The sequence below is a fragment of the Callorhinchus milii genome, unplaced genomic scaffold (assembly GCF_018977255.1).
Source record: "Callorhinchus milii isolate IMCB2004 unplaced genomic scaffold, IMCB_Cmil_1.0 Scaffold2, whole genome shotgun sequence".
Lineage (NCBI taxonomy): Eukaryota > Metazoa > Chordata > Chondrichthyes > Chimaeriformes > Callorhinchidae > Callorhinchus > Callorhinchus milii.
The window spans coordinates 119268985-120320215 of NW_024704743.1; the positions used below are offsets into that span (position 1 = coordinate 119268985).

General features: G+C 41.8%; 4 protein-coding genes and 3 non-coding genes across 10 annotated transcripts; 3 read left to right on the forward strand and 4 right to left on the reverse strand.

Annotated features, from left to right (window-relative positions):
- Positions 1–217204: 217204 nt before the first annotated feature.
- On the reverse strand, positions 217205–699084 carry LOC103179701 (vacuolar protein sorting-associated protein 13B). Its single transcript, XM_007895087.2, is given in 63 exon segments — positions 217205–217887; positions 219007–219256; positions 219464–219566; positions 222253–222429; positions 225111–225281; positions 225869–226045; positions 229405–230050; positions 230053–230230; positions 233159–233277; positions 235292–235491; positions 237568–237695; positions 239198–239481; positions 244331–244477; positions 245627–245815; positions 247187–247397; positions 248133–248303; positions 248994–249169; positions 249783–249866; positions 250677–250943; positions 252747–252902; positions 261844–262005; positions 264815–265164; positions 266649–266830; positions 275417–275613; positions 278276–278460; positions 287729–287930; positions 289641–289843; positions 294781–295188; positions 303448–303585; positions 308142–308844; positions 336514–336657; positions 337906–338032; positions 342531–342734; positions 375137–375248; positions 377783–378197; positions 380932–380998; positions 383338–383452; positions 389451–389622; positions 403929–404132; positions 420537–420757; positions 428632–428866; positions 452323–452450; positions 469799–469946; positions 472235–472344; positions 543828–544007; positions 548243–548377; positions 574330–574514; positions 590558–590682; positions 598025–598219; positions 599608–599777; positions 601378–601572; positions 605647–605734; positions 606672–606809; positions 609417–609539; positions 611216–611311; positions 619729–620006; positions 638110–638281; positions 648300–648481; positions 653271–653438; positions 659526–659646; positions 687016–687159; positions 692336–692500; positions 698896–699084. Coding segments are annotated over 62 exon segments (12057 nt in total). The 5' UTR covers positions 692483–692500; positions 698896–699084; the 3' UTR covers positions 217205–217638.
- Positions 317967–318038, forward strand: trnav-uac. Its single transcript has one exon. It is a non-coding gene; the product is annotated as a tRNA-Val (tRNA).
- Positions 478367–478438, reverse strand: trnak-cuu. Its single transcript has one exon. It is a non-coding gene; the product is annotated as a tRNA-Lys (tRNA).
- A 31927-nt stretch (positions 699085–731011) lies between the features above and the next one.
- On the reverse strand, positions 731012–744165 carry osr2 (odd-skipped related transciption factor 2). Of its 2 annotated transcripts, none has more exons than XM_042332041.1 (4): positions 744095–744165; positions 733529–734256; positions 732059–732158; positions 731012–731225 (listed from the first exon to the last, which is right to left on the reverse strand). In XM_042332041.1, exons 2-4 carry the CDS (start codon positions 734173–734175, stop codon positions 731151–731153), a joined length of 822 nt encoding a protein of 273 aa, XP_042187975.1. In that variant the 5' UTR covers positions 734176–734256; positions 744095–744165; the 3' UTR covers positions 731012–731150. The 2 variants fall into 2 exon arrangements, with proteins under 2 accessions (XP_042187975.1, XP_042187974.1); XM_042332040.1 differs by having other exon boundaries at positions 731012–731307.
- A 27031-nt stretch (positions 744166–771196) lies between these two features.
- stk3 (serine/threonine kinase 3 (STE20 homolog, yeast)) lies at positions 771197–1004096 on the forward strand. Of its 3 annotated transcripts, none has more exons than XM_007895083.2 (12): positions 771197–771351; positions 797630–797747; positions 809121–809201; positions 810019–810147; positions 814511–814625; positions 833503–833667; positions 839818–839985; positions 894634–894771; positions 904477–904602; positions 930816–931005; positions 955105–955280; positions 1002703–1004096. In XM_007895083.2, the coding sequence occupies exons 2-12, from the start codon at positions 797716–797718 to the stop codon at positions 1002859–1002861; spliced, it is 1479 nt and encodes a 492-aa protein (XP_007893274.1). In that variant the 5' UTR covers positions 771197–771351; positions 797630–797715; the 3' UTR covers positions 1002862–1004096. The 3 variants fall into 3 exon arrangements, with proteins under 3 accessions (XP_007893274.1, XP_007893276.1, XP_007893275.1); XM_007895085.2 differs by lacking the exon at positions 1002703–1004096 and adding an exon at positions 980301–980368; XM_007895084.2 differs by lacking the exon at positions 797630–797747.
- Positions 858938–859009, forward strand: trnat-cgu. Its single transcript has one exon. It is a non-coding gene; the product is annotated as a tRNA-Thr (tRNA).
- Positions 1004097–1018428: 14332 nt separating the features above from the next.
- LOC103179742 (potassium voltage-gated channel subfamily S member 2) lies at positions 1018429–1020065 on the reverse strand. The gene has a single exon (XM_007895138.2). It carries the CDS (start codon positions 1020063–1020065, stop codon positions 1018548–1018550), a length of 1518 nt encoding a protein of 505 aa, XP_007893329.1. The 3' UTR covers positions 1018429–1018547.
- Positions 1020066–1051231: the final 31166 nt, after the last annotated feature.

Sequence of the window (1051231 nt, forward strand, 5' to 3'; positions counted from 1 at the left end):
ATTAAAATTAACTTGCTTATTCTCATGTGAGAAATCTACTTGAGTAGATTTCTGAATGATATCTGTTAATCCATTGTTTTTCTTCCCTTTCCATATTATGCCGAGAGAGTCATTGTTCACATTCAAGAAGCACATCGTAGCAATGGGAGTGATATACTGCACACAGGTGTAGTGTGTAGTCACCGCAACATAAGGGGACTGTCTGAGCCTTAGGGGCAGTGCAGAGGAGATCAACGAGGAGGATCACCAGTTTTCTGAGCAATGATTAGACATTAGACATGGTGGAAGGCTCTTCCACCATGAAAGCATATGAATCAGAGGGGACCTTATAGAAGTGCATAAAATTTTAAAAGGCATTTAAAAGTCAACCCAGAACAATATTTGAGGAGATACCAAGAATAATGGACAGAGGTTTAGAGTTGCAAAGCTTCAAGGCCAGGAAAACCAGGAAGTTTTTCTTTACCCAGAGTGTTATTAACAACTGGAATAGTTTGCCAGGAGGGTAGTTGAGGCCAGGATACTGGGACTCATTTAAAAAGGCAGCTTGGTGTGTGGCAGGATGGCAGGTTGGATGTTCTAGAAGCATGAGATCGAGTGGACTGAAAGGCCTTCATCATCCGTACAGATCTTGTGATTAACAATCATGACTATGTTAGGGGGTTTTACAGGCACAGTGCTTCACGTCCCCTGCCCTATGAGCCCCACCAATGACAGACAGGCTTTCAGCCATTCTGCCCCCACTCCTGGGAACTCCATCCTGGAGTCCCTCCGACTCACTGTCTTCCTCTGCACTTTCGAATCCCGCCTCAATGCATAGCTCTTTGATCGCGCTTTCACACACCATTCCTACCTGGCCTCCTCTAGCTCTGGTGCCAGCCTTCTTTATAAGGTGCTTTAAGACATCCTGAAATGTGTTGTATAAATGTAAATTGTACTGTATCATTTCATGATTCCCCCTTCCACCCTCACCACCCCCATTGTTCCCCAGGAATCAGACCCGCTGATATGTGGTGTGGTTGGCAGGATGCAGCATTATAATAATATATAAATAATAATAATAAATAAATAATAATATATAAATAATAATATTTCTTGCATTTCATACAGCACCTTATCAAGTCTTCGAGATGTGTCAAAACGCTTCACAGAATATACTGTCAAGTGAATTGACTACATATTTTGTGGGTGAAATGCAGCAGCCAATTGCACACAGCAGCGTCCCACAAACTGTCGTGGATTGAATAATGTTATTAGTTTTTTTGTAAAAGTAATTATTACCCCCGGAAAAGCGATCCGCCACCGACTAACAACCGGGTTCCTACTTACTGCTAGGTAAACAGAGGCGTGTGGAGTAAAAAAACTTGTCCAAAGTTTCGCCCTGCCAGGGAATCAAACCCAGGTCTCTCGCTTGCGAGGCGAATGCTATAACCACTGAGCTACAGTACAGCATTAGAATTCCTGTCCCCACTGACTCTCGAACGACTCAGCAAAACTGTTAATAATATAGAGACTCTTGAAGTGGTGCAGGACAATTTGGTTACAGGCAAGAGTTTACACAAATGCTAGTCTTTATTTTATGAGGTTCGTTTTTTATTTCCGCATGTTAAACAGCAGCTCTTGTGTTACACATTAATAAGTCAATTGCCCTACAGCTGAAAAGTGTTTAATTGAGCTTTTTTTATAAATTACACTGATTATTTGTTTTCCTTTGTTTGTCAAATGGTGAAAAGCAAGCAGATTCAGAGCACACCATAATCTGAATTAGGTTAGTTGGTGGGCTCACTTGTCTAACAAGGTGTCTGTCAGTCTGGCTCAGTTGGTAGCACACTCTTGCTTCAAAGTCAAAAAGTGGTGGGTATAAGATCCCATGTTGGGGCTTTGAGCTCATATGGTCTTGGCTGATGCTCCAATGCAGTGTTGGGGTATGTGCATGAACCTCATTGTTGAATGTTCCATCTTTCGGGTGAGATGTTAAACCTCAAGGACGTATCTGCCTGTTCAAGTGTCGTTAAAGATCCCATGGCACTGTTCCAAAAGAGAAGGGAGTTTCTCGAGGTGAGCTGGCCAACATCGCTGTATGTAAAAAAATGGAAAAAAAGGTAATTCGCGTCATCCGTTTGTGGGATATGTTTGTTTGCCTGCCAAATACAAGTCACTGCACCTTACAGTAAACACTTTTTTGCCCACAAAATATACAGTCAATTCACTTTAGAGTGTATTCTGTGAAGTGCTTTGAGACTTCTCGAAGACATGATAAGGCTCTATATCAGATGCAAGGATTATTATTATTATTATGAAGCACTTTGAGACATCACGACGGCATCACAAGGCGCTATATCATATGCAAGGATTATTATTAAAACTAATTGGTCTTATTAATACATATATGATTCAAATTGCCTTATTCCTTTAGTAAGAGGCCAAAAATGTACAAAGACTGTGATTTCTCTCTTACTTGAACAATAACATTTTCTCCCCAGTTTTTTGCTGCAAGATTTCCCCATTTTCATGTCTTTAAGGCCAATAGTTTATTGTCTGTCCCTGGAGTTGCAATGAAGTAAGTTAAGTGCTTTTTGTTTAGAAAATTGCTGTTGTAAATACAGCTATAGAATACCGAGAGCACTAATGGTGGAGAAATTGGGTTCAGATAAAATGCTTTACTCCAGTTAAAGATTAAATTATCCTCATAATGGAGATCTATTGGTCAGTTTAAGAATAGGCCTAGCCACTGGTCCAAATGGCAGTTCTACCCACTGCTCCATGTCCCCCACCCTGTCTGCCCCACCCATCAGTAGTCAGGTCTGCCCCCACCCTTTGGAACTCCATCCCACAGTCTCGCAGACAAAAAATTGGAAAATTGGTCATTCATGTCATGACTGTTTGTGGGATATGCTTGTGACTTTGTTTGCTTACCAAATACCAAACACAGTCACTACTCCTCACAGAAAAGTCACTGTGAAGCTCTTTGAGATGTCTCACCAGGCCGCTAAATAATTTGCAAGCACGTTAACGCTCACTCTCCTACCCCTACGCTCCTGATCCAAACCCCCAGCAAGGGTGCACATCCTAGACTGCCCAGTGTCTTGGGACGTCCTCGCGACATGAAAGGCAGTTTGCAAATGTAATTTGTTGTTGTTGTTACAACATAATGCCCACCTCAGCCTTTAGCCTTTCTCCCCTCACTCTCTGAAACTCCATCCCAGAGACCTTTCACCTCGTCCCTTCCCTCGCTACCTTTAAGGTGCACCTCAAGACCTTTCTCTTGACCATGTATATTGTGGGCAAAAGGGGCAGCCAATTGTGCACAGCAGTGTTCCACAAATAGTCATGGATTGAGTAACCACATTGTCACTGTATACATATATTTTATTGAAGTGATTATTACCCCTGGAAAAGCGATCCGACAATTGACTAACACTCCTACTTACTGCTAGGTAAACAGAGCCGTGTCAAGTAAGGAAACTTGTCTAACATTTTGGCCAGCCCAGGAATCTAACCCAGGTCTTCTCGCTTACGAGGCGAGTGCTCTAACCAACAGAGTACAAGAATCCACAACCAGAGTGAAGTAACCAGGAAGGGCCGTGTCAGGCTTGGCTGTGAATCTCTCCACAGTTAAGTAGCCCGCTGACATGCACTACCAGAAGACACAGGTCAGTGGGGAGAAAAAATAAGAAATAATTTGACGTAGCAAAATTACCACAAAAAATAATTTGTGGCAATTCTAAACAACATAGTCAGTCGTTAAACACTCACTGCACTTTAATAATAATAATAATAATCCTTGAATTTGATATAGCACTTTTCACGTCGGGAGGACATCCGAAAGCGCTTCACAGAACACACTGTAAAGTGAATTGACTATATATTTGTGGGCAAACGCGGAAGCCAATTGCGCACAGCAGTGTCCCACAAACAGTCGTAGATTGAAAATGTCCAATTTAATTATTGTTTTTGGTTTTTTGGAGGGATTATTATTCGGCTCTGTGTGGAGTAAGGAAACTTGCCCAAGGTTTCGCCCTCTGCCTGGAATTGAACTCAGGTCTCTCGCTTGCAAAGCGAGTGCTCTAACCACTGAGCTACAAGTCCCGTGAAATCCTTTGAGATATCTCTTTGACATGAAAGGTGCTATGAAATACAAGGATTTATTTATTATTTATTTACCTCCTCCCCTTCCTTTCCCTCACTTTCTCAACAAGGAGTCAGGGACTGAGTATAGTGTGAGATGTTCATTGTAATGATATTTAATCCAGGAGAGAGGAAGTCAGGCTTGTTGATGTATTTTAGTCTTGGGGGACTAAAGCATTGGTGAGTAATTTGCTTGATGCGGTTTCTGACTGGACAACTGCAATATTGATCCCCAATTATTTGAAAGGCTCAGCTTCTCACTTCAAACGGGAACTGGAGTAAATATGAGAGAGCGAGAAAGAAAGATGAAAATGCTGAAACTGTGAAAGAGACAGCAGACCTGCTGCGTGACACCCGATAACAATTCCTCCATTTCCCCAACCCCACCTCTTTATCTTTAAATCCTACCTTAAGACATTCCTCTTTGACCACGCCTCTGGTCACCTCCCCTTCCCCTTGCTTCTGAGTCAAAAGTTGGTGGGCGTAAGCCCCCGTGTTGGGCTTTTGAGCTCACATTCCATCTTTTGGGTGAGATGTTAAACCTCAAGGTACTATCTGCCTGTTCAGGTGGATGTTAAAGATCCTGTGGCACGATTCAAAAAGAAAAGGGAGTTTCTCCTGGAGTCCTGCCAACAATCTGGCATTACTTCATGGCTATTTGGGGGCATTGCTGTGCCCAAATTGGCTGCCATGCTCCCTTACAAAATACACAGTCACTCCTAATTATTATTTTTTTAAATTTTATTTTTGAAGGGATTATTACTCTCGGAAAAGCAATCCGCCAATCGACTAGCAACCGGATTCCTACTTACTGCTAGGTAAACAGAGGAGTAAGGAAACTTGCCTAAGTTTGAAATTACTTAACATTATGAACGGCGCTCTACCAAATGCAGGAATATTATTTAATTGATGAAGAAGAGTTGTGCAACAGTATTGAGCCTTGATTCACAATGACTTTTGAAAGTTCCTGAATTCTCAAACCTGCGACCTCTAAGAAGGAAGTGTATAAAAGACTATTTAAAACACAGATAAGGTTTTCTTCATTACAATTGGCAATTACAGCAAAATGCTTCTAATTGTATACATGCCTGCTGTAATCTAATTAGCTGAAAAGCAGGTATCTGATGAACAGTAAGTATCACATCCATTCAGATAAATCATTCAATCTTCTGTTTGTAATATGAATATTAATATCTAGTCCGGGGACTGATTGTGTAGGAGTGATTTAGGCTTTGTAAATTTTGAGTGTGTCACATGAATATTGACTCTATTTACATGTAAAATGTCAGTGTCAGCAGTCGGCAGCTGAACAAACAAGCCCAGGCACCCAGGAGACTCGTCATCTGTCTTCCCTAATGCAGGTGCTTCTCTGGTGAGCACCAGTGTGATTCAGTGTAAAAGTCAGTTTTAATATACGAGAGCGTGGGTTCAATCATTCTAGTTATTTCAGGTCACACTCTCCAATTTTAATGAAGATTTACAAGGGAATTGTGAGAGTGAGATTGCGGTGGTGGGAAAGAGTGGGAGGGCGTGGGGGTGAATGTGCAAACAGATATATTGTGTTTCTCCGACGGAGCTTGTTTTTCAACGTATAATTAAATTACAGTACAATGCAATTTACATTTATACAAAGCGTTTCGCTTCGGGAGGATGTTTCAAAGCGGTTGACAATGGACACCCGAGCTTTGGGGTGGAGGCCGAGAGAGGTGGAGAGAGGGGGAAGGTGATCGAAATTGCAATCAAAGAGACACGTTTTGAACGAAGGGAGGAAAGGAGGCGAATGGGATGGAATTCCGGAGAGTGGGGGCAGAATGGCTGAAAGCTCATCTGCAAATAGTGGGGTGAGTAGATCTGGGGACGCGAAACTCGCTAATGTTCGCTGAGTAAAGGGAGCGATCTGCTGGGGGATGGGGAGCCAGTTAAGCCAAAGTAGATCTCATAGGGAGTTTAGGAAGAACTTCTTCACTCAAAGGGTGGTGAGAATGTGGAACTTACTGCTGGAAGTTATGGTCAAAGCAAATAGAATCAATGTGGTCAATGCAAAAGTATTATCTGCACATAGAGTACTGTAAGGCATTGGTTAGAGCAGTCGCCTCGCAAGCAAGAGGACCTGGGTTGGATTTCCGGGTGGGGCGAAATGTTAGGCAAGTTTCCTTAATCCATACGCCTCTGTTTATCCAGCAGTAAGTAGGAATCCGGTCGGCAGATCGCTTTTCCGGGGGTAAGAATCCCTTCAAAAATATTTTTTTTTTAAAAAATGCAGTCGCTCAATCCACGACCGTTTGGACACTGCTGTGCGCAATTGGCTGCCGCGTTCGCCCACAAAATATTACAATCAATTCACTTTACAGTATATTCTGTGAAGCGCTTTGAGATGCCTCGACGACGAGATAAGGCGCTATATCAAATGCAAGGATTATGATATCATTATAATTGTATACAACAAGGAATAGGTGCAGTCTGGCCATGCTGGCAATCCTAACTGTGCTTTTGTTTAATCACTGATCTGCTGCTTAAACATTGAAGCAATTATTTTCCAGTTTGCCTTTGAAATCCTTTGTGTGTATCCAGGAAATTGGAGATGGCATTGTGATAACATTGTTAGACTGACACTTCCTCTTTTTTTAATAATAAAGTGTCCCCCCACCATCGTGTCAACCCGGATCAATCTGTAGCAGGCTCACCTCTGGGTTGAGAAGGTTATGGCTTCAAACCCCCAGGTCAAGACTTTGAACTTGCATAGCGTGTAGACCGACACTCCAATACAATGCTGGAGGGAGCGTTGAGTTGTCGGAAGTGCCGTCCTTCGGATGAGACATTGAACAGAGGTCCCGTCTGGCTGTTCACGCTGGTTGTCGGATGTTGCTGTGCCCGTAAAATACAGTCATTGTACAGTGTGAGGTGCTTTGAGGATGACATGTCCCTGATGCTGTATAGAATGCAAGGATTATTACTATGGCTCTTGTAGAGTGTCTATGATCACCTCCCCTCTCTCTCTTGCTCAGCATCCAACCCTGCCACTGTACAGAGCTCCAAGTGCTCTCCTGTATGAAGCGCGCTATATCAATACAAGTCGCTGTTGTTTGTCAGGTGTATGCTTGGTGCTTCACATGATGTTGCTTGTTAGTATCAGGAATAGACAAGCCAGGTTTAGCACAACAACAACAGCAACTTGTAAGAAAGAAAGAAAGCCAAGATATTGAAAAGTCTCCAGTTCCTTTAACTTTTTAGTAGATTACCCTTTTAACTCCTTAGATTGTGGCTGATCTATTCTAATTGGAGTTGAGGTACAGATCAGCCATGATCTAATAGAATAGCTGAACAGGCTCGAGGGACTGAATGGCCTCCTCCTGTTCCTATGTTCTTTCACATTAAAAACACCAAAGGCAGTGAATGACTCCTTTGTCAATGACCTTTTCTGTAAATGCGAGGTCAGTGCCTCCAAATTTCAAGTCCATGTTTCTTTTGTTCCAGAGCCATTTCTCTCTGACTTGTCCTGCGACTTCTTGTCCAGCACAGGAAGCACTAAGGAGATGATTTTCCAAGGAGATGATCACCGGCTTGTGAATATATTGGCTATGCAGGTTGGCAATCAAAAAGGGCCCAGACACAAAAGAGAGGAGCAGCTAGGCCGGGAATTAACAAAAGCTCGTTCTCAGGCTTTGTCCGAGGCAGGTCGATTGAACAATAACCCCGACAGAAATTCCTGTCATCTAACTTTCTCAGTTGTTACATCTCTGAGCGCTGAGGTCTGCTGGGATGCTGCACATTGCACAATCTGTTTGTGGGGACGTTGGTGCGTGGAAATTGGCTGCTGTTTTCACCCATAAACTACGCAGTCCCTGCATTGGTTTTAAAGTATATCATGTGAAGCCCTTTGAGACTTCTCAATGACGTGATGAGGCACTACATCAAATGCAAGGATTATTATCATATTATTATATAGGGATCACAAAACAGAAAGGTCAAGGGTACAATAACAGCAATTTGCATTTACACAGTGGCCATCACATAGGAGAACATCTCTGAGTGCTTTACAATGGCAGGAACAGATGCCAAGGAGTCCGGTGGGGGAGGAGAGAAGGGGGAGGTGACCATAGACATGGTCGAAGAGCTAGGCTTTATGGTGGGATTTGAATATAGCTATACCTCCCTATCTCCCTCATGACCTCGTTCCCCACTTCTCTGCCCCGCTTGGCTAACACAGGCCTGCTGCGTGTTCCCTGCCATTTCTGCACCACCATTGGTGTCTGAGCATTCAGTCACTACACACCTAAACTTTGAAACTATCTGGGTCAATCCCTCCGTCTTGCCCTCCCTCTAACAAATCTCACTTTAAAATATACCTCTTCAACTCCCTCCTTCCCCTCTCTCCTGGCTCAGAGGCTGACCCCTGCCACTGTGAAGCGCTACGAGATGTTATCTTAGGCGCTACATTGCTTTGTTGTTGTAGATGTGTAGGGTGGGGGGAGGGGGGGCAGCAGGTGGGAGTTGGAGGGGTCGAGGCAGGGTGGGGGATCCAAACACTGTGTCCCACACTAACATACAAACTATTTGAGGTCATATCCAACATCAAACACCATTTTAAATCATGTCATCTCTAAACGCAAATCTAGAACTCTATCCCCTGAAAGACTGTGGATGTTGGATCCATTCAAATTTTCAAGACTGAGGTGGATAGATTTTTATTAAGTCAGGGTATCAAGGGTTGTGAGGCACAGGCGGGTATTTGGAGTTGAGGTACAGATCAGCCATTATCTAGTTCCTGTTCCTATGTTCCTATGTCTTCAACAATTGGTTTGGTTCTTAAGTTAACTTAAAATTGAAAGTAACTGGATACAACTTGGGATGAAGGGGAGAAATAACTGTGATCCACAGGTCTCCGTATCCCAGCCGACCTGTCTGCCTGCCCACCAGAGTTCTGGTGTAGCATCGACTAGATCAGCTGATGTATGTTCATTGCCTTTTGAGGACTCAGGTACATAGAAACAGGAGTAGGCCATTCAGACCCTCGAGCCTGCTCTGCCATTATATTAGATCATGGCAAAATTAAGCTTCGAGGGTAGGGAGGGATTTGCAGTTGAGAGTAAGGATCTCAAAGTCAATCCACTGGGAGACGAGGAGACCGGGAAGTATGGGAGTAATGGTTGTGAGAAGCTTAGCTTTTCTGACTTGGGAATTAGTTGCAAACTGGAAGTTGGAGCTAAATGCAACAACAACAACTAAACAACAACAACAACTTTGGCATCGGGAGGGCATTTCAAAGCGTTCCGAAGGTTACCCTGTAAGGTGTAATGACTGCGTGTTTTTTGGCGAACAAATCCGTTTCGTAACTATTGCATTTTTGACCACCAATGTAACGGATGAAAGACGCAGTGCGGGCAAAATTAAAATTGCACTCGTTAATCTTTCAATTATAGATAACAATTGCCATCTCTTCCTTCATGTGCAGCTGTGAATTTACAAAATAAGACCTCTGACAAGCCAACATTGAAGGAACAGCACAGGAATACACAGGGGGCAAAGTAGAAGGTCATTCTTTCAAACAGGAGTTATACTCCTGTGCATTCCTTCAGATACACATTCTGTGATCCTTTGTTATCACCCAAATGGGAACAGGTTATCACTTGATGATTTAAGCATCCAAAACCCAAATCAAAGTAAACTGCTGCTGAAGACGGGGAGACTCTGTCTCTTCCACGAAGCACTCCATCAGAACACTCCTAAAGAAGTCGCTCACTGTTACCAGCCCTTGTTCAGCATCCAACAATGGCAACGAGAGCGTTTCAAGCAGGGCAGAGTCTCGAAGTGCTTTACAAAATGATCCCGGACGAGTTAGGCATCTTTTCAAGAGGCTTTTAAAGACAGCTTCCTCATCCACCGTGCTTACGGTCACCTCCTCCCTCCCCTCGGCTCGGTGTCAGGCTTCGCCACTGTTAAACACTTCGAAACATTACCCCACGTGAAGGCCGCTATATAAATGCAAGTTGTTGTTGTATAGTGGGTGAGCAGGAGAGTGAGGACTGAAGAGGGACATTGTGGTATTGAGGTACAAGAGTAGGGAGGCATTTGTAGGTGAGAGTAAGGATCTCAAAGTCAATCCGTTGGGAGACAGAGAGATAAGGAAGGATGGGAGTAATGGGCATAAGAATCTTACTTTGGGTGAGGCCGGCAACCAGCATTTTAGTTTAAACAATACTCTTTATCACACAAAATAAATAATCCCTCCAAACAAATAAATAAATGAATAATTTGGTTGCTCAATCCACGACTGATTGTGGGACACCACTGAAAGCAATTGACTGCTACGTTTCATCCACAAAATACAGTCAATCTGCTTTACAGTATATCATAGAATCATAGATCATAGAATCATACAGCACAGAAAGAGGCCATTCGGCCCATTGTGTCTGAGCCGGCTCCGAAAAGAGCAAACCAACTCAATCCTACTGACACGCTTTCTATCCATAGCCGTGCAATCCTGTCCTCCCCAAATACCCATCTACTTCTCTCTTAAAAGTTGTTATTGAATCGGCTTCCACTACCCTTTCAGGTAATGCATTCCAGATCTGAACAACTCGCTGAGTGGAAAAAAAATCCTCACCTCCCCTGTTTCTTTTAACAACTATCTTAAATTGGTGTCCTCGGGTTACTGACCCAAATGCCAGTGGAAACAGTTTTTCCTGGTTCGACGTATCAAATCCTCTCATGATCTTGAAAACCTCTATTAAATCCCCTCTTAATCTTCTCTGCTCTAGGGAGAATAATCCTAGTTTCGCTAACCTTTGTTATATCCTGTCAAGCGCTTTGAGACGTCCCAACAACGCGTTAAGGCGCTTCACCAAATGCAAGGATTATTATTATTATTACAAATTTAGGGGACAGAGCAATGAGGTCACTCCAGAACTTTTCTACGTCTAGGCTGACACTCTACTGCAGTGCTGGGAGTGTGCTGAATTATCAGAGGTGCCATCCTTTGGATGAAAAGTCTGGTCTCCCGTTACGCTACTCAGAAAGAGAAGAGAATTTCTCCTGGTGTCGTGGCCAACAATCCCCCAAATAAAATTGGTCATTCACTCCACTGCCTGTTTATGGTGCATTATTGTATGCAAGTTGGCTACCATGTTTGCCTACAAAAAGCACAGTTTACAATGAATCCCTCAAAGTGCTTTGAGATGTTCTTCCGATATGAAAGGTGCTATTACAAATGCAAGGCTCATTATTATATTATTACTAAATTTTATTATTATTATTATCGTTATCTAGTTGCCACATGAATCCAATGATATTCTAGAATTGTCTTTCAGTATTGATGGTGATCCAACGGGGAACTATTAACAATTTTGGATTTGAGGGAACCAGATTGCAGTAATGGGCTTTTCAAATGTTCAAAGGGAAGATTTAACAGTAAGTTCCATTTGAATTGTAAATAATCCATAATGAATTTTGAGCTTGCGTGTATCTTGCCAATGCTTTAAACCTCACAAAGTAACTAATGAAGGCACAATGGCCATGGTGAATTATCTTTGATGTTACTGTTAAGATATTTAACATTAGCTTCAATGATACATAAGGTGATTTTAGATAAGCATTATCTAAGCTTCAAAGCCATTATGGTTTTTATGATTTTATGATCCTTTTTATGGTCTAATGATTCTTTTTTTGATTTTTAATGATTTTTGAAATGATTATGATTTTGAAAATGATTCTTTTATGTTTTGAAAAAAATTATCACATTGCGTCTGTTACGAAAATTTACATCTTCCAAATCAGACATTTTTTAAATGATTCTTTTATGTTTGTAAAAACTTATCACATTGAGTCTGTTATGGAAATTTACATATTCCAAATATTGACTTAATTCTAATATGAGGCCTGTCAAGTTCTTAAGGAGCATTTTCTGAAAAAATGATAATATGTTGAAAAACACCTTGCAACTTACTTAAAAACCTTCAATTAACTTCTCTTTCAATCTTTCTCTCTCTCTTTCTTTTCTTTCTCGCTTTCTTTCTCTTTCACACTCTCCCTTTCTCTTTCTATCGCTTGGTTTTAAGTGCCAACAATCTCATTTGTACCAACAATTACAGTATAATCTGTGAAGAGCTTTGAGACATTTAGAAGAAGGGATAAGGTGCTATATCAAATTCGAAGGCTTAGTATTATTATTTGGGGAGTCAGCTAGAAGGAACAACAGCAACAACAACAGCAAAATGACATTTGTATAGTGACTTTCATGTCGGGAGGACGTCCCAAGGCCCTGGACAGTCAGTGTTTCGGACTTGAGCTGGGGCTTGGGGTCGGGGAGAGTGGAGGGCAGGGGGGGAAGCAGGATAATCGAAAGCACGGTCGAAGAGGAGAGTCTCGAGATGGGTCTTGAAGGAGGCTAGGGAGGGGGCGAGGTGGAGGAACTGCGGGAAAGAGTTCCAGAGGATGGGGGCAGAGTGGCAGAAGACCCACCCACCAGTGGTGGGATGAGCGAGATGGGGGACATGAAGCAGGCCGGAACCCGATGAGCGGAGGGAGCGAGTAGGATAGTAGGTGGGTCATGAGGTTGCAGAGTTAGTGGGGAGCAAGGACATGGAGGGCTTTGAAGGTGAGTACCAGGATCTTGTACCGTATTCTCTCTGTGATAGGAAGCCAGTGTAGTTGGGTGAGGATGGGGGTAATAGGATCACGGAGCCTGGTGCGGGAGAAGACATGGGCTGCAGAGATCTGGATGATCTGCAACCTATGGAAGGAAGAGTTAGGGAGGCCGACAAACAAGGAGTTTGCAAAGTCAAGCCTCGATGTAATGAAAGCATGTATGAGGGTTTTGGCGGCCTACAGTGTGAGACAGTGGTGGAGTTGGGTGGTGTTGCGGAGGTGGGGGCAGGCAGAGTGGGTCATGGCTTGGATGTGGGGTAGAAAGGATAGTTGAGGGTCAAACAAGACACCAAAGTTATGGACTGGCTGCCCTCCACTCTCCCTGGATGGTGATGCTGTCAGCGCCTGAGGTAAGGAGAGGCTGATGGGAGTCAATCGGGAGAACCTCAGGCTTGTTGATGTTCAACTGAAGAAAGGTAGCTCTTATCCAGGACTTGATGCCTGACAGACATTCTGTCAGCACAGCAGTGGCCCTGGAGTCAAGGGTGGAGGCAGAGAGGTAGAGTAGGTTGTCATTCGCATACATGTGGAAGTTAACCCCATATCTGCGGATGATGTCACCGAGAGGGAGCATATAGATATTGAAGAGGCGGGGACCAAGGACAGAGCCCTGAGGAACCCCACACAAGATGGTGCGGGGACGAGAGGAGAAACCGTTTGTGGAGATGACGTGGAGGTGGTGTGAGAAGTGCGATCTGAACCACTGAAGGACAAAATTGTGAGCTCAATTGTGTGAAGGGACTGAACATATTTACTGTGTAAGTGTTTGTGTCTGTGTGTATAGATGTGAGAGGGATTGGGGTCGAACTCTCAAGACTAATTAGCCAGATTACACTGTGCAGCATAGGTATGACTGATGTGCTGAAAAGCGATATCTTGGGACCTGCAAATTGATCTTGATGTCCAGCTCCAGGGATCACCAGTTGGTGAGTTCCAGCACTCCAAATAGCTTTATTCCCTCATTATGTCCTTTTATACCTTGAGAGTTAAACTCAAATCAAGTACTCGCTGAATGCACGTGTTTTTTACTTAAAAAAAAGGAATGACTATTTCAGAATGCAGCAACTAGCCAGTAATCCTGAAGCATAGTGGTTAGAGCACTCGCCTCGCAAATGAGACGACCTGGGTTCAATTCAATTCCCGGGTAGGGCAAAACCTTAGGCACATTTCCTTAATTCACACACCTCTGTTTACCTGGCAGTGAGTAGGAACCTGTTTTTTAATCGATTGTCAGATCACTTTTATTGGGTGCTAATATTCCTTTCAAAAACTATGTACATAAATAGATAGAAAATAATAATTTGGTCACTCAATCCATGTCCATTTGTGGGTTACTGATGTACCCAATTGGCTGCCGCATTTCGGACACAAAATATGCAGCCAATTCACTTTACAGTATATTAATTAAGTGCTTTGAAACGTCTCAAAGACATGAGAAGGCGCTTTATCAAATGCAAGGATTATTATTATTATACTTATTATTATTAACAGTATAATAACATTATACTTATTATTATTATTTTTATTAAAAAAAACCAAAAACAATAATAAAAATTGGTCATTTTCAATCTACGACTGTTTGTGGGACATTGCTGTGCGCAATTGGCTGCCGCGTTCGCCCACAAATATACAGTCAATTCACTTTACAGTGTGTTCTGTGAAGCGCTTTGGGAACGTCCTCCTGACGTGAAAAGCACTATATCAAATGCAAGGATTATTATTATAACAGCTTGTGTCCTTAAACTAAAGACGACGAATGTACAAAAACTATTCAGCAGTGTCTATGGCAGCCTGAGAGATGCGCTTACCTGACACCTCTATTTCACACTGGGATTTGTATTTCACACTAAGCCATATTGGCTGAACACGAACTTCAAGCTAGACAATGAGCCAAAGGACAAAGCAAACCTTTCATCTTTTTTTCTTTCAATTCCCTTTATCTCTGTTCGAGTAGTGCCATTGGATCTTTAACATCCATCTGAACAGGCAGACAGGACCTCAGTTTAACGCCTCAAAGGATGACACCTCCCACAATACAGCCCACCCCAAGCACTGCATTGGAGTGTCAACCTACACTGTGATTTCAAAGTCTCGACGTGGAGCTCATGAACTTACAACCTTCTGATTCAGAGACAAGAGCATTACCGAGTGAGCCAGGCTGACACACTGGTAATATTATATGAAGGCACAACACCGGTTTCATCTGAAATCTTTACAGAAGCAGCAACAGGAAGATTTACTCTGGTGTGAATGGCACAGGTAAGATTGTTCTGTAATGGTGCATAATCTCCAAAGGTTAGATGACACATCATTAAACGTAGGCTGTGAAAATAAGTCACCGGTGAATAGACATTGTTGTATAATTACTTCCTGCACTGGTGGAAGCAATTGCTGTGCACAACCTCTTGAATTACAACTGCAATTATTTGTTGTTCTTGTTATTGTTGAATTAGCAAGAAAAGCATCAGGTAAAATTGTTAGTAACAAAATATTTGGGAGCACCCTTTGCACGCAGGATAGCGTCCCAGAGGGCTTGACAGTGGCAGAGAACAACACTGAGCCAGGGGCAGCTGACTGTTGGAATGGTCGAAGAGGAAGGTCTTCATGCACGATCTGAAGATAGGAAGGAAAGGACAAGGTGGAGGGATAGAGGAAGAGTGTTCCAGACCTTCGGGGAGTTGTGGCTGAAAGTGTGGCCACCGATGGTGGAACGGAGGCTGAAGTGAGTCAAGGAAAATGGATATAATAATATAATAAATAATCCTTACATTTAATGCAGCTCCGTATCATTCGTTGAGATATTTCAAAACGCTTCACAGAATATACCGTAAGGTGAATTGACTGTATATTTTGTGGTCAACACACAGTAGCCAATTCCGCACAGCAGTGTCCCACAAACAGTCGTGGATTGAGTGACCAATTCGTTTTTTGTTTGTTTCTTGAAGAAATGATTACCCCCAGAAAGTGATCCGCCAATCAACTAACAACCAGGATCTTACTTACCGCTGGGTAAACAGAGGCTTGTGGAGTAAGGAAACAGGCCAGTTGGCCCAACAAGTCCATTCCGATGTATATACTCCACACAAACTCCTACCCCTCCTATTCCCATCTCCTGTTCACCTCTATTCACTTCTCCCTCAGGTAGGCATCAAATTCAGTTGTTTCAGATGTAAAAGATATTCCTTACATTTGATACAGCGCCTTATCATGTTGTGGAGTAGAAGAGTACAGGAACAAGAGCAGCATTAGAAAGTAACCACTTCAATACCTACTGGAGGAACAGAAATGGCTCAGAGCATATAAATGAGGAAAATGAGGGACCAAGGATAGAGCCTTGGGGTACGTTGCAAGTAACTTGATGGGGACGGGACTCGAACTGAGGTGGATGAGGGAGGAGGGGCAGTTGAAAAGGATGACATGATCAACTTTTTCAAAATCAGCGGAGGTATCCAGGAGGATGAGGAGGCAGAAGGAGCCATGGTTACAGAGAGAGAGGGCATCATTTGTGATTTTGATGAACGCTGCTCTGTGATGTGGGCTGGGTGGAAACAGACTGGAGGAGCTCAAGTAGGGAGTGGAGGGAGAGTTGTGAGCCAACTTGGTTGGCAACAACATGTTCTAGGACTTCAGAAGTGAAGGAGAAGCTTATAATAAAATAATAATCCTTGCATTCGATATAGCGCCTTATCAGGTCTTTGAGGCATCTCAAAATGCAGAATATACTGCAAAGTGAATTGTCTGTATATTCTGTGGGTGAAACGTGGAAGCCAATTGCGCACAACAGTGTCCCACAAACTGTCGTGGACTGAATGACCCATATATTACCATTCTTTGAGTTGGGCCAGTGGTTTGCAAAGTTAAAACGATTAATGGTGTGTTTCTTTGAGGAGGGGGTGATGACAGTAGTTTTGAGAGGGATTAGGAGATCATTATAGGAACAGTGTTAAGGGGCAGGAGGTGGTAAAGTAAAGATTCACCAGGTTGTTGCTCGAATAAGAAAATGCAGATGTACGGAAAGGCTTGATAAAGTGGGACATTTTTGTTTGGAGAGTGTACGCCAGAGGTATATAAGATAAGGGAGGCTTAGATAGTATGGATAAGGAAAGATTATTTCCAGTGGTCAGAAGGTTTTGAACTGGAGGACATACGGTAGTTTTAAAACCAGAACTGAGAGGTTCACAACGAAGATTAGGAAAAGCGTTACAACACAGAGAACGGTGGGAGTGTGGAATTTTCTGCCACAGTCAGTCATTGGAGTGGCAACAATGTGCACATTCAAAAAAAGACTGGTTAAGAGAGAATAAAGTTAAGGGATATGTGGAAAAAGCCAGGATACTAGAGTTGGGATGTAGGACGGGCCCTCATTTCGAGTATAAGCACCTACAGTTCTAGCTGATTAGACTCCAGTAGTAACTAAAGCACACTCTGGGGTCTCCAAGCCTTGACTCTTGCTAACCTGCACTTAATACTTTCTGCAATTGGACAACCAGGATGCGACTCTCCAGGGAGAGAGTGCGCATTTCATTCCAACAATCTATCTCTGGGATTTCCATATGTAGGAAAACACAAGCCAGACTGGATGGTCTGAATGGCTTGTTTCTGAGCTGAACGTTGTGTGAATCTGCAAGTACTACTGATTTAGCCAGGCTGTCACCTAGATTAAAGAGTAGAAAGAGTACATCATCCCTTCCTAATATACTTGTCATTTGCGTGATCCAACAGCTGAGCAGATGAAACCTTGGTAACATAACTCTAATAAATCTTAGTATCTGTGCAATGTCACAGTAAATTACCAAACCCTGAATAATCTATCATCGTTCCAATATGAAAGCAGGAGGTTCTCTCATCCTCCGGTATCACTGCCTGCTGCTTTGCTGTGGTTAAACTTTCAAGGTTGAGCATCAGGGCTGCCTCAGTCCCAAATGATTCAAGGTAGGAATTCAGACTATTATGAATTATTAATAATGGGCACAGTCTGCTCTATCTTTCTATATATATATGTTTTATTGCCATTAGTGCTGCGTTGGGGAGGTTTTTGGATGGGCTCCATGTAATAATAATAAAAGTCCTTGCATTTGTTACAGAGCCTTATCATGTCTTCGAGAATATACTGTAAAGTGAATTGACTGTATATTTTGTGGGCGAAACGTGGCAGCCAATTGGCCACAGCAGTGTCCCACAAACAGTCGTGGATTGAGTGACCAATTTTTCCTTTTCTTTGAAAGGGATTATCATCCCCGGAAAAGCGATTCGCCAATCGACTAATAACTGGGTTCCAACTTATTTCTAGCTAAACAGCGGCATGTGGAGTTAGTAAATTTGCCTAGCATTTCGCCCCACCTGGGAATCAAACCCAGGTCTCTTGCTTGTGAGGCGAGTGCTCTAACCAATACACTTGTGGAGTCCTGTAGCTCAGTGGTTAGAGCACTCGCTTTGCAAGCGAGAGATCTGAGTTCAATTCCAGGCAGAGGGCGAAACCTTGGGCAAGTTTCCTTACTCCACACAGAGCCTAATAATAATCCCTCCAAAAAAAAAACAATAGTAAATTGGTCGTTTTCAATCTACGACTGTTTGTGGGACATTGCTGTGCGCAATTGGCTGCCGCGTTCGCCCACAAATATAGTCAATTCACTTTACATTGTGTTCTGTGAAGCGCTTTGGGACGTCCTCCCGACGTGAAAAGCGCTATATCAAATGCAAGGATTATTATTATTATTATTATAGTGGATTCCAGCTATTGGCTAAATAGCCTCGGATATCAGGCTGGGAGGTACTGAGTGGAATATCACAGAGTTTTCTTAAACAACACAACGAGGGATGGCACGGTAGCAGCTTCATCTGTCACAGGATGAAAATGTGAGATGTTGGTTTGGATTTTACTCCACACACAAACAGGCACACCAGTCAGTGAGTCCGTCTCTCTCTTTCTCACACACACACACACACTCACAGAGAAACACACACACTCCAGCAATAAAAAGAGTTGGGTCCACAATCAATCTCATTCTGATGGTGTAAAATGCAGTTTAACAAGTCAAAATTATGACTTGTGAAAATATGTAATGTGGAGAAATGCAAAGTGTTGCATTTTGGGAGGAAGAATGATGAGAGGCAATATAAACTGATGGTAAAATCTTAACGGGGCGAAGGAACAGAGAGACCTGGGGCGGGTCATATAAATATATCTTTTGAAGGTGGCAGGACAGGTAGATAAAGCTATTAAAAAACATACGGATTACTAGGCTTTATAAACAAGGGCATAGAATACAAAAATCAGAAAGTTATGATGAACCTTTATAAAACACTGGTTAGGCCTCAGCGATAGACTGTTCAGTTCTGGGCACACACTTTAGGAAGGACGTCAAGGCATTGGAGAGGGTGCAAAGTAGATTTACCAGGATGGTACCAGGAATGAGGGACTTTAGTTATGAGGAGAGACTAGAGAAGCTCGGATTATTCTCCTTGGAGCAGAGAAGTTTAAGAGGACACTTATATAATTAATAATCTTTGCCTTTGATATAGCGCCTTATCATTTTGTCTAGACATCTCAAAGCGCTTCACAGAATACACTGCAACTTGAACATATATTTGTGGGTAAAATGCGGCAGCCAACCGTGCACAGCAGTGTCTCACAAACAGTCGTGGATTGAGTGACTAAATTTTTATTATTGTTTTTTNGAGGGATTATTATTCCCGGAAAAGCGATCCGCCAATGGTAATAGACTTAATAGAGGTTTTCAAAATTATGAGGGGATTCAATAGGCTGAACAAGCAGAAATTATTTCCACTGTTGGGTGGGTCGGTAACCCGAGGACACTGATTTAAAATAGTTGTTAAAAGAAACAGAGAGGAAGTGAGGAGAATTTTTTTTACACAGCGAGTTGTTCGGATCTGTGTGCAAATTGACTGCCACATTGCCTGAAAGGGTGGTGGAAGCCAATTCGATAACAACTTTTAAGAGAGAAGTAGATAATTATTTAGGAGGACAAGCTTGCAGGGCTAAGGGGAGAGAGTGGGGGAGTGGGATTGATTTGGATAGCTCTTTTAAAGAATCGGCATAGGCTGGATTTCTATAAAATTCTATGATATGTGTTATTTTGTATTGAACTTCATTTGGCAGTCATGAACCTGACACAGTGGGTAGCACTCTCACCTCTGGGTCAGAAAGTTGAAGCTCGACGCCGGGACTTGAATTCACATAGTAGGTGTGTGTGCATTGTCAGAAGTGCCATATTTCAGATGACATGTGAAACTGAGGTCCTGCTGCCTGTTCAGGTGGTCATTAAAAATCCTCATTGGCTCTACTCGAAAAAAATAAGGGCGTTTCTTCTGGTGTCCTCTCCAGATACAATTGATCATGGTTTCATGGCTGTTGGAGGAGGGACATTGCTGTGTGCAAATTGGCTGCCACATTGGCCTACAAATATACAAGTAACTCCACTTCACAGTAAAGCACTTTGAGACTTCCAACAGGAAAGGTGCTACATCAAAAGCAAAGATCATTCTAACAGTACACCCCTGACTTACTGGATATACTCAAGAATTTGTATCTAGCTGGACTGGGTCTGAAACAGAACATTTATTCTCATGTGTTTGCACTGTTCTATTCTCTTAGCTCACCCCTGTGCTCGCTGGCCTTCAGTGGCCAGGGATAGCGACTTTGACTCGATATGAATCCCATGAGCAGAGGGGAACTTATTTTATTGTCTTCTGTTTGTGGGATTCAAACAATCACAATGTCGCTACTGGAATTTCCCAACATTTTTCAGCCTCTGTAAAAAGCTGTTTTCCTAGTAGGAACCTGGTTGTTAGTCAATTGGCAGATTGCTTTTCCGGGGCTAATAATCCCTTAAAAAAATTGGTCTCTCAATCCATGACTGTTTGTGGGACACTACTGTGCGCAATTTGCTGCTGTGTTTCGCTCACAAATATATAGTCAATCCACTTTACAGGATGTTCTGTGAAGCACTTTGAGACGTCTCGAAGACGTGATAAGCGCTATATCAAATTCAAGTATTATTATTATATATAAAAGATTGTGTAGCGTTCTTGCCTCTGTGTCAGAAGTTGTGGGTTCAAGCCCTACATTGGGAGTTGGGGCTCACACTCATGAGCTCATTAATAGGAGCGCTGCATTGTCAAGATTTTAAAAAACAAGGTCATAGCCATCTGTTCAGGTGGATCTTAAAGATCCCATACCATTGTTTGAGAGTAGGAGTTTCCCCCAGTGTCCTGACCACTTATTCACCATGTAAAAGATAATTGATCATTCATTTTATGGTTGTTTTGCAGGACATTGCTGTGTGCAAATTGTCTGCCTGATTTGCCGACAAATGCAGACTCTACACTTCACGGAAAACTCTATGATATTCAACTATTTCAAACGCAGGGATTACTATTCATCCCCGCACTTTAAGACGCTCTATAAAGATTGGATCTTTTCCTTGAGACTGAAGGATAGAAAAAAATCCAAATTATTCAAAAATGGCGGAGCCTTGAAATTATAGAAGAATTAGTCTAATATCTCATAGAATCCCCGCATCTCTAATATGCAAGTTTCTTAGGCAAGTTTCCTTATTCCACATGCCTCTGTTTACCTAGCAGTAAGTAGGAAACCAGTTGTTAGTCGATTGGCGTATTGCTTTCCAGAGGTAATAAGCCCTCAGCGAAAACGAAATTGGTCACTCAACCCTCAACTGTTGTGGGACACTGCTGTGCGCAATTGGCTTCCACGTTTCGCCCACAAAAAACACCGTCAATTCAATTTACAAGATATTCTGTGAAGCCCTTTGAGGTGTCTCAATGACGTGATAAGGCACTATATCAAATGCAAGGTTTATTATTATTGGAATGGGGAAAACATTGAAGATTATTACAAGGGATGGAATGAGTGGGTGGAAACATAGGCATACAATAACAATAAATATATAGAGGAATTGAATTTGATACAATACCTTATCATGTTGTCAAGACATCTCAAAATGTTCACAGAATTTACTGCAAAATGTAATGACCTTATTTTGCATGCAGACACAGCAGCCAATATGTTACATGTCACAGCTGATTGCACACGGCAATGTCTCACAAACAGCCATGAAGTGAGTGATCAATTTTACCTGGGAAATTGTTGGTTCTATATGAGATGCAAGGATTACTATTTATCTTTTGTGTGTAGGTTGAGTTTAAGCAGGTGTTTAAACTCATGGATGAATGCATCACAAATTTAGAGGCATTTAATAAGGGTCCACACGTGAGCCTTTCAAAGTTGGTTAAAATTCTTGGAAGTTTTTAGCGAGCTGGACTGAGTCCTTGGATATACAATACTTTAAGAAGATCTTAATGCTAGCTCCTTCTTAGGAGGTGGTAAGTGGAACCCTCCAATCTCTGCTGTTTAATCATAATAATAATCCTTACATTTGATATAGTACCTTATCACATCTTCAAGACGTCTCATAAGGTATATTTTGTGGGTGAAACTCGGCAGCCAATTGCACACAGCAGTGTCCCACAAATAGTCGTGGATTGACTGACCAAGTTATCATTATTAGTTTTTTGAAGGATTTATTACCCCCGGAAAAGTGTTTTGTCACTTGACTAATCAACATTGATCCCCTATGTTTCACATGATTCACAAGCAAAAAGATCTTATGGCTGGTGAAGAACATAAGGGAAGATAACCATACGTGAAGATCTGAATCATTAAGCAGATGGGCCAAGAATCGGCAGATGGAGATAAACATAAAGATAAATTGGAAGAAATGTAAATGTTCTTATATAATGAGGGGTTCCTTACCTTCTACTTCAGCCAACTTTCCATGACAAATCCAGGAAAGTTTCCTGTACAGTCTTTGTCAGTGACGAATGTGCATCCTTCAATAATTTGAAAATAATAATGTGTTCATTTTTTTCTTTTCCTTCCATGATTTAAGGCCAGTTTATGGTTGAGTCTTCCTGTGAGTTGGTTAAAGGACATCCACGAAGTACATTAGGTAAAGCTGGTGTGAAACTGAACTGTACAGACAAGCAAAGTCCAGAGTTTGATTCTAGTCTATTCTGATGATTACAACAAGAACAACTTGTATTTATATAGCACCCCCTCATGCAGGGTAACGTCCTAGAGTGCTTGACAGAGGTGGAGTGGTGGAGCACGACAGAAGGGGGGGAAACGGTCAATTGTACACAGCATTGTCCCACAAACAGTCATGGAGCGAGTGATTTAATTCAGGGGATTGTTTGCCAGGACACCACCGGGTGAGAGACACACACACATACATAGAAAAAGAGAGAGAGCCACTGAGACTTGGTGACAATAATAATAATCCTTACATTTGATATAAAACAAGGATTATTATCACTGTACATAACTTTACGTAAATCATGTACGATTTATGCAAGTTTGCGTAACTCATACTCTGCATAAGTCATATTAATAAATATGTGGTCCTTGCATTAAATAATAATCCTTCCATTTGATATAGTGCCTAATCAGGCCGTCGAGACGTTTCAAAGTGCGTCACAGGATACAGTGTAAAGTAGATTGGCTGTGTCTTTTGTGGGGAAATGTGGCAGCCAATTTCGCACAGCAGCGTCCCACAACAGTAGTGGATTGAGTGACCGAATTATTATTATTTTTTAAAAATAAGGGATTATTACCCCCGGAAAGCGATCTGCTAATCGACCAACAACCGGGTTCCTACTTACTGCTAGGTAAATAGAGGATTGTGGAGTAGGGAAACTTGCCAAGGTTTCACCCTGCCCGGGAATCGAACCAGGGTCCTCTCGCTTGCGAGGCGAGTGCTCTAACCAATACGCTACAGGACTTCACATGGAGGTGAGGTACAGATCAGCCATGATCTAATAGAATGGCGGAACAGGCTCAAGGGGCTGAATGGCCTACTCCTGTTTCTATGTTCCTAAAACTAAGCCTGACTATAGTCTCATTAGCCTGAGCTCAAGGATACAAAACATTGAATCAACAGAAAAAAAGTGGAAGATTAATTAGCTATATAAAATAACATGATAACTGACAGCCAACATGGGTTCAGAAAGAGTAAACTTGACCAATATCATAGACTTTTTTGATGCGGTCATAGCCCAAATTGATTGTGGGATATTGTATTTCTAGACCAGAAGGCCTGGAATCTCAATGTTCCATGGAATATTTGATGATCTATGACTTTCAGCTCCAACTTCTCTTTCAACTTTGTAAGTCATCCAACTCCATTTAAAGGAATTAAATCATTGCAGCATCATCTACTTTTAATGGGAGCCACTTCTACATGTCTACGTTAATGGCTGGATCACAGGTTAAGAATGCATTTGGAAGTTTGCATCATTAAAATTCTTTGGGGGTAGTGAAATGGATAGTTAATTAAATGGTGAAGGCATCCATGAAGGTGACCAGCTTCTCATGGGGAACAAATATAACTGAGACGGTCTAACTTCTCCATCCCAATCATTAATTCTACATGTGCCTTCTATTTTATCAGGCAAACCTGTTGATGGATAAGAACATAAGAATTTGCTAGGTGAAAGAAGACCAAGGTCCATCCAATTCGCCTTCCACTATCCTGTCAGTTGCTTGACATGTTGTGTCCCAAACGATATTCTGTATCCCGAGATATTATTTTCTAACACAAATCTATCTAATTTGTTCTTGAAACAAACAACACTTTCTGCTTCCACCGTCTCCCTAGGGAGCCTGTTCCATACGTTTACTACTCACTACCTGAAGTAGTGTTCCTGCAGATTTGTTCTGAATTTACCCCCCTTCAATCGCAGGTCGTGTCCTCTGGTTCTACTGTTCAGTACAAGATAAAACAGCTTAACAGTATGTTGATATCTAGGGAGTGAAATTCCACTTGGTGTTTAGATTTAATGGCAAATACCAAATAAAGATCATTCTACTCATCTTGTTTTAACTAGGAATGGTCTTGATTTAATGTAATATCCTTTCCTATCACCCCAAGCATTTAACTTCACTGTGAAATTGATGGGAAGGTTCAATTGCTCTTTTGGTTAAAATTCACAGGCACTAAAGTTATGGACTTGGAACACATATTGTCTAAGATGACACTCCAAATGCACTTGTGGAGTGTACTGTGTTGTTAGCAGTACCGTCCTTTGGATGAGACATTAAACTGAAGCCCAGTCTGCCTGTTTAGGTGGACATTAAAGATCCTATGGCAATAGTCATATTGGTTAGAGCACTCACCTCGCAAGTGAGAGAACCTGGGTTTGATTTTTGGACATAGCGGAATGTTACATAAGTTTCATTACTCCACATGCCTAGTAGTAAATAAGAACCTGGTTGTTAGTCGATTGGTGGATCGCTTTTCCGGGGTATTAATCTCTCAAAAAACATTTAGTCACTTAATCCATGCCTGTTTGTGTGACACTGCTGTGCACAATTGGCTGCAGTGTTTCGCCCACAAAATATATAGTCAATTCATTTTATAGTATATTCTGTGAAGCTCTTTGAGACGTCTCAAAGATACGATAAGGTGCTATATCAAATGCAAGGATTATTATTATTATTAAGTTTTCTGCAAGTTCTTTTAAAGAACTGCAGAAAAGTGGCTTCAAAGTTAAGACTGAATTGATCAATCTGCACATTCTGGATGATCCAAACTGCACTTATGGTGAGTATAAACACTAGACAGAATGGGTAGGCTGAATGGCCTGTTTCTGAGCTGTACTCAGATCAGTGAATATATGGAACGGTAGGAACATCAGGGTGCAGCAGACGAGTAAATCAGTGATGTGATAAAGCGTGATGTGCCCTGCATGAGGATCATCTCTAAAGAGCCTTTGGAAGCACAATTGGGTGTGTTTATTCAAGAGAATGACGCCAACTACCATCAAACCTGAATCAGAGAATTGCCAAGTCATTATGCGCTTCATTGATTGTTGCTGGAATAGCTATTGCTCAGGCAAAGCCATTCAACGAAGACAAAAGCTGATGGATTGTTCTTAAAACAGAAATGAAGGGCACGTCATTCCGATAGTACACCCAAGACTCCCACAACATACACACAGCCGCATTAGTTTACTGTAAATCCTGTTGAGCAATTTGAGTTGTCTCAACAGTGTGAGACATGCAAGGATTATTGTTGCGTCACCTCAAAGTGCTCAAAGGCGCTATACCAAACCAGAGGATTATTATTATTATGAATATTATTATTATAAAACTGTCTGTCAGTCTTATCCTGGCTCAGCATCACTTCAGAGTGTGAAAAACGAAATGAAATGTTGTAGCCAATGCCTTGTGTTGTGAATAGGGGACGCATTATGGATGCTGTGCTATATTGCCAAATCAGTTAAATTCAGATAATTATCAGACGTCATACATGCTCTGGTCAGGCCGAACCTTGAGCACTGCATGCAGTTCTGGTCACCACGATACAAGATATTGCAGAGGAGAGCAGCGAGGATGATCCTCTGTATTACAGGAATGAGCTATGAGCAATGGTTAGACAAACTAAGACACTTTTCTCTTTTGAGAAGACGACTTCAGAGGGGACCTCATAGAGATTGATAAAATTTTAGACAGAATGGGAAAACGTCAACCCAGAACAATACTTTCAGATGAAGCATGATAGTACACCATGAGAATATAGGTTTGGAATTGTATAGGGCAATTTCAGGACAGACACCAGTAAGTTTTTCTTTACCTAGAGGTAATTAATGTCTGAAACAGATTGCTACCAAGGTTGATTGAGGCCAGGACACTGGGACTCATTTATAAAGCAGCTTGAGGGTGTGATTAAGGGCCTTCTTTAATTCTGCTTCAATCCATCCCCTGACTCTCCAAGTGTAGCACAGTGGTTAGCGCACTTGCCTCGCACGCGAGAAGACCCAGGCTTGATTCCTGGGTGAGGTGAAACCTTGGGCAAGTTACTCCTTATTTGTCATTCCACACGCCTCTGTTTATCTAGCAGTAAGTAGGAACCCAGTTGTTAGTCGATTGGCGGATCGCTTTCCGGGGGTAATAATCCCCCCCAAAAAAATTGGTCACTTAATCCATGATTGTTTGTTGGACACAGCTGCATGCAATTGACTCCTGAGTTTCACCCATAAAATACGTAGTTAATCCACTTTACAATATATTCTGTCAAGCGCGTTGAAACTGCTCAATGATGCTATATCAAACACAAGGATTATTGTTATTCTCCTTTATCCAAACCAATCTTGTAAGCTTGTGAAGTATACTGCCTTCCTCTGACATGATTCAATAAGTGATACCAAAAGAGAGATGGTTTCTAAACCCGTCGAAAACCTAAGTCATTGACAGCACCTTTGGACATCTTCCTCTTCCCCTGCCTTACATAAGTACACGTCGTTGGACTCGAACGCTCCGGTCAGGACGTTCGGATCAGGACTGAGGTAAAAGAATTAATACCAAGAGCTAGGCATCTCCTCACGGAAAATAACAAGAAGCTGCTGCGTGCACCCACAGCAAAGCCACAGAGGGGAGTGAAGCATGTGGGAGGAATTTAATGAGTTTTTAATGTGCATTTTGATAGTGCAGTAGCAGCAGGGGGATATTATGCTGTTATGCTTTGGAATGCCGCGGTGCCTGTTACTGCCAGACTCAGTGTCGGAGTCTGTGTTCACAGAGGGAGGATGGGGACAGTAATGGAAACCAGACATGTATTTTGATGTTTCAATGGATGAAGGTAATTTCCCCATTACTCTCCCCTCCCTGAAACAACGCCTTTACAACCCATGGTGTAAACTAAATCCCGAACCAGTGAGAGTGCCCCCCCGCCCCCCCCACCCCCACTTCTGTCTGTCTATCTGTCGATCAGGTTTCCCCTCCAGATGTTGGATAACTGTTTCAACCAATGTACAGCAGCTGGCAGCCTAGACATGGAGTGTTTGTTCTGCTGGTATTCATAGTTACAGCGCTCTGAGGCATCATAGCACGTGAAGGGTGCTACATAAAAGCAAGTTGTTGTTGATTTTGTAATGTACCCGGGGTTTGCAGGAGGGGAGGATAAGGGAGGGGAACAGACAGATGGATGTGATATGGGAGTGCGCTTTGGAATTGTTACACGTTCCAAGTTGATGGGAAAACAGTACAGGCAAAATAAATGAAGCTTGTCGGGCAGCTGGACTCCTGTCATGCTGGGAGCAGACGTTTGGGATATATTTTATATTTTCTTTCCCATTCTGCGGGGCTTCCAAGGTAGTAACACGCCGTAGACTCTGGAGTTGGGGAAATAAAATGCACGAACGGGAATACAATGGCAGCGTAAACGTGCAAGGCCTGAGAAACACTACTCCATAAGACAGTAAGACCATAAGATGTAGGAGCAGGAATAGACCGTTCGGCCCTCGAGCCTGCCCTGCCAATTAATAAGATCATGGCTGAATTAGGCTGATCTTCTAACCTAGTTCCATTTACCCACCCTATCCCCATATCCCTTAATCCCTCTATCTTCTCTACTAAACTTTTGTACATCTCTATAAGGTCCTGTAGCTTATTGGTTAGCGTACTCGCTTCATAAGCGAGAGGCTCTGGGTTCAATTCCTGGGCAGCATAAAATGTTAGATAAGTTTCCTTACTCTACACCCTTCTGTTTACCTAGTAAGTAGGAACCTAGTTGTTAGTCAACTGGCAGATCGCTTTTCCATGGCTAATAAGCCTTTCAAAAAAATTAAAACAATAATAATTTGGTAACTCAATGCAAGACTGTTTGTGGCACTTTTCTGTGTGCAATTGGCTGCCGCCTTTCGCCCATAAAATATACTGCCAATTCACTTTACATTATATTCTGTGATATGTTTTGAGACTCTCGAAGACGTGATGGGGTGCTATATCGAATGCAAGGATTATTATTATTATTATATGATAATGTGCTTGTGAGATGTCTGATTCGGGAGCTGGCCAAAAAATAACTAAATCCTACAAATTTTTCAGCATTTTCTTTTATCAAAAAGGAGAAAGTAACCAGATTTTTCTGGGAAGAAGGAAGGATACAGAAATAGCTCTGATAGGTTAGGTAGAGAACGGATGGCCTGAGGAGACTTTTGAGTCTTACTTGGAAATGGTTTAAACAGTGGATGCTTGGAAAGGCGACAAAGGGCAATACGCGTGTGATTATTTTTATCTGAGATCAGATGCAGGTAGATGGATTACTAATGAATAGAATAATTCAGTGTAACCAAAATATGTACACTTAACGGAAGTATTGACTTGGCACTCGGGACGAACATTCTTTCAAGATAGATTTGTTAATAATTTTTCCAATTACCAATGTTTTTTATGTTCCTTGTTCCAACCTCCTGTGGTGCTAAAATTTTTTCCATATGTTGATCAGCTGATTCCAATTTCTCCAGTACTTTCCATTCTATTTGGAGTTTGCCCAATTTGCCCTTGGAGTTTACTGACTATCCGCCTGTGGGGGTGAGTGTGGGGGGGTGGTGTGGGGGCGGAAAATAAGTGGGGTCTCCACCATCAGCCCATTCGATACGACAGGATATCACACCCACTGAAAATCTGACCCCATTTATTAATAAAAGGCGATTACCAGCCTGCTTCATGTTCCCCCTCCTCTCCACAATCAGCGGGTGGGTATTCAGCCTTCGTGCCATCCCACAGACACTTCTGTTAAGGGCTTTGGGATGTGCTTCTAAATGTCGATCGTATTGTGTAAAATGAACCACAAAATTTAACTCGGGCTTTAACTTTCTTAACTCATTGATGTTGAACAGTAATTCCAAAATGATTACAATGTTGAGACAGACTGCATTACCCACAACCCTGACACGATGCTTAATAACCACAACATTTAACTCAAGCTCTCGCTTTCTTAACTCAGTAATTCCAAGATGATTATGATGCAGACAAAAACTGCATTGCCCACAACCCTGACAGAATGTATTTGGTGACCAATGAAGCTGGGAGAGCCAGAGAGAACAACCCCAGATATTAACATCTTGACTGGAATGACTTGTTATCGAGTGATTTCTGTGGGCAGTGGGGCAGTAAATTTGCAGTGAGGTTTTCCGAAAGCAATTGTACAGTCACTCCGAGGATGGAAATTTTTCCTAGAATTATTAAAATGCCATTGAACTCCCAGTATAATTTCTTTATTACTCATTAAATTAGCCGAACACCTAATTGTAAATGTACCTTAGCAAGGTACTATTCTGAAACCTAGTAACCCTATTAGAAATGCATTAGAGCTTTGACACATTCCGTTATTTCATTTAACTCTGTATTACACTTTCATTAATAGCCCTGACTGTTACACTGCAACTCATTACATTAAAATGGCAAACTTATTATTGTGGACACAGTACAGCAACTTTCCCATTTAGGTGAAACAAAGTCTTTACTGCAGTTGGAATATCCACGTTACTTCAGAAGAGAGCATAAATATTCTTATTTCACAACGGATAAAGCATTAAGAATGCATTAAGCATTAAGAAACTTAACCTTGTGATGTTTGCGTGTCAGCCTGGCTCGGTCGTTGTCACTCTATCCTCTGAGTCAGAAGGTTGTGGGTTCAGGCCCCCACATTCATGTTGTCTAAATTGACATTCCAAAGCAGTGCTGGGTTGTCTTTCAGATGAGACATTAACCCACACCCTTCTGGCTCAGAGGCGAGAATGCTATCAACTGAGCCAGGCTGACACACATGAAAAATAATAACAAGAACTTAATTAAGCAATCGGAAAATTAAGACGTGCGATTTTCATCATTAATAAATGTGTTAAAAGTTTTTATCTTTCTTTGAACAGGGATATATAGGTTTTTTTCAGAAATGTACAAACCTTGATCCTATGTGAATTTGGTCTGACCAACTGGTTTCGTGGTGCAGTAGCCAATTAAGCAATCGGAAAATTGTGCGATTTTCATCATTAATACATTTGTTAAAAGCTTTATGAAAGACTTTCATCTTTCTTTGAACAGGGTTATGCAAGCTTTTGAGAAATGTACATACCTTGATCCTGTACGTGTCGGGGCTGACCAACAGTCTAACACTCAAAGTAATGGTACAGCTTATATATATGTTTTCAGGCTCACATTCCAAAGATCTGAGTTTGATCCTCAGAGAGGGACGATATCAGGGTGAGGCTTGAGAGAAAGAGGGAGATCGTAGTAAATAATAGTTTCAAGGGAAGATGGAGGGAAGTCAGTCTGGCTCAGTCTCTCGCCTCTGAGTCAGAGTCTATGGCTTCAAGCTCCATCTTGGGGCTTTGAACTCACAGTTTAATAATAATAATAATTCTTGGATCTGATATAGCGCCTTATCACTGAGACGTTTCAAAGTGTTTCAACGATGTGATAAGTTGCTATATCAAATGCAAGCATTATTACTGTATAGAGTATTGAGTGTTACAGGTTTTGTTTTTAAAACAACTTGCACCCTCCACACAGGATAATATATTGGAGAACTTCACAGAGATGGAATTGGACACCAAGCCATGGAAAAGGGGATGCGGAGGTGACCACAGGAACAGTCAAAGAGGTAGGTTTCAAGGTGGTACTTAAAGATAAAGAGGGGCTGAGAGGAAGGGATTGAGGCAGGGAGTTCCACAGCTTGAAGTATAGTGACTGAAGGCATGGCCACCATTATATTACTGGTTCTAAAATAATAATAATAATAATTCTTGCATTTGATATAGCGCCGTATCACGTCAATGAATGACTCAAAAGTCCTTTGAGCGCTCTGAGACGCCATCCGGCATGGAGGGCGATATATAAATCCAAGTTGTTGTTGTTGCTTCACAGAATATAGAAAGTAGACTGACTGTATTTTGTGGACGAAACATGGCAGCCAATTGCGCACAGCAGTTCCCACAAACAGCTTTAGTTTTAGTTCATAAAGAAATGTCCCTGGTTAGATGTATGGGTCCATTTGAAGAGCAGGTAAATGCTCATCACTTACCACCTCTGCAATGAGGAGGAACTCACTGATTATTATGTTTTTTTGTTATCTTTGATTCTCAATAATATCTTTGCAACAATAATGTTTAAAAGTAAATTGACATTAAACTGAAGTCCATTCTGTGTCTGTTCAGGTGAATGTTAAAGATCCTATGGCACTATTGGAAAAGAGAAGGGAGTTTGTCTCTCCCAGTGTCCTGGCCAACAATTTTCCAAATAAAATTGGTGAATCGCTTTGCAGCTGTTCGTGGGACATTGCTGTGTGCAAATTTGGCTACAAAATATACAATCACTGCACTCAACGGCAAATTATTGTGAGACATTTCAATGTTTTAGGTGCTAACTTAAATGCAAAGGTTATGATTATTATTATTATTATTATAATTTTTATTAATCATGATGTGACAATGGATGATTGCTGTTGAATCTTCTGCCCATTTAAGGTTCAGGAATAGTAGCCGCAAGCATTGAAAGTTCAGACACCAGCACACACAGATTATATTGTAAAGTCTTATGCAGGGGAATCAATATCTGGGGAAGTATAATCAAAGGGAAGGTGATCCCGCATTCGATGTAGATCAGTATGAGGCTGATTGATGGAGACATATTTGCACATAGAGGAATGAAACTAATGAGGCACTACAAAACACATTTCTATTTCATCCCAAGTAGCTTGTGGTTTTGATTCAGTTCTCCGGGGGTTCGAACAGTTAGCTAACACACCCACGAAAATGTTTTCTTTTAAGCCAGTCTGCTTTCTCCCACGCAAAACATACAATCACTGCACTTTACATTAAATAATCTGAAGTGCTTTGGGATGCCCACCCGACGTGAAAAGCGCTCTACTAAATGTATTATTATTATATTACTAAATGTAAAGATTATTATTATTAATACTTTTGTTTCCAATATGGCAAGCATTGCTGTGAATCTAATGAAAACAATTAGATTCTGTGAAGCGCTTTGAGACATCTAGAAGGTGTGAAAAGCGCTACATCAAATGCAAAGATTATTATAATTGGCAAAAGAACCAGAGGGGAGGCAAGGAGAGTTTTGTTTTACCCAACGAGTTGTTACGGTCTGGAATGCACTGCCTCCAAGGGTGGTGGAAGTAGATTTGATTGTATTTTCAAAAGGAAATTGGATAGTACTTTTGCAGGGCTATGGGGTAAGAGCAGGAGAGTGGGATGAGTTGGATAGCTCTTTGAAAGAGCCGGGACAGACAAGCTGGGCTGAATGGCCTCCTTCTGTGCTGTAAGATTCTATGATTCTAAGATAATAAGTAAGTGCGTAGGAATCGATATAGCCAGTTACAATAAGTGTGTTCATGTGCTGGAGCTGCATACATACATTCCGACACTCCAGTGTTATTCCTCATTTGCCTACGTGCGTTGGTTTTATAAAATTTAGGCACAGGAGTCATGAACCACCTGGGTTCCATTTCTCAGTTCACACCAAAAATAAGGGTCCGATTTTATTTTCACATTGGGCACTCGCACAGAATAATAACTATAATAATCCTTGTATTTGATATAGCACCTTATCACATCTTCGAGAAGTCTCAAAGCACCTCATGGGATATACTTTAAAGTGAACTGGTTGTGTATTTTGTGGGTGCAACTCGGCAGCCAATTGCGCACAGCAGTGTCCCACAAACAGTCGTGGATTTGAGTGACCAAATTGTTATTATTATTTTTTTTACTTATTTTTTTGAAGGGTTTATTACTTTCGGGAAAGTGATCTGCCGATTGACTAACAACTGGGTTCCTAGGTACTGTTAGATAAACAGAGACGTGTGGAATAAGGAAACTTGCCTGATGTTTTGCCTTGCCCGGGACTCGAACCCAGGTCCTCGCGCTTGCGAGGCGAACGCTCTAACCAATACGCTACAGGACTCCACTTGAAGGGCATAACTCACAATGTGCCAAGATACTTTAATATATCTATATGTATTCTCTTTCCTTCCCCAACCCCACTGCAACACTACTAACTGTTCCCCATCTGAACTACCCCCAATTCCCACCCAACGCCTCAACCCTCCCCCCAATCCTCAACCCTCTTCCACCCCAACTCCTCCAACTTCCCACCCCAAATCCCCCACCCTCCCTCTTCAACGAACAGAAAATAAAAAGCTCCTCCTTCACTGTGCATCCATGAACTGATTAACTAGCAGCTGTGTCTGTTACATCCCACTTCAATCCACCATCACTATGACAACACATTTCTGAATTGCTGTGCTTAAATACAAACTTTTTCATGCAAAGGAAAGTAATATCACTTGTGTTTTGTGGGTGTGATAAGCACTCCTCTCCCTTTCACACTTGATGCTGCGATGGAAGGACGCTAGGATGGGTGTTCGGAAAAAGAGGCGTTCAGATGAGTCGAAGAGAAGGGACTTGCTCCTGTATCCTGGCTGGAAAGACCCCGGATAGTCATTCACTTCATAATAATAACAAATAACACCACAGCCACTTTGCGCACAGCAATGTCCTGCAAAAGAAATGAATGAGCAATTTTATCTGTGCGATTATCAGCCAGGACACTAGAAGAAACCCCCTTCTCTTCTCAAATAGCGCAGACAGGATCTCAGTTTTAGTGTCTCATCTGAAGGTCAGTACCTCCAACTTTGCAGTACACCCCCAGCACTGCCCTGGAGTGCCAGCCTGGTCTATGTGAACTCAAAGTCCCAATGTGGGTCTTGAACTCGCAATCTTCAGACTTAAAGCTGAGAGTGCCCTAGCCTCTGACCCACGCTATTACAAATTTCTCCTCTGTATGTTGTGTAACCTTTATTTTGTTCCCCTAAAACAATACATCTATTGAATCCCAACCATTATGACGCCCTCCATAACAAAATGTGACTTTCTGTACAAGTGACATTTATACAGCTCCTATCGAGCCATGAGAGCAATTTACTCGAACTCAAAATTATGCCACCAGTTACCATCAGAGGGTTCAAGTGCTGGAGTTGCACAAAGGCAACAACAACAACAACAGAATTACATTTGTAAAGCACCTTTCATGTCGGGAGGATGTGGACAGACAGAGTTATGGACTCGAGCTGGGGGTCGGGATGGGGGAGGGTGGAGAGCAAGTGGGGAAGCAGGGAGATCAAAAGCACAGTCGAAAAAGAGGGTTCTGAGATGGGTCTTCAAAGTGGCGAGAGAGGGGGTGACGACTGTGGGATGGAGTTCCAGAGGGTAGGTGCAGAGTGGTGGAAGGCCCACCCGCCAATAGTGGAACGAGCGAGGCAGGGGACATAAAGAGCCCGCTGAGCGGAGGGAGAGAACAGGATGGTAGAGAGTTAGGAGGTCGGGGAGGTAGGGGGCAGCAAGACCATGGAGGGCTTTGAAGGTGAGCACCACGATCTTGAACTGTATCTTCTGTGTGATGGGAAGCCAGTGGAGTCAGGCGAGGATGGGGGTGATAGGTGTGGGAGAGGACATGGGCTGCAGAGTTCTGGATGATCTGCAGCCTGCGGAGAGAGGAGTTGGGGAGGCTAACGAGCAATGAGCTTACATAGTCGAGCCTCGATGTAATGAAGGCGTGTATGAGGGTTTCGGTGGCCTGCGGTGTGAGACAGTGTCAGAGCCGGGCGACGTTGTGGAGGTGGGGGAAGGCAAAGCGCAGATATGGGGTAGAAAGGATAGTTGAGGTCAGACAAGACCTCAAGGTTCCGGACTGGCTTAGCAAGGTGGAGTGTGCAACCATGGATGGTGATGCTGTCAGCACCTGAGGTGAGGAGGCGCTGAGGGGAGCCAAACAGGAGAGGGATAGTGTTATTTGACATTCAACTTTAGAAAGTTAGCTCTCATCCAGGACTTGATGTCTGACAGACAGAACAGCAGTGGTCCTGGAGTCAAGGGTGGAGGCAGAGAGGTAGAGTTGGGTGTCATCCGCATACATGTGGCATTTGACCCCAGGTCTACGGATGATGTTACCAAGAGGGAGCATATAGATATTGAAGAGGAGGGGACCAAGGACAGAGCCCTGAGGAACGCCGCGCGAGACGGTCCGGGGGCTAGAGGAAGCCGTTTGAGGAGATGAAGTTCAGGCAGTGTGAGAGGTACGAGCTGAACCAGTCAAGGACAGCACTGTGGAGGTTGAGGTGAGAGGAGAGGCGGTGGATGAGGATAGAATGGTCGACAGTGTCGAAGGCAGCAGAGAGGTCAAAGAGGATAAGGAGGCAGAGGGAGCCCTGGTCGCAGATGGACAGAATGTCAAAGGTACTCCAAGAGTCCAATGTTACTTCTCATTTGCTTCCCTGCATCAGTGAGCCACTCTAGTGCACCCGAGCTGAAGATGGGAGCGGAAAGATGAATGAAAGCACGGCCAAAGAGGTATGTTTTGAAAAGTGCATTGAACAAGAGGAGGGGAGGAGGGAGGGAGAGAAGGAAGGAGGTGAAGATGGAGTTCCAGAGAGTGGAGGTAGAATGGCTGCAAGCCTGTCTGTTGATGGTAAACATGAAGCAGACCAATGCTCAGGTAGCGAAGGTACCAGCCTGGTCATTAGGGTTGAAGGAACTCGCAGAGAGTGTGGCGAGAACATGGAGGGTTTCATTCATGGAATGATACAGCAAAGAAGGAGGCCATTTGACCCATCGTGTCCGTGCTGGCTCTTCGAAACAGCTGTCCAAATGAATCCCACTTCCCCGCTCTCTCCCCATAGCCTTGCAAATTTGTCCTCCCCAAATATCTATCCACTTTCCTCTTGAAAGTTCTTATCGAATCTGCTTCCAAAACTGTTTCAGGCAGTGCTTTCCAGATTCGAACCACTCGCTGTTTGAAAGAAATCCTCCTCAACTCCCCTCTAGTTCTTTTGACAACTACCTTAAATAAATGGTAATAAATAAACGAGGATCTTGAACTCGATCTGCTGTTGTGTTGTGAGAGTAAAGCGCTCTGAGACGTTCCCATGCTAAATCAATGCAAATTGCTGTTGTGGTGGTGGTGGTGGTGGTGATGCCTAATGTCGTGTGTCCACTCCAGTAAAAGAAGCTGTGTTGGTTGAGATGCTTTGCTGCTGGTATGTGATCCGTTGGGTTGGGTTAGTACCTGAAAAGCCCAGTATGAAGTAATTAGCCATAGCAGATGTTGTTTATTATGATGTTCATTTTCCTGTATGCAACATGAATTGTCTCAGTCTCGAAATCCCTTTTATGCTGCCGAGGATGGTAATTGAATTTGTTATTTATTTAAACCTTAATTATTCCTCCCAGTTATAAACATATTTATCAAAGCATTCATCTGAACTTGTGTCTTTGCTAAGTTGATTTGTGAGGTACATTGAGCTCATCTTGTGACAAGCTGTGCGAGCACTTCCTAAGGCTGGGGAAAGTACTGGGAGATGTTGAACAGAAGCGAAGGAAAACTAACTCTGACTGCGAAGGGCTTGAGAGGGAACGTGTGAAACCCAAACATTTTGCTCGCTAAACCTTGCAAGTGAAAATGGTGAAATATTTTTATTTTGATTAATTTTTTACACTGATCTGTTGGTGAAGGCTGTTGATGCAGGAAAACGAGAAACTTTTCTCTCAAGAGGCTGTGGATGTTGGATCCATTCAAATGTTCGAGGCCGAGATGGATAGATTTTTGTTAGGTCAGGGTATCAAGGGATATGGGGCAAAGGCGGGTAATTGGAGTTGAGGTACAGATCAGTCATGATCTAATAGAATGGTAGAACAGGCTCGTGGGGCTGAATGGCCTAATCCTTTCTTATATTTCCCAAAGGGTATGGTGGTCCAAACTGGAAAAGCAGCGAGAAGCTTGCAGGGCAGTGCTCTCAATAGCAAGCTATGTCTAAGATTTGCCAACCTGCACCTAATACTCCCCGAGATGAAGTAAGCAGAATGTGTCCTTCCAGGGAAACAGTGCAAATTCCATTCCAGACACGGTGACATTTCCACATGTAGGCGGCGTATTCATGTGGAGCTCTCGTTCCGGTGTCCGAACACTTAAGCATGCTGATAAGTTTCCACATGTTTCAGACACTCGGCTGATCAAAAGAAAATTGTCCTACATTTGCGGGGTTTTAGTTGGACTTCAGCAGTACCTCAACACACACTCTGGGGTCTCCAAGCCTTGGCTCTTGCCAACCTGCGCCTAATACTGCACCTAGTAGTGATTGTGTATTTTTCCTACACTTTTCAAGTTGTGCCCTAGCTTTCGTAAACAGGCACCTGTGCAAAGGCACAGTCAGAACCTCAGTTTAATAATAATAAAATAATAATAAACCTTGCATTTGATATAGCGCCTTATCAAGTCTTTGAAGTGTCTCAAAGCGCTTCACAGAATATACTGTAAAGTGAATTGACTTTATATTTTGTGGGTGTAAAGTGGCAACCAATTGCGCACAGCAGTGTCACACAAACTGTTGTGGATTGAGTGACCAAATTATTTTTTTTGGAAGGGATTATTACCCCTGGAAAAGCGATCTGCTAATCGACTAACAACTGGGTTCCTATTTACTGCTAGGTAAACAGAGGTGTGTGGAGTAAGGAAATGTGCCTAAGGTTTCGCCCTGCCGGGAATCGAACCCGGGTCTTCTCACTTATGAGGCGAGCACTCTAACGGGATTACAATTCTATTTACTTGCAACAGTAAAGCTATGTGGGCCAATTCTTTCCATTTATCCCATTTACCTTCGGTAGGACCACAAAGATGTCAGGTAATGATTTTATTATTAAAACCTTAATAACACCTATCTATATTTAATATAATAGGGCTTTGTAATTATGATTAATTCAAAGTCAAGCACTGTGCTACAGATTTATAACAACGTGAAATTTGAATTAATGGAATTTTAATGATCTCATTTCAGGATTATGGAACAATAATAAATCATTCCTCGCTGAAGGTTTATGATCAGATAATCGGGCGAAATCTGCAAATTTAACACAGAATCGGTGCAAATACAGAACAGCTGCCCTGATTGGCTACATTAAGCAATTAGGCAGATGTTTTTTCATTGATTTTTCAAATCATATCTGGTGTGTAGTGAAAATAGAAGACTTGCAGCATATCATAATACAATAATCCTTGCATTTGGCATAATGACTTTCTTACCAGGAGGACGTTTCAAAGCACTTAGCTGTAAAGTGTAGTGACTTTGTACTTTGCAGACCAACACAGCAGCCAATTTACACACTGTCATGCCTCACAAACAGCCATGAATGTCAAATTTTAATCACAACAACTTGCATTTATATAGCGCCCATCATGCACGGTAGCATCCCAGAGCGCTTGACAGTGGCGGAGCACGACACCGAGCCGGGGGGAGGTGAGAGGTGTCCGTAGGAACTGTCGAAGCAGAAGGTCTTCAGGCACAAGGTATCTTATTGGGGGATTGTCAGTCTGGACCTCTGGAGTGCTTAAGCCATCAAGTCAGCCATTCTGCTCCTATCTGGAACTCCATTCTGGAGTTCCTCCGCCTCGCCCTCCTCCCTCCCCACTTTTAAAGCCTGTCTCAAGGTCTTTCTTTACAACTGAACTCTTGGTCAACTCCCCCCCCACCAGGTTCTGAAATGTTTTGAGACATCATCCCGAGGTGAAAGGCAAAGTAAAATTGTTGTTGTTGAGTTTTGCCAATGCAATCTGCTTCCATCACCTTCCTGAGTATTTTATTCTACATATTCACAAGTCTGTATTAAATAATTAAACACCAACTGTCTGTTTATTTTCTATCTGATCTGTAGTCAAATTTGAAAGTTGTCGAAGTGGTAAATGCTTTGTTGATTGCAGCTGCCTGTTACATCATTGTGATTTAGTCAGTCTTCTCCGCCCAGTGCAGATTAGATTTGAGGGCTATTTTGGCCTAAGGGTCCATAATAATAAAAATAATAATCTTTGCATTTGATATAGCCCCTTATCAACTCATTGAGACATCTGAAAGCGCTTCATAGAATATACTGTAAGGTGAATTGACTGTATATTGCGTGGGCGAAACGCGGCAGCCAATTGCACACAGCAGTGTCTCACAAACAGTCGTGGATTGAGTGATCAAATTATTGTCATTATTTTTGAAGGGATTATTATCCGTGGAAAAGCAATATATCAATTGGCTAACAACCGGGCTCTTACTTATTGCTAGGTAATCAGAGACATGTGGAGATAACCTCCATGGTTGCACGCTACAACTCACCAGCCAGTCAGAAACCTAGGTGTCTTGTTCGACCCTCAACTGTCTTTTCTTCCTCACATCCAAGCCATGACCCGCTCTGCCTTCCCTCACCTCCGTAACATCGCCCAGCTCTGCCACTCACCCCTCAGGCCACTGAAACTCTTGTTCATGCCTTCCTCACCTCCAGGCTCGACTATGCAAACACTCTGCTTGTTGGCCTTCCCAACTCCTCCCTCCACAGGCTGCAGATAATCCAGAACTCTGCAGCCCGTGTCCTCTCCCGCACCAAACTCCATGACCCCATCTCCCCCACTCTCGCCCAACTCCATTGGCTCCCTATCCTTCAGAGGTTTGAGTTCAAGATCCTGGTCCTCATTTACAAAGCCCTCCATGGCCTCGCCCTACCCTACCTCTGTGCCCTCCTAACCCCCTACCAATCCGCCCATTCTCAAAGCGCTGCACATAATATACTGTAAAGTGAATTGACTGTATATTTGTGGACGAAACATGGCAGCCAAATGCGCACAGCAGTGTCCCTGATTATTATCAGGCGTGTGGAGTAAGGAAACTTACCCAAGGTTTTGCCCTGCCGGGAATCAAACCCAGGTCTCTCGCTTGTGAGGCGAGTGCTCTAACCACTGAGCTAAGTGGTGCAACTTCAGAAGGTGAGAAAGATTTTAGTTCAGTCTGCTGTAGCTCCTTCAGGGTTTGAGGCGTTATGTTCCCTTTCACGCATGAAACAGCCTCCGGGCCATTTGTAGGTCATCTCCCCTCATCAGTGGCTCTCAGGAGATCTGCTGCTCCATCTCTTTCTGAGGCAGGATTGATGGCTCACCAGCCCAGTGAGTAAACGAGAAAAAGATAAGGGATTGGAGAGACTGGCACGTAAATCCATCTACAACACAACTGCTCCTTGCATTTATATAATAATAATAATCCTCACAATTTGATATAGTGCTTTATCACGTCTTCAAGGCATCCCAAATACGCTACAGGACTTCGTATATTCACTTTACAGCATATTCCGTGAAGCGCTTTGAGACATCTCGAAGACGTGATAAGGCGCTATATCAATGCAAAGTTTATTATAATTATTTCACTGTGCCTGTGTTCACCTCTCCCTCCCCCTGTTCCCTTGCGCGGCGTCCGTCAACTCCACAGTACACTGTAGAGTCAACTCCGAGACACTGTCCTATGTCAAGGACGACCTGTAACTGCAAGTTGTTGTTCCAGGAGGACAGCAACCCCTTTGGATACAGTTTGTGAGTAACTCAAACAGCGTCAATTTACAGAAGTGCCTCGGTTTCCTTTGTCGCGCTCTAATAAGCAATGAGCTCATCAGTTTTGTACCCTGGAGACGCACACCATCAAAGTTTCGCTTCACAGGAGACCTTTGAAAAGCTTGTTGGCTGTTTCACTTTGTGGCTGAACGATACCAGAATAATTAGGTACACAACAGCAGGAAGAGCGAGATGAGATTAAAGTTTTGGTCTGGGCACTGAAATGTTTCAGGCATTCATTTGCGATGGGATTTTATCAACACATGTAATTACTCCCTTTACACACTGAAAATTGAAACAAATGGATTGGTCCAAACGTGCGCTCCCTCTCCCCCTCCCTGACGTGTGAAAATGGTTTGGTCTTAAGATACCCATTGACTGGTTTGCTTGTTCAGTCGAGCTCGCAGACGAAACGCACAGTCACTACACTTTGCAGTGCATCCAGTAAAGCGCTCTGAGATGTCCTCCCGACACGACAAGCGTGAAATCAAATGCAAGGATTATTGGCAAACGCAAGAAAATCTCGTGAGTGTTTTAATGCTTTGTCCCAACGTTAGAATGAGACACTTTTTAAAAAAAAACCAGAATGCATTCACCAAATCTGGGAAATTCCTAACTGGGCACAAATTTATGGTGCGATGAAATTACTAACTGCAAATGTGAGCCACGCTTTTCCTCTTGTAAAAGGTTGATAAGAGGAAGCCGTGGAACTCATTCAGAGGGCAGATGACGTCACGAGATGGAGGTTTAAACAGATGCAAATGTCAGTGCCAACCTTAAAGGGCTCGCACTTAGAGTACACGTTACAGTGCGTCCAGTGAAGAGCTTTGACATGTCCTCCCGACTCGAAAAGCCTGAAATCAAATCAAATGAAATGCAAGAAAATCTCGTGAGTGTTTAATACTTTGTTCCAACACTGGAATGAGACAATAGCGCTTACACTGTAAAGGGCAAGTAATATTGTGTTTGCACACCGCTCGTGTTTTTATTGCAAAAGTCAGTTTGGCTTCATTTTAGCGATTGCGCACCATTCACAAATGTGACTTTATAATTTGGGGAAAGCGTTGCATTATCCTTCAGATGAGACCTTGCTTTGATGAGATGGACTACGATAGTTAAACCGAGGCCCTGGCTGTCTGCTCAGGTAGATGTTAAAGATCCCTTTAAAAGAGTTTCTCCTAAAGTGCTCCCAGTTTGGTGCCTGAGTTGAGTGGGGGTAGGGACAGGGATGAGGATCAAAGGGAAAGTTGACTGAGGTAGATACAATGGGCCGTGATCATGAACTCCATCTAACCTCTGATAATTGTTATTTTTTTCGGGAGAATTGGAGAGGGTTAAATTAATTATACACAGAAAGCTTAAGATTTACATCTTGATTTTTTTAAACTGTGCTGTTGCTGGAATGTGATGAAGTAAGTCATTGCTATACTAGCTGAAATCTAAGGCGTTCTTATTAAGGTTATGAGTCAGGGTTCACGGGCTCACAAAAAATGTACATGGTTCCAGGTGACCTAATATTTAACAGAGGGCAGGGTTATCAATGGTAAGGGTCAAGGGTATAGCTACAATCAGAGGGGCTGCGATCATAGCTGTCTATTTGCGTAATGGTGTGAAGGTAACACCTTCAGGATTTCAGTGGAGCCCTGTAATGTATTGGTTAGAGCACTCGCCTCGCAACCAAGAGGACCTGGGTTTGATTCCCAGGAGGGATGAAATGTTAGGCAAGTTTCCTTATTCCACACGCCTCTGTTTATCTAGCAGTAAGTAGGAACCCAGTTGTTAGATGATTGGCGGATTTCTTTCCGAGAGTCATAATCCCTTAAAAAATAATAATTTGATCACTCAACCCACGACTGTTGGTGGGACACAGCTGTGCGCAATTGGCTTCCGCAATTCGCCCACAAAATATACAGTCAATTCACTTTACAATATATTCTGTAAAGCACTTTGCAACATCTCGACGATGTGATAAGGCGCTATATCAAATGCAAGGATTATTATTATTATAACTCTGAGTTAAATGATGAGTGCATGTCCACTGGGCTTAGTGTATTTTTTTCCTACAGAATAGGCTGATATTTTGATGAAACACGATCCTTTGAAAGGAATGCAAATTGATCCAACTTATCAAGTTATCAAAGTTATTAAAGATCCCGTGGCGCTATTCAAAAAGAGAAAGAAGTTTCCCCCAGAGTCTTGGCCAGCAATCACCCAGATACATACGTCATGGTTATTTGTTACTTACATAGAGTGATATGGCATGAAATCAAGCCACTCATCTGCCCACAAGTCCCCACCCCTCGATTCCCTTCTCCCTCATGTACACATTAAGTTTCCTCTTAAATACATTCATGGTTTTTGCTTCAACCACGGTTATCAGCACTGAGCTCCACATTCTCACCACCCTCTTGTGTGAAGCAGTGGTCTACCACTCGCTGTCTTATGTTTATACCTTCTAGCTTTGGACTTTTGAGTTCCAAGATCCGATGTGGGGCTTGAGCCCACAGCACAGTACAATTGTCAGCACTGTCATATTCCTGTATTCAGGTGAAGTGGAGGGTTAGCAAAGTCATTCAAATCATCAAATAATTTTCCCGATCACGAAACAAGCCAGAACGGCTTGAAAGGTCAGTCTTGTTAGAATGTCAGAGGTCACATGGGGCCAAGTCTTGCAAAGGTCTGAAATAAATCGAATGGAATAAACACAATTTCTCCCATTGACTGGCTTAACAAATATCCATTCGTGCAGCGTGAGTGTCCTTCCGTCTGCTTCATATGTCCGCAGGGGCAAATTCATCTGCCAGAAATGTTATTAATAATAACAATAATTATTCTGAATTTGATATACAGCGCCTTTCCTCACGTCATCATGAAGATGTCTCAAAGTGCTCCAAAGGATATACTGTAAAATGTGATGGCTGTGTATTTTGTGGATGAATGCTGACTCAATTTGTACTCAGCAACATCCCCTAAACAGCCATGAAGTGAATGATCAATTTTCTTTGGGGGATTGCTGGCCAGAATACTGGGAGAGAGAAACTCCCTTTTCTTTAAGGTCTAACTGAACAGAGAGGAATGAGTGATCTCAGTTTAACATCTCATCTGAAGTATTGCACCTGAGACTATTCGCGTTCAAAGTCCACACGTGGGGCTTGTGCCCACAATTGTCAACTCGGAGGCGAGAATGCTACCAACTGAGCCAGCCTGACTCGTGGCAACAATAACCCACCTCCTGATTTAGTGCCTACAATGTCGAAGGGCCTCAAAGAGGAGAAATTGCTGATTGTGATTGTAGTGACTGTACTTGTAGACAAGAAAGTCCACTTGCCTTAAGACAGAACTGGCTATTTCATCCAGTCCCACCCCTCACCCCCTCTCCATTTCACACAGCCCACAAAATACACAGTCAATTCACTTTACAGTATATTCTGTGAAGTGCTTTGAGATACCTCGAAGATGTGATAAGGTGCCAAATCAAATGCAAAGATTTTAGTATTTTATAGCCACCGCTACTTCCATAACTCGTAAATGTTATCTTTCTGGAAAGGAAACACAAAACAACAAAAACAACTTGGATTTATATAGCACCCTCCACGCCAGATGGCGTCTCAGAGCGCTTTACAGTAACAGATCCCGGCGCCGAGCCAGGGGGATGGGGAGGAGGACAAAAATATTGCTTATGTGGCCCATGGACATCCGGCCCTCAGCAGCCAAAAGGTTGGAACACTGTGCCTTAAAGAAATGAAGTTTCTCGGCACATGTCTTTCCTTCAAGCGCAATCCCCGGGGAGTAATTATTTGATTTAATCTCTATTGCGAGGAGGGAGGTCAGCGAAGGAAATAATTGATCAGATGCCAACTCCCACTCTCTAAGCCTACAAGAATGTCCCTGTTGAGTGATTCCAGCCCGGCTGACCTGACTGTTTTATGGCGCTCAAGGCCAAATCTTGGCTTATTAGCTCACGGATATTTTCCAAATATTGATCTGTATAAGGAGAATATAATGTACAATATTGATCAAATTGGCTAGGTCCATTCCTTCTGGTGAGCTAAGCTGATTTATTCTTTGCTAAACATAATGTATGCAGTTTGAATATAATGAGATTTACTTGTAATGTTTTCTGACAATTTACTGTGTTGTCATTGTGAAGGTTACTTACAGATTCCCAAGCTATGTTTATTGCCTTATCTTCCCTTGTCTTGTTATAATAATAATAATAATAATAATAATCCTTGCATGTGATAGAGCACCTTACCACGTCTTCGAGACCGTCTCAAAACACTTCACAGAGTTTACTGTAATTCTGATATCCTCCCAACATGAAAGGTGCTTTACAAATGTAATTTTATTGTTGTTGTAATTTTGAGAACAAAATGATTTTTTTAAAAAGATTACTACCCTGAGAAAAGTATCCTCTAATCGACTAACAACTGGGGTTTCTGCTTGCTGCTAGGTAAACAGAGGCGTGTGGAGTAAGGAAACTTGCCTAACGTTTCGCCCTGTTTAGGGATCGAACCCAGGACCTCTCGCTTGTGAGGCGAATGCGCTAACCAATTCACTGCAGGACTCCCACCATCTGCAAGATAGGTCAATCTGATACAAAACACTGCTGCCGGTGTCCTCACACTCACCAAACTTCTCATCCAACCGGCAGCATCTCATAACGTCTCATCCGAAGGACAGTAGTGGTAATAATGCACCACACTGCCAGCACTGCATTGGAGTGTCAGTTTCAAGTGATCTCAAAGTTCTGTGGGCTTGAACCGAAGTCTTGACTGCATGTTCACATAAAGATCCCATTGACACTAGTTGAAAAGAGAAGGGAGTTCAGCTGTGTCGGTGCCTTGACTGACATTGCCCTGCAATAAAATTGGTCATTCGTTTCATGGCTTTTTGTGGGACATTGCTGTGGGCAATTGGGCTGTCGCATTCACCCTCAAATATGTAGTCTCCACACTTCACAGTGAATCTTGTGAAGTGCTTTGAGACATCCTCTCAGCATGAAAGGTGCTATGCCAATTGCAAGGTTTATTATTACTATCCTTAATTCTATAGCTATTGTAAATGGTCTGGTACATGCCCAATGGCCATGCTTAGTTTAAGGGTTTAAACGGTAATGCCCAGCAAGATTCTCTGGATAGCAATCCAAAAAGAACAGTCAATACAACAACAACAAATTACATTTGTATACTGCCTTTCATGTCAGGAGGATGTCCCAAGGCGCTGCTCAGTTAAGGAATTGCACCTGAGCTGGGGAATGGTATCAGGACGGGTGGAGGGCAAGGATAGTAGGGGTAGGAGGGTGATCAAAGGCGCGGTGGAAAAGGAGGGTCTTGAGACGGGCCTTGAAGAAGGCAAGGGAGGGGATGAGATGCAGGGACTGTGGATGCAGTTCTAAAGGATAAGGACAGAGAGGCTGAAGGCCAGACCGCCGATGGTGGGGTGGGCAAGGCGGGGGGAACACGGAGCAGGCCAGATCCCGGTGAGCGGAGGGAGTGGACAGACGCCCAAAAGGCGCATTGTTACAGATGTGGCATTTGCTAAGCTCAGCTGTGTATAACACAAGAGCTAAAGTAATGTAACCATAATCATTGAAATTCCTCTTCGGAGATTATAAGCAATGACAGTGAAAGCTCACTACTCAAACTCATCCCTTTGCTACACTGATGCCCTATTTATACCGAACACTTAGTGTTCTTTCTATTCTGTTTTCGTGTCAAATTGATGCTGAAAGTGCGTTATAAATCAAGTTTCAGGGCCATCAATTCAATTCCATGCCTGAAGTCTCAGGTCTGAAACCACCCGAGATTTGTATTGTTTTCCAGCTGCGTTTACAATATAGGCCATTCCCAGCTCTAACAGGAAATGAACAGAATGGAGAAACTCTGCCCGACACGAGTGACAGTGAAAGAGATGGTCGTTTTCCACTTCGCAGCTGCTGACAGCGCGACGAATGATCTACTACGTGGTCAAGCATCTGTGTGAGGCCCCTCAACCTCTGCCTTGACGAGTCATTCATCGAAGTCCTCTGCAGGGCTGCTTGTCGCAGCAATATGTTTTCATTCTCTGAGCTGTCATTTCTCACTTGCACAGCTCAGGCGGATACTTTAGATGACAACATTAAAGCAGCCATGTGCTGTGTGGTGCTGCGCTGTGGACTTGTGGGCACTTTAGACTACGCTATTACCACAACTGACATGGGTCCAGCCCACAGCTCGGGTGCAAACCCTTAACTGTCCAGAGACTTGGCACGTCCTCCTGACGTGAAAAGCGCGATACAAGTGCAATTTATTGTTGTTGTTGTTCTCCTGCTGCCCTTGCCAACAATTCTCCAGAGAAAATTGGTCAACGTGGAGTCCTGTAGCTTAGTGGTTAGAGCCCTCACCTTGCAAACCAGAGAACCTGGGTTCAGTTCCTGGCATTACGAAACGTTGAGCAAGCTTCCTAACTCCACATGCCTCTGTTTATCTAGCAGTAAGTAGGAATCGGGCTGTTAGTCGATTGGAATTATTAGTCCCGGAAATACGATCGACCAATTGGCTAACAACATTTTGGCTGCTGAGGGCCGGATGCCCTATTTGAGAAACGTCTGTGGGCTGCATAAGCAATATGTTTGTGTTTTCGTTCCAGAATCATAACAGTTACAGGTTATGGAGGGAGCGGGTGGGCCAGATGAAATGGAGGGAGAGGGCACAGATGAAACCACCCTGAGTTACATGGTGGTGTCAGAGGAGTCAAACACACGGTAATAACGTTATTAGAATTGTGTTTTCCAGGAGAGGTTGGATGAGCTGTCTGAACATCAGATTGATTTGTGGAGTCCTGTAGCTCAGTGGTTTGAGCACTCGTCTCGCAAGCGAGAGACTTGGCAGGGTGAAATTTTGGGCAAGTTTCCTTACTCCACATGCCTCTGTTTACCCAGCAGTAAGTAAGAATCTGGTTATTAGTCAATTGGGGGATCAATTTTCCTGGGGTAATAATTCCTTAAAAAATAATCCCCCCAAAAATAAATTGGTCACTCAATTGTTTCATAGAATCATAGAATTATACAGCTCAGAAGGAGACCATTCGGTCCATCGCGTCTGTGCCGGCTGTTTGTGGGACACTGCTGTGCGCGATTGGCTGCTGCATTTCGCCCACAAAATATACAGTGAATTCACTTTACAGTATATTCTGTGAAGTGCTTTGAGACGTTTCAAAGACGTGATAAGGCGCTATATCAAATGCAAGGATTATTATTTATTATTATTATTATTAGATGAGAGAAACAAGAGCTCTATCCGTAGTGTTTTGAAAGAAGGTGGTGATGGGAGGAACCTCATTCGAAATATATAAAATATTTAGTGGTGTTGATGAGGTAAACCCAGCGATTAGTTGAAATTAAGCCAGTAATGTAGGACCAGAGGACAGAAATGGAAATCAGTGGAAATTAGAAATTAGTGAATCATAAAACATTTATGGGAGATAAGTGAGTTGCCTCCGCTAGTTAAACCATGTTAGCTGTTTCCACATCTGGTCACTGAATTTTTTTATAGTATATGTGTCTAGTATCTCAGCCTGGCCTTGGAGTCAGAATATAATGGGTTCAAGCCCCACGTTAGGATTTTGAACTAATATAGTCTAGGTTGATGGTCCTGCTGGGGGTGCAAAGCATTGTTGCAGGTACCATCCTTCTGATAAGGTGTAACTGAGGTCCTGTCTGCCTGTTCAGGTGGATGTTGAAGATCCTGTGGCACTATTGAAAAAAAGGAGTTTCTCCCAGTGTCCTGGCCAACAATCCCCCAAACAAAATTGGTCATTCACTTTATTGCTGTATGGGAAACATCGCTGTGTGCAGATTGGTCGCCTACAAATGTAGTCATTACATATCACCGTAAAATCCTGTGAAGGCCTTGGAGACATCAAGAAAACATGATAAGGTGCTATAACAAATGTAAGGAGTACAGTATTATCCATTGGAAACCATCCTAAAACTGAAGTGAAATTTGTGACTGGGGTTGTAAAAGCTGCTGATATTCAACAGTAAGAATAATCTTTACGTTTGGTTAGCGCCTTTCATGTCGGGAGGACGACTCAAAGCGCTTCACAGGATATACCGTAAAATGTAGTGACTGTGTATTTGTTGGTGAATGCGGCAGCCAATTTGCACACAGAAATATCCCACTACCGGGATTGTTGGTAGGGACACTGGGAGGAACTCCTCTTTTCGAATTGTGAAGAGGAAATCTTTAACGTCCACCTTAATAGACCGATGGAACCTGTTCTAATGTCTCATCCAAATGTCAACACCTCCAACAGTGAAGCACAGCTCTACACTCCAGCGGAGAGTCAGTCCACAACCTTCTCTCGTAGGCGAGAGTGCTATGGATTGAGCCAGATTGACACAATCCTCAAGGTAACACAGTTCATTGACTTTCCCATGTTAATGCACAACGACGCCATTTTACGCAACACTCCCTTCTTTATAACACGCTCATGCCACCACAGTCATTGATTGAACAAACACCAACATGACGTTCTACACAAAATATCCGTCCGGCAACTTGCAACTGTTAAAGTATGCTTTACCGAAGAGTTTCGGGGACACTGAATGGGGGGACTCATACTTAACATGTTGTGCAATAATTCACAGGGCAGGAAAAATAACTTGTGTCAAGGGCTCAAAACAGCTCATGTTCTTGGTTTTGAGACCATTCCCTTAAAATACAATCTGAGCAATTTTGGAAGAGTCTTAAATTCAGTCTTAATCTGGAAACCCCATTTGTTTTCGGTGCTGCACACAATCGATATCCAAATCAACACTGATTTTAAGACCATTTTTGAAAATTCCACTTCAATTATAATAATCACATAATCATGTCTTTGAGACGTCTCAAAGAGCTTCACACAGTATACTGTAAAGTGAATTGATTGTATATTTTGTGGGTGAAATGTGGCAGCCAATTGCACACAGCAGTGTCCCACAAACAGTCATGGATTGAGTAACCAATTTATTTATTTATTTTTTTGAAGGGATTATTACCCCTAGAAAAGCAATCCACCAATCGACTAACAACCGGGTTACTACTTCCTGCTAGTTAAACAGAGACTTGTGGAGTAAGGAAACTTGCCTAACGTTTCGCCCTGTCAGGAATCAAACCCAGGTTCTCTCTCGCTTGCAATACGAGTGCTCTAACCAATACGTTACAGGAATCCACAATTTCAAGACGATGGTTTTAGGCCTGTGAGCATAACTAATTTTCAGGGCCCGATATTTAACAAAATAACAACTTTGATTTAGATAGTGCCATTCACAAGGCTTCACATAGCCTTGCTAGTGCTTAAATCAGAGAATCGTAGAAGAGGGCATTTGTCCCATTGATCCTATACTGGGTCTGTGCAATTATGATGCTAGGACTGAAATGTAAGTCTTGGTAGCAGGTTGTTCATACTGGGAGAATCACTTTAATTGCTTTCATCATGTCTCTGAGGTATCACAATATGACACAAAGCAAGCTCCAAATTGGAGTTGAAGGTGGGTGGCAATTAAATGCCTGCGCCAACCCTTTGAGACTGGTCAATCTGGAATTTATTGATCATTGCATTTCCAACTTATTTGGATGAGAACTCTGACGTGGGTGTATTACAAAGCTATTGATTTTCTACCTAAGTAGAATTTATGGACTAATTTGTCGTTCAAAGTCAACAATTCCCTGTGTTATAAATCCCAAAGCTAACCCGTGGAGGACTGGTGTGGAGCTTGTTTTCTTTCTGAGAGCCAACCGAGGTAATAAATAAATAATAATGCTTGCATTTGATATAGCATTTTTCATGTCTTCTAGACATCTCAAAAGCATTTCACAGAATATGCTGCAAATATAAGGTAGCAGATAGAGTTGGCATTCCTTAAAAGATAGTCTATATCTATAATAATGCTGTTCTGATGTTTGTTCTAATGGGTAGGGTGGTCTTAGCTGGACAACTAGCAGTAAAGCTTTCCAGAAAGCGACATCAATGGCAAGCTATGCAGTTTTAGCTGGTTAGACTCCAGCAATACCCCGAAACACACACTCTGGGCTCCCCAAACCTTGGCTCTTGCCAACCTACAACTAATGCTTTCCGGAATTAGTTAAGCAGGATGCATCCCTCCAGGACGAGAGAGAGCGCATTCCATTCCAACAATCTATCTCTGGGATTTCTAATATGTAGATGGGATGAATGGAATTCTCAGTTTGGTTTGGATACTCTTAAACATGGTGATGGGTTTCCACATGTATCAGACACGTGACTGACTACCCCCCCAAAAATTCCACAAATAAAAAAAATGGTCTATTGTTTCACTGCGTTTGTGCGATCCTGCTGTGCACAATTGGACTGATACACAAATAGAAAGTCACAACACCGTAAATCCTGTGAAGTGCTTGAGATGTCCTTCTAATGCTGCAACAAAAGCAAGGATTATTATTATTATGTGATCATTTTAAGTTGCTCCTCTCCCCCCTGCCCCCTGCTGTGGTAATGCAGGGATAAATAACAAATGTCGGGAAAAGCATTAGAGTATTGTAAGACAACATAAGAGCTCTTGCAAGGACAGAATCCTGAAATTGTATTAATACATTAAGATGCACTCCATTTTCTAGTGTATTCATTGAATTTCAAATCCGTCTAGGCTGCCACAGCAACTGGAGGGTCTGTTGAAATAACTTAGAATGCAGCCTCCAATCTCCGTAGCTTACTTATTAATGCCCAGTAATCACTCAGCAGGCAGTCACTCGAGCAGCTGAGTGCTTGTTTTGAGTCCCAAGGCTGCCTGTCACTTGTAAATTATTATCCCTCAGCCGGGTGACTTGTGTGAGTCCTGAGCTGGTGGTTGTTCACCTCTGCACCTCGTGGAAGTGAGACATTTGTGTGTCAGCCTGGCTCAGTTGGTAGCACTAATTCCGGAAAGTAATAGGTGCTGGTTGGCAAGAGCTAAGGCTCTGGGGACCCCAGAGTGTATATTGGGGTGTTGATAGAGTCTTGGGCCCACAGTAGGTTATGGGCCCAAATCCCGTGTTGGGACTCTGAACTCCTATAGTCTATCCTCACACTCCAGTGCTAGGGGAGACCTGCCTTATTAGACAATTTGTAGACAAATTGTCAGCACAATAGTGCGCAGCAATGTCTCACAAACAGCCATGAAATGAGTGACCGATTGTATTTGGAGGATTGTTGGGCAGGACACTAGGAGAAACTCCAAACTTTTTTCGAATAGTGCCTTGGGATCTTTAATGTCCACCTGACCTCTCTCAGCAGGAAATTGGAAGAGGAGTGATAGAGCACAATAATGGCTTGTTGCTGCTTTAATCTTGATTGGAAATCTAACAGTGACAAGGCTGTCCTAGTTATACAGCCTAATGTTGTCTGATATCTGTCCGATACATGAACACGATTCCCAGTGAGAATGGAGTTAAATTTATTTTGGTCAGCCAGGTGTCTGAGACATGCAGAAAGCAATCACCATGCTTTGGAGTCCTGTAGCATATTGGTTAGAGCACTCGGCTCGAAAGCAAGGACGTGGGTTCGATTCCTGGGCAGAACGAAACGTTGGGCAAGTTTCCTTACGCCGCACGCCTCTGTTTACCTAGTAGTAAATAAGAACCTGGTTGTTAGTCAATTGGCGGATCTCTTTTCCAGAGGTAATAATCTTGTCAAAATTGGCAATTGGCTGTCCGTTTCGTCGACAAAAATATACAGTCAATTCACCTCAAGTTATATTCTGCGAAGAGCTTTGAGATGTCTCGAAGAAGTGATAAGACAGTAAAACAAATGCAAGGATTATCATTGTTATTATCTTTAAATGTCACCTTAAGACTGACCTCTTCGACCCCATGAGCACCTCCCCTTCCCCTTTCTTCCTTGCTCGGTGTCTGACCCGGCAGCTCAGAGACATTATCCTAGCTGAAAGACGCTGAATAAACATGAGTTGTTGTTGTTTAATTGGAGAAGGCAACAAACAATCACAGGTTAGACCTTAGAGAATCCCCGAATCCGATAGACATCAAATAATTGCAGAATACAAGCTGACAGAATATTACTTGGCAGTGATTGTTATCTTGTCAGTGTTTCCATGGTAAAAACAGAGTCCGATGAAATTATTAGCTTTCAAAGGGAGATCAGATAAATAGCTAAAGAGGAGTAAGCTACAGGCGTATGGGAAAAGGATAAGGTAAATGGGACTGGAAGGAATGATCTTAAAAGAGCTGGCACAGACACAGTGGACTGAATAACAATTTCAGCACCTTGGGATGTCCTCCTGATGTGGAAGGTGCTATTACAAATGTAATTTTGTTGTTGTTGAATGGTCTCCTTCCACGCTGTATATTTCTATGGTTTCTGAGGTTCTAGCTCACTTGACTGGATACTACCTGGACAGGTGTCAGACCGGCACAGATTGCAGCACTCTCACCATAGTCATAAGATTTACAAAGAATTACACAGAAGGTAGAGCACAGAATCAGGTCACTCAGCCCAACCAGTCCGTGTCAGTGTTTATACTCCACACGAGTCTTCATCAATTCCTTACCCTCCTTACTGCTCCTTCTGCGTGTAGTAGTTCCTCCTAAATTCTAGGTTGTATTTAAGCCCCACATCAGGACTTTGAACTCATGTAGTCGAGCCAGATACTCCAGTGCAGTGTGTGGTGTGTGTGTGTGTGGTTGGGGTGGAGTGGGGGTAATTCACTTCATAGATGTTTGTGAGACACTGCAGTGTGCAAATTGGCTGCAGGGTTCATCTACAGAATGCACAGTCACCACACTTTACATTAAATTCTAGGAACCGCTTTGAGATGCCCTCCCAACGTGAAAGGTGTTACTACCAAATCCAAGCGTTATTGTTGTTATTATTATTCATATTCTCAGTGAATGATCAATAATGACATGTCCTGTCCCTTTTTCCCCTTTGGTATCCCTTCATGCCCTTGCACTTCATTACCTATCTGATCTGCTTACCCACCCCACTCCACCACCCGCTGCCTTCGCTTGGCTCCAGCCTCCTGTTTGTCCCTTGTCCCCTCCGGTCCACCATCAGTGGCCGTGCTTTCAGCCACTATGCCCCGAAACTCTGGAACTCTCTTCCTCAATCCCTCTGCCTTGCCCCATCCCTCCCCACTTTCAAATCCCGCCTAAAGACCTTCCTTTTTGATCGTGCTTATGGTCACCTCCCCCTCGCTCTCCCCCTGGCTCGGGGTCAGACTGCGTTAAAGGCGCTGTATCAATGCAAGTTGTTGTTAACAACTGTTCATCGGATGCGTAGCTTCCATGTTTCTTCCAGCGAGATGCTTTATCTTTGCTTGTCTGCAGTAGAATCCTCCTGCCGTCATCCCTCATCCCACCCATTAAAACTGTCCAGACAATTTTCAATCCCATCAATATGACTCAAACAGTCACCTTGGCAACATAGCTTGATGTCATGCGCAACCCTTATAACTGGATGTTCCCTCTCTACGAGTTGTTTCTTAAACCCCAGAACACCACCTCACTGTGGTCCATTGATCATAGGTCTGTGTAATGTTTTCTATTGTGGAGTCCCGTAGCGTAGTGGTTAGAGCACGTGCTTCGCAAGCGAGAGGACTTGGGTTTGATTCCCAGGCAAGGCAAAACGTTAGGCAAGTTTCCTTACTCCTCTGTTTACCTAGCAATAGTAGGAATTTGGTTATTAGTCGATTGGTGGATCGCTTTTCAAGGGGTAATAATCCCTTCAAAAAAATAATTATAATAATTTGTCACTCCATCCACGACTGTTTGCGGGACACATCTGCGTGCTGTTGGCTGCCGTATTTTGCCCACCAAATATACAGTCAATTCACTTTACAGTATATTCTGTGAAGCGCTTTGAGACGTCTCCGGAATATCGCCAGATTACGGCACTACCTCACCCCTCACGCCGCTGAAACCCTGGCTCACGCCTTTGTCACCTCAAGGCTGGACTATGGGAACTCTCTCCTCGCCGGCCTTCCCGGCACCTCCCTCCACAAGCTGCAGGTCATTCAGAACTCTGCAGCTCGTGTACTGTCCCGCACCAGGCTTCGCGATCACATCACTCCCACCCTCGCTCGCCTCCACTGGCTCCCCATCCCCCAGAGGATTGATTTCAAGATCCTCATCCTCACCTCCAAGGCCATTCACGGCCTTGCTCCCTCCTACCTCTCCAACCTACTATCCCCCTACCTACCTGCCCGTACCCTCCGTTCCTCTGGCTCCGGTCTGCTCCACGTCCCCGCCCCAACCGCCCTACTATCGGTGGTCGGGCCTTCAGCCTCTCAGCCCCGAGGCTCTGGAACTCCATCCCCCAGTGCCTTCGCCTTGCTTCCTCCCTTTCCTCCTTCAAGGCCGGTCTCAAAACCTTTCTCTTTGACCGAGCCTTCAGCTCCCCTCTCGACTCTCTTCCTCCTCCTCGCTCCCTCCCTTCCCTCCCCTCACCCTGACCATTTCCCCCCTCCTCTCTCCCTCCCTTCCCTCCCCTCACCCTGACCATTTCCCCCCTGCTCGGGTCCTGACCCAACTGTACAGCACCTTGGGACGTCCTCCTGACGTGAAAGGCGCTCTATAAATGGAATCTTGTTGTTGTTGTCTAGAAGATGTGAAAAGTGCTATATCAAATGCGAGGATTATTATTATTATTATCCTGTAGTCCGGTTCCTGAGCTAGGCAGGTCCGCAGTCATCCAGGAAACTGCTGATGACATGCTGTCTTTAATTGGTAGTAGGGACTGAGGAGTGAGTTCCTGATCTTTTATCGCTGGCCCAGGTTCATAATAATCCTTACATTTTACATTTTTGATATCTTTACACTTGATATAGTGCCTTGTCACATCTACGCGACGTTTCAAAAGCACTTTACAGAATATACTGTAAGGTGCACAAAAAAATACTGCAGGTGTTGGAAATCTCATATAAAAAAGAAGTCGCTGGGAACACTCAGCAGGTCAGGTAGCATCTATGGAGAAAGGAACGTGAGTCAACGTTCCGGGTCCACGACCCTTCGTCAGAACTGGGGGGATGTTGGGAGGGAGAGGCCTCTAAGGGTTAACAGAGAGGGGTGAGGCAGGGCAAGGAAGAGCAACCTTGACTCACCACACAGAACTAGTTCAGAAGGAGTGAAACTGGGAGAAGCTGAGATTTGTAGAGTAGTAGCTGAGAGAGGGGCAACTGAGAGGACATTCGAGAAAACAGTTCCATGGATATCATTCAACCTCCGATACCTAGCTCTGATGATCATTATTCATGCGTGTGCTTAAACAGTGAGCGTCAGCGGGTAATCGGAGAAAATGTGAGTATCACAGCCTGATTCTGTCTTTACCTGACATCCACACACATTTTCTCGCCCACAGGCATGACTGTGGTACCAAGCAGCATGGCAAACCTGGTTGATCAATCCCTCTCTCGCCCAGGAGTTAGATGGTTGTGCCGTCCTTCAGATGAAATGTTAAGCTGAGGCCCCGTCTGCCTGCTCAGGCGGGTGTTAGAAATACTGCTGTGATATTTGATATGATAAGGGAGTTTTTTCCCAGTGTCCTGGCCACCAATCCCCCAAAATATAATTGGTCACTCACATCATGGCTATTTGTGGAACACTGTTTTGTGTAAATTGGCTGGCACGTTTGCCTACAAAACTTAACATACAGTAACTTCACTTCATAGTAGTTCCACTGAAGCATTTAGAGACATCTCAACAACATGAGATGTCTCTAAATTAGCTGTATTAAGCGCAAGTCTTATTATAACTGAGACCAAGTCTAAGGTTATCTCTGAGGAAAATGGAGTCCTGTAGCATGGTGGTTAGCATACTCGCCACACAAGCGAGAGGACCTGGATTTGATTCCCGGGTAGGACGAACCCTTAGGCAAGTTTCCTTACTCCACAGGCCTTTGTTTACCTAGCAGTAAATAGGAACGCAGGGGTTTGCCGACTCGCAGATTGTTTTCTGAGGCTAATAATCCTTCAAAAAAAATTATCATTTGGTCACTCAATCCACGACTATTTGTGGAACACTGCTGTGCACAATTGGCTGCCTCGTTTTGCCCATAAAATATATACTTTGCAGTATATTCCGTAAAGTGCTTTGAGACATCTCAACAACTTGATAAGGTGCTATATCAAATGCAAGGATTATTATTATACTATAATTATAAAATGGGAAACTGGGCCATTGTGGTGGTGTTGGCTGCAGCTGTTAACAAGAATGATGGCACTGTCTAAACTTTGCAATAATGTTATTTTAAGCAGTGCGATCTCCAGCTGGAGACGAAGAAGACTGTTTGAAATCCTCCACTAGTTGAGCATTGAAGAGATCGTGGCAGACCTGAGGCACCACATCAAGGTGTTTACGAGCAACGGGTTCTGTTTAGATCAGGATTATCTGGTTTGTGAGCCAGACATTCCAAGCACTAATATACCATTAATCCAGGGGAGTGCTGGCAGCCTTGTGTGTAAAGCTCCATGTTGTATTGACTTCTGCTTTATGTCTTGGGCGAGCTGTTGTTTTACTGCTGACCACTAAAGAGGTTAGGAACACTTTTATCCAGTGTATCCGTATCAAGGGATCTGCATTCTTTGAATGCCACACATAGCTGGATCTTTTCACGGAGTGTACTGCAACACTAACCCTGTGATTATATGACAATAAATAATCCTTGCATTTGATATCGCGCTTGGTCACATCTTCAAAGCGCTTCTCAGAATATACTATATAGTGAATTGACTGTAAATTTTGTGGGCGAAATGTGGCAGCCAATTGCGCACAGCAAGGTCCCACAAACAGCTGTGAATTGAGTAACCAAATTATTACTAATATTTTTGGAAGGGATTATTAACCCTGGAAAAGAGATCCACCAATCAACTAACAACTGGGTTCCTACTTACGGCTAGTTAAACAGAGGCGTGTGGAATAAGGAAACTTGCCTAAGGTTTTGTCATGACCAGGAATTGAATCAAGGTCCTCTGGCTTGCAAAGCGAATGCGAATGCTCTAACCAATACGCTACAGGACTCCTGGGATTTAGGGGTAGACTCTGTGAAATCTGTGAAACAAGTTGTTTTACCAGACAGCCTTCTTTTGCGTTTAAGCTACAGTTGGACATTTTGTTTTATGAGTTGCTTGGCTGTGAGCAGCAGTAACTCACTCCTTCTCTGTGATACTCCATTGGCTTTTAGTGACCGTCATTGAATTGCATGAGATTGAAGTTAGAATCATAAAATCTTATAGCACAGAAGGAGGTCATTCGGCCCATTTTACCTGTGCCGACCCTTTGAAAGAGCTATCCAACTAGTTCCACTCCCCGCTCTTACCCCATAGCCCTGCAAATTTTTCCTTTATAAAATACCTATCCAATTCCCTTTTGAAAGCTACTATCAAATTTCGCCCACAAATATACAGTCAATTCGCTTTACAGTCCATTCTGTGAAGTGCTTTGAGATGTCCAGAAGATGTGAAAAATGCTATATCAAATGCAAGGATTATTATTATTATTAAATCTGCTTCTTTCACCCTTTCAGGCAGTGCATTCCACATTCCTCTCTGGATGAAATAATTTCTCCTCGTCTCCCCTTAGGGAGACAAGTCAAAAACCCCATGTTGAGAGCAATTTGTGCAGAAACACAAGAAGTAACCAAAGATGCTAGCAAGTGTTAATGTTCTGATATGGATTTGATTTGAGTGCAAGGTGGTGGGGGGGGTGGGTGGTAAGGGGCTTGTTCAGGGATGGCCACAAAACAGCTCTGGCAAATAAGAGCAGAATCCAGCAATGCGTCCTCTATGGTCTGAGCAAAAAAAAACAGCACAAATTAATAGAGCGTTGTTGATAGATTTATAATACTGGGGAGGAATTTCACTTTGAACCTAAATATAGTTAGTCCCAGTGAAAGATGTAATACTTTTAACAGTTCAGAGGTAAGCTGCAGTATTTCTTCCTTTCGAAGGAGTGTACAGACATGTCCCTATTAACCCTTTAATTAGTCAGTTGAGTTTGTTGGTCTGAAAGGTGCAGCCTTCAACTTTCCTTTTGGTGCATGTTAAAGAATGATTGGGACCATATACTATAAAAGAGTATCCTCGGGTGGGGCGGGGGAGGGGGAGAGGTGGGGGCGAGGGGAGAGGAAGGTAAGTAAGAGGTGGTTTCTTTGGAGCTGTCGGCAATGGTATGTCGGAATTGAGTCAACCCTCTGTGGCAGTCTTGGTATTCCAGTTTCTGAGCCAGGCGGGTCTATGGTACACCAGGGCACTGCTCATGACTGTCCAGAACCCGCGTAGCCATTTGCTCAGGAACCGGACGGCAGAGACAGCCACAGAATGTTTGAGAAAGAGAGAGAGAGAGAGAGAGAGAGAGGGAGTGAGAGAGTTCCAGATTTCCACTACTCTTTGTGTGAAAAAATCCTTCCTGATTCCACACCACAACGACCCGGCTCTAATTTTAAGATGATGCCCCCTTGCTTTGGATTCCCACACCAGAGGCAATAGTTTCTTTGTAGCTGCCCTATCGAATTCCTTTATCATTTTAAACGCTGCAATCAGCTTAAACACCTTCTAAACTCAAGGGAACACAGACCAAGTTGACGCAACCTGGCCTCGCAATTTAACCCTTTAAGCCCTGGTGTCACTTTGGCGAATTTGCGCTGCACCCCCTCCAGGGCCAATGTATCACCCGCGGTCGTGGTTGACAACGGTGGAGTTTGACGTTGAGCCGGGGTTAAAGGGCAGGTGACAGCAGGCGCGGTTGAAGAGGAAAGTCTTCAGGTGCGATTTGAAAATGCGGTAAAAAGTTAATGGGAAGAATGCGAGAAAATGGAATCAAAGAGCTGCCATAGGTATAATAATAATAAACCTTGCATTTGATGTAGCTCCTTATGCATCTTTTTAGTGATGGGACAGGCTCATTGAACCGATTCGTTTACTGCTGTTCCTTAACACCTCCGTTAACCAGAACACTGATCCCCGCTGCTCTGCTGAGTCAGCTTTTATTATTACTGGCCGATAATGTCATCTGAAATGAATCCGAAGCTTGACCCTTCGTGGCTGAAAAGCAAACACTGACCATGCTTCACCGGGCACTTGTGACCCACGCCGTTTGAAATGAATTACGTGGGAGACAAAGGCACAGCTTAGTAGGACGTGAATCACAGTGATGACAGTGCAGTGAGCAGGAGGCTGATGCTGGTCTGGTACTTGGCAGGGAATCTTGTTTCCACGCACGTAACCCAGGAGGTGATTGTCTGAATAATGATGACTCCTCAGGATACCTTTATCTTCACTTTATGAACATGACATTCGGAAAGAGAAAAAAAAAATTCCATACTTTTACGCTACTTTGCTGCCGGCTTCTGTTTACCCAACAGTAAGTAGGAACCCGATTGTTAGTCGACTGGCAGATCGCTTTCTGGGGAGTAATAATCCCTCCAAAAAAAATAATAATAATTTGGTCTCTAAGTTCATAAATATTTGTGGGGTATTATTTCAAAACTCCGCCACCCAGATACTCACCCGCACAAAACTCCGTACCCTCATCACACCAATCCTTCCCAGGCTCCACTGGCTCCCAGTTACCGAACAGATCGATTTCAAGACCCTCTCACTCGTTTTCAAATCCCTTCGTGCCCTCGCACCTCCCAACTATCCGATCTGTTTACCTCCCATTCCACCGCCCGCTGCCTCTGCTCGGCTGGCTCCGGCCTCCTTTTTGTCCCTTATCCTCTCCGCTCCATCATCGGTGGCTGTACCTTCAGTCACCATGCCTCGAAACTCTCCCTCAATCCCTCCACTTTGCCCCCACTTTCAAATTCCGCCTGAAGACCTTCTTTTTTGATGGTGCTTATGGTCACCTCCCCCCACCTTCTCCCCCTGGCTCGGTGTCAGACTCCACCACTGTCAAGTGCTCCGGGACACTACACCGTATGAAGGCACTATATAAATGCAAGTTGTTGTTGTTGACACTGCTGTGTGCAATTGGCTACCAGGTTTCACCCAAAAAATACACCGTCCATCCACTTTACAATATGTCCTGTGAAGCGCTTTGAGATGTCTCAACGATGTGACAAGGCACTATGTCAAATGCAACGATTATTACCATTAGTATAAATACCAGACGATGTTATTTCGTTGCTACTCTCGTGCAAGAGGTGTCTATCGTACATGTTCTAGGACTGGTTTGTGATTGGAGCTACTTCATGCCTGGCAGTTTTGGTGTGAGAACACAATACACAGAGCGAGGACAGGCCTCAGCTCAGGCCCATCAACTGGCTCCTTCCACGGCTACACAAAACCCCGTCTCAGCACCTTGGGACGTCCTCTCGACGTGAAAGGTGCTGTAGAAGGACATTTTGTTGTTGTTGTTGTAGTTCAAAGTTGGCCATAAAATACAGTCAACTCACTTTGCAGTATATTCTGTGAAGCGCTTTGAGACGTCTCAACAACATGATAAGGCGCTAAAAAAAAGTGCTTCAGGACATGAAGTGTGACATCTGAGTATCAGTGTAATAACCAACTTAGACCTGGGTTACCATACAATTTAGATTGATATAAATTGTTTCATGTGTAAAGCGCTTTACCAAGCTGCCTTGGCACCTGAGTCAGGGAGACGAGTGGGGGCAAGAAGCTGAAGAGAGCGGAGAGGGGAAAGATGATTGTAAGCACAGCTAAAGAGATTTAGTGTCCAAACAAATGTTTGTATGAGGACAATTCAGCCATTCCTACTGCCATTTACTCGTGGAAGTCCAATAACTGATGGCCTGCAAGACTAAATGCATGCATTAAGCATGGGTTTCAATCAGTCAGCGATGGTCGGTGGGTTTTACGGTTCACAAAATTAAATGGCAGTTAAAGGTCAACCCCTTCTCAATGAAACTTATTAAATGCAAAATATGAGCGTTACGGCGTTTAAAAGACTGGCCTTTTGCTATCTTTAAAGAACACTGCTTTTTAAATAGAATTTATTGCCATTGATTTCAATTAAAAATTTCCTGCAAAGATCACTTGGCAGTCCTGTGGAATGTCTTGCTGTTGGCATGTATGATTTAATACAGAGGTAACTGATTGCCATATTTCTGCAATGGTATGTTTGTCAGAATGAATAACAGGCGGTAAAGCAAACGGCAATCCCATCTTGTGCCAGCCTGCAATGCGTCATTTCCATTCAAACTAGACTGTGTTTTTGAACGATTGTTTGAAAGTCAGCCACTACTCCCCGAAACTCTGGAACACTCTTCCTCTATCCCTCCGCCACACCCCTTCCTTCCCCATCTTCAGATCAGGCCTGAAGACCTTCCCCTTCGACCGTGCCGACGGTCACTTTCCTCCTCCTCGGAGCCGTGCTCCGCCACTGTCAAACACTCTGGGATGCTACCCTGTGTTAGGGACGCTATATAAACACAAGTTGTTGTTGTGGAAGTCGCTCTGCCCTGCATCGAGAAGAGAGGCCTGCTTGATAGATATTGTGATCAATCTAACATTCAGTATTTACAATGGGAGATTTGCAATACAGCAGTTTATTGTGTACGATTCGTGTGTCAGCCTGACTCAGTCGGTAGCTGGATCTTGCCTTTGAATCAGAAGGTTGTGGGTTCAAGACCCACGTCAGGATTTGGAACTCAATGTGCTGCATTGTTCAAGGTGCCGTCCTTCAGATGAGACATTAACTAAGGTTCTGTCTGCCTGTTCAGCTGGAAGTTAAAGCTCCTGTGGCACTACTCAGAAAGAGAAGAGAGTTCCTGACCAGCCATTCCCCGAATTAAAAAAAAGTGGCCATTCACTTCATGGATGTTTGTGTGTTGTTGTACCCAAATTGGCTGTCTCGTTCGCCTACACAATACACAGTCACTGCGTGAAGCAATTTGAGACATACTCCAAAGGTGAAAGGTGTTTTAATAATAATAATAATAACCATTGCACTCAATAAAGCAACTTATCACATCTTTGAGACTTCTCAAAGTGCTTCACAGCATATACTGTAAAGTCAATTGATCGTATATATTGTGAGTGAAACGCAGCAGGCAATTGTGCACAGCAATGTCCCATAACAGTTGTGGATTGAGTGACCCACTTATTATAATTTTTTTAGGGGGGAGGGATTATTACCCCCAGAAAAATGATCCGCCAATCAACTAACAATCAGGTTCCTACTTACTGCTAGGTAAACTGAGGCGATTGGAATAATGAAACTCAGGTCCTGTCGCTTGTGAGGCGAGTGCTCTAACCGATATACAACAGGGCTCCAGCTACAGGTAAAATCAAATGTAAGGATTATTATTATAGTTTAGAGGGATCCAGTGAATGTTTAGATTGCTGTCGAGCATGAAATTTGACAAACACTGTAGTGCAATAGCAGCTTATTCCAGGGTTTCCACAAAACCATTAAATATGTCCTTTTATGAGTGAGAGTTTTACTGATTGTGGGACATTCCTTGAGGCCTCTCGAAGGTGTGCTAAGAAGCAATATCAAATGCAAGGATTTTTATTATGATTTCCCCTTCACCTGTGACCCACAGTGGACTTGCTGCCTCACAGTCTGGTGTCTAGGGGATGTGGCAAAAACTGTGCACTAAGCACTCTTGGGTTGCTACTCCGAGTGAATGGGTCTATGTGAATGCAAGTTGTTGTGCTTCTGTGCTGCCCAGTGAGAGGAAGAAAGGGAATGGTCTGTCTATACGCTGAGACACTTGTACAAGGTTCAACACTAGAAGAGAGGTGTGTATGTATGTGTGTGTGAGGGGGCGGTGGGGGGAGTCTCCGGACTCCTGTTTCTCCCGTGTCCCCTTCCGTTCCGCTATCGGTAGCCATTCCTCCACCCACTATGCCCCAAAATTCTGGAACTCTCTCTCTCAATTCCCCCACCTTGCCCCCTCCCTCTCCACTTTCAAATCTCGCCTAAACACCTTCCTTTTTGATCGTGCTTATGGTCACCTTCCCCCTCCCTCTCCCCCTGGCTCATTGTCAGACTCCGCCACTGTCAAATGCTCCGGGACCCTACCCCAAGTTGTTGTAGTTGTTGCCAAGGGAGGGGAGTTCCAGGGGTTAGGAATGTATCATCAGAATACTCGGCCACCCACGGTAGTGTGTGGAGGGTGTGGGACTTGCAAGCAAACCCGAGTTAGCTGAGTAGAGGGGGTGAGCACTGGAGAGGTGTAGGGCATGAGGGCTCACATCATAAGGAAGAACATTAGCAGACACTGAAAAAGGCATGGGATAATCAGCATCAGTCAGCACAGATTTGTGAAAGGCAGGTCGTGCGTGACTAATACATTAGAATTCTTTGAGATAATAACAGAATGTAGCAATGAAGGGAATGAGGTGGGTGCTGTGTATTTGGCGTTTCCAGAAGGCATTTGATGATAATGTGTCATGTAAGAGGCTTTCTGGAGAAACCAAGGAACGCATAGTAAGAATAAGAATAATAACCCTTGCATTTGATGTAGCACCTTATCACAACTTCAAGATGTCGGAAAGCGCTTCACGGAATATACTGTATATATACTGAAATGCGGCAGCCAATTACGCACAGTTGTGTCCCACAAACAGTTGTGGATTGAGTGATCAAATTATTATTATTTTTTAAAAAATTTGAGGGGGAGTAATTATTATGTAGATTGAGTGACCAGATTTTTTTAAAATATGGAGTTAAGGAGAATGGGGTAGCAAGCAAGCCTTTGATAGGATAGGAATCAGAGAGTAATGGTAAACGGATATTTTTCAGACGAGTGTGATATCCTGCGTTTGGAAGTGCCGTCCTTCGGATGAGATGTTAAACCCTGACTGCCTGTTCAGGTGGGCGTCGAGGATTTCACGGTACTACTTGAAAAGAGGAGGGAATTTCTCCCCGTGTCCTGGCCAATAATCCACCAAACAAAATTGGTCACTCACTGGCTATTTGTGGGGCACAAGTTGGCTGCCGTACTCACCCACAAATGCAATGACTGCACAGTGAATTCCCCGAAGATGATTCAAAAATGTCAGAGTATTAATTTAAAAGGCTTTTTGCAGTCTGTTTCCTGGATATTTGGAGAACTCCTATTAACCGTGTCAAGCCAAAGCTCTAACGGGCAGGGAGGACCTTGCTGGACAAGCAGGGGGAAAGCTTGCCAGACAGCGATATCAATGGCAAGCTATGCAGTTTTAGCTGGTTAGACTCCAACAGTTACCCCAACGCACACTCTGGGCTCTTACCAACCTGCGCTTAATACTTTCCAGAATTAGGTAAACAGGACGGGAGAGAGCGCATTCCATTCCAACAATCTATCTCTGGGATTTCCATGTGTAGGTGGGAGGCAGGGAATTCTCAGCTCTGGTTACGCTTAAGCATGGCGATGGGTTTCTGCATGTACCAGATACTCGGCTGACCAAAAACAATGGAATGCTGCCCACGTTTGGGCAGAAACTTTGCCTGGGTCTAGTGTTCCTCTCGTGTTATATAAATGCAGGCTGTTGTTGTACTTTATTTTATGTAGCATTTTAGAGCACCCAGAAATCTGCAAATTCTTACTTAACAGCCTTGATTTGAAAGCCGATTTTCTGTTATTTCTTTTAAGAAACTACAGAAAACAATTTGCCAATTTCTGGGATGCTCTAAAATGAGTCATAAATGGAATAAATATGGACAAAGTGGATTAACATGTCCCCGACAGTGTTTTATGGTTCAATCTGCATTTCAAAGTGACACGATAAAGACTTTCCTTCTGAGTAATTTCATCATACCTTCACCGAAATAGAAGTAAATTGAATTAAGATTGTGTCATGTTGTTACAAGCAAACTTTTGTTTCCAAATTGGGATTTCTGCTAGAATGTAATCTGTGCATGGCTCAGTCGAGTTGAGCAACCAAATGCGTAGCGATAAATGAAACATTTATCACTACCCTGTGCGTCTTGTTATAATCTGCCATCCATTTCACTGACTTTCAGAATTGAGCAGTGAACCAGTCCCCAAATTAAAAACGACTTGAGTTGATTCATTTTGTCTTAATGCATGAATGACTGCATTTAAATTGTCAACGTCTCAAAACAAGTTTCTTTGACAGGACAGTGGGTTTAGCTTCAGTTACTTTCCCCAATCATTATGCAGCTGAACAGCTTCATATTATGTGTCAACTTGGCTCAGTTGATATCACTCCCACCTCCGAGTCAGAACTTTGAACTTTCGCTCACAAAATATACAGTCAATTTACTTTACAGTATATTCTGTGAAGCGCTTTGAGACGTCTCGACCACGTGATAAGGCGCTATATCAAATGCAAAGATTATTATTATTATAACTTTGAACTCACAGAGTAAGCAGACACTTCAATGCGGTGTTGAGGAGTGCTGTATTGTCTGAGGTGAACAAATTGGCTGCTACAATCATCCACAAAACTTTACAATACAGTCTGTGAATGTCCTTCAGATGTGAATGGTGCTATATCAAACATAAGCATTATTATTTATCCAGTTTTAACGAAAGGTCATTGACCTGAAACGTTAGCTCATTTTCCTCTCTCCATGGATGCTGCTTAACCCAGTGACTTCTGTGTTTATACAGCAATATTATTATTCTCACCCAGGGAGGCAGACTGTGTGAGCACATTCAAGAAGGAATTAGAGATTTGTCAAAGAAAGCGATCCAGGGATATTTACGATGATCACAAAGCGAATTAAGAGAAAGGTTCCAAAATCTCTGCGGAATTCTATGTCCCAAAGTGTCCTTGAAGCAGAGTCCATAAATCCTTTCGAAGGTAAATTAGATAGATGCTTGTAGGGAATAGGATTAGTTTGTTTCATGTGGAGAAAAACACCAGTGCAGACTGGATGGGTCAAATGAGAACTTTCTGTGCTGCAACATTTTACGATTCTCTAACGACAAGTATAATTTTACGATACTGTGAGTTCAGTGTTCCACAGCTCTTTATACTTCTCCAGATTTAGCCGTAATTTAGAATGCGAAAGGAAATTCAATTTTACAAACGCCTGTGATGGAAAAATGTCCATGGGTTGAAAGCTGTAAAGTGTATTCCTCAGTTCTGAGATTAATTGACTATCACTGTTGATATTTGATCAGTCTCATCCAATATAGTTATAGCAGGGCATCAGGGAACTGAAAAGTGATTATTCACGAAGATCATTTGTAATTCATATGATTGTCTTTTAATATGTACATTCTAATAGAGAGGAACAGTACGCCAACTCAATGTGACGCTCGGTCATTTTGTGTCAGCCTGGCTCCATTGGTAACTCTCTTGCCTCTGGGTCAGAAGGTTATTGGTCCAAACCCTTGCAGGATATTGTCAGAACACTCGTCTTGCAAACAAGAGGAACCGGGTTCGATTCTCGGGCAGGGCGAAATTTTGGCCATGTTTCCTTACTCCACACACCTCTCTCACAGTAAGCAGCAACCCAGTTGTTAGTCGATTGGTGGATCGCCTTTCCGGGGGTAATAATCTCTTTCAAAAATTAAAATAAAAAAGATTGTAGTCACTTAATCAACGACTGTTTGTGGGACATTACTGTGCACAATTGGCAGGGCGATATGTTCGGCAAGTTTCCTCACTCCACACCCTCTGTTTACCTAGCAGTAAGTAGGAACCCGGTTGTTAGTCATTTGGCAGATCACTTTTCAAGGGGTAATAATCTCTTCACCAACAACAACAAAAAATAATAACTTAATCACTCAATCCCCGACTGTTTTGTGGGACACTGCTGTGCACAATTGGCTACCGTATGTCGCCCAGAAAAGATACAGTCAATTCACTTTACAGTATATTCTCCGAAGCGCTTTGAGACATCTCGAAGACATGATAAGGCACAATATCAAATGCAAGGATTATTATCAATGCGTCGGTCGACTTTGTAGGCTCGTAACTCCCGGGACGCAAAAATAAATCTGTCTCTCCCAGAAAAAAATATTGCCCTGTCTCTCCCTACATCAGTGGCAATGGAGCATCTAAGATGGATGAACAGAGAATTGCACATTTATGGAACATTTGATTAATTCACTGCTGTCGAACAGGATTTGTCCAGGTGGTGCAAACCAGCCATTCGGTCAATGGCGTCAGCATGAGTATAATCCAGTAAACAGCGAGGTAAAAACACACACCATTCAGATATGATAGCAATAAAGATGCTGCTCTATTACATTGAAAAAGAAGGCCATTGGACCTTACTTTAAACCCAAAGAAAATTTTTGCGTAGAATATTGTGTGGCACGCAGATATACTGTTTGACTTTTGATTTAATGTAGAATTCTGGTATTTATAACTCATCATATACCCGACATGATAAAGCGCTCTATCAAATCTAAGGATTATTATTATTATTAAATTTTATTAGCCGGCATGTGCGGTCGAAGAGATCGGTCTTAAAGACAGAAATAGAGGCGGTCAGGCAGGGAATTCCAGAAGTTGGAGGTTAACGGTTAAAGGCAGGCCACTGATGGGAGTCGACAAACGATTTGCAGCAGGCTTGTATTAGCTTGACGACTATAATTCCCCCAACTAAATTTTATCCTATTTATCATTATAATAATAATCCTTGTATTTGATACAACCTTTTGTCTTGGAGGGACGTCCCAAACCGCTTCATAGAATTTGCTGTAAAGTGCAATGGTAATTTGCGGACGAACACACCATCCGATTTGATTTGCACACAGCAACACCCCGCAAACAGCCACAAAAGTGAACGCGAAATTGTTGGGCAGGACACTGGGAGAGAGGAACTCCCTTCCCTTTTTGAATAGTGCGTGGAGTCTTTGACGTCCACCTGAATAGGCAGACGGGGATCGATTTTAATTGGGGAATTGTTAACCAGGGTACTGCGGAGAGAAACTCCCTACGTTTTTCAAATACTCATTTCGCCCACAAAATATACAGTCGATTCACTTTACAGTATATCCTGTGAAGAGCTTTCAGATGTCTCAACGACGTGATCAGGCGCCATATCAAATGCAAGAATTATTATTATATTCTTATTATAATTAGTGCGTCAGTTTTAATGTCTCATTCGAAAGTTGGCACCTCTATAACAGTGCAGCCCCTCTTAACGTTGTACTGCAAAATTCAGCGCCATCAGCCTGTCCTTATATCTTTGTGTTTTGCCTCATAAAATCACAATTCTTTTTCTCGCTGAAACCTCTTCCAATCCGTTATTGTCTCTTTGGTCAAAGATTGCCGCATTGTCTCTGACATGGGTCAGCAATCTGTTATCTTGGGTTAAAATAATCTATTTATAATGGAAACCCTTCAAGATGAATCGCAATGCTTGATTAACATGGCTGCCAATAGCTTGACTGTTGACTGGATATTTTTGGTGAATGATCAGAAGATAATCCTCATTCTAATCTACTTTTGGGTGTATGTCTATCTTTCTCTATCGATCACTCGCTCCCTCCCTCTGTTTCTTCCCTCATTCAGGAGACTTCTCAAGACATACCTCTGTAACCATTTTGTTAGAATGTTAGAGACAACCTGCTGTACTTTTACGTGTTAAAAGGGGGAGTAATATTATGTTATTTGATGAGAATAATCTTTCCTTCTAATACTTTTGATCTTTTTTATCTGTTTTACATTCACCTGAAGTATCATCACCTGTAATTCCTAATTATCCCGGGGGAAAAACCACTGGAAACATTGGATGTACACATCTTCCACAAATTACAAATATAATTATCATAAAACAATGTCAAATCCTTCTATGATAACGAGTTTCCCTTTGTGCTCTGTGTAAAGTATGTTTCTACATATATTACAACCCTAAACTCCTTTTTTCCACCACCCACTACTTCCTCCGTGCCCCCTCTCAGGCCTCCTCAATCTTCGTATCAAATGCCAAGTGCGAGGAGGTCATGGACTTCTTTTCATCTAAAATACTTAACATCCACCAGGCAGCCTCATCCACCTGCCTCTTGTCACCCACCATCATGCCCTCTCTGTCCCCCTCACCTTCCTCATCATCTGCTCCTACCACCACCCTCATTCTACATTCCTTCCTCCCCATCTTTCACTCCTCCCTCTCACCCACCATCACCTCCATGAAACCCACCACCTGCTGCCTCGAACCCCTCCCCACCAACTTACTGGTCACCCATCTCCACCTCCTCTGCCCACTGTTGGCTGATGTCATCAACCAGTCCCTCTCCTCCGAATCAGTCCCTGACTCCCTCAAAACTGCTGTCATCACCCCCCGCCTGAAAAAACCCCTAGATCCCTCAAACTCCAGCCATTACCGCCCTATTTCTAACCTGCCCTTCCTCTCAAAAGTTCTAGAACACGTTGTTGCCAATGAACTTCGCGCACACCTCTCCTCCCACTTCCTCTTCAAAACCCTCCAGTCCGGTTTCCGCCCACAGTACAGAGACTGCGCTTGTGAAAGTCACAAACGACATCCTCTCTATCTGTGACCAGGGCTCCCTCTGCTTCCTTGTCCTCCTGGACCTCTCCGCCGCATTCGACAGAGTCGATCACGCCATCCTCCTCCACCACCTTGCCTCCGTCATCCACCTCAGTGGGACCACACTCGCCTGGTTCGAGACCTACCTCACAAACCGCCAGCAGTACATCTGCACAAACGGCTTCTCCTCCCGCTCTCACCCGGTTACTTGCGGGGTCCCCCAAGGATCCATCCTTGGCCCCTTCCTCTTTCTGATCTACATGCTCCCTCTTGGGAATATCATCCACAGACATGGGGTACATTTCCACGTGTAGGCAGATGACACCCAACTCTATTTTTCCAACTCTCTTTGCGACCCCCAGTCCCCTGATGTTCTGTCAGCCTACCTGTCAGAACTCAAGGGCTGGATGAGCGCAAACTTCCTTCAGTTGAACGTTGACATGACGGAAGCCATACTCTTTGGCTCTCGTCAACGTCTAAAATCTCACAGCTCTCACCTCCTCCACCTACCCAATCTCCCCATAAAACTCTCTGAACCCGTACGCAACCAAGGCGTCAGGTTCGATCCCCAATTATCCTTCCTCCCTCACATCCGGTCCCTCACCAGCACCGCCTTCTTCCACCTCCGACGCATCACTCGTCTCCGCCAATACCTCTCCCCAAAAGCCGATGAAACCCTGGTCCATTCCTCTGTCACCTCTCAGCTGGACTACACTAATGCCCTGCTCGCCAGCCTCCCATCCACTACCATCCATAAAATCCAAATCATTCAAAACTCTGCCGCCCGCATTCTCACCTACACGAAACTCTGCTCCCCGATCACCCCAGTCCTTGCCAGACTGCACTGGCTGCATCCGGTCCCTCACCAGCACCGCCAATACCTCCAATAAAATGATCCAGAGAGGATCGATTTCAAGATCCTCACCCTTGTATTCAAGTCCCTGCACTCCTCTGCACCCCCCGACCTCTCTGACCTCCTCTCTCCTCAAAATAGTACCTGTTGCCTTCGTTCCTCTGTGCCTGGCCTCCTCCTCATCCCCCAAGTCCTCCGCTCCACCCTCGGCAGCCGTGCCTTCAGCCACTGTGCCCCGAGGCTCTGGAACTCCCTTCCTCACTCCCTACGCCTCGCCTCCTCCCTTCCCGTTTTCAGGTCTCTGCTGAAGACCTTTCTTTTCGACCGCACCTTTGGTCACCTTCCCTCCCTTCCCCCTCCCCCTGGCTTGGTCCCGGGATCAGTTACTGTAAAGCGCTCTGAGATGCCGTCCGGCGTGGTGGGCACTATATAAATCCAAGTTGTTGTTGTTCTGTGATTTACATAATGAGTTGTTTATTTTAAACATTGCAATAATAATAATAATAATAATAATCCTTGCATTTGATATAGCGCTTTTCACGTCAGGAGGACGTCCCAAAGTGCTTCACAGAACACACTGTAAAGTGAATTGACTGTATATTTGTGGGAAAATAATTCGACCCCTGCATTAATGTTATCATATTACACAGAAAATGTTTGTGATTGTTATCCTTTGCTATTTTATCCTGTCTTTATTTCAATTTTTAGAATTTTTGTCTGGAATGGAGCTTGAGAATTAATTCTCGTCGTTTGAAAACCTTTTCTTGTGATAAAATTATTTGATTCTTGGAGATGTGTGTTTATATTATCGGTAGAATTATATAAATCAAATTAGTTTTATTAAAGTCATCAAAGGAGGAGGTTCTGGGTAGTGGAGAACAGGATTTTTGGGTTAGTTTTGGCTTCAAGGATGATCTGTGAGTAGAAGGCGGTTTAGGCTTGAAAGAGGGAACGGTGGTAGGTGTGAAGATGCTCAAGCCAGTGAGAGCAGTGAGGCTGATCGCAGTGTCAGCGACAGAGGAGAGAGGTGAGAGGGCAGGTGGTGGAGTGGGGATTGAGCAGAATAGAGATGGAGGGAAGTGCCAGGACATGAAGGAATTTGTAGTTGAGTTTGAGGATCTCGAATTCATAGAATCATAAAATCTTACAGGACAGAAAAAGGCCAATCGGTCCATTGTGTCTGTGTCAGCTCTATGAAAGAGTTACCAACTAGTCCCACTTCCCCGTTCTTACCCCATAGCCCTGCACATTTTAAGTACCTAACCAATTCGCTTTTGAAAGCAGTGAGAGGCTTGCAATGTAATGCTCTCAATGACCCTCGATGCAGTTTCAGTTGGCTAAATGCCAGCAGGATCCCAACCCACACTCTGTGGTCTAAAGCCTTGGCATTGGCCAACTTGTGCCAACGTTCTCCAGAATTAGCTAAGCAGGGGACATCCCTGCAGGGGGAGAGAATGCACATTCCATCCTAAACACAGGACCATTTCCACGTGCAGGTGATATACATATATACTGCCTGGAGTCCTGTAGCTTAGTGGTTAGAGCACTCGCCTCGCAAGTGAGAGACCTGAGTTCAATTCCCAGGCAGGGCGAACCTTAGGCAAGTTTCCTTACTCCACATGCCTCTGTTTACGTAGCAGTAAGTAGGAACCCAGTTGTTAATCAATTGGCGGATCACTTTTCTGGGGGGGGATAATAATTCCTTCCAAAAAAATTAATAATAATAATAATTTGGTCACTTAAACCACGACTATTTGTGGGACACTGCTGTGCGCAATCGGCTGCCATCTATCACCCACAAAAAAACATACAGTCAATTTACTCTAAAGTATATTCTGTGAAGAGCTTTGAGACACCTAGAAGATGTGATAAGGTACTACATCAAACGCAATGATTATTATATGTGGAACTCTCAATCTGATTTGGATACTGTTATGCACGGGGATGGGTTTCCGCGTGTGTCAGACACCCAGTCAACCCAAAACGAATGTTTCATTAGAATCATATATGAATTTGTATTGTATATTGATATCAACAGAGCCAACTGATTTCCTTAAAGGAACACCACAAATCTCATGGAAGACTTCCAGTGCAGATGGACCAAATAATAATATTCCTCACATTTGATGCAGTGCATTTATCGTGTGGTCAGAACATCTCAAGGCATTCACAGGATTTACTTTAGACTGCAGAGTGTAGCAGTTGAGTATTTTGTAGGCGAAATGGCCTCTTCCTGTGCTGTGCTCTGACATTCTATGAATTTCTTCTAATGAAAACAAAACTAATCAAATCTTTCAAGAGTGGCCTGAATCTATGTGCGGGGCTTGAAACTGCTTTGTTCAGGTTTTGAATTCAATGCTTTTATGAATGCAATCATGCTTTCGATTTACTTGAATAAGTAAAGGGAAAAAAAACACAAATGACAGTAAGATGAGATGAGGCAGCCTTTGACTTATAAAGCTCCTTGCGCTTGACAAGCTCCATCCAGCCTGTAGACAATGTCTCATCAGACATTAGCAAGATTTCATCATTCTGTTACATGCTATTTGTAGAGTAGTCATTGAAGCATGAGACCATTTGTTATGCTTTTATAGCAAATGAGAGAGATCTTCAAATGGAGAACAGTCCTGTAGCGTATTGGTTAGAGCACTCGCCTTGCAAGCAAGAGTACCTGGTTTCGTTTCCTGGGCAGGGCGAAACCTTAGGCAAGTTTCCTCACTCCACACACATGCCTCTGTTTACCTAGCAGTAAGTACGAACCCGGTTGTTAGTCGATTGGAGGACTGCATTTCCGAGAGTAATAATCCCTCAAAAACTGAATGTAGAAAATAGTAATTTGGTCACTCAGTCCATGACTGTTTGTGGGACAATGCTGTTTATAATTGGTTGCCGCGTTCTGTCCACAAAATATACAGTCAATTCACTTTACAGCATATTCTGTGAAGCACTTTGAGACATCTCAAAGACATGATAAGGCGCTATATCACATGCAAGCATGTTTATTATAGGTCCTGCATGTCAACCTGCGGGCAGTCTGCTCCCAATGTATTTGAGCCAAATTCCCAGTGTTTGAAAGGAGCGCCAATGAGATTCCTTCTTTAAGGAATCCTGTTAAAAAATACCGCAAATTAGAGCCCCATTACTTAGCATTATCATCTCCCCTCTGCACTGTTTCTGTTTAATCCCTTTTCAAGACTGAAGAGAGCCTTTCTTTATCCGGTTGTTCCTCACAGCTCATCCCTGTAATGCTGAGGATCAGCCTTGTTGCACTCTCTGTAATGACGCAATGGCTCGGAATACGAAAAAGGAGATTCTGTCAGAGCTGAATTTTTTATATTAAGCTCCAGGTTATAATTTGTGAGAATGTACAGTGCTGTGGTTAAATTAATTCTGGTTGGGTACTTTCCTTTACAAAGCTGTTGTATTTCTTATGGTACTCGACCGCCCTTCCCTTCATTGGGTAGAAGCTTGCCTAAACCTCCAAAAAATTTAACAATAATAATAAACCTTGCATTTGATATAGCGTCTTATCACGTCTTCAAGATGTCTCAAAGCGCTTCACAGAATATACTTTAAAGTGAGTTGACTATTGTGTGGGTGAAACCTAGCAGCCAATTGCACACAGTAGTGTCTCACAAACAGTCGTGGATTGAGTAACCAAATTATTATGTTTTTTAAGTGAATATTACCCCCCCCAAAAGCGCTCTGCCAATCGACTAACAACTGGGTTCCTACTTACTACTAGGTAAACAGAGGCGTGTGGAGTAAGGAAAACTTTTCCAACATTTCACGCTGCCGGGAATCAAACCCAGGTCCTCTCATTTGCAAGACAAGAGCTCTAACCTCTGAGCTACAGGACTCCAGACTTGGGGCTCAAACTGATGGCTTTCTGACGGAGGTGAGAGTGGCACTGACTGAGCCCAGCTGACACGTGAATGCTCTTTATATCCCGCTTGATCCCACTGGCTTTTGTTTACTTCACGTTATGCTGACTCTTTCAAGTGAATTTTGATCGAAGTCTTAACAACAGTTGTTCAAACACAGCACTTACCTTTTTTTCTATCATAGATCATGTTCCAGTTAACTTTTGTTTAAAACTCCCATTGCGCACCTTTAAGATATGCCCTTCTGAAATCCAATAAATTTACATCACTCTTCCTTTTTGCAGCTCTTCACAAACCATTTCAGGCCCAGCGATGATATGGCCATGGGCTACTACACTGCCAATGTCTGCTGATATATAAGGGTGTAAATATAAGGCAGCTAATATTGCCTTATATATATAGATAGATCTATAATAATATAATAATAATCCTTGCATTTGATATAACGCCTTATCATGTCTTCGAGACGTCTCAAACGCTTCACAGAATTGAATAAAGTGAATTGACTGTGTATTTTGTGGGCAAAGTTAGACAGCCAATTGTGCAAAAGAATGTTACACAAACAGTCTTGGATTGAGTGATCTATTTATCTATTTATCTATTTATCTATTTATTTATTTATTTATTTAAGGGATTTTTACTCCTGGAAAAGAGATCCACTACTCAATTGACAACTGGGTTGCCACTTACTGCTAAGTAAACCGAAGTGTGTGGGGTAAAGAAACTTGCTTAACATTTCACCCTGCCCAGGAATCATACCCAGGTTCTATCGCTTGCGAGGCGAGTGCTCTAAACAATACGCTACAGGACATCACATCTAATAAGGAGTTTAGGAGGAACTTCTTCACACGGAGGGTGGTGAGAATGTGGAAGCCGAATTTGAAGCAAATAGCATCAATTTATTTAAGAGGAAACTTGATAAATGCAGGAAGGATACATGTAACTTGATACATGCATCAGCGCCTTGGATTGTCCTCCCAACGTGAAAGGTGCTTTATAAATGTAATTTTGTTGTTGCTGTTGAGGGAGAATGGAATAGAGGGGAATAGGAGGGTTGGGGGCCTATCTTTGGAGTATACAACAACAACAAAATTACATTTATATAGAGCCTTTCACGTCGAGAGGACGTCCCAAGGCGCTGGACAGTCAGGGGTCAGGACGGGTTTAGGAGAGGGGAATAGGAGGGGTGTGTGCCTATGTGTGGAGTATAAACACCTGCATGGATTATCTGTGCCAAGTGGCTGGTTTCTGTGCAATGTCATTCTATGTATCTCTCTTGTATCACCCAATCACATATCACGTATTCGTTCACAAAGCACACAGTCACTACACTTTACCATAGCTCCTGTGAAATGCTTTGAGGCATCGTCCCAAGGTGAAAATGTAAGGATAATTATTATCATGAAACACTACGTAAAATGACATACTCAGTCCTCTGAACAAAGTGGAAGAGACCCCACTTCCCTTAGAACCAGGCTGTTCTGATTCTTTCTGCAATGGGTTTATCTGATTATAATTAAATAATCATAATAATAATCCCTTGCATTTTATATAGCACCTTATCCCGTCATCAAGACACCTCAAAGCGCTTCACAGAATATATATATTAAGTGAATTGACTGTATATTTAAATGGGGGAAATGCGGCAGCCAATTGCGCACAGCAGTGTCCCACAAACAGTCGTGGATTGATTGTCTAAATTATTATGTTTCTATTTTTTTTTAATGGATTATTACTCCCGGAAAAGCAATCCGCCAATCGACTAACAACTGGGTTCCTACTTACTGCTAGCTAAACCGAGGCATGTAAGGTAAGGAAACTTGCCTAACTTTCGCTCTTCCCAGTAATCGAACCCAGGTCCTCTCGCTTGTGAGGCGAGTGCTCTAACCAATATCTTATGTTTTACAGGAACTATCAACCTTTGCAAGATTTGCAAGGCATGGGTAATGGTGTAGAGGCATCAATCCTCTTTTTCCCTTCCAGCTATTAATGCTTCTTATTATGGTGCTCAGTCTAGTCGGTTGGGAATGTATTGATTCAGCCTTGTCTCACCACTTCAATTCTAATTTGGACATTAACACCCTAATTATTAACCTTCTGGCTGGCACATATACCTTCAGTGTCTCGGTTTCGACCAGTAAATCACATCCCTTGACATTATCTTCAAAAGAAAAAACTCATTAGTGATAAAGAAAGTAACCCGTTTAAATATCTTCCTTCCAATGCGGTCTTCAGTGAAAGCTGATAGAAGAATTTTTTTCATATTATTCATTTTTAAGTACCTCCCTCCCCATGTTATCATGTCAAAATGAATCAATCCTTCACTTGCTCTCCTATGATGCAGCTCACGTACGTACCTTTGACTGTTCAGTGTTTGAAGTAGATCTGCTTGTTATTTTTATCTGTTTGAATAGGGGAACGCTGTTGCACATTTTAAGCTGAATGCCATGGACTCAGATCTCTATCTGTGACCAGGGCTCCCTCTGCCTCCTCATCCTCCTGGATCTCTCTGCTGTGTTCGACACATGCAAACCTCCTCCATCATCTTTCCTCCCTCCCTCCTCCCTCATGTGGAGTCCTGTAACTCAGTGTTTAGAGCACTCACTTGGCAAGCGAGAGACCTGAGTTCAATTCCAGGCAGGGCGAAACCTTGGGCAAGTTTCCTTACTCCACACGCCTAATAATAATACCTCCAAAACCAAAAACAATAATAAAAATTGGACATTTTCAATCTATGACTATTTGTGGGACATTGCTGTGCGCAATTGGCTGCTGCGTTCGCCCACAAATATACAGTCAATTCACTTTACAGTGTGTTCTGTGAAGCGCTTTGGGACGTCCTCCTGACGTGAAAAGCGCTATATCAAATGCAAGGATTATTATTATTATTATATTATTCATCTTAGTGGGACTGCACTCACATGGCTCGAGTCCTACTTAACCACTTAACTACTTAACTAACCTATTTCATCTCGGCAAATGGTTTCTCCTTCCACCCCCACCCGGTCACCTGTGGGGTACCCCAGGGCTCCATCCTTGACCCTCTTCTTTTCCTTATCTATATGCTCCCTCTGGGCAATGTCATCCACAGACATGGGGTAAACTTTAGATGTATGCGGATGACACATAAATCTACTTTGCCTCCTCCAGTACCAACTCCAGGTTTCGCTAATGTTCTATCAGCTTGTCTGGCAGACATCAGGGCGTGGATGAGTGCAAACTTCCTGCAGGTAAATGTGGACAAAATCCATACTCCTTGGCTCCAGTCAGTATCTTCACTCCTGCGGATCTAAATTCCTCAACCTCCCTGGGCTCTCCCTCAGACTCATCGAACCAGTGCGAAATCTAGGCGTCTAGTTCAACCCCCAGTTGACCTTCCTCCCCCACATCCGGTCCCTGACCAGGACTGACTTCGTCCACCTCCACCACATTGCCCACCTCTGACCGTGCCTTACCCCAAATGCAGCTGAAACCCTGGTGCATGTGTTTGTCACCTCCCGTTTGGGTTACTCAAACAATCTCACTGCCGGTCTCCCCAGCTCCACCATTCAAAAGATCCAGCTCATTCAGAACTCTGCCTCCCGCATACTGACACGGACCAAACTCCGTACCCCTAATCTCATAAATTCTGGCCAGTCTCCACTGGCTCCCCATCACTGAACGGATCGACTTGACACTCGTGTTCAAATCCCTTCACTCTCTAGCACCTCCCTACCTCACCGACCTCCTCACTCCCCAATCCACCGCTCGACTGGCACCGGCCTCCTGTTTGTCCATCGCACCCTCCACCTCACATCAGAGGTCACGCTTTCAGCCACTACACCCTGAATCTCTGGAACACTCTTCCTCAATCCGTTCCCCTTGCCCCCTCTCTCCCCTTGTCCAAGTTCCGCCTGAAAACCTTCCTCTTTGGCCGTGCTTACGGCCGCCTCTCCCTCCCCCGGCTCGGAGTCAGGGTCCATCACTGTTAAGCGCTCTGAGACGCTACCCTGCATGGAGTGCAAGCTGTTGTTGTCTCATTTGAGGTGAGAGGAACTTGAGCTATACTGCAAGCAACTAACTGCAAACAGCTGGGGGGTGGGGAGGTTGGGGACGGACCAGGGGTCTGATTAAGATTACATTCAGTAAATATAAAAAATATGTGCTCTCAAAGTCATGTGCTATTTCACTCGTCGGTTTCAGGGGAGCTCCTATATTTTTTACTGAAAATGCATTCTTGGAACAATTAATTATCTGTGTTGTGCCGTAGCTGATGTACCATTTGCTGGTGTGTAAATATCAATCCTTGTATTTGATACAGCGCCTTATCAGGTCTTCGAGACGTCTGAAAGCGTTTCACAGAATATACTTTAAAGTGAATTGACTGTATATTTTGTGGGCGAAATGCGGCAGCAAATTGCACACAGCAATGTCCCACAAACTGTCGTAGATTGAGTGATCAAATTATTATTTTTTTTGAAGAGATTATTATCCCGAAAAAGAGATCTGCTAATCGACTATCAACCAGGTTCTTACCTACTGCTAGGTAAACAGAAGCATGTGGAGTAAGGAAACTTGCTGAATATTTTGCCCTGCGAGGAATTGATCCTGGGTGCTCTCGTTTGCGAGGCGAGTGCTCTAACCAATACTCCACAGTGCTGGTTAGAGCTCTGTAACCAATACACAAAATACACAGGCAATTCAGTTTACAGTATGTTCTGTGAAACCTTTGAGACGTCTCAAAGACGTAATAAGACGCTATATCAAATGCAAGAATTATTATTATTATTACAGGACATGCCATTTAAACTTAATAATCCTTGCATTTTACATATAGTAAACTCTTGATAACTCATTACTCCCAGGGAAAAGGGCTCAGTGACAAGTAATTATCCCCCTTTTATTAACAAAACATCGCATTTTCACCTCCATTCTGTTAGTTTCTTACATGCTAACAGCATTTGAGCTGCAGTGTAATTTAAAATGATTAGGTTTGCCACAAAGGATTCCAGAGATGATTGGTCTCTAAAGAAACTGAATTGTACCATTTAAATCACTATCTGTCAACACCATGAACACTGGACTCTTTGAACCTGCCATTTCTTTGAATCTGGTGCTCATTGTACATGGCATTTTTGTTTTCAAATCACTCACAAAATAATTATTACTCTGTTGAGTTTCCTGGCAGTAGGAAGGCTTCACTTTATTTGAACATGTACATTATCTAGCTCAATCCCAATAAATCGGTAAGGAAGTTGTGATGTGTGCCCAGTAGATCGGTGAATCACTGTGTTATTAATGTGCTGACGGCTGTCACAAAGGCAACCCAACTGCATTTTTAATGCAGCTCAGTGAAAAGACAAGAAGCAAAACACACACGCATTGAGGAAAAGTGCGTTACCTTCCTGTACTTTCTGCATAACAGTTATACGACCACAAAATACAGTCAATTCACTTTACAGCTTATTCTGTGAACTGCTTTGAGCCGTCTCAAAGACGTGATAAGGTGCTATTTCAAATGCAAGAATTATTATTATTATTATGATACGTCCCACAAAATACACAAAGTCACACATCGCAGAATATCCTGTGAAGCTCTTTCAGACGTCTCGGTGACATGATAACCCACTATATCAAATGCAAGGATTAATACAACATTAAGATTACATTTGTATAGCGCCTTTCACGTCGGGAGGACATCCCAAGGCGCTGGACAGAGTACAGCATTTCAGACCCGAGCTGCGGTTGAGAGGATAAGGGAGGGAAGGGGAAGGGGGGTGGCCGATGGCATGGTCGAAGAGGAGGGTCTTGAGGTAGGACTTGAAGGAGGCTAAGGAGGGTGTGAGGCGGAATGATTTGGGATGGAATTCCAGAGGTTGGAGGCAGAGTGGCTGAAGGCTCTCCCGCCAATGGTGGGGCGGGTGGGTCGGGGGACGTGGAGTAGGCCAGAGCCGGCTGAGCGGAAGGAGCGGGCCGGTTGGTAGGGGGTTAGGAAGTCACAGAGGTAAGGTGGGGCGAGGCCATGGAGGGCTTTGTATGTGAGGACCGGGATCTTGAACTGGATCCTCTGAAGGAGAGGGAGCCAGTGGAGTCGGGCGAGAGTGGGGGAGATGGGGTCACAGAGTTTGGTTCGGGAGAGGATATGGGCTGCAGAGTTCCGGATTATCTGCAGCCTGCGGAGGGAGGAGTTGGGAAGCAGCGCGTTTGCATAGTCGAGCTTGGAGGTGATGAAGGCATGAACAAGAGTTTCAGAGATCTGAGAGGTAAGGTAGTGGCGGAGTGGGCGATGTTATGGAGAATAATAATATTATCACGATCACATCACTGCTGCTTTGTAAACAAAATTCGGTACCCACCTAAACAGTATAGTCTTGTTCTCACTTAGAACAAATTTCAATAGGAAAAGGAGAATGACAAGAAGGAAAATCAGTAAAGTTTAATTCATTTATTTCAGGGAAATCTGCTCTGTTTGATCCCAGCAAGCAGTGTTCCTTGTCTACATTGTACATTAATAATGTACCACATTCTCATATCTTATGCATATAAGTAGCAAAATGATGAGGGTACTTATCAATATACATTAACGGTTTGCAGGGAGCTTGGCTAATTAAGTAAGTCCAGGCAAGCAGAGCCAAGCAGAGAGTAACTAGATTTGGTCAGTCTGTTTGGATTGGTGAAGTGAAATGGTGCTAGGAGTTATGAGTAATCACAGTTCACCTTAGAAATTCTTGTGCCTAGCAACATTACATGCAATGAATTATATCAACAAGCGGCTACAGCCTGTGAAATCACACAGGTTAGATTTGGTATTCAGAAGAAAGAATATAACAGTAGATGGACAGTGATGTTACTCATAAATAAACCACTTCATCTTCTCGGTAGCAGACTTCAGAGGCTTAAGGAGCTCACTTGCACAGTGCTTCAAAAAAGCATCTGTCTAATTAAAGGTGAAGCCAACCCAGTTCAAGTATGGCCCCTTTCAATAATTCAATTACCAATGCAATTCTATCCCATGGTACTTTTCCTTTGTTCTGCTTTAAGGAATTGGCTCAGAATTATTTCCAAAAGCAAGACCAATTCCTTCCACCTTTGTGCGATGAAAGGCGGGTTCCGTGTCCACCACTGGCCACTGCTACTCGTACATAGAATCCTCCTGATCCCAATTCCCAGCTCGGGCCCAAATCCCTGACCATCCAGCGCCTTGGAACGTCCTCCCGACGTGAAAGGCTCGATACAAATGTAATCTGTTGCTCTTGTTGTGGTATGCGGTGAGCGCCAACTTCAACACCTCCAACAATGTAACATTCTCTCCATACTGTTAAGGAGTGTTGGTACAAACTATGGGAGACAATATTATGTAGAACTTTACATTAATATACGTGATAAACGCTTCCTGGTGTCTCTCTTGACTGCACATGATCACTAATGCTGTTTGTAACACTGCAATCCAATACATTTGACACCAATGAAAAGTCAGTGCAGACCTGTGCGTCACTACATCACACCCAATGGTTAATGTTAAAATAATATCTGACTCGAAGCTTTATTGCTTTATAATGGCAATGTTTCTGGGTGGGGGTGTGTGTACTCGATTGTGTACTCTTTTGCATTTCTGAACAGGTGTTGATAGCATTGACTTATTTCTCCAATTTTCATGCAGGCAAAATCGATCTTGATAAGGCCAAACCATTTAAATAGGAGTTTCACGGGCTGTAAATCTATCAGCTACAAGTTCAAACTAACTGCTCGCTCTGAAAATCGTCTGGAAATGATGTTGAATGTTACCCAGGTCCTTATCATAGTCTGACAGCACATCCTAAATTGGAGAGGAGAAAACAGATCGTATCAACATACAACTGATCCACTAGAAACTCTGAGTCCTGCAGGACCATGAAACCATATTCAATGGACATGAAACTATGCATGTATTAATTTATATATAATCTGCTTCCATCAGCTTAACATTTTCATTTGAAAGTGGATTGACTGGGTATTTTGTGAGCGAAACACAGGGGAATACTCCATAATATTTACAGTAAACATCCCCAATGGCGTCCAGATCCAATGTGGGATTTGCCATCGTGGCCATCGCTGACTCTCCTGGTGGACATCCATTTGGAGACCGAATGACGAGTGAAGTCACCCGCCACCTTTCAATTTCTCAGCCTGGACTCACTGGGACAATAAAATTGTCCCCCTCAACTTATGATGATCCAAGCTAGCGGGCTCGCTGACACTCCCAGGACGCCCCACCCCACTGCTAGCTGTTTTTCTCGGCGTGTGCATTTTAGCTGCCGCCACCGAACGAAGCTGCTTCCTCAAAATGCTCCCATCCATGTCCTCTACCCTCCATTACGCCCGCTCTGTCCTCCTCTTCCACCGCCTTCCCTGACGCCTATCCCTGTTCGACTGTCCCACAGCCTCCCTCTGCTCCAGCCTGCGAATTCCCCAAGCCCACCGTGGCAGACATCGCTGGCTGTCCAATAGCAACCCCTCCGACTGCTCTATCCCCCATTCTCACCAAGAGGTCCATCGGTCCCTAACCATGGGTGCCAACCTCTCCTCCCTCATCCCTCACGCCTGATAATAATCCCTCAAGAAAAGAAACAATAACAAATTGGTCTCTTCAATCCACGACTGTTTGTGGGACACTGCTGTGTGCAATTGACTGCCACATTTCGCCCACAAATATACAGTCAATTCACTTAGCAGCATATTCTGTGAAGCGCTTTGCGGAGTCTAGAAGATGTGAAAAGCGCTATATCAAATGCAAGGATTATTATTATTATTATTATTATCCACATCCCCACCCTTCCTGTCAGTCCTCCCACTTCCCCCCCTGCCCCCAACTCTGTCACCAACTATCCCATCTGCATCGGCCTACAAAATGTCCACTCCCTCTCCAATAAAACACTCACCATCCAAGACCTCATTGTCAATGAAAACATCGACATTCTCGCCCTCACTGAAACCTGGATCGCTCCAGGCGACACCTTCCAACCTGGGAGGCCACACCACCTGACTACACCTTCCATCATACCCCACGACTTAACCACTGTGGTGGCAGTGTGCCTCTGATCTCTGGTCCCCGCTCGGCCTATCCCCTTACTCCTTCCCCTCCTTCGACCACCTCCTTACCCTTTACCACCCCTCCAACCGTTCCCTCAAAATTCTCCTTATCTATCGCCCCCCCCAAAGTCCTCCCCCACCTTCATCCCTGACATCTCGACCCTCCTAGCTTCCCTCTCCTTCTGCCACCGAAAGCCTCCTGATTCTTCAACCCCTCCTGCTGTACTTCTGCTGACCTCTCCTCCCTTATCTCCTCCCTCAACCTCTCCCTCCACATCCACTCGGCCACCCACGTCCATGGTCACCCCTTCGACCTGGTGATCATTTGGGCCTCACCATCTCGGATCTCACCATCATCGACATAGCGATCTCGGACCATCACTTCATCTCCCTTAACTCCTCAATCCCTCTCCTCACCGCCATCCAACCCACCTGCATCTCCTACCGCCCCTAGAAAAAAATCTCCCCCCCACCCACTCAGCTGCCTTGGAGTCATCTGAACTCCTTCCCCACTGTGCTTCCTCCTGCAATGACCTATCCTCCTCGGTCACTCTTCTCCACAGCTCCCTCTCAACCACTCTTGATTTCCTTGCTCCCCTCACTTACTGAACTGTTTCCTACTCACGAAAGTCACCATTGTACACCAGCCACTTCTGCTCCCTTAAACCACAGGTGCGTGCCACTGAATGCACCTGGCTTAAATCAAACTTATCGGTCCATTGGCAGATCTGGCTGGACCTTATCAAATCTTAATGCTTCACCCTCACCTCCTCTAAATCTCCGTTCTATTCCAAGACAATCTTGGAGGCCAAGGACAAATCCAGACTCCTCTTCTAGATTAAAAACCGGATCCTCCACTCACTCTCTCACGCCTCGCCCATCCTCACTTCTTCCAATGCCAACTGCGAGTCGATGCGGGAATTCCTCGAATCCAAATTCGAGGGGATCCGCTCAGCTGCCTCTACCATTCCATCTGCTACCCCCTCCCCATCTCCCCATCCAATCCCGGTCACTACCCACCCCTCCCTCCATACCTTCAAACCTGTCTCCCACTCCTCTCTCATCATCACTATAACCCGTATGAAACTGACCACCTACTCCCTCGACCCCATACCTATCCCTTTCCTTACCTCCCAGCTCCACCTCCTTGCCCCTCTACTCACAGACATCATAAACCTCTACCTTCCACTGGTGCCATTCCCATCCCTTTCAAAATGGCTGTCATCACTCCTATCCTTAAAAATCCCTCCCTGGACCCATCTCTGCTCTCAAACTACCGCCCCATCTCCAACCTCCCTTTCCTCTCCAAGGTCCTGTAATGAGTCGTTGCTTCCCTGATTCGCTCCTTCTTCTCCCGCCACTCTCTTCACGAACCCCTTCAATCGGGTTTCCATGTCGCCCACAGCACAGAAACGGCCCTGGTCAAAGTGACAAATGACATTCTCTCCATATGCAACCAGGGCTCCCTCTGCCTCCTCATCCTCCTTGACCTTTCTGCTGCCTTTGACTTCATCCACTGCCTCTCCGCTCACCTCAACTTTCACGGTTCTGTCCTTGAATGGTTCAGATTGTACCTCTCACACCCCCTCCACTTCATCTCCACAGTTTCTTGTCTAGCCCCCGCACCACCCTTGACTCTAGGACCACTGCTGTCCTGACAGAATGTCAGTCAGACATCAAGTCCTGGATGAAAGCTAACTTTCTTCAGTTGAACATCAACAAGACCGAGGCTCTCCTGATTGGCTCCCATCAGCACCTCCACACCACAAGCACCAACAGCATCACCATCCATGGATAAACACTCCACCTTACTAAGCCAGTCTGGAACCTTGGCGTCTTGTTTGACCCTCAACTATCCTTTCTACCCCACACCCATGCCATGATTCACTTTGCCTTCCCCCACCTCCGCAACGTCTCCCGTCTCCACCACTGTCTCACAACACAGGCCACCGAAACCCTTATACACTCATTCATTACATCAAAGCTTGATTATGCAAACTACTTGCTTGTCGGCCTCCCCAACTCCTCCATAGTCTGCAGATCATCCAGAACTCTGCAGCCCGTGTCCTCTCCTGGACCAGGTTCTGTGACCCTATCACCCCCATCCTCACCAGACTCCCATCACTCAGAAGATACAGTTAAAGATCTTGATCCTTACCTTCAAAGCCCTCCATGGTCTTGCTCCCTACCTCTACAACTTCCTGACCCCCTACCATCCTGCAAGTGCTGTCCGCTCAGCGTGCTCCGGCTTGCTTCATGTCCCCCGCTTTACCCACCCCACCATTGGCTAGCGGGCCTTCTGCCACGCTGCCCCCTACAATCTTGAACTCCATCCCACAGTACCTCCGCCTCACCCCCTCCCTTGCCTCCTTCAAGACCCATCTCAAGAACCTACTCTTCGACTGCACTTTCGATCACTCTGCTTCCCCCCCTGCCATCCACCATCCCCAATCCCGACCCCTAGCTCGGGTCCGAAAAACTGACTCTCCAGCGCCTTGGGACGTCCTCCCAATATGAAAGGCACAATACTAATGTAATTTTGTTGTTGTTGTCAATGCAAAGCTTTCAATTGTTTTTTTGGGAGGTCAGCTGGGTGTCTGACTTTAGACTGAGAACAAGCGATTTCTTGCATCAAGTTTTGATAGGATTGGGAATGCCAGTCACAATCAGCTGTGAATGATAAGAAGCTTGCACAGATAAAAAAAGTCATTAATTTGTTGTAAACAGACTGCCAACACGCACATGGGTATCTCCTCAATCATGTCTTGGCACAAGCACGATTCAGTTACCAACAGTTACTAATGTGCCTATTTATCTTTAGCAATTCTGTACTTTAAAGTCCCTTCTCTTTTCGAATAGTGCCATATATCTTTAACATCCACTTAAACAGGCAGATGGGACAACAACAACTACAACAACTTGCATTTGTAAAACAACAACAACAACTTGGATTTATATAATGCCCTTCATGCAGGGTAGTGTCCCAAAGCATTTTTTAACCTTGGTTTCACATCTAATCTGAAGTAAGTACCTCTGACAATGCAACACCTCAATGCTTTGCAATGTCACCTTAGGCAACTGATTCCAAGCCCCAACATGAGGCTTGAACACACAATATTCTGGCTCCGAGGTAAGAGTGTTACCACTGAGCCAAGCTGACACACAGGATGGAGATCCAGGGAACAGGGGAAGAACATCTGAAAGCCTGCCTGCTGATGGTGGGGCAGATAGGGAGGTTCAGGACATTAAGCAGGCGGAGAGAAGGGAGCAGCCAGGTTAGTAGAGTAACAGGAAGTCGCAGAGGTAGAGTGAGGCGAGGCAGTGGAGGGATTTAAAGGTGAGAACAAGAATGTTGAATTTGACACACTGGGGAATGGGGAGCCAGTGGAGTCAAGCAAGGTAAGTGCAACGGGCTTAACCTTGGTTTCACGTTTAATCTGCTGAAGTAACTACCTCCGACAATGCAACCCATCAATGCTTTGCAATGTCACCTTAGGAGACGTGATTCCAAGTCCTGACATGAGGCTTGAACCCACAATATTCTGCCTGGTATCACCTCACCTCATTTGGTGATCACCTCAATTGAACTGCTGTACTGCCCTGGTATAACTTCACTGTCACTCCATATCACATGAAGTTCAGAGGATTAAGTGGCTCGTTAAATGCTTCAGAAGCGTAGAATATTCATTATTGCAGGTGCATCATCATTGGGTGGCACTACTTCATTAATGCTAATGAAACTGCGTTTCAAATCTCAGTGACATTTAGCTAAATAGGATTTGCTCCCACTTTTGTGCCTGGCTCGGTTGATAGCACTCTCGCCTCTGAGTCAGAAGCTGTTCAAGCACCCATATCAGGACTTCAAAAGCACATAGTCTAGGCTGATGCTCCACCAGTCCAGTGATGGAGAGGGTGGGGTGGGGTTGCACCCCCAGAAGATGCTGTCCTTCGGATGAGATGTTTAATTGAGATCCTGTCTACCTGTTTTAGAAGAGAAGGGAATTTCTTCCAGTGTGCTGGCCGACATTCTCCTAGATTAAAAAAAGCTGTTTATGGGACATCACTGTGCATATATTGACTGCCATATTTTTGACTGCAAAAATAGTCACTGCACTTCCCAGTAAATTACTTAAGCACTGTTTTGAGCGTTTTTGACACAATAAGATGCTATATAGTAAAATACAGGTTCTTATGCAAGATATCTGGAGGAAAATATGTAAAATGAGTAATGAATCGACTCAGTAATGAAAGAAAAGGTAATTATTAATAGTAGGAAGTTTAGTTGGGTAACTGTGAGCAGCAGCGTATCACAGGGACCTCTGCTGTTCATAATATTTCTAAATCATCTTCATCTGAGCATAATAAGTGAATACATACATTTACAGATTACACCATGTGAGGAGAACAGGAGATACTAAGGAAAATAATTATGTTCAAAGAGATCTGCAGTCTTAACAACTGGAGGAGGTGACTGGCACAATGCATCTAATCCTCATCAGAGTGCTGTAGAGTGCACTGTGCTAAAAACTGTGCAAATTATTATAAAATACAGTTTAATTGCAGATTAAATGGGGGTACTGAGGAATAAGATGGATCAGGATGAATGCCTGAATGGGATAAAAGACAGTAACAGTTAAACTTTGTCACATGCATTGTAGCAAATGCAAGGATTATTATCATTATATCATCATATAATAATAATAATCCTTGCATTTGATCTAGTGCTGTTCACATCTTCTAGACATCGCAAAGTGCTTCATAGAATATATTGTAAAGTGAATTGACTGTATATTTGTGGGCGAAACGCAGCAGCCAATTGCGCACAGCAGTGTCCCACAAACAGTCGGGGATTGAGTGACCAAATTATTATTCTTTTCTTGCGGGGTTATTATCAGGCATGTGGTGTAAGGAAACTTGCCCAAGGTTTTGCACTGCCGAGAATCGAACCCAGGTCTCTCGCTTGTGAGGCGAGTGCTCTAACCTATGAGCTACAGGACTCCTGTGGGGTATATGCATTGTAGCGGTGTAGAGTAAGGAAAAATAATAACAAAATTACATTTGTATAGCACCTTTCATGTTGGGAGGATGTCGCTAGGCTCTGGACAGTCAGTGTTTCGGACCCGAGCTGGCAGTCGGAATTGGGGAGGGCAGAGGCAGAGGGTGAAGCAGGGTAATCGAAAGAGCAGTTGGAGAGAAGGGGCTTGAGATGGGTCTTGAAAGAAGCAAGGGAGGAGACAAGGCGGAGGAACTCTGGGATGGAGTTCCCGAGGGTGGGTGTAGAGTGGCAGAAGGCCCACCCGCCAATGATGGGGTGGGCAAGATGGGGAACATGAAGCAAGCCAGAACACACTGAGCAAAGGGAGCAGGGAGGATGGTGGGGTTAGGAGATCGCAGAGGTAGGGGGCAGCAAGACCATGGAGAGCTTTGAAGGTGAGGACCAGGATCTTGAACTGTATCTTCTGTGTGATGGGAAGCCAGTGGAGTCGAGCAAGGGTGGGGTTGATAGGGTCAAGGGAGCCTGGTGCAGGAGAGAACACGGGCTGCAGAGTTCTGGATGATCTGCAGCCTATGGAGGAGTTTGGGAGGCCAACAAGCAAGGAGTTTGCATAGTCAAGCCTCGTTGTTACGAATGCACGTATGAGGGTTTTGGCAGTCTGCATTGTGAGACAGTGGCGGATCTGGGCGATGTTGCGGAGGTGGGGGAAGGCAGAGCGAGTCATGGCATGGGTTTCAACTTATGCGGGGGCTAGAGGAGATACCGTTTGTGGAGATGAAGGGGAGGCGGTGTGAGAGGTACGCTCTGAACCATTCAAGATCAGAACCATGAAGGTTGAGGTGAGAGGAGAGGCAGCGGATGAGGATAGCATGGTTGGCAGTGTCGAAGGCAGCAGAGAGGTCAAGGAGGACGAGGAGGCAGAGGGAGCCCTGGTTGCATATGGACAGAATGTCATTTGTCACTTTGACCAGGGCTGTTTCTGGAGGGGTCCGTGAAGGGAGTGGCGGGAGAGGAAGGAGTGAAGCTGGGAAGCAACAACTCATTCCAGGACGTTGGAGAGAAAAGGGAGGTTGAAGATGGGGTGGCAGTTTGAGAGCAGGAATGTGTCCAAGGAGAGTTTTTTAAGGATAGGAGTGATGACAGCCATTTTTAAAGGGGTGGGAATGGTGCCAGTGGACAAGGAAACTTGCCTAATGTCTTGCCCTACCAGGAATCGAACCTAGGTCCTCTCACTTGTGAGGACACTAATCAATACGCTACAGGACTTCACCTGGTTAAGTGAACATTAAAGGTCCCATACACTATTGGAAAAGAGTATCATAGAAGTATACAGTGCAGAAGGAGGCCATTTGGACCATTGAGTCTCCACCGGCTCTCAGAGTAAGCTGAGGAAGGCATGAACAAGAGTTTCAGCGGCCTGAGGGGTGAGGTAGTGGTGGAGATGGGTAATGTTATGAAGGTGAGGGAAGGCAGAGCAGGTCATGGCTTGAATGTGGGGAGAGAAAAGACAGTTGAAGGTCGAACGAGACACCTAGGTTCCTGACTGGCTGGTGAGTTGAAGTGTGCAACCATGGAGGTTGATGCTGCCAGAGCCTGAGGTGCTGAGGCGCTGGCGGTAGCCAATCAGGAGGGCCTCAGTCTTGTTCACATTCAACTGTAGGAAATTTACCCTCATCCAGGACTTGATGTCTGACAGGTAGTCTGTCAATTGGTCCTGGAGTTGAGGGTGGAGGCAGAGATAGAGTTGGGTGTCATCCGTATACATGTGGAAGTTGACCCCATGTCTGCGGATGATGTCACCAAGGGGAAGCAAATAGATATTAAAGAGGAGAGGGCCAAGGACAGAACCCTGGGGGACACCAGACATGACAGTTCGGGGGCTGGAGGAGAAACCGTTAGAGGCGACAAAGTGGAGACGGTGAAAGAGATAGGAATTGAAACAGGCAAGGGCAGGTCCGTGAAGACTGAATAAAGCGGAGAGGCAGTGTATGAGTATGGAGTGGTCGACAGTGTCGAAGGCGGCAGAGAGATCAAGGAGGATAAGGAGGCAGAGGGAGCCCTGATCACAGATGTTCAGAATGTGATTAGTGACTTTGACCTGGGCTGTTTCCGCGCTGTGGGCAGTGCGGAAGCCGGATTGGAGGGGTTCAAAGAGGGAATGGCGAGAAAGGAGCAGAGCTAGGTCGCGACGACTCGTTCCAGGACCTTGGAGACGAATGGGAGGTTAGAGATGGGGCGGTAGCTGGAGAGAAGGGATGGATCCAGGGAAGGTTTTTTTAGGATGGGGGTGATGACGGCTGTTTTTAGGGTTGAGAAATGAATCAGTGGACAAGGAGAGGTTGATGACATCGGACAGGAGAGAGGCCAGAAGGTGGAGCTGGGAGATGAGGAGAGAGGTGGGGATGGGATCAAGGGAGCAGGTGGTGGGTTTGAGTTTGCACTTAATAATAATGTGATCACTCAATCCACGACTCTTTGTAGGACAACTTGGCTGCCACGTTTCGCCCACAAAATATACACAGTCACTACACTTTGCAATATATTCTGTGAAGCGCTTTGAGATGTTTCGAAGATGCGACAAGGCTCTGTATCAAATGGAAGGATTATTATCTGTGCCTGTTCAGGTGGATGTTAAAAGATTTCCTGCAACTATTCGAAAAGAGAAGGGAGTTTCACCCAAGGTTCTGGCCAACAATCTCCTCGATAAAATTGGTCATTCACTTTGTGGCTGTTTGGAGGACCTTGCTGGTGCACCTTCTGGCCACTACACTTGACAGCAATTACACATGTAGCACTTTGAGTTATTTTACCTGATCAGGTTCCGTAAAAATAATTCCTTCTCCAGAAAAAAGTTCCTTCTGTATCCCTTTGCTCTCTGTCAAATCTCAAATTTGTCGATAACCTCTCTAAATGTCACCAGTGAGTGATCATTCACTGCACTCGCTGACATTTTATTCAATAAATTAACACTCTAAGCATGAGGGATGATTTGGAAACCTGGTATATGTGCCCCTGCCTCAGGCTTTCACTTTTCAATGAGAACAAATTGACCTCCCTTCAATCTTCCTTCAAAATGTAATGATTTAACAGGAGGAAATATCCTCACTGCCCTCTTTGAACTCTTCACTACTTTTGTTTTCTTGTTGTCAACGGAGTGGCCAAGGTTCCCCTGATAGCCTAGCATGTAAAGGCACCTCTCGCTGAGATCGACAACATGCAAACCCGCCTAAGCATCGTAACCTTTGCCGAGTGCACAGATCTTCCGTAGCATAGTGGTCAGCGGACTTGCCTCACAAGCGAGAAGACCTGGGTTTGATTCCCCGCTGGGAAGAAACCTTAGGCAAGTTTCCTTCATGCACACACCTCTGTTTACCTTAAGTTGGAACCTGGTTGTTAGTCATTTGGTGGATCGCTTTCTGGGAGTAATAGTCCCCTCAAAAAAAATTTGATCACTCACTCCATGACTGTTTGTGGGACATTGCTTTATGTCTAATTTTCAGTTACTGTAAAGGTAGTAAGCCTTGTGAATCACCCTGGCGTAGCTGATAGCACTCTCACCTCTTAATCAAAAGTTTGTGGGTATAAGCCCCACATGGGGACTCACACAGTCTAAGCCGATACTCTAAAACACTGCTAGAGTGCATTGCATTGTCACCTTAGCATCCTCCCATCACAGCATGAAGCTGCTTTTAAAATTAGTCCTTGTGCCCTGGCATTATCCACCTTTCCTGACAACCTGCTCTAGGTATTAATTCATTTAAATAATACCTCCTGGTGTCTGTCTTCAAATTCCCCTTTACACCTCTGAGCCTGGGTCCTCTTGTTCTACTGCCTTGCTATTCTATTCTGGGTTGACCTTTTCAATCCCATTTAAATTTTATACACCTCTATGAGGTCTCCTCTGAGACATCTTCTGTCATGTCTGAATGCCCGAGCTTAATTTGTAGTATTTAAGTTTTTTAGAAAATTAAAGAATCTTTGAAAATGAACAAGCACCATCTTGACTGAGTCACAAATTAATTAAACTGAGACACAATTTCTGTTATTAGTGTTTCTCACTATATTGTGAGGGATATTAACTTAATTGCAGAGATTCGTGCTGGAGTCCAAATGGCTTAAAAGTTGTTCTCGGAAAACACTGACTTGCTTCTCTGTTCTTTCGTTACTCAACCTAACAATTTCTTTCCGGGCAGAGCAAAACCTCAGGCAAGTTTTTTTACTCCACACGCCTCTGTTTCCCTGGCAGTAAGTAGGAACCCGATTGTTAGTTGATTGGCAGATCATTTTCCGGGGTAATAATCCCTTAAAAAAANTGTTTTAAATGTAGTCATTCAATCCATGACTGTTTTTTTGGGACACTACTGTGCACAATTGGCTGCTTCATTTCACCCTCAAAATACAATCAATCCAATATATATTCTGTGAAGCGCTCTGAGATGTCTCAACAATGTGATAAGGCACAGGATCAAATGCAAGGATTACTATTACTTCAGCTCTGTGACAGCCAACTGGCTGCCCGGACTGATTTCATCCCCCCCCCGCGCCCCCCACACACTCCTTCCATTTCATCTGGCCCGCCCACTCCTTCCATAACCCGTAAACGTTATGTTTCTGGAAAGGAAACACAAAAATATTGCTTATGTGGTCAATAGACGTTTCTCAAATAGGGCATCCGGCCCTCAGCAGCCAAAAGATAGGACCACCCTGGCATAGACTATCAGCTCAAGTTCTGATACGTGCTTACCTGACGTGACCTTTAAGGAACACCCAAATGTCCAGATAGAAAAAATAATAACTTCTATTCTTTGAACCTTCAAAGAAAAGATTGTTGGTTGAATCCCTACATGATCTTTTAAATCCTTCCATGCTGTTGCCCCCACTCTTCCTCTGCTACCTCATTCCCTCGTATCAACCTGGCTGTTCCCTTCACTCAGCCGACACTGGCCTACTCCATATCCTCTGCTCTATCCGCGGGCGGACTTTCAGCTATTTGGTGCCACCCTCCATGGAATTCCAGTCCCAGGTTTCTCAAACACGCTCACTCCCTTCTCTCTTGCGAGGTAAGTCTCCAAACACTTTGGCCATACTTTCAAACATCTTTTCCCCTCCTCTCCACCTCCCAGAGCCCAGCCAGAATTGTCAGGCCCTTTGGCATATCCTCCCGATTTGAAAGTATAAATTGTATTGTATTGATGATGCTTCAAAGTGATATTCCTGCACTGAACCTTTCAATCTTAGGTCAAACTATGCAGTTTTAGCTGGTTCGACTCCAGCAGTATCCCAATTGCACACTCTGAGGTCCCCAAGCCTTGGCTCTTACCAAACTGTGCCTAATACTTTCTGGAATTAGGTAAGCAGGATGCATCCCTCCAGTAGTGCGCATTCTTTTCCAACAATCTGTCTCTGGGATTTCCACGTGTAGGCAGGATGCATGGAAACCTCAGCTTGGTTTGGAAACTCAAACATGGTGATAGGTTTCCGCATGCGTCAAGACACCCGGTTGACCAAAAATAAAATCTTTGGGAGACTGGTACTCATGCAATATCTTAATAGAAAATGCATTGGGTGCATGAGAAAGTATTTGCCTAGTGTAGCTGGGTGTTCAAATAGCAAATGATTATTCACATTAACATGCCACTCCATGTGCATTTAAAATGTATTACATTAAGAATGCCATTAAGTTTGCTGCATTAGGATAATTTAATCAGTAGATTACACAAACACTGCATGTCTCGTTAACGTTATTGAAAAGGATTCTTTGACCATCACACAACGTTCAAAGTCACTATTATGCTAAAATCCTAATTTAATACCATAATTCTACAGTCATTTCTGACAAAATAAATTTTAATATGAGAGCAAAATTAAGTCTTCTGTCTTTCAAGGAAACACTTTTACACATTACATAGAATCTAGAGCGCTGATCCAGGCCATTCAGCCCAACAAGTCTATATCAGTGTTTGTACAGAAGCTTCCACCTATCCAAATCCCCTCTCTCTAAATCCCCTGTACACCTTGATTCAGTTTTCTCTCATGTGTACATATCTCTGTCACCTCTTTGGTGTCAGCCTGGCTCAGTTGATCGCACTCTCTCACCTCGAAATCACAAAGTTTTAAGTTCGAACCCCACATATGAACTTTGAACTTACTTTCTTGACCAGGGTGGTCCGACCTTTTGGCTGCTAAGGGCAGGACCCCCTACTTGAGAAACGTCTGCGGCCTCATAAGTAATATTTTTGTGTTTTCTTTCCAGAAACATAACATAAAATTTACGGGTTACGGAGGGAGTGGGTGGACCTGTTGAAATGGATGGGTGCGGGTGGGGGAGGGCTGATGAAATCGGCCCCGGGGCTAGATGCGGCCCATGGGCTGCCAGTTGGACCACTCTGATCTAGACTAATACTCCAATGCAATGATTGGAGTTGGATTACATTATCTGAGACCCAGTCACTCGAATGAGATGTTCAACTGAGATTCACTGAGATTCAGTCTATTTATTATTCCCAATTCCAACACCACATCTTGGCCTCACTCGTTGAAAGTGCCTAATTGTGCAATAGTACAATTAGCCACATCTCACCAGTTCTGGCCAGGCTCCACTGGCTCCCCATCACTGAACAGATCGACTTCCAAGATCCTCACTCTTGTGTTCAAATCCATTCACTCCCTGCCACCTCCCTACCTCTCCAACCACCTCAAATCCCAATCCACCATCCGGGGCTACCGCTCAACTGGCACCGGCCTCTGTTCCTCCCTCGCACCCTTCGCCCCACCATCGGAGGTCGTCCTTTCAGCCACTACGCCCAAAAACTCTGGAACGCTCTCGCTCAATCCCTCCGCCTTGTCCCCTCTTTCCCCTCTTTCAAGTCCCGCCTGAAAACGTTTCTGTTCGACTGTGCTTACGGCCACCTCCACCCCCCCCCCACCCCCCACTGGCTCGGAGTCAGGCTCCGCCACTGTTAAGCGTTCTGAGACGCTACTCTGTGTGGAGGGCACTATATAAGTGCAAATTGTTGTTGTTATAGTCTGAGCAGTTCTGTGTTGTGAGCCTGTGCCCACCAGTAGCTGGCTTGATACGACCAAAAGCAATTTCACAAAAAGGACCTTTGCAACCAGAGGACAAAGCAGAACTTCTGTCCTACAGCTACCTGTCAAGCACAACACTGCTTTTGATATTCAGTGCTTTGAGTCGTCCTCCAGACATGAAAGGAGTTGTATAAATGCAAATTGTTTTGTAAATTGTATTGTATAGCACTGTAACCTTGAGGATTTGCAGGGCTGTTGTGAATTCTGTGATAGAGGCCAATTCTGCACAATTTCACCCACAAAACATACAGTCAATTCACTTTACAATATTCTTACAAAATATACAGTCAATTCGCTTTCTAATGAAAGGTCATCGACCTGAATCAATAACGTATTCATGTTCCTCTCTCCATAGATGCTGCCTGACCTGCTGCTTGTTCCCAGTGACTTCTGCTTTTATTTCAGATTTCCAGCATCTGCAGTATCTTGCCTTTCACTTTACAATATATTCTTTTAAGTATTTTGGGATATCTTGAAGACGTGATCAGGCGTTATATCAACTGCAAGGATTATCATTACTAATACATAACAATCAAAAATCACAAGATGAGTTTGGCCCATTGGATTTTATTCCCCCAGAACACACAACATGCCCGTTCTCATATCATACCATCCAGCTGCTTTTTAAGTCCCAGTGTTCTGGCCTCACCACCCTTCCTTGTAACCTGTTCCAGTTGTTAATTACCCTCTTGGTGTCTGTCCTGAAGTTCCCTTTGAACCTTATACCTGTGTCCTTTTTCCAACTGTTTAGTGCCTTGGAACATAATAATAATCCTTGCATTTGATATAGCACCTTCTCACATCTTTTAGACGTCTCAAAGTGCTTCACAGAATATAGTGTAAAATGAATTGACTGTATGTACTGTAAAGTGAATTGAATGACCAATTTCTTATATTTTTTATTTTTTATGAAGGAATTATTTCCCTGGAAAAGCGATCCGCCAATCGACTAACAACCGGGTTTCAACTTACTGCTATCTTAACAACAACAACAACTTAGATTTATATAGCGCCCTCCACGCCAGATGGTGTCTCAGAGTGCTTCAGAGGTAAACAGAGTAGGTAGTACGTGTGGAGTAAGGAAATTTTCCCAACTATTCTCCCTACTGGGAAGCGAACCCAGGTCTCTCGCTTGCGAGCTGAGTGCTCTAACCACTGAGCTACAGAACTCCACAACCTCCAAGAGTGAAAGATACTATATAAATGTAAATTTGTTGCTGTTGGCTTCCCGCTGCATCCTAAAGTATTTATCTGGATTTACTTTTTCAATCCCATATAAATTGTTGTACATCTCTATGAGGTCCCCTCTGAAACGCTTTCTCTCAAGACTGATCCACTTCCACTGTGAAAGAAAGAGTTCCATTTTGACGAGAAGTTTCTCAAACATAATCTGTAAATAAGCAACAGGGCGCCCCCAAGTAAAGATGGGAAATGAGAAAAATTCTATACTGTAGTGTTGGCTACCCTTCATTCAAGAACTGCAGAGAGATACATGGTCTTTTAAAAGTGGTAGAGTGGGGCATTATACTATATTTTATTGAAGCTTACCTTGGTGGTCTCACAGATGCAGTATAAACCCCAAAGTGTATTGATATGACCTCTCACTGCTTTTTCTGTACTGAATCCTAGTCTGCCTGTCAAGCATTTGATAAGCAGCTCATAAGCCCAAGTCAGCGTTCAAAGGCATATTTTCAAACGTTCTTCTGTGCAGCCAGCTATTTTGAACTTGAAGCCAATACATTTTACAAGCTGCAAAAAAAATAAATTGTTTCTTCTTATCAAGATCTGCACGTTCTTGCATTAAAAACTGGGGAAATAAATCAATGAGGCGGCTGTTCAGTGGGGAGCGTGTAGAGATGGAGCACTGACCCTTGGAAGGATTGCAATAACGTTAGGACTGTTTTGTAACTATAATGTGCTGAATAGGCATTTCTTCCTTTAGAGTTACATGATCCAATGCAATGCTGCGTGGTGGGGGTGTGGAGGGGGGCGGGGAGGTTGGCGGGTGGGTGGTGAGGGGAACGAGCACTGCATTGTCAGAAAGGATTTTCTCCAGTGTCTTGGCCAACAATCCCCCATATATAGTCCTGGAGCTTAGTGGTTAGAGCACTCACCTTGCAAGCGAGAGACCTGGGTTAGATTCCTGGGAGAGCGAAATGTTGGGCAAGTTTCCTAACTCCACACGCCTCTTACCTAGCAGTAAGTAGGAATCCGGTTGTTAGTCGATTGGGGGATTGCTTTTCTGGGGGTAATAATCCCTTCAAAATCTAAAATAAAAAAAATCACTGGTCACTCAAACCATGACTCTTTCATGGTTTGAGTGTGCTGTGCGCAATTGGCTGTCGCGTTTCGCCCACAAAGTATACAGTCAAATTCACTTTACAGTAAATTCTGTGAAGTGCTTTGAGACGTCCAGAAGCCATGATAAGGCGCTGTATCAAATCCAAGGATTATTGTTACATAATCAATATTTTTAATGTGGAGCGGAACCCAATCTTATTTTGTTCCTATTAGCCATAGATATTATAAAACAATGATAATCTTTGTGTTGAACGCAGCCCTTATAACAATTGAACATCTCAAAGCTCTTCAGGATAATTTATGTCAAGTGTTGTAACTCTACTTATGGGTAAATGTTGCATCCAATGTAAACACAGCAAAGTCCTACAAACAGCTATGAAGTGAATGATCTATTTTTATCTGGGGGATTGTTGGCCAGGACACCATGAGAAACTCTCTTCTTTTTCCAAATAGTACAATGGGATCTTTAACGTCCACCTAAATGGGGACATCGGCTTAACAGAGGAACATAGGAACAGGCCATTCAGCCCCTCGAGCCTGTTCTGTCATTCTATTAGATCTAAACGCTCCGTGTTGCTGCCCCGTGTGAAGGGCGCTATCTAAATGCAAGTTGTTGTTGCAGATCATGATTGATCTGTACCTCAACTCCAATTACCCGCCTTTGCCCCATACAACAACAAAAAATTACATTAGTACAGCACGTTTCACGTCGGGAGGATGTCCCAAGGCGCTGGACAGACAGAGTTTCAGACGCAAGCTGTGGGTTAGGGTCACGGAGGGTGGAAGGCATGGGGGGAAGCAGGGAGATCGAAAGCACGGTTGAAGAGGAAGATCTTGAGATGGATCTTGAAGGAGGCAAGGAAGCCTGGCCTGCTTCAGTTTGTCCCCATATTCCTTGATACTCTGACCTAACAAAAATCTATCCAACTCAATCTCGAAAATGTGAATGGATCCTGCAACCACAGCCTTTTGGGGGAGAGAGTTCCAGATTTCCACTTCCCTTTGTGTGAAAAACACATCTCATTCGAGGACAGCACCTATGAGAATGCAGCACATTCCCAGAACTGCAATGATCAGGAAAATTGCTGATGTTGGATTTGAGCCCACAACCTTCTGACTCAGAAGCAAGAGACTAAAATTAGACTTGCTTAATGCTCTCCGCATTGAGCTATGTTTCCCAGAATTCAGGCCAGCAACTCACTAGATAAACTCTTGAACCATCTCGAGAGTGGTTCTATTCATTTTATCTGAGTAGCACAATTAAGCCACAGCCTTGAACTCACTCTCTGCTAGCTTACACAATGGTGTGTGTGTGTGTGTGTGTTTGCCCACACATTTAAATATAAGATAATATTAAATCAGTGTTTTTTTTCCATGTTTGCAGAAGAACTGAGGTCTCTCGGTAGTGTGGGAAAGTGCTGACGTTCACAAACATGTAATGTTCGCTGTTTATGTTGCCAATTTGCACTTTGGATTAGACCTGAGAACAACCTGAAACTTTGTGGAGTCCTGTAGCTTAGCGGTTAGAGCAATCGCCTTGCAAGCGAGAGGACCTGGGTTTGATTCCCAGTAGGGCGAAACATTGGTCAGGTTTCCTTACTCCACACGCCTCTGTTTACCTAGCAGTAAGTAGTAACCTGGTTGTTAGTCGATTGGTAGATCGTTTTTCCAGGGGTAATAATCCCTTTCAAAACAAAAAATAATAATTTGGTCACTCAATCCACGACAGCCGCGTTTTGCCCACAAAATATACAGTCAATTCACTTTACAGTATATTCTGTGAAGTGCTTTGAGACTTCTCGAAGATGTGATAAGGCGCTATATCAAGGATTATTACTATTATAAAACTGACCTCTGAGCAACCAATGCAAACCCCACGCATTATGTGCACTGAATCCATCCTGGATTCAAGCAAACCTCTAGAGTAAGTTTAATAAATAGAGATATAGAATATAAAATGAAAGAGGCAATTTATAAACATAGGTTTATAAATAGGATATCATCCTAGTAAATCTCCTCTATCATCTTGATGTCCTTCTTGAACTGGGGTGACCAAAACTGAACACAACATTCTAACTGTGGTTTAACTAACAATTCAAATGCATCCAGCATTGTCACTTTGGTTTTTGATAATCTAGAAAATAAAACGTCTAAATAAACTGTTTTCTTGATAGTTTTGTCCGACTATATTCCACCTTTGTGTGGATTTATGTACGTGAACCCCAGATCTCTTTGCTCTTCCACTCATGATCTACTTGCTCTTTTCACTCGATCTCCCAAAATGTATAACATTACATTTGAAAGCATTACATTTAATTTGCTATTTCTCTGCCTAATCTATGTACCCCTGAAGTTGCTTACAATCTTCTTCATTGTTAATTAACTCCTTAGTTTTGTGTTATTGCAAACTTAGAAATTGTGCTCCTTATATGTAGCTGTGCTATAGATTAGATTACTTTAATAGTCTGTACTCATTATGGATGTTGAGTCATTGAAAGGCTGGTCAGGCATTCTAATGACTTTCAAGCTAACACTGAAAAAAAATCATTCTTTGAAAACTACCATTTAATCTACTTAAGTTGGACTCACCGTTTAGACACGATATTTCAATACTGACCTTACTTTGTGAGTCAGCCTGGCCCAAATGATAGCAGTTGCCTCTAAGTCAAAAAGTTGCGGGTTCAAGCCCTATGTTGAGACTTGGAACTCATATAGTGTTGACTGACACTCCAATGTGCTGCTGGGGGAATGCTTCATTGTCGGGGATGCTGTCCTTCAGATGAAACATTAAGCTGGGATCCCACCTGCCTGTCCACTAGTCAACAATCCCCCAAATAAAAATTATTTTTGAGTTTCTCTACCCCAACCACCAAGTTTTCTGTTAATTTTAGTATTATATTCGCAGCTAAAAACTAATAAATCTAATATGGCATTAACTAAACTTCCCAATCCTCCCGATTCTAAAATGGAGAAGGTAGGGATCATGGGATAAAAAATTCTGTTTTTTACATTGCACCATAATAATTTTATGTCACGTTCTGTCCCTGAAAAACCCTCTCTCAGATTAATTCTCCTCATCACATTGGCTGCCGCGTTTCGCCCACAAAATACAGTCTCTACACTTTACAGTATCTTTTTTGAAGTGCTTTGAGACGTCTTGAAGACGTGATAAGGCCCTATATCAAATCCAAGGAGTCCTGTGGCACAGTGGTTAGAGCACTCGCTTTGCAAATGAGAGACCTGAGTTCATTTCCAGGCAGAGGGCGAAACCTTGGGCAAGTTTCCTTACTCCACACAGAGCCTAATAATAATCCCTCCAAAAAAACAAAACAAAAAAAAACAATAATAAATTGGTCATTTTCAATCCATATGACTGTTTGTGGTACATTGCTGTGCGCAATTGGCTGCCGCGTTCGCTCACAAATATACAGTCAATTCACTTTACAGTGTGTTCTGTGAAGCGCTTTGGGACGTCCTCCCGACGTGAAAAGCGCTATATCAAATGCAAGGATTATTATAACAGTGCCCACAAACAGTCGTGGATTGAGTGACCAAATTATTATTTTTTTTNAAGAGAATATTAACCCCCAAAACTAATCTGCCAATCAACTAACAAAGGGGTTCCTACTTACTACTAGGCAAACAGAAGCATGCGGAATAAGGAAATGTGCTTAAGGTTTCGCCCTGTCCAGAAAGTGAACCCGGGTTCTCTTACTTGTGAGATGAGTGCTGTAACCACTACCGCTACAGGGCTCTGGAATTCCAATTCAGCGCAAAGTGAGAGGTAATTGAGGGACAGGAGAAAAAGTGAGAAAAATATAATCAATGGTGAAAAGTCTTAAATAACAGTTATTTGAAGTGGTTGAAAATAATTTTTTTTAATGAAACCTAAACAAGGATAAATTCAATTATTCACTTCACAGCTGTTTGTGGGACGTTGCTGTGTGCAAATATTCCTATAAAAATAAATACATTTACAACGCTTCACAGTAAAGTCCAGTGAAGCTCTTTGATACCTCTTGATGATGTGATAAGGTGTTAAAACAAATGTAAGGACTATTATATATCCTGCTTTGCATTCCCCAACTTCTCGCCCCATCATTGGTGGGTCCCCCCACCCTTTGGAACTCCATTCCACAGTCCCTCCGCCTCGTCCCCTCCCTTGCCTCCTTCAAGAATCATCTCAAGAACCTCCTCTTGACCGTGACTTCAGTCACTCTTCTACCCCTACCCTCCCCATCCTCCATTCCTTCTGATCCCAACCATCAGATCGGGTGCAGATCCCTGACTGTCCATCGCCTTAGAATGTTCCCCTGACATGAAAGGTGCTGTACAAATGTAATTTGCTGCTGTTGTTGTAAAGTCCTGTAGCTCAGTGGTTAGAGTACTCGCCTCGCAAGTGAGAGAATTGGGTTTGATTCCTGGCAGGGCGAAATGTTAGGCTAGTTTCCTTCAAAAAATAATAATAAATTGGTCACTCAATCCACCACTGTTTGTGTGACACTGCTGTGCCCAATTGGCTGCCGCGTTTCGCCCACAAAATATACGGACAATTCACTTTACAGTGTATTCTGTGAAGCACTTTGAAAGATTTTGAAGACGTGATATATCAAATGCAAGGATTATTATCATTATTAAAAGACTCAAAGTCCTACCATGGATTCAACCACAAAGCTTGGAAGAATCTATCCTTGAATCCCAGGCATTGACAGCTCTATGAGCACTCACACCCAACCAGACGCCCTTTCTCTCATGCCCTCCAGGAAACAAGTAACGCTCTCTATCACAGCCTCCTCCACAGATGGCTTTCTTCAGGAACCTACACTGACAGTCCAGGCCTTTGGGTCTTGCTCCAAGTTTATCTTGGCAGATCTTCCATGCTCATGAACAATGACTCCAAATTTTCTCATGAAATGCAGTAAATATATATTTATAAACTGTGGGGAGAAATTCCATCTTAATCTAGAATATACTATTCTCGTAGTGTTAAGAATATTTAGACCTTGATAAATTCCTATGATGATAATAAACTTTGCATTTGATACAGTGCCTTATCATGTGATTGAGACTTCTCATTACACGTCACAGATTTTTACTGCGGAGTATAGTTACTGGGTATTTTTTGGCAAACAAGGCACCCAATTTGTCCGCAGCAGTGTACCACAATCAGCCGTACAGTGAATGACCAATTTTATTTGGGGGATTGTTGGACAGGACACTGGGAGAAACTCCCTTCCCTTTTGACGTCCAACTGAACAGGCAGATTGTCTCAAAGACATGATAAGGCACTGTATCAAATGCAAGAGTTATTATTATTATATGCTCTTTTTTCCCACAGTTCTTGCCTTGCAGGTTGCTTCCCATTCTTTTCATTAATCCAGACTCTTCCCCAGAGCCTAATTTTTGCACAACATCTCACATGTGAAAGTCCCATGACCTTGCAGGTGACCATTCTTTTTGCAATCAGTTAAATTAAGAGTTCACAGGTCCAGGCTTGTGACGGGCAAGTTTACGACAGACATCAGAAAGTATTTCTTTGCACAGAAAGTAATCAGCAGCTGGACCGGGTTACCTGATAGAGGTCACATTATTGTGGTTCACCTGCAAAATACACAGACACTACACTTCACAGTAAAAAAAATCCTGTGATACCCTTTAAAAATAATAACAATCCTTGCATTTGATATAGCGCCTTATCACATCTTCGAGATGTCTCAAAGCGCTTCAAAGAATATACTGTAAAGTGGATTGACTGTGTGGGCGAAACACGACCGCCAATTGCGCACAGCAATTGGCCTACTTTAAGACATTGTGACAACATAATAATGCAAGGACTATTATTATTATTTTTATTATTATGATTCATTGTGTCACAGTTTGGTGCTACAATGGGATGACACAAGGGTTGCTTGGTGAAGCGATGGAAGATGGGTGAAGAGCCTTTATCATCTAATCCTTCCTTGTGATCTTGTAACTCTTTCTTTGGATCGTGGCTTCATGCAAAGTTCCTTCTTTAAAAGTTAGACGCAGTTACAAAATGGTACAGCATCCAAAGTGAATTGTCTTTTCCTTCAATGAAGTTCTCAGACAGCGCTTCCTATTCATAGCCTGACACTTCTTCAGAAGTGAGAGGCTGTGTCTATCAGGGGCTTATTACTTAACCGTGGCTTTGTGTATTGCGGGGATAGAAAAAGCACAGCTCAGCACTTGTCACGTCTAATGGTTCAGCCCTTTGCACCAATCGAAGGCAGTGACGGTCATCAGTGTAACAGTGATGAGACAAAACATTCAGGATCAGTGAATCCATTGTTGCTTCAAGGGTATCAGTCATTCTGGTTTCATCTCCGGCTTGTAATATGTGCAGGTGTTGCTGTCTCATATTCAGATCCCCGGTGAGCACTAAAAGTCACGTTTAATCTCTTGCGCTTCCCAGCTTCTTAGTGATGGAAAATTAATTGGCTGACCTTTTCAGGGTGAGATGTTTTGAAGTGTAAGTGACCTTATGTGAAATATTGTTGAGGAAATTTGCTCCACGTTAGTACGGGCACGCGCACAAAAAAAGCTGGAGCTGCATTTGATATAGCACCTTATTACGTTGTCAAAACATCTCAAAGCGCTTTGCAGAACTTTTGCTGTATTTTGTAGGCAAATTGCAGTAACGTGACCTCTATCAGGTAACCTGATCCATATAAATAATTCTGCAGATCCGCCTAAAGAAACAATAATAATAATAATAATCCTTGCATTTGATATATCGCCTTATCACGTCTTTGAGACATCTCAAAGCACTTCACAGACTATACCGTAAGTGAATTGAATGTATATTTTATGGGTGAAACGCGGCAGTCAATTGCGCACAGCAATACATCCACAAACATTCATAGATTGAGTTCCAAAATTATTTAAAAAAAATTTTTTGAAGGAATTATTACCCCCTGAAAACAATCCGCCAATCAACTAACAACCATGTTCCTACTTACTGCTAGGTAAACAGAGGCATGTAGAGTAAGGAAGCTTGCCTTACATTTTGCCCTGCCCGGGAATCGAACCCAGGTTGCGAGACGAATGCTCTAACCAACATGTTACAGGACTCCACCCATGATTTATTGAATTAAAGGTTTCAAGAGAACAAGACAGATTAAGATAGATATGTCGAGGGACTTGCGTGAAGTTTGAAGGTTTGGCTCATTGGACCAATGCCCTGCTCTTGCCAGAAGGTGTTACCATGGGGTGAAACTTGTGATGCTGTGGTATTTTAATTAACACCAATGCTGCGAATTAACACATTCATTGAATTTAGCGACCTTGTGATAATTAACATATTGACTGGTGCCCAGGATAATATTCCTTGCATTTTTTGTATTTGATCTAGCGCCTTATCCTGACTTCGAGACGTCTCAAAGAGCCTCACAAAATATACTGTAAAATGAATTGACTGTATATTTTGTGGGTGAAATTTTGTGGGTAGCCAATTGCGTACAGCAGTGTCCCACTAACAGTCGTGGATTAAGTGACCAAATTGTTATTGGTTTTTTTTGGAAGGGATTATTATCCCCGGAAAAGCAATCAGCCAATCGACTAACAACCAAGTTCCTACTTACTGCTAGGTAAACAGAGGCGTGTGGAGTAAGGAAACTTGTCCAACATTTCTCTATGCTGTAAATCGAACCCAGGTCTCTTGCTTGCGAGGTGAGTGCTCTAATCACTGTGCTACAGGACTCCACGATAGGATACCCGGGATAGCTGGAAACATCTTCTCCTTTCTCTCCAATGCCTTCCTCTATGGCCACACCCAGAAACCTGAATTTACAGTGGGCAGATCACAAAATCCATTCAGATAAGCTCTTGTTCTACTGCCTTGGGGCATCCTAAAGTATTTTTGGGGGTTTACATTACAATACAGTTTAGAATACATACATTAGAATACATTAGAATATACAGCACAGAAACAGCCCAACAGGTCTATGCCGGTGTTTATGCTCCACATGAGCCTTCTCCTGCCCTTCCTCAGCTAAGGCTTCAAGCATAACGTTCTATTCCTCTCTCCCTCATGTACCTATCTAGCTTTCCCTTAAATACATCTGTGCTATTTGCCTCAGCAACTCCTTGTGGTAGCATGGTCCACATTCCGACTACTCTCTGTGTGAAGAAATTTCTTCTAACTTCCCTATTTGAATATTTACATTTATACAGTGCCTTTCACGTTGGGAGGAAGTCCCAAATTCACAGTGCTGGATGGTCACCCGAGTTGGGGGTGGTGGACGAGGGGATGGGAAGTATGGATGAAAGAGAGGATGGAAGGATGTGTTGCTCCAGGAATAGAGTGCGCATTCTATTCCAACAATCTATCTGGAATTTTCACGTGTAGGTGGGATGCATGGAAATTTGTATTTCAATGTATATTTGAGACGTCTCGAAGATGTGATAAGGCGCTATATCAAATGCAAGGCTTATTATAATATTATTATTATGCATGGAATTTCCTTGTGTAGGTGGGAGGCATGAAGTTCTCAGTTTGGTTTCGATACTCTTAAGCATGGTATTGGGTTTCTGTATGTGTCAGACACCTGGCTGACCCACCCACCCAAAAAATGACTGAAAGCATGATCAAATAGTTATGCTTTGAGACATGCCTTGAAAGGAGGGAGGAAGAGAGTGAGTTGGAGGAACTCCAGAATGGCATTCCAAACATCAGGGATAGGATGGCTGAAAACCCGCAACCTGTTGGGTCTCTCATTTTCAATCCCATTTAATCGCAGCATTGGACTGCTGGTTAACAGATTACTGACTTTATACTGTATTTGTGTCTGTGCCTCCCCCTAAATGGTACTTAACATGCAAGTTGGATGTCCAATGCATGGCTAAGAGCTTCTTGGAATCGTCACTGAGAGGCAATGTGTATTTGTGTGTGTTTCCAACATATCTGGGAACGTAAGAAGATACGAAAGCAGACCAAGGTCCATCCAATTTGCCTTCCACCATCCTGGCAGTAGCACACACATGTCATGTCCCAAACTATATCCTGTAACCCAAGATATTATTTCCTGAAAGAAACCTATCTAATTTGCTTTTGAATGAATCAACATTCTCTGCTTCCCTCGACTCTCTAGGGGAGCCTGTTCTATACATTTACTACTCTGTCACTGAAAAAGGGATCTGAATTAATTATCATGAGGTCATTAAATTCAATGCGCAGGTGATAAATAGCACCGCAGGTGTTAGTTAACACATCACAACATTTCTATGTGACAGAAAGAAGCAGGAGGACCTCCCATGCTCATCTCAAAGTGGCATAGTCCAGTTGACTGGAAGAACATTTCTGCTTCATGTCAGGTCCCATCTCTCTGTCACTTCAATGTGAAAGAGCTATCAACCTGCCACAAGATGCCTCTTGACAGCCGAACTAAAAAAGAGTTGTCAGTGCTTCAGTCAGACCAGTTTGCTTATAGAAAGGAGACATCAGTTAACCTTCCTCTCAAATCTTTGTTTGTGGGCATCAATGTGAGCGCATGCAATGCGGAAGACCATCCAGGAAAGAACCTTCTGAGAACTTCTGAACACCTCTCAGTGTTTATTATTAATAATAATAATCCTTGCATTTGATATTGTGCCTTATCACATCTTTGGGACGTCTCAAAGTGCTTCGCAGAATATCCTGTAAAGCAAACTGACTGTTTCGTGGGCGAAACACGGCAGCCAATTGCATACAGTTGTGTCCCACAAACAGTCATGGATTGAGTGATCAAATTATTATTTTTTTTTAAAGGGATTATTACCCCCAGAGAAGCGATCCGCCAATCGATTTACTGCTAAGTAAACAGAGGCGTGTAGAGTAAAGAAACTTGCCTAAGGTTTCACCCTGCTCGGGAATCAAACCCCTGTCCAGTCACTTGCAAGGAGAGTGCTCTAACCAATATGCTACAGGACTTATTACATTCCACCACCTACCCTACATGAACTTCCTGAGCAGTTATGTTGCAGTGTCACCAGGCTATTAATCACAAGCCGTTTGCTGTGGGAAAATGATGGGCATAAAACGGTAGGAAAATTAAAATGAAGTTTTAGATAAACTAAAATAAAAGCACTGAAAGGGAATTGAATCTCAGGGTTCAGTTATGATTTACACACTGTTCAAAATCCATTATTATGGTTTATGGTGTTATCTGAACCCCACAATTGAACTGACGTGTTGTAACAATCTCCCAGGTATTCATTATTCTTCATGTATTCAATATTACTACCATAGACATGTCCTTTCTCTCTTCATATTCCTATTGTCAAACATGATTAATGTTCCATTACTCTGCCGTCAAAGTTATTTGAAAAGAAATTGGCTCTTAACCACTTAAAATCTCGTATGAGGTGAAGCAGTTAAGATTCCATTGTCTCAGCAAAGCCAAACTGAGTCGCAAAATTATTGCTTTGTTAACACTTTGAACACCTTGTTGGTATCATTATATTGAACTACACCTTTCACATAGTTACACAGCACCCTTCACGTAGGGCAGGGTGGTGCAAACTTTTGGCTGCTGAGGGCCAGATGCCCTAATTGAGAAACATCCGCAAGCCACATAAGCAATATTTTTGTGTTTCCCTTCCAGAAACATAACATTTACAGGTTATGAAGGGAGCCAGATGTAATAGTAGGGGGTAGCAGATGAAATTGGCCAGTTGGACCACACTGACCTACGATACCGTCTTGGAGTGCTTTACAAGGATGGGGTCAAATTCCGAGCAAAGAGATGAGGGAGATGGGCAGGTGGCCATAAAACGTTTGAAAAGGTAGGATTTGAGAGATACAGAAAGGCAGGGGCGAGATGGAAGGGTAGAGAGAGGGAGTTCCAAGGCTAGGGACATAGGAACTGGTGACACGGAGAGGGTGGTGAAAAGGTAGAAGAAAAGACATAGGAATGTGCCAAGATGTGCATCGATATGCAGGGAAAGACCGTAAAATCGATCTGCTGGAAGACGGCTGAGACTGCCGAAACTGGGTGATGGTCGTACGGAGATTGATGTGGTTGAAGATGCGAATGGTGTAGTTTTGGATGACCTCCAGCTTGTGAGCAGCGGAGCGAGGGAGATCAGCGAAGTGTGCATTGGAGAAGTTTAAACATGATGTGACAAAGGCGTCAGGGAGTGTTCCAGTGGCATTGGATGTGAGATGGAGCAGAGGCAGGAATCGGATCAAAATGTTGAGACCTTTCAATAAATTGAGAAGTCACTATATCAAATGTAAGGATTATTATTATTACATTCGATATAGCTCCTTTCACATCAGGAGGATGTCACAAATTCTTCACAGGATATACTGCCAAGTACTATATCTGTGAATTTTGTAGGCAAATGCAGCAGCCAGTGCCCCATAAACAGTCTTAATAATAATCTTTACATTTTGATATAGTGCCTTATCAGGTCTTTGAGACGTCTCAAAGTGTTTCACAGAATATACTGCAAAGTGAATTGACTGTATATTTTATGGGCAAAACCTTGGAGTGAATGATCAATTTGATCTGTTTTTTTTACTTTATTGCAGGGAATTTGTTGGGGGGGCAAGCAATAGTGATTCGTCGCTGAAAATGTAGCATAATTACAGTATTACAATTTTGACTTTGAATAAGACAGGAAAAATCCCGAATTGTGTTATACAAAATTCATAGCTACTGGCTGCACCCCAGGACTGTGAAAGTTACCATTAAGAGCTGATAGTTATTCAGTACAGTTAATCAATAACTACAGTATTCAGTTGAGTAACTACAGTACTCAGTTGACTGAGACAAAGGACCAGGTTAGTTCTTAGCAAAATGAAATTGATGACAAGATTACGATTGCCAAGGAGAAAATGGATTACATGTTAGACTTCATTTGTACTTGCAATAACAGAAGTAGAAGATGTGAGGTGTAATCCATTTCTGAGGCAGCACAAGCGTGAGATGTCAAGTAAATAATTTCTCAAAGCAAAACAGGCAATTATAGAAATTTACAGTGCAGAAGGAAACCATTTAGCCCATCAGGCAATAGCTCTCCCAAAGAGCTATCTGTTTAGTTATATTCTCCTACCTTTTTCACATTATCGACTCAAAAAATAATGTCTCTGCATTAATTGTGTGGCTCAGTTGGTAGTACTCTTGCCTCTGAGTCAGGTAATTGTGGGTTCCAGACCCTCATCAGCATTTTGAACTCATATAGTCTAGGCTGACACTTCAATGCATTGCTGGGGGGAACACTACATTGTTGGAGGTGCCGTCCTTCAGAATGAACATTAAACTGAGCTCCCATTTGTGCTTAAATATTCCATGATATTATTCGAAAAGAGAAGGGAGTTTCTCCCAGTGTCCTGGCCAATAATTCCCTAAATAAAATTGGCCAATCACTATATGGATGTTTATAGGACTACTGCGCACAAATTGGTTGCCATGTTTTTTTTGTACAAAAAACAGTCACAACAGTATACTTTGTGGTATGCTTTGAGATGGCCTCCCAATGTGAAAGGCACCTTATTACATTTAAGGATTATTATTACTATTAACAGCATCATCATCAACTGTCCAGGGAAATAGCCCAGACAAAAAAATATATATTTGCATTAGATGCAACACCCCATTTACACTGCCGGCTTGGGCTTCATCTGTATCTCTCATGCCCTTCTCTCCTCCATTAGCAGCCATGTGTTCAGCCACTGGGGCCTGACCCTCTGAAACTCTCTGCCTCAATCCTTCCAACTCTTTGCCCATCTTCAGATGACACGTGAAGACTTTCCTTTTCGACCGTGCCTACTTCCTGTGTCTCCCCGGGTCAGCATCAAACTGCGCCATTGTTAGGTGCTCCCGAGACCCTGCCCTGCATTAAGGGCATTGTATAAATGGAAGTTGTTGTTATTGTTGATCCTCAAAACGGATGGCAAAGGAATACATTGCTCGTAGGTCTAGGTTGCAAAGAAAGGGGACACATAATTGTAATGGTTTACTCAATATTCAGTGCATTGGATTGCTGTAGCTCAGTGGTTAGAGCACTCGCCTCACAAACGAGAGACCTGGGTTTGATTCCGAGAGGGCGAAACGCTGGGCAAGTTTCCTTATTCCACACACCTCTGCTTACCTAGCAGTAATAGGAACCTGGTTGTTAGTCGATTGGCGGATCACTTTTCCAGGGATAATAATTTCTTGAAAAAAATAATAAATTGATCACTTCCATCCATGACAATTGGCTGCCGCGTTTTGCCCACAAAATATGCAGTCAATTCACTTTACAATATATCCTGTGAAGGGTTTTGTGATAAGACCCTATATGGCTAAGACTATGATAATTACCTTCTTGCAAGGCTCAAGATGTTTCTTGAGCTGAGTGGAGAATCAGGAGTAAACTGATGCCAGGCTCTTAATGTCATCCCAATAATAAACAAAGATGACTAAAACAGACTTGACCTACCTCTGCAAACACCTGACTGAACCGGTCACTCTCTCCACTCAGCGAGCACCAGCCGGCTTCATGTGCTCCAGCCTACCCGTCCCACACTCTGGAACTCAGCCATTCTGCCCCCACTCTCTGGAACTCTATCCCAGAGGCCCTCAGACTCCCTCCATCTCACCCTCCCCTCATTCGAGGCTCATCTCAAGACATACCTCTTTGACTGCATTTTGGTGATCTTGCCCTTTCTCATCCTTCTCAGCTCCTCCCACAGTTTGCGTGTCCATCCAAGCTCTTTGAGAATTCCTCCTGACCTGAAAGGCATTACATAAAGGTCAATTGTATTCATTTCTGTGGGTCAATTGTATTGTATTTGTATCTGAGCCAGAAAATAAAAAAATAACTTTTGGATTGTTTAAAGATTCACAACCCTCGATTCAATAAATAGTTATGAGTTAGATATCAGTGCTACTTGAAATATCACTCTACAGTAAATCCTGTGAAGCGCTATGGGATGTTTTGATGCAATAATAATGCCTGATCCACGTTCCCCACACGGCGCTCCCACCAATGGGGTTCAGGCCTTCAGCCTCTCTGCCTCCACCCTTTGGAACTCCTTCCCAGTCACTTAACCTTGCTCACTCCTTTGCCTCCTTTGCCTCTTTCAAGGTCCATCTCAAGACTCTCCTCTTCTACTGCACCTTCGGTCACCCTCCTACTCCCTGGCCTCCCCTTCTGATCCCCTTCTGATCCCAAAACCCTGCTACATTCCAAATTCAATGACTGTCCAGCACTTTGGGATGTCCTCCTGATGTGAAAAGCGGCTTACAAATGTAACTTGTTGTTGTTGGCCTCGTGCATGCATTTGTCACCTCCCATTTGAATTATACCAACGTACTCCTCACCAGTCTCCCCAACTCAACTATTCACAAGATCCAACTCATTCAAAACTCTGCCGCCCGCATACTGACCCGGACCAAACTCTGTACCCACATCTCACCAGTTCCAGCCAGGCTCCACTGGCTCCCCATCACCGAACAGATCGACTTCAAGATCCTCACACTCGTGTTCAAAGCCATTCACTCCCTGGCACCTCCCTACCTCTCTGACCTCCTGACTCCCCAATCCACCACCTGGCGCCTCTGCTCGACTGGCACTGGCCTCTTGCTTGCCCCTCGCACTCTCCATCCCACCATCGAAGGTCATGCTTTCAGCCACTACGCCCCAAAGGTCTGGAACACTCTCCCTCAATCCCTTTGCCTTGCCCCCTCTCTTCACTCTTTCAAGACCCGCCTGAAAACCTTCCCTTCGGCCTCATCTCCCCCCTCCCTGGCTCGGAGTCAGACTCCGCCACTGTTAAGCACTGAGATGCTGTCCTATGTGGAGGGCACTAAATAAGTGCCAGTTGTTGTTATTGATTGTTGTTGCACCTTTCACATTAGGAACACATCTCAAAGCATTTCACAGAATTTACTGTGAAGTGTAGTGATTTCTATTTTGTAGACAAACCTGGCAGCCCATTTGCAAATGGGGACCGACCCACAAACAGTCATGAAGTGATTGACCAAATTAATATGGGGGTGGGGGTGGTGGGGGGGGGGGGGGGGGGGGGGAATAGTTGGCCAGGACACTAGGAGAAACTCCCTTCTCTTTTCAAACAACAATAATAATAATTGAGTAAATTATTGGGTAAAAAATATTCTCCTTGTCTCCGCTCTGGTTCTTTTGCCAATTATCTTAAATCTGTGTCCTCTAGTTACCAACCTACCCACCAGAGGAAACAATTTTCTCCCTATCTACTTTATCAAAACTCTTCGTAATTTTGAATACCTCAACTAAATCTTCCATCATCCTTCTCTGCTCTAAGGAGAATAATCCCAGCCTTGTTAGCCTCTCCATATAACTGAAGTCCCTCATCCCTGGTTTATCTTTAAATAAGACTCCAACTAACCTAATAATTCATTTCTGATCCTATTCAGTAGCAGAAGAGTCTCTCAATAAGACACAAATCAATGTTCAATCAAGACTTGTATCGTTCTTCTCTTGCTAATTGTTCCCTGAAAGTGTTTTGTTTGGCAATTTAAGTGAGCTCTCAATGGAATGGCAAGGACTAATTGATTTTTTGTGAGTGGTAGACTTTGTCTTGTGTCGGAATTCATTTTTATTTCTTTATTTAGTACTAGGATTCCTAGTTAACAAGAGATGCAGCAACCACTCAGTCCCGCCTATAACTATCCCTTCCTCAGACCTACCATTATTTTACCTAACCTTCCCCTTGGTCTGTTTCATACAGTCTGTAGATTGGTCTGTTCATCCACAAAAACACAGTCAACAGACCAATTTGGATGAAGAAGACCCTTCAGCCTATCTGATCTGATCAAGGACAGGATTCACACCACCGTGAACTGGATTAAGACAGTTCAAACTCACTTCATAGCACATAGAAATTTACGTCACAGAAGACAATTTGGCCAAACTAATCTGGCCGGCTCTCAGAGCAAGGCGTTCATGCAATTCCATTGCCTTGCCTTATCCCCAAATCCATTCAACCCACTATCCTTCATAGGGGAGTCCTGTAGCGTATTGTTAGAGCACTCGCCTCGCAAGAGAGAGGACCTGGGTTTGATTCCCAGGCAGGGCAAAACGTTAGGCAAGTTTCCTTATTCCACACGCCTCTGTTTACCTAGTAGTGAGTAGGTACCCAGTTGTTAGATGATTAGCGGATCACTCTTATAATCTCTTCAAAAATAATTTTTAAAAATAATAAAAATTTGGTCACTCAATCCGCGACTGTTTGTGGGACACTGCTTTGTGTAATTTGCTGCTGTGTTTCACTCACAAAATATACAGTCAATTCACTTTACAGTGTATTCAGTGAAGTGCTTTGAAACATCTTGAAGAAATTATAAGGCATTATATCAAATGCAAGGATTATTATTACTATTATTATATATCTATCTACTTCTCTCTTGAAATTCACAATGAACTCTGCCTCTACCACTTTACTTGGCAGGACATTTCACTTACAACTTTTAACAAACATCAGAAATCATCCAGCCTATGGTTCAAATCTGTCTTCTCAACGTGAAAGGAAACTATTCTGACCAACTAATGCACTGCCCAGGAAACATTGCTTTTATGAGCTAGGAGGTGATTGAAGTTTGTCAGGAGGCAGAGCGCAGCATTATGCAATAGAGATTACATGTGTCACATGCACTTTCAGAGGGCAGTGATGAATTGTATAGACCATTTCATCTGAACCATGAAGCCTACCTAATTCTTTGTCTGCTGGATACTAAACCAAGGATTTGTTACAGGTTTAGCTAAAGATTAGAAAGTAATCTCCCAGGGCAGAAGCCGGGGTAAAGGTTGAAGCAGAAGGAACATTGATTTCTGGGACAAGGATTCTTGGTCTAATCAAATTATAGTAATATCAATCCATAACCTTTTTCTCCTATTAGTGAATTCATACACAGCTTGCTCCCCAGTTCCCCGCTCATCCTGGCAAACGAAACTATTGACAGAATAATTATTTTAAAATGTAATAATATTCAACTCACAGCGTGGCGCTCAGAGAGCTTCTTGATTATTTATCACGAGTGATTCTGCAAAGTCCTGGCAGAGGTTATAGCGGCAGGTAAATGCATTAAACGTAAAGGGCCAGCCAGAATTTTCAAGCACATTAGGATGTCCTACCAATGTGATAATAATAATAATAATAATAATAATAATCCTTGCATTTGATATTGCGCCTTTTCACATTGGTGAGACATCTCAAAGCACATCACAGAATATACTATGTGTTTTGTGGACAAAACACAGCAGCCAATTGTGCACAGCAGTGTCCCACAAACGGTCTTGCTAAATTATTAAAATTAAACTAAAAGTGACTAAATTATTATTATTGTTTATTTTTGAAGGAATTATTACCCCCGGAAAGTAATCAACCAATCGACTAACAACCGGGTTCCGACTTACGGCTAGGTAAACAGAGTAGTGTGCAGTAAGGAAACTTGCCTAGGGTCTCGTCCTGCCCGGGAAATTAACCCAGGTCCTCTCGCTTACAAGGCAAGTGCTCTAATCACTATGCTACTGGACTCCCAACAATCGTGGAAAAATTAGCTGGAATCAAAAGTAGGGGTACTCCTGTATAATTAGAAAAGAATCTTTCAATAATCCCAATTCAATCAAAAAATAACCCTAGCACACGCCAATAATATTGCAATCTGCAGCCATTTTAAAACCCAAACCATTTGTAACATAATGCACATTAAGAAGTTTTCTGTGACATGTCAAATTATTAAGGAAGACTTAATAATAGTAATAATCTTTGCATTTGATACAGTGCCTTTCATGTCTTCGAAACGTCTCAAAGCGCTTCATAGAATATACTGTAAAGTGAATTGACTGTGTATTGTCTCAGCAATGTCTCAACAATGCGAGGATCAGGGGAAGAAGCATCTTAGCCATTATATAACATCATGTATCAGCTATTTAAAGTACGCCAAGTGGACTTCACTGGAATTGCACAGAAGCTCTTCGATCCGCAGCAAAGCTTAATTTGAACTGAGTCAAAATTAAAAAGCTCACTTAGTCCTTTCAATTTACACATGAATCCATTCTGTTAGGAAACTAATTTCTACCTGTCAAAGGGAAAATGAAAAAGACCTATCTCTGGAGGATAGCTTTTATTTGTTGCAATTATAAGATAGACATTGAAGAGCTGCACAGTCTGTTAGTTGGCTAGCTTTAACTTTCTGTGCTCAACATGCCCAAGACCATTAACACAATTGAAGTGTCAGACTCAATCTACCTGGAATTCAGAGTTGGACAGAATAATTGGTAATACAGTTTATCATTGAATATCTTCACCACTTTATTGGTATTAATGGCACATTATCAAGCTTGTTAACCTTGTGCCTCTTTCTTTGTAGAAAGCCACAAGGATTCTCCTAGTCAACACTCCGCCAAATAAATGAGGCAATCACTTCATGGCTGCTCGTGGGTCATTGCTGTGCACAAATTGGTTGCCACTTTTATCTACAAGTATAGTCTCTTTGAAATGTCTCGATGATGTGATGAGGCGATATACCAAGTGTAAGGATTATTATCATTAATTATTATTATTGGGTACCGTAGTTCCAAACAGACAACAAAAAACAACCAACGATGCGCAAATTCATAACTTTGTGTTATTTTGAAATGAAATTAGAAACCATATTCTTCGAAAGTTGTCGTTAGAAATGGGTACAGGCTGGGTAATGAGGGGGGATAGAGGAAAGGTGGCAGGGTGGGGGGATTATTCTCGTAGCAGGTTTGCAACAATAAAAATCATTGCATTTGATAGAGTGCCTTTCACCTCTTCAGGATGCCTCAAAGCGCTTCACAGGAATTACAGTAAAGTGCAGTAACTGTGTATTTTGTTGGCAAATATGGTCATCAATTTGAGCACAGCAATATGCCACAAACAGCCGTGATGTGAATGATTATTTTCTTCGGGGGATTGTTCAAGAATACGGTTTCAAATTTGATTTCGAAACAGCACAAAGTATTTGTACATCGTTGCTTTGTTTTTGCTATGCCAGAATGAAATGGCCTTCTCTTTACAAACAGCGGCCATCACATTCAAGAACGAGTCTCGAAGACGAGATAAGGCGCTATATCAAATTCAAAAGGCGCTATGTTCCGCTCTCTCTTTTGTTTCAAGTCCCAACTGAAACCTTCCTTTTCGACCGTACTTTCAGTTACCTGACCTCCCTTGGCCCGGAGTCAGGCTCCGCCATAATTAAGTGGTCTGAGACACAACCTGTGTGGCGGGCGCGATATAAGTGCAAGTTGTTGTTGTTGTTGATGATATTTCATAGCACCTTCAGCGTAATGAGATACTATCAAAGAGGCTTTGATTTCACACACACACACACCTCTTCCACGTGGCTGAATAAGGGTTGAAATCTGCAAGGGATGGAAAAGTACAGTATGAGACGTGTCTATGGAGAGGCATGTTCTCCTGAAACATTAATTTAATAGTTCTGAGGTTCTTTGAGGAAGGTCAGTCGGAGCAGATGTCACCATTTTTCACAAAAATAGGAAATGTTGGTCCCCCCGGACAGAGTAAACAGTGCAACTAGCAATTAGAAAGATGATAAATAAAACGCACTGAGCACCAAAGGCTTTTTGGCGGTTCGTGAAGCCACTGTAGTTTCAGGAAACATATATCTGCTGAGTGTTTTACCTTTTCCTGCGGTTAACATCCTTCCCAGTCCTTGCTTTCAAAATGTACCTGTCTCCCCAACGCCCCCTCCTCCAGCAATAATTATAATAATCATTCCATTTGATATAGGGCCTCGATTTATACATTACTTCTCACAATAGTTGGATGTCTCAAATTGCTTCACACAGCTGTCTGTGCATCTTAGCTTGGGGTGTTGGGGGGCGCGGGGGGAAGGGGGGAAGAGCTGAAGAGGGAGTGGTGGTGGAAGATGACCGAAATCATGGTACAAGAGGTCAAAGTTGGACTGGGAGGGGATGATGCGGAGAGTCTCTGGGGCGGAATGCCAGAGAACGATCTTGGAATAATAATAATAATAATCCTTGCATTTGATATAGACGTCTCAAAGTTCTTCACCGAATACACTGTAATGTGAATTGTTTAGTGACTGTGTATATTGTGGGCGAAACGTGGCAGCCAATTGCGCACAGCAGTGTCCCACAAACAGTCATGGATTGAGTGACCAAATTATTATTTTTTTAAAAAATGTATGACTTTTTTGAAAGGATTATTACCCCTGGAAAATTGCCAATCAACTAACAACTGGGTTCCAACTTATGGCGATCTGCCAATTGACTAACAACCAGGTTCCTACTGACTGCTGGGTAAACAGAGTCGTGCGGAGTAAGGAACCTTGGCTAAGATTTCACCCTGCCTGGGAATCAAATCTGGGTCCTCTTGCTCTATCCAATATGCTACAGGACTCAAATACACTGTCCAGTCTGCTACATTTTATTCCCTGTGTCCATGGGGACTATGGAAGAATGCATTAAAGAGCATTTCCTTTGTTCATAGAGATCTCACAGAGGGTCTTAAATGCGTGACTTCTGACCTGCGATGACTTTAATACTAAAATCAGAATGACAGCTGGCATCAAATCCCCAATGTGGAAAGACTGAGAAAGTGAATCAAAACCATTACTGAATAAAATGTTGCTCAAATAATATTCAAAGGAATGAACTTTCTATTTTAATATCAATACCATTAAACTGGCCTAAATCACAATCTTTTCAGAGGCGACTTAAAAGAAATGGATAACTGTATTGCTGGGAACAATGTTATAGGTTAATCAGATAGTTATAGACTGTGATGAGTAAATAGTTTGCAGGATGCAAATCCAGAACAACTTATAACGATAATAATAATTCTTGCATTTGATATATCGCCTTATCACGTCATTGAGACGTCTCAAATCGCTTCACAGAATCCACTATAAAGTTAATTGACTGTATATTTTGTGAGCGAAAGTTCAAAGTCTTGAAATAGAGGTGAGAGTGATACCAACTGAGCCAAGTTGACACACAATATGAAGCTGTTCAGCTGCATAATGATTGGGGAGAATGACTGGAGGTAAACTCACAGTCCTGTCAAGGAAACGTGTTTTCAGCCATCGACAATTTAATTGTAGTCATCCATGCAGTAAGACAAAATGAATCAACTCAAGTTGTTTTTAATTGGGGAACTGGAATCCAGAACAATTTATAACAATAATAATAATAATCCTTGCATGTGATATAGCGCCTTATCACAGCTTTGAGACGTCTCAAAGCTCATCACAGGATATACTGTAAAGTGTATTGACTAAGTATTTTGTGGGCGAAACACAGCAGCCAATTGTCCAGCAGTTTCCCACAAACTGGGACCAATTGAGTGACCAAATGATAATTATTTTTTAAAAAAAATTTGAAGGGATTATTATCCCCAAAAAGCTATCCACGAATCGACTAATAATAAGAAACTTGCCTGACGTTTCACACTTCCCAGGAATCGAACAAGGTTTCCTTGCGAGGCGAGTGCTCTAACCAATACGCTAATAATATAACATATATAATCCTTGCATTTGATATAGCGCTTTTCACGTTTTCTTGACGTCTCAAAGTGCTTCACAGAATAGACTGTTAAGTGAATTGACCGTATATTTTTGGGCGAAACGCGGCAACCAATTGCGCACAGCAGTGCCCCACAAAGAGTAGTGGATTGAAAATGACCAATTTATTGTTGTTTTTAGTTTTGGAAGGATTATTATTAGGTGTGAGGAGTAAGGAAACTTGCCCAAGGTTTCACCCTGCCTGGAATTGAACCCAGGTGTCTCGCTTGCAAGACAAGTGCTCTAACCACTGAGCTACAGGACTCCAATACGCTACAGGACTTCCAAGGCAGAAGCACAAGAGGTCACGAGTTCATGGTTTTGAAGGGCAAGAACAGCACTGGCTCAGTGGGTTGCACTCTCACCTCTAGGGTCAAAAATAATAGGCTGAAGAGCTGTGTCACGGACATTGAGCTCATTGTCTAGGCTGATGATTCGGGGGAGTGCTATATTGTTGGAGGTGCTATCCGTGCAAGACTTTAAATTGAGGTTCTGTCTGCCCGGTGGATGTGAAAGAACTCATGACATTAGTCAAAAAGATAAGGGAGTTCAATTCAGGGTTTGGCCAACAATCCTCCAATTAAATTGGCTGTTCAGCTGTTTTTGTGAGACATTGATGCTTGCAAATTGGCTCTGAGTTTCTCTACAAATACAGTCATTACATTGTACTAAAAACTCTGTGAAGCGCTTTGAAACATTTTGATGTAATAAGGTGCTAGGTCAAATGCAAGAATTATTGTAACTACAGTGAAGGTCTACTTATTGTGGGTTTGGAATTCATATGGGTAGGGTGACGCTCCAATGCATCACTGGGGGAGTGCTGGATTGCCGGAGATGCCATCCTTCAGATGACACCTTAAAACCAAGTCCCAGAGTCTGGTGTGAGAGAGGACATGATTGTAGAGGTCTAGACAGTTTGCAGGTTGTGTAGGGACATGCTGAGGAGGCCAGAGAGCAGAGTATTGGCGTAGTCAAGTTTGGGTGTGATAAAGGTATGGATGAGGGTCTAGGCAGCCTGAGGGAAGAGGTTACAGGCAATATTTTGTTCCATTTTCCTCATGTTCTTACTTTGGAATACTTTAATATTTGAAAAGACTTCAAACATTAGACATTAATCTTTTTACAAGCTGTCGCTGGTCAGACAAAATCACTTGCAGAGATGAGTGGCAGCAAAGGACAGAGTAACGCACATGAAAGTCAGCACACTTCTAATCCAAAGACTACAATGCTGAGTTTGTGTGGCTTTGGGAGTATCTGAGTTACACACCTACTGTGTGACAGCCTGAGTGCTCAGTCGGTAGCACTCTTGCCTCTTAGTCAGCAGGTTGTGGGTCAAGTTCCATATCCAATGTAGTGCTTGGGATATGCAGCACAACAATACAGAGTCCTGTAGCTCAGGGGTTAGAGCAGTCACCTCACAAGCAAGAGGACTTGGGTTCAATTCCCACCAGGGCGAAATATTGGGCACGTTTCCTTACTCCACACACATCTATTTACCTCGCAGTAAGTTGCTAGTTGATTGGCGGATCGCTTTTTGGGAGTAATAATTCTTTAAGAAAAAATGTTGTCACTCAATCCAGGTGACTGTTTGTGCAACACTGCTGTATGCAATTGGCTGCCATGTTTCACCCACAAAATATACAGTTAATTCACTTTATAGTATATTCTGCGAAACCCTTTGAGATGTCTTAAAGACGTGATAAGGCGCTATATCAAATGCAACGATTATTATTATTTTATTTATTATTGGAGGTGCCTTCCTTCGGATGAGACATTAAACAGAGATCCATCCATCTGTTCAGGTGGATATTAAAGATCCTGTGGCACTATTTGAAAAGAGCAAAGGGGTTCTCCTGGGGTCCTGGCCAACAATCTCCCAAATAAAATCAGTCATTGTCTTCATGGCTGTTTGTGGAACATTGCTGTACAGTGATTAGTTTCTTTGTTTACCTACAATTACTAAATTGTAGGTACTAACCTTTATGCTAAATTCTGCTAGAAGCTCTTTGAGACATCTTCCTTGACATGAAAGGCGCTATATCGCATGAAAGGCGCTATACCAAATGTAAGGATCATTAAGAATTGACAAGAGACAGGCAGACAATTCTATCCTGTGTTTATGGTGCCTCACACTCCCTCCGATACCACTCACTGTATTATCCTTCTGTTTCATGCAGTCCCACTGCTGCTAATTGTGTGTGTGTGAATCACATTTGCTCAACACGTAGAAGGAATAAATTAAGCAGCAGTACGCGCTCCAGTGAGTGCGAACAGATCTTGAATAAACAGAACAGATTGGGTGACTTGGTTCCTAACAAAAACATGCAAACAGCCCCGATCGGGCCCACAGGATTTCAGCACATTGGAAGCCACGAGATGCCTGTGATAATATAATTTAAAGTTGGAACTCCTAAACCGAAAGGAACACAAGTGCTCCTTGACCCAGTTCATTAAAGAACAAGTTTTGCCCTTGAAATCTCAGGTTTTCTGTACCACGACTCCATGTGAGGTCAAAGCTACAATTTGATTTTCTAATTCACAATTCAGCAAATATTTTTTGAGGAACAATAAGTTGTCCATCGTGGAACCTGTAGCTCAGTGGTTAGAGCACTTGCCTGGCAAACGAGAGATCTGGGTCTGATTTCCGGGCAGAACAAAATGTTGGGCAAGTTTCCTTACTCCACTCGCCTCCGTTTACCTAGCAGTAAGTAGGAACCCGGTTGTTAGTCGATTGGCAGATTGCTTTTCTGAGGGTAATAATTCCTTAAAAAAAAGTTTAGTCACTCAATCCACAACTATTTGGGACACTGCTGTGCGCAATTCGCTGCCGTGCTTCTCCCACAAAATATAGTCAATTCATGTTACAGTATATTATGTTTGAGATGTCTTTTGAAAGCACCGCATTACGATCAAAGGGATCGGTCTCCAGAACCACAGGAGATGCTGGGGAGCAAAGGCAAAGTTCTGTAACTGTGGCTGAGTAAAGTCATGAGGTGTGCCTGAATTATGATGCATTTGATATGGTGCCGCACCTTCAAAGCGCTCAATGGCCTTGCTCCCCCCTATCTCTGCAACCTCCTAACCCTCTACCAACCTGTCCGCTCCATCCACTCAGCGGGCTCCGACCTGCTTCACATCCCCCGCCTCGCCTACCCCATCATTGGCGGGTGAGCCTTCTGTCACTCTACCCCCACCCTCTGGAACTCCATCCCACAGTCCCTCTGCCTCGTCCCCTCCCTTCACGACCCGTCTCAAGACCCTCCTCAGTCACCCTCCTTTCCCCTCTGTCCTCCACCCTCTTCGATCACGACCCTCCCAGTGAAAAGGGAGTTACTCCCAGTGTTGTGGCCGACAATCCTCCCACGATAAAACTGATCATTCAATCAGCAAAACTCCTCACGGGAAGAAGGCAATGATATTTCTCGCAAGCAACACGTTAACAGCGATTTTATACTCAACAGGAAACTCTCAGAGACTGATGAATAATCATATTCAGCTCCTTTTAGTTTTCCACCCCTGCCAGCAGATAGGGTATGGTTTACTGTTCAGTTAAACATTCAACAAACAGATTTTTGATTGATCAATTACTTTAAGAAAGGTTCAGCAATACAAATAGAGCATGGCAGCCCAGCTCAGTTTGTAGCACTCTCTCTTCATGGGATGTCGGAATCGAACCAGCCCTCTGTGGTGGTCTCGGTAGTCCTTTTTCTGAGAGAGAGAGAGAGGGAGAGAGATAGAGTGAGAGGCGGCAAGAGAGCGATTGATCAAGGGGAGAGAGAGTGTGTTTGTGTTGACAGTGAGAGGAGAGAGAGAAAGGGGTGAGATTGAGAGAGGGTGATTGGCAGAGAGGGAGAGAGAGTGATTGAGAGAAAGAAACACAGAGAGGGAGGGAGAGAGCAGAGCAAGAGAATGATTGAGAGTGTGTGTGAGAGAGGAGGGAGTATGGGAGAAAGAAAAGGGAGAATGATAGAGAGAGAGAGAGAGAGAAAACACGAGGGACAGAGAGAAACAAAAAGAGTGAGAGAGCAGAGAGAGAGAGAGAAGTGAGGGCAAGGTGGGTGGGGGGAGACCAAGGACAGACACCAAGTGGCGTGCCATGCAGTTTCCTTACAGAAAGCTCTCTGTTCCCCGGTGAAAAACCTTTCTACATCCTTCATTCCACCACCACCTCTGCGATCTCCCAACCCGGGTGTTTAACACTAGCTTGCTTCATGCCCTACACCCCTTCTGCCCCACTATCACCATTTTGCCCCCGCTTTGTGGAGTTCTATCGCTGAAATCCCTCTGACTCGCTCACTCCCTCCTCTCTTTCAAAGTACATCAAAACCTAACTCTTAGACTACGCTTTCAGTCTTCTTTTCCCCTCCCCATCCCACATCCCTCGGCTAGCTCCCACCCCCAGCTCAGGTGCCCAGCTGGCAGTATCTAAAGCTTTGAGATGTTCTTCCAATATGAACAAGGTGCTGTGTTAATTTTGTTATGCTTCTGGAAGGGAAACACAAAATATTGGTTATTTGGCCTCCAGATTTTCTCAAATAGGGAATCCGGCCCACAGCAGCCAAAAGATTGGACCACCCGAGTAAGATATTAGATGTAAAGGATAAAGAGCAGGAGAACTCTTAACCTCTTAAAATGTTTTTTTGTTAAAATTGTTAGTATATTGGATTCTTAAATGGTTCTTCCAACCTGCCCTCTGCTGTGTAAAATTGCTATTCTCTTCATTTATTTCCTATTAACCTTCAAGCCAAAGCCTTAACAGGTAGAGTGATCCCAGCTGGAGAAACAGCAAAAAGCTTGTTAGACAGGGTTTGCAATGACAAGTTGACCTGTTTTAACTGGATAAACTCCAACAGTACTCTTAATAAACTCTGAAGGTCTTAAAGACGTGGTTCTTGCCAAACATGGAGCCTAATAGTCTCCAGATCAGATGAGCAAAGTGTTCAGGGACAGTGCACCCTCTATTCACAGGGACATAGACACAGGAGTAGACCATTCAGCCCCGCAAGCCTGTTCTGCCATTCTATTAAATCATGGCTGATCTGTACCTCAAATCCAATTACCTGCTTTTGCCCCATATCCTTTCAAACTCTTACTTAACAAAAATCTATTCACTTCAGTCTTGAAAATTTGAATGAATAGATAACCTATTTTAGATGAAAGAGTTCCAGAACTCTCTGCCTCAATGCCTCCGCCTTGCCTTTTCCTTACCCATCTTTTGATCTCACCTGAAGACCTTCCCCTTCAACTGTATCTACACTCACCTCCCACTCTTGTTGACTCAGCATCAAGCTCCTCCACTGTTGAGCGCTCTGAACTGCTACCCCACCTGAATGGTGCTACATAAATGCAAGTTGCTGTTGTTGTTTGCACAAGTGTCAGACATGTACCCAAACACCCCCAAAAATTGTCTGATTGTTTTTAATAAAAATGTATTTCCATCCCTTTTTAGGCAGTCTATCTGATTCTCACAAATATATCTAATAATCCAGTTTGGTCACAATCAGTTGTGGAACAATTATAAGATTCTTAAAGGGATAGATAAGATGTTGGAATAAAGCAAGCCCTTATCAAAGTGTAAATGTTTTCAATATTTTACAACTCATTAAACTTTCATTTAATTTTGCCTTCTAATTAAAATTTATGTTGTGAAATATTAATATTTCAAATCTTAATATTTCACAACATAAATCTTAATATACACATTGAGGATGTTCACCAGGAAGGAAGGGAGTGGAAGTTGGAATATTGGAAATGGTCTCGGTCTGGATAAAATCACCGACCAGGCTGCCAGCTGGCCACGCCGTATGTGGCCCGTGGACCTTTCTCAAATAGGGAATCTGGCCTGCGGCAGCCAAAAGGTTGGACCACCCTGACCTAGACTATAGGAGTTCAAAGTCCTGATGTGTGGCTGTAACCTATAACCTTCTGACTCAGAAGCCAAGTGTTATTGACCGAGCCAGTCAGGCTGACACATCCAACAACCACCATCACAGCAACAAAGAAACCATTTTACATTTATATAGCCCTTGTATGTCACAAGGATGTCTCAAAGTGCTCCATGCATCTGATGGGATCTGAGGAAAGTGGGGAAGGGAGAGGGAAAAGGTGACCGAAAGCGCAGTCGAAAGAAAAGGTCTTAAGGATGACTTTGAAGGAGGGGAGAGTGTGGGGGGAGAGAGCTAGTGGGGCTCCACGATGGAGTTCCAGAGTGCGGCGGCAGAATGCCTGAAAGCTCGGCCACCAATGGGATAGAAATTGAATGAGCAACGGCAGACATGGAAGGAAACCAAACAAACTTGCTGCGAGAGATGGTTGAAGCTGTACGTTCGAACGTGAACATGTCCAGGAGGACATTCAATGAAATCAATTCTTTTCTTTAAGAAACTTTCCTGAGCAGGAATATGAGTTACCATGGGAATGGAACATTCAATCAGGTCTATATTCTGGGCTTCGCTCTGCTCTTGGAGGCAGCTGCTGGAATCAGGAGACCTTTACGTGAATTGGCCTTAATAATTTATATTATTTGAGGATGAAACTCACCACAAGACGAACGCTGCATATTCCTACACAAAGTGGTCAAAGCTAGCTGGTTTTACATACTGTTAAAGATCCCAGAAGACTGTTTGAAAACAGGAGGGAGTTTCTCCCAGTGTCCTGGCCAACAATCCCACAGATAAAATTGTTCATTCACCTCATGGCTATTTGAAGTTCATTGCTGTGTGCAAATTGACTGCTGAGTTCACCTATTAAATACTCAATCATGGCACTTCACAGTATAATGGTATGAAGCAGTTTGAGACACCCTGACACATGATAAGGTGCTACATCTAATGTGAGGATTATGATTCTCATTATTGCAATAATAATAATCCTTGCATTTGATATAGCGCCTCATCACGTCCTTGCGATGTCTCAGAGCTCTTCACAGAATATAATAATAATAGTTCTTGCATTTGATATAGCGCTTTTCACGTCGGGAGGACGTCCCAAAGCGCTTCACAGAACACACTGTAAAGTGAATTGACTGTATATTTGTGGGCGAACGCGGCAGCTAATTGCGCACAGCAATGTCACACAAACAGTCGTAGATTGAAAATGACCAATTTATTATTGTTTTTGATTTTTGGAGGGATTATTATTAGGCGTGTGGAGTAAGGAAACTTGCCCAAGGTTTCGCCCTGCCTGGAATTGAACTCAGGTCTCTCGTTTGCAAAGCGAGTGCTCTAACCGCTGAGCTACAGGACTCCACATATACTGTAAAGTGAATTGACTGTATATTTTGTGGTCTGAAACACGGCACCCAATTGCACACAGAGGTGTCCCACAAGCAGTCATGGTTTGGGTGATGAAATTATTATTATTTATTTTCTTGAAGGGATTATTACAGCCCTCCGGAAAAGCAATTGTTAGCGAGGACACTGGGAGAAACTCCCTTCTGTTTTGAAATAGTCTTATGGGATCTTTAACGTCCACCTGAACAGGCAAACAGGACCTCGGTTTAACATCTCATGTAGGACAAATCATAGGATTATAGAAATTTACAAGCATAGAAGGAGGCCATTCGGCCTATCAAGTCTGCAGACTCCGGGCAAGCTGTACTTACCAATGGACTAACAACTGAGTTCCTACTTATTGGATAAACAGAGGCGTGTGGAGTAATGAAAACTTGCCCAGAAGTTTCGCCCTGCCTGGGAATTGAACTCAGGCCCTCTCGTTTGCGAGGAGAGTGCTCTCACCAATATGTTACTGGACTCCACAAGATTATTATTATTGTTGTGAAGTGCAAGGGAGCTGTAATGGCACCATTCTTAGGCTGGTGAAGCTATGAGGCGTTCCAGACAGTATGCAGCCGCAATACGCACACAATTAATATATTATTCATGTTTAAAATGGAACTTAAGTGCATGCCTCTGTGCTCATGTCAATTAAATGAATTGTGTGTCAGTTTCACTGGCAATTCTTCTGCACAAACAAAGCAGGTTTGCAGAAAGCTTTAATCGGGTTAGTCTCCGCTTCTTATTTTGTTGCTTCTTATTACCTTGAGGATTTCTCTTCACACCATCAGCATGAAATGTAAAGAGTGGCCAGCAAGAAATATAAACTTGTTTATTGCCACTCTGGAGTCCCCAACCTGCACCTAATACTTCCTGAAATTAGATAAGTAGGATGTGTCCCTCCAGGGAGAGAGAGAGCGCATTCCATTCCAACAATCTATCTCTGGGATTTCCATGTGTAAGTGGGAGGCATGGAATTCGAAGTTTGGTTTGGACAGTCTTAAGCACGGTGATGGGTTTCCGCATGTGTCAGACACCCGGCTGACCCCAAAAAATGGTTTAGTATCACGTCCTCATGTTACTGCTTAGTTTACGGAGGGGTGTATAATGAGTGTTTTATGTCACCTCTGGCTGCTCTGAGTTCCGAACTGGAGTCCGCACTCCCTTTGTCCGCGTGCAAACGATCTAGTTTGCGATCCTGATGTTGGAAAAACACAGCTTGGAAAGCCATGTGACACTCCGTGCCAGTGTGGGTATTCCTGATGACAGCAGGGAAATATTACCAAGACATCAAGACATAGGAACATAGGAACAGGAATAGGCCATTCAGCCACTCAAGCCTGTTTCCACCATGCTATTAGATCATGGCTGATCTGTAGCTCAACTCCAACTACCCACCTGCCTTTGCCCCATATCCCTTGATATCCTTCCCTATCAAAAATATATCCATCTCAATCATGAAAATTTGAATGGATCCAGCATCTACAGCCTTTTGGGGGAGAAAGTTCCAGATTTCCACTACCCTTTGCGTGAAAACTTGGTTCCTGATTTTGCTCCTAAGTGGTCTAGCTCTAATTTTAAGATTCTGCCCTTTTGTTCTGGATCTCCCCACCAGAGGAAATAGTTTCTCTGGATCTATTCTATCCCTTTATCATTTTAAACATCTGAATCAGATCACCCCTCAACCTTCTAGCCTCAAGGGAACACAGACCAAGCTTATGATGTGAGGGTGGGTGGGAACGTTTGCAATGTTCACTTGCCAAGTAAGGGTGGAGGAACCGGGATGAAAAAGCCAGGAACAAAAGCCAGGAACCTCACTTGGTGCAGACAGTATGAAGATTTTCCTCTTTGACCACTCCTTCTGTAATCTTTCCCCTTCCCCAGCCCCTCAGCTCCCATCCCCAGCTCGGGAGCCCACTGTGAAGCACTTTGAGATGTCCTCCCAACATGAAAGGCGCTGTATGAATATAAATACACAAAGGGGAGATATAATCAAAAAATAACGAAGCTCAGAGAATAAAACCCCTGGTCCAGATGGATTGCAACCGCGTATTTAAAAGAATCGAGGGAAATGATAGCAGAGGCACTATTACACATATATAATGACTCATTAGAAAAGGGAGTAGTGCCAAAGGACTGGAGGGTAGCTAATGTTATACCTATAGTTAAAAAGGGAGATAGAACAAGCCCAGGGAACTATAGACCTGTCAGCTTAATATTGGTGGTAGGAAAGTTAATGGAATCCTTACTGAAAGAGGTAATAGAAAACATCTAGAAACAGAAGATATAATAAAGAATAGTCAGCATGGATTTCAAAAAGGAAGGTCATGCTTGACACACTTCATTGAATTCTTTGAAGGGGTAACAGAAAGAGTAGACAAGGGTAATGCAGTAGATGTAATATATTTAGATTTCCAAAAGGCGTTCAATTAGGTACCACATAATAGACTAATGAATAAAATCAGAGCATGTGGAGTCAGGGGAAAAATAGCAGAATGGATAGCAAGCTGGCTGCAAAACAGAAAACAGAGAGTAGGGGTAAAGGGTAGCTACTCAGACTGGCAGAGGGTGGGCAGTGGTCTTCCACAAGGATTGGTATTGGGACCACTGTTGTTTACAATATGCATTAATGATTTCGACTTGGGAATCAGCAGTACAATTTTCAAAATTTGCAGACGACACCAAATTAGGGAGAGTAGTTAATACAACAAATTACAGCACGACATTCATAAACTTGCTGAGTGGGCATTTATATGGCAAATGCATTTCAATGTGCATTTTGGTAGAAGGAATAAGGAAGTCACATACATCCTGGAAAATAAAAACCTAAATGGGGTAGAGGAGCAAAGGGACCTAGGGGTATACATACACAATTCACTAAAAGTAGCAATGCAGGTTAATAAGGCCATAAAAAAGCAAACCAGGCATTGGGGTTCATTTCTAGAGGGGTAGAAAAGAAAAGCAGGGAAGCTGTGGTAAACCTCTAAGGAACTTTGGTTAGACCACACTTAGAATGCTGTGTGCAGTTCTGGTCCCCACATTATAGAAGGGATGTAGAGGCACTGGAGAGTGTGCAAAGAAGATTCACAAAGATGATCCCAGAACTGAGAGGTTACACCTATCAGGAAAGGCTGAACATACTTGGACTCTTTTCTCTTGAAAAGAGGAGGAGGGTAAGGGGTGATCTGATAGAGGTCTTTGGTAGGTTTTGATAGGATAGACATAGGGAAGATGTTTCCACTTGTGTGGGATACCAAAACCAAAGATCATTCCAAATTTGAACAAATCGCTGAGTGAAAAAATTTCTTCTAACCTCCTCTCTGCTTCTTTTGGTAGATATCTTAAGACAGTGACCATGGGTCACAGACACACCTACCAACGGAAACAGCTTTTCCTTATCTAGCCTGTCGAAACCTTTCATGATCTTGAAGACCTCTATCAGGTCCCCGCGTAACCTTCTCTGCTCTAATGCGAAAAGTCCTAACTTTTCCAGCCTGTCCTCATAGCTAAGGTTCCCCATTTCTGGTATCATTCTCGTGAATCTCCTCTGCACCCTTTCCAGTGCCTTAATGTCCTTCCTGAAGTAAGGTGCCCAGAACTGGACGTAGTACTCCAGCTGAGGCCTAACCAGTGTTTTGTATAGATTAACCATAAACTCCCTACTCTTATACTCTATGCCCCTATTAATAAAGCTCAGTACACCAAATGCCTTTTTTATTGCCTTATCTACCTGCCCCGCTACCTTTAATGATTCGCTTACTTGAACACCCAGATCTCTCTGTACGTTCACCCCCCTTAAGATTGAGCTACCAAGCCTATATTGCATCCTATCATTTTTCCTACCTAAGGTGTATCACCTCACACTTATCCAAATTGAAATCCAGCTACCACATGTCAGCCCATTCCACCATTCTGTGTATGTCTGCTTGCAGTTGGTGACAGTCCTCCTCACTATTTACTACTCTACCTAACTTTGTATCATCTGCAAACTTGGAAATAGTGCTCTCTATGCCCAAGTCCAGATCAATAATATGTATTAGAAAGAGCAGTGTTCCCAATACCGATCCCTGGGGACACCGCTGCACACCTCCTTCCATTTCGAGAAACACCCATTAACCACCACCCTCTGCTTTCTGTCACTCAGCCAGTTCTTAATCCAAACTGCCACTGTCCCTTAATACCGTGGGCCTCTAATTTTTGTATTAATCTCTTATGCGGTACTGTGTCAAAAGCCTTTTTGAAATCCATGTAAATAACGTCCACCGCATTTCCCTCATCAACCCTCGCAGTCACCTCTTCAAAAAATTTTATTAGATTTGTTAGGCAAGATTTGCCTTTAACAAATCCATGTTGGCTGTCTCTAATTACCTCATGTTCCTCTAAGTAGAGATTTATTCTGTCCCGGATTATGGTCTCCAGTAGTTTTCCTATTACCGAAGTTAGGCTGACTGGCCTGTAATTTCCGATTTTGTCTTTCTGCCCCTTTTTGTAGAGGGGGGTAACATTAGCCATTAGGTGAGGATGAGGATCTTGAATTCGATCCTCTGGGGGATGGGGGGCCAGTGGAGGCGAGCGAGGGTGGGAGTGATGTGGTCGCGAAGCCTGGTGCGGGACAGTACACGAGCTGCAGAGTTCTGAATGACCTGAGTGTGGAGGGAGGTGCCGGGAAGGCCGGCGAGGAGAGAGTTCCCATAGTCCAGCCTTGAGGTGATAAAGGCGTGGACCAGAGTTTCAGCAGCGTGAGGGGTGAGGTAGTGCCGTAGTCTGGTGATGCTACCACATGCTACCACAAGGAATTGTTGAGGCAAATAGCATATATGTATTTAAGGGAAAGCTAGATAGGTACGAGGGAGAAAGAAACAGAAGGGTATGCTGATAGACTTGGTTGAGGTAGGCCAGGAGGAGGCTCATGTGGAGCATAAACACCGGCATAGACCAGTTGGGCCGAATGGCCTGTTTCTGTGCTGTATATTCTAATGTATTCCAATGTAAATGGTATTGTGTTGTAGAACTCCCTCTCAAATCAGTGACGATGATGTGTCCTGGTCAACAATCCCCCAAATAAAATTGATCACTCACTCACTCCATAGCTGTTTCCGAGACAATGCTGTGACCAACTGTGTTGTGCCTACAAAATGACCTGAAAGGCACTATTTTTTTCCATTTCCATTTATATTAAAAGCAAGGATTATTATTTTTATTATGAACAGCTCAATTAAAGTCACACAAAGGTTTAATTTTGACCATGGTATAGAACAGCAAAGCTGAACCCAAAGGCCAGACCTTGAGTAAAAACATCCAAATAAAAACAATCAACCACATGGGACACTCCCATAACATCAACAAGTCTCCCTTGCAACAACATAGCGAGTGGGATTAATTGTCTCTTTCGTGCCAGCAGACTGAAGAGGATTTTCTGGCACAGATACTTATTAGATAAATAAATATTAGAGATCAGATCCTCCTAATTCCTAGTCTAAAGAGTCACCTATCCCAAGGATGGATGACTCCGAATGATTGAGAAGAAAAACAGCTGAAGACAAACGTTTATTAAAAGGAAGGTGGCATTTTATTAGGATTTCACACTTGTATCACCTCAGCCCATTTCTGCACACAAAGGGAAATATTTCAATACCGACTGAGGCAACAGGTTAATAATAATAATAATCCTTGCATTTGATATAGCGCCTTATCACGTCTTCCAGATGTCTCAAAGCGCTTCACAGAATACACTGTATGTTTTGTTGGCTGATGTGAAAGGTGCTGTAGCAAATGCAAAGATTATCAAAATTAACAAACAGCTACTGCAAAGCATCAATTAGGTGATGGGACCTTGTCCATCCCTGATATCTCAGTTGATCAGCAACAGCAACAACAACAACAACAATAAGTTACATTTGTACAGTGCCTTTCACATGGGAAGGACGTTCTAAGGTGCTGGAATTGCATCAGCTCAATGTGGAATTGGAACATTCGAGGTTCAAATCCCAGTAGGGCCCATTCAAGCCCTTTACTCTTTTAAAGTCAATCAGACAAAAAAAAACTATGCTTAGGGTTGGCAGGTGGGTGGGGGAGAAAATTAAGGTCTCCTTGGGGTTGAACTGGCACCAACGAAACGTGTCTGACAAAGCCACTCTGCACATAAGCAAATGCAAAGGTCATTGGGATATGCGCTATTGCAGGGAGACAGCACTTCAGCAAATTCTCACCTCTTGTAAACTGGCTGTTAACATGTCTGAGGCTTTTGTTCTGTGTCTGTGGGCTGTTAAGGGTGATTAATGAGCCTGGCTGCCACAAAAGGGTACAAGCTTGCTTTGATCACTGCTGTGTGATGCAGCTAATAAGAACATAACCTGTTTGTAAGCAGAAGCCTGCCTGCAATGAGGATTTAATGCCGCAAATATTAATGCAGAAATTCAACACTTGGAGCACATTTGCTCTGAAGTTAAATAACTTCCTTGCCAGCTTGTAAAAAAAAATGCAACTGCTTTCTTTCCTACAGCTGTAATTTAAAAGGAGACATGAAAAAGAGCCATGTAGCATAGTATAGAATTTCCTGTAATTCAATCAAAAACATATGCACATATGTACATATTTGTGATACTGTTTATTGAAATAATAACAACATGCAGTTATCTAGCACTCCTCACGCAGGGAAACCGTCCTATAGCGCTTGACAATGGTGGAGCACGATACCGAGCCGGGCGGAGGGGGAAGGTGACCGTAGCCACGGTCGAAGAGGAAAGTCTTCAGGCTTGATCTGAAGATGGGGAAGAAGGGGGCAAAGATGGAGGGAATAGAGGAAGAGTGTTCCAGAGTTTCGGGGTGTAGTGGCTGAGAGCGCGGCCACCAATGGTTGAATGGAGGGCACGAGGGACATGCAGTCGAGCGGAGGCATCGGGTAGGGGATTAGGGAGTTAGTAAATAAATATTTGTTAGGTCAGGGTAGTAAAGGCTATGGAGCAAGGGCAGGTAACTGGACTTGAGGTATAGATCAGCTATGCTCTTATAAACTGGCGGAACGGGCTTGAGTGACTGAATTGCCTACTCCTGTTTCTATGTCTATGTAAGTAGGTCAGAATAGTAGGAAAATGTCAGGGCATGAAGGGATTTGAAAATGAGTGTGAACAATAATGAACAACAACGGACCCACCCACACCCTCCGCTGAATTATTTATTGCTGGGTGAAACTTTTTACCGTTGTTTTATGCCTTGATTTTGCATTTGATCCTGGAATTTGAGCATTTTCGCATGAGCTCGAGCACCTGGCATCTAACTGAGCCTATTACTTATTCATAGCGCAAGACAACACACACTGCATAAACCAGGACAATGGGGATTACTGATGCAGTTAGAGAATGCGTATTATGCACATTATCACGCTGCCCACTGCATCAATGCCATTTGTTTGTAAATGCTACACGTGAAATTCAGCACTTTCAACTCACATTCACATGATTGCCTGTTATTTCTGAATGAGGTATAGTTGTCGCTTTTGCTGTGCTATTGGCTATGAAGTACATTACATGCAAAAATGATTGTTTCTGTTATGAATTCATAAAACACACACGGACGGAAGACCATTAGTCTGCTTAGTATTTCCTGTAAGTGAATCTAAAATATAAGATTGCGCATACAGAGGTCTGTGACACTGTGCTACAAAATAGGCTGAATGAGCAGCTACAGAGGAGTCAGGATAATAATAATAATAATTATAATAATCCTTGCATTTGATATAGAGTCTTATCACGTCTTCGAGATGGTTCAAAGCGCTTCACAGAATATACTGTAAAGTGGAGTGACTGTGCATTTTGTGGGTGAAACTCGGTAGCCAAATGCACACAGCAGTGTTCCACAAACCATCGTGGATTGAATGACCATTTATTTATGTGCTTGTTTGTTTGTTTGTTTGTTTATTTATTTAGATATATTATATTTTTGAAGGGATTATTACCCCCGAAACACCTATGCGCCAATCAACTAAGCGTTGGGGTTCCTACTGGGTTAACAGAGCCATGTGGAGTAAGGAAACTTACCCAACATTTCTCTCTGCTGGGAATCAAACCCAGGTCTCTTACTTGCGAGGTGAGTGCTCCAACTACTGACCTACAGGATTCTACGATAGGATACACAACATAGCTGGAAACATCTCCCCCTTTCTCCCCAACACCTTTCTCTATGGCCACACCCAGAAAACTGGATTTACAGCGGTCATTTCGGACTGCCCAGATTCGAACCCAGGCACTCTCCTTGTGAGGAGAGTGCTCCAACCACTGCACTACAGGATTCCATGCTACAGGCAAGATAGTGGCACCTTAGTTGGAGTTGAGGTATTAAAGAGGCTGGTTTTCTGCAGATAACGGGGCGAAAAATGTAGCATTTCATAGCAGATTTCTGATGCCATACTTCTGGAAGGTGTCAGATTGGCTCGGTCGGAAGCCCTCTCTCCCCCAAGTCAGAAAGTTGTTGTTCTTCAAGTCCCACATTGAGACTTTGAACTCAGAATCTAGCTGACAATCCAGTAGAGTGCTGGGGGAATGCTGTGCTGTCAGAAGTACCATCCTTCAGATGATACGTTTAAACCATTTCAGGTGGACGAAAAGAGAAGGGAGTTTCTCCCGATGCATGGCCAACAATCCCCGAATAAAATTGTTGATTCACTTAATGGCTGGATGACTCGATCAGGGGCTATCAAATGCAAGGATTATTATTATTACTATTATATATGACAATAATACAATAATAATATTTGCCTTTAATACAACTCCTTTTCACATCGGGAGGATGTTTCAAAGGATTTACTACAAAGTGTAGTGACTGGGTATTTTGTAGGTGAACAGGCAGCAATTTGTGCTCGACAGTGAATGAGCCATTTTCAGTTCTTTGGGGGAATTGTGGCCAGGATACCAGGAGAAACTCCTTTCTCTTTTCAAATCTTTAAAGTCCACCTGAACAGGCACTAGGATTAACATCTCATCTGAAGGTGGGCACCTCTGTTGTTGCTGCAAACCCCCAGCACACACAAGGAGTGTGTTAAGCAACATTATGATTGGAGTCTTTATTTTTCTTAGCCATGTGTTCTGAGCTCACACCCTAACTTTATTGTTTTTTGCCTTAGTCAGCTACCCAGCTTGCTGCTTTTTGTTCTCAAAGTGCAAAACAGAATCCAAAAAAGGTTTAATAGAACAGGAATGTGGTCACAACAACAACAAAATTACATTTGTACAGCGCCTTTCATGTCGGGAGGACGTCCCAAGGTGCTGGACAATCAGAGTTTCGGTGGATAGAGAGGGCGGAGGGGAGGGGGTGGGTGGCGAGGGGGAAGGAGGGTGACCCGAAGCACGGTCAAAGAGGAGGGTCTTGAGATGAGTCTTAAAAGAGGCGAGACGGAAGGAATGCGAAATGGAGTTCCCGAGGGTGGGGGCAGAGTGGCTGAAGGCCTGCCCGCCAATGGTGGGGTGTGCGAGGCAGGGGTGTGAAGCAGGCCGGAGCCCGCTGTGTGGAGGGAGCGGGCAGGCTATCATAAAACATGAGCTTCCCACATCTGACTGCGCTCCAGTTTTCAATAATTCCAAGTTCTTTTTGCTAATTAAAAAAATATGTTGTCTTAGCGTCTTCAGATGTTTGCTGATCAAAGAAACACTAAATAAACATGTACGTTCATTAACCTGCAATATCATTATCCATTTCCTCTGTTCAGACTCATCTTTCCATTATTGTTTTGGTTGAACAGAGGATAAACCATAGCACAATACTTCCTGTTAGAACAGCAAGCAAGTTAAACATTTCAGATGCTATTTGCAGGGGCCAGGAAGTCAGCAGTGATTCAAATAGTGTCTTATTGAAGGGAAGGATGAAGGTGTGAAGGAAAGGGATACAGCTGATCAGAGCAGCTCATCTGACATACAGCTTTGACTTGTCAAAAAAGAATAAACAACCAAGGAAGGGATTCCCATTACTGCTGGTAATATTTGAAGAAAAGGAAACATCACTGGATTCCCACAGAAGATCTGAGTGACCAACAGACACGTCCTTGATTAGGTTAATAATAATTAATAATAATTAATAATGGAGTCCTGTAGTTTAGTGGTTAGCACATTCGACGCACAAGCGAGAATACCTGGGTTCGATTCCCAGGTACGGCAAAATGTTGGGCGGGTTTCCTTACTCTACGTACCTCTGTTTAACTAGCAGTAAGTAGGATTGGTGGAATGCTTTTTTAATAATTATAATAATCCTTGCATTTGACATAGCGCTTTTCATATCGTCTAGACGTCTCAAAGCGCTTCACAGAATATGCTGTAAAGTGAATTGACCGTATATTTGTGGGCGAAACGCAGCAGCCAATTGCGCACAGCAGTGTCCCACAAACAGTCGTGGATTGAAAATGACCAATTTATTATTGTTTTGTTTTGGAGGGATTATTATTAGGCGTGTGGAGTAAGGAAACTTGCCCAAGGTTTCGCCCTGCCTGGAATTGAACCAGGTGTCTCGCTTGCAAGGCGAGTGCTCTAATCATTGAGCTACAGGACTCCACTTATTACCTCCATTTTGGGAAATAATAATCCCTTAAAAAAGTAGTCACTCAATCCACAACTATTTATGGGACAATAATAATCCTTGCATTTGATGTACACAATACTTTACATTTTGGGGCGAAAAGTGGCAGCCAATTATTTATTTATTTTTATTTTTTGAAGGGATTAGTACTCCCAGAAAAGCGATTCGGCAGTCAACTAACATCAGGGTTCTTACATGGAATGGTGTGGAGCAAGGAACCTTACCTAAGGTTTCGCTCTACCCAGGAATCTAACCCAGGTCCTCTCGCTTGCGAGGCGAGTGCTTGAACCACCATGCTACAAGACTCCACTGGTGGGTTCTCAGCATTGCAACAACAACTTGCATTTATGTAGCGCCCTTTACATTGTCTCAGAGTTTGATGCCGAGACAGGGAAAAGGGTAGGTGACCCATGTCAGAATACGATCTGAGGGTAAGGAGGGGACAAAGCAAGAGACTTTTTAAGGATGGTGTAAAAATGAAGGATGTAGGAGCAAAAGGGAACAGACACTAGTGTTATTTTGTGTTTTTTGGCTCAGTCACACATCCCTTCTTGAAAGATGCTTTATAAATGCAATTTGCTGTTGTTACTGCTAAAGACTTGCCCCCAAAAGATCGACAGGCTTGAAATTCCATCTGGTCTTAGTCTGTAACACCATTTTACATCTATCAGCTACAACACCTGTGGTTCACTTTGAAACATCCTCCTGATGTGAAAGACACTGTAAAAATGTAAATTATAATCTAGTTGCCGAAAAATGTAAGATTGCACAGAACTGTCAAGCACTCTTAAATTCACTCCTAATTTGGAAGCAGTTCTGTTTCCCCTGCTGTTCATAAAAAGAAATTAGAAACAAAGAACAATTCAAGAATTTTAACTTTGAAGCAATTCATTTTCTTTGTCCTGTTCACTTACTGAATCGGCTTTACGTGAATGTCAGAAGTTGCACTCGAAGAGGATAATGATCACGATCATTCATATTTAAATTGTGCGGTACCAGGAACACAAATGTTATTATTAATAATAATAATAATAATTTTTGCATTTGATATAGCACCTTTTCATGTTGTTGCAAAGCACTTCACAGGATATATTGTAAAGTGGTATAGCTGTATGTGTTTTTTATGAGCGAATGCACCAGCCAATTTGTGCACAGCAATTTCTCACTAACAGCCATAGTGACTAATTTTATTTGAGGGATTGTTATAAAGCTTCCTAACAAAAAGCTTACTTTTCAATAAATGCAATACGCCTGATGATCCTTGAATTTTATATAACACCTGTGCATAATTGGCTGCCACGTTTCGCCCACAAAATATACAGTCACTACACTTTATAGTATATTCTGTGAAGCGGTTTGAGATAATTATAATAATAATAATAATCCTTGCATTTGATATAGCGCTTTTCACGTCGGGAGATGTCTCGAAGACGTGATAAGGCGCTATATCAAATGCAAGGATTATTATTATCTTAGCACATCGGCGAGACATCTCAAAGTGCTTCACAGGAATTAATGTAAAATGTTGCATAGTGACTGTGTATTTTGTAGACAAATGTGGAGTCCTGTAGCTCAGTGGTTAGAGCACTCACCATGCAAGCGAGAGACCTGGGTTTGATTCCTGGCAGCGCGAAACCTTGGCAAGTTTCCTTACTCTACACGCCTGATAATAATACCTCAAGAAAAAAAACAATAATTGTTTGGTCACTCAATCCACGACTGTTTGTGGGTCACTGCTGTGTGCAATTGGCTGCCGCGTTTCACCCACAAATATACAGTCAATTCACTTTACAGTATATTCTGTGAAGCCCTTTGTGACATCTAGAAGATGTGAAAAGCACTACATCAAATGCAAGGATTATTATTATTATTATAAATGGAGCAGCTAATTTGCACACCGCAATGTCCGACAAATCACCACAGAATGAATGACCAATTTTATCAGTCCGATTGTAAGCCAGGACACCGGGAGAAACTCCCTTTTCTTTTTGAGTAGCGCCATGGGATAAAGAAATTATATAAAATTGATGAAGTAATGGAGAGGGTGGATGAAGGTAGTGAAGTTGGTGTAGTTTATATGGATTTTCAAAAGGCGTTTGATGTCAAAAGTGGCACAAAAGAGACTGGTAAGCAAGATAGAAGCCCATGGTATGAGAGAGCCAGTGCGGATACAGAACTGGCTGGGAGAGAGAAAGCAGAGAGTGGCGGTGAACGGTTATTTTTCTGACTGGAGGGATGTGTACAGTGGTGTCCCCCAGGGATCAGTATTGGGACCACTGCTGTTTTTGATCTATATAAATGACCTGGACTTGGGTATAGGGAGTACAGTTTCCAAGTTTGCAGATGATACTAAGCTAGGAAAAGTAGTAAACAGTGAGGAGGATAGTAGCAGACTGCAAAAGGACATAGATAAACTGGTAAAATGGGCAGACACGTGGCAGATGAAGTTTAATATGGAGAAATGTGAAGTGATGCATTTTGGAAGGAAGAATAAGGAGAGGCAATATAAACTGATGGTACAATCTTAAAGGGGGTGAAGACACAGAGAGACCTGGGGGTTCATATGAGTAAATCTTTGAAGGTGGCAGGACAGGTAGATAAAGCTGTTAAAAAAGCATACGGTATACTGGACTTTATAAACAGGGGCATAGAATACAAAAGTCAGGAAGTTATGATGAATGTTTATAAAATGCTGGTTAGGCCTCAGCGAGAGACTGTGATCAGTTATAGGCCCTACACTTTATGAAGGATGTCAGGGCATTGGAGAGGGTGTAAAGGAGAGTTACCAGGATGGTACCTGGAATGAGGGACTTCAGTTATGAGGAGAGGCGAGAGAAGATGGGATTATTCTCCTGGAGGAGAGAAGGTTAAGAGGAGACTTAATAGCTTTTTAAAATTATGAGGGGATTCAATAGGGTGAACAAGAGAAACTATTTCCACTGGTGGGTGGGTCGGTAACCCGAGGACACCGATTTAAAATAGTTGTTGAAAGAAACAAAGGGGAGGTGACAAAAAACGTTTTCACACAGCGAGTTGTTCAGATCTGGAATGCATTGCCTGAAAGGGTGGTGGAAGCTGATTCGATAACAACTCTTAAGAGAGAAGTAGATAATTATTTGGGAAGGACAAGTTTGCAGGGCTATGGGGAGAGAGCGGGGGAGTGGGATTGAATTGGATAGCTCTTTTCAAAGAGCCGGCACAGATACGATGGGCTGAATGGCCTCCTTCTGTGCTGTATAATTCTATGATAATGTACTAATATAGCTTTGTTGTTAGGTGGATTGTAATTGAAAATATTATAGAATATTATTGCAAACTTTACAGCAATTTCCTGTGGAGCATCACTGGGAGCAGGGAGTCATCCCACTCAGCTCCCGTTAACCTTGCAAGACAAAGCCCAAAAGGGTAAGGTGGTCCTAGCTTCCTAGCTGGACAAGCAGCGGGAAAGCTTGCCAGGCAGTAATATCAATGACTAGTTACCGGGTTTAGCTGGTTAGTCAATCGCAGTACCCCAACGCACACTCTGGTGTCCCCAGGCACTTGAGACTAAGACTTTCTGGAATCAGGTAAGCAGGATGCATCCCTTGAGGGAGAGAGTGCGCATTCCATTCCAACAATATATCTCTGGAATTCCCATGTGTAGGTGGGATGCGTGGAATTCTCAGCTTGGTTTCGATACTCTTAAGCACGGTGACAGATTTCTGCATGTGTCTGATATCCGTCTGATCAAAGAAAATCTCTGTGAAGCACTTTGCAGCGTTTTGCCTTTCAGACGTTAAATCTAATTGCAAGGACTATCATGTCCATGCTGGCTCTTTAGAAGACCGATCCATTTCGCCCCTTTCCATTGACCTTGCCATTACCAGTCTTTCATTTTCATCTAATTGTCTAATTCCCTTTTAAAAAGATATTATGGATTCTGCTTGAAGCCTGGTTTTTGATAGGCATTCCATGATCTAATAACCCCGCCTATAAAACAATTTTTCTTAACCTCTCCCTTTGTTTTTCCGGTGATGATTCTGAAATAAAGATGATTATGCTACATTAATATTTATATTGAATTAATACTAAATCTCTATGGTTGTGTGAAAGTGGTCCCCATTAATTCACCTTTCACTACGCAAGTGCATTAAGTTTCGTTTTTCAGAGAATTTCCTATTTCCCATGTGTCCTCAGTCCATTTAGCTGAGTAATATTTGGAAGGGAATTTTGAAAATTGAGCTGCCAACAATGAAAAGATTAAGTTGATGAAATGTATATCAAACTACCACGTCAAAAAGTGTGCAAATACGTTAAGGTTCTCTGACTTAAACATCCAGCTCAATTTCCCTTCCTTTCACCCAAGTTTCAGTTTGGCTCAACTGATAGCACGCTCAGCTCTAGGTTAAAAGGACACAAATTAGACTGAGTCAAGATTAGACTGACTCTACAGTGTAGACCTGGGCTGTATTGTTGGAGGGTCTGTTGAACCTGTTCTTTAATGGATGTTAAAATATGGCAATATTTGAAATGAGAAGATAGTTAGTCAAGTAACAGATCACTTTCTGGGGATAATTCCAGGACCTTGGGACATCCTCCTGATATGAAAGGTGCTATCCAAAAGTAATTTGTTGTTGTAATAAGCCATCTATGGTTCACAAAATATACAGTTAGTTTACTTGTATATGCTGTGCAGCATGTTGAGATATCTTGATGATGTGATAAGTTCTATATCAAATGTTATTATTATATATATCAAATATATTATATAAAATATTATTATTATTATTATTAAATGGAGTATTACTATTAAGTTTCTCCCAGTGTCCTGGCCATCAAATCTCCAGGTAAATTGGTTGTTCACTTCACTGCTGTCTGTGGGACCACACACACAAATGGTTGCAAAAAGAATCAATACACAAAATCCGCCTAGACAGAGGTTACAGTAAAAGAGGTTTGGCATAATATTACCTAGAATGATGCAGCACAAAAACACACCATTCCACTCAAATAGTCCATGCCAGAGTTTATATCTGCACGTGAGCCCCATCCATCCCTGATAATAATATCAATAATCCTTACATTTGATGTGGTATCTTTCAAGTCAGGAGGACGCCTCAAAAACCTCCATGGGATAGGCTATAAAGTGGGTGGAGTGATTGTGTATTTTGTAGGAAGCCAATTTGCACACAGTCGTATTGCACAAACAGCAGTGAAGTGAAGGGCCAATTGTACTTGGGGGTTTATTGGTCAGGACGCCGTAAGAAACCTCTAACCATGCTTTCCAACATGAAAGGAGCTAATAAATAATAATAATAATCCTTGTATTTGATATAGCGTCTTATCACATCTTCCAGGCATACCAAAGCACTTCACAGAAGCGGCAGCCAGTTGCACACAGCAGTGTCCCAAAACAGTCGTGAATTGAGTGACCAGATTATTTTATTTTTGAAGGAATTATTACCCCAAGCAATCCGCCAATCGCCTAACAACTGGGTTCCTACTTACTTCTAGGTAAAAAGGCGTATGGAGTAAGGAAACTTGCCCAATGTTTCGCCCTGCTGGGAATCAAGCCCAGATGTCTCAAATGCTTCACAGAATATACTATAAAATGAATTGACAGTGTATTTTGCGACGGAAATGCAATGTAAATTTGTATGTATGTATGCTGTAAACTTACTTCTCTTTTCAAACAGTGTCAGTAATCTTTAACATAATAATATAGTAATAATCCTTGCATTTCATATTGTGCTCTTCACGTCTTCTAGACGTCTCAAAGCACTTCACAGAATATACTGTAAAGTGAATTGACTGTGAATTAGTGGGCGAAACACGGCAGCCAATTGTGCACAGCAGTGTCCCACAAACAGTCGTGGATTGAAGTGACCAATTTATTATTTTTTTCTTGAGGGATTATTATCAGGCCTGTGGAGTAAGGAAACTTGACCAAGGTTTCACCCTGCCGAGAATTGAACTCAGGTCTCTCGCTTAGGCTATATAGAGGTTCTCACTTTCAATATCAGGCTATATAGAGGTTCTCACTATTAATGTCAGACAATATAGAGGTTCTCACTGTTAATATCAGACTATATAGAGGTTCTCACTATTAATATCATGCTATATAGAGGTTCTCACTGTCAATTATGCTCACTGTTAATATGAGACTATATAGAGGTGTCACTGTTATTATCAGATTATATAGAGGTGCTCACTGTTAATATCAGACGATATAGAGGTGCTCACTGTTAATATCAGACTATATAGAGGTTCTCATTGTGAATATCAGACTATATAGAGGTTCTCACGATTAATATCAGACTATACAGAGGTTCTCACTGTTAATGTTAATGTCAGACTATATAGAGGTTCTCACTGTCTCACTCAGACTATATAGATGTGTCACTGTTAATATCAGAATATATAGAGGTGCTTACTGTTAATATCAGACTATATAGACGTGTCACTGTTAATATCAGACTATATAGTGGTGCTCACAGTTAATATGAGACTATATAGACGTGTCACTGTTAATATCATACTATATAGAGGTTCTCACGGTTAATATCAGACTATATAGAGGTGTCACTGTTAATATCAGACTATGTAGAGGTGCTCACTGTTAATATTAGGCTATATAGAGGTGCTCACTGTTAATATCAGACTATATAGAGGTGTCACTGTTAATATCAGACTACAAAGAGGTGCTCACTGTTAATATCAGACTACATAGAGGTTCTCACTGTAAATATCAGACTATATTGAGGTTCTCATTGTTAATATCAGACTATATAGATGTGTCTCACTGTTAATATCAGACTATCTCACTGTGGAGTCCTGTAGCTCAGTGGTTAGAGCACTCGCTTTGCAAGCGAGAGACTGGAGTTCAATTCCCGGCAGGGCGAAACCTTGGGCAAGTTTCCTTACTCCACACGCCTTATAATAATCCCTCCAAAACCAAAAACAATAATAAATTGGTCATTTTCAATCTACGACTGTTTGTGGGACATTGCTGTGCGCAATTGGCTGCCGCGTTCGCCCACAAATATACAGTCAATTCACTTTACAGTGTGTTCTGTGAAGCGCTTTGGGACGTCCTCCCGACGTGAAAAGTGCTAAATCAAATGCAAGGATTATTATTATTATTATTACGAGGCGAGCGCTCTAACTACTCAGCTACAGGACTCCACTGAATAACCAGCTGAACAGGCAGGTGAGACCTTGGTTTAATGTTTCATCTGAAGGATGGCACATCTGACAAAGTAGTGATCCCTCAACACTGCACTGGAACGTCAGCAAAGGCTATATGAATTTCAAGTCCTGACATGAAGCTACAAATGTCTGACTGAGAGGTAAGAGTACTGTCATCCGAGCCAGGCTGACATTCCATCTTGCTCAAGTATCAAATTTCCTCCTTAGGTATGTTAGAACCATCCTTGCATTTGATATAGTGTCTTATCACGTCGTTGAGACGTCTCAAAGTGCTTCAGTGCTTGCTGCTTCAAACAAAATCTTCCAGCATTGAGTTCCACATTCTGAACACCCTCAACGTGAAGAAATTTCTCCTAAATTCCCCTTTGGATCTCCTTCCAATAGGTCTATTAATAGCGGATGATAATTTTTACAAGTAATCTCCGGTGAGCACAGACTGATAAAGCTGTACAATTGAAATCAATGCCATTTATTTCATAGCCCATACATATTGCGAAAACAGACCATAAATGTTCACAACCCTCAGAGATATTGGTCATAAAAAGGCAGCGTCACGATAACAGCAGGCAAAATTATTTTATCCCCTTGGGTTCGGAGTAGAAAGGAAAACAAATAAATAACATTTATGCAACCAAGTACATTTTGCCCGATAAATCCAATTAGGAGGCATTTCACAGCCTGACGCTTTCTCAAGATGGACATTAATTGCACATTCACTGGAAAAATGGGCTCCTCTGCTGGTATCCACCATTGCAAGGCATTCAGAACTTTGGAGAAAAAGCTTGGCGGAGACTATCACCTGACAGAAGGAGATGGAACAGTTTTCATAAGAACAGGAGTAGCCATTCAGCCCCTTGAGCCTGTTCCAACAAGCTATTAGATCATAGTTGATCTGTACCTCAACTCCAATTACCAGCCTTTGCCCCATATCCCATGATACCCTGACCTAACATAATTCTATCCAGTCTTGAAACTTTGAATGGATCCAGCATCCACACCCTTTGGAGAGAGAGAGTTCTAGATTTCCACTACGATTTGCGTGAAACAAATGCTTCCCGGTTTCACTCCTAAATGGCCTAGCTCTTATTTTAAGATGATGCCCCCTTGTCCTGGACTCCCCCAACAGAGGAAATAGTTTCTCTGTATCTACCCCATCAAATCCCTTTATTATTTTAAACACCTCAATCAGATCACCACTCAATCTTCTAAACTCAAGGAAATACAATCCAAGTTTATGCAGCCTGTCCTCGTAATTTAACCCTTTAAGGCCTAGTATCCTTTTGGTGAATCTACGCGGCGCACCCTCCAGGGCCAATGTATCTTTCCTGAGGTGCGGTGCCGAAAACTGAACGCAGTAATCCAGACGGGGTCTTTTCTTGAGCTTCAAATGTCCGAATGCTAGAACAGTTTATCGCCATGAGCAGGATACCATTAACTGCTCAACAGAGAGGTTTCCCAAAGGGAGCATACATTGCAACTGGGTTGAAGTGACCTCATGTTGACATGGTGTGTCCGCAGTGGCATTGTGCAAGACACCTTGGAAAAATTGCGTATTTAAAGCTATTCACATTTGATAACTGCTCGGAGATGTTTACGCTGCGTGAAGAGTGCTAACAAATGCAAGTTGTTATTGTTTGTAAAACCATTGGTTTTGACCTTCTGGATGCAGGGATTGGTATTGGGCTTACACATTCTCTGGCACTATAAAAGTCTCAGCTGAGTCCTGAAAAATCATGCATAAAGATCTATGGTATTAATGCCAAAGGCACTTAATAGGGATGTTCAACTCCACTGATATTCAATTTGAAGGACCGAGAGAGAGTTTAATGACATATATTACGTTGTAAAGTTAATATGGTGCCTAGAGACACGACTGAGTGCAAATTTTTTTGAATCCATTTCAATACAAGATTGCTAGCTTCTTTGTAGAACACTGACACTTGCTGTAGTGATGTGTTTACCTACAACATGGTGGTCTAACCTTGGGCTGCTGAGAGCCGGATGCCCTATTTGAGAAACATCCATGGGCCCCATAAGCAATATTTTTGTGTTTCCCTTCCAGAAACAGATCACTTATGGGTTTTGGAGGGAGCGGGTGGGCCAGATGAAATGGAGGGGTTGGGAGGGGCGTGTCTGGTTGGGAGGGGCATGTCTGGATGGAATCTATATATTTTTACATATAAATATAATATATATATTATACATATTATAATAGTATGTATATTTATATATCTTTTAGATATATTTATATATAAATATAGATTTTTTTATGTTGTTGGACAACAACAACAAAATTACATTTATATATCACCTTTCACATCGGGAGGAAGTCCCAAAGCACTGGACAACTCTGTCCTACAAGAAGTCACCACATTTGATAGTTTTTACTGAAAATCATTTTCAAACGTGATAGAGCTGCATGTTCTCTCTTATTTTGCTGGGCTACGCAAATACTGGCAATTGATATTGCACCTTTCACGTCAGGAAGGCACCTCAATAAAGGCAGATAAATAGTATAATAATCCTTGCATTTGATACTGATTGGCTCACGCCAGCGCCTCAGCACCTCAGGCTCTGGCAGCATCAACCTTCATGGTTGCACACTACAACTCACCAAGCCAGTCAGGAACCTAGATGTCTTGTTCAACCCTCAACTGTCTTTTCTCCACCACATCCAAGCCATGACCCGCTCTGCCTTCCCTCACCTCCGTGACATCGCCCGACTCCGCCACTCACTATCCTTCAGAGGATCCAGTTCAAGATCCTGGTCCTCACCTACAAAGCCCTCCATGGCCTCGCCCCACCCTATCTCCGTGACCTCCTAACCCCCTACCAACCTGCCCGCTCCCTCCGCTCAGCCGGCTCTGGCCTGCTCCACGTCCACCGACCCACCCGCCCCACTATTGGTGGTAGAGCCTTCAGCCACTCTGCCCCCAACCTCTGGAATTCCATCCTCCAATCACTCCACCTCGCCCCCTCCTTAGCCTCCTTCAAGTCCCACCTCAAGACCCTCCTCTTCGACCATGCCATCGGCCACTCCCCTTCCCCTCCCCTCCCTTCTCCCCCCATGACCCCAGCTCGGGTTCTGAAATACTGTACTCTGTCCATCGCCTTGGGACGTCCTCCCAATGTGAAAAGCGCTATACAAATGTAATCTTGTTATTGTTGTTAATCTTGTTATCCAACAACAACTTGGATTTATATAGCGCCCTCCACGCTGGACAGCGTCTCAAAGTGCTTCACAGGATATACTGTAAAGTGAACTGACTGTATATTTTGTGAATGAAATCAATCAATTGCAGGCACAGTGTCCCACAAACAGTTGTGGATTGAGTGACTAAGTTATCATTATTATTTTTTTTGAAGGAATTATTACCCCCAGAAAAGCAATCTCCTATCAATCAACTAACAAACGGGTTCCTATTTACAGCTGGGTAGACAGGTGTTTGGAGTAAGGAAACTAGCCCAATGTTTCACCCTGCCAGGAATCAAATCTAAGTCTCTTGCTTGCAAGGTGAGTGCTCTAACCACTGAGCTATAGGACTCCACCTACAAAACTATATGGAACCTTAGTTTACCGTTTTATCCAAAGCTTTGCAACTCAGACAATGCAGCGCACCCCAACCTTGCATTGGGGTGTCAGGACAGACTATGTGAGATTCAAGTCCTGATGTGGGACTTGAACCTACCGCCTTCTAACTCTGAGGTGAGAGACCTATCAACTGAGCAAGGCTGACACATGTCAGACAAAAGAAAACATCAATGAACAGTAAATCAGGAGTGTAATTCCTCAAGATCATTTCTGTCACTCTTCTTGAAACATATCAATTGAACAAACTAATCCAGCAGGTTGGGATTGAGAGGAAGAAACTCTCCTCCTCCCCTAATTCACATTTGAGCAATTTTAAAAGGAATAATGGATAGATCTAACTAATGACTGCTGGCTTCAAAGTTCAACCCTACAGAAAAGACTTATCCAATTGGCAATATTGAGAACTGACAACTATATGTCTGAAATCTTTCACTGCACAGTCTAATATATTCCAGATCCTGATGCTTACATTGAAGTGCCTTACACAAGGTGACAGGCCATGTGTGCCAATAGACAAACCAGACACAATTGCCATCAATGGGTTGTCAGAGGTATTTAAGTTAGAAATATTTGTACAAGTCCTTCCAAACACCACCCAATGCTTTGGCAGCTTAATATATAATGGGCATATGGCATCTCTAAGAGAGTCTCGAGGTTTGCTCCGGGCAAGATTTACAAGACCAGTATTAGCATTTTTTCCAGAAGGACTGTCATTAAGCGTGACATTTCACTAGATGAGCCGATTTGGTCCCACGTCTCATTGACAGCAAAAGGGAAGTGTAAGTGGAAAACTATCAAACATCAAGGGTTTGAGTAAAAATCTCGTAGCAGAAATTCATTAGGACTTGAGGAACAGAAGATCTTCCTGCTCCGTATTCATCGTTTTTTCCCCAAGGTTTTTCTTTTCCATCACAAGTAAAGATTAAAGGACAAATTCAGCCCTTTGCTGAGATGGTGAGACAGCTGTAACTTGTCATAGTGACTGAAACTTGGAGTCGTGTTGCTTTGTTGGTGCTGTACCTCTGAAAGATGAGCAATGTTACCAGGTATACATTGGGATCCCATTTGATGTCACACAATATCCAGATGAAATGGCATCAAACTACACATCATGCTTTCCCTTATCTGATCAATGAGATTTGGTCAAAACTCAAGGCATTTCTCATATGTTTTTTCTCTGCATTATCATTGGTAAGAACACTTGCCTCGCAAGTGAGAGACCTGAGTTAGGTTCCTGACAGGGCGAAATGTTGAGAAAGTTTCCTTACTCCAAATGTCTCTGTTTACCTAGCAGTAAGTAGGAACCCGGTTTTTAGTTGATTGGCGGATTGTTTAACTGGGGGTAATAATTCCTTCAAAAAAAAATAATAAATTGGTCACTTTAATCCACGGCTGTTTGTGGGACACTGCTGTGCGTAATTGTTCCCCGCTTTGCGCCCACAAAATACACAATAAATTCACTTTACAATATATTCTGTGAAGTGCTTTGAAATGTCTCGACATAATAAGGCGGTATATCAAATGTAAGAATTATTATTATCTCCATTCATGTCAAAGATCTTTCAAATCTTCCAATCCCCTTTCAACAACTTGCATTTAATAATAATAATCCTTGCATTTAATATAGCACCTTATCACGCCTTCGAGACATCTTGGGACATCCTCCTGGCGTGAAAGGCACTATACAAATGTAATTTGTTGTTGTTGTTGTCTCAAAGGGCTTCATAGAATTGTCTTTAAAGTGAATAGACTGTATATTTTGTGGGCAAAATGCAGCAGCCAATTGCGCACAGCAGTCAAGGATTCTTGGGAAGGGGATGCCCAGAGGAGGTGATATGAGATGGGGAACAGAAGTTCGGAATTATTTTGGCTAGGGCAATTATAGTAACAGAACCCACACAGTAACTGCTCTTGCCACTTTACAAAGCCCCGTAAGCAAATATGAGGTGACTGACTATTCTCGCTTCCAATCTTGCTCCTCTTTAATGCCCACCTGTAGAACAGGCAGATAGTAATATGATAATGATAATCCTTGTGTTTGATACGACACCTTATCACATTCTATAGACGTCTCAAAGCGCTTCACAAGATTCTTGTGTTTACCACAACTACTTTACACGCAGCAGTGGTATCAGTACTGAAGTACTGGTGTCAGCCTGGCTCAGTTGACAGCTCTCTTGCCTTGGAGTTTGAAACTGTTGGTTCAAGCCCCACATCAGAACCAGTGGATTTTGAAAAGAGAAGAGAGTTTCTCCTGATGTCCAGCCCAACAATCCCCCATCAATAAAATTAATTCCCTTCATGGCTGTTTGTGGGACATTACTGTGTGCAAATTGTCAAAATACACAGTTACTTGACTTCACAGTAAAGATCCTTTGAAGCTCTTTGAGACATCCTCCTCACAAGGATTGTTATAATTTGAATTGTTATTAATAGCATTTATTTTAAAAATCTATAATGGTCATTTATTTACAATATATTATCTGGTAACACAGATAATGGAGGCTTATCATTTTTAATAAGGAAACTCCAACAAAGGCCATCTAGAACCTCATCTTACATTATTCTATACATAAAGTGTGGAGTCCTGTTGGTTATTGGTTAGAGCACTCGCCTCGCAAGCGAGAGGACCTGAATTCAATTCCCAGGCAGGGCAAAATCTTAGACAAGTTTCCTTACTCCACACGCTCCGTATTTAACAAGCAGTAAATAGGAACTAGGTTGTTAGTCGATTGGAAGATTGTTTTCCGGGAGTAATATTCCCTCCGAAAAAGTAATTATTTGGTCTCTCAATCCCGACTGTTTGTGGGACACTGCTGTGCGCAATTGGCTACCGCGTTTGGCCTGCAAAATGTAGTCAATTGACTTTACAGTATATTCTGTGAAGCGCTTTGAGACGTCTTGAAGACATGGCAAGGCGCTATATCAAATACAAGGATTATTATATATTATTCCTTTAAAAAGATGCACATTGACAAGTTAAATGGCCAAATTGCAAGCGGCAGCAAGAACCGTTTATATGGTAATAGACAACGGATATATGTCCAATTGGTCTTAACAAGCTCTAACACTGTTCATATCCCAGAGATTTACAGTTTTAAAAAAAAGGCTTATTGGTCACAGGTATTGAATTTTCATTTACTGGTAACAGTGACTTAAGCGCAAGGTTGTTGGAATGTTTTCTTACAAATAGAACAAACAATATTGCATTTATGGATTTAGCCGACTTTATTGTTCCGTTTTTGCAGCAATGATTCATTCATAGGGTGGGTGTAGAAGTGAACTTGTAACAGGATGTTTGACAGAGCTGCATTATCACATGTCTCTGTCTGGAATGTGCAAATCCGAAGCCAAGGATTTTGTGATATGCCTAGCAACCAAACGAGGCTTAATCATGCCGCTGTGACAACATGACAGCTGGAATAGTCAAAGAGCATTAAAGAAACAGTCTAATTGGTATCAGATCGGGCGAAAGAGCTTAAAATATATCTTTAAACAGATCAGCATTTGATAACACAGCATTTGGTAATGCATGACTATTACGCAGATAAATTATAGAGACCTAAAGGCTCATAAGTTTGCTTTTAATTGGATTGGATTGTCACTTTTCATTTCAATATTCCTCCCTCGACGGGTAGGTTTGATCCGGATTGGACTGTTTCAAGCTGATAGCAATTTGATGTTCAGAATTACAATGAAATGGACAATTTCACGTTTCAGTGGGTCAGAGTTAATTAGATGATGGAATTGAGTTACTTCCTCATTTCATTACAGTGGTCTATTAGTGTACATTCCGCACGTCCTTTTGACTTGTTGTTAATGTTAAACAGTTGTAAATAAATATTCTCATTGCTTGACTTGTAGCAAATTCATCATGTGTTAAGAACCCAGGTCAAAAAATAAATTAAACGGGGAGAAGAGGGAAACATTTGATGGTATCTACTTAAAATCCTTTCGACAACGGAAAAAATGCTTTTAAGACCACATAGAAATTATCGGGGACAATTAATTCCGCTTCTTGATAGCAAGAAAAAACACACACACAAAAAAAATCAGAGCGTAAAACCCAGTCTGCTGGCATTCTTTGGGGTAATGATGAAAACACAGCAATGATAAATGATGCTGTGTCTAATCCAGCAACGGCAAGTGAGGAGTTGCAGAGGAGATGTAGGATGGAATAGTGTTACTGGCACAGCATGGATTGTGCTCCCTGCCACTTAACATTAATGCTTTTTTCATTATATCACACCTGGAGGCCATCTGGCAGAATGAAAAACAGCCCATACTTAAAGCCACAGTCCCTTCTTTTCTGCTTGGCATTTACAGCCATGTATCTTATCAAATGCTCTGTTCTCCCAATGTAGCACTTTCAATACAAAAGAACTAGAGGGGAGACGAGAAGAATTTAGAAAACAAAACCCCGAGAGTTGTTACGGTCTGGAATGCACTGCCTGAAAAGGTGGTGGAAGCAGATTCGATAATAGCTTTCAAAAGGGAATGGGATAGATATTTGGAAAGAAAAAAATGAGCAGGGCTATGGGGGAAGAGAAATTGGAATTGAAAGGACTAGTTGAGGTACAGATCAGCTATAATCTAATTAAATGGCGGAACAGGCTCGGAGGGCTGAATGGCCTATTCCCATTCCTATATTTCTATGTTTCTAAGAGCAGGGAAATGGGATGAGTTGGTAGCTGTTTCAAAGAGCCAGTACAGGCACAATGGGCCGAATGGCCTCCTTTTGTGCTGTAAGATTCTATGATTCTAATAGTTACATTTTTAACAGCACACTTTACACAGTCCTTAATATGCTTAATAATAATAATAATCCTTGCATTTGATATAGCGCTTTTCACATGGGAGGACGTCCCAAAGCGCTTCACAGAACACACTGTAAAGTGAATTGACTGTATATTCGTGGGCGAACGCGGCAGCCATTTGCGCACAGCAATGTCCCACAAACAGTCGTAGATTGAAAATGACCAATTTATTATTGTTTTTGGTTTAGGCGTGTGGAGTAAGGAAACTTGCCCAAGGTTTCGCCCTGCCTGGAATTGAACTCAGGTCTCTGGCTTGCAAAGCGAGTGCTCTAACCACTGAGCTACAGGACTCCACATATGTTGTCTGCTATAGTTTCTGTGAAAGTACAAACTAACAACTTGCATTGATGGTGCCCTCCAAATGGTTTGGGGTGTCAGATCATGAACCAAATGGCCCAGTTTGATAGAGCCAGTGAGAAGTTGCTGGGTGACTGTAGGCATGGTCAAAGAGGAAAGTCTTCAGGTGCGATCTGAAGATGGTAAAGAGGGAGTAAGGTGGAGGGAGTGAACCTGGGAATTCCAGAGGTTTGGGGCATAGGGACAGAAGGCATGGCCATCCATTGTAGAGCAGAGCAGTTGGGGGATGTACAGAAACCCTAAACTGGTTGAGCAAAGGGGATGTGTAGAAGAGTTGAAGAGAAGGGCAAGTTGAAGAGAAGGGCATGAAACGGATTTGTAGTTGAGTGAGAAGATCTTCAAATTGATCAATTCTGCGACAGAGTCAGTTAAGCCTGACAAGGACTGGGGTGAAGGGAGTGCTGAGGTTGGTATGGGTGAGAACGCGGGTGGCAGAATTGTAAATCAGTTGGAATTTGAGTGCTTTTGCTGGGTTGACTGGGGAGAAGGCTATTAGAGAAATTGAGGTGGGAAATAAGAAACGTGTGGATGAGAGTTTCAGCAACATTGGTGTGAGATATAATAATAATTCTTGCATTTGATATAGCTCCCTATCACATCGTTAACACATCTCAAAGTGCTTCACAGAATATACTGTAAATTGGATTGAATGTATTTTGTGGGCGAAATACAGCAACATCCCACATAACTGTCATGGATTGAGTGACTATTTTTTTTCTTGGAAGGATTATTACCCCCTGGAAAGCGATCCGTTAATCACTTCAGACGGAGTTCCTACTTACTGCTAGTTAAACAGAGGCATGTGGTGTAAGAAAACTTACCTAAGGTTTCCAACTCAGATCCTCTTGCTTGTGAAGCGCAGCCGAAACCCTTGTGCATGCGTTTGTCACATATGTTTGGATAAGGGTGATGTAGTGGAGTTGGAGGAAAGCAGTCCTGGTCAGGAGGAGGGACAACTGGGGAGATGCCATTGTTGTGCACATGTTTGGTGACATGGTCGACGTACTGAGGATTTGAGGATACAAGCAAACAAATTTGCCATTTACAAATCGACATCACAAATTAGGCCACACTCTGTCCACCCAATTACATCAAGATAGAGATTGTCTGCTCCTCAGTTCACGACACAACCCCCATGTCAAAAGCCTTTGCATAGCTTGTTTTCTCCACCTTAGCATCCTCCTCAAGTTGAGAGATGTGTCCTTCCCAGGAGAGAGAGTGCGCATTCCATTCCAAACACAGGAATTTCCACGAGGAGGTGCAGCTTGGAACTCTCAGTCTGATTTGGAAATTCTTAAGCTGTTTTATCTTGCACTGAACAGCATCACCAGAGGACACGACGTGCAATTGAAGGGGTAAAATCAGAACAAATCTGCGGAAAACACTACCTCAGTGAGCGAGTAATAAATGTATGGAACAGGCTCCCTTGGGAGACGGTGGAAGCAGGAACTGTCTATTCTCTCCAGAACAAATTAGATAGATTTCTGCCGGAAAATAATATCTCAGGATACAATATAGAGTTTGGGACACAACCTGTCAAACAACTGCCAGAATGGTGGAAAGTGATCTGAATGAACCTTGATCTTTTGTCTAGCAAATTCTTATGTTTTTATTTTCTAAATGCGTGTCGGGCTGACTAAAAAACATTTTGTTATTTTAATGAAAGTATAGAATGAGCAATCATGGGTTGGGTTAGAAATAATAGGGTGAAAAATGCAACATTTTATCAGATAACTGTCATGTTGAATCCATTATGAAACATCAGAATCCTAACAACAATACTTGCATTTGGTAATCTTTCACCCAAATCTTTCACTGACCAAATCCAAACATTTCGAAATCTTCCATTGGGAGTAAAGTTCACTTCATGTTAAGAGTTCATTCCACATTTCTTGATGGAGACCCTTAAAAAGCTCAGCTATGTGCGTAACCACAGATGATTCCGATTTTACGTCTGGTAGAATTCCAGTCATTCAAAAGCTCCTCATTTCAGATCTGAAATGTTACAAATAAATAGGAATTGGCTCCGTCAGCCTCTGCCACAGGCACAGAGCAGCAGGTTAAGATCAGTAAAATAAAATCCTTTCTTTGAAGATATGTTGATACAGGCTGGTTCAAAGGGTCTCAACCCAAGCTGGGTCATGTAAGAAACCATTTAACTTTCTTTTAAAAAAATTTCCACCAAAATATGCTGAGTTTTGCCTTTGCAAACTTCTCCAATGTCCTAAAGTGACTACTTACTCGCTACGTGGAGACCTGTAGCTTAGTGGTTAGAGCGCTCGCCTCACAAACGAGAGGACCTGGTTTTGATTCTTGGGCAGGGCAAAACCATTAGGCAAATTTCCTTACTCCACATGCCACCGTTTACTGAGCAGTAAGTAGGAACCCGGTTGTTAGTTTGTTGCTGGATTGTTTTTCCTGGAGTAATAATCCCTTCAAATAAATAATATAATAATTTGGTCGCTCAATTCATGAATGTACTCCACAATTGGCTGCTGCATTTCGCCCAGAGGTTTTGTCTTTCAGATGTAATGTTAAACCACGGTCTAGTCTGTGCTTATTCAGACACCATTCGAAAAGAGAACGGAGCTGTTTTTCCAGTGTTCTGCCAAACATTCCTCCAGATTCAAAAAATCTGTAATTCGATTCATGGCCGTTTTGTTCTTTGGTCATGGTTACGAACATCCAAATCAAACAGAGTTCCATGCATCCCATCTATACAGGGACATTCCAGATACAGTTATTGGAATGTGCACTCTCTCCCTGGAGGGATATACCCTACTTACCTAATTCCAGAGAGTATTAGGTGCAGATGGCAAAAACCAAGGCTTGGGGACCCCAGAGTGTGTGTTGGGGTATTGCTGGAATCTAACCAGCTGAAATGACATAGCTTTCCTTTGAAATCACTGGCTGGCAAACTTTCCTGCTGCTTGTCCAGCAGGAATGGGGGATTATTGGCAAAGTCACTGGGAGACATTATTCTCTTTTCGAATAGTGCCATGCATCTTGTCATCCATCTGAACGGGCAGACAGAATGTTGGTTTTGTATCTTATCTGAAGGATGGCATCTCCAACACTACAGAACTCCCCCAGAACACTATAATGGAGCATTATACTAGCCTGTGAGCTCAAAATATGCATCTGGATGAAAACTACCAACCAAACTTGCGTATGCTGGAAAATAAGATTACAGAGACGTTTCTAATTGCCTTTTCATTTTCTTGCTCGACAAGCTTGTTCGTGTTCTGCCTGTCTTGTATTCACCAGGATATCTCTTCCTTTGCATCGTATCTCTCATTGGAGGTCACTGTGTTTCTTTTGCAATGTGCAGTAAATCGTTTTCACATACACTTTAAATGGGAAACCTCCTTCAATCGACGCAGATAATCGTTGAAAGCAATGATTCCATACAAACAGAAGCCGAAGCAAATACCATTGATGTATTTAAGAGAAAACTTGAAGTATGCATGTGGGAAAAGGAAACCACAGCAATCCTTGCATTTGATAAAGCGTCTTGTCACATCCGTTAGCATCTCAAAGCATCAATACAACAACAACAACAACAAGATTCCATTTATAAAGCGCCTTTCACGTCAGGAGGACGTCCCAAGGCGCTGCACAGTTGGGTCATGACCCGAGCAGGGGGGAAATGGTCAGGGTGAGGGGAGGGAGCGAGGAGGGGGAAATGGTCAGGGTGAGGGGAGGGATGGAGGGAGCGAGAAGGGGGAAGAGAGTCGAGAAGGGAGCTGAAGGCTCGGTCAAAGAGAAAGGTTTTGAGACCGGCCTTGAAGGAGGAAAGGGAGGAAACGGCGAAGGCACTGGGGGATAGAGTTCCAGAGCCTCGGGGCTGAGAGGCTGAAGGCCCGACCACCAATGGTAGGGCGATTGGGGCGGGGGACGTGGAGCAGACCGGAGCCGGAGGAACGGAGGGTACGGGCAGGTAGGTAGGGGATAGTAGGTTGGAGAGGTAGGAGGGAGCAAGGCCGTGAATGGCCTTGTAGGTGAGGATGAGGATCTTGAAATCAATCCTCTGGGGGATGGGGAGCCAGTGGAGGCGAGCGAGGGTGGGAGTGATGTGGTCCCGAAGCCTGGTGCGGGACAGTACACGAGCTGCAGAGTTCTGGATGACCTGCAGCTTGTGGAGGGAGGTGGCGGGAAGGCCGGCGAGGAGAGAGTTCCCATAGTCCAGCCTTGAGGTGACAAAGGCGTGGACCAGGGTTTCAGCAGCGTGAGGGGTGAGGTAATGCCGTAGTCTGGCGATGTTCCGGAGGTGATGGAAGGCGGTGCCAGTTGTGGTGCGGATGTGAGGGAGAAAGGACAGCTCAGGGTCGAACAAAACGCCGAGGTTCCTGACTGGCTTTGAGAGGTGGAGAGTGCAGCCTTGGATGCTGATGGTGTCGGCGCCTGAGGTGCGGAGGCGCTGACGTGAGCCAATCAGGAGGGCCTCGGTTTTTCGCACGTTGAGCTGAAGAAAGTTGTCTCTCGTCCAGGACTCGATGTCGGACAGGCAGCTGTCAGGACATCGGTGGTCGTGGAGTTGAGAGTAGAGGAGGAAAGGTAGAGTTGGGTGTCATCCGCATACATGTGGAAGTTAACTCCATGTCTGCGGATGATGTCACCAAGGGGGAGCATATAGAGGGTGAAGAGGAGGGGACCGAGGACAGAGCCCTGAGGGACACCACATGAGACAGTACGGGGGGTGGAGGAGAAGCCATTCGTCGAGACAAAGTGAAGACGGTGAGAAAGGTACGACCTAAACCACTCAAGGACAGTGCCTTGAAGGTTGAGGTGGGAGGACAAGCGGTGGAGTAGGATAGCGTGGTCGACCGTATCGAATGCTGCCGATAGGTCGAGGAGGACGAGGAGGCAGAGGGAGCCCTGGTCACAGATGGTCAGGATATCATTGGTGACCTTGACCAGGGCAGTTTCTGTGCTATGGGCAGCACGGAAACCTGACTGACTGACTGAAGGGGTTCGAAAAGAGAATGGGTTTGGGATACGGGAATAATAATAATAATAATCCTTGCATTTGATATAGTGGCATATCATGTCTTTGAGACATCTCAAAGCGCTTCACAGAATATACTGTAAAGTGAATTGACTGTGTACTGTATTTTGTGGGCAAAATGTGGCAGCCAATGGCACACATCAGCATCCCACATGAAGTCATGGATTGAGTGACCAAATTATTATTTTTAATATTTCTTTGAAGGGATTGTTACCCCGGAAAAGCGATCCGCTAATCGACTAACAACCAGGTTTCTGGTTACTGCTAGGTAAACAAAGGTGTGCGGAGTAAGGAAACTTATTTATTGTTTCGCCCTGCCCGGGAATCAAGCCCAGGTTGATTGGTCTAACCAATACGCTACAGGATTCTACTCCAACATCCACTCCGTCAATTCCAACCTTCTTTTTGCTAAATACGTCAGAAAAGGTCACTTTGTAAAAATTGTATTGAAAAAATAATTATTATTGACTTCACGTTGATTAACCAGCAGTTCAATGCCAAGATCTGCAAACCAGGAGTTCAATGCACAGCGTATCAATCAAACATCGAGAATGGAGGCGACATGAGGTCTGGCTCCATCAAACTCGGGCACCAGTCGATGTGTTAAATATCACAAGGTTGCTCGACTATTAATTGGCACATATGGGTTAGTTAACACAAAGCAATATTCCAAAGTAGGTGTCAATGTGACTCAGTCAATGTCAATGGAGTCCTGTAGTTTATTGGTTAGAGCACTTGTCTCGCAAGCGAGAGGATTTGGTTTCGATTCCTGATCTTGGTTTTGATCCCTCAATCCATGACCGTTTGTGGGACACCGCTGTGTGCAATTGGCTGCTGCATTTCGACATCTCGGACCCCGTGGGCCGGGTGGGGACATAGAGCAGGCTGGAGCCTGCTGAGTGGAGAGGTCAGTGTGGCAGGAAGCTTGCCATGCAGTGCTTTCAATGACCAGGAACATGGTTTTATCTGGTTAAACTCCAACGTGCGCTCTGGGTGCCAAAGCCTAACAACTCAAAGCTCTTCACAGGAAATCACTGTCAAGTTTCTGTTGGCAAATGCAGTGGCCATTTGTGCACAACAACTTGTGTGCCACAATCACCCTTTAAGGGAATCAACAGTTTACATGGAGGGGTGTTGGCCAGGGGAACAAACAAAGTGATTTGGGGCTAGTATGGCTGTGAAGCACTTATTATCAACAACTTGCATTTATATAGCGTCCTCACGTAGGGCAGATTCCCAGAGCGTTTGATAGTGACGGAGCATGACCCGAGCAGAGGGAAGGGGGAGGTGACCATAGGCACAGCCGAACTGGAAGGTCTTGAGGCGCGATCTGAAGATGGGGAAGGACGGAGCAAGGTGGAGGGATAGAGGAAGAGTGTTCCAGAATTTCAGAGCGTAGTGACTGAAAGCACAGCCACCAATGGTGGAATGGAAGGCACGAGGAACAAGCAGGAGGCCGGAGCCAGTCGAGTGGAGGCAGCGGGTAGTGGGTTGGGGAGTAAGCAGGTCGGAGAGGCAGGGAGATGCCGGGGCATGAAAGGATTTGAAAATAAGTATGAAGATCTTGAAATCAATCTGTTCACCGACAGGGAGCTAGTGGAGCCTGGCTAGAAATCCCAGTACTGCAAAGATTTTAGCAAGAGGTGTGGGGGGGGGGGACTAATAAAATCAGCTGCTCTCAGCACCAATGGTGTATCCCTACTTTGTCTCACTCTTCACAACCAATATATTCTGACCTATTTCACTACAAATGACATTTTTAAACATGCAGCATATTGAACGCTTCTACTGTAGATGACAGCCCCAAGGGTGAATACGCACAGGCTGAAAATTGCACGAAATTGCTACAGAAAGCCCGAGGTCACCACAGGGCAGAGAATATCAACTAAAGTGCTTCTTCATTTCTCTTTTCTTCGTTGGCTGCTCCTTTAAACTATGAAATTCAAAGTACTGTATTTTGAGGGCGAAATATGGCAGCCAATTGGGCAGAAACTGGGTGCCTACAAACTGCTGTGGATTGACTGACTACAGATCGATTTTAAGATCCTCACACTTGTTTTCAAATCCCTTCATGTCTGGCACCTCCATACTTCTCCGACCTTCTTTACCCCACAACCCACAGCCCCCTACCTCCACTCAACTGACTCCAGTCTCCTGCATGTCCCTCGTGCCCTCTGTTCCACCATTGGTGGCTGCGCTTTCAGCTACTACGCCCCCAAACTCTGGAACGCTCTTCCTCTATCCCTCTGCCTTTTCCCTTACCCATTCAAATCCCTTCATGCCCTTACCCTATGGTCACCCACCCTCTCCCAGGTCGTGCTCCGCCACTGTCAAGCTCTCTGGAACGCTACCCTGTGCGAGGGGCGCTATATAAATGCAAGTTGTTGTTGTTGTAGAAATGTAATTTGTTGTTATTAATACAGGTGGCTTCTGCGGAGAAAAATACCAGAATTAACTTGGTCCAAATGGCACGTTTCTGTGTTGTAATGCTCCATGACTGAAAAACTGCATGAACTGTAAATAGCATCCCCAGGCACACGTATTGTTTTACGGTGATAAAAACTCAAGGCTGTGTTTCAAAGTCTTTTTACATGCTTTGTGTTCAAGGGGAACGGTGCATAATGGTTGCAAATATAAACTGAGACACTAAAAGGACTTTTAAATCTGATCAATTAACTCTGAAGGGACACCTTTATTTTAGTTATTTATGGTTTTACAGTCTCTATTAACTGAAGCTTTTAAACATCATGGTGTATTGTGTGTGTCAACCTGACTCAGCCAATATCACCCTTGCCTCCAAGTCAAGCCCCACATCAGAATTTTGAGCTTATTAAGGGGCTATGGTAACAACAACAAATTACATTTGTAAAGCGCCTTTCATGTTGGGAGGACCTCCTAAGGCGTTGGACAGTTGGGACGGGTGTCGGAATTTGAACCCGAGCTGAAGGTGGGATCAGGAGGGGTGGAGGGCAGGGAGGGTAGAGGCAGGAGGATAACCAACAACAACAAGTTGCACTTATACAGTGCCCTCCACGCAGGGTTAGCGTCTCAGAGCGCTTAAAAGGCACAATCAAAGGCGAAGGGAATGTGGGATGGAGTTCCGAGGTAACAATCCAATGCAATTTCTCCCGGCTAACAATCCCACAGATAAAAATTCACTTCATGGCTATTTTTTGGCTGTAGTGCTCACCTATAAATAACACATTACAGTATAACTTGTGAAATGCTTTGAGTCATTGTGATAAAGCGCTATATCTAATGTAAGGATTATTATTCTAACTTCATATCCTTTAAATGAAAAAGGAATTTGTTCATCTTGTGACTGTGGAGAACAAAGGTTGAACAAGCAACATTATAATAATATTATAATTATTAATTATATTAATTAATATTAATTATATTAATTAATTATTAATATTACAAATATTAATCTTTGCATTTGATATAGCGCCGTATCACGTTTTCAAGACGTCGCAAAGCGCCTCACAGAATATACTGTTAAATGAATTGACTGTATATTTTATAGCCGAAAACGTGGCAGCCAATTGCACATATCAGTGTCCCACAAACAGTCGTGGATTGATGTATCAGCCAAAAAATAATCGGGGGAGACTTGATTACAAAAATTTCACACAGGAGGTAATGTGTTTCTAATTTTTCATTAATTGGTTGTTCTTCAGGAGATAGAGGACCAGTAATGGAACCAATGTTTAACAAGCATTTATGTCGCTCATATAGATTGAAATCGCAATCTAATTGCTTGTTTTTAAACTTTTTTTAAAAAAATCCATCAGTAAAGCATTTTATTCTTTCAGGCTCCACTGGCTCCCTATCACCAAACAAATTGATTTCAAAATCCTCACACTCGTTTTCAAAGCACTCCAACTCCTTACCTCTCTGGCCTGCTTACTCTCACCCACTGCCTCTGCTCTATTGGCTCCGGCATCCTCCATGTTCTTTGTGCCCTCCGTTCCTCCATTGGTGTCTGCGCTTTCAGCCACTACAACTCGAAACTCTGGAACACGCTTCCTCTATCCCTCTACCTTGCCAACCTCCTTCTCCATCTTCAGGTCGCCTTTACCCTACAACCCACAAGCCTCAAGACCTTCCTCTTCGACTGTGGCTACGGTCACTTCCTACCTCCGCTTGGCATCATGCTCTGCTACTGTCAAGCACTCTGTGACGCTACCCTGTGTATGTGGGGCTATATACATGCAAGTTGTTGTTTCAGATGTTTCTGTTCTCTAAGATACATGTTTAATACTTCCACAAGCTTTCAGATGCTTTGCCCTTGATTTCCCTTGGACACATCAGGAAAGCTCGCCATCAAACAGATTTCAGTGATCCAAGGTCACCTGGGATCAAGTTTGCTCTCATAACACAGCAGTAAATAGATCACATTTGACAATCAACATCACAGTGCTGGGAACGTGGCTCAGACCGCAGGCAAGTGGCGTGTAGATTGGCCCACACTCAGCAGGAATTTAAAACAACAAGTCCATCAAAACAGAAGGATTATCAATTCCCTCATTTAAACAGAAAAGTATCTGTTTTAAAAATTGTTCACATTTTTATACATGGATCATTGCAATAGTTTAAGAATCATAGAAACTTGCGTCACAGAAGGAGGCCATTCAGCCCCTCAGTGTCAAAGTATATACAAGGAGTACAACAACAACAGCAACAAAATTACATTTGCATAGCAACTTTCACATTGGGAGGATGTCCCCCTGGCGCTGGACAGACAGAGTTTCGGACCTCAGCTGGGAGTCAGGGAAGGGGAGGGTGGAGGGCAGTGGGGAAACATGGAGAGCGAAAGCACGGTCGAAGAGGAGGGTCTTGAGGTGAGTCTTGAAGGTGGCGAGGGAGGGGGAGAGACAGAGGGATTGCGGGATGGAGCTCTAGAGTGTGGGGGCAGAGTGGCGGAAGGCCCACCCGCCAATAGACAAGCAAGGCGGGGGATGTGAAGCAGGCCAGAGCCCACTGAGCGGAGGGAGCGAACAGGATGGTAGGGGGTTAGGAGGTCAGGGAGGTAGGGGGTGAGCTGGACCGTGGAGGGCTTTGAAGGTGAGGACCAGGATCTTGAACTGTATCCTTTGTGTGATGGGAAGCCAGTGGAGTTGGGTAAGGATGGGGGTGATAGGGTCACGCAGCCTGGTGCAGGAGAGGACATGGGCTGCAGAGTTCTGGATGATCTGCAGCCTGTGGAGGGAGGAGTTAGCAAGGCCGACAAGCAGTAAGTTTGCATAGTCGAGCCTGTAATGAAGGCATGTATGAGGGTTTCGGCGCTCTGTGGTGTGAGACAGTGGCGGAGCTGGGCAACGTTGCGGAGGTGGGAGAAGGCAGAGCGGGTCATGGAGCAGATATGGGGTAGAAAGGATAGTTGACGGTCAAACAACACCCCAAGGTTCCGGACTGGCTTAGCACGGTGGAGTGTGCAACTATGGATGGTGATGCTGTCAGCGCCTGAGTTGAGGAGGGATTGACGGGAGCCAATCAGGAGAGCCTCGGTCTTGTGGACGTTCAACTGAAGATAATATTATCATATTCACTAAGCTTGCCCTCCCTTTCTACGCAATCTTTTTCAGCCCTATTCTACTACCCATACCCTCTGCTCTTCTACATAATAATAATCCTTGCATTTAATACAACACCTTAATATGTCTCGAGACATTTCAAAGCACTTCACAGGTTATACTATAAAGTGAATTGATTATATCTTCTGGGCGAAACGTGGCGGTTTGTCCCAAAAACCATCGTGGATTGAATGATTATATTTGTTGATTTTTTGAAAGAATTATTACCCCCGGAAAAGCGATCCGCCAATGGACTAACAACCAGGTTCCTATTTACTGCTAGGTAATCAGAGGTGTGTGGAGCAAGGAAACTTGCCTAAGGGTTCGCCTTGCATGGAAATCAAACCCAGGTCCTCTCGCATGCGAGACAAGTGCTCTAGCCAACACAATACAGTTCTCCGTAAACTTGGCCTTAAGAGCCAATCAGAGAGATTTTGTCAATCATTTCCAATTTAAATGGAGACTGAATTAATATTCCTCTGCCAGTCACCAGACTATACTCATCTGTTAATTGCCACTTTGAAGAGAATCGAATTACAGGAAAACCTCCAGTTCTCATTATTTAGCTATAAAGAGTAAAAGTTCTATGCTGTATTATTATGGATTTAATATACGTTTTTAAACACACAGCCCTTCTTTATGGCTACCTAAGGCTGAGGCTACCTCAGAAATAGAGAACAAGATGCCAGAACTTATCAATTTCCCTCTCCCCCACCCCTTCCCCCAAAAAGGGTGTGAACTCTAGGCTGCAATCTAGAATTTTAGGCTTTTTCACCCCCCCCCAGCCAATTCCACACAGCAGTGTCTCACGAACAGTCATTTGGGTTCAATCAAAAACAGTTACATCATTAGGATGCAGCTAAATTGGTGGATCAAGGCTAACTCACGGCTATAATTTACACAGATATTCAGAGGCATTTGATAAAGTTCTGAGCGTTTTAAAGAAAGGTTAGGTTTGTGAAATTAATGGCAAATTAGCTTAGCTGAACTGAAAAACTGAGCTGGTGATAAAAAATGGGTGGTGGGGCGTACTGATGAATTGCTGAGCGGTGACAGGTGGAACTTGGCAGTGATCTGTCCTCAATTCCCTGTTTACATTCTCAGGTGTCGAAGGGCACTTCTGGTAACATAAAATGTGACAATTGTTAAAAGGTCAGGTGGAAATTACAGGGCAAATGACGTTTAAAAAGGTCTGGGAAAAATAACTGTCAAGGAGACATAATTTAGTGTAAGAGAATGAGCATTTGCGCAGGAAGTGTAAAGACCACAGAGACTATGTAGAATTTTATAATAAGAATTCTTGCATTTGATATAGCGCCTTATGTCTTCAAGACGTCTCAAAGCGCTTCAGAGCATATACTGTAAAGTGAATTGACTGTATATTTCGTGGGTGAAACACGTCAGCCATTTGCACACAGCAGTGTCTCCCAAACAGTCGTGGATTGAGTGTCGAATTTCTTTTTTTATGAAGAAATTCTTACCCCTGGAAAAGTGATCCCCCAATCCACTAACAACCGGGTTCCTACTGACTGCTAGGTAAATAGAGGCGCGTGGAGTAAGGAAACTTGTCCAGCATTTCACCCTGCTGGGAATCAAACTGAATTTTTAAAAAAATAATAACTTGTTCACTTAGGCGAGTGCTCTAAGCAATATGCTACAGGACTCCGCCGGAAAACAGGTTCAATGGGAAACCACACCGTTTGTTAAACACCTCAGAGGCCATTCGTTGAATGTTTAGGTTAGGTGCAAGTAATAAGCAGTCAATTCTCTTTACAGTATATTCTGTGAAAAGTTTTGAGACGTCTCAACAACTTACATTTTTTNAAAGCGCCTTTCACGTCAGGAGGATGACCCAATGCGCTGGACAGTCAAGGATCTGCATCCGAGCTGGTGGTTGGGATCAGTAGGGAATGAGGGCTGAGAGGGGTAGGGTCAGGAGGATGACTGAAGGCACAGTCGAAGAGGATGGTCTTGAGACAGGTCTTGAAGGAGGCAAGGGAGGGGGAGAGTTGACAATCATACGATAAATCACGATAGATGGAGGGATTGTAAAGCTGTGCGAACACGTTCAGGCACATTTCGGCTCCTTCACCACCTGAACACAGAGGATTGTGCAATTGTTTTATCATGTATTGTGTGCACATTGCCTTCCAGAGGTTCACCACCACCCCCTGCCAATAAGGCTACTTGATCAGCACTGACACTCATGCAAGTTAAGTGACAATTTCTGATACTTTGCTAACGAGCGATTGTGGTCCTTAAACAAGTCAGGTGAAAAAAAAAGGCTCTGGATTGCTGTTGATATAGGGGAACGAGTCTAACCTTTGAATCGGCTTGCCCTTGAGTCCTTTAACTGAATTTTTAAAAAAATAATAATTTGGTCACTCAATCCACGACTGTTTGTGGGACACTGCTGTATGCAATTGACTACCGCATGATTATTATTATTATGATTATATTGATTATTATTATGTTGATCTCACTTCTTGACCACGTGTCTGACACATCCCTCTGGCAGGTCAAGGGTAATATAATCTTGCGCTGTTCTGTGGAACGCAACAAGCAACCAGCATCACTGTACACAAAGCTTCCCGGGAGTGCATTGTCATCCACATTCTCTGAAATCCAAGCCTATAAATCACCTTTACAAAATGCTTACGCTCCAAGTCTTTTCCTTGTGAACGTGTTTACTCCATATCCATCTAGCTTGGGTTTGGGGATTTAGCACTGGTGTAATAAATAACTGCTTTGGATCACAGTTTGAGAAATAAAATCAATTAGTCAGAAAGAACATGAAAACAGACACTGATTATAACACCAACAGCAACAACAAGCACTTATACAGCGCCCTTCATGCCAGGCAGCGTCTTAGAGCGCTTACCAATGGTGGAACACAATGCCGGGCCAGGGGGAGGGGGAAGGTGACTATAGGCGTGGTCGAAGAGGAAGATCTTCAGGCGCTCTGCGTTAGGGAGCCAGTGGAGTTTGGCAAGGGTTGGGGTAATCGGGGTGTGGAGTTTGGTGCGGGTGAGAATGCGGGCAGCGGAGCTTTGGACGTTTTGAATTTTGTGATTAGTGGAGGAGGGGAGACGGCGAGGAGGATGCTTCAGTGGTCCAGCCAAGAGGTGACAAAGGCACGGACAAGGGTTTCGGCAGCTCGTGAAGTGAGAAACGGGCAATGTGGCGGGGGTGGAGGAAAGCCGTCCTGGTCAGGGACCGGATGTGAGGGAGGAAGGATAACTGGGGAACGAATGTGATGCCTAAATTGTGCGCAGGTTCAGAGAGTTTTAAAGACAGATCGGGTAGGTTGAGGGGATGATAAGCACAGATTAGTCTGAAATTCTAAAATTTCCCGAGCTGGAAAGACTGAGAGTTGCTTTTGTAATTGAACAACCTCATTACAGATCCATGGTACTCACCGGTGCATCAGGTTGACTCATCAGTAGCAATATTAATAATCCCTGCACTTGATATAGCGCTTTATCACATCTTCGAGACACATCAAAGCACTTCACAGAATGTACTGTGAAGTAAATTGACCTTATTTTGTGGGCGAAACACGCAATCCCATCTCCTAGTCAGAAGGTCGTTGGTCTAAACCCCAAGTCGGGATTTGGAATTCATAAGGAAGGAAGGAAAGTGAGTCACCGTTTCGGGTCCACGACCCTTCGTCAGAACTGGGGCACGTTGGGAGGGAGAGGCTTTTAAGGGCTAACAGAGAGGGGTGAGGCAGGGCAAGGAAGAGCAACATTGACTCAATTTCCTTTCTCCATAGATGCTGAGTGTTCCCAGTGACTTCTGTTTTTTGTTTCAGGTTTCCAGCATCTGCAGTATTTTGCGTTTGGTTTCTAAGCTTTGTTGCAATTTGTTCCTGTAAGCTTATTCCGAAAATTTTAGTGGTGGTTTTGAATGATCTCAGGTGTACGTTTCTGGCCATGTGGATATTTGATCCAGTTCTGGTAGAGTTGCTACATTACTGAGATTAGAGCTCAGAGTGAAATGTCTAGTTTAAAATCCAGCGAAATGGAGACTTGCCCATACACAAAATCATTGCCAGAAACCATAACACCCTACTGTGCTGCGATATAAATGGGTCGTCCTTAGTTACCACATGCCTTTGATCATCAACTTGTTCCTTGGTAACAGGGAATGTCAGCGCTGTGCCATTGCATTGAGTCTGAGGGCTCCCTTGCAAACTGAAACGCTAGTTACTCAGCTTAATGCTGTGAGCTGGGTCCTGTTAAATAATGCACACGTTCAGAGCATAAAGCACTTTTCATAGGGAAGTAGATGGGACGAGTTCAGACGACAGGTCTCCATTCAGCGTCTGATATCCCAGAATCCCAAAGCAGAAAGTCGGGCTTCGCATCTACATCAGGTACAGATGTGAATCACCTCACCCTTCACATGCGCGGATCACACTCCTCCCCCCACCCTACACAGCAGATGTTTTGTCGATATGACGCCTTATTACATCATTGAGACGTCTCAAAACGTTTCACAGAATGTACTGTAAAGTGAATTGATTGTATTCTGTGGGCGAAACACGGCAGCCAATTGCGCACCGCAGTGTCCACAAACAGTGATGGATTGAGTAACCAAATTATCATTATTTACTTATTTCTCAAGAGATTATTAAGCCCGGAAAAGTCATTCGCCAATCGACTAACAACGAGGTTCCTACTTACTGCTAGGTAAACAGAGGCACGTGGAATAAGGAAACTTGCCCAAGGTTTTTCACCCTGTCCGGGAACCAAACTCGGATCCTCTCGCTTGCGAGGCGAGGGCTCTAACCAATACACTACAGGACTCCACAATCGGAGGTGCAACAAAAGCGTGACTTTCTTCTCTGTATATTTCAGATTTAAAAATCTTGTTTTTTTTAAAAAAGAACACCCCTCGTTGAAGGCAGGAAGATTTATCATATCAGGCACTACGGTTTGTACTTTGAGTGCACTTTCCAGTTTGTAAAAGCAGCAGAATAGATAGCATGACCCCATCCAGCTGCAACCAGCATTTACGCAACACATTTTGCCTCACATGAACATCTCTAACCACTTCGCAGAGACAATGGCGAGCACCAAATAGGAGAGGAAAGAGAATGCAAGAGTGTTGGCTAATGGCATAGTTCAGGGCAGTCCAAAAAGGTTTTGAAAGCAGGGAGTGAAGGACCAGGGCGAAGGAGCAAGTTGGCAGATTTGTAGGCACCGTGTTATCTGCCTGGCATTTTGAGGGTGACTGACATGTGGATTAGCCCAGTGTTTTTCCCACTCAGATGGACTCTTGCTGTTGAATTGCTCAATATTTCTGCTGCTTAATAGTGCCATCGTGTGGCTAAGGTGAGCTGGTGAACTCAAGGCAATTTATTTCGCGATTGATGTTATAATTTTGAGCAAAGTATTGCTATTGAACTTCGGGACTTCCTTTGCAAAGAAAAATTATGCATTGCACTCGGAGCTACTGATTTCAGAGATAACTACTGTGCTTGACAAAACTGACATTAAACCATATTTCACCCACAAAATATACAGTCACTACATTTTACAGTGAATCCTGTAAAGTACTTTGAGACTTCTCGACGATGTGATAAGGCACTGTATCAAATGCAAGTATTATTATTATGAATCATGTAGGGACTGTGCTTGATACAAAACTCTGCTGCCCATATATAATAAATACATAATAATATTTGCATTTCATTTGTGCTTTTCACGTCTTCTGGACATCTCAAAGCGCTTCACAGAATACACTGTAAAGTGAATTGACTATATATTTGTGGGCAAAATGCGGCAGCCAATTGCGCACAACAGTGTTCCACAAACAGTCGTGGATTGAAGTGACCAATTTATTATTGAGTTTTTTTCTTGGGGAATTATTATCCGGTATGTGGAGTAAGGAAACTTGCCCAAGGTTTCGCCCTGCCGGGAATTGAACCCAGGTCTCTCCCTTGCGAGGTGAATGGTCTAACCACTGAACTACTATGTCCTCACTTGTACCATTTCTCCAGTTCTTTATAATAATAATAATAATAATAATCCTTGCATTTGATATAGCGCTTTTCACGTCGGGAGGACGTCCCAGAACACACTGTAAAGTGAATTGACTGTATATTTGTGGGCGAACGCGGCAGCCAATTGCACACAGCAATGTCCCACAAACAGTCGTAGATTGAAAATGACCAATTTTTATTATTGCTTTTGGTTTTGGAGTGATTATTATTAGGCTCTGTGTGGAATAAGGAAACTTGCCCAAGGTTTCGCCCTGCCTGGAATTGAACTCTGGTCTCTCGCTTGCAAAGCGAGTGCTCTAACCACTGAGTTACAGGCTCCACTGGCTCAATGTTGCACAACAGATGAGTTCAAGAGTGAGTTCAAGATCCACACTCTCATTTTTAAAATCACTTCACTCCCTGGCAGTTCCCTACCTCCAATCTATTCACGTTTGTCACCACTCGGCTGGACTATTCAAATGCCCTCCTCGCCGGTCTCCCCTCCACTACCATTCGTAAAATCCAAGTAATCTAAAACTCTGCCGCCCGCATTCTTACCCGCACCAAACTCCGCTCCCCGATTACCCCAGTCCTTGCCAGACTGCACTGGCTGTCTGTCCCAGAGAGGATCAACTTCAAGATCCTTACTCTTGTCTTCAAATCCCTCCACTCCTCTGCACCCCCCCACCTCTCTGACCTCCTCTCTCTTCACAACAGTGCCCGTTGCCTTCGCTCCACCAGGTCTGGCCTCCTCCTTGTTGCTCGAATCCTCAGTCTTCAGCCACAACACCAGAGGCTCTGGAACTCCCTTCCTCATTCCCTTCACCTCATCCCCTCTCTTCCTATTTTCAGATCTCGGCTGAAGACCTTTCTGTCCAACTGCACCTTTGGTCACCTTCCCCCCACTCACCCTGGCTCAGCCCCGGGATCCGTTACTGTGAAGCGCTCTGAGGCACTGTTCTGCGTGGAGGGAACTATATAAATCCAAGTTGTTGTTGTTGAATATTTTCAAGGACTGAGCATCCACAGCCTTCTGGGGTAGAGAAGTCCACAAATTCACTACCCTCTGAGTGAAGAAATGTTTCCTCAATTCAGTTCGGAAGGCTGACCCTTAATCTTGAGACTATGACCTCTAGTTTTAGAACTATGACCTCTTGCTCCAGAATTCATTACGCTTCTTTCACTGTCTATTTCCTATCTTTGTCTTTTCAAGTCAAAGTTTGGTTTTCTTCTAAGACACGCGCCACAGTACAGGTGTGTTATTCAGTTTATTCGGTTTACTCAAAGCATTCCAATCCAGTAACCATTTCCTCATCAACTTGCTCTTTTGTCAGAATCGTTTTTATATTTCCCTTCTTCATCTTATTGGCTTCCCCCCACCCCATGTCCTTAATTCTTAAAATAGTATCACCACACAGGTCTCTGAGCTCAGCCCTCATATCTCCAAAGTTTGCTCACCTAAACTTGTACACTAAAGTTGTTCCTCTCTGCTGTAAATATCTACAATCCAAATCCCTGACTGTCCAGCACCTGTTAACATGCTCCCAACATGAACGGCGATATACAAATGTAATTTGTTGTTGTTGTTTGGTTGAACACCTTTTAGTCTTTGCTGGGATGCCTGCGCTCTGGATGCCCTTTTAATCTCACCAGCGCATAAATCTAAACTTAAATTACTTATAAACCTTTCTCATCAACTCTGACCACTACCTCATGCCCAGTTCACTTCAATCTCACTCTAGCTGGATCTCTCCCTTTTTCTCTCAAAAAAAATTGGTCACTTCAATCCACGACTGTTTGTGGGACACTGCTGTGCGCAATTGGCTGCCACGTTTCGCCCAGAAAAAAACATACGGTCAATTCACTTTACAGTGTATTCTGAGAAGCGCTTTGAGAAGACGTGAAAAGCGCTATATCAAATGCAAGGATTATTATTATTATTATTATATTCAAATTCAAATCACCTGCCAAATCAGCCTTAACCCAACTGCCAGTTTAGACTTCTATTCCTTCATGAGCTACTAGGGTTTTGAAGTTTCAGCTTACTATCAATTTACACATTTTGAATTGGACTAATCTTTTCACAAACCCAGCAAATTCATCTGCACCCAGTAATACCCATGCTCAAATCTCAAGTCCCAATCTTTCACTCAGGAGCATATTTTGCTTCATTAGCTTCTCAATCTTCCTGCAACAGTAATGGGAAAACAAAATAATAATAATAATCTTTGAATTTGATTTGGTGCCTTATCACATTTTGTTGAGATGTCTCAAAGCGCTTCGCAGAATATACTGCAAAGTGAATTAAATGTGTATTTTGTGGAAGTAGTGCGGCAGCCAATTGTCCACACCAGTGACCCACAAACAGTCATGGATTGAGTGACCAAATTATTATTAATATATATTTTTTGAGGGATTATTAACCCTGGAAAGCGATCTGTCAATCGACTAATGGGTTCCTATTTCTGCTAGGTAAACAGAGGTGTGTGGAGCAAGGAAACTTGCCCAAGGTTTCATCCTGCCCGGGAATTGAACCCGGATCCTCTTGCTCGCAGTGCAAGGGTGTTAACCACTACACTACGCAACTCCAAAAATGCAAATTGCGGCAAATCTATCATCATGCCCTCTCTGCCACAACTCGCCATAAGTGGCTGGCTTCCTGGTCATCAGGTCATTGCCGATGTCACTTCCTGCCTGCTTGCCTACATGCATTTTTCACACACAGGAACAACCCACTGACATCCCTTTGCAAATCAGGTCGACGTTTGCCTACAAAATACACAGTCACTGCATCACAGTAACTTCTGTGAAGTGCTTTGAGACATCCTCCTGCGTGGAAGTTGCTATATCAAATAGAAAGGAAACAAATGCGCAACCTGAGTTATTAGACCCGTATTTCTCTGGTTGGTTTGGCTCAGTTGGTAACATTTGTGCTTCTGGGTTGGAAGGTTGTGTGCTCAGGCCCCATGTCTGAACTTGAGCTGATGGTCTAGGTCAGGTTGACTCTCCAGTCTAGTATTAAGTATACTAGTATCCAGTCTATCAGATAAGACATGCCACCGAGATTGTATCTGCCTGTACTTCAGTTGCACGTTAAAGATCCCATGGCACTTTTTAGAAAAGCAAATGAACAGGGGTGGGTGGGGGGCGGTGGGTGGGGGTTCCCTCATTGTCCTGGACAACAATTTTCCAGATACATTGACCATTCATCTCATGGATGTTTTGCGGGACCTTAATGTATGACTACCATGTTTGCCTATAAAAAATCACCATCAATGCAGCATACCCCCAGCACTGCACTAAGTTGTCTGCCCAGACCAAGACTTTCTACGTTGTAGAAGCTGGAACGAACGGATGGATTATTAGTTTTGTGTGACTTTCACTTTTCATTTCTGTGTGATAAACTTATTATTTTTCCGGTTTTAGTGATTTATTCATGTCTGGTTAGTTGGAGGAAACCAAATTCAATGACTCAGAAAAGACTGTAATAATGTCGACATAATGTCAATAATGCAACACGAATTAATGAAGGACGACATTAAGTCAGTGTATAAAATATCAAAACCTGTCAGTTTGTCACTTTGGCAAAGACCTGAACAAGATATTGTGGAGAATTCAGCGCAGAGCATAGGGACAGGAAATATTGCTGAATATTTAATGATGGGTAATTGCCTGATATAGCCTTAGTTTCAAAATTACATCAATAAAGAGGATGGAGTCCATTCATTTGTGGGAGAAATTCCATTGACTTATTAATGTCCCTGTTTATATTTTTAAAACCATTCCAAGCAGTTTTTATTACTTTTTTTTAAACAAGCAAACACAAAACGAATGCAGTTACGGTACTATGCTCTGCATAACAAAAAGGAAAAGGACAAGCAATAAAACAAGGCAACCTCATGCTCACAGAGTATCAAACACTAGTTACCTATTCCAGAAACAAATGGGTAGATTCCAATAATAATATAATAATCCATACATTTCATATAGCACCTTAACATTTTGTTGAGACATCTCAAAGTTTTTCACAAGATTTTACTGTAAAGTGCAGTGACTGCGTATTTTGTAGGCGAAATACATTTCTGTTAGAAAATAATATCTCGGGATACAAAAAAATTGTTTGGGACATGACATGTCAAGCGACTGCCACAATGGTAGAAGCGAACTGGATGGACCTTGGCCAAAATCTTATGTTCTTATGAACGTGCCAGCCAATTTGTTCAAAGCAATGAATTGAATGACCATTAGAAATTCGCTTCTCTTTTCAAATAGTGCCTGTTCAACTATTTGAATAATGCCTATCGAGTTCAAGATCCTCGTCTTCACCTTTAAGGCCATCCATGGCCTTGCCCCCTCCTACCTCTCTGACCTGCTGACTCCTACCAACCTGCCCGCTCCCTCCGTTCATCGGGCTCCAGTCTGCTCCATGTCTTCTGCCCGACCCGCCCTACCATCGGTGGCCGGGCTTTCAGCCTCTCTGCCCCCACACTCTGAAACTCCATCCCACAGTTCCTTCGTCTCTCTTCCTCCCTCGCCTCCTTCAAGGCTGGTCTCAAGACCCTTCTCTTCGACCATGCCTTCAGTCACCTCCCACCTCTCTGCCTTCCCTCACCCCTACACCAACCCTCCCCCATGCTTGAGCCCCAACACCTAACTGTTCAGTGGGACGTCCTCCTGACGTGAGGGGCGCTCTATAAATGTAATTTTGTTGTTGTTGTTGCCTTGGGATCTTTAACAGACATGCATGATCTCAAGGCAAAGCTCTCCCAGCACCACTGACAATAGAAAATCTTCTGATTGGCATGTTGCTTTGGGATTTTTAGCCTAAAAAGCTGCCACTATTACATTAAATGTACTCCTACTGAGAACACATTAATTAATAATCTTAAAATGAGAGCTAGGCCATTTAGGAGTGAAATCAGGAAGCATTTGTTCATGCAAAGCGTCATGGAAATCTGGAACTCTCTCCCCCAAAAGGCTGTGGTGCTGGGTACATTCAAATTTTCAAGGCAGAGATGGATAGATTTTTGTTAGGTCAGGATATCAAGGGATATGGGGCAAAGACAGATATTTGGAGTTGAGGTACAGATCAGCCATGATCTAGAGAATGGCGGAACAGGCTCAAGGGACTGAATGGCCTACTCCTGTTCCTACGTTCTGATGATTTACTTCCTGCCGTATTTCTGGCAAAGCTCCAATGTTGCTCGCAAAATCATAGAAATTATACAGCACAAAAGAAGACAATTCAACCCATCGTGTCTGCAGAGAAAGTTAAGAGGGATCTAATGGAGGCTTAAAAGATTATGAATGTTTTTTGTCCTTAAGTATGTATCCAACCAATTTATTCCAGACAAACCATTCCCTTTCAGAATTTGGAGAATAAAAATATCCCTGCTGGGAAAGACTAGTTTGACTAATTTACTTAAAATATCAACTTGCATTTATAGAGGGCCATTCAGTAAGATAACATCTCGGAGCACTTTATAAGGATGAGGTTGGACCGTAGAAACATAGGAACACAGCCCCTCTAGCCTGTTCCGCCATTCTATTGGATCATGTCTTATCTGTACTCAATTTGAATTACCTGCTTTTGCCCCATATCCCCTGATACCTAAATACGTGAGAGGAGGCAAGGGGAGGTGGCCATATACATGTTCATAAGATTTTATGCAGATTTTCATCAGGTTTTTCTGTCAGATTATGAATTTGAGCCACTTGACAAACTTGATTTTAAGGCTCTTTTGTATATTTGGAGAATTTTAATTTTAATACAATTGTTTTACAACAGATAAGTCCAAGAAAAACAAACGAGCGAAAACTAAACGTACATTGATAAAGAGCCAACCGTGAAGTGAATTATCAGTTTTATTTGGGGATCGTGGACCAAGTCTTTAAGAGAAACGTACTTCACTTTTCAAGTAATGTCATGGGATATTTTTAATATCCACATAATCAGGTAGACAAGATCTCGGTTGCCCTTCATGTTGACTTGGATGCATCAACATTCAATCTATAGTCAACACAAAGAAACCAGTTAACTCATAATAATAATAATAATAATCCTTGCATTTGAAATAGTTCCTAATCGCGTCTTCGAGACATCTCAAAGCGCTTCACAGAATATACTGTTAAGTGAATTGACTATATTTCCTGGGCAGCCAACAGTGGTGTCCCACAAAAAGCAACAGCAACCACAAAATGACATTTGTATAGGGCTTTTCACGTCGGGAGGAAGTCCCAAGGCGCTGGATAATCAATGTTTTGGACCTGAGCTGGGGGTCAGGATCAGGGAGGGTGGAGGGCAGGGGGTGAAGGAGAGTGACCGAAGGCACGGTCAAAATAGTCGCAGATTAAGTGACCCGATGTTTATTATTATATTTATTTATTTATTTTTGAAGGGGTTACTATCCCCGGAAAAGCCCTGCACTTGATTCGGAGGTCTTGTAGAGTTTTTACTGGATATTTCTTATTGAATTTCTCATTTCCGTTGAAGAGAACATGGGAACAGTTATTGCAAAGAGATTGCAGGCAAATTATCCTGAGTTGGCACATAATATTACATTAAGTTGCCAAGACACAGACCTACAAAGAGCTAAAAGCCGGAAGGTGTGTCTGACAACTCAACCTGATTGATTACCTCCTGGCATTGGCCTAAGGGGAATACTCATTAAATGCAATATGACAACTTTCCCCTTCCCCAAACAAGCAGATTAATATTTAGTCTGTCACTCACTCAATCAAAAGGTATTATGTATTCCTTCCAGCTGAGGCAGGCTACCATGAGATTTGAGACCCTTTTCTGAATGATTGGCATTAACATAATCTGAGGTGGGAAAGCTAAATGAGGGCAGACTGTTTCTTGTGTAAATTACGGCGAACAGATCCATACGTTCATCAGCACAAGCGTGGGACTTTAGGAGCAAAGAGAAGCTGTGAAGTACTCTTGAAGCTATTTCTTGTTCGATTCAGCAAGGGTCTGTTGAGTTAGAGGAATGAGCTGTGAGAAACGATAAGACAAGGCAGGGCTCTTCAGTCTTGAGAGGAGACAACAAAGAGGGAACCTTATAGCTTAGTGAATTTCTTGTAGTTCAGTGGTTAGAGCACTCGCCTCTCAAGCGAGAGGAATTGGCTTCCATTCCTGGGCAGGGTGAAACATAGTGCTAGTTTCCTTACTCCACATGCCTCTGATTACCCTAGCAGTAAGTAGGAACCCAGTTGAACCCAGTCGCTTATCTGGGGATAATAATCCCTTCAAAAAAAAATAAGAATAATTTGGTCACTCAATCCACGACTGTTTGTGGGGCGCTGCTGTACACAATTGGGCTGCCTCGTTTCGCCCACAAAATATACAATCAACTCACCTTACAGTATATTCTCTGACCCGCTTTGAGTCATCTCGAAGACGTGATAGGGCTCTATATCAAATGCAAGATTATCATTATTATTATTATCATCATTATTATTATAGAGTTGCATAACATTTTAAATGATATTGGGAATGTAAACCCTGAACAATGCTTTAGGATGCACCAAGACAACAGAACAAGAGAACAAAAGTTCAGAGTTGCAAAGCGACACAAACAGAGGTAGAATTAGCTGAATTAGCTTCCTTCGGTGCTATCATTTCTATCATTCCACCATTAGCTTAATGCCCCCCCACGCCACCTTTGCTGCTTGTTAGTAAGAAGCAGAAAGGGTGAGATGGCAACGACAGTAATCCTTCCGTAATAACCCTCTCAGAATCACCCAGTCCTCAATCTACTCAGATACAATGAGCCACATCACCTCCATTTCCGGCATAAGATGGTTGATATTGTGCCACTCTACAATTTGACCTGTTTACACTGAGAATGTTTCCATGTGGATCCAGTGCTTCGTTCCCCTCCCCCCCCCACATCCCCCCACCCCCGTAATTTTGCTCCAGGTCATTCCACTTTTTCCCATTTCCTAATATGCTGCAGCCCTTCATATAGACGATTTCCTTTTAAATTTTTAGTACAGGAGAAATTATAGCACAGAAGGAAACTGTTCATTCGACTAATTCTACCTCTGTTTGTGTCAGCTTCCCCACTGAAGCTATCTATTCTCATCCCAATTCCCCAGCTTGTTTCACAGTTTCCTATGAATTTTAATGCTTAACATTATCTACCTGCTCTCAATTTAGGCATGTGTTTGCTTATCTCAGAAACTTGTGCATTCCATACAGTTTCGCAACAATGTGAGGTGACGGATGACTGACTTAGCTGTATTGCTGGAACAGCTATTTTCCTAGCTTACTTTATTACTGTATCACAGTCTAAAACCTTCAGATTTGATGCAGCACCCTTATAGCTCTGTTAGGCTGCTTCTAATGCCTTTGGGACTAATTTACAACTCTTGTAAGACTCAAACCCTAATTGGATAACGCATATATGCATTGACACAGTATGCACCAACCAAGGGGACAAAAATCTGTCACAATGCGGATGCTAAATTTGTGTCGATGCATAATGTATCATGTATGAATCAACACAAATGAAAACAATTTAGCCCCCTGGTGTAAGACTGGAGCTGCACAATGTGCTCTGTTCATCCAGTAAAATACCCCAACATTTGAGTTTCATATTTTATATTGCTCACAACGTGAAAATTCACTGATGCAGTGAAAATGTCACAGGAACACGCTTCAAGGCTTTGGAAAACAGTTTTAACAAGCTCTTCTTCTGTCAGTCAGTCAGTCCGTTTGCTCAGCTTCAAGACAAGAGGCTTGCTGTTGTGATAGAGAAGTTTACAATGCACTGAGTTGCAGGTGTAAGGCCATTTCTGTGCCAAAAGATGTTTCTTTTAAAAAATGACCTCCCTATGTCGTGTATCATTTTTTTAAGGATATGTTTGGACAAATATAATAATCAATAATAACCCTTGCATTTGATATCATGCATTCTCACGTCGTTGAGAGATCTTAAAATGCTTCACAGAATATACTATAAAGTGAATTGACTGTATATTTTGTGGGCGAAAAGCGGCAACCAAATTGCGCTCAGCAGTGTCTCACAAACAGTTGATTTTTTTTAAGGGATTATTATCCCTGGAAAGCGATCCGCCAATCGATGACTAACAACCAGGTTCCTACTTACTGCTAGGTAAACAGAGGTGTGTGGAGTAAGGAAACTTGCCTAACATTTCACCCCACCCGGGAATATGAATCCAGGTCCTTTCGCTACAGGGCTCCACAATGAGAAAAAGGAGGGGGTTGAGAATTAGAGTCCTGAGGTATACCACAAGGGATCATATGTAGACAGTAGGAGTAAACAACTTGCATTTACAAAGCACCTTTCACATAAGATAAACGTCTTAAAGAGCTTCAGGAAACTTTATAAGAACATAAGAATTAGGAGCAGGAGTAGGCCATTCGGCCCCTCGAGCCTGCCTCGCCATTCAATAAGATCATGGTGGATCTATTCTAACTCCACCCACCCGCCTTATCCCCATATCCCTTAATCCCTTTATCCACAAGAAATCTATCAATCTCAGTCTTGAATATGTTCAAGGACTGAGCATCTACTGCCCTTTGGATAGAGAATTCCATGAATTCACTACCCTCTGAGTGAAGACGTTTTTCCTCAACTCAGTACGAAAGAGCTTACCCCTAATTTTACGACTGTGATCCCGGGTTATAGTTTCTCCAACCAGGGGAAAAAGTCTCCCACTACCTATTCTGTCATTCCCCTTAATATTCTTATAGGTTTCTATAAGATCACCTCTCATTCTTCTATATTCTAGAGAATATGGGCCTAAATTGCTCAACCTATCCTCATAACTCATCGCCCTCATCCCAGGTACCAACCTAGTGAATCTACATTGTACCTCCTCCAAGGCGAGTACACCTTTCTTAAATAAGGAGACCAAAACTGCACACAATACTCTAGGTGCGGTCTCACCAGGACCCTATACAGTTGCAGCAAGACTTCCCTACTCTTATATTCTAAGCCTTTTGTAAAAAATGCCAACATACCGTTAGCCTTCCTTATTGCTTGATGTACCTGCAAATTAACTTTTTGCAATACACTACATCCACTGATTTCCCCCTATCTCACCTACTTGATATGTCCTCAAAAAAATCTAGAAGATTTGTACAAGGACACCCAAGCCCCTCTGAACGCTAACACTATCTAGTCTCACTCCTTCTAAAAAATAATCTGCTCTACTGTTTTTGCCACCTAAGTGGATGACTTCCCACTTCCCAAAATATACTTCAACTGCCACCTATTTGCCCACTCACCTCGCCTATCTATATCTCATTGCATTTTTTTAATGTCATCCTCTGTGTTTACTCTCCCTCCGAGTTTAGTGCCATCCATGAATTTGGATATATTAAGTTCAATATCCTCATCTAGATCGTTGATGTAGATTGTAAATAGTTGAGGCCCAAGCACTGATCCTTGTGGCACTCCACTAGTCACATTCTGCCAATCTGAGAAGGACCCGTTTATCCCAACTCTTTGTTTTCTTCCCGTTAGCCATTCTTCAATCCATGCTAATATATTCCCCTTAATTCCATGGGCCCTAATCTTGTGGATCAACCTTTTATGCGGCACCTTATCAAATGCCTTTTAGAAATCTAAGTACACTACATCCACTGATTCCCCCCATCTAACCTACTTGACATGTCCTCAAAAAAATCTAAAAGATTTGTTAAGCATGACTTCCCTTTTGTAAAGCCAATGTTGAGTCTGTCTAATCATATTGTGATCCTCTAAGTATCCCACTATGACATCGTTAATTAAAAGGATTGCAGAATTTACCATACCACCGATGTCAGACTAACTGGTCTATAGTTCCCCATCTTTTCTCTCCCACCCTTCTTAAATAGCGGTGTGACAGTTGCGGTCTTCCAATCAATGGGAACCATTCCAGAATCCAAGGAATTTTGGAAGATCAAACACAAGGCCTCCACTGTCTCATGAGCTACCTCTTTTAAAACCCTAGGATGCAAACCATCAGGTCCAAGGGACTTGTCACTCTTTAATGTCAACAATTTCTCTAGCACCAATTCTTTGTTAATGTAAATTTCCCTAAGTTGCTCCCTATCCTTAACCCCTTGGCTCATCTCTATTTCTGATAAACTTCTTTATCAGAAATAGAGAAGCAAAGTATTTATTTAGGGACTCTGCCATATCCTTATCCCCCATTATAATTCCTCCTGTCTCTGCCTGTAATGGACCCACATTTCCTTTTGCTAACCTATTCCTCTTCATGTATTTATAAAACCTCTTACAATCTGTCTTAATGTTCCTAGCGAGCTTGCCCTCATAATCCATTTTCTTACTCTTAATGAGCTTTTTGGTTTTCCTTTGTTGGTCCCTAAAACACTCCCAGTCCTCAGGTTTGCTACTCTTTTTGGCAGTTTTATAGGCCTTTTCTTTTAGTTTTACTTTCTCTAACTGCTCTAGTTAGCCACGGATGAACTGCTTTCCCTGTGGTACTCTTATTCCTCAAGGGAATATGTGACCGCTGAGAATTATGCACTGCATCTTTAAAAGTTTGCCATTGTTGGTCTATTTCATATCCATTAATCTAATTCCCCAGTCTATTTTCGCTAATTCTTCCCTCATACCTGCAAAGTTAGCTTTATTTAAATTTAAGACCCTTGCTTCAGATTTGACTACTAACTTAATACTAAATTCTATCATGTTATGATCACTCTGCCCTCGAGGAACCTTAATATCTATATTACCGACCAGCCTTGTATCTTTTTTTTAAATTGATTTAAATATAATCGTAAATATAATTCCTTCCCATGAAGCGCTTTGAGACGTCTCAATAACGTGATAAGGCACTATATCAAATGTAAGGATTATCATAATTATTATTATTATAATTACATGCATAGGAACTTTGTCTTCTGTTCTGCTTGAAAAAATGTCAAGACTCTGGGATAATAAATTCATGTAGATGCATGGGTCAAGTGAATGGAAAGGTTTTCATGAATTGAACATTGAGGTGTAATGCAATTTTTTTATTAGCAATACCAACATTGTTGAGAAAATACGCATGATTTCAGTTGAATCAAATCACTGGTGTCCCTTGACAGGGAATGGATATGGCGTACATACAGGAAACCACTGATCCTTTCATGTGCACTAGTGAGGCTGTGCAATCTACAAATTGTGAATAAAGTAGCATTGGGAAAAGCTGTGAAGCAACTATGGAAGCAATCTGTAATTTATACTCCACATTCATTCCCCAAACCTGTAAAAGTCTCATCCAATTTCCTTGGGAACAGTTTAGTCGTGCCTGGCTTCGAAGCTTTAAGAGCAAGTAGCAAAACCTGCCTCTGATTTTACTTTAGGTTGTATGAGAACTGTATTTTCTTTAACTCAGTATTTTTGGGGGTTCTGTCTCTGTCCATCTTTACCATAAAGTGTGCTGATCCGTAACCTGAAGGACAGATGGATAATCTGCAGGCATTTCCATATTTTAGCCAGCCTGCATTGACTTCCTTTGCTGTAATGATAGTTTCAGGGCAAGCAGCTGTCTTTATGGTTTAAAGCACAATGAACCTATGATATTTCATTCCTCACCAATTTCCTTTGCTCCCCCCACTCTCCTGATGCGTTTAGGCCACAAAATACACAGTCAATTCACTTTACAGTGTACTCTGTGAAGCGCTTTGAGACATCTCGAAGAAGTGACAAGGCGCTATATCAAATGCAAGGATTATTTATTAGTATTATTATTATTAAATTTACACTCCTTTCTTGCTTAGAGTACCGTTCAGTGGGAGCCAGGCACTCTGGTATCTTACTCAATCACTGGGGGCTGGAAGTTATCCCACTCAACTCCTGTTAAATCGACAAACCAAAGCCGTAACAGGTAGGATGGTCCTAGCTGGACAAGCAGTGGGAAAGCTTGCCAGACAGCAATATCAATGGCTTTGCGGTTTGGGCTGGTTAAACTTCAGCAGTACCTCAACCCACCTTTCGGGTTCCCCAAGCCTTGGCTCTCGCTCAACTGACCATTGCAATAATAATCCTCGCAGTTTGATATAAAACTGAAAATATTAAAATGTAATAATAATAATTCTTGCGTTTGATATAGCGCCCTTATCACGCTGTTGAGACATCTCAAAGCACTTCTGAGAATACATTGTAAAGTGGTTTGACCGTGTATTTTGCAGGCGAAATGTTTCCTAGAGCTTCACAGGAAATTGCTGGCAAGTGTAGTGACTGTGTGCTTGTAGGTAAACACAACCTCCAAATTATGTGCAGCAAGTTCCAACAAACAGCCATAAAGTGAACAATCAATATTTCTGGGGAATGGTTGACCTTGACATAGAGAACTCCTATCTATTTGGGGTTTTTATCATCCACCTGGATAGACAGATGGCTCCTCAAGAACAACAACAACTTGGATTTATATAGCGCCCTCCATGCTGTACGGCATCTCAGAGTACGTCACAGTAACGAATCCCGGGGCCGAGCCAGGGGGAGGGGGAGGAAGGCGACCAAAGGCTCGGTTGAAAAGAAAGGTCTTCAGTAGGGACCTGAAAGTAGGAAGAGAGGGAGCGAGGAGAAGAGAGTGAGAAAGGGAATTCCAGAGCCTCAGGGCAGAGTGGCTGAAGGCACATCCGCCGAGGGTGGAGCGGAGGACTCAGGGGACGAGGAGGAGGCCAGACCTGGAAGAATGAAGGCCTCAGAAGTGTGAGGCTTCATGTTTATCTCCCTCTTTAAATCTAGACAGTGAGGTTAACTGTACTGAATCCAAATGCCTACCCTGACTAAGATCCAATAATTTAACACAAACATTTATACAGCACCCTTCATGGAGAGCAAGGTCTCGGAGCGCCACACAGCAAGGTGTGGAGCAAGGGAGAAGGGAGAGTCATAGGACTTGAACCTACAACCTTCTGACTCAGAGGCGAGAGTGCTACCACTGCGCCAGAATGACACACAGAGGAGAGAGAATGAGCAGAGGAGTGGATATGATATGTCACCTCACTCAATTGGAGTCCTGTAGCTCAGTGGTTAGAGCACTCGCTTTGCAAGTCAGAGACCTGAGTTCAGTTCCAGACAGAGCGAAACCTTGGGCAAGTTTCCTTACTCCACACAGAGCCTAATAATAATCCCTCCAAAAACCAAAAACAATAATAAATTGGTCATTTTCAATCTACGACTGTTTGTGGGACATTGTTGTGCGCAATTGGCTGCCGCGTTCGCCCACAAGTATACAGTCAATTCACTTTACAGTGTGTTCTGTGAAGCGCTTTGGGACGTCCTCCCGACGTGAAAAGTGCTATATCAAATGCAAGGATTATTATTATTATCTCAAGTGGGCTAGTAGAGGCTGGATTCATTTGAGATCTGGTGGTAAGTAGTTAAAGGGTCTATTGACCTCATTGAGGGTTATCCCCAGCTGTATGCAATTTGCTGCTGCATTTCGCCCACAAAATATACAGCCAATTCATTTTACAGTGTATCGAAGGTGTGATAAGGCGCGCTAACAAATGCAAGGATTACTATTATTATTATTATCCACTCAATTCCTGCCCAGATTTCTTAGCTCTGTTATAGCAGTATCATCAATGTTAAAGCGTACAGTTCCTAGATTACCTATAGGTGACATTTCCTGTTTGGTATTTTTCAATCTCTAGCTGTTAGTGAATGAAGTGGAGTCCTGTAGCTCAGTGGTTAGAGCCCTTGCCTTGCAAGCGAGACAGCTGGGTACAATCTCAGGCAGGGCAAAACCTTGGGCAAGTTTCCTTACTCCACACGCCTAATAATAATCCCTCCAAAATAAAACAATAATAAATTGGTCATTTCCAATCCACGACTGTTTGTGGGACATTGCTGTGCGCAATTGGCTGCCGCGTTTCGCCCACAAATATATGGTCAATTCACTTTGCAGCATATTCTGTGAAGCGCTTTGAGACGTCGAGATGGATTATTATTATTGTAATGAAGAGATATGCAGTCTTGAGTTTAAGCCTTTATCCTCGCTCCTTCAGTAGGTGAGGCCCCAGGTTTCCTCTGCCCAGGCTGTTAGAGATTGGGTTTGATTACCATGAATAAAGGTGACACATTTTGTATCCTTCCGGAATTATTTTGCTTAGCCTATGAAGCATGAATAGAAAATGATGCCAATTGGACTTTGAATCAGAACCCATCTGTTTCCTTTTTGCAAGCAAAGAAAAATGTTTCCCTGCTCATCAGTCCAACTATTGTATTTGTACAATTACCAAGGTCTAAGGTTCAAGTTTAAGACCATAAAATTTCAAGCCTCTGGTCACAAAGAATGCTGAATAGTTCTCTACCTTCTCATACTAGAACCTCATAACATCCACAGGAGACATCCAGGGATTCTGCCTATGCCCAGTGTTATCAAAGAGTTAATACATAATAATAATCATCTTCATTTGATTTTACACCTCATTACATTATCGAGACATCCTGGAGTGCTGTAGCATATTGTTTAGAACACTTGCCTCACAAGCGAGAGCACCCGGGTTTGATTCCAGGGTGGGTGCGAAACCTTAGGCAAGTTTCCTTACTCCACATGCCTGTATTAACCTAGCAGTAAGTAGGAACCCGGTTGTTAGTCGATTGGTGGATCGCATTTCTGGCAGTAATGATCCCTTTTTAAAAAAATTTGGTCACTCAATTCACAACTGTTTGTGGGACATTGTTTTGCGCAATTGGCTACCGTGTTTCCCCACAAAATAGAAAGTCAATTCACTTTACAGTATATCCTGTGAAGTCGTTTCGAAGACATGATAAGGTGCTATACCAAATTCAAGGGTTATTAGTGTTCTTATTATCATCTTAAAGTACAAACTAAGCCGAGAATTCCATGCACCCGACCTACACATGGCTACCCTGCGTGGAAGGTGCTATGTAAGTGCAAGTTGTTGCCGTTGTTGTGGAAACTTCAGAGATAGATGGTTGAAATGGGATGCGCAATCTCTCTCTGGAGGGACGCATTCTGCTTATTTAATTCTGAAAAGTATTAGGCACAGGTTGGCAAGAGTCAAGATTTGGGGACCCCAGAGTGTGCGTTGGAGTACTGCTGGTGTCTAACCAGCTAAAACCGCATAGATTACCACTGATATCATTGTTTGGCAAGCTTTCCCACTGCTTGTCCAGCTAGGACCACTCTACTCGTTAGAACGTTTGCTTATAGGGTTAACAGGAGCTGAATGGGATGACACCTTGTTAAAAGGATTACGTCTGAAAACTCAACCTATCTTCCTCTTTCGGATGCTGATTGGCCTACTGTGCATTTCCACCTCTGTGTGTTGTGTTCTCTCAGTAAGTGCTTCTTCAGATTGCCTGCTTTTGCGATAACAAGTAGGCTGCTGTGGGCAAAGAATGAATAATCATCTATTACCACACGGTTGTTGCCATTTTCAAACCAGAGTAATGAAATCCTAAGAGACTGCTTTTATGTAGTAAGACTGAAACCATGCATCAGGGACAATAAAGTGAAACATTAGCACATCAATATCAAAACAACGCTGAAAGGCTGATTGCGATGTATTACCTTAATTTGTAAATCCGAGTTGCATGGCTCCGCTTTATTTATTCATTATATCTTGGTGCCAAGTGTGAATTGTGAAGGTAATTTTGTGCTGTGGGCTCATACATTGGGGACTGACTGGAGATTGCCTAAACTCATTTCATTGAACTGCTGTCAAAGCAAGGAGGCTCAATTCCATCTGTCCATGCGAGGCGTTTGCAAAAATGCTGAGAACAAAGTGAATGCAAGGGACATATTGTCTTTTGAGCAGTGAAATTAACCATTATTCTTTGCAGCAACCACTTGTTTCATTGTTGACCTTGACTTCATTTATCAATGATAAACTGTTAATTGGGATGTTTAGAATAGAGATAGACACATACTTAGATGGTACAACTGGGCGTCTGACACATGCGGAAACCCAATGCCATGCTTAAGAGTATTCAAACCAAGCTGAGAGAGATAGATTGTTGGAATGGGATGTGCACTCTCTACCTAGAGGAACACATTAGGAATTACCTAATTCCGGAAAGTATTAGGCACAGGTTGGACAGGACAGGACACAATCTCGATTATCTATGCATAACAATTCATGTTACTCCAACAAATTATATTTACCCTGCGCTTGTACCATGTATTGGTGAATAAGTTATCCAAATTTCCCTCATTCATTGCTATTGGCAACCACAATCAAGACAATCTCTTCACAATCAAAACCCCAACTTTGCTTTAAATTAAGTTGATCCCATTACAAGCTGCATCACAGCCAACTTCCAAAAAAAAAACCGTTTCAAATCCCTCGTAAATGAAACAAAAAAATAGTGGAAACTGCATTAACCAGATACCAGTTAATCTTGGACACCGGGTAAATTGGACAAACCCGTGGCCCCCATTCATTTGTATTCTTATCTGTTTTAAGTACGTCAGTTAATTCATACAACAATCTGGTTAATCTGGAAAAAATGCCAAGCAAGTTCCTGCTGAATGTACTCACACACACCTTCTGTGTATTGAGCAGCTCCATTCAGCCAAAAGTCACTCCAGGATCCAGGTGGGAGGAGTATAATTGTGATTGATTGACAGCAGACTCCAGCCAATCACAAGTGGCTGGAGTTGGGCTGTCAATCAGTGAGGGGGAAGGGGTGGGTTAGAACGGAGAACAAACAAGGGAGGGAATGGGATCATCAAATTATGATTGATTAACAGCCAGAGCTGCTTGTGAATGGTTGGAATGCCCTTCCATTCATGTGGCTCCAAGGCTGTCAATCACCTTGGAGCCACCACTAGTTGGTCTCCTTCCCGTCCAATGCCGGACGCCGCTTAAACCGGACAAAACAGTCGGCCTTGATGTGCCTCTTTATAAGGTTCCTCTGAGACATCTTCTATCAAATCTGAAGAGCCCTAGAATGTCTAATGATTGCGGAAAGCTTATTCCTCTTAGACTGGGGATGATCCTCATTGCTCTCCTAGGGCCTGGGCCCTTATGTCTCAGTGACCAAAACTGGATGTAGTACTTGAGGTGCAGCCTGACCAGCGCACCGTATAACCTGAGAATGATGCCTGGGGATTGAAGCTCAACTGATTTAGTAATAAAGCCCTGCTTATTCTCCACTCCCCGCCCCACCGCCTCCACATCTGTCCAAAGAGAACACTCCGCACTCTACGGTTGCGCCACAGACACAATGAGACCTGTTCAAAACATGTTTCACTTCAATTTCATTCAAATAAATCATCCAACTGGCAGCCAATTTCATTCCCCCCATCTCAACCCTCTGTTTCAACTGGACCACCCACTCCCTCCGTAACCCTTAAATTTATTATGTTTCTGGAAAGGAAACACAAAAATATTACTCATGCGGCCCACAGCCTCAAATAAGGCATCCAGCCCTCAGCAGCCGAAACGTTGGACCACCCTGAATAACTAAATAAGTGCCAATTATAATTTTATTGACTGACAAACTCTGATAGAACTGGATTGATCAACACACCGCTGAATTACAATTACACATTATACCAGCGATAAAAAATCACCAGCTGTCAAGTAACACCTACCTTTTCGACTGCGCCTTCAGTTGTCTTTACCCCCCCAACCCTCCTCGCCTTAGCTCTGAATCCCAGCTCAGGTTGCCAACCAGCATTGTTAAGTGCCTTGGGATGTCCTCCTGATGTGGAAGATGCCATAGAAATGTAAATTATATTGTATTTTATGCATTAAAAAGTAAAAAATAATAATCCTTACATTTGATAGAGTGTCTTATCACGACTCTATGACGTCTCAAAGCGCTTCATAGAATATACTGTCAAGTGGATTGACTGTATATTGTGTGGGAAAAGCATGGCAGCCAATTGCATACAGCAGTGTACCACAGACAGTCGTGGATTGAAGTGACCAATTTATTTTTCATTTTTTTTAAGGAATTATTTCCACCAATTGACTAACAACCAGGTTCCTACTTTTTGGAAGGTAAACAAAGGCGTGTGGAGTAAGGAAACTTGTCCAACATTTCGCCCTGTCCGGAATCGAACCCGGGTCTCTCGCTTGCGAGGCGAGTGCTCTAACCACTGAGTTACAGGACTCCACAGATAACATTAACCGTTCACTTTGTGGCTGGTTGTGGGACAATACTGTGTGCACATTGACACCTGCGTTTGCCTACAGATGCACAGTTACTACACCTCACAGTAAAATCCGAGGCTCTACATCAACTGTAAGGGTTATGCGCTCCGGGAAGCTACCCCATGGGAAGGGCGCTACATAAATGCAAGTAATTGTTGTATCATTATTAACTAATGGGAGATGCTGGAATCTATGGCACTCTTATTGGTTGAGGGGCGTTACCTTAACACACAGTAAAAAGCTACATGCTTAGAATGGGTCCATGGGCTACATCTCAATAGTTCTGTCACTGTTTATCTGTCTAGTAGTTCTCATAGTGACTATTCCAGCATGACACATGCTATGATAGGGAAACCAGAGTTGATCGTCTGTGTTTAACACTTGAATCAGTTCTGTCATTACTTCTGTATAAAATACACTTGAATGGTCATTACCCCCATGTCAATGGAAACAGTGGGAACTAAAGTCTGGTGCAGTATTCACAAATTGTCTTTGCCAATTTTGCTTCATGAATGCTTTGAAGATTTTAAGATCTCGCTGTGATGGGAAACTCCTACTTAAGTGTGTCCTGTAGCTCAGTGGTTAGAGCACTCGCTTTGCAAGTGAGTAGACCCGAGTTCAATTCCAGGCAGGGCGAAACCTTGGGCAAGTTTCCTTACTCCACACAGAGCCTAATAATAATCCCTCCAAAACCAAAACAATAATAAATTGGTCATTTTCAATCCACGACTGTTTGTGCGACATTGCTGTGCGCAATTGGCTGCCACATTCACCCACAAATATACAGTCAATTCACTTTACAGTATATTCTGTGAAGCGCTTTGGGACGTCCTCCCGATGTGAAAAGCGCTATATCAAATGCAAGGATTATTATTATTATTATTAATTATAGTCCAGTCGTACAAGAACTTTTTGTTATTAATTTTTTTTGTTCTGCAGGCAAGAAACAGAGATGAATAATCCTGGTTTCTGTCCAGTGTCTGGAAAGTTAGGCAACATAGTTATTATCCTTCTATTTGATATAGAATCTTTTGCATGAGGAGGATGTCTTAGAGCACCTCACAGTAAAGCGAAGTGTCTGCGGATTACTTTCCCTGGGTAATAATCCTTCAAAATAAAATTGGTCACTCAATCCCCGGCTGCTTGTGGGACACGGGTGTACGCATTTGGCTGCCGCGTTTCACCCACAAAATACACAGCCAGTCCACTTTACAATATATTCTGTGAAGCCCTTTGAGACGTCTCAATGATGTGGTAAGGCACTATATCGAATGCAGGATTATTATTTTGCACTTGAATGCAATAGCCAATTGACGCACAGTAGTGTCTGACAAACATTACTGTATTTTGTTTATTCACGGGATTTGTTGGCCAGGAGGACCAGGAAGAATTCTCTTCTCTATTCGAATAGTGCCATTGGATCTTTACCATCTGTATAAACAAGCAGATCTTGGTTTTAATGCCTTGCCTGAATGGCACCTCCAACAATACAGTGCTCCTCAACATCACATTGAACTGTCAACCCAGGCTGTGAATTTGATGTTGGATTTGAACCTATAACCTTCTGACTCAGAGGCACGGCTGATACCAACTGAGTCAGGTTTGATCCCACAAAATCCAGCTTCTCACAAGATTGCAAAATTAGTTTGATGAAGAAGGCCCTTCTGCTCCCATGCAACATCTTCTCTCAAGACTGATTCATTGTCATACTGGGAATGACAATTAATTGGAGTCCTGTAGTACAATGGTTAGAGCACTCGCCTCACAAGCAAGAGGACCAGGGTTCGATTCCTGGGCAGGGTGAACGCTTAGGCAAGTTTTCTTACTCTACACATCTCTGCTTACCTAGCAGAAAGTAGGAGCCTGGTTGTCAGTTGATTGGTAGATCACTTTCTGGGGATAATAATCCCTTAAAAAANCTGGGTCACTCAATCCCTTATGGGACACTGCTGGGCAGAATTGGCTGCTGCGTTTCACCCACAAATACATTGTCAATACACTTTACAATATAATTCTGTGAAGCCCTTTGAGATGTCTGAACGACATGATAAGGTGCTATATCAAATGTAAGGTTTATTATCTAAACTTCTAAAACTGACCATACACCTGGATTACAATGGTTTTCTGGTTGTTCCTAAGAATTATCAGACTGTAATTTAAGACTACAGACAGCCATTCTCAAGTGATATAAAACTGTCTATCCCTTTTAATTAGGGCTCTTGATCCAGCCATTACCACAATGTATAATAATTGCTTAATTAAGAATTTCTCAGAAGAAATGGGTCAAACTTCACTGTGATCGATAATTAATTCTGGTGTAAATCATCAACCACAAATCTTATCTCTAATATTTCTTAGCTCACGTTTTGCCATTAAAGCCTTGCCCTTTCTTCCATGCTTTTCCGAGTGATACAAAGAACCTAACCTCCACTGCTTCCATTATATGAAGTGCTTGAACCACATATCCTTTAATCATTTTTGCTTCTCTTCCTGGGGAAATTCATCCATTCTCCCACCTACCCTCAGGATATAAACTCAGGACAAATGCCCCCCCACCCCCGACCCCATCCACCCACCACCCCACGCACCTTGGCTTTTGCTCATTCACTTACTCACTGGTAAATTAGTTGACTACCAGAATACATGGAGTCCTGTAGCTCAATGGTTAGGGGACTCGTCTCGCAAACGAGAAGACCCGGATTCGATTCCTGGTCGGGGTGAAAGTTTCGGCAAGTTTCCTTACGCCTCTGTTTACCTACTGGTTGTTAGTCGATTGGCGGATTGCTTTTCCGGGGATAATAATCCCTTCAAAAAAAAATAATAATTTGGTCACTCAATCCGCAACTGTTTGTCGGACACTGCTGTGTGCAATTGGCGGTCACGTTTCGCCCATAAATGCACAGTCAATTCCCATTACAGTATATTCTCTGAAGCGCTTTGGGTTGTCTCGAAGACATGATAAGAATTATTATTACATTACATACAATAGTCGATGGAGGCATGTTTTGAAAAGGCGGAAGGCAAATAACAACTGGAACAGGTAACTAAGAATAATAGTTGAGGCCAGGACACTGAGTCATTTAAGAAAGACGCTCTTATGGAAGCAACAACAGCAACAACAAAATTACATTTGTAGAGCGCTTTCACGTCGGGAAAGACAGTAGGGGAGCATTCCGAAGAGATAAAATAAAATCCAGCTGGGCTAAATGGTCTGTTCGCCAGCTGTAACACTATGTAAATGGGCTGAAATGCCTTCTTCATCTAAAACTCTCTTGCAATCTTGTGGTCCTTGCTGTGCTGTAGAAGAGCTGATATTGAAATGGGGAAAACTACACTTGTGATTAAAGCCCTCTATTGTTTATGTAATTTGCTGCTTTGTGTAAATTTAATTGCGGAACCATTAATTAAGGGGCTGTTGCATTAAGCTTGACTGTAATTGTAGCGATGGCATTATTACCTCTGAAAAGGAGAAAAGTAGATTAATGCCAGAGTCGCTGCAGCTCACCGAACAACAGCAGTGGAAACAATTCACCATTGTGACATGATCCCGTCCCAACTGCAACAGTAATGTTCTTTGCATAAGAATTGACTTCCAAAAGGAACAGGACATTTTAAAATAACAATAATCCTCGTGTCCTTTCACGTCAGGAGGATGTCTCAAAGCGCTTCACAAGATTAGCTATAAATTGTAGTGACTGTTTATTGAATGGGGCAGGCAATTTGTGTACCGCAATGTCCTACAAATTGCCATAATCATAGAATCACAGAATCATAGAATCATAGAATCGTACAGCACAAAAAGAGGCCATTCGGCCTATCGAGTCTGTGCCGGCTCTTTGAGAAGAGCAATGTAATGTCAGTCCCACTCCCCAGCCCTTTCCCCAGAACCCTGCAAACCCGTCCTCCTCAAATACCCGTCCACCGTGTTTTTAAAAGTAGTTATCGAATCGGCCTCGACCGCCCTTTCAGGTAATGCGTTCCAGATTCGAACAACTCGCTGCGTGAAAAAATTTCTTCTCACCTCCCCCTCTGCTTCTTTTAGAGACTATTTTAAATCCGTGACCTCGAGTCACCGACATACCCACCAGTGGAAACAGTTTTTTCCTTTCTAATCTATCAAATCCCCTCATGATTTTGAAAACCTCTATTAGGTCTCCTCGTAACCTTCTCTGCTGTAATGAGAATATTCCCGGCCTTTCTAGCCTTTCCTCATAATCAAGGTCCCTCATTCCTTGTACCATCCTTGAAATATAACGTGAATGATCATTTTTATCTGGGGATGAGCAGCCTCAGGACTCTGGGAGAAACTCTCTTCTCTTTTTGAACAGTGCCATGGGATCTTTGCCATTCACCTGAACAGGCAGTTGTCTCAGTTTGATGTTTCATCCGAAAGACAGCATCTGTGACAATGCAGTGAATCCCCAACATAACATTGGAGTGTCAGCCTGGACTGTATGAGTTTCCAAGTCCTGATGTGGGTCTATATCAAACGCAAGGATATATTATTATTATTATTATTATTATTATATGCATTAACATATATCATATGGCTTTGGACAATTCAAAAATACAACTGGTTCCTTTTGTGAAACAAAATGTTATTGCAAAACATTTATATGGTTTACCAACTGCAAGCAAATGAATGGTCGAGAATGTTTGATGGAAAGCGGCTGATTTTCCAGATATCATATCATATGAACTCCTGTAGCTCAGTGGTTAGAGCACTCGCCTTGCAAGCGAGACACCCGGGTTCAATTCCAGGCAGGGCGAAACCTTGGGCAAGTTTCCTTACTCCACACGCCTAATAATAATCCCTCAAAAATAAAAAACAATAATAAATTGGTCATTTTCAATCCACGACTGTTTGTGGGACACTGCTGTGCGCAATTGGCTGCCGCGTTCGTCCACAAATATAGAGTCAATTCACTTTACAGTGTGTTCTGTGAAGCGCTTTGGGACATCCTCCTGACGTGTAAAGCGCTATATCAAATGCAAGGATTATTATTATTATTATTATTATTCTGTGCAGCGCTTTGAGACGTCGAGAAGACGTGTAAAGCGCTATATCAAATGCAAGGATTATTATTAACAGCAAACGGTATGATACTGTCACTGAGATTGCAACAAATGGCTTTGGACAATTCAAAAATACAATTGTTCCTTTTGTGAAAAAAAAGTTGCAAAGCATTTATATGGTTTACCAACTTCAATGGTCAAGAATCTTTGATGGCAGCGACTGATTTTCCAACATTTTTAGTGCATTTTGTCCTGCAAAGTAAGAAGGGAACCTTTATTTCTCCGCCTCACCCCCAACCCCCTGCCCGCAATAGTGTAAGGATTTGCTGAATAATTTCAACATTTATAAGTTTGAGACAAACCAATTATAATAATAATAATAATAATAATCCTTGCATTTGATATAGCGCTTTTCATGTCAGGAGGACATCCCAAAGCGCTTCACAGAACACACTGTGAAGTGAATTGACTGTATATTTGTGGGCGAACGCGGCAGCCAATTGCGCACAGCAATGTCCCACAAACAATCGTAGATTGAAAATGACCAATTTATTATTGTTTTTGGTTTTGGAGGGATTATTATTAGGTGTGTGGAGTAAGGAAACTTGCCCAAGGTTTCGCCCTCTGCCTGGAATTGAACTCAGGACTCTCGCTTGCAAAGCAAGTGCTCTAACCACTGAGCTACAGGACTCCATGATTACAGATTTACCACATTCAGAAGCGATGAAATGTTTCAACGCTGTCAAATTGATAGGGACTGTAATTAATTTGGAGCAAAACACTGCGTAAAATATCTGTCTGTGAAACCTTCTTCTCATTAGTTTAATGCCAATCACTAGCACAGTAAGGTTAGATTATTAAACCCGCTACCTAACAGCATCTAACATATTGAAACATGCTGTACGCACGTGGCTCTGTTAATAATAATAATAATAATACTGATAATAATAATCCGGTACTAGATATAGTGCTTCATTGTGTCAGCGAGATGTGCCAAGGCGCTTCATAGTATATATCCTAAAGTGTAGTGACTGTGTATTTTGTAACAGAACGCTGCAGCCAATTTGTGCACAGCAGCACGAATAGCCATGAAAGGAGTGACCCATTTTATTTTGGGGGGATAGTTGACCAAGATACTAGCACACCCTTTCTTTTTGCAAGTCTCCATGGGATCTTTAAAATAATATCTCAGGATACAGCATATAGTTTGGGATATGACCTGCCAAGCCACTGCCAGGATGGTGGAAGGCAAACTAGGTGGAGTTTGGTCTTCTTTCACCTAGCAAATTTTCTTATATTCTTATGTTCTTAAAATCCTTAATGGGCAGACAAGGATCTCAGATTAATATCTCATCTGACGGACGGAACTTCCAACAATGCAGTAGATCCCCAGCAAATGCATTGATATGTTATTCAATGTTTTATCCATAGCTTTCTGGATTTCAGTTGGACCGACGTCTGAATCATCAAAGGATATAGCTCAAGAAATATATGTCCACATGACGTAGATGTCTATTTAAAAGCTGCAGTAAAAAAGCATTAAAATAATAATAATCCTTGTATTTGATATAGCACCTTATCATGTCTTCGAGACGTCTCACGATGCTTCACAGGATATACTGTAAAGTGAATTAACTCTATAGTTCATGGGCGAAACACCCACAGCCATACCTTCTTATCTTGGCTAATATGTTCTCCTTGTACATCTGTCTTCTACAGACTCTCATCTCGTACTCCCAAGCATCAAGATTTATATTGGTGCTAAATTATCCCTTAGGGCAAATTATCACCAAGTCCAGCCCTTAACTTAACTTAGGACAAATTATCACCAAGTCCAGCCCTACTATCGGTGGTCGGGCCTTCAGCCTCTCAGCCCCCAGGCTCTGGAACTCCATCCCCCAGTGCCTTCGCCTTGCTTCCTCCCTTTCCTCCTTCAAGGCCGGTCTCAAAACCTTTCTCTTTGACCGTGCCTTCAGCTCCCCTCTCGACTCTCTTCCTCCTCCTCGCTCCCTCCCTTCCCTCCCCTCACCCTGACCATTTCCCCCTCCTCTCTCCCTCCCTTCCCTCCCCTCACCCTGACCATTTCCCCCCTGCTCGGGTCATGACCCAACTGTGCAGCGCCTTGGGACGTCCTCCTGACGTGAAAGGCGCTCTATAAATGGAATCTTGTTGTTGTTGTTGTTGTTAACATGTAGGTTGATCCCCAATAACCGTAAAAGGCAGTGACAGAGTTTATCCACTCTGTCACAGCACTGTCAATATTGTCTGTCTCAGGCACTTAGATAGCTTGACCGTTTCAATGACACTCCAATGTGTTCAACCACACCTTGCTTGTGGTCAACTTTGCTTCTACATCTGCACTTGTATCAGCAATAAATGCACCAAACTAAGGTACAGAATGTACAGGAATCCATAAATAGCCCAGTATTTCATGGCTGCACTTGTGTTCAAATCCCTTCACTTCCTGGTTACCTCTTTACCTCTCCAACCTCCACACTCCCCAATCCACCACCCGGTGCCTCCGCTCAACTGGCATCGGCCTCCTGCTCATCCCTCGCAGCCTCCGCCCCACCATCGGAGGTCGTGCTTTCAGCCACTGCGCCCTGAAACTCTGGATCAACCTCCCTCAATCCCTCCGCCTTGCCCTCGCTCTCCCCTTTTTTCAAGTCCCGCCTGAAAACCTTCCTCTTCAACCGTGTTTATAGCCACCTCCCCCCTCCCCCTGGCTCGGAGTCAGACTCCGCCACTGTTAAGCGCTCTAAGACACTACCCTGTGTGGAGGGCGCTATATAAGTGCAAGTTGTTGTTGTTGTTGGCTAGGAAATGGGAGGCAGTGAAGCTTAGTTTGGTTTCACACAGCAATTAATCATCATCAAACAGAAATATTCGCTCTCGTCTTGTGAACGTTCCTCAGTCAGTGCTCTGAAAAAAGATACAATACAATTCACAATTATGTAGTGTCTTTCACATCAGGAGCACATCTCAAAGTGTTTTACACAGCTGGCTGGGCTGGTCACATTGAATCTATTAATAAGATCAGATATTGTTAATAGATATAAAGAAAACAGCGGTTACATGCCAAAGACAATGTCAGCCTTTCTGGAGAACATTGTTAGTCAATTGACAGATCACTTTTCCGGGCCATAATAATCCCTTGAAAAAAATAAGAATAATTTAGTCACTCAATCCACAACTCTTTGTGGGATATTGCTGTGTGCAACTGGCTGCCGTGTTTCGCTCACAAATATACAGTCAATTCACTTTACAGTCTATTCTGTGAAGCGCTTTGGGACGTCCTCCCGACGTGAAAAGCGCTATATCAAATGCAAGGATTATTATTATTATTATTATTAAAGACAATGTCAGCCTTTCTGGAGAACATTGTTAGTCAATTGACAGATCTCTTTTCCGGGCCATAATAATCCCTTGAAAAAAATAAGAATAATTTAGTCACTCAATCCACAACTCTTTGTGGGATATTGCTGTGTGCAACTGGCTGCCGTGTTTCGCTCACAAAATACGGTCAATCCACTTTACAGTCCTGTGAAGCGCTTTGAGACATCTTGAAGACGTGATGAGGTGCTATATCGAAAGCAAGGATTATTATTATTATTATTATTAAAAGCCATACCACTAATGACAATTGAATACTACGTCGTTGATCTCGTCTTTGCTTCAGCTGGATCTCAGTTCAGATTCGTCAGAGTGAATGAATGAGTGGCTTGCAGTTCAATTCATTTCCTTTTGCAAATTCTCCCATCTTTCAATAAAATCAATTTCTATCTCTCTTCCACCTCCAAGGTTTAGCATCTTCCTTTGAAAGTTAACGCTGAGAAGAATCTACATCTCAGAGGTTTCCAGGGAATACGATTAGGCTGAAGATAGGACGATACATATTTCAAACGACACTTAATGCAAGAGTGCTTCCACATTCAAGAATTAATTCAAAGAGGTGCTTAAGAGCCTCCCAGCAAATATGTGCCTGTAAAAGAAATAGGCTCCTCCATCAGATTTCATTCCATTGCTTGACATGAAATCTGTATCTACAACTGATGGAGTTCAACATGACGTTGGACTGGTAGATGAATTTGATTCATTTCAATTTCACTCTGCACTTCCTGGAACATGCATTTACAAAACCCCGAGTACTTAAGCAAGCGCATTAGCATGCATCAGCCGGGAGTGAGTTTTCACAGCTCTGTTGTTATTTATTAATGGAATATAATGGCCGCAACGAAAAGAAAATCTGAACGCAGAAAAATGCTATATTTTAAATTATTGACAGTGTCAGAGCAGGGCAGGCTGTTGCTGAACGCAATGGAGAGGCGCTGTTCAAAGACTTCAGACTAAATTTATGCACTCGACCATTGTTAACCTCACAATTAACCGGAAAGTTATTCATCTGCATAGTTACGTGGCAGACAAAGATTTTGTTCCTTCTCTATGATGGACAATTCTGAATATCAATTTAAAGAGAATTTGGAATGCCTTCAGATGAAGTGCCGATAACTAAGCTCTCACATATTTACTCTCTTTATTATGGTCTCCAGACAAGTAATAATAAATATTTCAAAGTGTAACAATCTGCAGGTTTTTTGAACCTCCTCGCAAGCCTCCCATCCACTACCGTCCACAAAATCCAGATTATTCAAAACTCTGCCGCTAGTATTCTCACCCGCACCAAACTCCACTCCCCGATTACCCCAGTCCTTGCCAGACTGCACTGGCTGCCTGTCCCAGAGAGGATCAACTTCAAGATCCTCACCCTTGTCTTCAAATCCCTCCACTCCTCTGCACCCCCCTATCTCTCTGACCTCCTCTCTCCTCAAAACAGTGCTCATTGCCTTTGTTCCTCCGGGTCTGGCCTCCTCCTCATCCCCCGAGTACTCTGCTCCACCCTCGGTGGCTGTGCCTTCAGCCACTATGCCCCGAGGCTCTGGAACTGCCTTCCTCAATCCCTTCTTATTTTCAGGTCTCTGCTAAAGACCTTTCTTTTCGACCATGCCTTTGGTCACCTTCCTCCCCCTCCCCCTGGCTCGGCGCCGGGATCCGTTACTGTAAAGCACTCTGAGACGCCGTCCGGAGTGGAGGGCACTATGTAAATCCAAGTTGTTGTTATTGTTGCTGAACCTGAATTTTTTCTTCTTACGTGAAGATTAAGATAGTTGAGTCAAACCTGGGATAAACGAGCTGTAAAATCACACACAGAGGCAATAAATAACAGTAGACTATTCAGTCCTTTTCTGTAATACGACTATCAGATGTCAGTTTTCACAGCACAGTATAAATTTTCTCCATTTCTCAATATATTTTACTGACTCAGCGCATATTATTTTCCACTTGTCAGTAGATTTATTGATCTCGGTGGTGTGTGACCTTTTCATTGAGGTGACTATGGCAGACTTCATATATAGTGAGGTAGCAGCTTATTATACAACCTGAATGAATTGGTAACAACAAAATAGAGACATCAACAACAACAATTTACACGTAATAATAATCCTTATAATCCTTGCATTTGATACAGAGCCTTATCACGTCTTCGAGACGTCTCAAAGCGCTTCACAGAATATACTGTAAAGTGAATCGACTGTATAATTTGTGGGCGAAACGCGGCAGCCAATTGCGCACAGCAGCGTCCCACACACAGTCGTGGATTCCCTGCCCGGGAATCGAACCCGGATTCCTCTCGCTCGCGAGGTGAGTGCTCTAACCACTACGCTATGGGACTCCACGTGTAGAAAGAGCAATTCACATTGGGAGGATGTCTCAAATGCTTTGCACAGCTGACTGGAAGCCTGAGCTGGGGGGTGGCGGCGGCGAGAGAACAGCAGCTGATTTTCATTTTCACAAACAAAGGAAAAATAAAAAATTAATGAATGCAGCTCTACCTCAAGCTACTGAGAAAGACAATTTAATTTTAGTCTCTGGACTTCAGTGGTAACAATTATTTAATCATCGCTTGTGGGATTTGACCTTTCAGTTCTATTAGAATCGCTCGTGCTGAGTTATTGGAAATACTAGGCATCTTCATAGCAGAATACTTAATAATCGTTGCATTTGATATAGCACCTGATCACATCGTCGAGACACCTAAAAAAACATCACAGGATATGCTGTGAAGTGTTATGACTGCGTAGATTGCGGGTAAACCACTTAAACTAGGCTCTTTCATTTTTCCCTCACTATTTCTGCAAATTTTCTAAAGCTATCAAACCAACAAGAGTTTATATTTCCAGTGCTTTTCCAGTGCAGTGCAATTTTAAATAAAGTACACTTCTCAGTGTAAGCGCTCTGGTACCCTACTCTGAAGCACATAATTACACCAGAAAACACCATCCACCCAACTTATATTTCCGTTCTATCTCTATTAATAATAATTATAATTCTAGTATTTGATATAGTGCCTTATCACATCTTCAAGTCGTGTCAAAGCCTTTCACAGAATATACTGTTAAGTCAATCGACTATATATTTTGTGGGCGAAACGTGGTAGCCAGTTGCAGACAGTCGTGGATTGAGTGACCAAATTATTATTATTTTCTTTTGTCTTTCATTATTGAAAAAAATATATTTTGAAGAGATTATTACCTCTGGAAAAATGATCCGCCAATCGACTTATAACCGGGTTCCTACTTGCTGCTAGGTAAACAGAGGCGCATGGAGTAAGGAAACTTGCCTAACATTTCACCCTGTCTGGGAGTTGAACCCAGGTCCTCTCACTTGCGAGGCAATAAATTGTTCGATAAACTGCAGAACTCCACAAAATTTAACACGGATTTCAATCTGAAATCTCTTCATGCTCCTGTAAATTAAAAAAACTAAATAAAAACGCAGCAAAATAACTGTATCTATCCACCCGTGCGCTACAGACTGCCTTTTAAAACCGTGTTCATTTTCTCCAGTCGTGCTTTACATTGTTTTAAAAGAGGAGGCAGATTGATTGAGAAAGGAAAAGAGCAGAAGACAAGCAGCCTGAAAGTGTCCATGTTAATGAGCTACGCAATGTAATTAAAACGTCTGCCAATACCCTCACTGGAGAAAACTCCTTTGTTTTAGTGATTGCCAGATTTTCTCAATTTTCAATGTTTATAGCAACAAACAGATGCTGGGTTCACATGTTTTTCTTGTGTCATTTTGGCTGCAGATTGCTTCAACCTGCCTCGAATAAGTTCCAGAAATAGGTAAGTTGGATGCATCCCTCCAGAAAGAGTGTGCATTTCATCCCAACAAGTATCTCTGCAATTTCCATGTATGCATGGAACTCTCACTTTGGATATTCTCAGACTTAGGAGATGGGTTTCCACATGTGGAGTCCTGTAGCTCGGTGGTTAGAGCACTTGCCTCGCAAACGATTCCCAGCAGGGCAAAACGTTGGGCAAGTTTCCCTGCTCTACATGCCTTTGTTACCGAGCAGTAAGTAGGAACCCAGTTGTTATTTGATTGGCAAGTTCCTTTTCCAGGGGTAATAATCTCTTAAAAAAAAATGAAATCAATAATAATTTGGGTCACTCAATCCATGCTGTGCACAATTGGCTGCTGCGTTTCGCCCACAAAATATAGTCTATTCACTTTACAGTAAATTCTGTGAAGTGCTTTGAGACTTCTCGAAGATGTGATAAGGCGTTATATCAAATGCAAGGATTATTATTATAAAATTCTACATGGTCTCTGTCCATGTGGTCCGTACGTTTTTCAAACACCCAGTGGGTGAAAGCTCTGTGAAGCATTCTGAAACGTTTCAACATGGTGAGGTGCCCTCGAAATGTGATTAATTGCTGAATCATCAATCTAAACATCTTGCCACTTGCTTTTTCTTGAATCTAGTGATTGACAAATGCACTGCCTCATAGAATCTATTGAACCCCAAGTGCACATGTTTTTTTCCTTTCTTTCACCCTGAGTGTCCTTTCTAGACATTTACCACAGGCCGCTGTCACAGGATAAAAAATAGCAACAAAAAGAGACAGCTCGGATGCACATAAGATGGTTGCGCTGTGACTGACAACTATCACTGGAACAGCTGGTAACAATGGAAATGTTCCAATGAATCTCTGAAGATACAACATATTTCATGCTCAACTGTCTTTTGAACATTTAACACTGGTCGATCGCTTTCTGGGGGTGATAATCCCTTAAAAAACCATCAATAAATGAAAAAAAAGGGATCACTCAATCCACGATTGTTTGTGGGACACTGCTGTATGCATTTGGCTGCCGCAGTTTGCCCACAAACAATACAGTCAATTCCCTTGACAGTATATTCCTTGAAACGTTTTGGGACGTCTCAACAACGTGATGAGGCGCTATATCAAATGCAAGGATTATTATTATTATTATTAATCGCAGTTTTATCTATGCTAAACCCCCGTAGGCTGTTACTAATACAGACAAAATTACCACAGTTATTTTGTCATTATAGTGAATTTTTACTAAAATAAATGAGCAGCAGATAAATGTACATATTTGTAAATTAGTAAATGCTCAGCTGGGAATCTTGATTCAACGTTTCATCCAAACGATTATGGCACCTCCAAAATTGCAACACCCCCCACCCCACCCAGCACTGTTTTGGTGTGTCAGCCAAGACTATGTAGATTCAAGTCTCTTCATGGGGTTTGAACTTCAAACCTTCTGACTCAGAGGCAAGAGTGCTACCAACTGAGCCGGGCTGACACACAAACATGTGACATTCATTGGCTGTCATTTCCAGCATTATAGGTCCACAGGGTACCTGAATGCATACACGCTGAAATCCCTGAAGACTTCATGGTCAAAGTTGACCTTTCCCCACACTCACACGACCACTGGAGAGTGTTTAGGGAGGACAGGAGCAGGAACTCTGACTAGTTTCCCCTCCATGCACTGGGAAAACCACAGTCAATTTAACCTCCTCAAGCAATCCCAGCTGAGATCAGTAAATTTAACACAGGGCGTGATTCAAGCCAGTGAACTCCTGGATGCTGTATCTTTGTTCCCTACGCCATCGGGGCTAAAACTATGGTTAATTATTTTTGAGATTCCCTAAGTGCAAGGATGGTGACTGGAACCTGGGGAGCAACTCAGTCAGTTTTGATATTTTGAAAATAAATAAAGCATGAGCAGGCTAAAATTCCAACTGGCATTAAGCTTAGTACCATTGACAATGAATGATTACAATGGAGCCCTGTAGCTCAGTAATTAGAGCACTCGCCTCGCAAGTGAGCGGACCGAGGTTTGATTCCCAGGCAGGGCGAACCATTGGGCAAGTTTCCCTCCTCCACACATTGGTATACATAGCAGTAAGTAAGAACCCAGTTGTTAGTCAATTGGCGGATCGCTTTTCGGTGGTAACAATCCGTTAAAAATCAAAATAATAATTTGGTCCCTCAAACCTGTTTGTGGGACATTGCTGTGCGCAATTGGCAGCTGCCTTTTGCCCACAAAATATAGTCAATTCACTTTACAGTATATTCTGTGAAGCGCTTTGAGACGTATCAAAGATGTGATAAAAGTGCTATATCAAATGCAAGGATTATTGTTATTATTACAATGGGGAAATCCCATTAGGGTTTCATTTAGCGTTGACCAGAATTGAAGCTTCTAAACCAGAGAATTCTAGACGAACTAGTCATAACTAACATAGGAGTATCCCAAGAGCAACAAAGGCATTTTGGTTTTAGAGCACAAGTGACAAAATCTACTAGACCCTTTTGGATTCGGAGTACCTTTCATGTCAGGAGGACGTCCCAAGGTGCTGGACAATCAGTGTTTTGGATTCGAGCTGGGGGTCGGGTTCGGGGAGGGTCAAGTGCAGGTGGGGAATATAGCTGTTCGAAGGCACGGTTGAAGCATCTTGAGATGGGTCTTGAAGGAGGCAAGGGAAGGGGCGAGGCGGAGGGACTTCGAGATGGAGTTCCAGAGGGTGGTGGCAGAGTGGCTGAAGGCCCACCCACCAATCATGGGGTGGGCGAGGTGGGGATGAGAAGCAGGTCGGAGCCCACTGAGTGGAGGGAGCCAGCAGGATGGTAGGGGGTTAGGAGATAACAGAGGTAGGGGGGAGTGAGGCCATGGAGGGCTTTGAAGGTGAGGACCAGGATCTTGAACTGTATCGTCTGTGTAATACGAAAGCAGTGGAGTCAGACGAGGATGGGGGTGATAGGGTCACAGAGCCTAATGCGGGAGAGGACACGGGCTGCAGAGTTCCGGCTGATCTGCAGCAATTGGCAAGGTTTTAAATCAAAGCTCATGGAGAAGATCGATCAATTTGGATGAAATTAATAGTAAAAGAGTCAATTGGATTGGAAATTGGTCTGGCAATGGAGAACAGTTGATGATGAATGGGTTCTGGCAGTTGAGCAGCACATAGAATTATAGAATGTTTACAACACAGCGGGTTCATTTGACTCATTATTTTTGTGCTGGTGCTAGTTCTCTCACTGAAACTGTCTATCCTCATTGCCCTGCTCTTTCCCCATACCTTTCAATGTTATTTTTCCTGAAATGCAGTATTTGTCTATTGCAATGTTACAGCAACAACAACCTGCATTTATACAGCAACCTTCCCACGTGGCAGAGTTTGACACTGAGCTTGGGAGAAAGGGGAGGCGACCGTAGGCAAAGGCACAGAGTAAAGGGATGAGGTGGAGGGAATGAGGCAGGGAGTTCCAATGGCTTGAAATGTAGTGGGATTCATGGCTTCAAATAGTGGCATGGAGACATTGGAGGTACCTAGCAAGTCTAAGCCCAGCTGAACAAAGTGGGTGGGAGTGGGATGTGATGCATTTGTGGGAATGTGTAGAAGCAGGGACGTTGGTAGTGCATGAAGCGATTTGGAGGTGAGTGTGTTAATGTCACATAGAAAAGTAAATGTAAAGCCAGGCGTAATTTCTCCCACTTGTCCCTAATCATCCCTTCAAAAAAAATAATAATTTGGTCTTTCAATCCACAACTATTTGTGAGAGATTGCTGTGCGCACTTCGCTGCCGTGTTTCGACTACACAATTTACTTTACGGTATATGCTGTGAATCGCTTTGAGATGTCTCGCAGACGTGATATGGGGCTATATCAAATCAAGTATTATTATTTTTGTTTCACTTGGCAATGGATCCATTGAAACCGTAATTGTAGATTTGGATCTAAGTATTGTCAATCCTCACCTCTTGGTAGATTTTTGCCCCTCTTTATTGTTTCTTCCACCAGAGATCAAAAGAAAACATAGTGCTCCCTCTCTTTCAAATAATACATAGCCTGATTCAATCTCAATTTACTGAAAACGGTCAACTTGTAGTTGAATGGTTTTATAGACCAGTTAAAACCAGAAGGATTAATACAGTAATGTAAACGGAATTTAATTGCGATTTTTTATTTTCAGTTCAAATGAGAATGCTTGCGCTTGAGTGAATTTAGTATGGAAGGCTCCTGGGAACAAGCTTTAGAGTGTAAATCCATCATACTGATATTATTCCAATATAAGCAATTCTCCAAATGACTGGGTTTGGTTTTGTGTGATATCAATACGTATAGTATTGTAAATAGATGGTTCTATTTACAATACTATTTACAATACTTGCAAAGCACGGAATGATAGATTGCCCATTTCCCCTTGCAACAGGGAGACCCAGCAAATTCATTGGGTTGGCATCCGTGAGTGATTGGATTTAAACAGCGAAAATAGAGCAAATGCTGCACTGGAAACTGGAATGGGTTGATTAGAGTCATGTCAGAGGACTGAAATTCTACCTAGTCTTAACCTTAAGGGCCATTTTGTCTTGTGTCAAATTAAAGAAGGATTGGCTTCGCTTCCGAGTTAAGCCTGAATTGAAGAATTTTCCAGTTTTTCGCAGGTTTACATTTTAAGACAAAATGGTCATGAAAGCTTAGACGAGTTAGGAATTCAGGTCTAAGGAGCGAGTATGAGTATGGTAAGAAACATATTGTCTAGTTGGCAAAGCTACTTTTGAAAAATTCACTAATATAAGGATGTCAGGAGCAGGGAAATGGGGCGAACTGACTACATGGGAAATACAATACAATACAAAATTACATTTGTGCAACGCCTTTCATGTCAGGAGGAGATCCCAAGGTGCTGGAAATGCCCCAAATGCCCCACAAGAATGGTTCCCGAGCACCCCCATGATTGGCTCTCAATACTTACTACCCCAGAGCCTGACAGCCAGGTGAGTGACAGCTCAGACCAGCCAATCAACACCTCGAGACCTTCCGCGCGTCCCCCCGATGAGTGACAGCCATGATAGTCAATCACTGCCTGATTGTCGCCTGCCTGTTTAAGCCCCAACAAGTAATAATAATAATAGTCCTTACATTTGATATAGCGCTTTATCACATTGTCAAGACATCTCAAAGCGCTTCACAGGATATGCTGTAAAGTGGGTTATCTGTGCAACTTGTGGGCACATGACAACGATTTTTAAAACGAGTGGAACAGGGTCTGTAGTCATGGGTGGGCCATGGTGTTATTTTATATTCTATTTAAACTAGAACACTTGCAATTGAGTGAATTTCCAGTAGGTACCCAAGCCCAACCATTTCTTCGCTCTCCAATCAACAAAGAAGCTGTGGTTTCATCAAAGGTTCGCGCTCCAATTGCCATGCCTCCGTCCCCCCCACCCCACACACTCATGAAGCTCAGCCACACCAATTCACCTTTGGACTCACATGTGCGGCACATGTGTGCACGTGTGTGCGTGTGTATGTGTGTGCGTGTGTGTGCGCGTGTGCACCTTTTCCATGGGTGCTGTTAGTGCAATCTTGCAATCTCCTCCTTCTTCCTTTGGCTATAAGTTGGTGCCCACCCAAATGTCTACTCATAGTTATGACACTGGCGTGGGAGGTTTTATGCTGAATTTCCACCACCCCCCACCCTGCCCCCCCCCACCCCGCCTCCCCCCACCCCACCCCATCACCCACCCCTTACAACTCAATGCCCCCTAACGTACTTTTATTGAATAGAACGAGTGAACGAGACTCACACGTTAGGATTTTATTCTGATACCTAACAGGAATATATTATCCACACTGTACTGCATATGCAAGCAAAACACTCTGATAGGCAATATTATTAATGTTAGCGCATTAGATATTCTGCCCATACACATTTGCACGAAGATTTATGCTCCTGCAAAGACATTATAATTCATCTTGCTTGAATAGATCTCTTTTTAAGACGACAAGTAATTCTGAAAGCCATGTGCTAATTTTATGCTCCCTTGTTCTGCTAAATGAATCCCCTGAGGAAATATTTATTGGTGCTGGCTCTCTTATACAGCTCTTCTTAATGAACCCATCCTCCGTTCTCCTCCCATTGTAGCTCCCCAGATCACTAACAACTTATTTTTCTGCGTCCCATTTGTGTTGTATTTCATCTTGAAGCTCCTTCCTCTGTAGTTTATCTCACTGGTGTTGCATAATTGGTTTTTGATTTTCATGGGATTTCCCTGTGCACTTCCTTAGATGGAGAAACACAAGAGATCTGCTTACTGTAGGCAGTGCGGTGATGCTCAATGCTATTCACTGCCGTGGCCAATTGCCAAATGGCAAGAATTCCAATAGTGAGGCAATAGATCCAGAATCATGCCCTGGCTAATCTTGCACGATTCCAAGTGCTTAATTAAAAAGAAATTATTTACATTTGATATTGCTCCGTTTACAACAGGAGGAGGTCTCAAAGCTCTTCAAAGGACATGCTACAAGCGGTTGTGACTTTTTTTTAGTAAGAGGTGAATGAATACAGCAGCAGCCAATTTTGCGCACAGCAATATCCCACAAATAGCTATAAAATGAATGTTCAATTGTATTCTAGGGGATTATTGGCCAGGAATCCAGGAGAAACTCCCTTCTCTTTTCGAGTTGTGTCATGGGGATCTGAACAGGCAAAGGGGATCTTGGGTTATCGGCTCATCCGAAGGATGGCACCTTCCAATAATGCAACACCCAACTAGGACTGCATTGGAGTGTCAACTGAGACCACATAAGTTCAGCAACAACAACTTGCATTTCTATAGCGCCCCTCAAGCAGCGTCACAACCTTCTGACTTAGAATCAAGAGTGCTAACAACTGAGGCAGGCTGATTTCTTGAGGCAGATTGTTGGCTCTTTCTCCTTTCAATGGACATCTTCCAAGTAGTAGTTGCTGCAATTCTGTTCAATCATTTCATGGGTGTTTGTGGGGTATTGCTGTGCGGAAATATCAGTAATAATATAATCCTTGCATTTGATATAGCTCCTCATCACGTCTTCGAAACTTCTCAAATTGCTTCACAGAATATACTGGAAAGTGTATACGGTATATTTTGTGGGCGAAACGCAGCAGCCAAAAGCGCACAGCAATGTCCCACAAATTATTTTTTTTTGAAAGAAAAGCGATACGCCAATCGAATAACAACCGGGTTCCTTCCTACTGCTCGGTAAACAGAGGCGTGTGGAGTAAGAAAACTTGCTCAATGTTTCGTTCTGCCCGGGAATCCAACTCAGGTCTCTCGCTTGCGAGACAAGTGCTCTAATCACTAAGCTACAGGATGTAAGAGCAGACACAAGGTGACTTCATGTAAAGTTTTGATGTTCCTTTAAACCTAAAAACTTTTAAAAGTCTGTTTGGTGCAACATAAAGCCATTGCCACTTTGTTCAGTTACAGTTATTTACTCTGTGTAAGGAACTGTGTAATGTACAATAGATTCTAGGAACTGGCTGAATGAACTGCAAAAATTGCATGTCACCCCTCATCACCAACTGCAAATAAATAACACCAGGTGAGAGTTAGAGGCTTTGTGAGAGTTTATTAAAGTTCAAAGAATTTGGCAAAATGTTCTCACTTAAGGAAGGATAAAAAAACTGCTATTTTAGTTACCATGACACTGCACCAAGGTGATGAGTTATAATAGTAATCATAATAATAATCCTTGCATTTGATATAGCACCTTATTACACCTTCGAGACGTCTCAAAGCGCTTCACAGAATGTACTGTAAAGTGGATTGACGGTGTATTTCTTTTCAGTGTGCAAAACGCGGCAGCCAATTGCGCACAGTAGTGTCCCACAAACAGTAGTGTCGTGGATTGAGTGACCACATTATTATTGGTTTTTGGAGGATTACCCCACCAATCGACTAAAAACCGGGTTCCTACTTGCTGCAAGGTAAATAGGTGTGTGGAGTAAGGAAACTTTTCTTTTCACTCCACTGGGGAATCAAACCCAGGCCCTCTCGCTTGCGAGGCGAGTGCTCTAACCACTGAGCTACTGGACTCCAGGTGGAAGTGTTTCAACACTGATTACGGTGATGGGTTTTTGATTCTTTTTTTAAACCACCTCCCCGGAAAACATAGACCTGCGCTGAGTTTCACGTGCACTTGACGGGACATCGCCAAAGTGTGGTCTTCATGCACCTGTGAGCCTTGAAGGCAAGTGGTGGTGTGGGATTTGAGTAATGTTGGTGAGTTCGCCAGCAGAGGGCGCTCACAGTCTGTCAGGTGGACGATGAGTCAGGTCTGGTTACCAATCCATAGCTTCCAATATCACTCCTATTTGCTGCACCTGAATGAGTCTGGAGCGTGTGCATTAACTGGGACACCGGGAGATCCTAGTAATTAAATGAAATGCTATGAACCGCTTTGAGACGCTCTCAATCTTTCACAAAAGGGTATGTCCCAGTTGTTCATCAGGACATTGAGGATTCAGAGCAGAATCATTGCCCTTCAATAATCATTGCTGTGGCCAAACTGGCTGCCGAGTTCACCTGCACAACAGAGGGCTGTTTGTGGGACACTGCTGTACGCAAATTGGTTGTGGCGTTCGCCTACAAAAATACACAATCACAACACTTTGCAGTAAATGCTGCGAAATGTTTTGAGACGTCCTCTTGACACGAAAGGCTCTGTATCAAAATCAACGATCATCGTGTTTTTTTTATGAAATGGTTTGGTCTAAATTTGCAGCATTTGGAAAACCTTTCCTCTTGTGTCCTCATCGCAGTGATTTTATTGCCCTTAGGCAATGCCCTGTCAGCTTCCAGTGTTACTGGACAGGGCAAAACGTTAGGCAAGTTTCTTTACTCCACATGTCTCTGTTTACCGAGCAGTAAGTAGGAATCCGGTTGTTAGTTGATTCGCGGATCGCTTTTCCAGTTTATAATAAGCCCTTCAAAAAAATTGGTCACTTAATCCACGACTGTTTGTGGGACACTGCTGTGCGCAATTGGCTGCCGTGTTTTGCCCACAAAATATACAATCAATTAACTTTACAGCATATTCTGTGAAGCGATTTGAGACGTCTCAAAAGGCATGATAAGGTGCTATATCAAATGCAAGTACTTTTATATTACAAATTACATGCTGCATCTGCCACCCAGTGGCAGGTATTGGGACACCTTCCTGACCTGAGAGACACAACAGCAAATACAAGGATTATTATTATTATTAATACCATTACCACTAATAATCAATTATAATACTTTAGCTCTTGACACCATCACAAGAAAGGTTGGAAGGAGGTTAAGGGTGATTTGATTGAGGTTTTTAAAATAATGAAAATAATAACAATAATAATCCTTACATTTGATATTGACAGGTTGGATAGGGTTAGATATTGACTCTTCTATGTGGTACATGGATCCATTTTTTGTTTGGGGTGGGAGGAGAGGGGGCAGAGCTTTAAAATCAGAACTGAGCTCAGGAAACATTTCTTCACACAGAAGATAGATTCTCCAGATAGAATTGGTAGTTGACGTCATAGCTGTTTGTGGAACAGTGCTGTGTGCAAATTGGCTGTTACGTTTGCCTACAAAACACAGTACCTGCACTTTACAGTGTAATCCAATCAAGCGCTTTAAGTTGTCCTCCTGACGAGAAAGGTGCTAAATCAAAAATAAGGATTATTATTACTATTATTGCTATTATTACATTGGGCTACTATTAACAACTAAAATATATATCAGTGGCAATGCTGCATAGACAACACAGAGTCTTTCCTAAGAACAAAACACAAAGTGAAAGACGATAGCTTAAAGTGCAAGTTTTAAAACGGTGCAGAGGATTCAGATGACCCCAGCTGTAAAGTGGTTAGATAATTGGTGCTGTATAGTACATATTCTTTTTACTTCTCTGACTGTTTTATGTCTCCAATCAATGGTCAGTCTGGATCCCCACTGATGCTCTTGATCATGTGGGAGTTCTATGTGATTCTTCTCCTGTGGCGCTTCTCATTGCCATTCGTTCCCTGTAGGTCCAAATGTAAGGGCAAGACATTTATAGCACCAAACAGCAGATCGTACTACAGGCTCCGGTTTGCTAAATACTACAACCCTTAATGCAAGACATCTGTAAAACCATTAGGCTTACATCTTTCACTGGCTAATAATTTGTGTGCAACTGACTGAAACAACATCTCTGCTTTGAAGTCTGCTCACAGACCCCTCACAAAAAAAAACGAATCTATTTCAGCGGTGGGCAAATTCAGTGCTTTATATAAATAATAAAGTCCCATTTCTTCTCCCCTTCTGGCTTAACCCAAATAATTCTGTTTGACTGGCTCTTCGGTGGGGGGCGGGGAGGTTGAAGAGAAGAGAAAACAAAAAGGGAGGCGCTATAGGTTTTGTTAATCTCAGTTACCGTCGGTTTAACAGGCGTTCAGAATTCCAGATAGATTCAAATACTACAGCAACCAGACATTTGCTTAACGTAATGTATCAAATGGTCAATAACTTTCAAAGTAATGGACCTGTGTGCAGTGTTTTTTCCCAGGCTTTCTGCCTCCGCTAACTGATTCTAACTGAGATATACACCATGTTCTCCATCTTTTCAGCCCAGCTCTCGTCTGCCTGTTCGGTGGACGTTAAAGATCCCATGGGGCTATCTGAAGAGAAGGGAGTTTGTCTCTCTCAGAGTCCTGGGCAACAATCCCCCAAACTGGTCACTCTCTTCACAGTTGTTTGTGGGACGGTTCTGGGAGCAAATTGGCTGTCCTATCGCCCACAAAATACAGTCACTTTACTCTAAAATCCTGTCCTTTGAGACGTCTTGACAAGATGATAAGGTGCTATATCGTATGCAATGATTATAATTATTGTGTTGTGGATGGTGGATGATTAATGAACTGTACTTAAAGTGCAAAACTGCTTTGCAATTGGACAATTTGAGTATCTTTTGACAAATTTAAGCATTTACGCCCTATCGAGTTGAATCGAATTAATGGTAATCAATTAATTGTAATATGTGCGCAATTGGTTGCCATGTTTCACCCACAAAATACAGTCAATACACTTTACATTATATTCTGCGAAGCAGTTTGAGACGTCTCGAAGACACGATAAGGTGCTATATCAAATGCAAGGATTATTATAATGATTGAAACGTTACACAACATAATTAATGATAATTGCAGTGAACTAATTTTGTAGGCAAACACTTGTCACAGCGCTTGCTCACTGCGAGGTCCCAGGAGGTGAATGACAAATTAATCTTGAGCCGCTGAAGGAATCTTCCCTTTTCAAATACTGTATTTTCATAGGATCTTTAACGTTTAATCTGAAAACAGGTCAGGGCAGCATCTATGGAGAAAGGAAAGTGAGTCAACGTTTCAGGTCCACGACCCTTCGTCAGAACTGGGTCATATTGGGAGGGAGAGGCTTTTAAGGGCTAACGGAGAGAAAGCGTGACCTGCTGAGTGTTCCCAGTGACTTCTGTTTGTGTTTTCAGATTTCCAGCAAATGCAGTATTTTGTATTTTGATTGTAGGATAGTCAACTTGGCCTGAGTTCCAAATTATTATTATTAAGTGATTGTCATCAATGACATGGATAATTAGTACACAGACTTAATATCTTCATGCCCAGCACATCCATCCGTACATAGTCCAAGAATTGTTAGACATTCGGAGGGGGTGTGGAGTGGGGGGGGGTAACATGGATTTCCTAGATGCAACATTTGCGTTGAGTTCTGGATTTACACGTCTGTTTTGAACACCTACCTTGTATCACCTGGTCTATTTCATCTCCAGAACTGACCTGAATCTGTAAGCATGCGAGATCTTTGCTCCTTTTTCTGCCCGTTCTGTCTGAAGACTCTCCTGCATCAGAGGAGATGGCTGGAGATGTCTGTTTGGCTTCACTTGATGCCTTTTCAATGTTGAAGGATACCCTTGCTGCTGAGCAGTGTGTTACAACAACTTGCATTTATAGAGCTCGCCTCACGTAGGGTAGTATCCCAGAGCGCTTGACAGTGGCGGAGCACGATGCCAAGCCGGGGGAGGTGACTGTAGGCACGGTCGAGAGGGAAGGTCTTCAAACACAAGCTGAAGATGTGGAAGGAAGGGGCAAGGCGGAGGGATAGAGGAAGAGTGTTCAAGAATTTTGGGGTGCAGTGGCTAAGAACGCAGCCACAAATTGTGGAAGGGCGGAACATGCAGGAGGCTGGAGCCCGTCGGAGCCCTAACCCTTACCCACCCCTCCAACCCACTACCCATTGCAGGAGGCAATGGGTAGTGGGTTGGGGGGGTGGGTAAGCAGGTCGGAGAGGTAGGGAGCTGCCAGGAATAGAATCTTAGAGCACTTGGAGGCTTGGTCATACAATCCATCGTGTGTTTATCCCAGGAGAAATCACATGCTGATGATTAACTTTCACTAACTGGCAGCAGAGATAGCAATAACTTTTGAGTTAATTCACTGGCATTCGGCCTAGTAGAAGGCAAAAAGCTCCGCAGGTGGCAAACAGATACACAGGAGAATTGTTGGTATCTTGGGTGGTTTAAGTCTGACCCAAGGCAACTTCACACAGATGTTAATTTTATTCCGACTTCTATCAATAATAATAATCCTTGCATCTGATAAGCACTTTTCATGTCTTCGAGATGTCCCAAAGCTCTTCACAGAATATACTGTAAAGTGAACTGACTGTATATTTTGTGTGCGAAACACGGCAGCCAATTGCGCACAGCAGTGCCCCACAAACAGTCGTGGATTGAAGTGACAAATTTATTATTTTTTTTGAAGGAATTATTACCACCGGAAAAGTGATCCACCAGTAATAATAATAATTACATGTGAGAATTTTTTTTTGGGGGGGGGGGGGGGGTCAGCCGAGTGTCTGACACAGGTAGAAATCCATCACCGTGCTTAAGAGCATCCAATCCAGACTGAGAATTCCATGCATCCCACCTACACATGAAAATTCCAGTTAGATTGTTGGAATGGAATGGATCCCATCTCACAAGGACCTTCACAGGATGCACTGTAAAATGTAGTCACTGTGCATTTCGTGGGGGAACGTTGCAGCCAATTTACACACAGCAGTGTCCCACGAACAGTCAATTTTATTTGGGAGATTGTTGGCCAGAGCCCCGGGAGAAACTCTCCTTCTCTTTTCGAAGAGTGCCATTGGGATCTTTAACGTCCACCGGGGCAGGCAGACGGGACCTCAGTTTAGAGTCTCATTCCCAGCACTGCAATGGAGTGTCAGCTTAGACTGTGGTTTCCAAGTACCGACATGGGGGCTTGAACCCACAACCTTGTGACTCAGAGGCGAGAGCATCACCCACTCCAAATTTGCTGCATGTGACATTGCTGCGTGCAAATTGGCTGCCGTATTCGCCTACAAAAAAAAATTCACCTTCACTACACTTCACCTTAAATCAAGTAATTCAAATCAAAATTGAGATGTCTTGATAACGCGATACGATGTTGTAGGATTGTAAGGTCGATTATTGCACAAGAGCAATCATCTTAAGAAAGTGGTCGATCTCCTGTGGTGATGTTTTTGATTTAAAGTGGACGTGCTACTTGATCGCGCTGACAGACAGGCTTTTAAAATCCTCAGTATTGATTTCAGAGATTTGAGGATGCTCAGTGCGCTGATATTAAATGAACATGTACTGCTTTCAAGAGCAATTTACGATGAGCAACAAAACAAAATTGAAGGTTACAGGGATAAGTGTAGATGCTACGATCTAATACTCTTATGGAACACGATTCTGCTGGGACCTAGGGAATGTGATGTAACCAGGAGGGTTCAATGTGCACTGTGATAGCAGATTGATATCCTGCAGTTTTAATAATAATAATTCTTGCATTTGATATAGGGCATTATCATGTCTTCGAGACATCTCAAAGCGCTTCGCAACATATCCTGTAAAATGAATTGTGTATATTTTGTGGGCGAAATGCAGCGGCAGATTGCGGACTGAGTGACCAAGTTAATTTCGTTTAAGGGTTTATTATCCCCGGAAAAGCGATCCACCGGGTTCCTACTTACTGCTAGATAAACAGAATGGTGTGAGGTAAACAAACTTGCCTAACATGTCCCCCTGCCTGGGAATCTAACTCAGATCCTCTTGATTGAGAGGTGAGCGCTCTAGTCAAGGATTCTACTTAAGGTCTTGGGAAAAGGTTTCAATAACTTTTATCGTCTTAAAAGTTTTATCCATGATCAGTGATCTTCCAGTGGAGATTAAATAAGTCGAATGAGAATCCACAGCAGTGTACACTGTTAATAGTCACTGGGGACAGGGAGTCATCCCACTCAGCTACTGCTAACACTGCAAGCCCAAGCCCCAACGGGTAGGGTGGTCCTCCCTGGGCAAGCAGCAGGAAAGCTTGCCAGACAGCGATATCAATGGCAAGCTATGCGGCTTCAGCTGGTCAGACTCACAGCAACATCTCAACACACACTCTGAGGTCCCCAAGCCTTGGTTCCAAACAACCTGCGCCTAATACTTTATGGAATTGAACAACAAGGATGCATCCCTCCAGGGAGAGAGTGCGCTTTCTATTCTAACAATCTATCTCTGGAATTTCCATGTGTAGGTGGGATGCATGGAATTCTCAGTTTGGTTTGGATAATCTTAAGCTTGGTGATGAGTTTCCGCACGTGTCAATCTACCAACTATTGTGTAATACTTCACTTATTGCAGCCTTAACTTTCATTTGCACGATTATATTTCTAATGTTGATTCCTTGTTGTGCATGTTTATGTGACGTCCGAAAATAACATTTGCATTTGAGATAGCAGCTTTCACATCAGGAGGACGTGCTTCACAGGATTTTACTGTGAAGTGTAGTGACAGTGGCCGATCGTGGCAGCCAATGTTTGCACAGCAATGTCCCACAAACAGCCATGAAGTGAGTGACCAATTTTATATGGCCATTTCTTGGCCAGGACTCCGGTAGAAACTTCCTTCTCCTTTTGAGCAGTGCCGGGGGATCTTTAACATCCACTTGAACAGGCAGACAGGACCTTGATTTAACATCTTATGTGAAGGAAAGCGTCACCGGCAATGAAACACTGCATTGGGGTGTCCACCTAGACTACGTGAGTTTCAAAGTCCTGACGTGGGGCTTGAACCCACAACCTTCTGACTCAGAGATGTGAGTGCTACCAACTGAGCCAGGCTGACAGCGCAAAGCCCCATTGCCCCGTTGATTTCCCGAAGTGAGCTTTGTCCAGCCTTACTACGCCTTCTGACCCAATGTTAGCTAAAAGTTCTCCCCATTCAGTCCACCACCTCTCGAGGTGTTTGTTTTCAGCATATGTGGTTAATTTGCTCACGATACTTGACTTTCAATTTCAAAGCAAATAAAGCGGCAACGTACCACAAACTTATTTTTTTTGTAAAAATTTATTTACCTTAAATATTTTTGCGTTTAAGTCATATGAATGATTCTTTCGCTGAAGTACGCTTTGTGGGAAATAATAAAACGTGTTAAATGGTGGCAGACGTCTCACAAAGCTGTCCTCGCTCCTCTGTGAATACATAAACTCGATCGTTTTTATTCAGTGTCGTACTGGGGGAGAGGGGGGGTTGGGGGGGTGGGGGATGGGGTTTATCGGAGCTGATTTAACCACAGGCATTATTGAGAAAGGCAAAACGTACGTAAAATCATGTAAACAGACTGACGCTGAGCACAGAGGTTTTAGTCGAAGCCCGGTGTTAAACAGCCACGGGAAGCCAATTACTTAACCAGAAAAATTGCAATGCTTTGGAATCACAAAGACCTTTCTCACCTTCCCACCCCCACCCCACCCCCACCCCGTCAGACCTAATAAAATCCCTTCCGCAGAGCCTTGCTCTTCACCATGGCAAACTTGCTCACAAACACAGCCGCACAGTGATGATCCACCAGGTACTGGTATGTCTTGGTCCTGGTGGCGGGGGGATCCGCCACCACCACTTGAGATGCCGTTTGCAAGGCTGAGCTGCTGGGCACCATGTAATGTGACGTCCTGGTAACGTAATCCACCAACCGCTCGTACTGCTGTTCGGACAGTCTTTCTCTCACCCCGTCTCCCTGGATAAGAGGAATAGCTGAGTCAGTGATATTACATTATTATATTATTATATATTATATTATGATAATAATAATCCTTGATTTGACATAGCGCCTTATCACTTCTTTGAGACGTCTCAAAGCGCTTCACAGATTATATTGTAAAGTGTAGTGACTGTGTATTTTGTGGGCGAAACGCGGCAGCCGATTGTGCACGCTAGATATTAACCTCATGTAGTTTAATGCTGTGTTTCGCCCACAAAATACAGTCAATGCACTTTACAGTAGATTCTGTGAAGTGCTTTGAGATATTGCAATGACATGATAAGACACTGTAACAAATGCAAGGATTACTATTATTTTTGTAAAAATTAATGTTTCATGTTACACGTCAAGTTTGTCTTAATAATGCACAATCACTGCACTTTCCATCCCATGAAGGGCAGTAGGTATAGAGTGTCAAAGCTAAATGGGGATAAGGCAGGGCAGGGAGAATGAATGAACACCTTGCTCTGAGAGACAGCGCAGACTTAGGTGGCCAAAAGGTCTCCTGCTGTGTTGTAAATTTCTATGATTCCGAGCGCTTCAGACATCCTTTCGCAATGAAAGGCGTGTGACCTTAATGGAAGGATTGTTACTAACAATAAGTTCTTCCCCAACCCTGCCTCCCATAGGAACCAGATAACTTGCTTTACTTAAATAATGCACTTAAACCATAAATGTTTAACGTGAAAACACTTAAACCTTGCATTTCAGCCTTCTCAATCCATTATTGGAGGGGAAGGAAGGTTAAACCATACAAAATCAATTTTTATTTGGTGGGATGATTACCCCCGAAAAGTGATCTGCCAATCGACTAACAACTGGATTCCCATTACTGCGAGGTAAACAAAGGAATGTAGGATAAGGAAACTTGCCTAAGGTTTCGCCCTGCCCAGGAATCAAACCCGGGTCCTTTTGCTTGCGAGGTGAGCGAGCTAACCACTGCACTACGGGACTCCACAAATGTATGAAATGGATTATTATGATGATGATCATCATTCCCCTGTCCCACCTCTCCTTAAGGAGGTGTCGGCATGGCATGATTATAAGATCACTTAATCCTGAGAGTTTGAGGAATTCCAGGCGTCAATCGCTCACCTCTGCATCGTAAGACACCCTTTGCTGTTTGAGGACGACTTGGAGCTGGTTTTGCTTCTTTGGGATGAAGTCGCACTCGATCTCGGTGACGGGGAACGCTTGCTGCTGCGTGTCCTCGCTGACACTGACCACAAACAGCACGTCAGAGGTGAGCAGCAAGCAGCCTTGGTGCTCTTGGCCCGAGTTGCTCACGATAACTACATCCAAGGCCATAAAGACTTCAGGCCTGCCCAACGATTGCAGCATTTTCCTGTCGGAATGCAAAATGTTGAGCAGATACCATTAATTTTATTTAAATTCCAGAACCGAAGCATTTCATGGAAGAAGCAAACTTTTTTCCCCCTCCACCCCCGCCCCACCACCACTAAGATAAATGACCTGTTAGTTTGATACAAAGCCAGAGCAATGTAATGAATAATACCATCATAAAAATGACTGACTGCCAGAACACTCTTACCAGACATATTTGACGTGGCTGTTTGGTGCCTGGTCAGCGAGCTGTTCAGCAGGGTGAAACCTCTGTTTGGGAAGTTGAGAAAGTCCAGCTCCGTGTAAAATACCTGGAACAATAATAAAGAGAAGATTCTTGCACCGACTTAACCAACCCTGCACTGCAGTTCAGGGCTTGAAATGATGTAATGAGTTTGGAACAGAATGATAGGGTATTTCATCTCTTTTAACCGCAAATTATGGTAAAAGACAGAACTGTTCATCTTTATAACACTGGACCTGGACTCCTAAAAGCCGAAGGGGAAAGCAATTGAAAGGGGGGGGAAGGGGGGGGGAGAGAAGGGGGAACGCCACATGACTACTGAGACTTTCTAAATAACAGTACAAACACAGCCATTTAAAACTAATGTAACCTAATGCAGTAACAATTGTTAATTTCTATACACCATGACAACTACATTAGCTCAGCATCCAAGTATGATAATTTCACAGGGCTAGGATTTCCAAGCAACATTATTATGACAAACAATCTTTCTCTGCGAGTATATCCATTACTTATTATGGTCAGAGAATAATCTTAAAACTAAATCAACAGAATTGCACCGTTAAAAAAATAAAAAACATAAGGTGCAGGATTTGAAACACATGTGAATTCGAGTCTAATGGATCGAACGATTTCCCTTCCCCAACCCACCCCCCCCACCTCACACACACACACACAACCACAACCACCATCCCTCCCTCAATAGTTACAGTAGTCCGTGGTGCTGGGTTATATCAGTCCTGCTGTGAAGGGGACACTTTAAATACCTCAAAGTGTCGTTCAGAATTATTAGGGGTTTATGAGCATCAATGGTTTTGTGGGTGAGATGTGGCTCCTGTGGTGGCTTGCCCTGTCCACTGTGAAACCTGAATTATATTAATGCTCTTTACATTTGATATAGCACCTTAGCATGTAGGGAGGACGTCTCAAAGTGTTTCACAGGATTGTACTGTAAATCGCAGTGACTGTGTATTTTTTAGGCGAACACGGCAGCCAAAGTGCGCTCAGCAATGTCCCACAAACAGCGTTGAAGTGGATGACTGATCTTATCGGGGGTGGGGGGGGGGGGGGAGGGAGGAGGAGGGGGGTAATTGTCAGGCAAAGCTCTGCGAGAAACTCCCTTCTCTAGAATTGCCTGCGGGAACATGGGGATATCCATCAATGACGATAATTACGAACATGGGGACAGCCTCACTCTCTCCCTTGCCTCCTCCAAGGCCCGTCTCAAGACATTTCTCTTTGATCGTGCTTTCGGCCACTCTCCCTCCCCCCAACCCACCATCCCTCTTGATTCCAACCCATCAGGTCAGGTCCAAACCCCCAACTGTCCAGCAAGTTGGGACGTCCTTCCGTGGGACGTGAAAGGCGCTATGTAAATGTAATTTTGTTGTTGTTGATGATGAGCTAAAAACTCAAATAGTATGTCAGGATTTCAACCACTATTTACAAAAGAAAACAAACTAAGGTCACCTTCAAGATTCTTACAATGATAACTATGGGAAAAGACTTTCAAGAGATATTTTCTGAAAAAACATCTGTTTAAGCAATGGGGTACCGATGTTTTTTGGGGGATTTTTCCTGTAATTGCCTTGCTTTAAAATGTTCCAACACGCATGTTTTCTGTTAAATGTTTTGTCACAAAGCACCTTGCATTCATTTTGAGGAAATAAAAGTATAACAAAATAAACGTTTAGTATCACAGCAATCGTGGGTTTCAAGTGTTTGAGTGTTCAGAGCATTGCTCTTATAGACATATAATATTTCAATTTCATCCACAGGCAAAAAAACTGTCCAAAAATAATCCGAGCCTCACTGATGGCTGAGTGGCTATGTGCACCAGATGGTGTGGTGTGGAGCCAGCCACTGGAAGCTTGTTACAGTAGCTTGGTGGTGATTTTTCCCCTGAATCTTACCTCCTTCAAATACCCAACCCACCACTGGCTGCCTCCGTTCAACTGGTTCTGGCCTCCTGCATGTCCCTTGTGTCCTCCGCTCCACCATGCTTTCAGCCACTACGCCCCGAAACTCTGGAACGCTCTTCCTCTAGCCCTCCATCTTGCCCTTTCCTTCCCCATCTTTAGATTGCGCCTGAAGACCTTCCTCTTTGACCGTGCGTATGGCGACCTCCCCGCTCCTCCCAGCTTGGCGTCGTGCTCTGTCACTCTGAAGCGCTCTGGGACGCTACCCTGTGCGAGGGGCGCTATATAAATGCAAGTTGTTATTGTTGTTGTTCCATGAGACAAAGAGATTACAGATCTCCGATTTGCTCCTCCCTATGTCAGAGTGGATCAAATCTACAACCTCCACTAACAGGTTTAGTAGGTTCTACATCAGAACCACATAATAACAACAATAATCTTTGCATTTTGATGTAGCAGCATCTTTCACGTCGTCGAGGCTGCTACCAACTGAGCCAGACTGACATGATATAAAGAGAGAACTGAAAAGTTAGGATGGTTTCTTGACAGCTGAGAAGGTTAAGGGGTGACCTGCCAGAGGCCTTCTGTATATTAAGCGGTATGTGTAAACCACGTGCAAACATCTGTTGCAGAGGAAATTACAGGTGTCTTTAATCAATCATCAAAATTGAAGAGACCTATGATTCCCTTTGTTGCAGACGTTTACACACATATACGCAGAGTTTACACAAGGCGCATCACAGATCCTGGTTACCACAAAAACACAAACTTTCTTTTCTCGCCACGTATTTTCTGAGCTCGGTGCTGATTAAAATACAAGACTTGTTGACTTGCCATAGCCAGTTTGTGAGACCAATTCAGCTGCTCCTCCGATGGGTTTGGTGAAAACGCCCACAATGCCCTTCCCCACCCCAGAGATGACGTCCTTGGCTTTGCGGCCCGCTGACACCTGCCCCTCGGACGTCCTCTGGAAATTCTGCATCGGCTGATCTATAATACCGGCAATTGCACCTAGGAGGGGAGACATGGAGAATGAAATAATAATAATAATAAGTCTTGTATTTGATACAGTCCCAATCATGTCAGGAGGATGTCTCAAAGCACTTCACTGGATATACTGTGAAGTGTAGTGACTGTGTATTTTGTAGGCAAACACTCCAGCCGATTTGCACACAGCAATGTCCCGCAATCAGCCATGAGGTGAGCAGTGCTGGACAAGTACACAGGCCAAGAAAACATTTAGCCCATCGAGACTGTTATGCCTATTTATGAGAATCTGGCAGATCTTTAAACACCTACCTTTCATCTTGCTGTCTCGAAAGGCATTAAACACTCCCAAAAATGTGTCCATCTCTTAAAATCAGGTTTCAGCCAAACAAAACCTATTCTGAAAGTTTTGGTAGGTGGGTGCCGGAAGAAATAAGAATAATAATTCTTGCGTTTGATATAGCTTCTTTGAGATGTCTCAAAGCGCTTCACAGATGATACTATATAGTGAATTGACTGTATATTTTGTGGGCAGCCAATTGCACACAGCAGTGCCCTATAAACAGTTGTGGATTGAGTGAGCAAATAATTTTTTTCAAGGAATTATTACCCCCAGAAAAGCGATCCGCCAATCGACTAACAATGGAGATGCTACTGACTTGTTAGGTAAACAGAGGCGTGTGGAGTAAGCAAACTTGCCTAAGGCTTCTCCAAAAAAGAATAAGTTAAGAATAGATGAGACAATGGAATAAATAACGCTGCATATTCACCTCTTGTGAGCACGTCGAACAATGCAGCACACTCTCCAGCACTGCATTGGAGTACCAGCCAAGACTGTGCTTAAAGGAACAACGTGGGGCTTGAAACCACAACCTTCTGATTCAGAGGCGAGAATGCTACCAACTGCAACGATTTTAGCCGGATAAACTCCAGCAGAAACCTAACGCGCACTCTGAGGTGCCCAAGCCTTAGCCCTTGCCAACCTGCACCTAATTCCTTTCAAAATGAAGTAAGCAGGGTGCGTCTCTCTGAGGAGAGTGCGCACACCATTCCAGACATAGGGAAATGCCCACGTGTAGGTGACGTGCAGAGGTGGAACTCTCAGAGGTGGAGCCCCAAGATGCTACCTGGTGAAGGGTGTTAAATAAATACAAGTTGTTGTTGTTTTCTGGTTTGAAAGCTCCCGTGTGTTGATTTTTTCCACACGTGTCAAGACCCCCGGCTGACCAAAAGAAATAAAAATCAATGCACTGCGTTGGTTTACTCTACGTGAGGGTGTACCAGCTCGATGAATTTTATCAAAAAATATTTTTTCCTCCATTTCTAGAATCTTGCTTGGTGAAATATTCATTCAATGGCTTGAGACTGCAACTCACACTCTCATTTTCACCTTGGCACATTCTTGGCTGTTAGTCTTTCAACTATTCGGACCGCTTTAGCAGATCATTTTTTAGCTTCTACAAGTCTAGACAGTTCACATATCATATTCTGAATCCTTAAGCAGCCCTTAAACTGCCCTATTACAGAAAATATAAAACAGATTTATCAAAATAAAAAAAAATGCTTGTGTACTACATCATAATATACAATGTGCACCCTTCATACAGCGGAAAACCTTAGTGAGAAGCATCTTCCACTGCTGTCTGAGATGTGCTGCACCACAATGGTGGCAATGGACACCACAGCTGCCTCTCACCAAAATATCAATCAAAACAAGTGGCAACCACAGGGCTCGAGAGCAAATATAATACAATACAAAATTATATTTACGCAGCGCCTTTCAGGTTGGGAGAACGTCCTAAGGCGCTGGATAGTCAGGGATTTGGACCGGAGCTGGGGGTCGGGATCGCAGAGGGTGGAGGGCAGAGAGAGTAGGGCTTGGAGGGTAGCTGAAAGCTTGGACACAGAGGAGGGCTTTGAGCCGTGCCTTGAAGGAGGCAAGGGAGGGAGTGAGGCAAAGGGAACATGGGATGCAATTCCATAGGGTGGGGGCAGAAATAGTGAAAACCCGACCGCCAGTGGTGGGGCGAGCCCGGTGCGGGATGTGGAGCAGACCAGAGTGGAGCAATGAGGTTACATCAAGACTAGGTGAAGAATGGATATTTGGCGTGCACTGTATTAAGAGACAAATAAGTCCTAACGAAATAAATAAATGAATAAAAACGTACTTTTTTCCTCCCGATCACCCGATTAGTACTTGTGGGCATGCCACGCTATGCACAGGTCACAGCGCAGCAAAATCACAGACAGAGAAGTAAATCTCTTCCACAAACAGAAACTGTGCAAAAGAGCTGCAATTTCATATTGAGATTAATAGATCCATTTCCCTGAAACGGGTAAGAGTCACTCTGGGTGAGGCGAGCCTGGATTCCTTCATTATAAATTGATTTTCCCTTTAAGTTTACATAAAACTTAAAGCGTATAAACAAAGCTGAAGTGCTTCAACATAAATGGCTGACACATCAGGGGCGCATTTGCAATCGTCAATAAACCCGAACCTACATTAAAGGGCATCAATAAAGCCCAGTCTGCTCCGTAATGCGCTGGGTTTGGCGAAGCGTTTGCTTATTGGCTTTGTAATGCTGTACAGATTGAGGAAAGCTATAAGCGTTCTTGAGGTCTACCTTCAGAATTTACTGTGATGAGCTCTTGTGTAATGCTTCGCATTTATCATGCTCATAAAGAGCCAGTTGATATTGCCTTACCCAGCAAGCTGATTCCCAGGCGCGATAGACCTTGCCTCAGGCCTTCCCCCAGGCTGTCTGGAAGCTGTCTCCTCCACTCCTCTTGTCGATTGTAGTGCTCTTCGTCCAGGGATAGACGATCCATGTTGCGAGCCAAACTTGTCGCCAGGTTGGTAATTGACGTCAGAGTACCTGAATGCACGTAGCACACAAATTCAGAAACGACATTCACTTTCATTTCTAGCCAAATACTAAGATATATTTCATAAAGAGAGATTCATTTTACAACAGTAGTAGCAGTTACACATCGTCCTTCACATAGGGTAACGATGCAGAGAGTTTTAAGGGCCATTCTGGTCCTCACCACTCACCTTACCCCCAGCTTGTGTGCCAAGCTGGCACTGCCAAGGGTCTTGGGATGTCCTTCCGACGTGAAGGGCGTTATACAAATGTAAACTTGTATTGTTAACGTATCCTAATGGAGCGTTAGCCTAGACTGTGAGCAGCAATTCCGAGGTGGTACCCCACAACCTTAAGGCACAATACCTCACGGTTTTATCAAGTGCTAACATAAAAATCCCTGAAAGTACTCACTTTCCTACAGATCACTGGAACAGGAAAATTGGAGTAAAATTTACGGTGTGTCTTAAGGAGTTCCTTAACTTATTTAAGGAACATCACAAATTTTAAACCCAATATAGGATCGCCAGGAGACGTTCTGATTGACATGTACGATCTTGGAATGCAAAACTTTGTTTGATCAATGAAATCACATCTACCTTTGGAAATATGTTTGACGAACGAAGTTGTTCCTCTGGAGACTCCGCTGACAAAGGCACCTGGGCCTCGGGTCAGCCCCTCATAGGGAAGCCTGAAGAAATCGGCTATTCCGTTACCTATACTTCTCACCAAATTAGCCGGGCTTCCAAGGATCTCCAGGGAACCGACAACCCAGCCTGCAAGGAACAAACAACAAAAGGGTTAACGACAATAAAGGCTCATTTGCTCAGAGCAAATTAAAAAAAGGTTCAACAGTTACAAATGTTAAACTTCGATAATGGTAATAGTAATAATAATAATAATCCTTGCATTTGATATAGTGCTTTATCGTGTAGTTGAGACGTCTTAAAGCTCTTCACAGAATATACTGTAAAGTGGATTGATTGTATACTTTGTGGGCAAAATGAGGCAGCCAATTGCGCACTGCAGTGTCCCACAAACAGTCGTGGATTTAAGAATTCTCCATGATCCCGGCTCCACCTGAATTCTTTTTATAAATAAACCACACAAGATGGCTGAAAGGCTAAGACAAGGCAAAAGTCCAGGACTCTGCAAGGGACCTGCGAAACACCAATACGGATACCCGTAACTCAACACAGAGATACAGACCAGCCCCGGTATTCGAGCTGACGTAACCAATACAGTAAACGGTGTCACGCTTACACAGGGGAGTGAGTGGGTGGGGACAGGGGAGGAGGTGTGTGCGTTTTCTGGCTACCAGAAAGAGGCGGTTTTTGTGTGGGCGTGGAGTGGGGGGGGGGGCGAACCATGACAAATTAAGATCAACCCCAAGTTAAAGCGGGAGCATGGATTTCTGTCACCTCACTCTCCATCCTTTTCCCCATCAACCCCTCCCACCAATCGTGTTTGTTGCTCCAGAGAGAGAGGAAAGAAAGAGAGAGATTCAGGAAATATATTTTGAATTTAATGGTCTTCTGAGACAAGGATTTGGGGTAGGTAGGGAGATGGGGAGGGAAACTATCAACTCATTGTGACATTGTGTGAGAGGAACTTATAGAGGAGTGCAAAAATGTAAACGGGATTGAACAAGTCAAAACAGAAAGGAGACAGTAGAGCAAGAGGAAATAGGATTGGAATTGTAAAGGGCAATTTCAAGCCAGACGCCAGGAAGTTTTTACTCAGACGAAGAGGTTGCCAGAAAGGGTGATTGAGGCCAGGACTCATTTATAAAACAGCTTGTTGGGAGGACAGTAGGGTGAGTGTTCTGGAGAGATGAGATCAGATGGACCGAAGGGACTTTTGCATCCAAACCAATATTTTAATCTTGTACTGTGTGAGTGTAGGACGTGGGAACATTTCACTCGCTTCCTCTGTACTGAGTTGTCAAACCTAGTTAGGTCCATGTGAGAAAGTGGCTTCGGCGCTCCCACCATATACACATTGTCTGGGGACTTATATAATAATATAAATAATAGTATAATAATCCTTGCATTTGATATAGCACTTTTCACGTCTTCTAGACGTTTCAAAGCGCGTCACAGAATAGACCTGTAAAGTGAATTCGTGAAACGCGACAGCCAATTGCGCACAGCAGTGTCCCACAAACAGTCGTGGATTGAGTGACTAAATTTTTTTTTCCCCCTCAAGGATTATTATCAGGCGTATGAAGTAAGAAAACTTGCCCAAGGTTTTGCCCTGCCAGAAATCGAACCCAGGGCTCTCGCTTGTGAGGCGAATGCTCTAACCACTGAGCTGCAGGACTCCACTGATCGGGAAAAAAAAGCAGGACAGAAATTGCCATCATTGGCCTCCCTGCAGCCTTCTCAAGGTAAATGAAAATTACAAAAATGTATCTGAGTGTTCAGTGCAGTGGTCTCTTTAACAACTACCTGATCTGTCAGACGGGACCTCGTTTAACAACAATACAAACTTGCATTTATATAGCGCCCTTCACGCAGGGTAGTGAATTGACTGTATATTTTGTGGGGTGAATTGATACCGGCTCCATGCTGTACAGGTGAGTAGTGTTTCATAGCAACTTGAAAGGATTTGCTACCATATCACAGCCTTGCTCCCCACTACCTCTGTGACCTGTGAACTCCACATCGGCCCTCCTCTTCGATCGACACCCTGCTGTATTCCGTGCAGGTCAGCAAAATTACTTCTCGGGTTAAAATCTAAACTGCATTTGGGAGCACTGAGGCAATTGGGTGGGTAGGGGTGGGGGTGGGGGGGGGGGGGGGGGGGAGGAGAGAAAAGAAACCAAGTGTCCTCAGGGAGGACAAATTGAAAGATTATCCATCTCTCAGTGTGTTTATATATCTCTCAGCAACAGCGGCCGGAACAGGTCACTTTCTAGTCTCCAGGGGTAAATGAGTACAACAGAGAGGGTGGGAGACACACATAGAGATCGGAAAGATAAAGACATGCAACGTGAAGTGGGAATAAATGTTGAACTCTGGAGGTATAAAGGTCCAAACAAGCATCATAAATCAGAACTAAAAAATGATAGCAGATGGTCCATTAATTGAAAACAAATTTCAACATGGTTGCAAGTTTCCAAAAACAATGTAAGAAGGCGATGAAAAGTGTACAAGCCATCCGTAATTGTCAGTCACACAGCAATGCAAAAAAAAAACTGGAGTCATGTGAGTGCACTGAACATTGCCTTAAAGCCTCTTAACTTGTCCTCAACTGCACATTCGGGGTTGAAAATTACAGGATTCACAACACGGACTTGAGAACCCGCTGGCGTGGGATTGTACTTAGGCTCCAGTGAATTTGGAAAAGTCTGGCAAAAGTTATAAAGCAAAATTAAAAAAAAAAAATCCTTATATTTGCAACAGCGCTTTTCACATCAGGATGACGTCTCAAAGCGCTTCACAGGATTTTTACAGTGGCTGTGTATTTTGTACGCGAATGGGGCAGCCAATTTGCACACATTAATGTCCCGCAAACTGCCATGAAGTGAATGAGGAATGTTATTTGGTGGATTGTCGGCCAGGACACCTGGAGAAACTCCCTTCTCCTTGCTGTTTTCGAAATGGACTTCAGAGAAATGATTTCGTCCTTATTTATTTAGGGAACATGAATATCCCTCAATTTTAGCTGCAACCCAGGACCTGCCAGTCACTTGGGAGTCCTGTAGTGTATTGATTAGAGCACTCGCCTCGCAAGCGAGAGGACCTGGGTTCCATTCCCAGGGAGAAAAGTTTCTTTATTCCACACGCCTGTTTGCCAAGCAGTAAGTAGGAATCCAGTTGTTAGTCTATTGGCGGATCGCTTTTTCTGGGGGTTATAATCCCTTCCAAAAAATAATTTGGTCACTCAATCCATGAGCGTTTGTGGGAAACTGCTGTGCGTAATTGGCTGCCATGTTTTGCCCTCAAAATATAGTCAAATTCACTTTACAGTATATCCTGTGAAGTACTTTTGATACGTCTCGAAGATGTGATAAGGCGCAATATCAAATGCAAGGATTATTATTATTACTATTATTGACTTCTGTCTGGTGTATACTACATTTTTCCAACCCTGTTAATGTTCAAGCTACTTTCGGGCACAAGGTACCAACCTGCACGGAATAGAGCCCCAGCAGCATAGTGCATGGCGAGTGCGTGGATCAGCTGTCTCGGTGTAGTGTAGATGGATCCCCGCTCAAAAAGAGAGAAGGAAAGGGGAGCGTGGTCCGAAGCAATGTACAGCTTTATTGAGGCGTGGACACTGACCAGCAAGCTGACTGGTTGGATTGTGAGCCTCTGCAGTTTGACCGGATTCACCAAAGCATTTGTTGCATTCAGCACCTGCTCGGGTACAGCAAGCTCCCCCAGGCAGCGAGGTGTCCTGCCCGGCTTCCTGCCCAATCCAGTCTCGGGGATATATGTGTTAAAGAGAGTCTTGACATAGTAAACGAAGGTGTCTTCTACGTACAGCCTGGCAGGTTTCAATTCAAAGTCTGTTTCGCTCATGGTGAACACGAAGTTCTGCTCTCTTAAGAGGACGCAGACTTTCAGGAAACAGCGCTGCCTGTAGTCATCGAGCTCCTTTGTTGACGGTGCAGAATTCGGTCCCGCTTTCCACTGGGGGGTGTCTGGTTTGAGCTCCTGGCAGAGCAGGGCGGGGAAGTGGAAGCTGGCTTTGTGATAAAGTTGGTTGTCGACCTGCAGGTCCCCGGTGCAGAACTCTAGCATGTAGAGCTCCGAGACCCCGTCGCTGGGCTCGGCCCGGAATTCCCGGGAAGGGGCCGGGAATGGTTCACCACCGGCGCGAGGTTCAACAGCACGTTGTCCAGTGTCAGGCGTAGTAGCTCGGATGATTTGCTGTGATTGGTCACGTCGTCATTAACAGTGAGGCTCGCCTGAGAGACCAGCAACCTCATCACAATGGTCTGCTTCATCATTCTGTGCAGAGAAACACACACGCACACAGACACACACACACACACACACACAGACACAAACATACACACAGACATGGTGTTAGAGAAGAAATTAACTTGCATCTTTCATGTTGCTTATAATGTCGGAAACCTCAAAAATCTTGACATTAATTAGCATCGTATTTTTGTAGGCAACCCACAGCCATTTTTTTTTTACAGTAACAGTCCTGTAGTGTGGTAGTTAGAGCGCTCGCCTTGCAAGCGAGAGGACCCGGGCTTGATTCCCGGGCAGGGCGAAATGTTGGGCAAGTTTCCTTATTCCACACGTCTCTGTATACCTAGCAGTAAGTAGGAACCCGGTTTTTAGTCGATTTCCATGGGTAATAATCCCTTCTAAAAAAGCTAATAATAATAATTTAGTCACTCAATGCACGACTGTTTGTGGGATGCTGCTGTGCGCAATTGGTGGCTGCGTTTCACCCACAAAATTTACAGTCAATTCACTTTACAGTATATTCTGTGAAGCACTTTGAGACATCTTGACGACCTGATAAGGATTATTATTATTATGCCCAGTCCTACACTGATGCACTCTCCAGCACTTTCCTACACAAGATGCACACTAGCCAGAACCCTGCAGCCCATGTCCTTTCCCACACCAGGCCCCACAACAAGACAATCACCCCCCACCCCATCCTCACTCGGCTTCACTGGCTCCCATCCATCCGCAGAACAAATTCAAGATCCTGTCTTTACGTTCAAAATCCCCCCATAATCTCACCCCATCCAACCTCTGCAAGCTCCTACAACCCTACTGACCCAGACCTCTTTCACTCCGCAAATACTGGCCTATTTCTTGTCCCCTCCCTATTCCCAACCCCACACACACACACCACTGCTCCAGGTCTGTAGAACACCATCCTGGGGTCCCTCCAACTCGCTCTCTCCCTCACCTTGTTCAAAGCCCAGCTCCAAACGCACCTCTTTGACTGTACTTTTGACCATCATTCCCCTTCCCTCCACCCACCCCCCCCAGCTCAGGTACCCAAGCAGCAGCGTTAAGTGCCTCGAGACATCCTCCCGACGTGAAAGTGTAAATATAGACGTATAGGAGATGCTTAGTCAGATGCTGGCTGGGCCACTAGATGGAGCACCTTGCATTAGCAGAGAAAAGCTCTTCAGTAAGTTAAGGGGAGGAAAGGGACATTGCTGGCACCTTTTCATTGCAAACACCACTGTTATTAGACAATGACCCAGCTGAATCACAGACTACTCTCTGAGGAATTTGTCGTCTTGCCTGTTGTGTGTAGGCAGCTGGAAGCGAGGTTACGTGGAGGTGAAAGGCCTTGTGGGGTTAGAGGAAAGGCAGAGGTATTTGTTTTACTGAAAAATGTACATAAGCAGATGATGATTGGGTGATGGATCAGCTTTGAGCCTGGTTCAGCGTCATGTTTTCCGCTACTGATATTGGAGTGAGCATAAGCACAACTGCTGTGATGATTCTGCTGTATACTATGACTATATCTGTTGCATTAGCCACATCTCCTCCATCAGCTGCACCTCCCAGCTACAACTACTTATCCATGTACAAGTCAAACCCTTTAATAATAATAGTAATAATTCTTGCATTTGATGTACTGCCTTATTACGTTTTTGAGGTGTCTCAAAGCGCTTCATAGAATATACTGTAAAGTGAATTGACTGTATTTTGTGGGCGAAACGTAGCAATCAATTGCACACAGAAGTGTCCCACAAACAGTCATGGATTGAGTGCCCAAATTATTTGTTTTTATATTTTGAAGGGATTATTACCCCCAGAAAAAAATTGTAAGAACATCGCAGACATACACCGAGGTCGCAACAAAATGTAACCTTGGTAAGGTTAGATGATAACAAGTACCATCTAAACGTTAAGGAAAGGAACAGGTGTCAAGTCTAGTTCAACGGATGGAACCTTTTCCTCTGGGTCAGAGAGTTGTGGGTTCAAGCCCCACATTGGGACTTTGAGCTCATCGTCTAGGCTAACAATCCTGTGCAGTGTTGGGGAGATGGGGGGTGCGTTCTGCATTGTTGGAGGTGCCGGCCTGCGATGACATGCAAAACCAGGACATTGATGTGGGCAAACTGGCTGCCTGTGTTCACCTACACATACAGTGACTCCGCTGTACAGTAAAATCTTCAAACGTCTTTGAGATGTCTTGGTGACATGATAAGACTCTATATCAGATGCAGGGATTATTAGTGTTATATCACTATAATGAAAGAGAAGATGTCTTTGGTGAGGAATTACCACAGAGAGGCACGATAGACCAAACGATAGACTAACTGTCTACATTCTAGGTTTATGGTAAAAACCTTTGCCGTCCAAAAAAGCATTGCTCCAGCCCTCCCTCTCGTGGCAGAAGGCAGGAACTTCAGCATTTTAATTCCCTACACAGTTCTCAAGGCAGTTATACTGTACATATAAAGCAGTGAATGTCATAGAAAAAGCAAAATCCTGTGCCGAATGAACTAAAAAATAATCTCCTTTCTCCGAGTCTAAGGTACGAAATTCATAAGGACTTTTCTGAGCTCCAGTTAATCCAGAACTCCGCTGCTGCCCACATGTTCACACTAAACTCTGTACCCCCATCAGACCAGTTCTTGCCAGGCTCCACTGGCTCCCTATCACCGAATAGATCGATGTCAAGATCCACATCCTCATCTTCAAATCCCTTTATGACCTGGCACCTCTCTACCTTCCTCTTTGATCGTGCTTAAGGTCACCTCCCCCCGGTTCGGTGCTGTCAAGCGCTCTGAGATCTACCCTGTTTGACGCCCGGGAATCAAACCCAGGTCCTCTCTCTTGTAAGACAAGTGCTCTAACCAATACGCTACAGGACTCCAGTATTGGTGTGCCCAGCTTTACTTAGCAGTTCATTATGACCAAAGCTAATTGTAGATCAATTACCCATGAAGACTGGTCAGTACAGGCCCAGCTCTTCCTTCCGGAGCCAAGGTCATAGTGATAGTGCTTGAGTAATGAACGATATCCACGTATACGCAACCGTAACTTGGTAGAAACACCACCTGAGTGTGGAAAGAAGAGAAGAAACAAGGTTAGATTCCAGCTTGATGACAGAAGGGATCGAATTTGTGATGTTCTCAATCGCGAGCACCAACGTGAGCCACCCTGATCCATCCGAGAGATAGGGATGGCAATTTTCGAACCGGGATCAGCCTGGCTCGGTTAGTAGCTCAGTGTCACCTCAAAAAGTTGTGGATTCAACCCTCAATTTGGGACTTTGAACTCACAGACAAGGCCAATACTCCAGTACACTGCTGGATTGTTGCAGAGGCCGTCTTTTGGATGAGACTTTAAAACCGAGGTCCCGTCTGCCTATTCAGGTGGATGTCAACAGTCTGTTGGCGCTATTTGAAAAGAGAAGGGAGTATCTACTGGGCCAGTTCCCCTTAACAAAATTGGTCACTCACTCCATGGCTGTTTAGTGGACTTTGCTATGCACGAATGGACTGCCACAATATCCTACAAAATACAGTCACTACACTTGACAGTAAAATCCTGTGAAGCTGTTTAAGACATCTCCACAATGTGATACAGCACAATTTCACATGAGAGGATTGTCATTTATTATAAACATAGTCGTGGGAAGGTGGTATTTCAGTCTCCAGACGTTTCGCATCCAAGAAAAGACCCCCAAAAATTCAGAAAGCAGGAGTGTGGGATACAAGTCCAACAATGACAACAACAACCACCACCAAATTACATTTGTATAGTACTTTTCAAGTCGGGAGGACAGTCAGAGTTTTGGACTCAAGCTGGGGGTCAGGATCGGGGAGGGTGGAGGACAGTGGGGGGAAGCAGGGTGATGGAAAGTATGGTCAAAGAGGAGGGTCTTGAGATGGGTCTTGAATGAGGCAAGGAAGGGGGCGAGGTGGAAGGCCTGGGGGATGGAGTTCCAGAGGGTGGGGGCAGAGTGGCAGAAGACCCACCCGCTAATAGTGGGTGGGGTGTACAAGGCGGGGTACGTAAAGCAGGCCGGAGCCCTCTGAGTGGAGGGAGCGAGCAGGATGGTAGATTAGTAGGTCGCAGAGGCAGGGGGGAGCAAGACCGTGGTGGGTTTTGAAGGACCAGGATCTTGAACTGTATCCTCTGAGTGATGGGAAGCCAGTGGAGTCGGGCGAGGATGGGGGTGATAGGGTCACGGAGCCTGGTGTGGGAGAGGACACGGGCTGCAGAGTTCTGGATGATCTGCAGCCTATGGAGGGAGGAGTGGGGGAGGCCGACAAGGAGCTTGCATAGTCAAGAGCTGATGTAATGAAACTGTGTATGAGGGTTTTGGCGACCTGCGGTGTGAGTGGCAGAGGCAGGCGATGTTGCGGAAGTGGGGGAAGGCAGAGAGGGTCATGGTACGGATGTGGGGTAGAAAGTCTAGTCAAACAAGTTGCCAAGGTTCTGGACTGGCTTAGCAAGGTAGAGTGTGCAACCATGGATGGTGATGCTGTCAACGCCTGAGATGAGGAGGCGCTGACAGGAGCCAATCAAGAGAGCCTCGGTCTTGCTGATGTTCAACTGAAGAAAATTAGCTCTCATCCAAATTAGAAACATTTTACATTCCACCATCCACCAACGCCAAATTAACGGCAGTAGTTTTTGTGCAGTGAACAAACATGCACTGGAAATTGGAGGCTGCTCATATTCACAAAGGATCCTACTGCCAAAAAACACATCGTGTTTAAATACATAATAATAATAATCCTTGCATTTGATATAGCACCTTATCATGACTTTGAGACGTCTCAAAGCGCTTCACAGAATATACTGTAAAGTGAATTGACTATATTTTGTGGGAGAAACACGGCAGCCAGTTGTGCACAGCAGCGTCCCACAAACAGTCGTGGATTGAAGTGACCAAATTATTATTTTGAAAAATTGTGGAGTAAGAAAACTTACCTAATGTTTTCCCTGCCCAGGAATCAAACTCAGATCCCCTCGCTGACAAGGCAAGTGCTCTAACCACTACGCTACAGGACTTCACATACATACAGGTAAAATAACTGGGTGGAAGCTTTGCTAATTTACCTGAGTGCCAGGACTATTCAGATCAACGGCATCGCTCCATTCCTCAGCGAGCTCAGGTGAGGGTATCATGCTGATGACAACACTGGGCAAAGTCTCTTTAGCCTTGCAGTCAGGGAAACTCCAGACTTGATGATACAGCTCATGGTGAAGGGAAGACTCGCCAGGAATCATTTGCCGGTGAACCGTACATTTTGGAGTATCTGAAATAGCATTACAGAAATTTAAATGACAGATTTACTATGGTACGCATGGTATATTTCGCTAGAAACTACATATTCTAAAAGCACATTCACATCCGACACTCAATGGTGATGTAGAATGGACTGACCACCAAGACACTAAAATGGGACTAAAATCTTGATAGACACTTCACCTTAAACAGTCCCCTTAAAATACAGTGAGATTGCTGTTTCTTATAGTAAAAATCAGAACTAATGCTGCATATATTTTCCAACTTCTAACAAACAACAGAAAGCCTAATGGAAACTTGGCCAGCAACCTCTCCGCCACCCTCCTGCCAGCTGTTTCACACAGGGTTTGTTAGACTACGCAATGCTTTACCACAATCCATCGCAACGTTTAAAAGGAAATTGAATAACTACTTGAGGAAAAGTTAGATTAATGGTGCAGCAAAAGAGAAACAGAATAGGATGGGAGTGCGCGCTCAGGGGAGGAACCTGGCACCGACCCAGAAAAGATAGGTCAACCCGGGGCTCAGAGGGTTCTCTCTCCATTCTCTCTCATTTTTACTGACTGGTTCTTCGCTTTTCTGACTAGTCACTGGGGGCTGGGAGTCATCCCACTCAGCTCCTGTTAACCCTGCAAGCCAAAGCCCCAATGGGTAGGGAGGTCCTAGCTGGACAAGCAGTGAAAAGCTTGCCAGACACTAATATCAATGGCAAGCTATGTGGTTTCAGCTGTTTAGATGCCAGCAGTACCCCCAAGACACTACAGCATTATTCTACAGTAAACTCCTGAAACTTGTCACTGCCGCTTAAGTCATCATGTTGTCAAATTATGTATTTATACATATATCTCCGGTTAACTTGTCACTGAGCCCTTTTCCCTTGGAGTAACGAGTTATCAGTTTACTGTACGTCTTTTTCAATCCAGTTCTATCCCTGGCATCTCCTCATCTCTCCGATCTTCGCCTATCCCATTTTTCCGCTCCTCCAATCTGCTCAGCTAATTTTGACTTGCTGTGCAACCCCCGGCTCTCTGTGCCACCATCGGTGGTGGCTTTCAGTGTCTACAGTATAGCAACATCCCACAATCAGACATGAAGTAAATCACCAATTATATCTGAGGGATTGTTGGCCAGGACACAGGAGAAACTCCCTTCCCTTTTCAATGTTGCCATGGGATCTTTTACAGGATCTCTTGGACAGGACCTCTGTACTTGCTATGGGACGCTACCCTGGTGAGAGGCGCCATATAAATGCAAGTTGTTGTTGTTCAACATCTCTAGCAATGCAGCGCTCCCTCAGTACCGTATCAGAGACACAACCCACAAACATCTCCGACCACACCTTTAAAGCTTGTCTTAACATCTTTCTTTGCAATCACAGTTTTGGCTCCCTTCTCCATGTCCCCTCTCCTCCCTCACCTCCAGCTGGGGATCCCAGACGATTCTATAAAGCGGTTTGAGGTGTCCTCTCAACATGAGGAGCGGTAATACTCACATAAGGCGTATCAGTCAGGGCCATGACGTTTAATATGACTCACACAAAGTATGAGTTACAGGCAAACTTGCACAAGTCATACAATCTCCGACTATTAATCAATAATCTACACTGCACATGCGTACTTCAATGCAGCCAGTAAGTGCGCATGCGGTGACGGGTCAAGACTTAATTTCCCCCAATTCAATGCAGCCGGTAAGTGCAGTCGTGGCGTTACAAGTTAGGTGATAATTTACATGAAGGTTTTAGGATGTATTTGGACAAAGAAATCGTTACGATTTAGCCATTTATCCGATTTATAAAATATGACCAGTGCTAAGAAATTCTGAGGTAGGAATCCGAATAGGACTCGGGTGCATGCACTACTTAAGGGATTATACGATTTATAAAGATAAAGACTTATGTGAGGTTCACTGTATAAATGTAAAATCGTTGTTGTTGTGACTGGAGGCGAGAGTATTATCTGTTGAGCCAAGCTGACACCTTGTTAAAGAGGGTTTCGAAGGCGGGGAGAGAAAGTGGAAAGTGCAAGAAAAAGGAATTTTGGAAGCGTGGCAGAAAATTGGGATGGGGTGGGCATTGTTGGCTGAATACCTCTGATATTCTCTTTCATTATGATAGTGGCAGAACACCTGTTGTGGATAAACATCCTGGGGCTGGGGTCTTCATTCACTGTCAGGTAGGTGACTCCGAGATGTTCTTGGTGAGTTATCACTATGGCTCTGCAAAGGAGAAGGTACAAGGAAACAAGGTTCAAGTGAATATCGACTCCTATGGTGTGGACGATAAAATAATAATAATATAATAATAATAACAACAGGAACAATCTGAATATCCGCCCATCTACACTGCATAATGTTGAGAAAACAGTCTTAAATTGAAAGATTTTTTTTCAATAACTATAAAGAATTGCTGCAAATCAGCCTCAAGAATAAGACTATATATGTTGAATTTTGTTAATAATAATAATCCTTGCATTTGATATAGCGCTTTTCACGTCCTCTAGACGTCTCAAAGTGCTTCATAGAATATACTATAAAGTGGATTGACTGTATATTTCGTGGGAGAAACGCGGCAGCCAATTTCGCAGCAACAGCGTCCCACAAGCAGTTGTGGATTGAGTGATCAATTTTTTTAAGACAACCATCAGAAGTCTTGGGGCCCAACACACAGGATGACTAGCTGTTGACGGTTTAACATCACTGTTAACTTTGCTAAGACATACTGGATGTTGGATCACTGAAGATCTCTCTCTCATTGTCTCTCTGTGTGCAGTGACTGATAACCAGGATGAGATTAGCAACTTATTGTCAGAAGAGTCTAAGATTCCCAGCTGTGAGGCAGCACCAGTCTATAGCAAGCCATTCAGCCACCTCCCCTGCTGCTTCTTGATTTATACACTTTTCAGATTAAAAAAAGACTTATTAAAAAACTTAACCACTATTCATTCCCTCCCTAAAACGAAGATCTGAGAGGTTTCATTGAAACCAGATTGAAGATAAGAGTGAGGATAAATATGCTGCCTGTGTCTGTGCCAAATGGTGCGAGTGCAAAGTATGAGTGAATTAGTGTCAGACCCAACCTGACACCATTGTAAAGTGCTGCACGAGAATCTGCAAAGAAAAACAGTGTGCGGAAATCTGGTTGACCTGCAAAAAAATAAAGTGGACTTTATATGCCCCTGTAACAACCAACATCGAAGTAAAATAGTACAAGTTATGGAGACTGGCTACGTGTTTCAGTTCCCATAACATTCTCTTGCTTATCCTGTTTCGTATTGGTTAGAGCACTTGCCTCGCAAGCAAGAGGACCTGGGTACGATTCCTGGGCAGGGCGAAACGTGAGGAAGTTTCGTGCTCCACACACCTCTCTTTACCTAGCAATAAGTAGGAGCCCAGTTGTTAGTCGATTGGCAGATCGTGTTTCCAGGGATAACAATCTCTTCAAAGAAAATTGAAAAAATAATAATCTGGTAACGCAATCCATGACTGTTTATTATTATTATGAATATATTATTTCTAAAATCAGCATCTATTGTGGTTAAATGTAGGAACGACTTCAGATGCTCCTGGTCATCAAATAATAGATATCCACCCCAGGCAACTGTTGGTGACAACACTAATGTTGAGGTGCAACGGTTACACAACAGAATGTATCTACAGATCTCCAGGGGATGTGGGGGGGTGGAGGCGGAAGAGAGTGGGGAGTCTTACTGTTATTATACCTGGTACAAAATCCATTTTCACTGAGATCTGCAAGGGGCACTGCAATGCTCTGCCTCGGGAAATCCGGTCGAACCATCGCTGGCAGACTCCAGTACTGGCAGCTGCTGGCACTGACGTTGGGAGAAACACCGAGAAACAGATGCTTTTGGGGTTGTGGGAGGTTTAAATCCGACTGGTTCACATCGATGTTGAAGTCCCAGCAAGGAATGGAAACTGGGGTTGGAGGGATGCGGTCTCTGGCCGGTCCGATGCTGAACACTGCACTGTCTGCCGTGTAGACGTACTGCAAATGACAACAAGAAAATTGCATTAAGGACCGAGACTTGTGGCAATGGATTGGCATCTCTGGAATGTCACAGACTTGCGTCACTCAGCTAATAACCCTGAACATCATATATATTCAAAGAAAGGGAAAAAAAGTAGTCACAAAGCACACAGAATCTTCATGTGGATTTTTGAAATTTTGAAAGCGTTTTTGGTTAAACAACAAATGCCTTGTCCAATGTTTTCAATCAATCCTGGTCAACAATAACCCAAAATAAAACTGGTCAGTCACTTCATGGCTGTTCGTAAGACATTGCGGAGCACAAAATTGGCTGCTGCCTTTGCCCACAAAACACAATGCCCTGTGAAGCCCTTTCAAATGTCCTCCTGATGTGAAAGGCGCTGCACAAAATGTATTTTTCAGTCCTGCTCCCTTCCTTTAGGCCTCTTTGATTCACGTGTCATTCACTGACTAAGAGCAAAGGTACACAACCTGGCAACACTACCTGTGCCTGATCTCCAGGAGGTGGAACGAGCTGCTAGCATTCTTACATAAGAGAAACACACTATATTATTCCATGAAATGTAATATGCTCCAATATAAAGCTCATGTATATTTAATGTAATGATTAATTCCTGGAAGAGAGGCTAACGTTTTTCACACAGGGAGCAAGTTATCAACTTCATTGTTTCAACGGCAAAACATTAGGTTCCAATAGTTAGAACTGAGACCACAAAGCACTGCTTCACACAGAGGATTCTCAAGATGATAAGAGCGGCTTGGATGATGAAGCACCTTCAGCCCATCTGATCTCAATCCTCCCAGAACCCGGTTGTTTGTTGATTGGCAGATTGCATTCTAGGGTAACAATCCCTTAAAAAATAATAATAATATCTTTGTCATTCAATCCTTGATCGTTTTCGGGGCACTGCTGTGCGCAATTGGTTGCAGCGTTTCGCCCACAAAATATACAGTCAATTCACTTGACAGTATGTTGTGTGAAGCGCTTTGAGATGTCTCAACGAAATGAGAAGATGCTATATCAAATGTAAGGATTCTTATTATTATGATAAAAATTATTTCGCACGCAAATGTGAAGAACACACAAATTCTGCTTTTCCCCTCAGCTGTTTGCAAAGCAAACTTTTGAACCAACTCCAGATGGATGACCAGCGATTATCAAAGTCCAGCACCTAAACAAGCAGGAAGTCAGTGTCCAGATTCCTAGCAAGAAGCAAACCTCTCAACAGTGCATCAAGCTCACTGCCAACATCAGAGACGCAGCAGAGGGGTGGGGTGGGGGAGAAACAACATAATAATAATCCTTGCATTTGATATAGTGCCATATCACATCTTTGAGGCACCTCAAATCAACCTAAAAGAAAGGTGCGTTCGCCATCGCTGAAATCAAGGCGACTTTATAAGAGGTTCAACAACAACTTGCATTTGTTAGCGCCCCTCACGCAATGAAGTGTCCCAGAGGTATAGGCTATCAGTCTCCAGCTGTGGTTTTCTCCTCTCCCCCACCTCCTCCCACTCTAAGCGAAACGCAAGCTTGGGAAGATGCTAAAGGTCATTGCTATTTTCACTACCCGTGGAGCCTGGCTTGCGATCAGAAAAAAGGTCACGAATATGAAAGGGATCAGCAGCAAGCAGCGGTCACTCTTTGCAGAAGGCGATGGATGGTGGGCCAACTGATACAATCACCAGAAGCAATTGCAGAATTGTTTGGACTGGAAAAACTTGAGGGAGTGAACGCAACAGATGTGGGCAGAGTGACTCATGGTACGGTCTCTTCCCTTCTCTCTCAGGTTATATGGGATATATGAAAACAATCCCGTAACTCTACCATCTCCAATTATACTTTGCTTAGCAAGCACCAGCCTGCTTCATGTGCCCTGCCCTATCTGCCCCACCATCAGCAGATGGGCATTCAGTGATTCTGTCTCTGCTATCTCCCTGCCTCCCTCTCTCCCTCTCTCTTTCTCTCTCCAACTCTCTTACTCCCCTCAGTCAAGTCCTGCCACAAGATCTCTTCTGACCGGACTTCCGTTCATCATTCCCTTCTTGGCTCCCACCAACTAGTTTGGGTGCCTAGCCAGCTATGTCAAGCACTTTGAGACGTCCTCCAGACGTGAAGCACGCTTCTATAAATTTAAATTGTATTGTACAACTCCAGTGTGCGGCGGTTAGACCGAGTGGCGACTCAAAACAACAATCCAAACATACTCTACAGTATAACCACATGATCTCCGCCTCAGGATTATTATCTTCAAACTTAAAAAACAATTACAGACAATTACGGTTTCCATATCAAAGCTGAACTTACGATTTTTCAATAATTCTGCACAGCTTTAACTTTAAGGCAAAGGTCTTAATGTTCACGGAACATTGCACTGAAGGTAATTATTGAAAACTCCTGGTTTGTCATGACAGCACTGGAGGTTCTGTGGCCACTACAACTCGCAATGATGCCTAGCAATCTCACTTCTGCGTCTAAATCTTTTGGACAGAGGACATCAGAGTATAAGACAATACAAAATTACATTTATACAGCACGCTTCACGTTGGGAGGACGTCCCAAGGCGCTGGACAGTTGGGATTTGGACAGTCATATACTGTGGATAACCTCAGGATTTTCGCTGTGCTGGGGCTAAATAAATCTCACTGCTCGACAGTGGGACAGCAAGACTGCCTTAGCTGTAAGCATTACTTCGACTAATATGTGTCATCTTTTGACATCGAATTCAAGATCCTCACCCTCACCTACAAGGCCATTCACGGCCTCGCTCCCTCCTACCTCTCCGACTTACTATCCCCCTACCTACCTGCCCGTACCCTCCGTTCCTCTGGCTCCGGTCTGCTCCACATCCCCCGCCCCAACCGCCCTACCATCGGTGGCCGGGTCTTCAGCCTCTCAGCTCCGAGGCTCTGGAACTCTATCCCCCAGTGCCTTTGCCTTGCCTCCTCCCTTTCCTCCTTCAAGGCTGGTCTCAAGACCTTTCTCTTTGACCGTGCCTTCAGCTCCCCTCTCGACTCTCTACCCCCTCCTCGCTCCCTCCCTTCCCTCCCCTCACCCGGACCATTTCCCCCCACTGCTCGGGTCCTGACCCAACTGTACAGCGCCTTGGGACGTCCTCCCGACGTGAAAGGCGCTCAATAAATGGAATCTTGTTGTTGTTGTTGTTGCTAACAAGGCAACATCATCTCCTTTGAGGTAGTTGGGACAGGAGAACATCTGCCAACTTGTTGAATTGAGTCAAAAAAATTGTAAGCGATTTCTTAAGTAACAATAATATTCCTTGCATTTGATATAGTGAGACGTCTCAAAGCGCTTCACAGAATATACTGTAAAGTGATTTGACTGTATATTTTGTGGGCGAAACGCAGCAGCCAACTGCGCACAGAGTGTCCCACAAACAACTGTGGATTGAGTGACCAAATTATTATTTACATTTTTTTAAGGGATTATAAGTAAAGACCAATGTAACAAGTCACCTCAGATCACATCAGAGCTGTTGCCTTTTTATTAACAAAATGTGTGGACGGAGTGATGAGAAATCACTTGTAGAAATAATCGTTAAACTGTTAAGAATCCGCTCAGGTTACTGAAGCTGCAATGAAAACCTATGTGACTGAGAGGAAAGCAGCTCAGGTTATGAGAGGAATTCAGAGGTCGTCCATTCATGGCTAAACATCAAAATAGTTGAAAGCCTGTAAAAGATTTGGCACTTTTTTTCCCTTTCCCACCCGGTCAGTTAGCAAGAAATGGAATTTCTATTTTGCAGTTATTTATTATACAATTTATATTTTACATGTGTAAACGTGTGCACTGAAAAGGAATTGGAGGTGCCGTTAAATGCGTGTGCAGAAAGGGATTTAGAGGTGCAGTTAATTAATAACCAACGAACAGGTGGATGAGTGATTTCTGAAGGATTTTAGCCACGTTTCCATTATCCCTCCTGTACCACGGATGGTACCAACAAAGTACAGGAGCTGAAAATCCCAACCACTGTTCTCGCCCAAACTTTTGCATTCACAGACTTTGCCTCGGCATTTTTGGAGGAAGAAGTCAGTTTCGTGCACTGTAGGCAAACTGATAGCCAACTGCAGTGATGATATATTTATGGGCAAACCTGGAAGCTAATCTGTGCAAAGAAAAATCCCACAAACAGCCATGACATTAAGTTATCCGGGGGATTGTGGGCCTGGAACTGGGAGAAACTTCTTCCTCTTTTCGGTTAGCGTCCTGGCTCTTTAACATCCCCCTCAATTAGTAAACGGGGCCGCAATTTAATGCCTCGTCGAACGGACAGCATCTCTAACACGTGCTGTGTATCACAGTGCTGATACGCACTGACGTTGCACTTCAATACAATCTCTGTTGAGTGGTACGCAGAAGCAGCAAGTTTGATTTGAAAAAGAATGGAAGTTTACTGTAACAATAGTCCCTAACGTTTCACCCTGCCTGGGGAATAGAACCCAGATCTCAAATTGATGTAGCGCTCATCACTTCATCGAAAAATCTTAAATCGCTTCACAGGGTTTACTGTAACGTCTAGTATCTGTGTATTTGTAGTCAAATCCTTAAAGGGAAAGGCATTGTGAACATCAGTTCAGACAGAGATTTGAGCTGGAGACTGGGGGCGGGGGGAGAGGAGGTCTCAGTTAAAAATCGAAAACTCTTAACATTATAGTTGTCAGATTAAAATACAAAGCAATACAATTCACATTCATGTAGCACCTTTCACATTGGGAGGATGTCTCAAAGTACTTAAGAGTAGAACTTAGGTTGAAGACTGCAGAGTTTAATAGTTATAAATTCGACTCATATATATGTTTACCCCAGCAATTCAGTAAGACGTACCTCCTCTCGGTTAGCCATCTCCGGGAAGACCAGCACAGGCCTGTAGTGGATTTTATGCTGAGTGTTGTTCACAATAACTGTCTTGTCCTCAATCAGAAGGATCTGAATGCCATGTCGGACCACTGAAGAAATGCAGAACTGGCACAACTGCAGGACACAGATAAAGTGCATCAGTGCACAGGAAGCAGATAAGCTATCAACAACAACAACTGGCATATATATAGCGCCACCCACACAGGGTAGCGTCCCTGAGCGCTTGACAGTGGTGGAGCACGACGCCGAGCTGAGGGAAGGGGAGAGGTAACCATAGGCACGGTTGAAGAAAAGGTCTTCAGGCACAATCTGAAGATGGGGAAGGAAGGGGGCAAGGCGGCGGGACAGAGGAAGAGTGTTCCAGAGTTTCGGGATGTAATGGCTGAAAGCGTGGTCACTGATGGTGAAACGGAGGGTACGAGGGACATGCAGAAGGCAGGGCAATGGGATTGCAAGTACAGTTTGTCTGAGAGCCGGTGTAGACTCGATGGGCTGAATTGCCTCTTTCTGTGCTGTAAATATGATATAGTGCCTTAGCAAGTCTTTGAGATGTCTCAAGGCATTTCACAGAATATACTGTAAGGTGACTGTATACTTTGGGGTTGAAACACGCAGCCAATTGCACACAGCAGTGTCCCACAAACATGAATTGTGTGACCACATTTTTTAATATATGTACGTATGTATTTGAAGACAAATGTTTATTAAAAGGAAGCTGGCATCTTATTAGGATTTCACTCGAATCATCTCAGCCCATTTCTACACAAAGGGAGAGACTCTATTACCTACTGCGGCAAAGTCCAACAGGTTAATAATAATAATCCTTGCATTTCATTTAGCGCCTTATCATGTCTTCCAGACGTCTCAATGCGCTTCACAAAATATATTGTAAAGTGAATTAACTGCATTTTTGTGGGCAAAACACAGCAGCCAATTAGACACAGTGTCTCACAAACAGTTGTGGATTGAGTGGCCAAATTATTATTTTTTAAAATGTTTTATTTATTTATTTTGAAGGAATTATTACCCCCGGAAAAGCGATCCGCGAGTCGATTAGCAATCGGGTTCCAATTTACTGCGAGGTAAACAGAGTCGTGTGGAGTAGGGAAATTTGCCTAACGTTTCATCCTGCCTGGGAAATAGAACCCAGATCCTCTCGTTAGCGAGGCGAGTGCTCTAACTAATACACTACGATGACTCCTACAGGAAGAAGTGTTCAGCTAATTCCTAATGTTTTACGGAGGCCGGCAATTCCAAACTGACCTTCTGACGACCTGAAAACGTCCCAAGCTTCACATCGGCATCAACGATCCCTTCCTCATCCAGCGTGATAACCTCATTGCTGGGATGGTCCTTCCACTTTGGGGAGGTGATGTCGTGGACGAGGTGGATTGCTGTTGATTTGTGCACAGTATTAGTGTTGGCCCAGTAGATACCGATTTGAAAAGGTTCCTGAAAAGAGAGGTGTTAAAACTAAAATTGGTTACATTTTCCCATTTTACAACAACCACAAATGACATTTGTAAAGCGCCTTTCATGTCGGGAGGACGTCCCAAGGCGCTGGACAGTCAGGGATCTGGACCCGAGCAGGGGTTTGGGATCAGGATGAGTGGTGAGGGTAGGGGTAGGAGGGTGGCCGATGGCACGGTCGAAAAGGAGCATCTTGAGTGAGGCGAAGGAGATGGAGTTCCAAAGGGAATTTACAGCAAATTCTTGAGTCACATTTCTTTTCTGGATTATGAACGTTTTAAAAAATGTAAGATTTCAAAACCTCTTTACTCCTTTTTAAAAAAAAACTCAAAACCTCTCCTCCGCCTTAATCTATAGGCTTCCAGGATGTAAGTTTAGTGTCACCCACCACGACAGTAGGTGCCCCTCTCTTACTCTTTCAAACCTCACAATTCAATTTGCATTAACATTTATACAGCGCCTTTCAAGTCGAGAGGACGTCCCACAGCACTGGGCATATGAGCTGGGGATGGGAGCGGAAGGATGAACAAAGGTGTGGTCATTTGGAGACAGATCCTAACCTTGTTCTGACCTGCACGGTGAGCTTTGGCCCTTCACCAAGGTTTCTCAATACAAGATATAAATGATCTTTGGAGATTACATTTTTTTGGTGTGTTGGCTTCTTAGGATCTTAAGTGAAGTGGGTCTGAGCGACCTCAAGCCAGTTCGCAAAGATCACAGATTCATACTGCAAAACTGCTCCCAGATCTGTCATTTAGCTTAAAACTAATTTCCAAACCCCCAAAAAGTGCATTTTTTAATACACACATATATCACATTGTCAAGTTTGCCTATTCAGGTGGAGACTAAAGATCCCATTACACATTTTCCCTTTGAAAAGAGAAGGGTAATGAAATCCAACAGTCGACAAAATGAAATTGGTCATTCACTTCATGGCTCTTTGTGCAACATTGATGTTTAGATTGGCTGCTGGGTTTGCCTACAAATTACACAGTCACTACATTTTATAGTAAATCAACAACAATTTGCATTTATATAGCGTCCTTCACGCAGGGTAGGGTTCCGGAGCGCTTGACAGTGGCGGAGTCTGACAACGAGCCAGGGGGCATGGAAGGTGGGAGGCGACCGTAAGCACAATCAAAAAGGAAGGTCTTTAGGCGGGAATTGAAGCCGGGGAGGGAGGGGGCCGGAGGAATTGAGGGAGAGAGTTCCAGAGTTTCGGGGCGTAATGGCTGAAAACACAGCCACCGATGGTGGAGCGGAGGGCACAAGCTTTGTATGTTTTTTGCAAAGAGCTCTGAGATGAAAGGGACTATATCAAATGGATTACGTTACTATTATTATGACATTTACCCGAAAGTTTGGTGGTACCACAACTTTCCCAGTAGGAACCTGCACAACTATCTTCTCTCCTTCGAAGAGCCAGAGGTCCCATTTGGACTTGTTGACGAGCAAAGCCCAAGGTAGCAGTTCGACCAGGAGTGTGTTCAGACAAGGTTTCCAGGCTGACAGCTTGACTTGCATGGGACTGTCCCATTGAGCAAGCTGCTCTCCACCACTCTTGCTGTGTATTTCAAGAGTACATTAAAAGAAACAGATTAGCTCTTTATGATCTTCCCTGGCAGTTATGTGATTGAACCAAGTATTTAAGCTGTCATGATTCCTCACATCAAAAGTGGCAGATCCTTCAAAATTGTTCTGGTTTTTACAGGCTGCCAGCGAATGTTTACATAGAGATTACCCAAATTTTTTGTGTTATTATACAATCGGCTCAGACCGATCTAAAATGACATTTATCTTATTAACTGCTGATTACCAAGTTGATCTAATGTTTGGATTCAGAACTTTACGAAGTAGTTTTGGGGGATTGAATGACTCTTAACAAAACCATGACTGAATTACAAAGAAAACATTCAATTTATAACCAAAGCATTGTAAGTGTATACGTTTTATCTCTAAAATAAATAATATTTGGGGGAATACAAATTAAACGGTAAGCTTTTGAAGAAGCGAGTCCATGCTGTTTAAATTCAGATTCCCCCCCCACCAAAGAATTATTTTTAATCCCCTGAAAATGCAAAGAATTCGATGAAAGACGGCACAAGACGCGATTTGAAACAATATTAGGCAAAATTGCTCCTATCTGGCAACAATTACTTGCTTGCTGATTAAAGGACAATCCAGTTTAACTTTAACCCAAAGTAACAGACATGGTAATGGTCTCTATTTAGCATCAAATGTGTTGTCCTGAATGGTCAGATACACAGTAAACAGAGAACAAAGTGGTTTATTTTCTTACCTGTCAGTTTGCTTTGTTATGTAGGGCCACGGTGTAGGTACATCAGCATCGCGATTGTAGATCTCGCGAAGCAACTTGTTGACAGCGCAATCACCTTGTGACCGGCCAACAATTTGTCTAATAAGAGCCGTCGAGATAGGGACGGCACATTGAGATGCTTCATCTTCCTCTCTACCAGCGATGATTTTTTTTGGAGGAATAGGAGGAAAATCCATTTATACTTCATTATTTTGTTACATGTAAGCATACTTACATACTTTGCTTCATTACAGAAAACCTTGGGATTGTAATTTCATTAAGGTTACTGATTGGAATTCAAATCTGTGGTATATTTTTAGACATTGCTATGTGCAAATTGGTTGCCGCATTCGCTTGCAAATACACAGTCACCACACTTTACAGTAACTCCCACAAACCGCTTTGAGACTTTTGACAACATGAAAATGCAACCCAATTTACACTTCTACAGCACCTTTCACGTCGGTTCAGAGCGCTTGACATAGCTGACTGGGTACTGGGGAGGGGAAAGACGGCTGAAAACATGGTCAAAGAGGTCTTGAGGTGGGCATTAAACAAGGGGAGGAAGTCATTGAGTTGGGAGGCATTTAGGGTCTCAGGGTTGGAGTTCCAGAGAGCGGGAGCAGAATGGCTGAAAGCCCGTCTGCCAATGGTGATGCGGAAAAGACAGGAGATATGAAGCAGGCCGGTGTTTGCTCAGCAGAGGGAGCAGCCAGGTTGGCGTCGTTATCAGAGGTCACGGAGGTAGGGTGGGACAATGCCGTGGAGGGACTTAAAGGTAATTTTGAGCTGCTGGAGGAAGGGGAGCTAAAGGAGCCAAGCGGGGATGAGGATGCTAAGTACCTGGCTTGAAATGTCAAGTGGTGCATAATTTCAGCTTCGACATTCAGAAGCGGCTTCTCTTGTCCTTGTCCAGCAATGAGCTGAGGGTCTTTCAATCCCAAACTGCGTTTCTCAACATGCAGAATAATGGGATCGGGGAGATGACTCCTCATGACAAAGAGGGGACTGAACACGAGCTGCAATCGAAACACACAATATTAAAAACAGGATGCGAAAATTAAATCAACTAGAATTAGAGAAGAGAATATGGCAAGTCCAGAAGGGATTTCAATTTGAGAATGAACCTTTTTTAAAACCAGTCTGGTTTGTATAAGCACAAAAGGAGCACTTTTTTTTNAAACAAGGAAATTCACAATGTACTCTGGGGAAATGGAACAAAACACTGCAGCCAAGCTATGTTTTACTTGGTGGAATTTTTGTTTTTGCCAATTTTTCAAGTTCCTCACACTCGTCTTCAAATCCCTTCATGCCTTGGCACCTCCTTCCCTCTCCGACCTGCTTACTCCCCAAACCACTACCGCTCGACTGGCTCCGGCCTCCTGCTTGTCCCTCATGGCCTCCGTTCCACCATCGGTGGCTACTATGTCCCGAAACTCTGGAACATTCTTCCTCTATCCCTCCGCCTTGCTCCTTTCTTCCTCAGCTTCAGGTCGTACCTGAAGACCTCCTTGTTGACCTTCCCCCCGCTCGGCGTTGTGCTCCACACTCTGGGACGCTCCCCTGCATGAGGGGCGCTATATAAATGCTAATTGTTGTTGTTGGATTTAAAGAAGCAAAAAGTGCACTCACCACCCTCTGCTCCACTGGAAAGTCTGCGTCCAGGCTAAGAAACGTGCACCACACGTGTAACATGGAACCATCTAAACACGGGACCTGTATCGATCGGTAAGTATGAGTCAATTGTTTTTAATGGAAAAATAATAGAGGCAAGATCCCAATGCAAGTTGTAGATTAAAATCACCAGGATTCTCAAAAGTATGGTTACACTGGACTCGTTTTCATTCGGAAGCTCCTTTGAGATCCAGCTTTCTGCATTTCACAAACTGCAGGATCTGAGCAACCAAAACCTTACACTTTCTCTTTATAAAGTATAATTCTCTTTACTCTTGCACGTCACATACAGTGGCCCCTTTTGTTTGCCTTTCCCTTTTAAAGGAATGTTTTCGATTCTACTCCCCAGTTCTTTCTAATGCCAGAATGTGCCAGACTCGCTCAGTTAGTAGCACTCTCGCCCCTGAGACAGAAGGTTGTCAGTTCAAGCCCCATGTTGAGAGCTGACTCGTTATGCAGTGGTGGGGGTGCACTACATTGTCAGAGGTACCGCCCTTTGGATAAAATGTTAAACCGAGGTCCCGTTTGCCTGTTCAGGTGGATGTTAAAGATCATAATGCACGATTCGCTAAGAGAAGAAAGTTTCTCCCGGTGCCTGGCCAACAATCCCCCAAATAAAATTGGTCATTCACATGACTGTTTGTGCACAAACTAACTGCCCCTCCCTTGCCTCCTTCAATGCCCTTTCCCTTTGATCGCACCTTTGGTTATTTTCCCACCACCAGCCCTCTTGCCCTCCACTCCTCGATTCCAACCCGCAGCTCAGATGTAAACTCTTGACTGTCCAGCACCTTGAGATGACCCAATATGAAAAGTGCTATATACATGCAACTTGTTGTCGTTGTTGAATACCTGGACAACTCTGCTGTCTTCAGAATGAGGAGGCTCCAAGCACACGTCGCTTGACCAGCCAACATCGCTGCCTTTGACCCTAAGGGACAGCTCGGTCAGTTCGCTGCTTTCAAGAACAAATGATGGCATCTTTTGTTTCGATGGTAGGCAGCCAAAATGTTCCTTGATCAGCGCCTGGCCATCCTGCCCAATGTAGCGCTGCACAACCTTCAGATCGATGTCCTGATTCAAATAGCTGCAGATGACTTGTCTGCCACTGATTATTATCTGAAAGAAAATCAGGCAAAATGGGTGATCTGTTGCCCAGGTCAACCGAAACATGGAGAATCACCATTTTGTTTATTTTTTGGTCACTCGGATGTCTGACACGTGCAGGAACCCATCACCGTGCTTAAGAGTATCCAAACCAAACTGAGATTTCCAATGCATCCGACCAACACATGGAAACCCCAGAGACAGATTGTTGGAATGGAATGTGCATTCTCTCCCTGGAGGGACACATCCCGCTTACCTAATTCTGGAAAATATTAGGCGAAGATTGGCCAAGGCTTCGGGACCCCAGTGTGTTGGTTGAAGTAACTGCTGGAATCTAACCAGCTAAACTGCATAGCTTACCTTGGTATTGCTGTCTGGCAAGCTTACCTGTGATTGTCTAGCTAGGACTTCCGTACCTTTTAGGGCTTTGGCTTGCAGGGTTAACAGGAGCTGATTGGGATGACTTCCTGCCCCCAGTGACTGGTCAGAATCACCAGCAAAAGGCTATACCTTCCTTGGGGATAATACTATGTGTAACAGCCCTGTGACTCGCTTCTCTTCGACCGTGCCTTTGGTCATCCTCCCACCTCTCTGCCTTCCCTGACTCCTACACCACCCCTCCCCCATGCTCAGACCCCGACACCTGACTGTCCACCGCTTTGTGACATCCTCCCGATGTGAAAGGCGCTCTATAAATGTAATTTTGTTGTTGTTGTTGTTCCTCACTCCCCATGTTCAAAGCCCATCTCAAGTTGCACCTGTTTTACTGAGCTTTGGGTCACCAATCCCCTCCCTGCCCTCTGTGTGACCAACTTCCAAGTATTTCAAGCACTTGAAGTGTGTGAAGCGAGAGGACCCAGGTTCGATTCCCAGGCAGGGAGAAACCTTAGGCAAGTTTCCTTACTCCACACAGCTCTGTTTACCTAGTAGTGAGTAGGAACCCGGTTGTTAGTTGATTGGTGGATCCCTTTTCCAGGGGTAATAATTAATTCCTTCAAAAAATATATAAATAAATAATAATTTAGTCACTTCAATCTACGATTGTTTGTGGGACATTGCTGTGTGCAAATGGCTGCGCGCAGCAATGCCCCACAAAATACAGTCAATCCACTTCATTGTATATTCTGTGAAGCGCTTTGAGACGTCTCGGAGACGTGATAAGGTACTATATCGAATGCAAGGATTATTATTAATGTTGTTGTAACATTGGCGGGCAGAAGTCAGCTGCCACATTTGCCTATATAAAAATAATTCACGTCACTTCCATTTAATCTCATCTTGTGAAGCACTTTGAGGCTTTACTTTTATGTGAAATGCGTTAAATAAATGTAATCTGTTTTACTAACAACCACCAATTATGCTTTCCCGTGCAGTGCAAGGCTGGTCTGCATAAAGTATGTCCGTTTTCAAACCGTCAGCACTGATGGCGAATGTACAATATTAACCTACTGAGTTGGAATCAAAGAGGTTGGAACTGCAAATGCGGTAACTAATGCCTTAATGTTAATGGGGTGTTGCGGCTTGATATTCTGTGCTGTAAGCAAAAATACCTTTCAATCGTTGCAGCTTACTTTACATTTCATAAAGAAAAGCTTGAGACTTTTTTGTGCGTTTCTTCCATCTGAAAATATTCAGGGCTCACGTTTTTATAGACTGCTCTTCCCAAAAGCACAATAAAATGGAAAACATATTTTATGAAACCACAACCTCTTAACATTTCGGTTTCTGTACTGAAGCGGAGGGGGTGGCGGGAGTTGATAAACTTTTGAAAAAAAAGATTGTGTCTTCCCAGGCAACCACATGAAAGGAACTCACTTGTTTTTGCACGCCATTAAATTGCTGCACTTTGATGATCAGTGATGCTGTTCTTCCCTTGTACTGGATACTTCTGACAAATGTGCCTATGTTGTCCACGCTGAATGGCTCGGACCAGCGCCAGTTTCCCCAGCCTTCGATACAGATGTGCAGCAGCTGTGCAGAACAATAGCATGTTTGTGTTTACAAGTGGTTCGAGATGAAACAGTGCAAACCGCAACATTCTGTGACAATTACAATTCGGTCTAAAATTAATCGCTCAAAAGCTATTTATAGACAGGAGAATATGAAACAATTTGCCTGGAGCAAGCAACATTTTTTTCCGGAGAAGAAACTAACAGCTGGCCACGTGCAGAGTATGACACTTTGCGAGAGCATTGATGTTACTTGGGCCTCAACTGTGCATAATGGAAGCACAACAAATAATACTAATAATAATCCTTGCCTCTGATATAGTGCCTTAGCACATCTTCGAATCGTCTCAAAGCGCTGCTAATATACTGTAAAGTGAATTGACTGTATACTTGTGGGTGAAACGCAGCAGGCAGCCAGATGCCCAAAGAGGTGTCCCACAATCAGGTGTGGATTGAGGGTTTGAGAGATCCGTGGATGACCTTAGATGACTCTTGTTAGCTAAGCAATGGGGATGGGCAGAGGAATGGCGTACAAGGAGGTCAGAGTGAGGGAGATGGCGGATTTGTACGTGTGGGCGAGGATCTTGCAGTCAATCCTTTTGGAGATGGGGGGCCAGTGGAACCTGGCAAGGATTGGAGTGATGGGTGTGCGGAGTTTAGTGAAGTTGTGGGCAGCAAAGTTTTGTATGAGTTGGACCTTTTAGATGCTGGCACTGGGGAGACCAGTGAGCAGCATGTTTGGGTAGCTGGTAAAACAGGTAAAGCTGCACAAGCACAGAAATACAAAGCAAATACATATATTTCGCTAGATATCATCGGCCATTTTTATGAATCAATCTCACCAACGGCAGGCTTCACTTAAACAAACCGCTCTAGGGAACGCTTGCTCGGGCACACAGTTCTCCCATACACTGTCTGGTATGCAATTAGTTTTGTTTAATTTATAAATATTAGTTAAAGTCAAAGAAAAACAGCCACAGCAGTTGGATCCAATTCAACTAGTTACAGAATCAGAGAGGAGGATAAATAGATGACCTGAATATTTATATTGGATAAACTAGTAGTCGGTGGTGGTGGGAATATGGGTGGGGGAGGAAATGACATTTGAGTAATGAGATCCCTTTAGAGCAAAAGGACACTTATCAATTTACTTTGGTCAAATGTTTCGCTGCTAAAATAGTGTGGTTTGGTGGTGTGTGGTTGAATGCATAGTGCTTTAATGCAACGAGGAGTTGTAAAATAGATTTATTCGATTTGCAGAGATTCTTCAGAGAATAAAGAAATCTCTCGCTGAAGCTTTCACCTAGCACTATAGTTTTATGTTTGGACGCTGAGAACAAATGAATATCGAATTTATGATTTAATCCGAGATACTTTTTTGCAATCTGCACTTTGCCCTTGACTTCTGGAAGTTTCTTCCGAAACTACTGTGTTTCATGTCCTTTCTCTCCACTTTTATAATTCTCATTTAAAAAAATTCACTATCCCTGCCACCGTGCCTTCTGCAAACTCAAAATTCCTCCCACTTTTTGTCAGGTGTCCATCGGTCCCAATGCTCCGAGATACTATCCTACGTGAATGACGCTATAAGGGTGAATCAAAAGTCCTAACTTATATAGGGTCCATACGAGGTGTTCAAAGGGCAAGCCATGTAGACATTTACACAGATCAACTCGGTAACAAAAACTTTCACTAATGATGAAAGGCATCTTCCTGTAATAGTTGCACATTCTCTTCAAATGTTGTAATTGGAGTTGAGTTACAGATCAGCCATAATCTAATAGAATGGCAGAACAGGCTTCAAGGGCTGAATGGCCTACTCCCGTTCCTATGTTCCTATGTTATCTTAAATAAAAACATAATGAAATATTAAAAACTCTATGAGTAAGAGCTTCTGATTCACCCTGTATAAATGCAAATTGTTGCTAAGCACTGTTTGGTGTAAATGGTAAAATAAATGCAAGTTGGGTATGACAATGAGAAATGTACTGGAAGAAATTTGCCTCAAAGTCTTATACTCTGAGGTGTGTGTGATCATTCATCAGAAGTGGAACTGGTCTCGGGAAGCTTATGCAAGTAAAACCAGAACAAGGATGTTAAAGACAACAGGTAGATTTTAAAGTATGAACCATTAAATCATACCAAAGAAGCAGCTAGTGTGCTCTGAACACATTGCAACATACTGGAATTTAGTCTTTAGGGTTGTACATGGTGTAAAGGCAATGCAGACATCAGCACAACAAAGAAATACATAAGACCTCGGAAGAGTGAGCACACAGAAAGCATGTTAAATCTGGTATAACTCTGTGGTAACAATAACTGGAGCATGAGCAACAAAGCAACAGGGAGTCCTGGAGCGTATTGGTTAGAGCACTCGCCTCGTGCAATTCACTTTACAGTATATTCTGTGAAGTCCTTTGAGACGCCTTGAAGACGTGGTAAAGAGTTATATCAAAAGCAAGGATTATTATTGTTATTATTATAATACGAAACATCAAGGTAAAGAGGGTAGATATTAAACTCAATATGCAAGAGGAAATTGAGATCCTGCTCCTAAAGTTTCACTGAAGAGAGGGAGAGGAAACAAGATTAATAATAGAAATCTTTGCATTTGGTACAGTGCCCTTTACGTCAGGAGGACATGTCGCAGCACTTCACAGGACTTCCAGCAATAACCTGCATTTATATAGCGTCCTTCACGCAGGTAGGATCTTGGGTAACTCCTGATCACGTCTTTGAGACGTCACAAAGCACTTCACAGAATATACTGTAAAGTGAACGGACTGTGGGCAAAACGCGGCAGCCAATTGCGAGAAGCAGTGTCCCACAAATAGTCGTGGATTGAGTGACCAAATTATTATTATTATTACCCCTGGAAAAGCAATCTGCCAATCAACTAACAACCAAGTTCCTGCTTACTGCTCGGTGAACAGAGGCGTGTGGAGTAAGGAAATTCAGGTCCTCTCACTTGCAAAGCGAGTGCTCTAATTCATAGGATTCCACATTGCAAGGATAACTATTATAAAAGGATTTATCTTTTTTGTTGTGTGCATGTACTGGGCAGTCGTAATGTTTTTTGCTCTTACAGTGTAATATCACTGTATGGTATAGCTTAATATCATTGTGTGCTCTGAGTAAAACATATTCTTTGTCAGTGCCCAAATAGCTTGGCCTTATGATCTCCCATTTCATTACCTCATAGTGGAGTCCAGTGTTCAACCGAATGCTGGGAATAAAAGCAGGTTGCACAAAACCAGACGCATTTCTTTTCATGAAGGGCTACACAGTTAAGATGGAACAAGTCGAGTGCATTCTGGAGAACATTCCTGGCCTGTTTTTTTTTTGGTCTTGTACAACCCGTCTGTAATTTTGATAAATATCCACCTCCTGTTCACTGAAACATTTACTGGACCTGCCCCCACACTTGGCAGCTTATGGAAAATGCTGGTCTGAATGCTCAATGGTAGAAACACAGCTAGATCAATCACGTTTTATTATGGAAACAATTCTCCACTGGTAGGAATTTACTCGGGAGACAATCTTTACTGATTGCACTCCTAATACCATGCGATTTCTCTGCAGGGAATCTTTAAACTGAAATGAATCATTAAGGAGAGAGGGATGGATATGTGACGGGGACGTGGGATTGAATTTAAAATATCTTCTTTCACGGAAAACTAGAACTAGCCATCTCCGCTTCAAGTGGTCGCAGAACGGTAGATTGTCCTGAGACACTGCAGAGCCAAATTACCCCCCTCGTTAAACATGTTATGACTCCATAGTAAAATCCTTTGAGAAGCGCATTGAGATATCCTCCCAATGTGAAAGACATACCAAATGCAAGGATTATTATTATTATAGCATGAATGGACCTACATCAAATGAAAGGATATCATTAAGAGGCAAAGAAGTCTAAATATGTAGCACTTTCTAACAGGATTTCTCACTAATAATAATAATCTTTGGATTTGATATAGCACCTAATCACGTCGTTGAGACATCTGAAATCACTTCACAGAATATAATGTAAAGTGAATTGTTCGTATATTAGTGGACCAAACAGTTGTGGATTCAGTGATCGATTTATTATTATTTCTTTTTGAAGGCACTATTACCCCCAGAAAGCGATCCACCAATCGACTAACAACTGGGTTCCTACTTACTATTAGGTAAACAAAGGCGGTGTGGAGTAAGGAAATTGTCTCATGTTTCGCCCTGTCCTGGGATTCGAACTCGGATCCTCTCATTTGCGAGACGAGTGCTCTAACCAATATGCAACAAGACTCCACAAGGGTAGATTCCTTCTAGAAACTGGACATACTGACTCATGGGGACCCTATTTAGGGATCACGTGGTGCGGATTTCGCCCAGTATCTGTATTACAAACTCCTGTTGGAAATGCAACAGCTGCTTATTAGACCTCCACATTTTTACTGTTGCGTTCTGTTCACCTGCTTCACTGTGCACGTCTGAGCTTGGGCAAATTTACCATTTGACTGATTTGACTCACATTTAATTAAACTGCAAGCCATTTTGTCAAGCATTTTTTAAACGATTTATCAGTCTCGAGTCGAACAAGCAGGAATTATTTTTAAAAGGACGCAGAGTTTCGTCAGAGTTTATAAGTTAAAGGTTCGCTATAAAACCGGGAGATGAGAACACGGCTTTGAACGTATATTTTGTGGGGGGGGCAATTTATCTTGAACAAAACACACACTCTGGAAGTTATGCAGTTTATTTCAGTGGTCTGTATTAAATTTCGCTGCCTTTAGTCATTTACAAATGTCGCTGGCATCTGCTTCTGTGCGCTTGGAAGGATAGCTTCACGCTGCGATTTCCAAGCATTGCTCTTTCTGTAATGTATCACCTTCCATTCATTCGCATGTTGGAAGAAGTCCGAATGAAAGGCAAAGCGCGGCAGCAGGCTGGGGAGTTCCGCGGAGGCTGATCTCCAAGGGGGAGAAAAAATGATCCTGAGCTAAGAGGAACTAGAGGGACAAGAGTTAGCACAGGAAAATAGGAAGCAATTCTCGTGACTAATTGCCCATTAGCAAGGTGAGGTCAGTCACTGGGAAGATTATACCAGCCTAAGTAATATTTCACATCATAATGTGTTTCTATCAGGGGTTTTCTTTAGTTTTTTTAAAAAAAGGTTAAAATAATAATTATTCATTGTGAAGACAACCTGGGGCTGTTGGTATTGCAATGTTAAGCTCTCAGTGTGGATTGCATTTGAACAAAACTTTTCTGTTTGGCCATAAATGATCCGACTCGGGAAGAATTAGGGTATTTTAACCTTTCGCCCAGAATCGGAAAGATGAGGGCAGTTTTGCCGCATGCGGCTCTGACCTCTGAACTCCAATTATTATCCCTCACCGGGCCGCAAAAGCAACAGGCTACCGGTTCTCTCAAAAAGAATGCATCCTTAACCCAGAGCTGGGATTGAATGTTCAGTGGCTCATTGCCAGAATCTGGAAGGGCAGACCAGTCACTGGGGACAGGGAGTCATCCCACTCACCTCCTGTTAACTCTGCAAGCCAAAGCCGTAACGGGTGCTCCTAGCTGGACAGGCAATGGGAAAGCTTGCCAAAGCAATATCAACGTCAAGCAATGTGGTTCAAGCTCCAGAAGTTACCCCAACATACACTCTGGTTTCCCCAACCCTTGGCTCTTGCCAACCTGCTCCTAATATTTTCCGGAATTAGGTAAGCAGGATGTGTCCCTCCAGGGAGAAAGTGCGCAATCCAATCCAACAATCTATCTCTGGGGTTTCCATGTGTAGGTGGGATGCATGGAATTCTCAGTTTGGTTTGGATACTCTTAAGCATGGTGATGGGTTTCCGCGTGTATCAGACACCCGGCTGAGCAAAAAAAAATATTAGAGGGAAGGATTTGAAAAAGTGCCCAGGTGCAACTCTGCTTAGATAACTGCAAAAAATGTTCTTCCTTTTTTTGGAAGAGAGTCTGAAAAATCAATGTAATTAAACACAAACCAATTAGATCACCAATCTGGAATGCTGAACGTCCCCAGTGAATGCGCACAAGCCGCTTAACATCGCTCCATTAGTGTAAAAGAAAAGGCTCTGTATTCACCATGCAATGGGCACAAGACATTACGCTTGCTGCCAGAGTTTCAGACAATTTATTATATCCTTAAACATTTTTACAGGAAAAATTCCAACCTACAATATTCTAAATCAGCCCCATCTATTTTACAGTTTGCAGCGATTAAGGAAACTGGAGGGTAGCAAGGCTTAATGTGAAACCAGAGTCCCCACTGCACACTGCAGGATTTGCTTACACACAAGGGTGGTAAGCGTGGAAAGTAGCTGACAGCTTGGCTGATATGGTGTCTGACCCTCACCAACACCCCCGTAAACGGTTTAACGGAGTTAAGCCCTTGCGTTCAGCGAGGGGTCATATAGAACGGATCGTTTTTTTTTGGTGGAGCAATAGTCCGTAATTGCGTAATGCCTGCATAACAAGAAACATGAGCTACGCCGAATAACTTCATTTTCTTTCCCACTATAAGTATGTGGTATCTGAGACCTTTGTCCTAACTCATTTTATTCCCTAGTGGAAGTCAAGTATGAACTAATGCCTTCAGGGCAGTTACTGATTCCAAAGGTACAGATTATTTCACATTTATCTTCAGATCTGGTTTAAATGTTCTGAAACTTCAGTAACTTGGCAGGTTCGGAATTATCAAGAGGAATGAAATAATTTCATAGCAATGAAGTCATCCAACATTCCTCTAATCTAACACTCCAAGGGCTTGTCCACACTCGAAGCTTCAATTCCATCTTTCATCCTCCGTGATCTATTAAACACTTTATTTAACATGGAAACAATTATGTCCAAATGCCATGTTTAACCATAACAAAATATTCAAAATCATCTCTTGTTGACTAACATTTTTGTGGCATATTATTTTTGCACATGGTACCTATTATGTCATTCTAGGTTTTCATATTAGTGGATGAAATGTGAATGTGAATTTTTTAACGCAGCTCGTGGCAGACTTCTTAAATGCATAAAAGCTGCCGTTCTAACGCCAAAGAATAAACTTTCCATCTTTAATCTGGATTTAGTGCTCTGTGAATCGAGTTAACGTTCCGCAGCTCTGCTTACACTTCCTTGTTAGAAACCTCCTGTGCATTTGCCATACTGTTTCTGCTGAAACTCTCCAAACAACCTACCATTCATTATATGCATATGACCCTAATGAAACTTTTCCAGCTACAATTTGTCCCTTAGGCACTCAATGTGGAGTCTGTTATTTTTTTTTGTTGGTCGGGGGAGGGGGAAGAGGTGAAATTGTATTTTCAAAGGTAATTTTCTGCTAAATTTCCTCACTTCTTAGTCTACATTGGGACTATGAACTCATACAGTCTAGGCTGATACTTCAATGCAGTGCTGGGGACGTGCTGCATTGTTGGAGGTGCCATCCTTTGGATAAGCATTAAAACGAGGTTGTGTCTATTCAAAACGTGTATTGAGTTTTTTCCCGGTCTACTGGCCAACAATTCCCAAAACAAAATTGATCATTCACTTCATGGCTGAAATCTCTCATGGTCTCAGCCTTAAGATGGTGCAGAATTTTGGAAATTTCTTAAACAGTCTTAATTTGGAAATTGATTTCCTGTAGGTCATTAACAGCTGAATATAACAATGTTAAAACATTTTGTATATTATATTTTAAAAAAAGGCAAAGTACTGCACATGCTGGAAATCTTGCAGGCAAGCAAAGATTGATAAAATGCACATGTTCATTTGTACACAAGAGGTATTAGAACCGGAGGTTACCAATAAGTTAGTAAATTTGCTGTAATAGCACACGTGAAAGCCGCTATAAATGCAAGTTGTTGTTCAGGTTAAAAAACATTAAGCAGTGAATCATGTCTGTAAGTTTAAGTTATTAGGGGTCCGGATGTCGAAAACACAGGCATTCTGCACCAGTTGTTTATGTCACAACTCTGTACCTACAATGCTGGCACATCTGGGCACTGATGGATGTAGTAGCAAGTTCCTTGGGCGGTTATTATTATAATAATCCTTGCATTTGTTATAGCTCCTTATCATGTCATCAAGACACAGGCTGGGCAAACCTGTTCAAATGCACATGCACAAAGGGAATAATAGGTGCCCTGGATTAAGTAATTAACCATTATTAATTATGGAATTAACAACTAATCATTTTCATTGGATTGTTAATGAAATAATTAAGGCCGCCTAGAATTTCCTCTGGACACAAACATTCACATACTCGTCCCCAAAGACATGAATGAAATTCAAGCGTTGGCCTGGGGATCTTGTCTGCATTGCCCATGTCATGGTACCTCCTAGAGGTCCTCTTTAATCCCTTGAGGACTGGGGTCTTGCATTGTGAAGAGCAACGCTCTATTCTGCATTATACCCAAGAATAAAAGAACATATCTGAATATAATTGTGTGCAAAAGTGCTCACCAATTCTACCTAAATTTATTTGAAAAATAAATGGTAAAAAACAATTGGCTGCCAGATTTGTCAACAAAATACATTCACTGCACCTCACAGTATATCCTGTGAAGCATTTTATGACCTTTTCTTGACATGAAAGGCGTTATATCAAATGTAAGGATTATTATTATTATTATATCTGATGGATGGGTCCTCAAAGGCTTGATCCCTTCTCCAGATGTTGAATTCCCGTTTAAGATAGAAACATCATCTTGTTTAGCAGTTTGAATCAAACTAAAGTAAGATATTCAGCCTTTAAACAGCGCTGGACACAGCGGTAATGATATAGGGCAACCATTTACGCACTTTCCGCTTCGCAAAAAAAACTCAAGCAAACAAAGAAAATAATGAAATTCAATTAATATTGCCTCAAAGGGCACCTACTGCTGTTATAACTGTTATTACGTGTATTTCACCTCGAAACCCTGCCAAATAATAATTCAGTGAACTGGGTTGTGTGTTACCTGTGGGGACTTGTGTGAACGCCAGCTGTACTGATGGCTATGCTGTGTAGCCAACAAAATATTTTCATCGGTATCCACCTGGCCAAACCGCAGTGTCTCCTGAGTGTCATTACAGATCACAAAGTGGCTGAAGACCAATTCCTCTGCCTCCGGATTTCGGTTCTGGAACAGAAAACATCAGCGTGTATTTAATCAGCCGTGAGATGTTCAGCTGCTGTCCGCCCAGCGGTAAACACAACGGCAAGGAAACATGAAGAAAGCACTGGTTCATATTTCAGGATGATTGACAAAGGACAGTTTCCATCAACAGGAGTATTTAAGACTCTGTACTGTGCCTGAAACAGTTGCGAGAAATTGTAACCCAATCTGACCGGGATAACGCATGGCTCTTCCATCCACTCATTTAGGACTTATAGTTGCCAACAGTCTTGGTACTTAATGAGTTCAAAGCAAACAAGTCCAATACTGAAGCTCAGCTTTCTACTTCAAAATATTTTGAAGTGTTTCATATCGCACACTTCTCAGTAAACGTGCTGCAGTTATGGGCCAATTATTTGAGTGTGAATATCAACACATAACAAAGAACTCAGGGAGTCCTGTATCTTAGTTGTTAGAGCACTCGTTTCATAAGAGAGAGGACCTGGGTTCAATTCTCGGGCAGGGCAAAACTTCGGGGAAGTGTCCTTACCCCACACGCCTCTATTTACCTAGCAGTAAGTAGGAACCCGGTTGTTAGTCGATTGGCGGATTGCTTTTCCGGGGGTAATAATCACTTCCAAAAAATAAATAAATAAAAAATAATAATTTGGTTACACAATCCACGAATGTATGTGGGGCACTGCTGTCCACAATTGGATGCGACGTTTCGCCCTCAAAATATACAGTCAATTCACTTTATAGTATACTCGATGAAGCGCTTTGAGATGTCTCAAAGACGTGATAAGTTGTTAAATGCAGGGATTATTATTAATATTATAGTAGCTCCCGTTAACTAAAAGCTGAATAAAACTATGAAACAGCATTGGGACTGTACATTATCTATAATATATATGAAATAACACATACCCCTGAGCGATTTTAAGGCAGTAATCTAATCCAGCGGTTCAAATGACAAGTTATAAACCACATGAACTTTCATGGTTGAGAACAGTCATCTGAACTCTGAGGTTAGGTTACTGCCTTGTAATCTTTCCCAGTTATCCATTATTCTTTATATCACGTGAAAAGCTAAGCATTCACACACAATGCTGGGATATAACCATCAGGGAATGATCCAAGCTGAACATTATATTACAGAAGAGGTTATTCACAGTACAAAACAGCAGCCCACAGATCCACATGGCCTGAGCTTTATAATTATTGTCTTAATACTGTATTTAGGATTGTGTTGAAATGTAGAAAACTCTTCAGCTCAGCCATTATTTCGAAGCCAGTTTCTTGCATTGCCCATAAAATAAATAAAGGAAAACCAGCTTGTAAATTAAGACTAAATCTAAGAATTTTCCCAAATCCTGCACAATCTTATACATAGATATTGTCTGGGCTGATACTCCAGTGCAGTGATGGGGGTGTGCTGCATTGTCGAAAATACCTTACTTCAAAGGAGATGTTAAGCCAAGGTTTTGTCTACCTGTTCAGGTGGATGTTGACGATCAAGTGATTGCATGAACCAATCTGAATTTAATAATAATAATAATCCTTGCATTTGATATTTTTTGAAGTGATTATTATCGCCAGAAAAACGATCCGCCAATCGACTAACAACCGGGTTCCTACTTACTGCTCGGTAAACACAGGCGTGTGGAGTAAGGAAACTTGCCAAACTGTTCGTGCTGCCCAGGAATCAAACCCAGGTCTACTATGCTACAGGACTCCACATTAAACCTTTCAGAATTTTTTTCAAAGAGTATTATACTGAGTTACATACTGGTTGAACTGCATTTTTATCTGATACGGGATTAGACATTGGCACAATTAATCTCTCAGCACAGTTGTATACGCTGAGTGTTTTGTTAGATATATGTTACACAGGGTTAAATTAACCGGGTTATAATGAGTAATAGAAATAAGAATAGAGAATACAGAAAGCTGATGTATTAGTGCCCCATTCCATATCAAATAACTAAACATTCACTACACTTCATAGTATATCCCTTAAAAAACTTTGAAACGTCCTGACGAAGTGATAAGGCGCTATATATGAAATGTAAGGATTATTATTATAACAAATATAGATCAACAGAAAGAGAGAGAGACTATCTCAGTGAAAGGAGTGCATTTTATGTCCAGGATACTTAATTTATAGAAATATAAAAATTACAAGCATAGAAAGAGAGCATTAGACACATCCACCTAAACTGGTGGTCACTCATCCACTGGAGCTAACTGCTCTGATTCTAATTCCCAGCTCATTTCCAGTGTTCCTTGCTTAAATGCTAAGTACAGGCACAATCACACTAAATTTTACAGGAAAACTGCATCAGTCAGCAGCATAGGAGAACAGAGCACTTATTAAATAGAGTTCTGTAACACATATGCGTTATATTCCTGCAGCCTATTAACATACCATGGTGATCTGAGACATCTCGAGTGTTTTGAGACCAATGTGAAAGTTGCTATCGATCTAAATGTAACCCGTACTGTATTGGGAATCAGTTGTAACACCTTGAAGGAAAAATTCCTTCGAAAAAAATGATAAATCGGTCACTTCAATCCACGACTGTTTGTGGGACGCTGCTGTGTGCAATTGGCTGCCGCGTTTCGCCCACAAAATACAGTCAACTCAATTTACGCTTTATTCTCTGAAGCTCTTTGAGAAGTCTCGAAGATAAGGCGCTATCAGATGCAAGGATTATTATTATTATTGTAACATGTTATATCACAAAACAGAAAGTGCATAGACAAACGCGCTGATGTTTGCAAATACAAAACAGGCAGTCGTCATTTATTTGGTTCGCTTGCTCCGACGTACCTGCTTCCAAGCGTGAACTGCCGTGTCCAGCGAATGAATCGCATGCTGTCCGACGTTGATGAAAACGGGATCCACAAACAGGTTTCCGTCGATCAAGCGTTCGATGGAGCTGTTGCTCAGGGCCACTTGCCCGCGGAGGGTGAAGGGTTTCACGATGCTCAGCATGGTTAGATTGCGGTACTCCAGCAGTTTACAGTCAGCAACCAAAGAGAACTGGAGTTCCTGGCAGACTGGGCCATCAGACCACTGCCGCACATAGAAACATGGGTTCTTCAGACACACGGCCATGTATTCCTGCTCCACAGGCACCTTTCTATCAGGGATGAATGGCTGGAGACGTCTGGGCTGCACTGTGATACAAAATAAATTAGATTTTCAAAATAACATCATGCTCTTGATTTGTGTAGGGGTCTTTTTTTTGCTTGGGAAGGTCAACTTAGCATTAATGTTGTTTAATAGTGAACAGACCTGTTCAGATGGAAAAGGAAGGAATTAAGCTATTTACAATTTACCTTCAATATGCTGCTGCCGATGTCACCGGCAATACTATTTACCACACACTGAGTTCCACTTACTTCAAAGTAAAAGATTTGATTTAAGATTGCGTTTGCAGGGAAGCTTGACTGCCGGAATCACTTGCAGACAGTACAAGCCCGCTTTGGTAAAAATAAAGCGTACATTCATGTGTAAAATCTGTATATTTCCATTTTTTGTTCAAACTGAATGAGGAGTAGTTAAATTAGGGACAGCTTTGAAAGCCCAAGCCTGAAATATTATGGACTCTTGCTTGCCTTGGTTGAGTGTTCTTAACCAATTCTGCTGCAGTTAGCTCAATGCACACCCTGGGGTGCCCGAGCCTTGACAACTTGCACCTTATACTCTCCAGAATTGGGTGAATATTGTGCGTCCCTCCCTCTTGGGAGAGAGTACACCTTCTATGCACAGGGGAAATGTCCATGTGTCGGTGGCATACATGGAACACTCAGTCTGGTTTGGATACCCTTAAGCAATGTGATTGATTGTATGTGCCAGATACCCAGCTGACCAAAACAAAAAATTATCTGATTTATATTATTCAACAAAAAGAAAGATAAATAAATAACATTGTACCATTGTGCAATTGAAATCTTCCCAACAATTGGATTCTGTGCAATTCACCTTTTTTGTTTTTGATTGTCAGCATAATGCAAAGACAAAAGTATTTTCTTAAACAAAAACACAGCTTGTTGTTGTTCTATCTTCGCGAGATTAATTTGGATGAAGCATGCCCTTCGGTCCATCTGATCTCATCCATCCGAGAATAGCCACCCTACTCTGCGCTATCACAGCATCAAGCTGATTTTTAAATGAGTTCCAGTGACCCGGCCTTAACCAACCTTCCTGACAATCAGCTACAGTCGTTAATAACCCTCAGGGCAAAGAAATACATAAAAACGTAAGAAATACTAGATGAAAAAAGTCCATCTAGTTCGCCTTCCATCTTTCTAGCAGTCACATGCACACATGTCCCAAATTACCTATGTTCTATATCCCAAAATGTCTTGGCTTGTGTCTTGAAATTGCCCTTTGCAATTCTAAACCTAAGATCCTCTTTGTACTGTGTTGGTGCAACCTAAAATATTTTTCTGGATTTACTTTTTCGATCACATTTCCAATTTTATACACCTCTCTCAGGTACCCTCTCAGTCATTGTCTCTTAAGATTGAAGAGTCCAAACTTGTCCATCTTACATAAGCCACTTTCCCCAACACCTCACTTCAAATAAAATAATAATGGCAGCTCAAAACAGGAGAAAACCTCTCAACAAGCCATAAACGCCACCGCAGCAATTTACCTGTGCCCAGTTGGTCCAAGTGATGGCAGAGATGAAGTTCGATCTGGGCAAACTGCACTGACAGACCCAGAGAAGGCACAAACCAAGGGGCAAAACATGAATCAATCCTGGTGCAGGCTGCCAATGCCATTGGAGATACGAGCTGGTCACAGATACTTTGGGAGCCAGACTCACCATCACAGCTAGAGGAAACACAAAGCAATTGTCTCAATATATTTGTGTAACATGCATTGTACAAAATACATTTGTATAGTAATAATCTTTGCATTTAATATATCCAGCACCTTATCACATTCATCAAGTCAGCTCAAAGCTCTTCACAAGAAATATTGTAAACTGATGTGACTGTTTATTTTGTGGGCGAAAATTGCAGCTACTTTGCACACAGCAATTCTCACAAGCACCCATCAACAATAACAACAACAAAATTACATTTATAGAGCAACTTTCACGTCGGGAGGACGTCCCAAAGCGCTGAACAATCAGGTGTCAGGACCCGAGCATGGGGGAAGTGTGGGAGAGGGGTGAGGGAAGTCAGAGAGATGGGAGGGAGATCAAAGGCACGATCAAAGAGAAGGGTCTTGAGACTGGCCTTGAAGGAGGCAAGGGAGTAAGCGAGGCGAAGGGACCGTGGGATGGAGTTCCAGAGTGTGGGGGCAGAGAGGCTGAAAGCCCGACCACCGATGGTAGGTGGGTCGGGCAGGAGACATGGAGCAGACCGGAGCCCGCTGAACGGAAGGAGCGGGCAGGTTGTTAGGGAGTCAGCAGGTCAGAGAGGGCAAGGCCATGGATGGCCTTGAAAGTGAGGACGAGGATCTTGAACTCTAGACATTTGAACCATGGAGTGATTGCCCAATATATTGCCCTTAAAATAAGGATAACATCTAGCAATGTTGTGCAGTGGCAGAGAGTGAGTGAGCGAGCGAGCGAACTTGCTTATCCCATTTGAAACATCTCAAAGAAATTTATATCAATTATTGTCAATTGTAGTGAAAGTTTTTGTGGTGAAATGTGGCAACTGTCTTGCAGCAACAAGGTCTCGCAGGTTAAGGATCAATTTTACCTGTTGGCAAGGACACTGCTTTTTGACCTTTAATGTCCACCTGAAGTTCAGACAAGTAAAGTTTCATCCAAAGGATAATACGACCAACAATTTGCGATCCCCCAATAGTGTGCTGAAGTGTCAGTCTAGACTGTGAGCTCAAGTCTCATGGTGGCTTTTTAAGCTCTAAACCTTATGACCCAGAGCAAAGGGGCTCGTAGGACCATACTTCCCACCTGCCTCTTTGTCCTGGATAATTCATGGTACAGATACGATTCAGGGAGAAAGTACTTTAGAAAGTAGAGGAAGTCTCACTCTTGACCTAAAAATTGAATGATATGTAACACTATATTTTCTAATGGAAACCAATTCCATCTGAATTGTTGCAAAATTCTAACTACTCTACAGGGAGATAGCTATACAGTTACCGACCGGTGTCTCAGTATATTATGCCACATCTTATGTTTTTAATTTGTCGATCGGACGCAACCTGGGAACAGATTTTTGTGCAAGATTTCCCTGCAGTGACATTATCAATGAGCCATGTTGCTCAGTGCTCCTATTCATGGGCGGAATGAGGAGGTAATTCTACACAATAAGTCTGTTTCTTGGTTACCTCTAAACGGACCTTTTTAAAGCATAAAGGAGAAGAACCAAGAAGAATTTGGTAATAGCAGCTGTTTCCCTTCACAGCATTTAGGCTCAAGTAGCAATTCAAATCAATACATTACCCCTTTAAAGTATTATACTTAAAACGATTTATCAACACTGCTGATGGATGGGGTATCAGTCTGTACTTTAACAATACAGTCAAACCAGTGAGCGAAACACGTATTTGATTTGGCTTGATTTGGCACTTGAGAATCCATGTTCAAATGACTGAAAATGATCATAATAATAATAATAATCCTTATACTTGATACAGCACCTTTCATGTCAAGTCTCAAAGCGCTTCACAGGAGTTACTGTGAATTGGAGTGAATGCACATTTTGTAGGCAAACACAGTGGGCAAGATGGAAAATCGATTGGGATGTTTGGATAGGTACTGTGCTTGGGAAGCCAGGGGAATGAAGAGATTATGGAGATTAGATGAGGAAATGGGACTGAAAGATCTGACAAGATCTAATAAAGGCTCGGCAGCATAAACGGAGAAAAGTGAGTTAACGTTTCAGGTCGATGACCTTTCGTCAGAACCTTTCGTTCTGACAAAAGGTCATCGTGCTGAAACATTAACTCACTTTTGTCTCTTCATAGATGTTGCCTGACCTGCTGAGTGTTCCCAGCGACTTCTGTTTTTATTTCGGATTTCCAGCTTCTGCAGTATTTTGTTTTTTGTCTAATAAAGATTCAATGGGATGAATGAACGGCTTCCACTTGCTCTATGTTCTTATGGGAGTGAAAGAGTCAACAATGCTGCCCGAAAATGCCAGCTGGGGTATTTCAGTATTGTGCCATTGAACCATCAAACCTTGTGCACTCACAGCAGAATGGTAACTTCTGGCTCGGTTTCAAAAGTCATGCTACCAAATGCCTAGATTTACAAACGCTTGCCTGCTCTGCAGAGCCAGTACATTCTGTCCACACTACCAATATGTCTAAGCACCCTAGTCTAACAAACAGATCACTTAGCAACAATTGAACACACAGAGAAATTCAATATGTCTAAGTTACTGCATTCCTTTACATTTAAAACTACATTCCTGATTTCTTAATAAGAAGCCATCCCTGCCAACTCATTTATCCTAATCGAAAACAGATAAAAGTGTTTTTCTAATTCCAAGTCCGGGCTTATATTGCATCGGGTAAAAATGAATCCTGCATCTCACTGTAAAAGAGACAAAAGCTCGCTCTGGGTTGGCAGCAAGGCCCTGTCATGCTTTTATTTAAGAGATTAAAGGTTTATTGATTTCTCCTTTAAGCACTAGCCTAACCTAGACAGTCGCAAGCTATCAGACAGCAGCACTACTTTGATCAACATGTCCTTCTGTCAAAACAGAAATACAATTCAAGCATCAATATCATCTATGGCGCTGGTTCGTTCAATGAGGAGACTTTTTCCAGGCCCCAGATGAGGCAGAGAGGGGTGTTCTCTGGAATGAGAAGGGACACGCAGTTCCTTATTTGTCCAGATTGCTGGGCAGATGATGTCTAGAGGTTTCGCTTTGCCCCGAGTAACCCCATTGATGCAATTCTGGGTCTCAGGGTTGAAGCTGAATCTTTATTCCATTCTCAGTTCCGTGTGTCAGCCCTGGCTCAGTTGGTGACACTTTCACCTCTAAGACAGAAGGCTGTCACTGTGAGCACCATCGGGACTTTTAACCCATATGGTCTAAGCTGATATTCCAGGGCAGTGCTGGGGGGATGATGCATTGTTGGAGGTGCCGTCCTTTGAATAAGACCTAAATCCAAGGTCCCGTGGCATTGTTCAAAAAGCGAAGGGCATGTCTCCCGCTGTCCTGGCCAACAATCCACCAAATAAAATTAGCCATTCACTGCATGGCTGTTTGTGGGACTTTGCTGTGCACAAATGGGCTGTAGTGTTGACAACAACAACAAGATTTCATTTATAGAGCGCCTTTCACGTCGGGAGGACGTCCCAAGGCGCTGGACAATTGGGTCAGGACCCGAGCAGGGTCGAAATGGTCAGGGTAAGGGGAGGGAAGGGAGGGAGCAAGGAGGGGGAAAATGGTGAGGGGAGGGAAGGGAGGGAGCGAGGAGGGGGTAGAGAGTCGAGAGGGGAGCTGAAGGCACGGTCGAAGAGAAAGCTTGAGACTGGCCTTGAAAGAGGAAAGGGAGGAAGCGGCGAAGGCACTGGGGGATGGGGTTCCAGAGCCTAGGGGCTGAGATGCTGAAGGCCCGGCCGCCGATGGTAGGGTGGTTGGGGCGGGGGATGTGGAGCAGACCGGAGCCAGAGGAACGGAGGGTACGGGCAGGTAAGTAGGGGGACACTAGGTCGGAGAGGTAGGAGGGAGCGGGGCCGTGAATGGCCTTGTAGGTGAGGAAGAGGATCTTGAATTCGATCCTCTGGGGGATGGGAAGCCAGTGGAGGCGAGCGAGGGTGGGAATGATGTGGTCCCGAAGCCTGGTGCGGGACAGTACACGAGCTGCAGAGTTCTGAATGACCTGCAGCTTGTGGAGGGAGGTGCCGGGAAGGCCGATGAGGAGAGAGTTCCCATAGTCCAGCCTTGAGGTGATAAAGGCGTGGACCAGAGTTTCAGCAGCGTGAGGGGTGAAGTAGTGCCGTAGTCTGGCGATGTTCCAGAGGTGGTGGAAGGCGGTGCCAGTTGTAGCGCGGATATGAGGAAGAAAGGACAGCTCAGGGTCGAAAAGAACGCTGAGGTTCCTGACTGGCTTTGAGAGGTGGAGAGTGCAGCCTTAGATGCTGATGCTGTCACACACAATCACCAGACTGTACAGTATATCCTGTGTATGCACTGTTCCCCTTTGGGGAAAGGTTCTGTACCAAATGTAAGAATTACTGTTATTATTTTGGTCTGTGGGAATGTGATCTTCCAATATTTTTGATGCAAACAAGCATCAATCCCAAGAGAGATGTGCCTGGGTTTCCACTTCCTGTTCATACATGCCTTCATGTCCATGGATGCCCACCCGACAGCAGAATCATCAGCTTGGTTTGTGCTGGCTTTAGCTGCGGGCTGGGAGGATGATCATTTCAATTACTTTCGCAGGTGCCTCCCTCCCATTGTGAAATGTTTATTTTAAGGGCTGTGGATCACAGCAGGCCACAAGCTTTGCACCAAAGATCATGCTCTGGAACAATGCTTGAATATGGGCCCCCTTGTCAAATGCTGCATTTATATTTATTGCTGGAAGGGAAATGATATTGCTTCCAGCAGTAGAGCAAATGTGGAGTGGGAAGGCTGATTTATGCTGGCTCTGACTTGTGCCTCCAGCTGCACAAAGAGCGACGTTGACAAGGAGGTGCTGACGCTCCAGTCCAGAGTCACTCTCGGGGTAACAGCTGACACTCTTACTTTAAAATGTCCTTGGTTTGCTTCCACATGATGACACCACACACACACACACTCCTATCAACGTACATTGAGAAACATGGGGAAGCCTTTATCCGATTGACTAATTCCTCTTAAAAGTAGCAATGGAAATGAATCTTCTAATCATACTCTGTGTGCGTGTGAGCCTAGCCCCAAAGTAATAATAAGTAATAATAATAATCCTTGCATTTGATATAGGGCCTTATTACGTCGTTGAAACGTCTCAAAGCGCTTCACAAAGAAGATAAAGGCAGGTAATTGGATGGCTATGACGATGTAGTTGAGATCCTGGGACATTCTTATAAGTTCTGGAGCAGATTGATCTGTACGTAATGAGCAGATTACACCTTACCAGGGCTGGGACCAGTCTCACTGCTGGAAAATCATTAGTGTTGTGGATTTGAACTCATATACCAGGGGAGCAGGGAGACGAGAGACAAATTAAAACAAGCAAAATGGGAAAGGGGACAAAAGCTGAGAAAAGGTAAAGGAGGATGTCATAAGAACATAAGCATTTGCTAGGCGAAAGAAGACCAAGGTCCATCTCGTTCACCTTCCACCATCCTGTCAGTCACTTGACATGTCGTGTCCCAAACTATATACTGTATCCCGAGATATTATTTTGTAGCAGAAATCTATCTAATTTGTTCTTGTAACATTTTCGGCTTCCACTGACTCCCTATGGAGCCTGTTTCATAAGTTTACTACTGGCTCACTGAAGTAGTGTTTCTGTAGATATGTTCTGAATTGACTCCCCTACAAGCGTGTCCTCTGGTTCTGCTGTCAGTACAAGTTAAAACAGTTTATCATGATCTAAATTATCTATTCTCTTCAGAATCTTAAAGACACTATAAATATACTGTAAATGTCAGGGAGCTAACAAGGAATAGACAAGAGGAGAGAGAGTGTAAAGAAACCCAAAAGGTCAGAGACAATAATAATAATAATCCTTGCATTTGATATAGTGCTTTTCACGTCTTCTAGATGTCTCAAAGCGCTTCACAGAATATACTGTAAAGTGAATTGACTGTATATTTGTGGGCAAAACGCAGAAGCCAATTGTACACAGCAGTGTCCCACAAACAGTTGTGGATTGAAGTGACCAATTTATTATTGTTTTTTTCTTGAGGGATTATTATCAGGCGTGTGGAGTAAGGAAACTTGCCTAAGCTTTCGCCCTGCCGGGAATCGAACCCAGATCTCTCGCTTGCGAGGTGAGTGCTCCAACCACTGAGCTTCAGGACTCCACAAGATCTGAGGTGTATAAGGAGTAAAGTACAGGGAAAAGGCAGGTAAATGGGACTGAAAGAATTGCTCTTTAAAAGAGCCAGCACAGACATGGTTGCAAGACTGGGTTTAGTTTTCTTGTTGGCCTGCAATCCTTTTATCTGTCTTCCACCTTGAAGCAGGGTGCATCCCTAGAGAGAGAGAGAGTTTGCATTCCATTCCAAATACAGAGAAATTCCCACGTGTAGGAGCAGACATATGTGGAACTCTCAGTCCGGTGGGAATACTCTTAAGCACGGTGATGGGTTTGCTCAGGTGTCAGAATCCCAGCACAATTAGATTTATGATTATGACATACTAACTAACTCACGGGCGAATAAGTGAAGTGACAAGCAAGTTGTACATCCAGTCTCATGAATGGGAATAGAGAAACAGAAACGAAGGGTGGTTTATTGCACTCCAGGATGTTTGGATCACCTTTTTCGGTTTTGTAACCCACTTGCTTGTTCTCTCAAAAGCAGATGAGAGAAAATGAATGCAAACCCATAGGGTTCTCATCACTCAAGGCGCTGTGTGGAAATATGGAAAAAATGCCCCAAGCTGCCAACCCACATAAGTGCCATCAAAGCATAGTTCCAAAAAAACACATCCAATTTATACAGCTTTAATTCCTAAAGTTGACAGTGCAACTATTCCTGTCATTCTACGATTTGTATACAATTTGTTCACGCCATTTGGCCAGGGTAGAAAGCATAATTTAAATGGCCTGTGAAGAGCTAAAGTATTCTTCCTTACTTTGCTCAGCTGCCCTGCCTACTGATCCTGGCTCCAAACCAGGCATGAGATCGCCAAGTGTTCCATAGCGCAAGTGTCTGAGAAATCTCCAAAGAAGATGCAATCGTTTCACAACAGTGGAAAATCCTACAATGTAGACATCTTGTGTAAATTTCACCTTTAAATCCCTCTTCAGTCTCTCCCTGTCCTATCCCTGAGACTTCCTCAATTCCTACCAACCCAGCCACTGCCTTCCTTCACGTCCCCTTGCTCTACCTGTCCCACCATCAGCAGGTGGCCTTTCTACCCCCACTCTGTGGAACTCCATCCAAGACTTGCTCTCTCACTTACCTCGTTCAATGTCTGTCTCAAGCTGACCGAGCTTTCACTAATCTTTCCGCTTCCCAACCCTCCTCGGTTCCCACCCTCAGCTCAGGAGACCAGCCAGTACTGTCACAAAGCTTTGGTACATCCTCCGACGTGAAAGGCCCCTTGTAAATGTAAAGTAGTATTGTATTGTTTAAACCTTCTGAAATTGGTCTACTTTGTCATCGAATCCCATCCGATACATTATTGCCTGAACCTGCCTTTGTCTAATTCAGTATTTAGTTTTTACTTGTTCTCCTCAGGGAGAGAGAAATATAAGTGTTGGGCATAGAGCTAATTCCATTCCAGCAGAAGAACTTTTTAATTTACCACAACAATCCCTCTGAGTTTGCTGAGTGACTCGCAAATTAGCATAAAAAAATTAGTGCCAAAATAAATTTGTGTGCTAGGCTCCACCCATGAGGTAATGCACTGAGACTGGCCAACTGCATTTCATTCAAGACCTGTGCAGCCATCAGAGAGATCAGATTGGCAGCCCATTAATCTGGGCTGAACCGAAACCCAAATCCCACAGCTCAAAATCCTGGTTTTGATGAAAAGGTGCAGCAAAATAGCAAAAACAAGCAACATTGGTCTTAGTCAATGGGAAACAGAAAGCAACCAGCGCAGAAGAGTAATCTTTCACATCCGTGTTCCAAACTAGAAGATCGCAGTTAGAAATTCCGTTGAGAGTTAATATGTGAGACGCCTTTGACACTGCGTGATTCTAAAGGGAAATCCCCAAAATTAGAATCCTTGCATTCGGTACAGCGCCTCTCACATTGGCGGGACATCCCAAAACACTTCATAGGATATATAATATTGTAAAGTGCAGTGACTATGTGTTTTAGTGGGCGAACACGGCAGCCAATTTACACAAAGCTTTGTCCCGCAGCCATTGATGCAAGTCACCGATTTTTATTTGGCAGATTGTTGGCCAGGACACCAGGAGAAACTGCCTTCCCTTTTCGAATAGTGTCACGGGATCTTTAACGTCCATAGAAACAGGCCCTCGGTTTAATGTCTCAGCCAAAGGACGGCACCTCTGATGATACAACACCCCCAACACTGCACTGGAATGCCACGTTAGACTGCGTGATTCCAAATCTGGGGCTTGAACCAACAACTATCTGACTCAGAATTAATGCTACGAATTAAGCCAGGCTAACACACAATAGTGGCTGAGATGTATATAAAGCCGCCCCCACCTCCTCTCTCCCACCCTCCAATTTTTTGCCCAAATACCATCAATCTTATATAGGCGCCAGAGGTGAAAGACAAAAAAAAACTGTTCTAAAACATCATTCCTCTCAGCCGCCATCTGAAACACGATCGTGATCTTTACCTCTGTTCTTCTGTGACTTCTTGATTGCCATTCAGGACAACTCTCCAAAGGTCAGAGGCAATAAGTTCTTTCTGGTCATTGGCTAAGGTGATGCTGGGAAGCTGAAGTTCACACGCTTTGCTTTCAGAAAGGCTGAACTCGCGGTAATTGACAAACATTTGTTGGAGCTCATCCCAGTACTCAAGACTGCACGGCACCTGTTAATAATAAATAATAATCCTTACATATGATATAGCGCCTCATCACCTCGTCCGTACGTCTCAAAGCGCTTCACAGAACATACTGTTTATTTTGTTTATTTTGTCAGCAGAGAACATATTTCCAGATTGAAATAAACTGGAATAAGATTCCTTTCAAAATTCTGCACAAAAATAAATCTTTTTATTCTCCAGTCGGGGCAAACAACCTGAAACAATCTGATAAATTCTCTCGAGTCAAGTAGCTTCAGATCATCACTCTGATACAATCACTGTATGAAGAACTCATAGTGTTACAAAAATTCTTCTGTTGAATGCTGATACTGATGTTTAATCTGAAGTATTTCTTAACTAATAATGAATCAGAGTCATTCAAAAAATATGATTCTTCTGGTTACCATAAATACATCTCAGTGACCCTTAGGATCTCAGCTCTGATGGTCTTTAATTCCATAGGGGAGTTCTTCTGAGTCGACGGGAATTCTCTCTTTGAGATTGATTCTTTATACAGTGATCCTGTTAAGAAATATCTCAAGCTAGACACACCACTGCTGCTTTTTTTTTAAAAAAAAGAAAACATAACATAAACGATGGATGAGCGCAGCTCAGGTGCAAGAATATAGGATACCAAAGAAAAACTAAATGTAATCTACTCTTGGGAAACAGAACTGAACTCTCCACAGGAAAACCTTTGCCTACCATTGCAGCATTGACTTTTGTAAAGACGACACAGCTGCGACTTTTTCACCTGTGGTCGCCCCACAAGTATTATGGAATACTGCACTGCTTCAACATGATCTTCCTGTCCGGAAAGGCAGGCACGTATAAACACTGCACTGAACCCAAGCTTCATTCTCCCTTGGTAATGGGAAATTGTAATGTTAGAGCCCTGGGAAATTTTCACTAACGTTTTCTGAGGAAACGTGAAAAATTCTGATTTCAAGAGGGGAAGGAAAAAAAATAATAATTTGCAATAGGATTCCGTTTTACCACAGCTTCAATCCAGGCTTTGCTCTATCAGTACAATCAGCAGAATTCTCTTTGGGACTGATTGTCCAAGTTGAACTATACCGTCCATATGTTTGCTTATTCCGAAAAGATTGCTAATCGGTTAAATAGCTACTCGGATTCCTTTGACTTAATGTGAAACAATTTATTCATAATAATAATAATAATGAGCCTTGCATTTGATATTGCACCTTTCACCTCAGGATGTCCCAAAGCACTTCACAGGATATATTGTAAAGTAAAGTGACTGTGTGTTTTGTGGGAAAACCTGGCAGTTAATTTGCGCAATGTCCCACAAACAGTCATGGAGTGAATGACTAATTTTAATTTGGGGTTGTTGGCCAGAACAGCGGAAGAAACTTTCTTCTCTTTTCGAATAATGCCATGGGATCTTTAATGTCACTGAACAGGCACAGTCAGGGCCTCAGTTTAACATCTCACAAGTTTAACAGCCCATAAAATATAGTCAATTCAATTACAGTGTATTCTGTGAAGTGCTTTAAGACGTTTCGAAGATGTGATAAGGCACTATATCAAATGCAAGGATTATTATTATTATTATTATTATTATTATCATCTCATCTGTAGGATGGTACCTTCAGCAATGCAGCCTCAACCCAAGAACTGCATTGGATATATATCCAAATTATACCTACTGTTTTTCAAGTGCTTAATGCTTAAGTGCTTCTCAAGTGCATGAGAATTTTTTAAAATATCCATGGGCACATTATTACACTCTAAATACCAAACACACGGGGATCTAAGTTACTGGTCAGGTTAACAATCAATTTATTTGTGGGCCGGGTTAACCACGTGCAATTGTGCCCTTAGTTGTGCAGTTAACAACCAATGTAAAGGGACTCCAAAAAATCACAGAGAATCCTTTACACCGATCCTCTGAATTGCCTCAGTTAAAAAGCATTTGCACTTATTGAACACAACCTGCACATTTTGAATATAGGTTGTTAACCCCAACCTGCAAATGAGGCAGACTCCTTTTATCTCCACTGTGATCAAGGTGTGAGGGTTAGATGCAATTTTAACCAGCAAATATTACCATCATCCTCACCTGGCTCCACTGGATCCCCTTCCCCCATTTTCCAAGAGGATCAAGTTCAAGATCCTCGTCCCTATCTTTAAATCTCTTCAACTATCTTGCCCCACTCTACCTCTGCGGCCTCCTCAAACTGTATTGGTTTGGCTGCTCACTTCACTCAGTCCTGCTTCACGGCCCCCCTCACCCCCCACTCCCGTCCATCTACCCCACAATCAGCAGTCAAGCTTTCAGTCTATCCATTCTCTGGAACTCTGATCCGGAGTCCATCTAACTCTCTAACTTTCCCCCTCCCTTACCTTCTTCAAGGTCCATTTCAAGACCTACCTCTTCACCCGTTCTTTCGGTCATCTTTCCTCTTCCCACCCCTCTCGGTTGCAAGCTAGGTTAAACACCTTTAGACATGTTCCCGACATGAAAGACGGCATAAAAAATGTCAATTTGTAGTGCATTGCTGCATCCCCTCCCACCTTTGTAAGTGCCCATTATGACTAAGATTCACCAGAGCTTACAAAATGAGCATTGTGGCTAGATACTAATGACAACCAAGTTCACTCTCACTGAAGAACAAATCCGCTAAATTAACACTAGAGTACAGACCTGAAGGACGTCTCCAAGATCAGCTGTGCTGATGTCTGGATCTTCCGTTGTGTTGAAAGGAACCGGGTTGATTCTAACAAGAGATAAGGCCCGGGGCTCAGGATACCTCCACATCATCATTCCAGGCCGCTCATCAGTCTCATTGTAAAATACCACTTCGTAGGGGTTCGGCAATTTCTCGACATCTGAGAGAACACAATGCGTATTTATATCAAAAAATTTGCAATAATAAAGCATCTTAAAGTATTTCCAACACCATTGACCAGCATTTATGCAGTGCCCTTCACGAGGGTAGCGTCGCACAGCACTGAATAATACTAACAATAATCCTTGCATTTGATACAGCGCCTTATATCTCATCTTTGAGACGTCTCAAAGCACCTCACAGATTATACTGTAAAGTGAATTGACTGTATATTTTGTGGGTGAAACGAGGCAGCCAATTGCGCTCAGCAGTGTCCCACAAACAGTCGTGGATTGAGTGACCAATTTATTATTTCTTTATTTTTTGAAGGTTATTACCCCAGGAAAAGCAATCCCCCAATTGACTAATGACCGGGTTACTGCTAGGTTAACAGAGGCGTGTGAAGTAAGGAAACTTGCCCAGAATTTCGACTGCCAGAAATCGAACCCAGGTCTCTCGCTTGCGAGGCAAGTGCTCTAACCACTGAGCTACAGGACTCACCTACATGGCAGAGCTCGACACTAAGGGAGAGATGTTAGTTTTCCTGTAAACAATATCACTTTATACCATTTGAGTGAGTATTTTATGATGATAAAAAATAAAGGGGCAGTTGTGAAAACTAATAACCCTTGCATATCAAAGCGCTTCAGAGGACTTACTGTGAAGTGCAGTGTGTACTGTAAAGTGCAGAACGTCTATTTTGTAGGCCAACACGGCAGTCAATTCGATTACATCGATGTCCCTCAAACAGCCATGAAGTGAATGAACAATTTTATAAGGAGGATTTTTGTCCAGGATATCAGAAGACACTCCTCTTTTCGATTATGGGATCTTTAACATCGACCTGAGCATGCACAGAGGGGATCCTTTGTTTACCTTCTCATCCGAAGGATGGCACCTCCAACATTTTGCATCTGCCATTTCTAAATACTGTAAATACTAATTATTTCTTTGTTAATACCTGTTGAAAATTATTCACACTGAAATGCTGGCAATTCGAGGATTCTTTGGAGACCTGAGCTGTGCAACATGAACCAACAAGCACTTGGAGAGTGTCTACATCTAGTAACTACCATCAGTCCCGTCTGCCTGATCAGATGAAAGTTAAAAAGAAAATGGCACTCTTCGAAAAGAGAGTTTCTTCTGGTGTCTTGGCCAACAATCTCCCCATGACAAGCTTATTGGCCTTTTGAACAACAGTTAAATCCTATTAGATCAATGTTTATTTTTTAATCCTCTCTTTGGCTGGGTTTCACATTTCAAGATTCTACATATACACCGGTCAAGCACAGTTACTGCTTTGTCTTACAACACAAAGGAAAAATATGAGTGATACTATTTGCTACAGGAAATGGTCTTGGAAGTTGGTTATGCAGAAGTCCTTCTGGCTCATCCTGTCGTGTGTAGTCCTGTAACGTATTGGTTAGAGCACTCGCCTCGCAAGCGTAGAGGACCGGGTTCGATTCCCAGCAGGGCGAAATGTTGGGCAAGTATCCTTACTCCACATGCCTCTGTTTACCTAGCCATAAGTAGGAACCCAGTTGTTAGTCGATTGGCGGATCATTTTTCCAGGGGGAAATAATTCCTTCAAAATAAATAAAAATAATTTGGGCACTCAATCCACGACTGTTTTTGGTACGCTGCTGTGTGCAATTGGCTGCCGCATCTCGCCCACAAAATATACTGTCAATTCACTTCACAGTATATAATTTGTGAAGCACTTTGAGTAGTCTCGAAGGCGTGATAAGGCGCTATATCAAATGCAAAGATTATTTATATTATTATTATCTGCTCCAGATAATACCTCCTATATTCCAGCGCTCTTACACTGAAACTGGCTTCAATGTTCCTCCTCTCTAAGGAAGTGATTATCTCGAAACCGCAATTTATGTAAATTTCTGAGCCTTGGCTCAAAAGACCTACCAGATGCATTTAACGCCTTCTCAAATAACAAATGTACAACTCATATTTCTACAAAGTTAGCGTTCCATGATGTAGTTTCTAAGCAGATATCCGTCCATTTGGGCTTGCTGTATTCTGTCGAGTTTTGAAATTTTCTTAGAACTCATTGTTACATTCTTCATCAAAAGGCCAAAACCTACTCATTAAAATGTAGGCCTAGTTTTCTTGGTGGGTAACAGTATCGCCTGATGTAGCATTTATGTCATACACAGAGTCACATTATAGTTATATCAAGTCTGTGTCAACCTGGCTCAGTTAATGGTACTTCGCCTCTGAGTCAGAAGATTGTGGGTCCAAGTTCTATGTCAGGAGTTTGAAATCACATCGTCTACGCTGATGGTTCCATCCTACAGATGAGACGTTAAATTAAAGTCCCATCAATTTGCTCTGGTGGACATTAAAGATGCCTTGCCACTGATCAAAAAGAGAGGGGAGTTTCTCCCGACATCCTGGCCAACAGTCCCTGAGATAAAGTTGGTTTTTCATTTCATACGTTTGTTATTTGGGGACTGATTTGGGGACATTGCTGTGCGTAAATTGGCTGCAGCATTTACCTACATAAATACACAGTCACTACACTTTACAATGAATTTTGTGAAGCTCTCTTTGAGACGTCCTCCCGGCGTGAAAGGCTGCATATCAAATGCAAGGATTATTGCCATGCTGCTTGTTTGATTCTTGATCTCTGCAAGGTTAGCTGATCTCAGGTGAGACAGCAGTTTGAGTGCTACCTCAGGCCTCTGTGCCTTAGGCTAAGGAAGGCACATGGAAATTTATTATCTCTACCTAGGACTGCAATCCTGTCCTCCCCAAATACCCATCTACTTCTCTCTTAAAAATTGTTATTGAATCGGCTTCCACTACCCTTTCAGGTAATGCATTCCAGATCCAAACAACTCGCTGGGTGAAAAAAAAAAATCCTAACCTCCCCGGTTTCTTTTAACAACTATCTTAAATTGGTGTCCTCGGGTTACTGACCCAAATGCCAATGGAAACGGTTTTTCCCGGTTCGACCTATCAAATCCTCTCATGATCTTGAAAACCTCTATTAAATCCCCTCTTAATCTTCTCTGCTCTAGGGAGAATAATCCTAGTTTCGCTAACCTCGCCTCAAAACTAAGGTCCTTCATTCCTGGTACCATCCTTGTAAACCTCCTTAGCACTCTCTCCAGTACCCTAACATCTTTCCTAAAGTGCGGTGCCCAGAACTGAACGCAGTCTCCAACTGAGGCCTAATCAGAATTTTATAAATATTCAACATAACCTCCTGACTTTTGAATTCTATGCCCCTATTTATAAAACCTAGTATCCTGTATGCTTTTTTAATAGCTTTATCTACCTGTCCTGCCGCCTTCAGAGATTTGTTTATGTGGACCCCCAGGTCTCTCTGTTTATTTGCCCCCTTTAAGAGTGTATCATCTAGCCTCTCCTCATTCTTCCTACCAAAATCCAACACTTTGCATTTCTCCACATTAAACCTCATCTGCCACATTTCTGCCAATTTTACCAATCTACCAATCCTCTTGGAGTATGGTGCTATCCTCCTCACCATTAACTAATTTTCCTGGCTTAGCATTGTCTGCAAATTTGGAAATTGTGCTCCCTACATTTTGTGGAGTCCTGTAGCTCAGTGGTTAGAGCACTCTCTTTGCAAGCGAGAGACCTGAGTTCAATTCCAGGCAGGGCGAAACCTTGGGCAAGTTTCCTTACTCCACATGCCTAATAATAATCCCTCCAAAAAAACAAAACTATAATAAATTGGTCATTTTCAATCTACGACTGTTTGTGGGACATTGCTGTGCGCAATTGGCTGCCGCGTTCGCCCACAAATATACAGTCAATTCACTTTACAGTGTGTTCTGTGAAGCGCTTTGGGACGTCCTCCCGACGTGAAAAGTGCTATATCAAATGCAAGGATTATTATTATTATTATTACATCCAGATCCAGATCATTAATATAGATCAGAAAGACCAGTGGTCCCAATACCGAACCCTGAGGGTCAACACTACACACCTCCCTCCAGGCAAAAAAGCAACCGTTTACTCTGCTTTCTGTCTCTTAGCCAGTTCTGGATCCATGTTGCCAAAGTCCCTTTAATACTGTAGGCTCCTATTTTGTTTATAAGTCTCTTATGTGGCAATCTGTTAGATGCCTTTTGAATATCTAGATAAACTACGTCTACTGCACTGCCTTTATCCACCCTTCAGTCATTTCAACAAAAAATTCTGTTAGGTTTGTCAGACACGATCTGCCTTTAACAAATCTGTGTTGACTGTCCTTTATTAAACCATATTTTTCTAAGTGAGAATTTATACTGTCCCGGATTATAGCCTCCAGAAGTTTCCCTACTACTGATGTGAGGCTGATTGGCCTGTAGTTCTCAGGTTTATCCTTTTGTCCCTTTTTGTACAGGGGAGTAACATTTGCAACCTTCCAGTCCTCTGGCACCACTCCAGTGTCCAAAGAGGATTAAAAAGTGGCCAGAGCCTCCGCTATTTCCACCCTTGCTTCCCTCAGTAATCTAGGATGCATCCCGTCCAGACTAGATGACTTATCTGAGCATTGACAGCCCTTTTAGTACCTCCTCTCCATTGATTTTTATCATATCCAATTTCTATTCACACGTCTGAGATATTGTGGCATTGGTTGCATCGTCTTCTTTTGTGAAGACAGTTGCAAAGTACTTATTTAGTACATCAGCCATGCCCTCTGCCTCAACAAGAAGATTTCCACGAGGGTCTTGAATTGGACCCAACCTACCTTTGAATAAGAACAGGGTCGAACTCCTGCAAATTCAATTCCAGCTGCTATCTGTGTTCAGCTAACTCATTTTTAGACTTACCTCTTGGCCTACGCCTTTGTCCATCTTATGTTTCATGTACTTGTGTGTCTACTTGTAATAATAATTATCTTTGCATTTGATATAGCGCCTTATCACATCATTGAGATGTCTCCAAGCTCTTCACAGAATATATTGTAAAGTGAATTGACTGTATTCTGCAGGCGAAATGTGGCAGCCAATTTTCTCAGCATTTTCACACAGCATTTTCTCACAAATAGTCATGGTTTGAGTGACCAATTGTTTTAGGGAGGGATTATTACCCTCAGGAAGTAATCCACCAATTGACTCACAATGAAACCCACAATGGCCTCTGCTTCTACCATCTTACCTGGCTGGGCATTCCTAATAACTGTGTTTCTTAAATGAAACTAGTGTCGCAGACACCCACACAACATGGTACACTCATCAATTACAATCTGAATAAAGTAATACTTTCCAGATAAAGAAATACTTCCCAGCATCTCTACTGAAACTGTCCTTTGTAAAACCCAGAATCTATGCCCTTATAGAGCTACTGACTTGACATATCCATGTCGTGCAAATTTGATGCTGGTAAAATGTTGCGTGCGTAGTTCTGAAGTGACCTTTTATAAGCATAAGTAATAATTAATGACCACACTTCTGAGATATTCCTAAATATCCTCCAGATACGAATGCAACTGTAACCCAATAAATTCAAGGTTAGCGCTATCCAACAAGCAATCAAAGAAATCAGCCACATTCTTTGGGGATTGGGTGGTGCAGATTTGAACATTGGCCTCTCAGTTCGGGGAGCTGTGTCTGAATGCAAAGTGATAGGAGAAAAAAATCTCCACTCTGTTCAGGCTTCAACTATCTAAAGTGAAATGGGTTTGGCTTTTTTTTCTTTTTTTCATCCCAGTTCTTGGATTTTGACCTCCATTTCACCGTATTATACAGAGATGCTTAAGGGCAGTGTCTAGAATGATTTGAAAAGTAAGAAAAAATACTGTAATAATAAACAATCCTTGCCTTCCATATACCATCTATAATGTCAAAACATCTCAAAGTGCTTTACAGGTCATTCCTGTGAAGTGTAGGCAAACACAGCAGACAGTTTGTACAGAGCAAGGTCCCACAAACAATCATTAGGTGAATGGTCGATTCATCTGGAGAATTCCTGGCCAGTTCACCAGAAGAAACTCCTTTCTTTTTTCAAATACTTTCATGGGATCTTTAACGTCCACCTGAATAAGCAGATGGGCCTGTGGTTAATAGGCTCAACCAAAGTAAAAATCTGGCCTATTCTTCTGAATCTCTCTTCCAAAACCACTTTCCTTAGCCTCCTCTCTCTCTCTACTCCCCCACCCTCCCTCTGTGCTTGCAAAAAGCTCCTTAAAAAAATTTCAGCTCCTCAACCTTATCTTTGATCGCCTCTAAATTTATTTCTCCCAACTTGATTTCACTGCTCCCACGGTTAAGTGCATCGAGGCGTTCTTTTGAACAAAAAAGATTTTAGATAAAAGCAAATTGTTGCAACAAGTGTGCTGGGAAAATAAAAAGATGTTATATTTTTATGTGGCAGTGTAAAATGAAATTCAGGGTCTCTCAACAGTATGAGCTAAACTTAGAACTGGTGCTATCTCTGAGGCCAACTATGTATGAATATACACATATAAAACTCTTGCCCAATTCTTACCCAAGGAATGTCGCTTGTAAATACCTTTGTGCCAGTCAAGCAGTTGAACTCATGCATCTGCTCACATCACAATAATATATCATGTTACTATTAAACAGGGCATATAGAGAACTAGGGAAATGCTTGTGAAAATTGCAGGACAAATTGACGCTGTGCTCTGATCAATAAGAATCTCATAAATATATATTTTCTGTGAATTTGGAAATGTTATTAAGCGGCACCACCCTGAGGCGCATTTGGGCCTTTACTGACCCACTTGAATGACAAATCCACTTGTGGAGTCCTGTAGCTCAGTGGTTAGAGCACAGTGGTTAGAGACCTGGCTTTGATTCCAGGCAGGGCGAAACCTTGGACAAGTTTTCTTACTCCACACGCCTGATAATAATCCCTCAAGAAAAAAAAACAATGATAAATTGGTCACTTCAATCCATGACTGTTTGTGGGACACCGCTGTGTGCAATTGGCTGCCATGTTTCGCCCACAAATATACAGTCAATTCATTTTACAGTATATTCTGTGAAGCTCTTTGAGACATCTAGAAGATGTGAAAAGCGCTATATCAAATGTAAGGATTATTATTATTATTAAATCATTCTGTTGCGAAGGACTGATTGACGGACGTGTTTCAACCCGTGAGACAGTGGAATGGAGGTTACAGCACGGATAGGTATGCAAATCAAAACTGTACATTAAGTTGTAGTTTTTGCAGTCAGATTAGGTGGATATTTTAAGTGAGGGAGAACTACATGACTATGTCAATAAATATGGCTTACGATGGATTTGTTTTCCGGGGATAATAATCCCTTCAAAAAAACAAAATAATAATTTTTCATTATCAATCCAATCCCTGACTGTTTGTGGGACACTGCTGTGCGCAATTGGCTGCTGCGATTTGCCCACAAAATACACAATCAATTCACTTTACAGTATGTTCTGTGAAGCGCTTTGAGACAATGATAAGGCACTACATGAAATGCAAGGATTATTATTATTATTATTATCAACTGATACAAAACACACTATGGGCCAAATCGCCTCCGAGTCTGACACACACTTGCATGGTTCTGTGGGTTGGGCCAGGCTAATGTGATGTGGACACACCACACAATATAATGTTCACATTTATAATAATAATAATCCTTGCATTTGATACAGTACTTTTCATGACTTCGAGACGTATGATTTATACATTATATTAAGCATCGCAATTCACGTCCGGAAGACACTTGACAATGCCAAGCTGGAGGTGGGAGCAGAATGCCCGAAAGCATGGATAAAGAAAACAATTCAAGTAATCAAAGTAATTCATTGTGCCGTTATTTTACAACTGTGGATGTTGCAAATCCAACGGAAAAATTATACATTCACGTAGGAGTCATGGAAAAATAATGATCTGTATTTTTCAGTCAAAGACCATCATTTTATTTTGTTCAGCCAAGTGTCCGACATGTGGAAACCCGTTACCATGCTTATGAGTATCCAAACAAAGTTAATAATAATAATCCTTGCATTTGATATAGCGCTTTTCACGTCCTCTAGACGTCTCAAAGCGCTTCACAGAATACACTGTAAAGTGAATTGACTGTATATTTGTGGGCGAACTTGAGAGTTTCATGCATCTCATCGACACATGGAAATTCCTGTGTCCGAAATGGAATTTGCACTCTCTCCCCAAAGGGACCAAAATCCAGAGATTATTAAGTGAAGGTTGGCAAGAACCAAGGCTTGGGGACTCAAGAGTGTGCGTTGGTTTTTAATCAGCTAAAACCACAGTTTGCCATTCAAAGCACTGTCTGGCAAGCTTCCCGCTGCTTCTCCAGGAAGAATCAACCTAACTGCTAGTACTTTAGCTTGCAGGGTAACAGGAGCTGAGTGCAAGAATCCAACCCCAGTTATTGGTCTGGCCCTCCAAGTCCTACCAATAAGCCAGGCTGGTTGAACCTTCATCAGCAATGTCCCTATCACAGCTTCAAACTATTTTAAAAGTCCCAGCGTCCTGGCTACTGAGAACCGTCCTGGCTCAGGCAACAGGCTACCGAGACAGCCACAGAGGACTATCTTCGACGTTCTGTTCCCAATCACGTTACCTTGGAGTTCATCACTAAGGAAACTCCTTTTACCTCTGTCCCAAGGAAAATTGTCGGAGACCGTGACAGCCTGCATTTATTTATTGATGTCTTAATGTCTACAAAATAATGCCTCATTCAAAGGACAGCCTCTTAAGACACTGCAATACTCCACCAGTATCAGCTGGGTCTATGAGCTCAAGATACTCTTCTGCAACAGCAGAAAACAATTGTCATGAAGCTTACAGGAAATGATACCATCAAACATGATGTGAGGATTTAGCTTGAGGACCAACTGAATATCATGCACTGTAATATGGAATGGTAGGATGTGTGCTTGAAATGCCATTTGCCCCACTGAATCCATGATAGTTAGGTGGACCATCAAAGAAGCTATTCAAAATAAAATTCCTTCAAAATAAATAATAATTTGATCATTCAATCCATGACTGTTTGTGAGACACAACTGTGTGCAATTGGCAGCTGCGTTTCGCCCACAAAATATACAGTCAATTCACTTTACGGTATATTCTGGGAAGCACTTTGTGAGGTCTCGAAGACGTGATAAGGCGCTAAATCAAATGCAAAGATTATTAATATTATGCAGAGACTAATTGCTTTCCTAACAGGGGCAAGCTATCCCCTTGACCCTACTCGTTAAGATGGCACAAATCAAACACATTCAACAAAGACAAAATGAGGGAAAGCAACTTTGAGCAATACAGCAATACATTTGCATACCTGCATCTTGAATGTACTGTAACTGGCCTGTTCTCAAGTCATCCAAAGTGTGCTCAGTCTTGGAAGCCTGATATCTACTCACAGCAGGTGACGGTTGATGTCTGTGGTCTGGTGTTCGAGTCTTGGCCTCTCGCTGGAGATAGGCTTGGAGCAGTTGTTGTACCTGGGTCAGGCAGTTCAGATGCTCTTGGCCCCAGAAGACCTGTTTAAACACACACACACACACATACATACATACATACATACACACAGACACAAAATTAATGAATCAACATTGATAAGCCTCAGAAGAACAAACCATAATACAGTATCAATCCTAGATATGCAACAACAGAAACACTTGTATTTATACAGCACTCTTAACAAAGAATAGTATCTTGGAGCACTGCACTGTAATGGGGTTGGACCCTGAGCAATGGAGGAGAAAGAAGGGGAGGTGACCATAGGCATAGTCAAAAAGGTAGGTTTTCAGGTATGATTTAAGCCAGATAAATAGAGGGTATGAGGTGGAGAGATTGAGGCAGGCAATTCCAGAGGTTAGGGATGTACAATTAGGGCAACTCTTATGATTAAGTGCAACTCGGGAGGGAGGTAAGCTGAACTGGCTCCAAGGTGACATGTTTGGCAACATCACATCAGAATTGAGCCAACCCTCTGTGGAGGTCTCAGTAATTCAGTTCCTGAGCCAGGCTGGCCTGCAGTACTCCGGGACACTGCGGCTGAGAGACCAGCCAGCCTGGCTTATTGGCAGCACTTGGAAAGGCAGACCAGTCACTGGAGTCAGGGCTCAGACACTCAGCTCCTGTTAACCCTGCAAAACCAAAGCCCTAACAGGTTGGGTCATCCTCACTGGACAAGCAGCAGGAAAGCTTGGCAGACGGTGCTTTTGGTGGCAAGCTATGAGCTTTTAGCTGATTAGAATCCAGCAGTACCCTAACTCATGCTCTGGGGCTCCCCAAGCCTTGGCTATGGCCAATCTCCACCTAATAAACTCCAGAATTACATAAGCAGCGTGCGTCCCTCCAGAGTGCATATTCCATCCTCTTTGGATTTTCCATGTGTAAGTGGGATGCATGGAACTCTCTCAGTTTGGTTTAGATACTCTTTTAGCATGGTGATGGGTTTCAGCAAGTGTCACACAACTGGCCGAACAAAAAAAGTTCAGCTTCAATGGGTTTTGCATTATATCCTTAAACAACAATGTCTTCTTTGGAGTCTTTATAAATATATATCTTGTGTTACATTAAAGTTCTAAAGCGCTTTGAATAACAGGACAGTGCTAAACACCAGAGACTAAAATTCGGAGACATTGGGAAAACCACCGAATGGCTCTGAACTCTTGGTCTCCTGTGAAATAACAAAATAGTAACATGAAGGGCTTGTACGAATACTCCCACAGTCCTAAAAAGGGATTAAAAAAAAAGTGGAAGAGATTTACGTTCCCGTTTAACCCAGACCAGTCATGATGATCACCTGCCAATAACAGATGCCAAAGGTCGTGAATGAAATAGATTGCAAGAACCTCAGCTCGATCTCACAAGGACCCTTCAATACAGGAGTTGCCTAGGCACAGAGGTACACTTGCCCTGCGCTGTGACAGCTAAATGAATTGTGTACATTTCTAATTATTTCTAAGTGACCTGCAGTATTTATGGTATTGTTGGTTTCATCTTATTGGTCTTCGGTTATTTGTTTTACTCTGATCTTTCAGGGAGAAAAAAAGTTTATTGCTCGAGACAAAAATCAAGTGCTTCAAATGGAAACAGGGTTGAGCTTTACCAGATAAGGCGATCGAGTTACAGGGTGCTCTTTGCATGATTTAAAGCAGTGGAATTAAAAGACGTTTGGGTCAAACAAGGAACAGACTCATTAAAGCCAGACTCTCCCAGACACCGTTGCCACCCACACAAACCTGGATCAGTCCAGCTTTCAAGTCAACCAGCACTTTCGGAATGAAGTGATGTGGGTCGGGATTGCCGCTGTGCCTGCACCATTTGGCTTCCACTTCCACAGTGCAACAGAATGGTCCAATTAGGGTTCTGTTTCTGTCTCTGAGGCATGTTTTTATGAGCAGATCTTTCAGCTGAAGTGCAAATGTGGCACCTTGGATCATTCCTAAATGGATCGAAGAAAAGGATGTCGGGTTTATCCTCTTTTTAGACAACTCGCAAGACTGCACACGGAATGAAATGCTGGAGAACTAAAAGAAACATTTGTCTTAGCTTTTTTTTCCTCCCATTTCTCTCCTACAGTTCTTGTGAATCAGTTCTCTGATCTTTACATCTGTACATAATTAATACAGGATGCCAAGCTCCAAAGCACTATTGTGGAATTATGAGCAAACTGTTAAAGGGACTGAACTCACTGCAATAATTCATGGAACCCAATACATTTTGATGACTGGCTGATATGCCTTGTAAAGGAAATATAACATGTTCTTTTGCATTCAACTGAATATTCTGCATACCTGAATGTTTCTGAAACCTGCATTTTAATTCTGTTTTACGAACAAATAATTTAACAGCTTCCTCAAACATTGCTCAGGGGCATAATAACTATGAAAATGCTTCTTTCAAATTGCGTGTTTACAGATGTTGACTGCAGCAAGTAATTTAGCTCCAGAACATTACTTAAGACACATGTGGCTGTCCTGTCTCCTCTAATGTTGGAACATTCGAATACTTCACATACAATATAAAGACATTTATATACAGTCCAAAACAAACAATGGAAAGAGGCTGTTGCCTGCCGACATGATTACTGAGGCTTTAACTGCGCCAATCCTTTGGCGAATTGTGGAAACAAACTAGGCTTTATTGCACCATCGAATAAATTAGTGTTTTCAATTTAGAATGCTATTATGAATATCATTGACATCTCAAAACACTTTGCTCAATAGAGCACCGACATAGAGGTAGGTAGCTGCCTGTGTGTGTGTGTGTGTTACCAGCAGTAAATGCAACCAGTGATCTTAAACAGATGAAATCCTTGTGCATGTCATTTATAACCTTTCCTGTTAACATCATTACTATATTGTCTGTTGGAAGCCATATTTGCTGCATTCACTTCAAACGTAGAAAAGCAGGCACATTTATTATTTTAATCCAACACAGTACTTATTTTCACTTTATTGGGGTACTGTGGTGTTCTTTTACACATCATTTCTGTAGGATTTAATTAAATTTTATGGCTTCAGCCAAGAATCCTGGATGTTTTGTGTCTAACTAGGTTCAAGTAGAGTTCAGGTCAGAGATGAATCAGAAGAAAACACAGAGATGGTTATCAATTTGGATGATCTCATCTCACTAAACCACAGAGAAGGCAGGTAAACAGACATCAGTACATTGACGAGTTGGAAACATAAGTCAGAATTCTGACAGCTATAATACTTATGCCATTGACCACCTTGTTTAAAAAAAAGTGAAAACATGGCAAAAAAAGAATTCTGCCTTTTTTTTCAGGGGGGGGGCAACAAATTTACTAAAGGATCAATATCTAACCTGATCTAATGTTACTTTTATGCTTCATTTTCATTCTCTTTGGGATTTTGATGATTTTTTGGAGCTATTAAGAAACTGACCAATATGCGCTACACATTACAAAAAGGTGAATTTCTGGAGACTGCAAAAACCAATGCAGTTTTGCAATTTATTGCAGGATTTTTAACCCAGGATTAGGTGGTGTCTTGTTTCTTGGACGTTAAAACATCTGTTCTCTCCTCCTACATTTTTGCTTTCAGGGGATGGCAAACACAACCTCTGCCTCGGGGATTGAAGACAGGAATCAGGATTCTACTGCTTTTCATTATCACAAGATTCAGTAACTCAAGTTTTGTGTCAGCTAAATCCCCCTTTTACTTTTCAGCGAGAGGTATGTTGTAATGACATTTAAAATCCCAGCTGTTATTTAGCCAATATGGTCGTAACCTCTTATTGAGTGCTGGAAATCGAGAGGGTTTAAGCTACTTGTGACAAGGTGTCAAAAGTGACAAAATCAAGGCACATACACCCAATATTCTTGCAGCAGTGCCAGGGGAAATTTTAATGGCGATTTGTATTCATCTCCACAAACCACACTTACCTTCAATCCCCAATGGCCTATTTAATGTTTAATTTGTCCTCTGGCTTACATTGACAAAGAATTTATTTCCTGTGGTGTAACCAGTGGTAAATCCTTGAGCTGCCTTCCTTGAGAGGTAAAGAACTTTGATTCTGTGTAATGTAGCTTCTGGCTATTGTAAATGACTCAATACCCTAGCAAATTAATGCCAAACAATGCGGAGCATTAACATTGGTATTATACTATCAATCTGAAAGCCCTTGAGATTTGTTTTTTTTTCTTTCGGGCAATCATGAATGAAATACTGTACATTAGACCACAAATGCAAGATGCAAGGCTAAAGCTATTCTGCAAAACAATACATCAATGCCCTTTGTATACAAGCGACTTCGGAAGGTAGCGGAAGCCATTGCTATAATTGCTGGTTCACTGGGTTAAAAACTCCCCTTAATTTACGTAGCTCTGAACTGTGCGTGGATATGTGTGATGTGTACAAATGTGAGGTGAGGACAGGCTGGGCGAGACTTTCACGTCTTTCTCCCTTATGTTCAAATAGCTCAGTGGTACTCGCTTTCCAGGTTCCTCCATTAAGAATGGCCACTGAGGAATGCACAGGTCCAAATCGGTGCCTTCAGAGACGATAGGACAATGTAAAATAGTACAAGAATACAAACAGTTCACTTAAAAATCGAACAGTAAAGAGGCACATCACATTACAGCAGTGCCGGATGTAGAGGCTATGTGCTCTGCATGTCAAGTGTAGCCTATTGATCCTGCTTTCCTGAACCAAATGTGCTCGACTGTCATCAGATGCTTGTGAGAACTAGTCCTAGGTTGACATGACAGATTTCACTCCCAGAGAATAAGTGTATTGCACTAGGATGGCAGCAATCCCATAAAGCTTCAATATAATAATAATAATCCTTGCATTTGATACAGTGCCTTATCACGTCTCCGAGATGTCTGAAAGTGCTTCACAGAATAATAATAATAATCCTTGCATTTGATATAGCGCTTTTCAGGTCTTCTAGACGTCTCAAAGCACTTCACAGAATATACTGTAAAGTGAATTGACTGTATATATGTGGACGAAACATGGCAGCCAATTGTGCACAGCAGTGTCCCACAAACATTGGATTGAGTGACCAAATCATTGTTGTTTTTTTCTTGAGGGATTATTATCAGGTATGTACACACAAAGCCTCTCCCAGTGTCTCTCACTGTATATACACAGCCTCTCCTGTATACACACAGCCTCTCCCAGTGTCTTTCACTGTATACACACAGCCTCTCCTATATGCACACAGCTTCTTCCAGTGAATACACTGTAAAGTGAATTGACTGTATATTTTATGGGCGAAACGTGGCAGTCAATTGCGTACACCAATGTCCCACAGTCGTGGATTGAGTGATAAAATTATTATTTATTTATCTTAAAGGATTATCCCCGGAAAGCGATCCACCAATCGACTAACAACCAGGTAAATAGAGGCATGTGGAGTAAGGAAACTTTGCCTAACGCTTCGCCTTGCCCGGGAACCAAAGCCAGGTCCTCTCGCTTGTGAGGCGAGTGCTCTAACCTTGTTACAAACTCAATCTTGTTACAAACACTTGGTTTTGGCACGTGACATTTTTGCATCACAGTGAGATGCAGCCTTCATAAAAGCAATGTTTCTTATAAGATCGCAGGGTGCGTGGAAGAATTACATACACACCGTTTCTATTTACTGATGGATTACCTTCTCGGGGAAAAGGTCGTCTAAAAGTAATTAAGTTACTAAAAATGCAGGAAGTGGAATCAGGTAAACTACTGTAACATTCATCACAATCGGCAGAAGGACTTTCAGCCTTTCTGCCCCGGTTCTCTGGAGTCCCTCCCTCCCCTCTTTCGAGGCACGTTTCAAAATATACCTCTTTGACCACACTTTCGGTCAAAGAGGTACACTTCGACCGAAACCACCCCCATAGCTCCAACCCTCAGATCAGGCATCCATCCATCACTGTGAAGCTCTTTGAGACGTCCTCCCCGATGTGAAAGGTGCTGGATAAATGTAAATTGTAGTGTATCGTGAACAGTTTGCTCAGACTCTGTTAACAAAGGGACCTTCAATGCTAGGCTGTAAAATGTTGCCTGGAATTCGGACTGCTCGACTCTCTCACCCAACCACCCACCAATAAATACCTTACGTTTACACACATGACTGGAAAATGTATTGCACAGTCAAACACACGAATGTGTTCTCTTTTCCAAACGTATGAATTTACAGTGAAAGATAATCCCTAAATCTGGTTAAAAGTGAGAGCTCGCTCTTCATCTGCACCAGCTGCACGAAGCAAACTGATACGACTCAGGAGATCGGCAGCTGGATTGCGCCGTTCACTTTACAGTTGTTCTGTTTTAGTCGCTTTATAAAACCCATTGTTCCTTTCGCTTCCAGAAGACCTTATGTGAGAATTTCCACCAGCATTCAGGAGCTCTCAACGTCGAATCAAGCTCAGCAGACGCCACAAATTTGAGGGGAATGACTGGCTTTTGACCTGAGAGTGCTAATAATAGTGTGCGAGCAGGCAACCTCGCTGTGTTGCAGATCTGTTAAAACGCACTGTATTTTGCAGGATTTGAGCTATTTTACTTCTATGTGAGTAAATCTGGACCTCCCAACCCCAAATGGATTCTGAAGACTATTTATCAAAGTCCCAATATAAATAACAGTGGAAAGGGGAGTAGGAAGATGGGGAGGTTAGAGAGGGCTGTTTGGCAACCCCCAGAGACATCATGTGAAACGAGTATTTTGAATACACAGACGTTGCCCCTGAACAACCCTGCAGGGAAACGACTGAAATTAACATGGTCACAATCGGAACATTACTTACAATTGCAATTCCCAGCTCTGCAATCTGCGGGGCTGCTGTTGCCCTTTAAATCGAAGCCAGTTCTCTACCTGGAGAGTTATTTCCCCCCCCCCCCCCCTCGCTCTCAAACAAATACTCACCTGTGCTTTTGGGACCTGCTTTTGTATACAGGCTGCCTTTCAGGCTCGTGAGAGACGCCAGAAGGCAAGGGCTGTTGGGGTGAGGCACGGTCTCCATGATGACGACGATCTGAGCTGTGTGGACGGAAAACTTTTGAAAGAAAGACAAAGTTTTCCAAACGCTTCCATGGCCCATCAGCCGCTCCGCGAACGAGGTGTATCCCTGCGAACCGGATTCAGCCCTCGTACCGCATCCTGACGCAGGCGTCTTCTCTTCACTGGGAAAGGTTTCCGGGGGCACAGCGGCTTTGGCTGGGATTTCAGAGCCGTATCTGGGTAGAATCCTCTTCAAGAAATGAGTTACTTGATCCAGTTTGACAAGGCTGAGGTTTGCTTTCCATGGACGTGAGAAATCCAAATGAATTTCAGCTGTGTTTTTCAAAAAGAAATATGGAGAGATGTTTAAAAAAATGTGTGCTCCCTGAAAAACACTTACCAAAGGCCATAGCGCACATGTCAAAGCAAAAGGAGGGTTATTAGTTAATTTGCTGGACATGTTTTAATGGTCTCCTGTTCAGCATCGTGCAAACGTTTTTCATTTACAACCGGAGAAACCCGGGTCAACTCCCTTTGGAAACGGGACCGAACGAGCGATTTTGAACGCTCGCACGACACATGTGCAACACGCGAGAGCACGAGCACACACGCGCACACTGAACCCCCACCGCCACACACAAACACACTCACAAATCAAATGCATCTGCTCAAGAAAGAGAACATAAGAAGGTTAGAATTTGCTGGCGAAAGAAGACCCAAGGTCCATCCAGTTCGCCTTCCACCATCTCGGCAGTCGCATGACAAGTCGTGTCCCAAACTATACATTCTATACATGTCCCCTCCCCTTCAATCGCAGGCCGTGTCCTCTGGTTCTATTGAGAATCAATAATATTTATTTTGCCCCCTCTCCCTTCCTCTGTGCTTTCGGCAACCTTTCCCCCCACCCCTCCCCCACTCACACTCACATTTCACGTGAAGCACTTTGAGTCAATTTCCCCACATGAAAGACGTTTGATACGTTGTGAATTATTGCTGTAGTAATCCATTTTCAGGTTTTGTCAGAAATGGGAATAAATGTTCGTTTTCAAAAAAACTTAATAATCCTTACACTTGGTACAGAGCCTTTCAAGTCAGGAGGACATCCCAAAGTGCTTCACAGGCTATACCATAAAGTGAAGTGACTGTGTGGTTTTGCAGGTGAAATTTTGTTACTTAGTCGAAAGGACTGGAATGATCACATAATAGCTTGAGCATCAACTATTCGCCCTCTCACTAATATAAAAACAATGGCTAAATTTCGACTTTCATCGAATTTATTCCTAACACTTCTCAACGCGGAAACGATTCTTTCCATCTGATCTATTGTTATAAAAAGTGGCTTGTAACTTGACCTTCATAAATTGAGTAATTTATGTCTGTGTAATCCTCAATTTAGCCGAGAGCCACAAGAAGCAAAAAATAAGGGAGCGTAGAGAATCTTCTTGTTCTGCAAAAAGCCATCTGCTCCCAGAATCTATTTACCTTCTTTAAATAAAACACTGGAAGAAAATTTACTCACGAACACATCTTGCATGTATTAGTCAATTTGTCAAATCCACAGGCTCCTTACCAACACTGAGGAAATACAAATCAACTAATTTTTAAACAATACAGTAAATGCCACATAATAAATCTCACGTTACAATTACACTGTGTGGCACATTGAGAAACGCACGTTTGGGGTGAATTACTGAGGTGTACACAGTCCTGCAGTGGCTCTAGGCCAACTTGTTCCACAACTGCTGATATTCAATTAGGAAACTCCATGCACATCTGTACTGCACCTTTCAACCATCTGTTATTCTGTGGGATATACATATATATATATATATATAGGTTTGATTTGTTGTGTTGCTGGTCTTTTCCTTTTTATAATGATAGAAAAGACCACATTAGGGCAAGCAGACTGTGGAGACCAGTACTGTGTTGCTTCTGCAGTGCAAGTTAATGGAGGTGCTGTTGTGGGATGTGCGATACAGCAATGGACTTGAGATGTCAAGGGTGCAGTGGTCCATGCAATATTGTTTTGATATAACGCCTTATCACGTCGTTGAGATATCTCAATGAGGTCCACAGAATCTACTGTAAAGTGAATTGACTGTATATTTTGTGGGCGAAACATAGCAGCCAATTGCACACAGCAGTGTCCCACTAACAGTCGTGGATTGGGTGACCACATTTTTTATTTTTAATTTGAAGGGATTATTACCCCCAGAAAATCATCCCCCAATCGACAATCGACTAACAACCAGGTTCTTATTTACTGCTAGGTAAACAGAGGAGTGTGGAGTAAGGAAACTTGCCTACGGTTTCACCCTGCCCAGTAATCGAACCCAGGGTCCTCTAATCTAGGCGAATAGGTCAGAGGTGTCAGTCTTGTTGAGAAGATACAGTTTAGGATTAAGGCATATTATAAGGTCAGACTAAAAGATTATTTAGTTGACCAGAGAGCACGTAAGGATGGGTGCAGCACATGGCAATGGTATTCTATTCCCCACAATGTAATTCTCCACCACTCGAATTTGACAAACCACACCAACAAAGATAAGGTGATTTACCAGTAAATTGCAAAAAGTGAGGTAGATGGATTTCAACACGGAAGATTTCAAGAACTCAAGAACAAGTAACCCCCAAAATGTACGTAAAAAAGAGGGGTGTCCATTATCAGAGATGGCAAAAGGATTGGGGTGTGACTCTTGGTCATTCACTGAATCTTTGCAATCAATGTGAAGCTGCTGTCCAAGCAAATCAAATATCTGCTGGCACTGATAGCAAATCTGTGAAAATTCAGTTGTATTTCCATTTGTAAATTTTCCACGGTCCTAAACATCTCAAACTCACTGCCTACCCACCTCTACCTCACCTCTCTTTTATCTCTCTTTAAACCCCACTTTAAGACCTGCCTCTTCCTATCGTGCCTATAGTCACCTCCGCTTCCCCTTTCCTCCCTCGCTCGCCATCCAACTCTGCCACTGTGCAGCGCTCCGAGAAGCTATCATGGAGTCCTGCAGCTCAGTGATTAGAGCACTTGCCTCACAAGTGAGAGACCTGGGTTTGATTCCCGGCAGGGTGAAATGTTGGGCAAGTTTCCTTACTCCACATTCCTCTGTTCACCTAGCAGTAAGTAGGAACCTGGTTGTTAGTTGATTGGCGGATCGCTTTTCCGGGGGGGGGGGGCAATAATTCCTTAAAAAAATAATAAATTGCACACTCAATCCACAACTGTTGTGGGACACTGCTGTGTGTAATTGGCTTCCGTGTTTTGCCCACAAAATAGCAATTCACTTTACAGTATATTCTGTGAAGTGCTTTGAGAAGTCTCGAAGACGTAATAAGGCGATATGTCAAGTGCAAGGATTATTATTATGGATGAAGCGCAGTATAAAAGCAAATTGCTGTTGTTATCTGTGAAAAGCTGAAACAGTAGCAGACACTACCTCCTGGGGTGGTCTTCCTCTGCTTCTCCTCACACAAAACAATCTTGTAATCAGAGTCTGCAAGTCAATTGGAAACTGTTTTCATGAGTCAGATCCAAAGTGTGCAGTAACTGGTTTATGAGGAAGATGCTTTATTGAGAGGGATATTTAGCAGAGCACCAACCTGTGTGTAAAAGCTCTCCCCTATATCCCCTTCTATTGAATATATGAATATGTAATATATTAAAAAGAATATGGCATCTCTTACTGAGATATTGAATCATAGAAATTAAATTAAAGCACAGAAAGAGGTCATACAGCTCATTAAACTGAAGAAGGTACAAACTTATCCACTGGAGTTAACTACGGCGATCCCAACTCTCTGTTCTTTCCCTGTACCCTTATATATTCTCACTCTTCAAATGTCTCATGGTAGCACTCTCACCTCTGAATCAGAAGATTGTGGGTTCCAGCCACACATTGGAACTTACATTCCAGGCTGAAACCCCAATGCAATGCAAGGAATGTGCTGCGTTACTGCAGAGTTTCCAAAATGCAGTTTTCAGTGAAGTGGGAGGCCATTTGATCCATCGTATCACATCCACTGCTATTTTCTTAAATTTATCCCAATCTTTTTCTCCATATCCATGGGGAACATGCACAAATATGAACCTTGGGGGAAAGAATCTTGCCACAGCTCTGAACAAATAACTATACACTTCATGAGCAGGTAGAGAAAGTTGTAGCAACTTTGGTTGGAAATCAGATGAACTCCCTTGTCCAGGCTGCTGTGATAGCGCAGATAATGAATACTGAAGGGAGCAAATAAGTTTTAAAAGGATTCAAGTAGTTTGGCATAACTTAAGTCTGGTTACCAGAAGTATACCAGAAGCACTTAGGTGACCTGATAATTATCCTTACATTTAATATAATGCCTTTCATCTCAGGAGCAAGTCTCAAAGTGTTTCACGGGATATACTGTAATGGGTAGTGACTATACATTTTGCAGGCAAACACGGCGTTGAGGAATATTGAGGAATACGGACATAAATTGTCATACATCAGACCCAATAGGTTTTAATTTATTATAATGCTCAAGGACCGTGCCGGCAAATAATAATAATAATAATAATCCTTGCATTTGATATAGAGCTTTTCACGTCAGGAGGACGTCCCAAAGCGCTTCACAGAACACACTGTAAAGTGAATTGACTGTATATTTGTGGGCGAACGCGGCAGCCAATTGCGCACAGCAATGTCCCACAAACAGTCGTAGATTGAAAATGACCAATTTATTATTGTTTTTGGTTTTGGAGGGATTATTATTAGGCTCTGTGTGGAGTAAGGAAACTTGCCCAAGGTTTCGTCCTCTGCCTGGAATTGAACTCAGGTCTCTCGCTTGCAAAGCGAGTGCTCTAACCACTGAGGTACAGGACTCCAAATTTACTTTCATAGAATCGTAGAATATTACAGCACAGAAGGAGGCCATTCAGCCCATCGTGCCTGTTCCAGCTCTTTGGAAGAGCTACCCAATCAGTCCCATTCCCCTGTTCTTTCCCCATATCCTTGCAAATTTTTCCTTTTCAAATAAATTTTTACTTTCAGCCAGTTTATTTTTCCGCAAGATTTAAATCCAAACGCTTTATATACTAATTAAAAACAACAGTTCCTCGTGTTTCAATCCTTCAAAATCTGCATATTAGCGATATTTGTGCATTAGTTATGAAACGCTGTGGTTCAACACAGAGAAATGGCTTCAAACCACAGATCATTTGGGGCGAATGCTTCGGGTAACCACAGAGGTTTAATTCTGCAGTCAACAGGGTGAAAACCATCCAAGTCTTGCAGAGCAAAAGCCAACAGATTCCTTTTGGCAAGAAAAAAGGTTCGCGCAAACACCCGAGACGCGTTACGAATCTCCAAGTGAAATCATACTTCTGGTACCATGTTTTATTCAAACAAAACTGAATCTGGAGGTAGAAGCCACATGCAGTCTAGAGAGAGACAGAGAGAGATAGGGGGACGCACTAACTAAAACTACCGAGGCAATGGCACTGCGTAAAAAGGGTTCAGTTGTGAATGAATTGCAACAGCAAAGCACCTTGTGAAATTCCAGATGGCCTGAAAAAACTGATCGACTCAGCCTTCCACGTCTTTTAATCACCTAGTCAATCTTTCACTGTGGGCCCAGCGGTAGTCAATGGCATTGAATAATGGGACTATAATCTGGTGCAGGCACACTTTAAAGTTCCTGTGTTCGCTCTCCTAAATACGGGAGTAATGCAACATCAAATGGATCTCTGTCTAGCCCGCGCTATTGGAAAATTGAAACCCTGAATTTCGGTGCTGACTTAAATCGTTCCACTAATCTCGTGAGTTCTTTTTTCCCCATCTCTCTCTGAAAGCAGAGAAATGTATCAAGCAACGCGAAGTGTGTATCTCAGCGAAAAAAATAGTCAAGGCTACACTAACAATTGACCTTCTGAGCAGATAATAACATTTTGGCCAATTCTCTTTTTCGCACATCAGCTCACTTTAAATCAAAAGTGACAGCTTTAAACGAGTGGCACCACGGGTACAGGGATAGGGTAAACGTGGGATCAGTTGGGCACATTCCCGGCTTTTCCATGACGTCACAACGCGTGGCACACATCCGAACTGAATGAACTGTGAGATGTTCAGTGTGCGTCTGATCTCACCCTCCCTCTCTCCCTTCCTCTCTCACTCACTCCCTCCTCTCTCTCTCTCCCTCCCTCGCCATAGCTTTCTGCAGTAGGAACAGGTGGCCCCCGCTTCCAATTACGAAGGACCAGCGTGCCAGTCTGAAGCCCGGATCAGTTCACCTCCTCACAGTGGGGGGGGTAACTGCACCAGTTGGGAGTGGATTTATTACCGTTTCACACATGGAATGAAGCTCGTGTCAGCTGACGCCAGTGACACATCATATGATTCAAATTAACCTGCTCTAGGTGTTCTTCTGGCCTGCCACCGTGTGTGTGTGTGTGTGTGTAAAAAAAATGACGACATTCATAAAAGCGCTTGATGAAAACCAGAGATGCCAGGCCATAATGGCTCCAATTTGTTCCAACTAATCTATCACCTGCTGGAATTATTGCTCTGGTGGGTTTCTGCTCGCGTTTATTTCCCAGCTTTTCTGGAAGCTGCTGACCTGCTTAATGGACAGAATTATATCCTTTGCTAAATTCAGGAAAATTACTTATTCAGGATCCTTAACCAGTGGCAGTGGTGGGGGCTCCATCAATCATATACTAGTCTGCACGGCAGAGAGGAAACAGCCAGCAGGCCTTTTATTTGAGTTATGTTACGTTAACTTTTCAGGTAGAGCAAATAATAGTTTAATTGTTTTTTTTGCACTCTTCAGAGCAGGACAACGCTGCTACTTTTAAACAAGCAGTGTGCCATACCTTTTGTTTACTGCTGTTTTCTGGAGCCCATTTATGAAGCCTTCACTCTCCCGCTGATAGGAGACCCCAAATAAGTCGCAGAGAGGATTGATAATAATAATCCTTGCATTTGATATAGCGCCTTATCACATCGTCGAGACGTCTCAAAGCGCTTCACAGGATATACTGTAAAATGAATTGACTGTATATTTTGTGAGAAAAATGCGACAGCAGTGTCCCACAAACAGTCGTGGATTGAGTGAGCAGCTTATTTTTGAAGGCATTATTCCCTTCAAAGTAAGGAAACTTGCCTAAGATTTTGCCCTGCCCAGGAATCGAACTCGAGTCCTCTCGCTTGTGAGGTGAGCACGCCAACCATTACGCCACAAGACTCCACAGTCTACGTATAGGGGACTGAAGCCGAGCAGGGTGGTGGATTAGTAAATGAGCTCGATCGATGCCCTGCAGAGGCATAGCCGCATGTTGCACAATGACTATTCATCTTCCTGTGCCTTTGAATTACATGGGATTACGTTTCTGGTAAATTGCTTCACTATCTCCTTCAAGTGCCAATTTACAAATTGTTTAAAAAGTATAGTTCACTGGAGCACATGTAAATCTTCACCCAATTCCAGTCCTTTGAGGATTATAGCTCCATCTTCTACCCCATGTAAAGAATGTATAAATGACTGAGGTTCGAACTTCGTTTAGGGTATACATATCGACCCGTCCGTCCCCTCCGCTCAGCCTATTCCATGTTCCCCATCTGGCCTGCCCCACCATCGGCGGTCGGGCCTTCAGCCTCTCTGTCCCCCACCCTTTGGAACTCCATCCCATTGTCCCTTCATTTTGCTCTCTCCCTTGCTGTCTTCAAGGCCCGACTCAAGACCCTCTTCCACTGCGCCTTCGGTCACCCTCCTACCCCTCCCCTCCCTGCCCTTCACCCCTTCTTGATCTCAACCCCTTGCTCGGGTCCAAATCCCTGATTGCCCCGCACTTTGGGATGTCCTCGCAACGTGAAAGGCGCTGTGGAAATGTAACTTGTTGTTGTTACACTAATTTGCAGCTGTTGAACTGCGACACGGACAATGACGATCTGCAAATTCCAAAAGGGTCAAAGTGCGTACAGAGTCCAACATGTTCCCATAACACCTGTCCGGCCTCCAGGATTCACTGTTAAGATTTTGCGAATCTAGCAAATACCTTTCGACATTTACAAAACTGGGCCAAACAAATCTGCTTTACAAGCCCCGGGTAATAGACATCAATAGGTGACAGCCTGGCTCACAATGGAATTGAGGCATCATAATATTAATAATAATCATTGCATTTGATATAAGGCCTTATCACAATTTTCAGATGTCTCAAAGCGCTTCACAGAATATACTGTAAACATGAATTGACTGTATATTTTGTGGGTAAAACGTGGGAGCCAATTGCGCACAGCAGCGCCCTCCAAACAGTCATGGATTGACTTTTTTTTAAGGATTATTAACCCCGGAAAAGCGATCCGCCAATCGACTAACAACTGCTGGGTAAAGAGATGAGTAAGGAAACTTCCCTACGATTTTGCGCTGCCGAGGAATCGAATCAAACCCAGGTCCCCTTGTTTGCAAGGCGAGTGCTCTAACCATTACACTACAGGACTCCACAAATGCTATGCTATCATAATGCTGTGCAATATTTTGTGACGGAATCATTCGGTTAACAACCGTCTTGTGGGTTGTTGTGGTTCCGTGGTAAGATAACGTGTTTGCAACAATAAGACTTACCTGGCCCGTTGAGAAAGTCTTTAAGTTGCAGAGAGATGAATGGTGGAGGAATGCCAGCTTTGAGGTCAACCTCACCAGCAACAGTCTGCAGCCAGCATACACTGTAATCCAGAGATTCTGGTAGAGTTTTTCCAGCATCTGCAAAAATCATGAACCAAATTACATCTCATCACTTTTTTTTAAAACTACGAAGACTTAAACGAAGATCTCTCCAGGGCACTGCTGATGAACAGACCAGCCAGCCTGGGTCATTGGCAGGCCTCGGAGGGGCAGGGAATCTTCCTACTCAGCTTCCGTTAGCACTGTCAGCCGAGGCCCTAATGGGTAGTCCGAGCAGGTCAAACAGTGGAAAGTTTGCCAGCTTTCAATGGTAAGATATATGGTTTTAGCTGGTTAAATTCTAGCAGTTATTCCATCACAGACTCTGGGGTCCCAAGCCTTGGCTCTTGCCAACCTGTGCTAATACAATCCAAAATTAGCAGTGTCCCACTCTATTGCATTCCAGACAAGATAATTTCCATGTGTAGGTGGCATTCATACATAGAATGCTTGGTCTGGTTGGGAGACCTTTGAGTTTGGTGATGGGTCTCCCCTTACGTCAGACACCAAAATAAACACAAACATTAGAACTAGGACAATGAGCATCTCGAGCTCAGTGCACAATGTGTTTATTTGCTCTAAAAGCATCACATCAGTTTTTTTCCCTTGTGAAACGTTTCCATGTTAAATAACATTTGGTGCTCATGTTTAATGAAAAATGTCAATTTAGTTAACCACACAAATCTCCTGACAAGTTCAGCCCTTACACCTTGCAACAGCTGAGTCTTTCAGTACGATTGCAATGTCAGCAACATTGACAAGATCTCCCACGTAGGCAAGGGCTGTTACATGAAACATATTATACATCAAAGGAGCAAAGTAACTGACGCCTAAAAATCCTGTGGTCTTGCCCTAAAGGCCACTGTCGTAAAACACAAGAATTTGGGAAAATTCATTTCAATCTTAATTTGGCAGTAGGTTTCCCTGCAGCCCTTCTTAAGAACTGAATTGAAGCAACTGTCTTGCATAATTTTGCACAACATTAACTTTGAAGACAAAGGATCTAAAGGTTAAGACGATGAGACATCTCGGGTCTCAGATAATTGTAGGATTTCATTACAATTGGTCTAAAACCACATTGAAATGCGATACAGATTTGTTGCACTATGAAGATTCCTCTTGACTTAAGTAAAAACTTAAGTTACTCAATGGTTAGCAGTTTACAGAGATTGAAGTAAAACCAAATATTGTGTTTGCCTCGCACTCGTCTGTTTGCACGTTGGTGGGAAGGAGCAAAACATCAACAATCAAACTCATCACATAGTGAGACTCAGTGCTCCGAGATGCAATCCTGTGTGAAGGGTACTATATAAATGCAAGTTGTCATTGCTATTGTCATTTCCGAGATGATCTCAGGGCAAAGCTGAAGTCTCGAGACTCTAGTGATGTACAAGAGATTTTCCGCAGAAAACAAAGGTTATGTTGTAAGACGCCTCTTTCAGTAATAAGGCACCAGCAACACCATGGCTCCATCTTGAGAGGTAAATGTGAACTCCCATAATAATCATCATCCTTGCATTTGGCTTAGCTCCTTTCATGTCAGGAAGCCATCTCAAAGTGCCTTGTAGGATTTACTGTGAGTGACTGTGTATTTTCAGGCAAACATTGAAGCTGAATTGTACAGCAATGTCCCATGAACAGATGAACTATTTTATTTGGAGGACTGTTGGCCAGGTTCTGGGAGAGAGAAACTCCCTTTCTTTTCCAGTAGTGCCATGAGATCTTTAACATCCACCTGAACAGGAAGACAGGGCCTCGGTTATAACGTCTCATTTTAAGAAACACCTGAGCAGGTATATAGAACCTTCCTTCATCTGAAAGACAACTGAGTTCAATTCCAGGCAGGGCAAAACCTTGGGCAAGTTTCCTTACTCCACACGCCTAATAATAATCCCTCCAAAGAAAACAAAACAATAATAAAAATTGGTCATTTTCAATCCATGACTGTTTGTGGGACATTGCTGTGCACAATTGGCTGCCGCGTTCGCCCACAAATATACAGTCAATTCACTTTACTGTATATTCTGTGAAGCACTTTGGGACGTCCTCCCGACGTGAAAAGCGCTATATCAAATGCAAGTATTATTATTATTATCTCCAAAATGCAACAGGTCACACTGCCCCCAGTACTGCATTGGAGTGTCAGCTTAGACTATGTGGGTTTAATTCCCGATGTGGGACTTGAACCCACAACCTTCTAACTCACAGGCAAGAATGCTGTCACCTGAGCCAAGCTGACAAGGAAAGTTTAACGAGGAACATTTAGGAACAACCCATGACATTCCCTTCTCAACAACAACAACTTGCATTTATATAGTGACCTCCAAATGGGGTAGTGTCCTAGAGACTTTTATAACAAACTAAAATAGCTTCTTCTCAGTTGCATCATAGTCATTCCCATCTTTCCCTTTTTGTAAAATTTACGGATTGTCAAGCATTCTGTTGAGCTACTGTGAAAACATCTGGCCCGCTGCAACCGAAATGTATAAATCACCCACGCTAAATCATGCACACAAATCTTCCACATCCTATTCAATTTATGTTACCTCCCAGTGCATTTTTAATGATTGTTATCAATGTTCCTAAGCAGCCATCTTTTCCAAGCTTCCCCCAAAGACTGCTCTTTAATCTCCTAAAAGTTCAGCACAGAGTTCATCCTTGCAGTATTTTCTGAATTTGTGCTGAGCTGAAGATAAATACGACTCTACAGTTCAGGTGAAAGATTCAACATTTGGAAAGAAAACTGCAGCAGAGCTGTAAAGGAGTCCTGTAACACAGTGGTTAGAGCACTCGCCTTGCAAGCGAGAGACCTGGGTTCGATTCCCGGCAGGGCGAAACCTTGGGCAAGTTTCCTTACTCCACACGCCTGATAATAATCCCTCAAGAAAAAAAAGCAATAAAATCGGTCACTTCAATCCACAACTGTTTGTGGGACGCTACTGTGCGCAATTGGCTGCTGCGTTTCTCCCACAAATATACAGTCAATTCACTTCACAGCATATTCTGTGAAGCGCTTGGAGACATCTAGAAAACGTGAAAAGCGCTATATCAAATGCAAGGATTATTATCATTATTATTATTATTATTATTATAAACGCAAACTGTAGTGTCTCACAAACAGTCGTTTTGTTGTTGTTGTTGTTTCTAAGGAATTAATACCCCTAGAATCTCTCTTCAAAGCCCCATGGCACTGTCAATTGCAGTGTCCCCAACTAGTGCCCTGCTCAATAACTTATTTAGCAAAGACCAAGCATCGGATTTGATCTGGTAAGTTCCTGGTCTGGATGGCTCAGTAACATAGCAAGTGACATTTAGATTAAACCTCATAAGGGAAACCTCATAATTGGCCTATTTTGGAAGAAATCAACCTGAGAATGAGGAGTCTGCATACTGCATTTGTGAAATTACAATAAGATTCTTAAAAAATCTTATTGAGAACTACCTTCAGTATTGTCTAAAGTGAAGTCTCCTAATGGTGAAAGGACGTTGATACAAGTCCCTCAAAAGCAATTGGCTAAAGCCATGGACAACGCTGACAGACACAGAGCAGTTTGTTGCACTCTCAGCAGTTTGGTTTGGATATACTCAAGCATAGCAATGGATTTCCGCATGTGTCAAACAGACAGCTGACCCAAAACGTAATTTGCAAATCCCGTTACCAATGAACGTAACCTCTTCCAGGTTTCTGCAATAATAATTCTTTCGTTTGGTTCAGCGTTTTTCACGTCGGGAAGTCATCTTGTATCATTTCACAGGATTTACTATGTATTTGTATTGTAACACCCCTTCAACCTGCTGCTAAATGAAGACTAATACATTTCCCTAAATTCTTGTGTTTTATGACAGTGGCTTTAAGGCCAAGACCACAAGGATTTTCAGTCTCGGTTACTTTGCTCCTTTTATGTGTAATACATTTCATGTAATAGCCCTTGTCGATGCAGGAGATCTTGTCAATGTTGCTAAGCACAGCAGCCCGATTGCCCACTGCAATGTCCCACAAACAGCTACGAAACAAATGACTAATTTTATTTAGGGACTCTCTTTTTAGGGATCCTTTGTGTCAAGGGATCCCTAGCGTCCAGCTGAACAGGCGGACGGGACCTTGGTCTCATCTGAAGGACAGCCCTTCCGACAATGCAAATAACATTTGCAGGCAGAGGGCGAAACCTTGGGCAAGTTTCCTTACTCCACACGCCTAATAATAATCCCTCCAAAACCAAAAACAATAATAAATTGGTCATTTTCAATCCATGACTGTTTGTGGGACATTGCTGTGCGCAATTGGCTGCCGCGTTCGCCCACAAAATATACAGTCAATTCACTTTACAGTGTGTTCTGTGAAGCGCTTTGGGACGTCCTCCCGACGTGAAAAGCGCTATATCAAATGCAAGGATTATTATCATTATTATTATTATTATAACATCCTGAGCACTACCCTGGAGGGTCTGCTTAGACTGAGCTCAAGTCCCGACATGGGTTTCGAACCCACAGCCTTCTGACTCAAGAGGCATGAGTGACTACCACATGAGCCAGGCTGATCCCAGTTGCTTGCATTGCAATTTAACAGCAATCTGAAAGTATGTAATGTCTCTTACCCATGCATTTGTAATCTGGTGCTACCGCCTTCAGCGTCGCATCGAATAGCGACAGTTCCACCTTCTGTTTTCGATGGTGGCAACTCAACAGCAGCGAAGGTTGGGACAGCACCAAGTACAAGAAGGGCTCCAGTTGAAGATCGCTCGCGCCTCTTCGGCCTGGCTGTCGGACTATGGTGATGCCGAGGGCTTGTCGCGCGGAGGACCTGCTCGGTGCAAGAAGGCTCTCAAATGACAGGCGAGTGGCAAGCTTCTCAGAGGGAAGTGAGCTGTTACTGTTCAGGAGGTCCTCGGCAGTCAGCACTGCGATCCGCGACGGGGAAGATTTTCCCTGTGGGGCAATGTCCGCTTCAACAACCTGGGGCTTTGCCACGCTCTTGGCCATTTTGTCGCCCTCCTTCTGCTGCCTCACTTGCTCTTGGACTTCGGAGCTAACCGTGCACGAGTATGTCATGAATGAGATACGGCTGGCAGTGACGAACACGTCAAAGGGAATAAAGTTTAAGTTCTTCACGATGGAAGACTGGCGCGAGGGTCTGGCGAGCCGGTGATGGCTTGTGCCACTCTGCTGCTCGATCTGAACGATCTGAATTCGGGCGCTGTCACTCCCGATACCACTGTCCTGGGCACCACTGTGCCGTGAGGAACAGTCCACACCACTGCCTTCTGGAGTGGTGCTTTTCTTCCGCTCTTGTTTACAGATCTGTAAGAAAATAAAAAAATTTATAATAATCCTTGCATTTGACATCTCACAGAATGTACTGTAAAGTGAATTGACTGTATATTTTGTGGGCAAAACGCGGCAGCCAATTTCACACAGCAGTGTCCCACAAACAGTCGTGGATTCAGTGAGCAATTTTTTTTTTTAAATTATATATTTTTCAAGGGATTATTACCCCCAGAAAAGCAATCCATCAATCGACTAACAACCGGGTTCCTACTTCCTACTAGGTAAACTGAGGCGTGCGGAGTAAGGAAACTTGACCAACGTTTTGACCTGCCCAGGAATTGAATCCAGGTTCTCTCGCTTGTGAGGCAGGTGCTCAAACCAATCTGCTACAGGACTCCACAGTAAAGTGTAGTGACAGTGTTTTGTAGGCTAATACAGAAGCCAATTTGTGCACAGCATAGCAAATTGCAAAAACAGCTGTGAAATGAATGAGCAATTTTATCTCGGGGATTGTTGGCCAAGACTCTGGGAGAAACTCCCTTCTCTTTTCAAGTAGTGCCGCAGGATTTTTAACGTCCACCTAAAAAGGCAGACAGGAGGTCGCATTAACGTCTCATCTGAGAAGAAGTTACCTCCAACCTCCAACATTGCAGTATACCCCAGCACTGCAATGGACTGTCAGCCTAGACGTTAAGAGTTGAAAGCCCCAATTTGTGGCTTTGACCCACAACCTTCTGACACAGAGACAAGAGTGCTCTAAACCGAGCTAGGCTGACACACCAAGGAATGACAAACAATGAAAGAGGGCTGAGACTGTTAATTTTGCAAAGTTACGACAAGTAATTGAAAAAAAGCAGCCAGCTGAAACTATCAGACACACAAAAAGATTTATACAGTTCAAAGAACCTAAAAAATTAAAAATTTGGCTGCAAACACTTCCATCTGAAGATTGTTTTTAATGAACAGTGCCAGAAACTGTAGAATCTGCTTTGCAATTTTTTCCTTAAAAAAAGCGGTTTCTTAATAAGAAAGGTCTCGTTATCAAATTTCTAAAACATTGAATGCGCTGAAGCATGCGTTGAATAATATTTTAGAAATACAATAATCCGTTCCTCAGCTCGTTCGATGTTTTAGGAATTCGAGAATTATAGTTTTTTTTTAAAATAAGTAACCTGTGAAGGGGCAGCTCTCCTGATAGTGTAGTGGAGAGAGCTGCAGCACACGAAGCTGGTTCAGTTCGAATTGCAGTCCGTGGTCAATGTACTGGGCCTGCGTGAGAGGGATAATTGGCCTCACCCTTCCCAGGGTTAGGGAGGAGATGAGCAGCCTGGTCACTCCACAGCATCTTATACCTGCTGTAGTTTGTGGAGTCCTCTCGCGTATTAGTTCAGGCAGGGCAAAACCTTAGGCAGATTTCCTTACTCCATACGCCTCTGTTTACCTAGCAGTAAATAGGAACCCAGTAGTTGGTTGATTGGAGGATCGTTTTCTGGGGATAATAATCTCTTCCCACAAAATATAATTTGACTACAAAGCTAACTTAAATATTCTTTTCATCGCTATAGTATCAGTATTAAGCGCTCTGGGACTCTACCCTGCATGAGGGGTGCTGTTTAAATGCAAATTGCTGTTCTTGTATCACACTGCCAGCTCTTCACTTTCTCTTGCTAACTCGTTCTTTCTCACTCAGACGTTTGTTTTACTTTCTTTTTCTTTTTTTACATTTCCTCTCTCTCTCTCTCTCTCTCTCTCTCTGTGACTCTCTAAACTCTTGCCATCTCTTTATCTGACTTTCTGCATCAACTATCCCCTATCCTGCATACACCATTGAGGCTCACAAAGGAACAATGACTATTTACATAAGGTACAAGACGGAGCTGGGCACCTGCAGACCTTGGCACAAGTCAGTGCCTTCGGGACAGGAAGGGACAATTATGAACCGATTCCTCATTCGCTTCATTCAAATGTTGGGCTACCTCATTTTCTTCCTCGATATCCTGCTCTGCTTTACCCAGGTTTACAACCAAGTTCGACCAGCTGTAAAATAATATTTGTGTAAGATTCAGGATATTCCTGAACCTCTCCATTTTCATTCCCCTTTCCCCCAGACCTACTGCCGTCTGTTGCCCTTTCATCATTCAGCAGCTCATCCAGACTCAAAGGGCCTTACTACAGAGGTCAAGATTTTCCACTAACAAAGCCAGGAAAGGTGGTTGAGGCCAAGACACTGGACTTGTTTAATAAGCAGCTTGATGCTGTGACAGAGGGACGGTGGGGTGGGTGTTTTGGAGGGATGGGATCAGACGGATCGAAGGGCCTTCTTCATTCAGACCAATCTGGTGTTGAACAACAACAACTTACATTTATATATCACCTTCACGCAGGACAGCATCTCGGAGTGTGCACAGAGACCGGATTGGGCGCCGAGCATGGGAGAAGGGGAGGTGACCCCAGGTGCGGTTGAAGCAGTAAGTCTTCACGTAGAATTTAAAGATAGATAAAGAGGAATTGAGGCAGGAAGTCCAGAATTATGGGTAAAGTGGCTGAAGAACTGACAATATTTCACCGCATATGTGCATGGCTGAATTAAGCCTCAACTTGCTGGTTTAAAACCATCAACTATTGCAGTTTATATAATAATCCTTGCATTTGATATAGCTACTTTCACATCAGAAGGATGGCCCAAAGCCTTCACAGGATATACTGCAAGGTGGAGCTACTGTGTGTTTTGGCAGGGAACGCAGCATCCGATTTGCACACAGAGGTGTCCCACAAATGGAGTGAGTGACCAGTTTTATTTGGGGATCGTTGACCAGAACATGAGGAGAATCTCCCTTCTATCTTCGAATAGTGTCATGGGATCTTTGGCGTCCACCTGAACAGGTGTAACATCCCATCCGAAGGATGGCACCTATAACATGCAAAGCAACCCCAGGACTGCATTGGAGTGCCAGCCTTTGACAGTTCCAAGTCCCAACATGGGGCTTGAACCCTATATAAAGAGAGTGCGTGCAAAACAAATGCCCTGGTGTGGATGTCACTGGAATTACCACAATCACACATAAAACCACTCATTTCACATCCTGCCTGGGTTCTGAACATCAGCAAATTCCTAACCAAAAAACCTGTACGTGCACTTAAAACTTTATTGTGCAAATCATGCAGCAGCAACAGGAGCAGCAGAATAACACATTACTTTGTACTCTTTCCAAATCCGAGCTGAATGAATGAGAAAATGTAATTAGCTACTGGTGTGGATTAACATGAATGTGATTAAGTTATAAAGGTCTGCTGCACATTTATTCATTTTAATCGCTCCAGATGTTCCAAATTACTGTATTTGAAGAAAGTATTTTCTCCTCGCTTAAAAGTACGAAGCTTCTGCTGTGAACACTTCAGAGAATTAAATACATATTATTGCAATGTCGCAGATAAAATTTCAGACCCCCAGGCACATCTTAAATAAGCTGGCAACGCATTAAAGAAAATGCTTTGCTTATTAGATACTTCCTATTCTAAACAGTGTCATCAAAAAACTTAAGACCAATCCATATAAAAAGCAGCAGAGTGTTTCCACAAGAACCTGGTGCCAAAAAAATCCCGTTTCTTCCAGCTAATGAGGAAAGGATGTGTCCTTTTTTATATGAATGTAAGATTTTCCAAACGGCCACATTAGGAGGCAAAAATGTATGTTCCATATGGGTTATATTTCTTCGAATTGTATTGGCATGATTCTTGCAGATCAACAGCATGATAACATTTTATAACCTTTCAGATAGCTGAGCCAAAAACCAAAAGCCCTCTTTTTTTCAATTGAGACAAAGTGACTGAAATCTACAGGTTTGGATTAAATCACAGCTGTAGAAACATAAGGGGGTTTTAAAGAGAGTAGCTGTGAACTTCAAACTGCAGGGTAACTTAACTTTCCTCATGCCCTTTATGTACTATTTTATATATTAAAAAACATGCTTAAATTTGACATAGCACCATATCACGTCGTTGAGATGTCTCAAAGCGCTTCACAGAATATACTGTAATGTGAATCGACCGTGTATTTTGTGGGTAAAATACAGCAGCCAATTGCATACAGCAGTGTCCCACAGTCGTGGATTGAGTGATCAATTTTATTATTTTTGGGGGGGATGGTAGGAGCCAAATTCACATTTATTTGCTGTAGGACTTATTCAACAAACTATTACTCCATTTGTTGAAGAGCATTTGTGTTCACCACACCAAAAAAACAGCATTTCGTTAATAAAAGCAATTCTACGTTTACGTAGTGCTTTTCATATAAGGAAGACGTCTCTCCTTCACAGGAGTTACTGTAAAGTGAAGTGACTATTTGTAGGAGGGTGTGTCAGCCAATTTGCACAAGGCAATGTCTCACAAACAGCCATGAAACAAATGACCAATCTTATCTGGGGGATTGTTTGCCAGAACATCGGATTATTATCAGTAGTAGTAGTATTAATAATTAAAATCTGAATATCTGTACACCTCCATCTTAGTTTAAGTCCATGTTCCTTTGTTATAGGTTTTTGATTTGTTAAACATAATTAGGTAATTATCCTATGGCGCTATTCAAACAGATAAGGGAGTTTCTGCCAGTATCCTGGCTAACAATCCCACATCTCACATTAAAAAATTGGTCACCTGTTTCCATGGCTGCTGTTTGTTTCTGTGCTCAAATTGGCTGCCGTGTTTACCTACAAAACATAGAGTCACTGTATTTCACAGTAAAAACCTGTGAAGCTCTTTGAGACGTCTTCCCGACATAAAAAGAGCTGCATCAAACGCAGAATGCTGGTTTACGTCAACGTCACTGGGTAAAAAGGTTTTAAAAAAGTTTAAATTAGGTGTTTTTTTTTCAGCAGATAGCTAAATGGAATTCCCCGTCTCTCTCTCTTTCTCTCTCTCTTTCTCTCGTGATCAATGACTTGAGTTCACCATTTCCTGGGCACCAGTAGGTGGAGTGCTGCGCTGCTGCAAAGCAGAGATTCCCTGTGAAAGCGACAGCAAAGGAAAAACTATAGCTCGATCCAGAGAAGCAAATCTCTTGTTGGTGATCAAGAAACAAAATCATCAGCAGCTGCCGAGACCTGGAACCCACTCTCTATCCCATCGAAGGAGGAAACAGTGGTGGATAACAGCAAGGAAGAAGTTTACAGCATTTTGGGCATTGTTTCAAAACCGACGGTAAATCGAGATTTATGCAACTGAAAAAGGGAAAGTTGTGGTGGTTCTCCCCAGATGTGTTTACCAGACGTTATTGTTACTTGACTTGCAAACCACTAATATATTCATGAGAATTGCAGCGTACTTGTTCGATAACTGGATTGCGCAGTCCAGGTTGAAGCTTTTTATTTTCTTTCTGCGAATGTTGTTACCTTCCTTCATGAGGGTTTTTTGACTCCTCTTCTACTGGGATAGGGTTCCAACGTTGTGGGTAACTAGCCCAAGTGGCCGATGTCCACATGTGGAAATTGACACAACTATTAGCAGCTGAGCCTGATCCCTTCCACAGGCACCCACCCACATGCATCTTCCAGCTGCTTTAGATAAAGTAATGTTCAGGAGTGGAAACCCAGCTGATAATTATTTGGGTTACTGTATTTGTAGGTGAATTCAGCAGCCCAATTCTGCACAGCTATGTCCCACAAACAGTCAAGAAGTGAGTGACCACCTTTATTTGAGCATTGCTGGCCAGAACACCAGGTGAAACTCCTTTCTCCTTTTGACAGTGCAGTACCCCCCAGCACTGCATTGGGGCATTAGTCTAGACTCTATGAGTTTAAGGTCCTGACGTGGAGCTTGAACCCACAATCTTCTTACTGAGAGGTGAGAGTGCTACTAACTGAGCCAGGCTGCCACACAAACAGTACCTATTTGTAGTTCCAACTCCAGATCTGGCTTATACAAGGTAATTCGACACAGCCTGGGATTCAAACTGGGACGGGATGCCTTACTCACTGGATCATCAGAGGGGCGTTTGGAAATATACAACTTTCCAATTGATGCATTACCCAGTTACTTATCTGTAAAACCAGAATTTACATATTGAGTTGCCAAAGACAGCAGAAGGGAAAACAAAGCTTCCTCTAATCAGAACAGGCGGTGAACATTTCATATATTCATCTATCGGCCTGGCTCATTTAGTAGCACTGTCGCCTCAAAGTTAGATAGTTGTGGTTTAAAGCCTCACGTGGGGACTTTGAGCTCACATTCTTGTGTTGACAATCCAGTACATTGCTGGGAGAGTGCTGCCTTGCCAGAGGTGCCATCCTTTGAGTGGGATGTTAAACTTAGATCATATCTCCCTGTTCAGGCAATCATTAAACATCCCACAGCACTATTTGATAAAAGAAGGGAGTTTCCTGGCCAAGAATCTCCCAGATAAAAAAATAGAAATAGTCATTCACTTTCATTTTCTGGCATATTTGTGGAATGTTGCTGTGTGCAAATCGGCTGGGGTTAGGTGTTGGAGGGGGGTGGCTTCAGCAGAGGTATTGTCCTTCGAAATAAAACCGAAGTTCTATCTACCTGCTTAGGTGAATGTTAAAGATCCTGTGGCACTATTCAAAAAGAAAAGGATCTCTCCCGGTGTCCTGGCCAACAATTCCCCAGATAAAATTGCTCATTCGCTTCCTGGCTGTTTGTGGGGCATTGCTGTGTACAAATTAGCTGCCGTGTTCACCTATAAAATATAGTCACCAACTTATTTCGTGAAGTGCTTTGACGTGTCCTCCCAAATGAAAAGGTGCTACATTAAATGCAAAGATCATTATTATTATTATTATTTTTAATATAGGGTAGCTCACAGTCCTAAACAGATAACCTGGTATGTACTTTAGCATCTTACCCAATGGAACAAAATTAAAGACAACAAAAGTAGAACAAATCTAGAGAAATCTCTATTTGGTGCAAATAGCAAATTCTTAATATATGGCAGGCAAGACTTTTAATTACAGATTAAAGTTGCTTCTAATAATAAATCATGGATAGCAAAGCTTTCAGCAAAGTTCGCATGAGTGGTTAGGATTTCTGTAAGCCTTTCCTTCTAGTGCACTTCCATTTATTTTTGAATAATTTCCAATAACCACCTCTATTCAACACTCTTTTCACAGGAGAATGTCATCATGGCTAATTTTTTCTTGTATGGCCAAGTTCCTTTTGAGTAATAAAGCAAACATGTGAGTCAGTTGCAAAGGCTGTTGGTTAACAATGAACCTATATGAGGTGACCAAAAAGTTGTGTTACCATAACAATGTCAGAATATCAGAAGTTATGATTTTTTTTTAGATAATTGGGTAGTTATCATGAATTTTTGGTCACCCTGTATATACCTCTCTTCCCTCCATCCTTGCCTCCCTCCCTTTTTCTCCGGAATGAACAAGTTAAAGGAACTCCACTCTAAATTGGCCTTGAACTAGATTCCTCGATTATAGATCTTTTTTCCGCAATGCCATTTCTTGTGACTTATGGTTTTCATTTTACAGAAGGAGGGTGTCAGGCACCTTGAGACATCCTCCTAGCTTGATTGGCGCTACATCAAATGTACTGCAAACCGTATTATTGCAAGTACATTTATTACTTATTATTACTGCATGACATTTTCCTTTTTGCTTCCAGCTTTTGTTTGTGCTATTTTCAGTAGCAGGTTTTGGTCTCACCCCACAACTCCTAAACAATGCTTTGCCATTACGTTACTTCCAACATTGTTCCTGGTTGGCAGTTACAAATGTTCACCAGGATTGGAGCTAGTGTGTTTATGATGCAGGTTTGCATAAGGTTGCATTTCATACAAATATCTCTGCATCTAAAAGTGCCTAAGTGCAGAAACCGACCCTGGAAACTCGCAAGCTGAAAGATATCTTCATTCTAAAGCAGGTTATGATGGAATGTTTACACAAATTAGAATTTCTTTACATAAACTGCAGTAAAAAACATATTGTTCCACTCAAAAACAAATACGCTGAGAGACCATTTCCTTTCACTGATACTTGTCTTGCTCATGTAAAAACACCTGTCTTTTGAGAAGTGCAGCCAGATGTTTTATGACAAGTCCGAAAGATGTTATTAAACGTCTGCATTCTTGCTAAATACATACCCAAAAGTACCACAATCGTTCTTTTGAGACGGCGATGAGGCTGAGAACAAATATATGTTGCCCTTTTGTATTTTTATGGTAAAATATAATAAGCAAGGTCATAAAGAATGTGGGAAAAGGCAGGTTCTAATAATAATCCTTGCATTTGTTTTAGCGCCTTATCATGTCTTCGAGACGTGTCAAAGCGCTTCACAGAATATATTGTAAAGCGACTGTATATTTTGTGGGTGAAAGGTTCTAAGGTTCTAATTCCTGGTTTGCATTGAGTTAGCTGATTTCACTCAAAGCACCAGTCAGTGCATTAACATTGGCCTCACACTGGATGAATTTTTTTTAAAAAGGGAAAGGGTTTGAAGATCGGCAAGAATGAAACCAAATTCATCCTTGGAGGGCCACGCAATGGAAACTAAAACAATAATCGGTTCCAACATGAATCAGGAAGTGAAACAATCATCGTGAAACCAAGACTGAAAGTGAAGAGCAAATGACCTGATCCAATCTGGAAATTAAATAGCACGGGTGATTTGACATGGAGGCATTGAATGAGACGTTGAGATGATGTATCAGCTTGGCTCACTTGGTAGCACTCTCACTCCAGGTCAGAAGGCTGTAAATGTGGTTGGTCGTGGTGAACCCAAAAGTTGATAATGTCAAAAACACAGTCACTACATCTTGCAGTGAAATCCTGTGAAGCATTCTGCGACGTTTTGACAACTTGATACGGTACTGTGTCAAATGCAAGGTTTATTATTTTTCTTATTACCATTGGCGGGAGAGCCTGCAACCACTCTGCCCCCAACCTCTGGAATTCCATCCCCCAGTCACTCCGCCTCGCCCCCTCCTTAGCCTCCTTCAAGTCCCGCCTCAAGACCCTCCTCTTCGACCATGCCATCAGCCACCCCACTTCCCCTCCCTTCTCCCCATCCTGACCCCAGCTCAGGTCTGAAATGCTGTACTCTGTCCAGCGCCTTGGGACGTCCTCTCGACATGAAATGCGCGATACAAATGTAATCTTGTTGTTGTTGTTATTATCATTATTATGGAGTGGAGTCCTGTAGCTTAGTGGTTAGAGCACTCGCCTTACAAGCGAGAGACCTGGGTTCAATTCCAGGCAGGGTGAAACCTTGGGCAAGTTTCCTTACTCCACACGCCTGATAATAATCCCTCAAAAAAACAATAATAAATTGGTCACTTCAATCCACGACAGTTTGTGGGACACTGCTGTGCACAATTGGCTGCCGGGTTTCGCCCACATATATACAGTCAATTCACTTTGCAGTATATTCTGTGAAGCACTTTGAGACATCCAGAAACGTGAAAAGCGCTATATCAAATGCAAGGATTATTATTATAATAAATGGGTTGCATTTCTAGTGATAAGGATGAGGGGGAATGAAAAGATGTGCAGGAAATGAGATTTCAATGATCAGTTAGCCAAACGGTGTCTACAAGAAAGAACTGACTTTGTGGATAACGGGATCAGATGAAAGGCTTCGTACAAGATGGATGATCTGGACATGATTAGATGGAGAATTAAGCTCTTGGCACAAAACATGAATACTGTAATCGGGATTCATTTAAACCACATCTGGAATGGAAGGCAGCAATTCTTGGTAGTTAGTCTAAGTTGAAAGCTGTAATTGGTCAGGAGATATGGTGCAATATTCACAAAGGAGAAAAACATTCTTAAAGACAGGATTGATTATTGGAAGGCGCTGAGTTGGATGGTAAACAATAATAATAATTCTTGCATTTGATATAATACCTTTCATATCGGGAGGATGTCTCAAAATGCTTCTCAGGATACACTGGAAAGTGTAGTGACAGTATTCTGCAGGCAAACGTAATACAACAACAACAAGATTCCAGTTATTGAGCGCCTTTCACGTCGGGAGGACGTCCCAAGGCGCTGTAATAGCCCATTTTTGCACAGCAAAACAGCCAGGAAGTGACTGATCAATTCTATTTGGGGGATTGTTGGCCAGGACACCGGGAGAAATCCCCTTCTCTTTTCCTCTTCTCGAGTAATGTCATGGGATTTTCAACATTCACCTGAACAGGCATCTGGGACCTCCTTTCATCTAAAGGACGGCACCTCCAAAACACAGCAGGACACACTTTCCCCAGCACTGGATTGGAGTGTCAGCGTAGAACCAGGGGATATGATCAAAGTTTAACATCTCAAGCAAACGTTTAGCATCTCAAGCAGTAAGCTACTTACTGACAATGCAGCTCAGAAGGAACCTAAAACAGTCTGCACCTTCTTTCTTGTCTGCTATTTTATGAAGTTGTTTATACAGAGTATCGTTTTCGCTGTCTGGAAATCAATTCCACTTAAAACTGAAAGGGTATAATAAATATATAAAGCCATTTTGTTTATTTTATTGAGTTCCATTTGTAGATTTACATTTAATAATCCTTGCATTTGATACAGCACATTAGCACGTCCAAATGTCTCAAAGCACTTCACTCGATGAGTTGCTTAAGGCTGTTATGCTGGCAACGACAGCAGTTGATGTCTGCCAGCAACATCCCACAAACAGCAATGAGATGAATGGAAAAATGTCATCTCCTGCTTAGTGAATTTGACTGAAGGAGGAATGTTGGCCAAAGTTTTCATAGAGAAGGTGGATATTGAGACGAATAATAAAATAATAATAATAATCCTTGCTTTGATTTAGCACTTTTCAGGTCGGGAGGAACGTCTCAAATTGCTTCACAGGATTTACTGCAAAGGGCAGTGACTGTGTATTTTGGAGGCAAATGTGACAGCCAATTTGCTCACAGCAATGTCCCACAAACAACAACAACAACAACAAAATGACATTTGTAAAGCACCTTTCACATCGGGAGGATGTCCCAAGACGCTGAATAGTCGGGGATCAAGACCCGAGCATGGGGGAGCGGGGGCGGGGTTAGCGTGAGGAAGGGCAGAGAGATAGGAGGGCGGCTGAAGGCACGGTCGAAAAGGAGGGTCTTGAGTCGTGCCTTGAAGGAGGCAAAGGGGGGAGCAAGGCGAAGGGATTGTGGGATGGAGTTCCAAAGGGTGGGGGCAGAGAGGCTGAAAGCCCGGCCATCGGTGGTAGGGTGGGCCGGGCGGGAGACATGGAGCAGGCCGGAGCCCGCTGAGCGGAGGGAGCGGACAGGCTGACAGGGGGTCAGCAGGTCAGAGATGTAGGAGGAGGCAAAGTCATGGAGAGCCTTGATGGTGAGGATGAGGATTTTGAATTCTATCTTCTGAGGGATGGGGAGTCAGGGGAGCCGGGCGAGGGTGGGAGTGATGGGGTCATGGAGCCTGGTGCGGGAGAGGATATGAGTTCTGGATGATCTGCAGCTTGTGGAGGGAAGAGTTGGGGAGGCCGACAAGGAGAGAATTTCCTAGTCTAGCCTTGAGGTGACGAATGGTGTATGAAGGTTTCAGCGGCCTGAGGGGTGAGGTAGTGGCAGAGTCGGGCAATGTTGCAGAGGTGGGGGAAGGCAGAGCATGTCATGGATGGATATGGGGGAGAAAGGACAGTTGAGGGTTGAACAAGACGTCAAGGTTCCTAACTGGTTTGGTGAGGTGGAGTATTCATCCATGGATGCTGATGCTGCCAGTGCCTGAGGTGCAGAGGCGCTCGCGCGAGCCAATCAGGAGGGCCTCAGTCTTGCTGACATTCAGCTGTAGAAAGTTGGCTCTCATCCAGGACTTGATATCTCAACAGTCTTGATCCTCAAATGTTCAGCACCTTGGGACATCCTCCTAACATGAAATATGCTTTACAAATGTAATTTTGTTGTCGTTGTTTGTGGGGCACTGCTGTGAGCAAATTGGTTGCCAGATTTGCCCACAAAACACACAATCACTGTGCTTTACAGTAAATCCTGTGAAGCGCTTTGAGACATTCCCATCAGTTGTCCTGGAATCGAGGGTGGAGGCAGAGAGATAGAGTTGGGTGTCATTCGCATACATGTGGAAGTTGACCCCATGTCTGTGGATGATGTCACCAAGGGGGAGCATATAGATATTGAAACGGAGAGGGCCAAGGACAGAGCCCTGGGGGACACCAGACGTGACAGTGCGGGGGCTGGAGGAGAAACCGTTAGAGCCAACAAAGTGGAGACAGTGAGAGAGATAGGAATCGAACCAGGTAAGGGCAAGGTGCTATATCAAATGCAAGGATTATTATTATCATAATGCTCCAGGCTCGACTATGCAAATGCCCTGCTTGTCGGCCTTCCCAACTCCTCCCTCCACAGGCTGCAGATAATCCAGAGCTCTGCAGCCCGCGTCCTCTCCCACACCAAACTCCGTGACCCCATCTCCCCCATTCTCGCCCGACTCCATTGGCTCCCTATCCTTCAGAGGATCCAGTTCAAAATCCTAGTCCTCACCTACAAAGCCCTCAATGGTCTCACCCCACCCTATCTCTGTGACCTCCTAACTCCCTACCAACCCGCCTGCTCCCTCCGCTCAGCCGGCTCTGGCCTGCTCCACATCCCCCGACCCACCCACTCCACAATTGGCGGGAGAGCCTTCAGCCACTCTGCCCCCAACCTCTAGAACTTCTTCCTCCAATCACTCCGCCTCGCCCCCTCCTTAGCCTCCTCAAGTCCCGCCTCAAAACCCTCCTCTTCGATCATGCCATTGATCACCCCCCCTTCTCCTCCCCTCTCCCCCCTGACCCCAGCTCGGGTCTGAAATGCTGTACACTGTCCAGCGCCTTGGGACGTCCTCCCAACGTGAACGGCACTATACAAGTGTAATCCTGTTGTTATTATCACATCTTTGAGAAGTGATATCTGGGGGATTGTTGGCAAGGACACCATGAGAAACTCCCCTCTCTTTCCGAATAGTGTCATGGAATCTTTAACATCCACCTAAACAGGTAGACCAGACCTTGGTTTTGGTCAGGACACCAGGAGAAATTCCCTGGACTGCATTGGAGTGCCAGCCTAGATTGTGAGTTCAAAGTACCGATTTGGGACTTGAATCCACAACCTTCTGAATGAGAAATGAGAATACTATCAACTGAGCCAGGCTGACTCACAAGTTGGACAAATCATCAAACGTTGATCGTTTATATTTGAGGTTCTGGAGGAAAGCAAAAGAACAAAAAGCTGAGGTCTTGACCAAAAATTGTGTGGAAAGGAAAATTATGCCAAAGGACTTTTTTTTATTCCAAAAAGGAGATAGAGATAAAAGCAAGAAGCTACAGCCCTGTTAACCATACTTTGGTTGTTAAGTCTATTGCTCGAGTCTATAATACAGCTAAAGATTACTGAGCGCTTGAAAGAACACATGTTAATCAGTGCCAGTTACCAAGGACTTCTGAAAAGTAGGTCATGATAGAATGGGTGGAAGATGGAGGGGTAGAGGGAGAGAGTTAGAGATGAGGATCTGAAGGTTTAGCCTACGATTGTAATGCTTTATGTCCACTGTTGGCAGGTTGATTAAAAACGGAACACAAATTTAACATAACATAAAAGAATTAAAGGGAGGTTAATGCAAAAAGTAGCTGTAATGTGCAATTTTCTGCTGCAGACTGTTCTCAAGACAGCCAATAAATCGGTTTAAAAGCGGAATTAGACAGCTGCTTCGAAAAGAGGAACATTTAAAAGGTTTAGGGAGAAAGCAGGAGAGTGGGATTAGTTTTGGTGTATCAAGTGGAGAAAAATAGCAGCATGGACTAGATCTCCTGTTCCCGATTCTAGGACACTGTCCAAAAAGAGAAGGGAGTTTCTCCTAGTGATCTGGCCATTTATTATCCAGATTAATCAGTTATTGACCTTTTGGTTGGCAGTGGACCTTGCTATGTGCAAAATGCCATCGTTCAATGCCTGCAGAAGCAGTCATGACCACAATTGAACATAATTACTGAAAAGCTCTGAGAGGTTGGGAGGCTCTAAGGCTCGGTGTTATAAAATAATTGCTAATACTACATTTAATTCAATTTACATTTATACACATCAGGAGGACGTCTCAAGTCACTTGACAATCCTGGATGGGTACCCGAGCTGGGGGTGGGAGTTGAGGGGATCAGGGAGACGAAAGATGACCGAAAGCGCAGTCAAAGCGGTGCATTTTGAGATGGGCCTTGAATAAGGGAAGGGGGAAAAGAAAGGGACGAGCGAGCTCCATCATATCAACACAACAAATTCCATTTGTATAGCTCCTTTCATGTCAGGAGGACATCCCAAAGTGCTGGACAATTCGGAATCCGCACTCTAGCTGGTGGGACTAACTTGAAATGTCTCAAAGCACTTCACAGAGTTTTCCGTAAAGTGTAGTGACTGCATTGTAGGTGAACGTGGCAGCCTATTTGCACACAGCAACATCCCACAGCCATGACGTGAAGGTCTACTTATTATTTTCTGGTGAATCGTTAGCTTGGACAGCAGGAGACTCTCTTCTCCTTTCAAATAGTGTCCGAGCATCTAACATCCACCTGAACCAGCACTAATCAGAATGATATGTTTCCATATTTAAGTGATCTTTTCTATGTTTTGGGATCAGAAATTTCTAATATTGCTTCTGTTTCAGTAAAAAACAACTCTGCATAATTTTACAAAGTGCTGGTGCCGTGTGAATTGCCCACTAAGTGTGGTTAGGTCTACACGTAATTTGAAATGTAATTATTATTAAAGAAAGAAGAGGTATTTGCCACATAGGAACTTTGAGCTCACGGGTGACACCAACACTCTAATGAACCATTATCCGAGCTGCAAATTTTAGGATGAGACATTAAACCAAGGTCCCGTTTTGTTGGTTAAGGTTGACTTTAAAGATCATAGGTGGCAGGTGAAAATAGTCTTGGGGAAAAACCTCAGTTCAAGTTTTAACTGGGGATAATAATTATTACTGGGGGTAATAATCACTTTAAGGATAATAATTTGGTCACACAATCCACGACTGTTTGTGGGACACTGCTGTGCGCATTGGCTACCATGTTTCGCCCACAAAATATGCAGTCAATTCACTTTATAGTATATCCTGTGAAGCGCTTAGAGATGTCTCGAATACGTAATAAGGCACTATATCAAATGCAAGGATTATTATTCTTAAAATGTTGGTCGTCCCCCTTAAATCAGACAGGTCCATTGGCTAATCCGAGGGGAATCTGACGGGGCCGGAAGTGGGCTGGTGCTGACGACGAGTTGGGAGAGGGGCAAAAAAGTGCCGTGGGTTGGGGCTGCTCGGAAGACTGCCTGTGGTCCTCTTCAGAGCTCAGGGCTTTCCCTCCCAGTACCCTTAAAGAGGTGAACGGGGGTGGTGGCTGAGCCCCTTCGTGCCCTAGCCCCCCCCCCACCCATGGCCCATGTTAAAGATCCCATGACCTGAAAAGAGAGTTTTGAAAACGGAGTTTTTTCCATTTGCTCTAAACAACAATCCCACAGACTAACTGGTCATTTCTCTTGCCGGCTGTTTGTTAGGACACTGCTGTGCGCAAATTGGCTCCCGCGTGTGCCAACACACTCACAACACTTAGCAGTAATTACCATGAATCGCCTCGAGGCGATTTGACCCGATTAAGGATCATATTCTTCTTATTAAATAATAATATGAAATACAAGGATCATATTTCTATTATTATAAACAATAAAGAGAGGGCTGAAGAGGGCAAAGCGAAAGAGAGGAGACAGGAAACGCAATGCTCGAAATAAAAGAGAAAATCAGTACAAAACATCACACTGTTCCGTGGAGACATCTAATCATGATGCTATCCAGCTCAGAACAGTTGGTTTGGGAGGGAAAAAATAGGAAATTAGAGTAAAATATGAAAAGCCTGCTCCAAAAAGAAAGCTTGTGGGAAAATTAGGCAACTCAGTATATTGCTATTGACCGTACAGACTGGTCCGAAACTTTCAAAGGCACTGATCAATCCTCCAGATGTATAATATTCTAATTTATCACAGCATCAGTGGAAAGCACAACATCTTTTAGTTGATTGTTTGGGTACCCAGGGTTCAAAGTACTGGGAGAGTATCAATTTATATTTAATGCAAGACTCTCACCAGTGATCGATTATTATTGCAACAGGAAATGGGACATGGTTTCTTTAACTGGCAACTTTGTGTGCATAAGCTCTATTTGCAGTAATCTTATATCCTGATACAAATGCGTAATGTTTTACTGGCAAATATCCTTGCTGCAGCTTTCCAACATTGCTCTGTTCGCACATATCACTGTTTAACGGAGTCGAGATTTTCAAAGAAGCACTTAACGACAAGGGCTAACTTGGTTATTTGAATTGAGTTTGACATGTTGTTTGCCACGTTTGGTTTTGCAGAAGCCATCAAATTTGCAATATTTCCAAAAATTGCCATTTCTAAACATCCGCGATGGGGGGCGGGGGTGGGAGAAAGAGGCTGGAGAGAGAAAAGGCTCAGTGGTGTTTTGTTCACCGAGCCTCCCCCTCCTCCAACTGATCAATCGTTGGTAGTTTTCCAAATTTGGAATTAGACAAATATTGAGAAGAGTTCTCAATATCTATGTGCAAATTGCTTACAAAAAAAGTCACTATACTTTACAGTATGTCCTGTGAAGCTCTTGTGGACATCCTAAAGGATGCCATTATCAAAGCAAGGACTTTTATTAATTATACACTGTGCCTAATAATAATAATCCTTGCATTTGATTATAGCGCCTTATCATGTCATCAAGACGACTCAAAACGCTTCACAAGATTCACTGTAAAATGTTCATTCTGTGGGCGAAATCTTACACCCAGTTGCGCACAGCAATGTCCCGCACACATGACCAATTTTATTTGGGGAATTTGTTGGTCAGAACCTCAGGAGAAACTCTCTTCTCTTTTCAAATTGTCGACCTGAACAGACAGACAGGACTTCAGTTTAATGTCTCATTGAACAACAGTACCTCTGACAAATCAGTCCTCCCCGCCACCCCTCAGCAATGCATTGGAGTGTCAGCTTAGATTTCTATATACAGTATATATATTTTTATATAGACTACCTTGGCAGATGCGGCTTGTGAATATCGCAAAGTAGACGCCTCTATTACTTTAACAAGTGTTCAAATGCTTTTACGCCCATATCCTGATGGTAACAGCTGCTGTAAAGGTAAAAGTACTTTGGCATGAATAAAGCTCCAGTATTCCACAGTGAGGAGTCCTGTATCATTTCAACCCTTATTGTAATGAACGGTGAGAACTGAAGACTAACAGTGTTTCCTTACTAATGTGCAGCGCTGACCCAGTCTGATTAATGGGATACTTAAGGGAGGAAGCAAAGAGGTTTTGAACGTTTGTTCAAGCATAATTTATTATTTATATAATACAACTCTATTGGATTAATAAAAAGCATACTGCTCGCTGGATTTTTTTTTGGGGGGGAAAAAAAAACATGACATTGCATTTGGACCAGGAAAAACAATTGTAACATTGTATTATGAAATGGCTCCAAGTGCAAGGCACAGCTACAATTTTCTGACAAACCTTCACACTTAACCATTCAATTTCGGTTGGAAAATAAGAGTTCATTTCAGCTGGAAGATATAACAGCTCTCTGCGCACGTCCCTCCCCTCCCCAATTACTGTAATTGAAACCAGACATCAACAACCCAAAGTGTCAACTGTCCAACCAATTTTTCCAATTCCACTAACATATTGTTCATTCACAATCAGTGTGTGGAAACACAAAGAGGTTGTTGCAAACACTGCATTGTCAAGGTTTCCCATTTGTTTGCTGTGTCACAAGAATATAACCTTACCCCTGATTTTTGCACCACTTTGACACGGCGAGCGTTGCGAACAATGCAGCCATACTGTTCCGATTCTGATTCATTAAAGCTATTAAAAGCAAATGATGTAAGCTGCTGGCCCTGAAATATCCCTTGCCCGGGTGACAAATCCGTCCTTTAGCATTCCAATATCAATGAGTCACACATTTCGATAACCCACACAGGCAGGATATGGTAACATTATTAAAACACAAATCAAGCGTGAAATGAAAGAAGGGGGTTAGTTACTCTGAAACTCTAGATTTCTGTTGTAAAGAAAAAGCCGTTGGGATTGCAGGGTAAAATTGGTGACAAAGGTATTGAACTACTGAGCAAATGTAGGCAAGTCCTTTGTTACACTATTTAGAAACGGCAGGGTCTAGTTTGCGATATTTTTTAACTGGATTTCATAATAAGAAATGCAACTCGCACCTTCCACCAGGCCAACATAAACATCTCTCCCACACAACCTAGTTCTAAAGTGGAGGTTCCGGGGGTCGATAAGAAATCTCATTAATAAAGACTGCATATTAGAGCTCTTTAATGTCAACTGCATAAAACAACCATATACAATTGATTCCCTAATAAGATGTCCTGTTAGAAGGCAGGTGCCCTGTAAACCTGCATTTGGCTCCGTCCCCAGACTGGTTGGCTTCCTTTACTAAAGAAAAATGGTCATCAAGTCACCACCGACATCACTTCCCGTGTGTTATATCTGCAGGAAACTTCCTGTTTACTGTGCGTGTGCAGGGCGCCAGACTTGACATTGACTTTGGCAGCAACCCAACGATGGGGAAGTTGTTCATTATTAAAGTGGTGGAGGCTGGGTGACTTTCTTCACCTATGTGCAGTGTGATAACCAGCTTAATTAACACTTAACTAATTAATTAATCAATTACTCCTGGTTATAAAGCATTCTCGAATTTTATGGACCTTTCGACTTCTGCCTCATAATGGGGTTCCACTGTTTCTCATTAGGCTCAATTCTCATTAAGGTAATAGAAGTCACTGTTGAAGAATGAAGCACTTTTCCTCTCCATGACAGGCATTCAGCACCTCTACACCATCCTCAGCACAGGTCAGCTCGAGTGCTCTTGTTATTTTTTCTTGAACCCAGAGTACAGTACCAGCTACAAGGAAAAATTGGCTACACTTTCAAGGTGAGGTTCTGAACGCAGTGCTGTAAAAGACCTTACACACTTATAAAATGCTGGGCTTGATATGGACTCTTCATTGAAGGCCATGCCTGCTCAAATATAGAAACAGACAATAAGTCCTCTCCACCTGTCTGACTGCCTCAATTTCTAGCACTCACGCTTATAAGTCAAAAGGCTGTGGGTCCAAACCCCAAAATTGAGCTCATCGTCTAAGCTGACACTCAGTGCAGTGCTGAGGGAGCGATGAATTGTCAGAGGTGCCGTCCTTCAGATGAAATGTTAAACCAAGGTCCCACTGGCGTCCCTGGATGTTAAGGATCCCACGGACATGAATAAAAGTATAAAACTGCAGCACTTCAAATACCCCAAAATACAGTCACTGCATTTTACACTATACCTGTGAAGCTCTTTGAGATGGCTTCCCAATGTGAAAGGCACTTTATCAAATGTAAGGATTATTCATATTATAAACATTTATCCACAAATTTTTATGCCAGAATGTGCAATATCACATAGGAAATCTGTTGCTCATTGTTAACTTGGTACAAATTCTTTCTGTGCTCCCAGACATTATGAAGAGGCAATCTTATGAAAACATTGCTTAACGTTACACTAGTGCCTGGCTAGATACACCCTTTATGTTACCTAATATACATGAAAATAGCAGGCCTGACCAATTTCAACCTGGATAATGCAAAACAGTACCAAAAAAAAACGTTTCCTGCCCACGCAGTTTTTAACCTCATCAAAGCCATGAAGGTCTTAGACAATTATCTAAAGATCGCACTGCATTTTGAACAATTCCTCATGTTACTTTGAATTTGGGCACCAGTTTTCATTGTTGTTTTGACTGTTCTAAAAAAATAGCTGGCAATGAAAGCTGATGTGTTATAAGGGCAGCTGAATCAATCTCAGGTTTCAAGTGCTTTTTTTATAAACTGTTGAAGGATCATTTGCTCAAATAATATGATTTGAACGTCCGCCTGTGCAACTACCTTACAGTTGGCTTTTGCAGAGTTTCTGCAGTACATTGGCTAATTTTACTTGGGGCATTGTTGGCCAAGACAATGGGGAGAAACCCCCTTAACTTTTCAAGTCGTAACATGGGATCTTTAACGCCCATCTGAATAGGCACATTGGGGCCTTGGTTTAACATCTCATCCGAAGGATGGCACCTATGACAAATGCAACGCACCCCTCACCACCCCCATTCTCTCCATTGGAGTGTCAGCTTAGGCTATGTGAGTTCAAAGCCCTGTCCCAATTTGGGGGCTTGAACCTACAACCTTCTGATTTGGAGGCGAGACCGCTACCAACTGAGCTAGGAGTACACATTTGATTATATTTTCACTTAAAAATACATTATTTACACATTCCTCTTTCTGTGCCTGTTTTTTGGGGGGGAGCTGGGGACGCTTAATGATTTTTGAGTCATTTAGTGATAGCAAAGTTCCGTCTAAACCCGGTACAAATAACAGATGCCATAACTCCCAATGAAATAAAGTACTGTTGCTTCCCCCTAAGAAGCTGTGGTTCTGAGACACACGATTGTTGCAAGATCAGGCTACACCTGAAAGAAAAGCACTCCAAGCAAATGATGTCATTATGAAAACGAAACTGGGTTATATATTTTGACGAGATGTCATTTAAAAATTACCCCTCACAGCAGGGGTCAGGCACAATCCCTTTAGAGTAGACACTGCGTTCCATAACATCCTCAAGAATTCAGAAACAATACACTGTCAAGCATGTGTACCTAAGATTCTTTAAACCAATTTGTTTTTATAAGTGCTGTCAGAGTGAAAACCAAACCAGTGGGACCACCTTTTTATTATATACAAATGTGGTCTAAAACAACAGTGAAAAATCAAAATAGAGCATTGCATCGCTATCCCTAATGAAACAGTCTGCCTCATGACTGGCTTCTGGAAAGGATGTGCATTTTTAAGAGGCCATCATGGGCCATTGATAAAAGTCTATTTCCAGATGCATAATGGCTCTGCCTGGCTAGAATTACACCAGAACACCAAAGATTCTGTAACCCGCAGAGACCATACAAGGGCAACCTCGTCCAACAGACACGATTAACTGGTTACATTAAACATCTGAGATATTGTGGATGTGTCTCCTTTGGTGGAGCCTTCGTAAATAGAAAGCAGCAGACTCTTAGATATAATAGAAGCTGTGAACAAAGCTGAGGTTACTTTAAGTTCAAAAGCAGTCCTTGAAGCAAGCAAGACTGAAAAATCCGGCTAAGCAAAAAGCTACCTCCTCAAAACTATGCCATCCTTCCACACCTGAAGAGCCTGAAGGGAAGGAGAATCAGAAAGCAAGTCTCCCCCCTCCCCCCTCCATTTATCTGTGCTACATTCAGGTACTTCACCTTCCACAAGTTAATTTACATCACCTCGGCAGACGTTTCACCCACAAAATACACAGTCAATTCACTTTACAGTGTATTCTGTGAAGCGCTTTGAGACATCTCAGCAACGTGATAAGGCGCTATATCAATTGCAAGGATCCTCACACTAGTCTTCAAATACCTTCATGCCCTGGCACCTCCTTACCTCTGCTTGACTGGCTTCAACCTCCTGCTTATTCCTCCGTTCCACTATCAGTGGCTGAGCTTTCAGCCACTACCTCCCGAAACTCTGGAACACTCTTCCTCTATTCCTCCAGCTTGCCCCCCACTTCCCTATTTTCAGGTCGTGCCTGAAGACCTTCCACTTCGACCTTGCCTATGGTCACCTCCCCCCTCCTCGAAGTTGTGCTCTGCCACTGTCAAGCGCTCTGGGACACTACCCAGCGTGAGGGGCGCTATATAAATGCAAGTTATTATTATTATATTAAGAACCTTAATATGTCCAGTTTAGATTCTTCCTCCTTTGCCATGCTCACTAATACAGTTACCAGGACATTCTTGGAGTCACTGCAACCAGAACACATTAGTGGTCGTACTTTATCATCTCTTCTTGCCACAGAGCAATTATCTTGCCATAAGTAGTTTCTTTTTTAAAAACGCAAATAACTGCATACTACAGTTGACTGAAATTCTAGTAAGTAAAGAACATTTGAAATATATAAAAGAATGGGGTTGTAACGTCAATTGTAATTACCCGTTTTTTGTTCTGAAACGGGGAGTTTGTACTCAATATGTTGTGTTCAGTAATCTGTACATTGGACTTTCATTAGTGGACTTCTCAATGATTTCATAGGTCTGCCCTTTGGATGGTGTGTGCAGGATTACTGAGTGCCAGAGGAATTCTTCAAATTGGAATCTTTTTTNCCCCTCTAAAAAGAAATGTTTTGGTAGATTGTTCGCTTGCCTCTTACTCACCACAAATCTGTTTCCATCTCAAGACAGAGTGGCGTGCGATAGGGATCCTACAACCTCAACCAGGGGTTGCAACTAGGGGCACTGACTTCAATAATCTTAGGCTAGGGATCGGGGAGAAAAGCATTTAGGTCACCCTTTCCATTCATGGAGTCCTGTAGCGTAGTGGTTAGCACCTCGCCTCACAAGCGAGAGGACCCAGGTTTGATTACCGGGCAGAGCAAAACCTTAGGTAAGTTTCCTTACTCCTCACGCCTGTTTACCTGGCAGTAAGTAGGAATCGGTTGTTAGTCGATTGGCAGGTCGCTTTCTGGGGGCAATAATCCCTCCCCACAATTTATTATTTCTAAAATAATCAGATACACTGATATACTATATTTTGTGTCCTGGCCAACTAACCCCCAGATCCAATCATTCATTTACTTCAGGAGTTTCCAACCAGTCAATCGCAATCTATTTCTTGGAGCTTTAAGAAGTAGCCCACCAAACACCTGCCCCAGTCCAGGCGAGTCCTCGCCAATGTTTCAGAATTAACTGGCGTATTCACCTACAACATACACAAACAATTTACATTATATCCTGCAAAGAACTGTGAGACATCTTTCCAATGTAAAATGCGGTCCATCAAATGCAAGGATTATTGTTATTATCAGAGGAAAGAGAATGATACATCAAGTAAGTAGCTAAGGCACCGCTAGAGTGTGCCAATGTACTGCAAACTATTACAGGGTGGGTGGTGGGGCGATACAAGAAGTAGGAATCTTGCAGACAGAAAATTTTACAGCTATGGTATTCAGAAACAAAAGTGAAATCAAATTGAGTGTCCTTCAAGGGAACTGTTATGGTGGAGAAACAGTCCAGATTAATGAACACCGGCGGTTGTGATTTAAAACAAGAAGACAAATCTGCAGCTCCATTACTGCGGTTTTAAAAGTTATGACGTAAAGATTAATCCCATTTCCCGACGAGAACGTTACTCAGTTGGGAAGAAAAATGTTCTTGTCAGAACAAAGTGAGTTTGTCATCTTTCACCGTATGGAGTGTGAATTGTATCATAGGGAAGGTAGCTCGGAGTATGAGAATGTTTAGCCACAGGAAAAAGGCCATTAGGTTAAAAAATAATCCTTGCATTTGATACAACGGCTGCAAAATCACAATATCTCAATGCATTTTACAGTAAGGCATGTTAAGTTTAGTGACTATTTTGTAGGCAATCGTAACAACTAATTTGCACACAGCAATGTCTCAAACAGCCATGAAGTGAATGACAGATTGTATCTGGGAGGTACAATCCACGACTATTTGTGGGACACTGCTGCCACGTTTCGCCTACAAAATATACAGTCAATTCACTTTACAGTATATCCTGTGAAGCTCTTTGAGACGTCTCAAATACGTGATAATGCAAGGATTATTATTATTTTTGGCCAGGACACCGGGAGAAATTCCCTTCTGTTTTCAAACAGTGCTGTGGGATCTTTAACATCCACCTGAACAGGTAAACGGGATCTCAGTTTAACGTCTTATTCAAAGGACGGCACCTGCAGCAACTCAGCACGCCCCTGCCATTGTATTGACGTTCCAGTGCATATTGCGAGCTTAAAGATCCCAAAATGGGGCTTGAACCCACAACCTTCTGACTCAGAGACAAATGTGCTACCAACTGAGCCATGTTGATACCCAATTAGGTCAATTTTGGTAGAATAACCCCACTTCAGCTGTTTAACCCAGAAGGCCGAAGGTCTTGAAGGATATGTGCTGTGAAGTCCTAATGTTATAGGTGGATTATTAGGCAGTAAACTACTGATAACTCGACCCTGGCTTAACTTGGTCACTACCACTTAAGTCATCATGTTGTCAATATCCCGGTCTCATTTAGTTATGTATTTATACATGTGCCTAACTCGCCACTCCTTAAAACTCATCACTGAGCCCCTTTCCCTGGGAGTGACGAGTTATCAGGAGTTGACTGTAATACTCAACATACTTGTTGGTTCTTAACATTTTAGAGGAAAAGAACTACATTTGCAACAAGTTTAGGTAAAAGAAAAGTTTCAAGGTGAATTGCAAATTACAAATATGCAATACAGTATAAATTTATGCTTGTTTAGCACCTTTCACGTCCAAAGCGTTCGAGTATGCTGGCAGGTCACTTAGAGATTAACTAGAAACCAAGTGAATGTTGTTATAGAAGCAAATGAGGTGTATTTCCTCTTCATCCATATTCACCTCCTTTTATTGTTTTGTGGTCGTTGCTGGGCACTAATTAGTGGAGTTCTGTAGCTCAGTGGTTAGAGCTCTCGTCTCGCAGTGAGAGACCTGGGTTTGATTCCCAATAGGGTGAAATTTTGGGCAAATTTCCTTACTTCAGACGCCTGTTTATCTACCAGTAAGTAGAAACCTGGTTGCTAGTCGATTGGCTTTTCCGGGGGTAATAATTAATTAAAAAATAATAATAAATTTGTCATCTCAATCCATGACTGTTTGTGGGACACTGCTGTGCACAATTGGCTGCCACGTTTTACCAACACAATATACAGTCAATTCACTTTACAGTATATTCTGTGAAGCACTTTGAGACATCTCAAAGACGTGATAAGGCACTATATCAAATGCAAGGATTATTATTAATATTATTAAAACACCAGGCAGGATAAACGGGAAGGAATACAAATTAGGAGAACTCCGATAAAGACTCTTCCAGGAGTTTAATGGGGCAGGTCCACATTTCCAGCAACTTCCTAACAGAAATAAGCCTCCGTTCACATGTGACAATAAACAGGAGCTTGTTCAAATTCAAATTTGTGTTTCAGCAAAACAGGAGACTAATCTTAAAATGTGCAACCGAAGCATCTAGCATTCAATTCATTATAAATGTACTCAATTCTGTAATAACACATTCTGCCATCTATTTCGGATGTCTGTGTTGTAAATGAGTAACAATCGTTCATTCAGGACTGAATGTGTTTTCTCTGCAGGCGTTCCAAAGTTTGATATACTTGATTTAGAACCATAACCTTTAAGGAATTCATCATTTAATTCAGAACTCCAATTAAATAGGAATTTGTGGCAACACAAAACACACATTCTTCCAAAGCACAATTAACCTTCCACTAACTTGAGTAGAAAGGGCAGGGAAATACTGCACGCCACTTGTTCTAAAACTCAGGAGTTGCAAAACTTTGAGTAGGCTTAATCCAATAATTTAACATTTTGAAAACTGGAACTGTGTCACAATGACCCACAGTGCTATGATGAGCCAGGAAGGACTTCCCTAACATATCGCCAGGGTCAGATGCAATACTGAGGTATTTTGTATAATAATAATAATCTTTGCAGTTAATATAGCACCTTATCACATTGTTGAGACATCTCAAATCGCTTCACAGAATATATTGTAAAGTAGATTGACTGTATTTTGTGGACGAAACACATCAGCCAACAGTGCCCCACAAACAGTTGTGGATTGAGTAACCACATCTTTCTTTTTTGGAGAGATTATTATCCCCGGAAAGCGATCAGCCAATTGACAAATAACCGGGTTCCTACTTACTGCTAAGTAAACAGAGGCATGTGGAGTAAGGAAACTTGCCTAAGGTTTTGCCCTGCCCGGGTCCTCTTGCTTGCGAGGCGAGTGCTCTAACCACTACGCTACGGGACTGCTAATTTGCAGATGCCATCCAGGGTGGCGAGGGTACTGTAAATAATGAAGAGGAATGTAAAATAGGCTAATCGGTGGCAGGTGAAGTTTAATAGAAAAACATTTACTTTAGTAAAAGGAATAAAGAATAAAGAAGACATTTAGTCTCTCAACTGTAGGAAATCTAAGCATGGTAGAGGCGCAGAGAGATCTGGGATTCAGATTCACAGGACTCTAAAAGTGACCACACAAGTGGACAACAACAACAACAAATTGCATTTGTATAGCGCCTTTCACATCAGGAAGTAAGGCCATGAAGAAAACAAATAGAGTTCTGGAGTTTATACAGTGAAGCAGTAATGTGACAATTATACAGGTTAGATCATATTTGGAGCACTGGGTGTAGTTCTGGTTGCCATAGTGCAAGGAGGATACTGGGAGAGTGCACATAGATTGACTGGAATATTACCTACCAGGAATGAGTGGATACAGCTATCAAGAAAGACTGAATAGAATTATTTTTTTTACTCTACAGATGCGGAATTTGAGAGGGGAGCTGGTAGAGGTGCTTACGATTCTGAAAGGATTCAATAAGATGAACATTAGTACAACAACAACTTGCGGCCTCCATGCGAAGAATTCTCGGAGTGCTTAAAACAGACCATTTCCACTTATTGATGAGTCCACAACAAGGGTAGCATAAATATAAGATCGTCACGAGCAGATCTAAAAGAGTTCTCAGTGGGTGGTGAGAGTGGGGAACTTTCTGCCAGAAACTGCGGTTGAAGCAAAAAGCATCAATGAAACTCGATATATACATGAGGAAGAGGGGGACTAGAAAGAGAAATGAAGATGAGACGGAGGGGATTAGGATAGGTGGAGGCTCATAAGGTGTATAATAATGTGACCCTTGTGGACTAGTTGAGCCAAAAAGCAGAATGTTAGTATTAACTATTTATCATTAGATTCTTTTTATTATAATACCACATATTATAATATTATAACACGGTTATTATGAATTATTAATTAATTATGAATGTCTTTATTAATCTATTATATCGATCTGATGAAGCAGAGCTTTGACCACTGGCCTGTCATTTATTTTTTGGTGTGATAATAGGAATTCTGAAGAAGGGCGAGTAATTGAAAACATCCATCAGAAAATCCTGATTGCAAAACAACAACTTGCATTTATGCAGTGCCCTTCACACAGGATATCAACTGACCATATCTCAACAAAACGGCACGGTCTTCCTTAAATTTTAAGGCGCTCCAGAATGTTGGAAAATTCCTATTCAGTCTTAAATTGGAAGCTGGTCTTTCACAGCTCTTTTTAACAACTGAAATTATCTCATTTCCCAAAGAACTGCACATTTATAAATGCATTACGTTCAACGGATACATTATAATATTCTGGCTACGGAAAAAAAAGTAAGCGATAATCTCGTTATAACTTAGTGGCTGCTGAAGTAGGTAGTATATGGTTGAATGTGAAGGAGAACACATGTGCTCACTGATACCCTACATATCGAAATTTGCTCTTCCCATTCTCCGCTCAATGCAAGTCTAAGACCACTGCGAAGCTTTGCAATCTGTAAACAGTCTCATTTCAATCCCCACCACTTTTACTCCTCCAAAATCCACAATGCGCACACCAATGGTAACTCAATGCCCTATTAGATGTTCTCCGTGGTGGTCTAAATACTAGTTTTAAAAGGACATTCTGTAAGAATCTAGGGTTACCTCGGTTGTCTTGTCTGGCAGCTCCAAGTCCACCATATTGGCTTGCACTAATTGCTGTAAGAGCTGGACTTGAGCCACACTGAGGAAGAAGTCCAGGCTTGTGGTAACATTGACTTCCAATGAATGACCACACACGACAATTTCCTGTGAAGATTTAAAAANTAGTATTGTAAATCATGTTACTTCCTGCAAAACAGTGTATCACTTGCGAGTAAAAGACCCTAATATGACACTTATCTTTCAAATTAATTAACAGGTTGGAGTCAATTATGGGGTCTAATATAAAATACAATACAATTTATATAGCCCTTTTTAATGTCGGCAGAATGTCTTAAAGCATTTCATACTGCTGGCTGGGCACCCAAACAGAGCAGAAGAGGGTGGGTGGGGGAGAAAAAAAGACCAAAAGAGTGGTCAAAGAGGTAACTGTTAAGATGGGCTTTGTTGGAGCATGTCACGCAAACTCCCCAAACCTCTCCTCCCAAGATCATCTCAATGGAGTCCCTGCAAGCCGAGTGACATGATTCCAGTTTCACTTTATTGAAGAATTCTGAAATAAATCGCTGTATATTCGCCCCCCAAATGCATTATAAATAATGAAATATCAAAGCCAATTAAATAATGTGACGTGAAATGACCTGAAAGATCTATACCGAACGCAAGGATTATTATTATTAACAGTGCATAAATTCACACAACTTTCTGTAGACTTTATGTAAATTTGACAAAAAAGGAAATAAAATGGAATTAGAAGCTTCTAAAACACACTCTACTAAGTAAGACTAGTAAGACTTTTTATTCTTACTAAATAAGAATAATAAACCTTGCATTTGGCATACCACCTTTCACGTTGGGATGGCATTTCAAAGTGCTTCACAGGATTGAGCATAATATGTAGTGACTGTTTTTTTGCGGGTGAACGAACCAGCTAACCTTTGCACACAACAATGTCCCACAGCAGTTCTGGAGCGAATGACCAGTTTTATCTGGGGGATTGTTGGCCAGAATACTGGGAGAAACTCCCTCCTCTTTTTGAATAACCCCACAGGATCTTTAACGTTCGCCTGAACAGGCAGATGGGACCTCACTCTAATTTCCCATGCAAAGGATGGCACCTCCAAAGATTCAGCGCTTATGTAGCACTGTATTGGAGTGTCAGCCTGGACTATATGAGTTGAAAGTCCTGATGTGGGGCTTAAACCTTCAACTTTATGGTGTAGGGGTAAGACTGCTACCAGCTCAACCAGGCTGACATAGTTTATTTATTGGAGACTAAAGTGCTGGTGGAGTGCAATAAAAAAATCTTCATTCATTTACAAAATCTAGGTCACTTCCAATTCCCATTATTCTCAGTGAAGGAGGATCGAAACCCCAAGATCTGACATGCCGAACCTCAGTTTGCGTGTTCTCTGGTGATAACTGCCTGGTGAACAGGATCGCAGGAGCAGCTGTTATTCGTACACTGAAATCGGTCAAAATTGGTGTTAAAATTGCCCTTCGCTCTTGGTGACGTCTAATACTGGAAGAAAAAGAGGAGAAAAAAAGGAACATTAATAATCTTTGTTATAATAATAATAATCCTTACATTTGGTAAAGCAACTTTCAACAACAACAACAACAACAAGATTCCATTTATAAAGCGCCTTTCACGTCAGGAGGACGTCCCAACTTTCATGACAGAAGGACATCCCGAAGCGCTTCAGAGGATATAACATAAATTGCAATGACTGTTTTGTGGGCCAACACGCAGGCAAATGTGCCACAAATAGTCATTGCAGCAGTGGGAGTAGACATTTATAATTGCAGCTCTGACATCCCGTTGCGATCCAGGACTCTACCCCGAGTGAAGGGCACTATATAAATGCAAGTTGTTGTTATCCAGTAGATGACAGCACAAAGAATGTCTAATTATTTGATACATCGCACTTATTTTTGCACCCAACTATCACTTAAGGACAAAAGTCTACTTTTTTAAAAATAATTAAAAACAAGGAAAGCTGCCATTTGTGTTCCTAAACCAGAGTACTGAAAAGGAGATTTGAGGGTGAGGTGTTGGAAAAGACAGGTAAACGGGAGTGAAAGGATTGCTCTTTAAAAAGAGTCAACATAGACACAATGGTTCAGATTGCTTTCTGTTCTGTAAATTTCTATGAATCTAATATGGAACGCAACAATGCTAAGGATGGGAAAACCCTACCCAACAGGGGAATCCTTTTTAAACCATTCTCACGGTAAGAAAAGGCAACATATTGCTTCTGGGCAAATATTACACTTTCTCACCCCTTGGCCGGCACTTCTGCTGAAAATAAATGATGGTGGAGCTTTTAAGCCTCATTTATCCAGTAGTTCGTAACAGATTAGCCCGGCCAAATGTTTGTGGCATTGGATAGAAAAGGACATCATTTTGCTGTTAACCTTTAAAGGATCAAAGACAAGTGAACTCTTATGGTGCTATTGGCACAACTAACAATTTCACTTGTGGCTCCCACTTCCTGCTTTAACGTAAATGGATGGTTCAAGCTGTCAAAAAGGTAAGTGTCAGTTTAGACTAAGTGATTCCAAGTCCAAACGTGGCATTTGAACCAAAAAGCTTCTGACTCAGAGGCGAGGGTGCTACCACTGAGTCAGTCTGACACGTATAATCATCACATTGACCAAAAATGCAGACCAGAGCAGTCAACTGTTATGACAGCCTTTCTCCTCTCCTTCCTCGCTTGAGGCCAGTGATAACCGTTCACTGCTTTTGGCCGTACTTTAGTGCATGTGGAAATATCACATACTTCATTTTTCCCTGCCACTGTATATTCAGAGTTTATGAATTTTCTAAGATCCCATTTCAGATAATTGTGCCGGAGGGTATATTTGTGTGCTGTAAAACTACTGCACTGAAAGGCCAAACTCTCTCTACTTATAATCCTTGCATTTGATACAGTGCCTTAGCATGTCTTCGAGATGTCTCAAAGCGCTTCACAGAATATACTGTAAAGTGAATTGACTGGGTATTTTGTGGGCGAAACATGGCAGCCAATTGTGCACAACAGTGTCCCACAAACAGTCGTGGATTGAATGAGCAAATTATTATTTTATTTTGAAGGGTTTATTGACCCTGGAAAGTGATCCGCCAATCGACTAACAACTGGGTCCTACTTACTGCTAGGTGAACAGAGTATGTGGAGCAAGGAAACATGCCCAACAGTTCACCCTGCCCGGGAATCAAACCCAGGTCCTCTCGTTTGCGAGGCGAGTGGTCTAACCATAACGCTACAGGACTCCACATATAAACAGACACTGATACAAAACACCCGACTCAATTCAGAGCAATGGTTCACTGTCGTTTAGCCCAAGAAGCATTTCTTTCTCTAAACAATAATATGTAGAACTGTCAGGCGTTTTTGGTGACCTAATATTACAGTACAAGTACAAACACCAACATCAGTGGCTTCCGATTGTTAACTTTCTGATCAAGCTAATTCCTATATTGTTTTGTCTGGTAATGCATTTCCTGCGGAGGGGTGACTGGTGCGGGGGTTCATCTTCTCAATCTCTTCGAACGCGTAAACAGTTTTGAGCGGAAAACTCCCTCAAACCAGCCTATTTGATCATCTGCTCTGCAGACAAGACCACCTGTGGTTTGTTTCTTCCATCTACACATCCTGGAGTGGATAAAATTACAGATTGCCTACAGCTTGCTTCTAAACACTGTTCACCGCTTAACATGAATTTCACGGTATGGATCCGCGTTAGTTACGATTGTCAGAGCAGGCAGCTCAGAACGTACTGGGAAACACTGTCAAGTTCAAAAGACAACCCTTCCCTAAATATACCATTTTATTTAGTCACCCTTTCCTGGAACTGGCTCAAACTAATAGAAACATTTATATGCAGTAAAACAAATATACAAACTCCACTTAAGAATATGGCTTTAATGGTCACATCTGCTGAACTTCAAAAAAAAATGGAGTAACATGGCTTCTAGTATTTACAATCTGCGGTAACGAAAGTTAGGTTTAGGTCACAGGTGGCTTGGTGGGTTTCCCGTTCTTAGTGATGTTTATTCCTAAAGAGAGGCCAAAGTTCGAGCTTGTCTGTGAAGTGTGTAATAAGAGTCCCACTAAAATGTGAGGAAGAGAGGGGAAGGGGTAAGTTGGAAAGATCCTGAACGCAGTTAACGTTTTTTTNGTGTTGGATGGGATTCAGAAAATTGACATTTCAGAGGTCTGAACTGCTTTGTAAGCAGATTGAAATCAGATAGAATTACATCACAAGAGAGGCTCAGAAGAAGATCTTTTGGGTTTCTCATCCTTCCAGCAGAACCACACTACTGTCTTCAAATTGTTTCTTTTATGAGTCCAGAGTTCTGCCTCAATCTCCCTTCCTAACGGCCTGTCCCAAATTTTGATTCCTCTCTGCGTAAATGGTTCTTGCATTCAATATAGAGTGTTTCAGGTCGTTGAGACATCTCAAAGCTCCTCACAGGATTCACTGTGAAGCTGCTTCACGGCCCTCACCTCACCCGCCCCACTATTGGCAGGCAGGCCTTCTGCCACTCTGCCCCCACCGTCTGGAACTCCATCCCGCAGCCCCTCCGTCTTGCTCCCTCCCTTGCCTCATTCAAGACTTGTCTCAAGACCCTCTTCAACCGCGACTTTGGTCACCCTCCTTCCCCCCCACCCCCTGCCCTCCACCCTCCCCAATCATGACCACCAGCTCGGGTCAGAAACTCTAATTGTCCAGTGCCTTGGGACGTCCTCCTGATGTGAAAAGTGCTATATAAATGTAATTTTGTTGTTGTTGTTGAAGCCCCACATCACCACTTTGAATTTACAGTCTAAGCTGACACTATAACAACAACAAGATTACATTTGTATAGCGCCTTTCACATCGGGAGGACGTCCCAAGGCGCTGGACAGAGAACAGCATTTCAGATAGCCCAGTGCTGGGGTTTGTGCTGCATTGTTGGAGATGTCATGCTTTGGATGAGACGTTAAAACTGAAACAGGTCCTGTCTTCCTGTTCACGTGGACGCTAAACATCCCTTGGCACTATTAGAAAGAGAGGGGAATTTCTCCCGGTGTCCTGGGCAACAATCCTCCTGATAGAGATCAGTCATTCACTTCCTGGCTGTCACAAATTGGCTGTCGCACTTGCCTACAAATACATAGCCACTACACTTCACAATAAAATCTTGAGTCATCTCAACAGGTGAGCAGGCGCTATACCAAATGCGAGGATTATTATTAGATGGTTTTAGGCGGTTGGCTTATTGAATCTGTTTGGAAGTCTCAACACCAAACGCGAAAACAAGACAATTATTTATAAATGTAATCAATGGGAGTTTCAATAAATCAAGTTAAATTAGAAACAATTAAGCTGCACCCTAATGCAATAAAAAAAATGACCACAGTGGAATCCTAATACAAATGGGATTTATGTTTCATTTCCAACAACCGCTGTAACCGTTGACCCAACTGTACAGCGCCTTGGGACGTCCTCCCGACGTAAAAGGCGCTCTATAAATGGAATCTTGTTGTTGTTGTTGTTGTAAATGTTGTGAATTCCAGTTATGGTTCAGTGACAGGAAAGATAGAGATACTCAACAGATCTGACAACAAATTTGGCAAATTTCAGACTTTTAGCATTCTAGGAGAATAGCACTTTACATTTTGAGCATTTTATGAGGATTGATAGATCACTGGAGGCTTTGATTCTTCCCATTCTGCCAACCCTGCAACCCAACGCCCTAATGGTGAGAGCAGTCCTGGTCAAACAGGGAGCGATACGCTTTCCAGTGCTTTAGTGGTCTCTAAAGACTCAGCTTCTGCTCCAGCTGTGACCCTTCCTGTGTTTCTCTAGGTATCTTGATGATGCACGGAATAGTGTGTGTAGATTTGCCTCAGTCTTCAAGCAGAGAAATAACTGCATTAGTAAACTGGAAGGAGATGATCTCATGCATTTTGAAAACCAGGTCGATCTCTCCAGGAAGGTTTGAGACAGCAGTTTCCTCACTATGTACTTACCTACTGGCCATGTTCCATTCAAGTGCTGGATTCTGATAGTTCCTTTCACTGTCTGTGGACAATCCTCCTTTCCCAACTTCCTTTTCAGGCTTCAGCTGATCCCAGAACGCAGTGCCAATACTCATAGACTGCAGGTCTATCTGGTACTGTCTGTCTTCGACTTCTGATCCTGGATCACGTAATATTCCCAAATTGAGAGCTCTCCTGAAAAAGACGCACATCTGTGAGTAGATCGGCTTGGAAATAAAATGTGCCTTTGGTGTGTGTACTTAGCCAATTGTAACAACAATTTCTCAATGAAAGACTTGTTGCGTGTAAAAAGACGATCGTACAAAACATCAAGATGGCTTTAGTTTTGCAAGACAACCAACCGTGTTATTTATGACCACTGAAACTGTTCCATCTAAAATATATTATCTGCATAGTTAATCCTCCGTGTTTCCACATAACACTACTGGGATTTTCAGTTTAATAACACCAATGGTTCTAAATTTCACCAAAATTTAAAAAATACAAGTTTCTAAATAATTCAAGATGTGTTTTTAACATTCTAGAAACTAAGAATGTTTCACTGTCCACAAACTTCTTTCCTCAGGAGATCAACCAACTACATGGATGATGTCACTTATTTTCCACCAAGACATCATCGTGCGGGAATTTTATAAGACATCAGGAACAGAAGAATTGGTATTTGTGTCAGTAATACAATCCGTGTTAATCTTTGATATACGAGAGAAAAACATAATTCAAAAAAGACCCATTTAAAAATTAACCACAGGTGTTGGGTTTACCAAACCTGTGTGACAGTAAGGTCAACTGTTTCGAGGATTGGTCTGGCATCCTGCATAATAATAAGCCCTGCATTTGCATTTGATATAGCACGTCGTCACATCACCGGGACGTCACAAAGTGCTTCACAGGATTTTACTGTGAAGTGTAGCGACTATGTATTTACAGGAGTTTGTGAGTAGCAATATCCCACAAACTCTGAATCGAAGATAAAGTAGTACCATTTTCGATGATTGAATGAAGGACAGTCGTTGAATCGGGATACAAATGCTGTTAATTAACAAAAATGCTAAAACGTGACACAACAGAGCATCGTTTTTCAGGGCGCTATCCTGCCAACAATCCCCTGGATAAAATTGGTCAGTGACTGTCTGTGGGACATTGCTGTGGACAAATTTGCTGTCATGTTTGCTATACAAATGCAAAGTTACTTCACTTGATGGCAATTACCTGCAATTGAGATGTTTCAATGTTATAGGTTCTATATCAAACAAGAATTATTAAAAGAATAATGTTGTCATGTGAAGCGCATGTAGCCCCTCTGAAACTCTCCTGTACTGTGATACTCCAGCTGGGATATTTTCCCATTGATTATCAGCTCTGTTTCCTACTTTCCAGGATTCAGATCAACTAGCTTGCTGGAGCTTTAAACTTTATCAAATGCCTTATAAAAAAAACAAGAAAAATAATATCTTGCATATACAAGTTTAGCTAGTTCCTGGAAGCATTTCAATAAATGCATGAGGCGTGACCTATTGCTTTGAAATCCACGTTGACAAATTTGTACGGCTTCTGTGCTCTTTAGATGAACTTTGATAGGAATTATTTTAGTGATTTCAGTGATTTCTGCATCTTCCCTGTGTGCATCAGTTGTTTGACCTACAACACAAATAATTAATTATAATAATAATCCTTGTATTTGATAGAGCGCCTAGGGTTGATCTCATCAGAAATGAATAACCCATTAATAACTCTGAAGTAGAAATTAAAGCATTATTCTATCTAACATCTAATATTCTGCAGGTGTATTTATATAACGGATCATTGCATTTGCATACATAGTTTAGGTTACAAGCTTTCACATGGGTTTAACGGTTTAGTAGAAAGTCACAGGTCATAATCTTTTGGGAATAATTATAGGTTTGTTCAAATTTGTGCATATGTATAGCCATCAGATCTTTAAATACTATACTGCAACATACTGGGCCAAGGGTGTTGCAATCAACCATTCACTGTGCGAGTGAACAAACCTGGTCTTACTCTAAATGGTTTAAATAATGGTTAGGGTTTAAATGTGACCCTAAGCACCCACATTCACAAGATTTATTAGGTCTGTCTCCTACAATTAACCAATGTAAGCATTTCACAAAACATTTTGATATTTTAATTACTCATTAACTGCACTTTGTGCCATTGAAGGAACAACAAAAATCGATATTTATCAGCCTCACTCTGGGGCAATAAATCCAGCATTCTGTGTTGTAAATCATATTCCAATAAATGTACATTAATTTGAACTTTTGACTTTTCCTAACGCAGTGCCACTGTCTGCAGAGATGATTTAAAAGCAACATATCCATCCCTAAGAGAGGATAATGGCACCACATATTGTATCATGTGAAACTTTACCTGGTAGACATCTTAAACAGTTTAGGCATAACTGAATCACTGCCTCAGTGTAATATTATTCATAAAAGACGAATCTTGTTATGATGTGGGTGGTTGCAGTCGCCCTACTTTGCAATAAACCTTGTGAAGCTCTTTGAGGTTTCCTCGCAATGTGAAAGGCGCAGTACGAAATGTAAAGATTATTATTATTAATTATCATTATAAATTCCAGCAGCAACGATTGATTGCTATATTTCATAAAACAACTTAAGTAGAATGATAGAAACTGACAGCACAGAAGCAGTCTGGTTCATTTAAACTACCACCTCCTAAAACAAAAAAATAATTTTCAAGAAAGCAGGAACTTGCAAGGTGTACCAGTAAGAGCAATACTAGACTGCTGTGAAATCAGAGATATATTAATGTTTATTGAAGTACAGCTTGCCCATCTTGCTCAGTAATAGGGGGGAGGCAGTGACCCAGGAGAGGAAAGGTAAAACTTGCTAATTCAAATAGTCTGTTCCAATATACAGTAAGCTTGATCACACTGACATTTCAATGGACTCTAGTTTAAAAGAGATTCACAAGGCAATTTGTCAATGGCAAATCCAGCAGGCATCCGGATGCATCTCAGCCTGCCCTGCGGCAGTCTGTTTGGGTGCCGAGCTCAGGTTCCAACCACTGCAATTTGGCAGCTTTGGGAATGGCTGTCCTCAATCTGACTGCAGGCTGACTGAGGAAAGCTCAAATTCGCTCTGCACATCTGAATACTTGCAGGACTTTACAATTTAGTGGAGTCCTCCATAGTATTGGTTAGAGCAGTCGCCTCGCAAACGGAGAGGACCTGGGTTCGATTCCCGGGCAGGACAAAACGGTAGACAGGTTTCCTTACTCCACACATGTCTGTTTACCAAGCAGTGGGTAGGAACCCGGTTGTTAGTTTTCAAAGAGCTGACACAGGCACGATGGGCCAAATGGCCTCCTTCTGTGCTGTAAGATTTTATGATTCTATACAGAAGTGTGCCTTAAGATTCAACTTGGTCACTTTCAAATCATAAACTCAGAAGTAACCCTGGTGCCAAATGACCTCGGACTATATCCGCCAATAACATTTTTGCAAAAGTATGTGTTTTATTATTTTAACTCCTCGGTTGGGTCATCAATAGAATTATTCATGAAGCACACAGGAAAATAATTCAACTCGGAATTTCTGGAATCACTTCTTACTCAGCTCTTGGACTTGCGGGTGAATTATTTTCCATATCCCAACACTCCTAGCACAGATTCTTACAATTCTTACAATACAAGGGAGTTTCTCCCAATGTAATGGCCAATAATCCTCCCGTATACAATTGCTCATTTACTTCATGGTCATTTGCAGGCCATCGCTGTTTTCCTACTGTGCATGTGGCTGCTGTGATCATCAGTAAAGTTACTGCACTTTACAGCGATTCGGGTGGTGTGCTTTGAGACATGGTAAGGCACCATATCAAATACAATTATTACAATCGATATTCTGAGTGTCCTTATAACAGCAATAAAGTATATTTGCAGAGGTCATTTCACGTCTGTAGGATGTCCCAAGGCAATTATGAACACTCCCCAATGTAAACTGGCCATTCACCTCATGCCTATTTGTGAGGACTTGTGTGCGAATTGGCTGCAGTTTGCTGACAAAAACAACACCACACTTGACAGCAATTCCCCATGAAGTAGTTTGAAACGTTTCAATATTATAGATACAGTAACAAGTGCAAGGATTATTATAATTAACCTAAATTAAGAATTCTTCATGTTCAAAAACATGTAAATTCTGCTCAATTCTATTCCCTTTTTCTACAGTGGAGGCCCATAGCATATTGGTTAATATGCTCAGCTCACAAGCAAGATGACCCGGTTTCAATTCCTTGCTCCACACACCTCTGTTTATCTAGCAATAAGTAGGAATCCAGTTGTCAGTCGATTGGTGGATCTCTTTCTGGGGTTAATAATCCCTCAAAAAAAACACTTTGTCACTCAATCCACAACTGTTTGTGGGACACTGCTGTACGCAATTGGCTACCGTATTTTGCCCACAAAATATAGTCAATTCACTTTTCAGTATGCTCTGCAAAACGTTTAGCGACGTCTCAAAGACATGATAAGGTGCTATATCAAACGCAAGGATCATTATTATTAGTTAAATATACAATCAAATATTGTAATGATTTGGCAATAATATTCATCAGTAGTTGAACAAATTAATTTAAGTTTACTGTATACGGTTGTGTGCAGATGTTACTTTCACGAACTCGATGCTAACTTCTTTATTCATGTGTACGAAAGAATTTGGAGGCCGTACAAATCCAAAATTTATTTGGAAGTTTTTATCGCTGTGAAACATGGTTTCATGTCAAGAAACCTAAGTGCTTGAGTTTACATTGGCAAAAAGCAAAGAGACAAATTGGCACAACTTTTACTTGTAAGTGACTTGTCTTTTGCATACTTCATGTAACTGCACATACATTTTTTTTAAATCCCTCAAAAATCTTAACTGCAAAGGTCATTTATTTCCAACTTAATTTTATCTTCAAGTAAATATTTTTGAGTGGTTGATTCGCTTTGCAGTGTGCAAACATGCAACCCATTTGTTAGATTTTTAAATGGGTGCACAGATTTAAGCAACAATATATATAGTGCATCCATCTTCTGTGCAGAGTTTGGACTATACATCCTAGCATCGAGATAGGGTTAGAGTCTAAACATTCGCGAGGATGGTCCAAGGCTCTACATTAAATCTGAACATTATTATTCCTTCCTATTGAAATTCGTTCAAAAAAAAATAATAAATTGGTCACTCAATCCACGACTGTTTGTGGGACACTGTTAACAAATTAAAGTTAATTCACTTTACAGTATATTCTGCAAAACGCTTTGAGACCTCTCGGAGATGTGATAAGGCGCTATATCCAAATACAAGGATTATTATTATTATAACCTATTCAGAGTGCATTGAAATAACCAATAGCAATCCCCTCTCTCCCTCAACTTCCACGACAAATGTGATACAGAGCACTTGAATGGTCGTGCTTTCAGCCACTATGCTCCGAAACTTTTGAACTCTCTCCTTTAATCCTGCCACCTTGCCCCCTTTTTCCCCATCTTTAGGTCGCGCCTAAAGACCTTCCTCTTCGACCGTGCTTACGGTTACCCCCTCCTAACCCCTGCCTCCTGGCTCGGCTTCCTGCTCCGCCACTTTCAAGCGCTGTGAGACTATCTTGCATGAGGAGCGCTATACGAATGCAAGTTGCTGTTGTTGTTGTTGAATGAGCATTTTATTCAGGAAACTGCTGAGTGCAGCCGGCTCCAACCCTCATCATGGTGCCCACCTAGCAGTGTGTACTGCTTTGAGACGTCCTCCCAACTTGAGGGGCGCTATATAAATGTGAATCGTATTGTACAGTATTGTTTAATACCATTTTAAATGGGAAGCCCTACGTAAAAACAAGTAGCGCTGATGCAGTCCAAGTCTCTACTGTTCACAATAAAGCTGAAGCATTTTAGTTTGAAAACAAAACCCATTATAATGCGTCCCACTAGCAAATGCAAATGTTTGCAATTGCCCTCACTCTATTTGATCATAAATCTCACTCCTAATATTTCCCCAATGTTGACAGCTCTGACATCTAAGATAAAATATTGCTCTTATACACATACAGCATTTGAAGCTTATTTCTAAACCTTGAATCAATGGGGCCTGCAAAGCCATTGAAATAAAGGCAAATTTGCTTCATAGATTCTCTGAACAACTGCCGCATTTCTGAATTCAGGTTATTGGACATTTCTTGAAGAGAAAATTGTTGCTGAGAAAATACAGTCACTACACTTTACAGGAAATCCTGTGAAGAGCTTTGAGATGTCCTCTCAGCATGAAAGGAGTGAGATCAAATTGAAGAATTGTTGTTATTATTATCTTGCCATCATCTTGAACATATCCAAAGCCTTTGACAGTATTTGAATCCATGGTCTTCTAAAGAATGATGCTTTGGAGCAAAATGTGCTTTCCTTCTCCTCCCCCCCCACCTCACTCTCATACATACATGCGCACCTGAGAAGCCAGCCAGGTCCGCAGTATTTCAGGGCACTGCTGATGACAAGCCCAGCCAGCCTGGCTCATTAACAGGACTTGGAAGGGCAGACCAGTCACAGGGGGCAGGGAATGATCCCACTCAGCTCCTGTTATCCCTGGAATCCAAAGCCCTATCGGGTAGGGTGGTTTTAGCTGGTTCGACTCCCAACACACTCTGGGATCCCCAAGCCTTGGCTGTTGCCAAACTGCACCTAATACTCTGCAGAATTAGATAAGCAGGATGTGTCCCTCCGATAGAGAGGGACCGTTCCATCCTGATATACATCAGTTTGGTTTGTTTCATCTTAAGCATGGTGACGGATTTCTACAGGCATCAGACACTCAGCTGACCAGAAAACAAACCCAGACACACACACTCTGCTCCATTGAGTTCAAAGTTGGAACATGAAACCTGAAAAGGAGGATATAAAAGGCAGTCTTAACTTAAATCGTTTTTATATATTAAAGAATGCACTTATGCACATAAAATACATTTAAAAAGAGGAAATGGCCGGCCAGTTGTGAAATGCTTTCACTGAGATCTGTTTCCTGTTATTCCTATAAAGCAAAGCTATGTTTTGACCAGATCTTCTTCCTCTGGCTTTTACTGAAATAGCTTCACCGTTAGAAAACTCTTATCATTAATATTCCGAAAGCAAAATGTGGAACAGTTACCCGCCAGTCCTTTCAAAATGATATTTTATTGTCAAAAACATTTCTGAACAGAAGGGACTTAATCCAACACAAAAAACCCACATCCTTCCTTCAGTAGCAGATTCCCAGTTTGGTTTCAGTAAATGAATGCAGCTCACATTATAGATGATAGAACATCTGCAAAATATTACCTACATTATAATTTGTACCACAAACAACTTCAATTAACAAATGAAATCATGAACTCCGAACGCTTAACAAAACGGAGATAAGGAGGTGTCTATGCATACAGAGGTGTTTTTTTTTGGCATGCTGTCGTTTTAGTGGTCGGCTTTGCTTTCTTCATATAAAGAAAACCAAAGTGATCCAAGAGACACATTCTCAGAATAGTTACATTTTTACCATACACTATCTTGTCCATCGCACATTTTGCTCTGTTACAAGAATATAATAATCCTTGGATGTGATATAGCGCCTTATCAGGTCCATCTCAAAGCACTTCACAGGATATACAGTAAAGCGGTGTGACTATGTATATTCTGTGGCAATCTGGAACTCTCACCCCCAAAAGGCTGTGGTTGTTGGATCCATTCAAATTTTCAAGACTGAGGTGGATAGATCTTTGTTAGTTCAGGGTATCAAGGGATATGGGGCAAAGGCGGGTATTTGGAGTTGAGATACAGATCAGCCATTATCTAATAGAATGGCGAAACAGGCTCGAGGGGCTGAATGGCCTACTTCTGTGTTTATAGTCCTAAAATTTTAAACATTTCTATAAGGCCCCTCTAGCTTAATCCCCATTGCTCTCTGCACTTCATCTAGAGCCTGGGTAGCCCCATGTGCAACTGGGACCAGAGACATATGTAGTATTCACTGTGCAGCCTGACCAGAGCACTGTATGGGCTGAGTATGACTCAACTCATTTGGCAATAGGGACCAACATCCTGTGGGACTTGTCCAACACTCGTTGGTTGTGAGCCAGTAAAAATTCAGGCAATTAACAGCAGAGCCATTCCATTCCATGGCAGAATCCTCCCACTGTAATCCCTGTGTTGTTCCCCCACCAGTCTGCCCCACTGGTCTGCCTCTCTCTGTTGCCATCGCTTACCATTGAAATGAACAGGATTGGTTCCACAAAATTATTTGCACACAAGTCAATTTGAGGGCCTCCTAGATGATTTTTTTTGTGTAACATACACTTCACAATTGCTTTAAGATGACTGAGATCTCGAAATACAAATTCTGAAAAGAAACAGTTTACTACATATTCACGGTCTGTGTACTCGCCAATCATTTCAGAAAATAAATCTGCGATCCCCCTCTTGAGTGAGGAGAATTCTTAAACCACGTGTCAGAATAATTTTATTTCGAACAAGATACAACAAACTAGTTGTACCCACCAATCTACAAGAGTCAGCCTTACTGGCCACTCTTACTAAACAAGTCCATGACCCGTACGTCAGTCTGACTCAATTTGCAGCATTCTATCCTCTGAAGATTGTGGGTTCAAACCTTGCATTGGAATCTGAGCTCATAGGCTAACACTCCAATTCAGTGCTGGGAAAAAGTTGCATTGTCAGAGGTGCCGTCTTTCAGACGAGACATCAAACCAAAGTCCAGTCTGCCTGTCTTTGTGGCATATGAAAGATCTCAGGGCCTGGTCTGCTAGCCAACAATTGGTCATTCATGGTTGTTTGTAAGACATTGCTGTGTGCCAGCGACTTAGTAAATCCTTCCGATGTGAAAGGCACTACATAAATGCAATTTGCTTCTTGTTGCTGCTGTCTTTGCTCCAAGTATATATTCACAACACTTCAGTGCTTTACGCCATTTTGATGTGATAAAGCGTTATATCAAATGCAAGGAGTATTATATTATCGTGACCCCAATTTAACATTTCGCTGAAGAAAAACTGAAGTGATCTGAACAAAGGTGAAACCAGCCATCCAAAAAAAATCATAAAACTCAATCTGAAAGGCAAAAGTGAAGTTATTACAAACTCTCAGTTGGTAGTTCCCAGGGGCACATTTAGTCGTCTCGGTGAAACCCTTCATGAAGCAGGTCTTTCCCCTCGTTCTAATAACTATATCCTCTGAAGTCTCAGACACAACTAATCGTCTCCTTGGGAGTACCAGCAGCAGCTGGGCAGATTCAGACTCCCAAACTGTTCTCCGGAATTCAGAAGCCAGGAACTTAAATGGTTCTCTTAATGGTAAGTGATAGTGTTTCTCAGACCAATTAATTGGGCTAATTTACAGATGTGCTGCCATTTGATTGTCAACACGTATTTTTTTTTAATTTGAAATACAAGAACCAGGAATTAAGGTCTGGGGTATTTGTACACATGTGCCATTAACACTGAGGCTTTGCAGATTATTTCAATTTATTTGTATCACCTTATTTCATCTGAAATGTAAAAAAAAACAGCTGTTTCTTCAGATGAATGCAGGGCTTAATTACCCCCGACTTCTAACTAGCAAAGCACCATGAACTTACCACAAATAACTGCATTGTGCCTTTGGCCCTTCACTATGTCTTGGTGTTTGGCAACGCTTTATGTTATAGACAGATTTATTGGACGGAACACCTAATAAATTTGCACTACTAAAAATTCCTTTTCAGCACACACACAATACCAGTTCCATGGAAAGAAATACATCCCGCAACTTTGTTTTGAATAATAACAATAAAAAAAAACTTGAGCAGGTATTAGGATTATAATACGGTTCTGATGACAATAATCCTTTACGCTTATCTGACAAGTGATTGCTGATGGTAATGAGAAAAGAGGCGACTTGTCAGTAAAATGATAGCAGGAGACAAATTGCAAGCACCTTGGCGTGTAGAACTGAACAGTAAATGTACAATGCCTGCCCTGACCACGGGATACCTGGCAACATTTTTCTGAGGTCGTTTTAGATTTTTGCACACCTTTGGCACATGTTCCAGTGACTGTGTGAACAAATTGTTTCAAAATACAGGGTTAGTGAAGCTTTTTTNCAAGAAGCACTTAGCACAGCAAATGTTATCTTCCAATGTCATGACCCAGATATTACCTGTACATAATAATAATAATACGTTTGATATGGCACCCTTCACATCAGGAGTATTTCACATGATAAACTGTAAAGTGTAGTGGCTGTGTGTTTTCGTGGAGTATTGGGATTATATTCTGGGAAGGACTGATCTGTGCCCAGTCAGTGAGAATGACCCAGTTCATGTGATCTCAAAACTGACAAGTTCATGCTAAGATTATGGTCAAAAATGTTTTCCCTTTCACTGAATCCACGTTCCTATAATTACCGTGGCCCCAAAATAAATGAGCATTGTAGAACTACAAAATGACACAGAGATCCTTCAACACCTCCAAAATGATCAGAGTAAAAGCTCTGTGAAAGTTCATTCTAAAAACCTGATAAATGGGCCAGGTTAGAAATCATACCAATAATAATGATACTTGCCTTTGATGTAGCACCTTATCTTGTTGTTGATGCGTCTCAAAATGCTTCACAGAGTATACTGTAAAGTGAATTCACTGTAAACGTTGCGGGTGAAACACAGCAGCCAATTGCGCACAGCAATATGCCACAAACAGTCGTGGAATGAGTGACCAATTTTTTTTAAAAAAGGAATTATAACCGACAAAAGCGATCCGCCAATCGACTAACAACCGGCTTCCGACTTACTGCTAAGTTACCAGAGGAGTGTGGAGTAAGGAAACTTGCCTTAGGTTTTGCCCTGCCCGGGAATCACACCCGGGTCCTCTGGCTTGCAAGGCGAGCACGCTATGGAACTCCACGTATGGGTCAGACACTCAGACGACCCCATAAAATGTCTCTTCACAGCTGTAAATATTTCGTATCATTTCTTAATCTCCCCTGCTCTATTCCAGAGGAGAAAGTGTGAACTTGGTCAGAGCAACTGATTTTGTTAGACATGCTGAGCAGGCAGAGTAAAACAGACACGGAACTAGTTTTTTTTAGAAAATAACTAATTACCAAATCTTTTACTAAATCTTTTACCAAATCTTTCCGCCTAAGGTTTCACTCTGTCTGGGAATCGATACCATACGTTCGTGCACTTACAAATATGAGGCTGAACAGTGCAATATGTGTTGTTGGAATATGAACGGTAATAATTAGCACCTGCAATGCAGCACTGAATGGCACTCTCCTTGGGAGGAAATAATTGCAGCAATAGAAAAGTTCAGCCAAACCATCATATCAGGTGGAGTCCTGTAGCTCAGTGGTTAGAGCACTCGGCATTCAAGCAAGAGACCTGGGTTCGATTCCCGGCAGGGCGAAACCTTGGACAAGTTTCCTTACTCCACACGCCTGATAATAATCCCTCAAGAAAATTTTTTTTTAAAATAATTCGGTCATTCAATCCATGACTGTTTGTGGGACACTGCTGGCGTAATTGGCTGCCGCGTTTCGCCCACAAATATAAAGTCAATTCACTTTACAGTATATTCTGTGAAGCATTTTGAGACATCTAGAAGACGTGAAAAGTGTTACATCAAATGCAAGGATTATTATTATATTATATTATTATATACCCAGCTCCAGAGCTTAGCCAGAATTGTCAATCACTTTGGGACGCCTCCCATAGTGTGAAAGGCAACAGAAGCGTAGATTATAATTGCCAAAGTCAGGGGTGATCTGCAAGGGAGAGGAAATGTTCATACCCAAGTCAACCTTTTAAAATTATGTTTGGCTGATGTAGATCTAACTTTGACAAAGTGATAGCTATCACTGGGTTCAATTCCTGGGCAGGGCGAAACCTTAGGCAAGTTTCCTTATTCCACAAGCCTCTGTTTACCAAGCAGTAAGTAGGAACCCAGTTGTTAATCAATCGCTTTTGTTGTTGAGACAACTCAAAGCGCTTCACAGTATATACTATAAAGTGAATTGACTGTATATTTTGTGGGCGAAACGCGGCAGCTAATTGTCCACAGTGTCCACAAACAGTTGTGGATTGAGTGACCAAATTACCAAAGAAATTTATACCACAGAAGAAAGTCCATTCAGCCCATTGTGTCTGCACTGGCTCTTTTACAGAGCAATCCTTTCAGTCCCTTTTGAAAGCTCATACGAATTCTGTCTCAACCATCTTCTGCCTCAGCCACTGAGGTCTAAAATCCAGGATTTCTAACTGATTGGCTTATTTGGGAAGAGGAAATCGAAATGGAAATTCCTATCAGCTGGAGGATCCAATGGAGATCGAGATAGTGTCGGAGGCAGACTTTCCATGGGTAATCTGTATGACACAGAGTGTCCAAATTGGCTGCCGTGTTCGCCTACGAAACACACAGATACAGTGCGACAAGCTTTGGGGCATCCTCCTGACGTGAAAGGCACAAAACCAAATGAGGATTATGATTGTTATTATATTTCCAGTCACCGGAATGAGTTGTTCATTCAAACAATTCGGATTGCTTACAAAGGAAACTCATTAAGAAATCCATGTGTGTGGGGAAAAAAGGACCTCATTGTGTGGGAGAGGGAAAAAATTTAAAAGTGTGTACCGAGCAAGTCACTACACTGAGAAGCAAGAGAAATCTCACACCTTAATTCAAGGGAAATGTTGGAAGTTTTAAAAAGTTCAATTCTTGTAAAAGAAACTATGAATTAGCTCTGAACACTTAGCTATCTTTAACTCCATAAAAGTAACTTTTAGGAGATCAGCTTTGAAGTAACAGATGCATCTGCATTCAGAAGCCAACAGAATGAATTAACACAACAATAAATCTTGCATTTCTCCGGGAATTTTTTTTTCCCACGGCAAAAGTTTGTTCCCAAATGCATTTTTCAGTGAAACTTGTCACATTAATGTTTAGTTTTGAAACACAATTTTAAGTTATTAACAAATGAATTATCTGCGAACAGCGAAAGAACGTGTTGAACTTAAGCAGATCCATAATTTTGAATAGAACTCTGCCATCAGCATGATTTGGTGTCATTAATACTGGTTAAAGAAAGGAAGCATAGGGAGTACTTTCTGTTCCCAAAGATTTTTAATGCTCTTAAAGAACTAGCTGCATGACCAACTCTTCAATGATGTTTAAAAACCTAAGCAGCTTTTTCTTGCTTGCAAGTAGAGCTCTGTACATTGCTTGCCGCACATTATAATAATAATCTCTGTGCTTGACATAGCACCTTGCCACGTCAGCGAGACATCTCAAAGCGCTTCCTGAGATTTTGACCAAGTGTAGGAGAACTTGGCAGCCAATTTGCGCACAGCAATGTCCCACAACAGCCTGAAGTGAATAATTTTATCCTGCGTCCTATTGGCCAGGACACTGGGAGAAACTCCCTTCTCTTTTTGAATAGTGCAATTGCTCTACTGCTCAAATGGATGGCGAACCACTCCAATCAACTCAGTCTTCAAAGAATAATTTTCACGTATAAAAATATCTCCCGCAAGTTTACAATAAAGACTTCAGGATCCAGAGACCAGAAATTTATCCCGAATTTTGGAAATGTCTTAAATTCACTTCTTGAGAGTGAAATCAGAACTCGCCTATTTATGAGAGAGCAATATGCAGTCAAAAAGGAAAATCCTATAGTAATAAGCTCCTGATGCTTTTAGAATTCAAAGTCAGCCAACTGGTGACTTGTAGAGTCCTAAGTTGTACACCTAAAGACTTGCTTTTTTGACTGTGCCTATGGTCACCTCCCCTCTCTCCCAGGCTCGGCATCAAACGATGTCACTGCGAAGTGCTCCGAAATGCTATATAAATGCAAGTTACTGTATGAATGCTTACGAAGCCCAGCTTGATTCACTAATTCTCTTGTTTAATCTTCTAGAAAAGCAAGCAGTGGAAGGCTGCATAAGTGTGAACAGCGAGCGTCAAATCATTACTGTGAACAACCTAACTTACTGTTTATAATGGTTGGGAGTTCTGAGGTGCGATGCTCTATCGGTTCTTATGCTGAATGCCGACACGAGCAACTCATGACCAAAAGCCCACAGAAGACAATGGTGCAAACAATACACTCAAGAGAGGCCTGACAGGGAGGTGAGGCTCATGGTTCACTGCTCTGAAGAGAAACTGTTGGCCTAAACAAAGATTTTATAAAGAACCATTCCACATTGTTTCGCTGCTCCATAGTCATTATTCTTCCTGGCAGCTCAGAAACATTCATGCAGGAGGAAATGTGGCTCAGTTTGCCTGGGATTGCAGTAAATCCTCAATGAAAAACCTGGCTTGAACTCATGGTAGTCTACCAGAGAAAATTCATAGTAATAATGCAGCAGTCTGAAACCCACGCAGATGGCCTCCACTTAGAGAATGGCTTGCTCATTTGTCCTTGTTTGTCTGACATATGGACGAGGTTAGACTGCTTGAATAACCACATTCAATCTTACTGTAACAACAGATATGACACAATCATAAATTAAAGAACCTGGTCCCATTTTGAAGCTTACCAAATTACTGTTCAGAAAGCAATTGCTATAAAGAGTAAACCAGAACTGCAGTAGACGTAAGAGAACCGAATGATTGAAAATTCAATTAGCTCGTTCTTCAAACAGTCATTTTTGAGACACTAAGGCCAAGATATTCCACAAGATGAAGCTTTGAGAACTACATCACCACATCATCATTATTTCAAGAATTTCCATTCCTACTCCTTGGTACTGAAGGTTGCTAAATATAAGATGATATGAAGACCAATTATTTGCCATTTCTCATCTGTTCTTTTAATGTCAATGCTGGAGAAATAGAATGGTTCCTGTACTGTATAACTCCCACATTCAGCATAGTGAAGACTGACAAACGTGAGCCTGGCTTAATTGACAGCACTCTCGCCTGAGTCAGAAGGATGAGGCTTAAACCCCATATTCACGCTTTGAACTTGCATGATCTTGGTTGATATTCCAATGCAATGCTGGAGGCATGCAGCATTATCAGAGGTGCTATCCTCTGATGAGGTGTTAAACTGAGATCCCGTTTGCCACTTAGGTGGACTTTAAAGATGTAATGGCACTACTCAAAAAGAGAAGGGAGTTTTTCTGAGTGTCCTGGCCAACAATCGACCAGATAAACTTAGGCATCCACATCATGGCTGTTTGTGCACACATTGCCACATTCACTTACAATATGCACACTAACCACACTTTAAAGTATATACTGTGAAGCGCTTTGAGATGTCCTCCCAATATGAAAGGCACTACATTAAATGCATCTAATGCTTTTAACAACTTGCACTATCTCACAGTAGAGATTGAATTATTTATTTGAAGTCCTCAGTTTCTGAGCACCTTGATCACTTTGCCTCTCAATCCTCTTCTCTCAACCTTCTGGGAGAAACTTGAAAGCCAGTGATGACAATTGTCCTTGTTCCTGTTCAATGAAAGCATCCAGTGAGTGTGACAATGTTAGCAATTAAGCTAATGATATACTGGGATCCATTGCAAAGAAATGTGGGAAGGATAACTTGTGTGCCATTTTAGATAGAAATTTCAGAAATTCAGTGGTTCGTCCACAAAATACATTGTCACTTTACATTATATCCTGTGAAGCACTTTGAGACATCCCCCTAATGCAAAGAGAATTTTTTTCACACAGAGAGTTCATACACTATATCCATGAAAATTGTTCTCGTTGTTTGATATGTGTTGATTTCTATCTTGAAGCATACTAGCAAAAAATCTTTTCTCAATATTTATGAACCAAAATTGGATCAGTCCCCGATATTCTCAATATTTTCTTTAAACTTCACTTAGAAAACAGCTCCGATCCTCCCATCTTTTGCTGTTCCTAAACCCAAGTATTCATCTCCAACCAGAGATCACACTGGATCTGAGTTCAACCTGATGTGCAAAGACTTCCTGCAGGAATCATATTTAAGGTCCTGAGACATCAAGGCTTCATTCTTATTGCCATTTTCCCAATGTATACATTTTTAACCCCAGTTTCCTTTTTTCCTTGGTTGATTGAGATCATGTGTTGCGATTCCAAGGAATTGCTTGCATCCAACAGCAACGAAGGTCAATCATTTCATTTGACCATCAAACTCTTTGGTCTGTCCATACAATTTTCTAACATGAAGTAAATTCCCTATTTACATCCACTTAATTGTTCAACTTTGTTGTCACTAGAGGAATTCTCGCACTTTTCTAATTAGTATTTTGAAACAATTCCAGGTCTCAAAGACACTTACAGATGTTTTTAACTTTCTTTTAATGGCTTTTAAATTTTTCATCTGTTTTGCTTCCAAGTTTTTGGATTGGACAACAACAGCTTAGTGCAGACCTCAATTCTTTTATAAACTCTTGCAGCCGGCAACAATATCCTTCAACAATGTAATCTAAGACTGACCTAAACGTTAAAAAATGTACTGCAGAATTCTGTTTTATTATTCAGGAAATATTGAAAATGTGCCTTTGTAAGGACAAATTGTATGCCGTGGTTGCAAGGTGGTAAAGTGCAGCATCTTTGAAGGAAGGATTGCCCTTCAAGTACGAAACAGTCCAATAAAAAGCCTTCACATTTCTGATGCATTTGAGAGGATAAATAGTGAAAGATTTCCACTGGTTGACAAAACGAAAACAAAGGGGCACAAGATCAGGATTGTCGGTATTAGAATTAAGCAGGTATCAGAACACATTTTAAACAGAGAGTTATTAGAAGAATTAAGGTATTTGCCACAAGTGCCTATTGAAACAAAACTATAGCAACATTTAAAGGGAATTAGATAGATATTTAAAGAGAAACAATACAAAAGGGCCCTGGGAAACAGCAGAGAATTGGGATTAGAGTGTACAACTCCATTGGAGGAGCAAAGCTTTGTGAGTTTTCAGTGACAATAACAATAGTGCCTTTACAGAATACAACAGGTCTTCAGTTCATGTTACAAATTGTGCAGGGAATCCAATCACCTATTGCTGCCCAGTGCCATGACGCCAATAAAATAATTGTTGGAAATGGAACAAAATTACCACCCAAATTTCCATCTGGATACAATATAAGATTAGCACAGGACAAAATGTGTTTCAAGAATATAATCTAGCTTGGTAGTTCATGTTACATTCATGGCATCATCTCAAAGTATTATTGCTATGTTGCACACTCTGGCTAATGTTTTCTGTAGGATGACGTGCCATCATGCAGCACAACTAAAAACTAGGAAAACTTTGCAAGTGATGTTTAACTAAAAAGACCCTTTGGCTCATCTAACTTGCATAATAATATCCTTACTGTCTTCCCGTTTTAAATTATGAAAGAGCTCTTTCATAACTTCAAATTGTATATTATATATATGATTGGGATCAGGAGTCATATAAATACGATTGAAGGGCAGGGTAGGAGGGTGACTGAAGGTGTGGTCAAACAGCAGGGTCTTGAGATGGGCCTTGAAGGAGGCAAGGGAGTGGCGAGGTAATGGGACTGTGGATGGAATTCCAAAAGGTGGGGCAGCGAGGCTGAAGGCCCTACCGCTGCTGGTGGGGCGCGCAGGGCGGGGGTCTTGGAGCAGGCCGGAGTCCGTTGAGAGGAGAGAGCAGACAGGTCGATATGGACAGATCAAGACTGAAGCTTAATTTGCCTAATTGTTGTTCATAGCTCAGTCCTTGCACATCCTCATTGTTCTCTGCACAGCCTCTAATGCTCTGGGGCCAGAACTGTGTGCAGTACTCTAGCGCACTTCACACGGGTAGGGTCCCTGAGTGCTTTGATCGGTGCACTATACAGCTCGAGTATGACTTACTCATACTAAATTGAACTGAATTGTCAATGTAGCCCAGTATCCCGTTTGCCTTGTTTATTGCTGCCTCGTCCTGTTTTGACATGGCGAGCGATAACATTCTGAGATCTTTCACTTTCCCCATTGGCAAGTTCTATCCCATCCAACGGAGGACTTGTGTTTCCAATTCTTATTTCCTATTTTAAATATAGTGTATTTATCACCTTAGCTATTGGGTCAGGCGACTGGGCTGCCAATCCGAAAATCCTTTTAATAGCTAAATGAATAATAAAAGGTAATAGTAAACAGTTTTTTTTAAATCAGAACAAAAAAAGGAAAAAAAAGATTTTTTTAAAAAATTCGAAAATAAATAAAAATTTTGCCCACAAAATATAGAGTCACACCAACGACTTGCATTTATATAGCGCCCCACATGCAGGATAGCGTCCCAGAGTGCTTTACAGGATATCCTGCAAAGTGCTTTGAAACAACTCTACAATGTGACAGGGTGCTTTATCAAATGCAAGGATTATTATTCATTAAGACTCAACTTCTATGATCCTATGACAAAACTGCTACAGTGCCTTCAATACACTGAATAGTTTCCAGCACAACAACCCTCGCACCAGAACGGACACTCGCTTCATAAATATATTTCAGACCACGCTGTGACATTGTAAGTCAAAGCAAAAACGGGTAACGCCAGTAGGGGCTGACTGCAATATAATCATTGACAGAAATATTGACATTGAAGCCAGATCCGAGGAAAAATGCCTTGATGCGAGGCATCATATTCTCAGAAACCTCAGGGCAAGTGCTACATCCTGCCACAGGAAGCCACAAAATACGCAGGGACTCTCAACTGATTCCAAATAAAAGCATAAGCCCTTTCACGTTCAACAAGTTCCTTTAGCACTGTTTTAGCAGTATTTACGTTTGGGAAAAATTATAAGGCCTGTGTTTAGACTTCGATGGTCTTAGTTCCTTCTTCCCGTGGATACCAAAACACGGACATCAAATCAACTGGGGTAACTGTAATTGGCAGCAGTAACTGTTTAATCACAGCAGGAGAAAATGTCATATTTTACAATCCTTGCTTTCTTCAACATCCAAATTAAGAGGTCAGGTACAGGGACTCATGGTAAAAGCTCGCCCCCTTTCTGCTATTACAAAAGTAATAACGACTTGCAATGTATATAGCGGCCTTCATGCAGGGTAACATCTCGGAGCACTGAACAATGGCTTAACTTGATGCCAAGCAACGGAAAAAAGGGTGGTGAGTGTGGCCATCGAATCTGCAAGGAGAGGTAGGACCCTGAGCAGGGGAGGAGAGGAGGGAGGGAGAGATGACCACAGGCAGCATTAAAGAGGTAGGTTTTAGGGACATGGTAACTGTAGGCTCATCCACTGTTGATAGCACAAGGAGGGCAGGGGCCAAGCAGCAAGTCCGAGTTAGCTGAGGAGAGGTTCGAACAGACGAGTGGGATAGAAGAAGATCAGAGAGATAGAGGCACTAGGGTATAACAGGATATATAATAATTATTATTAATTATAATATTAATTAATAATCATCATTATTTGTCGTTTGATAAAGTGCCACATAAGAGACTTGTAAACAAAATAGAAGTCCACGGTATTAAAGGGACAGTGGCAGCATGGATACAGAACTGGCTGAGAGACAGAAAGAAGAGTGGTGGTGAATGGTTGTTTCTCTGACTGGAGGGAAGTGTGCAGTGGTGTTCCCCAGGAATCAGTATTGGGACCACTGCTGTTTTTGATCTATATAAGTAACCTGGACTTGGGTATAGGGAGTACAATTTCCAAGTTTGCAGATGTTACTAAGCTAGGAAAAGTAGTAAACAGTGAGGAGGATAGTAGCAGACTGCAAAAGGACATAGACAGACTGGTAAAATGGACAGACACGTGGCAAATGAAGTTTAATATGGAGAAATGTGAAGTGATGCATTTTGGAAGGAAGAATGAGGAGAGGCAATATAAGCTAGAGAACTGTGTTCAGTTCTGGGCACTACACTTTAGGAAGGATGTCAGGGCATTGGAGAGGGTGCAAAGGAGATTTTCCAGGATGGTACCAGGAATGTGGGGCTTCAGTTATCAGCAGAGGGTAGAGAAGCTAGGATTCTCCTTGGATTGACTGATCATGTTATTATTATTTTTTTTGAAGGGATCTAACTAGTCCCAATCTCCCGCTCTTACCCCATAGCCCTGAAAATGTTTCCTTTTCATAAGAACATAAGCAATGCCAGACAAAAAAACACCAAGGTCCATTTAGTTCGCCTTCCACCTTCTTGGCGGTCACATGCACATATGTCCCAAACTACCCATGTACTATATCCAAAATGATTATTTCCTGAAAGAAAATCTAATCTGGGTTTGAAAGAATTAACACTTCCTGCTTCAACCGTCTCCCTAGGGAACCTGTTCCACAGGTTCACTATTCGCTCACTGAAATAGTGTTTGCATAAATTCGTTCTGAATTTCCCCGCCTTCAATCGCAGGCCATGTCCTCTGGTTCTACTATTCTGGACTAAGTAGAAACAACCTGTCATGATCTATATTGTTTTGCCCCTTTAGAATCTTAAAGACAGCAATCACGTCACCTCTCAATCTTCTCTTTCCATGCATGAATATGCCCAATTTACTTAATCGCTCCTCATATTTATTTAGTCACTCCTCATGTACCTGTCCAATTCCCTTTTGAAAGCTACAATTGAATCTGCTTCCACCACCCTTTCAGGCAGTGCATTCCAGATTGGAACAATTTACTAGGTGAATTTTTTTTTGCCAAGATCAAATATATTCATGAAACGGGCTCGATGGCTTCCTCCTACCGTTGTTTTCTCATTGTTTTTAAAGGGATTTATTTACAAGGAATGCCATTAAAGTCTTGCAGCTCAGTGGTTAGAGCACTTGCCTCGCAAGCAAGAGGACCTGGGTTTAATTCCCAACAGGGTGAAATGTTGGGCAACTTTCCTTACTCCACACGCCTCTGTTTACCTAGCAGTAAGTAGGTGATTAGTCAATTGGCAATTCATTTTTCCAGGCATAATAATTCCTTCAAAATAAATAAAAATAATTTGGTTACTCAATCCACGATTATTTGTGGGACATCGCTGTGCACAATTGGCTGCCGCCTTTCGCCCACAAAATATGGTCAATTCACTTTACAGTATATTCTGTGAAGCACTTTGAGAAGTCTTGAAGACGTAATTAAGCACTATATGCTATATCAAATCCAAGAATTATTTTTTATTAGAAATTCTCATTGACCCATCGGTAATGAGAAATTGCTGGCCAGGACCCTGGGAGAATCTCTTCTCAAATATGCTAATATGAGATGTAACACCTTTGCCTTGGCCCTTACCAACCTATGTCTAATACGCTCAGGATTTAGCACGGAGCATTCCATCCACATACAGAGAAATGTTCATGTGTAGATGGCATACGTACGTGGAATTCTGTCTGGTTTGGAGACTCTTAAGCACAGTGACGGGTTTCTGCATGTGTCAGACACACAGCTGACCAAAAAAAAAAGATGTGGCTTCATATTGCACAGGGTCTTCTGATGTTGTATAAAATAAATTTAGTTCAGTCCCTCAGGAGCTAAGCAAAACCTTTTGGCTCGCTCATTGCATGTGTGCATCATAATAATAATAATCCTTGCATTTAATAAAGTGCCTATAACATAAACATGTCTCAAAGAACATCACAGGGAATTATTGTCAAGCATAGTGCCTTTATATTTGAAAGCAAACACAGCAACCAATTTGCACAAAGCAAAGTGCTATAAACATCCATTAAGTGAATGACCAACTTGTCTGGGGAATTGTTGGTCAGGGCTCCCAGAGAAACTCCTTCTCTTTCAAATGTGTCTCAGTCCGGTTCAGCTTGTAGCCCCCTCGCCTCTGAGTTAGAAGGTTGTGGGTTCAAGCACCACATCAGGACTTGAACTCAGTCTAAGCTGATGCTCCAATTCAGTGATGGGGGCATGCTGCATCTTTAGAGGTGCCATCCTTCGGATGAGATGTTAATTCAAGATCATTAAGCTTGTTCAAGTGGATATTAAAGAACCCATAGCACTACTCAAAAAGAGAAGAGAGTTTTCACTGTGTCCTGGTCAACAATCCCCCAAATACAATTCGTCATTTGTTTGATGCCTGTTTGTCGGTCACTGCTGAGCACAATTGGACTGCGTGTTCAAATACACAGTTACACAACTTCACAGTAAATCCTGTGAAGCTTTGATATGTCCTCCCAATATGAATGGCACTATACCAAATGCAAGGATTATTATTGTCATTATTTATATAAATAATCAAGTCATCTTTAACGTCCACCTGAGGAATAGAGATGGGACATCGATTTAAGGGATGGCACCTCCGACAATGCAGTACTTCCATTCTATTGCATTGAGGTTTCAGCTTAGACTGTGAACTCAAATTCCTACCTCAGGGCTTGCACACAAGAGTGCTATCAACTGAAACCGAGTCAAGTTGACATTATGTTAGATAGATTGAAGAAATATGATTTAAATCAACATGTCAACAATATGAGCAAGGGAGTGGGAAATTATTGAATTCATTTTTGAACTGATGGCAGATTTGTTTCATTTATGTCTACTGGGAGGTCAAATATTTAGCAGCCCAAGGGGCTTTTAATCGAGCATTGCAAAATATAAGCTTAAACTCACATGAGGCTTTGTGAGCAGACATGGAAAGTTGTTTAATCTTCCCAAACAACAATATTCATTCCTGTGCGGACCATACAGTTTTGCTCACAAAAGCCACAAATCTGCATTGTCTGTACCTATCAATTCATCTTGTACAACTTTCATGTTATGGCTTAAAGGCAGAATCCAAAGACATGTATAAAGAGATAACAATGTGTTCGGTTGTCAGGGTACAGAAACAAAGCACGTGTTACGGCTCCTTGAACTGCTGAGTTTGCTAAATTCACAGCACAAGAAAAGAACCACAAAGGCCAGCGAGAAACCCATGTTGTGGTGTAAATTGTCACAGAATGAGCATGTGAATTTCATCTCGAGGCCCACAGGTATTTAAGGAATGAACCACAAGCTGTATAAAGAAGTCACTAAACTTCGGAGCCATTTAACTACAGCTGTGCTTCTCATCCTCAAATAAAAAAAAATCGTTTTAAACCTACAAGGCGTCTATTATCATGAGAGTCCTGTTTCTCGTGTACATCTGTATACATACATGCATGTGCATACATGCATCCATATACATATATTTGATCACATACATTCATGTGCGCACGGAGGTGCCCCATAAACAGTTGTGGATTGATTGACCAATTTTTGGGGGGGCTAAATGTAGTTAACCTGACTGGGATTCGTCATTTTTCAAAAAAAACAGTAAATACTGGTACCGGCATTGTATTTGTTTGAATCTCGCGAGTAGAACATAGCGAATAAACTATTAGGCCCATGGGATTCAAACAATCTGAATCAAAGGTGATATATATCTCTGGCCAGTGTGAACACCTGCAAGTACAGTGAGGCTGGTCAGCAAGTGTTGGTAGAAGGAGTGTTGGGAGTCTAAACGAGTGGATCCATGGAAATTTTTGTTAAAGTTTTTTTGGGTTTCGGGTCTGGTCTGACCAGGTTTAAATCCCGGGTACCCGGAGTCCAGTAAGCTGAGGGTTTAACTGTATACTTTCACCCACAAAATATAGTCAATTCACTTTCTGTGAAGCGCTTTGAAATGTCTAGAAGATGTGATAGGGCGCTATATCAAATGGAAGGATTTTTACATTATTATTACATTTGGTACAGCGCCTTTGAAGACAAAGACGCACAAAGCGCTTCACAGTTTTTTCCTATCAAGTGAAGTGACAGTGAATTTTGTAGACGAACAAGGCAACCAATTTACACACTGCAATGTCCCAGGAACAGCCACAGTGTGTGGCTCGAATGACCGATTTTTAAACATTTTATTAAAGATTTTCGTGATGCTAGTTTCCTTTTTACTCTTCAAGCGATGACTGAATTAATGTAAAGATATTGAAAAAANCTACCCAGGTGTTCTTTTCAAGGAGGATTTAATAAATGGAAATTCACGAAACCATGCAAATAAAACCAAGATTATGAGCCATGGTTTTCAGAGACGTTTGAGAAATATAAGACAACATCTCTTGATAAGATAAAGTACATATAAAGTGAGAATTGATTCCAAATGGCATCTTTACTACATCCACATTTTATAACTGTCTGTATAAATGTCTTCAGTTAATTCAAAGAGAGTATGTAAAACTATTTGTGGAGTCCTGTGGCTCAATGGTTAGAGCACTCGCTTTGCAAGCGAGAGACCTGAGTTCAATTCCAGGCAGGGCGAAACCTTGGGCAAGTTTCCTTACCCCACACGCCTAATAATAATCCCTCCAAAAACAATAATAAATTGGTCATTTTCAATCTACGACTGTTTGTGGGACATTGCTGTGCGCAATTGGCTGCCGCGTTTGCCCACAAATATACAGTCAATTCACTTTACAGTGTGTTCTGTGAAGCGCTTTGGGACGTCCTCCTGACGTGAAAAGCGCTATATCAAATGCAAGGATTATTATTATTATTATTATTATTTGGATGAAGTAGAGACCACATTTCTGCCTAGTCTATGCACTTCAAATCAACTTCAAAACAATGCATTTTTTCCACCAAAGAAAATCAAAGACAAAGTTGATGAGTTTAAACACAAAGTGAACCTATTCACTTTTATTTGCAAACTCGCATCATTATTTGCAACATGACATTTCCAAGGAAATCCAGCATTCAAGCAACCTACAATTATACCACATCTCTCACAAAGTTCAATGGAATGGCATGTTAGAAGCCCTCGCTTTATAATTTGTTAATACTAATAATAATCTGGCCAACAATTCCCCCCTCTCCCCCACAAAAATTGGTCATTCACTTCATGGCTGCTTGTGGCACTCTGCTGTGTGCAAGTTGGCTGCCGCGCTGGCCCACAAAGCACATAGTCACTTTACAGAATAATAATAATAACAATAATAATAATCCTTGCATTTGATACAGCACCTTCTCACGTCTTTGAGACGTCTCAAAGTGCTTCACAGGGTATACTGTAAAGTGAAATGACTATATTTTGTGGGCGAAATACGGCCAATCGACTAACGACCGGGTTGCCACTTACAGAGGCGTGTAGAGTAAGAAAACCTGCCCAACATTTTGCCCTACCGGTAATCGAACTCAGATCTCTCGCTTGCGAGGTGAGTGCCCTAACCACTGAAATATAGAACCTCTCTGACGTGAAATGTGCCATATTAAATGTAAGGATCATTATTTTTATTATTTTACCTTTTTTGTTCTGAATCTCGAATAATTCTGAAATACCTCAATCTAACATTAAAGATACAAAACATCAAATATGTTTAAGATGCTGCCATTATTAAGTGCAGATCAGCCCAATCTCTATTTCCATATCTGATCCAATGTCCTAAGAATCCCCGAGGGGATAATCCAACATGCAAACAAAATCAACTAAACTATAACAAACCTTAAAAAGCAACACAAGTTAATACTTTTTTAATACAGGGAAAAATCTAATCTCTTTTTATGATTAATTATAAGTTGTCAGAAAAAANGGCTATCGACAGCATGGAGGCAACCTTCAGGAAAAGGCTTCTAGTGGTCTTACCTTGTGATTTCTCTTTTACGGGAAAAATAAAATGTACAGCACTGCGAAGCTCTCTGCAGAGTTCAATCAACTAAAGTAGGAGGAGGATGTGGTTGAACTAGTTATAAAAAGGAAAGTCATACAGACAGCCAAATCAATGGCGTTTTAAGCTCCCATGTTCCACCTACTGATATCGTGGAGTCCTGTAACGTATTGGTTAGAGCACTCGCCTCGCAAGCGAGAGGACGTGGGTTCGATTCCCGGGCAGGGAGAAACATTAGTCAAGTTTCCTTATGCCACACGCCTCTGTTTACCTAGCAGTAAATAGGAATGAATGTTAGTCGATTGGCGGGTCGCTTTTACGGGGGTAATAATCCCTTCCAAAAATTATAATAATAATAATTTGGTCTGTGAAGCACTTTGAGACGTCTTGAAGACTTGATATCAAATTCAAGGATTGTTATTTTATTATTATTTGAGGTCCACTTCTACCAAGGTGCTGCTCGGTGCTAAAGGTAGCATGTTGCTTACATCCCCACCGACCAATTCTGTCAACCTCAGTCTGCAGATGTATTTTCAGATGGGGAATTCTCCTCTCTGTTAGACAAGGTGTTGTAGCTTTCAATGAGATCCACTAATTCACTGATAAAGATAAGGAAATAGCTAGTGGGGCCACCAGAGTCCTCAGAGGAACTCCAGAGAACCTGTTGCAATAAATCTGAAGTTGAACGTAACAACATTTATCACAAGCCAGCGCTTTCATTCTTTATAGAAGTTGTGAATCCAGCTTGTTCACCAGGCAGATAATTCCACAAAAGGACCAGCTTTCTCCACAAGGCCAGACTGCAATGTCTTTGTGAAAGACCCCAGAAATATTGATGATTGCTGAGCCAACTTTGTAGTAAACTTCACATCTTCATTCTCCCCTTCAAATCACACCATGTCATCGCCCCACCCTACCTCTGTGACTTCGAGCAACTCCATCCTGGAGTCTCTCAGATTCACCCCCTTCCCTTCCAATATCAAACCCTCCCTCAAGACATTTTGACCATTCTTTCGGTTATCTTTGCTCTTTCCACCCCAACAGCACTGTCATCGGTTTTCAGACATCCTCCCTACGTGAAAGGCGCTTCTATTAAAGTAAACCAAATTACACTGTGAATAAACAAAATGATTTGTGCCTAAATTACTTATTTGCTCAAGCTACGATTCCTTCTTTCGACTCTCGCTGCTTTTTTTCTGATCAGGTAAGAGAGCAAGAGGAGCCAGGGAGCCCTGATGTACCTGGAAGAATGCAAGAGCCTGTGATATGGGGATTTTAATGTTTTGTGCTGCTCCATGAATTTGACAGCTTATCCACAAGTGTGTATTGAGCACGTGATTCCACCCATCTCAACAGGAGGCTTAACAATGTGGGAAACATTCAATTTCCCTTCAGCAGTCCCAAGAGCTGCCATGCGAGTAGCCCGGGTTAATCCTCTGGTGAAGCAATAAGATTTTTTACAGTGGACTTGATAAAGACACAGGTTTCCGAGGTTATTTGATTTGCCAGTCACTGCATTCACTGCAGTACTGCTGCATTTTGGCTTGCATTGCAACACCTCTGGCGGTTGCCCACCTCGCCCGGCCCACCATTGGCGGGCGGGTCTTCAAGCCACTCTGCCCCCACCCTCTGGAACGCCATCCCGCAGTCCCTCCACCTCACTCCCTCCCTTGCCTCCTTCAAAACCCATCTCAAGACCCTCCTCTTCGACCGTGCCTTCGATCATCCTCCTTCCCCCCACCGCCCTCCACCCTCCGAAATACTGATTGCCCAGCGCCTTCGGACGTCCTCCCCACGTGAAAGGCACTGTGCAAATGTAATTTTGTTGTTGTTGTTGATTCCTGGATCTTTACTGTTGAGGAATGCCCAGTTGATGTAGGGAAAGTTCCGAATGTCCTCGTCCTGCAGCCAAATCCTTCTCTTGCTTTTCTTCGAGACAAAAAGGCTACTTGGAGGAAGACAAAGCCAGTTCGTGCTCTTCTCAAATAGTTTTCAACTGATTTGAAAAGTTGGCACTGCTCAACATAAACAGGGATTACGTTGAGTTGGAGAGAGAACCAGTTGAATGAGGGCATTGGCAATTGGACTCTCAGAATTTTATAACACAGGAGGCCATTCGGACAGGTATGCTGGCTCTCTGAATGAATTTCTAGCCCCGTTCACCTGCCCTCTCCCCATATCCTGTCACTTGTTTCTTTCTCGAGCATTTTACCGATTCCCTTTTAAAAGGTATACACATCCAGTTTCAAGCACTGTTTCTGGCAGATCATTCCATGTCCGAATTCTGTTAAGGAAAAGTCTGCTAACTGCCTCTTTGTGTTATTTTTTGTGATGATTTTAAATGCACCTCCTCCCTGTTTCTAACTCAGTAACCAGGACAAAAAGTCTGTCCCTATACTCCTTATACAAAAACCCTCTTAATTTAGAGGGTACAACACAGTCTACAGGTTTCAACAACAACAACAACTTGCCCTTATGTAGAGCCCTCCACGCAGAGCGCTTAACAGTGGCGGAGCCTGACTCCGAGCCGGGGCGGTGATGGGGGAATGGCAGTAAGCTCCGTCAAAGTGGAAGGTTTTCAGGCGGAACTTGAAAAAGGGGAGAGAGGGGACAAGGTGGAGGGATTGAGGTAGAGTGTTCCAGAGTTTTGGGGCGTAGTGGCTGAAAGCGTGACCTCTGACGGTGGGGTGGAGGGTGCGAGTGACGAGCAGGAGGCCGGTGCCAATGAAGTAGAGGCACCAGGTGGTGGATTGCAGAGTGAGGAGGTTGGAGAGGTGGGAAGGTGCCAGAGAGTGAATGGATTTGAACACGGGTGTGAGGATCTTGAAGTCGATCCATTCGGTGATGGGGAGCCAGTGGAGCCTGGGCCAGAACTGGTGAGATGTGGGTACGGAGTTTGGTCCGGGTCAACATATGGGTGGCAGAGTTCTGAATGAGCTGGATCTTGTGAATGGTGGAGCTGGGGAGACCGGCGAGGAGTGCGTTGGAATATTCCAAGCGGGAGGTGACAAACGCATGCATGAGGGTTTCAGCTGCATTTGGGGTAAGGTACGGTCGGAGGCAGGTAGTGTGGTGGAGGTCGAAGGGGGTCCTGGTCTGGGACCGGATGCGGGGAGGAGGGATAGCTGGGGGTTAAACTGGACCCTTGACGTTCACTGTTCGGTGAGTCTGAGGGAGAGCCCAGGGTGGTTGAGGAGTTTAGATCCACAGTAGTGAAGATGTTGACGGGAGCCAAGGTGTTCTGCTCAAAGGTAAACTTGAAACACTTAATGTCCTAGACATCTTCGACTCAAAAATTGTCCATATTTCATCTTGTCCATATTTAGCTGCAGGAAGTTTGTACTCATCCCAGGCCCTGATGTCTGCCAGACAAGCTGATAGAACATCGGCGGAGCTGGAGGTGGTACTGGAGGAGGCAAAGCAGATTTGTGTGTCATCCGCATACATGTTGAAGTTTACCCTGTGTCTGGGGCTGACATCGTCCAGAGGGAGCATATAGATAAGGAAAAGTAGAGGGCCAAGGATGGAGGCCTGTGGTACCCCGCAGGTGACCAGGTGGGGGCGGGAGGAGAAACCATTTGCAGAGATGAAATGGAGGCGATTGGTTAAGTAATAATAATAATAATAATCCTTGCATTTGATATAGCACTTTTCATGTCGGGAGGACGTCCCAAAGCGCTTCACAGAACTCACTGTAAAGTGAATTGACTATATTTGTGGGCGAACGCGGCAGCCAATTGCGCACAGCAATGTCCCACAAACAGTCGTAGATTGAAAATGACCAATTTATTATTGTTTTTGGTTTTGGAGGGATTATTATTAGGCTCTGTGTGGAGTAAGGAAACTTGCCCAAGGTTTCGCCCTCTGCCTGGAATTGAACTCAGGTCTCTCGCTCGCAAAGCGAGTGCTCTAACCACTGAGCTACAGGACTCCAGTAGGACTTGAACCATGCCAATGCAGTCCCACTAACATGGATGAGGGAGGAGAGGCGGTGGAGGAGGATTGGTTGACCGTGTCGGCCAGCAAGGGAGAGAGAAGGGGGAGTTGAATGAGCAGGTGCTGGGTGGGGAGGGGATCGAGGCAGGAGGTGGTGAACTTCGTCCGGGTGATTGTGGTTGAGAGAGAGGAGAGATAAATGGGGGCAAAGGAGTGTAAGGAGGGGGGAATGGCAGGAGCGATGGCGGAGGGAGAAGGCGTTGTCAATGGTCTGGGTGGAGTGGAAGAGGACATGGAGGGAGGAGGACGATGCAACCAAGCGGATATTTTCAATTTTTGAGTCGAAGACGTCCAGGACCTCTTCGCACTTGACATTAAGTGTTTCAGGTTTACCTTTGAGCAGAACACCAATATAGCAGTTTGTCAACAAGGAGAAGAAGAGAATTCTTGTGTTTGAAATCTTGCCAATAAAGTCAAGGATGTTTCAAAGCAATTTACAATTTATTGTAACATGTAGTGACTGTGCATTTGTAGGCGAACATGGCAGCCAACTTATGCATAGCAATGAAGTGAATGACCAATTTTATCAGCGGTCCCAATGTTGGCCTTGGACGTACAACCTTCTGACCCAGAGGCAAGAGTACCACAGAATGAGCCAAACTGATATCTCTGATGTATCTTGGAAGTATTTAATCACATTTTTAATTCAGTATTTGATAGGCAAACAAAATGGACTCCTCAGGAGGAGTCTGAATAATTGCCAAAATTTACCTTGAAGTGCATTTTGTCCAAGCTTTCCCAGACAGGAGGAACTCTGCTACTTAGGATACATTGAAGGTAAGGAATACAAAACTACTAGGAATGGTTGCATAGCATGTAAGAAAGGTCGCCATCAAACTGCTAACTTGCTCGTTTTCAGTTTTTGATCACCTTTAGGATGTGGCATTTAATGAAAAAAAAGCTGGACGCTACAATGGGAGGATGCGGGGTGGGGGGTGTTCATGGAGAATGGGATCAAATGGGTTGATTGGTTCTTCATCTTGTAACATTGCTACATCGCAAGAATCTTCACATGCCTCTTAGGGCAAAAAGCACCATTTAACAGTATTCCGGGGCCTCTTTCAAAGCATGAGATCCTGATTTCAACTATGCCATTTGAAGCAGAATTTGATATTCGTTTGATGATAGCCACGATATTTTAACGTTACAGAGAACGTTCCATTTAGACAAGCAGAAGTTTGTTCTGTTAAAACAGGACTTTGCCCTATTAGGGCTGATGTTGTGCAGGCTCCGCTAAAACCCTGAGGTAACTCATATACGTTTCTTAGTTATGCTAATGAGAACATAATCCTGTATATTTATAGGTCTAATATTTCAAATGCATCTTGCAGCACGGAATCATTACAACTTAACATAAAAAAGCAACAATTCTATAAAACCTTTAAAGTGGTTTTTGCAGATATTCTCTCGGCAATACTAAGTTACCTGTGGGAAACATTCACATCTAACATATTGGTACCATCTGACCCATACAATAAATAGATACTTGAGACACTTGTTGAAGCTCAAATCTGTCAGTTTGCTTTCCCAACTTAATAGCATCTAAATCTATCTTGTTTCCCTTCTGTACTCGGGCCAGCTCTACAGAGGATTAAGAATTACTTTTATCTTAAATATTACCACCATCTGCCTGCTTTGCCATCCACATATGATTAGTGCGGTTTTGAAATGCAACACAAGACAAATCAGGGAATGTTTACAAAAAAATATGTTTATTCTAAAACTTTACTTCAGAAGGTCTCTATTTTTTCACAGATTTCATTCACAGGCTTGCATCACGTATCTGCCTCAATTGAATTAATGGAATGCCATCTCTCTTTGTGAAACAAACCTCCCAAGTACAACCACCACGACAGTGGCAAATGTAATTTCCACACACAATTGCTAATTCCTTTGACTGTTCACAAAGCAAAGTTAATGGTGACACAACAGCCATCCATTTATTGTCCTCGTGTATATTTTCATTGCTTGTAGCTTTCTACAGAATTACACTGATTTATGCTTTATTTCAGTTGTTTATTTTACCAGGCGTTCAGATCTGAGACCAGCTTTAAACAAACGGACTGTGTATATATGTGCTGAACTTTGAAAGAATTTCAAATTTAAACAAATAAACATGAAACATCTTAAAGTGCTTATGTTAAATACCTGTACCATCTTAAGATGCATGCCTACGCTTGCACTCGGTTTTATATCCGACTTTAGGAACACTCTGTCGATCAAATCTTTTTACAACTGGGATTCTTTAGTGTAAACATGAAAAGCGGGGACTGGTAAGTTGCTGATAGCTCCCAATGCCTCCGTGTTTTATCCCTGACAAAGAAATATAAGTCACAACTAGCATTGCTCCACTCCTGGAGAGGGAGTTTGGGGGGGGGGGGGTGGGGGGCGGTCACTAATCTGATCTGGGTCATCTCTGTATGAAGCTGGGTATTAAAATTTGCCCCAAGTAAACCCTTTGTATGTCACTCTGACAGCAGGTTAACCAGAGAGCAGTACAAAACAGCACAGGATGCAAAAGTACAATTGACATTCATACAGCTCCTTTCACTTAGGAAGGACGCTCAGAACAAGCTGGGTTCCCTAAGGGAGGGAGGGTGAAGATGGTGTTGAGGGGATCAAAGGGTTACGTCTTTGCAAGTAGGGATGGAGGGGCGAGTCGGAGGGATGGAGTTTCAGACAAAGGGGGCAGAATGGCTGAAAGCTTGCCTGCTCACCGATGGTGGGACGGATAAAAATGTTTGTAGACTCAATTAACTTGTCCTCTACAGTGAAATGGCAGACAGTGGATGGTAAAAGGGATAATTTAAGGAAATTGAGACGGGATAAAGCAAAAGCAGTGCCCTGGTCTGCAAAGTCAAATGCAACAAAGAAGCTTCTCAATAACTAATTTGCATTGTTTTATGACCCAATGAACTTACACTGTGGAAACAAATGCATTTATTTTTACAACTAAATAAAAGTACTTTAGTTTGCTGCATCTAGATAAGGTGGATGATTCAGACTGTCCGGAAAACTTTCAAGTGGTGTAAAATATCGGGTTAACTTACTGGTAAATGTCCTTCCTCAGGACTGTTCTGCTGAGTGGGTTGTCAGCCTGTGGAGCCATGCAGACAGAGCCAATTTTAAGTACGAGAGTATCTTCTTCAGTCTGTGGCCCTCCTGTGTTGAAATTGAGGAAACATAGAAAATGAGATGTCTTCGCAGAAGCAAACATCATGTGAGAACCACAGCAACAACTGGCATTTACTTAGCGCCCTTTTTGTAAGATAGTAATGGTATTATTATAACATTTTTAATTCACTTTTTTTAATATTTTATTATTTCTTTATTAACTTTAGGTAAGTTATCATTTTACAAGATGGGATCGGTCACCAAGTTTGGGTGGGAGGGGGGGGGAAGAAAGAGGTCATAGTCGTGATCAAAAAAGTAGGTTTTAAGACAGGACTAAAAGATCGGGGGGGAGGGGGGCGAGACAGAGGGTGGAGGGAGGGTGTTTCAGAGGTTAGAGGCTATAATAATACATAATAATAATACTTACATTTGATACAGCATCACTCACGTCAGGAGGACGTCCCAAAGCCCTTCATAGGATTTACTGAAGCAAATGCAGCAGCCCAATTGCACACAGCAATGTCCCACCAATGGCCATGAAGTGAATGATCAAGTTTATTTTTGAGGGGTAATTGGTGGGCAGGAGAAGCTCCCTTCTCTTTTGGGTTGTGCTACGGGATCTCTTCTAAGGAAGATGGCTGGCAATGATAGTTGGTGTGTTATAAGGGCAGCTGAATAAATCTCAGGGTTCAAGTATCTTTATAAATTGTTGCAGGATCATTCACTCAAATAATATCATTTGAATGTCCACCTGTGCAACTGGTTTACAGAATTCCTATGGTATATTGGTCAATTTTATCTGGGGGAATGTCGGCCAGGACACCGGGAGAAATTCCCTTCACTTTTCAAGTTGTGTCATGGAATCTCTAACGTCCACCTGAACAGGCAGACAGGCCTTGGTTTAATGTCTCATCCAAGGGATAGCACCTCGACAATGCAACACACCCCCAACACTGCATTGGAGTGTCAGGTTAGACAATGTAAGTTCAAGTCCTGACATGGGGCTTGAACCCAGAACCTTCTGACTTAAGAGGCGAGAATGTTTCCAACTGAGGCTGACAAACATTGGCCTGAATTTTACATTGCAATGGAAATAAAATTTGTTTTCTCAGACGTTTTATTCCACTGTCATTACGAACTACCACTTTGCCCCAAAATAAAAAACAGAGAACAGAGATATAAAATCCTGGCTGCATTCTTGAAAACATCCATTGTTTCTATGAACATAGCTGACAAAGAAATACTATGCTGCTCAGTTTGTTCTGACCCCATTCATCGGGAGCTTCATTCTGGCCTAAGTGTTTCTATATTTTGCCAAATAGTCTTGATAGTGTGAAGTGATTCAGCACAAAGATACCATACGAGCTGAGTAATACAAGGAATCCGCCTTATTGTGTCCTTATCTCTCATGGATCATCGACAGCAATTCCCTTCACACAAAACAATTTGTTTTTGTAAAATTGCAATATTGCCCAAATCTCTCAAGTGCTGTGGAATCCAATCCCCCCTCTACCCCCACCCATGGGCAATAGGGACAGAAATTGAACAGATGAATAACTGCACGTGTTTTAATAATCCTTGCATTTGATATAGCGTTTTTCACGTCGGTAGGACGTCCCAAAGCGCTTCACAGAACACACTGTAAAGTGAATTGACTGTATATTTGTGGGCGAACGCGGCAGCCAATTGCGCACAGCAATGTCCCACAAACAGTCGTAGATTGAAAATGACCAATTTATTATTGTTTTTGGTTTTGGAGGGATTATTATTAGGCTCTGTGTGGAGTAAGGAAACTTGCCCAAGGTTTCGCCCTGACTGGAATTGAACTCAGGTTCATAGATTTTTCATAGATTTACACACGACTGTACAGCAGGAAAACAGGTCATTTGCCACAAGTAGCCTGTCCTGGTGTTTATATTCCACATGAGTCTCAATCCACTCCTTACCCCCTCAAATAACCTTTTATTCCCTGCTCCCTCATGTGTCTATCTAGCTTCCATTTAAAAATATGGCATTTATACTATATTTATACTAAAAAGCAACTGCTTTTTGCCTTTAAAAGTAAATTCCAATCAGATTGCAGAATTAAACAATCACACAAATGGCTCATTCAATTTAGATTAAAATGGTTTAAAATTGGGACTAAAATGGGTTGAATGATAATGAACATTAGGTCTTCTACATTTATTTAGTGTTGAAGATAGTGGTAGAGGCAGAGTCCACACACACAGTAGGTTTCAAGAGGCAAAAAGTTGGATGTGTGAAAGGGTATGAGGATAACATGAAACAGTGGGATTTAATGGACATCTTGCCCCTCTTGAGAGGCTGTGTAGAATCGATGGGCCGAATGGCTTCGTTCTGCAGTGTAAATTTCTACGATCACAAGATAAGTTTGGATGAAGAAGACCTTTCGGCCCATTTGATCTCATCCTTCCAAAGAACCAACCCAGAAACCGCCGCAGAATCAGCTGCTTTTTAAAATGAATCCAGCGGGCTGGCCTCTACATTCTTTCCAGGCCCACCTGCTCCAGCCGGTAATTACCCTCTGGGTAAAGAGAGAGAAAAAAATTCTGTGATATTACCTCCCTGTTGCCGTGTGTCCTCCTCTCCTCTGGGAAAAAAGACTCGGATGACGCTGCTGTTGAGGTAGATCAGTGGCAGGTCTCGTGACGTCAGGCTATGTGCCCTCATGGGCTGGCCGGTTGACTTCCTCTTTGCCTTTGGCTTCTTGGGCAGCTTTGCCTGGAATATACTGGCCGCTGTGTAAAGCAACGGGAAAGACAGCACCACGTCGAACGGCTGCGCGCTGAGCAGGATCTCGTGCAGGTGCTGGGGAGAGCTGTCCACCGCCCCCTCCGCCAGCCTGTGCAAACTGCGGGAGACCCGCTCCGACCTCGAGGTCAGCTTGTGCCTGACGTTCCGTGTGACCGCTTTGGTGTACGTGAGAGAGAGGAACCCGTGCTGCTGGTGGGAACCCTCGAGGAGCTTGGCTGCCGTCTGGATGGTCACAAAGAAAACACATCATCGATTGACGGCAAATTCACCGACGCTTCACATCAAATTAAAACCAAAAACAACACACAACAGGAAAGCATACTGATTAATGGCATGTCAGGTTTTAAGATTTTTGAGGGGGGGGGAGCAGATTAAAAAAAAAGCAGCAAGCGGAAGCATCTGCATTACATATAAAAATGAAAGCACCTTTTTTCAGAGTCCCGAAGAAGCAAATCGTTATTACTTCCTTGAGTAGCGCCAGGTGGCTCTAATGTTAGATCAAAAACCAATGCCAACAGCATTATTTGGAGTCAAAACAAAAGTGGCCATTTTACTTGGTTTGGTACTATATTTCAGGGGCTGCCGAAAGGGCCAAAGGTCCCTCGTTTCCAAATGACTTCTACACCTGTTGGTGCGTGCTTTACGATAAGTCTGGGAATATCCCATTCCACGTATATAACTGCTCCATGATTAATGCAACGCTGGCTGAGCACACCTTAAACTCGCTTGGGTCCTTATTTTAGCAAAATACAACAGTGGTACCCTGCTGCTAGGGGCTAGGGTTAAAGATGCTTAGCCATCTTCTAATCTGTGACAGATTTAAGTAACTCTGTTGAGTGACAGATATGACTTCCATTTTTGTCATAATTAGATGCTTTTGGCCACTCTCTCCATTATCCCCTCTCCTTTTCGCCTCTTCCTATCTTATCCCCTTCTTTTCCTGCTCCACTCCTAGCCCTTTCTCCTCAAACTTTTCCCCCCTCCCCATCTTCCTTCTCCCCCCATCCACCCGCTTTAAAACATTAAAAAGCATTTTACAATGGTTTACATATAAAGGTTGCTCTACTCAAGGAAGTAAAATGACATTGATTGATTGATTGATTGATTGATTGATTGATTGATTGATTGATTGATTGATTGATTGTCTTCGAGACATATTTCATATGTCTATGCAGTAAATGCACACAAACAAAAAGTGATATAAATGTATGTTTTTTAAAAAAAAATTCAAATCAGTAATAATAATCAAACTAATTTCTTACAGGAGGAAAGAAGCCAGAGAAATGACTGAAAGGATCTTGCTTGCTGACGGGTCGAACCAACAATGTGCGTCTGTTCAGCTTGTCAGTACAAGAGAGGACGACACCTCCAAAATGCCCCAGAGACCATGGGCCCTCCCCGAGGCTTGAGGTGATGGATAGGAGGAATAAAACAGAGAGTGGGAGAAAACAAAAGCAATAAAATAAAGGCCATAAGCAAAAAAAAATTAAAAGGATTTGTTGATCATATTGAAAGCAGTAACGGCTGAAAGCAGCTGCAAGAAGGTGCAGTAATCCGAGGGAGCTTATGTTATGTGTTCCAACAGACCAAGCAACAAGCAGCAACTGCTGTCATCGCGAAACACAACTCTCGCGCACAATAAGCTGCGGAGTTCAGTGCTCGAGTTTGAGAAAAAAAGTTTCCGAAACCCTTTGCCAATATTACAATTCCCATTCAGCGAAGTTTACACAAGCAATAGCAAAAAAAACGCCCAGCGAAATTTCAACCACGTGTCTCATTTGCTTGGAAAAATACAACTGAAACAACAGTTTGGATCTCGACTTTGCAATCGCCTGCCCTCCCTCCCTCCCTCCCTCCCCAGTTTGTAAATGATTTGCTCCAATCCAATACGGAACACATAACCTCAGCCAAAATGTGAAAAGAGTCCGACAGGTTTCCAGTTGCTCCATCGGACACAATTAAGTTCAATTAAGGAAGTAGAAAATAAAACAAAACTCAATCTGATTTGGAATATAAGCAGTAAGCACCACCACAGAAAGGAGAAACGATGGCTACAAGTACTAAGCTTTAATGAAATACAACTCCGGAAAGTCGCTATTTCCACCCCTAGAATTTTACAAATTAAACACTTTGCCGCATTTCAAATGAAAAGAATGGCTTAAAAATGTTGGATGTTTCCCACCATCTTGTAAATAAAAGTTGCAGTCAGCAATTATTGGTCTCACCCTCGGATTTGCACTATCCGTGACTTAAATCTTTCCGCGATATACTTTAATGTTGCACTTGATTCATTTTTAAATTGGAAGTCTTACGGAGAGTTGCGTATTTTGAGCCTACAGTTAATGTAACACAGTGTCAGATGTTCTGGCTTGAAGATTCTGATTGATTTGGGATGTTCTGCATTGTTTCAGTCAATGAGATGTTACGTTGCTTCTGTGAAGTTGGGTCTTTTGGCCAAAGGAGATCTGAGCCTGATTCAGTATTTTATCCACTTATCAGTACTGTGTTCACAGTTATATATTGCACTTAAACTGAAATTAATAGACTAGATTCAAATACCCATTGACTGACTAAAATAAAAAATAACCCTTGCATTTGATGTCGTGTCTTATTTCATCAAGACGTCTCAAAGAGATTCACAGGAATTACTGATCAGTGACTGTGTGTTCAAATGCATGGTTCACCCACGGTACTGTAAATTGAAAGCCGCTTCAATTGATGCTGACATCAACAAAGTGAATAAAGAAACAATGTAATGCCCAATGTTGTGTTCATTAAAAAACAAAGTGTGTTCTTTGCAGCAAAAAGTGAAATCTAATCGCAAAACTGCGGTGATAAACTTGAGCGTCTGTAACCATCATTTTCTTCGTTCTGTCTGAGAATTTGCAAGGATTTTGAGAATCAGCTTTGAAGGATGAAGAAATCTGAAGTGGCTTATTCACTATGATAATCTCACCCCAGGTTTTTCTTTGCATTGCAGAAGGAGTCCATCAAACTGTCCTGTCTGCCAGCCTTCACCTGGCCTGGAAAACACAATGCCCGCCTTGGCTATTCTATACAATCTTGCCATTTTATTGACTTATCCAGGGTGGTCCAACTGGCAGCCTCCGGGCCAATTTCAGCTGCCCCCCCACCACACCCCTCAATTTTATCTGCCCCATCGCTCCCTCCATAATCCGTAAATGTTATGCTATTTTTCCGGAAGGCAAGCACAAACATATTGCTTATGCGGCCCGCGGATGTTTCTCAAATAGGGCATCCGGCCCTCAGCAGCCAAAAGTTTGGACCACCCTGAATACAAATACACACTACACTGGAATTACTTCTCTGTAGTCGGAATGAAATAACTGCTTTTCAGAATACATTTTGGAATAATTGTTGCCAATATCTGATAATAACGTATGAGTTTTGGTCAGCTAGTTAGCTGTCTGACAGATGTGGAAACCCATCGATTGATCGTTCAAAAGTATCCAAACCAGGCTGAGTTACATGCTTGCCAACAACACATGGAATGTGCCTGTGTCTGGAATAGAGTGCTCACTCTCTCCCTGAGGAGACACATTCTGCTAACTTAATACTGGTGAGTATTTAGTGCAGGATGCCAAGAGCCAAGGCTTGGAAACCCCAGGGTGTTGGTTGGGGTCGTGGTGGAATCGAACCAGCTAAAACCACATAGTTTGCGCCTGAAAGCACTATCTGGCAATCTTCCCACTCCTTGTCCGGTGAGGACCACTCAATCCATTATAGCTTTGGCTTGCAGGATTAACAGGAGCTGAGTGAGACAAATCACTGCTCACAGTGACTGATCTGCCCCTCCAAGTCCTGCAGATGAGCCAGGCTGATTAACATAACAAGCTACTTCCCCCCTCCCCAAAATGGATGGTACTGATGTAATTAAACTAAAAATATTATTTTACTAAGTGAAATAACATACAACAACACTAATTACACTAACATTTCCTATACTGGTTGCTTTAGATATCATGGCAAATGCTTATTTCGCCAAAGCAAAATACAACAAACATGACATTTTCCCTTGGATCTTAAATCATTTCAGTTGCAATTGCATTTAAAATCGGTATAAGTAGCAATTATTCAAAAGCAAAATAGTTGCAGTTTACTTTGCAAAGCGGGTCATTTGATGACAATTTACGTTTCCCCCAAAATGATTTAAGCAGCAAACAAGAATCACCATCTGGACGTAGGGAGAAACTCCCTTCTCTTTTTGACTGAGTCATAGGATCTTGAATGTGCGTCTGAATATTGGACCTCGATTTATCATCTGATCTAAGGACACCCATCCCAGCCACAGCAGTTGAACTGTTGTGTATCAGAGCTGCCCAGAAAGTCTCAACTCTCACTCATCTGGTTGTAAACTGTGATTACATTTTGGGATGAGCCAGGGTGAATTCAGTGTGGAAATTCCCAAAGATGTCAATAACACTTATAGTTCTTAAAGCGCTTGGGGAACTAAATGGAAAGCTAGTACAATTCAGTCCTCTGATTCACAGAGTTATGGTTTAGGTATCCTATCCAGGACTCTCCTGGAAAATGATGAAACAGGAATTGCAAAATAATAATGAAAGGGGCATGTAAAGTGAACAAAACTAAGCAACTTTCTCTATAATACGCCATTTGATTTTCCTTCCTTTCATCCCTCCCTTACCTTGTTCAAGTCAAGGTACATCTCAAGACCTCTCTCTTCAACTACTGTTTGTGTCATTTTTCCCCTCGTCTCCTACCCCAGGTTCGAGTGCCAAACCAGTACTGTTAAGCACCTTGGGACATTCTCCCGATGCGAAAGGTGTGGTATAAATGTTAATTTGTATTGCATTGTAACTTCCAAGTTGAAATGGTGATGGGACTTATGAAAGCTCAACTATATAATATTTTTACCATACTCTCCTGCCTGAAGAACTCTTAATGAAATACTGTAGCCCCCTGATACAGAGCTGAGAAGCACTCGATCATTTTCACACCACAACAGCATTGCTGGCTCTGACATGGTGGTGGGCTATCTGGTTTCTCCAAAGAACCACAGATGTATTAAAGCAGCAGAAAATCTGCACAACCTGTTACACTGACGTGGGCACCAGGATTGCTGTCCCTCAGGCTATTGAGCTGAGGTTCTCAGTTGATCACCACTGGGACTCCCTGCCATACATACAGCTGTTGATAATCTCGGCCAAACACAACACATGTATGGCTGCATGTTAAACCTGGGCTCCACTGCAATTTGAAACTGCAACCACGGTGCCGTGAAAGAAACCGATTCCAGTGCCCAAACAGCAGCTCATAACAATTTCCACCATTGATTCTCGGTGTAAAATCTATCATTCTTGATAAGCCGTCCTTTCTTTACCTGTACTTGTAGTGATCGATATTGAAACTCCCAACTTTGCACTTGAGTTTTGTGTAAACATCTTGGATATCCACTGAGGCACTCAGATCTTCCAATTCACCAAGGATGCAGATATCTGAAACCATAACAGTTATTAAGCTACAGAAACATTAAATACAGATCCAGCCTTGAGATTAGGTGTTACTTGTCAAAACAAGGTGTGGTTCATTAGGGGATACTGAGTGGCGTGTGCATTTATCTAGGGTATTAAGGATAACTGGATTGTTATGTAGCATGTTGTGAAACTCCACAACTCATTTGAGTGCAAACACAGCTCATTATTCCAATTGGCTGCTGCATTTCGCCCACAAAATATACGGTCAATTCACTTTACAGTATATTCTGTGAAGCGTTTTGAAACGTCTTGAAAACGAGATAAGGTGCTATATCAAATCCAACGATTATTATTTTTATATTATTGCTGCCAACTAACCAAAGGATGGTCTTTGTTAAAATAAAAATTGCGAGGGGATTTTGTTGCCTGACTTTCTTTCCTGAAAGCAGCTCTGTTGCAAAACTGCAATTGAGAGCGTAAGAAAAATAGCTCGCTAGACAATTTCAATTCACAGAGCACCTTTCATGTAAAAGGAGCACCTCCAAACCCTTCATGGAGTGAGATGGATTGGAAAAGAGGCAAATGCTGTTTAAAAGCCAAAATGCAGCTTCAAATCTACATCAGCAACAGCACATCGACAAACACGTAGTCAAATCATTTCAATTGGGAAGCAGGGGTGGGGTAATTTGTACAAGGAGGGAATATAAGCCAGAAGAACTGGGAGAAAATTCCACAATCCTTTGAAATAACGGTGAGGGTAGTTTTAACATTCATCTGAATCAGAAGGAAGACCGCACCTAAATACATCTGCATGTTAACGCGTCCCTGGCTGCAGCTTACAAACAAGACCTTGTTTACCATTTGATATTGTGCTTTTCACGTCTTCAAGACGTCTCAAAGTGCTTCACAGAATATACTGTAGTGAATTGACTGTATATTTGTGGGAGAAACGCGGCAGGCAATTGCGCACAGCAGTGTCCCACAAACAGTCGTGGATTGAAGTGACCAAATTATTATTGTTTTTTTTTCTTGAGGGATTATTATCAGGTGTGTGGAGTAAGGAAACTTGCCCGAGGTTTCACCCTGTCGGGAATCGAACCCAGCTTGTGAGGCGAGTGCTCTAACCACTGAGCTACAGGACTCCACAAGGATTTACAAGGAAAAGTGTGTGCGTGAAAAGTTTTTATTAATCATTCGGAGACTCCCTGGTTTACAGGTCTCAAAGACAATTCTCAACAGTCGAGGGAATCTGAAATCTCTAGTCTCAAATAACACGCACCCCATTTCCTTAGAGACTTCTCAGCCTCTTCCATAATCCATTTGTACTCAGTACATTTCTCCTCTGCTCCTCTCCTCTCTTCCCCCTCCCCGTTAAAAAGAATTCAATCTACAAATGTATCACTCCCTGGACAGGAAGGTTGGAAGGTAATCTGCTACCACATCTCTGCCAATAGTGCTGTGGAGCAGCTGTTGAGCTGTGCAAATGCAGCCGTGGAAATCTCGGTGGCTTATTCTCCCTCGCTCACCACATGGGAGTCCCTAGCCTTTACCCCACATCTCCTTCCAAACGCATGGCTGGAAAGAGGCACTTACCATGTGGTAAGATCAAGGGTGCCAATTCTTATCCTGCTAATCTATTGCACAGCTTCTTTAATAGTCTGTCTTTCTGGATTTTTAAAATATATATATATATATCGGGGAAGGATTGAAGAAGTGAGAAGCTTTTCCTCATTGTTACACATCTTTGGGTCAGTCGTGTGTTGGACACATGTCAAAGCCCATCACCATGTTCAAGAGTATTCAAACCACACTGAGTATTAGGCACAGGTTGGCAAGAGCCAAGGCTTGTGGACCCCAGAGTGTGCTTTGCGGTACTGTTGGAGTTTAATCAGTTAAAACAGCATAGCTTGCCATTGCGAACTCTGTCTGGCAAGTTTCCCGCTGCTTGGACCATTCAACTGTTTGGACTTTGGCGATAACAGAAGCTGAGCTCACCCCCAAGTGACTGGTCTGCCCTTCCATGTCCTGCCGGTGAGCCAGGCTGGCTGGGCTGCCATCAGCAGTCGCCTGTATGCTGCGCACCTGCCAGACTCAGGTCCTGAATTACCAAGACTGCCACAGAGGATTGACTCGATCGGGACATTTTGTTGCCAAGCACATCACTTTGGAACCAGCTCAGCGCCAAGGGGACCCCAATTACTTCCCCCTCATATTAATAATTCAAATCTTGATTTCTATATACAAGGAATAATGTTTTGATGTTCTTATGAATAGAATTTTTATAATTCTTGTTGTGCAAAAATGAGAGTCTTAAGTTCATGTTAACATTATTTCTCAAACCCATCCCACATCTTGGGTTCACATGTGCAAGCGTGAATATGTTAGTGACATTTATAAATGAAAGTGAAAGCACTTCAAACAGCGGCCTTTCTTCTGAATGTTCCTTGAATTTTGCTTACTCGCACAGAGAGATGTACCTCTGTACGGCATTGCAAATGCACCATTAAGCTAAACATAATAGAAGGTCACAGATTTACAGTCTGTGCTGAGTTCCCTGATCTCAGTCTCAGCTACAACTAGCCTAAGTGCCTCTGGGTGAGGATAATAATAATAATTATTTATAATAATCCTTGCATTTCAGATACGGCCTTTCACCTCGGGTGCACCTCTCAAGGTGCTGCCCAGGATTTACTGTAATGTGCAGTGACTCTGTGTTTTGTAGGTAATTTGTCACGACACTTTCAATAAACATAGAAACGTAGAAACATTAGTAGGCTGTTAGACCCTCGCGCCTGTTCCACCATTGTATAAGATCATGGCTGATCTGCACCTCAAATCCTTAATACCCTGCCCTAATAAATATCTATCCACAGTACATCCTGCGAAGCGTTTTGAGATTTCCTCCCAACATGAAAAGAGCTACATCAAAACCAAGCATTATTACTGTTAATAAAAGTATTTTGAAATTTAACAATTCAGAAGAACTGCCATCTTGTAGTTGGTATATTCTTTTTATATGTCTGTCATTTCATTTATCAAATAAGACAGGCAGATTTGGTACAAAGCTTTCTGCTCACTGGGGTTATGGTTCAATTTCGCTCCCTCCCACCCTCCCCTCTTTCAAGGGATATCTCAAAGTGTACCTCTTTGATAGCACTTTCAGTCATTTATTATTATTATTATTATTATTATTATGTTGCCTTTCTCCCACCCTCGGCTCCCACCCCCAGCTCAGGTGCCTATGTAGCAATGGGAATGCTCTTTGGGACATCCTCTGGACATGAAAGTAAATGTAGATTGCATTGTATAAGTTGATATTTTCCTTTCTCACCCACACTGACAAATCACCTAATAAAAATATCAATTTAAACGCTTCCTTTACAGACAAACATTCGAGTACAGTAACAAGCTTCATCCAGGTAATGTCCCACAAAGTAAGCGATCTCTCTATTCAACAACAACAAGGTTACATTTGTATAGCACCTTTCACATCGGAGGACGTCCCAAGGCGCTGGACAGTGTACAGCATTTCAGACCCGAGCTGGGGTCAGGGGGGAGAGGGGAGGGGAAGGGGTGGTGATCAATGGCGTGGTCGAAGAGGAGGGTTTTGAGACAGGACTTGAAGGAGGCTAAGGAGGAGGCGAGGCGGAGTGATTGGGGGATGGAGTTCCACAGGTTTGGGGTAGAGTGGCTGAAGGCTCACCTGCCAATGGTGGGGCGGGTGCGTCGGGTGATGTGGAGCAGACCGGAGCCGGCTGAGTGGAGGGAGCAGGCCAGTTGGTAGAGGGTTAGGAGGTCACAGAGGTAGAGTGGGGCGAGGCCATGGAGGGCTTTGTAGGTGAGGACTAGGATCTTGAACTGGATCCTCTGAAGGATAGGGAGCCAATGGAGTCAGGCGAGAATGGGCAAGATGGGGTCACGGAGTTTGGTGCAGAAGAGGACATGGGCTGCAGAGTTCTGGATTATCTGCAGCCTGTGGAGGGAGGAGTTGGGAAGGCCGACAAGCAGCGCGTTTGCATAGTTGAGCCTGGAGGTGATGAAGGCATGAACAAGAGTTTCAGCGGCCTGAGGGGTGAGGTAGTGGCGGAGTCGGGCGATGTTATGGAGGTAGGGAAGGCAAAGCGGGTCATGGCTTGGATATGGGGAAGAAAAGACAGTTGAGGGTCGAAAAAGACACCTAGGTTCCTGACTGGCTGGTGAGTTGAAGTGTGCAACCGTGGAGGTTGATGCTGCCAGAGCCTGAGGTGCAGAGGCGCTGGCGGTAGCCAATCAGGAGGGCCTCAGTCTTGTTCACATTCAACTGTAGGAAGTTTGCCCTCATCCAGGACTTGATGTCCGACAGGCAGTCTGTCAGGACAGCAGTGGTCCTGGAGTTGAGGGTGGAGGCAGAAGGATAGAGTTGGGTATCATCCGCATACATATGGAAGTTGACCCCATGTCTGCGGATGATGTCACCAAGGGGGAGCATGTAGATATTAAAGAGGAGAGGGCCAAGGACAGAGCCCTGGGGGATGCCAGACGTGACAGTGCGGGGCTGGAGGAGAAACCATTGGAGGCAACAAAGTGGACACGTTAGAGAGATAGGATTCGATCCAGGCAAGGGCAGGTCCGCGAAGATTGAGTAAAGCGGAGAGGCGGTGTATGAGGATGGAGTGGTCGACAGTGTCGAAGGCGGCAGAGAGGTCAAGGAGGACAAGGAGGCAGAGGGAGCCCTGATCACAGATGTTCATAATGTCATCAGTGACTTTGACCAGGGCTGTTTCCGTGCTGTGGGCAGTGCGGAAGCCGGATTGGAGGGGTTCAAAGAGGGAATAGCGAGAGAGAAAAGAGCGGAGCTGGGACTCGATGACTCATTCCAGGACCTTGGAGAGGAATGGGAGGTTAGAGATGGGGCGGTAGCTGGAGAGTAGGGATGGATCCATGAAGGTTTCTTCAAGATGGGGGTGATGACGGCTGTTTTTAGGGGGGTTGGAACTGAACCAGTTGACAAGGAGAGGTTGATGACATCATACAGGAGAGGGGCCAGAAGCTGGAACTGGGAGATAAGGAGAGAGGTGGGGATGGGATCGAGGGAGCAGGTGGTGGGTTTGCGTTTGCAAATAATCGCGGAGAGGGAGGAGGGAGAGATAGGGTCGAAGGAGTATAGGGGGGAGGGGTGGGGGTGGGTCATGAGGGAGAGGTGATGTGGGGGTGGCTGTGGATGAGGCAAAAGTGGCTGAACGTATCCTCTTGATTTTGGTTTCGAGGAAATCCAGCATCTCCTCACAGTTGGAGTTTGAGGAGAGGATGAGCGAGGTATGGGAAGGTGGACGGAGGAGACGGTTTGTGGTGGAAAAGAGAAGCCGGGGTTGTCATTTGCCTCCAAAATAACCTTGGAGTAGAAGGAGGATTTGGTGGAGGCAAGAGCGTAGCGGTAGATCTTGGTGTGGTGAAGCCAGATCTGCCGATGGACCATTAGTTTGGAATTGGTCCAGGCACATTCGGCAGCTCGCACTTGTGTCTTGAGGGAATGGAGATGGCTGGTGTACCAGGGGGATTTACGGGAGTATGGCTTATATTCAATGGCTTGTATTGAGCCAACTGCAGAAATGCAGCTGTGTTCTGAACAAATGCTCCTTTTAAATGAGAGTTTCCACTACCAGGGATTTAACAAAAANGGTTGGGATTAAAATGACAAATTTTGCTTTTTTTAAACCAAAGTTTCCATCCCCCAAAAAATCATCAAGAATATACTTCACCTTTACAAACACTGGCAACATGGCTCACTATTTAAACACCTGACATCTGTCGGGGAATTCAAATCATCCAACGGTTAAACGTAGTAATAATAGTATTAATAATAATAATCCTTGCATTTGATCCTTGCCTCATCACATCTTCAAAATGTCTCAAAGCACTTCACAGAATATGCTGTAAAGTGAATTGACTTTGTATTTTGTGGCCCAAAAAAAGTAATAATTTCTTATGAGAGAGAAAGGGATAGTTCACTCATTCATGGACACAGAAATCTCTTCCTCACCTGCGCCCTTCTTGATGGCTTCATGTGCGAACAGTTTGACTGTTATTTTGGGTAACATCCATTGCATCCATAGACTGATGCACCCACTGCTGCCCCCGATGTTGCTGGTCTTCTGCTCCAAGGTGGAAGAGTCAGAAAATAGACATTCATCCCCCGGTTGTACTGAATCACCCTGTGGGAAACATTTGAATAGAAAAGTTTATTCCATAAATAATAATAATATCAATAATAATCTCGACATCTCAAAGTGCTTCTCAGAATATACTGTAAAGTGAATTAACTGTATACTTTGTGGACGAAACGCGGTAGCGTCCCACAAACAGTCGTGAATTGAGTTACCAAATTATTACTATTTTTAATTCTTTTTAGGGGATTAACAATCCGCCAATCGACTAACAACCAGGTTCCTATTTCCTGCTAGGTAAATTGAGGCGTGTGGAGTAAGGAAACCTGCCTAAGTGAGAGGACTGGGAATGGAACGTCGGTCCTCTCACTTGCGAGGTGAGTGTTCTACCCACTAAACTACAGGACTACACAATAGTGTCAGCCTGGCTCAGCTGGTATCATGCTCGCCTCTGAAACAACTTCCAACATAAATATTACAAACCGCCATGAACGGTCAGTGTGTTCATTGACAGGCACTCAAGTCAGAAGTTCAATTATGTAAAGGAGGCATACTGGATTCGTTTATGCACCTTGTGTAAATGGCATGTGTAGAAAGGTGTCTGATTATATAGTTAAATGATGAAAAGTATTTATTATTTATGTAATTCACAACCTAACCTCGGTGTGAATTGCATAACTAAGAGTACCTGTAATTCCCTTCATACACATGGTACACACATAAATAAGCCTTACATTTGATGTAGAGCCTTTCACATTGGAAGGATGTCTTGAAGCACTCCATAAGATATACTGTACGTAACATGTAGCAACTGTGTACTTTGCAGGCAATGCCTTACAAGCAGGCATGAAGTGACAAGCCAATTTTATTTGAGGGTTAATGGCCAGGACACAGGGAGAAACTCCCTTCTCTTGATGAACAACGGCAACAGTGGATCTTTAATGTCTATTCGAACAGGCAGACGGGGCTTCAGTTTAATGTCTCATCTGAAGAATGGTACATCTGACACTGCAGCGCTGCACGGGAATGTCACACTGGATTATGAGAGTTCAAACTCTTGAAGCCACACCGATTTAACTTAGAAGTGAGAGTGCCACCAACTGACCCAGGCTTACATCCAAGTAACAGAAGTCCCCCCAGGCCTGGGGAAGGTGCTGCATTGCCAGAGGTGGAGTCTTTCAGATCAGGTGTTAAACCGCAGTCCCGTCTGACTGTTTTCCAGGTGGACAGGAAAGATTTATGGGAATGCAAACGTAGCTGCGATGTTTGCCCCTATATACTCGAGATAGTAACTCTATAACTATACATTTGCTTATATGTTTGTTTATTCAGTTAGCTGGGTGTCTGACACACGTGGAAACCTATCACCGTGCTTGAGAGTATCAAAACCACTCTGATAATTTTTAAAAAGGTACCATTTACATTTACAAAGCAGGGACATGATTTAACTTGTTATATTAAACAGTGATATATATATATATATTGATGAAGATTACGTGCAGAAAGGAGGTTGATTGACATATTCAGAAGCTATTTCAAAATTCCTACACATATAAATTTCCTCACCAGATTCCATGCCCCTTTGATTTTCACACTGGATATCCAAGCAGAAAGCAGTTTTCAATAATAAGCGGTTTCATGCCAAGCAGGGAATTTAGAGATGTCAAATCTCATTTCCTGAAATCCACACGAACAATGGTGTTTTTTTTGTGTGTGTTACCACTTAGTGAATCTAAACTAATTCTCCATACCCTCTTGGGGCTGTGGTCTTGTCACCTGCCAAACTTTGGGCTGTGAGAATAATAGAGTCTCAATGCACAATGTGTAAACTAGTGGGATGAAATTCTGGTTGGTATAATGTGTAGTGCCATGGGACATCAACTATTAAATGGGATTAAATGGGATTTACTCGCACATCATCAGACGCAATATGTAATGCCAATTGGAATTCCCGGCCACTGATGCACCAACCATAACCATTTTTTTTGATCAGCCGAGTGTCTGACACATGCTGAAACCCATCACCATACTTAAGAGTATCCAAACCAACCTGAGATTTCCATGAACCTCACTTACACATGTAAATCATAGAGATAAATTGTTGGAATGGAACAGAATGCGCATTCTCTCACTTGAGGGGAGCATCCTGCTTACCTAATTCGGAAAGTATTAGCTGCAGGATGGTAAGAGCCAAAGCTTGGGGATCCTAAAGTGTGCATTAGGGGTACTGCTGGAGTCTAACCAGTTACTACCGCACAGCTTGCCATTGATATTGGGAATTGAGCAAATGAAATTCAATGTGGAGAAATGTAAAGTACTTTACATGGGGACAGAAAATCCAGGAAGGCGCCATTATTTGAATGGAAGGAAGATGATATGTATGAAAAAGACCTCATTTTTATTGATTGACAATAAATTGAAGTACTCTCAACAATGCTCTGTGTTAGTGAGTAAAGCAAACCAGATATTGGGATATATCAAAAGATCAACAGCAAGCCAAAATAGTGGGGTAATCCTGCCATTGTATAAATCATTGGTGAGACTATACTTAGAGTGCTCTGTACAGCTCTGGTCACCGCAATACAAAAAGGATATTGGAGAAATCAAGAAGGTACAGAGAAGGGCAACCAAAATGATTGAGGGAATGGAAGGACTGGACTATGAGGAGCGACTATGTAATTTGGGCAAGTTCACATTAGAAAAGAAAAGATTGAGAGGTGACGTGATTGCTGTGTTTAAGATTCTAAAGGGACAAGACAATATAGATCATGACAGGCTGTTTCAACTTGTCCAGAATAGTAAAACCAGAGGACACAGCCTGCGATTGAAGGCGGGGAAGTTCAGAGCAAATCTACACAAACGCTATTTCAGTGAGCGAAGAGTGAACCTGTGGAACAGGCTCCCTGGGGAGACGGTTGAAGCAGGAAGTGTTGATTCTTTCAAACACAGATTAGATAAGTTTTCCTTTAGGAAATAACATTGTGGGATATAGTACATAGGTAGTTTGGGACATATGTGAGTGCGACTGCCAGGAAGATGGAAGGCGAACTAGATGCACCGTGGTCTTTTTTCGTCTGGCATTTCTTATGTTATTATGCTATTTCCGTCTGGCAAGCTTTCCCGCACCCTAACCATAATGTGAATTATCCAGCACTATTCGAATAGAAAAAGAAGGTTTCTCCCATTGTCCTGTTCAATTCCTCAACTAAAAAATTAGTCGTTCACTTCATAGTTGTTTGCAAGTTGGCTGCTGTGATTCTTTACAAACTACACTAACGTTAAATCCAGTGCAGCAGTTTGAGATGTCCGCTCAGTGTGAAAGGTGCTATATTAAATGAAATGATTATCATTATTATTGCAGCACTGGAATGTCAGGCTAGACTATGAGTTCAAAGTCCTGCCATTTTTCTGACTTAGAGGTGGGAAATGCAGCCAAACTATCTTGTGTGAGAAAGATTGGAGTCTTTAATGAATTGGAATTTTCCTCTGGAAAATAAACAACCTCTTTTATAATTATTCATTTCGAGTTCTGTGAATAGACCAGAAAAAAAAGTTACTGGAAAGTTTTCAAGGAATCAATACCCTCTGGAGGCAGAGATTATGCCGACTCTTTTCAAACCTTTCAACAGCTCGCATTTTGTCAATCGCAAAATAAACTCCATGCAGAATACATTCAATTGTTCCCCCATTATTCCATAGCTATCAACATTCCTGAATTTTTACATTCATTCCTTCAGTGTCCTCATACGACAATCATAAACGTGCCTCAAAAAACGTTTTTTGGGGAAAAATGCATAGATTAGAATCTGCCATAAAAAAACTTGTCTTCCTCCCTCTCACCGCCCCATGAAATTTCCCGAGATGTTAAGCTACTTGAAGGGGATGGGTTACACTTTCTCCCGGTGTCCCCCAAATAAATTGGTCACTCACTTCATGACTATTTGTGGGATGTGGCTGTGCACAAATTGGCACCGTCCACACAAATACACAGTCACTACGATACAGAGTTTATCATGTGAAGCGCTTTGAAACATCCCTGAAAAAGGGTCCAAGCCACTATATCAAACATAAGGATTAGCATCATTAATTTTATGAAATCCCATTAAAATTCCTCTAATAAACTTGCAATGTCCCTACTTTATTTTCAATTGAAATATGAGCAACAACCTCTTAAACTGCATTTTTAAAAAAAAAATAATCTTGCTCACTGATTCGTCTGAACTGTCTTGCACTTACGGTTCACAGGTTAATACGGGAGAAAAAATTAATTGCATGTGCAATATACAAATCACTAGAGCAGACAGATCTGTCTATTACAACTCATCATGCGTTCATTCAGCATTTGTTTCACACAGCTCGAAATTAGCTAATTCAGCAAGACATTCTACCAGCTGTTATGTAATGTCTTAACTTTGGTTACGTATCAGGATGTTGCTGCTCATTATAGTCATTCAGCACCTCATTACTCAACATGCATCAGCTAATTCATTTTAGGTTTCAATTGTAATATATTTCCTGAATGGCTTTTCTGTTCCTATGCTGCTTGTTAAGTGCAAACTCCAGGAAGGTGTAAACTTCTGTGCATCACCAACACCAAATAATTAAGAGGACTTGACTAACTAAAACTGTTCAGAATTAATTGCGCTTAACACACAGAGAAAAGCCCTTCGAATTGCAACAGTATTTTTTCTGCAATAAAAAAACAAAACCTGCTCGTTTTAGATTCTACTGTAGTTGTAAACGATAAAATGTTGGTTGCACTAATTTAGGGGGGAGTGGGGTTTGCATCATCACTATGGTGTCAATACATTAAGCAGCTCAAATCTTAATTTCCTTTTCTTCAATACCATTTGATTCTTTATCCCCCAGTATATATTGTTGCTCTTGGATGTTTCATGATCCTCAAGTAATAACTTCCAGTTGCACAGCGTGTGAAAATAATCATCTTGGAAGACAGTAGAGCAAGAGGACACGGGTTTAGAGTTGCAAAGGGCAATTTCAGGACAGACATCAGGAACTTTTGCGTTACCCAGGGGATAATTAACAACTGGAACAGGTTGCCAAGAAAGATACTTAATGCCAGGACACAGGGACTCATTTAAAAAGCAGCTTGTTGCTGTGATGTTTCAACTGTAATAGGACAGGAGGATGAGTATTCAGATAGGATGAGATCAGAAGGGCATTTTTCATTCAAAGTTTATTGAAATAAACAATGACGCTGCACGCATAGTAAAACATTGCTATTTAGGCAAACGCAGCCGTTATTCTGTTAGAATCACATTGCACAAGAAACTAATAAAATGTAAAATTGAGAGAAGAAAAGTGGGAACAAATGAAAAATGAAAGTGAAAGCAAAAAGGTGGGGAGCTCAGGTTCAATCAGATCAAAGGATCAGTCACTGTCACTGAAACTTGTAGGGGCTGATTCTCTGCTCATTAGTAATTTGAGATTTGGAAAAACGACAGGTAAATGGTACTGAAAGGAAAGGACTTTCAAAGAGACAGCAGAGACACGATGGTTGTGAATTTCTGTGGTTCTATTTACCAAGCTTGATAATAATATAATAATCCTTGCATTTGATATAACGCTTTTCACATCTTCTCGACGTCTCAAAGTGCTTCACAGAATATGCTGTAAAGTGAATTGACTGTATATTTGTGGGTGAAACGCAGCAGCCAATTGCGCACAGCAGTGTCCCACAAATAGTCGTGGATTGAAAATGACCCATTTATTATTGTTTGATTTTGGATGGATTATTATTAGGAGTATTGGAGTAAGGAAACTTGCCCAAGGTTTCGCCCTGCCTGTAAATGAACCCAGGTGTCTCACTTGCAAGGCGAGTGCTCTAACATTGAGCTACAGGACTCCACACGAGTTTCCTTACTCGCCTATGTTTACCTAACAGTAAGTAGGAACCCAGTTGTTAGTTGATTGGCATCGCTTTCTGGGGGAATAATCTCTCATAAATTTAAAAAAAAACTATGCCCCAAAATTCCAGAATACACTTTTTTGATCCTCTGCCTTACCCCTTCCTACTCTATCTTTAGATCGCAACTGACATCCTCCCTCTTCGAATGTGCCTACGATCACCTCCCCCCGGCTCGGAGTCGTGCTCCGCCACTGTCAAGCACTCTGGGACCCTACCCTGTGTGAGGGGTGCTATATAAATCCAATTTGTTGTTGTTGAATAATGCTGGAAGGGCCGCACCTCAGATAGACCACCCTTATCACTGATGTAAAATTCCTATTCTTCCAGCCACCCTCGAAGATGCATCAAAGCGAAGAAATCAATCTGCCGCTGAGGCAGACAGATTGTGGCTGTGAACTCCTAAAGCTGGATCACAATTGCCAATTCATTTCACTTAGAGATCTCCTGACAGCCTTCGAAGAGAACTCTGGATCTGATTCAAACCAGAGTCCCAAAGGTGAAAGGGCCGTGTTCTAACCCACTACATCACCAAGTTCCTCGATATTTTGGGTCCATAAATTTATCCGAATCCACTTCACGTTAGCCAGAATACAAATTCGCAGCAAATTATTTGTGCAGATGTTAAAATGACATCATGCTCGTGAATATTTTGAGAGCTGCAAAGAAAAGTAAAACTCAGAGAGCCAAGAGTTAAAAAGATAAACAAGGTGATCGGGGTTTGTGATATAATGAGTCAGAACACTGTTGTTGAGCTCGAGAAAATGGGTTGGAATCTAGTCCAGAGCAAAGGCAATGCCAACTATTTTCTTTCTGCTGTCTGTAAAGTCTGTAGGGAAATGAACTTGCGGAGTCATGACCCGGCTTCTGACGGGTGTACGTGCAGATTTAAAAAAAAGGCTACAAATTGGCAGTAATTAGACAACCTCACTTAAGAGGGATCTTAATAACGCCCGATAGGGGAAACAGAAATGTCACACTGGTGCATTAATGGTCTGGGAAATAGACATTTCTTTTTCCTGCCAATATTTTCACAAGTCCCATGGTGTTAAGAATGGTTTTTCAACTTTATCCTGGCCCAGTTACATAAGAGTACTGCTGCTGCATGGGATACAATGTTCTCAATGTTTTCTGGTGTGTGGAGAGGAGGGGTGGGGTGTGGGGGTGGGGGGGGGTGGTGGGAGGGCTAAGGAGATAAATTGCTTGAATATATTAAATCGAGATAAACAGTAGCTAGGAGTGTGTTAACATACAGGGAAAAAAGCAGGATACAGTAGTTGCTCCGGTACGTGGACTGGGTCCAACATAGGATCGAAGGGCCTCCTTCTATAATGATAATAATCCTTGAATTTGATACAGCGCCTTATCACATCTTCGAGACTTCTCAAAGCGCTTCCCAGAATATACTTTAAAGTGCATTGACTGTATATTTTGTGGGCAAAACGCAGCAGCCAACTGCGCACAGCAGTGTCCCACAAACAGCCGTGGATTGAGTGACCAAATTATTATTATTTTTTTAAAATTCTTATTTTGAAGGGATTATCATCTCCGGAAAAGCGATCCGCCGATCGACTAACAACCAGGTTCCTACTTACTGCGAGGTGAACAGAGGCGCGTAGAGTAAGGAAAGTTGCCCAATGTTTCCCCTGACTGGGAATCAAACCCAGGTCCTCTCGCTTGCATAGTGGAGTTCTGTAGCTTAACCACTAAGCTAGCTACAGAACTCCACTATGCTAGACTTTCTATGGTCAAGGCTGTTAGCCTTTTCAGCTCCTTGGGACGTCCTCCCGACGTGAAAGGCGCTCAATAAATGGAATCTTGTTGTTGTTACAATATCCCCCCCTGTGGGTAAAATGACTGCTTCTGCTTGGAGTCTCCCCAATATAACTAAATGACACCCTGAAATGGGGAAATCACAGGTCTGAACTTGCAGCCTACCTCTCTACAATTATTATTGATCCAACTGTTACACCGGAGCATGAGCTCTCCACAGTAAATCTTGTGAAGGTATTGCGACATTGATAAGGTGTTAGATCAAATGCAATGTGCAATCGTTTTACTTTTTTCTTTCCTTGACTTTTGCTCTTTTTCCTTCTTCCTCTGCCTCAAATTCTCCCTGGATCAAACCCTATGTTGCACCTGTAACATACTGTATAATGTGTCTCACTGTTGCGCTGCGCAAGCACAGATTTTATTCCTGGGAACTAGGCATGAAATGTTCAGCATGGCTGGGGGGGAGGGAATGGATGATTATACTCAACTTGCATTTTTAGGTTTCCTTTTGTTCATTAATCCCATTTTCCAGCTCTTTCTACATATCCCTTACTGCCTTTACTGCTCAGATGCTTATTCCATCTGCCAACAACCCTCTGAGTGAAGACATTTCGTCCAATCTCTCCCATAATTCTCCTGCCAGCAATGCTGAGACCAAACCCCCTTGACACCTGCACCCCAACTAAAGGAAATAAGCTTTATAATAATTAATAATCTTTGCATTTGATATGGGGTTGCACTTTGATATGTCACGCAACGTAATTTATTTTTATTTTTGCCAGCCAAATTGTACACAACAATGTCCCACAAATAGCCATGAAGTGAATGACCAATTTTAATTAGAGGGTTTGTAAACAACAATCCTTACATTTGATACAGCAGTTTATCACGTCGTCAAGGCATCTTAAAAGTGCTTCACAGGATATACTGTCAAGTGAATTGACTGAGAATTTTGTAGGTGAAACGCGGCAGTTAGTTTGCGCACAGCAGGGTCCCACAAACAGCCATGGCGTGATGTGAACAATTTTATCTGGGGGGATTGTTGGCCAGTACAACAGGAAAAACTCCCTTCTCTTTTCCCATAGTACCATGGGATCTTGAACATCCACCTGAACAGGTAGACGGAACCTCAGTTTAAAGTCTCACGACGGTACCTCCTACAATGCAACACTCCCCCCAGTACTTCACTGGGCTGTCAGCTTAAACAACATGATTCCAAGCCCCAACTTGGGCCTTGAATCCACAACCTTCTACTCAGAGGTGAGAGTGCTACCACTGAGCCAGGCTGACACATGACTGTTGGTCAGGACATCAAGAGAAACTCCCTTGTCTTTTCAAATAAGTCATAGGATCATTAACGTCCACCTGAACAAGCGGACAAGACCTTAGTTTAGCAGCTCATCTCAAGATACCACCTTTTACAATACAATGCCCTGCACGGATTTGGAGTGTCAGCCTAGATGATGTTATTTCAAAGTCCCAACCTGAGACTTCAACCCACAATCTTCTGAGTCAAAGGCAAGAGTGCTACCAACTGGGCCAGACTGGCACACATTGTTAATTGCAAGAAGCAATTGACAGATATTGACAGGTTAGTGGAGTGGGTAGATCTGTGGGAAATGGAGTTCAGCATAGAAAAATGTGCAGTGGCTCATTTTGGGAGTAAGGATAGGAGCAGAACTTGAGGCTGTGATTGGAGAACAGTCGAATTGGTGTTTTGGAAGGATGGGATCGGATGGGCTGAAGGCCTTCTTCATCCAAGCTAATCTTGAGATCTTCTGAAGGGCAATTTCTGGGTTGTGGCATTCTCAATGGAGGAACGGAGGGATCTGTTAAAGACACCGTGGTACTATCAAAGGGAGTTTCTCCCAGTGTCGGGGTCAACAATTCCCCCAGTTCCTGCTTCGGGGCATCCTCCCGATGTGAAAGGCGATATGTCAAAAGCAAGGATTATTATTCTTGCAGGAGCAAATACCGGCATGCAAAAATAGTTTGAATGGCCTCCTGCTGGTTGTATGTTTTTAAGGTTCCCATTTCTCTGTTTCTTTTTCCCAAACACTTTGAAATGAAAATCAGTAAAATAACTCAGTAATTGTATACACGGAATACCATGGGGCTCCCAGTAGGAGAGCACATTAAAACAACCCTTGATTGGAAACTCCACAACTGAGCGATTTTCATTTTTTTGAATAGAGACAAAAGCTGTGAAGGTTAAGGGCTGACACGACAGAGGTTTTCCAGATTATGAAGGAGTTATGACAGTTATAGGTAATTTCAAATTTTCAATTATCAAATTTAAGACAATCACAAAAAGAGTTAAAAGATAAGATTTTATGCAGCGAGTGGCTGGAATGTGGTTTTCTCTGCCAGAAGCCACTGAAGCTGAGGGCCATCAATTGCTTTAAAAGGGAACGAGATCGATTTGTGGATGGCTCACATGGAGAATAACACCAGCACAGACTTGACACTCCAAATGGTCTGTTTCTGCGATTCTATAATTATGACTGGATACAATATGCTTCCAACACTATTCCAACACGCTGGCCCACAAAACACACAGTCACTGAACTTTAAATATATCTGACTTCTGGATGTCCTCCTAACATGAAAGACTTTTTACACCAAATGTGAGGATCATCATCATCATCTCTTGTGGTATGTGGTTGGGTTTCCTCTTCGTTTAAAGTTGGTGTTATGTCAGAAGCCAAGTGCTAAATAAAAAATAATAATAATCATTGCATTTCACGATAACAGCGTCTTTCATGTCAGGAAGACGTCTCAAAGTGCTTCATAGGATTCATTGCAAAAGTGTAACGACTGTGTCGTTTTGCAGGTGAACGCAGCAGCTAATTTGCGTACTCCAATGTCCCACAAACATCGATGGAATAAAAGACAAGAAAATAGATTATTTCAACTGGTCAGTGAGTCAGTAACCAAAGGGACCAATTTGAGATTCTCTTTAAATTGATATCCTTTTATTTTAAATTGCTAGAACATAAAGTGCCTAGTTAAAAATATACCGCGGTATTTTTAGTTACACAGCAAATATTCGTTGAGAATCTGCATAAAAGGCCACGTACATCAGTTTTTAAAGAACTCCATAACCGTCACCCAATTATGAACATAGCTTGATGCTCCTTTGCACTAATGAGAATCAGAAAGTGCTGGAATTCCACAGCAAGACTATGAAAGACTATACCTAACAGCCAACTCTCAATAAGAAGAGCTTGGACCTTGACACTTGCCATCCGCAATTACAGTTTTAATAATCCTTGCATTTGATATAGCGCTTTTCACGTCTTCTCGACGTCTCAAAGCGCTTCACAGAATAGACTGTAAAGTGAATTGACAGTATATTTGTGGTTAGAGAGCTTTTATGCATTTCACCCACAAAATACACAGTCACTACACTCTACAGTATGTGCTGTGAAGCGCTTTGAGAGTCTCAACAATGTGATAAGGCGTTATGTCAAATGCAAGGATTATTATTATATTATACTACAGATTTCAGCTACAAAAATAATTATTTTTAAAAAATGCAATGAGGGGTGCAAGTAGGAATTCAGGAGCCAGGGTAATGTCCAACCTTTTAAATAGTGTTTGAGTGTGTGTTGGACATGCACAAATATAAACTGAACACTGGAAATTTGCCTACGAAGTTGCTCAACAGCATCATTACTAATAATAAGAATCCCTACATTTGGTATAGCACCTTTCATGTTGGGAGGATGTCCCAAAGTGCTTCCCAGGATATACTGGGTGTTTTGCAGGCGAACACAGCAGCCAATTTGCACAATGTCCCATACACAGCCATGAAGTGAGTGACCAATTTTATTTGGGCGATTGTTGACTGGACACCAGGAGAAACTCCCTTCTCTTTTCGATTAGTGCCGTGGGATCTTTAATGTCCTCCAGGGACCTCTGTTTTAACATCTCATCTGAAGGGCATCACCTCTGGGAATCTGTTGCATGTCTCCAGGGCTGCACTGGAGCGAGCGTCAGCCTTATCAATGAGTGAGCAGGTCGACCTCAATTTGCCCGCGTGGATTTGAGTAGAGAACCTACACGGGTGTAAAGCTAGCAATCACTTGCATGTGCATGTTAACAATCTGTAATGAATAGATCTTTCGTTAGCTCACAGCGCTCACAATGGAGCATTGCAATTCAGGTCAGCCGTCAGCCTCGAGCCCTCAATCTCAGAGCTTGCCAAGCTTCCCGCATCTCAGGAGAGCTTCCCTCATTCTTCTCCAACAATCTAATAGGAACCAAGGATTCCAGCCCCATTAATCTCCTGCATGACAATTCTCAACTCTTGGCAGCTCAATATTACTCAAAATGAGCCTTCGCGTCCAGTGAACGATATCCAAAGCTCGAGACCCGTCTCTGTGTAAACGCACCGCTTGTTTTCCCCCCTACCCTGGCTCTCCAAACTGCACGAAAAGGTCAAGTGTGTTGCAGGACCTTACAACTATTTTCCCAGACCTCGGCGTGCCAAACGATACACAAAGCTGAAGTATGTCATCGACTCTGCAATATTAGACGGATTGAACAAGATGACAAGTTTATTTTCCCTTCGTATTTTTCAGTCGTGGGGAGGCACGGACACGCCCGGCCCAAATGTCGTGCATTGCCTGGAGATGAGGGCGATGATCAGTTATTCGGTAATCTTCATGCGTTCCCTTAAGAAAACAGCGCTTGCATTCCTGCTCAATCACTAGACTTCCCCGTGGACCAAACAGTCCTACTTCTTCTTCCAGTTGAGTAAACAGATGGAGTGGGCTGTCACAGCTTTGCACCACACAATATTTCTAAACCAGCAGAACTCAGGGGTGGTATAAATGATTAAACACTCCTATGTGCCACGACTCCGATCACTGCATTGCCATTTTCATCATAATTCAGAAAGCTAAATGGGGTTTAGTCCCTGCCATGTGAGAAGTGCAACACTCCCCCTTAAAGATGTCAGCTTGAAAATTATTATCCACAGCGGCACTAAGTACAGTGTATAATAATCCAAAGAATCTGTAAACACGGACTGTCCCCTCTCTCCCTCTCTCTTTTTCCCAAATAAAAAAATAATTTATTGGAACGATTTCTTTGTTCTGTTCATTTTAATTTACGATGAAACTGTTCTCAGACCACAAGGATAGCTGAGCTTGCCAGAGCTCCGTGACTCAGAGCACATCAGGGTTCTGAGAATCCGAGAATGGGGCAAACATAATTTACAGCTCACATCATAACTTTTAACACCATCCAAAGATTTATATTAGCGACGAATGTTTAGCCCTCATTTGTGATCAGATACAAAACACGGTCTCTAAACACTTGTCCAATGTAAACTTACAAACGCTGGCTGACCCAAGAGTTCAGCATTCTGCCAATCAAAAACAGATTGATTCCTTGCAAAGTATTTTTTTTACAAAAAAAACAACTTCAAGTAAATGAGGAAACAGGCTGCTCCATGGCCGCTGGACCAAACAGACCAGAAGGTTGTAGGTTCATTTCCCAAGTGGCTCAAATGAGTTAGGGACATAGGGACAGGAGTAGGCCATTCAGCCACTCAAGCCTGTTCAGCCATTCTATTAGATCATGGGTGATCTGTACCTCGACTCCATTGACTCATCTTTGCTCCATATCCCTCGATACCCTTACCTAACAGAAACCTATCCACCTCAGTCTTGAAAATTTCAAGTTACCAGATCTTGGTTAAGGCCAAGTTGGGAGGATGTCCCATTATTATTATTATTATTATTATTATTATTATTATTATTATTATTATTATGATGATGCTGGATGGTCCTGACATGGCACCCGAGCTGGGGTTGGGAGTTGAGGGCGGTGGGAGCCGAGGGGGGGGGGGGTGGGGAGAGGAAAGATGACCGAAGGCGCAGTCGAAGAGGAAGGTCTTGACAAAGAACTTGAAAGAGTGAGGGAGGGGGCAAAACACCTAAGGTAGAGAATGGTAAAAAGTCTAGTGCAGTGAACTTCTTCCCGTTCAATGATTGGATACCGTTTGTGGAGGCTTATGCAATCAATCTTGGATGTACTTTAGTTCAATCTCAATCATACTTTTTCTGGCCATGAATTTGGGAATATTTCAGCTATCCCCAATTTAAGTAAATAACGTCCAATTTTACCAAGCATCTGCCTGTCCACTGACCAACTTTGTCTACGATCTCACCCTATCTTACCTCTGGGAACTCCTTCAATCCTGCCGCCCTAGTTGTTCACTTTGCACAGCCTGTGCTGTCCCTACCGCCAACAGTAAACAAGCTTTCATAAGAAGGACTTCCCAAATTGCTTCACAGGATACACTGTAAAGTGGCTGTGTGTTTTGCGGGCAAGAGAAGAAAACCTCCCTTGCCTTTTCAAGTGGAAGCAATTTTTAACGTCCACCTTAACAAGCAGGCAGGATGTTGGTTTATCGTCTCATCCAAAGGACGGCACCTCCAACAATACAGCACCCTCCGCAGCACTGCATCTAAATGTGTCAGCTTAGACTGTGAGAGGTCCAAGTTCCAACACGTGGCTTAAACCCACAAACCTCTGACTCAGAGGCGAGAGTGCTACCAATTGAGCCAGGCTGCCTGATACACATATTGTAATTGCTAACGAAAAACCAATACGGTTCTCATTGATGGAAGTTAAGATTTACCTCTGTGGTGGTGCCAATATCTGCCGAAGGGCTACAGGTGCTGGCATCCGGGGGTGCTGTGCTGACACTGCTCCTCACCGGTGACCCCGGCAAGGGTCCCACCACTGGCTCAGGATACACGGATGCCTGACGCAATATGCCTTTCTTCTGTATTTTATCCCAGGCATTGTTCATGCTGTGTGCCAGCTCATACAACAGCTGAACCTAATAAGGAGAGAGAGAAAATATAAAAACAAGCAAATAAAAAGAATCCCTACATTTAACATGGGACCTTTCACATCTGGAGGACACCTCAAAGTGCTTCACATGATATGCTGTAAAGTGTAATAAATACGTATTGTATAGGCGAATGAGGCAGACAATTTGCATGCAGCGACGTCCCATAAACAGCCATAAAGTGAATGACCAAATTTATTTGTGTGTGTGTGTCGAGGATTGTTGGCCAGGACACCAAATAATAATAATCCTTGCATTTGATATAGCGCTTTTCAAGTCTTCTAAACATCCCAAAGCGCTTCACAGAATATACTGTAAAGTGAATTGACTGTATATTTGTGGGCGAACGCGGCAGCCAATTGCGCACAGCAGTGTCCCACAAACAGTCGTGGATTGAAAATGACCAATTTATTATTGTTTTGTTTTTTTGGAGGGATTATTAGGCGTGTGGAGTAAGGAAACTTGCGCAAAGTTTCGCCCTGCTCAGGCCTCTCACTTGCAAAGCGAGTGATCTAACCACTGAGCTACAGGACTCCACATAGCACCATGGGATCTTTAACACCCATCGAAACAGGCAGAGAGGACCACAGTTGAACGTGCAAAGCCAAGCAAAGCACCTGCTTACACGTATGTTCGTACACATATTTGAAGAGGTGTGATTTGAGGAGGAATTTAAAGACAGAAAGAGAGGGAGCGAGACAGAGTAGTAGAGGAAGGGAGTTCTGGAAATCAGGGGTCGAAATCAGGGTCCACCTCTTCTGATTCCAACTGTCAGCTCAGGTGCAGATTGCTGTCCAACATTTTGCCCAGGTCGGGATTCAAACCCAGGTCTCTCACTTGTTGTTGTTGTTGCTCAGTGTCCCTCCCCACCTTGAATGTGGCAAATTTCTCTTCAACTGCCGTCAATAATAATAATAATAATCCTTGCATTTGATATAGCGCTTTTCACGTCTTCTAGACGTCTCAAAGCGCTTCACAGAACATACTGCAAAGTGAATTGACTGTATATTTGTGGGTGAAATGCGGCAGCCAATTGTGCACAGCAGTGTCCCACAAACAGTCGTGGATTGAAATGACCAATTTATTATTGTTTTTTTTCTTGAGGGATTATTATCAGGCGTGTGGAGTAAGGAAACTTGCCCGAGGTTTCACCCTGCCAGGAATCGAACCCAAGTCTCTCGCTTGCAAAGCGAGTGCTTTAGCCACTGAGCTACAGGACTCCACAATGGGCAGAATGGCTTCCTTCTGTGCAATAAATCCGTATGGTTCCAGTCTGAAATTGCGATAAATTATTTGACAAATATTTCTTTACAAGATTGTTATTTAATGGAGTCTACAAGCAAGTTTCTGCCTTCCAGGGAGAAACAAATGGATTTGAGTACAAGGATGAAACAATAAATTAAGGTCTTGTCTGCCTGTTTAGGTGGACGTTAAAAATCCCATGGCACTACTGGAAAAGAGAAAGTAGTTTCTTCCAGTGATCTGGCCAGCAATCCCCCATAAAATTGGTCACTCACTCTATAGCTGTTCGTGGGGCTTTCCTATGTGCAAATTGGCTCCTGTGTTCGCCTACAAAATAAATGTATGCTTTACACTGAATCCTACTGAGTGCTTTGAGACATCTTCGTGACATGAAAGGCGATATAGTTTTAGGATTAAATGGCTTTGCCCCATCAGTTAGCCTAAATGGATTAGTCCTCAACCACACCACTAGATGGCAACTATCATTGAAACAAAACATGAGTGAGGTACAACAGCACTAGAAGGAAAACACCCATACAAAATATTCTTTCATCTACATTGCACTAATTGATATACTCCTCTGGTAAGCCTACCCCGGAGCAAGAGGGCTGGAGGAGGCCCGTAGATGTGATTCATGGTTTCAAACAGTCCCTCTTGTTTTGAGCAGAGAACAGACTCCAACAAATGCAGTGAAAGCCACATCAATTAACTTCTAAAATAACCGAATACTCGAGCACTGTATTACACGATATATCAGGTAATACAACAACTCCAGTCTGCTTCATGTTCCCCACTCGCTATCCTCCACCATCAATTTCAGCCATTTCACCCCCACTCTTCTGAAACTCTTCCACATAGTTCCCTTCCTCATTCTCATCTAAAATCTATCTAAAAAGCCAGTGCTCACTACTCTTCGACCAACTATCCCTATCTCAGAATCCCATTCCTTCTTTGCTAGTGCTTCTCCTATGAGAAAGGTGCTATGTAAGTGCAAACCATTGTCTATAGGGATATCGGTCACTCACTCCATGGCTATTTATGGGACACTGCTTTGCGCCAAACTGGATGCCATGTTTGCCCACAGAACATGCACAGTCGCACCAATTTACAGTAAGTTCTGTGAAGGGCTTTAATCCATTGCAATGATGTGATCAGGTAGGTATCAAATGCCTGGTAGATTATCTAAGGGTAGATTCCAACAAAGGAATACATCAATGAGCCCGATGCTTTGTGTGGGGGAGCAGGGGAATCGTCAATGATGGGAATGGCTTCAGATTGAAGGTGTGGAGTTATCGGGGTGGAAGAATATGACAGCAATTTTAGTTGATCGACTTTGGGGTCTCTTGGAGTCTCAATGCAGAACTTTCCCCCGGGGTCAGTGGCCAAAGTGAAGAAGGGGAGATCCTGCATGCAGCAGGATTGATAGATTGAATGGGCTTTTGTTGTCCCTGGTTTTCTAACGCTCTTTATGATTTGTGATAGTGACAGTCTTAAAGGGAAGAAAATAATGAAAATCAAAATAACAACAATAAGATTAATCCTTACACTGGTGTAGCACATTTCACGTCAGGAGGACATCTCAACAAGAACAACAAATTACATTTGTATAGCGTCTTTCACATCAGGAGGACGTCCCAAAAAGAAGGCTTTGAGGAAGTCTCAAAGCACTTCACAGGCTAGAAGTGAAAGTGAAGTGACGGTGTGTTTTTTTGCGGGCGAAAATCAACAACAATGCACTTCAGGTTTGCACACGAGAAGCACAGCAATACCATTACTTAGTTCACAAGAAATTGGGAACTTGGTAAGAAAATATGGTTCTCTGCCACATTGGTATTTGGGTGGAATCCTTCCATAGCCAAAACTGGACTCTTTTGACCAGATTTCATCATATCACAAACCGTTTGATGAAGCATTACTCACAGACAGTGTCATAAAATGGGGAAACAACTCTGTAACTTGAAACATCTGTACGTACAATACTGAATCAAAGAATGACTCAATGACTCCTCTCTAATCCCAAAAATTTGTTTTGTTCTTTGCTTCAGGATGTGAACATAACATGAAAAGGGCTGCATAAACACACTGCAACAAAAAATAACTGATGTGGGGACTGTGTCCAGTAGCTAAACTGGAATGACTGTGTTTAAAAACTGTAATAAGGCAACCAGTGCAGAAACATAGGTTAAATATTTAATAGCAGGAGTCACCAGTTTTTATTGCAATGAATGTTCCAGCACTCCTTGTGGACGAAGCAATAGTGTTCAGCATTCCATTATTTTTTTACACACATTAAAATGGCCATTTTGTTCTTATGTTTTCGTCCAGAAAATATACTATCAATCCACTTTACAGTATATTCTGTGAAGCGCTTTGGGACTTCTCAAAGACGTGATAAGGTCTATATCCAATGCAAGGATTATTATTATTATTATTATTTGGGTTACCTCCTCCTTCCCGTCAGCTCAACGTTAAACTCCACTACTGTTCAGCGCTTTGAGACACTGCCCCACATGAATGGTGCTATATAAATGCAAGTTGTTGTTGTTGCTGTTACAGGAGCCCTGCAAACTTAATAAAAGTTTAGAATCGGGAAAAGTAGATCACATCCATGTGAGCGAACTGATCCCAGTTCCTTACTCTCCTGCCACAACAGTCCTACTTATTTCTTCTGCTGAAGGTAAATGTAACAGATTCTAAAAATTCACCAGCCTCCGCAAAATATGCTCAGAAGACCACTGTGCTCCGACACAGCAACAGCTCACAATGTGGACTTGAATGAAATGGTGGTTACGGAGTTTTAACTGGAAGTTCAAGTTAAGAAAAAGGAACCCTGAATCACACAGGATAAAAGGGTCGCTTTGGAAGCCTCCACAGCTGCGTGCCATACCAAATATTTGGGTTTAAAAATAAAATTCAAATCTGGTGCTTTTGAGAATGTTCAGCCTCCAGGGATGTGAAGACCGTGAAGTTTCCCTCTCATGTGGGTTACACAGATGCAAAGTGCCAACGCTGTCAATCCAGCTCCGAAACACAGCTCCGACTCTACTCTGCTGTCAGAATGTCAGAACCAGCTTGAATTTTTTTTTAAAAAAATCAGGAACTCTTCAGAAGGTGTTACTGAAATGCACATTTCCATATTATTTTAAGCTCAAGCTGTTCAGTTAAAAACGTTTCATGGTTAGTGAAAAAAATGACACGTTGACAACTATTTTTTTCCCAAAGTTCTCGTGCGCAAAGGTCCAGTAACTTCTTCCAAGCGATGTAGTCAAATTAACAATTAATGACTACTGACTGGTTACAGCGGTGCTCGGCTATTTGTGTTGGTCGTGTTTACAGTTTAGTGAAGGAACTGCTGAAAGGAACAGGATGTTTACCGCGCAAAAAAAAAACTACATGCATTAGAAACACAAAGTACCAAAACATTCCCATTGTCAGGTCTGCATTATCAGAGATGCCGCCCTTCGGAGGTGACAATTAACCGAGGTCTCGTCTGCTTGTGGATGTTAAAGATCCCACAGCACGATCTGAAAAGATTGTGTCAGTGTCCTCGCCAACAATCTGCCAGATAAAATTTGGCCATTGATTTTACTTTCCTATTCACCAACAAGTACACAGTCACTACACTTTACAGTAATTTCTCTGCAGCACTTCAAGGCATCTCAACAATTTGATAAGGCGCCATACCAAATGCAAGGGCTTTTATTTTATTACAAAAAAAGTAAAATAACACAATTTCTGTTCTTACATGTTCCACAAAATTAGTTGCATTCTCAACGTAAATACCTCAAATTATAACTGGCAAAAGAATTCTTGGCAATTACAAAGAAAATTCATATTCAATCCACTTGAAAGAAAGAGGCGCTGACTAAATTATTATCACATTTCAGAGAAGTACTGTGCACAGTTCTGGTCGCCATACTTCAGGAAGGATATTGCAACAATTGAGAGATGTAGTGTAGATTTACTAAGATGTTACCAGGGATGAGTGGATACAGCTATGAATAAAGATTGGACAGATTAAAGCTCTTCTCTATGGAGAAGAAACAACGTTGAGGTGACCCGATTGAGGTGTTCAAAATAATGAAAGAATTCGATAAGGTGGACATCAGGCTGTTTCCACTTGCTGGTCAGTTTAAAATGAGGGGTCATCAATGTGAGAGCCAGTGGAACCTCTTCAAGGGAAACTTTCAGGGGGAAACTTTATTATGCAGAGGGCAGTTTGAATGTGGAACTCACTCCTGAACACAGTAGTTGAAACAGAAAGCATCAATGTATTTAAAAGGAACCTTGATGCACGCTTGAGGGAGAAGGGAACAGAGAGGTATAAGAGAAAAGATTAAGAGTGGGGGCGGCCCATGTGGAGCTCAAACACGAGTACGCACGAGTCGGGCCAAATGGCCTGCTTCCATGCTGTACAGTCTACGTAATTCTATGTAATCGGCTTACATCATTTAATGATAATTTTTAACAAATGTAATGCCTCAAACACTTCTGAGCACTATTCTTTGAAATATAAAGAACTTGTCAATGTTTATTACAAAGCTGGCCGACAATGTTGGACGTCTTTATAAGTAGTTTGAATGTTCACCATATGAAACGAAGTGAAATGAGTGATCCATAATACCAAGAACTCTGCCCCTAAACCTTTCCCCGGAACCATACATCAAATCCCACCTTGACTGCACCTGCAATCTGCACATCCTTCCCCAACGCCCCCCCGCCACCACCCCATTCCTCCTAACTCGTCGTTTAACCTGGGTGGGTGTCTCAGATAGATGAGCCAAACAATCTTGCGATCTGTGAACCATTAGTTGAAGTTGATAAATTTTTTAAATCCATTTCTCCAGCCAATATGATAATAGTCTCCAGAATCCTAAAGGTCCAGTATGCAGTATCTTGATGTGATCTTGAAACTAAACAGTGTGACGTTTTCCATGCTTGACCAAGTCACAATGTTCAGTGCTCAATGGCAGCCCAATGTATGAGTCAACAATTCTAAATGCAATTAAACGATCTCTTTAAGCATAATTCATGAACCCTTCAGCTCAGTGACATATTTCTGTGACTCCTCTATTCTGATTTTGGACCGCGTCAGCATAATCTTTCTTCCAGTGAGAATAGCCTTGCTTCATATCTCACTGACCAAAAGTCATTGGATCCAGTCATCAGCGTGAACTTTTTCCATTTCCTGCGTCAGTTATCCTTATGCCCCCTCTCAAGCTGCTTGCTAATTTACTGCGGAATTGTTGGCAGAACAGTTTTGTGCTTTGGACCCACTTCTAGGAAATAGGTTGAAGCTGGCCAATTTTATTTCACTTAGGACACTTACTGTTGACAGAAAGATGACTTTGATTCCATCAATTTGAGCTGATTTTGAAACGAAGCCCAATTGCTGAACCCATTTGTAACCCAATGCGCCATCTAGTTCTCCCAACAGTTAAAAGTTCAAAACCAGATGTCAAGTGCTTTGTATCAAATCAATCTTACATAATCAGCTCCTAAAGACAGCAAAATTATACATTAGGATGACTTCTAAATAGGCCATCAACCCAAACCCTCCCCCTCCAGAATCTATTCCCAAGCTCGATGTTTACAACTCTCAAAGCATAAAAATAATCCTTGCATCTGATACAGCGTCTTCCACGGCAGAAGGACGTCTCAAGTGATTTATTCTAAAGTGTAGTGACTTAGTATTTTGTTGCACAAAGCAGTGTTACATAATCAGCTATGAAGTGGATGAGCAATTTATCTGGGGCATCATTAGCCAGGACACCAGGAGAAACCGCCTTTTCTTTTCGAGTAGTGGCATGGCTTCTTTTAATGTCCGTCTGAATATGCAAATGGGGCCTAGATTTAACATCTCATCCAAAAGATGGTACCTCCAACAATGCGACACCCCCGCGCCCCCACCCCAGGCACTGCACATGAGTATCAGGCTCGCTAATGTTAATTCAAAGTCCCGACATGGGGCCTTGAAGCTTCTGACTCCGAGGTGAGAGTGTTGTCAACTGAGCCAGGCTGATACTAACTGGTCACAACACAGGCGTGTTATTCAATTTCGAACAAAATAGCTATGACCCAGTCCTGAAGAGGTAACTTTACAACAAAGTGATCAAATGATTGAGCAACTGTATATTTTTGTGATTTTGCAATCAGCCACAAGTTTGCCAAACGTGGTTTTGTGTGATTGTTTTTTACAAGAGGTCATGGTGGCAATGGACTGAGGCAAGAATGGATAAGTTGTCCCGAAAAGCACATGTTCTTTCTTCAATCTATCCGCAGCATCAAGGTTAATGTACTTGTTGTACATTTGCCCAAAGTTTTGAAAATCCAATTTTATTGCCTGAAACATTCATAAGCCCATCACCATGCCTAACAGAATCCAAAACAGAGTTCCTTACATGAAAATTTCAGAGATATTTACATAATAATCTTTGTATTTGATATAGTGCGACATTTCAAAGCGCTTCACAGAATATACTGCAAAGCGAATTTACTGTGCATTTTGTGGCAGAAACGCAGCAGTCAATTACGCACATCAGTCTCACGCAAACATTCATGGATTTAGTGATCACATTTTTTTCTTGTTATCGGAATGGAATGTGCACTCTCTCCCTGAAGGAACACACCACACCATGTTTACTTAATATTCCAATCTTTCAGAAACAACACTTTTGTTGAGCACTCGCCTCATAAGTGAGAGGACCTGGGTTCGATTCCCAGCAGAATGAAACGTTGGGCTAGTTTCCTTACTCCACACGCCTCTGTTTACCTAGCAGTAAGTAGGAACCGGTTGTTAGTCGACTGACCGATCGCTTTTCCAGGGATAATGATCCTTAAAAAAAACAGTAATAATTTGGTCACTCAATCCACGACTGTTTGTGGAACACTGCTGTGCGCAGTTGGCTGCCGTGTTTTGCCCACAAATTATACAGATTCACTCTATGGTATATTCTGTGAAGCGCTTTGAGACATCTAGAAGACGTGATATAGTGAAAAACGCTATATCAAATGCAAGGATTATTACTAATATTATATATCACTGACCCATATAACTAGGCTAGTTATGCGTCTTTGCACAGGGAAACCTGATCAATCAGCCCAAAAATAAAGTGTGTCTGTAATGTATCATTTGAAAACATTCATAGCTAAACTCAACTCCCCAGTGTATTATTGTAACTTGTACTTCCCACCAAAAAAAAGGATCATATATCTTCAGTTTAATGCTTAAAATTATGCTGCAAACAAAACAGCGGAAAAACTCAGTCAATGCATCTTGCTTCAACCACTCCCAGTAAAAACATTTTAAGAAGCTGAGAGCATTAACCGTAACATCAGTTAAAGTCCTCCTAGCTTTGGAAACATATACTCGCTTCAGATCAACAGACACGCACTTAAAATTTTACTGCTCGCAAAGAAAGACGAGAAGACAACCACTGTGCTTCATCCTGTGTGGCTTTTTATGTACTAAATGCAACCTTATCAAAGGGGTAATGATGACGCATTAAATCATCTGGCTTAACGCTGGGTAACCATTTATGTTCCAGTATCCATTCAATTATTTAATTGCTCGTGACCAGATCGTTTTAACAATTACTCCCCTCAAAAAATTATGTTCTGAATTAGTACAAACTACTTTGCCTTATCAAATGTTGGAATCTATTTGAACAAACCTTTTATGTTGGTGGACCACCTTAGGCTTCATTTAAACTAAGAAACACTGTAGGCGTACTGTAGCGTCTTCACAAGTCTTCAACCAGCTTCCAATAAATTAACAAGTCTTGTTTTAGGACTAGTTGTTAGTTTGCTGTGGACTCGAACCACCCATTCAATATTCACCCAGTTAGTTATTCTTTGCATGTCTTTTTAAAAAAAGACAATCACACAAGTTGCAAAGCACCCCATACTTTGGGGTTGTGAACAGACTGGCTTTGGATTGCATTGAATGTGTGGTCTTCATGGCTTGGCCAAAGAACCAGCAATTGATTATCAACTAGGCTCCAGAACTGGAGTTGTGAAAGAGATACAAAAAACATTTCACAAGCAAAGCTTTTCCTTTGACACTCCTTTCGACGACAAGTCCTTTAGCTACCACTATCTTTTCCATTATTTATTTTTTCCACTCCTATTTTTTGATTTCATAACAACATTACCAATGGTTTGCAAAAGCCATTATCTAAACCAAAGTAACAATTGCATCCCTTAGCCTTTGCAGCAATTATAATGGCTCCTTGAATTATTTTTAAATCTGCTCTTAGATTGCAATGCTCCTCTCAACTCACCTCCCCTTTGGAAAGGAGGGTAAATATGCTCGTATTTCCAACACTGTTTTGATTTTTATCAGATCAAGCAACTTTGAAAGGGAGTTTCAAAGAAAAGAAAGTATCCTTAGGGAGCTGGTCTGTAAAATCCGATGCGTATCTGTGGAGCCACTCTTCATATTTTTGCTTCTGTAATTTTATGACTGTATTTTTTTAATTACAGTTTTTTCCAATAATATTAAAGATGCGTCTGATCATAGTTATCAGTATTTGCTCAACTTCAAACGGAAACTCTCTCAAGAGTTTGTACAATTTGGCCACGACGCATAAAGTTAGATTTCTTTTTGTCAGACAGACGGAATGGGAATTATTAGGATCTCCTGAGGGCCAGACAAGAGAAGACAACATCAACCACTTGCATCTGCATAGTGCCCTTTGCGTAAACAACATTTCAAAGTGCTTTACAGGGACAGTGCCAAAGGGTTGGAGCGCTGTGGCTGAAGGCTTGGCTGCTAATGGTGGGTCAGAGAGAGTGAGGAATAAGCACCAAGCCCACGTTTGCTAAACTGGGACTCAAACCACCCATTCAATATCCATCCAGAAGATGAACAGAAGAGCGAGGCTGGAGAACATCAGAAGTAAAGATCAGAGGTAGGGAGGAGTGAAGGTGTGAACATGTTTACAGGTGATGGTGAAGGTCCTGAAGTCAATCCGCTTGAGTAAAGGGAGACAGTGGAGCCTAGCAAGGATGGGGTGATATGGGCATGCAATGTTTCAGAACCATGTAAGGAAGCAAGCAGAGGAGTGTTAGATGACTTGCAGCGCTGGGGAGCCTGACAAGGAGGTCATTGAAAAAGTCAAGTCGAAAGATGAAGGCCTGAATGAGAGTTTCAACACGCGAGAGATGGGGATGGAGGCGGGCAATGTGGCAAAGACACAGAAAAGCATTTTTGGGCAAGAGCTGGATGTGAGCAACGAAAGAGAACCGAGGGTCAAACTGAACGCTAAGGTGTGTTCACTGCTATAGTGAGTTGGAAAAAGAGACCAGGAAGGTTGAGGAAGTTGGAGCAGGAAATGAGGCCTTGTCAGAAGCCGAGGATGGTGGTTTCCATCTTCAGATGAAGAAAGTTAAGGCTCAACCAGGACACGATGACTGAGAGAAACTCAGTGCAGCTGAAATCAACGGTAGTAATGAGGCATATGGGTGCCATAAACATGTTTGCAGATGATGCCACCAAGGGGGAGAATGTAGGCAAGGAAAAAGTGGGGACCCAGTAGAGAGGCACTCAAGTACACTGCATTCACTTTGCAGTATATATTCTGTGAAGCGCTTAGAGACGCCTCAATGAAGTGATAGGGCTCTGTATCAAAAGCAAGGATTATTATTATTATTACAACAGTCCAAACAGCTAAGAGTTAGAGAGGAATAAATACAATAAGAGCTCACATCCCTCACCAAATAATCCAGAAGACATTAAACAACTGCACAGTATTAGGATTGCGATTCAGTTTCTTCCATCATTCTATTCTATTATTCCTTATTAAGTGACCCAACTAATGCAAAGGAAATCCGTTTTTTTCCACCACACATTTAAATATTCAGGGCTCTATGTCACGAGTTAACAGTCAGAATGGGTTCTGAGTCCTGTACAGGAGATGCAAGCTCAATATTCATAATATTAAATAATAATCCTTGCATTTGATGTGGCACCTTATCACGTCATTGAGAAGTCTCAAAGCAATTCACCATCAACTAACAGGCGTGGAATAAGGAAATTTGTCTAAGGTTTCGCCTCATCCAGGAATTGTACCCAGGTCCCATCGCTTGCCAGGCAAACGCACTAACCACCGTGCTTTGGGACTCCACAACTATGGTAACTCTATGGGACTTCAAAGCAAGAAGGCGGTAGAATCCACTCTTGTTGGTAACCAGAGGTGTATTGGACCACCATCCCAGACAGACTGCAATGACCTGAATAATGTGACATGTACTGATGCAATAATACTCCTTGTAATTCATATGGCGTTTTATCACATTAAGCACAGAAATTTTTACTGGGAAATGTAACAAAGCACAGAAATTTTTACTGGGAAATGTAACAACTGAGTGTTAGTGGTAGAACACAGCAGTCAATTTACAACATATTCTGGAATGTCTTAAGAAACATTCTGCTTAAGCACTGAATAATAAATATGTAATAATCCTTGCATTTAATATAGCGCCTTACATCTTCTAGACGTCTCAAAGCACTTCACAGGATATATTGTAAATTGAATTGGCTTTATTGTGTGGGCAAAACACGGCAGCCAATTGCACATAGCAGTCATGGATCGAGTGACCAAATTATTATTATTTTTTTAAGGGATTATTATCCCCAGAAAAGCAATCTGCCAATCGACTAACAATCATGTTCCTATCTTACTGCTAAACAGAGGCATATGGAGTAAGGAAACTTTCCCAACGTTTCCCAACTGCCCTGGAAACGAACCTCTCGCTTGTGAGGTGAGTGCTCTAACCACTAAGCAACAGGACTACAGGACACTGAAGACAATATCAAGCTTTTAATGCCCTTGAGTTCCCATACACGGCTATTTCTAGTGGGCAGCCTTAATAAGGATGCCAAGTGAGGACTTCATCCATCTTGCAAACCTGCAGACCCATGCAGATCAGCAAAGCCGAATGGGTTATACTCCTTCTTACCTTACCCTTGCAAAAAGTCCATCATAGTTTGAATGTTAATGTTTGATAATTGTGTTACTTTATAGATGTTAAACTGTCTTCCTGTTTACATAAAAGATCCCATTGCACTATCTGAAGAGAAGAGTTTCTGGTCAACAAATTGGTCACTAACTTCATGGTTGCTTGTGAGACATTGCCGTGCAAATTGGCTGCTGTGTTCGCCAACACAAAGTCACTTCGCAGTAAAATCCTGTGAAGCCTTCGGGACATCTCGACGACATGATAAGGCGCTATATCAAACGCAAGGATTACTATTACTACTCATATCATCTGCATTCATGTAAGTTAAAAATGCAAGCTCTTTCCTTATTATTGCTGATTGCAGTAAATAATACTCAACTCATCACCTTTGATGTATAGATGTTTGATGGCAAATACATTTACCAAAAACAGTTTCCAGTTTATTCCCATTCACAACATCTGCAGGATTTTACATGATAAAATTCTAAGATGCGGAATTTCAGATGCAAAATCTTTCAAATGTGAAAATTACTTTGACATTTTACTGAAGGAAAGTCAAGCTTTCAAAACCTTAATCATAGAATCATAGAATTATTCAGCACAGATCAAATCAATCCTGAGTGAAGAAATTCCTTCCAACCTAAATGTGATCAATTTCAGAACTGAAAGAAATATTTTTTCCCTGTTTACCTTCTCACATCTCCAAGGCATGTTACTCAGAACTTGAGGGGAAAGACTCACTGAGAGCAGGGATTATTCCCACTCAGCTCCCGTTGCCGGGTAGGGTGTTTCTTGCTAAACAAGAAGCGAAAACATTCAATGGTAAGCTATGCAATTTTAGCTGGTAAAACACCAGCAGTTACCCCAAAACTTACTCTGGGGTTCCCAAGCCTTAAACCCAGCAGCCAATTGCACAGCAGTCTCAAAAACAGTTGTTGATTGAATGACCCAATTTTTTTAAAAATGGATTACTACCCCTGGAAAGTGATCCGCCAATCGACTAACAACCAGGTTCCTACTCACTGCTAGGTAAACAGAGGAGTGTGGAGTAAGGAAACTTGCCTTAGGTATTGCCCTGCCCGGGAATCACACCCTCTGGCTTGCGAGGCGAGCACGCTATGGGTCTCCACGTATGGGTCAGTCACCCAGCTGACTCAAAAAAATGTCTCTTCACAACTGTAGACATTTCATATCCTTTCTCAATCTCCCCTGCTCTATTCCAGAGGAGAAAGTGTGAACCTGGTCAGAGCGATTGATTTTGTTAGACATGCTGAGAGTAAAATAGACATGGAACTATTTTTTTTCAGAATAAAACTAGTTACCAAATCTTTTAGAATACTGTAATAGGAATCCAATGAACCCTTAATGCGAACCTTGTAAGAATTTGCTTGTTTCAAATGTTAAATTCACCATCTTTAACAGCACATTTTAAGGATCTTGAAGACTCAAACGTATCCAAACCAGGCAGCTCAAAACTGAGGATAAGTTACGACAATTTTTTTTTGATAGCAAGTTTCAAACTTGGAGGTCAGCCAAGTTTTTTGCTTTGTCAGGAGGTTGGAGGAACGATTCTAAATTTGATAAAATAGTTTTGGATGTTGCACACATAATACTTTACACTTTTTTTTAAAAAAGGAACACTATTCTCCCTGATGGCCTAGTTGGTAAAGGGCAGAGGGGACCTTGTAGAGGTGTGTAATATTTCAAATGGGATTGGAAAAGTCAGCCCGGAACAATACTTTAGAATGCACCATAATCAATCACTTGCCTGTATGCAGCACTCTCTATGCAGAGTAGCAGCTTGGAGTACTGTAAAGTCAGGAAAACCAAGACAATAGAACATGGGAACAAGGGTTTAGAGTTGCAGGAGGCAATTTCACGAAAGTTTTCTTTCAACAGAGGGTAATTAACAACTGAAACACGTTGTTAGGAAGGGTGGTTGAGGCCAGAACACTCAACTCATTTCATCAGATGAAGAAAGGTCATCGACCTGAAACGTTAACATACTTCCCTCTCTCCATAGATGCTGCCTGACCTGCTGAGTGTTCCCAGCGACTTCTGTTTTTATATCAGATTTCCAGCATCTGCAGTAAATTGCCTTTTATTTGAAACGTAGTTTGACGCTGTGATGGAGGACAGTAGGGTGGAAATTATGGAGGGATCAAATGGGCTAAAGGGCTTTCTACACCCAAACCAATATTGCAGGACTTGGCCATGCAGACCCACAGAGCTTCAAATCCTGAATTGTGCTTGAGTTAGCTTATCTCAGCTGTGGCAGCAGTCAATACCTCTGGGTTTGGGAGAGGATAGTCAACAAGGGTCCCTGGTCCTGACTGCTATATAGAGATGCCAGTCAGAAGATCCATGCATGTGGTAGTTCAGCGAGGACAGTATCAAGATCAGCTGAGGGAAATCCCTGCCCTCATGCTTTATGTCAAGGCTTGAGTCACCATGGAGCCCTTTGCTCATGGAATTATATCCCAATTGAAGGAAAAAGGAATCAAAAAGCATAGTCAGGAGAGAGGAATGGGTCGTATTGAAGCAGAAAATTGGGTAGGTGAGAGGACCAAACCTGCAATGTGCATGTCTTAGCTTTCCACATTGCCACCCAAATCGTAGAATTAGGGAGATTTACTGCATAGGAAGAGGGCATTCAGGTCTGAACCTCTCTCAGAGAAACTATCCATGCAATTACACTGCCCCGCTCTATGCCTCCATACCCCTTCACGTCTCTATCTTTTATATAGCTGTCTTCTTCCCTCTTGAAACCCAGAATGGACCTACCTCTACCACCTTACTTAGCAGGCCATTCCACAACTCAACAACTCTCTATGTAAAATAAAACTCTCATTTTGCTCTTCTTGTGACTACTAGAACTATATAAAATGTAGTTTCATAATGTGTAAGAAAAAAAGTTGTTCTTCAATAAATTTACAAATTGAACAGAACACAATCTGAAGGATTCCACACTGTTTACCTGTACAACTAAAGCACGTTTATTGGACCATCTTTAACTACTTGCAGAACCAACAATAAGACCACATAAAGCATCTTAACTCGGTGTGGTAATAGTTCTCCCTAAAATTAAGTTCTATTTTGCACTTGAAGCTGTTCAGGCCATCAAGCCTTTGCTGGTGTTTTCCTCCACATGATCTAATTTACACATCTGTCCCGCTCCCCATACCTGTTAATATTCCTCTTTTACAAGCATCCATGCCACTGTTCGAAAAGAGGAGGGAGTTTCTCCTGGTGTTACAACAATCCTCCAGGTTTCAACACATTTTCTTTTATTTCATGGTTGTTTGTGGGACACGGGTGTGTGTAAATTGGCTGCTGCATCCACCTACACAGTAATTTACTGTAATTCCTGTGAAGTGCTTTGAGGCGTCTCAATAATAAGGTGCCATATTAAATGTAAAGATTATCATTATATATTCACATCGGGAAGATGTACCAAACTGCTTAAACACTATTTAATGGACCCAAACTGCCACGTTTTGATGGGTGACAGACTGCATTGCACAAGAAGTGAAGTTAATAAAAACATTTTTGCACGTTTCTTAAAAACAACGCTACCAATCTAGAAAAAGGTTGCATGTGCTTAAACCTCACTGAAGGAGAATATAGAACTCAGAGCTGCCCGTTTTTCTACTTAAATCACTGTAAAGTGGCTTCTTTCAAATAAAGAAAAGCAAATTGAAGAGTTTCAGGTCTGCTGAAGTATTTCCACCGCTGTATGGAATGCATTCTATTAATGGAAACTTAAGTCGACGTTATTCAAATCTGAAATCTCTTTAATGTTGCAGCCCACATCTATAAATATATTGTGTGAAGTTATGATAAACTTTTGAACAGGCAGCTCCAATGGACACTTTCAAAGCTGCTGCAGATTAATTCTGCTACATAATACTTTCTGAAACTGCACATCTGCAACTGATTTCATTCCATCAGTTTTAAGATGCACTTTAGACTGCAGTTACTAAATTTTTTGGAAGAGTTTAAATTACAAAACTTGAGAGCACATCAAAGGAGAAACTAATCTTTCTCCCTGATCTTGGTCACCAAACGAAAAAGAGCTAAGATGTTTAATGGAATAAGGATTCTCCTATAAAGTACAGGACAAATTAACTTAAAGCAAGTCATTTCTTATATCCCCATAATAAATCAATTATCTGTTCCAATACCAACCTGGGGATTGGAGCATTTTATCTCCAGAGACTCCAGGTCCACGTGGAGACAGACAACAAATGAATGTCTGCTTTCCGGGCCGCAGGCTTGAAGTTTCTGTGATGTGATAGCCAGAGTTGAAGTGCAGCCCATGGGTTCTATGAGGTTACGTGCCTTCTGCCATCCAAGCAAAGTGTAGACGCTGAACTGGCTCAGACCAATCGTCCAGGGGAAGGCATCACCTGAGACATGAGGGGGAAAAACACAAGTATTAAATATAATTGTGGAGTCCTGTAGCTTAGTGGTTAGAGCACTCATCTCTAAACGTTGGGCAAGTTTCCATACTCCACACGCCTGTTTACCTAGCAGTAAGTAGAAACCCGGATGTTAGGCGATTGGCTGCCAGGTTTCGCCCCCAAAATATACAGTCAATTCACTTTACATTATATTCTGTGAAGTGCTTTGAGCTGTCTCGAAAATGTGATAAGGAGCTATATCAAATGCAATGATTATTATTATTCTAATACAATTAACAGATATATATTGCATTACTGTCAAGTGCAAGTGATCATTTTTGTAAGCATTTCGGGCACCAGTAATATCTCAGCTATGAGCTGAATGATGACAATGATTAGACGAGCTTGGGCTCTTCAGTCTTGAGAGAAGACGACTCAAAGGGGACCTCGCAAAAGTATATAAAATTTTTAACACGATTGAAAAAGTAAACCCAGATCAATACTTAAGGATCCATCAAGACAGTAGAACAAGAGGATCTAGATTTAGAGGGAAATTTCAGGAGAGTTACCAGGAAGATTTTCTTTACTCAGAGGATAATTAACTGCTAGACCAGGTAGCCAGAACATTGGGACTCATTTAAAGAGAAGCTTAATGCTGGAAATGGCAGGTTTGATTTTAGAAGGTTGAGATCAGATGGGTCGAATGTTGATCCAAACCAATCTTTGTGATTTTATGAGATGAATGACCAATTAATCTCGGGGATTATTGACCAAGACAAAAAAAAATTCCCAACAATATTGGTAACTGTCGCACAGAGGTCACTGATTTGGCAATCATTTCACTGTTAATGCTGTAATATATTCAAGCCATTTTTTTACAAAAAAAGCAAAGCTTTAAAAATGTTTACAAATAACAAGCAATAAAAAGAGTCCACTGATAATCAGATGGATGTAAATGCAAAACCGGCCTGGCAAGGCAGGGGAAAAAACACCGACAGCTCTCAGGAAGGTAAGATAAAAGGCAAAACCTCAAAGAGCCTTCAATAAACGGATCTCCACTCAGACAAGGCAAGAAAAACATCCCTCTAAACCTAATGTAGCAGCACTCTGGGGAAACCAAGATTTAGGACTAGATAAATAATAACTATTGCATTTGACATAGCACCTTTCACGGCTCAAAGAACTTCACAGGATTTACTGTAAAGGGCAGGGATTGTATTTTGTAGGTGAATAAAGTCTAAAAGGAAGGAGCCAAGACAGAAGCATACCAACTTCCAACACCCACTGAAGAGGGAAAACCTTTGAAATCCAAGGGCAGTCAAATAAGGGGCAGCTGAGAAACGTTACTCGAATTAGCAAACTCAAAAGCCTCAAGCCACCCTTTGGGTAAAGTATCTTTGGGAAGGACCAAAGGTCTGAGGCCTTTCCCCACCCATTCCAGTTCAATGGGCCCCAGGCAAGTCTTGTGTACAAGTCTTGGATAAAAGAAAATCAGGCACATAGAAACAGATGCATGGCAATGGGTTTCCGATGATGTCAGACGCCCGGCTGACCAAAAAGGCACATAGAAACATGAGTCAGCCTGGCTCAGTTAGCAGCATTCTCCTCTCTGAGTTAGAAGGCTGTGTGTTCAAGCCCCACGTTGGGACTTTGTTTAAGCTGACATTCTAATACAATGTTGGCGTCCTGCATTGTTGGAGGTGCTGTCTACATCCGATGGTTGAGACGTTAAAACCGAGGTCCCATCTGTCTGTGCAGATGAATGTTCAAGATCCCATGGCACTATTTGGAAAGAGAATGGAGTTTCTCCCGCTGTCCTGGCCAACAATCCCTTCGATAAAATTGGCCATTCACATCATAGCTTTTAGTGAGACATTGCTGTGTGCAAATTGGCTGTTTCATTCACCGACAAATATACAGACAATGCACTTTTACAGTGTGTCCTGTGAACCAATTTCCTGAAGTGAAAGGCAGGAGACCAAATGCAAGGATTGTTATAATTATTATAATCTGTCAATGATGGCAGATGATCAGAAATGTAATCTTGAAGAAATCGCTGGCATGGACCAATATTTTACTATTTCAGAGTGCATTGCTTCATCCTCAGTGATTTATTAACTTGAAGCTTTATGTTGCCCATTGACTGCAGTACACATTGCAAGATGATAACAACCAAGCACGGAGCTGGACAATGCATCCAGGATAGAAAGGATGTCCTTCATTAAAATATATGACTGAAACTGATCACATAAAATGCACCGAATATCAGTAATAAAAGAAATGGCTCTTTCAATCTAATTTATTGGCATATCTGTGTCTTTCCTGAACGATTTAAAGGTCTGCAAATAATCTTAACGCTAAACATTCACTGCAAAACATGATTTATTTTTAAAAACAGGACATTTGCAGCAACAGTATCAAGTGAGTCGGAAACAAAGCTGCCAAAGGAATGAATGGGTTTGACTGCATCCAACACAATACGTCTGTCTGCAAAAGCAGACAATACGTTAATCTAGATGGGAAAGGAGTTAATCTTCACTTTAAAGTCACAACTCATTAGAGATGAGAAGAGCAATGCACATTTCAATATAATCAAAACAATCCTACTCTATTCCACTTAGTATACAGTACTGTATAGTGGCACCATATGGTGCTTGGACACAGTGCTACTGACAATGAATTTTTAAAAGCTACAGAACAATTATCACAGTTTTGAATGACAGAATAAATAAGTCCTTGTTGCTCAGTGGACAACTGCACTATGTGATGTCAGCTTGGCTCAGTTGGTAGGACTCTTGCCTCCGAGTCAAAAGATTGTGGGTTCAAACCTCACTTCGGAACCTTGAACTTATGAATGAAACTCCAATGCAGTACTGGGGATGTGCTCTGTTATCAGAGGTGCCTTCAGATGACACGTTAAACTGAGGTCCTGTCTACCTACTCAAGTGTAAGCTAAAGATACTCAAAAAGAGATGGGAACTTCTCCCGGCGTCCTGTCCAGATAAAATTGATCAATCACTGAATGACTGATTGTGGAACATTGCTATGTACCAATTGGCTGCCGCAGTTACCTAGAAATACATTATCACTACACTTGACAGTAAAATCTTGTGAAGCACTTTGAGACATCCCGACAACCTGATAAAGGTCGGGGGGTGTCAAACACAAGGATTATTGTATGGTGGATGATGATTTATAGATTTATATTGATTTATAAAACGTCCCATGTTGAACATTTAACAACAACAACTTGCATTTGTATTGTGCCCTTCATGCCGGGCAGCATCTCAGAGAGTTTAGGGGAATGTCACAGGGGAATGTCTATCCACAGGGCAGACCACAGTATACATTTGTACTGTCCCTCTCTCAAAATCTTAAAATCTAAAAGCAATTACAATTTTTTTAAACTAGTTTCCTCTCAAAGCTTAAACACATGCAGAGGCGCCGGGACATGAAGTGCAGCCTTTTGGTTGGGGAACAATTGGGTAGCTTGGAGGCCAGTCAAGCTGTTGTTGGCTATGTGTTCAGGCTGTCTCACTCTCCCCTTTCGGCTCATGAAACTGTCCCATGTGAAAAATGAGGTGATCTGACCAGCAGAAAGGCAAAACTACCAAGGTACTCTTTAATTGGGTATCAATTGGCTCCTAGAGATTATGCCAATCCTGTGTGCCAAGAAACACTGATGGGAAATGGCAAAAGGGAAATATATGTGGAGCATCCAACAACAGCTTGACATTTAGAAAGGCAATAAAGGAGGCAACACAACACTCAGCATTGAGTATATCTGGCTTTAGTTCATACAGTACTCTTTAGAAGCCACAGCCACTCTACAAATTCCTGAATATTTATTTTAATGGTGTGATTAAGGTTGGACATTAGTACATTTGGTCCATGCAGTAATCTCTCAGGCCTCATTTCTTAGTTTCAGAGTCAATCGATACGGTACAATTAATTTCCAACGTAGCAGAATAATTATATCAGAAAACAAATTAATTATTATCAATTAAGAGTCTCAAAATGTTTTGATTTAATAGCCAACCCTAAAAAGATTTCTTAACTCTTAAGATTTAACCAATGCAATCTGCCCATCTTGTTTGAATGTACTGTACAATACTGAGAGTCAGATCGTTTTCATGCAAACAATACATTTCGTAGACCTCAGGCACATTATCCTTTTGCACTCAGCCCGACTCCATGCATTGAGGCTTCCAGCCCCAATCCACACAGTGACCACCCAGTTCTCCTCCTGAACAGGTGCCTCTGGTTAATGTCTCATGCGAAGGACGACACCACCAACAGTGCAGACCCCACCCTAGCATTGCACTGAAATATCACTCAGGACAATATGGTTTCCAAGTCCCAACCTGGAGCTTGAACCAACAATCTTCAGAAGCCAGAGTGCTACCAACTGAGCCAGGCTATTTTGGGTGCTTCGTTAAAAAAAAGGCTTTCCGTGAGAGGTGTTTTTCTTTCCTCTAGACCGAGATGGTGTAACGACCCGAGCTTGAATAGACATAGTTGTTATATTTTCTTGCTCAAGTCTCAGAGCAAGCAAAGCAGCAGCTTTGCATTGCAACACATGAAGGCCCCAGCCAAACAAATCCACTTATTGTTCTGCTCGCAGCTGCCGTATCAAATTTTAAGTGTAAAATAAACAGACGATGCACAACAGGGAACCTGGAATACACAACCATTCCACAGGTCGCTTGCGAGTAATGAAAGCCTTCCCCATGAGTAGAATAAACTGAATATTTGACTTGTTCGCCACTGAGTAATCTGTTTATACAGCATGTGTGAGACTAATTTTTCCCAAAACAAAAGTTAGCTTATGGGTCAGTGGGCCTGCACATTCCGTGTCGATACAATGCCCAAATTGCATAAAGTCAATGCCAAATTGGAACAAGACTAGCCCATTCAGTCCGACAAGGCTGTTCCTCCATTTTATTACACCCCTAGCCTCTGGAACTCCCTGCCTCAACCCATCCGCCTTGCCCCTTCTTTATCCATCTTTAATCCCACTGTAAGACCTACCTCTTAATAATACTTGCATTTTAAATAGAGCCTTTTCACGTCTTTGAGACATCTTAAAGCGTTTCACAGAATATACTGTAGTGTAGTGACTGTATATTTTGTGGGCGAAACTCGCCAGCCAATTGCGCACAGCAGTGTCCCACAAACAGTTGTGAATTGAAGTGACCAATTTTTTTTGAAGGAATTATTGCCCCCAGAAAAGCGATGCTCCAATCGGGTTCCTACTTCATCCTAGATAAACAGAGACTTATGTAGTAAGGAAACTTGCCCAACATTTCTCCCTGCCGGGAATCACACACAAATCTCTTGTTCGCGAGGCGAATGCTCTAACCACTGAGCTACAGGACTCCACTCTTCGACACCATTTATGGTCTCCTCCCATTTCTCCCTTGCTCTGTGCATTGAGGGGTACTTATATAAATGCAAGTTGTAGTTGTTGTATAAAATCATTGCTCGTCTTATGAATAATAATCCTTGCATTTGGTATGGTGCCTTTCACATCAGCAGTATGTACCAATGTGCTTCCCAGAGAGCAGTGAACAATGATAGAAAGCACTCTCATCTTTATAAAGGTTACATCAAAGCATCTGAAAGGGCCTCCTTTGGTAGACACTCAAATTAATAAATTACTATTCCACGCTGGTTCTGTAGCAATAATAATTTTTGCATTTAATGTAGCGCCTTATCACGTCATTGCGACATCTCAGAGCTCTTCACAGAATATTTTGTAAAGTGAATTGATTGTATTTTGATTGTGACAGCCAAGTGCGCACAGCAGTGTCCCACAAACATTTGTGGATTGAGTGACACAAATATTTTTTAGGGGGAGGGATTATTGTCAGTTATTAGTAATCGTTTGACATTATTAGTAATTTTTTTTGTTTGCTTTTCGTTTTGAGGGATTATTACCCCCGATCAACTAACAACCAGGTTCCTACTTACTGCTAGGTAAACAGAGGTGAGTGGAGTAAGGTAACTTGTCTAAGGTTTCGCCGTGCCCGGGAATCAAATCTGGGTTCTACTGCTTGCAAGGCAAACTCGCTAACCACTCCACATACCTGTTCGAATGAGTGGTCCTGTTTTTGGGATGTGAGAGGACAATCAACCATGTCCAGGTCAGAGCTATGGTTATTGGAGACTAAATTACATGGGAGATGGGAGCAAAAGGACACAACATTGACTGGCAGTAAAATAGGTTTCTACGAGTTTTCTATTCTAAGGTTGATGGTGATAACCTGCGGTCTATCGTGTGAGCTGTGTAAACCATCTGTAATCCAGGTGTATTATGCGAGTTCTGTAATACATGCAGGCCCCTTTAATGCGTGGTTAAAGGATTAGCGAATCACCTGTAATCCTTTTTATTGGTTGTTAAATACTGTAGATTATTTAGGGCATCTGCAATTCACCCGAATACACATTTACAAAAGGTTTGCGCCAAATAGGGCAACACAATTGTGGTTCCCCACGGGAACACAAAATAATAATAATAATCCTTGCATTTTATATAGCGCCTTATCACGTCTTTGAGAAATCGCAAATCAAATCGCTTCACAGAACATATTGTAAAGTGAATATACGGGTGTAGATTTTGTGGGCAAATCGCGGCAGACAAGTCACGACATCCAGTCATGGATTAAGTGACCAATTTTTTTTTGATGGAATTATTACCCCCGGAAAAACGATCCGCTAATTGACTAACATCCGGGTTACTTACTGCTAGATAAACAGTGGCATGTGGAGGAAGACAACTTGTCCAACATTTCGCCTGCCAGGAACCGAACCCAGGTCTGTCGCTTACGAAGCGAGTGCTCTAACCACTGAGCTACAGGACTCCGGAAATGATTCATGTAAATCAAATGTCACATTTCATTTTCTAATGTCTCCTGAACAAAGTGAGTTCCGCTCTATGGAACTTCATCCGGGCCTCAAAACCAACAGTGATGGACCAAACACTTTGAGCTAAGTTTGCTGCACAAAGAAAACTACTTTTCACCAGTTAAATGGATGCTCCAAATGCAATCTCAACCTCTTGAAACTGGTTCTATTTGCCCTGTCACTATGGCCCATTATGTCCTGACTAAAAGCATTTTCGATGCACAAACTTCAAATTTTAAAAACAAACGGCAACAATTTGCACTGCCATACATAGCATCTTCTCATAGAATGAACCTGTCAAAGCACTGAACAAACATGATAGGAATCATTAAGCAAGGGCAAATTAAAGGAATTTTAAAGGCAATAAAACCGCAGTAACATCAACAATGACTGCCTATCTGGCAGGTAAGCAGATTATTACTGGGTTTCCGCCAACAATGTGATGAATACTGTTTTAAAGATCTGCACCAAAATATGTAAGTACTCTACATTCATGATACGTTCACCATTCTGCAGACTATATTACTCTTTGCAACAGCTGTAACATTTAAAGGCTCTGGGACTCTACCCTGAGTGAAGGGTACTATATAAATGCAAGTTGCTGTTGTTTGTGTGCTAAGGATTGACATTTGGAATCATGCTAACATTTGAGGTTACACAGAAACCCAAATTAAAATTAATCCAAGGCTCTAAATTCCTCACAGTTTTAGCCTCTACACCTTCGTCCTAAAACGTACACTCATCCAAATTTGTGGAAAATTTGTAAAATTATTTTTTGACTGCAGAAAGCTGGCTTCCAATTTAGACCGAATTCCATCAAGACTTTCCCGAAATTCACACAACCTTAAACTTTACTTGAGCCCAAAACTAAGAATTGCAGTGTCTGAGGTTTCGTTAAACATTGGTTTTAAGGATAAAGAAAGGGGGAAAAAAAGTGACGGACAAAGAGATAACATCAGGAGGGTGTGTCATACCTTCTTCGAGAATGGGCCTTGAAACAACAAAGGGAATCTCTTGAAGTGGTTCCAGGGACTTGTGGCCTGCGCTGATCACCTTTATCTGGGGTAGGCAGATGACCAATGTCCCAGGCATGTTTGCCTCCGTGTGGTACCAGCTTCTCACTGTCCCAGGAATGTCACCAGCCACAATGGTACTGGGCGAGGGCAGGCTGTCATTCGGAAAAAACACGCAACACGATTGGATCTCCAGCTGAAAGAGAAAGGTCATGATGTCAAAAGAAGTGTCACTCCAACAGCAAGAACAGTTTATATTTCTTAACATCCCAACAACTTGTGTGTAAAAGGTCTCAAAGCACCAGAGGGCATCAATTTAAGATAGTCAATGAACGAGCAAATGGGGAGGTTACGAGAAATATTTTTCACCGCAGAGTGGTTGGGATGTGGAATGTCCTGCCCGGAGCAGTGGTTCAGACCAAATCCCCATAAGAATGCAGAAGCAAACAAGGTAGATTAGAGAAACAGGAAAGGTATAGACGTTTCCATGTATGTAAGGGATGCGTGGGAGGTGAAGACAGTTGAGCCACCATTGCAGGATCAATCATGGAATGAAATTCTCTGGTTAGATATGCTCAACAAGAAAAAGGCCAAACTAGCAATTTTGGATTTGCTGCAGATCAAAGTAGGGAGAACGAATCGTCACTTTATTAGGAGTGTATGTGAGAAAAAGAAGCTATCAGTAATATGGGACAATCAGCCGCAAATTAACACAAAATAATAATGATGATAATTCTTGCATTTGATATGGTGCCATCTCCAAAGTGCTTCACAGAATATGCTGTAAAGTGAATTGACTGGATATTTTGTTCAATAAGAAATGCTGGTACAACATGGATTGGATAGAACTTGCCAAGAAAGAAAACTGAAAGAGATCTAAGGGTGTTAGTTGACTTGTCACTCACCTCAGTGGGAGGCAGCAATAAAGGAGGCAAATAGGATGCTCGCCTATATTGTTAAAATCACTCGAGTTTAGATCCTGAAATGTCACTTTCAAGCTAAACACTGTACGATGGGCTGAATGGTCCCCTTCTGCGTTGTAAATTACTATGATTCTACGATAGCGATATCTTGGAGATGAGGAAAAAGATCTTCCTATTCTCATTGAAAAATTGGCATTCCAAGAAAAACTGTAGAAAGACCAAATCTATTCGTAAGGCAAATCCCGTAAGATTTAAAGATCGTAAAAACAGAAAAGTGTTCACCGGAGGAAAATGTAACGTGCAAAAGAATTAGTTTTTTTTAAATTAGAAACATGTTCCTAAGATGTTTAGAATTTTTTTTCCGCACTGTACAATACAAATATAAATTTACACATATATAGCGCCTTTCACATCGGGAGGACGTCCCAAGGCACCTAACAATCCTGGCTTGGCAACTGAGCTGGGGATGGGAGGCGAGGGGAATTGGGAGGAGAGGGGAATTGGGAGGAGAAGAAGTTAAAGCACTACACAAGCTGAATTAAAAAATAGTTGCCTGCAATCTCCCTGGACCTCCCGGAAAACTAAAATGTTTATGTTTTATTTTAGTAGCGTAGCCCGAACAGGTAGATTCTCAAAATGGGTTCCATCTGTTCCAGCTTGTTGGAAATGCCGAGGACTTGAACAATTCTGTCGCAAGTTTTAAACGTCCGTAACTGTTGCCAAAACCAACAGCCCTGAAGATGGCTGGAGGCTTCAGCACTGTCATGTTCATTCCAAGAATACCAATCCTCAAGAGCTTGAAACCTGAGGGCTTCACGGATCACTTAAAAACGCTTCAAGAATAACATTTTACACTTCTAGTGAATTGTGCGAGGAGTCCCAAAACCTTGAGTCATTGATATTGTAGATTAATAATAATAATGATCCTTACAATTGATATAGCATCTTATCACGTCGTTGAGACGTTTTAAAGCGCTTCGCCGAATATACTGTGAAGTGAATTGACTGTATATTTTGTGGATTACTTGACACTGTCAGATGGTCCGACACAGATCTCAACATGGACCTGGGGGGGGAGCGCAACCCATCAAAAAAGAGGTCCCAAACCAGCTTGTAGTTCACTCAGCAAACGTGTAGTTCACTGTTGAGTGGTCAGTTTGTTTATATCTGGAATTTTTTGGCTAGCAAGCCGGAAATTCCTGACAATGCAGCACCTTTAGATGTGTTCAGCTGTACAATGAATCACAATATCTCCTTTTACAGAATAAAATTGTGTGCGATGTCAGAAGTTTTATAATACTCTCGAGTCTGACATTCAGATCACAAGTGTTCTTTTCTATATACATATGTACAAAAATAAATGCTATTATTCTGTGCAGTTCAGCTTAAACAAACTGACAAGAATTCATTGTGGAAAAATAGAAGTTGAATTAAAAAAATAAATACTTTGTTACATTAAATCTCTGTTTCTGCTTTAATGCTATTTAAGGCATAAGCAGAGCTTAATTATGCTTTTGATCACTGGTTTATTGATCCAAGAATGTCGTAGATACTTTATTTGTTTTGGATGAAATACTCTCAGCAGATGTTTAAAATTCAGCAGATCTGCAAATATTGTTGAGTTACTCACCACACTAATTTGCTGTATTTGCTCAAATGCTCCCACAAGTACAGCTATTTTTTTCAACAAAAAACTTGTTTGCATGCAACTCAGGCCAGTGCTAAGCACTTGCTCAGACTAACGTGTGACCCTTCCCCTGTCAATGCATTAAATATGTAAACAGCATTAAATGAGTTACCCGATAAATAACTCTGTCAATTAATCACAAATAATAACGCTGCCAGAACGAACAAGATGAGTCATAATAACCCCCAAAAGAATGACTCCCGAGATACAGCGAGTTTCTACTTCACATTACAGTCTTGAGAATGTCTTAAGAGTCATGGAAAGTCAGGCTGAAATATTCTGATCGCCACTTTAGTGTTTTACAGCTGCAACATATTACAGTAAAACATCAGCTTGTTTTCATCCTCATTTGGTATTGCATTATATTACTGTTTTTATGGAAAGCATTTAATAGAAAACATAAAAATGATTTTACAAGGGGAAAAGAGAATGTTACTCAAGACTACCCATTCTCCACACGCCACCTGAACAATCCCGGCACAGCATTGTATGTGGTTGAGAACTGCAATAAACTGCCAGCAGTTTGCTACTTGTCCCGCAGTGCACCTTGATCTGAACCAAATATTTAAAAATCTAGGTTTTCAGTAATATAAAAGAGATGGCTAAAACAGGAAGTTGTTTGATATAAATAGGGAAATAAAAAGGCCCTGCAGCCCAAATGGCGAAAGGGAAGGAGAATAAATAATCCTTGCATTTTGTATAGCGCCTTATCACGTCGTCGAATACTCTGTAACGTGGCGTGACTGTATTTTGTGGGCAAAACATGGCAGCCAGTCCCACAAACAGCCATGACCAATTTTATTTGGGGCATTGTTGGCCAGGACACCAGGAGAGAGAAATTCCCTTCTCTTTAGAGAAAGCCTTTCGGTGCATTTCAGAGCAGAGTAGGATAAAGGTTTGTACCAAAAATCTGGGTGGGGTAGAGCTAAAGGAAGGCTGTGTAAAATAATTAAGAGCAAGTAGATGAGTACCTATAACATAACTGGGGAGTGGATGGGGTTAAGAGAGTTATTCAGTATTAGCTACAAGTGTTTTTTTACAGTTACAGATATGCGATGTGCTCTGGTAGCCAGTTCAACACAGCCATGATGGCCAAATTTCTAATGAGGAGGCAGATCACAATCAGGTTAAGGATTTTGCTACCAAGCAGCAGTGTGTATTCAGTTTCTAGAAGAGCTCCTTTGAGGGGAAAAATTACGGTGAGTGTTACACAAATTGCCTTTGGCATGTCAGACACTACTTGGGTTTCCCATTAACGCACATCGCCAAAAGCAGCGCATGGAATGCACACCATAGCTTTCCTCCTCCCCGGTTCTTATGTGTCCTTCCACATCCTCAGATCACACTCAATCTCTACCCCTACACTCTGGAACTCTATCCCGCATTTCCTCTTGCCTCCTTCAAGTCCTATCTAAAGGCCTACCGTCACCTCCCCGAGTCACCGGCTCGGAGTCAAGCTCCGCCACTGGGCGTAGTATAAACGCAAGTTGTGTTGTAGCTTTGTGCAATGACGCGCTATATTAACATCATATAAAGAAGTCAGATGATTAGAACTGACTAACGACTGTACAGTTAATGACGCAGGCTTAACAGCTATATAAAATATAGCGCCTTATCGCGTCTTCGAGACATCTCAAAGCGCTTCACAACATACACTGGAAAGTGAATTGACTGCATACTTTGTGGGCGATAAGCCACATAAGTTGCTTGTTATCAGAATGAAAAGCATAATTGGGAATGTTCTAAAAATCACTTCCTAAACAAAGCACTAATCTTAATTCCTGTTACCTGAATCTGACAATTCCGTAAATCAAATCAAGATTTTGTTGTTTTTTTAAAATTTATAGGCCATTTAAAATATTAAATGGGATTGAAAAAAATAAGGCCACTATTTTAAACAAAACGCTGAATACTGCAGATGCTGGAAATCTGAAACAAAAACAGAAGTCGCTGGGAACACTCAGCAGGTCAGGCAGCATCTATGGAGAAAGTGAGTCAACGTTTCGGGTCCATGACCCTCCATCAGAACTTATTCATTATTCAGCCATTATTTTAAGATGTTCCAAGACAGAAGAAGAGGACAAAGCTTCAGAGTTTTGAAGGGCAATTTCAGGACAGACAGGAGCAATTTTCTTTTTAACCAGAGGATAATCAACAACTGGAACAGGTTGCCAGGAAAGGTTCTTGGAAGCCAGGAAACTGGACTCGTTTAAAACACAGTGTGTTGCTACCTTGGGGGATACGAGAGGATGGATATTTTGGAAGGATGAAATCAGATGAGCCAAAGGGCCTTCTTTATTTGAACTGATCTCATGACCACTAATATTTTGAACAGCAGTGGTGGGATTTACATGAGAGTAACCAGGTACATACCACATGCAACATCAAACCCTTACGGATATGGCTTCATTTCACAAAGGCAGTATTTAGCATTTTCCAATCTTTCTGATTGAAGAGTGAAGAACTGAAATGTGTCTGGTAGAGATGTAAAATTATAACAGAACAAGTTGAATGCAGCTGTTGTTCAGGTTCAGTATTCAATGGGGTTCTAAAAATTTCTCAGGAAAGCGTTAAGAGTTACCAGCACCTCCATAATACTGCAATTCCTGCTTTCTTTTGGAGGGCCTTTTCAACCTCATTGTGTATTTGGCGGATTCACTCCCACCTTCCCTGTAAAAGGTCTATGTCACACAACATTCCCTGATAAGAGCGCTTTAAGACATCTCGAAGATGTGATAAGGCGCTATATCAAATGCAAGGATTATGATTATTATTAAGAGATCTAAGCTAGGGTACTTTTTCCTCCAAGCTTAATAATAATAAATATTTGGAGTCCTGTAGCTCAGTGGTTAGAGCACTTGCTTTGCAAGCAAGACACCTGGGTTCAATTCCAGGCAGGGCGAAACCTTGGGCAAGTTTCCTTACTCCACACGCCTAATAATAATCCCTCCAAAAACCCAAAACAATAATAAATTGGTCTTTTTCAATCTACGACTGTTTGTGGGACATTGCTGTGCGCAATTGGCTGCCGCGTTCGCCCACAAAATATACAGTCAATTCACTTTACAGTATATTCTGTGAAGCGCTTTGGGACGTCCTCCCGACGTGAAAAGCGCTATATCAAATGCAAGGATTATTATTATATTATTATTATTATATATATTATGTATATTTGCTACGTCAAATGCAAGGAATATTATTATGATATTAATCCCTGCATTTGATATGGTCGTTGAGACATCTCAACTTCTTCAAAGGATATACTGTTAAGCTGCGTGACTGTGTGCGTTTTGTGGGTGGATCGCTTTCGATGTACATCTTCTGGATGCACTCAGTAATCTGTCATTGCAGCAGCAGAACCTCTGTCCACATAATTTCTGCCATTCGTCACTGTTTTCAATCAAGCTCCACTCTTTGTGGTCGAAGCAGTGGCCTTCATTCAGTGCCAGTTTTCAATCAAGGATCAACAAGCTGAGAAAGATCAGGGGCTTCCTGGATGGGGATAATGTCAGAACAAACCTGCATCCTGCTGCTTTGTGGATGCACTCCATAACCTATCACTGTGTCCTCAGAACATTTCTCTCCCATTATTATTGCCAGCCACTGGCTTTGAGATATCTTGACGACATGATAAGGCACTATAATAATAATATTATAGTGGAGTCCTGTAGCTCAGTGGTTAGAGCGCTCGTTTTGCAAGCGAGAGACCTGGGTTTGATTCCCGGATGGGTGAAACCTTCGGCAAATTTCCTTACTCCACACGCCTGATAATAATCCCACAAGAAAAAAAACAATAATAATTTGGGCACTTCAATCCATGACTGTTTGTGGGACACTGCTGTCCACAATTGGCTGCCTCGTTTTGCCGACAAATATACAATCAATTCACATTACAGTCTATTCTGTGAAGCGCTTTGAGACGTCTAGAAGACGTGAAAAGCGCTATATCAATTGCAAGGATTATTATTATTATTATTATTAATAATCCTCGCATTTGTATATTTTGTGGACAAAACGCAGCAGCCAATTGCACACAGCAGTCTCCCACAAACAGTCGTGGATTGAGTGACAATTTTTTTTAAGGAATTATTACCCACGGTAAAGCGATCCGTCAATCGACTAACAACTGGATTCCTTCTTAATGCTTGGTATACAGAGGCATGTGGAGTAAGGAAACTTGCCCAACATTTCGCCTTGCAGGGAATCGAACCCAGGTCTCTCGCTTGCGAGGCAAGTACTCCAACCACTATAACCACAGGACTATATCAAATGCAAGATAATTATCATTGTTACTCAGAAATCACAGGTATAATTTCAATAAGGTACAAGCCACAATAGACTATTTTGGTCACTTTCAATAAGTACAATTTTGCTGGGAGTTGTCGATAGCAACTGCAGTCACTTACAGGAAAACGGGACCACTTAATACATCTCCAGTTGCTAATGTTAGCAGGTGGTGAAGCAGCAGGTAGAAAAGACATTAAAGAATTTAATGGTTCAATTGGCTTATTGCTTTGCCAGTGTTTTTAAAAAAATTAAACTGTTCAGTTTATAGCAATGGAAAAATGATCCCTTCTCAACACATTGCTGCAAACTCTCTTTATAGTTTTTTATTCTTTCCTGGCACAGTAATTGAAGCTCATATGGAGAGGCAAAGGGATTTTCTGCAGCATTTAATTAGCAGTGCACATGGCATTTGATGTGATATGCTCACTGGGGAATTCAACAGTTCAACCATTTCGCAACAGTATAACCTGACATCATGAGGCATTCATCCTTGGAGCTCAATTAGTTCTATTAACCCCTTTCCAAACATTCACATCCTATTTTTTCAGAGTGACAACCTTTCTTTGGCCATTTTTCCACCTGAACAGTTTCATGTTTTTTTCTTAATTCAACAAGATTCCATTCCATTAATTCACTGACAGAGTCAACCACCTGAATCACTAAATTCTACCATGTATTATTTGAGAAAGCGCCTTATCACATCATTGAGACGTCTCAAAGAACTTCACAGAATATATTGTAATATTGCTCACAGCAGTGTCCCACAAACAGCCGTGGATTGAGTGACCAAATTTTTTATTGTTTTTTTGAAGGGATTATTATCAATGGAAAGCAATCCGCCAATCGACTAACAACCAGGTGTCTACGTACTGCTAGGTAAACAGAGGTATGTGGAGTAAGAAAACTTACCTAAGGTTTCGCCCAGAAATCGAATCCATCCTTCTCATTTGCGAAGCAAAGATGCTAACTACTACGCTAAGAGACTCCTGTATATAGCATATACATTATGTACATATTATTTGTATCGAAAGTTTTTGTGTTTTCTGAGAAGTGGTTAACATTTGCATAGCCCTTCAGTGCAAAATTAGTCTTTAATTCAACAGACTTTAATAAGTGGGGTGTACACCTTTGCTCACCCTGCCTGTTTTTCGGGTACATGTTAAAGATCCCATTCTATTCAAAAATCTCCTGGTATCCAGGCCAACGACCTTCCGGGCAAATTGGTGATGTACCATTTGCGCAGAGAGCAATGAATAGCTGGAATGGATCAATTAAAAAAGATGCTACAGGCAAGAGCATTCAATACATTTAAGAAACAGCTTGGTGCTGCAGAGGCAAGGTGGGAGATGTGGGAACTCTGGAAAGATTAGATCAAATGGGCTGAAGGCTTTCTTCATCTATACTGCTCTCGTCATGTGACTCGTGGGATCTCGCTGGAGAGAAGGGCTGCCATATTTATTTATAAAACAATCATTACGCTTGCCAGTAATTACTTGTGAAACTCTCAGAGATGTATCAACATTATAAGGTGCGATAAAAATGCATGTTCTGAACAGTTGTCAACCACAGCAATGTAAATGCCTTCAGCTACTGCAACCCCACTCTCTGAAACTCCCTGTTTCAATCCCTCACTTCATCTTTATTTATTTTTGTGGAGTCCTGTAGCGTATTGGTTAGAGCTTTCGCCTCACTAGCGAGAGGACCTGGGTTTGATTCCTGGGCAGCGCGAAATATGAGGCAAGTTTTCTTACTCCACACACCTCTGTTTACCTAGTGGTAAGTAGGAACCCGGTTGTTAGTCGATTGGCAGATTGCTTTTCTGGGGGTAATAATCCCTTCAAAAAAAATAATAATAATTTGGGCACTCAATCCAAGGCTGTTTGTGGGACACCTCTATGTGCAATTGGCTGCCATGTCTCGGCCACAAAATATACAGTCAATTCACTTTACAGTATATTCTGACATCTCTAAGGCAATTTGAGATGTCTCGAAGACATGATAATGTGCTATTTCATCATTATTATTATTTTTAATTCCCACCTTAAGACCTCTCTCTTTGACCACACTTATGGTCACTCCTACCTCCCGTCCCTTGCCCAGCATCCAACCCCGCCAATGTGCAGCACTCCGAGACACTATCCTTTTGAAGGGCGATGTATAAAAGCTTCAATCAAAATTTTAAAAAATGAGCAAAGTCACCTGATCCTAAGCATTTGAGCAGCAATTGTTGATGTAAGTCGGGGCACAAAGAACAAAGCCGCTGGAGCTATATCCATTCAAATAAAATCCGCTCAAAGTGAAGCTCTGGCCAAATTCTTAAATACACAAACTAATCTATAATCCAATGCGTAACATCCACATTGGCGGCATCAATAATAACTATCTCGACATTGTCTGAATGGTCGGTGGGAGGGAGGGGGGTGGGGTGGACTTAGCAACAGGTATGTGTGCCTATTGCATACACCTCTGCATATGCTCAGTGGCACTCCAGCTTTCAGAGGAAGCTGCAATCCTCAGTTTTATATGACTGGTGTAGCCTGGCCCGTGCGACACAGCCAGCACAACACAATGGTCCTACTCATGTTGGCAGATTAGCTAATAAAACTGAGCGACGTACACCTTCTATATTATGTGCACTGTGATGGCTTTTACTAAATCTTGCGATCATAAACAAACACCTCCAAAAAACGACATAATCAAAACACATTCACGTTCTTGTGATGTACACTTTTAGCGTCGACTGGCTGCAGTTACCACAGGACTAAAGGTTTAGCTCTATCTCCTGTTTAGTGGCACTGATTCGATTTTCAGGCCTCGCTGCTAGTGAACACCTGCAGAAGGTGGATTGGAAATCCAATCAATGTGTCGGATGCAAAGAAGCTCCAGTTTTTAAAAATAACAATAATAAATTGGTCATTTCAATCCACGACTCTTTGTGGGGCACTGCTGTGCATAATTGGCTGCCCCACTTCACCCACAAAATCTACAGTCAACTCACTTTACAGTATATTCTGTGAAGCGCTTGGAGGCGTCTCGAAGACGTGATAAGGCTCTATATCAAATGCAACGACTATTTCTTTTTTTACTGTAAACGATTCCAAACAAACTTTCAAATTGAGATTAAAAGTTCCCAAAGACCATCGTACTGCCCCTTGAGGTTGCCCAAAATTCCACATAATCTTAGCCTGTATGAGCACTTTGTCTTAAAATTTAACAAGTGGCACAATTGTGGAAACGTTTTTTTTAAAGTCGGTCTTACTTTGGAAGCTTTTTTTTAAGAAAAAAATAACGACAAAACTGTAGGCTTCCAAATCAGTAACTCGCATTTATATAATGCTCTTCACACGAAGCAGTCTCGGAGCACTTTGCCAGCTTTTCTTTCCGTTCCCTGATCAAGGCCGTTTTTTTCCACCTCCGTCACATTGCTGGCCTCCATCTGCACCTCATGACCAAAGCAGTGAAAACCTTCGTCCACGCCTTCGTCACTTCCCAGCTGGACTACTCCAATCCCTCCTCGCGGGTCTCCCCATCTCCACCATACACAAAATTCAACTAATTCAAAACTCCAGCACCCAGATATTCACCTGCACAAAACTCTGTTTCCCCATCACACAATTCTTACCAGTTTGCATTGGCTCCCGATCACAGAACAGGTCGATTTGAAGATCCTCTCACTTGTTTTCAAACCCCTTCATGGCCTCTTACCTCCCTACCTATCCTATCTATCTGCTTATCCCCCACTCCACCACCCTCTACCTCCACTTGGCTGGCTATGGCCTCCTCTTCGTCCCTCGCTCCCTCCGCTCCACCATTGGTGGCTGTGCCCTGGCTCGGAGTCACACTCCGTCACTGTCAAGCGCTCCAGGACGCATGAAGAGCGCTATATAAATGCAAGTTGTTATTGTTGCTGTTGTAAACAACTGAACCCAAGAATTTTCTACAATTTTCAGTCAAAAAAGCCACACAGGTTCAGATGAAGTGGGGATTTGGGGCCTCTGGCACATTGATAATTGAAAAAAAAATGATCTGGCATTTAGTGCTGTTGTCGGGGTTCTGTGTATGGGCTTAGTTGCGTATGCACACAGCTCCGCTTTCTTTGAACTCAGCCCAGGGTGAGAGCCGTTCAAAAAGAGTAGTTATAAACTTCGCCAAATCGCTTTAGTACAGGAAACAGTGTCAAATAGCTCCTTGTAATATATCTTGGAACGTAAATTCACAACCGTTTTAAAGAGTGATTTTTTTGGGTGCGGAAACGCTGGAAGCATCATCGTCATACACTTCAAATCCTGCTGCTTTAGTCAAATTAAAATAAATGAGCAAAGTCACCTGGTCCTAGCATTCAGAAGCAATGCCACTTATTCTAGAATTGTTCAAACGAGTTTCTTCATTTAAAATTGTACGCTGGTGGATGATTAAAAAGGACGAGGGGTCAGCCGAGGTGTGTATTCCAAGCTTTCCACATTAAAAAAAAATTGGGGTTTGAAATAAAAACTGTATGTACGTATATTACTTCTTTAGTAACACTATTAAATATTAATAATAATCGTTACATTTGATATAGCTGCAGCTTTCATTTCAGGAGGGCGTCTCAAAGCCTTTTCTAAGATATAAAGTGCAGTGATTATGTATTTTGTAGGTGAACATGACAAAAAGTATTGAGCAGGAACCTCTCTTACTATTATTTTTTGTTTAATCAACAGTACACAAAAGTTAAATCCTGTGGTTTTAGATAAGATCACAATTTGCTAATGCTATTTTAAATAAAATCCCAGTCAGTTTATGTTGACAGATATTTATTGGCCATGGTGACATTTATGCTCATTATCTGAATTTCTGTTTAACTCAAGTTCTGATCTGATTGTGATTGTTCAAGATGCAACTGAAATCTTTGAACTGAGAATTTCAATTTCATTAAGATGCTACCAGGGATTAAGGATTTTGATGATTAAAAAGTGATCCGAGAAGTTGTGTCTTTTTTCACTGGAGCTGAGAAAAATAAACCTTGCATTTGCTGTAGCGCCTTATCATGTTGTTGAGATATACTGTAAAGTGGATTGACTGTGTAATTTGTGGGCGAAAAGCGGCAGCAAGTTTGCGCACAGCAGTGTCCCACAAACAGCGATGGAGTGAATGAGCAATCTTATTTGGCAGATTGTCGGCCAGGACACCAGGAGAGAGAAACTCCATTCTCTTTTCAAACAGTGCCATAGGATCTTTAACATCCACCTGAACAGGCCGATACTGCAACACATAAGATTCTATGAACTCAATCGATCACTCCTTTCTGACAGATCTCGAGTTAGGGGAAACTACATTGGAAGGTAAATGCTTCATTGCGGGACAAAACCGAGGTCTAAACTGCAAATAGAAATCAAACCTATAACCGTAAATCATGTTATAATTCAACACACTGTTCATCAAGGGAAAGAAAATGAAGTAATATGCCAATAACAGTACTCATGCTGGGGGTCAGATTCTGTTCATGGAAACCATCTGGTTCAGTCCCTTCGAGCCACACCAAACACAAATGATCTTTTAAAAAAATATCCTATTCATTAATGTATAACAGCTGCAGCACTGTTACTTCATTTTTCCATGGTAACGTCCGTTCTGTTTCAAGGATCTTATTTCAGTTTTGGTAGCAACGTATTCCTCCACCAATATTGAACACATTCATGTGTTAAATATGAAGATTTATTGCAAATTCCTGAAATAGAATCATTTCTTTTTAATTGGGGGGTTACATCAGAACCTGTAAATATGGAATATCAAGTTCTTCCGGGGAGTAGGGATGTATACATTACAATTTCAATTATTTCTATTGGCAGATGCCGGAGCAATATTTTTCAGCTTCTATCAGCAATAAAAATCAATTTAGTTACTGATAGAGGTTGAAAATATCAAAATCTATTTTCAAATTCAGTACTTGTAGTTTTTTTCCCGCTCCCCTCCCCGCCCCCCCCCACACACACACACACAGAGGAATTGTATTCGACTGACATTTATCTGTTCGGTCATCCATAAAAGGATTTTATCATAACTTTGCCAGTGTTAAAAATAATCTCACTTTTCAATGCCGTTAAGTGTTCAGTTTGGGATCCATTACATTTCTCGCAGGTCCATTGTGCTGTGGGAACGAGACGTCTCAACGACGTGATAAGGCGCTATACCAAATCCAAGGATTATTAAGGGCATTTATGGTTGTTAGTGCCAAATTTACGATGGTTGCTGGTTCTTTAAACAGAGGATAATCAATAGCTGGATAGCTGGATGAACAAAGAGAAAGGGTGGTTGAGCACAGGACCGTGATTCTTTAAGAAACAGCTGTTGATGTTGGAAGATATAGGGGGTGTATTCAGGAGGGATGAGATCAAATGGAGCTTCCGTACCTTTCTTTCAATCCTGTTCACAAGAAAGCCTTTCAGCCCATTTCATCCCTCCAGTACACCCATCCTACCATCGTCCCATCACAGCATTAAACTGATTTTAAAATGCGCCCCAGTCGCCTAGCTCCTGTCACCCTTCCGTGTAACCTGTTCCAGTCATTAATCACCCTCTGGATAAAGAAAATCTTCTTGGTGCCTGTACTGAAATTGGAAGTCGAAATCTATATCCTCTTGTTTGACGGCCTTGAAGCATCTTACCCATAGAAACCAGTTTAAAGAAAATGAACTTATTGTCTAATCATAGAATCATAGAATCGTACAGCACAAAAAGAGGCCATTCGGACCATCGAGTTTGCACCGGCTCTTTAAATACAACAATCAATGTCAATTCCACTCCCCAGCCCTTTCCCCATAACCCTGAAAACCCATCCTCCTCAAATACCCGTCCACTGCGTTTTTAAAAGTAGTTATCGAATTGGCCTCGACCACCCTTTCAGGCAATGCGTTCCAGATTCGAACAACTCGCTACGTGAAAAAAATTCTTCTCATCTCCCCTTTGCTTCTTTTAAATACTATTTTGAATCTGTGACCTCTAGTCACCGACACACCCACCAGTGGAAACAGTTTTTCCCTTTCTAACCTATCAAATCCCCTCATGATTTTGAAGACCTCTATTAGGTCTCCTCGTAACCTTCTCTGCTCCAATGAGAATAATCCTAACCTCTCCAGCCTTTCCTCATAATCAAGGTCCCTCATTCCTGGTACCATCCTCGTAAATCTCCTCTGTACCCTTTCCAAAGCCTTAACATCCTTCCTATAGTGTGGTGCCCAGAACTGGGCACAGTATTCTAACTGAGGCCTAACCAGTGTTTATATGGGTTAATCATAACCTCCTGACTCTTGTACTCTATGCCCCTATTTATAAAGCCTAGTATCCCATATGTCCTTTTGTACAGCTTTATCTACCTGTCCTGCCACCTTCAAGGATTCATTTACCTGCACCCCCAGGTCTCTCTGTTCTTTTACCCTCCCTTAAGATTGTATTACCAGTCTGTATTGCCTCCCCTCATTCTTTCTACCAAAATGCATTACTTCGCATTTCTCCACATTGAAACCCATCTGCCATGTGTCGCCCATTTTACTGTTCTGTCTATGTCTTCCTACAGTTGGCTACTATCCTTCTCACTGTTTACCATCCTACCTAACTTTGTGTCATCCGCAAACTTGGAAATGGTGCTTGCTATACCCAAGTCCAGATCATTTATGTATATTAAGAAGAGCAGTGATCCTAATACCGATCCCTGGGGGAACGCTACTGTGCACTTCCCTCCAGTCAGAAAAGCAGCCGTTCACCACAACTCTCTGCTTTCTGTCTCCCAGCCAGTTCTGGATCCATGCTGCCACTCTCCCTTTTATACCATGGGCTTCTATCTACTAAGAATCTTCAATAATCCTTACATTTGAAGTGGCGCTTTTGACGTCAGGAGGACATCTCAAAGCGCTTGACAGGATAATATTATAAAGATTGTGTGTATTTTGTGTTCTACTGCAGACAACTTAAAAAAAGTCCTGCAAAAACCAAATTCCAAACTCAGAATGAATTAAAAACGTTCCTAACATTCTGCATGTTCTTAAATTTCCAACATTTCAGACAGTGGTCTTAACTCTAAAGAGAACGCGAGGAATATCGAGGCTGGTACTGTATTGGCGGGGAGACTCTATAGTTGTACAATATGGTAAGCATAGTTTGCAAAAGCCTGGACAGATTTCTCTTTATTAAACTACTGTCACATTTTAAATCAGAGGAATTCAAGTGGGATCATATTTTTGGAAGCATAAAGGAGTGTCTTTTTGGTGTGGTGAGGATTTAGTTTAATGCTATATAGTAACCATTAATAACGTGACATTTTTACTGCGAAACTGCAGTCCTCTGTCACGGAACGTGAAGGGTGTCTGTTGTGAATGTGAAACATGACACAGTGGTTATAAGTCGCTGGTGTCTCAAATTTTAACGTCTCCTGGTTGCAACTTAATTTCACATGGATGGAAGAAATTCTGTATTCCACCTACATGAAGCGACAATAACTCAACATATTATTGGCCTCATGTGCTGTATAAATTCCATTCAATGCAATTCATTTCTTTCTGCTTCGCTTTGAGTGATATGGCTGCTGCTGGCACGGGTTAAATGGATAAAATAAATTTGGTAAAACAGCTGGGTAGGTTTCACGGGAGCCTATTAGTCATGAATCAGATTGCTCATAACATTGGAGAGTGAAGTCTGGCCTATACTTTTGGCTGGCGTTATCAAGTCAATTCTCGTCCGTACTGGAGAATGGAGTGGACTTCACAGAGCTTAGAAGATGCTACCCCTCAATGTGAATCGGTGAAATATGCCTCAATCTTACAATACAATTTATGTTGTTTGTCTCCCCCACCCCCCGCCCAAAGAGTTTGCGTTCTAAAATTATTTTGTGTCTCATAAAATTTCTCAAGGAAGCTATAAATCACTGTGACCTCTTACAGAAAGGCCGTGCTGAATTTTAATGAAATGCTGTACTAAAAAGAATTGAATGTCACCAAAGCATGAAAGTTATAAGATAGGAGCAGTTGGCAAAATTGAGTCCGTTTTGAAGTATACTCCACTCCATTCTTTTATCTCTCCTTTCATGCCTTCGCCCATGACCCATTTTCCAATCTGTGTTTTTGCTATCTCTTTTCTCAGTTACCCTATTCGGTTACTACTACATCAACACGGCAATAGGTATGCAGGTGATGAATTTTCAATTCTCTTTTATATTCAGAACCAAGTTGAAAAGCCAAAGACCATGATGAACGACGCCACTCGGTTGCAAAGAGTAGCAAAGAATTATGAAGAATAAAATAAGAATTATCCTTACATTTGACATAGTGCCTCATCACGTCTTCATCGAGATGTATCAAAGTGCTTCAAAGGATTTTTACTGTGAAGTGACTGTGCATTTTGTAGGCGAATGCAGCAGCCAGCTTGCCACAGCAATGCCCCAATAACAGCCATGAAGTGATTGACCATTTTCATTTGGGGGATCGTTGGCCTGTACTCGGAGAAACTCCCTTCGTTTTTTTGCCACTGGATCATTAACATCCACAGACAACAAAAAAGATCTTGGTTTAATGTCTCATCTGAAGGATGGCACCTCCAACAATCCAGCACACCCCCAGCACTACATTGGAGTATCAGCCTAGAATGTGAGCTCAAAATCCTGATGAGGGTGGTGGAGTGGGGTGAGTCTTGAAACAATAATCTTCTGACTCAGAGATGAGAGTGCTACCGACTACGCCGGGCTTACACCTAAAGAGTAATGGTAGCAATATTCCAAATCCTGGTTGAATTTTTTGCTTTCTTACAAAGTTGAAAGTTGTTGTTTGCAAAAAAATGTTTGCAAAAAAGTGGAAAACAAGTTAATGGAGGAGGCATTAGCAATGGAGGTGTGAGACTCTATTTGAAATTGGAAGAAGTAGCAAAGAAGGATTGAATTAGAGACAAGAGGTGCCAATTGATGGGTAGCCTTACAATAGACATGAAGAAACAGACTTAGAGGAATTGCAAGAAACAATGTTATTGCTGACGGGTCACAGGGCATGAAGGAGATCTAGGTTCACTGAATCAGTGGACAGTCAGAGAACGAAAGGGTCCATGCAATGTGAAGACGACATTGCATTCATGAGAGTGCATTTATCATCAAGGAACGAGTAATAACAATAATAATCCTTGCACTTGATATAGCACCTTATCACGTCTTCGAGGCATCTCAAAGCGCTTCACAGAATATACTGGAAAGTGAATTGATTGTACATTGGTAGGCGAATCATGGTAGCCAATTGCGCACAGGGTAAGGTTGGATAATGAATGTAGGAGATCAATGTTCTGAAGAAGGGAAAGAGAGAGACAATTAAAACAAGTCCTGCTCAACCACTGAGTTGATGGAAAAAATGCTCAGAGAATGAGCAAAAGACATCACCGTTCATTGCCAACCTGGCATGGCTCAGATCTGTCCCTTGGCGTGTGGGAAAGTGCCCTGGAACATTATTTGGACGTTCCAACAGGGTACAATTCTGAAACATAAATCTATATATAGCAACAGAGGCAAATAAACTGAGTGAAGTCAATTAGAATAGAGAACACTACATGTCAATATGTACAAGTCAAGAAGGACCGTAGGGCTTGGGTCAGTGCTTCTAAATTGGAGTACAACATGACCTGGAGCAAGTGCCAACAAATCAAATTTGCTTAATCTGAAGCAAATTCATTCTCCCACATTCATACAGTGGAGGTTGGCCAACCCTTAATGTATAAGTAATTGATTAATCTGATTCCACAGGTCTGGAGGCAAGAATTGACTCGTAACCAGAATCCTTCCTCCGCGTTTCTTCTTTTAAAAAAATACGAACTCGTTAGCCCCATCCCTCTCTGGACAACTTAGTCAAGATCATCTTATTCTCAGTATAATGAAGCCAAATAGGCATCCCCTCCTTAATCCTACACGACATGCAAAATAGTAGATCACCTCAAGGGACCCTTCCTCATTGAGCACAGTATTCCACAAATGGTGACCAATTCCAAAAGAATATTTTCTGCATGAGGCACAGAAAGTGCACGATATATTCACAGTTGGCAATATTCTGTAACATCTGTGTTCAAGCAGAAAATGAAAGCAATGCTATTTCATGCCACGGCCCTAAAACACACTGTCACGTGGCTGAAAGCAGAAAGGCTATTAATCCACCCAACCATGGATCCAAGGTAAAATCTATGAGATTGCCAGGAGACTCCTGAGGCCCCACTCTTACGCAACCCTAATGTCAAAAGCACTTTGCTGCCTGACAGATGCCCAATATATTTGGACGTGAGAATATATCCAAAAAACATGGAGATCACTGACTTGCACACTCTCCTTCCAAGGCATATTTATAGCACACAAGTTTCACCAATGCAGCCCATCCATATTGGGATACAATACTGTACAGTCTTAAGTGATTCAACATGCTATCCTGCATTCAGGGCACAATATAAATGCAAGTTATTGTTGATTCAATGGAACCGCATTTCACCCACAAACTATCCAGTCAATTTACTTTACAGTACATTCTGTGAAGCGCTTTGAGAGGTCTCAAAGGCTTGATAAATGCAAGGCTATATCAAATGCAAGGATTATTATTTATTATTATAACCGAATGGCGCTAACCTCTTCCTATTTTCAGGTCTCTGCTGAAGACCTTTCTTTTCGATCGCGTCTTTGGTCACCTTCCTCCCCCTCCCCCGGCTCGGCCCCGGGATCCGTTACTGTGAAGCGCTCTGTGACACCGTCCGGCGTGGAGGGCATTGTATAAAAATCCAAATTGTTGTTGTTGGTGTAATCAAAAAGATTCCTATGTTGAATGTGGCTGATCTCAGGTCTTTGCTCAAAGCTAATTTGATGTTTCTGGAACTCACTGAAATCATCAAAAGAAAGCTAGGATAAAACAAGGAAAATAACTTATATTTGTTCAGCACCTTTCATGTAAAAGTACAGCGTCTGAAGAAGTATTCACAGAAGGAGAATCATTTGAAATTAAGTGAACGTTAAATTGAACGTTATTGGACCCGAGCGGGGGGGGGGGGGGGGTGGGTGCTGTGGGGATCAGGGAGGGTGGAGGGCAGGGAGGATAGGAGGGTGGCCGAAGGCATGGTCGATGAGGAGGGGCTTGAGACGTACCTTGAAGGAGGCAAGGGAAGGGGCGAGACGAAGGGAATGTGGGATGGAGTTCCTAAGGGTAGGCAGAGTGATTAACAATGCCAGAGTTTAACACTCAATACCAGGGGAATGTCGGGAAATAAAAAAACAGGGCAAGTTGGATGACAGGGAGCACAACTTGGAAAAAGTCTCCATCAAGATTCAATTTGGGACTGTGTATGTTAAACAACCAAAGCTTGTCCTGGAAGCTTTTGTTGGCTTTCGACCATGACACCATACCTGCTATTCACAGTCACAAACATCTGAAGCCAATAGTACGTAGATAAGGATACAGAGGTCATGGTTGGCAGTAGGATTTGATAAATAGATCAAGTGACGGCACACCAAATAATTCAAAGTGAAGTAATTTACCAGATTGTACTACTGGTTAGGGTCATATTTTATTTGAACCTGAAGTTTATAACCTCAGGCTTTATGAACATCACATTTTCATTCCCGCTGTATATTGCAAGATGTGATTTTAGAAATAGTAATCATATGAAGAAATATCACTCAACACACTGGTTTTGAAATAACTTTTTGAATATTAGAATCAACTCGTGACCCTATAGAGATTGTGGAATAGGTTAAGTCCAATGTTTACAATTTCTATTACCAGCAATATTACGTTTTATTATGTTTATTACCAATAATATTTTGAAAAGGACAGTATACAAAGGTGTCACTTTTTTACGTTAACTCCATCATTACGTGTTAAGCATCGAAAAAGCATGTGTATTCCTCTGACAATATATGATATCAAGCACCAGAAGCCACAGCTTAAGACTTCAAAGACTAAAGAAATTTATGGTTGAGAAACATTTTTTGTCTGCACATTACAAGTGTGGATAGACGGCAGTTTGAATGATGCAAATCTTGATCAGGTGGCACATTGTGGCTTTTATGCATTGGGTGTTTTCCATATACAAACATTTCTGTATCATGTGCCCAAGGGTACAGAGGAATTACAGCTGCCCTCAAATAGGTAATTAACCAAGGTTATTCATGTAATTAATAAATCATCTGCACTGGTTAATTGCATAGTTAAGGGAACTGAGAATTCCCTCTGTGCATGTTTACACATGGTGCAGAATACATATCTGTTGGCAGAATCAATATTACCTTTCAAAAGGGAACTAGATACATACGTAAAAAGAAGTGGTGAGGGAAAAAGGGCAGGTGAATGGGACTGAAGTTACTGCTCTTTAAAAGAGCCAGCACAGACATGATGGGTCGAATGACCTGACTGCTCATAGAATCATAGAATCATAGAATTGTACAGCACAAAAAGAGGCCATTCGGCCTATTGAGGTTGTGCCGGCTCTTTGAATAGAGCAATTAATGTCAAACCCTCTCCCCAGCCCTTTCCCCATAACCCTGCAAATCCGTCCTCCTCAAATACCCGTCCATCACGTTTCAGCGCTTTGGGACATCCTCCCGACGTGAAAGGCACTCTATAAACGTAATTTTGTTGTTGTTCTTCTTCTATGGTTCACTTAAGAACGCTCAGCAACTGGAACGGGCAACTTGACAAACCCACAGAGCTTTTGGCCTCAAATCAAGTGGTGGTTGTGGAGAATGCATTCCATTAATTTGTTGTTTATAATAATAATGAGCCTTGCATTTGATATAGCGCCTTATCATGTCTTCGAGATGTCTCAAAAGGCTTCACAGAATGTACTGTATTGAATTGATTGTATATTTTGTGGGCGAATTGCGCAGAGCAGTGTCCCACAAACAATCATGGATTGAAGTGACCAATTTATTATTATTTTTTTTGGAACAAATTATTAACCCCGGAAAAGTGATCCGCCAATCCATTAACAACTGGATTCCTATTTACTGCTCGGTAAGTAGAAGTGTGTAGAGTAAGGAAAGTTGTTCAATATTTCGCCTTGTCGGGAATCAAAACCAGGTCTCTCGCTTGCGAGGCGAGTGCTCCAACCACTGAACTACAGGACTCCAATATGGTATGTATTACCGTATTGAGTAATCCTAATACTATATATTAGCCTGGTTTGAAATATTTCTCTCAACAATGCTGTTTTAATAACTACACAGCTTCTGAATAATCACAGATGCAGCATTTTTTTAAACTAGGTATTCAACCACATTTATAAAATATACATGCTCCCATATACCCAAATTCCTTAGCCATTAATTGATTTTGTTTTCTTACCCGCAGACAAACCCAATCAAATTCATTGAAACACAGGCACAGATTTAAGAGGCAAATCTGTAGAGAAAGCGTACCCTTATAGTGCAGTTTTAGCACAAGCTTTGTAGCTATAAAACAGCACATATTGCTAATGTTACTAGGTTCCAGACTTAAAAGGTGCAAAATGATAATTATAGAATTCGTTATGAAAACATTCCCTTGATCTCTATTCCTTTGCAATAATATAGTTGGCCCGATATGATTGTAAAGGAATCCTTGAACTTTGTTGTTGCAAATGTCAAATAGACGTTATTCCAAATGAAGTCCTGTCACAGATTGGCTGGAGCACTTGGCTCGCAAGTGAAGGACCCAGGATCGTTTCCCAGGCTCGACAAGACCGTAGGCAAGTTTCCTAGCTCCACAGCAGTAATAGGAACCTGGTTGTTAGTTGATTGGTGGATCACTTTCCTGGGGTAATAATCCCTTAAAAAAAAAAGGAGTAATAATAATAATTTGGTCACTCACTCCACGATTGTTTGTGGGACACTGCTGTGCGCAATTGGCTGCTGCGTTTTGCATACAAAATACAAAATTCACTTTACAGTATATTCTGTGAAGCTCTTTCTGTCTCAACAACATAAGGCGCTTCATCAAATGCAAAGATTATTATTATTTGACCATAAGGTGATATCTCTGCATATCCACACAATGGAAGCAAAGCTCCAGCATTGGCTTGTGTAAAGCAATACTCAAAAGAGGACTACTAACTATCCAATGACCTAAATAAAAATCGGGAGACAATCTTAAACACATCAGTGCTTGGAGCTGACTAGCTTGGTGGGCTGAACCTATTTCCTGGACTGTTTGTGCTGTGTTTTAGCTCTAGGCATTTATGGGAATTACAGAGAATAAGTCGAACTTTTAAACAAAGAAATTATTACTCTCAATTCGCAATTGGAGTTGGTACCAGCGTGCCTTGTAATATTCTGCAATAAACAGGGAACACGAAGCAGAACGCATGAATCATGCCTGTGTTTACAGGACCTTGGAGTGCATGGGAAACTCTGACTATTTTTGGGCACGGTGCACAAGTGCTACTGCAATCCAAACAGAATAAATGAAAGACAGGATCTACGCAGACGTGGTCTGAATTATTAACATAATAATCCTTGGATTTCATGAGTACCTGATCACATCGCCGAGACGTCTCAAAGCAATTCAGAGGATGCACTGCAAAGTCTAGTGACTTGTGCATTTTTGTAAGTGAACGCGGCAGCAAATTTGTGCACAGCAATGTCCCAAAAAACAGCCATGAAGTGAGTGACCGATTTTATTTATTTGTTGGTCAGGACAATGGGAGAAACTCTCTTCTCTCTTCGAATGTGCCAAGTGATCTGTAAAGTTCATCTTAACACGTAGACAGGACCTCGGTTTAACATCTCACCTGATACTCCAAACAAACCTTGTTTTGTCATGTTCATGAAACATCCAGGGATAACAATCTGATGACTAATTGACCATTCTTCATGGGTTCACGAATTATATTGGATAAAACTTAAAACAGATGTATTTATTGAGGCTTTGTTTAACAGAATAAAAGACCAATAACATGTAGTTTCTTTACCTGGCTTCTGGTCACAGTAATGTCTTGAGAATTGTAACAACAATTTTATACTTGCAAATATTGTTCAGAGACCCAATATTTCGCATAGTCTTAACCTTAAGACCACTGTCTTTGAATATCACATTCTCTTTTTAATAAACACGGAAAACTGGGCTCTAAATTAAGACCAACTTTAAAGTTCTAACATCCAGAGCAATCTTGAATTAATGACCATGCTCTTCGGTCCAAGATTTCTTCTTCGGGTTTGATCACAGCTAAAAACTGTATTATTACAGACATCTGTTTTTTTGGTCAGCCAGGTGTCTGATATATGTGGAAACCTATCACTATGCTTATGAGTATCTAAACCAGACTGGATGCCATTTACACATGGAAATTTCCCCGTGACTGGAATTCCCACTCTCTCTCTCTCTGGAGTGATGCATCCTGCTTGTCCAATTCTCGAGAGTATTAAGCACAGGTAAGCAAGAGCCAAGGGTTAGTGACCTCTGAGTGCGTGTCAAGGATACTGTTGGAGTTTAACTAGCTAAAAGATTCATTGAGATCACTTTCTGGCAAGCTTCCTGCTTGCCCGGTTGTGATGACCCTACCCCATTAGGGCTTTGGTTTGCAGGGTTAACAAGCTGAGTCGTAAGAATCTCTGCCCCCAGTGACCGATTCAACCAGCCTGCCTCATACCATTCTGATCATACGAAACCTTTAAAAAAAGCATTCACAACCTTAACCTGGATACTATAATCAGATTAACCACCGCACCTTCAAGAGTAAATTATTTTTAAAATGAAAAATGATGCTAAACCAGTACATATGTTCTAAAGAGTCAGGACTACTTACCTGCAATGTAAGGCATTTGACAGCATCCCATGCACATCCAATGAGCTGTTTCATTCTCTCCTCTGGGCTGCTCCATTCTTCAGAGAAACTCTGCATTACTTTGATCGGTACGGTGAGCGGGCGAGATTCTTGAACACAAGAAAACAAACAACACTTATTAACCAGTGACAAAAGGAGTCGTAGTGGAAATCATTGGGGAGAAATTATACCTTTTAATTTCTCCGCTCCCTCCCTAACTTTGTTCAAGATCCATCTCAAGACCTACCTACCTGCATTTTCAGTGATCTTCCTCCTCTCCACCACCCACCCCCTTGGCACCCACCACCCATCCCCTTGGCACCCACCACCCACCTCCTGGGCACCCACCACCCACCCGCTTGGCACCCACTCCCAGCTTGGATGCCAAGTCAGTATTGATAAGCACCTTGGGATATCTTCCTGACGTGAAAGGAACCATACAAATATAAATTTATATTGTATTTATGTAGTATTTCAGAGATCAGAATTTGGCAAATTCTGAAAAACAACCTTCACTTTGATGCTTGTTTTCTTTGACTTCTTTTAAGGACTCTAGAAAAATCATTTCCAAGTTAAAGCTGAATTCAACATTCAATTGAGCATGTCCATCTACCACACAGTAGGTATACACGGATCAGCAACCTTTGTTCATAGAGGTGGGCAGCCAGCGATATTGGCTGGTGCAGAATCACCATAACAATCTTTGCCACTTCAATAAATCCTACCATGTTCACAACTGAATATCAAGGCTGACATGGTTTCAAGGCCATCTGTTAACCTGGAGTTAGGGGAAGTTGGAGACTTTTCCCTTTGGCTGTGGAAGCAAATTGGCAAAAGGATTTGGCAAAACCAAATCTTGCTGGCCTTGTGCACTACCTTCTCTTAATTTTTTTCCTCTTTCTATTCATTTCATCCATGGTTCTTAAAGTGGAGAAATTGATGGTTTCCCTACTATAAGAACCACAATGTAATACTTCTTCAGGTAATCTCCTTCAAAAACCAAATTGAAGCTTGTTGGCAACTGGTGGCCTTGACTTATTCATTGACACAAGGTCTGCAACAGATCTATGTCTCTGTTTCTGTTTTTTGCTGCAACACATTACAGACAAGTGATGATATTTGGGTCCACTACACATCAACCAGAGGTAAATGTGGATGTATTATCCACTGTGCATAAACACGTGTGCAGCGAGGAATTGAAGTTGCGTTAAAAATGTAATTGATGACAGTCTGGTAACCAGGAGTCTCTCAACTTGATAATCACAAGCCAATCACAAGAATAGTTTGGATAAAGAAGGTCCTTCGGCCCAGTACATCTGATCTCATCTTTACAGAATACCATCCTACAGTCCTCCCATTACATCAAGCTGCTTTCCAATTAAGTCCAGTGCCCTGCCCTCACCATCATCCAGGAACCCGTTTCCTCTCAAACTGGTAGTTATGAGCCTCTCAAACTAGTACAACAACAACTTGCATTTATCTAGCCCACTCCACGCCAGGCGGCATCTCGGAGCGCTTAACAATGGCGGAGCCCGAGGCTGAGCCAGGGGGAGGGGGAAGGTGACCCTAGGCGTGGTCGAAGAGGAAGGTCTTCAGGCGTGACCTGAAGATGGGGAAGGAGGGGGCGAGGCGAAGGGGTTGAGAAAGGGAGTTCCAAAGTTTCGGGGTTTAGTGGCCAAAGGCACGGCCGCTGATGGTGGAGCATAGGATTCGAGGGACACAGAGGAGGCCGGATCCAGTAGAGCAGAGGCAATGGATACTGCTGTGGGGAAAGAGGAGATTAGAGAGATAGGGGGGTGTCAAGGAATGAAGGGATTTAAACACTAGAGTGAGGATCTTGAAGTCGATCCTCTCTTTGACAGGAGCCAGTGGAGCTTGCAAGGACTAGAGTAATCGGGGTGTGGAATTTGGTGCGGGTGAGAATGTGGGTGGCGGAGTTTTGAATGAGCTGGATTTTGTGACTAGTGGAGGAGGGGAGACAGTGGGGAAGGTGTCAGAGGAGTCCAGCAGAGAGGTGACAAAGGCATGGACAAGGGTTTCGGCAGCTTTTGGGATGAGGTGTTGTCGGAGACGGACAATTTTTCATAGATTCATAGAATGTTATGGCACAGAAGGAGACCATTCAGCCCATCGAGTCTGTGCGGCTCTTTGACAGAGCAAGTCACTTTCACTAACCCCAATCACCAGCTTTCTCCCCATAACCCTGTAAACCCGTCTTCCCCAGATACCTATCCAGTTCTCTCTTAAAAGCTGTTATCGAATCGGACTTCACTGCCCTTTCAGGCAGATCATTCCAAATTCGAACAACTCGCTGAGTGAAAAAATTTCTTCTAACCTCCCCTCTGCTTCTTTTGGTAGATATCTTAAGACTGTGACCAGAGATCACAGACACACCTACCAGCGTAAACACCTTTTCCTTATCTAGCCTGTCGAAACCTTTCATAATCTTGAAGACCTCTATCAGGTCCCCGCGTAACCTTCTCTGCTCTAATGGGAAAAGTCCTAACTTTTCCAGCCTGTCCTCATAGCTAAGGTTCCCCATTCCTGGTATCATTCTCGTGAATCTCCTCTGCACCCTTTCCAGTGCCTTAATGTCCTTCCTGAAGTAAGGTGCCCAGAACTGGACACAGTACTCCAGCTGAGGCCTAACCAGTGTTTTGTATAGATTAACCATAACCTCCCTACTCTTATACTCTATGCCCCTACTAAAAAAGCTCAGTACACCAAATGCCTTTTTTACTGCCTTATCTACCTGCCCCGCTACCTTTAATGATTCGCTTACTTGAACACCCAGATGTCTCTGGACGTTCACCCCCCCTTGAGCTACCAAGTCTATATTGCCTCCTATCATTTTTCCTACCTAAGTGTATCACCTCACACTTATCCACATTGAAATCCATCTGCCACATGTCAGCCCATTTCACCATTCTGTGTATGTATGTGAATGTGGCGGAGGTGGAAGAAAGCGGTACAGGTCAGGGACCGGATGTGGGGGAGGAAGGATAACTGGTGATCGAACCTGATGCTAAGTTGTGCACGGGTTCGGAAAGTTTTTCTCACTAGTAAATCTTTTTTTCACTAGTAAATTAGTGAAAGAAAAGGAACTCTATGTAAGTTTCACGTTATCCAATGTGGAACCATTTCAAGAGAAACGAGCAACGAGGACTCTAAAAACATCAGTCTCTTTCCTAAATCAATACTATCTATTTTTTATTTCAAAAAGACAACTGTTTATTTCAAAAAAGACTACTACACGTTGTGTTGAGAGTGACATCAAATCCTACGGATTAAACCGAGGTCCCGTCTGCCTGTTCAAACTCAAAAAGAGAAGAAACTTTCTCTCAGTGTCCTGGCCAAAAATCCCCAAGTAAAACAATTGTCAATCGTTTCATGGCTGTTTGTGGAACGTTGCTGTATGCAATTGGACTGCCCCGTTTTCCTAGCACTTTGGGACGTCCTCCCGACGTGAAAGGCGCTCTATCGATGTAATTTTGTTACATGTTAATTTTGTTGCTGCTGTTGCCTAGCCTACAAATGCACTGTCACTCCACTTCACAGTAAATCCTGTGAGACCTCCTCCTGACATTCCTTATGCTCCCCAATTCTAGGAGTTTCCTCCATGCTATACTTGACGTGCAGCTGTTTTAGATGAGTTTTGTTCTGCTTAAAATATATATAGTATTTAATATGATATATATATGTACGCTATTCTTTGATCAGAATTGTAGTTCACCAAAAATAAACATCAATGGTTTAACAATCTTACCCCCTCCCATAAAAAATGTTTCATCAACAGGTTTTAATTTTCTCAAACACAATGCAGATGCACAAAAGTTATTCTGAGACAACCAAGTAAGGCTACTGATAACTTCATATAAAACAAAACACGCCTTCACTGACTGGCTCTCTGTGGGTTCATGGAGAGATCAAGAACTGGAGCTCTTTAGATGCCAGTATAGAACTTGCAAACTTTAATCCAAAACACAAAAGCAAAACAGATCAGGCCACAGGGAAACGTGTCGAGTGCATTTTGTACTGTCACAGCTGAAGCACGATTCAATCTTTTACATTAAATTAATCGTAGGCGAGTGTGAACATCTTGAAATCGATCAGTTCTGCAATGGAGAGGCAGTGATGTCAGGGAAAGAGGAGGGACAAGCGATTAAAAGATCTGAGAAATTCCAATAACTGGTGAAACAGGCTCGATGGGCTGAATGGCCTCCTCCTATTCCTGTTTCCTATGTTCCCAAGGAAGTAAAAAATGCTTTCTCCCATCTCTTTTTCTTTCCGCGAGCCCAGTGCAGTACATTTGCTGTGTTTTTTTAAAAAAAACAGGGAGCCAGTATAGTTCTTGTTTACATCTTTTGCCAAGAAAATTAAGACTCCAAATACAAAAATAAACCTCGGTTTTAGCACAACCAATGTGAAATACTTGTTTGGAGCAACTTCTTTTGCAGTGTTTTAAAGCTGGTGTGTCCAACGCTTGAATCGAGTCTGCAGCCTAACAAAACAAATGATGCAAGACTGACTGTTAGCAGTCCAGTCAAAGAGCTGTGTGCAATTTGCTCCTTGTGCACCAGTATCCAACAAGTCTTAACGGTAAGATGCCAAACGCTAGCAGCATGGAACTAAACTCCTGACCTTCGGGTTTAGATATTTGCATGACAACCCTTGGCAGCCAGTTAAGCCCATGACCAACGTAAAATTTGGACATTTCAGGGAAGGCACACATGATTGTCATTAGAAGATTTATTACAAATGTGAAATCAAAATGAACTGTAGCCTTTATAGAGCATTATTGTGGCCAAATCTAATCGTTTATCTTTAATAATCCCACCAAGGAACCATTAGTGTTCAAAAACAAAATCCAAAAAGATTAAAGCAACAATCAAAAAACTGCAATGATGTTGGATTCACTGAGAGATGCCAGATTTCTGTTTGGGAATAAAAAATCTGCCAACAAACTGAATAAGTTAGGAAGCAGTGGTCATATTAGCCTCTCTTTCTCTCTTATCCATCTGTGCACATGGCTATGTCTATCAATCTGACCTCAAGCACATTGCTCACACTAGTCTGACTCCGGCCTCCTGTTCGGCCCTCATCCCATCCGCTCCACCATCGGTGGCCGTGCCTTCAGCCACAACGCCCCCAATCTCTGAAACTCTCTTCTTCAATCCCTCTGCCTTGAACCCTCCTCCCCACTTTCAAACACCAGCTAAAGACCTTTGTTTTTGAACATGCTTACAGTCACCTTCCTCCTCCCTCTCCCCTGGCTCGGGGTCAGACTGTCAACTATTCCAGGTCAATACCCTGAGTGAAGGGTGCTATATAAATGCAAGTTGTTGCTGTTCCAGTCACTGTACATGTTAGAATACATTTAGACAGCGATATGCCTTAGCACCAAACTCTGGGTCATTTTTCTCCAGCATTTTCAATAAAATTCTCTGCGGATTGTAAATGCATCGTCAAAATGTTTCGAAGTCCTTCGCACGTTTTACAGTGTAATTTGTAGGTGAATGCAATAGCTAATTTGTACACAGCAATGTCCCACAAACAGCTATGGAGTGAGTCACCAATTTTATCTGGGGGATTGTTGGTCAGTACACAGGAAGAAACTCTCTTCTCTTTTGGAATAGTTGCCATGAGATCTTTAAAGTTCACCGTAACACAGACAGGACCTCGGTTTAATGATTCATCTGAAGGACGGCACCTCTGACAACGCAATACACCTCCAGCACTGCATTGAGCGTCAGTCCTGGATATGAGCTCAGAGTGCCAACGTGCGGCTTGAACCAACAACCTTTTACCTGACACATGAGAGTGAGACAAGCTAAATCAATCTGTGTTTGCGACAAAATCTGACAGAACTTATTCGGAAAAACAGAATTGTCCTCTCAAAGAAGCCCAGTTGTAGCAGGATCCATCCATTTCAAAATGAATGCCTTCATGATAAATAAACCAAGGAAAGGAAACTGCTCAGCCCCTATGAGTGGAACTATGTGCAGGTGTTTACAAGGCATTCTGGCACTGCACTATCATGTTTTTTAAAAAAGGAGCAAACCTAGTAACCAGGAAACTTCTCAGGTTAATTCCCTACGGTATCTTATGAGATACAGTAAACACCAGATAACTCAATCCTGGCTTAACTTGTCATTACCAGTTAAGTCATTATGCTGTCAACATCACAGCCGCTTTTATTTATGAATTTATACAGACGCCTAACTCACCACTCTGCATAACTAGACACTGAGTTCTTTTCCTTCAGAGTGATAAGTTGTCAGAAGTTTACTACAGTTTCACCTCAATCCCAAACGGCTGCTAGATGTTCAGTGAAGTCTTCTGCTTGTACGTTGAAGTTAGCCAGCGTGCTATAAATTTCTTATTGCCTTTTTGAAACTGCTGACTGTATTCTGTATTCTGATTTTCCACTTTATTTCTTGGAGCATTCTCAGTGTGAAGATCTGTTCATCTGCACTGAGCTCTGGTTGTGAGCCAGGTTGTGCTTTTGCCATTTACTCCTCGATTTATGGCTTGAGCCAGTTCCTGACAATTTCCAGCACTACCATGCTAATCTGCCAATTCAGACTGAATGATGGTTTTCACATTCAATTACATTTCTGACTCGGGTAACAGTGATTACCAGAGACAGTTTCCACATTTGAAAAAACAAAAAAACTACTTGCATCTTATTGCAGATAGAAAACAACCATCAACCACCAAAAAGTCTGCACTGCTTCGAGTTTATTAATAACTTATGTGCAATTCGTGGTGGAATCCAGTCCCTTTAGTCCTGGTAATTGACCACATTTCTTTCAAGACACGCATTGATTTCAAAATGGATCAGCATGAACAATGTCATTACCAGTTGCGTTTACCAACAAATACAGCCACTGTAACAAATACCGAAGCCCCACGTCGGGACTCTGAGCTCATGGTGTCAGACTTCAAGCAATGATCGAATGTGAAGATCACACAGGTGATCAAATTGTCTTGATCATTAATCAATGGTCGTGATCATTTTGATTAAATTATTCGGATTGAAATTGACCAGATCTCTTTGTTTTATGTGTGTGATGAACTGCATTCAAACAAGGATTTTTTAAATATATCGGGGAAACTTTCTTTTAAAATGTATTTGGCCCCACTTTAGATCTCTTTTGACCTTGCAAGAATTGGTTGTGTTATAGTTGTCCTTCCTACACTTATTGCCAGGGTTCAAACAACTGTAAAAAACAAGCAAAAGATTTGTTTAAAAATATGACAATAAGCATTTATATAGCACCCTTCATGCAAGGTAACATCTCATAGGCTTAACAGTGGCATAGTTTGACACCTAGCCAGGGAGATGGGGGAGGTGACCATAGGAAAAGTCAAAAAGGAATATCTTCAGGTGCGATCTGAAGACAGGAAAAGAGGGGGCAGGGCATTGGGATTGAGGTAGATTGGACCATATGTGTAGCTCACCACATACACCTACAATTTTCATTTTAAATGTCACTAATGTGAGCTATGAACAATGAACAAGGATTCAAGGTAACAATGTATGAAAAGCAATCAAGGGCGGAACACAAAAGAGATGCAATATTGTAATAGATGCAATATATAGAATAGATCTATATGATAAAAGATTTTAACTTGTTAACTTGTTAATTAAGTCTTCCTGACTTCATCCCTGCAAGATGTTTACAGTTATGTTTTTTAACCAAGTTGACTATCATAACAAAGGATTCAAGACAACGACGACAACAACGTGGAGTCCTGTAGCTCAGTGGTTAGAGCAGTCGCTTTGCAAGCGAGAGACCTGAGTTCAATTCCAGGCAGAGGGTGAAACCTTGGGCAAGTTTCCTTACTCCACACAGAGCCTAATAATAATCCCTCCAAAACCAAAAACAATAATAAATTGGTCATTTTCAATCTACGACTGTTTGTGGGACATTGCTGTGCGCAATTGGCTGCTGCGTTCGCCCACAAATATACAGTCAATTCACTTTACAGTGTGTTCTGTGAAGCGCTTTGGGACATCCTCCCGACGTGAAAAGAGCTATATCAAAATGCAAGGATTATTATTATTAACTTGCATTTATATACCCTTCACACGGGGTACCATCCTGGAGCGCTTAGCTGAGGGGTAGTTTGATCCTGAGCCGGGGAGAAGGGAGAGGTGACCGTAGACACGGTCAAGGAGGAAAGTCTTCAGGTGCGATCTGAAGATAGTAAGAGGCGCCAAGGTGGAGGGATCAAGGTAGGGAGTTGCAGTGGGTCAGGGGGTAGTACTTGGCTGCAGATAGTGGAGTGGCGGGGAACGAGGGATGAGAGGAGGGTCCTTGTATGAGAGGAGGGTCCAGAAATCCAACCCCTCATATTAGGAACTTCGGATACCCAGTCTCTTACTGGGAGTCTCAGAATCCCAGCTGCCAATATTGGGGACCAAATAAAATATAAAATAACAGCCAAGATATACACCAGTATAACCTATCAATCAACAGGTTCAGCTGAATATAACAGCTCCACTCCACAGCCAACAGCTGATCCAACACAGAGCCAGGTCTACACTGTTCCAGCGCACAGAAGTGCACTGCTTTTATATTGCACTTTGCCTCTGGAGAAAGGCTCAACCCTGGAACCAAAGTGGGAATATAAAAGCGATGTTAAAATAATACTTGAAGCAGGGAACCAAGACACGTAATGTACTCGATTTAGTATTGAGCTCATTTCCAGATTACCCGTGTGTTCCGGTGGTCATTTGTGTTCCAGTGATCACAGTGGACTCAATAGCCAACAAAGTAAACACAAAGGTCAGAAGAACGATAGGCACCTGAGACTTTACAAGAGCAAACTTTGGGACTCTGAGAAGAGCTCTGAGGATTGACAGAGAAGCAGAGCTGTGAAATTAAGCCACAGAAGAAAAATAGAGCTTGCGCAACCATTTTAATGCAATACAAAGTTACTTTTTTTAAAGCTCCTTTCACGTTGACAGGACTTTCCAAGGCGCTGGACAGTCCACGGTTTACACCTGCGTTGGGGTGAGGGTTAAAGTGAGGGGTAATGTGGGTGAAAAGGGGGTGGGAGAGAGGGAAAGCTGTCCGAAAGTGCGGCCAAAGAGGAAGGTCTTGAGCCCTTATTATTGATGGGTGTAGAAAGAACATACAATAGACATCTGTATATCTGAAACCTGCATACACTATTCTAAGTGCTAACCTACCTGACCTAAACGTGCCTGTCACTTTGTACAAACATTTGAGGGAAGCAGCTGCCACAAAGCATAAGACCCTCCCAGCAACTACAGCCCACCTGCCGCAAACGGTCCGAGCTCCCAAACTCTTCAGAATCGGGTCATGAAATCTGATCTGCTGCATTTACATAATGAATTCCCGTTCATCCAAAACAGCCCTGACTGTACGCTGAGTAATTTCAGATGTTCAGAAGCTGAACTATATGTTCCCTGGAAAAAAAAGGAAGCAAAGACCACAGTGGGTGAAAAATACCCCAAAAAAGACAACAAACAACTTAAAAGACACCTGCGAGCAAAGTACAGTTATAGGCAGGGATGTGAGGGTTGTACCTTCCAGTCAGGGATAATCAAATTGAGGACAATGGGGTTGGAAGAGCATTCAATAAGAAAAAGGGAGGTGTAAATTATGCTTCTCACTAGCAAAGGTAAGTCAGGACATAAGGTTCATCTCCTTCAGCATACAACAACAAGAACAAAATTACATTTATAGAGAGCCTTTCACGTCGGGAGGACGTCCCAAGGCACTGGTGAGTCAGGGGTCAGGACCCGAGCATGGGGGAGGAGGAGTGGGGTAGAGGTGGGAGGGCGACTGAAGACACGATCGCAGAGGAGGGTCTTGAGACCAGCCTTGAAGGAGGCAAGGGAGGAAGCGAGCCAAAGAGACTTTGGGAAGGAGTTCCAGAGTGTGGGGGCAGAGAGGCTGAAAGCCCGGCCATTTATGGTAGGGTGGGTCAGGCGGGAGACATGGAGCAGGCCGGAGCCCGCTGAACGGAAGGAGGGGCAGGTTGGTAGGGAGTCAGTAGGTCAGAGAGGTAGGAGAGGGCAAGGCCATGGATGGCCTTGAAAGTGAGGACGAGGATCTTGAATTCGATCCTCTGAGGGATGGGGAGCCAGTGGAGTCGGGCGAGAGTGGGAGTGATGGGGTCTCGGAGCCTGGTGCGCGAGAGTACACAAGCTGCAGAGTTTGGGATGATCTGTAACTTGTAAAGGGAAGAGTTGGGAAGGCCGATGAGGAGGGAGTTCCCCTAATCGAGCCTTGATGTGACGAACGCGTGGGTGAGGATTTTGGCAGCCTGAGGGGTGAGGCAGTGGTGGAGTCTGGCAATGTTGTGGAGGTGGTGGAAGGCAGTGCCGGTCATGGCGCGGATGTGGGGGAGAAAGGACAGTTCAGGGTCAAACAAGACACCCAGGTTCCTGACTGCCTTAGTGAGGTTGAGTGTGCAGCCAGCCGTGGAGGCTGATGCTGCCAGCGCCCGAGGTGCGGAAGCTCTGGCGCGAGACAATCAGGAGGGCCTCGGTCTTGCTGACGTTCAGTTGGAGAAAGTTGTCCCTCGTCCAGGACTTGATGTCGGACAGGCAGTCGGTCAGGACGCCAGTAGTCCTGGAGTTGAGGGTGGAGGCAGAGAGATAGAGTTGGGTGCAATCCACATACATGTGGAAATTTACCCCATGTTTGCAGATGATGTCACCAAGGGGGAGCGTGTAATAATAATAATAATCCTTGCATTTGATATAATGCTTTTCACGTTTTCTCGATGTCTCAAAGCACTTCACAGAATAGACTGTAAAGTGAATTGACCGTATATTTGTGGGCGAAACCAGGGTGAAGAGGAGGGGACCGAGGACAGAGGACTGAGGAACGCTGCACAAGACGGTGCGGGGGCTGGGGGAGAAGCCATTTGCAGAGACGAAGTGGAGGCGGTGTGAAAGGTAGGACCCGAACCAGTCAAGGAAGAAACGTTGAAGGTTGAAGTGGGAGGAGAGGTGGTGGAGGAGGATTGAGTGGTTCACGGCGTCAAAGGCAGGAGAGAGGTCGAGGAGGACGAAAAGGCAGAGGGAGCCCGGGGCACACATGGTTAGGATGTAATTTATGACCTTGCCCAGAGCAGTTTCGGTGCTGTGACAAGCACGGAAACCCAATTGGAGCGGCTGATGGAGAGTGTGGGAGGAGAGGAAAGAGCAAAGCTGGGAGGCGACGGTTCTCTCAAGGACCTTAGACAGAAAAGGGAGGTGGGAGATGGGCCAGTAGCTGGATAGCTGTGATGGATCAAGGGAAGATTTCTTCAATACGTCATATTAACTCGCAAGTTAACCTGGCTCTGGGGGAGGTGGAGTCCAGGAAAGGGAGGATTTACATAGCCCATAGAACCGCCAGTCAACAACAGCAACAACAACTTGCATTTATATAGCGTCCCTCACGCTGGGTTGCGTCTCAGAGCGCTTGAGCCCAATGTTGATTTCTAAATATTTAATGTATCTAGTCTCACGTTTTAAGGCAGCAAAACAAATATCACAGATTTTATTAATTAAGCATAAATTCTGTGCCACAATGTTACTTCACCAGAAATTAAATGGCAAATGACAACATCAGTCTCAATAGCTGAATTAAATAGATACATGTGCAACAGATTTCAGAACAGCACTAATCTCCTCCAAGCAGCCAGGACAACAGCATTCTCATTTTCCACGAGTTAAAAATTCACAGGTTTTATTCATTATAAATTAAATTTGTGTCTTTAAATGCATTTCGCTCTGAAAATTATACATTGGAATGACAGCATGCAGACCAAAACACACACACACAGATTTTATGGGAGTACTAAAAGGCAATAAAATGAACTTAGAAATCCTCAAATATTTTCAACTGATGGTGTCATAATTATAGAGTTCTTTTGGAAACGCTCTTGCCAAATTCAATTATTATAGGAAACACTTTGGCGTTTTACATCTGTTCCACAATACAGTAATTGTTAACTATGGAAGTTTATTTTTTTCCAGGGAAGCAATCACTCTGTTTATACTGGGTTGCACTCAGATCACTTCAAATTACACAACTGTTCTACAATGACATATTCAAGGCCTCCCTAACATTAACTGGTATTAATAACAGTCCGCACAATCCAACCTTTGAGAACCACAATGTTTCACCTTGCTCACGATCTCACTAATATTCCAGAGATTGGTTTGATGACATTTCTGACCGGTTTGGAGGGACTTACTTCAGCGTTTAAGTTTACAGATCGCTTACGATCTGGAATGTACGAGCTGAAAAGGTGGAGGAAGAAGGTTCGATAATAACGTTCAAAAGGGAATTGGATCTTCTCTCGAAAAGAAAAAAAATTGCAAGGCTATGGGGAAAGAAAGGGGGAGTGGGATTAATTGGATAGCTCTTTCAAAGAGTCAGCACAGACACGATGGGCCGAATGGCCTCCTTCTCTGCTGTAGGATTCTATGATTCCATGATACGTCGCTGTTTTGGTTAAGCAGTGTTATTGTATCCTAAAATCCTGACATATTTTGTATTAATCAGTAATGTGCACATACAAAAGAACAATGATCTTTTCAGATGTTGGCGTTCCAAAGCTCAAACTGTGCACTTCCTTTTGGCAGCATGTTTTGAATTTATAAGATATTGAACCTTTGGGCATTGTACGTCTTTTGCAGACTACAGCACAATGTCCATTATTTCACTCTAACTGGAGAAATGAGTGACACTCCCAACAATGCCCCCCTCCCACACACCATCTCCTAAATGATTTTGGAAATTGATCAAAAACAAAACAAAAATAACATCCCTTTTCCTCAATGGCATGATAACTCGACCACACAGGATGTTTATTTCCCAAATTTATTATCAAATTTATTTATTAACTTCTGGGGGGTGGTGGGAGAGGGAGAAAGAGAGAGAGAAAGAAAGAGAGTGAGAGGGAAAGAGACAGAATGAGAGAAAGAGAAAGAAAGAGAGTGAGAGGGAAAGAGACAGAATGAGAGAAAGAGAGAGAGAGAGAGAGAGAGAGAGAGAGAGAGAGAGAGAGAAGGAACGAAAGAAAGAAAGAATGGACGGACAGAGTCAACGGAGGGAGGAAAAGATGCTGTCAGTCAGAGTGAAGGCACATTCTCATTACATCTCAAAGCAAACGATTTCTGAGCACATACAATTACAAAGGAAGAACAGGAATTGAAATTCAACAATGCACTGCCTGAACCAAACCAAGGTCAGAAATCCACTTATGTGACCAAGGTGGGTTTCTGTAATGTCCCAAGAGACTAGTTTAGATTTGATCCAGAGAAAAGCTGGCGAAGAGTAATTGAAGTAAGTTTCCTAACATTAAGCACACTCCCAGCATCTTTCTCCCAGAGCATGACAAACCAATGAAAATACTGACCCCAAATAATCAGGGGGCAAAATTAGGTTACACATGGGAGGGGAGGGGGTAAGAGGGCAACATTACCCTTAGAATAAGGATTAGCAGCAAATTCATAGAGGGAATTCAAACCATTCAAACTGTGTAATTCCGATTTTCGGGTGGGATGAGGGGAAATGTATGATTGAACATTTTTTTCCACAACAAAGAGGTTTGGTGGGAAATCGCATTGGTCAGAGGAGCAGAGACAAACAAAATGCCCACTTTCAAATCTCTGCCTCTGCTGTGTTTAAACAGTCAAGATGGCAATTGGAGCCCTATAATTGGGTTTGTTGCCCCTTCGGTTAGGAAAAAACAAACTAGCAAATCCCAATATGGTAAACTCTGGTAACGATTTGTATATATGGACATGGGTAACAACAGTATTTGTGATGCTGCCTGGAGTCAAATAATCTGCCAACACACACAATCAAGCCTCACACATAAACAGAGGCTACGACAGGCACAAGGTCACAAAGAGAGGTTTGGATTAAGATGGCCCTTTAGTCCTTTTGATCTCATTCTCCTGAACACCCACCTCCCTACCAACCTCCCATCACTGCACCAAGTCTTGCATCCTGACCGCAACCATCTTTCCTCGCAACCTGTTCCAGGCATTGATCACCCTTTGGGTAAAGAAATACTTCCTGGTGTCTGTCCTTTGCAATTCTAAACCTATGACCTTTTGTTATACAACAACAAAATTACATTTGTATAGCACCCCTCACGTCAGGAGGACGTCCCAAGGCACTGAACAATTAGTGTTTCGGACCCGAGCTGGGTGTCGGGATCGGGGAGGCTGGAGGACAGGGTGAGAGGTAGGGTGACCGAAGGCACAGTCAAAGAGGGGGGTCTTAAGACGGGTTTTGAAGGAGGCAAGGGGGGAGGTGGAGGGACTATGGGATGGAGTTTCAGAGGGCGGGGGCAGAGTGGCTGAAGGTCCGCCCGCCAATGGAGCCTGCCAATGGAGCCAGAGCCTGCTGAGCGGAGGGAACGGGCAGGTTGTTAGGGGGTTAGGAGGTCACAGAGGTAGAGGGGAGCAAGGCCATGGAGGACTTTGAAAGTGAGGACCAAGATCTTGAGCTGTATCCTCTGTGTGATGGGAAGCCAGTGGAGTTGGGCAAGAATGGGGGTGATATGGTCACAGAGCCTGGTGCAGGAGAGGACACAGGCTGCAGAGTTCTGGATAAAGGTACTGTTTTATGTTTACTTTTCCAATCCCATTTAATCTCCTCTGAGACTTCTTTCAAGACTGCAGAACCCCATCTTGTCTACCATTGCTCATAGCTCATTCCTCTAACACTCAGGGCAGCCAAGTTCTGAATCCTCTTAATCAAAAGTTTAAATGAATTCAAGTGTTCACCTTTTCTTTCCTGAAAGACGCTATACAAATGCTCATTCCTTCAACAGGGATCATTCTCTTTACTCTCCTTTGCACTAGCTCTACAGCAATAATAGTCTGTCACAGCTTTGACCAGAACTGGACAGAGTATTCTAGATGTGATCTGAGCAGAGAACCATACAGCTACGATTTCTAACAAGTTGACTGAAGAGTGGGCAATCTGGAAGGATGAGAATAAATGGGCCGAAGGGCCTTCTTCACCTACACCTCTCCTTTGCAACCTCGAGACTCAGAGCAGCTAAATTCTGAATCTTCTTAATCAAAAGTTTAAATGAATTCAATTTCCTGAAAGACGCTATACAAATGTAACTTGTTGTTGATATGCAGAGGGCATAGACAAGACTCTCGATTTATAAAGCACTCCATATATTTGGCAAGAGAACAGAATGTAATTTGGTGAAGGTTTTGGTAAATGATTGCCGATTTACTAAGAATTAAAATGTTTTTATTTGTAGAAGATGAACTACAAATGCAGGTAGTGTCCTGGATGTTAATTTTCAACAGAAAATAAGTGACTGAACCATTTTTGGGAGAGGAAGTCAGTTAACAAGTTAAACTGAAACCTCAAAATTGCTCTGTTATGGATCTGAAGTGATATAGACGGGCAGCTTTTGAAATGAACTTGAATTCTGATGAGAAATCACTTTGAAGGTTTAGAGGACATGAAATCATTCTAAAAGTTTTTTTCAGAAAGAACGTGAAAGCTATTAACCATTTGATGGCAGTTTGGAATTACATTGACACATTCCAGACTGTGGAGAGCTAATATTTACATGCTACCCACTACCGTATTGAGTAAATCATCTCATCCATTAAAAAGCTCTTTCTCAATCACATCTACAAAAGTTAATAATGTGCATTCACATACCGAGTGCTGACTGACACAAGCCAGTGCAAAAGACGGCCCTTGTTTAGTGTATCGTAACGTCTCGTAAATAAGGCACGCGGGAGATGGAAATTTTGACAGGATTTATGAAAAAAAGAAATATTGTGCTCAATATTTCTTTAAAGCTCAACAATTTTATAAATACAAGAACTGTATGACCATAGCAGCTGTGCAAGCAGTGCTTTAAATTGCCTGTTTTATTGCTGTAGAAATTGGTTTGCTTCACTAGCACAGTGATCAGATTGGCAGACAGTGGTCAAACAATTACTAATAACTTAAAATAATCCCTCCTCCACCCCCTGCCCTAAAAAAAATATGGGGCGCTCAATCCACGACTGTTGGTGGGACATTGCTGTGCCCAGTTGGCTGCTGCATTTCACTCCAAAAAGTATAGTCAATCCACTTTACAATACATTCTGTTTTGAGACGTCTGTTATTCTAGCGTTTAGTATATTCTGTTTCTGTGCTTTGAGCCGTCTCAACAGTGTAATAGGGCGCTATATTAAATGCAAGAATTATTATCATTATGATTTCTTTTGCAGATCTTCTTCCTAGTTTCAATTGGCGTTGCAACAGAATACACACAAGATGGAAAGTTATCCTCTCCATAGATAATTATTTGGGGAGGACAAGTTTGCAGGGCTATGGGGAAAGAGCAGGGGAGTGGGATTGATTTGGATAGCTCTTTTCAAAGAGCTGGCACAGGCACGATGGGCTGAATGGCCTCCTTCTGTGCTGTGTAATTCTTTGATAAAGGTTAGGGCTGCTTGTGGGTTCACTGCTTCATATCAGACAGATAGATTGTTGGGGTTTCTCTCAACCACCTTTTCAAAACTCACCCAAGACAAGAAATCCTTTAAGTGGTTAATGTTGGATTTGAACACTATCATTATGAATCCTTCATTTTTAAACTAGCCTCTTCTTTTAACCAGGAAAGTCCATAACCAGAAAACACAAATATAAGACTAGGTAAGACTAAAAAGACCTTCAAAGGACAGTGAGAATGTGGAACTCGATGCCCTGAGTACTGGCTGAATCGGATAGTGCAGATGCATTTAAAAGGAAGCTAGATAAACACGAGGGAGAGTGAGGAATAGGAAGGTATGGGAAGGGGTAAGCAACCCTAAGTGGAGAATAAACACCAGTACGGAGTAGTTGGGCTTAATGGCCTGTTGCTGTGTTGTCTATCGAAATCTATGTAATATATGTAGCCTTTAAAAATTAAATCCAAGGTTAACTACATGAAAGGATTACTCATCTTGGGTGGGTTTTGAAAGGGCATCTGCCTGACATGCTATGAATCAGTGAACCCACAAGCATTCTTATGGATGCAGATAACTTTCCAGCTCACAGCACTCACAGACATGTAAAAGGCAATATATAAGTACAAGATACTGCTGTTGAATGTGGTTAATATTAAATGTGTTAAACCCTTTCTCTTTCACCAACCCCTCAATAAAACCGGTCGATATAACTTCGATATTCAGGCCATGTACATATACGTACAGCTTTATTTATTACTTGACCAAATCTAAAAGTACCATATAAACTATTCCATACCAAAACTTCAGAACATGAGTAAACCTATGTACATTCAATTAAAAATCTACTAAATGTACATAAATAGTATATAATCCTCTGTGTAACTTGCAGTTTGGATCACTGCTTTTGGTGTGCTGTCAAGTACATCCGAATGTTTGTACAGCTGATTGATTCATGAAGTGAGTTACGAAATTACATCTAAAATAACCTACCTGTGATGGTTTTTGTTTTGACAGGGCTGCTGGCATATTCCGAGGCCTGATTCGACTGTTGCATTGCCAAAGGCGTGCTTCCAACAGATATCTCATCATCCCTCTTCCTCGCTGCTGGCATCACTAACTGAACAGCTCCTGCAGGCTGCTGGAAATGGGGAAGGAAGGGGAGAAAAGAAAGATTTACAGAATTCACTGGTATTTATATCGTTTTTTAAAAATATAATATTAATTTAGTCGCTCAATCCACGACTGTTTGTGGGACACTGCTATATGCAAATTAGCTGACGGAATTGCTCAAAAAACACAATTACTACACTTGACATTATATCCTGTGAAGCATTTTGGGACACGCCCCTGATGTGAAAAGCGCTATACCAAATGCAAGGATTGTTGTTATTTTTATCATTTTGGTTGTTATTTAACAAGGTCATTTCCTTTTTATGTACCAGTTGTACAAAAGCTTCCAAGAATTGTGAAGCTTGTCCTGATTCCAGGTTACAGGGTCTATTACCTGACCAAATCTAAAAATACCATATAAACTATTGCATACCAAAACTTCAGAACATGAGTAAACCTATGTACATTCAATTAAAAATCTACTAAATGTATATAAATAGTATATAATCCTCTGAGTAACTGTAGGTCAAACTATTATTTCAAGTACAGTAAATTGGTTAAAATATTCACTCTTATCTCTTTACAAAAGGCAGTGCTGTTCTATTGAAACCGATGTTTTGATACAGATAGGCATTGCAGAGTCAATCTTTTACTGTAACGCAATACACTGCCGTCCAGACTGTGACCAGATTAAGTGGTAAATAAAATGTAATTAATGTACTGTACGTATGCCAGGCAAACTCTGGGTGGGTCCATACTTTTTGGCACAGGCATAAGCAATGCATATGTTTTCATGCACAACATTTGAACGGCCACATTTTCACACATGGACATGTAAGTGAAACGCCAAAAGCTCTAAAGCTCGTATCCAATATCTTTTGTAACTGGTACATATAATGGGACAAATTCTTTATCAAAGCTTCTAAAATGCACTCCAGCAGTATCAATAAAACATTCATATGCTGTAATACATCAAGAATGTTGTCTATCACCAGTGGGATTTTCACAGATTAATAGAAATCTTGCAAACTATTTCTAAGAAACAATTTACTTTGCCGCAATATAAAAAGTGCAAAGTAATTATTTGCAAAAAAGCAGACTGAATACTCAAAAGTATAAAAGAAAAATAAACATTGTCAGAAGTGTCAGATTTGTGGCCAAAATCATTGAAAGAAAAATATTAAACATAAAAGCAACACTCCATTATAAATCGGTCATTCACTTCATGGCTGTTTCTGAGACAATGCTGTGTGCAAATTGGCTAACACATTCACCTACAATAAAACACAGTTATACCACTTTACAGTATATTTTGTGAAGCACTTCGAGACATCTCAACAACGTGATAAGACACTACATCAACCAAAGATTATTATTTAAAGCATTAGATTCATTTAAATCATGAGTAGAAGCCCCTCAGATTATTTCTCAAAGGCTTAAAACATATCAATGGCCATTCAGTTCCACTCATCTATCAAAGAAAAATTACTCTCTGTGCAGCCAGGAATCATGTTTTACTAGGATTCATCTAAAGATGATACAAAAGTGTGCAAGGTTAACTGAGAGTAGCACAAAAGTCTTTTTGACAACCATCTGTTTGAGGAAGAATCACAAGAGAATGACAACTTGCTCAACAATCAAAAGTTGAATTTAATGGCAAGAAATTACAACAATCAGATGCAATATAGTGGATGGAACTGCAGCTTACAAACAAAATGTGTCACAAAATGTTCAGTTAAGCCTTTTGACTGTGTATTTGTAATTCAGGAACCCATTTGCGCATAGCAATAAACAGCTTTGAAATGAATAACCATTTTCATCTGGAAGATTGTTGGTCAGAACGCCAAGAGAAATTCCCTTCTCTTTCCGAGCAGTGCCGTGGAACTTAAATATCCACCTGAACAAGCAGACAGGCCCTCAGTATAAAGTCTCATCTGAAGGAAGGCACCTTAGACAATGCAGCATCAACAACAACTTACATTTGCACAATGCCCTTTACATTAGGGAATGTCTCAGAGCACTTTACAACGCTGTGCTACATAAATGCAAGTTCTTCTCATAATTTGGCTTCAACATTCAGTGCTTTGAGCACAAAGAATTTGTGACTTGCAAATTACAAACATACTAATTGTTTAAACCATACTAACAGTGCCTGGTTTAATCAGAAATACTTTAGATCGGTATTTTGGCTTCATTGAGGATTACAGAACAAGAAACGTGAAGCTAAAATCTGCAGGAAATTAAATACAGAGGTTTCACTCTGTAAAACGTGATCCCTTTGGAGAGTAGAGTATTGTTTTCTCATGATCTCATTACCTGTTGCCCATGTTTTGCATTCCCTTTCTGAGGCTGGTGAAGAAGCCACATGTAGAAGATGGGGTCCACATTGATTGCAATTCCCTGCACACTAGCCAAAAGCACAGCACCTTGAGAGAGAGAGAAAAAAAGAGTTCAAAGTTCAATTGTTTAATTGTGCAAGTTTTTTTTTGTTTCTGAGGAACATATTGCATCATGGTTGTTTTTCCTTAAAATGGAGTGCCATAGCATAGTGATTTGTGCTCTCTCCTCGCAAGCGAGTTTGATTTGAGTTTGTGGAGTCCTGTAGCTCAGTGGTTAGAGCACTCGCTTTGCAAGTGAGAGACCTGAGTTCAATTCCAGGCAGAGGGCGAAACCTTGGGCAAGTTTCCTTACTCCACACAGAGCCTAATAATAATCCCTCCAAAACCAAAAACAAAAATAAATTGGTCATTTTCAATCTACGACTATTTGTGGGACATTGCTGTGCGCAATTGGCTGCCGCGTTCGCCCACAAATATACAGTCAATTCACTTTACAGTGTGTTCTGTGAAGCGCTTTGGGACGTCCTCCCGACATGAAAAGCGCTATATCAAATGCAAGGATTATTATTATTATTATTATTATTCCTGGGCAGGGCGAAATCTTAGGCAAGTTTCCTTACTCCACACGCCTGTTTATCTGGCAGGAAGTAGGAACCCAGTTGTTAGTCGATTGGCGGATCATTTTTCAGAGATAATAATCCCTCAAAAAAANGGACAGATTTATGCATTACAGCTTTGACAAAAATTTGCAGTTCACAGTCAGAGAGTGATTCTTGCCTGTCGGGACAAATCATAATCAAGTCACTACAATACTGAATGGAATTTATTTTGCCTCAATTGTATTTCCCTAGAATCATCTGTCTTTAGGTTTTATTCATATGCCATAAATCACCCACAGAAGCATCACTTTGCAGTATATCCTGTGAAGCCCTTTGAGACATCTCAATAAAGCATTATATCAAATGCAAGGATTTGTATTGTCAATCAAAGTTGTGCTGCTGTGATCCTGCAAGTTGGGAGCACTCACAGACAGTGCCACTAATTGAAGGATTGCAGAACTGGACTGCCGCTCTGAACCCCAATCTCAGCTGCTCTGTGTGAGGATAGAGAGCTCTCACCAACCAGCAGTGATCTTGGCTATGACTCCTTCAAGACCCGTCTCAAGACCCTCCACTTCAACCATGCCTTCAGTCACCCTCCTAACCCGCCCCAACCCGCCCTCCACCCCGCATGATCCCAACCACCAGCTCGGAAGCGGATCTCTGACTGGCCTCCTGACATGAATGGCGCTATACAAATGTTATTTATTGTTGTTATGACCTGATCATACCAAGATAGACGGAGCTACAGAAGGAAAAGAAAAAGGATGCTGTGTGATGTTCCGTCATTGGAAGGTATCACAACCTCAACGGCAGAACTTTGATTTGATACTTGCATAAATCATAGACTGACTCAAAACTGTTTTTTTTTAAATAGCCTTCAAACCACCAATAAAAGTTAGAACAGTGTTTTGTCCTCCATAATTACAATTAATACAATGTGCTTAAATACACAGAAGTTTTGCCACAAATAAAACTACCAAGTTTATACTAACAGGTCTTTATGATTATTAAGATTTAAGATTCTAAAGGGGCAAAATAATATAGATCACGACAGGCTGTTTCAACTTGTCCAGAATAGTAGAACCAGAGGACACAGCCTGCGATCGAAGGGCGGTAAATTCAGAACAAATCTACGCAAACACTATTTCAGTGAGCGAATAGTGAACCTGTGGAACAGGATCCCTGGGGAGACGGTTGAAGCAGGAAGTGTTGATTCTTTGAAGCACAGATTAGTTTCCTTTTAGGAAATAACATTATGGGATATATACATAAGTAGTTTGGGACATAGGTGCATGGGACCAACAGGAAGGTGGAAGGCAAATGAGATGCACCTTGGTCTTTTATCATCTGGCATTTCTTATGTTCTTATTAAAAGCATAGATAAGATTAAATTATATACTGTACACATATAGCCCAGTATTTAGGTAACAGTAAATATGAATGAGTGAGGCATGTTTCAATATAGTCTCTCACAAAAGTGAAGCACCTATGACTCATTGGCATTGTAGGGATGAGGGAATTCTCACAGTATTCATTTCCCACGAATGAAAGAGCTCAAGTGTCATATGTTAAAGAAGCAAAGGCTTTGGTTTTATTCTGTTGGCGAGGGTTTGGACAGTTCGAGCGATAACTCATTTTTAATTTTTTTATTTCAAACAAGCCAAAGTTTGGGCTGCCGAGTATCAAACGCATTGGATCCCAGTGTTTGGATACCGCAGTGTTGCACAGCGCCAGCACTCCGAACATTGGATTACAATCTTCAAACAAGCAAGCATTCGTGCTGCTCCTACCACCAGCATTCACTGCAGCTTCTCTTGATCTATCGACCACTTTGCTGCAAGTCTGCACATATGGCATTGGTGCCACACTGTGCTGGCATTGAGATGTCAGTAACACAATGCCCTGTACCAGCTGCATCAATGTAAAGAAAGGATATGCCCAGGAGATAGCCACCCAATCATCTTGTTTTCACTGGTCACAGCAAAAACCACAGCCAGCATGAAGTCTGCATTTTATCCACTTTTAATAAAACTTTGGCAACGCATGAGATCTTCTTTCAGGATTCTTGTGATTAAATGACCAGATTATACAGCAAAACAGGAAACCAATAAATCCCACTCCGTGGGTGCACTTGAGTACATTTGTACAGAGCTTCACGACATCTCTGTTTACCTAGCAGTAAGCAGGAACCTGGTTGTTGACAATTGGGGGATCGCTTCTCCAGGAATAATAATTCCTTCCAAAAAAAAATAATAATAAATTGGTCACTTCAATCCACGACTGTTTGTGGGACACTGCTATGAGTATTTGGCTGCCACCCACAAAATATAAAGTCAATTCACTTTGCAGTATATTCTGTGAAACAACTTGTGACGTCTCGAAGACTTTGGGACATCTCGAAGCACCGGGATCCAATGCTATATCAAATGCAAGGATTATTCTAGCGCAAGAAAACACTGAATGTGGCTGATGGGCCGACTTCCTGACCCTTCGCACATGTGCAGGAAGCAGGTCAGTCCGTGTAGGAAGTCTAAAGAGTACCTTATCACACGGTCGAGATATCTTGAAACACTTCACAGGATTGACTGGGATGAGTAGTGACTGTGTGTTTGTAAACAAACACGCCAGGCATTTGCACACAGTTCCACATCAAGTCTTTAAGTGAATGACCTATTTAATCTGGGGATTGTTGGCCAGGACACCGGGAAATTCCCTTCTCTTTTCAAAGAGCGCACTTGATTCTTTAACATCCACCTGAACAGGCAGATAGGGTCTCAGTTCAACATCTCATCAAAAGAGGGCATGCTATAAAGCATGTTATAACAACCAGTACACTCTTGATACGAGTTCTATAAAAAAGCATGATGCTTTGACACATTCTAAAAACGTAAGCTATACCCAGGCCATGAAGAATCATTCTCAATGAATGAGAGATAGTTCCGCTGCTACGCAATTGTTGCCAAACACCACAATGAAATATTCAATTAATTTCATGCGTTTGCAATCATTCTATCTGGCACTGGGAGAGAGAAAGAAAACAGAAATTTAAAATCTCTTAAAGGAACTTGCATCGAAAACAGATGGGCTCTCAATGGCAAGACTGATTAATTACACATTGGGAGTATATGATTTCCTATTAATGAGGGAGCTGTAAATGCAGGTTATATTGGAGCCTTTGGAGAATGTTTCATAGTCAATGATATACATTTATGTTACCATTTCTTGATAAGTGTATTCTCTCAGCCACTGATTTCAATGTTAAAAAAAAACAATCGTTACCGTGTAACTAGTAAACACCTTATAATTTGTTGAAAAAGGGGATTTATGAATTTCTAAGTAAATATACAATAAAACCAGCAGTGCCACAGATAATTTATCACCAAATTTGTTAAAGAGCAGCTAATTTGTTTTTTATTAGCGCATGAAGACATCTGAACGTGCTTTGCAGGAACTACTGCCAAACCATATCAATGACAAGCTATGCGGTTTTAGCTGGTTCGACTCCAGCAGTACCCCAACGCACACTCTGGGGTCCCCAAGCCTTTGCTCTTGCCAACCTGCACCTCATACGTTCCATAATTTTGGAAGCAGGATGTGTCCCTCCAGGGAGAGAGAGAGAGAGCGCATTCCATTCCAACAATCTATCTCAGGGATTTCCAAGTATAGGTGGGATGCATCGAATTCTCAGTTTGGTTTGGATACTTTTAAGCACAGTGATGGGTTTCCACATGTGTCAGACATACGGCTGACTAAAAATAAATACTGCCAAACCCTGTGACTGTTTTTTGTCAGCAATCATTTCGGACACAGCAAGGTCCCATAAACAGATTTGAGAAGGTGAAATCAAATGTTATCATCTGGAGGACGGATTGCTGGTCAGGACATCAGCCAGATGGCTACCACCATCACCCTATAATAATTTTTATTATTACAGTGGGTCAAAGATATCAACTTTATTTTTAATTACATGGTATCAGCCCGTGTGTGTGACTGTGACACGAGTTGTGAACGTTGTAATTAACGATCCTTTTTTTCCTCTGCTCACGACCAGATTTATGACGAGCAAGTTAGGATTTAAGAAGAAAATTGGCAAACTGTATTTTAAAAAAGGTCACACTCGAAATGTGCATCAGCCTGGCTCAGTTGTTAACACTCTAATCTGAGTCAGAAAGTTGTGGGTTCAAGCCTCACATCAAGACTTTGAACTGACAGTCCAATGTGGTGCTGAGAGTGTGCTTCATTGTTGGAAGTGTCGACCTTCAGATTAAACGTTAATCGAGGTCCCCGTCTACCTGCTCAAGTAGACATTAAAGGTCCCGTGGCACTATTTTAAAGAGAAGGCAGTTTCTCCCAGTGTCCTGGTCAACAATCCCCAAATAAAATTGGTCACTCACTTCATGGCTGTTTGTCTGACATTGCTGTATGCAAATTGACCGCTGAGTTTATCTGCAAAATATGCAATCACTATACATACAGTATATCCTGTAAAGCATTTTGAGATGTCCTCCTGGCCTGAAAGGCGCTATACCAAATCTAAGCACCATTACATTAACGTGTCTTTGTCAGATGCCGATCAGCTTTGCTGTTCATTTTCAGCGTTTTCTGTTTCGATAGAGCTACAGTTTGGCATAACAAAGTTAATATCCCATGTTAGACTTCTCAACTTTCAGTAAGTCCTATTTAATTAATCCAGTTTATAATGAACATTCCAGGGGTTTCTTATGCTGTGGAATTGAATCGAGAGATGATGGAAGGAGCAGATGGAAATTCCCCCACAGCAGTGTACAATACACAGTCATCATGACCAGCGCCGGATCGGGAACAAAAACAAGCAAAAAACAAAGAACCGGTGTAAGAGGTTGTCTGGTGTTGCTCTGGGTTTGCTAAGTCTGCTCCAGGAATGCTAAACAACTTTTAAATTGTTCGCTGTCTCAGACTGTACCTATGTATACATTACTTGGCTTCATTTTATGACATTAAATGTGGTCTCTCAGCCACTGGTTAAGACTGGTTAGGGAAACAATTGTCAATCCAGACTCACAATTATCTACTGATATATAGTTATATCGGTTACTAACAATACACTCACTCTATTTCAGGCTTGGCGAGTGAACTGGCTACTCCCAATACTATAGCCCTGCGTTGAGATCTCAACAGAAGTCTTAGCAATGTCAGCCAAGTTTTGAGGATAATTGTTTACCCTTTATAGTGAAAAACGCTCAGGTGTTATTTGTGACCATAATAATCGTTGCATTTGATATAGCGTTGAGACGTCCAAAGCACTTCACAGAATGTATTCTAAAATGGATTGACTGTGTATGTGTGGGCGAAACTCTGCAGGCAATTGCATCCCACAAACAGTTGTGGATTGGGTGACTAAATTATTATTTTTTTGGGGGGGTGATTATTATTCCCGGAAAAGCAATCCGCCAATCGACTAACAACTGGGTTCCTACTTACTGCTAGGTAAACAGAGGCGTGTGGAGTAAGGAATCTTGCCCAACATTTCGCCCTGCTGGGAATAGAACCCAGGTCTCTCGCTTAAGAGGCTAGTGCTCTAACCACTGAGCTACAGGACCCCCACTTACCATTTATCAATGATGAACAAGGAGGCTATTAATGTTTGTGATGGTGACTAAAGGATATTATTTTTTAATCTGCTGATCACCAGGGCTCCTCATATTTTTAATGAAAACCTAGTGTTGGGGCAGAATGCTTTTTGTCATGTGGGCTGCAGGGCCTATTTCTGATCATCAAAATGAACCCATAATAATAATCCTTGCATTTGATATAGCGCCATATCATGTCAAAGCGCTTCACAGAATATGTTCTAAAGTGGATTGATTGTGTGTTTTGTGGGTGAAATGCGGCAGCCAATTGGGTACAGAGTTTGGAGACAGAGTTTGGTCGCTAGATAAGTTTCATGGGTTGTCTTCAATCATTCGCTTGATAGTACAGTAACAGCAGTGGTCATGGAAAGATGGCTGTTCCAAAAAAAAGGACAGTGGAAAGGATCACAAAAGATGCAAATGGGATAAATGAATGTGTACTTAAAACTCATCCTTATCTTTTGACAAGTTAGCAAAATTCAATTTCTTTTCTTGGATGCGGCAGCGGACTTTTCAGGCGATGTGCTTTTCCCTACATCTGTGTCCCTTTTATTTTATAGTTTCAGGCCGCTGTAATAATTGTTGATCTATGATGTTTTGCTTGAAGAAGCTTCAAAGACAAGTTGAGGCTTTTGTCTTAATACAGGGGAAAAAAAAATCTGATTTCACAGTTGCTTGAACTTTGATGTAGATTGAGTCAATGACCTTTTCTGTCTGGTTCAATGGTTCAAGATAAAATGTAGGACATTCTGTCCTTGCAAAGTTGGTTCTTTACAAGGAAATGTTTCTGGCTTGTCAAATATATTCCAAAAATGACAGGAGCTGTTTATGTTAAGCTTCCTTTTTAATGCGGGCAATTGAGATCCGTAACCTCTCCTTCAGCTTTCATTCTAATAATAATAATCCTTGCATTTGACATAGCGCCTTATCACGTCTTCGAGACGTCTCAAAACGCTTCACAGAATATACTGTGAAATTAATTGACTGTATAATTTGTGGGATAAATGCCGCAGCCAATTGCGCACAGCAGTGTCCCGCAAACAATCGTGGATTGAGTAACTTTTTTTAAAAAGGGATTTTTATCCCCGTAAAAGCAATCGTCAATCGTCTAACAACCAGGTTCTACTTGCTGCTCGATAAACAAACGCGTGTGGAGTAAGAAAACTTGCCTAACGTTTCGCCCTGCCTGGGAATCGAACTCAGTGTGCGAGGCGAGTGCCCCAACCAATACGCCACAAGACTCTACTAATCCTGGGGACATACCTTAAAAATGCTTGTGGTACGCAGGGTTGGTTGGTTAATTATAACGCCCGCATGGAATGTGCAGAACTGAGCCACTCTGGCAGACGGCGTACCAACAGTGCACACTTTTTTCCTTGGCTGTGTCGAGGCTAAAATTAAGCAGAGCGCGATATTTCCCTTTCGGTGATTTACAGCAGGTTTGTGTATGTGAGTCAACCCAGCATTCAGTGCTAATGGCCCTGGACTCTCCAGCACAAAGAAAGCAGTATTTATGTGCTATTTCTGGAACTTTGCTACAGATCTGAGCTCCTTGGAAGATTATAAATCAGTGGTTATTAAATTTTAATTGAGGTGCTAAGTTTCCATCATCTGGGATGGACAAACGTTAAATTGAATCCAGACATCTGTGTTGAACCTGCCTAAACACCTGTTCAGCTTCTATGTATTTATGAAACCTTTAGGCCATGAGGTCATTGGTAGCATAATTTTCTGCATACCTCTAAGCACTAGTCACAAATTAGATTGATTTCGGATCTCTGTCTTTCTTCTTTTCTTAAAGAAAAAATGGCAACCTTTTTAAAAAAAAGTATAACCGAAAACCAGAGTGGACCATGGGGGCTGTGTGGGGTTAGGGGAGGGATAGGAATAGTGACGCCTTTGTAAATACCTGGAGCCCTGTTACGGAGTGGTTAGCGCACTCGCTTCACAAACAAGTAGACCTGGGTTCGATTCCTGAGTGGGGCGAAACCTGAGGTAAGTTTCCTTACTCCACACATCCATTTTTACCCAGCAGTAAGTTGGAACCCGATTGTCAGTGGATTGGCAGACTGCTTTCTGTGGGCAATACGCCCTCAAAAAAAATGTGATCATTCAATCCACAACTATTTATGGGACACTGCTGTGCGCAATTGGCTGCCGCGTTTCACCCACAAATATACAAACAATTCACTTCACAGTGTATTCTGTGAAGCGCTTTGAGTCGTCTAGAAGACGTGAAAAGCGCTATATCAAATACAAGGATTATTATTATTATAAAGGATGTAGAGCATCCAGACATCTGTCATCAATCAGCAACTACAACAAAAAATAGAGATGAAATATAAATGACTCCATTCAGTTTCAGACATGCAAGCAACTCGTAGGTTACCATTCTACTCCTTTGAAATGGGTTTATTCCAGTTCTCCATGACCCTATCCTGTGTGAAGGGTGCTGTATGAATGCAAGTTGTTGTTGGTTGTTGTGAAGCCCAGGCAAAGGGCAGTAACAAATGTAAGGATTTCTCAATTCAATTCAAATTGATATAGCGCCTTTCACGTCGGGAGGTCGTCCCAAAGCACATTACACAGCTGGCAGGGCACTGCAATGCAATGCAATGTTACTTTATTGTAACCTTGTAAGTACTGAAGTGCAAAAAACTGAAACCTTTCCAACCAATCTTCTAACATAGTCCTTCAATGAATCCTTTTCTCTTCAGTCAACACAAACAACTTCTCTCAAGCACCTTCCAATGCCATCACTGTGGGTGACTGTGGTCTTCCACACAGGAACAAAGAGGTCCATTTGGTCAGCAAGCTGCTGTTCCATTTTACTTGTCAAAGTAGGTTTAGCTTTTCAATTCCATTTCTCTGCTGCAATCTTTCAGACCATCCGCAGCTCTCTTGTGTTATCTCGGTTCCAAGTGGAAAGTCGGTTCCAGGTTTTATATCACTTATTTGTTGAGTTTGTGAAGTGGATCGCATGATCACCTCCTTGCTGCAGGACTAACAGTGAGAGTTGAGTCAATCTGTGCACGCATTTGAAAGGGGGGCCTCGGTCAGTCTCTCTGATGGATGGTCCCAATGGGCATGGGTCTAAGAGCCATGGGGATTGCGAGTTCTTTGTGTTCTCTCACAACACGGTCGGGTTTGCAGAAGTGACCAGAACCCACGTAGGACACAGAACAATGTTCTCATTTGGATGACAAATGACGAACAAAAATGAAATGCAAGATTTAATGCAAAGATTAAAGCGGTCAAAGCTTCATTAAATTGCCAAAAAGGCATTCAAATGTTGACCTGGCAAGTCCCACTGACAGTCCCAATGTGCAATTACAAAGCATTAAGCAAAGCGGTTTTAATTTCACAAATTAAGTTAATCTTTGGAACTCCCTGCCTCAATCCCTCGGCATCCTTCCCACTTTAGCTTTAAATCCCACTTTAAGAGGGGAGGAGAGGGGGGAATCTTCCCAACTAAGCTTAAACCCACCCAGTGTCCAGACACATTCATTATTTAACAGGGTTCGCTGTGTGCTGTTCGCCAACAAAATACAATCACTACATTGAATGAAAAACGTGACATCAAATGCAAAGGTAATATCAGAGGTGATTATTATGTTATTATTTATGATAAGCGGCAGGAATCAATATCAACAAGATAAACCATCATTTCTCTCTCTCCAAACACAAAAGCAATAATAATCATTCATCCTTGCATTTGGTTTAGCGCCTTTCACGTCAGGATATCCCAAAGCGCTTCTCAGGATATATGCAATTGACTCCTGATAACTCGACCCTGACTTAATTTGATATTATATAAATATATAAATATATATAGCCTAACTCTGGATAACTCATCACTGAGCCCTTTTCCCTTGGAGTGACGAGTTATCAGGAGTTTACTGTAATGTGAGGTGTAGTGTCTGTGGTTTGTTGTCAATCGCAGCAGCCAATTTGCACCAAGCAATTTCCCATAAACAGCCATGGAGTGAATGACCAATTTTATTTGGGTGAATTGTTGGCCAGGACACCTTGAGAAACTTACATCTCTTTTCGAATAGTGCCATGGCAATACAATATATATTTCTACAGTGCCTTTCACGTCGGGAGAACATCTTGAAACTACTTTTAAGATCTTTTAACCTGGTAAGATGGATAGTGAATGACTCTCCCTTTGAGGTTTGAGAGACCCAAAACAAAAGGAAATAATCTCAAAATTGCAATCAGGGCGCATAGAAATGAGATCAGGAAACATTTCTTCACACTGAAGGTTGTGAAAATGTGGAATGCACGTTCTCAGGTGACAGTAGGATCATGTTAGACAGACCCCGTTACACAGTTCCTGTGAACGACACTATAAAAACACAAGTTCTCATTGCTCTCTTGAATGTGCTGTGAGCATATCTGCTATCACTGAATGAAAGGGAAAATAAAATGAAACAAAAACCCTGATCCTCTCATGCAATTGAAAAGTTAATTGATCACAGTGGGGTTGCAATAAAGTTCTACCAGACAACAATTTCGGAATCCTATCCAAATAACATGCTGTTCCAGACAAACGGATCGCTCAGAACCACGACACTTACCACAATACTGCACTTTTCAATCCCCCACTTTAATTTTAATGAACGCTCCAACATAGCGATTGGAGTCCTGGAGCATGGTGGTTAGAGCCCTGGTCTCGCAAGCAAGAGGACCTGGGTTCAATTCCTGGGCCGGGCGAAACACTAGGCAAGTTTCCTTATGGCACCCGCCTCCGTTTACCTAATAATATTCTTTGCATTTCATATTGCGCCCGCTTGTTAGTTGATTGGCAGATCGCTTTTCCGGGGGTAATAATCTCTTCATAAATAATAAAAAAGTAATAATTATTTGGTCACTCAGTCCACAACTGTTTGTGGGACACTGCTGGGCACATTTGGTTGCCGCGTTTCGCCCACAAAATATAGTTACTTCACTTGACAGCACATTCTGTGAAGCGCTTTGGAGACATCTCGAAGACGTGAAAGGTGTTGTATCAAATGCAAGTATTATTATTATAAGGTTGTTGCCAACGTATCTCAAAATAGAAACATGGAAATGTTCTGCACAGGATGGGTCCAGCCAATCAGCTGTGGGGTCTATGCCATTCCTCCCCGTTTTTCTAAATTACTTTCATTTCCTGCATCCTACTCTCAAGCTCTCTCACTGCCCCGCACCCCAAACCCTAAATGTTTTTTCCTGGTTACGAGCTTCTCCAGTTCCCTCTTGAATGATTCTATTGATTCAACCTCAGCAGGCATTTCAAGGTGAAGAAATTCCTCCCAAATCCAGCATTAATTTCCCTGCTAACATCATACTGAGAGTGCGCCTCTTTTATCAAAGATTCTCTGGGAAAGAGTTTATTTTTTCCTATCCCCTCTGTTATGTCTTTTCACTATCGTAAATACTGTTATTGTATCCCCTCTTCACCTCCTTTCTCCATAGACAAAAATCCCATTAGAGCCAGCCTCTCTTCACCCATCCCTCGGATGAGACGTTAAACTGAGGTTCCATCTGCCTGTTCAGGTGGACGTTAAAGATCCCATGGCACTATTTGAAAAGAGAAGAGAGTTCTTCTAGTGTTCTGGCTAACAATCTCCCCAAACACATTGTGAAAATAATTGATCACTTGTTTAATGGGACATCGCTGTGCGCAAATGTGCTGCCACATTTTCCGACAGATACACAGTCACTTCACTTTAAATCCTGTGAGATGATCTTCAGACGTGAAAATGTGCTATGCCAAATGCAAGGATTATTATTATATTATCATAATTATTATAAAAACAAAATAGTAATCGCTGCATTTGATATCGCACCTTATCATGTCGTCACGAAATCTCAAAGTGCTGCACAGGATATACTGTGAAGTGTGGGTAATTGTAGGGGAACGTGGCAGCAAGCTGACTTGTGTAATGGGTCAGCTTCCAGGACATTTCTGAATGTTTCAGAAACGACTTGATCGGTGTCATCCGATCAAACAGCACGGAAAATAATGGCAAACACCTGGCACACAATATCATTTAAAGAAGAGAAAAAAACATTAGAGGTCTTTCAAACTCTGCTGGACCATTACTACATGATTATCTTTATGTTAATAAGGATGACAACTTTTAAACTTGGCCATTTGAGAACTTAAAGGCTGCAATTTGAACATTCCAACTACAATTTCCAACTCTGTAGATCCTATTTATTATAATTCTGTTCCTCAGAGTCAGTGCACTTTGTAAATCTTACTCGGGTTTTAATGTAGCACCCGTGAAAATCGTAACAGTGTTTAATACCAATCGGCCCTCGCTCTGAAGAAAATCAGCGCAGGTCTCCAGAAAGGCCACACACGCAGTCAGGGTAAAAAAAAAGCTCTATGAAATCAATCCCTCAGGCTATAAAACCCAGAGGAAGAGCGATGAGGGCTACTACTGTGCTGAAAATAAATTGCTCCATGCCTGATTTGTTGAGTAAATTAAAAGATAGCAATTTCACCCTACTTTTAACAAGTGGTTTACATTCGGTAGCCTTGGAAGACATAGAGGGTCTCCAAAAAGCACTTAGCGGAGTGAACACATTGCCCTGTTCCTCTCCCAGTGCTGACGTGACTGAATCCTAATCCATATGCAATGATTGAGATGGCTGTAGATATAAACAAAAAAATCGCTCCATTCTGACTTTGGTTCTTCTCTGTTTTGATACAAATTCCACTTCCAGCTCTTATACGCTGCCCCTTCTTTGCAGGTTATCATTTACTGTAGGAAGCGGTTAGTAATACAGCACTACCTCAAAGCCCAAGTGAGCACCTAGGTTTACTGGGGGGTTTCTGTTCGTTCATTTTCTCAATATAAACAATGTCCACTGCTGGCCGTCTGTATATACAATGATATAAACAGTCCATTTTACCGCCAGCCAGAAAGCCAAAACCCCACACCGTCAGTAGTATTTTATGTACTTAAACAGGCCTTTTATGCACTAGAAATCTGCCACATAGCAGGAGGATTCCCTTTGAAGTTCAGATGCCTTTTTAGATACAGTGAATCTGCAATGTGCTGGTCTGAACACACACAGTGAAGTGTCGAAACCAAAAGCTTGTTCAAATCATGGCTCAAAACTTTGATAACGCTACCCAAATTGATGTCAGCATCCTAGTGTTTGACAGGTTATACCTGGGTAATTTCTTGAATGCAGATTTCGTTCTGGTTCCAAAATAAAAGAAAGTGGGATTATGTGAAAGGGAATGTGAGAATTATTAAGTAAGAGCACCATTACCCCTTGCACCTGCAGTGTTTCTGCATCCCATAGCAGTGTCCCAACACAGCCCCACTGTACATGCGCAGGCACGTAAGGTCAACTCGTAATATCATGGATAAGTACCTGCACATGGACCAGTGGCATTAAAAAGCAAAAGCACTTGGGTGTGGGGGCTGGTCGTATTCACAGTTGCATTTAATATGTGTGGCAGCCTGGCTCAGTCGCCTCAGAGTCAGAAGGTTATTGGTTCAAATCTTACGTCGGCACTTGAACTCACAGTCTAAGATGACACTCCAACGCAGCGCTGGGGATGTGCTGCACTGTTGGAGATGCTGTCCTTCAGGTAAGATATTAAAACGAGGTCCTGTGTGCCTGTTCAGGTGAACCTTAAAGATTTCATGGCAAGATTCAAAAAGAAAAGAGAGTTTCTCCCAGTGTCCTGACCAACAATCCCCCAAAATAAAATTGGCCACTTCTTTCATGGCTGTTTGTGGAACATTGCTGTGTGCAATTCGCCCCCATGTTTCACCTAGAAATACACACTCACTCCATTTCACAGTAAATCCTGTGAAGCTCTTTAAGATGGTCTTCCGACATAAGGCACTATATCAAATGAAAGGATTATTATTATTGCATTTGATTATCACAACATCGAGACGTCTGAAAACCCTCCACAGAATGTTCACTGTGAAATGAAGTGACTGTAGGCAAAGGTGGCAGTCAATTTACACACAGCAAGTGAGTGACCATTTTTATTTGGGGGATTGTTGGCCTTCTCTCTTCAAAAAGCATCACAGGATCGTTATTGTTCACTTGAACAGGCAGACAGGATTTTGGTTCAACTTCTTCCTCATTTGAAGTTCAGCATCTCACATAATACGGTATTGCATTGAAGTATCAGCTTAGAATATGTGAGTTCAGAGTCCTATTAATAGTCTGTCGTGGAGCGAGTTAAAACGCCTGTTGCCACAACTCAACAGAGTATTAAAACATACTGATTAAAACTCAGTTCACGGGTTTGAGACTTTACTAGGTCAACAGCCATGCTTGAGTTAAATAATTCACTTTGAAAATACTGGAACGTATCCAGTTTCTGAGCTTGTGGTCTTCATAAATTATTACAGTATCCAGTTTAAAAAAAAGCCAGCTGTCTGGTTACATAATTTACTTCTTCTGTGTGAAGAATGAAACGCGCCACTCAATAAGTGAGGACACTTTCATCAAGACATGCACATGACAAACCAAAGTTTACATACAAAAACAGATTATTTTATGGAGAGAAAAAAAATTCTTCCACTTCCCGCACAAGTTAGGTCCTCAGTGTCCAATCTCTGGTGCATTGCCATGAGGAAGGACTGAGAAGAGCCTCTTTATTTTGAATGCCGTTTATTCGAAGTTGATTATAAGAAACTGGATTTAGACAACAACTTATTTAGCTGCATTTTGCTCACAAAATATACAGTCAATTCACTTGACAGTATAATCTGAGAGGCGCTTTGAGATGTCACAATGATGTGATGAGGTACTATATCAAATGCAAGGATTATTATTATTATTTACTTTGTGCCCTTCACATTGGATAACCTCTCGGAGCGCTTCATAATCACAGGGCGGGTGGCCGAGCACAGGTGAAGTGAGGTAGGTGACCACTGCTGCAGTCGAGGAGGTAGATTTTAAGGGGTTTAAAAGACATTGAGAATGTGGCGAGGCGAAAGGTAGAGGGAGGGAGTTCCAGAGGCGAGGGGCATCGCAGCTGAAGGCTTGCCCACCGACCGGGGCATGGAGGTCGAAGGAAGTGAACTCAGCAAACCGAAGTTAACTGAGTGGAGGGGGTAAATAGAGAAGTAGTAGAGATGAAGGTGAGAGAGACTAGGAGGTGCTAGGGTGCGAAGGGATTTATAAGTGAGGGGAAGGACTGGGGTGATGGACATGCAGAGTTTAGCAGAGGCGAGAATGCGAATGGCATACTTTTGGACTAGTTAGGAGTTTAAGTTAAAACACGTTATGTTCTTGAATTTTAAGACCATGGCCAATGGTGGAGCAGAGGGGACAAGGGAAAACCAAAGAAGTATTGTGTTGAGATTTCTTGGTTTCAGAAGGGGATCTTTTACAACAGTATCTTTTGTCCAAAAGCCACATCTAATTTAATAATAATAATAATAATGATAATCCTTGCATTTGATATAGCGCTTTTCACGTCGGAAGGACGTCCCAAAGCGCTTCACAGAATACACTTCAAGATCCTCACCCTCACCTACAAGGCCATGGCCTCGCTCCCTCCCACCTCTCCGACCTACTATCCCCCTACCTACCCGCCCGTACCCTCCGTTCCTCTGGCTCCGGTCTGCTCCACATCCTGCCCCAACCGCCCTACCATCGGTGGCCGGGCCTTCAGCCTCTCAGCCCCGAGGCTCTGGAACTCCATCCCCAGTGCCTTCGCTGCTTCCTCCCTTTCCTCCTTCAAGGCCGGTCTCAAGACCTTTCTCTTTGACTGTGCCTTCAGCTCCCCTCTCGACTCTCTACCCCCTCCTCGCTCCCTCCCTTCCCTCCCCTCACCCTGACCATTTCCCCCCTCCTCGCTCCCTTCCTTCCCTCCCTCACCCTGACCATTTCCCCCCTGCTCGGGTCCTGACCCAACTGTACAGCGCCTTGGGACGTCCTCCCGACGTGAAAAGCGCTCTATAAATGGAATCTTGCTGTTGTTGTAAAGTGAATTGATTGTATATTTGTGGGCGAACTCGGCAGCCAATTGCGCACAGCAATGTCCCACAAACGGTTGTAGATTGAAAATGACCAATTTATTATTGTTTTTGGTTTTGGAGGGATTATTATAATAATAATAATAATCCTTGCATTTGATATAGCGCTTTTCACGTCGGGAGGACATCCCAAAGCGCTTCACAGAACACACTGTAAAGTGAATTAACTATATTTGTGGGCGAACGCGGCAGCCAATTGCGCACAGCAATGTCCCACAAACAGACGTAGATTGAAAATGACCAATTTATTATTGTTTTGGGTTTGGAGGGATTATTATTAGGCTCTGTGTGGAGTAAGGAAACTTGCCCAAGGTTTCGCCCTCTGCCTGGAATTGAACTCAGGTCTCTCACTTGCAAAGCGAGTGCTCTAACCACTGAGCTACAGGACTCCACATTATTAGGTGTGTGGAGTGAGGAAACTTGCCCAAGGTTTCGCCCTCTGCCTGGAATTGAACTCAGGTCTCTCGTTTGCAAAGCGAGTGCTCTAACCACTGAGCTACAGGACTCCATTTGCGTGTTTAATTAATAAACAATACAGATTGAACCTCGCGGACTGTGGCTTCACTCAGCATATTTGAAGGCTGCAGGAATGGACTTTTCTGGCGCAAGTCGAAAGCAAAGGGATGACATTTCTCGAGGGAAAAGACTGGAATCTGTTTAGTTAAGAATCGGAGGCACACAGATAATGTACATCTCGGAAGATAAATATAAAGCCTATTCAGGTGCAGATTTATTTTGTTGGCAGTTGATGCAGTCTGTAATTAAACAAATAACTGAACAATTGGCTACAGTCTGTTAGCACTTCAAACAAGTCAACACGAACTCCAGTAAAAATAAACCACTGCGTTTTCAGAAGTAAATGAACACGGGAACACAAGTCACGCTATCTAAGTTTGGAATAAAGTTGTCAAAAGCCGGAACCCTGATATTATGGTCTGCATTTCAATGTTATTAATGGGTCAACGACTACATCGGGTCTCAAAATGCCACAAAAAACCTCCGCAAATAATAATAATCCTTGCATTTGATATAGCGCTTTATCACGCTTCGAGACGTCCCAAAGCGCTTCACAAAATATACTGTAAAGTAAGTGACTGTATATTTTGTGGGCGAAATGTGGCAGCCAACTGCACACAGCAGCAGCGTCCAATTTTTTTTTGAAGGAACTATTAACCCCGGAAAAGCAATCCGTCAATCGACTAACAACCGGGTTCTTACTTACTGCTAGGGAAATGGAGGCGTGTGGAGTAAGGAAACTTGCCCAGCATTTCGCCCTGCCGGGAATCGAACCCACATCTTTTGCTTGCGAGGCGAGTGTTCTTAACCACTTAGTTACAAGACTCCACAATTAAACAGTGCTGCATCGCAATGCAGCGCCTGATGTTTTGTAAAGCACTTTTATCTTACTGAGAGGATGTATTGCATACTGCCAACGTGGTTATGGAAGAGCGTACAATAGATTTATCTTTTTACACAATTAGTTGCATAAATTGATTGCACTGCAAGATTTTGGATTGCTCTGCTAGTTGAGCCTTGCTTCCACAAATATTGTGCACATCTATGTACACACCAAGTACACACACAGACACCTATGAGCACACACAAAACTAAAACACAATGACAGTTTTCACAAAGCTATAAGTTAAGTGTCTGTCTTAAGTGTCTGACCCTCACCCCTGTCGACTTCCAACCCCACTCGAGTACCCAACAGTAGCATTAAGCTCTTTGCGATGTCCTCCCGACGTGAAAGGCACTTTACGAGTGTAAACTGTATCATATTGTCCATCTCAACGACCACAATCATCATTTACATTGTGACAAATGTGAGTCCAGAAATTTAAATTGTGGATTGCAACCTTTACAACAGTAAAACTCCACATACTTCACTAGGATGTGGAGGGATTTATACATGAGAGTGAGGACTTTGAAGTCAATCTGCTCAGATACTGGAAGCCAGTGGAGCCTGGTGCGGATTGGGAGGATAAGCGAGTGGAGTTTGGTCTGGGTGAGGGTATGGGCGACGGAGTTTTGGATGAGTTGAACCTTGTGATGGTGGAACTGAGGAGGCCAGTGAGAAGCGCATTTTAGAAGGCAGGTGACTGAAGCACAGATGAGAGATTGAGCAGCGTTTGGGATGAGACAGGCAATGGTGGAAAAGTTGAAGGAAAGCAGTCTTGGTCAGGGGCTGAATACGAGATGTCTGCAAATTGTTTTTAAGTCACCCAAGTTATCCACAATGGTACAGTCATTTCAATTACATTTATGCAACAATAACAGGTTTCTCCTTTCATCACAAACACAAAAAAGTAAATCAATTTTATGGCAATCACTGTTGCAAGACAATTTGTAGCCGTGGGCTCATTTTACCCAGAGGTTAGAGAAGTAACAGTAGGATTGAAGAACTAAATGCAGTATAAACACATTTTATCCTTATCAGTAACGAATATTTCTACGCAGCACTAATAAAGCTCTGAACTGAAAAGCAAACATATCAATTTACAGTAAGTGCAATTCATTTCCTGTTACAGGAAGACACTCATATGGTCCTTTCATATTTTACAGTAGCTGCATATACTGACCACCATTCAACAGGTGGTTCAAATCTGAGCTTCCACGTTGCTAGTTAAGTTATCCTCAGTTAGCAACTTCATTCCATAAACTCCAGACCATCTTGGTAACAGTTAAATGCAGAGAGATGCACATTTCCCTTCACTTGACAAACAATGTCAGATCCCCCACTCCTCTTGCCCCACCATCAGCGGTCGGGCTTTCAGCCTATCTGTCTCCACTCTCTGGAACTCCATCCCAGAGTCCTTCCGATTCGTTCCCTCCCTCATCTCTTTCAAGGTCTGTCTCAAGACTTTCCTATTTGACTACACCTTCGGGTATCTGTCCCTTCCCCAACCCCCAGCTCAGGTGCCAAGGCAGGACTGCCAAACGCCGTGGGACGTCCTCCTGAGGTGAAAGGATGCTTTTGAAATGTGAATTAGTATTGCATCGTATTTGTGATCAAGTAACAATCTTTCCACTCAGAAGCAGCACTTGTGTGCTAAATAAACCATCTGGACTGGATGCCTAACCAATTTAACAACATAAGAATTGCTAGACGAAAGAAGACCAAGGTCCATCCAGTCCGCCTTCCACCATTCTGGCAGTCGCAAGAACATAAGAAGAATCCTTGCATTTGATATAGCGCCTTATCACATCACCTCTCCGACCTACTATCCCCCTACCTACCTGCCCGTACCCTCCGTTCCTCTGGCTCCGGTCTGCTCCACATCCCCCGCCCCAACCGCCCTACCATCGGTGGCCGGGCCTTCAGCCTCTCAGCCCCTAGGCTCTGGAACTCTATCCCCCAGTGCCTTCACCTCGCCTCCTCCCTTTCCTCCTTCAAGGCCGATCTCAAGACCTTTCTCTTTGACCGTGCCTTCAGCTCCCCTCTCGACTCTCTACCCCCTCCTCGCTCCCTCCATTCCCTCCCCTCACCCTGACCATTTCCCCCCACTGCTCGGGTCCTGACCCAACTGTACAGCGCCTTGGGACGTCCTCCCGACGTGAAAGGCGCTCAATAAATGGAATCTTGTTGTTGTTGTTAAGATGTCTCAAAGCGCTTCACAGAATATACTATAAAGTGAATTGACTATGTTTTGTGGGCAAAATACAGCAACCAATTGCACACAGCAGTGTCCCACAAACAGTCGTGAATTGAATGACCAAATTATTATTAATTGTTTGTTTATTTTGAAGGGAATATTACCCTCATGTCCCTAAATATATGCTGTACCCCGAGATATTCCTAACAGAAATCTATCTAATTTGTTGCTTGAAAGAATTGACACTTTCTATTTCCGCCATTTGCCAAGGGAGTCTGTTCCCTTGTTTTCCTTTTGATTATATTAAATCTAAAAATAATGGGAAAAAAACTGCTGAAAATAACTCTTCATTACACACAAGGAGCTATGTTTGGAATGTCTCATTCTGGTAACTTTAGCTGAAGTGGAACAGCTATAAAGGCGTCAGCACTGTATTGGGTGGTCTTCAAACCCAACTTTGGTTCTGAGCAGATTTGGTGGGATTTCTCTGAACCTGCCAGTCTAACATCAGATAACAGCAGTTTTGTTTTCTCGTACAATGTTACGTAAACATAAGCAGCGGTTCTTAAAGAGATTTTGGGGGGGGCTTAAAAACACATATAAAGAATAAGTTGCAACAAATGGAAGCTTATTCCACTAAATATACAGTTAATTCACTTGACCGTATGTTCTGTGAAGCAAGTTGAGACATCTCGAAGACATGATAAGGCGCTATATCAAATGCTAGGATTATACATTAGAATATATTAGAATATACCGCACAGAAACAGCCCAACTGGTCTATGCCGGTGTTTATGCTCCACGTGAGCCTCCTCCTGCCCTTCCTCAACTAAGCCTTCAAGCAAACCTTCTATTCCTTTCTCCCTCATGTACCTATCTAGCTTTCCCTTAAATATATTTACGCTATTTGCCTCAACAACTCCTTGTGGTAGCATGTTCCACGTTCCCACTACTTTCTGTGTGAAGAAATTTCTTCTAACCCCTATTTGATCTATTTGTGACTATTTTATATTGACGCCCCCTGGTTTTGGTCTCCCCACAATAATAATAATAATCCTTGCATTTGATATAGCGCTTTTCACGTCGGGAGGACGTCCCAAAGCGCTTCACAGAACACACTGTAAAGTGAATTGACTGTATATTTGTGGGCGAACGCGGCAGCCAATTGCGCACAGCAATGTCCCACAAACAGTCGTAGATTGAAAATGACCAATTTAATTATTGTTTTTGTTTTTTGGAGGGATTATTATTAGGCGTGTGGAGTAAGGAAACTTGCCCAAGGTTTCGCCCTGCCTGGAATTGAACTCAGGTCTCTCGCTTGCAAAGCGAGTGCTCTAACCACTGAGCTACAGGACTCCACTGAGGACTGAGCTACAGATGTACCAAAGAACACAGGGAAAGTGGGCTAGCCATTTGATGATATCAGTTGGCTAATTTTAAATTAACACCCAAATAGTATTTATGTATTGAAACAGTCACCACATTTATAAAGAAAAATAAAGACAGCTGTCTTGCAATAAAATTGGACGCCCAGCAAATGGAAAGACGTATTCCAAGTTATTTCTAGGAGAATGTAGAACTTCCTGTTGTTTTAAGATCTCCTCGTTTTCTACTGATGTAAAGGATTTAGTTGTAATACAGATGTACGGTGTTAATCTTCACCTTTCACTGTGAAGCTTTGTAGAAGACAGGGCAACCTTATTAAGATCAATCCAATTCCATTAAGGGGGGTTATACTAATTTAAAAAGAGATGATTATATTTGTGGTGAGTGGTAGGAACTTAGGAAGAGGAGAAACTATTTAACCCTACTGGCTCATTCTATCAGTTTATTAACAAACTTGTCGCCCACCTGCTCCCCGCCCACATCGGTTGACAAGTCTTCAGTTTCTTTGCCCCTTACCCTCAGGAACTCTCTCCCCCATCACTATATTTTGCCTCTTCTTAACTCAATAAAGGAAACTCATTCACCTGCTATACAACCAAAGCCCACAGGCTCTTTTACTTTTAAAAACATCATGCGTCCAAGTGAGCTGGAAATTACAATGACAACAACCTGCATTTATATAGCGCCCTTCACGCAGGGCAGCGTCTTGAAGCCCTAAACAGTGGCGGAGCTCGACACCAAGCCGGGGGGAGGGAGGAGATGACCATAAGCACAGTCGAAGAGGAAGGTTTTCAGTTGTGATGAACTGAAAGACGAGATTGAGGGCAAATGTTCCAAAGCTTCGGGGCACAGTGGCCGAAAGCGAGGCCATTGATGGTGGAGCGGAGGGGACTAGGAGCTGAACTAACCCATCGAATAATTAATTACTTGTCCGAGTACATCTGCAGCTTCTGATAAAACCACTTTCAGAATTATGGACACTTCACATAATTCTATATCGCTAGCACTTTCCTTTCAAATCCTAACGATCTACAATTCTTCATTGAATAGAACTTAATTTTAGTGCTTACTAAAGCCCAGTCACATTATGAGCACGTGGTTTCTGTACTGGGAAAGGACAGAGCGAACGGATTAAAGGCCGGGTCATGATCCCATGCTCTAAATCGCTTTCTGTACCCATTTCTGTTCATATCAGTAGACAGCTCGACCAGAGTTTTAAATGAATTCTCATAACATGCCATCGACCCACATTAAAATACATTAAAAAAAGATAAAATATGAAAATGGGAGTGCTGTTTATAAATGTAAGCTGCTGTTCTTGTTTTACGACCTGAAATGATATTGAGAACTCATTCACTGGCTAGCCAAATGGATCACTGATTTTTTTTGATAAACTAAATGCATTTAGAGGCACTGCACTGATTGGGATATTGTGCTCTCGAAAATTTAAACAGAATTTTTTTTCGCTCAGGGTATACATACACAGAGTGTAGAAGCCACATGTGGTAAAAACTTATTTACTTAAAAATAAACACAGTAAAACAGTGTTTTAGTGCAGTGGGCAGCCCTTTGACTCATTGTGCTAGTGCTAACTCCCCCAGTGAAGCTGCCTGCTCTAATCCCATTCCCGTACACTTTCCCTCATATCCTTTAATATCACATTTCCTCAATTTATCTGAATAGCCTTTAAATTATTTACCATCAAAGCTTAAATTGATGAAACTGTCACAAAGTCGCATCCAACAAAACACACCAAATAAATCAGAGGGAATCCATTTACCATGTCTTAAGCTAGAAATTTGCACTGAAGTGATTCAGTTAATGTGTGATCCATTCTCTTGACCTTCAGTATTTAACTTTGTCTTGATTGGGTGCAAATAGTAATGTCTTTTGGCATGTATTAGACTAACAAACTACAGCTAAGTATGCGCATATAGTAAGTGTAACACTGAATTCATATGTGTAAACATCCTTTTCGTTCAAAACCCTGAGGGAGAAGTGTATAACTTGTGCCACTCAACACAAATAAAGAACATTTGATTTAGTTTAATAAACTTTCCATGAAGTTAAACACCCAATTTATTTTCAAGATTTGGTTTAATTTAAGGCAGGCATGAGCATAAGCAAAGGCTGAATGACTGTAAGCCTAACCCCTCTGATAAAACACATGAAATATCAGCAATAACAGATGCACCGTGCTGTATAGGGCAATCTTGTTGTTCATAGCATCATTTTCCAGTGAATTAAGGCCAAAAAAATGTTTTGTAAGTTTTGTAAATAAGTGCACCCCAATGTATTTTGTGGGGAAACATCTCTCAGCAACGTGATGAGGTCTCAACAACATGAATGAAAGGATTTTTATTATAAGGCACTATATCAATTGAAAGGTTTATTAATATTACTATAAAGATGTCGTTCTTGGGCCTGTCATGCTTGGGCTTCTACACTGAGTTGAGAGCCACCGTGCACTCAAGACTGTCACTGACTGCACCAAACTGTCAATGAGGGTCCAGAATATAACAACAACTTGCATTTATGTAGCTCCCTTCACACCGGACGAGATCTCAGTGCATGTGCTTAATAGTAATCCTTGCATTTGATACAGCGCTTATCGTGTTGTTGAGATAACATGCTTGTGAGTGGCAGGAATTCAATGTTCTGCCCGACTGCTGCAGAGGCCTCTGTGTCTTGGCAACACTGATGGATGCTGTTGATACCCAGTTATTCAAGCAGTTTCTTCAGTGTTACGGATTCACTCAATCGTCGCATTACTCCCAAATTCCACCGAACAGTCCTGGAATCAGTTTTTGTTTCGTCTTTGTCTCCCTTGTGCTTCTCCTCCAAGAGAAGAACTTGCCAGCTCTCTCCAGTAAGACAGGCAGCCAGGTTCTGATTGAAAGCACGGACAGAGCTGGCAAACAGGTACGGATGGCTTCTCCATGCAATGTGAGTAACTCTCTTTCTGCTTTACTCTCTTCTGGAACCACAATCACTGGTGCTTTGATCGATGGTGGATACCCAATGCCGTGAAGTAAAATCCCTTCCCTGTTAATCCAACAAGCTGGAAACACATTTGCTCCAAACTCAACAACAATGGCAGTTTGAATTGTCATTCTTCAAGGGTTGATAAGAAATTTATCACAGAGAGCGCTTCAGAGAATGAATACATTTTATCACGTGCTGGAGCCAAGGATCACAGTATACAGCGACCATGGGAGTAGCCTGAACTAATTCAAAACACTTACACTCATGTGTGGCTATGATAGACAATTCTCCTGCTGACAATATTACCTAGAAGTAAGATACAGAGTAAGAGATTTGGGGTTTACAAGTCCACTGGCAAATCGCCAATCTTTGTAAACAAGTGAACATTGCTGTACCTTTGCACTAAGAATTGCAGAACCTGGATTTAAATCACCTATTAATTCCAGTTACGAATCAATGGTTAAAAAAAACCTTTCGACTTAGACAGTAAAAACAAGTTTCATTGCGTTACACATTGACCAACACACTGGTTTGTCACTGACCCCCAAATATTTCAGCTGTTCCGTTTATGTCCACACGGTGACAGTATGATCTTGCTAAACGGATATCCTACAGGGTTCAAGCCACAAACCTTTTTTTCTGTCTTCACCACACACCAAGAAACGTTTTGCTAGTACAGCTGTCCGATGAAAATGCAGCTTATCTGAGGAACAGATCGGTGCGGAAAACAGGGCAAAAGATTATACTGAGAGGCTATCAAATGAGCTCAATTATAAGATGTTTTGCGATTGGAAAAAGCTACCCTATCACAGCAGAATCTGATCTACTGGTGATAAAGGAAAAAATACCAATTAATTTACACACTTCAACCTTTATTTGCAGAATTCTGATAAAATCTATTGAGCATTTACTCAAGTATTTTAAGTTGTCAAAAACAATAATAATACTAAAGGCCCTTTATTTACAGTTTAGATCCCTGACTGTGGTATATAGAAGATATTAACCACAACTTTTCAAAGAGGTTTTTTTAAACGGGCACATTGCTTTACTGTCACGAAATTATGTGAAAAAGTCCATGCTTAAATTAAACTATTAAACGGTTCAACGCAGCGATTAATTGCTTTTAAAATAAGCAAATCAACTCACTTATGGCAACGACTTACAACAAACAAATGCAATATGAAATCAGGGTTGAACGGCCTGATCTGAACGTGAAAGAGGCTGGCTGTTAATGGCAGTGCATCAAACCACAATCCTGCATTATAATTTCAATTGGTGCAAGTTTATTCAGGCTCCACTCAGAAACAGTCCTCTAAAAATTGCTGTCCATCCCAACAGGAAGGCCTGTTGCTCAGGTCAATATTAGGGCCCGTTCTCAGGTCAATGGGTCAGCCTGTGTCCAGCCCACACCCAACCCATTGGTAGGGCTTGATAACATCTAAAGGATGCTTAACAGCCAATTATGCAATTGAGTCTTCAACTGCTTTAAGGACTAACAGCAGTGCACGGAGCTCTCTGTAAACACAGAATTTGACTCTGACTAATCTGATTAGGAGCGAGAGGTATAAAACGTTCTGTTCCAAACTGCATCATTCCCAGCAGCAACAACAATTTGCACTTTATAGTGGCCTCCACGCAGGGTCGCATCTCAGAGCGCTTAAAGGGATGTCAAATCCAGGACATGAAATCATCCTAAATCTGTTATTTCCATCAAAACCCATTCATTCCTTTACCTTGCAAACTTTTACAAGAAAGAGGTTTCTAACACCGAGAGCCCAACAGATAACGCCAAACCCCAATCAGACCATAATTTTGTGCTCCAGGTAGAATTGTAGCCAAGTAAAAAGTAAACAAGGCATTTTCAGACACTGGTGCAACATTGAAGAAAAGCATTTCACGAGAGATCGCAAGTGAGGTATGGATGAAGAAGCCCCTTCAGCCGGTCAGCCCCCTTGATCTCATGATTCCAGAATCCCAGAATGTACCCTTTACAGCACTGAGCTGTGTTTGAATTGAGTCAATTTGATTCAAACATACTTAGTCTGAAAACTTGTATTGTAAAAGTTAACCTGTTTTCTGATTGTCCACCTACATCAAATAACTCGCAGGATTAGACCAGAATAGTGAAGGTTTTAAAGTTCCTACAACAACAAATTGCATTAAAATAGTACCTTTCACATCTGGAGGATGTCCCAAAACGCTGGACAATGAGAGGTTTGCACCCGAGCTACGGGTTGGGATCAGAGAGGGGTGGAGGGCCAGGGTTCCTAGACCAAACTTTTACAGCCGGTCTTACATGTTCACACCAATGAATATCCAAGGTATCTTGGTTTAATTTACTTTGATGTGTCCTACCTGTAAATTTCCATATATAGAATCTATGAATTTATCAAGGTCTCTCTCAAGACTTTCCTCTTTGACCGCACTTTCGGGTGTCTTACCCCTCCCCATGCCCTTTGGCTTCCCCTCCCTTCCCCCCACAACACCGCACCAGTTTGGGAGGCCAGCCAGCAGTATTAAACGCTTTGAGATATCCTCCCGACACGAAAGGTGCAACTTAAATGTACATTTTTTGTGTTGTATTGAAACAAAATAATTCTGGATTGAGCTTTGCACCAAACAGCATCAGGAATTGAAGGAAACCTTCAGTGAAGGAAACATGGGAAGAAATAAAAATCTACAGAAACAAAACAGACAGAAAACATTTGCTTGAAGGTCCCTCTGTGTTTCAATTAACTCACAGCCCGCTGAAGGAAAAGACAAAAAAGGATTTCTGTAGTTACCACACTTAGGATCTGAATGGTTAAATACACAATCCAAACTGCCCCATTTACATTTCTTTTTATGACTCCAGTGGGATGGTTATAATCACTGCAGTTGCCCAGATGTTAAAAATGCTGGAGGATGGAAACTGGGTGAGGTAAGAATCGCTGACATTTGTGCTTGCTCTGCCAGGAAACTATCGGGAGTGACTTTAGGAGGTCATTTGCATTATTGTGTTCCAAAACCTAACCACGTTGACCCCCACGACGAGAGACGCCGGTTTTTATTAGGCTTTGAATCCAGAAGTCATGCTTCGAGCACATTTAGAGTCAAATTTATAATCCGATTCAGGTGGACGTAAAAGATCCCGTGTTATTACTCAAAAAGAGAAGGGAGTTTCTCTCTCCTGGCGCCCTGGCCAACAATCCCCCAGATAAAATTGGTCACTCACTTCATGGCTGTTTGTGGGATACTGCTGGGTGCAAATTGTCCACCCTCAGATAAACAGTTATTCCCCTTCACAGAAAAATCCTGTGAAGCATTTTAAGATGCATTGACAACAACATTTGTATAGGGCCTTTCACGTCGGAAGGACGTCCAAAAGCACTCAACAATCAATGTTTCGGACCCAAGATGGGGGTCGGGATCGGGGAGGGTGGAAGGCAGTGGGGGGCAAAAGAGGGTGACTCGGGCACGGTCAAAAAGAAGGGTCTTGAGATGGATCTTGAAGAAGGCAAGGGAGGGGGCGAGGCAGAGGGACTGCGGGATGAAGTTCCAGAGGGTGGGGATTGACAACAATATAGGGCATTATAACAATTTCTGGTCCAGCATATACAAGCAGCAAATATGCAAACCAAGATCCAATGCAAAGGAGAGCAAATTGAAAGCCTTTCACCTACAAAGGAACATTGAGAACTTCTTCAAAACATATTTCTGTTTTTCCTCATGTCTACCTACTATTGGGAGTCTAAACGGCAGCGATTTGTAACAGAAGTTATTGGCGATTCCTTCCGGTAACTGGAAGTACGTCAGATTGACCCTTGCAAAGTCCACTTTGAAAAGAGATTGTCTCAGAGTAGAGTTCTCACAGGTCTTCTGGTTACCAGCAGGAGTCATCATTGATGTCATCCATCAATCATCCATCAATCATCATTGATGACTCTGGTTACAAATCATAGCGATTGAGACATTGATGTGAAAAATCAATTTTAAAAAATCTATTCATAAAAGACATTCGAGTTTGCAGCCCACCTTTTCCCTTTCATGGAGACCCAACGCATGACAACAACAACTTGCATTTATATAGTGACCCTCACAGAGGGTAGCGTCCCAGAGAGTTTGACATTAGGCCTCCCCCACTCAGCAAATCCATGACCAGCTCCAGAACAATATTTCAAACCTTGGGTGGTGACTGGAAGGGCAGAAGATTTCAATACTAGTCAAGTACCTACAAGTACCTGCCCAGCACTGAATCTTCCTGGTCCACATTCAAGGCTTCAAAAGGACCTCTTCGAGATTGCCGATGAAACAATTTGTTGATATTCCACAGCAGATGTGAGATCTGAAATGCTTGACATCTACCTTGAAAGAACTACAGCGATCTTTCCAGGAAGAAGGAGGATGAGTGCAACAATCACATCATTTTATATTGGAGTCCTGCAGTGTATTGACATTAGGCCTCCCCCACTCAGCAAATCCATGACCAGCTCCAGAACAATATTTCAAACCTTGGGTGGTGACTGGAAGGGCAGAAGATTTCAATACTAGTCAAGTACCTACAAGTACCTGCCCAGCACTGAATCTTCCTGGTCCACATTCAAGGCTTCAAAAGGACCTCTTCGAGATTGCCGATGAAACAATTTGTTGATATTCCACAGCAGATGTGAGATCTGAAATGCTTGACATCTACCTTGAAAGAACTACAGCGATCTTTCCAGGAAGAAGGAGGATGAGTGCAACAATCACATCATTTTATATTGGAGTCCTGCAGTGTATTGGTTCAATTCCCGGACAGGACGAAACCTTAGGCAGATTTCCTTACTCCACATGCCTCTATTTACCGAGCAGTAAATTGGAACCCACTTGTTAGTCAATTGGCAGATCACTTTCCGGGCATAATAATCCCTTCCAAAAAAATAAGAAGAATTTGGTCACTCAATCCCCCACTGTTTGTGGGATATTGCTGTGCGCAATTGGCTGCCACGTTTCTCCCACAAAATATTCACTTTATAGTATATTCTGTGAAGCAATTTGAGGCATCTCAATGACGTGATAAGGCGCTATATCAAATGCAATGATTATTATTATTATTATTGAAAGAAGGCCCTTCTGGACTCTTCTTTCCAAGATTCAATGATGAGCGTTGAAGGACACTCCTGTGCGCAGAGGTTGATGGACAGAGCCCCAGGACACTGATGGTAACACTCTGAGCCATCCTTCAACATGAAGTGAAGGAAGTTTCATTTTAACCAAATGGAATGGAAATCCGAAAAAGCTCACCGGATACATCTGCAAGAATTCCAAGCTGGGTCTGTGGCAGTCGCTGAAGATTTGAGGCAAGCACCCTTTAATATTCTGCTCCATTACTACTGCTATACTGGAGCCTGATTTCAGCAAATACAGAGTGACGTCCTCTTCTTTACGTGAAAATGTAGCAATTTGCCTCTGATCCAGTGTCAGAAGGTTTGAACTATTTCCTGAGCTTGAACTAATTACAATTTAAAGGAGGCTTAAGACACAAACTGCTTAAACCGCTGCCAAGTTATTCCTTAACTAGCTCTTTTGGAGCTTAAGTTGCTCTGCTGGGAGCTTCAAAGGAATTTGAGACCAATTAAGTTCAAATTTGTGCAAAGAACGCCGATACATATAATATATACGTATATAACGTGACCAAAAAAATACCACCCCAGCACGATTCATCACTTTATTCTAAAACTACAGACACATCAAAAAAATTGGAGAACAAAATAAAATAATAATAATCCTATAATAATCCTTACATTTGATACAGCCCCTTTCACATCAGGAGGAAAGAGACTGTATATTTTGTGGGTGAAACAACAATGACTTACAAACAGCCATGAAGTGAGTGTGACCAGTTTTATCTGGGGGACTGTTGGTCAGGACACAGGAAGAAACCCCTTCTTTTTTTTATGATCTTTGATATCCACCTGAATAGGCAGAAAGTAACTAAATTTAAAGTCTCATCCGACCGAGTGTCAGCCTAGACTGGAATACCAACTATGGCTATATTAATTCAAAGTTCCGCCATGAGGCTTGAACCCACAATCTTCTGACTCAAAGGTGAAAGAGTGCTACCTCTGAGCTGGGCTGACATTACAGTTGGACACAATCCTTCAGGATTATTGTTGTGGTTTTGCACTTTCTCACTCGTTTCTATACAAATCGGTAGCAACATTGCAAAAGAATTGCAAGGCTGCGTGGAAAGAGCGGGGGAGTGGGACTAGTTGACAGCTCTTTCAAAGAGCCAGCAAGGCCAAGATAGGTCGAATGGCCTCTTTCTGTGCTGTAGGATTCTATGATTCTGTATCTCATGGTTTGGGCATTCCTCTCAGTGAGGTGCTTGGATCACGCATTTCTAACAAAAGAGCATTTTGTTCCCAACGTGCTTCTTCTTCAGGCTCCTAGCTCTGCACTGGAGAACGGAAGTCTCACAAAGCTACTCTCAACACGGTGGTAAGTTTCCCAATAAAACTGTGGTATTACGTCATTACAAAACACCCTATAAAAAGTGAGAAATCCTTTGTGTTTCTTAGAAATTAAGTGCAGCTATTGGTCCTCGGAGACTTGTGTGGGTACCAAGGCGAGAAGGAAAAGTTCTTTATAATTATACAATAATACTTTTCAGGTCACGCTGCTCTCATTATAAATTCAGATTTAATGTTTTCAGCTGCTGATCTTGAATTATGGAGACCACACATAGGAAATACCATACACCAGCAGTGTACATACCTACAACAATACAATACAAATTTACATTTATACAGTGCCTTTCATGTCGAGAGGATGTCCCAAGGCACTTGCCAGACCTGGCTTTGCACCCAAGATAGAGGTGGGAACCAAAGTCAAGCAGGAAGGTCTTAAGACAGACCTTGAAAGTGGTGAGGGAAGGGTCGAGTCAGAAACAGAGTCCGAATGGAGTTCCAGAGAGTGGGGGCAAACTTCCTTTATTTTCGTTAAATTTTTATTTTATTTTTAAAAATATACCTAATCTTCCATCACTAAACCTCTGTACATTAAGTTGGTGTTCATACAACTTCTCTGTGTTAGTATATTAATAATAATAATAATAATAATAATAATCCTTGCATTTGATATAGCGCTTTTCACGTCGGGAGGACATCCCAAAGCACTTCACAGAACACACTGTAAAGTGAATTGACTGTATATTTGTGGGCGAATGCGGCAGCCAATTGCGCACAGCAATGTCCCACAAACAGTTGTAGATTGAAAATGACCAATTTATTATTGTTTTTGGTTTTTGGAGGGATTATTATTAGGCTCTGTGTGGAGTAAGGAAACTTGCCCAAGGTTTCTCCCTGCCTGGAATTGAACTCAGGTCTCTCGCTTGCAAAGCGAGTGCTCTAACCACTGAGCTACAGGACTCCATTGCGTTTTTTTTTGGCACTCGGTTCTGATCGGATGCAATTCAACAGCAGCCAGAAGCCTTCCTGCATCTTGACCAAGTGGCCATTTTTACCATCAACAAGCCCGAATGTTGATATTGGCAAGCAATTTACTTGTGGGACTATGACCATTGAATGCAATCCTCACCAAGCTGCAGGAACCCACATTAATACTTGCTATATCAAATGCAAGTATTATTATTAGTATTATTCCTATGATACAAAAGAAGAGGAACATTTTAGGAGGTATTTTGAACATACTATTTATATTTTGGCTGGTTTACATTTCTTCCTGGCTGCTACAACTCAAGTGAGCAACTGTTCAAACACCAGATCAGAGAAAGCAACCAGTGCTTGGGTTCAGAATGGGTCAATCTGTGAATTTATTAGCTGTTTCAAATCTCAGTTTGCAAAGCGATTAACATATTCCAGGTTTGCAGCAAGACGCAAAGGAAACAGGCACGCAAACGTTGTGAAGTTCTCCCATGCATAATAAACATATATTTAGGTTTTCAAAACCGCCGACTACTACGCTTTAAACCTCCCTCCCATCTGCTCTGTTACAAGAAAGTACCTCTCTCCCATTCTCAGAAAGAAACATCCACTATTGCTACTCTTTGAATGAATCTGCCAATTTAGGTGCAGCTTAGTGCCACAGGAACATCAACTTACATTTACATGTAATATTTTATGGTCGCTCAGGGAGAATAAAATCTCAGTGCACTTTACAGTGACAGGGTCAGACACCAAGCAGGAGAGAGGGGGAGGGAGAGAAGTGACGATAGGTATGATCAATGAGTAAGCTTTAAAGTGGCATTCAAGACAGATAATAGCATAATATTTGATGTAGTGCCTTCTCACGTCATCAGAATGTCTCAAAGATTTATTGTGGAGTGTCCTCACTACGTAGTGCTAGGCAAACATAACAACTAATTTGTATACACCAAAGTCCCATAATCAGCAATGAAGTGAATAAATAATTTTGTTTGGAGGATTGTTGGCCAGGACACCGGGAGAAACACCCTTCTCTTTTCGAGTGCTACAGAATCTTTAACATCTGCCTAAAAAAAAACATACGGGACTTTAGATTTAACACCTCATCCTAAAGGAAAGCACCTCCGTCAATGCAGCACACCCCCAATGAAGTGTCAGCCTAGACTATGAGTTAAAAGTCCCAACGTGGGACTTAAACACAAAACCTTCTGACTCAGAGGCACAAGTGCTCACAACCAGGCTGCCACCCAATAGAGTGGGGGAAGGTGGGAGGCGGAGGAGTAGAGGGAAGGAGTTCTAGAGATTAGCGGTGTTGGATTTGAAAGATCGGCCAACAATGAATTCCTAATCTCTAGAGAGTAGGAGGCACAAAGCAAACCCAAGGTAGCTGGGGGAGTCAGGGGAGCAGAGAGGTGCAGTAGGAGGAGAGATAGGGAGGTGCTTTAACATGAAGGGATTTATAAAGTTAAACGTCTCAAAGCAATTCGCAAGTAATTGCTGCCAAGTAACTGTGTCCGCAATCAACATATTTCCAATAATCTGGACCAGATTCCTACTTAGCCATACAACAATCCTTGCATTTGATACAGCGCTTTTCACGTCGGGAGGACGTCCCAAAGCGCTTCACAGAACACACTGTAAAGTGAATTGACTATATATTTGTGGGCGAACGCGGCAGCCAATTGCGCACAGCAATGTCCCACAAACAGTTGTAGATTGAAAATTACCAATTTATTAATGGTTTTGGTTTTGGAGGGATTATTATTAGGTGTGTGGAGTAAGGAAACTTGCCCAAGGTTTCACCCTGCCTGGAATTGAACTCAGGTCTCTCGCTTGCAAAGCGAGTGCTCTAACCACTGAGCTACAGGACTCCACACAGCAGCAAGGGATAGCGTGAATAACCCTTCCCATCCAGTACCAAATATAGTTTTGTTCAAAATGGATTGTGGCCCTCTCAGCCCATCGCTTGGTGTGCTGAAATTAGACTTTATAAAAAGAATCTGTAACCTCAATTGTTATTAGCTGTTAGTTCTACCATTTAATATATGTTTGTTAAAGTCAGTTCTGCTTTTAGATTTTAAAACTGAATACTTGTTTGGGTCAAACACATTTTATCACATAAATACCTGGGCTGGAAAAAGGAATACATTTGATTAAAAGATATTAAATAAAGCAAAGATGATTTGTATTTGATAACGAGTTTTGTTAGAATCTGCACCATAACACAGATAGCTCATGAGAAAGTCTCAATATTACTCTCTTAAGGAAAAGAGCACAACAAAATATCACACAATGATAATAATAATAATAATCCTTGCATTTGATATAGCGCTTTTCACGTCGGGAGGACGTCCCAAAGCGCTTCACAGAACACACTGTAAAGTGAATTGACTGTATATTTGTGGGCGAACGCGGCAGCTAATTGCGCACAGCAATGTCCCACAAACAGTCGTAGATTGAAAATGACCAATTTAATTATTGTTTTTAGTTTTGGAGGGATTATTATTAGGCGTGTGGAGTAAGGAAACTTGCCCAAGGTTTCGCCCTCTGCCTGGAATTGAACTCAGGTCTCTCACTTGCAAAGCGAGTGCTCTAACCACTGAGCATACTATGATAGTATCTCGCCAAATACAAACGGAGGTAAATCTAGATCGTCAGAATTCAAGATCTTGCTTTACGTAAATGACATAACAGAATGGCATTTACAGCCTTCTCGACTGTGATGAAGTGATGAGACTTGAATTTGTTTTTCCAGCTACTTGTCACAACTGATTAGAAAGTTGAATTGTCTTCCAATACAATCTACATTTATACAGCACCGTTCATGTCAGGAGGACATCACAAAGCGCTTGACAATGCTGGAGGGCACCTGAGCTGGAACTGGGAGCCAGGGGGATAGGATGAGATGACTGAAAGCTTGGTTAGAGATGTACATTTTGAGACGGGCCTTGAACTAAGGGACAGAAGACAGAATACACACACTCAAGACAAGGAGCATTCTCTAGAAATGTAAGAGCTGTGTAAAACCTTCCAAGGCTCAAAATGCAACCACACCTCTTGGCGGCAGGTTTCGAATTTCCAGAGCTGCAGTATAAATAATAATAATCCTTGCATTTGATATAGCGCCTTGTCACGTCTTCGAGACATCTCAAAGCGCTTCACAGGATATACTGTGAAGTGGAGTGACTGTGTATTTTGTGGGCGAAATGTGGGATGAAGGCAAGAACTTCTTTCTCCTGCCCTGGAGGCAGTGACAATAGCTTGTTTATACTGCCACATAAACACAGCATTAAAGAACTCTTAATGCTCACCGTTCCCCCATCACTATTGCATTTGTTTTATTATTGAACAACATTCAAAACTCATATCATATGATGGAATGCACAACCAGAAAGTACGAATGCTGTATATATTCTGCGTATGAGAAATATCTTAACAACTTTCGCTCACTTGAAACAAAACACTCTGTCACACTACTGTCCACTGCATAATCTTTTATTGCCAGCCCTGTAGTTTTAGTATAAGTGATTTGTTTTGGTAATTGAATGCTCTGCTCGAGTGAACTCTGACAGTATAAAAACAATATAACATGCCATTAGCAAACAAAAGCCAGCAAACATGAAGGTGTTGATGCCAACCAACTGTTAGCCTATGCAAACCCTCCTACCCCTACCCCCACCCTCCCCCTACTCCCACCCTCCCCACACTGCCTCCATCCCAACTTTGTTTCCTTGATCAGACTAAATCAGCATTCCTACTGTGCACTGCTAAACTGCCCAGATCTTCCCGCTACTTAGTTATTCACTGAATCTCCAATTAAAGTAAAGAAGAAATCACACTTTACCACCTTCTTATTTGATGAATACATTCAGGACTTCCCTGCGCTGAACGCCACAGAACCACACAAACAAACAAGCAAGCAAACAAACAAGTTAGGAATAACAAATGTTGGAAAGTGGATCCAACTCTCCAGGGGGAAGTCAGTCAACCCGATAGACTCCGACCCTTCAGGGGGTAATGAGATCCCTTTCCACAAAGAATCAGTGAGTGTGTCAATCTTGCTGCTCAGCCCAGCGTGATAAAACAGTACACACCAGGCTGGATGCGGCATGTCACTGCTTTCAATATCCCCTCACAATTCAAGATACCCTGCCATTTGCAGGGACTTGCTGAGTGACTCCTCGCTGCTAAAGAAGGTTAAGACTTTCCTCGACAGATCCTGTAACGCAGGAAATGGAGAAATAAGTGAGAACTGATGCAAAAAAAAAGAAAATGTGATAAGGAAGGTGTTAACAGTGGAGTTGGCTGTCACCATTGAGTTCTTCAGCAGTCAGGTCCATAAATCAGTAGGATAATCCAATCATGTGGTTACTGACAGCTTTGAGCCGCTCTGTGGCCCGTACCTTTAGGCCTGTTCTTTATCAAGCAGGTGACAGGTCTAGACCTTTGACATGATAATAAACTGGAATTAAAATTGCTTTACTTTATCAGTCACTGAGAACCCCAAACACTTATTAATCCGGAATGAAAAAAACTCTCAAAGAGAAAGTCAATCACCATTACAAAGTAAACCAAACACTTAAACTTGTGTTTTCCAATGCACAAACCAGCAACAAAAACTACCACAGCTAAAGATCTGATTTGGCTCTAACATGTTCCACACAACTTGCAATTATGTCGAAATTTTCACACAAAAAAAACTCGAAGCACTTCGTAAATGTGATGATGGACATCAAATGGGGAAATAATTGATTTAAAGATTTTGACCAAAAGGACAGTCAAAGTGCTAGGTTTTTTGGAAGTGTTTGAAGATTGTGAAAATGATAGAAAGGCAAAGTGGTCTTGGCAGAGAGATCTAGAGGATGGGCCATGTTTCTGCTAACCCAATTGTCTTATTAGGTGTCAGTGTGGCTCAGTTGGTAGCACATTTGTCTCTGAGTCAGAAGCTTGTGGATTTGAGCCCCATATCAGGACTTTGTACTCATAATCCAGGCTGGCATTCCAACACAGGGTTTGTGGAGCACTGCGTTGCCAAATCCTTCAGATGAGACTTTAACGAAGCTCCATCTGCCTGTTCAGGTAGACGTTAAAGATCCCATAACATTATTCTAAAAGACAAGGGAGTTTGTCTGGGAGATTGTTGGCTGGGATCCCTGAAGAAACTCCTTTCTCTTTTCAAATAGTGCCATGAGATATTTAACATCCACTTGAACAGGCAGATCTGTTTAAAGTCTCATCAAAAGGACGACACCTCCAACAATGCAGCCCCACTGCCAGCATTGCAATGGAGCGTCAGCCTAGACTATATGAATTTCAATTACCAATGTGTGCTACAGCAGAAAACTCAGCAGATGCATTGAACACCTTCATGAATTGGTAAAAGTCAATCTGCTCAGACACCAAGATTGCCTGTGAACCCAATGTCAGATCTGACAACCCAATGTCCAACTATTTCAGCACCTGGTTCAGGCTGAACATAGTCCATGAGTACCCATGGCGTTGTCTCGCACAAAGCGTAAAAGACCAGGTTAGGAATGCAACAAGGAATTTTAGATGGATTAGAAGCTTAATAGATGCTAACAACTTCCCAAGCCACAGGGGCAGGACCATAAAAGTCGTTTGACAACTACTTAATTTTTCCATCACCATTTTCTGAACACATGCAGGCAGGCGACATTGAAAGCAATTCATGTTTCATAACACAGACATGACAGTTCGATGCCTTGTTGGCCCCTATGTATGTATCAACAACAACAAGATTACATTTGTATTCCGCCATTCACGTCGGGAGGACATCCCAAGGCGCTGGACAGTGTGCAGCATTTCAGACCCGAGCTGGGATCAGGGAGGGAGAAGGGAGGGGAAGGGGGGTGACCGATGGCATGGTCGTATCCTTCACCACTGATAACTGCATGACATTTCTCCAAATCTCTGAGGGCCCATTACATTGACTTGTAGTGCTAAATATCCCATTTGCATCTTTTTTTGATCTAATAAAAAGGCATATTAGCTTGCAGCAAAATTGCTTTTTGTAATGCACTTATTTTCTGGCTGCTGGTCCTGCAAAGGCTTACCATTCTCATCTTGACATTGCCACGACCCTAATAACTCTCACAGCTCACTTACACTGCAGGAACTAAAAGGTTTCGCAGCGATGAAGAATGTTCTCTCCCACTATCTTACAATCAGTTCACACTGCTTACTATTCTGCAATTTCTCTGTTATTTGTTTTTTTATATAAAATAAACATTCAGGGGTAAATAGATTTGTTGATTAATTGAAGATTATTAATCCGACTTTGGTCTAAGAATTCATGGCCAAAATTGCGGCTGGTAGTATTATCACCAGTGATAATTGTCATACAGACCAAAAATGAGGTCAAAAGCAGTCAATAGTTAACACTGGCCTAAGGGGTAAAGGTGTCACCATGAGGCCAGTCATAAGTACTGATTGTGCCTTTGGTCAATGTGATTATCACCAGTAATAGCACAATGCTGATCCTCAGTTTTGATTTTAAAGGTAACCTCGGATGTGTAGCAGTAGAACAATGAACTCTCAACCCAGCGAAGCAGCAATGATTCAGATGTGCTTGCCTCTGTTCCACCAGTTCAATAAATAAACCAGTCAGTCCAATCTCACCCACCCCACAAAATGCATCTCCTCTCGGCGAATACAGTCAGGTCGAGATGACTGTACTTCCACCAACACCCTTGCAAACTGACTTTTTACACTGGGTGACAAAAGATCACTTACAACAAACCATAAACCACACTCTGAGGATCACAGGTCATAAAACCTGCTTGAAGGTGCAATTTATGCGAGTTTATAATGTTATTTGTAAAGCGGACACTTCCTATTTCCAGTCCCCTCCAGTTGATACTCGACAGTATAAACATGGAATGCCTGTGCCACGGATTCTCTCAGACCTGCCTGCAATCACGAGTCATCTGCCCCAGTCAATTTGGTTAGGTTAGAGTCAAAACAAACTGAAGCCTAACCATACCAGGGGGCAGTATAAATAAGGTATAGATCCAAGGCATTGAACCGAATGGAACAATATACTTTTTGCTTTGTGGTTTAATAAATGAAATCATTATTGTTTTGCACAATGTAAAGTTTTCCACATACACACGTGTATACTGGCATTGTTGGCCCAGATGTGACTAGTCCAACAATAGCCACAACTTGCATTTGGAAATATTGACGACGGTGAAATTTTGAATAATATACTGTGAAAAACTATAGGCTGGAATTGCTAAATATATATATATTTTTGAAAAAAGTTATCAAATGAAATTAACAAATGCGGAAGCTGACTTTTCTTTAACCCTAATGTTAACAATTACTGTCGTGGTATCATCAAATTGCAAACGAAGCACACACAGTGACTGTTTTACAACTCCAACTGGTGGGGCCCTTACCAGTGAGTTCTGCTGACCCTTTTAGAGGTGAAGAACATGGTCAACTGCTGGGTTTACAACCTCCCCACTGCTTTTATCTGCTAGTAATGCTACTGTCCCATAAGGGTCTCTTGTCTCTGGATCTTGCACTGTTGAACACACGCTCCCATCTGATCTGTCACATCCACAAGCTGTGCTCATTACTCCACTCCATTAACATTCCACACTGAAAGGGTTTTGCCAGGTTTATGAGGAGAAATCGCAGAGTACTGGATCAACAAAAACTGCACAGCTACTTCGCTCTTAAGCCCTTGTTAACACGAAGTTCGTAAATGTGGATTTGCTCTGAATTATCAGCTAATTTAATATATGATTTGGGTTGAACCTGAATTTGAAATGAATTTTCTCAAATAAGTACGAACACTTCAAGCAATGATTACCGAATTCTTAAAACTATAGTCTATCCACTAGCTCAAATATCACTAAAACTATTACCCACACTCAAGAATTGCCCCAAATTTAAGGTGCTTGACTAAAGCACAGCATTTTTACTAGAAATCTATCTCCCTTCGCAGCAATACATATACGGATTACAAAATTATTCAACTCTGACTAAAACCATGAGGTAAAATTGTTACATTTCTAACCTCAATTCATTCTCTAGATGCTAACGTTGGATAGCTGCAGCGTAAAAACTAAGTTCCCCCAAAATCTATTACCTCCCTCAATTCAGAGCATAAATAGTCATTTTATTTCTATTGTAACAAATGTGGGTTTCCTTGAAGTTTCATACTTCACTGCAAAAATGCCTAAGTTAAATAAATAGACCATATTACTGGCATCAATCTTCATTCTTACAGATTCCTATATTTTACAGTAGTCTGGCATTGTATAATCATTAAGAAATCAGGATTAAGAAGAGACATTGAAGCCAATTGAAATCAATTTGAATTACAAGAATTTGGTATAAAGAAAATATCTCCACAGTAAATCATACCGTCAGGGATTTTATGATCTACTTCTGTTGTCAATTAAGGTGCCTATTGCTATTTGTGTGCACAAATCCAAGAAAAAAGAATTTGAACAGCCATGAAGTTAAATATTCAGAAAGGGAGAATGAATTTACTTTAAAGTTTCACCAGGACTAAACTGTGGCAATCCAGAACAAATAATAAAATTATCCTTGATTTAATACAGCACCATATCACATTTTCGAGATGTCTCAAAGCACTTTATAGAATATACAGTAAAGTGAATTGACTGTATTTTGTGGGCAAAAGTGCAATACAATCTCTAACACTGGAATGGTCTTTTTACAATATTGACTTTCACATTTGTTTTCTCAATTAAACGGGACCAAGAATAGTGTTTTATAAATTTCTTCATGCTGGGCTCAAGGATCCTTCCCACTTGACCCATGTTACCCCTTTCAAGAGACAAAGCCCAAACGGAGAGGGTGGTTCAAGCTGCACAATCAACAGGAAGCTTAAACCCCAGCAGGACCTCTGTGTTCCCCAATTTTAGGCTCTCAGTACTTTCTGGGATAAGGTGAGCAAAGTGCATCCCTCCGGAGAGAGAGAGAATGCATACACCTCACTCCAGACAAAACGAAATATCCATGCATTTGCACAAGTCTCAGCAACCGTCAAAACACTCGGGTTACAGAGTTCCTGCCTACGTCACACACCACGCTGACTCAAATAGTTGTTCTTTCTATGATGCTGAATTCAACACCAGTTTTGCTAAATTAAGAAAATATATCTTTTTGTAAGTGGAGTGTCGGGAATGTGAGAATGCCACATTAATGATAACCTGGATGTCAATTTGTTCTTGATTTTTTTAGAACTTCAGTGATATTTGGTGTCTGGAAAGATAGCCAAGTATTCTCAACACAGGACACTGGTCTTGAGAATGGGAAAGAACATTTAAATAGTTTTTCTTACAAATTATTCACAACAACAAGAACTTTCATCTATATAGCGCCCCTCACGCAGGGGCCTTGACAGTGGTGGAGCACGACGCCGAGCCGGGGGAGGGTTGGGGGAGGGGTTTGACCGTAGGCACGGTTGAATAGGAAGGTCTTCAGGCACGAATTGAAAATAGGGAAGGAAAGGGCAAGGCGGAGGGAGACAGTAAAAGTGTTCCAGAGTTTCAGGAAATTGACCTTTCTAGAGAAATGAATAATCTTCAAAATTCTCACTTTTCACTTTGGGAGAACATCTCAAAGCACTTCACAAGATTTACTGTTAAGTGTAGCTAGTGAATGCGTATTTTGTAGGTGAAGGTGACATCCAATTTGCACACAGCAATGAAGTGAATGACCAACTTTTATTGAGAAGATTGTTGGCCAGAAAACCAGGAAAGAGAATCTTCCTTCTCTTTTCAATGGGATAATAAAAATAGTCCTTGCATTTGATATAGCTTCTAGACGGCTCAAAGCGCTTCACAGAATATACTGTAAAGTGAATTGACTGTATATTTGTGGGCAAAACCCGGCAGCCAATTGTACACAGCAGTGTCCCACAAACAGTCGTGGATTGAAGTGACTAATTTATTATTGTTTTTTTTCTTGAGGGATTATTATCAGGCGTGTGGAGTAAGGAAACTTGCCCAAGGTTCTCCCTACCGGGAATCGAACTCAGGTCTCTTGCTTGCGAGGCGAGCGCTCTAACCACTGAGCTACAGGACTTTAACAGGGGGATCTTTAACAGCGGGAAATTCCCGATGCCATGGGGTCTTCAGCATCCAACTTTCTGACTCAGGTGGAGCCTGCTGTGCTACCGATTGATCCAGGCTGATCTGCAAACAACTAAACGGCATAATCGCAGGGTTCAAGATTCATGTGGATTGGACTCACCATGTACTTCATAGCTTTGCTAAACCAACACGTTTCATCACCTGTCCCGTTTATAAGAAACAGCAATGAGGGATTTTTGATCAATTTACTAACAGCGTACATCTAGATTGCTTCACGTAGGATAACAGATCAGAGCGCTGTACAATGGTGGGATTGGGTGACGAGCAAGCGAGAGGGTAGAGGTGAAAGCAGGTAAACAATTGATCTACTTTAGTTATCGGGTATCATTATACACTGAGGCCAACACTGTGAAAGACACTGTGATGAGAACAAGGGTAAGTGGGAGAAAAGAAACGACAGACAGGATAAAAGAGTAGAGAGATAAGGTAAGATTTAAAAATTGTAACTGCAGAACATTAAAGCCAAGACTAATTTGAGGCATTTATGTAGGGCTGCGATTCTCTTCAATTTTATTTGTTTGCCTTTTGTTTTCTGAACGTGCCCATTCGTTCTGAGCTACGATTTCAGGCACCTTACAAAATGTCTATTCTTTATATCAAATGCAAGGATTATTACGTACAATCTGCTGAGATTGTACATACTGACAGGATTCTTGACCATGTCCCAGCCGAGTCAGATTCTGTACTAATCGAGCATCCAGGAGTCCTGCAGCACATTGGTGAGAGCACTCGCCCCACAAGCGAGAGGAGCCAGGTTCGATTACCGGGCGGGGCAAAACCTTGGCAAGTTAATAATAAAATAATAATCCTTGCATTTGATATAGCAGCTTATCATGTCTTCTAGATGTCTCAAAGCGCTTCACAGAATATACTGTAAAGTGAATTGACTGTATGTTTTGTGGGCGAAACGCGGCCAACAATTGCGCACAGTTCCCTTACTCCACACACCTATGTCAAATGCAAGGATTATTAATATAGTATTATTATTATCCACACACAGGCACTTTCTATGGCTGATGTCAACTGTAACACTCGTGTTGCTGCCCTGGCAGGGATCAGCTAATTCAGTACAGATCGAAGCTCTAAAATGGGGCCTAATAGCCCTTAATTTACTTTTGAGACCTTAAACTTTACGTTAAACTTTACGTTAAAAAGTGAAATGTATCTGTTAGCGCTTAACGGAGCAATAATTCCAAGTCAAAAAACAAAACGCAGGCCTTATGGTTATATATAGTAGCACTCGAACTTTGGAAAGTGCCAGCAGAGAAATTTAAAATTGTAAATAAATCAGTGCTTTCCAGTCCACACATGTGGTAGATCAATATACTCTGATTTACAGAGTTGCTGGTTGCTCCAGTCACAGTAAAACCACAAAGAATGGTTCCGAGAAACCCAAGGAGAAAACAAACTACAGTAGGGGCCTACAAATGCTGACAACTTTAGAGAAATCTCTTTTTTATAATCAATTTAGCATCCCCAAAATAGCTCATTGGGTATTCATTTGTGTTCTCGCTTACTGGCCTTTGAGACTTCTAAATCATACTTATCAAGGCCTATTGTACCGTGTGCGTTTTTTTTAAGTGGAAGTTGAGCAATTCATTCCCTTCGAGCGCTGGATGCCAAAGCTTGGCTGCCAAGACCATCTGCAGTATGAAAAACACAGCACCAACAACTTGCAATTACACAGCGAGCTTCACATAGGAAAACGGCTCAGAGCTGTGTTCGCCCCTAAACACAGTGGGTGAGAATCAAAAAAACAAGGGCTAGAACCTGCAAAGGTTGAAAAACCTTTTCTTTTGGTGTTATCAAAAAGACAGCAGTGTGACTGTCTCTCAAATACCAAGGAATTTTTTTTAATTTTCAATAAAGGAGGCAACCTTTCAGCCCACTGCAGATCACCACAAATTAAAACCCAACACCTAGGAGAAAAAATTTCTCCCGAGTCCAAATTTCTTCTTACCATTTCAGAGCATCCAAAATTTGGAAAATTGTTGATTTTGATTCAATTGTTGAAAATTGAGTCTGAATGTATTTCTGTAGTTCTTTTTTTTAAAAAAACTTACTGATTCAAAATTAAAGCTGCAATCAAGGATTTGCCTGGCTTTGTTGGTAATATTCTCACACCCTCTCGTCAGAAGGTAATGGGTTCAAGCCTCGATGACGTGTTAGGTCACGATTTTAATTGCCGAAAGACTTGACTGCTGGAAGAGGTGCAATAAGAGGGACCGAGCTGGAAAATGTCCAGTGGGTGCAGTGTGGCAATGGTAGGTTGTGAATCACATTTGACAATTACTTTTAGTAAAATAAGTTACAAAGCATGAAACCCGACTGTGGTCAGAGCCTCGATGCAATCAATTGCAAAACAACATCCTGACTGCCAGCTTCTGCAATTTGGTCAAAGGAGTTGTGGATAATTGCCCTTCTTTCTCGAAAGAATCCCAAACGCAAATCCCACTGTGAATGCGCTTTGGCATGTCCTCCCAACCCGAAAAGCGCTATGTAAATTGTAAACCGCATTGTATGTCAATGGTCCAGAGAACACAAAAACATCCAAGCACGGTTAAAATAGTCCCTGGATGTGAAAATATGGTGGGAATATGACTAATGTTCGATGTAACAATACATCTTCCCAAACCAGCAGCATATAAGGACAAAAACTCATGAGGCTCGCTCCACGATGTGCATCTTTCTTCCCAAACTGCAACAACTACTTGCATTTATAAACCACCCTTCGCATTGAGCAACATCTTGAAGCACTTTGCAGAGATAGGTCAGACGCTGAGAAAGGGAGAGGTGGCTGTAAGCGCGGTTGAAGAGGTAGGTTTTAAGGCGGGATTTAAAGGCAGATAGAGAGGGGACAAGGTATAGGGGTTGAGGAAGGCAGTTCCAGAGAATGGGAGCATCGTGGCTCAAAACTCAAATGCTGATGATGGGGTGCAGAGGGCTGGGGAATGGGTAGTAGGCCCCAGTTTGCTGAAAGAAAGGAGTGAAAAAAAGATGAGTGAGAATGGAGAAGACCACAGATATAGGAAAGTGCAAGGGCACAAAGTGGTGAGATCTTGAAGTTAATAAGCTGGGAGACAGTGGAGCCTGGCAAAGAAAGGGGAAATGGGAATGCAAAGTTTTGTGAGAGGGAAGACTGTGAGCGCATAGTTTTGAGAAGCTACAGTTAGTGGACGGTAGAGCTGGAGAAGGCATTTGAAAAGGTTGGAGGTGACAAAGGTTTCAATGGGGGTTTCAGCTGAATTGGGCATGAGATAGGGACAAAGGATGATGTGGCAAAGATGTGGAAACATGTGTTCTTGGTCAGCGACCAGAAGCATGGGAGGGAGAACTGAGGGTCAAACCAAACACTCTTTCAGTGGTTGGAAAGAGGCTGGGAAGGTTGGGGAAGGCAGAGCCAGATGCAAAGAGGTGCTGGTGGGAGCGGAGGAGGAGGATGATTTCTGTCTTATCCACGTTTAGCTGAAGAATATTAAAACTCATCCAGGACTTGATGTCTGACAAGCAGGCGGTCAGAACATTGGTGAACCTGGGTAGAAGTAGAAAGGCAGCATCAAATTAACTATGCTTCCCTGCTGTTTTAGGTACTGCTTTTCTTTTGTCTCCTTGGTCAGGCTGCAAAAACGAAGACAATATTGGACTCAATGTAGTTCCCAGCTGCGCAAACTTGGCAATGCCGGTCAACATTACGCTGGAGTACACCCTCCACCACATCAGAGAGATGTGGCTGGGTACAACCACAAGTGTTACTGGGGTTTAGGCAAACTTTCCTGCTTAGAGCAGAGATACAAACACTGCAACAGTTTCACTTCAATGGTCTGTATTAATGCAAAACTTTTGCACAGAACGCTGCAACCAAACCTTTTTAGAATGTGTGGACTCAGAGGTGAGCATGCTACCAACAAAGCCAGGCTGACACCAATACCCGTCAATACCGGTGTCAGTCATACCTTCACTATAATTGAACAGAAGAAAGTAATCCTTAGCATTGCGTGAACCATTAGGGACGCAAAACGAGAGTCGGGGCGAATTAAAAGCAGGTACCAAAACAGAAACGTTGTTTAGCAATAAGAAAATAAAGCAAGAAAATAAAGCTCATATCCCACAAGCCTAGAAGATGCACTTCATCCATTGAGGTACGAATTCCCCACATACCACAACTCATTAACTACTGAGCCTAACACAGAGATATAGTGCCTGGTACCTAGGATTAGAACCATTTCAAGCAAAATAAAAGTATAAGTCTATTCTTTTATTAAAACATGTCAAAATGTCAAAAAAATGGAGACTATTTAAAGCAAACAACCCTGCCTGACTGCCCTGTTTCTTGCAGTGGTGACATTTATGGAAACTTGTATTATAAGCAACGGATTTCAGTTTCGTCGTTTATCAGAAAGTCCACCTTTTTCCACAGATACTAAAAACAAACTCGAGCAGTCTTCACTAAAGGGAGGGAATTATCAATTACAGCTTCAAAGACTCAAGGTAAACGCTGAAGGCCGGGAGATGCTCCCACGTTATGTAAATCTGAGCTAAGTGTGATTGCTGTGTTGTAACACGACCCCAAACTTGTTCCACTCGAACAGGTGGCAGCTCTCAGTTTCCTGGTGCATGATATATAGTGGCTGCCACTATCACCTCTCTGCCCCCACCTCCAGTGCTGTTTCTACAAAGGTTCACTAGATCAGAGTTTTGGGATGAGGGTCTCAGCAATGATTCCAACCAGACACTGTTGTCTTTGTTTTAATTTAGAACTACTTATCCAAAAGTACTGCGGGTGTGTGGGGGGGAGTGAGAGGAGAGAGAAAGGTGAGAGGCTGCAGGCATTTTAAGGTCAAGATAATCGCATTCGATTTTTTCCATTGCTTTCTTTTGTTCAACATAAAATCCAGGACTCTACAGCCAGTGTCCTCTCCCACACAAGGGTCTGGATGCCTATCACTCCCATCATTATTTTTATTATATTATTTTAATTATGTAAAGTAATTCGCTTTACAGTATATTCTGTGAAGCTGTTGGGTTGGTCTCAACGATGTGATAAGGCGCTATACCAAATACAATGATTATTATTATTGTTATCAACCTCGCTCAGCTACACTGGCTCCCCATACCCCAGTAGATCGAATTCACGACTCTCGTTCTCTCCTTTAAATCTCTCTATGGCCTCGCACCGCCCTACCTTCGCAAACTCCTACAGCCTTGCCCTATCTGGCTGCTCCGCTTCACTCAGAGAACACCAGCCTGCTTCACGTCCCTGCCCTATCTGCTCCACCATCCACTTTCAGACATACTGCTCCTGCTCTTTGGAACTCCCTTTGACTTGCTCCATCCCTTACCTCGTTTAAGGCTTTCGGTCATCTTTTTTTGCAAATTGGATGTGTTCATATTGCAGAGCCTCACAAATTCTTGCACAACAATTTCTTCCATTGGGACTAGCAGCACTCACAATTTAAAAATATTTAAATACTTGATATTTTGCCAGCCAGTGCCTTTTGTAGCAAGCTGCTTCATCGATTCAGCAGGAAACCCAAATCCTTTCGATCCTGGATATAGTGATTTTCAGATTATTACAGCGACTGAACACTACTGTGTGCTGGGTTTCAAACTCACTGACAGCTCTCTGGCAGCATCCAGTCTTAGAGACGATGGATTTTCTGCTGTTCAACAGTCACAGATCCACCCTACAAGTGACATCTGTTAAGTGGCTCTCCAGACCCTCAACATTCCCAAATTGTAAGACTTCACAAAGACACAAGGTAGGGGATTAACGGGAAGATATATTCCATCAGGCATATATATGATTATAATATATGATCTATTTCTATAATAAATCATAAATCTTACATTTGAAATAGCGCCTTTCATACCAGGAGGTCATCTCAAAGCATTTCCAAGACACAATATAAAGTGTAGTGACTGTATTTTGAAGGCAAAAGCAGCAGCCAATGTCCCACCAATAGTCATGAAGTGACTGGCCAGTACTTGGTTGGGGGATTGTTGCCCAGGACACCAGGAGAAACTCCTTTCTCTTTAGTATTAAAGTGCCATACAGCTTTTTATCCAAGTTTCTACGTGAATGCCCAATGCGAAGTGAAGAGAGTTGTTGAGGGATGGCACGGACAAGAAATGGAAGGACAAGAGAGAAAACTAAAGGCCCAGTTAACCCCACCTGTGTTAAGAGGTGCAACCAAAGGCTTGTGAGCAGGTCTCTAACTCCTGCTCTTAGCTGGCGAAGCGCTGAAGGAGAGGACGAAACACAAATAACATTATGAAAATAATTAAAAGTCTGTAACAGTGAGGGAAATAATTTACATCGACTAAACTCCCTCTACAGTAACATTATCCTTCAATGATAAATCTTCCCAACAGTTTGATTTTTATGAGTCCAAATTTATGAGATTTCTTTACCTCAAGTTCTCCCACTTCAATATAAAACCCACAGTCTTACAAGAACCCTACCAACCAGGCAGTTGAGTATGTTGCCAGAGCTGTATTTCAAGCTGAAATCAAACCCTCATGGGGCAGCCCCGATGGTGTGATGGATAAAGCTAGAAGCTTACAGACCAGTAGGTTGATGGTTCGAACCCCAGCCAATGCTGAATTTGCTGGTCTCAGCTGGAGTTGCTTGAGAGGCTCCTCAGGCCTCCCCAGGGTTGGGCACTCGTTGGCATCCAGGTGGGGGGAGGTCAGGCTCGGCCACGAGGCACTCTACAGTCCTGTAGTTTAGTGGTTAGAGCACTCATCTCGCAAGCGAGAGGACCTGGATTCTATTCCTGTGCAGGGCAAAGCCTTAGATAAGTTTCCTTACTCCACACGCCTCTGTTTACCAAGCAGTAAGTAGGAACCCGGTTGTTATTTGACTGGCGGATCACTTTCCGGGGATAATAAACTCTTTGAAAAATAAAATATTGATAATACTAATTTGGTCACTCAATCACCACTGTTGGCTGCCATGTTTCGCCCACAATAAATATACAGTCAATTCACTTTACAGTATATCCTGTGAAGCGCTTTGCGATGCCGCGACAAGATAATAAGGTGCTACATCAAATGCCAGGATTATTATTATTAATACAGTCAAGTGGCCACCTTACACTCAGTGCCAAGGCTTGAATAATAAACAGTGGACACTTGAGCACGGAGTGCAACCGGGCCCATGAAACCTCACCCCACCAAGTGGAAGCCAGACCAGAGGTGCAGAGAGGCATATACACACGGGAGAAAAATATTTAGACAAACTACATTTTAAAGAAAAAAATCAATCAAACTGTCAGAAAGCAGGAACCTATTGAAATTCGTGACCAACGCACCAACTAGTTCATACTTCTAAAACGGTAAATTAAACGGTCTTTGACTATCTTCACGGTTATTAATCTTTATTTCAAATGTGATTTACATCAACATTTAAATGCTTCAGAATTGATATCTTCGGTTAATTTTATTTTCTCCATCTACTGAGGAACATCAGTGAGTTATGTGTTGACATTTGCTCGAATTTCAATACAGAGTCTCCTAAATTTTAATAAGAGGGCCAGTACCTGCTTTCAATGGAAGTCAATGACACGTGAAAATCATGCAGCCAATCTCAAGTAAATCATTTCTTCCTCTACAAAAACATTTATCCTTCCAGCACAATATTCAGTGCCAGTTATTATATTTACACGGGAATATCCACTGGTAGTAACACTTTACTGCTTTGATTGTTTATTGCCACACATATGCACAATTCCTTTCAACTCCCCCTTTGAGGGCTGAATTACCGCAAAAGCTCATCTACCTTGGCATACCATGTTTAAATGTGTTTCACTAAAATATCAAAGTGAATGCTTTGCGTAAACTTTTAGCGTTTTTTAAAAAAACATGGAATAAAGATCCTGGTCATATAAACAAAGCAAAACACTTGGTACATTTTTCAGAAAGCAAGCTTTGTGTAATGCACTGCTGATATTATAACACAACAAATTGAATTTTGGTAGCATCTCAGAGCACTTAACAGTGGTGCGGTTTGACTCTGAGCTAAAAAATGTACCTAAACTGCACTTATCAAAGGGAACCTTATTTCAGGCAGCGAGCGGTAAATGTATGGAACATGCTCCCTCAGGAGAAAGTGGAAGCAGAAAGTGTTGATTCATGAAAAGCAAATTTGACAGATTTCTTTCAGGAAATTGTATCTTGGGATACAGTATATAGTTTGGGACATGGGATAGCCATGCGACTGCCAGAGTGGTGGAAGGTGAACTGGATGGATTTTGGTCTTATTTCATGTTCTAATTCTTATGTTCTAATGTTAGAGAAAATTAATTTTATTATCCTTTTTTGCTGGTCCCTGAACCATCTCTGTACAGATCAAGCCAATTCCACATTCATAACTGCTACTAAAAACACATATTCAGTCAAATTTTCAGAGGGTTAAATCCCTTGTAGAAACATACTAACAATTTCTGAGAGTTTAGTTAATTCCCTCCAGTCTTAACCAACACAAAGACACTCAGCTCAAGGGTTTCTAAAAGGTCAAGAACAGCCAAAGAAGGAGAAAAACAGCTCTCCCTGACCCTCAAGAGACCTTTCAGATAAGATTGTATACATACAGAGGGGACCCAGTTACATCAGCGGAGCTCGCAAATGAGGCAGGAACACAAATGAACACAACTTGAATACTATGTAATTGTTATAGGCTGAACACCCACTGAACAAACTCTGGCTACAGAATTTGGCAGAGAAAACAAATCTCAAAACTGGTTTGATTTCCAGTTACACCTCTCAAATTAATGTTGAAATTTTGCACATTTCTAAAATACAAATGGATATTCATCCAGGATTGCTGAAGCCAGGATGCTGGACTCATTTATTAAGCTCTTCACCAACTTGTAGGTTTTGTTTTAACACGGACTTGTGGTTACTGTAAGTGCAGTGACTTAAGGCCTGTGTCAAGATGTACCTCTTTGACCATGCTTTCAGTCATTTTCCCCTCCCCACCCCTTTCAAACTCCCATCCCTAGCTCAGGCGCCCAGCCATCGCTCTGAAGTGCTTTGAGACGTCCTAGCGACATGAAAGATGCTGTAGAAATATATTTGTATAGTATATTGCATAGTACACTTCCACCTTCCAGAAGAGAACAAAACATTTTTCTTGACTAACAATGCAGGATTTTTTTCCTCTTTATACAATCTATTGTATCATGGAAAATCTACAATATTTTAACTCGTTTTAACAAATTGGAGTTATCGGCTAAACAGCCATGAACTACTTTACCAGATCTGACTTATTTTTCTAATACCAAATTTTTTGTTCTACTTTACAATTCATTGTAGCATGTAATTTACCTGAGCAGCAACAAGTTGTTTAAATATACTTGTATTGTAAATATTGTAAATATACTTGTATATCCCGACGTGAAAGGCGCTATACAAATGTAATCTTGTTCTTGTATAAATAATACAGTGCCCTTTAAGTGGAGTAACATCTGAGCGCTACACAGGACACCGAGCAAGGGAGAGAGGGAGAGGATGGGAGGGGGAAAGGGAGGTGGTCACAGAGATAGGGACTTTTGAGTTGGAACTTAAAGACAAAGAGGGGTTTGAGACAGATTGGAAGAGTTCCAGAGGTGTAGTTACCGAAGGCTCGGCCACCGATAGTGGTGGGACGAGGGCAGGGGGCGTGCAGCAAGCACTTAACAAGTTGAAAAGCATACGCACATCTAATAGGAATTTCCACATTTCATGCCACTTTAGTTGGTTATAAAAAAAGGATCAAGTTGTGAAATTCCTGCACATACTGTACTCGAAAAGGAAATGTTGCCTTTTTTTGTGAAATACTAATTTAAGTGCTGGAAAGAGGAAGATTGTAATTACAGTAGTATGTTAGGTTGCGTCCAACTGTGCAAAATGTCCCCTGGAGATTAAATGTCACATTCCACTTTTGCAGACATGTACTTCCTATTGGGTAATTAACTTAACTGCAAGACTATTTAAACAGGTACACAAAAAAAATCTGCACATTGTATTCTCCCAACACTTATTCACTTGCAAAGTATTTAACTGCAGGTTAAACAACACAAACTTTTGTCCCACTTCAAACAAACCCTGTGTAAACGTGATTTTCTACTCCTCTCAAGGATCATGTCACTAAATCGACAATTGATGCCCTTCTCCTTTTTGCTGGTTCTGTGATAATTTACTGCCACACACTTCATAAATTTATCAAGAGTACTCCTGGTCTATTCAGCTCAGGGCTCTGACATGGGAAAATTCTGTTCAACTGCAGTCTGCAGCCAATAAATGAATGGGACTAACTAGCTGATAACCCTCCCACACTGAACACTGTTTAGCTCTTTGCAGTGGACCAAGGAAAGCCTAATTTGTTCCGCTGATGGGACAGAAAATTGCACAGACTTGTTCACTGTATAAATCTGAACTTTGCTCTACATCAGATGCTGGCTCCTGCCAAGTAAAGAAATTAACAGCATTGTTAACTGGGCTTGAAATATAAAACTATTTTATCTGGGTTTTGATCACAAAGTGGAAAAGCATTAATGGTTACAAATCACCTGAAGTTAATAAATGGCATTTGTGGCTGAAATGCAATGCTATAAAAACTTTTTTTCATAAAAGTTAGAACGAACCTGATCTCACTGAACCCCACTGCTGTGTAAACATATCAGGAGATTTAAGTGATGGGACAGTGGTTTATCTTAGTGATAACAACCTTATTCCTTTGAAAATGAACATCTAAAGAAAACGTAAGAACTGTCAGCATTGGAAACAATATTTTACTTGTTCGGTAAAAAGGGATGTTCAGGAGAATGTTTTTTTTAAATGTCCTCTCTGTAGGCAAAATAAATCCCCATTGAATTGCACTTACTATTATGACTTTGTGAAATAAAATCCTTCTCAGAAATGCAAAGCAGTACAAAATATAATTTGAGTTATGTTACGGTTGAGAGGTACAGTTACAGTTATTTTCCCAAACAGTTTAGGAAACATTCCCATTCAGGTAAGTGAACAACTTGCACAACTAATTCCATATTCATTTCAATCCTGTACTGTATCAAATGCTGTTAATTCCGCATGTCAGTTGACTGCCATCACAATGAAATGCACAAGCTGGTTCTGCGATAATTGTAATGTTAATCAAATCTTATATTATTTTAAGACGTCTCAAAGACATGATAAGGGGTTATATCAAATGCAAGGATTATATTATTATTATTATTAATTTGTTAATTCGGATTAATGGGGTTTTGGATAAACAGCATCTAATGTTACAGTTGTTTTGTTTTAGCATGAAAATGAATTGAGCTCAAATCCTTATATTTGTATAAAAATACTAAAATCATACTACTTCGCTATTTTAAAATGTGTCTGAACACTCGAGAAAAGGGGTAGGGTAATAGAGTTGTACATACAGCAACATGTTGTTCTTTCACATCTGCGACTTAAGCTCAAGTAGACAGGATGCAACTTGAGTCCTTCTCCTGTCTTCAGAAGTCCCATTCCACTTGGATCTCGCCACCAGGCCCCCTACCCTCCCTGGACCTGTTCAATTTCCTGTGACAGGATGCTAGTCTTCTCTCTGTTGTCGGCATAATTGTACTAACTGAAATGAATTTGGAGTCTTGATCGACCCTCTATTCTGGGACCTCTCCTTTTTACCCCTATATGCTCCCCCTTCATGACAGCATCCATAGATATGGGATTCTGACCCACATGTATGTGGATGAAGGCCCGATCCCCCAGCAGATCCAATTCCAGATCTTCGCCCTCACGTCCCAATCCCTACACGTCCCACCATACCTAATGTAAATACAATGCAAAATTACATTTGTATAGCCCTTTTCACGTCGGGAGGATATCCTACAACACGTCATCACTTGGTGAGCTTTCAACCATTCTGCCCCCAACTCTCGCCCCCACAGCCTCGCCCCTTCGCTCATATCTTTAAAGGAAGCTCTTTAGACCTTTTGTTTCGACCACGGTTCTCCCTCCCACCTAATCTTCCTCAGCTCCCCCACCCCAGCTATGGCTTCCAGTCAGCTCCATGAAGCACCATGAGACATCCTCCTGACGGGAAGAGCGCTATTTAAGGTAGCTTGTTCTTGTTGTTGTAGATGCTCATAAGCACAGGTATAACGGCACAGCAAGTGGAGGTATAGCTGCACTAAACAGCATTAAAATAGTCTGTGTATGTACAGGGAGAGACCACACAAATGTCTGATGTTTGAAGAAAATTCACACTGGGACAGGTTGGAGTATTCTTCCTCTGTAGTTGTGGTTAAGCCCTATTATTTAGACAGGTTATTATTATTATTATTAGGTTAAAGTGAGTGTGGCTCTGTCCCTGATTATGCTCAACCTGATCTGGAAGCACTTCCTGCCAACACTGGAGGGGGCAATTTCTCCTCCAGTCAGTTAAGGTTACTAACCTGGGTAAGTGAACATGTCTGAATCCCCTACAATCGGTAAACTTTTAGCTGTCACCACCAAGGCTGGCAAATTTGCCTCCATCAGAGAACAATACATTTGCTTTACAAGCACAGCAACAATACTACAGAGAAGCAAAGAACAAACAATAAATAATAATCCTCACATTTGGTATAGCACCTCAAGATGAGAGGGCACCTCAAAATGCTTCGCAGATTTTTTTGAGGGAAAGTATTCCGACCGTATTTTGTGGGCACGTCCCACAGCCAATTTTCACACAGCAATGTCCCACAAACAAATAATAATAATACGCCTTGCATTTTATTCCCCAGCAATGAAATGTGCCATAGTGACGAACGCAACAAGCACGTACTCAAAGAAAATAGCATCATGTATCGAATGAAGGCAAACCTTTTTAACTAATAGTGGGGGAGAGAGAGAGAAAATGTTTACATTCATTTTCAAATGTTTGTTGAGCTTAAATTCTTGGTACCTGCAGCTGTTTTTTAAAAAACATGCAAAATGTGCCCTCAGAAGAAGCAGTCACATTTTTTTAATCTTAAAGTAATCACTCACACTGTTTATGCTGCTGTGGAACCAAAGAGCAAAGGAATATGGTGCATCATTAAACTCATCTTTTCTGCTACTTCAGTTAATGTTTAACTGTTGTCTGAATAGAATGGTATGAAGACTGGCGGTGTGTAATTTATGTTGCCCTTCTGACACTGATTTTAACCCATGTATAAGTTATAAGGTTAGCCCAATAGATTTACATCATTTTCAACAGGGATTCATACATGAGTTTCAAACCAGCAATAATTAGTAATATTATTCCTTACATTTGATGTCATGTCTTATCACACTGAAACCTTTCAAAGCACTTCAGAGCAATTAGCAAGCCGATTTGCACACAGCAATGTCCCACATAGAGTCAGGAGATGAATAACTAATTTTAACTGGAGGTTTTGTTGGCCAGGACACTGTGAGAAACAAACTGCTTTGCCTTTCAAATAGCATCAGAGGTTCTTTAACATCCACCTGAACAGACAGACGAGAGCTCAGTTTACCATCTCATCTTACAGAATTCTAAGTCACTACACATTGCAGTAAATTCTGGGAAAGTGCTAAGACGACCTGCTGACATTAAAAGCCCATACAACAATATAACTGCTAACCCCTTATCAACCTGTCCGCTCCCTTCACTCAGCAGGCTCCGGCTTGCTCCACGTCCCCTGCCCGACCGACCCCACCATTGGCAGTCGGGCCTTCAGCCTCTCCGCCCCCAACCTTTGGAACTCCATCTCACATTCTCTTCGCCTCGCTCCCTTGCCACCTTCAAGGCATGTTTCAAGTACGTCTTCTTCAACCATGCCTTCAGCCACCCTCCTATCCCTCCTGCCCTCTACCCTCCCTGATCCCAACCCCCCTGCTGGGTCCACATCCCTGACTCTCCAGTGCCTTGGGACATCCTCCTGTCGTGAAAGACGCATACAAATGTAATTTTGTATTGTATATTGTATTAATATAAGATAGCTCTGCAGGTCTGCACTGAAGTGTCATCCTAGACCATATCTCACGCAGAAGCAAGACTCCTAATGGCTCAGCATTACTTAATCGGTTTGTTAAATTAATGGCAACATGATCAACTTCAAGTATCACATCATCATAGCCTGGATCAAAAAATGATTTCAAGTATGTTCTCAGAGAAGGTTTAAACACATATAAGTAGCTTCAATTCTGGTTATTTACAAGTGGTTTTGGATCACGCAGTGGATTGCAGTCTGCTTTCTAAAGGACAACATCATAATTATGTTAAGATTCTTCTTTGGATAAATTTTAGAGCCATGAATTTCAGAGATCCAGATTGTAAACAGTAACCTAACCTAAAATGAACTGCAGTATAATAATTTTGTACTGCAGCGTGCCATCACTTTTTGGCAATGTGATCAATGAAGGCAATTTCGCAGGACGTTTATCATACAGTAATTAAGATCAGTCATAATTATTGTGTTGTGAACTTGAGAAAATGTAACAATCCCATTTTACAAACTTGCTGACTTTGCGTCATCACTTTGAACCTGTTAAAGCAACCACCTGTTTGGCAACCACCTGCCGTCAACGACCATCCTGGGACAGTCCTGACCGATCTTCATAATAAACCACCTCGATTCAGCAATCACCTGGTAAGACAACTAGTAGCCACTCTTTTTTTAGCGCTGTCGGTACACAGATACTCTTTTCATTGGCCAGTTCTAAGTGCATTTAAGTGTACTTAAGGGTAATTACCAATTTCCACAGGCCCGCGTGTAGACGTCTGCTAGACGCCTCACATATTTACCGACGTCGTGCTGAGCAGGACAACAACAACTTGCATTTATATAGCGGCCTTCACTCCAGCCAGCATCTCGGAGCGCTTATATGATGAACAAAGCTTCCCACCTCATCTGTGAGGCAGGGTTGGTAAAGGTGCTAGGAATTTTTGAAAAAAACATTTTGGACACGATCAGCAAACCACATTCAGAGGCCGCACTTACATAAAGGTCACTTTGACCGAATCCCTGAGTGGTTGCTGAAAACAGGTTTGAGTGTATTATTCATTATTTGCTCCAGAGTTAAATCTTTATCGTCTACAAGTCAAATTCTTATTTTAAGCATAACTGCATTCCTTTCATTGCAGATTACATCCAGGGTTAAAATGTGTCAAGTGGTTGCCATGGTTATTCGGAGGCTCAGGAGGTGTACATCAAATGCAAGGATTATTATTATTTTTATCAAATCCACAAGGCCAGATTCAGCATTGCCTCGGATATACTTCATACCCTCAGTGGAATAGATCCACAGCTGTGCATATTCACATACGCAAACAGATTAGGAGCAGAGGACCTGTTGCGGACAGCACTGGGGAAAAGATACAGCAGTTACAAAGAGAGGGAAGAGTTTGTTGGTTGTAACAAGAGATTTGGCCTCAAATCCACTGTCAGACATAAAACAGCAGGGAGTCGTTAAATCTGCATTGATTTGGAATACAGACATCAGTAAAAACCATGCGTTTTACCAAAGCACAGATTTTTTTCAAGAAGAGCTACAGGTTGAAGTTTAACCATTTCATGCTGTCCAAAAATATAACAATAATAATCCTTGCATTTGAAATAGGGCCTGAGGACGTCGTTGATGCATCTCAAAGCACTTCACAAAATATACAACAACATGATTGCATTTATAGAGCGCTTTTCACGTTGGGAGGACGTCCCAAGGTGCTGTAAATATACTGTAAAGTGAATTGGCTGTATACTTTGTGGGCAAAACTCGGCAGCTAATTGTGCACAGCAGTGTCCCACAAACAGTTGTGGATTATATATAGCACGGCATACGGAAAAGTTAAGGTATTGCTGTTTGCAAATTGGGTGTCGTGTTCACCTGCAAAATAGTCACAATACATTACAGTAAAGTCTGTGAAGCGTTTTGAGACGTCCTTCTGTCATGAATGGCGCTATATCAAACACAAGGATTATTTATTTGTAACCTAATAAACCTCCATTCCATGATGGTTAATTTTTTAATCATGCCGAATGCAGAAAGCACCAAAGTAATAAATCAACCCAACATGTATGTTTTACATTGTTGTTCTTATCCCCAATGAAATAAGAATGTCAGATGAACTTTGACAACATAAATTGAAGGTTGACATTGGAATAGGAAGATGAAATTCATACATAATACAAGGATGTTCATTAGCAAAGGTGAAAAAATAATTTCTGTGCAATTATTGACCTTTCAACAAGAGGTGTTAACGAGGCTTTTCCCAGCTCTATTCTCCACCCGTAACCTCTACTCTTCAGAATCTGGTCTTCGTTTTTCTATCTACTGTTCGTTCCTCACGCTCTCAGCTTATCATCGATAATTGACTTCCAGGCACTCTGACGTGCTTGCTGGAACTCTCTCCCCAAATCCCTTACGTCTCTCCCTGCCTTCAAAGCCCTCTTAAATAAGTGTTGATTGACCATTCCTTCCAGCAATACTCTCAAACCCACTACTTTCCACCTGCTTGCTGATCCACATTCTCAATGTGAAGCACTTTGACGTTTTCATTCTGTGTGAAAGGTGCTATATAATATACCATTAATCAAGTACAAGGATACAGCCAAGAAAGTTTGACTATAGGTCAATGCATGTTATTGTAACCTTGTGCAGATCAATGGTGAGGCTACATTTGGAATATTATGTGGAATTTTGAGCAGCTGATGGTTAAGAGGATGTTTCTTTGGAGAGCGTTTAAAGAGTAGCAAAAATGATTCCAGGATCTTGACCTCCGGAATATAGAGTAGTTCACAGAACTATTTTGGTTTAAGGAAAGAAGGCTGAGACAAGCTAAAAAAGGCATAGATAATGCAGCTGGGAGTACATTATTTAAATTTATCATAGATCTAAAGAACCCCAGTTTATATGAGGCAAAAGGGAATAGAGGCCTCAAGTGAGACTAAAGATTGAATGCCTGCCCAACCACCATACACCCCTCCCCCTACACCCCACTAACCCACTGCAGTTGGCTCGACAGTGGCAAGTGAAGTTGAATGTATGCAAAGTACTGCACATAGGAAGCAAAATAGGAAGCACATGTTCTCCTTCGATGGCATGAAATAGTTGAAAGACCTGTGGGTTTCAGTTGACTCATTGCTCCCTATTTCCCAATAGTGTGAGGCAACAACAGATAGTGTTTCTTCATGCAGGGAGCATATCTTTAAAAAGTGGATAACTAACAGTTGAAATAGGTTATCCAAAAGAATAGTTGACAGACTAATTTAAGAGACAGCCAGGTGCTGGAATGCTAAAACAATAGGGTTTGTGTTCTGGAATAATGAGATCAAATGGCTCAAAGGGCTTTCTTGATGTGAATGTTTCTTATGGACTTAGAGAGTTTTGTGACTCAATAACATTTTCAATGGCACATCATGTAATTAAAGATTAAAATGTTCAAAATGCTCCATGGAACACGAAGGCCTCTATTTCTGGGACCACTGATGTGTTATTGGTACAGTGTAACTGATCAGGGTCAATAGTAAACAAAATGCATTGAATTATTGTCGAAGTTTTGATTCAGAGAGATGCTTCTGAGCTTTATCTTTGTTGGAGATTTTACCATTGATTATTTGCCCCCATTCAGAATACCATACAGGTTGCGTTCTCCCCATCACACAAACTGCTTGGATCCCATCATAGGACAAATAATAATAATAATCCTTGTATTTGATATAGTGGCTTAATCCGTCGTTGAGCGCAGAATATACACCGAATATACTGTGAAGTCATTTGACTAACATTTGTGGATGAAATGAGGCAGCCAATTGCGCACAGCAATAAGAAACATTCATGTACATAACTTGCAGGGAAAAGAGACTTTTCTTACCATTGCCACTTGGCACTTAGTCTTTGTTTGTCAGACATAACCAGACAGCTACATGATGCTTGACTGTACCCTGAAGTCTCCTACCTCCCTGTAGATAAACACCTCATTCCGATTAACTTGGATCAGGCCAGGCTTGCCCTGCCAGAGAAGCGATCTAATCACCTGAATTCCTCAGGTGGTTATGAAGACATGTACTGTACTTTCACTGTACATGGAAAGAAATGTACAACTGTGTCTGAGACAATAGTAGCACTGCTCAACCTACAAAAAGCTCTTTGCCTACAATTTGCCTACAAAATATGCAGTCATAACTTGCAGTACATCTTGTAAAGTGAAAGGTGTTATGTTAAATACAAGGAATATTATTATTATTATATACCGTACAGTTTAAGGGCTTCAAGTGCGAGTGAGAAACACAGCTTTAACACCAATTTGGACCGAGTGTTTCTGGCTTACACCCAGGTATCCTCCACAATCGTACGATTACTAGTCATAGTTACTTGTGAGTGTGAAAATTACATCAGAATCCTTGAAAAATAAACTCTTCACTTTGGTAGCCCATCTTTGCCAAGGGGGCTTTGTTTGTGGCACCTGAAGGGAATTAGCGTTGCTATTAGGCAAGTCCCTTGAGATTAATAGGGACGAAAAGAGCAGGAGAAAAATGTCTATTCAAATGTTCCTTTCAATTGAAGTCAGAACTGAACAGTGTGCAGTCATTCACATTTCACACCAGTTCAAGGTGCAAGCACAGCAGCAAAAGATCTCAGAGCGACCAGGCATAAAGGATCGACTTCGCCAGGCCGCCGGAGATACTGAACAGTAGATGAAGTGTCTACGAACGCTGCCTTTTATCTTTCACACCTGTGGCAATCAAGCCTTGTATTGAAGTGCAATCCACCACGAACACTGAAGTCTCATCTGCTACCCATTTGCTCAACCAACTACCTACAATGGTATGTATGGAAGCAAATTGACAGAAGATGGAAGGGGAGAGTACAACAAAGGAAAATCTATCCAGTTTCATACAAAAAACATACAGCTATTTACAAAATAGCTGATAGCAATTTCCTAAGGTTTCCAAAGTGTTTATAGAGGGTGAAAAAAATTGCTCTAGTCTTGTCTTCTTTGCTTGCTGGTTTGCAGAAATCGCGATTAGAAATCAAGACATTTTGGAAACGCCGCAAATTAAGATAGCTTTCGATAATCACAAACACAAACTGCAATTAACACCTCGACTCCTACACACAAATATGAGAAATTAAGTCTCCAATCCATACTTTCCAATTAAATAATAATAATAATCCTTGCATTTGATCTAGCGCCTTAAAACGTCTTGGAGCTGCCTTAAAGCGCTTCACAGAATATACTGCAAAGTGAATTGACTGCATATAATAATAATCCTTGCATTTGATATAGCACTTTTCACGTCTTCTAGACATCTCAAAGCACTTCACAGAATGTACTGTAAAGTGAATTGACTGTAAACTTGTGGGCGAAACGTGGCAGCTAATTGTGCACAGCGGTGTCCCACAAACAGTCGTGGATTGAGTGACCAAATTATAATTATTTTTTCTTGAGGGATTATTATCAGGCGTGTGCAGTAAGGAAACTTGCCCAAATTTCGCCCTACTGGGAATCAAACCCAAATCTCTTGCTTGCGAGGCGAGTGCTCTAACCACTGAGCTACAGGACTCCACATTATCTTTTTTAAATTCTTGGTATTGAGTATGAATAATTGACTGTACAATAATGCAAAATGTGATGGGATCTACACTGGTTACAAATACAGAAAACTCCTGGTAACTCGACCCTGGCGTAACTTGTCACGTAACTCATGCCGGATAACTCGTCACTGAGCCCTTTCCTTTTGGAGTGATGAGTTATCAGAAGTTTACTGTAGTGATAATTTAGCTGTGTATATTTTCTCTGCAGTTGTGGATAACCCTTGAATTTCTGCAGAGGCACATGAATACAACAACAACAAGATGACATTTGTATAGCACCTTTCACATCGAGAGGACGTCCCAAGGCACTGGACAGAGTACAGCATTTCAGAAATAGGTTATTCTGTACAATTTTATTCTTTACAGCAATAGGGTCTCAACTGCTTTCAATATTCTGCAGGATGCTGGTAATGAACTTTGCCATTGATAAACTAAATCAAATTAGAAAAACGTACACTGTAATCCGTTGTGGTGGTGTAGTTTCTAAACCCATTTAATTATCTAAGGAGCAGTAAATTTGCAGAATAACACTCTAATTTGTATAAAGCGATCGAACATGTGTTCAGATAAGTATGAAGGAATTCAGTACTCGAAGGGCTGATGAAATCATTCTGGTTAAGTGTTGAGGAAAAGGGAATAAACAGTAAGGAAGCCGTTAAAGATTCTGAACTTTAATCCTTTCGAGTCCTGAATGTCCTCTGCAGCTTGTTGTATTTGATTTGCATCGTGTTCCATCTGCAAAAATCATTTTCTGGACTTTTTAATGTTTCGAATAAAACTTGAGAAAAAATATGTTTGGCGTCAAAAAGTAATCTAAATTGACAGGATTTTTCTTTCCTCAATTCTTTAAGCTCCACTGAATCGTGGCTCGTATCTTCCCAATGGGCAGACAAAATGCTCGCAAGCCGTTGCCAATGTGGTCCGTATCTGCCCAGTGGGAGCAGCAGTACAAGAGTGGTCTGTGTTCATGTGCCCTCTGGACTCCCATTGTGCCCTCCTTGATAGAGGTCTGCAAATATATGAGTGCTTTTCACAGGGTGAAAAGGGAGAAGTTATTCAGTAGGGTTGGTAGGGGAATCAACGATTAAGCACTCTGAGATGCTACCCTGCATGAGGGGCGCTACACAAAATCAAGTTGTTGTTGATTAAACAATGTAGATTTAAGAAACAAGAGATCCTAGGAAATTTTCTTTGCACAAAGAATTAGTTGTTGGGACGTGGAATGCCTCGCCAACTTAGGTGGTAGAGGCAGAGTCTATTGTAGGTTTCTAGAGGGAAGTTGACAGATATAACAATAATAATAATCCTTGCATTTGACAAAGCGCCTTATCACGTCTTCGAGACATCTCAAAGCGCTTCACAGAATATACTGTAAAGTGAATTGACTGTATATTTTGTGGGCAAAACGTTGCAGCCAATTGTCCCACCCTAAGTGACCAATTTATTATTTTTTTAAGGAATTATTACCCCCAGAAAAGTGATCCTCCAATCGACCAAAACCGGGTTCCTACTTACTGCTAGGTAAACAGAGGCGTGTGGAGTAAGGAAACTTGCACAACATTTCGCCCTGTCGGGAATTGAACCCAGGTCTCTCACTTGCAAGGCGAGTGCTCTCATCACTGAGCTACAGGACTCCAGCTATATGAAAGTTAGAGGCTTAAAGGAGTAGTGACAGGGCAGGGGATTGAATGAACACCTTGCTCTGAGAGCCAGTACAGACATGATGGGCCAAATGGCCTCCTTCTGCGCTGTAAACATCTATGGTTCTATAAGTAAGGCAGTAAGAAAATCGCAGTCTGGAAACCACAATTCTTCACAACTTTTAATGACTACAGTTAGTATGCACTCCCATTGGACCATCTGCTATTGCAAAAAGTTGCAGTTTCCAGACCATGATTTTCTTATAGCCTTTATCTAGAAATGATTTTGTAAACTCACCCCAAGGCCTCCTTCCACGCCATGGCGCAGCACATCCTTACACAAACCCCACTGCATTAGCGAACTGTCTCATTAGATCATCCTGGGTATTATACAACATAAACATCATGCGAACATTTGGATTTCAATGCAGAAATAGTAGCGCAGCCCTCAAAGCATTAAGTAAACCACAGATCACGGCAGAATTCTGCTACTAGCTGTAAAGGTAGGAGATAAAAACTTCCTCTCCGGTCATCAAACTCAATGTGGGAAAAATAAAATCCTGCAAATACTGGCAATAAAGCCACAAATATGGTCTCCCCAAAGGGTTGTTCTTCATCCTCCTCCGGCTTTATTGCAGTCAAGAGAACCGTACAGTTCTCGAAAGTTTATGTGAAAATAAAATTAGATATTCAGCATGTGAAGGGTGAATGAGAACATATTTTTTCCACCTGTAGATAGACTTTTTACAGCAACTGTAAAACTTACACACATCCAATGTTTAAATGTTTAGGCCTGTCTGAACAAAGAAGCAACGCTGACTGTCAACTGTCCATCTCTATAACACCATTCATAAACTAGCAATCCTAAATCACTTTCTCAAATTGTACAAATACAATTATTTGCAACAAATCGCATTTGAATAAAGCCTGGAGGATATTCCAAGGTGCTGGACAGTCAGGGATTTGGATCCAAACTGGGTTCAGGAGTGGTGGAGGGCAGGGGTAGGAGAGTTTCTGAAGGAGCGGTCAAAGAGGAGGGTCTTGAGACATGCCTTGAAGGAGGCAAAGGAACGAGCAAGGTGAATGGACCTTGGGATGGAATTCCAAAGGATAGGGGCAGAGAGGCTGAAGGGCCAAATGCTGCTGATGGGTGGTAGGGCAGGTGACGTGGAGCATGCCGGAGCATACTGAGCGGAGGGAGTGGACAGGTCAATATGGAGTTAGCAGGTCACAGAGGTAGGAAGGACTAAGGACGTGGAGAGCTTTGAAGATGAGGGTGAGGATTTTGTATATGACATGGTATTTCAAGTAATGTCCCAAAAATAGCATCTGAAAAAATATACGGTTATTAGCTAAAGGCAGGCTGTGGTATCTTAATCAACAGAACACAACAGTCCTGGTCACCATTTCTCTGCTGGGTGCAAATTTGTTGATTGGTGGATCACTTTTCCGGGGATAATAATCCTTAAAAAAAAGTAATAACTTGCTCACTCAATCCACGACTGTTTATGGGACACGCCCCTGCACAATTGACTCCTGCGTTTCGCCCACAAATATACGGTCAATTCACCTTGCAGTATATTCTGTGAAACACCTTGTGACGTCTCGGAGATGTGAAAAGCGCTATATCAAATGCAAGGATCATTATTATATTATAAATTGGTTTGTCGTGTTCGGCTACAACACAGATTCACTACACTTCATAGAAAACTCGGCAAAATGCTTTGATTCGTTTTGACATAAGGTGCATTTTCAGATGCAAGGATTGGTCTTATGTGAAATTATTACTGCCGCTATGTCAAGTCAAAAGTAGCACAGGGATCACGGCAAGAAATATGATGGTTTTCAATTGACTGAGATACCTTTGAACTGGCCGCTCATCATCTTCTCCAGGTCAGCAGATTGGAAACGTTGTGACATCCTTTGTCTGCAAGACACTTCAGACTTTATAAACTACACCTCTCATGTTTTAGAGCTGTAGTTCACAAGTTTCCTATTGGTACATCTGGATTACCTGATGAATTATGTGCTATTGGAGTAAGTGGGGGGGGAGGTCAAGAGGCTCATTTCCTGCTTGTTAAGGTGCGAGACTGTGATGATCACGTCTGAGCCTGGATTAACTTCCTGCCAGGTGGGTATCAGTGTTACTGTTGACCAGAAAATACTGCTTTCCCACTTCTTCACACGCTGTGCAGCTGCCGCTAAAGCCCCCTGTCGAGGGGTTGTGACAGAAGGCACCCGTGAATTCACTCTCAACATCACTCGCCTTCTGAATTTCATTGCGTACTCTATAATAATAATAATCCTTGCATTTGATATAGTGCCTTATCACTCCCAAGATAGAATGAGAGAGATACAGGGAGAAACGGAGAGAGACAGAGAGGTAATAATAATAATTCTTGCAGTTGATACAGCGCCTTACAAGACCGTTGAGACATTTCAAAGCGCTTCACGAAATATACCGCAAAGTGGATTGACCGTGTATTTTGTGGGCAAGCTCTCATTTCAAAAGAAAGAAAGAATGCTGCTTCTTTACAAGTAAACATTTAATTTCAAATACATCACAGGAACTTGGCTTCAACCAAGCACGTGAAAGTCCCAATCTTTAAGTCACCCAATGCTACAGAGATGTGTAAATGGTGCATATGCAGTTCATGAAGAGGAAGGCTGCAGTTTATCTGGAAATTATTCCACTCTGGTTACATCTTTCCCTTTCTCTAAGCAAATGCTCCCTGAAATATAATTTATCAAGTACAGAACACACATCACTGTGACAGTCTGGTGTTTTGTTTTAAAAAAAAGGTTGATTTTCTGCAGTCGGAGTGAACAGATAAGCAAAATCTCGAAATTGAGGGGAAATGATAATTCAGGACACAGCAGCTGGAGCTATTGATAATTTTAGTCAGTTATTAAACTTATCTCATTTCCTTGCTCCAATTTCAACTACTGCCAGTAGCTGATGGAAAAGCTCCATGTTTTCCAGCTGTTCAGAGGCCAAAGCCTCCGTTTTCTCAACACATTGCTACTACAGCACAACACATACTATTGACCAGGATTTCAAAGTCCATATGAAGACTGCTGCTGTCTGGGTTATAAATGAGTAACTCTAGCGGAACATGACATAAGCAGACTGCCTCGTGTTTTAATGAACAACCTCAAATCAGACATCCATAATAGTCCAGTAATCCACTTCTGGAAGCCTTTTAGACTCGACGGATCAAAAACAGCCCAAAGATTTCTTTCTCCACACTGACTCATATGAAAATGGTTGCTGCACGACATCTACGATGGATAAAAATGCCTGCCTCGCTGCAATGAATAGCTCACCGTTCTTTAAATGAAACCATTAAACATCAAAGGTTATAATTTTACCTGTCGTCGGCTGGACTCCCACTCCCACTCTTCCTATCCTTGAAAAGCATCTACTGTTTCTCTATCCCACAGCACGATCTTTGCCCTCATACCCACGGCCTCGCTTGAACTCAACAGTATAGCCTTCAGTGGTACCTCAAACCTCATTCGCCACTCTTGTAACTTTGCTTTGCTGCTCAAGTTCCACCATTGGGGTTGAGCCACTGTCCTCTGGAACTCACTTGCATTCACTTGACTTTATTAACCTAGCTCCCTGCTTTCCCAAAACCTTACTCTTCAACTGCAGTCAGCTCCAAAGTTGACTGCAGACTTCTCTACTTCTTGCTCAGTATCCACGACTCCTACTGTTAAATACAACAAGAAATTCTTATACATGAAGAACACTGTTGTATTTATTTTGGATGCAGCTCATTGTTAACATTTTGAAGTACAGAGTCAGACAACAACAACAACAAGATTCCATTTATAGACGTAGACGTAGACGTTGACTTAAACTGTTTGAGAGTTGAAAATAACTAAATTTTCCCCTAACAGAAGGTTTTACTCAGTGGTTTACCAAATAAATGATAGAATTTTTCCAGTCTGGCCAATGTTCTTCACGTTTGTTGCTTTGTGACACTCTGCAAAACTTCTACTGGTTATGGGGAGAAAGCTGGTGATTGGGGTTAGTGAAAGTGACTTGCTCTGTCAAAGAGCCAGCACGGACTCGATGGGCCAAATGGCCTCCTTCTGTGCCGCAACATTCTATGAATCTATGAATCTACTGTACAACTGAACTCTAAGAACAAAATGTCTTCACACAGTAGAAAACTACAGTTGCATTGTAGTATTTGTATCATCTTAATGCGATTTTCACAGCATAAGAAATGCTAGTCGAAAGAAGACCAAGGTCCATCCAGCTTGCCTTCACCATCCTGGCAGTAGCTTGTACATGTCATGTCCCAAACTATATACTGTATCCCAAGATATTATTTCCTATATATCCATAATCAACATACTCCAAAGCTGAGTAGTCAGTTTAGGTTAGCAGTATTAGACTGACCACCTTGAAGGTTTTACAGCTTTAAATTGGATGAAGTATTATTCCAGTGGAACACATACAGTGGTTAGAGCACTCGCCTTGCAAGCGAGACACCTGGTTCAATTCCAGGCAGGGCGAAACCTTGGGTAAGTTTCCTTACTCCACACGCCTAATAATAATCCCTCCAAAACAAAACAATAAAAAATTGATCATTTTCAATCCACGACTGTTTGTGGGACGCTGCTGTGCACAATTGGCTGCTGCGTTTCGCCCACAAATATACAGTCAATTCACTTTACAGCATATTCTGTGAAGTGCTTTGAGACCTCGAGAAGATGTGAAAAGCGTTATATCAAAATGCAAGGATTATTATTATTATCATTATTATATACCACATCGGTGCATAAAAGTTGAAAACAAGCAATGGTTATATTTATTCAAAACCAATGATCTACCATATAACAACAGATATTTCAACAGCCAGGATAATCAAATTAATACCATCATATTCCACAAAGACTACTATAGGTCTGAGCTTCAATCCTCACAAATACTGATAAATGTGCTCTTTATTTCAGTGAATTTAACTCAAGGGGAATATAAACTCAACACAAACTGCAATTTTTATGGTTTAAGTGGACATCTTTAATCCCTACCTTTGGTCACCGTAACCTTTCCATTTTAAGCGCTCTGAAACGCTACCCTGCGTGGAGGGCGCCATATAAGTGCAAGTTGTTGTTGTTACTATTTACCATTAAAACCCTTAAATACAATCAATCAATAACACTGTTCAATGGGACTTGCAAGAAGACATAAACAGCAGGTGACCCAACAGAGTAGGGAAATAAATCTCAGGCACTTACCATTGCCTCCCACAATATTTAACCAATTCTTCAAAGACATATTGAAATTTCGGGATATCTGTGAGATTTTGCTTGAAGTCACAGGAAATACACGTGGTTCTGAACAAGGTACTGCAGAAAGGACACGGGTCCTGTCTACAGAACCCGTCTTTAATACTGCAATGATGCTAATAGTGAAGTAGGTTACACTTTTTTAAACAACATTAAATATGTAGTACAACTTCATTATAAAGTGCTCTTTTATATGGCCATTAGGTCTCTGCTTACGTCATTTACTGTGACCTGCGCATATGCGACATATCCGGGAAGCACTTGCACACGCTCACAGGCAGTGACGTTGGTGGGGTCCTCGGAAATCAGCCATTTTTTAAAAAAAGAAGCGGGAATCCAGTGCGTACACGGAGGGTGCATCAAGTTTGGTCAGAGGTGTCCATTTTCTTCGAATTGGCATCAGCCGCGCTTTCTCGCTAACTGCGTGTCCAAGCACCATGTAGGACGTGACCTTTCAGTGGTTATTTGGTCTTCACGTCCCGTTATAACACAAGGTTTTGGTTTACGGACCCAAAGCTCTGACAGAGCTTGTCTGGATCTACAACAGTTGCATAAGTCACTTAAGGTACCGAGTATGTTTTTCTTAAAAGTAGGAAAATAAAGCTATTCAGATAACAGAGAAATTGCAAACCTCTGCTCTTGTATTTTCAAAATGCTGGACTCAGAAACAAGATTCAACAGATGAAACTTTTAATAGAATTACATTAAAAGTAATTACATCCTATTTTTAGTACGGGTTCACCACATACACCTCACTTTATAGTATATCTGGTGAAGCATTTTAAGATGTCTTCCTGACATGAAAGGCGCTATGTCAAATGTAAGGATGATTATTATTATTATTACTTTTCACTGTGACTTTCAATCTGAGATACTTGCCCCTGAACCACTTATAGATTGACAAATAGGCTTTCAAAATAACTGCAGGTTCCAGTGTGGTTCACTGCAAGCATCAAACGCAATAAAAGGTTCCTGTGATTTTCTCTCACAGAACCCCGTTTACCATATTTAAATTACGATTACGCAGCACTTTGTGTCCATATTCCCACAAGCTGCTGGTATGGTAAAGAGATCAAACCCGAACACTCATACGCAACATCTTTAACATTTGTTCTGCTTTCCTTGTATTTGATTAAATGTTACATTTTTAAATCTTAGGGTCCTGACAAAAGCATAAATCTTTCACAGCTGCTGCTTTAGTCTGCAAACACATGGACTTTCTTCTTGAAATCTACCATCATGAGATCCCCCAGGACTGTGCTTCTCAAACACCTGCACTTCTTCATTTGGCCTACAACTAAAAGCAACAAATAGTTGCAGTGTTCTGCTGCAGTTTGCATTTTTTCATGAATTCCTGTGAACAAATGCTACCAGCATGAAATCATCCTGGCAGCTTGATCGGTCATCAATAGAATAATTCCTCCGTCCACCCCCCCTCTGAAGTAGAATTCTACTGGGAGCCTCTTTCCAAAAAAAACTGGCAGCAATTTCAAACAGGGCTTGGGCTAATCTCGAGGGGAAACTGAGGAAATGTAGCACGGGAGAGAGTGGCACGATTTTCACACATTTCTACTGAAAACCACAATTTTTTTTAATTGAGGAAATCATCAGCACTGTCAAATTTTTCATCTACATGTCCATTTTAATCACCCGTTGCTGCACCTTCCCACCAAGGATTCTTTCCTCCTCTCTCTCTTTCCCCCAACCCCAAATTATCCTACACCATTCTGGACTAAAAGTCTTCTCATACTTCTGCTAACATTGCGCTCCTCTCCACAGCAATCGGTAGGTACAGACTGACCTTCTCAGGCACTATAAAATTAAACAGTTAATAAGACTTGCTCAGAATATATCTTTTATTATATTTTCATAATATATAGATTTTGCTGTTTTAAAAAAAAGGACATACTTGAACTCACGCAAGGGAATAGTGGAGGTAATGGTGAGAGGAAGAGAAGGTGTGGGGACTTGTGAGGAATATAAACTAGCTGTTGGAGAATAAACTGGTGCGCAGCACACAAAACTAATGTGGAGAATGGACAAGTTGGGCCGAATGGCTTGTTTCCATGCCGTACCACTCTATGAAATTCAATACAACACCCAAGCAAATACGATGTATGCAGATATTATTGTTTTTCAGCCCATGTAATTCTGCACTGCATCACTGGTTATAAGCAACAATAATTTGCCCATCTCACAGCCAGACGGCTCTGTGGTACAGTCCTGCAGGCCCTCTCATCATTAACAAGCGGCCAGATTCTTAAAAAAAAGCATCAAACTACTCGCTCAGTATGAGAAATGTATTATGAAGCCAAAGCACTTCCCAAGAAAATGAAATAAAGGTCACATTTCAAAGTAGAAATCATGGTTTCGAAATTCATAACCCTGTGATGGTCCATCTGTGTGGAGGAACAAAAAAAATTCCAGGCAAAATTACGTACAAGGCCATAGGAAGGAGGGAATTGAACAACCATTTTTTCTCGCCTAAAAACCCAACATCATCCAGGATGCAATGTTTCAGCCCAAAGCTATTCCGATCATTTTCAACTTAAATGCCTGTTCCAAATCCAAAGGGAGGGTCTATATTTAATTCAAGAAGATGGGTGGCCAGAGGCTTGAACGCGTTGGTCCAAAGCTTTGGTTTTGCCTGTAATGTTTCACGTCCCACGTTGCAACAAATCTTAAACTCGATTCCACCTGTGATTTCTAAACCATGCCCAATAAAACTCAAGTAAGCCTTACCCCTTCACAGTAGAGTTTTATTTCTGCTTCCATATTCCCAGAGCTGTGATTACACCTAAAAGCTTTTCCAAATGCTTACCATAATCATTTTTACCTCCCAATAGGACAATAATATGTTTTCATTTGTATTTTTCAGACGTACTGACTGCAAAGAGGCCAAACAGGAGATATGGATTCTGACAAAAACAGAAGTGAGAAATGGGGGGAAGGGGGTGCAAGACTCCCTCAAAAATTAGATTGTGTCCACTTATTTCCAATTTTTCGCATTATCCAAATGTTGCTATACTTTCTCTCCGCCCTTCCCAATCCCACACGGGGTTTTCAGACTAACTATTCCAGCTTTTGTTAAGGATAGTTTGTTCTTTGTTCCACACACCCAGAAACTTTTAGGTTCTGTCTAAAAATAAACTATTCGTACTTCATAACTCAACTCCACAGAGAACATGATGGTTCAAGGAGATTGTAAGACTATTTGAAGCGAAAAACGAGCCTTAGCTCAGCTCAGTGAAGCGTGTTCCTCCAACTGTGACAGGTATCAAAAGAAGAAGGCATAATTCGCATGTGGTTAACACTTACCAGAGTTGTAGCAGCTATCCATTTGCTGAGGAATCTGGGCCGTGAAAGCGATGAGGTCAGGCGCTAATAGAGACTCGGGTTTTCTACTTTCATTCAGCCATTTGCTCTTATGCAATTCTCGTGTGTCTGAAGGCCCTTGTATTAGAGGAATCAGTTTCTCCTTTGCACCACCATGTCTTCCTAAAGTTAAGATAAAAAAATATTTGTTTTTGTTTTAAACCTCCCTCATTTTTGTTCTCATTCATTGTCTTCCTGCAACAAGGATAAGGCTGCCTCGGTTGCAACTACCACTGATATGCATGACTCACAATGGGAAGGGCGCTCTGTGGCTCAGCCACTTGCCCAGCACTTTGAAGGCCACAATAGATCCTAGTTTAGTGAAATCACCACAACTTCCTTTTGCATGTGCTACAAAAGCATTTTGCATGGGAACGAGGTTCAGAAGCTGGTGGATATAGCGATCAAAAAAGATTGGACATGTTACAGCTTTTCTCTCAGAGAAAAGACGTTTGAGAGGAGACCTGATAGAAGGGTTTAAGATTATGAAAGGTTTCGATGAGGTGGATGTTGACAGGCTATGGAACTTACTGCCAGAAGTTGACTTCGAAGCAAATAGCAGCAATGGATTTAAGAGAAAGCCTAATGCATGTACATGAGGGAAAAGGGAATAGAGGGGTGTAGGAGAGGGGAATAGGAAGGAAGGGGCTCATATGGGGTGTAAACACCAGCACGGACTAGTTGGGCCAAATGGCCTGTTTCCATGACATATCATTCTAAGTAACCTTGAGCTGATCATATAACAAAGAGAGATGAACAGAAGTGACTTTTTTTTTAAAAAAGAGTACCTTGGGTGGGGGTGGGGGGGAAAGAAAGATGAGACAAAACATGATGTGGAATAGGATGCTTGATTTATGCTTCCTGCTCCTCATTACGTTTTGTCTGGGACCAGTAATAAAACGTGCGTAGAGCTCTGAAACTGGGTGTTACTTTTTTATTGTTATATTAAATGGTCCTTTGAAAGTTCTCGAGGCATCCAATGCACCACCAAACTTTCGAGGGACTGGCTTGGCAGTGGAGCTGAAATGAATTTGCATTGCTGCATTTATCTGCATTGAGATGAATCTTTTTATTGCTGAATCCACCTGGGTCTCAGCAACAGGATCTCCAGTGTGATTAGCTTTCAGATCATCCTGCTCTATCCAAACATCAAGTGCACCTTTCACCATGACTCACTGCAAAAAAAAATGCTGAGAAGTATAGATATCATATAGCTATGAAAAGTGTACCATAAGTTTAGAATTAACACTGAAGAAGCATTGTAGAGATTGGAAGAAATTAGCCTCCACTCAAGAGTGATATGTACATGGAACAACAAAAATAACAAGATTACATTTGTATAGCGCCTTTCACGTCGGGAGGACGTCCCAAGGCGCTGGAACAAACCCAGTTGAGGTCATGTTAATTCTGCCTTTAAATAAAAGCTACAATAACGGTTTGGTTTGGAACAGAGTTCAAGGTGATAAAGACAGCAGCTGAGTGTATACCACAATGTGCTGGGACCGTAGAAATGTCAGTTGTATAGACAAAATTGAACAATGGAAGTCTGAAAATCCATAGCTACTTGGGATATCATCTTTATAACCTGTGAAGAAAATATCCACCTGCAGGGGAAAGTCTTGCAAAGTTTTCCTTCAGGAACAAAAGTGAGCCATATACTCTATAACAGGGAAACTGTGCTGGTTCTGGACAACAACAACAACTTGCATTTATATAACACCCCTCACGCAGGATAGCGTTTCAGAGCGCTTGACAGTGGCAGAACCTGATGCCGAGCTAGGGGCATCGCGGGGGGGGGGGGGGGGGGCGACCGTAGACATGGTCAAACAGGAAGGGATCAGATGTGACCTGAAGATGGGGAAGGAGGGGGCAAGATGGAGGGATTGAGGGAGAATGTTCCATTTTGTTGTTGTTGTTATTGTTCTGGAGAAGAAACAAACTGGATAAACTGAGAGGGCTTTTGCTTTTTCATATTCGCTCTGTGGGACAAGCAGCTCTCGAGGTTCTTGTCCAGCAGTTCTTGATTGTAGCTAAAACAAGAACAGCAGCAACTTGCACTTATATAGCACCCTCCGCGCAGGGTAGTGTCTCAGAACGCTTAACAGTGGCAGAGCCTGCCTCCAAGCCGGGGGGAGTGGGGAGGTGCCGTAAGCACAGTCAAAGAAGAAAGTTTTCAGGCGGGACTTGAAAGAGGGCAGAGAGGGGGCAAGGCGGAGGGATTGAGGGAGAGTGTTCCAGAGTTTTGAGGCACAGTGGCTGAAAGCACGACCTCTGATGGTGTGGCAGATGGTGCGAGGGACGATCAGGAGGCCGGTGCCAGTTGAGCGGAGGCGCCAGGTGGTGGATTGGGGAGTGAGGAGGTCGGAGAGGTAGGGAAGTGCCAGAGAGTGAAGGGATTTGAACCCGAATGTGAGGATCTTGAAGTCAATCGGTTCAGTGGAGCCTGGGCCAGCACTGGTGAGATGTGGGTACGGTGTTTGGTCCGGGTCAGTATGCGGGCGGCAGAGTTTTTGAATGAGCTGGATCTTGTGAATGGTGGAGCTGGGGAGACCAGCGAGGAGTGCATTGGAGTAATCCAAGCGGGAGGTGACAAACACGTGCACGAGGGTTGCGACTGCATTTGGGAGTGAATGGAGGAATCGTCACTCCCAATCCTAACATACTAATTTTTCTATGCCTTCTTATCAGGCAGGAATGTGGAACCTGAGCGTCATCATCTGATCACATGAACTCCACTAGAGACCAGCAGCCTAGGATCCATGTTCCCTAAATGTGGGTTCCTCAAAAATGTCAGGGAGAAATGTGCTACCAATCCAAGAGCATTGGTGAAGGCTGAAATTGATACCTCATTGCAAATTATCCAGCACTGGGAACACTGATCTAACTCGTGATTTATTTCAAGTGTGGTGGTGAGGAACTATACGTTCCTCATAAAAGTTTGCAACTGATACCACAACGTAATATCCTGCACTTCAACATTATCTGTAGACATTTGTGGAGAGAAATTCCACCTGGGTCCAGATATACTCTGCTAATGGTGCTGAATTTGGCAAATTGTTGAATGTAACCTTAACTTGAAGCTGTCTTTCTTTGAAAGAACTTAACAGAAAAAGGGGCTTGAAAAATTAAGGCTGCGTTTAAGAATCTGCCAATTCATGACTGCTTTAAAATGCTACATCAATAGATGCAAACTAGATCCAGGTGGAATTTCTCAACCTCGCTCTCTTTAGGGAGGAGGGCTACCGTGCTCTGAAGCATGCGCTCTGTTGTTAAGGAGGGGACTCTTGCAATCGGTCAGAAATCAGCACCTAACAAAATCAGGTCTTGCTTTGCCTCCATTTGAGATTTCTGATGGCTCACAAGATAGCAAAGCTTTGAAAGGTGGAAAGAACCTGCTGAACGATTGATTATCCATGTCCACTCTCAGCAAGATGATCTGTGCATCTGAAATCAGATTGATACGATGCAAATCTTGCAACCGCTGAATTATTTGCGCCAGGAATGTACTGAATATCAGAAATCTTGACATCGGAAATTGGTAATTTTGGAAGCCAAAGGAAGGTGTGCGTTAACCTGAACCAAGAACATTTTTGATGGTAAAATAAGTGTTGCGCTCAAAACTAAACATTTCTGTTACCTAAACGGTCATTGTATAACACGCATAATATCCAAAAGTTAAAACACAGCTCTAAACTTCAGAAAATAAATTCCTAAAGTAAGTCCGTTTCCTTTTTGAATCACATTGCACAACAACAAGCACGCATTAACAAGATGCAATGTCAATGGTAGCAATGAGCTTCCATTATACTGGGATTCACTTTAGTTATATACAGGGCAGACTGAAAGGTCCAAATCAAAATGTATGCATGTGCAAGACTAGTTAACATAATAACATGAACAAATTTCTATTAGTCAATGTTGTGTCTTCAGTAACTGCTACAAGGGATCATTCCAGACAGCCCATTTTTGTTTTATTGTAAGCATGTTACGGGGTGTTGAAGCTGTAAGGAATGTGGGCCTACCAGAAATAGCTGAATTATTTCAAAATTACGCAGTCGGTGCTCAGAAATGCAGCAATTTATGACGGCCTAACCTGGGGGAATATTAAAAAAACTCAAAAGCTTTTGGATCTAGATCATAAATAATAATCTTTTTCTTTAAACTGTTCGTTCCTTGCACTTCTTTAGGTAGCATTGCTAACATAATCAAGTGGACTACTGACAAACAACAACAAAACCTATTGGGGAAAAAGCTGATTCATGGCAGACAAAGCACATTTCAGAGACTTTCCTTGTAAAGAGTCAGGCCAATCCTCCTGTACAGGCAATAAACTTTTTACATGTTCCAGCTGCACATACCTGGGACTTTGGCACACACTTTTATTGATCCCATGGTCCCCGAAACACATTTTACCAATGATGTGCTACAGTACTTCAACTCAACGTTTTGGATGGAACCCTCAAGAGTTGGCAGTGGATTCTGGGATTTCACACCTAATAAAAGAAAATTGCAAATGAACTAGTCTGTTATATTTAAATAACCAGAACTTCTAAACAGAACAGTTATTTCTCAACACTTAAAAGTATTGTGTACTTCAATGTGTATATATAGACACGTATGCAAGCGTTTGAGAGAGCTTCAACAAGAAGGGCCTAGAGGACATATTAATACAATTCACTGCCCAAATATCTTGAAAACATGCCGCAAAACGATTCTAACTGAACAAATGCAACTTTAGGTACATATTCTAAAAGGAAAAAAAAACACCAGACATACACGAGTATCAAAACAGTCTCGATTCTGCTGAGATGGTGCTAAAATTGAGCAAGCATTTTAATTGACTCAAGTCTGTCAACCCACAATGCTGAGCCACACCATGAACTTTATCCCCTCAACAAGTTTACAGCACCACAGATGTACTGCGGACATCAGCGGGATACCAGGAACAGCTCTGAAGTAGAAGAAGCGATTTGTATTATAAATTCAGCTCTGCTCTGTGCTTGGACGAAGTGGAGCACTGCACACATACATGTGCACATGGACATTCATACATGCTCAGAGCACCACTCACCGGGATCCAATCACTGGCCAATGTTTTAGTGCTTGTGAAGGGGCGGTCTGTCTTATGGGCTCTACGCTGATATTCCAAATTTAAAGCGAATGTACGCAATTGGCTGCTATTACCCTGCCAGAGATTAAACCTTCTCAAATCATTCTGATCCTCCAAAAGAAAATCCCAGCAAAATGCACTGGTCTTCAATCACCAAGAGTAATTTCTGTGCTCTGGAACAACCTACGTAATCAGTCTTTCTCCCTTGTAATATTATTTATATATGTATATATAATATATATATACACACGATTATAAATAGCGATTATAAATCGCGCAGTGTACATTTGCTGCAAAGTGTGATTTTATGGTCAGACATTTTCATTTCAGACAGGAACCTTCAAAATGCACCATTTCGAATTATAATGTCTAACTGATGTGGCAAGATAAATATAATAAAATAACTGCAGTGCGGGATGATCTCACCTTTACAGTCCGAATTTTATTTCATGAGCTCTGTTCAACATCTGTGAATGAAAATAACTACAAAAATTGCAGGTTTGATATTTTTATTTGAATTCACTGGTTGAAGTGTATGTATCCAGCATGTATACCTAGTTATAGAATATCGAAGTACAGAACCTGCCCAGTGGTGAGTAACTACCAGAAAGTCCTTTTAACCCCAAAAGAAGATAGGTCAAACAGGTAGCTCCTTTGTGTTAATTCAGATTCCCCAGTAACTGAACACTTGATTATACATGACCACAAAACTCAACTAATTTCTTCACTATTCCCACAGTTATCCACATCTGCATCTCAAAGTCTCACATTATATCCTTCAGTTTATATGCTCTGGTCATTCAACAGTAGCAGCATCTTGCATTTGCATGGTGTCTTTAACATTGCATAACATCTCAAAGCGCTTCACAGGAATGTTGTGGAACCCCAAGCAAGCTGAGGAGTAGGAGGTCAGAAGACAGATCAGGTTGGTTTATTGCAGCCGTTTGAAAACAGAGCGAAGAAACAAGTCAGTTGGATTTTGGGACAGCATCCAAAGAGCATTCCAATTACACTTTAATATGGAAATCCCACAAGTTTGCAACATAGGTTTGAAGCATAGAGTAAAATTAATGAGAGCAAAATATATGGGGCAACTGTATAACAGTAACTGTACTGTTTACCAGTATGAAGTATGTTTACATCATCACAGTATTTCTGCCTATCCTAGGAGCATGCAAGTTGCCAGCACCAGGAGAGATCCATAGGTGTATATTGTGAGGTAGTTGGGGGTGGGAGGGGAGATTTTTCTGCAGTCAAACTTGATGGATCTTTGGGCATCTTTTCACTACTTCCCATCTATGTATCTAATGTGTATGCCCAGCTAGGACAATCCTACACACTCAGCATCAGGCTCCGCGCTCACTGTTAAGCGCTCCGAGACACTGCCCCACGTCAATGGCGCGATACAAATGCAAGTTGTTTTCATTTGCAGTTGAACATATCTACACTTGCAAATATCATTGATGAGATAAACAGGTTAAAACACTGCTCACTGATGGAGTTTAGAGGTGAGATGTCACAAGTGGTTACTGGGGATGAGATCATAACAGTTAAAAGGAAATTAGGAATGCATAACAGGGTTCGATAACAACTTTCAAGAAGTAGAAAGATAGTTGGGGAGAACAAATTTGCAGGCCTATGGGGAGAGAGCGGGAGAGTAGGATTGATTTGGGTAGCTCTTTTCACGATAACACGAATGACCTCCTTCTGTGCTGTATAATTCTATGATTCTTTGAAGAGAAAGAATAGGATTTGAGATGGCAGTGGTTAGCTCCAGTAGAGATGCTGGCACTAACATGGGAGTGATAGGCCAAATGGCCTCCTTCTGTTGTAAATACGAGAATTATGAATAAGTCGCAGTAATAAAGCTACTGCTGCATTTGTTCGTTGGAGAATTTTAGAGCGTACATATATAATGGGTTAAATTACGTCAATCAAGAATAATCGCTTGTTTACTTTTCTTTCGTTATCCTGTGCAAAAAAAGCCTCCAGTTTTTATTAATTCCCCCTTGAGGAGCACACCCGCCTCGTGGCAAAGTTTAATTTGGTGCGAGGGAAATCCAGCTGAATTTGAAAAAGTTTAGGTTTCAAAAATGAAATACCAAAGCCGTTACTCATTTTCCAGCTTCCTCGACCTGTTGACAGGAGCCGCTATTTCTGCCACTGAAATGTTCACCTTCGCAAACAAAACTGCTTTATTTACAAGTTTTACAATGACAAGTGCATTGAAATAAAGCAAGTTAGCTAAGTGCGCACAGGAATTGTTGTGGAAGCTAATCAAGAACCATGCAGTTGTTGACATAAGTTCGTTTAATACGGATCCCCAGAAGAATCTATGTCAAGGCACCTTTGACGGTGGCCAAGTGGAGAAGCACACTGAACTTTCACAAATTTCACACATCAAAACTACCATTAAACACCCCTTGGGTCCCCTTCAATTCCACACTGAATTTCTGTCTTCACAAGAAGCCATTTGGTGATCTTGATGTAGTGGTTCCACCATTGTGCCTTGCTATACCTCGGTACTCTCTTCTCTCTCACAATATTTCAAAGCAACATATTTTGTTGTATTTAGTGGTATTCCAAGATTGTGAAATATTTTATGAGGGAAGTAATTTCATTCATACCCAGTAGTTGGTACACAAACAATAAACACATTTTTTTCCACTGGTTATCAGTCTTAAAACTGATCCTTCTTTAACTTGAGCCCAGTGACCATTTTATAAAAAGTAATCAGGTTTAAAATAACCCTGTCCAATTTAGAGCCAACTTACATTACTTTTCTCCCCTCATCTTTCTTCCTGCCTCTTGACATTGGCCACAATATTATCACTGAGGTCAAAGTGGAGACCTGTAGCGTAGTTGTTAGAGCGCTCGCCTCGCAAGCGAGAGGACCTGGGTTCGATTCCTGGCAGAGCGAAATGTTGGGCAAGTTTCCTTACTACAATGTGAAGCACTTTGAGATCTCTAGAAGATGTGATAAGGCGCTATATCAAATGTAAGGGTCATTCTTATTAAAGTGCAATTTTCCTTTTTTTCAAAAACATTACATTGCCCACTGGAACATAATAATACTTGCATTTGATATACAACAACAACAACAAGATTCATTTATAGAGCGCCTTTCACATCGGGAGGACATCCCAAGGCGCTGGACAGTTGGGTCAGGACCCGAGCAGGGGGGAAATGGTCATGGGAAATGGGAAATGGAAATGATATAGTGCCTTAACATGTCATTGAGACGTCTCAAAGCTTTCACAGAATGTACTGTAAAGTAAATTGACTGTATATTTTATGGACAAAAGAATCATACCAAAAATATAGTTTCTTTGAAAGCAACTGTTAAACCAAAGCGAATACATTAATTTAGGAAAAACAAATTGCACCTCAAATAATGTTGCGCTTCCCCAGTCATGCACTGTGAATTGAAATTCACCTAACGTATGAACTGAGCTTTATATCCTTCAAGGAATGTGTAAAGCAACACAGTCATGTTTTCAGCAACCTAACAATATTAATATCTTGCAGATCTTGCACACTTTACACTGCCATTTTTTCTTTGGTTCAGTTCCACTGCAGCTATTGGAACTGTGAGTCACACAACCACTGAACGAAACCCATTGGCACAGCTATTTCAATCATTCCATAAGCAGCTGGAACAGCAAACAAAGCCCAATAATAACTTTCATTATTTTAATATGGAATCCTGTAGAGTATTGGTTAGAGACAGTATATTCAATGAAGCGCTTTGAGACATCCCAACGATGTGATAAGGCGCTGTATCACATGCAAGGAATATTATTATTATTATTATCAATCTACCTCATTCAAAAGTGCAAAGTTTATTGGTCTCGGTGTTCAGTAACAGACAAACACATGAGCAATTGCAAGAATTGATTCTCTGTGGCCTTGTGATATCTGTACCAACCTTTTCCCTCTGCTGCTAGCCCTCGCAAACTACACTGAGCCAGTTCACCTGCTTGCAACCCTGTTTGAGACTGAGCCCAGATTTGCTGTTCCACTCAAGCACCATTCACAATTGATGACATGTGGTGCTGATAAGCAGAACAATTTTAAGAAATTACTGGCTAGAGTTTCCGAAGGACATCTGTGCAAGAGTTATAAGTACTTAATCGCATGTGTGCAACCTGCAGAAGCTGTAAAACCTTTTGAAGTGATACCTACTGCAAGAAGATCAGGATCAGCTATTGGCATAGCCAGCCTCTGCTGTGCAACATAATCTCAGCTCATGTAATAAAAGATGTTGTGTGCCAGAAATATGCAATGTTTTGGAAACAGCTTTTAACATTAAAGGTTATGCCACCATGTCCCAAATTACTTGGTAGAAAGCAGGCCACCACAATTCCACTATGGTTTCCTGTTTCCCACACATCAGAAAACATGCTCCAAGCGCAGTCTCACGAGCTTGAGCTGCAGACTTAAAAACGGGATGTTCATTGCTCGGAATGCCTTTTTTTTTTGCTAACCTTCAAAAGGTTTGTGGAAAAAATAATTTTCTGGCTTTAATTAAGAGTGTTTAAATAGCTTAACAGAGCTATAGAACTACTGTAAGGAAAAACTCAACACAATGACTAGCGCTCAATGTAGAAATAAATACTGTACTTCTAATAAAGTTCTGTCTGCTCTGTAACATCAGTAGGAAGTTCTGCACCTGTGCAATGCTACTTGAATACCACAGCTGCATTTGAAACTTACACATGTGGACTTCAAACAAAAATATCATTATTTGTTTCAAACGTAGGATAGTTTTGTATTTTCAGCAGACTGTAGTTATTTGTCAGGCACCACAGGTGCATACGACAATGAACAGCTGTGCCTGTACTGTCCAGAGTTTTCATCCAAAACCTTGGGATATCTCTGCTGCTGGAATGATCATCGAAATGCATGTTCAGGAAGAACAACACAGGTTGCTTGAAACAATTCAAAATCTCGATGGAACTTTGTTGGATCATGTTCACTGGCTAAGTGAATGATGGAGTGCCTCATCTTGCTGAAATGCTTCTTTGGAATATATTTTCAAGAGCAAAGACACATTGGCTCCATCACTTGAGTGTTCTGTATAATAATGCCAAAATGCCTTTTTCCTATTTTACACATAGTCAATGCAGCTCCACATCAAACCCATTCCACCCCATCCCTCAGAAGTATTAATAGAAAAAATCTAAATACAATAAAATCTGAGTATACTGAGTTTTAAAATTCCATCTCACAAATCATCAACAAATTCCTTCATTAACTTGAGGAAGAAAACTGAGATAAACACAAGGAAATTGTAATGGCAAGCCAAATCTTAACTGGGAACCTTGAAGTGCCATGTTGCACTGTATTTTGCTATGCGTTGGCAAGAGAAATTTGGCGTGTGTCTACTAAAACCTGGTAATATTGCATGGATTCAGGCCAAACAACTAAAATATAAACAAAACGCTTAAATAACTTGCTCCTTTAAAGTAGTCAGAGTAACAGTGCAAGAAAACAATGAAAGGCAGGCATATTCGGTCAATTCACTAAAAATGACATTTTGAATCAGTTAAACAAATTTTGCATTGCAAATTCCATTGAACTTTCTCTCCAGCATGATCAGACACATTAGCACTTGATACTGCAAGCTCCAATTTTATGAAAATGAAGCAGCAGCAGAACTATCAGGTATATTATAATGGACTGCCATACGCTAAATTACCAAAGTGCGATTAAATGCTTCAAAATTGTTTTGCAGAGTTCAGTCAATGCTCTCGATACAACTGGCCAATAACGATAAAAAGACAGTAGTGCTTTGAAGCCCTTGCCAGTAAATACCACTGTGGTTTGCCTCGAATCGGATGCATAACATACTTTGGATGAAACCAATTCTCCATAAATGCAAAATGTTAAACATATTTCTTCAATTGGATATAAAAGCGATGTATACATTTTATTCAAGTACTAAAATGTTGCGCTATGTTCTGTTTAAAACCATATTGTATGAGATTTGGCAATGTCTGATTCAAATTTATTCGAACCCACCCAGTGAAGTGACCAGATGCATAAAAAGGTTTTCTGGCTCCTTTGCTGAACTTATGTTGGGGTTAGGCTTCGATAGGCATCCAATTCCCTCCTTCCAGTACCTTGTCCAAGTGGTCATTCTTTACTTGCAAGCCCAAGACATTGAGTGATCGCAGGCTGTTCAAGACTGTCCAATGCTGCCAACACCCAACATCAAGCGCACATTCCAGCAGAGTTCACCGAGCAGCACTCAGCAGTGGGAAATTGGCTGGTTACTCCTCCCGAAACAAGCGATCAATTTTGGTGCTCATTCAGACCTGGAGGCTTTCATGTCTGTGCAGTTTAGTTTCATACTTGGCAATAGCATTACAAACTGAGTCATCAATACTAATAACGTTATGTTGCCTAGCCACCCCTATACTTGGGAAAAATATGAAAAACTAAATTACTGTACAGTATTATTGCTTCAGTGGAGCACTACGAACGGCGGAGTGGAGTCCTGCAGCATATCGGTTCGACCACTCACCTCACAAACGTGAGGGCCTAGGTCTGACTCCCAGGCGGGGCGAAACCTTAGGCTAGTTTCTTTATTCAACTTGCTTGTTCACCTAGCAGTAAGCAGGAACCCGGTTGTTAGTTGACTGACAGATCTCTTTCCAGGGGTAATAACCCATTTCCCCACAAAAATAATAATAATTGGTCACTCAATCCATGATTTGTGGGACACTGCGGTGCGCAATTGGCTACCACGTTTCACCCACAAGATATACAGTCAATTCACTTCACAGTGTAGTCTGTGCATCGCTTCTAGACAAATGAATGATGTGACAAGGTGTTATATCAAATGCAAGGATTATTATTAAACAAAAAGACAATAAAGAGACAAACTAAAAAGTTTGATACAATTGTAATTTTCCATAAAGCACTTCAAGCAAAACCAATTTATATTGTGCGGATCAATTTCTTCAGAAGAGACAAAGCAAGGTCCCTGCTGCCCATTCAGGTTGAAGTTAAAGATGCTATAACACTGTTCCTGTTCAGTGAGATAAATCATTTTTTTCTGGTGTCCCAGCTAACAATCCTTCACATAAAACTGCTCATTCAAATGATGGTGGGTTTTGGGACCTTGTTTGCAAAGTAGCTGCCAGATTTCCTACGGTCAATGACTTTGTACCAGTCCAGTCTTCCAGTGATTGCTGGTAAAGTAATAATAATAATAATTACATTTGATATAGCACTTTATGTTATCAAAATGTCTCAAAGCACGTCACAGGATTTACTGTGTATCTGCAGGTGAACGCAACAGCCAATTTGTGCACAGCAACATCCCACAAACACCCAGGAAGGGGATGACAAACTTTATTCAGAGGATTATTTCAATGTGATATTTCAATGTAACCGTAAAAATGCAAGTTATTTCTTTCCATAAAAAAGGAGCTGAATAAATATCAGGTAGATTCAGCACAGTATTGTCAGTTTAGTTATGCTCCATATGAGATACAATAACAACTTGCATTTAAACAGCGCCCTCCACGCAGGGTAGCTCTCAGAGCGCTTAATAGTGGTGGAGCCTGACTCCAAGGCGGGGGGAGATGGCCGTAAGCAAGGTCGAAGAGGAAAGTTTTCAGATGGGACTTGAAAGAGGGGAAGAGAGGGGGCAAGGCGGACGGATTGAGGGAGTGTTCTGGAGTTTTGAGACGTAGTGGCTGAAAACACGACATCCAATGGTGGGCAGAGGGTGCGAGGGATGAGCAGGAGACCATTACCAGTTGAGCGGATTGGGGAGTGAGGAGGTCGGAGAGGTAGGGAGGTGCCAGGGAGTGAATGGATTTGAACACAAGTGTGAGGATCTTAAAGTTGATCCATCATGGAGTCCTGTAGCTCAGTGGTTAGAGCACTCGCTTTGCAAGCGAGAGACCTGAGTTCAATTCCAGGCAGAGGGAGAAACCTTGGGCAAGTTTCCTTACTCCACACAGAGCCTAATAATAATCCCTCCAAAACCCAAAACAATAATAAATTGGTCATTTTCAATCTACGACTGTTTGGGGACATTGCTGTGCGCAATTGGCTGCCGGATTCGTCCACAAATATACAGTCAATTCACTTTACAGTATATTCTGTGAAGCGCTTTGAAATGTCTAGAAGACGTGAAAAGCGCTATATCAAATGCAAGGATTATTATTATTATTCAGTGGCCAGTGGAGCCTGGCCAGAACTGGTCATAGGTGGATGAGATAATGATTCCTTTGCTACAGAAACCAGAGGGCAGGTTTCCTTGAAGAGCAGTAGGGCAGGGATAAATAGTGGGTTTGGGAATTGAAAATTATTCTTGTATTTTTGCTCAATGTGGGAATCGAGGAGATCAAATTAGAGATTGAATTCTATAATGAAGTACAGGATGACCAACAAGTCATGATACCATTACAATGTCTAATAAGTCTTAAAGAAATGATGATATTTGGGGGGGGGGGGTTTATATAATAAGGTAGTTATCGCGACTTTTTGGTCACCTTTTATATTGTGAACAGCCCTGTGAAAGGAGCCATTTTGATGGCCTGAATGGATATTCTCACTACGTGCTTTAAGTTCTTTAAAAACAATCTAATGTCTGAGATGTGAATTGTTACTGAAGAGTTGGAGCAGCAGTGTATTTCACTCACAATTTGAAAACTGCAGCTACTGAACAATTATATTTGTATTTCTTTGAAGTGCTTTGAGACGTCTCAACGACATGACGATGCACTGTATCAAATGCAAGCATTATTATTATTTTTTGGCATATACTGGTATATTTCTGATCAGATATTTCCTATTAAAAATGATCTCCCATCAAAATCAATCACTTTTATCAATTTTTAAACAACTTTGAAAATTGTTACACATGTGGCCATCATGGACTATTTTGATCTATTTCTTGTTTCACTCATTGGCGGTGAGAGGGGATGGTGGAAATAATTAAGATTTATTTTGGTCAGCTGGAAGTCTGAGACATGCAGAAGCCGATCACCATGCTCAACAGTATCCAAACCAAACTGAAAATTCCATGCAGTTTGCCCAGAAAATATAGTCAATTCACTTTATAGTATATTTCTGTGAAGTGCTTGGAGACATCTCAAAGACATGATAAAGGCACTATGTCAAATGCAAGAATTATTATTATTATCCCACCTACACCAGTGGAAATAATAAAAAAAGAAATTATCACAGTACTTATCAAAATATGTCACCAATAATTATGCACATCAACAATCATGATATTGCAATATTGTTTGTTCACTACATGGCTGTTTGTGGGGCATTGCTGCGCATAAATTGACTGCCACATTTATCTAAAAAAAATCAGTTCACTGTAAAGGACTTTGAGCCGTCCTCTCAATATGAAAGCAGCTATACAAATGCAAGGATTGCTAATTGTGGTGACTGTTGTCAAGAGTGGCAATCATTTGTGACAGGAGGTCCCCACAAGCAACAGTGATCTCTGACTTAGCTGCTAGTTTGACCAGGTCTTCATAAGACCTGGACACAGAAGAACAGCAAAATCCAGGCTGCCTTCATTGCCTACCAATGCCCTTTAAATAAGTATGCTAACGGAAGTTTCTGGTAGTCACATGTACAATAACCTGTAAACCCAGTATATCTTTTTAGGCGATCGACTTTTTAAATGGTCAAAATGTCCACTAAACTCAACCTCACTCATGATAGAATGGTGGTGCTAATTTTCCAAACAGGGGATTAAGGGAGTGAGTAAGGAAATTACTCCTCAGTTTCTTCACATCTCTTGGAAAAGTCAACAGCTGCCACCTCATCCCTATGATGGCTCATTTCACAATTCTATGATCAACCCTCTGGGCTTCTCTATCTATCATAATAATAATCCTTGCAATTGATATAGCACCTTATCACGTCTTCAAGACGTCTCCAAGCACTTCTCAGAATATACTGGAAAGTGAATTGACTGCATATTTTGTGGGCGAAACGTGGCAGACAATTGCGCACAAACAGTTGTGGATTAAGTGACCAATTGTTTGTTTTATTTTGAAGGAATTATTACCCCCGGAAAAGCAATCTACCGATCAACTAACAACTGGGTTCCTACTTACTGCTAGGTAAACAAAGGCGTGTGGAGTATGGAAACTTGCCCAACGTTTCGCCCTGCCAGGAATTGAACCCGAGTCTCTGGCTTGCAAGGCAAGTGCTCTAATTACTATACTACAGCACTCCATCTATTGCCTTTCTCCATTTTTGAAGCAGCCTCCAAGAAGCTCGGCTTCTCCGTTGCCAAACATTTCTCTTCCCCTCAACAACTAATAACTCTCTATTAAGTTGGTCCAAGACTAGCCCTGCTTCCATACCTGGGCAGGCTCTTCTAGCACCTCTCTTGTGCTCCTGGACAGGATACAAGAAGACTTGTCAGCTGATCTGATAGCAAGTATCTAAATATGTGTTTTATATCATGTTACATCTGCAGACCACATATTCCGTATGTTTCTAATCCTTCCTTAACCTCTGGCCTGCATCCTCTCTTCCCCCCTCTCTCCTCATCGCAGCCTATATCATCCCTATTTTCCCAATGCTACTATGTTATTTGCCCAAACTTTCTTCTCTTGTTCCTCCCAAGTTCTAAATACACCATTTTACATTCAATCTCTCTCTCCTCCCCACCACCCATATTATCAATCAAAACTTATCACACTCTTTGACGTTCAAATTCATTTTCCCCAGAACTTGAACACTGTGGAACTCCTTCGTTTCCTCAGTTTTCCCTTCTTTACTCAATCCACCAGCTTTGAAAAAACAAGTTCATCGCCACCTATCACTTGTGGACTGATCTCACTTTCTCTGTTCCTTTCTTCAGTCATTGTTAATGTGCTGCACATTCAGGCCTGTGGCCCTTCACCTAGATTCTCCAACTTTAAAAATAGCATCGTTGACGAAGACGTATGACTGGGAGAGAACGGCCAAACATTTTGGTCAAATTTCAAGATATTTTTTGTTTGCGGCGCATCCTTTTTTAGTATAATCACGTATATAATCAATACGGCTGTTATCTCCTCAGCAATCCGCCCTTCTGTAAAAATTAATGCTGAATATGCAAATTTATACTGCATTTTTGCAAAAAAAAATCAAGCAGTCAAGTAATTTCAGGAAGGCTGATCATAGATGTGCTTGGGGACAAAGTGCTTATGAGAAGCAAACTGAAATGTTTCCATATGTTTTATGAAGTATTCTGTTCCCTCTAAAAGCAATCACTCACATGCACTTGCTGGCCACGATCCAAAGAGCCCATATGGACATTGCATCCCTTGCGGCACCATATTAGTCATAGGACTGCTATGTCACAGCTCATAGAAAAAATAATATAAAAGGCATTGCATTCTATGTCCAATGCTTTCCACCGCTTTTTAGTCTGCCATCTGACAGGGACCTATAATGGGGCAGAACTAGAAATGTTTCACCAAAAAACACCTTTCACATAAAAATCTTAAATGATTTCCAGACTGGTTGCTTTAAGCTCAGATGTATCCGTTGTATTTGACTCCCAAACTATTTTCCTCTTTCTCTTCCCCCATCAGAAACCCATCTTTTGAGTACAGTTCATTTGCAAGTATCCAAATCTATGTTTTCTATCAGGTTACACCCTCATCTTCAATACGTCTCAAAATCAAGCCAAGGGTACAAAATAGATACATAAAATGGTTTTAATTCACATTACTGTCTTTGAATAGAATGAAGAAAAATGGTATTAACCTGAAGTGAAAAAGGTCAACAGAGTTCTCAAAGGAGAAACAAAATTAAGGATGGAAATAACGTTTTATTTTATTATTATTTTATCTTATTCACAGACAGTAGTTATTCACAGGTTATAGATCAGTTATTGATAGCGTGTACTTATTCAGAGAGAGGAGCTATTGACAGACAGTAGAATAGTTATTGATAGGGAATGGAGTAGTGATTCAGAGTAGTTTATAACAACAACTTGTATTTTTACATAGAGCCCTTTATACAGGGTAGCGTCCCGGAGCGCTTTATTCACAAAGAGTAATTATTTGCAGAGAATAAAGTAGTTATTCACAGGAAGTAGTTAACTGCAGTGAGTAGAGTAAGTATTCACAGGGAGTAGAGTAAATGTCATGCACATTGATTTACTGCAATCTCATTTTTTAAATGCATCATTACAACAACTTGCATTGATATAGCTAGGTGAGTAGGGTGAAAGTGCCCTTCACACAGGATAGTATCTCGGAGCGCCAGACAGTGGTGGAGCTTGACATCGAACCAGTAACCAAGGGGAGGTGATCACAGGCACGGTCGAAGAGGAAGATCTTTATGCAAGATCTCAAGATGGGCAGGGTCGAGGGATTGAGTTTATTAGATTATTAATACAAATAATAATCCTTGCATTTGATACAATGCTTTATCACTTTGTTAAAATGTCCCAAAGCGCTTCACAGGATTTTAACGAAATCCCTTGACTATGTGTTTCCAGGCGAACGCGAAAGCCAATTTGTACACAGCAATATCCCACAAATAGCCATGAAATGAATGACCAATTTTACCCAGGTGAATTGTTGGCCAGGGCATCAGAAGAACCTGCCTTTTACTTTTTAATAGTGCCACACGATCTTCAACAGCCACCTGAACAAGCAGATGGGACTTCTACCCGACCAATGTTATTTCAAAGAAACGTGGAATCTTTCACCTTGTTAACATGGCTTAAATTCTACTCATTCAAATTCACCCCCAAATTTAAATCAATTGATGACTCATATTTTATGATGACTCATATGACTCATAATACATATTAGCGACTTTATTGGGGAAGACGAGTTGTCACATTTTGCCACATAACCAATATTCACTTAATTTCTAAGCAATTAAATTTTGGAAAGGGCTTTACTTTAATCTGTTTACTTATATACAGCTTAAAACTGCAATTTAATATTGTTCCTCCCTTTTCCTCCTAAATGCCATCAGCATATTGGATCTCAAGACATTTCCAACTAAGTGCAAGGCTAAGGGACTCAGTACATTTTGCCCCCAAATATAAAAGTGCAATAAAGTGGATACATTTAAGAATAATAATCCTTGCATTTGATATAGCGCTTTTCACGTCGGGAGGACGTCCCAAAGCGCTTCACAGAACACACTGTAAAGTGAATTGACTGTATATTTGTGGGCGAACGCGGCAGCCAATTGCGCAAAGCAATGTCCCAGAAACAGTCGTAGATTGAAAATGACCAATTTATTATTGTTTTCTTTTTGGTGGGATTATTATTAGGCTCTGTGTGGAGTAAAGAAACTTGCCCAAGGTTTCGCCCTCTGCCTGGAATTGAACTCAGGTCTCTCGCTTGCAAAGCGAGTGCTCTAACCACTGAGCTACAGGACTCCACAAAACTTTTGCATCAAAACTTCTCCATCTTTTATGGCCCTCATATAAAAATTTGCACTTATAATGCATTTCACAGCTTTATAAACAAGATTTAATTTACAAAGACTGGTCATTTTCTGTGCAATATTTCCAAGTCCTCAACAACCAGGTCCTCAATATTCGGAAAGCCTGCTGTGCTTTGGCAAATGCATGCACGCACACTTAATCCTAACAATCATTTATAACTTCCTATTTTATTGATGCCCAACTAATGTCACAGAGCAAATCTAATATACCTATGACAACCCGCTACCACTCAAATCAAACAAAAAAAGGCTATTAAAACTGGCTTGTTAAATATTCCAGGAAATATCTATTCATTGCCTGCACAAAAAGAATTCTGATTTCTGCTTATTTATGAAATCAGAAGTGTAACCGTATCAGTCATCGGGAGATGGGTCAGGATACTCAACTAAGTTTTTTTTCCTGATACCTACACTTGCAATTTTTTCTATCTTTCCCCATCTTTAATGTTTCCCCGTCTTCAGCCACATAACCTTCAAGACAACAACAACTTACATTTATATAGCGCCTCTCATGCAAGGCAGTATCCCAAAGGCATCAAAAGAAACAAGTCAAGAAAGTGTGCAGACATTAGCTCTAATCTTCCGAAGCTCTCCAGATTCTGAAATAATAGCAAAATAATTCACTAGCATATGTGAAAATGTAACACGATTATTATTAAACCATGGAACTAAAGACATGCAAGTTTATCATTCGGGGCAAAATACCAAAACATCACGATGAATGAATATAAAATGGGAACGTTTTCAATTATGTTGTGGAAAAGAATCATTAACTATGGGTGTGGATACACAGATCTTTAAAGATAGGAGTGTTGATATAAAATGCCATAAAAAGTTTAATGGAATCCTTAGTTTTATATTTTTGGGCATTGAATACCAGAGCAAGGAAATTCTGTGGTCAAAGTTATAAAAGAGGTTGGTTAGACCACAATGGGAGAAATGCATGTATTTCTTTGAACCTCATCACACGTCTCAAAGCGCGTCACAGGAGCCCTAACCCTCCATTTCTTCTCCTGCCCTCACACAATCACCTGTGTTGACCTGTGGTCTTAAGACCCTCCTCTTCGACCATGACTTCGGTCACCTTCCTATCCATACCCTCCCCGTCCCTCCACCCCTCCCTAACTGTCCAATGCCTTGGGAGGTCCTCCTGACATAAAAGGCGCTATACAAATATAATTTGTTGTTGCTGTGGTGTACCTCAAGCCTTATTTAAATGCTCCCTCTTGGGGGCACTATCCGCAGACACATAGTTAATTTCTACTTCCACATGCATGCAGATCACACCCATCTGCTCTACTTATCCACTTCTTCTCTTGATTTGTGGTCCACTGATGTTTCTGTTCGCTTGCCTATCAGAGCCAAAATTTTGAATAACTCAACACGAATAAAACACAAGCCATCCTCCTTGGCTCCCGCTAATGTCTCCTCCCTTCTAGCTCTGACCTCCTCAAACTCCCTGCTCTCTCTGAACTCACTAAAACAGTACACCACCTTTATTGTTGATCCTCAGCTTTCTTTTCTCCCACACATCCGGTCCCTGACAAGATCACTTTCCTTCACCTTCATCCCCATCTCTACCCATCTCATATCAATGCTACTTTCATTACCTCCCCACTCAGACTTCACTAATTCACTCCTCACCGGTCTCCCGGTCACCACCATTTGTAAGCAACAACTCATCCAAAACTCCACCGCCTGCATCCTCAGCTGCACCAAACTCAGTCACCCCAGCCCTCGTCAAACTCTACTGGTTCCCTGGCTCCCAGAATATCACCCTCAGCGGTATATCCCTCTATACCCCAGCACCTCCTTATCCCTCTAATCTTCTATTCTACACTTCTGCTCACTTCCTTTCACTTGTCTAACTCAGGATTCTGGCAGATCTCCACACCACCATTGGTGGCCAAGCCTTCAGATGTTATGCCTCCAACTTCTGGAGGCAACTTTTGCCCCCTCCTTCTATCCCTCCATCTCGCTCCTCTTGATCTCTCTTTTACCTTGCACCTCAAAAGCCATATCTTGAAATGCACCTACGGCCACCTTTCCCCACTTTACCCTCTTAATGACGTCCTTGAAATGACTTTCAAGACAAGAAGGCTGCTGCTGTCATTGTATCTACAGTCATGAGCAGATCCTGACAATCCAATAATGGTACCCAATTTTCCTGCTGTCCACAGCTGAGCCTCACAAACACTGGCTAGCTAAATGATGGGAAGGAAGCTTGCAATCTTCCCTCAACAGAATTGATTGTTAGCTGTTTTAGTGCAGCATGTTGGATTTGAAAGCTCCAACATGTACTGGAATCTCTCTCTCTCTTTTCTTGCTCTTTGCGAGCCTCTTTATTGCTATTATACACACTGTAAAACTTCACAATAAGCAGTTGAAAAATAAAAAGCCAGAATGAATAAAACAGTAACTTTTTCTTGGAAATGTGCAGAGACTCTATGCAGTGTTTAAGAGTCTTCAGTCCTGGGATTTGAGAACACACAAATATAAGAACATTTTCTCTTTGCCACTTCTAAAGTGTGCAATCATTCCCTTGTGATGGTGGGTTAGAGGCACACCCCCATCTTGTCTATGCTAGCAAACAACAACAACTTGCACTTATATAGCCCCCCGGAGTGCTTAGCAATGACGCAGATTGGCATAACCAAGGCATTCAGGACTCCAAAGTAATCATCAACAACAATAAATTGCATTTATATGACCCTTCACGCAAGTAGCGTCTCGGAGCGATTAAGAGCGGTGTGGTTTGACGCCAAGCTGGAAAGAGAGACAGACTAAAGCCACTGTCAAAGAGGAAAGTCTTCAGATGTGATTTGAAAATGGACGAAGAGGGGGCAAGACGGAGGGAGGGATTGAGGCCAGGAGTTTCAGAGTTTAGTGCAGCACACTGGGATAGTGCTGTAATTGAATCAGTAAAACAAAGCAGCTTACTAGTACTTGGCACTGGTGTGCTCGTCAGTTCATATTACACTACCCTTTTGGGCACTGGGTTTCAGTTCTATCCCATTCAATAAAAGTATGTCAACTCCTCCCAAGGCTCATCGATAAACAGGCAGGCCACACAGCCATCAGCAGTTACTGCAAATACAATCACTGAGTACGCCACACAGTTAACTCCGCTCTCCCTGTTCCAGCCGTGCCACCCTTTGAGCTATTTCGATCATCTCCACTTAGACCTTATAAATCCAAAAATAGTGACTGAAACTTTGCTCCTGGTTATAATAAATGCAAAATCAATCAAATCAGATGCTTAAAAATATTTTCCCCTTTAAAATTACTGCCTGTAAAAAAGAATACTTTGCGTAATGAGAAGCAACAAAGCATTTTTTTAAAAAAAACAAAGAAAGGGCAAATAATAATGTACTATATTTGGATTTGGTGCAAATCTGCTACTAGTTAGACCTAATTCCACGAGCCAACCTCGGTAATACCATGTATATATAAAATAATGGATGTTGAAGGAATTACAAGCTGTAATTCAATCAAGGTGTGCTGATGAAGTCATAACAGAACCCCGACATAGAATTACAGTCTTTAACTCTCACCATCATCGTTCTGATTACACAAGACTTTTTTTTCAAAAAAAATACAGCATTTCTTAAATCACTCAGTTATACTATGGCGGAAGTTCTTTGAAGTGCTACAAAGCTATGCGTTAATATCTCGATGTGATGCCTTTAGTTACGAAACTCGGGAACTGCAAGGATTTGAAGTAAGATGTTCGAAATTCAGATTGTATGGCAAGAAGATCAATATTAATCAGAACAATATGCCAACATTTTCATTAACATTTCATAACCTTGTACTGCAATGTGGTGCACAACACAAGGTCATATTACAAGATTTGGTTCTTGACAGTCTCTCTCCATCCCACAAGCTCGCTGAAGTATTGTCTCTGCAGCATCTGAGCTCAATGCAGCCCAGCACGGTATCAGATCAGAAATAGGAAGGTATTTGTTTGAAGAGATATTTGTTTTCTTCCTCAGCAATAGTCAGCAATAGTCAAGCCACAACATTCTATTATGTGCTGCTACTCACTCCAAAATATAAAATAATCGCTTTTTCTTCACCTTATCTGTCAAAAGCCTCCCAGTTGGTCAGAATAGTTTGCAGTTCTAATGTTTTTTATATAGTGTTTGCTAATTCATTGCATTTGTAGTACATAAAACCCCATTAAATGTCCACGACTGCATTTAAGGCATAAATGGGTTACTAAAATATGCACTTGACTCGGACAGTGGATGGTAATAACAATAAGAATCCTTACATTTGGTTTAGCGCCTTCCACATTGCAAGGACATCTCAAAGCGCTTCACAGGATTTACTGTGAAATGGAGTGACTGATTATTTGTAGGCAAACACGGCAACACAATTGCACACAGCAATGTCGCACAAATTTAGTTAGGGATTTGTTTAGTCAGGACACCGGGAGAAACTCCCTTCTCTTTTCGAACAGCACCTTTGGATCTTTTAACGCCCACCTGAACAAGCAGATGGGATCTTGGTTTAACGTCTCATCCGAGGGTCGGCAATTCTGATAATGCACTAATACTCCAACCACAGCACTGCATTGGTGTATCATCTTAGACTATGTGAATTCCAAGTACCGAAATGAGATTGAACTCACAACTTTAAACTTAAGAGGTGAGAGTGCATCCACTGAGCCAAGCTAACACGGAATAATCTGATGGATCTTGGAGTTTGAGAGGTATTCTATGCTGTTTAAGATTTTTTAACCTTTTTTTAACCCTTCCCCTCTCCTCCCTTTTCCCTCCGTGACCCCAGCTCAGGTCTGAAATGCTGTACACCGTCCAGCGCCTTGGGACGTTCTCCGCACGTGAAAAGCGCTATACAAATGTAATCTTATTGTTGTTGTTGAAGGCTCATTCAATAAACACATAGAAGAAGAACAAAACTAACCTCAGATAACATGACTGCTGACCTATGTTTCAACAAAATCTTCTGTAGTGAGTTTATTTAACATAAAGCTCCCTGTGTTGCTGCTGCATTTATTTCTCTCTGTGCTTTAACAAATTTGTCCCTCTTGCCCCCACTACTCCCCCCACCCACAGGAGAATTATTGCATACTAAAATCTCTCTTTGCGATTGGTTTGTTGTGTTACAGCATTATTCTCAAGGGTAGGTTTACTCTTTTGGTGGGAAAGATAGCACTATTCACAAGTTCACAAGGGGCAGAGGGAGAGCAGATCTGTTACAAGGCAGATTTACTCTCAACACTAGGGTTAAAGACAATGCTTATTTGGTCTAGTTAGCCAGTTAATTGCAATAACTAACAGTACGCTACAAAAACAAAACTAACCAGAAGCTTGGGAATATGTTTTATGGATAATAAGCTGTCTGTTGTGCCAACCACACAATGAGCGCTCTGAAGACAAGTCAGAAACTAATAAGAAATAACGGTAGTTTGACAAAAAGGAAATTAATTAGAGCTTTCTAAAAAAGATGGATGCAAAGCTGTGCGCAATTGGCTACCACGTTTCGCATACAGAATATACAGTCAATTCACTTTACAGTATATTCTGTGAGGCGCTTTGCGATGTCTCAATGATGTGATGAGGGGCTATATCAAATGCAAGGATTATTACTATTTTCATCACTACATCAGAAAACTTCAATCTGATTTAAGAATACTCTCACCATCTGGCTCTGCAACTGTAAGTTACTCGCTCCTGTTCCTTCAGGTCACCCAACCACAACGCAACACTCAACAAATGAAAGGTCTAGCAGTGACCAATTCCCATGACCGTCAATAACTCTCTTTAACCATCCATCAGGATGCGGATGGGTTGAACTGTTTTGTTTTGCTATTTAACCACGATGGGAAGCAGCGGGCACTACTATCCTGCACTGCCCTCCCAGGGCCATAAACCACCAGATTATCACAGCCTTGAGACCTTAAAATTTATGATTGTATGGAAATTTTGTGCAGCTTTTGAAAAGCTCGTAAATTCAGTCTTAATTTGAAAAAGCCCGTTTTTTCTGCATTTCGAAAACATTCAGACACCTAAACCTTCAGCAATCTGAGACGCTGCAAATCGTGAAGAGCGCTATATAAGTGCACATTGTTGTTCATATAAACAACCCCGGTTCAACTCCAATCTTAAGTTTGAATCTCACAAAGAAAAATGAAATACCTGGAAATTTCACCTGTCCAAAAAAGCTCACAACCTGTTGTCTGATCCATGGTACCACGCAGGTTGTAAAGTGGTAACCACAGAGCATTCTGTGCACTCATTTTCTCGTCGCCTCAAAAACACACATATATGGCTCCAGAGAGATTTTGGAAAGAAAGGCAGAAAAAAATACAAAAAATTACAACTTGCATTAAACCTAAAAATGGAAGCTTTCTAAATCACACAACGTGGCACACACCATTAAGAGTGTTTTTAAAAAAGAAAACACAACTAATTGTAGGTCTATTTCCCAATTATATCCAAATTCTGCAAGAGAACTTTACACCATAATTCACTCAATGACACCTCTCAACAAATATCTAATAAGCGGCAAATTGAAGACATGTGTCTTCAAGCGAATTTGTTTGCTGCTGAAATCTAGCAGCAACCAAATGAAACAATAAAACAAAGGTTTTGAAAGGCTTGCCAAGAGCCGCCTATGCCCTCCAATTAAATGGTACTGAACCATTTTGGCAAATTCTGGAAAGACTCATTATACTGCAGGACTCTAGGTTATCTGTGAAAGAATGCGAGGCTCACTTCGCAAAACAAAGCAATAAAATGAAACCAGATGTGATCTGGAGCTACGCATAAATGTTATTTATCAAAAAAGATAACCCGATACATCAAAAAAGTGCTACTGGAAAATTAGGCAGTTACTTTTCATATTCTGACAACCAAAACAAAATATTACGAGACTACTTAAAGTAATAAGGACACCAGTGTCAGCTGTTGATGTTCCAACAAAGCACAAGCTCAACGGTGAAGATTTTTTATACTGATGAGAAACTTTCAATGCTACAGTAGTACTGACAGAAACACAAAAATGGCTCTAACCTGTTTTCAACTACAAGTCTCTCATCCATTGGTGAATAGGGGAAACCGAGTCAAACATACAACAGCTTTTCTGCAGTACCAAATCTCCAGCAGTGCAACACAGCACTGGAATTTCATTGGTGCTCGTTTGAATGTTCTCTTAAATTGATTCAAATGTTTTCAAAAAAAAATAGTTTTTCCAATGTTCCTTGACATCACTTGTGCATGAAGTCACCATGAATAAATGTGCTTCAGATATTCTGGGCAGAATTTTCATGTAACATCTGTCGCACTGCGATACCATAATTGCGTGCAGTGTTAATGATTATTGCCCGAACAAATATTTTGTTTGGCAAAATTCAGATCCCACTGAATGCACTTTGACCCAGAAAGTATTCACATTTGTAATTGAACCACAGTATTATTATAACACACTAACCCTCTAAGTAGTGGATCATTAAATTTTAGATTTAAATAAATAGTGGCTATCTCAATTTCTCTCGAGTCTACAAACAATAACTCCAGTCCCTCTGTGATAAGTCGCAATTTTGCTAGTTGACTTGTGTCAATAATAATCCTTGATATAGGGCCTTATCACGTCGCTGAGATGTCTCAGAGCGCTTCACAAAGTATATTGTAAAGTGGACTGACTGGATTTTGTGAGATTGATACAATTGAATAGGGGAAACCGAGTCAAACATACAACAGCTTTTCTGCAGTACCAAATCTCCAGCAGTGCAACACAGCACTGGAATTTCATTCACAAACTCCCAGTTAAAATACGAGCTTATTGAACTTATTTCGACTCAATATACCTCCAGGATCTGCTTTTGCTAGTTCTTGTCTACATCACTAGATGGTGGCAGAGATTTTTTTCCCTCAAGGGCGAAGGAGAAAAAAGTTTAGGGAATGATAGCATAATTTCCACCACTTACACAGACAAGAGTAAATTATCTGCTCCTGGGTCTTTGTTAGTCTATCTTGTTCAACTGCTTCACCATGCACAAGAGTGGTCTAAAGAGACTTAACTGTGGCGATCAAGAGAGAGATTATGAACACTTGGGAAATGAAGGTATGAAGTGATAATGCAGAAAGGAGAGTAGAAACATACAAGAGCTGCCATAACTTAATACTTTCCCACCCCCCTCCTTCATGCAAACCACCTTGATGCACTCTGCACACCATTGCACTCTGCTGAAAGAATACAATACAAATTTACATTGTATAGCACCTTTCATGTCGGGAAATGCAACAAATATTAGTTGTTCGAATGTTGCTAGTCATCACTTGCGTTTGTAATCACCATGAATCAATCTGCTTCAGCCGTAACATGAATATTGTGGACAGTAGGATTCTGGCTCATACAACTCTCATACAATTTATACTGGATTGTGATGTTCACAAGGAGTTCCTGTCACCTTCGTCAGGTGTGCTCATTGGGTGTCTAATGACTAGCCTCGGTGGGCAGGTGGAGGAGTAGAGGGAGGCGCAAGGGGAAGAGGAAGGAAAAGGAGGTAAGTGGAGTCTATTTGGAGTTGAGGTAGTTACAAGAGTTCTGGCAATGAGAACACTCCTGAGGTAAGTTTCCTTACTCTACCCGCCTCTGTTTGCCTTGCAGTAAGTAGGAAACCAATTGTTAGTCGATTGGCAGATCGCTTTCTGGGGGTAATAATCCATTCAAAAAAAAATTTTGTCACTCACACCACGACTGTTTGTGGGACATTGGCTGCCACGTTTTGCCCACAATATGTACAGTCAATTAACTTTACAGTATATTCTGTTAAACACTTTGAGATCTCTTGATGGCATGATAAGGCGCTTTATTGAATGCAACAATTATAATGAAATATCAGAAATGCAGGTGAGTATGCACGCCATACTAGACAACCAATACAAGAGTCCAATGTTTAGAGGTTTGGATCGGATATTATTAAGCACGATGATGAAACAAATCATTTGACCAAATAAAAATGAAAGCACTATTAGTTGAGCAGTGAATTTCTCTGGATGCCTTAAGTATTTATGTAACAAATGCAAAATGTTCAAACTACCGGGGGAGCAAAGCTACTCCACTCCCAGAGTAGGAGACAGATTTATCCTTCTTGTTTTCACAACACTTCAAAAATCAGGACTTAAAAATTGATTTTGGCATTTAGCACTCTACAAATCGCATTAAATACCACCTTCTTAAGGTGGTATCAGGAGGGGCATAATTGGTGCTGCCTGGGCTCTGTCTGCATGTTTAACTGCAAAATGTACCAAAATCATAGCTGTCAAACGTGCAATATGAATGTGCCACAAAAGTGTTCACTTTGTGCCTTCATCATTCAATTTTAATGTTAAAATCTGTATTTTTTTTAACACAAAGACAACTGCATGGAATATTGAAATTGGATCAGAAAGGTCAAAATATTATTGTTGCATACGAATAGGTGTGATAAACATTCGACTACTTGCAATTAAAGATGCTTCAAAAATATGCTTCAAAAGACGGTGGAAGCGTCATTCAAGTGCAAATTAGATAAGATTTCTTTTAGAAAATAATATTTTGGGATACAGGATAAGAGTAATTTGAGACAAGACAAGTGTCGTATGCTTGGAACACCTAGGCAACTTTGGATCTATGATTCCCAAAGCTTTCCCATGTGATAGTAGAGAAATCCAAACAGAATTAATTGGAATCAATATCTCCATTATTGTTGCATGCGACTACTAGGATAGCGGAAGTCAGACTAGATGGATCATCATGGGCTGTTTGACTGCTGATCTGAATGTTACACGACTCTGAGTACAATATCATGAAATATATGATTTTAAAAGCAAATCACATGGCGACTATAGATGTGGAAAGAACACTGTTGTGCACAATTGGCTGCCGCGTTTTCCCCATAAATATAGTCAATTCACTTTACAGAATATTCTGTGAAGCGCTTTGAGACGTCGGGAAGATATGAAAAGCGCTATATCAAATGCAAGGATTATTATATTATTATTATAAAGAACTAAAAAAAATTCTTGTGTGTGTATGTGTGTGACGATAGCACACAGTCCCCTTTTTCAGCAATCTGCTTCCGACATCGCTGTTTGCATATGACTGGTTTAATTGACACTCATAAAATTACAACAATGCAGACTCAAGAACCATTAAAAAAATTAAACTCTTCTAACTCCACAGTCATTCAGATAATTGTTCCTGTGCTACACAGCTTATTGGTGCATTCAAAATTGAAATTTGTCTGTACTCTATTACAAAACAGTTTCATCATCTCCAGACTCTCACAGAGAAGGATGATTCATTATCAGCTCTTGAACGCATCCTTGATATAATTTGGGGCAATTCAGAAGTTGGAATCTGTTGAGCTTTCAAGAGAAAATAAAACTGAAAGGATTATCTGACTTGACTCCACAAGAGACGACACATTTAGTACCGCAGCAATGTGTAAGTAACGGTAGTTTGGCTAAGCTTATGTTGATGACATAAAGAACGACATGTTCCTAATGAGTTGGAAAATACTGGCTCCTCGGGGGACTGTACCAGATGCAACTCACCAGGGGGAAAGCTACTGTTCTATACAGCAATTTTCTTTTTACAAGCTATAATTTATTATTCAAGTACTGAGGTGTCCTACATAAATGGTACATAAACTAGCAGTAGCTGTAGTACTTAAAAAAAAATTGGCATGCATTTTTAGCTTTGTTTGATTATTTTTGTAAAGCTACTCATTTGCTGGGGAAGAGTCGACTCCAAAAAGCTAAAGACCAAATAATTAAAATCAGAGTCACTCCTCACCACCCCCACCCACCAGCAACACAGGTTCGTTATGCAGCCTTCGCCAGCAACTGAATGGAGCCGTAGAATTTCAAGCATATATCCGTAGTATCTCCACGAGCAAAATCAGCCCATATCCTCGCTCCCCCAAATATAATTTACTGCTCATCCTCCACTCTTCACCCCACCATTGACTGAGCCTTCAACCACAAAATTCCCATTCTCAAAAACTCGCTCCCAAAATCCTTTTGCCCCACAGCGTCTCTCTCTGCTTTCAAAACCCACTTAAATTGTTACCTTTGACCGTGCATTTGGTCAGCAACCTCAAATTTCTCCCCCATCCCCCGCTCCGTGATTCTCAGTCAGCACTTTGAGTCACTCATCCGAAGTGAAAGGCTCTATAGCATAAGTGTGAACGTCTTGAGTGACTAAGTAATAGGCAGCAAAGCACAAGTTGTTGTTGGTCTCTGCGATCATGAAGAAAGAGGCATCTTTGCACAAGTGTTCCTGCTCCCAGAGATGCGCTGTGCTGTAGCCACCCATCCATCAACTGTAATCATGGCAGGAGATGTGACAAATCTTATGAACCTATCTCATGACCATCTGGCTTTGAAGCCATAATGTAAAACCCTCCACGGTCTTGCTCCACACTACATCTGTGGCTTTCTAAAAGCTTATCAACCCGCCCACTCCTCAGTTCAGAAGGCACTGGCCTGCTTCACATCCCCCGCTCTGCCCACTCTACTATCAGCAGTTGAGCGTTCAACCTTTCAACCCCCACTCTCTGGAGTTGCATCCTGAGTCCGTTTGCCTCATCCTCTTCCTGTTTCAAGGTTTGTCTCAAGACCTTCCACTTTGACCATGCCTCAGATCATCTTCCCACCCCCGTGCCCTTGGCCCCTATACCCCTCTCGAATCCCACCCTCATCTCGAGTGCAACCCCTTGACTGTCCAGCGCCTTCGGAGATCCTCCCAATGTGAAAGGCGCTATATAAATGCCACACCTAAAAAATGATAAACTTTATTTTAAGTTTTGTACTTTGACTGTAAGAGGTTAAGAAACTGTTCAGAAGTAGAACTTTAAAATACCTGAAGGTTTGAAGATTTCATTGAGTAAGGCTTCATCCACTGGGATTGATGCTCCTGCTCCCATATTGTGTGTCCAGCTCTGTAGAATGGCTTGCAGGAGCAGTGTCTGTGCTCTTGTGGCTTGTAGTGTCAGAGTGGGCAATTCAAATATACACTCGGTTGTAGGGACAAATGATCGCTTCAGCCTACAGAACCAGAAAAAAATGCACATTTAGGTTGTTGGAAATAAATGAGATTTCCCCTTTATTTTTGTCTAAAGGCAACAAAATAAGTAATAGTGACACAGCCTGGCTCAGTGGGATGGATCACTCTCGCCTCTCAGTCAGAAGGTCGTGGGTTCAAGCCCCACTTCGGGACTTGAACTCACAAATCTAACATGACGCTCTAATGCATTGCTGGTGGGGGGTGGCGAAGATGCATTGTTGGGAGGTGCCGTCCTTCTGATGAAATATGAAACCAAGTTCCCGTCTGCTGTTCAAGCAGACGTTAAGGATCCCATGGCCCAGTTCGACAAGAGAAGGGAGAAGCGTCTCAGTACATGTACTCTTAAGGAAACAGAGCGAGTTATAGCGGGGTCAACTTGTGAATGGTTTGTTGAGGTGGGCAGCAACCACAATGGACACTGCATTTTGGCTTTGCTACTGAACCAATCCGGTGGTTGTAACTCAAGTCACTATTTTCGGTTAACACATCATTGTCGTCTCTTGCAGCAAAGTAAAGCCACATCTATGGGTTTGCCATGTGAAATGTTGTGGTTTGTAAAGTCATCAGAGGTGGTGCCTTTTTACTCTGCCTGTATGTAATAAATGTTGAACAGCAAAGTTTGTAATGGAACAGACAACTACCAAATTGTTGGCATTCAATATCAGTGAATTTGCTGGGCTAATTTGAATGCCATTAACATGCCGGTTTGTTTGAAAGAGAATGAAGATGTGAAACCTTTGTTTAAAATCTGATTGTAAATATCATGAAGAAAACTTTCCTTTTTATGGAGCACCTGCAGGAAACAGCACGGGTTTGAAAACCACCTGAAGATGAGAATTTGTTACTATTTTTTTTAAAAGCCTATTACATTGTTGAATTAAGTTTGTCAATACCCTCACTTTGAAATGTTTAACACGCCACATGCAGATTCATGAAGTAATACAGAATGGATAACATGGCAAAACATCTGCATGTTCTGCAGGATTAGGTCTGTAAAAATTAGGTCAAATCTATGCTCCAGGGGAAAATAAACCTCAATGTAACCAGGAGATCAAGCTTCTCATTAAAACAAAGCCTGGACAGACTCCAATGTAAATTCAGAAGGTAGAAGGATTGAGAGATCTCTCCATTCTTTCCCCCACTACATACACACAAAAATTAACTCTAGAAATGGAATTGTGTTCCACTGCCTTGACTTAAAATTCTGTACGTTGCTTTTGACCAAGCTGCTCTGTTTGGTACCAAAGAAGTCCCACTTCTGATTCATGAGATTTACTGTGTGCAGACGGAAAGCACAGCTATTCATGCTTTCAAAATCAACACCTGTGCAAGACTGGGGAAATGTTACAGCGAACAGCTGGCTTTAATGGTTTACATAGAGTCCCAAAATGCAAGCTCAAAACCCACAGAAAGTTTCCAAAAGTTTCATTTTGATTATTACTCATATCCTGTGCAATGTAAAACTGTGTGTTCATTTTTTCCAAAATAACAGCAAGTTCTAACTAGTTATTTTTTATGACAGCAGTGCACATATTACTGGTCCAGCATAGCATGCTTTAACAACACTAACAATTAAAATGCAAACTTAACTAACATATTAAGTTAGTGTCTAAAAAACAATTAAATTCATCAACCTCAAAAAGAGGAAGAGAAGAGCGAATCTACTGGGACTGGATTCCACAACCCAAACTGACCTCGGTACCCAGGATGGTAAGCTATGGTTAAAGCTCATGGAAAAGCCAAGAATACTAAGCAGTCCTTAAAATTGATATAGCGCCTAACACTTGAAAATATCTCAAAATGCCTCGCACGCAATTGCTTTGAAGTCCAGTGACTGATTATTGGCAAAAGTGGCATCCAGTTTGTGCACGGCAGATCCCACAAACAGCCATGAAAGTGAATGACCAAATTATCCGAACACCTGGAGCAACTCCTTGCTATTGAGAAGAAGGGACACAAAAGACAAATCCTGCAGCAGCTTTGGTTTGCCAGTTTTTGGTTGCAGGTGATAGCTAATCCCACATGTGGGGAGATAGTTAAAATTAATTATGTACCTACATAAGAAACAGCTTATGTTATTTCAAAAAGTGACTTCAATCCATGCTGAATCAAGTTCCAGGAGGATTTGTTTTCTTGATTACACCTCATATAACTTGATCATAAAATGCATTATAATAATAATCCTTGCATTCGAAGTAGGGCCTTTCACGTCAGGAAGACATCTCAAAGCACTTCATAAGGTATGCTGTGAATTGTAGGGACTGTATATTTTGCACACAATTGCAGCAGCCAATCTGCACAAAGCCATGTCCTACAAGCAGCCACGTAGCAACCAATTTTAATCTGAACAGTTCTTCACAGAGGCGACCATTATTCGCAGTGTTAGACAATGTTTGGCTCTGGAACTCTATCCCCCAGTGCCTTCGCCGCCTCCTCCCTTTCCTCCTTCAAGGCCGGTCTCAAGACCTTTCTCTTTGACCGTGCCTTCAGCTCCCCTCTCGACTCTCTACCCCCTCCTCGCTCCCTCCCTTCCCTCCCCTCACCCTGACCATTTCCCCCTTGCTCGGGTCCTCACCCAACTGTACAGCGCCTTGGGACGTCCTCTCGACGTGAAAGGCGCGCTATAAATGGAATCTTGTTGTTGTTGTTCTGTCTAGCTCACCAGTGATCACACACGAGAAGGTGAAAGAGAATGTGGGTTTGTACTTGCGAGTCAAGAGACAAGCACTTTAAAACGTCTTCCTTTGGTAATTTATTGTTGTAGGAAGAAGGAATCGTTTCCTCCATTAAGGAAGGAGAGAAGGAAATTTGAAAGGTAAGTCACCCCAGGCCGTTCTCACCTTTGGCAGCCACCAGTTCTCACAGTATTAGCATGCAAGGGTGGAGAAGGGAAAGAAAATCCCAAAACACAGGAAGAAATAAAAGTGTGAAAGCAATCTCTGGTGGGCCAAAGTCATTCTCTGCTTTGTACCCACATTCTACTTGTCTGTTTGCTCAAGTGGTCACTCAACACAGGTCTACGCCAGCATACATTATCTCACTTTTGGCAGATTTTTGTTACAGCATTGTTGAAGGGGTGTTGCCATGTTTTAAGAAACATCACCTGGTTTCCAATCCCCTTAATGAAGGCACAAATGGCCCATTTCACTCCTATTTCATTGTGCCTGCAAGTAGCTGGTCTTAATTAAGGCCAAACCACAATGAAAGCAGCTGATATTTGCTGGAGGCCTCTGAAAAAGCAACTGCTGTGGTTTATGTCATCCTGCAAAAGTACAGAGCGAGCCTAGTTTGACAAAACCTGCTGATGGAGCCAACAATGTCCCTGTCCCCACTTATAAGCCACTACTATTTTGGATTGTGCTATTTAAACTGGACGTATCTACATGAGAGCATAAGTCTATCGTGATAGACTGGATAGGTTAGGCTGTGTTTTCAATACAGAAGCAAATTTTAAGAGGGGACCCAATAGAAGTGTTTAAAATTCTAAAATTATGTAAGGTTAGCCTAAATAGCCTACAGTCAACCACTTTACAGCATTTTCAGTGAAGCGTTTTGAGACATCTCAACGACGTGAGGCGCTAACTCAGATGCAAGGATTATTATTAAATACGCTGCTCCCACTTGTTGGGGAGTCTGTAACCAAAGTACATAGACATAAGATAGTGACTAGGGGATCCTAAAGAGAATTTAGAAGGAACTACTTCATGCATAGAGCAGTGAGGCTGTGGAACCCTGGAGCAGTGGTTGAAGCAAATATATAGATCATTGATGAGAAAGCAAGATGTACGCGTGAAGGAGAGGGGAATAGAAGGGTATGGGAAAAAGTAAGGAACGGGTGGAGACTCACGTGGAATATAAACACCAGCACAGACTGACTGGGCCAAATGAGACATTTCCATGCTGTACCATCAACGTAAATCTATTCGGGGTGTATAAGCTCCATATTTGAAATAACAGTAGATCCACTGGTTTGCCTACAAAATACCCATCAGTATGCTTTACAGTATATCCTGTGAAGCACTTTGAGGTGTCTTCCTGATTTGAAATTAAATTTAAATGCAAGGATCATTATGTTCAAATGTCTGTTCATAGTTTAGCCACGAATGAATAACTAAATCTGAGTCCAGTGTATGAAAACAATCGGACGAAGCTATGACTTTGGCAAAATCTAAATATTCAACCACCCTCTCCAGTTAAATTTTTATGTAATCATTAACAAAAGGCAGACAACAATACAGCATAGGGGAGGGTTGTACTTACAAAACTATTTTGGACAGTTTTGTTCCTTATAAACAATGTAGCTACTTTTTCCAGAAGATCTAAGCATTTCACAAGTGCTAGGCACATGTAAAGGGGTGCGAAGATTGGGCAAGATGTTTAAATAGCAATGTGTGTGTATTTACAAAATCCTGCAGCTCAGTGGTTAGAGCACTCGCCTCGCAAGCGAGAGACCTGGATTCGATTCCCGGCAGGGCCAAACCTTGGACAAGTTACCTTACTCCACACGCCTAACAATAATCCCTCATGAAAAAAACAATATTAAAATTGGTTACTTCAATCCACGACTGGTTGTGGGACACTGCTGTGCGCAATTGGCTGCCAAGTTTCGCCCACAAATATACAGTCAACTCACTTTACAGTATATTCTATGAAGTGCTTTGAGACGTCGAGAAGACGTGAAAAGCGCTATATCAAATGAAAGGATTATTATTATTATTAAAGCTAAAACTTCAAAAGATGGAAGCTTTTCACTGTGGTAACATAAAGTACGCATTTTTATTTAAAAAAATAAGGGCAGGACAAGGGAGTTTGAATATTCTGTGCTTTGTTTACTTGGGGGGTGGGGGGGTTGGGAGGCATTACTGAAATTGTTTTATATTGAAAAAGAACTACAAAGACATTTCAGTAACAATCAGTTTCATTGGGTTTGACTTGTATTTTAAGAAAGAGAACAGCTAAACACTATGAAATAAATAGAAGAGCAGCAATGTCCTTTGCACTTTGTCAATGTCAGCTTGGCTCAGCTGGTCAGAAAGTGGTGGGTTCAAGTCCCGCTTCAACTCACAGTGAAGCTTTAACCCCTAACCTTGAACTGGGGTGTGCAGTATTGTTGGAGATGCTGCCTTTCAAATAAGATGTTAAACCGAGGTCCCGTCTACCTCTTCAGGTGGACTTTAAAGAACACATTGCACTATTTGAAAATAATTTACTGGCCAACAATCCTGCACATTAATTAATCATTCATTTTGTGCTTTTGATGTGACCATAACAACAACTTGCATTTATATAGCACCCTTCCGGGTAGCATCCCAGAGCGCTTTTACAACAACAAACTTACATTTGTATAGCGCTTTTCACATCAGGAAAGTCAGTATTTCGGACCCGAGCTGGGTGTCGGGATTGGGGAGGGTGAAGGGCAGGGGGGAAGCAGGGAGATTGAAAGCACAGTCGAGGAGGAGGGTCTTGAGATGGGTCTTGAAGGAGTCAAGGAGGCGCAGCGGAGGGACTGCGGGATGGAGTTCCAGAGGGTGGAGGCAGAATAGCAGAAGGCCCGCCCGCCAATGGTGGGGCGGGCGAGGCGGGGGACGTGAAGCAGGCTGGAACCCGCTGAGCGGAGACAGCGGGCAGGGTGGTAGGTGGTTAGGAGGTGGGGAGGAGCAAGGCCATGGAGGAATCTTGAACTGTATCCTCTGTCTGATGGGAAGCCAGTAGAGTCGGCAAAGATGGGTGCGATAGGGTCACGGAGCCTGGTGCGAGGGGGACACAGGCTGCAGAGTTCTGGATGATCTGCAGCCTAGGGAGTAGGGGAAGCCGACAAGCAAGGAGTTTTCAATAGTCAAGTCTCGATGTAATAATAATAATAATCCTTGCATTTGATAAAGCGCTTTTCACATCTTCTCGACATCTCAAAGCGCTTCACAGAATATACTGTAAAGTGAATTGACTGTATATTTGTGGGCGAAACGCGGCAGCCAATTGCGCACAGCAGTGTCCCACAAACAGTCATGGATTGAAAATGACCAATTTATTATTGTTTTGTTTTGGAGGGATTATTATTAGGCGTGTGGAGTAAGGAAATTTGCACAAGGTTTCACCCTGCCTGGAACTGAACCCAGGTGTCTCGCTTGCAAGGCGCGTGCTCTAACCACTGAGCTACATATGATATATAATAAAATATAATATGATACATAATAATCGGAGGTGGGGGAAGCCAGAGTGGTTCCTGGCATGGAAGTGACTAAAGACAGAGCCCTGAGGAACACCGCACAAGATGGCTAGAGGAGAAACTGTTTGTGGAGATGAAGTGGAGGCGGTGTTTGAGGTACCATCTGAACCAGTCAAGGTCAGAGCCGTGAAAGTTTCAGGTGAGAGGAGAGGCAGTGGATGAGGATAGAGTGATCGACTGTTTCAAAGGCAGCAGAGAGGTCAAGGAGGACGAGGAGGCAGAGGGAGCCCTGCTCACAGATGGACAGAATGTCATTCGTCACTTAGCCTGTTGTTATTTGGTAAAAGTCTTCAATTTAAATCAATAGGAATACACCCTTCTCTAAAGAGAAAATGTGGACTGCTACAATTAATATCATCAGTCCAAATGTATGATTTAATTAGTAATGTTGCATAAATCCGCTTGTAGATCTACCAGAGGTAACTTTCTGAGAAGCATACACTGTCAGCATGCAAGTGGATTTATCAAATAAAGGTTCCATAGTCGCGCAAACACTTTCCGATGACAGAAGCCTGACTGCACAATTAATATTTTGCCAGAGAAACATAACTCCAGGAAGCACTTATGAAAACATAAGTGTTGCCGTTATACTCTCGCTTTGAACCCCATAAGGTTTTAGGCAATCATTTTACATGCATGTGCATATTTTGTAACGCTGAGACACAAATGAAAGACAGACAGTAGCTTCAAAGCCAATGCCAAAGACTATTGTTCAACACCTACTGCTGCATGGTTGCCAAACTGTATGAATGAAGTACAGTATTTCACTTTCCTTATTCCAGCTCGTTGGTCTTTCTTCATCGTTTCATTTCAGACCGTTGACACTTTATATTTTCATCTCAGTAAGAAAGATTAATACAACCACAAGCCTTTGAACCAATAATACAGCTGTATTGAACCCTATACTGCAAAGAGAGGACAGAGGAAAACTGAGCTGTAAACCAAATGAGAAAGCTCCTCGAAACTTATGTGGACTTGTGGTGGTCTCAATAGTTGGGTTCCTGAATCAGGATACGATAAGAATATTATTAAATATGCATACAACTTCAAAATAAAATATATTCCTGTGTGTATTATCTATCCACAACTGTTTGTGGGTCACTGCCGTGGCAATTGGCTGCCATGTTTCGCCCACAAAATATAGTCAATTCACTTTACAATATATTTTGTGAGGTGCTTTGAGGCGTCTCAATGACATGATAAGGCGCTGTATCAAATGCAACAACAATTATATTATTATTATCGAATAGCTTGTGCTGGTTGCATTAAAACTATGGGCATTGCAGGGAGGCTTTAGTGGTGTTGGGGGTAGTCAAGAAAATAGACTAACAATCATCTTAAACGTTCTGTTAAAGATTTTAATGCATGAAGTATCATGTTGGAACCCATGAAATTTCCAAGTTTCCAAGATTTTATTCAGGGTAAAAGTGTTAAAGATGGCTATTACTACTGTGTTTTGGGGGGGGTCAGCCGAATGGGGTCTGACACACACGGAAACCTATCACCGTGCTTAAGAACACTCAAAGCAGACTCAGTTCCATCTATCTTGCACGCCACCTACCTACACATGGAAATTTCCGTGTTTGGAATGGAATTGGAATGGAATGAAAACTGATGTGTGCAACATTTGGTATGTATATGTGCACTTCATCTGAAGTCTGTGTTCTCAAAGGACATCATTAACCTTTTCAAATATCTGCTTTTAAGCAAGAAAGCTTCTAGGCCTACAACAATTGCAGACAGTTCTCCTGTTCTCAGTCTATTTCAAAATATAAATTATTGGTCTTGGCTATGAAACCGGCTGCCACTGGATTTGGTCATGTTATTCCTTCTCTCCATGCCCACTGCATCCATGTCTGCAGTCTCTCTTCCCAACCATGTCTGCAGTCTGTCTATGATTACAGTGGTGAGACATCACCTTGTTGACGAGTATCAACAAGATAATAATAATCCCTCCAAAAAAACAAAAAACAATAATAAAAAAAAAATTGGGTCATTTTCAATCTACGACTGTTTGTGGGACATTGCTGTGCGCAATTGGCTGCCGCGTTCGCCCACAAATATACAGTCAATTCACTTTACAGTGTGTTCTGTGAAGCGCTTTGGGACGTCCTCCCGACGTGAAAAGCGCTATATCAAATGCAAGGATTATTATTATTATTATGCGCATTGCTGTTCAAAACAGGATAAATCCCCTTGTACCTACACGAGCCTTTGTGCTAATTATATTTACTTGCTTTTTGGTTGCCAGAGATTAACACGTAGTAAGTCGTCCATTTAGTAAATACAAGTCAAAACATCTAATGCTGAACGACCCATTCATTCAAGAACAGTATTTTTTAGCTATATAGTAATTCATATACTGTAGTACTGTTCCATAACTACATTTCAGAAAAACCCAGGTTGCAGAGAATTAGTTACGACAAAATGCAGCTGCCAATATAAACAGTGTTGCTTTGCTTTGATGTCTACCTTGAACCAAGTTGCAACCTCCCTGGAGTTCACCCTGCGACGACAAAGGCTTATGTAAGGTGTTAAATGAAGTACAAATGAACGTTAGTCGGGCGTGTGATTTTGCACAAGGACCGTAAATTGCGATTGCATTCGCGTCACGTGAACTTATGGTGCCGTTAAATTATACAGCCACTTACAAACAGGAGTGGTTTGGCTCCCTTTGCTATGGAATCTGCTCAATTTAACACTGCAGGCTGGACAACACCAGCGGCAACGGTTGTGCAGGCACATATTCGTGGCTGTTGTTTGGAAGGCACAAATTGCACATTTATTTTTCTGGCTTCTTAAGAGAGCTCCTTGAGAAGGTAACCCCAAGAGAAGGTACGTAAAGACAGCCATGATTTCAGTACCGTTGCTTTCAGGGTTACAATGTACTGTGAGTAGCAGGTTTGCCTGATCTGCCAAAGCAGAGAGACGATGCAAGGTAAATGCCCCATTAAATCTATACCTTTTGAAAAGTGTCCAAGTTTGACTTTTGTCAATTATGACTGTGTACATGTCCTCACTTTCAGACAAGCTGCAATGGTGAGTTCCTTAATTGGTGCTATGACTCAGCACAGCCGTAAAAATCTGAACTGCAAGGCCGTGTCGCTGTGCCAAAACAAACTGAAGATATTCTAATGTACACACCATGTTTCAGCAATGTATATTGTTCGAGGAAATTATTTCCAATTGACTTAAATCGTTGTTGCAAAACAAGCATCTTTTCATCTCACAGCGGAGGGACCATCATTTAGAAATATCCTCAATTTCCACCTTAAAACCGTGGAATTGCCTGGAAAACGAGTCAAACGCAAAGCAAATGTTTCTCTAAGTTCGAGTCATTCTACCTTTTTNACTATCAAAGAATAGCAGGAAAAAATGCATCAGGTGGAAAGACTTCAAGGGCTTTTCGTTAGGCTCATTCAAAATTTGGAGATCAATATGAACCAGATGGAACATTTTAAAAGGAAAGTTACAGCTTAATGGTAATACCAGTTCAGCAGGTAGAGAAAGCCCCTGCTCTCCCTGCGTAGGTCACAGTGCACATGCTGGGTTTTATGCAATTCAGATGAAGCTTGATTCATTTCAGCTGGACTTTTATTTACTTCTCTTCACAACTAAGTTATTTGTGGTGCTGCCCAGTTCATTACAAGTTATGAACTACACATTACAGAGCTTGTCACTTTCGCGAGCAGTTCATTTGCTGAGGCGTGATGCAGCTGTTCCGAGCCTGGACTCAACGAATGAGAAGAAAAGCACAACTTTCGAATAAATAGATTTATGAAGTCCTAGGTTAAAATTCCACCCAGTGTTTCAATTGCTTAAGTCCTTTAACTAACTGTGCCACACAACTATTTGAGAAAAAAAACTATTGCAAGACACATTTACACCGAAATCTTTCACATGTGCCACTGTATCTGAAGAGAGTTAACGTATCTTTTACATTTCAAATAGGCATCATTATTCCGTTGACATTTCTGTGAGACCAAGGTGTCAGCTTGGCACGGTTGGTAGCAAACTCGACTCCGGGTCAGAAGGCTGTGGGTTCAAGACCGTGATAGGACTAAAAGAATCGTCTAAGATAACAGTCCAGTGCGATTTTAGTTATTTCACTTTGTGGCTGTTCGTGGGACATTGCTGTTTGCAAATTGGCTGCTATGCTGGCCTACAAATATTACTACACTTCACATTAAATCCTGTGAATCCTGTGAACCCTCTCGACTCTTTTCCCCCTTCTCGCTCCCTCCCTCCCCTCACCCTGACCATTTCCCCCCTCCTCGCTCCCTCCCTTCCCTCCCCTCACCCTGACCATTTCCCCCCTGCTCGGGTCATGACCCAACTGTGCAGCGCCTTGGGACGTCCTCCTGACTCCTATTGATTATAAACACCAGCGAGTTGTATTAAATGCTGTAAATTCTATGTAATCTATAGATTATAAAGCAGTGAAGATCAAACCTCTTCTCAGCTTACTTCATCCATTAGCATGCTCGCCACGAGGTGAGAAGTCTGTGGGAAGAACTTTGAGCTCATAATCTAAGACAAATTACAGTGGAGGGCTACATTTTCTGACTTGCTAACTGCGACATTAAGGAATGGTCTGCTTGTTCAAATGGATCTTAAAGATCCAATGGCACTGTTCAAAAAGAGACAGGAGCATCTCCTAATTCCCTGGCCAACAATACCTTAGATTAACCTGTCATGTATCTCATGGATGTTTGAAGACCTTGCTAGCACAAATGACTGCCTCATTTGTCTGCAAAAACAATCACTACACTGGACAGTAATTATTTGTGAGGCTTTGAGACATTTTAACATAAGGCACGACGGTGTACAAAACAAATTCTCTCCATTTTACTTGATATTTCTTGACTGAACAATGCAGTGTAGCCGGATAACAACTAGCATTTATATAAAGCCTGCTTCACACGAATGGTATCAGAATGCTTGACGCTCAACAAAAGAGCTTTTGTGACAGTAAATGAAAGACCTCTAGAGACTAGTAAATTACAAGATGAATGAAACATGCAGCTTCTGAGGCAAGGCGTTATAGCCACATTTGGATTGTGATTCCAGCTCTGAAACTGCTGTGCAAAAAACAAGTATTGTTGGGCGCTCCCTCAAACCACTAGTATTTTGCATTGTGAAATGTCAGAACCACTGAGCCGCAGACCAGAAGGATCATCTGGTTTAGTCCCAAGTCTGCGCTGAGATACCTCATTTTTTGGCTTCAGCGAGCCAAGACCATGTCTGTGTCTGTGTGGGAGAGAGGGGGGGTGGAGAAAATCAGACATGATTCTTTCTCAATTTCCCCCACCCCAAGATAGTTGCCATTTAAGTGAGCGACGGGAGATCGAGCACTATCTGTGCAATTGCACATCAGCATTAAGTCATTGCCTTCAGGAGAGGAGGGGAGAAAATTGGGGGGGAAATCATTCTAAATAACCATGAAATAAAGAGAACAAATGGCTACCAGCTGTGGGGCATGATTTTAGTCCATTTGTGAATCGTACCAGTTTGTGATATCAGTTTCGCTTGGGTTTTTTACAGAAACACAGAGCAAAATCACATTAATGTTGTCCCACTTATCCTCCATACATTTGCTGCAATTTACACAGAATTGAAAAAGGCCCCAGCATCTTTTAGACAAACTTAAAGTCAGAGTGCTGAAAGTTACATGCTTCACTGGAGCTTGTTGCTTACTCAGCCTTCGCCAGCTTCCTGTTCAACTCATCGTGCAAGTATAGCTTCCAGGCATGAAATTCTAGTAATCTTTCCATAGTCAAGTTTTCATTATCTTGACATTATCAAGATCAAGAAACAGCCAAATTTTAAAAGCTCAAAAGGAATACAGGTGTATGAAAAACACCACTTCACAGCCTTTCATTTCATCTGTCTTCCGTGACATGCCGGATTAGCTTTTCTTCATCTACGAAGCATCACTGTGACATTTGCAATAATCAACTGACAGAATCCTCTTTAAGAAAGGGTTATTTTTGCAGATTACTATAAACTGACTTTATCTTCATTCATCAAATTCAATTTTAAAAGCAACAATTGTGCGACTGGCAGCTGCAGGGTAAATGTCATTCCAGCAATTAAGGCACCACCACCTGGTGAATAACAGCAACTGCGACCACACACAGCTATCTCTTTGCTTGAACTTTCAGTCATTCGGTTGACAACTTAAAACCGCTGTGCTTTGTGTTGGCAAAAGCACAGTTCACGAACCCCTTGTTTGTTGAAGCACAGATATTTTCAGTAGCACCAAACACAGCAGCGTACAATTTGAGCATCTACCATTTTCACTATCAATGTTAATTTTACAATAGAATCAGAACAGAAAACAAACACCAAGGCTTACTTGCACTGGAGTTTCTCGCCAATCTATTCCCGCTCACTCCCCATGACCCCTAAAATTCCTCATCAGGAATCTACCCCATTTCATTTTAAAAGAATTTATGGACATTGCTTTGGTTACACTTGTGGTAGAAAATTCCACATTCTACATAAAGAAATAGGGCTTTGCCATGCACAAATTGGCTTCTGAGTTCACCTACAAAATACACCAAATCTATCCTTTACAGTATGTTCTGCGAAGAGTTTTGAGAAATCCTCCTGATGTGAAAGGCGCGGTAGCAAATGAAAGCATGATTAAAAAGTATATATATGTTATTATTTTATTCATTGTGTGATCAACTTAAATTAAATTTCTTTAGAAAAGAGGAACAAACATTTTCACAGAGAATGTCTACTGATAAAACTTAAACACGGAAAAACAATCGTAATTTTCACTACACCCTGTTCTGAAAAAGGTAAAGTATCATTAGATAATTGGTTTGTTTGTCTTCATGCCAATTTTAACTTCTCCAAATAATAAAAGACCACGCAAGATGAATTTTCTGGTAATTTCTAATTGATGTGCAAAATATTTAATATGTTTGACACAGTCACAGCGGTGTCATTATGAATTGTTTAAACATATTTGCATTGTGTGAGCTGTGTGAACCACGTATGCAAACACATGGTAAACACATCTAAGCACTCTGAGATGCCAACCTGTGTGGAGAGTGCTATATAAGTGCAAGTTGTTGTTGGATCTGGGGGAATTGATAATCTTTTAATTAATCTTTTAATTACCCAATATCATGCCTTTTCAATGATTAATTATATAATTAAGAGGAACTATAACTCCCTTTGTACTTAAGACACTTAAACACACATTTATCCAACTTTCATTATGTACGTGCATTTACCCAACTCATTCTTTAAAACAATACTCAACCTCAGGAGAGGGAAAGTGAACAGAAAGCTTACATTTAAATACTTTGCAGTAAGGGTGAAGATGTGAAATAGACTGCTTAAAGAATCAACAAAGGTGAACAGTGCTGCCAACTTCTAGCAGTGCTGAATATAGTAAATAATAATCCTTGCATTTGATATAGCACCTTATCCCGTCGTTGAGACGGCTCAAAGCACTTCATAGAATATCTTCCAGCCCCGTACATTTCTATATTGCAGAATAGAATAGGCATACGAGGAATCTTCCCTACGTCTGAAGTTCCCAGCTTCAGAAGATATTAAAATCTGTAATTTGATGAATTAATTTGGGTTCAGAAAAGTTGCTTTAATCCTCTGAAAGGTTTGTACAAGTCCTTCATTGCACCTAATCCAGTTTCCCTGCTTCCAAAGTAAAGCAAATCATCCAGTAAATTAGTCAGAGGCCCGAGGTTGTTTTCTTGTGATGAAATGACCAATAGCTACAGAAATAACAAGGGACAACTATGTTACTTCCACAGAAATTGCCAAGGCTTTATGGTTTATGGAAAGCCAAAAGTCTGGATCTAAAGGCCATAGTTTTATCCTGGCAAAAATCCAGAGCTGATTTGACTGACATAACTGTAAACACTTAGAAAGTCTGAACATAATTCACTCCGCAGTAAAACCAGGGCTTGGGCTGGGTCTTGTGAGCACAAATGTGAGGTTCAGCTTACCACATGGCCATTCATTCATGAAATCTCCCATTCAAGCTTGACAGGAAAATAGAGTGACTAAAATGCTACAATTAACTTGCACTTTGTTTTTAAAAACTATTTTATTTTTCCAAATGTAAGAACGTGAAAACAAACACCCAAAAAGAATTGCGAAGTTCTGAAACTAGAAAGTTATAAAGTCAGCATCTAACAACCACTAATTATATGAAAAAGAACCAATATACCACACATGTACATTATATAGGCATACACACACACACGCTCATGATTATCTATATTTCCCTCTCTACTTATCCCTCTCCCTACCTATCTATCTACCTATCTAACTACTTATTAAATAGATGCCCAGAGGTAGCAACAGATTCAGAGCCCAAACTTTTGCCCACAAAATATAGTCAATTCACTTTATAGTATATGCTGTGAAGCACTTTGAGACTATCAATGACGTCATTCATACGCCTGTATCAAAGGCAAATGCAACGATCATCAAAGCGCTATATCAAATGCAAGGATCATTATTATTAAACTGAAAAGCAGAATCCCTCCCCCCTCCCCACACATATGGTATTCTGATGATGAGGCCAAGAGAAAAGATCCAATAATGCTGAATATTCAGGTGTCAACCTGGGTCGCTTAGTAGCATCTCCCATCTGAGTCAGAAAGTTCTGGGTTCAGGCTTTAAACTCACATACTCAAGGTTGACACGCTAATTCAGTGTTGGGGGAGCGCTGTATTGTTGGGAAGTGCTGACCGTCGGATGAGACATTAAACCCGGGTACTTGTTGAAATGGACACTAAATATCCCGTGGTGCTACACTTTTGAAAAGAGAAGGGAGTTTCTCCTGAGGTCTTGGCAAACAAAATTAGTGTTTCAACTCCTGGCTGCCACATAACCTACAAATACAGATACTACACTTAACAGTAAATGCTGTGAAGCATTTTGAAACATTCTCCTGACATGAATGGTACTTTATTAAATGCAAGGATTATTTGTTATCATTGTTGTATAATACCCTGAGGGAGGGTTGGAATCAAAAGGTGCGAGGGCAAACCTCCAAATGATCCTCATCTTCAAAAGAGGCTCAGTTGCCAAAGACCAAACAACACCCCAGCTAGGATTCCAATTCAAAAGCAGGACTAACTGTGTGTGGGTGGGGGGGAATCGTCTGGATGCCTGACACACACGGAATCCCGTCACCATACTTCAGAGAGTCTTCAGACCAAACTACTGGGAGTTCCACACATTGTATAGTTTCTGTTTGTCTGACGGATGAAGTTATTCAGTTGTTCAATATCAACAATAACAACAACAAAGTTACATTTATAGAGCACTTTTCACGTCGGGAGGACGTCTCAAAGCGCTGAATATGAAACAAAAGTACAACCATCACGTGAATGATGTACTACTATCTTATGGCAAACGTACCGTTCCACAAACGAGATACATGTTACGTACTGATAACTGCCCACAAATATACAGTCAATTCACTTTACAGTATATTCTGTGAAACGCTTTGAGAATGTCTAGAAGACGTGAAAAGCGCTATATCAAATGCAAGGCTTATATTTATCATTATTTATTACAACTGTACCAAAGTGTATTTTATGTGGTTATTAATAGTAAATATCTTCCAGCATCAAAAAACCAGCTCCTTTTTTACATCCCAAAAAATATTTTTTTTAATAATCATGTATGGAGCTTTCTGCAAATTAGACCTCATACGCAAACTGAAATATTACCAGATTCAACTAATTCAACTGGATGTGACATAAAAGTGCTGCGGTATATTCATGTTTGCTTTCAACTCACCAGTACGTCGGAAGTCGGAGTAATTTGCCGTAGAAAGCTGTGCTGAAAGGCGGGATGACTGGAGAAAGGGGGCAGAATGATCCCCCGTTATCTAAAGAGGTCACGCCTGCCTGGAAACCAAATATCTGCAATAACAAAGCAGAAAGGATCAAAAACTGTACAAGAATAAAGGTTTAATGAAAACATGATGAAACATGTCAGCTTCAATTTTCTTACAGCGAACATACAGTGAATGCTTGTCCACATCACACCCTCACCACCCAGTTAATTCAGTCTCAGAAAGTTATTATCGGTAAATATGTTCAAGGCAACAAAAAAGACAGCTTTTTTTTAAATCTTTTGCACCACCAAAAATAATTATTTTAATGATCATGTATAGTATGGAGCTTTCTGCAAATTAGACAACTCCAGCATTTAGAGACGAGGAGATTCTAACCATTTACAAGAACATCCGTTTTTCTACAAAACATCATACATTTCACAAAACAAGATTGAAATCTATGGCCCTCAATTGGGAAATAAAGCAACACAAAAGTGCCTTATCCTTGGATTTAATGGCAAAGGGTTCTGCAATTTAGTCCATCACACCCTACAAAAGGTTGGACCATCAGAAATAAATGTGCAGCCCTTCCACATGTGGTGGATACAAATCAGAGATAGTGATGAGGTGTCACTGATGAGATGTTGTGTGACCGAAATTTATTAATAAGCTGAATATCTTCTTTAAGATGTCAACCTGGCTCACACTTGTCTCTGAAGGGTGTGGGTTCAAGCGCCACATCAGAACTGACATTGCAGTGCAGTGGTAGGGGAGTGCTGCATTGAGATAGATGCCGTTTTTAGTTCAGGTGTTAAATAGAAGTCGGGTCTGTCTATTCAGGTGGACATTAAAGATCCCACGGCACTATTCAAAAAGAGAAGGGCAAACAAACCTCCAGACAACATTGCGTATTCGCTTTGTGCCTCTTTATCGGTCAATGTTGTGTGCGCCTACAAATACATAGTTGCTACACTTTACAGTAAATTCTGTGAACCTCTCGAAGACGATTTGACAATGTGATGAGGAACTATGTCAGATGCCAGGTTGATTATAATTACTTTTATTTTTAATTAGAGTATCTTTCTGAGACAGTTCACTGTGAGCTATAGTTTCAAAATATGCACACGAATAAAACTTACTACTTTTGTCATAAGTGGACAAACTGTAATTAAAGACGCATTCAAAATCACCAGCTGTACTTTCGTAAATTATATTTCTCTATGTTTAACTTCAGCTGGTATTCATTAAAAGATATAATAATCTATACACTGTTTTACTATAAAAGATCAGGTTTCACAAATAGGAGAAAGAATTTCCAAAGAATGTGAATGACTCAAAATGAAAACCGACATTCTTACATTGTAAAATGTGCTAAAACTACCCAATAGCCCAAATGAAATGACATGGGGCGTCAACTTGGAAAACAGTTAACCAAAATAACTGCTGGCAGGATGATAAAACCCAAATGAAGTCAGTTCAAAACTCAAACTTGGTGACCAAGCATTTAAGTCAATTACTTTTGCATCACTTTGTTTAAACCACACAACTGAAATTTACTTCCAACGACTGACTGGCAGAACTTAAATCAGATACTCTGCTGGTTTCTGCTTCGAACAGCTTCTCGAAATATAGGCCCCCAGTGAGATGGGTTTGTAATGCCAAGGTTCCCAGCTACCTGCAATGTTTCACACCACATTAAAAGGCGAAGTGACACTGATTGCATTTAGGGCACGTATGCAATCTGTTCCTATTAACTTTGCAAGCCAAAGCCGTAATGGGTAGGGTGGTCGTAGCCAGACAAGCAGCAGCAAAGCTTGCCAGACAGTGATATCACAACAACTACAAAATTACATTTGTATAGCGCCTTTCATATCGAAAGGACGTCCCAAGATGCTGGACAGTCAATGTTGCGGACCCAAACTGGAGGTCAGGATTGGGGAGAATGGAGGGCAGAGAGGGAGGCAGGGTGATCGAAAGCACGATCGAAGAGGAGGGTCTTGAGATGGGTCTTGAAGGAGGCACAGATGAGGGGTAGAAAGGATAGTTGAGGGTCAAACAAGACGCCAAAGTTCCGGACTGACTCAGTAAGGTGGAGTGTGCGTCTATCGATGGTGATGCTGTCAGCGCTTGGTGTGTGGAGACGCTGACGGGTGCCAATCAAGAGAGCCTTTGGTTTGTTGATGTTCAACTGAAGAAGGTGGGCTCCCATCCAGGACTTGATGTCTGACAAACATTCCGTCAGGACAGCAGTGATCCTGGACTCAAGGGTGGAGGCAGAGAGGTATAGTTGGGTACATCCGCATACACGTGGAAATTGACCCCATGTCTGCAGATGATGTCACCAAGAGGGAGTATATAGATATTGAAGAGGAGGGAACCAAGGACAGACCGCTGAGGAACGCCGCACGAGATGGTGCAGGGGCTAGAGAAGAAGCCTTTTGTGGAGATGAAGTGGAGGCGGTGTGAGAGGTACGATCTGAACCAGTCAAGGACAGAACCGTGAAGGTTGAGGTGAGAGGAGATGGAGGAGGATAGAGTGGTCAACAGTGTCGAAGGTAGCAGAGAGGTCAAGGAGGACGAGGAGGCAGAGGGAGCCCTGGTCGCAGATGGCACAGATGATATCAATGGCAACCTATGCATTTTTATAGCTGCTTAGACTCCAGCAGTAATCCAACGCACACTCAGGGATCCCCAAGTCCAGGCGATTGCCAACCTGTGCCTCATACTTTCCGGAATTAGGTAAGCAGGATGTGTCCCTCCAGGGAGAGAGAGTGCATTCCATTCCAACAATCTGTCTCTGGAATCTCCGTGTGTAGGCGGGATACATGGAATTCTCAGTTTGGTTTGGATACTCTTAAAATTGGTATGGGTTTCCACATGAGTCAGAGACACCCAGCTGAGCGAACAAAAATACAATCTGTGCAACAATCCAGCTGATCTCCACAGCAATGGCCCAAGAACGTCTTGCACAAAAATATGACAACAGACCTCTACTGTATCATACTGTAATAAGGTAACGAGTACGGATTTGAACAACGTACTGCTACATATTAAAAGATTTAAATTTTAACAAAATGGCAGATGAGACACTTCTTTCTAAACAGATGAGACACCAAGATATTTTAATGTAGTTTTATGCATTTTCGTAAAGATAAGTACTCTACCCTGTGCTGAAATGATCGATTATCTGGTCTCTAAATTGCTGGCAAATACACAAATATCATCCAAATTAGCATGGACTGTATCTACTCCCTGTCCAGGGAAGCATTTTGATTTTCAAAACGTACCTAAAACACTAAACCTGAGAAAGTAGCTTTGATGTGTTCCACCCATTGTCATAAACATATTATATAAACAGAAATTAAGCAGAATAGAATGTGCCTATTTAAATGTTGGGGTTTTCTTTCTGAGCAAGAATAAAACCTGTAACTACAACCGTTAGTTACTCAACTTCTCTTTTGCAAAGTTTTTTTTGAAAACAACTTGCACTGGATTAGCGCTTTTCATGCAGGATAGTGTCTCAGAGCGCTGAAATACGTAATGGTTTCCTCTATCAGAAAGGTCTGTTCAGGCCCACGTTAAAGATCCCATGGCCTCTATTTGAAAAGAGAAGGGAGTTCCTCTTGCGTCCAACATTGACATTTGAGCTCAAAGCCAACACTCAATATTGAATCCAAGAATGCCAGATATTTTCTTAACAGTGAAAGACGAGGAGGAAAGGGATTTAAGTGACCGAGGACACAAGTCAATAAAACCAAGTGAATAGTTACAGACAACGATCAAAAAGGCTAATGGAGTGTTGGCCTTTATCTCAAGGGGCTGGAATACAAAAGCGAGGAAGTGATGTGTTTCAGTTGGTCAGAACCTTGGAACACTGAGTTAAGTTTTGGGCTCCGCATCTTAGGAATATATTGGCCCAGGAGGGGTACAGAGCAGGTTCATAGGAATGATACCAGGGATGAACTTGGTCTGTATTCCCTAGAGTTGAGATGGTTCAGGGGTGATATAATCGAGGTGTTTTAATAATAAAGGCACTGGATAGAGAGCAACTATTTCCTCTGGTGGGGGAATCCAGAATGAGGGAGCATAATCTTAAAATTAGAGCTAGGCCATTTTGGAGTGAAATCAGGAACTATTTTTTCATAAAGTGGCTCGTGGAAATCTGGAACTCTCTCCCCAAAAAGGCAGTGGATGTTCAGTCAATTGGAATTTTTGAGTCTAAGGTCGATGAGATATTTGTTTGATAAAGGTATCAAGGGATATGGAGAAAAGGCAAGTAAATAGGGTTGAGGAACAGATCAGCCAGGATTTAATAGAATGGAGGAATAAGGTTCGAGGAGTTGCATGGCCAACTCCTTGTTCCTATTTTCCGATAAGTTCTTTATTTATCTTCAAACCCTGTCGCTTAAAAACTTGAAGAAGCCTTTCGTACATAAGACTATTATACATGGAGCATACTTGAAATGTCAACAGGAATCCGTCCATTTTTGAATGCATTCACATGTTGCTAATGTTAGATACAAGGACACTCCTCTCCTCCAGCCATGTAAACACGATTACTCACGTTTCTATGAAAAGCAGACAAAAATTTTCAGAAGACTCACAGCTACTGACATTATATGCTCATCAGCCTGCCACGGAAAAAGCCACTGACCACACTCTTTGCATCCTAATCTCCTCATTTCATTACTGTACTAAAAGCGAACCAGCAATGGGCAAAACATTTCAACTTTGGAAGTTTGGTTTGGTTTAAATCCAGCAGTGAAGGTTTTGTGATTTAAACAACATTTCATCCAGACTACAAGATATCACAGGTAACTGTGCTCTCAATAAAATCTGTGAGTTTAATTTATCGAGACAATGTTATGTGGAAGGACGACAAGTTATAGTTATTATTTAGAATTCAGCATGGTTTAACAAATTGGAGAAGGGGGCAAGAGAGCATTTGATTTGAGATTAATAACACTTGCAAGGATCCTTCTTCGAAACAAGAAACTACCAAGTATTATATGACCGTACTTCTGGATAAAATAAGCTGCTACCTCATTCAGCACGACCGACTGCAGTGCTAAGATTAGTTGCATGCAATCTTTCTAATTTAACTGCTCCTAAATTTATACCAGCGGTTTGCTGGGAACAATGCCGCAGTGTTTCATTCCAAAGTACCATTGCATTTATATAAAAAATATAAAGGGATCACTTGTAAACAGGGGCAGCTCTGACAACTGGTTTGTATAGTAAATGTTCAGAACACCAAACCACCTCAATTTCAACTCAACTTTATGATCCAAAGGCAAGTCAAGTGCACATCATGACCCCACTTCTGCATCGGTGCACCCAAAATAATCATTACTGACCCCTCGATACAGTTGGCTCACCATTCCCTCCCACCATTCCCTCCCTTACGTACCTTCTGAAGAAATTCCAAATGAAAATAAAGAAGACTGAAAGACACTGTTGCCATGTGTAGAATTTTTTTTCTCTTTATTTGTGTTAGACATTTTCCAAACTTCACTGACATTGCAGACAAAGCACAACAGGGGGAAACTTGCTCTGTTGGATGAAGACAGTGCAGGGTGGGCAGTCCCTACTTTCAAAATTATTTCCTATCTCACATTCTTATCCAGGATATAAAAGAGGAAATATCATGAACCATCAAGACAACAAACGTCACCAAGTCTCCTTTTATTGCAAGCGATTTTTTTTTTGATCAGCCAGGTATCTGACACATTCAGAAACTCATCACATTCTTAAGAGTATCTAAACCAAGCTGAGAATTGCATCCCATGTACACATGAAATTTCAGAGATAGATTGTTGGAATGGAATGCGCACTCTCCATGGAGGGACGCACTCTGCTTACTCAATTCCGGAAAGTATTAGGTGCAGGTTGGCAAGAGCCGAAGCTTGGGGACCCCAGAGTGTGTGTTGCTGGGGTAACTCCTGGAGTCTAAAACTGCATAGCTTGCCATTGATGTCACTGTCTGGCAAACTTTCCTGCTGCCAGACATATATAGCCCCTTATCACTTGTCCAGCTAGGACCACCCCACTCGCTGGGCTTTGACTTGCATTTCAAGTGAATCAACCAGCACTCGCAGTAGGAAACAAAGTCTGCAGAAACCACACCTCAAATCCTCTAGAGCGAACATTAACAACAACAACATTAACCCAGATTTTGGCAAAAAGATACTTCAGGAGAACCTTGCTATTATGGTCAAGTATACCTGTCAGAGAATTGACTGAGAAACAATTGTAATGGTGTTAAAATATTCCTTGCATTTCTTGTCCAGAGGACATATCAAAGTAAAGTGTTGTGACTGTATACTTTGTAGGCGATTGCGGCAGCCAATTTGCATACAGCTAATTCCCACAGACAGTCAAGGTGTGAATTTTATATAAATGCGAATGAGCGAAGCACAAAAAGACAACTTTTTACCCATTTGAAAGTTGCCCTGGATCGTAGAAATGTAAGAGCAGGAGACCCACTGAACTTGTTCCACCCCTTTATTAGATCCTGGCAGATCTTTTAATCCCATTTCCGTGTATTTTCCCCATACCCCCACTTCTCAAGGATCTATCGATCTCCCTTTTGAACACCAAAAATTAGTCCTGCCTCTAGCCTCTGGGGGGGGGGGTGTTCCAAATAATAATAAACCTTGCATTTGATTTAGCGCCTTATCACGTCTTCAAGACGTCTCAAAGCACTTCACAGCATGCACAGAAGTGTCCCACAAACAGTCGTGGATTGAGTGACCAAATTATTTTGATATATTTTGAAGGAGTTAATATACCCTGAGAAAGTATTTCACTAATCGACGAACAACCAGATTCCTACTTACTGCTAGGTAAACAGAGGCGTGTGGAGTAAGGAAACTTGCCCAACATTTCTCCCTGCCGGGAATCGAACCTCGGTCCTCGCTTGCGAGGCGAGTGCTCTAACCACTAAGCTACAGGCCTCCACAAAATTTGCAGCACCCTGAGTGAGTAAAAAATATCTCATGTCTTACTGCCTTAGATCTCATTTTAAAATATGTGCTTCTCTGCTGACGTCATTTTCCGTATTCTGCACAACACGTAGGAAGGTAGACAGTGGTGATCTAATGACCTGGCAGTCGGCCATTTTGACTTCCCCCACATCCTCTGCCGTTTGAAGTGCCAATGGAGGCGATGCACACATTTTGGATTTTGGGGAGTAAGTAACTGACAGAGCCAAATTGTACTGTACATAAACACATGTTACCACAAAACACTTTATAACAGGGATCTACTAAAGGTAATATGCTTTAAACATTGGTTCCCTAGGGTACTCAAGTAGTATTATGTAGTTAGAGCCCATCATCTCTGTAGTAAACAAATCAGTGCAACATCTGGCATGTCCATTATGAAACAAAATAACTGTAAAATACATGAGTCGGATAAGTCATTACCTTAACATAACAGTGTGCGTAGCAGTGGTGTAGAAGGTTGTCGGAGGGCTGGCTAACGCTGCTGACAGCAGGCACAAGTTGTCCAGCATACATTGGCACCGAATGCTCTAGACTGACCTTGTCCACCTCAATCCTCAGAGCGGGAAGGGGTCGCAATAGCTGGAAACGTGTTGTGTTTATGCTAGATGTTGAAGCCTGGGAGAATAAAACATTTATAATTGTATTGGAAGGGGTGGTTAGAGGAAAGTAAGTCTGATTTCCATACATGGCAAAAATCAACTAAGAACTTACAATATATTCCATCCAAGGCACTTAAATCAGTAGTTACGTTTGTTTTTTTGAAAAAGAAACAACAACGTGTATTTAAATAGTGCAATACGTAGGATAGCGTCTCGCAACACAAATACAAACCTATTTTTGATGGTATGTACCCTTTGGGAAACAACAGCAATCAACATTAGTTTACGTGCTCTGGGACACTACCCTATGTGAGGGGCGCAATAAATGCTAATTGTTGCTGTCGTTGCTGGTACAAATTATGCTACACTTACTTGGTGATGAGTGGTGCCGTTGTGAGACCGAAGGCACTTTTATTTTTCCTAGTTAATAAATTCTAAAATGCTCCAAAAAAACTTTCTTCCAAGTTGTCACTCTCACAAACATACTTCGATAAAAGTACTCTTTAGTAATCCCAACTGTAACAACATTTTGAACTTTGTGGATCTTTTGATTTTATCAGGGGAATATTTTGGCATTTCCATGCGTAGACCACGGTTCTGTGGGTAAATTCAATTATTGATTCAGACAGACCAGGAAGTTCTCAGATATGATCTCTTGGTCAGTGCAAAATCAGCCAATTCAGCAGAGCAGCAGGGAAATCAGGCACTCCCGAGATGCTACCCGATGTGAAGGGTGCGATATAAATGCAAGTTGTTGTTGAAAGCATTAGAATTTACTTAATTCAGTCTCTCTGTGCTGGAGGCAGAAAAGGATCAGCCTGATTTTACTTCTCAAGCATTAACCAGCCACTCCAGCTGGAAAAGAGTGCGTGTGTGGAATTCAAATAAGGACAAGGTCTGGTTCAGCGATGATGCTCTCATTTGCAAGCTATGATTTGTGATGGTATGTACCCTTTGGGAGACAAATCGTTTGTTGAATAGCCTGCTGACATACGGTACAATTTACATTTATACAGCGCTTTTCACATTGTGGGGACGTCCCAAAGTGCATAGACATGCAAATGCATTCCCTGTCTAGGGACACCATGAAGAATAGAAACTTGGGTCAACATTTAAAAAATGGGGAGTATTGGGGGGTGGAGGGAAGATTACATGCTTTACAAAACCAATTGCATGCAGCGTGGTGGAAGTGCAAACTCAACAACAACATGCTGTCATATGTCCTGGTCTGACCTGTACAGGGATAAATAATAATAAAAAAGTGAAAAAACTAGAAGGCTTGAACGTATTTAACAAAGTACCAATTAATTCTGAGAGTCATGTATTAATAATATCTTACATTTATATAGTGCCCCTCTCGCAGAGTAGCATCTAGGAGAGTTTTTTGAAAAAAAATTGTATTACCTTGCGGCCTAAAATTATAGGAAGTAAGCTGTCCAACAGATTGAACTCAGCCAGAGTGACAGTAATAGTACTTTTTAAAATAGTAACACATGTTAATCTTGTTGGGATGTACTCTTCTAAAGCAGCTATCTCCTCTGGGCTTGGCAGTGTTCTGTTCTCATCCACAATTTCTGTAAGATGATAAAGATAAAGGATGAGTAAGCCATGAAAGTACAACAACAACAACAACATTTCATTTATAGAGCGCCTTTCACGTCAGGAGGACGTCCGAAGGCGCTGGACAGTTGGGTCGGGACCCGAGCAGGGGGGAAATGGTCAGGGTGAGGGGAGGGAAGGGAGGGAGTGAGGAGGGGGAAGAGAGTCGAGAGGGGAGCTGAAGGCAAGGTCTTGAGACCGGCCTTGGGACGTCCTCCCGACGTGAAAGGTGCTCAATAAATGGAATCTTGTTGTTGTTGTTGTTGAAGGCGTAAAGGGAGGAAGCAAGGCGAAGGCACTGGGGGATAGAGTTCCAGAGCCTAGGGGCTGAGAGGCTGAAGGCCCGGCCACCGATGGTAGGGCGGTTGGGGCGGGGGATGGAGCCAGAGGAACGGAGGGTACGGGCAGGTAAGTAGGGGGATAGTAGGTCGGAGAGGTAGGAGGGAGCGAGGCCGTGAATGGCCTTGTAGGTGAGGATGAGGATCTTGAATTCGATCCTCTGGGGGATGGGGAGCCAGTGAAGGCGAGCGAGGGTGGGAGTGAAGTGGTCGCGAAGCCTGGTGTGGGACAGTACACAAGCTGCAGAGTTCTGAATGAAAGTAAGGAGATTTTGAAACTTAGTATAACACACACGCATGTGGGGGTACACACATACACACGCGTACACCCACACACGTACACACACACGTACACGTGCGCACACATACGTACACACAGGTACACGCACACGTTTATGCACACACACGTACGCCCACGCACAAACACATGCATGCACACACATGTACACGCACACACACACACATACGCTCACACATACGTACACGCTCACATGTACACGCACACACAGTTGCAAAGCAGTGCGGTAATTCAATCAGAACCAATCAAAAATTTTGGATGGTGAGCAACAGGAATATTGGAAATCATCTCTGTTGAAGAACTGAGTTGGTAACATAGAAGATTTAAAAGATCACAAGAGAGGCTCCGAAAAAAAGTCTTCAGACATATAAAATAATCCTTGAATTTAATGTAGCGCCTTTTCACGGCAGGTGGATTTACCGTGAAGTGTTATAACTATGTATTTTGTAGGCAAATGCCACAACCAATATTACGCATCAACAAACAGTCATAAAGTGAATGACCAATCTTATTGGGGATTGGTGACCTGGACAATGGGAGAAACTCCCTTCCCTTTTCAAATTGTGCCATGAGATCTTTAACGTCTGAATAGGCAGATGGGACCTTGGTTTGACATCTCATCAAAAGGCTGGCACTTTCAACAATGCAGCTCACCCCTAGAACTTCACCGGACTGTCAGCCTAGACAACTTGAGCTCCAAGTCCTGACGTGTGCCGTGATCATGACCCAACTGTGCAGCGCCTTGGGACGTCCTCCTGACGTGAAAGGCGCTCTATAAATGGAATCTTGTTGTTGTTGTGTTGTTGTGATCCCACAAGCTTCTGACTCAGAGATGAGAGTGCTACGAACTGAACCAAGCTGATACCCAACCATCCAAAACTCTGAAAAACACTTCTGATTGAAATGTTGCAAAGGTGACAAGCGCATGACTGTATCTACCTGGATTGGGCTTGCTGTATGGTTCATATTCATGGTCCAAACCACATGCCACCATCTTCAACATTCTATGAACCGAGCTGCTGTCCAGGTGAAGTGCCATTGGACCCACCACCAGGCGTTTGGTGGATATCTCCTGCATGCCGCTCGTATTTTCATTTTTGTTTGTGGGAGCATCCTGCTGTTGACCTCCTGAATCTAGGAACACCCAGATAACAATTCAATATCAGATTGACTTTTCTTTAAAAAAAAGCTCATTTGTAAAAAGACGAGAAGACTCTCGACTGCGATTGTGTTTGTGTAAAAGTTATAGGGAATAAAAAATAAAATGTTTGGGGAAAAATGCAGATTGAACTGATGTTCAGGGTATACGTTCACCTTCCTTAGAATAAAGTCAAGTTCAAAATGATTCACAACAAGTCATTGGATTCAATCATTATGTGAATGAGCAGTAACAACAGTGGCCCTCATGCTGGGTAGCGTCCCAGAGTGCTCGACAGTGACGGAGCACATTGCCGAGCTGGGAGAAGGTGCCTGAGGCACGGTTGAAGAGGAAGAACTTCACGCGTGATCTGAAGATGTGCAAGGCTGAGGGATTGAGGGAGAGTACTATATGAAGTACCATATGAAGTTTATGAATTGTGTATATATATATATATATATATATATATAGATATACACATATATCAGCCAGGCTAGCTCAGCGGCAGGACTTGGAGTAGATCAGTCACCAGGATTCTTCCCACGTGTCTCCAGATGACGCTGTCTTATGGATAGGGTGGTCCTAACTGGACAAGCAGCAGGAAACCTACTGGTGCTCTGCAATTGTAGGCTGTGCAAATTCAACAGTACATAGTGCATGAAACTGCTCACTAAAAATGTCACTCTTAAAGGTACTTCAACTACTTCATGCTGTGTGTGGTACAGATAACCTCATTGATTCCGATCAGTCTCATTTCAAAGCTCTTATTTCTGAAACAAAGTTAATAAAATATACTATCTCATTAAATGGTTTAATGATTTTGCCCAAGAAATAGTCAATTCACTTTACAGTATATTCTGTGAAGCTCACTGAGATGTCTCGAAGACGTGATAAGGCATCATATCAAATGCAAGGATTATTATTATTATATTGTGCAGATGCCAACAATGTTAAGTAATCCAATGCCCAATTGATCCACTGTCAATTCTTTTTTCGTTGACACGAGAGGAGTGCAGCAGTTTCATTCCAAGTCCATATGTAAACACAATTTGGAACAACTGCAAGTGGCAGCAAGGACAATCGGAACAACAAAAAAGTCACTTCTAATTGACGATTCTTAAATTTATCATAATCAAACCTATTAGCACTCTGAAAAAGCAGCCTTGGGATGTCTGCAAGGGTCTTCAACAGATAAAAATAATTTACAAGAGATGACTATCTGACAAAATAAACTTTCGAACAGGAAACTATTATCACCTCAGTTCATATTGACATAACCCTCTTAGAATCTACCGTCTCAGTATTATCTTACTGCTGCTACTCAAAACAAACAACAGCACAAAAAAAAGCTTCCTCCATATTTTTAACTGACGCAAATGTTAAGACAATAGATAGCACTGCAAGGGAAGCAATAATAACAATAATCCTTGATTTGATATAACACCTTAGCAGGCCGTCAAGGCATCTCAAAGCGCTTCACGAGATTTACTGGAAAGGTATATGTTCACTTACGTATTAAGCTCTCACTACAGTTTACAGTAAATCCTGTGAAGCACTTTGAGATGTCCTCCCGACATGAAAAGTGGTTGAAGGACAGGAAACAGAGAGTAGAGCTAAACGGATGTTTTTCCTGTCAGGCCCTGATACTTATTGGTGTGTCAAGCAAAAACTGTACCAGATAACATGTGATGGTACAATCTTCATTATAAACGATCTTCATTATGAATAATATATTAACCTAAGTGCTTCACAGAATATACTGTCAAGTGAATTGATTGTATATTTGTGGGCGAAATGCGGCAGCCAATTGCGCACAGCAGTATCCCACAAACAGTCGTGGATTGAGTGACCAAATCATTATTGTTTTTTTCTTGAGGGATTATTATCAGGCATGTGGAGTAAGGAAACTTTCCCAAGGTTTCACCCTACAGGAATCAAACCCAGGTCTCTTGCCTGCAAGGCGAGCGCTCTAACCACTAAGCTACAGGACTCCACACAGGAGCTACAGAACTGTAGAAACTGGCCAAAATAAAATTGGGAGCTGACCCCAAAACACTCCAAGTATCCAGTCTTGCCCTGTATTACCCATCTGCAGAGCACTGTGCTCCAATATGGTCATGCTCTAGCCGATGCACACCAAATTGATGATAAACTCAATCAATCCTGAGGGAACATCACGGGGACTCCCACCCTGTCGCTCCCGGTGATTACACCAGCATCAGTCAGGCAGGATGGCTTCAGTAAAAAGGAGACACAAATACAGGTATATGTTCCTAGACATCTACTGCATTGACACATTCCACCTCCCAAGAGGCTGAAGCCCAGAAAGAGCTTTGCCTCTGATAATCCCTTGCCCCAAAAGTACCATGTAGAAGCCTACAGTGTAACAAAACAGCAGGAAATGCCAATGATCTTGGGTGAGCCTGGTTCCTTCACGAAACACTCCCTCTAGCCACTGACCTCCAAAGAAAACACTGGTGTACCCTAACAAAAATATTTGTTGGATCAGGGTATGAAGAGATACGGGGCGAAGGACTTGAGGCACAGATCAGCCATGATCTTATAGAACGGCGGAACAGGTTCAAGTGGCTGAATGGCCTACTCCTATTTCTATGTTTCTATATAAATCGAGGGAGAGCTGGGTTGACAAAGACTGGTGACAATGTGACCAAGTGGAAGCTGAGAAACAAGCCCAGATGTGAATGGGGAGAGCCAAAGGCAAACACTTGAACACTGGCTGATGCAGTGCCCCCTGTCAACATCCTGGACTCCTGAGGAACCATTCGAGATAAATGACAACACCAGATCCTGCCTGCGGTTTTGGAGCAACAAGCTATGAGTGAATGAAACTGCGTGGAAGATATCCAATTTTGTTTCGCTGACTGAATTTGTACAACATAAGACTTAAAGTAATGCGTACACAACTTTACTTGTACTGAAATCCTGTTTAGGTATTAGTTACAAAAACTGGACAAGCTCCAAATGTGGCTGCAAAAAGGTTCCAAAATAGTGTAATAACAGTACTGTGGTATGCTTCCAAGACAAGAACAAAGACCTCACAATGAGGAACAAGACAGTAACTGGTTTACATACAAGCATCCCAAGTTATCAATTTGCCTTTTGGTGACTATTCGGAGTACTATGAACAAGAACAACTGAGATTTTAGAAGCTGTAGATCTCCCACTTTCTCTCCTCCCTGCAGCTCAGTAGAACTATATTTAAAATTAGGCTAATATAAGAAAAATACTGCTGTTAACTTAGCAGTAAGTAGGAACCCGGTTTTTAGTGGATTGGCAGATCGCTTTCTGGGGGTAATGGTTTCTGCCAGTGCGGTTAGGAAGTGGTCTGCTCTGCTCGGATATTCCTTGACATCAGGTTACACTATTTGCTATCTAAGAATGTGGTTGCTGTGTGGCAGCAAATTCATGCACTGAGATATTCACAATGTGTGAACTCCCATCTTCAGATACGAAGAATAACCAGTATCAGAACAATAACTTTCAAGTTATTTTATGTGTCACATAGGTATTTATATCATGGAAACCTAAGGACCACTAATTAATTAAATTTATCTGGGAACCACCAAAAAGACAAAAATTCCAATTAAATACTCAGCAGTCAAGTTTATCTATTCTTCTCCAGAATCTGTATACATCCTATAAACGCCTAAGTCGTACATCTGCCCGAGTGCCGTTCAAGTGTTTATATCCTACATAATAATAATCCTAGCATTTGATATAGCGCTTTTCATGTCTTCTAGATGTCTCAAAGCTCTTCATAGAATATACTGTAAAGTGAACTGACTGTATATTTGTGGGCGAATATTTGTGGACTGTGTATTCTATGCAATTTTAACATAACTTATTTTTTGCATAAGTCATATTCAATGTATGGTTCCAACTGATACGACTTGTATAAGGTTTACTATACATTCAAAATAACCCAGTCAGGTTCCCCCGGTCAGTTCGAAGTAAAGGACAGGGCAGGAGGTCAAGGACCAGGTGGCTAAGAAGAAGCTTTTGTTTGTGTTGTTCAAGGGGAGCAAACATGTGAGAAAATAAAGTAATACCCTTGCCATTACTGCACTCCATTGTATACAGGTAATCCATGTAGAAGGCCCCAAAGCGCTGTACACCAGCTATCTCTGTGTACGTCTCCTGCCAACAAAGAAGAACAAATAGAACATAAGTTCCAAAAGGATGGAATCTAGAGATAACAACACTATATTATGTATGTCTCCTTGTATTTGCATAGGCTTTTACACAAAGGCTTATCGCTGAAAGAGAACAGAGGTTATCTGAAGCATTCTTCCAGACAGGTAACACGACTGCTATTAAAAGGCCAAGCACAAGAGGGACATACAATTTAAACCACCATTTCATCCAGTTAATATCTAATGTTGGTTCACTTTTGCAAATTGCTTGTAAGGCAATAAGATATTAAGTAAAATGGCTTCTGAACATCATGAACAAATACTTGTTGTTAAACAGCCTGGCTATGGCATCATCATCATTGATTTCATAGTATCATAGTCATCGCAATGAATTAAAACAAAATCAGATAGTTGCCTTAAATATATTTAAACACCCGATTAAACTATGCAGGAGGTTTACATACACAGGAAACACAGGTTTTTAAGTAACGTTTTAATTGTTAGTATTTTTATCTATTGAGAACTCCACTGCAAACTCAATGCCTTTCAATGTTGCTTTTGAGGATATAATAGTTACAATTTGATGAAAAACCTTATCACATTAAAGTCCTTCCTTCAAAGCACTTCACATTAGTGGATTAATTTGAAACGTTAGTGACTATTATGTAAGCAAACACAGCAAGTAATTTGTGCCAGCATAACAAAACCAAATTACTATCAGTTTAAGCTCTTCCAGTAAATTTGGCTATTTTGCTTTGGAAAATGTGGCTATTTGTTGTAATTTTAATAAGCTTTTGTGTACTTGAATGTAGCAAATCTGAAAATCAACAGCAATTGAGCTTTTTTTGCTTAAAAAATGTTGCTTTGTATTGAAAAATCAATGCTTCAGAAGACCCACAGCCTCAATCCAGTATAGAATTTTGATTCAGTAATGATCTGACCTTGTGTTGAGCAGCATCCAAAATAAACTCTGCCCGAACTCCATTATTTTCTGGGCTTCGGTAATCAAACAGAGAATTGGTAAGGTATGTTAATCCTTTACTGTTCAGACTTTCACCACAGCTGAAGAAACACGCTTCCTTAAAAAAAAGATACAATAGTTAGGTTTTAATTTAAAACTCCAGGCAGATCATTTCCTGAGGGTGGTGCAGACAGCTCCAGTTTCTCACTTTTAAAAGGATGATTTTTTTAAAAATTAAAACAAAAAAAATCTTTTTCTAAACTAAACTTCTTAAACTCGGCTCTCTCTTTATCGTAGGACCAGACCAGCGAGGCACAATACATCAGCTGACCTGGATTGTCTTAGCAAATGCCTCGCCATTTAGCTCCACTTCTAATCCTACTTTTTCTCTTCTGATCCTTCTATTTGCATTAGTGAAGCAAGAAACATAAAGCAATGAACAACAGAACAGAATGTAGCCTGTTAGGAGTCCTGTAGCGTAGTGGTACAGCACTCGCCTCGCAAGCAACAGGACTAGGGTTCGATTCTTGAGCAGGGCAAAACCTTAGGCAAGTTTCCTTACTCCACACACCTCTAATTACCTAACAGTAAATAGGAACCCTGTTGTTAGTCAATTTGCGTATCGCTTTCTGGGGGTAATAAATCCCTTAAAATAATTTTGGCCAATCAATCCGTGACTTTTTGTGGGACATTGCTGTGCTCAATTGGCTGCCGCGTTTCGCCCACCAAATACACAGTCAATTCACTTTACGGTATAATCTGTGAAGCGCTTTAAAACGTCTCAACGACTTGATAAGGCGCTATATCAAATGCAAGGATTATTATTATTATTAAAACTTACTGCAAAAAACATGCAAAATCTAGTTCATCATAAACTTGAACTCATTGACTGCTGGGGAAATATCCGGCATAGATACTCCTTGATAACAAACTTACTCGAGCGAAAACCCACAATATTTATTCACTCTCACATTTCCACCATTGAAATCTGATTTACTTCAACATATAAAATACCCTCCCTCCCCTAAGTGCACCATTCAAGTCCTGCAGATTTTTTTGATTCATGCAAGTCGGCACCTATCACTATAATCCTACGATCGTGTTATGGGGCAAATTCACTGCTCAGTGGAAAAATATTTATTTTAATCTCCATTTGAGAATCCTGTTCTTTTTAAACCTACAGTTTAAAGTTCTGTGAAGGGGAACAGTCTGCTTTCGATCTACATTCTCCAGATCTCTCTCTCATTTGAAAATTCTGAATCTTGGATCACCATCTCCACTCCCCCATCCACCCCCAGGCTATGAAACTCCAAGAGAACCCCTTATATTTAACAGCTTGAATCCCTGCAGTAAATTTATTTTATTGGCTCTGGCATGAACCCTCTCCAATGCTTCAAATCCCAAAACTGTACACAGTATCCAAAGTTGATCTCACCAGTGAGCTCTATAATAACTTAATTAAACTCTTTGTCAAATCCCCTCAAAGACAGAACCTCGTACAGGTCTCACCTTGCTGACAGCATCTTAATAATAATAATAATAATCCTTGCATTTGATATAGCGCTTTTCACGTCAGGAGGACGTCCCAAAGCGCTTCACAGAACACACTGTAAATTGAATTGACTGTATATTTGTGGGCGAACGCGGCAGCCAATTGCGCACAGCAATGTCCCACAAACAGTCGTAGATTGAAAATGACCAATTTATTATTGTTTTTTGGTTTTGGAGGGATTATTATTAGGCTCTGTGTGGAGTAAGGAAACTTGCCCAAGGTTTCGCCCTGACCTGCCTGGAAATAAACTCAGGTCTCTCGCTTGCAAAGCGAGTGCTCTAACCACTGAGCTACAGGACTCCATGGGATGGCTGTGTGCGGGACATTGCGCCGCATGAAATTCACCTACAAAAGCACAGTCACCGCACTTCACAGTAACCGCCGTGTGAAGCGCTCCCGAGAGCATGGACTGGAGACATTTGGTGACTGATCAACACACACACCCAACCCCTTTTCCCGCTCCAGCTCATGATACATCCTTAATCCATACACCTCTATTTAATTAGCAATAACCCGGTTGTTAGTCGAGTGGCAGTTCACTTTCCAGGGACAATAATCCCTCAAAAACAAATTTTGTGTCTCAATCCACAACTATTTGTGGGATACTACTGTGTCCCACAAATTGAGTGCCACATTTTGCCTACAGTATACACAGTCAGTCCACTTTACAATATACTCTGTGAAACGCTTTGAGACGTCTCAACAATGCGATAAGGCACTATATCAAATGCAAGGATTATTATTATTTATTTAGGGCCTTTCACATCAGGAGGACATCTTCAAAGTAAAGTCGAAGATATAAGTTTGAAGGCAGGGACTTGAAGACAGACAGAGAGAGGGGTGAGAAATTCTCCCAGGTGGCTTAAAAATCTGCAAGATTGCAAGCTGAATTTCTCCACCAAAGAGCAGATGGTTCAGAACAGTTGCAAAGCAATTTTCAAATTGGGTTGAGCACATATTTGATTTTGTGCACTGCGAGGTCAACAGCTTCTGACCCCGAGCACCAGAAGAAAAAACAAAGGTGAAATACAATCCCCGACTACATTAAGCACATTTGAATTATAACAAAAACACAAACGGATGTAAACTGGAGTCGCTCGCACACACACACACATGCACACTCAGGCACACAACTCAACCAATTTAACAAAACACCGCACATTGTTTACTTACAATTTCACTTCTGTTCATATTTTCTTCAAAGTCTTTTAAACCCATTATTCCTTTAAGGCACAATGCTCTGCAGCTCACAAATCCCATCTGACAATTGAAGAAAGGCTCTCCCATAATCAGAACCTTGAGAAGCAATCAGGAAATGTAGCAAGTAAATGCTAAATGCAGACATGCTAAAATCTCTAGCTTTTCTTTTCTTGGAGACAAAACACCAACAACCACCTCAGCTCCTTTATATCATGGAGTCCTATAACGTAATGGTTAATGCTATTGCCTCGCAAGGAGAGGACCTGGGTTCGATTCGTGAGCAGGGTGAATCTTGGGCAAGTTTCCTTATTGCACACTCTTCTGTTTACCTAGCAGTAAGTAGGAACCCGTTTTTTAGTCGATTGGCAGGTCACTTCCAACATCCCCCCAAAAAATTGGTCATTCATTACATGACTGTTTGTGGGACATTGTTGTGCGATTCGCCCACAAAATACAATCAATCCAATTTTACAATATATTCTGTGAAGCGCTTTGAGACTTCCCAACGACGTGATAAGGTGCTGTATCAAGTGCAAGGATTAATACTGTTATCACAAGAGTAACTACAGTGGAGTCTTATTATAAGGTGATAGTTAAGGAGGGGATATTCCATCATTTTGTGCATTCTCTGAGCACAGCTGGCTGTGCGTCATGGGGTTCACACTACGGGTGTACTATAAGCACCCGCATTATAAGAAGTTTATTAACTTGGGGTTCCAATTGTCATTTGCATTCTTTTATATACAAAAAAGGCTTCCTCAGAAAATTGAAATAAGCAGCATTTGATGGGGTCAGCCTCTTGGAATCAGCACTTCAAATGGATATGCCCCACGGAAGTATCTCTGTAACTGGAGCAAGTCACAAACCATCCAGTAAAAACACCAGTTTATTTTTTTNAAATCTCCGCCAACTGGCAATAGACAAGATACAGCTCGTCTTGGTACAGATTAATAGAGTACATCTTGTTAATGGGAGTGTTTACTGAAGCACAAGTTTCCCATAAATGTTAAATGGGAAACTGCTTCATTACAACGTATAAACAGGAACAGCTTTGAGTGAGGCGGCTGCTTTTTTGGCAGGTGCTAATCCAATGATCCAGTTGATCAATTATCAGATTAGGATATATAAGAATTTAAACCAAAGAGACAGCGTGACTCCCATTTGCACATCGTGAATGTTTGTGATTAGTATTGATCAGGATTTCTGCAATGCTTAGCAGTAACTAACTATGTAAGGGTGTACAAAATCAGTTCCATTACTATTTTATGGTGGGTGCAGATCTGATGATAAAGTTCAATGAGTTAACCTCTTATCTCAACTAAATAAAAACCTGCTGTTCGATAGGGGTAATGGATTCAGTCTTGGCCACTTCCAGGACACATTACTGCCAATCGAGATCCCTTGCACATACTTTTAATGGTCTTTGCTTGATGGGAACAAATGGATATTAAGAACATTTTGCTTGGCACAGTCAGACTCCCATTAAGCGACTTCTGCTGCACTTAATTTGTCAGTTCATAAAATGGATATGCATCAGCAAATCGTCAAGCTAATCCCACCATTACTATCAGTTACAGCTCATTTGTGTTTTGTAATGTACACGTTTTAATTTATGAGACTATAAGAATAGTTTAATATCCAAGGACTAATTTTTTGTTGAAAAAAATTTCAATGGCCATATTGTACTAATAGTAGTAATTAACTGGGTGAATAGAAAGGTCATGCCACAGAAAGCTTCACTTCTACTTTAGGCAAATAATATTAAATAGTACCTCAACAGTAGTCCCTTCTTGCTCCCAGCAAAGCACTTCTTTTGATTTCACTTTCTGAGGGCTGTAATAGCTGCTTTCAGTTTGCATTTCTGTCAACTGTAACAAAATGACAAATACCTCATTTTGAACACATTGTATATTAGCAATAAATAGTAGTAATCTGTCATTTTAATGTACAAAATTGCTGCAGACAAATTAATCTTTTAGTTTCAACCAAATTCTGTTATTGCACAGGAAACAGGTGCAGAAAAAAGCAGCTGTAACTTATTATCCACATCAGGATATAGGTCCCGCAGTTGACTATGATTTAATCACATCTAGATAATGACATATGTTTTGAACAATACAAGGTTAATGCTAAACTTCTCAAATTAACAATTTCTTAACATCTGCTGGTCAAATAACTTCATCACTGTCAAACCTGTATCTGTATACCAATGAAAAATACAAGGACATAAAAATCTTCAAAACTGTAGTCTATAGCTTGCAGCATATCTTAGGAATGAAATGCATACAACATCATGATTTTAAACATATATTTTCATAAAATCTCATAACTTTATATATTTTTTATAAATTAATGATATTCAAGTAGAAATCCTAATCAAAAAGAAGGAAGTTTTTTTTTAAAATGTCAGATTCTAAACAATTCCCAGGAGCTAAATTGCTTGTGACAATTATCTCAAATTATATTATTATGACTGGGAGCAATATTCATTCATAGAGGCAGAGATACCCAGAGCTCTCAACGAAACTCCATTTCCATTACTTATGTTGTGCAACTTGCATTACAAACATTGCATTTTCATAGCTATGTTAATATCCCATAAAGTAAAGCCTTCGAAGAGCCTGATTCTTTATTTACTGGGCTAGCCTCATCTGTCAGCAATTATTTTGGAGGAAAAGCAATTAATTGATTAAAGGAACTCAAAATCTCGAAGAATAATTGTAAGCATTATAAAATCAACAGTAGGATTAATTTGGCATGATCTTCCACTGGACTGGTACTAACATACTACAATATGGCCCTATTTGTTTTAAAACCCCCAAAACAAGTGTAAATGAATAGCAAACATTCTTATTATGCAAGTAGACCAATTGCGAATATTTTTTATGAACCCTGGCATGACCATACAAGACTTTAATCATATTTTGCGATTATTATGCCATTACAGCTGGAATCCTTTAACATGATAAATGAAAACAGAATAAAACGCCAAGATAAATTCAAGTGTATTTGGGAAGAGTGGAAATTTGTTCTCAATTAAATACATTTCTATTTAACCAAATTAAATTAAACTGAAAACTCAATCTTTTCAAAATACTTTCTTTGTGCAACTGAATCATCTTATTTGCAGTTTGCATTAAGGCATTTTTTTTTAAACAGTGTTCAGCACAAGCAAAGCTACTGTTTTAGCTTGCATTTGCCACATGGTTATTCTTACAAATTGGAAGTCTCAAAATATGGTAATTTCACGACTTTTAAAAAGCACACTGTCAATTTATAGCTCTTAAAACAAATATTGCTACCACTTAACCTCATCTTCTGGAAGCTGGGGTTGTACTGATTAAAATTGCTTACAAATTTACAGCACAAATTAAATGATTAATTGACCCTTTACCAACCCAGCCGCAATGCATATGGGAATCTCCCCCACATAGTCTGTACCCAATCTTTTAGGTAGGAGTTACACTGCTGGGATGGCAAAACAAAGTATACTTGGTAATCAGTAATTCCTTGGTTTATTAACTCAAAATGCAATAATACCAGTTAAACTCAATGTAATTTTAACATATCACTGTTCAAGGTTATGGATCTGCCAAGCCAGGTGTGGCATTTTATACTGACTTAAGACAACTTGAACAATTTAATAATCTAATACCTCAATCCAAAATCAATAAATAATGCTGTTATATTTTAGATTAAAGTATTATTATTAATAATAGAGTATTCATCACTCCCAGATAATGTATTAAAGCAATAACAGCCTGAATTAATATCGCCCTCTTCATGTAGGACATCTCTGAATGCTTAGCTAGTAAAAAGAAACACAAAACGTCAATTATTACAGTTGAAACAAGCAATTGTATAGAATCAAATAGAGCCACTGTGTACAATCAAAGCGCAAAAGAAAATCTAAAAGTACTAAAAAAGCATCAATCAATCTTTGCCAATATTTGAAATTACAATTACAAAACCCAGATTATTTTCGTCAAGAAACTGTACCAATTCAGCCGAATATATTTATATTATACTTTGTTTGTGTGTTCTTACACAGTATAGTTATAGGAGTGCATTATGAAGTAATAATAATAATAATCCTTGCATTTGATATAGCACCTTATCACATCTTCGAAACACCTCAAAGCGCTTCACAGAATATACTGCAAAGTGAATTGACTGTATAGTTTGTGGGCGAAAATAAAAGCTAAAGAGAAAGAGAAATTCCACCAATGTTATCTGACTAGACTCAGCAACCTGTTCCGTGTACATCAAAATACGTTTACTTACACAACAGTATTAATCTGACAACTTTATTGAATACAAATATTTTTTTCCACATATCAGAGTTACTGCAATTTGCAGTATATCCTGTGAAGAGCTTTTGAGACTTTCAATGTGAAAGGCGCAATACCAGAAATAACTACAGTAATGATTAAAGCAAATATAGCTGTGTTTTTTTGGATATTAGGCAAACAGAAAAAAAAACTTTTTTTGGCCTTTGATACCAAAGCAATCTCCGTGCACCACTAAAAGGGGCAGAAGTCTTAATAAGGGGCAAAAGCCTTTTTTGCAGATCAGCATCAACCCTTTTTGAAAGGCAGCAGTAAATGAGTTGAGGGTGGTGGGGGGGTTGAGTGGAGGGAGAAGAAGCAGGCGGTAAAGTTAGAATTCCAAATTTACAAGGAAATAAACGTCTCCCATGCTCTAAATAAATGCTGAGTCCAAAGTGTTTATAAGTGCACAGAAGCAGTTTATTACTTAAGCATACATTATGGGATTATCACGTTTACTGCTTATATCCAATGTATTGTTTGACATATTTTGTAGTTCAATAACTGTATTTTTCTTTAATTACGCTAGGTTTGTGTTAAGGAAATAAAAGCTGTTATGTTGGAGCTTCATTTCTGGAGTCAAAGCGTGTAGTAAGGCTGTGATTGATGAGGGCTGCTTCAATGTAATTTTATGGTGGGACAGAATTCGATGAGGCAAATAATAGGAAACTACTTACATTCATCGGTAATTTTACTTTGATCAAGGTTCATTACATGGTGTTGATTTTACTGTAATGTTTTCAGTCTTATGTTTTGAGTCAACCTTTGCACCTCTGACAGAACCCAGTAAGTGGGTGAAGCCCATAGAGATGTAGCGAGCAAGTTAAAAAACATGCTATGTTTTCCAAAGTACTGTATTTCTAGATTTATTAAAAGCAGAAATATATAATGCTCAACAAGATGGAAAATCAAATCAAGTGGTAAACCTTACAACATTACGGTCAAGTTTCTCTTCCCCCATCTACTTGCCTCCCACCCACGGCTTGGGTGCCCCACCAATACCATTTTACACTTTCTTCACATACGACAGCTGCAATATGAATATAAATTTTTATTGCAATAGTTCTCGTTAATCCTGGAGACCAACAGAATGAATTTCCACGATTTCAACTGGTTAGGCTGCTTAACAACAGTGTATACTTCCATTTATATAGTGTACCTCATGCGTGGTAGTGCCTCAGAGCGCCGTGCTGCCTTAACTAATTTTAAAAAATCCAGCTGCAAAATTCAGTGTTAAATGCTTAGGACTACAAATGTAACAATATTTTACAATATAGAAACTGATCATACACTTCATAGCTGTTTGTGGGACTTTGCTGTATGCAAATTGGCTGTCACATTAGCCCACAATACACACAGTCACTGCACTTTACAATAAGTTCTGTAAAGCTCCTCCCAACATGAAAGGTACTATACCAAATGAAAGTATTATTATTATTATGATATGCAACTAACTGATCGATCAGCCTCCACACAGAAGAGAACGGCTGAAAAATCAACCCTTCAAAGTTTCACGTAATCTTACCAAAAATAGAACTGTGGCAATGATGGTGCACCAAAATAACTTATTTAATTAGGTTTTGCTAATTGCAAATAATTCATTGATTGTTTCTTTTGGAATACAGTCTCATTGTAAGAGGTGGTAGGAGGATTGGTAAATGCTGAGCTCATCAAGATGGAAAAAAACAATACCCCTGGGGAATGAAATACTTTTGCCACTGCAATTCCTCAGTGTCCGCATCAAGTGTTCACAGGTCAGGCACAGCACAGCTGTAAAGAGCAAAGCTCCATCCACCTCATGTCCAATTCCCAAATGAACACCCCAAACCTCAAAGTTTGCAATTTTCATTTTCCCACACCAAAGAAAGTTGTTGCAATTTATAGTGCCTTATTATGTTCAAAGGTTTCAAAGGGCTTTGCAGCAGGTATTGTCAAGTGACTGCTTTTGTAAACACACCAGCCAACCCTTGTAGCCTCTCCAAGTGAGGCTGACAACTGAATGTCAATTGCTGCCATATTCAAAAGTTTTGTGCTCACCAGGGACTGCCAACATTTTATTAACAAGAACCTTAGTCATCAGAAACTTTCCCTGCCATTCCCGGCTAGTTTCTAGCCTAAAATCTCAAAGGTGAAAGGATTTTCTCCTAACGCACTGTGACATTAGTGCTTCTAAGAGACATACTCCACATACCTGTTTACCACAGTAAGTAGGAACCCATCTGATAGTTGATTGTCAGATTGCTTTCTGGGGGTAATAATCCCTCCAAAAAATAATTCGGTCACTCAATCCACGACTGTTTGTGGAATATTCCTGTGCGCATTTGGCTGCTGCATTTTGCCCAAAAAATATAGTCAATCCACTTTACAATATATTCTGTGAAGCACTTTTTGAGACGTCTCGACCACGTGACAAGGCATTATATCAAATACAAGGATTATTATTATTTTAACAGTAAGTAATGTTTTCAGTAATCTATATGAGGACCTCAATATTTCAAATATGCCAAATTTATAACTAAATTGCAAATGTTCCAGATTTTTTTAGATTCTAATTTAGTTTGCTTCTCCAACTGGAAACTATACAAAAATTAAATAGAATGAAAACAATGTTGTAATCTGTTTCACTGTGTGCCAGCCAGCATGCAAGTTTGCTTTCATGGGTTCAGCTATTATTAGGTTATTGGATTGGGACTTCGGATTATTTCCTACTTAAATAAAATGTACCGAACAAAGATGATGAAATGGTTCAACTGCATTTAATTAAGTACTGTATGGCTTCAATTATTCTGTGTTTCTACACGGTCTAAAGTTCCACCCGCAAAATTGCCACGTTTGGATGACCACAAAGCAATCAAACGGAATTTGTACAAAAGTCATGTGTAAACAAAATAGGAATTCAATTCACCAAATAGAAAATGTAGAATAATTTGAGCAAAATTTCCAACTGCAGCACATTACTGTGGAAGGAATATCGGAATATCATCCTCAAACCCATAATGTCCCACAAACCCTGGTCAATAGAATGATCTAATTACATCAACATTTGCTGTAATTGGAAAACTCGAGAGGCAAGTGAGAAATTCAGTTGATCTCCACCCTTCAGAACCTTGAATACTAGGAAAGGGAGTTTCTTCCAGTGTCCTGGCCAAAAATTGGTCATTCACTCCATGGTTATTTGTGGGACATTGCTGTGTGCAAATTGGCTGCCACACTCAGCTACAAAATACAGAGTCACACTACTTTTGAGTATATTCTACGAAGACATCTCAACAACATGATCAGGCATGAGACATCTCGAAGAAGTGATTAGGCATAATATCAAGTGTAACAATTTATTATCAGTTCACAAATACGTCTCCCCTTCATTCGTGTAAACATTTTGTCGTCTCCTCAAAACTCAGGTGCCTAATTCAATTTGGTTCTTCTTTGCTGTGCCCTCATCAATCCCAGGATTTCCCTGCTGTAATACAATTTTCAGAGCCATCCTTTGGATAAGATGTTAAAATGAGGTCCTATCTGCCTCATCAGTTGGACAAAGATTCCTACAGAACTATGCAAAAAGAGAAGGGAGTTTCTCCGGTGTCCTGGCCAACAAGCACCCAAGTAAAGTGTCATTCACTTCATAGCTGTTTATCAGACATTGTTGTGCACAATTGGCTGGCGAATTCAATGCACAGTCAATCACTACACTTTACAGCATATCCTGTGAAGCACTTTGTGTCCGCCCAACACTAAAGGTGCTATATCAAATGCAAGTTTTTTTTAAAATGTTAATTGTTTATTTCCACAAGGCAATGCTTGAATTTATAGAAAATGAAAAGCTTCGCTGATTCCCGTCATCCTGCCTCCGAAAAACAGAAGAGAAAGAGACAAAACTGTTAGAATTATCACATTACTCCCAATATTGGAATAAACCAAGCGAAAGGAGATGAAATAACTACTGTGCATGCATTTTTTCCATGTAGATTCATTGTATTCATTAACTAAAGTTTCCTGCTTTAAGAACAGGTTGTCAGGAAGGGTGATTGAGGCCAAAACACTGGACCTATTTAAAAAGAAACTTGATGCTCTGATGGAAGGGTGGGTGTTCTGCAGATCAGATGAGCCGAAGGGCATTCATCCAAACCAATCTTGTGATCTTGTGAAGTGCACTAAGTAGGTGCAATCTGGTTGCTAAGGGAAGTGAATGAAAGAAGGGCATCTGCTTTTAGTTACAAAGTTCAGTGTGTTCTGGGATCCTATAAATTAATTATGGTCCCATGGATTTTTGTTCTTTGTTTTTTAAACAAACGGGGTGAATAACGTAATCCATGGAATAAATAACATTTGTCAGATTATTTTTTCTCGAAGGAACCTTTTGCTTCAAGACGAGAAGAAATAGTTCATTGACAGAGTTAACGTTTGGTCACCTATTTAAAATACAATAAGATGCCACTTAAGAGTGTTCACAAAAACCCAGTCACCTCATATAAATTTGAAAGCACAGTAATTATGTTTTGTAGGAATTTTCATTTTGGAATAGGAGCAACAATGCTCCATGTGAATTTATATATACATATCCCACCATACTTAACTAGTGCAATATCAATGTTCAAAATGATGCTTGTTCTATTCTGAACAACTATCAGGTATAAATTTGGTTTTATTCATACCAGAATCCACATGCAAACACCATCCATTGTCTTCAATCAACTAAAAACAATTTGATTAATAAGATGCTGCATAAGTTTTCAATGTCTATAAGAAAATGTCAAGATTTTATTTTATTTTCGAACCGTACATATATATGCTGCAATAAATGTAAGGAGTTGTTGTTTTTATCCAAGCCTTGACCATAATGGGGATCGAGTTGCATTTTCATAAGCGCTTTGATAGCATAAGAAGATGCACAATTGCCAACCAAAGTGTGGGAAATGTTCTTAAGAACTGCTAAACATTTTCGGCACAAAATATGTAGTGGAGCTTCATTATAAGACAGTGGTTGGGGGGGGGCTAGTATCCCAACCCATCTAATAACGAGGACGCGATAGCTGGTTTCACTGCTCATAAGCACAGCCAACTGGCTTGCTTCCTGCAAGCAAGCTGGTATCCTTGATTTAATAAAAAAAGGCCAACTTCCAGGTCATCAGCTCTCCACTGACATCACGTCCAGTATCCTGGACAGGAAGTCACAGCGGCACCACTGCCCCAGAAGTTGGCCATTTGTAGCGTGAGGCCGGTCAGTGAGCAAAAACAACAACAACAACAAGATTCATTTATAGAGCGCCTTTCACATCAGGAGGACGTCCCAAGGCGCTGGACAGTTGGGTCAGGGGGGAAATGCAGGGGGGAAATGGTCAGGGTGAAGGGAGGGAAGGGAGGGAGCGAGGAGGGGGTAGAGAGTCGAGAGGGGAGCTGAAGGCACAGTCAAAGAGAAAGGTCTTGAGACCGGCCTTGAAGGAGGAAAGGGAGGAGGCGGCGAAGGCACTGGGGGATAGAGTTCCAGAGCCTCGGGGCTGAGAGGCTGAAGGCCCGGCCACCGATGGTAGGGCTGTTGGGGCGGGGGATGTGGAGCAGACCGGAGAAACCAACCCTCCCAACTGACCAAGCGTGCAGTGAATGGGATCAACATCCCATTTGCAATAAGATTATTTCTTTTTACTGGTTTAACTGATAAATACCTTTCTCCACTCAGAGGCATCTGCCATGTTAATCTGGGCTGGCTATAATTCCACAAGATTAGCCCAAGAACACAACCCTCTCACAAATAAAACAGCATCTAGATACCTTCCCACAATAACGCCTAACTGACAGCAGGAACTCAGTAGTGTGGAGGAAACTAGCGTGCACAGTACAACACTATTCTGTCTTTTTATCTTAAATCACAAATAGCATTGACCAAGACAAAAATGAAACATAAATGTGAAAAACCACTTGAAAGCTACACAGCATAAAAGCTTGCTATACTTCTTACAAACCTTAAAAGTGACGGTGGCTTTAGTGCAGTAAAATCCCACAGCTACGATGGGATCCTTGGGTGGTTGGGATATTTGACGATTTATTTCAGCCCCATTTTCATCGACTTCAAAATTCTCATCTCCCTCTTCAGAATAGCTCACCAGAGCAGGAACAAGTGACCACGCCCAAGACACCCAGCCCTGATCATCATCATCAAACTGCTGCTGATACTGCAGGCCCTCCACAGTCTGGTATGGGATTGGATGTGGTCCTTGTGTCCCAACTTCAGATTCACCACCTGCCAACGCAAAAACAATGGCACAAATTCATTAAGTATTACTGATGCATTATTACACGTTCGTAAGCTATCCTACAAAGAATTTCACAAAAATGACAGTTCTTTGAAGTGAAGATGGGATTGTCCAAACTCAGGAATTGGTTCTTTTCCAATAAAGCCCTGAAAAGCAGGTATTCTCTGCAATCTAGAGCTGATCCAGCTTTTTCAAACAAAAATCAACACATTACTGTAGAAAATGTAATTAAAATACCTAAACCTTAGGTATTGCTTTTACATTACTGCAGGCAAGCCCATCTCCAGAGTCAGCAAGTCTGCTGCTGGATCTTCAGTTGCCTCTGCACACCAGAGATACGACAACAACCCGCAACTTCATGAACATTATGATGTTATTTCATGATAATGTCAAGTCGTTTGCACAGACAAAACGACAGGCACACTTTTGCAATGTCTGATCGCTAAATAATAACAACAGAATTGGAAAAAAACAGGAGCATTGTATACATTGTTCTTCATTCTCCGCTACTATTATTTTACAATGGGGACATTGCAAATAAGAACTCTCCAATGGCAGTTTGTAAATTCACACAGCCACTAGGCTGACTTTTAGAACATGACGTCACACTATCCAGTCCATTTACATCCAAACCTTCTGAAGGGACCATTAACATACTCATCCCCCCACTGCTGCTGAAACATTATCCAAGTCTTAAGGATATATTTTTTCATTGCTCTCACCAGCCTCTGTCCTGCTCTCTATTCCATGCACAGAATTGTACAGCCCAAGTTCCCTCTTGCACACGGCTTCACACACACATACAATACTCCCAAATGTTCTTCCTTACAAACTCCATTGGCTTCTCGTCCCTCAAGAGGATTAGGTTAAAATCCTTGACCTGGTTTTCAAAACTTTTCCCAGTCTCATCCCATGATGGATGACGATCCATATTTCACACTACATACTGCCCAATACTCACTGGGGACACACATTGCCGATATGATCACTCAAAACTCAATGTTTTTGTTCAATAAATGAACATTTACTCTTCATATATCACATACAGGAATCGTAGAGATGCACAATGCAACGGTTGCTTTGTACCCGTATTTAGACTTCCCTTTGATACCTTGCACACAGGACAGTTAAATAAGTGTTGGTCAGGAAAATTGGACCATAGTTGGCCAAGTTTGCCAGACAGCAGTCTCAATGGAAAGCAGTGCGGTTTTAGCAAACTGAACTCCAACGCACATTCTGTCCACAGGCCTTCATTCTTACCTAATACTCTCCAGAATTAGTTAACCAAAGGTTCATCTCTCCAAGGAGAGTGTGGGCATTCTATTCCAGACAGATATTTCCACGTGTCGTGGCATACGTGAAACTCAATCTGGCTTGGATATTCGAACGCCGTGATGGGTTTCCACATGTGTCAAACACCTGGCTGACCCAAAAAAGTCAATGATTCCCCATTGAGTATATAGACTCTCTCAATGCTGCCATAAATATGCCATAAGTCAATTGAGATGTTCAAGAAAATGAAAGAAATTCTTGAAAAGTAACAATATTAAGGATATGGAAAATAAGGTGGGGAAATTGAATTTAGGAATTTACTGGTTGAGAGGGCTCAACAGGCTGACACTGTCCAAGTAGCTGACTATAATGTAAAAACCTGTTCATAATTGGAAGCTCCAATACTCTCTGCACTCCCCATCAAGTTGCATTAGATAAGGTAACGGTCAAATTCATTCTCTCAGGCAGAAAAACACTGTACTGTTCAAATTTCCGTTATACTCTCCTCCGATTGACGACTTAGCACCTTCAGTGTGCTTTAACTAGAGTGAAATACTCACCTTTGATGTCGCTCCTCGGCTGTGCAAAGCTGCAAGAGATTTTCCCTAATAGCTTCAACAAGATAAATAAACACAATTCTGCCGTTGGCATAACTTTTTGACAATTTTCCCCCGTTTATTCGCATCTACCTTTGCACTAACATTGCTGAACGCCAGAGTCATGCATATACCCCATTCCCTGGGGTAGTGAACTCACCACACAAGCACCAGAATTAATACAGCTGCTCAAAGAGCTGCAACATTTAAGTGAACCGCACTCACTGGTAGCTCTAAGGAGGGAAGTTCCAAGGGAACTGGTTAACTTTATTTCACAATTAATTTTTTCCTTTCAAAAAGTATTTGGCACTTCGGTGTCCCAAAATAAGCAACACAGAAGATTACTGTCTGTTACCAGAGAATAACGTTAGGGGGATTGCTTTCTGGGGGCAATAATCCCTCCAAAAATAAATAAATAAATTGGTCACTCAATCCGCCACCGATTGTGGGATGGGACATTGCTGCAAGTAATTGGCTGCCGCGATTTGCCTACAAAATACACAATCAATCCACTTTACAATATGTTCTCTGATGCGCTTTGAGATATCTCAACGACGTGATAAGGCGCTAAGTCAAATGCAAGGATTGTTATTATCGTGAACACAATTGTAAAAAATAAATGCATATTTGGGCATACACATCAAAAATGTTAACAAAACTGCTGACACATTTAAAAAAAACAAGAAATAATTTTATATCCAGTAAATTCAACACCAATCGTTTTACAAGTGTGTGAATGTAAAGAAGGAGAAAATCTGTTCAGCGCAGTCTCAGTTTCTTTATGTCCAGCACTGTTGATCGGCAGACTCAGTTTGGATTCAAATACAGTTGCACAGTTTTGATATCAAACATCTGCTGCAGTTTGCTGAGAAGGTTAATGAAAGAAAAATTAGAGGCTGGATGTGATGAATAATGAAGTGTCCAGATTGCCACGTCCAAAGTCATTAGGAAAGCGCTAAAGTTGTAGAAAGAATGCAGTCTGCGGAAATATTTTGGTTTCCAAAACAAACCTGTTACAGTAGCACAAATTTACTTTAAAGGGTCTGGTTTAAGGCGGCAAATTGGATTCCCTCTGTACAAAGGCAATCATTTTTCACTTCTTAATGGGATGATTGATCCCTTTGACATGCCACAAGCTCATTTTAAAATTCAGACAATTAATGTACACTATAATGTGCATGTGTTTCAGATCCTCCTCAATATAGGGGAGAAAATATTGACTACATACTTTTAACAATGATAAAATTGGTAAGAAGCTTAAGATGAGTATCTAATCAGGCATTGGGCTATGATTTATTATAATAACAATCCTTGCAGTTGATATAGTTCCTTATCACATCGGTGAGATGTTTCAAAGCGCTTCACACAATATAAAGCCCTACCTCTGTGACCTACTAAACCCCTACCATCCTGTCTGCTTCTTCCGCTGAGCAGGCTCCAGCCTGCTTCACGTTGCCCGCCTCACCATTGACGTGTGGGCCTTCTACCACTCTGCCCCCACCCTCTGGAACTCCATCCTGCAGTACCTGCAGTACTTTCTTCCCAAATACCAGCATCCAGTCTCTGCTTCATACAGAGCCCAACAGCATTGATACATGTGACAGTTTGGGTAATAATAATCCCTCCAAAATAAAACAATAATAAATTGGTCATTTTCAATCTACGACTGTTTGTGGGACATTGCTGTGCGCAATTGGCTGCCGCGTTCGCCCACAAATATACAGTCAATTCACTTTACAGTCTAATCTGTGAAGCGCTTTGGGACATCCTCTCGACGTGAAAAGCGCTATATCAAATGCAAGGATTATTATTATTATTATTATTACCTCCACCACGCCCCCTCCCTTGCCTCCTTCAAGACCCATCTCAAGACCTTCATCTTGCCCCCCTACCGTCCACCCTCCCCAATCCCGCCCCCCAGTTCAGGTTACGAAACACTGACCGTCCAGAGTCTTGGGATGTCCTCCCAATGTGAAAGGCGCTGTACAAATGTAATTTTGTTGTTATGGTATAATGCAAAATGCATTGACTGTGTACTTTTTGAGCCAAACGCAGCAGCGAATTGTGCATAGCTGTGTCCCACAAACAATTCTTGACAATTTAATTATTATTTTTTTAATTTGGAGGGATTATCACCCCCGGGAAGTGATCTATCAATCGACTAACAACCAAGGTCCTACTTACTGCTAGGTAAACAGAGGCATGTGGAGCAAGGAAATTTGCCTAAGGTTTTGCCCTGCTTGGGAAAAGAACCGGGTCCTCTCGCTTGTGAGGCGAGTACTGTATGCAATATACTACAGGTCTCCACGGATTTCCCACCAGCAACGAGCTGGATGCAAGGTTGAAATTATAGAAACAAAAATAAATCATTTCCTGGAGAAAATAATACTGCAACTTAAAACATACACTCATAGCCAAATCAAAATTAAAATGAGGATTGTGTCGTAATTGAAAGTAAATGGTATATACCAAATGCAAAGCATATATATCTCACAAAGTTCAGATTTAAAAAGAGTATTCAAGTTAAGACTGTATAACCAATAGAGAACATAATGTTTAATAAAATGTTATGATTCTTAGGAATATTATCACAGAGAGGAATTTTGGCTGAGATATGTATATAGAATACATATATAGAATATAGAATATATATATATAAAGATTGTGAATCCACAGGAAAGTGGTGGTATTACCATTATGGATGACCGAAGGGTAAGGAGAGAAATTAAAAAGAAAATCTGATTTTAGCTTGCCATAACCATTCCTGAAGAGAGACTGGTAATCCATTACCTTGACCTCAATACTTGGAAAAATGATGCAATTATCAGAAAGAAAAAAGACCGCTTATATGAAAAAGATCGCTAATAAATGATAGCCAGCACAGGATCAAAAGGGTTACATCTCATCTGACCAACTTCAGACATTTTTCTGAGGAGGTGACATTCCAAATCAGCAGTGGGAAGTCATGCGATGTAGTGTATCAAGACTTACAATAGTTGTTTGTCAACGTACCACATGAAAGAATCTTTCACAAAGAGAGATCACTTGATAGCAAGGACAAGACATCGATGTGAATAAAAGACCCTCAGGAGGTCCTTCCAAAGTGACTTATATATAAATGTAAGTGTTTAATGTGTCGGATATGGATTCAAAATTGGCTGAAGGGAAGGAAGCAGAAGGTTATTGTTGGGGGAGTTAGTTCAAAATGGGAGAATGTATTAAAACTGTGTGCCTCTGGGAAATAAACTGCGACCGTTTCTGTTCCTTATATATATATATATATTAATGACCTGGATGCACAGCCCCATTGAAAGGTAGGTATATTTGAGATTACACAAAGTTGGGAGGGAACTGTGGAATAATAGAGAGGCAGCAAAGGTCTTACAAAGAGAGTTTGATAGGGAGTGCACATAGCCTGATGACTGGCAAATGACTGGCAAATGCAGTTCAAAACCAATAAATGTTAGGTACTCGAAAGTAAGAATAGGAAACACATCTACCCCATGGATCATACAGAATTTGCCACGGGGGAAGTTAAAAGAGATCTAGGAATGTTACTTGACTCATTGCTCATCATGTCAAAAGAGTGCAAGGCAGCAACAAATGATGAACAACAACAACAACAACAAAATTACATTTGTATTGCGCCTTTCACGTCGGGAGGACGTCCCAAGGCGCTGGACAGACAGAGTAATGGACCCAAGCTGTGGATCAGGGTGGGGGAGGGTGGAGGACGGGGGGGAAGCAGGGAGATCGAAAGCACGGTCGAAGAGGAGGGTCTCGAAGGTGGCGAGGGAGGGAGCAAGACAGAGGGACTGCGGGATGGAGTTCCAGAGGGTGGGTGCAGAGTGGCGGAAAGCCCGCCCGTCAATAGTGGGGCGAGCAAGGCAGAGGACGTGAAGAAGGCCGGAGCCCGCTAAGCGGAGGGAGCGAACAGGGTGGTAGGAGGCTAGGAGGTCAGAGAGGCAGGGGGGAGCAAGACCGTAGAGGGGTTTGAAGGTGAGGACCAGGATCTGTATCTGCATTGAACTGTATCCTCTGTGTGATGGGAAGCCAGTGGAGTCGGGCGAGGATGGGGATGAACGGGTTCCAGAGCCTAGTGGGGAAGAGAACACGGGTTACAGAGTTCTGGATGATCTGCAGCCTGTGGAGGGAGGAGTTGGGGAGGCCGACATGCAGTAAATGAGGGTTTCCGCGGCCTGCGGTGTGAGACAGTGTCGGAACCGGGCGACATTGCAGACATGGGGGAAGGCAGAGCGGGTCATGGCAAGGATGTGAGGTAGAAAGGATAGTTGAGGGTCAAACAACACCCCAAGGTTCCAGACTGGCTTAGCAAGGTGGAGTGTGGTACCATGGATGGTGATGCTGTCAGTGCCTGAGGTGAGGAGGCTCTGACGGGAGCCAATCAGGAGAGCCTCAGTCTTGTTGACGTTCAACTGAAGAAAGTTAGCTCTCATCCAGGACTTGATGTCTGACATTCAAGAGTGGAGGCAGAGAGGTAGAGTTGGGTGTCATCCATATACATGTGGAAGTTGACCCCATGTCTGCGGATGATGTCACCAAGAGGGAGCATATAGATATTCAAGCGGAGGGCTGGAGGAGAAGCCATTTGAGGAGATGAAGTGCAAGCAGTGTGTGATGTACGATCTGAAACAAGCAATGACAGCGCCGTGGAGGTTGAGGTGAGAGGAGAGGCAGTGGATGAGGATAGAGTGGTCAACAGTGTCGAAAGCAGCAGAGAGGTCAAGGAAGACGAGGAGGCAGAGGGAGCCCTGGTCGCAGATGGACAGAATGTCATTTGTCACTTTGACCAGGGCTGTTTCTATGCTGTGGGCGGCACAGAAGCTCGATTGGAGGGGTTCGAGAAGGAAGTGGTGGGAGAGGAAGGAGCAAAGCTGAGAAGCAACAACTCGTTCCAGGACCTTGGAGAGGAAAGGAGGGAGGTTGGAGATGGGCTGGTAGTTAGAGAGTAGAGAAGGGTCCAGGGAGAGTTTTTAAGGATAGGAGTAATGACAGCGTTTTTTATAATAATAATAATAATAATCCTTGCATTTGATATAGCGCTTTTCGCATCTTCTAGACGTTCAAAGTGCTTCACAGAATATACCATAAAGTGAATTGACTGTATATTTGTGGTTTCGCAGCAGCCAATTGCGCACAGCAGTGTCCCAAAAATAGTCGTGGATTGAAAATGACCCATTTATTATTGTTTTGTTTTGGAGGGATTATTATTAGGCGTGTGGAGTAAGGAAACTTGCCCAAGATTTCACCCTGCCTGGAATTGAACCCAGGTGTCTCGCTTGCAAGGCGAGTGCTCTAACCACTGAGCTACAGGACTCCAGGTTTTTACAGATTTTTAAAGGGGTGGGAACAGTACCAGTAGACAGGGAGAGAGAAACAATGTCAGTGAGTAGAGGGGCAAGGAGATGGAACTGGGTGGTAAGGAGGGGGGTACAGATGGGGTCAAAGGAGCAGGTGGTGGGTTTTATATGGGTTATGGTGGTGATGAGAGAGGAGGGGGAGACAGGTTCAAAAGTGATGAAGGGAGGGGTGGGGTGGGAGGAGGAGATGGGGAGGGGGTAGCAGTTGCAGTGGCAGAGGCAGCTGAGCGGATTCCCTCAACTTTGGATTTGAGGAAGTCCAGCATCGCCTGCAGTTGCCATTTGAGGTGAGGATGGGTGAGGCGTGAGAAGGTGGGCGGAGGAGCCGGTTCGTGATGGGGTTGTCCTTTGCCTCCAAAACTGTCTTGGAATAGAACGACGATTTAGCGGAGGCGAGGGCGGAGCGGTAGGATTTGACAAATAGGTCACAAGGCTACATTGCTAAATTAACTGATCCACAGAAATCATACTAAAGCTGTATTGTGTTCTGGTCAGACAGCATCTAGACACCTGTGTAAGGTTTTGCCAGCCGGACACAAGGACTGGCCCTAGATTCAGTACATGTTCCCTCTTGGTGATATCATTTGCAGACATAGGGTCAACTTCCACATGTATGCAAATGACACCCAACTCCATCTCTCTGCCTCCATCTTCAAGTCCAGGACCACTGCTGTCCTGACAGAATGTCTGCCAGGCATCAAGTCCTGGATGAGAGCTAACTTGCTACAGTTGAACAGCAACAAGACCAAGGTCCTTCTGATTGGCTCCCGTCAGCGCCTCCACATTTCAGGCGTTGACAGCATCACCATCCAAGAAGGATGCGCACTCCACCTCGCTGAGCCAGTCAGGAACCTGGGCGTCTTATTTGACCCTCAACTGTCCTTTCTACCCCACATCCTTGCCACGACCCGCTCTGCCTTCCCCCACCTCCACAACATCGCCCAGCTCCGCTACTGCCTCACTTATCAGACCACCGAAACCCTCATCCACGCATTCATCACATTTAGGCTCGACTACGCCAACTCCCTATTTGTCGGTATTTCCCAACTCTTCCCTCCACAAGCTGCACATCATCCAGATCTCTGCAGCTCGTGTCCTCTCCGGCACCAGACTCCGTGACCCCATCGCCCTCACCCTCGCCCGGCTCCATTGGCTCCCCATCTCCCAGAAAATAGAATTCAAAATCCTTGTCCTCATCTTCAAGGCCCTCCACGACCTTGCCCCCCTCCCTACTTCTGCGACTTGCTGATCCCATATCTACCTGTCCTCTCCCTCCGCTCAGCAGGCTCTGGCATGCTCCAGGTCCCCCGCCCGGCCGGGCCAGCATCACCATCAGAGGTCGGGCCTTCAGCCTTTCTGCCCCCACCCTATGGAACTCCATCCCACATTTGCTTTCCCTCGCTTTCTCCCTTGCCTCCTTCAAGGCGTGTTTCAAAACCCTCCTCTTCGACCAAGCATTCGGCCACCCTCCTACACTCTCCAAACCTAAGCTCGGGTCCAAATCGACTGTCCAGCACCTTGGGACATTCCTGATGTCATATTGTATTGCAGAGGATAGAAACAAGCATGACCTTAGGTGTTAGGGGAATGACCTATGAGCAAAGATGAGACAAGCTGCTCAGTTTTGAAGGTGACATAGCAGAAGGTATATATTATAATAATCCTTGCATCTTTGACACGTCTCAAAGCCATTCACAGAATATACTGTAAAGTGAATTGACTGAATATTTTGTGGGCGAAACGCGAAAGCCAATTGCACACATGTAAGTATACATAATTTTACTTGGATGCACCGAGAGAGTAAAAAAAAGGGCAATTGCTTAGGGATGCAAAGGGCAATTTCACAGAAGATATCATGAAGTATCATGTTGTACAGAGGGTTATTAAGGAGCAGGTTATCAGGAAGGGTGTTGAGGCCAGGACGCTATCCACACTACCACTTCTCTCCACACCCCTAAGCCCACCAAAAAATAATACCATCCACAAGATCACAGTTCAACCTGTAACAGAGCAAACATAGACTACATCAACTACCATTTGACTAAATTAAGTATATAACGCTTTGTATATTGTCCCAAAATTTACTTTGGAGTAATTATGACAGGTCACTCAATCTAAATAGAAGAGATTAGCGCATCACGCTAATTTAAATTGCTAGCTCACACTTTATACATTTCCATTCACCTTTTAAAAAAAATACTCTATTTATTTTGGCAGATGAAACATTTCCAGTCTGTGAAATAATCTTTGCCTAATCCGGTTTTCATCATTAGGATGGGCTGTTCGACAGAAGTCGGCTCCTTTTCAGTTTCTTCTTACAAATTAGTCTTAATAAAATACTGCCTTCCATTTCAAAATATATGAATTTAACCTTTCGCTGCCTCCATTAATGTGCCGAACAAAAAAAGCTTTGAAATGATTCCCAAATCATGAGACAATTAAATACTGGGCAGAATCATTTCAGAAAGGATAGCCTTTCAAGCAAGCTTAGATTCTAAGCACTTCCTGAAATTCGACCTAGTAGAAAGTATAATTTATCTGTAAGATATCATTTGTATTTTTTAGTTACTTGGGACGATTTGTTTTGAAGCTTCCTGCTTCATAACAATAATTGCTGAAAGTAATTCCGTTCTTGCACTTTGTGTACATGTCCAACATCGGCCAATTTAGTTGTTGAAGCATTCACCTTTTCAGAATTAAATAAAATGTATTTTAATTAAATATCAGGTTAAAACTCCAGATTATGTATAAAAGATGTTTCTTGGCTACAGAAAAGCACTATCTCTAGTTCTCTTAGGTGAAAAGGACAGCAAGACTCCAGCCAAGCAATTCTCTCTATGATAACTGGTATTGTATTGAGCCAAGAAATAGTGTGTCAGAACATTAAAATCATAAATCATGTTAAATAATAAGTCCCCGATTATAATGCAGGGGAATTTGTGGCTCTGTAATGAAGGATCAACATAACATCATCATTTTGTAAGAGTTACAAGAGAACTTAGAAATACTTATATAATGGAATTTACTGGGAAATAGCCCTGATGCCAGTATCATGGAGAGGTGCCTGGAGAACAATACCACACATTGACTCGGGGGTACAAATTGGATGGACCCAAGCAGGCAGCGACACACAGATCATGTCATCTATGAACGTAAACAAATAAAACATGAATTTCTCAAGAGCATAGTGAAAGAAAGCAGTGTGAGATTTCAGTTTATTTTAAGGGATGAAAAGTGGTGGGAAGAACAACAACGAGATTACGTTTGTATAGTGCCTTACACACACCCTCCCCTCCTGCCAACCCCCACTCAGGAAAGTGCTTTACAAATGTAATTTTATGTTGCATTGTATATTTTGTGGGCAAAACACGGCAGCCGAATGCACATAGCATTGTCCCACAAACAGTCGTGGATTGCGTGACCAAATTATTATTATTATTTTATTGCACTGGCTTGCCTTCCAGCAGAATGAAATCGAAGAAAGAATGCTAAAAATAATAAAAATAATAAAGTCAAGAGGACAAATCTACAAGCTTGTAATTGATTTTACCACTGTAAATTATCCCGGTTATGAAGGTCAACAAAACATTTAAAATACCAGTGGGCTGGAAGCATTCCTGTGCCTGTGTAAAAAAGTGAGGAAATGATTTTTGATAGCTGGACACTGCCACAGGATCATTTACAAAAAAAATAATTTACAAGGTTTGATTTTTAAAGGATCCAAAAATATCCTTAAGGTTTTTACCTTATTTTAAAAAAGGACACAAAGCCAAATAAAAACATCCAAGTCAAGCTAAATCCTTCAGAAGTAATGCATTAATGTAGTCCAACAGATTTAAGCAGCTGCAGCCATTTATGACAGGGTCAAAAGCCCAAGAAAGACAGAAGCTGTCAGAACTAATTAATTCTACTCAAATACTCAAAGCGACAGTGGCCAATTACTGTACTTCTTCAACTTTAATGGTTTTACTCAACTTGACTGGTTAGTTGGTTATGTCAGTCACCAACACTGAACTTTTGGCAAACCATTTAATTGCTTTTCCTGACCTAGACAGTGCAATTTTAGACCCATTTCAGTTGGCAAACAGAAGCGATTTGTGTTTTATGTTCTGTGAATATCACACGCCTCCCTGGCAACTGACTGATTCTACTCTAAATAGTTAGGACTTACACAAGTTTTACTTTAAACTTTTAACCTGCAATGCTGTCAAGTTCATTTCTTTTTATATATGGATACTATGAGGAGAATCAAGTCATCTTAATTAACAGTCTGTATTTGGGTCCAATTTTATCCACTGGATTTCCGCTTTATACAATCATCACAGCTTACAAATGAGCCATCTTTCCTCTCCCTTCATATATTTTACTTGATGTCCCAGACAGGCGGACAGTTGTCCTCTAACTCTATTTATTCTGGCTGCACAAATACAGCCAGAATTAAAATTAATCGCACGTATCCTTGAAATATCTAAAGGAGGACTTTAAATGCCCTGCACTCTCACTACTAAGGTAATTCAATCTGATCCAGTTAAATGCTGGAACTCCACATTTTTGAAACGTTAATCCTCATTGCATATTCACTCCATTTCCAAAAATAATAAAATAAAACAAAATTGCTGCATCAAAGATGATGTGTCCAATGCACCAAAATAATGATAGGGCAATAGTTAGCAGTGGTAGTACAAATCTCCACATTACTAATGCCTTGGGTTAGGATCAGTCGCAAAGCCACGGTCTCTCAACTCATCCATATAGTCAGCAAGGAAACCTCAACTCTCCAAGAGAAGTCAGTTATTTCTTCAAATACATGTCTGGCGTTGTGTTTGATGTAACTGTGGACCAGAGTTCTGGGAATGATGATTAGGCTAGTGTCTCAACTCCAGTTCTTTGTGCTACTCTGCAGGTATGCCCAAGTATGGAAAGAGAAATGAATGTAATGGACATCATGCTGGTTCTTTAGCCTAAACATTTTATAGTTAATTCCTGAATAGTCAGAGAATTGGAACAACTCTTATGAAACATTTTATATGAAGTTGTGATTCACTATAAAACCAAGCGACACCAAACATAACCTACTGTCCCAGACAAAGTCTATCCGCCTGAATGGAGAACTAAAAATAATAATGCTTGCATTTGATATAGCGCCTTATCACGTTGTTGAGACGTCTCAAAGCGCTTCACAGCATATACTGGAAAGTTAATTGACTGTGTACGTCATGGGCAAAACTGACATGGAAATGGGGATGGTGCAGTCTGAGAAAAACAGGCTGTTTTGAAACACGTTTTAAAAATCCAGACTGTAATCATATAACATGCATTAGCTCCTGACAAATATGCTATGAATATGGTTAAAACAATGTTCTTTGTTTTGGATATCAGGCAGCATAACAACTAAGTGCAGCCAGAGTCGAATATCTCATAAGTTTGTCCGTGAAAGTGTTGAAAAGTGGAAGATCCATAGTAATTCTCAGTACACATTCCATCGCATTGAAGCAAAGTAGAACAGATGATGCGATTGTTGGATAACAAAGAAATGTCTGGCCACAGGCAGAGGACTTGTATATACCATTTATAAGGCTTTCATTTGGAGAGGCCAGTACGATGTGAGTAATGTAGAATTGCATACAGAAATCAAAATAAACAGCCCAGAGTGGAAAAGCTCCAATTCTCAACTGGACAGCACTCCATCGCTCAAGTCTTGGTCAGGACAACAAAATGGGAAACTGGAGCGATAGTAGTTTCCTTTGTAAACACATTAATCCTCACCTACAAGGCCATTCACGGCCTTGCTCCCTCCTACCTCTCCAACCTACTATCCCCCTACCTACCTGCCCGTACCCTCCGTTCCTCTGGCTCTGGTCTGCTCCACGTCCCCCGCCCCAACCGCCCTACCATCGGTGGTCGGGCCTTCAGCCTCTCAGCCCCCAGGCTCTGGAACTCCATCCCCCAGTGCCTTCGCCTTGCTTCCTCCCTTTCCTCCTTCAAGGCCGGTCTCAAAACCTTTCTCTTTGACCGTGCCGTCAGCTCCCCTCTCGACTCTCTTCCCCCTCCTCGCTCCCTCCCTTCCCTCCCCTCACCCTGACCATTTCCCCCTCCTTGCTCCCTCCCTTCCCTCACCCTGACCATTTCCCCCCTCCTCGCTCCCTCCCTTCCCTTCCCTCACCTCACCCTGACCATTTCCCCCCTGCTCGGGTCATGACCCAACTGTGCAGCGCCTTGGGACGTCCTCCTGACGTGAAAGGCACTTTATAAATGGAATCTTGTTGTTGTTGTTGTTGTACACTCAGTGAATTCGATACCAGGAAGAAATATCTGGGCTTCCTCACAAATGATGCTCGAATCTCAGCCTCATTTCTGTGACACATTTCTAATGCCTCCTGAACCCACAGAGGCCATCAACTACATTTGATTGCTTATGTGCAAAGGAAGGCAATCTTGTTGTTGTTGTTGTTGTGGTGGTGGAATAGTCACAATGAGGTGCAAACTGCCTAATGTGCATATAATAGCTAATTTGAACTTGATCGTCAGGAAATAAAGCTACATTCTAGCCTTAAAGACCAGCAACAAGCTGCAGTAGATCAACACCACATTGGAGATTAGTTTAGGATGTTAAAAAAAGGAGATAACATTTCTCAAAACAGGAGGCAGTGAAATGAGAGCAGCTGTCCCGTAGTGTCGTGGTTAGCGTGCTTGCCTTGCAAGAGAGAGGACCCGGGTTTGATTCCTGGGCAGGGGGAAACCTTAGGCAAATTTCCTTACTCCACACACTCTGTTTACCAAGCTGTAAGTAGAAACCCAGTAGTTAGTGCATTGGCAGATCACTTTCCGGGGTAATAATCTCTTCAAACTCCATCCACCACTGTTTGTGGGATGCTGTTGTGTGCAATTGGCTGCCGCATTTCGCCCACAGAATACAGTCAATCCACTTAACATTATATCCTGTGAAGCGCTTTGAGACGTCTCAACGACGTGATAAGGCACTATATCAAATGCAAGGACTATTGTTACTAATATTACTACCTTGAACAACTACACTAATGTTAAAATTCAAGCATACAGCACACTACAGTGGATGAAACTATCGCCATTGATGGGTCCGCAGACTGGGCAGATCTGATCTTCAGTTAAAATACCCGTGAAAGGCAGATTGGGAGCAAAGTCCAAGATGGGATGGGAAGGAGCAAATTGAAGGAAGTCGGCAAAAAGTAGGTCAGGTGGGATGGAGTGGAAGGAAGGAGATGAGAGGGTGTCGTTTCTGCAGTAAAAGTAAAAAATAGCCCATTCTGTTTTAAAAAAACACTGCAATCTTTAAAAAATTAACATTAACAGTAATGTGCAACTGCAAGCTATTTTTCAACAGTGATGAAAGCCTGAACTCCACAAGATGTGCATTCACACTGGCAATTTGGAATTCCTGCTCCAACAACTAATCCCACTTGTATATTTTTCTGATAGACTCCTAATTCACTGACACGGTTCCACATAGCAGTGGCATGACAACAAACTGCACATCTGGCACTGGATGAAGAATGTTATTCATGCCAGCCAACACTAATTGCTTACGTTTCTGGCAGCTTTCTCCAGATCACACTAGCCGGTTTTCCTCTCAATAAATTACCACAAACTTCTGAAACTAGTGCTTCAGTACCGCGGCTGGCACTGGTCAACGTTTACATCCAATTTAGGTCATTGGATTAGAATTTCTGGAAACTCAGCACCTTTAAGCATTAGGTCAACAAGTTAAAAGGTAGAACTTTGAAAATACATTTCCCAAATGCAAGATGGGAGCATTGTTACATTACTTTCCCTCTTTGTCAACAGATTTAGAATTTGCGAGTTTCATCCAGGTCCAGCAATTATTGTTTCATTCCAAATAATAAATAGCTCCAGAGAATTGTTTTACCAGGTGTGTAGAGGTGAACCAAACACAACGGTGAAGTCTGTACTGCAAATTATTTTTAAACCGTATTAAACACCTTATAAGCGTATGGTATATCCTAACAGAATTCACATAATAATGTTTAACAGATGTTTACCTATATACAGTCAAACTTCATTATTACAAACTGGAGATGATGTTTCACAGTTGAGATATGTTTTAATTTATCACCAGCAAATTCTATCGGCACTACAACAGTGTGCAATCCCTGGGTGATTGTTGCTGGGCTACAGAGGCACATTTTGCTGTTGCTCAATGAGTCATTACAGGAAACACTGTACTGCAGAGTAAAAGAAAAGAAAACATTCACATTTTTATTTTCTCTCTGAGTTTCTCTCTGAGAAAATAAAACCTTGCCGAATACAAAGAGTCCGCACCGCCAGGGGTACAATGTGCATTCATTTGGTTTGGGAATTACTTTTTCCAGTTTGCTTACGACTCTGCCTCCCAACATTTGATGAACCACCGATCATACAGCAGGAGGTGTATGATTCTCTATTCATCAAATTCAGCTCAACTGACTGGAACAAAGCCCTAGCTAGGCTTTAAGATGTTTATTTAAAAGCACAGCTAGAATAAAGTTTAACTGTAATAATAATAATAATTCTTATATTTGATAAACGACTCATCCTGTCATTGACTCGACTCACAGCACTTCACAGGATACAATGCAAAGTGGTTTTGATTGTGGGGGTGAAACATGACAGCCAGTTGCGCACAGCAATATCTCACAAACAGCCATAGAGCGAGTGCCCAATTTTTGATTTGAGGGATTGTTGGCCAGAACACCGGGGAAACTCCTTTCTCTTTTTCGAATAGTGCCATGGGATTTTAAACTACCACCTGAGCAGGCAGACAGGACCTCAGTTTAATATCTCATCCAACGGATGGCACCTCTGACAATGCAACACACCTCAGCACTGCACTGGAGTATTAGATTAGACTATGTGATTCCAAGTCCTGACATGGGGCTGGAACTTGCAACCTTCTGACTCAGGCAAGAGTGCTCGCACTGAGCCAGGCTGACACACTAGCTACAGTGCAATTGTGTACATCATATCCCAAATAAAAAAAAATGAGCATTTACTATAGCCATTCCATTATTTAGATTTAAAAACTTTCTTAAAAATGTTCTCTGCTTTCCTGGAAGGTGGGAGGGTTGAGTGGGGTCTTCTTGGGACTGAGCTGGCTCTAAGGTGAGATGTTGCTCTTGTTAGTCACGTTCCTAAACCAAGCAGACCTGCAGTACTCCAAGTCATTGCTGATGACAAGACTTGCCAGTCTGGCTTATATGCAGAACTTGCACACTTTTAACCGTGGTAATGGGCTATTGCACGTGTCAGACACCCAACAGACCCCCCCCAGAAAGGTTCCTCTTTATTACCCAGATCCATCCACACTGATCACTTGTTTTAGTTTGCAGTACTTGAAACTCTGGATCACAGGGTCAGGGGTTTAAACCCTACATTGGGACTTTATCCCATAGTCTAAGATGACATTCTAGCGTAATTCTGGGGAAATGTTGCATTATTGGAAGCGTTCAATTTCAGATGAGACAATAAACTGACCCCCCATTTGCCTGGTCGTATTGAAGAGAATAAAAATAATCCTTGCATTTGCTATAGCACCTTATCATGTCTTCGAGACGTCACAAAGAAAATACTGTAAAGTGAGTTGACTATATGTTTTGTGGGAGAAACACAACAGCTAATTGTGCATAGCAGTGTCCCACAAACAGTTGTGGATTGAGTGACCAAATATTTTTTCTTTTGTTTTTAAATTTTGATGGGATTAATTCCAATTGACATGAGTGAAAATAAATAACAACAACTTGCATTTGTATAGCGCCTATGTGAAGGGCGCTATATAAGTGTAAATTGTTGTTGCATTAGCTCCGTTCACATAGGTTCCCATGACACTATTGAAAAAGAGAATTTGCTCCCATTGTCCTGGCAAACAATCCTCTGTATATTAATTAAAAATTAATTAATTTTTTTGTCTTTATTGTTGAACCCTGTTGGTACAAAATGTTTGTCGACATAAACAGTTGCTACACTTGACAGTCATTATTTTCCTCCCTCAATTCCTTCTCCTTCTTGCCCCCTTTCCTCATTTCCAGGTTGCACTTGAAGACCTTCCGCTTCAACCGTGCCTATGGTCACCTTCCCCCTCCCCATGGCTCGGCATCGGGCTCCACCATTGTTAAGTGCACTGGGTCGCTGCCCAGCGTGGAGGGCGCTATATAAATGCAAGTTGTTGTTGTTATTATTTGGGAAGCACTTTAAGAGGTGTCTTGTTGCGGTAGGGAGCAATGTAAAAAAAACTTCTTTATAACTTGCTTCCCCAGTAAAATTTCGATGCACAAATGTTTCACATCAATCTGAACCACAGCTGTGTCAAACCTTTCAAGCTGCAAAGTCAATTGTGTCTCGAAGATTTATGTTCATGATTTTTACAAGTATCGCATTATAATCTCACTCACTTCTTGAAAAATGTTCTCTCCCCCTTCACTACTCTTACCCACCCATACTGTGCACAATTCCCCATGTACCAGAGAGAACAGGTAGTCTGCTCCTAAGCCCCTTTCAGTATTATTCTACAATCAGCAGCTAAAACATGCATTATGGCTCTGTTAAATTAACTCCTCTACACTCTCTCCCCACTGGCAACGACTGGCCAAGAATTTAAATTTGCTGTTCAGGCAATCTCAAACAATGTCCTACTGTGCGTCAAAGTGATTTTATGTAACAATGCCATGATCTATGAAAAGTTACACATTAATGGTACAGTATTACTTTCACAGGCTTTGAACCTTTAGAGCTAAAGCCGCTAAGCCCTCAAAGATTGACTAATCCAATGCAAGTCTTTCCCAGTAAAGCGAATGAGAATATTTTCTACCTACCAGTGAGGGTAATGGGCATTTCCTTGTTATTCAAACTTGTTTCTTCTACTTCTTCTTTGTAGGAACATATTTCACCGTAGTAGAGGGCAATCCCAAGCTGAATTATACGGATAAGCATAGGAAGTTGTTGATCGGTGACTGAGAGCTTCAGGCTTTCAACAAAAGCTTGGATCTGTGGAAAACAAAATGATGAATAAAAATATTTCTAGCTTAACGTGAAAGACCCAGTTTTTGAGGTACAATTTTTGGTCTGGGATAAGAATAATTACAATATCAATAATCCTTAAATTTGACAAAGCACATCTCAAAGCGCTTCACAGAACATACTGTAAAGTGAACTGACTGTATATTTTGGAGGCGAAATGCCAACAGGCAATTTGTGTACACAAATGTCCCATAAAACAACCATGAAGTGAATGACCAATTTTTATCTTTGGCATTCTTGGCCAGGACACTGGAGAAACTTCCTTCTCTTTTTGAGCAGTGCTATAGGATTGTTAAAGTTCTGAACAGGCAGGCAGGTCCACGGTTTAACATTTCATCTAAAGGTCAGCACATTCAACAATGCAGTGCACCAACTGCATTAGTGTGCAAACTAGGCTATGTTTAAAATCCCAAAATACACGGTCAATCCATTTTAGTTTCTTCCTAGGCAAAACACGGGTTAATCCCATAGTTTTTCATAGAGTTGAGAACGTATGCCATGCGTTAAGAGTTTTTTTTAATAAAAGCAGTATTACAGCATTCACTTTTGAAAAGTCATTTGTGTTTGGTTTTATAGTATGAATATTAACTAAAGCAAAAAAGATATATCAAGCTCACTACAACTCCACTGGTTTACTGAATATTCTTGTTCACTTAAGTCACCTGGCAAACCTTGAAAACTTATTCAACATACACAAAATTAGGACTTTCATCATACACTCTCTCTGCGACAATTTTAACTTGCAGATCAAATAACTGCAGAATGGTTTCGAATTCTGGATACAAAATAGGAATGTTTGCTTCAGGGCAACAGCAGATTTGTTTACCTCACACTGTTTATAGCACTAGATGACTGTAAATCCACTAATGAACACAACTTAAAGGTATACTGTAAATGGAGCTTTGGTCATTGGGCCAACACGTGACTAGTAAACATAAGCTCTTAGCTCCCCTGATGATTCAATTAGTGAGTAAATGCTCTACCCAGCATGGTACTTATGAAATCTTCTCCAGCTCTACATTCCAGCCCACACGTCCCCAGTCGGCTCTTCTTTACTGCTTGCTTCATAAGTCCTTCACTCTATCATCAGCGGCCTAGTTTTCAGTAAATCATGCTCCCCATCATCTAGAACTCTTCCAAAATCACTGTACTTTGCTACCTCTCTCCCTGCCTTCAAAAACATCCAAAAAGATCTCTTTGATCTTGCCATTTGCAAATCTTTTGCTGCCTGCTGCATTTATCAAGGACTCTGACCGCTTACACAAAAGACATCATATAAATGCTCGTTATTACTTGTACTGGACCTGCAGGCCACAAAAATTGTTTTCCAACTCCTAATTTTCACTGAATTTCTTGATCTCTTCTACGAGAGCTGTCTGAAGATTCAACTGCTCACGAATTTTGAAGGCAAGGTTGGTGGGGGGGGCAAACCTTAAACTATGACAGAAGTTTGACATGAACGTGAAGTGACAAAAACATGCATTTAACCCCCGCTCCATTGGTTTTTGAATATGGATGTGCCACGAGAGAAAAATAATGTTAGAAAAAAGCTGGAAGCGAGTCACGGGCAGTAATTTAATCAAGCAGCTCTGACGATGTCTACCTGTAAAAACACAGGTTTATAAATCGATACCAGATGAAAGTGCATTCTGGGTCTCTTCGCTGCCTTGAATCTTGAAGAAATATTTGGAAAAAAAGGTGGTGACTCACTCTATGATTGTTTGTGGGACCCTGTTGTGTGAAATTGTCTGCTGTGTTTCGCCCACAAAATACACATTCACTCCACTTTTACAATAAACCCTATGAAGCTCTTTGAGAAGTCTCAACGACATGATAATAATAAATAATAATAATCCTTGCATTTGATATAGCGCTTTTCACGTCGGGAGGACATCCCAAAGCGCTTCACAGAACACACTGTAAAGTGAATTGACTAAATATTTGTGGGCGAACGCGGCAGCCAATTGCGCACAGCAATGTCCCACAAACAGTCGTAGATTGAAAATGACCGATTTATTATTGTTTTGTTTTGGAGGGATTATTATTAGGCGTGTGGAGTAAGGAAACTTGCCCAAGGTTTCGCCCTGCCTGGAATTGAACTCAGGTTTCTTGCTTGCAAAGCGAGTGCTCTAACCACTGAGCTGCAGGACTCCACAAAGGCACTACATCAAATGCAAGGATATTATTAAAGAAGCCCTTGTAATAAATTATAGCTATCGACTCGATGGGTAAGTTTCCCCAACATCTTAGTGGATAAGGGTACAGGTTAGGCTATAATGATCTTAAAACAGAGGTTTGAATCCCTGGTCAGGCTTGGTTGCATTCCCCCTCCCTACCTTGATCAATTGCCTGCTATCACTTACTGTCAAGGCTTAATCATGAATACAGACCACATATGGGAGTTCCAGAAAAGAGATTAGCGCCAATGAAACTGTACCCCAGCACAAGAAAATAAAAGGAGCAATTTCTTTTAGAAGGGACGGAGGAGGGAGAAAGGAACACAAAATTGCTCAATTGCAGCAACCATAAATAAGTTAAATCTGTTGCTTTGCCAGATGGCCAAAGAATGCTCATTCCAATGCCCTATAAGCAATACCTCCAAACGTCATGGATCATAAAACTTGACAAGGTCCATCCTCTCCGCACTGGTATTCCGTGTGTTTTTTTTATTATACTTTGCATTTTTCACGAGCCATGCAAATGCCATCATATGAATGTGAGCCAACCACCCAAATTCTCACCCAACTCCCATTCCCCAGTAGATCGAGTTCAAGATCCTCAATCTCACTTTTAAACTGTGTTGTCTCACCCTACCTCTGGGTGGGTGACTTCCTCAAACACTAACAACCAGGATGCTCTCTCTTCACTCAGCAGGCACTGACCTCCAGCATGACCCGCCTTCCTTGCATTAGAGATATTTTCTAGATCAGTATGCTGAGGAACAACCAACCAGGGAACAGGCGATCTTAGATCTTGTTTTGTGCAATGAATACGGCTAATCAGCAATCTGGAAATGAAGGCTCCTCCAGGGCAGAGTGACCATAACATAATGGAATTTAGCATTAAGTTAGAGAGTGATGTAGTTCAGTCCAAAGCAAGGGTCTGAAATTTAAATAGAGCCAACTTTGCAGGTATGAGAGAGGATTTAGCTAAAATAGACTGGGGAATTAGATTAAAGGACATGACAGTAGACCAGCAATGGCAAACCTTTAAAGATGTAGTACATAATTCCCAGCGATCACATATTCCCTTGAGGAATAAAAATACCACAGGAAAAGTGGTTCAACCATGGCATCCAGAGAGCAGTTAGGGAAAGTATAAAATTAAAAGAAGAGACCTATAATGCTGCCAAAAAGAGCAGCAAACCTGAGGATTGGGAAGGCTTCAGAGACCAACAAAGAAAAACTAAGAAACTGATTAGGAGGGAGAAAATGGATTATGAGGGCAAACTAGCTGGTAACATAAAGACAGACTGCAAGAGTTTTTACAAATACATAAAGAGGAAGAGACTATCAGAAGTGAATGTGGGTCCATTACAGGCAGAGACAGGAGGAATTATAATGGTGGATAAAGATATGGCAGAGTCATCAAACAAATACTTTGCTTCTGTTTTCACGTTAGAAGACACTGAAAACTTACCAAAAATAGAGGGGAACCAAGAAGCTAATGTTAGTGAGCAACTTAGGTAAATTAACATCAGTAAAGAATTAGTACTTGGGAAACTGTTGGGATTGAAAAATGACAAATCCCCTGGACCTGATGGCTTGCATCCTAGGGTTTTAAAAGAGGTGGCTGCTGAGATAGTGGATGCCTTGTTTATGATCTTCCAAAATTCTCTGGATTCTGGAACTGATTGGAAGATCCCAAACGTAACACCACTATTTAAGAAGGGTGATAGAGAGAAGATGGAGATCTATAGACCAGTCAGTCTGACATCGGTGGTAGGGAAAATTCTAGAATCCTTAATTAGGGACGTCGTAGTGGGGTACTTAGAAGACCATAACATGATTAGGCAGAGTCAACATGGCTTTGCAAAAGGGAAGTCATGCTTAACAAATCTTTTAGAGTTTTTGAGGATGTAACTAGCAGGTTAGATAGGGGGAAGCAGTTGATATAGTGTATTTAGATTTTCAGAAGGCATTCGACAAGGTGCCGTATAAAAGGCTGCTACACAAGATTAGGGCCCATGGAATTAAAGGCATTAGCATGGATCGAAGAGTGGCTAACGGGAAGAAAACAGAGAGTAGGGATAAATGGGTTCTAGTGGGACTAGTGGAGTGCCACAAGGATCAGTGCTTGGGCCTCAACTATTTACAATCTATATCAATGATCTAGACGAGGACATAGAACTTAAAATATCTAAATTCACGGATGATACTAAGCTAGGTGGGAGAGGAAGCTCTGAGGATGACACAAAAAGTTTGCAGAGATATAGATAGGCTAGGTGAGTGGGCAAGAAGGTGGCAGATGGAATATAATGTGGAGAAGTGTGAAGTTATTCACCTAGGCAGTAAAAAAAGAAACACAGATTATTTTCTAGAGGGGGAGATGACCAGATAGTGTTGATGTTCAGAGGGATTTGGGTGTCCTTGTACACCAGTCACAAAAAGTTAGTAATCAGGTACAGCAAGCAACTAGGAAGGCAAATAGCATGTTGGCGTTTATTGCAAAAGGGTTAGAATACAAGAGTAGGGAAGTCTTGCTGCAACTGTATCGGGCCTTGGTGAGACTGCACCTAGAATATTGTCTTCAGTTTTGGTCTCCTTATTTAAAAAAGGACATACTCGCCTTAGAGAGGGTGCAGGGTAGATTCACTAGGTTAGTTCCTGGGATGAGGGTTGACCTATGAGGATAGGTTGAGTAAATTAGGCCTATATTCTCTAGAATATAGAAGAATTGGAGGTGATCTTATAGAAACATATGGGATTTAACAGAGTAGACAGTGTGAGGAGAATCTATAACTAGGGGTCAGTCTTAAGATTAAGGGTCAGCCTTTTCGAACAGAGTTGAGGAAACACTTCTTCACTCAGAGGGTAGTGAATTCATGGAATTCTCTTCCCCAGAAGGTTGTAGATGTTCAGTCCTTGAACATATTCAAGACTGAGATTGATAGATTTCTAAAGCATACAGGGATTAAGGGATATGGACAGATGGAGTTAGGTTAGAAGATCAGCCATGATCTTATTGAATGGCGGGGCAGGCTTGTGGGGCCGAATATCCTACTCCTGCTCCTAATTCCTATGTTCCTATGCCCTACCCCCACCCCCACCCCCATATTCAGGTTTTAGCGTATCTGCTCCCACTCTCTGGAACTCCACATAAGTCCCTCCAACTTGTTTTCTCCCTCATCTCGTTCAAGGTCCATCTCAATACCTCAATGTAATCTTGTTGTTGTTGTACTTCTTTCTGTCATCTTTCCTCTTGGGTGCCAAGGCAGCATTGTTAAGTGCCTTGGGATATCCTCCCAACATGAGAGGCACAATATAATGAAAATTTCTGTTGAGCTTCATCAGATTGGTGAAAGTTAGTAAAAGGTACTACTGACATAAAGCTTCAGTAATTTGACTGAAACTATGGGATTGCAATCCTATTTTGTCAATGAATTACCAGGAAATAAATCTATTTTGAATAATAATCCTTGCATTTGATATAGTGCCGTATCACATCGTCGAGATGTCTCAAAGCACTTGACAGAATATATTGTAAGGTGAATTGACTGTATATTTTGTGGGTGAAATAATTACATTGATGTATGGACAAAGTGAGATCTGCTAAATATTATCACTTGGTACATGGACTGTTACTCATGAGCAACCATCAGGAATTATCTGGTGAGCGTCACCAATGAAAGGATTTCACATCTCACTTCCAGACACAACATATCCTCAGTTTATTGATTTAATTAGGGCAAAGAAAACACCTGGTAAAATTATGATACTAGTTGTAAGGTGGCCACCAACTTCTGGTGTGTAACAGCCTCAAGGTATCCCCAAGAATGAGCTAACGACAGTAGGAGGGAAAGCAACTATAACATTATCTTGTGGACCACATATCAAACAGCAACTTTATGTTGCTACAAATAAGCAACAACCACAAACAACAAATTACATTTTTATAGTGCCTTTAACATCAGGAGCATGTGCCAAGGCGCTGGACAGTCAGGGATCAGCACCCGAGCCGGTGGTGGGATCAGGAGGGGTGGAGGGCGGGAAGAGTGACCTAAGGCACTGTCGAAGAGGAGGGTCTTGAGACAGGTCTTGAAGAAGTCAAGGGAGGGGGTGAGGCAAAGGGACTGTGGGATGAAGTTCCAGAGGGTGGGGCAGAGAGGCTGAAGACCCGCTCACCAATGCTGGGGCGGGCAAGGCGAGGGACGTGAAGCAGGCCGGAGCTCGCTGAGCAGAGAGAGCAGACAGGTCGGTAGGAGGTTAGGAGGTCACAGAGATTGGGCTTTATATTGTGTGAAGCATTCCAATAAGAGGAACATTCTAATATAAGGAGCATTACAAAAGGAATCACATCTGCTTTGCCTAATTTATTCACTCTAAACACACAACAATGTCCTGGGAAAATTCAAACTACTGTTTTCTCTCCCTGGCCACAAAATAAATAATAACATAATAATAATCCTTCATTTGATATAGCACTTTTTCACATCTTCTAGACATCTCAAAGCGCTTCACAGAATATACTGTAAAGTGAATTGACTATATTTGTGGGCAAAACGCGGCAGCCAATTGCGCACAGCAGTGTCCCACAAACAGTCATGGACTGAAGTGACCAATGTTTTATTATTGTTTTTATAATAATAATATCATTATTATTATTATTATCACTCACATCAATTCACTGATAATAATCCTTGCATTTGATATTGCACCTTTCACGTCAGAGGATGTGCTTAACAGAATTTACCATAAAGTGTGGGGACTATGTTTTGGAGACAAACGTGTATCAAATTTCAGATCAGAGTGGAACTGTTTCACCAGAATCTGTCCATCAAGCAAGTAGCTGCTGAAAATTGAGGTCCACCCATTTAACCCAAACTTCTAGTAAGTGTGCATACTACTGTACTCCAGAGTTGAGAAATAGCAAATTGATTGAAGAACATGGGTAATTTCTTACAGTTTGCTTGTCAAGACTTATTAATATACTACAGTATAATCAGATGCTCCATTATTACTCTCTCTTAGAAGTAAAGTTCAATTAGTAGACTTGCAATCACTCAATCCGGATTAAATTCACCATGAAAACAAAACAACAAATCATTATGAAAAGGGGAGTAAGAACATTACAAATGCCATTTTGTTCATAAAACAATCAGTGTGACCTTTTAAACTGCACCCAACTTCAAATTATTATGGAAGGTGCATGAAGTATAAGGACGTATTCTGACTTACTGAAGAATTTAGAGAATCCAGTGGACTTCATCGATATGCATAAATATAAAGAAATAGGAAACTCACTGGTAAAATAACCCAATAAGTAACCCTACTCAAGCCACTCCAGTCCGGTTTCCACCCTGCCCACAGTAGAGACAGCGCTCGTGAAGGTCACAAACAATATCCTTTCTATCAGTGACCAGGGCTCCCTCTGCCTCCTCGTCTTCCTGGACCTCTCCACCGCGTTCAATGCAGTCGATCACACCATCCTCTTCCACCGCCTTTCCTCCGTCATCCACCTCAGTGGGACCGCACTCACTTGGTTCGAGTCCTACCCACAAACTGCCAGCACTATATTTCTACAAATGGCTTTTCTTTGTGCTTCCACCCGATTACCTGTAGGATGTCCCAAGGATCCATCCTTGGCCCCCTTCTCTTCCTCATCTATATGCTCTCGCTTGGTGATGTCACCCGCAGACACGGGGTTAACTTCAACATGTATGCGGCTGAAACTCAACTCTATTTTTCCACCTCCAGCTGCGACCCCCAGTCCCCCGATATTCTGTCAATTTGTCTGTCAGACATCAAGAGTTGGACGAGTGCAAATTTCCTGCAGTTAAACGTCAACATGACGGAAGCCATACTCTTTGTCTCCCACTGACATCTTCTGTCCCACGGTTCCAACCTACCCAACCTGTCCTTAAAACTCCCTGAACCCATGCACAACTTAGGCATCAGGTTCGATCCCCAGTTATCCTTCTTCTCCCACATCCGGTCCCTGACCAGCACCGCTTGCTTCCACCTCCGCCATATTGTCCGTCTCCGATAATACCTCACTCCACAAGCTGCTGAAACCCTTGTCCATGCCTTTGTCACCTCTCGGTTGGACTACTCTAACGCTCTCCTCGCCGTCTCCCCTCCTCCACTATTCACAAAATTCAAAACTCCGCCACCCGCATTCTGACCCGCACCAAATTCCGTACCCCGATTACTCCAGTCCTTGCCAAACACTGGCTCCTGTCACAGAGCGGATCGACTTCAAGATCCTCACTTTAATGTTTAAATCCCTCCATTCCTCGGCAACCCCCTAACTCTCTAACCTCCTCTCTCCCCACAGTAGTACCCGCTGCCTCTGCTCTACTGGGTCCGGCCTCCTCCATGTCCCTGGAATCCTCCGCTCCACCATCGGCGCGTGCCTTCAGCCACTATGCCCTGAAACTTTGGAACTCCCTCCCTCAAACCCTTCGCCTCGCCCCCTCCTTCCCATCTTCAGGTCACACCTGAAGACCTTCCTTTTCGACCACGTCTAGGGTCACCTTCCCCCTCCCCCTGGCTCAGCCTTGGGCTCCGCCATTGTTAAGCGCTCCGAGATGCCACCCAGCGTGGAGGGCCTATATAAGTGCAAGTTGTTGTTGTTGTATAATGTGTTGTGATACACATTCAACAGTTTTCAATTCAATTAATTTGATCTCACCTGGAGTACCCTTCCATGCTAAGCACTGAATGGATGTGGGAAAGCAAAGGTGTTTCACCCACAAAATATACAGTCAATTCACTTTACAGTATATTCTGTTGAAGCGCTTTGAGATGCCTCAATGACATAAGGTGCTATATCAAATGCAAGGATTATTATTATTATATTATTTTTATCATATACAAAGATGAAAGACGGAGAAATTAAGCAATTTCCACAAAGGTTTTCAAGGAGAATCTTGCATTGACACGTTTTGCCTGTGAGTGTAGTTTATTGGAGAATTTCACAGAACACCATGCGTTTGCCTTGATTCCTCTGCATCCAGTTAGCACCTATTCCAACATATTCCAGGGGGAAGGTTCTGTGATTCTGTAAATATTTAGTCATCCTTGTTTCTACAGGGAGGAAGAGTAGTCTGAAAAGCCAGGCATTTTTAGCATAACGTCATCATGTTATTATAGCAGAGGCAGCACAACGGCATTGTGGATAAGACTGCAGTTTATGGACCAGGAGAGCACTGGTGCTAATCCAATCTATGCTGAGTTTGTTGGTCTTGGCCAGGTCTGCAGGAAGGCTTAATTGGCCCAACCTTCCCAGAGTAAGGAAGGAGAAAATCAATCAAGGCTCCTGTTCCCTCTCTAGCATTCTCCACTGGTTGGGTATTTGTGTGGCAACCATGTAGGGAGTAGTCAGGTTTGACTGTGATGGCCCCTACAGTCAAGTTGCCTGGCATTAGTTGCTGCCACACTCAGAAACAATAGCCATTTGGTTAGGGTACCAGAGAGCAACCTGCACTGTTGAACAGCATCCCAGCAGCAGGATGCCAGAACCAGAAGGCATATGCCAACGGGGAGAAAATTAGAAATAATAATTGACACAGTAAATTAAAAGATTGCACATTTCTACATTTCAGAGACAATTTTGATATATCATTAACAGTGCATTAAACAACCAGCATCTAGTGAAACAATGCTATTTAAGATACAAATTATGAAATCTTACATGCAAATTATGAAAACCATGTAAAAATTACCCCGTTTTAGTTTTAAAGGTAACACAAGACGTTAAGGTCTTAACACTTGTATAACAGTGGATCTAAAATCAACCCAAAGTAACATATTGAGATACATACTTTGATAACTGCTGGGATTTTGGAGTTTAGGTTGTCATACGTAAAGTGCATTCGGGTGCAAAAGGAGCATTTGTAGAGCAGAGGGTCCTGGTAGAACTCGATCTTTCCACTTGCACTTCGCTTGTCCAAGCAAACGGTGCAATCGGAGAACTTGATCACCTTTCTCAATACCAATTCAGGAGCTGTAAAAGATACTGCAAGTTAATAAAAAAAAACTACTTCCAGTAATGCAAAAGTGGTGCTTTCCAACACCTATGTGCCATCACCCAACAGAGCATTTATGCACAAAGGGTGATTTGTTTTGTATGAAAGAAATGGGCAGTGTCAAATGGACTGATCAAATTACCTGTAAAATGATGTTCCCGATGCAGCACAGCTCTTTTATGAGGCCTCTGCTTTGAACCATAATATTTCAACAAGGGTTATAACAGAGCCGCAATAGCTGGTTTCACTTAGCATGCGCCCAGCCAGCCGGCTGCTTTCAATGCAATAAACAAAGTGCCAAATAGCAGGTCACAAGGATGCCGCTGATATCACTTCCTATGCACAATGTGACATCAGTAGTGATGCCACATCAGTAGTGATCCACAAGTCAGCCATTTTTAGCCTGCTGGAAGCCAAACTGATCAACTCACTGCCACTGTCACTTCTTATATGCCGCATATTCACAACATGCATGGAGTGATGTTGCTGGCAACCTAACAACCTGGACGTCAGCCATCTTTAGCTCGGGGTTGGCCATTTTTAGCTTTAAATGCGTGTGCAAAGTCAAGCCAGCCAGCTGTGACATGTGGAGTCACTGGGATCGACACGCCAATCCTGGCCAACAATCCTCCAATAAAATCGACCATTCATTTCACATGTGACAATGTGACACACAAATGGGCTGCTATTTTTGACCTGGAATACAGTCACTCTCTTCACAGTAAATCCTGTGAAGCACTTTAAAATGTCCTCTCAATGTTTTAAAGTGCTTCACAGGATTTACTGTGAAGCACTTTAAAAGCTCTATACCGATGTAAGGATTATTGTTATTATTATGATGCACATCCACATTCTAAACTCAGTTCTACTATACGATGGTGACTCAAACCATAAGTATAAAACTATCTAATTCCACACAAATGTACTTTCCAACCAGGGGTCACCGGATAGTCCTAAAAAGCAGGAACCAGGACTGATTTTTCCCTTCCCGATATCATATGCATTGAGGGCCAAATTAGATTTGCCCCAGGCAAGATCAGAAAATTCAGCAGAGACCTTAGCCTTCTGGGTCTAAATGGCTTGGTTTTGCACTCGACAGAGGATTTACCAGCCGATCCATCAGGGGGAGTCTGAAACATGTTTTTTNAAAACTTACATGCCTACTAGCCGAAACAGCTTGAAGGGTTTACTCCATAGTGAGACACAGAGAGGACTCAAACCCACTAGCAGCTGTATTTACCACAGGATTACTTAAAAGGAGAACTCCGCCCCCTCTCTAAAAAAAAATTCACTAACACAATTTCTGCAGCTTGCTTGCTCACAAGCAGGCAGGTTTCCAAATGCGGAATTTATATTACAAAACCACTTCAAGAAGCGTTTCAAAGCTGGACACTGATCCCGTTGCTGTAGAAACCAAGCTGTTTTTACTGTGTGGCGAGCCTACAGCAGGCACTAGGGGCATACTTGTGAACCGTGTGTGCGCGCACTGGTGCAAATGCAGTCGTTTTAAAGTCACAAATTTACGTTTTTGCTGTGTAAGGCACCGCATAGGCCAACGGGAGTGAAACTGCTTCAGAGGCGAGCATGGGACACGAATGAACAGCTCAGATGCTGAACTCTCTGCAGCCAAAAATTCAGCCGCTTCCATTTGTCTTAGATGTTGAAGGCACTCACTCCCGGCACATTTGGAGTCAGGAGTTAACACTAAATCTTTTAGTGGTGAACAATCCCTTATTAACTTGGTTGCCGTCGACCTTCGGGCCACCAGTAGCAAATTAACCAGCGTAATATTAAAAATGTCACCCAAAGCACATCATTTGTGTTGTTGGTGCTTTTGTGAACTCAGCATTGTGCATCAAATCAGGAATTTTGTGGGGGAGAACTGAGGAATCTAAAAGCTATTCAAGAAAAAAAAACATTGAAAAATGCCATAGAACTGAAAATAGTGGTGCAAGAGAAATTGATGTTTTACTCACTATCACCAAATACTATTTTTTAAATAGAGTAGATTCCTTTTAATTAAACCCAGACAGCCAATTGGCTCAGGGAAATGTTTCTTTCACTGGGCTGACAAGTTTTTCTTTCCATGTTCACACACTGTGTGGTGAATCATATAATAATATTACAGAAATAAAGTTGATTGAAAATTTAGTTGAGTAAGATTTACGTGGAAGGATAATAGTCACAATCAATGTGACCAAGCTCGACTTGCCAACTTTCTGCTCACGAACTTCCCAACTCTTCCCTCCATAAAATCCAGATTAATCAGATTAACCCCCTCGCACCAAGCTCTGAGCCTATCACCCCCATGTTCCCCGAGGATCGAGTTTAAAGTTCATGTTCTCATCTTTAAAGCCCTCCACAGTCTTGCCCCATTCTACCTCTATGACCTCCTGAAACATTACCAACCCACCAATTCTATCTGCTAAACTGGCACTGGCCTGCTTCACTACCCCGGCTCTGCCCGCGCCACTTTCGAGGGTCGGGCCTTCAGCTTTTCTGCCGCCACCCACTGGAATTCCATCTTGGAGCTCCTTCGTCTCAACCCCTCGCTCGCCTCCTTCGAGGCCATCTCAAGACCTTCCTCTTTGACCATGCCTTCAGTCATCTTCCTTGCTGACAGCCCCCAAATTCATACCAGATTTAAAGACAGAAAATTCATACAGGGTAATTCAGCAATTTATCATATGCCATAACAACCATGAATAATTCATAGTTAAATTGCTAAAATAATTTCTATAAATTAAATTAATAGATAGGAAAAGAAATAAGAACAAGCAGTGGGATCTGGACTTGTCAGTTCATTAAAGAATGAGTGAAAAGTTATTTATTGATAATAATAATAATCCTTCTATTTGATATAGTGCCTGACACGTTGGGAAGATGTCTCAAAGCACTTCACAAGATTTACTACAAAATATAGCAACTGTATATTGTAGGCCAACATGTCAGCCAATTTGTGCACAGCATTAATAATAATAATCCTTGCATTTGGTATAGCACTTTTCACGTCTTCTAGACGTCTCAAAGCGCTTCACAGAATATACTGCAAAGTGAATTGACTGTATATTTGTGGGTAAAATGCGGCAGCCCATTGCGCACAGCAGCGTCCCACAAACAGTGGTTGATTGAGTGACCAGGAAGATTAATCACATGAAGAATTAAAGGGACAGACAGCCATGAAATGGGGGATTGCTGGCTAGGACACCAGGAGAATAATCCTTCTCTGTTCGAATAGTGCCTTGGGATTTTTATCATTCACCTGAACAGGCAGGACCTCAGTTTAAATGTCTCATCTGAAGGATGGCACCTCTAACAATGCAGCGCTTGATTGCAATACCAGCCTATCCTGTGAGCTCAAACATTCCTATGTGGGAATAAAAAGTTTGAATCATAGATAGAATATCCATAACAAGCTTCAACAATATTATCACTTCTTGTCAACATTAGATTATTGCTTAAAGGAGTTAAAGTTAAGAGATTTCTCATAAAATATGAAAGCGTGGGAGAAATTAGTATAACAGTCATGGTCATTACTATTCCAATGATAAAGTCATTATAATGAAAACAAGCGCACTAAACAAGCAAGCTTTAAAAGCTATTAGCAGCCAAAAATGTAAAAGGTTTGAAGCCTTGACCCAAATTCTCAGGAGTCTCACCAAACATTTTCATGATTCAAATGAAACCTTGCAGGACTCTGCACTGCTGACACGAGTACTTACAGAATTGCCTGAAGAGAAAGCTTGCAGTTATGGATCAAAGAAGTCAAATCCTCAGTCTCCAAGCTCAAAGCCAAGAGAGCCAGGACCATGACCTCATGTTAAATGAAACTGTAAGTGTTTTTAGTCTGTGCAGGAACAATGCTGACAACTGTCCAGAAAAAGTAGGCATGCTAAACCAGTACACACACATTTGGAAATATGTCAGAATAAAGTAAATAAACTAAGCCGTGTCTGGCTATAAATGTAACTCTGGTGTAAACGCAATAGAAAAGGTACTGTGTAAATTTATTTGGATATTATGAGGGTGAGGTGTTTCAATTATGAAAGGCTTGAGCAATTGAGGTTCTTTTCCACTGGACCTGGGAAGGTTAAGGGTGACCTGATAAAATGTTTTCAAGATTCTAAAGGGTTTCAATCAGCATGTCAGCAACAACAACAATAAATTACATTTGTATAGCACCTTCCACTTCAGGAGGACGTCCCAAAGCAATTATATTACGATATAATATGCATTTAATATTTAATATGTTAATATTTAATAGAGCCTTATCACATCTTCAAGACATCTCACAGCGCTTCACAGAATACACTGCAAAGTGAATGGACTGTATATTTTGTGGGTGAAACACGACAGCCAATTGCGCACACAGTGTACCACAAACAGTGGTGGATTGAGTGACCAGCAAGATTAATCACATGAAGAATTAAAGGGACAATTTAAAAAAAAATCTTCATACAGAAGTGAAAATTGAATTTTCAGAGTTCATAAATTATTTCAAAAGAGAATTAGATGGATGCATAATAAAAGAAAAACGTTGAAGGGTTTGGGGGAACGAAGCCCATGTGGAGAATAAAAACAAGGGAGACTTGATGGGCCAAACGACCTGTCTCTGTACTGCAACATTCTCTGTACTATTCGACTATGCTAAAAGATTAAAGCTGAACAATACATTACCGGAGTTAATTTAAACGAAAGCTAAACATTGCTCAATTTGGCTTTCCCCATTCCAGCAGTAGTCATGGGGACATACTCCATTTCACTCACCTGAGATGTCCATGAATGCTCGATCCCAGAACTCATCCACTGTGTAACATTCTGCTGATGTAATGTTGACCGACAGGACAATGTCATCCTCCACATACTTCAAGATGAGGTTATTCACTACGATGTTTACATTGTTCACAACACGTCTAATCAGGCTCTGCACATAACCTACAGACAGGATGAAAGAGGAGGACAAAGGAAGGTCACATACATCAGGTCTGTATCACAAATGCCCTGCTTGAGAAGTGTCCTACGAATTTTGGACAGCAACCTGAGAACTAGTGTAACCACCATCATACTGAGTACTTTTAATTAGGCTGATGGTTCTCATACCAGCAAACCTGGCATGCCTCGCTGCCCACAAGAAGCCCAGACAGCCCAAGTAGGGGTCCGCAATCAGGATACCTTCAGCCCCGAAAGTTTGGGAAACCCCGCCCGGCATAGGTTATCAATAGAAAACAAAAACTTGCTTTGAGATTGTCTCATTGCTGCTTTTGTCAAGCTGGCTCACAAAAAAAAAGTCAATATCTGCAGGAAGGGTCACCCAATGTGAATTGTTATTGCTTCTGTAAAGCAGCTCATCCACTCAACTTCTTTGAGCTAGTCGAAACGGCTTGTAAGCTAGCATTTAAATGTGGAATGTACACCACCATTAATCATGGAACCTATGAAGTGTTGGGCACCAGTTACATGGCTCAACAGCATCCTGTGATAGTAGCTCTCAATCTTAGATAGACAAACACATTTGACCAACAACGTCACAATCATTCCCTCTCTTACTCCCCATCCAACACCCCATTGAATCCATATTTCAAATTATTCTAAACACAGTGGGGTTTAGAAAATCCTAGTACAAAGTACTACCTTCAATTGTATGAAACCATTACATCAAAGATTACGCTACGTCAGTGTGGTAGTACATACACCTCATGGATGTTTGTAGGATGTTCCTGACATGAATGGCCAGCATGTTTGCCTGAAAAGTTACTAGAATTGACAGTAATTACTTGAAATTCACTGAGATTTTTCAACTCAATAACAAAATAAAAGGCCAAGTTCTTCTTTTCCGTTCCTACATTATCGTTATCATTGAAATAAACCATTTGTTAAGTCTGGCAAACCTATTACAAATCTTATCATACTTGGGTAACTGTGATGCATTCCAAAATTAAACAGACCCCAGGAACTTTCAGAAGCTAATACTATATCATACATCTAGGTATCTGGCAATCTCTACAGAATGGCTACAGCTGCTTCTTGAGCTGCTGTATGAACTGCAAGAAACTGATCAATACCTTGTACACATACCTATAAAGGTACTTCACTTTAAATAGATCTCGACACTGATATTGAAAGTCACACATTGTACAAGGATTACAAAGAACTACAATACCAAACTGTCAAGCTAAACAACAACCACATATTTGTATAGTGCCTTTCACATCAGGACGTCCCAAGACACTGTACAGTCAGAGATTTGGACCCGAGCTGGGGGAAGGTATCAGTAGAAGCAGAATAAAATTCATTATTAAAATTTATCTATGACATTAATAATGCACCCATTTTCATAGCAGTGGTAAGTGGTAAAGAAGTTAATCAACCATCTATGGCATGTTCAACAATAATCATCATTCTCATCGCTATTTCTCAGTTGTTTGCACACAGTCAGAGATGCCAGAAGATGATGACTACTCAAATTATGAAACACATACAGTGTTTTGAGATGTATATTAAAATGCCACATGCTCCCTATCCATGGACTCCTTACATAATCTATCCCTGAACTGTGAGCTCAACAAAAAACAATGAAAAGCAGAGACACAAAACAGATGGACAGAATTTTATTTGTACAAGTGAGTTCATGGGACTTCGCACAGGGAACAGAGTTTTTAAAATGAAAAAAACAAAACAATTCTGGATTGTTTTTCCTCAATGCTTAATTTATTTCCTTCCATTTTGCCTGGAAGTTATGGATGATTCAATTGGATTAGAAAAAATGCAGAGTGAATCCAGTACCTTGGACCTGCCAAAGTTTATGATGTGCTTCTGATGTAAGGCGCTGTATCAAATTGAAGGATTATTGATTATTATTATGATTACTACGTGGGTGCAAATCGCTCTGCAAACCACATCCTGCATGTGGTGTCAGGAGCACGACTCCAGTGGTGTCTCAGCCACCGTTCAATGCTAAACGTGTTGTTGGTCAAGTACTGCCTAAATCATGGCAATTCGCCACCAAATATGTAGGAGAAACAGCATAAAATAAAAATGTTCACACATCCAACCAGTTCAAAATAAATAGAGCCTGGAACAGATCAAGTTGTTGTGTTAAATTCATTAGTACTGTAGCTCAAGCTACTTTAGTGCAAACTTTAAGTGGCCTGGATGCCAAACCGCTATACGTAATAATTTAAAGCGTCTTCTCATGAGGCTTTAATGGAATTTCACTCCCATCAGTTTCCCTTCTCTCTCTCTCTCACCCCTACACCTGCAGCAAAACAGTAAGCTAACATTTAACCTCCTGTTATTTTTATTTCTGGATCTAATTTGTAAAGGCCAATGCACTGGTGTTCTATACTGTGCTCTCCATTAAGCAGAAAGACTTGAGTTGTGTCAACAATTGACACAGTCAGCACCTGCGTAACAGCCTACTGGGAAGAAACCTATTTAAAATTGCTCAACCATATCATGGCTGGAAAAACGAACTCCATTATGCATTCCCACTGCACAGCAAACATCATCATTTGCAAAATGCAGGAATGAAACATCATACTCAAAAGTTTTTTTTCTTGATCTACAATCGCTTTAAACATACGGTGCCAATAATTAAGCTAAGAAAGAAAGATTTCTATAGCAGAAAGAAGAGTTTTCTTCCCATTGCACTAATAAGGAAATCAGAAACTCCCTCTGGAAGGACCTCAGGATCTGAACTCATGGTAACTCTATCACTGCAAACTTTGTGTAAGAAGAATCTGAAACTAACAGTTAACAGTTCACTGATTCCCCTTGCAGAGGTAATAGAGATGAGAAAGGCCATTCTCTAGGAGAAGAATTTGAGCACACATGTGGTTGTGGGCCTTAATGATGAACATATGAGTTTATGAAGCATCAAAATGAGTGATTGGTTTAATTTGTAACAAGATGAGGAATCACTTTAATTGAAATCCTGGCTTGGGAAAGACAACATGCTGAATTCCCTTCTGCCAAATGTATCTGCTCAAAAACATATGGACAATATAGTCAAATTTGTAGGTAAACATGTACCAGATTCACTTCGCGTTTAATAGAAAATGCTACCAGTAATATCTATTTTTCCACAAAGCTTTTATTTTGTGTTGCTTCTGTGAAAACCACAGAATGTGAAATAGCAGTGTTGACTCATTTAAAAGCAGCATTCCTTTCAGTTCAGCTAAAATACACAAGATTAATAATAACTAGATTTAATCTAGTGCCCTATCAAATCAAATTATTGCTGACACATCTTGTGGGTTGAGACAATACAGCAAGGGGCATCTGAGCTGATAGCTAGAAATAAAACACCCAAGTTATGAGGGAAGGAGAGGTTAGCACTGGAGAATAGAAGGTTCAGCGGAGATCTTTATATTCAAAATCCCATTGAAGGCAGCTGAACTGAACCTTAATGTTTAACACAGTAACAAGCTCTACAACAAGATCCCATAAACTTGAGCTCAAAGTAGGGAAAGTGAACAGTTTTGATTTAGTACTGTATGCAGAATATTGAATACATCAGGGAGGGGAAGGAGGCAGATTCAAAGATGGAATTGGATATCTCTCTAGCGAGCAAAACTACTGAAAGATGGATTAGTTAACAAGGATTCAGAAACAATAGGTAATGCTTCATGAATCTACTGGAATTGTTTGAGGAAGTAACTAAATTAATGGATAAGGACGATCCACTGAATATAATTTACTTGGATATTCAGAAGATATGTGTAAAGTTCCACCTGTGAGACAATCAAAGGTCACTTAAAGGCAAAAAAAGCTAGTTGGATGGAAAACTAGCATCGCAATTGGAAACAAAGTAGAAATAAACGTAAGATGAACTCCAGGAGGAGTGAGCAGCTGAGTTCCATCCAATTCTGTTCTGGGTTTTCTACTGTTTCAATTCTTCCTGGGTGACTTGGAGGAAAGAGTTTGCAATATTTCAACATTTGCTGAGGATACCAAGCTATGTAACTAATATAAGGTAGACAAAATAGTAATAACAATAATCCTTGCATTTGATATAGCGCCATATCACGTCATTGAAACGTATCAAAGCGCTTCACAGAACATACTGTAAAGTGAATCGAATATATATTTTGTGGGTGAAACACGGCAGCCAATTGCCCCACAGTTGTGGCTTGAGTGATCCAATTTTTTATTTATTTTTTGTAGGAATTATTACCCCCAGAAAGCAATCCACCAATCTACCGGGTTCCTGCTTACTGCAGGGTAAACAGGAGTGTGAAGTAAGGAAACTTGCCTAAGGTTTTGCCCTGCCCAGGACTCAAACCAAGTTCCCCCACTTGCGAGGCGAGTGCTCTAACCAATATGCTACAGGACTCCATAGGAATTTAGGAAAAGAATCACCAATTTAGTAGTTGGGCCAAGGAGCAACATATAATCATCCTAATAATTCTTACATACGATTTAGTGACTTTGATGTCAGGAATACATTCCAAAGCGCTTCACATGATTTACCGTGAAGCGTACAGACAGTATATTTTGTAGGCAAATATGCATTCAATTTGTGCACAGTGATGTCCCACAAAGAGCCAAGTCGTAGATGATCAATTTTACAACCAATTGATGCCGATTTGCCTGAATACTGCTTGACTGCCACATATTATTCACATAGCTTGGAATCATCAGCAAATGTTTGTAATAATGAAAAAGTGCACTCCTTCAAATCATTGAGTGAATGACAGATTATTATGCAGATAAATGATGATGCACAACAAAACAAGAAAAGTAAATGTGTACAGAGCAAAGGGGCTTCATGAGTACACAAGTAAAAGGACTTGGATGATGATTGATCAATCACTGAATCTCTCCAAACAATGTGAAACTGCTGTAAACAAAGCTAATCAAATAAACAGCATTCTGAGGTCATTTGCTTAAAAGTTGAGGTAACTTGCTCTAACAATGTATGGAGAACTGAGGAGGTCACACCTAAAATACTGTGCGTAATTGTAAGACAACCTAATTTTAAAAAAGTTGCAGAGTGTTTGGAGATGAGAAACAAGAAAAATTCAATGATTTAGAGCTCCGAGTCTCATTTCTGAATTTGCAGTCATAAGAATAATAATCCTTGCATTTGACATAGCACTTTAGCACATCGTTGAAACATTGCAAAGTACTTCATTGGGTATAACTGCACTGTAAAGTGAATTGCTTGAATATTTTGTGGGTAAAACACGGCAGCCAATTGAGCACAGCAGTGTCCCACAAACATTCATGGATTGAATGACCATTAAAAGAAAGATTAAGGAGTGTCATGATCCAAGACTTCAAAGTGTCGAGAGGTATACAACAGAGATCCAAGCAGACTATTTCACTTCGATTATGAGCATGATCCTGGGTTGCAAGTTAGAAATGTTGGGATGGATGATTACATTTATTTACTTATTTAATTTATTTATTGGTCAGCCAGGTGCCTAATAATGCAGGTATGCTTAAAAGTATTAAAACCATATATGGGGAAAGAGCAGGGAAGTGGGACTGATTGGGTGGCTCTTCCAAAGAATCGTCACAGACACGATGGGCCGAATAGCCTCTTTCTGTGCTGTAATATTCTACAGTTCTATAATGCCACCTACACATGGAAAGTTCCCCCATGTCTGGAACAAACCATTCACTTTCTTACTCATACAAGACAGAACTATACCATTTACTTGAATTCTTGTCAGCTTTCATTTTCAGGGGAAAGAAGAGAATAAAGTGAGGAAAGACAGGCGTGCAGGTGCTCAGCCAAAAAGAAAATATGAAGAATTTCTTGTGCTTTCTTAAAGGCATAAATTTGTACAGCTGGAATGCACTTGAGATTTGGTAAATAATACATTTTGCATGCCATACTAACAGTCCCGAAATACCAGTAACTTGTCAAGGATAGATTTAAATGTTAAACCTCAAAAGTAATGTCACAGTGCCTTTGTTTTTAAAATCTTGTGTAATTTACAGACTATTGATGATGCTTGTTTACGTGTTGTACGCGGGACAGTTTTCCATCACATCCCTTCATTCATCACTCACCTGGGGGTAAGTCAGGGTCAGTTGGGGCCACTTGCTGGATCCGACGAGCTTTAGCTAATGATTTTATGCTCTCTGTGGTGCTGCGGTTGGTTGAGCTGGAGCCACAACTCTCATGATCATCCTGTGAAACATCAACAAACTCGCCTCAGTCACAGCAAGGAGACATCATTGTGAGATAACATATACTTACACACATACACACACAAACAACATCTTTAACATTGAAATGGATTAAAAATGTCATTCTTATTTTGCCTTCAAGTGAAGTGTTTTTTGAACTGGTTAATAAATTTCTCAAGAGGGTTATTCGAGCTAAAAATCATACATTTTAAACAGAAGTTCTTGGTGTGATAGGCAACTTATCCAAACTGCAGTTCTGAATCAGTAAATTGCTGCTGCCTTTTTTTGAAACCAGTTAATTCATTAGGCAGGTGTCGAAAATGATTGCATTGATTCATTCTGAAGCCATCTCAACCATGTCGCCACTTGACAACATAAAACAGCATGTTTGCTGAGTTTAACTGTTTAACTTTGAATGTTCAAATTTGGTTATTTCAATTAATTTAAAGTTTAACTTTGAATGTTCACAAAAGATCCCTGTAAGTTAGTAATACAATAGAACTCACATTAGAGTGCAATTTTTTTTTACAATGCAGGTTCACTTATAGCAATTGTTGTGTGAACGAACGCCAACAGTTACTTGCACATACAAATCCAAATTGCGCACACAAGCTCTATCGATGCTTCAAAACATTAGACGAGACACGTGAAGCAATGGCGATGGCAACCGTCATGTCCCAAAATTGGTCCTGTTGCCTTCCGAGATGCCAGAAAGTGCTTTGTAGCGCAAATATACTTTCTGCGCGCATATACAGTCAATGTGGTAATTCTGACTGGCAATCATGGCCTTAAACCCTGACCTGCAAAGATGACTGAAAGTTTCAAGACATCAACCTAATATAATCTCTATTAAACAACTGTGAATTCCAGTTGAATTCCACAGATAATATTCTCATCAGCTCGAAAGTAATTAGAACTGTCATATCACATTGGGGTCTATCATGCATAGTTTTCTTAGGCCACTGCACTAACTGTATTAAGTTAAAAGTCTGCATAATGAGTGGCTATTGATCTGCCGAGTGTAACATGTATTAGGCTCATGTTTCATATGTAAGAAGGTCATTTACAAAACCAGTGCAATACAAAACTGGATTGCCGCTTTGAGATGCAGTCTATAGGGCACAAACGTGTAGAGTCTTAACAAACTTTGACTGTGAAATCGAACAAGGTGCAACACAATACCATGGTAGAAGTAGCTCACTTGAAAATAATTGAGGTTCCTATTGGCCACCAGAAAAACAGAAGTTCTCTGAACATTGTGGGCTTAAATGTGCATTCCGCATAATGAAACTATCTGGGTTTCCTCAGCTGCAGATGATTTGCATGGGAATCCAGAACTTCAGACATTGCTCCATAAATTGCTGATAACTTGCAGTCATGCATAATGCTGAGTTTGGATTTTTTTTCCCCAAAGACACTGTTCATACTGCAGTAATTGGTGGGTGGCAGTATTGAAAACTGTATTCCATTTATGGTGATTTCATTACATTTTAGAAATGAAGTAGCATTTATTTTGAAAACAGTAAACTCCTGATAACTCATCACTGCCAGAAAAAAGGACTCGGTGACAGTTATCCGGAGTGGCGAGTGTATCATATGTATCAATTCATAAATAAATGCAGTCGGGATATTGACAGTGTGATGAGTTAAGAGGTAGTGACAAGTTTAGCCAAACTCAAGTTATCAGGAATTTATTGTACATGTAGCACAGAATAATACATTTTCAGCACCTCACTTTCAACAACTTCCAATCTTTTTCAAGATCTTCATCTGAAGCATCTCTTTCAAGATCCTTATCAGGTTGCTTAAATTAATTTTTACCTTATAAAAACAGATTTGAAACTTACATCATGTCCAATCAGTCCACTTGAAATTACTGTACATTTCACTTGAAGGAATAAAGCTAAAACCAACCTAGCAACTTGGCTGCTGCATTTTGCTCACAAAACACAGACACTTCACTTTACAGTACAGTAAAGCTCACATATGTTGCATCAATCGGGACCATAACATTTAATATAACATTAGAATCAAAACTGCGTTTCCCGCGATTCAATGCAGCCGGGCAATAAATGCGCATGTGTTGACTGCTCAGGACGTCATTTCCCGCGATTCAATGCAGCCGGTAAGTGCTGCATTGTGAATAGGGGAGCGGCGTTGCAAGTTAGGAGATGATTAATACGACTAGTGAAAAGAAATCTAAGTGGTTTCGATAGGAAACTGAATGAGACTCAGGCGCATGTATGACTTAGGCAATTATACGATTTACTGAGACAAGATTTATGCGGATTTTACTGTATATCCTGTGCAGCCCTTTGGGACTTCCTCCCGATATGAAAGGAGCTATTTTAAATGCAAGGATTGTTATTATTTAAAGCAAACTTCTAGCGCAGATAATGCATATTACCTGCGATACCTTTGCACATCTGGCACTAATTTTGTTTTTATGATCCAAACTATAAATTCCAATAACAAAAATGGTGGTATTTTACAAACCCAAATACCATTAATTCAGTTGAAAAATTGTAGCCTTATATTAAATGCGTCAGTAACTCTCTGCAAGAGCGTCAGATTAGTCCACAGATTTGTTCAGAAAATAATCTCAAAAGGCTCAAACAAGTCAGGAGTCGTGTCCTCTCCATTGGGGCTAATTGAAGCTGCCCCATGAAGCAAGACACTCTGTCAGACTCTTAGAACAGCAAACACATCCCAACATAAATAAACTGGCAAGAACTGACTGCTCATCCTTCAGATATGTGTCAGTTTGGCAAAGTCATGAAATTAACATCAGACTACACTCAACGGGTATGATTGAATTACATCAATTAAGGACAAAACATAATCTATCATTAAACGTCTCCAAACAGGGAAAAGCTAAATAAACTACATTAAGTCAATTCCCTTGACTTGACAGAATACCTTTGTGTTTAAGATCAAAATTGTTTAAAGGCCTTCGTGAAAATCGATGATCATTTATTACACCATAAGTTTTTTTTATATTTCTTTCCTGACATCCTGAAAGTGTTGAGAATCAAGTTTGTCTATAAACTACTTCAACACCTTCAGAGTTACTGCTGTTATTGTTAATTTAAGAGTGTACAATTGCACCAAATAAAACAAAATAACAATCTATTTTTATGCTTTGTTCCTAAAAAGGCTATGACTAATCCAGGAATACAAGCATTCCTTTTTCATAATTCACGTGACTAAAGTTGGTCTATATCACACTAAAAAAAATTAAATTTCAATAAAAGTTAAAAAAATGCATTAAGTATTTTGAATATTTCTCAGATAGAGTTGGGGAGGTAGATAGGAGAAAGAAGGGAGAAAGTGTTTTCCTGAATTCTGTTTTTGCTTTAAATACTTTCTTTAAACACGGGCATAATATAGTCATTCTACTTTACATTAAATCCTGTGAAGCGCTTTTGAGATGTGTTTCTTACGTGAAAAATGCTATATCAAATGTAAGGATTATTATTACTATAATTATTCTGTGTGAATGGTATTGTATGTGAGAGAGGATGAGTAACTAATTTGTGAATGGAATGAATACGAATCACCTCCCTTGTCATAACAATTTTCATAATCACACCAAGCTCAGGATCTTCCATAGATTTTATCAAGAAAGTGTAAAGCCACAGAACAGGACCTTTCCTTACATTGTGAACCATAGAAATTCAAAATAATATGCGCTCTTTTATCTCCATTTTCACTTTTTTTTTAAATGGCAGGTAATTTGATGCACACAAAATCTAAATGTTAAACACAAACTTAATCTGAAAGATTGATTGATGCGTTTCGATACGTTCATGAAAGGTCATATGAACTCCAGCTGTTATTGCTAACACTACTTGATGGCTTGCTATGGCCCTATTATTTTGGATCTATATTGGTAACAAGAAGCCACATCACATCAGTTCTACTAAACCTTGTCCCTTTGTACAATTTAAAAGGTAATAACGTATAATGCACATCTATTTTCGATAAGAAAAAACATCTAAATCTGCCCAAAGACTGAGAATTCTGAAAAACCAATGTGAAACTGAGAAAAACTACTCATCTTATAATCTTTACACTTGAGCAAGTATACATGCATGCTATTTTTCAGATCATACTCAATGGGAGCCAAAATACATTTCTTTACATTTGAAAGGTCAGTTTTCTTCAACAATGCAAAGAGAAATGATACAACATTATTGGTCACAGATTGCAAACAACGTACTCTCATTGTACTAACAGCAATTTATCACTATATGACTAGCCTAGTTTAAATTACAATAACATTTGACGGACTGCAAAGCTTGACCTACTCAGTAATACACAGGGAAGGTGTAGGAAAATAATTATTTTTTAAAAAGTCAATTCACTCTAATACTTACAAGGTCACATCATATGTCTTTTCCAGGCTTTACTCAAATTTTCCAAAGAGTCAAAACATTAACACTTGTGTTAAAAGGTATAATTGTTAGCAATGTCTTAATAGCTACAACACAAGCATTACAGGAGTATAAATTTAAAACATTATTGGTCTCATGTGTTTGGCACCATATGGAGGAGCGGTTAAGGTAAAGAAATGAACTACTGTTTTGTTTTTATGTGAGTCACAACCCAAATTTCAACCACATTTGTTGCAAAGTCTACAAGCCTAATTCACTTTCCCAAACAAGCTATCGCATTGAATCCTCCTGGGATGGGGGGGGGGGGTTCCTTGGAGCTGAACTGGTTCCAAGGTGACATGCCTGCCAACGGAACAATGCCTTCTGTGGTGATCTCGGTAGTCCGGTTCCTGAATCAGGTATGTCAGAAGTTCTCCAGGAATGACACCGCTGATGATAGCACGGCAAGCCTGGCTCATAGGCTGGGCCTGGAATGGCAGAACAATCACTTGGGGCAGGGAGTCATCCCGCTCAGCTCCTGTTAACCCTGTAAGCTAACATGTAAGGTGGTCCTAGCTGGACAAGCAGCGAGAAAGCTTGCCAAACAGTAATATCAATGCATCCAGTTTGCGCACACCAATGTCCCACAATCAGCCATGGAGTGAGTGACCAATTTTGTCTGGGGGATTGTTGGTCAGGACCCCGGGAGAGAGAAACTTCCTTCTTTTTTTGAATAACCCTGCAGGATCTTTAACGTCCACGTGTCCATCTGTCCACAGCAGATGGGACTTTGATTTAATGTCTCATCCAAAGGACAGCACCTCCAACAATGCAGCACACCCCCAGCACTGCACTGGAGCATCAGCTTAGACAATGTGAGTCCAAGTCCCAACATGGGCTTGAACCCACAACTTTCTGTCTCAAAGGCCATAGTGCTACCACTGAGCCAAGCTGATACCCTTGAAGTGATAAAATACAAAAATCAAAATACAAAAATATATTTGTATAGCGCCTTTCACATTGGGGGACAATTGAATATCACTAGGACAAAATCTCCAGCAACTGAATTACGCTAATCTTTGCACATGACATAGCACCAATAAAAATGTCTCCAAACATTTCACAGGTATTTGTGGAAAATGTAGGAAATATGTATTTGTAAGCAAACAGCAGCCATTTTGCGCTAGGCAAATAAAGTGAATGACCAACGTATCTGGAAGATTATCGGCCAGGATACCAGGACAAGCTCCCTTCTCAAATCATGTTTAGTGTCCACAAGAACAGAAGGGATCTTGTTACCTATTCACAGTTGATGCTTTTCTAAAAGATTCAACAAAATGTCATAGGCAAAAAAAAACTGAAAAGTTCCAAGCAGTCCATAGTTTATATAATGAAGACAATTAAAGGTAAAACAAACCTTTCATTGAAACAAAAAAGGATGTTCCCTGAAACATAATGGTAACCAAACAGGAAGAAAGATTTTACAAAATTATAATTTTTATTAACTTTATTTCCAATTCCAATGGAATAACAAACATTAAATACAATGCTCTGTTGAAAATTCCAACCAAGAGCATCGCTTGAATACAGCAAATAATAAGGCTATACAACAAGACAATCTTTGAACGCTTAAAAATTAATTCACAATCAATTCTATTTATATTTTAAAAAGCGTTTTTGTCTCGTTTAAGACTCATTTAAAAATGCATTTTTTTTGATATAGCGCCTTATCACATTGTTGAGACGTCACAAAGTGCTTCACAGAATATATTGTAAAGTTGATTGACTGTGTATTTTGTGAGCGAAACATATTCCTGATGGTGAAGTGAATCGAGCTGCAGCTTCGAGACAAGGAGCCTGTTGGTTCAGTCCATGCTGATCTACAAAGGAGGCTAAATTGGCCACAAGCTTGACAGGGTGAGAGGAGGCTGAACCAGCTGATTTTCCTGGTCCTAACCACTCTTCAGTACCCTCTCCTGCAGAAATGTGAAGCCCAAGTGGAAAAAGTCAGGTACTGCTGTGGCGAGCTCTACAGTCAAGTGGCCTGCCAACACTCACTGCCAAGGCTCACACATGAACAATAGCTACTTCAATGGAGTACTGGAATGAAAACATTCGAAAAAAAATTGAAGATCTCAAAGCCAGCGTTGAAACTGCATTGTTATTTGCGAACAATAATCCTTACCAGCCCCCTCACCCCACACTTATTAATCATTGGTTGTTTGCAATCATCTTGCCAAGATTTTTGCACTATGAACTGCCAGCAGATTCTCGAGCAAACTAAATATCAAAATGATGAAGTCATTGTCAGTGAGCTGATTTTAAAAATGTCCACAAATTCTTTATTGATGTTACAAACATGTGGCAGTTTCAGAAACAGCGAAATGTAACGTGCATTAAAAAGGAATGTAGAGTATCTCCAACTGAAGTTAGATTCGATGACTAATATTACTGTTCAGATCACTTGGAAGGCATTTTATATATACTATGTTCTCCCTACAGTAATACCCTTGCTGTGAAAAAGGTCCCAGTCCTTGTGTAAAACTATATATTCTAATCCAGAAAATCCTACAGCAAAAGCTTTACTTGAAGCATCTCCCCCTTGAGTATGTTGCATTACTCTATCATGTAACTCTCTCCTTCACACACCCCATATTTATTGTCCCCTCGGTCGTCTCACTTCAGTTACTGTCGATTAGAAAGGCAACTACAAGCGCATGCTGCCCATAAGAATGTGGGAAAAAATGGTTTGTGATCTTGGTCTCTATAGATTAACAAGAAAAAGACGGCTTTCACTTTTTTCTCTTTCAACAGTCAAATAGAAACATACTACATTCTTTCTTTCTTCCATGTCATTTAAGAACAACTTTAGGAAATAAGAGGATATAACTCTGTTGGCTGGAAGGCCTCATAAGAAAGCATTTAAAAAGAAAAAAGGGAGGCCCAGGATAAGGGTATTTTTTAAAATATATATATATATAAATTCCATTCCCAAACAGGCATCTTGAAAAATTATGGCTCAAATACAAACAGAAGAGCTTTACTTGTTTTGAGATGGAGAACATATCTTCTTTTTTTTGGTCAGACGGGTGTCTGACACCTGTGGAAACCCATCACCGTGCTTTAGAGTATGCAAACCCAACTGAGGATTACATGCTTCCCATTTACACATGGAAATTCCAGAGACAGAATGTTGGAATGCACACTCTCTCCCTTGGAGGGACGCATCCTATTTACCTAATTTCCAAAAAGTATTAGGCGCAGGTTAGCAAGAGCCAAGGCTTGGGGACTCCAGAGCGTGCATTGAGGTAACTGCCATTTTATAGTAGTGTATAAGATATATGTATTAATATCTTCTTAAATTTGGGAATCCCCTGCCTCACATAGACAATAACCTCAAGCTACGCAGCAAGCAATTAGAGTGTGGGTGCCCCATTACAAAATAACATCTGGGCTAAGGAAAAGGTAGCACATAGGTTCACATAGATCATATCAGAGATGAGTGAATATAGATATGATACACTTGAAAAATCAGCTCTGTTTTCACTAGAACAGAAGGTTCAATGAGGATCTAATCGAGGTTTTAAAAATTCTAAAAAGCTTTGAGAATAATGAAAGATTATTTGCTATGCTCGTAAACCAATAGCAGGAGAGCATAAATTCTGGATTGTCACTGAAAGAGTTACGTGGAGTTTACCAGAGACATGGTCCCACAGAAGGTTATCAGAACATGGAATGCTTTGCACAAGTAGCTACTGAGGCTGAGATGATAACATTTGAAGAGGAACAATATAAAAGGCATGAGGAATTAGAAATCCAAGGATTATTATGAACCCACCCTATCCCTTCCCATCCTGCCTTCCCTTAAGTGGGCTTCAGTCACCCTGTGCTAGCCTTGATGTCCGTTTTAAAGAGAGAGAACGACTGAAGGTTGATACGGATTCATTGAACCAGGCATCCATGTCTTTTTATATCTCATTATTATTTTGGTCATTCAATCCATGATAGTTTGTGGGACTCTGCTGTGTGCAATTGGCTGCTGCGTTTCGCCCACAAAATATACAGTCAATTCACTTTACAGTATATTCTGTGAAGCACTTTGAGACGTCCAGAAAACATAAGGTGCTATATCAAATGTAAGGATTATTATTGTTACAGTCATTTGCTCAAATGGAGGACCAAGCTCCAGCTTAGGCTTGATGTGCCAAATGGTCTCATGCATTGCAGTTTCTATGATTCTATCCTCCAGCAGTGTTTTCAAGAGACCCAAGTTCAGTTCTAACACAGCTATCCTGGTTTCCAGAGTCTTCTCACGACTAAATTTTAAGAAGGGTTTCTCTTCAGGGAACACAAGCATAGGAATACAAGTGTTTTTTTCCCAAGCCTTTGTTAATGCACTCAAATTGGAAAAATGCAACAACTCTGTTGCATAATCTAAACTCTTAAAATATCTGAATGTTCATATGATTTTTAATACTTTTACACGATTTTTAAATAACTGACACAGTTTGCAACACTTATCTTATTGTCAAATGCATATATAGATCCATCTCAGTACAATTTACAATATATTCTGTGAAGCACTTTGAGGCGTCTCAACGACATGATAAGCCACTATATAGAAAGCAATCCGACAATCAACTAATAACTGAGTTCGTACTTACTGTTCGGTACATAGAGGTGTGTGGAGAAAGGAAACCTGCCTAAGGTTTCGCGTTGCCCAGGGATCAAAACCGGGTCCTCTCGCTTGCAAGGCAAGTGCTCCAACCAATATACTACAGGTCTCCATTTCTAAGGTTTATTAAAAACAATTCTGTTGCAATACATTTACTTACACATTATATTTTGAGTTTTCTGACTGTTGATGTGAAAAGTGACTTGCACATCACTTCTTGATGACTACGTTTAAAGTGTCTTCTGGTGGTCTAAAATTTGGCCATGAACGATTCACATTATTCAGTCATCCATGTCATACTAGATTGGGAATTGGATAAACATTTGAAACAATATACAAGGGTACAGGAAAAGAGCAGGCAATTGGGATTAGAATATTTAGCTCTAAAGAATAAATTGGCACCAACGTTGGGTCCCAACGGCCTCTTTCCATCCTGTACTCTACGATTCTGTGCTAGCTCAGAGGTGATGAAACAACTCAAGCTCCTTGACAGTATAAAATCTTCTTGCAAAGCAGGATCCTCATTTTACACTAGGCAAATTCGTCTGCAGCTAACCAAATAATAACACTGCTTCTGCTTCCTCCCTTTTGAAAATCCTCGCCGCTTTAGATCTAAGAAAACCATATTCAGATGTCTTCATCAGCAAACCACAATCCAGGCCCAGCATGTGCAGTATGTTGGCAAAACTCACAGCTCCCCACTTAATAAGTGCAATATGTGTACATAAAAACAGCTGAAGACCAAGAAAGCATAAACGCACAACAGTTCTATTCCATCATTTTTTGAAGCTTAAGAAAGAACTGCTTCACAGTTTTAACAGCAGTAATTTTCAGTAGGGCCTTTACAATTTCTGGTTAAACTTTTCACAATTTCTTGGAATTTAAAAAATACATACTTTATTATTAAATAAAGTTGCTTGATCAGTTCATGACTATTTGTGGGGTACTGCTGTGGCAATTGGCTACCATGTTTCGCCCACAAAATACTCAGTCAATTCACTTTGCATTATATTCTGTGAAGCACTTTGTGACGTTTGAATTACATGATAAGGTCCTATATCAAATGCAATAAGGAATATACTGTAAAGTGAATTGACTATATTTTGTGAGCAAAATGCGGCAGCCAATTGCGCACAGTCGTGGATTGGAGCGACCAATGTATTATTATTATTTTTTTTGGAAGAATTATTACCCCCGGAAAGCGATCCACCAAAATGCGGCAGCCAATTGCGCACAGTCGTGGATTGGAGCGACCAATGTATTATTATTATTTTTTTTGGAAGAATTATTACCCCCGGAAAGCGATCCACCAAAATGCGGCAGCCAATTGCGCACAGTCGTGGATTGGAGCGACCAATGTATTATTATTATTTTTTTGGAAGAATTATTACCACCGGAAAGCGATCCACCAATTGACTAACAACCAGATTCCTACTTACTGCCAGGTAATAATAATAATAATCCTTGCATTTGATATAGCGCTTTTCATGTCTTCTAGACATCTCAAAGCGCTTCACAGAATAGATTGTAAAGTGAATTGTCTGTATATTTGTGGGCGAAAATGCAGCAGCCAATTGCGCACAGCAGTTTCCCACAAACAATCGTGGTTTGAAGCAACCAATTTATTATTGCCTTTATTTTCTTGAGGCGTGTGGAGTAAGGAAACTTCCCCAACATTTCGCCCTGCTGGGAATCAAACCCAGGTCTCTCACTTGCGAGGCACGTGCTCTAACCACTGAGCGGCAGGATTGTATTGTACAGTTTACTCAGCTAGGCCTTGTCGAGGGTTTGGATTGGAAAAGAGTATGCTCGTTAATGGCCCCCATTTCCTTCTAGACATGAGAATTGTTATCAGAGATGAACAGGGTCACATCCATGACGCAAGCTGGTCAATTACTGGACGATCAAGTTTTCATTGACTGTAAAACCAACCGGTCAAGCTGTCTAGGAGTGAATGAAAGTCACTTTTAAAATAAGGTTGGAGCAGGAAAGAAAAAAGATAACAAGAAAGCTTTTGAAATTAGAAATTGCTAGGAAATATGCTTAGAATTTTGAAAATAAATAAATATAGATCAAATAGTTGTAAAATACAATTAGCTTTCATCTCCTGAACTAATTATTTGGACCCTTAAAAAATAATTTGAATAACTTATGTAGTCACGGTTTAAACTTGATACAGAACAAAAATATTGAAGTCAACTTGATGTGCAACAATCTTCAAGAACTCAATGTTTAATTTGATAACACCTCCACCCCATTTAAATTCCAATAGCTCAAGATTGCAACAAGTCTATAACCAGACTCGCAGATATAAAACAGTTGATATCTTCTCTAATAGCCATTTAGTAATATATTAGAATGATGGTTAAAGATGCAGTGGGACAGACATTCTAGGAAAATTACATTATTTGTACAAAAAACAAACCAAGCATCTGCAATAGCCTCAACAAAAGTTTGCTGTCAATTTTGCAGTGCAAAGATTTTAAAGTGTGCCCTTTTTAAAACTGGACATGACAGGAATTATTTTCATAAGATACCAATTTAGGAGGTTTCCAACTGCTGGACAATTTTTGTTAATTATTGTTTACAATGCTAGGATTTGGGGCCTCAGATTTCAGAGAAGCTCAAAAATAATGTTATGCAAGTATGAAAGTATGCACATGGTATTTTACCTGAAATGCGACTATTGTACACATTAAGCAGGTTTACGACTTGGATCTATTATAATCGTTTTTCACTCCTTTTTCTGAATTCGCCGAGCTGTTTACAGCAAGTGACAAAGTCTGTTCGACAGAACAATCAATAAAGCAGGCTGGAAATTATACCTGTCACACAATTGTGTGAAAAGGTTTAAACAATTATATTCAAATTACAATTTGTGTAAATTCTTAAAATTTTACTAATTTAAAACCAATATGGTATCTTTCAATCTGTGTGGTATGCATCTGACAACATACCGATGTTTATTATCTTTTCAACTGACCACATGCTTGAGAAAACTTTCCTACATGGCAAGTGACAATCTAGCCAATTATTCTAAGTCAAACCACATTTTTCTGTTTAAAACACACACATACGCTCAGACATACTCAGAAAAATCCAACTATCTGTGGCGGAGGTTATATTTTAAGCCCTCCGATTTCTCATGGGTGAGTTTTCAAACTTTGTATACTGGTGAAAAAGTTAATACTTGTGCCAGTTCTGGCTTAATTCTTCATGAAAGAAAAAGTAAACTTTGATAATTAGGACGGAAGGTGAGTGTCAACAAGCACTGAAGTATGGGCGGATTGTGTAGTCTCAAGGGAAGAGAAAAATATGAACGCTGTTAAATGGACAACATAGTTACCAATTCCCGACCAGCTCGTGAACAAGAACTGTGATACACGCAAAGCAATAAGAATTGCAATTTGAACCTCACACGGGAGAGGGAGTGGGAGAGAGAACAGGGAAATTAAAAAAATTTAGGAACAGAAACCAAAACCACAAAAGTAGGATCAATGTCACAAGCAGTTATAAGCAATTCAAAAAAACGCATACTATATTTTGCAATTATATATTCATATTACCTAACTGTGGGAATTCAGAAGGCTGAGACCGAGGCCGAAATTAGCAAAGTACTTCCCATTCACTCTCTGTTTCTTCCCTGCACTATCAGATTTAAAAGAATGAAGAGAGGCAGAATTAGACAACAAAAACAGAAGTCGCTGAGAACACTTTGTTTTGTTTTTGGTTCAGATTTCCAGCATCTACAGTATTTTGCATTTAGAATTAGACAACAGTTGCTGAACGTAGCAACATGGAAATTAACAGGGCAATGACCAGCAACCCAACTATACCCCAGGGACTATGACCAAATTGCCCCAAACATGAAATGACCCAATCGTCCCCCACCCCCACCACACACACACACCCCCCAAGGCACGCAAGGCGACTCTGAAGACTCCATAAAATAAAAACAAAAGTCGCTGGGAGAAAATGGGGTAGAGGACAAAGCAGAAAATGGGGTACAGGACAGGGGATGATGGGGCAAAGAGGTATTAATGATGCAAACGCAAAATACCTCAGATGCTGGAAATCTGAAACAATACAGAAGTCGCTGGGAACACTCAGCAAGTCAGGCAGCATCAATGGAGAAAGTAAAGTGAGTCAACTTTTCAGGTCAATGAGCGTTTCCTTGCCCTGCCTCACCCTTCTGTGTTAACCCTAAAAACCCCTCCCTCCCAATATGCCCCAGTTCTGACGAAGGGTCGTGGACCTAAAACGTTGACTCACTTTCCTTTCTTCACAGATGCTGCCTGACCTGCTGAGTGTTCCCAGCGACTTCTATTTTTGTTACTGTAAAAACGCAGTATTTTGGGTTTGGTCCATAAAATAAATGCTGGTCTGAAAATTAAACAAATGTTTTAAAAGGAAAATTAATTTCAAAATAATCCTTGCCTTTGGCATAGTGCCTTATCACGTCTTTTACAACAACAAGATTATATTTGTATAGCGCCTTTCACGTTGGGAGGACGTCCCAAGGCGCTGGAAGGTGTACAGCATTTTAGACCCGAGCTAGGGTCAGGGGGTGAGAAGGGAGGGGATGGGGGGTGACCAATGGCATGGTCAAAGAGGAGGGCTTTGAGGTGGAACTTGAAGGAGGCTAAGGAGGGGGTGAGGCAGAGTGATTGGGGGATGGAATTCCAGAGGTTGGGGGCAGAGTGGCTGAAGGCTCTCCCACCAATAGTGGGGCGGGTGGGTCGGGGGACATGGAGCAGGCCGGAGCCAGTGGAGGGAGAGGGTGCGTTGGTAGAGGATTAGGAGGTCACAGAGGTAAGATGGGGCGAGACCATAGAGGGCTTTGAAGGTGACATCTTCCAGACATCTCAAAGCGCTTCACAGAATATACTGTAGCGAATTGACTATGTTTTGTGGGCGAAACACGGTAGCCAATCGTGCCCAGCAGTGGCCCACAAACAGTCATGGATTGAGTAACCAAATTATTATTATTAGAATTTCATAATATCACAAAGTTTAATTTAGAAAGCAGACAAGTATCTTTCAAGGACACTTCCTATACAATGTTTCAAAAGTATATAGTTGGTTCGTTTTATTAGAGAGAAATCTGAAACTTCGAGAAATATAAGTTGACATTCTTATATACGGATCCTGATAACTCATCACTCCAAGGAAAAAGGGCTCAGTGATGGGTTATCAAGTGATATTTATGTTTACATATAAATAAATGTGGTCAGGACATTGACGGCTTGATGACTTAAGTGGCAGTGACAAGTTAAGCCAGGGTTGAGTTAGCAGGAGTTTATTGTACATCCTTAAGATTATATAATTTGCAATTGGTATTTATAGAATTTATAGAAGTCACCAGTCATAATATGTGTATTTATGTTGCATTTCTCCCCTCCTCTGCACACCCACTCCCCCCCCCCCCCAAAGGAAATAGGAATCAAGATTTTAATAGAATAACCCTTATATTTGATATAAAGTCTTTCATGTCAGGAGAGCATCTCAAAGAACTTCAGAGGCACTCCACACTGTAACGTGGATACTGACTGCATTTTATAGGCAAACTTAAATATCAGTGTTATGTCTGTTAAAACACAAAGGGCAAGAGAATAAGAGGGGGCCCTCAAACAAATATACAGAATAATAATGTACTGACTACATAATTATGAAAGAACAGGAAGCCACCAGAGAAATTTAATATTTTCCGGTCAACAATCAAGGACTGGAACGCACATTCCTACATCAAAATACATCTTTACATGTTCTGCTGTTATTTTAAACAACTTAATTTATTCAATCCTGTATTTTTTCAAGAATGCCATTGATTCTTTGATTTTGCATGACTCAGATCTGCCATTTCCTGACATTATTTAGTTTTTCAAAACATTGCACCAGCACAAAGCTATATTGTGTTTAGCATACTGTATGCTTTAACCTCGTTTTCACTCATTAGTATTCCAAAAAATTCTTCACAGTATACAAGAAATGTTTGTGTTTTCATTCCAAGGCTGATGACAGAAGATTTTTTCCTTTCATATTCAAACCAACCAAAAGATGCATATATTGCAAGAACTTTCAGAATGTGAATTCATTGAAGTATTGTTATTTGAATCGTATCAAATACACTAAGCGCTTAAACTGTTGCAAAACTCCACATAAATTGATATATTAAAGTGACTAAAGAAAGTTGTACTAATTTGTAAAAGTCATGAATTAGACCAACATTTTCTCAGAGTTATGATCCTGGAGGGAATATCCAATTTCCAGCCTTTGGTTATGCATTAACATTTAAAGTGTACATTTGAATCCCAATTTCTCCCAAAGCAATTCGTGCAATAAGATCTTCTCTCCCTCTCAATGGCAGGGAACATGAGAGCTATTATTATGAGTAACTAAGTCCAGAATTCTTCAAATCTCTAAGGACACTCTAGGAAATAACTTTTTCCTCCCTTTATGAAAGCATCTGTGTTGAAAATCCAAATCCAGTCTTTACTATTTAGTTGTTGAATCTGGAACTTGCAAAGTTAGTATGTGCCCCCAGATTTTGGGAACGATCCATAAATAAAACATGGCACCGAAGGAGAAAAAATGTGAATTATTTTGGTCAACGGAACACTTCTTTCTCAATTGCCCAACTGTCCCATGACAATAATTCAATCATACACAACAAAATAGATGTAAAATTAGCTTTTAAAGAAACAAACAACTATAAATGAAGAGATTTCAAAAGCTAAAACCTGAATTAAAAGCAGAAATCCTCGAAATCAACAGCAGGGCATCTGAAAGATAAAAAGTAGGCTGACTGTCTGGGCAGAACCCTCAATAATGCATTCTGCTCAAACGTTAACCTACCCATCCAAACTATAATCTATTTTGTCTCCAAAATAGCTTTCTTTGATCGGTCTTAATAATAATAATAATAATAATAATAATCCTTGCATTTGATATAGCGCTTTTCACGTCGGGAGGACGTCCCAAAGCGCTTCACAGAATATACTGTAAAGTGAATTGACTGTATATTTGTGAGCGAACGCGGCAGCCAATTGCGCACAGCAATGTCCCACAAACAGTCGTGGATTGAAAATGACCAATTTATTATTGTTTTTGGTTTTGGAGGGATTATTATTAGGCTATGTGTGGAGTAAGGAAACTTGCCCAAGGTTTCGCCCTCTGCCTGGAATTGAACTCAGGTCTCTCACTTGCAAAGCGAGTGCTCTAACCACTGAGCTACAGGACTTACTCCATGAAATCTGGAGGTTAAAAGGTAGCAATACCAAGTGTTCAGCAGAAGCAGATTTTAAAAAAGACATCAACCCGAGCAAAACAGAGGAAAGGTGTGATTTGCACTTGGCTTGGCAATACAACAAAGTGCATGAAATTGGACAGGGGAAAAAGCCAATAATGAAAGATGAAAACTGTACATTTTGGTTCAGGAACATGATCACATAAAGAATCAGAGGATTATGCTCCAACTTCACTTAAACTCCAGAAAACACTTTTAACAATTTAGAAAAATATACAGCACTTAAGAATGTCAGAAAGCCAACCCTTTCTTCTTTTAATCATCACCATGTTTGCCTTAGAGAAACTGTTAGGTTTAAACTCTCTCTTTAAACTTTAACTTCCAGATTATAAAATGTTTTCACAGTGACAATCTCAATTTGTTTATTAGGCTATCTTTCAAGGTTAATTACAAGGTCATTGACTAAAGCAAATTGAAGGCTTTCTTCTACTGAAGCAATTTTTAGCACCTCTTCGTTCACTTTTCTCACTGCTCAGTTCAATTCACAACAAAAAAATCCCCCAAAATTGTGGACGTGCTAAAGAAAGACCATTCTATTTCCTCTTGCAAGTTTTATTTTTCTTTTTTCTAAGGATAACACTTCCATTATATTTTCACATTTTTTCTCTTTAGTCCATATGTAAACTCTAGTCAAGATAGCACGTGACTTGAGCCCACACCTGTAGCAATATCGCTCTTCCTGTTAAGTCACAGAAGAATCATAGGAATTACTCTATAGAAGAAGGCCATTCTTCTCACCAAGCCTAAACTGATGCGAGTTCATCCACTAGAGCAACCACTCTAATTCCAACTCTCTGCTCTTTCCCAGTACGCTTTTAAAATCTTCTGCTCATATGTTTATCCAATTCCCTTTCAAATGATATGCACTCAGCCTCAATCGTCCCCGGTGGCAAAGTATGCAACAACATTTTTCTTCTGATCTCATCTGCAACTTCTCGTGGGGAACTCTACCATCGCTCCCAATGAGAAAACACGCAAGTCTTCAATTGATGCCTCCCCACAAGAGAGCAGAAACGCCTAGCTGAGAACCTGGTGGAAGCCTTGCTCAGTTGTTAGCACTTTTACTTCTGAGTCTGAAGGTTTTGTGTTCAAGCCTCATGTCGGGAACTGTAGCTCATCGTATAAATTAACACTCCAGTACAGTGCTGGGAGTACACAGGCCGTCAACGGTGCCGTCCTTCGGATGATGTTAAACCAATGTGCTTCAGGTGGGCTTTAAAGATAACATGACACTATTTAAAACAAGAAGGGAGTGTCCTGGCCAACAATCCTTCAAATAAAATTTGTCACTCACTTAATGTGAGACCTGTTGTGCACATATAGGACTCTGTATCAATTTAAATTGTTGTCTTCTCTACACTTTGTTAATTTCACAACTAAATGAACTATTCTCTATTAAGATGTTACAAACTTTCTAGTGAACAAGGACACTGATGGATTCAAATTCTGTTCCTTGTCTGAGCTGGCCAGATCTAGAATTGTCCTTTTGATTTGATATTGCCGTGAAGACTGCTGCTGTGCAACGGTATGATGTTCCTATCAACGCTGATAATTTGTTTCAAGAACCAATTAGATAATTTCTGCTAGAAAATAATATCTCGGGACAGAATATATAGTTTGGGACAACACATGCCAAGCGACTCCCAGCATAGTGGAAGGCGAACTGGGTGGACTAACCCTAACTTGGGGTTAGGGTCTTCTATTGCCCAGAAAATTCTTATGTTCTTAACACTGCCATTCTATCCCTCTAACTATTCACACAGTGATAGCATTTGCTTTCTTTTCCCAATTATTTGCGGCTTCTCCCAGTTTATTATCATAAGCAAATTTAGGATAGCTTTGTTTCTGTTCTCACTTTTAAAGCACTTACGTACAACAACTTAAACTTATATGAAATAATAAAATGATCATTGCATTAGATTTCAGATCACCTAGAATGTAGCGACTTATCAAAGCACTTCAACAACAACCAATTGCATTTATACAGCGTCTTTCACATCAGGAGGAATCCCATGGCGCTAAAAGGTAAACAGTTTGTGCTGGAGACAAGAGGAGTGGAGGGCAACAACAACAACAAAATTACATTTGTATAGCGCCTTTCACGTCGGGAGGACATCCCAATGTGCTGGACAGTCAGAGATTCGGACCCGAGCTGGGGTCGGGATCGGGGAGGGTAGAAGCGGGGTGATCAAAAGCACGGTCAAAGAGGAGGGTCTTGAGATGGGTCTTGAAGGAGGCAAGTGGAGTGGAGGTGGAAGGATGACCAAAGGCAAGACCAAAGAAGAAAGTCTTAAAATGAGCCTTGAAGGAGGCAAGGGAGGGGATTTATTTCACAGATAAATGTCATCAAATGTAATAATAATACTTGCATTTGATAAAGCGCTTTTCACCTCTTCTAGACATCTCAAAGCACTTCACAGAATATACTATAAAGTGAATTGATGGTATATTTGTGGACGAATTGTGACAGCCAATTGCTCACAGCAGTGTCCCACAATCAGATGTGACCAAATTAAGTGACCAAATTATTATTACTTTTTGGGAGATTATTATCACCAGAAAAGCGATCTGTCAATCGACTAACAACCGGCTTCCTACTTACTGCTAGATAAACACAGGCATGTGGAGTAAGGAAACTTGCCCAACATTTTGCCCTGCCGGGAATAGATCCCATGTCTCTCGCTTGCGAGGCAAGTGCTCTAACCACTGAGCTACAGGACTCCACAGGTCGTGGCTGTAAATTACATTGACTGAATTTACCAGCCTGTACTGCCAACCTAGACTGAACTCATGTCCTAACATCGGTTTTCAACCCACAACCTTCTAACCCAGAAGCAAATTTTCTACCAACTGATCCAAGATTCCAAGATGACACCTCCGAATGACTGGAACCTGGCAAAATTAGGGATTGCAGAAAATTGTGCAGAAGATGAGAAGTACTGCAGAGTTCTATATGCCCTAGAACTTATGCAGCCTGAAACTAGAAAGGCCAACAAAGAGCATGTTGGAGAAATCCAGTCTTACGATGACAAAGGCATGGATGAAGATTTGTTTGTGCTCAGGGCAAAATAAGGGTGAAACAGGACTATGACCTAGAGCCAAAGAAAATAGTCTTGGTCAAGTATTGAAGCAGAATTAACTAAGAGTCAGACAAAACATCAGGGTTGTGGACTGGCACTGCTTGCTGGAGTGAGCAACCAGGAAGGCTGATGGAGTCAATATTAGAGGCAAAAAGGTGCCAAGCAGGATGGCTACAATTTTCATAATATTCAGCTGAAGGAAGGAAGCTAAGGTTCATCCAAGACTTGATGCATGACAGGCAGTTATAACCAGTTTCCTTTTCCCACTGTGTTAGTTTTTAACTTCAAAATAATGATGCATTAATAACAGGTCGTCATTATTCTCTAACCTTTTTCTGGTTGTGCTCCACAAAAATTCCCCTCAATATTTAAAAATAGATAAATACACAGGTTTTAAGTGCAGATTTTATTTTTGAAAAAAATCTAGTTTATGCTGGCATAATGACTCACTAAACGTCTGTCAATCACTGGTCGGATACAGAAAAAAAACTCATTAACTTTCCTAACATTTTTCTAACTATGGACCACTAGTCTGAGGTTGCAGGACCTTTAGTCTGAATAATTGACTTCCATAACCAAATCGTCCTAGTTCCTTTGACATGTGCTTAGAGCTTCACTAGAAAAATAGCCTGTCCGTCAAATTAATAGTATCAGACATTAAGAAAACAGTTTGCTAAGTCTGAGCGCCCATAATGGGAGGCCCGGTGAACAAGTACTGTGACGTTTGCCTGTGGTCTTAAACCTGCATTCCAACAATCTGAAATTGTACAATTTCCTCCCCACTTGAAGCCCATAATGTGTTCCCACAATGTAACTTGCCTTTAAATCTGAGATATGGTAGTAGAAGCAGAAAAAGATTAATTAAAGGAGATACATTAGCTCTGCATATTTTTAATCTAATGGACATTTTCTTTCAAAAAAAAGGAATTTGCCTTAAAATTATGTCAAACCTGCATGACACGCTTCCATTAAAGGTAAACCAAGCAGATATATCATTGATAAAGATGGACCTGACTGCTTGACACACACAGTGTTATGTTATGCTTTTGGATTACAAATCATAATTTGTTTTTCTATTACAGTCCCTTTACCCCTTTACTCTGTTCGAGGAATTTAAGACAAGGGGACAGAGCCTTGTGAGAATGTGGCATGCATTGTCCCTGAAGACCGTAGATACATAATCGATTTAGAGGTTTGAAAAGATAAGATAGATAGATAGCTACTTGGAAAGTAAGGGTAGTAATGAATATGGAGAAAAGACAGGGAAATGAGATTAAAAGAACTGCCGTGGTCCAACAAATGATGGAATAGGCATAATGTTCAAAGCCCCACATCACATAGTCTAAGATGACACTCCATTGCAGTGCTGGGGGCTGTTGGTTTGTTGGGAGATACCATTCTTCGGATGAGAGGTTGAACTGAGTCCATTTTGCTTGTTCTGGTGAACGTTAAAGATCCCATGGCACTATTAAAAAAAGAGAAAGGAGTTTCTCCCGGGGTCCTGGCCAACAATCCCCAAATAAAAAAATGGGCATTCACTTCATGGTTGTTTGTGCGACACTGCTGTGCGCAAATTGGCTGCCACATTCAACGACAAATACACAGTCACTCTACTTCACAGTAAAATTCTGTGAAGCACTTTGGGACGTTCTCTTGACTTGAAAGACGCCATACCAAATGCAAGGATTATTATTATTATTAATGGATTAAAGAGCCTACTTATATTCCTACAATACTAAATATGCCTTACAACCTCTCCTTTCCTGATAGCCACTCATGCTAAAATAGAATTCCCTGAGCAGCAGCACCTCTTTAGTACACTGCTTAAGAAGCTATTTGTCAGATCTAAACAACGAAAGTTTGCCCTGAAAGCAATGCTCCTCTGAAGCCAATGTCTTATACAACAGCTGGTAATGTTTGGTACAATGGAAACAGTCTCATGAAAGCATATACAAATATTGATACGTGCACAATAACATGTCTTTTGAAAATAAAACCATAATCTGCCTCAGCATCCGGACAACAAAATACAATCGTGTCAGTTAATAACCATCACACCTACTGTAATTTCAACATCTTGATTCTTGTACCTATTGGAGGCATTCCAAACATCTGAGAACAGTTCTGAAACTATCCAAATGACACTGCTGACCAGTAAATATCCCTAATAGTTTCAAATTATTTTGCTGTCATTGCTAATGTATTTGTAATTCAAGCCAGAATAAGATTTCTAATGCAAGGATTCGCTTAGGAGATAGGGAAGAAATTTCATGGCGTTTCAGCTCATAGCTTTTCACTGTTGGATGCACTCTTCCCGAAGGAGATTAAATAAAGAGAGAATGAGGCTGTAATGGTTCAAATTGTACATAATTGATTGAAATTATCTGGCCTCTTGACCGACAACCCGCTTGTTTGGATGAGCCATAATTTCCTTCAACTAAATATGAACAAGACAGAAGCCATCCTCCTTGTTTCCCACCAACGTTTCTTCGCTTTAGGCTCCAACCTCCTCCATCTCCCCAGCCACTCTGTCAAACTCACCACACCTTGGCATCCGGTTCGATCCTCAGCTCTCATTTCTCTCTCACATCCGGTCTCTGACCAAGACTGTCCTTCACCTCCACAATATCACCTGCCTCAACTCCTATTCACACCAAATGCCACTGAACCTCCAACCTGGACTTTTCCAATGCATTCTTTGCTGGTCTCTCCAACTCAATCATTTCCAACAAATTCTTCATATCCATTTAAAGCTCCACTGACGCGCCATCTCCCAGCAGATCCATTTCAAGCCCTCACGCTCACCTATAATGTCAGCGTGGAGTCCTGTAGCTCAGTGGTTAGAGCACTCACCTTGCAAGCAAGACACCTGGGTTCAATTCCAGACAGGGCAAAACCTTGGGCAAGTTTCCTTACTCCACACGCCTAATAATAATCCCTCCAAAACAAATCAATAATAAATTGGTCATTTTCAATCCACGACTGTTTGTGGGACACTGCTGTGCGCAATTGGCTGCCACGTTTCGCCCACAAATATACAGTTAATTCACTTTACAGTCTATTCTGTGAAGCACTTTGAGATGTCGAGAAGACGTGAAAAGCGCTATATTAAATGCAAGGATTATTATTATAAATCCCTTCACGCCCAAGCACCTCCTTATCTCTCTGATCTCCTTCTACCTCTCTCCTTTGCTTGTTCACTCAGCTAAATTGGTCTTATTAAAGGTTCACTGCCCTACCCAAATCCATCCATTGGGCGGAGCTTTCAGATTCTATGCCCCTAACCTTCGGAGCTCCGTCCCTCTACCCTTCTGTCTAGCACCCCCCCACCACCCCACTGCCTCTTCCACCATGCTTCTACCTTTGACCAACCTCATTGAATCCTTTGAAGAGGTAACAGAAAGAGTAGAGAAGGGTAATGTAGTAGATGTAATATATTTGGATTTCCAAAAGCCGTTCAATAAGGTACCGCATAATAGACGAATGAATAAGGTCAAAGAATGTGGAGTCAGGGGAAAAGTAGCAGAATGGATGGCAAGCTGACTACAAGACAGAAAACAGAGGGGTAAAGGGTAGCTACTCAGATTGGCAGAGGGTGGGAAGTGATGTTCCACAAGGATCGATATTGGGACCAATATAGTTCACAATTTAGATTAACTATTTGGACTCAGGGACTGAAATTACAATTTCAAAATTTGCAGACAACACCAAATTGAGGAGGACTGCAACAAATTACAAGACATTAATAAACTTGCTTTATGGGCATTTAATTGGTGAATTAATTTCAATATAAGTAAATGTGAGGTGGTATATTTTGGTAGGAGGAATACGGAGGTCACATACTGCCTGGAAAATAAAAATCTAAATGGGGTACCGATACACAAATCGCTAAAAGTAGCGAAGCAGGTTAATAGGGCCATTAAAAAAAGCAAACCAAGTGTTGGGGTTCATTTCTAGAGGAATAAAAATGAAAATCAGGGAAGTTATGCTAAACTTATATCGAACCTTGGTTAAATCACACTTCAAGTTTTGTGTACAGTTCTGGTCCCCATATTATAGAAAGGATATAGAGTCACTGGAGAAGGTGCAAAGGAGATTTACAAGGATGATACCGGAACTGCGAGGTTATACCTATCAGGAAAGGCTGAACAAGCTTGGATTCTTTTCTCTTGAAAAGAGAAGGTTGAGGGGTGACCTGATAAAGATCTTTAAAATTATGAAAGGTTTTGATAGGTAGACATAGGGAAGATGTTTCAACTTGTGGGGGAGACCAAAACTAGGGCCATCAATATAAAATAGTCACCAATAAACCAAATAGGGAAGTCAAAAGAAATTTCTTTATCCAGGGTAGTGGGAATGTGGAACTTGCTATCACAAGGAGTAGTTGAGGCGAACAGCATAGATGCATTTAAGGGGAAGCTAGATAGGTACAAGAGGGAGAAAGTAATAGAAGGTTAAGCTGGTTGGCTTAGTTGAGATAGGGCGGGAGGAGGCTCATGTGGAGCATAAACACTGGCATAGACCTGTTGGGCCGAATGCCCCATTTCTGTGCTGTATATTCTGTGTAATTCTAAGTCTGTGGTCAAACTTTGCCTTACCTCCTTGCTCACTGTCTGACTGTTACTGTAAAGCACTCTGAGACATTATCCTACATATGAAGGGCACTATACAAATGCAATTCAATCTTATTAAACATTTGAAACAAACAAAACAGATTTTAATCCTTTTGTGAACAAAATATTTCGAATTATTCATATTATCAATGCTTGCTAACAAAACAGGGCACAAATTCACAGATTTCTTTTACACTTTCTCTTCCCTTGCCATTGTCCCTTCCTCTGGTACTCCTTTTTTTCGTTCTCTTTGCCTCAATTTGCACAGAGGCATACCATGATACACAATAATAGTGAGAAAAGAGAGTCACGAGAAAGAAAATTACATGCTGGAAGGGCAGTTCAATTCAACAACTTGCTATTTTGTCTACACGTCTAAAAAAACAATTGTACTGCATTGAATACCACTTGTGGCCTCAGGAAAAATGCATTCCATTAATTCCATTATTTTTCACTGTTTGCTCTTCTTTATTTTCTGAATTTTATTCCTCATGAAGAACTGCCAAACCAGACTTATTCATTCAGAAATCTAGATTTCGACCAATAGCCAATGCTCTCTATACCCTCACTGTTTTTTTTGATTATAATGCAAGCAGAGTGTGTAGATTTCTAACAATGTCAAGCCATTTCTGCAAGATCTCAGTAAACGCCACAAAATACACAGTCAGATCACTGAAGCGCTTTGAGACATCTCAAAGATGTGATAAGGCACTATATCAAAAACAGGGATTATTATTATAACTTCAAACACACTATAATAATAATAATGTTTGTGATACTTGCCCTCAGTAAGTGAGGAAGCCTAATAACATTGGAGGGCGAGTTACTTTCACACCTCTCAAAGCATATACAGGAACAGGTCACCATCCCTCATACAGAAAAGGGTGATTTGCAGTGTGTGTCAGGGAAGGGAGGGGGGAAGGTAGAAAACAATCATGGAATAAAAACCTAGCAAAAGAGTTTCAAAAAAATACAAAGTAGACAAGATTAGAGAAATTAATTCTGCATCAATTCTTAACAGATTCAAGAAACCTTGAGAAAAGAAAAATGACTACTATTTCTTTCCAAATTGAGGATGGGATGGGTGGGAGAAAGTCATACATCATTCACCTCTGGGGTGTATATACAACAACAACAAAATTACATTTATAGAGCGCCTTTCACGTCAGCAGGACGTCCCAAAGCGCTGATTATACCACTGAATAATTTGTCCAAACTTCATAAGCAATTTTCCAAAATCAAATATTCACCTAGAATTATAAAACATCTGTAGCAAATACTTGTTTTTATAGTTTTTTTAAAGCTTTGTTGACCTTTGATCCAACACTGTATGCAGCATTAAATTCAAGTTCAAATTTTTCTGCAAGTAGGAAATCTGATCTTTATGTCAGTAGCCATCTGTATGGTACAACATCAAACGTGGGTCTCTAAAATGTTCAAAGTCATATGTTCCAAATCTATTTCTGCTGCCTGTATATTTATCTATAATTGACTTCACCAAAAAAATGAGCTCCTCTTGGGACATCTGGCCTTGAATCATCTACCTTCACACTGAAGTGCTCAGGATCCAAGATGGGGTTTTTTCAGAGCAAAAATGTTTTCCAACAGCCCCAGCTTCACGGGTGGCATGGATCCAACCAGACTCCACCAGAGAAAAATTCCCAACATCAAATTCCTACGTTCTTGCCAAGTCTTAAACATTCACACAAATATCCACCAATTGAATCTCACAATATCCACAAACAATCTTCATTTAATTCATGGCTACTTTCTAAATATTCATGTAAAAACGACGATGATATAACAGCACAAGTCCAATGTCAGACAAGCAAAAACATCAAGCTGTAAATCCATTTAAAATTTGAAGCTTTTAAAAAAATGTGTATACCAGGTTGATCATGCCCTCGTGAAAGCATCACCTGACATCATCGTCCTAAGAGCAGCAGCAATGTGCACACATATAGAGCTTTTCTCACAAGTTGAATAATATGTTCCTATTAGTAGGCATTGAATGGACGAAAACTAATGGATTTGGTCCTTAAGGTTCACTGCTCAAGCTTTACACTTGAGGAACGCCATCTGGGCGATTTAAGTAAGGCTGCTACTGCAAGTGAAAATATACAGATGCAAAACGCATTGGCTGCAGGAGAGAAGAATGAAGAGAAAACTGGAAGGGGCAAGAAAGAAAATGGAGGTTTCTGGATTTGTGCAGAATCCTGTATGACTGCAGCGTCTTGTAAGGAGAAAACAATATTGCAGTTTCTTTTTAAATAAATGACTGGAGATTTCAGACAGGTTTGGTAAACCTTTTTCGAAGTGTAATTAGGTAATGGAGTACATCTGAAATACTGGTAGGTTGCAGTTATAATGTCTAATGTATGATTAATCTATGAACCTTAAGTCATAAGCAACCACGAAAAATTAAAAATCAAGTAATATTCTTTCACGGACCACGTATAATCTATCCGATTTATTTAATGTTCCAAGGGAACTCCCAACTTCAAAGTAAATAAGTAAAAGCACACAATACCCATTTAACCACAGGAGTTATGTTATTCAATACTCATAAATATTTCAGGCTGGATTCTATAATCCCAATTTTGTGGGAACCATCATGTTTCAGAGTCAGGTCTCCTCAGGTATTCCTATAATCTTCAAACCAATTTTTCTACGATTCCCTATAACCTTCAAAATCATTCGTATCCAGATATTTATCCAGGGTCTTTTTTCCCATAAAGAAGGAGTTAATTGGGGCCACCTTCAATGACTCCACAAATTTATTCAGTGAAGCTCCAATTTCAATCTTCAATCTAACAGTCGTGGATTGAGTGACCAATCCATTTTTTTTTGAAAGAATTGTTACTCCTGGAAAAGCGACCCGCCAATAGGTAAACAGAGGCAGGTGGAGTAAGGAAACTTGCCCAACATTTCGCCCTGCCGGGAATTCAACCCAGGTCCCTTGCTTGCAAGGCGAGTGCTCTAACCACTGAGCTGCAGGAAAATAACCCTCATCACCATCCAGACCACATAATGCCATGATGTGATCCAAAATTACTCACTATATCTTTGTACAACTTTTTGCTCTAGCTTATTCAATTATATTTTGCTACTCTTCATCAAGCTTCTCATCTTTAATCTTTTGCCTAAAACATTCGCAATTTGCATCTTACAAAACAATTTTAAAACTGACAGTACTCCTGAGCTACAGCTATCAACATAGGGTTTAAAAATGTATCAATCGCCTATTATTCATAAAGTATTTATGCACACATTGCTGAATGAATTGTGACTATCAAAAAAAACACAAGTAACCAACTCACCTGTACACCATCCTTTAGCTTCAAGATACATTCCATAGTGTTTATGGTGATAACAACTGCCTCGGACCCCAGCTTTGTCCATGGTACATGGATCCTCAGCTCGTGAATATGTCCACTCAAGAAAGTAAAAGGCAACTTCAGCTCCTGAAAAAAAAATGCAAAATTAAAGATGAGAAATTTTCAATCTGAATTTGTTAATTTTTTCCCCTTCCTACCCACCAGGAAACCAAATACTTTGTCACTTCAAATAACCTAATTTGCATAACATTCGGAAGGCAGAGGGTCATTAATCTTCTTCTGACCAGGTCAAAATTATAATTTACAAAAGGAAATAAGACAAAAATAGGGTAGAATTATCATGGAAAAAGAAAATTCTTGAAAACATAATAGGCTTAATTAAACTGCTCCAATCAGAATATTATGTTTTCTCCATTAAATTATATTATATACAAAAACTACTATATACAATATCAGCATTATCTGTTATGGATCCACACAAAACAAAATCCTCTCTTCCATACATACCAAACATCTACCAACTATTACACAGAATAGCAAGTCATTCATAACTCACAGTAAAATGAAGCTCAGTATTTAACACTGTTCACTGGACAATAACAAACTCAACAATAATAATATTAAACCTTGCATTTAATATAGCATCTTATTACATCCATCACGTCTTGGCTCTGGAACTCTATCCCCCAGTACCTTCGCCGCCTCCTCCCTTTCCTCCTTCAAGGCCGGTCTCAAGACCTTTCTCTTTGACCGAGCCTTCAGCTCCCCTCTCGACTCTCTACCCCCTCCTCGCTCCCTCCCTTCCCTCCCCTCACCCTGACCATTTCCCCCTGCTCGGGTCCTGACCCAACTGTACAGCGCCTTGGGACGTCCTCCCGACATGAAAGGCGCTTTATAAATGGAATCCTGTTGTTGTTGTTGTTATTACGATGGGGGGGGAGGGGCGCGGGTTGATGTGGGGGGGAACTGGGCTGATGGGGGGCGCGGTGCTGATGGAGGGGCGTGGTGCTGATGGGGGAGAGAAGGGTGATGCTGATGGGGGGGGGGGGCCGTGCTGATGGCGGGAGGGGGCGGTGCTGATGGCGGGGGGGCGGTGCTGATGGCGGGGGGGGCGGTGCTGATGGCGGGGGGGGGGCGTGTGTGAGGGCGGTGGCGGGGGGGGCGTGCTGATGGCGGGGGGGGCGGTGCTGATGGCGGGGGGGGGGGGGCGGTGCTGATGGCGGGGGGGGGGCGGTGCTGATGGCGGGGGGGGGGCGGTGCTGATGGCGGGGGGGGCGGTGCTGATGGCGGGGGGGGCGGTGCTGATGGCGGGGGGGGCGGTGCTGATGGCGGGGGGCGGTGCTGATGGCGGGGGGGGGCGGTGCTGATGGGGGGGGGTGGCGGTGCTGTGTGTGTGGAGTTTAAGCGAGTAAGGATGTGTGTGACGGAGTTTGGGATGAGTTGAACCTTATGAATGGTGTTACTGGGGAGAAGAATTAGGATTTTAAAAGGCCTTTGCAAGAAACAAAGCAGAGGCAACCTGTCAATTGGATTGGTACCAGGAGAGTGCGTTCCAAAGAAGGTGGATGAGGGAGGAGAGATGATTAAGGAAGATAGAGCGGTCAGAAATTTCAAAAGTGGCACAGAGATCAAGGAAGACAACGAGGCAGAGGGAAACTTGGTCACAGAGACACAGAACATTGTTAGTTACTTTGATGAGGGCTGTCTCAATGCTGGTTGTTGGACGGAATCCAGGTTGGAGAGACTCAAGCAGAGAGTAGAGGGAAAGATGGGAGTGACTGAACATGATTGGCAAAAATGTGTTTCAGGATTTTGATGGGAAGGGTAGGTCGAAGATGAGACAGTAGTTGGGAGAGTTTGGGGAGATCAAATGTAGTTTTTTTTAGGAATGGGGCAATGACATCTGTTTTGAGTGGGAAAGGGCTTTGCCAGAAGACAGGGACAGGTTGAATCAAAAAGCCGTTTTAGGCTTTCAACTGGCTAGCATGTTGCAGGCTCCCTGCGCACCATTGGTTGCCGCATTTTGCCCTCAAAATATAGTCAATTCATTTTACAGTATATTCTCTCTAGCGCTTTAAGACGTCTCGAAGACATGATAAGGAGCCATATCAAATGCAAGAATTATTATTACAAATACAGGTAGGATTGATAGGTGACACCACAGCTAGGTTTTAAAAGCTTGTAGATTTTATAGAGAAATGAAAATTGAAGGAGTTAGGGGATTTCACGATCTTATGGCACTAAGAAAGAAAGTTATAATAGGAGATAATATGCTTTTAACACAGAGTATGCAAAGGAGGGAAAGGCGTGTTCAACAACATGCCCTGTTAAATGTATTTGTAGGTTGAGAAGAATAACAGGAAAAAGTTTGAACATCAAGTCATTACATTGATGATAACCACAAAGTAGAAAAGGATACGAGAGGTTGAAGGTCAAAGATGAGAAAAAGATCTGCAGGAATAAATGAGTTCCAGTAGCCACATCACAATTCAATTTTGCATGAATAATCCCAATCTTATCCACATTTTATTTATGCAACACACCCGGTTTTAACACTGAACTAACTCTTCATTGCTTTGGATGCATTTTGAATTCCTGACCTCACCTGATGGGCGGGGTGTTGATATAATTGGTGTTATGGTCAGGAATTCAAAGCTCTGTTTGTGATAACATTGTTTGAAACTGTGAAGCTGGAAATTAGGAAAGGAGGTATAACCCATTCAAATGAACAGCTGTGAATTGCCAGAGGCACAAACCAAACCATTGAGTCACAATGGGCGGTAACTAATTCAGCTGCATTTTAAATGAATCATGTCACAAAAATAATCAACAACAACATACAGTTATAGCTCTTGATGTAACCATCATCACTAATGTAACTGTCACAGTTATGAACACGGCACTCGATATGACGTGCTGTAAAGAATAAGTGTGCAAAACAACTGCTTTCTGAAGATCGGTCGTTGTGGCAACAATTAAAATTGTATTTGACAGAATTTAATATAAAACTGAAAATGTTACTCATTTTCTTGCAAGCATTTTCTTTCAGGAACACACTTAAAGACCTCTTCCGCTTCTCGTGATTACAGCTGCTGCTATTCTGTTTCAGGCAAATAAGAGGTCCAAGTTCACCTGTATAGACCAGCGACACTGTTTTCAACCTATTGACCTGTGCCACATAGCAAGGAAAGTCTAGTTAAGTTCATTTCTCATTGACTCCCAACCATCAACAATTGGGACTAATTGCATATTTGACAAGAATACCTCTACCCTCCTGAAATATGAAAGTTAAGAATGTGATGAATATATAGCTTATATGATGAGCGTTCTGGTATCTTGGATTTCTGATTTTGTATGAACGAGTTCAGCTGGGCTTTATAAAGGTTCACGGTAAAGTTTCAATTTTCATGGCTGCCATTTCTGATCTGAGGGGATGGCAGTTATATTTACAGCTCTGACCTCAACTAGGAGTCAGTTTTGTGACAAGGGTCCAACAAAAATTTAGGAGCTCCTATCATTTCTGCTTACTTCTCACCACTGTCTGAAAAATTAAGCCTAGAGAATTAATTAGAAAAATGAGGCGCACAATGTGCTGTACAATACAATACCAAATTACATGCGTACAGCGCCGTTCATGTCAGGAGAACGTCCCAACGATGTGGCCGGATGTGTGTCCGCAATTCCCTGCATGATAATTACAGTTCTCAGCAGCATGTCACTGGAGATACCAAACAGGGGCAAGACACTTCGACACAGTTATATGGAAGGAAACACTGTCACAATTTATATGGACTTCCAAGCCACCCGAACTATTCCTGTCAAACATCTCAAAAACAGTGGAGATGGTCCAAACTTCTAATCTAATACTTAAAAAGAAGAATATAAACTTTAGCAATTCAATGCAACAGATGTGGCAGAGACACTGCAAATACAATGAATATTTCACACACATCTGGAGAAGCAAGAGAGGTATGACCAAATTGAGATTTGTGGAGTTTGTAGCTCAGTGGTTAGAGCACTTGCCTCGCAAGCGAGAGACCTGGGTTAGATTCCCGGCAGGGCGAAACCTTGGTATATTGGTCTGAGTTTAAAATCTCATCTATAAGATGGCACCTCCAAGATTGTAGCACTCCCACAGCACTGCACAGCAGTGTCACCCTAAACTATCAGCTCAAAATCCTGACCAAGGTCTAATTTAATGAGGTCTGGCATGAAAAAGGATATTACAAAATATGCACTAAATGGAACAGGAGAAAGACCTTTAGATTTTCATGGATTGGTCACCGAATCCATCTGCAGTGTTCTCAAGTAGTTAAGAAACCAAATTAGTGGAATAAATATAGCTACTAATGTACACAACTAGATGAACCATTTCCAAACTATTTAACACTACACATCTTATAATATGGAGTTCAAAGGGGGCAATGCATTAAAAGAGTCTGCATTGTTTTGGTTTATGTAGAAAAAATTCATTATTGCCTTACTTACATTCCTCACAATGTTAATCACATGCAACACACCATTACTCATGAACACGATTACTTTAATAAAACATGCTCTTATTTTAAGTCATGTTCAAAGTCCATCAAAATGAGAATCCATCTGGAGTAACAAAGAAGTCACAAGATTATGCATAATCATTTCATTTTTTGAGGCATGAAAAATGATACCGTCTCTTCCATCTTTAGCCTGATTGAAGTAAACTGTTACACGTGCTGGAAATAATTAATCTGAAATTCCACAGGGTTTCTAACAATTTCCTTGCAAAACTAACACTACATGCATAAATACCAATTTAGGGTAGGGAAACACACTTAATTAATAGCAATGGTTTTAAATTCTAACATATTTCCCTTATTTCATGTGCACTGTAAATCATGACAAACATGTTAAAAATTGCTCTAAAAATCTTCAATAGGGAATTTTTGTTTGCAAGCTAGAGGCACTTTTACAAGGTACTCTACGTTTTATAAAATAATTAAGCAGAAATAGAAAAGTCTCTGGAGCTTCTGAGTTGGTACATTCAGCTAACCTGAAATGGAATATCATTTGCCCTCAATAGTGCAAAGTGTGCTGAAGGTCACAAAAGATCAATAAACTATGAAGTTCTCCATTAAAGAGACTTCACAGAATGTGTTCAAAGACGAATAAATATGAAAGCTAAGTGGAACAAAGCAAATGATCAGCCACTTTCAATGAGCAATTTTAGTGGATAGAGCCAGAAACTTGGTCTGCAAGCCATAAAACATTAACAGCATAATCAGCAACATTCATAGAGTAACATTTGAAACTGGGTCCATACCTGCTCTAAAACATCGAGTTTCAGTTCAAGTTTACTCAGAACCACGTCACCTCCCCATAGTGACAGCTGTAGGTCTGATGGCTTCAGATTCTTGATGTAACGATCTACATAGCTCATCAAGATCGGAGTCACATATGACTCCAACATCCTAGAAAGGTTCGACCACTGTGAATAATAAGAAAGGAACAGTGAAACCTATGATTGTTCAGCAACTATACAAAATAACCAAGCACTAAGCTCATCACAAGTGTGAAGTATTTATGGGTGGGAAGAGTTAATGAAACTACCTATCTGAAGTCAGAAAGTGTGAACTGATCTGATTAACATCATAGAGACTTCAACATTGCTTAAACAGAGTGGTCAAAAATTCAAACATGTATTTTGGCTCAGTCGGTGTGCCAACCCCTCTCAGCTAGTGTGCCAGTCCACCTCAGCACTGAGCAAGCATTTTGTGATGATTAATTATTGAACTACACCAGTGTTCTGACAAAAACAGACTGTGTTGGGATAATCTTCATTGTCCCCTGGATGGGCTAATAACTGCTTTTGTAGGCACAGCATTTTTGGGAACATACTGTATCAGTTGATTGGCAGATCGCTTCCTGTGGGTAATAATCCCTTCAAAAAATATGCGTTCACCCAATCCATTACTGTTTGTGGGAGACTACTGTGCGTAATTGGCCACCGCGTTCCACCCACAAAAATTGCAATCTATTCTGTGAAGCGCTTTGTTATGTTATTAACAAGTGTACCTATTGCTTTCCATCCTGAACTCTTAAATAGAGATACTTATCATTCACACCATGGAATCATTTTAATATGAAAAAACTGAACAAAGTACCATAAGATACATGCACTCTCCTAGAATCAGATTAACAATCCCTCAGATACAATGATGGCTGTTCAGAGCCCTTACCAAAATGCATTTGAGCTGTCTCAGTGTAGTTCCCTGAGCAATTGAAATCATATAAATAAACCACTTGCACAATTTGCAAAAATAATTTGGAAAATTCATTCTAAGTGGATTTTTATACCTTTGTATTCTGCCTCAACGAATAATATGGATTTGCTTTTTGCCAATTTGCTTTGTTCTGCTTTTAATTGTTAGAGGAGAGGTAGGTCCTCAATAAGGTATTTTATATTGTTTTGTAAATTGGTCACTCACTCCATGGCTGTTTGTGGAAAATTGCAGTGCGCAACTGGCTGCCGCATTTCACCCACTTCATTTCACTTCAAAGGTTCACTTTACTGTATGACCTGGGAAGCACTTTGAGATGTTTAATAATGTGATAAGGCGCTATATCAAATCCAAGGAGTTTTCTAATTATTATCAACAATTCTGATTCAATAAAAAATCTTCAGTATTAAATCTCAAATTATTAGCAAAACCCAATAAGTGTAACATCTGAATTCATGAAATCAGAAGTAAGTACTCACACAGCGAGTATTTAAAAACTGGAGAATACTTTTATTCTTTTAAGCATTATTTCTGCTGTTTTTGAACTGCACACATCTTTCACCATATTGCTCACCTGAAAATAAATATATTGGTTCACTTTCTAATCGGACTTGAGTGTTGAATCTTCCAAATGACTTGCAGCTCCCAGATCAGCTGTTTTGACCCTCTCATGAATCAAATCTGCATAGACTGGCCAAAAATCTGATCTGTAAAGATGCTCATCGCATGTCTAAAAATGTCCAGTCATAATCATCCTAAATTTCTTATTCTCCAAACAATATCAATCCAGCTATTTTGCTCCCAATCTAGGATCCCTTACATTCACTGCTAATTGTATGGCACCTTGCCAATATGTCTTTTGAAAGTTATCATAACATTTACTGAATTATTCCCCATCTGATTAACTTTGCCACTTACTTGGGAAAACCTTGTCAAAATATAAATTTTCCTGTTGATTTATTCTCTTCGTTTCTCTCCTGAAGTAACTGACTCATGCTACAATCTATTTCTACTGTTAATGGCTGCGACCCAATTCCTCATCCAAGTGGTCATTCTTCTTGTGAGAAACTGGACAGTGCACATCAGCCAAACCTGATCCTGCCCCTATCCAAAGCCCTTCGCTCACCAAAAGCTTTAGATAACTATCAGGAGCAGAATCTCTGGCTGACTATTCCCTCTCTACGCCAAGAGCAATGAAGTTAATTGTCAAATCCTCCACTCAGCAAACTCAGTGCAAGTCCAGAGACTGAGTCTGAGGCCTTCTTGGTCTGCGTGACTCACAGGTCAGAAATGAGCCTGAGATATTTTCACTTTGTGTGACTCTTCCACATGATACAGTATCTTTGAATTGGGCTACCTTGGAGTGTTTATAAGCCTGTTAAACTTTCAGACAGTCAATATTCTTCAACAACTGGCCCTGATAGATAGATAGATATTATAATATAATAAAAAAAACTTACAATATTTTCCAGTATCAATATGAGATAACTCATTTTAACATTTGTCATAAAAGCTCACACTATTTTCATCTCTTTCTGGTGCTCCCATTGACTCACCCAGGTTTAAATGAGGAAAAGAGAAGAGTTATCAAGGCCACATGTATATCTTATGGTGCCTCGTGAAGTTAGAAGCCCAGGAACAGTTCATCTGCTATCTTGGCATGCGACTAAGGGGGAATCCTTAGAATAAAAACACATGTTTTAAACAACAACAATTTTCATGTAGCATTCATCACACAGCATAGTGTCTGAGCACTATATTGTGGCAGGGTTGAGCAAGGGAGAAGCAGGGGTGAGATGATCATCAGTATGGTCTAAGAGAATCTCCAGATGGGATTTAATGATAAAGAGGGGACTAGGCAGAGTGATTGAGGCTGGGATTTCCAGAGATTAGGGGTACAGTGGCTGAAGATACAAGCACCGATGGTGCAGAGGTGTTGGGTGAATGCTTGCTCGCTGAGCAAAGGGGACAGGAGGAGTAGTACGAGCAGATCAGCAAGTTTTAATCAATTGTGCTGAACTGTTTTCCATCTCTAGGATAAGAATGCTTTCCAATGAACTACAAAATAATAATCCTTTCTTCCCTGATTAAATAATAATAATCCTTGCATTTGATGTAGTGCCTTATCACATCTTAGCGACGTCTCAAAGTATATTCTTTATACAATATACTGTAAAGTGAATTGATTGTATATTTTGTGGGCGAAATGCAGTAGCCAATCACGCAAAGCAGTGTCCCACAAACAGTCTTGGTTGCGTGACCAAACTATTATTTTTTTTAAAGGGATTATTACTCCCGGAAAACCGATCCACCAATCAACCAGGTTCCTACTTACTGCTAGATAAACAGAAGTGTGGAGTAAGGAAACTCGCCTAGTGTTTTGCCCTGTCCAGGAATCGAACCCAGGTCGTCTCACTTGCGAGGCAAGTTCTCTACAGGATTCCACAAAATTATCCATAGGGTGCATTTAAAAGAAAACCCGGAAATAACTCAAGACTATTCCTTTCCACACACCCGTGCTGCTCATTGAACTCCTGGGTAACTTAAGTCTCATGACTTTCCAACAACCTTCTGTATATCCAAAGTACTCGGGCAGCCTGACATTTTGGCATGGTGGTTATTTGTTGTTGATGGCCCAGAGTTCCATCCAATTCGGCGAATGCATTTTTATTATAGGCCTCTTTCACCACTCCTCAACAATTTTAATGCTGTGCACTTTTATCCAAGGGCATTCCTGCCACATAATAATATTTACATTTGGTATTGTGCCTTTCAAGTTAGAAGGATGTCCCAAAGCGCTTCACAGGAAAATATGGTATAGCATCTGATATTGCGCTTTATCACGTCTTCGAGACGTCTCATAGAGCTTCACAAAATATATTGTAAAGTGAATTGACTGTATACATGGTAGGCGAAACAAATCAACCAATTGCGCGTAGGAGTGTCCCGCAGTGTCGTCGATTGAGTGACCAAGTTATTTTTTGAAGAGATTATTACCCCTGGAAAAGCAAGCCGATAATCAACCAACAACCAGATTCCTAATTACCCAGGTAAACAGGCGTGTAGAGTAAGGAAACTTGCCCAACATTTTGTCCTGGATATACTGTAAAGTGGTACAACTGTATACTCTATGGGCAAACGTTGCAACCAATTTTGTGCACAGCAATGTTCCACAAACAGTCCGGAGTGAATAACCAATTGTATTTGGAGGATTACTGACCAGCACACCGGAGGAAACTCGCTTCTCTTTTCAAATAATAATATAGGATTTTTAACATCCATCTGAACAGACAGATGGGAGCTCAGTTTAACATCTCATCCAAAGGATTCACCTCTACCAATTCAGCACAGCCCCCAGCACTGCATTGGACTATGTGTTACAAATCCTCGACATGGGGCTTGACACAACATGAAAAAAATACCTAATTATCCTGCAAAGTAATTGGCCTGTAACAGACCCCTATTTCCAAGGCAGCAAGTAGAAACAAAGCACAAACACCAACACAGTGGTAACATCAATAACTTTGCCTTCACAGCCAACTCATTTGGTATTTCAAAGCAGATGGATCCATATAGGGTGGAATGCAAACAGACAGATGTCAAGAAACCATCTTTGAAACTCTCCAAAACAGTGTCATCCTGAAACCCTATACCTTTAAATGCAAATATCTTGAATGCAAAACTGACCAAAATATTTTGATTCAAAGGGAAGAATTTATTTAACTACAAGAATCTACAGCCTGACCACTAAACACTGCCAGTACAATTTTCCCAAACCTTTGCTCCAGGTAACAACCAGTCTTAAATTCACGAGACACATCAAACCTCAGTTGTTTCGGCTGTGCCCTGTTGTGCATTGGTTAGAGCTCTCATCTCGCAAGCGAGAGACCTGGACTTGATTCCCGGCAGGGCGAAACGTTGGGCAAGTTTCCTCACTCCACATGCCTCTGTTTACCTAGCAGTAAGTAGGAACTCAGTTGTTAGGCAGGTGGCTTTTCCATGGGTAATAATTCCTTTGAAAAAATAATAAATAATAAATTGGTCACTCAATCCAAGATTGTTTGTGCGACATTGCTGTGCACAATTGGCTGCCACTTTTCGCCCCCAAAAATACAGTCAATTCACTTTGCAGTATATTATGTGAAGCGCTTTGAGATGTCTCAAAGACATAAGGCGCTATTTCAAATGCAAGTATTATTATTATATTGTTAATACATTAAAATTGCTACCTTCTGAACCAATTCGCAGAAAAGTGGTGCAGAATGTTGCATTCCTTTGGCACCTGCCATTCCCTAACATGATCATCTTCCACATTTACTGTTTGTGTACTGTACTGTTTGTGAAAAAACTTAATCAGCAACATACTAGTCAATACTCCAGGGCGTGGAAGGATAATAATAATAATCTTTGCATTTGGTATAGCGCCCATCATGTCTTCGAGACATCTCAAAGTGCTACACAGGATATACAGTAAAGTGAATTGACTATATTTTGTGGGCAAAACCCATATTTTGTGGGATGACTTGTTACAATAATTATTATACAACTACTGCAACAATAATAATCAGATACAAGTAACAATTATTGATACAAGTGTAACAATGTATTCATACAACAGATGTAACCTTCAAAGCCCTCCATAGCCTTTCTCCCCCTACCTCCGCGACCTCCTAACCCCCTATCAACCTGCCCGTTCCCTCCACTCGGGGGCTCCGTCCGGCCTGCTTCACGTCCCCCGCGGGCGAGCCTTCTGCAACTCTGTCCCCACCCTCTGGAACTCCACCCCGCAGTCCCTCCGCCTCACCCCCTCCCTTGCCTCCTTCTAAACCCATCTCAAGACCCTCCTCTTCGACTGTGCCTTGGGACACCCTCCTCCCCCCCCCCCCCCCACACAATCCTCACGATCCCAACCTCCGCACTGAATGTCCATCGCCTTGAGACGTCCTCCCAGTGTGAAAGACACTGTACAAATGTCACGCTGCTGTTGTAGCAATAGTTGGAAGAGATCAGCACATGCATTGAATAGGGCGTTAAGCTTTTCTTGCCCAGAGCCTTGCACTGACCTCATGTCACTAGGTCTTATTTAAAAAAAAACATGCTTTTAATCCTAGATTTTGATTTTCATTTATCCTTTTCATTAGCAGTTATGATGGAGGGGGCAAATGTATGACATGCAAATCGACACACTTTCCAACATTTTCTTTCAACTGCGTGCAGTCGAGGGCCTTGTAAAGCTCACGCATCTGTCAAAACGACCAGGTATGCATTTTTAGTATGTGTGCATTGATGAAAAGGGTCGAGCTCGGTAACAACTAAGCTGTGGGGTCAAGAGGCCGGTTGGTTACCGGGTTAATCACAATAACTCTGGCGTTAAATACAAGGTTCAGGTGTTTCAACAGGGTCCCAGCACAAGCAGCCAGGGAGGGGGCTGTGGAGTGGGTTGGGGAAGGGGAGAGGGAGGGAGGAAGAGGGTGGGAGTCGTCTTCTCCCCTCGGGGTGGGGGGAGACAGGGAGACCCTCAATAGGCAAAGTCAAGGCTCAGAGCGGCCAGGCCAGGCCAGGTCAGGGCCACACAACCTCCGCGCTGTCCAGAGGAACGCACCTCCTATTCCTCCTTCTCTTCCTCCGAGGCTCACAGCAGCACTGCCTGTCATTGAGGAGCCGCGTCCACGTCAGCCATTTGCTGACACACGCACCGTGTGGAGGAGCCGCTGTTCTTCCCAATTCCTCGCTGTTTCACGTTAAACCGCCGCCGCCTCTTCCAATGGCTCTCCTGTCACCAACGCAACTCGCGCGCGGGCGGGCGGGCGGGCGGGCGCGGGCGCACACACACACGCACGCACGCACGCACACGCGCGCGCAGGATGACCGGCGGCGGCGGCGGTGCTGGTCTTCCGCTATCCCGAGATGCAGCGCGATGCGAGAGCCTGTGTACAGTGCACACAAACACACACGCGCGCAGTCTTCTCACTCACTCTCTCTGCGGTCCTCCACTATCCCGACGTGCAACGCTCCCCCCCCAAAAAAAAGCGAAGCCGCCGAGCGCGTGGACAGCCTCAGCTCGTGCCGAGCGCGTGCCTGGTGGCGCGTCATAACCGCCACAAACTGACCGTTGGGAGGGGAGGAGGAGGAGAAGAAGCTCGTGAAGAGACCGAGCAGTTCGCCGCTCACCTGACTGCTTCGCCCGGCGTTGGTGAAGTAACTGCTCCCCTCTCTCTCTCGCTCTCTCCCGGGTACGACCGGGTTTTTTTTCCGCTCGAGCTGGGCCCGGTTCTTGAGTGCCGTTCCCGGTGGTGGAGGAGGAACCGGGGGCGGAGCGGGAGGGGGTAAATCAGGGCCTCCCTCTTTGTTTGTTTACGGTACGAACGGGTATTTTTTTTGTGTGTCCCATACAGTCCCGACCCCTTGTGGGAGGGCGGAGGGTCATTGGAGGAGAGCAGAGGATTGGGACGTGTAATGTAAAGTGTATGGAAGCTGATTCGATAACAACTTTTAAGAGACAAGTAGGTAATTATTTGGGAGGGGGGAGGGAGGGAGGACTATGTTGAGTCCTGTGTTAGTCCTTTGTGGGGGGGGGAGGGACTATGTTTAGGTTTGTGGAGGCTCTCTTCGGAGAGCCCGGCACAGACGGGACCGGGCCGAATGGCCTCCTCCCGCGCCGCGTCGCTCTGCGACTCTGCCGTAGTCCTGGCGTTTGGGAGAGCGCGTCTTCGAGGCGCCTCGAAGCGCCCCACCGACTGCCCGGTAAAGCCGAGTGACTATTTTTGTGGGCGAAGCGCGCCGGCAGCGGCGGCGTCCCACCAACAGCCGTGGATCGAATTGACCAACTTATTCTGATATTTGTATTGAATCGGGTGTTAAGAATGATAATAATCCTTGCACTTGATATAGCGCCTTATCGCATTTTTTTTTAAAAAGAAGGCGGATTATTACCATACTGGAGGGAGCGAAGGGGTTGGGCTTCTAAGGTGCAGTAGACTTCTGTGGTGCTGTGAACAGAAAAAACAATCGTGACTCCTAAAAATATTTAAGATGAGTTTGATTAGACGTTATTTAAAAGGTCATTTGCAGTCTACCTTCGTTCCTGCCTCTCGGGTTAGAGCTTTAAATTCCAGAGGACTATTCATCCTCCCTCCCCTCCCTCCCTCAAGGCACCAGATGTGGTAACCTTGACTACAGGTGGGTTTAAAGGCACAGGTGCAATATGCTTAATTTCTCTACCTACAAAACAGTAAATAAGCAACAACAAAAAAAGTCCTAAATAACCCTTTTTTATGCTTGCTGCTCTGTCAGTAATGTACATCCCCAGGATGTCTTCCGCTGCCTGTTAGCTAAATTCTCTTCAGGACAATGTCATTACTCATCACTTGTACTCAGTATTATAAATCCTAAGTGTTCCCCAACTATCTGTGTTGTGCACTAATTGATGTTAAGTGAATGATGTGATCCCATTGTTTCCTCTGACGTGAATCCAAACTCTAACGCAGAGGAATAAAACTAGCAATCCACCCACCATGTTTTCTTTCCTTCTGTACTTTCATGTACTAATATTCTGTTATATCAATTCTAATAAAGTACAAACTAAGAGTTGGTGAAGCATGCAAAAGACTACCTTTAGTGCTGCTGTTCTATTCATCATCAGGGTCAGTTGTGCAGAGGGGTTCAAAATGCTGCTTTGTTAACAGGGTAAGCTATATTAGGGATGACTAGATAAGGTGGGTCCCTTTAGTGTAAAAGCTGGATCTCAAAAGGGATGTGAGATGCTAAATTAGATCAAGAATGCAAATGTTTGATATAAATTGCCTTTTTATCACATTCTGCATCGGTGCAATGTAAAAGCTGCATCAAACAATGCAAAACATACTGTTAAAAGGTTACTGATTACTTTTCAGCTACACATTACTATGTTCATAGGAACAGGAGTAGGTCATTCAGCCCCTCAAGCCTATTCAGCCATTCTAAAAGGTCATGGCTGATCTGTAACTCAACTCCAATTATCCACCTTTGCCTATCTATCCATATCAGTCATGAAAATTTGAATGTTTGGCACTGAAATATTGACTAGTGGACGAACCAAGAATTTGTTCCAAGTTAAATATAGAAAACAGGCTACTTCAGGAACCAGTGACTTTACAGAAAATAAATCACTAAGTGGTTATGCTGTCACAACATGAGTAGTTTATCCTGTCGCAACAGCCAGTCTAATGTATTCTGAGAGCATAGATGTCGAGTTTTTTTAAAAAAAAAGTAATTATTTTTGACGAAAGTTGCCAGCATTGAATTGGAGCCTCGGGACATCACACTTCATGAAAAGAGAGCATTAATTGATTGAATACTCCCAATCTATCTACCACAAATGTTGTATAAAATGTTGATGCGTGCTACAAGCCTTGTAAGGGTAAAATAAACTTTTGGAAGTTGTATTAAAATGTGATACTGCAGTTTTTTGCCTTCTGACTTCCTTCGTATTGTGAGATCAAACAAGCTCTGGGAGCAATGTTGATATTCATACCAAATCTGACACTCACTTTGCAATATAAAACAACTTAAAATGTTGTAACTTTGAGAAGCATTAGCAAGGTTATGGAATGTTTTAATTAAAAAAAACCTGCATGAAAAATGAGCATTTTTTCATTGTGTTACATGTCAGTTCATCATTTTGTTGAGTGCAGTGAGTCCGGCGAAGTGACACTTGCCTTTAATTAATTCCAACTTCTGACATGTTTGTGACAGTTGTCCAACTCCAGTCAGCAGCAGCTGGTTGCAGTAACTCCTTTGCGAATGCTGAAACATATTCCTCACTGCTAGGCACTGAAAGCTCATAATCTGGCACACAGCTGAATTTTTTGGCACTGATGAATTTTGCTCAGCAGCCCAAAGTGTGTAATCAGGACCCAGCACTTGTGCCACTGGGTTGTGGGATCAGATGTTGGTTTCTCAAATTGATCCCCTGATTGCTAAAACCTATTCTGCACTTGAGAATGATGACTGACTACCTCAACATACAAGTGTTTCTCAAAGTTCTTCAAGCAGGCACTCGTACAATTTTACTTATCATCCCCCTTGAACTCCTTTCGCAGAGTACTTCAATGTTTTCATCAAGAGTAATATTTAACTGAATGCAGCTGGATTTTCCCTCATACAGTAAAGTTAATCATGAACCACTGAAATAGGTTATCTTTGGAAAATGGCCAATGAGAGGGGAGGGAGGGGAAACTTCTGAAGAGGTCATAAAGTTTTCATCTTTAGACATCACTATAAAAAAAATTTAAAAGATGATATTTACCAAAAACAAAGTCTGAAAAGCACAGTTGTACATTTCTGAAGGGCCATTTAAAAAGTAATGCAATATTAGACCTCTTCAAAAACGTAAACATTTTTGCCAGGAAAGACAACTAAGCACCACTCAAACCACTGGATCCCACCATTTTAGAAAAGAGAACATTCTGCTGATTTTTTTAAATATTGTTTTGATGCATTGTGAACTAGATTGTTTATTGAAACTTCATGAAGGGTAATGCTTGTGGAGCTCTCCAAAGGTCTTGGAAGAAGAGGTTCTGATTGAACTGGAGCAAGTACCAAGATTATAAATGAATTGTAGAAAGTTTTCTCTTTCATCTCCCTTTGTTCCCACCCCCAAAACCATCTGCACCTAAGGGTAAAACACAGGTTGGGCCATTATTTAGTAAGAAAGGAGTGATTGTATCCCGCAGATATCGCAAGCCAATTCCCACAAAAAGTTTTACAATTTTTATGGTACTAAAGCTCATCTATGTATATGCAGAATAGTGAAGTCTAATAAAACTGCTTTAAACTGGGTTTTGATTGGGAGAGGGGTGGAATAGGATTCATTGAATGCATTCTGAGTTGTTTCCTAAAAAATTAGAACCATTGGGGAGAAGGTGATACTTAACTTAGTTCTGAACAGTGAAGTGGAAAGAAATAATTATTTAATATTTAAATAAGCAGAATCTTGAGAATAGTAATAATTTAATCAAATTCAATCTAATGCCTGGGCAGAACCGAGTTACAAACTAAGTGTCTGAATTTTTAAATAAGGAAAATCTTTGTCGGAATGAGAGAGGAATTGGTTGTAACAGATCAACGAGGAATTGTTCATTGGGAATTTGGTCGAGAAACAGCAGTCATTTATTGAAGTGCCTTTTGGGTATTACAGAACTTCTGACACCATGTAATGATTCTCACAATTTTGGTGTATAAAACAACCATTTTATTCTTAATGAATTCCAACCATCAAACCACAGCAGTTGTTGTCCGAGAATCCCTTTTTATGCGTTGTATTCTTTCATTGGTTCCCAGTTGATTGTCTATTTCCTCTTAAAGGGCTATCCAACAATCCTATGAACAGGTGATTCAAGCACAGATTCCTTTAACGCACCGCACACAAACCATTCTCCATTTCAACTTACATCTCTTATGTCTGTACTAACTTCCCTTTTGCCAGTTACAAGTCCACGTCCATACCTTGCTCGATAGCCAGTTGCATTAATTTGTAATTTACATTTATTTTTCCTGCAGACAGCATGCTTATTGCAGCTAACAAAACACTCTAAAATGTAAATGTTGTTCCTAACTGTTTAAAAACAACAGAATGTTTGACCTTTTATCATTTGTGTTGATTATGAGCATTTTGCATCAAATAATGCAAAGTTGTTTAAAGCCACATTTGAACATAATGCATTTATCGTATGTATGGAATGTTTAACTTACATCAAATGTTTGGATGCAAGTGAGTGGCACTGGCAGCGAGTTCCCAATGAATTTGCAGTCTTGACTGCACCAACTGTAGGAGGTAGAGCTGAAATAAGACAATGTGGAAGTAAGAGAGACCAAATCACGACTGATTGGTTCTCTCAAGTGTTTTTTGATACTCAAACACCATTGATGGACGCCTGGACAGATCATTTGATCAGGTATTCAAATAAAGACTGGTACTCTTTCCAAGAAGAGAAGGTACATTTAAACAAAATAAGGGGAGGGAAAAACAGTCCTCCTGAAATCTGTACACAAGACTTGAAAGGAAGAAATTCCCAGTCTAGTATGGGTTTTTTATCAATTAAAATATAAAGAATCCACATTCAAGTAAAATTGCAAACGTTCTTCAGAAATCCACATTCAATGATAATGTTGAGATTCGTTAACATTTGGAAAGTCCATCATGTTTCTAAAAGAAGAGAACAGTTAAATTCCATCAGTGCCAGATGTGTGTGAGCAGCTGAAAACACAGCACAAGTTTTTAAAAGTAATGCATTATTGCTTGAATTTGAATACAATGTAGAGTCCTGTAGCTTAGTGGTTAGAGCACTTGGTTCGCAAGCAATCGATTCCCGGGCAGGGCAAAACATTAGGCAAGTTTCCTTACTCCGCATGCTTCTGTTTACCTCGCAATAAATAGGAACCTGGTTGTTAGTGGATTGGACGATCGCTTTTCCAGTTTTTTAATCCCTTTTAAAAAAATGTGGTCACTCAATCCACGACTATTTATGGGACTGCCGTGTGCAATTGGCTGCCACGCTTCCCCCACAAAATATACAGTCAATTGACTTTACAATATATTCTGTGAAACGCTTTTGAGACATCTCGACATGATAAGGCGGCATATCAAATATAAGGATTATTATTATATCCTTTGTATTTCATAGCCATGATTCCAGCTACCACTGAATATGCAATTTACTATTATTTCAAAGTCTGAATGGTGTTACTGATGATTTTGTTTTCAAATGTGGATGGTCTCAAAACTTTCTGTACATCCCAAAATAATTCCCATTTCAAATACAGTATGTTTACAGGTTGAATAATGGTTCCATCAGACTCTTCAAACTCCCAAGTTCTCCAAACAAGATACAAAGCAGATACAAATGCGGATATGGAGCAGATCATTGATATTAAATGTTCTAGAGGCCTTAAGGAAGGGAAGGAAATAAAATAGAATAAGTATTACTGATGTTTAGATTTGGCATATTTTGTTTTGCTAATAAATTTGAGAATGACAGTTTTTATTTCAGAAATGAATATGTTGCACGATCAAAACAGCGTTCAATGTTTTTCCAGCACCTTTTAAGATTGTTTCATTCGTTTCCTAAAACTGAAATGTGCAGATGTATTTGAATGAATTCAAGTTAATCAAATGTAAAATGAGTGTATCAAAGCCCATCAACAAAGAGATTGCAATGGTTTAATTTACAAAAATGAAAAAAAGGTAATGTAATGTTAAAGACAAATCTTGTCTAACAAATCTAATAGAATTTTTCGATGAGGTAACGAAGAGAGAGGATAAAGGTAGTGCAGTTGATGTAGATTATAGGGACTTTCAAAAGGCATTTGACAAAGTGCCACATGAAAGACTTGTAAGAAAGGTAGAAGCCCATGGTATAAAAGGGACAGTGGCAGCATGGATCCAGAACTGGTTGGAAGACAGAAAGCAGAGTTGTGGTGAACGGCTGCTTTTCTGACTGGAGGGAAGTGTACAGTGGCGTCCCCCAGGGATCGGTATTAGGATCACTGCTCTTCTTAATATACATAAATGATCTGGACTTGAGTATTGCACCATTTCCAAGTTTGCGGACGACACAAAGTTAGGTAGGATGGTAAACAGTGAGAAGGATAGTAGCCAACTGCAGGAAGACATAGACAGAACGGTAAAATGGGCGACACATGGCAGATGAGTTTCAATGTGGAGAAATGCGAAGTAATGCATTTTGGTAGAAAGAATGAGGGGAGGCAATACAGACTGGTAATACAATCTTAAGGGAGGGTAAAAGAACAGAGAGACCTGGGGGTGCAGGTATATGAATCTATGAATCTTTGAATCCTTGAAGGTGGCAGGACAGGTAGATAAGGCTGTAAAAAGGACATATGGGTTACTAGGCTTCATAAATAGGGGCATAGAGTACAAGAGTCAGGAGGTTATGATTAACCTATATAAAACACTGGTTAGGCCTCAGTTAAAATACTGTGCCCAATTCTGGGCACCACACTATAGGAAGGATGTTAAGGCATTGGAAAGGGTACAGAGGAGATTTACGAGGATGGTACCAGGAATGAGGGACCTTGATTATGAGGAAAGGCTGGAGAGGTTAGGATTATTCTCATTGGAGCAGAGAAGGTTACGAGGAGACCTAATAGAGGTCTTCAAAATCATGAGGGAATTTGATAGGTTAGAAAGGGAAAAACTGTTTCCACTGGTGGGTGTGTCAGTGACTCAAGGTCACAGATTCAAAATAGTCTCTAAAAGAAGCAGAGGGGAGGTGAGAAGAATTTTTTCACGCAGCGAGTTGTTCGAATCTGGAACGCATTGCCTGAAAGGGTGGTCGAGGCCGATTCGATAACTACTTTTAAAAACACGGTGGATGGGTATTTGAGGTGCACGGATTTGCAGGGTTATGGGGAAAGAGCTGGGGAGTGGGACTGACATTAATTGCTCTATTCAAAGAGCCGGCACAAACTCGATGGGCCGAATGGCCTCTTTTTGTGCTGTACAATTCTATGATTCTAATAATAGAGGCAAAAAACATCCATGCTAATTTATGCCTTTGGACTATTGTAAAATATAATACAACCCCAGAAATTGGCAGTTGCACTTGGAGAACCTTCAAAGATGGTTGGTGTTGAAAATGGAAACATTTATTTTAATAGGGACAGTGGGGTTTAATTGTGGTTTAAAGTTGTAAAAGGATTCCCTAATAATAACTGAGATTATTATGAGACCAAATGAGACCAAACATGTCATGCAGACCCTAAATCTGGATCTTAATAATAATTCTTTTATTTGATAGAATGCCTTATCACGTTTTTGAGATGTCTCAAAGCACTGCACAGAATATATTGTAAAGTGAATTGATTGTATATATTGTCGGCAATTTTTTTTCTTTATTCATCACAATCTTCTTCCAGAGCAGAATTTCTTGGTGGTGATGTGACATAATTCTGGTGACTGGAAGGAGGTCCCCATTTGTAAATCAAAAGTTGTGTTTTCCGCTCGAAGTGAAAGCGCTATAAAAATGCAAGTTGTTGTTTTACCTTGTTGCTAATTAACTTTATATGCAAGTAGGAAGTTTAGTGATCATACTACCGATGCCCAATTGTACTGTCTACACAGTCTACTGAGATAGGAACATAGGAATTAGGAGCAGGAGTAGACCATGTGGCCCCTTGAGCCTGCCCCTCCATTCAATAAGATCATGGTTGATCTTCTAACCTAACTCCAACTGCCCGCCTTATCCCCATATCCCTTAATCCCTCTATCCTTTAGAAATCTATCTATCTCAGTCTTGAATATGTTCAAGGACTGAGCATCTACAGCCTTCTGTGGTAGAGAATTCCATAAATTCACTACCCTCTGAGTGAAGAAGTGTTTCCTCAACTCTGTTTGAAAGGGCTGACCCTTAATCATAAGACTGTGACCCCTAGTTAAAGATTCTCCTAGCAGGGGAAACAGTCTCACACTGTCTACTCTGTCAAGCCCCATAAGAAGCTTATATGTTTCTATAAGATCACTCCTAATTCTTCTGTATTCTAGAGAATATAGGCCTAGTTTACTCAACCTATCTTCATAGGTCAACCCCTCATCCCAGGAACTAACCTAGTGAATCTACCCTGCACCCTCTCTAAGGCGAGTATGTCCTTTTTTATATAAGGAGACCAAAACTGAAGACAGTATTCTAGATGCGGTCTCACCAAGGCCCTGTACAGTTGCAGCAAGACTTCCCTACTCTTGTACTCTAACCCTTTTGCAATAAACACCAACATGCTATTAGCCTTCCTAGTTGCTTGCTGTACCTGATTACTAACTTTTTGTGGCTGGTGTACAAAAACACCCAAACCCTCTGAACACCAACACTATCTGGTCTCTCCCCCTGTAGAAAATAATCTGCGTTTCTGTTTTTACTGCCTAGGTGAATAACTTCACACTTCCCCACATTATATTCCACCTGCGACCTTCTTGCCCACTCATCTATATCTCTGCAATCTTTTTGTGTCATCCTCAGAGCTTACCACCTAGCTTAGTATCATCCGTGAATTTAGATATTTTAAGTTCTATGTCCTTGTCTAGGTCATTGATATAGAGTATAAATAGTTGAGGCCCAAGCACTGATCCTTGTGGCACTCCACTAGTCACATCTTGCCAATCTAAGAAGAACCCATTTATCCCTACTCTCTGCTTTCTTCCCGTTAGCCACTCTTTGATCCATGCTAATGCCTTTAATTCCATGGGCCCTAATCTTGTGTAGCAGCCTTTTATATGGCACCTTGTCGAATGCCTTCTGAAAATCTAAATACACTATATCTACTGGTTCCCCCTATCTAACCTGCTAGTTACATCCTCAAATAAAGATTTGTTAAGCATGACTTCCCTTTTGCAAAGCCATGTTGACTCTGCCTAATCATGTTATGGTCTTCTAAGTACCCCACTACGACGTCCCTAATTAAGGATTCTAGAATTTTCCCTACCACCGATGTCAGACTGACTGGTCTATAGTTCCCCATCTTCTCTCTCCCACCCTTCTTAAATAGTGGTGTTATGTTTGTGATCTTCCAATCAATGGGAACCGTTCCAGAATCCAGAGAATTTTGGAAGATCAAAAACAAGGCATCCACTATCTCAGCAGCCACCTCTTTTAAAACCCTAGGATGCAGGCCATCAGGTCCAGGGGATTTGTCATTTTTCAATCCCAACAGTTTCCCAAGTACTAATTCTTTACTGATGTTAATTTACCTAAGTTGCTCACTAACATTAGCTTCTTGGTTCCCCTCTATTTTTGGTAAGTTTTCAGTGTCTTCTAACGTGAAAACAGAAGCAAAGTATTTGTTTGATGACTCTGCCATATCTTTATCCACCATTATAATTCCTCCTGTCTCTGCCTGTAATGGACCCACATTCACTTCTGATAGTCTCTTCCTCTTTATGTATTTGTAAAAACTCTTGCAGCCTGTCTTTATGTTACCAGCTAGTTTGCCCTCATAATCCATTTTCTCCCTCCTAATCAGTTTCTTAGTTTTTCTTTGTTGGTCTCTGAAGCCTCCCAATCCTCAGGTTTACTGCTCTTTTTCGCAGCATTATAGATCTCTTCTTTTAATTTTATACTTTCCCTAACTGCTCTCTGGATGCCATGGTTGAACCACTTTTCCCGTGGTATTTTTATTCCTCAAGGGAATATGTAATCCCTAGGAATTATGTACTATATATTTAAAGGGATAATGAGAAAATGTGTGTACACTCTGATAATAATAAAAAATTCAATACAAAAAGGCGTTGGGTTAAAGATATATTCTTTTTAGGATTGTTATAATAATTTAAAAAACCTTGTATTTGATATAGCGCTTTTCACATCTTCTAGATGACCCAAAGCGTTTCACGGAATATACTGTAAAGTGAATTGACTATATATTTGTGGGCGAAACACGGCAGCCAATTGCATGCAGCAATGTCCCACAAATAGTCGTGGATTGAGTGACCAAATTATTAATTTTTTTCTTGAGGGATTATTATCAGGCGTGTGGAGTAAGGAAACTTGCCCAAGGTTTCACCCTGCCGGGAATCAAACCCAGGTCTCGCGCTTGCAAGGTAAGTGCTCTAATCACTGAGCTACAGGTTTCCTGTATGTGTTTATATTGTAGTTGTATTCACAGGCAAGCTTGCCAAGCAGTAATTAGGAACCCATTTGCTAATCGATTGGCAGATTGCTTTCCAGGGGTAGTGATCCCTTCAAAAAAATAATAATAATAATTTGGTCACTCAAACCATTACTGTTTGTGGGAACTGCCATGCGCAATTGGTTGCCACGATCGCCAACAAAATATATAGTCAATTCACTTTACAGTTCAATTCTGTGAAGTGTTTTGAGACGTCTCAACGACATGATAAGGCGCTATATCAAATGCAAGGATTATTATCATTATTGTAAGTCAAGTGCATTTCTCTTCAGCCACCAAAATGGCTACAACTATTCCTCAATTTCTCATCCCATCTTCATCTTATTTTTACACTTAGGCTTTCCCAGTAGAGCAATTGTTATCTGAGAGAGTTAGTGGGAAGGAAAGGTGGCCAATAAAGTATTCTTTACCACACCAAAATCGCCCATGGCGATCTTTGCGGGATTGAGAAGGAGAAAGTCAATACAGAAGACAAAATCAGAGGCAGAGAGAAAATACAGAATATGTTTCAAAACATGTGGCTCTAATGACATCTCCTAGATGGGCACTATGCATGCTACACCAGGCTAATCAAATGAGTTTGGTAATTGGCAACAGGTATAACCCACCACAAATATACTTTTGGAAATAAAATATCATTAGCCTCAGGCTTAAGGGTTGGCCAATGATTGTATTTTTTAAAAAAAAGCTAAAAGGAAAAATGAAGGAAAATTAGAAAAACGTGTTCAGAATAAGTGCCGATCAGGCACTGTGCCCATCAATAAACTTTGCTGCAGTTCCAAGGTCTTGTATATTATTCCCTGAAATACTGATTGCAGTCTCATTGCCTTCACATTCAATCATGGGAATGTAACCATAAAACTGCAATGTTATGATGAACAGTTAAGACCGCAGACTGGGTTACAAACACTGTCCTTTTACCTCTGAATCTGGAATGCAACCGAGCCTAGGTTGATGAGATGCATGACTCTTTTTCCTGTTTATTAAAGGTCCTTAATGAAAAGGCTGAGCCAGATCTATGTGGGTGCAAGTCACTTTCAAGAAATTGGCAGTTTTGTCTTGAGATGGAGTTAATGCATATCGTTCAGACAACGAAAAGGCATCTTTCCTTTGCAATACAACGCATGCATGAAGGTATTTGATACTTTTGCCAGTGTGAAAAAGATATTAAATTCTACAGCTATATTGATTCCTTTGTTGAGTATGGCTCTCTTCATCCCCACTCTCAAATTTTACAGCTTTAAATGTCTCTCCTTAGAATTTCTCCTGGCCAAGAGACACTTTTCCAGACCTCTGCTGCTAGCACTCTGGAGATCCAGCAGAAGTGATTTATATACCCACCGCCCCCTTTCCAATCTATTGTAAAATTTCCAGTCTCCACAATTGGCAGTTTACGTTGATCATAGAAATAGATTGAGAAGTTGCTCTAATGAATCACAGGTTCAAATAGATATTCAATACTCAATAAAGTGGATTGTTTCAAAAAAATAATCATTTGGCCACTCAATCCATGACAGCTTGTGGGACACTGCTATGCACAATTGACTGCTGCATTTCGATCGCACAATATACAATCAATTCACTTTACAGTATATTCTGTGAAGCGCTTTGAGACGTCTCAAAGACGTGACAAAGGCACTATATCAAATGCAAGGATTATTATTATATTGTTGTCTAGGAGCATGCATGATGGGTCAAAAAAAAAATTCCTCACCTGCCTTGTGTTCAAAATATAAATTAAGATAAATTTAAATTGCATATGCCTACTAAAAGTCACATCAAGTCATTGAAGGACATAAATGAGGAGCATCTTATCAGAATCTACATATTTGGATTCAGTCCCAGATTTATAATAATAATGATCCTTGCATTTGATGTCGTGCCTTATCACATCGTTGAGACGTCACAAAGAGCTTCGCAGAATATACTGTAAAATTAATTGACTATATTTTGTGGACAAAATGTGGCAGCTAATTGCGCACAATTGTAATAATTGGAGGTCAAAAGAGAAAGACCAAGGAACAGGATTCATGGGCTGAATGGCCTATTCCTGTCTCTATGTAACAAAGGTCGGATTATCACTGCCTGGTAAGGTCACTTGGCTCGGATCTTATCAAATCTTCCTCCACAATGGAAATTGTTTTGCTCAAAGAGTAATAGCCAACATTATTGCATTGTCTTCGACTTACGAAGGGCTATTAATGGACACTGCTATCACTAATAAATTTAACAAAATCGAAAAAACAAAATATTCTTTTAAGGACAAAAGATCTGATTTACTAGATCTTGAAAATTTTAAAAACTCAGTAAGAAGCCATTTTTAAAAAAAGCTGCTTTGAGACAGAAACAGCTCATTTGCTTCAACACCAAACCAGCTCTTTGAAATGCTTAACCCCAAAACTTTTATAATCATATTTTTGTACTTTGTAGCTGTATTGGAAATGTAAGTGCAGTAACTGTTTATAGTCAGTGGCAGATTTATTATAAGTAAGGAGATAAAGCCTATTTTTTCACATGGGATATTTCTGTATTTGTTACTTTGATTTTTTTTCCGGAGAATAAAATTGTTCAACAAAAATGTTTTTGTGATTGACTCCAATTGTTTCATTTTCAAGAAAAGAGTAAATGAAGGGTTGTTTGAACCTGGTTCTGAAATAAAGCAAAAGTGCTGCCCGAGTTAATCACATTCTGTTTTATTGTTGTAATACCCTTTGGGTTTATTCATATCCATTTAAGTACTCTCTAGCATTAAATCAGTAATTCTCGGCCAATATTGATTGGTCCACACCTTCCTCTTGAGTACCTAATGCCTTTATTATCATAAATAAATTAAATTGTCCCAAGAGCAAGCAATTCAAGTTGTAAGCAGCAGTTGTGATTTTAGTTGTGTCACTCAATTGCGGTGTATGAAATGAGTTTTGCGACAACCATTTCTCAAAAATATAAATTTGTTTAAGTACATCATTCTGTAGGCTGTCCATAATTCAATTTCACTGGATAAAACGAAAATAAACAAGTATTGAACAACAGTAACTAATATGGATGTTTTCTCTTCTTCCCCTATTTCCTGCAATTGTAATAATAATAATCCTTGCATTTGGGAAAGCGCCTTTTACTTAGGGAAGATTTTCCCAAAGCTCTTCAGAGGATACATTGTAAAGTGGAGTGACTGTGTGTCTGTATTTAGACCATCATTACTTACTAAATGACTAAATGTCATTTAATTTGTTTTTCAAGAATATCAGTACCACCCAAGCTATCAAGCAAACAATTAAGTCAGACTTTATGGAAATTGGCAAAATATTGCTTTATGTTGGCATCACTGGACTGAAGTTTGAGCTGCTTTCATCCAAACCAAGGGGACTATTTCCCTAGAGTAGAAGTGTTTAATAAAAATGATTTTTTTTTATGAGGTTGCATTGCCTATTCCAAATGTGCATCTGTAGTTTGGAGTTGTTAGAGTTGGAAGTCCTGCTTACTGTATTATTATACAATAACCAAGACTACAGAAGGATCTCACTGATTTCAGTGGCTCTTAAATTGCTTTGGGTAGTCACTGAACTTGTATTGCATGCATCGAGGCTTGTGTTTGATCGGGAAGGAGCAGGCAAGAAAAAACAGAGGGCAACTAACGCCTGTGGAACTGCACACCAGAAAGAAGAAGCCAGCCAGGAGCAGAGAAACATTTGCCAATTGGCGGACAATAAGAAAAATAACTGTACACAATAATTAATGAAAAACAAAAGAGTATAAATTTTGAACGAACTGAAAAAATAACTTCCAAATTAAGAATGAAATTAAAATTTTCCAAAATTCTGCAAGATCTTAAATATTAGGACAATGTTCTTAAGGCTGAGACCTATTGAATATTTCGGCCAGGACGCTGGACTCATTTAAGAAACAGCTTGATCATGTAAAGGGAGTATAGTTGGGTTCATATTATGGAACAATGAAATTAAATGGGCCAAAGGATCAGATTATACATACCAAATTACATCCAACGCCACACGTAATAAAGAGAGATAGTCTACATCAGGGTGGTCCAAATGGCATCCAATTTCATCCTCCACCCCCACCCCCCCAACCTCCCTCCATTTCATCTGGGCCATCTGCTCCCTCCATAACCCACAAATGTTATGCTATGCTTCTGGAAGGGAAACACAAAAATATTGCTTATGTGGCCTGCAAGCATTTCTCAACTAGGGTATCCAGCCCTCAGTATCCAAAAGGTTGGACCACCCTGGACTCTAAAGTGTACATAATTTTAGAAAATGAACAGAAGAGAAAACATCCTAGGTTAGGCCTTGTTATTCAATAGCATATCTTATAATTGACTATTATATCTTAAACCATAATTGACTTGCCTTTGATCTGGTGTAGGGAGATCTTTGAGTACATGCTCATTTTAGTCCAATAAACCGCTGTTGAGACTATACTGAGATCTGGGAAGAGGGTTAGGTGATTCCCGTTTCATTCCTGATAACCAGAAAGCAGTTTGCATGTTGCTGACTTCAAATTGTGGACGCTTACCAAATTTCTCACTTACAGCACACACCTGACCTCATTACATTGGCACGATATGAACACAATGCATCACAGCTTATTCTGATAGCAAGCCTGAAGAATGAATAAAAATGCTCAGCATGCCAGAGAAATTAAGAGCGCTCCCAATTGTTCAATTGACAATATACATGTGAAATTCATCAATTATATGCATTGAAGTGATGAGACGTACTAAAATAAAATATGAGATAAACTTGGCTGTTGTACTAAATAAAGCACTGAGCCAATTCTTACAGGTTTTTTAAAAAATGTTGCAAGATGATTGTTGTATGAGTTCATTGCCTAACAGTGTTCCATCCAGTAATCTGAACTTAATTATACATTCTACTTAAAACCGTTTCCTACCGCAAGAGTTTTCTAGATGGTTCTGATAATTTGAAAGCTACGCTTAACCGAAATCACAAGATTACAAGTTTGGATAAAATTTGGTTCGTCTAATCTTATCCTTTGGCCCATGTAATTTCATCATTCCATAATATGAACCCACCATGCTGTCATTATGTAATCAAGTCTTCTGGCCAAAATATTCAATAGATCTTAGTGTCAATATGGGGTGAATGAATGTGCTGAACATGACCTGGTACAGGAGAGAATATGGGTTGCAGAGATTTGAATGAGTTGAAGTTAATGGAGGTTGTATGATGGAGCCTAATGAGGAGATATACTGTATTACATGTATAATAAAAATACAATACTTGATTCCAGGAGGGCATTTCATGGTGATTCATACGATATACTGTGAAGTGACTATTTGTAGGCAACACAGCAGCGTAATTGCCACAGCTATGTCCCATAAACAGTCATGAGATGAATGACCAATTTTATTTTGGTCGAATGTTGGCTGGGATCTTTATCATCCACCTAAAGAGGCACACGGATCTAACGTAAATATATTCTGTATTTTTGGTGGCAGAGAATCTTAAAACTTAGGTTTCATTCTTAAATAAATAATTATTGTTTTGAAATTGATTTTGCAACTAAATCACTTCTGCAACAGCTACTAGAAATAAAGTGGTACAGTATAAAAGGAATCTGGAACAGCTTTAAACATTATCAGGAAAAATATTCCGAATGACTAGCAAGTTTCTCTGAAAATATACTTTGCAGCCAACACACCGAAGGCTTTAGTCTTTACAAGTTCAACAGGATATCTTGTTTGCCAACACAAACTCCAGGGCTTTTGCCTGTAGAATCACGATCTATAGCTAGTGGGTCAGTCTAGTTAATCAGAGAGCAACCAGAGTATGTTGTTTTCACACAAGCTATCTTTTAATCCTGGTGTGATCTTGTCAGACTAGATGCTTAATTCCCTTAAATTGATAATCCTACTATGTGACATTCAGCAAATTACAGTGCGGTCAAAGTGGACCTGCACTTCATTCCACAAAACTGACACAACTGTAGGCTGCGGACCAGGACTTAGACTGGTGACAACAACAAATTACATTTGTATACCACCTTTCACATCGGGAGGAAGTCTCAAGGCCCTGGACAATCAAGGATTTGCACCTGAGTTGGGGGCTGGGATCAGGAGGGCCGGAGGGCAGGAAGTATAGCAGTAGGATGGTGACCGAAGGCACGGTCGAAGAGGAGGGACTTGAGATGAGCCTTGAAGGAAGCTAAGGTGGGAACAAAGCGAACAGACTATGGGATGGAGTTCCGAAAGGTGGTATAAAATAAAGATAAAAATGTGATACCCTGGATGTGCACAGATACCTGATCAGGATGAGAATACAATACAATTTATATTTATACAGCACTTTCACATCGGGAGGACATCTCAAAGCGTTGGATACTACTGGCTATTGGGGTGGGAGTCAAGGAAGGTGGGGAGGGGGAAGATGACCGACAATGTAGTCAAAGAGACAGGACTTGAACAAGGGAGTGAGGAGGCTACCCTTGCAATTTGTGTGTACAGCATCATTATACAGAGTTAATGAGAAATAACTGGATGACAGACCAGCCAGCCTGGCTGCGTGGCAGGACTTGGAGGGATTCTACCTGCTCAGCTCCTGTCGAACCTGAAAGCTAAAGCCCTAACAGCCAGAGGGTACTGCTAGCTGTACAAGTAGCAGGAAACTTTCCAGACTGTGTTGGGACTGGCACACTAAGTGGTATTAGCTGGTTAAGCTCTCGTGTCACTAAGACTTAATACTTTTGGGAATTAGATAAAGCAGGGTGTATCCCTCTGGGGAGAGAGTATGCATCTCATTACAGATAAAGGGAAATTGCCATTGCCAATGTGGAACTCGTTTGGATACTTTTAAGCATGATAATTGGGTTCTGCTCAGATTTACACTCTTTTTCTACTGACAGATCAATCATAACACTGCTGATTGGCCCTGGTTGAAATACATGACATTAAACTCAGTGTCACTTCACAAGCACCATGAGACATTAAGTGCAACGCGTGTCAGGTTTCATCTGAAATTTCAGGCACATCCTGCAAACACTAAGAGCTGAGCACGTGCAATTCTGCTCTGAGTTTCAGATGGAAATATAGTACATGAATTTGATTTGAGTTTCCCAATCTTTCTCCCCTCGCCTCGCCCCCTCCCTTGCCTCCGTCAAGGCCCGTCCCAAAACCTTCCTCTTCTACCACGTCTTCGATCACCCACCTACCCCCACCGTTCCGTCCTTTCACCCTTCCTGATCCGAACCCCCAGCTTGGATGCAAATCCTTGACTATCCAGCACCTTGTGACGTCCTCCTGACATGAAAGGCACTATTTAATTGTAATTTATTGTTGTTGTTGTGAGGTGCACATTGCACACATCATTCTTGTGACTGGTGCTGGTGTACAGGCTCAGGGAGCATTTGGATTTGTACTCGGAAGGAGATTGACGGAAGGAGGGAAGGAGCTCCATCCACATTACGTCTCAGCAGCTGTTAGACTGGAGCTGACACAATGCGAAAGCACACTCAAGACCTCCCTTTCTGCAGAGTGTGAAGAGAAGCCATGCTTGGGTATCCATTCTGCAGGAATTAGGACACCCTGTTTCGCTGCCAAATCCAGTCTGCATATGCTGTGCATTTGGTTCCAAGTTACTGGTGTAGCAATACCACAAGTCAGTATCTATAAGATGCCAAACGGCTGTTCTTGTTTTAGGTTATCTGCTTATGGAATCGCTTAACATCATTAAATACTAAATCATAAAATGGTTGAATACTTAAAAATCGCAACTTAACTTTTAATACGCTTTATTCCCATCATTCTTGATCAAGTATGGATGGATGCATCTGGACATCATCATATTGGAACCCGAATAACACGTAAGAAGCAAATCCTGAACCACAGGGATATTTAAAGTTTTGGTAAACAGTGTGAACGCAGCATCATATTCCAGATCCAAAACAAAGTGTCGATTTGACAAAAACTGCAGAAAGTGGAGTAATGCATCTGTTGTTAAACTGTGTCAAGAAATCAGTTAAGGTCCTTCTCTGAGAGATCGGTTCTTGTGAACACGTGAGAGCTAAAATTACCCCAAAATAACATCTGGATGTCATACGTTGTAAAGTAACGATTCCTGATTTCTGAGCGGAACAGACTAACAGTATTAATATACAATAGATTTTACTCTGCAGAGTTATATTACTGGTAGTAATATCAGATGAGACCATAGAAAATAAAGTGATTAGACTCCTCAGGGATCAGATGACACAAAACTCTTCAGAGAATATACTGTAAAGTGAATTGACGATATATTTTGTGGGTGAAACTTGCTGATCAGATTAAGGAGAGAGGCCACAGAAAGTGTCCCTTGTATCTCATCCTCCACCCCTTTAGTCCTCTACTGCTTTCTTTCTGATTTCATTGTGTGTGCTTTTGCGTGTGATGACATCTGGAGATTTGATCACCAGATCTGTCAGTCAGCAAAATTAATTTAAAAATCAGGTGCCTCCAATCTACTGAACTGTGCAGATTAGCAGATATTGGTTCATGTCCTGGAGACTTTTCCTTGTTGGTTGTTTTTTGGGGGGGATACTGATCCGATAACAGTGCTTTCAATCGACAAAATTTACCAGCAAAACCAAACACATAGCTGTCCAACAACACCCAGTTAAAGCCATGATAATAGTTGCTTTTGACTGCTACAAAATCGACTACCCAAACGGCCTTCTGCACCGTAACTGAGTAATGTTTAACCCTAAATGATAAACGTGTTGAAGCCTTCATATAATTGTAGGAGACTGATTGTGTTTTGCATGTGCACAAATCCACTTGAAATGTAGATTCAGCTATCCAATGTCCTATTGTTACTTGTAGGACATGTAAAAAATATATATATAATGCACTGACATATCAAGATATATAGTAATATTTCACCCACAAAATATAGTCAATCTACTTTACAATATATTCGGTGAAACGCTTTGAGACATCTGAACGACATGATGAGGCGCGATATCAAATGCAAGGATTCTGTATTATAAGTGAAACGGCTTCTCGACAGATTTGAGCTATTTCCATTGTGAAAAGTGTCACTTTTTTCTTGCAATTTTTTTGATCAACGCGGTTGTTTTAAATCCTTGGGGAATTATATACTTGACCCCCCTAATCTTTAATCTCACCACTTTCTCAAATGTGCCATTGTTCATTGGTATGACCAGGAATTTCCCTGAGGCTCAACTGCTCTGTGTGGTGCTTTAAGGATCCGTTAAATTTGCACTGTGATTCCAGCACTTATCAGATAGATCGAAACATCACCAGCCCCGGATTGTCAGAAAGGAAATTGCGCTACCCTTACAGGTCGTCCCAAAAATTTTACCAATTCAATATAAATGTTAATCCTGACTGATGTACCTGTTGGACAAAGGTGGTCCTCCACTTGAAATGTAGATTCAGCAATCCAATGAGCTGTTGGTACTTGTAAGATATGTGAGACTTACAATAATCTTAGGTCTCACGATAACGTATCTCAAAATATCTCACAAATGTAAAAAAAATCAAGTGCACTGATTTATCCCCATATCTAATAACAATAATAATAATCATCCGTGCATTTCATATACGCATTATATATGTCTTTCAGACGTCTCAAAAGGGCATCACAGAAAATATGGGAAAGTGATTGAACTGTAGACATCTCGATATGGACATCTCGATAAGGACTTTGAAGAATATGGTTACATCAAGCCTGTTATGAAACATCGCACTTTCACCCCTAGATGGTTTGGGTTGGTGGGGAGAGGAGGTGGGGCGGGGGTTAGTAATGCCGGGTGCAACAACAACTTGCATTTATATAGCACCCCTCATGCAGGGCAGCTATGGAGCATGATGCCAAGTGAGAGGGTGGAGGTGAACGTAGGCATGGTCTAAGAGGAAGGTCTTAAGGTGCGATCTGAAGGTGGGGAAAGAGGGGGCAAGGCAGAGGGATTGAGGGATGGAGTTCCAGAGTTTCGGGGTGTAGCAGCTGAAAGCGGGGCCACCGATGGTGGAAAGGAGGGCATGAGGAACAAGCAGGAGGCTGGAGCCAGTCGAGAGGAGGTAACGGGTTAGTGGATTGTGGAGCCAGTAGGTCAGAGAGATAGGTAAGTGGCAAGGCTTGAAGAGATTTGAAGATGAGTGTGAGGATCTTGAGGTCGAATGCACTGGGTTGAAAGACCCTGCAAGGCTATGCTTTTAGGTGGCAAACTAATAGTTTGGATATCACTGGAACCACAAGCATGCCCTTTACAGCTGGAATAACACTATATTTGCACAATTCAACTTCAGCCCTCAAATAAATGTCAAAACTTAGATGTTGCAATGATCTCTTCCAGACACCAGTTCGCGTGAGCATATCATAACTAGCCAAACACTTGGAGCAAATGCTTTCTGAGAATCCTTGAAACAGTCCCCTTCTCTCCCCACCCTCTCTCTCTCGCTCCTCAAAAATAAATACTGGATAAGAACCATATTTCAATCCCAGACTTCAGAACTGCACACCTCTACAGTAATAAATTCTCAGTTCTTAATGTCAGTGACGGATGAGGTACGTTTTAAAACACATCATTAAAACTTGGTGGGATAACAAATTCTCAAAATGAAACAAAATTGTTTTTTCAAGCTTCCTCTCCAGGCTTATAAATATACCCATGAGGGGTTTCACCCTGAGCTTTGCTCACACATTATTCGTGAGGTGAACGGTGGGGGGTAGGGGAAACTGGTAAGACTTTGGTTCAGGATGATTATATAAAATAATAATAATAATCCTTGCATTTGATACAGCGCTTATTACATCTTTGAGACGTCTCAAAGCGCTTCACAGCATATATTGTAAAGTGGACTTTAATAAAAAATCCAATCAATAAATTAATAAGGATTTTGATTAATAAATTAATTAATAAACATTTTAATAAAACAAATCAAATCTTTAATAACCCTGAAAGCATCGAGTGTAACGTGATCATTCACACAATTTACATCAGATCGCAGATTCGCGTTTCGCCCACAAAATATACAGTCAATTTACTTTGCAGTATATTCCGTGAGGCGCTTTGAGGCGGATCAATAAAGTGATAAAGTTCTATCTCAAATGCAAGGATTATTATTATTATTATTATTATTATTAAATCCTATGAAACGCTTTGAGACATTCTCCTGAGGTGAAAGTCTATATCAAACGATGCATTCAGTAGTCATTTGGTCACCGTAACATAACATAACATAACATATAACATAACAAGATGTCATAATTGTACCTTTTTGGGGGGGGTGGGAGGGGTCCCAGGCGACTAATGTGACTGTGGCCACAATCTGATTGCTTTTCTCCCTGTGTTTGCCCCATAACGATTGAAGAATGAATTAAATCATGAAGTCAGCTTCACATCCTTATCAGAAACAGCCTCGTTGTCTGCACAACACTGTTCAGTCTCATAAAATGCTCCAAAATTGTGCAAGAATTGTTCCAAATTGCAGTTAGTCACACAGTCTGCAGCAAGGAAAAATCTTGTGCTTGTGCAAAATTATGTTAAACCGGTTGGGGGGAGAGAAAAATAATTTCTACTAAACTGTTAAAAGGAATAAAACAACAGGAGGTTATTTGAAATTTGTGTTTTGACTGTTTTTTTGATGTGTCCTTCAAATAGGAATATTTTTGGGGGGGCGATGAGCTTTACATTTCTCTTGTTCAGAAAGTCTGGCACCTGATTGAAAGCAACTATTAATTTCTACCAGAGCCTTAACTGAGTGCAGAAATGTTGCACAGTATATATTTTTCTTTTGCATCCCACAATTCGGAATATCAGAAGCAAACTGTAAAATTCAAATCGAAATAAAAACACAAACGGTAAGAATCAAACAGGATCCAAATATATTTTAAAAATATAGAAAAATCCGTGTAAGAATCCAATATGTGTAGAAAAATAAGTGTTAAAATACAAATATAAACAAAAATACAGAAAAATCAAATATAAATAATCAAACCCACAGCTCTGTGTGGAGTGTACACACATTTTTTTGTTGTTTTTCTTTTGGGGGAAAAAAAGGGGGGTTTTGAAAGTCGAAGTGACAATCACAAGTCTCTTGATGCCTAATTCTGGAAGATATGGCTTTGTGGTTCTTTATGTGTTCGATTCCAAACTGGGAAATGTCCATTTAATTGAGAAACAGACAATGATTTTTTTTAACATATTATTTTGTGGGTGTGATGTTCTGGAAGAGCGGTGCAGATTTCCAAATGAAGCTAAAAATGGTCTGAAACCCACTGGAAACGACCCTCTTGATATGTATGTATAGATAATAATATAATGTTTGGAATCACATAGGCACTGTATGTGGTTGTGTCTATGTGACATGTCACAAGCTCTGTCTGATGCTCCCCCATCAGTGATTATCTCATCACAATTTAGAGGTTAAAAATAATAATTTGTAGTTCGGACAGCTGTCTTTGCTGCCTTTTTTATTGCACTTATGAATTTATATATATATTTATACATATATGTATAGATATCAGCTTTTTTGGTACCATTTATTCGTGTCAGGCAGCTGCCCAGCACTGGGAAGAGGACTGAATGAGCAAAGATTGCCCTGTGATATGAAATATTATTTCATAATAGATTGATGTCTATCTAATCTGGTAAACCACAAGTTTGTTATCAGAGGTTGATGGCAGTATGTTACCTGTTCATACGAATGAAGCATGTGGGATATATAAAACCGATTTAAATTATAGTCAACGCCCTTTCATCCATATATATATATAGAGAGAAAGAGAGAGAGAGAAATGGATGTGTGTATATCCATATATGTATCTGTATATATTTACAGTGTGACCAAAAAGTCGTGTCTAATAAGTCTTAATGAAATGTTGATTTTCTTTTAGATAATAGAGTAGCTGAAAAATAAGACCTATATATATATGTGTGTGTATATATATATATATACAATACTGTATATACAAGCGTCTGCAGTGAATGTATATGTACACTATATATATAGTTACCAGCAAGTCCACAACACGTCTCCTGTTTTCACCAGGTTACACCGAGGTGACCATCTTATATATCTATTGCTTTCTAATGTATATGTCTTGCAATTAAAAAGGAAGTTTCAAAGTGTTACTTTGTCACCTCGGTCAGCAAAGAGCTGATGGTGGGGTGAAAGTTGGGAAGAAAGCACCAAAGGGATATCTGATCCCCATCCCTCATGGTGCTGACCAGGGACTGACTGTCTGACAGGTAACCATCTATGGATGCGAATGGGGAACAGTTTGATGTACTTAGTCCTTGAGGATGGAGAAAAAAAAACAGCTCTGAAAAGTGCAATATTTCACTTGCAAATGTGTCCATGTGGAAGGAGAGAGATGTGATTGATGACTGGAGTTCGGTTCCAAGTGTCAGAGGTGAATACATTCCCCCCCCCATCCCACCACCCCCACCCCACCACCCCAGGATTTCTGTGATCCAGTTGCATAATACATAATATTAATGACATAATACACAAAATACTTAATTGTACATAATAATAAGAATATCAATGATATAATACACAAAACACTGCCCACAATAACACATAATACTACATAATATAATACACAATAATGCATAATAAAAAAACACCTGATGCACAAAATGCCCAGTCAATCCATGTTACTGTGTACCCTTCAGCCCCCAAAGTATTTCTCTCACCTTTTCTAACCCCCACCCCACACAACCAACGAAGAGTCACCCACCTCCCTCCTGTTTGAAGTTGTCTTTCACCACCAGTGTGTGTGTGTGTGTGTGTGTGTGTGTGTTTTTTAAAAAAATGATTTCTTTTCCCAACCAAAAAAAAAAGAGTAAAGAATCTGTTTGACAGACACCACCTCCGATGGCGAAGGAGTTAATTTAATCTGCTCTGAGCTATTTTGGGGACATTTTGACCTGCACTTTGGTCAGAGTCCAACAGCCCTGTTAGCACATCTCCCCCACTTCAGAAGTGCAGTGAAGGGTTGAAGCATTAAAAACCTGACCACAGAGACCTCCTCCTTCACCCTCTGTCCACAAAGCAAGTGATTCCCTTTCCCCTCTGACACATATAACTCACATAAGATGCATTGATCAGCTAATTGCAACCGAATTAATATTTTAGGAAGAACACAATTTTGCAAGTCCCCTCCTCACTCTTTCTCTCTCTTTCTCTCTCTCTCTCTCTTTCCCCTTCTCCTCTCTCCTTCTCTCCACTCTTCCCCCTCTCTCTTTCTCTCCACTCTTCCTCCTCTCTCTCTCTCTCTCTCTCCCCTCCTCTCTCTCTCTCTCTCTCCTCCACCCTTCCCTCTCTGTGTCTCTCCCTCTCCCCTCCTCTATCTCTCTCTCTTCCCTTCCCTCTCTCTGTCTCTCCCCCTCTCTCCCCTCCTCCTCTTCCTCTCTCTCCCCCACCCCTCTCTCTTCTCTTTCTCTCTCTCTCTCTCTCTCCCTTCCTCTCTCTCCTCCTTCCCCCCCACCCCCTATCTCTCTTTCCCCTCTCTCTCTCTCTCCCCCTTCCACCTGTCTCTCTCTGTCCCCTCTCCTACTCTCTCTTCCCACCCCATCTCTCTCTCCCCTTCTTTTTCTACCCCCTTCTATCTCTCTTTCCCCTTCCCCTCCTTTCTTGTCTCACTCTCTCCCCTCTTTCTCTCTCTCTCTCTCTCTCACACACACATCCAATAACAAACCAAAGCATTTGCCACACAGACAGATCCAACTCTTTGAACGAGTGACTTGACCTTCAGTGAATTTCACAGCAAAGACATCTCCATCCCCGAGTCAACAGCACAGTTATTCCAATTGCATTCAAAAAAAAAACCCTATAGATGTTCACCAGAGAAAGAATCGGAGAGAGAGAGAGGGAGAAGAGAGAGAGAGAGAGAGGGGGGAAATTTTTTTCCAAAGGTGCACGTTGACTCCTCTCTCCAAAAAACAAGTACAATCTCTTGTGCTGGAGAGAGAGAGAGAGAGAAAAGAGGATGGAAATAAATTGCGGGCGCACTGTTCGCTCTGAATTATCATTACAATACTAATCGCACTGACAGCCGTAAAATAAGGACTTGTGTTTTACAGTCGACTTTTGCTCAACCCAAAGCCACGTTTGCCAATATCCTGGGAGTTGCTGTACAGCTGCACTGAGGTGCACGTTGCATGGCATTTGCATTTGCAGTGTGTGTCTGTGTGTGTGTCTGTGTGTGTGTGTGTCTGTGTGTGTGTGTGTCTGTGTGTCTGTCTGTGTGTGTATCTATGTCTGTGTGTCTGTGTGTGTCTGTGTGTTTGTGTTTGTGTGTGTCTGTCTATGTGTGTGTCTATGTCTGTGTCTGTGTGTGTCTGTCTGTGTGTGTGTCTATGTCTGTGTGTCTGTGTGTGTGTGTCTGTGTGTGTCTGTGTGTGTCTGTCTGTCTGTGTGTGTGTGTGTGTGTGTGTCTGTCTGTCTGTCTGTCTGTGTCTGTCTGTGTGTCTGTCTGTGTGTCTGTGTGTCTGTGTGTGTGTGTGTCTATGTCTGTGTGTCTGTGTGTGTGTCTGTCTGTCTGTCTGTCTGTGTGTGTGTCTGTGTGTGTGTGTGTGTCTGTCTGTGTGTATGTCTATGTCTGTGTGTCTGTGTGTGTGTCTGTCTGTGTGTGTGTGTCTGTGTGTGTCTGTGTGTGTGTGTATATGTGCCATATTTCGCCCACACAACATACAGACCATTTCACTTTGCAGCGCATTCAGTAAAGCGCTTGGAGACGTCTCGACGTTGCGATAAGCCGCAGTATCAAGTGCAATTATTATTATTATTATTACTACTATTATTGTTTTGGAATGGTTTTGAAATTTCGCGAGTTGAGGGGACGATGGCAAATGTTACCTGCGTTTGGTTTTGTGTTGGGGTTTTTTTTTGTGTTGCAATGGGTCATGTTATTTTAACAGATTGTTCTGTTATTTTATTCAGTCACTTGGGCTGTGAAGAGGCTCACGATGAACAGTTGCGGGTCTCCAGGTGTCTGCTCTCTCTGGGAAGTCAGAATGGTTCGAAATGGGACAATTTTCTCATCAACTAAATCCCCAGAAGTGAGAGTTGCTTTAGTTGGTTTGCAGACAGAATTATATCTTTCTCTGATTTGCCCACATTTCTCTGAGCCTCAGAAAAGGGTCTTATTTGTTTTTCATGAGTCTGAGCCTGGGTGAAATCTTGGGTGAAATCCTGGGTGAAATCTAGATGCTCTGTAAAACATATATACACACATATATATATATATGTGTTTCGGATTTTCCCTTGCGAAATCTTCAGTGAAAAATCATCCACCAATAACCATTGGGAACTTTGCCTTGTGTTTAACTATTGGTGATTGATCTGCACTCACAGATCGGAAAGAATAGGGGGAAGGAGGTAATTGCAGGAAAAAGAGAGAGAGAGAGAGAGAGAGAGAGAGAGAGAAATCCTGCTGTAAAGTGCATTTAAAGGATCTTTCGATGCATCCATAACTCGCAGTCACTTTCTTTCACGCCCCGAATCTTTCGTGCATTTTGCCCCTCATCACTGTGATCTGGAACCGATAACATAATATCAGTTAATAATAATAATCAAAAAAGACGAATAGTCAGAAATAGCTGTTGATGATCGAGTCCCAGGGAATTTGTTTCTTAAAAAAATAGGTTTGGGAAGTGCAGTTCAGAGGCTGTTCTCATGTTGTTGTCGTGTTTATAATAATAATAATAATAATTAATATTTTTAATTGTGCTTTAAACCAAGATGTTACTTTCGTGGTCAGTGTCCACAAAAGCTAATTTTTAACGTGCACTCAACCTGGACTGTCTTTAAAGGGTCAGAGAGAGGGGAGAGAGGGAAAGAGAGAGAGAGAGGTACTGCACTCTACTTGTAATAATAAATACTTCTTTACACTTTGATGCAAGCCTTTCACGTCAGGGGGACGTCTCGAAGCGCTTCACGTGCAAAGGGGGTCCAGTGAACTGAGTGTGTTTTGCGTATGTGCAATTCGAAACGTAGGGTTGTTGGGTAATTGAGCAAAACATAAGCAATTTTTTTTCTAACCCTTTGTTGCTTTTATTCCAGACCTTACGATGAGGGAAGATATTTGGTTTAACCTTTTAGGGAGAGATTTTTTTTTACAAAAAAATGTCACATTAGGTAGTTAGATTCCAGCAATCTCTCTCTCTCTCTCTCTCTCTCATATTCACACTGGATTATTATTATTATTATTATTATTAGAATGAACTAAACACCAATAACTTTCAAAAGTTATGTGAGTAAGAACTAATGTGAGTCAGGACTTTAGTTTATTTAAGATACATACAGTAGTAACTGTGATCCAGGGAGGAGAGACACAGAGAGGTGTTTGCAGGGGAGAAATATACACAGCCCAGTTTTACATGTTATATCTAGTCACATCGCCTAAATCAGAGCTAAATACTTTATTATATATATATATATTTCATGCATTACCTATTTGCAATGATTGTTTTGCATTAGTATTTTTACCGTTTGTTAAAAAGAAACATACAATAAAGAGTTGGGCGAAGTCCCATCGCCCTGTTAAATACAAAGGCTGTGTTAGTCACCTCTTTTCTCGATTTAATAATAATAATAATCTTTTTATTTATCCCCTTGCATCGGTGCAGAGTTCTTGTGTGCGTTTTTTTTATTTTTTATTGAAAGAAGCAAAAATAAAGCAAAAATAAGGCAAATATCCTCTGCCTGTGCAACCTCCGATCCCTATAATATCCACCACACCACAAATATTTATATATACAGTATATATATTTAACATACACCGTCAGTCCACTTCACAGTGTATCCTGTGAAGCGTTTTGAGACGTCTCAACGATGTGATAAGACACTATAGCAAATGCAAGGATTATTATTCTAAAAACAATAGCTCTATTACACATAATGTTTACAGGAAGCAATTGTAGGTCTCCTTAACAATGCATTGAAAGGAATTATTATGCAATTAAAAACACTGCTTTAATTAGTCATTCAATATATAAATAAGGACAAGGATTGTTATTGTTATAAATATATATATCATATAAATGAAAGCCCACATGCCCTAGAAAATGCTTCCAAATAACAATCTGAAAATGGAATTAACCAAAAAACTGAAATCATATTTGTAAACCCCCCAAAAAATGCAAGTTTTTTTTTTAAAAAAACAGAGTGTACTATAAAGTGAATTGATTGTATATTTTGAAAAGAAAGTGTACATAACGCCTTGAGAAATTAGTTCAGAAAAGAGCTTAGTGTTTTGTTTTGGTTTTGCCCACAAAATATACAGTCAATTCACTTGACAGTATAGTCTGTGAAGCGCTTTGAGGCATCTTAAAGACGTGATAAGGCTCTGTATCAAATATTGATTATTATTATTATATGAGCATATCTTCCTCCTTTATCTCCCTCTCTAAAAACCTTCCCTGTTTTATTTTAACTCTCTGGCAATTCCCACATTCCTCTCCCTCATTCACATTAACCCCTGGACCACCTGGTCGAGTGCTTTATTTTTTATGAGCCCATTTTGTAAATTCAGCAGCTGACAAATTTTCTTGGAAAAAAAAACTTTGAGGAGCCAAAGGGCCACAGAGGTCGTGTCTGAGAGAGACAGAGAGTCCGAGCCGCGACTGTTGTTTTCTTCTTGTGTGTTAAGAAAGAATTGCTCATCCAACTCTAATCAAAGGGTAAAATGGAAATGGGCTATTTTACAATTCTGTAAGCTTGTGAACTATAAACAGCGAACTAACATTGTTTTGGCATGATTTATGGATGGTCGAGTGCTCCCAAGTACAGTACATGAAGCTCTTTACTGTCTACAATCTGTCAGACCTCCTTAACCAATTATGGTATAAAAATCACCAAAGCCAAAACCTTGTGTTTAGATTACAGCCATTGTAAGGGACTGTCTCTTGAGAAAAGGTTATTTTTTTCCATTAGCCTTCCACCCTCCACACCCCTTCCTTCGCTGCTCTGACTGATTTTGCGCCTTTTCCAGAGGCACTGTTTTTCCATTCATTAGTATTATAAACAGCCTGGGAGCTTTCCTGGGAGCTGCCGGGAGTGAACAGGCAGGTCGATGGGTCAAATGCACCCTGTGCTGTCATTCCCATAGAGGGGAGAGCAAATATAATGTTTTAATTCACAAATATTCATCAATTAGTCTGTATATTTATTCCCCTCCCCCCAGCCCCCACCCACCTCTTTCTCTCTCCCTCTCTGACTTTTTTTTCTTCCCAGGATCACTAAAAAAAAAATGAATGCGTTTATTCCCACTAGTTTGACAGACTGCGGATTTAAATGTCTTATTTTATCAAGCGCCCACAGTATACACAGTTAATCCACTTTACAGTATATCCCGTGAAATGTTTTGGCACGTGATAAGGCGTTGTATCAAATGCAATGATTATTATTAAAAGGATGATTGTGAAAGTAATTGGTATTTATTTATATATATATATATATTTTGGGAAAGGGATTTTCTTTGAGAACTGAACATGTGTGAAATGTGCTGTTTCGTGTCTGTGGCAATCAGATTGACTTGGTTTTCAACTCTAGCGGAGTCAAAATGTAATCATAAAAAATGTAGAGCCGGGCAATTGTTCACAGGTGTCAGAATTGTAGGTTGTTTCCAGCCACAAAATACACAGTCAATTCACCTTACAATATGCCTTGGGAGGTCCTCCTGATGTGAAAGGCACAATACAAATGTAAGTCGTTGTTGCTGCTGTTTACAGTATATTCTGTGAAGTGCTTTGAGACATCTCAAATGACGTGATAAGGCGCTATATCAAATTCAAGGATTGTAACCAAGAAAGAGAGGGGCCGGGAGGAAGTGATGTACACCCAGACACGGTGTGATTGCCCAAGTTTATTTACTTTATGACATACTCGCTATCTTGTAAAGCAAATGAGTTGTGTATTTTTTTGGAACCAGTAACTTTATACCCAGTTATTTATTTATACATATATATATAAAATATATACGAAAAGGACACATTGCGATTTGCATGTCAGCCTGTCAGATGATAACAGAAGTCAGAAGGTGTCGGCTAAACCTCACGCTTAACTTTTTTTTGGTATTAAAAGGTATTTAATAACAAGTATTTAATAACAATATCTTTTGTGTGGGGTTTGCCCACAAATATACAGTCAATTAATTCATTTTACAGTATATTCTATGAAGCGCTTTGAGACATCTCAACGACTTGAAAAGTCGCTATATCAAATGTAAGGATTGTTATATTATTATTATCATTGCAACTCCACACAATCTCAAAGTATAATTACACAGTAGGAATGTTTATGCACATACGCAATATTACATACGCAATATTATATATTTCAATCCCATGGGATACATTTAAATTGCAATCAGGAAAACACTCAAAGATAAGGTACAACAAACTCTAGTAGCGAGACATCAGGATAAGAGAAACAGACACCAAAGTACTGACACACCTATCCCCATATCATTGCTCTGCTCAGTAATTTCAAAGCGTGTCTTGATGCAGAATCTTGATATTTTCAGAAATGTCCTTTATCTTTTGTTTGTGCGTTTACTTTCTTCATTCCAAAAAAAGCAGCTCCACAAATTTATTTAGAGGTGTGGGAGGGGGGAGGGTGGCTGGTGTGGGGGAAGAGAGAAAAAAAGAAATACACACACAAAAAATGGTAAAACGCATTTATTTGTTTCGAAAAATACACGTTATTTTCACGTTTCCAAGTTTCCAGCTCATTTTGCATTTGAAGTATGACAAATAAAAAACAAGTCATTTTATTTACAAGAGTCTCAAAAGCTTTGGAACATGAATATATATATATACACACACATATATATATATATATAAAAATTGAATTACGCGATTATTGCTATTGTCTGTACAGTTCTCTTTCAACAATCTATCCCAGGAATTTCCATGCGTAGGTAGGAGGCATGGAAATCTCAGCTTGGCTTGGAAACTCTTAAGCACGGTGATGGGTTTCCGCATGTGTCAGACACTCGGCTGACCAAAACATTTAAAAAAAAGTTTCTTGTTTTATTGGGGTGGGGGGCGGGGGGGGGGTTGTAATAGTGTGTTTGTGTGTGTGTGTGTGTGTGTATGTGTGTATATCGTACAGATTATTCACAGCAAATTCAAGTAAGGCGGAGTGGCTTTGACGTGCGGTGGGGGAGTCTCAGTACTCTGCCCGGGGAGTGTGAGTCAGACTGTGCCTCCGAAGGTCGCAGTTACGCCGGAACACTTTGCCACACAGCTCGCAGTTGTAAGGCTTGATGTCTGTATGGGTAAGAAGGTGAGTTTTCAGGTTACTTCTTTGATTAAAGGTTCTTCCACACGTGGGACATTTGTGAGGAGATTCCTGTTTAGATTTGAAGCAAGCAAAGGATTAATCCTTTTTTAATTTAGAGTAATCTCCTATCCCCCCCACCCCACCCCCTTTCCCCTCTCTCTCAAAACTGTATTTTACACCAGAACAATACAATGTTGTTTTCTTTTCCCCCCCACACACAAAATACACAGTCAATTCACTTATAATATATCCTGTGAAGTGCTTTGAGACGTCTAAACCACATGATAAGGCACTATATCAAATGCAAGAATTATTATTATTATTATTATTAAAGAAATAAAATGAAATGCATTCCCAAGTGTGGTTATTTTAGCAATGTCGCCACCAAGATTCTCCTGCCCAGGAGATAATACACAGAAGATACGAGATGGGTCACAATGTTTGGTTAATTATGAACAACTTTAGTGGAAACGCAATTTTAAATTTGATGCAAAGCTCCTCCAAAAATAGTGGCCTCGCCATAACATTTAATCCATAATAATAATAAGCATAATAACCATTTTAGGCAATATTGGTTATGTATAATATTGCAATATTGGTTATATATAACTGATTATATATAATACAAAATATTGGCCGCATCATAACATTTACTGCCATAATAATAATAAGTATAATAACCATTTAATGCTATAGTAATAATCATTATCATCATCACTAAATGCAATCAGATCCCAGGATGCTCACCAATTAAATGAGTGTTACTTAATAGATATATATATTACATATCTTTTACTAAAGGTTAAAATACTGATCTTACCTGCATGTGTAACGTTTTGTGAACAGCTAAAGTTCTGGACTGACAGAATCCTTTCCCACATTCTTGGCATTTGAAAGGTTTCTCTTTGGAATGAATATACCTACAGATGGACAGAAAGGTAAATCTTCATCACACGTCCACACAACACACACACACACACACACACACATGGTCCAGTTAATCTGCACATGGCTCAGGGTGGTGTTGCAGTCATTGCTGACCAGTGGTTGGGCTTCACTGTCAGTGCATTGAAACCTGTGCAGTTCCCCCTCTGACCACTGCAGAGACTCGAGGCGGATCAGAGCCGCGTTGCAGGCGCTGACACAGCGCCCCCTTCAGTCAGCGAAGTGCCACTACACCCCCTTATCACCTTCACACACACACACACACACACACATGGCACACACACAGATGGACACACATAAGCTCTGTTGCATACAGAGAATTCTTCCCCCCCCACACACATCTATATACTCCCACCATGTCTGTAGGACAGGTAGTCTATTTCACCACCAGATGCACTATTTTTTAAATATAATTTAAACAATTGCCCCGCGTTCCCCATCCAATGGACAATTACAATAACAATTGCAGTCAAAGCTTCAAGGTCATAGCTGGATTTTGAGAGGGAGGGGGAGGTGACATCATCTCATAAGAGTGGATAAATCGTTCATATTCTGATGAGCTTCTTACAATCTTTGCCTATATAGACCCCTGGCTCACCAATATATATATTTCTCTTTCTTTACGACTTATCGCCCACGAGTGAGCACCAAAAAATGTTCTGATTGTTCAGTGAGTGGAATACTGCTTCACGGCATTTTCGCATTAGGAGTTTCAACAAACGACAACGATGATAACCAAATAAATCAGTGGGTTCCTCAAACCGTGAGCACAGTTCCCTCCCCTTCAAATCTGCACTCCCCCCAACCTAACCAATGTGCTTCCCTTCAGAGTCCAGCTCCACTTTCCTCTGATAGAAATACAGACTGTGCTAGCATTGCACACGTGAACAAAACCATGGAATGTGATTTTGCAACAGGTGTTTTGAGGACCCAGATATGCATCTCCTGACCATTCCCGACTTAGTGGCACAATGTGTGCGACTAATGGGTCACATTCAATTAACCTTAGCCCTTCGCTTTGAGATGTTTCCATGCACAATGTGCTAATAAAAATCCTGAGTTGCTTTCTTCTGTTGGTGCTAAAGTTTTCTTGTTTTTTCGTTTTCATGTGCGTGTGTCTGTGTGAGTATGTTTGTGTGTGTAATTTTGTTTGTGTGCATCATATATTTGTGTGTATGTGTGTATATATTTTTGTGTGTATAGGTTTGTATATATGTGTGTGCAGGTTTGTATGTATACATTTGTTCTTGCGTGCATGTGTATGTATATATATATGTGTGTGTGTACATATCTTTATGTATATTTCTGGGTGTAGTGGGAGATGGAGGAGAGAAAGGCTACAAACCTGTGGTCCCTCAGATGGTCTTGTCTCCTAAATGCTTTGTGACAAATGTCGCAGGTGTAGGGCCGCTCGTCTGTGTGAGTCCTCTCGTGTATGAGCAGGTTGTAAGATTTAGTAAAATGCCTGCCGCAGAACTTGCAGATGAATTCCTTTTTGGTCTTGGAGGGCAGCCTCCCCCTGGAAGGTTTCCTGTCGGGGGACAGTTTGCTGACCTCGGCGTGAGCGCCCCCTACGCCCGGGCTCAGCTTGGCAAAGTCTGTGGCCTTGGGCGGGTCCTCCTGCGTGGCCGCCAGTGCCAGGTTGGCGAAGTCGAAGCGAGGTCGCTCCTTCTGGAGGGAAGGTACCACGTGGGCCTGCTTGGGGTGGAAGACGTGGGCGGCGAAGGGCAGAGCGGGGAAGGGAAATCTCCCGTCCATGAAGCCCTGGGCGGCTGCCATCTCGGTGAAGGTGGACCTGGCGATGCCGTGCACGTGCGGGTAGCCCAGTGTCCACTGGTTCATGTGCATGGTCTGCACTGTGCTCAGTCCGTACAAGCCCTGAAGCTGGTCCACAGCCGAGGGGAAGGTGTTGACGGCCTGCAGGAAGGAGTAGTTGGTCAGTTGGAGGGGAGGGTGCAGGGGGATCGGGGCTGGCAACGTCTTGCTTCCCATTTCCGTCCGCCGATCACCGTTGAGATCACAATCCGGGCGTCCGTCACCAGAGAAGTCAGTCCTGAATTCTAAAGCTGGTGCCTGAAAACAACCCCAAAAAAGAGAAATTACCATTTTTGAAACCGTATCATTTTGGCCTGTTAAAGAGGCAAATATTTCTTGCATCCTCACATCACCATATATTATAATCATAATAATAGTAATAATCCTTGCACTTGAAATTACACCTTATCACGTCGTTGAGACGTCTCAATGCACTTCACAGGATATATTGTAAAGTGAATTGTCTGTATTTTGTGGGCGAAACGCGGTAGGCAGTTATGCAGAGCAGTGTCCCACAAACAGTCTTGAAGCGAGAGACTAATTTTGTTCGGGACACCGGGAGAGAGAAATTCCCTTCTCTTTTCAAACGGTGTCACGGGATCTTTAACATCCACCTGAACAGGTAGACAGGACCTGGGCTCAATTTGAAGGACAGCATCTCTGTACAGTACAACGCAACCCCAACACTGCATCGGAGGGTCAGCTTAGATTATACGATTTCAAGTTCGATGCGGGGCTTGAACCCACAACCTTTTCGCTCAGAGGATATGGGAGGGGGGTGGGAGGAAAACACATGGGGTGGGGGGGCACGAATAAAACTTAAAGGGATACAGTGGGCCTAATGGCCTCTTTTTGGGCTGTAAAATTCTGATTGGTTGGTTTCCACTTTGATGGTAAAATAATCGTGTCATGTAACCTTAAAACAAAGCCCCCCCCACCCCCCCAGACTTGCTTTTACAACAGGAGGCGTTTCTACGTTCAAAAAAACAAAATACAATATATATATATGTGTATATGTATGGTTGCTATAATGCAGCAACCAATATTGCACTCCCCACACACCACCCTTAAAATTGTCACACGTTTTAAACTGACTTTGACTTTTTTTTGTGTGTGTGTGTGTGTGTGCACACAAAAAAAATATCACTTTCACACAAAAAAACAGTGAGGCTGAGCAGTTTGGTTGTTTTTCGAGCCTGTGCACAAGTCACTGCGTCAAACCCACAAGGGCAATGCAATGCAAAGAGCTTTTAAATGAGGAGGAGATTTAATGGCTCACCACTTTAACTTTACGAGCTGTTCCAAACAGTCAATAAACACGCGAAAAACACAAATAAATCCGAACCCTTTGGAAATGCAGAGAGGAAAATAAAAGCCCACCCCCACACACACACAGATACCCTCCCTCCACCCTCCCAGGTCTGTCTGCTTGGCGCACATCACCTAAATCTAACCTTACACATGGCGTTATAACACCTCTCTTTGCAAAAAAAAACCTCAAGTTGTAATCTTTCATCCAATTCACTTTACTGTATACCCTGTGAAGCGCTTTGAGACGTCTCAACGGCGTGATCAGGCGCTATCATTAAATGGAAGGATTATTATATATATTACACATATATATATCTTGTGTCTGTGTTTGAAAACACACGAATGACCACAAATCTCTCACTCACTTAAGGATGTGTAAGATGCCCCCCCCCCCCCCAGGGCACAGGATAGTGCATCTCTCTCTCTCTCTCTCTCTCTCAAAGACCAGAGTATATTTTTTCCTCTCCAGGAGAAGAGAAGGGTTTGGAAGGGGTCTGTGACAAATGGAGGAGGGTTTTATAATGTCATTTTATGGTTAATAAGAATCATAATTTTGCATTGGATAGAGCGCCTCATCGCGTCAAATGTATACAGCGTTGTGAAGCGAATTAACTGACTGTGTATCTTTATGGGCGAAACTTTGGGGGGAAACTGGGGGGTTGGGGGGGGGGGGTGGTGGTGGGGAGAGAGAAAGCTGAACTGGTTATTTTTTTCTTCTTACAAGAACAATCTCGTCTATCAAGAGAATTGAAAGGCTGGAGGAGAGAGAGAGAGAGAGAGAGAGGCAAGAAGACATCTCAAATACAACATGTTCCACTCTATCCTCTCCAAAACCTCTCTTAAAAACTGTGCTTTTTTTTTAATGCTGATGTTTTAGCTGAAGATTTAATATATATGTACACATATCCTTATTGGTGGGACCATTAAAGACACCGGAGAGGGATATTTGGGTCTCCTCCACGCCGTGGGAAACAACCAACTTAAAAGAAAAGTTAAATATAACAGTGCGTTTGTCTCGTCCCCATTGCATTCGGGTTCGTATGTGAAAGCTTTTTACGAAAGAAAAACAGCGACAGAGAGAGTCTCACTCACTCACTCACTCATTCACTCACTCACTCGGGTCTTTTCCACCCGTACTAACAAAACATCTTGCAAACAGCACACGCCACTCGAGAGGGGAAGGGGGTCCTGTCTCGGATTGCAACTGAACTTCTCGCCTTCAATCGCAGGGCTTAAAGGGCATCGATTCCCGTCGTCGATTCTCAGCCACAAAACAGTGGCTCCAAAATCTGCTTCGAATAAAGTCTCTGTCTGGGTTCGCTCGGTAAAGCCATCAGGTTTCTCGGGCGAGGGAGCACAGCAAAAACGAAACAAAAAAAATATATTCTTTTTTCCTTCCATCCCACACCCCCACAAAAAAAAGAGAGAGAGAGAGAGAGCGTTAACAGGATGACTGATATTTTCTGGAGAGAAAAAAAAAGGTCTTGCACTGTTGGGTTTATTGAATAATAATTCCTCTCACACTCTCACACTCTCACACACACACACACACACACATTCACTAATTTATTTATCTCTCCTCCTCTTTTGAAAGGCACTATGTACCAAAAGTAAGGATTGTTCTGGTGGCGAATATTATTACCTGCACTGAACTGCCAGGGTTTGTCAGTGTTTTGGAAATTAAACTTTTTTTGGGGGGTGGGGGGGTGGGGGGGGGGGATATGTTTCTCGTTTGGTCTGTGGGCGTTTGCTTTGCATCTATTTATTCCTCCTGGGTCCTTCGAGCTTGCTAACTAAACCCCTGCAACCCCCCCCCCCCCCCCCCCAACGTTTATATCTACCAGTTACTGCCAAATAAAGACACCCCAAATTGGAAGTGGTGGGTGCAACACGAGAAAGACAGTGTGTGTGTGAGTGCGTGTCCCACCCCCCTCCAAAAAAGCAGAAGTATTACAATCTTTTCCACGATCATCACCTAATAGCAACGAGTATGATAAACCTTAAGATGCATTCATCTATCTATCTATATATATATATTTATTCTCTCTCTCTCTCTCTCTCTCTCCCTTTCTGCTTGATCTTCAAATGCTGTTATTTAGATGTGTTCAGTCTTTGTTTTAATCCCTAGTTGGGTGGGGGTGGGGGTGGTGGGGGGTGTTGTGGTGGAGATTATTTCCTTGCAAGAAATCAGATCACCCACCCCAAGCCAAGGCCGAATTCCCTTGCACTGACCTGGAAGAATGGGGTTGACAAGTCAAGTCCCTCTGTCTGATTACATCTCCCTGTTAAAAGCGTTCAGTTCTCCAGAGATACCCTCAACCCAAACGATTAATTGTGCTTATCAAATCCCAACACCACCCCCCCACCAACCCCCAGCACCTGGTAATTCACTTTGCAAGCACCTATTACACTCTTTCATTGACACCATCACATCCCACCCCCCACCCACCACCCACCACCACCCCTTAAAGGAAAATCTCAATTGCATTTAACCAGTCCTACCTTTAAAAATCCGGTTCAACCACATCACACGGAGCAGAAATTAAGAAACAAAAACCTTTTTTTAAGAAAAAAACACATGCGATATATTCCATTTGAGTACCTTGTTGCTGTGGGGCGAACAGACCTCGGAACAGACCAATATCAGTCCAATCTTTTGAGACGCCTCGACAACGCGATAAGGCGCTGTATCGGACGCGAGGATTATTATAATTATTATTAAATCGACAAAAGGGGTTTTGGTCGCAATGTGAGGCTTTGCACGTGGCTGACAGGTCAAACGACTTCCCTTTTTTGAAAGCAAACGTGAAACACTTGGTTCCGTTTGAACCTCTCCATCCGTTTGTAAATGATTTGCGTCTTTATTTGTGGGTGTACTTTCCTCCGAAAGATGCGCACAGGAGCTGCACTGCAGAGGGTAAGGTCTCAAATTGATGAGACAGACAGAGTCGTGTGATAGCTGGAAAGGTACGGGAGAGAAAGAGAGAGAGAGAAAGAAAGAGAGAGAGAGAGAGAGAGAGAGAGAGAGAGAGAGAGAGAGAGATCCTTGCAAATTGACACACAAAATGACACTGTGAATTGTGTTTTTTTTTTGTGCGCTGTGAGAAGAGCTTTCGGAGGTTAATAAAAAGGATCCCTGGAGTTATTGAGAGGTGTGTGACTGTCAGCGGCTTTTTCCCTTCCATTGCAAAAGCAACGAAGCGAAACTGGAGGTTTTTTTTTAAAAAAAATCTGTAGAGAAAGAGAGAGAGAGAGGGAGAGAGAGAGACTTTCCCACCGACTCGTGTCTCTCTCACTCCAGAGCCTCCACACAGACACATTCACACACACACACACACACAGTCTCTCTCTCTCATGTGGGCAACATATCTCACGTTAAAGCGCAAACTAACCAACACATAGACCCCCCCCCACCCCCCCACCCCAAAGTCATTCAGAGGCGCAGGGAAAGCTCTGTAAGACTCCCGCAAAAATAGCTTAACATTAAGGTCCTTTTTTTAAAAAAAACTGACTCTGCAAAGACGACAGCTCAGAGGAGCAAATGTTATCCATTTCATTTAATCTTTGGTTGCAATAAATAATAAAGATTTAGCTTTTTTTTTTGGTTTCAATCTTAATCCATTTTATATTTGGCTGACAATCCCCCCCCTCCCACCCGGATAAAAAATGGTCAATTGGTCAATTTGTGGGACATTGATGGTCAGCAAATTGACTGCCACATTTGCTCACAAAATACACAGTCAGTCGATGGTTGTAGTTTTTTCACAAAAAAACGTGTTCTGCGAAGTGAAGCGCTTTGGGGATGTCCTCCCGATGTGAAACGCGCTCCAACGAATGTAAGGATTATTATTAATTATGATGATTATTGTGTGGGGATCAGGAAAAAAATCTCATCTCCCCCCCAAAAAAAGAAACACACAAGGAACTCGTATAAGAGAGTGATTGTTGACTACACAGAGGTGTTGTTGATCAGATTTTCCAGCCAACTCCTCTTAACACGACTGAGTAACACAACCACAACTTGTCTTAAACAGAGTGGACTAACGCCTGACTCTCTTAACGCAATAAATATTTTTATTTATTCATTCACACAGCGATTCCAACACTCACTCACACTCACACACTCACTCACTCACTCGCTCACTCGCTGATCCAATATTTAGATTTCAAACCAGATTTAAAATGCAAACACCTACACAACGTCCCATATCCCACATTTATGAACAGGATAGGCAAAATGTAACCCAAATGAACACCTCCCCCCCCCCCCCCCCCCCCCCCCCGAAACAAATTGCTTTACTCGGAGAGATGTCCTTTTATTTATAACTGCGTACCGTTAAATTAAAAAAACACACAATTTGGATAATTTCGTCCCAGAAATATACAGTCAATTCACTGCAACATATTCCGTGAATCGCTTCGGGACAGCCCCGAAGACCTGATGAGGCGTTATATCAAATGCAATGATTATTATTATTATTATTAAACATTATGTTAGATCTGAACAGATCGTGTCATTTGAAATTCGTTAGTGTTTTTATTTTGCGTTTCCTTTTTCCCTGTGATGGCATTTCTGATGCCAATGGGACTGTCTGAACACCCCCCCCCCACCCCCCCCCCACCCCCACCCCCAGTCCTGACCCATCCGACTGCCCCAAAACGCCTCTCGATCTCTGTCTGGATTTTGCGCGGTTCAGTTCGCAAAGCGAAACGTGAATTAGGGCCTCGAAACAGCCACAAAAAAAAAGCAACGACAAAACGTCAAAAGGGTTTGATTTATTCCAGACTTTTTTCGTGATGATAAAAAAAATCCCCCCCCTCCCAGAAAAAAAACAGAGACGAGATCGAAAAGTATGTACTCCAGTGTTTTATATCAACGTGAGATCTTTTTCTCTCTCTCTCTCTCTCTCTCCTATGTGTGGGGAAAAAATAGTGTGTGTATCTGTGTGAGTGAGTGAATGTGTGTGTGAGTGTGAGTGAGTGTGCAATCCTCAGAACAGCTGTGAAACGGTGAACCAGACTCTATCCCGGGTTAAATGGGCCCTAATAAGTCTACCCTTAACTCCTTTGCACGTAGAGCCGAGTGGATCTCATTTATAACAGCGAGAATTCACTCTCTCCCCCCTCCAAAAAAAAATAAATTAAAAAATCCCAATTAATCTTTTCCCGGTTTGCAGTTAAGTGCTGAGCCCACGGGAATTAACTAAACTATTCTCAACTTCATCCAATGTGTCGGATGAGATCTTTCTCTCTCTCTCTCTCTCTCTCTGTGTGTGTGTGTCTGTCTCTCTGTTCAATGATTTTCTTTTTCTCTCTCTTCCCCCCAAATCCAGAAGGCACCTCTTTGCCCCCAATATCGTTTCCCAGACCCTACACTCTCTCTATCTGGAGGAATGCCTTCCATCTCATCTCGTCGAGAAACATTGCAGGACACGCAAAGGAAGAGAGAGAGAGAGAGAGAGACAAAAAGAAACGAGATCAAAAGGGAGAGCGCACACACCAAAAAAAATCACCGACTCGGTTTAAGAAAAAAAAACGCAGCAAAAAAAAAATAATGCAGAGAAAAAATATCTTTTTTTTTCCCCCCCCAAAAAAAAAAAATTATTTCTGTTACGAAGTTTTGCCGATTGACCCGAAACCACGAGAGTTCACAACCATCGCCCGACGTGGAAATTCACACTGGCGACTGTGTCGGTCGATGGTCGTGCAACGGGCTCTGGCGGATAACCGGTCAGTGTCGTGCAGGAGCTGCTGCGGTCCTCGCAACGCGTTCAAATCAACTAATAAAAGGCCTTTTGAGATGTTATATGTACGGTATCTATTTTATATGCGTAAATAATACACATTTATATGGAGGGAAATGCGGATCAGGGCTAAACATTAGGATATTTTATGAATGGAGGTTGGACCACTCATACACATTGACACAGACCCTGACAACTCCAGTCTCACCGAGTTCATAACCTCTCTGACCGTGTGTACTCACTGAGTTATTGTTTGGAAAATAATAATAATAATAATGATGATGATGATAATAATAATAATAATGACAGCGGTGGCAGTAATGCCCTTTAGATTGTAGATGATGATCAATGTCCTTTTAGCTCTTCGTTAAAGATCCCATAGCGCTATTTGGAAAGAGAAGGGAGTTTCTCTCTCTCTCTCTCTTCTGGTGTCCCGACCAACAAATCCCCCAAATAAAACTGGTCCCTCACTCCATGGCTGTTGGGGGGACGGGGGAGGTGGGGGGGGGGGGTCGCCGCTGTGCGCAAATTGTCTCCTGCGCTTCGCTCCCCCCAAAAAGTAAGAGGCGTTTCACTGCACTTTGCAGTGTATTCGGGCTGTGTGTAGTTTCAGCTCTTTGGGCTTTTTTGTTATTATAATAATATATATATAAAAAAAATCAGACAACGTGTGGGGTCACCTGGCGTTTGCCTTCTCTCCCCTCCCGCCTGCCAGTCAATATGCAATAACCCCGACCCCGAGTGAGTGAGTTACAAGAGCGACTGCAATTCCGAGCCAAGACAACCCCAGTTCCCATGGACTCTGTCACCACTAAGCTTTGCAAGGACACCCCCCCCCCTCCCCACCACCACTCCCCACCCCACTCCCCACCCCACTCCCAACCCCACTCCACTCCCCACCCCACTCCCCACCCCACTCCCCACCCCACTCCCCACCCCACTCCCAACCCCACTCCCCACCCCACTCCCAACCCCAGGCGTAAATAATTTCAGAAATATGCTCTTCGATTAAAAACAAGTGGGAATCCAGAAAGAGAGAGAGAGAGAGAGAGAGTGTGGGAGGGAGGGAGAGAGGGAGAGAGAAAGAGAGAGAGAGAGAGAGAGTGTGGGAGGGAGGGAGAGAGGGAGAGAGAGAGAGAGAGAGAGAGAGAGAAAAGAAACTCCAGGGGATGAGAAGGAAACAGCTGCAAATAGGAGAGAGGAGAGAGAATACATTTACAAACCAATTTTCCCCAATTCCTTTCTCAACTGCAGCTCTCTCGGGTTTGCACCCAATCGGGGGCAATGCGTTTGGATTAACGCGACCCCTCCACGGGATGGGTGGCTGTTTGTAAGGTTTATTTTGAATGCATTATCGGTATTTTTTTTTAGGGGGGGGGGGGGGGAAGGTCAGATCGGGAACGTGTCGCTCTCCCCACGACCTGATAGAAATGCAAAGGCGAGGAATGCTCTGACTTTGAACGATTTAAAGAAAAAAGTTGAATTTGATCATATATAAAGTGTTACATTTGAGGGGTTGGGGGCTGGGGGAGGGGGGGGGGCGCTGTGGGGGGGGGGGTGGTTTAACAACCAAAAGGGACACAGTATTGGGTGGGCTGTACAAGCGAGAGGAAAAACAGAGGGAGGGTGTGTGTGTGTATGTGTGTGTCTGCGGATTTTGCTCACGTTACTTTGAGATGTGCAAAGGTTATGTCGGCCTCCAGATGTCTCTTCCTGACTCCCATCTGATCGCCAGTGCTATACAGTACATGGGGTGGGGGGTGTGTGTGTTGGGGGGGGGGGGGTATCTCAGTCTGTTGGGCAAAGCAAAGGGTCGCTTCTGCTCATGCGATGGTCGAGTTACAGTAACGAAAGCGCTTTCCCCATTTCCTATTATTTTGGGCCAAAACTCTTCTCTCTGCAGAAACCTCTCTCACACACACACACACCCCCCCACACCCCCCCACACCCCCCCACACCCCCCCACACACACCCACACACACACACCACATCCCCCCCCAACACACACACCCACACACACACACACACCCCACACACACAACCCCCCCACACACCACAACCACACCCCCACACATACACAGCCCCCCCCACACACACCCACACACACAACACCCCCCCCACACACACACACAACACCCCCCCCCCCCCCCACACACACACACACACACCCCCCCCCCCCCACACACACACACCCCCCACACACACACACGAAAGGCGGGGGCCTCGCCAGGACTGCGAACTGAATTAGTCAGCGTTAAAGTGCTTTGGACATTTGATTTGCAAGTTGTGTATTGGGGCGCGAGGGCAGGTACTGAGGTATCGTTAACTGGACTGTGCCGCTCGGAGTCCCTGTACCTGTCCGGGACCAGTGACACGAACCCCATCGCTTCACAGTGTAAATAAATACCTCTCTCCTCCCTCTCTCCCTGTATCTCTCCCTCTGTGTGTGTGTCTCTTTCTCTCTCTCTCTCTCTCTCTCTCTCTCTCTCTCCCTGTATGTGTGTATGTGTGTCTCTCTTTCTGTCTTTCTCTCTCTCTCTCTCTCTGTGTGTGTCTCTCTTTCTGTCTCTCTCTCTGTCTCTCTCTCTCCCTGTGGTGTGTGTGTGTGTGTGTGTGTCTCCCTCTGTGTGTGTGTGTGTGTCTCCCTCTGTGTGTGTGTGTCTCTCCCTCACACACACTCACACAGTTAGCGCACAGAGCCTTATTAAAAAGAAAAACACATCTCGACAAATGGACGTGCAATTACATTTATTTTCAGCTTTGGGATTAAAAGTAAGACCCCCCCCCCCCCACCCACCCCCACCCCTTCCCCCTTGTTTTGCCCACCCTGACAGACAAGGGCAGAGTCTCTCTCTCTCTGTGTCTCGCTGCCTTGATCCGAATCAAACACTCCACTCTCTCCAAGTAATTTATCCTGCGACCTCTCTTCAAGTTGCTGCACAGTTGTTTGGCACCGATGGGTTAGTTTTGATCACAGACACACACACACACACACACATATATATATATACACACACACATAACCAAAGCAAAATCCTTACCCGTTTGAAACGATGAATTTCTCCCCAATTGTCCAAATGCTTCAATTCAGTGGAGGGGGCAACTGTTAAAGGGGGGTTGGGGGGGTGTGGAGGGAGGGAAGGAAGGAAGGAAGGAAGGAAGGGAGGGAGGGAGAGAGGGAGGGAGAGGGAGAGGGAGAGGGGGGGTGGGGGTGGGGAGGGGGGGGGTGGTGGTGTAGATGAAGAAGAGAGAAACCGTATAATGATTTAATCCACAGTTGTCAGAGGAGGAGGAGGAGGAGGAGGAGAAAAAAAAGGCAACGAACAATCCACGAAGCGATCAGTTAAAAAAAAAAGTTCTCCAACTTGTCCTCACTACATACTGCGTCAAGTGGAGGGGAGGGGGGGGGGGGGGGGGGTTGCAGGCTTGAAATGTGCAGAAATATATCTCTCTCTCTCTCTCTCTCTCTCTATATATATATATATATAAGGGGGAGGGAGGGAGAGGCGATCGGAGGCTGTGTGGAGGTTACACAGCCCGGGATCCAGGCTGTGGTGGGGGCTGGTGCTGAGGGTTTGCTCTCCTGCACTCCGGTTTCACTCTGGACTCGGTCTCCGGCTCCATCACGTTTTCACTGCAAACCTGAAGGGGGCAGGAACACGCCTGCGCACCGGCACCGGGGGGGGGGGGGGGGGGCGGGGGGCGGGGGCGGGGGGGGGGGACTGGCTCCAGCAGTGATCACTGACACGGGTTCAATGTCTCAGTAATGTGTTTACTTCTGTTTGGATGGCAACACGTCCTTAAAGGGACAGCGGATCTTTTCTCCCAACCCCCATCCCACCCCCATCCCACCCACTCCCCCACCACTCGCCCACCCCCCCCCCCCACTCCCTCTCTCTCTCTCTCTCTCTCTCAGTCTGTCTCTGGTCAATACAGAGTGCAAATTCTACTGAGTTTTATACACACACACACACACATATATATATTATCTCTCTATTATAAAGGTTGATTGAAAACGAGCCCTGGTCTACATAAGAGGTGGGTGGGTGGGTGGGTGGGGGTGAGTGGGTGTTAAGGGATGGACGGGGGAGAGACACAGATGTGATGAAAGGCATCACCAATATTTGCTGTCCCCAACGCAGATCGCAGTGAAAGAAATCGAGAGGTTGGTTGCCTTGTGTGCAAACCTGATATATATATATATATATATATATATTTATAACAGAGTCCCCGAGTCGATTAATGTCCATTAATGCAAGTTTCATTGAACGCCGGTAGAAAATCAGCAATTTTTTTTCTAAAATAAACTGGGGAAACGGGGTCACTGTCTGCCCCCAAATGCAAATGGCTATAATCTCTCTCTCTCTCTCTCTCTCTCTCAGATATATATATATATCCCACCGCCCCTTCAGCAATGGAGCACACGAATGCGTTTTGTATACCATAGACATATTTATATATGTTGTACACATCGATGCAATTTGCTGCGGTGGACTTGGCTGCAGAGAAGCGCCGCGTAACAAACAAACAGCCACTTGCAAAAACTTTTAGATAAAAACTTGCAAAGAGTTTTAAGGTGTTGCAAAGGTGAACAAACTAGCACAAAAGTCACATTAAAAATCTAACGCCACGCAATTGCCCGCCCTCTCCCCCCCCCCCCCCCCCCCAAAAAAAAAGGGAGGGGGGCGAGTAATGCTGCAGAAATACCCCCCGAAAAAAATACACTTTTTCGAAAAAAAACAAGAGGTGGAAAGTATGCAAAAAGGATGTTTCCTGGAATAGGCATATGAGTGTGTGTGTGTGTGTGATATGAGTAACTCACAATGCTACGTGAGGGGGAAAAATAAATCTCTCTATCTTTCAAGTGGGCGTGTTCCCTTCTGCCTTTTATTGTTAAATTACTTTGAAGGATATCAGGTCCAGGGGATTTGCTGATTCCAGGTACCTGGAAGCATTGCCTCTGTATTGCTAACTCTTGTCACACTGCACACACACACACACACACACACACCAGATTGTTGTGTGAAAAAAATATTGAGAAAAAATACTGCTAATATTTAAAAAAAATACTGCTAATATTTTTTAAAAAATACTGCTAATATTTAACAGATTAGCAAAGACGACGTTCTTTTTAAAAAAAGGATCAATTAATTGCACATTCAGCGGATTTGAACACCGCTTTTCCGGGACTGACTAAATGTGACATACAAACGAGCATTTCGGAAATGGTGATAGTTCCAAACGTCCTTTGTTTTGTTTTGTTTTGTTTTGTTTTGTTTTGTTTTGTTTTGTTTTGTTTAATTTTTGTTTTGTTTTGTTTTATTTTATTTTATTTTATTTTATTTTATTTTATTTTATTTTATTTTATTTTATTTTGTTTTGTTTTATTTTATTCTATTCTATTCTACTCTGCTCAGAGATATCCGTCCCTGTTTGCGAAAGTAGTCAGTCAGTCAAAAGAAAATAACTTGCAATTCCCAGGGCGGCGGTACAAGGTTTTTTTTTAAAACAAAAATGATCCTAACTTTTATTCGGAGGTGTGTTTTTGCACGATTTATTTTTTGTTTAAAAGCAGTGAAGTCTGGAATTCGTGTCGAGGAACCGAGAGAGAGAGAGAGAGAGAGAGAGAAAGAGGGAAAGAGAGAGAGGGAGTGTGGAAGGATAATGTCTGGAGTGTAAGGTGCATTCCCAACAATATTGCAGAAAAAAAACCTCGACTCACATTGGTCCAAAGGTCAATTTGTCAAGTTCAGGTCCAAGTTATTTCGAAACCCGACGCGTGCAATACTGCAAAGTCCTTTTAAAGTCTGGAACTTTTAACCACACACACAATCTGGTGAAAAAAATGCCTAAATTAGCCAGAAATATATATATATATATATATATATATATATCACTGACGTGCAAACCACAGACGTGCACTGAGCTGGGCTGAGTTTAACACGGTCATCCTTGCATTGGATGCAGTTTAGCGCCTTATCGCGTCGTTGAGACGTCCCAAAGCCCTTCGCCGAATACATTGTGAAGTGGACTCGACTGTGCATTTTTTGAGGCGCACCTCTTTGCGGATGATTTACACGTTTCGCCCACAAAATTACACAGGCAATTCGCTTTGCAATCTGTTCAGTGAAGGGGCTTTGACAACGTGATAAGGTGCTCTGTCGAATGCAAAGATTATTATTATGTCCACACGGTTGTATCTCTGCGTTACTTTGCTATGATGCGTCCCAACAACAATTTACTTTGCAAATTGACAATCCTCTCATCTTTTCATTGAACTTTGGTGCGCATCTTCTTTCTAGAATTATTATTAATGTGATTATAGTTTACTCGTAGGAGGAAAATATGTCTGAACAACAAGTCTGCGGAGGAAGTGGGGGGGGGAAACACCACAACACAAATAAATAGTTTGAGAAAACCAGAGATATGACAATAATATGTACTGTAATCTGTTAGCGATCCCTGTGAAATATCTTCACCTGACAAGTCACCCAAACGGAATTTTTTTTTATTTTCGTCAGAAAAATGCTGAACTTCACTCACCAAAAACGAGGAAGACCCGTTGTCGTTTTATAACGTTTACACCACAAATACACACAGAGGGAATTTACAATAACTTCCGCAGACTTTAGGGTATAAATAGCCACACAATCACATCCTCCCAAAGCACCAGAGTGTGAGAGAGAGAGCCAAACAGGTTCATAAATAGCTAACAATAATCGAATAAGATTAATTTGAGTCGCTTTCCTTATAGAACTTATTCCTTATTTGTTTTTGTATATATATATATACAGAAAGTCGCACCTGAAATCTTATTCCAAACTAATTATTCCTTTGAACACCCAATTCCTTCAGAATAGTGGACGGTGGGAAGTGCGATGGGAAATGGACAATGTCGATTGAATGGGAAAGAGGTGGAAACGGTCATAATATTAACTGTGAATATATATTAAAAAAAAATTCCCTGCGTTTGATATTGCGGACCTTATCGCTTCAAAGCGCTTCACTGCAAAGCGAATTACCTGTGCGTTTTGCGACGGAAAAGGGGGTCCCAATAAAAAGGACTCTTGGCTGCAAAGTATAATTCGTGTTAAGAAAGAAGACCTGAAACTATCAGAATTTGCGACTTCATTGGAAACGGTTTAATCCTTCTTTCGCCGCTGTGGTTTTTTTTTTGTTGCTTGAACGCAGAAGAAGCCTTGTGCATGGGATGGGTTTCCTCATGTGTCAGAAAAATGGGATAATACATTTGCTAACGCACATGGGGTTTTTTTTTTGGGGGGGGGGGGGGGAATCAATTGCCAACCGTTCTGCAAGATGCAATGCTAAATAAAGGTACAATTGCAAACCCACCCCAAATGCAACTCGGTGGACGAGTGTTACAAACGAGAAAAAAGAAACGCCTGGTCGTCGAAAAGGGCGATTTTAAAAAAAAAATTTTTGCTTGACTTTGCTGCTGGATGGCAATTTATCGCGATATACATTCGCAGTCACGATTTGGTTGCCATAAGTGCTCAGTTGTGCCTATTTCCTTGACTCACGTCGCTCCCTTCCACCTTAGTTTCCAACGTGCAAAATCTGCGGGTGAAAAATTCAGTATAAAACAGACAAATCTATCTCTCTCTCTCTCTCTCTCTGTTTCTCTGCCTTTTCTCAGACAGACGCAATTTTCAACCGCTGGAGAGAGAGAGAGAGAGAGAGAGAGAAAAATAAATTCGTGTATAATTCATTCAGGACCGAAGGGCATTTGGGATCTGTGAAGAAATTCCTAATAATAGACCAGTTGTTAGTCGTCGGTGCGCGTGTGTGTGTGTGTGTGTGTGTGTGTGTGTCTTAATGTGTTGTATGTCAACAAATCCAACTGATTTGCCTTTCCCAGAAACAGTAGAAAATGACACGATTCAGTGTGTTGCTATTTCGCCACCGATTTCGCTTTACAGTGTATTCTGTGAAGCGCTCAGAGACGTCTAAAGTCACGATAAGGCGCTGTAACCAATGCAAAGCGTTATTGTTATTTTTAATATTATTATTATTATTATTTTGAAAGCAAAGGGCTGCAAACAGAGGGTGAACTAATTTTTAGTCCAAGAATAAACCGAACACTCGAGAAAGCAAAGCAAAGAAGGAATTAGGTATTCAAAGAAATAATATATAGCTTTATATATACATACTATATATTATATACACACACAACAATTTCCAGTTCTGAGTGTGATCTACAACCACTACAGTATTTCTGTGGTCACCGTACATTTTATAAAAGCCAACTGAACATGATTGAATGGCTTGTTTTAGTAAGGTATTGCATTTTTATTTGTAATCGGGTTATTTTCATTTTAATTGGTAAAGCACACAGAGGAAATTCACGTTTGGGTTGGACAGCCAAGTTCAATACCCCCAAAAAAATGTTCAGCTGCTATTTTCCTTGTGTTCCCCCCCCCCTCCTTTTTTTTCTCCTTTGTATATTTTATTAGCCTGTGTGTGCCTCTTAACAACTGTGAAACAAACCAACACAGAGACCAATTGGGACAATCTCAGAATTCTTGCATTTGACGTCTCACAACTTTATATCGGAATGAATGCAGAGTGTTGTGACCGTATTTCGTACGTGAACGATTATACAACGTCCAACGCAGACTTTTTATCTCGCTCGGTTACAACTGGGGCAAATTAACCCCCCCCCAAAAAAAAAAAATCCATATTAAAAGCAACCAACGCGTTTTTTTTTAAAAAAAAGAACAGCAAAATCCTTCCAGGAATCTGCAACAGCACCAAAAAAAAAAACAACAACAACGGAATTGCTCGCATTAACCGTATTGGCGTTTGTTTGTTTGTTGGTCGTGGATTTTGGGGGAGTGATTTGGTGGGTGGTGGGGATTAGAGAAAACACTGGAGGCTCTGGGAAGCAGTGACAGGTTCTGTTGTGTGGTGGTGGTGCGTTAACTCGCACCAATGCGTTGGGAAGGGGTTGGTGGACTGTGGCGCCGCCCGGCGGTCAACGTGCGGCACTGCGCCTGAAGCGGACCGATTTGGACCAAAGAGCACTCACTGCAGAGGAGAAATCAGTTGCTAAAAAGCGCACTAAACTATTATTTTCCAGCGGCTAATGCGGGCCATATTAAGCAAATCAATGACTTAAATGGGCAAATATGCGGATCAAATTTAAAACAGAACGAAACCTGCACGAGATATTAGAAATAAAACTGCTTTTTTTTTTAATCCCCGAAATTTCGCTCAGGACTTTATAATAATAATAATATAGTTTGATGGTGAACAGGATGATTGCTACTCATTGCTGTCGTCGCCCCTTTGGTCGCTGAGACACACACACACACACACACACACACACACACACACTGTTAAAAAAAAATCAGGTTACTTTAGACAGATGTGTTTCCATTCAACCCTTAAACGTTAGGAAAAAACAATTCATTTCAATGCACAATAATAATCGCACAATTATCGAATTCATAGGGTGGCGCTTTTATTCCGATACAATGGGATTTTCTTAAAAAATAAATAAAACCCCACAGACTGAAAGGTTAAACTGCAGCCTGAAAATCAACGTTATTTCGTTGCACAGTCAACAGATTGTGCCAAGTGTTTGCACAGATGTAACTCGAGCCCAACGTTAGATTATAACTATAATGTGGATAATTGCATTTAATTCCAATCACATTCTGAGCGTTATATTATTCCCATTAGGCGGATCGTGAGTGTGGTGTCAACGACACGTTCAAACCCGATTTAACCAAACACGGGAGCAACGAATTTCATTCACTTTTCACTGGGACTTTTGCGCATCAAATTGTGGAAAGAAGACCCGACTCATCCACAGCCCCTTATTATTTATTTATCCCGTGTTCCTTCCTTAAGGGAGTGCGTGAGAGCAAAACGGTTGCAAACAAACCAAAGCTTGGGATCTGGTTCAACGTTTGGGGGATCAGGACCAGATCAGAAGATGTCAGCAGATTGTGTGGGGAGGGGGGAAAGCAAAAAAAAAAGACCAACAACGAAATATGAGGAGCTGAGCTGAGAGGCTGTTCTGAACTGATCTGTGTTCTGGTTTGAAACCCAAATGCATCTGCAGACGACCAACTGGTGATTGATGTGAGAGGCGATCGCACTGACAGGATCTTTCTGGACAATTATATATTTTGCCTTTTTGCGGTTCTGTACCTGTGATGCGTTATATATCTATTATGTATATATATATTATATATAAATGTGTGTGTGTGGGGGGGGAATAAAACCCCAGTGTTATGTGCCTGCAATTTGTGAGTAAATGATGTGAGTCCAAAAAATGTAATTATGTGAGTCCAAATTATGATTGAATTATTTTTTGCCCCCAAAAAATAATAATAATCAGGAAATGTCACCGAATCGCAATTGCAGCACCGACTTTGATACCAGGTTTTCGATACCGTCCGGAAAATCCCATCTTAATATGAAATAATCGGTATTTAATTCCAGGCGAACAGCGTGCGATTGCTTCTCAGACTCTCTTTGACTTAACAGCAGCTATTGGGTGTGTTAAGTCTGAAACGCAGACACTTAAATACTGCACAACACACGCGGGGGTTAAATATATCCTTTGCACCTTTCGTGTTAAATGAATAAAAAGGCTCACGTTGCCACCAACACCCGATGTGAAAGACCAAGCACATGTTTCAAAAGAGAGGGGAGAAAAAATGTGGGCAGAAAATTGTGTGTTATAATTTCAAGAGATGGTCAGGTTATAGGTATTGTGTGTATGTATATGTGTGTGTGTGTGTGTATGTTCACTTGACCCTTCAAGATTGGCATGTTGGCTGTATCACACATGTATACCATGGGCTCCCTATATAATTTGGAGGTGTTAGGAAGATGCTTTAATTGACATTACTTTCTTGGGCTAATAATCCGTGCAAATTTTATTAAAAATCTGGTCGCTCAATCCTGTGCGCAATTGGCTGCCGCGTTTCGCCTACAGAATATATATAGTCAATTCGCTTTACGGTGTATTCTGTGAAGCGCTTTGAGACGTCTCGAAGCCACGATAAGGCGCTATAACAAAGGCAAGGATTATTATTATTGCTTAACTCACCTGGAATTACGTGCTTGAATCACGACCCGTTCGGTCGCAGCACTAAACGTGGGCAGCTCGAAACTTGGTTCAAACTACGTGATAAGGCGCTCTATCAAATGCAAGGGTTATTATTATTATTATTAAAAAAATCAAAAATCACTCCTTTGTCCCTCCCCTCAAATTATGCGCAAAAACGTGTAGTTTGGGGTAATCCAAGCACTGCTATTTGATCCCAGATGTGCAATTCCCAATGGATCTGGCAAACAAAAATTGGTGGCTCAAGATAATTTTGAATTATGTCATCTCCCTCACGAACCGGCACATCACAAAACAACCAGTTTTATTAAAACATCATCATTTTCCATTCTCCTCTTATCACCCTTGAATTATTACAGCAAAGGCTTTATCAGTACCACATGCTCCATTCTCATGCACGCTGACAGCCTGTCTGAGTTTGGCTTTCAAGAACTGTTGTGTATTCATTCCATTTAATATTAGCACAATGATAATTTGTGCGATGGATCAAAATGAGGGGAGAGGAGAAGGGAGTCGCATTTACTTTGAACCCTTTGGAATTTTTTTTTCTTTTCTTACCAAATTTTTTAAAAAATGATAAGACGAATTCGGTCAACTCAATTCATGACTGAATGTGGGACACTGCTATGAGCAATTGGTTGCCACGTTTCTCCTACATAATACAGTCAATTCACTTTACAGTATATTCTGTGAAGTGCTTTGAGATGTCTTGAAGACGTAATAAGGCGATATATGAAATGCAAGGATTTTTATTACCAGGAAAAGCTAGGAACCGGCTGTAAACTGTAGAGAATATTATTATGGGGGGAAAATATTAAACCAGTTTTGACAGGGTTTCATCGAATTGCATTTACAATCAGTTTCAATTATAAACTAAAACCTTAAGTATGAATATTTGTGAATTTTTTCTTAAACAAAAATATTAAATCGGTTTACTATTCCACACCTTGTTCAGAGACCAATATTTTTCTTTTTCACCTGCAAGCTTCTGTTAGTCATATCCTTGTGTCAAAAGATTGAATGCTACTAAAAAATATATCATTACATGTTTTGACTAATTTTATTTATGTCATTTTTATTGATAGCGCCCTAGTTCCTTGTATTGATATAGCGCCTTATCACGTCAGTGAGATGTAGGTGAGATGTCTCAAAGCGCTTCACAGAATATATTGTAAAGTGAATCGACTGTATTTGTGCGTGAATCATGGCAGCCAATTGTACACAGCTATATCCCACAAACAGTCGTGGATTGAATGACCAAATTTTTTTTATAACTGAAAATCTAAATGGTTGATCCATTTCATTTTGCAGAAATAAACTCCAAACATGATGCATTGCATCACCGGCAGAAACATCGTACTGCCACCGAAAACAAATCTTCCAGAGAGAATGTGCAATCGAACAGGAGACAACATGGGTCACAAGAGAGAAACACACACAGGCACACAACGGCAATACATAAATCAGTTTAGATGAATAACGGAGACAAATTGACAATTTGACCTAGACATAGAACACAGTTGGGAACACTAGAGAAAACATTCCAAGCATGATTTACCTGAGGGCACAAAAGCAAATGAGGACCGTACCATAACCATCAAATGAACAACACGCGTACACTAGGAATTTGGAAACCAGAAAACATAAATAACAAGGCGGGCAAGGCATGCCATCTGTATGGCAATAAGATGTCAAGGTAAATATTTGACCAGAACAAAATAAGGACACGAGTTGAAATGAGATGAAAAGGAAAAAAAAACAAAGACACACACACAAAAAAAACAGGGACACAGTCAAGTGGACTAAAACTGATATCAAATACTGCACTGTATTAGAGGGATCCAGAGCGCCGGTGATAATAATAATAATAATAATTCTTGCATTTGATATAGCTCTTTATCACGTCTTCACGGCGTCTCAAAGTGCTTCAAGGAATATATTGTAAAGTGGATTGACTGTGGGTGAAATGCAGCAGCCAATTACTCGCAGCAGTGTCCCACGGTCATGGATTGAATGACTCAAACTTTTTTTCGGAGGGGTTATCATCCCCGTCAATTGACGAACGACCGGGTTCCTACTTACTGCTAGTGTGCAATAAGGAAACTTGCCAAAATAGAAGATGCAGGCCAATACAGAACACCCCCACACACAGAAAGCTGGACAACATAGCAGCAAGCGCTTTCATCCATGTCACAAAGAAACAGAACAAAGTAATGAAGCACACGTGGATAAGAAGCAGAGTGTACTCACCAACACTGGCAGACAATTAAAACATTATTACATGCACCATTTAGAACAAGATAAATAATTGGAGGGTGGGAGAGAGAATGGGAAGATGGAAAAAAATAATAACACAAAGAGCAGGCAAGAATAATTAGGAACAAATGATGGGAAGAAAGCAATTTTTTTTTTGGTCTGACACATGCAAAAACCCATCACCATGCTTAAGAGTCTTCAAACAAGCTGTGATTTCCATGTATTCCACCTACACATGGAAATCCCAGAGATAAATTGTTGGAATGGAATGCGCTCCCTCTCTCTCCCTGGAGGGACACATCCCACTTACCTAATTCCGGAAAGTATTAGGTGCAGGTTGGCAACAGCTAAGCCTTGGGGACCCCAAAGCAACAGAACCAAATATGCCATTGCTCATCCACTGGGGCAAACGACTGGTTGTGGCACACGTAGAAACTGTTTCCCCACTTTCCTTAACCTACAATCAATCTCCTTCAACTCTGACCTATGTTAAGGGGAGCAAATGAGCATTCCAACAGAAAATGGGGAAGAGAATACTGAAGGCAGTATAGTATCTAGGTTGTTCAATTGGGCGATGGAAACTTGCATCGGAGTCTAACCACAAAGACAGCTGGGTGGTTGCATTAAAAGTATCCATACCAGATTATATAAACAGCGCTAGTAGAAATTTACAAACTGTGCAGTAGACACTGACAAACCTCTCAGCAAGCACATAAGTGCATTTCATGTAAGACCTCAGTGAGATCGACATTCTTCCAAACCACACAGTAAAACCTTCTGTTCGCAGGAATTTACTACAAGCTTAGAGGGCAGCCATAACACATCAAACCACCTAACTTGCTGACCCTACTCTCATCTTTTCTGAAAGAAAAACACACCAACATGTCAAAATACCATATTACCTAATCCGGCAATGTTTACTGAATTCAAAGCTAAACTTTTCACCAACAAAATGTACAGTTAATTCACTTCACAATATATTCTGTGAAGCGCTTTGAGATGTTTCAATGATGTGGTAAGACGCTATATCAAATACAAGGATTATTATTATTATAATTTACAGTTACGGGAATTTACAAGTGTGAACATTCTACAGACTGTCCAATAACGTGGATTGAAAATATTGATCATTGCATTAAGAAGTCCTGTTTTTTTCTTAACTCAACAAACACTTCAGTTGAATTTGAAATAAGTCAACTTCCCAAAATGCAAAGGCTTTGCAACTTCACCCCATTCACAAACTTTAAATACTATGCAAGTGAATGCTACCAATAATTGGATTACAATAATGAAATACAAAATAATAATAATAATCCTTGCATTTGATATAGCGCCTTATCACATCATTGAGACATCTGAAAATCCTTCACAGAATATATTGTAAAGTGAAATGACTGTGTATTTTGTGAGCGAAACCCAGAGTAAGACAGATCCCGAGATGGAAAGATTCTGTATCCTAGAGATACTTGTTAGACCGATACAACTCCCATTCAGTCATCATAATCCCTCTTGTGTCCTTATGTGTCCAAAATGTGTCTTGTGTCCAAAATATACAGTCAATTCACTTTACAGTATATTCTGTGAAGCGCTTTGAGATGTCTCGAAGATATGATAAGGCGCTATATCAAATGCAAGGATTATTATTTTTACTATTATGTTAGGAATTCATTCTCCCAATGTTTGTTTTTCAAATCAGACTCTTCTTATACCACTCTTACAAGTACTATGGTACAAAACAGGAAACACAAAATTTCTGAACTGTTAGCATGACATATTATCATTTCTTCACTCACAAATTATTCAACTGCCTTCACTTGTATCATATCCAACAGGATCAGGCCACATGGAGTCCTGTAGTGTATTGGTTAGAGCACTTGCCCCCAAGCGAGAGGAGCCGGGTTCGATTCCCGGGCACGGCAAAATGTTAGTTAAGTTTTCTTACGTTTCCTTACTCGACACATCTCTGTATACCCAGCAGTAAGTAGGAACTTAGTCGATTGGCAGTTCGTTTATTGGGGTAATAATCCCTCCCAAAAAATAATAATAATAATTTGGTCACTCAATCCGTGACTGTTAGTGGGACACTGCTGTATGCAATTGGCTGCTGTGTTTCACCCACAAAATATACAGTCAAAACACTTTACAGTAGTGTGAAGCACTTTGAGTCGTCTCAATGGCTGGATATGGTGCTATATCAAACGCAAGAATTATTATGATTCTAGATAGTCACTACAAGACACTGAATAAATCAGTATTATACGATAAATGTATATATTTGTACTCTACTATGAGTTGGATGGCATAAAACAATATTGTTGCATGAATCACGCGATATTATACGACTTCAATGAAAACATCAAAATGCATTGACAGCTTATCCCTTCCCATATTTTTATGCTGAAACTGCGGCCAACTCTCTTTCCCTCCTCAGACAGTTTCTCTGCCAACAGCATTGAAAACAAATCCTCTGGTATGTAAATAAAGGGTCTTGTGTATATTATGTGAACCTTAAAAATAAACGACCGCTTTTTCCACATGCATAAGGCTTGATCACCGGACCTTTCATTCTGCAATATTTATGACTCACACCTTTCACTAAAGGATTTCTACTTATCAGATAGACAAGGCTGGTTAAACAAAGAATGCAAATGAGTTTTGTGAACTTTCAAAAAAAATACCAGCCTTTATCTTGATAGAGTGACATTTATGAGGCTGTTATTAAAGCTACAATTATCTCTGTTGTAAATACATGCTGTGTTATGAAAGAAACATCACTGCAGTTGTAGAAATAGACATGCAATAAACACAGATGACATTTGTGTCTAAAAGCTGTTCCCATTCTACAGTAACTTTTATGTTTAATGAAACATTTTGTATTTATGTCTCACTTTGTAAATGCTAAGGAATAAAAGTAATGACTGGGTGCTTCAGAAAACATTTGTCGTTTGAAATGGTGATACAGTATCTTAATTCTGAAGCTAAGCTTCATTTAAAAAACAATGGAAAGCTTCTACAGTACACAAGTTCTTGTTATTTAATAGGAACGTAAGTAAGGTTACTTTCTACATTGTACAATCCACTCCATGATGTTCTTCACTTTGGAGGAAATGTTCCAAAAGTTATTTTGTCTTTGCACAGCAATTCCCTCCCCAAGGTAAATTGAGAAAAAAACACAGAATACCTATTGAACTGTATACCTGTCATACATCTTAAACCAGATAGCTTCCTTGACATTGCTTTTCAATGGTCCCTGGAGATATCTATCTGTTATGAAATAGGTTCGATTCCCAGGCAGGGCGAAACGTTAGGCAAGTTTCCTTACTACACACGCCTTTGTTTACCGAGCAGTAAGTAGGAACCCGGTTGTTAGTGGATTGGCGGATCGCTTTTCCGGAAATCGAACCCAGGTCCTCCTGCTTGCAAGGCGAGTGCTCTAACCATCAAGCTACAGGGCAGGTGGGAGAGCATCTGGCATATAGTGACCAAAATATTATTGAGTATAATGTCAGGATTCAATTCTATCTTACAAACATTCACTTATCTCCATCTGAAAGTATTCTTTTGTCTCTCAATCATGTTCATTGACACAATTTGAACTGCTTTGATTTGGAGTCAATTACACTAATCCATGACCTTGTGGAAAACAAATCCTTATCCCAACATTTACTTTAAATTTTATACTCAGCCTCTCCGGTTCACAGTTCATGCTTTAAAACAAAGCCTGCAACAAGATAGACAAAAAGCCTTCAGAACATATTTCATCTATTGGTCTTTGAGCTCATAGTCTCGGCAGACACTCGAGTGCAGTGCTGGGGAAGTGCTGCAATTTCAGAGGTGCCATGCTCTGAATGCCACTTTAAGCTGGGAATCTGCCTGCTGTTCAGATGGACGTTAATAATAATAATCTTTACATAGCGCCTTATCACGTCCTTGAGACGTCGCAAAGTGCTTCACAGAATATACTGTAAAGTCAATTGGTTGTATATTTTGTGGGCAAAACGCGGCAGCCAATTGTGCAAAACAGTGTCCCACAAACAGTCGTGGTTTGAGTGACCAATTTATTATTATTATTTTTTTGAAGGAATTATTCCCCCCGGAAAAGCGATCTGCCAATTGACTAACAGCCGGGTTCCTACTTACTGTTAGGTAAACAGAGGCGTGTGGAGCAAGGAAAGTTGCCCAACGTTTTGCCCTGCCGGGAATCGAACCCAGGCGAGTGCTCTAACCACTGAGCTACACTTAAACTGGGGACCTTTCTGCTGTTCAAGTGGATGTTAATAATAATAATAATCCTTGCATGGGTGACTTATCGCGTCCTTGAGACATCTCAAATTGCAGAATATACAGTAAAGTGAATTTTATACATTTTGGGGGCAAAACACGACAATCAATTGTGCACAGTCATGGATTGTGTAAATGTTTACTATTTAATTTTTGAAAAAATTTCCCTGGCACTCTTTAAAAAGAGAAGGGCATTTCTCTTGAGGTCCTGGCCAACAATTCCCCAAATAAAAAAAGGCCATTCACTGCATAGCTGTTTGTGGGAAATTCCTGTGCACAAATTGGCTGCCATATTTGCAATAGTACTTGAACTTTGCCAGTAAGCACAGGAAGGCTATTCAACCAAGCGGGGCATTGTTCATCTGACATCTGGGTCCACACAGACATACACCTTCAGCAGGTTGCTGGACACTAGTCAGGAGCAGGAGCTTTGGCTTATTTCTCACTCGCTCACTCGGAACAAGAGACACTTTGAGTTGTTTTTGATAAATGGCTAAAAGTGGATGCAATGTACCCAGGATTCAACTTTGGTGAAATCTGAATGGCAAAGGATGCCTGCAGTGGAGTAATACAACTTTTGTTTTGTCAGCCAGGTGTCCGACACATGTAGAAACCCATCACCATGTTTAAGAGTATCCAAACCAAATTGAGAATTCCCTGCCTCCCACCTACACATGGAAATCCCAGAGATAGATTGTTGGAAGGAATGCTCTCTCTCTCTCTCCCTGGAGGGACACATCCTGCTTACCTAATTACGGAAAGTATTAGGCGCAGGTTGACAAGAGCCAAGGCTTGGGGACCCCAAAGCAACAGAACCAAATATGCCATTGAGGAATAAGAATGCCACGGGAAAGGTGGCCCAACCGTGGCTAACTAGAGCAGTTAAGGAAAGTATAAAGTTAAAGGAAGAAGCCTATAAAACAGCTAAGATGTGTAGTAAACCCGAGGATTGGGAGAACTTTAGGGATCAACAAAGGAGAACCAAAAAAGTGATTAAGAGGGAGAAAATGGAATACGAGGGCAAACTAGCGAAGAACATAAAGACAGACTGCAAGAGTATTTATAAATATATAAAGAGGAAGAGGCTGTCAAAGGGTAAATGTGGGTCCGCTACAGGCAGAGACGGGGGGAATTATAGTAGGGGACAAAGACATGGCAGAGTCATTAAACAAGTACTTTGCTACTGTCTTCACCATAGAAGACACTGAAAACCTACCAAGAATAGAGGGGAACCAAGAAGAAAATGTTAGCGAGCCGCTTGGAGAAATTAATATTAGTAAAGAAATGGTTTTAGGTAAATTATCAGGTCTTAAAACTGATAAATCCCCTGGACCTGATGGCCTACATCCTAGGGCTTTAAAAGAGGTGGCTACTGAGATAGTGGATGGCTTGTCTTTGATCTTCCAAAATTCTCTGGATTCTGGAACGGTTCCCATTGATTGGAAGATTGCAAACGTGACACCACTATTTAAGAAGGGTGGGAGAGAAAAGATGGGGATCTATAGACCAGTTAGTCTGACTTCAGTGGTAGGGAAAGTTCTTGAGTCCTTAATTAAGGATGTCGTTATGGGATTCCTGGAAGACCATAACAAGATTAGGCAGAGTCAACATAGCTTTACAAAAGGGAAGTCATGCTTAACTAATCTTTTAAAGTTTTTTGAAGATTTATCTCGCAGGTTAAATAGGGGGGAACCAGTAGATGTAGTATATTCAGATTTTAAAAAGGCATTTGACAAAGTGCCACACAAAAGGCTATTGCACAAGGTTAAGGCCCATGGGATTAATGGGAACATATTAGCATGGATTGAAGAGTGGCTAACGGGTAGAAAACAGAGAGTAGGGATACACGGGTCATTCTCGAATTGGCAGGATGTGACTAGTGGAGTGCCACAAGGATCAGTGCTTGGGCCTCAGATATTTACAATTTACATCAATGATCTAGACGAGGATATTGAATGTAACGTATCTAAATTCGCGGATGACACTAAACTCGGTGGGAGAGTAAGCTCTGAGGATGATGCAAAAAGATTGCAACGGGATATAGATAGGCTCGGGGAGTGGGCGAGTAGGTGGCAGATGGAATTTAATGTGGGGAAGTGTGAAGTGTGAAGAAAAAAATAGAAAAACAGATTATTTTCAAGAGGGGGAGTGATTAGATAGTGTTAGTGTGCAGAGGGATTTGGGTGTCCTTGTACATCAGTCTCAAAAAGTCCTGGAGTCCTGTAGCTCAGTGGTTAGAGCACTTGCTTTGCAAGCGAGAGACCTGAGTTCAATTCCAGGCAGGTCAGGGCGAAACCTTGGGCAAGTTTCCTTACTCCACACACCTAATAATAATCCCTCCAAAACCAAAAACAATAATAAATTGGTCATTTTCAATCTACGACTGTTTGTGGGACATTGCTGTGCGCAATTGGCTGCCACGTTCGCCCACAAATATATAGTCAATTCTCTTGACAATGTGTTCTGTGAAGCGCTTTGGGACGTCCTCCCAACGTGAAAAGCGCTATATCAAATGCAAGGATTATTATTGTTATTATTATTATAAAAAGTTAGTTTGCAGGTGCAGCAGCAACTAAGAAGGCGAGCCGCATGTTAGTATTCATTGCAAAAGGTTTACAGTACAAGAGTAGGGAACCACTTGACCTATCCCCCTACTCCTTTGGCTCTTTCCCCTCTTTTGAGCACCTCACCCTCTCCCACCTTCATCTCCGATATTTCTACCCTACTTACATCTCTCTCCCTCTGCTCTGATCGCCTCATCATCCTGGGCGACTTCAACCTGCACTTCACCCCCTCCTGCTCCATCTCCACGGACTTCTCCTCCCTGCTCTCCTCGCTCAACCTCTCCCTCCACATCAACTTCGCCACTCACAGTCACAGCCACCCACTCGATTTGGTGATCACCCGGGACCTCAGTGTCATGGATGTCATCATTACCGACAAGGCCGTCTCCGATCACCACTTCATCTCCTTCACCATCCCCACCCCCCTCCCCACCTCCACCAGACCCACCACTATCTTCTACCGACCCTGGAAGAAGTTACAATCCCACAATCCCTAACTGCTGCCTTGGAGTCCTCTGAACTCCTTTCTCTCTGGCCTTCAACCCTCTCTTCTGCTCTCACCCTCCTCCACAACACCCTCTCCTCCACACTCGACACTCTTGCCCCCATCACCTCCCGTACTGTCTCCTACTCTCGCTCATTCCCCTAGTTCACCACCCACCTCCGCTCACTGAAGAGCCAGGTGCGGGCCGCTGAACGCACCTGCCTCAAATCTGGCCTAACGGTCCACCGACAAATCTGGCTGGACCTCCTCAAAATCTACCGCTCCACTCTAGCCTCGGCCAAGTCGTCCTTCTACTCCAGGATAATCCTGGAGGCGAAGAACAACCCCAGGCTTCTGTTTTCTACCACATCCCGACTCCTCCGTCCCCCCCGCCACCCCGCGCAGGTCATCTCCTCCAACCTTCACTGCGAGGAGATGCTGGATTTCCTTGAATCCAAAATCAAGGGAATCCGCTCCGCGGTCACTCCCCTCCAACTTCCACCCACCCCCACCCCTTCCCTCCCACACTCCGACTCCTACCCATCCTCCCCTACACACCTTCGAACCCGTTTCCCCACCCTCTGTCACCAAACTCATCCTGTCCCTGAAACCACCACCTGCTCCCTTGACCCCATCCCCACTCCACTCCTTATCTCCCAGCTCCACCTCCTTGCCCCACTTATCACAGACATCATCAACCTGTCCCTCTCCTCTGGCTCTGTTCCCATTCCCTAAAAACTGCCACCATCACTCCCACTTTGAAAAAACCCTCCCTTGATGCATCGCAGCTATCAAGCTACCGGCCCATCTCCAACCTCCCTTCCTGTCCAAGGTCCTTGAAAAAGTTGTCGCCTCCCAGCTGCGCTCTTTCCTCTCCACCCATTCATTATTCGAACCCCTTCAGTCGGGTTTCTGTGCTGCCCATAGCACAGAAACCGCCCTGGTCAAGGTCACTAATCTTGACCATCTGCGACCAGGGCTCCCTCTGCCTCCTCGTCCTCCTCGACCTATCGGCCGCAATCGATACGGTCGACCATGCTATCCTCTTCCTCCATCGCTTGTCCTCCCACCTCAACCTTGAGTGGTTTAGGTCGTACCTCTCCCACCGTCTTCATTTTGTTTCCACAAACGGCTTTTCCTCCAGCCCCCGCACTGTCTGTGTGGTGTCCCTCAGGGCTCTGTCCTCGGTCCCCTCCTCTTCACCCTCTATATGCTCCCCCTGGTGACATCATCCGCAGACATGGGGTTAACTTCCACATGTATGCGGATGACACCCAACTCTACCTTTCCTCCTCTACCCTCAACTCCACGACCACCGATGTCCTGACAGCTGCCTGTCCGACATCGAGTCCTGGACGAGAGACAACTTTCTTCAGCTCAACGTGCGAAAACTGAGGCCCTCCTGATTGGCTCACGTCAGCGCCTCCGCACCTCAGGCGCTGATAGCATCAGCATCCAAGGCTGCACTCTCCACCTCTCAAAGCCAGTCAGGAACCTCGGCGTCCTGAGCTGTCCTTTCTCCCTCATATCCGCGCCACAACTGGCACCGCCTTCCATCACCTCCGGAACATCGCCAGACTACGGCACTACCTCACCCCTCACGCTGCTGAAACTCTGGTCCACGCCTTTATCACCTCAAGGCTGGACTATGGGAACTCTCTCCTCGCCGGCCTTCCCGGCACCTCCCTCCACAAGCTGCAGGTCATTCAGAACTCTGCAGCTCGTGTACTGTCCCGCACCAGGCTTCGGGACCACATCACTCCCACCCTCGCTCGCCTCCACTGGCTCCCCATCCCCCAGAGGATCGAATTCAAGATCCTCATCCTCACCTACAAGGCCATTCACGGCCTTGCTCCCTCCTACCTCTCCGACCTACTATCCCCCTACTTACCTGCCCGTACCCTCCGTTCCTCTGGCTCCGGTCTGCTCCACATCCCCCGCCCCAACCGCCCTACCATCGGTGGCCGGGCCTTCAGCCTCTCAGCCCCTAGGCTCTGGAACTCCATCCCCCAGTGCCTTCGCCTTGCTTCCTCCCTTTCCTCCTTCAAGGCCGGTCTCAAGACCTTTCTCTTTGACCGTGCCTTCAGCTCCCCTCTCGACTCTTACCCCCTCCTCGCTCCCTCCCTTCCCTCCCCTCACCCTGACCATTTCCCCCCTGCTCGGGTCCTGACCCAACTGTCCAGCGCCTAGGGACGTCCTCCCGACGTGAAAGGCGCTTATAAATGGAATCTTGTTGTTGTTGTTGTAGGGAAATCTTGCTGCAACTGTATAGGGCCTTGGTGAGACTGCACCTGGAGTATTGTGTGCAGTTTTGGTCTCTTTATTTAAAAAAGGACATACTTGCCCTGAAGGGGGTGCAGCGTAGATTCACTCGGTTAGTTCCTGGGATGAGGGGACTGACCTATGAGGATAGGCTGAATAAACTTAGGTTGTATTCTCTAGAGTACAGAAGAATTAGGGGAGATCTTATTGAAACATATAAGATTCTTAAAGGGCTGATAAAGTAGACACTGAGGGTCTGTTTCCCCTGGTAGGAGAATCTATAACCAGGAGTCACAGTCTTAAAATTAAGGGTCAGCCTTTTAGAACACAGTTGAGGAAACATTTCTTCACTCAGAGGGTAGTGAGTTTATGGAATTCATTGAACATCTTCAAGGCTGAGACTGATAGATTTTTAAAAACAGAGGGATTAGGGGATATGGGGATAGGCCAGGTAATTAGAGTTAGGTCTGAAGATCAGCCATGATCTTATCGAATGGCGGGGCAGGCTCGAAGGGCCGAATGCCTACTCCTGCTCCTAATTCTTATGTTCTTCTGAAATGCTGCAGATTCGCCTGGCTCAGGAACCAGACTACCGAGACCGCCACAAAAGGCTGGCTCGATTCTCACGTACCATTGACAGGCATGTCACCTTGGAGCTAGCTCACGGATTTACATAATATTATATTTTCAGAATAGAGAACAAGAAACATTTACATGAACATTTCAGATGTCACTGCAGAGCTCTGTGTCTCAAAGAGATGAAAGGTAAAACTTCATACATACCTTATCTAATGAATGGACCATTTTAAATCATAAGGCAAAACAGGAGATAGTTTTATGAAGCTTTATTGGGCTGGTAAACAGATTGCTTGAAACAAATTCAAATTGGGAACAGCATTCAGTGTGTAAAAATTTTACAACGCCTGCTGCAAACTTTATATCTACCATATAACATGTCCTTGCTCATTAAATCTTGTTTGCAGATGATCACTATTTACATTGATAGTTTACTTTCCTATGAACATTAATTGAAACAAGCTATGTTGAAGTGGTTTTGTTTACTCTACGGAATAAGCAAGCTTGATAATAGTAATCATTGCTTTTGATATAGCACCTTTCATGTCAGGTGGTGTCTCAAAGTGCCTCCATCTCCATCAATGCTGTACTCGCCCAGCACTGTATTGGAGTGTCAATCTTAGCTATGAGTTCAAAGGCCCAATGTGAACCCACAACTTCTTGACTCTGAGGGGAGAGTTCTACCAATTGAGTCAGGGTGGAGTCCTGTAGCTCAGTGGTTAGAGCACTCGCTTTGCAAGCGAAAGACCTGAGTTCAATTCCAGGCAGGGCGAAACCTTGGGCAAGTTTCCTTACTCCACACAGAGCCTAATAATAATCCCTCCAAAACCCAAAACAATAATAAAATTGGTCATTTTCAATCTACGATTGTTTGTGGGACATTGCTGTGCGCAATTGGCTGCCGCGTTCGCCCACAAATATACAGTCAATTCACTTTACAGTGTGTTCTGTGAAGCGCTTTGGGATGTCCTCCTGACATGAAAAACGCTATATCAAATGCAAGTATTATTAGGGTGACAATCTGGCTGACAGATGATATTTTTTCTCGTTCCATGCTTTTATTTTTGTCATTGAATTTGGCTTAATGTTACAATCTGAAAATCTGCTCTATAGTTCATTTCAGCATAATGTTACAATCTGAAAATAATATTCCCCAAATGTCTATATCCTGTGGTGGTACCAGGGATGAGGGACTTTAGTCATGTGAAGAGATTAAAGAAGTTGGGATTGTTGTCCTTAGAGAAAATTAAGGGAGATTTAATAGAGGTGTTCAAAATTATGAGGGGTTTGGATAGAGTAGATAAGGAGATACTGTTTCCACTGGCCAGTGGGTCAGTAACCAGGACACATAGATTTAAGATAATTGGCCAAACAACCAGAGGGGAGATGAGGAGACATTTTTTTACCCAGATAGTTGTTGCAGTCTGGAATGCTCTGCCTGAAAGGGTGATGGGAACAAATTCAATAACAACTTTCAAGGGAGAATTAGATCGATACTTGAAAAAGGAAAAATTTCCAAGGATATGGGGAAAGAGCGGGGGAGTGGGACTGATTAGACAGTTCTTCCAAAGAGCCAGCGCAGAAACAATGGGCTGAATGGCCTCCTTTTGTGCTGTAATATTCTATGATTCTATGATCTATGTTGCAGTTTGAGTAACAGTGCCTTGAATCCCCATCTTTACCTGTTGTAAATTCAGGAGTACCCAAAGCACACTCTGGGGTCCTCAAGCTTTGCCTCTTGGCAGTCAACACCTAATACTCTTCTGAATAGGTAAGCAAGATACATCCCTCCATGGAGATTGTGCATTTCATTCCAATATACTGGAACTTTCTTGTGTAGGTGGGATGTATGAAACTCTTCTGGTTTGGATATTCTTATGCATGGTGATGGATTTTCACATGCTTCAGACATCGGGCTGACCAAAAAATTAAATAAAATAAATTCAGCCTGGCAGAGGAACAAAAAGAGTTACTGGAAAGTTTGAAGCTGTACTGCTATGGGCATGAACTAGAATTCCCAAGTACATCAATTATATCTTAAAGGTCTGCAGGCTAGATATGGTTATTCAAAAGGGATGTGGATTTAAAAGTTAATAATAATACTCAATGTTTCACTTGACAAAAATAAACAGAGAGTGTGTGACAAAAATTTTCTCCAGTAAGCTGGACACATTTTGAGTTATACAAGGAAACACACTTGACTCATGGCTAAGTACAACAACAACTTGCATTTATATAGCACCCTTCACGTGGGGTAGAGTTCTGGAGCGCTTGACACTGGTGGAGTTTGACCCCGAGCAAGGGGGAGAGGGAGGAGGGAGGTGACCGTAAGCACGATCGAAAGGAAGGTCTTTAGGTGGGATGTGAAAGTGGAGAGAGAGGGGGCAAGGTGGAGTGATTGAGGAAGGGAATTCCAGAGCTTTGGGTGCTTAGTGGCTGAAAGCACGGCTGCTAATGGTGGAGTGGAGGCGTCGATGGATGAACAGGAGGCCGGAGTCATTATCTACCATTATTTATTCAGGGTAGAGGTGAATACCAACAAGGTTTTCACAGTATCAGGCTTACAAACTCAGTTTAGGAGCCGCACAAGTTATAAAATTTTCCTGTATGACAATAACTCTTGAATTATGAGATCATCTCCCAAGCAGTCCACTGACGGTTATATGCATGTATAAAAATATGATATTCTATTAGAATTCTAAGTCTTTCACCTGATCAAAGGATGACCTTGTATTTTGGCATAAAACATCCAAGACAATAAAATGTAACTGTAATTCGATCACTTTCTTCTCCACGTAATGTTGCCAATTCATCCTTCCAGAATACTCACCTTATCTTATTCCCATTACTTCAACAAGCCCTACCATACTTCCTGGTAAGCAGTTCCAGATGTTGATTTCCTTCTGTAAAGAAATGTTTCCTGATGTCTGTTCCTAACATGCCCTTCACAATCCTGTGACCTTTTGTCCAACTGCCTTTGTGTATCTAAAGTACAAAAATAATAATCCTTGCATTTGAAATAGCGCCTTATTATGTCTTTGAGATGTCTCAAAACACTTCACAAAATATATTGTAAAGTGAATTAACTGTATATTTTGTAGGTGTAATGCAGGAGTCAATTGTACACAGCAGTGTCCCACAACAGTCGTGGATTGAGTGATCAAATTAGCATTTTTTTCAGGGATTACTCCTGGAATACAATCCGTCGATTGACTAACAACTGACTCCTGCTAGTGAAACCTATGCGTGTGGAGTAAGGAAACTTGCCTAAGGTTTTGCTGGGGCTGGGAATCAAACCCAGGTCTTCTCATTTGGGTGGTCTAACCAATATGCTGCAGGAATTCACAAAGTACTGTGCTAGGTTTAACTTCTCTTTCCCGCTTGGCACCCTACATATCTCTATAAAGTTGCCTCAAATTTATCTAATGTGAAAGCTTAAATCACATAGCTTATGTAGTCATTCCTCAAAGTTTATTACTCTCAAAAAAAAACTTGTGTGTTTATGAAACATGAGCCTAGATTGTGAGTTAAAACACTCGAAATCACACTTGTTGCTCTCCTTTGCACTGGGTCCAGTGGTCATCCCATCATGTTGCAATACCCAGATTCTCGGTTGGTTATACCTCAAGTCAAACAACAACAAACACTGGGGATCAGACTTGTAGCTCTTCTCTTCACTGTCTCTAGTGCAGTTATCCCATCATGTTGGAGTAGCCTGATTGTGTTATTGGTTATGCTTCATGGCAACAAGAATTTACATAGGCAGAATAATATCTCAATAGTGTTTTACAAGGATGGTGTGCATTCCTGAGCAAGAGGAAGGAGTGGGGGCGGATAGGAAGTAGGTTGCCAAAGATATAGTTGAAGGGTTTTGAAGACAGGGAGGGTGGGAGAAGGTAGAGGAGAATTGGTTAGTTGTTGCAGGAGGGAGTTGGATGAGAAGGATGGAGTGGGGAGGCAGTTGGAAGAGGTAGACAGGGGAATTCGCATTGGAAGTGTCAATCAAAAAACAAATGATTATCGTCCACCTGAAAAAAACTTTAATCGTGGAATTCAAGCATTTTCAAGAAAAGGGCACATTTCCAATCGAAACACACTAACAGCTCTTTCTATCCGGCTTCCAAGTCTCTATCTATGCAGTTACACAAAAACAGAAACAATTTGCATTGAAATAGTGCTCTTCACGTGGATAACTTTGGAGTGCTGTACAATGGCATAGGTTGACAACGACTTGGGGCCTCGGTCGAACAGGAAAGTCTTCAGGTGTGATTGGAAGATGGGTAAATGGTGGAAGTGGGTGGAGGGTGGAAGGATTTAGGAGTTAATAATAATCATTTACATTGGATATAGGCTATTTACACATTGTGTGGATATCCCAAAGTGCTTCACAGCATATACTAAAATGGAGTGACTGTGTGTGTATTGGTAGGTGAACGCAACAGCCAATTTGCGCACAGCAATTAATTGCCATAAAGTTAATGACCAATTTTATCTGGAGGATTGTTGGGCAGGACTCCAGGAGAGAGAAACTCACTTCTCTTTCCGAGTAGGGGCATGAGAACTTTAACTACCACCCGACCAGGCAGACGGGAAGGAACAAAAGGGCAAAATACTGCAGATGCTGGAAATCTGAAATAAAAACACAAGTTACTAGGAACACGCAGCAGGTCAGGCAGCATCTATGGAGAGAGTTAACATTTCAGGTCGATGACCTTTCATCAGAACGGGAGGAATCTCGGTTTAATGATCACACACATAGGTGACGTCAGACTCCACTCCGTGTTAATTGGCTGCTGTGTTTCACCCACAAACTCCGAAGTGAACAACGCAGTGTAAATGTAATTTGTTGTTGTGTTGTGTGTGTGTGTGTGTGAGAGAGTGTGTCAGTGTCAGTGTTAAGTGCTCCGAGGACCCTACTCTGTGTGAAGGGCGCTGTGTAAATAGGTTAGAAAGGGAAAAAACGTTTCCACTGGTGGATGTGTCAGTGACTTGAGGTCAGATTTAAAATAGTCTCCAAAAGAAGCAGAGGGGGAGGTGAGAAGAAATTTTTTCGCGCGAGTTGCTCAAATCTGGAACGCGTTGCCTGAAAGGGCGGTCGAGGCCGATTCGATAACAACTTTTAAAAACACGGTGGACGGGCATTTGAGGAGGACGGGTTTGCAGGGTTCTGGGGAAAGGGCTGGGGAGTGGGATTGACATTAATTGCTCTTCTCAAAGAGCCGGCACAGACTTGATAGGCCGAACGGCCTCTTTTTGTGCTGTACGATTCTGTGATTTGTTGTTGTTGTTGTTGCTGTTGGTTTCACCCACGAAACTCGCAGTCGCTACACTTGACAGTACGCTCTGCGAAGTCCTTTGAGACGTCAAAAAGCGGCGAGGATTATTATCCTCCATCCTTCCTGACTCCGACCCGCGAGTCGGGCGCAAATTCTCCACTGTCCAGCAGGGTCTTGGGTTGGTCCTCCCAACGTGAAAGCCTCCACACCCCCCCCCCCGGACACGCAGTGTGTTGTTGTTGTTGGTTGGTGTTGTTGTTTGGTGTTGTTGTTATTGGTTGGTTGTTGTTGTTGTTGTTGTTTGGTGTTGTTGTTGGTTGTTGTTGGTTGGTTGTTTGTTGTTGTTGTTGGTTGGTTGGTTGTTGTTGGTTGGTGTTGTTGTTGGTTGGTTGTTTTTTGTTGGTTGTTGTTTGGTGTTGTTGGTTGGTGTTGTGGTTGTTGTTGGCTGGTTGTTGTTGTTTGTTGGTTGTTGTTGTTTGGTGTTGTTGGTTGGTTGTTGTTGTTTGGTGGTGTTGTTGGTTGGTTGTTGTTGTTTGGTGTTGTTGGTTGGTTGTCGTTGTTGGTTGGTGTTGGTTGGTGTTGTTGTTGTTTGGTGTTGTTGGTTGGTTGTTGTTGTTGGTTGTTGTTGTTTGGTGTTGTTGGTTGGTTGTTGTTGTTTGGTGTTGTTGTTGTTTGGTGTTGTTGTTGTTGTTGGTTGTTGTTGTTTGGTGTTGTTGTTGGTTGTTGTTGTTTGGTTTTGTTGTTGTTGGTTGGTTGTTGTTGTTGGTTGTTGTTGGTTGGTGTTGTTGTTGGTTGGTTGGTGTTGTTGTTTGGTGTTGTTGTTGTTTGGTGTTGTTGTTATTTGGTGTTGTTGTTGTTGGTTGGTTGTGGTTGTTGTTTGGTGTTGTTGTTGGTTGTTGTTGGTTTTGTTTGTTGTTTTGGTTTTGTGTGTTGTTGGTTGGTTGTTGTTGTTTGGTGTTGTTGTTGTTTGGTTGTTGTTGTTTGGTGTTGTTGTTGTTGGTTGGTTGTTGTTGTTTGGTTTTGTTGTTGTTGGTTGGTTGTTGTTGTTGTTTGTTGCTGTTGGTTGGTTGTTGTTGTTTGGTGGTGTTGGTTGTTGTTGTTGGTTGGTTGGTGTTGATCCCACAATCCCCCTCGGTTTTGGCTGAGGGCGTCGGTTAGTGCGACGCGCACACACACACACACACAACCTTGAGCGACACCGGCGTTTGATTGACAGCCACAGCCTCCATCCAGTCACGGGGCAGGGCGGCGCCCTCCGCCCGACGGACCAATGGGAGGCTGGGGTGGGCGGGGCCGCCGAGGCGCGGGGGTGAGGTTGCGCGGCGGCAGCTGGCGGCGGTGGTGGTGACGGCTGCGCGTGCGCAGGCGCGCGAGGCACGGCGGTTTGAAGAGGCGGTTGCGGCCGGTGGAAGGTTGCGGCGTTTTGAACCCGCGGGGCGGTGGTGAGGGGGAGGGGTGGAGAAACGGCAGCCATGGAGCAGCCCGCGCCCAAAAGGTAGTGACAAGTGACAGCTCCTGTGCCCGGCAATGTCTGTGCTCGCTGCTGTAGCCGGGAGTGAGGGAGGGAGGAAAGAGTTGGTAGGAGCTGTTGGCAATGAGGGCTCTGGTGTGGTCCTCTGTGTGTGTGTGTGTGTGTGAGAAAGAGAGAGAGCTTTTGCTTTAAACTTACATCTTAGCTTCATGTTCATCCCAACTTAAGGGCAGGCAGTTTTCTGAAGTTTTTTTTTGAAAACATTTTGACAGATAAACGAAGTGACAACTTCCCTGTGTGTGTGTGCGAATGTTTGTGAATGTGTGTGTGTACGTGTGTGTATGTTTGTGTGTGTTTGTTTGTGTTTGTGTGGGTGTGTGTGTTTGTGTGTATGTTTGTGTTTGTGTGTATGTTTGTGTGTGTGTTTGTGTGTATGTGTGTGTTTGTGTTTGTGAATGTGTGTGTATGTGTGTGTAGGGTGTGTGTGTATGTGTGTGTTTGTGTTTCTGAAAGTGTTTTTGTTTATGAACATGGGAACTGAGGAGAGTAGGGGTGGGGTGGGTGGGGAGGGGGTAGAAAGCTTGCTATTTAATGTAGTTTATGTGTTTGTTTATGTATTTGCTTGTTTATGTACGTGCAGATACATACTACACTCTCCCAACCTGCTTACTCCACAACCCGCTGCCTCCTCTTGACTGGCTGCGGCCTTATGCATGTCCCTCTGTTCCTCCATTGGGGGCTGCGCTTTCAGGCACTACGCCGCGAATCCCTGGAACGCTCTTCCTCTATTCCTCCGCCTTGCTCCGTCCTTCCCCATCTTCAGGTCGCGCCTGAAGACCTTCCTCTTTGACCGTACCTACAATCGGTTCCCCCCGTCTTAGCGTCGTGCTCCACCACTGTCAAGCGCTTTGGGTCTCTATCCTGTGTGAGAGGGCTATATAAATGTTGTTGTTGTTGTGAAGTCCTTGGTAGTTGATGCATGAATTTGTCTGGAGTAAAGGGTCTTTTAGGTAATCACTGGAAGTTTATTGAATGATAATTAGAGTTGATTACATAAAATTACTCAAATGAAATAAATTGTGTGTGCGTCTCTGAGTATGTTTGTTTTCCTTAGTACAGAGTTTAATCTAGTGTTTTTTTTATAAAAGGTTTCGCTTGTGGCAAAAGAGATTTAGGTGGAAATAATTATTTTTTGGATAATAAACTTATTGCTAAGTTTTGTGTCCTTGTATCCTCCAATGATAATTGAGGTGGTGTTGAAACTGGGATAATTAATAATAATTATTGCTAGAATAATCAACAATGACGATGTCTTCAGTGCTAAAGGGAAGTAGATAATTCAGAATTGGGGTTTGTATTGGAGAGATGGTTAATTGAACCTTGTGTAGTTCTTGAATTTCTTGGATCTGCAGTTTTATTTGATTTGTGTGTTTAGTGACCTGGAGAAAAGTAGGCAGATATTTTCCTCTTGTGTTACCTTACATTAAGGGTCGGGTGGAGTAGGATGGATTGATCTATTGAAAAAGTGGAGATAACTGATGAGCTGAATAACCTTTTCTCAATCCAAACTTTATTATGTTATCTCATAGTATGAAATATATGCACACTTTCCTTCCCCTTAAACTAAGCATAAAGAGGATGATTTCAACACAAACATTGTCAGTGTTCAGAGATATGGTGAACTACAAGAATGAAGCTTCAGCAGTTCATAACTTTTATTTGAATCCTGAAATTTTACAATCTTGAAATTCCTTCAAGATATTATTTTTATAATATTCTTTTGAGATCTGTGTTTTGCCATACCAACATTGGGTGTTGTGAAGGCCTTAGTGTTTGATGCAGTAAAGGGTCCTTTAGGTAATCACTGTAAGTTTATCGAGTGATAATCAGAGTTGATTATATATAATTACTGGGAAGGAACCACAGTAAATAATTGGGCATAGTTAAATACAGATGATCACTTGATAAGCAGTGACTCCTTCAAAGAGTTACCCTTTCAGTGTTGCATTATTTTGAGTACCCAGGTCACCAGTGTTAACAGTGACAGCTGTCATTAGGAAAAAACAAAACTCAAATGAAATAAAAATACACTACAGCACATTGTGAGTGCTTTGTTTTGCAAATAAAATACCAGGGATGAGGGACTTTAGTCATGTGGAGAGACAGGAGAAGCTGGAATTGCTCTCCTTTGAGCAGACACGGTTAAGTGGAGATTTAATAGAGGTGTTCAAAATTATGAGGGGTTTTGATAGAACAGATAGGGAGAAACTGTTTCGAATGGCAGGTGGGTCGGTAACCAGGGGACATAGATTCAAGATAATTAGCAAAAGATCCAGAAGGGAGATGAGGAGAATTTTTTTTACACTGACAGTTGTTACGGTCTGGAATGAACTGCCTGAAAGGGTGGTGGAAACAGATTCAATAACAACTTTCAAAAGGGAATTAGATAGGTACTTGAAAAGGAAAAAATTGCAAGGATATGGGGAAAGAGCAGGGGAGTGGGACTGATTGGTAGCTCTTCCAAAGAGCTGGAACAGGCATAATGGGCCGAATGGCCTCCTTCTCTGCTGTACTGTAATATTCTACGAAATGGCATGGAAATGGAGTTAGGACGTCTTCCCAATGTGAAAAGGGCAATATAACAACAACAACAACAACAAGATTCCATATATATATAAATCCAATTTGTTGCTGTTGAGTACATGATTCCTACTTCCTGAACCATGCATTATGATTACGGTTTTGTATTCCCTTTTGGTTATCTAATTATTGAAGAAAATTGCAGTTAAACTTTTTTTTTGTCCAGCCAAAAGTTTCAAAATGAGTGCAGTGGGTGGATTTAGTCTATCTGCTATTTGGCGTGAACACTTAATTCAACACTTTTGCGCATAACTCAGCGGAACTTTTATTATGAAACAAAAACAGAGAGAGCTGGGAAAACTCAGCAGGTCAGGCAACATCTATGGAGAAAGGAAAGTGAGTCAACGTTTCGGGTCCACGACCCTTCCTCAGAAGGGTCAGCGTTCTGACGAAGGGTCGTGGACCTGAAACGTAAACTCACTTTCTTTTCTCCATAGATGCTGCCTGACCTGCTGAGTTTTCCCAGCTCGCTCTGTTTTTGTTTCCGATTTCCAGCATCTGCAGTATTTTGTGTTTTATTATGGTTCGTTTAGAATCCAAAACTCCTTAGAAATAGTTTTGGAAATTTCAGTGCCTTGGGACGTCCTCCTGACGTGAAAGGCACTAGCCAAATGTCATTTTGTTGTTGTTGTAATCCTGATATAAGAACTTTCTGTGGCCAATAGTGCTATATGAGTAGGATCCCTCTGGGTGTTTTAATAATAATCCTTGCGTTTGATATAACGCCTTATCACATCTTCGAGATGCATCAAAGTGCTTCACAAAATATACTGTAAAGCAAATTGACTGTTATGTAGAAGAGATGTGGTAGCCAATTGCTCGTAGCAGTGTCCCACTAACAGTCATGAATTGAGTTGACCAAATTCATCTTTTTTTAAAAAAAATTGGTAAGAAAAGAAAAACTTAACTTTTCCGAAGGGTTCAAAGCAAATGCAACTTTCCTCTCCCCTAATTTCAATCCATCGCACAAATTGTTATTGTGTTAATATTAAATGGAATGAATACACAACAGTTCTTGAAAGCCAAAGGCTGTCAGTGTGCATGAGAATGGAGCATGTGGTACTGATAAAGCCTTTACTGTAATAATTCAAGCGTGATAAGAGGCGGATGGCGTACGTTGATGTTTTAATAAAACTGGTTGTTTTGTAACGTGTCGGTTCGCGAGGGAGATGACATCATTCAAAACTATTTTGACCCACCAATTTTTGTTTGCCAGATCCATTGAGAATTGCACATATGAGATCAAATTTCAAAACGTCTCAAGGCGCTTCACGGAATATACTGTAAAGTGAATTGACCGTATTTTGTGGGCGAAACATGGCAGCCAATTGCGCACAGCAGTGTCCCACCAATAGTAGTGGCGTGAGAGACCAAATTATTTTGAAAATTTTTATTTTTAAGTAATTATTAACCCCAGAAAAGCGATCAGTCAATCGGATAACAACTGGGTTCATACTCAATGCTTGGTATACAGATGAGTGTGGAATAAGGAAACTTGCCCAATGTTTCGTCCTGCTGGGAATTAAACCCAGAACCTCTCGCTTGCGAGACAAGTGCTCTGACCACTAAGCTACAGGACTCCACTTTTTGAGCAAGTTGGGCAAGTGTTAAACAAACTTATCAGATCACAAAGGTACTGACTGAAATGAAAGTGTAGGTCAACTGAGAACATGTGACATAACCCAAAATTTATTGGAATAAAACAAGGTGAATTTAGTAAGATAAACAAAATAAATTCAAAGGAGCGAATCCAAATAGAAAGATCAGAAAGTAGCCTACTGAAGATTTGAGAGGCGGATATAAAACCTGTCAACAAAACGAAAGCGCCAGATTGATACAACAACAACAAAAGAAATGGAAAAAGCTGAGAAAAATAATTCCCTTTTTAAGTATGAGTTTTAAGAATACTTTAGGTATGCACTTGTTTTCATTTTACAAGTGATTGCTGGGGAATGTTTATTTTGTTTACGTAAAAGTTAACTGCTTTGTTCATGTTGATGTTCTTGTTGACCAAAACACTTTCTCCTATTTCTAAAGTGCCTTTCATGTAAAAAAAAAGTAAAATGTCTCAAAGTGTTTTGCCTAGAAATGAAGTGATTATTAGCATTGTGGCAGCCAATCTGAATCAGCAACATCTCACAAACATCAATAAATTACATTTGTATAGTGCCTTTCATGTCAGGAGGATGTCCCAAGGTGCTGAACACTGAGTTAAATTAATTTGATTATCTTCAATAGGCAACTGTAGTAAATATTGTGTTAAGTTGTACCTGAATTTTATATAGCATGAACACTGTATTTAAGTAAGTATTGTTGCAGGAGACCTGGGGTAAAATGTACAAACATTGGAAATTGCTTACCCAAAGCATTATTTTAACTTCCAGACTTGTAGTTTTCAGTATGACATAGTACTCACTGCAGAGTTTTTTATTTATTTTATTTGAAAAAAATCCTGTTATTTCCAAATAAATATTATAATTAACCCTACATTTGTTGTAACGCTTTTCACGTCTTCGAGGTGTCTCAAAGTGCTTCATAGAATATATTGTAAAGCGAATTGACTGTATATTTGTGGGTGAAATCCGACAGCCAATTGAGCACAGCAATGTTCCACAAACAGCAGTGGATGGAGTGACCAAATTATCATTTTTTTCTTGAGGGATTATTATCAGACGTGTGGAGTAAGGAAACTTGCCCAAGGTTTCGACCTACCGGGAATCGAACCCAGGTTTCTTGCTTGCGAGGCGAGTGCTCCAACCACGGAGCTACAGGAATCCATTATAAACTGATAGTGTTTTATGGATGATGCACATACATCCTGGGTGTTTCCATCAGCTGAGCTCTAGAACTGGGACCAAAAGGTTATGAGTTTGAGTCCTAATGGGTCTTTTACCTATTAAGGTTTAAACTTATTTGGGGTAGAGAAGAGATGAAGAAGAGAAGAGATGAGTTGATCTTGTTCCAAGGAGGCTTCGTTGATGATAATAATCCTTGCATTTGATATAGCGCCTTATCACATTGTTGAGACGTCTCGAAGAGCTTCACAGAGTATATTGTAAAGTGGATTGAATGTGTATTTTGTGGGTGAAACCCGGCAGCCAATGGTGCACAACAGTGTCCCACAAACGGTCGTGGATTGAGTGACCAAATAATTTTTTCTTTCGAGGGATTATACCTCCGGAAAACGATCTGCTAATCGATTAACAAATGGGTTCCGATTTACTGCTAGGTAAACAGATGTGTGCAGAGTAAGGAAACTTGCCTTAGGTTCCCCCCGCCCGGGAATCAAATCCAGTTCCTCTCACTTGCTTCAAATTTCACTGTTGCATCAAAGAGATTTTGAGATATAAACAGCCAAAACTCTAATAAAAAAGGGCGTTTCCTTGTTGGATGAGTAGTGTAAAACTTTCCAATGTTTTATACTGCCAGCTTGTCTGATTACCAAAACAAGGCTTGTAAAAGATGCAGCTACTGAGATTGTGCTACCGTTTATTTTGGATAAGATCGCTTGGCTCGTTTGGAAAAAAGAGCCTTATCGTCTTTGAGACGTTTCAAAGCGCTTCACAGAATATACTGTAAAGTGAATTGACTGTATTGGGCCAATTGCGCACAGCAGTGTCCCACAAACTGTTGTCGATTGAGTGACCATGAGTTCTTACAGGCTGCAGTGAAAAAGTACAACACGTACACTTACCGGCTGCATTAAATTACACATTCAGAATGTAGATTATTGATTAAATCAGATTTTCTACAACTTCTATACTGTGCCTGCAACTTTGACTTCGCGTAACTCATATTAAATGTTATCGTCTCAACTATTGCAACTTATGCGAGCTTTACTGTACTAATATACAAATTGGCTCGGTGCTTTACTGAACTAATATACAAATTGGCTCACCAAGCCGGTATATTTGATTCGTACACAAAAAAATACATTGGTTTCTTCAATTCACAGCTGTTTGTGGAACACTGCTGTGTGCAATTGGCTGCCACAATTCGCCCACGAATATACAGTCAATTCACTTTACAGTATATTCTGTGAAGAGCTTTGAGACGTCTTTTTCACATCTAGTAGACGTGAGAAAGCGCTAAATCAAATGCAAGGATTATTATTTATTATTATCTTTCTGGAGTTCTATTTTTTCTTTGTAGCTTTGCTGTTATTATCTCTGGGAAGGGATCTGCCAATCGGCTAACAACCAGGTTTCTACATACTGCTAGGTAAATAATAATAATCCTTGCATTTGATATAGCGCTTTTCACGTCGGGAGGACGTCCCAAAGCGCTTCACAGAACACACTGTAAAGTGAATTGACTGTATATTTGTGGGCGAACGCGGCAGCCAATTGCGCACAGCAATGTCCCACAAACAGTCATAGATTGAAAATGACCAATTTATTATTGTTTTGTTTTGGAGCAATTATTATTAGGCGTGTGGAGTAAGGAAACTTGCCCAAGGTTTCGCCCTCTGCCTGGAATTGAACTCAGGTCTCTCACTTGCAAAGCGAGTGCTCTAACCACTGAGCTACAAGACTCCACAGAGGCGTGTGGAGTTAAGGAAACTTGCCTAAGGTTTCGGAACTTGGGCGGGTCAAGTTTGGAGGCACAGTAAATTGTGTTGATGGGAGCAGGAAATTACAAAGGGATTTAGACAGATTAAGTGAGTAGATGATAGATCTAGTGGTAGATGGAATTCAATGTGGGGACGTGTGAGGTCATCCACTATAGATCCCAAAATAGCAAAAAAAATTACATTTGATTAGCGCCCTTCACTTCAGAAAGACGTTCCAGGGCACTGGACAGTCCGGGTTTTTTGGGGTAGGAAATTGGAGAGGTAAGGGGGAGCAAGAATACTCTGGGACCTAGCGGACCTCTGGCAAGGGAGGGTAATTGGAAGTTGAGGTACAGATCAGCCATGATCTTATCGAATGGTGGAACAGACTCGAGGGTCTGAATGGCCTATAATAATAATAATAATAATAATAATAATAATCCTTGCATTTGATATAGCGCTTTTCACGTCGGAAGGACGTCCCAAAGCGCTTCACAGAACACACTGTAAAGTGAATTGACTGTAAATTTGTGGGCGAACGCGGCAGCCAATTGCGCACAGCAATGTCCCACAAACAGTCGTAGATTGGAAATGCCAATTTTAATATTGTTTTTGGTTTTTGGAAGGATTATTATTAGGCTCTGTGTGGAGTAAGGAAACTTGCCCAAGGTTTCGCCCTCTGCCTGGAATTGAACTCAGGTCTCTCGCTTGCAAAGCGAGTGCTCTAACCACTGAGCTACAGGTCTCCACTGGCCTACTCCACTGGCCTACAGGCCTACTCCTGTTTCTATGTTTACATAATAGTAAGTACGAACCTGGTCTTTACTCGATTGGTGGATTGTTTTCCAGGGGCAAAAATCCCTTTTTTCCCCAAAAAATGTTTTGGCAATCCATTCCTGTTTGTGGGACACTGCTGTGCACAATTAGCTGCCGTGTTTAGTCCACAATATACAGTCAATTCACTTTGTAGTATATTCTGTGAAGCACTTTGAGACCTTAACAACATGATGAGATGCTATATCAAATGCAAGTCTTGTGCAGAGTTCCTCAGGGCTCTGTCCTTGGTCCATTGTTGTTATTAATGGAGCTATATGGATGCTGACATAAACTTGTCAGTTGTATTATCATCTCGCATTTCACTGCATTTCACAAGATTGGTTTGGATGAAGAAAGTTTTTCGGCTCATCCTTCCAGAACCCCGCCCCTGTACTTCTCCAGAACCCTCTCTCTCTCACACATACACACACACATACACTTTCCCCAATCATGACATGTAGCTGTTTTTTATTTTTAAATGAGTCCAGTGTCCTAGCAGCACCCACCCATACTGGCAACCTGTTACAATCATCAGTTATCCTCTGAATAAAGAAAAACTTCCTGCTAGCTTTCCTGAAATTACACTTGACAGTTCTAAACCTGTGTCCTCTTGTTCTATTGTCTTGTTGCATCCTGAAGTGTTATTCTGGCTTTACATTTTTAACGCCATCTCATTTCAATCCCTCCTATGAGTTATCTTCTCAAGACTGACTAGCCCTAACTTGTCTAATACGTGCTCATTCCATTGATTCTGAGGATTATTCTCGTTGCTCACCCTTGCACTGCCTCTATGGCCTGGACACCCCTTATGCTGTGACTAGAATTGTATGTAGTACTCTAGATATGGTCTGACCAGAGCACTACACATCCTCAGTAAAACGTCTGGGGATGTTGTTGAACATCTGTGACTTTTTATGAAAAAAATTTCCCTCCCCATCTTCCTCGGCTCCCATCTTCATCTTGCGTGCCAAGATTGTCAAGCACCTTGGAACGTGCTCCTGACATGAAAGGACATAAATGTGAATTTGGAGGTGGTGATGTATTAATGTGTTGTATACACATTTCACCATGCCCCCTGCCCTAACCATCGGAATTGAGGAGTGGCCATTGTCTCCGAAACTTCCTAGGTTTATCCCTCTTTTCCTCTGGCTCCTTAGCCTCCTTTGAGCACCTTCCCTTTTTTCTCAATTTCAAAATTCTCCTTGTCTACCACCCCTCCCCCAAACATCTTTGTCTTTCCTCTCAGATATCTCCTCTCCTCGTCCCTCTTCCTTTGTATTGAGTGCCTCTTCATCATGGGTAATTTCAACCTTCACCCTAACTCCTCCTGCCCAATATCTTTTTGGGATTTTACAGCCCTCCTCACCTCCCTTAACTTTATCCTCCACATAATCTCCTGACCAACTCTTTCCTCCCCTGGATAATACTACCCATCGAGTACCTTACCTCTCATCCTCGGATTTTCTCTCCCTCTGGCCTTCTACCCGTAGTGATCTGGATGGAGCCTTTAAGCTGCAAAATGATTGCCTCTCCTCCACTTCCCTTGCCCCACTGAAATCCAGAACCGTCTCTAAACCCACCTACCACCTTCAAACCCTGGAGAGATGCATCTTGGTTACCTAATGCGTTGGGCACGTTGGAAAGAGCCAAGACTTGGGGATCTCTGAATGTGGTTTGGGGTGTTTGGAGTCGAACCAGCTAAAACCACATAGCTTGCCATTTAGAGCACCACCTGGCAAGCTTTCCAGCTGCTTGCCCAGCTAAGCCCTCCCTACATGTTATGGCTGTGGCATGCAGGATCATCTGGAGTTGAGTGGGAAGAATCCATGCCCCCAGTGACTGGTTTGCCGTTCCAGCTCCTGCCAATGAGCCAGGCTAGCTGTGCTGTTGGGAGGGCTCCCGACCCGCCTGGATCAGGAACTGGACTAACCGGGGGGGGGGGGGGGGCTGGATTCCGACATTCCGTTGCCAAACATGACACATGGGACCAGTTCAGCTCCAAGGAGACCACACTTATCTGTCTCAGGCCCAATCTGAATCCTGTATTGTGAGAGATTTGGGCCCAAAGGTCCCTTGTCTAATATACCATACAAATGATATGCATTTAAAATACGAGAGGACATATGGGCTGAGGTAAAACTAGAGCTGGATTCCTGACCATGTGTGACCAGGGCTCCCTCTTCCTCCTTCGACCTCTCCACCGCCTTTGACACCGTGGACCACTCAGTCCTGCTCTACTGCCTCTCCTCCCACCTCAACCTTCAAGATTCTGTCCTTGACTGGTTCAGGTCTTAACTTTCACACCGCCTCCACTTCTTCACGGCATACAGCTTCTCCTCCAGCCCCCACACCGTCTCGTGTGGTGTTCCTCAGGGCTCTGTCCTTGGTCCCCTCCTCTTCACCCTCTACATACTCTCCCTTGGTGACATTATCCGCAGACATGGGGTAAATTTTCACATGTATGCGGATGGCACCCAACTCTACCTCTCTGCCTCCACCCTGAACTCCAGGACTACTGACTGACTGCCTGTCCGACATCAAGTCCTGGACGAGGGCCAACTTTTTAAAACTCAACGTCAGCAAGACCGAGGCCCTCCTGATGGGCTCGCGCCAGCGCCTCCGCATCTCAGGCGCTGGCAGCATCAGCCTCCACGGCTGCACACTCAACCTCACTAAGCCAGTCAGGAACCTGGGTATTTTGTTTGACCCTGAACTGTCCTTTCTCCCCCACATCCGCGCTGTGACCGGCACTGCCTACCCCCACCTCGGCAACATTGCCAGACTCCGCCACTGCCTCACCCCTCAGGCTGCTGAAACCCTCACCCACGCTTTCTTCACATCAAGGCTCGATTACGGGAACTCCCTCCTCATCCATGGCCTTGCCCCTTCCTACCTCTCTGACCTGCTGACTCCCTACCAACCTGCCCTCTCCATCCGTTCAGCGGGCTCCGGCCTGCTCCATGTCTCCCGCCCGACCCGCCTACCATCGGTGGCCGGGCTTTCAGCCTCTCTGCCGCCACAGTCTGGAATTCCATCCCACAGTCCCTCCGCCTCGCTTCCTCCCTTGCCTCCTTCAAGGCCGGTCTCAAGACCCTTCTCTTTGACCGGGCCTTTGGTCTCCCTCCCACCTCTCTGCCTTCCCTCACCCCTACACCATGCTCGGGCCCCGACACCTGACTGTTCAGCGCTTTGGGACGTCCTCCCGATGTGAAAGATGCTCTATAAATGTAATTTTGTTTAGTTTTGTTGCAGTGATGGATATTGATATTGTCTCCCAAGAGGTGACCCAGAATAAATGATTGTTTGTTCAGGATCAACCAATTTGGGAAAAGATATGTGATGGATTACTTTTAGAGTATATAATAATAATAATCCTTGTGTTTCATATTAGCGCCTTATTATGTCTTCGAGATGTTTCAAAGTGCTTCACAAGATCTACTGTAAAGTGAATTGACTTTATATTGTGTGGGTGAAACGAGGCAGCAAATTGTGCACAACAGTGTCCCACAACCAGTCATGGATTGAAGTGACCAATTTATTATTTTTAAAAAAATTTTGAAGGAATTATTACCCCCAGAAAAGTGATTTGCCATCGATTAACAACTGGGTTCCTACTTACTGCTAGATAAACAGGCGTTTAGAGTAAGGAAATGCAACATTTCGCCCTGTCAGGAATCAAACCCAGGTCTCTTGCTTGTGAGCCGAGTGCTCTAACCACCGAGCTACAGGACTCCAGGTCGGAGGGGGCCAATTAAAGGGAGAATTTTTTTCATGTATTCCAAGACCACCGCTTTTCTGACTAATTGCCTGTCAGATATTGTCTTGCATGAGTGCTAACTTTCTACAGTTCATTATTGACAAGACTAAGACCCCTGCTTGATTCCTGACTGTGCTTTCTCATCGCAGGTGCTGACATTATTGACCTGCACATACTACTAATAATAATCCTTGCATTTGATATAGCGCTTTTCATGTCTTCGAGACATCTCAAAGCACTTTACGGCATATACTGTAAAGTGAATTAACTGTATATTTGTGGGCGAAACGCGGCAGCCAATTCCGCACAGCAGTATTCCACAAACAGTTGACCATTTTGATTTTTTTTGAGGGATTATTATCTCCGGAAAAGCGATCTGCCACCTGACTAACAATCGGGTTCCTTCTTACTGCTAGGTAAACAGGCTTGTGGAATAAGGAAAGTTGCCCAACATTTCGTCCTTCCGGGAATCAAACCCAGGTTTCTCGCTTGTGAAGCGAGTGCTCTAACCACTGAGCTACTTGACGCCACATGTAGTCACTCCACATCATGGAGCCAGTGCGGAACCTCAGTGTCTTGTAGATTCCCCAACTAACTGTCGAACCCACATCTGGTTCTCACTCGTTCTCTTTTCATCAGCTCCTCAACATCACCTGCCTCCGTCATGACCTCTCTTCCTGAGCTGATGAGACCTTCATCCACCTCGTCACCCCCAGACTTCAAAGTCTTGCTTATAAGATTCTCCATCTTCTTCCTACTCAAGCTGCAGATCATCCACAAATCTGCAGCCCATGTCGTGTCCTGCACCAGGCTCACTAGCATCCTTGCTCCACCTTGCTAGCTTCCCATTCCCCTGAGGACAAATTCAAGAATCTTGTCATCTCAAATGCTTCTATGGGCTCATCCAACCCAAGCTCTGCAACCTCCTGCGACCCTACTGGGTTGAGCTCTGCCACTCTTTAAGTGCTCAGAGACTCTACCCCTGTGAAGGCTGCTGTGTAAATGCAAGTGGTTTTTTTTTGCCCAGGGCACACTTTCCACTCAGCAAATACCTCCCTGTTTCTTGTCCTCTACCCCACTATAATTGGGTGAAATTTCATTCTGTCCATACTCTCTGTCCCTACCCTAGTCCCTCCACCTTGCTGCGAAAAATTGTTTTTTTTAATGGAGAATTGTTAATAACAAGTTAAGTGAATTTGGAAGAGAGTTATAGGGCAAATAGAGTGGCTGAAGTCTCTGCTAGTTTAGTAGTTTCTATTTGTGACATTCTGCAAAGAATTTACAGCATGAAAGTAGGCAATTTGGCCGAACATGTCCGTGACAGCTCTCTGAAAGAGCTACTTATTCTGTTGCGTATCTTGCCCTTTCTACATTCCCGTAAATATTTCTCTCTTTAAATATTCTCTAAATTCCCTTTTAAAAATTATTATGAATTCTGCTTCAAACCATGCGTTTGGCAAAGTTTTCTATGTTCTAACAACCCTCTGTGTAACAGGAATTTTCCTAACCTCTCCCTTAGTTTTTTTTTGCCAATTTTAAATTTATGACCTTTTGCTGACTTACCGACCAGGAGCAAGAGTTCCTCCTGGAAACTCCTTCTGGCAAGAGAGGGAGTGAGGCTGAGGGTTTGCGGGATAGAATTCATGAGTGTGGGGGCAGAGATACTGAATGCCCAACCACCAGTGGTGGGGCAGGAAGTGCGGGGGACTTGAAGCAGGCCGGTGTCCACTGAGCGGAGGTAGCGGATAGGCTGATAGGGTGTCAGGAAGTTGGAGAGGGAGCAGGGAGCAAGACCGTGGAGGGCTTTGAAGGTGAGAATGAGGGTTTTGTACTTGATTCTCTGAGGGATGAGGAGCCAGTGAAGCCGGGCAAGAACTGGGGTGATTAGTTCGTGGAACCTGGTGTGGGACAGAACACGAGCTGCAGTGTTTTGAATAATCTGCAACTTGTGGAGGGAAGAGTTGGGAAGTCCAGCAAGCAGGCAGATGGCATCATCATGCAACATGGACATCAAGTGACTTATTCTTTCCAGATGTGTGGCGTTCCTCAGGGCTCTATCCTCGGTCCCTTGCTCTTTACCAGTGCTTTTACATGCAGCGTCTTGACTGACCTGTCCGACATCAATTCCTGGACGAGGGACAACTTTCTCCAACTGAACGTTAGCAAGACCGAGGCCCTCCTGATTGGTTCGTGCCAGTGCCTCCGCACCTTGGGCGCTGGCAGCATCAGCCTCCATGGCTGCACACTCAACCTCACTAAGACAGTCAGGAAACTGGGTATCCCTGAACTGTCCTTTCTCCCCCACATCCATGCCATGACCAGCACTGCCTACCACCACCTCCGCAACATTGCCAGACTCCGCCATCGCCTCACCCTTCAGGCTGCCAAAACCCTCACCCACGCATTCGTCACCTCAAGGCTCGATTATGCAAACTCCCTCCTCATCGGCTTCACAAGCTGCAGATCATCCAAAACTCTGCAGCTTGTGTGCTCTCGTGCACCAGGCTCCGTGACCCCATCACTCCCACCCTCGCCTGACTCCACTGGCTTCCCATCCCTCAGAGGATCGAATTCAAGAAATACGTCCTCACTTTCAAGGCCATTGATGATCTTGCCCCTCCTACCTCTTTGACCGGCTGACTCCCTACCAACATGCCTGCTCTCTCCGTTCAGCGGGCTCCTGCCTGCTCCATGTCTGCTGCCCGATCCACCCTACCATCGATGACCGGGCTTTCAGCCTCTCTGCCCCCACACTCTGGTACTCCAACCCACAGTCCCTTTGCCCCTTCAAGGCCAGTCTTAAGACCCTCCTCTTTGACCATGCCTTCAGTCACCCTCCCACCTCTCTGCCTTCCTTCACCCCTACCCCACCCCTCCTCCATGCTCAGGTCCTGACCCCTGACTAGCCAGTGCCTTGGGACGTCCTCCCAACGTGGAAAGGCGCTCTATAAATGTAATTTTGTTGTTTTTGTAGGCAAATGCAGCAGCCAATTTGTATGTAGCAAAGTGCCAGTTATCAATTTTATTGGGGGATTGTTGACCAGGACACCATGTGGAACTCTCTTCTCTTTTAGAATTGTGTAATGTGATCTTTAACATCCATGTGAACATCAGTTTAACATCTCATCATTTCTGACAATGCAGCACATCCGAGCACTGTGTTGGAGTGTCATCTTAGATTATTTGAATTCAAAATCCCAATGTGGGACTTGAACCTACGAACTGACTCAGAGACAGGAGTGCTACCAATTGAACCAGGTTGACGCGCATTAAACTTATTGAAGCGATTAAAACAATGGGAATTGAGTGCTTCTGGTGTTTGAGCTATTTGGCACTTCTCAGTCTTTCATATCATGGATAATTGTACATTGATGTAGTTAATAGAGAGGAAAGCTCTAAATAGTGCTGATGTAGTGAATTTCTTCTCTCTGCAATTCCCGGGGTGTAAATTGTACAAATTGAGTGTTCAGGACAAAAGCAATTGTCCTTCAAAAGTGATTCAGCACTCCAGGCAGAGCAGAAGGAATTCATATGTACTGTATTCATTCTAACTGATCCATTCTCTTGACTATACCTGCATAGAAGGTGCAATCTCAAGTATTTTCATGAAGAATAGTCGGCAACTGCACTAACCAATATTGTTACAGTAACTGTTTCCAGACCAGGAGGCTTTTTGCTTTGATTTGGGCTTTGTCATTCTACACTGGCAGCCATTTAAATTGCAGATGGCTTTGCAGACTGTTTTACTTACTGTGGAATCCAGAGGTCCATGAGGACCGGTGGAACATTCCATTCAGTTATTACTCAATTGTACAGTAGCCCCTCAGTGGGTACACAGTTATACTCTATGGCTTGTGATATAACACACACTGCTTATTATTTCTTGCTAATGGAGAAGCTTTATAAAAATACAATGCAAACATGCACAACATATTTATGAAGTAGATATGTTATTTTCATTTTTAAAAAAAACTTCCTTTCACCAGCTGTCTAACTATTGCGAGACTCAATTTTCCTATTCTTTGATGAAAATTACTATCCACTTCAAAGGTGGTTTTGCTTCAGTAATGGAATATTTTTCTGTCCCACTACCCAATTTGTGCTAGGTTTGCACGGACAGCAATTTTTTAAAAAAATCTTTAATTTGTTCTGTCCAGCAATATTAATTTCAAAGTACTTTATTGCTGACGTTTTTGCTTTATTCTGTTTGGAATGAGATTGTATTTCATCCTTGACATAAGACATCTCTTTGCTCGATGTGTACTTTTGTGGATTTTGATCTCTTAAATCCTTCTATTCTGCAACACATTTGTAATCAACTTTATCATTTGTTTCTTCATTGGAGGCATCCTCTCACATCACATGCTTCTAGATACAGCTATTATTGGCAGAAAATTTCACCAAGTTAAGATTCAGCAATCTCGTGATGTCTGATGTTGACCATGTAACTTTCCAAGTCCTACACACTATAAATAGCGCTGAACAATCCATGCCTACATCACTTGAAACCTAAGTTAAGTTTTTTTAAAAAATGAAATTTTATTCTAGATTTCTCCATTTTGTGCAAGTATGCTCTGGTGATATACTGAAGCATAACTTACAACAACAACAAGGACGTCCCAAGGCGCTGTACAGTTAGGTCAGGACCCGAGCAAGGGGGAAATGGTCAGGGTGAGGGGAGGGAAGGGAGGGAGCGAGGAGGGGGTAGAGAGTCGAGAGGGGAGCTGAAGGCACGGTCAAAGAGAACTTACATACCTGTATGAGATTATTCAGAAGTCTGCAGCTCATGTCCTCGCATGTCCTGGCTTTGCTTCCCCATTCCACAAAGAATCGAATACGAAACTCTCGTACTTACCATCAAGGTCGCCATGGTCTTGCTCCCGCCTACCTCTCCGACCTCATAATCCCATATCAGACTGTCCGCTCCCTCTGCTCAGTGGACACCAGCCTGCTTCAGGTTCCCCGCACTTCCTGCCACACCATTGGCGGTTGGGCATTTAGCATCTCTGCCCCCACACTCTGGAATTCTATCCTGCAATCCCTCCACCTCACCCCCTCTCTTGCCTCCTTCAAGTCCCCTCTGAAGACCTTCCTTTTGATTGTGCCTTCTGCCACCCTCCCACCCCTGCCTGCGGACCTGCCTGGCTTAGGAACCAGACTACCAAACCACTACACAGATCACAAGATTGGTCTGGATGAAGCAGGCCCTTTGGGTCATCCAAACTCATTCCTCCAGAATACCACCCTAACGTCTTTCATCACTGCATCAAGCTGCTTTTTAAATGAGTCTTGTGCCCTGCCGTTTACTACCTACCCTGGCAACCTGTTCCAGTTGTTGATTACCCTCTGTGTAAAAAAATTTACTGGTATCTGTCCTGATATTGGCCTTTACAACTCTTCAAACTATGTGCTCTTGTTCTACTGTCATGATAAATCTGGGTTTACTTTTTTAATTCCATTTAAAATTGTATACACTTCTATGAAATTGCCTCTGAGTCATCTTCTCTCAAGACTGAAGAGCACTAGCTTGTCCAGTTCATTCCTCTAACACTGGGGGGATCATCCTTGTTGCTCTCCTCTCCACTGGCTCTAGGGCCTGGACAACCCCCTTATGTCGCGGTGACCAGATCTGTATGTAACATTCAAGGTGCGGTCTGACCAGAGCGCTGTACAGATTGAGAATGACGTCTCCCGGGAGAAACTCAACTGATTTAGCAATACAGTATAGCCCTACTTCTTGTTTATTGCTGTATCTCTTTCAGCTTCAGACATTATTGGCAGAATATTTCACAAAGTTAAGATTTAGTAATCTTGTGATATCTGGTGTTGACCCATGCCAAGTTCAGTGCCATTCATGGAGTACTTGTGTTTCCTATTCTTGAATCCTGTATGTAGTACTGCATATTTATCAGTATTAAGCTTCAATTGCCAGATGTTGGCCCAAATGCATACCCCATCAAGCTCTCTTTGTCGGACCTTTCCTGTCTCTTCTGATTCTACAATTCTCCCCAACTTGGTAACACTTCTTATGGAGGTTTTTATGACTTGATTCCAACATTCCGTCACCAAGCATGTTGCTTGGACTCCTCCATCTTCACTAAATATTAGCTACAAATTTTTGTTATTGTGGATGAACGCTTCTGCGACTCCATGCTCGTGACTCATGTCTGCTCCCTTGCAAGGGTAATCTGTCATCTTTCTAGTAGCCAATGCTGGATTAGACTTCATTGTGGCTCAATGATAATTCTTTGAATGAAAAGGAAAGTAAGATTACTTGCCCTGTAGGGTGTCTATGTTAAATACATGCTCCAGTCTTAAGCAGGGGAGTGACCGGTCATGGAAAATCAAGAAGAAATATTGCCATTACTTGTCTATTGTTTTGGTGGACAGTGTACAATAAAACAGTGCACTGACTTGTGGAGTTTTGGCGCTGTTTGTAATGGTGGGATTAAGAAGGACATGCAGTTGATGGTGCCACTGGATGTTAGGGAATACCCAAAAATTGACAGTGTGTGAAGGACGTATTGAGGAATACCCTCAAATTAAAGTAGTGCTAATTTTCTTTCCTGTATTTGCATAGCTTTTAAAAAACTTCAGTAAAAATACATGATATTTGCATCTCCTGTGTCACAGTGATTCATTGTTTGTTTTATAGATTTAAAGGTCTGGCTTCTCACATTGTGACCCTGAAATTCCTCTTTCCACCACTACCCTCTACTTTTAAACTGTCTCTAAACTGAGCAAGGTCATCCCATTGTGTATAAAACAAGGTGAAGCTAGCTGAACATTTTCCATTGGAAATGCATAATAATAATAATTAGAACATAAGAATTAGCCTTCCTAATTGCTTGCTGTACTTGCAAACTAACTTTTTGTGACTGGTGTACAAGGACACCCAAGTCCCTCTGAACGCTAACACAATCTAGTCTCTCCATTCGGCCCCTCGAGCCTGCCCCGCCATTCAATAAATTCATGGCTGATTTATTCTAACTCCACCTACCTGCCTTATCCCCATATCCCTTAATCCCTTTATCCATAAGAAATCTATCAATCTCAGTCTTGAATATGTTCAAGGACTGAGCATCTACAGCCCTTTGGGGTAGAGAATTCCATAAATTCACTACCTTCTGAGTGAAAAAGTTTTTCCTCAACTCAGTGCGAAAGGGCTTACCCCTAATTTTAAGACTGTGACCCCTGGTTATAGTTTCTTCAACCAGGGGAAAAAGTCTCCTATTGTCTATTCTGTTGTGCCCCTTAATAATCTTATAGGTTTCTATAAGATCACCTCTCATTCTTCTATATTCTATATTCTAGAGCCCTAAATTGCTCAACCCATCCTCATAACTCATCCCCCTCATCCCAGGTACCAACCTAGTGAATCTACATTGTACCTCCTCCAAGGCGAGTACATCCGTTCTTAAATGAGGAGACCAAAACTGCACACAATACTCTAGGTGCGGTCTCACCAGGGCCCTATACAGTTACAGCAAGACTTCCCTATTCTTATATTCTAACCCTTTTGTAACAAATGCCAACATACCGTTAGCCTTCCTAATTGCTTGCTGTACCTGCAAACTAACTTTTTGTGACTGGTCTACAAGGAACCCAAGTCCCTCTGAACGCAAACACTATCTAGTCTCTCCCCTTCTAAAAAATAATCTGCTCTACTGTTTTTGCCACCTAGGTGGATGACTTCCTTGCATTTGATATAGTGGCTTATAACATCGTTGAGACGTCTCAAAACACTTGACAGAATATACTTTGAATTGAATGTATATTTTGTGGGTGAAACGCAGCAGCTAATTACGCACAGTGGTGTCCCACAAACAGTCGTGGACTGAGTGACCAAATTATTTAGTTATTTTCTGAAGGAATTTATTACCCCCTGAAAAGCGATCCGCAAATCGACTAACAACTGTGTTCCTACATACTGTTCGGTAAATAGAGTGTGGAAGAAACTTGTCTTAGGTTTCGCTCTGCCCGGGAAGGGAACCCGAATCCTCTCGCTTGCAAGGCGAGTGCTCTAACCAATACACTTTTCTACGTAGAATCCAGAGGATTCAGATAGTGGTTTAGAGTTTATTTCGCTCACTCCCTGTATCTTAGACCCTGAGAAAAGGATATTCGAAATGTTTTTAGAAGCAGGAACTCATTCAGTTTTTTTTTGTCCAGTAAGCGTTGTCTTGTAAATTTCAGATTCAACTTTTTGTAATTTAGCTATCTTGATTAGCACCAGTTCTGTAACACTGAGAAGGAACTTTTAAGTTTTTTGAGTTCACTTTGATACAGAAATGTCACAAGTTTACATGCTGTAGAAGCTCATCCGTGGAGCAGTTTGAATGAAATCCAAAAAGAATGCAAAATGTATCTGTAGGTCATTTTCTGTGTTTACTTGTGAAATCTGGTCTTGTGTTTTGGAAATTGTGAAGAATGTAAAATAGTACCAGAGAATCCTTTGAAACAAGTATATTTTTGTTTGTATTATTCCTCCAGAAAATAAATATGATGACAACTGCCAAATATAATTGACAAAAATTGTATTGAGCACTACATCGGGACTTTAAACTTGTATAGTCTAGGCTGCAGTATATTGTCAGAAGTACCGACCTTCAGATGAGATGTTAAACTAAGGGCCTATCTGCTTGCTCAGGTAGATGTTAAAGATCCAATGCTCCATTTTGAGAAGGGGGTATGACAACAATCCGCGGATAAAAAAATCACTTCATGGCTGTTTGAGGGACATCGCTGTGACATTTGCTTTCACGGGCTGCAGATCATCCAGAACTGCAGCCCATGTTCTCTTCTGCACTAGTCTCCGTGACCCTATCGGTTCTATCCTTGCCCGGCTCCACTGGCTCCCCATCACTCAGAGGATGCAGTTCAAGATCCTGGTCCTCACCTTCAAAACCCTCCATGGGCTTGGTCCTCCCAACCACAGTGGCCTACCAACTTGTCCGCTCCCTCCGCTCAGCGGGCTCTGGCCTGGCAGGTGAGCCATCAGGCTCTTTGCCCCCACCCCAACCCTCTGGAACTCCATCCCACAGTCCCTCACCTCGCCCCCTCCCTTGCCTCCTTCAAGTCCCGTATCAAGACCCTCCTCTTCGACCATGCCTTCAGTCAACCTCCTACTCCTCCCCGCCCTCCACCCCTCCTGATCTCAACCACCAGCTCGGTGTGGATCTCTGACTGTCCAAGGCTTTGGGACCTCCTCCTGACGTGAAAGGCGCTATACAAATGTAATTTGTTGTTGTTGTTACGTTGACTAGAAATAGTCACTACACTTCACAGTAAAATCTTGTGAAGCGCTTTTGAGATGTCTGAACAATGTGATAATCTTGCATATGATGAAGCGCCTTTCACATTGGGAGGATGCCCCAAAGTACTTCACAGGATTTTACTGAAAAGTGTAGTGTAAAATGTGTGCTGGGTAAACGAGACAGCCAATTTGACAAAATAATGTCCCGCAAAGAAACAAATGACCAATTTTATGTGGAGGATTGTCATCTTTGACACTGGGAAAAATTCCCTTCTTGAACACAAGATGCTATATCAAATCCAAGTATTATTCTTATTATTCTATAAGAGTTAGATGTAAAATGTCTGAAGTCTTGGAACAACAGAACTTCGGTAATACAAGATAACTACAATGGACACAGATTCCATCCATTCAGTTGTTTCCTCCCTCTGTCTCATGCAGTTACTATGATTAGATTGCTGTTACTAGCCTTGCGGGATGTCACATTTTTTCAGTGTTTTCAGGGGTAGAAGTTTGGTCAAAAAGTTAGCGAAAGCTGCAAAACTTCTTCCTTCAGTTCATTGTTTTACACCCTATTAAAGTCTTTGTCATTCCTATCTTTCTTTGTATGTTGAATAGGGTAAACATTTTATTAAGAAACAGTTATTAAGACTGCATTAGCAAAAGCTATATTAGCAATAAAATAGGAGGAGAATAAGACATGGTGCTTTTCATAAAGAAACACAGGATATATCTTTGGATAGAAGCCCAGATAATTATTTAGTAGATTAATATAGGAGATGAAGGCTGCAAAACAGATGGGGTAACATAGTTGAAGTTCTGAAAATTCAGAGTTTCCAGATGGACAGAATTTGTCTTCTTAATTTTTCAGGTGATGGCTAATGCAATCCTTCGTGACCTCCTTTTGAATTAGAGTGAAGCGAAAAGCCCAGATAGTTCCAGTAGGTTGCGGTTATTAGTTGGCTACAATTAAAAGAATACAGTTCAGAGGAAGAAACAAAAGAGACAGATGTTTGGTTTGCATTGTGTGGTTTCTGCAGTTCCTCTTGTATTAAGTAAAAAATCATGTGAGTTAGTAATCAAGATAATGGTTCTGTTGAGTATCATATTGCTGTGACCACTCGGTGACCGTACTTGAAATGTGACTTTAGGCTAGTGGCATTGATGAAGCAATCGTAATTAACTGGGAAAATGAGTGTTTGTTTTAAAGATAGTCCTGACCAGTTGAAGGCACTGGAGAGAAAACCACCTGTGGAATACGATCTTAGTCAAATTCACATACAGTACAGTACAGTATCGTACCATTCTCCTGCTACTTAAAAGGATGAAACAATCTTTTTGATTGACACCATGGATTGCTGCCAATCCAGATAGCTGGCAGATGTCAGTTGCTTTCTGTGAACTAGTTATTGTACTTTTATGGAGTTTGTGATAAAATTCTAGTAAATGCCACATCCAAGAACATTTCTCATCTCTCTTTTTTTGTTGCAGGTACTGTCTCAGAACTCTCAAAATTTCAATCTGTGCGTGAAGCTTTTATTGCCAGCTGAATCATTTTATTCCACAGTTGTGTAAATCTGAAGTAGAGAGAAACCAGATACTGTGGGTCTTTTTATATACAAACAGCTTTGTGGGGCTGTTATATTTTGACTCCAGTTGGTTTTGATTTTAAAAGTTTACCAGTTAAACCAAACTTCTTTCATTGTGTTCGAGTTAAAGGGAATGGTTGCATACAATTCAGTATTTATTTTCAGAAATGCCTTTCGTTTTATTTATTTTAAAAAATCTTTTGATGTTACTGAGGTGCTATAATACAGGACCATAGAGAAGTTTTGAAAAAGAAATACGTATGTTCGCTGATTTTTGGTTGATGTTAATTCTATTTTCTCACTACATTTCTCATCCACCTTTTATTCTTAAATATAGCCAATTTTATTTTAAACCTGAGGCATAAGCATGATGACTCAGCTAGAGTACTGCGTTCAGTTCTGGGCACCACACTTTAGGAAGGATGTCAAGACATTGCAGAGGGTGCAAAGGAGATTTACCAGGAATGAGAGACTTCAGTTTGAGGAGAGGCTAGAGAAGCTCAGATTATTCTCCTTGGAGCAGAGAAGGTTAAGAGGAGACTTAATAGAAGTTTTTAAAATTATGAGGGGATTCGATAGGGTGAAGAAGGAGGAACTATTTCCACTGGCGGGTGGGTCGGTAACCCGAAGACACCGATTTAAAATAGTTTTTAAAAGAAACAGAGGGGATGTGAGGAGAAATTTTTTCACAGTGAGTTGTTTGAATACATTGCTTGAAAGGGTGCTGGAAGCCGATTTGCTAACAACTTTTAAGAGAGAAGTAGATAATTATTTGGGGAGGAAAAGTTTGAAGGACTATAGGGAGAGAACGGGGGAGTGGGATTGAATTGGATAGCTCTATTCAAAGAGCCGGCACAGACACGATGGGCTGAATGGCCTTCTTCTGTGCTGTATGATTCTATGCTTGTATGTTGATAGTGCACTTCGTTTTAGACAAAACCAAGTATAGAAACATAGAAAAAGGAGTAGGCTATTCAGCCCCTCGAGCCTGTTCCACCATTCTATAAGACCATGGCTGATATGTACCTCAAGTCCAACTACCTGCCTTTGCCCTGTATCCCTTAATACTCTTAGTGTTCAACTTGCAAACTTCTCCTTAAGGGGTCGGGTGGAAAACACTAGTGTAAGACTTTTTAGACACTTAAGTGATCAGCTTGTGATCTTGTGTTGATGGGGAGCTGGAGGTGGGGCAAAGCATTAGTGAGGTGCGATATAGCCGTGAGCAAGGTTCCAAAGGCTGTATGTGTAACACTCACAGGAGTCCCCACCTCTGCCATGTTCCACTGGTATGTGGATCACTGGAAGGATTGTGGTTGTGGACTGGATGTTTCCACTGCTGTAATGATAACTCGTCACTCCGAGGGGAAAGGACTCGGTGATAAGTTATCAGGATTGGCGAGTTTCCTTCAAATTTAAAAAAATAATACATTGCTCACTCAATCTATGACTGCTTGTGGGGACACTGCTGTGCGCAATTGGCTGCTGCGTTTCACCCACAAAATATACAGTCACTCCACTTTACAGTATATTCTGTGAAGTGTTTTGAGATGTCTTGAAGATGTGATGAGACGCTATATTAAATGCAAGGATTATTATTATTACTCTGACCTAACAAATATCTATCCATCTCCGTCTTGAAAATGTGGAGAGAGTTCCAATATAGAGGGTAATTAACAGCTGCAGTTACCAGGAAAAGGTGGTTGAGACCACAGCACTGGACTTATTTAAACAAAAGTTGATTCTATGATGTGAAGAAGTTAGGTTTAGTATTCTAGAGATGGATGAAGATCAAATAACAACAACAAATGCGTTGAAGGGTGAACTTTTCTTGTGATCTTCTGATCTCTAGCGCTTATTATTTTTGAAAACCGATCAGGTCACCTTGAATGTCCTGTTTTCTATCAAAAGGAGCCCAGTTGTTCTATACTTCACACTTACATGGGGCAATAATCTCTCTCCTATGGTATGTCCGTGCTCCACACATTACTCCAAATGATATGTAACTAGTGTCTTACACAATACCATCGGTATCTCCTTTGAAAAGTATTGTGTTCTTTTGCTATTATAACCTTGCTTTTACTTTTCTCACTGCAGGCACATGGTGTCCTGCTTATTTCAATTTTTTCCATAATAACAGCAATCTCTTTCCTGATTTATATAGTGCATGACTGTTATATTTATTATCCGCTTTCAATTTAGATTCTATGGTCTCGTACTAATTGTTTTGGAAGAGTTGGTCTCTGAGGTGCTTAGTGCTGAATCAGCGATTCCCAAGTCTCTTGTTCCCTGCTGACAGCAGCTTTAGTTGCATGTTTGACATCGCACAGCTTCTAAGACTCCATTTCTCTCTCCTCTGGTCAGTGAGAGATGCTTCCTGCTGATGAGTGAATTTGAACCCCAAAAGAATAACAACTTGCATTTATATAGTGTCCTTTATGTGGGGAGCACAAGGTAGAATTGTCACTCAGAAGAGTGAAGGTTGGAAGAAACTTTTTAATGTGGAGGGTTACAAGAACTTTGAATCCTTTGCCATGAGTGATTGATGAGCCTAAGGACATTTTAATAACATTAAAAGGGAATTGGATAAATATTTGAAGAGGAACAAAATAAGAGGGGCTGGAAATTATGATTGGAGTGGGTAGTTCAACTGGAGGAGCTTGTAGCAGCACAGATATAATCGGTGAATGGCTTCCTCCTGTGCTGTGAACTTTTTATGGTTGTATATTTGCCTACATTGAACTGTCTTTGCCATCTACTGGCAAAATAAGAGTTCTGTAGCTTCGTGGTTAGACCACTCGCCTCACAAGCGAGAGGCCCCAGGTTCGATTTCCAAGCAGGGCGAAACCTGAGGCAACTTTCCTTACTCCACACACCTCTGTTTACTTCATAGTAAGGAGGAAGCTGTTTGTTAGTCGATTGATGGATTGCTTTCTGGGGCTATTAATCCCTTCAAATAAAACAAATTGGTGACTCAATCCACGACTGTTTGTGGGACACTGCTGTGCGCAATTGGTTGCAACATTTTTCCTACAAAATATTCAGTCAATTCACTTTACAACATATTCTATGCAGTGTTTTGAGACGTCTCAACATGATAATGCGCTGTATCAAATGCGAGTATTTTTATTATTACTGCATCAAATTCCTAAAAGATTTCCATCTTGCTGAATCTGGCTATATTTATTTTACATTCAATTTTAATACCATGCAAATGTGCAATTTAGTTTCAATACTTTTTAAATTCTTTATTTTAACACTGACTCTGGTGAAACCGTACTCATAAGCCTTTTCCAACTTTAATTGGATTTGGACTGTACTCTGTTTTCTGTGTTTTTGAATCAATTTTTCACCAACAAACTTGTATCATGCTTTAAACTGAGCTATTTTCTGTAATTTTGTTGAAATTATTTTGAAAATCTATGTTTGTAACATTCATTGCCTTTTCTATGTCCACCACGCCAATAAGATTTTTCAAAAACACCCAAGTTGGTTAAGCATGACCTCCCTTTCCTGAATTCATGCTGGTTTTTCCTTATTAAGCTATGCTTTTCCAGATGTTTTCCCCACTGCTCTTAAACTTATTTTCAAGGTTTTTCTTTACAATTGATTTTAAACCTTCTGTACTTTCCAGGTGGGTTTCTTGACCTTTTATTGAAATAATTGAGTTGTGTTTACTATTTTCTGATCCTCAGGATATCTTTCACAATCCAGCAATTTAGAAAAAAGTATCATATAAAGCTTCGCTAATTTCTTCACTTCCTTCAAGAATCGTGGATATATGTTGTATGAAACCCATGTCATCCATATCAAGTATGAAACTTTTAAATAACATTTCCATTATCTTCATTGCTTAGCTCCTCTTCTCTGATAAGAATTGATGCCAAAATCGAACAAATCACTACCATCTTCTTTTGACAAATATGTAGAAAATGTTTAACAAATACTTTTGGCTTTTGCATACTTCATATTTATTTATGGAGCAAGTAAAGGTCTTAGTGTTAACTGAATGTTCACATTAACACATCCACATTGAGTGTCAACCTACCTCAGTGAGCAGCACTCTTTGAGACTTGAAAACAGAAGGTTGTGACTTCAAGCCCCACAATAGGATTTTGCCTTTACCACCTCAAGGCTGGACTATGGCAACTCTCTCCTCGCCGGCCTTCCCGGCACCTCCCTCCACAAGCTGCAGGCTATTCAGAACTCTGCAGCTCGTGTACTGTCCCGCACCAGACACCGCGACCACATCACTCCCACCCTCGCTCGCCTCCACTGGCTCCCCATCCCCCAGAGGATCGATTTCAAGATCCTCACCTACAAGGCCATTCACGGCCTTGCTCCCTCCTACCTCTCTGACCTACTATCCCCCTACTTACCTGCCCGTACCCTCCGTTCCTCTGGCTCCGGTCTGCTCCACATCCCCCGCCCCAACCGCCCTACCATCGGTGGCCGGGCCTTCAGCCTCTCAGCCCCTAGGCTCTGGAACTCTATCCCCCAGTGCCTTCGCCTTGCTTCCTCCCTTTCCTCCTTCAAGGCTGATCTCAAGACCTTTCTCTTTGACCGTGCCTTCAGCTCCCCTCTCGACTCTACCCCCTCCTCGCTCCCTCCCTTCCCTCCCCTCACGCTGACCATTTCCCCCCTGCTCGGGTCCTGACCCAACTGTACAGCACCTTGGGACGTCCTCCCGACATGAAAGGCGCTCTATAAATGGAATCTTGTTGTTGTTGAACTGATAATCTCGGTTGACACTCCAATTCATTGCATTGTCAGGGATGCCATCCTTTGGATGAGACTTTAAAACAAGGTCCTGCCCACCAGTTTTGTTGCCTAAAATATTGTCTATAAAGGTTCAATATTGACTAATGAATCGGTGAAACACTCTTTCTGTGAACTTTTTATGTAGTTTGCAATTTCCAGATGAATACCTTTTAATTAAGTGTAGAAAACAAGTTTCTGTTTAGATTTTATATTTCCTGATCCATTATTTTCTTCTTTCTACAATCAAAAACTGAAGTTGATTACATATTTTTATTTCACAAAATGAATTAATGTATATGATAAATCCATTCTGTTGGTCATAGTTGAACATTGCTGCCCTAATGCTGGAACCTATATAGGGAGCTGAATTTTCATAATTTATTGAAAGCAGAAGTCACATATGTGATTGAATTCTTCTTGAAAAGGTGATTGAAGACGCGGTCAAAGAGTAAGGTCTTGAGGCGTAGGGAACTTGAAGTTGGTGAAGGAAGGGGTGAGTTGTAGGGACTCCGGGTGCATTGAATTGATTCACTTTTATGCCCAACTCCAGAAATACTTCCAGATGGTTTCATCAATTCCAAAACCACTACTAGGAGGTGATTTTGCTGATTCAGGGAAAATACCCTGAATCAGCATTCAAATTATAGGGACTTATTACTCTCTATTCTTACAGAATGTTCCACTTAATTCTAGGGTCTGAATTCACATAACCCACCGAGAGTTTCTGGAGTACAGCTGGTTATATATTTTATATAGTCTGCATTGCAGTAAGAACGTTCTGGTATTTTTGTATAAACTAATATATGTTCTGCCTACCATGTTGCATCACCAGATAGATACGCTGAAAGGCTTGAAACTGAAATTCCCAATGTTAGTTATTCTTTTAATAACAACAAATTGGTCACTTCAATCCATGACTGTTTGTGGGACACTGCTGTGTGCAGTTGGCTGCTGAGTTTCGCCCACAAAATGTACAGTCAATTTACTTTACAGTATATTCTGTGAAGCGCTTTGAGACATCTCGAAGACATGATAAGGCGCTTTATTAAATGCAAGGATTATTATTTTTAAGGAAAACATTGCAGTATAGACTAATTATTTACAGCTTTATAGATCTGACTAAAATTAATATTGTTTTTATAAATCTTTAAACCTAATTTTATACTTTGTATATTGTGTTCCCTTGAACATTATGGAACATCACAGATGACCCTTGCTGGAGCTAGAGGAGGTAATAATAGATGCCAGGCTAATAATAGCATTTTTATGGAAGTCCTTAATAGTTGCCAGTGAAACACGATTGTAGCTCATAACAGGCTGTCTTTTAGACTAGTGAATTTAGCACAGTGTATGTGTATCCTGATAAACAAGAATATGAAGTTCTTTTATGCACACATCCGTTTTTTTTTATTATTAAATAACAATCCTTGCATTTGATATAAATTGCACCTTTCATGTCCAGTTGTGTTGAAACAGAGTTTTTGTGGGTCAGCATGGTCACCTTCCAGTTATCATCAAGATTCAATATTTATTTTTAGTTGCAGTTGCAAATGCTGCATTTGTAATCCCACTGTGTGGTGAAATTCTATATAAAATAATGCATGCCTTTGATATTCCGCTTTACCCTGTGTTTAATGTGTCAAAGCTCTTTGCAGGATTTACTGTAAAGTCTAGTGAATGTATTTGTAGGCAAATCTTGCAGTCAATTTGCGCACAGTACTGTCTCACAAACAGCTAAGATTTGCAATTGAAGGGGGGTAAATTCAGAGCATCTACGGAAATACTACTTCAGTAAGCGAGTAGTAAACTTATGGAACAGGTTCCCTAGGGAGAATGTGGAAGCAGAAAGTGTTATTTGTTTCAAGAACAAATTAGATGGATTTCCGCTAGAAAATAATATCTCGGGATACAGTATATAGTTTGGGACATGACATGTCAAGCGACTCCCAGGATGATGGAAGGCGAACTAGATGGACCTTGGTCTTCCTTCGTCTAGCAAATGCTTATGTTATAGCCGGTTTTATTTGGCGGGTTGTTTGAATAGTGCCATAGGATCTTTAATGTCCACCTGAGCAGACAAATTGAATCTATGGTTTCACGACTCATTCAAAGGATGGCACTTTATCAAATAATAATAATAAGCCTTGCATTTGATATAGTGCCTTATCACGTTGTTGAGACATCTCAAAGAGCTTCACAGAATATATTATAAAGTAGGAGTTACCATGTATCTTGCAGACGAAATGTGGCAACCAATTGCGCGCAGAACAAATGCAAGTATTATCACGTCTGTGAGATAGTGTGCAACAATGCAGCACACTAACAATACAATATAAAATTACATTCGTATAGCGGCTTTCACATCGAGTAACAGCTTACATTATGAACTCAAAGTCCCAATGTGGATTTGTATTGGTTTTGCAATTGGTTTTTCAAGACCATTGGATTGCTGTAGCATTGTATGTTAATATTATACTATATGAAGCATTGATAAGTTTATTGTAAAAGGTTGCAGTAGGACTGCGTATAAAGATCTGGTCTTTGTAGACGGGTAGAGTCTAAATGCAAGTTTATACTCTAAACTATATTATAGTACAATATTGGGACTTTTAGTGCTCATGGTAATTGATCTCTTGATACAGTTTCAATGAAAGCAGTTTCCTCTATTTTTATTGAGCATGTAGTAAAACTTCACAGATATTTAATAGAAAAATGATTTGGTTGTTGAAAGCTGTTTTAAAAGATTCAGCTGAATTTCAGAGAGTTCGTATTCATCCGCTGGCCTCTCAATTGCATGATTTTCAAATAAAACTTTTTTTCTCGCCAACTGGAAATGTAATTTCCACAACCATCTGAACATTGGGTTCTGGATGCCGTTTACTGAAAAAACACAGCAGTCAAAAATGTTCTCCTCTGGGGCTGATTCTGTTCATCTAGGAATATTGTATCTCTCTTTCCATGTATCTTTTACTTTTTTATCTTTTGCTTAATGCTGTATTTTAATGAAAAGAAACTCTTTGATTTTCTTTTGTGACAAAATATGATTGTAAATCATAACTATGGTCCTGTGACCTGTTGCTCTGTAACTACGATCTGCTGCTCTGTGCTTTCACCCACAGTCACACCCATCTACAGTATATCTTTAGAAGCACTTTGAGACGTCTCAGTGATAAGTCGCTATATTAAATGGATTATTATTTATTATGTTGGCCTTGAATGTACTACCTCGTTTCACCCATAGTCAATTCACTTTAAAGTATGTTCTGTGAAGCACTTTGAGATGTCTCGAAGAAGTGATACGGTGCTATATCAAATGCAAGCGTTATTATTATTATTGTCCACTGTGCTGTTCTCTTGAGTTACATTTGCCTGCAAAATACACAAAAAAATCTTATGAAGTTGTTTGAGACTTCCCACCTGATGTGAAGGGTGCTATATGAAATTCAGTGATTATTTACTTATTTTATTTCTTAAATAACTACTCAAGAATTTTAATTCTTAAATCATTTTACATTCAGATTATTTTCTGCCAGACAGAAATACTATGAAATACTTGCAATGCATTTAATTTTTTTCTCTCCACCAATTTTTTTTCTCTCTCTTTTCACCTGGGCTTTGACTTCATGGAAAACTTCCTTACCTCACCCACTTGGCTATAACACCTGTGTCAAACTTGGCACTGATTGTTGACAGCAATTTACCACGAAAAAGCTGCACAGTGAGTCAGTCCTGTTCTTCCACAAGGGAGGAAGATAACTCTTAGCCATAGTGATGCACACCCACCCAGAGCTTCGTGGTTCCCAGGTAGCGATCAGTTGTGGTTGATATTCTTTTTCCTCGCCTGCAGCACTGAGAGCAATTATTGTCACTATATCAGCATAGTTAGGAGTTTGAATTGGTTTTACATTTTTTAAAAATGCATGTATGTGTATCCCAAATATTTTTCTAAATTTCTTCCCCTTGACACATGTTTCACCCATAAAATACACATTCAATTTACTTTACAATAAATAATAACCATTGCATTTGATATAGCGCCTTATCATGTTTTCGAGATATCTCAAACCGTTTCACAGAATATACTGAAAGTGAATTGACTATATTTTGTGGGCAAAATTAATATATTCTGTGAAGCGCTTTGAGACATCTCGGCGACGTGATCAGGTGCTGTATAAAGTGCAAGTATTATTTTATTATCAGTATTGTACTTCTCTGCTCCTAGTTGGCACTCCTCTTTCTGGTTGCCCTCTTGGATCTTACCCAAGTGAGTGTTTAAGCCTTGATAATGAGTGCATACCATGACATTATATTGGGCATTTCACACATGCCCGTGTCTCCTCACCCAGTTACTCTCTTTCATCCCCCCTCCTCCCCTGCCTCCACTCCATGCACAAGCCAGTAAAGATTATAGAGGAACCAGGAATTGTGGCTGGCTTTCCCCTTCCAAACCTTGAGTAGGCTGGTGCCAACTTTTCTCCCAATGCAGAACTGGGTAAGACCAGCAAATTCGGCATGGGACAGCATTCAAACTGGTGATCTCAAGTCCATAAGCTGCGGCTCCATGCACTACCCGTTTGGGACTGCCCCCAGGAGTTTAAATTTGGACCTTTTCAATTTGTTTGGCTCTGGTATTCACTAGATTGCACCAGCTCCCTTAATTCCACATATTTCTCCTTGTTCAGTGGTCTTTTTGAGATGTTCATCCTGCATGAAAAACGCAAGTTAAGTCCAAGTTATTGGGTAAACATACTAAGCCATCAAGGAATTATCCATCTTTAAATTTAATTTTCAGTTGAGAATTGGCTGGCCTTTTTTGTAAAACATAAGCATGTGGAATAAGCAAATCTTTCCTGTTGAAATGTACTTTGTGTCCAAATCTTTAACAAAGCAAGCAGTGTTTTGTGCTTATTAAAACACTTAATTGCTGAACCCATGATTAGAAATTCATACCATGGATGATATATATGGTCTAAAATAAAGCGAAATAGTTGGATTTTTTATTGAACTTTGTGTATTATGAAAGGATTTGTCTCTGATAAATGGTTGCAAATGTGTGACCGAGTTGAAAAGAGAAAGCAGTAATTTCTATTATTCAAACGTCTATAGTTGTTATTTCATTGTCTTTTGATATTGAGTTACAGGTGGGAATTTGAAAAGCTGTTATTATTTTTCCCATGGAGATATTACTATTGGAAGCTATGTGATTCTGTGCAATGTCACTAAGTAGACCAGATGCTGATTTAAAAAAGAGCATTTTTTCAGTAGTTGGTGAAAACATTTTAATGTAACTTATTGGTGACTGGATGCAATGATGATGGATAGTCTTAGAATACTGATCAAGCAAACTTGGTCAAAAGCAAATATGATGTTAATGGTAATGAGACTGTGGAACGAGTGCTATTATATTTTGTTGCAAAATAAATAGAATTATCAAAACGAAGGTCTGTGTCCAGCATTCTCAATGCTGTTGTGCTATATTGACTAGTGCTTTTGTGTGGGAAAATGTGCTCTCATCTGTGAAAAAGTTTGACAAATCAGTTTGTTTATCTGACTTTGTTACATATTTAACTGTGTATTTGTACATTTCAGCTGATCAGAAGTCAGTTGCTACCTTATTATTGAGACAGAAGCACATTGACTTTACATATTAAGGACAAGCTTTGTGTGATGGTCAAGAATAGTACGTAAGATACTGATTAGATACTGGGAGCTTTAGAACTGAAAATGGCTTTGTGCAAAGACTGAGTGGGAATTGTGTTACATAACTGCTTAAAAATAGAAACTGCATGACAATGACTTCAACAAATTAAAGTTTGCCACATCAACACTCAAATTTAAATCAAACCAAAAATTAATTAAAACAATTCATCAAAATGGTTAGAAAGGATATTAAGAAAACACATCTACTCTCGGATGTCTCCATCCTTTATATTACTACTTCAAATCGTAACTTTACTAGTCGCTCAATTTTACTTAAAGCATGAAACACCTGGAGCGGATGTTTAAATGTTCAGCCAGGTGCTCGTGGTCTCTCCCAATTTTTTATGAAGTGCCTCTTTCAGCCGCTGAGAGATGTTCCAGTCATGAGAGCTTTCAAAGTCCTGTGACTCAAAACTTTAGATGGCGAGATTGAATTTCATCTTAAGATGCTCATTTATTTTATTTGATTACTTTGTAAAGCATTATTTGTGTTGCGTGCTTTTTTTGACGGGGGTGGGGGGAATGAGGGATGTCAGCACTGTCAGGGTTGTACAAACAACTATGTGACCATCAGGAGTAATAATGATGCATCTTTGGATAAATGTGGAATCTACATGTCCCCAGCATATTTATACTGTAGCTATAATATAAATAAATATACATAATAAATCTTAACATTCAGTTTTGAGCCTGACATGCTGCAGCTAAAATCATTATGAAAAGTACATATTGTAGAAAGCTTGGCGTCTCCTCTGCTTTAGTTAAGGATGTGAGAACAAGAACCAGTTTGGTGATTTTGAGTTTTTTTCCTTGCCTTTATAGTGGCTGAATGACTTGGGTGACAAGTATTGTACTGTACGTGGGTCGAAGGGAAGACAGTTGTAGCATTTCATCATTTTGGGAACAGAAAAATTGCAAATTGTTCAGAATGAGTTTGGGGATTCCATTGGTCTGAACAGTGCAACCTTTGAAATGCCAAGGACTGCATTATATTACAGTATTTGACACAATGATTGAGAATAAAGAATTATGCATTTTCCTTTCAAAACTCTTGCATCTTCAGAGTTTTCTTTTGAAAGCTAAGGTGCTTAGAGATAACCTGTTTCCATCTTCAATGTAGTTCTATAGGGGTATGGGAGGGAGTCAGGAGAGAGTGGAGACTCGCGTGGAGCATCAACTCCAGCACAGACTGTTTCCATGCTGTATGCTCTTTGTAAAATCTTTGTAAGATTCATGTATTTGTGTTCTCCCTTTAGTGTATTTGTATAGTTGGGTAGTATTGTGTAGTAATTTGAGCATAGACTGAAATATTAAATTTTTCCCCTCAACCTCCTTCCTCTTTCTCTCTCCCACCTCCCTACAAAGAGAGCGGAGCTCTTTATCTGTAATTTACATTCTAACTTCATTGAGTGAATTGTTGAATAGTCTCCTCTAACGAGACATGAACAGTTTATAAACTACAGAGCTAATTGCAAAAAATCTCAACCGTTATCTTCCTGCCCCTCCAGCAGTCTTTGCTCCTGATTCCTCGCCAAAACTGTCGATTGAAACATCTGTGAACCTTCCTTTCCATCACTCTTCCGTTCTAATGTTTCAGCTGCTACCGCCGCTTTCTGTGTCTTTTCCCTCTTCCGACTCTAATCTCAATGGTTTGGGGAAAGTACTCCCTTCATTCCTCTGTTTTGTTTACCTCATTGACATATGTTTTGGGGCTTCACTTCTTGAACTTCAATCAGTCTTTCTCCCTCTTATTCCTTCTCCACACCAATGACTCTACCATGTATCATCCTACCCATTCTTGATGATTATTCCTTTCTACATTTGTCAACTCTGAAAGATGCATGCCCTAAGTGCACACAACCTTAATTCTTCGCACCGCGTATTGGATGAATCAACAATTGTATACCCCTTGATGGACAATACAAATCTTGTTCCATTTAGTTCTTTCTCTTGTTCATGCCTTCATCACCTCCAGGCTCGACTATACAAATGCCCTGCTTGTCGGCCTTCCTATCTCCTCCCTCCACAGGCTGCAGATAATCCAGAACTCTGTAGCCTGTGTCCTCTCCCACACCAAACTACGTGACCCCATCTCCCCCCAATTGCGCCCAACTCCATTGGCTCCCTATCCTTCAGAGGATCCATTTCAAGATCCTAGTCCTCACCAACAAAGCCCTCCATGGCCTCGCCCCACCCTACCTCTGCGACCTCCTAACCTCCTACCAACCCGCCCGTTCCCTCCGCTCAGCCGGCTCCGACCTGCTCCACGTCCCCCGACCCACCCGCCCCACCATTGGTGGGAGAGCCTTTAGCCACTCTGCCCCCAATCTCTGGAATTCCATCCCCCAATCACTCCGCCTCACACCCTCCTGAGCCTCCTTCAAGTCCTGCCTCAAGACCTTCCTCTTCGACCATCCCTTCACGCCTCCCCTTTCCCCTCCCCTCCCTTCCCCTCCCACGACCCCAGCTCGGGTCTGAAATGCTGTACTCTGTCCAGCACCTTGGGGACGTCCTCCCGACGTGAAAGGCGCTATACAAATGTAATCTTGTTGTTGTAAATGCACGTTATTCAGATATCGTATAAGCCTAACCTGCTGCTGCCAAAACTTTGCCTTCATTTGCCTCAATTTTAATACATGCCTCACTACCCAATTTGCTCTCAAATCGAATTTTTGCATCAGTATAATAATAATCCTTGCATTTAATATAGCGCCTTATCGCATCATTGAGACATTTCAAAGCGCTTCACAAAATATACTGTGAAGAGAATTGACGCTCAATAAATGGAATCTTGTTGTTGTTGACTGTATATTTTGTGGGCTTATATCCTGTGAAGCACTTTGAGATGTCTTGACTACGAGATTTCATTACATCGAGGCTCGACTATGCAAACTCATTGCTTGTCGGCCTCCCCAACTCCTCCCTCCACAGGCTGCAGATCATCCAGAACTCTGCAGCCCGTGTCCTCTCCCGCACTAGGCTCTGCGACCCTGTCACCCCATCCTTGCCCGACTCCACTGACTTCCCATCAGACAGAGGATACAGTTCAAGATCCTGGTCCTTACCTTCAAAGCCCTCCATGGTCTTGCTCCCCCGTACCTCTGCAATCTCCAAACCTCATGTTGCTCGCTCCCTCCGCTCAGCAGGCTGCGGCCTGCTTCACATCCCCCATCTTGCTCGACCCACTATTGGCGGGCAGGCCTTCTGTCACCCTGCACCCACCCTCTGGAACTCCATTCCGCAGTTCCTCCGCCTTGCCCCTCCCTTGCCACCTTCAAGACCCATCTCAAGACCCTCCTCTTCGACCATGCTTTCGATCTCCCTGCTAAACCACCCTCCCCGACCCCCAGCTCGGATCAGAAACTCTGTTTGTCCAGCACTTTGGGACATCCTCCTGGCAGGAAAGGCTCAATAAAATGTAATTATGTTGTTGTGAGGCATTATATCAAAGGCAAGGATGATTATTATTATTATTATTTCCATTGAAAATGGCTTCTATGATGCTTGTTTCTCACACGTCATTTATTTTCCGCCCAACAGCGCTTATCTCCCTATAAATAAATCTAAGGTTTTTCCAAGAAGATGCACTGCTCCCAAATCTTGAGACTCTTCCGGCTTCTCTGTTACACTCAGGGACAGAATACAAACCTTGTCATCTGATAAGTGGCCTTTCCCTCACTTCTAATCTTCATCCTTTCACTTCATCACAATCATTCCTGTTGTTGATATTGTAATGGTCATTACTCCTGTGAAATTTCCATTTTTAAAAATTTCCATGTACAGTTCCTCTTCTGTTTTGTGAACAAAGTTCATTTCACATCTCTTAGTCAAACTGACACTTTCCCAGCAATCTGAAACCTAAGCTTATTATTTCTTTAACGATCCCTTCCCCCACAGTATAGATGTTTATAAAACCCACGCTTTATGCCACTTTTTAACATTCCTTGCTTTCTATATTATTCAGTCAGGCTTGCCACTGTTAAGCGCTCTGAGACACTACCCTGCATGGAGGGTGCTATATAAGTGCAAGTTGTTATTCTTTTTCCGATTTGAATTATGACTTTAGCCCTTTGCTGACTTAAAAACAAATTCTAATTGGTTACTGTTTTAAATTGATATAAATAACAATTTTGCTTATTGTTGAAATTGTTTTGTTGAATATGAAATGCGGTGGAAGGGGCAAAGCGAATCTTGCAGGACACCACCCCTAAGGTGGAAACGGGAAGTAGAATAGTAGTTCAAATTGGGTTCTAAAACACATTTGATTGTAGGAGACGGAGGTAAGAATTAAAAAATAGTGGCTGTACTGTAAAATACAATGCAGTACAATACAAAATGACATTTGTAACGCACCTTTCACGTCGAGATGACGTTCCCAAGGTGCTGAACTGTTGGGGATTAGGACCTGAGTGAGCGGCGGGGGTGGGGCGTGTTGGGATCAGGGAGGGTGGCTGAAGGCACGGTTGAAGAGGACGGTCTTGTGGTGGGGCGGGCTGGGCGGGGGACATGGCCGGAGCCTGCTCCTGCTCCAAAATGGACCCAATAGGTACAGTAGAACTGAACAAATCACCTTATACAAAACTAATGTGAGCAGTGGTATGATAGGAATGAAATAATCTGAGCAAGTGTAAATGAGGCATCCTACGACCATTTATCACTTTAAAACATGCCCAATTTCTTATTTGGTTCTTATGCCCTATAAACATTTTTTCCTTTTAATTTTAGCAAGTTGAAAAAACTGAGTGAAGACAGCCTCACTAAACAGCCGGAAGAGGTTTTTGATGTGCTGGAAAAACTTGGTGAAGGGTAAGTAGCAATGCAGTAAGAACTTTATAAAGAAACTTCTATTATATCATCCTTCAACACAATGGTGCCTCGCTTGCTCAACTGCAGACCTAGAAGTAACTGGAAGTGCATTAGCCCGATATATGGTGCTAAAATGACCACGTCTGACCACTAACAATGCTTACTAGACACAGGAAACATCACTAATGTCCTTTGAAATGCAATACTGTACTATGTGAAGATCCAGTCCAACCGCTAAACATGTGTGTTGTCCTGGCACTCTTATCTCTTGAGTCAGTAGGTTGTGGAACCCATACGGTCTAGGCTGACACTCCAATGCATTTCTTATGACGTTATTGGTTGCCTTGGAGCAGGTCACCTTCCCTCTTGCCACGTACATTGTGTGTGATGTTACTTGAGTCAGAAAATAAATGGGAAAAATACCTTTTTTGTACGGAGGGGAGAGAAATAATCATTGAAAAACAGAATTACCTTTAGTTTGCTGGATGAACTGAATTGTATGTGCTTTAACACAGCAAATGCATGCAGTTTTATATTTTAATTCACAATTATGAATTGCTGCTCATTTAGCTGTCTGGAATAATTCAACCTAATTGAAAAATGTTTCCAATACTTATAATCTGCAATGGTGGTAAATTTCCGTAACGTTTTTAATCAAAGAGGGTTGTGACCAGAAATCCCTTAAAAAACAAGTACCTTTGTACATTGAAGATGGATGCCAATCTATGGTGAAAAGAGTTTTAATTGAGAAACCTAGTTTGTCAATACTCCTTTTAAATAATTGTTTCAAAATAAGGTTTTAATTTTTTTGTTTCAGATCTTATGGCAGTGTTTTTAAAGCAATCCACAAAGAATCTGGCCAAGTTGTAGCTATTAAACAAGTGCCAGTGGAGTCAGACCTACAGGAAATTATTAAGGAAATTTCAATTATGCAACAATGTGATAGGTATGTGCAATGGAATTATCTTTGCTTTACTCTTTCTGTATCGTAATAATGTGTATTTTTATGGATTCCTTCTGAAACTGATATTGTGATCCTTTGGTTGTGTGGTCTCAGCAACAACAACAACAACAAGATTCCATTTATAGAGCGCCTTTCACGTCGGGAGGACGTCTCAAGGTGCTGTACAGTTGGGTCAGGACCCGAGCAGGGGGGAAATGGTCAGGGTGAGGGGAGGGGAGGGAAGGGAGGGAGCGAGGAGGGGGTAGAGAGTCGAGAGGGGAGCTGAAGGCACGGTCAAAGAGAAAGGTCTTGAGACCGGCCTTGAAGGAGGAAAGGGAGGAAGCGGCGAAGGCACTGGGGGAATGGAGTTCCAGAGCCTCGGGGCTGAGAGGCTGAAGGCCCGGCCACTGATGGTAGGGCGGTTGGGGCGGGGGATGTGGAGCAGACCGGAGCCAGAGGAACGGAGGGTACGGGCAGGTAGGTAGGGGGATAGTAGGTCAGAGAGGTAGGAGGGAGCGAGGCCGTGAATGCCCTTGTAGGTGAGGATGAGGATCTTGAATTCGAACTACACTCTAGAGCAGGGAATCCTCCCACTCAGCTCCTGTTAACTCTGCAAGCTAAAGCCCTAATGGGTAGGGTGGTCTTAAGTGGACAAGCAGCAATAAGGGTTGCCAGACAGTTCTATCAATGACAAACTGCGGTTTTTGCTGGTCAGGCTCCAGCAGTACCCCACTCTGGGCTCCCCAAGCCTTAGCTCTTGCCAACCTGCGCCTAATACTTTCTGGAATTAGGTAAGCAGGATATGTCCCTTCAGGGAGAGAGTGCGCATTCCATTCCAACCATCTATCTCTGGATTTCCATGTGTAGGTCGGATGCATTGAATTTTCAGTTTGGTTTGGATACTCTTTAATCACAGTGATGGGTTTCCAAATGTGTCAGACACTCGTCTGACTCCCCCAAAAAATCAGCAACTACAGTTTAAAGTGTCCACCATTATTTTTAAGTGGTTGTGAGCTGCTGTCTCTGAAGTTAAATAAAATGGGGTTCAGGACTTGTGTGCTTTTAAATGCACAAAACATACTTATAATACATTGGCTACTAATCTTCCAAAGCTGATGCAATGCATGGAACTTCAGCAATGTGTGGCACAGAGTAATTGAATGTGGATTCTTTTCAGAGATTTCTCTCATGTGCTAATACTAATCTCAGTTGTGTTGTTTGGAAAGGTTCTTAGTGGAGGCTGGGCACTTCCCCACAGAAAAGAGAGGAAAATGGGACTGAAAGTCATCTCAACCTGACTTTCTTTCTTACCTTTTAGAATCAGTTTCACAGCAGCATGCATGTTTAACTGGAGGAGGGGGAGTGGAAATGTAAATGAAGAAAATTTATTTTTAAACAATATAAGTGCTTCCAAAAGCTGTTCTCAACAGCTGTGTAGAACAAACTAGGGGAGAAGCACCTGGGGAGAGCAGATCGGTAACAGAAATTCCATTTAAAACCTGGACAAATGGGGAAAGGACTTATTACTTTATGTGAGTAAAATAATAGTGGAACATTAAAAAAAGTTTTGCTGCCCATTCACCTCCACACGCACAGATTTTTTAAATATTGTTCCATGTAATTGGAGTTTGGCAGGATTTTCAACTGGACAGCATCCTTGCTCCTCTTTCTTTCTCTGCCCCCACCCACCCCCCCGCCTCAACACACATGCATCTTTTAAAGCCAGAGTTTTAATTAACGGAAAAAGCGCTTTGGGCAATCGTCTCTGTCAAATGGAGTGCTCTGTGACTGCAGATGTGCTCTGGTGAAAATAATAATAATCCTTGCATTTGATATAGCACCTTATCATGTCGTCAAGATGCCTTAAAGCGCTTCACAGAATAAAGTGAATTGACTGTATATTTTGTGGGTGAAAAATCATTAAATGTTCAGGCAGCTAACGTAATTAATATTTTAAACCTGCATCACATACTTAATACCTACATCAAGTAAGGACCTTAGAGTTCTGCAAAATATAACCATGATTTACTCAAAAGTATTGACTTACATATTGATAATGGTCACTTTTTTTTACTTTTACTTTTTCCTCCCATCTATTTATAGCCACTAATACCATTTATAATGTCCAATCATTAGTGATTTACCTTGTGTTCTACAAAATAAGATCGAACTCTTTCAATAATTGTATGATTTTGTTACCATGTCCAAATAGATACAGTGTACTCCACTGGCAATGTCTGTTTTAAACTAGTTAACAATGATAACTTTGAAAGTTTTGTAGTTCACCAAAGAAAGAGCAGCTGGTTAGTTTACAATTTATATTACTCTCTGGGACTCTGCTGGCTGTCACTCACAAGTTGTATCATGAAACCTTTTGATTCAATTGAAACTTTGGAATTTCTTTAACCATCAGATAAACAATTGCTGAAGTTTGTTGCACAAATAAAAGTTCTGTTATTTTATCAAAATGTATTAAAATACCCCAAGATGATGAGTGTTGTTTTGTTGAAGAGTCTTCAGCAGTTCGATCACATCCTTCGAGAGAACTTTCCTTGTATTCGTCCTGATACAGCGCCAAGCTGGTTCTTAAATGAGTCCAGTGTCCTGGCCTCAACCTTTTCAACTACTTTACATACATTTTCCTTTAACTGGATAAACTCATTTGAAAATAGTTCTTTGCATGTGCATCGTTCCTCAGTTTGCATAACGTCATTTCTCATATTTCTAACAGATGCTGGTGAACATATGAGAAGGGATTTGTATTCCATGTGTTCTCGACCTTTCTCTAAATTACTCCATTCTGGAATGTAGTACTTCACACAAATCCTTTGTCAATAATAACAACAATAATATTAATTAATCTTAATAAGCTTGACCAAGCCATTTGCCAGACAGGATTATTCACTTGACCCACCTGATGATATGCACTGTTACAGGTGCATCCAACTCCTATGAAAAATGGCCAATATCTCCTCTGGGAGGACATAGCAAAGTATCTGCGTGACCTCCTTGAATAGGGTTATGTATGAACTGTGATTAATCCTTAACTTTTTGTTCTACAAACATATGGCTCCCATTCATTAAAAGTATGCAGCCTGGCCTCACCACTGGCCACTTAAATGGATGTGCAGTATAATGATATCCCTAGAGGGAAGAATTATATATTTAAAAAAAACCTATTGTCTGCGGTTACAGGCCAGTAACTTGCTTTGATGACACAGTGTTAGTTCTTAATGTATTTTGTATTTTATGGCACTTACTCTGTTTTACTCTGGCCTGCTCCACGTTCCTTGCCTGGCTCGCTCCACCATTGGCGTCCGTGCCTTCAGCCTTTCTGCCCCCACTCTATGCAACTCCATCCCCTTCGCCTCACTCCCTCCCTTGCCTCCTTAAAGGTGCGTCTCAAAACCTTCCTCTTCCACCGAGCCTTCAGCCACCCTCCTACCTTCCCTGCCCTCCACGCTCTCTGATCCCGACCCCCAGATCGCGTCCAAATCCCTGTCCAGCGCCTTGGAACGTCCTTCCACAGTGAAAAGCACTATGTAATATTGTGTTGTACAGATTTTCTTGAACAATAGATGGGTCCATTTATGTCAAATTTGATGTGTCAAAATTGTCTCCCATGCATAGCCTACTTATTGTGAGATATTCATTGGTTTATATATCATTTTAATGCTTGTTAATGTGAAATCTACTGCTTACTTATTTAGGGTCTTCAAACAAAGAATGTTCTCCAAGTTGTCCTTGCAAATGTAAAATGTTCAATCTCAAAACTGTACTTACTTAAACTTGCATGGTAATAAATATCAGACGCTTGTAACAAGAAAGATATTGCATTTTATAGAACCTCTTTTCAAAATATTTTTAAGTGCCTAAACAAGCAATACAGTCAAGTAAGTTGACCGTTTTTGTAGGCAAATGTAGCAGCCATTTTGTGCCCATTGTGCCCAAACGTATTAAGAGTTGGTACAAAACATGAGTAAACACCTTCAAGCTCTAACCAACAACAAATTAAAGAAAAAACAAGTGGTGAATTGCAAGTCTTGGGCATTATGTTATGCACAGGGATAAAATAGAGGTAGATTTTTTTTTCAACGCTTCCTTATCCATTCTTTTGCACCTCTTTGTGCCCAGTTGTCTGAACAGCAAATGCTTGCACGCAAATGCCTGACTTCCTCAGCCAGAGATAGTGTATTAAATGTCAATTTGCAGTTTGCACAAGTAGATTTGTTGTATATTTTGTTGATCTCAAGGTATATTCATATGAACACGTTTGCAACTTTAGGAATTTCAATACTTTAACGTAATGAACTTTTTCTGCACCTCAGATGTTTGTTTTTAATATGGTTTCATTTTTATTTTCTAGTGCTTATGTAGTGAATTACTATGGCAGCTATTTTAAAAATACAGATCTGTGGATAGTTATGGAATACTGTGGAGCTGGCTCCGTGTCTGATATTATCCGTCTACGAAACAAAACGGTAAGTGTATTAGATATCTAACTCTCAGCATACAATGCAATATACATTTATACAGTGCCGTTCACATCAGGAGGACATCTCAAACCGCTTTACCCAGCTGGCTGGGCAGCCAAGCTGGGCGGAAGGAGGCTGGAGTGGATGTGGGTGGGGGGGAAGGATAAATGACCGACCTTCGCCCTCCCTGAGGTAAGGCTTAAGGGGGTCTTTAAAAATGGATGGGGCAAATCACACCGATGTTGTTGTAATTCTGACCCTGGTCTCTGGAAAGTCACAACAACTTGCATTTATATAGTGTCCTTCACGTGGGCAGTCAGAGCACTTAAATTACAAGGGACGGACATGTCTAATGCTGTAAATCAGTACAAGGGCTGTTTTCCTTGTCAATATCAAAAAGAGAGTAGGCATTACCGAATAATAGTAATGGACACTAAACGTTGGTTTGCGCTCTTTTGTTAATGGTGTATTAAATCATGTTTTTTCTTAGCTGGTGTAATAAATCCTTCGAGGTGTGTTTCAATTTCTTAAAATTTAGGCACACCACAAGATATACAATCTGCTTGGGCAGTTACTTTTTTGTGGAGAATAATTTGAATTTTTAAGGATGTACTCATTTATCCTTCATCCGAAAACAGATTTGACTCTTGCAGAATGTGAGGGAAGTCATTCAATATTGCATTGCCCTCTTCTGGTCAATATTTGGCATAGCATGTCAATGCAGCAAAATACTGCAATATTTTTTTGGGAAAGATTTTATAATAATATGTTTGTTATACAGTAACACCTTTCACGTCAGGAGTCTCAAATTTCTTCAGAAGATGTATAGTAAAGGGTAATAATTGTGTATTTTGTACACAAACACAGCAGCACAGTAATGTCCAACAAACATTTGAGCACAGCTATGTCTGACAAACAGTCATGAAGTGAATGAGCAATTTTTATTTGGGGGATTTTTGGCCAGGACACCCGGAGAAACTCCCTTCTCTTTTCTAATAGTGTAATGGGATCTTTAATGTCCGCATGAACAAGCAGACATTTTACACAGAATATATTGTAAAGTGAATTGACTGTATATTTGTGGGTGAAATGTGGCAACCAATTGCGCACAGCTGTGTCCCACAAACAGTCGTGGATTGAAGTGCCCCCTTTTTTTTATTATCGTTTTTTTTCTTGAGGGATTATTATCAGGCATGTGGAGTAAGGAAACTTGTCCCAGGTTTCGCCCTGCCAGGAATCAAATCCAGGTCTCTCCCTTGCGAGGCGAGTGCTCTAACCACTGAGCTATAGGACTCCACAATAATGGCACCTCTGACAATACAGCACACCTCCAACACTCCAAATCCTGCTTTGGAGTGTCAACTTAGAGTCCTAGACCATATAAGTTCAAAGTCCCGAGGTGGGGCTTGAACTTGTCTTACTTGTCAATAACATTCTGACTCCAAAGCCAGTGCTAATATACAATGCATTTCTATTGCTTTTTAATTTAAAAATTACTTGCAGGAATGTACATTTTATTAATACAAAAGAACTTTTATCCCAGTGTAATACTTTGATTTGAAAAAAAATATTGTTTCCGTGCATTTTCTTTAACAGGCTTAAAGCTGCGAGTGCTGATAATATCGCATAGGCACTGGCTTTGGAGGAATTGTGGTGAGCCTGACTGGATCAGGGAGTTGAAGAATTGCCATCAATAGAGATAGTATCGTGTAGCCATTCATGCTTCAGCTTCAACTATGCCTATTAATTTGGGTCCCTTACACAATCTGGCTCAGCAACGCGTCCAAAATTCTTTTCACTTTCGTTTTATAAAATGGAATATCCTCTAATTTTCAAAAAATTCTAATGCAACACATCTGGATAGCAGTGCATTATAAAGCGACTATTGTGTACTGTTCAATGGAACAACACAGGCTTGTGGCCAATGATCCCCATACAGTTAGCCTCCAGTCTCAGCTGTACTATAAAAGTGGGAAACTACTATACTATACATTAAATACAGTCTCAGCTGTACTATAAAAGTAAGAGACTGGGCGATTCAGAAGTTGATTTTTAAAGCGTTCCTTTTAAGAATCCAATGCCTTGTTTGACATTTGCAGGGATGAATACACAATTTGGGAATTGCAAGATCAACTATTGGCTTTCTAAATCTTCATCTCTTGTGTTGGAAAATGTGGTGGGCAGCAGGAATACTTGTCAATAACAGTGTATTGACAGTTTCCTAGTAGTAAAAACACAATCACATTTAAGCCAAACTTAAGTCGGTCAAATTATTTTGCAATGCTAACACTGAAATTCTATGTGTTTGAATTTGCATAATTTTTGAATGACCTCGCTCTGCAACCTTAAAATACATTGGGTTCATGCTAAAATGACTTTTCATTAATATCAAAACCTCTCGTTCCTCACATGGACATTCAGATTGACAACGGAACATTTCTATGCTCTCTTGTCCCACCCTACTCTGCAACCTACTCCAACCCCACTCTCTTTGCCTTCTACCTCTTTCCACAAAGTCAGGCGTGTTGCACCTCACCTGCCCCCTTTGCTCCACTGTGAGTTGCTGAACTTTCAGTTGCTATACCTTTATTCACTGAACTCTCAAAATCTCGCTGCTTCTCACTCTCCCAGTCTGCTTCAAAAACCCTTCTAAAACCACCCTTTTCAACCATGCTTTCAGTTACCTTGCTCCTACCTCCTCCCCTGATTTCCATCTTGTTCAGGTTTCCACCAAGTCTCTGAAGTGCTTCAAGATGTTTTCCTACTTGAACGGCACTGTATAAGTACAAGTTGTTGTCATCAAAAAGTGACATGAAAATTTGTTTCAGCAACTGGCTTCTTTGTGTCATATGTTTGGATACAAGCAAAACAATTAATTGAAGATGGTGACACTTTATAGGCCATTTTGTGTAACAAATTACTTACTGATAAGATGTAGATTAATATAAGCTATAGATTAATAAAGAACTGAAAGTAGATAAACCTCCCCTGTACAGAAAGGGGATCTTGAGTGAGAAGTCATTGAATCTTGTAGAGTTCGGTACAACAACAAAATTAAATTTATAGAGTGAGTGCCTTTCACATCGGGAGGACGTCCCAAGGTGCTGAACAGTCGGGTCAGGACCCGAGCATGGGGGAGAGGTGGGGTAAGGGGAGGGAAGGCAGAGCGATGGGAGGGCAACCAAAGGCACGATCGAAGAGGAGGGTCTTGAGACCAGCCTTGAAGGAGGCAAGGGAGGAAGCGAGGCGAAGGGAATGTGGTATGGAGTTCCAGAGTGTGGGGGCAGAGATGGTAGGTGGGTCGGGCAGGACATGGAGCAGGCGGGAGCCCGCTCAACGGAGGGAGCGGGCAGGTTGGTAGGGAGTCAGCAGGTCAGAGAGGAAGGAGGGGGCAAGGCCATGGATGACCTTGAAAGTGAGGACGAAGATCTTGAATTTGATTCTCTGAGGGATGGGGAGCCAGGGGAGTCGGAGCCTGGTGCGCGAGAGTACACGAGCTACGGAGTTTTAGATGATCTGCAGCTTGCGAAGGGAAGAATTGGGAAGGCCGATGAGGAAGGTATTTCCATAATCGAGCCTTGAGGTGATGAATGTGTGGGTGAGGGTTTCAGCAGCCTGAGGGCTGAGGCAGTGGCGGAGTCTGGCAATGTTGCGGAAGTGGTGGTAGACAGTGCTGGTCATGGCGAGGATGTGGGGGAGAAAGGAAAGTTCAGGGACAAACAAGACATCCAGATTCCTGACTGGCTTAGTGAGGTTGAGTGTACAGCTGTGGATGCTGATGCTGCCAGTGCCCGAGGTGCGGAGGCGCTGGCACGAGCCAATCAGGAGGGCCTCAGTGTACTAATCCAGATGTTCAGTTTTGGAGGGTAAGGTAACAAACCATTTACTGATCCTTGAAAAGAAAATATCATATGCGTAATATTGCAAAGAATAATTCCTTTCAACTCAACCAGTACAAAATGTGTTTCCCTTCTTAAAAGTCATGAGATATTCATTATCAATTTGGATTATAAAAATTTGGCAACGGATTGGTTTCAGTAAACACTGAATTGTTTAACAGTGAATCCTCACGAACAGAATTAATTTTAAGCTTATTTTCTTTTTATGTTTAGTGTTGCTGATTATTTTGAGTGAATAGATAATTCAAAAGATAGGACTTCAAGATACTATTTTGCTGTGTAATTATTTCAGTGTGTTTAAGACTGTGTGGGTAATTTATAATCAGTAAATCAATTCTTTGTCCACACTTGGTGGAAACTGAGAAATGTAAGGAAGGCTGGGCTCCACATGAATCCATTTTGGTTGCTGAACCCTTATTGAATTAAGGGGTTATTCATTGCAGGTTTACCTGAGGCTATGTTTGTCAGCCTGGTACATATAGGTCATAATTTAAAAGATGTCGTTCGTATTGTAATTCACTTGATGTAATTAGGGAACTTGTCACCAATTTGTCCAGGAGAGTAAGTTGATTGTTGTTAATCGCATTATCCCACGGTGTGTTTCACAAGGTTTGTGTGGTGTGTGTTTTGAAATGTGACATTGATCAAATGCTTTTAAATGTGTGTGGTTAACCGCAGATTTAATATGTCCAGTTTGTCAAAATTTGAAACGCTATATTTTTAGTTGCCTATGATTTTAGAAGTGTAGTGTTTATACAGGAATCATTTCTGTTTTCAATGGATGAAAGCTTATTGATGGTGGACTCGGGTACTTTTAATTTTATACTCACCCTTCTTTGTATAAGAGTTTCATAATGTTTATGTTTGGAGCTTGACCTGAAATTATTTCTTGTTGTCTTATTGTAACAATATTCAATGTAGCCTGTAAAATGTTGGATTCTCCATGAGAACATTATGATGGTGGAGTTTGTACTTTTGGTGAATAACTATTTTACTTGTTGAATAACTTGGTTGGAGAGGCTTAAACTCATTCCTATAGGATTCCAGTCACAATCATAGAGAGGAAAGGTTCGTCCCATTTATTTCAGCTGAATTAAATATCTAAATGTCCAATTGGTGTAATGCTGGAAATGAGATCTCAGTACTCATGAGACCTCAATACCAGTGTAGGGTTCCAGTAATGATCCTTGTAGAGATTTTAATCCATGAAAATGAGAAGAAATGATATACAGCAATCATTACTGGCTGCTGTGTTTTGCCCACAAAATATACAGTCAATTAATTTTACAGTATATTCCGTGAAGCGCTTTGAGACGTCTTGAGATGTGATAAGGCACTATATCAAATGCAAGGATTTGTAAACCACAAAAATAAGGAGAAATTAGTTGAAGCGTAAAATATTATTATAGATTTCTTTAAAGGACAAAACAGCTTCATTGTTTGAATAGAAAGCGTGTGTTTTACATTCAACAACAGCAGAAAGAACATCTTGCACTTATATAGCGCCTCCACGCAGGGCTGCGTCTCAGAGCGCTTAACATTGGCGGAGCCTGACTCCTCATCAGGTCAAAACATTTCAAATGGCTTCACAGGTAATTGTAGTGTAAAATGTAGTGACTAAAGTGTCAGACTGCTGAGTTTACCTTACAGCTGAGTGAATCTAAGTGCTACTGAAACCACTTCCTCAAGGTGCTGTTTGGCAGAGGGCTCACGCATTATTCACTTTTGAATCATCCTGTTCTGCCCCAAAATATAGTAGTTTTATGATAAAATATGCCAATTTGCCATGAATTGTTCAATGCAAACTCAACTCAATCACAGTATGTATATTCCATGCAGAACTAATATGATTGTCTGCACAATGATCACAAATATAGCAACAAACTCAGTTTAGGGTTTTCATAGCATATTAGCAGTATTTGACTTAATATAGTCTAACAATAAAATGAATTCTCAGATACTATACGTGCTGAACAAGGATAGCTTTTTCAGCGTCTCTAGCCTGTTCACTACTTTCCTTCCATAGATGAAGTTTTCCCTGCATCAGGCTGGTGTGTTGAAATCTATTTGTGTGGGTGTTGATATAGGCTTAACATAACATAATATGTAGGAGCAGGGGTTGGCCATTCGGCCCTTCGAGCCTGCCCCGCCATTCAATCATGGCTGATCTTCTAATCTAACTCCGGCTAATAACCTGACCCTGCCTTATCCCCATATCCCTTAATCCCTTTTGCAATAAGAAATCTTATCTATCTCAGTCTTGAATATGTTCAAGGACTGAGCGTCAACAGCCCTTTGAGTGAAGGCTTAGGGATTGTCTTGGGACCATTGTCTTTCATTTGTCTTCCTTGCAGTAAACCTACACCTAATATGTTATGGCAAGTCTGTGAATGTGATAGGAGGAATTTTTAAATGTTAGTGTTGGCAAATTTGGCTGCTAATCTGCAACAGCAACATTCATCAATTAACAGCAAGATGATCAGTGGTCCAGTTAAACTGTTATTTCTGACAAACTTTGGATGTGGGAAGAATATTGATCAGTATGTTGGAACAACAACTCTCTGCTCTCTGACACTGAGTCATGGGATCCTTGACATCACCTGAACTTCAAGAACAGGCAAACATTCCATCTTTGAAGCCCACCACCCAGCTTCGGGTCACTCAACTCCCCCTCCTCTGCCGCTGCTGGCTGGCACAGTCAACCAGTTCCTCTCTTCAGGCTGTGTCCCATTTCCCCTCGAAACCGCTGTCATCACTCCAATTCTTAAAAAAAACCTACCCTTGATTCCTCTATCCTCACAAGTGTTAGATCCATCTCAAACCTTCCCTTCCTGGCCAAAGTTTTGGAACTCGTTGTTGCAAATCAACTTCGCTTACACCTGTCCCTCCACTCCCTACTTGAACCCCTGCACTACGGTTTTCGGCCTGCCCGCAGCGCAGAGTCAGCACTCATCAAAGTAATAAATTACATCCTCTCTCTCTGTGACCAACAATAGGTCTCAGCAAATGTTTTTTCCTCCCGCTCCCACCAGGTCACCTGCGGCATACCCCAAGGGTCCATCATTAGCCCCCTTCTTTTCCTTATCTACATGCTCCCACTTGGTGATGTCATCCGCAGACATGGGGTCAAAGTCCACATGTATGAGTATGACACCCAAATCTACTTCTCCATCTGCGACTCCCAGTCTGCTGATGTCCTGTCAGCTTTTCTAATGGACATCAAGGCTGGATGAGCGCAAATTTCCTGCAGCTGAATATTAGCAAGGCGGAAGCCATACTCTTTGGTTTCTGTTGATGTCTTCCCTCTTGCAGCTCTGAACTCCTCAACCTCCCCGGGCTCTCCGTCAGGCTCACCGAACCCATGCGCAACTTCGGTATCAGGTTCGATCCCCTGCTTTCCTTTCTACCCCATATCTGTTCCCTGACCAGGAACACTTTTTTCCACCTCCGTCATATTGCCCACCTCCATCCATGTCTTTGAACCAACGCAGCTGAAACCCTCATCCACGCCTTCGGCACTTCCCGGCTCGACTATTCCAATGCCCTCCTCACTGGTCTACCCAGCTGCACCATACACTAAATTCAATTCATCCAAACTCCATCATCCAGATACTCACCCACATGAAACTCCGTACCCCCATCACACCAGTACTTGCCAGGCTCCACTGGCTCCCAATTACCGAACACATCGATTTCTAGATCCTCTCACTCATTTTCAAATCCTTTTATGCCCTCGCACCTCCCTACCTATCTGATCTGCTTATTCCCCACTCCACGTCCTGCTGCCTCTGCTTGGCTGGCTGCAGCCGCCTGTTTGTCCCTCATCCCCTCCGCTCCACCATTGGTGGCCGTACATTCAGCACTCTGCCACAAAACTCTGGAACACTCTCCCTCAATCCCTCCGCCCGGCTCCTTCCCTCCCTATTTTCAAATTCTGCCTAAAGACCTTCCTTTTTGATCGTGCTTACAGTCACCTTCTACTCCCTCTCCCCCGGTTTGGGGTCAAACTCTGCCACTGTCAAGCTCCGGGATGCTACCCTGCATGAAGGACACTATATAAGTTGTTATCTGGGACCTCCAACAATGTGGCATACTTTAACACTATACTATATTTTGAGTTGCAGTGTGTGTCTGAAATCAACAGCCTTCTGACTCAGAGAGGAGGTGCTTCCACTGAACCAAAGAATAGTATAGAAGTCCTTTGACTAGTTATTTCACAGGGAAGCAAGTGAGAATTTTTCTCTTTTCCCTTCGTGTATTTTGCTTTTTATTTGATACTTTTTTTTAAAAAAAAGGCCATTTCGAGTTGGAGCCCAATTTGATGTAAAAACCTCAACTAAATTACTGTTTTCTTTTGAACTTACTGTAATTCTATTACCCTGTTTTGCATTGCCAAGTTGACAAAGATATGAATCCAGGATAGGATTACATTGCCAAATTCAATCCCCATCCCATCCAACCATGCATTTCACTGCAGTGCAAATGAACTATCTGGACTCGTGCTGAAACAGTTCAATCTCCTTAAGTGTCTCCAGGCAACCTAACAACCAGTTATGGTGACTTCAAAGTTCCACTTTTGGTTGTTTGCCCTTCTCATGAGTATAAATATATTTTACACGTGTAAAGCCTGCAGCGTGCTATTAAAAGCACTGCCATTCCCATACTGTATACCATACAGAGGTACTGTATATACCACTGATATTACATCATAATAGAGCACATAAACTGTTGAGTTAAATGCTTTACTTGTACCTCAGCATCCACATTCCTATTGACTTTACATTTTCATAATCAGAATGTGCAATAAGTAAAATGTTTGAAATATCCTTTGGGATTAGTTTTGGGCTGTTGCAGCAGATTTCCAGTAAACAATTACAACTGACCTTCTGCTTGCTAAGCATGCTGCCTTCAATAAATGAAATGGTCTTTGCACCATATTTGTTTTTATAGGAATGTGCCAATAAATTGTCTAAGAATGGGTACCAGTGCACACAAAGCTCCAATCCAATATATGGTATTGTTTATTTCTCCTTGTTTCTGCTTCTCTGTATGATCATTATGTTCTACAGACTATACTCACGGAGTATACACAAACACTGGCTCGTTCCAAGCAAATTCAAGGCTATCTTTTAAATTTCAGAAGCGTCTAAATAGCCTGGGAGCACATGTGTTGCGAGTTTACATACCAAGTCGTCTTTTGAAGTAGATTTTATTGATATAAGTCGTCAATGTAATTGTTTTTTTAAGGCAAACAATTCTTTTGCCTACAGCTTAATTTATAGATGAAATACTTGCAAATAAATAGCAAAAATTGTAATGCAGGTATATGGCCATGAGCACCCTAAGCATTTTGTCGTAAATCTGAGGAATGAGCCACACTTAAATTGTGGACTTAGTTTGATTGTATGAGTGAATTTAAAATGTGTTTTATACCTGTATCTAAGGTATGTTTATATATTTGAGATATAGGGTCCAATTGTCAAGCTTTTTCAGCTCATAATTTAGCTCTGCACAATTTTAGGAAACCTTATACATTGATCTTTACATCAAAGTCTCGAGAGAGAAATGTACAGTAGTAAAATTTGGCAGCATTTTAAATTGCATCTTATAATGCTATAATTTATGAAATTCATTTGTCAAAACTACATAAGACAGAGTGTATTAAGAATATTCATTTCCTTTTCAATAATACCTACATTTCAATTCAGTAACCTTTATTGCCACTTTATATCACATATAGCAATGCAATCTATGGGTGAAAAGCTATATATACAACAACAAAATTACATTTGTAAAGCGCCTTTCATGTCGGAAGAACGTCCCAAGGCGTTGAACATCGAGGATCAGGATATATACAGTCATATTTTGCACAACACTGTGCAGTCATTGCCATCATTGGTAACTATAGGTAGGATTTTTTTTATTGAATGAAAAGTATTGATATGTGTCCCGTTTTCAATATTTCTGAAGTGTTTTATTCATATTTGACCATTTCACACTACTTTTGTCATTTAGCCTCTGCATAACATTGAATTGCATTTATATAGTGCCTTTCACATCGAAAGATCAAAAAGCATTTTGCAATGAATGCTTGGCCGACACAAGCCAGTTATCCCTGTGGTAACATATCTGACACCTCCTGCTCAAAACCCCAAAACACTAGAAGGATCGTGAGGCCAGCTTTCACGGTTAGGGTGTGAGATGTGAAGCAGGCCAGCGGTTGGGTTGGTAAGGGTTTAGAAACTTGCAGAGGTAGGGTGGCACGAGACTGAAAGGATTTAAAAGTCAGGAGGAGGATATTGAACTCAATCCCCTTGGGGATGGGTAACTTGTTGAATTGGGCAAGAATAGGGGTGATCGGCTCACGGAGCCTGGAGTGGGAGAGGACACAAGCTGCAGAGTTCTGGATAGTTTACTTGTGGAGTGAAAAGTTGGGAAATAGATGAGCAGAGAGTTGGCGTAGTCTAGCCTGGATGTGATAAAAACGTGGAAAAGGGTTTTGCCAGGCTAAAGGGAGAGGTAGTGGGGGAGGGGGGCAGTGTGGCAGATTTGGGAAAACCTGACCAGGTCAGCGCACGGATGTGGGGTTTAAAGGACAGTTGAAAGTTGAATAAGACACCCAAGTTCTGCACTGGCTCCATGTGGCGGAGTGTGTGTCCGTGTTAATTGATGATGTCAGTGCCTGAGGTGAGAAGGATCCAAGCAGGAGAGCCTGTGTCTTGTCAACATTCAATGAGAGAAAGTTCTCTCATTCAGGCTTTCATTCAGGACTTAATAATAATAATAATCCTTGCATTTGATATAGCACTTTTTCACATCTTTGAGACGTCTCAAAGCGCTTCACAGAATATACTGTAAAGTGAATTAACTACATATTTTTGGGCAAAACGTAGCAGCCAATTATGCATAGCAGTGTCGCACAGACAGTCGTAGATTAAGCGAACCAATTATTTATTTTTGCCTGTCAGACTTGCAAAAAAGGCCACAGAACCAATGGCAAAATTGTATAAAAACACCGTAAATTGTTTCAAAAAGCACAAGTTTAGGACATAGTCAAATATTAGTTTACCAATCATTAACATGTGACATGGTACAAAATAAATGCATAAAGTAAAATCTGCATCAACTCTGACTCAAAAGATTCGAGTTTTTAAATTCTTAGAGATTTGAAAACAAAATAAAAAATTATTAAACTGATCTCTTTGCATGTGTGTCAAAATATTCTTGTTGCTTAGCATACACCAGTAAAGTATTGTATGAGAATATTTAAGAAATAACAAAGAGATATGTTCCTGAACAATACAATTCCTGGAAAGTCAGCAACAAATTCCCAAATGTAACGTAGGTTCCAAATTAAAACAAGAAGAAGAAACCACAATTTCCACAATAAAAAGCAACTCTTACTTGGGGGGAAATTAGAAGCTACATTAATAATAATAATAATCTTGCATTATCACGTCTTCGAGATATCTCAAAGCGCTTCATAGAATATACTGTAAAGTAAATTAACTGTATTTTGTGGGCGAAATGCGGCAGCCAATTGCGCACAGCAGTGTCCCATGGATTGAGTAATCAAATTATTTTTTTTTGAAGGAATTATTATCCCCGGAAAAACAATCCGCCGATCAACTAACAACCGAGTTCCTACTTACTGCTAGGTAAACAGAGGCGTGTGGAGTAAGGAAACTTCCCAACATTTCATCCTGCCGGGAATCAAACCCAGGTCTTTCACTTGCGAGTCCTCTAACCACTGAGCTACAGGACTGCACGCAATGAAAATACAAAGCTTTGAGGATGAATCCCACAATCTGTGATAACAAATAGCTTATCATATTTCTGCTGTTCAGTGAAGATGTTAATTCATACCTACCCATGGTGTAAACTCACAGTATGGGAAACTTAGAAAGGTTCTTGAAATTTTGAATGTCGCTCTACCCAACGAAGAATCTAGCTAATCAAAACATCTTGAAATAATCAAGATGCAATAACAGTGAAGACCAGAAAAACTGAAGTCTATCATTTTGTTTCAACGGTTTCCAACATCTAAAATATATTAGATATATTTAGAGAAATCTGCTGGTATCATTAGATGGAATCTGAACTTGTTCTCCAAAGAAAGTCATTCTGAACTATCAATTCTTGGCTTTTGAAATATTTTTATCAGTTGTCCAACTTCTCAGAATTTCTTCTTAGATTTACTGTACTTCATCAATTCTCCCAGGTTTATAAGGTGCTTGAATAAATAAACACAAAGCAATATTTCCAGATACACAACTTCAGGTCAAGAAGGTAGCTCAGGGTTGTGAGAAATTAGTTCAGAATGGACACCAGGCAGTATTTATTTACAGAGGGAATAAGTTATCAGAAATGGGTTTGAGGTCAGGAAACCAGTTAGATGTGGAGTCCGATAGCTATTGGTGAGAGCACTCGCCTTGCATGCGAAAGGACACAGGGTGAAACCTTAGGCCAGTTTCCTTACTCCACACGCCTCTGTCTACCTCGAAGTAAGTAGGAACCGGCTTGTCAGTTGATTGGTGGATCGCTTTCCGGAGGTAATAATCACTTCAAAAAAAATTACTGTGCCCAATTGGCTGCTGCGTTTCACTCACAAAATATTTTTAAGGTGTCTCAATGATGTGGTAAGGCCAAATATCAGATGCAAGTATTATTATTATTAGTTCAGAAACCCCCTGGCCGCTAAATAGAAGGACCACATTCTGGAATTATTCTGGATTTATAAGATGATGTGGTCCAAAGGGTCATCTTTATTTGTGCCTCATTTCGACCTTCGTTGTATGATTTTAAAAAAATTCAGAGTTTTGGTGTAATGTGTAGAATTGAGTTGTGAAACTTGTGGATCATTTAAATTGCATAAAAGTCGGATCCTGGTTGTGTTGCATTGCAAAAACCTTAATTGACTATTGATTAAATTTTGACATGATTGCAAATTAAAACTTGCTGGAGATCTTACAAATTATTCCTGTCAAAGGAGAATATAAAAATACTCTTCTTAACCACAAAACCTAATGAGAGTAACAAATACAGATCAACTGTTACCTGAATCTATAAGAGTGAGATTACCTACAGATGTGCTCTTAAATTGCTGGTTCTCTCGATTGCTTTGAAAATTTTATTCCTGGAACATATCTAAAGTGGATTCATCATACCAAAATGACTGCATACTGGAAAGCAGCCAGTTCAAAAATAGAAAATGTAATTCTATGAAGGCCAACATTTTGGAATAATTTACTTTGTTTTATTGTTTTGGAGTTGACCTATTAAGGTTTTGGAACTAACCTGCTTGCTCGAACAATGTTCTATGTTTAAACAATCTTACTGTAGCACATTTGGCTTGAGAATAGCTGGAGGGTAACCATTTTGTATCTTTTGTGTTCTGCAGTACTTTTGTTGCTCTTAAAAATAAAAGCATTAATTTCACATGACATCAATTTGCTGAACAGCCATGACCAATGCTTGGTGTTTGCATGACAGTGAAAATAATAGTCTGTTGTTTGGGAAATGCGGGTAATATTGCACATCTTTGCAGAAGACATGAAACACGATGGTAAAATTCATGAATGGAAAAAGCCAAAGTAATTGCTCTGCAGTAGAAAGAGCATGCTTTTTCGCCCAAAATATAGTCAACCACTTCACAATGTATTCTGTGAAGCGTCTTAAGGACTTGATGAAACTCTATATCAAATGCAAGGATTGTTGTTATGGCCCCATTCTTTATCCGGACGATTCAGTTAACACGATTGTAGTGTCGATTGATACATTGTGCACTGTGCTGGCTCTTGCGTGCAGGAAATAACTGCGTGGGTAGAAGTCAGCCAATAATGTAATGGCGCAGGAAGTGATCCACCTGGCTGGGTGCATGCGCAGTAAAACTCCAGGGTGCATGCTGATAACACACCAGTCAGTCTGGCTCATCAGCATGACTTGGAAGGGCAGACCAGTTGCTGGGAATAAGGATTTGTGTGCCAACGCATACAATGGGTCCCCAAGCCTTGGCTTTTACCAACCTGCATCTAATATGGAATTAGGTAAGCAGGGGCCGACCCTTCAGTCGGAGAGAGTTTGTTCCATCACAGATACAGTGGAATTTCCATGTGTCGATGGCATATAATCTGGAACCCTCAGTCTGGTTTGGATACTTGTAAGCATGGTGATGGGTTCCTGCATGTGTTAGACATCTGGCTGATGAAAATGAAATGCTAAAAGAATGACAATATGTATGATGGGGAGTTTAATTTTTCTTTTCATTCCTTAATTTGTTTCTTTGGAGGTACAAGGTCAATTCATGTGTGGAAATAAAATTGTATGTTGTGCCTGCGCCATACATTTCTTACTGTTAATCTTATGCTGTAATATTGAATTTACTTTCTGTTTTATATTTTGGGAAATAATTGTGCACTCAGCAATTTAGCTGCTTGGATCTACTTTCCTGCTTTTGCATTTTTAAGGGTAACACATGCCTTTATAGTATATGATGTAAATTTGCAGACATAAAATGAATTCTTCTGTATACAGCGGACCCTTGATTATCTGCCAGAATTAAGGGGATCCCCATCCCTGGTGAATAATTGATATGGGGGTGTAATCAAGGTTCCACTGGAGTATGTTTGGCAGATTGCCGATGATCTGAGATTACCCAGGATCTGATTTGGCCAAGATGCTTGGGGTTTTGTGGTTAAGGATCCACAATCTGGGGCTGCAAGTTAAAAACGTGCAGGTTTCTGTATCTCCTGAGTTCAGCACAAGATATTTACGTGTTTGAATGCTGACATCTGTACGTTTGAGGGTGCAGCTGGAAGCAGCACTCAAAAGGCCTGACATTTTACCTTGATCTGCAAGACTTTTATCTTAAAATTTCAGATGGTACAGAGTTGTGGAAAATTCTTTAGTTTGGTCTTAATTTGGAAGCTACGAGTAGTTCTTTTTAGAACGGTGAAAACCGCTTTCTAAATTAATTCTGAATTTAAGAATTTTTACACACTTCTGTGCCACCTTAAATTTTAAGACAAAATAGTCCTATAGACCTAAAACAGGTGGAATTTTGGGCTGAAAGTTTCTATTACAGGGTACTCAGTTAGCAATGCTTGTGCAATGAGGGGATGTTTGTCATTTTACTCTTACTTTTCCTTTACATTGAAATCTGTTGTCATCATCACCAGTGAGGAGGAAAGTTGAGTAGGGAAAGCATATTGGGTTGGGTGTTGAAAAATATAAAGTCTCACTGTTTGAGCTCTTTAATCTACTCCCATTAGCCTAGTGCCTTTCCCTGCATTTCATAATGGGGTGCTTTGCCTACTTGCTGTTTGCAGTCTTTCATCCTTTGACCACATACTTTCTTTGCTTCAAATGCCTGTATTTCATTCAGATTCTTAACTGATTGTCTTCTATTTTTTATGAGTAAGATTTCCAAATTCCTGTTGTTCATATCTTCTGGCTAGAGTTTATCGTCTTGCAGGCAAGAAACAAATGCCACCAGTTTCTTTGACAAAAATTAAAGAGATTCTTTCCCTTCTCAATGACAACACAACATTGATTCTCTAAGTGCCTTTCACAAAGGATAGCATGTTGGAGTGTGGCAATTCACCCATCCTTTTTAGTTTCCCTTTTTGAAAGCACCATTTCCCAATTTGGAGAATGGACGGGTGATTTGTTTTTGTCAAGGTTAGTCGATAACTAGTACTGTACCACATTGTTGACTTTAATTGGGGCAACTTTTATTGGACATTATTGATCACATTGTCAAAAGTAGGAAATTACATTTTTGTCAGTTCAAACAAAGTTATTGACAGCAGCTGATTCTTCACAATTTCAACAAGTAATTACAAAATCTCCATAGATTCAACCTGCGGTATTAAATCTGCCTGAATATCACTGCCTGATTAAAGGTAAAGCTTTGATTTATGGCAGATGAAATTCCGTTTAGTGAATGAATCATGAGAAGATATTTTTGTCAGTAGTTTCCTCCTTTATAATTTTTGTTATGCTTGATTTAACATGTTAAAGCAGGAATGCGTACAGATGTTAATAATAATCTTATCAACCTTTGAATTTTTATGCTGTACTGCAGAAATTGATTTATTCTTGATTAGAGGAAGTATCCTTTATTTTGCTAACTCGGTTACTTAGCCAATTCTCCATTAATATTATGTAGCGGGTTATTAATGCTTTCTGCTATGATAATTTGGTAATCTGATTCCGCAGTTTCAGTAGACTATTCTGTATATTGCGGAGCCTAATCTGATCAGCCCTCGTCTAATTAAGCACGAATACTGGTCTTACACTGTTATTTTATTGAGCTGATAAACCTGTTTAAGAATAGGTTAATTTAATCTTAAAATTATTCTTGAAAACATTTTACAATGTTTTGATTCTCTTAGGAGCACACAAGAGAATTGTGCATTTTGTTTTAATTACTCTTAAGCGGACTTATTGTGTAACTGTTTTAAAATCAGTTTAGTTATTTTAAATTTTAAGTTTTGATTAAGTGAAACCAAATAGTGGTTGTTTCATGAATTATTCCATCCCCTTGCCCCGGGTTCATCCCTTTGCTCAAATTTTTCATCAACTTTTCAAACACTTTTTTGGGTATTTTCGCAATAGAATTCACAATTGCTAAATTATACCAAAGAAGATTCCAAACTGTTGTATTTAATTCAATGAAGTTTATTTTATTTAAGTCCTGTTGTGTTGCACAGATGTTAATTTGGATAGGCAAGGTTTGTGCAATCAGCAGGCCGAACATCTGTAGATTCAAGATGGCCATTCAGACTAAATCCAAAGTGCATTATTCAGTACAGGACATGCAATGAGGGTAATTTAAACGTTTTCCTTTTTTCCCTAACTATTAATCTTGTGGTATTCTTTTGGTTCTCTTTGAGCTTTGCTAACTGTTGGGCTGGGATGCACTCTTTATGGTTTCACTGATCTGGTTACATGTGGAATTTGTTATTGTTGTATCTTGCTACGAATCTGAAAGATCATTTTTTTTGCCTCCTACATTTTTGGCTTCCATTGGTGTTGTGCATTCAAAATATTGTAGCTTAGCATTGTGTGATTACCACATCAAACAACAAGTGGTAGCTGTGGTCCCTTGGGTGCAGTTGCCTCTTGCTTGAACTCACGAGTGAGTGGGCAGTGTGTTATCTAACTCATACAAAGAGAATGAGTGGAGGCAACACAACATTGTTCATGTGTTCATCTGGATGTTTCTTGGGCAGTGTTCTGAAATAAAATCCTTGTTGCCTATATTCCAATTATTTTTTTGAGGGGAATTTTTTTTGTACTTTTGCTTAGCTGGCAAACTTGTATCCCGATTTCATCCTTGCAAATGCCGGTATTATTATTACTACACACTTTAACCATAACATTTAACCCTTTCTGAGCTATTTAGTATCTAGAACAAAATGGGCATCAGCAGATTTATAATTATTTTAATCTTTACGTTTGATAGGGAATAGGGATAGGGTTTCATGTAAGGAGTGTGTCTCAAACTGCTTCACAGATTTACTGTAAAGTGGAGTCCTACAGTGTATTGGTTAGAGCACTCGAAAGCGAGAGGATTGGATTCGATTCCCAGGTAGAGCAAACCCGAGGCAAGTTTCCTTACTCTACATGCCTCTGTTTACGCAGCAGTACATGGGAGCCCGGTTGTTAGTCGATTGACAGATCTTAATAATCCCTTAAAAAAAACATTTGGTCACTCAATACATGACTGTTTGGAGGACATTGCTGTGTGCAATTGACTGCTGCATTTCGCCCACAAAATATACAGTCAATTCACCTTACAGTATATTCTTGTGAAGTGCTTTGAGATATCTCGCAGATGGGATAAGGCGCTAAATCAAATGCAAGTATTATTATACCCATAGAAGGAACAAAACATCAATATTGTATTTTCAATCCCTTGTTGTAATGCATTTTCCTTGCAGCAAGTTTAGAGGTTAAGGATCTTGACAAAGCTTACAAAGAAAAACGTGTGTTGCTGCTTAAATTATAATGTTTGCACAAATGGACAATGTTTTTATTTTTGAGATTGATCGTGAAAAAGAAAACAAAGTTGATGTAGCAGAGCTCTAAATATTTACTCTTTGTATTAAAGATATTTGTTGGATGTCAGCCTAGCTCAGATGGTAGCAATCTAACCTCTGAATCAGAAAGTTTTGGGTTCAATCTACACATCAGGACTTTGAGTTCATAGTCTAGGCTGGCACCTCAATGCAATGCTAATGCTGCATTGTAGACGGTGTTGTCCTTCAGATGAAATATAAAATTAAAGTTGCCTCTGCCTGTTCAGATGGATGTTAAACATCCCATGGCACTACATTGGCCACAAAATATACAGTCAATTCACTTTACAGTATATTCTGTGAAGTGCTTTGAGATGTCTCGAGGACGTGATAAGGTGCTATATCAAATGCAAGAATTATTATTATTAATGGTGTTTTGTCCTGGTATCCTGGCCAACAATACCCCCAGTTAAAATTGTTTATTCATTTCTGGTGGTTGTGGGTCATTGTTAGGTGCAAATTGGCTGCTGTTTCGCTCACAAGTACAGTCACTGCTAAATCAGTTGAAGTCAGATCCATAAATGTCATACTCCATGCTCTATTCAGGCTGTACCTGGAGTACTGCATTCAGTTCTGATTCCTGTGTCATAGGGGCTGAGGTAAGAGCAATAATTGTACCTCTTTAGTCTTGATAGTAGGTATAACATTTTACAGAAGTAAACCAAGAACAATATTTAAGGATGCATCAAAACGGTAGCACATGAGGACATAGATTCAGAGTTGCGAAGGGCAATTTCTGAAGAAACAGGAATAGGTTGTCAGAAAGAATAATTTGAGGCCAGGACACTCGGACTGCAAGGATTAATATAATAAAAAGCAAGGATTATTATCACAAAATATTTTAAATAGTTTGAATTTTATACTATGATCCAATATTAATCAACTGTGTTCTGATTTTAGTTAATAGAAGATGAAATAGCAACCATTCTTAAATCAACTTTGAAAGGATTGGAATATTTACACTTCATGAGAAAAATCCATCGAGACATCAAAGCTGGAAACATCCTACTGAACACAGAGGGACATGCCAAGCTTGCTGATTTTGGTGTCGCAGGACAGCTGACTGTGAGTAACTAAATCGAAAATTTGCATCAAATACTGGATATAATTTTGAATAGATTTACACTGGTGACGAAGGTATTATTTTTTACTTGAGGGATAAAATAAAAGTTACTGAGCATCTTAGTTCAGCATTTCATTGCCAACATTAAAACAAAATCTTTGGTGTGAGACGGAGCAGTAGATCAGAGCTGCAGCACTCAGCAGTGCCGATTGATAGGACACAAGTTGACATCCATTGTTATCATAGAACCATAGAACCACAGAAGAAGTCGATTTGGCCTATTATATCTGTTGGCTTCCTCAGGAGCAATCCTTTCAGTCCCATTGTCATTCATGTCACTAAAGGAATATAGTGGATGCCTTTAAATAAGGAGATTGGAGAGTGACTTTAGGCTACTGTTGTAGACATTTTTCTGATGAGTGTATTGCGACATCCTCCCGACGTGAAAGGTGCTATACAAATGTAATCTTGTTGTGGTGGTACCTTACCCCAGAAGTAGCTGAAACACTAACTCGACTCTTCAAATGCCCTTTGCCTGTCTGCCCAGCTCCATCATCCACAAGATCCAGCTAATCCAAAACTCTGCCGCCACATATTCACCCACATTAAACTCTGCACTCCAGTGAAGGCTCCACTGGCTCCCTGTCGGCCAACAGATCGATTACAAGATCCTCACATTCATTTTCAAATCCCTTCATACCCTGGCAACTTCCTACCTCTCCGACCCACTTACTCCCCAACCCACTACCCACTGCCTCCACTCGACTGGCTCCAGCCTTCTGCATGTCCCTTATGCCCTTGTTCCACCATTGGTGGCCACACTTTCAGCCACTATACCTCGAAACCCTGGAACACTCTTCCTCTATCTCTCTGCCTTACCCCTTCCTTCTCCGTCTTGACCATGCCTACGGTCACCTCCTCCCTCCACCAGACTTTCTCTGCCACTGTTAAGTGCGCTGGCATACTATATAAATGCACCCCAAGCAGTTGTTGGCAGAACGCTGAACAGGTTGCTTCTGTTCAGTCTTTGCTTGATATTATTAATTTTTCACTTATGTTCATTTTTAAAAAAAAGGCAACTTTCCAATGTATTATTTCTGAAGCAGAATTCTGGATCATTTGGTTGAATATATATTTCAGGCTTTGAACCTCTAACTTTCTGATTCATAGGTGGGACTGCTACCAACTGACTGAGGCTATTCAAGAAAACTTTAGAAGTTGGAGCCTTTTTTNAATTGGTGTGGAGAAGCTTAAGGGGAGGCGTGATGAAGCTTTTCATTTACTTCACACGATAGACTAAATAACACCAAGGTCAGAGCATGTGGCGTCAGGGGAAAAATAGCAGAATGGATAGCAAGCTGGCAGCAAAACAGAAAACAGAGAGTAGGGGTAAAGGGTAGCTACTCAGACTGGCAGAGGGTGGGCAGTGGTCTTCCACAAGGATCGGTAATGGGACCAATGTTGTTTACAATATACATTAATGATTTGGATTTGGGAATCAGCAGTACAATTTAAAAATTTGCAGACATCACCAAATTGGGGGGAGTAGTTAATACAGAGGAGGACTGCAACAAATTACAGCACGACATTGATAAACTTGCTGAGTGGGCATTTAAATGGCAAATGGATTTCAATGTAGGAAAGTGTGAGGTAGTACATTTTGGTAGAAGGAGTAAGGAAGTCACACACATCCTGGAAAACAAAAACCTAAATGGGGTAGAGGAGCAAAGGGACCTAGGGGTACACATACACAATTCACTAAAAGTATAAAAAAGGCAAACCAGATATTAGGTTTCATTTCTAGAGGGATAGAAATAAAAAGCAGGAAAGCTATGATAAACTTCCATGGAACCTTGGTTAGACCACACTTAGGATACTTAGGATACACAAAAGACACTCTGATCAAGTGTTTATTTGCTTTTCACAGAATTAATTCTCTTATTTTAGGCACTACTGATTACATTTAACACTTAGACTTCTGGCAAGTATTAGAATAGTGACTGTTCCACAGCTGGCTAGTTTTGTATGTTTTCTACATATGCTGCCAATGAATCAAATTTTAATACTGCAGTAGTAAAGCTACTCAAACATGGGCTTAATTGTATTGCTGTAATCATAATGTATAGAATTAAGTAAACATGATATTTAAATACTTTTCCTTTTAATTCATGGATAAAAATTGCATCGCACAGTACATATCCTTGACTTGTTGCCTTTTGTGACTTAATGTGGTTTGGTAACATGGGGACAACAACAACATCTTGCATTTTTATAGTTTCCCTTATGCAGGGTAGCGTCCAAGAGGCACTTAATAACCGCATTTGATCATCTCCATCTGCAGTTTTTCTTATAACCCACAATCTCATTACAAAATAGATATTCCTCTGTTTTTTTATGCATAAATGATTAAGTGAGTCTGAAAATTGTTAATTTTGATCTACTGCCCTTTGGTTCTGTGGTTTTATACCAAATTAAATGATGAAAAGTCCTGGCTGAAACATTGACCTATTTTTCTCTTCAAGATTCTGATTGAACTGCTGAGGATTTCCAGCATTTGTTTTGTTTCAGATTTACAGCAGTTATTTTTTTTCTTCTTTCCAAATTAAATGATCTATTTGTCTCTTATCTGTTCCTCTCAATAGTTTAAAGACTTGGATCACATGACCACCCGGTCATCTTTTCTCTAATGAAAAACAGTTCAGCTCTCTGTAACTCTGTCTTCGTAATTGAGAGCTCCTCTTTATCCTTGTTTCTTTATCAAAAATTAGTTTCAGCATGTTTTGGTCTCAAGGCGAGGGTTGTCAGTGCTGAAGCCCCTCTCTTTTAGGTCCTAATGTCACTATCTAGCACACTTTGAATCAGATTAATGCTCCCATCTGCCTCAATGTTGTACTATCAACTTTACTAAAATGAGTGGAGGAATTTTTCCATCAACAGAAGAGAGTTAAGTTTTCTCTCTCCAATTTGGACTCGTTTCAAACTATGCCCCATCAATTCCTCTATCCATCAAATGTGAATCATCTCCAATGTGTCCACGCCCTTTTAAAGATAGTGTCCAAAATTGAAAAAGACGTTGAAAGAGGGTAGACCAACCACAGTTATCAAATGCTTCTGAGATGCTTGCTAGTCTTGTTGATAATGGTTTCATATTAGAAGTACTTTCAGTGAATGTCGGAAGCGCTTCACAAAATTTACTGTGAAGTGTAGTGACTATGTGTTTTGTATGCAAATGCAGAAGTAATTTGTTTTGTATGCAAATGCAGAAGGTCCCACAAAACAGACACGAAGTGAGTGGCCAATTTTATCTGGAGATTTATTGAGCAGGACACTGAGACGCTTTTGTGAAGCACTTCCGACATTCACTGAAAGTACTTCTAATATGAAACCATTATCAACAAGACTAGCAAGCATCTCAGAAGCATTTGATAACTGTGGTTGGTCTACCCTCTTTCAACGTCTTTTTCAATTTTGGACACTATCTTTAAAAGGGCGTGGACACATTGGAGATGATTCACATTTGATGGATAGAGGAATTGATGGGGCATAGTTTGAAACGAGTCACTTCACTTTCTGAATTAGTGTCGTGGAATCTTTAACATACACCCGAAAAGACAGATGAGATCTTTGATTGATGTCTCACTGAAGGATGGCACCTCTGATAATGTAACATTCCCCGTCAATGCACTGGAGTGTCAACTTAATAATAATACTAATCCTTGCATTTGATATAGAGCTTTTCACGTCTTCTCGACGTCTCAAAGCGCTTCAAAGAATAGACTGTAAAGTGAATTGACCGTATATTTGTGGGCGAAACGCAGCAGCCAGTTGCACACAGCAGTGTCCCACAAACAGTCGTGGATTGAAAATGACCAATTTATTATTGTTTTGGAGGGATTATTATTATTATTATTAACTTGAACTATAAACTCAAAGACCCCACATGGGGCATGAACCCACAACATTCTGCCTCAGGTGAGATTACCAATGAGCCAGCCTGACACTCAATGCAAGTTATTTCTAATAGTTCCTTTTCCACTATTTTTAATCTTGCAAATAATGTTAAATTCCAGCTGAAAGCTTAATGTTTTTAAAATCAAGTAATCTTTAACAATTACTCCCTTTGCTATTTTATCAGAACCAGTGTTGAGGGACTGCTAGATTTCAACAGTTCTACATTTTGAAGGTTGATGAGACATTATTCCCTTGTTCAGAAAAGCTTTGGAGAGTGGGTGCTATACATCAGGACAATAATAATACTTGCATTTGAAGACGTCGCAAAGCACTTCACAGAATATACTGTAAAATGAATTGACTATATTTTTATCTCTCCTCTTCACCTACATGCTTTCCACAGACAAGGGGCTAACTTTCACATGTTTGTGGGCGATATCCAAATCTACTTTTCCATTTCCACTCTTCATTCCATGACTACGGATCTATCCACTTACCCGATAGTCATCGTGGATGAAACACAATTTCCTGCAACTGAAAATGAACAAGATTGAAGCCATCCCCCTTGGCTCCTGCCAACGTTTCCTTACTTCTGGCTCTCACCTCGTAAAAACTCCCCAATCTCTTTCCTTCCTCCCCCCCACAAACTGTCTCTTTCTCTCTCCCTCAAACTCACTGAACCACCTTGGTAGCTAGCTTGTTCGTCAGATCTCAAAGGAGCCTCTGACCAAGACTGAAGATTGATAGGGCTTGTGAGGCTAGTAGTAGCCTGCAGAATTTCAGTATAGAAAGGGTGGAGATAAGAACATACCAAGAACATGAATTGCAGTGTCCTACCATTCACATGTCGAGCAAGGATTTATGGGGTACACTGTTGGGGAAGATTCTGGTTCCTCCCTCTCATTCTACTCTAATTGGAGATTGTGGAAGTTGCACTTTCTTTACTCCTTTGCTAGTTGGAGACCCAGATCGTGGCTCCAAGAATTACACAATCTACATGTTTTATAGTTTGTATACGTATTGAAGTATTGTTTGTAAATATTTTGGTAAATTGTCAATACCAACTGCTATAAAGCAGTAGGAATATGAAGTACGGTAGCCATAAATTCAGAAAGCATTCAAATTCAGTCAAACACTTGCATCGTGCGCAAAAACACATATTCCAGAACTGAATATTCCTTTGTATTCTATGTAGGCACTTGTAGATTGAGCTAACTCTTTGTGTGAATTACAATTGGAAACAGATGCTTACTGAGTGGGGACATACAGGTGATGACAGGACTGCACATATTGTGGATGAAAGAGCAGCAGTTTCCTGAATCCAATGCTGAATCATAAATGCAGGCAAATGCAAGCTGCCTGCACTATTTTAGCAGTCAAAACTCTATCATCTCTCAGCTAGGTTTCACAAGGTTCAAATTTACTTTTATAACATAATCTGATAAATTCCACAATAGTCTTCAGATGTTTATATATTTATAATAATCCTTGCATTTGATATAGCACCTTATCATGTTGTTACAACTTCTCAAAGCGCTTCACAGAATATATTGTAAAGTGAATTGACTATATTTTGTGGGCGAAAAACGGTAGCCAATTGTGCAAGGTAGTGTCCCACAAACAGTCGTTGATTGATTGACCAATTTTTTTTGAGAGATTACTACCCACGTAATTCAATCCACCAATCGACTAACAACTGAGTTCCTGTTTACTACTAGGTAAACAGAGGCATGTGAAGTAAGGAAATTTGCCTATGGTTTAGTGTAGTTTACATGTAGTTTCTACACAGCACATAATAGATCCCATAGTAAACAACAGCAACTTGCATTTAATGCACATTACATAGGAAAATGTTTTCACAAAGACACTGAACAAGGAAGAAGGGGGGAAGAGAGACGTGGTCTTATTGTCTATAGTGTTTAAAAAGATCAAAGCAAATCTTTATTTTGTGTAACTTCTGTACTCGTTAACTTGTTTTTTAAATAAGTTTACCTTTCCCTCCTACAAATCCTGGACTGCTCAATGCCTTGTGAAAGGTCCTATATAAATGGAAATTTGTTGTTGCACATTATTAAACGTTTTTACAGAGGTCAAAATTTACAACTGAAAAGAATCTTTGTAAGAGTTTACTAATATTGTGTGATGAGATTTACAAATGTTCCGGTGACTAGCATTACAACGAGATTTAATGTTACTTACAGGACACAATGGCAAAACGCAACACTGTGATCGGAACACCATTTTGGATGGCGCCAGAGGTGATTCAAGAAATTGGCTATAATTGTGTGGCAGACATCTGGTCGCTGGGTATCACGGCAATTGAAATGTCAGAAGGCAAACCACCCTACGCAGACATCCATCCAATGAGGGTAAGGATGGCGAACAGTTTCACCAGATTCACTATGGGAATTACAAATGTGTTTACACTTTTTAGTAACTCGCATTCCAAGAGGTGCTAGGTGTAAACGTGATTAGTGATTTTTTNAAGGGTGAAGCATGGTAGGGAAATAACTGTTAGTGATTCATAAGTCTTCTCCCACATCACTCTTAAGAACCCTGGTATATGTTTCTCTATCAAAGGGATTTGGGGGGTTTTCCATATACTTAGGATCTCTGCTTTGTTAGTGTTACGTCCACGACTTAAATCACACACGCTTCAGGATGTAAACTGAGATGCAGAAACGACAAAGGAATTTAATTGAGAAGTTGAGAAGATATTTATAACTTATCTAAAAATACACTGGAATTACTCATCATTGAAAAGTGAAGGGAGTTTCAACATCCTGACCAACAATCCTCTGATGAAAATCAGTCATTCGCTTCATGGATGTTCGTAGGATATTGTGAATTGGCTGCCACGTTCGCCTACAACATACGTGGTCACTACACTTTATTGTAAATCATGTGAAGCGCTTTGAGAAGTTCTCCCAACGTTGAGATTTTCATCAGAGGTCAGGACACTTTTTGTTGGTCAGGACATTAAGAGAAACTCCCTTCTCTTTTCAAATAGTGCCATGGCACATTTAACATATCACGGCCTGAATAGACTGATAAGCCCTCAGTTTAATGTCTCATACGAAGAATGGTGCCTCCAACCATACAGCACACCACAAGCACTGCATTGGATTGTCACCCAAGATTGTATGGGTTCAAAGTCCTGATGTGAGCTTTGAACCCACAACCTTCTGATTCAGTTGTGAGAGTGCTACCATCCGAGCCAGGCTGTCACCTAAATTATTGGTTAAGAAATTGCAGTGTACCATAGTGTTCATAGTATTTTATGTCCAATGTGTCGTGGTTTACAGTGTTTTATGCACAATGTTTAAAAGGTAATATTTGTGACTGTCACACATATTCTTTCAATATCTTTAAGCTGCTGTGGTTAGAAAATAAATACATATATTTGAGTGGCAATTTTTCCACTCATTGTTTTTCCAGTGTTATTTGATCTGACTTCATAAGAAGGCTGGGAAAATGTAAATGCTTTTGTATTTTGTCATAATTATGGTGTACAATTGGTGCAGGCAAGCTTGAAAGTATAGGCTAATTTTCATGCTTTTCCTGGAACCAGTTGGAGGTTTGTGGTCGTCTATTCTAAACGTGGAATGCATAGTGGAATAGTTTTGCATCCTATTTTGCTCTGGGCCTGTTGGCATATCTACAAAGGCACCTAAGTATCAGTAGGTTCTTTCCTTTGTTAGCTATATGGCGCCATTACCTGCAAATGTTTCACCAAGCAGGATGCAGTCCAACAAGCTTAACCTCTCCTCGCTGCCACAGACCTGGCCTGAATTTAAGTGTTGCAATGAAGTCCTGAAAGGCAGTAAAGACTTGAAGGAGAGCAAAAAAAGTTGGGTTACTTAAATCCGAGCTAAAGGTTTCAGAAGTAGAGAACGGGGCAGGGGAATGATATTATTGATACTGGAGAATATAATAGAAGGAGGAGAGAAGCATAAAGCAATTTGGATAGAAATTACCAACATTCAGGACATTAAAATAGTACTTGGCTGAAACTGTATGAATAGGTAAAGAGTTCTTTAAGTGCTCTGAGACTCTGTCCGGCGTGAAGGATGCTATATAAATACAAGTTGTTGTTCTCTCCACAGGTAAATGAGTTTATGTTCATACAGGAAGTTATTCATGTATGAAATGTTACTTCAACTGAATTTTTCTAGCTAACATTATACCACAGATATCTGGAAGGTTGATAAAACATCACTTCTCACCACGTTAAGGGACAAAATATCACCAGTTTCTGGATTTGTTTTAGATTGCACACTGTATGTGTTTCATTGTATGCTTGTGTGCCAAAATTGTTTTATTTTCACTTTAAAATTCTGTACTTTACTGAATTTGTCTCTAATTTTTAAAGTTACTTCTCACCCAGTTTGCTTTTATAAATCGTATTTGGGAAATGTCTACTAAACTAAATTACAGTAGCTGAAATAGAATATTGTAAATCGCCTGTAATGAATAACTCCCCCCACACCCCCTATCTCCAGACTAAGCCTCTGCCAAGTAAAAATATTTCACCCCTATTAGAGAGAATAAAATAAGGTGAAGCATCACACATTGTCCCTAACCTGGTTTCAAGATCATAAAATTGTTTGAAACTTAGCTCAAATGTTTTTTTTCAGAAATGCTGTACTTAAAAAGTAGAGGAATTATTCTTTGATTCACTATGCTGCAATGTATTGCAATGTGCAATCCATTGACTATCTGTATGAAATCTCTTAGCTCACATCTCCTAATTAATGGAGGACTGATCATTACATTCTTTCCTGTTGTCTGCAGAACCTTCATGCTTTAATCTAATTTTGAGTTCTCCAGAATGCATTGTATCTGCCAAAACACACAACTGTGGTTTTTATAGCCTTGAACACCGATCTGTATGACATATAAATAATGCAGGAGGAACTTCAAGAAATAATTTGCCACTTTTTTTTAAAAAAACACTTGATGAATAGAATTAGTACGTTGACATTTAATTAATATAGCTGAAAGCTTTAAGTGTTGATGTTATACATAGTCTGGGACCTTCCCTGCGTGAGTGGCGCTATACAAATGCAAATTGTTATTGTTGAATGAGTAGATGCCTTTTGACCATTCGAGTATACTTCCAAAAAACCATGTAGTACTTGTATGTAACATTCTCTAACAGGATTCTTTTTACTTGGCAAAGGCTTAGTTGAGGTAGGGTGGGAGGGGCGAGTGGGGGCTGTTCAAATAGATAATGCTCCTTGCCATTTGGCCAGCTTGTGAGGTTCAGGACCTTTTCATGCACTGGTTGGTCTCAGACCACCTGTGATTGTAGGTAAGGGTTGGTTAAGGGAGAAATTCTTGCCAAAGGCTTGCTGTCAAGGGCCCAGCACATCTTGATGGTTTTCTGTTTTTAGGTGCATTCCAGGGTTAGATCTCAGATTTGGCAATGTCCCAGCGGTAGCTTAACTGCATGTTTCTTATGGGCAGTATTGGGTTGTGCTCCAACTGGTGCATATACCTTCCTGCAGCTAAAGGTGAGAATTGGGCTAGCTGCAAGTTATAGGAAGGGAGTGAGAGGTCTCTTGCTTGCCAGCAACAGACTGAAGAGGCATGTGTCTGGGCTTGAGGGCCAGATAGATTAAGTATGGTTTTCATTGCCTTCTGAGTTCTTCAGCTAAAATATCCAAATGGCCAACATATGTGCAGGAGTGTGCCGTTTTGACTGCAATTCCATTTGCGTTGGGCTTCCTGCAAGGTTAAGTGGAATATTTGGAGCTTCTGATGGAAGATTTTGAACTGGCCCTTCCACTTTCTACTGAAGGTTGGTGTTCCTGAGGGATAGCATCTTGTTTATTGTTGAGTGTCAGAGATTTTGCATTCCCGTGGGAGTATCTGTGCTTTTTGTCATGCATTGAGGACTGTATGGTTAAAACGTCTGTGGTGTTGAAATTTCCATTTATGGGTGGGATGCATGGAGCTCTATTTGGTTTGGATACTCAGCTTGGTGATGGGTTTCCTTGTGTGTCTGACACCTGGCTGACCAAAGAAAAAATCTGTAGAATTGTCCTGACAATCTCTCCAGTATGACTTTTTTTTCAACTGATTGAAAAATTAAGTTTGAAAGTGCAAAAATCACTATTTCCTTGAAACTGCTAATACACTTTGATTATGTCACTATTTTTAACAAACATATAAACAAATTGCATTTATACAGCGCCTTTCGTGTTGGGAGGATGTCACAAGGCACAGGATAGTTGAGGATTGCACCCGAGCTGAGAGTTGGATTCAGGAGGCTTGGAGGCCAAGAGGGTGGGAGGATGACCAATTGTGCAGTCAAAGAAGAAGGTCTTGAGACAGACCTTGAAGAAGAGATGGAGCGAGGCGAAGGGTCTCCGGAAGGAGTTTAGGCATACACATAAATTTTATTTGTCCATTTACACGGACAACCCACTTTGAGATGTTCACCACCCTCCCACCCCCCCCCCCCAATGTGAGAGGTGCTATACCTAATGTGAGTAGAATTAGAATTACATATTACACATGTACTTCCCGTTAAAGTTGCTGAGTAGTGATCAGGAGAGGAAACTCTCTCTTCCACCCCCTCCAATCCAATAACAATGATTGTCGTGCCCTTATTGTCACCTAACTGAAAGCAGACCAAAGATGGAACCTGAAATGAGACTTTTGGTCTGCATTGAGACGAGTTTTAACTCGTCATTTCGCAAGTGGTTTGGAACAAATTGAAAATGAAGCAGAACGATTCATTCCTTGCGGGTTGACTTGTTTATCTCTGCTACCTCATGATTCTAAACTAAAGGTCCGTCCCCACTCCCCACTCTATATGAGCACCACTATTGGAAAATACTGCTCTTTTAATTTCAGTTCTTGTTTTCATTCATTTATTGTAGACCAATAAATGGATACCTGTATTCTTCTCTGTTTTGCCACATGTTCAGAAACAGCAATGAAAGTTGGTGGAGTGCAGTATAACAAAGGTTTTACAGTAGATACTTACACATACCCCATTCGACTTCAAGATCCTCACTCTCGTGTTCAAATCCATTCACTCCCTGGCACCTCCCTACCTCTCGGATCTCCTGACTCCCCTGCTCGACTGGCACCGACCGGCCTCCTGCTCGTCCCTCGCCCCCTCCGCCCACCATCGGAGGTCGTGCTTTCAACCACCACGCCCCAAAACTGGAACACTCTCCCTCAATCCCTCTGCCTTGCCCCCTCTCTCCCCTCTTTCAAGTCCCGCCTGAAGACTTTCCTGTTCGACCGTGTTACGGCCATCTCTCCGCCTTCCCCTGGCTCGGAGTCAGGTTCCACCACTGTTAAGCTCTCAGAGACTCTACCCTGCGTGGAGGGCACTATAAGTGCAAATTGTTGTTGTTGCAGGGATGGTCAATATGCCAGTTTAAACTTGCCTGGTCTGATTGTATCTACAGAATAAAGTTATGATCTTAAAATCCAGTGTAATCAAGTAGCATACTGCTAAGGGCATAAGTACTTGCAATTTGATGACCTTAATGAAATGCTAATGGGGCTAATATAGGATATAGTGACTTCCCCTTTTTCTTCATCAGAATGAGGTTTCAATTAAGTGCATGAGCTCATCTCTTCTGATTCAGATGCAATTACAAAGGATATATGAAACGCATTTGAGTTGATGAATGGATTTCCTTTATTTTGATTAATCACGTTTTAAAGTAAGCAATGGATTTATAGCAGAATTGAGAGATTAGTTCAAATGTATTTATTAAAAAAAATCAACAAGCTGTTTTTAAAGAACAAATGAATTGAATAAAAAACTTGCATTACGTATGTCATAACCACTTCAAATGTTTTCCACTGCTAGTGCTACACGGTGTATAGTTAAATTCACTGTAAAATGGAATTTAATACACTTTAATTGTTGCATGCTTTTATATTTTTGAAGACCTTATAAAGAGAATTGAAGCCTGGTTCTAAAATATATTTTTTAATTCTGCATTTGAGCAAACATTTTAGGCATTGGCTGTCCAAGAGTTTAGAAGTGTTTGAATTGGGTTAGGTTTCCTTTCAAAATGCTGGAGATCTCAGACTGATCTTTCATACACAAATTTCTTTTGTGTAGTTTTAACAAACTTGCATTTGTTTCTGTGTTTGAAATCCTTGTTTTCATGAGTATGACGACCATAAAAAATAATAAAGTCAAACAGAAACCTTCTACAGTTTTCTAAAATGAAATTGAGCTAGAAGTGGACAAATTAAAAAGAAATCCAATGATGATATTTCTAAACCACTTTAAGAACATAAGAATTTCTAGACAAAAGAAGACCAAGGTCCATCCAGTTTGCCTTCCACCATCCTGGCAATTAAATGCACACGTCATTCAAACTATAAACCGTATCCCAAGATATTATTTCGTAACATAAATCTATCTAATTTGCTTTTGAAAGAATCAACACTTTCTGCTTCCACCATCTCCCTTAACCTGACAGCATTATCTTGAAATACCAGAAAGCATTTAATATTGAGAAAGAACAACATAGCGACGCTCACGCAGGGTAACATCCAAAAGAATCATTCAGCTATATCCTTGTTTTTTTAAAAAAAAGCTACTTGAATGAAAAATACAAACAAAATTGCCTGAAGAAAACGTTGCAAGATGATTTTTTGAGTTCTGTTGGCAAAACTATTTGACACAAAGTTAAAAGACTTAATTGAGATTCTGCGAAATTACAACCCAGGTGGTACGATCAGCACCTGGGTCAAGGAGACACTGGATTGAGCTGGGCAGGACAGCCTTGGTGGGCTAGAGCTTTGTGGGGGTGAAGTCAAGGGGCAGGTGGAGATTGTCATGTGAGGCAGGAGGTTTAAGAGGTGAGGATATAGGAAGTGGAGACAGCAGAGTTAATTTTGGTCAGAGTGTATCAACTGAGCCAGGCTGACAGGAAACCAGAAATGCATCTGGATATAATCACAAAATTGGTTTGGATGAAGAAGGCCCTTCGGCCCATCAGATCTTATCCTTCCAAAAACACCCACCCTACTCTCCTCTCATTACTGCATCAGACTGTTTTTTAAATCCAATGGTTTTGGCTCAACCACCCTTCCTGGCAATCTCTTCTAGACATTGATCACCCTCTGAGCCCACCTTTACCTCAATTTTCTGAAATTTGAAGGAGTGACTATCATGTTATTGTTGAATGTTGTGGGACTAAAGGGTTAACTACTTTACTGCTAAGCACTTTTTGAATGTAATTGCTGTATAGTTACAGATAACTGCTCACAATTAGCGTATAATTACTAGCGATTAAGCGCTATGAAGCGCTACTATTTGAATGTGAACCACAGTGAATGGCCTTTTCTTGAATTATCTGCAATCAGATCATTTTGTAGGGCCAGCCTAGTTATACTGTTACTTTTTCTGAGCATAATAATAATCCTTGCATTTGGTACAGTGCCTTTCACATAAGGAAGATGTCTCAAAACACTTCACAGGATATACTATAAAGTGGACTCACTACTTTTTGCGGGTGCACGTGGTGTGGTAATAGATACACAGGTACTGCTAGAGAATATGCAGTAAATGAGAATTGTATGAGGTTGTGATTCAGACATTAAAGTTCATAAACCATCTCAGTCACAGATTTTTTTTTCCTGAACGCCAGGTGGAATTCTGAAATCAAGAGGACACCAATCTGGAAATGATATAAGTCATCTGCCAGTTTTCTGGAAAGCTAAACCCTGCAGATAGATTTTAAAGTGTCTCAACACTGATGATACTGCTTCATGAGCGTTGATGGTCAGCTGCAAAAGAAGTACGATAGCTCAGAGATGTTTTTTGGACAATGAAGAGAAACAATTAGGAACTCAAATGATATGCAAAATGCTCCTATCTGATTGACATCCCAAAAAGGTTTGCGGCCTGAAGTGATTTTTTAAAATACATTGTGACTCTTTTCTTCCCCCCCTGCCAGCATCTGAGAAACGCTCCCACATGTTCTTCATGTGAGACAAGGGCCTGCAGCTAAAGTTCTCCACACAGTAACTTGCAAACATCAACTGTACAGTAGTAAAAAGTTGAAAAGCGGATACAAGGGAGCTGAAACATTAGGTGGCTACCGTCGCAATGTCTACAAAACAAAAGTCTCCTCTATCTTTTGAGGTGGATGTTAAAGATCCCACGGCACCACTCAAAGAATGTTTCTTTTGTCCTTACCAATAATTACTGCTATGAGCAAATTGGCCGTTGTGTTTGTCTACAAATATGCAATCACTTCATTTCACAGGAAATCCTGTGAAGCACTTTTGAGTTGATTTAAGGTGTTGTATTAAAATGCATGTATTATAATAACCTTCAATAAATGTTTGACAATTACTCCTGTGAAGCTCTGCTCATGGATATTCCTTAAAAGAGTGGTGCAGTGTACATATCAAAAATACAGCACTCTTGTTAAATACCTTCACTTATTGCTCTGTAGCTGCTGCTTTTGATTTAACTTGTTGAACAAGAGCCTTTCAAGTTACCGTTCTTTTACCCATATCACAGATAAGTTAACATAGATTGCATTATTAATATTGTGTAGAATATCTTCTACTGCACTCAGAATAGAAATCTAGAAACATTTGAAACAATTGTCATGATTTTAAAAATAAAATTGTATTAAGATTATTATGACATAGTGGCTCAGTACATTGGAGCATTGTGAGGTGTCACACCAAGTTGGGGGATCCAAATTTATAAACTTGTAATTAGGTTTATAATGAACATATTTTAATAATCCTTGCATTTGATATGCCTCCTTATCAAGTTGTTGAGACGTCTCAAAGCGCTTAACAGGATATACTGTAAAGTGGATTGACTATTTTGTGGGCGGAATGCCAATTATATATCTATAATATTGTAAAATATTCACTTCCTTCCACATGGAATAACCAACTACTTTAGCCGTTGTTTTAGGATAAAGTTCACTGTGTCATCATAAAAAAAGTGTCATGAAGAAGACTCTTTAACCTACTTAATTTTGTCAGTTGAATATTGGACACATGCGCATTTGATCTCATTTGTCCAGATCACCAACCTTACCATTTTCCCATTATGGTATTAAGCTGTTTCTTAATGGGGTCTTCGGTGCCTTTGCCTCAACCTGTTAACTTGTTCCAGCTGCTGGTTATACTCTGTAAAAAAATGCTTCCCTGTGTCTGCCCTAAAATTGCCATTCACAACCCTGAACTTGTCCTGTACACAGACTATTTCTAAGTGGCCCCTTAGGTTTATTCATTGAATGGAGAAAGTATTTAGGTGTTAGGATCACACACCACCTGTAAAGATCAAACACCATCTTGTTTGATCTTTACAGAGCAAAAACTGTGAATATTTGAATGTTTTACCGATAATTAAAAAAGATTTAGTTGCGCATTATGAAAGGAAATAAAATGATGTGTATGAAACATCTAAGCATTTGGGGCAGATATTTAAACAAGTTGTGTTACGGAACACTAAGAAAAAGGATTTGATTTGATATCAGATGTCCTGCATCGCATAGCTGTTGCGTGTTTTGGTTTTCTCCGCCTAATTAAAATAGGATATATTTAGCTACATAGGCTTGAGATTGGTGGTTTGTACAATGTTCTTTTTATAACATGAACATGGTGTCTTTAGTAAAATACTGTGATATCTGTGAAAAAGTTTCATACCATGACCAAAGTAGAATTGACATCTGTTATATTCTGTTACCTATACTTTGTACATTTTATGTACTCTGTTGGGTGTGTCGTCAATGTACCTTTCCAACAAAGTTTAAACAAATAAATGTGAGGAGATATACCGCTGGTGGAAAAGTTCGGATTTAAAACCTCTTCAAGTCAAGCCATAAATAATGTTTTTACAGCTGGATCACAGAACAAAAGCACAGAAGACAAAGCAAAAAAATTATAAGACGATGATGAAAGAGGGAAATATACAACATCAAATAAAGTTTTAAAATAAGATTTCAACAAAAGTGAAAAGAATATTGTGCATAGGTATTAACACGTTAAATTTCTTTTTTGTTTTATCCTCAATTGTGTTTTACTTTTCCTTCTTTTGTTTTGCCCACAAAATGTACAGTCAATTCATTGTGAAGCGCTTTGAGAGGTCTCAACCACACGATAAAGCGCTATCATCAAATGCTAAGATTATTATTATTCATTTTGTTTCATTTTTTCTCTCTTGCTGTAAAATGAACAGGACTATCAACTTGGAATTGAAATGCCAAACATGCTCAACTTGAAATTAAATATGTATGGAAGACTTGCTCGTATTTAGTACCCATATATGTTGCAGTTTACCGCTTAAGGTTCACTGGCTCCCTATCCCTCAGAATCGAGTACAAAACCCTCGTTCTCAAGGTTGGGTATTCAGCATTTTTGCCCCCAAACTCTGGAACTCTGTCCCGTAATCCCTCCGCCTCACCCCCTCTCTCTTGCCTCCTTCAAGTCCCATCTAAATATCTTCCTCTTCGACTGTGCCTTTGGTCACCCTCCCCCCTGTCCTCAACCCGTCCTGACCCCAACTCCCAGCTCGGGTACAAAACACCTTACTGTCCAGGAACGTCTTTCCAATGTAAAGAACGCTACACGTTGAGTCCTGTAACTCGGTGGTTAGAGCACTCGGCTTGCAAGCGAGACACCTGGGTTCAATTCCAGGCAGGGCGAAACCTTGGGCAAGTTTCCTTACTCCACACGCCTAATAATAATCCCTCCAAAACAAAACAATAATAAATTGGTCATTTTCAATCCACGACTGTTTGTGGGACACTACTGTGCGCAATTGGCTTTCACCCACAAATATACAGTCAATTCACTTTACAGTCTTCTGTGAAGCGCTTTGAGACGTCGAGAAGATGTGAAAAGCGCAATATCAAATGCAAGAATTATTATTACACAAGTGTAATTTGTTGTTGCAATACTGAGGCTGTCCCACTTGCTCTTGTCACTACCTTCTCACTTCAGGCATTGATTGCATCAAACTGTATGGGTGCTCGCTCCACCTCATGGAGTCCGATGCAGATCCTTGGAGTCTTGTTTGTCGCCCAACTATCCTTCAAAGCTACATCAAGGCTCTGCTTTCCACTGGCCTCTGGTAATTGTTTCTGACAAAGTAACACTCAGATCGTGAGAGAGGCATAGTTAAAGAAAGCCTTTTGTCTGTTTGATCCCGTCCTTCAGAATGCCTACACAACCGCCTTCCCATTCCAGCTGTTTCTGAATGAATCTGTTATCCTGGCCTCCGTTGCCTTCTCCCCTTCCTGGTAAACCTGTTGCAGTCATTGTTCACTCTATATGTAAAGAAATTCTTCCTGATGCCTTTCTCCTCCCTTGTTCTGCTGCCTGGGTATATCTAAATATTGTTCTGGGTTTACTTTCTCAATCCCATGTTTTGGTTGAAGTAAACTTTTTATAGATATCCTTTCAAAGAATTTTTTAAAGATAAAATCAGTGTCCCAACTTTTTTCTAATTTTCACCTCTCTTGTATATGCTCCTGGTCGGCCACCTCTACTGTTACCTCCCCTCTATTTCTAATGTCTTTCTGACATGAAAGGTCTATACTGAATACAAATTGTATTTATGGAAGATTAATATCTGCTGCTTTGCCTTAACTGAAAAAAATATGTTGAGTTCTGATGCAACTTATCCATGTGAATCTAATCCTGAATGGAAGTTGGGCACTTTGCTAATCCCTTGTTGGAGGTGTTTTGCTTGAAGTTCTTAGATTTGCAAGCCCACTGAAGAAAGTGCAACCAAATTGAAGGATGTGACATCCGTTTCCTTAAACAGAATACGACTTGCAGCTGTTAGAAATTTGCTGAGTCTTTGACAGCGACTTTTGCCTTGTTAGGTTTTCAACAATGTATTGAGACAGTCAAGGTCGTCTCTCATCTGATTTGCTGCACAGCACCCTGATGAGTTATGTAACTTCTCTTTGTCTCTGATGTAATGGCAGAAGGTCAGAAGCCAAATACAAAATTCACCCTTTAGCATCATTTCATATCCCAAGAATGAGGTTGAATAAAGTGAAACAGTGGTAGCCCAATGCAACTGATAAAAGATTGATACTTTTAGAAAGATTCCCTCTCAGTTTTGTTTTTTTCCCCCTTGAAATCAGCATCCTGCTGCAGTGTGGGCCAGCTGTAATATATCTGTTTCTAGCCTTGCAAAGACATCCACGCTCGCGACTACTTTGCAAGACATGCGCTGGACTAAGCCACAAGAACCCTGAGAAAATCTATGCGTCTGTAATCAGGGAAGCTACTTGGAAACGGTTGTGTGAAAAGTGTGAGTGAAATTTATGAGTCCATTGAGACACTTCAGAGGAAACTAGAAATTTGGAGAAATTGCAACCAGCAGAACCGTCTGCTTTCATAGAATACCTGAGAGCTTAATGTGGTTAATTTAAACCATTTTTAAGTGGATTCAATGATCGCTTCTTGTTTTCCTTGGAAATGTAATTCAGTTATATCTTAGAGTTTTTCCGAACATACATTCCTGAAGAAATTGATTATTATTATTATTAAGTGACCAATTTTTATTCTTTGTGAGAATGTCTGAAGCGGCCAGGGTACAATGCTTCACCTAACAAAGGGACTTCGATCGATTTCCACTTTTGTCGGAAACTTTTTAGAATAAGATAAAGTGAGTGAGTATTACATTGGATCTGACCATGTGAGGAACTAGTTAGTTGTAAGGAGGATTTCACACACTGAGTGGCACAATTGATATCAGCTTCTGTGGAGTCCTGAACACCATGCAAGAAGATCCATTTTTTTTGATAGATGTCCATACTTTCAGCTTGGTACTGAGGTTCACTCCTATCTTGCTGTGCTCGATAAATGAAGGCATCTCATTTAATATGGACAATGATAGGACTTTACAATCTTTACATTTGTAGATATGCAGTTAGCACTCGAGGCATATTTAAATCATTATATAAAGAATGTTTCTTCTACCTGCATATGTTTTTAAAAGATTCATACAATATAATGCGTTCTACTATTTTTGCTTGATATTAAGACATTAACAACAACAAGAAATTCCATTTATATAGCGCCTTTCATGTTGGGAGGACGCCTCAAGACGCTTTCTAAGAGAAGCAGTAATCCAGTTGAAGTGCTGAATTGTCAGAGCCATCATCTTTCATGGGAATTGTTAAGACAGAGGTCTTTTCTTATTCTAGTGGACAATAATAATAAAATAATAATTATTGATAGTAAATAATTAATAATAAACAATAATGTTTATTAATAATAATTCTACATTCAGTACAGAGTCTTTCATGTCGTTAGGACAATGGCTTCTCTTCTAGCCCTCTCATTGTCACATGTGGTGTTCCCCCGGGCTCTGTCCTTGGTCCTCCCCCTTTTAATATTTACATGTTCCCGCTCGGTTTTAGCATCCATAGTCACAAGGTTAACTTCCACATGCGAGTGGATGATACTCAACTCTACCTCTCTGCCTCCACCCTCGACTCCAGGATTACTGCTGCCCTGACGGATTGTCTGTCAGACATGAAGTCCTGGATGAGAGTCAATTTCCTACAATTGAATGTAGACAAGACTGAGGCTCTCCTGCTTGCCTCCCGTCATCATCTCCTCACCTTGGGATGGCAGTATCACTGTTCATGGATCCACTCTCCACCTCAGTAAGCCAGTACAGAACACTGTTGATTTGTTTGACCCTCAAATGTCTTTTAAACCCCACATTCATGCCATTACCAGTTATGCCTTCCCCCATCTCTGCACTACCACTATCTTTCTCCTCAGATTGCTTAAATCCTCATTCATGCTTTTATTACGTCCAGGCTTGACTACGCTAACTTCCTGCTTGCCGAACCTCCCAACTCCCCAACTCTTCCCTCCACAAGTTGCAGATTATTAACCAGGCTGACACACGGTCATTTATTGATGGTCCATCACATTTTAAGAAGAAATTGAAACAATCCCTAGTATCAAAATGTTAGAAACACTGCTGTAGAACATTGCAGCAGAGTTGAAGACTTCCAAGATTCTGTGGGTGGAGAAGATTGTTTTCCACAAAAAACACTAATGGCTAATTAACAACTTTCGACCCATCGGTTGGCGAGTTTAATTAAAAAAAAACGGCTGTGCTGGTGAGGATCTGACAGGTAAAATACTATATATAAGAATGGACTGGTGAAATGTACTGTAATTTTGAAAACACTGGCATTCGACAATTTTGTATAAATAAGAAAATTATTAGAATTAAGATTTTATAGCTGAAATCTTGCAGAACTCCAAAGTAAGACTTGTATACCCTTTAGTTTCATTAAATTATAACACTTTCATAGAGTAAAAGAAAGAGAAATATTGCAAAAGAATGAGAGAAATATTGATATGCTAAAAGTCCACAACGTCCTATAAACGTGACTTGGGTATCTTCTCATTGACGACTGGTTAGCTGATAGTTACTGTGAGCGATTTGACCTACCAGATAGCAAGTATAGGTTTATATTGCTAACATGTATATGCTTAGTCAACTACTATCATCTGTTCTATGTTATTGAGAACAAACTGAACGTCCTGCATTGAATTAGCTTAATTGCAACACAAATAGAGCCCTGCATAGCTATGGTCTTATACAGGAAAGGGAGAGGGTTGGACAGATTGTTCTGTATGATAAACTGAAACTGAATACGGAGGAGAATGGTCTCAGTGCATAATTTGTACTTCCTCTTATTTCATTGTTTGGAGATTTCTTGTCATCTCTTGTGAACATTGCTATGAACTATGTTCTAATGATTTTATGCCTTGCTATATTCCTAAAAGTGTGGATTGTGCTTTTTAAATCAAGATGTTTTACTATAAAAATTTAGGAATGAGTGGGCTATGTTTGTTCTAAATTTGGCTCACCTCACCATTTTGGTGTGATATGCATTTTTTAATGACACTTTAAATGCGGTTTGTTGACTTTGGACAGCCCATGTTTATTACAGTCTGTCAAAGGGAGGGAGACTTGCTGATCAAAGCGAGCAGGGCAGCGCACAGAACCTTTACTTCAAATTCAATTACAGAGTGAAATGAACAATATGACTTTGCTTTTGTGGTTAGAGTAAATTGCGTAAAAAGCTGAACATTTTCTCAGATTTTATTTTGGCGTTGTGTGATTAATGCACTATTTTGTTCTGCAATTTTTTTCCATGGATTACAGGAAATTGTTACAGTTTGAAGCAGTTAATTTATCATCTCCAAATGAGGTAGAATTGGTCAATAATTTGCTGCTCAATTGTGGTAAACGGTTTCTGGAAGCGTTTTGTTCAATCGATACCTTATTAAGCAACATTGCTACTGATGGTATGATCACTTTAAGTACTGTATTTACTTGTTGGTGGGTGAAGAGGTTAGATGGAACTATAAATTAAGGTGGGTCTAAAATGCTGGTTTTAATCTCAGGAGGCCAAAGCTCATGGCTGACTGCTGAATAGTGAACACCAGTACAAGGACTGGAACAGAAACAGATTTGATAATTGGGATCAGTAGCAAAGAATCTTTATTACATGACTTTCCATGCATTCCACTGAGCTGGGACTGCAATTCCCTGAGCAAAGCAAGCAGATGTGTTGTGTACAATACAACAGGTGGCAGAGGTATGTGAATTCATAAGACACCAAAGACATTTCTCTTTTCCTACTTACAGTATATTGCTACCTGGTGGATACTGATCTTGTGGATAGAAGAATAGAAGCATCTTTAGTGGCTTCAGTTTTATTACCAGTAACAGTCAACTAATAAATTATCACCAATGATAACTGAATAAACTATTAAGAATTGGGCTCCACAAGTACTAGTCTCATTCTTCGAAAACTCCTTGGTGACTAATGAGGATCTGAGACATTCTGGGAGTAATAAATTAATAAACCTTTGCAACAGAGATTCAATCTTTATTAATAATAATAATCCTTGCATTTGAAATAGCGTCTTATCACATCATTGAGACGTCTCAAAGTGCTTCACAGAATATATTCTACAGTGAATTGACTATATTTTGTGGGCGAAACGCAGCAGCCAATTGTGCGCAGCAGTGTCCCACAGACAGTCGTGTATTGAGTGACCAAATTATTACTATTTATTTTGACGGAATTATTATCCCCAGAAAGTTATCTGCCAATCGACTACAAACGGGTTCTTACTTACTGCTAGGTAAACAGAGTCGTGTAGAGTAAGGAAACATAACCTAAGATTTCACCCTGCCCGGGAATCAAACCCGGATCCTCTCACTTGAGGACCTCTAATCAATAAGCTACAGGCAGGACTCCATTAAAGCTTTATTGTTCAGACAGTGATGGGGGATATGTTGCTTTCCAAACTAAGGGGTTGTGGTCATGAGGGTATGCAAGTTGATACTATCTTAGTACGGTCGCTGCTAATTTCTTACCATTACATTAATGATCTTTCTGACTTGGAACAAATACAGGCTTGTGCTTGCATTTGTATTTGGCTAACGCACATAAAAAAAATCTGATGCAAATTTCCCCAGCTCTCTCCGTATGATCAAAACCATTCTCTTTTGAAAATAAGCCTGCTTGTCAGGATTTACTGTTGAAAATATGAATCCTAGCTGTGTTTATTTTTCATCATTGATAAATCGTTGCAAAACGTACACAAGTAGTAACGAGTAGGTATGGGCTCTACCTTCCCTAAGGATAGCCTGATGGATGAGATTGAAGGTCAACTCTCAGTTTTCCACTCTACCATCATAATTCGGCACAACAGTGCGTTATTGCTATCCAATATTAATGACCTTATAAGTCTCTTCTATTTAGTATGAACTCTCTAGAGTGAATTGTATAGTTATGTCTTTTGATAAACAGGATTATTTTAAAACTGGGCATTTCAGTGTATAGTAAGTAGTTGAACCAACTTGTACATAATATTTACATTTATACAGTGCCTTTCATATCGGGAAAATATCTTTTAACTTGAAAGCAAAGAAGACTGTTGAGAAAGGCATCATAACATGGGTTACGGTTATGATGTATGTATTTTACAGATCTGTTTAACTCAATCCCATATTGTTTGCGTAATCCTTCATACTGTCTGTGGTTTGTTTCAATGAAACTGCTTTCTTCCCCATGACCTCCATTATTGCCATGATATCAACATCAACAACAACTTGCATTTATTTAAGCACCGTCACTCAGAATAACGTCTCGGAGCACTTCACAATGATGTCAAGCAAGGAATAGGGGGAGATGACCGTAGTTGTGATTGAAGAGGTAGGTTTTATGGTGGGATTAAAGACAGAGATAGGAACAGGAGGAGGCCGTTCAGCCCTTCGATCCTGTTCCGCTATTTAATTAGATCGTGGCTGATCTGTACCTCAACTAATCCTTTCAATTCCAATTTCCCTCTTTCTCCCCATATCCCTTAAAACCCTGACCTACCAAAAATCTATCAACCTCACCCTTGAAGGTATGGATGGATCCAGCGTCCACGGACTTTTGGGGAAGAGCATTACAACAACAACAACAACAACAAGATTCCATTTATAAAGCGCCTTTCACGTCAGGAGGACGTCCCAAGGCGCTGCACAGTTGGGTCATGACCCGAGCAGGGGGGAAATGGTCAGGGTGAGGGGAGGGAAGGGAGGGAGCGAGGAGGGGGAAATGGTCAGGGTGAGGGGAGGGAAGGGAGGGAGCAAGGAGGGGGGAAATGGTCAGGGTGAGGGGAGGGAAGGGAGGGAGCGAGGAGGGGGAAGAGAGTCGAGAGGGGAGCTGAAGGCACGGTCAAAGAGAAAGGTTTTGAGACCGGCCTTGAAGGAGGAAAGGGAGGAAGCGGCGAAGGCACTGGGGGATGGAGTTCCAGAGCCTGGGGGCTGAGAGGCTGAAGGCCCGACCACCGATGGTAGGGCGGTTGGGGCGGGGGACGTGGAGCAGACCGGAGCCAGAGGAACGGAGGGTACGGGCAGGTAGGTAGGGGGAGAGATTTCTATCACCCTTTGAGTGAAAAATGCTTCCTGATTTCACTCTTTAAATGGGACTATTATAGGGGGAGGAGGGTAGAGAGAGGGAGTTCCAGAGGTGCAATGTTTGAGGCCTTGGGCGCCGATGGAGGAGCCACAGTAGGCCAGAGTTGACTGAGTAGAGGGGGTGAGCAGAGTAGCAAAAGATCAGAGATATAGCAAGATTTTAGGGCGAAAAAGGGCGAAAAGTGGAGGACATGAGGCATCAGCAAATGACTCAGGAATCTGATTAGCAGATGACTGTTAGGTTGTGGTATTCAAATGCCTTATGAAGCTGTTAACTGGTGCCAGCACTTCCAACCAGAAATTGTTAAGTATTGAACCACGCATGATTAAATTCAGGCCATATTGCTTGCAAACTGCTTTTTCCATATAAAACCTTGGCAATCTATTTGTGATATCTGATTAACTGGCAGAAGTATGATTTATTGCTTTGCTAATGTTAGCTACTCACCATGTGAATTGCAATCTAAGCAGTAAAACTCCCTCTATGTATCAAATTGTACATGATTTCTGTAGCAAATGAAAAGTTAATCAAGTTTATTTGTACATTTCTGATTAATTCTGTTTCTTCCTTTTACTTTTGATAGCAGTTATCTAAACTATACTACTGTATTAACTGGGCTTTGGACAATTAATTTGGCATTTATTCATTACAAATAGGTTGTGATTTATTTCTCTCATTCAATAATGCTCCACTTCCATATCTTTAACAACAACAACAACTTGGATTTATACAGCGCCCTCCACGCCAGACGGCGTCTCAGAGCGCTTCACAGTAACAGTAACTGCATTTCATCAAAAATACTTCATTAAACATTTACTTCTATCAGTTAATATAATGAATGTGTTCCTTGTCGTCCAACAGTTCTTTCATCCAAATTTTTCAGGAGAGGGTTAATTTAACAGTCACAGCTGCTCTTCCATGAACCAGCAAATCATTAAAAAAAGTTATTGATGGATCATATACAAATGTGGTTCAATATCATGTAATTTCACACACCTTTTAAAAAGGTTCCATTTATGTATAATCAGCACAAGTGAGTCTGGTACCCTTTCATTCTGGTGTGAGCACAATTAGAGGGCCTCAACTATTGTTATTCCAAAGTAGAATGGAAATGCTTTGTTACCAGCCTGCATATAGCTAAGACAATTTGAAGATGAAAAAGCAACTAAATAAACCAGAACTGCAATAACATTAATTGTTATATAATTTGGGCACAGCAACCAACAACAATGAACTGAGCGACCACTTTTTTAATTTGTGGGATTATTGCCTAGGCACGGGGGGAACCCTCTTTTCGAATAGTGACTTTTGGTTTAACAACGTGTGGTGTCCTGTAGCTCAGTGGTGAGAGCACTCGCCCCGTAAGCAAGAGACCTGGGTTCGATTCCCAGCAGGGCGAAATGCTGGGCAAATTTCCTTACTCTACACGCCTCTGTTTACTTAGCAGTAAGTAGGAACCCGGATGTTAGTCAATTGGCGGATCACTTTTACGGGGGTAATAATTCCTTAAAAAAATTAGTCACTTCAATCTACGACTGTTTGTGGGACACTGCTGTGTGTAGTTGTTTCGCCCACAAAATATACAATCAATTCACTTTCCAGTATATTCTGTGAAGCACTTTGAGACGGCACTATATCAAATGTAGGATTAGTATTAATATTATCATCATGGATTGCTGTAATGTGCAGTTTTCAAAATGTGACCAGTGCCTTGGGGTATCCTCCTGACGTGAAAGGCGTTATACAAATATAATTTGTTGTTGTTGTTGTGGTGGGATAAAGAGCCAAGATAGTGTGAGATGTAGTTCAAGTTGCAGTAGAAACATGAAAAGAAATTTAAAGCCCAGAAAATAAGCATTGTAGAATTGGTCCATTGTATAATCTTGAAAGTTTCTTTGTAAATGGAGGTTTGGAGTGCAACTAAAGCAGAAATGGCAGAGATCCATAGCCGGTCAAAGAGCACCTTGAAAAGAAAATTAAGTTTCACGTTTCAGAAATAGCCATTCATCAGAATTAGAGATTTTGGGTTGCAGCTTAGTTTGCCTTTTTACTAAAAATCTGCATCATATTGTGGAATTTCTCGGTTCTGTCCTATCAGTGAAATAACACGTCTTCTAGTCATCATTTCATCTTCTGTGTACCGGGTGTTTCATTTTTTGAATGATGGGAATGCTGACATTGTTTGTAATGAGAAAGTATTACCTGAGAAAATATCTAAATTACTGTTTGAGCCAATTCTCCAGCTCGAACCTATTTTGGCAAGTGTATAAGGCAAGTGTAATCCTGGGAAGAAGTCCATAGATCAGTAATCTTGGGGCACTGAGGCATTCCTCACCAATCAAAGATTGCTTCACTTGCCTAATATTATTCTCTAAGGGTTTTCTGAAGGAAAATGATTTGGGCATTCAGCAATAAAACCTTTTTTTTCCAATTTCTGCCACTGAATAACGAAAATAGGCTGTGCCTTAATGACCTGTTGGCTCGAGCAGTACATGTGTTTGGCTCCGAAGTAGAATATTGTTAGCTTGAATAATTGTCTTCTGATCTTTATTTTTGATTCCACTTGCATGTTGTTTATCTATTTTTTGTCTGGTTTGCTTGATGACATACACAGCAAAGGGCGGAGGAGTAAAAGCTGTGCTGGAATGATGTTCCTTGCTGATTGGCTGTAGTACAATATTGATGTTTTTTCTGTTTGAATACTGTAGCAGTTATTTATATGTTTCTTTGTTAATAATTAACGTCAGTCTCAGAGGACAGTTTTACAAATGAGTTTGAGAGAAGTGAGATCATGTCTTCGTTGAGCGCCGATGCGGTTGACTTTTTATTGAGCATAAATTTCTACAAATAAATAAAATTGGTCATTTGCTTCATGGTTGTTTTGTGGGATGTTGTTGTGTACAAATTGGCTTCTATGTTCAAAAATCCAGTCACTCCACTTTAGAGTAAAATCCTGTGAGGTGCTTTGGGCGTCTTCCTGACATGAAAAGCACTTTAACAAATCCAAGAATTATTATTATTATTGTAGAAAAGGAATACCCTTTGGTTTTTCCCTTTACCAAATCAAGTACAAGCAGCACTGATGGTAGCCTTAACTTTTGAAGCAATACAGTAATGTAAATTATGTCATGTGCTTTGTTTTCACGTGGAACTTTTTTTTTAGTCCCTGGAGGCAGCAGTGTTGGTAGCAATATTGTATTATAACCACTGGCTCCTCAGACTTATTCTGCTTTTCACTGATTGAGCAGACAGATATGGTATTAGTTATTGCTCTCATCGTTGGGTCAGGTTGTGTATTCAAACCTCACACCAGGACTAACTCATAACCTGGGTAGGTATTACTGAGGGAAGTGGAGTACTGTTAGAGGCCCTGTCCTTTGGATGACATCCTTTCTGCCCTTGTTTTGGTAGTTCAGGTGAATGTTAAAGATCCCGTAACACTCTTTGAAAAAGGAACATACAATTCTCTAACCAATATACTTTCCTCATTCAAATCTTGTATTGGAATTTGTATTGGAATAACGTTACTGAAGCGCAACTCTCGCAATGTATTGGAACTGAAGGGCAGTGCTGTTGTATAATCTGGTTTTCAATTGTGTAAGGCTCCAATTGTCAGTGTAGGGACTGGATCAAATTAATGTAGATCTTTATTGGTACCGTGCCTGCTGGCGAACTTTGGACAAACCGGACTGATTGACACTTAAATAAATTTCTGCAATCTGGTTTCCCAGAGACTCAAATAACATCATTACACAGATTTTATTGGAGGGCCACTGACTTGTGCATGTGAACCTTGAGGTAAGAACTTACACTGTGTTGGTCACAAATATTGCAAACTACCTGAAAGAAAAAGCAACTGTTTCTACTTCAACTTTCAAAAGTCTGCTGCTGTATGTGGTAGCAGAAGCACTATAGACCATTTACTTGGAGCTGAATAATACAGATATATTATGGGGTGCTGCTTTTATTCTATGTGTGAGAAAGTAAAATTTGCTGCATTCTTATCTCTCCCCCTATTTTAAAAAAAAAGAGGCAACTGGATTTAAGTGTTTTAGCTCATGTTGGGTAACTGCAGAGTTAAACATTGATCCCACACAACAACTCCAATTTGCATTTATATAGCACCCCCTCACGCAGGTAACGTGTTCCTAGCTGCACAAGCAGGAAGCCTGCTACATAGTGCTTGGAATAACAAGCTATGCAGTTTTAGCGGGTTGAACTCCAGCAGTACTCCAACACACAGCTTAGGGTCCCCAAACTTTGGGTCTCATCAACCTGCACCATGCGAAAAACACTATGGGTGGAATAATATTTTTGTGATCCAATCTAGTTTAATAATAAATAAAAATTAACAGGATATATTTCTTCTGTGACATTATTTTACATGATATGTGAAGTAGGACAGACACTTTCCTTACTGCAATGAGGAAACCTCTCCCCCTCCCCCCCATTCTCCAGCCAGCCAAAGGCTAGAAGATTTTGTTCTAAAACGATCAACGTTTTTGACAAAAAGCAAGGAAAGAACTTCATCGCTCACTGTTGATGGAGTTCACAGCCTTGGATTTGTACGTCTTGTTCGACCTACAATTGCAGAATCATAAGAGTTCACTTCTCTGGAGTCTGATATGTGCTAATTGAGGCTATTATTGATTTCAAGATGACAGCATTACAGGGCTTATATTTAATTACGGACAGTTATACAAATGATTTGTATGAGCATTGCAAATACTAATTCCTTTTAATAATTGAAACAATCCCTAACTACATTTAGCAGAACTAAATTTCTAGCCCAAAATGATTGTTTGCTCACAAAATACACAGTAAATCCACTTTAGAGTGTATTCTATGAAGCGCTTTGTGACGACATAACGCGTACCAAATGCAAGTATTATTATTAAATTAACTTTTATTTCATATTTATTACCAGTTTTACTTCAAATCTGAATTAATGTTTAACCTTAAATATGGCTGGATATCAGGACAACAGAAACACCACTATATTTGTGCAAGGGCAATTTCTTTACATTGGAATCATCCCTGAATTTGGCATGAAAATATGAGCTCTCAGTAGCTCAGAGATCTTCTAATATAAACGGGTGGTTAAGAAGGTGTATCAGTAACAGCTCCGGAAACTCTAGTTAATACAGAACCAGAAATATGCTTGCTTCAGCTGGGATGACATGTGAAGATAAATACACTTGTATCAGTTTATAAAGGGTTAACTTTTTTTCAAATGGGGCTTAGATTTAAGAACCAATCTCATTATCAACTGGAGATGTGCAGTCAGATTTAAGCAGTATCTTCAATGTTCATTCGCAAATAAAGCAAGGCTTGTACTTCAAAAAAAAATTCTTTTAAAAAAAATCTTTCCATCACTTATAAAATATTTATATAAGAATAAGCCTTGCATTTGAAATAATGCCTTACCATGTCGTTGAGACAGGACAAGACATTAGTATGTCTCATTGAACGTTGATAGCACTCTGGGACACTACCCTGCGTGAGTTGCTCTACATAAAGGCAAGCTGTTGTTGTTGAGGCATCTCAAAGCACTTCACAGAATGTATTGTGAAGTGGATTGACTGTATTTGTGGAAGAAACTCCTCAAGGACACTACCCTATGTGAGGGACGCTATATAAATGCAAGTTGTATTTAAATAAATACATTATTGTGGAAAAATTCTGCCAAAATAATTAAATGAAATAATAGCTGATAAATCTGTAAAGTTATACTGTTCGATTTTATGGCGGTGTTTCATTGCTCTTTTATTGCCCCAAACCGTACAAAGTTTAATCATTCTTTTAAAGATCTTTTCAGAGTACCTCAGTTTTCTGACCTGAAGTAACATTTTATTACACCTTTTTTTAAAAGAAAAGTTCATAAACTAATCCAATGGAAATTCTCATCATATAATAACTTTCTATGGCCTTCAACTTCAACACCCTGCTACTTGTTCGCCTAAAGATTAAGATAACTTTTTTATGGTTACAAGTTTGTTAACGAACCATAACTTTACCATAATTTTACAAAAATACAGCACCTGCAACAAAACTGTTTGCCCACTGTGATATGATGTTAACATGATTATTTGTGTATCCCTGTGTGTGTGTGTAGATAAGATAAACTGCAGTGAATCGAGGGCTAGATTTGTGAGCTGTTTGGGTGAATGGATGTGGATGACAAGGGTTTATGAGAACTACGGCATGTTTACAGCTTCTTGTGGACCTAACGTTCAAAGGTTTTTTAGTCCAAAGATTCCGGTTTACAGTAGTTAATAGGTAAACAAATCTGTTAATTAAATTTCTAACAACAGTAGTGATTAAAAGGTTGCTACCAGTATTTAGACCAGACCCTTCTGTTGGTTTTGCTTTGGAGGATTGCCAGTTTACCGGTGATCTTGTTGACTTTTTTGCCAAAAGAAATCAAAATAAACTTCGTGTTATTGAGTACATTGAGTAAATGGTTTTGAACAAGTTGAATATTCAGCATAAAAATACCAACATTCTTCACACCATCGTTTAAAGACCTTTGCTCATAAATTATCAGCCACAATAACGTATAAGAAGATCATTTAAATATTTAACTGAGAGAGGCAATGCAGTTTCCTTTAGATTTGGTTGCAGTTTGGTACAATATTTACATTGTGGAGATAAAATCTCTGGCTTAAGGCTTGTAAGCACGCCGTATTATCCCGCATTTTAGATGCGGTGATTATCATTATCCAATAGAAACCCAGCATGATATTAACTTTGATAGATTTCAAACTTTTCCTCCTTCAAGGCTGGTCTCAAGACCCTCTTCTTCGACTGCACCCTTGTCACCCTCCTACCCTCCAGATTCCAACCTCCAGCTTCGATCCAATCCCCTAACTGTCCAGTTTCATGGGACGTCCTCCTGACCTGAAAGGCACTATACAAATGTAATTTGTTGTTGTTTATTTTCTTTAGGTGGGAATCGAGTTGAATCTTGCTCAGATAGGTGAATATTTGCATTGTCCAATGTCTATTCCAGTTGTTGAACTACTGAAATCACAAAACACTTATAAAATATGTAGTTGCTGGCAGTAATGCCTTTTTAATTTGTTAAACAAAATGAGTTTCATTGACACTTCACCTAAAAAGTGCTGTTGTCTTCTTTGGGACAATTGTTTGAGGCCCTTTCGTATTATCTTAGATTGGGTTCTAATCTGTGATATTTGCAAACAAAATTTTTTATGTTAATTGCAACTTCTATTTGTGAAATTCCTGCAAATTACTGCAAATCTCAAGTTAGCAAAGTTTAAAATAACCTGAGAACAAAACACCATCAGGATACTTGCAAGAGCAGAGTTTCTGTTGTGGAGTGTGCTATCTCTCCCCAGGATGAGGGGAACTGCATGGTGAGGAAATGCAACATGCTTTGCTATACCTGGACAACACAGATAGAAATTGGCAGAATCCAGGGCATTAGGGACCACAACATGTGAATTAGATACAGCTGGAAATGAACCTTCTAAACCTATACAGTTTCCCATTTATAATAATCCTTGCATTTGGTATAGCGCCTTATCAAGACGGAAGGACGTCTCAAAGCGCTTCACAGTATTTTACTGTGAGAATGGAATGTCTGTATTTTTGTAGGTGAACACTGCAACCGAATTGGGCAAAGCAATATTCCACAAGCAGCCATGAAACGAATAACCGATTTTAGTTGGGAATTGTTGGCCTGGACACCGGGAGAAACTCCCTTCTCTTTTGGTATAGTGCCGTGAGATCTTTAACATCCTCCTGAATAGGTGGACGGGACCTTGGTTTAATGTCTCATCCGAAGTACAGTATCTCTGAGAATGCAGCCCATCCACAGCACTGCATTTGAGTGTCTTCCTAGACCATGTGAGTTCAAGTCCCAACATGGGATTTGAACCCACAACCTTCTGACTCCGAGACGAGAGCGCTAACACTACGCCAAGCTAACACACTTAAGCTATAAGGGAAACTGGTAAGCTTGTCATTGTTCCATTCAGACAGTGGAGGCCAACCCCATGGTCTGCCCTCCAAAAGTGGCCCCCGGGAGCGTCAAGAAGTGGCCCGCCGAACATTTCCACCAGTCTAGGTAAATCTGTGTTAAATCAATATTTTGTTTCCAGTAGCTGCTGAGTAGCAATATTTATGGTATGTCCATAAATCAAGAAATATTCAGTCAAGAAAAATGTATTTGGTTGGCCGACCAAAACGTTTGGCCACCACTTCATTCGGAAGATGCTCCCTGTTATGGTGTTAGTTTACAGGGGTCATGTAGGAACTAACCCATACCCCATCGCCACCCAGATGAATGCATCATTTTCAAGTAGTGACGCAAAGCTGACAATCAGTAGATATCAGCTGATACCACCGAGAGGAAAGCTTACTATTTTAAACTCTTTACTGCATCGATAAAACAATGTGCCCTTTGAGCCGTTGCTGAATTCACTCATTGAAGAGCTGTGAGTTTCTGGCCAATGTTTCCTGTTTTGAGACAGTTTTACAAGCAATCAAAATAGACCTGACTGCATTTCACCCATTAGAATTTGAATTTTTGATTAGTTGACAAGTCGATCTTTCTTAAAGCTATATTTCACCCAGTCGAAAATCTTTTTTGAAAACACTTCATTTCAATTCCAAATTGGATTAAGGGAGCTGGAAGGAAAAATAAAAGCAAGTCCAAGCTTTAAAGACTTGTGTTTTCCCCAAAAATCCCCATTAAAATGTAGTATCGGGCAGTTTAGGTACAGGAAAGTAAAATTTATCTTGCGAACAAAAAAAAGGAAGTGGGTAAATTGTTTTGAACATATGGTTCGCAGTTAATATTTAAATTTGAGTTCTTTTTATAATAGTACTTTTAATATTTCTAGTGTTAGTTTACGAGCTGAAAATGTGCAGAATCCCTTGCTTTCAGATGGGATTTCTTGGACCTTCTGGGAGACTAAGTGACAAATTGCTATAAACAGCATTCAGACAAGGATATTATATATTGAGATACATCATCTATAAATTAGAGCAAGTTATTCTCGTTTGTATAAATCATTGCTGAGGCCCAATCAGGAATATCATGTACAGTTTGGTCACCCAACCTTGAAAGAAGATTAATGCATTGGAAAGAGTTCATAGAAAACAAACAATTGTGAGATTTAGGGCTTTATGAAGAGGGATTCATATCATAGCTACTGGAGTAGTTTTCACTGGAGTAAAGAAAAATGAAAGAACTTGCATTTTTATAGCATTTTATCATTGTTGAAATGCCTCAAAGTATTTCACAAGTAATTACTGTCTAGTGTTGTGATTATTTTTGTAGTCTAACATAATGTCAGTAATTTGGTTTGGCCAACTAGGTACCTGACACGGAAAACCATCAACATGCTTATGATTATCTCTCGCCTCAAATACTACCTCTATGAACGCATCTGTGGCCACCTCCGCTTCTCCCCCTCCCTCCTCTTCCTAAGAATCTCTGCCCCCAGAGATTGGTCTGCCCCTCCATGTTCTATTGCTAAACAGGCTGTCTGGTTATCATGAGCAGTGCCCTGAAGTACGGCAGTCCTGCCTGGCACAGGAACCGGATGACTGAGACCGCTCAGAGGGTTGATTTGATTTTTTAAAAATTGCCAATCACAACAACTTGGAGCCAGCTCATCCCCAGCCAGACCCTACTTACCTCCATCCAAGTATGATAAACAGCCACCATAAACAGTCAATGATAATATACGTTGGAGGATTGTAGATCAGAATATCAGGAGTTCCCTTCTCCTTTCGAATGATGATGGGATCTCAACAGGGAATCATGGGGTATTGAATAATATCCAACTGAACAAGAAAATTGAAAAGAGAAGAGGTCTTGGGTTTATTACATAAAAAGAAATGCATATTGTGAATGAATAATTGTGACATGCAAAATTAAAAAACTTGAATCAAGACTTGAGTTAAGAAACATGTATTCCTGCAGAGTAATGAGTATACCCCAAGCTAAATAGTTAATCCTGTATTGAATGATCTTCAAAAAGGAACTGGATAAATATTTGGATAGAAACAGAATTGAGGATTATCAGGGTAGAACACTATGTGGAACATGTTAGCTTCTGAGTTTTGGGGGACTGTATGTATAAGTTTTGTGCCATAGAAATGTCATGTCAAGGAAGGCCAATGCCAGAATGTCATAAGTGTCATAAGATTAAGTTTGGGATGACTGTGTGGGACACTGCTATGCACAATTGGCTGATGTGTTTTGCCCAAAAAATGTACAATCAATTGACTTTACAGTATATTCTATGAAGCGCTTTAAGATTCTCAATGATGTAATAAGGCACTATATCAAATTATAATAATATTATTATTATTATTACTTGGTGCCTACTTTGAAGCCGTTTCACACAGTAGTCTAGTCACTGGAACTTCTGGAAAGAAAAGAGCCACGTTGCAAAGTATATTTTGTATGAACATAAGTTGGGGGTGGAGGGGATGGGGGGGGGGGGGGGGGGGAGAGAATGTTGATGATAGCCCTTGCTTCTTGGAGAAACTCCACCGTTTTGTAAACTCATAGGCTTATTTTTCCACAATGCTGGCTCCTGATCAAGAGTACCTACAGTATATTTATGGAGTAGGGGTGAAGGGTCAACGAGAAACACACTTAACCCTTTAGCTAACATTGAAGAGCATACTGGTTTTATGCATTTAATTTACAACAGATACTAAGAACAAAAGATTTAAAGAACTGGATTAAATAAAATTGACCCTTTCTCCTTCCTCCCGAAGAAACTTGCAGTGCAAGGATTAATTGGGAGCTGATAGAGGCAACTTTACTTCTTATCCTGCTCATATTTTACAAGGCCGTAAAGAGTGTTAATAACATTGAAACAACCAAACGATTACAAGTTAAATATTGCAACTCGACGCTGCATAATGTTGCAGCTGCATTTTTATGAGCTTCCTCTAAAGTTAGAGCAAGCTACTGTTTCTCTCCAGTATTTGCTTTTCTTTAAAAGCGCTTTGAGATGTCGTCCTAATGTTCAAGACGCTACATAACTGTCATTTGTTTTGTTTTATATTGTTAGCGCCTTTCATGTCGGGAGGATGTCCCAAGGCGCTGGACAGAGTACAGCATTTCAGACTATTGATATAAGCTACTATTAATACAAGATCAAAACAGCTTTATTTTATGCTGGAGTAACAGGCTTATTATCATTTTGCCTTTTTTGAGAGCAGTTCAAACACAGTATTGGAGTTTTGCTGCCTATCTTGCTCTGTGGTCAGCCTGGAGCTCTGACCACAGTATTATTATGTAAATGCAAATAATAATAATATTAATAATAATCCTTGCATTTGATATAGCACCTTATCATGTAAATGTGGCATTCAATTGCACACAGCCATGTCCCTCAAACATTGAGTGACCAAATTATTATTTAATTCATTATTTTGAAGTGATTATTACCCCAGGAAAAGCGATCTGACTAAGAACTGGGTTCCTATTTACTGCGAGATAAACCAAGCCGTGTGGAGTAAGGAAACTAGCCTAAGTTTTCACCCTGCCCGGGAATTGAATATGTGTCATCTCGCTTGCGAGGCGAATGCTCTAACCAATAAACTACAGGACTCCACCTGCATGGGCACATCTCTGTTTCCTGGCATTTTTAATATTAGAAAACTATGGTGTGACCGATCTGTCCAATGGACTACCTAAGAACATTTTGAATTTTAAATGCTCCCTTTAAGTGTGCAACCAGTACAAATGGTCTCGCACCATTTCTGGTACATTAATTACAACAACAACAAAATTATACTTGTAGAGCGCCTTTCATGTCGGGAGGATGTCCCAGGCGCTGATTAACCAATTAAGTGAATTATATAGAATAATATAATATTCCCTGCATATGATATTGTGCTTTTTACATCGGGAGGACATCTCACAGTGCTTGTCAGGATTTACTGTGTAGTGACTGCATATTTTGGAAGGTAATATATATTGCTTGGTAAGATAGAACGTAATTGATGAGATAGAAGGTAAATATGTCTTTACTTAAGGTTTCATAACAATAAGTAATCCTGTTTTAGATTTCATGGTTAAGGTTTTGAAGCATTTGTGTTAAATGGGTCATTAATAACTTCCTGGGCCAAACTAATTATTCATTGGAATTAGGAAAGAAACCTATTTCGCGGCTAATGTATCAATTCAATAATGTAAAACAATTCACTGCATTTGTAGCTAAATAGCATAAATATTGTCTCCTTATCAAACGTGATTTATTTTTAAAACATACATGCGGTATACCACTCAAAGGCTCCGTTTTGCCCAGTAGAAATGATGAATCACCTGACCAATCTATTAGACCTGCATATACATTGGAAAATGTGTCTTTGAATACTCTCAATTTCTCTTTAGAAACAGGTGGTGGATGAATTGATGACTTATGGTCCATTCTGTGATGGTTGTAGGATATGGGTTTATATGAATGCAGTTACACTCGTGTTAAGTCTTTACTTTTATCTGTTGACCTCTCTTCCATGAATTGGGTAGAAAGCATATTATTTATGGCTCCTTTAGTAACAGAGATCTCAAGTAACATATCCGTCATTATAAGGCATCTATCTCTCTTCAGATCATGGTTTTTATATGGGTTCTAAAGACCCTCTCGATTGTAACAAAGAAAAGAACGTAAAATATTGGTTGTCAAGTTACTTTTATAAAGCTGCTGTAAATCTGTGTGAGGAGCAAGCGGTGGTTTCGAACAAAGCAGTTTTCTCTCTGGGGGGGATATTTCACCATAAAATTGTAAACCAAGGGAAATCACTTTTAAATCAATGCTCTCCTAGAATTGTGCACTGTTTTACTTCAGGTTGTTTGGAATCGGACAGGCATTTGTCACTGGTTGGTTTTTAATATGTCCGCTTTACTTGAACGCTGTTCCAGGTGCAAGCAATTAGGAGAAGGTGGTATATAACTTCAGTCTTTTGCATTCGAAATGGTGGGTGATTGACTCAGTGCCTGCAGTAAAACTGCGATATAACTTATCCATGTTCAGCATTATTAATGTTACAATACCTGGCATATCTTCTGGAGCTGAGAACATGGTGTGGATCAGTGGCTACCAATATGAGACCGTTTCAAAATGGTAACCCAGTAGACTCAGTAGGGAACCCAGTGGACTGGGCTATTTTGCACTTATCAGTGAGATGTCCTTATCAGTGGGTTTGAGATTTTGCTGACCATTGTTTTAAAGGTTAAAAAATGACAAGTGTCAAAAGTGTCAGCCTGACTCTAATGGTAGCGCTCAAGCCTCTAAGTCAGAAGGTTGTGGATTCAAACGGCATGTCAGGACTTTGAATTCAGTCTAAGCTCACATTCCAAATCAGTGTTGGGGTCGCGTTGCATTGTCAGAGTTGCTGCCCTTCACATGAAATCTGCTCTTTAAATCTGTTCAGGTGGATGTTGAAGATCCCGTGGGACTATTCGAAAAGAGAAGGGAGTTTCTTCTGGTGTATTGGCTGACAATCTCACAGATAAAATTGGTCATTCACTCCATGGCTGTTTCTGGGTCATTATTTTGCACAAATTGGCCGTCATGTTTGCCTGCAAGTACAAAGTCAATTCACAGTAAAATCTTTACAGATTTCGCTTTTATTAGTAAAATCCAGTAAAGAACTTTGTCTCATCTCAATGACGTGATAAGCCACTATATGAAAAGCAAGGATTATTATCACATCTGTGAAAAAGTGTCCTAAATAACTAAGGTGTCCATAAGGTGGGGTTCTATTCTACAATTTGTACAACATTTGACATAGATGTAATCATGCAGTACTTTATTTGCTATGAACATCAGAAAAATGGCAATCATGCTGCATCATCCATGAGCAAATAGGTTGAAATCACCAGTTTATCTGATGTGTTGGTTTCTGGATTCATTTTTTATCAGTATTCTTTTCTTTTCCTCTCTAAAGATACTGACAGTTGGTGTACAGTTCCACAGGTATCTCCTCTGATGCATCATTTTCATACGTGAGCCTAGAAGAGGTGTCAAATTCATCTGGCAGTAAGGGCTATTTACATTAACACTGCTAGCTTGGTGGGATAGCATAAAAAAAACTGCGCCTGAAAATGTCTACAGTTATTGTATATATATTTGCTCAAATGTAAAAAATTTGCACAAAATATTATCTCTACGGCACAATTCCTAGTCATCAAAAAAAGTATGTAGACTGATGCTAAGTCTCAATAGATAATGCTAAGTCTCAATGTTTAACTTAAATTCTAAAATATAATTTCTTTAACATCATTGACAGAAAAAATTCTGGCAGGCTGTGAAAATGCCATTTAGTGCCACTGTGAAGTGGACCTTTCAATGACTTGTGTCCGGGCATTTGGCATTTCTTTTCTCGAACCAGTTTCTTGATATCTGTTAGTACATCCTTCGCTATGGCTACTTGTAATACAGCAGTCAAGTGTTCTTCCGTAAGCCTTGATCTGGGTTTTAATTTGGTGACAAATTTATCAACATGCTGAAAAGTGGGATAGATAGTAAAATAGACCCTTTTTGGGGTCTGCTGTTTATGTGGAACCTTGTGGACGTAGCAACTTGGGTATTGACAAGCATCGTTTCGGCAACTTTGGGGATAAGTCTACACAGAATTGTAAAAAATTCTTAAATTCAATCTTAATTTGTAAGTCAATTCTAAAAAAAGATGCAGCCCCTAAATTGAGACCAAATTGAAGTTATTTGTTTGGCCCTACACATTCTGAAATTTTAAGACAAAATGGCCTTCAACCTAAGACTGAAGTACAAGTGCGTAGAGAACAGGCAACAATTTTTAAAATAGCTCTTAAATGAATTACTAAGGAGATTGACCAGGGCAACTTGTTTGGGTAGCATTACAGAAAACAAATAAAGATTAGTTCAATCATTCTCAACAAAATCATTAAATAATTTTCTTACCTCTAGGCCAAATAATTTACACTCAAATGCAAGATAGAATAATTCAATCCATAACTTATAATTAAATAATACTATACCGAAACACAATCCTAAAAATGAAATTGGGTCCTTTTTAGAAAAATCTTTGAAGTGGTTTTACTCATTTCTAGGTTACTTTGTTCTATTAATTTATCATTTGAATGTGTTTTTTCCTTACTGAATATATATATATATGCACACAGAAACTTGTCGGAGAAGTCTTTTAGTGCAATGAAAGATTAGATCATCCTGAGTTAGACAACTGCCTTGTTGACATTAAGATAAACCTGTTTAATTGGACTTGAACTTTCTCTCAGAAACATTCTGTGTCGGGGTGAACCTTGAGCATAAATATGGTTTACACACTTTATATAGTAGGGCACTTTACATCACCTTTGGACTTTGACTAATGGGTGAATCTTAAAGCTGAGCTAACATAATTTAAGTGTTATCATTCACAGAACTTCGTTGAGAATGGATATGATGAATTAGTCTATATGGAGCAGTAAACTTCCAGTACAATAATTTCAATGTGGACCCCTATAAAAGTGGCTCAAACAACAGAAATCTTTGTGTCGATGTTTTTTACTCTGTCCAGCGCCTTGGGACGTCCTCCCGACGTGAAAGGCGCTATACAAATGTAATCTGTTATTTTCTCTCACCAAATCTACTAGCTCCACTCAGTGATTTGGAATTGCACTGGGTTCTGTTCCTTCGGTACACATTGCCTTTCACTGCCTTACTCGAATAGCTTTTCTTTGTATTTGAACCCCAACAGTAAGATATTAGGCTATTCAACTGTGGGTGAAAGTTGCTGTCAGTTGCAATGCTCTACTTGCCCAGTTTCCACATAGATACAGTATACTTCTTGCAGGACATACTGGATAGCGATTAGGAACCTGAGATAATTTCTCCTCTCACCCCCCACCCATCCCAACCCATGGTGCTAAGGCCAATTCTGGTGCCTTATTGCTTTGTTTCGCCCACAAAACTCAGAGTCACTGCACTTCACCGTGTATCATGTGAAGCGCTTTGAGACATCTCGAAGGCATGATAAGGTGCTGTATCAAATGCAATGATTATTTTTATTATTCCATTTATGAAGTTTAAAATCCAGTTTGCTGCGTTGGAAATGACTGAATTGAACTGCATCAACAGTTAATGTTGTTTGTGATTAACTTTTGACCAAATGTACAGTTTATACATTACTTTTTATCAATATCTTTCCACTGAGTGCAATTTAATGAACTGTGTGAAGATAATAAGAATAAATTTGCAATAAGTGGTAGGTGAATTTCACAAATTATTGACAAGCTTGTACTTGATACAGTACTACATTTTGGTTCATCTGGCGGTCAATTATTTGTTGTTTAGCTGGTGTCGACAACTTGAATGGTCTGCATTGAACATATGGTCATTGACTCAGAAATGTTAAATGCTTGTACATTGATAGAAGTGGTTCATATCTTTACAATGTGCAAACCTATAAAATTAGACCAATGTAAATGTTTGCCTCTGTAGTAAAGTAGGTTAGGTTCAGATAGATGAGCACTTTGTCTGAATTCCTGCAGTTTTTTTTTTGCTAAGTTATAATTCCTGTAACAAAGACAAATTGATTTGTCGAGCGTTGCTGATCAGAAAGTTAAAGAAGCTTGAGCTATAACTGGAATGGTGTTTCAAGCCACAGAAAGCACGGTGTACCACTTCAGCTCATCTTTTTTTTATTGAAATGTCATTGCTACTTAATAAATTTGCTCGATTATGAGCAAATCACATTCTCCTTATAATAATAATAATAATAATCCTTGCATTTGATATAGCGCTTTTCACGTCGGGAGGACATCCCAAAGCGCTTCACAGAATATACTGTAAAGTGAATTGACTGTATATTTGAGGGCGAACGCGGCAGCCAATTGCGCACAGCAATGTCCCACAAACAGTCGTAGATTGAAAATGACCAATTTATTATTGTTTTTAGTTTTGGAGGGATTATTATTAGGCGTGTGGAGTAAGGAAACTTGCCCAAGGTTTCGCCCTGACCTGCCTGGAACTGAACTCAGGTCTCTCGCTTGCAAAGCGAGTGCTCTAACCACTGAGCTACAGGACTCCACGCATTGCATTCAAATGCTTACGCGTGCAATTTGAACAGTAGCTATACAATAATTTAGCAATGGGATGAAATCTTGCCAAAATAAGAATGTGACTGTATTCCATGAATAGGGATACAGGTTTGTCACGGTGGTAAAAATGTCACGGATATCATGATATTTCTGTTTGTTCGTGACACTTCCCTATTGATCGTCTCCCCCTGGATTTGCCCCCTTTCCTCCCATGGTAAAAAGTTTCTGACACCTATGCGTGACTTTATGCAACATTTCCTCTAAACCCTTGACTTTTATTAAATTTACCATGATTCCTTTATAATTTTTCTTTTTGATGATATTTTTAGCCAACAGCATAGCATTCTGTTTTTAAAACTTTTTTGTTGCTTCCACATGTGAGACAATGGGGTCTAATTGCATCAATTCCTAGTGGGATTCCTTAAAAGGACACCAAGTAGGAACTCCCTTTGGTAACCAGAAATATGTCACTTTATCCTTCCCATATCCTACAACAAAAATGGATATTATTCTTTCATCTTCTCTTTCGATCTCGTGACTTTGTTACATCGCTGCTGCAGTTCTCTGAGCTCTTGTAAATTGTAATGTTTCTCGATCCAAAACACTGGCGTATTAAGTAATTCCTTTATTCTCAACTCACGACAATCCTCTACTTCAACCATAAACCCACAACCCGTGGTCCCATTCCCAGTGTCCTTTTATACATCCTGTTTTTTTCTTATTGGCTTGTTCTTGATTGCCAAGTGATATCTTACATAAATCTCTGCGTATCTTCAGAAGCTCGACATTTCTCATGATTAAGACTGATGTTTTTAATTTTAATGTTATGCAGCATTTTGGAATGTTCTTAAATTCACTCTTAATCTGGAAGCCGATTTTCTGCAGTTACCTTTAAGATAAAAGGCCTCTGAAATATGAGGACCGAAAGTGGCAATGGATTGCCAAACCTGTATCAATTGTAACCACTATTGACATATTTTTGAAGTATCTGCTTATATAATTGATATTATCTTATTTCATCTCTCCAGTTCTATAATGGTTTTCCTGACATCCTCTGAATCCATACATTTTATGTGGCTCTAAAAATCAATGAAACGTGGCTACAAATCATAATGGGAAATTTTCTTGCCTAGAAGAAGTGCTTTTTAAGATTATTTGAACTTGCTCATTTTTACAGAGATACTTAACTACAGTAGAGAGCTGATTATCCACACTAATTAAAATCAGACCCATTGTGATTAAGCAAATAGTTCAGAAAATGGATATCGTGCAATATATGAATTGGCTACAGTGTTAACTAAAAAAAGTTCTACTGGGAGTTATAAAGTCACTGTAATACCACAAGGTGTCGGTCCTCTCCCTCCGTGTCTCTCAACTACTTTCTCTGAGGCTTTCAGAGTCAGTTTCTCTCGTTCTGTTGATGACTTTTGCTACCTCTGTGATCATCTCTTTCTCTGACTTTAACTCTCCGCTGTATGAAATTATAAACGCTTACCAAAAAAACATTTTGTCTCAACCATTTTCTTAACAAAAAAACATTTTCTGCTTCTGGTTGTGACCTGAAGCAGAAGCTGGTAGGGCAAAACTTAGGCAAGTTTCCTTACCCCACACGCCTCTGTTTATCTAGCAGTGAGTAGGAACCCAGTTGTTAGTCGATTGGCGGATTGCTTTGGAATGCCCTCATCATAATTCTGGTACAAATACAAAATGTAAATGTAAAAGCTGTTTTCCCAGTGGCTCTGTTGTCGGATTACTCGCTATTTGGCAGAGACCAAAATAACCAAATTGAAAGGCCAAACAGGACTTCTTATTTTATTTAATTCTTTTGAGGACAGACAAGTATGAAATTCATGCTATTCGTGGCTAAGCGTAAAATTCATTTGTACCCCTGCCTCAAGATATTTCTTATTAGCTAGGCAGGGTTGATCGTTTTGATCCAGAGTCCTGTAGCATATTGGTTAGAGCACTCACCTCGCAAGTGAGATGACCTGGGTTCGATTCCCGGGCAGGGCGAAATGCTAGGCAAGTTTCCTTACTCCACATGCCTCTGTTTACCAAGCAGTATGTAGGAACCTGGTTGTTAGTAGATTGGTGGATCGCTTTCCATGGGTAATAATCCCTTTAAAATAATGATAATAATAATGCGGTCAGTCAATCCACGACTGTTTGTGACATTGCTGTGTGCATTTAGCTGCGCGTTTTGCCAACAAAGTATATAGCCAATCCATAATGACCACCATTAGGAGGAGCTTTACTTTATCTTTACTGTCAAGTAGCATCAATGCAGGTATTTCAAGGCTGTGCAACTCCCATGCCTGATGGGACCATTTTTCCAGACCAACAGTATTTTCCAGTTAAGTACTAGAAGCTGACATAGTGTCCCTATACTTACCTATGTGTTGGATGCTTTCTGAGTGTGATGAATTATGAACAAAATCCATCACCTAGTACATCAGATTTGGTCATTTGTGTTACTGTACTGACTTTTGCAAGGTTTTATAATAGATGATACCAAGTGGGGGAGGGGGTGGAAAAGGTGATTTAAGGGGATGGATAATTGTGGTGAAAACCTATAATATGTTGTAGCAAAGCACACAGTACTTTCATCATTAGGTTTAGAGTACTTATGGAAAGGGACAAGGAGCAATCAAAGGTGAAGATACTCAACTGGAAGAGGGCTAATTTCAGTGAGTTAAAAAGGGATCGAGCCAAGGTGGACTGGAAAGAAAGATTGGCAGGTAAAGCAGCTAACATTGGGAAGCCTTCAAGGAAGAGATAGTTTGGGGACAGAGCAAATACATTTCCACAAAAGGGAAAAGTAAGATATCCAAACCTCCCTGGGTGAATAAGGAAATTGGGATTAAAATAAAACAGAAAAAGGAGGCTTATGATAAATGTCAAATCCAAAATACAAAAGGTAATCAAATAGAATATAGAAAGTACAGAGGAGAACTGAAAAAGGAAATAAGAGGGGCAAAGAGATTGTATGAGAAAAGATTAGTAGGTCACATACAAGGGAACCCTAAGGTACTTTATAAGCATATAAAGAATAAATGGTTAGTCAAAGGTAGGGTGGGTTCACTTGGGGACTAAAGAGGAAATCTTATTGTGGAGGCTGACGTACTGACTGAGTACTTTGCATCTGTCTTCACAAAAGAAGAGGATGCAGCCAATGCTACAGTATCGGATAAGAGGATAGAGAAATTGGATAAGCTAAGAATAAACCGAGAGCCAGTACTGAAAAGGTTGTCAGTGCTCAAGGTAGATAGGTCACCTGGTCCGGATGAGATGCATCCACAGGGTAACCTGTGAATATAACGTGAGTAGCAATGTTTAAACCAATTTAGGAGAAAAAAACTCACCTTATATTCTGAAGAAATACAATATTTCTGGAGTCCTGTAGCTCAGTGGTTAGAGCACTCGCTTTGCCAGTGAGAGACCTGAGTTCAATTCCAGGCAGAGGGCAAAACCTTGGGCAAGTTTCCCTACTCCACACAGAGCCTAATAATAATCCCTCCAAAACCAAAAACAATAATAAATTGGTCATTTTCAATCTACGACTGTTTGTGGGACATTGCTGTGCGCAATTGGCTGCCGCGTTCGCCCACAAATATACAGTCAATTCACTTTACAGTGTGTTCTGTGAAGCGCTTTGGGACGTCCTCCCGACGTGAAAAGCGCTAAATCAAATGCAAGGATTATTATTATTATTATCCTAGGTTACTGAGGGACGTAAGGGTGGAAATAACGGAGGCCCTGTCCCCAATCTTTCAATCCTCCTTGGACACCGGGGTGGTGCCAGAGGACTGAACGCTTGCAAATGTTACTCCCCTGTGCAAAAAGGGGCAGAAGGATAAACCCAGGAACTACAGGCCAGTCAGTCTAACGTCAGTAGTGGGAAAATTTTTGGAGACTATAATCGGGACAAAATAAATCTTTTTGATGAAGTAACGGAGAGGGTTGATGAAGGTAATACAGTTGATGTAGTTTATATGGATTTTCAAAAGGCATTTGATAAAGTGCCAGATGAGAGACTTGTAAACAAAATAGAAGCCCGAAGTATTAAAGAGACAGTGGCAGCATGGATACAGAACTGCCTGGGAGACGGAAAACAGAGAGTGGTGAACGGTTGTTTTTCTGACTGGAGGGAAGTGTGCAGTGGTATCCCTCGGGGGTCAGTCTTGGGATCACTGCTGTTTTTGATCTATATAAATGACCTGGACTTGCATATAGGGAGTACAATTTCCAAGTTTGCTGATGATACTAAGATAGGAAAACTAGTAAACATTGAGGAGGATAGTAGCAGACTGCAAATGGTACATAGACAGACTGGTAAAATGGGCAGAGACGTTTAATGTGGAGAAATGTGAAGTGATGGATTTTGGGAGGAAGAATGAGGAGAGGCAATATAAGCTGATGGTTCAATCCTAAATAATAATAATAATAATAATCCTTGCATTTGATATAGCGCTTTTCACATCGGGAGGACGTCCCAAAGCGCTTCACAGAACACACTGTAAAGTGAATTGACTGTATATTTGTGGGCGAACGCGGCAGCCAATTGCGCACAGCAATGTCCCACAAACAGTCGTAGATTGAAAATGACCAATTTATTATTGTTTTTGGTTTTGGAGGGATTATTATTAGGCGTGTGGAGTAAGGAAACTTGCCCAAGGTTTCTCCCTGCCGGGAATTGAACTCAGGTCTCTCACTTGCAAAGCGAGTGCTCTAACCACTGAGCTACAGGACTCCAAAAGGGGGTGAAGGAACAGAAAGACCTGGGGGGTTCATATAAGTAAACCTATGAAGGTGGCAGGACAGGTAGATAACGTTGTTAGAAAAAACATACGGGTACTAGGCTTTATGAATAGGGGCATAGAATACAAAAGTCAGGAAGTTATGATGAATCTTTATAAAACACTGGTTAGGCCTCAACATGAGACTGTGTTCAGTTCTGGGCACCACACTTTAGGAAGGATGTCAAGGCATTGGAGAGGGTGTAAAGGAGAGTTACCAGGTTGGTACCAGGAATGAGGGACTTCAGTTTGAGGATAGGCGAGAGAAGCTCGGATTATTCTCCTTGGAGCAGAGAAGGTTAAGAGGAGACTCAATACAAGTTTTCCACATAATGAGGGGATTTGATAGGGTGAACAAGGAGAGACTATCTCCACTGGTGGGTGGGTCGGTAACGAGAACAACAACAAAATTACGTTTGTATAGCCCCTATCATGTTGGGAGGACATCCCAAGGCACTCATACCCGAGCTGGGGGTCGGGATTGGGGAGGGTGGAGGCCAGGGGAGGAAGCAGGGTGATCGAAAGCATGGTCAAAGAGTTGGGTCTTGAGATGTGTCTTGAAGGAGGCAAGGGAAGGGGCGAGGCGGAGGTACAGCGGGATGGAGTTCCAGAGAGTGGGGGCAGCGTGGTAGAAGGCCCACTCACCAATAGTGGAGCGAGCGAGGCGGGGGACATGAAGCAGGCCGGAGCCCACTGAGCAGAGGTCACGGAGCCTGGTTTGGGAGAGGAAATGGGCTGCAGAGTTCTGCATGATCTGCAGCCTATGGAGGGAGGAGTTGGGGAGGCTGACAAGCAAGGAGTTTGCATAGTCGAGCCTCGATGTAATGAAAGCATGTATGAGGGTTTCGGCGGAACTGCGGTGTGAGACCTTGGCGAGCCGGGTGAAGATTGCGGAGGTGCGGGAAGGCAGAGCGGGTCATGGCGCAGATGTGTGGTAGAAAGGATAGTTGAGGGTCAAACAAAACGCCAAGGACACCGATTTAAAATAGTTGTTAAAATAAACAGGGGAGGTGAGGAGAAATTTTTTCACACAGTGACTTGTTCGGATCTGGAATGCATTGCCTGAAAGGGTGGTGGAAACCAATTCGATAACAACTTTTAAGAGAGAAGTAGATAATTATTTGGGGAGGACAAGTTTGCAGGGCTATGGGGAGAGAGCGGGGGAGTGGGATTGAATTAGATAGCTCTTTACAAAGAACCGGCAAAGGCACGATGGGCTGAATGGCCTCCTTCTGTGCTGTATAATTCTATGATTCTATGAGTGTTTTGGATATTCAGTCCTCCAGTTTGGCACAGCTGTGTTGGCCAGTTTTAATGCTTCACATTGGTATGGAGATCCAGCGCCTTTGCTTGCAGTAACCTTTGTCATTCTGGATATAGCTCGTGGCGCCGTGCTTTCTAAATCGTTGACAGAAGCCAGTTTCTCTCACTCCAAAATTATTCAAGGAATCAAAAGATGTTTTTTTCCAAAAATATTAATTAAGAGTTTGCAGTTTTGGAGCCTTTTGTCTGAGTCTATTTGGACAATTTACAAAAGGAACAATATTTTGGAATAAGAATCCGAATAAATGAATCTTAATTAAATAAATGGCTTCTAAATCTTAACTGTATTTGACTTGAGTAATGGGGATTGCAAAGCGGGAAGAGAGGATAGAGAATTCTGCAGTTGTGGTGTGAGCTACAAAAGAACAACCTGACAATCGTTGGAAGAATTCAGTGACCGCGGGGTGAAAATTATGATTTTTTTAACACATTCCATTCCTTTATTGAGGAACTTGGTTAAAATTGGTTTTGACTTCTTAATAATTCTGGATAATCCACCATTTTGGATTTCTGCTTTCCAATTGTTTTTGAACCTGTGAGTGAATGGACTTTGAGGTACTGGTTTACAGGATATTAATTTATTTATGCTTTAAAATGGCATTGAAAGATTTAAATTTTTAATCCAAACTTAATATTCAGTGTAATAACAATCATAACTATTTACATTTGGTATAACACCTTTCATATCATGAGTGTGTCGCAAAAACGCTTTCACAGAATCTACTAAACTGTTGTGACTGTGCATTTGTAGGCGAACGGAGAAACCTAATTGTGCACTGCAATGTCTTTCAAGTAGCCATGAAACAAGCTGAAGGATTGAAGGGTATGGGTTAAGCAATGGGATTGAAAAAAACACCTTGTTCTGAGACCCAGTGCAGACTTGATAGACCAAATGGCGTCTTTGTGAACTGTACATTTCTATGATTATATTCAATTAATCTGTTTGAACGAGCCAGGAACAAAATGAAAGACAAAGGTAAAGTGGTTAAATCAGACTGATTCTGTAAGTACAGACTTGAACTGTGATTTGAGGACAAGCATTGCACAGTTAGAAATGCAGATGACAGTTACAGTAATAAAGATGTGGTTAGGATATTGGCACAGATATTGGATGGAAGTCGTTCTTTTCTTTGCTGAGATATGAAAATAAAAATTGTGCTGCAGCAGTTATCTGGCTCTGCTAATCAGCAGCGTTAGTTATTGGTGTAAATTGTTTCCACATAAAATCACTTCAGTGCTACGAGTCCAGCAAGCTACAATTGAGCATTCAGAAAGGGTCAGTCAACAGTTTAGTTGGGAGCCTATGGTTTGTGCATCACACGAGATGGATGGTAAATTTTTCACACTGAACACTTTTTTCTTGTTATGGCTATTCGTTCCAGTCAGTTTCCAAATGTAAATTTGTTTTATGCTACTTAAGGAAGGGAATACGGATTATGTTTACCTGATGTTCCTACCTTTAATATTTGCAAGTATGACTATTTAATGTACAGAAGAATGCAGTGTATTCGCATATTGACCATCCACATATTTTCACTTATCCACATTGGGCCCCATTGTGGAAGTGGACAGAAGTGAACTTGGGGCAGTCATCCTAGCAACAAAAGCAAATTATAGTTGCCCACATTTATGTGATGTTATTGGAGTTTTGATTTGCGTGTACTGTGTAAATCTACATGGTGGAGGTAAGCCTTTATACAGCAAATTAAGGACACGGAGAGAGTTTGAGACAGAAAAATAGAGATAATAATACAGAGCGAGAGAGGGAGAAAGGGATAACATTAGAGCGATTGAGATAGAGAAAAAGAAAGCATTATAAAAAAGAGACAGAGATGCAAGGGCTGGAACAGTATTGTACAATAGTGACAGATTAATTCCTGATGAAGAATCTTTTGGTTTGTATTTTGCATGATGGCCAATTATCTGTGCTGTTTCCTAATCCGCAATGGGAGCCATTTCAATCCGAGTGGATAAGGAGCTCTCTAATGTGGTGCAGAAAACAATAATAAATTGGTCATTTTCAATCTACGACTGTTTGTGGGACATTGCTGTGCACAATTGGCTGCCGCGTTCGCCCACAAATATACAGTCAATTCACTTTACAGTATATTCTGTGAAGCGCTTTGGGACGTCCTCCCGACATGAAAAGCGCTATATCAAATGCAAGGATTATTATTATTATGTCGTGAAATGATTGAACATCCTCCCTGAAACAATAACTGCAGTTTGAATGGGCAGAGCCTGTGTTGTTTGTCACAGAAGAGTAATTGCAAAATTAACAGTTCTCCATACTTCAAAAGTGTATTGAGAACTGAAGAGAAACATTTTCTGCAAGATGTATATGAAGCAAACCACTGCAGTTCTTAAATGGGAAGTTGGCACGACTCAGAAATTTTTATGGAATCGCACGTTCCTCCCAAAATAGTAGCAGGAAGAATTGTTCAAGTGGCCCATCAATGCAAAACATGCCCAACAAAAAGCTTGACAAAAATTAGAAGAAAAATAATCTCCGTCTCCTGTTACATTTACTCAATGGAACGGAGATCCTGAACTTCGTAAGCCGCACGTATCATTCTCTTCTAAAAGGATGGATTTGTTTCAGTTGTGCAGGATGGACTGACAGTGGCCAGAGCTACACTAGCGAGTCCAAGACACATGCTGGCCATCTGGGAAAACTGCCGGATATTGGACAACAACAGAAGTGTGGTGGGATCACATTTTAATAGGATACAGTTGATATGCGCAACATGAAAGCGTTTTTTTCATTAAGTACTGGTGAATTGAAAGAGCAGAACTGAAAAACTATTGACTGCAATAAGTCAAAAAGTTGGCAGATCACTTTTCGCCTGTCTTGCAGATTGGATAAAACTTTGGCAGGTAAGGTCAATTAAACAATGCCGCAAAGTCAAATATCTGTTGATCACAACATATTTTGGAACAAACAGCAGTAAGTTCTTTGGTTCCATGAATATCAGGTCCAGTTTACAAATATTTTCAGCTAGTCCCCATATGTTTGTTGGAGCCATTAAATGTAACTTCCTGTGAGGTTTTTTTTGTAATGACGTGTATTAAAAAAATCTTAATACTGCAACCCTTGATCGTCAATGGCTTGTTGCTAGATTTCACATGCTGCAGTTCACAGGTTGTAGGTCAAATCGTATAAGACAGATCTAATAACAGTGCAATTATTTGGTGATTCTTATAGCTCCTGACACCAGTTTGGTGGGCTTTGCATAAAAATGGTGTCTTGCAACTCACCTTGCTGTCAACCGATTTGTGGACTCCTTTTTAGTGTCTAAATCGACTTATATTGTGAGACAAGTTCACTAACCCAGACCTAAAATCAGACCTTTAATTACGACACGTTGAGTCAGAAGATTGTGGATTCAAGCCCCATGTTAGGGGATAGGTGGAGTCCTGTAGCTCAGTGGTTAGAGCACTCGCTTTGCAAGTGAGAGACCTGAGTTCAATTCCAGGCAGAGGGCGAAACCTTGGGCAAGTTTCCTTACTCCACACAGAGCCTAATAATAATCCCTCCAAAACAAAAATAAATTGGTCATTTTCAATCTACGACTGTTTGTGGGACATTGCTGTGCGCAATTGGCTGCCGCGTTCGCCCACACATATACAGTCAATTCACTTTACAGTGTGTTCTGTGAAGCGCTTTGGGACGTCCTCTCGACGTGAAAAGCGCTATATCAAATGCAAGGATTATTATTATTATTATTATATAGCTGTACACAAATTGACTGCCACATTCGCCTATGAAATATGCAGTCACTACACTTTACAGTAAATCCTGTAAAGTTCTTTGAGATGTCCTCTTGGTAGCAAATTATTATTATTCCTGTTATTATTGTGGAGGAACAGCGGGCTAGGTTGTGGATACTTTCGTTGTTTTATGGTGGTTATGCCGTTTAAGCATTTTTTCCAACCTCAATAAGTATGAAACTGGCACCCTATTTGGAAGTACTTACTACAAATGATCTGTATTCTTCAACATTTGTCTTTTACACCTGTGTGAAAGATTGAGTTCAAAGAATTATTTCTGTACCTTGTGGAAGCATTTAGTTCAAGCAGCTGTTGAAGTAGAAGGAGTACATTTGAAACCACTTCAGCAGCTTAGAAGTAATGAGTTCATTAATCTTCAACACGTTTTTGTGGCATCAGGTATTGGCGCAGTGGTTTAAGTCTTATATCTGCAGCTGGTGTAGAAATATTACACCCCATTTATACTTGTACATTTGTAGCAGGTATCCAAAACAGTTCTAGCAAGTAGGAAGTATAAACAATGAGGTGTTGGTTTACTCTGATCAGATTTCAGGGGACAAAAATTCAGATGAAACCTTCTTGGCAGGTTAATCCAATCACGGGTTCTGTGGATCACTTCATAAATAATAATTTAATAATAAATAAGAAGAATCTTATATTTGATGTAACGCCTTATCAGGCAGTCAATGTCTAAAGCGTTTCACAGGATATATTATAAAGTGGTGTGACTATGTATTTTGAGGGTCAACTTGCAATGGATCTAGGATGAAGGTCAGAACTAGGCAAGAAACTTAAAATTAGATTTGAAATCTCTATTATCAATTGGATGGTGGATTGCAAAGGATTTGCAATCGCGTGGAGTCCCGTAGTGTATTGGTTAGTGCACTCGCCTTGCAAGCAAGAAGACCCGGGTTCAATTTCTGGGTGAAACCTTGGGCAAGTTTCCTTACTCCACACGCCTCTGATTACCTAGCAGTAAGTAAGAAACTGGTTTTTAATCTATTGGTGGCACACTTTCTGCGGGTAATAATCCCTCCAAAATAATTAAATAAATCATAATTTGGTCAATCACTCCATGGCTATTTGTGGGACACTACTGTTTGCGATTGGTTTCCACGTTTCACCCACAAAATGCACAGTCAATATTCTGTGAAGCACTTTGAGGTGTTTCGGCGACGTGATAAGGCGCTATATCAAAAGCAAGGATTAGTGTTTTTCTCATTGTGGTCCAATATGAAGGGGCTGAAGTATAAATAGGACTTTTACCTCATGGAACTATTATTTTAAATAGATATTTATTATTTTATGTTTAGTATTGCAATTAAAGCAACTCCATCAGCTTAGAACCGATTTGTTTCACACTGTCCATCCACAAGTGTCTTAAAATTATATTTATCACTAAAATTTTATCAGTCCGCTGTATGTTACATTATTTATCATATAGTGTAATAGCATTGAGATGAAAACCAATACTCCCTCACATTTTACTGCTCTAAATCTGTCATACGATAATGGTTTATGGGAGTGTTGCTACACTTAAGGCAGCGTGTATATAGACTTAAAATGGAAAATGTCTTTCCATATAGCAGAAAAATTGTTTAAAGTCCACAGTTAATGGAAATAATAACCTCCCACCTCAGAAGTGAAACGCAGATTACTGCCAGCATCAGTCCCACCCAAATGGGAGCATTAAGTGGAAGTCTAGTTTATTGTGTGGAATATAGAAGCCAACTGAGCTGCAATTTATGGTTGGGGCTCGCATTCAGATTGCAAAATCTGTGATTCTGCTAATGGATAATAAAATCATATTAGTGCCATTGGAAATATATGTGCATAGGCAGACGGAGGTCTCCCTGACCTAGCACATAACTGCATTAAGCAATGCACTCACAAAAGTTGACCCAAATTTACTCAAGGTGACTGTCACTGTGGTATTCTGTTTGCTAACTATGCAATATGGATTTGATTTGAGACTTATTTATTTTGCAGCATTACGTATAAGGGCTAGAATCAAACTAATAGTTCAGCTGCGTCAATTTCTACTTGTAATAATATTTATGCCTTCTGGAATGAGTCGGAACATTTCTGCTCTGTAAGGTTAAGATATCCCATTAAGTTGCATCTATGTCGTGCCCTTCACTCAGGTGATAAGACGGGGAGGGAGGAAAAAAACCGCTTGCTGCAGTGAAAAATGAAGATGAAACCATGATGTATTCAGTTTCATTGCCAAAATGGTGCCATTAGGGCGCTTTGTTGTGCTGGATTAATAGAGCAGAGGTCAAGTTGTAAATGAATATGCTGATGATATGCATGTAGCTGTTTCTGTGAGTTATAATTAATATATTTAATTTATTGAGTAATGTTGGAATGCAGTTTAAGATATTTTCAGCATGTGAAACACCACTTATTTTCTTTTGGATGTAAATGGCCCTTGGCTGGCATTATGATCTTGGGGGAAGTCATGTTTGCTATGATGTATAGCGGCATGACATTGTGTGGAGACTTCAAAGAATAAAGTAACTCTGGAGCTAAATCGTTTCTCGTGTAGTTTCCTCCTCAGCCTTGATTTTATTTTTTTTAAGTTCTACTTTTTTTTAAAAGTAATAATTATTGAGCCCTGCTGTGGACAAAAAGCAAATGTTACATTCCACAAAATAGTTTACAAAAGAATGACATTGTACATTATGGTTATTGCAAAACTATAAAACTTTATACAAGGTTAACCAAAAAGTCGCGATACCATTACAATGTCTAATAAGTCTTAAAAAAATTATGATTTTTTTAGGTAATAGGGTGGTTATCACGACTCTTTGGTCACCCTGTATTTATTGAGCACAGAAAATTACGTATAATATAGGAACATAGGAACAGGAGTAGGCCATTCAGCCCCCAAGCCTGTTCCGCCATTCTATGAGGTCATTGCTGATATGTACCTCAATTCCATTTACCCTTCCTTTCCCATATCCCTTGATACCCATATCTAACAAAAATCTATTCACTTCAAGCTTAAAAATTTGAATGGATCCAGCAATTATATGCAGGTATTGGAGTGATAATCTCACAATGGAATGATAACCTCACAATCAAAGCACATTCCTAGTCAGTTGCCAAGTACAGTATCGTTTTTCTCTTGCGAAGAGCTTTTGGATTGGGATAAAGGACAGCATTCTTCTCCCCTTTGTAACTTACCTGTCACAGTACCTCCCCAATCCCTCAGTTAGAAGCATCTGTCTGTCCAATGAACTGGTGACTAGGATTGAAATTCACCAGATTTATGATGTTACGTTATGCACACGGTACCACACAGTACCTGGATGCCTCACCGCAAGCCACTCTCCAGTTTATCCGATCGGGAAGGCGTAATCAGTGAGGTCTGTAAGCAGAGGGGCCAATTGAGGGTAATTCAGAACAAAGTTCACAACATGGAATGCACGCACCTGCTCCTTGGTTAGGGGCTGAGGCCAATTAGTAGTAACAAGTAACATACTCAATAAAATGAAGTAGTGTGTTTTTTCTGTCCTTGATATGGAGACTGACTGCTTGTTTGGGTTGACAGGTTCTGTTCCAGACAAAGCTGTTTTAGTTGCTTTAAATGCCAATAGCACCCCAGCACAGATTCTGGGATCCCCAAACCTTGGCATTCTGGAAAAGAATAAGTGGGTTGCTTCCCTCTGGGGAGCGACTATGTACTCCATTCCAGGAATGGGAAATTTCCATGCATATGTGGAACTCAGGATCTAGTTTTGATACTCTTTAAGCGTGGTGAAGAGCTTCTGTCAGACACCCAGCTAAACTAGAGTCTGTACATCTTCAGCTAACACTGAAAAATACCGAGCATTAGAGTGATAAAGCTAGTCAGACATCAAGAATTATTGTAATGTATAAGCTGTATCATACTAAAATAAATGCAAGGGTCATCTTAAAATTTATATTTTTAAAATTTATCTTTTCTTGCTCCATCATCACGTTTTTCTTTGATAGGTCTTCTTCTCGTTCCCCTCTCTGTTTTTTTTATTTTAGCCTCATTTTGCTTACAAAATATACCGTGAATTCACTTATAGTGTATTCTGTGAAGCACTTTGAGATGTATTGAGACGTGATAAGGCACTATATTATTATAGGATTATTCATATTGAAACCATTCCGAAGCTCAGATTGATAGTTGAGGATGCATCTATGTTTTGGGTCTACAAAGGAAGCGGAGGACAAGCATTCCTTATCTGTGGCTTCCAAGACTTGGCATGGCACCCAACAAGTGGACTTGTCTGTGGTGGATTTCAGGCCTCACTATTATTCACTGAACCTAAACTTCAAGTACTGCTGTACTTAAAGAGCCCTCAGGGCTCTGTCCTGAGTCCTCTCCTCTTCAACATGTATATGCTCCCTCTTGATGATATCCGTAGACATGGAGTCAACTTCCACATGTACGCAGATGACACCCAACTCTATCTATGCCTCCACCCTTGACTCCAGGACCACTACTGTCCTGACAGAATGCTATTCCCACAGTCCCTTCGTCTTGCTCCCTCTCTTCAAGGTACGTCCCAAGACCCTCCTCTTTGAGGGTCCAAATCCCTGACCATCCAGCGCCTTCAGACATCCTCCTGATGTGAAAGGCGTCATACAAATATAATTTGTTGTTGTTGCATCGATCAATAGAATAAGCTCACTTGTGGAGTACAATATATTGAAGCAATCAGAAGGCAAAAATTAGATCAAAAGGGTCATCATTCCATCAGATAATGTTATCTAAAAGCTTTGTTCCTTTAGATAAAACTTATCTTAGTGGCTTTGTGCTTTTGCACCCAGCCTCTTAGGTCAGTGCCTAGCTAATCAAGCTCTGAGGAATATCAGATGAAACTGGCCCAGTGTTAGCTTTCTAACAGTTTAGCAATAGTTTGCAGTCTTCTGACAGTGGTTTGATTGACTATAAGTGATGATTTATCTTGGGCAATGTTAAAATTCCTCCACCACAGTCATTCTGTAGATAAGTGTAATTCTTTTCGGGTAGAACCTAGGTCATTGTGAATCCTCCACCCTGACTTGAAGCACCTATTCTGTTTGAAGAAAGAAGTGCTGACAGCAAAAGTAAATATTGATATCTACCGTGAGGCCTGGAACAGGACTTGGTTTTGCAGATAAAACTGCTATTTATTTTTCCAGCTCTAACCAATCATCTTGCATAACTCTGCAGGCAATAAAATGGTAGTATAATTGTTGGATTTTTAACCTCCTATTGCAGTTAATGGTCACCAAGAGTTCAAATACATTTTCTCATAGAGAAAACTGTATGATGCATTATTGAGTGAAGTAATTATTCCACCAGTAAAGTCCTGATGATCCACTTGCTTTTGTGTTGATGTCGTGTCAAAGTGTCTGGCTTGTAGTCGGACGCATGCTTATTTTCTACGAACGACTAGCAGCGTCATGGAATAAAAAAAGGAACTGGAAAATATCTTGTCAACTAACATGATTCATGGTTATGAGAATAACAGATAAATACTAGTGAGAAATTGGATGGGCTGACTGCCTGGCCTGGACTTGATCTGCATGAAGTTGTTTTCAAAATAAAATGTGCTTAATGCATATGTGTTCGCCATGGGCTTTTGTGTTTAACGTAGAAAATTCTCCATCGAAAATACTTTGCTCGGTTCCAACAAGAGTAAAGCATTCTTCAAACGTTCTTCGAGACAATATTGGAGCTTGAGATGAAACTTGTCAAGAGAGGATGCATTTTGAATCTTGTATACATTTTTGTGTTGTTGAAGGATTATTGAAGTGTGTGGTCATACAATGGCATGCTTTTACTGATAGTAAAATATTTGGTCATTTATGCTTTTACTGTTCACCTGGATATTTACATATGGGGGTGGGGGGAATTAAGATTAGCTCTACTGAAAGAATAATGTCAGGTTAACTCTTGTAGGAATATGTTGCAATAGAGGTTAACCTTCCCATACAGATGTCTCGCATAACTTTTCTCTGTGTTTGAATTGCACTATTCAGCCATCTAGTAAATTTCAGCAGTGATAATCATGACATTGATTGTTTCATTTTTCACCATATCATGTCGGAAGTTGTATTGGATTATACTTTTCTATAATTGATTCAGTTTTCACGTGATAACGTCCATTAACTAGACATAGGTTCAGGTTCGAACTGCATTTCCTTTACAGCTACCTGACAGCTCAGAAAGTTGTGTTATTTTCGAAGTTAACAAGTAAGTGTCAAGACAGGCAATTTTACAAATTTGAAACTTCTGAAGAGAATTAATGCTCTGAGCTAAAATCACACTGAATCCTAACTTATTTTAACAGTGTGCTGACATCTTTAATGTTAGCCTGAGCATTGTCAACCTGGTTTCCCAAAGAATGAGATTCATACATGAATAGCCTGAGTGAGCTTAAAATATTACAGATCTTACCTAATATCTATAACTGAAAATTACGTATAGTATAACAGCAATACCCTCCATTTGTTGAGAGTGAGGCTTACATTAAATGTCTCTTGTTTCTTAGTGAAACATCTTACATTGGACAGAAGCCCTTTGTTGCTTTATACTGTTCAGAAATGGAAATTATTGCTCAACTAAAATTATAAATTTTCTGTCATGTATTGTATTAGTCATGCGTCATCTATGAACCCATTTCTTTGGGAAACCAGATTGATAGTGCTCAGGATATCATTAAAGATATCAGCACAACATTAAGATAAATGAATGTGATTTAACTCAGAACATTAATTCTCTTCAGCAATGGGTCGCAAAGGAAGTGAGATAGTAAGTTACAAGTGTAGGCAAGAAACAAAAACAGAAGTCGCTGGGAACACTCAGCAGGTCAGGGCAGCATCTATGGAGAAAGGAAAGTGAAGTCAACATTTCGGGTCCACGACCCTTCGTCAGAACCGGGGCATGACGTTCCCTCCCAACATGCCCCAGTTCTGACGAAGGGTCGTGGACCCGAAACGTTGACCTCACTTTCCTTTCTCCATAGATGCTGCCCTGACCTGCTGAGTGTTCCCAGCGATTTCTGTTTTTGTTTCAAGTTTCCAGCATCTGCAGCATTTTGCATTTAGTGTAGGGAAGAGTCCATTGAGCTTCACCGCACTGTGACTATTTACCTAGTTAGGGAATTCTTATCACAAAAGTACTTGCCATGCTTTTAGCTGACTGTTGTCTGAATAAAGTCAGCAGTATTTCCAAATAAGCCAACTAAGTAATGCCCTGGTTTAAGATAACGCCTTTATATTGTCTGCCACAGATTTCAAAAGTAAAAGCAGGCTAGTCTCATTGTACTACCTTATTCAGGATCTCCAGATTCTCCCATTCACACAGCTGTTCATTATAGCTACCATAATGCTGATATGAGGAGGAGAAAATAATCTGGGAGATAGATAAAGGTGGAACACAGCAGCTCAAAGTTCGTCCACTGTAAAATGTTGACCTCTGGAAGAGTGTTATTTGTTGAACACTTCAATAAATTAATTTAAATCCTGATAATAAAACTTTCAAGTTATACTGATCTTTTTTTGGAAGCAGAGGAATAACTCCAAATGTTTTTCAAAGTGCAGGCCAATCCAGTTGTAACATGGTAGTTTGGGTCTCTAAATTCAGACACCGCATCATAATAAAGAGCACTAAAAAAAAGGCTGCCATAAGTGTTTCCAGGCCATCAAGTTGCTGTCAATGTTGCTTCCTGCTCAGTGCAGAGAAGTGGCAGTCGCTCTCGTGTTTGTAGCAGTTGCTGGGACACCATAAGATGCCAAATCTTTCTATGTCTGAGCACTGGGTGCAGAAAGGCAGCCAAGTCAGCATAGGAAGCCTGAAGTCTACCACACTCCCAAGATACCACAGAACTATAATGCAACCTCAGTATTGGTTGGGCCATTGTTGTACCGGGTTTAGGATGTATTTGTTTATAATAATAGACCTTGCATTTGACATAGCGTCTTATCACGTCGTTGAGATGTCTCAAAGCTTTTCACAGAAAATATTATAAAGTGAGTTGAGTGTATATTTTGTGGGCGAAATGCAGCAGCCAATTTATGCAACACAAAGGATGCCTGTAGGGTACTGAGATTGCTTCTTGTGGGGTGCATTTTCCTTTTCTGTTTCATTGCCTCTTTGCATTGAGTTGGCAGACTTGGTGCTCGATCTGCTCTCTGTAGCAGGCTGCCGGAGACATCATGCATCGCCCAGATATGTCTTTCATATCAAATTTATAGCATTTGTTCACAAAATAAAATAAGTGGAATTATTTGTTAAGCAAAATCTGCTTTCGAGGGCCTTTAGTCAGTTCACTGGTCTAAAATCGAATAAGATAGTATCTTCTTCAGGTCACTGTCGAACCGTTGACACTAAATCCTGCAATACAGTAAAAAGTAAAAAGTGTCGTAATACTTTGGCAGCCTCTTGTGGTAGAGATCAGGCAGTGTAGGTTCTTCTTTCCTCATCCACTTGACTATTCTGCTTTAGATTTTTAAAAATAGCTGTTCAGTGCTCCTAGCAACTACTTATTCCAAAAACTAGTGAACTTTTTAAACACAATTTTTCACAAAAGCTGGGAGAATCTCTGCTAATACCATGCAGTACTTTTCCCATAATTGGATGATTTAACAGATGTAGAATTGCAGAAAAGAAGCAAGCTGTGTATGGCTTAAGCATGAGAGAAGTGATATCTCGTGGGGAAAGGCGTGAGGACAGATGGAAAATAATGAAGACAGAATTTCTGGAGTGATTTCCAGCAAGAAACAAAAATCTTGTGGTTTCACCAGAAGGAATGTATTTCAATTCTACATGTCTAATTCGATACGGATGTTTTAAATTTGCCTGATAATAATGATGAGTTAAATCTGTCTCAGGGAATGAGATCTAATAATTCCAGGGATAAGGAGCTATATCTGGCCATTTTCAGAGCAACAAAAACTTTTATTTAGCATTTATACAGCATCCCTCACGCAGGATAGTGTCCCAGAACGCATGACAGTGGCGGAGCACGGCGCCAAGGCGGGGGGAAGAGGGAGGTGATCATAAGCAAGGTCGAAGAGGATCAACAACAAGAACAAAATTACATTTGTACAGCCCCTTTCCCGTCGGGAGAATGTCCCAAGGCGCTGGAAAGGTCTTCAGGTCCGACCTGAAAGTGAGAAAAGAGGGGGCAAGGGAGAGGGATTGAGGAAGAGTGTTCCAGAGTTTCAGGGCTTAGTGGCTGAAAGTGTGGCCACTGATGGTGGAACGGAGGGCATGTGGGACAAGCAGGAGACCGGAGCCAGTCGAGCGGTGCTAGTCGAACAGTAGTGGGTTGGGGAGTAACCAGGTTGGAGGGGTCGGGAGGTGCCAGGGCAGAACAGAACAAGGAAAGGAGGTATTGAGAAACATAACGAGAGTGACAACTACCGTGTCTGATAAAAAAAATCTGTGTATAGGTATTAAGGTTAAGTTGAATGGGACAGAAAGTTCGACATGCTGAACAGCCACATTAGTACTACTGCCTAAAGGGGACGGCAAAGAACCTTCTTTGAGAAAAACGATAGATGTGTTTCAACTCATACGAAAACAAATTTAGCGTTCAAATCGCAGTTAATCAGCCAAGATACCAACTGAGCAAATGTAATCTCACAAACCTCTGATCTGGAAAAACAAGTTGCATGTATTTAGGTGAGAAATGGTGCTGGCACCAAACAGCAGCCCAGCCTGTTGGTTTTATCTCTTTAGCCATGAAGTGTTCCCAGTTCTGCTTAAGCAGGTCTAAAATGACAAGCTTGTCTGGAGACTGATAAACAATAATAGATAAAGTAAAGAATGATATGCTCAGTGAGGTACAGTTTGAATAGAGGAAATTTAATGGGAAATCGCTACATTGGTAGCAGATGGACTAGTTTCCTGAACCTCATTCCTGGTCGAAATTTCAGAGCTATAAAAAATTTGTACATCAGATTTACTGTCAGATAGAAAAGGTGAATAAAGGATTTGTTTATTTGGCTCTACTAAATCTCAGATGATTCTGATTTTCTTGTCAACTGATTTTTTTCCACCTCTTCCTTTTCTTCTAAAAATAGGCTATTTTCATGATTCCCACCAATCCACCACCAACCTTCCGGAAACCGGAGCTCTGGTCGGATGAGTTCACGGATTTCGTCAAGAAGTGTCTGGTGAAGAATCCAGAGCAAAGAGCTACCGCTACACAACTCCTGCAGGTTTGTTGCAAGATTCCTGAGGGCCTTCATTTTATAGGGGGAAAATAAAGCTTGGACATCTGTGCAAGATTTGTTGGTCTGTTGTATCCACTGGTAACGTGAATGGAGTCCTGTAGTGTATTGGTTAGAGCACTCGCCTCGCAAGCGAGAGGACCCAGGTTTGATTCCCAGTCAGGGCAAAAGCTTAAGCAAGATTCCTTACTCCACACGCCTCTGTTAACCCAACAGAAAAGTAGGAACCTGATTGTTAGCCGATTGGTGGATCACTTTCCGGGAGTAATATTCCCTCCCCCCAAAAAAAAATTTGGTGACTCAATCCACAATTGTTTGTGGAACATTGCTGTGCGCATTTGGCTGTCACGTTTCGCCCACAAAATAAAAAGTCAATCCACTTTACAATATGTTCTGTTAAGTGCTTTGAGAGATCTCAACAATGCGATAAGGAGCTATATCAAATGCAAGCCAAATGTGACTGCACTCCGTTACAAGGTAAGAAGAGATATTTAAATAAAGTCTTCTGTTAGCAAGGTAAAACTACAATAAAACCTCGTTATAAAGCGCTAACCTGTAAGATGGGTTCGGTTTGGCACACAACCACAGCCAGCTTCCCTCATGCTAGAAATGACTGATGTCCAAGTTGCCGCCGATTTCAGTTCCTATGCGCTGCGCATATATTGTATACGCAGGAAGTGCTTACACACAGAACACAGGAAGTGAAGGCAGCGGTTATCTTCAGGAAATAACATCAGCTGTTTTTTTCATGCTGTGCACTTCACAGAAAGTGGTGTGGTGGTCATTTTGACTCAAACATATATTCTAATGAGACTCTCCTGTACAAATGTCCTTGTCAGCTAGAAATGCCCATCGCCAAATGCAGATATCGTATGTAACACATAGAATTTTTACAATACGTTGTCCATTTGATGCACCATATCTGCCTTGGTACTAGTTGGCCTTTTTCCTTCTGCTCTATTTCCTGTTCACTTCAATATATTTTTTCAATTATCCAATTCCCTTTTAAATGTTGCGTGAACTTGATTTCAGCAATTATTTGCAATAAAGCATTCCGTGGCCCAACAACCCTCTTAAAAATATTCTTCTTTGTTTACCCAAATGATAACCCTCAATTTGTGATGTTTTTACCGGCACATTAACCAGTAGATCTATTTACTTTTTGTAATAATAGTAATCCTTGCGTTTGATAAAATGCCTTTCACATCAGAAGAACGTCTCAAAGCACTTGACAGGATTTACGGTAAGATAACTTTTGTAGGCCAACATGGCTGCCAATTATTCACAGCAATGACCCACAAACAGCCGTAAAGTGAGTAAGCCATTTTATTTGGTGAATTGTTGGTTATGACACCAGGGAGAAACTGCCGTCTCTTTTCAATTACTGCATGCGATCTTTAACGTCCACCTGAGCAGGTAGACTCATCTGAAGGTCGACATCAACAATGCAGCACAGCTCAAACAATGCAGCAACCCCCCAGCACTGCATTCAAGTGTTAGCCTAGATTTGTGAGCTTGTAGTCCTTATGTGGGACTTGAACGCACAGCCTTCTGACTTAGGGGTGAGCATGCTGCCAACTAAGCCAGACTGACACATCAACATAAGGCTTGCGTAAGATCTGTGCATACGATAGCTGCACATTTTAATTGTTGTCAGCATGTAGCTGATGTCTTACAAAACACTCAGTGTGACTGCTCAATTATGTTTGCCAATTGCATACCATCAGAGCCATGGCAAAGGTCCAAGCCTGATGTGAATCTCAGAATAAGTTCAATCTAGAAAAACTGCCAGTAGGAGCAGGTAAATTATGCATGTATTGACTTGTGTGGTTCAGATTATCCTGAACACCCTTGAGCTGCTGAATGTCATCATGTTGGTCTAGAATGATTTTCGATGTCAATCTTTGGCGAGCACTGATGAATGTTTTAATGATTTCAGGAATGAATTGTTACGTTTAAGCAGTTAAATGATGTACCAGCATGGGTGATAAATGTTTTTCGATTTAAACATGAGAAAAGTTAAGGGTGAGAAATGATCATTTGCTCCACAGAACCTCATTCCTTTACAACCCATAAACTAATCAACAACAACTTGAATTTATATAGTGCCCCTCGCACAGGGTAGTGTCCCAGAGTGCTTACATGTACAGTGTCCTTTGTGTTTTGGAATGTTTTTCTTGTTTTTCTTGTACTACCCCATCTGGTCATTTGTTGTTGTTTGTTGGTCGGTTATTCTAAACATTTATCACTCTTTAACTAAGAATATTCTTCTGATTAATTGTCATTATTTTTATTCATGTCCATTTTGTCAGAATAACATTCTCTTATATATCATTTACTGTGAAGCGCTCTGAGACGCCGTCCGGTGTGGAGGGCGCTATATAAATCCAAGTTGTTGTATAATAATGTACCTCAGTGAGATCTCTCTGAACTGTCATCTTTCTGGGCAAAAGAAATATATATTTTTTAGCCTTTCCTCTTATTTTAATCTGTTTAAACCTCAGATCCTACCTCTTCTCTGCCTTGTTCAAATGCTTAAAAACTTACCCTTCCAGTTGCGTCTTGTTAGCCAGAATCTCAGAGTAATCCAGTGGAAAAGCAAGTCAGGAACGACTGGATGTTAACAGCTGCAGAAGTTAGTGTAATGATTTAACCGACCACATTGCTTTCCATCTGGGTTCCTGTGTGGTTCAGTTCCTGATATCTAAGGACTGTAATATTGTGTTAACACAACCAATTTCAGACCTGAAGAGCGGGAAAGATTCAGTCACTTCTATGGGACAAATGAGATATCAGAATGGTGTGAAAGTTACATCGACTGCAAGAATAAACAAACCACTTTCACAATTCAAATCAAGCCTCTTAATTGCTTGCCAGCTGCATGGTACACATTTCCTGTGTTGTATAAGTACAGTACGTGAGTTCCCAGAAGAAATGTTTAGAAGCTATTTTGCTTAAGATGTTTGAGTGTCACGAAAAATAACGTAAGCATAAAGGAATAAAATCTGGTGCAAACTCAGTTTGGCCCTTTTTTAATTAAACATAATTGTTACAACCTTTTGAATGTTTGCAGTTATGCACTGATTAAAAGCGAAGATAATTCTGAATTACTTCCAGATTTCAAAACACTTTATTGTTGAAAGTGTTTCTCAAACAGTATAACATGAGCCGAGTGCATTGTGTGTTTTTATTAGTGGGGCCTGTGAGAACTTTGCGACACGGGCCCCTGGGTGTCTAAAATTAACACAGAATTTGACAACATTTCATTATCAGGTCAGGGAAACTTTGGGACTGGCCAGATGGACTGAGGCGACCTTTTCCAGTCCTGTGCATTCCTGTGTTTCTATGCAATGCTCCTAATTTAGAACAAAATATGCTATCAGCAAAGGAAAATATTATTGGCTTTTAATGGAAGATGGACTTTTTTTAATTACTGGTTTGGCACAAGAACAAGAGGAAAAAAGACTGGAATCTTCATGTTGGATCAAGTGACCGAATCTTGATATCTGACAAAAGTAAAATGGCTTGATAACAATTTGATACAGTGCCATATCACATCGTCGAGACGTCTCGAAGCACTTCACTGGATATACTGTAAAATAAATTGTGTATATTTTGTGGGCGAAACGCGTCGGCCAATTACTGATTTTAACTTGTAGGCACTTTCCATCTGTCTAGGAAGATCTCCAGTTTTCATTTTATTATGCCAATACCCATGATCTAATCTGAATGTTTGGCTTTAATTGATAGTTGGTAGTTACGCTCGTGAATAGGAAAACACCACATTAGAGATTCCAGAACCTTGAATCTGCTATAAAAAGGTTTAAAAGGATGTAATTTCTATATGAGATCACAGTACAGACCTACACTCTCAGTTAGACTTCTTTAGCAATTTTCTTTTCGTTCTTGATCACTCGTTGTTTGCCAGCTCTCGTTGCCGTGTTCCCAGATATGTGGGAATCCCCAAGTTTAATAATGTGCCCGACTCTTGTGATTATGAGCAGGAAAGAACAAACTATGTTTTTAAAGTGCAAATGCTCATGTCTTTAAAATAATTTTCGGTGCTTTTAAAATACTGAAAATTGCTAGGGTGATCTCAATAGCAATAATAATCCTTACATTTGGTATAGCACCTTTCACTTTGGGAGGATATTCCAAAGCACTTCACAGGATATTCTGTAAAGTGCAGTGACTGTGTTTTGATAGCACTGATTTCACTCAACTCCAAACTTTATAATACAGTATTACATTAATCCCTTTGAACTTGTATTTCTCTGAAATTGAGTTTAACACTTTGTTGGATATTCACCATCTATTTTACTTTTTATTTGAAAGAACCTACTTGAAACTAAATCTGTCAATTTCAAAGTCTGACACCTTTCGACACCTTTTGAATCCATTTAAATGTTGTTGTGATTTGGTCCAACCCTTTGGATTTCTGGGGTTTGTTTAGATTGGGTTGGAAAAGTTGTCAGTGTTCTTGATCTAAATGGTAGATTTATGTTTAAAGTGTAATACCAACGATGATGATTTATAATGTCATCAAATTAACACCTGCCTTCAAAATAGGAATGAGTTCCTCTCCTTATATATACAGGAGGATCCTGGATAATCTGTGACAAGTTTAAAATTGCTCATTTGGTAGCAAAGCATCTGAAGACTGAGTGATTACATTTTGTTGATCGTACAGACACAGAAATTTTCTTTACAGAAATGGGCTATTCAGCACATCTACTTATGAAGTCCAGTAGGACATTGGTTAGAGCACTCGCCTCGTAAGCGAGAGGACCCGGGTTCGATTCCTGGGCAGGGCGAAACACTGGGCAAGTTTCCTTACTCCACATGTCTCGAGCAGTAAGTGGATACTCTCACTATTCCAGGGATAATAATCAACTTCAAAAAAAATTATACTAATAATAACTTGGGTCACTCAATCCACGACTATTTGTAGGACACTGCTGTGTGCGATTGGCTGCCAGTTCGCCCAGAAAATATATAGTCAGTTCACTTTACAGTATATTCTCTGAAGCGCTTTGAGACATCTCGACGACTTGATAAGGCTATATCAAATGCAAGGATTATTATTATTTAATAAATTGCCTTTTTTTCAAATTCCGCTTCCTGTGCTTTTCCTCATGTCCCTTTTTACTGCTCAGCTTACACTTGAATGTTTCTATTAATCCATCCTTAATAACCACCAGTGTTAATGAATTCCAAATCCCAACAACCTGCTGAGAGATGCCATTCCTCCTCAGCTCTCCCCTAATTTTCTGCTGAAAATCCTGAGATTGTCATCCTTCCTGTTGTGCTTCTTCGTTATCTTAAACACCCACAAATACACAGTCACTCCACTATAATATATCCTGTGAAGCACTTTGCGACGTCTCAACAGAGTGCTAAGGCAATTTATCAAATGCAAGGATTATTACTATTATTAAATAATTAAATAATTATTAATAAATAATTATCACTTATTCATAATTCATACACAGTGACCTCCTGATACCTTGTCACTCCAAGGGAAAATAGCTCGGTGACTTCTTTGAGGGGTTTCAATAAATACCTGAATAAATGTGGTCAGGATATCGATAGCATGTTGACTCGGTGGTTAGAGCACTCGCCTCGCAAGCAAGAGACCTGGGTTCGATTCCCGGCAGGGCGAATTGTTGGGCAAGTTTCTTTACTCCACACCTGATAATAATCCTTCAAGGAAAAAAAACAATAATAATAAAATTGGTCACTTCAATTCACGACTGTTTGTGGGACACTGCTGTGCGCAATTGACTGCCGCATTTCACCCACAAATATACAGTCAATTCACTTTACAGTATCTTTTGTGAAGTGTTTTGAGACGTCTAGAAGACGTGAAAAACGCTATATCAAATGCAAGGATTATTATTATTATTATAACATCTATTATGGCTGCACTCAATCTCCTCTCTCCAGTGGAAAAAGGCCTTATTTAGGCTAGTGCATGATAGATATTTTTGCTGCATTTTCAATTTGCAAATCTCTGGTGATTCTAGAAAAGTATCCATGTGGGAGTTTGATCTGCCAACAATTCGTTTTTATACCGAATGCATATTAACTCAATTATGACTCTTCAGCTAAATTTGCCTTGCTAGTAGCCAGTTCTGTCCCAGATGGCATCAATCGATCAAGCATTTCCATGCAATCTGAGGGTAAATGAAAGATCAGAATGTGCTTCAGGATGTTCAGCTGCAAATATATCTAACACTGGTCCTGGGGACATCCCTATGTGAGTGGGATAGACATTCATGATTTCACGTTGGGGTATTATGACTGGCCCTGAGACACTTTGAGGCTTTATCAACAAACCAGACAGGACCCTATCCTCAGGCTCTCTGTCGGGATGCAATTCCGATTCCTCATTAGTCGTAAATTAGGTGTGACGCTTCTTTCCTAGCTAAACTGCCCACAGGTGTGTAGAAAGAAAAAATATAATTTTCTGTTCAAATTGGCTTATTATGCCTTGGTATAATGTACTTAGAGTGGTTAGGGGGAACAAATCAGGAACAGAATGTGCAAAGAATGAAAATGACTGGGAAATCATGAAACTAGTCCACACTGGAAACAACAGACTAAAGTGAAACAACAACTTGCATTTACATAGCGCTTTCAGTGGGGGAATATTTAATAGTGACGCTGATCTAGGGAGAGAGAGGAGGTGCCCATAGACATGGTCAAATAGGAAAGTTTTTAGGTCCGATCTGAAGATGGACAAGGAGGGGCTAAAGCAGAGGAATTGAGGCAGGGAGTCCCAGAGTTTCGGGACATAAAGCGGCTGAAAGCATGACTGCCACTGGAGGAGCGGAGTGGATGAGGGACATGCAGAAGACTGGTGCCGGCTGAGCAAAGTGGGCGGGTAGAGGAATGGGAGGTAATCGGGTTGGAGAAGTAGGGAGGTGCTAGGGAATGAAGTGATGTCTAAGTTAATGTGAGGATCTTGGAATCAATCTGTTGAAGTATACCCTCGCTGCTAATGGGAAAGAAAACATCAGATATGCCAATAGTAAATGAGAATTGAAGGCAAATGGTGATATTATGCTGTTGAGTTATGCTGTTAACTAATTAAATTCATCAATGCAGCTGCAAATAACTCACTCTCTAACTTCGCACAAGTGAAGTCTTTGAACCCTATGAAGTATAGATAGATGGTTATCTTATTATCCATCTATTGTGGTGGAAGATACATAGTAATTAATGCCTTTGAATTCTAACCATCATTCCAAAAAACAAACACTTAGTAATAATAATAATTCTTGCACTTGATATAGTATCTTATCATGTCTTCGAGACATCTCAAACGCTTCACAGAATATACTTAAAGTAAATTGACTTATATCATTTTTTGGGTGAAACATGGCAGCCAATTGTGCACAGAGGTGTCCCGCAAACAGTTGGGGATTTTATAAATATTTATTTTACAAATATAATTTATTTTCTAGTAGGTAAAAACAGGATACACCTAAATATTCATACAGCTAACATCAACTGTTTTTCACTTTTAAGAGACTCATTAACGAAAATTATTGTGATAAATTAATTTAATGTACAGTGCTAAAATGATTTTCTAGTAACAACTGCTGATTATTTGATAAATTTGGCATTATTATGTTGAAATTCTTACTGTTCAATCAATATTGCCCTACAACTGAAGACGAGGAACATACTGAGCATCATTGCCAATAGATCAGCTGGCCAAAAATAAATACTTCAGTAAAATTTTAAACTGTGTATATTATAAATAAAACAATATCTTGCACTTGATGATGATAATAATTGTTGCATTTCCTATAGCGCCTTTCATGCCAGGAAGACATCTCAAATTGCTTCATAGGATTTACTGTAAACTAAACCTGAAGGTGAACTTGGCAGCAAATGTTCCACAAACTGCCATGAAGAAAATGACCAATTTTATCTGGGGGATTGTTGGCCAGGACACTGGGAGAAACTTCCTTCTCTTTTCTAATAGTGCCATGGTGCCTTTAACATAAGGATATAAGATATATACAAGCTATAAGGATTGAAATATAGCTCTGGGGTTTGGATGATGGCTGTAAACCTCTCATGATTTGCTCATGGTTAGTGCCTTGTACACACTTGCTAGTATTGGTTCTTTTGATATTTAATGGCCTTATTGATGATGCTTCACAAATTGGTGATGGATCAGGTATATCCACATCATCTGAGCATGGTCGCCATATGAGTGCTTCAGGACGTTCAGCTGCGATTGCAACTAACTAAGAGAACAGAGCCTTGAATGGATAGGGTGTACATCAACAGTTTTGCATTGACTATGGCTGGCTCTGAGACACTTTGAACCCCATTGATTTAAATAGGCAAATCGTGTGTTTGGCTACTTGCTGACAACTGGAATTATGCCCCTTTTCTCGCTACCCCCTCCCTCTCCCTTTAAATTAACAGTCGATAATTCATGTTGTGAGAATCCTTAATGCAGAAAAATGCCCTCTTAAGTAATCTAGATTGGAAACCACAATGGGTGCTCAACCGTGCTGTAACTGGTTCAGACTATTTATGGGTTGTGTACTTAAATAATGTAAAAGCATTAAAGTCTAATTATCTGTGGCATATTAACTGCAGATTAGTTTAAACAAGGGCAGCAAAGTGACTGCGCTTGCATTGATGATACGTAATTTGTGGTGGCAGATGTTAAGATGTATTAAATATGTTTAACTATACAGCAAAAGTAGTTTGTTTTCTTATGTCATACAATCACTGAAACTTGTTTACCTATCAATTATTTGATACACATTTTCATGTCATGCTATTTGCCATCATAATGACCATTTGCATGTGTCTTCTTTTCAGTAGCCTACATGATTGCGATTGACAGGAAATATATGTTATAAATACAGTAGCAAATAAGGTTTTGTAGTCATGAATGACAATATAATATTTCACAAGCTCCTGATAATGATATGCACTCCTTCTCACTTTTCATTAAAATCTATTTGTGAAAGAGTAAAGGTGTTCAATCCTCAACGTTTCTCCCTTTATGTCTCTCACAAAGGGGAATTTTGAGATTTTTATTTACACCGGCAGCTTTTCAATGCACCACCCAAGTGGCTATTCCTTCACGGGCGAGATTACACTGAGAGCTGGCTGTCTTTTTTGTTCAGCCAGATGTTTGACACATGCAGAAATCTCTTGCTATGGTTAAGAGGATCCAAAATGCTCGTAGACTTCCACGTAAGCAAGTATCTAAAAATGGAGTGCACACTTTCTCCATGGAGGGACTCATCCTACTGCTCGTCATGTGGGAGTACACTATCCATCAAGGCTTTGGCTTATACAGTTAACGGGAGCCAAGTTGGAAGAATCTTTGTCTCCAGTGACCCTGTTTTATATGTCCTGCTGACTAGCCAAGCTGCGACCACCACAAGGGTTTGACTTGAATCTAACTTTCCGTTGCACATCACCTTGGAATCAGTTCTGTCTTATTTGTGAAGGTGGCTTTAAAAAGAACCATGAAAAAAACAGCTTCCAAATTAAGACTGAATTGAAGGACTTTCCAAAAATTCTGCACAATCTTCAAATTTTAAGAGATTGCCTTAAGAAAAAGACCTTGAATAATTGTGGGTTTGGGAAGGTTGAAAATTAAATGCATCTATTAACCAGTTTGCTACATCTCTGTTTTTTTTATTGCAGCACACCTTTATTAAAAATGCCAAATCAGTCTCAATTCTGAGAGATTTAATCACAGAAGCCATGGAAATCAAAGCAAAAAGACATCAGGAGCAACAGAGGGAACTTGAAGAAGAAGATGAGAATTCGGTATGTGTGATAATCTTAGCTATTCTTATGTATAGGATTGTGGATAAATGCTGAGTGCTTTGAATGGGACATTTCTTTTCAATAGTGCCAAATATCAAGTCACGTATGATTTTGTTGACTTCACTGTCAAACAACATTTACATAATGCCAATCGTGAGTGATTGGAAAAAAAATAGTCTTGCAACATGTGTGAATTACTGTATGTATTTTTCTTTTACCTACTCTTCCTGATTTGCTTGTGTTACACATCATCTGGCCAGAAGAGGTGATCAACTTGCTCTAAAGTCCACGCTTATTTATGTCTGTGATTATCCACATGGGGTGGATGCCTGAGAGCAGGTCGGGATGCCTTCATTTTGCTATCTTCCCTCCTTGTAGGCAAGTGCTCAGTACCCTTTCAAGACGATTATGGCTAACATTAAAAATCTACTATATTGGGAAACTCCTATTCTTTACTCCTTACTGCAGTGCATTGCAGCTTCAGCATGCTATAATAATTATAAAATAATAATCCTTGCATTTGATATCGCGCATTGTCACATCTTCGAGACGTCTCAAAGCGCTTCACAGAATATACTGTAAAGTGAATTGACTGTATATTTGTGGGCGAACCGCAGCAGCCAATTGCACACAGTGTCTCACAAACAGTCGTGGATTGGGTGACAAATTATTATTTTTAATTATTTTTGAAGGGCTTAATAGCCCCACAAAAGGGATCTGCCAATTGACTAAGAACCGGGTTCTTACTTCCTGGTAGGTAAATAGAGGCGTGTGAGGCGAAACTTGCCTAACGTTTCACCCAGCCTGGGAATCAAACTCAAGTCCTCTCGCATGTGAGGCGAGTGCTCTACACTACAGGACTCCACATATGCCACCAAGTTGCCCTTTACTTAACATCTTTTTAATGGACACCGTATTAATGTTAATGTCTTTTTTTAATTTTTTTCCAACATTAAATACAGAGTTTGCTAGATTTTACTTCATTCGGAAATTACATCAGTTCCATTTGTGTGCGGCTCAAATCAATATGAATTCCAGATGTCATCAAACCTCTTTTTTAATACTTGTTATAGTTGAATTTTAATGCAAGTTTCTATTTACAAATTCAAGTTAATATTGCAGTTCAGTTCAAGTTGAGGCAGTAAATAACAGCAAATCAGAATATTTTCTTTGAATTGCAAGCCATTTCTGCATTAGTTTTAAATGAAACCTCACCAATTTGCAGTTCACACAGCCTGAAATTAAATGTTGCACATGCAAAAATGAAGCTGTCGTTAAAAGCCCCATGAATGTGAAATGATTATCGGAGCAGACACAGATAGAGAATATGCCCATCAAGTCCAAGTGTGACACCATATTAACTTCTAAAGGCATTTCTTTGGTGACTGCTGCCTTTGTTGACAAAATGTTTTGTTATAAACTATGTTCAGCTCAAAACAGTTGCGAGAAAAAGCAATAAAACTACTTCAACATCAGGTTAGTATTATTTCAGTAATAAGCTTGAGTTATTAAAACACAAAAAGGCTTTAAAATAAATGGTACCCTAGCTCTCTCAAATGTCCCGTTTTTTTATTCTTTTCTCTTTATTTTAACTTCAAAAGCTTTCCCTTTTATGGTAAAGCTGTTCTATTTATGCAAGGTGTTATGAAGGAATACTATAGCCCTGTGTCGCATTAAGTTTCAATCAAAGTAGCTGAGGTCAGGTTATGCTTTACATGTTGTAGTTTGTCATTATTAAGGTATTTTTATGCAACCTTCTCCCATGTTTAATAGGCCAGTTATACTGCAGAGTTTGCTGTGGTTCAATGTGAAATTTGGATTCCACTTACACAAGTGCAGTTTATCAGCAGAGTCTGGTTTAGTCGCAGGTCATGACCACCTCCAACAGGTAGTCTTGAACCTTGGGCTCTACATCAACTGTGATATAATGCCATCTGGTATGCAACAAATGTTTTGAATTGGAGTTAAATTTTAAAACCGTTTTTTGAACATTTAATTCCAGCATAGGCTGATATCTACTCACTATAAATAATAATAATCCCTGCATTTGATATAGCGCCTTATCACGTCTCACAGCGCTTGACTTAATGTACTGTAAAGTGAATTGACTATATCTTGTGGGTGAAACGCGGCAGCCAATTGCGCACAGCAGTGTCCCTCCCACAAACAGTCGTGGATTGAGTGGCCAATTTATTATTATTTTTTGAATGTTAAAGATTACTTAATTTTGTCAGTGGAGCAGTGGGAATGCAGAAGGCTGCAATTTACTTAAAAGTGGATCAGCAAGAGAGTGACAGAAAAGACAGTACAAGTCCAAGCTTATATTTTCCAGACCAGTGGGACTGAGCCAAAGGATTTTCTTCATTGGGTGGAAGAGCTTTAGTTGCTATTTTGGTCGAGCCGTTATTTCAAAGGAAAATAGAATTTTTAGCCTGGTTATCCTAGCTTGTGTTTGGAATTGCCAATTAGCTGCTGTGGTTGTCAACATAAGAACAGTCGCAACATTTCTAAGTAAAGCGTGTTGAAGTTCCTTTTATGTGAAATCAATAAATTGGGGAGATAGTGGGAGTGTGGTGATGTCGTTCAAAGTTCAGGAGCCAGCCGTGATAAGTGGTACTACAGCACAGACATTCCAGCTACATACGAGGGGGTTGGGGAGAAGAGAAACTGGTAATATTCTGGATAATGTTTCCAGTTGATTAAACATGGCCAGCAAATGAATTCAGTGCACAAATCTCAGTCTTTCTGATGAACTGTAAATCAGATTTGCAATAAATGAAATGTAAGGCATTCCCTGGCCGACTTCAAAGCTTGCACATGTGAAAATAAAGCTGTATTATGACACATCAATGAACAGATCAACACAACACTAGAATTTGATCTTAACTACCAATGTAGTGACTGGACACCACACCTGGTTGGAAGTTGCCTCCAAATCATAGCTTATGTGGAGTCTCGCATTGTAGTGGTTAGCGACTCAACTCGGACGCGAGGGAACCTGGGTTTAATTCCTGGGCGGCCGAAACCTTAAGCATGTTTTCTTATTCCACCTGCCTCTGTTTACCTAGCAGTAAGTAGGAACCCTCACCATCCACGACCTCATCCTGGACGAGCACCTTGACATTTTTGGGCTCACCAAAACCTGGCTCTCCCCCAATGACCCCATCCACCTAGTTGAGGCCTCCCCTCCAGGCTACACCTTCCACCACACCCCCCATCCAAACCAACGTGGCGGCAGGGTGGCGTTCATTTCCAAAGGCTCCCTTGGTCTCACCCCTACTCCTCTGGCAGCTTCCCCACCTTCGAGCACCTCACCCTCTTCCACCCCTCGCTCCCTTTGAAAATCCTCTTTGTCTACCGCCCCCCTAAACCCCCCGGCTCCTTCCACACAGACATCTCTACTCTCCTCTCTTCCCTGTCCCTCTGCTCCGAATGCCTGCTCATAATGAGCGATTTTAACCTCCACTCCCCTTGCACTACTTCTGTCAACTTCACTGCCCTCCTCTCCTTCCTAAACCTTACCCTCCGCATAAATTCACCAAACCGTGGTCATGCCCTTTGCCTCGTTATCACCCATGGCCTTGACATTTCCAACCTTAGCATAGTCGACAAGGCCATCTTGGACCATTTCCTCATCTCCTTCTCCTCTCACATCCCTCTTCTCCACCAAACCCTCAACCATCCTCTACCGCCCTTGGAAAAGGATAACCCCTGAGACCTTCACAAAGGCCCTAACATCATCAAACATCCAATCCCTCTGGCTTGCCACGTGCGGAGATTCTGAAGCAGCCGTCCAGCTGCTCCATGATCGCCTCTCCTCCACCTTCAACACCCTCGTCCCCGTGAAATCCAGGACCATCTCCAAACCCACCCGATCTCCCTGATACAATAACCATCTCGCCGCCTAAAAGCCCAAACCCAGCTGCTCGAGCGCAGATGGCGGAAAACTGGCCTGACAGTCCACCACCAACTGTGGCTCGAGGATCTCCACAGCTACCGCTGTTCTTTGACACGTGCAAAAACGGCCTTCTACTCCAACATCATCTTGGAGGCTAAACACAACCCTAAAATCCTTTTCTCCACCACCCACTACCTCCTCCGTGCCTCCCCTCAGACCTCCTCAAACTTCATATCAAATGCCAAGTGCGAGGAGGTCATGGACTTCTTTTCATCTAAAATTCACAACATCCGCCAGGCAGCCTCATCCACCTGCCTCTTGTCATCCACCACCATGCCCTCCCTGTCCCCCTCACCCTCCCCATCTGCTCCTACCACCACCCCCACCTACATTCCTTCCTCCCCATCTCTCCCTCTCACCCACCATCACCTCCATGAAACCCACCACCTGCTGCCTCAACCCCCTTCCCACCAACTTGCTGGTCACCCAGCTCCCCCCCCCTCTGCCCATTACCGGCTGACGTCATCAACCAGTCCCTCTCCTCCGGATCAGCCCCTGCTCCCCTCAGAATTGCTGTCATCACACCCCTCCTCAAAAAACCTTTCCTAGATCCCTCAAACTCCAGCCATTACCGCCCCATTTCTAACCTGCCCATCCTCGCAAAAGTCCTAGAATGCGTTGTTGCCAATCAACTTCGCGCAGTGTACGCGCAGGGGTACATTTCCACATGTATGCAGAAGACACCCATCTCTATTTTTCCACCTCTCTTTCCGACCCCCAGTCCCCTGATGTTCTGTCAGTCTGCCTGTCAGACCTCAGGGGCTGGATGAGCGCAAACTTCCTTCAGCTGAACGTTGACAAGACGGAAACCATACTCTTTGGCTCTCGTCAACGTCTGAAATCTCACGGTTCTCACCTCCTCCACCTACCCGACTCCCCCTAAAACTCTCCGAACCCGTATGCAACCTCGGCGTCAGGTTCGACCCCCAATTATCCTTCCTCCTCCACATCCGGCCCTCACCAGCACCGCTTTCTTTCACCTCCGATGCATCGCCTGTCTCCAACAATACCTCTCCAAAAGCCGCTGAAACCCTAGTCCATGCCTTTGTCACATCTCGGCTGGACTACTCTAATGCCATCCTCGCCGGTCTCCCATCCACTACCATCCATAAAATCCAACTCATTCAAAACTTTGCCGGCCGCATTCTCACCCGCACCAAACTCCGCTCCCCGATCACCCCAGTCCTGGCCAGACTGCACTGGCTCCCTGTCCCAGAGAGGATCGATTTCAAGATCCTCACCCTTGTATTCAAATCCCTCCACTTCTCTGTACCCCCCGACCTCTCTGACCTCTCTCCTCAAAACAGGGCCCGTTGCCTTTGTTCCTCCGGGTTTGACCTCCTCCTTGTCCCCTGAGTCCTCCGCTCCACCCTCGGCGGCCGTGCCTTCAGCCACTATGCCCCGAGGCTCTGGAACTCCCTTCCTCTCTCCCTTCGCCTCGCTCCCTCCCTTCCTATTTTCAAGTCTCTGCTGAAGACCTTTCTTTTCGACCGCGCATTTGGTCACCTTCTCTCCCCTCCCCCCGGCTCGGCCCCGGGATCCATTACCGTCCGGCGTGGAGGGCGCTATATAAATCCAAGTTGTTGTTGTTAATTGATTGGCGGATCGCTTTCTGGGGGTAATAATCCCTCCAAATAAAAACATTTGGTCACTCAATCCACGACCGTACGCAACCTAGGCGTCAGGTTCGATCCCCAATTATCCTTCCTCTTCCACATCCGGTCCCTTGGCTGCCACACTTTGCCCACAAAGTACACAATCAGTCCGCTTTACAATATATTCTGTGAAGGGCTTTGAGATGTCTCAATGACATGATAAGACGCTATATCAAATGCAAGGATCATGATTATTCTAATACCGTGTGTAAATAAGGTGCTTCCACCTTGACAGTGAAACCTGAGAATAGGTAGTAAATATCACACAACCATTGGTTTGAACTTTTTCTTGCAGGCATTCAGCAAACAGCAAAAGATAGAGCTTGTCAAACTTTTCTTCAAAACACTTTCCACATAGAGGGGTCGTGTAAACACGATTAAAGGCAATTTTTATTTGGTTCCATTGTTGCCCAAAGGCATTTTTAATATTTGATTGAGAGCAGTTAATGAATGAATGAGTGTGTCTCAGCAGTACCCTGTTCTTATTTTTGCATAGAAGATGGACAAGTAAGGTGATGAGAATGTATTCTGACAAACTGGCATGTTTTGATAGCTGCGCAGAGCTGCTGAGATAATTTTAAAGCTTTTTTTAATTAAGAGAAATTACAAGCAGAGCGCCCTACAGAAGGTTAATCCCAATATCAAAAGTTTAAATGTTAGTTTAAGCATTGCCACACATGATCGCTTTTTTTTATGCATGTTTTGAAGTATGGTGTGAATTTAATACCTGTCACGAGCAGCTGCTAGAAGTGATCTGTTGCCTGACAGCTCATAGGAAACATTTCCAAATATTTATACCCCTGGACCTTCAAAGGGATGGACTGATCATTTTGTCTTTATCTCCAAGCATTGAGGTTTACTGTGAGTTTACTTTGTGATTAATGCACTGCTACCATTAGTAATTGACAGTAGTAAACTGAAGACAGTCTATCAACAATAATTATAATCCTTGCGTTTATCATGTTGAAACACCTCAATATGGTGCTTTTCAGTGTTTTCATTAAACTGTAGTTGTTATTTGTAAGTGAATTTGTAAGTGAAGCCTATTGGTGTAGGGCAGTGCCTCATAAACATTTATGAAGTGAATGAAATAACAATAATAATTAATGAGTCCTATAGCGTAGTGGTTAGCGCACTCGCCACGCAAGCAAGAGGACCCGAGTTTGATTCCCAGGCAGGGCAAAACCTTAGGCAAGTTTCCTTTCTCCACACGCCTCTGTTTACCTAGCAGTAAGTAGGAACCTGCTTGATAGTCAATTGGCAGATCGCTTTCTGGGGATAGTAATCCCTCCAAAGAAAAAAAGTGTGGTCACTCAATCCACAAAACTTTGTGGAACACTGCTGCGCCCACAAAATAGACCATCAATCCACTTTACAATATATTCTGTGAAGCGCTTTGAGATATTTCAATGGCGTGGGAAGGTGCAATATCAAATGCAAGGATAATTATTATTGTAAGAAACCCTGAAAATAGTTGCACAAATAATATCACATTGTGAATCTAGCTAACTGAAGATTTTATTCTAGATCAACTGTGGCCACAGCTTCTGCACTGCTCAGATATACCCCAGTGACCTTTTAGCTCTAGATTTATGACCAAATAAAAATGTGCCTGTATGTTCCAGCACCTTGGGTACAATGCCAATTCTTCTGAAATAAGTTGATGACTGCTTCATCATTCCTGTCATCACATATCTCTCTCTCTCCCTCTCTCTCTCTGCTTGTCGGAAGCTGTCAGGCAGAGAAGCATTACCTTGTCCATTTAACTCTGCAAAGTTTTTGAGGTGAAAATGTTGCTTGGCAGCAGTGCTTTCATGTTCTCTTTAGGTCAAATTAATTTTTAGTGGCTTCCAAATATCCCAAATCAATACTTTTACTCTGTTTTAAACAACTACAGGTCGAAAGCAACTTGAAGATGAGATTTCATGTGACCACATGAGACATGCTGCATTCAGTGTAAACGAGGAGAGTAGATTGAGAGCAGCATTCCTTGTTGACGCAATACAATACATTGTATTTTACATTTATATAATGATTTGTGGCGATGTCCCAAAGCACATTGGGGTGCTAATGCATTTGGTGGAGTTCTGCATATATATATATAATATATGGGCTGTCTAACTAATGGTTCTAAAGTTTACAAGAGAATAACCTACACGAGTGACAGACAGACACGAGTGAATATTCATCCCACTTTGTGATCGTTGGGATTGCAGATCAGTTGAAGCGCTCCAAGACGCTACGCTGCGTGAAGGGCTCTCTGTAAATGCAAGTTATTGTCAATTTGAGTGCAACATGCTTTCCCTTTTTGCAGCCAATGTAATGTAACAGAGAACTCAGCAGTAGAAGATCTAAAACAACGAGTGGGGAAGATAATACTATCTGTGGGGTCATGTGAGAGCATCAGCCTGAAATGTAGGTGGCTAAAGCAGGCACTTCATTATCCCTGTGGTTGTGGTTTAAATTCCACTGAGAGCTGCTGTTCATTTAATATGTTTCTGTCTGCTCTCAGCCAAACTCTCTGGTGTCGCATTGTATGGAAACCATATTACACTGATAACACTTAAATTACTGTACATGCCTCTCTTGTTGGCTCAGGCATTGAATTATAGTGCCATTAGTGCCATGAAAGATAAAAGTTCCTATCTATTGAAAATAATGTTTAACTGAGAAAAGCTTAGAGAACTACTGATTAAAAATTAGGATATTTTTTGGGGGGTCAGCCAGGTCTGACACATGTAGAAACCCATCACTGTGCTTAAGAGCATCCAAACCAGACTGAGAGTTCCACGTATGCAACCCACACGTGGAAATTTTCGTGCCTGTGATGGAATGCGCACTCTCTCCCGGGAGGGACACACCCTGCTTACCTAATTCTGGAAAGTATTAGGCACATATTGGCAAGAGCCAAGGTTTAGGACCTCAGAGTGCGTGGTAGGTACTGCTGGAGTTTAATCAGCTAAAACTAATCAGCATTGTTTGCCATTGAGAACACGGTTTGACAAGCTTCCCACTGGTTGTCCAGCTGGGAACGCCCTATCCAGTTTAGGGTTTTGGCTTCCAAGGTTAACAGGAGCTGAGTGGGAAGAATCTCTGCCCCCAGTGACCAGGTTGCACCCCCCAAGTCCTGCTAATTGCACCATTATGTTTTGAATGAGACATTGCTTCAGATTAGCTTGTTCTGAAAAAACTGGTCATACTGGAGTCCTGGTTAAACTGAGGAGTGGTTTCACAGCGTCCTAACACTTCAGTATAAACACAGTGAGAGTCATTTGTTCCAACCCTGTTCCATTGTGTTCCTTTAAAAGGGCTGCCTATTGGAACAACTTTCAACTGACATGAGTTTTTAACTTTAGTTTTTAACTTTACAAGTCCCACTCGCATGACCATCTCAATTACACTTAAAATACCACAATTCAGGGCACGCTCTGGAGTCTCAGAATTGTCCTGCGCCCCTGGCCTGTACGAATTAGAACGGGTAGTTTGATATTGTCATCCCTCTCCACATCATCATCTGCCTGAAGAACTTAATTGGCGCCATCAGTAATCACTGTGAGCTGATAACCATGCAAGAGTTAATCCATATGAAGTATCTGAATAGCCTCCACAAATGCTTCAGGATACCAATGGGACATTTGAATGTTTCCGCCTCCTTTGCTGCCCTCTAGTGATGTTGACAGGTAGTAAAAACATTAATGAAACATCTCTGTGGGGAGTTGCACTTGCATGAAAAATAGACAGTGATTAATTACCTTTATATTTTTCATTATTGTTTCTAAATCCTTGGACAGAGATTTGGATCAAATTTGAAAAAAGATATGAGTAGTAACTAAGAATGCTACTTTAGGGAATAAATCCCTTGTGAAATATTTTGAATGCAGCCTCTGCCAACTTTTTATGTTTTATTAGATTGCCAAGTTCTGAAGCTGCTGCAGAAAAGACATTTGTTATTTATGCGAAACTTCTTCTGAAGTTTATCAAGCATAAAGTTGAAACCCCATTGTAGGGAGGTGCAGTTAAGTGGTAGACGAGCAGCTGTAAAATTCTTTCAGGAACTGAAATCCTATTAAAATTATATTCCTATTACGCATGCAGGATTTTACAGCTTGGAAGATGCAACTATTAACGCAAGAAGCATCAGTTTTTCGCAAGGCAGAGGGGCAATCATGCAGTAAAATTCAACTTTTTAAAGGGCCTTAGAGGAGCAAAGTAACGAAGCATGAACTTGTTAAGCTAAGTTTTCCTGGGTCGTTGAAATGATTGTTGACCCCCAAACTCAAACACCAGGCCAAGGTGGGGTGGGGGTGGCAGGGAATCATCTCACTCAGCTCCTGTTAACCTTGCAAGCCAAAGCTCTAACATGTAAGCTGGTCCTAGCTGGACAAGCAGCAGGAAAGCTTGTCAGACAACGGTATTAATGGCAAGCTATGCGGTTTTAGCTGGTTAGACTTCAGGAGGACCCCAACCCACACTTTAGAGTTCTCAAGTCTTGGCTCTTGCCAACCTTGTGCCTAATAATTTCCGGAATTAGATAAGCAGGATGTCCCTCCAGGGACAGAGTGCACATTCCATCATTGTATCTGGAGTTTTTATGTGTAGGTGGGATGCATGGAATTCTCAGTTTGGATTGGATACTATTAAGCACGGTGATGGGTTTCCGCATGTGTCAGATACCCGGCTGACCAAAAAAAANTTAGGATTTTAAAGTCAAAGAACTTTCTGCCCCTGGAGCTTGTTTGCCTTGTTTCGATGCGTTTAGTAAATTCTTGGCGAAGTTTCCAGATGGAACATCTTGCAGAAATGACGGGACGGAAAGGAAAACTCGATGCTGAGGTCTGTTGTGCAAGTTGTGTTAACCATATGTATCATGCATTTTGTATAAAAATGTGTATAGAAGGAGTTAGAGATGCCCTTATTTGTGTGGTTAAGCGATGAATAGGTCTCTGGACTTTCGTTAGGGCTATCCTCAGTTACGAAGGTAGGATGTCTCCATAAGGTCATCTGTCCACTGAAAATCACAATTTACTTAGACAGGGTGGAATGAATATTTAAACAAACACTCTTGTACCTTTCACGCTTCATAAAATTAATTGGTGCCAAGTGGTACAATCCTGGTAAAATATTTCTCCCACCAATGTTTATCACAATGTCCGAGCTAATATGAAGGTTTGTATATGAAATGGTAATCTTTCCACATTAGACATTTCCACTGTATAAATTATACAGGGAGGAACCCTGGAGTTTTGTGCTTGCTTACTTGACTAGAAAATTGTAGAAAAGCCAACATAAAGATACCAATGTCAAGAAAAGGCTGAAAAATGAGGAGTGCCACCCATGATACAAAGCCTTAAGGACTATACAGGAACATTGCATAATTCTGCATCTAAAATGAATAACCTGTCCCACAAATGTGAAACGCAAATCAGTTCTTGAGCACATAGATGTGTTTCCTTTACTGTATTGATATCAGTTCTTAAGTTGGATAGATAATACACGCAATTTATGATTTAATGTAAATAATATTGCAAAGAAAATAAATAAGAGTCAAATGAAAGGCAGCACGATTAATCAAAGATCCCTTTTCTGTGGTTTGCAGCTGTGTAATGTCTCTTTAAGAGAACTGGATGTAGAAAAACAGAAAAAACTCTGCTTGACCTAAGGTACCTTACAAAATTGACAAGCTGAAATAAAGCAGCAATAATTGCAAGAGGCAGTATCTTGTATCTTGGTGGTAACATGCGGAAACAAATCCTGCTCATATTACTTTACAGTAGGAGTGGAGTCCAGAATATACATTTAGACAGTGAGCCCCACCTCCTATAGTGCACAGTAAATATAGGGATACATATTGAGTTCTACTTTTCTGAAGGCCCCAGAGATGTATATAACTAAAAACTGTAGGCTTAAGACTAAATAATGCTTTGTTTTGTCGTAAAACAGCACAGGTGAAAAAAACACCTCAAATGTAAAAAAAGTAGCAAAGAGGTTAAAGATCAATAAGCTGAAATAGTCAATGAATATTCACTTGACTTCAAATAACAATCCCCCAAATAAGAAAAATTGGACATGGCTGTTTGTGGGACATTGCTGTGCCAAGTTAGCTGATGCATTCGCTTACAAATACACAGTCACTACATTTTGAGATATCGCAATATGATAAAGAGCTGTACCAAATGCAAGGGTTATTATTTATAATTCCATAAAGTCATTTCCCCCCCGCCACCCCCATCAAAATTTCCTTTTCCTCAGTGGTACCAAATGTTCTTGCCTGTCAACAAATTTTTGGTTAGTTGTTTTCCTGGTCAGCCAGGTATCAAACACACAAAAAAATCAATCATCATACTTAAGGGTATCCAAACCAGACTTGAGAGTTCCACATATGTATTCATGGAAATTTCCTTGTGTCTGGAATGGAATCCAACCTCTCTTTCTGGTGGGATACACCTTGCTTGCTTAGGTGTGGGTGGCAAGAACCAAAACTTTTTGACTCTGGATTGTGCAATGGGGGTTCAGCTGGAGTTGAATCAGCTAATATTGCATAGCTGCTATTGAGAACATTACTGTCTTACCATCTTCACGTCGTGAAAGGCGCTGTACAAATGCAATTTGTTGTTCTCTGACGAGCTTCCTGCTGATTGTCCAACTGGTAAATCTCTGTCCATTAGAGCTTTGGCTTGCCAGGTTAACATGAGCTGAATGAGCCCTGACCAAGAGACCCGTCTGGCCCCCCAAGTCCTTTTGACAAGCCAGGCTGTCTGGTCTATTATCAGCAGTGATATGAGTCCCGTGGACCTGCCTGGCTCAGGAACTAGACTACTGAGGCTGTAATAGAGGGTTGATTTAATTCTGACTTTCCATTGTAAAGCACGTCACCTTGGAACCACCTCAACCCCAAGGAGACCACAGTTACCTTTCCCTCCCCCCTCCCAATTGAGGGATTTGAATCGCCAAACATTAAGCCTAAACACAAAGGGGGCAAAGGAAAAGAAAAATGGAATGGTAAAGTTAGGAGTGAAGGCAAACAAACATTCTATCAAAATTTTGGAAAGTTGGTACTGATCTATGAGTCAACAAACCATTTCCACCCTTGCTGCTGCTTTAGATAAGATAAGAAGGAATCGTATTCTCCTCCACCCAAGCTGCCACGCTTCTGTGATTGAACTGCTTACTTGTATTTCTCATATTTTATGTGAAAGTGACAAGTCTTCTAGCTTTCTGTTTGGAACTTCATTTTAGTTTGCTGAAAGATAATATTTAATTGATTTTTGGAATCGTTCTGACTTTCACTCAGATGTTTGTTAGATTTACTAATGCTGATATGCACAGCAAATTTGTTTGGTAGGGCTGGGCGCAAAGATAGTTGAAGACCTGCCTGTCTTGGTCAGTTGAAAGAGACGAGGGGAGAAAAATGTGGGACACGGGCTATCAATTTGGAAGAATCCCTAAGCCGCGGGGCACATCTACAGAATTAGAGGCAGGCAAATTTAATACATGCACTTAAAAACTCCTGAACAACTGACTCCAATAATTGTCTGTCTCTAATACTGTATAATAAAATATTTTCTGAGGGATGTGTCGGAAAAGTAGATACCTGACAGTAACTTAATAGAAGTACAGCCAGCTTGGATTCAAAAGAGAGTTTGCCTGATAAATGCCCTTGACATCTTTGAGGATGTTACAGATAGTGGCACTCCCTGTAGAATGGTTAATTTGCACTTTGAGAGATTTAGGGAAAAAAGTTCCACATGAAAGGCTTTTAATTAAATTAAAACCCATGAGGATCATGTTCATAAGTGAGATTTGGATGAAGAAGTCTCTCCAGTCCATTTGATCTTAGAGTTCCAGAATATAAAGCCTGCTGTCTTCCCACTTTATCATAAAACGTTTTGTTAAAGGAGTCCTGTATCCTGGCCTTAATCACTCTTCCTGGTAACCCGTTCCAGCTTTTGATTACATTTGTTTAAAGCAATGCTTCTTGTTGTCTGTCCTAAAATCGCCCCTTTCACAAACGTAAACCTGCACCCCACGGTCCTGCTTTCTGAATATCATATCTGAATGTATTATTCTCACTTAACAACAACAACAAGATTACATTTGTATAGCGCCTTTCACGTCGGGAGGACGTCCCAAGGCGCTGGACAGAGTACAGCATTTCAGACAAGGTGAGTTAAGAGTAATTTTATTTAATTTTGTTGAATACATGAGAGAGAAAAGAATAGAGTGGTTTGAGAGAGGGGATTAGGAGGGGTAGATGCTCATGTGGAATATAAACACTGGCACAGACTAGTTGGCCTAAATGACCTGTTTCTGTGCTGTAAGGTTCTCTGTAATTATATGAATTACCGTCCATTTCTAAGTAGGTTTGTGAGTTCTGTCTATATGTTCAAGGAGAATCCTAATAAAAATAAAAAAGCATATGTGCTCCATGGATTGGATAGAATTTGCCAAGGGACAAGTTATAATAATAATACTAATAATAATCCTTGCATTTGATATAGCGCTTTTCACGTCGGGAGGACGTCCCAAAGCGCTTCACAGAACACACTGTAAAGTGAATTGACTGTATATTTGTGGGCGAACGAGGCAGCCAATTGCGCACAGCAATGTCCCACAAACCGTCGTAGCACCTCCCTATCTCTCCAACCTGTTTACTCCCCAGCCCACTACCTGCTGTCTCTGCTCGTCTGGCTCCGGCCTCTGTCATGGCCCTCGTGTTCTCCATTCCACCATCGATGGCTGCGCTTTCAGCTACTACGCTATCTATCTCTCCGCCTTGCCCCTTCCTTCCCCATCTTTAGCTCACCCCCAAAGACCTTCCTCGTCGACCGTACCTACAGTCAGCTCCCCCCGACTCGGCATCGTGCTCCTCCACTGTCAACCGCTCTGGGATGATACCCTGTGTGAGGGGTGCTATATACGTGCAAGTTGTTGTTGTTGTAGCAGCTAGACACTAAACTAGATTATTCATACCAGAAGACCCAGCAAGAGTGATGAGTTTAATGCTTCAAATTGGTAGGAATTAAAGAAGCAGCATCAGATATAAATAGCACATATGTAAGGAATGTTACTGTCATTTTTGATTTGTGTAGGAAGGGGAGATTTCATTGAATTTATTGTTGTGGGTTGGACGATGGCCATAGCTATTTTGAAACTGTAGTTTGCAATAACGAGTTAAATTCTCATTGTAATTCTTCATTTTTGGCAGTAAAACCTAGAGATGAGGCAAATTCCACACATGCATGAAAAACAATTTCCAGAAAAGCTCCCTCTTAGATTTTGTCTTGATATAATTTGTTGTGAAAAATATGATAATTATTGATTTGTCAAGACACCAAATTATTGATTTGAATTGCTATAAGTATAACAATATCTTATAATTCTGTTTTTCAAATTTGCATACCTTTCTCTCTCCTTCCCTTGTCTCCTTCCCATATCGGACTCCCACTCTGTCTTTGTAAAACTTTTTGAGCTGTTCTCTCTCAGTCAAAGGTGCTATATAAGTAAAAAAAATTATTGTGCTGTGTTTAATGTTACAGAACCATAGTTTAATTATATGTTTAGGTGCAGTTGTGTTGTTCGTATCTTTTCTCTTTGAAGTAGCAGTCATTCTGACTCCGGTTATACTGTAGTCACAAAACTTGGATAGAAGTTAAAATATGTATCACACACACTGCCTGAAAGGGTTGTGGAAGCAGATTCAATAAAAACTTTCAAAAGGGAATTGGATATTTACTTGAAAACTAAAAAGACGCAAGGCTATGGGCAAAGAGTGGGGGTGTGGGCCTAATTGGATAGCTCTTTCAAAGAGGCGACACAGGCATGAGGGGCCGAATGGCCTCCTTCTGTGCTGTAGGATTCTATGATTCTATGACACCACCCCATACATGCATGATTTTCCACAGATGCTCAGTTGGATACCCCCAACTTTGGGAAAGCCATTCTTCAACACACTACTGCGTCTATAAGAGCAGCTAAAAAAGATTGATTCCACTTAACAAGAAATTCTACAAAAAGTTATGACTGAATTTGCATCAGTCCAACATTGTAAAGCTCAGAGATCAATAAACAAAAACCATGGAAATTCCTTTCTATAACACTAACGCCTTTATAGAAATTTGGGTGGATAAAATTCTCATTGAGGAAATACAGGTAGTATTCAATCAGCAATGTAGCCAGCCATACCCAAGTCATCAAATAAAAACGAACAATAATAATAATAATAATAATCCTTGCATTTGATATAGCGCTTTTCACGTCGGGAGGACATCCCAAAGCGCTTCACAGAACACACTGTAAAGTGAATTGACTGTATATTTGTGGGCGAATGCGGCAGCCAATTGCGCACAGCAATGTCCCACAAACAGTCGTAGATTGAAAATGACCAATTTATTATTATTTTGGGTTTTGGAGGGATTATTATGTAAATGTAAAATGTAAATATTTTTCTCATGTGGTCAACACCTGCTTCTTTAACGTGGCAAGTTGATGTAAAGTTTCTCATTTGTGCATTTAATTGACATGTTGATTTTTGATTTATTTATATATCCGCTCTGTCAAACAAAGCATAACTATTCCATGTAACCTAGCCTTGATCCTGCAGAATTCCGTGACAAAAATACAAATTTAGAGCCGGTGCAAAGCCTACTCCATGTACAGAGACCGTCAGGAAACAACTGCTGGAATAGATGAAGGTTATAGATGATAATGCAGACTGAGTGAATTCACCCAAGTCCTCTTCTTACAATTCATACACTTTTCATTGTATCACGGTGAATCTGTTTAAACCCAGTCATTTCAATGGGCAAATGCGATCTCCTTCATGCTTTAGCCTCAATGAGGGATGGAACTGTATACATGGAAATCCATCTTCCCTGGCAGTCTATCTTTATTTTTTTTGTCTTGCAATATCTCTGGTTTATTCATAGAATAATGCAAATTGCCAGTATAATTAGAAAGGCATAGAACCAGTTGTATTAGTGATGAGGCATGTGGACTCAGTTTGGATCCAGTATCTCACATTTTGTTTACTCCAGTACTGGGGGGAAAGTACCAATGCATAAAAGTTTACTTAGTGAACTTTATATAATCAAATTTAGTTAAACATTGCAATTTCCACATTTCCGTTCAGCATTTCTGATTCCTTGTGTTTACAGTTGAAATGAGGATTTGTGTGTGCGTGGAGGAGGGGCTTCACACACTGTAACAATCTGTTAAGTTGTCATTTGATGTTTATTTTTCTGTCTTCATTTATGTTGCGTGTCGGAGCTATATGTGAAGGGCACTATTCAAGTGTAATCTGTTGTTGTTATCACTGCCATTCTCCCCTGTGTTGTGTGTCACTTGTGTTGTGTGTCACTGTGTTATGTATTATTATATAATCTTCCTCCCTTTCGTCCTTCAAGGCCTTTCTCTTTGACTGTGCCTTCACCTCCCCTCTAGACTCTCTACCCCCTCCTCGCTCCCTCCCTTCCCTCCCCTCACCCTGACCATTTCCCCCCACTGCTCGGGTCCCGACCCAACTGTCCAGCATCTTCGGACATCCTCCCGACGTGAAAGGCACTCTATAAATGCAATCTTGTTGTTGTTGTTGTAGTATTGTGTCATTGTATGTCAGTCTGGCTCAGTGGTAGCACTGTCGCGTCTGAGTCAGAAGGTTGTGGGTTCAAACCCCACATTGGGACTTTGAATCACATAGTCCAAGCTGACACTCCAATGCAGTGCTGGGGGGTGTTGTATTGTCGGAGGTGCCGGGGGGTGTTGTGTTGTCGGAGGTTCCGTCCTTTAGATGAGACGTTAAACCGAAGCGTTAAACTGTCCGCCTGGCTCAGTTGGTAGTGCTCTCGTTTCGGAGTCAGAAGGTTGTTGTTTCAAGCCTCACATTGGGACTTTGAACTGAGTTAACGCTGACACAGTGTTGAGGGAGCGCCTATTCAAGTGCATATTAAAGATCCCATGGCACTATTTGAATAAGAAAGGCAGTTTCTCCTAGTGACCTGGTCAACAATCCCCCAGATAAACTGGTCATTCACTTCAAAGCTGTTTGTGGGTTATTGCTGTGCGCAAATTGGTGGCTGCATTTGCCTACAATATATAATCACGGCAATTCAAAATAACAACAACAACAACAAAATTACATTTGTATAGCACCTTTCACATCGGAAGGATATCCCAAGGTGCTGGACAATCAGTGTTTTGGACCCGACCTGGGGGGCGGGATCAGGTGGGGGGTGGAGAGCAGGCGGGGAAGGAGGGTGACCGAAGGCACACTCAAAGAGGAGGGTGTTGAGACGGGTCTTGAAGGAGACAAATAAATCCTGTAAAGTGCTTTGAGACTTACTCCTGACTGAAAGATTATATTTCAAATGTAAGGATTAGAATTGTATTAAAGGCTATGCCGCTTGCCTTCATCTGCCACCTTCTGAGTTTGGATCCCTGTTTCCTGTTTTCCTCTGCATTTTTCTCTGAAAACTAAATAAAATGAAGTAAAATAAACATTAGAAAGATGATGTATGTATATATTATATAAGTACACATGCATCAAGAAATTGATTAAATGAATAAACATGACTCCTAACCCTCTACCATCCTGTTCACTCCCTCCGCTTAGCGGGCTCCGGCCTGTTGTTGAGACTTAGAGTAAAGGACAACATAGGAAAAAATGGAAAGAGAAGTCATGAGTAAAACAAGAGAGTATTGAAATAGCCACAAGTCCTCTGATTGTTTTCTGGTGTAGGAAATTCCTAACAACTGTATTTCCATCAATACAAAGCACCTCTGCTTTGCATCCCATTTCTGATGATTTTTCACATTAATCCCTTTTCACAGGGCCTGCACATGAACATGGCAAATGCAGTTGAGTATTGTGCAAGTAGGCTTCCAGGCTTGTGTCTGTAGCTGGATCTAGAATGTGTGGGAGCAGCCTGCAGATGACTCTCCTTGTGACTTTTTCTACCTCCTTTTGGGGAAGTGCCTTGTCTCTGCTAAGATCTTCCCATGAGGAATGAAGCTGAGATTGGGAGACTGAATGACATGGTAAACTGAAGACACAAACCATTGTGGAATAGTTTGCACTTTGATATCAGAAAATTTCAAAATATATATTTGTTTATATATTTTTTATTTGGAGGTAGAGTGAATGGGGTGGAGCACATAATGAGAATGTTTTGTATAGTTGGTGGAAGGAGTGGGCTACATGAGGTGATTGGCCATTTCTTATTCCATCATTTTATGCTGCTCCTGTTTACTGTCCAACCATCCTACTTAAACAGTACTGATATTAGTGATCCAATAAATTCTGTATTTACCACTTTCTTGTAATTGGGGAGGTGGGGGGAATGAGATTTCTTTGAAACAAATAATGTAAGACTCTCAATTTCTTCCATTGGAATTTAGTTTGTGAAGCAGTCAGATCTTTTATATTTCTGTTGTTTAACAAGAACAGAGGGAACAAGTCCATTGCCTTATTCTGACCCTGGTTAGCTCAGCTACCAAACAATCTCACATAAATCTATCTGAACCAAATGCTTCACACCTCAATAATTTAGCAACTGTTTTTTCTGATCCCAACAACAGCAGGAATGACACTTATGTTCAATTTTGTACATCATTTGTTTTTGATAATCTGACTGGCTTTGACTGCAACAACAAATGAAGTCACACATGTGCTGCTCATGAAGACTCCAATAATTTCACCAATTTCTGGCCAATTCTTTGGGAAAAACAGCACAAGTTTCAGAAAATATGTTGTGCAGTTGTAAGTCTGGGTTCACCGATTGTGTTCTTGGCAGTCTCCAAAATCTCTTTGCTCTTAAGAAAACGGGGGTGCGTAGCGATGTGGTAAGAAGTTTTGAAAAACTTAGGAATATGTGAATCAATGCAGCTGAACACAGTGATGTGCATCAGTTTATATGGCCACAGCCTTGGTTTCAAAACCCAAGTGGATGAGGAGGGAATTGGCACTCAACTTTCTAGATGGAAACATGTTGAGATAACAATCGCATGTGAGAAGCAGAGGATTGGTGCTATGAATTCAAGTAAACTAGAAGTTAGGTTTCCAATTTGAAATGATTGAGTTTCCCAACTAAACAAAGGGATAGTGCTTCAAAGATTATGCTCGTTCTAAAATCTGAGCAAAATGGTTTCTACATTTGTTAACATCAGCACCAGTAATATAACCAGAATGACAATGAACAATAAATTACATTTGTATAGTGCTTTTCATGTTGGAAAGATGTCCCAAAGCGCTGGACAGTCAAGGATGCACAGCTGAGCTGGGGGTTGGGATCAGGAGGGCTGGAGGGGAGAGAGGAGGGTAGGAGAATGACTGAAGGCACGGGCGAAGAGGAGGAAAGGAAGGGGATGAGACAAAACGTCTAAAGGATGAAGTTCCAAAGGGTGGTGACAGAAAGGCTGAAGGCCCGACCACTGATAGTTAGTGGGCAGGGTAGGGGATGTGGAGCAGGCCAGACTCCGCAGAGCGGACTGGCTGGTATGGGGTTAGCAGGTCACAAAGGTAGGGAGGAGCAAGGCCATGGAGGGTGAGATACTTAAGCAATTATGTATTTAAGCAAAGAAATTGGGCAGCGAACAGGTATATTTTCAACACTGGCTGAACAGCTTTAAAAAGTTCTTTGCTATTTGCTTGAATGTACTGCACTGGAGAAAAAAACAAAAGTGATGATGCCAATGGTGATCGATGGACGAACCCAAGTTATAAGAATTGCAGCCTGGTCGGTATGCGTGTAAATGTATTTACAGCATTAACAAGATCAGCTTCCTTTTCTGTTTGGAACTAAATAACTGGTGTTCCTTCCTGTGATTTTACGCTATAAATTTTTTTGGCAGGAGTTTGTCATTTTACACATGTTGAGTTTGTTTTTTCCCTTCACTAACAGCACGTCTCTCCTTCAAACTGCCAATACTGTTTGATGGGTGAACTCCTACCCTTCTTGCCCTTGCTCAGAATTGGGGTTGAATCTAAATTAATATTGTTTTTTTTTAAAAAAACTTGTACCCCAGGCTGGGACCATCGGCATCTTTTAAAAGGTAATACAGGAAGCTTTTGGCAAGCAATAGTGTTGAGGTGATTGATGAAGGTAAAGGTATAGTGTGTTTTGAGGTTAAATCAAACCACTTGTGTTATACATAATGACTGTAATGTTGCAACCAGTCCTGCCATACAATAGGACTGCATTGGATTCTACTGTGATATGGAGATACCTGCTGTACAAATTATATATATTGAGTTGAAGCAATTGATTGGAGCTTATGCAAGTTAATCTTGTGTTTGTTGCTGACAGTTCTAAGGCAGATGCAGAGCTCTGCATTGGAGTGTCAGATTAGACAATATGAATTCAAAGTCCCAACGCGACTCAGCTAGACTTAAGTATCACATTTATACTTGGAAATAAAGACGAGGTGCAAGACCCATATTTATTATTTTATCCGTTCCAATTTTTACCAAGGAAAATTGTAATCCCTATTTAATAATAATTATCCTTGTATGTGATATCGCGCTTTATCATGTCTTCGAGACGTCTCAAAAGAGATTCACAGAATATACTGTAAAGTGAATTAACTGTATATTTTGTGGGCAAAACATTGTGTGTAAAATTAAGGAGACCATGGAGTGAGCTAACTTTATGACAATATTTTAAATTGTACTTCATGTGACGTACTTAAATTTACACAATTTATTGAAATTCTTGCTTGGGTAAGATTTGGGGTATGGAAAGAAAGTCAGTTAATTATTGTTCTTTTTGTTGGCCTTTAATGGCTATTTTAGAAGCCCAGGTCACATATATACAGCTCTACCTGAAACATAATCCAGAAAAAGCAAATACTGTAGTCGCCATTGTGAACGACAGCTCGGAAGGCATTTGTTAGCATTTGTAAACTTTACTTTCTAATTTATTGAGACATCTGGATAAATGAATACTACACTTATTAAAATCAGCCCATATAAGTCAGTAATCAGAGTAATTTCTTGTTCGATATATAAAAGCAATAAAAATACTAATTTAAAACAAAAGCTTTTGTTGGTGGACCATCCAATTTTAAATGTTTGAAAAACGAAAGCATATGTGATCTGCACATGACATAGAAGCCTGCAATAGAATTTGAAGGCTAAAAAGGTATTTTTTCTTGGGCACCAAATATTTTTTTTCCAATTAGTTTGCCAGGTCAAATAAAATTGTTGAACTGCAGGCTCCATACTTTTCACTGTAACAGATTGCTTAAATGTTAACTTGCATGATTGATGTGCTCTGCCAAATCAGGCAGCTTGAATCCTTGAAATTCAGCGTGTTTATGCCAGACTGCAGGCTGCTGTGTTGTGCCCTATTAACGCAGTACAGTTTTGTAAAGTACAGGAACTGGCTGCAGCAACAGAGATGGTGAGATACCACTCACAGATGAATACAATGACCAGCATAGGTTTTGCCAACGTTAGCAACCACTGATGGAGAAATTGCTGCAATTATCTTTTAATCGAACAAATCGCTATAAAATCTTTTGTTGGCTTTGCTTTGTTTCCTCATTTATTTCGGGAACATAATACCATGCTTGTGTTCGAGTACTTTATTTGACATTAATGTGCACGTAAAGAATATACACCAGCGGTTCCCGATTATATTCAGATGAGATACACTTTTGGATAGAATGTGTGCGGTCTGGACAAAATGGCTTCACCGTTCAGTTCTGGAATGCGATCTGCCATTTGCAACGCCTGATGTCACATGTCAACTGTTCTGTTCAACACCATACTAAATCTTCCTTCAGTCCACCAGTTATTTTGTCTCTCCATTGAGTTGTTTTTGACTGATTAATTTTACCTGACTTCTTTTCTTGTCAGTTATTCTTTTTTTTCTCTCTCTTGCCTGAAATTAATTTGCTATCTCTTGGAACTCATTTTCTCTCTCGCCATTAACTTTTTTTTCTCTCTCTCTCACTCTTGCTCTTTTTCTCACGCTTTCACCATTACCCTTTCTCTACTTGTCATTTGTGGTCAAGTTATTTGAAACTGGCTATGAAGTTGTTCCTTCTGGGAAGCGACCAATAATTGGAATAGGAGAAGGTCTTTGATGAGTCCATGGAATTTTTATTCTCAAACTATACAGCAAGAAAAAGCAGGAACACACGCATGTACAACCAGGACAATTTCTTACTCACTAGAATATTGATGAAGTTCTTTCATTCACTCCTGTCATATTTACATTACTTCTTTTAGCATTTGTGCCCTTTAGATGAGATGACAATTTGTTCCCTGGAATATTTGGAAGCATTTTTCGCATTACAGAAATTCAGCTAATTTGCCTGTAATTTCTTTGCCTGTAATTGGTTCATTACTTGCTCCTCCAATTTTTGTTGAATATATTTCATATTTATTCCTTGGGTACATGTACTCTACTGATATCTATTTTGAATGCACACTCCACTTTGCTAAGCCAGTCTGGAACCTTGGCATTTTGTTTGACCGTCAACTATCCTTTCTATCCCACATCTGTACCATGACTCCCTCTGCCTTCCCCCACCTCCGTAACATCGCCCGGCTCCACAACTGTCTCACACCACAGGGCCGAAACCCTCATACACGCATTCACAACACCGAGCTTTGACTATGCAAACTCCTTGCTTGGTCGGCTTCCCCAACTCCTCCCTACATAGGCTGCAGATCATTCAGGACTCCACCACCCGTGTTCTCTCCCACACCAGGCTCCGTGACCCTATCACCCCCATCCTCACCCGACTCCACTGTCTTCCCATCACACAGAGGATACAGTTCAAGATCCTGGTCTCACCTTCAAAGCCCTCCATGGCCTTCTCCGGCCTGCTTCACGTCCCCCGACCTGCCTGCCCTGCCATTGGTGGGTGGGCCTTCTGCCACTCTGCCCCCACCCTCTGGAACTCCATCCCATAGTCCCTCCGCCTCGCTCCCTTTCTTGCCTCCTTCAAGACCCATCTCAAGACCCTCCTCTTTGACCGTGCTTTCGATCACCCTGCTTCCCCCCCTGCCCTCCCCAATCCTGACCCCTAGCTCGGGTCTGAAACACTGACTGGCCAGCACCTTGGGACGTCCTCGACATGAAAGGCGCTATACAAATGTAATTTTGTGGTTGTTGTTGTTGCCAATATCTACTTGCTGCTGAAGCTAAAAAGCCTGGATCTACAATTTGTGAAAACGGAATGTTGAAAAAATGCAATGCAGGTCCCATTTCTTGATCTTCTACGATATAAATGCCTAATGTGTCCCTTAAAATAGAGGTTCCAATACATTACAATGTGACCAATTGCACATAAAATTGTGGCCAGTTGCGGTTGATGCAGCATCAGCAACAAAAATGATAGTTGCATAAAAGGTGGAAAATTCTGTCCATGTTTCGCTCAACCTACACGTGTGAGGCGACATTTTCGGCAATTGTTTCATGACGTTGAAGTACAGGTCCCAGTTGCTGGAGACCAGTTTGGAAGTAGAGCTGTGAAGTGCATTGTCTGATTGGTTTTCACTGAAAAATATGTCCCTACTTGTATTGTTTATAACTGCTTGCATTGTTTGTGTGTTATTGCTTGTATCGTATGTTGCTTGTATCACACTGGATTTTCATAGAATCATAGAATTATACAGCACAGAAGGAGGCCATTCAGCCGATCGTGCCTGTGCTGGGTCTTTGAGAACAGCTATGCAAATCAATCAATCAGCTTCCACCACCCTTTCTGGCAGTGCGTTCCAGATCCGAACAACTCGTTGTCTGCTGTTTGAATAAAATGTGGAAACAATAGGCTTACATAGATGGTTACTGCTGGATTGGTGACAGAAAAACTGGTTCAAAGTGGTTTTGAACTTGGAAAAACAGTATCGGGGCACGAATTTTGTATTGTGCGGTCAATCTGGTGCTTCATTGTTCACATTTGTGACCAGCCTCAAATCTGTATTGAACAATGCTACCTTAAAAGAGCTATCTGATCATTGACATGCTATCTATTGCGAACACATCTGAATATATTGTATGATAAAATTAAGTTCTTATCATTCATCATAGAGATTTGGGGTATAGAAACAGCTACAAGAATGAGATATGTGTTTTACTTTAATTGTCCTAGTATTATTTACAACGTTTAGTTTGTTCAACAACAACAACCTGCATTTTTATAGCGCCCCTCACGTTAGCGTCCCAGAGCAATTGACAGTGGCAGAGCACGACACTGAACCGGGAGAGGGGTCAGGTGACCGTAGGCACGGTCGAACAGGAAGGTCTTCAGGCACAATTTGAAGATGGGGAAAGGAGGGGGCAAGGTGGAGGGATAGAGGAAGAGTGTTCCAGAGTTTGGGGGCATAGTGGTTGAAAGTCCCAGCCGCCAATCCTGGAATGGAGGGCACAAGGGACAAGTAGGAGACCAGAGGCAGCAGGTAGTGGGTTGGGAAGTAAGCAGGTCATATACCATTTGTTGGTATGTTAGGTTGCAGATAAATGCACCAACTATATACTGTACAGCAGGTTTACAGAACATTATACACGCGTGACTGCATGTTGTGCTTGCTTTAACTCACTTGTAAGAAAATGGTTGCATATCCTATTATCCACTATAACGGGATGGATGATTGAAATTAACAAGATAATTGAAACTGCACTTCATACATTTACATTACGTCTATCTTCAGTACTGAATGAATCAAATGTGTCAAATTATATAAAAATACATCTTCAGATCATTAATACCTATTTGGAGGGATAGAAACCCTAGCAGGGTCTGAGCCCTAAGCAGGGGAATAGAGTTGGTTCAAGTTGCTGAGCAGAGATAAGTCAGGAAGCAGTGGACTTGAATTTGGGAGGGGAATTAAGATCAAATGATGGCTAGAAGTGAGAAAGACAGAATACTTTTATTTCTATATAATTTTGCAGGAAAATTATGGCAGATGATGGCAAAGGCGAATAATTGAGGTTCCACCGAGAGGAATTTATAAAGAAAGGTTTCAACAATCAAAGATTAGCTGGTCTGTCAGTAGCATTCTTCTAGTATGCTTGCCGATTTGTGCTTTGCAGTATTCCCCTACTATATGCTAGTGATTATTTAGGAATGTGGTGGTTAGCATCAATTCTGACCGTAACACATGGAAAGGGATACAATTTCAAGTGGGTCCAAACTGATTACTGTAGAACCTACTGTGTTTTGGAAAAAAAAGTTGGCAAAGAATCTATACAGTCATTTACATTAAAAGAAAGCATCTGCAACTGTTTTTCATGTTGAATGTTTTATGTGTCGAACTTGACAGGACACATGATTTATTGATGGAAATGGCTATGGATAAAGGCAATTCAGAAAAAAAATTGTACGAAGTTTTCAACTATTTTCACCTGCATTTTTGGTGATTGTCTGCCACAAAAAGAATGAGGACAAAGTCTCTGCTCCTTTTCTTGTTTAAGTTCAAGGCAACATCTTGCAAGAATTCTTTAGATTCTGTAACCTGATCTTATACAGCGCCAGTGTTCAAGGCTTCATTAATTTTGTTGTAAGTTTCACAAACAAAGATAGCTTTCTTCCAGAAGAAACAAAACACAAAATGAACGTGCATAATTGTTTCTGACTTTCTGTTTGCGTGCCAGGATGAAGATGAAGTGGATTCCTATACCATGGTGAAGACCAGCCCCGAGAGTACTGGGACCATGAGGGCAACCAGTACCATGAGTGAAGGTGCCCAAACTATGATTGAACACAATAGCACTATGTTGGAGTCCGACCTGGGCACCATGGTCATTAACAGCGATGACGACGAGGAGGATGGAACCATGAAAAGTAAGAGAAATGCATTTTTGGTCCGGCTTTAGTCTTTACTAAGGTAACCAGTTGGTTCAGATTTCAATAACACGTGTACAAAGGTGGGCATTATGTTTTTAAATTCCCAAATTGTTCCGACCTTTTGGGGGTGGGGGTGTTGCTTGTGTTTTTGCAGATAGACTGGAGACTCACCTTTGCACAGTTCAGTGTGAGCTTCCAGAGATGCTTTAAGTTCTGTGAAGTGCTGAAAGGTTGTAAGTCTCGCATCACAATATCCTTTTTCATCCACTCTGGAAAGAAACTGAAGTGCTGTTTCCTGCAATGTTTAATCACTTCCCAATGACGGTCCAAAGCCAATGGGTAATGTTAATTTATCCCCAATTGTGCTGATGTTGACGTCTGGGGACACATGAACCTGAATAGCAGTATGTAGAGAATGGGGATTATGTGCCAAAAGGAAAATATGTCTTTGTATTAATAATGAACTTACATTTTTAGAGCACATCTCAGTTAAAACCTCTCAGAGTGGTTCAAATGCTTACATTAAGTAACTGTTTTTGTAGGCACATGCAGCAGTCATTTGTGCCAGCAAGCATCACATGGCCAATTAATCTGGAGGATTTTTGACTAGAACAACAAGAAAAATTTGGTTCTCTTTTCAAATTGTGTCAATAATATCATGGGTCCTTTAACATCCACCTGAACAATCAGGTGAGAATGCTTCCAACCGAGTCAAGTTTAGTTAAGTTGTGAAATATTGCCAGACAACCTTCGCTTATAATAAAGGAGAAACTATCTGGATCTACCTGTGTGTTACAGCAATTTACTAAGCTGCTATATTTTTTCATGAAGAACTGTGCAATAAAACTCAAATTAAAGACATGGAAAACTACTAACAATGTCTATAGCCAACACCTAGTGATTGTCCAGTTTCAAATGTATATGAAGAATGTCAATTTGAAATGTTATTTTCAGAGACAGGTTTAATGCTTCTCATTATGCACCAATATTTGCAATAATTGTGGTTGAATTTGTTTATAAATTGAACTACAAAGTACTTTTCATAGACAATTAAGGAGAGCTATTAGACATTATCTTATAGATTAGCCCTGATATATGTAGCAATAATATTATGGCTGTGCCTAGCCAGTAATTTGATGAAAGCTATCCATTATCAAACAGAAACAACTTGCACTTATATAGCGCTGTCCACGCCTCAGAGTGCCTCAGAACGCTTAACAGTGGTGGAGTCTGACTCCGGGCTGGGCGGAGGGAGGAGGTGACCATAAGCATGTAAAAAAGGTTTTCAGGCAGGACTTGAAAAAGGGGAGAGAGGGGGCAAGGTGGAGGATTGAGGGAGTGTTCCCCAGTTTTGGAGCACAGTGGCTGAAAGTGCGACTGCCAATGATGGAGTGAATGGTGGAAGGGACAAGTAGGAGGCCGGTGCCAGTCAAGCGGAGGCGCCGGGTGGTGGATTGGGGAGTGAGGAGGCCGGAGAGGTGGGGAGGTGGCATGGAGTGAAGGGATTTGAACACGATTGTGAGGATCTTGAAGCCGATCCGTTCGGTGATGGGGAGCCAGTAGAGCCTGAGCCAGAACTGATGAGGTGCGGGTACGGAGTTTGGTCCGGGTCAGTATGTGGGCGACAGAGTTCTGAATGAGCCGGATCTTTTGGATAGTGGAGCTGGGGAGACTGGCGAGGAGTGCGTTGGAGTATTCGAAACGGGAGGTGACAAACGCATGCACAAGGGTTTTGGCTGCATTTGGGGTAAGGTACGGTCAGAGACGGGGAATGCGGGGGTAGGAGGAAGGCGGTCCTGGTCAGGGAATGGATGTGGGGGAGGAAGGACAACTGGAGGTCGAACCAGACACCTAGATTGTGCACTGGTTCGTTGAGTCTGTGGTAGAGCCCAGGGAGGTTGAGAAGTTCAGATCCGCAGGAGTGTGGCTTCCGTCTTGTCCACATTCAGCTGCAGGAAGTTTACATTCATTCAGCCCCTGATGTCTGTGAGACAAGCTGATAGAACATCAGCAGACATGGAGTCGATGCTGGAGGAGGCAAAGTAGATTTGTGTGTCATCCGTATACATGTGGAAGTTTAACCCATGTCTGCAGATGACATCGCCCAGAGGGAGGATATACATGAGGAAAAGAAGAGGGCCAAGGATGGAGCCCTGGAGTACCCCGCAGGTGACCAGGTGGGGGCGGGAGGAGAAATTATTTGCTGAGATGAAATAGAGGTGGTTGGTTAAGTAGGACTCGAACCATGCGACTGCGGTCCCACTAAGATGGATGAGGAAGGAGAGGCAGTGGAGGAGGATGGCATGGTTGACTGGGTCAAATCTGGCAGAGAGATCCAGGAGGACGAGGAGGCAGAGAGAGCCCTGGTCACAGAGAGAGAGGACGTTGTGTGTGACTTTGACAAGCGCTATCTGTGCTGTGGGCAGTCAGGGCAAAAACTAGACTGCAGCAGCTCGAGGAGGGAGTGGATGGAGAGGTGTGACTGAAGTTGACCTGCAACAATGCGTTCCAGTACTTTAGCAAGGAAGGGTAGGTTGGAAATGGGACGATAGTGTGAGAAGTTAGAGGGATCGAGGGTGGTTTTTTTTAAGAAGGGGTGTGATAACAGCGGTTTTCAAGGCGAGTGGAACAGAGCCTGATGAGAGAGACTGATTGATCGTGTCGGCCAGCAGTGGGGGAGAGGAGGGGGAGTTGAGTGACCAGCAGCTGGGTGGGGAGGGGGTCGAGGCAGCGGGTGGTGAACTTCTTGTGGGTTGAGAGGGAGGAGGGAGTAATGAGGGCAAAGGAGTGTAAGAACTGGGGAGTGTCAGGAGCCGTGGCAGAGGCAGAAGGCAGTGTGGATGGTCTGGGTGGAGTGGAAGGGGACATGGGATGGGGTGGAGGATGATACAGCCAAGTGGATGTTTTCAATCTTTGAGGCAAAGAAGTCTTAAGACATATTCGCGCTTGGCGTTTCATGTGAGGATAGAGGGGGTTTGAGGGGGTGCACGGAAGAGGCGATGGACGGTGAAAAACAAAGTCTTTGAGTTGTTTTTGGCCTCCAGGATGACTTTGAAGTAAAAAGTCCAATGAACCGGCTGTAAAGTGTTGTTGTATTGAGTGTACAAGCTTTGGGTTTGGCTGCTGGTCTTATTCCAAATTCAGCGTTCTGCTCATAGACAGCAGTTTGAGTTTGTCCTAATGCTTTTGATTAATGTTGATGCACCATGTTTCAATGCCATCCGGTTATGGGCCATTGGTATTACAAACAGTACTTCCAAGTAAAAATAAATTGCATTTTTATACAATTAATGATTCAAGTGATAAAAAAACCTTGCGTTTGATTTTGCTCCTTATCATGTCTTTGAAGGATCTCAAAGAGCTTCACAGGATTTACTGTAAATTGTAGCATAATGTGTATTTATAGGCCAGTAGGGCAGCCCATTTCATTTGCAGATAGAAATGACATGCACTTGAACTCACAGCCATCTGACCCAAAGTCAACTGTTCGACTACTCAATACTGCTCATAATTTTCAGACAAAGTCAGCCATATTGGATCCTTTTTGTCCGATGGAGGTGGAGTCCTGTAACTCAGTAATTAGAGCACTCGCCTCTCAAGCGAGAGACCTGGGTTTGATTCCCGGCAGGGCGAAACCTTGTGCAAGTTTCCTTACTCCACACGCCTGATAATAATCCCTCAAAAAAAACAATAATAAATTGGTTACTTCAATCCACGACTGTTTGTGGGGACACTGCTGTGCGCGATTGGCTGCCGCATTTCGCCCACAAATATACAGTCAATTCACTTTACAGTACATTCTGTAAAGTGCTTTGAGACGTCTCAAAGACATGAAAAGCGCGATATCAAATGCAAGGATTATTATTATTATTATTATTATCCTATTGTGGTACTTGACAATGTGGGCATTTTCAGCAAATGTATTTACTTTCTGCCCAGTTGTACAAATATTCCGCAGTTGAGCTCCTGTTCCACTAGGTGGCTATAAACCATCAGGAGGCGTGGACTGATTATTGTCTTTCCACACTAAGTTCAAATGAAGAGAGCCTTTAGCCCATCTCATCCTTGTTCCAGTTCCTCTCCTTTTAAACCTGTAAACTCTTGTGTCATATTTACTGGGACCCAGTACCTTCTACTGGGTCCGGCCTCCTCCGTGTCCCCCGAATCCTCCGTCCCCCCATCAAGGCCATGCCTTCAGCCACTACACCCTGAAACTTTGTAACTCCCTCCCTCAACCCCTTCGGCTCGCCCCCTCCTTCCCCATTTTCAGGTCGAGCCTGAAGACCTTCCTCTTCGACCGCACCTATTGTCACCTTCACCCTCCCCCTGGGTTGGCCTCGGGCTCCACCATTGTTAAGTACTCTGAGATGCCGCCTGGCGTGGAGGGCGCGATATAAATGCAATATATACTTAATTGTATATATAGTCCAGTGGAGAGGATATTACATGCTATAAAAGTACTAATCACAGTTTCTTGAATGACAGACAGTACGTCCTTTTTCTTTGTTAGAATGTTCAACAATATGTAGGATATATTTTTGCTAAACCTGGACTGTAAAGCAAGATAATTATATGTCCTGATGTTTGAGGAACGGGAATACAATACAAGATCATATAAAACCGTGTCTCGAGGACTTGCATCACCAGCATTTCATTTATCCTTGTTTCCTGCCTCAAACATTTTGCAGTGCCAACTATCTAGTGTAATGAAGAGTAAATGTTTCCAGGTAGTATTTCTTGCTCTTTTTCTAAATACTGCTCTTAAGGCTGACAATATCAGAATTGCCTGTTTGAATTATTAACTCATAACTCGCGTAAGCCACCTATTGCCTTGCATTATTCAGTTTTCTCACACGTCTACGTTACAGATAGTATAAATGATAAATAGCTTAATGAAAGCTGTGCTGGGGTCCTTCTAAATATTATAGTTGCCCAACCATAGGACCCGATCAATTGTGCATTGGGGTACTGCTGGAGTTTAACAAGGTAAAGAGTTAACTTGCAATAACATGGCTGCATGTAGAATTAAAAATACCTTTTGCCTACAAAATACCCATGCACTGCACTTTGCAGTAAATTCTGTGAAGCACTTTAAGATGTCCTGACATGAAAGGCACTATATCAAATTTGAGGATTTATTATATATTAATAATATTGCTGGAACAATGTTAACTTGTATTTTGGTTTATATAAGTAGGGGAGGGGACTGTTGCAAAAAATGTTTTTTGAAGTGGGAGGCGGAATGTAGACCCGACTATATATACTTTAAACTTTGGAAAACTGGCTTCCAAATTAAGACTGGATTGAAGAATTTTCCAAATTTTCGCCTGATCTTGAAGTTTAAGTCAGTGGTCTTGAGGCTAGCAAGATAAATAAAAATAAATCTATTCATGTAGCCACATATCATGTTGAGACGTCTCAAAGCTTCACAAAATATATTGTAAAGTGGATTGTAAAGTGTATTTTGTGGGGAAAAAGTGGCATGGGCTAGAGAGAGAAGGTGGGAAGCTGGAACTGAGGATTATCAAAAAAAAAAGAACAAGCTTGTTGGACCTTATGGCCTTTTCCTGTCCTACAAGTTATGCTGTAAAAGTCATTTTTATTAGAACCACATTCCACTTCCTTAAAGAATGTAGCCTTGAGTTGGAATCAGAAATTGAAGCTGTTCAAAAAGCAAATTGTGTAATTTTCTGGTTACCTTGAAGTCCGCTGACAATCATAAGTCATGTGTTTTGAAAGCAGTTCCAGTAATTGTATCAATTATTTTTCCTCACCAAAAGAAAACAGATAGACATAGTGTATTATGAGTCAAGGGTGCGCTGCAGTGAAACGCACAAATTATTGACCTTGGGCATGGAGTGAGTGGAATACAAATGCCACCTCAAGAGACTCTCACTTAACCTGATGACCGTTCTCGCTACCCTTCAGTTGACTTCCGTTACTTTTATAGGCCAACCATTATTACCTTTGTGGCGTGTTAATGTATAGGTTATATACTTATGAGCAAGGTAATTTGATAAATAAATGGCAGGTATAGGCAGGCAAAACAAACTTGTTTGCGAACTTTCTAAATTTATCTTCACAATTCTGCCCTCACACATTATACAATGACTTAATTACTTTCCTGATTCATGTTTCAAAAATCCATAATGCACTATCAACTCTCACTTTAGTCAGAGGAATGAGAAATGTTCTATAAAAGACTGTCGTTTCACTTTATAGCTTCACCTATTGCCCTTATTGTTCCCTACGGGTTCTTTAGCGAAGGTTACTATTTTAGCAAATGCTATTTTAAAATTGTTCCAATTAAATGCGTGTAATAGTACCAGCTAAATGTAAACCATTAGGACCAAATATCTTAACTTTCAAAATAGTTTTTTTATACACTTTGTTCAGCTTCAAAATGTGTATTTCCCATATTATTGCTGACATTGAGTAAATGGATAAATACACAGAACCATCACAATCATTAACTGTTGCCTACATTGCTTGGAACTTTGTTCTGGTCTTCCAGTGCATTATGTAAGATTCCAGACACTGGATCCACTTACTCGATCTGTGAGAGCGCTTGAGGTGCTACGACCATGAGGAATTTCTAGCCTTAAAATGTTGGGATTAAAATCTGTTCTCCGACAGAACATTTTTACACAATAGATTTGTAGAATTGGTTACCAGGAAAGGTCACTGAATCAGGCACTAGATGTGAGTTGTTTTTCGGTTTCCTCTCATTTCTCTTCTAACGTAAGGAAGTTCCTCATCTTCACCTGGATGTCCTCCTAATGTGAAAGGCGCTATACAATTGTAATTATTGGTTGCTGTTGCCTCTTCCATGTTCATGTAACGCAAGGGTTGATTCTGTACTCAGGCCCTTACTCTTGCTGGAAACCGCTGCCTTGAATCCATGCTGTTTACAGTGCATCATCATCATCTCAAAGTGCTTCCCAGCAATAACTATCAAGTGTAGTGATCACCCCCATCCTTGCCCAACTCCACTGGCTTCCCATCACACAGAGGATACAGTTCAAGATCCTGGTTCTCACCTTCAAAGCCCTCCATGGTCTTGCTCCCCCTACCTCCCTGACCTCCCAACCCTCTACCATCCTGTTTGCTCCCTCCACTCAGCGGGCTCCAGCCTGCTTCACATCCCCCGCCTTGCTCACCTCACTATTGGCGGATGGGCCTTCCGCCACTCTGCCCCCACCCTCTGGAATTCCCAACCCACAGTCCCTTCTTCTCGCCCCCTCCCTCACCACCTTCAAGACCCATTTCAAGACCCTCCTCTTCGACCATGCTTCGACCAAGACCCTGCTCGGGTCCTTAACTCTGTCTGTTCAGCTCCTTGGGACATCCTCCCGATGTGAAAGGCGTTATACAAATGTAATTTTGTTGTTGTTGATTGTTCTTTGGGGCATTTGCAATAGCCATTTAGTTGGCAGCAAAGTCCCACGGGGAGCCATAAGCTGAATAACCAATTTATCTGGAGGATTGCCCAGTGGAGTAATCACATAACATAAAGCAACATGATATTTCACCATAGCACTCATTCAACAACCTTTTTTTCCTTTAATTTTATTATTTTTGGTGCAAAATACTTTATTAGTATTCAACACACAAGGCCTCGTTACTAAGTGCTTGTTGGATGAAGTGTTTTTTTTAATGGAATCAGGAATAAGCAGACAAGCCTAGGTTTAGGTTTGAGCAACCTGCATTCCAGATGTGGCTTAGATTTCTGTTTATACAGCTGTATTCATGCCCACACAAAATCTATTGTCCCTGAAAATGCAGGCAGACCTGTTACCTTGATCCCACCGCCAGGTGGCGAACTCATGTCATATGGGTCGACTCCCCGTAGATTTGGCCTCACCTTATACCCTGTTCATCTTGCAACAATTACTTGTATAGCACCTTTTATACAGAATAAACATCTTGAAGCGCTTCACAACAGCGGTAGGAATCCTAGAGCAGGGAGTAAACGACAGCGGAGTTTGTAGACGTTGACCAAAGGCACAGTCAAGGATTATAAGTGGGTTTTGAAAGCAGTGTTAGAGGGTGCAAGGAGAACGGATTTTAATAATAATAATATCCTTGATATTTAATCATTTGTCATAGCTGCCTATCACGTCATTGAGACGTCTCAAAGTGCTTCAAAGAAAATATTGTAAGGTGGGTTGACTGCACTTTGTGGTGTAACGCGGCAGCCAATTGTGCATGGCAGTGACCCACAAACAGTCGTAGATTGAGTGACCAACTTTTTTAATTTAGGGAGGGAGTTTCAGAGAGCAGGGCTTTACTGGCTATAGACTTGGTTGCTTATGATAGAATGGAGGGAGTAGATCTGATAGCTTTCCCTCTCTGGCTCTTCTCTGCATGCAGCAATGCAGGAGTTAGACCGTTATATTTTGACAAAGTAGGGGAACAGACTGAGAGAACAGGAAGAAGGATTTGCAGCCAGAAAATAAAGTTTCATTTAGAAACCACTGTGTATCTTCCATCAGCCTTGAGGGGCAGATAAGCGGGGTCACCTTAGAGTTGAATTGGCCCCCAGGTGACATGCTTGGTAACAGAATGTCGGAATCGAGTCAGTTCGGGTCCTGAACCAGGCAGGTTGCCAAATATTGCCAAATTGCCAGTATATTGCCAAATCACTACTCCAGGGCACTGCTGATGACAACAGTGGTTCATCGGCAGGACTTGGAAGAGCAGAGAAGTCACTGGGCGCAAGGAATCATTCCACTCAGATCCTGTTAACCCTGCAAGCAAAAGTCCTAACGTTTAGGGTGGTCTTAGCTGGACCAAGTGCAAATGGGCAGGAATCCACATGACCAGGAGTCTCGGGGTGCTGCAAAGCTGCTTCTATTTGCTGCGCTCATGAGACATTAATGCGGCTTAAAAAAGAACAAATGACAGTGAATGCTCTTCATTAACAGAAGAGACAATGTGTCACATAAAGGAGTTGCAGACTGAAACACACTTACGTTTAAAGTAGAATGTAAAATCAGAATGTTTTTCTAATTATGATGACGGGAAATAGGCTTTGTTGAGCCCATTTAGTATACTAACTCCAATCCAAATGAATTTATCTGCAATAATTCATAACACGAGTCATAAATAGTGACTCATGCCACCAACTGGAGGAATGTCACAGTGACCTGTGGGAACTCAGATGATGGAAGCAAGAATTTGCATTTATATAGAGCCTTCTCGCAAAGAACAGTTTCCTTTGAACTATCTCAAAGAGATGACAGTAATTTCAATCAAGTGTACTTTTTTTTAAGATTACGTCAGAAGGATTATGAAGACGACCATGCCATAGTTTTTTTTTAACATGAGAACTTGTTCACAGTATGTGAGGTTAAAAGCTAAACAGATATTTTAGGACCAACTGCTTTGTGGAGATGTGAAGTGTAAAAGCATGGGCTGAGACAGTTTAAAATGGTGTGTAGCCCAAGCGACTCCAGGTTATATAATAATAATAAGGTTTGAGAATTACACATGTGGGAGTTCAGTATACTGATCTATATTGTCAAATCAGTTGATTTGGATACCCCAATAGTTATGTTCAAGTGGAACGTACACTGGATCAGGCTGCACTTGTACAACTGTGTATACTTCTATTCACTGCAACATAAGGGGACTGCTCAGTTTTAGAGGGCTGAGGTATGAGCAATCGTTAGATGAACTAACGGCTCTTCAGGCTTTAAGAGTGACGTCATAGAGGGGACCTTCTAGAGGTGCATATGATTTTAAATAGATTTCAGAAAGTAAAGCCAGATACCCCAATACAGTGAAACAAGAGGGCACAGGTTTAGGGTTACAATGGACAATTTAAGGACAGACGCAAGGAAGCATTTCTTTACCCATAAAGTAATTAATGACTGGACTGGATTATCGGAAGACTGTTTGAGGCCAAGGCAATAGACTCATATGAGAAGAAGCTGGATGCTGCAGTGGGAGGTGGGTATTCTGGAAGGGTAAGATCAAATGGGTCAAAGAGCCTTCTTCATTTGATCCCACCGAATAATAATAATAATCTTTGCATTTGGTGTAACATCTTATCACGTCTTCGAGGCATCTCAAAGCCCTACACAGAATATGCTGTAATGTGAATTGACTGTATATTTTGTGGGCGAAATAATGGTAAAACAGGTTTAAGAACTTTATTCACTGTCACTTTATGGAATGGTTGTAGCAAGACTGAGAGTTGAATGGTTTTACTTTAATTGTTTTATCCGTTCCAAAAGGGATATTAAATAGTTTTGTTAAAGATGAGTGTGTTCTATAGCAATGAATTATTTGAGGACTTAAATTTGGAAAACTCAGTTCAGCTCCAGAGAACACTGGCTGCCAGGAGATACCAGACTCAGTTGGATCCATGACAATTACTGGGGTTTCTTTACTTAAAAGAACTGTAATTATTTTAAACTAGTCATTCTGAAAGTACATTTTCCAAGTTATGGTTGCTAAACTGATATTGATCTTATGCATTATACGTTTAGTCAATTTAATTCAGTCATTTCTGGTTAAATTGACCTTTGCCTGTGGCTCTTAAGTATTGTTGTACCAATTCCCAAAATAGACAGAGCGATTTTCCGCTATACTTTATTAAATTAGTAATGGTCATATTGTGGTTCTCAAGAAAGGCTAAAAGATTCACTGAATGAAGTTTTTCTTCGTGCAGAAATTGGTGACAGACAGCCCGAGATTCCTTTAATCTGTGAACAATCAGTGCGGTGCTGCTCTAGTTACCTGTTATTATCGATTCCTGTTCTGAATTGCTGCATATTAGAATTCAGTGCCAATGTTCCCAAGAACAAAATATTTTTCTATCATCTGCATCTATGGCTGGCATTTTTCTGTTTCCCATGAGCGAGGCTTTTACACATCTTCTCCCCCTTTCCCCCTGTCACAGAATATCTAAAAATGTCAGAAAGCATATTTCTTGTATGTTAAGTTTATATAAAACTCCAGTTAGGCCATATTTGGAGTACCCTGTGCAATTATGTTTGTCATACTGCAGGATAGATATTGCAGAGAGTGCAGTGTAGAGTTACCAGACGTATGTGGATTCAGCTATCAAGAATTATTTGACAGTTTAGAGCTTTCCTTTGGAGATGAGACAACTGAGGGAGTTCCTGGAAGATGTTTTTAAAAATGTTTTGGGTCAGCTGGGTATCTGACACTTGCAGAACATTAAAAGGCTCTTTCCATTTGTTGGTGAGTCCAAAACGGATGGGGCGGGGGGGGGGGGGTATTAATATAACACATCCAGTAGGAGATCTTAGAAGGAGCTTCAGAAGGTGATGAGAATGTGTTACTCGTTGCTGGAGCGGAGAGCATCAATACATTTAAGAGGAAACTTGATGCTTCCATGAGGGTGAGGGAATAGAGGGGTATGCCATTTGGTGGCATTATATCTAACTTTCGTGCTAATGCGATGAATTGTAGCATAAAAAAACACATCCCAAACTATTTTCTTATTTTAAGTGTCAGATACTTTATTTCTAATTGTCAAATATTCCCCATTGAACTGAACACATTATCTACAATAATTGGTTGTGATAGACTGCCACCTGCTGGATTCTGTGGGGTATTGCAAGTTGAATGTTTGATATGAGCTTGAATGTTGATACCCCCCCCCCCCCCCCCCAACTCTGCACTGACATTTGACATAAACCGAAAACTAAAACAATTTTTTATCTCCAGTCCTTTTAGGAGTCGGTACATTTTCATTTACAGGGCTCTGATTCATCTGTTGAACTGTTCCTGAGCTGTAATTTCTCACCTCTCGTTAGTTTAAAGCTTGTGTGTTTGATGTGCAATTATGACAAACCATTCTGTACTCAGTTAAGGCTTAGATGTAACAGGGTTTGTTGAACCAGGCTTGAAAATAACTTGTACTTCAATAGAAACACAGACTTTAATTAGTTTGTCAATCTGGAACACAAACCAAATGTCATTCAGAACGCCATAGTAAAGTAGCATTTTTATATCAAACTATCTCTCATATCATTACTATAGAAAGGAATGGAATTTAAATTATGTCTTGCACTATGTCTTGTGGGACCTAATTTGTCTCTGGAGTTCTTGTATGTGAAACAACTCCGCAACATTGCCAGACTCCGCCACTGCCTCACCCCTCAGGGGCGAAACCTTTACCCCACATTCATCACATCAAAGCTCCCTCCTCATCGGCCTTCCCAACTCTTCCCTTCACAAGCTGCAGATCATCCAAATCCAAAATCCACAAAATCCTCCTGATGTGAAAGGCGCTCTATAAATGTAATTTTGTTGTTGTTGTTATGTGGACCGACACTGCAGGCTCTTGGATTTTTTTTACAGTAGATTTACCAAGAACTTCTTGTTATTGGTGAAACTACTACCGTGAGCTCCTTAATCCTCACCTGAATCATCAGACCAGGCAGATGGAACCTCAATATGAGATATTATATCTCTAGTAATAAAGCTCTCTTTCATTACTGGAGTGTCAGTTTAAGTCGTGTTAATGTTCTGGCTCAAGGGTGAGTGTTATTAATTGGGCCCAATTCACGACTGTATTTGAAAGTGAGAAAACTGCAAAACCACCCAGGACTGTAACCTCTTCTATCGTGGATCACCCTGTAGTGTAACTGTCTGAAACACATCTGCAGGTCCCATATCGAATCAGTCATCACTTACGGACTCGCTTGATGACTTCACTAGGTTGGTTTGGATAAAGAAGGCACTTCAGCCCGTTCAATCTCATTGTTCCAGAACATCTACCCTTATCTGTGAAACATCTGATGATTTAAGTCATTCTGAATTCAAGGGCAAAATTTTCAGCTCCATGTCTCTAAAGCTTTTTGGCAAATTTTAGCCTAACTTCCAGCTTAGACATTGGACTCCTTTCATATATGGGGGTGTCAGAAACATGGGGAAGCCCACGAGCAGCTCTAAAACCTGATTTACAACAACACCAGTAATTTTACATTAGTATAGCGCATTTCACGGGAGAAAGTCTCATAGCTCTTCACAGAGCTGACTGGGAGCCCAAGCTGGAAGAAACTCTTTTTTTCGGTTAGCGCCAAGTGATCTTCCAACGCTCTCCTGAACAAGTAGATGGGGCCTTGGTTAAACAAGAGTATGAGGTAAGGACGTCATATTGACTGTGTACAAAACGATGGTCAAGCCACAGTTGGAATGCTGTTACAGTTTGGGACTCCTTGTTAAGGAAAGATGTTAAGGTACTAGAGGTGGTACAGCGAAGATTCACCATGATCTTTCCTGAATTGAGAAAACACAGCTACAGGGAAAGGCCTGATAAACTCCAGCTTTTCTCTTTGGAGCTCAGAAGCCTGAGCGAGGATATGATAGAGATATATAAAATGATGGGAGGCTTATATAGAGTGGATAGGGTAACAGGGTCCAGATCAAGAGGGCATAGTTTTAGAATCAACTAGGAGGTCTAGAACGGAGATTAGGAAAAACCTTTTCACACAGAGAGCGTTAGGATTGTGGAATTCTCTGCTACAGTTAGTTTTAGGGTGGCAACTGTGTGCACGTTAAAAAAAAAATGGACGCACGTTTGAGGGAGAATAAAGTTGAGGGATATGGGAAAAAAGCTGGGGTATGGAACTAGGGATAGGATCTAGGATAGGGACTTGTGTGGAGTATAAACATCCAGCAAGACTGGTGGCCCAAATATCGCTGTACCATCTTTGAATTTAAATAATAAATAATACTAATTCTTGCATTTGATATTATCACATTTTTAGACCTCTCAAAGCGCTTCACGGAATATACTGTAAAGTGAATTGACTGTATATTTTGCGGGTGAGAAAAAGGACAGCATCTCCACCAATGCGCAGACACTCTCTCAGGCCTGGAGTATCATCCTAGACTATGAGCTCAGGTCCTGAGATGGTAATGGTATACCACCACCAATGCTTTAAAATGCATTAACTTGAAAGAAACGCTAACTGATTTTTGACTCTGTTGCTCATGCAATTTTCAAAGCCAACCAATTTGTTGGGAACAGGATGACATTGTATTGGTTGGACAAATAACAATAATAATAATCCTTGCATTTGATATAGCGCCTTATTACGTCTTCGAGACATCTCAAAGCGCTTCACAGAATATGCTATAAAGTGAATTGACTGTATATTTTGTGGGCGAAACACGGCAGCCAATTGGGCACAGCAGTGTCCCACAAACAGTCGTGGATTGAGTAACCAAATTATTTTTTCTTGGAATGGATTATTACCCCCAGAAAAGCGATCCGCAATCGACTAAACACCTAGGTTCTTATTTTCTGCTAAACTGAGGTGTGTGGAATAAGGAAATATGCCCAGGAATTGAACCTAGGTCTTCTCGCTTGCGAGGCGAGTGCTCTAAACATTAAGCTGCAGGACTCCACGTGGATTCCACTTATCACTTTCTGGCAGCTGGTGGTTTTGATTTTCCAGTGTTGTCCTTAACATTTCTAAGGACTGATAACAGACTCACTTTTTAAGACATCTCATTATGAGATGACTGACTCTAATGAATTAAATTAGTAAGGAAGAAGATTATAAATTTGTTTTTCAATGAACCTTAAAGGGGCGCTGAACTCAACCAGAAGCAGACTTGACGATCACCAGGATGTATTGGCATTGCTGTTAATTCCCTTTTAGAATGTTTTTCGTTCAATGTGCCCCTGAAATCATGATTGAAGATGTTTGTTGTTTTAAATCACGTAACCAGAAGTTTTGAAATTGGCATGAAAGTGGAACCTGGACGTTTGATCCCTGCACTCTGATGACCATTGACCAGATTTTTCAATCCAAATAATAAAATAGCGTAATAATAATAATCCTTGGCCCTTATCACGTCATTGAGACGTCTCAAAGCGCTTCATAGAATATGCTGTAAAGTGTATTCACAGTATATTTTGTGGGTGAAATGCCTAATTTAAAGTTACCTCGATGGACTTTTAAGAGGTGGGAATATTTTTGGGGGGCACTTTCTCTCCATCTTTTCTGCAAGCTCTGATTAATTCAGGAAAACCATGCAGTATCAGTCATTATGCTTTACTGTTGTTCATAAAAATGAAAAATATAGTGTGGCACACAGAAGAATAACGGGCGAATGGGAGAGTGTTACAAAGCCAACATAATTGACCGGCTTTGATCTTGTTAACCAGGATAACTTGCCTAGTCTACCCTGTCATCAGGACGTAAAGGTTTATTATGATAGTAATCATTCTTTCTTTTAAATTAAAATAATAGTCATCTGGAGATTTCCCTTCCTCCCCCTATTCCAGTGACATTTATCAATGTCTTTTTTCCTACAGATTTTGCTGTGCTCTCAATGTGAATGCTGAGGTTTAACCAGGCAGAGTTGATTGGCGTGATTGATAAAGAGCTACCCTAGAAGTTAAAGAGTGAGTGTTGACTCACTGTGTGGCAGAGGGATGTCTTTGTTGTGCGGCAGAGGGATGGCTTTATTGTGTGACAGAGGGATGTCTCTGCCCCCACACTCTGGAACTCCATCCCACGGTCCCTTCACCTCGCTTCCTCCCTTGCCTCCTTCAAGGCCGGTCTCAAGACCCTTCTCTTCGACCGTGCCTTTGATCGCCCTCCCACCTCTCTGCCTTCCCTCACCCCTACACCACCCTTCCCCATGCTCGGGCCCCAATACCTAACTGTTCAGCGCTTTGGGACGTCCTCCCAACGTAAAAGTCGCTCTATAAGTGTAATTGTGTTGTTGTTGTTGTCTTTACTGTATGGCAGAGGGATGGCTTTGTGTTAAAATACACTGTTTTAACAGAATTGTGATCCCGGATTTATGTCAAAATACTCGGACTGTTCTATGAACTGTGTAGAATTTATCTTATCGAACTGTAAGTTTTGTTTCGAAAGAAAAACTTAAATGTGGGAAATAATTATCTAAAGCATTGTAGCGCTTGTCTGTGTCAAATTTATATTTAAATAAAACAGCCCTGATATTTGGTATAGCACCTTATCACATGGTCGGAATGGCTCAAAGCGCTTCACATGTTGGATTGTAATGTGGTAACTGTGTATTTTGTGGGCAAACGTGGCAGACAATTTGGAATATCTCACAAACAGCCATAGGGTGAGTGACCAATTATACAAGGGAGATTGTTGGCCAGGACACCGGGAGAGAGTAACTCTCTTCTTTTTTCGAATTGGCCTGAAAATTTAGAGACAAAATCATGAAACTGATGGTTAAATCCTCCACTTCGCAAATTTCCTTCAGTGTTTGATGCTGGGAATTGCACAGGATGAAAGAAATGTACAATATTGCAAAAAAAAAATGACCCCTTGAACTTCTGTCACGGTGTTTGCATATGTGTTGTGTTGCATACTATGAATAGAGGAATGGATGAACTGGTGGGAATCATGTTGTGATTCTAGTGCATATCGAGTTATTCTCTCTGATTTAGACAGTTTTGTTTCATGCTGCCTCACATAATGTGCCTAATGATGACTTCCCTGGGAGTGTGTACTGCGTAACAATGATTTGTTTGAAGGGCTGAGACTCATCAGTATGTGTCCTATTTGCCCTTCTTAATATTTTTCAGTTTCCATTCTACCTGCAGTGATTTATTAAACTGCTATGGAGCATTAATGCTCATTGGGTTTCGGTAGTTTAGGCACGTTCCACAATAATGCCTTTGGGAGCTGTACAATGTCCCTACAAGTGCTGTAGAAAATGTCTTGTAGGCCCTTACAGTAAAGCACTGCTGCCAGTGGTACCCCCACTTTGAAGGAAAAATGTAGCTTAAAGTAACAACAACTGAAATTCCATCTATTTATAAATACGCAATCCTAATCCTTGCATTTAATATAGCACCATTGACATCAGGAGAATGTTTCAAAGCTCTTCATAAGGATTTATGTAAATTGGGACTGTACAGGGACTGTATAATTGTTGGTAAACGTGACAGTCTATTTGCACACAGCCATATCCCACATACAATCATGAAGTGAACAATCAATTTTATCCGGGGAATTGTTCTCGAGCACATCAGGAGAAATTCCCTCCTTTTTATTCTCCCCCCAGCACTGTACTAGAATGTTAGCCTAGACTATGAGTTCAAGGTCCCAATGTGGGGCTTGAAACCACACCGTAGGGTTTGAAGGTGGCCCACGCCAGCCAATTGCACACAGAAATGTCCCATAAACAGCCATAGATTGAGTGACCACATTTTTATTTGAGGAATCATTACCCCCGGAAAGTGATCTGCCAATCAACTAACAACGGGGTTCCTACTTACTGCTAGATAAACAGTGGCGTGTGGAGTAAGGAAACTTGCCAACGGTTTCACCCTGCCCAGGATTCGAAACCCGGCTCCTCTCGCTAAGGGGCTCAGAGGTGAGAGTGCTAGAAGGTGGTGGGATCAAGCCCAACTTTGGGACTTTGAAACAAAACGCTGAATTTTGCAGATGCTGGAAATCTGAAACAAAAACAGAAGTCGCTGGGAACTCTCAGCAGGTCAGGCAGCATCTATGGAGAAAGGAAAGACATGATAGAAATTCTGAAAATTCATCAATTTAGCCTTAATTTAGAAGCTGGTTCTTTTTAAGAAATTCAGCATTAGTGCAGAGTTGACTGGGGCAGTTAAAGAAATGGACAAGTACATGTAGGAGGACATTAGAGATTAGGAAGAATGAGCAAGGAATTGGGATTAGGATGGATGGCATCTTGAACAAGCGTTGTTGTTGTTGGAGGAGCAAACACAAACATGAAATAATGTGTCAGATATTTGTATAATTCTAATCCTGAACCTCCCAAGGTAGAGGTCTGTTTCAGGGCTCCTTTGGGGAAGATGGATTTTTTTTCTCATCTCTCTTGAGAGATAATTTTGCTTAGAAAGAAATAAGCAATTACTACCCCTTTCTTTACATTAGTTTACCAACTATTATAATAATAATAATAATACTTGCATTTGATGTAGAGCCTAATCACATCTTCGAGACGTCTCAAAGCGCTTCACAGAATATACGGTAAAGTGAATTGACTGTATATTTTGTGGGTGAAATGTGGCAGCCAATTGCACACAGCAGCGTCCCATAAGCAGTCATGGATTGAGTGACCAAATTATCACTATTGTACCGATTTACATTTATCCAAAATAAACCTGTACCCATTTCAGAGTGGCGGTTATGCCTACACAGTGTGGAAGAACGACAGCTCCTTACAGGCTTTAATTTGCCGTCTGTTAATAGAGTTCTGCTTTGAGGTAATATGCGGGAGGTTCTCTTCAGTTTTGCCAATTTTCCTGCTGAAACACAGAACAATCTTAATGATGTCCTTTAGGTGTTGTGCATCCAAAGAGAAATGGAACGTTTAAATTTCCAGTAACTGATGAGGCCTTTTATGAAGCTATGTTTTTGTTCTTGCAAAAATGTACATTAATTAAATTCAGAATATTTATTCAATCTCGTTAGCCTCCGCTACTTCACTGAAATACAGTATTTCTGAAACTTTGTGCAATGAGAATTTGAATTGAATTCATGGAAGAATTAGATCAGACTCCAATAATGCAGCAAAAAGGAATGACTATTAAATTGTCAGAGAAATACTTTAATGCTCCAAGGGTTAAAACAACTACACATAATGCATATCAGATGTTGAGTTCAATAAATAGGAAATGATTCCACTGTAGATATAAACTGCCTGCAGTTCATCAAGTAAGTTATTTAGTTTTCGCAATTGTTTTCAATTATTTGACTGTGTTCTTTTATTAGCCAGCATATTCTGTTACAGTTTCTTGCATACTTTTAATTTTACAGTGGATTGTTTGAAATATAATTCTTTTGTACAGTTTCTTTCAAATTACCTCTTTTTGCCAAATAGTAAAAATAAAAGCAATTGTGTAACATGTTTTACAGAGGGTGGCTATAAATATAAAAGTGTATAAACTTGCCAAAACAAAATGTCTTTTAAACTAAACAGCCAACGCTTTATAAAGTAAGTTGGAAGTTTTAATTAACAGATTTAATGTGAAGTTGATTGCACTATCCATATGTGGAATTAACTTTAATTTCTTTTTAGTTCGAGTCCTAGCTTGGGTCACGCAGAACAATCTTAATATACTTGTCAATCCCATAAGCATCATTCCAATGTAATTTTATACTCAAATCTTTTTAAATGTGCTAATGTACATTAGTGGATTTCAACAATTGTACTTCCTCATTATGTATCCAGTATCGCACACAAAACGCAATGATTGCACTTTCCAGTACATCCTGCAAAGCACTTTAAGAGTACTCCAGACATGAAAGGCACTATATTAAATGTAAGGAATATTATTATTATCATCATCATCAGATAAGGTGAACAACGTAATTGAGAGCTTCCCTTTTGTAGAATTATTTCTTGCAGGGTTTAAACTACTTTAGGCAGTTTAATGGCAGTAAATGGTTACATGGCAGAGTGGAAATCTGATAAACAGCACCTCAGCTGTCAGCGGTAAATTGAAATGTCCAATCAAATGTTGGCATTGTGCACTTAAAATAAGGTTTCCCATTAGAAACCTACTTTGCAAAAGGTCAGTACATTTACCAACCAACAGAGAATAACTCCTTCCCCCACCCCTGCCATATATAATCTACCCTCTACTTAATTTATTTAGCATCCTGAGGGAAATCAGAATTTCACCTCGATTCTAAAAGTAATCATGCACAATACATATCTGACCTTCACTATTTAATACTGACCAGTTCCTTTCCCTGGTGGCACTTGCATGGTTGCAGCAGCATTTGATCTCCTCTGTCCATCTTTATAATAATTTCAAGAGAAAGCTATGCTGTTTTAGCTGGTTAAACTCCAGCAGTACCCCAGTACGGACCCTGGGATCGCCAAGCTTTGACTCTTGCCAACCTGCGCTAATATTCCCTGAAATTAGGTAAGCAGGGAGCATCCCTCCTGGGAGACAGTGCACATTCCACTCCAGACACGAAATCACCGTGTGCAGGCGGCATACATGGAATTTAGTCTGGTTTGGATACTCGTAAGCATTGTGATTGGTTATAACCATCGCGGCTCCCTTAACTAGATATTAAGATTTATCCAGCATTTTTTAAACTTCTTTAGCCTCCTTATCTGTACAATGCATTTGCCTCTCAGCATTTTAAAGAGGTCGATCATGTTCCTCTCAATCAACTGTTCTTCAATGAACCAATTCAGATGTTGAGTCTCTCCAAAAAACTTGGAGCACATTCCTGACCGGTCTCCCAGCTCCACTATTAACAAGGTTCAAATGATTCAGAACTCCGCTGCCAGTGTCCTCACCTGTACCAGGCTCTGCGCCCCCATCACCCTGGTTCTTGCCAGGCTTCACTGCCTCCCTGTTGGGGAATGGATCTATTTCAAGATGCTCACTCTCACTTTCAAAAGCTCTTCATGGCTGTCACCTCCCTACCTCTCTGATCTGCTCACACCCCACTCCTCTACCCACTGCCTTCGCTTGGCTAGCATGGGGCTGCTGCACGTCCCTTATCCCCTTCGCTCCACAATTAGCAGCCGCGCTGTCAGCCACTTTGCCCCGAATTTCTAGATCTCCTTGCCTCAATCCCTCTGTTTTTCCCCTCTGCGGTGGTTATGGTGTATTATGGTGGTGGGGGAAAGTTGAGTGGTCAAATATGAATGTTGTCAAAAATAAACACCGAAATCTTTTACTTGTTTCACTGTTTAGAGACTTTTTTACTGTATACACACAGTTCATACTTCTCTTTGTAGTATGAATCCCTACCCACTGACCTGAGGTAGTGGTTATGATATTCATTATGATCCTCTTCTTTTAAATGCTAGCCAATTTTCAATCCAGTTGTTTGCATTCAGTGCACCAGCCTAAATCTTCCTAAAAATACTGTACGCAAACCTTTGTCACATACTTTGTGAGCTTTCACGTAGTATCTCGTGGTTATCCCGTAGCATAGTGGATAGCACACTTGTCTCACAAGCGAGAGGATACTAATTCAATTTCCAGGCAAAATGAAACCTTAGACAACCTTCCATACTCCACACGTCTCCTTTTATTTTGCAGTATGTAAACAGAGCAAGTGCTCTGAGATGCTACCCTGCGTGGAAGGCACTATATAAGTGCAAGTTATGTTGTTGTAAGTAGGAACCCAGTTTAGTCAATTGGTGGATCGCTTTCCAGGGGTAATAATCCCTCCCCCCAAAACAAATTTGATCACTCAATCCACGGCTGTTTGTGGGACACTTGTGCGCAATAGGCTGCCTCCCACAAAATACACAGTCAATTCACTTTACAATATATTCTAGGAAGTGCTTTGCAATGTCTCAATGATGTGATAAGGTACTGTATCAAACCTGGGTCCTTTCGCTTACGAGGAGAGTGCACTGACCACTACGCTATAGGATTCCTGCACGATGGGTGGGGAGAAATCAGAGAGGAGAGAGAGAATATTCAAGAAATGTTGTTCCCATTGAATAGCAGCATATTCATTTCTATCTGAAGATCGCAGAGTTCCAGATAATGTGCGAAACTATACCTGAGGGAGAAATTGTATTGCTATACATGTAGTAGTTGAGATTATTTTTGTGTGGAAAATAATGTATTCGCATGTAAACTAAAGTATCCTCCCTATAACTGGTTAGCTACTGTGATATATACTAATTATATTCTTTTTAAACAATAAAAGCTACGTTACAAATGCTTTCTGGAGCTGTTTATGCGATTTAATCAAACACTTTGGACATGGGTTTCTGCAAAGTAAAATTGGGGTTATTTTCAGGAAACCTCGTTGTGTGTTTAACCCAGTTATCTAAATCAGCTAATTGTTTTGATGTGTGGATAAGTTTAAATTTCATTTTGTCGGTGTTGCATTTGTTGAAGCAGCTTGAACCAAAATGCTTTAATGTCTTGCATGGTGGCATCTTATCTTGGTTCATTTAGGTCTGATATATTAGTTGTGTGTAGTGCACAGCTCAATAAATTATGGTTGGCAATGTATTGACGGTGAAATATGTGTTGGCTTAAGGAGCGTAGCGTTGCAGTAGATTACTGGTACAGAATACCTAATGCTATGTTTTAATCATTAATGAATCCCATCCTACCTTAGCTGTGTCCCAGCAATGAGTCATTTAATTGCCTTCAAGAGAGGAGTACAGCAATCAATCTGGATCTTTTGAGTCGTGAAAAATTATGTACAGATTGTTTGACTGATAGGACTTGATGTATAAATGTATAAATGTATTTGTGGGCGTTCGCCCACAAATATACAGTCAATTCACTTTACAGTGTGTTCTGTGAAGCGCTTTGGGACGTCCTCCCGACGTGAAAAGCGCTATATCAAATGCAAGGATTATTATTATTATTATTATTATCTGTGGCACAATATAATAATAATAATTCTGGCATTTGATATAGCGCCTTATCACGTAGTCGAGACGTCTCAAAACGCTTCACAGATATACTGTAAAGTATAGTGACTGTATATTTTGTGGGCGAAACATGGCAGCCAGTTGCGCACAGCAAAGTCCCACAAACAGTCGTGGATTGAAGTGACCAATTTATTACTTTTTTTTAATTTTGAAGGGATTATTACCCCTGGAAAAATGATCTGCAAATCAACTAACAACCAGGTTCCTACTTACTGCTAGGTAAACAGAAGCGTGTGCGTGGAGTAAGGAATCGTGCCGAACGTTTCGCTCTGTCCGGGAATCAAACCCAGGTCTCTTACATTGATGTAGTGTGCTTTCAGTAAATGTCAATGGCTCAATTGAAAAAACGAGCGGCAACTGGGCAAGCTTGCCCCCCCTTCCCACTCCCACAGTCACTGGCTCCTGTGTGACCACTGAACTTGGTGTCCAGTTGCCCCCACCTTCAAAAGCAGCCATTAAATGCTCCCGTTTTGGAGCATCTGCTGTGCGCAATTGGCTGCCGCGTTCGCCCACAAATATACAGTCAATTCACTTTACAGTGTGTTCTGTGAAGTGCTTTGGGACGTCCTCCCGACGTGAAAAGCGCTATATCAAATGCGAGGATTATTATTATTATCTTAACAGGCTTCGAAGTCTCGTTGGTGCATAGCATCACTTTGTGTCGCACTGACCCGTTGGACACAGCCGTTAAATTAATCACAAGCAAAAAGGAAACACTCGCTTAAAACAGTCAATTTTCATCTCTCTCCAAACCCCAACAATCCCTCTCTCTCCCTCCCACACACACCGCTGCCCCCCTCACCCCCACACCTGCTTGACCCCTTTACAAAACACATTCTTGTTAAATCAAATCATTAACAACAACCAATGACATTTACACAACGCCTTTCACGTCAGGAGGACGTATACTATACACAGTTCACGTGCACGCTATTCCTCAGCTTTTCTTCATCTCTAACATTGCCCACAAATACACGGTCAATTCACTTTACAGTCTATTCTGTGAAGCGCTTTGAGACATCGAGAAGATATGAAAAGCGCTATATCAAATGCAAGGCTTATTATTATTATTTATTATTATATATCGCCCACTCCCTGCCATTACCTTACCCCCACCTGCCAAAACCTTCACTTCAACAAGCAAAAGGAACCTCTATTTACTGTCCCATCCGACAATGCAGCACTTCCTTAGTACTGCTCACTAAAAGGTTTGTGTTCAGGAAATGGTGCTTCCAGATATATATTTTTATTTTAAAAAGTGCACAGTATTTATGTTCATTACTAAAATAAGAAAGTATATTTATTCATGTTATTCGAGTACTTTGAGATGTCCTCCTGATGTGAAAGGCACTTTATGAATGTAAACAACACAACGAATCAGAACAGAAACCTGATGTAGTCTTGATGTAAAGTAAACTGATGACTTTGTTCAAAAAAGCTTTCTAAACTTCTGTAATTCTCACAGTAGTAGTAGTACTAATCCTTGCATTTCATACGACGCCCTATCACGTCATTGAGATGTCTCAAAGCACTTCACAGAATATATTATAAAATGGATTGACTGTGTATTTTCTGGCCGAAATGCAGCAGCCAATTGCCCATGGCAACGTCCCACCAAGGGCAATAGTGAGAAAATATGCACTCTTCTGAAATGGTGTATTTTCAACCTTCCTAATAGTGAGCTGTATTATTTTGCAGGGAATGAAGCTCCAGAGCAGGCACAGAGACCAGCCTTTATGGACTATTTTGACAAGCAAGAGAAAAAGAATAAACCCATCGGAAATTGTAACCAAAATCTACAAGAGCCTTTCCACAAAGGAAAAAACCCTTTCCCTGATAACTGGAAGGTACCGCAAGATGGAAACTTTGACTTTGTAAGTGCAAAATTTGAATTCATTTGATTTGCTTAATCTTCACAGACTGGAGGCAACTTCTGGTGTGCTAAGTAATATTTATTGGCATTTATCATAAAATGCTTATCCTCCAGGGGCGGGCGGGGGGAATGTGGGGTGTCCTTGGGGCTAAACTGGCATGACGTGCTTGGCAACAAATGTCAGAATCGAGTCCACCCTCTGTGTCAGTCTTTAATGTCCGATTCCTGAGCCAGGTTGGTCCTCAGTGTTCCAAACCGCCTGGGCTGGTGACCCCTGGCTCATTGGTAGGACTTGCACGGGCAGACTGGTCACTTAGGACAGGGATTATTCCCACTCAGCTGCAGTTAGTCCTGTAAGATAAAGTCCTAGCAGGTAGGGTGGTCCTAGCCGGACAAGCAACAGGAAAGCTTGCCAGACAATGTTTTCAATGGCAAGCTATTGTTTTAGCTGATTAGTCTCTGGCAATACTCCCAAAGCACACTTTGGGTTCCCAAGCCTTGGCTCTTGACAACCTATATATTATATATATAATAATTCTTGCATTTGATATAGCGCTTTTCATGTCTTCGAGACGTCTCAAAGTGTTTCACAGAATATACTGTAAAGTGAATTGATTGTATATTTGTGGGCGAAACGCAGCAGCCAATTGCACACAGCAGCGGCACACAAACAGTCGTGGATTGAAGTGACCAATTTTTTTTTTTTTGAGGGATTATTATCAAACCTGTGGAGTAAGGAAACTTGCCCAAGGTTTTGCCCTGCTGGGAATCGAACCCAGATCTCTTGCTTGCAAAGCAAGTGCTTTACCACTGAGCTACAGGAGTCCTAGCCTGTGCCTATTACTCTCCAGAATTGGGTAAGCAGAGTGTGTCTCTCTATAGAGAGAGAGTGCAGAGTCCATTCCAGACACAAAGAAATTTCCAAGTATAAACGTATACATATATGGAACTCTATCTGGTTTCGATACTCTTTAGTGTGGTGATGGGTTTTTGTGTGTCAGACACCCAGCTGAACAAAAAGAATCCTAAACTACTGGCCTAACGTAATGTGAATAAGTGAGACAATTTGTAAATAAGAGGGTGACATAGGTTGTTTCTGGTGGCCTGTAATTATGATCAATGTTAGTTTACACCTGCATCGTACATTAAATATCAAATTTAAGTAATAATTCTTTGAAAGTACTCTTGCAGTATAAATCCAAAACCAGTTATGGTTGGTGACGTTGAACAATAAAAATCACTTGAGTGGGACTGCAGTTTGACTGTGAAATTTAACAGAAGTAATTTTTCAATAGAATAAGTGGAGATTAAACAATCTGGTATTGATCACAGGCTTTAAATTAAACTAGCTTTTTGAAATATCTAAAAAAGGGAAATAGCCTTTTTTAATAATAAGTGGAATATATATTTTGGAATTGACATGCAATTACTATTGTTTTGTCTCTTGCTCTTGTTCAATTTTATCAGTACCCAAGAGTGAAATTACACTGTAGCATATTGGTTTGAGCATTCGCCTCGCAAGCGAGTGGATCCGGGTTTGATTCTCGGGCATGGCGAAATCTTAGGCAAGTTTCCTTACTCCTCACACGTCTGTTTACCTAGTAGGAACCCAGTTGTTAGTTAATAATCATAATAATAATCTTTGCATTTGATATAGTGCTTATCACGTCTTCTAGACGTCTCAAAGCGCTTCACAGAATATACTGTAAAGTGAATTGACTGTATACTCGTGGACGAAATTGCACACAGCAGCGTCCCACAAACAATCCTGGATTAAAGTGACCAATTTTTTTTTTTGAGGGATTATTATCAGGTGTGTGGAGTAAGGAAATTTGCCCAAGGTTTTGCCCTGCCGGGAACCAAACCCACGTCTCACTTGCAAGTCGAGTGCTCTAACCACTGAGCTACAGGCTAGATTGCATTCCGGGGGTTAATAATCCCTCAGAAAAAAGTAATAACATGGTAATATGTTCACTCAATCCATGTGGGACACTTCTGTGCACAATTGGCTGCCGTGTTTCGCCCATAAAATACACAATTAATTCACTTTACAATATATCCCGTGAAGAGCTTTGAGGGGGATCAATGACGTGATTAGGCGCTATATCAAATGCAAGGATTATTATTACATTTATTTTTTCGTCACAAAATCACTGCCTCCCAATTCTAATTTGGATTTTTTTTTGCCACTGCAGCATCATTTCAGCAGAGCTGCTAGAAGCTGATGTTGAGATGTGACTGGCTTGAATGTCACAAGTAATATATTTTTATCATGGATACCAAAGCTTAATCGAAAATTGATGAAGAATGTGGGTGGCATTGCAAAAACAATTTCTGGCTTTCACATAGCCCTAGATATTTTGTGTCTTTCTTATTGATGATGCTTTTCCCTGCAATACATAGCAAGCCATGAATCTGCTAACAGTAATACTCAGAGTGAATTGATAATAATCCTTGCATTTGATATAGCGCGGTATAACATCTTCGAGACGTCTCAAACCGCTTCACAGAATATACTGTAAAGTGATTTGGTTGTATATTTTATGGGAGAATTGATCACTGAAGTTGTGTTAATAATGCACGGATCCAGTTTAATCCTGTAAAATACAATTATAGTTGCGTGTAAGTGTTGTTACAGTTTTGTTTATTCAGTTGCAGAGGAGCCCTGAAGCGATAACCAACTGATTACTATTATTCTCTTGCCAGATCAGTACATTTTTCATATTCAAAGATTGCCATCAACAGTACAGGGAAATATTTTATGCACAGCATTATTTTCCAAAGCGAGCAATATTCATTATATACCAGACCTACAAAGCATAGAGAAACTTTTCATTCTACATTCCAGTTAATTATACAAATTATTCAGCCGTAGGGTAGGATTCTTAGACCTCACAGATATCAAAGTGGACCAGCTATAAAAACATTCGACTTCAATAAACTGTCAGAGAACTATGTTCAGTTTTTTTTTGCTCTGATTGGATTCAATAACAAAAATATGAATGTTATTACAATTTTCAAACTACCTTCTTTTCCCTTCTCCCCCTTCACCATGTAGGTTCTAATCTCTTACACTGTCTGTATTCTAGATCCTGCTGCCCACAATGAAAAGCAACATTTATAATAATAATAATCATAATCCTTGCATTTAATAAAGCTCTTTATCACGTGGTCGAGACGTCCCAGAAAATGTCGAGAAGCTCTTCACAGAATATATTGTAAACTGGATTGATGGTGTAATTTGTGGCTGAAATATGGCAGCCAGTTGCGCACAGCAGTTGTGGATTGAGTGACCAAATTTTTATTGTTATACATATATGTTTTGGAAGGGATTATTACACCCAGAAAGCAATTCGGCAATCAACTAACAACCGGGTTCTTACATACTGCTAGTTAAACAGGCGTGTGAAGTACGGAATCTTGCCTAAGGTTTTGCCCTGCCTGGGAATCGAACCCGGGTCCTCTCACTTGCGAGGTGAGCACGGTAATCACTACGCTACAGGACTCCACAATATCGCACTGTGTACAGCTGAACACTTTTGATTGCTGAGCACTTCTTCCGGGGTATTCCCACTGTTTTGCTCGCAGGTGTGGATTTATGATGTTATCATTGATGTGGAGAATCTCGACCTGAATAAGGATTTTGAAACTAGCGGAAAAAAGACTCGGAGCAAAATTTCCTGGTGAAGCTCCCAGATTTTCCTCTTGCTCTTTTGGTCGTGCTGATTTAAAAAGAACAATGTTCAAATTTTGTGCATAGCAGCTCTTTATTCTTTCAATCCCATTTCCTACCTAATCTCCATATCCCTTAACACTCCTATTTCTTCATCTATCTTCCTGTGAAGCAGGAATCTACGGCCTTTATTAAAAAAAAGCCTTTCACCCTGCCCAATACCTAACTCTACAGTACCATCATGTAACTGGGATTTCTGAGGATTCAAATAGGAAAAAAATAAGCAATCAACATATTTGTGCCAGTTGGATGATGATGATGATAATAATAATCCTTGCATTTGATACAGTGCCTCATCACTTCGTTGAGGCGTCTCAAAGCGCTTCACAGAATATATTGTAAAGTGGATTGACTATGTATTTTGTGGGCAAAACGTGGCTGCCAATTGCGCACACCAATGTTCCGCAAACAGTCTTGGATTGAGCGAGCAGATTTTTTGGAGACGCTTTATTAGCACTTTGTAGAACTTTGTGAAATAATCAATAATAATATTTGCATCTGATAATGCACCTTTCAGGTCGGAAGACAATTTCAAAATACTTCACGGGATTTACCGTAAAGTGTAGTGACTTTATTTTGTAGGTGAATTTGGCAGCCAATTTGTGCACAGCAACGTCCCACAATCAGCCTCTTACCACTTTGCAGCTTTGTTGCCTCTCACCATATTCCCTGAAATAGTCCTTTTGATTAGCTGCATAGTTTTCTCTCTCGGTTTCTCTTCCTGTTGTGTTGCACAAAGCGAAAGCTCATGACATTTAGGTGATTGTGTGTGGTACACTAGGTTGTGATTGGGTTCCTATGAACCTTCATGGTTACCATCTGATCATTCTGACAGCTGCATAATGTGTTCCAGCTGCAGATTGAACAATTTAATACAGAAGACTATTATGCAATGAATATTATTCGCCTGTCTGATCATTTTAGACTTTGCTGTTGTCTGAATGAATACACAGAGGAACAAAAAGCTAACAGGAGGAAGAATACCATGATATTTTAGCTTCAGTCACTCTCTGACAAGCCTATTATAATAATAATAATCCTTGCATTTGATATAGCGCTTTTCACGTCTTCTAGATGTCCCAAAGCACTTCACAGAATATACTGTAAAGTGAATTGACTGTATATTTGTGGGCGAACGCGGCAGCCAATTGCGCACAGCAATGTCCCACAAACAGTCATGGATTGAAAATAACTAATTTATTATTGTTTTGTTTTTTTGGAGGGATTATTATTAGATGGTGTGGAGTAAGGAAACTTGCCCAAGGTTTCGCCCTCTGCCTGGAATTGAACTCAGGTCTCTCACTTGCAAAGCGAGTGCTCTAACCACTGAGCTACAGGACTCCACATTATTGCCTCTATTCTTCACGACTACACATTAAAAAGTTTGTTGATATTTCAATGTAGCATTTAATGTACAGGGTGTCCACAAAGTCCTGTTACCCCCCCCCGTTACAAGACAGAGATATGAGACTACGGAGAGGCAGAAACGAGCTGTTAGAGATGCATTTCACCTCCTCTCTCCATCCATATTATGGAAGATAATATTTGTGGAGTCCTGTAGCTCAGTGGTTAGAGCACTCGCTTTGCAAGCGAGAGACCTGAGTTCAATTCCAGGCAGAGGGCGAAACCTTGGGCAAGTTTCCTTACTCCACACAGAGCCTAATAATAATCCCTCTAAAACCAAAAACAATAATAAATTGGTCATTTTCAATCTACGACTGTTTGTGGGACATTGCTGTGCGCAATTGGCTGCCACGTTCGCCCACAAATATACAGTCAATTCACTTTACAGTGTGTTCTGTGAAGCGCTTTGGGACGTCCTCCCGACGTGAAAAGCGCTATATCAAATGCAAGGATTATTATTATTATTATAAGATGTGGCTTTGAACATGGTGACGGATCATTATGAAAATGAAGGCTCACACACACCGTTCCTCTCAGCGTCTAAATACAGTTAAACACTTGCGCTGAATACAATGAAGTACTTCTACATACAATTATCATCATTCTTCCACATGCTTCAGTTGTTGGTCAGTGTACTGTGGGAAATAAACACATGGGGGTAACAGGACTTTGTAGACACCCGGTACTGTTAAAGCAAAGTAAGTAGTTATATTGAGTTTCAAGTCACACGGACTTCCCTAAAATCAGGGAACGGTCACAAAGCAGCATATCATAACCCCCCATAGCACCCTTCACCCAGGGAAGAGTTTCAGAGCACTTCACAAATGCAAGACCCTAGTAAGTGTGAGTCGATTATTTGACAGGAGATATCACAAATTCACCTTCGCCTCCTTCAAGTCCCACCTCAAAACCCTCCTCTTCGACCATGTCATCGGTCACCCCTTTCCCCTCCCCTCCTTTTTCCCCCCCTGACCCCAGTTCGGGTCTGAAATGCTGTACACTGTCCAGTGCCTCGGGACGTCTTCCCGACGTGAAAGGCGCTATACAAATGTAATCTTGTTGTTGTTGACATATTTCCATTACTGGCTACTTTTTAGCGCTGAGTATGTGCAGCTTGCATGATAGGCTCAGATCTCTTCTCTGTGGGTTATGCTGAGATGACATTGGCGCACTGTTAATTTACACTATAGTCACAGCAAGGCTGCCCAGAGTTATTATAATGATGCACTAGAGTGCAAAACAACCCAATTCAAATTCTCTCCGGAGACCGATAGGTAGATGTTCATGTTATGATGTACATTTTCTATCTTACCCTGTTGGCATGTCTGTTGCCATGCAAACAAATGCAAGATTCAGTGTTGGTTCGGCTACTTATCAGATCATGGGATCACAGAAAGTATACAGCACGGAAGGAACCCACTTCCCTTTAGGCATATTCCTGAATATTCAATAACCCTTGAATTTGATTTAAGTGCCTTTCTTCTCAAGATTTGAAGGGTAAAAAGTTGAGATGACCATTTAAGTTTCAGTTTCAGATTTCTCTGTCCGCAAGGTTTTATTTACAATGTACAGAATATTTGGAATGAAAACTGTGGTTATAGATAGAGCTTATATTATATATTACATTGCTATCTGTATTAGAATATAATTGATACAATTCAGGAGGTTACCATGCATTAGAGAGATTATTTTGACGCAGCCCCCTCTTCCCCCCACCCCCGAGCGGGAGTCTGATTTATACTCCTAATCTCTCTCGCCGGCATCTCTCTTGCCCAACAAAGCACGTTTGTAATGTTTTAAGAACGTTACGAATTAGGTGAATCAACCTTTTCCATTTAAACATTTTAAGGGATCATTTGTGAGCTGGGCCCACATTGATTCCCATTATTGTCCCCGTTTCTGTAGTTCAGCAAGCTGGACTCATATCCTTAAAGCCTCCTTCTCCACATGGTCTTCATATCTGGTCTCCAGTGCGAGTTTCTTAAGGATCCAACAACTCTCAAAACATCTCCTGTTTTTCAGCATAATTTTCACGGCAGAAAGAGCAACAACAACAACGACTTGCATTTATATAGCAAGTCATTGACACAGGGTAGCATCCCAGAGCAACATAAACTGGCCAGTGAATGCAGTCACTATTTTTACTTGTTTCAGAATTTAAAATTGACGATAAATAATTTACGATTAGTATCTTTAGATTTACCGCCATTCAAATGATTATTGCTCATCTTCTTCCTCCTTCTAATCCTCACTCCATTGGATTTGAGAACATTTACTTCTGAACTAGTACCCAGACTCCCACGTGGTCTCATTGCTGCTGCCAGACTTTATTCATGACGCATTAGCTATCTGCACATCAGAAGTGTTGTTGTGTCATTAAAAGTTGGTGAAATGGACATAATTGATTTTTTTTGCTGTTGAGAGGCAGATAATTATGAAATTATGATTCAGATTCACTCTGTTCACTGCCTCAAAAAATTTAACAATTCTTGTCTCCCCATCTACTAACTGTTTTTTATTACATCTAAACGGTGACCCAAAGCTCATGTTATTAGTTGCTATACAAATCAATTTTTGTTTCTCTTCCCTGGCAGTAATAATTAAAATGAGTATCTTCTACCCCAAAGAAGGGAAAACCAGCACAATAGATTGAAATCATTCAGTGGATTAATTAAGTCTAGATAGACACTGATTATTTGCTGAATTAACATTGCAATCATTGCATCTATCAGTGAGCTTCCCTTTCTTCCACCCTCCGATAAAAAAATGCTTTGTTTGTTTATACTGGAGTCCTGTAGCTTAGTGGTTAGAGCATTCGCCTCGCAAGCGAGAGGACCTGGGTTCGTTTCCCCAGCAGGGCGAAACATTGGGCAAGTTTCCTTAATTCACATACCTCTGTTCACCCCGCAGTAAATCGGTTGTTGGATCACATTTCTGGAGGTAATAATCCCTTCAACAAAAAAAGAGAAAATAAAAATAATTAGCTCACTCAATCTTGTTTGTGGGATACTGTTGTGCGCAATTGGCTGCCGCGTTCGCCCACAAATATACAGTCAATTCACTTTACAGTGTGTTCTGTGAAGCGCTTTGGGACATCCTCCCGACGTGAAAAGCGCTATATCAAATGCATATTATTATTATTATTATTATTACTCGAGAAACATTTCCATTATACTTGGAGGATACATATTCCAACCCTTGATGGATTACATACAGTGGAAAGACTTTTAAAGGCAGGGATAGTGAGTTACTGCCACTTTTAAATGAAAAGGAAAAAATAACTTGAATAGCGAAGAAGGAAATAGTGAAGCTGCTTGATGAGGTGCTTGCTGAGAGAAATTCTACTGTGTCTTGTTACAAAAATTGGATAACTTGAAGTTTTTAGGTAAAGAAAACAATTGCAAACTATTGTATCGTGTGTCAGCCTGGCTCAGTGCTAGCAATCTCGCCTCTGAATCAGGTGGTTGTGGGTTCAAGCCCCATGTTGGGACTTGGAATCACATAGTATAAGCTGATACTCTAATGCAGTGCTGGGGTGTGTTGCATTGTCGTAGATGACGTCCTTCTGACAGGGTGTTAAACCTGTGCATGAGGACGTTAAAGACCCCATGGCATTATTCAAAAAAGAGAAGGGAGTTTCTCTCTCCCGGTGTTTTGGCCAACTGTCCTCCAAATAAAACTGCTCATTCTCGAGTGGAATAATTGGTACCTGGTGCAAGAATAGGTTAGGGACCTATTCCGAATTCCAAAATCTAAAAGTTTGCCCAACATAAAATGTGGGTAGTTTAGAACCACTGAGCAAGATCTCCGCTTTCTGACCCACTTCAAGACTAGGAGACAAGTAAGTATTTCTGAAATGGCTCAATTATTTTTGGGGGTGTTTCCGAAAAAAACAAAAAAAAAATTAGTTTGGTGCGCATTATTAATGCATGATTAACAACAATAATCATTAATAAAACAATGTTTAATTCCTACTGGCTTTCATATTTTTCTTCCCATCCAATGTGGGAGGTTGACAAGAATTATCAGATCTATTGCACGTTTATTTTAATAACAAATCAAGCACTTCATAAAATATGGGTAGTTTAGAATCACTAAGCAAGATCTCTGCTTAACAGCTTGAAAGTTAGTTTAATTAAGCAATACAGACAATCTATTTCCTCAATTAACAATGTGCTCTTTGAAAAATCGATGCTTCTTCTGAAGACTATTTGATACATCTAATGCAGATTCAACGCATTGTGAGTACTCTACATTTCATTTATTTTCTCTCCTGGCTGCAGCCAGAATGCCACACACCTCTGCCGAAGAGGACAGTAAGATGACCTTCTCCCAGTGTTGTCCAACTATCGTCCATTAAATGGTATATTGTTTCCCCCCCCCCCCCTTTAGAACCTAGGTACAGGCCATTCAGCTCATTCAGTCTGTTCTGCGCTTCTCCTACAACTCAAGCTAAAGTCATTACTTGACACCTCTTGATGACTTTATAATAATAATCCTTGCATTTGATGTAGTGCCTTATCGTGCCATTGAGATGTCTCAAAGCATATCACAGAATATACTGTAAAGTGAATTGACTGTATATTTTGTGAGCAAAATGCAGCAGCCAATAGCGAGGTTTTTAACGGAGAGTATTTATAGTGGATTCCGTGGAAAGAAAGTGGCCACACTTTTCTATTGCATAAGGCGCCTCCATTTCCAAGTGTGGTACTTTTTTCTCAGCATCCTTACGTGGGCTTTCTTTGGGCAGGTTTTTTGCTTATGATGCTTCTTCTTACACCCTACGTTTAGCTTGAGTTGTAGGAGAAGCGCAGAACAGACTGAATGAGCTGAATGGCCTGTACCTAGGTTCTAAAGGGGGGGCGGGAAACACTTAATGGACGATAGTTGGACAACACTGGGAGAAGGTCATCTTACTGTCCTCTTCGGCAGAGGTGTGTGGCATTCTGGCTGCAGCCAGGAGAGAAAATAAATGAAATGTAGAGTACTCACAATGCGTTGAATCTGCATTAGATGTATCAAATAGTCTTCAGAAGAAGCATCGATTTTTCAAAGAGCACATTGTTAATTGAGGAAATAGATTGTCTGTATTGCTTAATTAAACTAACTTTCAAGCTGTTAAGCAGAGATCTTGCTTAGTGATTCTAAACTACCCATATTTTATGAAGTGCTTGATTTGTTATTAAAATAAACGTGCAATAGATCTGATAATTCTTGTCAACCTCCCACATTGGATGGGAAGAAAAATATGAAAGCCAGTAGGAATTAAACATTGTTTTATTAATGATTATTGTTGTTAATCATGCATTAATAATGCGCACCAAACTAATTTTTTTCTTTGGGCAGGTTTTGTTGCTTATGATGCTTCTTCCTACACCCTACGTGGAGGCGCCTTATGTGTCCCCTTCAGCAGAAAATCGCTGGTTTTCACGGAATCATGACTTGAGTTGCTTTATGTTGTTTTGCTGCTTGACGTCTTGCAGGCCGTGTAACATCTGGCAAGTCTAGTATGGTGTGAGCCATTTTTGTAAGGTTGTGCATATGTCTCAATGTCTTCAGCACTGCCTAATAAACCGGGCCAAATTGTAATATCTTTGCAATTGTAGTAATGGGCATCAATACTTTGTTTGGACTCTGCAAAAATCTTTGCACATTCTGTACTGTGTTTGAGCAAAGGAAATGGTAATGAAAATAATGTGGGACACTACCCTGCATGAGGGGCGTTATATAAATGCAAGTTGTTGTTGCTGCGTCACGTTTGGGGATAATTGGGTGCCTTTTTCAAGAAGAGTACTTTTAAGTTAATTTAGCAACAAGATCCTACACAGTTAACATGTTGTCACATAGACTCCAGCTATGTCTCATTCTCTATTGAAAAGATGGAAGTTCACGATCTGATGCAGGCTTTAGCCAATTAAACAAATGAGTTTATTCACCAAGAGAACGGTCGAATAACAGAGGTAGAAAATAATCAATGCACCACCACAAATGAGTTGGGACAATTAAAGCCTTCAAATAAATCTTACAAGAGAGTTCAAATATTAAAGGTCTTGGAGGAAGTAGAAAATCACTATCTAATGAAAAATCCATGATCTGAGTACGTGCTGTTTTAGGAGCAACAAATCTTCCCAACCAAAAGTTAGGCAATTGCAGAACAGACAATTCTTATGTCCTAAAAGTCCCTCTTTCATCTTGGAACACTGTGCTTCAACGTGTGTTGTATTCAGGAATGTTCTTTTTTCTTCATCAAAATGCATGACTGAGTGGGATTCATCCAGTGACAGGGAAAAACAGTCGCTCGGGACAGGGAATCATCCCACTTAGCTCCTATTAACCCTGCAAACCAAAGGCTTAATGGGTAGGGTGGTTGTAGCTGGACAACCAGTGGGAAAGCTGTGCAGTTTTAGCTGGTTAGACTCCCAACGCACACTCTGGGGTCCCCAAGCCTGGGCTCTTGCCAACCTGCACCTAATACTTTCTGGAATTGTGTAAGCAGGATGTGTCCCTCCAGGGAGAGAGAGCGCATTGCATTCCAACAATCTATCTCTGGGATTTCCATGTGGAGGTGGGAGGTAGGGAATTCTCAGTTTGATTTGGATACTCTTGAGCATGGCGATGGGTTTCCGTGTGGGTCAGATACCCGGCTGACCGAAAAAAATGCATGACTTTCCACACTAAAAGGTGCAACATCCTACATCGTTTTTTAAACAAGACTTTTGAATGTTTCATTAAAATGAGCTGTGTACCCTGAATCTTAGGGGAGACGTTTCTGTCATTGTATTGGCAGATGATTCAAATTCACATACAGTAAGGCACCTGTTATTTCCACTTCGGTTTATCTGCTCAGTGGATACCAGCAAAACAATTCCTGTTGTCCAAATGTATGAAGTTGCACGCATGCTCATGAGGTTGCTATGGGCACAATTTAGTCCCCACAACCAGATAAACCATGTAACTTTGTGTACATATGTCCATCTCACAAAAGGAAGGTTAATCAGTTTTGCACACAGTTTTAACATAACATGTAGGAGCAGGAGTAGGCCATTCGGCCCTTCGAGCTGCCCCGCCGTTGACTTTACAACGTATTCTGTGAAGCGCTTTGAGACGTCTCAACGACATGATAAGGTGCCATATCAAATGCAAGCATTATTATTAAATCTTGAGAAGGCAAGCCTTTATAATTTTGAACAGAGGGAAATATGTATAGAGAGAGTGAGAAAGAAAATTAGAGCGACTTATACAGAGGGGCGGAGAGAAAAATACTAAGTGAAAAAGATGGCAGAGAGAGAAGGGCTGATACAGTGCAGTACTATTGTGACAGCATAACTCCTGATGGAACAATTTGTCTCAGTTAGTGCTATAGCCCGCTTTATTTTGAGCAATGTCCAATTATCCAGACTGCCAGCTTATACACAAGGAAGTTGGTCTCAGAACAGATAATCAGCTCTTGACTTTTTGTGTATTTGGAGTTTTGAAAGAAATGGCAAAAAAACACATTCTGGGCCTCAGCAATCTCCTCTGACCTCAAAAGGACTTGGTACTGCAGTAATGGGATTTTCAGAAAAACCAAGAGTTCGTTTTGACAGAAACGTTCTACTTATCTTCAGCTTTTGAATCACCTGTTAAATTACAAAAACTCTCTCACTCTCTGCCTGCGCTGGATAATTGGTTAGAAAAAAACTGCAAAGGGTTTGAAGGTCACAGAAAGCTGGCTTTATTAAAAGTATCCTGATCTCCATTTTATTTCATTTAAATTGGTGGGACTGTCTCCATAGGTACAGTGGGATGCGTAGGTCAGTGAGTCACGAAGCAAAACGATGCAGGCGCAGATAATGGCAGGTCTACACACCACCTGCTTGTAGCTCTCTCCCACTCAAATTGAGAGACTCAAGCTGGCTGCCCGACCTCCAATCTCACAGCTAGTTTAGCCAGCTCCAACAGCCAACTCAGCCTCCTCCCTGATCTCTCGCAATCGCCCGCTGTGGGTGTTTCACATAATTGAGTGCTTTGGATTGCCGTAAGTCTATTGCACTATTAGAGGAATATTCCATCGCATCTAGAGGAGAGACACACACACGCACACACATACAGAGGAGAGACACAGAAACAAACACACACTCACCCAGACAATTTCAACAGCAGGGCCTCGGAGTGGAGCGAAGCCCATTTCCACTCACATTACGCATGCACAACCGGAGCTGCTCCGTCGAGTGAACAGCCGGCAGCAGGGCTGAGCCCCGGGTGTCAAGGTTTTTAGCGGAGGGTGTTGCTTATAGCGGATTTCGTGGAAAGTATGTGGCCGCACTTTTCTATTGGCCCAGCTTATGACGAAGTGTGTGGAGGGAAAAAAAATTATACAAAGAAGTGGAATTTAATTAGATCTGAGACTGAATGGGCAGTTGATATTAATAACAAGGCACACAACCCTGAGTCATTTTCATGAAATAGGCTTGACATTTATTCAACATTTGGAACAGCAAAAGCGCTGCATGCAGATAGGCTCCATTAGAGAACAGCGTAACTTCCTCACAAGTATGATTGAGATGTCAGTCCTTGGCAAAACGACCTTTTGACTGGTGCCATTTCTAATGGTGGCACTTTTTCTCAGCATCCTTACGTGCGCTTTCTTTGGGCAAGTTTTTTTTGCTTATGATGCTTCTTCCTACACCCTACGTGGAGGTGCCTTATGTTTCCCCTTTGGCAGAAAATCGCTGGATGGCATGGAATCATGACTTGAGTTGCTTCAGACCCCCTTGAGTTGCATTCAGTCCAATTTCCTTTACTTTGCTGCTTGGACGTCTCACAGGCCGTGTAATATATTGCAAGTCCAGTTTGATGTGAATCATTTTTGTAAGGAGGTGCATATGTCACCATGTCTCCAGTACTGCCTAATAAGCTGGGCCAATAGAAAATTGTGGAAGTATTTGCTAAAAATTGTGGGGTATTTGGCAAATTTTGTGGGAAAATTGCGGAGGCCTGCTTGGTGGTATTGAGAGACCATTTTATGAAACAACCCGGATTAAAACTATAGGCATATATTTCCTGAACATGTGGTTATGTTCAAAATACTAAAAATGTTAATTTGAATAGTGAACTTACCAAGAATTCCACGGAAAAAGGGCAGCCGCACTTCTATTGGCCAAGCCGATAAGCACATGAACTGCATGTTACTTGAAAATCCACTTAATTTGCAAGATCACAAGATTGGTTCAGATGAAGAAGGCCCTTCGGCCCGTCTGTCCTCATCCTTCCCAAATACTCACACGACCATCTCAGGATCAAGCTTTTTTTAAAAAATAAGTCCAGGATCCTGGCCTCAATCACCAGTTCCCAAATCATGTGTGATATGGAGTCCTGTAGCTCAGTGGTTAGAGCACTCGCCTCGCAAGCGAGAGACCTGGGTTCGATTCCTGACCAGGGTGAAACTTTACAGTATATTCTGTCAAGCGCTTTGAGACGTCTCGAAGACGCGATAAGGCGCTTTATCAAATGCAAGGATTTTAGGATTATTATTATCATCTATCTCTATAAATTCCCCTCTGAGACACCTCTTTTCAAGTGTGAAGTGCTGATTTTATCCCAACGCTTTGGACGTCCTCCCGACATGAAAGGCGCTATACAAATATAATTTGTTGTTTATTTGTTGTTATCGTTACTCATAGCTAATTTCTCTAACACTGGGGATCATCCTTGCCACTCTACATAGCCTCGAAGAAGGAACTAGCAGCAGGAAAATAGTCGATGTGTAAGCAGTTTCTAGTGGGGCAGCTCCACTGAGACCGAAGTGAGACAATGGTCTGGCGCTCATGGATTGAGCTACACCTTGATCACCTTAGCTTACTGAAATAATAAGGGTGGGATTGGAGGATTTGCTGAGGTTTGCGAGGTGAAAAAGGTTATTTAGTATCTTTTTACAAATGTAATAGTCTGCTTGTCTCAGAATCTCATCATCAACTTCCCAAACCAACTGTTTCTTTCTGACAGATTAGAAAATTGGATTTTAAATTGGATATTTTTCTTTTTATTCCATGCAAGCTCCTCCAGCCACAGAGGAATACCAGAGTATTTAAAGTGAAGAACAAATCAATAGTATTGCACATCCTCAACATCATCAAAGCACATTGATTTTCTCTGGAAACTAACTTCAGCATTACAGTCTATCTCTACTGTATTGCTTTGTTGTAAGAGGCAGTGACATTTAATGATTGTGACTTGTTTTGTTTCTAAGTCCTGGCCTCAGCCATTCTTCCTTCAACGTGTTGAGAAAATCTCCTGGTGTCTGTCTAAAATTTTCTTTGCAACTCTAAACCTATATCCTCGTGTTCTACTGTCTTGGTGCATCCGAAAGTATTGTTCTGGGTTCACTCAGTTATCACCTCTTAATTCATACTTTTTCATTTTTTATGGAACAAGACATTTCTAGAGGGTGTCACAAATATGAAGTCTTTGTGTGCAAAGGATTAATTAATGACTTTCTTCTGGAATAGAGAGCTGATTATATGCACTCGCTGGCACTCGCCCCATTGTGGATAAACAAAAGTGCAGATAATTGGACATTATGCAGCACAAATTGGCTGAAGTACTAACTACAAAATTGTTCCATAAGAAGTTAAACTGTCACTATAGTAAACTGTGCCAGTGGTTCCCACTATGTCTGCCATGTTCTCACTCTTGCTATCTTTGTGCTTTTTTCTATCCCTCTGATTCTCTGTGGGACATAAACAATCGAAGGTTTAAGCAACCTGCAATCGTGGAAAAATGCAACTTACATGAACTAGTCAAATTTCCCAAGCGTATGGATTGTTTGTATTTTTCAGATCAGTAAATGATTTGCATGAAACCGTCTATGGACGATATTTTATTGGGAATCGAGGGTTTGCTGAGGAAGCTGGTTAATAGACACTCAAATCATTTTTGTCTGAAAATTCCAACTGCATTCTTTGGTAACATGACTCCCATCCCTGTCACCATGCAGCAACATTCATTAATTTTAGATCCAAACCTTTCCTGGTAAGTGGCAGACACTGCCGTATGAAATCAGGCTGTTTCAGCTATAGATCCCTGAAGGGTCAACGGCAACCTTAGTGTCCCTCAAGGTGTGATTTGTGATAAAGAATCTGAGTCAGCCCGGCTCAGGTGATGACATTCCCACCTCTGACTCAGAGGGTGTGGGTTTAAGCCCCTCATCAGGACTTGGAACTCATCTACTGTAGTCTCTGCTGACATTCTAATGCAGGTGCTATCCTTAGGCTGAGATGTTACACCGATATCCTGTCTGTTCAAGTGGGCGTTAAAGATCCTATAGCACTATTCAAAAAGATAAAGGAGTTTCTCCCGGTACCTGGCCAACAATCCCCCAAATAAAATTGCTCACTCGCTTCATGGCTGATTTGGAGCTCATTATTGTGCCTAAATTAGTTGCCGCATTCACCTACTAAATACAGTGAGTCACTGTGCTTTACAATATCCTTTGAATCACTTTCTTGCAATGTAAAAAGGCACTCTAATAAATGCAAGGATTATTATTACATTTGGAAAGAATTCTGAAAATCTGACACAGCACTGACCTAAGCACTGCATGTTTGGACTTTGGCATAGCAACATAGCATCGGAGAGAGGGATTTGGGTTTGATGGACATATGAGGAACAACATTTGAGAACAGGAGTTTGTACTAGCTTGAAGTGCTCATTTATTGTGTCAGCTTTGGAATAGCGACTAGAAGCAGCAGCATTCTGTTGTAAATTTAAGGCTGGCAAACAGCCCATTCCAAAGACGCTAATGTTTTTTTCAGAAAAAAAATATGAGACCCCTGCAATTTGCTTTCATCTATTTCGATAACACCATTCCTGGGATTTCAATCTAAATAACTTGCCAGTAATGTACATAAAACAATTGGATACGGACTGAAAAGGTGTGGAATCACTCACAAAATGAAATATCTTGCATCCTGCCACAACTATCCTCTTACATCAGAGAAAACCATTGTAGTTCCTTTGATCTTGAAACACTTGCCAGTTTTGTCGGTGTGAATGACTGTTACATTCTGTGAATTTCACACCCTCTAAAGAGGGAATACTTGAAGTCTGGAAGTGTCAGAAAATATATATTTTCTCTCTTTGTCTTGTGAATTATTCCCTTGAACTTGCCGCACTGGATATTTCAAACCAACTCGAAGCTCAATATGCCCTTTCAGTGTTAACGTTTCCAAAGGGATTTAAGAGCGTTAACTCGGATTGATCTAACACAAGCGTCCCGTAATTTACTGCATTGTCCACTTATTGCAATAGTGCACATCAAAGCAAGTTCATTAACATGTTGGTTGTGGAAAAACAGTAATGCACCTCAGCAGGTTCAACAGTGCTTGTGTGATATAGTGTCTAGTATCAGGCTCTTTTTTCACTGTTGAGGTTCAGAGTAAACATTTTGAAAATATCTGGAGTTGGAAAATGTAACTGCACAAAGCAACAGAGTCACCTTTTGCTTAGTATGACTTTCAATGACTTTCCAGATACATCACATATGTTAGCGTCTCCAAGATGATTGTGGATTTATCCTGAGACCCTTAACCTTGAATATTTCTATCATGACTATGACTTTATTATCTGATTATGAAAATACATGTATCCATTAGGTTGACTTTATGTGCCATAAAAGTTGACTTGGATCCTATAGGATAATGGTCAGCACGCTCGCCTTGCAAGCAAGAGGTCCCAGGTTCGATTCCCAGGTATTAATCCCCCCAAAAAAATTGGTACTCAATCCACGCTTGTTTGTGGGGACACTGCTGTGCGCAATTGGCTGCCGCGTTTCACCCACAAAGTACACAGTCAATCCACTTTGTAATATATTCTGTGAAGTGCTTTAAGACGTCTCAACAACATGATAAGGCGCAATATCAAATGCAAGAATTATTTATATATTATACATGTGCATTTTGGTAGTTATGCCATCTATAAGATGACGTTTTTTTTAATGTCCTGTTTGACGATGATTGAGTCTCATGTTGAGATTGAAACCCTGTGTTTCTGAGAGCAAGACCACAGATGGCTGGAGTACTGTCTGTGGGAGAGAGGGAAGGGGATTGTGTGAAACCAACTTCCCCGAGTCATATTTCTATTACTGGATGTACTGGTGAATTATCCCACTAATACCATAAAAATTGATCCCATCCTCCCAAAGCCTTGGGATTGGTGCGATAATGCTCAGAGACAGTACAAAGCAACACCTTGCATTGCTTGTTTACTGTTGATGTCTAGGAATAAATTTCAGTTGCCCCTGGCAACCAACCTTTTCCCGGTTATCCCAGTTGGGGAATTCTCCCCCACGTGACCAATTAGATCCTGAATTTCCAGAGATGAGGTACACGTCCTGAAATATACAAATCAATTAAAAGTGACTTTTGTCAGAGTGACAGAAACAAATAATTCCATGACTGTAGTTATTTCTGCTCAAGGTATCAATACTTCAAGAGACTAACAAGAGGCAAGGAGAAAGAATGGGTTCATTTGGCTATTGCATAAATTGCTAATTCAATAAACATATAAGTAAGAATCTATATTATCTACTCGCTTTAAACGCTATCAGGGAATCATCAGCTCCTGTTAACCCTGCATTCCAAAGCCCTTAGCAGGTAGGGTGGTCCTAGCTGGACAAGCAGCGGGAAAGCTTGCCAGATGTATCAATGGCAAGCTATGTGGTTCTAGTTGGTTAGTCTCCAGCAGTTAACCCTGGGGTCACACTCTGGGGTCCCCAAGTTTTGGCTCATGCCAACCTATGCCTAATACTTTCCAGAATTAGGTAAGCAGGATGCATCCCTCCAGAAGAGTGTGGATTCCGTTCCAACAATCTAACTGAGGGCAAGATAGAAGATATTTCCATGTGTAGGTGAGGGGCATGAAATTTTCAGTTTGGTTTGGTCAGCGTGTGTCTGACATGTGCGGAATACTATCACCGTGCTTAAGAGTATCCAAACCAGTTCCACGCAACCCACCTACAACAACACAACAACAACAAGATTCCATTTATTGAGCGCCTTTCACGTCGGGAGGACGTCCCAAGGCGCTGTACAGTTGGGTCAGGACCCGAGCAGGGGAAACTGGTCAGGGTGAGGGGAGGGAAGGGAGGGAGCGAAGAGGGGGTGGAGAGTCGAGAGGGGAGCTGAAGGCACGGTCAAAGAGAAAGGTCTTGAGACCGGGCTTGAAGGAGGAAAGGGAGGAAGTGGCGAAGGCACTGGGGGATAGAGTTCCAGAGCCTAGGAGCTGAGAGGCTGAAGGCCCGGCCACCGATGGTAGGGCGGTTGGGACATGGAAATTCTCGTGTATTGGAATGGAATGGTGCACTCTCTCCCTGGAGGACTGACTCTTCTTGCTTACCTGATTCTCGAGAGTATTAGGCGCAGGTTGCAAGAGCCAAATCTTGGGATTACAGAATGTGCACTGGAGTAAAACCAGCTAAAACTATAGCTTGCTATTGGAAGCACTGTCTGGCAAGCTTTCCCACTGCTTCTCCAGCTATAACCAACCGACACATTAGGATTTGCAGTCTTAACAGGTGCTGAGTGGAAAGAATCTCTGGCCCGAGTAACTGCTCTGCCTCTCCAAGTCCTGCCGATGAACCAGGCTGATCGTGCTGTCACCAGCGGTGGCCTGGAATACTGCGGACCTGCCTGGCTCAGGAACCAGACTCAAGATCTCCACAGAGGGTGAGCTCTTCTGACATTCCGTTGTCAAGTATGTCGCTTTGGAGCCAGTTCAGCTCCAAGGAAGATAGTTCCAGGGATTTTAATCATCACCTATTGCAACAAATCAAAGCTCCAAAAATACAGTTTGATCCAATTATGGGGTTTGAAGTATAATCTCAACCTGAAAACATCCTTTTAAATTTGACAGCTATTCGGGCGATTGTTGAAGTGCAGTATTCAAAGCTGCTGATTGATGGATTGCCTGAAGTGTAGATTGTTTTGGGAGTTCAATTGGATAATATCCTGAGTTCAGCAGATAAGCATGACTTGAGTTTCACTGTGTTTCAGAATTTGTGCAGCAGTTGATAAGGGATTCATCTAAATTTGCCAATAAATTTAAGTTATATAATAATAATAATCCTTGCATTTGATACAATGTCTTATCACATCATTGAATTGTCTCAAAGCCCTTCACAGAATATACTTGTAAAGTGGATTGACTGTGTATTTTGTGGGTGAAATGCGGCAGTCAATTCCACACAGCAGTGTCCCACAAAAAGTCGTGGATTGAGTAACCAAATTGTTGTATTATTTTTTGGAGACATTATTACCGCTGGAAAGTGATCCACCAATCAACAACAACAACAAAATTACATTTGTATAACGGCTTTCACATCGGGAGGACGTCCCAAGGCACTGGACAGTCAGTGTTTCAGACCCGAGCTGGAAGTCGGGATTGGGGAGGATGGATGGCATGGGGGGAGCAGAGTGATCAAAAGCAGGGTGAAGAGGAGGGTCTTGAGATAGGTCTTGAAGAAGCCAAGGGAGCGGCGAGGCTGAGGGCTTGCAGGAAGGAGTTCCAGAGGGTGGGAGCTGTTTGGTAAACAAAGGAGTGTTTAGTAAGGAAACTTGTCTAAGTTTTTGTCCCAGCCGGGAATCGAACCTGGGTCCTCTCGCTTGTGAGCCGAGCACTAACCATTACACATGGCACTCAGGATGTTCAGAATGTTAAAACTTTGAGTATTCTAATTTTAGCAAATCATTCAGCACTTGTCAGAATTTCAACAGTTTGCCATTAGTCATTTTTGCATTCAGGGATTTACGTTATGGGTTCAAAATAGTCCAGCCTTTCTTTTGAGAGTCTGGAAGAAGAGATAGAGAGCTGAATATGTCATGTAAAGAAAGAGGTGCATTGGGAATGAATATAATAATATAATAATAATAATAATCCTTGCATTTGATATAGTGCTTTTCACGTCGGGAGGACGTCCCAAAGCGCTTCACAGAACACACTGTAAAGTGAATTGACTGTATATTTGTGGGCGAACGCGGCAGCCAATTGCGCACAGCAATGTCTCACAAACAGTCGTAGATTGAAAATGACCAATTTTTTATTGTTTTTGGTTTTGGAGGGATTATTATTAGGCTCTGTGTGGAGTAAGGAAACTTGCCCAAGGTTTCGCCCTGACCTGCCTGGAATAACCACTGAGCTACAGGACTCCACAAACCGGCGAGGAGGGTGTTTGAATAGTCCATGAAGGTTGGAAACCGAAAGTTGAAGTACATTTTCATGGTTATGCAGATAAGCTCTCAACCTGTCACCTCAATCTGGCAATCAGTTCCCGCTTTCAAAGCATATGCAGTAAAAAATGGTGACTCTTTTGCGGTTCCCATTCCTGAGATACATTGTCCATATAAATTGTATAAATTTTTATGTATCTATATTTAAACTCTGAAACATTGAATTCACCCGGGCAGAGCGAAACCATAGACAAGTTTCCTTCCGCCACACGCCTCTGTTTACCAGCAGGTAGTAGGAACCTGGTTGTTTGTCGATTGGCGGATCATTTACCGGGTATAATAATCCCTCATAAATAAATTGATTCCTCAATCCACGACTGTTTCTGGGACACTGCTGCGCGCAATTGGTTGCTGCATTTCGCCCACAATACACAGTCAATTCACTTTACAATATATTGTACTGAAACTCTGGTCCATGCCTTTGTCACCTCTCGGCTGGACTATTCAAACACCGTCCTCGCCGGTTTCCCATCCACTACCATCCATAAAATCCAACTCATTCAGAACTCTGCCGCCCGCATTCTCACCCGCACGAAACTCCGCTCCCCGATCACCCCAGTCCTGGCCAGACTGCACTGGCTGCCTATCCCAGAGAGGATCGATTTCGAGATCCTCACCCTTGTCTTCAAATCCCTCCACTCCTCTGCACCCCCCTACCTCTCTGACCTCCTCTCTCTTCAGCACAGTACGTGTTGCCTTCGTTCCTCCGGGTCTGGCCTCCTCCTTGTCCCCCGAGTCCTTCTCTCTACCCTCGGCGGCCGTGCCTTCAGCCACTATGCCCCGAGGCTCTGGAACTGCCTTCCTTACTCCCTTCGCCTCGCTCCCTCCCTTCCCATTTTCAGGTCTCTGCTGAAGACCTATCTTTGGTCACCTTCCCTCCCCTCCCCCGGCTCGGTCCCGGGATCCTAAACTATAAAGCGCTCTGAGACGCCGTCCAGCGTGGAGGGCGCTATATAAATCCAAGTTGTTATTGTTGTATATTCTGTGAAGCGCTTTGAGACATCTCAATGATGTGCAATAGCAAATGCAAGGATTATTCTTGTTGCTCACCATTATTCTGTTTCCCCATTGTTCATCGACTTCCTCAAAATGGTTGTAAAGCCTTTTCAACTGTGTGTACAGGAATGATTACAAGGCAGGGTTAACAAAGTAGAAAGAAAACTGCAGTCTAGAAATTTGAAATAAAGACAGAAATGCTTAAAGTCGACAGCATTTTTTTATATCAGTTTTCTTCAGCTCCCACCCACTGGTGTGGATGCTCAGCCAGCAGTATAAAGTACTTTGAGGCATCCTTCTGACATGAACGGCGCTATAGAAATGTAAATTGTATTGTATCTGAAAGAGAAATATGTTAATATTTTGGCACATTTGATGGAAGGTCAAGCTTGTAACCAATTTTTTGCTTTCAGGTGCCGATTGATTTTATTTTGCTTTTCTGGCATCTGTATTTTCGGATCTGTTTGTATTTTAGGATCTATTCCCAAACCTTTGTCAGATCAGTTTTTCCAAATAATTTTGTCCGACTTTCTCCCAAGGGACAAATCCTGCTGCATTGTCCTCTTTCAGCATGTATTCTTCATTCACTGCACGCCTTAGCTGGAGGATGGCAGGCTGAGTGCAACGTAATGTTCACAAGGCTATAAATGCAGAATCAATTGACGTAGGTCAGAAGATATATAGATGGTTTGGAAGTGAGGATATCATGTTTTGTTGGGAAAAGGAAATGAGATTAGAATTTTCTCCTGCTGTTTGCAATGTCAAAACATTACATTTCGAATAGATTATCTGTTCTAATAACACTTGCATTTATATAATGCCTTATCACGTCGTCTAAATGTCTTAAAGCACTTCACAAGGTTCCACTATGAAGTGTATTGACTGTGTATTTGTCGGGAAACTCAGCAGTAAATTTACTTAAAACAATATCCCACAACAGCCACCAAGTGAATACCAAAAGTGATTGTTGGCCAAGACACTGAGATAAAGAAACTCCCTTCATTTTTTGAATAGTGCCATGGGATCTTTTAACATCCAGACGGATGTGATGACATGAACAGGCAGCACAGGACCTCAGTTTGATATCTCCCAAGGCTTGGAGCTCTCACCGATTGGTTTGCCATACCTTTGGCTGCTATTTCCTCTTATGAAATATCACGTCTGCCAAAAATACCATCAATACCAGAAAATAGGTTTATTTATCAACATACAATGTTTATTCTTCAGTTCACAGAAGGTTAAGTGTGGGTCTAAGTGAATGTATTACATGAACCAATATAGCAGATTATTTAATATGTTAGAAAAGTGGCAGAATTGACTCGATCATCTGCATCTAATAAAGAAAGGTCTCTGCACCAACTAGACCTGGATGGTCAACCTTTCTCTCCACTCAAAGCGGAGCATTATCCATCCTGCTTTGAATTATGAAACCTTGCACCGGCAGACTGTGTATTCCATGATTTATGAGTTTCATTTGATGATAGTTCAAGAACCTTTATTCAGCAAGACAGATACTGTGCCCAGAAGAGAAATATGTGAACAGCTTTCTTATTTATTATTTATGATTTATTATTGACCAAAGGAAGAGAAAAATGTATATTTTCTTTATCTTGCCTTACAGAATCTGCGCTAACAGATTTAATGTTTTGCTGATGTGCTTTTATTATCTGATGCTCCACCTGTTTGTGCTCTATTTAAGATTAAAACTCATAAAACTCCCAGATACATATTGATCCATTTGCCACTCGTATGTAATTTGATAGTTGTGTGAGTCACAAAACAAGCAATATGCAAGAAACTAGGAAGGTGAAATTAGGAACAGAAGGTCATTGGCTCATCGAGCTCACTCAATACACACTGTTCCATGGCCTATGTACTCGATTTCAAGATCCTCTAACTCGTCCACTAATCCCTTCACATTCTGGCACTTCCCTATCTCCCTGACATGCTTTCTCTACCCACTGCCTCCACTCGGCTGGCTCTGGCCTCCTATTTGTCCTTCGTCCCCTCCGCTCCACTATCGGCAGCCACTATGCCCCGAAGGTTTAGAATTCTCTCCCCAATCCCTACGCGTTGTCCCCTCCTTCGCTTCTTTTAGATCACGACTGAAGACCTTTGTCTTTGACCATGGTTACAGTCACCTCCTCCCTCCCACCGGCTTGGTGTCAGCCCCTACTATCCATTCATCTCTTGCTTAAATCCTTCAACTTATTTCTTAGCTTTGGCTTTCTGGGACAGTACTTCCCTAATTTTTATTCTGAGAAGAAATGTACCCTTATGTCATTTGTTTTGTTCTTTTTTTTGCTCTAATTTTAAGGTCATGTCTTCTTGGCCATTCAGCTCCGTGATCCATTTTCATCTTGTATTACATGCAAAAATATTTTGCACTTTCTAGATGAATAATTCTACTGAGTCCATATTTCACAAGTAATCCACCTATAGTGTAATAATGCCTCCATTTGATACAGTGCTTTATCATATAGTCGAGATGTCTCAAAGCGCTTCACAGGATTTTACTGAGAAGTAAAATATAAAGGTAAACTATAAATCTGAATGAGTTGCTTCTAAAACTAGTCACCCTCGGCTTCCTTAATTTTCCTCTATGTGTTAATCTGTATTACACCAGGTGCGTGGGAACTCTGTAATGTATTGGTGAGAGCACTCGTCTTGAACCTGAGAGAACCTGGTTTCGGACTGGGCAGGTGAAACCCGAAGCAAGTTTCTTTACTCAACACGCCTGTTTACCTGGCAGTAAGTGGAAACCCAGTTGTTAATCAATTGGTGGGTCGCTTTCCGGGGTAATAAACACTTAAAAAAGGATTGGTCACTCAATCCATGACTGTTTGAGGGTGGACACTGCTGTACGCAATTTACTGTCGTGTTTCACCCACAAAATATACAAATTAATTCTGTGAAGCACTTTGGGGCGTCTCAACAATGTGATAAGGCTCTATATCAAATTAAAGGATTATTATTATTATATTATATTACACATGTGGAGGGAATTACAGGTTTAATTTTATAATTACTACCCAATAAAATAAATGGTGAATTATCTAATTAATAACCAATATTTTTCATTCTTTACATAGTTAAGAGCACTTGTAGTTCCCACTCTATACATAACAAATAATACAGTATACATATGGCTTACAATAAATCCCATCACCACTTGTTCTGTTTCCGTTTCTCCAACAATCCACTCATACATTTACCCAAGCGATTCCCTTCCTAGTTTTAAAACTTCAATTGCTTCCGCCTCCCTCAATTTATTTTGGTGGGAACAGATTGGGTCTCTTCACAGCTCAACGATCTAAGACATGTAACTATGCTCGTTGGCTTCTTTGAATTCTTTTCACTGCCTCTGTTGTTTTTTTCTGAGTATAGCAACCAATATTGGACAAAATACTTCAGATGTGGTGCCACTGGCATGTGATTGAGATTCAGTTTTCCTGCCCATCTGTGTGAATGTACTTGGAATCTCTTGCATTCTGGCTGCCTTTCCAGTCACCGCCAGACACTGGTGCTTTCAGATTTGTAGAATTTTCTTAAAATCCTTCAATAATAATAATAATCCTTGCATTTGATATATAGCGCCCTATCAGATCGTTCAGACGTCTCAAAGCGCTTCACAGAAAATCCTGTAAAGTGAATTGACTGTATATTTTTGGGGCAAACCACGGCAGCCAATTGCACACAGCAGTGTCCCACAAACAGTCGTGGATGAGTGACCAAATTATTATTGTTTTTTTTTCTTGAGGGATTATTATCAGGCGTGTGGAGTAAGGAAACTTGCCCAAGGTTTCCTCCTGCGCACAGCACTGATGACACAATAGGATAACATAATGTACCACAATAGCATAACAGGAGTATATTAAAATTTCTGTCATCCATTTGTCCTTGTGCCGCTCAGTGAATGGAAGATGCAGAATTGCCCCTCTCTAAAATGGGCACTTTACCCCAGTGATGTTATGAATGCAGATCACTGCCCTCACCGAACTGTCCTATCAATTATAAATCACTTTAACAAAGGTCAACTGGAAGGGGTCAATAACAGCAAATACATCCTTTCAGTATAAATGACAGGATAATGGAATTGTTCACTAAAATATATTTCCCTTTCGAGAATGAGAGTAATATATCTGCGTTGTTGAAAGTGCTATCCTCCCAAATTCTCATCAATTTGCTGGCTCTGAAATAGTCTTTTGTCTTGCGTCCCGTCATTTTCTTTTGTTACTTGGAGCGTTTAATTTGCAATAATTCTATTCATCACATCAGCCTGCCTGTACAAAACAATTTGTTTTCCAGTCACACCGTGGAGAAGATTCAAACGTGTTTGGAGAAACAATTAATTCAGTGAAGGTTATTCCAGTGACTGGTCTGTCTTTCTTCATCTGGCTTCTCCACGCATCATCGTGTCTGGATTCTCCAGCGTGTGTGGGGAAAACTGCTAATTGAAGAATAAGATGTAATATAAAAAAACAAATGGATTCTTATGCTATGATAAGCACATTTGTTCCCTGTAGTTCAAATTTATTCGGTATTCAAAAATCGTAAATATTTCCTGCAAAATAATCACACTTGGGTAGGCAGTGGTGGAATTTTTTTAAAATCAGTGAGGACACAAGACATAAATAAACCAATGAAAATGTTATTATCAATAATAATTGTATTAATAATTGCCTACTGTAAAAGTAGGCTAATTTGTTGGATCGCTCCTCCTTTTACAATATCTTTAGAGAATTACACTTTACGTGTCTTATGCTCCAAGTCATATTCCCAGATATGTAACTACATGTCAAATACAATCTGTGCGCAATTGGCCTCCGCGGTTTACCCACAAAATACACACAGTCAATCGACTTTACAGTATATTCTGTGAAGCGCTTTGAGACATGATAAGGCAACAACAACAAGATTACATTTGTATAGCACCTTTCATGTCAGGAGGATGTCCCAAGGCGCTGGCACTATATCAAATGCAAGGATTATTATTATTATTAAATACAGGAACTAAATCTGAGATGATGCACAATTCTGTTTTCATTAACAATCCACAATATTCTAAGAATAGGAAGTACGGAATAGATCATGGCGGAATATATATAATAATAATCCTTGAATTTGATATAGCACTTCTCACGTCTTCTCGACATCTCAAAGCGCTTCACAGAATAGACTGTAAAGTGAATTGACTGCATATTTGTTGGAATAGATCTGGATTTATCACACAATCACGACAAAAGTTCAGATTAAGAGGGTCGTTCAGTCCATCTGATCCCATTTGATTTCCAGAATACCAATTCTACTGTATTCGCAGCATCAAACTGGTTCTTAAATGAGTTTTGCATTCCGGCCTCTGTCGTGCTGCTTGGTAATCTGTTCCACCTGTTGATTATTTCATGTAAAGTGAGTATTTCCAGGTGTCTGATTTAATATTGGGAGCTGGGAAAACCATTGTGAATGATACGAGTGCAGAAAAAGCATCTCTGGATGTGATGAGTGCCTTTTGCTGGGAGCCCCATGTTTGTTATGTTACATGAACTATGTGCTGAGACAATCTTAAATCGAAACAGAGTTCCTGTTTGTTGCCGTGACATACATAGGATTTTCTGCACGAGTTACATTTTAAATTCAGAGGCAATTTCTCGGTCTTTGAGCTATTTACTGTTTTTTTCTGTTCCAGCACTTTTTCAACTTTGTGCTTCACAACGCAACTCATGTTTTGCAGAGAAAAGTGTTCACTAGAATCTTGTTGTAATGTATTTATAGTGCTATATTGTAGAATCATCTGATTACTTGTTGGGGTGTGGACTCCAATGTTTACTTTATTAATAATAGTAATAATAATCCTTACATTTGATATAGCACCTTATCATGTCTTCGAGACATCACAAAGTGCTTCACAGAATATACTGTAAAGTGAATTGACTGTATATTTTATGGGCAAAAAGCAGCAGCCAATTGTGCACAGCAGCGTCCACAAAGAATCATGGATTGATTGACCAAATTGTTCTTTCATTTTATTATTTATTTTTGAATGGATTATTACTCCCAGAAAGCAAACCGCCAATCGACTAACAACCAGGTTCCTACATACTGCCGGGTGAACAGAACTTTTGTAATTTTCATAAAATCCCACATGTGCGCAGAATGTCGGATAACTCATTTCAAAACACTCTCTGCAGTGGGCTGATAACCCAGAGTTTGGCTTCCAGTGCATACAAAGAATCTGAAGGAAACACAAGACACGAACAGCACTTTTGGAAACGTCAGAGCTTTCAGTGGAGAGGGTGGAAGAGGATAAAGGGAGAGAGGAACCACAGCTGTGTTACGCTTGCTTGACCCCAATGTTATAAAAATTTTGTGTCACATCAAATCCAAGGTGATGTTCTGCTTTAACGGTGGTTGAATATTTTCAGCCAATATGCCCTGAAGCTTTGTAAGTGGAAAGGAATGAATATTCTGAGGGAACAGGCGAGAATAAAGGAATTCTTTATTTCGACAGCGAAAGACCCGAGTCTTCGGCATGCATTTTTGAAAGATTCTGTAAAAGTAATCATTCTGTCAGCTTTGTCAAAGTGACAAATGTGGAAATGAAATAGAACTTGTGCAGTTCACATTATGCAAATTAAGGAGTCCTGTAGCTCAGTGGTTAGAGCACTCGCTTTGCAAGCGAGAGACCAGAGTTCAATTCCAGGCAGAGGGCGAAACCTTGGGCAAGTTTCCTTACTCCACACAGAGCCTAATAATAATCCCTCCAAAACAAAAAACAATAATAAATTGGTCATTTTCAATCTACGACTGTTTGTGGGACATTGCTGTGCGCAATTGGCTGCCGCGTTCGCCCACAAATATACAGTCAATTCACTTTACAGTATATTCTGTGAAGCGCTTTGAGACGTCTAGAAGACATGAAAAGCGCTATATCAAATGCAAGGATTATTATTATTATTAGGATGATTTGCAGTGGAACAAAAATCTGAGTTCGCCCACTGAATCTGAACAGTGATAGACTCCCACTCACCAAGGGGAGTTTATGTTACAAGAGCTACAGAATGTACAAATATAAACTTAGATGGAAAACATAGGGGGTTGCGGCAGATGATTTAAATGTCAATGCCAAAACCCGTCACTGACAGTGGGGAGTCAGATCGGAAGATTATATCTCCTGGATAATCTGTCACAAGGCCATGCAAACATCCCCTGGAGGCTCTCATTACTTTATTATACCACTTGGGTATTCTAATGGTTTATTCTAAATATTTTTTTTCTGCTGCATCTCTTTAGCTTAGTTGGCCTCAGATAATCATTAAATAATACTTAGATTTGATATCGTGCCTCATGGCTTTAAAATGTCTCAAAACATTACATACAGTGAATCACTTAGAACTGTAGTGACTGTTACAAGTCGATTGGTGGATTGCTTTTCCGGGGATACTAATCTCTAAAAAAAAATTAATAATTTGGTCACTCAATCCACGACTGTTTGTATGACACTGCTGTGCACAATTGGCGGCCGCATTTCTCCCACAAATACACAGTCAATTCACTTTACAGTATATTCTGTGAATCGCTTTGAGATGCCTAGAAGATGTGAAAAGCGCTTTATCAAATGCAAGGATTATTATTATTGTTATTCTCTAATGGAGCCTATCTACAGAGGGGATCTATCAGAAACTACATGAAAACAACTGAAGCAAATGGTTGCTGAGTTGCACTTTGACATTTCCAACCAGCCTCCAGGCAGAAGAAATGCTTTCTTTCATTCAAAGGCCTCGCGCCTTACAATGAGATTCTGCAGCAATTTGTAACAATATTCCCGGTCACATTGTTGGCCAGAGTATTTTGACATTTCAGCAACATTCCTAACTTCATTATTGTCAGACAAGTCTCATCATGGTCAATACAAAAAACAACTACAAAGCAATTGGATTAGTCTGTGAAGAGGTCACATCCTGCATAATGGAGCCCTGTAGCGTATTGGTTAGAGCACTACCCTCACAAGCGAGAGGACCCAGGTTTGATTCCCGGGCAGGGCGAAATCTTCCATAATCCACACTCTTATTTACCTAGGACTAAGTAGGAACCCGGTTGTTAGTCGATTGGTAGATCGCTTTTCCAGGGGACATAATCCCTTAAACAAAAATTGGTCACTCAATCCACAACTGTGGGACACTGCTGTGCGCAATTGTCTGCTGGGTTTCTCGAAAAATATGTTCCTATTATCTTCAATTAGTTGGTGACCAAAATCCTATTCTCCACCGTCCACCACCTCCTCCGTGCACCCCCTCAAGCACCCTCAATCGTCACATCTAATGCAAGTGCGAAGAGGTCATGGACTTCCTCTAAAATTGACAACATCCACCTGGCAGCTTCATCCCTCTGCCCCGTGTCGCCTACCACCACCCCCGTTCCGTCTCCCTCACCCAACCCGCCCTCAGCTCCTACCACGGCCCCCATCCTACATTCATTTGCCCCCATCTCTCTTTCCTCCCTCTCATCCACCATCCCACAATGAAATCCACCACCTGCTGCCTCAACCTCGCCCCACCCAACCTCGGCCACTATCTCAAACAGCGCTCATGAAAGTCACAAACGATATCCTCTCTATCTGTGATCAGGGCTCCCTCTGCCTTCTCGTCCTCCTGGACCTCTCTGCCGCGTTCGACACAGTCAGATCACACCATCCTCCTCCACCGCCTGTCCTCCTCATCCACCTCAGTGGGACTGCACTCACGTGGTTCAAGTCCTACCCACAAACCGCCAGTACTACATTTCTGCAAATGGCTTTTCTTCGCGCTTCACCCAGTTACCTGCGAGGGACCCCAAGGATCCATCCTTGGCCCCCTCCTCTTCCTCATCGATATGCAAGTTTAGGCGTCAGGTTCGATCCCCAGTTATCCTTCCTCCCCCACATCCAGGCCCTGACCAGCACCGCTTTCTGTCACCTCCACCACATTGCCCGTCTCCGACAACACTTCATCCCAAAGGCTGCCGAAATCTTTGTCCATGCCTTTGTCACCTCTTGGCTGGACTACTCTAACTCCCTCCTCGTCGTCTCCCCTCTTCCACTATTCACAAAATTCAGCTCATTCAAAACTCTACCACCCACATTCTCACCCGCACCAAACTCACAGGTAACTGGGTGGAAGCGCGAAGAAAAGTCATTTGCTGCCACTATGCCCCGAAATTTTGGAATTCCGTCCCTCAACCCCTTCGCCTCGCCCCCTCTTTCCCCATCTTCAGGTCACGCCTGAAGACCTTCCTCTTCGACCGCGCCTGTGGTCACCTTCCCCCTATCTCTGCTTTGGACTCCGCCATTGTTAAGTTCTCCGAGACGCCGCCTGGCGTGGAGGGGGCTATATAAATGCAAGTCGTCGTTGTTGTTGGCCATTACATGGAAGTGAGAATGTCTTCACATTCTCATTGCAACCCTTGCAAAAAGTTGATCACCCATTTGCATTTGCAGACATGAGCAGAGGAAACTAATGTAATTCACACATTTTCTTATATAAATTTAAAATGTCAAATTTTGGAACTAGAATAGTTTTAAATTGAGATGTTGTCATTATACTAGGGCTGTCGAAGAAGGGGAAGAGGGGTATTCTTTACAGGTCAGTATAATTAGCTTCCGATTGTTCCTCACTCGGATTTCTTGGAATCCCAATAGAAAATGCTGCAAAGTTAGGCCCACTCTTACAAGAAGAGTGGGTCTAACTATGCAGCATTTTCTGTTTTATTAAAATGAGTCATATACAAAGGAACATCCTGCTTGAATTGACCATCTAACGGCTTGACCATCAAACATCAGCATTGAACTGTGCTTTGAATTGTCAATATGCATCACTTTATAACTTTACAGTATATTGTGTGAAGTGCTTTGAGACGTCTAGAAGACGTGAAAAGCACTGTATCAAATGCAAGGATTATTATAATACCAGTGACAATAAGGTGCTTGACATTCAGAAGGTCTCCCAAACATACATCAGTAGGTCACATACAAACACTTCAATAAATCCTTGAGAATCGAGGTGTTGTTGCTTTTACAAATTAGACTCATGCTATTTTGTGCAACTCTTTCTTTGTAGAAAGAAGCCATATGACGTTTTTCATCTGCATTTTTAACTTGTGTAGTCTAGGCTAACCCTCTAATGCAGTACTGGGGGTGTGCTGCACTATTGGAAGACCCGTCCTTCGAACGAGACATTAAACAAGGCTTCGTCTGCCTGTTCAGGTGGACATTAAAGATGCCATGGCATTATTCGAAAAGAGAAAGGATGGAGTTCCAGAGCCTGGGGGCTGAGAGGCTGAAGGCCCGACCACCAATGGTAGGGCGGTTGGGGCGGGGGACGTGGAGCAGACCGGAGCCAGAAGAACGGAGGGTACGGGCAGGTAGGTAGGGGGAATAGTAGGTTGGAGAGGTAGGAGGGAGCAAGGCCGTGAATGGCCTTGTAGGTGAGGATGAGGATCTTGAAATCAATCCTCTGGGGGATGGGGAGCCAGTGGAGGCGAGCGAGGGTGGGAGTGATGTGGTCCCGAAGCCTGGTGCGGGACAGTACACGAGCTGCAGAGTTCTGAATGACCTGCAGCTTGTGGAGGGAGGGCCGGGAAGGCCGGCGAGGAGAGAGTTCCCATAGTCCAGCCTTGAGGTGATAAAGGCGTGAACCAGGGTTTCAGCAGCGTGAGGGGTGAGGTAGTGCCGTAGTCTGGCGATATTCCGGAGGTGATGGAAGGCGGTGCCAGTTGTGGTGCGGATGTGAGGGAGAAAGGACAGCTCAGGGTCGAACAAAACGCCGAGGTTCCTGACTGGCTTTGAGAGGTGGAGAGTACAGCCTTGGATGCTGATGGTGTCAGCGCCTGAGGTGCGGAGGCGCTGACGTGAGCCAATCAGGAGGGCCTCGGTTTTTCGCACGTTGAGCTGAAGAAAGTTGTCTCTCGTCCAGACAGTGGACAGTGTCCTGGCCAACAATCCTCAAAATAGAAATTGGTCTATTGGCATATGAATAATTAATGATAATCCTTATATTTACTAAGGCTGTTTGGACTGACACCTGAGATTTTCGGATCAGTTTCTTTGTTGCTCTGGATCAACAGAGTCCCAGCAGAATTTGGGATTCACACTAAAGAATCCTTTGTAGAGCATTCAGTCGTCTCCATTTTACTCAAATAACCCTCAATCTCAATCCTCTTCCTGCGTAGATATTTATCCATCTGAAAGATTATACCTTCTCAACATCATCTGCTTCCACTGGGAATCTGTTCCATCTAGGCACAGCGCAGACCATTAGAGGAGGTTATTTCTCATTGTATCTGCTTACCAACATGTCATGTATTCCACTGGCAACATGTCCAGCTGGTAGTACAAAGCTGGTTATATGTTCTTAAATAAATAAAGTGCAATCTGAACACTGAAAATGTTGCTGTCATATCAAAATGTTCAGAAGCTTTGGGTCTGACGACACAGATGATTATTTTGAAGATGGATAGTGAATGCCAATGTTAAGATTTAATGTATGTCAGCCGTGATATTAGCTGTGTCAGGTGGTCTAAGAACACTCTGAAAGATCAGTTGTCAGCCATTTCCTTTGAAATACAGCAAAGTTCATTTGGCTTTGTATCCACTAATGGCTTCTCCAGCTCTCGCACCATCACTTGGGGTGTTCCTCAGGACTCTGTCCTTTGTCCTCCTTTTTATACAATATTTACATGCTCCCACTTGGTGATATCATCTGCAGGGTGTGGTTAACTTCCACATGTATGCGGATGACACCCAACTCTTATCTCTCTGCCTCCACCCCCGAATCCAGGACCACTGCTGTCCTAACGGAGTGTCTATCAGATATCAAGTCCTGGATGAGAGCCAATTTTCTCCAGTTGAATGTTGACAAGAATGAGGTGCTCCTGCTTGGTTCCCATCAGCGCCTCCTCCCCTCAGGCACTGACAGCATCACTATTCATGGATCCACACTCCCCCTCACCGAGCCAATACAGAACCTTATTTGACCCTCAACTGTCTTTCAAACCGCACATCTGTGCCATGACCGATTCAGTCTCCCACCACCTCCGCAATATTGCCTGCCTCCACCATTATGTCTCCCCTCAGTCCTCCGAGACACATTCATCACATCCAGACTTGACTATGCTAACTCCCTGCTCGCCAGACTTCCCAACTATTCCTTCCACAAGCTGCAGATTATTCGGAATTTTGCAGCTCGAGTCCTCTCCCATACCAAGCTCCATGAACCGAGTTGTCGGTGTTGCAAGGTATTGTCTTTGTTGGGATGGTTTGACATGCAAAAGGCTAATTGTGTTAAATGTGAATTATATATATATAATATATATAATAATGCTTGCATTTGATATAGTGCCTTATCACATCTTCAAGATGTTATCATAGACCTTGTCTAGAAACCTGGAATTAGCTTGTGGATTGTGGCCTTTGATTGCCGTTTAGTGATGTAATAGCTTTTTGATAAACAAAAGTTTAAGAGTTTCAGATTTTGTTTCAGATTTCCACCATCTGCAGTATTTTGTGTTTTGTAAAAGCTTAAGAGTAGCCAGTAATGACAGTCATGATCCCCAAGCTAACAATCCATTGCCCACCTTCACAGACCCCAATGAGAACTGCCTTGATGGTTCTGCCTTCTGAAGATTCAGTGTAATGAATAGTGAACGCACCATTACATTGACTCTACTGATGCTGCGTTCAGTTTAGAAAATACAAGCTCAAAGTTGTCCGAGGCTATTTGTGTCTGGAATTTTCCTTTTTGCTTTGTGACTCATCTGCAGCAAAGGTTTGTATGCTTGCATGCACTAAATAATACTGATCATTCTGAACAGTCCAGAATTTGACTCCACAGTATATGTATGTATTTGTGTTAAACATCAGTCTTATATGAAAACTATTTGGCAGAGAGCATACAATTTTATACTTTACTGCCAAAACTCATTAAAGTACGTGGATTTGTATATTGTACAAGAAATGATCATTGTATTCTGGGCAGTGTCTTCAGTGTCAGTCCAGCTCAGTCGGTGTATGTCTGAGCTCAGTGAAGTCCTATAGCTCAGTGGTTAGAGCAACAACAACAACAACAAGATTACATTTATAGAGCGCCTTTCACGTCAGGAGGACGTCCCAAGGCGCTGCACAGTTGGGTCATGACCCGAGCAGGGGGGAAATGGTCAGGGTGAGGGGAGGGAAGGGAGGGAGCGAGGAGGGGGGAAATGGTCAGGGTGAGGGGAGGGAAGGGAGGGAGAGAGGAGGGGGGAAATGGTCAGGGTGAGGGGAGGGAAGGGAGGGAGCGAGGAGGGGGTAGAGAGTCGAGAGGGGAGCTGAAGGCACGGTCAAAGAGAAAGGTTTTGAGACCGGCCTTGAAGGAGGAAAGGGAGGAAGCGGCGAAGGCACTGGGGGATGGAGTTCCAGAGCCTCGGGCTGAGAGGCTGAAGGCCCGACCACCGATAGTAGGGCGGTTGGGGCGGGGGACGTGGAGCAGACCGGAGCCAGAGGAACGGAGGGTACGGGCAGGTAGGTAGGGGGATAGTAGGTTGGAGAGGTAGGAGGGAGCGAGGCCGTGAATGGCCTTGTAGGTGAGGATGAGGATCTTGAAATCAATCCTCTGGGGGATGGGGAGCCAGTGGAGGCGAGCGAGGGCGAGGGTGGGAGTGATGTGGTCCCGAAGCCTGGTGCGGGACAGTACACGAGCTGCAGAGTTCTGAATGACCTGCAGCTTGTGGAGGGAGGTGCCGGGAAGGCCGGCGAGGAGAGAGTTCCCATAGTCCAGCCTTGAGGTGACAAAGGCGTGAACCAGGGTTTCAGCAGCGTGAGGGGTGAGGTAGTGCCGTAGTCTGGCGATATTCCGGAGGTGATGGAAGGCGGTGCCAGTTGTGGTGCGGATGTGAGGGAGAAAGGACAGCTCAGGGTCGAACAAAACGCCGAGGTTCCTGACTGGCTTTGAGAGGTGGAGAGTGCAGCCTTGGATGCTGATGGTGTCAGCGCCTGAGCAAGCGAGAGACCTGGGTTCGGTTCCCAGCAGGGCGAAACCTTGGGCAAGTTTCCTTACGCCACACGCCTGATAATAATCCCTCAAGAAAAAAAAATAATAATAATTTGGTCACTCAATCCACGACTGTTTGTGAGTCACTGCTGCGTTTCGCATTCACAAATAATAATAATAATCCTTGCATTTGATATAGTGCTTTTCACGTCGGGAGGACGTCCCAAAGCGCTTCACAGAATATACTGTAAAGTGAATTGACTGTATATTTGTGGGCGAACGTGGCAGCCAATTGCGCACAGCAATGTCCCACAAACCGTCGTAGATTGAAAATGACCAATTTATTATTGTTTTTGGTTTTGGAGGGATTATTATTAGGCTCTGTGTGGAGTAAGGAAACTTGCCCAAGGTTTCGCCCTCTGCCTGGAATTGGACTCAGGAATATACAGTCAATTCACTTTACACTATATTCTCTGAAGCGCTTTGAGACGTCTAGAAGACGTGAAAAGCGCTATATCAAATGCAAGGATTATTATTATTATATATTTATATATGTCAGCCTGACTCAGTCGGTGTCTGTCAGTCTGGCTCAGTCAGTGTATGTCAGCATGGCTCAGTTGGTGTATGTCAGCCTGGCTCAGTTGGTGTATGTCAGTCTAGCTCAGTCGGTGTATGTCAGCCTGGCTCAGTTGGTGTATGTCAGCCTGGCTCAGTTGGTGTATGTCAGTCTAGCTCAGTCGGTGTATGTCAGCATGGCTCAGTCGGTGTCTGTCAGCCTGGCTCAGTTGGTGTATGTCAGTCTAGCTCAGTCGGTGTATGTCAGCCTGGCTCAGTCGGTGTATGTCAGCCTGGCTCAGTCGGTGTATGTCAGCCTGGCTCAGTTGGTGTATGTCAGCCTGGCTCAGTCGGTGTATGTCAGCCTGGCTCAGTCGGTGTATGTCAGCCTGGCTCAGTTGGTGTATAATAATAATAATAATAATAATCCTTGCATTTGATATAGCGCTTTTCACGTCGGGAGGACGTCCCAAAGCGCTTCACAGAACACACTGTAAAGTGAATTGACTGTATATTTGTGGGCGAACGCGGCAGCCAATTGCGCACAGCAATGTCCCACAAACAGTCGTAGATTGAAAATGACCAATTTAATTATTGTTTTTAGTTTTGGAGGGATTATTATTAGGCTCTGTGTGGAGTAAGGAAACTTGCCCAAGGTTTCACCCTCTGCCTGGAATTGAACTCTGGTCTCTCACTTGCAAAGCGAGTGCTCTAACCACTGAGCTACAGGTCTCCATCTTGGTGTATGTCAGCCTGGCTCAGTCGGTGTCTGTCAGCCTGGCTCAGTCGGTGTATGTCAGCCTGGCTCAGTTAGTGTATGTCAGCATGGCTCAGTCGGTGTATGTCAGCCTGGCTCAGTTGATGTATGTCAGTCTAGCTCAGTCGATGTACGTCAGCCTGGCTCAGTCGGTGTATGTCAACCTAGCTCAGTTTTTTGGATGCATCTTAAAATTTGCAATTTGTGTTATAGCCTCTAGCAGACATGGTTTCCAAACCACCAAATTATTATTCCAGTTTCCTGTGGAGGTATTGTTCGTGTATTTTCTGGAAGAACACTAATGCAGTCAATAATGTCAGATTTGGCTGACAGCCAGCAGAGAACTGAAGTGTCACTTGTGCTTTCCATTTTCACACGATTCCACAGTGTTCAACAAATCCCTTATCTGAAATTCAAAACATGAAATTTAAGATGCGTGTCTAATTATCACAAGAGCTCAATATCCCAGCAAAGGAATTCTAATCTCACTGACCTAAAATACACAGCGTCAGTATCTATCAAGATAAAAGTATATTGAGTATGTGTCTGTGGAGGAAGGAAAATTCACTTCTGTGCTTCGTAGATAGACAAGCAGCCAAACCAAAGCTGTGGCAGAGAAACACGAACCGACACACTGTATTGATCTACGGCTGAGTTAAGAATACGACTACATGGGCGATGAATCTGCCTCCCATCCAGAAGGTTACAAGTTGGAGGATCGCAGCCTGCCTCTGTATCCAAACCAAACTGAGCATCCCAACAACACATGGAAATTCAAAGATAGCTTGTTTGAATGGAATGAATGTGCGCTCTCTCCCTGGAGGGACGCATCCTGTTTACCTAATTCTGGAAAATATTAGGAGCAGCCTAGCTCAGTTTTTTTCAATGCAAGGGCCAGGATTTGGGGACCCCAGAGTGTACTCCTCTCCTGGAGTCTGACCACATAAAACCGCTTAGTTTGCCATTGATATCTCTGTCTGGAGAGCTTTCCCACTGCTTGTCCAGCAAGGATCACTCTACCCATTACGCTTTGGCTTGCAGGGTTAACAGGAGCAAGTAGAAATGAAGAATACAAATGCTGTAATTCTGAAGTAAATTCAGAAACCTCTCCACAGAAGGTCAATCAGCATTTAAAAACGAGACATTTCAAGTGTGACCTTTCGTCAGAGCAGATGAAAGAAATGTTGACTTCTTTCTCTTTCAAGGGCTGATTATTCTAATAATCATAATAATGATTATTATTATTATTATTATTATTATTAAGGATTATTATTATTATTATTCTGCTTTGGATTTCAAGCATTTTCTGGCTTTTATTTTTATAAACAGCATGTTTGTCAGACGTTGAAACCACACTGTAGCTATTAAAATATATCGCTCTACCCCGCCCCCCGCCCCGCACCCCACCCCACCCCCACCCCCACACACACACCAAGGAGGAAAACACTTGCCCCTTCCCCACTATAATTTCAAAGAAATGTTGAGGTTTTCTCCTTGGTTTATATTCCCACCTCATCCAAATTTACCTCGAAATTCAGATAAATTGACTTCTCAGCTTTGTTGTTTGTAAGATCCAGTTGGTGCAAATTAACTGTCGTGTTTGCTTCCAGAACAGCATTTGCTTCATGGTTAATTAATCTCAGTGCTAAGAAAAGCACTTTGAGGTTTCCTTTCTTTGAAAGGTGCTTTATAAACGTGTGTGGTGGGACTGCTTTTGTCAGCAGCTTTGGTTTTGGAGGCAGAGGTGTAGTATAAATGAAAGCAATGTTAGCTTCGGAAGGGATTCATTCCACCTCCCGAGGACATCTTTTTGCCTCTCGAGGCAACAGCAGAAGAGATGGCAGGGGAGATAGTGCAGTCTTCTGCCTCTAAATGCACTGGCCCCCTTGAATTCCTGCATGGGGGTCAGTCCCTTTGGTTTCCACAATGGTACAGAGCTATCTTCTTGGGCACTGGAAAGCATTGCCAAGGCATGGACTCAACTTGGCAAGTTGATGCTACCTTTGATTTTGTTCTGCACTGTGAATGTGCTTGATCGTGTTCCCACCTGATATTCACATCAGGACGCTGCAATTGGTCTCATCACCTCGGTGCTAAAGAGTGGAAACATCAGCCAAGGATCCAGTTTCTGATCACTATCCAGTACTAGAAAATATGAAAGACCGATGAGATTTTTAACCAACAGTCTGCCTTGCCTACATTTACTGTTCTGAAGAATAGCTGCTTGAGTGAGGTAACAGAGAGCTGTTTTTAATCATGAACCATATCCAGAAAGAATCAACATTTTCAGGAGAGAGGGGAAAAATTGGTAAGATTACTTGCCTGTATGGAGAGAGAGATGTGCACTGATTCTTTCGGTGACGCAATCGACCCCGTTCACAGTTAAAAAGAATATTAAATGTTTCTTTAAAAATTCAATAGATAGTTGAAAAGCAGCTGGGGAGTCATTCATGCTGAAACAAACAACCCGCTTGGGGCACATAAACATTGCTTGCAGGCCAGTACTCAGCTCTGAAATGGAGTTCATCAGCCTTTGTATTTTCTGCGCCTTGGGACATCCTCCCGACGTGAAAGGCGCTCTATAAATGGAATCTTGTTGTTGTTGTTGTTCTGCACGGAATTCGTACTTGTTCAGTAAGGTAAAGGTTGAAGTAGCAAAGGTTCAGAGTATCTTCAGCGGCATAAACAGTACAAACTAGTCCGGTAGCATAATGGTTAGAGCACTCGCCTCGCAAGCGAGAGCACCCGGGTTTGATTCTCAAGGTGGGGGGGAAATAGGCAAGTTTCCTTACTCCACAGCTCTGTTTACTGCGAGACGGTCCGGGGGCTAGAGGAGAAGCCGTTTGTGGAGATGAAGTGCAGGCGGTGTGAGAGGTACAATCTGAACCAGTCAAGGACAGAGCCATGAAGGTTGAGGTGAGAGGAGAGGCGGTGGAGCCTTTCTAAAAAGCTTTTTGAGCACAGAATTCACAGTTAAATTCACACTTTCGTCCACACAGAGATACTTTGTTCTCTGGTTTCAACTATTTATTGGCATAGTGCTAGTGCATAGTCTATTATGGAGTGGAGTCCTGTATCTTAGTGGTTGAGCACTAGTCTTGCAAGTGAGAGATCTGGGTTCGATTCCCGGCAGGGTGAAACCTTGGACAAGTTTCCTTACTCTACATGCTTGAGATGGCTCTGTCCTTAACTGGTTCAGATTGTACCTCTCACACCGCCCGCGCTTCATCTCCGCAAACAGCTTTTCCTCTAGTCCCCAGACTGTCTTGTGTGCCGTTCCTCAGGGCTCTGTTCTTGGTCCCCTCCTCTTCAATATCTATATGCTCCCTCTTGGTGACATCATCCGCAGACATGGGGTCCACTTCCACATGTATGTGGATGACACCCAACTCCACCCTTGACTCCAGGATCACTGCTGTGCTGACAGAATGTCTGTCTGACATCAAGTCCTGGATGAGAGCTAGCTTTCTTCAGTTGAATATCAACAAGACCGAGGCTCTCCTGATTGACTCCTGTCAGCGCCTCCTCATCTCAGGCGCTGACAGCATCACCATCCATTGTTGTATAGTCCACCTCACTGAGCCAGTCCGAAACCTTGGGGTCTTGTTTGACTCTCAACTATCCTTTCTACCCCACATCTGCACCATGACCCGCTCTACCTTCCCCCACCTCCGCAATGTCACCCAGCTCCGCCACTGTCTCACACCTCAGGCCACCAAAACCCTCATACATGCTTTCATTACATCGAGGCTCGGCTATGCAAACTCATTGCTTGTCGGCCTCCCCCACTCCTCCCTCCACAGGCTGCAGATCATCCAGAACTCTGAAGCTCGTGTCCTCTCCCACGCCAGGCTCCGTGACCCTATCACCCCCATCCTTGCCCAACTTCACTGGCTTCCCATCACACAGAGGATACAGTTCAAGATCCTGCTCCTCACCTTCAAAGCCCTCCATGGTCTTCCTCCCCCGTATCTCTGCGAACTCCTAACCCCCTACCATCCTGTTCGTTCCCTCCACTCAACGGGCTCCGGCCTGCTTCACGTCCCCCGTCTTGCTCGCCCCACTATTGGGGCGTGCAGGCCTTCTGTCACTCTGCACCCACCCATCTCCCAGTCCCTCCGCCTCGCCCCCTCCCTTGCCACCTTCAAGAACCATCTCAAGACCCTCTTCTTCGACCATGCTTTCAATCTCCCTGCTTCACCCCCTGCCTTCCCCCACCCCGAACCCCCAGCTCAAGTCCGTATCTCTGTCTGTCCAGCGCCTTTAGACATCCTCCCGATGTGAAAGGCACTTTACAATGTAATTTGGTTGTTGTTGTAACAACAGATAAAGTGTAGCAACTGTGACTTGTGCCTTGCTGTGTGCAATAAATTGGCTCATTTGCAGACTGCAAGACTTTGTCAGTCAAATATTTATGGAGTACAAAATGTTTGCTGTGGTAAACTTGACGACTAGTTCTATTACTAGATGACAGATTTTCCATCAACTTTTGGAATTAAATAAACTCACTTTATCAGGTTCAGCATCTGTCTATTTAATCTCCTGCAGCACCAATGCCTTGACCGCTCCCTCCGCTCTGCAAATTCCGGCCTGCTCCAATCCCCCTGTAGGGAAACTTTACTTTTATTTGGTGATGAAATAATCCGCGCAATTTGGATGTTCAAAATTGTTTCCTTTATGATAGTTCCACAGTCAGTAATTACACAAAAAGCAATAATAATAATAATAATAATCCTTGCATTTGATATAGCGTTTTTCACATCTTCTAGATGTCTCAAAGCGCTTCACAGAATAGACCGTAAAATGAATTGACTGTATATTTGTGGGCGAAATGAGGCAGCCAATTACGCACAGCAGCGTCCCACAAACAGTTGTGGATGAGTGACCAAATTGTTATTGAATTTTTTTCTTGAGGGATTATTATCAGGCTTGATAATGGGAGCAACCAGGTATTGATCAGTATTACCTATCCCTGGGAGAGAAGCAGGCATCGGAGTCATTCGATCTGCATCTCCTTGATGTTCACTAACCCTCATCCCATACCCACCCACTGCTTTCTGCCATCAGCAGGTGAGCCTTCAGCAGCTTTCCTCTGGAGCTCTCTTCCCCAAATCCCTTTCCTCTCAACTTTCAAATCATGCCTCAAGACCTACCACTTTGACTGCGCTTTCCACCATCAATTCTTCCCAGCTCAGGCTGCTACTCAGTAAAGTGCTCTGAGATGTTCTCTTACACTGATGGATTTAAAGATCAAGCACCACCGCAGCACTGGAGTGTCAGCCTCGCTTATGACCCCAAAGTCCCAACATGGGGCATGAACCCACACCTTTTGTCTCAGAGGCAAGAATGCTACCAACTGAGCCAGGCTGACATTGTTTACTGCTTCTTGTTCTAATATTTGTGGAGTCCTGCAGCATATTGCTTAGACCACTCACCTCGCAAGCGAGACGACCTGAGTTTGATTCCCGGGCAGGGCAAAATGCTAGACAAGTTTCCTTACTCCACACACCTCTGTTTACCTAGCAGTAAGTAGGAACCTGGTTGTTAGCTGATTGGCGGATCACTTTTCCGGGTAATAATCCCTTAAAAAAAAACTAAAAGTTTGGTCGCTCAATCTATGACTCTTTGTGGGACACTGCTGTGCGCAATTGGCTGCCACGTTTCGCCCGCAAAGTATACAGTCAATTCACTTTACAGTATATTCTGTGAAGCGCTTTGAGACGTCGCGAAGATGTGATAAGGCACTCTATCAAATGCAACAATTATTATTTTATTCATCTCTCGGCATTGAAGTCTATCTGCTTAATTGGTACAGATTTTCCTAGATATGTTAGTCACCCCCCCACGCAGTGTGTTCTCATCCTCATGTTCACATTGTTCCAAGTATAATTATCACTAGAGATGGCGGGGGGAGAAATATGACACGTGGTTCTCGATCCCCTCCTCTTCAACTTCTACGTTCTCCCCCTTGGTGACATCATCTGCAGACATAGGATCAACTTCCACATGTACTTGGATGACACCCAACTCTATTTCTCTGCCTCACCCTCGATTCCAGGACAACTGACGTCCTGACAGATTGTCTGTCAGACATCAAGTCCTGGATGAGAGACAACTTTCTGCAGCTGAGTCCCTCCTGATTGACTCATGCCAACACCTCAGGCACTGGCAGCATCAGCATTCACGGTTGCACAGTCCACCTTTCAAGCCAGTCAGGAACCTGGGCATCTTATTGGACCCTCAACTGTCCTTTCTCCCGCATATCCGTGCCATGACCTATTCTGCCTTCCCCCAACTACGCAACATTGCCCGACTCCGACACTGCCTCACCCCTCAGGCCACCGAAACCCTCATACATGCATTTGTCACCTCAAGGCTCAACTACGGAAACTCCCTCCTTGTCGGCCTCCCCCACTCTTCCCTTCACAAGCTGCAGATCGTGTCCTCTCCCGCACCAGGCTCTGTAACCCCATCACCCCCACCCTCGCCCAACTCCACTGGCTCCCCATCCCTCAGAGGATTGAATTCAAAATCCTAGTCCTCACTTTCAAGACCCTCCACGGCCTTGCCCCCTCCTACATCTCTTACCTGCTGACCCCTATCAACCTGTCCACTCCCTCCACTCAGTAGGCTCCGGCCTGCTCCATGTCTCCCGCCCAACCCCCCCTACCAGCCTTTCTGTCCCCACTCTTTGGAACTCCATCCCACAATCCCTTCACCTTGCCCCCTCTCTTGCCTCCTTCAAGGCATGACTCAAGACCCTCCTTTTTGACCATGCCTTCAGCCACCCTCCTACCACCTCTGCCCTCCCTGATTCCTGACTGATCAGCGTCTTAGGACATCCTGCTGACATGAAAGATGCTTTACAAATGTAATTTTGTTGTTGTTTGATTCCAGCAGTGCCGTAATGTACCTGGCTTCTGCTAACCCTCATTGTGTATTCCGGGGATAGACACGTTGGAGAGTATTACCTTACCCACACACTAGCAAACAGAAACCATTCTTTTGTGAGTTCTCAGCAGTTGGACCTGCGGAATCTGAAGGGAATGACAAGGGATCTTCCCCCTGTGTCAGACTCTCGCTGACACCCAAACTCTCAATCTTTAATTGGATTTGAAGATCAAGCACACGGCAACTTGTGGTTAAAGTACATCGCTTATACAGCAGCAGTTTTAAACACTCTTTTTTCACAAGTCTTCCAGTTCCTGTTTTAGGAGCACTAAAATAAGCATTGTTTTCAGAAACAGTGAGATCTCACTAACACGTGGGGGGAGCACAGTATGTGATATTGCCAGCGATGTATCTTATTACTTGCCAAAAACACCCCATTCCTGCACAAAGGAGCTTCAAAATCCCTTGAAAAGGCATTTGCCAAAGAGCTTATTTTTTCACATTCTTGTTTGAGTAGAGTTAATTGCAGACACCCCTCTCTGACCTACATCGTATCGTGCAAATTTCAATTAAACATCAAAGCTTCATTGTGTATTATGTGGTAAAAATTTGCATAATTATACGATGGTAGTACATTACCTTTTGAACTGCAGGCTTCGAATAGCTGTAGCCTAGCAATATATAACAGGTAAGTAATTAAAGTATTTACGTTTTCCGGAAGAAACAGCTTTTAAATTACAGTGATCCAAAATGACGAGTATTTTTAACGGCTCTATTGAGGAAGGTTTTCCTGATTGATTGATATTTTTATTTTTCCCAGTTTATCGTAATAAACTCCGCTTTACCATACTTGTAACTGTAGTGGGTGAGAAATTGACTGTTTAAGTGTAATGCTGGGTAGTGTTTGTTACCCAGCCTTACAGTAAATTCCTGATAACTCGTTGCTTCAAGGGAAAAGGGCTCAGTTATGATTTATCTGCATTGATGTATATATGAGTGCCAAGTCCCAATGTGGAGTTTGAACCTGCAGCCTTCTAACTCAGAGGCGAGAGTTATCCCAATTGAGGCTGACACATAACTGAGCGTGCGAGCAAGAGATGGAGGGTGTAGTTTGCTTTTTTTGGCTATTTTACATAGGGAATAATTAATCTCCAGTTTGCAGTGAATTTTTTTCTACAAGGAATAAATTAAACTAATCTTACAGTGCATGACTAATACATTTACCACATTTGATTTTATACCACTGGAGAGGCAGAATCCAAATTATTGTCATACATTGTTATTTTAGAAAATGCTACAGTATTACTGGCATTAGCTGGGCATTAGTGGATGAATATACCGTACAATAATTTTAAAAAAGCCTCCTGAGTGCTAAAGGAGAATTTTCAAACCAAACCATAGTAAAAATTAAACCGTTTTTAAAATAAGTCACCAATATTACTCCAATTTTCTCACCTTTTTAATACCATATTCTGTAGCATAGTGGTCAGAGCACTCACCTCGCAAGTGAGAGGACTCGGGTTAGTTTTCCAGACTGGGAGAAACTTTAGGCAAGTTTCCTTACTCCACACGCCTCTGTTTATCTAGCAGTAATTAGGAACCTGGTTGTTAATTGATTGGCAGATTGCTTTCCGGGGGTAATAATACCTTCAAAAAAATATATTTTTATTGGCATTAGGTTTTTAATATAGATTTTGGGAACATCAATGAGGTACTTACAGACGTGTTGGCTTCCTGGAACAGCCTGCTCTGAAAACCCTCCACTGGCTACCTGCCCTGAATGTGTAAGGGTGGCTACACTTACATTATTGATTTTCCCATCACTTAATTCACTGTCCTGTATTTATTAGCCTAGTAAATTGCCTTTTAGGGCAGGCAATTACATCTTCCAAGGTAATTTATCAAGAGGGAATGTTCTTTTCATAGTTGTCCATATAAAGCCATTGTACTATTTGTGTTGGGTTATTATAGACCTGTGAACAATGTTTTGCCTGAACTTGGAAGGGTGTTGTTCCAGTACAATGTGTTACCCTGTCCTCCTTCCTGTGGGAGGCGGATTAGAATCCATCTCAAACAGCTCAAGCAATGCCTTTTGAAGGAGGTTAAGGCCGTAAGGGGAGCTCTAGGAACTTGATTTTGAAGTGAGCAAAGAATTAGAATAGGTAGAAAATAATATTAACCTAAAAATCAGAGCAGAGGAATTAGGAGGAAGATAAAGTAGAAGAGAACAAGCGATAAGATGAGTGTTAGTAATTTTATTTTAATTTTATTAAATTGGATTTGAAGATTGCATTCTTTGTATTAGCTTTTATTCAAAATTACGGTACTTTGTATTCTTTTTATTTGGCTGGGGTTAACATTGCAATTAAGCTATTCTGATGTTCAGGGAGCTGTGATCATGCATTTATTGTTGTAAACTGCAGTTTGATTCAGAGAGCTGTGATCATCAATTGAAGCAATCTTAATAATAACTATTAGTTAATAATAGCACCTGTACACTCACTGGAACTAGTGTGAAGAACTAGTAAACTCCATGGTACATGAAGGATCATGATCCTCTGCACTTGGATCAGAGTAAATTGGACATTTTTCAGCTTCAGGTATTTTAATTCTAAGATGCAGGACTTCTCATGCTCTGTAATGTCATGAATCTTGGTTTAAGTTAGTCTTAACTAGCTGATATTGTGGCTTATTTTCTAGAACAAAGTGGCTTGATGTGAGGAGTTTTTATTTGTCATCTTTTACAGCAGTATTTTTTATAACTGAATGAATCCACTGCTTCTTCTGCTTTTAAAACGTTGCTCATTTCTGCCTTCCTATTCTAATAGCTGAGAAACCTAAGCTTCGAGGAGCTCCAAATGCGGTTGACTGCACTGGATCCAATGATGGAACGAGAAATCGAAGACCTGCGCCAAAGATACCAGGCTAAACGTCAGCCCATCTTAGACGCCATGGATGCCAAGAAACGCAGGCAGCAGAATTTCTAATCCAACTTCGGGAGGTGTCACATGCATCCAGCCGAACTTTACACAAACTAGTCTTGATAGCATGCGGTCCTTTACCTAAAAAAAATGTACTGTCAAGATATTTAAAGAACCAAAAATGCTTAAACACTGGTAGAATGAGATGAGAATCGACTAGCATTATGGTCGCTAACTATGTACCATTTATCTATTTCCTATTGCTATTTTGTTTCATCTCCGCAGGTCAGAAGCCTATAATGAAAGTGCAATAGATTGTAAATCGGTTGATAACGCAGGTTGTTGTTGAATGGTTTGGAACAGTTGAAGAAATGGCCTCAAATGAAGAATCAGAGCCAAAATGAATTCTGTGGCCGGTACAAAGTGCTACATATACAGTGTGGCCACACTGAATAAAAAAGGCAACAAGAAACACTATTAAAATACCTGAGGGGTGAATCTCTGCTGGTTAGGATTAATTTACTGGTGATGATGGGGGGGAAGGAAACAAACGGGATGGAATGGGACATCCTTCTCTTTGCTGATCAGTAGTTATTAACATTGAGGGGGTGAGATTTCCAATTGTACAGTAAAATTACGGCACCATAGCTGTTAAACTTAGACCAGGGTGGAATGATACCCTTCACTTTGCCAAGGTTGCTAAATTTGTGACCATCTGAGAATTTGTCCCTCTGAGAACGAGAATGTATCCTCACAAGTGGATACAGTTGTACATTATTCGGAATTGGTTTGTTTGGAGGGATGTTAATTTGACACTATCCTAACTTGTGGCGTCTACAAGCTTCTTGTGACTTATTCGAGATATTACATGTCACTTCTAACAGTGTTTACTGTTACTTAATAGATGAGTTAAATTGTGCACTACTGATGTGAACTGGTCACACTGACCAGTGGTGGAGCTCCTACACAGCTTGGTATGATGTACTCAGCAGAGGTAATGCTTTTGTACAGACCTAATGCTGGAAAAAGAGTTGAACTCACAAGCATTTGAACACTAAGTAATGACCAGAACTTGTAGAACATTAACCACTGCTTAATAAAAGGCACAAGAGAATTAGCAATTACTTAAACTTAATTGGGACCAGATTCCCAGAATACACAAGCTTAGAAAAGATTGAGGTTCATGTATTTTCATGTTGATGCTGATTTTATAGATGCACAGAATGATTGAGGAAATCGATGGGAACATATTTTTTCTTGATGTCAAGTAAACCGTCTTATTAAAAGTTTGTTTTTCATAACTTATTAAGTCTCTCCTTTGGTGTCAAAGCAAGTAGCTACAGGAGCACAAGTATTTGCCAAGTATCCTGGATTTGTTGGTCTTGTTTTGTATAAGGAAGAATTTTCCGCAGTGTCTCAAACTGTGTTTTCACAAAGTGGACATCTTTGCACAAATAGCCACTTCTGATTTGCAACAGAAATTGATGAATATCCAAGGAAAAGTGGTAAAAACAATAGCAATCAGCGAATATTGACAAAGGCTTTTTTCAAAGCCAGTGTTTTGCCTTCAGACCTTTTCTTGGCTGAGGGAAAGTCAGAAAGGAAATCAAGCACTGGCATTCAGGGTCTTGTTGCCATTGTTATTAAAATTAGTCATTGTTTCCTGCAATTTGAGTCAGAAAGCAGAAATCATATTTAATACTGCAAGTTCTGGCTGACAAATGTTGCATTTTAACCCCCACTTTAAAGGACTAAAAAAAACTCAAGGCATGTACAGTCAATTCACTTTACAGTACATTCTGTGAAGCATGTACTTACTGTTTACGAGAAACATTTTATTTAAGAAATAACCTGAAACATTCATGATGGCGTTCATAATGGGACTTTCTGACTGATTTCCCATTAATTTTCATTCACATAAACTCAGGTATTCAGTGAAAACATCCAAACATCTGAGCCCTCGTCGAGTCATGTCAGCGTGGATACAGAACTGTCTGGGAGACAGAAAGCAGAGTGGTGGTGAACGTTTTTTTTGACTGGAGGGAAGTGTGCAGTGATGTCTCCCAAGGGTCAGTATTAGGACCACTGCTGTTTCTGATCTATATAAATGACCTGGACCTGGGTATAGGGAGTACAATTTCCAAGATGGCAGATGATACTAAGTTAGGAACAGTAGTAACAGTGAGGAGGATAGTAGCAGATTGCAAATGGACGTAGACCGACTGGTAAAATGGGCAGACACGTGGCAGATGAAGTTTAATGTGGAGAAATGTGAAGTGATGCCTTTTGGGAGGAAGAATGAGGAGAGGCAATATAAGCTGATGGTACAATCTTAAAGGGGGTGAAGGAACAGAGAGACCTGGGGGTTCATATAAGTAAATGTTTGAAGGTGGCAGGACAGGTAGATAAAGCTGTTAAAAAAGTATACGGGATACTAGGCTTTCTAAATAGAATAGAAAAGTCAGGAAGTTATGATGAACCTTTATAAAACATTGGTTAGGCCTCAGCCAGAGAATGTGTGGGCACCACATTTCAGGAAGAATGTCAAGGCATTGGAGAGGGTGCAAAGGAGATTTACCAGGATGGTACCAGGAATGAGGGGCTTCAGTTATCAGGAGAGGCGAGAGAAACTGGGATTATTCTAGCGGGTGGGTTGGGAACCCAAGGATACAGATTTAAAATAGTTATTAAAAGAAATGGGAGGTGAGGAGAATTTTTTTCACACAGCGAGTTGTTCGGATCTGGAATGCATTGCCTGAAAGGGTGGTGGGAGCCGATTTGATAACAACTTTTAAGAGAGAAGTAGATAATTATTTGTGGAGGACAAGTTTGCAGGGCTATGGGGAGAGAGCGGGGGAGTGGGATTGAATTGGATAGCTCTTTACAAAGAACCGGCAAAGGCACGATGGGCTGAATGGCCTCCTTCTGTGCTGTATAATTCTATGATTCTATGAGTGTTTTGGATATTCAGTCCTCCAGTTTGGCACAGCTGTGTTGGCCAGTTTTAATGCTTCACATTGGTATGGAGATCCAGCGCCTTTGCTTGCAGTAACCTTTGTCACTCTGGATATAGCTCGTGGCGCCGTGCTTTCTAAATCGTTGACAGCAGCCAGTTTCTCTCACTCCAAAATTATTCAAGGAATCAAAAGATGTTTTGTTCCAAACAATATTAATTAAGAATTTGCAGTTTTGGAGCCAATTGTCTGAGTCTATTTGGACAATTTACAAAAGGAAAAATATTTTGGAATAAGAATCTAAATAAATGAATCTTAATTGAATAATTGGCTTCTGATCTTTACTGTATTTGATTTGAGTAATGGGGATTGCAAAAGGGGAAGAGAGGATAGAGAATTCTGCAGTTGTGGTGTGAGCTACAAAAGAACAACCTGACAATCGTTAAGGGAGAAGTAAATAATTATTTGGGGAGGACAAGTTTGCAGGGCTATGGGGAGAGAGTGGGATTGAATTGTATGGCTCTTTTCAAAGAGCCGGCACAGACAGCATAATTCTATGATTCTATGATAATTGTAGCCTTTGCCAGTTTTAAGCATTATTCATCATTTATATACCAATCTTGGACTCCTCGAAGGGAATACAGGTCTACACCATACAGTCCTGGTCTGTGCTAAATTTACAGATGCACTAACAACAACAAAATTACATTTATAGAGCGCCTTTCACGTCAGGAGGACATCCCAAAGCGCTGAACAGTCAGGTATCGGGGCCCGAGCATGGGGGAGGGGTGGTGTAGGGGTGAGGGAAGGCAGAGGTGGGAGGGAGACCAAGGGCACGGTCGAAGAGAAAGGTCTTGAGATCCGACCTTGAAGGAGGCGAGGGAGGAAGCGAGGCGAAGGGACCATGGGATGGAGTTCCAGAGTATGGGGGCAGAGAGGCTGAAAGCCCGGCCACCGATGGTAGGTAGGTCTAAATAGACATCAGTGGCTACATTTCACTTCCCTCACTTGATTGGATTTTCCAGTAGAAGGAAAAAGGAGTTGAATATTTCCACGCAGGGTGGAAGGAGTCAAATGCCGTCAGAGGAGGAGACAGGTTTTGACAACTCAGGAGTTTGTGAACAAATACAAAACAACTAACGTACAATAGATCAAATGAGCATCCTAATGACATGTTGTAGACAGGAACATATGCACATTTTGACAGCTTGACCTATTTGTATAGTGCCTTTCACATCGGGTGGACGTCCCAAGGCACTAGACAGTCAAGGATTTGGACCCGAGCTGGGGTTCAGGAGGGATGGAGGGCAGGGAGGGTAGGGGATATACCATTGGTATGTTTACAAACCCTGAGTTAATATTATAACGGGATTCCTTGAGATGACATTGGAACTGTAACAAAGCAACAATGAGCTAACATGCATTTGTTCTGCAGTTGATTCAGTAAATGGCCATAGAAAATAAGAATCAACTTTTATGCTTTTTGAACGAATTGGTTTAATCGTGTGGTAGTTTAAAGTCTATGATTGTAGAAATATACTGCAGAAATATCCAATAAAAATAACATAGACAAGGTATTTGATTTTCTATCAAGAATAAGGCTGCATTCAAACCTTTACTTTGAAATAATAACTCCAAAATTTTACTTATCTGCAGCCTATTAGTGCTGCAATGTAAACCTTAGCCTCAACACAGATTTCTATTGTTTCTTTAAATGAGTTTTCAGGAAACCAAAGCTTAAAACATTGATGTAAGTAGTGCATTATATCAAAATAGATAAAAATTATACAGTCAATATTTTCAGTTCGGAACTTGTTCAGACAATACTAAATCAATTGTGCCAAAAATGTACCCATTTATGTCCGTTTGATATATGTGTGCGGAATAAGTGTAGAGAGAGTTTTATTTGAGGTTTATTATTCTAGTAATGAAAGAGGAAGATTATAGTTCAATCTATAACCTTCGTTTAATATCTATCTGGAACGTCTAATAAAGACTTAACGACTGCAAAAATCATAATAAATCACAAACTTAAAGAGACTTGAGTGCCTTTTAAATACATGTAGATGACTAATTTATTCACGTATAGCGAACTGATAAAGTGAGGGACACATTGCTAAGAATAACCTTCCTTTTAACAAGGACATGCAGTAGGTAATTACCAGTGTTGGGAAGACTAAACTTAATTTGAGAACAGATCCAGTTGTGCCCTAATCACTTAGACACACTCCCCTCAGTATAAGTTGCAGTATAATAAGATATAAGATGAGTAGAATAACTACTTACTAGATTTCCATTCGGAGCCACAGAATGTGTACCCTGCTGAAGTGTTCCTAATTTTTTTTTAAAAAATGTCAGGTCTGCTTACAGATAATTCTGATAGCTATATCACAATGTAGTGATTCTCTTTTGCTTAGTCCCAGGAGCATTCAACGACAACAACTTGCATTTATACAGTGCCCCTCAAGATAGCGTCCGAGAGGGTTTGATTCAAGCCAGATGAAGGCCCACTTCTGCAGCTCCAACTTAGATGAGCTGAGATGAATCCACTTTTATTTAATCGCTGCATTTGCTTATTTATAATGTTATACATATATGTATGTTTCAACGGCGTGATAAGGTGCTAAGTCAAATGCAAGGATTATTATATATAATAATTGCCCACAAAATATACAGTCAATTCATTATACAGTATATTCTACTGAGTTGAGGAAACATTTCTTCACTCAGAGGGTAGTGAATTTGTGGAATTCTCTACCCCAGAGGCTGTAGATGCTCAGTCCTTGAACATATTCAAGACTGAGGTTGATAGATTTCTAAAGAATAGAGGGATTAAGGGATATGGGGATAAGGCGGGTGAATGGAATTAGGTTAGAAGATCAGTCATGATCTTATTAAATGGCGGGGCAGGCACAAGGAGCCAAATGGCCTACTCCTGCTCCTATGTCTTATGGTCTTATATTCTGTGAAGCACTTTGAGACGTCTCGAAGACGTGAAAAAGCGCTGTATCAAATGCAAGGATTATTATTTTATAACTATTGAATCAGGGTAAAGCAATATATTGTTTCATTTAGCTGAAAGTCCACCTGTAGAACGATTTGCCTGGCCGAGCAACAACATCGGCTGTCATAAGATAATCCTTAGAATCCTTGCTTATAATACAAGGCCTTATTTCATCATTGAATCGTCTCAAAGCATTTAATAATAATAATAATAATCCTTGCATTTGATATAGCACTTTTCACGTCTTCTAGACGTTTCAAAGCGTTTCACAGAATATGCTGTAAAGTGAATTGACTGTATATTTGTGGGCGAAACGTGGCAGCCAATTGCGCACAGCAGTGTCCCACAAACAGTCATGGATTGAAAATGACCAATTTATTATTGTTTTGTTTTGGAAGGATTATTATTAGGCGTGCGGAGTAAGGAAACTTTCCCAAGATTTCACCCTGCCTGGAACTGAACCCAGGTGTCTCACTTGCAAGGCGAGTGCTCTAACCACTGAGCTACAGGACTCCACTCCATTTCACTGTAAAGCCTAGTAACTCCATTTTGTAGGCAAACTCGGCAGCCAATTTGCGCACAGCCATGTCCCACAAACAGCCGTGAAGTGAATAACCAACTTTATCTGGGGATTTTTGGCACAGGACACTGGGAGAGAGAAACTCCCTTCTCTTTTCAAACAGGGCATTGGAATCATTAACGACCATTTGAACAGGTAGACGGAACCTCAGTTTAATATCTCATCTAAAGGATGGTGCCTCCGAGAGCAAGTTGTTGATTTGGCACCAACTTAAAATTCTCTATTCCATATGGAATTGGTAATAGATTTTGAAATCAAGTGTCAGCCTAATATTTGAGTGACTGTCTGGCTCGGTTGTGGGTTCAAGTCAAGCCTTTGAACTCACAGTGTATACTGACACTCCAATGGGCAGTGCTAGGTTTTCTTTGCATTGTTGGAGGGATGTGCTATACTTTGGGCGTGATCTCATTAAAGAAAGTTTCTCCCGGTTTACTGGTCAATAATCCTCCAGATGAAATGGGTCATTCATTTCATAGATAGCTATTCGTGAGACATTTCTGTGTGCTCATTGTCTACAAAGTTTCGCTCACAAAACGCACAATGTCCCACAAACAGTCACAAACTTGACTGTGGGACACTGCTGTGCACAATTGGCTGCCATGTTTCGCCCATAAAATATACAACTAATATGCACAACTTTACAGCATATTCTGTGAAGCGTTTTGAGACATCTGAAGACGTGATCAAGCACTATATCAAATGCAAGAATTATTATTGTTAATAATAATATAGTCACTACATTTGACAATAAATCATGTGAAGAGCGTTGAGATGTCCGCCCAATGAGAAAGGTGCTATAGTATATCAAATGTAGGGATTATTATTATTATTAAATTATTTAAACAAGTGGATTTAGTGCGTGAGGTGACTGCCAATCTTGCTCTTGCATGACAAAGCTACAGTTAAAATGGAAGATATTTAATCTCAAGAATAATAACATTTATTAAGAGGCATCTGTTGGTAGCCCTTGATTCAAAGTACTTTCCCCATGAGTATTGTTGGCCTTGAAGTGTGAAGCAGTTACTCTTACTTGTTTGCAGTTTTCTTGGCTAGAGATTGTATCCCTAGTTCTCTTGGGCGCAAATAATTCTGTGCCATGTCACTGATCTCAGTTCTCTCTGTGATCTGGAAAGCTTGGAACATAGACTTTTTTCCATATAAGAATAGGTTCTTGTTAAAGGTTTGTTGCCCAGCCTTTCCATGTACCTTTTATTGTAAATGCAGTGATTAGAACAGTGCATTGTGTGTGTGTGCCCACTAAAACAGGCTGTATAATCTCCTTGAACTGCAGCCACTCACTGTGATGAAATTTTCAGTCTTGGCAATCCAACACAAAATTTTTTCTTTCGTAATAATCCTTGCATTTGGTATAGCACCAAGAAAGGATTAGCGAGCGGGAGTAATGGAAGGTGGGGCGTCAGGAAAGGGGACATTTTGGGGTAATGGCAGCTCAGGTCAGGAGCGGTATCCAAACCGCGCTGATCTGTGAACCGGTGCAGATTTGATGGGTTGAATGGCTTCCTTCTGTGGTGTAGGGACGCTACCCTGTGAGGGGTGCTATGTAAATGCACAATGGACATTCTATGATTCTAGTGTAGATTCGTGTCAAAGAGTGACAGTTGTGCAGTGCCAAGAGCTGCCGGAGCTGGAGATTCACTCAGAATATAGTAATATCATGGAGTCCTGTAGTTCAGAGTTGCATTGTTAGAGATGCCATCCTTCGAATGAGACGTTAAACCAAGGTACTGTCCGCCTGTTCAGGTGGGCGTCAGTGGTTAGAGCACTCGCTTTGCAAACGAGAGACCTGAGTTCAATTCCAGGCAGAGGGCGAAACCTTGGGCAAGTTTCCTTACTCCACACAGAGCCTAATAATAATCCCTCCAAAACAATAATAAATTGGTCATTTTCAATCTACGACTGTTTGTGGGACATTGCTGTACGCAATCGGCTGCCGCGTTCGCTCACAAATATACAGTCAATTCACTTTACAGCATATTCTGTGAAGCGCTTTGAGACGTCGAGAAGACATGAAAAGCGCTGTATCAAATGCAAGGATTATTATTATCATTATTATCTTTGTTTTGCATCATTAACACCTTTTTAACCCATCATCCCCTGTCCTTTACCCCATTTTCTCCTTTGTCTTCCTTTCTCTGCCTCCCCCCTCTCTGTTAGCCATTAAAAACCTCTCTCTCCCAACGTGCCCCATTTCTGACGAAGGCTCGTGGACCCGAAATGTTGACTCACTTTCCTTTCTCCAGAGATGCTGCCAGACCTGCTGAGTGTTCCCAGCAACTTCTGTTTTTGTTTCCAATCCCCCAAATAAAATTGGTTGCTCATTTCAGGGCTGTTTGCAAGGATTATTATTAGTATTGCATTGTGACGTGTGTAAAAGGTAAGGGATTTCCCATCTAAGTTATTGAGACAACAGTGGCAAAGCAATAGCATTCCCTCATGCTGTAGTCCAAATCGGGCTTGTCATCCTAATGTTGACTAATGTGGCAATTTTTTTCATGCAAGACTGCTAAACAGATTATCGTGTCTCTAAAAAACGAGTGCAATTCAACATGTTTATTGCAGTAAGCATTTTCTCTGCGTGTGCAGTTTGCCTATTTATTTCTACAGTAAATCGATGTGCTTGAGATGTTCAGCCTTGAGACCTTTGTTTTATCTGTACTGGGTTCCCGATCAAAACTACGATATTGGACTTTTACAAAATACCGTTTAATGGTTACAGAAAATAATTATTTCAAATTAAACGTTTGTTAGGTATTGTCATGTCGCTTCAGTTTATTTGGGGATCACACAGGGACTTGAGTGACTTGGAAAATGGCTGATATTTTAATATCTATTCGACACCCAGAGTTGGTTGCCTCAAATGAGGGGAGACATGGAGTCCTGTAGTGTATTGGTTAGAGCACTCGCCTTTCAAATGAGAGATTTGGGTTTGATTCCTGGGCAGGGTGAAACCTTAGACAAGTTCCCTTACTCCATACGCCTGTTTACCTAACAGTAAGTAGGAAACCTAAATTAGTCAATTAGCAGATCACTTTCTGGGTAAAATAATCCCTTCAAAATCACATAATACCTAATTCAAATAGTCACTCAATCCATGACTGTTTGTGGCACACTACCGTGTGCGATTGGCTGCCGTGTTTCGCCCACAAAATATACAGTCAATTCAGTTTACAGTGTGTTCTGTGAAGCGCTTTCAGACATCTCAAAGATGTGATGTGGTACCATATCAAATGCAAAGATTATTATTATTATTATTTAAATAGACAGGAACACACTCTTAGTGCATGATACTGCTCACCTGTGCGTCAGCAGAAGCCTCTTGATGGTAATGGCCAGGTACGGTGGTGGGGTTCACAGGAGCAACAAATCATTTTTACTTTCCGCAAGAATCATGGCCGTCAACTGGTTGCAGCTTTCATATTTTGTTTATCTTAATAAAATTGGCCATTTACTTCATGGGCATTTGTGGGGGTTGCAGTGTTAAATGGGCTGCCACATTCGCCTACAAAAACAGTCACCACACCTTACAGTGTATCCTGTGATGGGCTTTGAGACGTCCTACCTTACGATTAATATTACCATTTTTTTTGGGTCATTGTCCTAAATTTCTTTTTCCTCTGTAAGTGCTTGGAGCCCCAGCACCTCCCTACCTTTCTGACCTGCTTTCTCCCCACTCCACTACCCGCTGCCTCCACTCGGCTGGCTCTGGCCTCCTGCTTTCCCCTCATCCCCTCTGCTCCACCATCGGCACCCACACTTTCAGCCACTACGCCCTGAAGCTTTCAAACTCTATCCCAATCTCTCAGCCTTGCCCCTCCTTCCCCTTTTTTAGATCACGAGCGAAGACCTTCTCCTTCGATCATGCTTACGGTTTCTCTTCAACCGTGTCTTCAGCTCCCCTCTCAACTCTCTACCCCTTCCTCGCTCCCTCCCTTTCCTCCCCCCATCCTGACCATTTCCTCCCTGCTCAGGTCCTGACCCAACTGTCCAGCGTCTTGGGATGTCCTCCCAACGTGAAAGGCGCTCTATAAATTAAATCTTGCTGTTGTTGTTGTTCGGTCACCTCCTCCCTCCACCCGGCTCAGGTTCAGGCTCTGCCCTGGGTGAAGGGTGTTATATAAATGCAGTGTTGTTGCTAATAAAATGAATTCACTGTACAACATGCTGTTTTTCAGGCATGTTCACTCATCAGTAAAAATATTCCTGTTATATTAAAAAATGCAAAATAAAAATGATTTACTTCCATTCTTTCCATCCAGTTGAGACTTTTTTTTGAATAAAAAATCCGGTAGCACAGGAATGAATTAAAAGCATAATATATGCCAAAAGAGACACAGGTCAGTAGTTGGTCCTTACATTCTTTATTCAGATTTCTATGGAAGACCAGATTTGTTTTCTCCTCTATATTTTCATTGCATTCATTCCTCGGCCAACACTTTGAAACCGTTTTGAGTTAAAGTTAGCAGCAGAGCAGATTTATAACAACACTTACAGTAATAATGCACTTTCAGGCAGCGCATGCTATTTAAACTTCCAGAGTCAGCATGCAATTTGCATTTGTTTAACGTGGTCACTTAGAGATATATACAGTATGTGAAAGACAACAGTTATTGATTTAATGCAATTAATAAGTACAGAAAAAAATACTTGTAAGAATGGACCTTTAACAGCAAGCATACAATTCCTTTAATAAAATAAAACCACATGCATTAACTTCCTAGTGGTAAGTGAGCATTTACTGAGCTGTCTTGGTGGTCACATCGATTGACCAAGAAAAAGTTGTTCTGGTTGTCCAGTCACTGGGGTGAGGGATTCCTCCCTCTCAGCTCCTGTTAACCCTGCAAGCCAACGCCTTAATTTTTAGGCTGGTCCTAGATGGACAAGCAGCGAGAAAGCTTGTCAGACAGTGATATCAATAGCAAGCTATGCGGTTTTAGCTGCTTAGACTTCAGTAGTTACCCCAACGCACACTCTGCAGTCCCCAAACCTTGGCTCTTGCCAACCTGCACCTAATATTTTCCGGAAATAGGTAAGCAGGATGTGTCCCTCCAGGGAGAGCGAGCGTATTCCATCCCAACAATCTATCTCTGGGATTTCCATGTGTAGGTGGGAGGCAGGGAATTCTCAGCTTGGTTTGGATAGTCTTAAGCATGGTGATGGGTTTCTGCATATGTCAGACACCCGGCTGACCAAAAAGAAAATCTGGGTCCTTCATCTCTTAGGAAAATAAATGGGAAATTCCAGGAATCTAATTCAGAAGCGACTATTTTCTCTCTCTCTTGTTCCCATATTTTTCCTTGCATTTGATATAGTGCCTTATCAAGTTGTTGAGCTGTCTCAAAGCGCTTCACAGAATATTTTGTAAGATGAATTGATTGTATATTTTGTGGGGGAAACATGGCAGCCAACTGCGCACAGTAATGTCCTACAGTCATGGATTGAGTGACCAAATTATTGTTTTTGTTGTAGAGATTTTTACCCCAGGAAAGTGATCCACCAATCGACTAACACCCAGTTTCCTACTCACTGCTAGGTAACCAGAGGCGTGTGGAGTTAGGAAACCTGCCTAAAGTTTTGCCCTGCCTGAGAATTGAATCTGGGTCCTCTCATTTGCGAGGCAAGCGTTCTAACCAATACGTTACAGGATTCAACATTGTGTGCCCACCTGTCTGCAGATAAGGTTGCTCTGAATTCAATGATGTGATAAGACGCTATATCAAATGCAACGATTATTATTATTATAAACTGTTCCCCAAGGTATTTAGCAAGGATGAAACACCCAGATACATACACACATGCACACAAAGTGCAAGTGACAGCAGCTGTCATGTGCCTGCTAGTAGCCAGGATTGGCACGGAGGTACAGTACTCCAATAGTAGCCCCCGAATGAACAAAAAGCACAGGACAGGATAGACATTACAGCAACCATGCTGCGGTCATGCGCTATATACAGTCACTTAGTCAAATCTCCTGAAGGAAAATGCAACTGTGCGACTGATAAAACAGGTTGAAACTTCAGGTCATTCATCGCACTGATCCAAACTTGATCGCATATTGACATTTTCCTGGTCAGTGTTATATGATTACTTTTTCTCCATAGTTATTGTGACATTTTAACTTTTGTTCCCAGTCACCTATTTACCCAGTCGTCTCCCCTATTGATTTCAAGATCCTCGCACTCGTCTTCAAATCGCTGCATACCCAAGTACCTCCCTACCTTTCCGAGCTGCTTACCCTCCAACCACAACCCGCTGGCTCCACTCAATTGGCTCCGGCCTCCTGCGTGTCCCTCATGCCCTCCAATCCACCATCGATGGTCGGGCTTTCAACCACTATGCGCTGAAACTCTGGAACACTCTTCCTCTATCCCTTCACCCTTGTCCCTCCCTTCCCCACCTTCAGATCATGCCTGAAGACTTCCCTCTCTGACCGTGCCTACCATCTCCTCCATCACTCCATCAAGGAGTTCATGGATGTGTTTCCTTTTTACTGTTCCACATATGCGTTATTTTGTTCACCGGTTGATGTGTTTTGAACATTTCCTTGAACAAGTTGAGATTTAACTTATGTGGCTGAAGATTAAGTCTTACTTTACATGTGGTATATTCACTGTATTCATTTACTTAGGTGGAGGTGCATCAACAAAACTTTGGTTGCCAAGTAGGATATAGCACTCTCGGACGCTACAACAACAACAACAAGATTCCATTTATAGAGCGCCTTTCATGTCAGGAGGACGTCCCAAGGCGCTGTACAGTTGAGTCAGGACCCGAGCAGGGGGGAAATGGTCAGGGTGAGGAGAGGGAAGGGAGGGAGAGAGGAGGGGGTAGAGAGTCGAGAGGGGAGCTGAAGGCACGGACAAAGAGAAAGGTCTTGAGACTGGCCTTGAAGGAGGAAAGGGAGGAGGCGGCGAAGGCACTGGGGGATAGAGTTCCAGAACCTCGGGGCTGAGAGGCTGAAGGCCCGGCCACCGATGGTAGGATGGTTGGGGCGGGGGATGTGGAGCAGACCGGAGCCGGAGGAACGGAGGGTACGGGCAGGTAGGTAGGGGGATAGTAGGTCAGAGAGGTAGGAGGGAGCAAGGCCGTGAATGGCCTTGTAGGTGAGGATGAGGATCTTGAATTTGATCCTCTGGGGGTTGGGGAGCCAGTGGAGGTGAGCGAGGGTGGGAGTAAAGTGGTGTGGGGCAGTATATTAGTCGTTATTGTTATATATGTTGCCTATAAAATACCCAGGTAATCACCCACAATTTTGCTTTCTGGCTTAACTTTTAGAAATGGGTTCATTATGCATCAATGTTGTGCAACATCTTGACAGCCACGACCAACGCAAAAGAATAGAATAGAATCTGATGCTGAATAGAACTACCTTCAAAAAACGGACAGTAAATAGTAATCACATGCAAAAAAATTCAAGATGCTGATTTAATCTAGGGCTTCCGACATTAATATTCTGAGTTTGTTCTTGGGCTCTTTGATATTACCAGGTACACTAGATTGGATCACTTATCAGTAGCAACAATTCTCTCCTATAACGGCGGTCGTCATCTTCTTCAATCCCCATATTAACTGGAATGATTCACACTGTGATCATTGTATGTCCTAAATAACCACAAATTCTCTCAAGATTATTTCAAGAATAAATTAGATTGATTTCTGCTGGGAAACAATATCTCGGGATAAGTGCATAGTTTGGGACATGATGTGCATGCGACTGCCAGGATGGCGGAAGGTGAACTGGATGGACTTTGGTCTTCTTTCACCGAGCAAATTCTAATGTTATGTTCTAAACTCACTGTACTGAATGGTCAGGCTGCAGTTACTTAGTAACGTGTGTATATTCATGGACACAAAAACTAAGCTGTTCAGGTTGGTTATACTGTAAATCCTGTATATTAACTGGTTACTAGATTGAGTGCTATATTTGCTTGGTTCAGCAGATGTGGTAGCTATTACCGAGGATGTTGGTTATTGTGGCTACCATTGCATTAAATGATTAAAAAGTTAATGGTTACTGGTTCTTTTACACACACTCTGTGGGTATCTTTACGCAATCTGCGTTCAGTCATGGATATGTGCTATGCATGTGATCATGTTCAAATCCATTCACTTTCCTGGCACCTCCCTACCTCTCCGACCTCCCCAATCCACCACCCGGTGTCTCCACTCGACTGGCACCGGCCTCCTGCTCGTCCCTCGCACCCTCCGCTCCACCATTGGAGGTTGCACTTTCAACCACAATGCCCCCAAACTGTGGAACATTCTCCCTCAATCCCTGCGCCTTGCCCCTCTCTCCTCTTTTTCAAGTCCCGTCTGAAAATCTTCCTTTTCGACCGTGCTTACGGTCACCTCCCCCACCCCGGCTCGGAGTCAGGCTCCACCACTGTTAAGCGCTCTGAGATGCTACCCTGCGTGGAGGGAGCTATATAAATGCAAGTTGTTGTTGTTTAGGAGTTCTGGCACTGTGTACGTTGTCGAGCTGTATTTAACAGCACTTATAACTAGGATGACCTTGACTGTAGGTTCCTCGTTTTAAGAGGACAGTCCCCGAATGAGCCATTGTGTCCCTTGGGCCAAATTTGCCCTGTCTTAAGTTCAGCGACAAACTGAGCAAGAACAATAATATACTAAAACACATACATTCAATCAGAGACAGAAATACAGCCATTAATCCAACAAGCTTCTCCAGTGCTGTACTGCCAGCATTAGGAATTGTTGTAAGGACATCCCAAGGCGCTGAACAGCCAAGGATTTGCACCCGAGCTGAGGTTTTGGGATCAGGAGGCATGGAGGGCAGAGAGGATTAGGGTAGGAGGGTGACCAATGGTGTGATCAAAAAGGAAGATCTTGAAACGGATCTTGAAGGAGGCGAGGGGGCGAGGCGAAGGAACTGTGGGATGGGGTTACAAAGGGTGGGGGCAGAAAGGCTGAACGCCCGACCACTGATGGTGGGGTGGGTCGGGCGGGTGGCATAGAGCTGGCTATGGGTTTTGAACTCTATCCTCTGGGGGATGAGGAGGAGCCAGCGGAGCCAGGCGAGGGTGGGGCGGTGATAGAGTCACGGAGGTCGGTGCGGGAGAGGACACAAGCTGCAGAGTGCTGAATAATCAGTGTACATCTGTGGCGTGTATAATAAATAGTGTGCGCACGTGTTTCGGGTATAATAAACACGTTCAGGCTCCCCCTCCTCCCTCCGTCACTGTAAGGAGTCATCACCGCTGTCGCTGGACGCTCCTCTGCTCACGTCGCTGAGACTGGCCATGAGTGACTTCATCCTGTCCGCGTAGTAATCGCGCAGATTGAGCACGGGGACTGCGGTCAGGCCCTGCTCAAACTGGCAGCTCCGCACAGCGTCCTCCAGCTTCCTCTGACGCCGGTAGAAGTGTGAGAACTTGTTGAAGATGAGGGTGATGGGCAGCACCACCACCAAGATGCCCGCCAGGATACAGGCGGAGGCAGTCAGCTTGCCACCCACGCTGGCAGGCACCACATCTCCGTAGCCCACCGTGGTCATGCTGACCGTGGCCCACCACCACGAGGTGGGGATGGTGGACAAGCCGGGGTTCTCCTCCTTCTCCACCGTGTAGGCCAGGGCAGAGAAGACAGACACTCCCACCGAGAGGTAGAGCAGGAGCAGGCCCACCTCCCTGTAGCTGTGCTTCAGTGTGGCTCCCAGAGACCTCAGCCCCGTTGAGTGTCGGGCCAGCTTCAGAACCCGGAAGATCCTCATCAGCCTCAGCACCTGGACCGCCCTGCCCAGGTTGGTGAGTGCTGGGGTGTTCTCCACAGCCATCTTGACCAGCAGCGTCAGATAGAAAGGCGAGATGGACAACAGGTCGATGAGGTTCAGTGGGAGGCGGAAGAAGCTCAGGAAGCCGGGAGACACCCATAGCCTGACCAGGAGCTCGAGGGTGAACCAGGCGATGCAGAAGTGCTCGACTATCTCGAAGCGGGGGTCATCCCCCCCACGGGCCTCGCCCTTCGCCAGCTGGAACTCGGGCATGCTGTTGAGGCACACGTTGGCGATGGAGCCCACCACGCCCAGGATGGACAGAGCGCTGTACACACGACTGGCCACGTTATAGCCCGGGTTCTCCAGCATCAGCCAGATCTGCCTCCTGCAACCCCCCAGGAAGCGCTCCTCGTACTTGGAGGCATCTCTGTAGAAGGCAAGAAGCTCATCCAGGGAAGACGTGTTGCTGCCCTGCTCGCTGACCGTGTCGTCGCAGTCATCCATATCCCCGTCCCCCATCCCGGAAGCCCCCTGACCCGCTTTGCGCCCGCGGTAAGCTGAGCCGCAGCACGAGTCGATGAAGAGATCGTTGATGCCCCAGTACTCGATCTCCTGGCTGAAGGAGAAGACGCACAGCTCGCCCATGACATGGAGACGGCCCGTGTGGTAGAAGTTCAGCACGTATGGGAAGAGAGCGGGGTTCCTGTCGAAGTAAAACTCCCTCTTGGATGCGTCGTAATCGTCACAGAGATCCAGGACGGACTTTGTGGAACGGCAGCTCAGGAGCCTGGCCAGCCTGGTCTCGGGGTATCTGGCCAGCAGGTGGCGACCTAGCTTCCTCTTCAGGCCGCCCACGTTGACACTGATCTCGCAGTCGCCCACCTCACCTCCCACCATCATCTCCTCCTCCTCCTTCTCCTCCTGACCCCCCGCTTCCCCCTCCTCTGCTTGCCCCTCCTCCAGGACCAGATGAGCCGTCATCCTTCACCTTCTCCTAGCTTTGGGAGTCAAAAGGGATAGAAGGAGTGAGAGAGAGAGAGGGAAGGAGAGAAGGTGAGAGGAAACCAGGGATTGAGGTCAAGGACAATTGTCTCGCTGGAGGTGGGGAGTGGGAGATGAGGAGAGAGGGGGAGAAAAGACACAATAAGATTTTGTTTCAAAAAAAGGAAGGAAAAGAAACAATAATTACAATACTCGGTCTAGTCTAGCCTATGAGGGTCGGAAATTGGAAGATAGGGAGACAGACACACAACAACAAGAAGTTGCATTTATATAGCGCCCCTCACACAGGCTAGCGCCCCAGAGCGCTTGACAGACAAGACAGGACAGAGCGACTAGTGGACAAGCGCTTAGACTGTACGATGGACAAAGATGAACAAAGCCATAGGAACAGGAGTAGCCCATTCAACTCCTCAAGCCTCTTCAGCCAGTCTATTGGATCATGGCTGATCTGTAACTCAACTCCAATTCCCCCCTTTGTCCCATATCCATTGATATCTTTAAAAATCTATCCACATCACTCTTAAAAATTTGAATGGATCCAGCATCCACGGTCTTTTGGGGGAGAGAGTTCCAGATTTCCACTACCATTTGTATGAAAAAATGCTTCTTTTCACTGTAAATGGCCGAGCTATAATTTTAAGATGATGCCCCTTGTTCTGGATTCCCTACCAGAGGAAATGATTTCTTTGTAGCTACCATATCAAATTGCTTTTATTTTAAACCATAGATAAACTGAAACCAGGGACAAGAGACAAACACAGGTGGGTTCCCCCTTTCGATCCTTCCTCCCTCGTGAGATTTCCAAAAGGTCCAAAAAGTGGGAAAAAGCCAAGCCAAAAAGGTTCTCCTCTCCTCACTCATCTTCGTGGATGCAGTGGATGGAGGCAGGAGTTAAAAACTTTGCTTTAAAAAAAACGCACGCACACATTGAGGGAGGTGGGGGAAACCAAGTAAATACCCGGGTCAGGCTCCATGTGTAAGTGGCAAGTGTGTCAGCCTCAGCCCACCTTGGGCTGGATCGAGGAGGTGTGTTGTGTGTGTGTTAGTGTGTATGGGTGTGTGTGTGTGTGTGAGAGAGAGAGAGAGCAGTTCCCCCACAAAATACAGTCAATCCACTTCACAGTATATTCTTTGAGACGTCTCATCAACGTGATAAGGCGCTATATCAAAAGCAAGGATTATTATTATAAGGATTGCAAAAAAAAACAAAAAAGTCCAACGGTTTAGATGAGAAAAGGGGACCCACTGCAAGCAGGCAGGATAGGGGAGGGGAATAACACAACCTTTCGGTATTTGCTTTTTCGTGAAGTGCCTTTTTGCTTTTTTTTTGAAGGGGGAGAGAGATCGGGTAACGAACTTTTGCTCATTTGCGCACAATTGCACGTTATTTCTAACTCAGATCGATGCTCCGCAGAAGAGCCAGACCGACTATCTCTCTCTTTTTATAACAATAATAATCCTTGCATTTAATATGGCGCCTTATCGCGTCGCTGAGACGTCTCGAAGCGCTTCACAGAATATACTGTAAAGTGAATTGACTGGGTATTTTGAGGATGAAAATTTTGCCGCTCGATAACATCGGTTTCACATCTCCAACACACACAACGCATAAAGCTGGCGAGGCTGGGGAACAGCTCTGTGGAGCTTTGCAGCCAAACAAATATAACAAGAACAACAACAAAATGACAAACTGGGATATGTTAAGGCTTTATCAGTACCTTTCCCCCCCCCCCATTCCTTCTCTCCCTCCCTCAAAGCCATCAAAATAGGAACCATTAACATTAACAATCCATTCATTGTCTACCATCATAGATACACAGACAAATCGCAAAAAAAAACAGGCAGAAGAGAGAGAGAGAGATAGAGAGAGAGTTTTACCCTCAACGAATGTTAGGGGAATAGATAGAGGAATAAATCATTGCAAAATGTAAAATAAGAAGCAGGCAGGGGAGAGAGGTAGAGGGACAGAGAGTTTTTGACTCTGTGAATGACAAGGGGAAAGGGCAAGAAATCAGTGCATTGGAAAATCTAAAATACATTTAAAAATAAGAAGCAGGCAGAAGAAAGAGAGAGAGAGAGAAAGAAAGAGAGAGAGTTTTATGCTCAATAAATGTCATGGGGAAAAGAGAAATAAATCATTGCAAAAGGTGAAATAAAAAGCAGGCAGAAGAAAGAGAAAGAGAGAGAGAGAGAGAGAGAGTGAGACGGGAAGATAGAGAAACAAAAGTTATGGAGGAACTGATGGTTAAAAAAAAAACATGTAATGTCAAACCTATTGCATGCAGTCTTGTTACCTGAGCTGGTGCTGCAGTCAGTGTGTGGCTGATGCTCTGCTGCTGGTACCTGGGGACAGGCTGAGCTGCTCTGAGATGCTGAGCTGCTCTGAGATGCTGAGCTGCTCTGAGATGCTGAGCTGCTCTGAGATGCTGAGATGCTGAGATGCTGGGTGCTGGCCCCCAGCAACACTGCAGCTGCTGCACTTGCACTGTGTTATTGCTGCTCATTAACCTTCCCCTGAATTTTTGGAGGGTCGAGTTGGTTGGTTTGGTTGGTTTGGTCGGTTTGGTGGAGGTGCCAGGCTTTCCCCAGCAGTCAGCTCGATCCTCTTCACCCATCCAACTCAACGCAACGATCTGTCATGATTTGATTTGGGTTTGACTTTGCTCTTCATCTCCTCTCACATCACATCACACTCACAGACACAGACAGAGAGACACACACACACAGAGTCCTGGTTCACTGTCCTCACTCCCTGCCTCTGTCTCTCTGTCTCTGGATCCGCCCTTGAATGCACACATGCCATTGCCTGTTTCTATCATTTGTTCACTGTTCTGTATCTCTATCCCCTGCTTGTCAGCTCTCTCTCTCTCTCTCTCTCTCACTCCCTCTCTGTCACTGTTCCCATTGCCTGTCTCTCTATCATTTACTCAGTGTATCTCACACCTCTGTCTGCTCTCTCTCTCTACCCCTCTCTCTCTGTTGGTAAGTGTTCCCACCAATCTATTTCTTGTTCATTGTTCCTGTCCTTAAGTCAACTCTGCCCCTGGTCATTCCCCAGTCTGGATGTCTGCCCCTATCCTCTCCCTCCTTTTTCTCATCCAGTCATTCAGTCTTAATCGATTTACTTTGTCTCTACCCACCTATGTTTGACCCAGTCCCTGCTTTTCAGTTTATCTATGTCTTTGTCCATCTCCCTTGTCCACAAGTCTATCTTGCCTGTCAGACATGTGCTTGTTCACTAGTCTATTGCCTGTCTTGTCTGTCTGTCTCCCTATTAGACAAAGTCCTTGTGCTAGTCCTCCAGCCTTGTCTGTCTCCCTATCTATCCTATGTTCCTATCTACCAAGTTCTGACCCTGGTAGGCTAGGTTCATCTGTATCAGCCTCTGTCCATCAGCTCCCGCCCCATCTCCTGCCTCTCACAGCCTCACTCCCTTTCCTCGCTCCCTCCACCAGCCTCTGCCCCTCTCCCAGTCAATTTGTTAAGGTGTGGGCGTCCTCCTGACATGAAGAGCGCCATGTAAATGCAATTGGTTGTTGTGATGTTTGGCCCTTAAATGGATTTCCATGGATCGATGCCTGGGTAGCAGTATGGTAATCAGCGGCAGGACTGAACTGTGAATATTTACATCAATGTCAAAAGCTGAAGATGGGACAAAATTGGATTTTGCACTTTTGAACCATCCGTTTTGCTGCTCACCAATTACCCAGTTTTCCTGCTCTTTCCTCCTTTCCTCCTGAAGGTTAATCGTTTTGGGTTCGATCGAGAATTTCTGCTACAATTATTTGTTAAGAGAGCGGGCTTGGCTCATAGACCCAAACCGTGTGTGTTAATTGTAACAGCCAGCAGGTACTAGATGGCACTCTGCCCTCACCTGTACCAAAATCTGTTTGCCAGTAGGAGTTGTTGGTTGGGAATTGGTGTGTTAGGGTAGCACTCTCTCGCCTCTGAGTCACAAGGTTGTGGGTTCAAGCCCCACGTCGGGATTTTGAATCACATAATCGACGCTGACAATACAATGCCGTGCTGGGAGCGTGCTGGATTGTTGGAGGTGCCGTCTTTCAGATGAGACGTTAAACCAAGGTCCTGTCTGCCTGTTCAGGTGGATGTTAAAGATCCCATGACACTATCCAAAAAGAGAAGGGAGTTTTTTCCAGTGTCTTGGCCAATAATCCCCAACATTGTTGTGCACATTTTGGCTGACGTGTTCACCTACAAAGTACACATGTTACAGTACTGTATATATATATATCCCCTGACAGACCTTGAGACATACTCCAGGGGTGAAACGGATTATATCAAATGTAAGGATTTTTAAAAATTTACTTCCGTTATATTGAATTGAGGACGTGTGAAATATATAGTTATTTGTTACTCAATAAGATTATGGATTGTTCATGTTTCCTGCTGCTATGATTCCGATTATGCCATTTAATCTGAGCCTCACTGTTTATGATGGGGCGAGAGGGGGGACAATGTTCTTCTTGGTTTTATTGAATGATTTTCTTGCAGGTCTATTGTTTATGAAATTGATTTAATAATCATAATAATAATAAGACTGTAATTGTGGAGACTGAAGGCAGGTACTTTACTTTGACTGTATTAAGCCCAGGGGAGTCAGTCTGAAAGGTTCCTTAGAGAGCAAAATACAGACACATTTGAGACTTCAATTATTGTGGACGTGAACCCGCAGTTTCCCATTAAGATCAAACTCCTGTCTTCTTTATTGCTGAGAGTTTTATAAATTGACCTTGTAATATTATCACAGGCTGGGCAGCCTTTTATTTTACAGTGTTGAGCATAGAAAAAAAGCGGCAGCACAATTTTAGATGTGAAAACAGGAAAAGGAAATTATGGAAGTCCTTAAATGGATCGTAAATGTGGGGTGAGGAGCAGAGGAACCTTGAGACAGAGACACCCAAGTTATTAACAATGGGTGCGTAGGCAGATAAGGCCATAAAGAATGTTTTTCCTACAACTGATTCCGAACTCCACCACCCATACTCTCACCCACCACTAAACTTGGTACCCCCATCACAGCAGTCCTCGCCAGACTCCACTGTCTCCCTATCATACAATGGATTGATTTCAAGATCCTCTCACTTGTCTACGAATCCCTTCACACCCTGGCATCTCCCGACCTTTCTGATCTGCTTTCTCCCCACTCTGCCTCCGCTCAGCTGGCTCTGGCCTCTTGCTTGTCCCTTGTCCCCTCCGCTCCACCATCGGCAGACGCGCTTTCAGGCACTGTGCCCCGAAGCTTTGGAATTCTCTCCCCCAATCTGGCCTTGCCCCCTACCTTCACTCTTTTAGATCACAACTGAAGACCTTCCTCTTCGACAGTGCTTACGGTCACCTCTTCCCTCCCACCAGCTCGGCATCAGGCTCCGCCACTGTTAAGATCTATGAGACACTGCCCCACGTGAAGGGTGCTATATAAGTGCAAGTTGTTGTTGGTTGTCTATTTGGTTGTTCAGTTTCCATAAGATGTTTCTATTTTTATTGCCTGAGAATCAAGAGGAATGAGAGCGTTTATTTCCTCTAATTACTGCGATTATTATGTCTATACAGTAAAAATAAATTGCAATCCTAATTGAATTTGTTGAGTTTATGAGCAACAATACCTCGAGTGTGCAACTGACATTTTAATTGTCAGTAAATTAATTTTCCCACACAGATTTATCTGCCTTTTCATTCTCACCCGAATTGTTGAGGGACTGCATCAAAAGCTACTTTTTATGCTACTTTTTTGTGGAGTCCTGCAGTGTACTGGTCGGTGCACTTGTCTCGCAAGCGAGAGGACCTGGGTTCGATTCCCAGGCAGAGCGAAACATAACGTTAGACAAGTTTTGTTACTCCACACTCCTCTGTTTACCTAGCAGTAAGTAGGAACCCGGTTGTTAGTCAATTGGCGGATCGATTTTCCGGGGGTACTAATCCCTTCAAAAAAAAAAAAATAATAATTTGGTTACTCAATCTACGACTGTTTGTGAGACACTGCTGTGCGCAATTGGCTGCCGCGTTTCACCCACAAAATATGCAGTCAATTCACTTTATAGTATATTCTTTGAAGCGCTTTTTCAAAGTATATTCTTTGAAGCGCATCTCGAAGATGTGATGTGGCACTGTATCAAACGCAAGGATTATTATTAAGCTCCTTCCATGTTGAAACACCCAACACATCAACACATGCCATAGCGTCATAGGTAGCGCTCTATCTATAGAGCTCTAGCCCCCTTTTATTAATAGAAAACTATTTCAGAATCAAACCAGAATGAAGGAAGTTTGAAGTGACAGAAACAGACAAGGTTTTTAATCTCTCCGGACTCTCCAGAGACTAAATTAAATGGACTGGAGAAACACATCTGCTGTGTGCCATATGGATCGGGATGCCCACAGCAGATTAACACTGTGCCTGCGGCTGCCATGCTGAATGAACTTGCAGAATGTGCTGCCTCGACACTCATTCCTGAGTGAAACAGTTCGCGCTCCTTTTTTGTCCCTGCTGAGTTACATTGCACGTTCAGCTGTCAGTTTACAGCAACCTCTGAGAGGCAGCCATTAGGAATATTTGCCACTACTTTGCTACATTTTCTAACATGTCGTAAGAAACAGAGGAATGAGGAAATGGCATTTAAAGCCCGTCAAATCGTTAAATAATAATCCTCGTATTTGATAAAGCGAAGAGTCTTTATGAAAGGCGCTCCACAAATGGAATTGGTTGTTTGTTGTTGTGGCTCTTATCATGTCAATGAGATGTCTCCGAGCGTTTCACAGAATTTACTGTAAAGTGGATTGTCTGTGTATTTGAAAGGGGGAATGTGGCAGCCAATTTTCACGCAGCGATGTCCTACAAACAGCCATTGATCCAAATGGTCTCCTCGAGACATCCTCCCAACATGAAAGGTGCAATAAAAATTTAATTTGTTGTTCCAGTTGTTGTTATCACGTCGATGAAACGTCTCCAAGTGTTTCACAGGATTTACTGTAAAGAGGACTGTCTGCGTATTTGAGTGGGGGAACGTGGCAGCCAATTTTCACACAGCGATGTCTCACAAACAGCCAGTGAATGATCATTTTTACTTGGGGGATTATTGGTCAGGAAACCGTGAGAAACTCCCTTCTCTTTTTAAATGGCACCAACGGGATCTTTAACGTCCACCTGAACAGGCAGACGGGGACTCGGTTGAATGTTGCGTCTGAAGGACACCGCCTCCCGATAATTCAGCGCTCCCCCAGTACTGCACTGGAGCGTCAGCCGAGAGACTGTCACTGAGTTTGAAATCCCGCCTTAAACCCACGACAAAGCTGTGAGGGGAATAAAGGATTGTCTGTCACTGGAAGAGACGGATGAGAAGAAATATTTTTATCCAGCGAGGTTTTAGATCCTAACTGGATTTGAAAAGGAATTTGGATAATTTGTTTGGAGAGAAGTGACAAAGAAGGGTAGAGGGAAGGGGCAGGGAATTGGGATGAGACAGCTCTAGTGAGGGAAATACATGAGCATTGAGTCATTCAGCCAAATTGTCTCCTTCTGACCTGTGATTTCGGGGACTCTAACCTGCGGTGCCACCCAAACTCTTTGGATTGACCGGCTTCTATGCTGTTCAAAAGCCTTGTTCAAGTCGGAAAGACGTTTGCAGAGGTCATTGAGAAAATTAAATGTAAGTTAAAACCCCAGCAGTAAAGTGGTTTGCATTAACACTGTCAAATTACTTTCCCTGCATTCCAGTGGTGGGCTTCTTTGTAGCATGCACAAATCTGTCTCATTTATCCTCTATGGAGATACATTGACTCAGAGACTCTATCAAGCCAATGGCATTCACATGCATTCATACGGAACTATTTCCACCTCCAGTAAAAGGGTTTGAGGAGTCCTGAAGCATATTGGTTAGAGCACTTGCTTCACAAGCGAGAGGACCCGGGTTGAATTCCTGCGCAGGGCGAAACGTTATGCACGTTTTCTTACTCCGCACGCCTCTGTTTACCTGTACACTGGCTGTGTATTTTGCTGGCAAAGTTACTGTATGTTTTGTGTGTGAACCAGCAGCCAATTTGCACACAGCAATGTCTCACAAACAGCTAATGGAGTGACCAATTTTTATGTGGGGGATTGTTGCCCAGGACACTGAGAGAGAGAAACTACCTTCTCTTTTCGAATTGTGCCGTGGGATCTTCAACAACAAAATTACATTTGTATAGCGCCTTTCACATCGGGAGGACATCCCAGGCACTAGACAGACAGTGTTTCGACCCGAGCTGGGGGTTGGGATCGGGGATGGTGGAGGGCAGAGAGGGAAGAGGGTGACCAAAGGCACAGTTGAAGAGGAGGGTCTTGAAACGGGTCTTGAAGGAAGCAATGGAGGGGGTGGTGCGGAAGAACTGCGGGATGGAGTTCCAGCTGGTGGGGACAGAATGGCAGAAGGCCCACTCACCAATAGTGGAGAGGGCAAGACGCAGGACGTGAAGCAGGCCAGAGCCCGCTGTGAATTACTGTGAGTGTGCATTTTGTGAGTATATGCAGTCTCCAGTTTTCCATAATGCACTATCCGACAAACAGCCATGCAGTGAACAAGTGATTTTATTTGCTGGATTGTTGGTCTGGATACCAGGACAGTCAAATCCTTGGAAGAGTGGCTGAAGGCTCGTCCGCCAATGGTGGAGTGGGCGAGCCGGGGATGTGAAGCAGGCCGGAGCCCACTGAGCGGAGGGAGCAGGCAGGTTGGTAGAGGGTTGGGAGGTCGCAGAGGTAGGGGGGAGCAAGACCATGGAGGGCTTTGAAGGTGAGGGCCAGAATGTTGACTGTATTCTCTGTGTGATGGGAAGCCATTGGAGTCGGGCGAGGATGGGGGTGATAAGGTCACGGAATGTGTTACCGTTCAGAGGGACTTGGGTGTCCTTCTACATCAACGATCTAGATGAGGACATCGAAGTTAATATATCTAAATTTGCGGATGACACAAAACTAGGAGGAAGTGTCAACACAGAGGACGACATTAAAAAAATGCAGCGACACATAGATAGGTTAGGTGATTGGGCAGGTAGCTGGCAGATGAAGTATAATGTAGGGAAGTGCGAAGTCATCCACCTAGGTAGCTAAAACAGTAGAGCAGGTTATTTTTTAGAAGGGGAGAGATTGGAATGTGTTAGCGTCCAGAGGGACTTGGGTGTCCTTGTACACCAATCACAGAAATTTAGTCTGTAGGTGCAGGGGCAATTAGGAAGGCGAACGGCATGTTAGCATTCATTATGAAAGGATTAGAGTATAAGAGTAGGGAAGTCTTGCTGCAACTGTGTAGGGCCCTGGTGAGACCACACCTGGAATACTGTGTCCAGTTTTGGTTTTGAATTATGAGGATAGGCTGACCAATTTGGGCCTATATTCTCTCGAATCCACTGTCCCAGCGCCTTGGGACGTCCTCCCGATGTGAAAAGCGCTCTATAAATGGAATCTTGTTGTTGTTGTTGTTGAATATAGAAGAATTAGAGGGGATCTTATAGAAACCTATAAGATCATCAAAGGCATGATAGAGTAGATAGTGGGAGATTGTTTCCCCTGGTTGGAGAAACTAAAACTAGGGGTCACAACCTTAAAATCAGAGGCAGCCCTTTCGTAGTTGAGGAAGAACTTCTTCACCCAAAGGGCGGTGAATGTATGGAACTCATTACCCCAAAGGGCTGTTGACGCTCAGTCCTTGAAAAATAGATAGATTTCTTATTGCAAAAGGGATTAAGGGATATGGGGATAAGGCAGGGTCAGGTTATTAGCTGGAGTTAGATTAGAAGATCAGCCATGATTGAATGGCGGGGCAGGCTCGAAGGGCCGAATGGCCTACCCCTGCTCCTTCATGTTATGTTATGTTAAGCCTGGTGAGGGAGAGGACGCATGGTGCAGAGTTTAGATGATAAGCAGCCTATGGAGGGAAAAGTTGGGGAGGCCGACAAGCAATGAGTTTGCATAGTGAACCTCGATGTAATGATTGAGGGTTTCGGCGGCCTGCGGTGTGAGACAGTTGCGGAGCCGGGCGATGTTGCAGAGGTGGGGGAAGGCAAAGCAGGTCATGGCACGGATGTGGGGTAGAAAGGATAGTTGAGGGTCAAACAAGACGCCAAGGTTCCAGACTGGCTTAGTGAGGTGGAGCGTGCAACCATGGTTGGTGATGCTGTCAGTCCCTGAAGCATGGAGGCGCTGACGAGAGCCAATCACGAGAGCCTCGGTCTGAACAGGCAGATGGGTCCTCGATTTAACGTCTCATCTGAGGACAGCAAGTAAAACACTTCAGGACGCCCCCACTGCACTATACTGGAATGTAAGCCTGGACTGTGAGCAAAACGTCCCAAATTTTGTTGTTGTTGAAGATGCGGGGCTTCAACCCGCAACCTCAGAGGCGAGAGTGCTACCTGCTGAGGTAGGATGACATCTTCCGAAGATTTATTCATGCGTTATGATATCCTGCAGACACGCTCAATATTTTAAATGAATGTTAAAGTCAATCAATATTTCAGTACGTTCTGAATTTGGGCTTTGTCTGAAGCCGAGCCTGAAGCAACGGAGGGGGAGCTGGCAGGGGTGCTCTGATAGACCTCTCAGTCCCTTCAGTTTTAAATTTAAGACCCTTCAGAATTTTGGAAACATTCTGACATGAATTTGTATGCAGGTTTTCTGTGAACCTTGAGCCAGAAGTCCAATGCTGCGGAGGGCTTAAATTTTGAGACCTGGTAATCCGCAATGTAAATAATCTTTGCATCTGATATAACGTCTTTCGTGATGGGAAGATGTCTCAAAGTGCTTCACGTGGTTTTCTGTACACTGACTGTATTTTGTAGGTGACTCTGGCAGCCAATTTGCTCACAGCAATGTGCCACAAACTGTAATGGAGTGAATGACAAATTTTGACAATCATTGAATCATAGAATCTAACAGCACAGAAGGAGGCCATTCGGTCCATTGTGCGTATGCTGGCTCTCTGAAAGAGCTATCCAATTAGTCCCACACCTCTGCACTTACCACATAGCCCTGCAATTTTTTCCTTTTCAAGTACCTCTCCAATTCCCTTTTTGAAAGCTATTATTGAATCTGCTTCCACCACCCTTTAAGGCAATGCATTCCAGACCGTAACAACTCTCTGAGTAAAAAAAATGTCCTCATTTCCCCTCTGATTCTTTTGCCAATTATATTGAATCCGTTTCTGGCTACCGACCCACCCGCCAGAGAAAACAGTTTCTCCTTATTTTCTCTATCAAAACCCCTCAAAATTTTGAAAACCTCTACTAAATTTCCCCTTAACCTTTTCTGCTCTAAGGAGAACGATCTCATACTCTCTAGTCTCTCCACCAATACAGCCAGTGGGGGTGTAAACTGAATCTAGTTTTTTTCAATGCACAAAGTACCAAATGTCTGATAGTTTGGCCCAATTTGCTGTTCAAGTTGCTCTCAACCTCTGCATGACCTGGTATGAGAGTCAACCTACAGTTTTGGTTTCCAATTAAAAAATCTGCCAACGACAATAATAATAATCCTTCCATTTGATATAGCGCCACATCACGTCTTTGAGGTGTCTCAAAGTGCTTCACAGAATAATAATAATAATAATCCTTGCATTTGATATAGCGCCTTATCACGTCTTCGAGATGTCTCAAAGCACTTCACAGAATATACTTTAAAGTGAATATTTGTAGGCGAAATACAGCAGCTAATTGCGCATGGAAGTGACCCATAAACAGTTGTGCATTGAATGACCAATTCATTATTTTTTTTTGAATGACCTATTACCCCCAGAAAAGTGATCGACTAAGAACTGGGTTCTTACTTACTGCTAGGGTAAACAGAGGTGTGTGGAGTAAGGAAACTTGGCCAACATTTCACCCTGCCAGAGATCGAACGCAGGTCTCTCACTTGCGAGGCGAGTGCCCTAACCACTGAGCTACAGGACTCCACAGATTATACTGTAAAGTGAATTGACTGTATATTTTGTGGGCGAAACGTGACAGCCAATTGCGCACAGCAGTATCCCACAAGCAGTCGTGGATTGAGTGACCAATGTATTATTTATTATTCAGCGCCTTGGGATGTCCTCCCGACGTGAAAGGCGCTACACAAATGTAATTTTATTGTTGTTGGTTTTTTTTGAAAGAATTATTACTCCCGGAAAAGCAATCCACCAATTGAATAACAACCAGGTTCCTACTTACTGCTGGGTAAACGGAGGCGTGTGGAGTAAGAAACTTGCCCAACATTTCCCCTGCCTGGGAATCGAACCCAGGTCTCTTGCTTTATGAGACAAGTGCTCTAACCACAGGACTGAGTTATAGGACTCCACATATATAGAGTCCTTCTATCCTGGCATCAATATAGTGCCTTGGAATGCTACACAATGGCGGGATTGGACTCCGAGCAAGGGAGAACGGAGGAGGAGGTGAGTATAAGTACGTCCAAACAGTTTTAAGATGGGAATTGAAGATCCTACCTTAAGGCCAATCTCTTCGACCACAGCTATAGTCCTCTCTATCTCCCCCTTTCTTCTGTCTGCCTGTTCAGGTGGACATTAAAGATCCCATGACACCACTCGAAAAGTGAAGAGAGTTTCTTCCTGGCCAACAATCCCCCAAATAAAATTGGTTGGTTGTTCACTCCCTTGGCTGTTTGTCAGAGACATTGCTGAGTGCAAATTGGCAGCCGCGTTTCGCCCACAAAATACACAGTCACTGCACTTTGCCATAAATTCCTGTGGAGAGCTTTGAGATTCCTTGATGAAGTGATAAAGCGCTATGTCAAATACAAGGAGTGTTATTAAACTGTAATCTGTTAAAAAGGAAATGATGCAGGTTTTGGGGTTCAGTGAAGTCTGATATTCGCTGAACAGAGTTAGATCTGTAATGTTTAATTAAGGTGCAACACTGCTTCCTTACCTCATTAGGAGCCAAACACTTATAACCAGTTTGTGGGTTCAGTGATTTATGAATCCGTTCCTTTCACATATGAGTGAACCAGTTGCACAGTGGATGATCAGTCTATCCCTTTTATGCAGTGACACAATGCTGTGGTAACCTTCATTTCCCCTGCAGTTGCTACACAAAAATAGTCATTCGTATATTAGTGCCAACTCACCAAGCACTGCATTCACGTATCCCACAGAACTATAGGCATTTACAGCACAGAAGAAGGCTATTTGGCTCATCGTATCTATGCTGGCTCTTTTAAAGAGTTATCCTTTCCTTTAAAGATGGGGGAGACAGCTGAATGTCAGCAAAACTGAGGTCCTCCTGAATGGCTCACGCCAGCGCCTCAGCATCCACAGTTGCACACTCCACCTCACCAAGCCAGTCAGGAACCTGGGCATCTTGTTCAACTCTCAACTGTCCTTTCTCCCCCATATCCATGCCATGACCCACTCTGCCTTCCCCCACCTCCGCAACATGGTCCGACTCCACCACTGCCCACCCCTCAGGCTACTGAAACCCTCATACCAATCATTCGTCACCTCAAGGTTCGCCTATGGAATCTCCCTCCTTGTCGGCCTCCCCATCTCTTCCCTCCACAAGCTGCAGATCATCCAGAACTCTGCAGCTTGTGTCTTCTCCCGCACCAGGCTCCGTGATCCCATCACCCCCACCCTCGCCCGGCTCCACTGGCTGCCCATCCCTCAGAGGATAGAATTCAAAATCCTCGTCCTCACTTTCAAGGTCCTCCACGGCCTTGCCCCCTCCTACATCTCTGACCCGCTGACCCCCTATCGACCAGCCCGCTTCCTCCGCTCAGCGGGCTCTGGCCTGCTCCATGTCTCCCCCCCGACCCACTTTACCATCGGCGGCCGGGCTTTCAGCCTCTCTGCCCCCGACCTTTGGAACACCATCCCACAATCCCTTCGCCTTGCTCCCTCTCTTGCCTCCTTCAAGACACATCTCAAGACCCGCCTTTTGACCATGCCTTCAACCACCTTCCTAATTCTCTGCCCTTCCTCACTCCAACCCTGCTCTCCCCCACACTCGAGTCCTGATCCCCAACTGTTCAGCGCCTTGGGACGGCCTCCCAACATGAAAGGCGCTTTACAAATGTAATTTTGTTGTTATTATATCCTTTCGGTCCGATTTACTCATTCAGGGGGAGAGAGAAAGGGAGAAGAAGGGATAGAAGAGGGTCGAGAGAAAGGGAAAAGGGTGGCGAGAAGGGCAGAGAGAAATGAGGAAGGAGAAAAGAGGGAGGAGAGAAGAGGAGAGAGAAAGGAAGAGAGAGAAGAGGAGGGAAGTGAGCAGGAGGAAGAGAAGGAGAGAGAGAGAGAGAGAGAGAGAAGAGGAGAGAGAGAAAAAAACAGGAGGGGGAGAGAAGAAAGGGGAAGAGTGGGGAGAAACAAATTGGCCTCAATACTAAAATCTCCTGGAGTCAAATCACGCAAAAGGGGAACTGACATTGAGAGAGATTTTTCAGCTCGCTGAAATCAAGACAAATAAAGCGAAATGAAACGAGGGAACGGTCTGGCTTTGATGATTTATGGAGTAACATTAAATTGAAGGAAAGATCAGTGATGCATGGAAAGATCTATTCCTTATTTAATTAATCTGTGCATCCTCAGTCAGGCTAATGTGAAGTTAGTCTGCATGTCACAGTGCTGGAGGTTTCGATTTATCATAACCAGTGTTGGAAAATTCCACTTTCAAATGAGATTGTTGGGGGAAGAGGAGTGAGCGATTCCATGGTCTGGTAAACTGAAGAGATTGTTCGAACAACTTGCATGGAAATGTTTCCCTCTCAATGTTTATTCTTCTACTTTCTTGTTCCTTTCAAGGCCACATGGACTATTGCAAATCTTTCCTCTTCCTACCATCCGGGTTGCATTTGATATAGCGCCTTATCACATAGTTGAGCCGTCTCAAAGCGCAGCCAATTAAGCACAGCAGTGTCCCACAAACAGTCATGGATTGAGTGACCACATGTTTTTTTAAGGGATTATTTAAGGGATTAAGCGTAGGAGTCCTGTAGCTCAGTGGTTAGAGCACTCGCCTCGCAAGCGAGAGAGAGACCTGGGTTCGATTCCCAGCAAGGAGAAACCTTGGGCAAGTTTTTTTACTCCACACACTTGATAATAATCCCTTAAGAAAAAAATAATACAAATGGTCACTTCAATTCACAACTGTTTATGGGACAATGCTACGTGGCAATTGGCTGCCGTGTTTCGCCCACAAATGTACAGTCAATTCACTTTACAGTCTATTTTGTGAAGCGCTTTGAGATGTCTAGAAGACATGAAAAACGCTATATCAAATGCAAGGATTAATATTATTATTACCCCCATAAACCAATCCGCCAATTGACTAACAACCAGATTCCTAATTGAACCCGATTCCTCTCACTTGCGAGGTGAATGCGCTAACAACTACGCTATAGGTCTCTGTAGAAATTTGCACGACAGAAGGCCATTGGCCTATCATGTCAAATTGATTTGACAGTTTTCCTTTTACAATTACTTTTATTTGCTTCCGTTTCAAAGAAATAATTAGAGAAATAGTTAAAGAAAATTACGTTCTTTCATACCGGAGGGATGTCTCAAAGTGCTCCACAGGAATTACTGTACATTGGCTGTGTATTTTGCAGGCAAAGCTACTGTGTGTTTTATGGGTGAACACAGCAAGCAAATTGTACACAGCAATGTCTCCCAAACAACCATGGAGTGAGTGACCAATTTTTATTTGGGGGATTGTTGGCCAGGACATGGGAGAGAAAAAACTGACTTCTCTTTTCAAATACTGCCATAAGATATTTAACGTCCACCTGAACAAGCACAGACATCTGTTTAACATCTCATCTGAAGGATGCAGACTCCAGGGCCTCCAAGCCTTGGGTCCTACCAACCTGTGCCTAATATGTTCTGAAATTAGGTAAGCTGGATTCGTCCCTCCAGGAAGATGTGCATATTTCATTCAAAAACATGGGAATTTCCATGTTCCATGCATGGAACTCTCCGTCTGGTTTGGATGCTCTTAAGCACGGTAATGGATTTCCATTTGTGTCAGACTCCAAAAAAAAACCTCTGCCTCTTATTCCTTTGCTGTATGCTTTTTTTTTAAAGTGCTTTGGAGATTTGCATCAAACCAGCCTGTTCCCATCCGCTGCCTTTAAACTTGCCCTCATGAAAATATAAACTAAAATCCATGTAAATCTCTCGTGCAATCGCGGAATGCCAATAAATTATTCAATGCTTTTTATTCACTTTGGGAGCAGAAATAAAAAAAGTGACTTGTGATATGTAGAGGCAAAAAAAAACATGAAACCATGAGTCACATTGGTCTCCCTGACTCGAAGAAAGGGAGTCAAACGCCTCTCCAGATGTTCTGGCCAAGTCTTTAGATACCTCAGGTGCCTTCCTGAAGGACAAGCATTACGTTATACAAAAACAAATATAAATACAGTCAAACCCGCATAAGTCTGATCTGTATAAACCCTATAATCGCCAAAGTCGTACATCTGCCTAAGTCCCGTTCAGGAGTTTATATTCTATGCAAGTTTGACATAACTCATAAGTCGTATTATAATTATGGCCCCAACTGATACGAATCATGTGAGGTTTCCTGTAATACAAATTTTAGCCAGTCTTACAATGATCCTTTTAATCCCTACATTTGCGCCTCTCAGGTCAAAATGCTTCACAGGATCACAGGATTTTAAATAATGCCATGTGAAGTGCAGTGACTTTGTGTTTTAGGTAAAAATTCAGTCTTATGGCTGATTGTGAGCACTCAGATGCTTTTGGCTGAGGCAGCGCATTTTACAATGGGAAATCACATCTGCTCTGTCAGCTGGAAATGTGAAACAGCTTTGTGCAGACCCCATGCACTACACAAATAGGGGGTTATTTTACTCATCTAAGTAAGACTGGGTGGGGGTGGGGAGGAGGAGAGTGAGGAAATGCTCCGACGATGGCCTACAATAATAATAATAATAATCCTTGCATTTGATATAGCGCTTTTCACGTCGGGAGGACGTCCCAAAGCGCTTCACAGAACACACTGTAAAGTGAATTGACTGTATATTTGTGGGCGAACGCGGCAGTCAATTGCGCACAGCAATGTCCCACAAACAGTCGTCGATTGAAAATGACCAATTTATTATTGTTTTTGGTTTTGGAGGGATTATTATTAGGCTCTGTGTGGAGTAAGGAAACTTGCCCAAGGTTTCGCCCTCTGCCTGGAATTGAACTCAGGTCTCTCGCTTGCAAAGCGAGTGCTCTAACCACTGAGCTACAGGACTCAACAAATAATAATAATAATAATAATCTTTGCATTTGACATAGCGCTTTTCACGTCTTCTAGACGTCTCAAAGCGCCTCACAGAATATACTCTGTGAGTATATTCTCTGTGAGTATACTCTGTGAGTATATTCTCCCCAAAAGCCGCTGAAATCCTGGTACATGCTTTTGTCACCTCTCGGCTGGACTACTCTAACGCCCTCCTCGCCGGTCTCCCATCCACTACCATCCATATAATCCAAATCATTCAAAACTTTGCCGCCCGCATTCTCACCTGCACGAAACCCCGCTCCCCGATCACCCCAGTCCTGGCCAGACTGCACTGGCTCCCTATCCCAGAGAGGATCGATTTCAAGATCCTCACCCTCGTATTCAAGAGCCTGCATTCCTCTGCACCCCCCCNGACCTCTCTGAACTCCGCTCTCCTCAAAACAGTACCCGTTGCCTTAGTTTCTCCGGGTCTGGCCTCCTCCTCTTCCCCCGAGTCCTCCGCTCCACCCTCGGCGGCCGTGCCTTCAGCCACTATGCCCCGAGGCTCTGTAACTGCCTTCCTCACTCCCTTCATCTCGTTCCCTCCCTTCCCATTTTCAGGTCTCTGCTGAAGAACTTTCTTTTCGACTGCTCCTTTGGTCACCTTCCTCCCCCTCCACCTCCCCCTGGCTCGGTCCCGGTATGCGTTACTGTAAAGCGCCCTGAGACGCCGTCCAGTGTGGAGGGAGCTGTATAAATCCAAGTTGTTGTTGTTGTTGTTACTGTAACTTGAATTGACTAAATATTTGTGGGAAAAATGCGGCAGCCAATTGCGCACAGCAGTGTCCAAAAAACAGCCTTGGATTGAGTGACCAAATTATTATTGTTTTTTTCTTGAGGGATTATTATCAGGCGTGTGGAGTAAGGAAACTTGCCCAAGGTTTTGCCCTGCCGGGAATCAAACCCAGGTCTCTCGCTTGCAAGGCGAGTGCTCTAACCACTGAGCTACAGGACTCAACGTGACTCCACTCCAATGACAACAAATTACATTTGTATCGTGCTTTCTCTCAGGGAGGATGTTCCAAAGCACTGAAGCCCGAGTGCAGTGGTGATCAACCTTTTTTGGTCAGCCAACAAAATAATTTTTTTGGATAAAATATTTCTTGATTTATGCATTCCACGAAACAAGAAATATTCAATCAAGAGAAACCTAGATCAAACACAGACTTAGCTAGACTCGTGCAAATGTTCAGAAGGCAGGGTGGGTTGGGGCTGGTGTTTCTTGAAAGCCCCACTGGGCCGTAATGTGTCCGGCACTGGATTAGTTCAGCTACAGTTACAAGTCTGAATCCTGCTCTGCGCCCAGATAACTGATCTCTGGGGTCCCCAAGCCTGGGCTCTTTGCAGAATTAGGTAAGCAGGATGAGTCCCTCCAGGGAGAGAGAACGCATTCCAGTCCAACTATCTGTCTCTGGGATTTCCATGTGTAGGTTTGGTTTGGACACTCTTAAGCATGGTGATGGGTTTCTGCATGTGTCAGACCCCAATGAATCTCAGCTGGGGGCTGAATGACAAAGTACCTTCAGAATAGGAGGAGGGAATCTGCCAAAGAAAAAGCATGGATGTTGTACGAATGACGGACTATTAAGACAAAGTTAAATAACATAGGAACATAACGAGAGTGATCAATCCTATCTAATGGAGGATTTGGCTGTGTCAGCTTTGCCAGTGTTAATGATCGACTGGCAGCCAAGGCAAAGGCATGTTTAATGGTGGTAAGTGGGTAATAATTGTATTCAGGATGCTTCAGTCTGTGGAGGGTGGAGTTTTGGGGTAACGGAGCAACCCAAATACCTTGTACAATACAATCATATTCTTGCCGGGAAGATATCCGAGAGACCTGGGTTCGATTCCCAACAGAGTGAAATGTTGGGTAAGTTATATTTATATTTTTATTAATATCCTGAGATGCTTTGCACTCGAGCTGAGGATGGGAGCTGAGGGCGGGTGGGAGGGAGAAAGATGGCCGAAGGAAAGAAGGTCAGTGGGTATGTCACTGTCAATAAGAGATGTTTCTCTCTATTGTGAGTTTTTCTCTCCCATAACTTCTCGGGTTCAAGAAAACTATCCAGAGCCGATGTTGGACGTGACCAGATGCACAGCACCAACAGTGCAGAACACAGCCACGTACTTCTCCATAACAGTCTTGTGTGTGCTTTCCCAACTGAGGCATTCATCTGCAGACTTTGACTAAACGATTGGGCAGACAGGCTCTGCTTATCACTAAGCTGTGTTCTTCTAAGCTGCAATACAGAAAGGTTTAATCAACCGTCAAATTATTCCAAAAACCTGAATCCGTGGGAGTGGCTGAAGCCTCTGAATGTGGAGACCTTCACTCATTAGCAGCCACTACTTATTGGTCAAGTTAAACAATGTCATCTTCCCACCAAGATTGCAATAATATTTTCCAGCTTCAACAGCCTGAGGGGAGATGCTGAACAAGCAATCTGCAGTGGGTTGGAGGAAGAAACGAGGGGGTGTTTATTATTAAGGAATCCTGTCAGACCTCCCACTGATCCATAGGAATTCTGCTTAAAAATAATAACAACAAGATTACATTTGTATAACAATATAAGAATAAGAAGAATCATTGCATTTGATACAGCACCTTATCACATCATTGAGACTTATCAAAGCACTTCACAAGGTACACTGCAAAGTGGATTGACTGCGTAACATTTACCTGAACAGACAAACGGGACCGCAGTTTAATGTCTCATCCAGCGAGCTACCTCTGAGAGTGCAATACACCCCCTTCCCCCCAGCGCTACATTGGAGCGTCAGCCAAGACTATGTGATTCCAAGTCCTGACAAGGGGCTTGAACCCACAACCTTCTGATTCAGACGAGAGTGCTACCGACTGAGCCTGGCTGACAGCTGATTCCAGACGGCAAAGGAGTGGTGTTCCCACAAGACGCCGTGATGCACTTTCAGTTCTATGCCATCTGGACTTTAATTGAAGAATCCCGTTAAGAAATACCACAAATTGAGCCTGCAATCGCTCGCTTTTGCTGGTCTTGGAGCTTGTACCTGGTCTCAGCAGAAGGATTTCTTCCAATCTTTGGCAAAATCAGAATCTGAGTGTAAATGAGTGAGAGCCTGCGATCTATCACACTGTGATTCAATGCAAACATGGCAGAGAGTCTGAAAGGAGAAATAAAACTGGCCAACAACAACCACACAAGATGCTGGAATGAGCCATTGCTTCCCAGCTTCGCTCCTTCCTCTCCCCCACTCCCTTCAAGAACACCGCCAATCGGGTTTTTGTGCCACCCACAGCACAGAAACAGCCCTGCGACCAGGGCTCCATCTGCCTCCTCGTCCTCTCTGCATCTTGTTTGACGCTCAACTATCCTTTCTACCCCACAACTGTGCCATGATCCACTCTGCCCTCCCCCACCTCCGCAACATTGCTGGCTCCGCCACTGTCTCACACCACAGGCCGCCAAACCCTCATACACTCACTCATAACATCCAGGCTCAACTATTGCAAACTCATTGCTTGTCGGCCTCCCCAACTCCTCCCTCCATAGGTTGCAGATCATCCAGAACTTGGCAGCCCGTGCACTAGGCTCCGTGACCTATCACCCCCGTCCTCGCTCGATTGGTTTCCCATCACACAGAGGATAAGTTCAAGATCCTGGTCCTCACGTTTAAAGCCCTCCATAGCCTTGCTCTCCCTTACCTCTGCGACCTCCTAACCCCCTACCAACCTGCCCGCGCCCTCCGCTCACTGGACTCCGGCCTGCTTCACGTCCCCCGCCTCGCCCACCCCACCATTGGCGGGCAGGCCTTCAGCCACTCTCCCAAGGTGCTGGACAGTCAAGGATTTGACTATATCCTGGTAGCCAGACCAATAATCCACCAAATAAAATCACTTGGTCACTCCATGGCAGCTTGTGGGACATTGCTCTGTGCAAAATTGGAGACTGTCTTCGCTCACAAAATGCAGGGTCACAGTAGTTCACAATGTATCCTGTAAAGGGCTTTGAGGTTTCCTTCTTAATATGAAAGATGATCCATCAAATGCAAGGATTATTACTATTATTTTTGAATTCACGATCCTCATCCTCACCTCGAATTCAAGATCCTCACCTACAAGGCCATTCACGGCCTCGCTCCCTCCTACCTCTCCGACCTACTATCCCCCTACTTACCTGCCTGTACCCTCCGTTCCTCTGGCTCCGGTCTGCTCCACATCCCTGCCCCAACCGCCCTACCATCGGTGGCCGGGCCTTCAGCCTCTCAGCCCCGAGGCTCTGGAACTCCATCCCCCAGTGCCTTCGCCTTGCTTCCTCCCTTTCCTCCTTCAAGGCCGGTCTCAAGACCTTTCGCTTCGACCATGTCTTCAACTCCCCTCTCGACTCTCTACCCCTTCCTCGCTCCCTCCCTTCCCTCACCCTGACAATTTCCCCCCTGCTCGGGTCCCGACCCAACTGTCCAGCGCCTTGATAGGCGCTCTAGGCGCCTATAGGCGCTCTATAAATGAAATCTTGTTGTTGTTGTAGCCCGCAAATTGTGCCACAATACCTTTTTAAAATACTTTCTTCTGTGACTGCACAATTGCAAACCTGTCAACGACATGATCAAAGCTTAGTTTGCATGTCAAATCATGCTCGCTAGACAGGATTGCCAGTGCATTATTCATAATAATAATAATTTGGTCACTCAATCCACGTCTGTTTGTGGGACACTGCTGTGCGGCAATTGGCTGCCGTGTTTCGCCCACAAAATATACAGTCAATCCACTTTACAGCGTTTTTCTGTGAAGCGCTTTGAGAAGTCTCAACGGCGTGATAAGGTGCTGTATCAAATGCACGGATTATTATTATTATTATTATTATTATTCAGTCTATCCTGGATTATTATAGATCTGAATGGGTTTTTGACAAGACTCATCCTTGAGAACGAGCATTCATCTTTACAGATGGTTACTGTTCATGTTAAGAACATACACGATGAGTAACTGCCACATTTGCGAAAGTGAGCCTAACACCGGGCGTGTTAGAACAGACAAGTCGTGTGCAGTGAATTATAAAACCGCTCGGGTCAGTCTACCCGCGATGCATGGCTGCGTAGGTGTAATCAAATCAATAATGCCAATTAAACTCCATTGAGTAACTGAAACGCTTTGAAAGAAACGTGTTATTGTTGCAAATGTTGCACAGCGATTGACTGTGCTGCAGTGCCAAAGTTTTAGCCAAACGGTAAATAGATTGGAGATTGCAAGTTAACGGGGCGCTGGTTGGAAGAATGTGAGCAGGGATGCAGTGTGTGTGTGCGCGTGGGGGGAACAAGAGAAACCTCACTTCTCTTTTCGAATGTAACACTGTTTAAAGTCCACCTAAACAGGCAGACGGATCTTAGCCTTAACTTTTCATCCAAAAGATACAACCTCCAGCAATCCTACACTGTCCCAGCACTGCATAGGAGTATCAGCCTATGTCTATCTGAGTTCAAAGTCCCGATGTGGGGCTTAGAACGCACAACCTTCTGACTCAGAAGAGAGTGTTGCCGACTGAGCCAGGCTGATCTTGGGTGAAATGCCTAAATATTTGCTTAAAAGTAATAATCCTTGCATTTGATTTTGTGTCTTATCATGTCGTTGAGACGTCTCAAAGTGCTTCACAGACTATACTGTAAAGTGAATTGACTGTATATTTTGTGGGCGAAATGTGGCAGCCAATTGTGCACAGCATCGTCCCACAAACAGTCATGGATTGAGTGACCAAATTTTGTTTTGGTTTTGCACTGAACTTGAAATCCCTTCATCAGATCAATCAAATCTGTTTCTTTTGTGATTTGAAGCACATTTCAGATGCAACAAAACAACTTACCGGTGCCTCCTGGGTGTTGAAACTAAATAAAGCGTAACATTAAACATTTACACACTCAGCGAGCATGCTAACCAATATCTCGACGAATGCAATAAGATGTTATATCAACTGCAAGAATTATGCATTATAATTGTAATTGTTATTACTTCCAAGCAGAATTCCTATAGATAAGGGGAAGTTCTGACAAGATTCCTTAATAATAGCCCCCCCTTGTTTCTTCCTCAAACCCATTGCAGATTGTTTGTTCAAACAAATCCTTAGGAATCGGTGAGCAGAGGCAAGGCAGAGTGTGTGTCTGTAGCGTGTGACTGTGCCCCTGGAGTCTGTCCTGTTTATTTGTGCACTGTTCATGCGTAGCCATGTTCCACTGTCACATCAGACGAGGAAGGCAGCCAACGGACTCAGCCAACTCTGAGCTGTCACATAAAAGGGCTTCATAGAATCACAGAAGAATCACGTTTCCGGCAGGTGGGTTCTTTCTTCCTAATAATCCCTCCAAAAAATATTGGTCGCTCGACTGTTTGTGGGACACTGCTGTGTACAATTGGCTCCCACATTTCACCCACAAAAACACAGTCAATCCACTTTGCAGAATATTCTGTGAAGCACTTTGAGACATCTCAACAACGTGATAAGGCGCTACATCAAATGCAAGGATTATTATTATTATATTTATAGAGAAACACATACAGCAGGATTGTAACCTGAATTGCTAAACATCTTATCTTTTCAATATCTTCACCCAGATCCTTGGCGCTTATCGTATAGATGACAAGATCAGTCTGGATGAAGAACTCGCTTCCGTCTATCTGATTTCATCCCTCCAGAACACTCACCTTACCGTCCCACCCATCACTGCATCAAGCTGCTTTTTAAATGAGTCCTGGTGTCAATCTGCCAATCTGTTCCAGTTGTTAATTACCCTCCGAGCAAAGACAAACTTCCTGGTGTCTGTCCTGTGCCCCCTTCTGCTGTCTTGATTCAGGCTAAAGTATAGATCTGGGTTCACTTTTTCAATCCAATTTGAAATTGTATACACCCCTGTGAGATCCCCTCTTGAGTCATGTTGTCTCATGACTGAACAGCTTTGTGTAATCATTGTTCATAGCTCTGATCATTTGAGTCTATTTTGTACAACAACAACAAACAACAAATTACATTTGTATAGCATTGGGAGGACGTCCGAAAGCCAAGGATTTGGACCCGAGCTGGGGTTGGGATTAGAGGGGTGGAGGGCAGGGAGGTTAGGAGGGCGCAGTTGAAGAGGAGGGTCTTGAGACGGGCCTTGAAGGAGGCAAGGGAGGGAACGAGGTGAAGGGAATGTGGGATGGAGTTCCAAAGGATGGGGTAGAAAGGCTAAAGGCCTGACTGCTGATGGTAGCGCGGGCCAGGCAAGAGGACATGGAGCAGGCTGGAGCCCGCTGAAGGGAGGAGGCGGATAGTTAGCAGGTCACAGGGGTAAGGAGGAGTATAGATTATTTCCAACTGTAATATAACTTCTTTGCACTGATCATACAGATCATCTGAGCCTATCTGTGTGTTCAGGGTCATGACAAACCTACCCAGGATGTATATGTGTACACAGTAGCTAATTCACGCTGCACCCATAGATATTCACATCCTGCACGGCGGTCAAAGGTGTCAGACAAGCCTTGAAACTCAAAACATCTGCCACCTGCTTTCCCTCCGGAGGCGAATTTAGTTTCTTGTTTAATTTATTGCTGGAGAAGGATTTTTTTTTTTGCCAGTTTCATTCATATTCATATTGCACTAATTGCTTTTGAAGAAGTGATGGAATAATTGTGTTCAACAAGCAGCACTCATTTCACTCTTGCGCCCTTCGAGGATGTCTCAAAGCGCTTCCCAGAATTGACAGTAAAGTGGAGTCTTGTACTGTATTGGTTAGAGCATTCGACTCACAAGGGAGAGGACCCGAGTTTGATTCCCTGAGGCAAGTTTCCTTACCCCAAGTGCCTCTGTTTACCTAGCAGTAAGTCGGACCCTGGTTATTAGTCGATTGGTAGTTCACGTCCCGGGGGTAATAATCCCTTCAAATAAAATTTTGTTCATGGGACACTGCTGTTCGCAATTGGTTGCCGCATTTTGCCCACACAATTTACAGTCAAGTCACTTTACAGTATACCACAAGTAATCTCCCAAGTGCTCTGGAAACCATGAGGAGTGCTGTATAAATGCAAGTTGTTGTTGTAGTTACGGTATATTTTGTGAAGCGATTTGAGACATGTCAATGACGTAAAAAGACGCTAAGTATTATTATTAGTGTGTGTTTAAAGTGGACAAGCTCGGCAGCTAATTTGCACACAGCAATAACCCACAAACAGCGACGAAGGAGATATATCTCATATCTTTCTATTATCTCCCTCGTGTGAAGGTCTAGCGTCCTCTTGAATGCATCTACACTATGTGATTCAACCAACCACTTCAGGCAACGAGTTCCACAATCTCACTACCCTCTGTATGAAGTAGTTCCTCCTAAATTCTTTTTTCGAGCCCCTACTCCCTATCTAATATTGGGGTCCCCTGGTTACAGACTCCCCAACCAGTGAAAACAGCATATTTATGTTAACCTTATTGAACTCTCTTATAATTTAAAACACTGAGAAGGCGCTTATCAAACTCTCGGAGATGCTGCCCAACATGAAGGGCACTCTGTAAATGGAAGTTGCTGTTGTCGTATCAAATGCAAGATTATTGTTATAACCACCAGGACATGAACTGTAGAAATACCCAAAACAACATAAGAATGTAAGAATATAAGAATTTCTAGACGAAAGAAGACCAAGGGCCATCCAGTTTGCCTTCCACCATCCTGGTAGCCTCATGCACATGTCATGTCCCAAACTATACACTGTATCTCAAGATATTATTTCCTGACAGAAATCCATCTAATTTGGTACTTGAAAGAATCAACACTTTCTGCTTCCACTGTCTCCCTAGGGAGCCTGTTCCATACATTTACCACTCGCTCACTGAAATAGTGTTTCCGCAGATTTGTTTTAAATTTATCCCCCTTCGATCGCAGGCCGTGTCCTCTGGTTCTATTATTCAGTACAAGATAAGACAGATGAGGACGGAAAACGTGGAAGAAATTGGTGCAACAGTGAATTACAAACATTTCTCCGCAAATCAAGGTTAATTGAATGGTCCATGTGGAAATTTTAATAAAAAAATTACACAGGACTCCCACTCCTTCCAAAGATTTCTCTGTAAGATTTCACAAACTTGGCTTGGACTTAAGAAAGAATTGCATTAAAATTTAATACACTAAAATTACATTGATGATTAAAATACAGGAGCTAACATTTCTACATGTCATTAAATATTAATATTTTAATATTTTTAAACCAATTAGGCTTTGATGGTTTTTATGCTTTGTTACTGTAAATTGATTTAAGGCTGCATTTTTTTTAAATGTTAATTTGATGAGATTTACTAACCCCGCATAATAAATGTTGGCTGCAACAAAAAAAAGAGAAAAATCTCCAGTCTCCTAATCTTTTGCCACAGAATTGAGAAGCAAGATATTAAAGACGTTAAAAACACATTTGGAATACTCACTGTTTTGCTGATTGCAATGGAGCTTTGCTCTCTCATTTACTGAGAAATCCCATTACAAGCACAGAACAAAACTATCACTATATGAACAGTGAGCAGAGCGTGATAATAGTTTCTCTTGGTCAGACCCGTGTCTGCATGCAGAAACCCATCACCGTGCTTAAGAGTATCCAAACCAAGCTGAGATTTCCATGTCTCCCACCTACACATGGAAATCCCAGAGATAGATTGTTGGAATGGAATACGCTCTCTCTCCCTTGGAGGGACGCATCCTGTTTACCTAATTCTGGAAAGAATTAGGGGCAGGTTGGCAAGAGCTAAGGTTTGGGGACCATTGAGTGTGCATTAAGGTACTGCTGGAGACGAAACAGGTAAAATTGCTTAGCTTGCCATGGACAGCACTGTCTGCCAAGCTTTCCCGCTGCTTGTCCAGCTTGGACCACCCTACCCATCAGGGCTTCGGCTTGCAGGGTGAGAGAGGAGCTGAGTGGGATGATTTCCTGCCCCCAGTTACTGGTCTGCCCTTCCAGGTCCCACTGATGAGCCAGACTGGCTGTGCTGTAATCAGCAGTGTCCTGGAATACTGCGGACCTCCTGGCTCAGAAACCGGACGACCCATACCGCCACAAATCATTGTCAAGCGTAGTGATTGTTTTTGCAGTCAAACACACACATTTTACAAGGTCCTATAAACAGGCATGGAGGAATGTTGGCCAGGGCAGCGGAAAAAGCTGTCAACAACAATAATAATAATGATAATAATCCTTGCATTTGATATAGCACCTTATCACGTTGTCGAGATGCCTCAAAGCGCTTGTTCACCCGATCCACAACTGTTTGTGGGAGACTGCTGTGTGCAATTGGCTGCCACGCTCCGCCCATAAAATACACAGTCAATTGACTTCATGGCATATTCTGTGAAGCGCTTTGAGACGTCTCAACAATGTGATAAGGCGCTATATCAAATGCAAGGTTAATAATATTACATGGTGTAGAGGAGAGACGTGTTCTTGAATAGCATTCCTTACCAGTTCCTCTATTATAAGTTCTGTAGCCGCTGGCATGACAACGGTTGACACTACCTGCCAACATATTAGATCCGTGGGTAAGAGACCAGACAGCTCAGAGCTGACAAAGCTTATTCTAAATCATAGCCTGCTCGTGTTACACCCACACAGAGTAAAGCAACGGGTTTACAGTCCCACCATTATTGTTCGACTTGGCCTGGTTTGAATAAGAAACAATTTATTATCATCAACTTCTTTCAAATGGGGTGAATGTAAAATTCCCTCCTAAACCACACCGCGAGGCAATCATGCAAGGGAGCGTCCACCATCCTTTATTCAACAACTCACATGGATTTGGCATTGCAGATTTATCCCACCTGTTAATCTTGGATCACTTATTCACCGTGGATTTTGACACTCAAGTCATCCTCCGAAACCATCTCCGATAGCCTTAACTCCATACCTTGCAGCCTGGCGCAGTGGTAGTACTCTTGCCTTTGAGTCAGAAAGCTCTGGGTTCAAGCCCCACGTTGGGACAACAGCAGCCAATTGTGTACAGCAATATCTCACAAACAGTCATGGAGTGAGTGACCAATTTTATTTGGGAGATTGTGGCCAATTTTGGGGGATTGTGGGGAGAAACTCCCTTCTCTTTTTGAATAGTGCCCTGGGATCTTTAACATCTACCTGAACAGGCAGACGGGACTCAATTTAAAGTCTCATCCGAAGGACGGCACCTCCAACAATACACTGACTTGGAGGATTAGTTTAGACTATGTGATTCCAAGTCCCAAGAAAAAGCGAGTGTCCCTCTCCCGGTATCCTGGCCAACAATCCCTCAAATAGAAATTGGTTGCTCACCTCATGGCTATTTGTGGGAGATGACTGCTACGTTTCACTCACAAAAATACAAGATGAGATGACCATAGACGGAAAGTTCATGCGACATGAAAATCTCATTCAAATTAAGACTCTCGTAGCACAGGAGAAGCTCACACAATGGAGGAACCTGGTGAAAACAATAAAAGATTGTAGACACAATAAAAGATGTACCAAGAATTAGAAACGGCAGAACAGGCTGGATGGGATGTGATGTATGGCCTCCCACTCTTCCCCATTCCTGTTTGCCTATGACCCTGTACATAATAATAATAATAATAATCCTTGCATTAGATGTAGCACTTCATTGAGATGTCTCCAAGCACTTCACAGAATACATTGTTAAGTGGATTGACTGTGTATCTTGTGGGTGAAACCCCCACAAAATAACCCAAGTAGCAGACTGGCCACCGAAAAGGTTTGGGATTTTCAGGTAAAATGGGGATTCACCTTGTCGGGGTTCCCCTTGTCGGGGCGACTTATTTGACCCTCAACTATCCTTCCTACCCCACATTCGCACCATGACCCGCTCTGCTTTCCCCCACCTCTGCAACGTCGCCCGGCTCCGCCACTGTCTCACACCGCAGGCCGCAAGACCCTCATTCACGTCTTCATTACATCGAGGCTCGACTATGCAAACTCATTGCTTGTCGGCCTCCCCAACTCCTCCCTTCACAGGCTGCAGATCATCCAGAATTCTGCAGCCCGTGTCCTCTCCCGCACCAGGCTCCTCGACCCTATCACCCCCATCTTTACCCGACTCCACTGGCTTCCCATCACACAGAGGATACAGTTCAACATCCTTGTCCTCACCTTCAAAGCCTTCCGTGGTCTTGCTCTCCCCTACCTCTGCGACCTCCTAACCTGCTACCATCCTGCCCGTTCCTTCTGCTCAGCGGGCTCCGGCCTGCTTCACGTCCCCTTGCCCGCCCCACCATTGCCTTCAGCCACTCTGCTACCGCCCTCAGGAACTCCATCCCATAGTCCCTCCTCCTCACCTCCTCCCTTGCCTCCTTCAAGACCCATCTCAAGACCCTCCTCTTCGACCATGCTTTTGATCACCCTACTCAGCCCCTGCCCTCCACCCTCCCCAGTCCCAACCCCCAGCTCGGGTCCGAAACTCTGACTGTCGAGTGCCTTGGGACGTCCTCAATTCACCCACAAAATATACACTCAATTCACTTTACAGTATATTCTGTGAAGCGCTTTGAGACACGAGAAGGCACGACATCAAATGCAAGGATCATTATTTTTAATCACAGGAATCAGTCACAACAACAGATTGCATTTATACAGTGCCTTTCACATCAAGAGGACATCCCAAAGTCGCTTCACTCTGGAAATTTCTAGATTTCCTATATATAACAATAATTTGCATTTATATAGCGCTCTTCATTTGGAGTAGAGTCCTGGAGCACTTAGGTTAGTGTAGGTAAGTAAGTAGGTAGATAGGTAGGAAGGTGGGTGGGTACGTAAATAGATAGGTAGTCCACTTAGCTGGGTAGTCCATCCCTGCAACCCAGGTGAAGCATTCAGTGAGAACATATCCGTGATATCTTTTCCTGCTCTATAATACGTGGAACAGGCTAAACAGGCTCCGTATTTGATTTCCCATGGCCACAATTCAAACATTGAAACAGATCAATCATTCCAGTAACATTCTTTTTGCGTCGCCCACAAATTACACCGTCAATTCACTTTGCAATATACTCTGTGAAAGCACTGTGAGACCTCTCAACGACGTGATAAGGCACTATATCAAATGCACTATTATTATTATTAATCTCAGGCATCCAGACAACACACACACACACAAATACACACACACACACTTACAAATTCGCAGGACAACTGGGGCGTTGCCAAATACTTGCATCTTTACTGAAAAATGTTATCACTCTACATGGGCTGGGCTGGGAGTGACTGACTCTCTCAAACCAGAAATGAGGAAAGGAAAGAATGAACGAACAAACACTCCTTAATATATATCTATATATGTAATCCTTGCATTTGATATAACGACCTTATCACGTTGTTGAAACGTCTCAAAGTGCTTCACAAAATATACTGTAAAGTGAATTGACTGTATGGTTTGTGGGCGAAACACGGAAGCCCATTACACACAGCAGTGTCCCACAAACAATCGTTTGAGTGACCGCATTTTTTTTTGGAAGGGATTATTACCCCCGGATCCACCAATTGACTAACAACAGGGTTCCTACTTACTTAACGCTGGGTAAACAGAGGTGTGTGGGTTAAGGAAACTTACTCAAGGTTTCATCCTGCCCGGGAATCAAACCCAGGTCCTCTCGCTTGTGCTAACCAGTCCGCTACACGACTCCACTTCTTACCCCCTGACAGACACTTGAGTAGTCTCTCTCTCTCTCTCTCTCTCTCTAGGCTCCACTTTCCTACTGCAAAATACCGTTCTCACTACTAAACCGTTTGCAAAAAGGTAAAGGAGGGTGTGTCAGGGAGGGAGAGGGTGTCAGGTGATTTGGAAGCAAATATTCCCTTCGTACAGGAGACTATGAGGTCGAGGGAATTAAAATTCGGTGCAACATTAAAGTGTAAC

What these genes read in the sequence shown, in the direction of transcription:
- osr2 (XM_042332040.1), bottom strand. Translation starts at nt 734,175, where the DNA reads ATGGGAAGCAAGACGTTGCCAGCCCCGATCCCCCTGCACCCTCCCCTC. An exon ending in GACCATCTGAGGGACCACAG is followed by an intron (nt 732,159 to 733,528) that starts GTTTGTAGCCTT and finishes GTCCATCTGTAG; the next exon opens with GTATATTCATTCCAAAGAGA. An exon ending in ACAAAACGTTACACATGCAG is followed by an intron (nt 731,308 to 732,058) that starts GTAAGATCAGTA and finishes AAATCTAAACAG; the next exon opens with GAATCTCCTCACAAATGTCC.
- LOC103179742 (XM_007895138.2), bottom strand. Translation starts at nt 1,020,065, where the DNA reads ATGACGGCTCATCTGGTCCTGGAGGAGGGGCAAGCAGAGGAGGGGGAA.
- stk3 (XM_007895083.2), top strand. Translation starts at nt 797,716, where the DNA reads ATGTTGTATGAAACCCATGTCATCCATATCAA. An exon ending in CTGGAAAAACTTGGTGAAGG is followed by an intron (nt 809,202 to 810,018) that starts GTAAGTAGCAAT and finishes TTTTTGTTTCAG; the next exon opens with ATCTTATGGCAGTGTTTTTA. An exon ending in AAGAAGAAGATGAGAATTCG is followed by an intron (nt 904,603 to 930,815) that starts GTATGTGTGATA and finishes TTTGCGTGCCAG; the next exon opens with GATGAAGATGAAGTGGATTC.